At 46.0% G+C, this 1,133,632-nt stretch overlaps 7 protein-coding genes, 2 non-coding genes and 2 pseudogenes across 18 annotated transcripts; 2 read left to right on the top strand and 9 right to left on the bottom strand.

The window, feature by feature from the left end:
- Positions 1-9,036: 9,036 nt before the first annotated feature.
- LOC122431109 (syntaxin-18-like) lies at positions 9,037-9,704 on the bottom strand. The gene has a single exon (XM_043452189.1). The coding sequence runs from the start codon at positions 9,624-9,626 to the stop codon at positions 9,168-9,170; it is 459 nt and encodes a 152-aa protein (XP_043308124.1). The 5' UTR covers positions 9,627-9,704; the 3' UTR covers positions 9,037-9,167.
- Positions 9,705-25,607: 15,903 nt separating this feature from the next.
- Positions 25,608-30,824, top strand: LOC122431433 (tripartite motif-containing protein 64-like). Its single transcript, XM_043452740.1, has 6 exons — positions 25,608-26,018; positions 26,511-26,606; positions 27,274-27,517; positions 28,327-28,336; positions 29,648-29,745; positions 30,325-30,824. The coding sequence occupies exons 1-6, from the start codon at positions 25,608-25,610 to the stop codon at positions 30,822-30,824; spliced, it is 1,359 nt and encodes a 452-aa protein (XP_043308675.1).
- Positions 30,825-47,020: 16,196 nt separating this feature from the next.
- On the bottom strand, positions 47,021-49,499 carry LOC122431432 (annotated as a pseudogene).
- Positions 49,500-60,248: 10,749 nt separating this feature from the next.
- LOC122431430 lies at positions 60,249-68,218 on the bottom strand. The gene is given in 4 exon segments (XM_043452738.1): positions 60,249-60,879; positions 66,151-66,682; positions 66,733-67,077; positions 68,152-68,218. Coding segments are annotated over 4 exon segments (1,575 nt in total).
- LOC122430942 lies at positions 60,887-62,001 on the bottom strand. The gene has a single exon (XM_043451912.1). It carries the CDS (start codon positions 61,668-61,670, stop codon positions 60,927-60,929), a length of 744 nt encoding a protein of 247 aa, XP_043307847.1. The 5' UTR covers positions 61,671-62,001; the 3' UTR covers positions 60,887-60,926.
- Positions 68,219-73,202: 4,984 nt separating the features above from the next.
- On the bottom strand, positions 73,203-81,851 carry LOC122431328 (tripartite motif-containing protein 64-like). Its single transcript, XM_043452605.1, has 6 exons — positions 81,441-81,851; positions 80,826-80,939; positions 79,711-79,954; positions 78,863-78,870; positions 77,628-77,727; positions 73,203-73,690 (listed from the first exon to the last, which is right to left on the bottom strand). Exons 1-6 carry the CDS (start codon positions 81,849-81,851, stop codon positions 73,203-73,205), a joined length of 1,365 nt encoding a protein of 454 aa, XP_043308540.1.
- A 40,399-nt stretch (positions 81,852-122,250) lies between these two features.
- Positions 122,251-125,976, bottom strand: LOC122431429 (PRAME family member 8-like). Its single transcript, XM_043452737.1, has 4 exons — positions 125,944-125,976; positions 124,704-125,014; positions 123,774-124,346; positions 122,251-122,803 (listed from the first exon to the last, which is right to left on the bottom strand). The coding sequence occupies exons 1-4, from the start codon at positions 125,974-125,976 to the stop codon at positions 122,251-122,253; spliced, it is 1,470 nt and encodes a 489-aa protein (XP_043308672.1).
- A 9,622-nt stretch (positions 125,977-135,598) lies between these two features.
- Positions 135,599-135,697, bottom strand: LOC122431562 (annotated as a pseudogene).
- Positions 135,698-223,546: 87,849 nt separating this feature from the next.
- On the bottom strand, positions 223,547-1,040,160 carry TENM4 (teneurin transmembrane protein 4). Of its 10 annotated transcripts, XM_043452823.1 has the most exons (33): positions 1,039,704-1,040,159; positions 872,754-872,809; positions 783,717-783,818; positions 707,780-707,876; positions 644,506-644,793; positions 640,266-640,535; positions 531,158-531,367; positions 468,534-468,789; positions 458,551-458,649; positions 456,714-456,949; positions 426,619-426,789; positions 419,421-419,635; positions 417,561-417,771; positions 381,809-381,910; positions 379,701-379,895; positions 373,393-373,593; positions 353,018-353,203; positions 336,830-336,976; positions 324,316-324,532; positions 300,889-301,008; positions 295,247-295,508; positions 292,420-292,687; positions 289,447-289,590; positions 287,074-287,323; positions 278,656-278,888; positions 274,410-274,564; positions 267,924-268,801; positions 252,049-252,221; positions 247,048-247,283; positions 243,690-243,986; positions 238,652-240,266; positions 232,004-232,146; positions 223,547-229,092 (listed from the first exon to the last, which is right to left on the bottom strand). In XM_043452823.1, exons 5-33 carry the CDS (start codon positions 644,726-644,728, stop codon positions 228,334-228,336), a joined length of 8,472 nt encoding a protein of 2,823 aa, XP_043308758.1. In that variant the 5' UTR covers positions 644,729-644,793; positions 707,780-707,876; positions 783,717-783,818; positions 872,754-872,809; positions 1,039,704-1,040,159; the 3' UTR covers positions 223,547-228,333. The 10 variants fall into 10 exon arrangements, with proteins under 10 accessions (XP_043308758.1, XP_043308754.1, XP_043308759.1 ...); XM_043452819.1 differs by lacking the exon at positions 707,780-707,876; XM_043452824.1 differs by lacking the exon at positions 783,717-783,818.
- On the top strand, positions 676,719-676,791 carry TRNAE-CUC. The gene has a single exon. It is a non-coding gene; the product is annotated as a tRNA-Glu (tRNA).
- On the bottom strand, positions 890,041-890,113 carry TRNAC-ACA. The gene has a single exon. It is a non-coding gene; the product is annotated as a tRNA-Cys (tRNA).
- Positions 1,040,161-1,133,632: the final 93,472 nt, after the last annotated feature.

The following is a 1,133,632-nucleotide window of genomic DNA, read 5'->3' as shown; positions in this document are numbered from 1 at the left end:
TTTTACTAAGCAGACACACTGTGATTACTTGATGAAACCATAAATTAATTATTACAGAGAATCAATTAAATTCGTCTGTAATTAAAAGTAACTTAAAAAAAAATCAGTCAGTGTGAGTTTATTTTGACTTTAATGCAAGAACTTGATTTAATGATGTAAATAACTTTGCTTACTATTGCAAAAGAATTTAAAAAATTGAAACAAAAAATAAAAATAAAAAGCACAGCTATTTTTGTTACATATATGACATTCACATAAATAGTTTGCAGAGGTCTGTAGTTCTAGTTAGTTTTAATATAATATTTTATCATCCATAAAATTTAAGGGAATCAATAAATGTTGCATTATTTATAATACAAAAATAAGATTAAATATTAGTAGATTCACTATTAGAGAAAATAAAAAATTTCCAAAATGTTCAGGTTCCAAATAGGGAAAGGAGTACATCAAGGTTGTATATTGTCACCCTGCTTATTTAACTTATATGCATAGTATATCATGAGGAACGCTGTGCTAGATGAAACACAAGCTGGAATCAAGATTGACAGGGGAAATATCAATAACCTCAGATAAGCAGATGACACCACCCTTTATGGCAGAAAGCGAAGAACTAAAGAGCCTCTTAGATGAAAGTGAAAGAGGAGAGTGAAAGAGTTAGCTTAAACACAACATTCAAATAAGGAAGCTCATGGCATCTGGTCCCATCACTTCATGGCAAATAGATGGGGAAACAGTAACAGACTTTTTTTTTTTTTTTTTTCCTGGGCTCCAAAATCACTGCAGATGGTGACTGCAGCCATGAAATTAAAAGACGCTTACTCCTTGGAAGGAAAGTTATGACCAACCTAGACAACATATTAAAAAGTAGAGATACTACTTTGCCAACAAAGGTCTGTCTAGTCAAAGTGATGCTTTTTCCAGTAGTCATGTATGGATGTGAGAGTTGAACTATAAAGAAACCTGAGCTCTGAAGAATTGATGATTTTGAATGTGGTGTTGGAGAAGACTCTTGAGAGTCCCTTTGACCGCAAGGAGATCCAACCAGCTGGTGGACTTCAGAATGTTTTGTATATATGCATTCAAATCCTTAAAAACTATGTTTACCTTTGACCCAGTAATTCTAACCTTGAAAAAACTTCAAAGGAATTCATTGGACGAAACCTCACAAATCTGAAACCTTGCTTTAACTATTTCTCTACTGCATATAATCTACATACAAAGCAAAGAAAAAATATTGAGGTTTTTACTCCCCCCAGCAAAATCTGAGACTCTTGAATTTAGGACAACATTCTTTCATTCTGTTCTTGAAGTAGAGAGTTAATGTGCCTATTGTATTAGTTGCTCAGTCGTGTCCGGCTCTTTGTGACCCCATGGACTGTAGCTGCCAGGCTCCTCTGTTAATGGGATTCCTCAGGCAAGAATACTGGAGTGGGTTGCCATGCCCTTCTCCAAAATGTGCCCCTTACCCTCTCCCAAATTATGTCCAAATCCCAACAGCCAGTATCTCTGTGACTTTATTTTTAGAATAAAGTCTTTACAGACATAATCGAGGTGAAGGGACCATGATGAGACCATCCAAGGTAGAGAGTGGACCTTAAATCTGCTGGCAGCTGTCCTGATGAGAGAAAGAAAAGGAATATTTTAGATGCAGCAGAAAAGGTCCTGAAAGGAGGCAGAGATTCAAGTTAAATGTCATAATTTGAGGATTGCCAGGATCCACCTGGCACTGAAAGAGACAAAGACAAATTCTTTTAGAGCTTTTGGAAGGAGTACAACCCTGCCAACACCTTGGTTTACAGCCTCCAGATCTGTCAGAGAATACACTGGTTTTAAGCCACCCCGTGTGGGGTCGGATGTCATGGGAACCCTAGGAAACTGATAAAAATAGTGATCTCCAGGGACAATGGTGGCAGAAGGAAGTGGCAACCCACTCTAGTACTGTTGCCTGGAAAATCCCATGGATGGAGGAACCTGGTAGGCTGCTGTCCATGGGGTCGCTAAGAGTTGGACACGACTGAGTGACTTCACCTTCACTTTTCATTTTCATGCACTGGAGAAGGAAATGGCAACCCAGTCAAGTGTTCTTGCCTGGAGAATCCCAGGGACGCGGGAGCCTGGTAGGCTGTCGTCTATGGGGTCGCACAGAGTTGGACACGACTGAGTGACTTAGCAACATCAGGGACAATGGCTAGGCTTTCATTTGCTCAACTTTGAGGTCCTTCACCACCCCTTCAGTTCAGTTCAGTCGCTCAGTAGTTTCTGACTCTTTCTGGACTGCAGCATGCCAGGCTTCCCTGTCCTTCACCAACTTTGGGAGCTTGTTCAAACTCATGTCCATTGAGACTTGGATGCCATCCAACCATCTCATCCTCTGTCATCCCCTTTTCACCCTGCCTTCAATCTTCCCTGGTGTCAGAGTCTTAACTAATGAGTGAGTTCTTTGCATCAGTTGCCCAAAGTATTGAAGCTTCAGTTTCAACACAAGACCTTCCATTGAATATTCAGGATTGATTTCCTTTAGGATTGACTGATTTCATCTCCTCTCAGTGCAAGGGACTCCCAAGAGTATTCTCCAACACCACAGATCAGAGGCATCAATTCTTCGGCACTCAGCTTTGTTTATTGCCCAACTCTTACATCCGTACATGACTAGTGGGAAAACCATCGCTTTGACTAGACAGACCTTTGTTGGCAAAGTAATGTCTCTGCTTTTTAACATGCTGTCTAGGTTGGTCATAACTTTTCTTCCAAGGAACAAGCGTCTTTTTAGTTCATGGCTGCAGTCACCATCTGAAGTGATTTTGGACCCCAAGAAAATAAAATCTGTCACTGTTTCCATTGTTTCCTTATCTCTGTGCAATGAAGTGATGGGACCAGATGCCATGATCTTCATTTTCTGAATGTCGATTTGTAAGCCAGCCTTTTCACTCTCCTCTTTCACTTTCATCAAGAGGCTCATTAATCCTTTACTTTCTGCCATAAGGGTGGTGTCATCTGCATATCTGGGGTTAGTGATATTTCTGCAGGTAATCTTGATTCTGGCTTGTTCTTCATCCAGCCTGGCATTTCACATGATGTACTCTGCCTGTAAGTTAAACAAGCAGGGTGACAATATACGGCCTTGACATACTCCTTTCCCAATTTTGAACCAGTCCATTCAATGTCTGGTTCTAATTGTTGCCTCTGGACCTGCATACAGGTTTCCCAAGAGGCAGGTCAGGTGGTCTGGTATTCCCAACTCCTTAAGAAATTTACACCATTTGCTGTGATCCACACAGTCAAAGGCTTTAGTGTAGTCATGAAGCAGAAGTAAATATTTTTCTGGAATTATCTTGCCTTTTCTATGATCCAATGGATGTTGATCTTTTGTTTCTCTGCCTTTTACAAATTCAGCTTGAACCTCTGGATGTTGTCGGTTCATGAAGCCTGGCTTGGAGAATTTTGAGCATTACTTTGCTAGCCTGTGAGGTGAGTGCAATTTGTGTGGTAGGTTGAACATTTTTGGCATTGCCTTTCTTTGGAATTGGAATGAAAACTGACCTTTTCCAGTCCTGTGGCCACTGCTGAGTTTTCCAAATTTGCTGGCATATTGAGAGCAGCACTTTAACAGCATCATCTTTTGGGATTTGAAATAGCTCAGCTGGAATTCCATCACCTCCACTAGCTTTATTTGCAGTGATGCTTCCTAAAGCCCACTTGACTAAGCACTCCAGGCTGTCTGGCTCTAGGTGAGCGATCACACCATCATGGCTATTAGAGTCATTAAGATTTTTTTTGTATAGTTCTTCTGTGTATTCTTGCCACCTCCTCTAAATATCTTCTGCTTCTATTAGGTCCATACCATTTCTGTCCTTTATTGTGCCCGGCTTTCCATGAAATGTTCCCTTGATAGCTCTAATTTCCTGAAGATTTCTATTTTTTCCCATTATGAATTTCCTCTATTTCTTTGCATTGATCACTTAGGAAGCCTTTCTTATCTCTTCTTGCTATTCTTTGGAGTCTGCATTCAGATGGATACATCTTTCCTTTTTTTTTTTTTTTTTGACTTTTGCTTCTCTTCTTTTCTCAGCTGTTGGTAAGAAGTGACCATGTTTCTGTAGAACTATTGATGGAAGTTCATAACATTGTACAGGAGGCAGTGGTCAAAACCATCCCCAAGAATACTAGTTTCAGGCAATGGATTAACTCCTGTTATATGAATTAACCATTTTAGTATTCTCTGCAATAGTCATTAATTTTTAACCCCAGTTTATAAACAGGATACTTGACATACTGTGGGTAAAATGTTACTTGTCTAAAAATCAGAGATGAATTCTTTTTAATTGCCGAGTAATATTCCATGGTGTATATGTACCACAGCTTCCTTATCCATTCGTCTGCTGATGGACATCTAGGTCGCCTCCATGTCCTGGCTATTATAAACAGTGCTGCAGTGAACATTGGGATACACGAGTCTCTTTTGATTCTGGTTTCCTCAGTGTGTATGCTTAGGAGTGGGATTGCTGGGTCATATGGAAGTTCTATTTCCAGTTTTTTAAGGAATCTCCACACTGTTCTCCATAGTGGCTGTACTAGTTTGCATTCCCACCAACAGTGTAAGAAGGTTCCCTTTTCTCCACACCCTCTCCAGCATTTATTGCTTGTAGACTTTTGGATAACAGCCATCCTGACTGGCATGTAATGGTACACATTGTGGTTTTGATTTGCATTTCTCTGAGAATGAGTGATGTTGCTTGTATATTTTTAAGATTAATCCTTTGTCTGTTGTTTCATTTGCTATTATTTTCTCCCATTCTGAAGGCTGTTTTTTCACCTTGCTTATAGTTTCCTTTGTTGTGCAAAAGCTTTAATGAGATGAATGAAACTGGAGCCCATTATACAGGGTGAAGTAAGCCAGAAAGATAAACACCAATACAGTATACTAATGCATATATATATGGAATTTAAAAAGATGGTAATGATAACCCTATATGCAAAACAGAAAAAGAGACACAGATGTATAGAACAGACTTTTGGACTCTGTGGGAGATGGCGAGGGTGGGATGTCCTGAGAGAACAGCATTGAAACAAGTATACTATCAAGGGTGAAACACATCGCCAGTCCAGGTTGGATGCATGAGACAAGTGCTCAGGGCTGGTGCACTGGGAAGACCCAGAGGGATGGGATGGGGAGGGAGGCAGGAGGGGGGATCGGGATGGGGAACACATGTAAATCCATGGCTGATTTATGTCAATGTATGGCAGAAACCACTACAATATTGTAAAGTAATTAGCCTCCAACTAATAAAAATAAAATAAAGTAAAACTTCTCACTCTGTAAAAAAAATAAATAAATAAAAAATAAAAATCACATATGGGACTAGTGTTTGCTGCAGGGCTTAAAAATACATATCACTGGAAGACCAAAAAAAATTAGCTTTTCTATCCATGATTACCATTAAAATTTCATTTTTAACTGAACATAGAAAAATTCATCATACCTGGATCAGAACTCACCTTATTACTCTTTCAGAAGTCTTCTCTCTTGTTTAGTAAGTAACTGTTAAATTCAGTTCAGAGTTTAGGTGCTCACTTCCTGGTGGCAAACAGGATCAAGTCTTCACGGTCCAGTCAATTCCAAAGGCAACAACTCTGGGCTCTGGAGAAGAATGAGCTTGGATCTTTGCTGGATACTTTATATATCCTCTGAAGGCCAGGTCCACTTCCTCAAAGTGATAGGGTTATCAACCCTGCAGAAAGGTATAGGAGCACGTGATTAGATTTTTCAAGAATTGTAAAGGCATCTAGATGCTAAGGATTGAAGTCCAACCTTCTGAAATTTACTTAATCCAATTACCATAATCCAATCTCCGGTAAAGAGTCACAGATTGAGTTCACACTTCCAATCCATGAAGTTTGGTTAATAAATCAACTCCCCAATTATAAATTTCAGATCTTCATTTATAGAAGTTTATTATAATCCTAATTGAAGTGACCCACTAGTTTCGGTTACCTGTCTGAATTTTCCTGGATTACTTCCTGGATATTTCTTCAGGAAGAGGAATTCTTCACATCCTGTTCTTCAACCCAGAACAGTCAAGCTCCCCTTATAAGTAAGCTCGCCACTTACGACTCTTGCCTTCTGCTGTTTGATGGATATCCTCAACCCTTCAAAACTAAAGTCTCTTAAATTTTATTCTTTTCATTCAGTTTTCCATGAAATTCTTCCCTCCGAGGCTCATTTTGGTTACACACTATTGTTTTACTATGGCTATAATTGCACACAGAACAGCGGTTGGTGGTTATTCTCTAAGACTCTGCTCCTTTTAGACATTCCCTGAATATCATCTCATACCCTTTCATTCTATTATTCAATATGTATGTACATTTGAAATACTGATGCTAGATTGTGAAGTTAAGAATTATTGCATAGTTGTACACTGCAGGATAGACTAAAGAAATCATAGACAATCTGTGAAAGAAATGTGATGCTGTCTATGACTTTTGGACACCTATCTTTTAAGATTTCTTTATTTTGACTCTGTTTGCATTCTATTCCTCAATGCATTTTCCTATTTAACCAAAGATGGGTCATGGTGCCCCACTCAGGGAAAGATACTAGACAGGAAAATTTCTTTACTTGTTATTTTTTTTTTAAATATAAAGTTGACGTACAATATTGTATTCTTTTCAGGTTTATAGCAAAGTGAATCAGATATCACTTCAGTTCAGTCGCTCAGTCGTGTCTGACTCTTTGGGACCCCATGTATATATATATATATACATATATCTATACTCTCATCTCTGTTTTCCATACTATTCATGAGGTTCTTGAGGCAAGAACACTGAAGTGGTTTGCCATTCCCTTCTCGAGTGGACCACGTTTTGTCAGAACTCTCCATCATGACTCGTCCATCTTTGGTGGCCCTGCAAGGTATGACTCATAGCTTCCTTGAGTTAAACCAGGCTGTGATGCATGCAGTCAGTGCAAGAAGGCAAAGTGCTTGTCTGAGGAGGCCTAACAAATAGCTGGGAAAACAAGAGAAGCAAACAATAGAGAATGGGAAAGAGATACCCAGCTGAATGCAGAGTTCCAGAGAATAGCAAGGAAATGTAAGAAATGCAAAGAAATAGAGGAAAATGGGAAAGACTAGAGATCTCTTCAAGAAGATTGGGGATACCAAGGGAACACTCCTTGCAAAGATGGGCACAATAAAGGACAGAAATATCAAGGACATAACAGAAGCAGAGAGATTAAGGAGTAGTGGCAAGAATACACAGAAGACTATACTAAAAAGGTCTTAATGACCTGGATCACCACAATGGTGTGGTCACTCACCTAGAGACAGACATCCTGGAGTGTGAAAAAAGTGGGCCTTAAGAGGTATTACTAGGAACAAAGCTAGTGGAGGTGATGGAAGTCAGACTGAGCTATTTCAAATCGTTGAAGATGATGCTGTGAAAGTGCTGCACTCAATATGTGTAGTGGAAAATGTGTAGTGTCTATGGGACTGGAAATGGCCAGTTTTTCTTCCAATCTGAAAGAAAGAAATGGCAAAGCATGTTCAGACTACTGTGCAACTGCAATCATTTCACATGCTAGCAAGATTATGCTCAAAATCCTTCAAGTCAGGCTTCGGAAGTTTGTGAACAGAGAACTTCCAGATGTGCAAGCTGCATTTAGAAAAAGCTGAGGAATCAGAGATCCAATTGCCAACATCTGTTGGATCATAGGAAAAGTAAGGAAATTAAAAAAAAAAAAGAATTACATGTGCTTCATTGACTACTCTAAAGCCTTTGACTATGTGAATCAAATAAAACTTTGGAAAATTCTTAAAGAGATGGGAATACCAGACTACCTTACCTGTTTTCTACGAAGACTGTATACAGGAAAAGAAGCAAGAGTTGTAACCAGACTTGGAACAAGAGAGTGGCTCAAGATTGGCAAAGGAGGATGTCAAGCCTGTATATTGTTACCCTGCTTCTTTAACTTATATGCAGAGTACATCATGCCAAATGCCAGGCTGAATGACACAAGCTAGAATCAAGATTGCTGGGAGAACTATCAACAACCTCAGATATACAGATGATACCACTTTTACAGCAGAAAACAAAGAGGACTTAAAAGCTTCTTGATGAGGATGAAATAGGAGAGTGAAAAAGCTGGCTTAAAACTCATTCAAAAAATGAAATCCTGGCATCTGGTTCCATCACTTCTTGGCAAATAGATGGGGGAAAATTGGAACCTGTGACAGATTTTATTTTCTTGGGCTCCAAAATCTCTGCAGCCAATAACTACAACCATGAAATTGAAAGCTGCTTGCTCCTTGGAAGAAAAGCTATGACCAACTTAGGCAGCATATTAAAAAGCAGAGACATCACTTTGCCAACAAAGGTCCCTATAGTAAAAGCTATGATTTTTCCAGTAGTCATGTGAGAGTTGGATCATAAAGAAGGCTGAGTGCCAGGAAATTGGTGCTTTCAAGTTATGGTGCTGGAGAAGACTCTTGAGAGTTCCTTGGACAGGAAGGAGATCAAACCAGTCAATCCTAAAGAAAATCAACCCTGAATGTTCATTGGAAAGACTGAAGCTGAATTTGAAGCTCCAGTACTTTGGCCACCTGCTACAAAGAGCTAGCTCATTTGAAAAGAACTTGATGCAGGGAAAGACTGAAGGCAGGAAAAGGGGGTGAAGGAAGATGACACGGTTGAATGGCATCATTGACTCAATGGACATGAGTTTCAGCAAACTTCCGGAGATAGTGAGGGACAAGGAAGCCTGGCGTGCTGCAGTTCATGGGGTTGCAAAGAGTTAGACAGGACTTATTTCCTGAATAACAACAATAACTCTTTTTTAAGATTTTTTTTTATACATCATTCCCAAGTATTCACTTGAGTTTCCTGTGCTATACAGTAGGTTCTTATTAATTACTTACTTCATATAAAGTAACATGTATGTGTCAATCCCAGACTCCCAATTAATCCCTCACCCCTTCTTAGCCCCAAGTTACATGTTATTTTTTCTACACCTGTGATTCTGTTTTTTTTTTTTTTTTTCAGTTGTGTGGTTTTCTTTTTCATTACTGCAGGCTTAAGCCACAGGTCTGGTGTCCCTTCTGTGAGCACAGGTCTCAGCCCCGCTCCCTGTCAGGGGCTCCGGGCACCATCCGCTGGGCCGCCTAGCTGTCCTACCAGTCGAGGAAGAGCAGGGAGAAGGAGCACATCACTAGGAAGAAGAGCACCCACACCCGGAAGCCGGCGTTGTTCTTGATGGCCTCTCTGATGTCTTCATTGCCCTCCTTGATATTCTCAGTTGCTCCAACTACTAACTGGTGAATACTGTCAATCTCGGCTTCCTGCTGTAAAAGCTTCTCTGTGAAGATCTCTTGGAGTCTGGAGATTTCAACCACTTTCCCTTCTATTTGCCTCACTTCGTCAAACAGACTGTTCATTTCACCAATCAGGCGCTGATTTTCTTGTTCAAACATTTGTATTTCTTCTGGGGATAACTCATCTTCACCTTTGCCATCTCCCCAGTTTCCCAATTCAGGTTGTGCTTCAACTGGAATCTTTTCTGTATATTCTTCAGGGACAGGTTTTTCTTCAGAGTCTTTTGATGGGCTCTGTGAAACTTTCTCAGAAGACATGGATTCTCTTGTCTTTGCGTTTGGTTCTGGTTCCAGTTTAGACAATCTCTTCTTGTCCACCACTCGCTTGACTCGGACGGCTCTCACTCAGTATGAGTCTCCAGTTCCTTGCATGTTGCCGCACATGGCATTTTGGTTCTTTTTCTGGCTGAGTAATATTACATTGAATATATGTAACACATTTTCTGCATCCATTCATCTGTCTTTGGACATTTAGGTTCCTTCCATGTCTTGACAGTTGCAAACAACTTGTCAATGACCATGGAGGTGCATGTATCCTCTTGAACCTCAGTTTTCCCTGGATATTTGCCCAGGAGTGGGATTGTTGGATCATATGGTAGCTTTATTTTTGTTTCTTAAGGACACTTTAACTGTTCTCCACAGTGGTTCACCAATGTATGTCCCCATGAATAGAGCAGGAAGATTCCTTTTTCTCCACACTCTAGAGAGAGTTAAAGCTTAGGCAGTTCAGCTTGCCTTTAAGGAGGAGGTGAACACTCTCACTCATGCTTTCCTTATGTCTTGTGCAACAAGGTAACTTGCCTGAGAACTGGCCTCTCTAGTTACTAATGATCACACAGCACATCTTACTGGTGGAAATGCTTTTCTTAGGTTCTGTGTTAATGATTATAATTTTAATAGATCTTGCCCAGGAACCTGTTTCTCAAGACTCGTGCCCCTGAGCCATTGCCAAGTACTGTTCTCCCTGGCTAATCTTGTGCTGAATTATCTCAGGATGTGTGCCTTGGGAAAGGCTCTCATGGAACTCTTACAACCTTGAGGTCTTCTTTTTATCTATTCTCAGCAGCCAGCTGAGAAATACATAAGGCCCCACTTAAACTAGTGAGGCAGGCACTCTCCTGCCTCTTCCAGTAACTTTGCTGGAAGCATTCTCCAGCAAGCTTTCACTGTTACTGTAATAAACTTTATTGCACAAAGCGCTGAACGACTGGGCCTGCATCCTTTGGTCCAGGTCTGAACCCATGTCTCTGGAGGCCACGATCACGCACGTGTTAGCAATCTCAGCGCTGAGCTACCACTCTCCCCAACATTTACTGTTTGTAGTAGCTTTGATGATGGTCTTTCTGATTTGTGTGATGTTAGATCTCACTGTAGGTTTGCATTTGCATTTCTCCAGTAAATATTGATGTTAAGAATCTTTTCATGTGTTGCTTGGCCATTTGTATGTTTTCTTTGAAGAAATGTCTGTTTAGCCCATCTGCCCATGTTTTACTTTTTTTTAATGAGCTCTTTATAAATTTTTGGAGACAAATCTCTTGTTGATCTCATCTTTTTCAAATATTTTCTCCCATTCTATGGGTTTTCTTTCTGTTTTGTTTACAGTTTCCTTTGCTGTGGAGAAGCTTTTGAGTTTAATTAGGTTCCATATGTTTATTTTTTTTTAATTTCCTTTACTCTAGGAGAAGGCTCAAAAAAAAATCTTGCTATGATTTATGGTAAAGAGTTTTCTGTCTATGTTTTCTTCTAAGAGTTTTATAGTATATAGTCTCACATTTAGGTTTTTAACCCATTTTTAGTTTATTTACATATATCAAAGCAGTCAATCCTAAAGGAAGTTAGCCCTGAATATTTATTGGAAGGACTGTTGCTAAAGATAAAGCTCCAATACTTTGGCCACCTGATGCAAAGAGCCAATTCACTGGAAAAGACCTTGATGCTGGGAAAGACTGAAGGCAAAAGGAGAAGGGGGCAGCAGAAGAGATGGTTAGATAGTATCACTGACTCAGTGCATATGAATTTGAGCAAACTCTGGGAGACAGTGGGGGACAGTGGAGCTTGGTGAGCTACAATTTTGGGGGGTTGCAAATTGTTGGATATGACTTAGCGACTAAAAGGTTAAAGAATGTTCTATTTCATATTTTCACTTGGAGCTATGTGTTCTCAAGAACCTCTTGTTTAAAAAGCTGTATTTCCTCCATCTAAAGAAATGAAGATATTTTAAACTGGTAATTTAGACTAATATATGTTTGTGTGTATATAAGCTGTTATTTATTAACATTTTGAGACTAATACATTTATTGAAAACAATGATCACTAGGGAAAAAAATGACTTCATACACTAAGGATTATAAAATTGAAGATTAAAAGGCTGATGTCAGTCAAGTTCACATAAGGTGATTTAAGATGCTAACATTTCAATTATTATCATTGCTAGCATTTTCATATCATTGACATTGACATTAGAAATGTTTACTAAAATGATGTATTTATTGAGAAACAAAGTGCATATTCCAGTCATTTTCAGAATAGGCAATCACTTATATAAGCAGACAATAACAGAATATTTATAATTTTATGCCAAATGGCATGTGGCCTTGTCATATATTTTTTTGTTACATCTGAAATAAGGACAGCAAGAAGAGATTAGTTGGTTAGTTGGTTCTAAATAGAAACTTTAGACGTCAGTGTAGCAGTCCATCATGTAAGTTTATTCAGTTTATTTCATTTCTGAAATTTTAAATATGGCATTGCTTGGTTTTATTTGTTCTCTATTACTGTTGTATTTGTTATCCATTGTACACAGATATTTGTTATTTTTTTAATTACTAACATTTGAGAAAATAGATGAAAATTGTCTTAGGCAGAATAAATGTAATGCTGTTCAGTTCAGCTCAGTTCAGTCGCTCAGTCATGTCTGACTCTTTGTGACCCCATGAATCACAGCACGCCAGGCCTCCCTGTCCATCACCAACTCCCGGAGTTTACTCAAACTCATGCCCATCGAGTCGGAGATGCCATCCAGCCATCTCATCCTCTGTCATCCCCTTCTCCTCCTGCCCCCAATCCCTCCCAGCATCAGGGTCTTTTCAGATGAGTCAACTCTTCATATGAGGTGGCCAAAGTACTGGAGTTTCAGCTTCAGCATCAGTCCTTCCAATGAACACCCAGGACTGATCTCCTTTAGGATGGACTGGTTGGATCTCCTTGCAGTCCAAGGGACTCTCCAGAGTCTTCTCCAACACCATATTTCAAAAGCATCAGTTTTTCGGTGCTCAGCTTTCTTCACAGTCCAACTCTCACATTCATACATGACACTGGGAAAACCATAGCCTTGACTAGACGGACCTTTGTTGGCAAAGTAATGTCTCTGCTTTTTAATATGCTGTCTAGGTTGGTCATAACTTTCCTTCCAAGAATCAAGTGTCTTTTAATTTCATGGCTACAGTCACCATCTGCAGTGATTTTGGAGCCCACCAAAATAAAGTCTGACACTGTTTCCACTGTCTGCCCATCTATTTGCCATGAAGTGATGGAACCAGATGCCATGATCTTAGTTTTCTGAATGTTAAGCTTTAAGCCAACTTTTGCACTCTCCTCTTTCACTGTCATAATGCTGTTAGATAATATCAAAACAACAGAAAGGCAATGGGTATGTGAACATGGCTTGTCAGAACACCCACTCAAAAGCTTTCAAACAAGACATGGATGAATTTCTCTCAAATATTTATATTTTGAAAACTTAAGAGGTAGTGACTATAGTCCCCAAAGTACCCATGTAATAGTAAAGTGCTGTTTATATATTAAATACTATTAAAGACATATAACACAAATATATTTACTAAAGTAGTGAAAAGATTAAATTTTATGTGTTCTTGAAGCAAGCTGTCAAGATTTTGACATTGCCAGATTTCACAGAGTTCGTGATATATCTGTATTTTTTCTTTACTTTTTCTACATGATTTGAGGAGTTTCCATATACTATAGATAAAATAATAGCTGTTGTTCTTCATAGAAACACTTGTTTGAACTCCTTTTTTGTATTCATTTCCTGTTTTCTTGGAGGAAAGAAAATGAAGACTCATTGTGTAGAGAGCCTATACCTCTCAGGACACGGAATTCCCACATGCTGATCTGATTTTTGCCCTTTCTGCAGTGGATAACGTTCTGACTCAGACAATGACCGCTCACAATATAAGCCTTTCTGAGATGACTGCCATAGCCTGTCCAGACAGCCCAGGGTGGAGAGACTCTTGTGGTGTCTGGAGCTCAGGCCTTCCACTTCCGGGAGGCAGTACTGAAAGGCGGATGTGACCCACTCCTCCGACTGGATTGTGGGAGTCTGTACAAACACTTGACAAGTGATACCGCTATCAATATTGATTCTGAAGAAGCATTTCTTCTATTTTCTATGAAGATGAATAATCGCTAGTTTCTGCCCCTCAGCTTCCTACCCATAGTTCAGTATGTGAAAATGTCTCTGGGTAGGATTGGAGTGTTTCTGGATCATGACAATGGAGCTGTGAGCTTCCGGTGTTTCCAGAGGATCCCTCATATATAGCTTCCTTTTTTCCTCCTTCTCCTCCCATCTGGAGCTTTCGGTTGCCTTAGGTCTCCATGAATTGTCAAGTTCTGTGATGGTTTATTTGATGACCTTCTTGTCTGAGGAAAATACAGCCCTGAAACACCGCCTGAGGCTACAGGATGATATCTGACTGTCTCTGATCTCACTGTGATTTAATGGAACATTATGACAGTGTGTTTATAAAGAAGCATAACCAGGTTGAAAGTATAACTTTGTTAATTAAATTATCTATTAGTAAAACTCTTGTGGAGCATTTCTGGAATATAATCAGTGGATATTCGGTTTACTTTGAATAGTTTTATCAGAATACAATTTGCATGCCATAAGTTTCATGTTCACTTAAAGAAATGTGTCTTCCTTGCATAGTTGAATCATATTTGAGAAGAAGAATGAAGTGGTATATATTGCAGCCTCATAAACTAAAGAAATAACGCAGTTTTTCTTCAAGTGTGACCTACTTGTGTGGATTCACGTATTGACAGACATTGTGAAATCCTTTCTTCTTGTCAAACATTTAGACTTTCTCTAAAGCCGAGTCATCCACCATATCATAGATCATGAACAGCTTTTACAGGAAGCTTTTCCTGACTGTCCAGGCCAGTTTGCTTTCTATTAAAACACACCCTCTGGTCAGATACCATTTCATCATAATATTCAACAAAATCTCTTTAAATAACTAGGTGCATTTTACTAGGAGAATGCAAATTCTGAGAGAATAAGCACAGCCTTTGCCTTATTAACTTCTCTATTCCCATTATCCAGTTCAGCACTTAGAACATGCCACACAATAAATGTAAGACAAATGAATAAAGAAATACATGAGTGAAAGAGTTAAAACTCTGAAATATTACTCTATGGTTATTAAAGTTTTCCAAAATCTACCTAACATATTACACATTAAATACTAATGAATAATGTAAACAAGAGACAGGAAATTGATTTTCAGAGTTATAACCAATAAAAATTTCATTAGTTTGAGATTTGAAATGTCTATCGTGTAATATTATTATATGGGGCTTCCTAGGTGGCACAGAGGTAAAAAATCCACCTGCTAATGCAAGAAATACAAAAGATGTGAGTTCGATCCTTGATCAGGAAGATCCCCGGAGAAGGAAACAGCAACCAGCTCTACTATTCTTGCCTGGAAAATTCCATGGACAGGGCTGCCTGGCAGGCTAGAGTCATTGGGGTGTCAGAGTCAGACATGACTGAACCTGTGTGTGCACACACACACACACACACACACACACACACACAGTGTACATCGCCTCAGATGACGAAAGAGTCACTTGCGACGTGCCTTTGTTTGAAGATCTGAGATGTCTGCTGGCTTGGTTCTGATCATTCTGGTGTCGACAACACTCCACCAAGATCTAACTATGTTAGATCTTTCCTGGGGAGCTGAGTAATTTACTTCAGGTCAATATTATTGGGAAGTGAACATGAGGGGCTGTTGCAAGTGGGCTATGGGATTTTGTAATTGTTCTTGATCCTGGGAGAATGACGTGGTCCTTGACTCGGAGGGAATTTTTCTGCTTCTTTGTATCAAAGTGAACAGTCAGTGCAGGCTATTACCCCCTCTCCACAAGCATCTCAATCTGTCAGAAGGTCTCTGGGCCGGGTGGGGGTGTTCCTGGCTTATGATGGTGGTGCTGTGAGTTTGCCTGTGTGTCCAAGAATTCCCTCATTTACAGTTTCCTCTACTGCTCCTTCTCTTTTCCTCTCAAACTTTTTCCTTACTCTGGACACCAGTGATGAGGGAGAGGTCAAAATTCTGACCCCAGGGGCAGGAATTCAAATAATGGAGATTGTTAATTTAGTGCTCACTTGAATTTCTGTAACTTCACCGTCTTTTATGAAATTCATTTTTAATGTAATATAAGTATACAAATTTGTTTTCTTGAAATAAATGTAATATCTCTGTAAATATTTTGCAATTGTTATTCTGTCTTGTCTGTGCATTTGATTTCTAAGATAGCTGGAGGTCAAGGCATATCATTTATGTTTCCCTAGCTTAATGGGTTAAAGTAGCAACACAGATTTTTCTCACTGGCAGATTTAGAATTTTCTTCTCCGTGCTATGCATCTACAACATCAGCTTCCTTCATCATGCCTAAGTTTGAAAGTCATTATTTCACAGTTTTATTTTTAAAGTTACTGACTGAATGAGATCATTTTTTGGGTAGACTTGGCACATCTCGTATTTTTTTCTGTTTAGTGCTCACAACCTAATATTGGCCGTCCCATTTAGTTTACCTATTACAAGAACATGTCTATCTGCAGTCTGTACAGATAAATTCTACACAAGTAGCACAAATCTATATGTCTAAACTATATGTGTTTGAGTAAGTTAATAGAGGTAGCAGGTCATATATAAAAACAATCTACCAATATATTTTTAAAGTAATTTAGTTTTATTTTCTGCTGTAACCAGCACTGAAGCATCCCACTCCTCAACAGCCCGGAAACAAAGCAAGCGAACCAAGAGATACCGAAGGCCAGTGCAGGCAACAAATGAGACTCAAACAACGAGGTGGCGATTCCTCTTCAGTGTGAGCTCCCTGTGTCCCCAGAGCCGGGGACAGGATCAGGCCTCAGCCCCTTTCCCCAGCCTCGGCTTCGGGGAGAGGGGAGCCCCAGGCGCCGAAAGTTCCGGATCACCAGGGAAAGCTGATGGAGGGACAGCTGATGGAAATTCAGAAGAAAGCAAGGCCTTCAGCGTCCACTGACACTCACATCACGGCCATTCCCTGTAAATTCCTCCCGATCACTCCTCGGTTGCCGTGGGCGGCTGGGATCAGAGATTTGTGCCCTCGTCCACCTCCGGGGACGGGAAAGGCCTGAGTGTGAGCTCCGGTCCACATCCCGGCCTGATGGCCGCGGCGCCGTACCTGCACCAGGCCAGGGCCCCGCCCGCTCCCAGCTCGAGCTGCAGCGGCTCCGCCTCCTCTGCGGGCCCCGCCTCCTCTGTGAGCCCCGCCTCCTCTGCGGGCCCCACCTCCTCTGTGAGCCCCGCCTCCTCTGCGAGCCCCGCCTCCTCTGCGGGCCCTGCCTCCTGGGCCGGACGGTCCTCACCTGCAGCCACTCCAGCTGGAGGCGCCCCGGAGCCCAGGGTCACTTCGGCCTCTCCCCTGGGCCCCCCTGAGGCCGCAGGGACCGCACGGCCCTTCGGGACACCACACATCATCCACAGACTTTCAAACCTGAGTCAGCAGGAGGCATCGGGCTCCCTGACCTCAGACTATACTAGTGATCAGGATAGCAGGGTACTGACCCAGAAACAGAAATGCAGATCAAGGAGACAGGACAGAAATCCCAGAGAAAACCCACATACCTATGGTAACCTTACTGTTGACAAAAAAGGCAATAATACATAGTGGAGCAGACAGCCTCTTCAGTAAGCGGTGCTGGGAAAACTGGACAGCTAGCTGTAAAAGAATGAAATCAGAGCACGCCCTAACACCATAAACCAAAACTCAAAATGGATTAAAGACCTAAATGGAAGATCATACTCTATAAAATTCTACAGGAAAACATAAGCAGAACCTACTTTGATGTAAATTGCAGCAAGATGCTTTTTGACCCACCTCCTAGAGTAATGAAAATAAAAACAAAAATCTTGAAAGTTTTAATGAATAGTACCTTCCTACCACATGGTCCTGCATTACCATACTTTCCCTCAATTTCACTTCTGGGTCTTTATTAGGAAAAAATCAAACAGACTACATGAAAAATATATATGCACTCCAATATTCATCATAGTGAATATGATCTCCTGTGTCTCTGAATCTGAAGTTATTCTGGGCTCCTTTTTCCCGCAGCCCTCTTTTGTTGCAGTGGTATGTTTTGAAGGTTTCAAGACATAAACTGCTAAACATTTGCTACCTATGCTTTTAAGATTCAAATTCATAAACTTCTTCAAGCTTGTAGGATAATTTTCCCCGAGTTGTAGGTAATAGAGGCAAGTGCCTCTGAGAGTCAGGACAGTGGAAGCAGACAGGAAAAAAGAGAAATTAGAAAGATTTTCTAAGAATGATACGAATTCACCTGATGTTTCTGCCTGATTAATATAATATGAGAAAAAAATTCTGATGAACATTTTCAGCTTAATATGTATTAGTAAACACTGCTGAAGCCTGAGGCACCAAAAGAGGAACCCTTGCAGAATCCTTACCACAGGAATGAGTCAGTCTTGCTGTCCTTGTGCGGGCCTGTGACCCGGGAGCTCTATTCAGGAGCCATCACTGGGCGATGGTCAGGCTCAGCTGCTTGCTGTGAACTTGCAGCAATACACAGGTCACAACTTTCCTGTGCCGTGGAAAGTAATCAGAGAAACTTAGCTATGATTTCCCTACACTTTATAATCTCAGAATTTTTACAATATTTCCAAGTTTCTTCTGTAGATTTGCTGATTTGTCTTGAGACTGATATTTTTCCAGTCAGAACTACCAGAAAGTCATGGCCTGTTATTTTTTTCCAGAAAGAATCTAGGTGGAGGCTCTTCTATGAGAGACAATTTTATTGTTAAAAGGGATTTTACTGGACTCCCTCCTTTGGTTTCCAAGGTGTAAAGTTCCTAACAGTACAGGACCGCGCCCTCACCTGGTCTTCTGCCTCTATGTCATCTGAAAGTGGAAGTCACTCAGTCCAGTGCAACCCTTTGCCACCCGTGGACTATACAGTTCATGGAGTTCTCCAGGCAAGAATACTGGAGTGGGTAGCCTATCCCTTCTTCAGGGGATCTTCCCAATCAAGGGATCGAACCCAGGTCTCCCACATTGCAGGCAAATTCTTTACCAGCTGAGCCACAAGGGAAGCCCAATAATACTGGAGTGGATCTCCACTGGATCTTCCTGAGTTAGGAATCGAACAACCGGGATCTCCTGCATTGCAGCTGGATTCTTTACCAACTGAGCTATCAGGGAAGCCCCTATGTCATCTAGGTTTTTATTTTTTTTTTCTCCTGATGACTCAGTGGGTAAAGAATTCACATAGAATGTAATTCAGGGGACACATGAGACACGGGTTTTATCCCTGGGAAGATACCCTGGAGGAGGAAATGACAACCTACTCCAGTATTTTTGACTGAAAAATTCAATGGACAGAGAAGCTTGGTGGGCTACAGTCCAAAGGATCCCAGAGTCAGCCATGACCAAGGACACATGCACTGTGCACAGCAAACAAGTTGAGAAACTTTCTCAAATTTCCTAAACCCTCCACGGCGATACGTTTTTAACTCCAATACATCTGATTAATTCAAAGTTCTCTTGCTATAAAGAATTGTGGTCAAAATGGGAAGCTATTAAGTGAAATGAAACTTGGAAATTAAGACAAAAATCTCTTAAATCTTCCCGTTACAGAGCTGTAACTTCCTAGACAACCTGCCCATGTTGGTGGTAGGAATGGTACAGACAGAAAACTGAATGAGAGAGTGGAATTGTTGGAGGAAGAAAGGAACGGGACCAGCGTGGTTTCAGATCTCACTAGACTCCTTTGATACAAATTCCTCTCATGTGTGTATACATACATACATACATACATACAGTACATATATATATATACACATACACAAAAGTATGCATCAATATATATATATACAAAAATATGTGTATATATATGTGTGTATGTGTGTGTTTCATATATATGTGTTTGCATATTTCATTCTGGTGAAGTCACACCATGGTGTATACACACACACACACAAACACACACACACACAAAAGTATGCATATATATATATATATATATATATATATATATATATACATACACAAAATATGTATATATATGTGTGTGTGTGTGTGCTTCATATATATGTCTTTACATATTTCATTCTGGTGAAGTCACACCATGGTTTACACTTGTTATCCATGAAGTTATTATTTGGGAATAATTGAACTCCTCAAGTGTGAATTTCATACCTTCATTTCATGAACAATATAATAGTCCTAATTTCATTGACCCATTCAGGCTCATCACCCACTAGATTTAGTTGTCTGTCTGAATTTGCCTGCATTCACTCTGTGACACTTCTTCAGAAAAAAGGGTCCTTCAGATTCCATTTCTCAACACCGGACACTCAGTCTCCCCCAAATACCACTGACTGTGCTGAGATAGCCCTCTAGTCTCTGATAGGTATTCTCAACCTCATCTGAACTAAAATTCTTTCACGTTTTATTCTTTTCATACAATTTTGCATGAAATTTTTACTTCAGAATTTTTTTTTTTATTTTGTTATTCTGTTTAGGTTACACACTATTGCTTTTTCTCTTTATGTCTGTAACTCCATACACAATAGCTGTTGGTGGTTTTTCTTTAAGACTCTATACCTGGTCCTCATTCCTTGCATATGACCTCATACCCTCTCATTCTATTATTCAGCATGTATGCACAGTGGAAATATTGATGCTAGGTTGTGGAGTTAATGATTATGTCTTTGTTTTGTACAATACAAGATTGACTAGAAAATAATAGACAATTTGTGAAAGAAATATGATATTGTCTGTTGAGTTTGGGCAACTATCTCTTCAGGTTTTCTTTATGATACTGTGTTTGCATTCCAGTCCTCAAAACATTTTTCTATTTATTCAATGATGAGCCATAACACTTCACTCAGGGAAGGTTACTAGATGAGAAAATGTATTTATTTTTCAATTTTCATTGGAATATCCTTGATTTTCAAGGTTGTGTTGGTTTCTCTTGTACAACCTGGTGAATCAATTATATAAATGCGTGTATCCACTGTTTTTTTAAAAGATTTTTTTCCCCATACAGGTCATTACAGAGTATAGAATAGAATTTCCCATGCTACACAGCAGGTCCTTATTTATTACAGCTTTATGCATAGGAATGGGTGTATGATCATCCAGATCTCCACTTTATCCCTCCCGTCATCCACCCTGTTTCTTAGCACCTGGTACCTTAAGCTTGCTTTCTCCATCTGTGTCTTTCTTCTGTAAATAACCTCATTTGTACACTATTTTAGATTCCACATATGGTCAATATCACATGCTATTTATCTCTCTTTTTCTGACTCAGTCGCTTCTCCCCTGAGTTCACCCTGACAGAGAGCCACCCTCGGGGCCTCTCACAGGAAGATTCGGCGGGCGGCAGGTGCAATGCGGGGACCCTGCAGGGTTCAGGCGCCTGCGGAGCTCCTGAGAGCCCGATGAGGCCGCAGCCGCGGAATCCCCACGAACTCCCTCCGGCTCGATGGTCCAGCACCCCTCTTTGCAGCAGGGACTCTCGCCAAGGCCGGCACATGGTGCCCGCGGATCTGAGTTCTTTTCTGACACTCGGGCCACGTCCATCGGGACACAGTATCCTCAGGACGGCCCGACTCCGGGGCCTCATCAGGCACTTGCAGACAAAAGATGTTGGGGTTCCCTGGAGCAGCCCGTTTAAGATCCGGGAATACGGCCGTTCTCCCATCGCCACGCACGTCCTCCTGACTCCCTACTGGGCCTGTGGACTCCTGGGCGGACAGAAGCCAAGATCCTTCCCAGAAACGCGGTCTCTGAGCCCTGCGGCCCTGCGGACTTGGCATCCCTCCCGGAGCCCCTGGAGCGGGTGTCCGAGCGCCTCCAGCCCCGCGCCCCCCTCGGGCGGGTCCCTCAGCGGCGGGGCCGGAGCCCACTGACCGCCAGGACCGCCCGGGCTCAGACCCCAGCAGACCCGGTTCTCCTGAAAGACACGCTGCTCTCTGGGAAGGCAGGTCTCTGTGGAAGGAGGTGGCTCCATCAGTGGGGATGCCAGAGAAAGGACAGTCTAAGGTCTCCCCAGGACTCCAAACGCCTGTCTCCAGGGGGAAGCCTTGGCCCTGAGTCGGGGTTGGGGCTGCTTGTCTCTAGCCCTGCAGGTCAGAGGGGCCTGAGGACAGCTTTCTGCTCTCCCTCCCGCTGCGGTGGCCTGGAATTCTGGGCTGTAAGAGTTCAGACTATGGAGCTGAAGCCTTTATATACTACTTTTTGGTTCAAAATTTTTCTGTAGCAACACTTACATTTTTTGCTAGATGTTTAGTTTTTAAAAGAAACATTCAGTAATGGTGATTTCAAAACATCACACTTGTATGCTCCTCTGAAAGGCTCACATTGTGAATGGTAATTATCTGACTGAGAATGTTATCCAAGGGAGAAACAGGAACATCAGGTCAATTAATAGCATTTCCATATCCTCAGAGAAAAAGTCTCTCTATTCAGTGAGTTAGTTCAGTTTCCCTCCTCCAAGGAAAGACAGAGCACAAACTGCAGAGAGTTCAGACTGACTTCTCTAGGAAGAATAGAAGTTATTAATATCACTACAGTATATAGAAACACCTCCAATCACATAGAGAAAGTAAAACATAAGCAAGAGAGGTATATTATAAACTGTGAAGTCTGATTTAATGTCAGTCTCTTGATACTTTTGGGCTTCCCAGGAGGCTCAGTGGCAAAAAAAAAAAAAAAAAAAAATATTACTGCCTGCCAATGCAGCTGACACAGGAGATCAGGTTTGATCTCTGGGTCAGGAAGATCCCCTGGAAAAGGAAATGGCAACCTGCTCCAGTATTCTTACCTGGGAAATTGCATGGACAGAGGAGCCTGGCAGACTATAGTCCATGGAGTCACAGAGTCAGACACAACTGAGCACCCACACGCTCTGTAATCTTGATCCTTTATTTCAGGACTCACCCAAAACACTATTTTTATCTTTTAGTAGAAAGTTTTTCTTGTGTCCCTTTTGTTAAATGCATGGATCATGTAGATGGCACTTTGCTATTATGTGGATATTTACTGGGGGGTTTTCTCTACCTAGTACATTTTCAAAGGTCCAAAAATTCGATAGTAATTCATCAGTGAATACAGGAAACTTCAAAAAGGATGTTCCGGATAACCACGTTCACATATCTCTTGCCTTTCAGTTAGTTGATATTGATCTAATATTTAGATTCCGCATATGATCCTTACAATTATTCAACCTAAGACAAATTTAATCTTTTTTTGTCAATTCTTCCTGATTTTACAAATAATAAATATTCTTTGTGCAATGAATAATAGATTCAGTTATAATACAGAGAAAATTGAAAACCAGCAATGGCACCTTTGGGAATATAAAATCTTACCATATTATGTTTTCAAAATACAAATTATATCCAATTTAAACTCTCCTATTTTTCTCAGGCATTATTTCAATTTTGAACTCATTGAACTTCATTCCCTTCCCTTATTCCATGTCAGGTAAGGCAAAGATCGCTGCATTTTAGAGAACAAGCGGGCTTGCTGTGATGGAACAAGCTGAGTCACTGCTACTCCTAGAAGGAGAATCACAGTCCCATTTCTCACTTGTGGGCTTCCCAGGTGGAGCTAGTGGTAAAGAACCTGCAGATGCAGGACACATAAGAGCTGAGGGTTCCATCCTTTGGTTGGGAAGATTCCCCTGGAGGAGGGCATGGCAATCCACTCCAGTATTCTTGCCTAGAGAATCCCACAGACAGAAGAGTCTGGTGGGCTACAGTCCGTGGGGTCGCAAAACATCTGACACAACTGAAAAGATTTAGCAGGCATGCATTCTCACTTGTTACTGGTGAGATTATTGATTGCTGCGATTAGGGCTATCATATAGTTTGTGAAATGAAGATATGAAATTCAATCCTGGGGAGTTCAGTTATTTCCAAACAACAACTTCTGGCTATCTTGGCCAGAGAAGTATGTGGTATTTTGGGGGAGCTTGAGTACCCGGGTTGAAAAATAGAATGTGAGGGACTCCTCATTCTGAAGAAATATCACCGAATGAATGCAGGCACATTCAGAAAGGCAAGTAAATCTAGTGGGTGATAGGTCTAGATGGGTAGGTGCTATTAAAACTATAATATAGTTCAGTAAATGGAGATGTGAAATTCGTACTTGGATAGTTTATTAAAAAAATACTTCATGAATTACAAAGGTAAATTCATGGTGAGACTTTTCTCAGAGGTTGGATTGTGACAATTGGATTAAGTAGGTTTCAAACGTTTGAATTCAATCATTGGCATCCTCATGTATTTCCAACTCGCAAAATCTAATCATGTAGACCTATACCTTTTCATGGAGTTGATAACCCTATCAAACTGAAAGAAATGGGTGTGGTCATTGGAGAATATAAAGCATCCAGCAAGAACCAAGCTCAGTCTTCATTGGAGTCCAGAGCTGTGGTGTTTGGCTGAGCTGTGGAGACTTTTGAAAGTTTCTGCCACCAGCAGTGGAGCACCTAAATCCTGAACTGAATTTGAGAGTTACCTACTGAAAAAGAGTGGAAATTTTTATTAACTACAACCAAAGGTGAGTTCTGAATATGGTACAATGAAATTCTGATATGTTCAGTTAAAAATAAAATTTTAATGGCAATCCTGGACACAAAAGCTACTTGTATTTATTCTGTCAGTACTATCTGTGTTTGAGCACTTCCTCAAGCATTGATTCCATGTGGGATTTGCAGACAAGTAACTTATTTTTACCCACACTATACCAAGTAACTGCCTTACAAAATGTGGGTAAAAACAGAAAATTAGTAAATATTGTTGAGACAATTAAAGCAGTTAATCCATAAAAAAGGATTTTATTCAATGAGGAATAATAGGCAACACATATTAAGTTCTGCTATTATTGCTTTAATATTATCATGGTCATTGATGCTATAAGTCTAGAAATGATTATATTCATACTGACAATTGTTTCCTGATTATTGTGATACTTGAACATTCACCAGTTCAAAATATGACATGCTCTGATGATATGAACCGACTCCAGGAAAACTTGCTTTCCTGAACTAGAAGTGACATTTTTTTCTTCTTCTTCTTCTTTTTGTCTTGAAAGGAACAGTTTTGTTATTTAAGTTGGAAACAAGCTCTGAACTCTTTAGGGTTAAGACATCAAATTAAAGCCAACACTGATTGTATGAAGTTTAAGTTCTATGTAAACAAATTCTTCTGTCTTTAGGAAAGCACTTCTATCACTTTGATGACAGAAGGAGCTGAGGCCATGAGGAGAGAAACGAAGGGTGTGCTAGTGTGGGTTCCAGTCAGGGAGTCGTGGAAATGGAGAGAGACACAGGGCTGAGGTTCAGTGTGTGCTTCTGTTCGATTCAGCTAATAAAGTAACTCTGAGGTCATCCCAACACTTACCTCCATTCTAATCTTTAAGGGGCTTCCCAGGGGGTTCTGTGGTAAAGAATCCGCCTGCCAATGCAGAAGATGCAGAAACATGGGTTCTGCCACTGAGTTGGGAAGATCCCTTGGAGAAGGGAATGGCAACTCTTTCCAGGATTCTCGCCTGGCAAATCCCAAGGGCAGACGATTCTGGTAGGCTACAGTCCATGGTGTAGCAACGAGTCAGACAAGACTGAGCATACTCACACTAAACTTTAAGCTTCTCCATGTCTTAATAATTTTAGTATGACTGAAATCCTGGTTTATTTTAAACAAAAAAAGTTGCTAAGGACTCTTTATTGTAATTCATCTTTTGTATGATAGTTCAAATCCAAGGTGTATATAGTCACCATTTCCAGGTTTGTTCTGGGGAGGTAAGCAAATAGGGGAGTTAGAGTTCAAGACAGGACTTTGTCTAAAGGGTTTATTTTTCCTGATGAGGGCAGAAGAAAGAGTTTTTCTCTTACCCTCTCTTCTTTCTTTAATTTTCAGAAACATGGATTCAGACACACTGCAGGTCTTCCAGAGTGAACTCACCTGCTCCATCTGCATGAACTGCTTCCTGGACCCCGTCACCATAGACTGTGGGCACAGCTTCTGCCGTCCCTGTCTGAGCCTTTGCTGGGAAGAAGGCCAGACTCCAAGGAGCTGCCCTGAGTGCAGGGGAATATCAGAGAGGCCCCATTTCAAAACCAATATTGTCCTCAAGAGGCTGGCTTCCCTTGCCAGACAGGCCAGAGCTGACCACGACCACCGCTCTGAGGAGCAGATCTGTGAGACACACCAGGAAGCCAGAGGCCTCTTCTGTGAGGCTGACCAGACCCTGCTCTGCGGGCCCTGCTCTGAACGCCCCGAGCACGCAGCTCACAGCCACAGTCCGATACACAGGGCTGCTGAGGAGTCCCGGGTAGGTGATGCCTCTAGAGCAGTTTGGGATGTAGAGGCTCCTAAGTCAGAGAGAAAGATGAGGGTGCTATGATGGTGATGGGATGGAGACAGTGGAGGTGGGATTTCTGAATGTGGATCCTCACATATAATGTGTCCTGTCAGTGTTGTTGCCCAGTTGTCCACACGTGTGGAAACGCAGCCTCCCGGGAAAGGTGGCACCAGGGACACAGGCTTCTGCTGGGAGCGTGAGGCTTTCTTAATCAAACTATATAAATATGTGAGTCTCAGTTTCTTAGGGATTAGATTTCATGATCTGTAACATTTCCCCAGCTCTGTAGCATACACTTTGTCACTATCATCTTGGTGTTAGATTCAGATTAATGTGGGAAAATCTGACCACAACATTCTAACTCAAGGTTTCTGAGTAACCAACAAGGGCCTTTGTTCACGAATAAGGGGATGAAATTTACAGTGTCATCTTCTGTGTCTAAATCCCCTGGGTATTTTGCAGGAGAAACTTCTAAAGAGAATGGGCTCTTTATGGAAAATCAGAGAAGAAATGAAAATCATTCTGAACCAGGAAGCTAAAAAAACAAGGTCATTTAAGGTAAGAATAAAAATGCTCCTATTTATTACTATAAATAGTGATATAATTCTAGCTTTTAGGTCTATTTACATTCCCATTAAAGGATATTGATCTCTTCCCTTGAAAAGGCATGGTTTCAAAGGACCTATCAGTAATCACAGGTGGAACAGGTCAATATATGCTAGTTCAAGGAATCCTAGTACATGGGAAAACCTCAGCATGAAAAGTGTTCCTAGGCCAAATTTTGAGGATTTGAATAAAACTCAGAAATGGGAGTATAAGACAATGCTATACCAAGTGTTACTCTGTAGTAGAGGAGAGGGATATGGAAGTACCTAGAGGGAAAATAGAGCATCTTTTAAAACTATACAAAATGGGGTTTACCCCATTAAAGAATATTTAGAAAAATCAGGGCAAGGAACAAGAGAAAAACACAATCCAAATTAAAGAGAACATAACTGATAGAGTAAGAACCCTGAAGAATCCTTCTAAGGGGAGAGCTTGGGACCCCTCAGATGGCTTGATTCAAACAGGGAAAGACACTAGGAACTCAGAGAAACCATGGACAAGAAGATACTTGAGGCCAACAGTTTGTCGAGAATGTTCTTGATGACATCAAGGAAATAATATTTGAAGTTTTCTTTTGAATGTGAGCATGAGCAATACTTCGAATACACTGTCCCCACAGAACTATGTGTCCTTAAGGAAGAAGATGATTATAGCTGAATATCAGAGGATGCTTCTGTTGCTCCGGGAAGAGGAGCAACTGCATCTGGAGGCCCTGGAGCAAGAAGCCAAGGAGATTTGTGAACAACTCAAGGAGAGTGTGCTCAGAATGACTCAGTACAGAGAACATCTGAAAGACATATACAGAGAGCTGACTGTGATGTGCTTCAAGCCGGACAGGGAGCTGCTCCAGGTGAGAAAGGAGGGTCCGTCCTCAGAGAGAGAAACACTCTTCTAGACGAGCTGCTATGACACTGACATATTGCCTCATATATGGTTACTCTCAGCTGAGGGATGGTGCTCCTTGACCCCCTTTATTGTATTTGTCCAGCCCCCTAGTTCAACATATTCTGGTAATCTTTGCAAGATTTTTGTCCATTTCTTAGCTAAAATAGGACTATATTTTTCCAGTGTGATCAGGAGTACTATCCAGACAGATGATCTAAAATCAGCAAAATTCTGTGACCAGTTGAAAGTTAACTTTTTTGGAGTAAATCTCAGTATATGTTCCTCTAAACCTTTGTCACTCCCCATTATCCCAAGTTTTCCAGAGACACTGAAATTTCGCCTGTTCTCTAGGCAAGGCTGTTAAAATTAGTCCTCAGTTTCACTCTATAATTAAATACGGTTCCCTGTTTTTGCTATTACTTTGTTAAATGGTGAGCTCTGTCCTTGAGAACAGCACTGGCAGAGGGTGATACTGGAATCCTAGATGTTGCCGCATCATTACACAGACTCTTCTGACCTCCTTCCTTCCATAATGTGCCCTGAGGAAGTCCCCCAAGTTTTAGCCTAGGCTGTGTTATTAGGATGCCTTCTGAGTATTCCTTAGAAGATGATTTAAAAGACAATAGCTTATGGAATAAAGAATAGAAAGGAATATGCAAAATGACAGAAGTCTCATGATTAACATGATCTTTGTTTTTCTTTGCAGGTCTTGGTAAATGTATTGGAAATGTGAGTATACACTAATTTTTTTTTTATTTCTAGAAATGTTGTTCTCTTTTTGGTGAAGTAGATTCATGGTACCATGATAGATTGTTTTGGGGTCCTCATCAATATTTAAATTCCAGGATGCAGGATTCCTTATACAAAATGCCATAGTATTTGCAGTTAACTTACAAGTATACTGCCATACACTTTGTCATCTCTAGATGACTTATAACAACTAACACATACAATGTAAATTAAATGCATTGTAAATAGTTCCCTGGTATGTGGCATTTTCAAGTTTTACTTTCTGGAATTTTTTTCTGAATATTTTCCATTCAGAACCAGGAGTAAGGATGGGGGAAATGGATAGGCTGGGACTCTGGAGTTGACATACATACACTGCTGTATTTAAAATATATTTATACAGTTGGTCCAAGAAGCACCTCCCATGAAATGAATAAACGTGTAAATAAACAAGCACATAAACCAACAACTGAGAATTTATAAACTGAATCTATGTGTAAATACATAGGTTGCAGCACCCTCATATATAGATGACCGATATTGTCTTTTTGGCTATTTTCTATTTTATTTCAAAAGAATTTCAATCCTTGGCCTCAGAAGTTTCCTTTTCATTTGGCTGAAATCCAATATACCTGAAAACATTCTGACATTCTGGGCTTTATTTTACCCACTCACTCCATCCTCTCCAACCTCACCAAGTTAAGCTTAGTGAAGGGATTTTCTAAGATATCACAGAGGAAGCACCTATGCTAATGAGTTGGAAAGTGGAAAAGGCCTGAAAGAGGCAAATTCCCTAAGAATGAGAAAAGAACTGTCCTTTTGTTTGGAGGAGTAGCAGTGACTCAGCTTGTTCCATCACAAGCTCCCTTGTAGGGGACCTCAGAGGGAGTGGCTTTCTGCTGCCCACTGAGCAGGTAGAGTTTTTGGACCAAAATAACCAGGTTGGATTTGAAGTCCTTTGCTGGGCTGACAAGAGCAAACAGGTCTGGCTCAACGAACTCTTCCTTGTAGACACTGAATGTATCCTTGATGACTACTTACTGACTGAAGTCTCAAAGGCCTAGCCGGAATTTTCTGTCTGTAAAATGTTCAGTATCTTTGCATTACCTGATATGGAATAGAGGAAGGTAATGAGGTGAAATGATTTGAAAACTGGAATAATATCTGAAAACAATGGGGAAGTTTAAATTTGATATAATTTATACTTAGGAAAAAATCTGGTAATATTTTTATATTCCAAACTGTGTAGAATATATTGTATATGCAATTAACCAAAAATAGAATTCTAACAAAATTTCCTGGGTTAAAAACTGCTTTTTTTTGTAGTGGTCATGTGATTGGCCTTTGACCTTGACATGTCTGTATGTCATTTGTTACAGGACTGACTTGGCAGAGATGCAGAAGCCTCAGCCAGTGAACCCAGAGCTCACTTGCTGGCCTGTCACTGGAATCCTAGACATGCTGAACAACTTCAGAGGTGAGGGTCAGCCCTGTGGTGATCAGGATTGAATTTCCTTAGAGCTTCCTAGGAAGGAGCCTCCTTTTAATGTTATTTTATTTTTATATGAAATGATGATACTATATGACTTTCCCAAGTTGTTGCATCTTTTCTGCCTGTATATTTGGATTGCAAAGATCAAGGCTGCACTTTCCAACCTATAGTTTAATGAAAATGCAAGTCATATACATATATTTAGTTACATCTGACATAGAGTGAAAGAGAGCAATCAAGTTGCTCATATGGTTATAAAGAAAGAATATTCAGTTTTCAGAGTGATCATCAAGAGACTGAGATTAAATCAGACTTCATGCAGTTCATGATATATCTTTTTCTTTTTTGATATGATTTGAGGTGTTTCTACATGCCATAGAGTAGTAACTCTTCCTCTTCTTAGAAGGGCAGTCTGAACTCGCTTTGCTGTCTTTGTTTTGGGTTTCCCTGGAGGAGGGAAAATGAAAAAAAAAAAAAAATCTCAGTGGGTAGGGAACCTCTGCCTTCTGCCTCTCAGAGACGTGGAAATCCCACTTGCTAACCTGGTTTCTGCTCTTTCTGCAGTGGATAACATTCTGAGTCAGACAATGACCATTCACCACATGAGCCTTTCTGAGGATGAAGATGATGCAAGTGTGATGTTCAGAGATGAGCACCACGGCACGTCCAGACAACCTCAGATTGTGGAGAGTGTCGTGTCCTGGGGAGCTCGGGCCTTCACCTCTGGGAGGCATTACTGGGAGCTGGATGTGACGCAGTCCTCCAGCTGGATTCTGGGCACCTGCAAAGATATCTTGATAACTGATACTAATATCAGCATTTATTCTGAAGAAGCATGTGTTCTGTTTTCCAAGAAGGTGAACAATCATTATAGTCTCTTCACCAACACCCCACCCTACATTCAGTATGTGAAAAGGCCTCTGGGTAGGATTGGGGTGTTTCTGGATTATGACAATGGAACTGTGAGCTTCTATGATGTTTGCAGAGGATCCCTCATATACAGTTTCCTTCCTTCCCCTTTTTCCTTCCCTCTGAAGCCTTTCCTTTGTCTTAGGTCTCTATGAATTGTCAAATTCTGTGACCATTATTTTCACTTCTCCTCTGAGGTAATTGTTTCCCAAAACCTCATGTGAGGCCACAGGATAATCCCTGACTATCTCTGAGCACATTGTAATTTAATGAAACATAGTGACTGTATGTTTATATAAAATGGCATGACCATGTTGAATGTATAAGTGTGTTAATTAAATTTTCTTCTAATAAAAATTTATTATGGAGTGTTTCATAGAATATAATCAATTGCTTTTCTCTTTTAAATAATAGTCCTATTAACATAAAAGTTACATACCATAATGATTTCCCCATTTAAAGTACATAATTCAGTGTTTTTTAGTACTATACAAAAATGTGTGAAACAAGAACTGTCTAATTTCAGAACATATCCATCACTCCAAAAAGAAATCAATGCACATATTTACTCCCCATATCCCTTCCCCCGTCTTGTCACCCCCTTAATCCAGTTTTATTTTTCACGAATTTTTCTATTATATAGTTTCAATTAAATGGGTTCACACAATTTATGACTTTTTATATCTGGTTACTTTCACTTAATGCTTTCAAGGTTCATATACATTGAAAGCTGTGTGCTTTACTTGCATAAATGAACCAGACTGGGGTGCAGGAATGAAGTGGTATACTTATTTATATCAGGTTAGTAAACAAAAGGAATGATGTTTAGTGTATAGTTCAAATCATGGTGGAACTTGTGATATCCACTCATCAGGGGCTTCTTGGGCTTTCCAAGGAATTATATAAATCTTTTGACCTAGCAACATCATCTCTAGCATTCTTTCCAATAGAAATTATAACAAACAAGGATACATGGACCAAAGAATGTACTACATAGCATTTTCAATAACTAAATCAGTAAATAGAAAATCAGTCAAAATTTCTTAAATGTGGGATATCATTGAACAAAATATGCTACATATTAAACTATATAGGTAACAATAGTTTGCACTTAGTCTATGATGTCCTGTATATTTTTTAAGTAGTTAATATTCTAAAACAGTTGACTCCATATGACAGCAAAAAATACTGAAAAACAATTCACCATACTGAATGTTATAAGGTTAAAAATAGAAATCCACTGAAATCAGTCAAGTTCACAACAGTAACTTAGTGGACAAAATTTTAGCTTCTTTCTCTTGCATTCAGAAATGCGTATGATCAAACATGATCCATTTATTGAGTTCCAGGCTATCTACCTAGTACACTTACTCAGTGTGACCTGCGCAGTAAACTTAAAATGAAACAAGGAGGTGTTTTTATATTTGATAAATTCTTTGGCATATAAACTCACCATGACTTCGTGACATGCCAACTTGGCAGGGCTACATGACAAAGGGGAAGTGAGGGCAGAACCCAAGTTGAAACATGCCCACAGGGTCACCCGTCTATGATTATTCACACAAGCACTAAGCGAATCCAAGGGCTATCCTGAAGGGAGTTTGCAGACATAAGTCTCTTATCCTGATTCTAAACTAGAGAGCTTACACTAATTTATCTTCCTAGCTGCTGTCTGAACAGCCGACTTTTTTTAAGTATATTTTAAATTGGAGGATGTATATATATATATCCCCTCTCCCTTAAACCTCATTCCCACCCACCCCACAGCAGGCACAGACTTTTCATTGAACATGCGCTTGCAGGCCTAATGTCATCCACTTCTGAGAACTCTGGGCTAACACTGTCATCAAACTCTTCCACTAAGGAGATCCAGAGTACCCATGTCTTCCAAAGAGAAACTATACTTGTGTCTGGTGCCCTGATTTTTGTGACTGCTGCAATTTGTAAATACAGAAGAACAGAAAGATAATATAAAATCACCTTTATGTCAGCATTCATAAAAACTCTTTATGACTAATTTGGAACATAAAATATTATTGTAGATAGTAACCTATACTGCCATACTTCACTTACTAAAGAACGGTGCTAGGGAAATTGGTTAAGAATTGAAAAATAATGACCTGGGGGATGCTTATAACAATTGTGGGACCCCATAAGACAGTGGTTGTGCTTTTGCAATTCAAGATCATTTTCATTTTAAAAAAACTTTTTATTTTGCATTGGAGTATAGCCGATTAACAAACAATGTCATGATAGTTTCCAGTGAACAGCAAAGGGATTCAGCCATACATATACGTGTATCCATTGTCCCACAAACCCTCTTCCCATCCAGGCTGCCACATATCATTGAGCAGGGTTCCGGGTGCTATATAGTAGGTCCTTGTTGGTGATCCATTTTAAATGCAGCAGTGTGTACCTGTCCATTCCAAACTCCCTGACTATCTCTCTTCCTCCCATTCTTCCCCCTGACATCCATAAGTTCATTCTCTAAGTCTATGAATCTTCAAGATTATTTTTAAATGCACATTCATAAACATTTAGGAGCATCAACGCCTTACCTGCATGCATGTTCCATCATTTCAGTTGTGTCCAACTCTTTGTGAGCCTATGGGCTGCAGCCCTCCAGACTCCTCAGCCCATGGAATTCTCCGGGTAAGTATGCTGGAGTGGGTTGCCATTTCCTTCTCCAGTGGATCTTCCCGACCCAGGGGCCAAATCTGTGTCTCCTGTGTCCCCTACATTGCAGGGGGATTCTTTACCATTGAGCCACCTGGGAAGTCATCAAGTCCTTAAAATGTATAGAAATAGTATAGGTGTCTTGAAAGAGTTAAAAGCAGGGTCCTGATTCTCACTGTTTCCAAAAGTTCTGCATTCTCCAGCTGATTGTCCAATAGGAAATATATCAGGACAGAAAGGTGAGGATATGTGTTATTTCTTCAAAATATGTCTTTGTCCTAATTTTCCCACTGTGGTCACTAATGTTTGCTTTGTTGCAAAGCAACCTTCTAATGTTATTGGCCTGAAGGGGTGTCTGAGCTGGGACCTTTCTCTACTGTCCCGCATGAGCTGGGTGGGGAGCTCCAGGCAGAAACCCCTGTGCTGTTGTTGCTGGGGGGCACGGGGGGGCTTGAGGGGCAAGAGATGTTTCCATTCTGCAGTGGTGACCACAGGAGTTCTTACATTACAGTGTTCCTTTAAAATCCAAAAATCAATCAATTGATAAAATAAAGCTCCTCCATGATAGAACATATTTAAACTAACCTCAAAAAACAGATTTTCAAGTTTTCCAAGACGTTAACTAAACTCTCTAAGTGATGAAATTATCTTTCCAACTTTTTTGGTAAGTTAAAAATAAAAATGATTAATATTCAGAAAGTCACACATCAACGTATTTCAGGGTGGGTTTGTAGTACAGAGAGTGACTCTTGATAAAAGGATGTTTGCAGAGACATGTTTGTGAAGATAAGCCAAGGTGTTAAAGCAATCTTATCTTGCTTCAGGGAATCTCATCATCGGTATCCCACTGGAAGACTGATGAAATACACTCATTTGGAACAAATGGGTGGGGTTCAGAGACTAAGTATAAGGAGACTCCAGGAGCCAAAGTTTTCTCCAGTACTTGAGAGGGAGTGTCTGGAGCTCACCTGGATCTTGAGACTTCGGAAAGCTATCATGACCACACTGGAACTCTTGATCCCTAAGCCAACTTTACATTATTCTCCAGGGCAAACTGTTTCTACATCTCCTTAGGTGAGTACAAAGTTCTCAGAGCAGCTCCTGGGAATCTCTTGAGAAAGGGAGAGAAAACAAACAAACAAACAAAAAACACAATTTACTAATTTTAACAGAAAACTGAGGTTGTTTCATTGAAGTAACTGTGTATGCCAACTTAGTAAAATTATTGTATTTCTATATTGTCTAAATGGCATACATGTTGGAATTAATGGTGACTAATTTTAGTTCTCTAATTTTGCTCATCTCTTAGTTATTCCTATGCATTACAAGGACTCAGAAAGTGGTATAGATCCTAAAAATAATTTTCAGAGCTATTTGTCTCCATGTGTAATACCTACAATGGTCTACTTTAAAAATGGAGTGTGCCTGTATAAACAGGAGAGATAATACTGTCCTCTATTGTATTCTATTGAACTAGGTAAGGAATGTATTAATTTGAGAAAAATATTACTTTAAATTAAGTGAAGTAAATGTTTTCTCTTCAGAAATGTGAGTTTTTGTGGTTGAAATTTTAAAGAAACTAGGAAATAATTTAGCAGGCCGAAAAGTGACACTTGAGATGTCTGAGGAATTTCTGTACTTAACTAGTACAGACACAAGGATCTGATATTTTAGGAAAGTCAATTTTAAAGAGTATGATTTTTTTTTTTTTGGTGCTGATTATCACCATTACATGCAAACTGCATCTTACCACAAAATGAAAGGGATGTCTGATAATAGTTTTAAAGACTTGGAAGGTATAATCTTATGGTTTCATTTTTGGTTGATTAATGAGTGTGATACAGATTAAACAGGAAAGTAAAGGTAACGAATCAGTATATGGAATTAGTATATGTTACAACTCATGAAAGGCTTCCCTGGTGGCTCAGAGGTAAAGAATCTGCCTGCAACACAGGAGACCTGGGTTCAATCCCTGGGTCAGGCAGATTCTGTGGAGGAAGGTACAGCCACCCACCGCAGTATTCTCATCTGGAGAATCCTGGCAGGCTACAGTCCACAGGGACCCTAAGAGTCAGACATAACTGAAGCAACTGAGCATGCATACGCACACAATTAAATGCAATTAGTTTATGTCAGTAATTTCTGTTACATAGGATCCTATTTGACAAAATTTTGTCTCATCTTCATTATTTCTGAATGTATTCAGAAAGTGTTTTGGAGAGGAAAAAGTGATTGTGGATGTGAATTTAGACTGAGATAAGACAAAGGACATCCAATCACAGGAATACTGACAATCACAGGAGGTAACAAAATATGAACTTAGTCAAGTATCTTGTGCTAAATCAAGGACTGGCACAGAGTATTGTGATTGATTGTTTAGGGCAGTCAAGACCCGCAACAAAGAGCTATAAATTAGGTCAAACTCCTGACGCTCATGCTACTTAGAGGAAAATAAGTCCTCAACAAAATTGAGGTTCTCCTCTAGGTAGAGGAAAGAGGGCAGGAAGTGGACAGTGTTTGTCTGGCAGTCGAGAAAATTTCCTGCAGCTCTTGAGAGATCTCTCTGTGTCTCAGTTTTCCATTTATGTGAAAGCAAACTCCAGTCTCTTCTGTTCCCAATGCAGTTCCACAGGTGAGTCATCCCCCACATCTAATTTGCTTGTTCCTTTATGTCTTGGGGAAAGAGGAATAAACTCCTGATATTCTTCCCTCAGGAAAATGGACTCAGAAATCCCAGAAGCCTTCGAGAAGGATCTCACCTGCCTCGTCTGCCTGAATTTCCTTCTAGACCCAGTCACCATAGGCTGTGGACACAGCTTCTGTAGGTCCTGTCTTTGTCTTTTCTGGTAACAAGCCGAAGCCCCTGCCAGTTGTCCAGTGTGCAGACAATGATCAGAACAGACAAACCTCAAAACCATTTTTTTTTTTCTGAAGGATCTGGTGTCCACTGTCAGAAAAGCCAATCTCAGGCAATCCCTGAAGTGTGAGGAACAGCTGTGTGGGACCCACCAGCAGACAAAGACGATCTTCTGTGAAGCCGGCAAGAGCTTGCTCTGTTTGGTCTGCTCTCAAGGTCAGGAGCACAAGACTCACAGACATTGTCCCACTGAAGAGGCTGCTGAGGAATCCTGGGTGAGTGATGCCTCTGAGGGCACTTAGGAAGCTTGGGGATGGTATACCTAGAGACTGAAAGGATATTATGATCATGATGATGATTAAATCTTCTTTTTACTGAGTGCCAGTACAAATCTAGTTAGCAGGGATAAAGTTGTGAAGAAAATGCCATAGTACACCTGCCTTTATGGAACTTGTATCCACTGGCTTGGTTATGAAGTCAATTTGTTGTAAAGTCATGTCTGACTCTTTGTGACCTCGTGGACTGTAGCCCACAAGGCTCCTCAGTCCATGGCATATCCCAGGCAAGGATACTGGAGTGGGTTGCCATTTCCTTCTCCAGGGGATCTCCCTGACGCAGGGCCTGAGCCCACATCTCCTGCATTGGCATGTGGATTCTTTACTGCTGAGCCACCGGGAAGCCCCCATGATTATTTGGATGATGCATTATTATGCTCAAGGCTCTGGAAAGCCTTCATTTTGAGAAAAAGTCTTTGACTCTAAGATCTACAAGCATAGAAAGTCTTTTCCATTGGATCCTGGCTCCCTAACCCTGGACAAAGAAGGAAGATACAGTACGTTGGATTTAACAGGGGACAAGAATCACTAGAATCACACTCTGATACAAGATGCCACAATATCTGAAAATTAGCTATCTTCAACAAAACTTTGCTCCTTTCCCTAAACGGATGATTCCCTGGGTGTGGTTCTGTGGTGCGGAATCTCCTGAAATTGAACATTAGTGAGGAAGAACAGGGAAATGTGGTGATCTGTCATAGGCTTGCTAGTCTTCCTCCAGTTCCTATATCTGACATTCCCTAGTACACTCCCTCATTTGAAGTCTGAAACCTCATTCTTTTCTGGCACTAAAATTTAATTCTTTTACATGAGAAGTTGGCAAACCAAATGAGATCTTTATGGGAAAAGTTACAAGATGTTGAAAGAAACCTCAAAAAATATGATGAATGAGCTGATGCTTGGATGGTAAATAGGAGAATGCATTTGTCTTTTAAAAAGTTCGAGGCATACATGCTAGAAACTTGTCCCTTAATAGATTGAGGTGAAATAATCATGTGCTAAAAAATTCAGAGAATGGGTTGAACACTATTTAGAATAATATCCCATGTATCATTTCAACCTACATGCCCAAGCCTCTTGGGCTTTTTGGAATCTAATGGATCAGGAACTACAGCAAAAGATCCATTAGAAGCACGTGACACAATTGCTAAGATGGAGACACAGGATGGGATGTGGACAACTCCACACCCGGGACTCAGGATCTCAGGGAAACTTCTCAGGTTTAAGATCAGTTCTCATTCTGAAGATCAAGGGGGCATTTAAAAATTCCTGGGTTATTTCAGGCACAGATTTCTGTGTAAGTCATACATTCTAGAAAGCAAGGGACATATTATTGAGAAACACAGGTATTTTCAATCTGATTAGTGCATGAGCTCGGGTGGACACAAAGGAAATTGAACTGCAATGTGAGGGGTGTGACTATCATGGTGAAGAGTGACAGCTCTCTATCTAGCGAGTAAGCAGAAAATGTGACATGTTAAAGAAAAACTTCAGGAGGGAAAGGAATAAAGAGAAACAGATAAAGAGTGAGAGAGTGAATTCATCAATGCTGGGAAGGAATATGCAACGGAATGAGGATGAATGCCCTTCTAAACAACATGGGTAGGAGCCTGTGACCTTACAGAACCTGTTTGTAGAGAAAAGGAGGGCAGAAAGAAAAGACTGGGAGGATGAGCATCTGTTTGAGGGCAGTAGATGAAAATCTGAAGATCTTTCCTTAGGATACCAACCCCGAGGGTAAAATGGAACATAGCTGCTCAGAGAGAAGTCAGGCTAGGGAGTTTGGGAGGTTTGAGATGAGACATCAGTTTACTTCTTAACATTGAAATCAGGATACTGCACATGATGCATGAATTACCCATAGATTTCAATTGCTTACACGGGTCTTTCAGATTTGATAGGAGGCATATGAAAGAAATGACCCATGAAAAGATTTTCTCCAGCTGTTTCAGAAACATCTGTATGAAATGGATGGAAGTTATTTGAGAGAAGTGTGGGTTTGACTCTTGACCTAGTCAAAAACCATGAAAAATAAGTGAAGGAAAGAAGAATAAGTTTGATTTCTGAGAAGAGGGAAGATATGAATTTAAGATGGATGTAGTTTCTTGGGAGACAGAATGAGCCAGAGCAAACTAAATGCTGTTGAAACCCCTCTCCCAACAGTTTTACGTGAATGGATACGGAGACATGATTAGGAAAACTTATCAGATGGTAACTCCAATTCTTCAGGAGGGGCAAAATCACTACAAAGGGTTTATTACAAAAGAAGGTCAAAAGATTTGTAAGCAAATCACAAAGAGACAAAGGAACTGAGAGGAAAGAAGACAGATCTCAAAGTAATATACACAGAATTCAAGAAAATGTCCTATAAACCAAATGTGGAGCTGCTCCTAGGTAAGGACCGAGGACTGAAAATGTATTATCTGAAGCTCACACCTTTGATGCCCATTAGATGGTTAGATGCCCAGGGGTCTATGTTTTCATCTCTTTCATCCTAAGGTTGGAGTCTCTCCTAGTGGGAAATATTATAGAGAAAGTGCAACTCATGCAAATCATGATTGAGCAAGCTTTTCAAAACTGTGATAATGGAGACTCCTCAGGGAATATTCCCTTTTCAAAATCTTCTTTTGTAAATTGATTCTGTAAAAACCAGAAAGGAATAACTTTTGTACTGCCATTCAATGTTTTGATCTCCAATTGGGCAAGGGGAGAAATTTTAGATACATTCATAAATTTTCACCTCCTGTTGGAATATCCCAGGTTTAAGTTGCCTGGTGCTTATTAAGCCTTTAGGACAAGCCCTAGGAAACATCAATTTACAGAGAGCTGAGGGTTGTCCAATCACTACCCTTGTACTTTCTTTCTCTTCTTTTCCCTCGGAATTTCTTAATTTATCGAGAATTTGGATTCTCTCAACAAGCTGTGCCAATTCCCTTTGGGGAGAAAAAAGACAATGGGTTTCCTGACTGTTTTCTCATGGTGGTGATAAGAACTTTTCTGAAATTTTCCTAACCCAAATACAGGTTGGCTATTTATGAAGAAGTCTAGTCTTATGTTTCCTTATTTTATTTTTGACAGGAATTGGGAGACAAACTGAAATGGTAAGTCTGATCTTTCGATGCTGATGATGGCACTGTGAAGGCTGTGTAAGAGATCAAGCTGCATTTAGCAAAGGGAACATGTAGCGTGTCAGACATACTACATTACTTGTGTGTATATGTATCTATGGGGCTTCCCAGGTGGTGCTAGTGGTAAAGAACCCGCCTGCCAATGCAGGAGACACAAGAGATGCAGGCTCAATCCCTGAGTTGGGAAGATCCCCTGGAAGAGGGCATGGCAACCCAGTCCAGTATTCTTGCCTGGAGAATCCCATGGACAGAGAAGCCTGGCAGGCTACAGTCCATAGGGTCACACAGAATTGGACGCGCTTAACACACGCATATCCGTGTCTGTTTTGTTGAATATAATTTCCTCTTACACTTGAATGGAAGTAATTAATAGCATATTTTGCTCCTGTGGCTGAGGGAGGTATGTGTTGCCATACCCAATGCAGGCTTTTCCAAAAGGCCAGTTTTTACTGATTTAAAATTTCAAGATCATAAACATGTTGAAGCTCAAGGACTAGTATTTCCAGGCATTAGGTGAGAAAAGTAAGTACCTCTGGGGGATGGGAGTGAAAACAGACAATGAAAAAAAAAATGTCCCAAGAAGAGCCTGATCCTATCCCATGCTTGTGGGGAAAAGGATTTAGATGAAGAATGTTGAGCTGAAGGATGCTATCTTATCGTAAAGGCTGTGTTCAAGAAGCCCTGGGCAGCAGAAGGATGAACTGCATCTTCCTCTTACAGGGGTGAGTCAGCACAGCTACACGTGCCTCAGCCTCTACTCCCAGAACTCCCTGCGCGACCCATGGCCGGGCTGATGCACTGGCTCCACCGCTTCCGGGGTGAGTGTCACCCCACCGGTGCGTCTTCCCTGCAGGGTCCCTCAATGTTGGTTTCTGCAGACAGTCTTTCCCTCTTCATCTCGCAGCTTGTGCAGAACAGCCTGCAAATAGGCAGGTACAGACATGTGCGGTCACAGAGTCACGAAAATCCTCTACAGGATACACACAGGCTGGTGCAGGGGCTGATGCGATTCATGCCTCATCGATTACTTATAAATTTGAATAATCTGTATAATGAAGAAAAGGACATACTCCAAAAATGGCTCCTGGATCCCTAGAAATATCATTATGGGCCACATCAGTTGTTCACTGAAAACTGGTTATTAATCCAGGATATTCCAGTTTCAGAGTTTAAGTGCAGTTACATAGAGAAAGTTTCTTAGCAATTGAATGTATGATATGTTTTCCCATTGATATAATCTGAAAAAACACATAAGCCTCAAAAAAGTATGGAAACCACAGGGAAGCAAATGGTTGGTGCTCCACAGAGCTCCATGATAAACCTCATCCTAGAGGGTGACTTGTCAAGAAGTGGAAGACTAGACCTTAGGCTGGAACCACAGATCAAAAGCAGAAGAGTCTAGAAAGAAATCACTTATAAGAAGCCATCCTTAGGTTTTGTTTCCTCAATGTCCATTTGCTAATTTAACTGAAATGGAAGAATGATCACCAATTCTCTATTCTACAATGTATTTTTTTTTTTCTTTTTTTCTCTCTTCAGCAGGAGTAATGGAGTTGGAGGTAAGATATACTGTCATGATCTTGGAGATGATCAATGCCTGTTGTCCAGTCTTTTAGATGTAATAAAAAGTACCCAGGCAGAAGTAGACATGACCTCCCTATTGTTTACAATCTCTGAGTTTTTAAGCAGTTTTTTCTATGGTAACTAATAATCGATTTCCTTGGCAGATATCCTGGCAACGTTTGAATTCAATGTTTTCCAGTTAAAAGTACATTTCTAATAACCTTAAGACTTTTCACCCAGTGAGACTCTAGATGAACCCTCTTCTCTCATAGATCATTTTATTTTAATATTCATTTTGACTATCATTTTCTCTCATCTCTCCACAGTCAACTTTTCATTCGACAATGAAGTAAGCAGTCAGCACATCAGGCTGTTCGATGATGCAAGATGTTTGACGTATGACTATCCCAGCCTCCATGCATCTTTGGATGGTAGAACATCGAAGTATTTTGCTGCATGGGGAGCCCAGAGCTTCACCTCTGGCAAACAGTACTGGGAGATGCTCGTGGACAGGTCTTGGGACTGAGCTGTAGGCGTCTGTAAGGATTCCTGGATAAGGAAGGACGACGGCATACTGGACGAGTCCAACAGGGACAACTTTCTCCTTGTGTGTGTGAAGCAGGATGACCATTACCAACTCTGGACCACCGCCCCGACCACGCCTCTGTACATAGAGAGACCTCTGGGCAGGGTTGGGGTGTTCCTTGATTGTGGCAGTGGGAGTATTAGTTTTGTGAATGTTGTCAAGCCCACCCTCCTTTGGAGGTATGATGATGGTGTGTGCACTTTCCCTGTCAGGCCCTTCATCTGCACTGGCCACAGGTGAGGAGGCTGTCACGGCCCAGACGGGATGCTCAGGACTCCTTCTCTGAGGGAGTCCTTGTCCAGTGCTGCAAAAGAATCCTTCATTGTCTTTAGGCTCTTTCTACTGTAATGGACCCTTCTTTTTACTGCTGTGTTATAAAGCAGGTGTCAACTGCAAACTTTTGTTGGTTTCTGCTACCATCTTGACAGTGAAATTTTCCTTTATAGCCATTTGTCTGGAATATATCAAGTGGTTATTCACCTGTGTTGTGAGCTTGCTGGACTCAACAAAATATGACCTTGTGCTTCCCATTTCCTGCCCCCCAGGGGTTAAACAACATGGACAGACCTGGTCCCTAACCAGATCCAGGTCAGCCTCCAACATTCTTCTCCTTCCTCACAAACTACTCTGTCCTACACATCTATTCACCCTCCGGGCGAAAACCGATTTGCAGGGAAATCTCCACTGACCCTGGAGACTGGGATAAGCATTTCTTTCAGAGAATCCAGAATTAGTAGGTCCTTTTTTGGTACAATAATAAAAATAAAGTGCTTCATGAGAGGCACTGGAGAAATCTTTGCCTGAAGAAATTAATAAATAAATACTCCTTATTGGAAAGGAGTTTTGCAGTAAAAGTTAGGGACGAGAGTCTAAAAGTTTAAGTTTTCAAGATTTGAAAGTGGATGTTAAAAACTAGATTACACACATTGAGCCTAAGTGAATTTGTATGCTGTAGGCTCTGTTAAGTGTAGATATTAGAAGTGTGGGGGTGATTCTGGGCATTACAATCATACTGGTGGTATGTTACTCTTTCATATTATTTTAATTTAGGATTATCACCTGGGCATGAAGGATGGGATGGTATGGCAGGGAGCATGTCTGTTCCCATTTTCTGATCATACAATAGAGCTTTTATTTATTTATTTTTTTAATTTAAATATTTTTGCCCCACACTGAATTACATATTCACCATTGTATTTCTAAAGTTAAAGATAGTTTCTAAATATATATTGATAAGTTTTTCAATACTGGTTAGTTAAACTTACTCTCTAGCTCATGTTGAAATGTTGCCAAAACCAGCACTCGAGAAACCAAGCACCACACTGGGAGAGTTGGAGAATCAGGTTTATTACACCGGCGGGTCCAGAGGAGTTAACACTCCAAGCTCTGAGCCCAGAACAAAGGGGTTACAGAGTTTTTATAGACAGACTGTAGTGGGCAACACTACCTGTTAAGAGGCTGGTTTAAACTAGGGGTTTCATGCGCTGGAGCAATGGTCAACGTGGGGAGGGGGATGTCTGACCTGGACAGGCATGATTAAGCAGGATTGCAGGGGCTGGGTGACTGTAAAGAGCAGGGCAAGGGTGAGTGAGATAAACTCCAGGTCCTAGTATTGCATGTCCCCACTTTCTGAGACTACATGACCTATGTGATCTAGACTTTGCAAGGGGCAAGCAGAGTTACAGAGGCAGAAGGAGGAGGAGGTTATGTAAAATTTTAACTTTTCTTCTTCAATAAATCTTACTACATCTTAGTAACTAGAGTCTCCTGTATTACCTGCTATTTGAAATAAAAAGAATCATGCCTTTGGTGCTAATTTTACAAATTTCATATTGGGCAGAGAAGCAAGTTATATAATTTGCAGCATGGTTTTCCAAATACATTCAGCATTTCAACCATTTAGAATTCATTTAAGTACAGATATTTCCTCATATCCATGAGAATGAAAGTGTGTTTTTCTATTTACCACAACACCAAAAGCACCTACAAGAATCTGAGGGGGGGAGGGGGGGCGGAGAAGTACATTTTATTTTTTCAATGGCTGCTTCAAGTTCTCTTACTTGGAACACACAGAAAAAAATCCACAAGTGAGAAGTTGTGTTCTATGGTTATGTCTTTTAAACAATGTTTTGTATTTACAATTTTTTCCCTAATTAAAAGCACCAGCTGCAGATACAGTCTGCTAAAAACATAAGACATTATAAACCCATTAAAAGACAGCTTGCCAAACATGACTCAATGGACATGAATTTGAGCAAACTCCAGGAGACAGTGAAGGATAGGGAAGCCTGGCGTGCTGCAGTCCAAGGGGACACAAAGAGACACCACAGTGAATGAACAGCAATAATAATGCCAAACATATAGGGTTGGCCAAAAGATTTGTTCAGGCTTTTCCATAAGCTGTCATGGAAAAACCCAAACGAACTTTTTGGCCAACCCAATACTTATTTAAAAAAACCTTTAAGGAGACAAAAACAATGCAGCGAGCAGATTTACCCACTGCGTCAGGCAGCCCTTTCCAGTTTCCCTATCTGTATTCCCAGTAAGTTGGACAAGGAGTGCTGACCCCAGAAGGGGGCCCTGCCTCACTCATGGTGACTGTCAGGACCCAACAAGGCGGGGGGGCAGCTCTGGGTCTGTGACGACGGAGCATGACACCTCCTGGACCAGCACCCCCAGAACTGCAGGCCCTGAGGGCCACCCCAATCAATTGGAAGAAGTGGGAGGTGCACGCAAAGGGCCCGACTAGCTCTCAATGGTTCACCTGCCCACAAGGATCTTGCTGCCGCTTCCTCACATTCCTGTAAAGCTTTGGAGTTTTGTTTATCTGTTTTTCCTAAACACTTAGTAAAGAGAACAGCTACTCACTCTAGTATCCTGGCCTGGAGAATTCCATGGGCAAAGGAGCCTGGTGGGCTACAGTCCATGGGGTCGCAGAGAGTCAGACATGACTGAGCGACTTTCACTTCACATTAGATGTATGAGACTAGCTGTAATGGCTCCCTGGGGGCTTGCTTGCTGTCTGTTTTAAATTCTTATGATTAAAAAACTGTGAGGCACTGAACTGGGACTCATCGGGTGGTATTTATGACAGCTTTACATAACTGAAAGGTGAAGAAAAGGCTCAAAGTTCACACAAATGCACGCATGCATGTACACTTGGGTTGACCTCCATGAAGCTAGAGTGGAATGTTAAATATCAAGTACTGAATTTGGGGGGGGGGGGGGTGGAGGGCCTTCCCAGGTGGCTCAGTGGTAAAGAATCAACTTGCCAATGCAGGAGACATGGGTTCGATCCCTGGATCAGGAAGGTCACTTGGAGGAGGAAAAAGCAACCCATTCCAGTATTCTTCCTGAAAAATTCCAGAGAATCCTCACGGGCTACAGTCCACAGGGTCACAAAGAGTTGGACACAACTGAGTGGCTGAGCACACAGGCACACGCTGAATTTCTTTCTTTCTCCCCCCCCCCCCCCGCCCCATTTATTTTTATTAGTTGGAGGCTAATTACTTTACAATATTGTAGTGGTTTTTGTCATACATTGACATGAATCAGCCATGGATTTACATGTATTCCCCGTCCAGATCCCCCCCTCCCACCTCCCTATCTACCCGAACCCTCTGGGTCTTCCGAGTGTACCAGGCCCGAGCACTTGTCTCATGCATCCAACCTGGGCTGGTGATCTGTTTCACCATAGATAATATACATGTTTCGATGTTGTTCTCTCGAAACATCCCACCCTCGCCTTCTCCCACAGAGTCCAAAAGTCTGTTCTGTACATCTGTGTCTCTTTTTCTGTTTTGCATATAGGGTTATCATTACCATCTTTCTAAATTCCATATATATGTGTTAGTATGCTGTAATGTTCTTTATCTTTCTGGCTTACTTCACTCTGTATAATGGGCTCCAGTTTCATCTATCTCATTAGAACTGATTCAAATGAATTCTTTTTAATGGCTGAGTAATACTCCATGGTGTATATGTACCACAGTTTCCTTATCCACTCATCTGCTGATAGGCATCTAGGTTGCTTCCATGTCCTAGCTATTATAAACAGTGCTGTGATGAACATTGAGGTGCACGTGTCTCCTTCAGATCTGGTTTCCTCGGTGTGTATGCCCAGAAGTGGGATTGCTGGGTCATATGGCAGTTCTATTTCCAGTCTTTTAAGAAATCTCTACACTGTTCTCCATAGTGGCTGTACTAGTTTGCATTCCCACCAACAGTGTAAGAGGGTTCGCTTTTCTCCACATCCTCTCCAGCATTTATTGCTTGTAGACTTTTGGATAGCAGCCATCCTGACTGGCATGTAATGGTACTCATTGTGGTTTTGATTTGCATTTCTCTGATAATGAGTGATGTTGAGCATCTTTTCATGTGTTTGTTAGCCATCTGTATGTCTTCTTTGGAGAAATGTCTGTTTAGTTCTTTGGCCCATTTTTTGATTGGTCATTTATTTTTCTGGAATTGAGCTGCAGGAGTTGCTTGTATATTTTTGAGATTAATCCTTTGTCTGTTTCTTCATTTGCTATTATTTTCTCCCAATCTGAGGGCTGTCTTTTCACCTTGCTTATAGTTTCCTTTGTTGTGCAAAAGCTTTTAAGTTTAACTAGGTCCCATTTGTTTATTTTTGCTTTTATTTCCAATATTCTGGGAGGTGGGTCATAGAGGATCATGTTGTGATTTATGTCAGAGTGTTTTGCCTATGTTCTCCTCTAGGAGTTTTATAGTTTCTGGTCTTACATTTAGATCTTTAATCCATTTTGAGTTTATTTTTGTGTATGGTGTTAGAAAGTGTTCTAGTTTCATTCTTTTACAAGTGGTTGACCAGTTTTCCCAGCACCACTTGTTAAAGAGGTTGCCTTTTTTCCATTGTATATTCTTGCCTCCTTTGTTGAAGATAAGGTGCCCATAGGTTCGTGGATTTATCTCTGGGCTTTCTATTCTGTTCCATTGATCTATAATTCTGTCTTTGTGCCAGTACCATACTGTCTTGATGGTTGTGGCTTTGTAGTATAGGCTGAAGTCAGGCAGGTTGATTCCCCCAGTTTCATTCTTCTTTCTCAAGTTTACTTTGGCTATTCGAGGTTTTTTGTATTTCCATACAAATTGTGAAATTATTTGTTCTAGTTCTGTGAAAAAGACCATTGGTAACTTAATAGGGATTGCATTGAATCTATAGATTGCTTTGCGTAGTATACTCATTTTGACAATATTGATTCTTCCAATCCATGAACACCGTATGTTTCTCCATCTATTTGTGTCCTCTTTGATTTCTTTCATCACACACTGAATTTCTAACTGCACACTTAAGAGCTTATCCCTAACTTTACATGTATACAGATAATAGAATGGTCACCACAAGCACTTTCATATCAAGACAGATGTTAACTGTTTAGGTTCTTATTTAATCGGCTCTACATACAAAATGCCCTAGAAGAAAAGAAAGGCTTAAACATAGATAAACATGATGGAGAGCGTGTCTGACCTCCTTGTATCGGCTCTGGAGGAAGGAGAAGAGCACACACAGGTAGAAAAGCCACACACTCAGAAGTAGTAGGAGCTGACAGCCAGGCTGTGGTCTGGACTGACCCTCTCCAGCGAACTGTTCAGTTCCCTCTGGGTGTCTGTTTCCTTCCTTTATATACCCGCTCACCAGGTTGGTGACAATGAAGGCCCACAGCTCCCAGTCACTGGTGAGCCTCAAAGCTGTGGTGAACTGGGCTTCAGCACTGTCCATGCCGTTGGCAGAGACACAGGCCAGGCCCGGCAGGGTACGCAGCTGAGCTGTGTGGCTAGGAGGGTGGGAAGGCAGGGGTTGCATTGCTGGTGCAGCCAACAGACCTGGGAGATCTCCTGCAGCCCAGCGGCCCGTATCCTCTGCCCAGCCTGCACGTGCCGGGGTACTCACGCAGGATTATTTGGAAGGAGGACAGGACGGGCTGCAATCGAGCATCTTAAGATTCTCCAGCCGCAAGAGGACAAGTCTGTGTGCTTCTGCGCCTTCTCTCGGTAGCTGGCTTGCATGGAGTGCGTCACAGTCTCCACGTTGACAAGTGTGCATGTGTGCTCCTTGGGAAACGGGTGGAAGAGGTCGGCGGATTTGCTGGATCTGCAGGATCAGCAGGATCTCTTCGAGCACAGTGTGGTGATGGTCTAGATGCACTGCTGTTGCTGCTTCTTACTCTTTACCTGCCTGGCATCAGGAGCACCTACGTGGAGCACCAGGAAGAAGATACACAGAGCCTTTCTGAGTGGGGTTATCTTGAGGGTGTTCTACTATCTGTTCACCGAGGGTCAACAGTGGGTGGACTTCCTGCAACAGCAGCCACATCCCTTGCTGAGCAGGAACAGCACCCATGTGTACTCAGATCCCACCACCCGGGCGTTCCCGGCCCCACACGCAAGAGGTAGCAGGCTGATATGGGGTCCTTCTCAAGTGTGTGCAGTCGTGTAACCTGGAAGACCAAGCTTCAGTTCCAGGACAGGGTCTGCTGTGAGATCTAGATTGCTTCTCACAGCAGCGACTTTCTTGAATCAATGGACGTCTCTTGACAGCATAATTCAGACAAAAGCCTTACTGCTTCAGATTTAGCATCTTTGAAACAGCGGGTTTTGCTGGGATGTCAGCCTGCCCTCTCCAGGTGGCCACTTGCCTGCTCTCTGTTCTCAGTGTGAAGACACAGCAGGGAGCCAAGCTGCAGGTGTTTTTGGGCTTCAGTGGGTTGCAGTGGCTTGAAGGAGAACATGGTCTTCAAGCAGTGCATGCACAGTGCTGAAGTGCTTCTTGAAGCCCAAGACTCCAGGTACCACTACTCAGCCTCCAGGCATCATCAGTGGAAACCCTGCCTTAATGCTTTGGAGCATCAGCTTTAAAGTCATAATCAGGACAATAACATAGCTTCACTATAAACATCACTTTAGACATATGGCAAGACATAGTGTGAAATAAATTTCAGTCATAACAAGTGTAAATATTATCATTATTTCTGGTATTATAATTGTTTACTGAGAAACACAGTTATGAACAGTAAAATAAACCTCTAAGATTTCTAGCAACAAAATTAACACTCAAACCTATTTTTGCATATATAAAAGATGCAACTATTTAGTAAATGCAAGTTTTCATGAAAACAAAAACAAAAACAAAAACAAAAAAAAAAAAAAAAAAGAAAGAAAAAACCCAGGAACTTTTAGGGGAAAAAAAAAGAAAGAGTAATGAGAAGGCATTAACCCTAAACAGATTTTCAAATATATCCTGGTTTGCAGGAGGAGGGATGGGTGGTATTGGAGGTTGGAACAATGTTAGTTCGTATTTATAGTTATTCTCCCATCAGTGTCCCTTCCTCTCATGTATATAACTTTATGCAGTGAATACTTCTCAAGTTCTCTTCTTCCCAACCTATCCTACTTTATATGGAGGAGGAAGGGAAAGGAAGGAAACAAAGAAGGAAGTAAGGAAAAGAAGGAAGGAAACTGGCAAGGAGGAGACTCCACTCCCTTTGACATAGATTCCCTAGAGTTTTGTTGGAAAGTCCTCTGGAAAGTCCACTATTTAAGGGATAAAAAATGAATTTTGGAGTCTGAGTCAGAGGAGTCCCCTTAGAAAGGTGAGTTAGAGACAGTGTTCTCAACATCACAATCTTCATCTTCATCCACACTGCTTTCAAATTTGCAGACTTCATCTTCTCTGCACTAGTTTGAAGAGTTAGTGGCATCCTCCTCTGCATCTTTCTCATTATCTTCTGATCTCCCTGAGGCAGGAGAATGTTCTCCAATCGTGTCTGATAATTCTGACTCTGCAGCCTGAAGCCCCGGGTCCTCTCTAAGCATTCCTTGCAAATTCCCTGATGAGGGGGACTGCAGACCCATCCTTCTAATCTTGGGGTTCGGGCCCCCCATCATGCTCATGTTCTTATGCTTAGCACAGGTCGCCTCTCTGTAAGGAGCGTATTCTTCAGGAGACAGAGTCCTGAGCCAGAGATCAAGGTCCAGCTTGTACTGTGTCTGCAGTTCCTCCGCCTGCTTCTTATAAAGCTTCTTCTGGTCCTGGGGGACCCACTGCCAGCATCTACTGATCTCTACCATGCGCTCCCTCAGGGGCACCACTTTCAGCTCCCTGCTCGACCAGAGATCCTGGTGGAACTTGTGATAGCCATTCATCGGGGGCTTCTTGGGCTCTCCGTTGAATTTCCACTTCATGGGTAAATGGTTTTCTGGGGGACACTTCACTTTTTGCACATTTTCCTGAAACTTTTTTGGCACTTTGCTTTGGCTTCCTTTGGGGACATCAGGTTTCTTGGAGTTCTGTACTAGTTCAGGGTGCTGTTCTCTGAACAGGGCCATTTTTTCCTGAAACTCCTATTTCTCTTCCTGGAAATCTTGACTGTATTTCAGCTTGAGCTGTTCTGGCAGCTTCCTGTATTCCTCAGACGGAACTTGGTTAGCTCCTGGTTGCTCATCTTTGGGTGTTGTTGGAGGATCTGAGGTCTCATCTCTTTAAAAAAGTGGCGGTAAGCTGTCAGGGGCTTCTTGGATAAATCAGGATGTTTCTTGTGTTTTCTGCTTTTGGAAGGATTGTCAACATTTTCCTTAGCTTCCAGGACTAGTTCCTTCAAAGTTCAAAGCTTTCTCAAGTTATAGGAACTCTCTAACCATTTGAGTTTACACTTTTCCCAAAAAAATTCTTTAAAAGCTACTTTTTCCTAATCTATCACTGACTGGGTTGTTTTGAACGTGTGCCTGTCATTGGGTGGAATGCTTTTCTCCATATTTTCCAGTAACTGCACAGTGTCTTCTTTGGACCAGTCATCTTGACTTTTAGCCAGCATCATTTCTAGGTCTTCGGGACACTTACCTAGTTCCAGCAGTTCAGACATCTCAGCAGAATCTCCAGCATCTGCACTCTCAAGATTCAGCAGGTGAGTGTGATGATTCTGTGAAGAAAGAAAAAGAAACCTTCTCTCCTATGTGACACATGAGAGGAGCACATCCCATTTGGGATATGTCTCTTCTATCATTTTATTTACCCTTAAGAACGTAAACGAAAACTGGGCTAGTCTGAATTGAGATTCATGTTGAACATTATGAAGCTTCTTTCACAGAGTTAAGTATCTTCAGACCCCATTCACTCTGCCTTCCAATGAATTCCACCAGAGAGTCTTTAACATACAAATGAGCAAAATAAAGACTGGTTACTCACCCAAGGGACAAAGAATAAGAGAAAATGAAGGGACTTTAAAAAAGTAAATGCCTGAAAAGCAAAGGACTTTAAAATAGCAATGGCAAACCACAGCACATGGATAAGAATGGTCAAAATCCCAAAGATGGCTGTCACCACATACTGAGAGGATGGGGAGAATCAGGAACTTTGATTCATTGATGATGGGAATTCAAAATACTACAAGCCTTCTTAAAGACAGGACAAAGGAATGGCAGCCCACTCCAGTATTCTTGCCTGTAAAATCTCATGGACAGAGGAGCCTGGTGGGTTACAGTCCATGGGGTCACAAAGGGTTGGACTTGACTGAATGACTAAACTTTCTGAAAGACAACATGGCCGTTTGGTACAAAGTTAAATATCTTGCTAGTGTGAAATTCCATAATCATGTTCTTTTATGTTTGCCAAAATCAGGTGAATCCATTAAAAAAAACTGGAGTCCCTTACTTATAGCAGCTTTGCTCATGACTACAAAACTTGAAAGCAACCAAGATGTCTTTAGGTAGATGAATGGATAAAGAAACTCTGGTACATCCAGGCCATGAAATAGTACTCACTGCTAAAAAGAAATGAGTGAGCAAACTAGCAAGAGACATGGAGTACAGTTGAATGCATATCACTAAGTGAAAGAAGTTAATCTGAAAAGGATACATACTTCATGAGTCCAACTATAAGACATTCTAGAAAAAGAAAAATATATAGAGAGTGAAATGATCCTTGGTTAACAGCAGTTACGGTTGGAGGACTGATGAATAGGTGATCACAAGATATTTTTAGGGCATAGAACACTTTCGTATGTTACACAGCTGGGTACCTGTCACTATCAGTTCAGTTCAGTTCAGTCATTCAGTTGTGTCTGACTCTTTGTGACCCCATGAACCACAGCATGCCAGGCCTCCCTGTCCATCACCTACTCCTGGAGTCCACCCAAACCCATTTCAATTGAGTCGGTGATGCCATCAGCCATCTCATCCTCTGTCGTCCCCTTCTCCTCCTGCCCCCAATTTCTCCCAGCATCAGGGTCTTTTCAAATGAGTTAGTTCTTTGCCTCAGGGGGACAAAGTATTGGAGTTTCAGCTTCAACATCAGTCTTTCAAAAGAACACCCAGGACCTGATCTCCTTTAGGATGGACTGGTTGGATCTCCTTGCAGTCCAAGGGACTCTCAAGAGTCTTCTCCAACACCACAGTTCAAAAGCATCAAATCTTTGTTGCTCAGCTTTCTTTATAGTCCAACTGTCACATCCATACATGACCACTGGAAAAACCATAACTTTGACTAGACAGACCTTTGTTGGCAAAGTAATGTCTCTGCTTTTTAATATGCTGTCTAGGTTTGGTCATAACTTTCCCTCCAAGGAGTAAGCTTCTTTTAATTTCATGGCTGCAATTACCGTCTGCAGTGATTTTGAAGCCCAGAAAAATAAAGTCAGCCACTATTTCCACTATCTCCCCATCTATTTGCCATGAAGTGATGGGGCCAGATGCCATGATCTTAAGTTTTCTGAATGTTGAGCTTTAAGCCAACTTTTTCATGCTCCTTTTTCACTTTCATCAAGAGGCTCTTAGTTCTTCTTCACTTTCTGCCATAAGGGTGGTGTCATCTGCATATCTGAGGTTATTGATATTTCTCCCAGCAATCTTGATTCCAGCTTACGCTTTCTCCAGCCCAGCGTTTCTCATGATGTGCTCTTCATATAAGTTAAATAAGCAGGGTGACAATATACAGCCTTGACGTACTCCTTTTCCTATTTGGAACCAGTCTGTTATTCCATGTCCAGTTCTAACTGTTGCTTCCTGACCTGCATACAGGTTTCTCAAGAGGCAGGTGAGGTGGTCTGGTATTCCCATCTCTTTCAGAATTTTCCATAGTTTATTGTGAGCCACACAGTTGAAGGCATGTAGCTAGAAACAAAACCTAAATGACATAGAGTCAAGAGACCAGGTGAGGGCGTTCTCAATCCTGGTAACAGAGTGGACCCCAACAAGAAGAAAGACTACTTTCCTGACAATTAAGCCAATGAAAAACCAAACAATTTTTCCTTACCATAGCCTTTCCCCTTCTTTTTCCTCTCTAAAGGAGAGCTTTTCTTAAACAATAGTAAACTGTTATTTTTTGCTGTAGCTAATGAGGACGACCTCATGCATGGAGTTTCCAGGCAACCAGTCAGATTCCTGACTAAGCCCTTATCATTTGTGTCCAGTATAAAAGAAAGGCCTGGCAGGGACACTGAAGGACTCATCTGAGTAGAAGGAATTCCTGGTGGCATTCAAGAAACCAACATCTCTCCTTCAACATCTAGCAATACACCAACCCTGCCTGCTCACAAGTTTTGCTATGGAATGAAAAACACATTGGATAGGGTGGGGGGAGGGGTAGTCAAAAGACTGTGGGAAATCTTTCTCACACGTAAGAAATGAGTCTGGATTCAGTGTTCCATCTTTCTTATCTCTGAGTCCTTACCCAAGGCTGGAGCTCAGTCCCAGAAACCCACTGCTTCCTGCTCCCACTGATGTTGTGTAGAGGTGAAGGTCTGCATTCCTCCTGGAGCTACTAGTTAGAGCACTGAGAATTCAGAAATGCATCTTGATGGTCATGTCTTCACCGATAACTTCTCACATTGTCAGACAGCCTATGAGTGTAGGTGGTTACTTGATTTTAGGAACTTTACACAGTTGAAACAGAGTAAGAGTCCAATAAAAGTCAATTTTAAATGTCAAATTGTTTTTGACATATGAGCTTCTTCCTAGAATCTACCTGGATAAGAAAAGCAGGCTTAGACTCATAGACAGTTCTGGCTGGAAAATGTCAGACCCAAGCCCTACAAGCAAAACTGCAGTAGAAGCTGCATCTAATCCCAGACAACAAATTTGCTAACATTTAGAGATTATAGAGGTCTGTTTGTCTTTTGTTTGGTTTGATTACACAGTATTGCTTTTGCTCTGGCTGTAACTGAACACACAATAGCGGATGGTGGTTATTCCCCAAGACTCTGTTCCTTTTAGTCATTCCCAGCATATCATCTCATACTCTATCATTCTATTATGCAATCTGTATGCACATTTGAAATAATGATGCTAGCTTGTGAAGTTAAGGATTATGGCGTAATCATACACTGCAGGATAGACTAAAAGAAACCATAGACAATGTGAAAGAAATGTGATACTGTCTATGAAGTTTGACCGCCATCTCTTAAGATTTTCTCTATTCTGACTGTTTCCATCCTATTCCTCAAAACATTTTCCTATTTAATCCTGTTGTACCCGGATCACAGAATCCCACCAAACACCACAGGAGCTGCGGATCGATGCAAAAGCAGTGAGGAACTTTATTACAAGCTCGAGCAGGGGCTCTCTTCACACAATGGCAAAGGAGCCCCGAGTGAAAGCAGTGAATCTTTTTTATACTGTATAGCAGGGGAAGTGGGAAGGGAAGTTTAAGGGGATTGGTTAATTCATACTGTGCAGCAGGGGAAGCGGGAAGTCTTGGTGGGGTGAGGGACTTTCCCGCCCTTCTTAGATTGCCTAGGGGTGGAGGGCAACTTGTCTCCTTCTGATTGGTTGGTTTGAAAAAGTTTTTTTCTTCTTCTTTGGAGGGGTTTTCACTCAGAATGGCAGTGCTATCTAAAATGGAGTCGTTTTGAATTTTTCTTTCACATTTCCCCCTCTCTTTGTTCCTATGGAAGGCCCAATCATGGGTCTTCTATATCATCTGTGGGGACAGTCGAATACTGAGATCTGAGTAACACCAGGTGAACGGTATTGAATCTATCTTTTACAAAAGACATAATTCTATTTAATATGCAGGGACCTATAGTTAAAATTAATAACAGTAGAATGAGGGGTCCTAATAGAGAAGAAATCAGGGTAGTCAACCAAGGGGAAGTATTAAACCAAGACTCAAACCATGATTGTTCATTTTCTCTTTCTTGTTTTCGCCTGCTTAGGCCTTCTCTAACTTTTTGAAGAGATTTCTGTACTACTCCTGAATGGTCAATATAAAAACAGCATTCTTCTCCTAGGGCTGCACACAGTCCTCCTTGTTGTAAGAACAGCAGATCTAAACCCCTTCTATTTTGTAACACTACCTCAGCCAGAGAACTTAAGGATTCTTGGAGGTGGGAAATGGATTTTTTGAGCTGTTCAGTATCTTCATCTATTGCAGCCCTTAGCTGGTTATATTGTTTATCTTGGAGCGTTAAGGCTGCAGTTCCACTTCCAGTTCCTATAGCCCCCAATCCCAACAGGACAGTTAAAGTTAGGGCAGTGACGGGTTCTCTTTTTACCCTATACTGACCTGGTGTCTCTAACCTTGGTTACAGTTCTTCTTCTGAATAATAGTTCAGCCGGGGGATTAGATGGACTAGGACACAGAAATCTTGGGAGGTTTTTAGTGCCGCCTGATGGGCACATGGAGTTAGTCTGGCGGAGCAAGCCCACCACCCATTTTCTGGTGGGATGATCCACTGGTGAGTGGAATTAGTGAGGTTAGTCATAGAGACTGTGTGATTACATAGGTGTTGATAAGTCTCAGCATAGGAACATAAGCTCCTATGCAGGTGCCTATATCCGTAATGGAGCTTACTGTCAGGCGGCCCGTACCAGGTTGTTGCTGCCATCTACAGGCTGAGACATTGGCAGTCATATTGAATCCTGAAGAAAAAGCAACTGCCTCATAATAAGGAGGCCTAATATTATATCAGAGCCAGCAACCATTTGTTAAGTCCAGATGAGAGGCATGAAGGGTAAGGTAAGCTGAGGAGATCATTTTTATAAGGGGGTTCTGTAGGGGGGGGACATGTCAACTATGGGGGGAGCTATGGGGGGAGTGTGTGGAGTAGGTCCAGTATACGACTTTGGTTCTGGGAGGGAGGTTTTGGGGTTGTCATCTGGGAAGGTTTTGGGGCTATCACCTGGTTTGGTCCCAAAGCTACCGTGGGGGCCAAATAGAGTGGTCCCAGCTGTAATTTGATCTCAAACCGGAATCCATTATCGAATCCAATCTGATAAAGACGTAGGCCCCAGGCTCTGCCTACGTCCCACCTGGTAAACTTTTTTCCCTCATCAGTGAACTTAATCTGTAATGGAAAACATTGTCCAGGTTTAGACGACAGCTTCTTACATGGTGGGAAGTCTTGGGGTAATTTTACCTGAATGAGGTCTTTGACGGGATTGGTGAGCCAATGGACCGTTCCTGTAGTTTCACATCCCCAGGCGGCGCAATAAAAAGAATCAACTCCCCCACATTTTGCAATTTGGTTCCGATCCCTTCCTCCCCCTGGACAGACATATATGGGTGTTGGTATTGTGCATGGTGTGTCTCCTTGGAAGGCCCAGTCAAAAAGGCCGAGGGTCCCAAACTGAGGGCTCCCGATGAAGTCACTCAGTTGACTGGGACCATGGAAGCCGTTAATGTCGGCTGCCAGGACGCATAAATCAAAGGTCAATACAGGCCACCATGTCCCTTTGGGGGCTACACTGGAAGTCGAATTAAGTAGTTCTCTGGTCTCAGGGTTGTAGACCACCCAAGTCATGTTAACTGGATGATGGGAACTGGCTGAGGTAAGCCCTTGGATGGCTGCCCAGAGCACAAAGTACCTTAAGAGGGAGATACTTCTCTGGGGCGTTTCTGAAGTTTTAACTTGAGTGGATTGTCCGAATGCTTGGAAACTCTCCATTGTGGCAGAACCTCGTAGATGTCAGTGAAAGGATCAGCAGGCCTCACATGCGAGAAGTGGACCCACGTTGATATACCGTCTACTTTGAGGGCCGTTGGTGTGACCAAGATGACGGAGTAGGGTCCTTTCCAGCGTGGTCCGAGGGTGCCTGAGTGGTGTCTTCGCACATAGACCCAATCTCCTGGCTGGAAACGATGTGGCTCTGGCGGTGGCTTGGTGAGGTGTAGGGCTTCTAGCCGTTTCCAAATGTCTTTGTGCACCTGTTGGAGGAGTCGGAGAGAGGAAAACAGAGCATCAACAGGCAAGTCGGCTATTAAATCAGTCTTTAAACTAGATACAATAGGGGGAGGTCTCCCGAACATAATTTCAAGGGGGGTTAGCCCCAACATGTAAGGTGAGTTCCGTACCCGGAACAAGGCAAAGGGGAGGAGCGCCACCCAGTGCCCGCCAGTCTCTAGCGTTAATTTGGTCAAGGTCTCTTTTAAGGTTCTGTTCATTCTTTCTACTTGCCCTGAACTCTTGGGTTGATAGGCACAATGTAATTTCCAATTTGTCCCCAGAACCGCCGCCAGTCCCTGACTTACCTTGGAGACAAAGGAGGGACCGTTATCAGAACCTACCTGTGTAGGGAATCCGAAACACGGCAGGATCTCTTCTAAGAGTTTTTTTTGTTACTACCTGGGCTGTCTCTTTTTTCGTTGGGTAGGCCTCTACCCATCCAGAAAAAGTATCAATGAAGACCAGCAGGTATCTATATCCGTATTGTCCCGGTTTTACCTCAGTAAAGTCTACTTCCCAGTAGGCTCCAGGGTGTGTTCCCCTTTCTCTGGCTCCTTTGGTTGCTCCTGAAGTCTTTGTTGGGTTAGTTAGCAGGCAAGCCTTACGGTCTGAGGCAATTTTTTCTGTTTTTGCCTGGTAGTCTTTGATGACAATCTTTGCAGTTCTAACGAGATCTTGCATTTTTTTCACCCCTAAATGGGTTGCATTATGAATTTTCCAGAGCAGTTCTGTCCCCAGTTTTTCAGGTAGGATAGGCGCTGACTTAGCGTCTTTCCACCAGCCATTTTTAAATTGAGTCACAGGTAAGGAGTTAATCCATTTTATATCTGTTTCACTGTATTCGGGGTTATCGGGTAGAGTCATGGTCCCTGGGTCAGGGAGTCGAGCTGCCAAAACTGGGGTAACAGATGCTAGAGCAGCCTCCTTGGCCGAAAGATCAGCCAGTCGATTTCCCCTTGCCACGGGGGAGTCGACTCTTTGGTGGCCTGGGCAGTGGACTATGGCCAGTTTCTTGGGCAGCCAGAGGGCCTGTAGAAGCTCAAGAATTGTCTCTTTATTTTTTATAGTTTTTCCTTCAGCCGTCAGGAGCCCCCTCTCTCTACAGATGGCCCCGTGAATGTGTGCTGTGGCAAAGGTGTATCTGCTGTCAGTATAAATGGTCAGGTTTTTTTCTCTACCTCTTTTGAGGGTTTCAGTCAATGCTATAAGTTTGGCTTTTTGGGCCGATGTCCCATGGGCCAAAGGGGCAGCCCATATGACTTCTGTCTCCGTGGTCACAGCAGCACCTGCATACCTTTGTCCATTCTGTACGAAGCTGCTCCCATCCATGTACCAAGTCAGTTCAGTATCCGGAAGGGGGATGTCTTTCAGATCAGCTCGGACCCCACATACCTGAGCCAGGATGTCAGCACAGTCATGTAGTGGAGCGTCCAGGTCTGGATCTGGCAGGAGTGAGGCTGGGTTCAGGGTAGTTGGTGGCTGAAAAATGATCTTGGTAGGGTTTAGTAGTAGTCCCTGGTAATGGGTCAGTCTAGCGTTACTGATCCATCGATCTGAAGGTTGTCTCAATATACCCTCTATGGCTTGAGGGGTTGTTATTTGCAGTTCTTGTCCCAGGGTTAATTTGCCAGCGTCTTTTACTAACAAGGCCACAGCAGCCACCATACGCAAGCAGGGTGGCCATCCACTAGCCACTGGGTCCAGCTTTTTTGAAAGATATGCCACTGGTCTTTTCCAAGGTCCCAGTTTCTGGAGTAACACCCCTTTGGCTACCCCTCTGCTCTCATCTACATAGAGAAGGAAGGGCTTAGTGATGTCAGGCAGACCTAGAGCAGGGGCTGACAGGAGGGCTGCCTTAATGTCCTGGAAGGCTTTATCCATTTCCTCTGTTCAGGCAAATGGTATAGTCTCTTTTGTTGCCTGGTATAGTGGTCTTGCCATTTCAGCAAAACCTGGGATCCATAATCTACAGAATTCAGCAGACCCCAGAAATTCTCTAATTCCGCGTTGACTCTGGGGCTTAAGAATCTTTAACACAGTCTCTTTTCTAGCTTTGGACAGCCACCGCTGTCCTTTTAATATGTATCCCAGGTAATGAACCCCTTGTCTGCCAATTTGTGCTTTCTTTGCGGAGGCCCGATATCCCAGCTCACCTAAAGTATATAGCAAGTCTCTGGTTGCCTCCAGACAGGTTTGTTGGGATTCTGTGGCCAATAAAAGGTCGTCCACATACTGTAGCAAGGTAACACGTGGGTGTTGGATACGTTACTCACCCAGGTCCTCATGTAAGGCTTCGTTGAAGATCGTGGGCGAGTTCTTGAATCCTTGTGGTAGTCTCGTCCAAGTTAGTTGCCCGTGAATGCCTTCCTCTGGATCTGACCATTCGAAGGTGAAAATATTCTGGCTTTTGGGTGCCAGGGGGAGGCTAAAAAAAGCATCTTTCAAGTTCAGTACCGTATACCACTGGTGATTGGGGTTCAAGGAGCTCAAAAGAGTATAGGGGTTTGGTACTGTGGGGTGGATGTCCATCACCCGTTGGTTAGCTTGTCTCAAATCCTGCACTGGCCTGTAGTCATTGGACCCCGGCTTTCTGACTGGGAGAAGGGGGGTATTCCAGTTGGATTGGCATGGGCGTAGGATGCCCTGAGCCAACAGCCTGCGAATGTGAGGGCGAATACCTCTCTGTGCCTCTTGTGGCATCTGATATTGCTTGACTCTGACGGCCTCTGCTCCTGGTTTGAGTTCAATATAAATTGGGGGCCGATGTTTGGCTAAGCCTGGACCTCCGGTTTCTGCCCAGGCTTGTGGGTATTCATTAAGCCACTGTTGCATATCAGCCTCAGGGACTACTTCGGGGGAGCCTTGGTGTAATCTGTACTCATCTTCTATTTGCATGGTTAGAACTTGTACCAGCCTCCCGGCCGGGTCTGTAACATCTACCCCCTCAGGTGAGAAATGGATCTGGGCTCCTATTTTGGTTAGCAAGTCTCGCCCAAGCAGTGGGTAGGGGCAGTCTGGTATGACCATGAAAGAGTGGGATACCCGGCCCGTGCTCAGATCTAGGTTTCTTCGGGTAGTCCATGAATATTTTTTCATACCAGTGGCCCCTTGCACCCATGAAGTCTTTGAAAAGAGTTTTCCCCGTGGGTCAAGCAGGACAGAATGTTCGGCGCCAGTGTCCACTAAAAACTCAATTGGGGTCCCCTCCACTTTTAAGGTTACCCTGGGCTCGGGGAGGGGTTCTGGGCCCCATCTCCCCTAGTCGCTCAGGTTCCCCAGAGCCAAATCGTTGGTTCCTTGTTTGAACTTTTTAGGGCAATCTTTAGCCCAATGTCCTTCTTTCTTACAATATGCACACTGGTTTCGTCCTAACTTTGGTTTTTCTTGGGGGTTGGGTTTCAGCTTACCTTCTGCCAGTTGTCTCAATCTCTTTTCTCATTCGTTAGGCCGGGCGCTGGTGGCTGCTAGGAGAATGCGAGCCATATTTCGGGTCTGTCGGTCGGCGGCTCTAGTCTGCTTCTCTTCAGGTGTCTCTTGGTTATTATAAACTTTTTCTGCTACTGCCACCAGATCCTGAATAGATTTTTCACCTAATCTATCTATCTTCTGTAACTTTTTTCTTACGTCTGGGGCTGACTGATTAATAAAATGCATCATTAAAGCTGACCTAGTATCTTCTGCCTCAGGGTCCATGGGAGTGTACTGACGGAATGCGTCCATCAGTCTCTCCAGGAACGCCGCAGGACTCTTTTCTCTCCCTTGCTGTACATTACCTACCTTAGCCAAATTAGTGGGCCTGCGAGTGGCTGCTTTGAGACCCCCCAACAGAGTCTGGCGGTAGACCCGGAGCCGCTCCTTACCTTCTGCCGTGTTATAGTCCCACTGTGGCCTAGATAAAGGGAAGGAAGAGTCAATCATCTCAGGGTTGGCCGTGGATTACCCATTATCTCCCGGCACCAGTTTCCGTGCCTCTAGCTGGATCCTTTCTCTTTCTTCTGTGGTGAATAATATCTGGAGTAGCTGCTGACAATCATCCCATGAAGGTTGATGAGTGAACAGAACAGTTTCTAACAAATTAATAAGCTCTTTAGGTCTCTCTGAAAATGGGGCATTCTGGGTCCTCCAATTGTACAAATCACTAGTAGAAAAGGGCCAATATTGAAGGGGCTGATTTCCATCAGCATCAGGGGGACCCAGAGCCCTGAGAGGAAGAATAGCTGCTGAAGTAGAGTCGGCAGGCCCCCCAGGGGAGGCGGCCCTGCGATTTCGGGTGTTCATTGCAGGTCCTCCCCCAGCCGCTTCTGGGGAAGGTTGGGGGAGTGGGGGTTCGGGCTGAATAGGAGGAGGGAGAGAGTATGGTGGAGGTGTGATAAGGAGATCGAGAGTCGAATCTTCCTGCAAAACAGGGGCGGAAGGGGAAGCCAGAGGCTTTGTCTTTTCTTCAGCCACTAGGATCTCCGTGGCTGCCGCTGCCTGTGGAGGTAAAAAGGGTTGGATCCAAGGGGTTGCGCTGACTATTAAATCTTTCCAATCCAGGATATATGGGACCTGGTCTGGATGTCCGCTCTGAGGTCTGAGGATGATTTCTTGGACTCTCCGGACAGTCCTTAAGTCGAAAGTCCCTTCAGGAGGCCAGCCTACGTTAAAGCTGGGCCATTCAGCGCTGCAAAAGATGACCATCCGAGATTTTTTAATTTCTATACTCAGACTATGAGCTCGAGCTCTAATTCTTTGAAATGGTCAGTTATTAAGGTAAGCGGAGAGCATCCAGATTGGGTCTGTCCCATCGTCAGTCAGTCACACAATGAACAAACAGGACAACACACCAGACAAATAACAGAGCGCGCAATCCCGAGAAAAAAAGTACAGAGTAGTCCCCCAGGACTACAGAGTGGGAGCCGGAAGAGACATCTTCTGCTGGAGACTGTTATCGGCGCGTCCGCCTAGGTTTAAGTCCAGGTACAGATACAGATTGGGGCCCCCCTACAGACACAGATGCAGCTGCTGCTACTGCTTACCGGCCGTTCGTCCTCCGAAGCGCGGGTCCTGAAGGGCTCGGGGGATCCCGGACGAGCCCCCAAAATGTTGTACCCGGATCGCGGAATCCCACCAAACACCACAGGAGCCGCAAAAGGATCGATGCAAAAGCAGTGAGGAACTTTATTACAAGCTCGAGCAGGGACTCTCTTCACACAATGGCAAAGGAGCCCCGAGTGAAAGCAGCGAATCTTTTTTATACTGTATAGCAGGAGAAGCGGGAAGGGAAGCTTAGGGGGATTGGCTAATTCATACTGTGCAGCAGGGGAAGCAGGAAGTCTTGGTGGGGTGAGGGTGGGGTGAGGGACTTTCCCACCCTTCTTAGATTGCCTAGGGGTGGAGGGCAACTTGTCTCCTTCTGATTGGTTGGTTTGAAAAAGTTTTTTTCTTCTTCTCGGGAGGGGTTTTCTTTCTTTTTTTTTTTTTTTTAGACTCCCCATGTTACATTTATTACAGTTTATCAACAACAGAGTGTGATTAAGATTTAATATGTTTAAAGACATGAAATAGGCAATCAAAATATGAGCTGGTAACAGAGAGATGAAACCATAAAAATTTATTTTTTCCCCTTTTCTGCTCTACAGTGGTTTTATTCATATCTCTGTTCAGAGCCCAAATTCACCAGGGAAAACTATTTTCCTCTTCTCAGCATCACTTTTTTTTTTTTAATCAAAAACTTCAAACATATACAAAAGTAGAGAGACTAATATGACAAATAATGATAAATCTCCATTTGCCCAGCAATAATATTCATCAGTGATCAACTGATAACCGGGAGGGGTTTTCACTCAGAATGGCAGTGCTATGGAGTCGTTTTGAATTTTTCTTTCACAATCCAAGATGGGCCATCATGCTCCACTCAAGGAAAAGTGAAAGTGAAAGTGAAGTCGCTCAGTGGAGTCCGACTCTTTGCAACCCTGTGGATTGTAGCCTACCAGGCTCCTCCATCCATGGGATTCTCCAGCAAGAATACTGGAGTGGTTTGCCAGTTCCTTCTCCAGCTCAAGGAAAGATACCTTATTTTTTAAATTCTCTGAACTATGGTTGATTTACAATATTGTGTTTAGCTTCAGTTGTACAGCAAAGTGAATCAGTTTATATATTGTATATATATAAGTATATCTCCACTCTTTCTTCATACTGTTCATGGGGTTCTTGAGGCAAGAACACTGAAGTGGTTTGCCATTCCCTTCTCCAGTGGACCACATTTTGTCAGAACTCTCCACCATGACTCGTCCATGATTGGTGGCCCTGCAAGGTATGACTCATACCTTCCTTGAGTTACACAAAGCTGTGATCCATGTAATCAATGCAAGAAGGTAAAGTGTTTCTGAAGAGGTTTTACAACAGCTGAGAAAAGAAGAGAAGGGAAAGGCAAAGGAGAAAGGGAAAGATATTCTCAACTGAATGCAGAGTTCCAGAGAATGGCAAGGAGAGATAAGAAAGCCTTCTTAAGTGAACAAGGCAAAGAGATAGAGGAAAACAATAGAATGGGAAAGACTAGAGATCTCTTCAAGAAAATTGGGGATACCAAGGGAACATTTCATGCAAAGATGGACCCAATAAAGGACAGAAATGGCTAGGTTTTATCTTTATGCTTATAACCAATTTGATTTTTTTGTGGATGATTTGTGCTATTTATTGGAACTTTCTGAGTTTTTTGCAGTTAGTGTTTCAGTATAAATTTTTGAAAAGATTATGTTTTCTCCAATAGATTCCTTTCAACTTTATTTTTAAAAATCCATTTTCTCATATACAGAGGTATATTTCTGAGCTCTTTCTTTTTGTGCCATCAATTTAGTTATTTCTTTGCACACCAACACCACTCAGTTGTGATTACTGTTGCTTTAAATAAGTTTTGACATTAGGTAGTGTCACTCCTCCATTTATGTTCTTTGCAGTAACACAATATATTGTCACTGGGAGTCACGTTCTATACATGTCCATTAGGACAATTTGGTTCATACTGTTGTCTGTACTTCATGATCTTCTATTTAATCTATGGGTCAATTTGATCTACTGATCTATTAATCTATGGATTTCAGTGTTCCAAGAGATATTAAAATATCTATTGAAATCTCAGGCTACAATTTCCATTTATCTTGGCAGTTCTATCAGTTTTAGCCCTATATAATGTGAATCTCTCTTATTAGGTGCATGAACACTTAGGAGTCTTAAGTCCTCTTGATGATTTGATCCCTTTATCACTTTGAAATGACCTGGTAATAATATTTTTATTCTGAAATTTATTGTTTCTAATATTAATATAGGCACTCCTATTCCTCTTAGAATAGTGTTAACATGTATGACTATTTAGTTGTTTTAATTTAGCCAATTTATGAATCTATATTTTGAGATTTTAGACAACATATAGTTTGTACCTTACTTTTTTATCTATCTGAAAACATTTGCCTTTAACTGGAATGTTTCCACCACTTATATTAAATGTGATTATTGATATGGTTATCTGTCAGTCTATCATTGCTGCCATTTGTTTACTGTTTTCCCACATGTTGTTCCCCTTTCTTCTCTCTTCCTGTCTTTATAACATATTGTTTATGATTCCATTTTGTCACCTTTGTTGGCTCATTAGTTGTAACCCCAAATTTAAAGTTATTTTAGTTGTTTATAAAAAGTTTATAATATATATCTTTAACTTATCATAGTCTATATATATATATATGATATCTCACCACTTCACAAATACTAAAATAACCATATTTTATGTGTAAATAAATATAAATGTATGTATTTCTCCTTCCAAACTCTGTAATATGTTTGTCATATATTTTACATTTATATAGATAGTAAAAGCTTCATAATATTGTGAAGTTTTTAATAATTGTCATATTGCTATTTTATTATCATAATGTTTTTATTTTTAAAAGATATTCCATTATCTTAAAGAGTTTCAAATAGCAAAATAAAACCTTATATATTTACCCACATAATTATAATTTCTGGTGCTCTCCATTTTTCTGTTTATTTTCCTTGTTATGTGCTTATACATCTAGAAGCCATGATTTCTTGCAGTTTTGGTATCATACAAGAAGAAAAACCTAGTCTCTGTTTCTCCATCTTTAGTATTTAGTATTACTTATCTTTAGTTTTATTATTTTAAAAGTTAACCGCTTTTGGATTGCTAGTGAAAATATCTTACCTTGCTTATTTGGGACATGAACACTTAAGAAAATATTAAATTAGATGCACCAGTGGGAGACTGGAAAACATTGTGATTTTTAACAATGACTTCTATCTGGGTGATATTATTACAAACAAATGTGCAGCTATGTAGTTTGAAAAACATGCGGGAAAATACGTTTATTTTTCTTTATTGTTTTATACAATCCCTTTGTCTATTTGAAAAGTATTAATGTTAAACATTTAATTGTAAATGCGCCAGAGTTCTGAGGTCACTGAAACACTTCTTTTTTCATTTTTTAAATAAAGCTAATTTTTTAGAACAGTTTAAGTTTACAGCAAAACTGAGCGAAGTAAGGGGATTCTGATACACCCCCTCCCTCACACATGCATAGCCTCCCCCAGAAGCAAAATCCTGCAGCAAAGTGGAACCTTTGTGACCTTTGCAGACTGGCTTCCCTCACTTTCTTATATACAATCAGGCTTCCTTCCTGTCATCCTGTGGTTTGATAGCTCCTTTCTTTTGAGCACTGAGTAACATGCCAAGGTCTGGATGCGCCATGGTTTACTCATCCCTTCACCTAGTGAGGGACGTCTTGGTTGCTCCCGTGTTATTACAGTTAGGAACAAAGTTGCTACAGACATCTGTGTACAGGCTTTGGGTAAGCAGACATTTTCTAAGCCCTTGTGCAAATAACAAAGAGTGAGATTGCTGGACAAACACAAGTTTAGATTTGGAAGAACTGCCAAAGTTTACTCCTAAGTGTCTGCGCCATTTTGCATTGCCAAGAGCAATAAATGAGTTTCTATTACTCCACGTCCGTGTTGGCATTCGACATGTTTTCTACTCCTTTATATTTTGCATGGTACATGCAAATATTGGACTTGGTACATGTTTATTTGAAGAAATAAGTTTAAACAAACAGCATGATATTCAGAGTTGAAAGCAAACAAACAAACCGGAAATCCCAGCTGGATTTACCTCAGAGGAAAAAGGCCAGTGCTAGGAGCGCACCAGGGCTTCCCAGGAGGCTCAGTAGTACGGACTCTGCCTGCCAACGCCAGACACAGAAGACACGCCGGTAGGACGCGGGGTAGATGCTTGACCAGGGACGATCCGCTGGAGGAGGAAACGGCAGTCCCGTCCGGAATTCTTGCGTGGAAGATTCCATGGACAGAGGAGCCTGGCGGGTTGCAGTCGTCCTCGGGGTTCCGAGGAGGAGGAGAAACTGAGCGCACACAGGAGCTCCCGGGTTCACTGTCCACGGCCGGCTGCGCCTGGCCTGGGGGGTCCGGCAGCCCCAGGGATCCGCCTCTCAGGTCGCCCTGGACACAGAAGTCCCCCGCGGCCTCGCTCCGCACCCGGGCCCTCGGCGTCCTTGCCCGCGGAGCCGGATGTGAGGTCACGGCCACAAAAGTCCGCGAATCTCCTCTCGGACTTAGTGGCCTGGCGCGCCCCGTTTCCTGCACAGGGCCCGCAGATCCCGGTTTTCTCACGTGCGACCCGCCTCCTTACCGCGACAGCATCCCCGGGGACGCAGGCCTCCTCGGCGCCACTGGGCACTCGTGGACAGAAGGAGCCCGGGTCCCGTGAGGAAGCCGCCGTCTCCCACCAGGACTCGGTTGCTCTCCGTCGCCCTCCGCGGCCTCCTCACTCCCTGCGCGGCTTTGGCCGGACGGAGCCGGACACCTCCCGCAGCCCGGCCCGGGACAGGCTCCCCGGGCGCCCTCCCGCGTCCTCCCAGGGATCTGGAGCCGCGCACCCCGCGCTCCGTTTCTGCGCTTCTCTCGGCGGCGGGCGCGCTCGGCGGGGCGCGGAGAGGAGCCTCCCGCCGCCCGGCGATGGCACGGAGCTCAGATTCGCAGACATCTCTTGGAGACGCGCCTCTCTCTGGGAAGGAGGAGGCTCCTTCCAGAAAGTATGAGAACCAGGGAAAGACTCTAAGCTCACAAGAGCTCTGTCCCCCGCAGTGACACGGAACCAGAGGCGGGGCTGAGGCTGGGGGTCTCAGACCTGCAGGGTCAGAGGGTCCCCGGGGCCGCCCCTGCTCTTGCTCCCGCCCCTGGAGCCGCGGAATTCTGCGCTGTAGGGCTTCAGTCTAGGGCCCTGAGGCCTTTGTATACTATCTTTGATCCAATGTTTTCCTGCAGCACCGCTTACATTTTTTTTCTAGATAACGTTTGTATTTTTTATTCCTATTTTTGTTCAAAGCTGAATCCCTTGATATTTTAAAAGATAATACAAGAAATACAGTGAAAACTTTGTTTCTGATAAAAATAAATGCAAATTATAAATCTAACCAATTTACAAAAAAACATACAGTACCACAAATTCATGAAAGAGGAAACTGGAATTGTTTATAGTAAGACAGAAATGAATTTACTTATTTTTATATATTCTAAAAATAATAATACTATGCAATGAACAAATAAAACTAATGTGGAAATGCCCTCAAATTTTATATAACTCAAATTCATTTAACCCAATTACTGACTGTGCCACTTTTAAGTCATTTCAGACAAAACTTGTACTTGCCTTTGCCCTTCCATGCATTCTCGCATCAAGTCACGTGTACCAAAGGGCTCTGGAGTTACTGGTCTAACTCTATTAGACATAAACGGGCCACAGCTTCATCCAAACAACTGTTTTCCCAACAATAGAATTCCCAAAACAGTCAGCTGATTTAAATTCCCTGTCTTAGATTGTATATTGTACATGATACCCAGATTAAATATTTTCAAACTGTACAAACAGGAAAGAGGACAATAACTAGTAGTTTCAGTCTCCAGAGTAAGTGTTGCCAAATCTCTCCTGCTATTGATCCAGAAAGGAAAAATACAAACAGGGATTTCTTTTCTGCCCTGCGCACTAAGGTGGTTGTCATTTTTCTGGGAACTGACAGTGAGCGTTTCAAGGAGACAGGACAGAGAAATTGGGAACACACTGGGTCACAGCCGGGGAAGGGAAGGACTAGGACCACACCTGGAGTGTGTACGCTGTCCTGGCCCATTAACGTCTGTGACAGACTGTTCCGCCTCTCCTGCCTCATTCTCATTATTCCTTTCACTTCATCTTGGCTCCTGTATTAGTCACCCTTTGTATATTGTGACCCTACATATGCTTTGCATGGCTCTTTCAATGATAATGCTTTCTATTACTGATTATACTTACTGTTCAATCTTCAGTGAAATACTATGAAGTCAAGAACTGTAAATTTTAGGCTTGTTTCCTATGCAATAAGACATGCTTACAAAATTTGTTCAATCTTCAAGGATAGAATGACATACTATAAAGTCAACAATTGTAACTTTTAGGTTTTATATCCTCTACAACAAGACATGACTTAGAAAACAGTAGATGCTGAATGAATTAGAAAATGTGTGCTTTAAATTCATAAGAAGAGCCCCACTTGACTGGATATCTCACTATCTATCTTGGGTTATAAGACTTAATAGCACTTCATGGCAAAAATAACATATGAGAAAGTCTCCTGATTTTAGGTAAGAAGAATTGTAACTTAGACCTAGTTTCGCAAATTAAAGCCAAGTAGGGAAGCAAGTGACACAAACTGATAAGAAATTTTCTGAACAAATTCAATGTTTTAGTCACCTATTAATAAAAGAATATAAAATTGAAAATTTCTTGAAACTTTATGAAATCAAAAGCATTTATGTACAGTGCATCCTAAAAGCATATATTAAAGAGCATACCAGTGTATGAAACTTCATGCACAGCATTCCATGGGAAATATATGTATTGGTCATTTTTTGAATACCAAATGCCTTGTGCACTACTTAACTGCTTGATATTAAAAAAAAATCAAAATCATCTTTCACAAATATTTAATAAAGTAAAATGTAAAAATATTTTGAAGAGTCTGAAATAACTAGCTATCTGCCTATCTACCTAATATGTATCTAATTCAAAGACCTTTATGTTTTAAAATAAAAATATTTTCATATAGCAATAGTGAAAACTATGGGCTTGGGTAATAATAATGGTTCCATGTGGGTTCACAAGTTGAAAAAAAAAAAATCTGCTGCATAAGAGAGACAACTTACAGAAAGTGTGAGAACGTGAGCATGAGGGAATCCCTGAGCCCAGGTTCAGGCAGATCTACAGTCCCCATCTACAGCACGTCCTTCAGGACACTAACTCTAGAGCCGAGGACCCAGGTTCACCTTGTGCTGTCTCTGCACCTCCTTAGCCCGTTTCTTACAATGCTGTTTCTGACTCTTCAGGATGCCTTGGCAGGATCTGCCAATCTCCAGTCTCCTGCAGGGAGATTCTGGCAACTAGACTTGACCACGAATCCTCATGGAAAATCTGACCTCTGTCCTTGGAAGGGTTTTTAGACTCTCCATGGAATTGAATCCCTCATGGAAAAATAGTTTTCTGGGGGAGATTCAACTCTTGTACATAGTCCTAAAACTTCTCGTGGGCTTTCATTTGGATTCCTTTGGGGACATCTGATTTCTTGGAAAACTGGACACATAATCTCTTGGAATATTCTTTGGGAACATCCGTTGTCTTGGAATATTGAACACTCGAATCATGTTCCCTGAAATGAACCACTTTCTCCTCGGACTCCTATTTCTCCTTGAAATCTTGAATGTATTTCAGCTTTATGTTCTCTGAGAACTACTTGTCTTTCTCAGACAGAACCATTGTCAGCCCCTGATACTCAGTTTGGGGTGTTTGGGGAAGTATTAGGGCCATAAGTTCTTTAAAAAATGGGTAAGCTTTCAGGGGCTTCTTGGGTAAATTAGAATAGTGTGTGTGTGCATGTGTACATGTGTGTTTTGTTTCTCTGAGGATTTTTTAAATATTCCTTAATTTCCAGGAATAACTCTTAAAATGCACAGTTTCCTCATCTTATAAAAGTTTCTAATCATTCCATTATACACATTTCTCCAGAAGTATCTTATAAGTAACTTTTCCCCTGTCTATCAGGTATGGAGGTATTTTGAATGTGTGGCCATCATTGAGTAGGGGACTATTCTACATGTCTTCTAGTAATTTCACAAGATCTTCCTTGGACACTGGAAACGCCATTTCTAGAATTTGGAGCCACTTACAAGGTACCAGTGATACAAGCACCACCCTAAGAGCTTGACCATCCTCATAGCAAAGACATGGAAGGTTAATTCTTTCTTGAAGTTCTGTAGTGTGTGGGATGCAATGATTCCACAGAAGGAAAATTCCTCTTCTTGTATTTCCTAAATGAGAAAATCATACCACACTGGTTATATATCATTTCTATAATCTAAGTTGACCCTTAAAAATAAAATGAAAATTGTTGCAAATCCTGAATTGAACTTTATGTTTGGATTTCAGATGCAACATCTGTACTCTTCAAAATTCCCTTATCTCTTCAGCATGTTTTCCACCCAGTTTTATAGGGCTTATCCTAGATGGAACTTAAGAAAAAAATGAGTTATTCAATCAAGAGAGTTAGAATCAGAGAAATAATCCAGGAAAGTGAAGTAAAAAGGTGAAAATGAAAACAGAAATGGCTGAAAGGAAAGGCCTTGGATTCCATACCACACAGAATGGCCTTCTGTGAACTGAAGGACCGAGGGTCGAAGAGAGGATCCAGAGATACAATGAGATAAACAGAGAAGCTGGTTTTGAGATCTGTCAAAAAGAGACTGATTGTCTTAGGGGAAACTCAAAATCAACAGCTTATGTAATAGATATTTTTAACCTCAAAATAGTGGAATTTCCTTAAGCTGTGAATCTGCAGCTCAGTTTCCTCTCTACTCTTGCCTTTATCCCTAGTACTTTACATCTATTATGTTAGCTGTCTTTTGGAAACTTTTGTCAATAGAAGAATAATATTTTGTCCATTCGGTTCAGTTCAGTCTATCAGTTGTGTCCAACTCTTTGCAACCCCATGAATCGCAGCACACCAGGCCTCCCTGTCCATCACCAACAGTGGGAGTCCACACTAACCCATGTCCATTGAGTCGGTGATGCCCTCCAACCATCTCATGCTCTGTCTTCCCCTTCTCCTCCTGCCCCCAATCCCTCCCAGCATCAGGGTCTTTTCCAATGAGTCAGCTCTTCGTATCAGGTGGCCAAAGTATTAGAGTTTCAGCTTCAACACCAGACCTTCCAATGAACACCCAGGACTAATCTGCTTTAGGATGGACAGGTTGCATCTCCTTGCAGTCCAAGGGACTCTCAAGAGTCTTCTACACCACCACAGTGCAAAAGCATCAATTCTTCAACACTCAGCTTTCCTATAGTCCAAATCACATCCATACATGGCTACTGGAAAAACCATAGCCTTGACTAGACAGAACTTTGTTGACAAATTAATGTCTCTACTTTTAATATGCTGTCTAGGTTGGTCATAAATTTCCTTCCAAGGAGTAAGTGTCTTTTAATTTCATGGCTGCAATCACCATCTGCACTGATTTTGGAGCCCAGAAAAATAAAGTCAGCCACTATTTCCACTGTTTACTGTTCTATTTGCCATGAAGTAATGGGACCGGATGCCATGATCTTAGTTTCCTAAATGTTGAGCTTTAAGCCAACTTTTCCACTCTCCTCTTTCACTTTCATCAAGAGGCTCTTAGTTCTTCTTCACTTTCTGTCATAAGGGTGGTCATCTGCATATCTGAGGTTATTGATATTTCTCCAGGCAATCTTAATTCCAGCTTGTGCTTCTTCCAGCCCAGCATTTCTCATGATGTACTCTGCATATAAGTTAAATAAGCAGGGTGACAATATACAGCCTTGAGGTACTCCTTTTGCTATTTGAAACCTGTCTCTTCCACGTTCAGTTCTAACTGTTGCTTCCTGATCTGATTAAAGGTTTCTCAAGAGGCAGATCATGTTTCCTGGTATTCCAATCTCTTGAAGAATTTTCTGCCATTTATTGTGATCCACAGAATCAAAGCCTTTGGCATAGTCAATAAAGCAGAAATAGATGTTTTTCTGAAACTCTCTTGCTTTTCTGAGTATTCAGCGAATGTTGGCAATTTGATCTCTTGTCCCTCTGCTTTTTCTAAATCAGCTTGAACATCTGGAAGTTCATGGTTCACGTATTGCTGAAGGCTGGCTTGGAGAATTTTGAGCATTACTTTACTAGCGTGTGAGATGAGTACAATTGTCTGGTAGTTTGAGCATTCTTTGGCATTGCCTTTCTTTGGGATTGGAATGAAAACTGACCTTTTCCAGTCCTGTGGCCACTGCTGAGTTTTCCAAATATTCTGGCATATTGAGTGCAGCACTTTCACAGCATCATCTTTTAAGATTTGAATTAGCTCAACTGGAATTCCATTACTTCCACTAGCTTTGTTCATAGTGATACTTCCTAAGGCCCACTTGACTTCACATTCCTGGATGTCTGGCTCTAGATGAATGATCATGCCATTGTGATTATCTGGGGCTTTTGTCTATATGAACTCTTTAATTCATGCATTTCTTCACTGATTCACCAAACACTTCTATGTGTTCTGTTCTGAGTACTGCACGGAGAGTGGGAATGTAACAGTGATATGAAATAAGATAAGAACTGTCTGAACTATCACAGGAATTTCCCTCAAGTAGTCAAAATATCTACTAACTTGAGAAAAGTTTGCTGAAGAGTGTGATGAAATGGTATATGCTAGAGTGAGTAAATGGTACTGGGCATTGGTTCCTTTTGAAGTTCACCCATATGTCCTGCAATGAAACAGTCTTTGTTTTACAATTTTGTATATTTCTAAAACCATTGATTATGTAGTTTAAAGGTAGTGACCTTTATGGTACATAAACTTTAGTTTAATATAATCCTTATTTTAAAAAGAAAAGCAATTGACTATATTCTATGAAATACTTCATAATGAATATTTATTAAAGTTTAATAACAGATTTATGCATACAACACATTTATGCCATTTTATAAACATACAGTCACTATGTTACATTAAATAATGATGCGCTGATGGACACAGTCAGGTATCCTGTGCCCTCACAAGAAGTGAAGGGCAGCATTATCCCCAGACAAGAAGCTCCAGTAAATGGTCCAAGAATTGGACAATTCATGGAGATTTAAGGCAAAGGAAAGGTATCAGAGGGGAGGAGAAGGCGGAAGGAAGGGAACTATATATGAGGGAACTTCTGAAAACATCATAGAAGCTCACAGTTCCCTTGTCATAATCCAAAAACACTCCAATCTTACCCAGAGGCCTTTTCACAAACTGAACGAAGGGTGGGGAGGTGGTGGACAGAATATACTGACTGTTCACCTTTGTAGAACACAGAAAAAAATGCTTCTTCAGCACCATGCTGATACTGGTATCACGTGTGAAGATGCTTTTACAGACCCCCAGAACCCAGCTGGAGGACAGTGACACGTCCAGCTCCCAGTATTGCCTCCCGGAGGTGAAGGCCCAACCTCCCCAGAACACAGCACACGCCCCGCCCCGGGGCTGTCTGGACCCGCCGGGATGGTCATCCTCAAACAGCACACTTGCATCATCCAGGATCACATGGTGAACGGTCGTTGTCCAACTCAGAACATTATTCACTGAGGAAAGAGTAAAAATTGTGTCAGCCAGTTGAATTTCCATGTCTCTGAGAGGCAGAGGCTGTCTACACAATAAGCTTTTTAATTTTCCTCCTCCAAGGAAATCAAAACAAAGGCAGCAAAGGGAGTTAGAGTGACTCTTCTCTGAAGAATAAAAGTTATTACTATCTCTGTGGCATGCAGAAGTACATCAAATCAAAGAGAAAATTTTAAAAAGACATATATCATGAACTGGGTGAAATCTGATTTATGTCAGTCTCTTCATATTTATTCTAGGACTCACGTAAAAACACGTATTCTTATATTAGAAAACTTTTCTTGTGTCGTTTGTACTTAATACTATGGAAATTGCAGATGGCACTTTGTTATCACGTGGATATTTATGGGGGTATAATCTCTACCTATTACATTTTCAAAGGTCAAAAAATTGATAGAAATCCATCTATGAATAATTTGGAAGCTTCAAAAAAGATGTTCTGACTAACAGTGTTCATGCATCCCTTGCCTTAAAGTTGTTGTGAGATTGAGAGCATTACAATTCTTCTGCCAAAGCCCATTTCAGTTTTTCTGTCATTTATTCCTAATTTTAGAAATAATAAATATTCTTTGGGCAATGTATAATAATTGTAGTTATAATGAAGTGAAAATGAAAGTGTTAGTCCTTCAGTCCTGTTTGACTCTTTGAGACCCAGTGGACTGTATGTACCCGCCATGCTCCTCTGTCCATGGAATTCTCCAGGCAAGAATACTGGAGAGGATTTCCATTCCCTTCTCCAGGGATCTTCCCGACCCAGGGCTCCAACCTGGGTTTCCTGCATTGCAGGCAGACTCTTTATCATCTGAGCCACCAGGGAAGCCCATACAGTAAATTAAAAGCAACAATGACGGATTAGGCTCAAGAGTGAAATAAACTGAGTAAACAACATATTGATGGTCATTCACAGAACTAAAATACTGTGTCTTTATAATCACAGTAACAGTCTTTATAATCACAGTAACAGCCTTGTTGTTCTCCTTCTTCTCATCCTATGTCAGATGTCTCATCCTATGTCAGATATATATATATATATACACGTGTGTGTGTGTGTGTGTATCTGGCTTTGCATTTTCAGGAAATTATAGGTGGCAAACATCAGACTTGGTGTTTATAATCTGACTATAGAGGCAACAAAAGAGTCTGAAATGCAGTACTTGTATGCAGTCTCAGAAACAGAATGATCTGTTCATTTCCAAGGCAAACCATTCAATAGCACAGTAATCCAAGTCTATGCCTCAACCAGTAAGGCTGAAAAAAATGAAATTGATCAGTTCTATGGAGACCTACAAGACCTTCTAGAACTAACACCCAACAAAGATGTCCTTTTCATTATAGGGGACAGGAATGCAAAAATAGGAAGTCAAGGCATACCTGGAGTAGCAGGCAAATTTGGCCTTGTAGTACACAGTGAAGCAGGGCAAAGGATAATAGAATTTTTCCAAGAGAACTCACTGGTCATAGCAAACACCCTCTTCCAACAACAACTTCTCTACATGGATCACCAGATGGTCAATACCAAAGTGGGATTGATTATATTCTTTGCAACCAATGATGGGGAAGCTTTACACAGTCAGCAAAAACAAGACCAGGAGCTGACTGTGGCTCAGACCATGAACTCCTTATTGCCAAATTCAGTCTTAAATTGAAGAAAGTAGGGAAAACAACTAGAACATTCAGGTATGGCCTAAATCAAATCCCTTATGATTATACAGTGGAAGTGACAAATAGATTCAGGGGATTAGATCTGATAGAGGGAATGCCTGAAGAACTATGGACAGAGGTTCATGACATTGTACAGGAAGTAGTGATCAAGACCATCCCCAAGAAAAAGAAACACAAAAAGGTATATGGTTGTCTGAGGCTTTATAATTAATGGTGAAAAGAAGAGTACTTAAAGGCAAAAGAGAAAGGCAAAGATATACCCATTTGAATGTAGAGTTCCAAAGAATAGCAAGGAGAGATTAAAAAACAAACAAACAAACAAAAACCCTTCCTTGGTGATCAATGCAAAGAAATAGAGGAAAACAATATAATGGGACAGACTAGAGATCTCTTCAAGAAAATCAGAGATACAAGGAAACATTTCATGCAAAGATGGGCTCAATAAAGGACAGAAATGGCATGGACCTAACAGAAGCAGAAGATATTAAGAAGAGGATGTAAGAATACACAGAAGAACTATACAAACAAGATTTTCATGACCCAGATAACTAAGATGGTGTGATCACTCACCTAGAGCCAGACATCGTGGAATGCAAAGTCAAGAGGTCCTTAGGAAGCATCACTACAAACAACCAAAGTTAGTGGAGGTGATGGACATCCAGTTGAGCGATTTAAATCCTAAAAGATGATGCTGTGAAAGTGCTGCACTCAATATGCCAGCAACTTTGGAAAACTCAGCAGTGGCCACAGGACTGGAAAAGGTCAGTTTTCATTCCAATCCCAAAGAAAGGCAATCCCAAAGAATGTTCAGACTACTGCTCAATTGCACTCATCACACATGCTAGTAAATTAATGCTCAAAATTCTTCAAGCCAGGCTTCAACAGTATGTGAACCCTGGACTTCCAGATGTTCAACCTGAGTTTAGGAAAGCCAGAGGAACCAGAGATCAAATTAACAACATCTGCTGGATCATTAAAAAAAAAAAGAGTTCCAGAAAAACATCTATTTCTGCTTAATTGATGACACCAAAGCCTTTGACTGTGTGGATCACAAAAAAAGTGGAAAATTCTTCAAGAAATGGGAATACCACACCACCTGACCTGTCTCCTGAGAAATCTGCATGCAGGACAAGAAGCAACAGTTAGAACTGGATTTGGAAGAAAAGACTGTTTCCAAGTCCGGAAAAGCATAAGTCAAGTCTGTATAATATCACCTTGTTTATCTAACTTAAATTCAGAGTACATCATGAGAAATGCTGGACTAGATGAAGCACAAGCTGGAATCAAGACTGTTGGGAGAAATATAAATAACCTCAGATATGCAGATGACACCACACTTATGGCAGAAGGGGAAGAACTAGAGAGCCTCTTGATGAAAATGAAAGGAGAGAGTGAAAACGTTGGCTTAAAACTCAACATTCAGAAAACTAAGATCATGGCATCTGGTCCCATCACTTCATGGCAAATAGATGGGGAAACAATGAAAACAGTGATAGACTATTTGGGGGGATGGTCTAAAATCACTGCAGTGGTGACTGTAGCCATGGAATAAAAAGATGCTTGCTCCTTGGAAGAAAAGTTATGACCAACCTAGACAGCATATTAAAAAGCGGAGACATTACTTTGCTAACAAAAATACATCTAGTCAAGGCAATGGTTTTTCCAGTAGTCATGTATGGATGTGAGAGTTGGACTATAAAGAAAGCTGAGCACTGAGGAACTGATGCTTTTAAACTATGGTGTCGGAGAAGACTCTTGAGAGTCCCTTGGTCTGCAAGGAGATCCAACCAGTCTATCCTAAAGGAAATCAGTCCTGAATATTCATTGGAAGGACTGATGCTAAGGCTGAAACTCCAGTACTTTGGCACCTGATATGATGAACTCACTCATTTCAAAAGATCCTGATCCTGGGGAAAATTGAAGGCAGGAGGAAAAGGGAATGACAGAATGAGATGGTTGGGTGGCATCACTGACTCAATGGACATGAGTTTGAGTAAACTCCAGGAGTTGGTGATGGACAGGGAAGCCTGCTGTGCTGCAGTCCATGTGGTCACAAAGAGCCAGACAAGACTGGGCGACTGAACTGAACTGATAGAGGTAGACAAAATGTTAACAACTTCAGGAATTTATGCACCACCTTCATATCCGAAAAAAGAACAACAACAAAAATGAAAGAAGGGTTGTTCCCAAGAAGCTCTAACGAAATGTAGTCCTGATCACCAAAAGGCTTATTCTTACTTCTGAAGTTGTTCAGCATGTTTAGGAATCCAGCGACAGGCCAGGAAGGGAGCTCTGGGTTCACGGGCTGAGGCTTCTGTATCTGTGCCACGTCAGTCCTCTAATGAAGGACATGGGTTCCATGTCAAGACCAATGGCTAATCACTCGAGCAATGCAAAACAGCAGACTTCACTACAGGATCTGATATGTTCTCAGGATTCTCCTACTTTTGGTGATTTGCTTATACAATATATTTTACTCATTTGAGAATATAAAAATGTTGCCATATATTTACTAAATATAAATCACATCAAATTTCATTTTCCCCATTTTTCTCAGACAATATTCCAAACTTGCACTCACTAAACTTCATTCCCTTCATCAATTCCATCAATTCAAAGATCCTGGGCATTTTACAGACAGCAAAAAATTCAGGCTAAGCTTTTGACACTTCGCTCACAAAGTAGTCAAGGATGCATTCTGTGTCTAAACAGAAGTCCTCACTGACCAGACTTGTTTACTCTTGTAAGTCCAGCAAGGTGACCCAGGTCCAACCTGGCTGCCCTGGTCCTGAATGTCTCACTTCCCAATGGGCAGAAGAAAGTCACTCCCTGTGAGGTCCTGCCTGCAGGGGGCTTGCTGTGATGGAACGGGCTGAGTCACTGCTACCCAGTATTAACAAAATCACAGTCTCTCTTTTCATGGTAGGGAGTGTGCCTCTTTCATGCCTTTTTCATCTTTCAACTCACTAGGATAGGTGCTTCCTCTGATGTCCTAGAAAAATCCCTTGCTAATTTTTATTGTGGTCAGGCTGGAGAGAATGGGTTGAGTGGTGGAACAAAGCCCAGAATGTCAGCAGGTTTTCAGATATATTTGATTTCAGTCAAATGGAAAGGAAACTACTGAGACCAAGGGTCAGAAACCCTTGAAATTCTTTTGAAATAAAATAGGAAATAGCCAAAAAGACAATGTTGGTAATCCATATGCTAGGGTTCTGTACCTGTGGATTCACACATGGATTCATCTGTACATTCTGGGCTATGCATTTGCTTATTTATTCCTTTATTTTATAATAGGATTAGAGCTACTGTTCTAAATATACTTCATATACAGTGTGCACCAGTCAATCCCAAGATCCCAGTGTAAACTTCCTTCCCCTTTGCCTTTGTTCTGAGTGAAAAAATTCACAAAAAATTCCAGAAACTTCCAAAAATGTAAAAACTGAAAATGCCACATACCAGGGAATGACTTATGCAGCATTTACTTTACACGGTATACGTTGTAAAGTTGTCTTGAGGTGACAAAGTGTACAGGAGCATGCGTATTAGTTATCGGCAGACACTGTGGCATAATGTATAAAGGATCCTGTATCCTGGGATTTAGATATGGGGAGGACCTGAAATGAATCTCCAGATCCCAGGCAAGAAGTGTGGGTCCACCTTATCAAAAAGACAAAAATGTTTCAGAAATCAAAAATCATTAGTGTATACTCACATTTCCAGTACATTTTCCAAGCCCTGCAGAGGGAAAAAAAAAAAAGATCACGTTAATCATTAGAGTTCTGTCCGTTTCCATCTCTTTTCCTATTCCTGTTTCATAATAAGACATGTTTTTCTAATTCTCTTCTAAGTAACACTCAGAAGCAATCTTCATAACCAACCCTAACCTAAAACATGATAGGATTCCTCAGGTCTCATTAAGGAAGGAAAGGGGGCAGGAAGGGTCTGCACAATGCTGCAGCAACATCTAGGTTTCCAGTGTCACTCACTGCCCGGTGCTGTCGACAAGAAATGATCTCATCATTTATGGTAACAATTAAGGTAAACCAGACAATTGCATAAAATAATTATATATTGCATTAAAATTGATACCAGTTCTAAACATCTTGCCTGTGTGACAGGAAGAACCTCAGTGTCTTCAGGAAGTGTGGATAGCAGAGAGTGCTGAGGGTATAGTGGGATGTATACTGAGATTTACTCCAAGAAAATTAACTTTCCCTTGGTCACAGAATCTTGCTGATTGTGTTACCACCTGTCTGGATAGGTAATACTTCAGTGTCACAGCAGCTGGTCTAGAAGAGTGTTTCTCTCTCTGAGGATGGACCCTCCTTTCTCACCTGGAGCAGCTCCATGTCCAGCATGTGGCACATCTCCGTCAGCTCTCTGTCAATTTCTTTCAGACTTTCCCTCTGTTGAGTCATTCTGAATACAATCTCCTTGAGTTGTTCATAAATCTCCTTGGCTTCTTTCTCCAGGGCCCTCAGATGCAGTTGCTCCTTGTCCCGGAGCAACCGAAGTATCCTCTGATACTTAAGCTTGATCATCACCTTCCTTAAGGCCACATAGTCCTAGAGATAGTGGTTCCAAAGCATTACTTATGTTCACATTCAAAAGAAAGCTTCAAATATTATTTCCTTAGTGTCATCAAGGAAGTTCCTGACAAACTGCCACATGCATCAAAGAGTCTTGAATATGTCCTTATTGCCCATGCTTTTTCTGAATCCCTAATCTCTTTCCCTGTTTAAATCAAGTCATCTGAGGGACCCCAGGCTGTCTCCCAAGGAGGATTCTTCCGGGTTCTTATTCCATCAATTATTTCCTCTCCACCTCAAGTCTTGTTTTTCTCTTGTTCCTTTCTCTGATTCTTCTCAATATTCCTTCATGAAGTTAACCCATTTTTTATTTATGTATTTTTTTTTTCCTGCATGCTCTCTTCGGTTGTGCCCAACTCTTTGTGACCTTGTGGACTATAGCTTGCCAGGCTCCTCTGTCCATGGGATTCTCCAGGCAGGAATACTGGGGTGGGTTGTCATTTCCTCCTCCAGGGGATCTTCCCAACCCAGGGATGTACTCCACGTCTGTTGTGGCTCCCGCATTGCAGGCAGATTCTTTACCCCTGAGCCATCATTTCCCCTCTAGGTACGACTCCCTTCCTCTCTCCTCCTCACAGTCACAGTTAGTGTGATGTGTCTGATACCCCATGTCTGAAAAGGCTTATTCCAGTCTTCAAAGTGTGGCCTTGGAATACATTTCATGGCTTGGTCTCCCAAAATACTAGCATTCTTTGAACTAGCATATATTAGCCTGTTCCAATTGCAGTTACTGATCAGTCATTTGAAACCACTCCTCTAGGGAAGAGACCAGTAGCCTTTAACAGGAACTTACATTGACCTAAAAAATCTAGGCTAAAATTATATCAATATTTATACAAATAAATACGAACATTTTTATTATTATCTCAAAGAACTGAGTTGTGTTAGCTTCCTGGTTCAGGCTGATTTGTATTTCTTCTCTCATTTTCCATAAAGAGCTCATTGTCTTCAGGAGTTTCTCCTGCAAAATACCCATGGGATTTAGTGACAGAGAAGATGACACCATAAATTTAATCCCCTTATTCATGAGCAATGGCATTTATTAGTTACACAGAAATCTTAATTTAGGAAGCTGTCGCCAGACTTTTCCAAATTAATTTAATTTGATGCCAATATTCGAATATCAAGGAATAGAACTGTATACTAGAGAACTGGGGGAACTTTACAGATAATGGAATACATTCCCCAAGATACTGAGACTCAGACTCTAATAGCCTGAGTAAGAGGAGCCTCATGCTCCCATCAGAAGCCTGTGTCCCTGGTGCCACCTGCCCCGGGAGGCTGCATTTCCACACGTGTGGACAACTGGGCAAACAACACTGACAGGACCCATTATATGTGAGGATCCACATTCAGAAATCCCACCTCCACTATCTCCATCCCATCACCATAATAGCATTCTCATCTTCCTCTCTGACTTAGGAGCCTCTACATCCCAAACTGCTCTAGAGGCATCACCTACCCGGGACTCCTCAGCAGCCCTGTGTATCGGACTGTGGCTGTGAGCTGCATGCTCGGGGCGTTCAGAGCAGGGCCCGCAGAGCAGGGTCTGGGCAGCCTCACAGAAGAGGCCTCTGGCTTCCTGGTGTGTCTCACAGATCTGCTCCTCAGAGCGGCGGTCGTGGTCAGCTCTGGCCTGTCTGGCAAGGGAAGCCAGCCTCTTGAGGACAATATTGGTTTTGAAATCAGGCCTCTCTGCTATTCCCCTGCACTCAGGGCAGCTCCTTGGAGTCTGGCCTTCTTCCCAGCAAAGGCTCAGACAGGGACGGCAGAAGCTGTGCCCACAGTCTATGGTGATGGGGTCCAGGAAGCAGTTCATGCAGATGGAGCAGGTGAGTTCACTCTGGAAGACCTGCAGTGTGTCTGAATCCATGTTTCTGAAAATTAAAGAAAGAAAGAAGAGAGGGTAAGAGAAAAAGTCTTTCTTCTGCCCTCATCAGGAAAAATAAATCTTTTGGACAAAGTCCTGTCTTGAACTCTAATTTTCCTATTTGCTTTCCTCCCCAGAACAAACCTAGAGATGATGGCTATACACACCTTGGTTATGAACTATTATACAAAAGATGAAATACAATAAAATAGTCCTTAGCAACTGTTTCATTTAAAATAAACCAGGATACACACTGAGGAAACCAGATCTGAAAGAGACATGTGCACCCCAATGTTCATCGCAGCACTGTTTATAATAGCCTGGACATGGAAGCAACCTAGATGCCCATCAGCAGATGAATGGATAAGGAAGCTATGGTACATATACACCATGGAATATTACTCAGCCATTAAAAAGAATTTATTTGAATCAGTTCTAATGAGATGGATGAAACTGGAGCCCATTATACAGAGTGAAGTAAGCCAGAAAGATAAAGATCATTACAGCATACTAACACATATATATGGAATTTAGAAAGATGGTAACGATAACCCTATATGCAAAACAGAAAAAGAGACACAGATGTACAGAACAGACTTATGGCTGTGGGAGAAGGCGAGGGTGGGATGTTTCGAGAGAACAGCATGTATATTATCTATGGTGAAACAGATCACCAGCCCAGGTGGGATGCATGAGACAAGTGCTTGGGCCTGGTGCACTGGGAAGACCCAGAGGAATCAGGTGGAGAGGGAGGTGGGAGGGGGGATCGGGATGGGGAACACATGTAACTCCACGGCTGATTCATGTCAATGTATGACAAAACCCACTGCAATGTTGTGAAGTAATTAGCCTCCAACTAATAAAAATAAATGAAAAAAAAATAAATAAAATAAACCAGGATTTCAGTCATACTAAAATTATTAATACATGGAGAAGCTTCAAGATTAGTGTGCGTGCGCTCAGTCCTGTCTGACTTGTTGCTACGCTATGGACTGTAGCCCACCAGGCTCGTCTGCCCTTGGGATTTCCCAGGCAAGAATCCTGGAAAGGGTTGCCATTCCCTTCTCCAAGGGATCTTCCCAACTCAGCAGCTGAACCAGTGTTTCCTGCATCTTCTGCATTGGCAGGTGGATTCTTTACCATGGAACCACCTGGGAAGGCCCTTAAAGATAAGAACAGAGGGTAAGTGTTGGGATGACTGCAGAGTTACTTTATTAGCTGATTCAAACGGAAGCACACACAGAACCTCAGTCTGTCTCTCTCGATCTCCATGACTCCCTGACTGGAACCCACACTAGCACACCCTTCGTTTCTCTCCTCATGGCCTCAGTTCCTTCTGTCATCAAAGTGATAGAAGTGCTTTTCTAAAGACAAAGGAATTTGTTTACAAAGAAATGAAACTTCATACGATCAATGTTGGCTTTAATCTGATGTCTTAACCCTAAAGAGTTCAGAGCTTGCTTCCAACTTAAATAACAAAACTCCTCCTTTCAAGACAAAAAGAAGAAAAAAAAAGTCACTTCTAGTTCAGGAAAGCAAGTTTTCCTGGAGCCAGTTAATATCATCAGAGCATGCCATATTTTGAACTGGTGAATGTTCAAGTATCACAATAATCAGGAAACAATAGTTAGCATGAATTGTAGACTGGTAACATCATTTGTAGACTGATAACATCAATGACCATGATGATATTAAAACAATAATAGGAGAACTTAATATGTGTTGCCTAGTATTTCTCATTGAATTAAATCCTTTTCTATGGATTAACTGCTTTATTTGTCTCAACAATATTTACTAATTTTCTATTTTTACCCACATTTTATAAGGAGGTTACTTGATATAGTGTGGGTAAAAATAAGAGTTGTCTGCAAATCCTACATGGAATCTGTACTTGAGGAAGTGCTCAAACATAGATAGTACTGACAGAATAAATACAACTAGCTTTTGTGTCCAAGACTGCCATTAAAGTTTTACTTTTAACTGAACATATCAGAATTTCATTGTACCTTCATCAGAATTCACCTTTGGTTGTAGTTAATAAAATTTTCCACTCTTTTTCAGTAGGCAACTCTCAAATTCAGTTCAGGGTTTAGGTGCTCCACTGCTGGTGGCAGAAACTTTCAAAAGTCTCCACAGCTCAGCCAACTCCAAACATCACAGCTCTGGGCTCCAGAGAAGATTAAGCTTGGGTCTTGCTGGATGCTTTATATTCTCCAATGACCACGCCCATTTCTTCCAAGTGATAGGGTTATCAACTCCATGAAAAGGTACAGGTGCACATGATTAGATTTTGCAGAGTTGGAAACACATGAGGATGCCAATGATTGAATTCAAACGTTTGAAACCTGCTTAATCCAATTGCCACAATCCAACCTCTGAGAAAAGTCTCACCATGAATTTACCTTTGTAATTCATGAAGTTTTTTTAAATAAACTATCCAAGTATGAATTTCACATCTCCATTTAATGAACTATATTATAGTGTAATAGCACCTACCCATCTAGACCTATCACCCACTAGATTTACTTGCCTTTCTGAATTTGCCTGCATTTATTCAATGATATTTCTTCAGAATGAGGAGTCCTTCACATTCTATTCTTCAACCTGGGTACTCACACTCCCCCAAAATACCACATACTGCTCTGGCCACCATAACCAGAAGTTGTTGTTTGGAAATAACTGAACTCTCCAGGTGTGGAAAGTTCAGCGGAGTATACTCTGAAAAAAGGACACAGACAGCCTCTGTGGGAGACTGACAAAACTTGACTTCTACATCGAGTCTCGTTTTATACATGAGAGCAAGGAAAGAGCTTACAAAAATCAAGGTTACACAGATAGAGCTTGAGCACATACAAAGTTGATAACAGCAAGTTTACAAAGTTCATGAGACACATAGACTCTATTTTCTCAGGATCAAAAGACAATCTGTTTTACTCAAGGCAAGCTTGTTATTCTCAGCACTATTCTCATGCAGTCTTAAAAGCCATAAGTTCTTCCTCCCCCGGGACTTGAGCTCCCAAGGGTCATTGTTCCCGCCAGCCTGAGAAGGGAGGAGGTCCTATCTTAATAACCCAAGTCGAGGCCAAGTCTCTGATTGTCTGTGCTGGGGAGGCTCCCTCCTCCCTCCTTTCTTCCCTCCCAGCTCCCTTAGGATGGGGTCGCAGATGTGTTTATCTTGTAGGAGGAGATGGGGAGGGTCGGTGGGCAGCTGTCTGAAAATAGCTAAAGGGTATGGAGTGGCCATGGGGTCTTAAGTCCTGGCTTTGACACCTAGGATAAGAGCACTGTGTTTTGGTCCTCGTGGCTTTCAGATATCCAGCTGGAACCAGATGGACAAGAGTTCATTAGGTGCAAGGTCTGTTCATGCTCTAAACTTGTGTGATGACCAGCTAGAAGGTGCAGGAAATGTTTCCCAGGGCAAAACACAGAGACATGCCTGGCGGCCCTGACTGTACGCCAGTTCCTTGTGAGGACCTTCTCCTCAAGGCAGTCACGTAGTTTGCCTCAACACCCAGGACTGAATTTCATATCTTCATTTCACAAACTATATGATAGCCCTAATTGCAGCAACCAGTAATCTCACCAGTAACAAGTGAGAATGCGTTCATGCTAAGTCTCTTCAGTTGCATCAGACTCTTTGCAACCCCACGGACTGTAGCCCACCAGACTCTTCTGTCTGTGGGATTCTCTAGGCAAGAATACTGGAGCGGATTGCCATGTCTTCCTCCAGGGGAATCTTCCCAAACAAGGGATTGAACCCTCAGCTCTTATGTGTCCTGAATCTGCAGGTTCTTTACCACTAGCTCCACCTGGGAAGCCCACAAGTGAGAAAAGGGACTGTGATTTTCCTTCTAGGAGTAGCAGTGACTCAGCTTGTTCCATCACAGCAAGTCCACTTGTTCTCTAAAACGCAGCGATCTTTGCCTTACCTGACATGGAATAAGGGAAGGGAATGAAGTTCAATGAGTTCAAAATTGAAATAATGCCTGAGAAAAATAGGAAAGTTTAAATTGGATATAATTTATATTTTGAAAACATAATATGGTAAGATTTTATATTCCCAAAGGTGCCATTGCTGGTTTTTAATTTTCTCTGTATTATAACTGAATCTATTATTCATTGCACAATGAATATTTATTATTTGTAAAATCAGGAAGAATTGACAAAAAAGATTAAATTTGTCTTTGGCTGAATAGCTGTAGGATCATATGCAGAATCTAAATATTAGATCAATATCAAGTAACTGAAAGGCAAGAGTTTTGTGAACATGGTTATCCGGAACATCCTTTTTGAAGTTTCCTGTATTCACTGATGGGTCGCTGTCAAACTTTTGAACTTTTTAAAAATGTAATAGGTAGAGAAAACCCCCCAATAAGTATCCACGTGATAACAAAGTACCATCTACATGCTCCATGCGTTTAACAAAAGTGACACAAGAAAAACTTTCTACTAAAAGATAAAAATAGTGTTTTGGGTGAGTCCTGAAATAAAGGATCAAGACCACAGAGCATGTGTGTGCTCAGTTGTGTCTGACTCCGTGACTCCTATAGCCTGCCAGGCTCCTCTGTCCATGGGGTTTCCCAGGTAAGAACACTGGAGGAGGTTGCCATTTCCTTTTCCATAGGATCTTCCTGACCCAGAGATCAAACCCGATCTGTGTCAGCTGCATTGGTAGGCAGATATTTTTTTTGCCACTGAGCCTCCTGGGAAGCCCTCAAGAGGATGACATTAAATCAGACTTCACAGTTTATAATATACCTCTCTTGCTTTTGTTTTACTTTCTCTATGTGATTGGAGGTGTTTCTATATGCTGTAGTGACACTAATAACTTTTGTTCTTCCTAGAAAAGTCAATCTGAACTCTGCGGCTTGTGCTGTCTTTCCTTGGAGAAGGGAAACTGAACTAACTCACTGAATAGAGAGACTTTCTCTCTGAGGATACGGAAATGCCATTAACTGACCTGATGTTCCTCTTTCTTCCTTGGATAACATTCTCAGTCAGAAAATTACCATTCACAAAGTGAGCCTTTCAGAGGAGCATACAAGTGTGATGTTTTGAAATCACCATTACTGAATGATTCTTTTAAAAAATAAACATCTAGCAAAAAATGTAAGTGTTGCTACAGAAAAATATTGAATCAAAAATAGTATATAAAGGCTTCAGCTCCATAGTCTGAACTCCTACAGCCCAGAATCCCGCGGCCACCGCAGCGGGAGGGAGAGCAGAAAGCGGTCCTCAGGCCCCTCTGACCTGCAGGGCTAGAGACAAGCAGCCCCAACCCCGACTCAGGGTCAAGGTTTCCCCCTGGAGGCGGGCTTTTGGAGTCCTGGGGAGACCTTAGACTCTGTCCTTTCTCTGGCATCACCGCTGATGGAGCCACCTCCTTCCACAGAGACCTGCCTTCCCCGAGAGCAGCATGTCTTTCAGGAGAACCGGGTCTGCCGGGGTCTGAGCCCGGGCGGTCCTGGCGGTCAGTGGGCTCCGGCCCTGCCGCTGAGGGACCCGCCCGAGTGGGGCGCGGGGCTGGAGGCGCTCGGACACCCGCTCCAGGGGCTCCGGGAGGGACGCCAAGTCCGCACGGCCGCAGGGTTCAGAGCCTGCGTTTCTGGGAAGGATCTTGGCTTCTGTTCACCCAGGAGTCCGCAGGCCCAGCAGGGAGTCAGGAGGACGTGCGTGGCGATGGGATCATGGCCGTATTCCCGGATCTTAAACGGGCTGCTCCAGGGAACCCCAGCATCTTTTTGTCTGCAAGTGCCTGACGGGGCCCCGGAGTCCGGGCCGTCCTGAGGATACTGTGTCCCGATGGACGTGGCCCGAGTGTCAGAAAAGAACTCAGATTCGCGGGCACCATGTGCCGGCCTTGGCGAGAGTCCCTGCTGCAAAGAGGGGTGCTGGACCATCGAGCCGGAGGGGGTTCGTGGGGATTCCGCGGCTGCGGCCTTATCGGGCTCTCAGGAGCTCCGCTGGCGCCTGAACCCTGCAGGGTCCCCGCATTGCACCTGCCGCCCACCGAATCTTCCTGTGAGAGGCCCCGAGAGTGGCTCTCTGTCAGGGTGAACTCAGGGGAGAAGCGACTGAGTCAGAAAAAGAGAGATAAATAGCATGTGATATTGACCATATGTGGAATCTAAAATAATGTACAAATGAGGTTATTTACAGAAGAAAGGCACAGATGGAGAAAGGAAGCTTAAGGTACCAGGCGATAAGAAACAGGGTGGAGGATGGGAGGGATAAAGTGGAGATCTGGATGGTCATACACCCATTCCTATGCATAAAGCTGTAATAAATAAGGACCTGCTGTGTAGCACTGGAAATTCTATTTTATACTCTGTAATGATCTGTATGGGAAAAAAATCTTTAAATAAAGAGTGGATACACACATTTATATAATTGATTCACCAGGTTGTACAAGAGAAACTAACACAACCATGAAAATCAAGCATATTCCAATGAAAATTGAAAAATAAATACATTTTCTCATCTAGTAACCTTCCCTGAGTGACGTGTCATGGCCCATCATTAAATAAATAGAAAAATGTTTTGAGGACTAGAATGCAAACACAGTATCATAAAGAAAACCTGAAGAGCTAGTTGCCCAAACTTAACAGACAATATCATATTTCTTTCACAAATTGTGTATTATTTTCTAATCAATCCTGTATTGTACAAAACAATGACATAATCATTAACTCCACAACCTAGCATCAATATTTCCACTGTGCATACATGTTGAATAATAGAATGAGAGGGTATGAGGTCATATGCAAGGAATGAGGAACAGGTATAGAGTCTTAGACAAAAACCACCAACAACTATTGTGTGTGGAGTTACAGACATAAAGAGAAAAGCAATAGTGTGTAACCTAAACAGAATAACAAAACAAAAAAAAATAAGCAAATAAAAATATTCTGAAGGAAAAATTTCATGCAGAACTGAATGAAAAGAAAAAAATGTGAAATAATTTTAGTTCAGATGAGATTGATAATACCTATCAGAGACTAGAGGGAAAAAATGGGCAGATGTCCCAAATAGACATTTCTTCAAGGAAAACATATGAATGGCCAAGCAACACATGAAAAGATTCTTGACATCAATATTTACTGAAGAAATGCAAATCAAAGCTATGATGAGATCTAACCTCACTCAAGACAGAATGACCATCAACAAAGCTACTACAAACAGTAAATGCTGGGTAGAGTTGTAGCTAACCATTGAGACTGCTAACATGTGCTCATATGATCGTGCCCTCCAGAGACATGGATTCAGCCCGGGACCAGAGGACACCCCCCCAGTCACTCAGCGCTTTTTGCAATGAAGTTTATTGCAGTAACAGTGAAAACTTGCTGGAGAAAGCTTCCAGCAAAGTCACTGGAAGAGGCAGGAGAGTGACTGCCTCGCTAGTTTAAGCAGGGCCTTATGTACTTCTCAGCTGGCTGCTGAGAATAGATAAAAAGAAGACCTCAAGGCTGTAAGAGTTCCACCAGACCCTTTCCCAAGGCACACATCCTGAGATAATTTGGCACAAGATTAGCTGGGGAGAACAGTACTGGGCAATAGCTCAGGGGTATGAGTCTTGAGAAACAGGTTCCCGAGCAAGATTTGTTACAATTAGAATCATTAATACAGAGCCTAAGAAAAGCATTTCCACCAGTAAGATGTGCTGTGTGATCATTAATTCCTAGAGAGGCCAATTCTCAGACAAGATAGCTTGCTGCACAAGGCATAAGGAAAGCATGAGTGAGAACGTACACCTCCTCCTTAAAGGCGACCTGGACTGCGTAAGCGTTAACTCTCTCAAGAGTGTGGAGAAAAGGAATCTTCCAACTCTATTCATGGCGATATACATTGGTAAACCACTGTGGAGAACAGTTAAAGTTTCCTTAAGAAACAAAAATAAAGCTACCATATGATCCAACAATCCCACTCCTGGGCACATATCCAGGGAAAAGTGTGGTTCAAAAGGATACATGTACCTCCACGGTCATTGACAAGTTGTTTGCAACTGTCAAGATGTGGAAGGAACCTAAATGTCCAAGGACAGGTGAATGGATGCAGCAAATGTGTTACATATATACAGTGGAATATTGCTCAGCCATAAAAAGAACCAAAAATGCCATGTGTGGTGACATGCAAGGAACTGGAGACTGGAATACGGTTTGCAACCCCATGAACTGCAACACTCCAGGCTTCCTTGTCCTTCAACCGTGTCATTCTCTCTCACCCCCTTCTCAGTCCCTCAGTCTTTCCCTGCATCAAGGTCTTTTCAAATGAGCTAGCTTTTTGTATCAGGTGGCCAAAGTACTGGAGCTTCAGCTTCAGCTTCAGTCCTTCCAATGAACATTCAGAGTTGATTTTTTTAGGATTGACTGGTTTGATCTCCTTGCTGTCCAAGGAACTCTCAGTAGTCTTCTCCAGCACCACAGCTTGAAAGCACCAATTCTGTGGCACTCAGTCTTCTTTATGATCCAACTCTCACATGACTATTGGAAGAATCATAACTTTTACTATAAGAACATTTGTCGGCAAAGTGATGTCTCTGCTTTTTAATATGCAGTCTAGGTTGGTCATAGCTTTTCTTCCAAGGAGCAAGCAGCTTCCAATTTCATGGCTGTAGTTATTGGCTGCAGAGATTTTGGAGCCCAAGAAAAATAAAATCTGTCACAGGTTCCAATTTTCCCCCATCTATTTGCCATGAAGTAATGGAACCAGATGCCAGGATTTAGTTTTTTGAATGATGAGTTTTAAGCCATCTTTTTCACTCCCCTGGGGCTTCCTGGTGGCTCAGAGGTTAAAGCATCTGCCTGCATCTGCCTGCAATGTGGGAGACCTGGATTCGATTCCTGGGTCGGGAAGATCCCCTGGAGAAGGAAATGGCAACCCATTCCAGTATTCTTGCCTGGAGAATCCCGTGGACAGAGGAGCCTGGTGGACTACAGTCCACTGAGTTGCAAAGAGTTGGACATGACTGAGAGACTTCACTTTCACTTTTCACTTTTCTATTTTATCCTCATCAAGAAGCTTTTAAATTCCTCTTTGTTTTTTGCTGTAAAAATGGCATCATCTATATATCTGAGGTTGTTGATATTTCTCCCAGCAATCTTGACTCTAGCTTGTGAGTCATTCACCTTGGCATTTGGCATGATGTACTCTACTCCAGTATTCTTACCTGGAAAATCCCATGGATGGAGGAGCCTGGTGGGCTACAGTCCATGGGGTCCCAAAGAGTCAGACGTGACTGAACGACTCCATCACCACCACTGTGCATAGAAGTTAAAGAAGCAAGGAGACGATATACAGTCTTGACATCCTCCTTTCCCAATCTTGAGCCACTCTCTTGTTCCAACTTGTTCTGGTTACAACTCTTGCTTATTTTCCTGTATACAGTCTTATTAGAAAAGAGGTAAGGTACTCTGGTATTCTCATCTCTTTAAGAATTTTCCAAAGTTTTATTTGATTCGTATAGTTAAAGGCTTTAGAGTAGTCAATGAAGCAGATGTAATTCTTTTTTTTTTTTTTTGCAATTTTCTTACTTTTCCTATGATCCAACAGATGTTGGCAATTGGATCTCTGATTCCTCAGCCTTTTCTAAATGCAGCTTGCACATCTGGAAGTTCTCTGTTCACAAACTGCCAAAGCCTAACTTGAAGGATTTTGAGCATAATCTTGCTAGCATGTGAAGTGATTGCAGTTGCACAGTAGTCTGAACATTCTTTGCCATTTCTTTCTTTCAGATTGGAAGAAAAACTGACCATTTCCAGTTCCGTAGCCACTACAAATTTTCCAAATTTGCTGGCATATTGACTGCAGCACTTTCACAGCATCATCTTCAGTGATTTGAAATAGCTCAGCCTGAATTCCATCACCTCCACTAGCTTTGCTCCTAGTAATCTCTCTTAAGGCCCACTTTTTTCACACTCCAGGATGTCTGACTCTAGGTGAGTGACCACACCATTGTGGTGATCCAGGTCATTAAGACCTTTTTAGTATAGTTCTTCTGTGTATTCTTGCCACTGCTCCTTAACCTCTTTGTTTCTGTTATGTCCTTGATATTTCTGTCCTTTATTGTGCCCATCTTTGCAAGGAGTGTTCCCTTGGTATCCCCAATCTTCTTGAAGAGATCTCTAGTCTTTCCCATTTTCCTCTGTTTCTTTGCGTTTCTTACCTTTCCTTGCCATTCTCTGGAACTCTGCATTCAGTTGGGTATCTATTTCCCTTTCTCTATTGTTTGCTTCTCTTGTTTTCCCAGCTCTTTGTAAGGTCTCCTCAGACAAGCACTTTGCCTTCTTGCACTGACTGCATGCATCACAGCCTGGTGTAACTCAAGGAAGCTATGAGTCATACCTGGCAGGGCCACCAAAGATGGACGAGTCATGGTGGAGAGTTCTGACAAAACGTGGTCCACTGGAGAAGGGAATGGCAAACCACTTCAGTGTTCTTGCCTCAAGAACCTCATGAACAGTATGGAAAACAGAAGTGAGATTATATATATATGTGTGTGTGTGTGTGTGTGTGTGTGTGTGTGTATATACACACAAAGAGTGTGTGACTCACACACTGACTCACAGAGAGTCAGACACAACTGAGTGACTGAGCTGAACTGAACTGATATCTGATTCACTTTGCTGTACACCTGTAACTAATACAATATTGCACATCAACTTTATATTTCAAAAAAATTAAAAATAAGTAAAGGAATTTTCCCGTCTAGTATCTTTCCTGAGTGGAGCACGATGACCATTCTTTGATTAAATAGGAAAATATTTTGATGAATAGAATGCAAACAGAGTCAAAATAAAGAAAATCTTAAAAGGTAGTTGTCCACTACATAATGATCAAAGGATCAATCCAAGAAGAAGATATAACAATTGTAAATATATATGCACCCAACGTAGGAGCACCGCAATATGTAAGGCAAATGCTAATGAGTATGAAAGAGGAAATTAATAGTAACACAATAATAGTGGAAGACTTTAATACCCCACTCACAACTATGGATAGATCAACTAAACAGAAAATTAAAAAGGAAACACAAACTTTAAATGACACAATGGACCAGCTAGACCTAATTGATATCTGTAGGACATTTCACCACAAAACAATCAACTGCAGCTTTTTCTCAGGTGCACATGGAATCTTCTCCAGAATAGATCACATCCTGGGCCATAAATCTGGTCTTGAAAAATTCAAAAAAATTGAAATCACTTCAGTCATCTTTTCTGACCACAGTGCAGTAAGGTTAGATCTCAATTACAGGAAAAAAAAAATTATCAAAAATTCAAGCATATGGAGGCAAAATAACACGCTTCTGAATAACCAACAAATCATAAAAGAAATCAAAATATGCATAGAAATGAATGAAAATGAAAACACAAAAACCCAAAACCTATGGGACACTGTAAAAGCAGTGCTAAGGGGAAGGTTCATAGCATTACAGGCTTACCTCAAGAAACAAGAAAAAAGTCAAATAAATAACCTAACTTTACACCTAAAGCAACTAGAGAACGAAGAAATGAAGAACCCCAGGGTTAGTAGAAGGAAAGAAATCTTAAAAATTAGGGCAGAAATAAATGCAAAAGAAACTAAGGAGACCATAGCAAAAATCCACAAAGTTAAAAGCTGATTTTTTGAAAAAATAAACAAAATTGACAAGCCATTAGCAAGACTCATTAAGAAAACAAAGGGAGAAGAAGAAAATCAACAAAATTAGAAAGGAAAATGGAGAAATCACAACAGACAACACTGAAATACAAAGGATCATAAGAGACTACTACCAGCAGCTCTATGCCAATAAAATGGACAACTTGGAAGAAATGGACAAATTCTTAGAAAAGTATAACTTCCCAAAACGGAACCAGGAAGAAATAGAAGATCTTAACAGACACATCACAAGCAAGGAAATCGAAACTGTAATCAGAAATCTTCCAACAAACAAAAGCGCAGGACCAGATGGCTTCACAGCTGAATTCTACCAAAAATTTAGAGAAGAGCACCTATCTTACTCAAACTCTTCCAGAAAATTGCAGAAGAAGGTAAACTTCCAAACTCATTCTATGAGGCCACCATCACCCTAATTCCAAAACCAGACAAAGATGCCACAAAAAAGAAACTACAGGCCAATATCACTGATGAACATAGAAGCAAAAATCCTTAACAAAACTCTAGCAAACAGAATCCAACAACATATTAAAAAGATCATACATCATGACCAAGTGGGCTTTATTCCAGGAATGCAAGGATTCTTTAATATCCACAAATCATTCAATGTAATGCACCACATTAACAAATTGAAAGATAATAACCATATGATTATCTCAATAGATGCAGAGAAAGCCTTTGACAAAATTCAACACTCATTTATGATTAAAACTCTCCAGAAAGCAGGAATAGAAGGAACATACCTCAACATAATAAAAGCCATATATGACAAACCCACAGCAAGCATCACCCTCAATGGTGAAAAATTGAAAACATTTCCCCTGAAATCAGGAAGAAGACAAGGGTGCCCACTCTCACCACTACTATTCAACACAGTTTTGGAAGTTTTGGCCACAGCAATCAGAGCAGAAAAAGAAGTAAAAGGAATCCAGATAGGAAAAGAAAAAGTAAAACTCTCTCTGTTTGCAGATGACATGATCCTCTAAATAGAAAACCCTAAAAACTCTACCAGAAAATTACTAGAGCTAATCAATGAATATACTAAAGTTGCAGGATATAAAATTAACACACAGAAATCCCTTGCATTCCTATACACAAACAATGAGAAAACAGAAAGAGAAATTCAGGAAACAATACCATTCACCATTGCAACAAAAAGAATAAAATACTTAGGAGTATATCTACCTAAAGAAACAAAAGACCTATACACAGAAAACTATAAAACACTGATGAAAGAAATCAAAGAGGACACAAACACTTGGAGAAATATACTGTGTTCATGGATTAGAAGAATCAATATTGTGAAAATGTCTATACTACCCAAAGCAATCTATAGATTCAATGCAATCCCTATCAAGCTACCAACGGTATTTTTCACAGAACTAAAACAAATAATTTTACAATTTGTATGGAAATACAAAAAAGCCTCGAATAGCCAAAGCAATCTTGAGAAAGAAGAATGGAATGGGAGGAATCAACCTGCCTGACTTTAGACTCTACTACAAAGCCACAGTCATCAAGACAGTATGGTACTGGCACAAAGACAGAAATATAGATCAATGGAACAGAATAAAAAGCCCAGAGATAAATCCACGAACCTATGAACACCTTATCTTCAACAAAGGAGGCAAGAATATATAATGGAAAAAAGACAACCTCTTTAACAAGTGGTGCTGGGAAAACTGGTCAACCACTTGTAAAAGAATGAAACTAGAACACTTTCTAACACCATACACAAAAATAAACTCAAAATGGATTAAAGATCTAAATGTAAGACCAGAAACTATAAAACTCCTAGAGGAGAACATAGGCAAAACACTCTCCGACATAAATCACAGCAAGATCCTCTATGACCCACCTCCCAGAATATTGCAAATAAAAGCAAAACTAAACAAATGGGATCTAATGGAACTTAAAAGCTTTTGCACTACAAAGGAAACTATAAGTAAGGTGAAAAGACAGCCGTCAGATTGGGAGAAAATAATAGCAAATGAAGAAACAGACAAAGGATTAATCTCAAAAATATACAAGCAACTCCTGCAGCTCAATTCCAGAAAAATAAATGACCCAATCAAAAAATGGGCCAGAGAACTAAACAGACATTTCTCCAAAGAAGACATACAGATGGCTAACAAACACATGAAAAGATGCTCAACATCACTCATTATCAGAGAAAAGCAAATCAAAACCACAATGAGGTACCATTACATGCCAGTCAGGATGGCTGCTATCCAAAAGTCTACAAGCAATAAATGTAGGAGAGGGTGTGGAGAAAAGGGAACCCTCTTATACTGTTGGTGGGAATGCAAACTAGTACAGCCGCTATGGAGAACAGTGTGGAGATTTCTTAAAAAACTGGAAATGGAATTGCCATATGACCCAGAAATCCCACTTCTGGGCATACACACTGACGAAACCAGATCTGAAAGAGACACGTGCACCCCAGTGTTCATCGCAGCACTGTTTATAATAGCCAGGGCATGGAAGCAACCTAGATACCCATCAGCAGATGAATGGATAAAGAAGCTGTGGTACATATACACCATGGAATATTACTCAGCCATTAAAAAGAATTCATTTGAATCAGTTCTAATGAGATGGATGAAACTGGAGCCCATTATACAGAGTGAAGTAAGCCAGAAAGATAAAGACCATTACAGTATACTAACACATATATTTGGAATTTAGAAAGATGGTAATGAAAACCCTATATGCAAAACAGAAAAGGAGACACAGATGTAAAGAACAGACTTATGGCCTCTGTGGGAGAAGGCGAGGGTGGGATGTTTCGAGAGAACAGCATCGAAACATGTATATTATCTAGGGTGAAACAGATCACTAGCCCAGGCTGGATGCATGAGACAAGTGCTCAGGCCTGGTACACTGGGAAGACCCAGAGGGATCGGGTAGAGAGGGAGGTGGGAGGGGGGATTGGCATGGGGAACACATGTAAATCCATGGCTGGTTCATGTCAATGTATGACAAAAACCACTAAAATATTGTAAAGTAATTAGCCTCCAACTAATAAAAATAAATGAAAAAAAAAAAAAAGATAGTTGTCCAAACTTCCTGGACAGTGTCACATTTCTTTCACAGATTGTCTATGATTTCTTTAGTCTATCCTGCAGTGTACAACTATGCAATAATCCTTAACTTCACAACTAGCATCAATATTTCAAATGTACATACATATAGAATAATAGAATGAAAGGGTATGAAATGATATGCAGGGAATGACTAAAAGGAACAGAGTCTTAGAGAATAACCACCAATCGCTATTCTGTGGGCAGTTATAGCCAGAGCAAAACAATAGTGTGTAAATAAAATGAGCCTTAGAGGGAGAATTTCATGGAAAACTGAATGAAAAGAATAACATTTAAGAGACCTTAGTTCTGAAAGGGTTGAGGATATCCATCAGACAGCAGAAGGAAAGTGTGGTAAGTGGCATTATTGGGAAGCTTGACTGTTTTGGGTTGAAGAATGGAATATAAAGAGTTCCTCTTCCTGAAGAAATATCCAGGAAGTAATCCAGGCAAATTCAGACAGGTAACCAAAACTAGTGGGCTACTTCAATTAGGACTATAGCAAACTTCTATAAATGGAGATATGAAATTTATAACTGGGGAATTCATTTATTAACCAAACTTCATGGATTGGAAGTGTGAACTCAATCTGTGACTCTTTACCTGAGATTGGATTATGGTAATTGGATTAAGCAAATTTTGGAAGGTTGGACTTCAATCCTTGGCAACTAGATGTGTTTGCAATTCTTGAAAAATCTAATCACATGCTTCTATACCTTTTTTTTTTCCCCTATACCTTTTTGCAGGGTTGATATCCTATCACTTTGTGGAAGTGGACCTGGTCTTATGAGGAATATATAAACCATCCAGCAAAGATCCAAACTCATTCTTCTCCAGAGCCCAGAGCTGTTGCCTTTGGAATTGACTGGACCATGGAGACCTGAACCTGTTTGCCACCAGGAAGTGAGCATCTAAACTCTGAAGTGAATTTAAGAGAATTACTTACTAAACAAGAGAGAAGACTTCTGTAACAGTACTGAGGTGAGTTCCGATCCAGGTATGATGAATTTGTGCTATGTTCAGTTAAAAATGAAACTTTAATGGTAATCATGGATAGAAGAGCTAATTTTTTTTGTCTTCCAGTAATTGGAAGGACTGATGCTGAAGCTGAAACTACAATACTTTGGCCTCCTCATGCAAAGAGTTGACTCATTTGAAAAGACCCTGATGCTGGGAGGGATTGGGGGCAGAGGGAGAAGGGGATGACAGAGGATGAGATAGCTGGATGGCATCACCAACTCGATGGACATGTGTTTGAGTAAACTCCGGGAGTTTGTGATGGACAGGAAGGCCTGGCGTGCTGCGATTCATGGGGTCACAACAAGTCGGACACGACTGAGCAACTGAACTGAACTAAATATCTATTTTTAAGCCCTGCATCAAACATTTGTTCCATGTGTGATTTTTAGACAAGTAACATTTTACCCACAGTATGTCAAGTATCCTCTTTATAAGCTGGGGATAAAAATTAGTGAGTATTGCTGAGAATACTAAAATGCTTAACCCATATAACAGGAGTTAATCCAATGCTTAAAAATAGTTTTCTTGGGGATGGTTTTGACCACCGCCTCCTGTAAAATGTTCTGAACTTCCATCCATGGTTCTACAGGAACATGGCCACTTCTTACCAACAGCTGAGAAAAGAAAGGAGCAAAAGGCAAAGAAAAAAAGGAAGGATATATCCATCTGAATGCAGAGCTCCAAAGAATAGCAAGAAGAGATAAGAAAGGCTTCCTAAGTGATCAGTGCAAAGAAATAGAGGAAATTCATAATGGGAAAAAAATAGAAATCGTCAGTAAATTAGAGCCATCAAGGGAACATTTCATGCAAAGATGGGCACAATAAAGGACAGAAACGGTATGGACTTAACAGAAGCAGAAGATATTTAGAGGAGGTGGCAAGAATACACAGAAGAACTATACAAAAATATATATATATATATATATATCTTAGAGACTCTAATAGCCATGATGATGTGATCACTCACCTAGAGCCAGACATCCTGGAGTGCTTAGTCAAGTGGGCCTTAGGAAGTATCGCTGCAAATAAAGCTAGTGGAGGTGATAGAATTCCAGCTGAGCTTTTCCAAATCCCCAAAGCTGATGCTGTTAAAGTTCTGTGCTCAATATGCCAGCAAATTTGGGAAACTCAGCAGTGGCCACAGGACTGGAAAAGGTCAGTTTTCATTCCAATTCCAAAGAAAGACAATACCAAAAATGTTCAAACTACCACACAAATTGCACTCACCTCACAGGCTAGCAAAGTAATGCTCAAAATTCTCCAAGCCAGGCTTCATGAACCGACAACATCCAGAGGTTCAAGCTGAATTTGTAAAAGACAGAGAAACAAGAGATCTAATTGCCAATATACATTGGATCATAGAAAAGGCAAGAGAATTCCAGAAAAATATTTACTTATGGTTCATTGACTACACTAAAGCCTTTGACTGTGTGGATTATGGCAAATGGTGAAAATCTTAAGGAGAAGGGAATACCAGAACATCTGACCTGCCTCCTGGGAAACCTGTATGCAGGTCAAGAGGAAACAATTAGAACTGGACATTGAATGGGCTGGTTCAAACCTGGGAAAAGAGTATGTCAAGGCCGTATATTGTCACACTGCTTATTTAACTTATAGGCAGAGTACATCATGTGAAATGCCAGGCTGGATGAAGAACAAGCCAGAATCAAGATTGCCTGCAGAAATATCACTAACCTCAGATATGCAGATGACACCACCCTTATGGCAGAAAGTAAAGAAGGACTAAAGAGCCTCTTGATGAAAGTGAAAGAGAAGAGTGAAAAAGCTGGCTTACAAATCAACATTCAGAAAACGAAGATCATGGCATCTGGTCCCATCACTTCATGGCATAGAAATAATGAAACAATGGAAACAGTGACAGATTTTATTTTCTTGGGGTCCAAAATCACTGCAGATGGTGACTGCAGCCATGAAATTAAAAGACGATTGTTCCTTGGAAGAAAAGTTATGACCAAACTAGACAGCATGTTAAAAAGCAGAGACATTACTTTGCCAACAAATGTCTGTCTAGTCAAAGTGGTGGGTTTCCCAATAGTCATGTATGGGTGAGAGAGGTGGGCTATAAGCAAAGCTGAGTGCCGAAGAATTGATGCTTTTGAACTGTGGTGTTGGAGAAGACTCTTGAGAGTCCCTTGCACTGAGAGGAGATGAAAGCAGTCAATCCTAAAGGAAATCAGTCCTCAATATTCAATAGAAGGGCTTGTGCTGAAACTGAAGCTTCAGCACTTTGGGCAACTGATGAGAAGAACTCACTTATTAGTTAAGACTCTGACACCAGGAAAGATTGAAGGCAGGATGAAAAGGGGATAACAGAAGATGAGATGGTGGGATGGCATCCCAGACTCAATGGATATGAGTTTGAGCAAGTTCCCAAAGTTGGTGAAGGACAGGGAAGCCTGGCATCCTGCAGCCCATGGGGTCACAAACAGTCAGAAACTAATTAGCAACTGAACTGAACTGAAGAGGTGGTGAAGGACCTCAAAGTTGAGCAAATGAAAGCTTAGCCATTGTCCCTGCTGCTGCTAAGTCGCTCAGTCATGTCCAACTCTGTGCGACCCCATAGACGACAGCCTACCAGGCTCCCCAGTCCCAGGGATTCTCCAAGCAAGAACACTTGACTGGGTAGCCATTTCCTTCTCCAATGCATGAAAATGAAAAGTGGAAGTGAAATCGCTCAGTGGTGTCCGACTCTTAGCGGCCTCATGGACAGCAGCCTACCAGGTTCCTCCATCCATTGGATTTTCCGGGCAACAGTACTAGAGTGGGTTGCTCCTGCCTTCTACTGCCATTGTCCCTGGAGGTCACTATTTTTATCAGTTTCCTAGGGCTCCCACAACACCTGACCCCACACGGGGTGGCTTAAAACCAGTGTAATCTCTGACAGATCTGGAGTCTGGAAATCAAGGTGTTGGCAGGGTTGTACTCCTTCCAAAAGCTTTAAAAGAATTTGTCTTTGTCTCTTCCAGTGCCAGGTGGCTCTTGGCAATCCTCAAATTATGACATTTAACTTGAATCTCTGCCTCCTTACAGGACCTTTTCTGCTGCATCTAAAACGTCTCTCTTCTTTCTCTCATCAGGACACCTGTCAGCAGATTTGGGGTCCACTCTCTACCCTGGGTGGTCTCATCATGGTATCTTCACCTCGATTATGTCTGCAAAGACTCTATTATAAAAATGAAGTCACATAGATACTGGCTGTTGGGATTTGGAGATAAATTGGGAGAAGGTAGCGGGTCCATTTTGGAGAAGGGCATGGCAACCCACTCCAGTATTCTTGCCTGGAGAATCCCATAGACAGAGGAGCCTGGCAGCTATAGTCCATGGGATCACAGAGAGCTGGACTCAACTGAGCAACTAACACAATGGGCACATTAACTCACTACTTCATGAACAGAATGAAAGAATATTGTCCTAAATTCAAGAGGTCTCAGATTTTGCGGGGAGAAGTAAAAACCTCAATATCTTTTCCTTACTTTGTATGTAGATTATATGCAGTAGAGAAATAGTTAAAGCAAGGTTTCAGATTTGCAAGGTTTTGTCCAGTGAATTCCTTTAAAGTTTTTTCAAGGTTAGAATTACTGGGTCAAAGGCAAATATACTTTTTAAGGATTCGAATGCGCATATGCAAAACATCCTAAAGTCCATCAGCTGGTTGGATCTCCTTGCAGTCAAAGAGACATTCAAGAATCTTCTCCAACACCACAGTTCAAAAGCATCAATTCTTCGATGCTCAGCTTTCATTATAGTCCAACTCTCATATCCATACACGACTACTGGAAAAACCATCGCTCTGACTAGACAGACCTTTGTTGGCAAAGTAGTGTCTCTACTTTTTATTATGTTGTCTAGATTGGTTGTAACTTTTCTTCCAAGGAGTAAGCGTCTTTTAATTTCATGGCTGAAGTCACCATCTGCAGTGATTTTGGAGCCCAGAAAGAAAAAAAAAAGTCTGTCACTGTTTCCCCATCTATTTGTCATGAAGTGATTGGACCAGATGCCATGATCTTCATTTTTTGAATGTTGAATTTAAGCCAACTTTTTCACTCTCTTCTTTCACTTTCATCTAAGAGATTCTTTAGTTCTTTGCTTTCTGCCATGAAGCGTGGTGTCATCTGTGTATCTGAGGTTATTGACATTTCTCTGGCCAATCCTGATTCCAGCTTGTGCTTCATCTAACACAGCGTTCCTCATGATGTACTCTGCATATCAGTTAAATAAACAAGGTGACAATATACAGCCTTGATATACTCCTTTCCCTATTTGGAACCTGAAACATTTTGGAATTTTTTTTTTATTTTCTCTAATAGTGAATCTACTAATATTTAATCTTAATTTTGTGTTATAAATAATGCAACATTTCTTGATTCCCTTAATTTTTATGGATGATAAAATATTATATTAAAACTAATTAGAACTACGGACCTCTGCAAACTATGTGAATGTCATGTATGTAATAAAAATAGCTGTGCTCTCTCAAGAGCAGTTCATCAAAAACTATGATTTATATATAGAGAGATGAAACATTTATTTTTAGCAAATCCCATCTACTAACTACCATGGAATCCTCCAGAAAGTTTAACAATCCAGTGTATATTTTAATATATGATTTCAGCTTTGTCTGTGCACATCCATAAGTAAAAGTATATACCCAAAATGATGCCACAGTTATTTACTCTTTTTTGAAGCTAAGTATCAAAATATTTCACTGATTTAGGTTTTCCAAATAATATCCTACTGTTACATGTTTCACAAGTACTAGTTGCAAAGTATATTGATATATAATTCTGGAAATAGAAGAAGTCAATTTTAAGACAGTTATGAAATCTGTTATTGAAAACATTCTTTGACCTAAAAACTAGTCACTTCAAGCTAGATATACTTTTGACCATGTTGGGTTGAATCAAATTGTTCTCAACAAAGCAACTGTGTTTTTAAAAATGTAATGTTCCTTTTTAATCACTCTAAAATCAGAATTAAATCAATCATGGATGCCAGAATTTGGAGCCTCTTTTTCTCAAATTCCTAAACTAATCTACAATAATTATTCATATTTTGATTTATTTTATACACTGGTAGAATCTGCATTAGAACTGAAGAGGTTTTAATGACCATTGTAAATTTGATATGTTATTAGGCCTTAGAGCTTATGAATAAAGGACAGAAATTATCAAATCATGGAATGATAGTCAAATATCTTAGTAATCTATAATCAAATATGGAGGGAATTTATGGAGAATGTAAGATCATTAAAATCACAGAGGGATGGGTATTCAATATAAAACTCAGAGATGAGGACTGGGACTTCAGTTGTGGATTCTATTAACATATAGAGATTAGAAAGATATTTAGTGCAGTTAGTGTTGATTGGGTTTATCCTAGGGAACTGTGGTAATCTAATCAGGAAGGGGCCTGAAGGGTCCTGATAGGTGGATCTCAGATGCACTGTTTCTTCTGTTCACAGTTGTTCTGAGTTGGCTGGACCATGGACAGCTCTGAAAGTCACAGCTGCTGACCCATCCAGAGAACATAGAACTCCTGACTGGACGGGACTGATTTTGTACCTGCACTGATGAGATCAAAGGTACAACTTTCCTGTTAGTAAATTGTTCTGAGTACATGGATTCATATTTCCTTCCCTCAAAAATTAAAAATAATAATTTTATTTAGCAGTAGTAGGCTTAAGAATTTCTTAAGCAAATGAAAACAACTAGTTCATAAGAATTATGTTATTACTTAGAATTCACTCTGAAGCTACAGGCTTACCTTCAAATCATTGGAATTTGTGAATAAACATGAGTGATTTTACAAACTTATGATTCCATGATATAAAAGGAAAATATGAATTTCTTGATGGGAAGTCCTAGACACTTTTTCCATTTAGCATGATACCTAAAATTTGATTGAGAAACTGTGCTGTAGAACATGAAGAGTAATATATTTGTAAGGAAAAGTTGGGATTTCTGCCTTTGAATTGTCCAATAGCAACCCAGGCCTGATGATGGCTCTCAAAACAACATCAGTAACACACCAAAATAGCTGAAAGAAAAAGAAATTCTGCACTCACTCTGATATAGAAGTGAAAACTTTTATTAACTTCAGTCATTTATTTTGAAGCACAGTATAGTAGATGGCTGGCTTCCCTGGTGGCTCAGGGGAAAAGAAGCTGCCTGCAGGAGACACAGGTTCATTCTGTGGGTCTCAAGGGCCCCTGGAGAAGGAAATGTCAACCCCCTCCAGTATTCTTGCCTCGAAAATCCCATGGACAGGAGCCTGGTGGGCTACAGTCCAAGGGGTTGCAGAAAAGTCGCACAGGCCCCAGGGACTAAACAACTACAATATTAGATGGAACTGTGTGCTTATTGATTGATGGATTTGATGTATTTGGCTGCACCAGATCTTTCTTGCACCTCAAGGGATCTTTAGATGGGGCATGCAAACTCTTAGTCACCACACAGGAACTCTGTGTCTTGGCAGGTGAACACTTCGCTGTGGAATGTGGGCTCTAATTCCTGATGAAGGACCAAATGCTGGGCCCGTCCATTGGGAGCATGGAGTCTTAGCCACTGAAGCTCCGAGGAAGTCCCAGAACTGGTCTTATTGTGACTTAGAATTTGTATGTTTCCAAATGGGAAAACTTTTCTGATAGTAGAGCAAATCTGATATGATTGGGAATATGTTGCTGCGCTAATCAAAGAAATGGATTCCCCTTACATTAAGGTCACTTAAATTGAAGAGTGTCATTCTCAAAGAGAAGAGAAAATTCAATTGTTAGAGTTCTCAGAACTGGAAGTTGTAGTTAAAGAAAGATTACTGTTATGCTTAAGAGTCATTTTTATTAGAGATAGAAGGGACTGAGTTTTAATAGAATAAAATAGAACATTGAACTTGAGTACCTTTGTTTAGTGTAGATACACTCTGTGTGATACACTGTCTGTGGTATGTCATTGTTTCTCAGGTTGCTCTGTCAGAGGCAGTAAGAAGACTCTTCTTGTGTGAGTGCAGGAGACACGTGCAGAGAAGGGCTTCCCTGCCAGCGCCTGAAGTACCTGCACCTCCTCCATAGGTCAGTGTTCCTATTTGTTCATTTCTATGAGCTTCCAATGAGGCCTGTCATCTTTATATCTCAGCCAAAACAGAGAGTCCTTAGTTTATTGTGAAGTAGTGAAGTGAAAGCCGCTCAGTCGTGTCTGACTCTTGGCGACCCAGTGTATGGAATTCTCAGGCTAGAATACTAGAGTGGGTAGCCTTTCCCTTCTCCAGGGGATCTTCCCAACTTAGGGATCAAACCCAGGTCTTCTGCATTGCAGGCGGACTCTCTACCAGCTGAGCCACAAGGAAAGGGTCTTGTTGTATACAGTTGTATGTATTTAATATGCCTTATTATAATGTCTATTGACCTCACCAGAAATGAAATATTGACCACTTAAACACTTTTTCAATTCTCACATACATGTGTTTACCCTTCTCCTCTCTTCATCTTCCCTTTCTACTACTGTGACATGTTTCTTAGATGAATTATATCTATTATATGTTTCTTAGATGAATTATATCAGTTATCATCTCAGCTGCACATTCAGTCTATGGCCATCTGGACTTTACTGAGAAGGGAGCTATGCTCAGAATCCTAAAGAGTGTTACTGTTCTAGAGAAGATTGCATTCACAGTAACATTTAACAGAAAGTACAGAATTCCTGTCTACATCCTGCCTCCCCAGAATAAACGTGTGTTTCCCCCACCCCACACCCCCCGTTTTTACATTATGTCTCAGAGTGGTGTGTTTATTATGATAGGAACCTCCACTGACACTTCATTATCACCCAAAGTCTATGGTTTCACATTAGTGTTCACTCTTGGTGTTGTGTATTCTGTTAGTTTTCACTGATATACAGTGACACATATCCACCTTTATAATATTTAGAAGTGTTAGACTGCTGAAAGTCATTTGTGATCACCTATTCATCAGCCCCATCACCCTAACTGCTGGGAAGCAAAGTTTATTTCACTGTCCTCATATATTTCTCTTTTTTTCTATATATTCCTCTTTCCTGGAATATCTTATAGTTGGATTCATGAAGTATGTATGCTTTTCAGCTTAGCTTCATTCACTTAGAGAGATGAATCAAAGAATTCTCCGGGTCCCTTGCTGGCTTTTTACTTTTTAGAACTGAGTACTATTTCTTGGTCTTGATGTACCAGAGTTTCTTTATCCGTTCATCTTGGTTGTTTCCAGGTTTTGTGAATATGACCAAAGTGGCTATAAACATCCCATTGCAGGTCTTTTTCTTTTTTTAATGGATATAGGTTTTCAAATGATTTGGGCAAATACAAAGGAGCATGAGTCCTGACTTACGTGGTAGGAGGATATTTAGTTTTGTCACAAATTGTCTTATTGTCTTTCAGAAGGCGTGCACTGTTTTCATCGCCTTAGGAAATGAATCAAATTTCCTGATAGTCCACCCTCTCAGCACTTGGTCCTTCTTGGGGGTTTTGACCATTCTTGTCCGTGTGCTGTGGTATCTCATTGCTATTTTAAAGCCCTCTTGCTTGTCAGGCATTTTTATTTTTAACTTCCCTTCCTTTTCTCTCATCCTTTGTCCCTTGAGTGAGTCCCCAGGCTTTTCTTCATTTCTATGTAAAAGCCACTGTGGTGAGACTGGAAGGCAAGTTGGGGTCAGGCCTGAGGATTTTTAATTGTGAAAAGAAGCTGCATAATGCTCACAGGACTCTCAACTCAGAGGTTGGGTGGGTTTTCATTTACCTTCTTGAGGGTAAATGAAATGACAGAAGGGACGTACGCCAGGCGGGCGGTGCTTCTCGCCTGAGTCACATAGGAGAGTAACTTTCCTTTTCTTTCTCCACAGAAACGGAGGATCGCACACACTGCAGGACTTCAGAAATAACTCACCTGCTGAATCTTGAGAGTGAAGAAGCTGAAGATTCTGCTGAGGTGTCCAAACTGCTGGAATCACATAAGTGTCCCAAAGACCCAGAAATGGCGATGCCTAAACGCCAAGATGACTGGTCCAAGGAAGACATTGTGCAGTTACTGGAATATATAGAGAAAAACATTCCATCCAGTGACGGGCACACGTTCAAAACAACCCAGTCAGTGATGGACTGGGGAAAAGTAGCTTTTAAAGATTTTTCTGGGGAAATATGCAAACTCAAATGGTTAGAGGTTTCCCATAAGGTGAGAAAGTTTTGCATGCTGAAAGAATTCATCCTGGAAGCTAAGAAAAATGTTAGCAATCCTTCCAAAAAACACAAGAAAACACCAGAAGATGCCAGAAAACACAAGAAACATGCTTATTTGTTCCAGATGTCCCTGACAACTTACCACCACATTTTCCAAGTGATGCAACCCCAGTACATACAGAAACATGCTTAGATAAACAACCAGGAGCTGAACAGTGTTCTGTCTGAGGAACACAGGAAGCTGCCTTAGCATCTGAGGGTGAAACACACTCAGGATCTTGAGAAAGAGAAAATGGATTTTAGGGAGAAAATGGCTCTTCAGAGCACAGCACCCTGATCTAGTCCCAAAGCCCAAGAAATCTGGTGTGCCCCAAAGAAGTGAAATGAAAGTGCCAGAGAAGTTTCAAGAAAATGTGCAAAAAGTGAAGTCTCCCCCAGTAAAGAGTTTACCCATGAGTGGATATTCCGTGGACAGTCAAAGAAGCCCCCGATGAATGACTATCACAAGTTCCACCAGGATCTCTGGTCGAGCAGGGAGCTGAAAGAGGTGCCCCCGAGGCAGTGCATGGTGGAGATCAGTAGACACTGGCAGCGGGTCCCCCAGGACCAGAAGGAGCTTTATAAGAATCAGGCAGAGGAACTGTAGACACAGTACAAGTCCTTGATCTCTGACTCAGGACTCTGACTCCTGAAGAATATGCTGCTTACAGAGAGGCAACCTGTGCTAAGCATAAGAACATGAGCATGATGGGGGGCCCAAACCCCAAGATTAGAAGGATGGGTCTGCAGTCCCCATCATCAGGGACTCCTCAAGGAAGGCTTAGAGAGGACCCGGGGCTTCAGGCTGCAGAGTTAGCATTATCAGACACAACTGGAGAACATTCTCCTGCCTCAGGGAGATCAGAAGAAAATGAGGAAGAGGAGGAAGGCAGCTCTTCAGCCCCCAGCAGTGAGGATGAAGATGGAGATTCTGAGCTTGAGAACCACGGCTCCAGCTCATCGTCCTCAGGGAACTCCTGACTTGGATTCCAACTGAGTTTAGTTCACAACATGAATGGACAGAACTTTCAGCAAAAGTCCGTGGGTTCTTCTCTCTGTGCCTTTGCATTGCCTTCCTTCTTTCCCTCCCTCTTCATACAAAGTGGGACCTGCTGGAAAGAAGGCATCTTGTGCTGTAATTTCTGGCCTCTCCATCTACCCCACATTCACCATGAGAGAAAGTCAATGCAGTGATGCCTTGTGGAATAAACCCTGAGCTGAGTGGATGGAAGGGCACCCTGGACTAGGCTGAGCTCTAGGTTGTAACTGAACCATATTTTTACCATACACTCAAACTGTATTATATTATGACTTGTATAGTTTGTGTGTCAGTATTTTAATTCACACTTACTAAACTGGGAATTCATCTACCACTATGACACATTTTTATTATTTTGGTTTATTGATGTATTTGAAAGTGTATTTAAAGCTATTGCCATCTCATTAAACATTTTTTTTTTCCTAAACTTTCCTGGCTATTTTCATTTTTGATTCTCATGGACAATTAGTATCACACAAGTGTTGTTCTTGCATATGAAAAGTGTTGAATTTGGAGAGTTCCTCTTCATCCATGATGTCTTAGTGGAATATTTTATTCTTCATGAATATACAGCTGGGAACTTACTGTAAAGCACATGGAACTCTGCTCAATTTTGTGTGGCAGCCTGCATGGGAGGGAAGTGTGGGAAAGGATGGACACAGTTATATTTATAGTGAGCCCCTTTGCTCTTTACCTGAAATTACCACAATATTATCACTTCTCTCCTCTCTCTCTTTTTTAAACAGATTAATTTACTTGTTTTTCACTGAGCTTGGTGTTCTTGCAATGCAGGGGATGTTTCCAGTTCGGGGGGCTGGGGCTCCTCCCTGGGGTGATTTCCCTGGTTTTGTAGCAAAGCCCTAGAGCAGTGGCTCAGTAGTTGTGACACATGGACTTTGATGCTCCAGGGCCTGTGAGAAATTCTGGGACCAGGAATCAAACCCATGTCCCCCGCATAGGAAGGCAGATTCTTAACCACTAGACCAGCAAGGAAGACTTACCACAGAGTTATAACTGGCTATACTGCAATACAAATAAAAATTGTTTAAAGAAACAGGCAGGAAAATACACATACTAGACAAATATAGGCTAAAATTCTGAATTTTCTAATAGAAAAAGACAACATTGGTTAAAATACTAAAATATGTACTTATCTGTTGCTTCAGTTATGCATAAACTGGGAATAAACCTCCAGTCTTATAGGATCTAATTTAAGATTAGATTTAGTGCTTCCAAAATGACTTGCTCACAGGTCATTCACACCCACAAAATGTGAAGTGGATTTCTTTCCTTTAGGAAAATCTAAACATATCTTTTGGTTGAAAAGACTCAGGGAGGAAAGCAGGAAGCACTGCTCACTGCCTGCCAGACAGCTTCTCCCTTTTACTCTAGAAATGGGATTGACGCCAGGAGTCTAGCAAGTCAATCCCGGAGATATTTCTGCCTCTGGCTGTGGGACCCAACTGCTTCACGTCATTAGACCTTCCTTCTCAGAACCTGCCCAGCCTGCACTTCTGATCCCTTCACTGTAGAAGGACAGGTTCCGGGCAGCAGCAGGAGGAAAGCGGGGGTCAGGGACTCACCTCTCAGGATTCCCGGTCTCCCCTTTCCTTGTCTGCAGCTTCTCTTTCAATAAAGGGCAGGAGTTCTTGAACTTCTGGAGTCCTTCCTAATTATTCTGCCAGCTCTGTCTGGAAGTGGGGCCCACCAGGACCCCTGAGGCACTGGTGATGAGGGGTGCAGATCCTGTAAAGAAAGGAGAAAAGGACCGTGCTAGGCCCGCCCGCCACTCCTCCCCACAGAGCCTCCAAGGCTGACTTCTGGCTGAACAGAGACAAGCTCCGTGCTTTCCCGACCAATTTTCCAAGTACAGGCGCCCTCTTGGATCCTTATGGAAAAGCTCCCTCTCTGTAGAAAGCCATGTGGAGTTGTCTAAGTTTGAGCTCCTGAGGAGGCAAGGAAGGGGATAGGGACTGGGGATTGCCCTGGAAAGGCCCGCAGGTTCCCTGTCCATTCAGAAGGAAGGGTCCGTGAGCATCCCGCTGAGTTCAGGGCTGATCTTCCAGCATTCCCCCATCTGCTACATTTGGGTTGTCTTTGTGTGGACACTCAGATAACCTTCCAGGAATTCGCCAGAAAAGAATACAGGAGTGGGCTGCCATTTCCTCCACCAGGAGATCTTCCCAACCCAGGGATCAAACCCAGATATCTGGCATTCCAGGCAGATTCTTTACCCTCTGAGCTGCTGAGGAAGCCCAGGCTTGTCTCTTAAATATGCCCATGAAATAAAATGACTCTACTTTCAGGTGGTGACTCATGTTTTAGTCGACAGTTTCCATCTAATCCCTGGAACTCAGGTAAGTGGGGGCAAGACTCTGTGGGTTGGGAAAAGGTCTTGGAAGAGCAGGTCAAATGACAAAAAAAATGAGCAAGCTAAAATATGCAAATATGCTTTATCCAGTGACTTACAGAAGATTGCAGCCAGAAAGGCGTCTTCTCAGGTGGCTCTGAGGAACCGTTCAAAAGTTATAAGGGGAGCCAGAGTACATAAGGTCACGGGCTGAGAAAGCATTCAGAAAGCCTCGAAAGATCACTGCGGATGATGAACACAACACACCTCAAATTAATGGTTTTCATGCTTTTAAACAATTGTTCTTCATTTATTTCTGTGATCTTATTTATTTGTTTGCTTATTTTGGCAGTGCTGGGTCTTCCTTGCTGAGCGCAGCCTTTTCTGGTTGTGGCGAGCAGGGGCTACTCTCAAGGTGAAACATATTGACTTCTCCTTTTGGTGGCATCTCTCATCGCAGAACGTGGGACCAGGGTGTGGGCGTCACTGGTCATGGCCCCCAGGCTCTAGTCGGGTTCTCAGTAGTCGTGGTGCTTGGGCTTAGTTGCTCCATAGTCTGTGGGGTCTTCCTGGACCAGGGATCCAACCTGTATCCCCAGTGCTTACCAGTGAATTCTTAACCACAGGACCCCCAGGGAAGTTCCTTTTCATGCTTTTCTCTGTGAAAAGAGGGAAGAGTTTGTGCTCACTGAAGTCATGTTTATGATATGCATCTTAACTCCTTCAGGACACCATCCTGTTTTCCTCTCCTTGAATTCCCCTCAGGCACAATGTCTTGGGGGTGGGGGGCACTGCAGTGGATAATGGCCTTTTGCTGCAGCATCCTTTGTTTACTGAAATGACAAGTGAAATATTTATCCTCAAACAAAAGCTTAGGAGAAGACTGGAAGTAGAACTGAATTGCTGTTCAGTTGCTTTTTCGAGTCCATCTCTTTGAGACCACAAAGAATGCGGCATGCCAGGCTTTCCTGTCCTTTACCATCTCCCACAGTTTGCTCAAATTCATGTCCATTGAGTTGGTGATACCATCCAACCATCTCATCCTTTGTGATCCCCTTCTCCTCCTGCCCTCAATCTTTCCCAGGGTCAGGGTTGGTTTTTTTTTTTTTTTTTTTTTTGCATAATGGTATATATTAAATGGTGTTTATTATTAGTTGTTATAATTTTAATTAATTTATTTATTTTAATGGGGGCTACCTGCAATATTGTAGTGGTGTTTGCCATACAAGGACATGAGTCAGCCATGGGTGTACAGGCATCAGGGTCTTTAATGATGAGTCGGCTCTTCCAATGAGGTGGCCAAAGTACTAGAGTTTCAGCTTCAACATCAGTGCTTACAATGACTATTCAGGGTTGATTTCCTTAAGGATTGACTGGTTTGATCTCCTTGCAGGTCAAGGGACTCTTAAGAGTCTTCCCAAGTACCACAGTTTGAAAGCATAGGTTCCTCAGTGCTCAGCCTTCTTTATGATCCAAATCTCACATCTGTACATGACTGCTAGAAAAACCACGGCTTTGACTAGAGAAAACCCTGCACACACCTGTGCTGTAAGAAGCTGACAATCTCTGCAATGGCCCTGGACAGTATCACGAAGCTCCTGAATATGGTGCAGCTGGACTGTATCCAGGAGGTGCAAGTGACCTGGATCTGGCATCCGTCCATCCTGCCCACGTTTGCTCTTCTTCTGGGTCAGACGAGCAACATGCAGAGACCCTGTCTATCCCACGTTCAGGGTCTGCCTGTGAGGAGCAGCAGCAGCAGGAAGTGGTCCAGTTTCCCCCTCAGTTTCTAAGCTCACCGTCTCCAGTCTCCCTCTCTGGACTCTCCCTCCTTGTCTGAACCTGCCTGGACCAGACGCTCAGGTGAGGGTGGACCGCTGCCTGGGAAACAGTGAGCACAACACTGGCACGTCAAGCACACCGGGGCCTCTGGGGCTCCATCCTGCGCGGCGCTATCACTTCACCTCGGGAATCAAGGGGGAGGAGCAGAGGCAACACGCTAGAGATCTCTGGGTGGGGCGGTTTGGATCCAGTGAGGGCGGGCGTGGGTTCTTCCTTAGGAAGGGAAAGCGATGCCAGATGACTAAGAAAACAGGCAAGTGAAGAGGGCATTAGAGAGGGACACCACCTCAGACCCGAGCAACTTGAAAGAAAAGGTCTGAGGGATTCCCTGGTGGTCCACTGGTGAGGACTCTTCTCTTTCGGGGCTGAAAGTCCAGGTTTGATCCCTGGTGGGGGAAGTAATTTTCACATCCTGTGTGGTGTGGCCAGCAAAGAACAATGAAAAGAGAAAGTTTGGGAGAGAGACAGAAAGAAAATCTCTGTGCTTACCAGATTCCTGAACACAATGAATTTGTCTCAAATCACCAGTCCCTGAAAGATTGCTTTTTGCTCCTGATAAGTTAGTTAATATTTAAGAAATGCATAATTCTGAGAGGATTATAGTGGAGCAGGAGCCAGAGATCATACAAAGCTGCAGGTGGTTTGCAGGTGATGCAGAGAGGTACTGCCAGGCCAAAATGAGACGGGTCATTCTGGGTACTGACCTTCAGGAGGTGGTAGTAGGACCTAGTCTTTGGGCAAATCACCTATCTGGCAACTTTAGCTTAGCTGCCACCCTGATTTCTCGGAGCTAATTGCTTGCTTTGTCCGCAGATGCCCGAGGACCCCCTTGGCCCACCCAGCAGTAACTAAGTGGCAGCTTACAGAGTCAAATTTGCCCCATCTGTCCCAGAGCCCAAACATGCGTTAGCTCAAAGGCCTGGATCTGAGTGTGGTCACCATGATGGACTTTAGTCCTGAGATCCTCCAAGTTCTTCTGGAACAAGTTGCAGCCACCCTCCAGGAACTGAACTTAGAGTGGTGTGGGATCAGAGAGTCCCAACGTGAGTCCATCCTGTCTGCCCTGAGCCTCTGTTCAAGCTTGGGACCTTCAGTCTGTGGAAATGTCCTTTCTGGCCATCCTGGAGAAGCTTCTGAGTCACACCACTAGGATGAGCAACTTAAGTGATCAGCTCAACGTGAATGAAAGAAGGAAAGATGATCCTGCAGGGATGCTGCATTGCAAGGGGAAATGTAGACTCAGCGAGGTGTTGGCACTTTTGGGGATATGTATTTATACAATCACATATGCACCTCAAATTTTGGACCTGTATGTGGGTTTGAGACCCACATGCTGGAATTTTCCCTGGGTAGGTGTTTGTAAAGCAATTGTCAGAAATAAAGAAACTTTCTTTGAAAACCAACTGCTGCCTTCCCTGATTTAGTACTCTCTTTTTCAGCTTATACCTCAGCAATCTCCAGTTATTGATTTTTAAAAAGAAAGCACTGTGTTGTCTATGACCCAAAACTTAACCATTCCTGCACATTCTTTCTTCTGTTAAGAGCATCTCTTAACCCTTTGCTTATTTCTTTGGCTTTCCTGTTCCTCACTGTCTCCCAGAGTTTTCCCAATTTCATGTCCATTCCACTGGTGATGCCATCCAGTCATCTCATCCTCTGATGCCCTCTTTTCCTTTTGCCCTCAATATTTCCCAGCATCAGGGACTTTTCCAATGAGTTGGCTGTCCGCATAAGATGACCAAAATACTGGAGCTTCAGCTTCAGCATCAGTCCTTCCAATGAATATTCTGAACTGATTCCCTTTAGAATTGATGAGTTTGATCTCCTTGCTGTCCAAGGGACTCTCAAGAGTCTTCCCCAGTACTACAATCTGAAAGAGTCAGTTCTTCAGTGCTCAGCTTTTCTTATGGTCCAGCTCTCACATAGCCATGCTTATGGCTACTGGAAAACCCACAGGTTGACTATACAAAGTGGTATAGGCAAAGTGGTGTCCCTGCTTTTTAATATGCTGACCAGGTTTGCCATAGCTTTCTGTCCAAGAAGCATCATTTATTCTTCAAACCTCAGAATTTTGTTGTTTTTCTTGCTCACTCTCAGGAAAATGAAACAGATGTAGTAACAAATATGGTAATTACCACAAAGATGGAAATTCATATCTGTGAGCATTGTGATCAGCATGCTGAAATGTCCAGAGGGTCATCATTAAGATGAAAGCACTGGTTATTGCAAAGTTCTGGGAATTTTTATTGTATTTCCACTCAACTTTCTGTATTTTATTGAATATTCTCTATTATCAGATTTTTTTCCATGAACAGTGTTGAAAATAAAGACATAATCCTTTTAGAAAATCTAGAGCAAACATACAATGAATTGGAGAAATAGAGACAGGGTTTAAGCAGCTCGTATGAAGAAAGAGAAAGAGGAGCTCAGTTATTTAGATTTCACAGATAAGGAAGAATATACAGTGTTTACTTTCTCTGACATAGTTCAGTTAGCATAATACCCTCAAAATTCATCCTGCTTTGTAGAATATGGTAGGATATCTTTCTTTTCATGGCATAATAATACATATATACATGTTTTTGTGTATACACTGATGAGAAAGAAGTTCGGGAGAGCTGTTTCTTCTATCTGTAGCATTAGAAAGTGTTTTCATTTGGGAAAAACTAAAAAAGTATGGTAAAAAAATGAAGTTTTCTTTCATAAGTAATTTTCATGGACATATATATTGACCAGAAGAGTTATTTATTCTATATGTTTATATTTGTGGTATTGGCACCTGGGCTAGCATTGATTTTCCCCAAGTTGTCATTTTAGTAAATAATAATATTTCACCAAAGACTGATGATAAAGTTTTCCATGGACCATGCCTTTATAACCATTTACTGATTTGCCAGTCTCCATGGTCAGTTATGGGACCATAGGGACACTGTTCCTTACCATTGATTGGACAATATCTAACTTGGGAGTTTGTTAAGGAAAAAAAAAAGTTTTAGTACATATTGGTATTTTGCAGTCTAGCAATTTTACTCCTTTGAGATGACTTGAAACATTCTGTCCATGCAAACACATGCACACGGAAGGTTAGAGCAGCTTTATTCCTCATTGCCAAAGCTTGAAAGGAACCAAGCTGTCCTTTAGTAGGTGAAAGAACCAATAAACTGTGATATGTACAGATGACAAAATGATATTAAACCATGAAAAGTCATGGAGGAAACCACAATGTCTATTACTAAGTGAAAGAACCAATCTGAGAAGCCTGCATACAGTGAGCTTCACTACATGACGATTTACAAAAGGTAGACTCAGAGAACAATGAAATAATCAGAATTTTTTCCAGGGGTAGAGGTGGAGGAAGGATAAACAGGCAGAGCAGACACTCTGTGTGATTTTACAATGGCCTTATATACTTGTTAGAAGTCATAGAACACACAACACCAAGAGGGAAGAGCCATATAAGCTCTCCACTTTGTGTGATGAAGATATGTCAATGTGGGCCCATCAGTTATAACAAATATACTGGTAGAGTGAGGAATTTTGACAGCTGGCGAGGCGATGTGTGTGGAGGGAGAAGGATTTAGTGGAAACTCTCTGCACCGTGTCCTCTATTTTACTTTGAACACAAAACTGCTCTTCAATGTAAAGTCTACTTTAAAAAGGATAATTGCAATCCAGTTCTGAAATCTTATTCTAAATATTTTTATAGAAACTGTTTTCTTTCCATTCATTTTTATTAGTTGGAGGCTAATTACTTTACAATATTGTAGTGGTTTTTGTCATACAATGGTGCACTGGGAAGAACCAGAGGGTCGGGTGGAGAGGGAGGTGGGAGGGGGGATCAGGATGGGGAATACATGTGAATCCATGGCTGATTCATGCCAATGTATGACAAAAAACTGTTTTTTGAATGATCTTTGAAATAAATTTTAAAGATATTTTTCTTTGGAGACTCCAAATCCACATGCATCCTTTCACTAAATTTTCTTTATAATTTTAAAAGACAGCATACATCTTCTATATTTATATAATGTGTGTTAGTCTCTCAGTCATGTCCAACTCTTTGCAACCCCACGGACTGTAGCCCAACAAGCTTCTCTCTCCATGGAATTCTCCAGACAGGAATACTGGAGTGGCTTGTCATTCCCTTCTCCAGAGGATCTTCCCGACCCAGGGATAGAATCCTGGTCTCCTGAATTGCATGCAGATTCCTTACCACTTGAGCTACAGGGAAGTCCTTATGTTTATATAGATCACAGCAGAAATGCATTGACATTACAGCAGATGTTTATAGGATGCTGAGCCCCACAGCCCTGCTTGCAACATTAGTTCACGTCCTCGGGGCTGATGTACTAGTAGGTCGCCTAGGAGTCCTGAGCCTCAGGATGGCTGTTCCCAGAGAGGAGCGGAGTCTTTCTTATGGCCAACTCCTGCCCCTTCCTGTGAGGGCTACTAAAGCAGCTTGGGGGAATTCTGATTCATTCAAGGCCTCATGTAATGCTGAGCCCTCCTTCTTTCCTTCCTGTCATAGGAACATAGAGTGAGCCTGAGGAACGAAGACTCCCAGGGGTGTCTGCTAGCAAGGGGAAAGAAGGCAAGGACTCATTTATTGAACTCATATTCTATACCAGGTCCAGTGCCAAGACCTTAACATGTTTCATCTTATTGATTTCCAGGATAAAGCTTCCCTGGTGGCTCAGAGGGTAAAGAAGTTGTCTACAATGTGGGAGACCCGAGTTCGATCCCTGGGTGAGGAAGATCCCTTGGAGAAGGGAATAGTAATCCACTGCTATATGCCCCCCAGCCCAAAATCCACTCCATCCCCAGAGCCCAGGCCTCTGAGCCTCTTCACTGCCACCCTCAGAGCCCTAGGCTCCGTCCCAGGGTCACCCCCTTGGCCCACCCCAGAGGTCTCTTCCGGGATGCCCAGGACCCTGTCAAGCTCCCTGGATCTGGTTCCCCTGGAGTGGACCTTCTGGGCCAGCAGGACATCAAGTGCTTTCAGTGCTGCTCATAAGGGCCCCACATGAGGCAGGGAAAGGAGGCCCCCCAGAGGCAGGCAGACAAAGGACAGGCTTGCACCATGATCCCAAGGTCTTGATGTGTCTCCCATGGATTGCGTCCATGAAGAGGGGTGGGAAGAGCTCCCTGGGCAGAAACTCCAGATAAGAATAGACTAAGGCATTTTCCCTGAACAGGTGCATTCCCTCAAGGTCCAGGAGCCTACGGGGGTTCCGGATACTCATCCTAACTCTTCTTCAGGAGGAATCCTGTGGAAAATGCCAATGAGCATATCATCCACGTCAGGCCAAGCAGGAGCACGCCTAAGACAATCTCCCAACTCTTCAGAGGAACCTACTCAGGACTAAGGCACTGCTCTGGCAGGGGTGGATGTGCCTCAGTTAGGCCACATGCCATTCAGGCCTCAATGGGCACAAAGCTATAGCTCTTTCCCTATTGCATTCAGAACAAGCATCTGACAAGTACCAATCCAGAGGAAAGGCAACTACCAGCCCATTCAGTTCCACACACTGCTTTGATTAATCCAAGTCCCACCTGGAAGGGGGTAGCAGGAAGGCTGAAAACTCACTCCAGTCTTCAAGAGGGGATGATGTCAGACCATCATTTAGAGCCCTAAATCAATAAGAAGAAGGTTATATGGACCAACACAGCCTCCATCCTCAGTTACCCCTAATGTGAATGCCATTTGTGTAAGAATTGTATATTTTAAATTCATGAAACAAAATTCCAGAAAGATATTTTGAATACATACTTTAAATGTCTTTAAAAGATATTTTAAAATGATAGAAGTTAAAGCACTAATTAAAATGTTTGAGTTCAGGCAAAACTACACTGAGTGGCAAAATTAGACCTGCAATATGTTCATCAGAAAGAACTGATTTTTTAATAGCTCATCCTGCATTAGGGATACATTCCACCTTTCAAGATTAGCTAATTACTACTAAGAGAAGAGCGTCCTTATATGAGGGTGGTAACTTACTGCTCTAATGTGCCTGGTGGGGTGCTCACACCTCACACCCTGAAAGAACCCCTCTGATGTCTCCAGAGCCAGGAAATTCTGCACCTCTTCTCCAGTGCTTGAGACTTTTATAAGTCTTTCTTGTTCTATCATCCCTCTGCCCCGCTGCTAAACCAACCAGAACAGTATATCTGATTAGATTACAGATCAACCACTGGATTGACCCTGATTGGATCATCATCCTTCTATAGATTAGTTGATTGAATCACACACACATTAGCAAACAGAGAGTGGTGGGGTGGTCAGGGAATCAAGAACCTATTCACTGATTCACTTCACAAATATTGACTGTATTCTACTAATATGGACAGTTATATTCTTGTGGGTCAAGCATGAAAGGGATTATTGATTCCTGCCCTTGGACAAGAAAGAACAAAAGTTGACAGAATTATTGTTGGGGGAATTTTGGTCAAGTCAAAATTAGCAAAATGTCCTTGAACTAAAACAGCTTCATGAAAACAGTGGTGTTGTCATCAAGGAAAACAAAATATACTCATTCCTGTATGAGATATTCACTCAGGTATTAGGTGGGAAACACAGGAGATTCTGAGCCTATTCGGCTAGCAAGGGAAGAGCTTTGGGGGATGTGACTGGTTTTCCAGGCCTAAGCTAAGCCTTCTCTGAAAGTGGACAGGTCAAAACCTCAGTGAGAGTAAGAGTGGTTCTGGACAGTTTGGAGCTGAGCATTCCTAAAGGGACATCATGAATGATCAACAATGGAAAGTAAAGGTTTATTTTTCATTTTTATATTTTGAGAAACAGGGAAATTTAAATATGTTACTCTGGGTGATTTTAAGTTAGTAAAAGAGGGCTTCCCTGTGGTTCAGTCGTAAAAAATCTGACTGCCAGTGCAGGAGATATGGGTTTGATCCCTGGTCTGGAGAGATCCCACATGACGTGAGGCATATAAACCCGTTTGCCACAACTGTTGAGTCTGTGCTCTAAATCCTGGGAGCCGAAACTACTGAACGTCAAGCACTCTAGAGTTTGCTCTGCAACAAGAGAAGCCACCTCAGTGAGAAGGCTGCGCACCATGACTAGAGAGTCGTTCCCTTGCCCCAGCTAGAGGAAAGCAGGAACAACAGTGAAGACCCAAGGCCCCAAAAAGAAATACAATAAATTTCAGGGAAAAAAGACAGGAAAAGAGAGAGGCTCAGAGGAGACACTGTCACCTTAGAGGCTGTTCTTTCCCAGAAAGTTGAGATCAGCACAGCACACTGAGGGTGAGCACTGTGGGCTCTTTGGAAACTTGGAATCAGAGCAGAAATAAACCTGCATCAGTCCCAAATAACCCTGCTTCAGTCCCCAGTAACCCTGTCGTCCAGAGGTTTTCTTTAAGTTGTTGGTTTTTTTTGTCTCACTGAGGACACTCTCCAGATGGCTATTCCCCTGCCATTTTTCAGGGGTCTTAGAAGTCGAATAAATCATAATTTCACTGGCCCCTTTTCTACTGTATTTAGATGATTGCTGTTTCCTCAGACCTAGCTAAATCCACACAGATTCTGATCAAGGTGACACCATTAGGCCCAGAAATAAAATTCTGCTATTTCTCTTCATAAATACCAACATTTTTTCTGCACTTAATACCGAAGTTCTTATTGGTGTTAGTGTACTACCACGTTCAGGGATGACTCCCACTTTGGCACGCATCATACAAGGATTTCTTTGAAGTTGAATGTCACATGCAAAGGGAGACCCTTTCTCCATCTATAAGAATTTTCCATGCCTCTCACCCACCCCCGTTATTTGATGCCTGAACAATGCTTATACACCTCTGACCACCAAGGTGAAGACTCCCTGAAGGGTGTTCTCTGTCTTAGTCACTTTAGGGAAGATTGTTTTCCCCATATTTCTCTCATGTATATATATGACCTTTACATAAAATAGCATTAAAGTGAATTCAACTCAAGTGACATTTTAAACATAAACACGATGAAAAAGAATATATATGTGTGTAACTGAATCACTTTGCCCTACAGTTAAGATGAGACACAATAATTCAACTAAAATTATTTTTAATTGTGTGTTTAAATTGTGTTTAGTTTTAGTTGTGTGTTTAAGTAAAAACACAATGATTTAACTATACTTCGGTAAAAAGTTTTTTTAAAAAACCTGGGACTTCTGTGGTGGTCCAGAGTTTAAGAATCTACCTTACAATGCAGGGGATGCCAGTTCAACCCTGACCCAGGAATATGTCTCACGCCACAGGGTAACTAAGCCCATGAGCAGCAACTGTTGAACCCATGGGTAGCAACTGTTAAGCCTGTGCTCCAAAACGAGAGACGCACCACAATGGAAGCCCGAGCACTGCGATGGAGAGCAGCCGTGTGAACCACAGCTCGAGAAAGCCTGCAGCAAGGAAGACCCAGCAGAGACAAAACAAAACAATCTATCGATCAAAAAACTAGTCTCTGAAGAAAGCTCATGGGCTGACATGGAGCTCTACAACGGTGGCCAGATTCCAAGTTGGCCATTCCCGGGTATGCGGGAATCTGGGGGATGTTCAGAAGGGCCTTTCCTGCCTGAGCTGTCTTCAGTTGTGCCAAAGAAAATCAGAGACGGACATGGGGTTAAGTGTTGAAGACAAATTTTATTCAGCGTTATGACAATGGATGGCCAAATGGGCTTCTTTTGACATTCCAAATTTGATAGTTTTGCACACAGTTAGGAAAAGCCAGCATGATAAAATATTTTTTTCAGAATTCTCACCTTACAGATATAAAAGCCCTTTTAGGAGTAACTTGCATTTATTGCTCCGTTTCTTTGAGATGTAATTGTTCTACCTGATCTTAGGTGCTTATGACTTTGTAAACAAAGATGAAGGATTTATCTTTTTCTTTCTAGCTTATTCCTCTAGAATTTGGCTTCTCCAGCTCCCTTGTGGACTTCATGAATTACTGCCACCAGACGACAGTTGATTTTCACTAATCATTATTTGATTTGTTCTAACTTGTTTTCAAATTGTTTATGTCTTGTGCCTCTCTTCACTCTATTAGGAATTTATAAATGTAACAAGCTATATACATTTTAGCCCATCTACCTTATAAAATTAGTGTCTCCTGCACTACCCAATGGGGACCCAGGCTTCGAACATAGCTAAATATCTTGAGGCCATCAATCATATCTAAAACTACATAGAGAATATTTGTAATAGTACATGTCTAGATATGAGAAGAAGGAACAGGGGAAAACACTTTCTGCATCATTATTGACTAGTAAGACAGGAGATTCAGAGAATCTTAAGATATATTTTGTAATGAATCTGTGGCTGACTGAGGGAGAGAGTAGGGAGCTGAGGATAAAAATGGTGAACTATAAGTTATATGGTATATATTACAGACATTTTATTATACATCTTGATATGCTGATGTCAAAACATGCTCTACTAGCCTTCCTCGATAGTGAAGACCAATAGTAGGTATGGGAATAAAATGAAACTCTATTGACATGACCTAACCTTCAAAAGACATACTTCTGAAATGTGGTATAAACATAACAAAACCATGTTTCATGCCTGTATGATTTTAGTATTTTTCTCATAGGAATATGCATGTAAGTACCCACTCTTGACAGGGATGTGCTGTTGAGGACCACTGAGTGTGTTTCCTTTGCTGTTTGTATTAGCCCACAGAACTAGGTAAGGAAACCAGGAAGAAAAATGTAACTAGGGAATGACAGAGTTTCAGGTCATAAGCAACAGAGTGCTTCCACCCCACCAGTAACTGGAGATCCATGAGATGTAAATACAGAAAGCAGAATAATGTCATGGACGGCATTTATCACTTACACTGAAGGTCTCTTTATTTCTGACCATTTCTAAAACTGTGCATACAGAAATAACTCGAACATCTGTGTCTCAGACTGAATCTTCCAGAAATTCAGTTTCATATTTGACTCTATAAACACATCTCTAAAAAAGTCACATCAACTCCACAAGTCAACACACCCTTTTGGAATCCCGCACCCTTGCTGGATCACGTTTTCTCAATCACACTGAGCTAATATCAGAAACCAGAGCTGTGTTTTCCCTTCATAATGGATGTATGTCCTAGATTTCAGTTTTCAAGTGTCCAGGAGAAAGCTTCTGATAGAAGCAACCGACTAGGCAGGGTATTACAGAATTATGTGTTGGGACTCAGGTGACCACACATGTCATCACCACAGTGAGGACAGGGGCTGGGGCTAACCCAGATCTTCCTGGGACGTTCTAAGTCTGTAAGGATTGCCCTCAGCTCAGCCTTTATCTGAGCAAGTCTCTCTAAGTGAAGGACACCCAGAGAGCTGTAACTCTCCCGAGGGGCCGGATAAAGCTCTAAACTTAAATCGGGGAGCCTGTCAGTGTGACGCAGGAGACTCTCCAGGATGGCCATGGAGATGAGGTTTCCGCACATGCTGAGGCTCCTGAGCTGGGAGCAGCGGCTCAGGGCAGGCAAAAAGGCCATGAGGTGGACGTCCGTGATCCCACACAGGTTTAAGTCCAGTTCTTCCAGAGTGCCTGCAACTTTCTCCAGCAGAACTTGAAGGAGCTCGGGACTAAAGTCGGTCAGGGTAACACCACTAAGATTCAGGCCCTTCAGCTGACAGAGCTTTGGACACCAGGACAGATGGGTCAGGTCTGATTCTGTAAGCAGGCAGTTGGTGATTGAGATGTTGTCCAAGGGGGTCTTCAAGCACCTGGGGGGGAAAAAAAACAAGCAATTGGATCAGGGAAACCAAAGTGGCAGGTGAGTCCCAGAGGAGAAGTCAATGATTGGCCCAAAGCTGACAAAGTTCAATATCCAGAATGCCCAGGCTCATTCTAGGCTGAGTCCTGCCATTTTCTTAGTGTGACTGGATCACATTCACATGATCTTGAAAGCCATCTTTCCTCACCTGTCAAGCAGAGTACAGTACACTCTACTTCCTTAGCAGGATGAATGGAGATAATGGAATGCACTGGAACATGATCAGAGGAGAGTGGGACACAAAGTGTCCATCAGGGTGGACATCGCTGAATGTTAGTTCTGGGAGATGAGATAAAAAATTCTTTTCATTTAGATTGACACTCTGTGGGTGAGCTGCAGGGGCATATACCTCTGGCCAGGTGAGGCTCTTGGAATACATGCAGAAACAAAACCACATCACGCCCTGGGGCTGCCAGTCTTTAGGAACTCCCAGCCCTACGACATCTAGAAACTTTCTATCACTCTTTATATTCTTTCGGCTCTGCTTCATTACCATCATTTCCAGAACCACGGATTTCCCATGTATTAATTACCTTATATGCAACAAAAGGCCACCTGTTACTGACCTGGGCTTTAAAACAGACTCCTTGTGGTCCCATGTTAGTGATCACGGAGTTTCTTTTCACAACACTCAGGCTGATGTGATTTTACCTCTTCAATGCCCCCTTCGCTTACCTATTACATAAATCTTCAGAACAGAGAAATCTCTCCCCAAAGAAGAAATCACATACACACCTGCACTACATCTATGCCCTCTCATTTGTGGGTTCCCAGCATGGAGTCCCTTTCCAGAGCTTCTGTAACAGATTCCCCCCCACCCAGATTGCTGTTCTTCTGAAATACTGTGTTTCACATGGAGCAGCAGATGAGACACTGCCCTTGATATTCTACCATTGTATCAGCCGCTGGTGGAGCCTCACCTGAGCATCTGATCCAGACGGCCTTCAAGGAAAGACGGAGCTTCCATACGGAGATCCCGGAGGTCCTGCAGCCGGAGGATCTGAGAGGTCAATTGCAGAAGATCCTGATGGTCCTGCTCCTCAACAGCAGACCCACGAATGCGGGAGAAAATGAGACTCTGAACGTTGCTCATCTGACCCAGGAGAGGAGCAAACTGGGCCAGGGTCGACAGCTTCTGGGTGAAACTCAGTTTCACCTTCTGTACACAGCCCAGCTTCACCATCCTGAGAACTTCCTTCATATTTTCCTTGGACATTGAAATAATCTTCATCTTCTTACAGCACAGGTGTATGGAGGCTTTTCTCTGCTCCACCCACCTGAAGAGGTAGGTGAGGAATTTCTCCAGGGGCTTTTTCTCAAGACAAAGTTCTATGTACACTTCTAAGGGAGTCAAGGCGTGCCTTATCCTGGACATGTCCTCAGCCACTGGGGCCAGCAGTGAGCTTGAGGGCATGTGGTCCTTGCCTCCAGACCACATGTTCCAGAAGTCCTGGCCGGTATTCCTTAAGTCCAGCACTCGCAGCTTACACCTCCTGTGGGGAAACAGCAGATGGGTGGGGTGAGATTCTCCAAAATACACATTGAATGAACCCACAGCCTCAGAGTTGAGGCAACATTCCAGCTCCCCATCTGCACGCTTTCTTCACACTCCTGCTCTCACCTGCTGGTATTTCTTTCCTCTCTTGCTCCCTCTCCCCCAGCTATTTTTCCTCTTCCATCCTTCCTATTATATTTTTGTAAGGGATTTCCCAAACTGATCTCAGCAATTCTCAAGGCCTCTGAACTTTTTCAGAAGCCTCTGGTCCACTGCTTGGTCATCTACTCTGCCTTGCACCAGGTGTCTCTTCTAGGACATCCATGACCCTGCCAGGCTCCCTGGATCCACTCACCTGGGGTGAACCTTCTGGGCAAGCAGGACATCAAGGCCGTCCAGCACTGCTTGTAAGGTTCCTTGGTGAGGCTTTTGCATCAGGCCCCCCAGAGGCAGGCGGGCAAAGGGCCAGGCAGGCACCATGGCCTTCAGGGTCTCCTTGCGTCGGCCAAAGACAGCAGCCATGAAGACTGGCGGGTAGAGCTCTCTGGGCAGATACTCCAAAGCGGAGATGGCGGAGGGCTCGTCTCTCAGCAGGCCAATTGCTGCCAAGGTCACAAGTCTGGGAGGGTTGTGAACACTCATCCTGACTCTTCTCTGATTGGAATCCTGGGAAACAGCAAGGGGACAAGGCATCCTTGTCAGAACAATCGTAATCATCAGGATAGTCTCTCTCCCCACACGTCAGAGAAATCAAATCAGGACCACAGCCATTGCTCTGGCAATGATGAACCAGAATGGAAGAACTCGGTGTGTCTGGATTCCAGTCTGGGTTTGTGGCCCTAAAGCCAGAGCTCTCCCCATCCTGCCACTAGAGCAAGAATCTAACAAGTTCCTGGAAGGAACAAAGCCAAACAGTGGCTCATCCATTTCCATCCACTGCTTCCCTTAATGCATTTCCCTTTTGCATATCTGCACCAGGAGACTGAAAAAGCTGACTCCCTTTGTTTTTATGGTGAAGATAATAAATTATCACTTAAAGCCCAAACCATGGGGACAGGAGTTCATGTATAACACAGCTTCCATCCCCAGGTCCCAACTTAGCTGGGAATGATTAAGGAGATACTTGTAAAGGGAATGCAATTTGTGTACAGAGTAAAAACCTTAAATGTCAAAAATAGCATTCCAAACAGATGTCTTTAAAAAGAAAAACTGCTAGTTAAGACTTTTAAATAATATAAACCAAAGCACAAACCAAAATGGATGTGAGGCAAAAACACGCTTTGAGGCAAAAAGATAGATTTAAATTTAACAAAAAGAAGAGAAAAAGGAAAGCTCTCCATGACATGTCAAACTGCATTCTACCATTCACTGCATGCTGGCTGTTGGCAGAACATCCCTCACAGAGGTTAACTCACCAGGTCTGATGTGGTCGGGGTGGGGGTGCTGCTCAGACCTCAGACTTCGGGGAGAACACAAGGACTGACTCCAGAGTGAGAAGCTTCTGCATCTATTCTCTAGTGCTTGGGCATTTTATGGAACTTTTTAACCACATCTGCCCTCCTTTCAACTGCTAACTTCCAATCAGTAGGCATTACCTGATTGGATTCCAGAGTGTCCCTCAGGTTCATCCTGATTGGGTTACTGCCAGTCTCCAGATGAATTGATTGAGTCAGATCATCATTCATGAAAGAGAAAGAATTGGGGAAGGGGGAATCTAGGACTTATTCATTGCTTCACTCCACAAAATTGGTTGAGTTTTGCTAATATGGCCAGTGAAATAAAAAGATGCTTACTCCTTGGAAGAAAAGTTATGACCAACCTAGATAGCATATTAAAAAGCAGTGACATTACTTTGCCAACAAAGATCTGTCAAGCCAAGGCTATGGTTTTTCCAGTGGTCATGTATGGATGTGAGAGTTAGACTATAAAGAAAGCTGAGCACCAAAGAATTGATGGTTTTGAACTGTGGTATTGAAGAAGACTCCTGAGAGTCCGTTGGACTGCAAGGAGATCCAACCAGTCCATTCTAAAGGAAATCAGTCCTGAATGTTGATTGGAAGGACTAATTCTGAAGCTGAAACTCCAATTCTTTGGCCACCTGATGCGAAGTGCTGACTCATTGGAAATGACTCTGATGCTGGGAGACGTTGAAGGCTGGAGGAGAAGGGGTCGGACAACAGAGAATGAGGTGGTTGGATGGCATCACGGACTCAATGGACATGAATTTGAGTAAGCTCTTGGAGTTGGTGGTGGACAGGGAGGCCTGGTGTGCTGCAGTCCATGGGGTCGCAAATACTTGGACACAACTGAGCAACTGAACTGAATTGAGTATCCCTGGGTAGAAGAAAGGGAAGGGATTATGGGTTCCTGTTGTTCAGTCGCTCAGTCATGTCCAACTCTTTGTGACCCCGTGGACTGCAGAATGCTAGGCTTCCCTGTCCTTCACCATTTCGTGAAGTCCACTGTGTCAGTGATACCATATAATCATTTCATCCTCTGTCGTCTTCTCCTGCCTTCAATTTTTCCCAATATCAGGCTATTTTCCAATGACACAGCTCTTCGCATTAGGTGGCCAAGGTATTGGAACTTCAGCTTCAGCATCAGTCCTTCCAAAGAATATTCAGGCTTGATTTCTTTTAGGATTGACTAGCTTCATCTTGCAGTCCAAGGGAATCTTAAGAGTTTTCTCCAATTCCACAGTTCGAAGGCATCCATTCTTTGTTGCTCAGTGTTATCCAGATCTCAAATCCATATGTGCATACTGGAAAAGCTGTAGCTTTGACTAGATGGACTTTGTCAGCAAAGTAATGTCTCTGCTTATCAACATACTGTCTAGATTTGTCACTGCTTTTCTTCCAAGGGGTAAATATCTTTTAAATTCATGGCTGCAGTCCATTCCACAGTGATTTTGGAGCCCAGGAAAATAAAGTCTGTCACTGTTTCCATTGTTTCAGCATCTATTTGCCATGAAGTGATGAGACTGGATGCCATGATCTTTGTTTTTTGAATATTGAGTTCTAAGCCAGATTTTTCACTCTCCTCTTTTACTTTTATCAAATTTAGTTCCTCTTCACTTTCTGCCATTAGGTTGGTTTCATCTGCCTCTATGAGCTGATTGATATTTCTCCTGGCAATCTTGATTACAGTTTGTGCTTCATCCAGTCTGGCATTTGACATGATGTACTCAGCATAGAAGTTAAATAAGCAGGGTGATAATATACAGCCTTGATGTACTTCTTTCCCAATTTGGAACCAGTTCATTGTTCCATGTCCAGTCTAAGTGTGGCTTCTTGACTTGCATACAGGTCTCTCAGGAGGCAAGTAACATTGTCTGGTATTCCCATGTCTTTAAGAATTTTGTACAGTTTGTTGTGATCCACACAGTCAATAAATGTGCTTTGGTGTAGTCAATGAAGCAGAAGATGTTTTTCTGGAATTCTCTAGTCTTTTCTAAGATCCAATAAATATTGGCAATTTGATCTCAGGTTGCTCTGCCTTTTCTAAATCCAGTTTGAACGTCTGGAAGCTCTCAATTCACATACTGTTGAAGCCTAGCTTGATGGATTTTGAGCTTTACCTTGCTACCATGTGAAATGAGTGCAATTGTGTGGTAGTTTGAATACTCTTTGGCATTGCCCTTCTTTGGGACTGGAATGAAAAGTGACATTTTCCAGTCCTGTGGCCACTGCTGAGTTTTCCAAATTTGCTGACATATTGACTGTATCACATTAACAGTACCATCTTTTAGAATTTGAAAGAGCTCAGCTAGAATTCCATCATCTCCACCATCTTTGTTGATAGTGAAGCTTCCTAAGGCCCACTTGACTTTGCATTCCAGGATGTCTGACTCTAGGTGAGTGATCACACCATCATAGTTACTGAGTCATTAAGAAAATTTTTGAATAATTCTTCTGTGTATTCTTGCTACCTCTCCTTAATATCTTCTGCTTGTTTTAGGTCCATACAATTTCTGTCCTTTATTATGCCCATTTTTGCATGAAATATTCCCTTGTTATTTCTAATTTTCTTGAAGAGATCTCTAGTCTATCCTGCTCTATTATTTTTCTCTATTTCTTTGCATTTTTCACTTAAAATGGATTTCTCATCTCTCCTTGCTATTTTCTGGTACTATGCATTCAGATGGATATATCTCCTTTGCCTTTCATTTCTCTTTTTTCTCAGCTATTTTTAAGGCCTCCTCAACCAATTTGCCTTTTAGCATTTCTTTTCTTGGGGATGGTTTTGATCACCACCTCCTGTACAAAGTTACAAACCTCTGTCCATAGTTCTTCAAGGACATTATCTATCAGATCTATTCCCTTGAATCTATTTGTCACTTCCACTGTATAATCATGGGTCTTCCCTGATAGCTCAGTTGGTAAGTAATCTGTCTGCAATGCAAGAGACCCAGTTCAATTCCTGGGTCCAGAAGATCCACTGGAGAAGGGATAGGCTATCTACTCCAGTATTCTTGGGCTTCCCTTATGGTTCAGCTGGTAATGAATCTACCTGCAATGTGAAAGACCTGGGCTTGATCTCTGGGTTGGGAAGATACCCTGGAGATGTGAAAAGCTCTGTAATCCATTATTCTAGACTGAACAATTCCATTGACTGTAATGTCCATGGTCTCAAAAAATCGGGCACGACTGAGTGACTTTCACTTTCACTGTATAATCATAAGCAATTTGATTTAGTTCATACCTGAATGGTCTAGTAGTTTTCCCTACATTCTTCAGTTTGAGTCTGAAGTTGGCAATAAGTTCATGATCTGGCTACAGTCATCTCCCAGACTCATTTTTGCTGGCTATATAGAGCTTCTCCATGTTTGACTACAAGGAATATAATCAATATGATTTTGGTATTGACCATCTGGTGATATCCATCTGTAGATTCTTCTCTTGGGTTAATGGCAAGGGTGTTTGCTATGACAGGTATGTTCTTTTCACAAGATTCTATTAACCTTTGCCTGCTTCATTTTGCAAGGCCAAACTTGCCTGTTACTCCAGGTTTCTCTTGACTTCCTACATTTTCACTCTAGTCCCCTATGATGAAAAGGTCATCTTTTTTGGGGGTTAGTTCTAGAAGGTAACATAGATCTTCATAGAACCATTCAACTTCAGCCTTCTGCATTAGTGGTTGGGGCATCAGTTCAGTTCCGTCACTCAGTCGTGTCTGACTCTTTGTGACCTCGTGGATTGCAGCATGCCAGGTTTCTCTGTTCATCAGCAACCCCTGGAGCTTGCTCAAACTCATGTCCATCACTGGACATGTCCATGGTTGGGACATAGACTTGGATTATTTTGATGTTGAATGGTTTGCCTTGGAAAGGAGCTGAGATCATTCTGTCATTTTTGAGACTACACTCAAGTACTGCATTTCAGACTCTTTTGTTGAGTAGGAGAGCTACTACATTTCTTCAAAGAGATTCTTGCCCTCAGTAGTAGATATAATGGTCATCTGAATTAAATTTGACCATTCCTGTCATAGCTGAAAGGATGAGAAGGACCCCTCCAATTGTCGAACCACATAAATGTTGGAAAATGCTGTGATGTTAGTGGAAATGTGGAAATTTCTAAATTCAAGGTGGGGATGTTCCTCTGGGATCACAGTTACAATGAGATCCACAAGCAGAATGTTTTAAAGTTGAAACGCATTTTATGAAAATTACTCGAGGCCCAATATGCAAGCTACAAAATTGGTCAGCCTCCAAGTTGGTCATCCTTGAGTATGTGGGAATCTGGGGGATACTTGAAGAATGCTACTTGCCTGAGCAGTAATCAGCTGAAGGAATTGTTTCCAAGGAAAATCAGACACAGACACAGGTGTAAGTGGCTACATCAAGTTTTATTTAGGATAACGATAATACAGACAAAGATACCCTAGCATTTCGGGTCATCCAACTTTAACAGATTCAGGTGGCAGGGACTCACAACTCAGAAGCAGTGTGTTTGTGGCTGATAATTTCCTATGAGGAGGAATCAGGTCTGTGAAGGATCTTGGCTGAACCAAGCTAATAGATTTTTTGCTGAGGGCAGCCCAGCTGAAGTGGATACTAATAGTGGGCAGTGAGGAAGTTTGATCAGATTTTTGGGGAGACCAGATATCAACAGTGGGATTTCTTGCTGAACTGACTACTGACTTAGAATTATTATTCAAACTGGATTTTACAAGGAAGCCCTCAGATAATTTGAGGAGAAGGATCATGAGCCTGAATAAATTTTGGTGAAACAATGCTTTCCTTGCCTCATTTCTGTAACCCAGTGAGCAGGTGCATCTAGCGGGGACTCAGTAGACATTCTCCCTCAGTTCCACTTGCGGTCTTCTCCTACACTTTCCTCTGGGGACAAATATTTCATTTGCCTAGTCAGTAAACAAAGGCTATTGCAGCCAAAAGGCCGTCACCCACTGCAGCCCCCAAGACAGTGTGCCCTGAGGGCAGTTCAAGGAGCAGATGAAGGTCGGTGTCCTGAGGTGGTTACCAGGCATGTCACATGGATGACCTCAATAAATCCAGACTCTTGCCTCTTTCCATACATTAAAAAAGAAAGGAAGAAAGGAAAAAAGAAAGAGAGAGAAATTCCCTGATGGTCCAGTGGTTAAGAATCCACTAGTCAATGCAAGGGATACAGGTTGGGTCCCTGGTCTGGGACGGTCCCACAGGTTGTGCAGCAACTAAGCCCAGGCCCCACAAGCACCAGACTGGAGCCTGGGAGCCTGACTACTGAAGCGCACACACCCTGGGCCATGCTCTGCAATGAGAGAAACCACCAAAATGAGAAACCAATGCATTTCTACTAGAAAGTGGCCCCTCCTCGTCACAACAGGAGAAAAGCTGTGCTTAGCCAGGAAGACCCAGCACAGCCAAAATAAGAAAATTTTAAAAATTAGAGAAATAAATAAATAAAATTTAAAATGCATGAAAATTAGTGAGATGTATCACTTTTATCATGTGCAATAATCTTTTGATATTTTCTGATTTTTTTTAATACCAAATTATCTTGTCTACTGTGGCTCTCCTTATAACCTTTTTTTTTTTTTTTTTTCTCCTTATAACTTTTGAACAGTTCCTTAGAGCTATCTGAGAAGCCACCTTTCTGGCTATAATCTGTAGTCACCAAATAAAACATACGTCTCACGTGTTAGGCTGCGTATTTCTCATTTGATATGCTCTTCCGAGTCTTTTCCCAATGCACATGTCCTGGCCCCACTCACCTGAGTTCCATGAGTTAGATGGAAACTGTCAAGGAAAACATTAGCCACCCCCTGAAAGTAGAGGGATATTTTATTTGGCGGCAATGTTTAGGACCCAAGCCCAAGAGACAGAATCTCAGCAGTTCTGGGAAAACTGCTCCAAGAAGGCAAGAGGGGGGCTCAAATGATAAAGTTTGTAAAAAGGAGAAGGTAGTCTGAACATCAAAGATTGTTGTTTTTCAGTCACTCAGTCTGACTTTGCAATTCCATGGGCTGCGGAAACAAAAATCAGACATCAAGTGAGGAGTTTAGCATGCTACATATGGGAAGATGCAAGCCTCTGGGCTCATTGAATTCATTCCTTTCATATGCACCTCAGCTCCCTGGGGCCAAATCCTATTTCCTTGTTCATCTTATCGAGTGGTAGATGCACCAGATGGCTGCTTCTTTCACCCCCTGAACTCCTCAGCAATCACCCTTGCAAGTGGTGACATGTTGGGTTGGAGGTATGGGAGCCCTCATTTGGACTCCAGAAACCTCTGATGACTGTGTCATTTCTTGTTTATTGAAATGGCAAGAGATGTTCTCATTTCACAAAACTTTCTGTGCATTCTACTCAATATTATTGTTAACCTAAAGCTGTTCTAAAATATAATATTTACTCTCAAAACTATCCTTGCAAGACTTTTGGCTCAAAATTTTATTGATCTACATATTTTTTTTTTAAAGAAACAATTCTTGTTCATTTGTGGTTAAAAGCAGTTATTAAATCTCATTTGTTTTTTTGAGTCTTCTAAGCAAGTACAATATTTTTAAATTAACCACATGCCTTCTTAAAAATACTATATTGCCTCAATAACCTTTAGAGTAATTTGTATACAAACCACTGTGCAAATATTTATACTCAGTGATATTACCAGAAGACACTATTTTTAAAATATTTACTTATTTAATTATTTGGCTGCCCTGGGTCTTAGTCATGCACCCAGGATCTTTGATCTTCCTTGTGACCCTGTGTGTGGGTATTGTGTGTGTGTATGTCTCTGTGTGTATGTGTTCATTTGATTCCAACTCTTTGTGACCCCACGGACTGTATGTAGCCCACCAGGCTCCTCTGTCCATGGTTTTCCAGGCAAGAACACTGGAGTAGGGTGCCATTTCCTTCTCCAGGGGTTCTTCCCAATCCAGGCATAGAACCCACATCTTCCGTGTTCCTGCATTGGCAGGCAGATTCTTTGCCACTGGGCCACCTGGAAAATATGAGGGATCATTTAGTTGTGGCATGCAAACACTTAGTTGCAGGATATGGGATCTATTTCCCTGACCAGGGATTGAGCCAGGGACCACTGCGTTGGGAGCATTGAGTCATACCCACTGGATCACCAGGGAAGTTTCAGAACAGCAAGGTTTATTGAAAATTCTGAAGTATACAGTCCTGATAACAAAACTGATTTTTTTTTAAATTTTTTATTAGTTGGAGGCTAATTACTTCACAACATTTCAGTGGGTTTTGTCATACATTGATATAAGTCAGCCATAGAATTACACGTATTCCCCATCCCAACCCCCCCTCCCACCTCCCTCTCCACCCGATTCCTCTGGGTCTTCCCAGTGCACCAGGCCCGAGCACTTGTCTCATGCATCCCACCTGGGCTGGTGATCTGTTTCACCATAGATAATATACATGCTGTTCTTTCAAAACATCCCACCCTCACCTTCTCCCACAGAGTTCAAAAGTCTGTTCTGTACTTCTGTGTCTCTTTTTCTGTTTTGCATATAGGGTTATCGTTACCATCTTTCTAAATTCCATATATATGTGTTAGTATGCTGTAATTTCTTTATCTTTCTGGCTTACTTCACTCTGTATAATGGGCTCCAGTTTCATCCATCTCATTAGAACTGATTCAAATGAATTCTTTTTAATGGCTGAGTAATATTCCATGGTGTATATGTACCACAGTTCCTTTATCCATTCGTCTGCTGATGGGCATCTAGGTTGCTTCCATGTCCTGGCTATTATAAACAGTGCTGCGATGAACATTGGGGTGCACGTGTCTCTTTCAGATCTGGTTTCCTCAGTGTGTATGCCCAGAAGTGGGATTGCTGGGTCATATGGCAGTTCTATTTCCAGTTTTTTAAGGAATCTCCACACTGTTTTCCATAGTGGCTGTACTAGTTTGCATTCCCACCAACAGTGTAAGAGGGTTCCCTTTTCTCCACACCCTCTCCAGCATTTATTGCTTGTAGACTTTTGGATAGCAGCCATCCTGACTGGCGTGTAATGGTACCTCATTGTGGTTTTGATTTGCATTTCTCTAATAATGAGTGATGTTGAGCATCTTTTCATGTGTTCGTTAGCCATCTGTATGTCTTCTTTGGAGAAATGTCTGTTAGTTCTTTGGCCCATTTTTTGATTGGGTCATTTATTTTTCTGGAATTGAGCTGTAGGAGTTGCTTGTATATTTTTGAGATTAATCCTTTGTCTGTTTCTTCATTTGCTATTATTCTCTCCCAATCTGAGGGCTGTCTTTTCACCTTACTTATAGTTTCCTTTGTAGTGCAAAAGCTTTTAAGTTTCATTAGGTCCCATTTGTTTAGTTTTGCTTTTATTTCCAATATTCTGGGAGGTGGCTCATAGAGGATCTTGCTGTGATTTATGTCGCAGAGTGTTTTGCCTATGTTGTCCTCTAGGAGTTTTATAGTTTCTGGTCTTACATTTAGATCTTTAATCCATTTTGAGTTTATTTTTGTGTACGGTGTTAGAAAGTGTTCTAGTTTCATTCTTTTACAAGTGGTTGACCAGTTTTCCCAGCACCACTTGTTAAAGAGGTTGTCTTTTTTCCATTGTATATCCTTGCCTCTTTTGTCAAAGATAAGGTGTCCATAGGTCCGTGGATTTATCTCTGGGCTTTCTATTCTGTTCCATTGATCTATATTTCTGTCTTACAAAACTGATTTTTATTCTAAGGTGCTGTGGCCAGCACAGCAGGTAGGGATTGAAAGTGGTCGATGCACAGTTTGGGAAAAAGAAATTAGAGACAGAATTAAAATTTCAAAGATGGAACTAAGGGACTCAAGACCTCTTGGATCAAGAGCCCTGTTCTTCGAAGCCACATCACCTTTACTTAGTGTCTTGGCATGAAGAAAGTATCTGTTGTACTATGATAAAACCGGTCTTGTGTCCCTGGTCACATCCCCCATTTTATTGATTACTTTGGACCATCTTTGTTATTATTTTATACAAGGGGTTCACCCAACTGGAGTTCATAGACCCACATATGCTTTGGAAAAACATCTTGGTGTGTGCACAAGCAGCGTTCTGAAATTTCACTGACCTGGCATCCCAAGGTCCACACTAAGCTATTCCTTAGCTTAGCAGGGCATGACGAACCAAACTAATCAACCTGATGTACTTTTGTTTAGATTATAACGTTTTGCTATATTTTGCTTTTATTCTTTTCCCATGGGGTTTTTCTCGTGGCTTAGCCAGAGCAACAGGCGGCTGACTATTAACCCCTGTGCTCTGGTGTGATCTAAGGGCAGCTGGCCTAGAGACCTGAGGCTCAGAATGTCTATCACTGAAGATGAATCCAGTCTCTCCCACTCCCTCCTACCCCCAGCTTCCCCTGCACTGCCAAATGGAACAGCCTGGATGAATCCTAATTCATTGGTGACTACTTATAATATGCGGGTCCAATTTCACTACCTAGGTTTTGCTTTCCTCTCTTGTAAGCAACAAGAGTTAAGTTCAAGGGATGAAGACTCATGTTATTCATGAGGAGGGAAAAGATTGTTAAAAAAAAAAAAAAAAATGGAGTGCTTACATAATAATGAGCTCTTACTCAACAACCCCAAAGCCAAGCCCTCAACAGGCAATATCTCAATTTGTGAAAGTCACAAAGTCAAGTCCAACACTTTGTGACCCCATGGACTATACATACAGTCCATGGAATTCTCCAGGATACTGGAATGGGTAGCCCTTCCCTTCTCCAGGGGATCTTTCCAACCCAGGGACCTCCTGCATTACTTCTTTACCAGTTGAGCCACCAGGGAAGCCCCCAAAATATGGAATGCTTCATGAATTTGTGTGTCATCCTTGCACAGATAAACTTCTCTGTATTGTTTCAATTTTAGTATATGTTGTGCCCAATTGAGCACAGATATCTCATTGGATCCTACAAAAAATTAGTATCACACAGTTAGTATCACAATTAGTAAGTTGTGTTCTTACATGTGAAAAGGGTTGAGTTTTGAGAATTAATCATACTGCTTGATGTCATAGTGAGGCAGGGAACTACTGTACTGCACATGGAACTCAGTTCAATGTTATGTGGCAGCCTGGATGGAAGGGAAATGTGGATGAGAATGTACACATATGTAAGTACAGAAGAGTCCCTTCATCCATACTTCCATGAACTGGGAATAAAACTCCAGTCACAGAAGATCTAATTTAAGACTAGATTTAGTGTTTCTAAATGACTGTCTCACAGTCCATTCACACACAAAAAGTCATAAGTGGATTTATTTCTTTCTGCCAAATCTAAATGCATATTTTTATTGAGATGTGAGCTAAAGCCTATGGTCTGCAACAAGAGAAGCCACCTAAATGGGAAGCCGGCACACTGCAGTGAAGAGAGCCCTACTGGCACAAACTAGAGGAAGCCCCCGCTCAGCAGTGAAGACCAAGTGCAGAGGTTCTTGAACTCTCAGTCCTGGATTCCTTCCTAGTTATTCTGCCCCCTCTCTCCAGGAGTGGGGCCCACTGGTTCCCCTGGGGGCACAGGCCCTGGAGGTGAGGGGTGCATAGCAGCTCCAGGACCCCTGCAGCCCCCCACCCCTCTTGCACATCCTCCAAGGGGGACTCTGGGCTGAGCAGAGCCTCACCCCCGCTTTCCCAGATGTGCCAGGCACACGAGCCACTCTGAGGCCTCAGGGAAAATCTCCCTCTCTGGACAAAACCACGCTGGGCTGTCAGAGTTTCAGTGCCTATGGAGGCGGGGAGAGAACACAGAGCACAGTGTTGCCCCCTCAAAGGTCTGCAGGCTCCCTTCCTGCCCTGAAGGAAGGTCCCAGCGGGCAGCCACCCCTTGAGTCCAGGGCTGAGTCTCCTGGGGCCCCACACCACTGTGGGCAGATTGGTCTTGGTGGACAGGAGATCACCTCCCTCCTGGACCCAGCCCCTTCAAAAGCTGCTGGGATTGCTTGTTACCACAGCAGTTTCTGCACCCTGGGGAATTTTGTGAGCTCCTGGAGAACCATGGTTTTTAATCCCCTAAACTTCCTCCTGGTCCCTGGGCCTTGGCTACTCCTGGGGATTTCCCAGAGCTAATGGACCAGAAGACTTTTCCTCAGACCCTCTTGAGATCCAGTCCTTGGGAAAAGGGAGGTCTCTCCTACCACCAGCCCCTGGAAGCAGGTGTCTGAGACCCTGCAGCTGAAAGAGCTGGGTCCCCAGTCCCCTGGCTCATCCTACTTGCTGCTCTGTTCTGTCCAGGGGGCTTCAGAGAAGTGGGCCTCTCCAAGGTTTGCTGCAGGAGACGTGACGCTCCTCACTGCCACTGAGCCTAGAGCTGGAATTGTCGGAGCCAGGGTCTCTCAGGTACCTGGTTGGGGGAACCAGGAAGATGCCTACCTTCCTGTTGAACTTGGGATCTTCCTGACCCAAGGATCGAACCCAGTCTCCCGCATTGCAGGCAGATTCTTTGTCTTATGAGCCCCCAGGGAAGCTTTACGGACACCATTTTTCACTTGAAAGGCTGACATGGTTTTTCAGTCTTCAATATTTTGGTAATGTTTTCTCAAAAACAACTGAAGGGAGACTACTGCCACAAGGAACACTACTGATGGAATTTTTTTTTAAACCAAGGATAATTTGAGCTTTGAAGCAAAAATTGAGATTTTGAAAAACGTGCATCTGCCACTGTGACCATGATAGCGTTCCAGTCTTTACAGACTTTCATGATGAGACAGAGTGATATTGTTGAATACAAATGTTTAAAAAATCTGCATAATTCAGGGAATCAGCATTTTGCAATTAACAAATGATTAATGCTACAAAATTATACATCATAAAAGATTCACTCAAATTTTAAGCTAAACCAAAGGATTTCAATGTAACAAAGTGTGAAAGCATGAAAATATATTTGTTATAGTATGAACTGGGAAGAGTATTTTAGCCAGCAGAGTGCTCAGTACCTTAAGATACCAGTACAGATTCCACACTGTAACTAATCTTTATGAAACCACCGTTTGCTGAGTTGTGGAACAGAATCAAACAACAGGCACAGCCATCTGAAAGGCTATCAGAACACTCCTCTTTCCAGTTACACACCTGCATGAAGCTACATCTTAACACACTTCAACCAAAACAATGTGTTGCAGCAGACTGAACGCAGACACAAATAAGAGGATACAGATGTCTTGTACTAGACAGACAGTAATGAAATGTGCAAATATGTACAAAAATACCACTCTTCTAATTCTTTTTTAGAAAAAATATTTTTTCACAGAAATATTTTACGTATGCTAAAATATAATGAACTGATGAATTTTAGGTGGAATAATAAATATTTACATTTTTTTTCCTCAGCTTTGATGGCTAATATGGCAAATACCAACAGACTATGACTCATGTAAATGAAAGTTCTTCAGGGTCCCCCATAACTTTAGTGTCAAGGGGCTTGGGGAACTGCTGAACCAAAACAATCTGTCTCCCCTCAAGAGGAACCAGAGTGAATTTCCTGACACAGTCAAGGCCTACACAAAGCTTTAATAAAGAGAAGATGCCCAAACAGAAGAAATTATAGGCAAAAGTTTCACAGTCTGATAGACTGAAAACCTCCAATCAAACCTCAAGCTTCCTGTCAGAAGAACCTTTGTAAAAGTTAAATTTTGATTATTCTAAAAACAGTACAGAAATCTCCAGATGATTCCCCATAGCCTCCCTTAAACCAGCACTTAAAAAAAATTAATTTTCTGGCATTTACCATTCTAAAGCCTTCCCTAATACACTAGTCATGCTTAACTGCAAAACATTCTCACTAACCTCTGGATTACTGTACACAGTACATTGCTCCCCATACCCAGAAGTTCTCTCTTCTATTCACATGGTCAAGTCTTATTTGTCTTCAAGATTCAGCTCACAAATCACTTATCCATGAAGCCTTCTTACTCACAGCCACCCCACTGCCTACTCTGTGCCTAGGCCAGGACAAGATGACCCTCTTCTGTACTTCTATAATCACCAAAAATACATAATCATTCATTCACCCAGGTACTGTGCTAAACCGTGAAGACAAAGCAATATATAAGATGGCTCTCTGCTTACATCGATTGTCTAACGGGGAAGAAAGAAAATGAACATATTGGGTTGGCCCAAAAGTTCGTTCAGGTTTTCCATAACAGCTATAGAAAAATAGAAAAACCCAAATGAACTTCTCGGCCAACCCAGCACAAATGAAGAAACAAGATAATTACAAACTGGGATAAGTGAGTGAAGGATGGGGCGAGTGGGAAGGGCAGCACTCTGAAGCATCACCATGTAAGCAAAAGCCTGAAAATGAGAATGTGGTTGCTCTTCTCAGAACTCAGAATATTTCAGGTCGGTTATCATAGCTTGAGAAGCTCAGGCACGAGAGAGAGAGAAGAGAGTTAAAAGATTTGGTTGGGGAGGTAAGCAGGAGTGAGATCATCATAGTGCCTTTATAGATCATGATAAGCAGTTTAAGTTTTATTTCAGGAACACAGAGTAAACACCGAAAGGTTTTAAGCTGCACTGTGGCATTATGTGTATTAAGATGATGCTAGTGTCTGAATGGAGAACAGATAATAGGGGGATAAGAGTATGAGTGGGGAGACTAATCACCAGACAAGAAGACACAGTGGCTAAACGGACAGGTCACACCGCAAAGAGCAATGTAGACACTGAGGGTTTATGTTGAGATAAGTCAATAGGATTTACTTATGAATTAGATGTGGGGTGGGGGAAGGGGAAACATGAATTAAGCTTCACTTCTAGGTTTTTTACTTAAGCAACTAAGAGGACAGCTGTAACTTTGCTGAGATGGGATGGAGGCTTAGGGGGGAAAAATCTAGAAATACATTTGACAAATACAAATTATATATGAATCAAATTATACCTGACATATTATATATGAATGTATGCTAGACATCTGAGTAAAAACGTCAAACAGGCAGCTGATTCTACAAATCTGGAGTTCAGAAAAAAAGGCTGGGACTGGATATGCGTGTGTAGTCATCACTATGTAGATGGTATACAAAGCCTTGTCACTGGGTGAGATGAGTATAGGGGGAGGAAATTATATGTTAGTGTTTCTCATCAGAGATAATGTTACCTGGCATATATTTTGGAACTCTGTAAGGGCATTTAGTGGGCAGGAGTCCGGGTTACCCAGCAATACGTACGAAGTCCTACATAACTAAGACCTGCAATCTCCCAACTTTCTAACATTTTCCTAGGCATTTATAAGGTGATCCGTGCAAAATCATCAACCAAACCATGCAGACTTGAGCTGCCTGATAAACACAGCCATTATTTTTACGTAGTTTGTAAACTGGGTTTTGGTATAAGACGTTGTTTGGAAAAAGCTTTAGGGCAAAAACATTTGAAAATCACAATGGATGATTTTAAAGTCCCTTCCACTCTAATATTCCACGATTCAAATAACCTTGCTGGACTGCATGAAGCACAAGCTGGAATCAAGATTGCTGGGAGAAATATCAATAACCTCAGATATGCAGATGACACCACTCTTATGGCAGGAAGTGAAGGACTAAAGAGCCTCTTGATGAAAGTGAAAGAGGAGAGTGAAAAAGCTTAAAACTTAACATTCAGTAAACTAAGATCATGGCATCTGGTCCCATAACTTCATGGCAAGTAGATGGGGAAACAGTGGAAACAGTGGCTGACTTTTTTTGGGCTCCAAAATCACTGCAGATGGTGACTGCAGCCATAAAATTAAAAGACGCTTACTCCTTGGAAAGAAAGTTATGACCAACCTAGACAGCATATTAAAAAGCAGAGACATTACTTTACCAACAAAGGTCCGTCTAGTTAAGGCTATGGTTTTTCCAGCAGTCATGTATGGATGTGAGAGTTGGACTGGAAAGAAAGCTGAGTGCAGAAGAACTGATGCTTGTGAACTGTGGTGTTGGAGAAGACTCTTGAGAGTCCCTTGGACTGCAAGGAGATCCAATCAGTCCATCCTAAAGAAGATCAATCCTGAGTGTTCACTGGAAGGACTGTTGCTGAAGCTGAAACTCCAATACTTTGGCCACCTGATGCAAAGAGCTGACTCATTTGAAAAGACCCTGTTTCGGGGAAAGATTGAAGGCGGGAGGAGAAGGGGATGACAGAGGACAGAGAATGAAAGGGCTGGATGGCATCACTGACTCAACGGACCTGAGTTTGAGTAAACTCCGGGAGTTGGTAATAGACAGGCAGGCCAGGCATGCTGCAGTCCATGAGATCGCAAAAAGCTGGACATGACTGAGTGACTGAACTGAACTGATCAAAGTTTATTAGTGAATAATATAACCCAGTCTTTCTTTTTTTTCTCTTTTTTTGCTAAGTTGTTTTGCCAACAGAAGACAGAAAATGCAGAGCCAAGAAAAGGGAACCCAAGAACTACTAAATACTATTAAATGTGTTTCCCCAAAAAGCTTCATACTATGGGGCTCTGAAATCCTGTTTCTTTGAGGTCTTCCAAGAAAGTACATACTTTTGAATTGCTCTCCAGGTATCTGATACAAGTCTGACTCTGTGTCCTTGTAAAGTATGTAGCAAGGAGAGTAAGCAGCAGTTAACTAAAGAGTGGAAATGAATATTATCAGCAATGGAAATTTTATTTGACTTTCATAGTTACTGAAGTACCCATATCCTATTTTACCTCTTCTCATCTTCTACTTTGTCCCCCACCTCCCCATATTTTCCCCTATTCTATTTACTCATAATGCCAGACAGGAAAAATTGAGAAGAGAATGCACAAAGAGGAAGCATGGCACAGAAACTTAAGAGGTCTCAAATCAAAACAGCATGCCCTGGCCGTGTTTCCCCTAATCTTCATTTTCCTTTAAAGAGCACGAAGGAAAGAGACAGCACTCACTGTCTGTAAGTTCCACATAACCAGTGAGTATCTGTTTTCTCTTTACCCCAACTAAGGGTTCATAGACAGGCTATGCCTTTTGTGATACAGATAATACAGAATCAAAGAACCATTGAGTTAGATGAGACCTTAACAGAATGTTCCTTTCATTATAAAAGAAAAGACCCTAAAGCTGAAAAATGTGTTAAAATGTTAAGCCAAATGTCACACACAACCAGTTTTTGGCAAGACCAGCAGTAGATTCCAAATTTCTCAGCTTCCAGTACAATCATCTTTCTAATATATGAGGTTGCTCCCCTGTTTTCTTTCCCTGTGCAATAGGAATATCGCTAATTGGATTCAATATGCTTTTTTTAAAAAGTATTAGTCTCTTTTAAGTATTGAAATTCTGATCATATAAAACAAAACACAGGAACTAAATCTGTCATACAGTCCCCAAAGATAAGTGGGTTTTAAGTTTTATGTTCCCCATTGAGCTATGTCTCAAAGGGGGCTGCCATCACACTATAGGAATCACCCCTGCATGCCAATGAAACTGCATCTCATAGATGAAAACTAACACAGGGGGAAAAGGCTCAATTAATTGCATCCTCTTTGGTTTTGTTAGTTTTGAGATGCTCCCGTTATTAACAAGCCACGTAAGTAAGCCTTTCACGGTTCTGATAATTTCCAACAAGTCCTATTGATGTTTCCATACTTCCCAGTTGCTACAAATATGTGTATCTTGGTGTACACTGAACTTCTAGTATAAAAATAATCTTTCTTAAAATAAGGACCCACTTGCATTCCAGAACACCCACTAACTAGAACACCCACTCTTAGCCCTGAGAAAGGATTCATTTTGGCAACTATTTGCTCAGTAGGAAAGGAAGTTATTAGCTTAGATTGTTTGTAAACAGTCTGCTTTCCTGCTGAGCAGCCTGAGAAAGAACCAACATAGAAAGAACTAAGATACAGATCTGGGGAGCCGGCAAGATCAGAGGGTGGCACTGGGGCAAAGCGAAAGGTGAACAAACAATACTGCCTCATTATTATTACTTTGTTTTAGGAAAGAAACACAGTGCAAATTGCCCACAGTCAAATTTGCTCCCAAATGCAAAAGGGTCAGGGAAAACATTTTCTTCATTATCATTCAAAGGAGGTTAATTTTGGCTTATTAGTTGTCAGGCTGGGGCTACAGAGATGAATATACGGCCCCAGTTCATTAACTACCCTCTTATACCAATTTTCTAGCTTTCTGTGAGAAGGGAGATCTGCTGTTCACAATTCCTCAACCACTCATACAAATCAACTAAATGAACATTTCCTCCCACTTTAGTGTGCTAAAGGAAAAAGTGAGATTATGGGGAGGAGGAGGTGAGAGGGAATTATTCAAGTAGTGAAGGCAAACTTGGAATATTGCTTATTAGAAAAATTTCCCTTTAGCCCTCATGGATCATGAAACAGATTTCAGATGTTTTCTTCAACACCTAAAACTTTTTTTTTTTTTACTGTTACTTCAATAGTTGGTGAGTTATCACTTTATACCTAGATTTTTATGCCAATGGCTACTATCTCCTACTCCCCTCTCCCTCTTCTAAACTGGTCTTGCTGCTTTTTCCCTTAAGTCTTTTCCAGGCTTACAGACTTCACTGATTCCGCAGTGCATCCTCTGCTCTGTCCTAACCTATCTTACCTTTCCAGGCTTCTTTCCTCTTATTCTCCAATAAAAACACCCAGAAAGAGAAAAACATGTTGACAGTACTCTTCAAACCTAAGTAATCTCCTTTCCCCATTTTGCCTTAGTCATCCTTACCCTGAGTGTTTGCAGGTGCTGTATTTCTCCTCTGGAATGTACCTGTGCCTCTCCCCACTGAGAAAGAATGCTTTACCAATCTTTTACCGCTTAATTATACACTGCTTTATAATATTATTCAACTCTGTATGTATCCATCTCTTCTGCTGGAATACAAGGTCCTTATTGGCAGGGACTATTTTATATTACTTTGAATCTCGCTAAAGGACCTGGCTCCGACTAAACACACTAGGCATTTAATAAATATTTAAAAAGCAAAACTGCACTAAGTATCAAGTTGTTTAGTCGCTAGGTCAGGTCTGACTCTTTTGCAACCCCAAAGACTAGAGCCCGCCAGGCTCCTCTGTCCATGGGATTTCCCAGGCAAGAATACTGGAGTGGATTGCCATTTCCTTCTCCAGGGGATCTTTCCAACGCAGGGACCAAACCTGCGTCTCCTGCATTGGCAGGCAGATTCTTTACCCCTGAGCCACCTGGGACGCCGCACTAAGTATCAAGAATCCTCATCAAATTTCCTTCTATGAAAGCTAGTCACTTATCTCCCACGCCTCCTCTCAATATAAAAACTGAATCCAACCAACTATAGCTAAGACGACATAGTTTCTTGCAGTTGCTATGAAATACAAAACAGATTACTGACACCTGAACCAGAAAAACTTGGTCATCTTTTACCTCTGGCTGTAGGACTGAGAGATAATCTACAAATTTCATCATTTGATGCTATTTAAATATCATCCAAAAAAAGTTCATATCATTTGGGGGGATCAAAGTGTCTCTCGAGTCAAAAATGCCATGGACTGCTCCCTTCAAGGATGGTATTAGTTTAGACTGTTTGTAAACAGTGTGCTTTCCCACTGAGTAGCCTGAGAAAGAATGAACAAGGAAAGAACCAACACTATTTCCATCAAAAATCCACTCACCCAAACAATCAAATGGTTCTGGTCCTAAAGAGTATAAGCTCAAAAGGCTTCCTAGTATTTATAAAGCTGACATTTTTCACTTATGAGTACTTAACTGAATTCTACTGAATTTTAATTCCTGTACTGACAACATGCAAGTTCATGTTAAAACAAAAAGGAAAATCCACTTTCTACTTTATTTAGCAATGGAAACAACCATTTGTAGAAAAAAAAAAAATCCCCTCCATATTAAAAGTTCAAAGGTTGCCAGCAGTTGTGATCTAGTTAACATAACTACTTCTGGGAAAACATAGGCCAAGAGTAGAGATAAGAAAAACAAAACAATCATGTGCCCTGGTACTGACATGCAAAAACTACTTTTTAAATATATCCAGATTCCAATCACAGTTTAGAATCTATGGTTTCAAGTCTGGTCTACACTACTATCATCTGTTCACCGTGATTATGGGATTAGACTCAACTGGTTTTTCTTCTTCTGTACTAAACCACCCACCATCTATTCTCCACACAGCAGCCAGAATGATCTCATTAAGACACTAGTGACTTACGTTACTCCTTTTCCTAAAACTCTCCAGTGACTTGCCATCTCATGCAGAGTTAGAATTCTTACAATGCCTGCCAAGTCCTGTGTCCAAGATTCCTAGTGGAAATGTTTCTGATTATCACAATGAAGAAGGGGAGCGTCTGCAGTTTTAGTTGGTACTACCAGAGTTTCAAATAGCCCATGGAACATTCATGTTAGTGAATTATGTGAATTTTATCCTTTCATTATACTCTGAATTTTCCAGAATGCCTCCTTCATGTAAATTAAGGGAAGGCTGCACTTTGATATAGGACATTATCAATAATTATTCACCATTTCACAAAATCCCATCACAATTACTGTTTACAGTATGAGTCAGCAATATACACACATTCTTAAGTCCTAACTTATAACTCTTAAAGTCAGACACTCTACATAATCACTACTTGTATTCTAAACTTGTCACAGATAATGAAATATACTACTTTCATTTATGTCTTCTTTATATTAAGTTGGAAACACTATTATTTTCTTTAAGTGCTTATATTATCTGTATTTCATTTCAGGGGAAAAAAGAGATTTTTACAATGTATTTGTACAGTTATATACAACATATTACAAATATATAGAGTGTTTCATCTTATCATGTCCCTGTACAACGTGCACTTACTCTCAAATCCCTCATTTCCCACTATTCTTCCCATCATTCACTATGCTCCACCCACATGATGATTTCTTGAAAACTTTAGGTAGTTCCAGCCACAGGACCTTTGTACTTGCTGTTTCTTCTGACTGGAATGTTCTTTCCCCAAGTATCAACATTACTCACTCTCTCAACTCCAATTCTCACTATTCAATAAATAGTACTGCATGCAATAAATTGTGAAAAAACATTTGCAACAATATAATCAATGAAAGACTGATACCCGGAATATAAAAACACTGATATGCAATATATAACATAGATAACCAACAAGGACCTAATCTGTAGCAGAGGGAACTACACTCAATATTTTGTAATAACCAATAAGGGAAAGGAATCTGAAAAAGAATGTGTGTATATATATATGTTTAACTGAATTATTTTGCTGTATACCTGAAACTAACACAATATTGTACATCGACTATACTTCAATAAAATAAAACCTGCAAAAAACAAACATAAAAAAAGACAATATAATAGAAAGTACTACAGAAGAGGAAATGAGTGGTCAATAATCATAAGAAAAAATATCAATTTCAATAGTTATCGGGGAAAAGCAAATTAAAATCATATCAAGATCCCATTTTACATCCATGAGGTTTGCAAAAGTTTAAGACTGAAAATACTGGATACTGGCAAAGATGTGGAACAGCACACCCTGCTGATGGGAGTTTAAATTCCTTCTTCCCTTCTAAAAATTTACATTTGTCTAGTTAAATTGAGACTTCCCTGGTGGCTCAGATGGTAAAGCGTCTGCCAACAATGCAGGAGACCTGGGTTCAATCCCTGGGTTGGGAAAATCTCCTGGAGAAGGGAATGGCAACCCACTCCAGTATTCTTGCCCCACCCCCCGAAAAAAGGGGCTCAAAGAAATGGGCTTCCCTGGTGGCTCAGAGGTTAAAGCGTTTGCCTGGAATGTGGGAGACCCAGGTTCTATCCCTGAGTTGGGAAGATCCCCTGGAGAAGGAAATGGCAACCCACTCCAGTACTCTTGCCTGGAATGAACATGTACTTCCACTATTCTGTATGTACACTGAAGGCATACTGGAACTACCTAGAAAGCCTCAAAAAAATACAAATGCTTGAGTCCTATTTCCCAGAGATTCTTATTTAATAGAAATATAATACTGAGGGGAAAAAAGCTCATCCGAGAAAAACAGTATGATTCCATTTGTGTAAACTGAGAACCATTCAAATTGAAACAATATTTTTCCTAGGGATCCATCCATATGGCAAAACTATTTTTTTAAAAAGCATAAGAATAAAGAACACAAAATCAGCATAGTGGGAAAAGGCGGGAGATGGAACAGGGAGGGCAGAGTGGAGGATCAAAGGACCTAATAATGCCCTATTTCTTAAATTTAGTATTTAGTGGTACAGTTGTATGCCTTATACTGCACGGAGCTTACACTAATAGGTTATTTATACACATAGAAGTGCAGTACCCAAAAAAAAAAAAAAGAAGTGCAGTACCCATAGTTCTTACCAACAGTAGCCTATCAGTAAATGTTACTCTCCTTCCCCCAGGAAAATAAAAGGTTGTCTTGAAAGAATGATCAAAAGAAAGAACAAGGATGCATTACTTCAATGTGGTGCTCATTCTTAACAGTTGTCTGTACCTAATAAAATGAGTCTTATTTAATCTCAGAACTTTAGCCAAGGTTTTGGTATCTTTTCTCAAAAGCTCACTTCAGGCATCATTATGGTGTGACACAGCATTTACTTTCCAGCCAAACAGATCTTGTTTAAGTTACAACTCTGGCCCTTATTGTGTGACTTTTGAGAAATTCTACCTCTGGCTAGTTTCCCCATGTTAAAATTTTTTTTTACTCATTCAACAAATATTTATGGAGCAACTATAATGCATACAATATTAAACAATAATGTACTAGATACTCATTGTTTCTGCTCTTCTGAAGGCAAACTTATTCCTACTTCAAAGGGTTGCTGAAAAGATCCTATAATATATATAAAGGAACTTGACATGGCGCTTGAAATATACTTGGTATTCAATAAATGCTACTTCTCCTTTTGCTTGGATTACTTAAAGCTAATAAGGTGGATTATTCCTTTTAAAATCCTAATAGCTTAACATTATAAAAAATCAATAAAATAACATATATGACAAAGAAATAGAGGAAAACAATAGAATGGGAAAGACTAGAGATCTCTTCAAGAAAATTAGAGATACTTTGCCCATTTCATGCAAAGATGGGTTCAATAAAGGACAGAAATGGTATGGACCTAACAGAAGCAGAAGATATTAAGAAGAGGTGGCAAGAATACACAGAAGAACTGTACAAAAAAGATCTTCAAGACCCAGATAATCACGATGGTGTGATCACTCATCTAGAGCCAGACATCCTGGAATGTGAAGTCAAGTGGGCCTCAGGAAGCATCACTACACACAAAGCTAGTGGAGGTGATGGAATTCCAGTTGAGCTATTTCAAATCCTGAAATATGATGCTGTGAAAGTGCTGCACTCAATATGCCAGCAAGTTTGGAAAACTCAACAGTGGCCACAGGACTGGAAAAGGTCAGTTTTCACTCCAATCCCAAAGAAAGGCAATCCCAAAGAATGCTCAAACTACCGCACAATTGCATTCATCTCACACAATAGTAAAGTAATGCTCAAAATCCTCCAAGCCAGGCTTCAGCAATATGTGAACCGTGAACTTCCAGATGTTCAAGCTGGTTTTAGAAAAGGCAGAGCAACCAGAGATCAAACTGCCAACACATGCTGGATCATCGAAAAAGCAAGAGAGTTCCAGAAAAACATCTATTTCTGCTTTATTGACTATGCTAAAGCCTTTGACTGTGTGGATCACAATAAACTGTGGAAAATTCTGAAAGAGATGGGAATTCCAGACCACCTGATCTGCCTCTTGAGAAACCTGTATGCAGGTCAGGAGGCAACAGTTAGAACTAGACATGGAACAACAGACTGGTTCCAAATAGGAAAAGGAGTACATCAAGGTTGTATATTGTCACTCTGCTTATTTAACTTATATGCAGAGTACATCATGAGAAACGCTGGGCTAGAAGAAGCACAAACTGGAATCAAGATTGCTGGGAGAAATATCAATAACCTCAGATATGCAGATGACACCACCCTTATGGCAGAAAGTGAAGAAGAACTAAAGAGCCTCTTGATGAAAGTGAAAGAGGAAAGCGAGAAAGTTGGCTTAAAGCTCAACATTCAGAAAACTAAGATTGTGGCATATGGTCCCATCACCTCATGGCAAATAGATGGGGAAACAGTGCAAACAGTGGCTGACTTTATATTTTTGGGCTCCAAAATCACTGCAGATGGTGACTGCAGCCATGAAATTAAAAGACGCTTACTCCTTGGAAAGAAAGTTATGACCAACCTAGACAGCATATTAAAAAGTAGAGACAGTACTTTGCCAACAAAGGTCCATCTAGTCAAGGCTATGGTTTTTCCACTAGTCGTGTATGGATGTGAGAGTTGGACTGTAAAGAAAGCTGAGCACCGAAGAATTGATGCTTTTGAACTGTGGTGTTGGAGAAGACTCTCAAGAGTCCCTTGGACAGCAAGGAGATCCAACCAGTTCATTCTAAAGGAGATCAGTCCTGAGTATTCATTGGAAGGACTGATGCTAAAGCTGAAACTCCAATACTTTGGCCACTTGATACGAAGAGCTGACTCACTGGAAGAGACCCTGATGCTGGGAAAGATTGAAGGCAGGAGGAGAAGGGGACGACAGAGGATGAGGTGGTTGGATGGCATCACCGACTCAATGGATATGAGTTTGGGTAAAGTCCAGGAGTTGGTGATGGAGGGAGAGGCCTGGCATGCTGCAGTTCATGGGGTCGCAAAGAGTTGGACACGACTGAGCAACTGAACTGAACTGAAAGTACTATACAGATATTAGTTGATTTAACATACTTTACAAATGTTAGATGGGTTCTCAGCTGGCTCAGTGGTAAAGAACCCACCTGTCAATGCAAGAGATGCAGTAGAGATGGGTTCAATCGCTGGGTTGGGAAGATCCCCTAGAGGAAGGCATGGCAACCCATTCCAGTATTCCATCTGGAAATACTGCCTGGGAAATCGCACGGACAGAGAAACCTAATGGGCTATAGTCCATGGGGTTGTAAAAGAGTCAGACACCACTAAACAACTAAACAATGACAACCTTTTACCTGGACTATCTTTTTTTGTTTGTTTTTAAGTAATATATGCATATGATCAAAAATTCAAATAATATAGAACAGTGGGCCCCATGTCCAGGGGTGAATGTTACTATGAATATCTATCTTCTAGAAATGTCCTAGGCATCTTTGACATCCAAAAACTGTACTTCCTTAATAGAAATAGAAATCCTCAACAGAAAAATAAATGACGAGTCAGTTTTCTTTCACAACTGAAGCAGAGTTGATTTACAATGGTTTCAGGTGTACAGCAAAGTAATTCAGTTACATATACATCCATATCTATTTTTCAGAATCTTTTCCCTTACAGGTTGTTACAAAATATTGAGTATACCTCCCTGTGCTTTACAGAGGTCCTTGTTGTTCATGAAAATGACTAGTCTTAAGGCTGAAAGTTGTACAAAACTAAAAGAAACCACAAGTATCATCAACAAGCATACAAATTTTCCACCATTGTCAGGTAGTATGGAGGGCAGTTTTCCCCATTAGGATCTTACAGTCTAGATGAGGAAACAAAACTAATGTCAAAGAACAACTAAAGGACATAAACAACTAAACTACTAAATAGGAAATGACAACTAAACAAGGGTTGGAGGAAAAGAGTTGCTTGGAGAAGAGGTTTGACCTGGGTTAGCCCTCATTCTATATAGAGATTAAAAGTACTGAAAAGTGAACACATCAAGCAGAGCTAGTGATGTGTGCCATATATAACAGTCATAAAAATTCACAAGCACCAAATTTCCCAAGGCCAAGTAAGTTCTCATTACCAGCTCTAGAATGCACAACAGTTTGGAAGAGAAGCCTTTGATGTTTACATCAGCCTGCTTCTGTCAATACATATTACGTTTTACTTATTTTTGATTAGCAATGTTAAGTTTTCATATGGTGCAGTGGTAAAGAATCTGCCTGCCATGCAGTATTCTTGCCTGGAAAATTCCACGGGCAGAGGAGCTGGGCGGGCTACAGATCATGGGGTCGCAAAAAATCAGACACAACTGAGCATGCAAGCACGCACAGTGTTGGAAGTAGGAAGCTGAGAACCGTGGCAGTAAAAAGTAGTCCAAAAATGACTGGCTTTTTCTTCTTCTGACATGACAGTGTGGGGAGCTCCACAGACCCACTCCTCAGTGAAACTGGTGAAAGTTATAAAATAAAATAAAAAAACAGAAACCTACCCCCATCCCAGCCTTCTGAAGTCCCTTAAAATGGTCCTATGGGCTTATGGCAAACAAAGAAACACAGAATTCAAGAAAATCTACTAGAACTTGGTAAGGACAAGGAACTTTAGTGGTGTCTATAAACAACAATCTTGCTCCCACCCTTCCCCATCACAGCTAAGCAGGACAGAATCTCCACTTCAGACTGATGCCAAGGACACAGGGTTCTCTGAACCCCAGCTCTTAGGCAAAGAACTATTCCATGGTGCAGGATGAGCACCATAGCATGCCGGCATTTCTCATCTTGCCCACAGTTACTCGATGCTGAAGCTACACAGAGTGTGAGTGTGGCTGAGAGGTAGCGGCTCCCTTCTGCTGCCCAGTCCCTGCTCCTGGAATGGAGGCTCTGCCTTCGGTGAGGAACTGCTAAGAACACTAGACCCAGATTGTCTTGCCCCAGCTCAAGCCAAGGAGACCTGGGGCTATAGCCACTATTCAACTGAGCACTCAGCTCCGAAACTGTGATGTCACCTTCAGAGAAGTGTCCATTGTTCCTGCCCTCCGCCCTAGAGCCTGATTCACAGGAGTCACTAGGGCTAGAAGCAATCATGCACCAGACGTCCAAGTCTCTCTGCAAAGGAACCGACTTCATTAGCAACATTAGCTCAAACCTAAGGGCGCTCTCAAAAACTGTGGCTGTAGTGATAGGCCACTGGAAGAGACTGACATTCATTGGAGATAAAGGCTGAATAAACCGTAGATGTGCTAGCTTGCAGAAAGAAGTGGAAAGAGACAGGTAGGAAGAGATCTTTTGGGGGTCAGAATAAATTTCAAAAACTCACCTTAGGAAGCGTATCTTTAAAGTTGCCTGAATTTGACTGCAATAGTCTGTGAAGCAACCTATGTCCCTGAACACTGTCGAAAACAAAAGAGCAAGCAGCTGTAATTAGTGGAGTTTAAGAGCTGGGTATGGTCTGGGAAAGAAATAGCCAAAGAGAGTCCTGCCAGAATCAATGATATTGCTGGGTGGTAGTGGGCATACCCCAGGCTGTACCCGCTGAGGGGCAACATTGAAGACGTCACACTGCAGGGGGAGGGGAAAAGATAGCTTTGTATCTAGAATAAAGAATTCCTATAACTCAAAGACAAAAAGACAAATCAGGCAATTAAAAATTGGGCAAAGGACTGAAACAGATATTTCTCCAAAGAAGATATACAAATGGTCAACAGCCACAAAAGGATCTTCAACATCCTTAGACATTAGGGAATGGCAAATCGAAGCAACAAGATAACCACTTCCCATCCATCTGGATGCTATAATCAAACTGAAAATAATCAGCACTGGTGAGAATACAGTAAAAGTGGAACTCTCAAATATCATTGATGGGAATATAACATGCTGCAACCACTGCAGAAAATAATTTGGGAGTTCCTCAGTAAGTTAAACACAGAACACAGACATGTGACCCAGCAATCCCACTCCTAGAAATATATTCAAAAGAACTGAAAATAGGTGTTCAAACAAAAATTTTAACATGAATATTTATAGTATTATTATTTGCAAAAGCCAAAGGTGGAAACAACCCAATGAACATCAATGAATGAATGGTTAAACAAAATGTGATATATTCATACAATGGAATATTATTCAGCAATAAAAAGAAATAGAATTCTGATACACGTTAACAGAAGGCAGACACAAAAGGCCACGTATGATTCCATTTATATGAAATATCCAGAAATCACAGAGACAAAAAGTAGATGTGAGATTACAAGGAATTGAAGGTAAAAGCGAATGAAGAATTTTGGCTACAGAGCTTCTGCTGGGGTGCTGAAAAATTCTGGAACTATATAGCAGTGATGGTTGTACAACACTGTGACTATATGGTATGAACAGTTCATTAAAAATGGTTACAGTAATACATTTTATATTATGTAAATACCCACAATAATAATAAAAGCAAAACAATCTAACGCCAAACTTCAGTACATAGTATGAGAATCCCCACAGTATAAGATTCAGATATAAAACTACACACCTTCAAAGGTTCCATTTAACATACATTCAATTTATTCTTCACTTTAAAAAGTATTTAAATGTATAAATGCTAGACCTGAATATTGTTCCTATTATGTAAAGTATTACTCCAAGATTTTCTCAGCCTAATTTAATTTCACAATATGTGATTATTCATCTACCACATTTTGGCATAGAACTGCAATTAAAAGCCTAAATATAAATCACATATTTACATATAAATTGTATCTTATCAAAAGAAAAAGGCAAACAGAAAATCCACAGTGAAATACCACTTCACATTGCCTGGTATTGCTATAATAAAAAAAAAAAGAAGAGCAATAATAAGTGTTGGCCATACTCAGGAGAAACTGGAATCTTCATACACTGCTGTTGGGAATGTAAAACGACATAGTCACTTTGGAAAATGGTTTGGTGGTCTCTCAAAACATTAAACATAAAGCTACCATGTGATCCAGCAGTTCCACCCAAGAGAAATAATATCATCCAAATGTTTTCACAAATGTTCACAGTAGTCATAATAGCCAAAAGGTAGAAATAATCCAAATATCCATCAATGCCTAAATGGATATATAAAACACTGGACATCTATACAATAGAATACTAGTCAGATATAAAAAGGAATCAAGTACTGTTACATGCCACATGTATGAACCTCAAAAACTTTGTGCTAAATGAAAGAAACCAGACACAAAAGGCCATATGTAGTATGACTGCATTTATATGAAATACTCCAGAAGAAACAAATCTATACAGAGTGGTTGAGTGGTTACCTAGAGCTTGGGGCGGGAACAAGAAGGGACTGCTAATGGGTGGGTAGTAAGTTTCAATACAGAGTGATGTAATGCTCTAAAATTAAACTGTGAGGATGGCTGCATAACTCTGTCACTGTACTAAAATCCATAGAACAGAATCCTACACCCCACCTTTATTTTCTATGATTCACCAATATAAATCTTCTCATCTTCCATCCAGAGCCCAGTGAAAACCCTACCCTTATTTCAACTGCTTGACTCTGCTCACACTGTTCCCCTACCTAAAATACTTTCCCCAGTGTACAGTACAGGGGGCTTCCCTGGTAAGCACAGACAGTAAAGAATATGCCTGCAATGCAAGAGACCCGGGTTTGATCCCTGGGTCAGGAAGATTCCTGGGAGAAGCGACTGGCAACCCACCCCAGTATTCTCGCCTACAGAATTCAATGGACAGACCATGGGGTCACAAAAAGTCCAACACAACTGAGCAACTAACACACACACACACATACATACACACACACACACACACACACACACAGGGTACAGTTAATTTACATACTTATTTTGAAGATGTTTCTGATCAAGTCAGTCCTCATGAAACTAATTATCCTCTAGATTTCATACATACCACTTAAAACTGGTAACACTGTAACCTCAAATATATACATAAAGCAGTTCCACCTTCCTTCCTATCAATGTTTAAATTTTGCCAGAATCTCTAATTCATGCTTTTAATCTCTTTTATCTTCTCAGAGATAAACTACTCACTGGAGAATCGTGAGGATCAAACATAATTGTGGGAACTCAATTAGGGCTCTAAGACAAAGAGGAAAAAAGCACACAACCAGGGACTGTTGCACGATAAGTAGCATCAAGAGTGAATGAAAAGAACCTTTCTGGTGGTCCAGTGGTTAAGAATCCACCTGCCAATGCAGGGGACATGGGTTCGAATCCTGGTCTGGGCAGATCCCACATGCCAAAGGACAACTAAGCCTGTGTGCCACAACTACTAAGCCCATGCTCTACAGTCCACGAGGTACAACTATTGAGCCTGTGTGTTGCAACTACTGAAGGCTGAGTGCTCTAGAGCCCATGCTCTGCAACAAAGGAAGCCACTGCAACAAGAAGCCCACACACCGCCCCAGCTCGATACAACTAGAGAAAAGTCCACACAGCAGTGAAGACACAGTGCAGCCAAAAATAAATAAATAACAATTCTTTAAAAATTAAAAGAAAGTGAATGAAATGTGCACTCCTTTCTATATCAAATCCTGCAAACTCACCTGCTTCACCAACCAGAATTGTGACTACATCTTTATATCCCTCTTAATAGCCAGCAATTTTCCTGGTGGCTCAGACAATAAAGCGTCTGCCTACAATGTAGGAAACGCCAGTTCGATCCCTGAGTCGGGAAGATCTCCTGGAGAAATGGCAACCCACTCCAGTATTCTTGCCTGGAGAATCCCATGGACAGAGGAGCCTGACAGACTACTGTCCATGGGGTCGCCAAGAGTTGGACACAACCGAGTGACTTCACTTTCACTTTTTTCACTTAATAGCGAGCACATCATCTTGAACACAGATGGTAACAAACGTCTGCTGAATAAGAATCTGATGCTTTGAAAGCAACTTCCTACATGTTTATTCAGTAGTCCCCAAACCTTAACAAGTACCTGAAATTGTAAAGCAGGAAACAGGGATGAGGAAAAAGAAAACTAAAATGATGGGACACACATTCACTTTTTGATAGTGTATTATGTTCTTACTGTGTATTTCAAGGTGGTCATCTTACTGCTTTCCTCAAACCTAAGTATGTATACTAGGTATCCTTACCTTTAACTAGTCACTGCACTTCATCGTTATCAGAGCGAAAAAGAGCACTATTACGAGAAGCAAGAATTTAGGTATGACATTTCACTTTCTCCTAATAGCGGGTGCCAAGCTCAAACTCCTATGCCTCTACATGCAGTCAGGAAGAAACCCACACCATGAAGCTTGGAAGTGCATCGATGTGTGAGGTGGGAATAAGAAGGAGCACTGCTTTCAAAGGAAAGAGGGTTGGTAGGGGCAAAAGACAAGTCTTAGGAGCTGAACTGCTGAAAGCAACAAAGACAATGGGTCATTAAAAAAAAAAAAAAAGCCACGGATTGAAATTTGATCTAGACCCTGACTGCAGGAGCCTAGGATCAATCAATTCAAGAGCATCTCTTTCTGACACTCTGATTAAACAAAGTCTAATTCCACTATATAAAATTCCTCAGCGTGGCCCTGAAGAACTATGAACATAGAACACTTCTTATTTGTTTTACTGCTGTTTAGTCACTCAGTCGTGTCTGACTCTCTGTGAGCCCATGGACTGTAGCTCGCCAGGCTCCTCTGTTCAGAAATTCATTTTCCCCTTTCTATATATTTATACTTGCCTTGTGTTGTTTAGAGTCCATGTTCTAATCATTCAGGCTTGCTTGGAGGATTTCTCTGGTGGTAAAGCACTTAGCTCCAAACTTATCTTATTTAAGTTTGCAACAGAAATATTTTTTATTTAATTTGGGCCTAATAATTCCCTTCATACTTGTAAAAACTCCTTTTTAAAAATTTATTTATTTTTTAATTGAAGAATAAATGCTTTACACAATTTTGTCGTTTTCTGTCAAACATCAACATGAATCAGCCATAGTTGTACATATGTCCCTTCATGTCAGAACAACTTCTCGTAGTGAATGCACTGTTCAATTACAGGAAGAGAAAGCATCATTACCAAGAGTCAGAACATACTGAACCACAGAGAGTAGTTTTATACAGGTCCGGTCACTTGATGGAATCACCCAAATGTATAAAGAATTTTGACTTCCCTCAGACATAGAAATCAGTGAATAAATGAAAAATACAAAAAGCACCAGTCATCAACATATATTTCTCTTTGTACATTGTTATACTAACTGGCCAGTGATTTTAAACAGGCTGTCTAACTGGCAAGTGAAAGGCTTTCAACTGCCTACAAGTAAGAAAAACTGGTAACTTTTAAATTTCCTCCAACAAGTGCAGACTAACAATGCCTGGCCCATAGAAGCAGCTCAAAAAATAATTGCTAAACAAAGGATTAAAATAAAAGCCTTCATGAGGTATAGAGACTAAATCATGTTTATGAAAAATATATTTCCTAAAGACTCTGAAAAAAGAAAATATTCACATGCATACTTTTCTATTTTAGCTTCTCTCTTAAAATAAGAATTACACCCAAAAATGTTAACTGGGGCTTGAATCTGTATAAAAGATATCTTATAACTTTTATTAATTTCTTCAAATTTCTCTAGTTTATCACTTCACAGTTATCAAAAAGGCAAATACAGTAGTAAGTTAAAAATCCACTCCTTTCACAAAGGAGGCAAGAACATACAATGGGGCAAAGACAACCTCTTCAATAAGTGGTGCTGGGAAGAAAACTGGACAGCTACATGTAAAAGAATGAAATTAGAACACTCCCTAACACCATACACAAAAATAAACTCAAAATGGATTAATGATCTAAATGTAAGACCAAAAACTATAAAACTTTTAGAGGAAAACCTAGGCAGAACACTTGATGACATAAATCAAAGTAAGATCCTCTATGACCCACCTTCTAGAATAATGGAAATAAAAACAAAAGTAAACAAGTGGGACCTAATTAAACTTAAAAGCTTTTACACAGCAAAGGAAACTATAAACAAGGTGAAAAGACAACCCTCAGAATGGGAGACAATAGCAGCAAATGAAACAACTGACAAAGGATTAATTTCCAAAATAGATAAGCAGTTCATACAACTGAACACCAGAAAAACAACCAACCCAATCAAAAAGTGGGAAAAAGACCTAAACATTCATTCCTCCAAAGACATACAGATGGCTAAAAAACACATGAAAAGATACTCGTCACTCATTATTCAGTTCAGTTCAGTCGCTCAGTCGTGTCCGACTCTTTGCGACCCCATGAACCACAGCACGCCAGGCCTTCCTGTCCATCACCAACTCCTAGGGTTTACCCAAACCCACGTCCATTGAGTTAGTGATGCCATCCATCTCAACCTGTCGTCCCCTTCTCCTCCTGCCCTCAACCTTTCCCAGCATCAGGGTCTTTTCAAATGAGTCAGTTCTTCACATCAAGTGGCCAAAGTATTGGAGTTTCAGCTTCAACATCAGTCCTTCCAATGAACACCCAGGATTGATCTCCTTTAGGATGGACTGGTTGGATCTCCTTGCTGTCCAAGGGACTCTCAAGAATCTTCTCCAACACCACACTTCAAAAACATCAATTCTTCGGCACTCAGCTTTCTTTACAGTCCAAATCTCACATCCATACATGACTACTGGAAAAACCATAGCCCTGACTAGACAGACCTTTGTTGGCAAAGTAATGGCTCTGCTTTTTAATATGCTGTCTAGGTTGGTCACAACTTTCCTTCCAAGGAGTAAGCGTCTTTTAATTTCATGGCTGCAGTCACCATCTGCAGTGATTTTGGAGCCCAAAAATATAAAGTCTGCCACTGTTTCCATTGTTTCCCCATCTATTTGCCATAAAGTGATGGGACCGGATGCCATGATCTTAGTTTTCTGAATGTTGAGCTTTAATCCAACTTTCTCACTCTCCTCTTTCACTTTCATCAAGAGGCTCTTTAGTTCTTCTTCACTTTCTTCCATAAGGGTGGTGTCATCTGCCTATCTGAGGTTATTGATATTTCTCCCAGCAATCTTGATTCCAGTTTGTGCTTCCTCCAGCCCAGCATTTCTCATGATGTACTCTGCATGTAAGTTAAATAAGCAGGGTGACAAAACACAGCCTTGAAATACTCCTTTTTCTATTTGGAACCAGTCTGTTGTTCCATGTCCAGTTCAAACTGTTGCTTCCTGACCTGCATACAGGTTTCTCAAGAGGCAGATCAGGTGGTCTGGTATGCCCATCTCACTCATTATTAGAAGAATGCAAATCAAAACTACAATAAAGGTACCACTTCACACTGGTCAGAATGGCCATCATCAAAAAGTCTACAAACAATAAATGCTGGGGAGGGTATAGAGAAAAGGGAACCCTCTTGCACTGTTGGTGGGAATGTAAATTGATACAGTCACTATGGAAGACGGTATTGAGATTCCTTAAAAACTAGGAATAAAACCACCATATGACCCAGCAATCCCACTCCTAGGCATATTCCCCGAGGAAACCAAAATTGAAAAAGACACAAGAATCCCATTTTTCATTGCAGCACTATTTATAATAGCTAGAACATGGAAGCAACCTAGATGTCCATTGACAGATGAATGGATAAAGAACTTGTGGTACACATACACAATGGAATTATTACCCAGCCAAAAAAAGTGAATCAGTTCTAATGAGGTGGATGAACCTAGAGCGATTATACAGGGTGAAGTCAGTCTGAAAGAGAAAGATAAATATCGTACATGAATGCAAGCATAAATATGGAATCTAGAAAGATGGTACCAAAGAATTTATCTGAAGGGCAGCAATGAAGAAACAGACATAGAGAACAGACTTACGGACACAGGGAGAGGGGAGGAGAGGGTGAGACGTATGGAGAGAGTGACATAGAAACTTTACATTATAGTATGTAAAACAGACAGTCAGTGGGAATTTGCTGTATGTCTCAGGAACTCAAACGGGCTCTGTATCAACCTAGAGGGGTGGGATGGGGAAAGAAATGGGAGGGAAGTTCAGGAGGGAGGGGACACATGTATACCTGTGGCTGATTTACGTTGAGGTTTGACAGAAAACAACAAAGTTCTGTAAAGCAACTATCCTACCATTAAAAAATAAATCAATAAATACAAATTCACTTCTTTAAGTCACAATGTAAGTAATATAGCTGGTTGCACAGAAAATTAAAGAAGTATGAATTTCCTATATGTGTTTTTTTAAGGATTATTATAAATAAACTTCAGGTTCTGGTCATGGTCTACCCATATAACTCATTAAATTTAAATCAACTCTCAAATGAAAAATATTAGCGAGCAATATATCCTCCAAGATGGGATGTACAACTTACTTCAACTTGAAAAAGTTCTCCAGCTCCCTCACAGTCATTGGATGTGATTACTGGAGTATGAATATGCACAAAGCCACTGTCCTGGAAGAAAAAGAGAAGCCACTTTTCTCAGTACATCTGTCTGTGAAACAGTTCCAAGAATATACACCTTTTTATATGATTAAAATAGCACTAAGAGAATGTCACATCAAATTTCTCCTCCAAATAAAACCTACTGGAATACCAAATGGAGTGTTCATTATGCACAAAAAATATTATTAATAAATCCAAACTAACTTAAGACAATATCTAGTCCAACCTCCTCACTTCCAAGATAAGGAAACTGAGGCCCAGAGAAATTTAATGAGAGGCCAAAGTCACACAACTAGTCAGTGTCAGAGCTGGAACTGGAACCTGGGTTCTCAGGCTCTCTCTCTGGTGCCATTTCTTCTTCTCGCTTCTCCAACATACTGGTAGTGATTTAACACTCACTCACTCACTCTGTCTCACTCAGGCTAATGCACCATGATGTTGCCCACATTACTAAGGGAATACAAAGTGATCAATATTAAGTTCAATTATTTTGGGATAAGAAATTGTAACAACTCTAAAAAGGAGAAAAAATTGGCAATCAGGGACTGAAGAAACAAACAGCAAAAAAGGCAGAAATATTACTTAGGAAGTCTGCCATTAAACTGATAGCACAGCGCACTGCACATGGCAGAGGCAGTGTGCCTCCTCCACCGCAAGGAAGATTCTGAGCAGCAAATCCTAAGGCCCCCAACTGCAACCCTTCCACTCTCAAGTGTGGAACTACCTCCATTCAGTTCAGTTCAGTCGCTCAGTCGTGTCCGACTCTGTGACCCCATGAATCACAGCATGCCAGGCCTCCCTGTCCATCACCAACTCCCAGAGTTTACTCAAACTCATGTCCATCGAGTCGGTGATGCCATCCAACCATCTCATCCTCTGTCGTCTCCTTCTCCTCCTGCCCCCAATCCCTCCCAGCATCAGGGTCTTTTCCAATGAGTCAACTCTTCGCATGAGGTGGCCAAAGTACTGGAGTTTCAGCTTCAGCATCAGTCCTTCCAATGAACACCCAGGACTGATCTCCTTTAGGATGGACTGTTTGGATCTCCTTGCAGTCCAAGGGACTCTCAAGAGTCTTCTCCAACACCACAGTTCAAAAGCATTAGTGAACCACAAAAGCTGTTACTAGTAAATTGAAATAACCCAGCAACTTCAAAGCTATACTTTCATTTTGACTATGGATGTAGGTAAAAGGTTACAATCATCATAAATGTTGCAAGGTAGGGGTGGGGGCAGCTACAGTGAATTTATGTTGCAAAGGCAGAAGAGTATGTGTTTAATAGACACATTTTGCTCTTGAAATCAACACAATAAATTCGTATATATACATCTGCCTGTATGCTCAGTCTCTTCAGTCGTGTCCAACTCTTTGCGATCCCTTAGGCTGTAGCCCTCCAGGGTCCTCTGTCCATGGAATTTTCGCAGCAAGAATACTGCAGTGGGTTGCCATGCCCTCCTCCAGGGGATCTTCCTGACGCGGGGATCAAACCAGCATCTCCTGCACTGCAGATTCTTTATAGCCGAGCCCCCAGGGAAACTCATATACACATCTAATCTCTGCTACATCCTATGGATCACGGGCGAAATGTAAAATATGTCAGTGCACTACCAGGGGCCTCCCATATTTGCCCCTTCCTTCCTAATAAGGCTGAATTCAAGTATTCTGGCTAGGATACAAAGCATCCAGCCAACTACTTGCCTTATGAGGTAGAATGATTACATTTTCAAGCTATAAATTAGGAGTCTTAGGAAGTATTCAAATGTGTACTTAATCTGGGAACAACATTCGGAGAAGTGCTGCAGAGAGCACACTATAGAGAATAAATGAAACAGAATCAATAACATGACTGCATTAAACTTTTATCTCCCAGGAGCCAGGAATTATGGACATGAATCATTTATTCCACATGAATGCAGGCAACTGTGAGCATGAGTGCAGTAAACAAAGAAAGGAAGTGAAAAATCCAAAGGAAATGAGGGTGGCGAGAGGGAGGGGAAAGGGAGGAGAAAATTTAACGGCTGAATGTAATTGCCAGAGTTAGAACTGGTCAACTGCTACGAGAAACAATGCTGTAAATCTTATGGAAATAACTGGATGGGATTTAAAAAAATAAAAATTACTCAAATAATGCTAAACCTCCCAAAAGGCGTCACCAGCTTTTTAGGTCTAAACAGTGCTAGCAAGGCCTATCATATCAAAGACTATAACGTTACCACCAAAAGCTATAAAGGAGAAGGTACAAAGGAAGAACAAAGGTGAGAACAAAGTCCAAAAATGAGAAAGTGAACAGCGAAGTAGGAAAATAAAAAGCAAGGGTACTGTCAGTGGCTGCTTCCAATCGGGTTCCGGTGTCAAGTACTTATCCCATCCCACAGCAAAGAGGTTCCTAATGAGAGATACAAATGCCAGAGAAGGGGGCAAAAATAGTGGCCCAATTATTCAGATCTCACCCACCACCTCTAAATATCTAAGTATTTGGACAGATACATATTTCTACAACCAGATATGATAAAACAATGAGTACCTAAAAATTAAAAATTTGTGTACTAAGGCCCACATGTATTACTCAAAGGCTCATGAACTGTTTTTAACACACACAAAACACGTATCATTATTTAATCAGACTCAACAGAAAAGAGACAGGATAGCAACTGCTGGCCGCAGGCATACCACTGGCAACAGTGACAGCAGGAGGAGACTAACAAACAAAACAAAACCCAAAACACACCCCATAAAAAGCAGTCACAGGAACTCAAAGACAGCAGTCTAGGGTCATTTAACCCAGGGTCAAAGTACACTCCCCACTGTGACAAGCTTTGCAGGTGCTGCCAAGCTAAGAAGGAAACAATCTGATACTCAGAGGAAGAAACTCAACTCACCAAGAAAGGGCAAAGTCTTATTAACATCTTTGCGGGAGCCTAAAGTAACAAACAGAAACAGCACCCAATACAGAATAATATATAATTTAGTATGTTCTATAACACTCATACACAAGTGGGTAACATCTTAAAACGGGAGTATCGGGATTATGTTTTCTAGGGCCTTACAATTAAAAAGTAAATTTTTAAGATTCAAAAGTGCCTATCTTTATAAACATGTTCAACACTGCAAAAATTCATTATTTTCAGCCACCTAAAAGATCCCTGGGTTGGGAAGATTCCCTGGAGGAGGGCATGGCAACCCACTCCAGTATTCTTGCCTGGAGAATCCCATGGACAGAGGAGCCCAGCAACCTACAGTCCACGGGGTCACAAAGATCAGACAAAACTGAGTGACTAAGCACAGCACAAAATGTTTTTTAAATTTTACTTTGCTGATTCTTTGATTTCAGAGTTTTCTAGTTTATTCTCTCATGTAAAAATTGTTTATCTGTAAAAACTTCAGATAATAAGCAAGTGTGTTTAAAAAAGTGAAATGCATGAATTAGGAAAAGCCCACTTGTTAATGGACTGCCAATACCACCACCTAGTGGCCAGAAATCCATAAAACTTTCAAAATTAAAGCAGGTCCACTGACTACCAGCTGAAGACAAATTGGGGAAATACTTTTACACCTGAACAAATTTTCTGTTTGTATGGTTCAAGCACTACTGGAAAGCCACTTGGAAGCTGTGTGAGAAAGCTTATGACAGCATATGAAAATGCACCCCTTTAAACCATAATGGGATGACATTGTATAATGTGATTTATTTTCCTTTGTTTATTCTTATGCTTTAAAGCCATGCTGTTCTTTAGCTGTCACACCAGAAATTACCTCTTAAGGAGCTCTGCAAAGAGCAAGAATTTTCTTGTGTTCTGTGGCAGGGCTGCACCTGCATGAAGTTGGATGCTGTCCAAGGGAAGGGTATGCTGTCAGACAATCTTCCCAAATGAGCTGGATCTGGAGAAGTGGCTTAGGAAGAGTTCCAAAACTACATGGAATAATACTGAACTTTATATATTGGCTCACTCTTGCCTTTGGAGCCCTTCCATTCACTACATGGGAGGAGGGTCTCATCAACTGATCAACTACATTCCACTGTGGCTTTCCTGGGTTGGGGATAAATGGCTGAAAAGCAAAGGTAAATGAGACAAATGTCTTTAATCATTCGATCAACCTACTTGATCATCAATAATCCTTTAAAATTAGTGCTTACTATATATAAAATCTCTGTGACCAAGATGGAGAAACAGGAACTAGATTTACCCTCCTGTCTGAAACAATCAAAAAACAAAACAAAAGAATCCACAAGCAAACCACATGGAACGACAGTTTTCAAGACACTGGATATCAGACAACAAAGAAGAGTGAACCCTGAGAGACAGGAAACAAACATAATGAACCCCACCAGCAGCCCAATTTATTGCTTTAAGATTTCCCAGATGACAACAGGAAGCAGGAATAAATAAAGCAGGTCCAGCAGATCCCCTAAGTTGAAGAGATAGAGCTGAGAGTCTGAGGAGGCCAAAGTGGCAGGACTTGACAGGACCGAGTCCCAGAGAGCAGAGAGGTGGGCAACAACTCCAGAGACACACAGAGTCACCCTGGAGAATGGATCAGTATTGATCAGGTGGAGGCGTGATCAGTGCATGCATGTGAGGAGGCCATCCAAGGCCAGGGAAAGAAGCATCCAAAATGATCAGAGGAAACAGTGCCTATTCCCACAGGCAGGTTAGAAGATCTTGTAATTCACAAGGTACTAGGTAGACTGCTCAGGAAGGCTTTGCCTCAGTAGTGGGGAATAACAGACCTAGATTGAGCACTGCTTCAGATTTACTTGAAAGTTAAAGTGTCAAGTCACTCAGTCGTGTCCGACTCTGTGACCCCATGGACTATAGCCTGCCAGGCTCCACTGTCCATGGAATTCTCCAGGCAAAAATACTGGAGTGGGTTGCCATTTCTTCTCTAGGGGATCTTCCCAACCTAGGAGTCAAACCTGAGTCTCCTGCATTGCAGGCAGATTCTCTACCATCTGAACCACCAGGGAAGCCCAGAAAAAAAGGCTTCCCTGACTGGGAATCGACCCTGGGCTGCAGCAGTGACAGAGCCAAATCCTAACCACTAGACTACCAGGGAGCATACAAATCATAAAAGCAAGATCCTTCCAATAACTTAACTACATACCAGAACAGAACTTAAGAAGCTTTATAAATATCCAGCACCCAACAAGATAAAATCCACAAGGTCTAGCAACTAATCAAAGATCTGCAGGTATAAGAAGCAGCAGGAAAACACAATCTCTAATGAAGAGACTAATCAATTAAAACTGACTCATTAACTGACTGACATGTTAGGACATAAAAATGGTTACTAAACTGCTATGAAAACTGTATATAGTTTTAACTAAAACTGCTGAATATGTTCAAAAAAGTTAGTAGAGACATGGAAGACCTAAAAAAAAAAAAAAGCCCCGATTTTTCCAAAGAAGACATACAGATGGCTAACAAATGCATGAAAAGATAACTCAACATCGCTCATTATTAGAGAAATGTAAATCAAAACTACAATGAGATATCACCTCATACCAGTCAGAGTGGCCATCATCAAAAAGTCTACAAACAATAAATGCTGGACAGGGTGTGGAGAAAAGGGAACGCTCTTGCACTGTTGGTGGGAATGTAAATTGATACAGCCACTGTGGAAGATGGTATTGAGATTCCTTAAAAACTAGGAATAAAACCACCCAGCAATCCCACTCCTAGGCATATACCCCGAGGAAACCAAAATTGAAAAAGACACATGTATCCCATTGTTCACTGCAGCACTATTTACAATAGCTAGAACATGGAAGCAACCTAGATGTCCATCGACAGATGAATGGATAAAGAAGTTGTGGTACATATACACAATGAAATGTTACTCAGCCAAAAAAAGTGAATCAGTTCTAATGAGGTGGATGAACCTAGAGCCTATTACACAGAGTGAAGTCAGTCTGAAAGAGAAAGATAAATATCGTATTCTAACACATATATACAGAATCTAGAAAAATGGTATGGAAGAATTTATTTACAGGGCAGCAATGGAGAAACAGACATAGAGAACAGACTTATGGACATGGGGAGAGGGGAATAGAGGGTGAGATGCATGGGAGGAGTAACATGGAAACTTACATTACCACATGTAAAATGGAAAGCCAATGGGAATTTGCTGAATGGCTCAGGAAATTCAAACAGGGGCTCTGTATCAATCTAGAGGGGTGGGATGGGGAGGGAGACGGGAGGGAGGTTCAAAAGGAAGGGCATATATGTATACCTATGGCTTATTCATGTTGAGGTTTGACAGAAAACAACAAAATTCTGTAAAGCAATTATCCTTCAATTAAAAAATAAATAAAATTTAAAAAAATAAAATAAAATGAATGATTCAGGAAAAAAAGGGGGGGGGGGCCAAATCATACGAAACCTATAATGTATGGAGTGAAAAATGCACTGAACATGAATAACAACAAATCAGGCATTGCAGAAGAAAAGATCAGTAAGCAAAAAAGCAAAAAAGACACAGTAAAAGCAACTATTCAAAAGAAACACACTGGGGGAAAAGAAGATTTTTCAAAAAGAAAAAAAAGAACATGAGTTAGCTATGGGAATATTATCAAGTGGCCAAATATACACGGGTAACTGAAGTCCCCAAAGGTGAGAGGTAACATAAAAAGTATTTGAAGAAAAATGACTGAAAAACCTAGTGAAAACTGAAATGCATAGGTAAGAAATTCAATGAACTTGAGACACAAGAAGCATTAAAAAGCTGTGCCAAGGCACATATTAATCAAATTGCTCAAAGTTAGTGATAAATAGAAAAGTTAAAATCAGTCAAAGAAAAAAGTATCACATAATAAAGCATGCTTGGGATAAATAACCAGAAGCCTTTTCAGGATACTACTGCAGTGTTACAATTATTCAACTTCTTCACCAGAATGAACACTGAGAAGCAAAGCCCCTTACCTTAAAGAAAGAATGGATAGCTGCTGTGGCTTCACTGCGAACCCTCAGTATGGAACCCAGAACATTGGTCCTACACCTGAGGTGAGGATATTGTCTCAGATACTCCAGAGGGTGCCTCTCTTTATATTTAAAAGGGAAAGCCTGAAACAACAGGAAAAACAAGTGAGAAGCTAACAAAGATACTGCTTTATAACACCAGTCTACAGTGCATTTGTTAAACAGCAGTGTTTTAGTATAAAATAAGATGCTTTCCTTCTCATTTTCTTAACATAACTGAATATGGTCCACATTAATTCTAACATGTTAGTACAACAGTGAACGAAATCAGAGACACGGGTTTGAATCCAGCTCGACTTTGTACTAGCTTTGGGATCTTGGGCAAAATTACTTATCATCAGAGAGGCTAATATGCTACTTATCAAATTTCTATCCATTAGCTATTAATCACTATTTACAAATAGAGATTAGGATATAATCATGCAAAACACTCCTGGAGAAGGAAATGGCAACCCACTCAAGTATTCTAGCCTGGAAAATTCCACGCCAGGGGAGCCTGGCGGGCTACAGTCCATGGGATCGTGACGAGTTGGCCACGACTGAGAGACTGAGCAAATGCAAAACATTCCACTGTTGGGCACACAGTTTAGAACATTGTCGATATTAAAGATTATGTTCTCTATAGCAGTATACGTACAGCTGGTATTCAATTTTAAAACCACTGAAGTATCTTGAAAGTCCACAAACACTCATAATCTATTAGCACTAGTTATCACCATTTATCAACATGTGCTGCTGCTTCAGAAGATGGAAGAGGGTCAACAGCTTTCTGTCATCTGGGGGAGTATATGTTCATAAAAATTTTAAAGGAAATTTTGATCCTACCTAGAGAAACTTTCCCAAAAACTGTATGACCAAAACCAAAGTTTCAATAAGAAAGCTAACATAGAAGTGAAGTAAAAGAGCTACTGTTGTTCAGTTGCTCAGTCATGCCCAACTCTTTGCAACCTGTGGACTGCAGCACACAGGCTTCCCTGTCCTACACTATCTCCCAGAGCTTGCTCAAACTCATGTCCATTGTCAACGATACCATCCAACCATCTCATCCTGTCGCCCCGTTCTCCTGCCCTCTATCTCCCCTAGCATCAGGGTCTTTTCCAATGAGTCAGCTCTCCACAACTGGTGGCAAAAGCATTGGAGTCTCAGCATCAGTCCTTTCAATGAATATTAAGGACTAATTTCTTTTAGGATTGACTGGTTTGATCTCCTTGCTGTCCAAGGGACTCTCAAGAGTCTTCACCCACCATAGTTCAAAAGCATCAGTTCTTTGGCACTCAGCCTTCCTTATGGTCCAGTTCTCACATCCCTACATGACTACTGGAAAAACCATAGTTTCTCTTTGCACCTTTGTCGACAAAGTGATATCTCTGCTTTTTAATACACTGTCTAGGTTTGTCATAGCTTTCCTTCCAAGGAGCAAGCGTCTTTTAATTTCATGACTGCAGTCACTATCAGCAATGATTCTGGAGCCCAAGAAAATAAAGTCTCTCACTGTTTCCATTGTTTCCCCATCTATTTGGCACGGAATGATGGGACCAGATACCATGGTCTTTGTTTTGTGAAAGCTGAGTTTTAAGCCAGCTTTTCAGTCTCTTCTTTCACCTTCATTCAAGAGGCTCTTTAGTTCTTCTTCGCTTTCTGCCATAAGGGTGGTGTCATCTGCATATCTGAGGTTATTGATATTTCTCCCAGCAGTCTTGATTCCAGCAAGTGAGTCATCCAGCCTGGTATTTTGCATGATGTACTCTGCACATATGTTAAATAAGCAGGGAGACAATATAGAGCCTTGATGTACTCCTTTCCCAATTTGGAACCAGTCTGTTGTTTCATAGTCAGTTCTAACTGTTGCTTCTTGACTTGCATACAGCTTTCAGGAGGCACGTAAAATAGTCCGGTATTCCCATCTCTTGAAGAATTTCCCACAGTCTGTTGTGATTCACACAGTCAAAGGCTTTAGTGTAGTCAATGAAGCAGACGTTTTCTGGAATTTCCTTGCTTTTTCTATGACCCAATAGATGTTGCCAATTTGATCTCTGGTTCCTCTGCCTTTTCTAAATCCAGGTTGTACACCTGGAAGTTCCCAGGAAGTTCACATACTATTGAAGCCTCGTTTGAAGGATTTTGAACAGTACCTTGCTAGCATGTGAAATGAGTGCAAACTGTGGGGTAGTTTGAACATTTTTTGGTATTGCCCTTCTTTAGGACTGGAATGAAAACTGACCTTTTCCAGTCCTGTGCCCACTGGTGGGTTTTCCAAATTTGCTGCCAGACTGAGTACAGCACTTTAACAGCATCATCTTTTAGGATGTGAAAATCTCAGCTGAAATTCCATCACCTCCACTAGTTTTGCCTGTACTAATGATTCTTAAGGCCCACTTGACTTCACACTCCAGTAATGGTAGCCTATTTTAAAGTTATCTAATCCTTTTAGACCTGTGCACACACTAAATTATGATGTATAGAAATAGGTCCCATACCTACGAAAGTGACAATGTGACCAAATTAACAAGAATCTGGGACTACTAGCAGGCTCTGAGTTTCCTAATGTGTGAATACTTACAAATGACACTGAAATGAGGGGGAAGAACAGGGGAAGGCATCAATATTCACCAAGGGAAAACAATTTACAAAGAGTAAAACACAGGGCAAATTTTTAATAATGAAACATCTCTCTAAAAAGCAAACATAGTAATGGTTACCATTTTCATTCTTCTGAGTTCCAAATTATTTTCACAGTCTATTTTTCAGACACCTTAGTATCTGATTCTTAATTTTAAACATCAATTAGAACCTCTTTAGAATATTATTCAGAAAGACATTTTAAAAAATTGCCTATTTTCTTTATTTCTTGTTTTTAATTTCTTCAAGTTACCCAAAATGAGCTAAAATGATGCTATTTCTCTGTATTTCCTCACTTTTTGTTCAGTAAATATTTGAAGATGAGTACAGATAAACCACAGGCAATCAAATGGCTAGGACATAAACTTCAGCTGTGCCACTAATGAGCAACATGACCTAATGCAGGTTATTGTACCTGGTTGGGCCTCACTTCCTCCAACGAGAAAACGGATTGATAATCTGTGAAACTATCCCCTTTGACCTCTTTGTTGCTGTTCAGTCATTAGTCATGTCCGACTCTTTGTGACCACGTGAACTGCAGCAGCCAGGCTTCCCTGTCTTTCACCATCTCCTGGTGTTTGCTAAAACTCATGTCCACTGAGTTGGTGATGCCATCCAACCATCTCATCCTCTGTTGCCCCCTGCTCCTCCTACCTTCAATCTTTCCCAGCATCAGGGGCTTTTCCAATGAGTCTGTTCTTTGCATCAGGTGGCCAAAAATATTACAGCCTTACCATCAGTCCTTCCAGTGAATATTTGGGGTTGATTTCCTTTGGGATTGGCTGGTTTCATTTCCTTACTGTCCAAGGGATTCTCAAGAGTTTATAACCTGTTTATCAACCTAAAATAAAAAGCTACGACCACTCCAGTAGTCTTGCCTGGAAAATCCAATGGACAGAGGAGTCTGGCGGGCTATAGTCCATGGAATCACAAAGAATCAGATGCAACTGAGCTCACACACACTAACAGGAGAGTGTTCCAAACACAAGAGTAAACATGTCTTAATGTAGCATTTATCTTTGTTCAGCCCAAGCATCACCACACTCTAGCACTGTCCAATAGAATTTCCTGTGATAAATAGAAATGCTCTGTATCTGTGCAATGCAGGACGGAAGCCACTAGGTGCATGTGACTACTGAGCACTTGAAATGTGGCTAATGTCACTAAGGAAGGGAATTTTTTATTTAATTTTGAATCATTTAATATTAAATAGCCACAGGTCGCTAATGGCTACTGCACTGGATGATATGGTTCTAGATAATGGAAAAGTCATTTTGAGGCAGAGCATTCCTAAGAACTCAGTCTGCCCTGGTATGTCTTTGTCACTGTAGCTCACTAGGCATGCTTGTAAAAGTGGCAAATTTCAACAGTGAAAGGCACCACAGAGTTGCATGGAGTAACACTTAGTTCCTACTCCTAAGACTCAACCATTTACATTCTGCTATACTTTCTACATTCCTCAGTCTATAGTCTGTTTCAATTATCTAGGAAGTCATGATCAAAATGTTCCAAGCCATCTTCCTAACATCAAACATAAAACACTAAGTTGCTTCAGTTGTGTCCGACCCTTAGCAACGCCATCGACTGCAGCCTATCAGGCTCCTCCATCCATGGGATTTTCCAGGCAAGAGTACTGGAGTAGGTTGCCACTGCCTTCTCCTAAAACACTGCTAAAGTTTTAAATTAAGCCATTTTTAAAACAGCCTCTGTAAAAGTGTTACAAAACATACCTTGGCATCACAATTGCCAACAACTTCAATTTTTTCTGCCTTCAGTTCCACATTTTGCTTTTTGGACGGACTTTTTACCAGCTGCCCTTGAACTTCCACAGAACTCCCAAAAGCCAGTTCTCTACAGTAACAAAAAACCAACATAAACAAGATCTAACAAGTAGCCCTCATATTAATATAAATCTTGCTATCAAAACACTAAAGTACTTAATGATAGAAGTTTACCCTTAATTGGGTTAAGAACTACATGTAGTTAAAAAAGAAGCAAAGGATAGGTAGGGGATATTGTCATCTGAAAATGTTAAAGAAGAAAACAATCTTGATTCTAAGCATTTGGACTTGAGCATCAATGGTATGAAAAGCAGATCTGTTTAGAAAGATCACTGAGGGGCAATATGAACACCTGGATGACGGAAATGAGGAACAGAGGAGATGAAAAAACAAACAAAAAACCCCAAAGTATTCTTAAAACAAAAACCTCACCTACTGTCAAAGCTTGAATCTGCTACAACCTGAAGGCTTTCCAAAGACGACCCATCATTTATGTGCAGGAACAGGACTTCCTTCTGGGAGCGGACTGAACGAATCCATCCCTGATGAGAAATACTTCTAAACGTGAGTTTAAAACACAAACATTTTATATTTTCATTACATATACACACAGAAGACTAAATGAAAAACAAAAAAATCCTCATAATACTGCCTGAACAAATCAATTGCTTTTATAATAGTTCATCCACATGCATATATAATTTTATATGGTCCTTATCAAAGTGAAATATAGCTTTGGCATTCCAGTGTTGTTTCGTTAATAAAGCTCACCATTTTGAACAGATGCCCCAAATCCCATTAGGTTCATGAGCCTAATTCACATAACCAGTCCCCCAATATTCCAGGTTTTCTTCCTGCCCCTAACCCCTCCCCTTCACAACAGGGTACATATCTTGGTTCCTTTCTCCTTTTGTATCAAATTCCCAGAGAGATTATGTACAGACTAGAAAGGTCTGCATGGGATTTCGTTATTTTTCCCAAAGTACCACACAAAAAGAGTTCTCAAGAAACTTAGTATGAACACACACTAAGTAAAACACAAACTTTCAAAGACACTATGAATTTAAATGACAGGTACGTATGAGGGCTTCCCTAGTGGCTCAGTGGTAAAGAATCCGCCTGCCAATGCAGATGTGGCTTCGATCCCTGGGTGGGGAGTATCTCCTGGAGAAGGAAATGGCAATCTGCTCCAGTATTCTTGCCTGGAGAAGCCCATGGACAGAGGAGCTTGGTGGGCTACTGTCCATGGGGTCACAAGAGTCAGACACAACTTAGACACTAAACAACAAGAATGTATGAGTACAAATGAGATGTCTTCAAGTAGACCAGTAACACTAAAAACAGCTCTCTGAGAGATGACAACTGACTTACATTTAACTAGCATAGAAGTTGAGAATATTCTAGCAGTCTTTCAACAATTATGAAACAACTGAAAGGTGTCTGATTAACCAGTTAAACACTGGGAAACCATGATTGGCCATTAAACTTGGGGAAAGTGGTATGATCCTACTTAGAAAAACTGTATTCACCCTGGCTTTCTTTGTATCATCAGCACACTCTGTAAACACTGTTATTCAAGCCCTTCTATTACTTATTTGCATGTTCATATTTGGGGGGTTTAGGAACATTTGTAGTTGCCTCGAAGGCTATTGTCAGGGACACAGTAGATAACCCACAAGTATTTTCCAGTGGAAGAATATCTATCATGCACTGAACACCTACTATGTGACAGGCATTTTACTACCTTCTTCATATACTGTCTCAATCTACTCCTCACAACAGCTCTATGGATTTTCATTAGTCACATCTTACAAGTGAAGAATTGAGGCTCAGAGAAGTTAAATAACTTGCATAAGGTCACACTGCCAGTAAAGGATAAAGACTGAATTTGAACTCAAGTCTACCAGGAAGCCCTTGATCTTTCTCCAGGGCTATACCAAATAAAAGGTAAATTACCTCAGTCTCATGCACAAGGCCCTTCATAACTTGGAGCAAGGCCAATCAACAGTAATTTCCAAAGCACCACAGGCTTGCTTTTTACTTGTTAGTAAAAGCTAATGTTTATGGAACACTGTTTAATGTGCTTCTTACTTCACTCTGTGAAATAAGGACTACCATTATCTCCATTCTTATAAGAGGAAATTGAGGTTAAGAGCACATAAGTGACATGCCCATCATTAACAAGCTACCAAGTGGAGAGATTTAAATGTAGGCAGCTTGACCACAGGTCTGTCACACTGCTATACTCCATTTTGCTCTTTAAAAATATTTATCTACTTAATCCTCACAAGAACTTAATGAAGTGAATATTACCATGTTCAGTTCAGTCGCTCAGTCGTGTCCGACTCTTTGCAACCCCATTAACCATAGCATGCGAGGCCTCCCTGTCCATCACCAACTCCTGGAGTCCACCCAAACCCATAACCATTGTGTCGGTGATGCCAACCAACCCTCTCATCCTCTGTCGTCCCCTTCTTCTCCTGCCCTCAATCTTTTCCAGCATCAGGGTCTTTTCAAACGAATCAGGTCTCCACATCAGGTGGCCAAAGTATTGGAGTTTCAGCCTCAACATCAGTCCCTCCAATGAACACCCAGGACTGATCTCCTTGCAGTCCAAGGGACTCTCAAGAGATCCCCAGCACCACAGTTCAAAAGCATCAATTCTTCGGCGCTCAGCTTTCTTTATAGTACAACTCTCACATCCATACATGACTACTGGTAAAACCATAACCTTAACTAGATGGGCCTTTGTTGGCAAAGCAATGTCTCTGCTTTTTAATATGCTGTCTAGGTTGGTCATAACTTTCCTTCCAAGGAGTGTCTTAATTTCATGGCTGCAATCACCATCCGCAGTGATTTTGGAGCCCAGAAAAATAAAGTCAGCCACTGTTTCCCTATCTATTTGCCATGAAGTGATGGGACTGGATGCCATGATATTAGTTTTCTGAATGTCGAGCTTCAAGCCAACTTTTTCACTCTCCTCTTTCACTTTCATCAAGAGGCTCTTTAGTTCTTCTTCACTTTCTGCCGTAAGGGTGGTGTCATCCGAATATCTGAGGTTATTGATATTTCTCCCGGCAATCTTGATTCCAGCTTGTGCTTCTTCCAGCCCAGCGTTTCTCATGATGTACTCTGCATATAAGTTAAATAAGCAGGGTGACAATATACATTATCATGTTAGGGATGAAGAAACCTATTTAGAGAAGTTAGGATAACCTTGTTAAGTACTCAAAAGTTACCAAGTAGTAGAGCTGGAATTCAAATACAGTTCTTAGTTCAAAGGTCACATTTTTAATCAATAAATTCTTCTGAAATGCTCTTTCCACCCCCTCCCCCCTTCCTCTACCCAGGAAAACATCTTTCAGGATTCAGCTGAAATGTCACCTCATGCAAGAAGTCTTCTTTGACCGCCTCACACTCTTAAGAACTTCCCTCTGTCTTCCCAAAGTTTTCTATAGAAATACAGCTAATACTTCTCATATTGTTATAATTTCTTGTCTTAGGCATCAGACCAGGGCTGTATACAATACAAAGTGAGCCACACATGTAATTTTACATGTTTTACTGGTCACATGAAAAGTAAAAAGAAATGACTAAAATTAATTTTAAGCAGTATATTTCATTGAATCCAAAATATATATCAACACGTAATCAATATAAAAAATACTGAGCTACTTTGCTTTTTGGCTCTTCAAAATTGGTGTGTCTTTTACAACTACATTACCACTCAATTCAGATGCTTCTAAATTAGACTGTTTTTGCCACTGTTTAGTCACTAAGTTGTGCTGGACTCTTCGCAACCACAAGGACTGTAGCCAGTCAGGCTCCTCTGTCCATGGCATTTCCCTGGCAAAAACACTGGTGTGGGCTGCCATTTCCTTCTCAACGGGATCTTCCCCCATCCACAGATCCAATCCTCCTCTCCTGCCTTAACACTAAGCCACCTGGGAAGCCCCAAAATTAGACTGTACAGCACTGAAGCTGCTAAGCTAGGGAGTAGGTTCTGTTCTTAACTCCTCTCTAGACTACCACACAGAAGGTATCATTAATGTATGTTGAATTAACAGATGAATGCAAGAAAATGATTTGTATTATAGGAACCCATGAAAACCAAAGAAACACAAAGAGGGGGAAACTGGTCACACAACTATAAATCAAGGATATGTGAGGACAACAAAAATAACTGTATGAGTGTTACAGTAACCTAATAAGTCAAACCACCTTGCTTGATCTGCTCCTTTAAGCAGGAATCTTCTGTGTGAAGCTCCTGCAAATATTATTAACAAGAGAAATGTTAGCAGCTAATATTTACTGAGGTGGACCACTGTCCTAAACATTTTATAACTAATCTTTAGGACTATGAACTAAGGATTATTATTATCTCCATTCTTATAAGAGGAAATTGAGATTTAGAGAACATAAGTGATACGCCAATCATTAACAAGCTACTAAGTGGCAGAGATCTAAACCTAGGCTATTTGACACCAGAGCTCTTTCAAACTGATACACTCCATTTGTTCTCCTAATTTACTGCATGTGTGTGTCTGTGTCTGTGTCCCCGTACCCATGGACTGCAGCCCGCCAGGCTCCTCTGTCCATGGAATTCTCTGAGCACATACACTCCTACACTCCATTTGTTCTAATTGTGTGTGTGTGTAGAGACGGGGCGATGGACTGTAGGGACGGGGCGATGGACTGCAGCCCACCAGGCTCCTCTGTCTATGGGTTTCTCCAGGCATGAACACTGGGGTGGGTTGCCACTGCCTTCTCCACCTAATTTACTAACATAAGTTATATGTGTAGTTAAAAGTTGAATAAACGGTATGGTTTGGTTGACCAAACATTTACTGCCAACTATGTGTGAATACCAAGACGGGTAACAGACAGTTCCTGCTCTCAAGGAGCTTTGTCACTGTGAACACACCACATGAGGGGCAAATGAAAAGGGGTTTGTTCATTTTTCTCTATGATTAACAACAACCTGCGTCATGAAAGCAAACTTTCAGCACTTTTCAGGCACTGAAACCGTTTTCCGAAAAGTAACGGTAACCAAGGAAAGGAGAAAAACATGGACACACGCTCGCCTGTATTTTCTAACTTTCCCCGCCGGTCATTCTGTCCACCGACAAGCTGAGAGGTAGGTGAGCAGAAGGACAAGCTTAGAGGCGGATGCGCCACATCCGTCAACGAGGACAAACCCGCCCCCTGCCGACACACTAACCTGGACCTTAACGCGCTCCCCGTTCGCGCTCTGGACCCCCAGAGCGCCCCGCACGCTCACTCTGGCTGCAGGTCTGTGCCTCGGGCAGGGAGCCGAGGAGCAGGAGCGCAGGGCTCGGAGTAGGCACCGCGCCCCGAACATCGCGCGGCCGTCCCAGGCCCTCCACGGGACCAGCCCTGAGGCCAGCGCGAGCGGGCTCTGCCAGCGGGGACCCTCTCTCCGCCCCTCTTCCGGGCCGCAGCCCTACACTCCAGCGCTACAGAGCCCCACGCGGGCTTCCTTCCCCTTCACGGGCCCCCGTTCGGTCCCCACAGGACCTCTGCTTCCCGAAAGGGCGGAACGGAGACCGCTCATTCAGCGGCTAACGGCGAAGAGAAACCGCTCCCTTTGAGCAAGGGGAACACCTGACAGACTCCCTCAGATTCTAAACCCAAGCCCCGAGCGCCGGCTGAAACACGCGCGGCGGTCGCCCGAACGTCACCACGCCAACGTTCACGTCATCACGCTACGAGGAGGTGCCGAGGGAAGCATGCGTATTTACGACTCCTTTTAAAGAGGCGCTGGGGAGGAGGAAGGGGAGGAGTCTGGGGTGGGCGGAGCTAAGACCCAAGGGTTGTAGAGATTAGCAAGAAGCTAGATAATCTATTTAGGCTGACGTCTGACCGTCCGTTTCTAAAGCTTCCAGGTGAGGAACTTCCCTAGTGGTCCAGCGGTAAAGACTCCGCGCGCCCAGCGCAGGAGGCTCAGGTTCATCCCTGCTCAGGAAATTAGGTCCCGCATGCAGCAACTAACGATTCTGCACAGTCGCCAGCGGCAACCAAGACCCCGCGCATCTAAATCCATAAATTAAATAAATAATTTTTTAAAAAAAGACGTCTTACTCAAACTAAGTGAAACACTGATTTCATTTTTAAAAAAATAAAGCTTCCAGCTGATGCTTAGGAACACAAAGTGAAAGACGAGTGACTGATGGAGAAAGAAAGCGGACCAGAAGACTTGAATTGTTGAGAGGATTAGCGTGACGATATCAGTTCTGAGAACAGAGAAAAACAAGGCAGAGCACCTGCTCAAGTTAGATGGCTGGTATCAGACATCTAAATAGAAAACTGAATAAAAGGGTGATCAGTTCCCTGGCACTGCCTCAGCGTGCGATGATAAAGATTGCTTGCTGGAACTGGTAGCCCTTTGACAGGTAAGAGTAAGTGAAGTCTTCAAACAGGGTAGTCAGAGAAGGCAGGACAGTGTGAAGCTGTTGGAGAGTGTGTGAAGGAATTGCTGGGCATTGCCTGCCAGAATCTTCAAGCCTCTCTCTTTCCTTTTTCCAACACAGTTATCTGCATTTGTCTGACCTGGAAACGATTCTTTCATATATTGTCACCTTTTATTTAAACCTACACAAACACACAATTTCCCCCGCATAAGTCACTGACACTCATGAATTAAGTTTTTGTATATAATTAAAAGAAATAAAGGCTAGTTACTTAAAGCTGCACTACTACTATGACCATTTTTATAGGTAAGAGAACTTATTAAGCACAGAAAAGTTAAATGACTTACTTAAAGACATACTCCATATAAGTGCGAGATTTAAACCTGGAAATCTTGATTCCATCAGTTCAGTTCCGTCGTGTTTGATTCTTTGCATCCCCATGGACTGCAGCACGCCAGGCTTCCCTGTCCATCACCAGCTCCCAGAGCCTGCTCAAACTCATGTCCATCAAGTTGGTGATGCAATCCAACCATCTTGTCCTCTGTCGTCCCCTTCTCCTCCTGCTTTCAGTTTTCCCCAGCATCAGGGTCTTTCCCAGTGAGTCAGTTCTTCACATCAGGTGGCCAAAGTACTGGAGTTTCAGCTTCAGCATCAGTCCGTTCAATGTATATTTTGGACTGATTTCCTTTAGGATTGACTGGTTGGATCTCCTTGCAGTCCAAGGGACTCTCAAGAATCTTCTCCAACACCGCATTTCAAAAGCATCAATTCTTCGGCACTCAGCTTTCTTTATGGTCCAACTCTCACATCCATGCATGACTACTGGAAAAACCATAGCTTTGACTAGATGGACCTTGGTCGGCAAAGTAATGGCTCTGCTTTTTAATATGCTGTCTAGGTTGGTCATAGCTTTTCTTCCAAGGAGCAATTGTCTTTTAATTTCATGGCTGCAGTCAGCATCTGCAGTGATTTTGGAGCCCAAGAAAAGAAAGTCTGTCACTGTTTCTATTGTTTCCCCATCTATTTGCCATGATCTTCATTTTTTGAATGTTGAGTTTTAAGCCAGCTTTTTCACTCTTGTCTTTCACTTTCATCAAGAAGCTCTTTAGTTCCTCTTCGCTTTCTGCCATTAGGGTGGTGTCATCTGCATGTCTGAGGTTATTGATATTTCTCCTGGCAATCTTGATTCCAGCTTGTGCTTCATCTAGCCTGGCATTTTGCATGATGCACTCTACATAGAAGTTAAATAAACAGGGTGACAATATACAGCCTTGTTGTATTCCTTTCCGGTTTTGGAACCAGTCCATTGTTCCCTGTCGGGTTCTAACTGTTGCTTCTTAAGCTGCATACAGCTTTCTCAGGAGGCAGGTCAGGTAGTCTGGTATTTCCATCTCTTGAAGAATTTTCCACAGGTTGTTGTGATCCACACAGTCAAGGGCTTTGGCATAGTCAATAAAGCAGATGTTTTTCTGGACATCTCTTGCTTTTTCTATGATCCAGTGGATGTTGGCAATTTGATCTCTGGTTCCTCTGCCTTTTCTAAATCCAGTTTGAGCATCTGGAAGTTCTTGGTTCATGTACTGTTGAATCCTGGCTTGGAGGATTTTGAGCATTACTTTGCTAGTGTCTGAGATGAGTGCAATTGTACGGTCCTCTGAACATTCTTTGGCATTGCTTTTCTTTGGGATTGGAATGAAAACTGACCTTTTCCAGTCTTGTGGCCACTGCTGAGTTTTCCAAGTTTGCTGGTATATTGACTACAGCACTTTCACAGCATCATCTTTTTTTATTAATTTTTTTTTCATTATTTTTATTAGTTGGAGGCTAATTACTTTACAATATTGTAGTGGTTTTTGCCATACATTGACATGAATCAGCCATGGATTTACATGTGTTCCCCATCCTGAACCCCTCTCCCACCTCCCTCCCCATCCCATCCCTCTGAGTCATCCCAGTGCACCAGCCCCGAGCACTTGTCTCATGCATCCAACCTGGACTGGCGATCTGTTTCACACTTGATAATATACATGTTTCAATGCTGTTCTCTCAGATCATCCCACCCTCACCTTCTCCCGTAGAGTCCAAAAGTCTGTTCTATACATCTGTGTCTCTTTTTCTGTCTTGCATATAGGGTTATCATTACCATCTTTCTAAATTCCATATATATGCATTAGTATGCTGTATTGGTGTTTATCTTTCTGGCTTACTTCACTCTGTATAAGGGGCTCCAGTTTCATCCATCTCATTAGAACTGATTCAAATGAATTTTTTTAATGGCTGAGTAATATTCCATTGTGTATATGTACCACAGCTTTCTTATCCATTTGTCTGCTGATGGGCATCTAGGTTGCTTCCATGTCCTGGCTATTATAAACAGTGCTGCGATGAAAACGGGTACACGTGTCTCTTTCAGTTCTGGTTTCCTCGGTGTGTATGCCCAGGAGTGGGATTGCTGGGTCATATGGCAGTTCTAATTCCAGTTTTTTAAGGAATCTCCACCCTGTTCTCCATAGTGGCTGTACTAGTTTGCATTCCCACTGACAGTGTAAGAGGGTTCCCTTTTCTCCACACCCTCTCCAGCATTTATTGCTTGTAGACTTTTGGATAGCAGCCATCCTGACTGGCGTGTAATGGTACCTCATTGTGGTTTTGATTTGCATTTCTCTGATAATGAGTGATGTTGAGCATCTTTTCATGTGTTTGTTAGCCATCTGTATGTCTTCTTTGGAGAAATGTCTATTTAGATCTTTGGCCCATTTTTTGAGTGGGTCATGTATTTTTCTGGAGTTGACACAGCATCATCTTTTAAGATTTGAAACAGCTCAACTGGAATTCCATCACCTCCTCTAGCTTTGTTTGTTGTGATACAGCTTGGCTCATACACTGAACTATGGTATGCTATAGAACCTCTGCAAGGCGGGAAATAAGACCATGCTGTCTGCCATCAAAGAACTCATGGTCTAGACATAGAGACTGGCAAGGAAATGGAGAATTATCATACAAACCAGTTAGTACTGATAAAAAAGTATGAGCCAAGTGGAGTGGTAGCCTAGCATATTATCGACCCAAGACATATTATAGCCACAGGTGTAAGCTTCTGCAAAACTGCCCAGTCAATGATGTGCTAGAAGAGGAAATGAGTTTTGGAGGAGGATCAGAATTTTGCCTGGTTGAGATGTGGAAAAGGTTATTTTCTGCCAGAAGAGGGGAAGGAAACATTGCCAGGAGGGCAAATAGCCTGGAAGAATTGTAAAACATCTCAAAATTCTCACCCATGAAAATACCACAGTTCTTGGACACTTCTAGAAACTTGACAACAGAAATATGGAAACTTGCAGTCAAATGTCTTCAGATTCATGTAGCTATGGGCCTTAAAAAAAAGTATGCCTTTGGTATTGGTTGCAAAATCTGGGGAATCAAGACAATCTGGGGTACATAACAATGATGTATATCCCAGTTCAAGTCTCTTCTAACTATGCAACCTTGTCCAAAGTACCAAAAAATAGTGACCAACTGGCTCACTTCCTACCCAGGCCATTTGTCTGTCTTGCTAAGTCCAAGCCACTCTGTGTAGCTGGTGCTATTTCAAATCACATCATCTTGTTATTTATTTCTATTTTCAGTGTTGGAGTGACACTTCCCCTTTTAGAGTCAACATCTTCCAGACAATAGCCAAAGAGATCTTTCGAAAATAAATATATTACTGTGTTGGTAATAATGATAGCTAGTGCCATAGAATCTTTACTATGTGACAGGATTCAAATTAGTTCAGTTCAGTCACTCAGTAGTGTCTGACTCCTTGGGACAATATGGACTGCAGCACTCCAGGCTTCCCTGTTCATCACCAGCTCCCAGAGCCTGCTCAAACTCGTGTCCATCAAGTTGGTGATGCAATCCCACCATCTCATCCTCTGTTGTCCCCTTCTCCTCCTGCTTCAATCTTTCCCAGCATCAGGGTCTTTTCCAATGAGTCAGTTCTTCACATCAGGTGACCAAAGTATTGGAGCTTTTGCTTCAACATCAGTCCTTCCAATTAATATTCAGGACTGATTTCCTTTACCATTGACTGGTTGGATCTCCTTGCTGTCCAAGGGACTCTCAAGAGTCTTCCCCAACACCGCATTTCAAAAGCATCAATTCTTCGGCACTCAGCTTTCTTTATGGTCCAACTCTCACATCCATGCATGACTACTGGAAAAACCATAGCTTTGACTAGATGGACCTTGGTCGGCAAAGTAATGGCTCTGCTTTTTAATATGCTGTCTAGGTTGGTCATAGCTTTTCTTCCAAGGAGCAAGCGTCTTTTAATTTCATGGCTGCAGTCAGCATCTGCAGTGATTTTGGAGCCCAAGAAAAGAAAGTCTGTCACTGTTTCTATTGTTTCCCCATCTATTTGCCATGAAGTGATGGGACCAGATGCCATGATCTTCGTTTTTTGAATGTTGAGTTTTAAGCCAGCTTTTTCACTCTTGTCTTTCACTTTCATCAATAAGCTCTTTAGTTCCTCTTCACTTTCTGCCATAAGGGTGTTGTCATCTGCATATCTGAGGTTATTGATATTTCTCCTGGCAATCTTGATTCCAGCTTGTGCTACTGTTGATATTAATGCATAATGTTAATATATTCTTCACATATTCACTCATTCATTCCTCACAATAGCTCTCTAAAGTAGAGTGGAAGCATCATCTCCAGTTTCCAAAGGAGAATCTGAAGCTCAGAGAGGTTTCATAGTTTGTACCAAGTTACACCGGCAGTTTGGCAATATCCTTTCCCTGGTTTCTTCTCTTTGCTTTTAGGAGTTCCTTACTTTCTTATACTACATGACCACAACAAAATAACCTACAGTCCAAGCTGCCTTTCAGGTTTAGAGTGAGGAGGCATCAGTGGGCACAATGGAGCATGACTTCAGAAGTACAGAAGGAACCTCTTTCTCAGCTGGCTCTGCTGGGACTTCACGCCCTTCCTAGGCCTACCTCATACCACCCAGCCATGTCTCACCCCTCCTGGGCTAGGAACATGTTAGTATCCTCCCCCTCTTTAGACACAAGGGCTAGAATCAAACTGGAGATAAGACCAAGCTCCCTTAAACCAATGTTTTCCAACTGTGGTCATGGTGCAGTACGCTTGCATATTTAATAGAAAAACTAATGATGATTCACAAAATTAACTTAGTAGGTTTCAACCAGAAGAATGGAAAGGAATAAAAGAATATCCATGTGTGCCTAGGATAATAAGTAACATTTTGTGAAATTTCTAAGATGTAAATGAATTTCCTAGTATGGATGGGCAAGAAAGAGTTCAAAAACCACTGGCCCTAGGGCCAACGATATGAATGGAATTAGGCCCCTGCCTGAGTTTCTTGTCAGTCCCCCAGAGAATCTGGTTAATTCCAGATGTTTGCTGCAACTTTTATATACTGCATATTTAAAGTTTCACCTGAAACAGTGTCAACAATTTTTATTACTACTATTATGAAAAACTAAGCACAAACATGAAAAAAAGTTTAGGCAGGAACGTATGGTAAATTGAAGAAAGTAGGAAAAACCACTAGACCATTCAGGTACGACCTAAATCAAATCCCTTATGATTATACAGTGGAAGTGACAAATTGATTCAAGGGAATAGATCTGATAGACAGAGAGCCTGAAGAACTATGGATGGAGGTTCGTGACATTGTACAGGAGGCAGTGATCAAGACCATCTTCAAGAAAAAGAAATGAAAAAAGGCAAAATGGTTGTTTGAGGAGGCCTTACAAATAGCTGAGAGAAAAAGAGAAGGTAAAGGCAAAAGGGAAAAGGAAAGATATACCCATTTGAATGCGGAGTCTCAAAGAATAGCAAGGAGAGATAAGAAAGCCTTCCTCAGTGATCAGTGCAAAGAAATAGAGGAAAACAATAGAATGGGAAAGACTAGAGATCTCTTCAAGACAATTAGAGATACCAAGGGAACATTTCATGCAAAGATGGGCTTACAATAAAGGACAGAAATGGTATGGACATAACAGAAGCAGAAGATATTAAGAAGAGATGGCAAGAATACATAGAAGAACTATACAAAAGAGATCTTCATGATCCAGATAACTGCTATGGTGTGATCACTCACCTATAGGCAGATATCCTGGAGTGTGAAGTCAAGTGGGCCTTAGGAAGCATCACTTTGAACAAAGCTAGTGGAGGTGACAGGATTCCAGTTGAGGTATTTCAAATCCTAAAAAATGATGCTGTGAAAGTGTTGCATTCAATATGCCAGCAAATTTGGAAAACTCAGCAGTGGCCACAAGACTGAAAAAGGTCAGTTTTCATTCCAATTCCAAAGAAAAGCAATGCCAAAGAATGTTCAAAGTACCACACAATTGCACTCATCTCACATGTTATCAAAGTAATGCTCAAAATCCTCCAAGCCAGGATTCAACAGTACATGAACCATGAACTTCCAGATGTTCAACTTGGATTTAGAAAAGGCAGAGGAACCAGAGATCAAATTGCCAACATCTGTTGGATCATAGAAAAAGCAAGAGAGTTCCAGAAAAACATCTATTTCTGCTTTATTGATTTTGTCAAGACTTTGAATGTGTGGATCACAACAAACTGTGGAAAATTCTGAAAGAGATAGGAATACCAACCACCTTACCTGCCTCCTGAGAAAACTATGCAGGTCAAGAAGCAACAGTTAGAACTGGACATGGAATAACAGACTGGTTCCAAATAGGAAAAGGAGTATGTCAAGGCTGTATATTGTCACCCTGCTTATTTAACTTATATACAGAGTACATCATGTGAAATGCCAGGCTGGATGAAGCACAAGCTGGAATCAAGATTACCAGTCGAAATATCAATAACCTCAGATATGCAGATGACACCACCCTTATGGCAGAAAGTGAAGAGGAACTAAAGAGCTTATTGATGAAAGTTAAAGAGGAAAGTGAAAAAGCTGGCTTAAAACTCAACATTCACAAAATGAAGATCATGGCATCTGGTCCCATCACTTCATGGCGAATGGATGGGGAAACAATGGAAACAGTGACAGACTTTCTTTTCTTGGGCTCTGAAATCACTGCAGATGGTGACTGCAGCCATGAAATTAAAAAGACACTTGCTCCTTGGAAGAAAAGCTATGACCAACCTAGACAGTATATTAAAAAGCAGAGACATTACTTTGCCGACCAAGGTCCATCTAGTCAAAGCTATGGTTTTTCCAGTAGTCATGTATGGATGTGAGAGTTGGACCATAAAGAAAGCCGAGTGCTGAAGAATTGATGCTTTGATGCTTTTGAACTGTGGTGTTGGAGAAGATTCTTGAGAGTCCCTTGGACTGCAAGGAGATCCAACCAGTCCATCCTAAAGGAAATCAGTCCTGAATAGTCACTGGAAGGACTGATGCTGAAGCTGAAACTCCAATACTTCGGCTCCCTGCTGTGAAGAATTGACTCATTTGAAAAGATCCTGATGCTGGGAGAGATTGAAAGCAGGAGGAGAAGGGGATGACAGAGGATGAGATGGTTGGAGGGCATCACTGACTCAATGGACATGAGTTTGATTAAGCTCTGGGAGTTGGTGATGGACAGGGAAGCCTGATGTGCTCCAATCCATGGAGTCGCAAAGAGTTGGATAGGATTCAGGGACTGAACTGAATGGAACCAATGGTGTATCTATAAAAAATCTCTCCAACCACCCTCTTTCCTTATACCATCCTCAGTAGTAGCTACTATTTATCTTTACATACATTTTCTAGGCATAAAATTATATATGTTTATAAATACATATATGTATGTATATACATATATACATATATATGCAATTAAACAGTTTTTGTTCTATACTTTCTGCCTAATATAAAGATATTTCCACATAATTTACATAGAACATCTCTATGACCTTTAATGGAAGGCTGAATTATAGTTAAACAATTTTCCATACTGTGTATATTTAAGTTGTTTTTGATCCTTTTTCTCAAGTCTTATGTATATAAAAATTGTATATGTACAGGATAAACTCCTAGAAATAAGATCAAAAAGTTGTTTTAAAAATACCTTTAATGTCATTATCTGTGTCCAGTCACTCTCTCTACCCCAATTTTAAGATCTTTCCCACCATAGTTTTACTAGTTCTGGCACTTTCTATGTTTTTGGTCAAGAGCTTGTGGAAAATTTACAAAATAAATTCCTGTAATGCTCTGTGACCACATGGCAGATTATAGAAAACATATTTACCTTCCAAGGGTGCCTAAAGGGTACATGACTCTGTAAAGTTTAAATTTAGCAGAGATTGGACACAGCCTGCCACTAGATGGAGTGCTACAAATTCTGATTTTTCTCACTGCTACTGTTGGAGTTTAATATTTGTTTATTGGCTGACCCACTGGTAAATATTTGCATTTCCTAAAATGGGGTGGAAAGTAGATTGTAATAGCCTTTGCAAATAGGTAAATGGGTGAAGCATACCAATTTTTATGCCATATTACTTGGGGTCATTTGGCTTACAGTAATTGTCTGGATTTTTGCTACTGAGGATAAAAGGTTTAAAAAAATATTTTGTTATGAATCAAATAGCAGAGCAATGCACAAATGTGTAGGTAGGAAATGGTTATAAAACAAACACCATCTAGGTCATGAAGAAGAGCACTGCCATCCCTCTTCTAGCCCCAGCCCCTTCTCCTTCATATCACAACTTCCCTACATTTCTGACCTCTGTGGTAATCTTTTCTTTATAGTTTTACCATTTCAAGATGTATTCTAGACATTATCATTTAGTTTTGCCTGGTTTTGAACTTTCTGGAAATAGAAGCATACAGTATGTGCTGTTTTATGTATGGTTTCTTTTGGTCAATACTATTTTTATGAGAATTAACTATATCATTGCTTGCAGTTATAGTCTGTTGATTTTTCATTGCCCTATGGTATCCCATTTTGTGACTATAACTCATTTATCCATTCCGTTGATGAATTTTTAAAAAATTTAGCCTGAGTGTTTATTTGGATTTAATTTGGATTTCCTGCATCATCCATTTCCACAGTTAGAGTAAATGCCAGAGTTTATCTTTTTTCTTGGGTTATTTTCTTCATTTTAGTTTTAAATTGAATAGTTGATTTCTAGTATTAGTTTCAGGTGTGTAAGACAGCAATTCAGTATTTTTATAGCATGTTCTCTATTATACATTACTACAAGATAATGGCTATAATTCCCTGTGCTATGTACAATATATCCTTGTTGCTTATCTATTTCATACACAGTAGTTTGTGTCTCTTAATCCTACACTCCTAATTTGCCCCTTCTTCCTCTTCCCTTCAGATAACTACTAGTTTGTTCTCTGTATCTGTGAGTCTGTTTTAAACCATACACGCATTTGTAGTATTTTTAGACTCCACGTATAAGTGATATCATGGTATTTGACATTTCACTAAGCACAATATTCTCTAGGTCCATTCATGTTGCTGCAAGTGGTAGGATTTCACTATTTTCTATGGCTGAGTAATATTCCATTGTATAAATATCAATCACATCATCTTTATCCATTCATCTGTTGATGAGCATTTGGGTTGCTTCCATATCTTAGATAGTAAATAGTGCTATATGAACATGGGGGTGTATGTATCTTTTCAAAGTAGTATTTTCATTTTTTTCCAGATAGAAACCCAGAAGTGGAATTGCTGGTAGTTGTATTTTTAGTTTTTTGAGGAACCTCCATTCTGTTTTCCATAGTGGCTGCACCAATTTACACCCCCGTCAAGAGTGTACAAGGGATCCATTTTCTCCATATCCTCACCACCATTTTATATTTGTAGACATTCTTTAAAAATGTATTTATTAAAAAAAATGTATTTATTTTAATTGGAGGTTAATTATTTTACAATATTGTGGTGGTTTTTGCCATACATTGACATGAATCAGTCACGGGTGTACACATGTCCCTTTGTCCCAAAACCATCTCCCCCCTCCCTCCCCATCCCATCCTTCTGTGTTGTCCCAGTACACCAGCTTTGAGTGCCCTGTTTCATGCATTGAACTTGGACTGGTCATATATTTCACATATGGTAATACACATGTCTCAATGCTGTTCTCTCAAATCATCCCACCTTTGCCTTCTCCCTCAGAGTTCAAAAGTCTGTTCTCTATATCTGTGTCTCCTTTGCTGTCTTGCATATAGGTTCATTGTTACCATCTTTGTAAATTCCATATATATGTGTTAACATACTGTATTGGTGTTTTTCTTTATTGGTGTTTTTCTTTCTGACTTACTTCTCTCTGATTAATAGGCTCTAGTTTCATCCACCTCATTAGAACTGACTCAAATGTGTTCTTTTATTTATTTATTTATTTTTTAAATGTGTTCTTTTAAATAGCTGAGTAACATTCCATTGTGTATATGTACCACAACTTTTTTATCCATCCGTCTGCCAATGGACATCTAAGTTGCTTCCATGTCCTGGCTATTGTAGACAGAGCTGCAATGAACACTGGGGTACACGTGTCTCTTTTAGTTCTGGTTTCCTTGGTGTGTATGCCCAGCAGTGAGATTGCTGGGTCGTATGGCAGTTCTAATTCCAGTTTTTAAGGAATCTCCACACTGTTCTCCATAGCGGCTGTACTAGTTTGCATTCCCACCAACAGTGTAAGAGGGTTCCATTTTCTTCACACCCTCTCCAGCATTTGTTGTTTGTAGACTATGATAGCAGCCATTCTGACTGGTGTGAGATGGTACCTCATTGTGGTTTTGATTTGCATTTCTCTGATGAGTGATGTTGAGCATCTTTTCATGTGTTTGTTAGCAAAATGGATTGAAGATCTAAATGTAAGACCAAAAACTATAAAACTCCTAGAGGAAAACACAGGCAGAACACTCTCTGACATAAATCACAGCAAGATCCTCTATGACCCACCTTCCAGAGTAATTGAAATAAAAGCAAAAATAAACAAATGGGACCTAATTAAACTTAAAAGCTTTTGCACAATGAAGGAAACTATAAGCAAGGTGAAAAGACAGCCTTCAGAATGGGAGAAAATAATAGCAAACAAAGCAACTGACAAAGAATTAATCTCCAAAATATGCAAGCAGCTCATGCAGCTCAATACCAGAAAAATAAATGACCCAATCAAAAAAATGGGCCAAAGAACTAAACACTCCTTTCTCCAGAGAAGGCATACAGATGGCTAACAAACACATGAAAAGATGTTTGTTGACATTTTGCTGATAGCCATTCTGACATGTGTGAGCTGATATCTCACTGTTGTTTTTATTTGCATTTCTCTAATAATTAGTGATGCTGAGCATCTTTTTAATGTGCCTGTTAGCCATTTCTATGTCTTATTTCAAAAGGTCTATTCAGATTTTCTGCCCATTTCTTACTGAATTTTTTTATATTGAGTAGTATAAGCTGTTGATATATTTTGGATATTAACTCCTTGTTGATCATGTTATTTGCAAATATTTTCTCCTAGTCCATAGGCTGTCTTTTCATTTTGTTGATGGTTTCCTCATTAAGCTTTTAATTATACCTCACTTATTTTTTGACTTTCTTTTCCTTAGGAGACAGATCCAAAAAAAAAAATATTGCTGGTTTATGTCAGTGTTCCACCTATGTTTTCTTCTAGGAGTTTTCCAGTTTTAGGTCTTTTTTTTTTCTCATTTATTTTTATTAGTTGGAGGCTAATTACAATATTGTAGTGGTTTTTGTCATACATTGACATGAATCAGCCATGGATTTACATGTGTTCCCCATCCTGATCCCCCTCCCACCTCCCTCCCCATCCCATCCCTCTGGGTCTTCCCAGTGCACCAGCCCTGAGCACTTGTCTCATGCATCCAACCTAGGCTGGCGATCTGTTTCACACTTGATAATACACATGTTCCAATGCTATTCTCTCAGATCATCCCACCCTCACCTTTTCCCACAGAGTCCAAAAGTCTGTTCTATACATCTGTGTCTCTTTTTCTGTCTTACATATAGGGTTATCGTTACCATCTTTTTAAATTCCATATACAGTTTTAGGTCTTATATTTAGGTCTTTAATCCATTTTGATTTTATTTTGAATATGGTGTAAGGTATGCTCTAGTCTCATTGTTTTGCAGTAGGTGTCCAGTTTTCCCAGCCCCACTTATCTCCAAAAGAACAGACATTTTTCTAAAGAAGACATCCAAATGGCCACCAGGTACATGAAAAGGTGCTCAATATCACTAATCATCAGGGAAATGCAAATCAAAATCACAGTGAGATATCATCTCATACCTGTTATTATGGCTATTATCAAAGAATAAGAATTAACAAGTGCTGGTAAGAATATGGAGAAAAGGAAACCCTTGTGTACTGTTGGTGGGAATGTAAATTGTTGTAGCTACTATGTAGAACAGCATAAAGATTTCTCAAAAATTATAAATAGAACTACTGTATGATTTAGCAAGTCTCCTTATGGGTATTTATCTGAAGGTAACAAAGACATTAACTTAAAAAGATATCTGAAACCCCATGTTTACTGCAGCATTGTTTATAATAGTCAAGACACAGGAGTAATCTAAGCGACCATCAAGAGATGAATAAAGAATACATGGCATGTATGTGTGTGTGTATACACAGACACACACAAACACATTTACACATTCATATGTATACACACACAATGGAATATTATTCAGTCACAAAAAAGGAAATCCTGCCATTTGTGACAACACACATCAACTTTGAAGGGATTATGTTAAGCGAAATAAGTCATACAGGGGAAGACAAATACCATATGATCTCACTTATATGTGGAACCAAAAAATATATACAAGTTTTGATTCCACATATAAGTGTGTATGTATACACACACACATATATACAAATACATCATTGTCATATAATCATTAGCACAGAATTTAAGGAAAAACAAACCCTTGAGCAAGATGAGTTGTTTTGTTGTGTAATCATTAGCTCTGGGCTTAAAGAAAGTTAGTCTTGAAGACTGTTGTCATAACAACTCAGAGTTTAAGAAAAAAAATGTCTTATGTGACTAAGACAAAGCAACACAGAAAGAAAACATCTGTCCCTTTCTCCTCCTTGAGGGCACTGGACTCCTTATCAACCGACCTAAGAATTAACTCTGTCATTTCCCCCTTTTTCTTTTAGGAGAATATGGCTGCTGAGGGGAACAGGGCTTGCTCTCATTCTGTAGCTACTTCCTGCTGGCTTGGGGCACAGACTCTAAATTGTAGAGGCAGCACATTCTCCTTACCCTCATGTTGAGGGTCTCTGATCCAGGGGCCCCAAGTAATAGTTGGAGGAGGCTATAGAAATTATAGGGGCATGAACAATCATTTGTAACCTAAAAACTTTTAGACAGAAACACACCCCATTATACAATTCCAGATGTAAGGCAAAATAGTCATTAAACCAAGTTGAGATAATCAAAATTAAAAGTCACAATATGTCCTTAGTTAAGGTACAATGTGTTATACCAGTCCATCTTAGGATTGCTAGATGTCATCTGATCATGAAGAGGTGTCACATATATGATTGTTGTTGATGAAGGTACTCGCAGTGTTGAATAAAGCCCTTCCCTTGAAGTGGGGAAACCCACCATGTGAGGCCATCCAGTGATGAAGAGGGGAGCAGATAGTCCCACCGTGGTAGTGGATCAAGAGGAAAGTGGGCCAGGGGCTTCAGCGAGCACAGAGAAAATTGCCCCAGGGTGTCAAAAAGAAAACGGATGGACTGGCCTTCCACACTTATTAATACCCGGGCTTCCTCAGGTGTAATCAGGACCAGAGCTTGTGTGGGGACCCCTGGGCACCTTCAGTCCCGATTCTTTTGAGCGTCCGACCCCTGGGGCCCAGGCCTCGGAGGACAGTCTCTTCTCCAGTGTGGTCCTCTGCAGGACATGGAGCCGGGGGAGGCTTAGATGCCTGAGGGCAAACCCGCTTGAGATGCCCCTCCTTTCCACGGTAATAGCAAGTCCACCCCTATTCACCTGGGTCCCTCTGGCCATTTTTTCCTCAGGCTGTTTCTTAGCAGTTCTAATAGCCATTATTGAGGCTTCAGTCTTTAGCCTAGTTCTTTTCTGCCTCCTAGTTTCATCCTCGTATTCTCTGCCATAGTAAACGGTTTGAGCCAATTGCAACAGTTTTCTAAAGACTGATTTGCCCCAAATGCCTGTTTTTGTAACTTATGACGGATATCTGAAGCTGACTGAATGAGGAATCTATCTTTTAAGATCATTCCTCCCTCTGTACTTTCGGGATCAATGTCAGTAAACCTGCAGAGAACCTCCCATAGTCTATCCAGGAATTTACCAGGAGCTTCCTTCTTTTTCTGTTCTATGTCAGCCAACTTAGCATAGTTTAAAGTCTTAGCGCATGCTTGCTTGAGTCCTTCAAGAATACATCTGGCCGAGTGGCTCTGTTATGGGAACTGCTCGGCTCCCAGTAGGGAGGGCTATTTCATGTTCCCTCTTTCCCCTTGTCTCACGTTTAAGCCATTCACCTCCAAAAGTAGTAGCTTCCCCCAAAACTTGAGTTTTCAAGTCAGGAGTCAGTGTCTGTCCCAAGACATTCATCTCTCCAAGTAAAGACATAAAGTGAAGTTAGTCCCATAAAGGCTTCTATGTACCTTTTGGACCCTCTAAATAGTCTTGACTGTAATTGGGAATGTTTGAACTTCTACTGAGACTGAGGCAACCCGTCCTAGAAGGGTGCCCTCTCAGTTTCTTCAGTTGGGAGCCCTGGATACAGGGCCAAAGCAAGAGGACAGGAGGGAGCTGAAGGTTTCACACCCAAATCACACCCTTAGGGCACAAGCCTGGCATGTCTCATAGGGAGATAAAGAGTAACAGATATGGCACTTCTACCCATTTCTCTTATTTTCTACAGCTCCAACTTAAAGGGGGTGGTTCTTAGAACTGCTAGCTCCCATCCATAAGAGAGAAAAAAGTGGCATCCACAGCCATGACTTTTTTCCACTGAAGGCATCCTTCCCTGTTCTAGATGGGGGTGGAGACAGACTGCTCACTGAAGCTTTCCTTCCCTGGTCAGACTTAGTCTGTCCCTTCCTAACACAGGTGCCTACTCACTCCCTTCAGCCCTCCTTGTTCTACTTTCGAGGTGAGGAAGAGATGCACCAGGGGTAGACCTGACGGCGTCCCAAATTGATTTCTAGTTCCTACTACCGAGATCTTTGTTTGATTTACTCTTTTCCTCTTATTCCACCTGGGATGTAACAGAGTCATTTCCCAGAATGTTTCCCACACTAGGACTGCTATGGGAAGCCTCCGTCTTCCTGTGCCTGTGCGTATTTCTGAGTACAGCCCTGACCGCAGTAGAAGCGGTGAGTCATAAAGAACCACCACCAAGATGCCCCTTCTGAGTGCAGCAAAAGAAGTGGTGGCCGGTCGGCCAGTGAGGAACGAGTGATTTTTGTCCTTGAGCTACGAGGGCCAATCCTTCCAGTTCATTTCCACAGATTCCACAGAAGGAGTATCTGGGGACTTGAGACAGAAGCCACTGGAGAGCTTCATCTAGTCTGCTAAGAGCTAGCACTACACCAGAGGAGGAAGCCCACTGTACTTCCAGCCTGGGATTCCTGACCTGTGTTCTTAGAAACCTCATGCTTATTAGCAGTGCTTCCATCCACGTAGTTTGGAGGGACAGCTATGACAAGGACCCTAGCCCCGAATGGCAGCAGCCGAGAGAGAGACGCTGCTAGAGCTAGACTTCCGCCGAACGTGCTCTTAGCAAGTCTGGGCATCTCGTGACTACCAAGCTTGGGGTCTAAGTAAAAGTACACAGCAATGGCATGGATCACAAGTCCCTTTGAAGTCTATGATCTGGCAGATAATGTCAGTAGTTCTAATTCCCCAGGCAGTTACGAAATGGTCAAAGAGACCAGGAAAAGGTGACCGAGAAAAGAACGTTCGGTCCACAAGCCTCGCCGTTTCGGGTCGCTCCCCCCGCAGGGATGTTGGGTGCCTCCCTGCACTGCCAGGTCGGTATAAACCCCCGACAGGCGCCCCTCTTGGGGCTGCCTTCAGTCATCACCAGACACCTTGAAACTGCAGAGCAGACCTCAACACTTGCTTTGTACTTGTTTCTGTATGTCTCTTTCACACTAAATTCACACAGACGGGCACACCATGCAGTTGGTAAAGTAAAAGGAGAAACATGTGTATACTAAAAGAACAAATGAGTTAGAGCTCCGAGTGCCCTTACTTTGTCTAGAAGATCCAGGACGAACCCCCAAGATGATAGCTTATGGTGAACGATGTCGGATTCCTGATCTCTGAAGGGAAGATTTAGCTTTGGGACCATGGACCAAGCTTCAGACACTCAGAACTTCCTGTGGCAGAAGTATTTATTAAAGTGAAAAAGGGCAACGTTTCTGACATAGATACCAGAAGGAGGCAGAGGTGCCCCACTCATAGTCTAATCAGGGCTTTAAATACTTTTACCAGACCCACTCCCACATAAGATAACAGGATTAGTCAGAAGGTTCCCTTGACAAGGAGAAACATGTCCTCAGGCAAGATACACTGTTGTCACATAATCATTAGTAGAGGCTTAAGGAAAAACATACCCTTGAGCAAGATGAGCTGTTTTGTTATGTAATCATTAGCTCTGGGCTTAGAGGAAGTTAGTCTTAAAGATTATTGTCAAAAGAACTCAGAGTTTAAGAAAAAAATATCTTTTGTGACTAAGACAAAGCAATGTAGAAAAAAAAGAAAGGTTGTCCCTTTCTCCTCCTTGAGGGCCCTGGACTCCTTATCCCTATGTTGGAGCGGTGAGCGGCTGAGAGGAGATACCCCACGTCCAAGGCCTGCAGCGGGGGCCAAGAGGAGATACCCCACGTCCAAGGACTGCAGCGGGGGCCAAGAGGAGATACCCCACGTCCAAGGTCTGGAGTGGGGGCCATGAGGAGATACCCCACGTCCAAGGTCTGGAGCAGGGCCGTGAGGAGATATCCCATGTCCAAGGTCTGGAGTGGGGCCGTGAGGAGATATCCCACATTTAAGGTCAGAGAAACCCCACTAAGATGGTAGGCGCTGAGAGAGGGCAGCAGAGGGCAGACAGGCAGAAACCACAATCACAGAAAACTAACCAAACTGATCACATGGACCACAGCCTTGTCTAACTCAGTGAAACTATGAGTCATGCCGTGTAGGGCCACCCAAGACAGATGGGTCATGGTGGAGAGTTCTGACAAAATGTGGTCGACTGGAGAAGTGAATGGCAAACCACTTCAGTATGCCTCCCTTGAGAACCCCATGAACCGTATGAAAAGGCAAAAAGATAGGACACTGAAAGATGAACTCCCCAGGTTGGTAGGTGCCCAATATGCTACTGGAGATGAGTGGAAAAATAACTCCAGAAAGAATGAAGAGACAGAGCCAAAGCAAAAACAACACCCAGATGTGGATGAGACTGGTGATGGAAGTGAAGTCCGATGCTGTAAAGAGCAATATTGCATTGGAACCTGGAATGTTAGGTCCATGGATCAAGGCAAATTGGAAGTGCTCAAACAGGAGATGACAAGAGTGAATGTTGACATTTTAGGAATCAGTGAACTAAAATGGATTGGAATGAGTGAATTTAACTCAGATGACCATCATATCTACTACTGTGGGCAAGAATCCCTTAGAAGAAATGGAGTGGCCATCATAGTCAACAAAAGAGTCCTAAATGCAGTACTTGGATGCAATCTCAAAAACGACAGAATGATCTCTGTTCGTTTCCAAGGCAAACCATTCAATATCACAGTAATCCAAGTCTATGCCCCGATCAGTAATGCTGAAGAAGCTGAAGTTGAATGGTTCTACGAAGACCTACAAGACCTTTTAGAACTAACACCCCAAAAAGATATCCTTTTCATTATAGGGGATTGGAATTCAAAAGGAGGAAGTCAAGAAACACCTGGAGTAACAGGCAAATTTGGCCTTGGAGTACAGAATGAAGCAGATCAAAGGCTCATAGAGTTTTGCCAAGAGAACGCACTGATCATAGCAAACACCCTCTTCTGACAACACAAGAAAAGACTCTACACATGGACATCACCAGATGGTCAACACCGAAATCAAATTGATTATATTCTTTGCAGCTAAAGATGGAGAAGCTCTAGACAGTCAGCAAAAACAAGACCGGGAGCTGACTGTGGCTCAAATCATGAACTCCTTACTGCCAAATTCAGACTTAAATTGAAGAAAGTAGGGAAAACCACTAGACCATTCAGGTATGACCCAAATCAAATTCCTTACTATTAAACAGTAGAAGTGGGAAATAGATTTAAGGGACTAGATCTGATAGACAGAGGGCCTGATAAACTATGGATGGAGGTTCGTGACACTGTACAGGAGACAGGGATCAAGACCATCCCCAAGAAAAAGAAATGCAAAAAAGCAAAATGGCTCTCTGAGGAGGCCTTACAAATAGCTGTGAAAAGAAGATAAGAGAAAAACAAAAGAGAAAAGGAAAGATGTACTCATTTGAATGCAGAGTCTCAAAGAATAGCAAGGAGAGATAAGAAAGCCTTCCTCAGTGATCAGTGCAAAGAAATAGAGGAAAACAATAGATTGGGAAAGACTAGAGATCTCTTCAAGACAATTAGAGATACCAAGGGAACATTTCATGCAAGATGGGCACAATATAGGACAGAAATGGTATGGACATAACAGAAGCAGAAGATATTAAGCAAAGGTGACATCAATACACAGAAGAACTATACAAAAGAGACCTTAATGATCCAGATAACCGCGATGGTGTGATCACTCACCTAGAGGCAGATATCCTGGAGTGTGAAGTCAAGTGGGCCTTAGGAAGCATCACTTTGAACAAAGCTAGTGGAGGTGATGGAATTCCAGCTGAGCTATTTCAAATCCTGAAAGATGCTGCTGTGAAAGTGCTGCACTCAATATGCCAGCAAATTTGGAAAACTCAGCAGTGGCCACAAGACTGGAAAAGGTCAGTTTTCATCCCAATGCCAAAGAATGTTCAAAGTACCACACAATTACATTTATCTCACACTCTAGTAAAGTAATGCTCAAAATTCTTCACTCCAGGCTTCAACAGTATGTGAACCGTGAACTTCCAGATGTTCAAGTTGGTTCTAGAAAAGGCAGATGAACCAGATATCAAACTGCCAACATCTGCTGGATCATCAAAAAAGCAAGAGAGTCCCAGAAAAACATCTATTTCTGCTTTATTGCTTATGCCAAGCCTTTGACTGTGTGGATCACAACAAGCTGTGGAAAATTCTTAAAGAGATGGGAATACCAGACCACTTGACCTGCCTCTTGAGAAATCTGTATGCAGGTCAGGAAGCAAGTTAGAACTGAACATGGAACAACAGACTGGTTCCAAATCGGGAATGGAGTACTTCAAGGCTGTATATTGTCACCCTGCTTATTTAACTTCTATGCAGAGTACATCATGAGAAACATTGGGCTGGATGAAGGACAAGCTGGAATCAAGATTGCCAGAGAAATATCAATAACCTCAGATATGCTGATGACACCACCCTTATGGCAGAAAGCAAAGAACTAAGGAGCCTCTTAATGAAAGTGAAAGAGGAGAGTGAAAAAGTTGGCTTACAGCTCAACATTCAGAAAACTAAGATCATGGCATCCGGTCCCATTACTTCATGGCAAATAAATGGGGAAACAGTGGCTGACTATTTTTTCAGGTTCCAAAATCTCTGCGGACAGTGACTACAGTCATGAAATTAAAAAAGATGCTTACTCCTTGGAAGGAAAGTTATGACCAACCTAGACAGCTTATTAAAAAGCAGAGCCATTACTTCGCCAACAAAGGTCTGTCTAGTCAAGGCTATGGTTTTTCCAGTGGTCATATATGGATGTGAGAATTGGACTATAAAGAAAGCTGAGCACCAAAGAATTGACGCTTTTGAACTGTGGTGTTGGAGAAGACTCTTGAGAGTCCCTTGGACTGCAAGGAGATCCAACCAGTCCATCCTAAAGGAGATCAGTCCTGGGTGTTCATTGGAAGGACTGATGCTGAAGCTGAAACTCCAATGCTTTGGCCACCTGATGCGAAGAGCTGACTCATTTGAAAAGACCCTGATGCTGGGAAAGATTGAAGGCAGGAGGAGAAGGGGATGACAGAGGATGAGATGGTTGGATGGCATCACCAACTCAATAGACATGAGTTTGAGTAAACTCTAGGAGTTGGTGATGGACAGGGAGGCCTGGCATGCTGCAGCCCACGGGGTCGCAAAGAGTCAGACACGACTGAGTGACTGAACTGAACTGAGAAATAATTTCATGCTAGTTTTGCTTCTGTAACTCAGCCTGCTCCTTGCAAGTCGCGTAAGTTACAGTTTCTGGAAAATGGAAACTTACAACAATGCTAGGTGCTGAAACTTACCTCACTCACCTTTGTCCTACTTTTGCAATTACCCAGCTCCTGTAATCCTGTTTAACCATGTTTGTTTGTGTAAAGATCAGGCATCCTCCACTGCTCTGTCCTACCAGCTGAAACCCCCATCTTAAACTAGCCTATTAACAGTCAGCACTGCCCACTAAAGTCTTATGTCACGCACTGCCCATAAAAACTTTGTAACCCCTTCGTTCGGGGCTCAGAGCTGGAAATGTTAACTCCTCACGGCCCCCGGCCCCGCATAATAAACCTGAGTTCTCCAACCCTCTGGGTATGGTGCTTGGTTTTCTCCCTAGACCAACTTCTGCAACAATAGAAAATGGCCACAAGGCGGCAGCATTTCTTCATGCCCCTTTCTTTTGTTTTGTCTTTCTGTATAATTTCATTTTGGTCTTATATTGGAACAGAGTTGATTTCCAATGTCCTTTTTGTATAAGGTGTAGAGGAACTTAATTCAGTCATGCATAAATGCATATCTTGTTTTCCAGGTTCTTTCACCATATATAGAAGATCCTACAAACTGCTGAGAAACAGAGTTGGAGAAAAAAATAAAAATGCAGCAAGTGGTGGTAGATGTGTTGGAAACAAATGCAAGATCCAAGAAAAGCAATCCTGGAGAAGCAGGGCTCTACAAATTGAAAGCACGGACACTGGATTCCAGAATTCTTTACAGTGGGCCCATTTTACCGAAGAAACCTCCAGAGAAGCCACTCACCGTGCCTGTTGGCTTTGATTTTGAAATAGAGAAAAGAATCAAACAGTGAAAAGCAAAGAGGGTATTGGAGGATAAATACTTTAAATTTCACTCGAAGCCTTACCCTTAGCGTATCTTGTTAGGTGTTGTGGGTCTTCCCAAAAGGAAAGAAATTCCACTCAGTGTCCCCAGGCCACCTGCTTTTGTTCGGAAGAAGAGAACCCCAAAACCCAACCAAGAAGATGAGGATGGGGAGCAGACCATAATGGTAAGAGCTCAATAACCACCTTATTATGGAGAACCTTTTCAGCCCAAAATCCCGGTGAGGAGAACTGTGGAAATACGCCCTTTCTCTTTTGGTTCAAAAAAGTCACTTACAGAAGAAAATAAATCAACTGAAGAAAGGGGAGGTGATCGAGTTTTAGGCCTCATTTTCCTACCACTAACCTGCAGGAGAAGATGATAAACATAACTCAGGCTGAGCCTTCTGCTTGCAGCCTGGCAGAAGAGGTGCCTGAAGGCACAGACTGGGGTTCCCTCCATGCCCTGGTGACAAAGACGCCTCCCAGTGTGATGGAAAGAGTGGCTCTGGTTCCCAGATGGTGTCTGCAGCCGAGTCTAGCTGTGGGTCAACTGGAGAACTTGAGTGGGACCCACACAGTCAAGGGCCGCTCATTTATAGTAACTGGCGTGGCTTTCCTCCTCCTCTTTTTTATATATAAGAACATATAGTTGATTTAGTTGGTAACTTACTCACTTAAAGTGTAATTTTTACTGCTTTTATCCTCCACTTTTTTATATTTAAATCTAAAAATAAAGCTACTTGATTTGGTTTATGGTTTATGTCTGATTCTTTCCTCTTTTCTGCACAAAATGAATTTAAAGAGCCCTTCAGTATGAGGGGGGAGCCTCGTTAGCTGCCTGATGAGGAAGAGACTTGACTAGGGGGTCCCTCACCGCGGGGGGAGCCGGCTTTGGGGGGCGCTGCTGCTCAGACACCTTGTTCCCTTGTGGGTGCGGCAACGTGGAGAAGGACACGTTTTAAGTCCTCCAGTGACCTGGAATGGAATCGATCTTTGTCTTTTACTAAAAATTAACAAAAGGTAGTTGCATACTCCTCTAGACAGTGATTCTTAGCATTTACATGTCATCAACACCTTTAGCCAAAGGCAAAGGAAAGAAAGGAAAGATATACCCATTTAGTTACCCATGGGAATTTTTAAAGTGCTGGTACCATTTAGAGCCCAGCAGTCCTTGTGAATATGAAGGGCTCGTAAGTGCTGCAGTGATGTAAGAAATAGTTTTCTTTTTTCCCTTTTGAGTCCTTCTCTCTTTACCTGTTCCTGATCTACAGTCTGCATTGATAACTAAGTTTCCTTCTTTTCAGAAGACTAACCTGTTAAGTAAACTATCCCGCGTCTGTGTGTGTGTTAGCCATCAGTCGGAGGGCTAATGCACAATGATCTGCCCACACTGCTAAGGGAATACAAAGTGACCAATATTAAGCTCAATTATTTTGGGATAAGAAATTATAACAACTACTAGAAAGGAGATAGATTTGGCAATCAGGGACTGAAAAAACAAACAGCAAAAAGGCAAAAATGATTTTTAGGAAGTCTGCCACTAGGTTGATAGCACAGTGCACTGCACCATGGCACAGACAGGGTACTTCCTCCACCTCCACGAAGATTCTGAGCAGCAAATCCATCCATGCTAAGGCATCCATATTAAGGCATCCATATTAAGGCATCCACGCTAAGGCATCCACGCTAAGGCATCCACGCTAAGGCATCCATGCTAAGGCATCCACACTAAGGCATCCACGCTAAGGCACCCAATTGCAATTCTTCCACTCTGAAGTCTGAGACTAATTTCCATTCGTGAACCACAAAAGCTGTTACTAGTAAAACTGAAATAACCCAGCAACTTCAAAGCTACACTTCTTTCATTTTGACTATGGATGTAGGCAAAAAGTTTCTAGAAGCTGAAAGCAATATAAACGGAGTCTGAGAACAGCCTTGTTCTCACGTTTTTATTTATTGAGAATTTAGGGAAGGGAGACTTTGTAATGACAATTAAGTTTTTTTTTTAAATCAAATCAGCCTCGTATAAAAAAGCCAATGCTCTCTAAAGCCTACTTGTGCATGTGAGCTCAGTCATGTCCGATCTCTGTGACCCCATGGGCTGTAGCCCACCAGGCTCCTCCATGCATGGAATTCTTCAGGTAAGAATACTGGAGTGGGTGCTAATGCCTCCTCCAGGGGATCTTCCCGACCCAGGGATCCAACCTGCATCTCCTGAATTGCAGGTGGATTCTTTACCGCTGAGCCACAGGGGAAGCCAAGAGAGACTACCAGTAGAATGTTAATATGATATTGAGCTTCTGATGAATAGAGCCCAGTAAGAAGTCAGTTACAGTCCCTACCAAAGTACTGTCCTACACTTACCCTCTTCCTGTTTGGACAGTCGCTATTGATGTAGATTAGTAGGCAGATTCATGCAGAGGAAATAAAATGTTTCATAATAACAATGTTAATACCAATAATTACCATTCACCACACTAAAGGCTTCAGATATATTATGTCATTTAATCCTCTCAACAACTCTAATCATCTACTATTTAAGAAAATATGATGTGCCAGGTATTCTTACAGGTGCTAGAGATACAACGGTGAACAAAACTAGACAAAATCCCTGTCCTCGTAGAGCGTGAACCTCTAGTAGTAGAGACAGGCAGTAAGTACACAGATGGGTTAGACTGTTTTCAGGGGTGTGGAGAAGAACTGAAGCAGGGGAAAGGACTTGGGGATGCTGGGGAGAATTACAATTTTATATACACTATGTAAAATTACAATTTTATATACAGCGGTTGGGGGGAGCTCTTGTTAAGAAGGTAACAATTGAGGGAGGTGTAAGCTTTGAGGATATCTCAAGGATGTGGGTTCGAGGCAGAGGAAAAAGCAATTGCAGAAGTCCTGATCAGGCAGCATGTCTGGCAGGCTCAAAGAACGACAGAGGTCTGTATGCAGCTGGAGTGAAGTGGGCAGGAAGAGAGGGAGGGGTCAGAGAGGTAAGCAGGAGCCCCAGGACATGGGGACTTGTATGCCAGAGGATAGACTTTGTGTTTTACTTTGAGTGAGAGGAGAGCCACCTGAAGGTTTTCAGCAGGCGGAGAAACATCATTTGATTTATATTTTAATAAAAATACACTGCTACTGTATTGAGCATAGATCAAAGTGGGAGGGGGCAAGAAAAGAGGCAAAGGGCAGTTAGCAGGTTACGGCTATAATCTAGAAGAGAAGTGACCCTGGTTTGCACAGGGTTGTAGGAAAGAAGCTTTAAGGAGTGCTCTGGGGACTTCCCTGCTGGTTCAATGGTTAAGAATCCACCTTGCAATCCAGGGAAAACAGGTTTGATCCCTGGTTGTGCAACTAGGATCCTATGTGCTGTGGGGGCAATGAAGCCCACGCACCTCAACTAGAGAGGCCACACACAGTCAACAATTACAAGTCAGAAGGTCACACACTGCAATGAGCTGTCCTGCATGCCACAACCAAGAACTGATGGAGCCATGAATACATACTTTTTCTTTTTTTTTTTTTAAAGTGCTCTGATTCTGGATATATCTTGAAGTAGAGCCAACAAGATTGTCTAAAGTACGTGCATGGATGGTACAGTGTTGAGAAAGGGGTCAATGATGACACCAAGATTTTGAACTGAGCAAAGGAATCACAAAGTTGTTATATACCAAGATGAAAATGACTGTGAGAGAAGTAGGCTTTTGTTAGGGGTGGAGGCTGGCAAGATTAGGAGCTTGCTTTTACATATGCTAAGTTTGAGATACCTTTACCCAAGTGGAGAAGTTTAATAGGCAGTTGGACGTATAAGACTGGAATTCAGGAGATAACTTCAGGAGTAAGTGGCATATAGATAGTATTTAAAATCACAAAACTGATGACATCTCAAAGAAAGTCAGTATAGCTAAAAATGAAAAAAGATTCAAGGACTCAGAACTAGGGCAGCCAATATTAAGAGGTTAGGGAGACGAGAAAGACCCAGCAAAGGAGAGGAAGGAGAAGATCACCAAGGAGGAGAAAGGAGAGTGGAGCATTCTTGGAAGTCAAGTGAAAAAAGTATTCTCAGGGGGAATGAAGGATTAGGCATGCGGCAAGTCAGATGAGAGCTGATAAATGACCACTGGATTTAGAAACGTGGAATCTGGTGACACCGACAGGCTATTTTCATGGACAGGAGGTGGCAGAGCCTGACGGGAGCCACCAATGAAACTATGGCTGCTTGAAGAAAGGATCAACTCCAAGTCTCAGGCAGAAAATGTACAGAAAGAGACAGCTTGTTGTGCCAAAATGTGAGGAAGCTATCACATGCTAATGAGGTCTCATCAAAAGAATGTGAAAAACAAATTTAAGGGGTCCCGAAGGTGGAACACTATGCATCAAAAATAATACCCGCAGTTTTTGGAAACGTATCAAATATGTAAACCTCAAAACGTCATAAATACAGTATATTAAAAACAAGTGGGAAAAAAAGCCCTCTTGGCCACCTCTGGAGATATCAGAATACTAATTTATTTTTCTGAAAATTGGTAAATAATAAGAAAGGAACAAGCATTTGTCCTGCCTTTCCTGAACTGTGTTTCAGGGTAATCAAATAGTTATAAGAGAAAGTTATTCTGTATTGAAGATCTCCAACTAAAAAATGCAAAGGGGAATGAAATTAGATAACCAGCATTTTATAATCATTAATGAAATATCTTGGCAACAATCACCGATGGATGCTAAAACAATTAGGGGAAATGCTGACAGGGAACTTTATAAGAAATGGATCAGACTGACACCTCCGAAAGGACTGATTATTCTAAACATCATTTAAAGTGTGACAATGAGACATTATATGCCTCAGTAGGAAATAATTAGCATACTTAGAATACTATGTGGAACATCCTTGCAAATATAAACAAAACACATAAATAAAACAAATTTGATGGGAATCTCTAAATCAGGGTGAGCAAACTTTTCCTGTAAAAAGCCAGATAGTAAATATTCTAGGATTTGTGGGCCACATACAGTTTTTACCACTTATCCTTCTTTGTTTTTCTTGTTTATGTGTTACAACCCCTTAAACTATAAATGACCATTCTTCGGTTTCAGGAATTACAAAAACAGGTCTGAATTAGATTTAGCCTGCTGGCCATAGGTTGCTAACCCTTGTTCTAGATCAAATACCAGTTTATATGGGAGATAGAGGAACAAACTAAAAACAAAACCACTACAATAAAGAACAAAATAATAAAAACTACCATGAAGAAGAAATAAAGCTAGTCCAGAACTGAGGAAATTCTATAGGACAAAAGAACAATTTCCTTTAACAATGAAAAACATTAAACATGATGAGGGGAAATTATAGATTAAAGAAAAATTGAGACATATCACCCAAAAGCAATGTGTGGGTCAGTATTTGGATCCTGATTTAAACAAATCAATTGGAAAAAGATTATATATAATGTATATATGGCGGGAGAGAGACAGAAACAGAGGGAGAAATTTCAACAGGCACAGGGTGTTATTTTTTGAACTTTTTTGTGTAAGATCGGTAGTATTTATTCCTTAATAATCCACTAGTTTGACAGAATCCACTAGTGCAGCGAAGAAGGCCTAAAGCTCACCTCATGAGTAGATTTTAGATTACAATTTTGAAGGCTTCCCTGGTGGCTCAGTGGTAAAGAATCTGCCTGCCAATGCAGGAGACACAGGTTCAATTCCTGGTCCAAGAAGATCCCACCTGCTGCAGAGCAATTACGCCCATGCTCCAGAGCCTGGGAGTCGCAATGACTGAGCCACATGCTGCAGCTACTGAAGCCTGTGCACCTTACAGCCTGTGCTCTGCAACAAGAGAAGTCACCACAAATAGAAGGCCATGCGTAACAGCAGCCCTTGCTCGCCACAACTCGACAAAGTCCTTGCAGCAACAAAGATCCAGTGCAGCCTAAAAAATAAGAAATTAACTAAGCAAAAAACCTCCAATGCAATATTATTTAAAAAAAAAAAAAAAGACATTTCCTAGCTTCCCTTGAAGGTAAGCATTGTTATGTAACTAACTAGTGAACCAGTGAAGTTGCTCAGTTGTGTCCAACTCTTTGCGATCCCATGGACTGTAGCCTACTAGGCTTCTCCATCCATGGAATTTTCCAGGCAAGAGTACTGGAGTGGGTTCCCATGCCCTCCTCCAGGGGATCTTCCCGACCCAGGGATCGAACCCAGGTCTCCTGCATTGCAGGCAGAGGCTTTACCGTCTGAGCCACTAGGGAAGCCTCTGATTATGTGACTAGGTAACTAAATTCTGGATAACAGAAAATAAGAGAAGAGGTTTGTACAACCTCTGGGCATAATCAGAAAGGAAGGAGTTAGGGGTTCATCACCTGAGCATAAGGATGGAGGAAAATAAGGATGATTGAGAGAGGAGAAATTGTGAAAAAAAATTACTTGGGAAAGTGGAAGGGCGAATGCATTAGAGAACTATGTTATGATCTTTACAGAGCTTTGGGGAGTTCTCTTGTGGGTTAGTGGTTATGGGATCTTATCTTACACATGGAAATACCAACTCTTAGAGAGCCTGAGATGGACTCCCCAAATCTCACATTGGGTGGTGGTGATTCTAAAACTTTCTAGGCACATCTCCTGTATTTTGGTATAGACAGTGGAAGATGCTGCCTATCTGCAAAGCACACCATGTGTCCATTCAGCAGTAAGCAAGAATACATACCCCCTGAGTAAGCACTCACACAGTAAAGCTGTAGTTGCTATTGCAGGCCAGGCTGATTCCATGATGCAGTCAGCAACTATCTCAGGGCACCTTCTCCGTGATTGGTAAAGTGCGTGGAACTAGAGGTACAAAAGGGAAAGGAAGGCAACTAATACTCTTGTGTAGGTTTCTTTTGTGACTGTCATATGCAAGAGTACAAACATGCATTAAAGTTATTATTATTATTGTATTTACTAAGTACTGAACTGCTTCCTTGGTGGCTCAACGGTAAAGAATCTGCCTGCCAAGTAGGAGATGTGGGTTCTATCCCTGGGTTGTGAAGATCTCCTGGAGAAGGAAATGGCAACCCACTCCAGTATTCTTGCCTGGAGAATCCCATGGACAGAGGAGCCTGGCGGGCTACAGTCCATGGGGTCACAGAGAGTTGGACACGACTGAGTGGCTAAACACCAATGACAACAAGTGCTGAGCTGGGCACTGTCGTAGGTTTGACGGATATAACACTGAACCCTTTGAGAAACTGATTTTGCTGGATCCTGTCCTCTACCCCTGTTTTGATTCACTAAATAGTTCTTTCTCTCCTGGGACTGTGAGTCCTGTGCAAAGTGGGGAAAAGAAAGAAGAAAGTCATTTTTCCCCCCAGTGCTATACTCTGATAACTGAATAGCTCTTGTCCTGGTTCCGGTCCAGTTTATGAGCCTGCTTCTCCAGCCTTCCTGTTGATTTGGAAAGTTCCAAGGTTATTTCAATAAATCTATTTTTTCTTGAAAGATCTTTTAAAATTTGAAATTATTTTAAATTAATTTAAAGTAATAAGAACAGTTCAAATAACTTCATACCCTTTACCTGGGTTCATTAATTACTAATATTTTACCATATTTACTTTGCTGCATTCTGTGTTTTACATATACATTATATACATGATATATAATTTTTCCTGAGCCATTTCAGAGTTGCAGACATCATGCTCCTTGATCCCCAAATCCTACCTTAGTTATTTCCTCAGGACAAGCTGCTTTTCTTATATTACCACAATAGAATGATCAAATTCAGAAAATATAGGATTAAGATACACTGTTTTATAATACACAATCCACTTTCCAGATTATACTACTTGTCCCAATAATATCAATTTCTATCATTTCTATCAATTTCCCTTTCTGACCCAGGATCCAATTCCAGATTATACACTGTATTTAGTTGTTACGCACTTCTGCCCCCAAATTAGCCAGTTACATCTGTTGATTGTAAGCAAAGAATCATGATACAGATTCTTTCTGTTAACAACCAAAGAACCTTTACAATATAGTAGATTACATCACAATGCTAATGAACTCTTCCAGGTGGGTATTAAAATACCTAAATATTTTTAGGTATTTTTAGGGTTTTACAGAAATAGACCCACAGACATAGAAAATAAACTTATGGTTACCAAAGGGGGAAGAGGGGATAGAGATAAATTAGGAGTTTGCTGCTAAGTCGCTTCAGTTGTGCGACCCCATAGACGGCAGCCCACCAGGCTCCCCTGTCCCTGGGACTCTTCAGGCAAGAACACTGGAGTGGGTTGCCATTTCCTTCTCCAAGGTGTGAAAGTGAAAAGTGAAAGTGAAAGTGAAGTCGCTCAGTCGTGTCCGACTCTTCGAGACCCCATGGACTGCAGCCCACCAGGCTCCTCCATCCATGGGATTTTCCAGGCAAGAGTACTGGAGTGGGGTGCCATTGCCTTCTCCGAAATTAGGAGTTTGGGATTAACATATACACACAACTATATACAGAACAGATAACCAACAAGGATCTACTGTATAGCACAGGAACTCTGTTCACTAGGGGAAAAGAATCTGAAAACTAATATATGTAACTGAATCACTCTGCAGTGCACCTGAAACTAACACAGCATGCTGAATCAACGATACTTCAATTAAAAAAGTCCCATTTTCAGATTCATACTATGAGGTCCAGAGTAGTTAACTTGCTCATGATGATACGCAAAGTTCTCAAGCTAGGATTTAGATCCAGATCATTTTTTTACTTCCAAGCTCCTACTTACACCATTGTAGGCCTGGCGAATAGTAATAAACCACAAGCCCAGCACAGTCTTACAGGCTAGTGTGGAACTGGTAAACAAATAATTAGAATAGAAGGCAGTAAATCTCAACCACAGAAGTATATACAGGGTGTAGATGGAACATAATCAGTGAACTTATCTCAAGAATGACAAGAGATATGGTCAGGGCTTCAAGAGCAATAGCAGAAAATAAAATCAGTTTTTTTCTTTGGTGTCAACTGGGTGTTTATAGACTGTCTACTGTGCAAAGTATGATTAATATCAGTGCTGATCAGCTAACATCCAACATATGCTCAGGTAGTGATATGTCTCTGGCTAACATTGTTAACTTTTACATCTGCTCATGGAACATTACCTCGTGAATGTTAGGGACCCAAGTAGTTCCTACATCACCTCAGTTCTTAGCTGGTCATTCCAATGAGTGCTGACATCATCCAGTTCTGACATTTAGCTGCAACGTATTGCAATGATCCTAATCTGTAAGCCTACTTAAAATCTGCCCTGTTTAGTTTGATAGTTTTAAAATGTGGACATTATAAAAAGGCATTCTCAAGGTAGAAGGGTCCGATCTCTTCAAGAAATCTAGAGCCCTTTTCTCTTCTCACTTTGGAAAAAGTCAAATGAAAAGCAAGCACCAGGCGGGAGGAAAACCAGAGCGACAAAGTCAGAGTAAATAGCATCTTTCATTTTGTGGCTTCCGTTCTGAATCTAGTGACAAAGAGAAAACATGCAAAGGTCAGGAGCTGGGATGGCATTCAGGGAGCTGAGTCTTGGGACAGTCATGAGTGTTCTCAAAGGAACAGGAAGGTGGCAGCAAATCAATGGACTCCTGGGCCCAATCAGGGAGCTGAGTATTTGCTGGTGATCCCAAGAGGGACCTGGGTGGTCTGTGGAGAAGAACTGGAAAAACACAATAACAACATATTATCAATAATATGTTATTGATAAGAGTATCTCACTTGTTATTCAGCAGAGGTTTTCTTTTAAAAAATACTTAACTTTCGTGTGAAGTTGTTCATAAGTACCTTGCATAAGTAGGTGATCAAGTAGTGTTGAACTGGATTAAGCTAAAAGCGGTGAGACTACTATTCACAGAAAGCTTTACATTACTGGCAGCTCTTGCGATGCATCTCCAGCCTGCTGTGCGTGTGTGCTCAGTGGTGTCCGATCTGTGACCCCACGGACTGCATCCCGCCAGGCTCCTCTGTCCCTAGGATTTTCTGGGCCAGAATACTGGAATGGGTTGCTATTCTTTCTCCAGGGGATTTTTCTGACCCAGGGATGGAACCCACATCTCCTGTATTGTAGGCAGATCCTTTATCTGCTGAGCCATCGGGGAAGCCCCCATCTTCAGCCTTGGCTATCCCAAACAAGGATGCCTTGTGACCTTCTACTGGCAACCTCAAGCCCTGTTGCAGGGGTTGACTGATTTAATCAACATTTACTGAAGAGGTGTTGTGGATCGCACCTTGTCTCAGGTGCAGGGACACAAAACAAAAATCATCTTTATCCCTACCTTCGGGGAGCTTACCGACAAGGGCACCCACAGTGACGACTGCTAGCTGTCCATTCTGTCACTCCTCCTCCCGGGTCGTCCGTGGAAGTTCCAAAATCTGAGAGCACAGAACAGCAGTTCAGTCGCTCACTTGTGTCCTACTCTTTGCGACCCCATGGACTGCAGCATACCAGGCTTCCCTGTCCACACATAAGCATCAGTATAAACCCCCGAGATAATTTCCTTCAACCCCTCCCTACTTTTGGCAGGACCACTCCAAGTTTAACCTAAACAATAAGGAGACATGTATTCCTTTTTAAAGCTCTCTTAAGGTAACAACGAATTTACAGTGTGATCTAGTCTAGGGTCTCACAACTCACCGTGTGGGATTCCTTCCACAGAATAATGATGCTGATGCAGTGATGACAGCAACCACTATTGATCACGCACGTGGTATGTGCCAATTCCTGCACAAGATACTCTATGCATTTTGTTAGTGCATTTACTTTTGAAGCTAAAAGAAAATAGATGATGTGTAATTGAGGACTAAATATCCAAGACTCCTGAATGTTTACAAGTGTATCATATTTTACTTTTCATAAAATACACCTTAATTTGATTAACAACATTTCCAACTTACTTGAAACTTACAAAATGGCACTGAATGTATCACATACTCTGCACGTCTTATCTCGGTTCAAACTCATAACAATTCTGTGAGGTAGGAACATTGTTCCTAATTTATATTTGGGAAAACTAAGGATCAAGAACTTAAGTGGCTTGCCCAAGGTCACCTATCTCGTGGGTGGCAGAACTGGCTTTCACTCTCAGGGTCGTCTAGAGTCCATAATGCGCTAAATCTCAGCATTCTTCCTCCTCGTCTATGGTAGAGCTTGCTCATCTCCTCAGTGTACACTCCGATCGTTCTATTAGAGCATGTGAACTGACACTCTGAAGGCGGGGGCCAGGGTTGGGCAGTGTGGGTGGGTGTGGCCCAGGAAGGAGGGAGGCTAACTTCAGATCCAAGAAACTCAAATGTGATCACACACATAACACCCCCATCACAGCCCCATTATACCTACAGGGCTGTAAGCTGATTCCTGTGACACTGAGATAACATAGGCCTTTTCTAGAATTTCTCTGTCTAAATTGTTTGAGGGTGTCCCTGTTCTCAAGGGTTACTTCAACGAGAATAAACACTCACTGGAGGGCTCCTGGTGGGCCAGCTTCAAAGTAGCGACAGAATAGAGTTCGGTTTTCCGTGCTTACGGTGTGCTGCTGGGGGCCAGATCACGGATGCACAGCAAGACTGAGGCCGGGAGGCCACAACCAACTTATGAGCTCAGTGTCCTGAGCTCCCCGCCGTCTCCTCCACAGTCTTCCCGGTCCTCTGTCTCCTAGAGGCTCCTTTTTTTGGTTTTCCAGCCAGCTATCTGGGGCTTTACTTACCCTGCTTCTGACATGCACTTCCTGCAACTACTACACCTGTGTTGGGGCCATCTGGTGGGAAGATGGAGAGAAACAAAGGAGCAGGGGGTTCACCCACATTCTGGAGACCATTATTCCTCCGATCAAAGGGGGCTAGTTCCCCTCCCTTAAGAGGCTTAGGTGTCTGTGGGTCTCTGTACTCAGGACACCCCTTTCTCACTCCTCCAGCCTGCAGTAGAGGGTTTCTTCTGAAGTGCCATCCACACTGATGCCCATATCTGAGTCTTCAGCTGCCTTGAGTTAGGTTGGCACACACCAAGGGGAATAAAAAAGATGCACTCACTGCCAACTCAGTGGCACCCCAAATCCTAGTTTTCCTTTCCCAATCCAGCTGCTGCTACTCACTTTCCAGTCCTCAAGTACCTCTGCGCATTCCGTCCAGATTCTGTGGTTGTTCCATCTTACCTGGAGCCAGAACCTGAAAGGTCCTCTTTAAAAACCAGATCCAAAAAATAAATAAATAAATAAATAAATAAAGGCCAGGTCCACTTAATAAAGGAATAACCGACTCAGACAGTCAGCACTTTTTGCATTGCATTAACATCACTCAATCTCAGCATCATGAGAAGTCAGACAATCAAACATTAGGTGCCTCTTGATGGGATGGGATATAAAGCACACATGAATTAGTCTTGCTGGAAACAATTGAAGTGGGATTTAATTAAGCCTTTAGAGCTCCACGCCAGCTGATAGGAGACATGGAGTCAAGTGTGAAATGACAATCTGAAGAACCATCACCCAGATCTGGGTGGTGAGACCTTCTGTAATACAGTGACCTGGTGTCTCCAACAAATAAACAGCACGAAAAGGTGAAACTATTACAGAATAAGGTGACTTCAGAGACACGACAAGTAAAAGGGGGATAAATCTCATGGGATTCTTGAGACGATTCAAGGAGATAATTAATGTAAGGTACTTAGCAGAATCTGGCAAGTGGTAAATGAGTTATTACTACCTCCTGTCAGCTCTCAAGAGTCTCAGCCTCTTCATTCACAAAACACAGGAGATGACAGCCCTTCCCTCTCACAGCTGCTGGGGGACCAAGGATTCAGGTCCCTTTCCCTCTGCCCCTGGGCAGGAAGGTCTGACTCCAGCATTATCCCATGCAGTATCTCCAGTTAGCCAGTAGATGGCAGCTCAAGCCTGTTTATTTGGAACCCCAGACCCACAAGGGAGCTAGTCTTGTTTTGCTCTAAGAAGCTGGGTCCTGCCTCATCACCAGTATTCCCATTCTCTCCCTAGGTAGGCGGCCTAAAAATGATGCAAGAGAATCGGAGTTTCTGAGATATAATTAGGGTTGTAGTAGCAGTTTGCTGAGGATTCAGTATTTGCTGGACAGAGAGGTATTTCTGACCCAGCTGGATCAGAGCTCAGGCACTACTTGGCTAGCTGTGCCTGGACCCTGCTTCCCGTCCCAGTGTCATTCTGCTACGTCCTGAATCACCTGTGCACAGGTCCAACCTGGTTTAGTTTCTCTTCCCCATCAGACTGGGGATAGTTTAAAACTATGCTCCTACCCACACCTGGAATAAGATGTCCTTTGGGAAAAGTTTGTCAGATGAGTAAATATGTACACGCACTCTGGAGATTTAATCACATATCCTCCTTTCCCAGAAAACTCCATGTACCACAAGGTGTATGCGTTTTCTTTTTGTCTATCAGTTGAGGAGATAACTGGGGTTGTGATTAAACGTGCATGCCCTGAAACAGGATTTGTTGTTCAGTCGCCAAGTCGTGTCCAACTCTCTGTGACCCCATGGACTGCAGCACACCAGGTCTCCCTGTCCCTCACTGTTTTCTTGGCCCACTTTACATGGCACCCCTTCATGGATCACTGCCTTGTTGTGGCTAAGGGGCTTGCGTAACTCAACGAAGCTACACGCCACGCCAGAAGGGTGGTGATGAGCCCCCAAAGACGGACGGGTCACAGGGGAGAGTTCTGACAAAAATGTTATCCACTGGAGGAGGGAACAGCAAACCACCCCAGTATTCTTGCACTGTATTGCCGTATTCATGAACTGTATAAAAACGACCAGCAGTCCTTAGGTTCAAATCTCAATTTCTTCACTTACTAGTTGCACGTCCTAGGAGAAGGGCCTCAGTTTTTCTACCAGCAAAATGGGGTAGGCAACAGTATCTTGTGGGTTGTTCAATGTGAGGACTAAATGAGCAAATGCATTTAAAGTGCTTAGGAAATGCCTGGCACACAGTAGGCACCCAATGCATATTAATTCCCACCTGAACACTGCATTCCTCTGGGACAGATGGAATGCACCTACAAAAAAGATGCTCAAGGAAGATACCGAATGGCCTGGGGCGGTTGTCTGGCGTGTGGTGAGGGATGGCTCTCAAGAAACAGCAGTACTGCCTCCAGCTCCCCCAACCCCTTCCTCTTGTTATTGATGGTATCATTACTAATCATTTGAAGAGGCTGAAGGGAAGTCTCTAACCCCACGAATCATGAATGCTGTTTTGCCCACATTCTTCCAAACCCAAGCTCAGCAGTGGTGTCTGCAGTTGTCTGCATGTTGCTGGGGACAGCACATTCAGGACTGAGGGACCCTCCTCCCCGTGGCCCAAGGCTCAGAAGGCGCTGACTGAGGCAGAGGAGGAAGGGACCTCCAGGGTTGATTTCCTATCTCTGTCCCCTTTCTGGAATAAGTGTGTGTGTGTGCTGCTTTGGGGAGCATCTTCCAAAGGCCCCTGTTTAGCTCTGGGGATGCTGTGTAACTCAAAAGGATTCCTATATGATTGTCATCTGAACCACACAAAGAGCAAGAGCAGGAAAGGGGTTATTATGGTCCTGTCAAATCCCTTACAATTATACAGTGGAAGTGACAAATAGATTCAAGGGATTAGAACTATGGATGGAGGTTCGTGACACTGTACAGGAGGCAGTGATCAAGACCATCCCCAAGAAAAAGAAATGCAAAAAGACAAAATGGTTGTCTGTGGAGGTCTTACAAATAGCTGAGAAAAGAAGAGAAGTGAAAGGCAAAGGAGAAAAGGAAAGATATACCCATTTGAATGCAGAGTTCCAAAGAATAGCAAGGAGAAAGAAAGCCTTCCTCAGTGATCACTGCAAAGAAATAGAGGAAAACAATAGAATGGGAAAGACTAGAGATCTCTTCAAGAAAACTAGAGATACCAAGGGAACATTTGAGGCAAAGATGGGCTCAATAAAGGACAGAAATCGTATGGACCTAACAGAAGCAGAAGATACTAAGAAGAGGTGGCAAGAATACACAGAAGAACTATACAGAAAAGATCTTCATGACCCAGATAACCATGACGGTGTGATCACTCACCTAGAGCCAGACATCCTGGAATGTGAAGTCAAGGGGCCTTAGGAAGCATCACTAGGAACAAAGCTAGTGGAGGTGATGGAATTCCAATTGAGCTGTTTCAAATCCTAAAAGATGATGCTGTGAAAGTGCTGCACTCAATATGCCAGCAAATTTGGAAAACTCAGCAGTGGCCACAGGACTGGAAAAGGTCAATTTTCATTCCAATCCCAAAGAAAGGCAATGCCAAAGAATATTCAAATGGCCGCACAGTTGCACTCATCTCACCCACTAGTAAAGTAATGCTCAAAATCCTCTAAGCCAGGCTTCAACAGTATGTGAACCGTGAACTGCTAGATGTTTAAGTTGGATTTAGAAAAGGCAGAAGAACCAGAGATCAAATTGCCAACATCCATTGGATCATAGAAAAGGCAAGAGAGAAACATCTACTTCTGCTTTATTGACTATGCCAAAGTTTTTGACTGTGTGGATCACAATAAACTGTGAAAAATTCTGAAAGAGATGGGAATACCAGACCACATTACCTGCTTCCTGAGAAATCTATATGCAGGTCAGGAAGCAACAGTTAGAACTGGACATGGAAAAACAGACTGGTTCGAAATCGGGAAAGGAGTACGTCAAGGCTGTATATTGTCACTCTGCTTATTTAACTTATATGCAGAGTACATCATGAGAAACGCTGGGCTGGATGAAGCACAAGCTGGAATCAAGATTGCTGGGAGAAATATCAATAATCTCAGATATGCAGATGACACCACCCTTATGGCAGAAAGTGAAGAACTAAGGAGCCTCTTGATGAAAGTGAAAGAGGAGAGTGAAAAAGTTGGCTTAAAGCTCAACATTCAGAAAACTAAGATCATGGCATCAGGTCCCATCGCTTCATGACAAATAGATGGGGAAACAATGGAAAGAGTGACAGACTTCATTTTCTTGGGCTCCAAAATCACTGCAGATGGTGACTGCAGGAATGAAATTAAAAGAGGCTTGCTCCTTGGAAGAAAGGCTATGACCAACCTAGACAGCATATTAAAAAGCAGAGACATCACTTTGCCAACAAAGGTACATTTAGTCAAAGGTGGACCAGTAGTCATGTATGGATGTGAGAGTTGAACTATAAAGAAAGTTGAGTGCTGAAGAATTGATGCTTTTGAACTGTGATGTTGGAGAAGACTCTTGAGAGTCCCTTGGACTGCATGGAGATCCAACCAGTCCATCCTAAAGGAAGCCCTGAATATTCATTGGAAGGAATGATGCTGAAGCTCCAATACTTGTGGCCACCTGATGTGAAGAACTGACTCATTGGAAAAGACCCTGATGCTGAGAAAGATTGAAGGCGGGAGAAGGGGACAACAGAAGATGAGATGGTTGGATGGCATCACCAACTAGATGGACATGAGTTTGAGCAAGCTCTGGGAGTTGGTGATGGACAGGGAAGCCTGGTGTGCTGCAGGCCATGGGGTCACAAAGAGTCAGACACAACTGAGTGACTGAACTGAACGGTCTTACTGTCTTTTTCTGCATGTCAGTCTGGAGAGACAGGAAGGTGTGACAGGTGACCGCTAGGTGGCATTATCAATGTGAAGGAGCCATCAGTGTGAAAACTCATCACCTGCCCTGTACAAGGAAGGACTGGTAAACCTCTGTCTGGAGAAGATTAGACCCCTCATCTCTATAACTTCCAGCCAGCTGGTAAGATCTGTGTGCAAATGGAGACTGCTCTAGGACAATGTACAGGTACAGTCAGTTCAGTAGCTACAGGACGACGAAATTTGAGGGAGAGTGGGGTGGGCGAGAGGAAAAGCCTGGCTCCGCCCCCCGGGCCACGCTGGATTCCTGAGGCCCCGCCCCCTTCGCCCAGGAGCCACGCCCAGCAGCTGCAGGACGGCCCAGCGCCCCCACCTCGCCAGGCACTCTGCCTGCTGTTCCCTACTTTCTTTTCGAGTCAGTGGAGGTGCTGGCTCCCCTGCCCCATGGATGGAACTGGCTCGTGGCTTCTCTGTGCCCGCTGTCCCTGCCTCTGCTTCTTTCACAGGTTTTTGCCGCTTTAGTGGACGGGGCTGTTTCCCGCTGACTGGGGATTCCCTGGCCTGGTGCTGGGAACAGGTCGGGCTGCTTCTCTTCAGTCCCCATGCTCCCCCAAAGATGTATGAGGGCCTTCTCACCCACAGCACCCCTTGGGGGTCCAGGGGCCACCCTCTGTCTCAGGGGCCCTGAAGATTCCCTAGAACGCTGAAAGTGTGTCCACACCGGGTAAGCAGTTGTGGAAACAGAGGACTGGTTATATAACCTGCCCTGCCCAATGCCTAGTGAAAATACAGGGCTCTGGATTTAAGAACTTCAAGATGGTGACAGCAGAGCATTAAGCGGGCTCTACTGAGTTCAGGGCCCAGGATGACTGCACCATCTGCATGCCCTGAGTCAGTCCAGAGTTTGCAGTTGTGTCAGGGGTTGGGGGAGGGGGGGCGGCTGGTGTCTGCTGAAGAGTCAGCAGGGGATCTGCTGGCTACCTGAGGGGTGGCTGGCCACCAGCAGTCTTCACATGAAGCCTTCACCCCAGCAATGCCCTTGCTCCCCAGCTTTAAGACATCAGAGAAACAGCCTCGAACTTGGGAGTTAAGCAAACCTAGATTCAAATTCTAAGTCCATTTCTTAATAGCAGAAATCATGAACATCTCCAGGCTTCACATGCCTCATCCGCAAAATGGGAGGTGGTAACACCTACTGTGAATACCGCCGTAGGTTCTAACGAGATCTAACAGGACAAGCCCTGGGTCTAGAGCCCACACCTACCGCACCTCTCTGAGCTTTCCCCTGCCCCTGCCACTAGCCTGCACTGCTTGTCCTCAGAAGCACCCACTCAGGACAGAACAGGGGCAGACATCAGGGCCTTCCGATTTGGGGGCACCTGCTCAGTAAGGAGGTTCACCATGTGGTAAGGTCCACGGAGCTCCTCCTGGGTGCTCCACGGCCTTTGGCAGCATCAACCGACTCAGGTAAGCAATGGGAGGGAAAACGAAGGAGACCCTGGAGAAGCTCTTACGGCTCACGATCACTGTGGAGGAGTTCACTCATCACTCTAACAAATGTGTACGAACACTTCTTGCGCCAGGTGCCAGGGGTATGGCGGTAAGCAGAACAAGGGGGGGTCCTGCTTTCTATCAGCCTAACACTTTCATGAATGTGTCCCCTTCTCCTCGATGCACCCCCTCACCAGCCAACCGTCGACTAGCATTTACGAGGCGCCCACGGTGAGGCGGAAAAATGAGAACACAGCAGGTGCTGAGACACTGCACCAACCTCCACGGATCGAATGAATAAAAGCTGTGTGCTTCGCTCCCAGCAGCCAGCACCTGCGACTCTTTGTAGGCGGGCTGTCCTCTGGTTGCTGGGGCCCCCTTTGCTGAGTACACAGAAAGCCAGAGGTGTCTGGGAAATGACATCCCCAGGGACAGCCCTTAGCCGACCTCCGCCAGGCACAGATGTGTAAACACGCCAGCCTCTGCCTGGCCGGGGACAACTCTCAGGTGTGACTTAGGCTGTTTCCACAACCCCTCCCTCTGGACTTGGCCAGATTCCTCTCCTGGGACCTTGCCTGAGCTCACACTCTTGATGGTCCTCTTCCCTTCCTTGTCCCTCTTCTTCACGCATCCGTTTTTTCCTGAGACCCCTACGTGATAATTTCAGACAGATCTTGGTGCAGGGTTTCCTTATGCAGGACTCCCCCACTCAAGACAGAAAGAGAAGCAAAAAGGAGGTAGTGATCCCTCCTAGTCTTTGTGTTACTACTCACAGTGATGCAAGTCAGATGTCAGTCATTATAAATAATAGAAGAATGATAAATCCTTTTATAATAAATTTGAGTGCATTCAAAATTATCCCTGTAATATTATGATCAGTCCCCCCTCACTTCCATTCTGGTCTGCTTTATGAGTGTGGAGAAAGAGGAGGCCTTCCTGCTTGCTGGGGTTTGCACATAACCTACATCTTTATTATTACATCAAATCTATATAAATCCATGGGATTGGGTCTTGAATGTAAACATCAACCATCGGGTGTTTTGCTGGGTGAAAGACATTGAGACATGTGGAATCAGATCCCAGGGAACCAGGGGCTTTTTGCCTGCCTGGCCTAGGTTCATGAGAGTAAGTCTTGGGGGCCCAGGCTCCCGCAGGACACGTGAACAGCACACCTTCCTCCCACCAGGAATGTCTTCTGCTGTCATCTAATAGCTTCTCACTAAATTCACCTCTTGCAGGAAATTCTATGATTCTTCCCTCTTTCTAGCCAGCACACCCTGGGATCTCCTTCTTTGGCACTATGGAAAGTTGTTTTGCTGCAACCATGGTCTTAGCACTTGGCCCACCCCCTCCACTCCCCTGAAGCTAGCTGGAGTCTCTGAGCTTGTAGACAAAGATCAGACTGTCAAGGCAAGGGGTGCATGAGGGGCCTCAGTCAAGGCAGGAGGTGGGAGCCAGGGCTGGTCTTATTATCACAGCATCATGGCTAACGCGGAGGGGGAGCTTAAGTCCCCCAGACCTTGGTTCCTCCTACAACCACATCTATGTCAGGAAGCCTGGATGCCAGGGCATCTGTGCAGCCCACCTACCCAGACACCTCCCTGGAGGTCTGGATCAAACCCTTGGACACTGATGGGGTTCTGCTCCAACAGCCCTACACCATCCGATTTATATCCCCACACACTGTACTGCCTGGCACCCCTGGATGCTTGTTGTGCTTCTGGCAACTTCCTGTCCTCAAAACTGAGCTTGAGCTTATGGTGCCCCTTGATTCCAGAGTCTGGGCCCTGGTACCTGTCCCAGGGCAAAACCTGTAAGATTTCTTCTCTCCTTTACCAGACCTCTGAGTTCTAGCCTGCCTGGATGCTGAGGCTGCTGGAGTAGTGATAGAGCTCCTTGGTATCACAATCTAGTTTTCTGAATCTTTCTAGACTTTCTGACTGGGTGGCGGTGTTTATAAGCAAATGGTCCTGTGTTACATCTTTATGTCCTCTAAGGCTGCTTACGTATGTGAACGAAAAACATTGCCTCCTATAAGTAAATAAAGGATGTTGCAGCCATCAAGCCATCGTGTTACAGCTGCCCTGAAGGTGGGCGCTGAGGGAACTAAGGACAGAAATAGGATTCCCGCCATCAAGCACTCAGCCACTGCAGCCACCCGGCCCCTCCCCACCCCTGCGAAAGATGCACCCTGAGGAGACAGGAGACAAGGACAGGATCCTGGCCTCAGAGAGCTGAGGTGCACATCAAAAGAATGATTTCATTGAGTCCAGACCCTTGCATATTCTCATATATAGAGAAGCGCTAAATTCCTTACTTGAGATATCTAGTCTTCCTTAATTAACAATGATCTTTTGATGTTCCAACTACATAGTTTTTGTTGCAAAATCTCCTATATATTCTGGCTTCCCCCTACCCTTTACAGAGCAGTCTCAGAATTATTTGAAAATGCTGTGCCCCAGGCCTAAGTCCTCAGTTTTCCCTCCCAGATAAAACATAACTCACCCCTTTCAGGCTGTGTTTTTTTTTTTTTCCAGTCAACACGCACATGAATTGCTCATTAAACCTTTGCTGATTGACTCCATTTTTTCTCTAGGCCTCTTCAGGAGCCGCCATGGCATTCATTTACTTAATCATTTGTTATCTTTCCATCCACCCATCTTATAACAAACATCTGTGTCTGAAAGAATGATTCCCTCTGTCCCCATCTCACAAACTGGGGAATTTTTTATGCTGCAAACTCAGTCCTGGGAGTGTGGAATAGGTATATTTAAAGGCACGGGAAGGGATGACAAAGCCAGGCCCAGATGCTCTGCATACAATGTCAGGTGCTGACTTCTTAAATGGAGAAGTGGGCTTGCAGATTATAAAGCAGGGAAAAAAAATGCTTCCATTCTTCCCGGTAGGTTTAAGACTCTACTGCCCCTAAGAACTGATAATAGTCCTTGTCAAACAGCAGGGAAAGAGGCAGGGTACAACCTTTAAAAGAATGACACAGCCACTGAGGATATGACAAAAGCTGATTAGAACCAACGATGTCCAAGATGGCAGGAGATCTGACCTTCAGTAGACCTTGAGCCTCATTATATGCTCATTATAGAATATCAGCATATGCTAAATGACACACCCACAGGCGCCATGACGGTTCAGAGGCTCACCATAAAAGGCCAAAAGTGGCCAGTGGTCCAATTCTTGAAATCTCTGTCCCTGCTCCAAAATAGTAGGAATAATCCTCCCACTGATAGGCTCAAAATACCGAGCCTATAAAGACTAAACACGTCTATTTTGGGGCCTCCGGCCTTCTGAGATGGCCCCCACGCTGTCTCTGGAGCGTGTTTCTCCCAGGTGCTCTCTCACCTTCCGAGACCACCCCGTGTCCTGGGGCTGGGCTCACCTGTTAAAAGGGGTCACATTCTGCCAATGGAATGTGTCACCTCTCCAAACAAATTCACTTCTTACCTATCACTTTGTCTCTCATGAAGTTCTTTCTGTGAGGAGATACAAAGCACCTGAGCTTCATTGAGTCCCAAGACCAGGTGCCTAACCTCAATGAAAACATGGCGAGCTCTAGGGGTTTCCCTGATGGCGGTTAAGACTCTGCGGTCCCAATGCAGGGGGCCTGAGTTTTGCTGCGACTAAGATCTTGTATGCCATGGCTAAACAACCCGAGTGCCAAGCAAGATTCCACCAAACACCCCTCACAGAGAAAGAAAAAAAAAAAAAAAAGACAGTGGGTTTGAATCCCAATCTGGGTTTTCGCTGGGTTCCAATTCTGGCTGGTGGGTTTGAGTCCCAGTCTGTATTGTGGGGTTTCACCTGCAAGGTGCGTGGGTCTTCACAAATATGGTTTGGGTTCTTGAAGGATTAAAAAATAATGTTAACTTTAACTTCGATTACCCTGAGACTCAGAAAAGGGGGGACTGGCTTGGGAATGGTGGCCAGAGACTACCATGGGCCATTACTGACAGATTTCGATAGATTCGGACTTGAGAAATTAATGCTGGATGGCCTGATGGGGGCAGGGGTGGGCACTCCAGCAGCAGGGCTGCTTTCCAAGGCGTGGAGAGGGATTGCCAGCGCGGGGCTGGAGAGAGGCACGCCTCCTCAAACGCCAGCGTAAGGCGGGACGCCAGGGCAGGGTGGGTGAGATTAACAGCAACGCCCTGTGAGAGGCTACACCCTGCTCGGCTGGATAAAGAAAAGGCTGGGAGTACTCCGTGAGTTTGAGTAGACTCCGGGAGTTGGTGATGGACAGGGCAGCCTGGCGTGCTGCAGTCCATGGGGTCGCAAAGGGTCGGACACGACTGAGCGACTGAAGGGAACTGAACTGAACAGTACTCACTCTAAAGCCTATCTCCTCCCGCGTCGTGGCTTTCTCCACCGCCTTGCCTCTCCGATCTCCCGCACACCCGCGAGGCCGCGGTTGTAGATCAGCGAGCACCCGGCGCGTAGGGGCGGAGACCCACCGTTCCGCCCCCTCCTCGTCCCGCGAGGCCCTCGCACCTGTAGCTACTTCAGAGGAGAGGTGGCCCCTTGCCTCTAATCAGAGACATAGACGCCACAACCCCGCTGTTTCTCAAATACACCAGAGAGGGTGGACCCCTGCGGCAAAGGCAAAGCTGAGCTTAGGGTGACCCGCAGCTGGGCAGCTGCTTTGGGCTCTGGGGACGCGCAGTGGGTTAGATACACACAGGTCGGGCTGGGGATGCTCAGCCCCGGTTGAGTCAGTCCTGAAGGTGCATGGCTCGTGGCATGGGCACGGGGGTTGCCTTCCGAGAGGGAAGGAGCTACCAGAGGGCTTCGGGAGCACGTTTCAGCTGGGCTTGAAGAAGCGTTGAGTGCAAAGGCGCGCAAGGTGTGAAAGGCTGGGGTATCTCCCGGTGGGGCACTTTCCCCTGCAGCTGACTGTAGTGTTGTGGGGAAGAGGGAGGGGACGTCGCCAAGGAGGACACGATACACTGATATGCTGGCTCTGCTGGCTGGAGGTGGTAGGTCTCCTTGAGCAAGGGCATCTGAGGGTCAGGCTGAATAGCTTATGGTGTCTACAGTGCAAAGGGTAGTTGTTGGCAGCAGTTCTCAAAGCCTGAAGGTTCTCATCCACATCACCTGGGAATACTTAGAAATGCACATAATGGGGCCCCATGCAGACCCAACCAAACCAGTCCATCCTAAAGGAAATCAGTTCTGAATATTCACTGGATGGACTGATGCTAAAGTTGAAACTTCAATACTTTGGCCACCTGATGCGAAGAGCTGACTCATTGGAAAAGACCCTGATGTTGGGAAAGATTGAGGGCGGGAGGAGAAAAGGATGACAGAGGATGAGATGGTTGGATGGCATCACGACTCAATGGACATGAGTTTGAGTAAACTCCGGGGGTTGGTAATGGACAGGGAGGCCTGGTGTGCTATGGTCCATGGGGTAGCAAAGAATCAGACATGACTGAGCGACTGAACTGAACTGATGCAGACCCACTGATTCAGAAATTCTGGGGGTGGGGCCCAGCAATCTATGGTTTGAGAAACACCAGCTGAGTCTGATATAAGCCAGAATTTGAGAACTACTGGTGCAGTGGAAAGAGTACTAGACTTTGGTAGGAAGGTGGGGAGGGGCCTGGGGAGGAAGGCGTGAGAGGGGAAAGTTGCAGTCAGCCAGGTGCTATTGTTCAGAGAGCAGTGAGCCACATTACATACCTGCTCCTTTAACGTGATCTGAGGAGGAACTAAGAAAGGTATGGGCCACCTTGTTACAGACAGAAGACTGAAGCTTAGAATTTAAATTACTCACCTAAGATCAGCCTCCGTCCTGGCACCACGGAAGAATGACAGCCTGGACATCGGTGCCTGGTCAGCCCGTGGCTGCCCGGCTGGAGGGGAGAGGCCTGAAGCTTGAAGCTCCTTCCCCCGGGGGTCCTGGTGGTGAGCCAGACCCGAGGCTAATGGGAAGCAGTGAGCCTTCTGTTCTCACTCTTGTCCTCAATTATTTGAATTTTCATAAGGTTCACCATTCACACTAGGGAGCTGGGCTTAGCAAATGTATTTTCCTAAGTGACCAGCTGTCATCCCTGACTTCTAAACCTGAGGTTCAATGTGAGGTTCTTTGAGAAAGGCAGGGTGAAAAATAACCTGTATGCTGTGACTACACCTACCCTAGATTTTTTTTTCCAGAAAAAGAAAAGATACATTAATATCATACAGCAAAAAAACAAAAACAAATCCAAAACAATGCTAAAGGAATTTTCCTTTTTTCCCCAAGTTGTATTATGTGGCTATAATAATTTGTATGATGAATATACATTTTTGAAAGTGCAACTAAAGACACCCCACATGGAACGCAGTGATGTGACCCAGTGAACAAGTGGCAGAGCACAGGCTGTTTCCTTAGGGCAGCGTGGGTCTGCCCGGCCACTTGGAGTCTGTCCTCGAGGCCAGTAAGAAGAGCAGCTGCGATATGGCCCAGGGGAACAGCGGGGCATAGCTGGTGTCAAAGGGGCTTTGACACATGTGAGGTTAAGCCCCAGGGTCTTTATGTCCTTTGGAAATGCCTCTCTATGACAGGCGTCACCTGGAGGGCTTAAGGGGGACTTTGGGGCCAAGGACCAGAGCTTTGGTGGTCCTCCTGAGAACAGGAGCCTCTTGTAGTGCAAACTCAGAGCACTGGCTCAGGCAGTCACCGTTCTCCAAACACAAGGCCACTAGACACCTTTAAACACAAAATATTCTTTTATTTGTCAACGAAGGCTACACGGGATCACTTCTGGTTTTGTTTTTATGCTTTTTTTTTTTTCCCCTTTTCTAGAAGGTATCTACATCTGCATTTATTTACAGCCTTGTCGGTATTTACATAGTCAAGAATACAGTGTTAGAAACACAAAAGTGTTGAGAAAAAAACTTCTCAAAATTAGTTCCAGACTTCAGGAAAATTATTTCCACATGGTAAGGCCAGAGTCTCCAGTGTTGGTCGTCCAGAGGCAGCTTGGGAGAGTCCCGTTGCCAAAGCTGCGGGTTCAGAAGTCTTGAAGAACATCAGGCGGGTCTAGAAAAGTGGGATTCTGGTGTTGGGTGAATCCAGGGCTGCCGGGCACCACCAGACATCTGTGACTCAGCTTCTGCCAGGCTAGCGGAGCCTGCTGGAGCATTTGTTCTCCACTGGCAGTTTGCCCTCAAAATCAAACACATGTTTCTGGGGACCAAGAGGTCACCTGGTATCATGCCTTTGGCATTCCAGAAAGGGTAAGAAACCCAACATCGGCCCGCTGTCTGGGGCGGTCGTGTACACAAGGCTGGTTTTTTGAGAATGTAAAGTTTGGAGAGGATCAAGTTTCTATCACCTGAGCAATGAGTCTTTAAAATGAGTTTGTTGTTTTTCGAAGGTTAAATGAAAGGGCCGTGAACTACAGAGTTCTTTAATTTCCTCCTGTCCAATAAAATACAGACAAGTATATAAACCTACCTGGGAATTATGAACCTTCAATAGAGGGCTTTTAGTCCTAAATGAGGATCCCAAGGGGAAAAAAGAGACTGGGTTCTTTCTGGGAACCCTCAGGAGGCGGGCCCTAGCTTGGGACCAGAAGCCATGGCTGGGGCTTTAGTGGCCACTGTGAGGGGTAGAGGATAGATTTGACTTTGAGCACCGGGGGAACAAACCCCAAAACCCGAGACCCTGCTGAGGCCTGGCTGACTCCTTCCTCCTGGGCACCAAACTCAGTGTCATGGTCCTCATCCTGTGGCAATTGCAGACACAGGCTGCCAATGTAAAACTATTCTAAGATTTCACGTGGAAATCTTGTCTTTGCATATTGGAAACCCCTGCCATTGTTAAAGGTGGTACTTAAAAGTCATAGCTAAAAAGGTTATTCTTTTTTAAAAAAACAAATTTGATTCCTTGTTGTGCTAAGTCGCTTCAGTCGTGTCCGACTCTTTACGAGTCTGTGGACTGTAGCCCGCCAGGCTCCTGTGTCCATGGGAAGGATTCTCCAGGCAAGAATACTGAAGTGGGTTGCCATGCCCTCCTCCAGGGGATCTTCCCGACCTAGGGATTGAACCTGCGTCTCTTATGTCTCCTGTACTGGCAGGCAGGTTCTTTACCACTAGCGTCACCTGGGAAGTCCTCTGCTGTGTGTCTATGAAAACACTGCCCTGTTTTATTCACCTTCCTTGTCTACATCACCTTCTGCTCCCAGCCCCACCTCATGCTAATTCATTAGAATCACACCCTCTGGCCATTTTCAACTTCTGGTCAGTTTCTTGGAAATGGTTTCAAATCTTCCATCCCTAGGTAGAAATCAGGTACGGGTCTATTCCATGGTTTACTTCTCAGCAAACAGTTCTGAGTGGCAAGCATCAGGGGTCATTTCCCGTGGAGTTTCTTTGCCTTCTTCCTGCTGTCATAGCTCCCCCCTCCAGTGATGTCTGTCTGGTGGGTGGGTGAAAAGGAAATCTCATCCTATAAAACCAAAGTTGGGGAATCACTGAAGTCCTATTTAAGGGGATGGCAGAGGGGCTGATGGCAGCTGTGGAGGACACAGGAGGAGGCAGGAGCTCTTCTAAAGAAGCTTCCACAAACAGCTCTTCTGCCTTCTTGGGACAGAAGCTGTCATTCTGCAGGACAGTGGACAGGGGCCAGTGAGGGCGGGCTGTCACTCGAGGGAAGGGACACGTTTTGGCTGGTTAATGTCAAAAGGGCAGGTGCCATCAAAGATGGGATTTGATGCCTGGAGGCTGTTAGGCTGGCATGGGGAACGCTGGCTTATGCCTTCACTGTTGCTGTGACCCTGGGACTGCTGGTCCCGGCGGGAAGACAGGAGAGGCACTGAGTCACCTTTGAGCTCAAATGCAAACCAACTCATGAGGGCCAAGGCCAGAAGCACCATCTCCAATGGCAACAGCACAAGGTGGAACTGAGGTGCATGGGGCTGCCTGCCCCACACTTGAGACCCTTTCTCTAAAGGCTGGGGGTGCTTCCATTTCCTCCCATACAGAAGCTAGGCCTCCGTGATGGTATGTAGCCCAGGAAAAAAAAAAGAACATCATTCATTTAAAGAAAAGTAATGTTCAGTCATTTTCTGTGACTTTGATCTTTAAGAGTCACGGTTGCTTTGGGGTTGGAGAGTCAGAGGGTTGGGGAGGTACAGGGAGATGGTTCACTTGGCTCTGACCTCCAAGTAGACGTTCCCAGCAGGTCTGGGCTGATGTCAGGAGGTCAGGGTGGAACTGATCATCTAGGCCAATGTGCAGGGCCCCACTGCTCAAGGACCCCTTCCATCAAGATGACATTTGAGAGGCAGGTCTATTCTGGATTTAAAAACAAAACAAAACGTGTTCTTCAGGCCCAACTATCTTCCATCCTGTTCAAGAAGGATCCCGCCAGATGGGAGCCACCACCAGCCCCCGCCTCGCACGGGGGCCCGGAAGTCCTGCCATGTGACTTGGCGGAGCTCTGGACGCGGTGGACAAACAGGCCAAGGTGCACTGTCACGGCAGTGTCACTTTTCTTTTTTTTTGGAAACAGGAAGAGCACTTAGCAAAACGAATCCTCTCATCCCAGTGGGACGATGTCAGGCGAGACCTCCTCTCCCGAGCAGCTTTGGGTGCCTCCCTCCGCCAGGCAGGCCCCCGGCCCGCGTGCTGCACCGATTCTCACGCAGCAAGAGACTGTCTCGGTTTCGTTCACTGCTGGAATATTCTGAAGACTCTGTGAGTAAGGCTATAGAGGTGCCGTGAGCTTGTCAGTCCAACAAGGTTTCCACGGGGAAAGAGCTCAGACTCAGAATTCATTTTCCACACTTAATATAAAATGTAACCCATAGAAGTCCCATTTTCTAAGAAGCCCAGCTTGAAAGGGAACATTTGGCTTCCCCTCCCAGTCTCCCAGAGCCTCCTGTGAGAGGTAATGATGATGGTAATTGGGCAGATGAGACAGGAGAAAGGCGCCCCGGTCTCCCCTCCCTTCAGCGCTCCCCTTCAGCCTGGTGGGGGCTGCCTCTCCCGGACAAGCCTTGCAGGTGTGGGCTGGCCACAAGCCTCTACCCACTGACCTCAGGCGTGGGTCTTCACAGGGGCAACTGTAGCCTGGCTTCCTGCATCTGCGGGCACTGCCCCCAGTCCTGGAGGGGCAGCTTGATGCTGCCAGGCCACACCAAGTTCTCTCTCCTCTCCTCCTTGCTCCTTCATCTTGCTTTAAAACCCTGGTTGGGCTCCTCTAGAGGGGAGAAGCCGTCATCTGTTTTAGAAGAATTTCACAGAAGAAATTTCCTGCATCCCAAGCTCTGCAGTTAGCCCGACATGGGGGAAGCAGAGGAGCCTTCCGGAGCTGGTTAGAAGCATGCTTGGTTCACGCCTTCCTCTCTTTGGCTGACTTTTCCTTAAACCTCTTTTCTGGAACTGAAGGCCACCAGGCACCTCTCTCCACACTCCTAGTTCTCAGTGGTGGCAGCTGAGCAGTGGAGGCAAGATGCCCAGAGTCCTGGGGGAGAGGGCTTCACCTAGGAAGGCAGGCTGGTACCCTTGCCACCAATGCCATCCTTTTGCAGTGGGTGAACTTCTCTTCCGGGCGTGGTGCCCACACTGAGGGCCGGCTGTGCAGTGCTGGTTCTCACATCTGGCTTGGGGAGAGAAGAGGAGCTGAATAAGGAACATCAAGGGAGGACTGACCAGCCACAGACGCCCTGGGTGCCTCTGCCTCTTAGCCCCCAGGACGAGGTTGCCAACTGGGAAAAAGACCCGGGAGACACGTGCTCCATCCCAGCAGGGGGGTGGCAACTGACAACTACACAGGGTTTGCAAAAGGGGTTGGGGGTTTCATTTAGCATCAAAATATAAAGCTTGGACAGGAGTTTGGGGCAGCTTGAAAAAGGTGCTGTGAGATCATGAAATTCCCCAGAGCAAGATGAAACCATCCGTGGTCCTCCGGGGGCATGGAACACAGTGTTAAAAAGCACCGCCACCTGTCTGTGGGAGCTTGGCCAAAGATCCTTGGGTCCTGCAGACCCTCTTTCCAGGCCCTCCGGAAATTTGCTACTGGCCCATGACTCTCCGCACCCTTCACTCCTGCCCGACCCCCGTGGAAAATAGCCTTGCACGTGGGACAAGTTAGCACAGACACTCGTGTCTCACATCACACTGGGGACCTGGGGACAGACAAGGACACACCCCAGGGGCTGCATCTCAGCAAAGAGAAACGTGCCCCAAACAACAAGGAAAAGGGAACAAAAGACAGTCAAGTTTTCATTGTGATCACACTACAGAAAAAAAAAATACCCTCTGTTCTTTGCAAAAAATGTGTGAAGGCCAAATCTGTGTTTTTCTTTTCTTAAAAAAAAGGATGTTGCATGAGTTACAATGCAACCAAGTATCTTTTTTTTGTTGGTTTTTTTTGCACTTGTTAAAAAAAGGATTTTTTTTTTCTCTCTTTTAAGTACAACACAGTCAGGTACGCGGCCACAAAAGAGTAGCTGTCTTTGGCAAGAAGTCCCGGCCGTGGTCCTCTCTGTCACCTCCGGCCCATCTCACTCTGTCTCATGAAGTGGATGTTGTTGGCGCTGTCTGACAGTTCCGGGTACTGCTCGACCGAGATCACGAAGAAGCCATCGTAGCCTTGGACCCGCCCCGTGTTCAGCACCTGCTGCCTCTCGCCCTCGGTCCAGGCCCGTAGGCCCTCCTCCCCTTCCCGAAGCCGCTGCTGCTCGCGGGCCCAGGCCTGGCGCACGGCTCTCTGCCGGGCCAGCTCCAGCACCCGCGCCTTCTCCTCGTCCAGAGTGGTCCCGTAGCGGGTGTTCAAGCACAGCGCCCCATACTGGAGCTGGATGTCTGTGTAGCGTCTAGTCCTGCCGTTAAGCATCGTGTTCATCTGGGAAACGGTGACGTTGACCCCGTTCTCCAGGGTTCGCCGCCCACCGCTGAGGCCCAGGATGGCCAGGTCGCCTTCCGAAGGCCCCGGTTTCACGAAGTAGTGGGTGTCCACTCCGTCGATGGTAAAGTGCAGGTTCTCCAGGTAGTGGGCGTTGTTCAAGATGGCAGCAACCCTCCGCCCGTCCTCGTTGGCCACGCTGATGATGTCTGTGGCCACGCGGCCATCCTTCAAGGCGAACTTGACCCCCTTGCCGAACACGGAGCCGCTGGATGCAAACTTCTTTGTCTCTGGGGCCTGCTGGCAGCTGGTGATTGTGGAGCCATAGAGCTGGTCAAAGCGTTCCAGGGTGACGAAGGCCTTGAGCTGCTTCTGCACTTCACATTGCACCCCGAGGATAGACTGATGTGGGGAGGAGAAAGAGAGAGTGAAATAAAGTGGGGAAACCACCAGTCAGCCTGCATGACTAAGTTTAACTTATACAAATACACTAACCTGTAGCATCTAGCTCTACTGCTGACCACTAGGACACCCAGCCCCTGTTCTAGTAGCGTCTAGTCCTGCCGTTAAGCATCATTTTGATCTGGGAAACGGTGACGTTGACCCCATTATCCAGCGTTCGCTGTAAAAACACCCATGTATTTAACCTTTCCTTCCACTCAGAGGCTGTTCAGGGCACATCTACTCTGGGCTCAGTTGCCTTCTCGGCACTGGGGTCACAACAATGAATCAGACATCATCCCTGTCCTTGGAGAACTCCTTGTTTCATGGGGAAAGACAAATGTACAATGAATAACTACAATCAAATGTGAGGACTGGTGGCCTAAGAGAAGTGACAGTAATAGCTATAGCCAACATGTCTTGGTCTTGGAGCTGAATAGTTCATATTCATTATCTTGTTGGATCCTCACAATAACTTTATACAGTAGGGGTGTTATTATTCTGGTTTTACATCTGAGAAACTAAGACTCAAAGAGGTTGAGACTGGCCCACGGCCATACAGTAGTAGGTATTCAAGCCAACATTCGAACACAGGTCTTTCTGATTCTAGAGGCTCAGTTCAAGGGCTACTGGAGCCGGGAGGAGCAAACACAGCTCAGGATATGTCGGCCTGGAGGCAGAGAGGCGAGGTGGAGAAGGCGAGGTTCAAGGACAGGCTCACACCTGAGTTGGACTTGGAGGATGAGGGGGTGATGTCAGGTGCAGCCATGAGGAGGATGTACTCTTGTCTAGAGGCTTAGGAAGATGGAAAGCAGTGGTTTACATGAACCCTCTTGCGTGCGTGCCAGGTCGCTTCAGTCCTGTGCAACTGTTTGTGACCCTGTGGACTGTAGCCCGCCAGACTCCTCTGTCCATGGGATTCTCCAGGCAAGAATACTGGAGTGGGTTGCCATGCCCTCCTCCAGGGACTGTTCCTGACCCAGGGATCAAACCCTCATCTCTTACATCTCCTGCATTGGCAGGTAGGTTCTTTACCACTAATGCCACGCGGTAAGTCCATGAATCCTCTTAACCTGCTTTATTGCTCTCTGCCACACTTAGAAATGATTTTCAAGGATGACCTCTGTCTCTACAATGCTTCCTGGAGGCTCCTTAAGTGCCCCTGCTCTTGGCTGCTTTAGGGAACAGGTTGGGCCTGTCTCCTTGGCATACCTGTCCCTCCCATGGCTCAGAAAGCTATGGGAAGCCACTCTCAGGCAGGCTGCAGGGCTTTATCAGCAACTCAGGCGAACGGCTGTAGAAACAGGCCCATCGGTTTCTCACTGAAATTAAGTCCTCTTTATAATTAATAGAACCCTGTCTGTGAACAATTATTTCCTAGAGTTTCACGAAAGCCAGAGTGCTCAACAACAAAGATCTCCGATGCTTGCCAAGGGCAGAAATCAATAATTCATTGACAGGAGAGGCAGGCAAAGGGGCCGTCAGGGACTGTAGCTCTGGGAGCAGGTGGCGGAGGGAGCCTGGAGTTGGGGGCTCAGCTGAGAGGCTGGAAGCAGCCCCGGGAAGACGGTGCCGTGGGCAGCTGGGGGGACCTGGAGGGGAGGGATGGTAGGGCTGGAGAGGGCAGGGGCAGGGTGAAGGCCACAGAGAGAGGCTTTGCGGCCAGATGGACTTGGGCTCTCATTGCCTTCTGCTACTTTGCAGCTGATCTTGGACTAGTTTCCTTTCTCAACTCTGGTCTCCTCTGTAAAGTGGGGGAAAAGGCTGAACTCACAGAGTTGTTTACCTCTTTCAACCATTTGGTCATTCAACAAAAAGTGTTCCGGGCACCTGAGAAATGTGCAAGGTGGTAGGCCGGGTACCAAATAAGACCCACTACTTGCCCCCTTGGGGTTCAGAGTCTAGTGGAGATACAGGAAAGAAAGTAAGAATGAAAATATAGTGTGGTGGGGAAGCTGTAGGTGCCATCAGATCACAAGGGTCCAGCATCATGTTCTGCAGAGTCTAGGGGAAGGAAACAGCCAGGCTGAGACCTCATGGAATCTGGCCGGAGTAAGAGATGTGGATGCATCAGTTTCTGATTGTCAGCCGTATGCCTTCTGCAACCTAGACTTCCTCCTCAGTCTCTTGTCCCCCTGGACAGGGATCCCCTGGAAGGCCCAGTCTCTGCCCGACTCATTCCTGCCTTCACTGGGCTCCTGCAGCATGGGGTCTGGAAGAGCCAGCTCCTTGTACAGATCTTATGAATGAGGGGGGCAGTGGGAAGAAATGAGCAAATGGGTGCAGGAAGTGAGGGGTGGGGTGAAACTGCTCTTACGGATCTTTATAGCCATAAAATTCTATGAGTCTTTGTGTCCTAAATGGAAGATGGAGAAAGCAACATTCTTTTGAGCACCTACAGACAGATCTGAGTTTGAATCCCACTCTACTCCATCTTTGCTGGGTGGCATTTGAAAGCCTCAGGCATTAAATCTGTAAAATGACAACAATGATACAGGGGGATATTTTTGTGTTAACTTATAAAGGACACCTCACACAAGGGCAGGGGCATGTTGAGGGTGCTCAGGAAATACCACATTTGTATTTAGAACGCAACTTTCCTCCTCGTACTTTTGTTCTGGGTTGGGACAAAGGCTCATTGTGTGGAACTCCAAACTCAGTGTAACATACAAAACTCCTTAATTTGGCTCATGAGGATCTGTGCCCCATTATGGCTGTGTCCACAGTGATCTGCCGGGGTCACTGAGTTATTTGCTCAACAGTTTCTGGTAAGCACTGCAAACGCACCACGTTGGTTTCTATTATTGGCCTAAGCTTTTCTGAAAAGCTGGTGGGACCCGTTCCTGGAATGTCAGCCACGTGTGTGAATTACCTTGCTGTTGTCCCACTCCTGAGTTTTCATCTGTGTGTGGACGAGCTCGTAGGATGGTTCCATGGCATCCATGTCTGGCTTGGGATAGCCGGGGATCACGTTGTGAAGCTGGAATCCGAAGGTGAGGAGCCAGCTGTTGACATCTGGGAGGGAGAGAAGAAGCAGAAACATTCCTGTGGAGTCAGTGGACTGCAGATGTGACACACCCCGAGAAGGCAGCCTAGAGGAAGGCTGCTGGGGTGGGGTGAGGACGTGGTGGGCGGCTGGTGGGAGAGTCAACAAGCACGCCGGAAACCGTTTCATAGTATGGAAGCCGAGCGTGCTCTTGGGGCCCAGTGATCCCTCCTGTGGATGTATCTGAGAGTGATGTCACGCATGTAGAACCCAGACTTCCCAACTCCTCTTTCTACTGTCACTCTACCCCGAGGACCTTCAGCTTCACAGCCAGGGGCAGCTGTTGATGGATGAAGACCCCTCGCATCCACTTAAACATCAATAAGAGACACAGAGGACAACCACACCAAAAGGAAAGACTTTAATGAATGACTTTCTAAGAGAAAATTCACTTAAGAAATAAACTCTTAAACTGTTTTCCAATCCTTTCTGCAGAGATTAGAACCTCAGGGCCAAAGTGCATTGGCCTGTGCTAGTTGTTTCCATTGCATCCGACTCCTGGCGACCCTGTGGACTATAGCCTGCCAGGCTCCTCTGTCCCTGGGATTCTCCAGGCAAGAATACTGGAATGGGTAGCCATTTCCTCCTCCAGGGGATCTTCCTGACCCAGGGATCAAACCCATGTCTTCTGTGGCTCCTGCATTGCAGGAAGATTCTTTACCGCTGAGCCAGGGGGAAAGACCATGGAGATGGCCTGACCACAGATCAAAGAGTTCCCCCTGCCCCCGATCCTGCCTTTTATTTACTCTGACAGCCCAAGGAGGTCACCTAACCTCCCGGTGCCTTCATTTCCAGTCTCTATATTGGGTTTGATGATCAAGCCCCATAGCCATTGGATTTATTGGTTTTTATAATACTCCTGGGGGGTTACTAATTAGAAAGTATAGGGCCAGGCGGGATAGTGTCATGAGCATTTGGCTCACTGAAGAATGGAATCAGGAAGTCAAGACTTCAGGGGAAAAAAAAAAGACTTCAGGAAAAGAAAGAGGGCGTGCCATCAGTTACGTGGCCCTCTGTGACTGAGGGTCTTTTCTGGGCCCAGCACTGGTGTCACAGACCCTCAGCTTGCACACTCAGGACCCTGGAGGGGAGATGAGACACACGGCATGGATAACTTTGACACGAGAAAAGGGCTGAGGGGAGGGCAGAGGTCTTTTGGTCCTACAGGCTGACAAATCTTCATGAAGAAGGTAGCCTTTAAGTCAGACGCTGAAAGTTGTGTAAATTTTGTCAGACTTCAGTGGACATGAGGGGGGCACTTCAGGCAAAAGCTGTTGTGTAAGGCAAGGCCTGGAGTGGGGAGGTGAGCATTGGGAACTCTCAGGTAACCAGACAGCAGTTCAGCAGGGCAGAGAGAGAATCAGAAAGGAAAATGGTGACTGGAGCAGGAAGAGGCTGAGGTGGCAGGTGGGAGGTGATTTGGGGTCTGCAGGAGACAGACAGGGTTTCCTTGGTGGCTCAGATGGTAAAGAGTGTGCCTGCAATGTGGGAGACCCAGGCTTGACCCTTGGGTAGGGAAGATCCCCTGGAGAAGGACATGGCAACCCACTCCAGTATTCTTGCCTGGAGAATCCCCATGGACAGAGGGGCCTGGCAGGCTACAATTCATGGGGTCTCAAAGAGTTGGACACAACTGAGTGGATAACACACACACACACACAGGAGACAGACAGACAGCCTGTGTCCCAGCATGGCTCAGCCTTCCTTGGGAAGGGGCAGCCGAAGATGCCAAGACAGTTGGTGACCAGAGACTTGAATCTGAAGTCAGGAGAAGGCAGGATTCAGAATTTAGTCTCAGAGCCAGCAACTCTGGGCAGTGGGCATTCAGGCCTGCTTTTGGCTTCTTCCCAAGCAGATAGATCCCTGGTCAGGGAGGTTCTTAGGGTCCAGGCATTGGTGAAACAGAGTTCATCCCAATGATGGGAGTGCTCTTTGGGGGTCAACAACCTCATCCCGTGTTGCCTGTACCATAAGAGCCTCCTGTTTGCCTTTTTTTGGGGGGTGGCTTGTTTTTGCTTTTTGGATGTTACAGAGTCCATCTCTTGAGTTTGAAGACTGGAGGTGCTGAAGTGAAGGGATGGTACAAAGAGAAGATTGGGAAACCAAATTCTACTTCTAGAAAGACCACATAAGGGAAAGAACATGGTAAGGCAAGACAAAACCCAGGTCCAAACACTGGCTCCCCAACTCACAAACCGTGTGATCTTGAACATTTTCCTTAATCTCTCTGAGGTTCAGTTTCTTTGTCTGCAAACTGATGGGAGAAATAGTTTTCACCAAGTCATGGAGAAGAATACTAACAGTGTTACCATTTGAGTTGGCCATCATATAGCAGGAACTGGTCTGTCTGTTATATAAATGATTGACTTTATTATATTTTCAAGTGTTCAGCGTGGTTCTGACTCATAGAAGGTTTTCTGTGTTTCCTCTGTGTTTGAAGAAGAAACATCTATGCCTCCATGTGCCTGGACTTTCGTTTCCTCATTTGGAACATGAGACGCTTGGATCAGTTTTCTCCAAAGTCTCTATACTCACTGAGTTTCTAAGTATCTCTGATTCTATGAATCATGGCAGATGGTTCTTTGGGAAATTAAAACAAACAGAATGGAGAGGAAAAAAATGGCTACAAAGCCATTTTGCCTGAGGCTTAGAACTTGCATCTGAATTTGTAGTTGCAGAGGAAAGCTTCTACCAGGAGTACTGCAAATTCCCAGGAAACCAGGGGGCTGAAAAGAGGCCTGGGCCTTAATTATAAGTGATGGAAGGTGGGAAACTTTCTCGTTATGCCTTTAGGAAAAACGCTGAAAACTGATTTATTCACTGGTTTTTCTACCATGCTTTTCTGAAGAGTTGGGAATGTTACCTTTCTTTCCTATGAGAAAGGAAACGTCTACATCAGAGGTAGATGTTCCCTCACATTAAATAGCTCTTCACCCATCCGTCTCAGACCTCAGCGTGGCTGCCTGGAACAGTGATGGAGAATAACAATCCCTTCTCACATGAACAGAGCTGTGCACTTTACAGAGAGAACTCACCTAAGAATGAGGATTTTGGAGTCAGACACAGCAGCGGTCTAAGCCCAGCCTCGCCCCCTCTACCTGGGCCAGTTTCTTTTCTTCTCTGACCCTCACTTTCTGCCTCTGTAAATGGGGTCTGTACTCCCCATCTCACAGGCAACAGGGATGGTCAAGTGCCAAGGTGTATATAAGGGATCAGTGGTGGACATTTTAAAGTTGCAATCCTAGCGTCCCATTCTGCCTTTTCTCTCTTTCTTTTTGAGGTATATGCGTGTATTTTTAGGGATGCTGACTCCACCTAAGGGTTCCTCATTGGAGTATGTGAATGATCTAGGCTAAGCCAATCAGTGCATTCTATCTCCCCAGCCGTGGTGGTTGATTCAGGGGTCATCATGTGATACAAGTCTATCCAATACAGGCTTAAGACCGCATGCACCCATGCTCAGCTGCTAAGTTGTGTTCGACTCTTTTGTGACCCCAGGGACTGTAGCCCACCAGGCTCCTCTGTCCATGGGATTCTCCAGGCAAGAATACTGGAGTGGGTTGTCATTTCCTCCTCCAAAGGCTCTTCCCGACCCAGAGATCAAATCTGTGTCTCCTGCCTTAGCAGGCAGATTCTTTACTACTGAGCCACCTGGGAAGCCCTAAGGCCCTATAATGGAGTCTATCTCAGGACCCTTGAAGAAATTTTTGGAAAAAAGATGCCCTTTTTATCATCGTCATTGCTGGATGTGAATGAGGTTGCAGGTAGCCTACACGGAAGCTAATTGGTTAGGTCTAGTGAGAACTAGTTGCATTTTGGCTTTTGGTAGTAAAATGGTTTTTTGCACCATTTTTTCTTCAGTTACAGTAACCTGCCAAGTCATCTCACAGGAAGCTCATTGGAGGATGAGGCACAGGGCAAGCTTAATCCAAACGGTTGTAAGTGGAGTATCCTTTCAACCCACTAAGATGTTCCTGGGCTGGCAGCAAGCTGAGCATGGTGACTGATGGGAAACCTTGCTGGGATATTCCTGTCCACATGTCCCAAGGGGGTTTTCATCTCACCTGCTTACCACTGTGTCCTCTCTTCCTGCCCACTCTTGGGACTCCAGCTCTCTAGAGGACCATCTAGAATTCTTCTCTGAAAGAAGACTAATTCTCTAGGCCCCTGTCAGCAGAAACGGGTCCATCCTGAGCCACCAAGTCTGGGGGCCCAGGAAGCCACCGCGTCCCTAAGGGGCACTCATGTAGGCTGTACACGCTGCCTTCTGCACTCTGGCATGTGCGGCCCCCTCTCCCTGGGTCATCCCTCTTCCCGTCACCTGGTGAAAGTCCACTCGTAAGGGGACCTCGTGCATCAGTGGCTCCCTGGGCGGAATCAGCCGTGTCTCCTGACATGTCTCCTGATGGTTTCACTGACCATCACGGCAAACCTTCACTGCGGGCCTCTCACACTTCACAGCGCGTGTCTGTCTGGCCTCATGCAAGGTGAATTTTCGGAGGGCTGGGATTGTCTTTCTATCCCCAGTGCCTGCACAGGGGCTGCACAGAGGATGCCCTTGTTTGATGAAGGAAATGGCCTTAAATTATGGGGCAGGAGGGTGGTATCATAGGACAAAAAAGGGGGAAAGTTGTCATGCCCAACTTTTTGCCCAATACACATATTCTTCTATAAAAATGGCTGTTTTTAACCAGACCTGAATTCCTGTAGCTTCTCTGACTTGTGAGGTCTGACCTGGCAGTGGCTGCTTGCTGGGAAGAGTCTGCTGGAGGCATTTCTGGCATGAGTGACCTCTGGGGCACTTTATACTCAAGTTGGTTTCACAGTAGTGAAGACCAAAGCCTGCTTTTAAAATTGGATAGTAGAGGAACGGGAATGAACATGAGCCATGAGCTGTGCTAGGCAGATTATCAAATGCATCTCGTTTCATCCCGGTAACCCATCCTACTGAGAGGGTAACAGGCAGGAAGGCCAGTGGTCTCCAAACGGAGGAAATAGGCTGCAAGTTTAGATTTTTTTCTCTTAAAATTCTGTGTTGCCATGACGACACCTGGTTCCACCTGAACTTAACTTTTCTCAAACCTTGAGCTCACCAATGCTTTTTTTTATGGATATTTTTCTTACGGAAATATTTTTCTTAAGCTATGTTAATGAAACTATGTATTTGCTTTGGACTTTGCCATTCTTCAAAATGGTTCCACCTAAGACTAACTTTTTTTCTTTTCTCAAACCTTGGGCTGATAATAGCTCAACAAACCAGTATTCAGATCAATTGTTTTATGGCTGGGGGATGACACACCTCATGCCATCCTATCTCAAAAATGCATATTGTGGGAGGGGGGCCTGGTGAAACTCCGTCAGCCTCGAGGTGTCTCTTATCTGATTAACAGCTTTCTAACAGACATAAAACATCTGGCTAAAGACTAGCAGGGGGCACTCTTTCTGCTGCCTTCTGATGTCTATGTCAGAAGCTTTCTCTATCTCTTTTATACCTTAATAAAGCTTTATTACACAAAAGCTCTGAGCAGTCAAGCCTCGTCACTGGCCCTGGATTGAATTCCTCTTCTCCAGAGGCCAAGAATCACGGTGTCTTTCACGGCTCAACAACAACCTTTCACTACCAGGGTTTTTTTTTTTTCCCCCATTTGTCCATCTGTTCTTTGTTGCTTTTGCTCCCTCATCCCCTCCCCTCTTTGGATGATTATTTTAGCCTTCATTTTATCTCTACCATCGACTGATAAGCTATGCCTCCGTTCTACCTTTCAGTATTGCTCTAGGATTTACAATACGCATATTTAACTCATCAGGGTCAGGGTAGATATTCTAACTTCAATTTATAGATCAGGAAACCAGAATTCAAGGGAAGTAAAGTAAATTATGTGGCTGTCATAGCTTAGAAATAATGGATCTTTTCTTTAGTTCTGTCTCCTAAGTCTGAATTTTCCATTTACCTGATCCCAAATAAGAGAACTGATTTCTTGTTTCTCTGTTGTTTTTTTTTTTTTTGCCGTACCTTCGCTCAGTTTATCTGGGACACATAACCAGCTTGATCTTCAGGTTAGAACCTCTCAAAATACATCCCAAGGGATGCATCCAGTGAGATATTAGGGTTTCATGGTAAAAACAAAAGGGGGGGGGGCGGTTTCATGGTCAAACAAATTGGAAAAACAGTGAGTAATTATGTGAAATTATATGAAACTGTTCCCTTTGCTACAAGAGTTCTCAGAGCCTTTCCTAAGCTGAAATGGATCATGAAAATTTTGGAATGGTGGTTACCCTATCAAACTGATTTGATGCCAAAACCAGTTCAAAGCATTTCTCATAACTAGTGTTTCTTTACAAGTACTTTGGAAAATGCTGCTCTAAGAGAAAGTCAATGTTTCCCATTGTACCATACTGGCTTTGTCAAGAAAGATGGTCCTAATGACCAGAACAATCGAGGTCCCTGCCCTCTGAATGAGCCCTGATCCTCACCTGTCATGAAGCACTTGATGTCCTGAGAGTTGCTGATGGGGTTGTTGTTTTTAAACATGTAGAGATTAAAGGGCATGATGTTGTTGCTACTAAGGTGCTTCCACAACTCGTGGTCTGGGCTAGTCCAGCGACCAGCCAGCACGTCGTAATCCCGCCGGCCCATGTGGACGAGCTTGGTGAGTGGATCATAGAGGCCACCATGGTAGCCAATGATGATCTGGAAGTTGGGGTTGGTGTCCATGTAGATCTCCCCATAGGCTGTGTACAGGATCTGCTTGATCATTAAGCCCGTCCCACTGAAGACAGCAAGAGGGGTCCCGATGTTGTCGCAAGCTATGTAAAACTCGTCTCCGCTGCTCAGCTCCATGGCGAAGAGGTGCCCTTGCAGGTCGTAGTAGAGGGATGTGATCTCAGAGCTGGAGTGGTTGTAGAGGTGGGTGACCTTGGTAGGGTTGGTCAGGTCTGCATAGAAGAACTGCAGGTGGTGGCTCTGGCTGCTCTTGCTGGACACCCGTCGACCCAGGCCATCGTAGCGATACCTGACGCTCCAGCCACCACCCCGGTTGTAGGCCTTGATGAGCAGGCCGGCTGAGTTGTACTCAAAGACATCGCTGCCCCGCTGCCTCAAGAAACCGTCCTCGTCCATCTTGTACTGCACGTCGCCCAGCCTGGTGATCCGGTCGCGGAGGTCGTACCGTAGTGGGGTAAGCCGCGCACTATTTCCAGGGCTCAGTAAGTGCAGGTTCCCATTGAGGTCATAGCTGTATCGCCAGAGTGGCTTGTCATTGATGGAGACCGTCTGCAGCTGGCCGTCGGCGTCATACTCATAGGAGTAGCGGGTGGTGTTGGCGTAGGGTCCCACCTTCAGCTCCTTCTTCACCACTCGCCCCATGTTGTCATACTGGACGGTCATCCAGTACATGAGCGAGCGGAAGATCTCATATTGCACTTCCTTCATCCGGCCGTAGGCGTCAAAGTGCTTGGTGTGGGTCATGACCGTCGTGGTGATGATCTGGTTAATGTCGTAGTAGATGACACCAAACTTCCCGAACTGCTCCGTCTTGCCCGACACGTCGTCATAGCGATACAGGTCAATGGGCAGCGGGGTCTCGTTGATCACAGCCTGCATGCTGGTCACTCGGAAGCTGTTGTCATAGTTGTAGTCAAAGCGGGCATTGACCATGCCTTCCTCGGTGAAGCGGAAGATCTGGCGGTCGATCAGGGGCCCGATCTGACGGTAGCGGATGGTGCAGGTAAAGCCCTCGTTCTGTAGGTTGATGGTCTTGAGCATGCCGGCAGTCTCATCGTAGGTGAAGCTCACCTTGGTGGTGTCGTAGAGCAGCTCGGCCAGCTTGGACAGCTTGCCATACTTGTATATCACCCTGCGGCCGGTGCCCAGGTAGAAGGTGTGGAGGAGGTGCCCGTCCTCCGTGAAGTCCTGGATGACTGAGGCGTTGCCCTCGGGGGGCCGGTAGATGTTCCGGTAGTAGCCCACTGAGCGGATGGTCTCCAGTGTCTGCCGAGCCACGTTGGGCATGGTCACAGAAGACAGGCGGTCGTTCTTGTCGAACTCAAAGATGTATTGCCTCTGGCTGTGGAGGAGCAGCACCATAGACTGGAGGGAGAGGAAAACCAAGAGATGAGAGGAGGGTGCTGGGGAGGACGGGGAGGTCTGTGAGCCCCAGACTTAAAGGAAAAGAATGAAAGGCCAGGGAAGCTGGTGGTTCGTCTAAGTTATGCCCAAACCAGAGCTTTCCAACCAGTGGGGCCTAGGATACTGCAATCGGGTACAGATGTGCTAAGAGAAGGCCTTCTCTCCACCCCTGGCCTGCCTATGGTGAGCAGCGTTGTCTGTTTGCCCCTCTGTGGCATACAGAAATGATTCTAGTATGAGATGGGGTTGGGAGAACTGACCTAAAGTATAAATATTTGTAGCAGTCTTTCTCTTGGCTCCCTTGCTCCAGATTCCTTCTCAATCTTCCTACTCAAGCAAGAATGGTTAAACACAGTCTGATAATGTCTGTGTGTGTGTGCGTGTAAGTCACTTCAGTCATGTCTGACTGTGCAACCCTGTGGACTTCAGCCTGCCAGGCTCCTCTGTCCACGGGATTTTCCAGGCAAGAATACTGGAGTGGGTTGCTGTGCCCTCCTCCAGGGAAACATCCCAACCCAGGGATTGAACCCATGTCTCTTATCTCTAACTGTATTGGCAGGCAGATTCTTTACCACTAGTGCCACCTGGAAAACCCCTGATAATGTCTATTGCCTGCTAAACAGCTTCTGTTGACTCCTATGGCCTATAGGATAAGACATATCTGAGAAGGACATTTAAGGTTTTACATAGTTGTTTATGTAGTAACAGGTCACACACCCAGCCAGGGGTTGGGTGGGCTGTGATGGGAATGAGGAAACCTGGTTTCTAATAACGGACTCAGTGTATGGCTCTGGGCAAATTCTTTCCCTCTGGGTTCAGATTTTCAGGTCATGTTGGATGACCTTCAGGGTATTTCTTAGCACTACCACAAATAATACTCTTACAGATGTGAATGCTGCAGGGTAAGGGAGATAGGTTAGATCAAGCAAAGCCTGAGCTGGACAGCTGACCAGGTGTAGAACACAAAGCAGGATCTGGGTATCAGAACTGTTTCAAGAATAAGTCAGTAGGTAACAGGCCAACAGACATCTGGGCATCAAAATTACCATTTCTCTTCTTTGAGACCAACTTTCGATTAGAGGCCTTTTCTGATTCTTAGTTCTTAGGATGAAATGAATGCAGAGTTCCAAAGAATAGCAAGAAAGCCTTCCTAAGAGATCAATGCAAAGACATAGAGGAAAACAATAGAATGGGAAAGACTAGAGATCTCTTCAAGAAAATCAGAGATACCAAGGGAACATTTCATGCAAAGATGGGCACAATAAAGAACAGAAACAGTATGGACCTAACAGAAGCAGAAGATATTAAGAAGAGGTGGCAAGAATACACAGAAGAACTGTACAAAAGAGATCTTAATGAGCCAGATAACCACAATGGTGTGATCACTCACCTAGAGCCAGACATCCTGGAGTGTGAAGTCAAGTGGGCCTTAGGAAGCATCACTATGAACAAAGCCAGTGGAGGTGATGGAATTCCAGCTGAGCTATTTCGAATCCTAAAAGATGATGCTGTGAAAGTGCTGCACTCAATATGCCAGCAAATTTGGAAAATGCAGTAGTGGCCACAGGATTGGAAAAGGTCAGTTTCATTCCAATTCCAAAGAATGACAATGCCAAAGAATGTTCAAACTACTGCAGAATTGCACTCATTTCACATGCTAGCAAAGTAGTGCTCAAAATTTTCCAAGCTAGGCTTCAACACCATGTGAACTGAGACCTTCCAGATGTTCAAGCTGGATTTAGAAAAGGCAGAGAGGAACCAGAGATCATACTGCCAACATCCATTAGATCATAGAGAAAGCAAGTAAGTTTCAGAAAAACATCTACTTCTGCTTCATTGATTATGCTAAAGCCTTTGACTATATGGATTGCAACAAACTGCAAAATTCTGAAAGAGTTGGGAATACCAGACCACCTTACCTGCCTCCTGAGAAATCTGTATACAGGTCAGGAAGCAACAGTTAGAACCGGACATGGAACACCAGACTGGTTCCAAATTGGGAAAGGAGTACTTCAAGGCTGTATCTTGTCACCCTGCTTATTTAACTTTTACACAGAGTATATCATGTGAAATGCCAGGCTGGATGAAGCACAAGCCAGAATCAAGACGACTGGGAGAAATATCAATAACCTTAGATATGCAGATACCACCCTAATGGCAGAAAGCAGAGAGGAACCAAAGAGCCTCTTGATGAAAGTCAAAGAGGAGAGTGAAAAAGTTGGCTTAAAACTCAGCTTTCAAAAAACAAAGACCATGGTATCTGGTCCCATCATTCCGTGCCAAATAGATGGGGAAACAATGGAAACAGTGAGAGACTTTATTTTCTTGGGCTCCAAAATCACTGCAGATGGTGACTGTGGCCATGAAATTAAAAGATGCTCGCTCCTTGGAAGAAAAGCTATGACAAACCTAGACAGTGTATTACAAAGCAGAGAGAGACATTAATTACTTTGCCAACAAAGATCTGTATAGTCAAAGCTATGGTTTTTCCAGTAGTCATGTATGGATGTGAGAGTTGGACCATAAAGAAGGCTGAGTGCTGAAGAATTGATGCTTTTAAACTGTGGTGTTGGAGAAGACTCTTGAGAGTCCCTTGGACTGCAAGGAGATCCAACCAGTCCATCCTAAAGGAGATCAGTTCTTGGTGCTCATTTGAAGGACTGATATTGAAGCTGAAACTCCAATCCTTTGGCGACCTGATGCAAAGACCTACTCATTACAAAAGGCCCTGATGCTGGGAAAGATTGAAGGCAGGAGGAGAAGTGGACAACAGAGGATGAGACGGTTGGATGGCATCATTGACTCAATGGACATGAGTTTGAGCAAACTCTGGGAGATGGTGAAGGACAGGGAAGGTGAAGGACAAGATGTGTTGTAGTCCATGGAGTCACAAAAAGTCAGACACAACTGAGCTACTGAGCAACACGATGAAATGAACCCTGATTTGAAGCAGAAAGACTTCCTAACGCCACTCTTAGTATGTGACGCTCAGGATTAAGCACCTCTTCCCTAATACTGATCCCCTGGCTCCCGCCTTGTTCTCTGTGACCAGGTGACACCAGGCACCCTAGACCTCGAGCAGACCCCAAATCCTGCTCCATAAGTCCAGAGAGTGTTTGAGCCTAGCTCCCATCTATCAGGTGGGACTTTCACATTCTCCTACCCCAGGAGCCCCCACTTGTCATAACATCATCATAATCCATCCAGACTCCACCCAGGAAGCCCCTGACCCTTTGATGCAGATTTTCCTGAACATTTCCTTTTGGGGACCACATGGGTCAGATCTGTCCCACTGAGGTCAGCAGCTTAGGCCTGGACTTAGGCTGAGCAGAATGAAGATCTTCTACATGGCAAGGCCAGTGATGGTGGGAGACAGACACCTGCCTTCTCTAAGTAGGTGTAGCTCCATGTCTTCCCATCAGCGAAGATCCTGGATGTGATGCGACCCGCCTGGTCGTATTCCATCCTCTCAGACATGGTGCCCCTCTGGACGCCGGCGATGTGGCCCCCCGGGGAGTACGTCACGTTGACGCCGTTCAGCCTGCTGCTGGGTGACCAGAGGCTGGGCCGCCCCGTCTGGTCATACAGAATGCGGAGGGTGAACTTGCGGTGGTCGTCATAGATCTTCTCCGTGCGTGTCACGCGGTCAAAGTCCAGAGACAGGAGGTTCCGGTTGTGAACCTGGAGGAGGGGGTAGGAGGAGACAGACAGTCAGTCTAGACATCGAGAACTTGGTCTGAGAAGCTCCTGAGTAGAGGGGACGGCACGGGTCTTGGGTGACAACAGATAAGGGTTTGGACTGTGGCTCCATCAAGTTTCCTCATCTGTAAAATGGGAACAGTCGTGCCAACTGCATAGGGCTCTCGTGAGGATAAAGACAAGGCAGGGTCTGGGTAAACAGAAGCATATACGATCCATATAATTTCCTAATGTGATTCTCCTGATGAGGAGACAAAGGCAGATCCTTCTTAACTCCCTCCTGGAGAGGGAGCGGACATGAGGGTCTAGTAAGTCAGTGCCTGACCCCGTATTTCATGTGCCAGGCGCTGTGCTTGTGTTTGACACCAGGTAGACACAGTCAAGGACAGGCTCCAGATCCCGCGGCTGGTGAGTGGTGGGGCCTGGATTCGACTCTCACCACTGCAACATGCCAACATGTGATCTGTGGTCCTTCTTGGGGCCTTGGGCTCCCCATCCCCTCTGGGGTCTCTCCTGCCCTCTGCCACCATGATCAGGGTCTCCTGGTCACCTCAGTTAGCTCCCAAGGCATCTTCTTCTTCCTGGAGGCCCTGGGAGGCAGTGTGTGTGTGAGTCTGGGATGCCTTCTCGGGCTGTGGGTCACCGCCTGGGGAACACTATCCTAGGTTTTGGAACATTTGCTCCTGGCAGGTGACACAGTGGTAAAGGATCTGCCTGCCAATGTGGGAGATGTGAGTTCGATCCCTGGGTCAGGAAGATTCCCTGGAGTAGGAAATGGCAACCCACTCCAGTATTCTTGCCTGAAAAGTTCTATGGACAGAGGAACATGGAACCATTAAATGACAGCAAATGATTGTGGTAATTCTCAGAGGAAGTAGAGACGTGTGTGTCTCACCCTTTTCCCCAAACAAATTCTAAAGCCTTGAAAATCAGGATTTATAATGACAGTGCTGAGACGACTTTAGCTCTGAATGGCCTGGTTATAATAAGGTTGCTTTCCCAGGGGTAATCAAATACAATTGCAGAAGCAAAAACAGTATGGCAGACAATTCCCATGAAAAATCAGAGGTGTTGGAGGCTGAAGCTGTGTTCTTTGCAGAGAGGGCAGAGGGAGAAGCAGGTTCTATACCACCAACGATGATGGGGGTCCTTTCAAAGCATCTTTGGGAAGGTCCCTTGTGACTCCCCCCAAGGTGCTACCATCCAGCCAGTTGCCCACCTCTCCCCATGGAGGGCCCCCAGTGAAGAGGAGCTACACCTCTGCCGCAAAATTAATAAAATTGAATTAAGCAGCTCACTGGGGAACTGCCTAATGCTTCCTGTGCTTGGCAGAGGCAGCAATGAGATTATTTTACATCTTTCTTTATTAAAAAAGTTCCAAGTTGTATAAAAAATGAACTGCATTATGGGGAGGTACACTCGGCTAACAGTCTCATTCTGCATGCCACCACTGTGGGTGGCCATTTATTTTGGGAGGACTTGGGAGGTGGCGGCCACCTGACCGGAGCATCATTTACCTCAGCCTAGGGGAGGGACCCATTAATGGACGGGAAGTTTTTGGTCCAGTTCACGTGGCAGAGAGGAAATCCTAACAGCACTAATGGCAGCTCTTTATTGAGCACCTGGGGCCTTCCAGCACTGGGCTAGGTGCTTCAAAAATATCATCTGGTTTCTGCAGAAGAATCTGAAGCTCAGAGGAGCTGCTCAAGGCTACACACGTGGCCCCCAGGCAGGAATCAAACCTGGGTCAAGCCTTCTATTTAGCCCATTGCCTCAGATGTGTGTGAAGGACTCTGGGAGAATTCACACAGGGGGCTCGGTGAGTCTGCAGACAGTGTCCCACAGAGAACAAAGACAGCTAGACCTTCCTTGGGGAATCAGTGGAAGGCTGTTTCCTACATCAGACAGATAGTTGTTGGATTCTTGAGGACCACAGGAAGCCCTGTTTTCTGGGCTCCAGTTGTGTGGTACTGAATCAGTCACATACCTGTCTGCTATGAGAAAGGCACCATGAGACAGTGTGCATATTTCTAGTTGCTGCCTAACTATTGGAGTCCGGAAAAATCCCTCCTCTCTCTGGACCCTGGTCACCTCCTACAGGAAACAGGGCCTTAAATGAACTTTCTTTGTGAGAAATGGCCGGGGGGTAGGGTGCAGTACAAGACATCCCTGGCCAGGTTGCATGAGGATGCAGCTTTGAGGAATCAGGAACATGTGGCCCAGTCCTGGGGTGCCCTGCAGCTCAGCAAGGCTGCATGGAGCACCTGTGTGCGGGTCTGCGAGGCGCTGTGCTGAACGTCAGGACTGGGCCCTCCACTTCCCTCTCCCCATCACCTGCCTTTCTGAAGCTGGAGGGAACTGGAGCTAGGTAATCTGGCTCTGGGGCAGAGGCCACACTACAGAGACATAGGAGTGAGGCAGTGAAAGTGCTCGTTCTGAGCATCCACACGCAGAAAAGTGCTCTCAGATGCCAGACTCCAGAAGCCAGCCCCTCTGGCAGGGACGGCCACGGTGGAGTTGTTTTGCCCACTAAGGAAGAATAACTGCCTGCAAGGAGAATGTGGCTTAGGGTCCAAAAAGCTAAACTGAATCTTCATGCATGTTAGCAATGCGTGATAAGAATAACAACGACAACTAGAATAGGTATTACTGACTACTTTTATGTGCCAGATTCCATATGAGACACTTTATGTATTATTTCTAATCATTACAGCAACTTGTAAATTGGGTTTCATCTTCCCCATTTTATGGATAATGAAATCGAGGCTTTACGAGGTCATGGATTTGCCCAAATGCACTCATGGAGCAGAAGTTGGAAACCCAACTCAGACCTGACCAACATCAAGCCAGTGATCGTCTCTCTAGCACAAGTGAAAAATATTACGTGCACTTGCTGAACGTGTTCCCTTTTGCGGATGAAGAAACGGAGGCCCGGGAGCGCCTTCTCCCCTAGTGTCAGCTCCCAGACCACAGCCCAGTTCTCAGGGTCCTCCTCCTCCCTGGCCCCGGGACTCAGCCACCCCTGCCGGGAGGCCTTGCTCACCCGAAGCCGGCGCCCGAAGACGGTGACCTGGCCGCGAGCCTGCTCCTTGCGTTGCCGCCACTCCACCAGGTTGAGGCCGTTGTCGATGGGCAGCGTGACGTTCCGCTTGCCCACCGTGGGGTTGACGGTCCCGGCCAGCAGGTGGGGCTCCGTCTGCAGGGCCACCTCCATGCCGTTGGCCAGCAGCAGCCGCAGGGAGCCGTCGGCCCCGATGAAGTAGCTGTTCCGGACCTGGTCTGGGGGACAGACGGGGGGCGACTCTGTTTAGGAGGGCTGAGGAGGGGCGGAGCTGTACCGCAGACGCACAGGTGTGGTCTTCAAATGTGCTTACGTTTCTGACCACAGAAGCAAGACCCTGTCATTGAAGAACACTAGAAAAATATATGGAGGTCCCTGAGCTCAATCTCCAAAGGAAACTACTGTAAATATTTTGAGATGTTCCCAGATTTCACAATATTTCTGAATACATTTATGGTTAAAAATGGCTGCTTATAGTTTTTACTGATCACTGTTATTTTATTGTTGAATGTGTTCATAACATTTTTCGTAATGACTGTACGCTATGCCATTATATGGAAATACCAGAACTTATTCGATCGGTCCTCAAATAGATATTCTGCTTATTTCCAGTTTTGCATGATTACAACACTGCAAATAAATATCTGTTGATCATTATGCTAAAGTGAAAGAATCAGGCACAAAAGGCCAGATATTATATGAATCAGTCTATATAATATGCAATATCTGCAAAAGGCCAACTTGTAGAGAGAAAGTAGTGAGGGAAAGGGAGAAAGGGGTATGACTGCTAATGACTATGGGGTTTTCTCTTGGGGGTGATAAAAAAATTTCTGAAATTAGATAGTGGTAATGGTTGCACAACTTTGTAAACATACAGAAAACCACTGAATCATACTCTCTAATAGACTGGATTTTATAGTGTGTGAATTATATCTTTATTAAAAATATACTTTTTGGATAAATCAATGTCTTCACTTTGGGTTATTTAATCAAAATAGACTCCTAAAAGTAGGAGTCCTAGAGCAAACAGTTGAACATCTTTAAAGTTTTCCCACTATGGTAACAACACTCTTTACAATAAGGTGAAAAATAGCTCCAATATGTAAATCAGTGACAGAATGCCAAATATATGTTTTAAATCACTGTCACATATAAACATATATGTGTCGTATGTGTATATATATGACAATGAATTTAAAGTAAACTTAATTTTGAAATTTTAAACCTGATTTTTAATTAGCTAATAGAACCTTCTGGAGAAAAAGTAAATTTAAGCTGTAAAATGCACACTGTGTTCTTTTCTAAAAATTGAAAAACCTGAGTTTTTACTGCAGTCATCCTCCTCTCGCCCTTCGTCAGCTGCTGCTTCTGTCTGCACTGCCCCTCTGTTTAATAAACGCGAGCCCAAGCCCTTCCTTCAAGGCTCTGTGTAAACGTCATCTCTTCCCAGCAGCTTCCCTTGTTCCTCTGGTTAGAATGAAAGCCTCCACCTCCCTTAGCCTCTTTCCAGGTCTCAACAGTGGTCCTGCAGCTGAGTGGTGCAGGGGTTCACTGCTCCGTGAATGAATGAACTCTCAAACACTTAAGTTCAGTTCAGTCGCTCAGTCATGTCTGACTCTTTGCGACTCCATGGACTGCAGCACGCCAGGCCTCCCTGTCCATCATCAACACCCGGAGTCCACCCAAACCCATGTCCATTGAGTCGGTGATGCCATCCAACAATCTCATCCTCTGTCGTCCCCTTGTCTTCCTGCCCTCAATCTTTCCCAGCATCAGGGTCTTTTCAAATGAGTCAGCTCTTCTCATCAGGTGGCCAAAGTTTTGGAGTTTCAGCTTCAACATCAGTCCCTCCAATGAACACCCAGGACTGACCTCCTTTAGGATAGACCGGTTGAATCTCCTTGCAGTCCAAGGGACTCTCAAGAGTCTTCTCCAACATCACAGCCCAAAATCATCAATTCTTCGGCACTCAGCTTTCTTTACAGTTCAACTCTCACATCCATACATGACTACTGGAAAAACCATAGCCTTGACTAGATGGACCTTTGTTGGCAAAATAATGTCTTTGCTTTTTAATGTGCTATCTAGGTTGGTCATAACCTAGTGAATAGTGAAAAGCACTACTGCACTGAGATTAAGAGCACAGACTTTGGAGCCAGACCTCCTGGACTCAAGTCCTACCTCTGCTGCCCTCTTCCTGCAAGACCTTGGGCAAATCCCTTAAGCTTTCAGGCCTCTGTTTCTTTATCTGTTCATTTGGGATAATAACTGTACTCTTACCTCTCGGGCTTAAGTGGGATGATGACTATGAGGATCTGAGAAGGGCGCTGAGGCTCTAGTGTGTGTTACGTAAATGTTAGTGATCACTAGTTGCGTGTGCCGTGCACTGTGCTGGTCACTGTCACGTCTACCTTTCATCATCTTCTCTCCATCTTCTCTGATCCAAGTCACACACCTGTCAGAGTGAACTTTTCTAGTACCGATCATGGTCCTTCCATAGCTCCCCTTTCCCTGCAGATTCATGCATAAGAGAATATGTCCCAGAGCCCATTTGTCTGGGTCCAAATACCTACTAGTTGTGTGACTTTGGATAAGCCACTTAAGCTCTTGATGCCTCATTATCTTCATTTGGAAAAATGGAGATATTCATCATACCTCAGAGTGTCGTATTTAAAAAGGACAATGAATATGAAATAATAAACATATACTTCACATAGAATAAGTGCTCAAAATGATAGCTATTGTTGTTATTATTGCATGTGCTCAGTAAACATTTGCTGGATCAGACTAAATATACACTGGGCTGTGTCAAGCAATGAGGATACAGTGGTTTCTGCAGGGAACCCTCACTGAATCTTCCCTGTGAGGAAGTGTGTGTGTGAATCTTCCCTCCCCCCACCATCTTTCTCCCCTTCTCTCTCCCACACACGCAGAATTCTAAAATCTGCCTCAAACTTGCCATGCATTATTCAGTGACAATCTGTATTTTACTCCCTTTGAACAGTGAAAAAGCCTGTGTCAATTTATCTTTTAAAGCTGTTCCTTGCTGAATCCACATATGTCCATTAATGGTGCCTGCGGATGGAACAGCATCTGCAGAGGCCCCATCTCAAATGATCCCCGTTTAATGTGAGCTGTGACTTCCCAAGGCTGCTGCTCATTAGTAGCTGCTTCTTATTTCTTCCCATAGTTCAGACATAAGATGAAACCGAACGAGCTTTTTTGACAAAGACTCTACTGAAGCGGCTGCAAAACCGAGCATCTGAGTCTGGTATGAAATGAGGAAAGAGAGCTTGGCAGAGGTACCAAAGAGGAGAGAGAGGTATCAGCTTTCCTGGATTTCAAGATGGACTTTTGACATTTTAATGTTTCTGAAATTGGAATGTGTCTTAAGTCCTCGTATGGATTTTGAACAGTGTGTCTCCCGGCCCCCTCCACCTGAAAAGTTGTTATTAAATTGATGCTACATTTAAAAACTGAGGAGATGTGTCACTTTTGAATTTTTAAAAGTTGTCTAAATATTAGACGGCCTGCGTTAACTTTTGAGAAAAATGTTGCAAGCCGGCTCAGACGTATGGAGCAGAGGAGGCAATTCTTAACCACGGGGAAGAAAACAGGTTTGAAGGATGAGATGTTTGTGTGTCATCAGCTGCCCTCTCGTCCTTGGTCAGTCAGAACCCTGGCTGGCTAGGAATTGGTTCCTTTTCTCAGGAATAAATACCTAGGGTCTGTCCCAACCCACTGCTAAAGGTGTTTGGTGAAGAAGGAATTCCAGGGCTTGATTTCTCTTTCTTTGACTGGAAACTGATACTGTTCTTTGAGTTTTGTTAAAGGCATAGGACTATAGTTGGGGTAAAAATGATTGTGGAAGTACATGGTTATTCTCTTACGGTAAATCAAAGTGCCTGTTAATTAGTTAATTAATCCAACAAGTACTTCCTAAGCAGTACTATGTGCTTGGCCCATGCCAGTCCCTCTATGTTTGTTGTCTGAAGAAACTGTCTGAGCAGCCCTAGGAAGCAGGACTTGTAATTTAGCCCCATTTCCCAGACCCAGAAACTGAGGATCAGAGAAGAGTGACTCCACCCAGTCCACTCCGGAGCTGGTACAGCATGTGCAGGGGCCCGGTATGTCTGCCCTGGAACTGCCGGGCACCATTCAACATGACTCTAGCTTGCTTTCTTTCCCCAGAGTAGAAACTTGAGGGCCACGGTGATGGGGTGACAGAGTCAGGACTAGAATTTGGGGCTCTGACTCTCAGACCAAGACTCTTTTTATGGCTTTGTGTCAAAGCTTTGGGGAGTATGCCAGGGAAAAACATCAAATAAGACTTTCCCTAGTGACCCCTTCTTCTCTTTCTTGCTTACTAAGTCCAACAAAACTACAAGCTCCACTTTGGGTCACCACGCCCCGTGAGAACAATCGTGGCAAGCAATTCACAGCAAGATTACTTCTTTGTGATTTATCTGAAGCTGAAAGATCAGCTTACAGCAGGGTTTATTTGATGGACGCAGAAAAGGGACTCTTCTCCATAGAGTCCTAGAAGAGGGACAAGGCACTCTCACCCAAGTTTCAGGGAGGCCTTCTCCAAGGCCCAAATCCCTTTCATAATTAGGTGTAATTATTCTTGTCCTTTGTCCTCGCCAGGCACCAGAGTGAGAGTCAGTCTTTAATCTGGGAGCCACTGGAATGGCAGAATAGCGAGGTCACCTGGATTAGCAGCTAATGGATTCTCTACCCTTTGTTCTGCTGATAATGGGATGAGACAATGAAATATTACTCTGAAGCTTGCGGGAGAGACTCTACAGGGCTCAGGCTGGTGTGTTTTGCAAATCAGGTGATGCCACAGCGAGAATCCAGTTGTCATGCTTTTCTGTTCTTGGGCAGCTGCAGCAGTAGCAGCTTGTTTCTCGTGTCATCCTTCTCCAGAGGGGGCCTCCCCACCCCACTGTCTCCAAGTCCCCAGTCCCCTGGCTGGCTTACCTTGCAGCAGTGTATAGAAGGCACCTGAGGCAGACAGGTTGGTGGTTATGGTGACGTCGTCCTTGCTGGAGGTCTCCACCTGGACATGCACTGAGCTGTCTGTATCACTTCGGAAACTGCTCACCTGGCCGGTCGGGAAGGTCACATTTGTCAGGCGGCCAAAGCTGTCATACCTGAAAACCAAGGGGTGGCTCTGAGTAACAGAGATATAATGGTGCTATTGCTGGAGCTTGGCATGTTCATGCCATGGTTTTTTATGTTCCACTTTTCTTTCTGCTCGGATACATTTCCATGTCTCCAACATCTCCTTGGACACAACTCCACCTGCTGATATTCAACTGCAGGCAGACAGCTTCTCTCTCTTGAGTCTTCCTTTCCTAATTCTGTAGAGTGGAGATGCCCTCCCCACCCTCCAGGATTCCTGTGAGCAATGTGTGGAAGTGCCCTGTTGCTATGAGCTAATACTCACTCACTAAGAGCCAGATGATGGTGCCCCAGGTGGCGCTAGTGGTAAAGAATCTGCCTGCCAGTGCAGGAGACCTAAGAGATTCAGGTTCGATCCCTGGGTCAACAAGATTCCCGGAGCAGGAAGTGGCAACCCATTCCAGTATACTTGCCGGGAGAATCCCATGGATAGAGGGGCCTGGCGGGCTACATACAGTTCACATGGGGCCACAAAGAGCTGGACACGATTTAGCATGTGCATATGCGCGCGCACACACACACACACACACACACACACACACACACACACACACACACACACACACACACACACACACACACACACACACACACACACACACACACACACACACACACACACCCCCCCCCCCTGAGATGGATGATCCAGAGTCTTAGACCTGGGCGACTCCCAGAGGCAAGGAGTCAAAGTGGATGCATGAATACCTTCTCAAACCTCCCCGTCCCCCCAACACAAGAACTAGTTAAACAGGTTTCTCCCAACCAGCACTAGACATGGGGCTTCCTAGGAAGCCACAGAGCCTGGGAAAAGGGGCCTTTGAATTCAGACCAGGATTCTGCTGCCACAGAAGAGGCTAGACAGATGGGCTCCTGCAGCCTCTTCACATCTAGATTTCACATCTGGCACCAAGCAGCGCTCAAAACCCACAGCTTTGCTCTGGTGTGGTCTTTCTAAAGCATCACAAGTGAATTTGATTCTCTCTCCCATTCTCCTGATGATAAAAGAAATAACCTAAAATTATTCAACACCCACAATACGGCATTCAGATACGGTGCTAGTGCTTTTCATACATTCTTTCCCTTAACCCTCACAACTAGTCTAAAAGACACATATTAGCTCTTTTTTGGAGGACACTCAGAAAGGGAAGTCACTCGTTCCAGGTCACACAGCTAAGTGTGATAGAGTCGAAATTTGAACTTAGATTTCTCTGCTTGCAAGCCGACACTTGCTTCTCTGTCTTCAGAGAGTGCTTCCAGACCACCTATTTACATGTGGCCATGGCGTGTGCTCTCCTACCTGCTACAGAGAGGCTGGCAGATGGCAGGGAGTTGGCTACTAACAGGCAGGTTTGAAGAGCCTTTCTGCACTTGTATGTGAATGGGGATGGGCTTCTCAGGTGGGAGTAAAGAACCTGCCTGCCAATGCAGGAGGCACAGCTTCGATCCCTGGGTGGGGAAGACCCGTGGAGGAGGGCATGACAACCCACTCCAGTGTTCTTGCCTGCAGAATCCCATGGACAGAGGAACCTGGCAGGCTACAGTCCACGGGATCACAAAGAGCTGGACACGACTGAAGCAACTTAGCACACACGCAGGTGAACGGGCATAAAGTTCTTCACCCAGGTGCCAATGTTTCTGACTTCTACTCAGGCTCAAGCCTGCAGCGTGGGTTCAGCTGTGGATGTCTCCCTCGTGTACTCTGGGTCTCCCGCTGGACTTCTTTTCCTGCTCAGCTTTTACTACTGGGGTAAAGCTGTTCTCTGGGTGCCAGAGAAAAGGGTTTTAACTGTGGTGAAATGAAAGGCCTGAAAATCTAGCTCCATCCTGGCTCTTCTTCTCCTGATTCTTTCAGCTGGGCCTGGCTTCCTGATGGGCCCCTGGGGCCCTGTAGCTCCTATGGTTTCAGGTGAGACTTGGTAGGTGAGACCAGGCAGGGCTTCGCTGAGCAATTTTCTGCTCAAGGTCAGATTTGGATGCTGCATGGGTTCTGCCATCCGCCCACTCTTTCTGTCCCCATGGCTGGCTGGTACTGATCACGGAATGATAGCCCCGGGCGCAGTCTGCCATAGCGGAGGTGTTGGTGAAGCCCAGTCCTTGACTCAAGACTGACTTTAGGGGGAGAGCCAAGGGGCTTTGGGTGAGCTGAATCTTTGGTGCTGAGGTCTGAGGAAGGCGAATGGATGCCCTTTCCATGATGGCAAGAAAAGCAGGGGTTGCAACCATAAACCTCAGGCCTGGGGGTTGGGTGGGGCAAGGCTGTGCGGATGTATGGGGTTGCAAAGAGTCGGACACGACTGAGCGAGTTTCACTTTCAGAGGCAGTTAAAGGATTTGGAAAACTGTTTCCTGTCATGATTCTCTCATTTTTCTCTCTTTGTACCAAGTCAGGTTCTTTTAAGGGAAGGTCAGTCTGGCTCAGCGGAGAGCAGCGGTGAGGGCCTGACCTGGAATGGAGGGTGAGAGGTGCAGAGTGCCTCTCAGAGAGGGTGAGGGCATGACTCTGAAAGACCGCTGTGGGCAGTCTTGGGTTAAAGATCTGGACTGTCTGTCTTAAGGCCTCTCTCACCTGGAGGAGCCCACAGCTTTGCTCCCCTTAATTCTGGGAGAGGCTGGTGTGCTTTTTAGCCCTTTGTGGCTGCTGGAAATTTGAACAGGAAGGAATTTCACAAAAATGTTTGCAGCAGCTATCTCTGGGAGCTAGAATTACAGGGGATTTTAGTTGCTTCTTTATATGCATTTTATAGTCTCAATATTTTTAATAATTAACACGGATGATTTTCATCATTAGAAAAGTGCTGTGACGGGGCTTCCCTGGTGGTCCAGTGGTAAAGAATCTGCCTTGCAATGCAGTGGACGTGGGTTCCATCCCTGGTCAGGGAGCTAAGACCCCACATACCCCGGGGCGACTAAGACCGTGCGCCACAGCTACTGAGTCTGCCAGCTTTGCAAGTAAGACCCCAGCCAAATACATACATTAATAAAAAGAAGAAGAAGAAAAGAAAAGTGCTGTGACAAGGCAAGTAATGCCTCATGAGCATGGCCACCTTGGGGAAGAGGACTTTTTAAATTGCTGGTAATTTTAGAAGTATGTCATTTAGAGGACATCTGCCAATAACAACCTGTAGGCCAAATATGACTACAGCATCCCCAATTTTTGAGCTCCAAATCAAGACTCCCTGCTCTCTACCCCCCTCCCCCAACAAAAACCCCGTTCTGTCCCTTTAACTGCAGTCTATGAGTAAGCTGAGTGCTGTCAGATCCCCAGTCATCTTGGAAGGTAACAGAAAGATCGGTTTCAGTCTGACAGTTTCACGGGATGGGTATGCTGTTCTAGTCAGGTTCTTTGAACACCTATGATCCATGTACACACTCTTTATTAATCTAATTTCCTGGCCTATCTGGATAAAAAAGATTTTATTACACCGTGCAAAATACTTAAAAAGGAGTTCTGGAGTCTTACAATTTTGACTTGATAGATTATTCACTGGGCTTCCCTGGTGGCTCAGATTGTAAAGAATCTGCCTGCAATGCAGGAGACTTGAGTTTGACCCCTTAGTATGGAAGATCTCCTGGAGAAAGGTATGGCTATCCACCCCAGTATTCTTGCCTGGAGAATTTCATGTCACCTTGATGCTACTGCTATCAAAGCCCTGCTCAAATGCCACCACCTACTGGTCTCCCCATCCCTTCTTCTCCCAGTGATCCTCTGGAATGTGCCCCCTGCATCACAACAGCTGATGGACAACCTGTCTCCTGCTTTGGCCTCGGAGCACCTGAGTCAGGACAGGATTGTGAGGTCAGACAGACAGGCTGGGAATCTGGATGACAGCATCTGCCAGCCATGGGACCCTGGAGGACTGGCCTTCGGTTCATCTCAGCTTCCCTAGCATGGGGGCTGGGAGAGAGAATATGAGCCGGGGGTGGTGGCCGAATAGATAAATGAATTCAGGATTGCGTGTGCAAGGCCTCTTTCCTGCTTCTTCAGGGAAGAGAGACCATGATTCACTCACAGGCCACCCGCTGCAGGACCTAGAGAGGCCTGACACACAGTAGGTCCCTGGTGAGCACCTGCTGAACGCACAAATATGGAAACAACCGCTTTCACTAAATGATACTTGAGCAATCTCCGCAGGCATCTCCCCAGAGCTTTAGCTTCCAGGCTAGAAAGAGGCTTTGCATAAAGGCAGACAATTGTAATTATTATCGAAGGTGGCCCGTAATACATAATTAAATTGAGCCTGAAGATGATATGATGAAAAGGCCGGATGCTGTCAAGATCTGGCTTTCTAGGAGATGGCCAAAAAGCAGTAATTTCCACTCTTCATATTTTCCATTAGAAGGACTGAATGTCTTAATTAAATGAACATCAAATGGCACAGCCCATTTATAGAATTTTCTTGTCTCTTATTCACTCATTTCACTGCTTTCTGGAGCTTGAGAAAGGCCACTGACTCTCTCTGCCACCTGATCAATTCCTGTGATTATCCCATCTGAAGCCGTGCTTCTGTGGGGAGGAGCTGGGGCTACCCATTCTCTGGACCTTGACCTTTGCCCTGTGGCTGCCTCGGTGCATCCCTCTCTCTTCCTGGTACCCATTTGCTAAGGGAAAGGATGCGGGTGCTTCCCAGCAGGACGCTGGAGACAGGTCTCTCTATCTGCAGGGTCTGGATTCCAGCCCCATGAGGGACAACTTCTGGACAATGGCTTAGATACATCTGTTGCAGCTTTACTTAAATTACTGGCCAATGTTCTTCCTTTCTATCGCAGAATAACTGAAGGAACAGGTCAGTGTGGGAAGGTCCTTGGAGTCAGATGGTTTAGGTTTTGAATCTAGGCTCTACACTTGCCAGCAATGCAACCCTAGAGGGCAGGCACTCAGTTCTGCTTCCCTGCTAACCATTCAACCCCCGCCACAGATGGTATTATTTCAGGCAGGTTATATAGCATAACCCTTGTGTGTCTCTGAATTCTCCTCTGTAAGACATGGGTAACAATACCTGTCTCAGGGAGATACTGTGAAGGTCAAGCAAGGTAACATATTTCAATGCCAGTTCCTTTCAGCGCCTGCGGGACCCCATGAGATCGCCCTTACTAGACTGTCAACTCCCTGAGGGAAGCGCCTTTGTTCGGTCACTGGTGTATCCCTAGAACTTAGGGGAGGGCCTGGCATAGAGTTCAGTTCAGTTGCTCAGTTGTGTCTGACTCTTTGTGACCCCACGGACCGCAGCATGTCAGGCTTCCCTGTCCATCACCAACTCCTGGAGCTTGCTCAAACTCATGTCCATCAAGTCGATGATGCCATCCAACCATCTTGTCCTCTGTCCTCCCCTTCTCCTCCTGCCTTCAATCTTTCCCAGCATCAGGGTCTTTTTCAATGAGTCAGTTCTTTGCATCAGGTGGCCAAAGTATTGGAGCTTCAGCATCAGTCCTTCCAATGAATATTCAGGGCTCATTTCCTTTAGGATGGACTGGTTGGATCTCTCTGCAGTCCAAGAGACTCTCAACAGTCTCCTCCAACACCACAGTTCAAAAGCATCAGTTCTTCATTGCTCAGCTTTCTTTATAGTCCAACTCTCACATCCATACATGACTACTGGAAAAACCATAACCTTGACTAAACGGACCTTTGTTGGCAAAGTAATGGCTTTGCTTTTTAACATGCTGTCTAGGTTGGTCATAACTTTCTTCCAAGGAGCAAGCGTCTTTTTATTTCATGGCTGCAATCACCATCTGCAGTGATTTTGGAGCCCAAGAAAATTAAGTCTGTCACTCTTTCCATTGTTTCCCCATCTATTTGCCATGAAGTGACGGGACCAGATGCTATGATCTTAGTTTTCTGAATGTTGAGCTTTAAGCCAACTTTTTCACTCTCCTCTTTCACTTTCATCAAGAGGCTCTTTAGTTCTTCTTCGCTTTCTGCCATAAGGGTGGAGTTATCTGCATATCTAGGTTATTGATATTTCTCCCAGCAATCTTGATTCCAGCTTGTGCTTCATCCAGCCCGGCATTTTGTATAATGTACTCTGCATATAAGTTAAATAAGGAGGGTCACCATATACAGCCTTGACATACACCTTTCCCAATTTGGGAATTGGTCTGTTGTTCCATGTCCAGTTCTGACTGTTGCTTCTTCATCGGCATACAGATTTCTCAGGAGGCAGGTAAGGTGTTCTGGTATTCCCATCTCTTGAAGAATTTTCCATAGAGTAGATGCTCAATAATGTGAATGAGTGAGTGTAGGTGGAATGATCTGCTCATTCTTTTTTTCCCTGCTTTTCTCAACTTTACCTTGAAGCCTATTCCTTCATACTTTCTGCCTTCCATTCCATTTGCTTCTGAACATGCTGAGTGCAAACCAGGCTTGGGGTGCTCATGCTGACTGCTTCCTTTGCTGGGAATGCTCTTCCTTCTAACCTTGATAGGGCTAGTTCCTTTTATTACTCACGTTTTAGTTCAAATGCTATTATGTCAGCAAGGCCTTCTCTGGTCACCCTTTCTGATGGGTCCTCCCATCTTGATCACATCACTCAGCGGTCCCCACCCTTTTCAGCACGAGGGATCAGTTTCGTGGAAGACAGCTTTTCCACAGACTGGGGGCAGGGGATGGTTTCAGGATGGTTCAAGCATGTTTCACAGATTATACACTTTATTTCTACTACTAATACATCAGCTCTGCCTTGGGTCACTGGGCATTAGATCCTGGAGGTTGGGGACCCCTGCATTATCTTATTTTACTGTTTTCACTTTGCATCTTGTTTACTTGCTTACCTGTTTGCTGTCTCTCTTTTCCCACTGGAATATAAGCTCCATGAAGGTAGGGACCTTGTTTGTATTCTTCGTGCCTGTTGCAGGACCCAGCATGTAAAAGGCACTCAGTACATATTTCTTGGACAGTGAATGAATAGTAGGTATTGTTGTTTTTTTCAAGACCTAGCACGAGAATAACTAAGAACTCCACCCCTGTTACCCCTCACCTTCTGTGCAAGGAAGGGAAAGGTAACTAATATTCATATAGTACATTTTAGGTACTGAGCATTGTGCTCACAGCCATCTTTGGAGGTGAATATGATTATTATCATTTCACAACCAATGAAACTGAGGCTCAGAAAAGATAACTAACTTGCTTAAGATCACGTGGCTAACAGAGGCATATAGTTTCTGTCAGGTCTGTCTGATCTTAAAGCCTGTGTTCTTTCATCAAGCTTCCCGGAAAGGTGGTGCTGTTACAAATCAAAACCTTTGTGTTCAACTATGTTAAAGAAAAGATTGTGCTTGGAACTCTGAAGTGTGTAGACAAGATGGACAGCTTTCTCTTTGAGACACTTTTCTTTGCTTCCACTACAGTTAACTTTACAGTGAGGCTCAGCCCCCACCTGGGGTTGTGCTGGAGACAGGCAGGAGATTGGTTTCTCACTATTTTCCCCCCACTGACTTTTCTTGACTTGTTTTTCCAAAGCATCTTTGGATTACAGAGAAAGAACACACACAGAAGATTCATAGACTCATAGCCATGGCTGCAAACTTGGCTGTCAGAAGAGGACCACTAGAAGCTATCTTCACACATACTGCAAGCATTTCTTCTTCACACTCAATACTTCACATCTTGATCCACTTCACTACATGTGCTTGGTGAGGAAAATGCCACATTGCCTTTCTGATAGTTAACTTTTTGCTGATTGGGCACTTTTTAGTTGGAAAATAAAGATTTGCTTTTTTAGGACTTTCATCTAATGATTGTTCCAAACACCACCATCATCAACAAGAGGAAATGGCCACTGTATTCTCTGTGAATAATTACAGTTCACAGCCCATGCACACCCACAGATCCCTTGACCCCAGGTCTCTATAACAGAGTGGCATTACTAAACTAGTAACTACTCCAAAACTGCACAGAGGCAGGCTCCTTGTTGGCTCTGCAATAAAAATTTGTCCTTGCTGCCCATTTCCCATAGATTTAACTCCAATAATGAATTGTAGCCTTTAGGATTTCCAAGAGCTGGCCCACCCTACCTCCGTAGGTCTTCTCTCTCATTGATGTTATATTTGAGGCCATGCATCTGCTAGAAAGTTCTTAGGTAGATCTGGGATTGAACCCTGGCTGCTCTGCCATTTATGTGAACAGTGTCAGAGCCAGTCAGTGGCTGTGCTGTTTATTCTCTGCTCCCTCCTCAGATTCACTTTCCACCCCTCCCTGTGCCCTGACAGGCTGACCTCTGCAGACTGCATCCCTGGGGCCGCCTTTGCGGGCTTGCTTCTGGTTGGGTACAGCCAATGGTAGGCAGTGGTAAGAGACTGCAGGTCAAGAGGAGAAGTTTTCCCTACTCTCTATCTCCGTTGGTCCCGTATTTCTAATAACGGATGCATCCACCCCAAATTATAGCTCCTACCAGATGCCTTCTACATGGCTGCAACTCCCACTGGGCTTAGTAACAATATCTTGTTACTTCCCTGCCTTGCCCTTCAGCCTGAGGGTTGGTAAATGGTTGTTCAGTGTTTTTAGAGCCTGGGTGCCTCATCATCCTTCCTTCGTTCCCTTATTCTTGCCTATAACTCTATACCATTTTTTCATTGGAAAGATTTTTTTTTTTTTTTGCAGGATATAGAAATCTGGGTTGACAGATGTCTTTTTCTTTCTTTCAGCATTTCTGTTTTCTAGTTTATAGGTATTTCTCAAATTTCTTCTTCTGATGAGAAGTCTGCTGTGATTCTTTGCTCCTCTGTTAAAAAAAAAAAAAAAAAAAAAAAAAGGCCCTGTATGGCACTGCTTTCAGGATTCTCTTTTTCTTTTGTATTCAGCAGTTTGAATATGATATGCATAGATATCTATGGGTGTGTATGTACTTATTCTGCATGGTGTTTTCTGAGATTTTGGTCTGTGGTTTTGGTGTCTAATTACATGTGGATAGTTCTCAACCATTATTTCCTCAAATGTGTTTCCTGTCTTGTTCTTTCTTTCTTCCTCTGGAATTCTAATTAAATGTATATACTAGAGCAGTTGATGTCTCCCAATTCTTAGATGCCCAGTTCTATATTTTTTCTTTTTTTCCTCTTTGTGTTTCAGTTTGGATAATTTCTATTGATCTATCTACTTTCCTCAGCTGTCTCAACTTTACTGATAAGCCCATAAAAGACAATTTTCATTGTCTTTTCTTTGTGTTCTTTTCATTGTGTTCTTCATTTCTAGCATTTCCAATTGATTCTCTCTTACAGTTTCCATTTCTCTGCTGAAATTATCCATCTGATCTTGCACATTGTCCACCTTTTTCACCACAGTATTTTATCTTGGCTGCCTGGCATGCAGGATATTAGATCCTTGACCAGGGGTTGAACCCGGGCCCTTCATAGTGAGCATGAAGAGTCCTAACCACTGGACAACCAGGGAATTCCCAACATAATTTTTGTTAAATTCCTGAGAGACAGTTTCAACATCTGTGTCACATCTGAGTGTTCTTCTGATGATATCTTTGTCTCCTGGGAGAGTGCTGCTTTTTCTTGCCTTTTTGTAGATTCAGTTGAAAGTGTGACGTCTTGTGTAGCACAGTAGAGACTGAGGTAGTAGATTTGGGGTATGAGTTTCCTCCTGCTTGCACTTTAGTGAGAGAGTTTAAGTTAATTTAGTTAGGATTTGGGCTGGCTTTGAAATGTGTTATTTCTACGGCTAACCTTAATGCATCACAGGCTTTACATTCCTCCAGCAATATCTTGTATTTAGTGTGTGAAACTAGTTTGCCAGAGGGTTTTTTTTTTTCTTTCTCCCAATGTGCCTATTCTATTCTCAGTTTTAGGTCCCATCTTTGTGCCCAGCCTCAGAAGGGGTCTCTTTTTAGGCTCTTGTATCCTTCTTATCTCCTTCCCAGTAGTATTCCACTTTTCATGGTTATGTTTAGCTTTTTAGCTAGCAGTGGTGGGTGGGAAGCTTGAGAGAATTCTCTCTTGTTCTCATTGAGCCTCAGTCTTATATCAATATCTGCATGTATCCCTGAGTCTCAGGAGTGTGGCCTCTTCAGCGCTCCTGTCCCTTTCAGGCTATTCTTTGGGGCCCATTACTCCTCTTCCAGCAGTAGTCAGAATTTTTTTGTTTTTCCTTAGGGCCTAGGTAGAATAGCATTCACTGTCCTCTCCACAGATTAAGGCTTTTGTTCCACATGGGAGATCAGGTGAGAAGGGTCTGAGTGAAGCGGGCAGAAATTTGCGCCCCCTCCCTCAGCAGCTGCCTTACCCCTCCTCCAGGTCTACCACAACGGATTATTTTCCTACCTTTTTTTTGTAGTACCTGCTGGGGTTTGTGGAGAAAAGTTTTCGAGAATGTGGACGCTCCCAATTTCTGCAGCCTCCAAGGGCTACATACTCTCCGGCCAGGACACATTTAGTCTTCATAAATTCCCCAAGCTGAACACTTTTTTTCCCAGGGACTAGTTGCAACCGCCCCAGGGAAGCTGGCACCCACATCTTGTCTGTGATGTGACACTCTGTAGAAGACCTGGCCACTTGGTTGCCCTGTGACCTCAGAGAAGTTCAAGGAAAACTCATGCATTTGCCATGTGTCTGGCTTATTTTCATTGTAAGGATGGGAACAACGCTTTTCCTGGCTCTTATATCCTCAAGCAAAAATGGGAAGCCAAGTCTCTTCATTGGAACCATTTGAACTGAATTCTGTTTCCGGCTAGGAGCACTGGCAGTACTATAGCTGCGATGTAAACCTCATATTTTTCTCAGGACAGCATGTTTTTTTTCCCTTCCCTTCTTGATTTCCCTTCCCTCCCGAATGTAAATTTCACTCGTAAAATAGTTACTGAGCACCTCCTGGTTGGCAAGCCCTAAGCGTGTACAGAGAGGCATTAGTTAAGGTCTCAGGGTAGATAGCTTGAGCATAAGGATGACAGGAGCTGTCACAGGGCTCTGGGTGCCAGAGCCACTTCCCCTATGAAACTTACTCTCGCCCATCTCATAAGGCAATTTTGGAACCTGCCTCTTCTTGTCAGGCCATTTTCTTAGCCAGCAAATGCCACCAGCCCAGGAGCCCAAGTCTGAAATTAATGCTGCCACATGCTAGAGATGAAAGCATTACAGACCCTTTTTAGGTTTCCGACCGGCAGATCTTTGGGTTGAGGGAAGAAAAGGATCCTTGATTCCCCAGAATTATAAACACTTTAAGCCAAGCTGCTTGCTCTGACATGTGAGATGTTTATGTTAGATGTATTAATCTGTTGAGAGGGTCGATAAAGCCAACTTAAAATTTGTTTCAGTAATAGCCAGTGTTATAGGCAAGCCTGGGCTGATTTTTTTTTTTTAAAGTATTAGAGCATTTTGGTTTGGAATCCATTAAGCTGCCTCTTGGACCTAGAAGTAGGAAATTCGCTGGAGCAATGTACACTGGCAAAATCTGTCCAAATCTGTGTTGAGAAATACCATAATGATAATAATTTTTATACCATAACTTCTTGGGAGCAACATAAGTTGAAAGTATTTTCACTTTCAGCATTTACTTAGTCTTTTGATCCCCATAATGGCCCTAAAATGGGATAGGTCAGGCATTATTTCTGTCTGGTTGAGACATGGGTCTGGAAGTCAGCCTGCTCCTGAAATCACATGGCAAATATCCAATAAAAATAAGTATCTGGTATCCTTGCTATGTTCACAACCTGAATTGAACCATTTTTCCTGGACCCATTCTGTATACCTCTTTCCCGTCCATTTTGGGTATTCTCAGGAATCTGACCCCTTTCCTGGTTCATACCTTCATCCCTCAGACTTGAGACCTGAGTCTGCCCTTCTGATCTGCCCTCTAATTCCTGTGTGTGTGTGTGTGTGTGTTAGTCACTCAGCTGTGTCTGACTCTTTGTCACCCCATGGACTGTAGCCCACTAGGCTCCTCTGTCCATGGAATTCTCCAGGCAAGAACGCTGGAGTGGGTTGCCATTCCCTTCTCCAGGGGATCTTCCCAACCCAGGGATCGGACCTGGGTCTCTTGCACTGCAGGCAGATTCTTTACCATCTGAGCCACCAGGGAAGCCCTTCTCTAATTTCTACTAACTTCAATTACAACTGTGGTCTGTTTCTTTGGTTAGCTGACTCGCAGCTGCTTTCATGCCCAAACAACACCTCTGCAATTACTTGTACTACTGCTTGAAATGCTAATACTAATATTACTTGAAATAATAATAACAGCAATAGCAATAGCTATCATTTGAGTACCTATGATGAGTCAGATATTGTTTTCCATATTTTATCTTACTGAAAATTTGAACCCCAGACTATCCCTATGAAAAAGATACAACTTTAGTTCCTAACATACAGATAAGTTACATAGAATTTAGGTGAACCCAATCAGTGTAGTTGAAAGAACACAGACATGTGTTCTGGCTCTCTTAAGTTCTCACTGTGTGATTTTGGACTAGTTACCTACTCTCTCTGTGCCTTGGTTTAATCACCTGTAAAAAACAGGACTGATAATCTCTACCATCTGAAGTTGCTGTGAAGATTAAGTGGGAAAGAGCCTGGTACACAGTTGGATCTCAAAAAAGTGACTTTTACTTTTTTCTTTTAGGGCTTTTATCTTCTGCTTCTGCATATAGCTATGAAGTAGATACTTTGGAATTCCAAATGCTATTTTCTGAAAAGCGATGGTACTAACTTTTCCTTTTTCATAAACCAGCAAATATGGCTATATAATTTCATCAAGGAAGACAGGGAGAGGGGAAGGGGATCCTTGCTGGTAGAAGTGTAGGAAATGCTTTTCAATTTCAGGGCTGGTTGAGAGTAGTGTCTGCAGTGATGTGTAAGCATTCAGTCTGCGATTAGAGGGAGTGACCTTGAGAATGAATCGAGGGCACCAACTTGCTCTGACAAAGAAACCCCTGTATTGGCTAAATAAGGTATAAGGGATTTCCATTGGGCAACTGGGGGAAAATTGAATTATTTAACGTATTTCCATTTCGATGAGTTAATCAAGATAATTGCTGTTTTCCTGGATCTTTGTCTTTCTACTTCTGTAATTAACAAGGTGCCTGTTTGGAGAAGGGAATTTAGAAAGTGAACTTTGTACACACCACTGTGACATTTTTTGGGGCAAACTGTATTCAAAAATCCATGATAGCTCCCTTTGTTTGGGACTCTAGGATTGTGAGAAACTGATGCTTTATCAAGGTTGAGAAAAACTTAGGGTTCAAGGATTCAAGTTGATTTGGGATTAACAAACTCTGCAGGAGGCAGCAGGGCAGAGCTGCAGGAGCGTGAGCTCTGGTATCAGACAGACGTGGGCTGTGATCCCTGTTCTGTGAGGTCTCACTAGACAACGATGAACAAATGAGCCTCTCTGAGCCTCAGTGTCTGTTTCTTCCAGAGATGATTCGCGGCCGGAATGCAGTAATACAGTTCCTAGCCCATCGGTGATGGGCAGCGAGGGTAGTTCTCTCCCTGTCTCCCATGTACTTGTCTAATATTTGACAGTCTCAGCTGTGTGGAACATGGCTAAGACCTCAAAAAGAAGCTAAAAAAGGATCTAAGTAGAAATAGATGTTACAAGTCTATTCATTAAAATACCTCATAGAGGAACACCCTGGAGATATATATACATATTTAATTTTGGCGAGGATTATAATAAGCTGAATGTCTGGTTTTCTGACTACACCATTTAAGAACCCCTACCCTGGATGAAGAGAAGGGAAGTGAGCTACTGAAGTCGGCCACCACGACTGAAACAATGATATGATAGCACCACGTGGAGGGAGGAGGCGATAAAACTAAGGATTAGGCACTGGAGCTAAGGAAGGAACCATTTAGAATCACTTCAGGCAGGAATGGACGGGTCTATAGCTGCATTTCCCGGGAACTAGCTTCATTTCGAGGTAGGAGACAGATGGGCCCCCGGGCTAGACACCTGCTATTTGTTGAGTGGAGTAAAATTCAAGCTTTGTTCTCACCCAGACACTCCAAGGACAGAGCTAGTGGCAAAAGCTGAGCTCTGCTAAACTAAAGCAGTAAGAGGCCCACTCCTGAGGTGCCCAAGCGTAGGGAGGCTCCTTGGGGTCAAAAGGGAGGAAAGGGAGGGGACCCCACCCTGTAAGTGTGGATACGCACCCACAGGCCTCTGTGGCGGGATCCACCTTAGTGAAGTTGTGCTGAGGCATCATGGGGGGGCACTCCTAGGACCAGTCAGGGGTGAAGAAAGAAACTAGACAATCAGTCAAAAGTAAACAAAACCCCGGAAGGACGATCCTAGATTAAGTCATTTAAATCACCTTCCTACTGTGCTCCTCCTCATTCAGGACGCCCACACTTGTCTCTGGGTGTGTCTCTCTGACTTACTGCGTTCCTCTTCATTACAGAGGATGACCATACCCTTTCTGGCTGGGTGTGTACCTCTGCACTGCTTCTGAGTTAGATAAACAAACTATTTTCCTGTGTGCTCTCCCAGACATTATGCTATGTCTCTAATAACAAGCTTTCTGTTTTTTACAGTTTTTGCCTCCTTGAAACATACTTGCTTTCAAACTGGGGCAAGAGTCAGGGTCACTTTACTTCTAGCCTCTAGTCCCTGGTTTTCTAGTGACTAGGATTCCTGGTTTTCATCCAGGTTACCCAGGTTCAATCCCAGGGCAGGGAGCTGAGATCTGTCTTCAGGACCAGACACTGCTGTTTCTCTGAGATCAATATGGCAGCATCAAATGCCTTGTTTCTTATTAATGACCTTGACTCATAAAAGAAAGATTTATGCCTGTAAAATGAGAAGGGAGGCATCTAATGCACTTCATAAATTCCATCCAAAATGTTAAAAGTGAAAGAAAAAGTTTTGAATCATAAAGATGTGGACTTGTGAAGTGAGTCAGAAAAAGAAAGATAAATACTGTATCCTAACACATATATACGGAATCTAGAAAAATGGTACTGAAGAATTTATTTACAGGACAGCAATGGAGAAACAGACACAGAGAACAGACTTACGGACAGGGGGAGAAGGGAGGAGAGGGTGAGATGTATGGAAAGAGTAAATGGAAACTTACATCACCATATGTAAAATAGAGAGCCAACAGGAATGTGCTGTGTGGCTTAGGAAAGTCAAACAGGGGCTCTGAATCAACCTGGAGGGGTGGGATGGAGAGGGAGATGGGAGGGAGGGGGTATATGTATACCTATGGCTGATTCATGTTGAGGTTTGACAGAAAACATCAAAATTCTGTAAAGCAATTATCCTTCAATAAAAAATAAACTAATTAAAAAAAAAAGATGTGGACTTGGATTATGTGGACATTTCTTTCACACATAACTGTTCCTTCTCCCATTGCCACATTTCTGGATAGTGGTCATGTGGAGATGCTGACACTTAACCAAGTATTTTCCATCTATGTCACCTCCCTGTAGAGAGTCCATGGAGGAAGGTTTCCGTTTTACAGAGGTGGAAGCTGAGGCCTAGAGAGATTAAGTCCACAGGAAAAGCTGGATTCAAGCCCAGCTTCTCTAACTTCAAAGCTCACGCCTTTTCCAACACACCATGGTCCTTCCTAGGAGTAATCCTCTGGGTTATTAACATACAGAACATATAATAGGTCATGTGTGCATCTCAAGTGAATTAAAATAAAAAACATCCATAAGTGAACACTTCATCAGTTTACCTCTAATTCTACAATGCACCCATGAAACAAAATCACCAAATGGCCTGGTCTTGATACTTACTCATAAAATGTTGTCCATCCATTTTCATTGCTCTTGGTGGCCAGCAGGCCAGAGTTGCCGTGGTATGTCATCATGGCCAACTCGTGTCCTTGTGTGGTTACACTCTTGAGCGCACTGTTGGTGCCCATGGTCACCCAGTACACCTGGCCATCCGGGACCACCAGCCAGAGGGGCATCCCTGTGGAGTCTCTGCGGACGTTGACCATGTTGCCGTTGTTGTCTGTGATGAGCGTGACGTCACCATCCCCGGTGTAGGTGAAGTTGTACAGGTAATCCCCCGTCGGTAGGCTTTGGGTGTACAGATGCTTGCCACTGGTATCAAACAGGTAGAGCTCCTGGTCAATCGGGGAGGACAGCTCATACATGTTCTGGGTGTTGAGGAAAGGCTTGTTCTTCCTGATAAACCGGATTCGGATATTCCCAAGGTCAGCCACGTAAAGCTCCCCGTCAGCACACACGGCCAAGGAAGACGGGATATTCAGCTTCGCATCTTTGGCATAACCATCATCTCCAGAGAAACAATCACAGTTGGCATCATTTTTACAGTCACAGCCACTGGGGGCCCCGGCAACCAGTGAGATCTCTCCGCTGGTGGTGACCTGCCTGACGCGGTTGATCTTCTTCTCGTCGGTCTCAGCGATGTACAGGACCCCATTGTGAGAGACGGCCAGGGCGGTGGCTGACTCCAGGGTTGCGTGCACGGCCACCTTGCTCAGCAGGAAGTGGTCCATGCCGGGCACCTGGCAGTGCATGGGCCTCCCGGCGACGACGCGCACCTGGTGGTTCTCAGAGATCTGCAAGACCACGTTGTTGTCCAGGACATAGAGCGAGTTGTCCATCGGGCTGATGGCTAAGTCTGTGGGCCACTCCAGGCGAACCTGAGAATGGAAACACGGACACTCAGATGCCTGGCGAGGGGCCCGCCACTGATCGCCCCACACCCCGTGGAGCCCTGGGTCGTGTAGAGGGGATCGAGCGCCAGCACAGGCAGTCCTGCCTGACCCTCACAGCAGCCTGTCATCATCCGTGGACATCGGCCCCCGATCAGACAGAAGCCACGCGAGAGCCCCACGGAGACATCTGATGGTCTACGTCAGACTGACGAAACACAAAGAAGGGGATAACAAACAAACAGACGAAAGGGGCAGGTGAGAGGAGAGACTTCGGAGTCGGACAGGCCGGGATTCAGATCCCAGTCCCCCCGCTTACAACCTTGGGCAAGTTACTTTGCCTCTCTGAGCCTCAATATTCACATCTGTGAGATAAGTAATGACCATAGTGCCGAGGGTCTGACCCTCTGGAAGTGCTCAAATAATGGCAGCTAATGGTATGGAGGTGGGAGGGGAGGGCAGATGGAGTCTGGAGGCTGAAGGAGAAGTTGTTTAGAGGCTTAAGAAACATCTTACATGAATTGCTGCTAAATGCATGAAAAAGGATTTCTTAGTTCTTTGAGTTCATGGAGTAACACATGCACTGCCAGGGGCTGGGGATGGAAAGTGAAAGCAACCCTGGCCCCCGTCTGACATAGGTGCAGACCTGTGATTCTCAAATCTGGCTACACAGGAAGGACCCGTGGTGATTTAAGAAAGTACTGATGCTAAAATTCCACCTCTGATCAATTAAATTAAATCAATTAAATTAGATCCCTGGGTATGGGGCTCTGGCAAAGGCACAAAAGCATTCTGGATGATCCTAATATGTGCCTGGGAACCAAAACTGCATCTTTCTCCTTCAAGGGTGATGCCTGAGAGCGCTGGCATCGCCTGAGAGCTGGTCAGTGCAGCAGAATGGCAGGCCCCACCCCAAACCTACTGAATCTGAACTGGCATTTCAACAAAATCCCTCGGAGGCTCCTGCACACACATACTGAAGTTGGTGATACCTTGCTTTGGATGATGGTTTCTAGCACCTCAGAGAACAAGTCCACCTGGGAGAGAAGAACAATGTCAGCTATGGGAATGGAGGGTTCAGAGGTCCTGGGCCCCAGGTCTGCACCTCCTCTGAGCCAGGCTGGGATGCCAGCAGGGATCCCAGGGGGCTGGCCTGCAGGTGGGCCCACAGGGGACTGCAGCTGGCAGGTCTAAGGTGAGGATGCTGTTTCTTGCCTTGGTGGCCTTGGAGGTTGGGATGTTGAATATCTCGCCCTGGGAGGTGCTGGCACTAAGGGAAGCCCTTTGCCAAATGTGTTCCCCAAGAGGTCCAGCCACAATGCATGTAGGCTGACAGCTGCTGCCTGCAGTTGCCTTATCCACCCCACTGCTGGGGACTCTTTGCCTTAGGATCCTGAGCCCCTGACAAGTCCTTGACATTCCGTCCAACTTGGGGTTTATTTAAATAAATGTCATACCTTTCAGTGAGCAATTTCTCTTCCAGAAATTTACTCGTGTACACCCCTGACTACAGAGGTGCTTATCACAGCCATTTTTAATAATGCTGAAAGGCTGGAACTAACACAGATGCCCAATGACAGAGACCTGGATGAAGAAATTATAGTCCACTTCGTTCACCCATAGGTTAGCGTACTTGGTGCAGCAGTTAAAAGTGATGTTACAGATGGATATTTACTGACATGGGAAAATGTTTGCTGCGTATTAAGTGGAAAGAACAGTTTGCAGAACAGTAAGCACAGTGTGATCCCAACTGGGGAAGACAGACAACAATAAAGCAGATAGATGATGCACAGAAGCAGGGGTTAAAAGCTCCAGGGTTATATACCGAAATGTTAACCGGTACTGGGAGGAGAGGTAATTTTAACTTTCTTGTCATTTTAAATTTTTTATATTTCCTGCAATGCGCATGTGGGAGTTGACTACGGTGGAAAGAAATCCCAGAAGATAATACACCTAAGAGACGTGGCCACCTCCATCTGGCCCTTGAGCTCAGGGCCCTTCTCAGCACGGAGCAGGCCCTGCCAGCTGCGCTGCTCCGACGGTCTGCGTGCTCCCTCGCCCCCGGCCCGGCCCCCTCTGCCCCACAGCACAGGGGGCCCCAGGCAACGCCAGCGCCAGCGGCTGGGCTGCCTCCCTTCACACTTCCCAGCACTCCCCGGAGCACCGCATCACAGCTGCCTTCGGCTGCATCAAGAACACAGTTTACTCTAAAGTGACAGGGGAATTTTCAATTTCCTAAAGCCCATTTCTTGTCAACACTGGCTGCTAAATATTTTATGCCCTCTGGCCCTGTGGCGCCTTGGGGACATGCTTGCCGAGACCTTTCTGCCTGTCATTATGATGAAAAGAGGGCTTCTTGATGGGTGGGGAGAGAGGGTGGGAAAGGGGGAGCCTGGGAGGGAGAGGGAGAGGAAGGGGGGAGGAGGGAAGGACAAGCCTCTCCTACTCTCTCCTGCGCGCCCACGTGCACACAGCCACCCAGGAAAGAAGGTGAAAGAAGCGCGTTTGGAGTCACCGTGCGTGCGTGACGGTTCTGGACCAAGTACCTAGGCTGCTTTGATTTTACCTCCCTGTTAGGGATGATCACGTGGAGGCTTCATCTCCCATCGCCAGAACGGAGGAAGGAGACTTTACTGTTGCTGAGGTCCCTCCAGCTTGCACTTCTGTCATCTTGAGACGGAATCAAGCTCCCTCCCCTCTCCCCTGGAGCATCCCTTGCCTTAAAGCTCCCTGACTTGACTGCCTCATTGCAGAGTTATTTGCAAAAACGGATCATCGAATGGATGGAAAAATGGCTGACTGGTGAATGGCATAGAGAGAGGGAGGGATTGGGGGTCTGGACACTTCACTTCTTAGCTCGGTCCACCAGTGACCACAGGTGTGATCTTCCTCAAGTTACATGAGCGCTTTGAACTTCTTTCCTCATATGTAGATGGTGCTAATAAATCTTATATGAGTAGTCATGAGGATCAAACGAGACGACGCACAAGGAAATTCTTTGTAAATTACAAAGAGAATGAATACCTACAGCCCATTATTAGCTGTCAGACACTGTGTGGGGCTCTTATGTAATATTTATTACCCCCTTCTACATACGGGGAAAGAAGTTCAAAACGTTTTACATGATATCATGAAAAAAATTTCCGTTCCGCACCCCTGAGGGAACCTAGCACAGAGTTCTGCATTTATAATCACATTTTCCTCCACCAAGCCTGTCTCCCCATCTATAAAATGGGGTATGTGATACCTACCTTGAGGGATTACTGTCGTTGTTCAGCCACTAAGTCGTGTCTGACTCTTTGCGACTCCATGTGGGATTATGGTGACAGCTGACCAAGAAAAGTTGGCACACCCACCTCTGTGTCCCCATTTGTAAGCGTGCCTGCACGCAGTACGTTCTCAGAAGTTCATTTTGGACTACGGACAGGGTGATATTGAGTATCTGTGGTGGCCGCAGGCTGCAGAGTTGCGAACGAATGCTGGGTTCTGAAACGGTGTTCCGGACAGGTGGCAGCGTCTCCCATTACGTCTCTACTCTCTGCCTCCCTCTGTTTTCTCCTCCCACCTGGTCTTCAGTCCAAGCGGGCTCCCTGGTTCTCCCCTTTGCATTCTTGCCTCTGAGCTGTTTCTCATTTCTCTGCCTCATCTCCCTGCTCCACCCAGCACAGCAGAGCAGCTGTGTGACTGTGATGGAGGAAGCTCTGAGAACTAAAGCCAGGCCCCTTCCCATATGCACGTATGAGAGTTCATGGCTATGTCAGAGAGCGTGGTGAAAAGAATCCCGTGCTTCGATTCGGGCGAGGGTGGTGAGGACCAGGGGCAAGGAGATTTCAGTCCAGGATTTCTGAATTTAAGTGTGGATTTTTTTCCCCCTCCCCAATATGCCAGTTGTCTTTCAAGCCTTTGATCTAGCTGCTTGGCAGCACCTCCAGCTAAAGCTGCACAATTTTCCAACGTGTGGATTGAAATTTCTCGGCACCCTGTGCTGGCTGGTGGAGGACCCATTAGGAGAACTGAAGAGACTTGGACATAACATCCTCAGACTGTGGCCGCTTCCTGACGGGGTAAATCAAGCTTGCTTACAGACCGGAGAGGGAAACCCTCGAGCCAGCAAGGGGAAGCCCGCCAAATTGGAAAGACGAGTGGTAGAGAACAGATTCCCACTCGGGAGCATAACAATCAGTAGCTGGTGCAGAAGGAAACCACACCAGCATCGGACAGGGAAGCGACGCAGCTGCGGGACCCCCCTGCCCACAGCAGCCCTGAGGTCTGGGGAAGGAGCTCGGCGACACGCTGGGAGCAGAGGTGGGCACGAGCTGGGAAGCCTCCCAGCCTCCGTCACCTGTTGAACCCAGGCAGCAGGTTGGCAGTGAGTGGCAAAGGGCCTGTATGCATGCTCCCCTAGAAGTGAGGGGCTTTACAAAGCCAAGTGTGCCCACTGCTAACACCAACTCGAAATTTAATGCGATTTGAACCTCCTCCTATCTCTGGCTTTGCTAATCTTGACAAGATGGATATTCACTGATTCAGCTCCAGCCAGATTCTACTAAACAATTGAGCAATAAAGGACACATCCCTTCTCAAGTCGCTGTAGGACAAACTAGGGACCTTGTGTCTCTCTTGGGTCTATGCTGGGCTCCTGGAGCCCACTCGCTAAGGTTCAAACCCTGGTGTGGTAAGGTAAGTCCTTCCCTAATTGGCTCCAAGCACACCTCCACTTCTAACTCCTGCTGCTTCCTTCTAAGAACCATATGCTCAGTGTTCAATCTTCCAAAGTTCCTTGAATGTTTCCGGCCCATTAACATCTTTGTACCATTGCACATGCAGTTTCCATTGTGTGAAATGTTTCCTTTCTTCCTGTCACCCAACAAACTCCTATTCAACCTTCAAAAGCTGGCACAAATGTCACCTCCTCTGTGAAAGTAGGACTAGAATTTCTGTGTAGCGATCACCTACAGAGTGCTGAGTGGTACTCGGAGCCCTGCATACACTGTTTCCATATTCTCAAGGCAATCCTGCCAGGCCAACATCAATTATTTCTATTTTAGAGATATGAAAAGTGAGGCTCAGAGGACCTCAGCAACTTGTCTAAAGTTATACAGCTGGTGAGTGGCAAAGCCGGGATTCAATCAATCCATTAACGAATTAATCAACAAACAAGTATTGGGTGTGCTCCTGTGTACCAGGCCCCCTGGTTACAGCAGAAGAAAAGATGGACAGAATTCCTGTCCTCACATAGCTTACAGCCCAGGAGGAGAACAGACAGTGTTTGAGTATCTGTGACTTCATGAGGTTACGGATTTAAATTTACACTATGTGAGGCTCTCCTGCCTTTGAGGGCTATATGGGGCAGATTTCTTCAGTCCTCTGGGTCTTCCTGTATCACCCACTTGTCACCTCTGATGGAGACCTTCCAGAGCCCCACACTCTGCTGGACCCATCTGAGTGTCCTTCGTGCTCTTAAGAGGCCCTGCACCAAGAGTGCGCTTACAAGCCTTGTGCACTACAAAGACGAACGGCCAGCAGGCGAGCCGGGTGCCCATGAGAGGACAAGCATGCTGACCCAGGGCCCCAGCGGACGAAGCCTTCTCCTTACCTGAGAGATATCCATCACAGAGTCGCAGCTCAGGGGCCGGGCCGAGCTGAGATCGTTGGAGCCCAGCAGGGTGGAGATGACCCCATTCTGATCAATGCGTCTGATCATGGTGCCATCCACGAAGTAGATCAGCCCCGACTTGTCCACCGTGATGCCTGGGGTGGAGAAGCCCAAATAGGAAGTTCAGCCTTAGAGGTGGTTACAACCTGCGTACTCATGGAAACATGCAGGCTGACGGGCACATCTCCTCTGTGATTTGATTAGATCTTCCCCACGACATTCATCCCCTCTCTGAAGATGAGGAGACAGCTGCCCAGGGGCTTGCACAACGGGGATCAGCACCCAGGTCTTCAGATTCTCCAGGCCTCTGGTTGTTCTACCTTGCTGCCTCTGGAGATATTTACCTATCATCTCAGTCATCCACAAAATCTAGACTCATAACTGCTGGGAGTCAAGCACTAGATGCAGTGGCAAGGAGGAACATTTCAATGTCAAAATGGTGGACTATGTAAATTAACCTACTTTTGAAGACCTGAAATTATAAGCATCAAATATCCTTGATGGCAGTAATTTTTCTTTTCTTCCAGGACAATTATCCCTCATGCTTTTCTAGTCTATTACTATTTGATGTTATTCTGTTCTAATTCTTAATTTCTTTGGCCATGCCATGTGGCTTGGCTTAGTTCCCTGACCAGGGATCGAACCAGGCTCCCTGCAGTGGAAGTGTAGAGTCCTAACTACTGGACCACCAGGGAGTTCTCTATTACTATTCTAGTTTCGTTGGTTATTTTTGAATTATAGAGCCTAAAAAAGAACCCTTTGGATTTGTGTAGGGACTATTGGTGAATTTCATGTCTAAAAAAGGCACAATGAATTATTCAACATTCATTTCCTCCATTTGCTAGACTACCCCACCTGCTGACTTTCTCCAGGGCCACCTGTGTGACCTCGGGCAGGTCACTGGATGTCCTTGCATTTGTTTTCTTAGTTATGAAACGAAAAGATTGTTCTAGATCTGTATTTCTCACTTTTAGATGTGTATGACAATCACCTGGGAGCTAGCTAAAACGCACTATTTCCCCAGGTACCTGCTTCACAAAATCTCAAGTGCAGCCTGGACAGCTACCTGTAGTTTTGACCAGTGTCCTGGGTGATAATGATGTAAAATGACATAAATCAAAGTTTGAGAAACACTCTAGTAAGTGAGGACTTCTTAACCAGTGCTATGGATAAGAATCACCTGAAGAATCTTTAAATACATGTATTTATACACACACATCTGTTTGGTCTCACTCCCGGAAATACCGTTAATAACTCACAGGGTGGCTGGGACTAGGACCAGGGCTCCCAGGTGATATTGACACCACACGTCTAGAATCAGAGGAGTCAGACATACCCTACAGAAGTGTGAACCGCTGAGGGGTCCTGGGGCTGAGAGACAGGGCGTGCCCCTGAGGATCGCACAGTCTAGATGAGGGGCACAGGAATGACTTTGGACTCAGGGAGCGACAGAAGCCAGGGCAGTTCACAGGGAAATAAAGGAGATTCCGGTCAGTTTCATCTTGTTTTCTCTGGGGGCAGGAACTGAAAGAAGGGGTCAGAAAAAGCTTCACAGAGGTGGAGATGTTGAAAGTTATAAAGCCTAGAAGTTATATAACCTTTGGGGTAGTCACCGCACTTCCAAGTCCCAGTTTTTTCATGGATAAAACGCAGGTAATAACATCTGACCTGTAATAGTTAGCCCGCAATTATTATAATGACTTAGAATTATGAGACCCACTCTGCTTGCTCTCAAGGGCCCACAGGTCTATGATCCGTCAGGAGGGTAGGGTGAAGACACCCAAGGGCCTCTGCGTGATGAACACCCACAGGAGCTGTGGTTCCTCCTGCCCGCTGCCTTAGGCTGCTCAGGGCTGGACAGTGATTTCGCGTGGAGGACCGGCAGCCTTAGAGCGGGGCATGTCCTCCTTCTGTCCCTGCCTAGAATACAAACTCATTTCACTCTAAGCGCACAGGCGCTTAAGACAGGTGCTTTCTTGTTTGTGTGGCTGTGCTTGGTCCTTCTCCTCCATCTGCTGTGGGACTGATGAATGCTCCACGAACAACTGGGTTTCTTGTTTACAGAGTTGGCTGCACAGGCTAATAGAAGTGATGTGTGCCCTGATTAATGACTTCATTTTTTTCTCCTTTTGTTGGGCTAAATAGATGGACATCTTTTCTCCTCCCTGTTGCACAGTGTCTGCAAATCCTGGCACTCTTGTCATTTCTATCTGGGTTAATTACAGGCTTTGGGGCAATTTCCCTGTCACTACATCTGTGTGTGTGTGTGTGTGTGTGTGTGTGTGTGTGAGCGGAGGGTGGAGAACACACACATGTGGAGCAAATGAGAAAAGATCTTGAGAGAATAAAAATTCTCAGAAAAAAAAAAACTGTTCTAATTTTAAGAGAATAGAACGTTGCCACCAAAAGGGCTCTCACGGACCATTTAGCCCCAGCTGCACATTTACTAAAGGAAAACTGAGGCCCAGAAGAGGAGGTCCCAGAGCCGGGAGTTGCAGAGCAAAATCGTTAACGCAGGCTCCCTGAGTGCAAGCCCAGTGTTCTTTCCACTCCAGGCTACTCTCTCAGTATTAGGAAATCGTAATTCAGAAGGAGATTAACCACAGGTGTCACAAAATTTACCCCATGGAGTTACTACCTGATCACTTCAGGTATGTGGTAGAGACAGATTAGGAATGATACATGATATTCTGTACATACAATATAACAGGAATAGGAATTACCATTTATGAGATGTTTATCATGTGCCTGGTACCACTGTCCTAAGCAAGTATTTACATTTCTCATAACAGTTAATCTGGACTACAACTGCACAGTGTATTTCTCTTTAGAGGGGGAAAATGGGGCTCAGACAGGTTAAACAACTCACCCAAAGTCACACAGCTATTAGGCGGCAATGGCAGTCGTGGTGGTGGTTTAGTCACTAAGTCGTGTCTGACTCTTTGTGACCCCATGGACTGTAGCCCTCCAGGCTCCTCTGTCCACGGGATTTCCCAGGCAAGAGCACTGGAGTGGGTTGCCATCTCCTTCTCCAGGGGGTCTTCCCAACCCAGGAATCAAACTCGCATCTGCGTTGCAGGCAGATTCTTTACAGCTGAGCCACCAGGGGTTCCCATTAGGTAGCACTGTCTGAATTTAAATATAGGACTGCCTGACTTCACAAGTCTGCAGTTCACATTTGAAACCAAGCCCTGAAATCTGGCACTACTTAAGAAAACTATCGCTCATGACATTTTTATAGGACATCATATGAAACATATTAATTTTTACTCTCAGAACAATTCTAGGAGGCAGACACAGAAGATATTACTACTCCTATTATATTGACAAGGACCCTGTGGCTTAGACACCATAGGTCACTGGCTTCAGGGCCTGCAGCACGGTGAACACGTGCTGACGGATGTCTGCTGACAACGATGGCTTCTCCTCCAAAAAGCCTTCCCAGTCTTCTGGGCACAGGGGCCTCCCTTGGCTCTGGACTCTCAATGCACAGTTCTTTCTCCTTGCACCCCAGGGAGCACTTCTGCTCCTCTCCCATCTCAGTGATTCACATTCAAGGTTTAAATGAACTTATCTATGTATGCACAGTGCCCTGCATACTCGGCAAATACTTGGTGAATAAGTGAATGGAAAGTAATTGCGGGTGTGAAGAGGTCCAGTTTTTTGAAGGACTCAAAATTGAAACTTAAGAGTTAACCCACCCTATAGGACATGAACATGTGCAAAGATGATATACTACCACTTTTTTTTTTAATCAAACAATGACATGAAATGCAGCATATATATTCAACAGGAGGGGACTGATAAATAATGGGACATCCATTTGGTGGAATACTATATAGCCATTAAAAGCAAATTCATAGAAGACTCTTTAATGACATGGAGAAGTATTCGTGATATATCACTTAAAAAAAAGTAGGTTACTAAAACAGCTTGTTTAACGTGACTTAATTTGGTTTGTTTCTGGTGAGCATTAGTTACACACAAACAGAAAAAAGGCTAGGGGGAAAGATAGGAAATATTAACTGGGAATATTTCTGGCAGGTTGAATTATGACAGCTTAAACTTTCCTCTGTAGAGTTCTTAGCATTTTCCAACTTTTTTGCAATGATAAACAGGTTTACCTTTTGGAAATGGAGCTACCCCTATGAATGTTACTGAGAGAGTTTTGAAAGCAAAGCCTTACCCCTGGGGTTGGTAAGTGTGGCTTCCGTGGCTTTTCCACCATCCCCGCAGCGAGTGTCATCGAAGGGGAGGCACTGGTCACCTGTCCCCGCCACCACCTCAGAGTTCTTGACAAGGTCCTTCACCACCACCGTGGACTTGATCTTGAAGACCCGCCGGCTGGTGGTGTCCGAAAGGAAGACGGCCCCACTCATGGGGTCTGTGGTCAGGTAGTATTTGTGTGCTGGACTGTGACTGGAAAACAAGGACAGGCCAGTTGGTGAGCACTTTCTTCTTTCCTGACCGGCAGCCATAGATACACAACTTGAGATTAAGCCCAAAAGGGGACAATGTCCCTCTTCGGGGTAACGGATCCCCAATTTTTCTGACCTCTGTGGTTGGCCTTTCTTATGAATGCAAGAGCTTCTTGTTGATGACTGTCATGCCCAGCCAACAGTGCGATGCCTGTGTTTTCTTTAAAAAGATTATCTGTGAGGCTGACCAGAGGTGGTCTGTAAATCCAGACTAGAGACACGAAAGGATCTGACTTTAAAAAACACTTCAAAACTAAACAAAGCAACACACGAGGTCTTCCCCCATGCAGCTTTTATAACAGCTCCACCCCCATCCTGGGACGGACTGCTAAGGTCCCAGTCAGACTGGATTGCGGCCAGTGTCAACGGCGTCTTCCTTTGACACTCATGTTATACTTATCAGGGGCCCAGCAGTCTCCTTCCTGCAGCCAGACACAAATGAACTACAAGATTAGTCTGTAATTGGCAGCAACAGCCAGGCAAGAAGAAACAGAACAGGGGAGCTGTGCTGGTGATAGTTCTATTTCTGCAGAACAGCCACGAAGAGCAGGATGCACTGACGGAGGAGAGGGAAGCTAGACGGGGACTGTACAGAGAGGTGACGCAGACAAGGCGGCATCTCCAGGCACGGGGCAGGAAAAACCGCGCAGGCTCTGGGTTCAGATCAGTCTGGGTTCCATGTCTAGCTCTGTCACTTTGTGGTTCTGAAACCTGGGCAACTGACCTGGTCTCCTGAGCCTCAAGTTTTCTTCATCTGCAAAATGGGCGTGTGAACCTTGCTGGTATATTGGGAACATTAAATAAAATGTTATATAAATTATATGTGAAAAACACTCAGCATAGTGCATGGCACGCAGTGCTGTGTGTGCTCTGCTTAGTCGCTCAGCCGTGTCCAACTCTTTGTGACCCCAGGGACTATAGCCCGCCATGCTCCTCTGTCCAAGGGGATTCTCCAAGTAAGAATACTGGAGTGGGTTGCCATGCCCTCCTCCGGGGGTCTTCCCAACCCAGGGATCGAACCCAGGTCTCCCGTACTGCAGGCAGATTCTTTACCATCTGAGCCACCAGGGAAGCCCGCAGTGGGCACTTGATAATCATAATTATTATTTTAATTACTAGTCATTATGTCTGTTTTTGTCTTTGGAGAGGACTACAGAGTAGGTATCTCTTATTAAGCCTGAGCTTTGCTATCAGGTAGTAATGATTCACAACTTCTTCCCTGTCTAGGTCATACCCTCACCACTTGGCATCAGCCATCCTGACAACTGGTCCCTCAAACAAAAAATACCCTCCCCTTCTCAGCCTGCTGAACTGCTATTCACTCTTCAGGTGTCAGCTCAAACGGTACCTTTTCTGTCAAACCTCCTCCAGCCTTTCTTCCTTATGCACTGAGATTCTTATCTTTCCGTATCTGGGTTATAGGACACTGGACACAATGCTCTGGCTATTTACTTATGTATCTGCCTCCCAAAGTCTTCCCTGGTGATTCAGGTGGTAAAGAATCAGCCTGAAACTCTTTGTGTTGCAAAGAGTCCAACACAACTGAGCGAATAACACTTTCACTTTTCACTTGGTCTCCCCAGTCCTGTCACTTTTCTGTGTTTCCAATGCTCAGCTTGATGCTTTTCTAGCCCACAGCAGCCATTAAGTGCATGAGATCTCCATTTTTAGTTTATTTAAACAGTATTTTCAATCAAATTACTTAGCTTTCTTGTAACTTCTCTCTTAGGAGTGGTGGTAACAGGAGAGATGTCCTGTTTATCTGGACATGTCCCCTGTGACTTGCCCTATAACATGTGACAGATTTAATTTTCCCAGATGACACTGATTTTGGCTAAATAAAATGCAGTGACCTTAGATCCTACTCTGCAATGCAGGGGCAGCCTTGAGCTTTCTGATTCTTGATGACAGCTGGAGGTCAATTTTTCATTTCTTTTCGTATCACCCGTAATAAACGAGTGCTATTCACCAAGGCAGAATCTAGGTCCTTGAGGAATATGGGGGGGTCCCTGTCCACTGAGAGGAGGCCCCCATCCTGAGATTTTGGCTCATGTCTTCCTGCACCGACCCAGAGAAGTGCCACTTAGGTGACGTTTCTCAGATCGGTGAATTCCAGAAGAGGGTGGCATTTGGCAGACTGTTCAGTGGCCCCCTCTTTGTGCCCCAGAACAAATCTGAGGTTGGGGTTTCGTCAGCTAAGTGTAAGGGAAAGAGCACCAGTTTTGAACTGAGAGAATGTGGGTTCCAGTTTCGACAGGCCACCTAAATGGTTCAAGCGGTGGGCTCCTCGGCCGTCAGACGATGGCGTCCCTGCCCTGCTCTGCTCACAGCCTTATCATCAGCTTCAAATGAAATGATCCAGCTCAATGGCCCTTTCGAGTTGGCAGAGCTCTTGGACAATCTTCCGCTCGCTTCTTCCTCGGGCCACATGCACTGGGAGCGGAACCTGGACCTCTCCCGGGAGCAGCGCCCCCAGTCCTGGGGGCAGAGCTGGGGATGCCCGGGCTGCTGGTATGGAAGCATCCGCTGCCACCTCTGGGCGCCCGTTTGTCCCAGACATGGTGCTAGCCTTTTATATGCACAACCTCCTTTTCATCACAAATAACCATAGAAGGCAGGTGCTTAAAAAAAAAAACTGCTTTAGAAACCTGAGATGAGAGATGTTTAGAAACCTGAAACTTGAGCAGGGCCAGAAAGTGCTAAGTGGCAGGATGGTATTTATCTCTGATCTGCTGGATGCCAGAGCCTGTGTTCGCTCCACTTCCCCGTGCTGCTCCTCAGGGCCTAGAAAGCTCCTCTGCCTTTCTCGGCCAGGGCACCTGCTCATCTCTGAGGACTTAGCTCCAACATCACCTCACCTGGAATGCCTACCTCTCCTGGATTCTGGGGTCCCTGCTTTCCCCTCCTTCTTCTGTTGTGTCTCCGCCAGACTCTCAGCACATTATACTTTCAGTGCCTCCAGCACCTTAAGACCCTTTTCTGCTGAGCTGTCTGATTCCTCAAGGACATCTTGGACTCTTTAGGGGCAGGGCCAGGGCCAGGCTTCAAATTCCTGCTGCTTAGCCCTGAGCTGGTACAGAGTCAGTGTTTCAGAAAGGCCTGCTGAATTTATGAGTCAGTGAGTAAATGCCTATCGGCTTCTCTGGGATTACAGACAGGAAACACCCACTGCTAAGGATCGTAGGGTGATGGTTCTCAACATGGCTGCACATCAGATTCACCTGGAAAACTTTCTTTTTCAAAAAAAAGTCTCACCCATCTGAAGGGCCTGGGTATCTGTTGCTTGAAGATCACTTGGTTGCTCCTGAGGCCCAGCTGGCTTTGGAAACCATGCCTTTGGAGCAGAGCTTTTCAAACTTTGATGTGCTCATGAATCACGTTAAAATGAAGATTTCGGCTCAGTAGTTCTGGGTGTGGTCCGAGAGTCTGTGCTTCTAACGAGTTCTCAGGGGATGCTGATGTTGCTTATCTGTACTTGGAGGAGGTGGGCCTTCCTTAGAATACTTTACAAACCATAGATGTGAGAGATGGCAGATGGCCTACCGCTGAGACTCCAGCGGTAGGGCTGGGCTGAATTAAGGTTGTAAAGGCCAAAGAAGAGACATACACAGGCTAAGAGTCCTAGCCTGAGCCTCCAGTTCCTTGGAGCAGCTGGAACAGTAAATGCTAATGGACTAAGAGGATGGAATTTTAGAATTTCTTTATTCCATTTCTGGCATTTACTGATGGGGACACTAAAGCTCTGAGAGACGGAGGGATTTGCCAATATCCAGGTGCCAGTTAAAATCAGAGCTGGAGCCCAGGTCTTCTCCCTCCTGACTGTCTTTAGAAAACTGGAAGGCAGAAAGAAATTTCACTTTTCCCTTCTACTTTGGTTCACTTTCAAAACAGGTTTTAGCACCTGAGAAAACAATGAATTGGGAGAGGGCAGAAGCCAGCTCTGAATTCACACCACAGGTACATCACAAGGTCACTAACAGCACAAACCAAAGGCACCAAAATCACGGCTCTCAATTTACAGATGATGCAGCTGGAAGCCTGAAAAGCTGCATGACCAGCCCAAGGCCACATAAATATGCAGCAAAGCTGGACAAGCACCCAGGCTTCTGAGTCTTGCCAGCTAGGTCCCCCGGTCTCCTAGCTGTGACCCAGGCAGTTACCACCACTGACTGGAGGTTTTAATGGGAAGTGCTAGTTTTCATCCAAGATCTTCATATGAAATGTACTGTGTTTTCTAAAAAACTGAACTTGAGGCACATATCAGTTCATAGTTCAGTAACATCTGTACTAAATTCTTTGAATATCTCTCTTCTATTTCAGTGTCAGGAAAAATACTCCTCCTCTGAGAAGGGGGCATATTTTCCCATTTCTGGTAACGTAAACCCTGAAAACAATTATGCTTCTCTGTTTAACCTGACTGCTAGGAAGCTCAGAGTCTTATTTGATGTGTAATCACATATATGTGTTTTCTCCTTTTTTCTTTTGTTCCCAAATTCTATTTAATTTACTTTAATATATGTGTCTTTGGTTGCAAGAAGATTGAATTCCTTTTCAGGATAGACAGCGACATAATCATCATCATCTAATTGTTATGATGATGATGATAATAGTACTAATAACAATAATAAAAATAATAACTCATTAGAGTGCCTGGCACAATGCTAGATACTTTATAAATATCCTCTGTATTCCTTACAACAATCTCCAAGGGAGATTTTATTATTTTCAAATTAGAAACTAATGCTCAGGTAGATTTAAACAGTTTTTCAAGGTCACACAATTGAGAGCTTCGGTTTCCTCATCTGTAAATTGGATGTATCATGAAGAACTACTTCAAAGGTGGTCTGGGGGTGCGTTGGTATAATCTAAGTAAGACGCTTAACCTGCTTTCTATTACACACTAAGTGCCCTCTACATATTACTACTACCATCTTAAAAGAACATATATGATTGCCATGTTATTACTATAATTATACAGACATGGACATAATCACTGTTGGACTGGGATCTGCCTGACTCTCTACTGTCCTTATCTCAGTAAGTGCCCGCCCACGTGCCAGTCTGATCTGCGCCCACACGGGTAACTGAGAGCCACGCGGGTGGCAACGCCAGCCACACCGCATGTGCCACGGCTACTGCCAAGTCACCCAGATGTGTGTGAGGCGGGCGACTCTGAGGCGACCATCCCCTAGGAGCCGGACGAGCGCCGCAGACCGGGGGCGTCCGTGTGTCTGACGAGGACCACTCCTGCTTGCTGCAGGGTCACTGGGAGCCTGCGTAACAGAGCTACTCTGTGACAAAGTTCCTGTCTGGGGGCTGCTCCCTGTGGGCGGTGTGTACGGTCTGAACATCCTCCCCCATTCTGTCTTTGCTGGCAGACCTCCTGGAGGGGTCCCTTGGTGTCCCGGCCTCCAAACCCAAGGCACCTGGAATGCCCAGAGATGGATGAATCTGAAGCCTGTCTTCTGCCAGGATCTCTGCCTGACTGAGTCCTTCTCACGGCGTTCCCACTGTGATCCTCCAAGTCACTCAACACAGTGGGGATAATCTCCTCCTTCATTCTCAGGATAATCAGACTAGGGTGTGCAAATTACTCTGCCAAGGTTAAAAATTTCCCCCTATTACTCAGCCTGTCATGTCCACAAAATACCAAAATAAACGCTGCGGCTGTGCCAGAGATGAAAGGGGCTCAGGCTCTCCCTACCCGCCTTCACCGTTATTAATGACTTTCTTTCACTGTAGCCGATGTACTCCCAATCAGATCCAATCACAGAGGAGTCATTTGCCATGGAGCGATCTGAAATTGACACGTGCAGCTTACCAGACAGCATGCAACAAGGCAGGGAGAGACAGGAAATTCTCTGCTGGTTGGCTTACCTATGTCTGAAATCTTTATTTCTGACAGAAGACAGGAGAGCAGGGAATAGAAGAAAGAATGAAGTGTTAGCAACAGGGTTAGAAGCATTATTAGCAGCCCGAAAACTTGACAGCAATGGTTCTGTACAATACTGTAATAAATAAAGACTTAGCAGCTCTGACACTGATATATTTCATGTTGGATATTACTTGTCAGTGAGCTCACTTATAAGCAGCTACATATCACAGAAGCGGCATGGTTTCACCTGCACCAACACTGCTGACTCTAGCAGAAGAGGATGCGGTTGACCCGGGTGGCTGCTTGCACCAGGGCTAAGACAGGCTGACATGGTTGATTCCTCCCCTGCCCAGAGATGCGCTCTCAGAGATACACACGCTCACTGCTGTGTCTCTGTTTGTGTGCACGCTGCCCTACCGAGAGTGACCCAGACCTGCGTGGCCCACCACGATCGTCCTCCTAATAGAACAGAGAATTGGAGCTACATTCTCCTTACAGGGGAGAAGGTGGCACAGAGAAACAGTCCTGGGAAAGAGGACGGGAAGGAAATATACTGAGATGATAACCTGTCTATAAATTATTTTTTTCCCCCAATGTAATTTCCTCCTCCCTTCTTTACATACTATCTTCCATGTTCTCTCTACAACTATGGCAGGGAGACAGGGAAAGTGGGGTCTCTTATTTAAAAGATGTGAAAATGGAAGTCCAGAGAGGGTAAGTGGTCCAGTTTTAGTTTCTCCGCCAAGGTGGACTGACCCCTAGCCTATGGCTCTCTCTCCATTAAGGCACAGGAAAGAGAAAGACAGTATGAGCAGTTAGTCGACTAAAGCAAATACACTCGAGGGTTCCCATTTCCCTGGCAGGTATCTATGCTGGTCAAACTCATAAAAGAGAGAAAAAAAAAATGGGCAGAGACTCTCCTGTCAATGGCCTGGTTCTCATTCTGCCTGATGTCTGATTTCCTATGAGTCCGCAGAATGTGAGCTTCTGTGTTTCTTTCACAGCCAAAGACCCTCCGCTTCCTCTGTCCCTCCGCAGGTGGGGTGGGTGAACACTGCTCTTGTCTGCAGGGCTGTGACGGCTGTGGCCAGCCGGCCAGCCTTCCCCTCCTCTCCTGCGTGCCCTGCAGAGCGGGGTTCTCAGCGGGCACTCACCTCTGGGAATAAGTAAACATGGCACTCAGCCAAGGTGGCCCCCACTGGGCCCTGTGATGACGCTTTGGCGAGGCAGAGCTGTGTGATGGCCTTCTGGGTTTGGGTCTGCCAAGCTGGACTCTGGGCAGGCTCCTTAAATCCCCTGAGTCTCCTTTATCTTATTTGTCAAGGGCAATAGTAATAATTAATAGTAAATAATAGCAAAATAATCTTGCAGAGCGGTCATATTAACACCAGGCAAATAGAAGAGGCCTTGCAAGAGAGAGTTTCCTTTTCCCCTGGTTACTTCCCAGCTCAAGGGCCCATCCCGCTCACAGGGACTCCAGCCCAGGAGATAGGCAGATGGGCAGAGACTGTGAAACAGTCGTGAGAAACCCGGTACAGTTTCTCCTGAAAGGGAGGGTGGGGCTCCCCCATCTCCCACCAACCACAGCTCCCCTGGAATCCTGGATCCCAGGCTGTGACAGCACCCTGCTTCTGAAGTGTCTCATCTGAGGGGGTGTGGAGATGTCCATCACACCGGGCCCCTCCCTGTGTGGGGAGAATGCCTGTGCTCCGTCCCTCATGGTCAGAATGGGGAAAGGCGACAGGTGGTTCTGTCCCATATACACACCCGAGGAGCAGCCCGTGGCCCTTCTCTCAGGACTGGGCAGCTGCAGAGAACCGCCCCCAACTCCTGATGCCTGTTAAGTAACAGGGCCAGGCTGGGTAACATTGGCACTGGGGCCTAGTTCATGATAACCATCCCTTGTCCTTTTAAAAAGACTCATGTGATGCATTTCAATGGGCTTGGTGCCAGGAAGCAGGAAGACGACTGAAGGGCTTCCAAGGAGCCGAACTCAGTGGCTGGCTGCCTTCTCCATCATCTGGACAGCAAGGGTGCCTCCCTTTCCCCAGGGTGGTTGGTCTACACCTCCGTGTCCCGTGGAGGGCGGCGTTGGCTGCCTCGGAGCCTTCAGCTCACAGGTCAGCCTCTGGGAAGCAACCAGGCAGGCTCCGTTCTGTCCCTTTCTTGGGCCAGTGGGCCCTGCCAGGTGGGCTCGCAGGGTGGCGAAGGGACACGCCAGGAACCGCAAGGGAGGCCTCACCAAACATACCTCAGCTCCAGGATGTTGGTGACGTTCCCGGAGGGGAAGATCCTTCGGATGTAGTTGAAATCTCCCACGTAGAGGCTGCCATCGGCACCGCACGTGAGGGCCACGGGGGCCAGGAGCTTGTTGCCGTCGGCCAGGCCGTTGCAGCTGGGACAGGAAATGCTCCTGCGGCGCCCGTTGCCCATGATGCTCCCGATGACAGGCGGCTGCTGAGACACAAACTGGTTCTCCCCGTTTCCCTTGTGCAGGATGCCTGGGATGAGGGCAGAGGAGCGGAGTCACTGATGGGGCTGGGGGCGGCTTTCCCTGTGGCTGCAGGGTCACCCCGGTTTTGCAAGGGATGCCAGATCCCTGCCTACCGCTTCCAGACCCAGCTCCCAAGGCTGCCTCAGCCCATAAGGAAACCCAGGCCGTCCTGGACAGGACACGCTGCTCTGCTGATAGGATTCCCACGACAAGGCTGTAAGACAGGTGCTATTACCCTCCCGGTATTGACAGGGGACCCCTGACATCACATATTGACATATTGACATCACACAGATGATAGGAGAAGCACTTCTGAGTCCTGGCTCTGAACCATTAAGCTTCACCACCTCTCAAATAAACCGTACACACCGCACAGGCCAAGTTTGTGTCTCCATCACAGCACAGAACTGTTTTTTTAAAGGGTGCAATAGCTTTCTGTCTTAAAAAACCCCAAGTCACATACCTTATTTAAAAAAACAGTTTATTACTAAAAAGGTACGCATCATTGTATGCTTCAGCAAGTAGTGATATTTTGTAGGTGGAGGCTCTTGCCTTGGTGTTAATGGCACCGCACAGAATTCTTTACTGCACTTATCTGTTCTCTCTTTACAGTGAGACCATTTCAGGTGCGGAGACAATGTCCTTCCCCCTCTGTATCTCAGTGCCTAGCACAGAACCTGACATAGAGGAGATACCGAGAGATGTTCATAGAAATGCCTGAAGGAGACTCAGTCTAAACTAGCCCTGGACTTCATTCACCTCCAGACTTTTGTTTCCAGTTATTTTGGCTTTTCTGACACTCATGACCAAACCGAGTTCTAACTACTACTCACAGGTCAGTTTCTGGATGCCTTGTTCTGTCCCATGGGATCTGTTTATCTGTTCCTGTGATAGCACCACACAGTTTTAGGTATTACGGTTTTCCTAAGCTAGCTTAACATCTGGCAAGTGCCTCTTTTTTGTCCTTATTTTAAAGAGTGCCACAGCTATTTATAAATCTTTATTTTACTACAGACTTCAGAATTAGTTTGTCATTCCCTGCCCCCCAAACGCAGTGGCTTTGATGGGCATTCTTGCATCTACAGCTTAGGTAGGAAAGATCTGACATTATCACCATATTTACTTGTCCAATCCTGAAACACAGTCCCAGGGAGCTATCTAACATACAGCTCTGGGATTTCCCTGGTGGACCAGCAGTTAAGTGTCCGTCTGCCAGTGCAGGGGACAGAGGGTTCAATCCTTGGTCCGGGAGGATCCCACATGCTGTGAGGCAACTAAGTCCATGTTCCAAAACTACTGAGCCCATGAGCCTACAGCCTGTGCTCTGCAACAAAAGAAGACACCGTAATGAGAAGCCCGCGCATGGCAACAAAGAGCAGCCCCAGCTCGCCACAACTAGCGAGAGCCTGCAGGCAGCAACTCAGACCTACTGCAACCAAAAGGAAATAAATAATAAATAACCTTTAAAACACAGATCTGACGGTGTCACTTCATGCTTTAAACCCTTCAGAGGCTTGAGATTTGCCTCTGGGTGGAGTCAGAAGTCCTAATCTTCCTACCTGGGACTCCAGCTGCTCAGGCCCCCCACTCCGGCTTTTGCTACTCCCTTCATTCACCCTTTGCTCAAAGCACAATGATCCTTCTCTCCAGTCACTCCTCTTTCAGGCTTCAGTGCTTTGGCACGGACTGTGCTCTCTGCCCAGAATGTTCTTCCTGCTTGATATACACCGCTAATGCTGTAGACCCCTGGAGACTCAGTTTGGAAGTTCCCTCCAAAGAGACAACCTGCTGAACCAAGAAGCTGAGTCAGGGGCTTCTCTTCTGCGTCCCCACAGTGTTCCCCGCTTCGCCCTGTGACGGCACCCTCCATGGCACGGTGTGAAAACTGCCTGAGACGTGTTTGTCTTGCCCAGAGTGTCAGCCCTTGAAGCCCTTCACTTCTGCATCCCCGGTGCTCAGCAGTGACAGTACAGAGCAGGTCGCCAAGGAGTATTTGTATTAAGCCTTCTGACCAGTGGATCGCACGTGAGCCTGTGGAGTTTGCCTGTGTTTTTGCCTCACAGCGAACAAAGCACATGAGACAAGTCTCACACCAGGGCCTGGCTCCTGGAATTCTACTAATCCGCTCACCGCTTTGGATGTTGAGGGCGTGGTGTTTGTCCAGGCTCCATCCTCCCAGCTTGGAAGCATCGATTTCATAGCCCTGCAGCACTGCTGTTCTTTTCTCCCACAGGATCAGATCTGGGCAGGATTCATACTCATAACCCACGGAAACTGTAGGGAAAAAAAGGCACAAAAGGTACACGTGAGCAAAGCCTCTTCTTCTGCATGCAAGGCCCCTGCCTGTCTTTGGTTTGAAAACAAAGAAGGATCAGATTCCTAAGTGGCAACCAGATCTATGTGCAACACTAGCCCAGGGAGGCTGAGGCTGAACGTCCTTTTTTGGGGAGCGATGGGACCTCATTGTGAAGCGAAAGTGTTAGTCTCTCCGTCATGTCTGACTCTTTGCGACCCCATGGACTCTAACCACCAGGGTCCTCTCTATCCGAGGAATTCTCTAGACCGGAATACTGGAGTGGGTAGCCATTCCCTCTTCCAGGGGTATCTTCCCAACTGAGGGAACGAACCCATGTCTCCTGCTTTGCAGGCAGACTCTACCATCTGAGCCACAGGGTAAGACCTTGGTACATCATTAGGAAATGTTAAACAAATGTTCTAAATACTTTAAGGACCCACGCCAACTGATTCCAGGGAAATGGTCTTTAGTATGGAAAGTACTTTAGGTACTAAAGTCTTCATGCAGTGTTATTCATAATAGCGGAAAGTTGGAAGTAATCTAAAGGTTGAAAGGGGACGAGAGGTTGGGCAAAGCAAGTGCACCCACTTGAGGAAGATGCAGCCACTGGGAACTGTGGTTATGAAGATCGTGGGTGACACGGAAAGTGCTCAAGGGGTAACGCTGAGTTAAAGGACTGGTTATATGTGGTACTAAATCTATGGTAAAAAAGCTATGCATGAAAAAAGAAAATAAATTTTAATGTTAAGAACTAGTTTTATTTGCTTACAGGATATGGATAACTTTATTTCTATTTTTTGGCCCATTTATCACATTTTTATTGATGAACATGGAAATACTTGAACAAAGAAAAAAAATTTTCAAAATCACTGATAATGAATACATGGAAAATGAGCTCCTCTAGGGTACTCTGAAAGCTGGAAGTTGCTTTGAGGTCTCAAAACTTGAAAATCTCCAGTTTCACTTTTGTTTCGTAGATCCAGGCCTCCTTAGGGGATCACTGTGGGGCAGGCTAACCATGGAGGGCTCCCCAAGGCTGGGTTTGCAAGAAGCCCTGTGACAGCCCTATGGAAAGGAACTGGAAGAGACAGGAGTGCCGTTTCTTCCAAGCATCTTTCTGGGCAGACATTTCTTTCCAGGGGGCAATACCCTGCCACACGCTCAAGATGGGAATTAACACCTGGGCAGCTCTTTAGAGCTTCCTTTAGGTGCCAGGAGAGACTGCTGGCTCCCCAGGGCAGGCGGAATGCGCTGGAAAGTGCTCCTGTGATCTCCTCCCGGTGTGACCTTGAGTCCTGCCAGGAGCCACACTCTGCTTCTTCCTGGTCCCCAGTCCTCTCAGGAAAGCAAGCCTCAGCCCCAGCGTCTGTGCAGAGACCGGGAAGGGCTGGCGGGCACCCAGTACTCTCACGTCACCTGAAGAGGTGGCAAGGCTTCACTGTTTCTGAGGACAGCACAGGAGCAGCTTGGTTTCCAGAAGGGACCGTGAACAGTAGGGACGGCATCTTGGCTCCCAGTGTGCCCAGTGGGGAGGGGGCGGAATGCAAAACTGCAGGCGAGCTCTGGGGAAAATCTGGCCCAGCTCCTTCCCTCTGCGGCCCTGGCAAGTCCCCTCACCTCTCTGGGCCTCAGCTTCCTCGTGCAGAACAGGAGGGCACTTTCTGACTCACAGGGCGGCTGTGAGGATTAACTGAGATATCAACGTACAGAGAGATCACCCCCCGGAGCAGATGCTCAACAGACCCTCTTGTGGCCTGCCTGCCTTGCTTCCTTCCCCCTTCCTCTCCTTTCTTTTTACATTACTTCCTCTCTGCCTCCTCACTCTGCCTTTGCTGAATCTAGAAAGGGAATGAAACTGGAGCAAGGATCAAGGTCAGAAGACAGTTTCAGGGCTGTTACTCTAAGTGCTTGGAGGATTAGCTCTGCGGCGGTTAGGACTGCTCTGAGTCCAGCTCTGAATCCTGCCTGGTACCCTGCTCTAACCCAGGAGCTGAGATGAGCAAGCTAAGGTCTCAGTAGGGAGGAGACCGCAGGTGAGGCTGTGGTCACCTTCTGCTACATCTCAGAACAACAACAAAAACAAACCAACAATAACAGTAACAAAGAGACAGACTGGAAAGGAGGTAAAGAGGCCCAAAAGCCATTTTTATGAGGGAAGAACCTTAGCTCCTGAACCTCAACAAAACTGAAGAACCCAGAAGTTCCAGTAAGTTCAGGGTCATTTCAGGCCCTACGGCTGTGCGGGGGGACTGGGACAATGTCTAAAAGGCTCTGTCTCTGTGGCACCAGCCTCTTTTAGCTCATCCTATGCCACCAAAGTGCTCTTCAAGGGCCGTTTTGGTTTTGTAACCCTCTTTCTTGGACTTTCCAAGTGGTGTTATTGGTAAAGAATCTGCCTGCCAATGCAGGAGAGAGACATCAGAGATGTGTGTTCTATCCCTGGGTCGGGAAGATCCCCTGGAGTAGGAAATGGCAACCCACTCTAGTATTCTTGCCTGGAGAATCCCTTGGACAGAGGAGCCTGGTAGGCCATGGTCCATAGGGTCTTAAAAGAGTCAGACACGACTGAACTGACTTAGTAGGCATGCATGCAACCTGTGGTCAAATTTTCCACGTGCAGTCCTTTGAGTACATTCTTTTAGGTCGTGGACGGTCACGGACAGCTCCTAGCGGCCAACTAGACCTTAGGCATTTCTGAGATGGAAAAGGGAGGGAGAAGAGACAAGGGAAGAGGACCGAGAGCCTCGTTCCCCCAAACCTTCCTGTCTCCTGAGGACGGCGCTGGGCCCTGCAGTGGGGAGGCTTACCAAAGGCCTCTGAGAGCCCGAACACCTTCTGGTTGTAGACGTCCGTCTTGTCCCAGATGAAGTAATAGGACAGGTCTGGGGCGGCGGCAAACCACTTCCTGAAGAGGCGGCCCTCAACTGCCACCATGAGGTGGACCTTCATGAGGTTGAAGGGGATGGTGGGGTGGGTGAGGCTGATCCTCAGGACAGACTTGTAGCCGGGGGTCCGGCTGCTCAGGTAGCTCAGCCTCATCTTGCAGCCAGAGATGGCGATTTCCTCCTGCAAGGCCTGGAGAGACAGATCACAGTGGGTGACGGTCACGGAATCACCGGCAGAGGGGAGGCAGCCACAGCCCCACGGACTCTGGGTGTTGGAGGGGCAGAGGAGGAAGCAGAGAAGGAAGAGAGGAAAGGGGGAGGAGGAGAAAGCAGACTGCAAAGAGGAGCGGGAGGAGGAGGGAGGAGGGAGGAGGGAGTGGGGCGGAAGACAAGAGTCAGAGGCCTGGCGTCCGGGGCGCACTCTCAAGTGGTGCATCCCTGCCTCGAGCCTCTGGTTCTTCCTCCTTTCAACAGGGATGACGATGTTCAACTCACTGCATCAATGAGAGGATAAGATATCACTTGTGAAAAATACTTATCTTAATGTCACCTCTCATCCACCTGCTGTGTCATCCAGGAAGACCCACGGAACCTCTGTGTTGCAGTTTCCTCACTGGGTTAGTTTGCGGACCAGGGAAGGTCACGTATATACTGCCCAGAACATAATTCAGTAAATGTCTCTAAGCGGGATGATGGTACTATGGCTGTTGTGGCTGCTGCTGCTGGAAGCAGGGGGCATTGTGAAGACAGACCATGCCCTGGGATCAATGTGGAGAGCTGTCTCAACTAGAAGAACTGCTACTCTCTCCAAACCTTCCTAAGGTAAGGTCTGTTACAAGTGACTTTCCTCTTCAGGAAGGTAAACAGAGGCTATGAGATGTTGATGGAGCCATCAGGTAGGGCTGGCAGTACAGGCTGCCAGGGACCAGGAGTGAACGGCCCCAGCTCACCAGCATAAAGAGGGCAGACGGGCTGCTCGGAGCCTGCGTGCTCCAGGGCTGTGCCAGGGGAGCAGCCTGGTGGGGAAGGCAGGGCTTCACCTCCTGGTGCAAAGGGATCGGCTCCAAGACAGGACGCTGAAATGAAACGCCAAGACGCCCAGGCACGTGGCTGAAGGGGAGAACTTTTATCGGCTTGATGCTCTGGGCTCTGTTTCAAGAAGGGGACGTCAAATCAATTGAGGCTAACGTATCCATTAAAAGGACAGTGATTATTTTACTCTCGTGTTCACGGGGGAACTGGGCCTTCACAAAGAAAGGCCTCTTCCTTTCTGCCCATGTCATAGACGGGAATGAATTCTCACTGGCACTCATTCTCCTGAACACATGATGTTTCCGGGATGGGGCCTATACAATAGCAATCTTCCCCAGCTTCAGCTCACAAGTTCTAGGCAAAGCAGGGCTTGAGTGCCATCCGGATGCGCTCATACATATTTATTAATACCTTCCTTAACATACCCTTTAAAATGCACATCTCCCTGTACTTGCAAAGGCTAGCCAATGACAGGACTGGGGAGACCCAGATATCATGTATTTCATGATATCTGATAATAGGCAAGGTTTGTGACCCAGCCAGGCTTGTAGACATTCAGCCCAGGGAGCATTGTAAAGAGGAGGGGGACGCTTCACCTCATGTGTTCCAAAGTCCCTGTTCCTGGGAAGCTGTCTTGGTGGAGCCAAACCAGGGCTGAGTAACAAACCACCCCTCTCCAGCAAGCTCCATCTCCACCAACAACCACCTCCTAAGAAAGGTTAGCCTGGTGGTGGAGACAGGAGACAGGCGCTGAGTCTCTGAAGAGAAGTGACGTTTCAACCTGTGGGTGCAACGAGAATTCCCAAATGGCTGCATTTCCTTCCTGTGGGCTGTGTCTGAAGCCACTCAACAGGGCACGGCAGAGAGATGTGCCTGCTTAGCCAGGCAAGAAATACACACAGGGACGCATCTAACGCCCCGCTGCCCCGACACCGGAGATCATTAAGCTGCCGGTTGCCAGAGCTCTTGTTAGGCCGGTGGGATGGCTGGGGCTTCTCCCCCAGCTTCCACACTGTCATCCCCTGTCTTCTTCAGCCTTCCTTTCTGCCATGAGAAACTGGGCCCAGATGGCAAAAGAAATTCAACTCCACACAGCTATGTGAGGCAAAGAATCTATCTTGATTTCTAGCAGATTAAAATGCATTTTTCCAAATTACTTCCTTTTAATGATAATGGAGTAAAGCACTTACATGCCTGGATTTGAGCCACAGCACTCATTAACTGGCCTGAAGGTGGAGCGTGTAAAATAATCTTCATCATAATACTGGTTAAAATCTGTTGAGCACTTAGTAGGTGCCAGATATTGTGTGAGGCATCTCATACACATTTTCTCATTTACTCTTCAGTGTGATGCGAACATTTGGGACCTCCTGTCTCACTCCACTTGGTGGAAATTATCATTGCTATTTTTAACAGAAATAATGAGAGAGGGAAGACACCGGAAGTTGGGGAAAGGGGACGTAGAAGTGAAGTGGATGGCAGGGTGGAGAGGGAGTGGGGATTTATTATATGTTGGAGGATGCCAGGCACTTTACAGGGCTCACGTCTATTAAATGCATAAGGTGGTGGTCGTCATAGCCTGACACCACCCCGCCGTGGCCATCAGGTTCCAGGTGGTGGGTTGATGGTTCTCTCTGTCCTCTGTCTCTGAGATCCTCCCCCACCCCCTAAATGAAATAAAAGCATGGAGAAATGCAGCTCAGAAACCTGGGTGTACCTGGATTTCTGGGACAATGGGGCCCTTCTCTGCACAGGAGCTGGCGAAGGACGTCAGCGGAGAAGGAGACACGACCGGGTTGGGGCGGGCGAAGCTGCTCAGGTCACAGCTGGGAATCTCATTCTCCTCGTGCCGCATGACAATGGTTTCCATGACGAAGAAGCGATCCCAAGGCAGCCAGAGGGTGTGCTCCTGTGCGATGAAGGGGGCCCTCTCGAACCGCAGGATGATGGAGACGCCGCCGTTGGTGACCAGGTCAAAGCTGTTTGGGAGGGGAGGGTGCGAAGGAGAGGAGCGGCAGTCGAAGGAGGAGAGAGGCAGAGAAAGGAGGAAAAATTACACCAAAGGGTCTCAGCGCTTGCTGAGGGAGACCCTAACACCTCAAAGACTGGACCGCAGTCACGCACAGTGACCTGGATCCCGGAAGGCATTATTTTTTTGAAAGTGAGTCACCACAGAGAATTTGCCAAGACCAAATAATAACCTGCTATGGAGAACCGTTTTCCAGGACACAGGGCTGCTGATGAGCCTCTGCTGTGGTGCTCCTGGTACTTAGGGCTTCTTAGAGCTGAAGCCCAGCGAAAATTTATCAGATAAAGCAGAGCAAACCCTGCCCTGGCGTTAGGGAGCCTAAGCTTAGTCCTGGCTCTGCCATGGCCTACTGTGTGATCTTGGTAAGTCACTTGGCCTCTCTGATTCTCAACTGTCTCATCTGTAAAAGGCGAAGGTTCCAATAAATTCTTCTTAAGTCATTAAGACTCTACAACTCCTCTGTAATTTTAGGGCTTCCCTGGTGGCTCAGTGGTAAAAAAATCCGCCTGCCAGTGCAGGAGTCCCAGGTTCAATCCCTGGGTCAGGAAGACCCCTTGGAGGAGATAATGGCAACTCACCCCAGTATTCTTGCCTGGGAAATCCCATGGACAGAGGAGCCTGGCAGGCTACAGGTCCATGGTGTCAAAAAAGAGTTGGACATGACTGAGCGACTAAACAATAATAACAACAATAGTAATTTTAACTTTGGTTATGATGCTCAATCAGGCTTCTGGAGTTACAAAACAAGTAGTTTAGAGAAGGGCGCAGTTAGAATCACTGTAACTTAAGTGAAAGGGGAACCAGAAGACAGGGTCCCAAACTCCGAGATGAGAGCTCTGTGGCAGTGTCGCTGAGAGGTGGTCACCCAGCCCTTGTTCATCGCCCTTTGGGCATCGCCGGGCACTTGTTGGCAGCTCTGCTTTTGGCTCAAGCATCTTAATTCCCATCACCTGCAGACAAACCTGGCAGAGTACTCGCCCATTCAAGCCTTGGCATGGAACTTTTATTTTTTTTGAAAATCCCAGGAAACCGAGTTTCCACTTGTATCACATGTTTCTGACACTGCCTCATACAGTGTCTGAGCTGGGGGCTCTGCAGCTTTGTGGTCTGAGACCAGGCGAGCTCACGTTATAGAAGATGGGAAAGGGGGCCCAGTGGTAAGCCCAGGTACATCCCTAGTTCCCCAGGCTGGGTCTGCTTTGTCAAGTAGAGCGTGCAGCTGCTTCTTAAGACCTCATGTTCAATGCGCAACAAGATTAATTCAGACCCACCCCCGTCAAAACAGAAAGTTCAAAATCAAGTAATAGCTGGACTCACTGGAAGCGAACTTCACTGCCATCTGACCTGGTCCTCTCTCTGAATCTGATGCTGTACTTCCTTCTGCAGAATCACCACCAAGGAGCCAAATTCCCAGTGATGAGGAGATGCTCTGCCCCAGCAGGACTGTCTCATTTCTGGTTAGTTCTGGCTGCTAATAGACTTTTCTGGGGGAGGGGAGTGAGCCTGGCTTCCTCTCCTTACAGCGCTTTAGCCACTAGGCCTGTTCTTCCTGCTGGGGTGACTTCACTAGTCTGCCTCTGCCTTGGACAGTCCTCTAGGACTTGGAAATGCTGATCCCGTCCACCTGCCACCTCCCAGCTCTGAAGTCCCTTTGGACAGAGCCCTCCAGCTCTTACTCTTAGGATGCATTTCCAAAGCCTGTCCTCATTTGCCCTTTTGGATGGAGGGCTTCTGCTAACTCCTGGCCCCCTCAGGATTCCAGTCCCCTCCCCGGGTCCCCTCTGCACCATGTACACTCCCCCTAAGAGCCCACATCACTGTGCACTGGAATCCCACATTCACCCTCAGACCCAGGGACACCGATTTCGCTCAGTCTCTCCAAACTTGATCCAGAGTTTCACGGTTATATGAATAGTTTATGGAATGAAGGCATGAGTGACACTGTCAATTTCTTCTGAAATGACTGTACACTAAACACCCTAAGTTCTTTCCTCTTGGCTAATACTCTAAGTCAATCCAATGTTTACCTGTGCAGTTGGTTTTTGAGACTCTGCCACAGGACCTCATTTTCATCCCAGATAAACACACCCGGCAGGATTAGCCTCATTGCTCCAGGTTGCTCTTCCCCCTTCTAGAAGCTGCAGGGGTTTTGCACTGAACTGGCATCAGATCTTGCTCTTGGTAGATGGTGCCCTCAGATTCGGGTTCCCAAGTCCAAAGCCTGACTTTTCTGTGTTATGCTGAAGCTTTTTATCTGCCTTGCCTGCTCTTCACTGAGCCCCTTTGGGTTCTGCAAACCCTGTGTAGAGGAAGTTGGGTACCCCCATCCTTCAATACATAATGACGGAGAAAACCCAGGGAAGGTGTTTATTTTCAGCTACGAGTTTAGGTGTTGGCTTTGTCTGGGGAAAACAGCCAGGGAACAAGTTTTCTGTCACAGAAATGACAGCATTTGTACTTTGACCGGACATTTTCTTTTAACACCAAAAACATTTTGTATTGGGGTATAGCCGATTAACAATGTTGTGGGAGTTCCAGGTGAAGAGGGTGACGGAACATTTTTAACTGTCAAGCAGAACTGTGGCCTGACTTACAAGCTCCCTTCACATGAGGATGAGTGTGGAGGGGGAGAGAAGAGAAAATGAAAAGACACTTTCTCAAGGCCATGAGCCAGCTGGGGGTGGCTGCTGCCAAGAGCCAGTCCCACTCATCTGAAGGGAAACCTTGCAGACACGGATGTGATTCTGACCTCAAAGGGAAGGCCTGCTTCTCATATGAAGCCCAAACTTAGTGACGGCCGGTCATAGCACTGCTGCTTAGCCCGTAAGAGACTTACATCACCTGTCTGAGCCTCAATCTCCTCGTCTGAGATGAAGTTGGTGATCCTTGTTACTTGGCTGAGTTATTAATTAGATAGATGAGATAATGGATGAGGAAAGCGCTGGGCTCCATTCCCTGGGCTTTGTGCTTCAGTGAGTCTGAGCTGCCTCTCTTGTCTGCTAATTCTTCTAAAATTTTTCTTCATGACTTCTATTTTCCATCTTTCTAATGATCTGTTTGGCTAGCTTCCCTGCTACTGTTTTCTGTTTGTGAAATCTTCTTACGACTTGAGGTCTGGCATTTCAGCATGGGGTGTGTGTGTGTGTGTGAAGTGTGAGGGTGTGTGTGTGTAAGTGTGGGGGGGGTGGGGATCTGGGTAAAGGCAAAGTGCCTGCAGCGAAAGTGAGGCATACAAAGATGAATTGGACCTGGTCCGTGGACTTGCATATATTATCATCTCCAGGCTGTGTCTCCAGCCTTTCAGTGTCTCCTGGGTGTGAGAGGTAACAGAGAAGGTGAGTCAGGGACAAAGGGGAGGGAAATTGGCAAGATGCTCCCCATTCACATATAACAAACAGGGCTCTTCAGAGAATAAGTAGCGCTTAGAGAATAAGTAATGACTTTCCCATACATTATGTAGTGTCTGAGATGGGAAGAAAATGTAAGCCCCATAAATGCACTGGTAAGAAGTGTTCTGAAACTCAAGCTCTAGGTTATGGCAGAGTCTGGCTACTCTGGTGTGATTTCGTTGGCTGGTGCAGGAAATATGACTGACACCACCCAGGACCACCATGCTCTCATGTAGAGATGCAGGGACAGCACAGCAGGAGGAATCAATGCCTGGAGGTGCTAAGTGGGCACTGCCCCAGGCCCACCGAACTTAGTGGACTCTGGTGTGCATTATGGACCCGTCCTAACCAAGCACAGTGCGCCGAGGATGGATGATTTGCCATCTCACAAGAACGATGGATGAGTTTTTAATTTTTTTTTAATTAAAAAAAAAAAGAAGTTTTGGCCATGCTGTGCAGTATACAGGATCTTAGTTCCCTGACCAGGGATTGAACTCCTGCCCCCTGCAGTGGAAGCACGGAGTCTTAACCACTAGACCACCTGGGAAGTTTCCTGGACAAGTTTTATGGCAAAAAAAAGCAGTCCCCATGACTCCTTTCTGATGACTGTCTCACAGCAGGTAATACTGTAGTCAGGATACCTGTTGCCTACAAGTGCTCACATCTGCCATTTCCATAAAGCAGGCAGCCCAAAGGTGGAAGGTGGTAGAAACACCAGGAGGGAGGAGACTCCTCTGTGCTATAGCGTGAGTCTACGCTGAGGTGCTTCTGGGGATCGGTGGCCTGGCCTGGGGAAGATGGCCCCTGGGGACTGGCCGCCAACCTCTTCCATTCACAGGGAGGGGGAGGAGGGGGGAGTGGGCTCCCCATGCCGAGCATGTCAGTCCCATCTAAGAGGCACACATGTCTACAAACAGATGAGCCTCTACTTCATTATCACCTCGGCCAGGACACGTTCACATCTGAGATTGGATTAAAGAGGCGCTAAAATCAATCAGGCTGGAGCACAATTTCCAACACAGAGTGAAAATCAACCTTATGGGCCCACACTTAGCCAGATGGACTGCCACCACCTGATTTTATTAAAAATAGAGGACTTGTCACCACTGACAGCCTAAATATCCCACTTTCCTCCTTTCCCTCCCCTTCTCTCTGAAATAGTCTTATGGCTTGCACTGGAATCATCACCTTCTTAATTTGTAACTTTAATAAATAGCTAATATTTACTGTATACTTACTATGTGTTAGACCCTGAAGATACAGGGTGAACCAGAGTGGGGCAGGGAACTAAGACTTATTAAACACCTATTATGCGCATGGCGTTTGTCTATCAAAGAATTGAATACTGACCGCTGCTATGTAAGAATGATAATATCAGGGACCATCTAACAGATGAAGAACGTGAGGCCAAGAAAGGCTTGGAGATGGGTCCAAGAACACATGGCCAGCAAATGGGGGAGCTAGAGTGATCAGAGAGACTGGACTTCATTCACGCTGGTAAACTAAAGGTCCTCACAGGGATCTGAAGGTCAGAGTTCAGTTATCAATCAGTAGCTTCCATAGACCTAGGTGGTTGCAGATGGGCACCATGCAGCAGGAATGCTAAGACTTTAGGAGCTGTCTGGTCTGTAGAAAATGGTCCATGTGACAGTATTTTATATCATAAGCTATGAAACAGGAAAATATATATAAGGTACCTAGTGCTTACTCTGAGAACCAAATAAGAAAAAAACTGCCTAATTTAGAGCCAAGGTGACTCAGGACAGAGTCAGCTACAAGACCTCACTCACAGCGAGTGAGTTGCAGGGTTGGGCACATGGATGCAGGTCCTCTGACTCCAGCTCCCATCCTCTCTGCACAATATCATTCCAGCAGCAGCTACGTTGGCAAGACCATGAGTACAGGGTCTTTACTAGCTCTGGTTGCCAAAAGTCCTCTTACCTGCCATCCTGCCTGCTGATCGTGTATCCAAAGAGAGGGTTATTGACAAAACTGATATTCACACCAACCAGTGGGGTCCCATCTGATGTCATGACTTGACCACGAATGACACATGCATGCCTGTGGGTAGAAGAGAGAGAATAACATGACCTAGTTATGATGCTAGAACCCTGGCTAGCAGGTAAGAAGACAGAAGGCAGGTCACTCAGATATATCTCGGCACCTAGGGGCTCATGGATTCCACTCAGGATAAACACTACTTTTTTTTAATTTACTGCCTCAATCTTTTTAGATTAGTACAAAAGTTAATATGGCCTCTGACTGTGAATGTTAAATCATTATAACTAGGCTCAAATACATCTTTGTTAATCAAAATAGGAACCGTCACAATGAACACATTTTTTGCTAATGAGAAATAAGTTTGTTTATTCCTGTAATGTAAAAATCTGTGCTTTGGGATTTGAGGAAATATTGGAAAGCATTTTCTGTCTCCTACTGATTGTGGAATTGTTTTCCCTGCAAAAAGTTGTCAAGATGCCTGAAGAAGTGATAGTTGGTTGGCGACAGATCTGGTGAGTATGGTGGATGATGCAAAACTTCATAGCCCAATATATTCAACTTTTGAAATGATAGTTGTGTGCCGTGTAGTCAGGTGTTACCATGGAGAATTGGGTCTTTTTAGTTGATCAGTGCCGGATGCAGGTATTGCAGTTTTCAGTGCATCTCATCGGTTCACAGAACATGCTTCTCAGATGTAATGCTTTTGTTGGGGTTCAGAAAGCTCTAGTGAAGCAGACAGACCAGCAGCAGACCACCAAACCGTGACCATGACTTTTTTTTTTTTAATTGGTATAAGTTTGGCTTTGGGAAATGCTTTGAAGCTTCTTCTTGGTCTAATTACTGAGCTGGTCATCACTGGTTGTTGTATAAAATCCACTTTTCATTGCACATCACAATCTGATTGAGAGATGGTTCACTGTTGTGTAGAATAAAAGAAGATGACACTTCAAAACAACAATTTTTTAAAAATTTGCAGTCAGCTCTTGAGGCACCCACTAATGGAGCTTTTTCACCTTTCCAATTTGCTTCCAATGCTGAATGACCATAGAATGGTCAATGTTGAGTTCTTTGGCAACTTCTTGCGCAGTTATAAGAGGATCAGGTTTGATAATGCTCTCAATTGGTCATTGTCAACTTCTAATGGCAGATCCACTGTGCTCATCTTCAAGGCTCTTGTCTCCTTTGCAAAACTTTTTGAACCACCACTGCCCTGTACATTTGTTAGCAGTTCCTGGGCCAAATTCATGATTGATGTTGTGAGTTGTCTCTGCTGCTTTATGACCCATTTTGAACTCGAATAAAAAATTTCGCATCAATTTGCTTTTTGTCTAACATCATTTCTACAGTATAAAATAAGTAAAAATAAGCAGCAACTAATAAGTCACTAGCAAAATACATAAAGTCAGGAATATGCATTAAAATGATGTATAACAAACCACATTTATTTCAGAATGTATTCCCAATATCAAACGGCAAAGTTCAACAATGTAAAACCACAACTACTTTTGCAGTAACCTACTAAGTCATCAAACTGTTCTCTAAAGAATTATTATCGAGAAAAATTTTCAGATATCTCACTTAGAGGTTATCTTCTACAGACACCGTACAACGCTGTAAGGAGATGACTGATCCAAGTGGACCGTACAGTATAGTTGTCTGTGTTGCGTTATTGCTCAGTCGTGTCCAACTGTTTGTGACCCCATGGACTGTAGCCTGCCAGACTCCTCTGTCCAAGGACTTTTCCAGGTAAGAATACTGGAGTGGGCTACCATTTCCTTCTCCAGGGGATCTTCCCGACCCAGGGATCGAACCTGGGTCTCCCACATTGCAGGCAGATTCTTTCACCACCTGAGCCACCAGAGAAACCCTACAGTATAGTTATGCATATGAATTTGGAGTCATGTGACTTGGTCACAGCTTGGTCACAGCTCTTTGATTCTCTGTTTTTCATCCATGTTCAGAGTAACTCCATACATGACAGTGGTTATTGCTGGCACAATAGTCTCACTGGAAGCAGACACTGAAGAAAGTGACCAGGATGGAGGGCACTTCCTCTCACCTGGCTCAGGAGACAGGAGAAGGGCAAAAGCTGAGCTCCCTTCGGAGCAGGTTCTGGAACCTGGCACCTCTCCCAACACCACCTCCCTATTCTCCTTCTATATTCCAGGCAACAAGCCATAGACTTGTCAGACAAATGTTTAAAGCCTCTGTGTATCTGCAATGTTCCTCCATCTTCCTCAGATGTCATTATCCTGCAACCCTCTCCCCACATTCTCATCCTTAAAGACCCAGCTTCAAACAGCACCTCTTCCCTGAAGCCTTTTTTGATGCCCCTAATTAGCACCAGTCACAGTCTCTTCTGAAACCTGGTACAAACCCCTTGATGCCCTACCACACAGTACACGTTTCTCCTCTCCACTGGATCACCAGCTCTTTAAGGCCACAGTCAAAGTCTACTCTTTTTTTTTCTCTCTCTCTCTAGAGCAACTGGAAATGCCTAACTAGTACTAGGTGACTGTTTGCGTGTGTGCTAAGTTGCTTCAGTCATGTCTGAGTCTTTGTGACCCCATGGACTATAGCCCACCAGGCTCCTCTGTCCATGGGATTCTCCAGGCCAGAACACTGGAGTGGGTTTCCATGTCCCTCTTCAAGGAGGTGATTGTTTAAACAAACATAAACAGTGAACTGAGTAAATAAGTGGAACAATCATAGATCATCTAGAATGATGTTTTTCAAATATTTCAGAAACAGTATCTTCTTAGCAGATGATGTTTTATAAGGATCCCCAAGTGGAAAACCACTAAAAACAAAATCTCCAGATGAAGTAGGGGTGGGGCAACCTTTTCCACTTGGGATGGTCCTGAAGGCAATTCTGTGGAGTCTTACTGTTTGGAGAAGCCAGAGGAAAGCAAGTTTGAAACTCACAGACAAGTGCTCAGGGCTGGTACACTGGGAATACCCAGAGGGATGGGATGGGGAGGGATGTGGGAGGGGGGATCGGGATGGGGAACACATGTAAATCCATGGCTGATTCATGTCAATGTATAGCAAAAACCACTACAATATTGTAAAGTAATTAGCCTCCAACTAATAAAAAAGAAAGAAAATCACTGAGTTAGCGGAAGAGGAGGAAACTCGGTCCACAGACGTCATGGTATTTGCTCCATCCACACAGGGAGGTAGGGGCAGAGCCAGCCCTGAAGTCCAGGCCTCAGCTCTGGATCCAACTCTAGACCAGTCTGCACACCACTGCCAATGGGTGGATGTGGAGATGCTCACTGGTGTCAAGGTCCTAAGGGATCAGGGTGCTGGGGAGACAGCCCTCGCGGACAAGACAAATCTTAGGCAGAGATGTAGGCGCAGATGTCCAGATCACCTTCTCCATTCACCTCAGTTGGGAAGGCTTTTTTCTGGCCTGGGGAAGAGCTAGTGAAGAGGCCTAAAAAGAAAGATCTCAAACTCTGCCTCTGCTTTATTAGGTACCAACATCTCTAGCTTCCTAGAGTGATAAACTTTTCTCTGTTTGATGAGAAAAGCAATTAACACCAGGCTTGTAAGCAGCTGGGCTCGATGGTGTGAGCTTATCCTTTCTGAAGGCAGGGATGATTACCCACAATGCACTGAGCGCCTCACCGCCCCCGCCCCCCGGCCCACCTCCCTTCCCCCCCACCCCCCGACCCCCCCACAATCTGGTTAATGTTAATTCAGTCAGTGGTTTCCTTCCGAGGCCCTTGGTCTAAATGTAATTACATGGCAAGCAAGTTAAACAGGTGAGGCTCAGGCAAAGACTCTCTGTCCTGTTCTGAAGGTCTCCCAATATATTTAGCTAAAATTATCTCTCCTCTAATGGGAAAGATTTATTCCTTCAATTGTATTCAGCCAGTACTGAGAGATGCTTTCTCTAATGGAGGAAAATTGGATTTCTTATTTGCTGGAACTCTGTCCTTCTAGAGAATTACTAACAGATCGCATCTCCTGGTGCTGGCTCCTCTCCAGCCTCCCCCTGACATATGTGCCTTCTGAGTCTGTCTGGACAATAACCAGCCCTCTGGGGATGGTTTCCTTTGGGGGGCTGCCCTGGCTGCTGCCCCTCATCCACAGGCAGGCTGGCCGCCTCTGATTTATCTCCCTTCAGGGATTTCCTGATAATTGGGCAACATTAAATCAGCACCATTTGGCCATCACGTCACCTCCACCTCGGCAAGCCCGAGCAGATGTAATTTCAGCCTGGGCTCCTGTGGATTGCCTTGGATTCTGGAGAAGATTAAGTTGACTCCCTGTACCCCAGTGGGCCACAGAGGCCTCCTGCCGAAACAGGCATTTGGCTCAGAAATTGAGTCCTGGAGAAAAACACTTCCATCCTCCTTCAATTTGACCATGACTTTCAGTTGTCAAGAAAAGCCCAGTTCAACATAAAGTCTTCCATGGAACAACGGAGGTTGGGGGAGTCTGCTCCATGGATGGTTCTTCGAAATGTATCTCCTGCCTCGTGTTTTTGTCTAGGGAGGTCTGAAGAGATGTGGGTGTTGGGTTCCCAAATGCTTTCTTTCTTCATCCAGGTATTTATCGGATACCACCATTGGGTCAGTGGCGAATGTTTAACAACTGGCTTTCCAAAGAAAAGTGACTTTAACTTGCGGCATTTGCCTATTTCTGTGGTGTAAAGACTTCCACCATAGCTGATTCCATACTACCGATGAGATGCCACCACATCCAGAGTTGGGAAGAGATGGCCAACAGGACACCATGAGATAGCAGTATTTCCATCACAGAGACACAAGAGACCTAAATAAACTCTAGAACAAAGATGATGATGAAACAGTGAAATAACCAGGAAGTGGTAAGTTTTGATTATTTATTACCTTGGCTTTTAATATAATTTGTGATGTTATGTAGTTTTTAAAATAATTATTGTGCTTAAGAACTAGCTTGCAGAATTCCTGAACACTTAATAAACAGTCCCCGTGAACTGGTATGAGCCAGCTTGGTCCACCGCTGGAAGACGGACCCTCATACTAAGGATCAGTGCATCTCAGAAATAGGTGCTGCTCTGACTGTGAAATTCTGTAATGGAAGATCGCCTTGGTGAGAAATCACCAATGCAGGGTGAAAATCACTGCCAACAACTTGGCTTCTTGGCTGGCTCATATGGCCCTCTTTCCATCAGTCCTACAGCTGACGTGTTTTGCTTTTCTGTGGTCACTGTCTTGGCATAACGGGGTTATTTCCCACTCATTCGTGGGGTCCCATCTAAGCTCTCATCACTTCGGAGAGGCTGTTGCCAACTCTTCCTGGCACAATTAATCACCCCTCTGCTAGGCTGCTCTAAACCTTCCAAGTATGTCTCCACGATGTGGCTGTCATCCAGTGATACTATTCACATTTGCACAGCTATCCCACGTGCTTCCATCCCCGAGGGCTGGGTAAGCATGCGATATTCTCCTTGAGTGCTTATTAGGTGAGAAATGATCAAGTAACTGAAGTTCAGAGAGAGCAGACTTGCTCAAGGTCATACAACAAAGAACTCAGCGGGCTCAAAGCTAGGTCTCCTAGTACTTCCAGGTCCTTCTTCTTACTACTGTTATTCACCTGCACTCACTGAAATTCACATAATTTAGAACACAAGGCATCTACTCAAAGCTAGGCACTGTGTTAGGTGCTGGGGTTATAGAAATACATGGATTATAGTCCCCAGTTGCTGGCTGGAGCTCACCAAGGCCAATTTGGAACGTCTGAGTATAGTTGTCTGACACCAGTGAGTCAACACATGGGTTTGGCATATGTCAGGCAGCTGGGATACAAAACAAGCAATTAGGCTGGGTGAACTCTGCCAGGAAGGAGCGCTCGTGCCAGGCCAAGGGTGTGGGGGGGTGTCAAACACTCTGGCATTGGCCCAACCATACACTCTGGGCCCAATTGAGGTGCCCTGGCTGATGCCAGTGATGGGGAAGATCTGCCTGACTGCTTCCTGGGGACAGTCGCCAGGTTTGGATCATGAGAGGGAAGTGTTGGAGAGACAACACCATTGTGAAATAGAACCAAGCAAATACAAAACTCAGCCGAGCTGCCCACTGGGGAGAAGTGGAGGGCTGTAGTGAAAGAGCCCTGGGCAGGGGGTCAGATCTCAGCTCTGACTTTAGCATGACCCCACAGTGCACCTGATCTCTCTGGACCTCCATTCTCCCATCTGTTCATGCGGCTGAAGTTTTTCCCAGCTGGATGTAAAGTGGCATGTATGATGGCTTTAATCTGGTGCTACTCAATCCAGCTCAAGCAGCCCTACTACACATGGCTTCAGAATCCTCATGGAGCTCATACAATGCTTACACTTATTTCTAAAATTTTCCCCCTACATGGAACCTTCCACCCATTCTCTTCACCTGAAAACCACCTGCTCATCCTCAGACCCCACCTGGAGTGGTACCCCAGCACTTGCACCCCCGGGCTGTCTCTGCAAAGACTCTGAGTGTTGTCAGGGTATCGGGCAATCTTGTGATCTCCCAGAAGATCATGAGCTACTTGAAGACAGGGACCACAGCCCCCTCACTCTTGGACTGCCAGCACCAAGCATGGGTGATGCTCATTTCTGAGTGGGCAAAAAAAAGCCTCTGCCAACACAGGGGTTTGCCCTGGAATTTGAATGCATGGAGCAGAGTAAGTTCTTGATAAATTATTTACTGAATGAATAAAGAACTGATGTGTTTCTGTAACTGAAGGTGAGGGAGATACCAAAGAACTCTGAGCTACGTGACCTTGACAGCGATATGGCTAGGGCACAGAGGGCTGCTGAAGCTGGGCTTCCAAGGTGGTCACAAGCTAGCTGCACCCCAAATCTCCCTGAGAGAATCTGCCCACTTCTGCCTGCAGCCCTACTACTCTTCTGTACACTTAAAATTTTGCAAAATTAAAAAAAAAAAGAATGCTGGAAATTCAGTTAGATTTCTTATTCAGTGTGTATTATACAAGAAGACAGACAAAAGCAAAGAAAAACTGCAGGCTTGAATGTTTTTTTGTTGTTGTTGCTGTTATTAAATGGAAACAGCTAATGAAGCTGGTATTCAGGAAAAGTGGAATCATCCTTTGGGATCTATCAAGGTGCAAAGACAACTCTGGCCTTTTCTCTGCTGTGGAGCATTTGCTACCGTCTGCCACTGTTGGTTATGCAAATCACTCCTCTGCATTACCTACTTTACACAGATTTATATGCTTGACTTGTATCAACCCTTTAAACTGTTTTCTCCTAACTCATGCTGACTGACGGGGGATCTCTCCAGCACCTACTACACTTCATCTACCCTCTTGTAAGAACCTTGAAAAAAAAAAGTGTGTTACATATATATGGAATCTAGAAAGATGGTAACGATAACCCTATATGCAAAACAGAAAAAGAGACACAGAAATACAGAACAGACTTTTGAACTCAGTGGGAGAAGGTGAGGGTGGGATGTTTCAAAAGAACAGCATGTATACTATCTATGGTGAAACAGATCACCAGCCCAGGTGGGATGCATGAGACAAGTGCTCGGGCCTGGTGCACTGGGAAAGACCCAGAGGGAATCGGGTGAGAGGGAGGTGGGAGGGGGGATCGGGGATGGGGAATACGTGTAATCTATGGCTGATTCTATCAATGTATAGGACAAAACCCACTGAAATGTTGTGAAGTAATTAGCCTCAAAAAAAAAAAAAAAAAGTGTGTTAGTTGCTCAGTCATGTCTGACTCTTTTGCGACCCAATGGACTGAAGGCTCCTCTGTCTGTGGGGATTCTCCAGGCAAGAATACTGGACCAGACTGCCATGCCTTCCCCTCCAGGAGATCTTCCCAACCCAAGAAGTGAATCTGAATCTCCTGCATTGCAGGTGGATTCTTTACTGTCTGGGCCACCAGGGAAGTCCTGTAAGAACCTTCTGTGGGCCCAAATGAGAAGCCCCACCTCATATATGGAGGGTCATATGACCTCCATCAAGGGGGTTCCCAGTCAAAGCCTGACCCTGTCCATCTGGCAGCCTCTGCGACTTCTTTCCAGCCTGGCCACGTGGGCTGCTCTGCAGTTTTCTCTTCTGACCTTTCCATCCTGGGGCTCTGCTTCCATTTCTTCAACCAGCTTTTCTGGCCTGATGTCTTCCACCTAGTCGTGACATGCGAGAAGACACCATCCTGATCATCTCCTTAGCACTTCTCATTGCAGAAGTGAGGAAATAAAGTCTAGGCAGGGGATGGACTGGCCCATTCTCACAAGAGTGGCTGAAGAGCCAGGATTCAAATTCAAGACTTCATTTATGGGATTTCTCTGGTGGTCCAGTAGTTAGGACTCTGTGCTTCCAATGCAGGGTGTGTGGGTTCAATCCCTGGTTGGGGAACTAAGATTCCACATATCATGTGGTACAGCCAAAAAATAAAAAGTACATTAAAGAAAATATTTCATTTACTATCCATGAGGACTCAGGAAAGTTACTTCACCTCTTAGGCTACTTACCACCTGACACAGATATGCAACTAAACAACTGAGGATCTCAATTTGTTTTAGCTGCCTAAAAAATCAGAGTTCACACCATCAGAGCAGGGCTCTGAAAGTCCTTTTTGATCACACACCTTTTCTGTAAACATTTTGTGCAGGCTCCATGGATATATCTATATTAATAAGTTGTACACACGTGCTACCATCATCAGCTAATACTGGAAAGCATAATATATGCTTGGTGCAAGGCTTAACGCACAAAAACGAATATTTCAACTAGTTTTGATAATTTTGAGTCTTCTGCTTCCCTTTTTGTTAGATCTAATGAGAATGATCATTCCTGTTTTTAATGATCCTTCGTAGTGGAGTTGAGGCAGACTTTGTACCAGGAATAGAAATATCAGCTCTGCCATTTGACTGTCAGCTGGTATTAGGTTGGTGCAAGAGTAATAGTGGTTTTGGATTGTGAATTTTCAACCATGATAACTAGGTTCAAAAGTGAAAGTGAAGTCACTCAGTTGTGTCTGACTCTTTGCAACCCCATGAACTGTATCCCACTAGGCTCCTCTGTCCACGGGGATTCTCCAGACAAGAATATGGGAGTGGGTTGCCATTTCCTTCTTTAGGGGATCTTCCTGACCCAGGGATTGAACCTGGGTCTCCCACATTGCAGGCAGACTCTTTACCTGGGAAGCCGAAGCACTAGGCTCAAACACATATTTATTCATCAAAATAGGAACCATTACAATCAATACATTTTTGCCAACGAGAAATAAGTTTACTTATTTTTGTAGCATAAAAATCTGTGCTTCGGGATTCGATGAACTCTTGGAAATGATTTTCTACATCCTGCTGGTTGTGGAAGCATTTTCTGTGCAAAAAGTTGTTGAGATGCTTGACTAAGTGGTAGTCAGTTGGTGAGAGGTCACCTGAATATGGGCTATGAGGCAAAACTTTGTAGCCCAATTCATTCACCATTTGAAGCATTGGTTGTATGACATGTAGCTGGGCATTGTTGTGGAGAAGAACTGGGCCCATTCTTTTGGCCAACGCTGGCTGTAGGAATTGCAGTTTTTGGTGTATCTCATCAATTTGCTGAGCATACTTCTCAGATGTAATGGTTTCACCAGGGTTCAGAAAGCTGTAGTGTATCAGACCAGCAGCAGGCCACCAAACAGTGACTATGACCCGTTTTCTGGTGCAACTTTGGCTTTGGCAAGTGCTTTGGAGCTTCTTCTTGGTCCAACCACTATGACGAACCGTTGATCATCACTGGTTATCATATAAAATCTACTTTTCATTGCATGTCACAATCTGATCAAGAAATGGTCTGCTGTCGAGTAGAATAAGAGGACACTTCAAGACAATTTTTCTGATTTGTGGTCAGCTTATGAGGCACTCACTCATTGAGCTTTTTCGCCTTTCTGGTTTGCTTCAGATGCTGCATGACTATAGAATGGTTGATGTTGAGATCCTGGACAACTTCTCACATATATGTAAGAGGATCAGCCTCGGTCATTGCTCTCAGTTGGTCACGGTCAGCTCCTGATGGCCGGCTACTATGCTCCTCATCTTCAAGGCTCTCGTCTCCTTTGTAAAACTTCTTGAACCACCACTGCACTGTAAGTTCATTAGCAGTTCCTGGGCCAAATGTGTTGCTGATGTTGGGGGTTGTCTCTGCTGCCTGATGACCCATTTTGAACTCAAATAAGAAAACTGCTTGAATTTGCCTTTTGTCTAACATCATTTCTATAGTCTAAAATACATATAAAATAAACAGTGAGTAATAATTCATTAGCAAAAAACATAAAGCTAAGAAATGTACATTAAAATGATGTATAACATAACCACATTTAAGAATGTATTCCAATATCAAATGGCAAAGTTCAACAATGCAAAACCAGCAATTACTCTGCACCAACTTAATATCTGCACTTAGCATCTTACTTTGCAAAATTCTTTTCTGTCACTGGACCCTATTTTTTATGTAAGTTTGGTTTTACACACACACCCCCCACATATATACAACACAATCATGGTATAATTTTGTTGTTGTTGTTTGGTTGCTCAATAGTGTCCAAATCTTTGTGACCCCATGGACTGCAGCACACCAGGCTTCCCTGTCCTTCACCATCCCTCAGAGCTTGCTCAAACTCATGTCCATTGAGTCAGTGATGCCATCCAACCATCTCATCCTCTGTTGTCCCCTTCTCCTCCTGCCCTCAATCTTTCCCAGCATCAGGGAATTTTCTGATGACTCAGCTCTTCGCATCAGGTGGCCAAAGTATTGGAGCTTTAGCATCAGTCCTTCCAATAAATACTTAGGGTTTATTTCCTTTAGAATTCATTGGTTTGATCTCTATACAGTCCAAGGGACTCTCAAGAGTCTTCTCCAACACCACAGTTCAAAAGCATCAATTCTTCGGCGGTCAACCTTCTTTATGGTACAACTCTCACATCCACACACGACAAGTGGAATAACCATAGCTTTGACTATACGGTAAAGCTCTATTATTTATAAGAATAAACCAGTAAAGCTCTGTGAAGAGTAGATCCTCACCTGCCTCAGAAAACCTTGTGTGCTGGTTCAGACATAACCAGCTAACACTGGGACCAAGCCAATCAGAGAAAACCGAGTGTTCCATCCAAGGAAACATTTATTCTTATTTTTAAAGATAAGTAAATGTGGACAGATGTTTTAATATTTTCTTCTGTACTTCGTGGACCACATTGGGTAGCCACCCTGGGACCATGGTGCAGCACTAGAGTTATAACGGTGTGTGTCTTTGCTTTCTTTGTATGAAATAAGCTCTACTATGCTGTATATTACTATATGCAATAACTGTGGGTCTTTCCTGGTGGTCCAGAAGTTAAGAACCCGCCTGCCAATGCAGTAGACATGGGTTCAATCCCTGGTCTGGCAAGATCCCACTTGCTGCCGGGCCACTAAGCCCATGCAGCACAACTACTGAAGCCCATGAGCCTAGATCCTGTGCTCCTCAACAAGAAGCCACTGCGATGAGAAGCCCTCACACGGCAACAAAGAGTAGCCTCCGCTCACTGCAGCCAGAGAAAGCCTGTGTGCAGCAATGAAGACTCAGTGCAGCTAAAAATAAATAGATTTTTTCAAACAGCTAACTTCTAGCTGTGTTTCATTCTTTATAACTTATTTCAATGCTCTTCCTAGGTTTACTATGTATGTCTTTCAATAAACTTAGGCCCAAACCAATAGAACTTGATTTGATAAAATCCACACTCTTTAGCACTGAGCGACTTCACTTTCACTTTTCACTTTCATGTATTGGGAGAAGGAAATGGCAACCCACTCCAGTGTTCTTGCCTGGAGGATCCCAGGGACGGGGGAGCCTGGTGGGCTGCCGTCTATGGGGTCACACAGGGTTGGACACGACTGAAGCGACTTAGCAGCAGCAGCAGCAGCACACTCTTTAGCACATCCAGTGCCGCTGCCATGTTAAATTACTTCTCATACCTTTGTCTTGGCAAGCACTTCCTTGCCTCCCTGACTTTGTCTACGTTGGTTCCCTTGCCTCAAATGACTCTTCTCCACTTTCCTGCTAATCTGTCCTTTAAGGCCTGCCTCTCAATAAAGCTCTTCTTGACTTTCCAGGACAAAGAAGCCACTCCCTCCTTTTGTGAAGAAAGCACAGTGTACCTCTCCCACTGAAGTGTACTCATCTGTTCAAACACCTTATCTTCTCCAGACTGTGAGTACTTTGTGGGGAAGAACCATGCCCTTTTCATCTCTATAACTCCGTGCTTAGTGCAGGAGTAGGTCTATTAGTATGCATTCATTAAAAGTTAGGTAAAAAGATAAATGGAGATCACATAAATGAATGAAAAAACTGAAATGAAATATGAATAATATAAAAATATGAGAAATACAAATCTATGAGAAATATGAATATAGCTATTTCACATATCCCAAATTGAAAACTATATATGTGGGTTGTTCTTCTTGTTGTTTAGTTGCCAAGTCATGTTTGACTCTTTTGCGACCCCATGGATTGGAGCTCTCCAGGCTCCTCTGTCCATGGGATTTCCCAGGCAAGAATACTGGAGTGGGCTGCCATTTCCTTCTCCAATGTTTGGGTTGGGGGAAGAGAAACGGACAAAGGCCAGGTAAATGAGAATAGGGTTCAGTTACCGGAAATTTAATTGAGCATCTACTTTGTGCTATACACGGTTCTGGGTGATGGGAAGATACTTATCCATTTCCTTACTTGCTTATGAAAACTATAGAGAGGCAGGGCCAGTAGTTTCTGTTTCACTTCCCACTGTATTCTAAACAGTTAAGTTACTAACAGCAAATGAGACAAAATCCCTATGCATGAGGAACTCACCTTCTGGAATGAATACAATTTGCCTTTATAAACAATCCTTGTATCTAGAAGTAAAGCTAGCATGGGGTAAAAAAAAAAAAAAAAAAAAGGAGCTGCCCACCAGGTCATTCTAGTATGACAGACAAACACACCATAGTTAGCATCAGCGCAGGCCCTGCCCAAGTACCCTGACTCTGTTCTTTCACTTGGACTTGGGCTCAGTTCAGACTCCACCAGAGGCTCCCAGATCACTTGCTGGGTATGTGGGTTGAATGTTATAGGGAAGTACTCCAGTTCATGACAGAATAAGCTTTCCCTCTTGGACTTTGAGTATGTCCGGGGAGAGGAAAGAGGAAACCCACAGACTTCTTCAGATGAGTAGGAATTTAACTCTGAATGAGAAGAGTCCTTTGGGTGAATGGGTCCAAGCCCCTCATTTACAGGTGAGGGACACGATCCCTAGAGATGGGCAAAGCTCCCCCTTCATCACGCACTGAGGCTGGGGCATGGACAGGTCTGCTGTGATGTTCTGAGCCCACCTAAGGGCATCCAACGACAAGATGGCCCTGCAACCATGCGTGTCTTCTGGGCCTTTAGACCTGCCTCCTGTAGCGCCCAGAAGACATGGTCCTGTGACCTGCTAACTTTCTGTGGCTGAAGAGCTACTTCAGACACTCAGGGAGCATGTGCTCCCAGGCCACAGATCTGATCATTCAAGCCTGGGGCAACCTGGCTGTTGAAAGCTGATACTTTGGGCTGAGTCGCCCTCCACAGGAGTCCTCTGGAACAGTTCCTGCTGGCCCACAAAGGTGCACGGAAGAACAGAGCCCTTGACTGTTTGTGACATTGTACTTCCAGAGAAGGGAGTCCTGGTTGTGGCAGAGGATGGGCGGGATGGAGAGACATGGGTCAGTGGAGGTCACTTTGGAGGAGCAAGGGTCCCGATGCTGGGTGACAGGGCTGGTCGGCCAAGGGGACACGACTCAGAGACACCGGCCACGCGCCCCTGGAGTCAGGGAAGGTGACAGCGTGCCCAGAGAGCCTGTTCCCTGGGCCATGCAGCTGGAAGCCTGCCTCTAAGAGGATTCCTCAGGAGATGGCTTGTGTTTCTGCAAAACCTGGAGGCAGCTCTGCCTTGAGTCTCAGTGGACAAGGCTGTTTCAGGACTGCGTGTCCTGTCTTCCTGTCTACCAGGACAGGCCTTGCTTCCCCCACAAAAGGGAGGCTTTGCTACTTTACCCCGAAAGGAGAGACTGCGACGGAGTGGACATTAGGCCCACTTCCTGGGGTAGGATGGGGGCTGGGCAGAGACACGGGAAGGGGCTGCGGAAATCAGCTCAGCCGGACCTGAGTTGCAGAACCACACACAGGTGGCATTCCAGGGAAACGGTCCTTCCAGGGGCGGGGCGGAAGACCAACAGGGCACAGGCCGTGGTGAGGGGCTCCCAGGGCCAGTTGGATGTGAGTGCCCCGTGCACCAGGGAACAAGGCCCAGGTTCTGACACAGAGCAAGGGAGGAGCTCCAGACCCAGACATGGCAGGGGTGGGAGCCAGCCCAGGGGAAGCAAGACTCGAGGCGTCAGGGGTGGGAGGATTGGGGGCTGAGCAGGGCTGCCAGGCTGCTTACGTCAGAAACTCAGGGGTAGGAAACGAGGTTGGGATTCCAGGACAAGACAGAAACCCCTTGGGCAGAGCTGGCACATAAAGGCAGAGGAACAGTAGGAGGACTTGGGGTTGGGCAGCTAGGCTTGCTCCAAGTCAGTCTCCTCAGCTTGGGGTTGGTTCTAGATGATGCAGGGTAGACCCGAAGAGGGGAAGTCACAGGACCCCGCAGGGGTGGGAGGAGGAGGAGGAGAAGGGGGAGGTGGGCAGGCAGAGCTCCCTCCTCTGCGAGAACACTGCCCACAGGTGTCGGGTTGGCCAGAAAGTTCATTCAGGCTTTTCCTAGAATCTCACAGAACCAACCCCGTAGCATCTCCTCATTGCAGCCCCACACTGTGGCGTTCACTGACAGTCAGCTCTCCACGCCTCCACGACTGCACTGGAGAGCTGACCAGATTCACTGCAGAGACATCTGTCAAGTCCTGATCCTGTATTCTCCAGGGAGGACAATATCAGTAAAGTGATACATGTCCCTCCAATATTTTAACTTCTCTGTGCTTGGAGCTTATAGTCCTGGATGGAAATGCAGACAGTTCCTGGTAAAGAACCTGCCTGTCAGTGTAGGAAATATTAAGAGATGTGGGTTCAGTCCCTGGGTTGGGAAGATCCCCTGGAGAAGGACATGGCAACCTACTCCAGTATTCTTGCCTGGAGAATCCCATGGACAGAGGAGCCTGGAGGACTACAGTCCATGGGGTCTCAAAGACTTGGACACAACTCAAGTGATTTAGCATGCACACAAGCCCTGACTCAACAGACACAGGGGTTACTGCCTGAGAGGCTCACTGAGGACTTCCGGTTCTCCAGGACTCAGCCTCTGCTACCACCTCGCTGAGGCAAGAGTCTCCTCCGGCCTCAGAGGTTCCTTTTCTACCACAAAGGCTGCTGATATCGAGGATCCCTTCACCTCCGCCTGCTACAATGCTCAGACTCATGCATCAGTTATATAACCACATCAGCGTTCCAGGCTAAGATTGTCATTTCCCTCCCAGTTCTCACAGTGACTCTGAAACCTATATGAATACAAAAGTCCTTGCCAATGCTCACATCGGCTGTATCTATGCTAACGCTTGCTGTCAGTGATAATGGCAATGAACACTCATCCGATGCTTACTTGCTCTGACACATAAGTTTTTTATGCCTCCTTTAATCCTCAGACATCCCCACGAGGTACCAATTATTGTCCTCATGTGACAGATGAGCAAAGTGAGGTCACGCAGCTGGCAAGGGGTGGGGCTCAAATTCAAGCCCCGCTCCCCGCCTCTGAGGCCCCACTCAGGAGCACGGAGAGCTGCCGCACGGTAGCCTTTGACCGTGCTGCGTGGGAGCAGAGAGGAAGGGCCGGCTGGGGCTGGAGAGCTGTAGCAGCCCCACCTTGTATTCATTTCCCGCCTGAAGATGTGGAGGTGGGGATATGCAAGACCTAGCAGAGGAGGACAAAGGCTCGGCATGTGGGCTCCAGAGCCACTTGCCTTGGCCTCATAGGCTGTCTGTCCTGAGCCTGGTTACTCACCTTCTCTGTGCCTCAGTTTCCTATCTGGAAAAGATCAATTCCCTCAGTCACATGATTTTGGGGGAGATGCAAAGCTGTTTCCACTCATGAACCTCACCAAGCATTTCAAACAACACCTGACACATAGAACATCCTTGGTAAATATTCGGTGCTATGACTGAACGTGTGCTATGCACTTCCTGGGAATTTTCTCTCATTTACTCTTCCGCACAACCTGCAGGGTGAGAATGAGTAACCCCGTGTTCCAGACGAGGATGCTGAGCCTCGCTCACCCGCGGTGGCTTGCTCTCACTTGCCCAAGGACTTGAACGTACAGCCTCTCCTTCTAAACCCCGCGTGGCTCCTGCTTTGGTGTAACTTCATCGGCTAATGCTTCCTGTGACGGACAGCTAGGAAAACGCTCAGGCTACAAAGCAAACAGATCGTAATTCGGTTTTGCAATCAATAAAGGGATGATCAAGTGGCAGAGGAAGAGTTGTTAGCTGCTTATCAGGATGATGTGAGAAGTTGCTGCCTGCATCCTGAATTAAATTCACCTAGTTGCTTTATCATCATAAACACTCGTTTCAATGTGGGGAGGGATTTTTTTTTTTTAAAACCCAACATGAATAATATATAATGGCTGACATTTTGGAGGAAGCAGGATCTTTACCTTCTTCCATCTGCCATCAGGGTAATTTATCATTGTCTTTCTCCCTGCCCCCCACCCCCCTCCCTTTTAAACTGATGGGGTAGCCTGTCAGCTCAGCTTGTTCTGAAAAGGCAGGAGTATAATTCAATAATAAATTCGCTCAGAGGCCAGCTGTCAGGAAGCTGGTGTTTATTTGAACTCCATTAGATGATCTCTACTGCTCAGACTCTCTGAGGGCTATCTGAGGGACGTCTGAGGCCTGGGGCGGGGGAGGGGGCAGGAGTGGCCTGCAAATGCATTTCTGGACTGGCTCTGTCACTGACACTTGCATATGGCTTCAGATCTGCAGAGGGCTGACAAAAAATTACATTGCATGCATGATCTTTCCTTCCTTCTTTCCATTATGTTTTCCTCTTCTAACCTCTTTAAACTTTGCGACAATTTTGTGCCTTTTTAAAGGGTCTGAGAGGAATTCTGAAGGTTTATGTGGTATCAAGGTTATTTTACTTCTGTTTGTAGCAGTTTTACCTGAGGTGAAATGCCCTGGTCTGGTTTGTGAACCGCCAAGGGGCGGATCTTTCTCAGTTCTTGCCCCAAAGGACTCTTCTTGCCTCAAAATCTTGTTATTCCTTTTCCTCCATGGCCTCTAGCACAGCAGGTCATTCACCCCGGATTTCTTAACACTGTCTTGATTTCAAACACTGAAGCATGTCTCTTGACTTTTGACTTGGAAAATACTATCACTTTACAATTATGCTCCAGCCATATTAAAATTCTCTCCGTTCCCTGATTATCACGCAAAGTCATACTGGTTCCTCAGTCTAGAATGCATTTCAAAATTCTGTTCAACAGAGACCCATAGTAAGCAATATAGCTTATTCAAGAGTACACACATGCACGCGTGCACGCACACACGCACACACATACACACACACACAGAGCAAAGTGTCACGAAATACATATCCTTTCAGAGTGCTCCACTGATACTTGCTACACCATTGTTCCCCATTCTATTTAAATTTACTTCTTTATTCTTTAAAAAATTGTTTTGACTGACTACATTGATTTCATGATGTGCTAATGGGCTGTTGTGACCTGAAGTGGGATAAATAACGTTTCAATGGTCAACCCTCTTCACTGAAATCTTTGTCTCAGGCCACAGGCCATATCCTGCCAGAAGTCTTCACTCTTTAGTTCATTTGTTTGTTTGCTCATTCACTTGCAAAACCAGTCACTGCTGCCTGCTCTGAGCTAGGCCCTCTGCTCCTGCTAGAGACACAAATGTGGGCCAGATACAGACGCTGTGCTGTGGAGTTCAGGGACCTGGATTTGCACTGGGAGGGATGCCCCTGCCTTTGAACTTTCAAAACACTTTCTGCTCTGCTCAGGCATTCAGCAGTAGCTGGTTGGCTGACTCCCTGACTCATCTACCATTCAACGTGGTTTAGTCTATACCAACCCCTGCTGAAGCTCAAATACTCTGGCTACCTGATATGAACAGCCAACTCATTAGAAAAGATCTGATGCTGCGGAAGACTGATGGCAGGAGGAGAAGGGGATGACAGAGGATGAGATGGTTGGATGGCATCACTGATTCAATGGACATGATTAGAGCAAACTCCAGGAGACAGTGAAGGACAGGGAAGCCTGGCGTGCTGCAGTCCACGGGGTCACCGAGTTGGACACAACTGAGCAACTCAACAACAACAACCCCTCTGCTCGGCACTAGAGGTTCAATGACCAACAGAGCATGGGACACTCTGGAAGTCCCAGTGTAACGGGGTCAGAGGCATATCTTCTCACAGGCCTAATGCAGAATAGGTGTTGATTAACAGTCACCAAACAGAGCTTGGCAGTTCTGTCCCTCTCTCCTGTTCTGTCCTGTTCTCTCCTCTCCATGGGATCTGACCCTCTTTATACAATATGATCCTCTGTCTCCTTTGGGATGAATGCTCTCATCCATCCCTACTTTCATAAAGCTCCCCTGACTCCTGAAGTCTTTTCTCTTTGGGTTCAGTGTGTTCCGTCGGCTGACTTCCATAGAACCCAACCGCTTGCCTGAGTGAGCTGATAACCTATCGGGTTTTGAGGAGCCCAAGGAGACTTAACAGCATCACACTCTTCCTCTCACAAGTCCAGGGTCCTTGAACATATTCTAAACTGCTAGTCAAGAGACTTGGCGGTGGATCTTCCTCTTCCCATAATCAGCTAACCTGTTCAGCAGTGGCAATCCACAGGTATTTATAGAATTGCATTGTCTGCCCTGTGTTCAGCCCTTTTGACCTAGCCAGTCTTTCCCAAGCTAAGGGATACAGTCAAAGTTGTGTCGCAGGGAAAGAGCTGCCTCAAGTGCTCTTAGAGGAGGAATTATCTCATGCTGTCCTGCCCTTCCCAGCTGTCTGATCCCCAGGTACTGCTGTCCACCCTTCTTGTATTGATAATCCAGCTGGGGATCCTTCTTCTGCCTGTAGACCTGAGTGACTCCTTCCTTCCCACTCAAGTCTCCATAGAGGGCGCCCTGCACTTTATTCTCCCCATGAGTCCAGGGAAGGGATAGGAGATCCACTAGGCTGAAGGGCTCCAGGCATCCAGGCCCGGATGGAAAGATGGTATAAGCCACCTAATCTGCTGAAGGGGGTTCCTCAGCCTGATCTGGGCCCTCCTACTGTAGACCTACTTGAGGTCAGCTGAAGTCATTGATACCTCGCTCACTATGCGGCGCTGAGCAGAGTTGGGGCAGAGTGTCAGTCTGAGCCACGGTACTCATAAAACCTGTAAGAAACACCTGCTCTGTGCCCGGCGTTGTGCTGGGCTCTGGGGACACAGATGAACGAGACGGGGGCCCCGGGGGAGGCCTTCCTCACTCCCAGTCCATCTGGCAGCGCTTCTGCTTCAGTACTGAGTTGGGCTCTGCGCTTCCCTCCAAGGAGACCGGCCCAGCCCAGCTCAGCGTCTGCTCTGCTTGGCCGGGGCCGTCCCGCCAGTCCCCGCGGGCTGCCCTGCTCCTGTGGACCAGCTGGGGCACTGCACAGAGGCATGAGGAAGCCCCCGGTAACTCCTGGTGTCATCCGTGCGCCTGCAGCCCCTCTGGTTCCTCATCCCTGCCTGGGCAGGCCTTGAGGAAAGGCGTTCGGGGGAGAGCCCTGTGTGCTGAGGACTGGCTGGCTGGCTTCTCCCACAGGATGGTGTTCCTGTCAGTTCCAACCTGGCCCTGAATCCCTCTCCCTCCCATAGTCCCCGCAGGCCTCATACCCGGATCTCCCGGAGTCAGTTACACAGCAGTGAGTCTGCAGAGGAAACAACTGGGGCTCCCTGCTAGGCTCAGAAATGCCGTTAGGTCACTGGGTGACAGCCTGCTTCTTGGAACCTGTTAAACAGGCTCCTGTTCAGACTGTACAAGTTGTGGTGTAGCACATGGCCTCCCTGGGAGCTCAGCCGGTAAAGAAATCTGCAGTGCACGAGACCTGGGTTCGATCCCCGGGTTGGGAAGATCCTCTGGAGGAGGGCATGGCAGCCCACTCCAGTCTTCTTGCCTGGAGAGTCCCATGGACAGAGCAGCCTGGCGGGCTACAGTCCAAGGGGTCGCAAGAGTTGGACATGACTGAAGCGACTTAGCACACACGCATGCCTTGTGTTTGTAGGTTTCCAGTCACTTAGATTTGTTTCACATAAAAATCTGTTTGGGGATACTTAGTAGTGAAAGTAGTGAAACACAGGAGCTGTTTCCTGAGAATCTAGACGAGTGAGGAGCTGGGCATGATGATTCAGGCAAACGTTAGGTAAAAGGAATGTTTACAGTACCATTTGTAGGCTTCCCTGATCCATTCGTTTTAGAGCAAATACTCTTCCAGGCCCTGCCCTAAGTCATACAGGTTTGGAGAGATGAATGGTCTCTGCTTTCAAAGCCTCTGCTATTTAACTGAAGGTGATAGATACACAAACAATGATTTGGGAGCTGACTTCTACTCCTGCTTCTGCTACTAATTGGTAATGTGATTTCAGCAGATAATTGAACCTCTCTGGACTCTTGAATCCTCAGTAGAAAATTAAATAAAACAGATAATACGTCCAACTATCCTCCGTCCCACCATCCCTCCCCACTCCTTTTACCCTTATTTCCTTCCATCTTTTTCCTTGTTTGAGGTAATATATATGCATATTTATCTTGAGCAACTACTAAGTGTGAAAGTGAGTAAGATGTGGTCCTGTCGTGGCAGACTCAGTGTAGAGGGTTGGCAGACATTTACATATTCACTATATTAAGCCCTTGCCCAAAGCCAAGTTCATTCAGCAGGGCAGAGCCCGAATCTAAGACACAAGCTGGCCTTGCTCCAAAGCCCATGTTCTCTCCTCTCTGCTGAGTGGCCCATTTCTTCCAGTATAGGTTTCTCAAGTTCCCCACTGGACAGGCTCCTTAAGGGCATGTCAGACTGTTAGAAATGATCCCCCAAATTCCTGAGTAGGTGCCACGTAATCTGTGACAATGTAAGCATCAAGCTTGGTGAAGGACCAGAGCACGTGGTCCCCACTGGCACTGATCAGGATGGCATGGTGAGGACACCCCTTAATCAAAAGAGCCATTGGCAGCCAACCAGTCAGAGCCCTAATCAGATCCCATGACAGTCCAGTAAAGAAAGGCTGGGCAAGCATTAAATAATATCCCCCTTGGTAGGAGTAATATTCCTACATCCACTTGATTAAAAGAATTCACGCCATGGGAAGGCCCACAAGCATACATACAAAATCACACAATTGAATAAAAAGAGCAGAAAGCTTTCTACCTGGAGACAAAAGCAGAATTTCTGGCCAAGATAAATTAATAGGTTTTTCCTCACTCTGTTTCTGCTCCTGGCTCTGCCACTTCACTAGCCTATGAACTGGGGAAGATCACTTAACCTCTGAGATTCTCAATATTCTCAGGGTGAGCTGAAGGGGATGCTCACATACTTTCATCTCTAAGAAAGTTAAAGTTCAAATGCTCTGACATATTTGTATTATGCCAAGATTATTGGGCTCAGAGCACTCCCCTGACTTCTCTCTTCCCATCTTGTAATTGCTTCTTGTGTGGAAGGGCTGGGGCAGTGAAAACTCTAGGCCTTGGAGTTCCAGGTCCATCACGTCCCAGGCATGGGCCTCCTCCACGGATTCCCAGCTCCTCTCTGAGGATGGTAATACCACTTCCCAAGGTGACTCCCCAGGAGTCCTTCTTAGGTCCCCGCTCCTCCTTGCTTCCACACTTTCCTGGATCACACACCTTTGGGTTCACGGTTTCATCTACCACTTGCTTGTTGACGGCACCTAAATCGAGATCCTCAGCCCTAACCTCTGTGTGAGCTTCAGGTTTGCTTCTGAACTACAAACAGACATTCTGGGTGATCTACTGAGCTGAGACTCCTCCTTGCCCTTGCCAGCCATCTCAGTGAGAGAGTCCTCTCTCCGGCATTCCTCAGACCCAACTGATGATGAAGCTGATGATTGGCTGTGCTGATTTCCCTCTTTAAATAGAACTGGGGGAATGTCATTCATTCTTCCTGTCCCTCATCCCCAGCCCTACCCTATTCCCTTAGGGCAGGAACTCTCTGGCACAGAAGGCGTGAACACAGAAGGCACAGCTGTGACTGCTGAGCTGAACTGGGCTGACGTTTTGAGAAAGTTCTGTGTGTATCCAGCATCACTATCTTGGAAGACATTAAAAAAAAATGATCACAATTTCCTCCTCCTTAGATACCTCTCCCGAGGTCAGAGGCCCTGATCTGGGGAGCAGAGAACAGAGAGCTGCCTTTTGCTGGCTCCTATATCCTTTCCTGGTGAGTCAGTGGTAAAGAATCCGCCTGCTAATGCAGGAGACCTAGGTTTGATTCCTGGGTTGGGAAGATCCCCTGGAGGAGGGCATGGCAACCCACTCGAGTATTCTTGCCTCGAGAATCCCAGGGACAGAGGAGCCTGGCGGGCTGTAGTCCATAGGGTCGCAAAGAGTTGGGCATGACTGAGCATGCATGCATGTACTCTTTCCTGCTCCTGGGTCTTTGCAGAAGCTGTTTTCTTTCCATGAAAAAACTCTCCTTGGCTGAGCTATTTGTCTTCTTTAAGACTCAGTTCTTAAGTCTCAGCCTTCCCCCATCTAGAAGAACCTTCTCTATGCTTCCAGAGTATCCTGTGGGCACATTTCTGGCCTATCACGCTGGAACAACTTTTCGTCTCCCTGGTGGACTGTGAGTGACCAGTAGGCAGGGACTGTGCTCCACTCAAGTCCGCAATTCCAGCATGCAGACCTCGGTACCAAACTGTCCAGTAGACGAGACTGCTGAACACTAGTGAAAGAGTGCCTGGGCATGTGGCTTGGGTGCCCGCAGGTGCAGCCCCACCCCCCAGCCTACTAAAGTCTCCTGGCATCAGCTCTGAGGGAGAAGAGTGTCAGAGCTTTCAGCTCATCTGGAGACCGTGGCATCAGTGAGAGCGGACTGCAAAGTGGGTATTGATCCAAGATTCCCCTTGGACCTTTGATTTCTTACTCTCTCCATCCATCACCCAGCGAGGACAACACAACTCTGCTCGTAAAAATTCCAGATGCCTTGGAGAGCAGTTTTCTAAACGTGGGTACCTGAGGCCGCTTCCCTGCCTCCCCTGATGGGCCACCCAGAGCCTTCAGTGTAGCGTGAAGGCTAGTGTGAATCCCCCAGCCTCCTCCCACTCCCAGCCACATAGACAGAGCCCTGGAGGTGGCTCATTCCCCCTTCTGAGAGCCACGGCCAGAGCTGGACTCACCCTCCGTCAAAGGGGTTCTCCCCGGGGATGACGTGCGTGCTGTCCCTGCCCACGAGGAACTTGATTCGGTCATAGAAGGAATGCAAGTTCTGCTGGGACACAGGGGCCTGTGTCTCCTGGATGATGTCCAGAGGGTCAGGGGAGCCCAGGCACAGCGGGTTGACGTGACAGAGGGGCTGGAGGCAGCAGTCGGGGTCCATGCAGTCCACCAAGCCATCTGCAGGGGTGACAGAGCAGGATGTTCGTATTGCTGTGTGCAATCCGCATCGTTTAATCCACAGTACCTTCATTCACTTATCTACTTCCCACTCACTGAATGACGGTATAAAAGTGCCTGATACAAGCTGAGGCCTCTGCTGGGCACCAAGGAGATTCAGGGGCTCCAGGTCCCACCCCACTAGTCTAGCAGGAGAGACGGACAAGCCAGTGTGCAGTGTGACATGTGTTATTTATTTTCTTTTCAGAGAGATAGAAGGAATTCTATGTATGGGGGCCCTGAGGTGAGAGAACACACTGGAGGATTTGGATTGCTAATTTCAAACGCTGGGCTCAGAAAGTAAGGAGAACAGCACAAGATCAGGCTGTGAGTTCCACAGGAGCAGACAGCTGGGCCTCCCGGGCCAGGTTAGGGAGTCTGTATTTCACCCTCTGGACAATGGGAGTTACTGAAAGGCGTTAAGCAGGGGGTGACTTCACTTGAAAGTCACCATATTGCTGCTGAAAGCACATCTCCTGTATCAAGGACGAAGGAGCTGCAGGAGCCGGGGGCTCCATGCAGCGGGAGTGATAACTCCCTGAGACTACAGGAGGAATGGTGGAGATGAGGGAAGACGGTGGTTTGGAGAGACAATGAAGAGGTAAAAATGGTAAGATCTGGTGACTGATGGGATTTGGGGGTGAGGAAGAGGAGGCCAAGTTCTAGCCTCTCTCCTAGCTGCGAGGCAAATGTGTGGGGAGCCGCCTCTGCCTTCTGTGAGAGGGGCTTTGTGAGTTTGCTGAATAGTTTCAGGTCACTGACCAAGTTGTCATTAGCAGAGAATTCTCTTTACCACATGGGTAGATTTCTTTAGGAATGAAAATTATACTGTAGCTTCCAGCTTCTCAAAGTGCAAAGAAAGAAATTCTACTAGACCACAGATTTTTGGTCTCATTATCCCAAAGTGCTTCTACGGGCACCCAATAGAATAGCTTAAAATAGATGAGAAGCCAATACTGCCCAGAGCAGTATTGTAGGCAGCCTGTGCGCTTTGTAGGCAGAGAACAGTCTGAGCACATGTGTTCTTTTATAGGTTGGAATTCTGTGTCTCCTGCTTATCGGCGATTTTGGGCAAACTTCCCCACCACCTTGAGGGCATGGGTCCTGCTCTGGTTGTCTCTGATGTAGCCCCAGCACTTAGCACAGGTGTTTAAGACCTGACTGTTAAATAAATGAGTGACAATGGAATGAGTTAAATGACATATGACTCAAGTCCATAAAAGGCAGAAAACCATTCTCTTCATTCAGTTCTGTTAAACAGTGTGGCATGGTGGGAGGATCCTGAGGCTCAGAAACTGAAATGCAAGCCCTAGAACTGCCTGGAAGAATGGCTTTGAATGAGCTCCCATACTTATACTCTCTGAGCTCACACTCTCTGAACTTCTGTCTCTTCAACACTGATATACTCCCTCACTTGTCTCTGTGGGTCTACAATATAGAGGCTGGTCATAGGGTTACTGCACACATAATATGCACCCTTAAGCCTCTTTACTAGTCTCGGGGTGTTGTGGCCTCAGGCAAGCTCCATGACTTCCCTGAAACCCAGTTTTGTTCCTTAATAAGTTGGGACAAAAAAATCCCTTGTTCTTCTCTCCCAACTTCTGCATGGTACCTAAGGTCTGTCTGCTATGCCCTCCTTGAGGGCAGCACAGTGGTACAGAGTATGGGCTCCAGAGGTCAAATCCTGGCTCTGAAACTTACTACTGTGTGACCTTGGTCAGGTTACTCAAACTCTCTGGCCTCAGTTTCTCACATCTCTTACTGTGACTTATAAGAGAGTTACCTAGGTATTTTTTACTTAAGTGAAAAACACAGTATATGTCCTCAAATCTGGCAGAGTACCTGATACATCATAAGTGCTTAATAAGAGCTGGGCTTCCCTGGTGGCTCAGACGGTAAAGAATCCGCCTGCCATGCGGGAGACCTGGGTTCAATCCCTGGGTTGGGAAGATCCCTTGGAGGAGGGAACGGCCCACTCCAGTATTCTTGCCTGGAGAGTCCCATGGACAGAGGAGCCCGGTGAGCTACAGCCCACGGGGTCGCAAAGAGTTGGACTCAACTGAGTGAATATGCACAGCACAAGAGGTAGTTTCTCTTCCTGACCCTAGAACATGGCTCCCCAAAGTGGGGGGCCAACTGTCCTGGGTGTGCTCACCAGCCAGATCCACCCAGAGATGTGGTGGAAAGGCCTCCCCTCACTCCAGCTGGGTCCTGGGTCCCACCCTGTGCCTCAGCCCAGCTCCCAGGTCCACCAGCTCACTGCTGAGCCAAGCACCTGTCTTCTCCCGCAGTCGGCTGGCCCCATCACACATCCTCGGGCTGCCCCTGTCAGACATTGCTTAAACACATAATTACAGCCCGCGCTGAGGGTTATTTGCATTCTGCTATTGATGTTCGCATGACAGATTCAGCTGCCGCATCCATAACTCTGCAGAAATGCTCCATTATTCAATCCCGGCGAGCAGGGACGCTGACCATTAAATCAGCCAGCACAATTGAAGGGCCGTGAAAAGTCATGGCTAATTTGAAATTTTATTAGCTCCTGCCTGCTCTTGTTTACCATCAGAGCAGTCCCTGGGAACCAGTCTTTCACCTCTTTATAAACACTCTGCTTCATGGCACCTTGGAAGAACGGTTTCCTGTTCTCTGGTCCTGGCTGGAAGGTTAGCCAGGAATGACTATTATTAATTTTTGTATTACATGACGATGATGATAATCACAGCTGCCCCCTCCTGAGGGCCAGGCACTGTGCTAGATGCTTTACAAGGAATGTTTTCAAGAAAAATGTCAGTGAATCTCCCCAGGTCTGTGAAGAAGCCACTGTCACCACCGTTACCCCCATTTTCGACGAGAAGGAACCAGAGGTTCTAAGAGGTAAGGTAACTTGGTCAAGATCACACAGTCGGTCAGTAAAGAAGCTGACTCGGAATCTAAACTCAGTTCTTTGTGAAACAGCAAAGGTTCTCTGTTCCTGAAGGGATGTAGGAACTATTTAAGTGGAAAGCCCGACTTTGTGAGTCTTGCTGAGCTCTTCCAGGGCCCTGGTGACCTCCAGAACTGCACTCATCTCTCTGTATTGTAATTCCCGTGTTCTCTGTCTCCCTCCCCACACAGTGACCTCTTAGAGACCAGGGCGGACTCATTTCAGGGTCGCCACCCACTGCCTTAGCTTCCAGCTTCATCCATGCCTCTGGAATCTGGGGTTCTCCATACCCCTTACTTCTTTCCTTTAAAAAAACAAATTTAGCAATGAATCTTAAACAAAATTGCTGCTTCTTGTGGTGAGAGGGCCCTGGTGATGATCTAGTTGACTATTCGGCTAGAAATTTTAAAGTCTCTGTAAGGGCTCTGAGCTTCAGTTCACCTGTCTGTAACGTGAACAGTCAGACCTAGCTCAGAGAGACGCTGGGAGGATTAGGTGAGATCACAGATGTAGCACGCTGAGCATGATGACCAGCTCCTGAGTAAGTGCTTGATGGACATGAGCTACTACTAGCCCCCGGCTGGGTGCTCCCCTTGAACAGGGATCCCAGTAACAGAGCGGCCCTCCCTGTACCCGTGTTCCAGGACAACTCTTTCTGCAGACAGTCTGCCTGGCCTTGGAGAACTGAATCAGAGAAACACAGCCACAGCAACACACCTACGAGTCAGGGAAGCAGAGACCCCAGGGGACCTGAAGATTGGGGTTCTCCGAAATGGGGACATACCACACACCGTGCTCTTATGAGAGACCCTGGGACTGTGGAGTTGTTTATTGTAGGCTTCACAGCACAGAGTGATTAATGTCCGGCCAAGAATGCTGCCCGCCTACACCTCCCTATGTGGAAGCTCCCTCATCATTCAATCGGCAAATATTTGCTGAGTTGTAAATGTGGGCTAAACCCCATTAATAGAGACCATCACAGTTAAATGAGATACATAACAACAGTTTTTAAATGAGTTGGGCCCATGAGATTCTCATCAGAGCCTCAGTTTATGAGACCAGCTTCCATGCAAAGCTTTTCCTGTATTTTCAAATGCAGCACACGGCAGCCTGCAGCAGGGCGAATAGCTGCTCACAGTAACCGAGACTCTTGCACGGTTTCAGATTCTTCGGCATGGGTGACAAATTTTAGAAGAGGCGTAGTAAGAGGAAAAAGTATATTGTGGGGACAGAAAAGTAAATTTGGGGGTAGATTAGAAACACAGCAATATATGGTTTTCAAGATTGTCTGGTTTTGGCTGAAGACATTTAGATTTCCCATGTACTTCTTATCTCACTTAATTGCATGTTATACACACATTGGTTGACTTCTGTCCATGTTTCCTGCATTGACTGTTCTCCTTGAGAGACCCTTGTGGTCACAGCAGCAGAAACAAAACTCCCAAACCCATCAGGAAGATAGAGAAGATTTTCCTCTACTTCTTTCAAATTTTCAATACAGCCCTCCTAAACCCTAAAACTCCAGCTTGGGGGCAATTACACGTTTCCTCCAGAAATTCCCTTTTCCCAGAGAGTTCTAAAGCCTCCTCTCTCTCTCCTTATATGGTGGAAATGACGAAGGGCAGATGAAGGGTCAGAGGCTGTCCAGGATCCGGCCATTCCGGCCTCTGGGGGGAGTGAGGGGTGCAGGGAAGGAAGAAGGAAACAGCTAGAAAAAAGGCAGAATAGAGATTAAAAAGAAAGACAAGAAAAAAAAATGGAAGGAAGGGTAGGCTGCGAAAAAAGAAAAAGGCAGCCAGGTCTCTGGGGCACTAAATGAACATTCCACAGGAGTTCTTGCTCTCCTGACCCTTGAACGCGAAGCCCCATTGTGATGAGACGCCACGTGGTGTGTGCAGCGAGGCTCTGCTAACACTTGCATGTACGTCCTGCGCTAGCCCCCGGAGGATGAGGGCCGTGCCAGCTCCTCTTGCATTCCTCCTCAGTGCCCAGCCTGCCCATGGGTGTCCTTGACCTTGGAGAGCGGCAAGTGGAGAGAAAGAATCCAGGCTAAGAAGCCCAAAGACAGGGTTCCTCCCCTGAGCCTGTCACTCTCCAGCTGTGAGAACTTCAATGGAAAAAGCCTTGGTGTCCATCACCCTCTGCAGAGAGGGGTGCCGCCCACAGGAACGGGTGAAGAGTTCTGTCATCGGTCGGAGCCCTGACCAGCAACGGCTCCCCGTTTGTGCTGTGATCTTCACAGCTGCCAGGGAGTGCTGCGACCTCAGGCGACCAAGTCCTTCTCCACTCTCAGTGGCCCCATCAGTCAGGGCGGAGGGCAGCCCCTGGGGCTAACCTGCCTGACAGTCACTTCATGGCCTTTCTACGCCACAGGCCCATCTCCCCTGGTGGCCGCCTGCTGGAACATTCGTAGAAATCGACAGGTGCTGAGGGTTCTGTAGAAGGTGGTGACTGAGCTGCCCTTCTCATCTATACAAAGAGGACACTGGGGTCAGGTTAGCTGATTGACCCAAAAATCATACCGCTAGTGCAGTGGCAGCTGGGGCCCTGGTCTCTTCTCTGTCTCCAAATTCAGGCCCAGCTCCACAGTCTGCATCTCTTTCTCCATCATTTCTGGGACATCCTGGCTCCCCCAGCTTTGTTCCCCTGTCCACAGAGGGCAGAAGTGACTTGTTTCTTATCCCAAATGCATATAGCACAGGGCTCTGTGCACCGTGAGCGTGTTTGTTGAATGAATGAAAAAATGAATACTGAATGCGTGAGGATCCCAAGTCAAACAGCTCCATCAGTTCGACTGGGCCCATTGAGGGCTACGGGGTGTGATGGAAGTCACCCCTCCTCCCCCTCACCACCCACCCCAGGAAGAGCTCGTTCCTCTCCTTAGAAAGGAGGCACGCAGGACAGGGCTGCTCTGTTCCTTCGGCGTCTGTCACACGGCTGGCAGCCCCTGCATGAGGCGCTGCACAGACAGGAAGAAAACCGTCACGCCTCCAAAGGACTCCCAAGTGTGGCGAGTCAGAGTCCCCGTGTGCAGGGGAAGAAGGAAGCGGGGGTGGGGGAGCTGTGGAAGCCCAAAGGGGGGACCCCAACACCGGCTGAGGGCTGGAATATTTCCTGGAAGACGGAATGCTTAAACCGAGACTAGAAGGATGGGCAAGAAGAAGCCGAAAGGAGGGCAGGGCTAGAGGCGGGTGTGGGCAATTCGTGGCCTAGCAAACTCTTTTCATCAGAGTCGGTTGCACGGTTCCTTAGCCCAGTGGGCCTGTGGACAGGGTCTAACCAGTCCAGTCAACTCTCTCTGCAGGCTTAACTCCTCCACAGGCTCGGCAGCCCACCCGCCAACCTCATCTTGTGGCTGCCTGCAGTCTGGCCCCAGATGTGTTTTATAGCAGGCTGAGAGCAGCATCTGGGCAGGCCCCGGGGGGTGGAGGGTGGAATGTGCCTCCCCGTCTGTACACATCTGGGAGAAGTTTTTGTCATCTGCTGTAATAAATTCTGTGCCTTCGGTGAAAAGGCTTGCAAAATCTTTATCTGCTCCTCAGAACACAGGATTTTAAAAGGTCAATTTCTCTCTTGTCTCTTATCACGAGAAACGTGGTTTAGAGATAGTCTGAAGTGTGGCCAAACTCTATGGCTTTATGTGCCAACGATGGGAGATGAGGAGGAGAAGCGAGGACAGAGAGCTTTGTTCTCAGTTTTCCTGAAATTTCTCCTTCCAGGTTGCATCAATGATCTGAATTGCAATCCATGATTGCTTTATGGGGCCAACAGGGTCTAAAGAGAGGAACACACTTTGAAGCTGCTTAAAGATCCTTTATCACAAGGGGTATAGGTGCTTAAATTCCAGTGGATGTTTCCTTTCTTTGGCATCTTTTTAAGCACAGCTTCCACTCACATCCTAGCTTTCCCACTAATTCATGGTGTGACTCTGGGAAAGCCTCATCAGCTCAGCGAGCCTCAGCTTTCCAGCCTGTAAGCGTCTGCCCTTCAAGTGCATTGCGAGGGGCTGGAGTTTATGGACACAGAGTGTCCAGCCCAGTCCCTGGCCCTTAGAGATGGTCTCTAAATGATGGTTACTATTTTCCTTTATGTATATTTGATTTTTTTTTCCTTCTAGCAGTAAGCATGTAATAGTTTGGAATACAAATTTTAACTAAAAGATGAAAAAGGTCAAGATACATTATGACATGGAAAAATACAGTCTAATCATAAGTCCAAAAAGTAGACTGTAAAATTTTATAGAGAATATAATTCTAATTTTTAAAAGTGATTTATATATGAATATATATTTATTTTATAATAAACACCACACTTCTGTTACTACAGGTGGAAAGGAGCAAGACGAAGAGAGATGATATTTGCTGGTGATGAACTGCGGCTCAGAGAAGTTGAATAACTCACTCACGGTCATACAGCCAGCAAATGGGGGAGCCAGGATTTGAATCCAGACAATCTGGGTACAGATCCTGCTTCTAATCACTGTGGTATGTTGCTTCTCAGGCACTTTAAATACACCCCCTGTAATCCTCACAGTAACCCTGCAAGGTAGGCCTTATTATTCTTATAGTCACTTAGCATCTTTGGTAAACTCCAGGAGGTAGTGGAAGACGGAGGAGCCTGGCCTGCTACAGTCCACGGGGTCAAAAAGAGTCGGACACAACTTAGTGTCTGAACAACAACAACAAGCATCTTTGGGCCACAGTTTTTCCATCTCTGAAATGGGCACAAATGCGCCCTCAGAGGGTCAGTGAGAACACGTGAGAAGGTGCATGGGACAGCACTTCACAGAGTGCTTTCTGAAGGGCACATAAGCACAGGGCACATCTTACTTGTCAGATGTACCACAAGGAGGAACTGCCTTTCATGGGGAGTCAGGGTCTCTGCTTGCCAGCTTCCCTGCTGTTGCCCCTCACCAGCCAGTGCTTGGAGTGAAATCTGGAGGCAGGTTAGATTGACTGGGCAGCCCTGACAGCAGATTAAGAGACTGGGAGTCACTAATTCACGTTCAGGATCTAGTCTCTGTTTTAAAATCTAGACAACAACCATAAGTGAAAACAGAAACAAACCAATAAAGTTAAACCTGACTCGGCCATATTGTGAAACATGTTTTTGGGGGTCTCAGTTAAAAAACACTGCAACAGCTTTCTTAATGAATCCTGAAGTTCAAGTTTCATTTGTAAAGAATTGCGTTAAGCCTAGCAAATTGGGAAAGAAGAGAAGCCAGGAATTTTCAGATAACTTGCTGGGCCATGGTTAGGTTTATGATGGAATCGTGAGTCTGAGGTCCAGGCATGCTGAAAAGCTCTTGTGTGGTCAGACCCCAGGGACTATACGGTTTCTGCCACCTGCCAGCTCTATGACCTGAGCCAAATGCTTCCCTTTGCTAAGCCCTAGCTTCCTCATCATAAGGAAATAGTGAGGGTATCAGAATACTACACACCTCCCAGTGTTGGGTGGGTGCACAGTTGCTTATACGAGCTATCACTGTCATCCTCTGGTCCTCTGGTCCTTTAGATTGGACTAAGTACCTGATATGCCTGGGAGGAAGATGAAACACCATGGGGAGGTGGTCCATGAGATCACACAGAATGGCTCAAGGGTCTCGGGTCCTAGTCCAGCTGTGTTAACGACTCTCTGTGCAACTCTGATGTGAATGACATCACATCCCCTCTCTGGGCCCCAGCTTCCCTGTCTGTAACAGGCAGGGTGGTAGGAGGGAACTCAAGTCTGTGTTCTCTGTCTCCTCCAGTCCTGTTACTCACATTAACTGCTGCGAATTCCTTCTCCAAGCCCCTGAGTCACATCAGCCAAAAGCAATCACTCAGCAAGACTCAAACATTTTTTTCCCTCCACCCTGGCTTATTTAGGGATTCCCGATGGTTCAGATGGTAGAGTCTGTCCACTATGTGGGAGACCAGAGTTCGATCCCTGGGTTGGGTAGACCCCCTGGAGAAGGAAATGGCAGTCCACTCCAGTATTCTTGCCTGGAAAATCCCAAGGACAGAGGAGCCTGGCAGAATACAGTCCATAGTGTCGCAAAGAGTCGTGGACATGACTGAGCAAATTCACTTTCACTTTCTGGCTTATTTATCTGAGATCCTGCTGTGTCCCACATCATGACTGAAATAAAGGCGCTCATTTCGTTCTGCCTCCATTAGATTTGGTTTGTGTGGATAACAATTTCTTACAAATGACTGTGAGCTTCCTAAGGGAGAACAGGCTGGGCCATGTTCACTGGTCTTTATATCCTCTGAGAAAGGAGCGCAATGAATGTGTGCCTGACTGAACTTCAGACAGCCAAGTGCTTACTCTGGCTCACCCCACGTTGCTGGGTAAAGCCTGCCCTATTTCTCCCTCCACTAAAACTGCCCCTGTTTGGCCAAGACCTAGACGGGCCAGTGAGGACAGTCTTGCCCACTTCAGCACCGGGGACAGTCTAACTCCCGCAGCTGCTTCATCTGTGCCATCCTTCAAAGCGGGGGGACCCCCTTCCCCTTCCTCTTGGCTCCTCCAATGGGTAGAGAGCCCACCAAACTGAGAGGCTCCTGAGGTGGGCTGTTGCCTCATTTCACAGTTCAGAACCCAAGGCCAAGCTCCCTCAACAGTGTGGTCCCCCCAGCCAGTTGTCTTCCCAACCAGGATGACCCATGGATGTCTTCCTGGCTGGACTGGAAGCCCCATGGGACATCACGGTTCCCAGGAGGGTACCAGGCATTTGATAACATCAGCTGCGTGAGGGATGCTCCTTTATCACTGCCACGATCCCACTGCATCTGCAATGGGTGCTGTCTCTCTCTCTCTCTCCAGACCGTGAACATCACAAGGGTAGAGACGGTGTCTCACCTGTCTCTGAAGCCTCAGAACCCAGGAGAGGGCCCGATGCAGAGGAGATGTTCAGTTAATGTTTGCTGAGTGAGTGAATGACCTCAGGTTACAGTACTCAGGTATGGCTTTGCTAGAACGTATATAAAAGCTCACTCCAGTCCAAACATGCTCCGCAAATAGAAGAGGTATATTCTCCTGCACTTGGAGATTTGTTGACAGTTCTTTTCCACTTCTTGCTGGTTCACCTCCGCGACAGCTGGAGAAGGCTCTCTTCCCCTGGGATCTGGCTCAGCCCCGTTTCCAATGATGAGACACTCTTCAAGGGCTGTGGGGCTCTGGGCTCCTGTGTGCCCACCCACCCTGTCAACACTGGGGAGTCTGGGCTCTGGGAGGCTAGCTCTGAAGCATGGTGAACAGAGGATACATGGGCATTGTGCTTCATGTGACGGAGTAAATGGACCTTGTTTTATGACCTATTCTGGGATGTGCATTTTGGGGAGGTATACCTTCTCCTGGCATTTCTCAAGGACACCCAGTTCTTTTGCTTCCCAGATAATCAATAGCCCTCTGAAGGCTTTGGCCAAGACCCTGGATTCCTGCAAAGGGGATGACTTCATGGTACGGCTTCTCTCCTTTTCTTTCCTAACTACATGAATGTCATTGCTGGTCATGGAATTGTGTCTACACAGGCAAAGTGAAAGGGGAAGTTAGGGAGATAATTAGGTTGACATCTCCTTCCTATGAAGATCAAACATGATTGTCCTTTATCTTCCTGGAAGGCAGGGCTACATGCTCTGCCTGTGATGTTTTCTCCAAATGGAAAGCCCTCTCCTTTCCAATAAAGCCTGCCTACTCAAGTATCGCCTTCTTGATGAATGTTTTCCTATCCCCATGACAGTCAGTATGGAACTCTGCCCCAGCATGTCTCACCGTCCATTAGCACTTCACTTTGGTCTCTCTCCCTCATTTGAGTTCCTGGAGTGTGGGGACAGGACTTATTCATCCCTGTGCCTGGCCTAAGGTCTGGCCCCCTAATAGGGAACTCTGGATATTTATGCAACAGAAGAATTAATGAGCTTTGCAAGTTTCAGGTTAAGGGACATTTCAGTCCTGTGAGATCTGAGGAGGAGAGCATGGACCTGCTGTCTCTGCCTGCCTACTGTTGCCCAACCCCACAGGCTCTTTGTGGAAAATTACTCCAGGGGGCTGAGGACTGGGTGCATTGGGCTTGGCCTCCTCCTGGATTCAGGCAGCAGATATAAGGTCTGAAAGCCGGGAGCTCAGACAAAGACCAGTGGTCTGAAACAGCCCAGAGCTGCTGGAGCCAGCATAAGGTAAATGAACCAGAATAATCACGACAGCACACACTGGCCTTTCAGTCCTCATGCTGCTCTGAGATTGTTGAAATGTACTAAGTAGAAGGTTCCCAAAGGTTGGGATGCTGAGTTTCTGGCCTTGGGTTTTCTACTCTGTGCAGTTTTAGACCAGAAAGTCCCTTGGCATAAACAGAGAAGCTGCATAAACACATCTTTTTGATGAGGTCAACGTTAGGCCATCATTCGAAAGGAAGGGCTAAATGTTCCGATCTTTTTTTTTTTTTTTGGTCTATCTTTTTATTCTCCTAATAACCCCCTGAGACTGGTAGAGGCATGAAGAATCATCCCATTTTCCAAGTAGGAAACTAAAGCACTTTGTGGTTGTATTTATCCAAGTTTCACATAACAGATAGCAAAGGCTAATCCTAGGGCTAAGATAAAGACTGGAAGGGCTCTCATGATCCGAGGGCCTCATTTTATAAGTAGGGAGTGTGAGGCTCACTGACTCAAGAAGCTTGCTTAGTGACACTCAGAGTGCCCAAGACAGAATTGGGATTGGAACCTTGGACTATTCGTTCTCAGCCAATACATGTTCCACAAGAGCAGGCCTCTCTTCCTCAGGGTTCTGACTGCCTAGCACTTGGGGGGAAAAAAAAAATCCAACAAAGATGAATTCTACTACAAATCCACAGGACAGAAGGTGTGGGGGTAAAGGTGGCCCCCAGGACTCTTGGTGAGGGTTTCCACCAGAACCAGAGGAGAAGGGACCTCGACCAAAGGTCCCCCCGCCAAAACCCCCTGGAGAAGCATCCTTTCTGGTACTTTCTGTGATACAGAATTGGGTGGCCTCTTCTTGTCTACTTCCAGTGGGGGAATCTCATAACTTTGCTAGGCAACTCACTCCATTAACGCATGATGAGAAAATTCCTTCATTCATATGCCTTCTCCTCTGCACTTGCTGTCAGATGGCAACACATTTTGTTTGCATCAGTTAAGCTTAATTAATTCCAATGGAACAACGAGAGATACGTGCTCATTCCTTAGATGACAGGTGCCATTTTATGCCTACCCTAGGGCCCCCTAGACTGGACAGCTGGAGGGTTGGGGGCCTATTCGCTCGGTAATGCCCACCCTCCCCTCTGTGTCTCCCACTGCCCTGGAGACGCACGGGGCCCGTGGGTGCCAGGGCCCTACCTCCATCGTTGTCCTTGCTGTCGCCACAGGCGGTCTCCATGGACGTGTCACAGCCAGCTCCTCTCCAGCCCAGCTGGCAGACGCAATGCCACCCGTTCAGGTCCAAGGTACATCTGCCGTTGCCATTGCACAGGCCAGGGCAACCCTCTGCAAGGCAAAGCAGCCAGAATCAGGGTCTGATCAACCACAGGCACGGACTGTGCTCACACACACTCACACTCGATCTGTCAGCTCACAAAAGGCCTTCACGTTCGTCAGCTCACTGATGCCCTGGGTACCTGGGGATGCCTATCGTTATAACTGCCCCTTACTTCTAAGGCTACTGCGACTCAGAGGTGGAAGGGCCTGCTGAGACCACATGGTCAGGACATGGAACTTTCAGGAGGTAGCGGGGCTAGGTCTGAAGCCCACACCTGTATCCAAAACCCCCTCTTTCCAAAGTGATCAGGAGTCTAGAGCCAGAGTCAACGGATGTGGGCTTATCCAAATCTGGCCAGTGGAGCTGTGGGGCTGACTCTTCGCTCCTTGCTCACTCTTGCCTGTTGTTCCTGCCTCTGTTTTGTTCAAAACAAAGGAATGATCATCCTCTTTGCTTACTCCTCTTGTTGCCTCAGCACATCTGGGTCTCATTCTAAAGGGCTGTACTTTTCTCAGGCCTTGGGACTAGGCCCATCATATGGGACCTTAGGCTTCGCATTTGTTTTGTCCGATTTCCTCCTGAACAACTGTCTTTGCTTTGAGGAAGAGTCCTGGGGTCTCTTTCTTCCCATCTGATCCTCAGCCACTCAGAGCAGCCTGGATGACTGCCACGAGAGCGCCTAACGAGGGCTGTCTGGGAATGCCAGGGCAGGTTTGGGCAGGCCGCTCGCCCCTAATTGTGTTCATCTGTACATCTGTCTGCCTGCCTGTCATTTATTAGGCACCTTCTCTGGGCTAGCACTGGAGGTACAGACATGAATAAGACCTAGTTCTTATTCTTAAGGAGCATGCAGCCTATCAAAGGAGACAGATTTGTATGAGCAAAATATTTCACTGCTAAGTGCCCTGAGGGAGATGTACAAAATATGGTGGGAACCAAACACGGGAGTGGCCATCTGTCTGCGAGGGCTGGGATGATTTAATCAGGGAGGGTCAGGAGATATTTAGACTCTGCCTGAGTTCTGCTTTGACTAGATCATAAGGTGGGAGTTATTATTATTCCAGTAAGCTTGCAGGTTTTTGCTTACCACCTTTTCCAGAATCTGTGAAGTTACATGCTTCACTCCAGCTTCTATTTTGCTGCTTGAAATTCATCAAGTCCTCATTTTAACAAACCTGCCAACTCCTTTCTTAGAGGGGCCATCAAGAAAGGCCTCACCAGGATGCCTTCCATGGCTTTTCTCTGGCCCTGCTCAGTCTCGGGGGAAGGTATGGATGTGAAAGCACGCAGCCATCTATAAATGTCTTATTATTAAGAGCAGCAAACTGCTACAAATACAGCTGTAAACTGAATTTTCTATCATGAAATAACTGAAAACTGACCCATTACTCTTAAATGAAATAAGTATGGATATGGCTGTCTGGTACAAGGCCTAGGCCAAGGTAGGCACTCACTAAATGGCAGATCAATTAGAATCTAAAGCTGTAGTGTTTCAAGGCCTTTTTATCCTTGACTGGTATTACAAAGTAGAATTTATACTTGAGATGTTCAGCATAGCCACCAGTCAATTTGCCCACTGTACTTTCCATTCAAAGGAAGAAACATTTATTGAGTGTGTATTCCCGCAGAAGCTTTGAAGCAAATGTAGACTATGGGGTCTCTGCCTGGCAGAAGCCTGTTGGGAGAAGTGGGATGGCATCAGCATGGTCACCCCAGAAGAAATCGAGGCAGCAGCTGAGAAGCACAGGAGCAGCACTGTGATGTGCAGGCATTCTGACTCAGAAGCTGACCTCAGCCACTCCTGATCTAAGCACCTACAGGCTCCCTCTTTGTCCAATTAGTCCCATTTAAAGTTTTGTCCATCCAGCCAAAACTTCCTTTAAGTTAAGCCTCATTTGTTGAAATCAGCCTCGGAGGAAGAAGGGTCCAATTGTTAAGGATAGTAGTAGACTGCTTTCTTTTGCTCCGAGGTGTAGGCTCGTGTAAGATGCAAAGAATCTCTCTTGAATAAGAGCACAAGCTTCAGAGTCATATCAAAGGCTGGTTCTACCACTCAGTGACTGTAAGACCCAGGTACCTTATTTAATTCCTTTGAGCCTCAGTCTACTTATACAATGGGGTTGTTGGGAGGAGTAAATAAGATAATGTATGCAAGATGCACAAAGCCGGACATACAGCTTGAACACAATATCTGAGTCTTCTACATGTCATGACTTTCTCTCTAGTTTGAGTAGAGGGACTATCATATCATAAGTTGTATCCATAACCCCAGATAGGGGCCATAGAAAGGCAAAAAGAAAACTGAGGCAATTATCTAGATCAAAGTCAGCAAAGTATTTTGTAAAGGTTCAGCTACTGAATATTTTGCCTTGTGAGCAATATGGTCTTTTTGGCTCTGTCATTACCAAATTCTGCCATTATAGCTTGAAAGGAGCCATATACAATTTGTAAATCAATGGGCATGGTTGTGTTCCAACAAAATGTTATTTATAAAAATGGGATGAGCCAGATTTGGTCTGTGTTCTGTAGTCTGCCAAACCCTGATTTAGATGCTTCAGGACAGTGATGACAATGACAGTTGCCATATACTGAGGGTCTACTATGGCTTACCACTGTGCTAGACATTCTACATATATTATTTCCAAAACTAAGTAACTTTTGGTTATATTTTTTCAGATCCTGATTGTCTAAGGCAGTGTCCGTTTCACACCATTTAATCCTAAGTTTTTAATAAAAACCAAATCTTATAATAGAATGTGGACTTTGGAACGGGACAGAACAGTTCAAATCCCAGTGCCACCATCTTACTTTGTTGTTGCAGAGTCATGTCTGACTCTGCGACTCCAGGGACTGTAGCCCGCCAGGCTCCTCTGTCCATGGGATTTCCCAGGCAAGAATACTGGAGTGGGTTGCAATTCCCTTCTCCAGGGAGTGGGTTGCCATTTCCTTCTCTAGGGGATCATCTTGATCCAGGGTTTAAACCTGTTTCCTGCACTGGCAGCCAGTCTTGGGGAATCCCATATAATGTTTGGTAAATCATTTAACTCTCCAAGTTCAGTTGTGTTATCTGTAAAATGGAGCTAATACCCAATCCAAAGGGTTGTTAAGAATGTTAATGGGATAATGTATACCAATTATTTACCACAGTGGATAACACAGGTAGGCATTTAATAAATGATAGCTGCTATTATTATTATTGGGCTTATTTGTTTTAACATTGTATTGGTCCAACTTCACTACAAAACTCACAAACCAGAAAATAACACTTTGCCAGTCCAAACTGTTCAACATTTGGGTCAAAAGCTATGGTCCTCATAAATATAAACCTTGCCAGAGAGAGCTGAGACAAACCCAATGCTGTGGTCATGGGGTCAACACGCAGCTCAGCAGGAAGCAGTAAGATAGATGGGTTCAGGGCCCCGAGTCCCAGCCCAGGCCCACCTGACTTTCCTAGTGCTCTGTCCTTCTCCTTGAGAGCAACTGTCCCAAGCATACTTAAATGGTTCATTTTGCAATAATTTAAGGTCTATCCCCTCCATTAGAATGTAACCTCCATAAAGGTAATTTTGGACCTAAACTAGTACCTTGCATAGAGCCAGTACTCTATATATTTGAGCTGAAATGGATCAATGGATGAGGCGGGAGACGTAGGTTCTGCCTGCCTAACTTGTGGGATCTTGGCAAAGTAATTTGTCCTCTCTTGACCTCAATTTCCTCATCTATTGGGGTGGCCAAAAAGTTTATTTGGGTTTTTCCATAACATCTTACAGAAAAACCCAAATGAACTTTTTGGCCAACTCAATACGAAATGAAGGTTTGGATGAGATGCTCTGTGAGGCTCTTCCAGTACCACCACCCAATAGAGAAGGTCAAAATAACCTCAAATTGGATAATTCTGTTCTTAATTTCAACAAACTTTACTTAACACCTATTGGATGCCAGGCATGCGTTAATTCTGGAGTATACACAGATGAGATACAGCCTCTGCCCTCAATATTTTTATACTCTATTTATCTATTGTTACCTTTTATCTTTTGTTCCAAGACAATTTAAGACAGGATGGGGCTTCCTTGGTGGCTCAGATGGTAAAGACTCTGCCTGAAATGCAGAAGACCCAGGTTTGATCCCTATCCCTGGGTCGGGAAGTTCCCCTAAAGGAGGACATGGTAACCCATTCCAGTATTCTCGCTTGGAGAATCACCATGGGCAGAGGAGCCTTGCGGGCTACGGTCCACGGGGTTGCAAAGAGCCAGACACAACTGAGTGACTAACACTTTCACTTTCGTTCCAGGACAATTTAAAATGGGTCTTATAATCGCAAACAATGCTTCTCCAAGTGAATTCTTTGAACTATCAGATCTATGAGTTCCTCAAAAGCAAACCTCTATAGTTAAATAAGTTTAGGAAACAATATATCCTATATTCTCATCCTAGAAAGTCACACTAAACACATTAAAGCCTCTGGGGAGTCTTACAACAAAGAAACCTGCGTAGTAGATTATTGGAACATTTTCCAGTTTGACCTCAGAACTCCTAGCTGCCACCCCAACCATTTACAATCATGTGGAAAATTCTATTCCACAAAACCCTCTTTGGGAAGCCCTGCTCTCGTGAGCTCCACTTAGCACACAGGGCTTGGTGCACACATTCTGTGCAGCTCTGAAACTGCCAGGCCCATATTCTCAGGGAGGGTCCACTCTACATAAAAAATCACAGGAACACTCTCTCCACACTGTTTCTTTAAGTGGACCAGTTTCTATCCTGAGGGTCTGCACTGTCCAACTGGTTTCAGAGACACCTGGAGTACCTGTGGCTTGAGTGAGGTTTGCTCTCATGTGGCAATTTGCTTCTGAAATCATCACACCCCCCATTAGCCAGTATGAAGAGGCCTCCTCTGCGGGGGGAACATGTTGACTTTCTTAAAGTAATATGTCCTGCCTTACCTGCTGCTAAAACTCATCAATTCCATAACCCTGAAACACATCAATAATTCAGAGAGTCCAACTGGCACTAACAATCCTCTCTGGAAGGATTCATAGTGGGCATTTCCCAGAGCCCAAAATAATATAATTTTAAGGTTTAGAGAAGGGCTAAGCTTTTCAAAAGAAATAACGCCCTTTAAATGACAAGGGACTACTTTATTTCCAACCTCCTATTTAAGCCTACGAAGAAGACTTCTTTGAAGCTAGAAGACTTTCAGAATCCTTGAAGGTATTTAGTTTTTATTTATGTGGTAGAGGAGCTATATAACATACCTATCCCACTTATGTTTCTCATTCTGGTCTTCTTGTACATTTTCATCCCTACAGGCAGTTCTTTAAACAAGGGCACCATCATCTCTTACCTGGATGACAGTAACAGCCTCCTAATTGGTCTCTTTGCCCCTAAATGTTCCTTCTCAACTTTTCCCACAATATGACCAGATCGATCCTTCCAAATCATAAATGCCATCAAGTCATCTGCGTGCTGTTCAGTCGCTCACTCATGTCCGACTCTTTTGCAACCCCATGGACTGCAGCCCACCAGGCTCCTCTGCCCATGGAATTTTCCCAGCAAGAACACTGGAGTGGACTGCCATTTCCTTTTCCAAGGGATCGTCCCAACCCAGGGGTAGAACCTGCATCTCCTGCATTGACAGGCAGATTCTTTGCTGCCTGGGAAGCCCCATCAAGTCAGTACCCTGCTTTTAAAAGCCTTCAGTGGCCTCTCATATGTTATGTTATGGCCCACAGTTTTGGTCTATGGGGCCCTGCCTAAGGTGGGGAGGGCTCTCATTGCTAAGTGACCGAGGGATGTCCTCTGTCGCAATGCTCATCATGTTTTGTTGGAACTATTTTTAGTGTTTCAGTGACAATATATTTTTAGCGATTTCTCTGGGAGGTCGAGGCCTCTTCTGTTGTGTGGCTCCACATTTCCTCACACTTAGGAGGAGGCCAATATACTTGGTGAGTGGCTGTTGTTTCTTCAGTGTCTACCAAGGCAAGGGGACAGAAAGAACAAAAGCTGGCTTGTCTTTCAACTGCAAAATACTCTACTCTGAAAAGTCCCAGGCTTACATATATCAGCCTCTGAATTCTTTTTTGTGAATTACTAGCACCCATTATACCAGAGAGTCAGTCCAATGGGGGCTTGGTGGAGAACTAGATTTTTGGCAAGAAACATTTGTCTTTTAAAGTGACTTATGATTCATTGACCTAATCTAGCTCAAGGTTTGGTGAATATTTTCTGAACTACAGATCAGAACAGGTGGCTTGAGAGAGAATGTGGGTTACTTCCTGGTGAAGGTGTCAGCTTGGATGATGTGGTTTGGAGGAAAAAATGCTGGAAATTAATGGGACAGTCTTCATGACTATGACAGAAGAAAGAATATTGGAAATATGGATTAGGCCAGGAAATATAAAATCCTGGTTCTGCCACTTACTACAAGTGTGATCCAGGCTGGGCCACTCAACTTCTTCAACTTTAATTTCCTTTTTCAATCAAATGAGTATAATTCTATCTGTCCCCTTAAAAAAAATTCACAGGACTCACTCAAGACTCATGGATGTGGAAAAACTTCACATAGTAGGAAAAACATTCACCAAATAGATGGTGACATTATTAAACTTAATCCATCTTGAGGATTCCCCTGATGATGATCATGTGTGAAATGCCTATTTTAAAGAGGCTCAGAGGTGTGACTCTTTCTTGCTGCAATAATTTTATTCTTGGTTGAAGGCCAGTACGTAAAATTAAAGGAACCTTGCTTCTCAACACCAGGTATCCATTGAATGGGCACCACAATCACCTTTGCTGTATTTGGCAGAGATATCCCAGTTGAAAAGCAGTCATTTAGGGTGCCCTAAAATCCTTTCCATGAATTTTTAAACAGCAGTTGCTATCTCATATTAAAAGCCAATTTAGTCTTTTTCTTTACAGTTTCAAAAATTAGCCTGGCTAATGAAGTCCTTCTCCAAATTAAGGGTGAGGTTAAGTGCATGATGATAAAACAGCACAGCTAACATTTACTGAGCACCAGTCCTGCCCACTTGCGGAACACTTTACATTCACTACTTTACTGAATCCTCATGCCAAGCCTATGAGGCAAGTTCTGTTATCAAGCTCATTTTATAAGGACTCTGAGGGAAGGGAGGGAGGTTGGTCATTGAATTCATTAAGTGTTGGAGTTTAGATTCAAACTCAGGTAGTCTGACTCCAGAGTATGTGTCCTTAAGCACTGAGCATATATTTGGTACCCGGTGCTGTGTGAGGGCTTAAGGATAAAAAGATGAAGATGGCACAGTATTTCTCCTCTGGGAGCTTGGAGCCTTTCTGGAGCACACATATCTGATCATTCAGAGACTTCTTCTTAGAGCAGTGAGGCCTTTTTGCAAAATTAGGTACCATCTACTTAATGTAAATGGCAAGAATTACTTTGCCTGTAGGGAACACTCTGCAAAGATAAAACTTAACTAAGTCAGGCCTTCTCTGAAGAGGGAAAAAAAAAAAAAATCCAAACAAACAGACCATTTACTTTCTGAGGTCAGGGGTCTGTTTTCCCCTCATTTCTCCAGAGCCTGGCACAGTATCTAGTGGGAATGGAGTTCTTAAGATTTCTTAGGTGGCTCCAGGGTCTCTGTTGCTTCCTGTCTCAGACCACCCACCCTGGTTCCCAGCAACTTAATTCTGATGGACCAGGGGCCACAGGGATGGGCAGGGTGACATGAGATGGGGCAGAAAGGGTGTATGGGAAGGGAAGGATAACAGCATGATGGCAATGTCACAAACAGATTGAGCACTTGGGGGGCGGGGAAGAAGGATACTCCAGGTATATCAACCGTCTGGTGATTAAAACCCTGCCCCCGGGGCAGTAGATGCTGTGACAAAGTCCGGACGTGGCAGCATTGGGATGCCATGCTTAGAGAGTACATGTGTATTTCTAGATGCACATTTCTTCTGTTATGCCCATACACAAACACACACACAAAGACAATTGGAAAATAGAGGAAGGAAGACCATACCTTTAACTACCCTATCCAGATAGTGCGCTTGGGAAATAAAAGACAGCACATTTAAGGTAGGATCCAGAAAGTGCAATACTGCCTGTCACACAACCATGCCGGGTGCTAAGGAGACAAAGGGGGCCGCACCCCACATTTGGGACAGCCCTGCCAGGGAGAGGAAAATAAAACCAAACACAGGACAATATGAGAGAGAAGGAGGGAGAGCAAGCACATTCTCTAGGAAGGGCCAAAAGGAACGTCAACCCACTCGGAGCCAGGCGTTTGGGAACGTGATCACATAAACAGGAGGACACGTGGATAAGGAAACCAGGAGGAGGGGGGGGAGGATGGGAAGCTGCAAAAGTGGCCATGCTCCTGATCCGTCAGCTTTATGGGAAACAGGCACTTTGTCTGCCCAGAGCACCGTCCACCTTCCCTTCGCTGTGGGACGAGAGCGAGGCAGAAGCCTGTCTGGGCAGAGGTGCCCGCAGAAAGTTGGGGTTCAGAGACAGGCAAGACGTGAGTCATCTCTGATACGCACTAGGGGAGCGGGCTGAGTCTTTGGTCAAATATACTGCTAGCCTATCTGCTTGCCACTCTTGTATTTTCCATGGACCCACGCGCCCACATGAACGCAGAATGCTTGGTGTTCTAAGTGAGATGTGTCTCTCCTTTGTGCCTCTTACACAGAAGGTGCGGTGCAGGTCAGTGGAGGTTGCTGTGGAAGAAAGGAAACCCTGACCCCTTCTCAATCCTGATGAACTCAAAAAGGTATTTAGAATGATGTATGCTTTGTTTTCCAGTACATACGCCATTGTTAACGATCATACATCACCACTGGGGGGTTATATTCAAGCAGTGAATTATTTGGCAATCTGAGGTTTTGCTTATTTGTGAGCGTGTTAAATGTTAGTTGCTCAGCTGTTTCCAATTCTTTGCAACCCCATGGACTGTAGCCCACCAGGTTCCTCTCTCCATGGAATTCTCCAGGCAAGAATGCTGGAGAGAGTTGCTGTGCCCTTCTCCAGGGGATCTTTCCTACCCAGGGACTGAACCCAAGTCTCCTGCATTGCTGGCAGATTCTTTACTGTCTGAGCCACCAAGGGAGCCTGTTGGTGAGTATGGGTGTCAAATGTGGCTCTGAAATAAGCCTGCTACGCATATATGTGGGTGCCTGGCTATGTGTCTGGAGCAGGGCAGACCTCTTCATCCCCAGCACACATCAGTCACACCATCTTACCTTCCCCATTAGGCTGTGGTCACAGACTTTGGAGGGGTTTCCCTCACACCTCCCCCCTCTACAGCTCCCTCATAAGTGCTCCCACGGAGCCTGGGGAGATGGCCACCTCCTGAAGGGCTGATGTTTTCAGCCAGGCTGGCCCCCACTCTTAGCTTGATTTCACATGTGAACCAAAAGTCCGTAAGGGAGGGCTCAGCTGCAGTGGTGAGGCCTTATCTGGAAGCCCTAGGGTTCTATAAACTGTGAGAACATTCTTACTCTCTTTATAAAAAAAAAGCATAAATTTTATGTTTTCAATCCTCTGGACAGGACAGATACTGTTGCTGTTCATCAATATATATTTGCCTCCAAAGGCTCGTGGATGAAAGGCTATGTTCTAATAGTTCAGGCCTCCTTGTGGTCGGTGCTTCAAGATGAAATACGCTCCCAGAGGCTGCAGAGCCAAGAGGAAAATTGGGAAGCGAAGTTTAAATGGGTCTGCATGCTTCCCCTTCATTCTCAAAGATCCTGTGGAGTCCATGGGCTGACAGGATGTAAGCAGGAAATGCGAAGGGGAGTGGTGTATTATGCAGGAAGGAACAAACAAAACTGTGGACAGACAGAGAGTGAAAAACAGGATCAGCCTGCATGGAAAAACAAGCCCAGGAAGCATCTCTGGAGAAGGCGAACTCTTTCTTGATGCCTGGTGCTTTTGCAGCCTTCGTCTTAGTCAAGCTTGTTCGTCTAAGTTTGTAAAGTAATCTAAAATTGCTTAGAGGTCATCTCCCGGGATACGCCATCAGACAGCCATAACATACGGGATTTCTTAGCTCAGCTGGTGTTCTTAGCTTTCCGATCTGCAGAGTTCTGTGAAGGGTCCTAATCATATATTCTGGTCATAACTCTGAACCCAGCTACAGACGAGATAGAGTGAGCCTAGATGTCTCTCATGGGGCTGGCAAGGATGACACAGCTGGACGAGACACCACTGTTGGAATCCAAATGGCTATACAGCTGTGGAGCATCCATGTGGATGGAGCTCTCAGACCAGAAAAATGTCTCCAAACTCGATGGTGATATTGTGGCTCTGGTGATGAGTAAAGATTATATCCACTATGCAGACTAATCTCCCCAAGTTCAGGGGCTGACCTCAGAGAGCTCTTGCTCTCTCTTCTAATGTCATTTCATTTATAAGAACTACTTAGTAATAAAGTTCTCTATTAAGCATGTTTTTAGTACCTTGAACAAATGCTTACTAACTTCTTAGATACAGGCAGGAATGGCAGCCAGTGTAAGGGACGGAGGCAGACTCAGGTTGCAGTCAATACTGTGGGTTTCAGGAGACAAAAGTGGGCTCCACAAATCCTGAGATTCCTTCCCTACACAGAGACCTCAAGCCACACTGTGAATCTAAACGCTGATAACAGCCAGTCAACACCAAGTCCAAGCAACACCAAGTCCAAGGGTTCTCTGGGCGCAGAACAGAGCTTTCTTGTCTCTACTGAAAATCAAAGTGGTAACTGGGTCTTTGAAGTCCAATGTCATTTACTTATAAGAGGCATGTGCATAAGTCCACACTGCTGTTTCTTTCACTGTTTGAAAATCTTGGAGCATATGCCCTTGAGTAGAGTTAATTAAAATTTCATTGTGATTTTAAAGCACTAACTGTAAGAAAACATGATGTCAAGTCCCTAGGCTTGCATTATGGATGGTGGATTCAGGGCTTCCCCAAATTCCTTCATCTTTTTCTTTTAGAGTTTAGGATGAAAACGATGGCAGTAGAATCATCTTCCTCTCAGACGATGATTATCTTTTCAACATTGCACACGATTCTCAAGCTTCTGCTATATTCCTGTCACTATGCAAGAAACTGGAGACCATGGAAGCACAGTTATTTATAAGACAAATTCTGGGCCTTTGGCAGGAGGGAAGTCTGTGAGGTCTTAGCTCTCTTTAGTATTTCTATGACCTGCGACATGAAAGCTTCTTTCCTTTGCTTGCTTGTACTGATGGAAGTTTCTAAACATTTCTCTTGAGATAATCCCAATAAGCTTCAGGAGTCCCTTATCAAAGGCTGTGAAGAACATGGCAAGAAGTTTTTTCACTCTTATCCTCCAGGAGCCTCAGCTGACTCTTAACAGTTGTATCATGGGTATGCGTTAGGTCAGATGAAACAAGGATTACTATGGCAGGTGATGATAACTGGGGTGGTTATAGTCATCTGAACCTCTTTCAGATGGATGACAGATCATCCAAGAGATATTCTTGTTAAGTTCTTAGATACATTAATGCTCTTCTCTCTTTGGATCAAGGATCAGTGAGGAGTAAGTAGCCCATGGCACCTGCCCTGAGAGGGACTCACAGAGCCCACTAATTGGTCTCCAGTTTCCCACTCCTATCACATGTGGGCTGAGAGCTCCCAGGACCATCAACTAATCAAGCTCCTGTTCTGATAATGTGGGGGCAGACCCCTGTCCATGTCCTTTTTCTCCTTGTCAGCGTTTGTCCTGCAACTCCTGGGTCCTGATGTGAGAGCATGCCTTTGAGAAGGCAGGAGGAGAAGGGGACGACAGAGGATGAGATGGCTGGATGGCATGACCAACTCGATGGACATGAGTTTGCGCAAGCTCCGGGAGTTGGTGATGGACAGGGAAGCCTGGCATGCTGTAGTTTGTGGAGTCGCAAAGAGTCGGATATGATTGAGCGACTGAACTGTAAGCATAGGATTATCTCACAGACGCAGATATCTTATGAGTGCTTGTGAGTCCTCTTGCTTGAGGACTGTCTGATAACACAAAAGAAACTCAAGGGCGAGCATTCAAAAGTGGACAAAGGACTCCAGAAGTTTGTGTGGCCTTCCTCTATAATTCCTCTGCATCGTGAAGTCTGGCTTTGTTCACTCCAGTAATTGCATCATCACAGTATTATTTTGATCTTTACTCCCAGAGGGGGATTTGTTTAAGAATCAGGATTTATAGGACTGGACAGCTCTCCTGAAGCCTAGTAAATAATTCTGTATATCTGGCATTTTGAACAATCACAGCTTTGGGGTCAAGGTTGGAATTTTACCAATGTAATCAGAAGCTAGCATTTCCCACATGTGTTTTGGGACTTTCTAGTCAAGGGAAATGAATAAAGTAACCATCATAGAAATGATCCAAAATGTTGATGTTTTCAAAGAAATAGTAAAAATTAAGCACCTTCTTAAATTTAGCTATGATTTTCAGCTTTCTCTAATGAAATAGGAGGTCAAGCCCCAGACTTAAAAGACCCATAAAATTCTTGGAAAAGATGTCCAAAAATATGCTTTTGGTGACTCTGTCTTGACCACATACTTGAGAAATGAATCCACGTCGCATCCTACCTTAACTTCTGAACTAGGGAAACTGGGTTCCATTTACACTAGGGTGTATTAGAAACAAGTAAGTGAGAGTGAAAAGGAAAATACCCCTTTTTATTTTTAGGAGCAGGTGATGATGGATGTGCAGGTCTGTAGGCAGGGGAGGAGGGGCTGGAATGCCAGTGTCCCTGTAGGCCTCCCCAGCCCTCTGCATCCTGAGATCTGAGATTCATAGATGGAGAAACTGAAGCCCCCAGCGACCATGTGGTCTGCCATGGTGCTTCTTCACCAAGACCTTTCTTGAAGATGCAGAGAGATGGATAATTCCCAACATAAAGAATTAAGATCCAAAATATTCCTGCTGTTTGACAAGAATATTGTCATTAAAGAGGATGCCACTGCCAAATTTCCTTTCATTGTGAAACTAATCTATTTTATTAAAAAAAAATCAAGTAGTTTCCATAAAAGAAAAGGTGGACCCAGATCTCCAAAAAGAGATACTTAATTCCTGCTATATAATCTACTCTGGAAAATGTCACTGGGTTAAGAAGGTTCTCATGCTGGGGACTTGTCATAAGACGTTCAGACTTGTCTTACTCTTTTATGCTGTTTATTAGGTAATCAAGTCATTCTTTCCTGTTTATGGAAGGCAGGAGTGTGCAAATAAACAGCTCTGCTCTCTTTGGCTCCCACTGCATGGAGGTGTCTGAATCAGCATTGTGGATCCTGGCCTTTTCTCTGGTGTAAGACAAAACCACACTTCAACATAGGAACTAGCTGTGCTATAATCAACCCTCATACAATGAGGAAGCCTGATTACAAGAGAAAATTTAACATTTTGAATTTCTAACTTTTCGCACCGGTAGTTTTTGCTTTTCCTAAATGATCCTCACAGGGAGTGTAGTTCCCTGGAAATATAAGAAAGTGCTTCTTGTTGCCATTAAAGATTAAAGAGAGGCTTCTCCATCTCATTTCTGTTCTGAAAAGAAAAAGGAAGGCACCACCATTGTCTCCCTCCTTTGTATCTTGCACCCCTTCCCTTCTACCGACAAGGTTATTGGAGGGTTCCTTTGGCACTAGGGTGTTGAGTTTCTGGCAGGAATGCAGCTGGCCACAGGCGAGACGCACAGAGGGCAAGTTGCCATGCGGGGAGACGAGACAGGGACAAAGGAGACGCTCACCACACAATGACAGGTAATAGGAATCCGAGCCAACGTCCTTTCATCTGAGCCACTATGACTAGCCCATTGCTTCTTCAATGTCCTGTGACATTTTCTGGTATTTATGACTGTCAACCTTCCTCTTGAATCATGTGCACTTTTACCTTGATGTATTTCTTATCTGGAGGGGAAACAGCATCTGCAATCCCAAGGTGGAATTTGTTCTTACAGAGTGACAGCCGGGTGTGCAGGGGGAGGTGGGAGGGCCTGCTTTGACTTCTTGGCATCCAAACAAAGGGATGCTCTTCAAGTTGGGCCGATGAACATCCATGAGATGCTAGACGGAGCACCGCCCGCCCCCAAGCCCTGCCATGAATCATCCGTGACCGGATGAGGGGAGACTTTCCCTAAATCCCTCGTCATTTGACTCAGACGAGATGCTTTAATCTTCTAAAAGTCTGACATCCATAAACCTTGTGCAACTTGGTGGGGTGAGCTGAGGACTCTGCAAGCAAGTGAGAGAAAACAGAATGCGCTCTCTCTGGGCTCTGATTTTGGTTTTAATAAGCACGGGTCCCCTTCCGGGCTGGGAGGCTAAGAGGTCAGCCTGTCCTTAGTCATGCAGAAAAGCGAAGGTGAAGGGGGAGCAGAGTTTAAAGAAGCGGGTGGGCCTCCTGAGTGATTAGGGCCGCTTCTCTTTCAGGGCGTGTCCAGGGCTGTCATGAGATAGGATGACTCTGACAGAAAGAAGCCACCGGTAACGCGGCACGTTCTGCTAAGGAAAAGCAGGCCGGGCTGCCGGCAGCAGGGGAGGCAGCTTTGCGCCTGGTCAGAGCACTGGCCGGCAAACTAACCGCGGGACTCTGAGCACCACTGGAGTAGGAGGGCCCCGCCTCTGGGAAGGACAAGAGCCAGAGGCCTCTGCAGAAAACCCGGGCTTTCTCCGCAGCTCAGGAAACCAAGCCTCAAGTTCCCGTTCTACTTCTTAACAGTTAAGTGACTGGAGGCCTCAGGTCCCTGCAGAGGAGGGGGTAATACACGTGCCTTCACAGGGTGATGGCTGGGTGTATGAAATGATGCAGTTAAAGCCCTCAGCACAGAGCTGGCCACACTGTAAATACTCAAATATCAGAAGCCATTATTATTGATGTTAATAAGTATAAGGCATTCCAGAGCCATTTATAAACATAGCGATGGGGTGGGGGTGGACATGATCAATAAAAACTAATTTCAGGCTATAAAACAGAAGGAATGAAGCCTTAAAAAAAAAAAAAAACATGAAATAAGAGGGAGCTCCATTTGTTCAAAATTCCTTCATCCCTCAAAATCTTTGGGGCTTGCCTCCCAGTTTCAGTAAGACTCAGGAGGGGACTTTCAGAGTTGGAGAGGCACTCAGCGCCCTGCCTCCTAAAGCCAGGTGCTCACCATCTGATCATAGATTCTTTCTTTAAAAAAAAAAAAAAAAAAAATGGAAGGGGAAGAAGTTAAAACACGCATACACAAACCAGTTGATTCAATAAGGACGTTTTGGTGAGTGTTCATTCCAGGATAATAAACCAAGCAAACGTCTGGCTGTGTTTAAAATCAACAAAACCAGCAGGAAAGGCAGAAAGAAGGGAATGGAGTGATCAGCTTGTTTTGAAAGCTGCCAACAGTGCTGCTTCAGCAGGGGCTGGTGCTGAGGGGCCTCCTGGAGAGGGGAAAGGAGACAAAGGCAGGCAGGACGGAAGCCGAGGACAGGAGTTGGAGGGGGGGACCCCAGGCCTAATGGGCTGCAGATGTGGCCTGGGGCCTGCGGGAAGCTTCCTCCAGGACTCCAGGCCTCTCTGGGAGTAGTGGCCTAGGAGGCCGTGGCGGGGAGGGGTCAGTGCTAGAACCAAGACCTCCCAACCAGACCATAAATCTGATTTAATGGGCTACATGTAATGAGCAGTACGATGCGCCAGCCTGTGCTCAGCTCTTTATGTGCATGCTTGCCCCCGTTTCACAGGGGAGCAAACTGAGGCTGCGAGAGACACTTGCTCACAGTGGCTCAGTGGTCGAGTCATCTGCCTCATTCTTCAACCCCAGCTCCTTAACACACAGCTGTCATCCGTTCGGCCTGGGCAGGGCGAGCCCCAGGGTATGTTACTGGCTGGCTGAGACCCGGGAAATGCAGGCTGGGAGGGAAAAGGTTCCAAATCCCCCAACGGTGAATTCAAGTCCAACTGCTGTCTAGGACAAGCCGACCATAATGTCGTCGGATGAAAGGACTCTCGGCCCAGCTCCCGCATGCGATGGGGCCCCCCGGAGTGCCCGGCAGAGGCAGGCAGCGTGCAGCCCCAGGCAGGCCCGGCCCGCCCCCGTACCGATGGTGCAGTGCTCGCCGTTCCAGCCCGGGCTGCACTCGCACTTGCCGTCGCGGCAGGTCCCGTGCTCCGCGCAGCGCGGGTGGCAGGCGCGCTGGTCGCAGGCCGCCCCCATCCAGCCGTCCTCGCAGCGGCACGTGCCCCCCACGCAGACGCCATGGCCCCCGCAGTCAGCAGCACAGATCTCTGTGGGGCGGGGAGGAGAGAAAACAGGCATTGAGCGAGTTTTCCTGGGGAACAAGGGTCACACTTGGCTCCCCTCCGCCGGGCTCCGTGAGCTGTCAGGGTTCCGGAGGCCCGGGGCTAATCCCTGTGGACAAGGACCCCCTGAGAGAATAGTTCTCCCGGCAGAGGCCTGTCCCCAGCCCCCCGCCTCATCAAAACAGGATGGACTGCAGGCCTCTGCCCTCTTTGCTTTTCCCTGTGGCCAGCCTGTCCCCACTTTTGTGCCTGCCGCTTCCAAAAGGGACCGGCCTTCAGAACAGATGTGAGGGAAAGTCAGATTTAATTAAAAACCAGTTATGTGTGAAAACAAAGTGAGGATGAGTCCCTGATCGCCAACTCAAGTGCTTGTGGGTTTGGCTGGGGTGTGTGAGGGGTCTGGGGCTTGCGTTTCACTCCAGCCTTGACTCTAATTGAGATGGGATGAAAGGGAGGTTGGCTCTCCCGCACCCCGTGGGGGTAACTCTGAGTGGCTGTTCTGGGCTTTGGCTGGGTTTATGCTTTGTCCTCTTGCTCATGGCTTCACCCCAACTCCAAGAGCCATCGAAATGGCCTCTCCCATTCAAACCAGTACTGGCTTGGGGGTGGGGGCACTTCACAGCCAGAGTGGAGTTGCCCAGCCCTTCACAAAGGCCCAACTGTGAGATGATGCAGAACACACACACGACCTAATTCACAAGCCCCCTGGGCTTGGGCCAGTGGCAGCTTCACGGTTACGCAGGCAGAGGCTGTGCAGGCTCTGAAAACAACTGCTTTTTAGGAAACCGGTTGAACAACTGGGGCCCTTGGTGCTCTTGGCCAGGGCTGTGATGGAGACCCTGATTTGATTCTGTGCCTTGTGGCCCAATGTTCTTCAAAAGAAAATCCCAATACCTTTAATTTCTTTCAAATTAGACTGACTGACACCGCATCAAGTTGCATTTGCCCATTACCCCTTCCAACCTGTATTCTGGATATCAAAGTTACTAACAGTATAACTACTTTTGAAAAAGGAAAGAAAATAAAATTAGATCTCAGAGGCTTAGAACTTTCATCTTAATCTACAAGGCAATGGCTAAAATGTTCAAGTGAAAAGGAGAGTGAAAAAGCTGGCTTAAAACTCAACATTCAAAAAACGAAGATCATGGCATCTGGTCCCTTCACTTCATGGCAAATAGATGGGGAAACAATGGAAACAGTGAGAGACTTTATATTCTTGGGCTTCAAAATCCCTGCAGATGGTGACTACAGTCATGAAATTAAAAGATGCTTGAGCCTTGGAAGAAAAGTTATGACCTAGACAGCATATTAAAAAGCAGAGACATTACTGATAAAGGTCCATCTAGTCAAAGCTATGGATTTTCCAGTAGTCATGTGTGGATGTGAGAGTTGGAACATAAAGAAAGCTGAGCACTGAAGAATTGATGCTTTTGAACTGTGGTATTGGAGAAGACTCTTGAGAGTCCTTTGGACTGCAAGAAGATCAAGCCAGTCTATCCTAAAGGAAATCAGTCTGAATATTCACTGGAAGGACTGATGTTGAAGCTGAAACTCTAATACTTTGGCCACCTGATGTGAAGAACTGTCTCACTGGAAAAGACCCTTATGCTGAGAAAGATTGAAGGCAGGAGGAGAAGGGGACGACAGAGGATGAGATGGTTGAATGTCATCACTGACTTGATGGACATGAGTTTGAGCAAGCTCTGGGAGTTGGTGATAGACAGGGAGGCCTGGCGTGCTGCAGTCCATGGGGTCGCAGAGAGCTGGACACAACTGAGTGACTGAACTGAACTGCAAACTGTTCAAGAGTTAAAAAAAAGAAAACAATAGTAAGAGTGTCAGTCTGTGGGGTGTTCCTATGCCTGACATCTTGCCCAGCAAACTAGCTGGACAGGGAGGGAGTGCCTATGGTACCACACAAGGTTTCTCGGCTACGCAGAGGACAGAGGCTGCTGGAAAATGTGAGGAAAGAGACCTGACCGGGAGCCAGGGGATTTGGTCTCTATGCCAGGTTCAGGAGCAGAAGTTTTGTGACCCTGGTCAGGTTCCTTGACTTTGCTGGTGATGCTGCCTCTCAGCATTTCTACTGCCCATCAGGGCCAGTAGAAGTGGACAATGGAAGGTGGTGTGGCAAGATCACTAACTCGAGAAAGATTTCTCAGGACAGTGATGGATGTCACTGGATGTCCAAGGACTGGGTTTGCAAGGTTCATGCCTGCTCAGCCACTGATGTACTGTGTGACCTTGGGGAGGTCAGCTGCCCTGTCTGGGTGTCAGCTTCCTCATTGACTGCAGGGGAAACCAGATGGCAACTGAGACTGTGGGAGTCTCCGATGTAAACATCCTCCATGTTACACAGCATCATCCATCCCCAGGGCTGGGCCCCGTCCTCCTCTGAGAAGTCTCCCACGATTTACCCTGCAGTGGTTGTCTTGCTCTGTGCCTTTCCAGATGACATGGTAGACTGCTCTCCCACTTCTGTGTGTGTCACTGTTGGATGCAGGACACCCTGAGGCTGGATGAATTCTGATCGCCTCTAGGCCTGATACCCAGGATAGTTCTTGGCACAGAAAGACCCTTAATTAAGGTTTGTTGGCTAACAAATCCATGCATGCCTGTGGTTACTGGTGCCAAAGAATTTAAGACAGTTCAGGTACACCCTGCTCAGCCTGGCTGACAGTTAGTCCAGGCCTGTCTGTCTGCTGTGAAAACTCCCCGAGTGAGGGCGCGGCCGTGGAGCAGTGTCAGACAGCCAGCAGCCCTCGGGGAAGGGGGCTTTCTCAAGGTGTTCTTCAAGCTTCCTTCCCTTCTTGCTCCCACAGACAGCGTGTTGGACTTCCCTCAAGATGAAGACCGACAGTCTCGGGTCCCTGGGTCTCCCCGTGTCTCGAGTCTGAAATTTCAATCCCTACGGCACAGCACTGCAAGGACATCCACCCAGGTGCCTCCGGAGGCGGGCCTGCACTCAGGGCTGGCAGAGACCTCCACCTGGGAGCTTGAGGGTAGGTCAGCTTAGTCTTCATTTGGGTTTACTCAGCGCATTTTCCAGGTGGCAGTTTATGGTGTGAAAGTAAACTGCAAACAACGCTTCTATTCATTGAGGTGTGAGCCTGGAGAGAGACAGGCTGTATGGGCCAAGGCCTTGGTGTTAGGGGCCGTGGGGCACTTGGGGTTCATAGTCTTGGTGTTGGGGGTCGAGAGGCACTTGGAGGTCACGGGGTTGGGAGAAAGGAGGCAGGTCTTCCCCAGCATTTGAGCGTCTCCTTTCAGGCCCTCACTACTGGGTAGTTCATTCTTTTACTAATTAACCTGGAGGCAGTGTGCATGAAAGAGCTAAAGACTTGGGATCAGGTATGACTCCAAAGCTTGGTTCTGCCCATTGTAACCTTAGACAGCTGATCCAATTGCTCTGAGCTTTACTTCCTTCCTCTGCAAAATGGGAATTATGACAGCACCCACTCCAGAGGGGACACAGCCCTGATGTACAGTTTATCCTGATTCCTTTATTCTTCCAGTAACAGCCTGCCTGCTTTGTGCCAGAAACTGTGCCTGGTGCTAGGAACAGAGCTTGACAGGGCACAGTCTCTGCCCCCAGGAGATCGTTGAGCAGACAAGGCACAAACTGATTGCTAAGATCATCTGAGTAATTTACAGCTGTTACTCACGTTGGCACCTTTCTGCTTGTGTGCAATGAATAAAGAATCCTGGATCTTAGGATCAGACAGACTCGGGATCTGTTCTTGGCTTTGTCCCTTACTGGCTGGGTAATCTTCAAGGTGCCAGTTACGCAATTCACTAAATCTCGATTTCATTTCTGTAAAATGAGGATAAATAATTCCCACTTCACCAACCTTAGAGGGCTGGTGTTAGATCAAATGAGATAATGTGGGGGAAAGTCACTTCTGGCTTAATACCATAACACTTATTTCAGGTTTTACAGTTTACAAAGGTCTCTTTGTGTACAGTTCCTCAATTAACTATCACAGCAATGCTTTGTGAACACCCGGCTATTCTCCTCCCAAAAGGTGAGGCTCCCGAGACCCAGAGAGCATAAGGGGATTTGACAAGGTCGAGCGTTCCTCTGGTCCTTTTGCCTCATTCTGACAATCCTCAGCACACTGCTGCAGGACGGACATTTCACAGATGTGGAGACTGAGACCCAGTTTGGACAGGGGCCGGCTCTCCTCCGAGCGCACCTTCTGGTTCTTCCAGAAGATGTGCCCCCGTTTCTGGCCCTGTTGCTCATCCTTCGTTACGTTCAGGTCAGACCCTGGCTGTGTGTGAAATGCAGTGAGATTCTCTACGCAGAGTTTCCCCATCAGTCGGATGCACTTTTCTCCTCTGTAGACCGTAGGGGTGATCCTCCAAACAAAATGGTCAGTATCCATTTACCACCAGCTTACACAAGACATGCTGCCCTGGTGCTAAGCTGAGGCTGCCTGGTTGCTGGGCATCCCTCCCTCAGTCCTTCTACAAGCTGGGCTGTGAGCTCTTGCACGTTTTAATGGAAGGGGCCTGAATGGGGTGACTTTGATGTTTATGGGGTGCTAGCTGATGGCAACACAATCTGTCAGGGCTGAGGTTCTCCTCTGAAGATGGGCTCCCCGCCTGAGTGCAGGAGACCTGCTGCCTCGTAGAGGGAGTGGAAACCTGAGACACTACTTTCTTATTCAGCCTCAAGAGGTAGGCCCATTGTTATGCTTTTATATTCCTCAATTATTATTATTTTTTCTCCTTGAAATAAAAGGAAATGCTTTGCTTTTCCTTTTCCGGTTCTGCGTTGGCATTAAAGCAGATATAACCTCCCAGAGTGGTTGGTGCAAACCAAACAGAATGATGCGAAAGAATCTGCTTTGACGTACGTCTCCTGCACCTTTTACATAATGTAAGTGGCACTCTGTGAACTTCCGGTCAGAGCTCCTAAATCTCAGGTTCCCTCGGTTGTAAACTGTGGATGTCACTGACTACTGCAGAGACTTGTTTGCTGAATTTCTTTGCTCCCAGCAGGCACTGGGGATCCAATGGTGTGCATGACAGACACGGCTCTTTTTCCTGACTCTAAGAAGAGACATCCTAGCATGGCAGATGGATGGAACCTAATGAAATTAAATGAGTTAAGATGAATGGAAGTGAAGCTTCTAGCATGGAGCCTGGCACACAGTCAGGATATAAACTGCACACACATATTCATATAAGAAAGGAAACGGGGTGTGGTGGCAATGGGGTTCAGAAGTGAATTCTGACTTATGTAACATATCTGACACAAGCAAGCATTTGATAAAGGCTAGGTGACAATCACGTGATTAACATCAGTACTTTCTGACTAAATGCTGGAAGACTGGGGCCTGGGTGGAATCCTTTGATGTACTATAGAGTACACAATCCACAGAGTAGACTTGGATTCAGAATTCGACTGCCCAGTGTCCTTGGGTTCTTGTGGAGTCCTTGGGAGAATTACTTAATCTCTCTGCATCATACTTCTCCTCCAAAATGGGAAGAGTAGTGGTGATAACGGAAGGAAAGGGCAAATGTGTAACTGTGTTATGAAATGTGCTCTGTAAAACTGCACTATGTGCATTCTGTTATGTACACAACTGATTGAGGGGACCTAAGGCATCCTGTTTTTCCAGTAGTCATGTACAGATGTGAAAGTTGGGCCATAAAGAAGGCTGAGTGCTGAAGAATTGATGCTTTTGAATTGGGGTGCTGGAGAAGAGTCTTGAGAGTCCCTTGGACAGCAAGGCGATCAAACCAGTCCATCCTAAAGGAGATCAGTTCTGAATATTCATTGGAAGGACTGACGATGAAGCCGAAGCTCTAATGCTTTGGCCACCTGATGTGAAGAGCCGACTCACTGGAAAAGACTCTGATGCTGGGAAAGACTGAAGGCAGGAGGAGAAGAGGGTGGCAGAGAATGAGATGGTTGGATAGTGTCACTGACTCAATGGACAGGAATCTGAGTAAACTCTGGGAGGCCGTGAAGGACAGAGGAGCCTGGTGAGCTGCAGTCCACGGGGTCGCAGACAGTCAGATATGACTTAGCAACTGAACAGCAACAACCAGACACCCAGTATCAGCGCAGCTCTGAGTCACCCGGAAGAGATGCACCTCCCTGAAGAGCAAACCAGTTTCTAGCAGGGGCCTCAAACTTCGGGTATGAAGTTACACAGCACAGTACCACCAACCAAGACGAAACAGGCTTCAAAACTGTGTGTGTAGCCTCGGCTTCCTCTTGAAATCAGGTGGGAAGCCCTAACTGTCCTGAAGTTCTCCTTCCAAGTCTGTAAGGTTCTTGACTCAACTGTACAGGGCCTTGAGGACGAACCAGGTCAGGGCCAAGGACGCCTTAGCTCTTCTGCTGGGAAAAGCCACACCCAGAGCACTTCCCCCTCCCCACCCGCCCTGTGCACAACCTCACTGGCGTCTGTGTCTACTCTTTAGACTGGAAGCCTGCCTGCTCGCAGGCTCTAGCATTTTTTCAAATCTTGGGTCTCTGGCAGCAGGCACCAGACCTGGCACAGAATGTGCTTTCAATAAATATTTGTTGAAAGAACAGATGAATTAAAAAAAAAAATCTCATGGAAGAGATGTTATATCAGTTGGCTCAACTCTGTCTCTGCGCCACATTGTACCAAATTTACTTGGTTAAATATAGTCACGCAGGGGTTCAGTCTCCTTTGTATTTAACTGTCATAGAAACTTTTCTTCTCCAACCTCCGACTGGAGCTCACAACCTTTAAAGTGTCTCAGTTCTTACACACTCACTCACATCTTTCTTCACACCAATGCCCACACCCATCCCCCTTCTGTGATGCAGAAGCAGGTGGACACATGATGAAGAGACGAAGAGGTTGGGGAAATATATATGGTTTGGCTGTTAGTTAACTGTGCTCCAAAGTGTATACATGAGGGAAAGGCTGCCCCAGGCTCCTCTCATTAAATGTTAATCCCCATATGAACCTGGACAAAGCCTGGGACCTATCACAGCTATGTTTTAATTTGTCTGGATTTGCTTTACCATCCCCTTCATTAAAATAACTGGTAAGGGAAGCTGTGTCTTTCCTCTAAAGGAATAGACATATATAATTTTCCTATAAAATTTCTTCCACTTGGAAAGATGCTCAAAACTGACACAAGTGGGAGACAGAGGGGACCCCATGCAATGATCTGTGTGCTTTCTTCCTGAGCAAGAAGCAGATGTAGGTGAAGCTGTCTTTAAAATCCCAGGGATGTGAAAGTTGAGCTGCGACCTCCCGGGAAGACTGTAATAAGTCTGTATTTGGCATTAAAAGGGATAATAGTGAGAACTGTTCTATTCTGCTTAGGATCTGAGGTTGTTAGAGTGATCTTAAGAAATTTTAATAAGCATTAAATAATTTTAAATGGCATCACTGACTCGATGGACATGAGTTTGAGCAAGCTCCAGGAGTTGGTGATGGACAGGGAGGCCTGGCGTGCTGCAGTCCATGGGGTTGCAATGAGTCAGACACGACTGAGTGACTGAACTGAACTGAATTTTAAATGGTTTCTACTAGGACTTTCTGTTGCATCACTAGCTCATCTGAGTTAGTGCACCGTTTGGGGAATTCGTTTGAAATCCTGGTCCTTGAAAATTCCTTAGGAAATTTCTCATGAAGTCCTTGGATACTTTAAGTGTGTCCCTACACCAAACAGCATTTGGGGCAAATTACAGAACCACTGTTGATGGCACACAAATTTATATCTCACTAAATTCTCACAACATCCCTGCAGTTATATTTGTACTTCCTTATCATCACTGAGCAAACAGCTTGGAGAAATTAAGTGACTTGATCAGAGGCACTTAGCTAGAATGAAAGGTGACTATGATTAACACAAGTTTTTTTGTCTGTAAGCAGCAGGATCTGGTTTAGGCAAAACCTCAGATGTAATGTAACATATGTCCTTATTAATTATGTATTATATCATCACCCCAGCTAGACTAGAGAATCTCTGAAATCAGAATCTGAGTCTCCTTTCTCACCCTGACTCAATGTTTATTGTGTTCAGTACTTTTCCTTTCGTTTGTCCCTTTATCTGTCTTTTCAACCTCCATTCATCTATCTGCCTGTCCATCAGCCCATCCATCTGTCCATCTACCCATCATCCAATCAGCTGTTCAGTCAACAGGCCATCTAACTGCCCATTCATCCATCAATCTTCCATCCATCCATCCGTTCATCTATCCACCCATCCATCTGTCGTGTGACCTGGGCAAGTTACTTCAACTTTCTGTGCCTCAGCTTTCTCATCTGCAAAATAGCTTTCTCATCACCAACATCTCAGGCTCGTGTGGGGTTGAACGAACATCAGGTAATGCGCCTAATGTCACATACACCTTTTGTAGAGGAGGAGTAGTAGTAGTGTTAGTTGCTCTTCCTGTCCGACTTTGCAACCCCATGGACTGTAGCCTGCCAGGCTCCTCTGTCCATGGGATTCTCCAGGCAAGAATACTGGAGAGGACTGCCATTCCCTCCTCCAGAGGATCTTCCCGACCCAGGGATCGAACCCGGGTCTCCTGCATTACAGGCAGATTCTTCACCATCTGAGCTACAGGGAAGTTCTGAATATGGCAACTACTTTATATTTACTTTCTAGAAGAGCCAGGGGAAGGGGGGTGGTTTGAAGATACTGGGGAAAGCAAGGGAAGGGTGTGAGCAACTGAGGTGCCTCTCAAGAACTGGAGAGGACTAGATGTGGGGCCTAATCAGGAGGTCAGGCTTCCAGGGCCTCGTGCCCTCGGGAGAGGTGAGTGGCAGAGACCTGTGCAGGGCACAGGCGAGGATGAGGAGAGAGCGTTAACCCATGGCCTGGGTATTCTCAGGGAAGGAGGAAGCTCCACTGAGCAGGATGCTGATGGAGAGACGTGGACATCTGAAAGAGCCCCTCGGGGACTGAGCATGAGAACTTACAAAGTACAGGATGAACTGCAGCTGGAAGGACTCAGGAGAGGCTAAACAGTGTGAGCACGATGTGATTGGAGTTACGGTGCTCTGAGGCCCGGCCCTAAGATCAGCGACAGTGAGTAGCTGGAATAATCCTGGGTTTTGCAAGGTGGATGCGGAAGACAGGCGCAGACATGGGGAGCTGAGAGTGATGAAAGAAGGCAGCTGGAGATGAAGGACTAAGGGAGAAATGGACGAGAAGGAGGGTGAGCCAGGAGATGCTGGGCAAGAAGTGGCTTGGACGTAGCCAGGGAATTGCCTTCGGGTTGGGGGGCGGGGGGGCGGCTAGGGGTAAGAGAGAAAAAGAGGAGGAATACTTAGAAGGGCAGTTTTCATGGTCAGAGCATGAGAAAGCATCTTAGAGATCCTCTAACCATCCTGTGGACAACATGGGCCAAATACAGGACGTGCACAGTGAGATGTAGGTTGGTACTTGAGCAAGAACTTGACGGCTGCCTTAGGAAATGCTCATGTAAGGGGCCAGCCAGACAAATGGCTAAAAGAGGGGGTGGGCTCACCCCTCTGTGCCTCTGGACAGGCTGTTTTCATGGTCCAGATGCTCCTTCCCCCCAGTCTTTACATGTTGAACTCTGGCTCCAATGCTACCTCTTCCTTGAAGCCACCTTCCAATTTCCCAACATATAGAACATGTATCTTTAGACTGCATCCACCAGGTTCCTGAGATAGGGTACCTGAGATAGGGTACTCCACCTAACTATTCAAGGCCCTATGATTTTGCACAGGACAGAGGTCTTGATTTAGGCAAGCTGGATATAAAAGCCAGTCTGGTACTTCCCAGCTCCGGGAAACAAACACTGCACATAGCTGAGTCTTATTTTTGTCATTTCTAAAATGGCAGTAATGACAGAATCTGAAAATTGAAAATATATTGAGCATCTACTATATGACAGGTACCCTTACATACTGGGGATTCAGAAGTTGTATTAAATTACTTCTATTTTCAAGGAACTCAAGTCTATCTAGGTGTATAACTGGGCATAAAGCTGGCCACCATGCCTGGCACACAGTCGGCTAATTACAATTTAACTTTCTCTTCCACAGGCCAGAAACCCCTGCATTTTGAATGATTTGGCTCAAATATAGCGCGCTCTCTCCCTCCTTCCCTCCCCCACAAAATTGGGCAGATGGCTTCTGAGTCTCAGTGCAGGTTTCAGGAAGCAGCCAGAAGGGAGGGAGGCACAGGAAAAGGGCGTCTGACTCCTTCACAGTAATTAGTCTCTTTTTGACATTGAGGCCAAAGCCAAGTCACTCTCCTGTGCCTCTCACCCTCTGTCCCTGTTATGGCAGAGTCAGAGCTGCTCCAAGCCGCACCTTGGCTCCCCAGGTCTAGATGGCAGGAAGCTAATGAGCCTTGGAAACCACACGGCCTTTCACCTCACTCGGGGAGCTCGGAAAGCTTTCAAGCCAAGCAGAAAAGTGGATTCCAGTATGTCAGTGCAGAGCGGTCTCCAATCTATTCTCCCAGGACCAGAATTTCAAGCTTTGTGAAGCACCTATCACAGGAAGTAGGAAGCCACCACTACTCATCCTAATTGGAGGGTATCTGGCTTCCTGATTAGGGGAGTTCAAAGTTAGCACGGGGGAAGGCCTTCAGACAGTCTGACTTAGCTGAAGGGTAACAAGCCAGGACTGAAGAAGTAGAGAAACCAAAAACGGTGACTGGGATGTGTATCTTTAGCTGGGGCTGAAACAATGCCCACGTAAAAGGGCCCACGTAGGTAAACTGAGAGACATCTGGTGTTGAGACCTCCAGCCCTGATGCCCTTTGTGAAGGCCTGCCTCTCCATCCAGTCACATGCTCATCCATCTAACTGTGTCCTGATCACCCCCTCCTGGAGGTCCCCTGGGCACCTCCAACTGCATGCCAACATTAGAGAAAGCTAGCTAAAGCCAAACCTGACCATGTCGCAGATCTGCCTGAAATGCCCCAGTGGCTTCCACTGACAGATGAAATCTAAACTCTTTCCAGGCCATTCATGATCTGATGCCTGCCAACTTCCTCACTTCAGATTCCTCTCACTACTGCCACAAATCTCCTAAGCTAAGCTACTCCAAGTTTCAGCTTCCCAGGTGACTCAGTGGTAAAGAATCCGCCTGCCAATGCAGGAGACGCAGATTCAGTCCCTGGGTTGGGAAGATCCCCTGGAGAAGGAAATGGCAACCCACTCCAGTATTCTTGCCTGGGAAGTCTGACGAACAGAGAAGCCTGGCGGGCTGCAGTCCACGGGGTCACAGGAGTCAGACATGATGTTGTGATAAAAGAGGAGCAGCAAGCTACTCCAAACTGCTTCTCTTTCCTAGAAAAAGCCATGATCTGTCTCATCTATGTACCTATTGCAAATCTTTGACTTCCACAATAGGCTGCCTCAAGGTGCCTGCATATCTTCCATCTCTGTCAACTCAAATTTAACCTCCATACCCACCTTAAATCTCACTTCCTCCAAGAAGCCACCCTGATCACCCCAGCTGAAAGCAACTGCTCTTTTCCTGAACCCCGGTAGTATCGCCAGGTCCACACTGGTCATGATCCAATTTATACAGTGTCACCAAATGAAGTGGTACCTTGTCGAACTGATACATGACCCTCAGACAGTATCAGTGTAAATCTTAAAAGAAAGTAGAAGGTGTTAAGTCACTCAGTCATGTTCAATTCTTTGCAACCCTATGACCTGTAGCCTGACAGTCTCCATGGCCATGGGATTTCCAGGCAAGAATACTAGAGTGGGTTGCCATTTCCTTCTTCAGGGCATCTTCCCGACCTAGAGATCAAACCCAGGTCTTCTACATGGCAGGCAGATTCTTTACCACCTGAGTCAACCTTGGTAATAGCCAATGGCAGAGTTATGCAGGGGATAAGCGTGGGCTCTGAACCCAGAGAAGGCTGGATATGAATCCTTTTTTTCTCTAGAGTGCCTTTGGGAAAAATCACTTAAGCTCCCTGAACCCTGGTTTCCAGAGGATAACACTGTCTGCAATGTCAGAGGCTTATGTATTTGTTGTTCAAATAAATCATGAAGCACATACATGGAGGAACTCTGTAAAATGTAAATAAAATTTCCATTCAAAGAATAGTCAATATTTTAAAATTACAAGTTGCCATATCAGCAGTTTGATTCAGGAAGACAGCCAGAGATTCTGTACAAGGTTATCAGCTTGGGCATCCAAACAGAAACCTGATTCTGAAGCCCAATTTCAGGAGGGCTTATATTTGCACACTGAAGAGCTCCAATTGTGAACGAAAACGTTCCGCTGCTGTTGTGGAAAATTCTCCTAAATTACTAAGCTGCCAGCTTCCGGTTTATCAACCTTTACCTCTGGCAGTATTTAGCAGCACGCCTGTTTGGGCCCAATTTCCCACTCAGGTTAAAGTTTAGGAACTGACCATCTCCTTGTGTCTAAGCATCCACACTACTTCCCAGACAACTGGTGGGTTCTCCTCTGCCTCCTTCCAATGTACCCTCTTCTGTCTCTGCTTCATTGTCAGTCTCTCGAATATTTACTATTCTGAAGTTCGATTTTAGGCTGTTACTTGCTGTTGGGAAGGGGCACGGGAAATGTCAAGTCTCAATGGACATGATTCCTTGGGTGAAATTCTAACCCTGGGTTTCCCCTCCTGTAACATACCTATACAGAAATAGCCCAGCCTGATCATTTCCTTTTGATGTTTAATTGGATGTTGGTGCTGTGCTTTCTGGGCTGAGAAGCTAATGCTTCTTAGAGAGGGAACAATTCCTGCTACATAAATGAGACTCGTAACAGGGAGAATGCTCAACACTGAATCTAATTTTCTCTCCCATCCATGAACAGAAGACAATTTCTCTGGCATTATAGCATTTCACTCAGTCTTTCCATCATTAATAAGAATTAAATTCTGTTCCCTCAAATCTAAACGTAATTATAGTTTGCCTCGTAAATAAAATTGAATTACCTTTTTCAAAATTTAGCACTAATGCAACTGCTATGTTTAGAGCTTTATTTTTTAACTCTGCTGCTACTTTCAGCTTATTTTTTTAAGCATTGGGCTTATTTTGCTGTCGACTGTGAGTTAATTTGGTAACAGCTTTTCTGTTCTGTATCCATCTGGTCATTATTGTTATTAATTATGCTTTCTGGTTTGCTTTTCTTTTTGGTAGGGGAGGACAGTATTAGAGAAGAAATTTGAAACTCAGAGGCTCTGAGTGAATTCTAGAAAGTCCCTGTGAGTTGAGGTAGGACCTAGGCTAAGTTGCACTGACAAGAGTTTGAGAAAGAGTCTCGATGTAGAGTCTGCAAGGAAAATCTTCACTGTGAACTGAAACATTTTCAAACTGAGATTTACAGCAGGACATTCAGTAACTTCATGACTGGGACCCTGCCTCCCTCTCTGGCCTCACTTCACCATCTACCCCCAGGGCTCCAGTCAGATGAGGAAGGACCACTCTGTACTTCCGCACATGCTGTTCCCTCTGCCTGGACAGGCCTCCTCTCCTTTGCCACCAGGAGCCCGCTTCGGTCCCCTCTACCGTCTGGCTGACAAGTGTCCGTCTTGGGGAGGACCCTCCCAGGTTCCTCCCTGGCCCCCGTGTGGCTGAGCGCACATGCCCGCCCTTGTGCATGCCAATCCCACCGCACACATGTCAGTCAGAGGTCTTAACGCCATGTGACTAGGTACTGCCTCCTGAACGGCCTGAGGAAGGCCGAGCCTTGACGCCGAGGCCCAGCATTAGTGCAGGACCTGAGGAGTGCAGATCCGTGAGGCCAGCACACGGGGAGGCCAGGAAGGACCGTGAGTGGACGGAGTGGACGTGTGTGCCTGCCAGCAGTCGGCATCCAGCCGGAGCCGTGCTGGGATGCTCTGCGGAGGCTGTGCTGCTCTCTCGGCCCAGTCCCTGAGCAGAGGCCGATGCTAACACCCTGGTGACCTTGTGCTGGGGTTTGGGGATAAATGTGTTGGTATCTTAGCGACTCTTCTTTTAGACTTGATGATCAGAGTGGGGCAGGGGCTGGGGGAAGCTGAGGGTAGACAGTGTCAGAAACCACAAGGAAACCAAGCTTCTGAGAAAGAAAGTGAGTTGTTCAAGGGCCTATAGACTCCAGTTAAGGTTTGGCTCCAAACCTTCACCATATAAACTTCCCTCAGACTTCAACAGTTAGTGTCAAAGGACTATTTGGCTAATTTAGCTTTAATCATGCATTCTAAAATTATACATTAATACTTTATTTATTGAGCCCTGAGTGCCAGCCACCATGCCAAGCATTTTATAGATACAAATTAAAGCTAATTTGAAAAACAGCCCTGAAAGGCAGGTATCATTAGCCATATTCTTTGGATAAGCTGGATCTTAAAAATCTAGCTTGGTCCCACTCCAAATCCCATGCAATCCTTTCTGACTGCACATGCTACTGCCAAATCCATACCACTGAATCTCTAAAAGATCCCCACCTGTTATTCCATGAAACTCAATTGCAATGAAATGATAAGAATCATAAACCACCAGCATGAGCATTTTACAATCCGAATCTCTGCCATGTACTGCTTCTATGAGCCAGCAACCCAAAGGAATAAAATGTAGCGAGAGGGCCCTCTCAAATAAAAGTCATTTATGGAAGACAAGATTGGAGCGAGCCCACAGAGCAGTGGAAATGAGGAATGAATTTATGAGGCTGAGGACTGAGATGACTGGGCTGGGGTGGCGGGGAAGGAAGACGTGAGGGAGAGCCAGCGAAGGGGCAAGTGATGGGTTTAAGGGATCGAATCGGAAATGGTATTCTGGAAAATGCCGCAGAGCCTGAAATCTTCCTTAGGAGCTGTTAGGCTCTGAAACAAAGGCAGGCTTTTCCAGTTTTAAGGACCATCTCAAAAGAGGTTAAATTCCTCCCCTTTTCGAAAGCAGCTCTGAGCCAAGAGGCTGAAAAGCCAACTAAAGCACTTGGGGGTGGGGTGGGGTAGGGAGGGAGTCCTTCTGCTCAGTGGGGCTGCTCACTGTACCCCTTTATGCAAAGCTGAGGAGGCATCCAGCCCTGCAGGGCCGCTCCCTGGGGAAGAGGGCTGGAAGGAGGTGAGACGATGCCATTCTTGTCCAGGAGGGGTTCTGCCTGGCTGGCCCTACACATGAGTGAGATGAATGTGAGCTAGGTCTGGAAAGTGAGAAGGGGCCCAGGGACTTGGTTTCAGCCTTGCCGAGTGTAATGTGTGTGTGTCGGGGGTGCGGGCGGGCCGTGGGGTGGAGCGCTCGTCGAAGGGATTAGACTGTCTGGCTGGTAGTGTGCTGGGATCTCCTTGGGCAGAGACTTTAGAGGAAACCCCTCACTCTTTGATGATTCCCTGCATGAGTCACTCATTCAGCAATCACCAGAACCTACTGGCTGTCAGGCTGTGCACGAAGGAGAATGACAGACCCTGCCTTCACGGGGCTCACGGTTTGGCAAGAGAGAGGCGCATGTGTAATACATCTCTCAGCACACAGAAGAGCTTAGGAGAGGCCTTGCAGCCGGATCTGGGTTGAATCTGTACTGTACCACTTACAAATGAGGGGGTGCTGGTAAGGAATTTAACTCAGTTCTGAGCTTCAGGTTCCTGATCTGGAAAATGGAACTAGTAATACTGACATCAGAGGGTTCTTATGAACCTTCACTAAGATCACGGTTGAAAAGCACTTAATTCAGTAGCTGGTACATGGTGAGCATTAACAAACCAATGACTCTTTAATTAATGCTTCATCCTGTGGCTTCTCCGGGGAAAAGACAAGATTAATGGCAAAGAAACCTCTTTGGATAGAAACAAGGCTTGACGTAAGAGCTGAGGGCTTAGAAACAGAGGACCCACACTTAACTCAAACTCTGCCACGGATTAGCTGAGTCACTCTGAGCAACTCATCTCCTCTCTCCAGCTCTTTCCCATTTGTAAAACAAGAGCAGTAGCAGTCATCATCACCATTATCATCACTAACCTCATCATGACCATCCTCATCATCACCATCACCACCATCACAACCACTGCCATAACCACCAACACCTCCATCAACACCATCATCACCATCACCAGCATCACAACCATCATGACCACTGTTCCCAAAGACTGAGGCAGTGAAGTCCCACTGGGCCCAGAGTTGACGACCGAGGTGTGTTGGGGGTAGGGGCTGGGACATACAACTTCTGCTCTTCCAGCCCACAGGGATCTATTTAAACAGTTATCTTATATGACTTGTCAGGAGGGAAGACCACACCAATGAGGCAGGATTTAAGGAGGAATTTCTGAGGTGAAATGGCAAGCCAAGCTGCTGAGAACCCAGGGGCCTGAGTAAACACTTGTATAAAATCTGACTTCACTGTTTCCACAAACCTAACTGAAGTGCTGGGAAACTCGTCAGCTCACATTGCATTGCAGGCTGGTTGCTGAGTGCAGGGCGTGTTGATTTAAGCTGCTTTCATTAAATCCTGTTCCCTGTGCCAAACGGGCAAGACACTCATCTCAGGCAAGAGATGGGTTCTCCCTCCTCGGGGGGCCAGACAGTGGGGGCTCATTTCTGCCAGCCCCACCACCTAGAGCCAGGCCTACAAGATGCGGCTCCTAACGGAAGGGCTGTGGGCAGTGCCTGTCCTGGCCCTGCCGTGCCCGAAGCAAAGAACACAAATGGTGTGACTTGAGCTACCCTTATCGGGGGCCTGATTTGTGCCAACCACGTGCTAACCTTTGCCTTGCGATTTCTCACTGAGTCTGTACAATAAGCTCATAGGTAATTTACCTAAAAGGAGACGTAGCATCAGGGAGGTGACGCCACTTGCTGAAGCCACTCAGCTGGTGGGGACCAGGTCCCTCAGTGCCTGTTTACGGCCCTGTGGCCAACTCTCTGAGCACAGCAAAGACAGTCCCTCGGTTACAGGGCATCTGCTCAGTGAGGCCTGCCCTGCTTAGTTTCAGGGCCCAAACTCCATCGTTTTCAAACAGCTTCCCCTCGGTGAAAGTGCTGTTGGAAGGGAGGGAGGCGGAGGCGTGAAGGGTTCCCTTCTGCAGGCACTGTTCTTGTGCACACCGGCAGTGCGCAACTTAATCCCCACATGACCCTCCGAGGCAGGTACTGCTACTATCTCCATTTTTTATAAGGGAACGACAGTCAAGTCCGTTTCCAGCGGTCCACTGGTTAAGACTGTACTTCCAATGTAGCAGGTGCTGGTTTGATCCCTGGTCAGGGAAAGAAGATCCTTCATGCTGCACGGTGTGGCCAAAAAAAAAAAAAAGGAAAGTCAAGTCCCTTGCTAATGCTAAGGTCACGCAGTTAGCATGTGCAGAGGCAGGATGGAGCCCAGACAAGTATGGCTAGGACAACCGCCAACGCCAATTTCACTAGCCTTCAAACTAGCTTCTGCTGGGAAGTGACGGCCAAAGAGAAGTGGCAGCCGTGGGAAGCAGTGCAGGGCTCTGGGCAGCAGGGCCAGGCTGGGCTTGGCCTCCCAGCTCCTGCAAACACAGGGCATCTCACGTAAGTCACTGATCCTCAAGGTGAGGGTGGGGACCATACCATACCTGTTACTCTGCCTCACCAGCTATTGCTGCTTCTCTCTGTGTGTATGTTACGTTTGTGTGTGTGTGAAAAAGAGAAAGACAGAGTGATCTTTGTATGCTGTGAAGCATTCAACAAACAAATTGTTATCACTACTGAAAGGGGACAGAGGAAATCTGAAGTCCTCTTCTAAATCTCCAGCCTCGTGGCAGTCATGACAGTATTTTAGTCAGCTATAGGTCAGAGATTTAAAAACTATAATCCACGTTTCTGAAAGGGCACATTTCATCTTGCCTCTCTCAAATGTCTCCATTAATGTCGAGGGCTCTCACCAATGCGTGTTTTAATCATACCCGTAACATAGCTAACCTTAACTGAGCCAATATCATGGGCTAAGTAGCATGCTAAGTGCTTGTATACATTATCTTAAATAATCCTCTGAGTAGTGATTTCCCAGATATTAACCCCATGAGGTAGGTACTCTCGTTATCATCATTTTACAGCTTGCAGGGGTGAAGCCACCTGCCCAAAGTTACAACTAGTAAATAGCAGGGCTGGCGTTTGAACTCATGGCCGTCAGACTAGGGGACTCGTCTTAGCACATGGAGCTCCGTGCCTCAGACTGGAGAGCAGCTGTGGAGAGCAGGAGGCAGAGTTTAGGAAGATGGGCCCTCACAGCTCTATTCAAGTCCCTTTCAATGGGATCTTCTCTCTCCCTCTAAGGGGCCAACGAAAAGAATCCTTAGTGATCTCACTCAAAGTTAAACCTGCCTCCATCAGAGGCTGTGGAGTTTCATCGGGGATTAACAGTGCACGGACAGTTATATTTCTATCATAAATTAGCTTTGTGGCCACATAATGAACAATACAACCCAGAGTAGCTATAAGAGGAACATTCATTACATTGCTATAAACAGAGCTATATAAAAAGAATTATTCCTAAGACTCCATGCATCTGCATTTGTGATGTCTTTACACAAGCTTTGCAAACAAAGTCCAAATTAGACCGCATGTGTGTGTGTGCCTGCGAGCATGCTTAAGTTGCTTCAGTTGTGTCTGACGCTTTGTGACCCTATGGACTATAGCCTGACAGGCTCCACTGTCCATGGGATTCTCCAGTCAAGAACACCAGAGTGGGCTGCCATTTCCTCCTCTAGGGCATCTTCCTAACCCAGGGATGGAACTCGCAACTCCTGTGGCTCCTGGACTGGCAGGCGAATTCTTTATCACTGAGCCACTTGGGAAGCCCCTGAGATTGCATTTTAAACATCAATTCTCCATTCAGTGGGGAAAGGTAACTCCAAGTATCCCAAAGGCATGAATGCTGCACTGGATCTCATCTTTACAAAGGTGTCAACCATCTTTCCTGACCACTACCAAAACTGTTAGTATACAAGATGATGAGCTGATCTGAGCTTCACTTTGTTTAAACATTGTGGTGTGGTGGGGAAGGTGATTTAGGGTGAAGAAACATGGATGGTTATCACTTTTTAGCTATGTGTCCTTGGGCAAGATTACTTAGAAATTCTCTAGGCCTGCTCTTCTTTATTAATTGATGGCCCTTCATCTGTTTGTTTGCTCCGTCTCCTCCCTGCTTCCCAGAATGCAAGCTCTCCAGGGTAGGGACTTCCTCCCTCTTTACTCACTCTGAGTAGAAGAGTGCCTTGTTCAGTAAGTATTCACTAACAAAATCTACGTACATAGGGAAAATGGGGATGATGCTGCCTTCCTCACAGGGTTTTTGTGTGGATCAAACTGTTCAGGTGAGATGCTGGAAGTAACCACGCTTACCACATATCGGTACTGTGTTAGGTGATTCACCTATCTTCTCATCTAATCTTCACTTCGAGAGGGTCTCTAAATCATAAAGCACTTATAAACAGAGAGTGCATGGGTGCATGCTAAGTTGTTTCAGTCATGCCTGACTCTTAGCGACCCTATGGACTGAAGCCCGCCAGGCTCCGCTGTCCATGGGATTCTCCAGGCAAGAATACGGGAGTGGAACTGCCATGCCCTTTACAGAGGGTGCTAATATATTATCCCTTAAACTGCATGTGTAAACTGTGGGGTGAATCAAATACCACAATCAAGAGTACATTCAGTCATGTGTTTGTCATTCATTCATTTGTCAGTGTTTATCGGGCAGCTGCTGTGGGCCAAGGGTATGCTGAATCCTGGGGATGTAGGGGTAAGAGATGTTTGCTGTCCTCTTGGAACTTACCATCTCGTAGAGGATCTGACCAGGAAGGCAGGTGGGGGCCACATCGCTGAGTGCCCTAAATATTATATTGAATCTGGACTCCATCCTGGGGAAGAGGTGAAGCCAAAGGCCCATCCCTGCAGGACTCAGGGAGCTACACTGTTCCCTATGGCCTTGCCTCTAGGATGGCCACTGTAACGTGAAGGTGAGAAGTCAGTGCATCGCATCTATGCTAACTAACATGGTTAAGGGGAGATGCTTTGACTCTCAAGGCCATCATTACGAAAGGAATGGTGTGAAGACGTGATGGATAAACCCTCTGTTCACCTAACAGTACAGGCGTTGAGGCTGGAGTTCAGAGGAAGAAGAAAGCGTTCAGGGGTTTGGGTGACCGCCTGCTACGTGACCAAGGTCAGGATGAGGGCCCTGAACAGGACTGGAAGGCGCACAGGTCACAGTGGCACCTCCCCCACCCCATCCACGCCGCTCCCTTCTTCTCCCCACACCTACCGATGGAACAGTCGTGTCCAGTCCAGCTCGGGTCACAGCTGCAGAGCCCGGTGTCCGGGAGGAAGGTTCCGTGGCCCGAACACTGGTCCAGGCAGGTGGCCCTGGGCGTCTCGCAGCTGGCGCCTCCCCAGCCCACAGAGCAGTGGCACTCGCCTCTCACGCAGACACCGCGGCCGGAGCACGTGGGGTCCATGCAGTCCACTGTGACACGGGGAGAGAGAGCACGGGTGAGGACTGGGCCACCCAGGCTGGGGGCTTCTTTACACAGAACGCTATGCCTGCACTGGGGCAGCTTCACACGATCGAGGAGAGGGACCCAGATGTCCATGGAAGTCTTGATAACACGTGGTAACCGTGAAGAGAATGACTCTGGCAACAGTAGACCCGGGTTCTTGACTCCACCCAGTGGTCAACTGTTTATCTCCAGAGGCTCACTTCCCCCGCCTGTAAAACATGGATACATACTCCCACCTCTTGGTTTGAGGGTGCAGAGAGCAAGACATATATGTCCCTAACAACTGCAACAATGGAGAGAAAGACTTTGTTTCGTTCCCTTCTGTAGGTCTGCCTCCTAGAACACCGCCAAACACAAGGGAAGCACTCAAAACATCATCAGAGAACAAACTATTTGTGTTTGCCACATCACGATGCAGTTTTACTTCTGTGAATGTGGGACTAAAATAAAGAAATTCCTTAATTTAAATGAGAATTTATTTTGCATTTAAATTCCCTTAGATTTTATCATCTTCCCCAGATTCTGGTGATTGAGACAAACTTTCAAGCCTCACTTCCCACACACATATTTGTCTGGAAGTGCATCCAGGCAAACATTTCAATGATTATTCAAAATTACATACAGTGGCTGTGTTTAGCTTCTCCTCAAGTCGGGGGGGTAGGGTGGGGAGGTGGTCAACTACAAAGCTATAGCTCAAACCAAGCAACTCCCCACAGGGCTCTTAGGGCCCAAGGTCTAAGTGGTCTCAAGAGACCACCCCCCAGAAGGAAGGAGGAGAATATTGAGAGTTACCTGCTCTTTGCTAGTGTGCTAGGAAGTGGGTCATAAACCTCATCAGGTTCCGTTTTTGCAATAATCCAGTGAGGTACAGAGAAGGAAACCGAGGCTCAGAGAGGTAAATGATTTATAGAAGGACTTCCAGAGTAGAATCTGAAGACAGCTCTGTCTGATTCTGAATCCGGTGATAGCCCTGCCCCTGGGACTAATTTTCCTAAACCAAAGCTTTAGTTGTGGGGTTAGACAAAGTTACCAGAGACCATTAATCCTCTGCAAAGCATTTCACAGAAAGAAGGAGAAGCATATTAGGCTAACTTAGCATGTGGCTCCAGGGCACGTGGAAAGTGCAAAAGGTAGTAGAGAGGAGACAGAATTGGCAAACGGCTGGTCCATGTTCTCTGCTCAACCAAAGAGTTGTTAGATCACCCATGCACTAGAGGGAGAGAGGGAATTCTGTCTGTCTTGCAAGTGGAAGGGGAGAGTGAGGTGGGGCTCATGGAGCAGCTGTTGTTAAAGAGTGTTGATGGAGCTGCTATGAACGTAGTCAGACTCTTCCTTACAGGGGCTCATGAGGAAGCCATGTGCTGCAGAGGAAATAATTTAGCCTTTGACCTCTGACGTCCTAAGGGCAAAGGTCACAAGACAAACCGAAATGGGTCTATGAGTATGGCTGTTGTCATGTGTCTGCTTTGAGCTTCCATGTATAAAGCAGGTTTGGTAAAGTTTCCTACCTCTCAGGTTGCTATGAAGACCAAATGACACTGAGGATTTGAAAAGACACTATAAACTGTAAACTGTTGCAAAGAAGTTACCTGTTCACTCTACCAGGACATGACTTGGGCAGACTGTGGTGAGCACTCATTTATAATTCAGATGTGCTTCTACTTTATCTATCAAGTTAAATTTTAGAACCCAGTGTACCTGACTTTTCCACAAGAGTCGGGAACTCAGCTGGAGTGTATTAGAGTCACAGATACAAGTGGGCAGAGACTTTACTGAGAGCACCATTCTGGAAACAGGTTGTTCATTTTGAGGGCTAGCTTATTTAGAAAGCTTTCACTGTTTGGGTTTTTAAAGGCATTCAATGTAACTACTTCAGCCATATGTAAGAAGATCAAAGGTCTGGGGCAACCAATGGATTAAAAACATAGTAACGATAATAGCAACAGTAACAATTAGTGTTCAGTCTCTCTTCTATGCTATATCTTGCTATTAAACCTTTTATATACATTGTCTGATTTAACCCTAACAACAACCTCTTGAGGTAGATACCACTGTTACCCTCCTTTCACAGATGAGGAAATCGAAGCACAGAGGTTAAATAACTTGTCCAAGAATACACAGTGGTTAAGTGGAGGATTTAAATTTGAAGCACTTTTTCCTGGTATAAATCTCTTGTTATTTCCTTTGCAACCTTACTGGTTCCAAAATACATGTAACACATGAATGCAGACATAAGCACACAAAATGGTTAAACATAGAAATCAAAAGAAAATGAAACAATGAAAGAAAGGGGCAAAGTGGAGAATTAATAAAGCCACAGGAAGGTAAAGAATCCCTTCTCTTGCAGTCTCTGGACACCACTTAATAATGGTTTACACATGATCTGCTGGAGTTTCTGTTAATTAAAAATGATAAAAATAATAGTCGTGATAAATTTTCATGACCTGCCTCAGATCCCAGGACCTCAGAAGGATTATTCTGGCCCATTAGGCTGCTAGGATAATTCCCCAGACCCAGAGAATTTTCCAGTTTGACGGGAAATGACTCAGCAGTTCCTATCCCAAGACCTGTAAAGGTATTTCCCGTTCCGTGAGTGCCCGGACCCCAGGGTGGGGTTGAAGCTGTCTCTGAGGCGCCCTTGAGGTCGAATCTATAAATCTGCAGTTAGTGGAGCAAGCCGAGAGGGTGCCAAGTTCAGCAAGAGGCCCTTGGCGTCACGGTCCTGTTTCTCAGACATAATAAGTCTGATGGGGACCCAGGAACCAGCAAAGTGAATCTGATGTTCTCAGAAGCTGGTCCAGGCAGGGAAGAGCAGAAAGAACTGATGAGGAGCTACCTCCAGGCAATTCATCATCAATTAATCATTGCTTCGGGAGGTCAGCTTGGCAAAGCAAGCACAGAGCAGAGCAAAGGAGTTCTAAGGAGGCCAGCGCCTCAGGGGCATGGCGGCTCCAGGAAACCTTGGCTAAACTGACTGAGGTTCCTGCCAGAACACGGGCCCAAAGCCAGGGTGGTTATCTATGCCACAGTGACCCTCTACTGAAGGTCCCATGTTGACTGTGCATCTGTACACCCTCTCTGGGGCCTCTAGGGAAGCGGGACACCTAGGATGGCATTGAAATGGTCTCTCTCCATCACACTGGGATAGTTTCCCCAACACTATTTATTTGGCAGGATGCTGTGTGTAACATGGGAAGATCGGCAGGCTTGAGGTCGGGGAGCTGAAGGAATACAGGAGAAACTGGCAGGGAGGTAGGCCCAGCTCTGGGTAGAAGACAGTCTAACTTAGTTTCTTCTTAGAAGAGGAGCCAAGCAGTCATATTTTGTTTTTCCCTTTGCAGAGCCTACCATTCAAGCCAAAATTTCTGGCAGATGCTTGGCCTACTAACGAGATGATGGGGCCTGCGTGGCCAGGCTGCAAACACAGCTCGTCTCCCCAAATGTTCCACGCTTCGGTGACCACATAAGCTACCCCCGAGACACTTCAGGACCTGAAACACAGCAGCTCACTTTTCACGGTAAAAGGTCGAGGTTGGGCCCCTCTGCCCTTCCCCCAGCTCCAAGTGTCCTGTCGGTGCAGTTCAGGCTTTAAAAAAAATATGGGATGATAAACTTCAAAAGAAAGAAGGAGAGAGCGAAAGAAGTCAGCTTGTTAGCTGATGTTTCATAAACACAGTGAAACCTGTTAGAGCAGACAGGGGGTCGGGGGATCCGGGGATCGGATGAAGGCCCAGGAAACCCCCACTTGAAACACAAGGACTCTGCAAGGATGCTTCAGCAGAGAAACAGAAATAAGAGGAATCAGTACCAGATGGCCCTTCTCGGAACAGAGACCAGGAGTGAGAACACTTCTTTTCAAACAGTAATGTAAATCAAATTGCTAAACAACTCCTATCTCTCTGTAAGTGACCTTGCCCTTTGGGGCGCTGCCCAGGGCTGGCTGATCAGGAGAAGGACAACTTCTCCTCCTGGACCCACACGACACAGTGGGACCCAGGGTGGGATGGCCCCACCATTTCAGGAGGGATCTCCTCTTTGTTTCTCTTTTCTTTACAGAGACTTTGCCTCAAGGGACTAAAATGAAAAGGGGAAGGTCAGGATGAGAAAGCCAACGCCTTTGTTCAAGGGAACCGGGCCCCTGGTTGAGCTCAGACAGCCCGAGGTAATCCGCATCAAAGTTAATAGGTCTGAATCAGGACCTCCAGTCACACTCAGGGAGAGCAGACAGCCCGTCTCTCAGAAGAGACGGATGCTTTCCAGACACTAATCCCTTCCCGCTCCCTGTTCTTTTAACACGGGCCCATTATGTTCTCTCATTTTAGGGGAAATGATGCTTTGAGAGGGGACTACTTATTACATCCCCAGTAGATTAGAAGACTAGCTCTCCCTGGAGCCTCTTGCACTCACTGGAGAAAGTGCTAGGGCCCTAGACAGTAAATAGTGGGAGGTTATGACCATTAGCATCACCCACCGGTTTCAAGGTCCATCCATTTCTAGAGGCCTTGGATACAGTGAATGGAGTTAAACCGGAAACATGCTTCAGCTGTCTCCAGAAAGTTGCTAACGATATAAGAGCTAACGTTTAGGGAGCATTTCCTATGTGTCAGACACTGAGCTATGTACTTCACGTGAGTTGTTTAATCCAGTCCTCACAGTGACCTTCTGTGGAAAGGAATTCCCATTTTACAGATGAGGAGATGGAGGCTAGTGAATGTGGCAGAACCAGGACTCAAACTCACATCTAATGCCAGAGTGTGCACTCTTGACGGCTACTCTCTATTGCTTATGATAAGACGCGCCCCCCCCCCCCCCCGCAACCGCCCCCCGCTTCATTGGGAAATCCCACGTGGTCAGGAGGAAGAGTACAGGGTTTGAGGTGAGAAGACCTGGGCTGAATTCCGGCCCTGCCATCAGGCAGCGCTACGACCATGGGCATGTTGATGTCCTTCCCTGGGCCTCAGGGTTTTAATATGTGAGATAGAACGGTTGGGCTTACTGCACCTGGCTAGGTTTTCTGGGGAACAACTGACGCCACTGTTGAGTTAGCAGTTCACTTTTAAACCTCGTTCTGTACAGGCGTGTATTTACTTTATGAAAGAGGGAGACACGCTTATGAACACCTAGGAGCTACAAACAAGACCACACACACGCACACACATACACACACACAGAGGGGTGTGACAGTGGAAGGCAACCTTTGGAGGTCTACAAGAGACGCATATTCAGAAATGGAGAGCAGAGATGCTTAAAGGGGAGGACAAAGACCTCAGACTGTGGAGCCAGAAAGACTGGGCTCAAACCGGCTCTGCCATCCACCAGCCGTGGGACCTTGGGCAGGCCATTTGTGTCCCTGAGCCTCAGTTTCCTCAACTATAAAGTGGAGATGATTACCCCTCCCTGGGAGGCGCGTGTGCATGCTCAGTCAGTCAATCATGTATGTCCGATTCTTTGTGAACCCATGGACTGTGGCCCGCCAGGCTCCTCTGTCCACTGGATTCTCCAGGTAAGAATACTGGTGTGAGTTGGCATGCCCTCTTACAGGGGATCTTCCCGACCCAGGGATTGAACCTGTGTCTCTTATGTCCCCTACATTGATAGGCAGGTTTTTCTTTTTTTACCACTAGCACCCACATGGCTCAGATGGTAAAAGAATTTGCCTGCAATGCAAGAGACCTGGGTTCAATCCCTGGGTCGGGAAGGTCCCCTGAAGAAGGGAATGGCAACCTATCCTAATATTCTTGTCTGGAGAATTCCATGGACAGAGGAGCCTGGTGGGCTACAGTCCATGGGGTCGCAAAGAGTTGGATACGACTGAGCTTTCACTTTCAGCAACTACTAGTGCTGGAAGTTAAATGACGCCAGGCTTCTGGCCCAGAACCTTGCATACAGTTAGTGCTCAATACACACCCTTCTCTTCCCCTCCCTGAGCGGGACCTGTCCTCTCCCTTTAGGTTAGTGACTGCTGCCAGTGACGTCCTGCTCTGGAGGCTCCCTCTGCTCCCGGGGAGGCCCGTCTGCCGTCTCTGTCTCACGGGGAGGAGTCGAGCTGCCCCCGCCCCGCCTGGGGTCCTACCTTCCTCGCAGTTCTCGCCCTTGTAGCCGGGGTTGCAGATGCAGGTGCCCATGATGCAGGTGCCATGGTGGCTGCAGGCCACGTCGACGCACTGGCTGGTGGGCACGTCGCACTCGGCGCCCTTCCAGCCGCTGTGGCACAGGCACCGGCCCTTCATGTACTGGCCGTTCCCACTGCAGAGCACGGGGCAGGAGGCTGCGGAGACAGCGCCGGGGGTCTGGCGTGGGTGTGCGCCCTGGTATACCCCGTCTGTCCCTTCCCCCCACCCAGGGTTCAAGAGCTTTCCCATAATTCCCACCTGTCTGCTTCGCTTGCTTTATTTCACTCCAGTTAAAACACGTTTGGAACTGTGGGTTAAAGTATAGAGTGCAGGGCCTAAAGAATACACCTGGGGCCCTCTGAATGTTGCTTTCTCCTGTCCCCCTCATTATTGGTGGCCGCACACGCGGTCACCAGACTCCTTAGACAGGAGGCTTCAATCTGTTCCTTGGGCTGGCTGCAAAAGACAGCTTGGCCTCCTGCTCACCTCACCCCCTCCAGCAGCACTCTCCTCCCAGTAGCGCTGCGTTTCGCTTACTCCATCCTCACGTGCTGGACCACTTGGTGTCATCTTTAACCCAGTCACTCTCCAGCTTTCCCCGTCTTACTGGCCTCCACTCAAGCCCCACATGCCACTGCTCCAATAAGAGAACAGCTGAGCCCAATGTGGCTCTTTAAAGTATTATCTTTCTACTCTGCCACTTAGCGTAAAAGGTTTTGTGATCATCTGTACGAAGGACACTATATAAAAATAAATTACGCTGCATTGTGCTCTAAGTACCGACAGCCTCACCGAGATACAATAAGGCTGCTTTACATGTGACTCTTTAAGTGCATATGGGATGAGACAGTAATTCTTGTTAGGAGGAATGCTTCATTTTCTCTCTGCACCACCTTCCCCCGGCTCCCACCTGGCCTCCTTCCTTTTTAAAGCACTCAGCAGGTAATCATTACGCTTCCTCAGGGCTGCTGGCTCTGCTGCGTCAGCCTGAGTCTATGCCGTTTCACGTTAGGAAGGATAAGCAGGAGCCCCAGAGCAGCATCACGGCGTGGCATTTGGAGGGCGCTGTGTCCTCAGCTTGGAAAGCCATCTCTGCCTTCCGCTGATGAACAAACTCAAGGATCTGGTCTCCGTGCCAACGTCACTTCACCTGCAGAGCCTTTCCTATTCCTCATCTCACCCTCCTTCCACGCTGACAGATGTTTCTGCATCTAACTTGCTCTAGCCTGCTTCACCTGTCACTGACTGCTCTGTCATCATCTGTTTCTCTGTCACTCTCCCAGACTGAGAGGTCCTGGGCTTGAGTCTTGCTCAGTATTGCAACCTCATTGTCCAGCACAGGACCAAGTCCTAAATAAAGTGCGCTAAGCAACGCCCGTGGGATGAGGGAAGAGGTGGAGAAACCAAAGGAAGGGCACTTTTCGTTTCCCCAAGGGGAGTGCCAAATTCTCAGGACCACCGATCATCCTGTAGCATTTTTCTTGTTAATTCTTCCGGGACGGAATTGAAACCTGAATGCTCAGGCAAATCACAGGCAGCCTTTAATCGCTCCCCACAGTGGTTACCATTAGCATCGTACATGCCTGAAGAGGAGGCAGCATTAGGGTCCCGGGTGAAGAGAAGTCTCGCCTCCCAGTCCCTCCCCCTCGGGGGTCTCAGCCAATACCCTGCTTGCGTTGCAATAAGACAGCAACGGAGCAGCAGCTCAGGCCCTCCCCAAGGCCAGAGACAAACCACATTCTCTGGAGATGCACGTCAAAGACGCTCGGCAAACGCTGATCTGTCCTCCAAGGGGAGATCTACTTTTGCAAAGGACCCTGTGGCCACTGCTCTGGCTCCCACAATGGACACGGGGTTCCCTGTGGCCGCCCTTCCCTCCTGACCTCCCCGGGCATGCGCCGTGGATAGCACGACCAGGACAGGGCTCTGCCTGCAGACCTCCCCGCCAGGGCTCCGCCGGACCGGCACCTGAGAGCCCTTCTCGCGAGAGGCAGGAGCTGGCCGGGATTTCTGCCCTTGCCCCGAGAATGGGGACCCGCAGGCCCACGGGGTGGGGCGGGGCGCTCACCTCGGCCGCAGTCAGGGCCCAGGAAGCCCAGGAAGCAGTGGCAAGTCCCGGAGATGCAGTCGCCGTTACCATAGCAGTTGCTGGGACAGTTATCCACCGACTCTGTGGGAGAAAAGAGAGACACAGCTGCAACAGAGGCTTCTTTACCCCAACAGAGGGCCCGGGAATCCAGCCCACACATTCCAGCGCTTTTGACACAGTCACTTAAAGTCGCTGAAAGGAGTCAATAAAGTTAAAAATGTATGTTTTGTTTACTCTTGCTGAGGTACATCTCAGCTGACATTAAGAGATGTGTTTGGGGAAATGTGTCCCTAAACCAATTTTTTATACATCAAATTTGTATCTACAAATGCAGAGAAATTTTTCAGCTAAAAACACTGGGAGCAAATACATGGTTTAACCTATTAGTGGTTATCTTTGGAGGCTGGGTGATACGTATGGTCTTGACACTTTTTTGTGGTTTATATTTTTCTCATAGTAGGCTGATAATCTGTGAATCCAGTTTCCCCGCCCCACCCCACAAAACTACTGGGGATTTGTAAATCGGTCTCTTCCCACCTCTGATTCTCCATCTATCAGTCCAGACTCCACCATCTCTCACAGGGGCTAACACAACAGCCTCATGGCTGGCCTCTTCCTCCCACCCTGATTCATTCACCACCCAGCAGCCGGAGCCACCTCTCTGAAACAAATCTCATCCTGTCCTTCTCCTACTAAAAACTCTTCAGTGCCCCTGCCCCCCATTTGCCGAAATGAAAAGAGCCAAGCTCCTTCAAAAAGCATCGGAATTTTCCTTCACGCCCCCTTTGCCCTTCCCGTATCCCCGACATCTGCAATCAGTGCCCACGTTCTGCAGGGCTGCTCCTTTCTCTGACGCATCCTGGTACATTTGGTACCATCTGTGTGACGTGTCAAGGAAATACAGGCTTCATTGCAGGAAGCTTTTAGTAAAAAAAAACTAAGCAATGGTTTGTAGCTCCAGTTAGTACACATGCTATATAGAAAATCTGTTTATTTGTATCAGCCCGTTTCTCAATCACGCTAGATATGGCATAAAGGAAGAAGCCACTGTATTCTGAATGGCTTCTTTGTGCCATCTATTTCCACAAAGCTTATTTCATCGTGATGCCACCAAATCTTCAAGTGTATCGATACTCCTACTTTACGAACAGCAACAACACGAGGAGGCTGATGAAGAGATGAAGGGACTTGCTGAAGGCCTCAAGAGATACTAATTCATGGATGCAGAATTTGAATCTAGGCCTTTGGACCCCAAGCCTGGTTTTCCTCAATGATGCTGTGTCATCTGGACCTTGCAGGAAGTTCTCAGCACAAGCAGGAATGAACGAGGCAGATCTGTGACCCAGTGAGGCCAGTCCTGATGACAGCAAAGGACCGGTTGGAAGGTAGTGAATTCCAGGACTTTCAGAGCTTAAAGGGATCTAGGGAGACCTGATTCTGGGGCCCATTCTTCCGGAATCATGTTGGGTGACCTAAAGCAACTTCCTCCCCACCCCCCATTTCTGGGCCTCATCTTCCTCATATGTGAAATGAAGGCGATAGCAGAGATGATTCCCAGGACTGTTTCCTGTTCTAAAATTCTATAAGCTTCTGTGCAGAAAAGGCATCCTGATAAGGGTAGCAAGTCTTAAATCACCAGGAAATCACTTAGGGCCAATGCAACAGCAGCTGATATGGGGCAAAACCAGCAGAGGAAGGCTTCTGGGAGGAGATGAGCTTGAAGGATGTCTTGAGTACGGGTAGATGGTGGAAAGGTGGGGAGATGTTGAGGAGCTCACGGCATGGGGCGTTTCCCAGAAAGATCTTTTTCCCAGTTGTCTGCCATTACCAACTTGGAAATGACTGAAAAGGGGCTCAAATGTGCAAATGAGTGGGAAATTTCCTTCACTTGCTGACCCTCTGATAATATCAACAGCATACTACACCAACACAGAGTTAAGAACAAGAGGGTCTAATCTAGTCTGTATTCTCACTTCAAGGATTCGGAAGCCGTTTGAGACCCGGCAGAGCAAGACTCACAAGCCAGAACCCCGAGCATCTCAGCTCTCCACTGGCTTTGCCTGGAAGAATGTGCTCAGTCACTTCTGTCTGACTCTGCAACCCCAGGGACTGTAGCCCACTGCAGGTCCACGGGATTCTCCAGGCAAGAACACTGGAGTGGGCTGTCATTTCCTCCTCCATTTGGGTTGGGATCTTCCCAACCCAAGTCTCTTGCGTCTCCTATATTGGCAGGCAGATTCTTTACTACTGGTGCCATGTGGGAAGAATCTACATGCCTTTAAGTTTGTAAAGCCTCTATGTTAGGAGGGGCTTCTTAGAAACTATTTTTATAAAGGATAACTTAGGTTCCTCTTTAATACTCTTTTTAACATAAGAGAGGCTTCCCTGGTGGTCCAGTGGTTAAGAATCCACTTGCCAATGCAGGGTACATGGGTTCAATCCCTAGTCCAGAAAGATTCCACATGTTATGGGGCAACCAAGCCTATGTGCCCCAACTACTGAGCTCACACTCTCTAGAGCCTACATCACAACCTAGAACCTATTCTCTGCAACAAGGGAAGTCAACACAGTGAGAAGCCCATGCATATCAATGAAGACCCAGTGCAGCCAAACAAACAAACAAACAAAAAAATAAGAATCTTAAAGTTTAAGGCAAGGTTGTTTTCACTTTAAGCTTCAGGCTAATGGTGCAGTTTGAGGGTGGGTTCCATCTGCAGTCTGGCAGAAGAAGTAAAGCACAGAGAAGCCAAAGGCCTGCTTCCACCTCTTGTTCCACTGCGGAAGGGCTCTGGGACCTTGGTTTTGTCCCTTGATCTTCCTGCACCTGCGTCCTCATCCTTGCGCTTGCTCTTCCCAATCTCCCCTGATGGGCGACTCCTACTCCTACTCAAATCCAACTCAAATGTCACTTCCTTGGACAAGGCTTCCTCATTTCTTAAACAGGCTAAGTTACTCCTGGGACTTTTTCTGTCACTCCTATCTATTGAAGGACCAGGCAGCCTACATGGTTGACTGTGTAGTTCTTGAGGACAGAAGCCGAGTTTATTCACCTATGCATTTGCCCTGGTTTCCAAAGAAGGGTCTCAATGAACGTTTGCTCCTGTCCCTGAAATAATTCAGCTAGATGATCTCAGAGATCCCTCATAGATCTAAAATCCTATGGTCCAGGTCTGCTCAAACCCAGTGGTATAACATCTGTCTCCCAACACCACTGCCATAATTCCCAGCTGTGCTTTTAACAGGATTAGTTGCAGGTAAGGGTCACACTTTCTAAATTTTGATTTATGAAGTCTGTAAGATACAAACCTGTTAAATCCAAAATGTCTTCCTAGTGAAAAAGTGTATTTTCTGTAACGGAATATTGTGTTGGTTGCTGAATCTGACAGACTAGAAGCCTGTTTGCTACAAAACTTGCCGCAGGCTGTTGGTGTCAGCAAAGGGCAGGAGTTTTAGGAGACATGGAGTAATTTTATGATGGCAACATGGAAGTAGAAGCGAGACATTTGGAGACTATTTCTTCTTGATGAAATGTTTATGTATACAGTCTTTCTTCTGCTTGGAAGGATTTCAACTACTTGGGGTCCACTTGGAATCCTACAAATAATGAGTCTCCATTGACCAAATATCTCTAAGCTAAACGCTAGTGCAGAAGTGACACTCACTGGCTTGGGAGAAGTGTGAACTTTATTGCATAAACATGTTGCTGTGTTTCCAATTAGTGTCTGGTGAGTTTTCCCCCCTACAGTCCCTTCCTGTTTTGCTCATGTTTAAACTGCAGCAGCCTTCATGTAGCAGAAGGTGTACCTTAGGTCTGTTCAGATCTGGATTAAAAGTTGAGCTGCCTGTACATAACTGATTTTCATAATTTGGTAGATGCTATGTTGGAGAACAGGGAGCTTTCTCCTAGCTTTTGCTTTTCTATCACAACAGTGGGTTCTGCTAGAAATGTGATTTTCAGGAACTTGTTTTTCCTTCCATCAATACTGGAATGCAGGGTTTAAATGCTTCCTGAGCTTGTTCTCTTGGACATGTGTTCTGAGTGGGTGTGCTCTCTGAATGTTGAACAAAATATTGCTCAAAATACAAAGGGGCCTTCACAGAAGGCCAAGAAGACAACGATGCTCCTTCCTGGAGAAAACACAGGAGACAGGAAACCACAGAGGCCTCGGTGAGCCCACTGCAGTGCCTCATCTTGTCTGTTCACCTCCCTTTTCCATGGACAATCCAGTGGCATCACCATGTCAAGGTGAAAGATTATCACAGTTGGTGAGTAGGTCTCCTGAGTCTAAGGCTGATGCCTGGGAAAGCCTGCCTTCAGTTGCCACTTGTCCTGCTTTTCTCTTTTGAAATCCCGGAGCTTGATTTTGTAGGAAACAAGGGGAGACCACGGGGAACATCCTGTCTGTCGGAGGACTACTGGGCAGCCTAACCACCTGCTTGACTGCTTTTTCACTGGGGGAATGGAGAGGAGAGGAGAGGAGGCCTGTCTCCTTCAATGACTCGCTGTGGTGCAGACACACCTGCTTCAGGCCCTGCTCTGAGCAGGCAGACCTTCGCAGTGACTGGGGCCTGAGGCTGGACCCCAGCACCAAAGACAGAAGGAACCAGCTGTGAACAAGGTCGGAGCCCACTAGCCATCCTTGTCTCTCTTTTCTGCTCACCCAGCACGTATCCCTCCCGCCCAGCACCTCCTCCATGTAGTGTTCACCTGAGATCTGTCCCAGCTAACAAAAGGCCACACCTGCTGCCTGCAGCTCCTTCCTCTGATTCTCTTGTCTCTGCTGAGGTTGTAAAAGTGGATGTTGGCAACTCTTTGAAAGCACTTGTCTAAGGAACCAAGGTCCAGTTACTGCCCAAGAGAGGTGTACTCTCTGATGCCTCCTTCTCCTTAGGAGTTTGGATGCTAATGCTTCAGGCAAGAGGAGGGAACATAGACTCCAAAACAGCCAACTGGATGACTGAATACATCACTTGACTATAGCTGGTGGAAATTTATACTCCAGGTTCCATCTATTACATCCTCTGATCCTGAAAAGGGGTTGGATTTACTATTGATAACCGAAAGAAAAGAGGGAAACAAACTCGATAGCACAGGCGGAGTGCTAATTCTACAGTTACCCTAACAGAGACCCTCTTGTTCTCACACACAGAACTGGGAAAGGTCTCTCATATATTCTAATTTATTCCTTACAATTATGAGAAATAGGTACCTTTGCCACCATTTCACAGTCTCAGATGGAGACCGAGAGCTGAAGTCACAGAGCTACAAGGGTGAATCTGGTTGGTGAATCAAGTTCTGTCTGAAGCCAAAGTTTATGGTAGGTGGCCTGGACCGTAAGTATGGGCTTTGGTACCATACTAGTTGGGATTCCCAAGTGGCGTCAGTGGTAAAGAACCCACCTGCCAATGCAGAAGAAGTTAAGAGACGTGGATTCAACCCCTGGGTCAGGAAGATCCCCTGGGGGAGAGCACAGCAACCTACTGCACTATTCTTGCCTGGAGAATCCCATGGACAGAGGAGCCTGGTGGGCTACAGTCCTTAGGGTCATAAAGAGTCGGACACGACTGAAGTGACTTAGTGGGTACACATGTGCCATACTAGTTAGAAGCCCTTTAGAAAAGTTGTCTCTAAACACGTTTCCATCTGTGAAATGTGGTTAATAATAGCACCACCTCAGAGGGTTAGTCTAAGAGCAAACAGTGTAACCCTGTGCACTGTTTGCCCAGGACTTGGCAGAGTTGGTATTTTGGTTTTAAGGGAGGGCCACACTGTCTTCTATTTGTAAACCAAATCAACACACTGACTTGGTCTAATGAATCCAAAGACGGCAACCTGGGTTCTTGGGGGGTAAACACACACACACACACACACATAAAACACACAGAAACTCCCCATAGTAAAAACAGGAACGCAGACAGGCAATGTGCTGAATGTGATGAAGGCAGGGTGTTTGGATAAATTTCCTCCTGGGGAAAAGCACTGTCAAAGCAAATTAAACCTGCCGTCTCCCAGAAGCCCAAACACAGGCCAGCTCCTGCCAGTATCTGAGTGAGCCTTTCTCCCTGAACCCTCCAGCCTGGCAACGGGCAGGTGCCAGGTGCCGCAAGGCTGTTCCATGGGCCTCGGAGACATCAGTCTCCGTAGGTGTCCCAGCTTTCTTTGCAGATGATGGAACTCAACGGCTTCAGTCTGTAGCAGTCAAGGTCAAGGCAATGACAAACATCTGACAAAGCTCCTGATAGGCTGGGCTTGAAGCCAGTTCTGCACTGGCATTTGAACTGGGAGATCTGCTTTCAATCCTACCCAGAAGTCTACCAACTGCTATTATTAGCAGCTCCAAGGAGGGGTCTAGGGAAAAGACTGTTCCCTTGATTATATTCACTCTCGGTTCTTTATTAATTATTTGGAGGCAAACCAAATTTCACCAATGAGACTGTGAGCTCCTTGAAGACAAGCAATATGTCTAGTTCTCCAAAGAGGCTGGTGAGTGTGACACCCAAAGTGAGTCCTCGGTAACATCTGTTGTATTGAGCAGCTGAGCAGAGTGCAAGGGGGAAATGGAGGACAGAGGTCAGGGTCAGGGGCATGACACAGCAGTCAGACTCAATAGAACAGCTGGTGGCCAAGGCAGCTATTGTTTCCTTGTTCTAATTTTTAGATGTGCAATGCCTAGAAGAATGCAGGGGGTGACAGAAGTTCAACTTTGCATTGCACTGTCAGTCTGGATATGGAGCCGAGTTGTTCATATCCAGAAGGCACATGAAGAGAGCAATAACTGGAGCATGTCCACTGAAGAGCAACCAGGGGGTTAAGAGAACTTGAAATCACATTTCAAATAAAGAATTCTTGAGGGAATTGGTAGTTCAGCTGACTAAGGGAGTATGAATCCTGCTAAAAAAACCTAAAGCGCTGTTATGTGAAATAAGGATTAGCCTTTTGTTTTGTAGCCTTAATAACTTGGCAGAGGTCCAGTGAGGACTATCAGCTCAGTTCAGTTGCTCCATAGTGTCTGACTCTTTGTGACCCCACGGACTGCAGCACGCCTGGCCTCCCTGTCCATCACCAAATCCCACAGTTTACACAAACTTATGTCCATTGAGTCAGTCATGCCATCCCACCATCTCATCCTCTGCCGTCCCCTTCTCCTCCTGCCTCCAATCTTTCCCAGCATCAGGGTCTTTTCCAGCGAGTCAGCACTTCGCATTAAGTGGCCAAAGTATTGGAGTTTCAGCTTCAACATCAGTCCTTCCAATGAATATTCAGGATTGATTTCCTTTAGGATGGACTGGTTGGATCTCCTTGCAGTCCAAGGGATTCTCAAGAGTCTACTCCAACACCACAGTTCAAAAGCATCAATTCTTTAGCACTCAGCTTTCTTTATAGTCCAAATCTCACATCCATACATAACTACTGGAAAAACCATAGCTTTGATTAGATGGACCTTTGTTGGCAAAGCAATGTCTCTGCTTTGTAATATGCTCTCTGGGTTGGTCATAACTTTTCTTCCAAAGAGCAAGCGTCTTTTAATTTCATTCCTGCAGTCACCATCTGCAGTGATTTTGGAGACCAAAAAAATAAAGTCAGCCACTGTTTCTCCATCTATTTGCCATGAAGTGATGGGACCAGATGTCATGATCTTAGTTTTCTGAATGTTGAGTTTTAAGCCAACTTTTTCACTCTCCTCTTTGACTTTCATCAAGAGGCTCTTCTTCATTTTCTGCCATGAGGGAGGTGTCATCTGCATATCTGAGGTTATTGATATTTCTCCCGGCAATTTTGATTCCAGCTTGTGCTTCATCCAGCCCAGCGTTTCTCATGATGTACTCTGCATAGACGTTAAATAAGCAGGGTGACAATATACAGCCTTGACTTACTCCTTTCCCTATTTGGAACCAGTCTGCTGTTCTATGTCCAGTTCTAACTGTTGCTTCCTGACGTGCATACAGGTTTCTCAAGAGGCAGGTCAGGTGGTCTGGTATTCCCATCTCTTTAAGAATTTTCCACTGTTTGTCATGATCCACACAGTCAAAGGCTTTGGCATAGTCAATAAAGCAGAAATAGATGTTTTTCTGGAACTTTCTTGCTTTTATGATGATCCAATGAATGTTGGCAATTTGATCTCTGGTTCCTCTGACTTTTCTAAATCCAGCTTGAACATCTGGAAGTTCACAGTGCATGTACTACTGAAGCCTGGCTTGAAGAATTTTGAGCGTTACTTTACTAGCATGTAGGATGAATGCAATCATACAGTAGTTTGAGCATTCTTTGGGATTGGAATGAAAACTGGCCTTTTCCAGTCCTGTGGCCACTGCTGAGTTTTCCAAACTTGCTGGCATATTGAATGCAGCACTTTCACAGCATCATCTTTTAGGATTTGAAATAGCTCAACTGGAATTCCATCACCTCCACTAGATTTGTACCTAGTGACGCTTCCTAAGGCCCACTTGACTTCGCGCTCCAGGATATCTGGCTCTAGATAAGTGATCACAGCACCGTGATTATCTGGGTTGTGAAGATCTTTTTTGTACAGTTCTTCTGTGTATTCTTGCCACCTCTTCTTAAGATCTTCTGCTTCTGCTTGGTCCATACCATTTCTGTCCTTTATTGTGCCCATCTTTGCATGAAATGTTCCCTTAGTATCTCTAATTTTCTTGAAGAGATCTCTAGCCTTTCCCATTCTATTGTTTTCCTCTATTTCTTTGCACTGATCACTGAGGAAGGCTTTTTTATCTCTCCTTGCTATTCTTGGGAACTCTGCATTCAAATGAGAATATCTTTCCTTTTCTCCATTGCTTTTCACTTCTCTTCTTTTCACAGTTATTTGTAAGGCCTCCTCAGACAACCATTTTGGTTTTTTGCATTTCTTTTTCTTGGGGATGGTCTTGATCCCTGCTTCCTGTACAATGTCACAAACCTCCATCCACAGTTCTTCAGGCACTCTGTCTATCAGATCTAATCCCTTGAAATGATTTCTCACTTCCACTTTACAATCGTAAGGGATTTGATTTAGGTCATACCTAAATGGTCTAGTGGTTTTCCCTACTTTCTTCAATTTAAGTCTGAATTTGGCAATAAGGAGTTCATGATCTGAGCCAGAGTCAGCTCCCAGTCTTGTTTTTGCTGACTGTATAGAGCTTCTCCATCTTTGGCTGCAAGGAATATAATCAATCTGATCTAGGTATTGGCCATCTGGTGATTTCCATGTGCAGAGTCTTCTCTTGTGTTGTTGGAAGAGGGTGTTTGCTATGACCAGTGCATTCTCTTGGCAAAACTCTTATTAGCCTTTGCCCTACTTCATTCTGTACTCCAGGGCCAAATTTGCCTGTTACTCCAGGTGTTTCTTGACTTCCTACTTTTGCATTCCTATCCCCTATAATGAAAAGGACATCTTTTTGGGGTGTTAGTTCTAGAAGGTCTTGTAGGTCTTCATAGAACCGTTCAGCTTCAGCTTCTTCAGCATTACTGGTTGGGGCGTAGACTTGGATTACTGTGATATTAAATGGTTTGCCTTGGCAATGAACAGAAGTCATTCTGTCGTTTTTGAGATTGCATCCAAGTACTACATTTTGGACTCTTTTTTTGACTATGATGGCTACTCCATTTCTTCTAAAGGATTCTTGCCCACAGTAGTAGATATGATGGTCATCTGAGTTAAATTCACTCATTCCAGTCCATTTTAGTTCACTGATTCCTAAAATGTCAATGCTCACCCTTGCCATCTCTTGTGTGGCCACTTCCAATTTGCCTTGATTCATGGGTCTGCATTCCAGGTTCCTATGCAATATTGCTCTTTATAGCATTGAACTTTACTTCCATCACCAGTCACATCCACAATTGGGTGTTGTTTTTGCTTTGACTCCATCTCTTCATTCTTTAGGGAGTTATTTCTCCACTGATCTCCAGTAGCATATTGGGCACCTACTGACCTGGGGAGTTCATCTTTCAGTGTCCTATGTTTTTGCCTTTTCATACTGTTCACAGTGTTCTCAAGGCAAGAATACTGAAATGGTTTGCCATTCACTTCTCCAGTGGACCACATTTTGTCAGAACTCTCCACCATGACCCATCCATCTTGGGTGGCCCTACATGGCATGGCTCATAATTTCATTGAGTTAGACAAGGCTGTGGTCCATGTGATCAGATTGGTTAGTTTTCTGTGATTGTGGTTTTCAGTCTGTCTGCCCTCTGATGGAGAAGGATATGAGGCTTATGGAAGCTTCCTGATGGGAGAGACTGACTGAGGGGGAAACTGGGTCTGATTCTGATGGGCAAGGCCATGCTCAGTAAATCATATAGTGAGGACTATAGTCCTTGGGAAATGGAGTTGGTTCAATACAAGAACCAATAGAGAAGAACGCCACTTACTCTGTTGGGTTATATTCTATTACTGTGTATGTATCTGCCCAAATATTGTAAGCTTCTTGAGGGCAGGAAATGTGTTATTTATCTCTGAATCTTCAGTAAATAGTACCATCCTTGACTCAAAGCATGTGTTAAATGAATGTTTGTTGAATGACCAAATGAACAGACTAGGTGAGCTATAAGGGCACACATTTCCAGTTACTGATGTACTGAGGGAGGGGGCAAATGGATGACTGGGATATTGCAGGGAGATTAAGACAGACCATATGGTATCTTCCAAATCCAAAATTTCATCATGCTATGAGTCATGGAGTAAGGGAACATGCATGGATTGGGTCAAGAAACTTGGGTTCTTTATTTACAAAACAGAAACAGACTCACGTATGAAAGCAACCTAACTGTCCATCAACAGAAGAATGCATAAAGAAGATGTGGTGCATATACACAAAGGAATATTACTCAGCCATTAAAAAGAATGAAACAATGCCATCTGCAGCAACATGGAGGGACCTAGAGACTGCTACACAGAGCCAGGTGAGTCAGACAGAGAAAGACAATTATTACATGACATCGCTTACATGTGGTGTCTAAGAAATGGTGCCAATAACCTTATTTACAAAACAGAAGTAGAGTCACAGATGTAGAAAGCAAACTTATGGTTACCAGGGGGGGAAAACGGGGAAAGGATAAATTGGGAGGTTGTGATTGACGTATACAGACGGCTAAATATAAGATATATAACTAGCAAGGACCTCCTGCATAGCACAGAGAACTCCTCTCTATACTCTGTAATGTCCTAATAGGAAAAGAATCCAAAAAAGAGTGAATGTATATATATGTATGTGTGTGTCACTGATTTACTTTGCGGTACAGTAGAAACTAATACTCCAATAAAAATTTTTAAAACAAGACAAACTCACAGACATAGGAAACAATAGGAAACAAAGGGGAAATGGGGAGGGATAAATGAGGAGCTTGAGACTAGCAGATAGAAACTATTATATATAAAATAGCTAAACAACAAGGATCCACTGTATAGCACAGAGAACTGCATTCAGTATCTTGTAACAACCTATAATGATAAAGAATCTGAAAAAGACTATATATACATGTATATATACAAACACACATATGTATAACTAAATCACTTGGCTGTACACTTGAAATTAACAAAACAGTATAAACCAACTATACTTAAAAAAAAAAAAAAGACAAAGAAACTTGGGTTCTAGTCCTACCTCTGCCAGCAGCTTCTTAGGCAACCTTAGCCAAGACCCTTTTACTCTCAGAAACTTTCTTTTCATCTCCAAAATTCATTAAATTTATTCAGCAAACATTTATTGAGCATCTCCTCTGGCTCAGGAAGTTACCCAGTACAGTGGATGACTTATATGATCTTTCAGGTCAAACACCCTGTGATCTAATGAATCAAACCAAATTGTCACTATTTAGACATCTACACTAACAGATGAAAAAGATGAGAAAATAAATCATGATGTTTATGGCCTGAGGGAGGGAAAGGAAGTTTGCTCTTTTAAGAGCAGACCTCACGTTTTTAACCCTCTCTGCTGTGTCCTCAAGTAACTAGCTTCCCTTTTTAATGTACCATGTGAGAGGCATCTCCAGTGAGGCACCGAAGAAGGAGGGCCCAGGGATGGGAGCCCAGAGTAGGTGCCTCACAGGCTGCCTGGCTAAGAGCTCCCACTCTGGCCCCCAGGCTGTTGGCAGCAGCCCTCACAGATGCCAGGGCCTGCAGATATCTCTGCTGCCTTTCCCAGGGACCTCAGCCCACGCGTGGTCTGCTGCCAGGCTCTGTGAGCATATGCCAGGGAGGCCAGCGAGACACACGGCAAGTGGCGATGAGACTGCCCAGTGCCACGCTGTTCAAGAACACAAGGACCTTCCAAGAAGTGCATGCCCTCGTGTGTGGATCCATGTCTCCTTCCTTTACGGATTTATCCATCCTTCATCCACACCTCCTCCTGAGGAGCTATGCTCTGCCCCTAGTTCCTGCCTGGGCTGTAGGCACAGGTAGACCAGATGACTGGCCACAGCTGCTCGGACTAGAACCCAAGGGGAGTCATTTTCAGAGGCTGCTCGGTGCTCTAAGACATGGGCTGCTGCACAGAGGTTCTGGCCGAATAGAGTCCCATTACGCTATTTGAAATCAAATGTGCCCGGGGAATACAGCAGCTGGTGATGAGAGTGGGAGCCAAAAGACATGATAGGAAGAGAGGGGCCCAGGAGGTTTTCCTGGTTGGGGGGAGCCTACGATCAGAAGCAGCAGTCCTGGGTGAGCAGAGGAAGCCAGCCTCGGCTGGGAGAGGTAAACAGTGGGAGTTCAGAGCCAGGCAGAGTCCACTCTGCCCCCGGGGAGAGCGGGACGGGGCTGGCAAGCAGCCTGGCCTCCCACCGCATCTCAGTGCCTGTCTTAGTCCCAGGCCATGTGAAGCTTTTTGAAGCTACTTCACCACCGCACCTGCCTTTCCTCGAGGTGGCCTGAGAGTGTTTTTGCTTCTGGCAACTGAAAATGCCCTGCCACATCCATTCACCTTGGACCTTATGATGAGCTCTACCTGAGAGTTATCAGGCTTCGATAATAACGGGTAAGTGCAGGGCATGATGTTTTTTAAAGCATTTTTGCATACAGTTGCTTACAGTTTTATTTGAGCCTTACAATATCTCTGTATGCAGGAAGGGGAAGTGCTGTTTTTCATTCCCCATTTTGTAGATGGGAACACGAAGGCAGAGAACTCATTCAAGTTCATGCAGCTAATAAGTGACAGGGCTAGTATTAAAATCTGTATTTCTCCTCCCACCTAATTGAGGGATTCTTCCCTACATCACGACTGCCAATTCAACAGGAAAACATGCCGGTCCCACTCTTTTTGCCTCTGGTCTCTGTCAGCTATCGAGTGAGGACAACACAAAGGATTCTGGCAGGACCAGTAAATTCCAAATGGTACTGATTTCTGGTTTTGTTCATTGAATTCTGGTTTTAAAACATACCTGCCAGCATTCAAGACTCAGAATGTGGCTCGCACCACTCACATTGCAGCACACTTGGACAACAATATGGTTCTATCATTTGTTTACTGATCATTCATTCATTCAAACAAGTTGGTTGATTCCACTGGGCTGATGCCATCAGGAGGACCTGAAGAGTGGTCCTTGTTCTCAAGGAGAAGGAAAAAGGTTCCAAACAAGCCACTGAAGTCAGGCAGATCTGAGTCTAGATGTCAACTGGTACTTTTAAGGGTGAGACATAGAAAGTCGCTGAATATCAGTTTACTTATCTGTGGAAGGAGAAAATCATTTGCCTTACACAATTGTCTATATTATATAAAACCACTATGTGTATATGTGTATAAGCACACACCTGGTACTTCGAAGGTGCTCAGGAAATACTGCTTTCTCCTGTCCCTAGCACAGGTTTTTTCTAACTTTATCCTATGTCAGTTCCCTGAGGGGCTTGTTAAAACATGGACTGCTGGGCCCTACCTCCAGAGTTGCAGATTTAATAATCTGGGGTAGGGTCCCAGGTGACGCTGATGCCTGTGGTCTGGGTACCACTTTGAGAACTACTGGTCTTGAAGAAAGGCTGGGACTTTACACACAGGTTTATAAAAACAAGACCAAGAGGACACAAAGATCTAAACTATGCAAGAATGCAAAAGAACTCGTGGACCACTTCCAAAGAGGAGGGCTTGGCCCTCCAGGAGGGAGTGTTTGAATAGCTCTTAAAGAATAGGCCGCCTTTTGAAATGCAAAGCAGTCCTGGGCAAGATGGGGGTCGGGTGAGAGCCCGATGGAGAATAATCATCTTTGCTGCTCCCACGCAGTGACCTGCTGATCATCATGCCAACTTCATGTCAAGTCTGTCTTTGGAACAAATTATTTAAGAAATCAGATTTTTTTCCCCCCAGTTTTTTAAAAGCTCAACTTGGCTGCTGGCTACAGAGTTCCATCTAATGAGCATCACTTTGTGCTGAATTATGCTGTGATGACAGACAATGGAGGAACAGAAAAAGGCTCTGAGGAGGTGGGGTGTGGGGAACTGTTAATTCTTCTTCAATCTTTTATCCAGGCTTGTCACCAAGGTTGATGCTACTTATAAACCACACAGAAAACCAATCCCCTCCCGCTCCGTTCATGTTAGGACAGTCACGTCTGAAAATGCACAGAACTATGAAAGATGACCTAGGCACCTGCAGGTTAAAAGGTCCACAGTGGCCGGGTCTTGCTTGGAAAATGCCAGCCTCTGGCTGGCATCACCTGTGGCCTGAATCACTGCATCAGCCCTTCAAGAGAACTTCTGCCTCCAGCCTTGTCCCTGTCAGTCTGTACTATACCTGGAGGCCCGAGCTGTCATCCTGAAATTGAGTCTCTTCAGGCCCCCGACAAGGACACTGTTCCTTAGCATCTAGAGTCACTATCGCAGAGGCCTATGGACACTTTTGTTTGCGCAGTGTTTTAAAAAATTTGATTTAGTTGCCAGAATCTTTCAAAAAGGAGAGTTCACAGAAAAATCTGAATGGTGGCTTTTCTTTAAAACACTGGAAGATCCAGCATGGCAGCCATCGCTCTCCTCGCCCAGATGCTGAGGTCGCCCACAACCCCAGACTACAGCTTCCACACCCCTGCCACCTGCCTGGGCCCCTGAGGCATCTGGACACAGGACCCCAGCCGGGAGTCTTGCTTCCAAACATCACTCACTTGGGTACTGCCTTTATGTTGCTGCCATAGCCACACACCATCTGTCCTCTTAGTCACTTCATATTTTTAGACTCATTTATCTTCTGAAGCAAATTTACTTAAAAAAGAAATTCAGAATAATAGTTTGAGTTACCTAATTATATTTTTTCTAGTTGACTAAAATAAAAACACAATTTTTGAAATACAGTCTATGTACAATATAAAATAATCTTGAGAACTAAGGTTTAGGAAATACCGGGGAGGAAAAAACTGAGTTTCGGAACCAAGAGTTGACTGCTCCAGTTTCCCTTCTCAAGCTAAATTCTTTGCCACAGGGGTCCTTCTCACGTCCTCTCTGGGCTGCAGCCAAACTGCCCCGCTCCCCTCCTAAACCCACACCCCCTTGATGACTTCACATGCAAACCCTTCCCCTCACCCCCTTCACTTGTTCAAGTCCTACTTAACCTTCAAAGCCCCATTTAAATACCACCTCTTTTGTGAAGCCTCCCCAGATTCCTCTAGCAAGACTGATCTCGCTCTCTCTCTCTCATATGAATCCAAACAGAAATTTATATCTACTTTTTGCTTATCACCTATGGCTGTCTACCTTTCAGTCTAGTTATTTATGAGCACGGCTGGCTCCTTTCCTCTAGTAGGCGACAAACTCCTCGAGAGGACAGAAGGAATCCATTTCCCATCCCCTTTCTTGTCCGTGTCTCCCCAGTGGCTGGCGCACCGCCTAGTCCAGAGCGGCTGTTCAGTCAACACTTGCTAAATATCAAATGACAAAAGGCCATGTGTGCCTGACTTCACGTCCTCTGGTGTGTTAGGCCTCAAATTCTAAGGCTGGGCTGCTTCTGTGGGGCTTGGACTGTTTATTTCCTTGCTGATTTCTTCTTCTTTTTTTTTTTCATTTATTTTCAAATTTCATTTTTATACATTTTTCCCAGACCCATGGCCTCATTTTCATTTCTATTCCTCTGGGCCTATTCCATTCAGCCAGATACAATATTGGGGCTTTCTACCCCTCAAAACAGCACTACCCAGGTGTCTGGGGAACATTTGGTAATAAAACTTTGTGGGGCCCCCATTCTTCTTTCCTGCAAGACCTGTCAAGATGGCATTTGTGAATTATGTGCTAGAATTACTTCCACTAGGACACAACACAAAAAAATGATTATTGACAAGATGGATACATTCTCAGACTCTGGTGGATTTTTCTTTACAATAAAGATAATGCATGTTGGCCAGTCATGCCATGACTGGGACAGTATTTCTTTCTTATTTATCTAGTGGGTAACACTCAATGTAATAACTTGGGTCTATATCTTTGGGCCAGAGGCCAAGTTGGAGTTCTGCTTGACACCAAATCCTATTAGAGATCATGGTAATGTAATTATATGTTCAAGCTAAATATTTTATAGCTGCTCTAGCCACCTAGATATTATCACTCCCTCAGTCCCTGGGCAGAAACTGCCCAATGGCAAAAGTAAAAGCTACATGTCTTGCAAGGAAATGAGAAATGGTTGCTGCTGTTGAAACTTTATGGAAACTTCTGGTCACCTCTGATTCTCTGGCAGCAGCAGGATTTTAAGCCACCTATATACTAAGCTATGCACTTCCCTTGTGGCTCAGATGGTAAAGAATCTGCCTGCAAACGAGGGAGACCCAGGTTCGATCCCTGGGTCAGGAAGATCCCCTAGAGAAGGGAATGGCCACCCTCTCCAGTATTCTTGCCTAGAAAATACCATGGACAGAGGAGCTTGGTGGGCTACAGTCCACAGGACTGCAAAGAGTTGGACATGACTGGGCAACTAACACACATATACTAAGCTATAACACAAATTTTAGCCCCTGTCTGTGCCTGACGTGGAGGGAAAGTCTCTCAACTTCCCTAACGAAAGAAATGCTGGCCTGGCCGTGTGCTAGGCTGTCTGCAGCACTAGACCACAGCCCCTGTGGCTGGCCAGCCTTCTCCCAGGTCCCTGGTTCCTTCCACTTGTCCACTGAGCTGGAGCGTGAGCACTGCCCAGGTGCAGTGGGCCGGGCCCTGCCTCAGGCTGAGGCTCCAACGCCTCTGTTCCTCAGAGCTGGATCCCGCCTCTGGCGTAATTTTTCAGGAGCTCCCTGACCCAGGACTGAGCACAGACCATATAGTCAGACAACCTGGGTATGACTTCCAGATCTGACTCTCACCAGCTGCACATCCCTTGGAAAACCATATAAGGTCTCCGAATCCTGGTTTTCTTACTTGCCTATTTCATAGCAGGGTTGGGGGTAAATGAGATAACCCACGTAAAGCAATTAGTGGGGCTGGCAGTAAATGTCTCATCATTCTGCATGTGTGTGTGTGAGTTGCTCAGTCGTGTCCGACTATTTGTGACCCCATGGACTGTAGCCCACCGGGCTCCTCTGTCCATGGAATCCTCCAGGCAAGAATACTGGAGTGGGTTGCCATTTTCTTCTCCAGGGGATCTTTCCAACCCAGGAATTGAGCCTGGGTCTCCTGCACTGCAGGCAGACTGAGCTACCAGGATTAGCCAAACTGCATTGTTATTAATATATGTGTTCATCTTGTAAACATAACTTCCATGTTTTATTTGTGGGGCTGAAAATTACAAGCATTTCCCTATGTTTCATAGTCTTGATAATTTTTAATGGCTGAATAATATTAAGTGAATACTGCATAATTTTCTTATACATTTTCTTATTATTAGACATTGGATTTTTTCTTAAATTTTCACAATTGTAAGCAGTGCTGAGACAAGAAAGCTGTTTTTTTCCCCTAATCTTCTAAGAAAGACTCTCAGAAGTTGAAAATAGGACTATTTCTATGATTTAATACAAAATGTCAATATGCTTTTCCAAAGGGTTTTACTGATTTACCATGCAGGTAGTAATATAAGTGGGCACAGTTTCATTGCAGCTCCTTTGGGGTTGGGTATTAACTTATTTGGGGGATTTCCTAATTTATTAGGTAAAAGAGATGCATAATTATTTTAATTTGCCCTTTTTAGATTACTAATTAGGTTAAAAATATTTCACATATTTTGATAGCATACTACTGGGTGGCCAAAAAGTTCATTTGGCTTTTTCTCGACCATATTATGGAAAAACCCAAGTGAACTATCTGGACAATCCAACATATATTTTTGGAAGCTTTCCTACAGGAATTTTAGCCATATATCTATGAAGTCATAATTTTTTCATAGCATATGCACCTTAATATAATATATATATTAACCCTTCCTTGGTCTCTCATTTTTACTGCAAGTATTTCCCCATTCTACCATTTTTCTTCTTATATTGATGTCTTATAACACATATGGAAGTTTTACTTTTTTATGGGAACATTTGCTAGTCTTTTTCCTTTGTGATTTCTTCACTGACTTTTTAAGCTTAAAAGTCCTTCTTAAGCCAGAGATATGCAAATATTGGGTTTTACCCTCTTTGAGTTTGACTTTTAAATATTTACCTGTTTAATCCATCTGGAATTTATTTTGGCATATGGTGTGAGATGAAGTCTGAATCAGAGGGTAAAAACTCAAATTCCTCCCAGGATCCAGGCAGGTAAGTTAAAGAAGTAAAGCAGGTCAGGCAGAAGAGAAAGGGGGAAGTGGAGACCGGGGTGGAATGACAGTATTTGAGGGGCAGAGGCTTGTTCCTGCAGGAATTTTGGCCTTCTAACTTTTCAAGGTAAGCCATAAACCTATAGTTTCACAGGAAATCATCCAAATTTTAAATCCTGAGCCAACACTGCAGGATAAATATCCTCTTCTGTGCGTACTAAGCATGTCCATCCCTCTGAATGCCACTTGGTAGCCTCTGGTTGAAATTGATGTTTTTTTTTAAAGTTATTTAACAACAACATTAATTGATCAAGCATTTCCTTCTCCATTAATTTGCAGTCCTTTTTTTTTTCTCACATACTAAAATTTTACATATAACTGGTACTATTTCTAGGCAATTTTATTTCACAAATCTGCTCAACTCTTAAGATCTTTTATTTTAGATTTAGTGCATGTTAATATCTCTAAAGATGAGAGCCCTTTCATTATTCTTTTTGGAATCTCTTTCATACTCTCATCTGTTTATTATTCCAGGTGAAGTCTTAAACCCTTCAATCAAATCCCCTAAATTCCCTTTAGAATTCTGTTTGGCATTTCATTAAGCCTATAAATTGACATATTTAGAGTAGTTCACCTTCTCATCTAGGAACACGTTATATTTCCTAATTATTCATGTCCTGTTTTACAGCCCTCAATAGAATTTCACAGTTTTTGTCACATAGGTCGCATATAATTCTCATTAAGATGATGTTTTAATTTTTATTGATTATTTTTTTGACTGGGATATTTTTCATTGTATTTCATAACTGATTATGGCAAGTATATGGGAAATCTATTGACTTTTGAAAAGCTATTTTGTACCCCAGTTACAAACTCTGAATTCTTATTAGTTTTTTGACTGATGTTTTTGTGATCTCTAGGAACACAAACACATCCTTCATAAATAATGACAGCATTGTCTTTGTCTCTTTTTTCTGTTTCATGCATTATGTCACTTAAGCCAGAACTTCTAAAATAATGCTAACTAATAGATACACCCTTATTACTAGCTTTAAAAGGAATGTGTCTAATATTTAACCAGGAAGCACTGACTTTTGACGTGAAATTGATGTTCTTTATTACACTGAGTATTTTTTTTTGTCTTTTTTAAATATCATTATGACCTAGTATTATGATCAGGGATGTTTTTATCATTTATTGAACACAAAAGGCAAACCTCAGCACAGTGTATTCAAAAAGTGTTGGAAACTTGCAAAGTAAGTGTGAATGAGATATACGTGGATCTGAATTTTAGCTCTGATTCTGGGTGACCTTGAACGCAATCCGCCACCTCATCTGGAAAATGGGGATAATGACTCTGATGGCACAGGTGGGGTCAGCTCAGTTCAGTTGCTCAGTCGTGTCCAACTCTTTGCGACCCCATGGATTGCAGCACACCAGGCTTCCTGTCCATCACCATCTCCTAGAGTCCATCCAACCATTTCATCCTATAGTCCCCTTTTCCTCCCACCTTCAATCTTTCCCAGCATCAGGGTCTTTTCCAATGAGTCAGTTCTTCGCATCAGGTGGCCAAAGTATTGGAGTTTTAGCTTTAGCATTAGTCTTTCCAATATTTAGGACTGATTTCCTTTAGGACTGACTGGTTGGATCTCCTTGCAGTCCAATGGGCAGGTGGGTTATGGGAATTAAGATGAGTTAATGTAAATAAACTGTGCTTAGTGTACTAACTGGCATCCATGAAAACTTCAGAGAGATTCACTTTCCCCCTCAGTCATTTAAAAGACAGAGACATAGTGGTACAATTTCCCAAATGAAAGTTTCCTAAGGAATAGCTAGCATTTATAGGGTTGAGAAAACTCAAGCTCTATTCGTGAAAAATGTCATCCTAATGCCGAGGACTTTTTCTCACTTTTCTAAAATATACTGTCTATTCCTCGCACTCGTGCATGGATTCCTTGGCCTATGACACGAATGAAAATAAAAAATTTGGCTGACATGTAATGTGAACCAGGGATGAAACAAACCGTTCTTCTATTAGCCCTGAACACGAATGCCTCTCAGATAAAGGCATGAACAAGCAGCTACTCAAAGTGAAACCAGATGTTCAGAGGTTTCTGGCCTGCTCTTTTTTTTTATAGCCCTTCATATAACACTCACAGTCCTGTCATTTCAACAGAAGGTCCTCTGCTTTGCTTAAGCAGCAAGAAACCCTCCCAAACCTCTGTTAGATTTGCATTCACTTAAACCTGTGCTTGATTGTGAAGAAAAGAGAGCTCCTTCCCCCAGGAGAGAGCCTTAGGTGCAAACTCTTTGTCCCAGACGAACACTAAGACCTAACAACACACACACACTGCAGTGTCCTCAGAGCGGAGCCTCAGCTGCTTACCTGTTGCCACAGGAAATGGGACCCAAGCAAAGTGTAGAGAAGCTTGTGCAGAAAGAGTGTAGATTTGGAGTCTGACTGTTCTAGCTTCAAACCCTCGCCCTGCCCTTAGTCCTTGTGTGACTGTGGGCAACTTCTCTGGACCTTAATTCTTCATCTATCTAAAGCAAATAATTTCTCCTGCTTCCCTGGGATTGTCACACAATTTAAGTTATATAATGTATGTATCACACTCAGCTCCCTCCTGGGACCCTGTGAGCATTGAAAACTATTAGCGACTGTTATTGCCAATAACAATGACATACCCTTGTATAGCACGGATGATGAGGTGCACCCCGTTCTTGGTATTTAACACATATTAATTCTGTTTCTTCTGAGAGTATTAGTGGGTATTATCATCATTTTTCAGATCAGGAAACTGAGGTGCTGATGGGTTATGAATCCTGCCCAGGGTCACACTGCTAACTATGGATGCAAGCAAGGCTGTCTGGCTGCAGATCCGGTCTGTAATCACTAAGCCACGGGTCCCCCCATTCCTGCTCTATGACACAATGTAGCTGATCTGATGCAGTGCCACCTGGAGGCTGCGCTGGCATGGAACGGAACACACACAGCGCAGGCAGAGAGGGCTTCCCGCCCTGCACTCCGCTCCGCGGCACCTTCAGCCTGGGCTCCACCTTGTCTGTCTTCACAGTCCTCTCCTTCCCACGGGAAGAGGCATGTCTCCGCCGGTCCTCGGAGGAGCCCTTCTGCGTCTGCCGTCAGTCCGGTGCCTCCTGCCCCCCTTCCTTCCTGCATCATCTCCCCTCTCTCCTGGGCCTCCCACCTTCTCCCCTGGCTCCTTGCCTGCAGCTGACTACACGTGCAGGGCTCCCCCCGCCTTATGTAAACCTTGCCTTGAACCTGCCTCCTCCTCAGGTTACTCCCATCCGTCTCATTCCCCGCTCTGTCGAGAAGGGGTCGTTTCTCCTCCACGCCGCTTGCTCGCTCCTGAACTCGCGGTGACCCTGCTTCTACCTGCATGGGGGTGGAGACGCTCCCACTGAAGTTGCCAGTGACCCCCAAGGGACCGGTTTGCTGTCATCAGCTCCCCAACTTTTCTCGAAGGCAAATCTCTGCGTCTCTCTCCGCTGCCCACCCGCTCAGTGTTGGGGTTCCATGCTAAACTCCCTTCTCCTCAGGCCTCTGCCTTCTCATATTCACACCAAGGCACCCGTTGGGTCCCTGTTTCTGGGTCAGGACTGCCCCAAGTCAACGCCTCTTTATTCATCTGACTACTGGCCAGCTGAGAACTGACACCTGCTTGGAAATTCTATGAGCAGCGCCAATCTACTGTGCACTGACCATCTCCCCACTTCCTTCTCCCAACAAGCCCGCGTCCCCTCCTTATTTCCAAATTTAATTGACAGTATCACTAGGTACCTATTCTCCAAGGCTGACACTTCCTGCCTCTCCCTGACAGTAAAGTGGTCAAGAAAACTAGTCCATAATGTCCCTTAATATATCATTTCTTTTATATAATACAGAGGCATTTGGCCCAAATTCAGGCCCTCCTCTCTCATCTAACTGTACTGGATACTGAAACAGTCTTCCAATTGGTCTCCCTACTTTAGCCTGAGAAAGTAACCCATTTGTATATACCACTGCCAAAGAGATGGCTCCATGGCACAGATCAAGTTACATCTTTGCTTACAAACTATCTCGTGCTCCTCACTGCCTTCAAAAACCAGACTTTCAAACCGGTCTAGAAAGTTCTTGCCAGGTTGGCCTTGAACTCATTTTCCAGGCTCCAGGCACCATCCCATCCATGCCCTCTGCCCACCTCCAGTGCAAATACCAGGCACTCTCACAACAAAGGCCTGAGTGAAAAAGAACCTAAGAGGAAAAGCGTAGGTACTGCAGCCAGAGAGACCTGGATTGAAACCCTAGCTCTTTCGCTGACTGGGTATGAAACTTCTGCCTAGTCATCTAAACATGCTGAATCCCACTGTTCTCTGAAGAAAAAAGACCTGCGTTGCATTTTTTACAAATACCTGTTGTAGAGGGTCTGAAACAGTGTATCTAAAACATCCAGCATAATACTTTGATATACTATGCAGTGAATAAACAGTAGCTGTTAATATGAATTTTGCCAAGTAGTTTCAGAGAGGCAGGAAGGAATTTGTAAAGATTGACAAAACCTGAATCTAGAATGTGACATTTGAGAGGCTCCCTGCTGAATCAGAAGACAGAACTTATCAGAACAAGCAATAGGACTTCCCTGGTGGTACAGTGGGTAAGAATCTGTCTGCCAGTGTAGGTGACATGGGTTTGATCCCTGGCCTGGGAAGATTCTGTATGTCCAGGAGCAACTAAGCCTGTGAGCCCCAACTACTAAAGGCAGTACAGCTAGAGCCTGTGCTCCGCAACAAGAGAGACCACAGAAATGAGAAGCCCGAGCATCTCAAGAAACAGTAGCCCCCACTTGCAGCAACTAGAGAAAGCCCGTGCAGCAATGAAGATGCAGTGCAACCAAAAATTTAAAAATTATTCAAAAAATGAAATAACAGTTAATGCGTTGGAATGTTCTGGAACCCGCATTTCCATTTTTGAGTTGCAATATTTCTGGCACAGAAAGGCTGCAGACTTGAACCCATTTCAGACTTGCTATAGTCCATGGGGTTGCAGAGTCAGACACGACTGAGCGACTTTCACTTTCTTTTACTGAATCCAGCAGCCATGAAATGCACGAATTTCCCCAAACAGGAAGAACATTCTTCACTCAAGTGCCTAGCAGTGCCCTGAATTGGCAGTATTGCCTTCTTTCGTTCAAGCTGTTCAGAAGTTAATGTCCACAGAAGAAGGCTCCAGGTGGCAGGGAGTATGTGTGACCTTTGACCTTTCACTTGGTACTCATTGACCCTCTGGGGAGGGTCTACCTTGTTCAGGGTCCTATGTCCACATCTGGGCTCCAGGAGAAGTCTCCAGATTGGACTCAGAAGACCTGGCTTCGTGCCCTGAGTCACTGCTCAAAGGCTCTCTCTTCTCGTCTCTAAAGGCTAATAGTGGTCGTTTTCTGCTGGGCGCACAGTGACCACATCTGTCACTGAGCAGAGATGGCTACTATTTCTCCTTTACTATTATTATTCTTGAGTAACTCTTCAGAGTTCCTTTCTGGTTCTCACTTCTGCTCTAGCCCTAAGCTGGTAAATTACTGAGTATTTGTACACTGCCTTCCAGCTCTCTAAGTACTTTTCTCACAGTATGTCCTTTATGCCTCCAACTTCCTCCTGCACCCCTGGCAGAGGTAGCTGCCTGCCTCTCTGCTCCCATGGGCGCTCGCCCAGACCTCTCTGTGGGCACAGACCACATTCTGTTGGAATTATTTGAGAGGGTCAGGTCTCCCAGGGGACCACAGGCTCTTCGAGGGTAAAGCTTCTATTTTATTCACTGATGAGTCTCCAGCACTTAACCACGTTGAAGTTCAGCAAACGTTGAATAATTAAGAGACACTTAAAAATGTGCTGAGAACTTGTCATGAATCACCCGGCTTCATGTCATCATCAGACTCTTTAAAGTGGGTTTTATTACTAACAACACGTGAGGCTCAGATGTACCCAGCATCTGACAGCTCACAAAGAGTGCAGCCAGAACTCAAACCCAGGTCTGTTCCACTCCGAAGCCTCTGCCCTTTCTCTGGACCACACCATCTCTCCAGCCATAGCGACAACCGCAGCTATCTAACACCAATGCCAAGTCCAGCCGACCTGGTTGGGGGCTATTCCTCAGAGGGTGCCACAGAACAGGAGGCCACGCATTTAATCATGTCCCACCTATCAGCATTTCCGAAAAGTGCAAGAAAAGGGTACCAGGTGTGAGAACCGTCTTAAGGCTACTGCTCTGTAATGGTAAAGCTAGCTGGCAATATGGGGAGGAGCAGCTGCCTTCATCAAATGAGGGAAAGGAGAGCTCTCAGAACACAGAAATTAATCATCTGTTATACAAAAATTAAACCATTGCTGCTAAAATATTTTCTATCAGAAACCCCACCTGAATGGGGGTGGGAGTGGGGTTCCCTCAGCAGGAGTGAGCACAGTATCAGGATGTTTTTCAGGACCAGGGAGATGAGAACCCTGTAGCCTCGGGCAGTGAGCCCACTGCGGGCACCCTGTGGGCCTAGGAGAGGCGAAGGCCATGATCTCTAAGACCCAGCTGCCTCGATGGTTCTCTGACTGTGAGAGTGGATAAGGGCACACACAGACGTCATTGCACGCCAGAAACCAGGTCGCTAAAATGTAAGAGAAAGAGCACAGGCTCTGGGTTGCTAACCCAGCTCTATTTCCTACTTACGAGATCTCGGCAAACAGCTTCAGATCTCTGAGCTGTGGTTTCTCTATCTGTAACGTGGAAACGCACGTCCTCTAACTTCCAGGGTGTTTGGGAACAGAAACTGCATCTGGTATAGCTCCTGGCACAGAGTCAGGGCTCAGTCAACAGAATGCTGTTGTTACAGTCTTGGCTCGGCCCCTTGGTGGCTGTGTGACCCGGGACAAGTCGTGTGACTTCTCTAAGCCTTGGTTTTCTTACCTTTAAAAGTATGATTTAGATAAAGAAGAGGTTTGTGGAGGCTCCCGCCAGATGTATCCCAAAGTGGTAGAAGCGTAAACCAAAAGTGAAATGGAGATTCTGGGTGGAAGAAGAAGGCTGCAATGCTGACATGCAGGAGCCTGGAAATATCTAAGTTCTTTCTGTTGACCCTCGCTGCAGTGTTTCTCCCAGTCACTTTTCCTCAGCTGCCTGTCTTCACTCCTAAACTGTTGTTGTTGTTCAGTGGCTAAGTCATGACTGACTCTCTGTGACCCCATGGACTGCAGCACACCAGGCTTCCCTGTCCATCACCAGCTTCTGGAGCTTGCTCAAATTCATGTCCGTTGAATCTGTGATGCCATCCAACCATTTCATCCCCTCTTGTCCCCTTCTCCTTCTTCCCTCGATCTTTCCCAGAATCAGGGTCTTTTCCAATGAGGTGGCTATACGCATCAGGTGGCCAAAGTGTTGGAGTTTCAGCTTCAGCATCAGTCCTTCCAATGAATATTCAGGACTGATTTCCTTTAGGATGGACTGGTTGGCTCTCCTGGCTGTCCATTCCTAAAACGGACCATTCTTTAACCCTTTTCTCTTCTTGCCTTAATCTTTTCTCTTAGGAGACAGTTTCCTACCAGCTGGGGTCTGCCAATAATCTCTAAGAGCAGGTAAACAACTCAAAAGGATTCATTTATCTTTATCTCCAAGGCCCTCAGTCCTGGCCCAGACCAGCCCAAGCCCCTGCTGAGATCTCGGACACAGCCTCCTAACTGGAGTCCCAGTTTTACAGTTTGAGAAACTTTCCAGTATGTAGATCAAACTAGGTCACTCCAGCTCAAAATTCCACAATGGTTTCCCGCTACCATTAGGATCAATTAAAATACACAACAAAATGGAACTTCACGTGCTGTGTTAAAGCCCACACAGCCTGGCTGCTAGTATCTCTCCAGGTTTACCTGGTACCCCTCAGCCCTCTGATCCACATTCCACGTGTGACCATATCACAGGTCCTTGAACTCCCAGCTGGTGTCTGTCCCAGGGCCTCTGCACATGCTTTCCCCTCTGCTAGGTCTATTTTCTCCCCACACCTTTATCTAAACAACAACTTTCCACCCCTGCTCCAGCCATCGCAATGAGGTCCCTTATTTATTTCCCTAGAACACCCTCTTCTCTTCTTTACCACAGTGAATATTTACCATTTACAAGTGGAAACCCACTCCAGTATTCTTGCCTGGGAAACCCCATGGGCAGAGGAACCTGGTGGGCTACAGTCCGTGGGGTCACAAGGAGTTGAACATGACTTGGCGACTAAACAAAAACAAATTATATATCTAGATGTATATTGGATGATTGGAATTAAATTTAAGAGTCTACATCACACGGTCTCAAGCAGGTCTGTAAACTCCAGAGGGTAAAAAGCACGGCTATTTAATATACCAGGGACACCAACGCCTGCTCAGGACACGGCATGTAAAAAGACAAACCAGCAAACACTGGTCAAATGAGAACATGAACAGATGCAGTGTCCAGACCTGCCTGTAACCGCTCTGGACCTCCTAGCCAGCCTGCTGAAGGCATCATGCCAAGGGCTCTGAAGCTCTTTTTAATAAAAAAAAAGTCCTTGCCGCCTAGGATGCTGTAAAGAGACTGAACCAAGTCTTCTTCCCTGCTCCTCAGGTACTAGGTTGGCCGAAAAGTTCATTTGGGTTTTCCATAACAGCTTCCAGAAAAACTTGAAAGAACTTTTTGGCCAACCCAATATGTAGGCAGCTTCTCCTTCCGCTCAGCCTCACTTAGCCTCCCTTACTAGCCTGTGAGGATGTCAAGGGCAAGTGCCATGTCTGCTTCATGGCTGCACCTAAATGCCCGGGCCTGGGGCTGGCACACAGTAAGGGGCAGTCGGTGAGGACTTTTTGAGCCAAACAGACTCAGCGAAGCCTGTGGCAGACATGGATGGCCCCATGTTCATTTCTTCTCTTCCTGCAAGAACTCTAATTTTGTTTAGAGTGTCCAGGTGGCAAGTAAAAACATTCACTTCCTCAGACCTCCTTACATCTCTGAGTGTGCCACAGCTCCGTCAAGGGAATGTAAGCGAAGGGTTTTAGGGAGAACCTGACTTCCCTCACTCCTTCCCCTTTTTTTCTTTTTCCTGGCTGACACGCAGATGTGAGTTCTGAAGCTGCGGCAGCCATCTCAGGACCATGAGATGCAAGCATGAAAACAACAGTCAGAGCTGAGGATGGCAGAGCACAAGGGCGGGATGAGGCTGGTCCCTGATGCCAAGCTGCACTGGTGTGCTACCCCAGGGACATGCCCTAGACCAAGAGTGTGCGTGAGAACATAAAAATCACATTTAAAATCACTCTAGCTGAAATCTTGCTGCCTGCACATTAATACATGTAAATCCATGGCTGATTCATATCAATGTATGACAAAACCCACTGGAAAAAAAAAAAAAAAAAATTCATTTCTAACTATGCCCATGGAGTGTAAGTGTAAGTAAGTGTTAGTCGCTCAGTCGTGCCCAACTCTTTGCGACCCCATGGACTGCAGCCCACCAGGCTCCTCTGTCCATGAGATTTTCCAGGCAAGGATACTGGAGTGGGTTGCCATTTCCTTCTCCAATGCCCATGGAGAGACAGGCTTTACTGCGAGTACCGACTGCGTCCTTGGGCTTCCCTGGTGGCTCAGTGGTAAAGAACCGCCTGCCGATGCAGGAGATGTGGGTTCGATCCTTGGGTTGGGAAGACCCCCTGGAGAAAGAACTGGCAACCTACTCCAGTATTCTTGCCTGGAAAATTTCACGGACAGAGGTGCCCAGCGGGCTACAGGCCATGGGGTCAGAAACAGTTGGACATGACTTAGCGACTAAACAACAGCAACACTTTGTCCTTGAACTTCCTTTGCTTTTTTCCTGTTGTTGAGGTCCCAGGCCCTAGAGAATCTACAAAATAGATGTGAGGGGCGGGCCGGTGGGAGCCGAGTTCTGTCCTCTTCAGCGGGCAGGGACAGCTGCTGGCAGGGCTGGTCTCCAGTCTGCAGGTGAAGTGCTCCGGTGTTCTGAGCTCCTCTCCCCCGCACAGAGTTTTGGCCATGGTCTGTCTCCAGTGTGCTGACTTGAGTTCTCCCTCCTGCTGACAATTTCATTCCACTTATATCACTTTGCTCTGAATAAGTCACTGCCCTCAGGGCAAGGTGGATTCACAAGGCACTTTTCCAAAGAGGTGTCTTCAGGAGTAATTTCACAAAGTTCTGCCAATGTCATTTACAGGAAGGTTAATTAATTACCAGAGACCTTGCTTCTTCATTGCTGTATTATACCTTGTAATTCAGAGGAAGGGGACGTGGGGAAGCAGGGGGAAGAGCTTATGAGAAACTGAAAATCATTTCTCAAACGTGCCTCAGTTTCTTCTGTGAAGTAGTGCAGGTTTTTACACAAACTATACTATATAATGTCTGATATTTTTCTCTCCATATCCTTGCAAAATGCACCCAGAGGTTTACAAACAGTGATCCAACCCAATCAAAGCAAGAGGGATATGGAAATAGCACTGTCCACTGGACTCTGGAAAATCCTGAAGAATCCAACTTTGATGACCCTTGTAAGGCAGAAGCTCATGTGAAAGTATCTATTTACACCTGGGAATAAAGAGGAATGGGCAGCAGGGACAGGAAATAAAAACACCACTAGTGCCACTGAACAGTCCTTCTGTCCTTCCTGGTTCCTCCTTCATCGCCCTCTCCACCCCCACCCTCCAGCTTTGCTTCTCATGAAATCACAAGGCTGAATCCCAGGAAATCTCCTCTGCTCCAGGTACACATGGGCTCTTGTTCTAGGCCCCATAAGTTAAAGCCTCCATCTCAAATCATTTCATTCCCTTGCTCACAGCCTGCAGCAGCACCCAATACCTGCATAATGAGATTCTCCCTTAGAGGGGCTCTCAAGGTGCTCCCTGACAACCCACTTCTTGCCTGCATCCTTGCTGTAGTCAGACAGGACTGCAGGCTCCTTACAACCAGCTCGTGATTTTCTGCCTTCCTTTCTTTTGCTCATGCTGTTCCTGCTACCTGGATTAATGTCCTCAACAACAATCCCCTCCCACCTCCCTCCTTTAAATGTGAGGATTCTACCCATCCTTTAAGGTCCCATCACAGACAGACCTCCCTGACCCATCTGGCTGGACATGTTCTTGTCTTCCTCCAACCATCACAGCACTTTGACCAAAACAGACCCTTCCTTCTCTTTTCCTTGGAGTAGAGACACTTACTATGTCAATGCTTCAACGCCTTAGTTAAGACCATGAGCTACTTTTGCCAGAAACCACATCATACTCTCTCTGTATCTCCACCTTTGGAAAGTGCATGATCCTTTGGGAATGCAATCATTGTCAGATGAAGGAAGGAAGGTAGGGAGGAGGGAGGGAGGGAGGGAGTGGGGGCGACATTTGCTTCTAGCCCTGGACACTGAATAGGTCAACTTACAGCAGCTGCCTGGGCCTGAACAAAAAGGACTCTCCTCTTTAATGAGCATGAATGTCCTCAGACTAGGAAGACCAGGGCATGTTTCTCATAAATTACCAGGGTCTATATTGTCTAACAGTGATTCTCATTTCTTTTCTCTGGGTTTCTTAATCCACTATTAGGCACCTCTGTTATTTTTCAACGTGGCTCACACTGTCACAATGTCAGGGTGATCTGTCCTTTTATGCTTCAGCATCAAACAAAATTAAAAGATAAGATGCTATCTGGAGACCTGAAGCACTGCAACACTGACTTGTCATGTCTTGGGGTTGCAAGCAATGCCTATGGAGGTGTTTTTATTTTTTAAGTTTTGGATGTTATGAGTTTTTTCCATGGTCTTTTTAATGACTTTTCAAGAAAGCTTCCTGTGTTGATTTAAGATGCATACTTATATTAATAAGGGGAAGTTATAAATAATAAAGGGAAAGTTATATAAAGGGGAGGGGAGTTAATAAAGGGGAAATTATATTCCATATAATACAAATAGAAATAAAATATTTAATAGCATCAGAGCAAACAGTAAGACACTCTGGCATCATGGAGAGAACACAGGATTTGGAGACCAAGTTTCCATCCTGGCTCTGCCCTTAATAACTTTGGGCAAGTCAATTAAATTCTCCGAGGCTCAATTTCTTCATCTGTAAAGATGAGATCAAAATGCAAATTGTCTAAAGTTCTCATGAGGTTTTCTCACATACTGAAAAAGGCTAAGCATGGTCCCCCAAAACACAGGAGGCATTCTCTAAATGTCTGCTGAATGAACAGATAGAAAAGAAGCGTAATATCCAAAAAAGGGGGCTTGATCCTGGGAAAAGAGGCAGATGGCTAAAGAAGGAAGAGCATGAGCTTTGGAGTGAGACAGATACAAATTTAAGTCCTAGCTTTCCTCTGAACATGCCTGACTTTAAACTTCCTCATCTACAATAGGGGGTGAAAATAAAAATAATCACCTTATGGAGTTACTGCAGGGCTTCAAGAGAGTATTTCAAGTCCTGTGTAAATGGTGACGGTGAATTATAGCTACTAGTATAATCTCCCTGGGCTTACCAGGTGGCTCAGTGGTAAAAAATCTGCCTGCCAATGCTGAAGGTGCAACAGAAATGGGTTCGATTCCTGGGTCAGGAAGATCCCCTGGAGAAGAAAGTGACAACCCACTCCAGTATTCTTGTCTGGGAAATCCCAAGAACAGAGCAGCCTGGAAGGCTATAGTGCATGGGTTCGCAAACAGTTGGACACGACTTATCGACTAAACAACAACAAATAATCCTTCTACTTCATTCAATACTTGGGGTCAGCAAGGTTAGGTAACCCAGACAGAAGCAGAAACATTACCTTCAAATTATCCATCTCTGCGTGTAGGGAAAGGCCAGTCTTTCGGAAAACAGCTGCCATGTCTTATTATAAAACTTGCTTGGTCACAGTGGTTTGTGTGCATGTGCGTGTGAGAGACAGAAACACATCCAGTTCAGAGGGCGCTCTGTCAACAGCGTGTCTCCATGTGTATACATTTGTATATACAATTTGTAAAGTGCTTTTAGATTTTTTTCAAGGTGAAAGATAAACCAATTTAAAATCATCAGCTGGATTGCATTAAATGAGGGAAAAGCAAAAATGTACACAATACAGCCATTTGTTAAATTAAACACAATTATTTCTCCCGCTACTTAATTACAAACAGATATAAATACTCTGGATTCTGACATCTCAAATCTTATTAAATTCTAGCTCTGCATTTCAGCATGTAATGAAGGGAGGGTCGTATTCCAGACTGTGTGTTAAGCAAACCTGAGAGTTACAACTGTATACTGGACCATAATGACTTCACTAAAACAAGACCTAAACTTTTAATTAAGCTGCCAAGACAAATTACAACTCACGGCCCACAGGTAACGACCACAGACAGCAGAGACTCAATGCCAGGGCCTCTCAGGGAGAGAGGGATTAATAGCAACATCGGAGTCAGTCTGTTTCGGTATTAAAGTAAGAAAAGGCATTCATTAAACAATCACCGTAGCTTGAAGGAAGACAGACCAGTCAGGAAGGCAGTGAGAGGAAGGTGGACTGGGAAAGGGGCGGGGGGAGAATGTTAACCACCTCCACGCACGGGAGCCTGGACTGGGCACTTTATGTTCACTCTCTCCAATCGTCACAGTGGGGGCCGCCAAGCAATACTACTATTTCCCTTTCTAGACAAGGAAGATGAGGCTCAGAGAAGTGACAGGACACACTACGGTCACAGAGCTAACATGGGTCAGTGGGAGAAAGAAGGAATAGAAAGCAGAGCTCAGAAAAAAACAAAAAAAAGAAAGCAGAGCTCAGGAGGTACTTGTTTTCATAGCTAAGTTGACAGACTGCCCACCAGAATCAGGATCACCTGGGCTCTGCCTCAGACCTACTAGGGGAAGGCCCAGGAATCTGAGTTTTAGACTCACTTCCCAGGTGATTGCTTTGCACAACAATATTTGAGAACACCCTCCATGAGACACTGGAACCCCTTGTTACTCAAAATGTGGGCCACAGATGAGCAGTGTCTCACTGCACGCTGTACCCCAAATGTTTATTGCAGCACCATTTACAACAGGCAGGACATGGAAGCAATATAAATGTCCGTCAGCAGAGGAATGGATAAAGAAGATGTGCTATACATACACAATGGAATATTACTCAGCCACAGAAAGAACAAAGGTGGGTCATTTGTAGAGATGTGGATGGACCCAAACTCACTCATACAGAGTGAGGTTAGGTAGAAAGAGAAAAGCAAGTATATATTAACGCATATAGGTGGAATCTAGAAAAATGTGCAGATGAACCTATTGCCTGGGAATGTCCTGGGAATGCTCCTTGCCAATGCAGGAGACGTAAGAGATGTGGGTTTCATCCTTGCGTCAGGGAGCTTCCCTAGAGGAGGGCGAGGCAGCCCACACCAGTATTCTTGCCTGAAGAATCCCTACGGGCAGAGGAGCCTGCTGGGCGGCAATCCACACGGTCGCAAAGAGTCAGACACGACTGACACAACTTGGCACACACGAACCTGCTTCCAGAGCAGAAACAGAGACGCAGACACAGAGAAAGGACACGCAGACACAGTGTGGGGAGGGCAGCACGGACACACACACCGCCACGTGTAAGACAGCCAGCTGGCGGGGTCCCGCTAATTGACACAGGGCGCTCCGCTCGGGGCTCTGTGGTGACCTGGACGGGTGGGGAGGGGATGGGGCGGGGGGAGAGGATATATGTGTACATGCAGCTCATTCGCTTTGTTGTACAGTAGAAACTAACACAACATTGTAAAGCAATTATACTTCAATTAAAAAAAAAAAGATTTTGAGAACAGAACAAAAAAAAAAAAGGCAGACTCTAAACATCCACCCAGACTGACTGAAGCAGAATCTGCATTTTAACAAGACGCCAGGTGGTTCCACAAAACTCTGAGAAGCATGGTACCACCTATCTGCTCTGAAAGGCATCACAGGGTTAAGGAAGGTGAAGATAGATTTCATCATTTAGGTGAGAATGGGAGAACCAGAGGGAAAAGCAGGACCGTCTCTTTAATTATGGCAAAAGAGGTCAGCAAGCTCTGACAAGCCAAGAGTTGGCAAAGGTACCTAACTGTACGACGTTTTATTTCTCTGAGAGGCACATCCTAATTAAAAGTAGTTTTCTTTGGGGGTTTGTATTAATATCCTTTCATATTTGTGCTCAGTTATTAAAAATACAGAATCCTGATTGTAGGAGACCTTAGCAAGCATGATGCTGTGCCTAAGAGGAATCAGGCTATGAGACCATGAAGCCGTAACTCAGGGACCACTAATGACTTGAAAATCATGTCTCTGATCTGAAGCTACCGAGTCCAGAAAGAGAAAAGAAACAGGGTCTGGAGCTGGGCCGACCCTGCCGAGTGTCAGACTAATTGATGGTGAGGACCCTGACCGACTCTCCCATGACGGGGAATGGAGCGCTGAGAGGCTCTGGGTCATCACTAACCACCAGGCTGGAGCCTCCAAATTCCAGAACCTCAGGGAAACAGGAGCTGGAATTTGTGCAGGGCCGAAACACAGATTAGTGGTAGGGATTCAGAAGTGAGCACAGTTTCCACTCCACCTCAAAAGAAGGCATTAACGGGGGAAACTGACAACACGGCAGCTGCCAATGGGGGCCTGAGGGAAGCCCACCCCAACTCCCGCGTGCGCTGAGTGGCGCCGTGTCGGCTGTGTTGTGGGCTGCGGGAAGGAGATCACGTCCAAGTCCCTGCCCTCCAGGTACTCAGAGACCAGCAGCTAGGACAGACTCGTGGAAAACAAGGACAGCACAAAGTCATATTTCTTACCCCAGGGCTCACGCAGCACAGCCCCGCTTCCCTCGTTTTGCCAAGAGGGTAGAATGTTGAGCCTGCAGTCACAGTGGAATCTTACACATTGTTCACTGTATTTAATGGGAAGGTATTCACTGCCTTGATGCTAAGGCAAAACTTCAAATAAGAGGAAAATGGCCTGAAAATGCTACTGCTGTTACGATGGAAGAACCAGGGTCTTGCAAGAGTTTTAGGGACTAAGGACCAGATTCGGAGGTTTTTATTCAAATCCCATTTCCCATATCAGATAGACTCTCAGCCAAGGACTGAGACAGAGCTTTGAGGAGAACTCAAAACCACACAGAGGCAGAAAATTCAACACCAAGTGTTCTGGTTAGCGGAGTTTTGTCTTCTGGAAGTTTTATTTTCCTGTAGGGGATTTTTATCTCCAGGCTGTGTCAGTGCGCTTCTATATGAACTCAGATAAAATGTTTTCTGACCTGAACCAGAGACCACTGTATCCTACATCACATCACGGTGGTTTGAGGAAGAGACAAATTCTTTGCATCATGTGGGTACAGAAGAGAAATGCCTTAAAACAGGATGCCAGGCTCCTGGGACACCCCCAGGCTTTTGGGGTAGCCAAGGGGCTCGCTCTGAACAAGAGCTCTTCCATTGCAAGGGACATGATGGGGCTGAGAGCTCACTTAAATCATGGGGGCTCACTGTCCGCCAGAGTTCAGGGCATCTCAGTATCTCAGTTCTCAACAAAACCTCCATCTGACTGATTACACTGTTTATGCAGCCCTTTGCATGGCTATTCCCACCCTCTCTCCAAGCCTTTATCTACTTTTTTTTTTTCCTCATCTGCCAGGGGTTATTGGCTCTAAAAGCAAAATAATCAAGCAAGCAAAATCACACATAAAAAAAAAATCCAAATAATCATCAGTGATTTGAACCAAGAGAGATTATAAGGACGGATACAGGTGTTGGAGGAAAGTGACAAGAATTCCTGTCTCCTTGTCAGTTTCACCCTTTGGTGTTTAAATGAAGCGGCTGGTCCACACACCGGGCCACAGACCAGACAGAAAGGTGGTGGGCAGCAGGGCTGGGCACCCGCATGGCCTTACAGCTCCTCCTGTCACTCCCTCCCTTCATTTCCCCGCATCTCACTCCTACCCTTTGTCCAGCAAGCCCAGTTAAGATGGCCTCATGCTGGATCCAGCTGGACTCTGCAGCCCTGGACAGTACACACCCCGCTGTCAGCTTCAACCCCTAAGACCCTGGCATCCTCTCACCCAGACAGCCAATACCCCACATACCCCAGAGTGGCGGAGATTCCTTACCGATGGCAGTAGTGAGAAAGGAAACCACTTCAGACTCCTTCCCATCGTTATAGAAAGCTAGGTGCCAGATTCCTGAATCCAAATACTGGATGAAGCCGGTCTCGTGGCTAGAAGGGGGGATGGCTCCCCGAGACTGGCGCTGGGGTCCCTCCAGGCTCCGTGCCTCCTGGGTCAGGAGCCTCCTTCCATCCAGCAGCTCCACAAAGTCAAACTGAAGCACAGAGAGAGCATAATTAGCAGGGGAACTGCTTCACCGCCATGCTAAATTCTTCAGGCTTCTCCCAGGGAGGAGGCAGGGGAACATAAGCTGAAACAGGCAAAAGAGGCCAGCGCCATGCAGAGGTTGACCGACCAACTCTAAGTCCTTCCCAGACTCCATTTTGCAAGGTGGGAGTCTCCTGATTCGCTGGTGAGTGCAGCACAATTAGTAGATTATTTTTAAGTGTCAGTTTGCTGTAAGTTGGGGCGTGGAGAGTCCTCCTCTGGCTGAGTCTACACCTCTACATCAATCAGGACGGCCATGCTATTTTTTTTTTTTTTTTTTTTAGCTATGCTTTTCTGATGGGCACATGATTAGATACCCAGCCATTTTATGACTGAACTCCTCCAACTCCACGCAGGTGATGGCAGGAGGGAATCCTGGGGATCTAGGATTGGGCCTGGAGCACTGGGTGTGCCTTAAATGTCAGTCAAGTGCAAAGGAAAATTTGATTTATATCTATCTTCCCTTTGTCAATGATTCTTTCTCAATGCTCCAGTTTCAGGGAGCAGTTTTAGGGGAACTAAACTGGATTAGCACAAAACTCCATCAATAATTACATGCTGTGTCAAATAATACAATTTCCAATTGAGCCAAGCCTGCTAGCATGAAAGACTCAAGGGAAGACAGTCACGCGGTGCTAACAACAGGCAGGTGGTGAAGTCCTACTGGCAAGCAAACTGAGCAACTGTCTACCTATTTATCTTTTAAGAAAAAAAAATGGGTATTTATCCTGTCTCATATGACAATGTCTAGGGACAGGAAATCCAGGACCAGTAAATAAAGAAATCAGGGGTCCAGGCTCTCTCTACTATTCTGCAACTCCATCCTTAGCAAATGTCTCTATCTAGCTTTTACCTAGAAATTAAGTACCTGCTGAGTGTCACCAAGACTACATTTGGCCAGGGAATGTCTGATGGATGCCTGTGATTCATGTTACTCCAAGCCCAGGGCCGGGAGGACCTCACACAAGTCTGCTCTTCACCCATCATGACTGGCAAAGTGTCAGTCACCCTGCTTGAGTTTTAAAGTTTTTCTGGTGCACATGTGTCCGGGTAAATGTGAAACCCTGAAGGAGAGAAGGGATGCAAGAGACAAGGACAGTAACCTTTATTCTGAGCCAGGTCCTGCACTAGCTGTCTTCTAGATGTGGTTCTCCACTGTTCACAGCAGCCCTGCGTGGTGGGCATTGATATCAGCATCTGCCAGACTAGGAAACTTGCTCCGAGAGGATGTTACAGGCTTGAGGTTACACAGCTGATGATGAGAGGATTCAAACCCAGGTCTGTTTGACTCCAATGTGCATGCTGTGTTCTCTAGATTGCATTTCCTGGATAATTTAACTTAGGAGACTGGGTACTAGTAAAAAGGCTATTGAGAGATTCCCTAGAATTCCTTTCTCTTAAAAAGCTCCAAGGATACAGCCCTACTCACCTGAAAGGTAGGGTCTGAGAGAGGGCAAATGGATGAATAGACTATAAAATATGTGAAACTCCCTCCAAGCTCAAGAATCCAGGTTTCAGCATCAGGTTTCCTGACTTTGGTTAAGATTTGAGGTGGGAGCCCCTGGAGAGGAGAAGGGTACATAGCATTCTGGTTACCTGTGTGTGTGAAGGAGGAAGGCCTTTTCTGCCATAAATGCCAACCAGAGCCGCCTTTCCCAGAGACACATTGAATTTCAGATGCACAGGATGGTCTATGAACACCTGAGATCTCCAGAAAGTGCCAGGAGGAATCTTCTGGGAAGCCCGTCTCCCCACGTCGATTTCTCCAGAGTCTATAAAACTGTCCTCTGGAAAGAAACTACTGGGCTTTCCTACCAAGACATGGGGAAGGGAAGACAAAAACATCACTGTTAGCCACAAGTGAAACCAGGGATCAGAGTATCTGAAGGAGCAGGGCTCTCCTCTGCCTCCCACCTCTTCTCTGCAACATTCCAGGGCCAGCCCACTCCCTGCACTAGACTCCCCCATTGAGGAGTTAGAATGTCCAGAACTTTTTTTTCCCCAAGGATGCTCAAATTGTTCTGCTAAAAATATGGATTCTTCCAAAGCAGAATGGGTCCTCCCCAAGGGCCATCTGTTTACTGCATAATTCTAGAGCTTGTTAAGATATATTTTGATCCTAAAAATAATCACTTGCAGTCATATGAGAATAACTTTATGCGTCTGTGCACCCGCGTGTGTGTAAAAGCATGCATGCTAAAAAAGAAAAGATAGAGGGAATAAGGTGGTGTTAATTTTCCAACTCAGAATGGTTCCCCTAGCAGTGGGAAGCATGACCCGAGTGGAGTCAGGTATTTTTCAAGTTCACTAGGATCTGGGAGCCCAATTCCAGGGCTCAGACATGTGGATGAGGGTTTGTGTTGGGAGCAAGGGTAGGGATGGGGGGGATGAGGAAGAGGGTACAACTGAACACAGAAAACACTTCTGAAAAACGCTTCTTTGTCTGGGGGATAGGGTGATGAGTATCATTGTGCTGAAGGTGGGTAAAGCTGGAGAGATTTTTCAAGTTTAGGCACAAAACTTTTGACATACTCGGATTTCAACCCAGGCCCCCAGCCCTGCAGGCTACAGGAGTGGGGGCTGGTCGAGAATAAGATCTCTCGCCCAATTCTGTCACCAATCAGGGGAGTGACAGCTTCCTGGGGGCACCTCAAGTGCCAGGAAGGAAGGCTGCTTATCAAACTTCCTCTACATAGTAATTAAACACACTCACACGTGAAAAATATAAACCCTAACTGCCTGCCAGACATCAGCCCTCCAAGGAGTTGGCAGGGGGCAGGAGGAGAGAACAGGAGCATTAGAAGACCACCCTTAGGACACGAACAAGCCAAAACCAAGTCAACGGACTCCATCTTATTTGTCACCAGGAAGCACCCCCTGGGTATCCTAGTTTCAAGGTTTGTTGTGTTGCTACAGATGTTGGAAGAGACACTTTCAAGACTAAGAATCCATCTGTAAAGAAAACACATTTGTGGGAACTTTTTATAAAAAGCATTTGGGGAATAAGAAATTAAAGTGTCTCCCCCCAGACCCGCCCCTGCCCAGCTTTGTAAGATTCCTTACAAAGCACATTTGATGCTGAAATGGAGCTTGGCAGGGCATTGTTGTAGTCATAAAATATTTTACTGTTTTAAATAATAAAATTCAATTTATATGTTAAACTTCTCCATATGTTATCATTCCCTTATAAACTCCTAGGCAGAAACATCAGGTTTTAAGCTTCAAACCATTAAATGTTATTTTAATTAAAAATATGCCAACAGAAAAGTTAAAATGCACGCTCTCAATAAAAGTACCACTAGTATTCTGTCATTAGCATGGGAAAGAGCTTGCATTTAATTCCTTTGTGGAAGGAATGTGCCCCAGACTTTTACCTTGAAAATGCAGACACACGCAAACCACGACACTGTGGTTCAAAGTTCAAAGACAGAAGCCAAATTCACAAAGCATTAAGATGGAAGAGAATCATTTTCACATTCTTCCTTATCTGACTTTGGGGTTCCCAACTCCACAATCCTTTTATAGTCCAGGTAGAAAAACAGTTTACCCTTCAGCCTATAATTCTGTCAGGGAAGCAGAACTAAGAGGGAGGTACGACACATAAGCAGGATGAGTTCTGAGCTTTTTACTCCTAGAAACTGCACAAAAATTAGCTGGAGACTCCCAATTCCAAGACCTCATTTCCTTTGTGAGTGGGCAGGAGTCAGAGCTGATGGGATTTGAGAATTGTCTGCATTCAAATAATTCCTATGTCTGAGAATAAATAATGAAAACTTCTTCCACTTTTTGGCATGCTGTTGGAGAACCCTGTACTGTTCATTTCCCCTCCAGTGAGCATGTTTTTCGGAGACAGCTATTGAATTAGCCAAGCTTTTAGTTTCACAGGGCAGAGGTCAAGTTCAGAGACTTTCCAGAGGTCTGCAGGCCCAAGAGGCATACATAAATTGGCTCTTACCCGAGAGGAGTGGCAAAAAGGGAATAGTCTTTTCTAGCACTCAACTATTTCACCAAAGCTGGCCAAAATGGGGGGGGAAATTATAAAATTTATATTTGGTGTGTATACCATGATATAAAAACAGTAAATTCTGGTCTAGGGCACAGCACTCCACCAGGACCCTGACTTTCTTGGCTGAAAGAATTAGGAATTAGGAGTCTTGAGCTTATTTTTATGCAGTTTCTATGATGGAGCTTAGGATTTGGAGCTTAGGTTCAAAAGTCTTGTTCCAGAAGTCACCCTGTCCAGATCCTTAAGGGAAGGGGCCATGGCCTCGTCTAAAGGAAAAGTTTGAGAGGGGAAAGACTGTACCCATCTTGGAATCTAACCTTTATCATCTTTCCTACCGGTCTCCAGTGGTCCCCACATTGACTCTCCCTAGGGAGGAGATGAAAGTTTCTGGGAGGAGGGGCCTGGAGCCTGCCGAGTACCTGCGGCTGGTGGGAAAGAGGCATGATGCTGGCTGGGCTAAGGGTTGTTCGGAGTGAAACCACCTTCACCCTTTCCTGTCTTTTAAAAACCCTTACTGTCTTTCTCTCTCCAGATCTTATAACCTAAGTGTCTTCACTCTTAATTCTGAGCACCAAGATAGAAAATATTCTACAACACCCACCAGTGGTAGACTAGGGAGAGGAAGCAGAGGGTAGAGGCAGGTGGAGGTGAAAAGTCCTGTCTATAACTCTTTTTATCCATACCTACATTCTGGAACACAATAATAATGACAAATATCAGTAGTAGCAATAGCAATAAAGGTAGATGTAGCAGTACTAATTCAATAAATTCCAACTATGTACCGGGCATTTTTACATACATTGATACACTTAATCCTCACATTACTAAAATGTATATACTGAGGCTCAGAATGCAAGGAAAAAAAAAAACCATTCAGAGATGAAGCCATCTGGGGTGCCTCTTTATTTATTAGAATATGGCTTCTCAGAATATCAAATTGATAAATTATTAATTAAAACTCTTCAAAGGTCTTTTCAATGGTAGCAGAGTACATTAACCCTCTTTAAGAGTAAACATCTGATTTAATTCACAGTCCTAGCAGGCTAGATACCAAGGCCCACTAGAGAACTTCCAGCCATCCTGGTATACAAAACATTGACAGTTTTTATGAACTAGGATCCACACACAGACCCCAAAGTTAAAGGGAAAAAAGTATTTCAAACATTCCTAAGGACACTATACAATCAGTGAGTGCCCCAGAGGCTTAACAAAGTACAAAGAGCTTAACTCAGAATTAGGGACCCCCAACAGCATGATTAGGCTTCACAAGGCAGATTCTACTGGTAACAGTCCTTTTCTGTACAAAGACATACAAATTTAGGCTTCTCAGAGCAATGCTCTGGAAATACACAATCGTGTCTAAAAGAATTTTCTCAACAAACTGCTGAAATGACTGGCTAGCTCAGTCAAAAATAAGGGAGAGCTGGAAGAACTGAGATCCCATGCACTTCCCAAATTCACAGTCTTTATTTTCTTGAACTGAGATTTATCCATATAGGGTCTAAATTCCTAACCAACCAACATTCTCCCCCTCCCTCTACCTTTTTTGGTTCTTTTCAATGCAATAACTCGCACAAAGAATTCTTTAGTTTCCTTAGCAACTGTTTGAAATTTATTTGGTTATCAAAATAAGCTGAGAGCCCAGCTGAGCCTGTATGCAGCAATTTGCATGGTTCAAACTGATGGGCAATTTTGATTTCATTGCAGAAAGAAGAAAATGCTAACCTAGCCCACCAATTAAACCATCAGAAATGCTTGTTTATTCAATGCTTTTCCCCCTTTCTCCATTAATGCATAACATAAGTTCTTGTGGTTTTACTTCGGAAAGCTGCTGTATTTGGTTTCCATCCCACGACAGCTCTGAAATGGTTATAGCCACTTCGAAAATACAGGATACATTGCAGTTTGATGTTACCCTCAGAGACATGATGAGCCTTTAAAATACTGGGTTCATCCTATACTTCATTTGTATAATTAAAAAATATACACCCTTTAAGAATATTCAAGAATGCCCCAAACTCTGTAGAATCTTTGAGGAGAAAATATTAATTAGTCTGGAATTCTGAGATTTCTAATGACAGACATGGAATGGCTTGGGATTTAAATGAATAAGAAGAAAAGGAACTCACATGTGTTGAATACCTCCTCAAAACCAGTCTTTGGAAAGATAGGTATGAGCCATCCTTGTTCCACAGATGAGGAAACTAAGGCCATAGGAAATGGAGTGACAGAGCCAATAAGTGTCCAGACCAAGACGCAAACCCTGGACTGTCCAGTTCCATGTCATCTTTCTACCACATTGCTTCCCCATCACTGTACGATGGGGCTCTAATCTTAATTCTGGAACCAGCTCTCTCCTCTGATACCCTCAGAAGGGACAGGAAATGTGTGCTCACATCAGGGTTAGAGGCTTTCCCACTTGAGATATGTCTTAGGAACTAGATTGTTAACATCACAGTTAAAAACATAAACTGAGTAGACACTGCTTTGACCAAGGCAAAAGAAATTAAGAACCCTGTGATAGTCTCACATAAACTCTGGGAAGCTTTGTCCTCTGTTTCTCCAGACCGATGTATTTTTTTGTCACAGTAATTGCTTTTGATGCTGACCACTTTACAGCATCACACTGCATTTTGGGGTTTTGTAAACAGGATTTCCAATTGCATTAGTAATGACAGATAATCCCTTTAAGCAAAAATATTCCAATGAGAGTAAACCAATAAACTGGTACAATTTTATCTCTTATCTGCACCTCCTGCTCCTTAGGAAAAACAAAGCAAAATCTAAACAATCCGCAAACTAATTTCATTAGAGTGGGAGATTTTAGATTAGACCCAGGTCTTGTTTAAAAAAACTTGTTTAAAAAAAGTTTGATAGAGATTATACAGAAAATCCACATTTTTCCAAATGAGATCTTTGAGGGTTACACATATCTTAAATCTGCATTTGTTGATGCTAATCTAAAGACAGTTGTCATTTATGGTATTCACTTATGGCATCTGACACTGTAAGCTGACACAAGGGAACAGGCAGGACCATGGACAGGGCCAACCTGAAAAAACTTCTAAAGAAGAATCTGGTTAATCATGTGATGATTCTATTACTAATTTCACATGTAGAGCTTGTGAATTAGAGTGGACCTTAAAGATAAAATAGATCAATCACCTCCTTTTAATGAGGAGGAATATGAAGCCGAGAAAGTCTTTCAAGGGATTTGCTTAAGGGCATCACGAGTGGCAGCAGCTGAACCTGAACTCAGGGTTCTAGACTCCTAACCCAGAGTTCTTCCCATGACCCCATCCATGCTCCCTCCATATCCTATTAAGGTGCAAAGCAAGTGTAAGTTATTCAATGTCTTAAGTCTTAAAATCTTTATAAAGAAGAAGAGCGGCTTTGCCCATCAAAATAGCAGGCAGAGATTCTGATTTGGCTCTGTGGAAATGCCCTCAGTTTCCTTAAAGATGGTCATTGGTCAAGAGTTGATTTTGGACTTCAAGACCATTCAGAGGTCATGAATAACTGCTCTGACTAGCCATATGCTACCTTATTAACCAAACTGATTACTAGAAGACAAACTCTTAAAAGGACAGGGAAGCTCAGAAGCCACAACCCAAAGTTAACTGAGATAAGAGGAAAGGCAGTGAAGACTGGGGGCAGCTGTGACCACTCTGCTGACTGGGGTAACACCAGAAGAAAAAAAAAGTGGGTCACATGAGAATGGATGGTCACACTTCCTAGAATGACAACCAGCCTGGCCCATGAGCTCAGACTTCCTTGCTGGTACCAGTTCTTGTGGGTCTTCCACTCCTGGCTGATAGTGACAGAATTTATCAATATGTTGATGGCATGTTAGAAAGACCCCTAAGAAATTCAGAAAATGGGTCTATGGACGTTGCATTCAAGAATGCCAAACCCCAAATGTCACCACCACTTTCATCATTAATACAGAAACATCTGGGTCTTATTGTACAATGAGTTTTCTTAATCACATCTCCTTCAGGGTCTTATAACTACGAGGTGAGTCAGGTACGGCAACTTATGGAGACAGCAAGAGCCCTGTGGCCACACAGACCTGGGCTCATGTCCCAAATTCCAATATTTACTGGTGGTGTGACTCTGGCCAAGTCACTTAATCTATGTGATCCTTAGTTTTTGCATCAAAAATGGCTGTAAACAATTATACTTACTTCACAGGATCTCTGTGAGGATTAAACATGAAATGAGCTTCACAAAAAGCTTTGAACAAACACACTGTACAAACACTGATGATTACTGCAACTGCAGATGAGGAACAAGCTCAGGAAAGTTAAGTGACTTGCTCAAGCCCATACGGTAGGAAAACGCTAGAACAGTGGGACTGGTGTTTCCCTTAAACCACAGGTCCAAGGGTATTTCCTGGACACCACACCCTCTACCCACCTTGCCACACCCCACTCCAAGAGACACCCATTCATGCCACGAGGCTGTCCCGGAAGGAAGGCGTATCATGATCCCACACCATCAAAGACGGCCGCCCAGCAGTGTGAAAGCCCACGATGCTGCCCTCGAGGTATGGGATGGGATGCCGTGGAGCACCATGAGCCCTGCCCCAGCCCCGCGATGAGCTCACAGTGACAAGGAACTGCGGTGAAGACACGGGTGGCCCGGCAGCGGCGTGGCGTGCGGGGGGATGGAGGAAGCAGCGGGGCATGGAGCTGTGAGTCAGGCACATGGCGCGCAGGATGGCGGTCTCCTCGGCTCAAAGGCAGACACAGAGGACTCACGACACGAACAACACAGCAACCCTACCTTCCGTGGCTCCTTTGCCTTTCCTGTCAGGGATCTCTAAACCAGTGCCCCCTGAGGGATACAGGGAGACGTCCGTCGGCACAGGCCAACTGCTGGCTGTGTCCTCCGTGATCTCATACATCTGCCCCTCCATCGGCTGCAGGTGCCAGTTTAGGCCAAACAGGTGCATGGCTGTGGTGAGCAATGAGAAAAGTCATCTTTTTCTGCTGGAGGCGGAAACGGGACTCCCAAGCCATAGGGGAGGGTGGGTGGGGTGGGGAGCACGGGAATTCAGTTCAGTTCAACACGGAGCCCCTGCAGAGAGCTCTGGGCGCTATGGAGGGGGACTGGGCCGCAGGGCTGACCCGGGCACAGACCCTGCCCTCAAGGGCTCACAGTCTAGGGGCGGAGGGAGAGGGGCAGGATGGGGGGACTTTCAGGAGGTCTAGGCCTTTTGCTTTTGCTTCAAAAGATTAAAAATAACAATCTACGGGGGAAAACGGCAACTTGTATCACCAAGGCTTAATTTCCTTAATACAAAAATAACGGTTACAAACAATAAGCAAAGTCCAGCCACCCAGTACGAGAATAGGCATAGGAGATGGACAGTTTACAGAATAAGAAAAGCACCTGGCTCTCGGTTGTACGAAAAGACTCTCTACACGTTACTCAGGGTAGAAGAAATAGAAGTTAAACTTTGAAATTCTGTTTTTCACATATGGTTTGGCAAAGATTTTTAGAAGGCTGAAAATACACAGTATTGGAAGAGAACAGGAAACAAGCACTCTGGTACTCAGCTGGTTTCGTGTGCGCATAAGCTGGTACAGACCTTACAGAGAGGGCAATTTGACAAATACAAAATAAAATACCCATACCCTTTACTCTGGAGCCCAGAGATTCCAGTTCTCCCCCAGATATGCTCACATGCACACAAAATGAGGTGCATACAAGGCTATTCACTACAGCATTGCTTGTAATAGCAACACATAGTAAAGTGAAAGTCGCTCAGTCATGTCCGACTCCTTGCGACCCCATGGACTATGCAGTCCATGGAATTTCCCAGGCCAGAACACTGGAGTGGGTAGCTGTTCCCTTCTCCCGGGGATCTTCCCGACCCAGGGATCGAGCCCAGGTCTCCTGCATTATAGGCAGATTTTTACCAGCTGAGCCACCAGGGAAGCCATAAACATTGGAAACCAGTCCACAAATAAGGAGCCAGATAAGTATATTTATCCAATATACTGTGTGTGTGCTTAGTCGCTGAGTTGTGTCTGACTCTTTGTGACCCCATGGACTACACCATGCAAGACTCCTCTGTCCATGGGACTTCCCAGGCAAGAATATTGGAGTGGTTGCCATTTTCTCCTCCAGGGGATCTTCCCACCCAGGGATCGAACCCACATCTCCTGTGTCTGCTGCATTGCAGGCAGATTCTTCACCTGCTGAGCCACTGGGGAAGCCCATACAATATACTGTGCAACCATAAAAAAGAATGAGAAAACTTTTTTACACATTTTTCGGGAAGGAAAATGGTAACATGCAGAACAGTAATGCACCTCCAGGATTCCTGCCTGGAGAATCTCACGGACAGAGGAGCCTGGCAGGCTACAGGCCATAGGGATGCACAGAGCCAGACACAACTGAAGCGATTTAGCACATGCTGAGGACAAAAATACAAACGGAGGGACTTCCTGGTAGTACAGTGGATATGAATCTACCTGCCAATGCAGGGGACGTGGGTTTCATCGTGGTCTGGGGAGATTCCACATGTCTCGGAGCAACTAAGCCTGTAATCCACAGATACTGCAGCCCGAAGGCCTTTGATATACTACCTTTGGGTTAAAAAAAAAAAAAGATCCTGTATACAGAGTCTGGAAGGGTATGAAAGACACTGGTAACAGTGGGTGCACTCTGTAAAGGAAGAGATGTTAAGGGCCTGGGAAAGGGGACAGATTTACATTTTACATTTCATTGCATATCTGTTGTACACTTTGATTTTCTGCATTTTTGTGATTTTGGGCAATTCTGTGATTTTGATTTACGTGCATGCATTTCTGTTTTAAAAATGTTTTTGCAGTGTAGCAACTGCTAAATAGTCTTCTGCAGCAATCTAGAAGAGATCAGTAGACACCGAAGAACGGACACTGTGCCTTGCGATATACAGTGCTCTAGGCAGCATGTTTCCAAAAAGGTTTGTGAGCCGGTACAAAACGTCTGCTTAAATCCCATTCAGGATCTAAAACGTGAGCCTTATCAACAGTCCACACGTACCCCTCTGGGAGGCCTCCTCTGGTTCCCTACGTACAGAGTGAAGTACTCCAGCCCCTGACTCCACAGCATCTCGTGCCCAGTGTCACTCCTTTGCTCAGTTGACGCACATTTTCTAAAAGCCAGGACCCGGGGCTGAGCCAGAACCAAATCAGACAGTCCCTGCTTCCAAGAGTTCAGAGGTGGAGGAGATGGACAAGTAACAAAGTACATTCAGAAGGATGAGAAGGCCCAGAGGCGGCAGTGACTGACCGCTAAGAGGGCCAGAGGAAGACAGCAAGGGACCAATCGACAAGAGATATGAAGGCCCACTGTAATTGTTTTCACAGAGGACCAACGGCTTGCTAGGTGGTATCCTGGGTAATTTGCATACATTACCTCTAATCCTCACCCAACTCTACCAGACCCAATTTACAGATGTGCATACTTAATTCACTCAGAAGGTTAATTAAAATTATGATAATTATGAAACTATGATTTCTTGAGTGTTTTCCATGTGCCAGGCAATGTGCTAAGAGCAGTGAATACAGTATTTCCTTTAATTCTCACAGCAGGCCTAGAAGGTGATAATCCCATTTTTGCCGATGAAAAGACACTAAGACACACAGACTTCAATTTACATGGGAGGTTAAATGGCTAACAAGTGGCAGAGTCTAGCCTAGAATCCCAAACTCTTTAAATCCTGAAATCACAAACCATCTCCCTCCCTGGCTAGAAGAGTCAGGCTCTCCCCACTCTGCCATTCTGCCTCTCACTAGCTTTATCCAACAAGGTGGGTGGGCATTATAAAGACACCCTCCTTTACACAGCAAGCTGACTCTAAGCCTCTTACATGTCTTTTTAAGGCAGCAACAGAGGATCCTGTGAAGTAGACAGAAAGTTGTGCTATTTAGCCTCAGTTTGTGGAATGGTCACTGATGGTGGTCTTGAGCGGTTGTGTGACTGTCTTCAAGATGCAAAAACCTGTAGAGAAGAGTGGAGCATAGCACAACCTTCCGACTCTTGGTACAAACAAAACCCACCGAGGACACACACAAGTTTGGCTTAACCAGGACCGTGTACACTGGTACCAGAGATGCCATCTGACCCTCTGCTTTCTCTTTGGTTACTATGATGCAGGGGAAAGTGTGCTGGACCAAGGGCAAGAAAACTGCCTTTGAATCCTAACTGCCACTTCCTAGCTACCGTATTCTCATCTGAGAAGTGAGGATAAAAATATTTCAAAGAATTATTACATCATATGTGGTAATATAGGGCTTCCCTGGTGGCTCAGATGGTAAAGCGTCTGCCTGCAATGTGGGAGTCCCGGGTTCGATCCCTGAGTTGAGAAGATCCCCTGGAGAAGGAAATGGCAATCCACTCCAGTTCTCTTGCCTGGAAAATCCCATGGATGAAGGAGCCTGGTAGGCTATAGTCCATGTGGTCGCAAAGAGTCAGAAACGAGTTCACTTTCACTTTCTTCTTTCTGTGTGGTAATACGGGCTCCCCGGTGGCTCAGAAGGTAAAGAATCTGCCTGCAATGCAGGAGATCTGGGTTTGGTCCCTGGGTCGGGAAGATCTCCGAGAAAAGGAAATGGCAACCCACGCCAGTATTTTTGCCTGGAAAATCCCAAGGATGGAGGAGCCTGGCGGGCTACAGTTCATGGGGTCGAAAAGAATCAGACACGACTGAATGACTAACAATTTTACTTTGTGTGATAATATATGGCAAAGTGTATTATAAACTGTACCCATGTGTGATTGCTGTATTTTATAAGCATTATATTCATACTGTCAATGAGACTGATAAAACAGTAGCTCACATTTATGGAGCACCTTTTAGGTACCAAACACTCAGGGAAGCGCTTCAAATTGCTCCTTACTGTCCCTCTGCAGTTTTCAATAATAATAAAACTCACCTGCCTGTTAGAAGTGACTGTGCTGCTACTTCCAAGGCTGAATTAGCTCACATTTCTGCTTACCTTCTTACTGTGTCAATCTATTTATTGGCAACTCCAAAGGTAATGGAGAAATTGCCTGAACTGCGGACAACTCAGATATATGCAGTGAGCAGGGCTTAGTTCCCTGTTAGAATCAATTATCTCATCTAAGTGTGCAAAAGAGCCGTCTTGTCAAAAGGTCAGGAGAATTAACTAATCCCACGATGAATAGACTCTCACAGCTTTGTGAAGAGAAACATTTTTATTGTCAAAGCTACCTCGTATTTTAATGAGATGCAAAAGCAAGTTCTTCCTTTAAAAAAAAAAAAAAAGTAGGCGGAGGGGGAAGAAAAGCCAGTGGAAAAAGTATTCCAGGTGAAAAATGATCACAAGATCTGACGTTCTGAGACAGTTAACTAGGGCACAGCAGTCCACCACTGGACGGGGAAGGCTGACGGCAGGAAACCTAGAGGAGCCAGTAGGCACCCCTTCTTCTCAGCCTTGCCCCCCACCCCCACCCGGTGATCATAAATAGAGGCCCCCACAGCTGTGAGGCTGGCGGGTCTTTCAGTCAATCTGCAGAAGATGAGCTCCTGGAAACCAGCAGGGGAAGCCAGGTCTGGATCCAGCTGTAACTGGACTCTCAGGAGACACAGTCCTCCAGAAATAATTCTGGAGGCTGGTGGGGAGGCAAGTGAGTATGGGGCCACCAAAACTGGGCTGGGAAATGGCCAGCTAGAAGGTAAGATGTAAAGAGAGGAGAAGGATACAGAGTCAGAGAAGCCAAGTTCTACCAGTCATGTCATCTTAGCGCCAGAATGAAAGGGGCCTTTAACCTGCGATCCAGTCTTAAATATGTCATGCTAGGGACCCCTCAGTTCTTCTACTGTACTGTTTGATGGGTGGTCAACTTTACACCCAATGAAAAGAGAGAAGGAAGGAAAATGGTTTGCTCTGTTCTCCTCTTCCCAAAGCACACAAAGCTTACTTGGTCAGAGACTGTCCAAAGAAAACATAAGCTCAAGCAACCATTTTTCTTTGTCCTTGATAATAATAAAAACAACAGTAACTCAAAACCTGGTATAAACCGGAGTGCATACATGCATGTATGCTAAGTCACTTCAGTCACATCCGACTTTTTGCAACCCTATGGACTGTAGCCCGCCAGGCTCCTCTGACCATGGGGATTCTCCAGACAAGAATACTGGAGGAGTGCATTGCCATTTCCTCCTCCAGGGAATCTTCCCGACCCAGGGATCAAACCCAGGTCTCTTACGTCTCCTGAACTGGCAGGCGGGTTCTTTACCACTAGTGCCACCTGGGAAGCCCAACTGGACTGCATACTACATGCCAAATTCTTAATTTATAGTAATCAGTGTAATCCTCATGGAAAGATGGGTTGAAAAACCACTGGCACGTGGGTACAACGTAACTGAGGCAGGAGACGGCTGGGCTCCAGGCTGCACAGCTTCTCCCCTGTGGACAGAAACTTCCTGAAAGCAGAAACTCCATAAAAGCAGGATGAGGGAGGAGGCTGGGCCCTGCCTGGATAAGAGATAAAAGACCACACATTCCTCATTCTCAAAGTCAAGGAGACCTTCCCAACTACACGTGTGCAGAAAGGCTCCTTGAAGGTCAAAAGAGAGGGGTGTTACCTCATAGTTCAGTTCAGTCGCTCAGTCGTGTCCGACGCTTTGCGACCCCATGGACCACAGCACGCCAGGCCTCCCTGTCCATTACCATCTCCCGGAGTCTGCCCACACCCATGTCCATTGAGTCGGTGATGTCATCCAACCATCTTATCCTCTGTCATCCCCTTCTCCTCCTGCTCCCAATCCCTCCCAGCATCAGAGTTTTTTCCAATGAGTCAGCTCTTCGCATCAGGTGACCAAAGTGTTATAGTTTCAGCTTCAACATCAGTCCTTCCAATGAACACCTAGGACTGATCTCCTTTAGGATGGAGTAGTTGGATGTCCTTACAGTCCAAGGGACTCTCAAGAGTCTTCTCCAACACCACAGTTCAAAAGCATCAATTCTTCAGCGCTCAGCTTTCTTTATAGTCCAACCTCATAGTAAATGATGTCAACTACCCATAAGTCTCTTTGCTAGAGTTCGTCTTGGTTAAGAGATGAGCATGCACACAGGGGAGGATCCTGAGGTATACCAAATACAGACTCAGAGCTAGGCAAAGCGAAATGATGGGCCAAAGGAAACCAGGAAGACATGCCCCATAAAAGTGATTCAAACCACCACCAGGGCGTGAATCTCTCTCAGTGTGTGTCTATCCGCACACACTGTCCTCTCTTTTCCTCCTAGTAAATACTTGTTTCACTGCTTTCCATCTTTGTGGGAGTTCTTTTCCTGCAAAGCTGAAGGGCCAGGGTCTTGTCACCACGGGTCTAGTGGCTAGGATTCGGTGCTCTCACTAATGTGACGTGACCTCAGTCTCTGGCCAGGAACCCAAGCCCTGCTTCAAGCCACGGTAATCTGGGACCACCAGGGAACAGAGCTGAAAAGAAACTGAGCTATGGGGATATATTTTTGATATACTTCAGAGTAAGTTACCTAACACCACAGAGCTGATGTAAGTTTGAGGTAAAATTTCAAACTCAGGAGTCTGTGTTCCCCAGCCAAGATTCCTCTTTTAACATAGTTTACTTTAAATAGAAGATTAAAATGGGTAATATAAAGTTACCAGCAAATAAAGGCTGAAATGAATCTGTGGGGGTCCCCATGGTGATAATATTTCTTACCCCACAGCAGCCCTCATTTAAAACTGTGGACAGCAGTCAATGCATGCTATCGAGGACTTGGAAGTAATAACCAAGTATCCCAAAAGGCTCAGAAGTATACCCGGTCCTCTTCACTCTGCTTTAAGACCAAGCTACTGAAACAGTATAATTTATAATCATCGTAATCCCCTTTTCCAGAGGAATTAATGGTAACCATCAATGTACATCACAGGATTATCTAAATTATACCCTGCGGTATTTATGTAACTGTTTGTACAAAACTCTCCCAAGTACATGGAAAGTGATCTAAATAAGGAACGTGATGCTGGCGTTCCCTTTAAACTAGTTTATAATTAAATAAAAAGGTGAAAAGATGTTAAAGAGTTCAGAAAAAGGTTGTGGAAAGGTAGTGAGTTCACAGGATCACCCACGTTGAAATGTTAATGATTTCTAAAAGCCAGGAGCTAGGGTGGGAGAATTTTCTTATTCCCTCAGTTCTGGTCCCTCTGATCCCAGGGCTGACATTTTCCAGTCGCCTTTTCCTGCCCAGCAAGACATGAGAGAAGGCTGAGAAAGTGCAAGCTCCATCTTGACATTTTTAAGAAAAACGCTCAATAGATGTTCTGATGTTGACAGTCTCCCCCACCCCCAGCACCCAGCCAGCAGGAGGCAATTAACAAAGTCATTTTGCAGGCGTCACCGATGTAAGCACAGGAGAGGTTCTACTGTCACACGACGCTTCCCTTTCCCAAATGGAAAGCACAAAGCCACTTGCACTTGTGGATTAGCAGCTCCAGGTAGTGATTAGAGATGAAACTCTAATCAAGAAAGTGTTGGCTCCAGGGGCATTTTTTTTTTTTGGCTTCAAAAGGCAGCGGGACCCAACCAAGCTGCATGGCTACCTACTTTTCTGTTTTATGTTAGTGCCCAATTGCTTGTTGTCTGTTTTTAAATAGCATCATTTCTGTAAAATGTAACTCATTGGAGTTCTCTTATTTATGGCCCTGTAAGGTGGAAAGCACAAAACAAAAAGGCAAAACAGCAACAGCCACAAAATGACAGTGTTTCATTCCCCAAGTTCTACTCCTGGTTTTGCACCAAAGCCACAATATTCAAAGGTTTCAAGCTTAGAAGTTATATACACAAAGATGTATACTGCAGTGTATTATCAAGAAAATCAGAAGCAACCGAGATGTCTTAAAACAGGAGAATGACTGAGCTAAAGTATGATACAGGTACTGGATGGAATGTAAGCTAATCATTATGAAAAAATAACTGATACTCCTAAAAGATGATGCTGTGAAAGTGATGCCCTCAATATGCCAGCAAATCTGGAAAACTCAGCAGTGGCCACAGGACTAGAAAAAGTCAGTTTTCATTTCAATCCCAAAGAAAGGCAATGCCAAAGAATGCTCAAACTACCGCAAAATTGCACTCATCTCACACATTAGCAAAGTGATGCTCACAATTCTCCAAGCCAGGTTTCATGAACATGAACCATGAACTTCCAGATGTTCAAGCTGGATTTAGAAAAGGCAGAGGAACAAAAGATCAAATTGCCAACGTCCGTTGGATCATTGAAAAAGCGAGAGTTCCAGAAAAACATCTATTTTTGCTTTATCGACTATGCCAAAGCCTTTGACTGGATCACAACAAACTGGAAAATTCTTCAACAGATGGGAATACCTGACCACCCGACCTGCCTCCTGAGAAGTCTGTATGCAGGTCAAGAAGGAACAGTTAGAACTGGACATGGAACAACAGACTGGTTCCAAATCGGGAAAGGAGTACATCAAGGTTGTATATTGTCACCTTGCTTATTTAACTTCTATGCAGAGGACATCATGCAAAATGCCGGGCTGGATGAAGCACAAGCTGGAATCAAGATTGCTGGGAGAAATATCAATAATCTCAGATACACAGATGACACCACCCTTATGGCAGAAAGTGAAGAACTAAACACCCTCTTGACGAAAGTGAAGGAGGAGAGTGAAAAAAGTTGGCTTAAAACTCAACTTTCAGAAAACTAAGATCATAGCATCTGGTCCCATCACTTCATGGCAAATAGATGGGGAAACAATGGAAACAGTGACAGACTTTATTTTCTTGGGGCTCTAAAATCACTGCAGATGGTGATTGCAGCCATGAAATTAAAAGACATTTGCTCCTTGGAAGAAAAGCTATGACCAACCTAGACAGCATATTAAAAAGCAGAGACATTACTTTACCAACAAAGGTCTGTCTAGTCAAAGCTATGGTTTTTCAAGTAGTCATGTATGGATGTGATAATTGGACTATAAAGAAAGCTGAGCGCCGAATTGATGCTTTTGAACTGTGGTGTTGGGAGAAGACTTTTGAGAGTCCCTCAGACTGCAAGGAGATCCAACCACTCCATCCTAAAGGAGATCAGTCCTGGTGTTCATTGGAAAGACTGATGCTAAAGCTGAAACTCCAATACTTTGGCCACTTGATGCGAAGAGCTGACTCACTGGAAAAGACCCTGATGCTGGGAAAGATTGAAACAGGAGGAGAAGGGACAACAGAGAATGAGATGGTTGGATGACATCACCAATGCAATGGACATGAGTTTGAGTAGCCTCTGGGAGTTGGTGATGGACAGGGAAGCCTGGTGTGCTGCAGTCCATGGGATTGCAAAGAGTGAGACATGACTGAGAAACTGAACTGAACTGAACTGACAATGAGCAATGAGGGCAAATGCTTATCATGTAATTTTAAGGGGGAAGAAAGGTAGGACACAAAATTGCATTTTTCTGCATGCATAGTATGTTTATAAAAAAAAAAATCTAGAAAGACATATATAAAAATGACATCAGGCTTTGAATCACAGTGTAGGATGAGTGACACATTTTCTGCACTGATTTCCAAACTCATTTCCATGCTGTTTACATTAAAAAGGAAGTTCCACAACCCAGTCTCAGGAGGAGCAAGAGATAGAAAAACGATGATAGAGCAGAGAGGGGAAATTCTTGTTTTGAGTCTATGCCACAGGTCAGACATTTAGGCAAGGGGAATTCCATACGATATTTCATTCAGTCCTTACATAAACCTTGAGAAAATGATCAGTATTCCCATTTCACAAGTGAAGAAAGGGGAGGCTCATAGAGGCTACATGATCTGCCTAAAGACACCTCCCAAGATACTTTCCATGTTTACACCCTGACTGCCACAGGCATGGCTGACCTCCACAGTCAAAACCGTGCAAACTCAAGTAAGTGACTGGCAGAATCAGTCCTCAAGTGGGGGTCTATCAGGAGCCTTCAGAGCTATATCACTTACTAGGGTCCTGATTCTGGATAAATGACTTTGCCTTTCTGAGTCTCAGTTTCTCTATTTGTAAAACAGATAGCAATGTTACATTAAAGGATTAAATGGAATAACACACGTAACCTGTTTAGAACTGTGGCTGGCATACAGTACAAACAAAGCAAATGGCAGCTGTCATCATCGCTGTCATTTTGCTCTGATTTTCCTAAATTCGAGATCCCTTGAAAGACCTGTTTAAGCCAACTCTGGCCATCACCTTTCCTTCTCTCCACACATGGCCCTTAATTTCCCTCTCATGCCAACTGCAAAAATGCCAACTGCAAATTCCTTTGAATTGAGGGCCGTCTCACTACCTTGCTCCCATCAGTTGCCAGTCTTTGGGCAAAAGAGCGAGAGATATTTGCCCAATGGATAAAACAGTTTTTAAAAGCGGAATCACTATAAAGCTGCCTGACAGGATCCTACTGGTGACTACGTGGGGCTAATTTTAAATCAAGTAAATATACTGCCTTTCTTCCCATCTCTGGATAAACCTGACTGCAACAATCAGGGTTACTGTCTCTCACCCCCAAATTAAGTGTTTTCTGGAGAATGGACTCTGGCACACTTAATCATTTTTCTGCACCACGCAATTGCTGTGGGGAGAGGCCTTTCAGCAAGGATTTGCTGGCAGCCGCTCGATATTTCTGTGAAACAAGTTGAGGAGGGGATGGGTGCTAGAGAAGCGGGGGGGTGGGGGGTGGGCACACCCACTGTCAGCACAGAGATGAGAGGCCAATTTAACTGGAGGGCGCTGAAAACTGGTGACACGGCAAGTTGTAGGGGAACCGGGGCTGGAATCTAATTTGTACAGAATGGAGTAAACAGCTATTATTGCAGTAATGGAATTAGAAAGCTGTCTTCTCGGGGCACCTTTCACCCAACGGGCTCTACTAAGACCTCTTCCATGCATGACTAGTCTAGGGGTTGGCCACCTCCACCACCCCTTGGACGGACCTCAGCACAGTAATCCAACCTCTCCCTGCCCTGCGGTGCTGCTTCCAGACACAAGAAAATGGAAGGCGTGAAACACAGTGGTCACAAGCACAGCCTTCATAGCCACGCAGCCCTGGGTTCCGTTTCTGATTCTTGTGTTTACAGTTGTGTGACTTCATTCCTGCTATTCAACTCTTCTGAGTCTCGGGGGTCTTCCTCTATAAAATGGTGATAATAATGTCTAGCTCCAAAGAACTCTTGTGAAGATGAAAGGAAAGAATGTATTTCATGAGCTTATTGTGCTGCGTGGCATTTGCTCAAATTGACTTACCAGAGGGCTGCCGTCTATGTTGGTAGCATCATCACCATCATCTGCAGTGTATATTAAGGTTCTCACTGAGAAAGTGAAGTAAGGAGATTTCTTGAAGAAGTGGAGAACTCTTTTGAGTTTTTGCTCTGGTTGGCGGCTGTTGGGGGGGGTATGGATGTTGCTCTGACTGAACTTGAGTCCCACTCACTGGGATTGGGGCACGGGGGCAGAGCCTGGAACGATGCTGAGCCGAAGTCTCTGAACTCACTGGGAGTCCTTTCTGCTAAATGACGCTGGCACTGAGTCACAGCAGAAAATCCTGTGAGAGCAGGAAAGCCGCCCGCAGGGCTTGTGCCTCCAACAGGGGCTGCACTCTCAGACCAGAGGAGTCATCTTCTTGAGCCTAAAGTAGGGTGAATGAACCCCTGGGGCAGGTGATGTCAGCCTACCAGGAGGCCCTCCCTCCAAGGCAGGGATCATGTTCTTGTCTCCACCAAGCCCCCAGCATCCGGCCCACAGGAGAGAAGAAACAGAGGAAAGGAAGGAGACAGACGTAATTAGGACTATTACTCAGACAATAACAGCTCCCTTTATTAAACATTGCTCCATGGGCCTGACAGTGCTGGAGGGTGCACATTCATTGCCTTGTTTAATCCCACCACTTTATAAGGAAGATTGTGTCTCCACTTTATGGATTACGAGGACCTCAAAACAGAGTGACCAAGTACATATTATTAACCTGATCTTGTATCTCTAGAAAACCAAGGTCCAGAATCATCCATCATTGTGCCACTCGTCATGGCGGCACCAAGATCCAAACCTGGGTTCTGGGTCACGCCATGCCCTGAGTTCTTTGCAGACCACTGTCAGAGCCCAGGGCAGGCCTCCCTGCCATCCTGATCAGAACAACATGCTGCTTCTGAGCAAATCATGGCCAACAGAGCAGTCAACGAAGCGATGTCACTGCGACTCCATGCAGCGGAAGACACACCACCTCCCCTTCAAACTCAAGGTGTCACTAAGGGTCCAGGAAGCAGAGACACCCCGGGGTCACAGGCCCATCCAGCTGCTCTGCTGAGGTGTGAAGCCAGCCCTGCCCTGGCAGAGCGACACGGCCAGCCTGGGAAACCCGGGAAAGCGCCTGTCATTTCCCTGGAGTAGGCGTAAGGCTGGCCTGGAGCTCTCTAGGTTCCCTTCCTGCGGGGCTTGCAAGCAAAGCTATTCACCAGGCCATCTAAAGTATTTCTATAAAAGGTGTCTCAACTTAGCCAAGGACTAGCCTCTCCCGTGTGAGGCCTTGTGCCCTCCACTGAACCATCAATCGGGGCCGAAGCAACCAGGGGCTTGGTTCCGCCTTGGGAGCTCGAGCGGGAGGATGTGCCTGTTGCTAGGTTCCATTTCCATAGCTACTAGAGAAATGTCCTGTCACAGGGCTCCACGAGGCATCCGCCCATCGTCTGGTTTCTTTTGGCAAACCAACCACGAAACTGTCTTTTTTTTTTTCCCAGTGATCAAAGTCAATTAGGAGGTGGTCCCCGCTGTACCTCTAAATGGAGTTTTAATTTGTGTATATATTATTAGGATAGGCCTTTCCCCTCCGGAACAGTCAGTTCAGTGGGAAGAATGAGGGCGGACAGCTTAACACTGAGTCTGCCACCTGGGTTTGTAACGAGGGCTGCTATTTCTTCATAATGAGAAGCGTTTTGAAAGAGTGTTTTAAACTCTCATGGAACAGTGTGCAGTGTCCCTCTTTTATTCCCCACCGCTTCCCAGTCTCCTGCCCATGGGAGTGTTTTCTAGCTCTTTGGAATTAGACTACATTTTCTTGCCTCTGTGCCCTGTCTGTGCACAGAAACAGGCACTCAGTTCTTGGATATTCTAGGGACCCCTGGTTTGGCTCAGCCCTTTGGCTAGGAAGTTTAGGACAGCCCGGAGTTCCAGGTACCGTGTTGATGATGGTAACAGCAGCTGCTGTCATTAACGATACCAAGCACTATGCTCAGTGCTTGATAAACGTGTCTGTCTCTTTGAGACCCCATAGACTGTAGCCCACCAGGTTCCTTTGTCCATGGGATTTCCCAGGCAAGAACAGGAGAATAGGAGTGGGTGGCCATTCCTTTCTCCAGGGGATCTTCCTAGCCCAGAGATTGAACCCGTGTCTCCTGCATTATAGGCAGACGCTTTCATCTGAGCCACCAGGGAAGCTATCATCAGTTAATCCTCGAAAAAGCACTACACTGTAGGTACTACTGTTATCCTCACTTGCAAGATGAGGAGACTAAGGCTCTAAGAGGTCCAACAACTTGCCCAAGGTCACACATTTTGTAAGAGGCAGAGAGTCACTTCAGATCTGAACTGAATCCAGATTGCCCAGAATCCACCCCCAACCACCATACACACACTGCCTTTCTGGTTAGATGTGAAACTGTGGAAATGACAAAAATGGAAAATAAGAGAGATCATCTCATTATTATGTGGACCTGCCTTACTGCTCAAACTCTGTTGGTGATATTTTTCATGAGGCTAGAAATCTCCAGCATTTGGAAGGCTTGTCAAGTCCAGGACCTGACACTCCTCATGGCTTCTCCCTCTCCTGGAGCCTCTATTTGTGTGGGTTTCTCCTGTTCCTTGAACACTCCTGTCCATCCAAGAAAGTGGATGCTCCATTTTCTTCCATAAGAAAAGGTAATTTCTCTCTTTAGTAAGGAGCTCCCAGCATCCTCCCAGGCTTCACTGATGCAATGCCTCAGTGTGGAATGGCTATTACCTTCCTTATTTTTAAGATCATTCTCCTATTCTTCAAGGCCTACTTCAAACCTTAACATCTTCTGTGAGAATTTCCACCATAGCCCATGGCCAAAAGGGCCCTCTGCCCTGCCGTCTGCCCTGGTTCCTAGCCATTACGCCACACCTCTCCTGTGCACACGGCCCTGACAGCCTGTGTCCAGGTGCTCCTGGCACTTCATGGCTCTGCTCTCCACCTATATGCCCAGGTCTGTAGAGAGAGCCAGGCTCCCAGCTCTTGCCTTAACTGGCTACGCATCCAGAGGCAAGTTACCTAACCACTCTGATCCTCAGTGTTTTCATCTGTAGAAAGGGAAAGAACATAAAATCATCTCCTGCGGTTCTTATAAGGATTAAATTTAAGGAAAGTCCTTCATAGATTATCAAGTGTATTGAAAATATAAGACATTATTATTATGTTGCTTAATCAATGAAAGAAAGAACACCCAGGTTTAATACACAGACTAATGCAAAGATTTTCATGGGAAACTTCCTACGCAGCCCCAGACTGATGCAAGTAGGGATATGCACAGTACAATTTAATGAATTTAATGCTTTACAGAAAAGTGAGGGTGCATAAACAAGTTTCCAAAGAGGAGTTTTCAGGTAAAGAAAAATGCTACTTCTAAAATTCTCCTTTGAGTCTTTGCTACCCCACCATTCTACCTCCTCTCAAATATCCTTTTTGCCTGCATGGTGGGCAGAATCATATATGTGCTCATATACACAGAGAGACTCACACACTAAGACACACATGAGTCCAATGAGCCTGTCTTGCTGTAAAATTCTACAGATGGCCTGAATGGTAAAATTTAGGACAATGTGATGAAATGCAGGCCAGAGCACAATTAATGATACTGGCATTTTTTTTTCCTCTTCCCCCACCGGAGGCTATGAGCAAAATCTAACTTCAGGCTCAAAGGTGCAATAAATCTAGCTATCTGCCAAACACCAGCAGGAAAGGCCTCCTCTGAAATGAAATGTTACACTGGTGACAAGCTAATGCCACAGCCCCATGAAGCCTGGAGGACAGCGAATCAGATAACACGAGGGGCTAGGGCTCAATAAGCAGTGTGTATTGAGGTCCGTGACGTCATCTGGGCCTCCGCTGCTCTCCAACCCTGGAGCACTCTGCGTGCACACCACAGCTCCACTCAATGCCATGGGTACCCATGGCAATCCTGGCACAAGACGTGTCCCAGGGTGGGTGTGTGTGTGGGGGGGGTGTGGATGCTCCGTTTTCTTCCATAAGAAAAGGTAATTTCTCTCTTTAGTAAGGAGCTCCCTGCATCCTCTCAGCAGTTCAGATCGGTAAAACCACACCAGGCCCACCCCAGCCCAACTCCAGCTATGGGAATTGTAGAGCAAACTGTGAAGAAGGCAGGCTCTGGGGTGAATTCCGGCTCTCGTACTCACTAGAGACGTGGCCTTGGACAACTGACTTGTTCTCCTCAGGCCTTAGTTTCTCATCTATGAAATGGGAATAAAACCAGAACGGAACCTGGCACATGGCTGTGCTGTGCTTACTCGCTCAGATGTGTCCAACTCTTTGCAACCCCATGGACTGTAGCCCGCCAGACTCCTCTGTCCATGGGGACTCTCCAGGCAAGAATACGGGAGTGGGTTGCCATGCCCCCCTCCAAGGGATCTTCCCAATCCAGGGATTGAACCCAGGTCTCTCTCCTACATTGCAGGCAGATTCTGTACCATCTGAGAAGCTCGGGTACCCGGGAAGCTCAGCACATGGCTGGTGCTTGAAAAATGTCTGTTGGATGGGTAGGATCATTGAAAGCTTAAATGAGAAACACATGTAGCAGAACATGCCTGGCACGTGCTTAGCTCCTGATGCATGTGAGCTGCCACCTCTGTTAGATCAGAGGAGGTCATGGTAGGGAAGGGGGCGGGAGGGGCAGAGGACATCCCTGGAGAGGATGGCAAAGTCCCCCTTGTTTGCTCTGGGCCTCAGGGATGGAGAGCGGCAGCAGGGGAAGGCATCGGAGGGGGGCTCTGAGAGCCAGCATGGTCTGATTACGGAACACAGGGCTTGGAATCAGAAAACCTGGTTTCCATACCCAGCTCCATGACTTAGCTGTCCTTCCAGGTAAACAAGTAATTTAATTGCAGCAGGCCTCAGTTTCCATATCTGACGTTTGCAGGATTAAAAAAAAAATGCAGTTAATAATCTACAGTGCAGGGACACTGGGGATAATTGATGGGTTTGAAAGGCCTCATGTGAAGGCAAGGGATTTCTTAGGCATCCGCCCAGTGGAGCCTCTGCTCTAAGCGGGGAGGCAAGCCTGCGTCCTCCTGCAGTCCCCGTGGTTTCTGCAATTCCTCACTGAGAGCCTTCAGTAACAGAGAGACCGAGGCCCGTGGTAAGTCCAAAGCACAAATGGGTATTTTAACACAGTCTTCTGAGATAGGTGCCAAAAACAGCCAACATTTCTATCTAGCGTCCCTTGCCTTTGTTTGGACTGTTCCATCTTCCAGAAAGCCATTCCTAGCTTCTCTTTCAGTATTTTCCTTGCTTTACAAGGCTCAATGCCTTGGGAAATTTTATCTGATCTTCCTGGCTGGGATGAATTGCTCTCTCCTTTGGACTCCCACAGGGATAAGGTTCAAACTCCAGTAACATGCTTTTATCACCTGTCTACGATTGCCTTCAGCTCCTTACGCATCTGGCTTTCCATGAAGCCACAGAAGACTCAAGGCAGTGATGCTAGCTTATCTGGCTTTGTCGGTCCCTGTAGCCCAGGACACAGCCCTGCGGACAGGCTCAGTGAATGCTCCTCGCCATCTCAAACCTCAGTCTTCGGAAGCTCCCTCTACTTCATCCCAGATAACTTGAAGTCCCTGCATGTGCACATGGCCCTAGGCTGCTGAATCTGAGAGAGGCTCAAATCTCTGAGTGATCCAGCTGCCTGGAAGAGTGAGACCCACATATCCTCAGCGCCTACCAGGCACCACCCACCCGGCTGGACCCTTTGTAGACACTCTGCCTCTTAATGCTCAAGGCACCTCTTGGATATTAATGGACAAAACTACCCATGAGAAAACCAAGATGCGGAGGGATGGAGAAACTTGTGTGAGCAGGACTAGAAGATAAAGTCTGTGGCTTTTGCTCTTAAGACTACATTGCTGTCTTTAGAAGGATGAAGCCGTCTAGTGGTTTCATTGTTTTACTGGTAGAAGGAAGGACACCCTGCGCTTTTTACGGCCAACTCACCTCCTCTCCCCTTCCCTGCTCCTCTCTTTTTCTGCCCTCAACGCCCCCCACCCCACGCTCCCGCAATGAAGAGCCGCTTGGCTGGGTTTCCTCATCTCTGTCCCCAGCCTATAGCTCTAAGTCAGCCCTGAGTGTACTACCTCTCCTCTATAACTAGGTGTTTACAATAGTGGAAAAACAGCCATCAGGGAGACCATTCTCACTTTCTCTCTGCATCTAAGTGCAATTAAATTATGTTATTTCACAGTAATTAGTTCAGAATAGAAACCAGGACTTGGGGAGAGGTTCTTTCCAAGGATGCTAAAAATCTGGAAAAATCAATTCTTCTTCCACACACCCAGGGTGCAGCTGGGGAAGGAGGATTCTGGACACACAGTTTGGTCCCTGACCGACCATGAGCTATGTTGTCTCTTCAGGGGCCTTGGAACTACTCATGGGGCAAGCCCCCCGCCCCCCCCGCAAGTCCTGGGAAGGGTGTGCTGTCTCTGTCAGTCTCTGTAGCTGCCGTTGTTAAAAAACATGAATATACTAATAAACTTGGGTCCTTTCTTTTTTGAGACATTTCCAAACTGAGGACAGTTTGGCCCTCACATTCAACATACCTTGCTTGCTGGCGGGAGGGGAAGACGGAGTTCATTCACTAGCGGCTCTTGTTAGAAAGAAGCAGGTGCCCAGCCTATAGCTCTAAGTCAGCCTTGAGCAGCCTCCTCGCAACAGCCTATTATCTGCTTTCACAGGAGGAGGACACCGAGGCTCAGAGGGCAAGGTTCTCACTCCAGTCTCACAGCTGGAAGGCACAGACGAGGGTCCATCACCAGGTCTGTGCCTCACGTCACCCCCGGCTCCCCCTTCCCTTAGCTTCCGGTAACTGCTTTTCACTCTTCTATGATCTCCCTGCCTCTGGACTTCTGGTCTCTGATCCCTGTAAGAACCTAAGCTTCTATGCTTACCATTTTCTCTCCCTCTACTCCACGCCTTGCAATATCCGCTGGGTTCTGGTTTCAACATCCTCACCCCCTCTCTCTCCTTCAACAAACTTTTGCTGAACACAGGCTACATCCTGCCACGTGCTGGTACAAGAAGCTGTGGCCACAGCGCTGGGCAAGACAGAAATCACTCCCGCCCCCACGGAGCTTACAGTCTCAGTGGAGACGGAGCTGAGCCGGTCTAAGACCCAGGCCCCAGCTTCGATGATGGTGAGGCTCCTGGCACTGTGAGTGCATATGACTGGATTCCTGGCCTAGTGTGAGGTCATTAGAGGAGTTTCGCTGAGAAAGGGACACATGAGCTAAGTTTTTGGAAGGGACTGACTGAGAGAAGGCAGGTGGTCCCCTCCACAAATGAAGCTCCTTTACCTCTCTGGGTCTCAGGGCCACTTGTAACCTCCCTGACCTACACTCGTTGGACCAGCTGACCCAAGAGCAGACACAAAGCCCCAGACGGGCAGGGAAACTGGATACTTAGCTGGAGACCCAGGGATTCAGTCCTATCCTTCTGAGGGGCCCTTAGCAGTTGAGTCACGAGAGCTTCACCAGAAATCCTGCTCAGGGAAACACCTCCTCCCCAAAGTCAGTGAAAAAAGAAAAAAAGCAGGTTTTCTTTCTTTCTCATCACTGAAGTGCTGTTTATAACAGCAAACAGTTGGAAATAGAGGAAAGCAATGATATAATAATGGCACAAATATGAAAGACGTATCAAACTTGACTAGAATGATATTTTTGTGTTAACACTTAGAAATATGTTCCTTAAAAGATGAAAAAGGGAGGAGGACTTACACTTGTGGATTCATGCTGACGACATGGTGGTCTTGGCTGCAGTCCTCTAAGGAGGTCAAGTATAACACACAGAGAAACCTAAAATGTTTTAGCTCTTTGCCTTCATATCTTGAATTCTAAAATTATATGTTAAAATTTTCTCAACAACACTTAGAAGCCTTACAGCTTGAAGGTTATGATAGGTAACACCTGATCTTTGAGTCCAGTAAATACATCACTTCTTTGCTTCACATCTCAAAGATGGTACCTAAAACTGTGGAGATGGGGACTAGATGAGTGGTTGCCGGAGTCTGAGGATGAAGAGAGAGGACTGATTTGACAAAGGGAACCTTTAGGGTGATGGAAATATTCTGTGTTGATGTAGTGATGGTCACACAACACTGTCAGAATTCATAGCATGGGATGCCTAAAAAGCATTAATTTTCTATATGTAAATTGTATCTCAATAAATCTGATTTTTAAAACAGGCAGTCAGGGCCTGGTGGCTGAGTGGGTGCACAGGTAAGGGAGATACACCTGAGTGTGGTGTGGGTCTCAACCCTAGTCTAGAGCCCTGAACACTGCTAGGGCAAGAACACTGAACTGTGGGGAGACTGATGCTATCCGTTCACCCTGCAGACCCTATCCTTCTCCCCGCTGCTCTGTGCCCTGGGGGCCGACCCACATGGTCTGGACGAGTGGGTTCCCTTGAGCTCTGGCTCCTGGTGGGGTTCTGCCAAGGGGAGGATAAACGAGGGTGGGGAAGGCGGGAGGTCTGCAAGACGGACAATTTTCTTTCATGTTGAGCTAAAGCACGTTGAATGACTTAATCACTTCAGCTAGTCCTGGCTGTTTATTCTGATTTTACAGGTGCAGAAACTCATCTGAAGGAGATCAGGTCCTGGCGTGGGTGGCATTGGAAGTCACGGCAGAAGTATGATGTGGACGGGAGCCACTGATTTGCGGAGCTGCGACACTTGAGTCTCCCCTCTGGCTGCAGACACAGGCAGCCCACCCGCACAGGCCGTTGTCTCTGAGAGGAGCCTGTTCTCATCGGGCCAGAGTCAGCCTTCCCCCCATTCTCACCCTGAGTGCCTCTTCTGCCCTTGTTAGTCCCATAGAGCAAGCCTGCCCTCTCCCCCACGAGCTGGCCTTGCAGGCAACTGCAGGGGGCCATGCTGGCCTCCTCAAATCCTCCTTTTGGGGGGTTGAAGGATATGTGTCTGGGGTCTGCCATAAAGAGAACAATCTATATACATCTTGCTATTAGTAATTCCCACAGAGCAGCATGAAGGAAACAATCTTGGAGAGAAAGCCTTTAATACAGGATCCTGTATCTTTACAGGATTCTGTAACTTTCTCACTTTTTCCTCCTCCTAAAAGATCAGGTTCAATCATCTCTGTTTCCCATTCTTTGGGCCATAAAGCTAAATCTATGGCTTCTATCCAAAAGGCCTGATGCGAAGCCGAAGAGAAAGGGGAGAAGATGAGCCTTACTGCTCACTACCACCACCCGGGCCCAGAGTGCAGCAGGCCTGTGCTTAGGAAGCCAGTGGCATCTGAGACCCTGATATGGCAGGAGCTGAGCCAAGTGGGCATAACCGTGGGGCAGCAGGGGCTACAGTCGCCCTGGTTCTGTCTCTGATGCTTCCTCTCTTCATTTCACATCCATTTCACCCGCACCCGAGGCCTAGCACATAAAATGCACACTTCTGCCACCACGCTTGTGCCCACACCATTCTGCCTAGAAACGCCTTGGCAGATTTTACCATCTTGCAAGTCTTTGGTTCAGTTATATCTCACTGAGCACACCTACTCTGTGCCAAGCACTGTGTTGGGACAGAGTCTGCAGCCAAGACAGCCTAGATAGTGTATTAAAAAGCAGAAACATCACTTTGCCAACAAAGGTCCTTATAGTCAAACCTATGGTTTTTCTAGTAGTCATGTATAGACGTGAAAGTTGGACTACAAAGCAAGCTTAGCACTGAGGAACTGATGCTTTCAGACTGTGGTGTTGGAGAAGGCTCTTGAGAGTCCCACAGACAGCAAGGAGCTCAAACCAGTCCATCCTAAAGGAAATCAACCCTGAAGATTGACTTGAAAGACTGATGCTGAAGCTGAAGCTCCAACACTTTGGCCACCTGATGCAAAGAGCTGACTCACTGGAAAAGACCCTGATTTGAGGAAAGATTGAGGGCAGGAGGAGAAGGGGGAAACATAGGATGAGATGGTTGGATGGCATCATCAACTCAATGAACATGAGTTTGAGCAAACTCCAGGAGACAGTGAAGGACAGGGAAGCCTGAAGTGCTGCAGTCCATGGGGTCACAAAGAGTCAGACACGACTGAGTGACTGAACAACAACTGCAGCAGAGAATAAGACATGAGGATGGGAGACCACGCTACCAAACAGGAAGGGAAATCTAAGACTCCTCCTGCTTGTGCTGCTGCCATGAGGAAGTCATGGAGCACAGGTGTGCCTGGCCCACGCCTGCATGAGGGAGGCTGCTCAAGTCTGTGCAAGTCACTCTGAGTGCCCGAGTCCACCTCGATCAGTACTGCCCAGATGACTTGAAGAGCTGGATGACTCAAGCTCTTGCAGACCACGAACTGCAATAATATCCCAACCAGCAATGCTCTCCAGAAGCTGCCTTTTGAAAAGTGTCAATTAAGCGCTACAACATTCTCACTTATAAATTAAATTATCACCACTTTGAACAAGGATTCTGATTTTTTTTTTCCAATTCAAGTCAGCTGCTGGTGGAGGTGAAAAATGGAACCTAATTTTAACAGAGTCCCTCATGGTTTTGGAGCATGTTGGAATGTTCTGCAGTTACCCAAAGGCTGCTACAGCCCACACTTGGGACTGCAGCCTCAGTGCTTTGGCTCAATTTCCTGGAGCACCAATTTGCAGACTGGAAAGGACCTATAAGGATCAGTTACCCCCACCCCATCCTCGGTTGAGATAACTGAGGTCCAGGGACAGGTAGCAGCAGTTTCCCGAGGCCACCAGCAAGAGACTCCTCCTTTGTCACATGCCTCATTTAACCTGCTTAACAGCCTCCAGAGGAAAGAACTACTATTCTTCCCAGTGGCAGAGGAGGAAACCAAAGTTTAGGAGAGTCACACAGCTGGAGAGTAGCAGAACTATTTCCACAGAATCCCATCTTCTCTTCCAATCAGAACGCTGTTGTTTAGCTGCTCAGTTGTATGTAACTCTTTGAGATTCCCATGGACTCTAGCCTGGCAGGCTCCTCTGTGCATGGGATTTCCCAGGCGAGAATACTGGAACGGGTTGCCATTCCCTCTTCCAGGGAATCTTTCCGACCCAGGGATTGAATCCACATCTCTTGCATAGGCAGGCAGGTTCTTTACTGCTAAGCCACCTGGGAAGTCAGATCAGAACACCTGCTCCCTTTAGAGAAATCACCCAAATGAGGCCCCACCCTCTGGAGAGACCTGGGCCTGACAACAAAATAAACCAACATCCCAGGGTAATCTCTGGGTCTCCATTTGAATGTAATGCTCTTCCTGGTTTTTGTATTATTAACAAACCTTTTTTAAAAATCTCCTGATTTAAAGACTGATCTGGCTAGACAGGTGCTTGAAGAGTCCTCAAGATATGACTCCATGCTCTTTTGCAGTCCTCAGTGTCTACTTTTTATGCAGAGATTCAGAACTCGAGGGGAGCCCTTGGTTTTATCTGGATAGAGGTGACTGGCAGGGAAGCAAAAATCAACTTTTGTCCTAGTTAAAGAAATGATGCAAGGTGCTTTAGGGTAATGATTCTTGTGGCTGCTTCCCTGGAACAGAGAGACATCCCGACAAATGCTTTCTGACAGGTCCCCTTGGTTGTTCTGTCAGCTGCCCTTGTGACTAACACAGGCTGGGGAGCCTTCAGGCGCTGCTGTGAGATGATGCTGGCCCAAGTTCTCTCTCAAGACTTCTCTTTTCCATGGGATGCTAACAGTACTAATGATCCTATTAATAATCGTAACAGTATCTAACATTTATTGAGAGCCCACTCTGTGCCAGGCAGTGGGACAGCTGCTTTATGCAAATTATCTTACTGGAACATCACAAAACCCCGTGAAGTGGCCACTAGGATTATCCCCATTTTATAGATGGGTAAACTGAGGCTGCTGCTGCTGCTGCTAAGTCACTTCAGTCATGTCCGACTCAGTGAGACCCCAGAGATGGCAGCCCACCAGGCTCCCCCATCCCTCGGATTCTCCAGGCAAGAACACTGGAGTGGGTTGTCATTTCCTTCTCCAATGCATGAAAGGGAAAAGTGAAACTGAAGTCGCTCAGTCATGTCCAACTCTTAGCGACCCCATGGACTGCAGCCTACCAGGCTCCTCCATCCATGGGATTTTCCAGGCAAGAGTACTGGAGTGGGTTGCCATTGCCTTCTCCAAAACTGAGGCTAAGAGAGGTTAAACTAACTTGCCTGAGGTCTCAAAGCACATTAGGCAGCTGAACTGGGACCTGAAAGCAGGCAGCCTTATTTCATGGAGGAGGGCATGGCAACCCACTCCAGTATTCTTGCCTGGAGAATCCCCATGGACAGAAGAGCTCCTCGGGCTATAGTTCACGGGGTCGCAAAGAGTCGGCCACAGCTGAGCAACTAATCACAGCACAGCACAGCCTTATTTTAGAACTCAGGCTCTCAACCACAATGCTACCCTCAGTTTCCCCTCCTGTAAAAAGGGCCTAACCATTCCAGCCACATCAGCCATAGGGAAAGTGGAAACTGAAGATCAGAGAGGTTAAGCCACCTGCTCAGGTTTACACAGCCAGCAAGGTATGGAGTCAGGGCCTGCATGGGGTTTTCTGATCCTCCATAATCTAAGCTACAGGGTAGTGCCTGAGAATACGGCCTTTGAAACCCTATGTCATTTACCAGTTGTGCGACCCTGGCAAAGCGATAACTTCTCAGCTTTAGTTTCCTCTTCCAGAAGGCAGAACTATTATGAGTGTTCAGAGAGATGATAACTGTTTAGTAATGGCGTGGACCAATGCTAGGTACCAATGCTAGGTACATAGCAAAACTTTAGAATATCAGATACTAAGATGGGCTTCTCTGGGGGCTCTGGGGGTAAAGAATCCACCTGCAGTGCAGGAGACCTGGGTTTGATCTCTGGATTGGAAGATCCCCTGGAGGAGGGAATGGCAACCCACTCCAGTATTCTTGCTTGGAGAATTCTATGGACAGAGGAACCTGTTGAACTCTGTCCACGGCGCTGCAAAGAGTCAGACACGACTGAGTGACTAACACTACACTACTAAGATGGGAAAGTTACAGCATAAAGTTTAAGACTGTGAGCTCAAAAGAGAGGAAAAAAACAGATCAAAAGCATCAGCTCAAGAGGCTGAGTGCACAGTCTAGCCATTGACTGTTTAACAGTGGATGAGCTACTTAAGTTCACAGGGTTTCCATGTCCTTATCTGTAATTTGGGGATAATAACCCACAGGCCGCTGGGAGATTTTAATGAGAAAACACAAGCAAAGTGCTTAGAAGAGTCAGGGCCATGTGGACAGGGTATGATAGAAGCTAACTGCCCTGATCATTAATCACAAAAAGTGACCCCTATTATTTCTACTACTCTAAACCACACTGCTTCTTGGGGTGAAAATGTTTTTAAAACGATTAAATACTACCAAATAAAGCATTATTGCCACGATGGCACAAGTTTCATGGTCTGACTTACAAGAAACCTTCTCACACCCGTCTTTCCCCATTTTGTTCTGCAAACAGATTTCTTTTCTTTCGGAAAGAAAAGGCAGGGTATTCAAATGGAGACTGAACCAACCTGAAAACCAAGAGAGAGTGGGTGACTAAGGCAGGGCACCCACCCCAGTGCTGGCCTCTCTGAAAAGGGCGTCCTTCGGAGGCAAAAATCACACATCCTTGTGTGATCCTTAAGAGATCCCCCAGGCTCAGTGAGGGTCCTCCCTAGGTTCCCAGCCCAGGGCAGAGCAGACAGTAACATCCCAGGGGATGAGAAGACAGCCCGAAGGCGAGGCCCTGGGTCCTGCAGCCTTTATGGGTAATCAGTGCCGGCTCCAGCTTCTCCAGCTTCCTATCAAACAGCGGCCAAAGTGTCTACAAATGAAAGGTCACCAGTTGCTTTGTTCTCAATAAACTTTCCAACTAAGAAACTGAAAGTCAAGTGGATCTTGAGCCCCATCCAGACGTGGCAGCCCTGAGCAGACCCTGGAGAAAGAACAACTCTTTCCCGCCCTCTGTTTTCAACTCCCTCTCTGCTGGTGAGGTGATGCAATTCTTCTCTGGAACTTGATAGGATGTAAAAAATAATTACAAATGAAAAGGTTATTCATAATTTTTAAATGAGTTAATTAGTAAACCCAGTCAGACTCGCTCATTACAGTAATTAATAATTGATTATACTTGAAATTAAACACAATTTTTCATCAAAAATCTAATTAAAGATCTGTGCTTCTTGCCTGTTGATGAGATCAGTTGGTCTGCTGGCAAAAGTCTTTGTGAAGGATATTTGTGTGCTGCAGAGACAATTAATTTGATTTTTAATAATTGATAGATCCTTATAAGTTAGTCATCACAGCCTGAGATGATGGCGAAGCCAACAAGAGCTCACCCTTGGCCCTTGGAGAGCCAAGCAGCTGGAGAGCAAGCACAAGGCTGCCAACCCAGCCCTTGAGGACTCGTGGGACCCGGCCGATACCCGCAATGCACTCGCGGCCTTAGCTTACTCTTCCTCCAGACTCGGAAGCATCCTTCTGAGGTAGTGGACTGTGAGGGAGAAATTAGGACTCAGGGGGAGAAGTAAGTTGCCCAAGGAGAAACAGCTGCTTGGTGGCTGAGCTGGGAATGGAATCCAGACTCTCAGGCTGCTGCAAGCTCTGCCCCCAAGTCTCCTTGCTGAGTTTCCAGGTTAACAGAGGGAAGCCCCCAGGCTTGCCTCTCCGATCTGGCTCTTGGATATGGAACCTAAACTGCTGTTTTAAGTTGTCTATATACCTCAGGCTTTGGCAGGAGGATGTATTTATTCTTGGCAGGGACACCTTCTCAGTGGACTTGAGACCCAAATTCTCCCAAATCGACCTCAACCACCCCCCTCCCTTCCCCAACACTGTCACCCTCTGAGTTGAAGCCCTCATCTTCTCCTGACTTGTTCAGGCAGTAGGACCCATTCTTCCTCCCTCCGCCCTGAACTTTCTAAGACAAACGTGTCCTGCCACTGCTTCAAGCCCTTCAGGGGTTCCCTGTCGCCCATCCAGTAAGGTCTTAAACTTGGCCTCCATGGTGATCTTCAGAATCTGACCACTCTCTCCCGCATTAGCTCCAATCATGGTCCCCATGCCCTGCAAAGCCTTCAAATGGAAAATGTCTTTGCCACTAGATCGCCTTCTTTAAAGACTTGGAAACACCCCTTGGTCTGAAATTCCTTTTCTTCATGTCTACTTCTGGCTGTGACCTGAAGACTCAGCTAAAACAGCACCTTTGCCAGGAAGCCTCCTCAGGTCCCTCCTGGAGAGGGCTGGATGTTCCCGCCCCCCCATGTCAGAGCTAACACAGCTATGGGGTCATGTTGGATCAATTGCTGCTTCTAAGCTACCAGCACCTCAAGAGGAGGGGACATATTGTTGGTGCTAGCACAGCACAGTGCCTGACTCAAAGAAGGTACCTTGTTTGGTTTGCTGAATGAAAAAAGAATATTCACAAAATTGTAGCTTCTAAGACTACTGTGAAATGGAGTATTTCCTGTCATATCAGTAAACAAGGATGTCGCAGCCATCAGCAATTTCAGGCCCCCATGCGCGAATTTCTGAGCCAGAAATTTTTGAGGGCACCCAAAAGGGAGAACAATGCTTATGATCCAGCAGCTGCTGCTCCTCCCTACGGTGAACAAAGAACTAAGGATGTGAAAAATCAAGAAGCAGGATGCCTATCTCAGATAGCTGTGATGCATGTGAGAAGAATTTCTGTGAGCCCAGCCTTTTTCATCCTCCCAAACATAGAAAAGTGCCAAATTCCTTGAGATACCTGGTTTTCCTTAATTAACAACAATCTTCTGATATTCAGACTACCTGTCCCTTGCTGCAAACTTCTATATAACCTGATTCCCACCCTCCCGCCTACCTCCTTGGAGCAATTATGTCAGGGTTATTGAGACTCTGTCTTCCAGGCTTGACGTCCTAAAAATTCCCACCAAATAAAACATAACTCTCAGGTTCTAGGTTGTGACTATTTTTGGAGTTTGACATTATCAGTGTGGGAAGGGAAATGAAACGTCCTCCAGTGACAAGCCCTATTCAATGATTGAATCTTTGTCTTGCTTACATGGTCATTAAGCACTATTTGCACTCTTCCTAGACAGGAGGCTCACTAGCTCCCACAGTGGCCCCTACTTTTAGATAGCTGATGATGTATTCTTACTAAATAGGAGAGGAAGAAGCCCATGGGATGGATGGCAGAAAGAGAGGTTATTTAATCATATAAAGACTTACACTTTCTGAACTAAGTTACATAGTGTATAGTATAAACCTTAAGACTTCAACACAAAACAAGTTGCTGTCTCTTGATGAACAGTGACGCTGCTTGTTCCAAAGTCTACTCATCTGTAACCAATTTGCAGGGCGGTACTGGAGATGTGGACATAGAGAACAGACTTGTGGACCCGGCATAGAGAAGAGGGTGGGACAAATGGAAAGAGTAGCATGGAAACATGTATACTGCCATATGTAAAACAGATAGCCAACCAGTGGGAACTTGCTGAATGACTCAAGGAACTCAAATTGAGGCTCTGTGACAACCTACATGGGTGGGATGGGGTGGGAGGTGGGAGGGAGGTTCAAGATGGAGGGGACATAAGTATCCTTATGGCTGATGCATGTTGATGTATGACAGAAACCGACACAACATTGTAAAGCAATTATCCTTCAATTAAAAATAAATAAATAAATAAATAAAAAATTATGGTTCCCAAAGGAGAAAGGTGGGGAGGGGGGTAAATTAGGAGTTTGGGATTAGCCAAAAAAAAAAAAAAAAAAGGTCAACTCATCTATGAAATATAATAATGTCAGTAGAAAGCAAGGGCTGTGCTAGTGGTCGGTGGGGTTACAGTACTGGTGATGCCACCAAGAAACTGCTATGGCAGGTGGCCATGCTCGGAACCCCACAACCCTCCCCAGTAACCCAATCGATATCAATCCTGAACCTCTTGCAGAACCCGACTGGGAGCTGACTGCTCCTAGTTTGGTTGTTCCTTTTTACCCAATGACCCAGAGTAGGGGTGGCAAATACTTAGTTTGTCATCAATATTCTCCACTCCTGTGACAACAGACATCAGCAATCACTCACAGACTCTTCCATCGAGTCTGAATGAAGCCTTGGGAGCCTTCTCAGCACAGCTTTTCAAGCTAACCAATCAGACAGAAGAGCAGATGCCAACCTGATCTTGATGCCATGAAATTCTCCAACCCAATCTTCACAAGCAGAGAAGAGACCCAGCATGCCAGGTAAGGCTTACTGCAGCTCCAGATGTTTAAGGAGTCTTTGTTCGCAGGGTTATCATCTTCCTGATTACTTGTTTTTACTTAAACTTAAAGATCTTGAGAGGGAAGTGACTTTACAGCTTACATCACCCAGACCCCCATTCAGGCTTGAGTCTCTTCTCCGCGTCCCAAACAAGTGGGAGCTGTGCTCTATGCATCATTCCTCGTGACAGTGCTTACTACCTCTCAAGACAGTCCTCTCCTGTCCACGATGACTTTGCTTGTCACAGAGTCCTTTTCCACAGTGGGCAGCACTCTGTCTTATTTGGCATTCTGCCATTGAGTTGCATTTCTATTTATTGGATTTATACAGAAAGGCTTCCTTTGCTAATAGATGGATCTCAGAATGCCTTAGCATGGATTCCAGGCCTTCTCAAGCTGGCCTAACCTACCATACATCTTAGAATTATAGAATTTGAAGGTTGGGAAGGACAGAGGGTTAAGCCAACCCTGGTGGATGCCGTTACCAACAGGCTGATTTACAGAGGGGCAGCTGACTCTACGCATCTCTCCAGAGTAACATCCTTCCTGGGAGCAGACCAAAGACCAAAGACAGGGGTCGGAAGCAGGACACCCGACTGTGCTGCAAACACATCAGAAGAGCGCGCGGTGGGGGGTGTCGCAGGCACGGAGGTGGGCTCAGAGGAGTGTGTTACACGGTGGGAGCCCTGGGATCAGCTAGGCAGGCCGGTCTGCGCTGCCCCCTGACCTGTGCGCCCCCCTCAGCCAGTGCCAACTGCTCACGGAGGCCCTTCCCAACCATGGACTCCCACTGGACCTCGGCTCCCCCACAAGGCCTGGCCGGACCCTCACCTTCAGACCCGCTTTCCTGGCTTGAGGTCAGCACAGCCCGCTCTGGGGCAGCTTCCCTCCAGCCCCAGGGCCCGCGCGCGGCCTCCTCCCTGCTCCTCGCTGCAATGGCGTGGCACCCACAGGAGAGGCCAGCCTGCTCTCGAGCCTCCCACTTGCCTCTTCGTTTCTAGCGACTGCCACCCGTGACAGTCATGTCACGGACGACCACCTCAAAAGCCAGTCCTGAGCGCTGGTGCCTGACGCCAGGCTTCCGTCACACGCGGGGGCCGACGGGACGAACGTCCGGGGCGTGCACGCACGCCGCCGTCCTGGTGTACGTGCAGGAGGAGGGGCCGGGCCTGGAGCCCCCCTTGACAGTCTTGGGCTGCAGCGGGGGGTCGTTACCCGCCGGCCCAGGGCTCCCGGCCCGCGCGGTTCACCCTGCGAGCTCTGATGGCCCACAGCTGTCTCCGTCACTGCCCTCTGGGCCGAAGGGGCCCCCAGGGACGCTGGGGCAGGGGGGTACTTACCCACAAAGTACGCCAACAGGATGACCAGCGTGGCCGAGATGGCAATGGCGCTCAGGGCCGCGCACTTCCAGTTACAGTACTTGGAGGGCTTCTTGAGGTTGAAGGCCGGGCGGGAGAAGGTGGTGCGGGGCAGGGGCCGGGGCGGCGGCGAGTACACCGTGCTGGACGTCAGAGGGTAGCCCGGCGCCGTGCTGCAGAAGAGCGGGGAGGTGCCTCCCGGCTTGAAGAGGAAGTGCCTGTGGATGGAGAGAAGCCGGGGGGCGGCAGGGTTAGCCGGCTCCCTGGGAGCCCACACCGACCTGAAGGCAGAGGCAGCGGTAGAAGAAGCATGCAGAAGAGCCTAGAGAGACGGAGAGAGAGAGAGTCGCCACGGAGAAGACGGAGGGACAGAGAAAAAGGAAAATCTTGTGCTGGACCACAGAACAGGGCACACGGAGACACGTTTCCACGAAAACATGGGTGGGACAGCCCTGCCCATAGGGAACCCACCCCAGCTGGACAGAAGGCTGGGTGCTGAGATCCTTTTCCTGGGAAGCCACGGGGGCTGGGATGCTGTTTTCTTGGAGAAGGAACTAGATGTCTTCTAAAATTACTGCAGGAGCTTGGAAAACGCCTAAAATCCTATTCTGCATCCCCCCACCCCCCGCACCTCCCCCCGGAGATTATGAAACCGCCAGCTTTTCCTCTCCCTCCAACACAGCCTTTGCTTGTGTACCATGGTGGAGGAATGGAATACCAACTTTTTTTTTTTTTTTTTTTTTAAGAGGGGGTTGGGCTTCCCTGATAGCTCAGTTGGTAAAGAATCTGCCTGCACTGCAGGAGACCCTGGTTGGATTCCTAGGTCGGTGGGGAAGAGCCTCTGGAGAAGGGATAGGCTACCCACTCCAGTATTCTTGGGTTTCCCTTGTGGCTGGTAAAGAATCTGCCTGCAATGCAGGAGAAGTGGGTCTTCGATCCTTGGTTTGGGACGATCCCCTGCAGAAGGGAAACGCTACACACTCCAGTATTCTGGCCTGGAGAATTCCATGGACTGTATACTCCACAGGGTTGCTAAGAATAGGACACGACTGAGTGACTTTCAGTTTCACTTTCACTTTGGTAGGGGTGGGAACCAAGAAAGCACTACTAAACTCTGCCAAGGTCAAGAGTCCCTTAGTGGCTGTTACACAGTGAATGGCAGCAAATGCCTTCAAAGAACTCTGCCCAGAAGCCAGTCTGCCGCCTTTCAAGCCCCTGGTAACAGCTGGGGCAGAGGACAGACGGGCAACTGCATCCTGCAGCCTGGCCATCGCCTTGAGGGCAGCATGGCAAAGTCAAAGCACATGGTCGTGGCCAAACTCAGTGCCAGGAAATCTTCCACAGCCTGTCTTTAACCATGGCCATGGGAGGACTGGGACACAGCTTGGGAAATGAGGTGCACTGGTTGTACTGCATGCCCCTGAAGTCTTAGGGCAGAAGGTAAGATTGAGAGGGACCTTGTACCCTACTGGGGTGCAAGAGGCCTCGGGCCACAGAATACAATGTCAGGGCCAGCATACATACAACACAGGGCCTGTGCTACACAGAGGCGGCTACATGAGATGGCTTCCGGATGTCAGAGGCAGCCGATGAGATGCCGGGAGCGCCATATTAACAAGACTACTGTTAATATGCTGGGGGAGAGGGTACTCCAAGGATAAACTCTTGCAAGTTGAACACGGGCTTGGGGATGGGCATGCAACATGGTCTCATCACTTCCCCCAGGAGGTCCCAGGGAAAGGTCTCAGGGTCAGCATGCGGGAGCAGGAGCCACAGGGAGAGCACACGCAGAGGGGAGGAGCGTGGGGACGTCACCTACCCGTCACTGTAAGCCCCATCATGGCGGGAGGCGCTGAGAATGTCCATCTCAATGAGGTTGTCCTGCAATGTCCCTAGGAATGGCTGCTTGCCTAGGTTTCTACACACACATGGAGACATGAATGAAGCCATGAGTCATGCATCGATGAAGGGGACAGTAGAGAAACACAGAGAGTGGCTGACTGGTGTAGCTGTGCGTGAGACCAGCGGGGCGCAGTTTCCAGGCGAGGGGGCTGTGGGCAAGCCCCCAGTGCCTGGGGTCTGCCTGGCCCAGAGCATCTGGAGGGAGCACCCTCCATACAAACCTGTAGGTCTGCCAGTTGTGTGCATCACATCGCACCTGTGACTGGCGAAGACTGATTATGGCTCATGTGCTGAGCTAGGCAGGTGATGTTCATTTATGTCAGGTCTTCAACAGAGGCACAGTATAAGAAAGGCAGTGTCGTCCCCATTGTACAGAGCAGGGAATGGAGACAGGGAGGTCCCAGGACTAGCCCAGGCTACCAGCTAGCATGGTTCAAAGCAGGGATGTGAGCCCAGGTGTACCTGGTTCCAAAGCCTGTGCTTTCTCCTCTACTTGATCCTGCCTACATCTGCTTTAACAACAGCCAGAGATACTCACTTCACTTATCCAAAGGAAAAAGACAGACAAGCATTTTGGGCCCTTTGCTACTACTAAAACAGTGGTTCTCAAACTTGTAAGCATCAGAATCCTCGGGAGAGCTGTGCTTTGCTGAGGCCCAGTTTCAGAGATTCGGAATCACTGGGTGTTGGGGATCTGCATTTCTCACGAGCCCCCCAGGTTGTGATGTGATACTGGAGGGTCAGGGTCCCTTGGCAGTGCGGGGGCCTGGGTGATGACTGATTGGCAGGGACAGAGCTCCACAGAGACGGGGGGCTCTTTCATCCCCCACATGCACTGAGGGCGCTGCGGCCTTCTGGGACCCAGAAAGAAGGCAGACACACTCGCCACTGTGGTCTCAACCACGCCTGCTAAGTGACATCACTCACACACAAGCACACGGGGTCTCGTTTCCCGGTATTTCAGGGTTACTGCCACCTCACTTGAATTGTTTTGAACAAGTCAGTGGTGGATACCACCTTCTGTCTGTGCCTCAGGGAAGGACCGATTGCAGAAAGTCACCTTTTGGGGCCAGCCCTGCCAGAGACTATCCTTCTGACTTTGACCAGGTTTTGAGAACTGGAAAACTAAATTCAAGCCCCCTTTCTGCTGCTTTCTAGTTGTGTGACTTTGTGTAGACACTTTAACCTCTTCTAATCTTACACTACTATATCTGTAAAACGGTGCTAATCATACTAAACTCACAGGTTGCTATAGGAACAGCTGAGGGATGTTGGAAGAATTTTCAAAGTTTAGGGAAAGGTTACAGAAGTACTGAGGCTAGCTGTAACAGTGGCTACCTCACCTATATCTGGGCTTCCCAGGTGGTGCTAGTGGTAAAGAATCCGCCTGCCAGAGCAGGAGGCGTAAGAGACGTGGGTTTGATCCTTGATTGGCGAGATCCCCTGGAGGAGGGCGTAGCAACCCACTCCAGTATTCTTGCCTGGAGAATCCCATGGACAGAGGAGCCTGGTGGGCTACAGTCCACAGGGTTGCAAAGAGTCAGACACGACTGAGGGACTTAGCATGCACACACCCTAGATCCACTGCATACTTCTCACTGTCGAGAGCTGTGCAACTATTATCCAGTATAAATCTTTCTCCCCCAACAACCCTGTAAGGTCTCCACTGCATCCTTGTTTTGTAGGTTGGCATGCATGGCACGGCCTGGAGAAGTCCCAAGGTTCTATCGTATATAGTAAGCAAGTGGCAGAGCCGGACTGAAGCCTGACTTTGTCTGCCATTGGAGCTCAGGCCCGCTCAGGCCCTCTCTGCCCATAACCTGCCCAGCCTGTGGCTTTGCCCCTGCCAGCCCCACAGACTTGCAAAAGGAGGGGCTGTCAGTACTGTCTCAGAGCACCATTCCACTGGCCTTCCCAGGGACTGTGGGGGCACAGATAGCACTGTTTCGCAGCCGAGTCTCTGAGTACCACCGTGGTGGGGGTACCTAGTGGTCTGGGTGGCAGCCGGTTCTGGAAGCCACCTCTGGGGCATCCCACAGAGCCCAAAGTTCCCACAGGGGAGCTGAAGTCCCTCAGAGTGGCCCCTTATTGCCCCCAGGCAGGGGGTCCTTCTGATAGGGGGTCTTGTGACCCGGCGGGAAGCACACAGGCCCTGGGGTCAGGAAGGTCTGCTTCTCTCAGCCCCCGGTCTGCAAGTGCCTGACAGATGGTAGTAAGAATGCAAATAATATTTGCTGACTACTGCAGGTGATGGGGTATACCAAGGGGAGTGTGTCTGGCTTATCATGAGCGTGTAGTTGGTGTTTAATTGAGAGTAGCACAGGGGGTGCTTGATTATTATTTCCTCTATTCCCTGTATTTCAGGAGGACATCTGCAGTCTTTTCATAGTCTATACCACCCAGCCTGGGCAGGCCTTCACTGCCCTGTCCAGGGATCCTAGAGCTGAGCTCTTCCTGCCTCCCTGGGGCCTGAGAGTGGCCACATGGCAGGCTCACCAGGACACGTGGGGGTCTGGCCTGTTTCACTAGGTGAGGACTGTGCTCTCAGATGGTCAAATCTAATCTTTAAGATGCATCAGTAGCAAGTAAATATATTCAGGGGAAAAGGACAAAGGATAAAGATCAAAACGTTAACACTGGGGATTTTCCAATGTCTGGAATAAGAGCGATTTTAACTTTGTAATTTTAAAGGAAACTTTTAGAGAGAGAGACTGGGCAACTATCTCCTGAAAGTCCAGATCTATTCAAACAAGGGCAAAGGCAACACAACAGAAAAGAGTTTCTAGAGTGACAGAGTGCCTGTCATTTCCTGAGAGCGCGTCCGCATCCACACTAACTCGGATGTCAGTCATTTTGATCACTCGGGGGCTTGGGGGTGCATGAGTTCTCGCTGAAATGCTGCCCATTCAGATGCTGCTTTTGCCTTGAACTGTGCTCTCTGTATGCGCTCAGTCATGTCTGACTCTGTGTGACCCCATGGACTGTAGCCCGCCAGCTTCCTCTGTCCATGGGATTCTCCAGGCAAGAATACTGGAGTGGGTTGCCATGCCCTCCTCCAGGGGATCTTCCTGACCCAGGGATCGAACCCACATGTCTTGCATCATCTGCATTGGTAGGCAGTTTCTTTACCACTGTGTCACCTGGGAAGCCTTTGCCTTAAAATAACAAGCCTTATTCTGTACTTTCAAAACTGAGTTCTGGGTCGAATTACTAGGTCTCATCTGACTCTGAGAAAACCAAGGCCCAGACAGACACGTATCCTACTCCCACCCACATAGCAAGTCAGTGGCAGAGCTGGAATGAAAACCCCAGTGTCCCAACGCCCAGGTCAAGGGTCCCCAGTATACTTCCTGTCTACCTCTGACCCCAACATCTGGCTTTCTGGTTCTTCTGAAACATAAACGTGATGAGGATTTCCTGATGGGGACCCTGAGCTGCTGAGCCCTCCCAGGGTCACAGTCCTGCAGGGTCTCCAGCTCACTGCTGCTGGGAGCTCGGGTGCCAGATTCATCTGACCCTCTCATTGCTGGGTGTTGTTAACTCATTTTACAGATATGGAAGCTGAGGCCCAGAGAGGTTAAGATTCTGTTCAAGATCACACAGCAATGAAAAGCTAGAGATGGGACTCAAATCCAGATCTCTCTGACCTCATCAAGCTGCCTATCAGGAAAGAGCAGCCAAGGGCTTGGAGGGGGCACTGCGGGGTAACGCTCAATTGTTCTTAGAGCTCCTCTTAGAAGGGAGAGGGGACTGGCTCCCTTCGAAGCCTGAAGGGAGGCCCTGGACTGGTCCCTGAGCTGCTTGAAGCGGGGTTCCGTCTCTTTGACCCAGGGCCGGCTGAGCTTGCCTCCCAAACGCAGAAGACAGGGCTTTGGGAGAGGAAGTGGCTGGGGAGCTGCAGTGGCCAGTGGTTCTTCTGGGACCACCCTGTTCAACAGCCCGTCTTCTCCCCACAAGCCCACTGTCCTGGACCAGGTTTCCACCCACAGGGCGCTGGGACAGCCACCAATAGAGCAGGACAGGCAGGGATCACAGCCCAAACCCTGCAGCTGAGACCCACAAGGTGCTTGGGGTGCAAGAGACTCAGCCAAAACCACTTAAAGTTATTTACAGCGCTGGCATTTGAGCAGAAGGATGAACAAAGAAAAATGAACCAGGTCTTCCATGCCATTCCCATGATGGCCCTTCTCGATTTGAAAGATGTTGACAGCTACTCACCCTCACGTCTACCATGCCAGCCCCCGGGCCCGCAGGGTAAAGTGCGTCCTCCTGTTCATGGAACTCAAGGGTCACTGACCCCTATTTACTGTCATCTCGCAGGGAAGCCCTGCAGCCTCTTTTCAGCCAACTCTTAGCCCTCTCCCCTAAAATCCAAGTTCTCTCCTGGCCTTTGCACAACTCTTGTCTCAGAATTCCTTTCTCCTCTGAAATTCCACTCATATGTGCCCCAGGACGCTACCTTTAATAATCAGAAAGGCAGCGCTGGACAGTGGTTGGGGTGGAAACTCCGAGTAGGCTGGCCTGGGTATGGATTGTGGCCCTGCCCTTCACTGGCTATGGCTCCTTAGATAAGTTTCTTTAGTTTTCTGTTCTTCAGATTCTTCTCTTCTCCAGTGAGGAGGATAAGAAGACCAACTATCTGTGCAGAAGAGCTAAGATAGCAGTCCTGACAGGTATCCTTTGAAAGGCATGCTTATAATGTCGGTGTGTCTGCTTGTCTGGTGTCTGGGAACTTAGGGTTCAGGCGGGTTCCCACCATCAACTGATAAGAGAGATGACTCACTGAGCCTCGGCTATTTGCACAAACAACAGGGTTTAAGCTGAACACCTGCCTTCTTCCTGGGAATCTGGATTTTGGATACATGCCAGGCAGGAGGCAAGGTGTCCATGTGACCAGCCCTCAATAAAACCCTGGGCACTGAGTCTCTAATGAGCTTCCCTGGTTGGAAGCTCATTAGCGCACTCAGTATGGGCTCTCTGAGTGTTTGTTATGGTTATTATTTGGTGCTTCTAAGCAGGGGAGGGGGAGGTCACACCTTCCTCTCTGCTGGGAGGCTTCCCTGGTCAGAGCATTATGCAGACAGCCCTGCCTAGTTCCTTCATTTATGGGTCTGCCTCCCTCACGAGACCCTGTGCTTCCTGCGTGGGAGTGGCTGTGTCCTCTCCGTGACCGAAGCAGCAAATGACAGAGTCCGTGGGGTCCTGTCAACTCCCCGCAATGCTCAGAGGCTGGCCTGGAGCAGCAGGAGACACCGTGCACCCTTCTGGAAAGCGCATCAGGGCTGGGCTGCAGACCAGGGGACGGCCTCCCATCCCTGAGGGTGGGCAGGGCTGTTGCCCCAGTGGAGTGGGCCCCAGGCTCCCAGACCAGGCCTGCGATCAGATGAGCTAGAGCTGAGGTCTGGCGGCCTTCTGCTCTGGCTTCCCCTTCATCCGACAGGAGCCCGTTGGGTTATTCATCAGGCAGGCCCTGTGAAATTGGTTATGTGTTCGATGCCGCAGACTGTGAAAGAAGGAGATCAGGTTTTAGGGGACCCTCAACACGTGGTTCCCACCAGAATGGACCACAGACGCACCTGCGGGGCTTAAAGCAACATCGCAGCCCAGCTAGACCCCATCTCCTTCCTCCCTGGGGACCTCGGTCACCCTGGGGGAGTGCCAGGGGCATAGCGGGGAGGGGCAGGGAAAGGAGCAGGTTAATCAAGTCCTCCCTCTTCTCTGTCTTTGGTTAGCCTCTTTTCTCCCGCCAGCATGCAAGAGAAACCCCTTCTGGTCATTCTGCCAGCAGTTAGGGCATTTGCTCAGCTACTTACTTTTGACCCTCAGCCAAGACTCAGGGTGACAGTTAGGGATGGGCCCGTGGCTGCCTCTCTGGCCTCGGGAGGGAGGCCCACCTGCTGATGGGGCTTGGCGAAGCGCTTCAGGACAGCCGCCTCACACAGGCCCCGCCCTCTGGGGCTCCCCAGGCCCGCCGCTCCTCCCCGCCTCTCCCGGGGGCCTCCTGCTCTTCACCAGGCAGTCCCCCGGCACCAGGTCCCCTGGGACGTCTCCCCGCTCAGGCCTCAGGTGAGTGTACGTGTCCATTCCTTTGCTCCATCATTCATTCACACCATTTCGCTTGTGTGTTGATATTTATCAAGCCCCCATCAGGCGGCAAGGCTGTGTTGTGTGCTGGGGGATCCTGAGTCAAGGCAGTTAAAACACATTTCCGGTGCTGATCTCTAGCCTACTGCTAGAGTATATTCTCTGGCACACAGTAGGCACCGCTGAATATTTCCTGGACAACAAACAACTACATGATAAGCCCTTGAGCATGCACGTGTGCTAAGACACATGCAGACATTATTTTTGTAACTGTTCCAACATCTCGATGAGGCAGTACGGTAGATTCAAGGAGGATGAAAATTCTCAGCTCTTCTCGCTTTGAGATATGGGGTCTATTGTCTCTCCCTTGAAGCTGGCTGGCCCGTGACTGCTCTGACCAACAGAATATGACAGAAGTGACACCATGCCAGTTCCAGGCCAAGCCTAATATTAGGAGGATCAACGGCTTCTTGTCTCAGCGCAGTGGAGCCCTGAGCTGCCATGTGGAGACCTCATGAGAAGGAGAGGGTGCCCCCAACCTAAGCCCAGCTTCTCAGCGGACTCCCCCAGGGTGTCAGGCACATGAGTGAAGCCATCTTGGATCCTTCAGACCAGCTCAGCCAACAGCCAAACACCACAACTGCCTCCCGTCTACCCCATGTAGAGCAGAGGACCAGCCCACCCGAGCTCTTTCTGAACTCTTAACTCACACTGTGAAGTACAATCAACTGGCGGTCTTTAAACCACTAAGTGTTGGGGTAGTTGGTTATGCAGCAATAGATCATTAGAACAGGAATTCACTAATGCTTTCTCCCCTTTAGAGACGAAGACTTGTAAGGTCTAGGTCCACCCCACCGGGGTGGGGGTCTGATCATAGGATGCATCTGATCTTTAAACCTGTGCTTTGAACAACTCACTACAGTGAGTGGACCATCACTTGTGCCCTCAAAATGTCAGGGTCAAACTCACTTCTTCGAAGTAAAGAAGAGAGAGAACCCATAATTTCCTCTCAACTCCTCTGGTGAGCAGGACCTTAATACATATTTTTGAATGACTTCTTCTTCACAGGGTTGATATGGGGAGCAGATACACATAGGAGAAAAATGGAAACAGCTTTTATGGCATGTCTTTTATTGCCAGGCACTGTGCTGTATGCTCATATATTAACTCCCAAGCTAAGAGATGTGACTTCTTATCCCAGTTTATAGATGGGGACATCCAGGTTCAAAGATGTTGAGGAATCTTCCCAGCCAGGAAGCGCTGAAGCCAAGGTAGGAGTCTATACCCATCTGATCTAAAGCCTGCATCCTTCCCACCTCACAAAGTTGGTCAGTTACCTGTGATCCTATCTCCCAGACTTGACACAGCTCCCTCTTAAACTTTACCTTGTTGGTTTTGGGCTGTTGACCAGCTGGTACTAAGATCCAGAATTCTGATTGTGTTATCCACTGTACTAGACACCTCTCCCAGTTTCAGGCTGTTTTTAGATGCACAGAACTCTGTGGTCATAGACGAAGCCTTCCTCCAACATTTCATCTGGGTCTTCAAGGAAGAGTAGGACTTTGCTAGACCAAGAAGGAAGGAGGAGGGTGACTCCAGCAGAGAGTTGTGCAAAGAGTATGTACAAAGGCACAGGGGCATGTGAGGCCCAAGGTTTTGGTGAAATACTGATAAATACACATATGTGTACAATCATCTATATACACATACACTGAATATTAAATTTACAAGGTTATGTTATATATGTGTATGGATTTAGATAAGCAAGAAAATGTTACATAAACACAAGTATATGCCAACACATTAATAATGATTACTGTCTGGTGGTAGATAAGGGTAACTTTCTTTTCTTGCTTATTTCTGTTTTCTAACTGCTCTATAGAATAACAGTTGAATGATAAACTGTTAAGAAGAGAGAAAACAAGGTTCCTGTGGTTTGAGTAGCAGAAGTGGGAGGACAGAGGGTGGATGGGCATGTGGGCACTGGCTGGCCAGGCAAGAGTTAAGCTGGGACCACCCTCACATCTCCAGCTAGCCATCAGGAGACCAACCCTGCTGCTGGTCCTCTCCTCTATCTTTCTATCCCTTGAGAAACTTGGAGAACCACCTACTTTGATGCTATGGGAGAAACACGAGCATCTAAGCAGAGGGAGTGGCTGCCACACTCTGTTCAGAGAACGGGAACCATTGATTACTTGCTGGCTTCCTTTGATCATGTGCTGTCATTCAACAAGCACTTGGGGAATACTGGGGATCTAATTAAGCTACTCTGCTTGGGAAGGCACACAATTATCTGACTCTGTCCATGAAGAGAGCAAATGAGGCACGTAGGGAAAAGTCACACATGATTTTAAAGGCTGTCAACAGACATATTAATTAAAAGACCGGAGAAGGGGCTGGGCCATACCTGTGAGAAATGTGCTTTAGGAAAAAACGTCTGTACGAGGGGTGAAATGACACAAAAGGATGCTGGTTTTCTCTCACTGGACCCACGAGTTCAACCTGGGAGTATCACAGCCATGTGCCAGGCAGAGTCAGATGGGTCCACTTCCCGTGTGTGGACTAACTTCACTTCCTTAGATGTGACCTGACTTTTGTCCTCTTCCCAGGTAAGGAACAGGGATTTGAGAGGCTAAAATCTCTGTTTCCTACTACTTTGAGAAATAGGGCAGAAGAGTAAGAGGTTCCAAATGTCCAGCCTGGGACACTTTGTCCTCGGTTCAGAGCAAGTAGAGAAAGGCTACGTCCCCCAAAGTCAACAGCACGTATCTCAGAGTGCCAGGCTGACAGGTGAGTCTAATTTTCATCTTTATATCTTTCTGCGTTTTCCCCAGTGGCCTTATATGGTTTTCATAATCTTAAAAGAATCATCCTTACTTGGAGAAGATAGTGACTTGGCAAAGGGAAGGAAGGCAGCTAGGAACTGAGACTGACCGAGATCCTTGAGCTGAAAGGAGCATCTGAGGAGGCTGGGAGAAAGGAGAGGCAGAGTCCAGTCCAGCAGCAGGTGATGGCACTGCAGGGAGACGGCCCCGTATCCCGGAGCCGGGGCACCTGGGTTCAAATCTCAGCTGTGCATGGACTGTGACAGGACCTAAGCTAGTCACCTAGCCTGAGTTTTAGCTTCCAAACCTGTCAGCTGGGATCACAATAATAATTACTTCGTCAAGTTGTGAGGATTACTATTATATCACACAAACTCGAATACATCCATGTCAGGGCTTGTTAGGGCTTTGGGGGCAGAGGGGCTAGGCCAACGGGAGGAGGAGAAGAGGGGAGGGGAGATGGTCCTGGGCAGCCACCTACCCACTGGTTGCTCCTACCTGGTCCCCAGGTGGTCCCCATGGCACCATGCAGGTGCCACGCCAGGCAGAGGGGGACCAAACCACAGAAGGGAATGGCAGAGGTGTGGGCCCAAATCAGACCCTGGGAGTTTGCTCGCTGCCACGTGGCAGCCCTGCTTAGACACAGCAGCTCTCACCTACTGTTACAACAGCACTTTGCACCCAGCAGCAGCCCTGTGGTGTAGTAAAGCGAGGCACGGGGGGAGGTAGCTTGACCAAGCTCACACCTTCAGTGAGCAGCAGGCCACCCTGAACCTCAGAGCTACTTGATCCCCAAGCCCCAGCGCGCTCTCCCCTCCATCCCATGGCCCTTCTCTCTGGCAGCCAGAGAGGCAGATCCTTGGGACCCTGCTGCCCAGAACAAGCCAGGTGGTGGGCACACAGCACAGCCCCGCCAGGGCCCCAGAGCCCCGGGGATCTCAGCCCGGCCGTCCCCTGTCCTCAGGGCCCCAGCCCGCCCTGCGCCCCGCACCTGGTCTCCAGTGGGATGTTGCTGTTGAGCAGCCAGTTGTCCTGGGCGTGGGTCTGCTCCTGCGCGCCGCCGGCGGGGGGCTCTCCAGACAGCGAGTGGTCCGTGGGCGCCGGGCTGGGGTTGCTCCTCGGAGTGAAGTTGCCCCGGTTCAGGGAGCTAATGGAGGCCGCGTGGTGCTGGTTGGGCGTGTGGGCGTGCGAGAGAGGCGGCGGCGGTGTCCGGAGTCGAGAGTGGTTCTGCAGGCCGCCCGGGTGATCTAGGGCACAGACACGCATGGTCAGCGGGCGGGGACGGCCCCGCAGGGGCCACGCAGGAGCAGCCGGGCCGGCCGCAAACAGCGCAAGCCGCTCAGTCGTGTCCGACTCTGCGACCCCATGGACTGTAGCCCGCCAGGCTCCTCTGTCCATGGGATTCTCCAGGCAAGAATACTGGAGTGGGCGGCCGTGCCCTTCTCCAGGCGATCTTCCCAACCCAGGAATAGAATCCGGGTCTCCCGCGTTGCAGGCAGATCGTTACTGTTTGAGCCACCCAGGGAGCCCCACGCCAGCCGTGGGCAGCGGCCACCTGGGCACAGTCATGCAGTCAGTCAACAGGTGCTCGACAGGCATTTACTGAGTATCTGCTACTCTAGGTGCTGGGGAGCAAGGCAGACAAAAGTCCTGTCCTCACTGAGCTTCCATCTGAGTTAGAGAGACAGACACAAAGATTTAAGGAAAAAAAAAAGCAAAGACCAGACAGTACCATTGACTAAATAGACATGAATGTAAGCAAATTCTGGGAGACAGTGAAGGACAGGGATGCCTGGCGTGCTGCAGTCCATGGGGTCGCAAAGAGTCAGCACGACTTAGTGACTAAACAACAACAACACATGTCACTAACTTCATACTGTTTCTTTGATACTTTTAGGGTACGGACAGAACCCATAGCCTCTGCATCACCTGGGAATTTGCTATAAATGAAAATTCTTGGGTCCTGACCCAGAGTTACTGAACCATGAGCCTTTGAGTGGGGCCAAGAAATCTGACCTTACAAACCCTCCAGGTGATTCTGAGGCATGATAAAATTTGGACATCACTAATGATATATAAGATTACACAGCAAATAAATAGGTAAACAAATCACATACATACTTACCTATATATGAAAGTGAAAGTGTTAGCTGTTCAGTCATGTCCAACTCTTTGCAACCCCATGGACTGTAGCCCACCAGGCTCCTCTGTCCATGGAATTCTCCAGGCAAGAATACTGGAGTGGGTTGCCATCCCCTTCTCCAGGAGATCTTCCCAACTCAGGGATCGAACCCATGTTTCCTGCATTGCAGGCAGACTCTTTACCATCTGAGCCACCAGGGAAGCCCATATATATTCACCATCTTGCTAAAATATATATATAGTTTGGGCTTCCCTGGTAGCTCAGCTGGTAAAGAATCCTCCTACAATGCAGGAGACCCTGGTTCAATTCCTGGGTTGAAAAGGTCCCCTAGAGAAGGGATAGGCTACCCACTCCAGTATTCTTGGGCTTCCCTGGTGGCTCAGATGGTAAAGAATTCGCCTGCAATGTGGGAGACCTGGGTTCCATCCCTGGGTTGGGAAGATTCCCCTGGAGGAGGGCATGGCAACCCACTCTAATATTCTTGCCTGGGGAATCCCCATGGACAGAGGAGCCTGGCAGGCTACAGTCCGTGGAGTTGCAAAGAGTCAGACATGACTGAATGACTACACACAGCACAGCAAATGTATGTATATATATGTAGTTTACCAAGATCGTGATAAATCTGAGAATGCACAAAGCCGGGAAGGAGGCTGTGGCCTGTGTATGTCGGGGCAGTGATGAAACTTTAGATCAGATGGTCAGTGATGGGCTTTTGAGTAAAGGGAATGAGCCATGCTGGTGTCTGGGGTGGGGGTGGGGGTTAAAAAGCACTACTTACACTTCTGCAGCACTTACTATGTGCAGGGCACTATTCTGAGCCTACTTGTGTTAATTCAGCTAATCCTCACAACACACTACAGAGCAGGTATTGCTTGCATTTCATTTTACAGATGAGGCAATTAAGATAAAATTTTTATTTATATATATTCATATAAATTTTTATTTATATATATTTATATTTTATTTGCTCCTTCTAAGTACTTGGAGTGTTGGAGTACTATCTTAAGTACCATCCACTAGGCTATGCTCACAGGAAGCCTGGGCTTTGGACGCTAAGGATATTATGAGGGTGAAGAAGGTCAGGAAACTGGGTTCTATTCTAGATTTTGCCACTTATTAATCACATAACCATTGTTATGGACTGCACGTTTAGATTCCTCCAAAATTCCCTGGTGGCTCAGCTGGTAAAGAATCCTCCTGCAATGCGGGAGACCTGGGTTTGATCCCTGGGTTGGGAACATCCCCTGGAGAAGGGAATGGCTACCCACTCCAGTATTCTGGCCTGGAGAGTTCCATGACTATTTCATGCGGTCGCAAAGTGTCAGACATGACTGAGTGACTTTCACTTTCACTTTCAAAATTCATAAGTGGAACACTTAACCCCAAATCGATGGTATCTGTAGGTGGGGTTTTTGGGAGGTAACAAGGTTGAGATAAAGATATGAGGGTGGAGTCCTCAAGACAGGGTTAGTGCCCTTAGAAAAAGAGACCAGAGAGCTAGCACTCTTTCTCTGAACCACATGGAGATATGGCAAGAAGGTAGCCATCCTCACATCTGGAGGAGGCCTCTCACCAGACGCTGAATCTGTCTGCACCTTGATCTTGGACTTCTCAGACTCTGGAACTATGAGAAATAAATATCTGTGGTCTACGTTACCCTGTCTATGGTACTTTGTTTTAGCAGCCCAAGCTGACTAAGACAGAAATTGGTAACCAAAAGTGTGATGATGCTGGAACAAATACCTAAAAAAATGTGGAAGTATCTTTGGAACTCGGTAATGGGTAGAGTCTACAAGAGTTTTGAGGTGCATGCTAAAAAAAAAAAAAAGACTATGTTGCTGTGGGGTGACTGTTAGATGTGATTCTGGAGAGAGCTCAGGAGGAAAAAAAAAAGAAGAGATGTGTAGAGAAAGCATCCATATTCTTAGAGAACACAAAAACACATATGTACAGAATGTTGATAGAAACAGTGGACATTAAAGGCAATTCTGATGAGGCCTCAGAAATGAGGAGGAACATGTTACTGGAACACTAGACAAAAGGTGATCCTTGCTACATGGTGGCAACTTGGCTGACGTATGCTCATGTTCCAGTGTTTTGTGGAAGGTAGAAGTTGTGAGCCAAAAAAATTAGATATTTTGCTGAGAAGATCCTGAAGCCAAGTGTTGAAGAAGTGGCTTGGTTCCTCCTGGCAGCTTAGAGTAAAATGGGAGAACAGACAAATGAATTGAAGAAAGAACTGTTAAGTAAAAAGATTTGAAAAGTTCTCAGCCTGCCCATATTACAAAAATAGAGAAAGCATGTACAGAAGAGAATACACGAGTGGGGCTGATGGAAAATTTGGTAAGAAGATGTATAGGGGTATGAACCATGGACCTAGCCAGCCATCCCAGAAGGAACACTGCCAATCTGAGTCAATAGCAATGGAGACAGAATGAAGGACAGCTGTCAAAATAGATTCTACAGATAGGACAATGAAGCTATTTGGCTTCGAATGTGCGCTATTCTTCAAGAAGAGGGAAGACTGACCTTGAAGGTGATTCAGAGGTCATCGGGGCTACTGCCTCAGTTTCAAAAGGCCTAAGGCTTTTTTATGGCTGAGTGATATTCCACTGTATATATGTACCAAATCCTCATGATCATGGTGTCTCCCCTGCCAGGTAAGTATATGTTCCACATCTTCATCCATGCCTCTATCAATGGACATTTAAGCCTAAATGTTCTGTGTCTTGGCTATTGTAAATACTGCTGCAATGAACACTGGGATGCACATAGCTTTTCAAATTATGGTTTTCTCCAGGTATATGCCCAGGAGTGGAACTGCTGAATCAAATGGTAGTTCTATGCTTATTTAAGGAAACTCCATACTGTTCTTCATAAAGTTTGTACCAATTTACATTTGGGACTGACATATATACATATGTAAAATATATAACTGATAAGGACCTACTGTTTAGCACAGGTAACTCTATACTCAATACTCTGTAACGACCTACAAGGGCAAGAGTGGATATATGTACATGTATAACTGATTCACTTTGCGGTACACCTGAGACTAATACAACATTGTAAATCTACTTCAATAAAAATGCTTTTAAAAAGAGAAAGATTGAAGACTAAGATAACCATGGACATGTCGCATAACCTCTTTGCACCTCAGTTTTCTCAACTGTAAAATGGGGAAGAGTTTAGTAAGGCAACTGCAAAGCCACAGTGATATCAAATGAGACAGTCAATGGGAGGAAATACATCTGAAGTTCACAGTTTACAAAGTATTCCACTTCATTTGTTCCTCTTGAGAATGCTTTCTCTCACATAGGGGACTGAGAGTTCGTGAGTATAGGATCCTAAACCCGGGTGGGTATGCTATTGCAAAGGCTGTGCTTTCCCTTAGCTCAGGAGACAGCTTCCTGGAAACCATCACAATCAAGTGTGAGGCACTATCAGTGATACGACTATTCTTAGCAGAAGATGCTCCCTGCTTTTTAGGTAACGCAGTCCTTTATGCCAACGAATTACAAAGCAAATCTGGTGGGAGTGAGGCTGGGTAGTAACACAAGGGAAGAGAAACAGAAACCCATCTGAGCAGATCAGGATTCCTTCCTACGAACTGCTATTGCCCACACCGGTCTACCAATCTCTTCGGAATTTGATCCACATCTGTCTTTCCAGCTTCATCTGTCATCAACTCCCTCCCCATACCCTCCAAACTGGCCACACCTTTGTCTCAGAGGCCAAGTACTCTGCTGGGGCCACATGGTGGCTAATATTTTGACTCCAGTGAAGACGGTCTCCAGGAAGGCCACAGAACATGAATGGTACCCTCTGAAGACGTGCCATGTTGTGGTCCTGGTCTGACAGAGATGCTCCTTGATGGGAAGGGAGAGATCCTGGGAGCCAATAGAATAGGCAGAGTGTCTCACTCAGAGAAAACATGGCCTTAGACCAGGGAGAAAGCGAGAATGTGTGTGTGGTGTGTGCCGTGTGCTCATGTGTCTGACTCTTTGAGACCCCATGGACTGTAGCCTGCCAGGCTCTTTTGTCCATGAAATTTTCCAGGCAAGAATCCTGGAGCGGGTTGCCATTTCCTACTTCAGGGGATCTCCTTGACTCGGGTTGAACGGGGCCTCCTGCATTGCAGGCAGATTCTTTACTGTCTGAGTTACCAGGGAAGCCGAAAAACAAGACTATGAAGGTTCATTTGTTTTGGTCATCTGTTCTCAGGCAGCACTTTTATGGAGACATTTGGAGCCTCGAAGAGAAGCCAGCAGGAGAAGCAGCTTGCTGGGCGGCTTGAGTGTCCCTCCCTATCCCTGGCCTCCCAGTTTAGGGCACTCCTGTCCAGTGGTAATCAAGAGGCCAGCAGAGAAGGCTGACCTGATCTATGCCCCATCCCGTCATGAGCAGTCAGCCTTCCCTTGGCATTTCACCTAATGGATGTTAATAGTTGCTGCCGTGTATTTGAGAACATACTGTGTGTCCTTTCACCACTTTAACTTTCATAATGCTCACGACTGCCCCTAGGGGGCAGTCTCATTACCATTCCCATTTTACAGAAGAGGAAGCTGAGGCTTCCAAAACTAGTGAGTGGTCCTTATTAACCCATAGTCGGCATTCTGTCTACCAAACCATGGTGCCTTTGCATACAACACAGATACCTGCTTGACCATCTCAGTCTGTAGCCAAAGGCAGGAAAAAGACCCTCAGTGAAGGGAGAGCAAGCGTTCAACATCTGGGTCAGGACAGGCTGGCCTGCAAGCCTATAGACCCCAGCTTCGTGACTAAGTGGAATGCTGGCCTCTGGCCTGATAACTGCTTAGACTTAATGCCAAGAGTCCTGAAATGATGAGCTTTCAAGTGTCAGCTTCTAAAAGGAAATTCTCCTGTGAGGGCGAGGAATTTTCTGGTCCAAACCCACTCTATTTTTTGCAGCTCGGCTCAACTGCCACCTCTTCTAGAAAGTCCTCCTTGATTTACCCTCCCCAAAGTTCCCTTTTCCTCCATTGAATGCTAGCAGCAGGTAACCTGGACGGCGCACCTTTTCCTTATCTCCCAGAGCACGCCTGCTTATGTGCTTCCTTCCTCTGGTGGGTGTAAATTCCCTGTTCCCTCTGGGTTGTTGATCACAGCTTCTGTAAACACACAGATGCTTGATATAGGTTTATTGAGTGAATGGCTCGTGTGAGTGGCCTGGACAGTCTATCCAGGGGGATAAGGCCAGTGTGAAGTTTATTTGCAGGCCAAAACGGACAGCAGACCACCTGAGCTCTCTAGACTGTGAGGCAAGCCAGTCCTTGACTTTCTTGCCTGGAGCCAGAGTTCCTGAGGCTTCGGCTAGGCGCTGTTTCCTTTTGGTTCTGAGAATGCTAGGAAAGGGGATTCTGACGTCGTCCAGGTTTACTATAGAAAGGCTTTGTGCTTGGGGGCCTGGCAGTGGATGTACACTCAGAGACATGACCTTCCTAAGGAGCAAACGTTTTCTCTGATCTGAACGGAGACTCTGGGCTGAGTGGCTCCCATGTCCAGGAGGGAAGACAGAGGGAGAGCCTGCAGACAGGTCTTCGTCCCTTCCCTTATCCTCCCCATGTACACTCTCATTTTTAGAGGGAACTCAGAACCCATTCAGCTTCCCTGGTGGCTCAGAGGGTAAAGCGTCTGCCTGCAAAGCAGGAGACCCAGGTTCGATCCCTGGGTCAAGAAGATCCCCTGGAGAAGGAAATGGCAACCCAGTCCAGTACTCTTGCCTGGAAAATTCCATGGATGGAGGAACCTGGTGGGCTACAGCCCAAGGGATGGCAAAGAGTCGGATACGACTGAGTGACTGCACTTTTCAGAACCCGTTCACTCACTCAGCGTGTACTGAATCCTCTTTTGGTGGCAGGACTGGTATGAGACAGAGATGGCCTAAGAGGAGAACTCTTCCCTGATTCCTTCTCACTGGGGGGATGCCCTCCGATAACTCATGTTACCTTCCTGGTCCCTGGTCTGCGCGCTGTGAAGGAGGTACACCTCCCTGCATCACCCCTTTCTGGAGGATGCCTGTTGTTCAAGTGTCAGATGCACAGTAACCCTTAGCCGCGCCCAGAGGACAAGGTTCCACTCAACCCCTATCCCTGGTAAATATTTGTGGAATGTGGGAAGAGAAGGGGGACAGCCAAACAGGTGGGTGGACCCCTTGCTACCGGGGGTAAGTACTGGTACATTTGCAAGGCTGTGCTGTAATCCCAGTTACACCCTCTCCTTATAGATCCAGCCATCGAGTATGTGTCTGAATCAACCCAGATACGAGTCACTTTTACTGTTACATTGCACGCCTCTGTCAGGAAAGCTCACTTGCTTATGTGAGTTTTGCAAGCCTGAATTTCCAGGAAGGTTTTTTGGCTTCCTGCGAGTTCTCACATATATTTACAGTTGCTGGTTCCCTCCAACACCTCAGACGTCTTTCATTTTACATGCACAAAATTCCTGAACACCGGTGTCTCTGGGCTGCACCTCCCTGAACTGAGACCACAGTAAGTCTTCTTCAGGGCCCTGGGGAAGAGCAGTAGGTGACAGGAGAAGATGAGGCTTTGACGTCAGACAGCCCCGGGGTCAGGGTTTGGCTCCGCGATGGGTAAGCTGTGTGACCTTGATCAAGAGACCTAACTTCCCTGGAGTTTCACGTGTGCTCACCCCACCTCCGCCATCTCTTTTGTCGCTGGACCTCCACACATGCATCACCCAATGCCCAGAATACCCTTTAGACACAGGGCACATGTCACGTGTCGTGAACCCTTCCCGACCCTGACAGGCTGGCAGCCCACTCTGTGTTCCTTGGCGCTCCATCGGGGCTGCGGTGTGAGGTTAGCAAGGATTCGAGGAGCAGACACTTGTGGGCCACTCACCACGTGACAGACATCAACACAGGCACTTCTGCTGTGCCCACTCCCTCCATGTACGGGGTTTCAGTTTTCATATCAATTAAATGGAGATAATGCCCACCTTACAGGACAATGATGAGATGCAAATGAGATCATGCATATAAGGTGCCTGCAATGCAATAATGCTAAAAAAAAAAAAAAAAAAAGCAGCAACTATTAATTCCACAGTTATGGTAAAGTCAGGCTGAATGGGTAAGTCATAAAGAGCTAAACTGTCACTGTGATGATTACAGCATTTACAACAGGGGTGCCCAAGCAGAAAGTCTTGAGAGAGAAAGAGCAGGAACATGCCTGGAAGAAATGTGGTTCTCTTCGGTGACAGGTGAACCCCACTCTGGATAACCCACTGGCTTCCAGGAGCGCTGGTCTCAGAAGGTGCCTGTAGGTCGATGTGTAAGTCAGAAGCCACGAGGATGGCTGCAGCCTGACACGCAGAACTACACTGGACACACGGGGCCTCTGTGGCCTCAAAGATGAGGCCCCTTTCTTTGTTGGGCGAGCATCTCAGAGCAAAGCAGGGTGCCGCTCGGTCCTGGGTTTACCCTAAGGAGAGGGCCCCTGGGGCTGTTCAATCAGCAACACTGAACAGCCCTGGGTTGTGTTCACGAACTTGAGGCGTTTTAAGATGAACTCCAGCCTCGACAGATAGCTGGTGTCTAGGGGACAGATGATAAAAGGAGGGGCCCGAGCAGAGTTCCGGAGCCTGCCAGACCGAGGTTCAGCCTTTACTCTGCCTCTGATGGGCTACATGATTTGGGGCAAATCACTCAATTTCTCTGAGCCTCTAATTCCTCACCTACAGAGTGAGTGTTTAATAGTAATGTAATAAAAGGAAGAGGGGGAGGAAGGACTACCACAGAAGGAATACACAGAGACCCAGGGCCGAAACAAACACGGTTCCTGCCTTTGAGCTGCTCACAATTTAGTAAAAACAACAGACACACCCACAGATACTATGCAAAACAGTAATTACAAGGAGACAATAAAGCTGACATCTATTGGGTACTTGCTAGGTGATTTGCTCTAAGTGCTTTATTTATTTATAACGTCGCTGGAGAGAAGATCCTATTATTACTCCCCAATTTGTAGATGTACAGATTGCTAACCTACAGGAAAGCTAAGAAGTTTGTCCAAGATTACTGAACCACCGAGTGGTGGAGCCAGAATCTGAACTCAGGCATCTGGCCCGAGCCCACTCTCTTAACCACTCTGCTTCACATACACGGAGGGAGCGGACACATGGAAAGCACCCGTGCCCGTCGCATGGCAAGCGGCCCCCAAACATCTGCTCCTCACATTCCTGTTGGCCTTACACTGCAGCCCTGAGCCCCGAGGAGCACTGAGTGGGCAGCTTGTCTTTTAGGGTCGGGGAAGGTTTCATGACCTGTGACGCATGCCCTGTGCCTAAGGGGTGTTCTAGCCATTGGGTGATGCAGGTGTGGAGGTTCAGAGTCGAGAGAGAGACAGACGGGGGCCGGGGAGGAGAGGGCACCAGCAGACACGCACGCGGCTGCCGGGGGCACTTCTTTAAGCAGTGCGGGGTGGCCGCGATGGGGCACCGGCCAGAGGCAAGGAGGAGACACCAGAAGGAGGTCTGGGTGCTGGTTGCCCGGAAATGCCAGAGGCAAGGAGGAGACACCAGAAGGAGGTCTGGGTGCTGGTTGCCCGGAAATGCCAAACAGAAGAACCTGGCCTCTACTGGGAGGGTGAGAGGCGCCCTGCTGGGCTTTGAGGCGGGGGCTGAGATCATACTCGTGTTTGAGGCAGATCCCAGTGGCCGCGTGGAGGATGAACCAGGTGGGGCTGGCTGCAGGCAGGACCCGGATCAGCCTCGGGAATCCTGATTGCTAGTGCGACTCCAGTGAAACACGCTGCTATCCTTTTATAAGAGCATGTTCATGAGACAAAGACATAAATTTCCAGAGTTTCGGCTCAGGCAAAGACTCCAAACGTGTCAACAGCCCCATGATCTGGGCCAACGGCAGCTCTGAGAAAGGGCGCCAGGCTGGACAGCCACCTCCAAGCCCGAGAAACGGCCGCCAGGCGTCTGAAGGTCTCCTGGCTGTGGAGTTAATGACGACCCAGTGTGTGTTGCACTCATTCATCGGGCCCTAAAGACTGTCAGATATGAAAGATGATGGTATTTAATTATGATAAAACACAAAAACTCCAGCGGCCTGCGAATGCCAAGAGAAAGAGTGATTTGGCTTCCATTAAAATGCCATCAACTACCACTGGCTCCGGCTGGGACAGTAGCAGTGCTGAGAGCTTAGCTAATGGACCTTGACCTCCCCGGCCGCGTTAGAGAGGCCACAGAGCTCTGTCACCACAGCCAGCAGCTGGGATCTGACGGCCTGACTTCCAGCCTCCGTTTCTGTCTCCTTCAAGCTATATAATCCTGGACAATTCATCGCACTTCTCTGAGCTTCGGCTTCCTGTCAGATGTCTAGGAAATCGCCTTGCAAACCATAGGGCCTGGGTTAAGAGTCAGAGATAACAATCAGTGTATTCTCATTGCCTCAGAAGGAATAAAAACAGTGACGTCCAGATGGGAACTGCTGGTCTGAGCACGGGGTCAGGCCTGCATTTGTGTGCGCTTCTCCCTGTCCATCCTTCCCCGCCCCGAACATACGCTTTCCGTTTACTTCCACCGCTGTGCTGGTCATGCCGTGTATCCGCCAGCTCGCAGGGACTCTAGGCGGTGCTCGCAGATGGGGAGGAGGAGGAAGGACTACCACAGAATGAGTACACAGGGATCCAGTCCAGTCCAGTCCAGTTCAGTCGTATCCGACTCTTTGCGACCCCATGGACTGTAACACGCTAGGCCTCCTTGTCCATCACCAGCTCCCAGCCGAGCAGGGTGACAGGCTGAAGCTGCTCTCCAGCGCTCTTGACGGGGAGTAAATAGGGGTGCCCTCTTTCTAAATTCCATATATATGCGTTAATATACTGTATTGGTGTTTTTTTTTCTGACTTACTTCACTCTGTATAATAGGCTCCAGTTTCATCCACCTCATTAGAACTGATTCAAATGCATTCTTTCTAATAGCTGAGTAATATTCCATTGTATATATGTACCACAGCTTTCTTATCCATTCGTCTGCAAAATCCACTACAATACTGTAAAGTAATTAGCCTCCAATTAAAATAAATTAACTAAAAAAAAACAAAACAAAAATAAAGGAGTGCCCTGAGGTCACAGTGGGGTTGGTTTCTGCTCTCTTGTTCATGAAGTCAGGACAGAACTTTGGGTGGCTGTTCAGACTATTAAAGTGCTGGTCTGCGTGGCTCAGTGGTAAAGACTCCCCCTGCCAGTGCAGGAGACACAAGAGATGCAGGTTCAATTCCTGGGTCGGGAAGATCCCCTGGAGGAGGAAATGGCAACCCATTCCAGTATTCTTGACTGGAAAATCCCATGGACAGAGGAGCCTGGCGGGCTACAGTCCATGGGGTCGCCAAGAGTCAGACAGCACTGAGCATGCATGCACATGTGAGAAACAGTGAAGAAGGAGTGTCTGAAACTAATGCAAAAGCCTATTGTACAGGGTAGTGGTTTTCCAAACAGGGCTGTCTGGAAATGCGGAAGGGGCTGCTTTCTGGTTGTTACAATGACTGTAAAACACACCTGGTGTTTGGCAGGAGGGGCCAGAAAAGCTAGCCACGCACCGGACCCGGTGATCCTAAAGGCATCCAGTCAGTGGTGAGTCTAGTTCGGGTTAGTTTAGGATGGGTGAACAGTTAACAGCAGATTTTATTCTGTTTGCTTCCACCCCCATCCCCAGTTTCACTCCCTCTCGGTCACAGGAGATGGCCACTAAGGACTGCATCACCTGGGCTCTCTTGCTCCTGGCTTCCAGGGAGGTTTGGCCAATTTTCAGCACCGCAGGGCACACTGGAGGGAGGGAAGAGAGGCCGAGGTCACCCCAGCTCCCATCCTCTGAGGCCCTGCTGCAGGACAGCGTCTCAGGCAGGAGCCTCATCTCACAAAGTTACAGGTCGGGTGGTCTGAGGAAGCTTCTAGGAAAAGAGAGACCCTAAACTAGACGTTGAGGTGGGGAGAGGGTGGAGGGGTTTAAAGGGGAGGGGGCTGGCGCCAGCAGAGACCCACAGGCTGAGAAACATGGGCTCCTGAGGCAGCAGGATGGGGTGGAGACCGGGACACCCAGAGCAGCGGGCTATGGGGGAGTGGGGGAGAGGCTTGAGCCCCCCTCTGAGGGCCTGGGGCCCGAGGGGTAGCCTTCAGGGGGTTCAGAGGGCTGTCCCCCACTTTCTGCCTTTTAAAGCCAAATGGCAGAGTGGTCATGAGAGTGAACCAGAAGGCCCAGGCTTCATTCAAACGCCCTCAGGGTTCCTCATCCCAGCAAGGAATGCTCTCTTAGGGCGGGGTGCGGGTGAGCAGCCTCAGACATGGAGGGAGGCGCAGGGTCAGAGTCTGTCCTGGAGAGGTGTAAGCAGCTCTGCTAGGGTATTTTCAGAGTCGCCGTAACTCAAGAGCTATCTGTTCTAAGCGTGCAAACGAAGGATTTGGTGGGGCCACCATCTGAGCCCGCAAGAACCCTCTCCCAACAGATGTTTGCCCAGACCACGTTCTTGGGCTTGACTCTATCGGCCGCTAATTGCTGTGCGACCTTAGGCAAGGCACCTAACCTATCTGAGCCCCAGTGTCCCCCAGCGACAAACGGGAGGGCGAGGTGGGGAGAGTCCCATCTTAATTGTAAAATCAAGGCTGCATCGTTCTTGGCAGAAGAACCTGGGGTATTTGTCAACGAGCATCTGCTTGTGAAAGGTGTCCCCAGCAAGCTGCGGCCTAGACTGTGCCGTGTGTCTGGGTACTAAGGAAGGCAGCAAGGCAGACAGGAAGGAAGAGACACGTGGCTGTCCTTTTCTCCCTCCCCTCCTCCCTGCCTCTCTGCTTTCCTTCCCCTCACAGAGGTCATTCTCTATAGGCCCTGTGCGTGACACCAGAGACCGGAGATGGATTAGATGGAGTCCTGGCCTGTAAAATGCAAACAGACCCGTCAGAAAAGCTTGGCTGCAGCCACAGTGGATCTTTCCTGGGTGCACGGCTTTCCCCTCAACTTAGAGCTGTGTCCACCTCAGGGCAGAGCTTGTCCTGGGAAAGCTTTCTGCTTGTCAAGGAGCTTTCCTTTCCTTCTACTGTCACCTGCTTGCCCTTTTCAAAAGTGGCCTGACCCATACACGGTTAGGTCAAGTCCCAGATCAACAAGGAACCTTACCTGTCAGGGTGTGTGGGTGTAAGAGTGAGTGAGTGAGTGGAGGAGGTGGAATTCAGTTCAGTGGGAGTCTGCGGTGTGCTGGATGGGCTACAGTCATGGCAGGAAAGCAGGGAGGAGGAGGGGGTGACGGCCAGGCTGAGCTGACCAGCTGGATTGGGTCCAGAGGAGGGACACGTGGACTTGGGGCGGGGGGGCACACCAGTGATACAGATGCGGATCCTCCCCTGCCACCTCTGGGGCCAGTCAGTACTCTCCGTGGCTTCCCTGGGGGGTGAGGGGTTTAAAAGCTGTGCTCCTACAGGGGCAAGCAAAGGACCGATGCTGTTAGCCTGGGAAGGAGACAGGTGAGGGGAAGGGATTAAAGAAACGGTGTGTGGCTAGGAGTCCAGCTGAACGACACCACATGCCTGATGACCAGCTTTCCTAGCCTGGCCACACAATTCATAGCTCAGAAATTACACCCAACTAAGTGGTGTAGTAGACGGCCCTAGACTGAAGGACTGTTCCCCGCTGGGTCATTAACTCACTCTGTGACCTGGGAAAGTCCTGCTTCCCGGGCCACAGTTTCTCTGAAAAAGGAGGTTCCTTCATTTTATAAATGATCTCCTGAGGTTCCTTCCAGCCTTTGGTGGTCTGATTCCTCGTGGCTTCCCTTGCTCCTCTTGGGGACTTTTCTGGAAAGAAAGTGATGGGCAAAGCACTGCGGCTGCATTCAAACAGCCAAAGGATGGAGGAAGAACAGGCACATTTTCTCCATGGGGCTTTAGGAGGGACCGAGAGGAACCAGTGGTGCAACTCCAGGAAACCCTCCTTCCTGCCATACTCTGCAGTGGACCGCCTCGCGAAACAGTGAGCTCCCTGCCGATGAAGAGGTTTGGAAGAACCAGCCTCCACCTTGTCCCTGGGCTTCAAGCCTCTGCCACTCGAGTGCAATATTTATGGAGCTGAACCTCCTGCCTCCCCGCCGCCCAGCCCACAGTCGGATCCCTCTCCTGTGCTCCTGATCTCCGCATCACCAGCTGCTGCCACCACCACCCACCCCACCATCGAAGCAGGCAGCTGGGGATCACCCTTGCCTTCTCCCTCTTTTGCAGGTTCAACAACTCGGCCAAGAACGCTAGACTCTGCCTCCCACCCTGCCCCCCATGGGATTTTCACCACTCCCGCTGTCACCCCCTCAGCTCAGGCCCTCATCAGTGGACATCCAGACCTGGCCTGCAGCCGATCCTGGGGTCTCAGCCCACTCGCTCACCCCTGCTCCAGGTTGCTCCCCTGCTATCGAAATTTCTATGGCTCCCCTGAGCCCACAGGACGAGACCCTCACCACTGGACCCGAGCTCACCACCCCAGGGTTGCACCCACAGTTCTTCACTGCCCTCTTTAAGAAGGTACCAAGGTTAACAGGCTATTTGTACACCTCTCCTGAAACAGCTCACTGCTTCTCTCACATCCGTGGCTTTGCACCTGCTGTTTCCTTCCACATGGAAGGAGTTTTTCACTCCTTCATTGGTTGACTCAGATGAGAAGTCACCTTCTCCAGGAAGCCTTTCATGACCACTCCCTCACATCCCCATGCCCCTAGTTTGGGTTCAAAGCCCCTCTTCTGGGCTCTTCTAACGCCCATGGCTCACTCTGAGTTAGGATCACTCGCTTGATGCTCATCTCTTCTACCAGACTGTGTGCTCCATGGGTGGACGTCTTATCTTCCTACATCACAGCCTTGAGGCTAGAAGCGTGGCTCCTCCCTTTGGGATACCTGGCGGGCTCTTCCCCCCCACCCCAGGTGCTGCCACTGGCCCTCAACGGGCAGGGGATACTTTGGGCTCTCTGGGTGCCCTGATCTTTCTCTTCAAACCTGACCTGATGTTCTCCAAAAGGCACAGGTTAGACAACAGATCACTGTATTTTTAAATAAGCTCTGTGTTTTTATCAACAGTTAAAGAAGCCATGAAAAGGAAATCAAGACCGTGACTCTCAAGGTTCCTCCTACAGGGAAGAGCCTATTGTGTTGAAGCTGACACCAGCACTGAAGGTCAGGTTGTTTGATCAGTTGTTTTCCTTATTCACCCACCTCCCCAGCTGCATGGGCCCTTGTTGTTTAGTTGCTCAGTCGTGTCTGACTATTTATGACCCTGTGCACTGTAGCCCACCAGGCTCTTCTGCCCGCGGGATTTTCCAGGCAGGAATACTGGAGGGGGTTGCCATTTCCTTCTCCAGGGGATCTTCCCAACCCAGGGATCAAACCTACATCTCCTGCAAGTCTCCTGCATTGCAGGCAGATTCTCTACTGCTGAGCCACGGGGGAAGCATCGGCCCTTTTGGAGGCTAAATACCAGCACACAGAGAGGGGAATCTCTCCCATCAAGTTCACATCTCTCTCTCCATTTTATATCCACCAGTATTTCTGAAGAGGGCTTCTCAAGTGGTTCAGCAATAAAAAAAATCCACCTGCAATGCAGGAGACCCGTATTCGATCCCTGGGTCAAGGAGATTCCCCTGGAAAAGGACATGGCAACCCACTCCAGTATTCTTGCCTGGGAAATCCCATGGACAGAGGAGCCTGACAGGCTACAGTCCATGGAGTCGCAAAGAGTTGGACATGACTGAAGCAATGCATGCACACAGTTTTGAAGAAGCTGCCTTTTCCCAGAAGAGACCTTGACATGCCTAGATTAAGTGACAAGCTGCTGGAACCCATGAAGCATCACTGTGTGTGGTTAAGTGTTATGGCTGATGCTCAAGCTGTCTTGGGTTCAAACCCACTTCTCCTACTCACACTGGGCCACACTACACATCTTTTTCAGGATCCCAGTATCATGCCACTGCAGCCAGGAGGGTGAATTGGAAGGAACTGTTTGAAACCAGGTTCCACCACTTACTAGTTCTATGGCTTTGGGTGAGTTTTTTAACCTTCGAAAGCCTTGATTTATTCATCTGTAAAATGAGGATAATAGCGCCTTTGGCTTCCTAGTCTTATTTCAGGGGTGTAGAGGGACAGTGCATGTAGGTTCCTTAGCCCCGGACTGTCAAATAGAAGGACTCAGTGTAGGTTAAGTAGGAATTTCCTCTCAACACTCCTTAGAATCCCATTGAATTACATTCCCCTTGGGCTGTGGGGTCTGCCAGGGCAGGGATCCTGGGATGGGATCTGTCTTTTTACCAGGACTTGGTCTTCCCCGTACCCTTAGCTGTCTTCCCTCTAGAGGCTCTTAAGATGTCAGTAAGTGTTTGCTGAATGAAATGAATGAAGCCCTTGTCCAGTCTGCGTCTTCAGGGGTGGACACCAAGAGGCTGTCGGCAGGGAGGACAATGAATATTTACTGGCACACGACTATAAGCAGGGTTCTCAGGAAACTCTCCTCATCTCATCGTCAGAGCAACATTGAAGGTGGGTCTTAATCACCCCATCTTACAGACTAGGACACTGAGCCTCATCGGCCTGCTCCTCCTTTGCCTATGACATTTTTGAATGGGATATCTCAGGCCTCAGCATTCAGGGCAACTTTATGAAATGTGACATCTTGCTTTACAGAAAGCTGCCCAAAGTCACAACACTAGGAAATAATAAAAGCTAAGATCAGCTCTCTCTGCTCTTTCTACTCAGGGGGGAATCTAGGCTCCTAGAAGCAAAGGAAGAAGGAAAAATAAATTAGGAAGTACTTAAGTTCCATGTATTGAGCAATTTATTAAATACAAAACCTCTCATAGGTTTTTGTTTTGATTGAATGACAATCATGCCAATAGTCACATGGATGAGGTGTTTGGGGACCAGAAAAGCTTTACTGTGTGATGACAAACTAGAATGACAATCCTAAGAGGCAGGTGTTATTGTCCTTTCACCCAGGAGGAAACTGAGGCCCAGCAAGGCTCAGGGGCTTGGCCAGGTGCAGAGCCTGCAAGCAGTGCATGCAAACACACAAATTCTACCTCGGCCCAATCCCAGCAAGTCACAAGCCAGCATGAGACCCCCACCACAGAGATTGTGACCTTTTTCCTCGCGCCATAAAGGGCCCTCATTTAGGGGAAAAGGCAGAGAACATCCACCTGATTATACAATCAGAAAGAAATCTTTCATCATGTATGACATGACCACATGTGGCTTTTCCTTTTGATTCAAGTTCAGGAGATCTTAGCCAGGTATTCCATGCATCAACGTCCATGAATCAAGTCACACTAGGAACAGATAAAAGGAATGTGTCCTCCTGAAGTCCTTGGCAAGGAATCCAGCTCAACCCCTAGACCTCAGGAATGTAATCACAGTACTAATAAAGGCCTCAGAGTCCTGAAGGCTTCCTGAGCTGCCAGCTACTCTGCTGAGCGTCTCTACTGCACTTTCCCCCATTTCCTCTCCCCAGAATGCTCTGAGACCGGTGTATGAGGAGCACAGTGCAGCCATTGTGCACTCAATGACCAGGCGGCCTGGGTTTGAGTCCTGACTCCACCACTTCCCAGCCATGCAGTTCTCTTTCCTGACTTCAAACATGGAGATAGCACTCATGGGGTGGTTGGTAGGATTCATGTAAAGTGTGAAGGGCATTGTAGCATAGGGCAAGGGCTCGCTAAATGCTAGCTCTTGTTTCGTCTATTTTCACGGATGAGAAAACAGGTTCAGAGAGAGAAAATAGAATTTGGTCATGCTCCATAGCTGTCCAATGCCAAGCTTGGACTTCAGATCTAATTTCAACTCCCATATTCTTCAGAAAGGCTATGGCTTACTTTCTACCCTTCCCTCTACCTCCACCAGCATGGCAGGTGCTCCATAGATGGCATGATGATTACTATTCTGGAGAAATGCTGGGCTGGAGGAAGCACAAGCTGGAATCAAGATTGCTGGGAGAAATATCAATAAACTCAAATATGCAGATGATACCACCCTCATGGCAGAAAGTGAAGAAGAACTAAAGAGCCTCTTGATGAAAGTGAAAGAGGAGAGTGAAAAAGTTGGCTTAAAGCTCAACATTCAGAAAACTAAGATCATGGCATCCAGTCCCATCACTTCATGAGAAATAGATGGGGAAACAGTGGAAACAGTGTCAGACTTTATTTTTGGGGGCTCCAAAATCACTGCAGATGGTGATTGCAGCCATGAAATTAAAAGACGCTTACTCCTTGGAAGGAAAGTTATGACCAACCTAGATAGCATATTAAAAAGCAGAGACATTACTTTGCCAACAAAGGTCTGTCTAGTTAAGGCTATGGTTTTTCCACTAGTCATGTATGGATGTGAGAGTTGGACTATAAAGAAAGCTGAGTGCCAAAGAATTGATGCTTTTGAACTGTGGTGTTGGAGAAGACTCTTGAGAGCCCCTTGGACTGCAAGGAGATCCAATCAGTCCATCCTAAAGGATATCAGTCCTGGGTGTTCTTTGGAAGGACTGATGTTGAAGCTGAAACTCCAGTACTTTGGCCACCTCATGCAAAGAGCTGACTCATTGGAAAAGACCCCGACACTGGGAAAGATTGAGGGCAGGAGGAGAAGGGGACAACAGAGGACGAGATGGTTGGATGGCATCACCGACTCGATGGACATGGGTTTGGGTGAACTCCGGGAGTTGGTGATGGACAGGGAGGCCTGGCGTGCTGTGGTTCATGGGGCCGCAAAGAGTCAGACACAACTGAGCCACTGAAGTGAACTGAACTGATTCTGGCTGAGAATGCCCTGTTAAGTGCTACACTCCTTCCTGGTCAATGCCCTCCAAAGGGGACCCACCCCCAGTTCCTGCCCCTTCTTGCCCACAGTGCCATGTGCCAGGTACAGGGCAAGTCCTTGCAGCCAGGGCACAGATGCGCTGACTTCATTTCAATGCAGAAAGTATACAGTCTGTGGGCACCACCTGGGCTCACTCCCCAAGTTAATTCCTTCCTCTCGGCTATGGAATATTTTATTTTTCCAATTTCAGAATCTACTTATGTTAAAAGAGAGAGAGAGACAGAAACCCAATCAGTCCAGCTCAGGTTTGTGAAACAAATAATGCAGCCAGCCTAGAACTTTAATCAAACAGTTATATTCATAAACCACCATGATTACTGCTCTGCCTAATTTCTGCAGCCCAGGACCTTCTGCAGAAAATGCCTCTTGACAACGTAGGATGCAATGCGGAGGCCCGCTGACACTGCCGGAGGGGTGGAGAACTCCAGGCCTCGTGTCCTGATGAATCTGAAGCAAATCTGTATTTGGAGGCATGTCCCTCAGGAATTCTACCCATGCCTGAATGTCATATTACATTTTCTTTATTTTTTTAAATAAGGAAAGTGGAAGAAGTCAGCTTTTGCCTGGTTGCATCCTCTGTTCTCTGGAAGAATTAAGTAGAAAGGCCAAGTTCAGTGTCTGGGAGAGGACACGGGCTTCAGAGTTTGGTTGACATGGGTCTAAACTCTGACCCTGCCATTTGTTAGCTGTGTGACCAAGAAAACACACAGCTCTGAGAGCATCTACAAAACACAGATAGTTATACCTACTCACAGGATGCAAATTAAATGCGAGAACAGTGAGTTTCCTACTAGACTGTGAGCTTTGTTTTCCCAGTGCTGAACACAAGTACTACTTTATTGTAAGTCTAACATAAATGTTTATTGACTGTACCTACAATCCTACTGTTCATTGTTTACTGAATGATTACCATGTCAGGGACAATGCTAAATTCTTTACATGTGTGATCTTATTTTATCCTAAAAACAACTCTGCAAACATGTATTACTGTCCCCCTTCCAGCTCTGAGATAACCAAGGCTCTGAGAAGTTAGGAGACTTGTCTGGATAATACAGAGGGTAAGAGGGGAGTTGTCAGGAACCCCACAGTCACAGAGGCAGAGCTGGACCCGAGACCAGGCCTGCTGACTCTACTTCTCTGGCCTGCCCCTCCTTCCCAGGCATCCATCAAACTTCACGCCCAGCACAAGAATAGTTCTTTCCACGTTCTTTCTCCTTTTGACCTCTCCTGTTTTGAGATTCCTTGGGGCAACTCAGAAATCAGAGTAATATTTCAGGATATTTAGAGGGACTTGGTTATCACTTTCAGCCAACATCTGTTGAACATTTGCAGCAGGCCTGCTCTGAGTTAGTTCCTGGACAGAGGCTTCCCTCATTTCTGGACTATGCAGATGAAAGCAAAGTAAGAGAAGTAAGAGTGCTGACTCCCCTGAGAGACGTGAGGGGAGAGAAGGTGCCGATCAGGTACGCAGTGGGTCTGAGTCAGCCTACCTGTGCCCCTTATCCTAAGGGGCAGGGGGAAGGCTGGGCCCTCGTCTAGCCCTGCTCTGATCTTGCTGGGACTCGGTCCAGTCACCCCACCTCTCTGAGTCTCAGTTCTTCCCTGTGTGAATGGAGAGTACTAGGCCTGATTCATTTGCTCAGCAAATATTTCTGTCAGTTACTTCCAAACTCTTCACTCCTAAAATTCTACTAATAATCCCCTCACAAGTAACCTACGTTTTAAAATACTTTGTTTCTTACACAAGCTATATTAATTAACTAATCATTAACCGTTTTCCTATTTTTAACTGAACACATATAAAGCTGATCAGAATGCATGAAAGGACCAAGAGGGTGTAGTGGATGAATCCTTAGCACCTGGCTTACCGCTGATATGAAGTGAATGAATGAATGGATGGACGGATGGATGGATGTCTGGTGCTACACAGAAGGGCACTAACAGGTGGAAAAATACAGAGTCAGAAAGACCTGGATCTCAATTCCAGCTCTACCATCCACAAGCTGTTTGATCTTACATAGGTCACTTACCTCTCCAAGGCTCAACCTTCCCATCTATGAAAGGAAGACAGTTTGCTATGTCTTGCAGGACTGTTGTAAAGTTGATTAATAATAATGGCAATAATGATATGAAAAATAATAGGCACTAACACATTTATAGTGGAGTATGTGCCAGGCACAAGTCTAAAAGCTCTGCATGTATTAACTCCATCTTCATAATAAGCCTAAGAGGTAGTTACTGTTGCATTTCTGTTTTACAGGTGGGGAAACGACAGTGTGAGAAAGATGTCATGTCACCTTCCCCAAGGACAGACTTGCATGATCTAGCTATAATGATGGGAAAATGACCCCTGGACTTTTCAGTTATATCACCCATTACATTTTCTTTTCTTAAAAAAAAAAAAAAAGAAGAAACGGTGGCATTGGGTTTCTATCCTTTGTGACAGGGAATCCTGTCTAACCCATTCTGACTGCTTACTCAGCCGAAAGTCCCTTTCCTGGCCCCTTCTTCCATCCATGAGGCTGAACCTCAACTCAAAGACAGTAACGCTGCACTGAAGTCCTTGCACAATCTTCAGATAGACCTGGCATGCCCTCCTTTGGCCCCATGAACTTCCATGACAGTGTCCCTTCTCTAGCACACCCAGAACACTGTGTGTGCACGCACGTGTCCCCCACTGTGAGCCCAGAGCAACTTCTTCACCTCCACGTAACTTGCACCCACCCCAGGGCTTGGCACATGGGAGGTGCCTATGCTCCGACATCACCACTGTTTAAGCAGATGATCACAGACATCCTAATAGAAGAATGCTCCACTACTATAACATATGACCATTTCTACTTCATGAGAAAATGTCCTGTAAAGATCTCTGGATGTTAAATAACGAGAGGACGTCCACGTCCGGGTAGCAGACCATGGCCCGTGTGGAAATGGGAGCAGCTGTGGTGCTGAGACTGGCGGCAGAGAAGGACCATCCACCAGGAACAGTACCGAAGTTCCCGCCTCGTTCAAGTCCTCGTCAGCCTGAGGCGTTACTCATGGACACCGTTGCTCATCACTCTCACTGATTTCTTTTTTCTCCCTGAGGATGAACTACCTCATCCCTTGCTAATCTAATGACCAAAATTAGGCGAAAGCAGCCATCTGATACATGTTAGGCATCACCCCAGAAAGGAAGTCATCAAATAAGATATTACCCAAAATACTTTTAATGTCTCCATTCTCTTAACTGCCCATACAAATCAGGCAGAATAATTCCAAATGGAGAAAAACATGCCCAAGGCTGCGGCTGTTACTCATGACCCTTCCTGGGTCGGCTCAGTCAGAGAATACATCTTTGTGCTGGTCTTTTTCCTCTCCCACCCCCCAACCCCTGCCAGCAAAAGCTGAGTCTCCTGCATGCCAGGCACTGCACAAGGTATTGTACATATATGCTCACTGATCCATGTTACAGCACTGTGAAGTCTGTACCCCTATCGTCCTCATTTGTCCAAAGAGGCAACTGAGGCTCAGAGAAGTGGTAGATTCAAACCCAGGACTCGATAAGGATAGACTCCTCTACCGGCCCCTCACTGATGCTATTATCAGAGATTCAGTGAAGTGGGAACAGCCAGACCTGATGTGTTGTTGTTCAGTCGCTTAAGTGTCCAACTCTTTTTCGACCCCACAGACTGCAGCATGCCAGGCTTCCCTTTCCTTCACTTTCTCCCAGAGTCTGCTCAAACTCGTGTCCATTGAGCCAGTGATGCCATCCAACCATCTGTCCTCTGTTGTCCCCTTCTCCTCCTGCCTTCATTCTGGCATCAGGGTCTTTTTCCAAATGAGTTGGCTCTTTCTATCAAGAGTATTGGAACATTAGCTTCAGCATCAGTCCTTCCAGGGAATATTCAGGACTGATCTCCTTTAGGATGGACTGGTTTGATCTCCTTACAGTCCAAGGGACTCTCAAGGGTCTTCTCCAGCATCACATTTCGAAAGCATCAGTTCTTTGGCACTCAGCCTTCTTCACGGTCCAACTCTCGCATCCATACATGACTCTCTACCATTACAACTCTCACATCCATACACCTTTGACTGTATGGACCTTTGTTGGTGAAACGATGTCTCTGCTTCTTCGGTCCCAGCTGTAGGCTGGCATCACCTACATGTATACAGGAATGGGGGAGAGGCCTGGGTTGTCCTCTCTGAATATTCCGAGATACTGTGACCCAGCAGACGTCCCAGCTCCCAAGAGCTGCGGGAACGTCACGTTACAGTGACCCGCTCCTTCTCTAGAACCCAAATGTGGCACTCAGGAGGATTTATTTCTAAATATCAAAAGCCTCCATGAAGGGAGAAGTTAACTGCCTCCTTCACTCACATTTGAGGTCTGAGCCATAATTACAGACAGTTTCTCTTGATGATCCTTGTTGGCTGTGTCTGAGCCCATCATGCAGCATGACGGGGCTGTAACCAACACAGGCAGGCATTGCTGGCAGGGTCCCAGGGGACCTGGGACCAGGCCTGGAAATGGAAGAATGGAAGGCCTGGGCCAAGGCCAGGAAGGAGTTGTCAGTCCCAGGGAGCCTGATGTCTGGCTCAAGGCAGGTCTCGCCCCGAGCCCATCACTAGGCTGAGTCACATACCAACTGTTTCTCTCCAGATCTCAGACTTCTGAAGATCATGAGCACTCCCACAGGGTGCTCAAACCCACAGACCCTTCCCTTCTCGGGGCTCACTTACAAAGTCAAGTCAACCACCTCTTACTGGAACCTCTGGTGCCCAATGTCAGGAAATAGGCATAAAGTGAGAGCAGGGGAGGCATGGATATCATCCTGGCCACCATAGCAGTGAGTCTGCTGCGGAAGATGGTCTTGGAGATGATGAGCCCTAACAGGTGCAGCAGGGGAACTGCTGGTATCAGGGTGTATAGGAGCACTATGGGGCTGGAAGGGACTGATGTTCTCTTGCAAAACTGGGAGAGAGAGCCAGGAGGAGGCAGCAAGGACCTTCCAGATGCCAACAAGTAACAGACATTCTGAAGAACGTTCCTATCCTTCTTCTCAGAGGCAATCTCTGGAGGCCTTGGAGGATGGGTAGGAATAGCTGATAGGAACAATGTATAAAATATGCAGGGACAGTTTGAACGAAGGCAGGCAGGCAGAGAAAAGGGAGTATGCCCTGTACCATTCAAAACGTGAATCCCTTGGACAGCAAGGAGATCAGACCAGTCAATCCTAAAGGAAATCAACCCAGGATATTCATTGGAAGGACTGATGCTGAAGCTCCAATACTTTGCCCACCTGAGGCAAAGACCAAGGGCAGGAGGAGAAGGGGGCAACAGAGGATGAGAGGGTTGGATGGCATCATCGACTCAACGGACATGAGCTTGAGCAGACTCTGGGAGATGGTGAAGGACAAGGAAGCCTGGTGTGCTGCAGTCCATGGGGTTGCGACGAGCTGGACATGACTGAGCAACTGAACAAAGCCCTGCCCTCATGATGCCTTCAGATGACAGTTCTTGTTACTTAACATTTCTGGGTTTTAGCCCAGTGTCTCCAATGAGGCAGACATGTCTACACACTTCCTTCGATCTCTTTCTCCCTGGAGCTTTCACAGTGGTCTGCTTGCTACAAAAGCAATTCCTGAGAAAATGATGCCTACATTCCTGTATGATAAAAGAGCACGGATTGGCCTGATGCAAGAGCAAACAGCATTTTGAGCTGCCCGTCCAAAAGTAGGTTGTAACATCAAAAAGAAAATCCTTTGCACAGTGACTCAAAGACTAGAAGTGAATGGATGCAACAGTGTGGAAATCTGGGTCAAGCATGTGACCACAGTGCAGCAAGGTGTCACAAAAGGCCTCGGACTTTAGAAATCGGGAAGTAAGTTCAACAAAACTGTCCCGCAGGTACAAAATACAAACAGCAGCGTGAGGGAGGTTCAGTGGGGAGCAGAGAAGTCTCAGGCCCGAGCCCATCACTAGGCTGAGTCACATACCAATTGTTTCTCTCAGACCCGAGGGAAGGAGGCAGCGGTATGCAGAGTGTGTGGCGTGGAGCTGGTGCTCAAGTCATCCTCCGCATCACCACCATCCTGATAGCTACGACCTTGGCTGGGGGATCAGATTGGCCCAGAATCGCCTTCTGAAACACTGTATTTTTTTTGAAAAATTTTAGCACCCACTCTAATGAAAGCACTGAAAGAAGCACAGGGTACACAATGACAAACAGGAATGATTGGTCCTTGCTCTTAAATGGAAGATAGAGCAGTCAAGTGAAAACCAAGGGCAGCAGGCACCATGGCATGGTCAGGGCTGGCTTTGTGGGTGTGTGATCACCCTCAGAGGGCCCGTTTCATGTACCGCTGGAACCTTGACATTCTTCAGTATTTTTCAACAAGGCGCCCGGCATTGTCACTTTGCCGTGGGTCCCACAAATAACATAGCCTGTCCTGGAAACAGAAAAGGGTTTCTCGATGCAGCTCCCGTTCTCTTTCCCCACTGAGTAATAACAGTAAAGTCTGGGGAACTCATCTCCACACAAGGGGCCTGAGAGATTGAGGGCCAATTCCATCCCGTGGGCCAGGAGTGGTTCGGGAATGAGCGTGTGCCAGAGCTCCGGCCAGTGAACTTTGATGGGGAGGTCTGCTGGAAGCTCCCAGACAAATTCTTCTTTGCTTTTTACTACTGAGCAATGGGAAGCTGATCTCTCTTGTCCAATAAGTCAACAAGGAGCATATACTCTGTGCTGCTACTAGCAGCCATCGTACAACTATAAGGCAGAACCCAGCCTGAGGATGACAAAGCAGAAATAAGGATAGAGCCCGAGTCCTTGATGGTACTGTTGGTCCCTGGAACAGCCAATGCTGAAGCCCACCCTACCTCTGAGCTTCCTTTTATGTGACACAGTCTAGGTCCTAATGCTTAGCGTTTTCTTTTTTTCTTTTAATGACAGCCTAGAGCATCTTGACTGACAGTGAGTTGACCAGCTTTGTTTTAAATCCCAATTATGCCATGTTCCAACAGCACACGTTAGGGCAAGGCCCAGTCTCTCTCCTCTGCTGGAAAAAGAGGGCCAGGAGTGACATTTGACGAGACTGCAGTGAAGACCAAGAGTGGTAAGCGCTGATGAAGCTGCCTGGGCAGTGCCTGGCACACAGCAGGGGCTCTGTCAACGACAGGTATGATGATGATGTCGGGACCTAACAGGTAGATGTCTGCCACTGCATTTCCTGCTGATGAGTTGGTTATGAGCTGAATTTCCCAACTGAAAGTTAAAGCAGCAGAAATCTTTTTTTTCTAAAGCCCTTTGGGCATAAATAGCAATTTGTAACTATACTAATAAAACTTAAATAACGTGACAAGCAAATTCAATTACTTTGCACATTATGGAGACGGTTGGTGAGCTGCTCTTTCAGAAATCTAGACATCCCCCGATCACCATCACAGTGGGGTTTTCCTCCTCATGAATGCTAGTCACAGGTTCACCTGTCCAGGCTGAGACAGCAAAGCTGTGATTCTGCAAAATTAGTTTCATACTCACTGCCACGGATACAAACCCCTTTTCTGTTCTTATTTAAGTAACCTTCCAAATCTTACTTCCTATTCTGGATTATTTGTTCTCTTGACTATTTCCAGCCTTTCTTTTCTCTCCCAACAAAACAAAATGAAGCAAGAAGCTCTCACTGAAATGTGTGTGACTTCAGCTTAAGAGCTGCATTTTGGGTGCAGTATAAAGTCTAATTCATTGATGATGGGTGATGCACAAATTCTAACCATCAGCATGTTAGGTATTATTACTTTTTTAAAAAATAGAGTTGGGGGGTGGCGGTGAGCAGGAATAGTTTTCCTGTTGTCCACAACTTACACCACTTTATGAGTGAAGAGTTTCAAGTGAATCTTGGAAAATTCCAATTGGGGGCAATCAGGGAGACAATCTTTATCCTTCTTTACAATGTATTGATATATGTGGGGGAGAAAAATGCAGGAGAACTGGAGTCTGTTAGTGACTTGACAAAACACCTTTCCAAGTGTGGGGGCTGCCTAAAGATGGCACCAGTTATGCTGGAGAGATGGGGAGAATGCAGATGCTTTCAAACACACTTCCATGTCAGTTTGCAAACTGTTTCTATGTGGTTCTCTTACACGGTCCTCAGAGGAATGTCTCAGAAGTTCATTTCCCTGCCTAAAGCCCTTCCACGACTCCTCATTCTCCTTAGGAAAAAGTCCACATTCCTCAGCCTGCCATTCAAGGTTCTTTAAGATATGAAAGAACCTTTCACCACAGCCCTTAGCCACACCAAACCATTTGCCATTTCTCAAAAAGGCAATAAAAGGAAGGCAGTCAACAGCTCCAAGAAAAATAAAGGCATGCAAAGAAAGGGGAGATGGTTAGAGCATACTACTTGGCTCGGGGGCAAAAGAAACAAAAGCGAAAAGCCCATATTTTAAATAATCATAATTACATAGCCAATGCCCACATATTTATCCAAAAGTGATTATAACAATCATCTTAAGACTGTGAAGAGATGAAAAGCAAGAGAGCAGATAGTGTGGGAGATCTTCGACTGCAGGAAGTCAACAGATAATAGCTAAAACTGATAAATGAAGAAATACCACTATGGGTACCTTATTTAGAAACATGAAGATAAGAAAGAGCAGGGGAGACAACTGCAAGAGATCAGTGCTGTCTGCTGGAGGGTGGGGCCTGGGAGTGGGGAGGGCCGGGGCAAAGGACTGCTACTTTTTCATTATAAACAATCTACTAAAGTTTAACTTTAAAAATTTTGTGTACATATTATTTTCATTTAAGAATCATTACAGATGAAGTTTCAAAAAAAAAAAAAAAAAAAAAGCCATGGGGGGCAGCTGTAACATGAGGTCTGATGTTAAACTCTGAGAAAGGACAGAGTGAACAGAGCTGCAGGGTGGTATCTGACAGACCAAGATCACTCGTTTTCTTACTTTGTGAACACCACTAATTAGCAGAATCATCTGGAGTCCATCAGTGACATGGCTTTTGAAGGTTCTGGAAATGCTGAGTTACCTGGCTTCACCAATGATGGTTTTCTAAATGTGGGGGATTAAGATTAAAATCTTTATGATACTGTACATTTTTGCTGCTTCTCACAAAGTGTCGATAGTCACCAAAATGTGTTTTTCTTATAAGCCGTTCACATGTTGGGGGGTGGCAGTGCACTAAGATTAATTGAAGCATTTGCTTTTGGTCCATGTGTGAGCATGGTGTTAGAATGCCTTTGCAAGGATTATTCTGCTGTGCGCTTGGAGCTCATTTCTGATGAATTACATGCTTGCGCGCATTGTGGCTACTAGCACAGAAACTGATTTAATGTTAAAGTTCTTTGCAAGCCCCTGTGTGCCATTTTTTTTTAAACTGATATATTCCCTTTGTCTATTGGGATTGCACAGGAATTTATTTTGGTTTATTCTCCAAGAAAAGAACCAATGATATATTACATTTATGTTAGACAAAAACAAACAAAATTTGTAAGGGAAGTCCACACCACTCCCTCTCCTTAAGAAACCTTAGAACGCTGTCAGGGAAAGGATGTAAATGTAGAAGTTTATACTGATCAAAAATAAAAAGAACAATATTCTAGGGAAACAGATGGGATTTGAATAGTGGCTAACTTGGCTCTGAGAGGTCTCCCTTGTAAGGTAAGGTAGGGCACATGAGTATCTTTCAGCTGCTCCCAGGACCAAACATACAAGACAACATACAATACTCTTGGATTAAGGCGAAGGGCTCAGCATTTTTAAGGCTAAGAAGATGTGTGTAAAAAAAAAAAAAAGAAGAAGAAGATGATGTGTGTAAAGTTTTCTGCCAACTTCTACAATCAGCCTCCTTCAAGCCAGGAACCCCAGCAAAACATAGTACCTATCAGAGAGCTGACATTCAGTCAGGCTCAGCTCTTTCCCTTCCATCCCAGGAGTAAGAAAAAAGAAAAAGTCCCACTTTCTCTCTCTCTTCATCACGTTTAATTCAAAGCAACCCTCAGTGATAGCCAGAGCTTTCATTTCCAGCTCCCAGAGGGCCCGAAGGCCTTCCCCAGGGCAGCACCAAGCTGAAACCTCCTGGCCCCCTGGTTGCTGTCACCTGCTGTCAGGGTCCTGGGGGTCTAGGGGCAGCTGCCTTTCCTGAAGCCGGCACATCTTTGCCACCCACCCTCTCGCTTCCTCAGCAAGCAGAGGGCTGGGGTCCCTCCTCTGCAGCCCTCCAAATAGAACAGCCTCTGGGCCTTCAGCCGCCCCTTCTGCTGCAGCCACATGCCTTGCAGCCGATTCCAGGCAGGAGACTGGGAGCCCAGTGAGAAGCAAGGCCTGTGGCTGAGGCTGTCAACCCCCAGCTAGCTGGGAAGTGTCAAGAGGGTGACATTATGCTTTAAGAAGCAAAGAGGACTTTTTTCCCTAGCCCGAGAGGAAAAACACCACTCTGTCACTGCCACTTAATGTAACAACTCTCAATTACTAGGATATGTAAATGGGTGATAAAGCTAAAACAATTAAAATGATGGGCCAATAGTTCAAAAATCTGCAAGGGGCTTGACAGAAAAGATTCAGAGCCTGGAAAACTGCTCAGAGCACAGGAGAACTCACCACATAGTAAAAGAAGGAGCCAGATGTGGGGGTCCCAGGGTGGGCTTTGGAATCAGAGCCACATGCATTCAAATCCCAGCTCTCCTGTTTGCTGGCTGTGTGGCTTTGTACTTATTGCTTCACTTCCATTATGAAAGTGATTCTGTTTTCTACAAAATTAATGGAAATAATTAAACCGAGTATATACTGATATAGTCAGTTATTGTTGTAAGGATTAAACAAGAAAATATAAGAGATGTACTTAGCACAAAGACAGGCACCCAGGAGGGAGTGCTGGCTGAATGGAATGGGCTCTGTTGTAAGGCCCAACTGGATTTGAATCCAGGTTCCCTCAGCTTCCCTGGTGGCTCAGAGGGTAAAGAATCTGCCTGCAATGAGGCAGACCTGGGTTTAATCCTGGGTCGGGAAGATTCCTTGGAGAAAGGAATGGCAACCCACATTCCAGTATTCTTGCCTGGAGAATTCCATGGACAGAGGAATCTGGCGGGCTACAGTCGAAGGGGTTGCAAAGAACTGGACGTGACTGAGTAACTAACACTCCATCACTCATGGGCTTCCTAGGTGATGCTAATGGTAAAGAACCCGCCTGCCAGTTGCAGGATACTTAAGAGACTTGGGTTCAATCCCTGTGTTGGGAAGATCCCCTGGAGAAGGAAATGGCAACTCACTCTAGTATTCTTGTCTGGAGAATCCCATGGACACAGGAGCCTGATGGGCTACAGTCCATGGAGTTGCAAAGAGTTGGATATGACTTCGCATGCATGCATCTGTCATTTCTAAATTGAGAAGGATTTGTCACTTTCCTCACTAGCAAGACGATAATGGCCACCTTGACCTAGTATGGTGGTTTTAGGCACTTCTACATTTTTGTGTCTTCTGTTTGCAGAATGAAAAATTCACCTGCCCAGAGACTGAGAGGAGAGCCAACTGTGAAGCTGATGGGGGAGATCCGGAGCCCAAGGCAGGTTGCGGGTGCCTGTCAACATTCGCAACCTCAAGCAGAAAGGAACCTCCCCCATCAAATGCTCATCACCCACACCTGTGGCCCCATCTGCCCCTATATCTGGCTCTTTCAAAGGTTGCCTGTAAATTCATATGACTGCCTTCCTGTGGGATGGTCCACATATCCAAGGAGGGTGAGCTCACTGTCGGTTGAGGTTGAGACAGGCAGGACAAAGAAACAGCAATCAAACCGCTTCTGCGTGCGTGGCAAGTAATTATAGAATCTGCTAAATTACAGTGATTAGGCATCGCCAAGGAGAAGTTGAAAGAAGTCTCCAGCAACTCCAGAAGTGGGGAGGGGGAAAAGTTTAATTAAAAGGCTCCTTGCAGTGGACTTAATCTCTCCCTTGGAAAAAAAAAAAACAAAACAGCAGGTTCAGAAGAGACCAGAGGGAGAGAGGGCCAGGGCAGGGGACCCAGGGAAGTCATCCTGCAAAGGGGCTGCCTGGGTCTTTAAAGGGTTTAAAGACTCTCTGGGGAGAGTAAGTGCAGAAATGGGAGATGTGGTCTTTATTATGGAAATCTGAGACTTAGGCTGAGGATCTGGGCCCTGGGGGGAGGTAAAGTGGAGACCCTGTTATAATAGCTGATAATGTCCTGCTGAGGCTGGGGCTGATTTGCATAAATACAGCTAAACCAAGCTTCAGGTGGCTGCAGACTTTCTCTTGAAGGAATTATTCTCCTTGTGTCAAAAGTTCACCACCCCCAGACTGCTATTTTGGGACGAAATGGGCCTTTTTAAGCCACCAAACATGGAAAACAAAGGCTGCTCTGCGGGGAGCCCATTTTACTAGCAAAGCCTCCTTTGAAGATTAATTAAATTGAGATTCTGGACAGAAGGACTCATTGCATTTTGGGGTGGAGGAGAGAGAGACTGAACAGCTTAGACGGGCAGCTCTGCACCTCTGTCCAGGCCTGATTTTAATTTTACCCTGAGAGCTTTACAGAGAAGGTCCTCTTCTGCAACCTGGAGAGGGGCCTGCTGAGCCAGCATTCCCCAGGGAGAAAAAGTTCTAGAAGGGACTATCCGTCAGCATCAAGTGCTGGGTGTCACTCATCATTATCTGTGTGTGAACCAGACAGTGACTTTACCTCTCTGAGCCTCAGTTCGCTCACCTATAAAATAAACAAACCGCAGCGCCTCAGTGCCAGGATCTTTGGGAAGACCAGATTCGCCCGTCCCTGCGAAGTGGCCTGGGCCACAGCAGGTTCTCAGCAAACGCTGCTGATTGTGACAAAGGTCACACTCTAAAGACTCCCAGGAAAAGGACAGGGACCTTATCCCGCAAAATCTTGACTGTAAACTCGAAGGACATCTCACATAGTTAAAAAAAGGAACAGTGTGGATAAGAGCCCTTTTTCTTGACTGTGGCAATGATTAAAACCAGGCCTTCAGCAAAGAAAAATTCGACACACTCTGGCCCTTCAGAGGCAGGAAGCTATCTTTAAAAGGTCATCTTTTCGGCCCAGACTTCATACGGTCCGGGGGAACGGTTCCAAATGGTTCTGCTTTCATTTTGCAGTGTTGCCAAGAGGATTTGAGAATCCACAGGGCCTCATCTGTTGTTCCTTAAGCAAACATCTAATGTAATTTGAAATTTCACTTCATCATTCTGATGGCCGCCAGCAATTCTCCCCCAGCCTGTTAACCCTCCCTTTTAGGGGGGTTAGGGCACTTTTTGAGCAGCCAAAAAGGTGCCAGCTCTCCATGGATTCTCACTGCCCACCAGTCATCAAGAAAATTACAAAACAGATTGTGGAGAAGGGACTTGCCTATGAGTTCCCCATGTGGCTTGCAAAGTTTTTCTTTCCTCTCCTCTCTTTCTTCTAATTCTTTTTCCAAAAGCCAATATTTTTTGAGGCATGTAACCTCTGAGTCCTAACAGAGACCCCAGTACATATTAAAAAGCAAAGATCTCCATGGCCCTGAAAGAAGGCAGGCTAAGTAGGGAGTCGGCTGGGGCCAGGGGGTTATCTGACTCTCAAACACAGCCTAAAGCACAGGTTTTCGAAGTCATTACATAGAAAAGATAGAAACTGGGTAGTAGGTACTGCGTTTGCATCAAAGCATCTAAAAAATAATTCAGTAAACAAATTACTGGCTACTGATCCCATAAGGAAGGAATGAAAGAGACTTTTTTTAAAATTAATACTCGCTGGCTTTTTGGCAAACTGTCATCTTATTTAATCCACTGGAGAAGGGATAGGCTACCCACTCCAGTATTTTTGGGTTTCCTTTGTGGCTCAGCTGGTAAAGAATCCTCTGCAACGTGGGAGACCTGGGTTCAATCCCTGGGTTGGGAAGATCCCCTGGAGAAGGCAATGGCTACCCACTCCAGCATTCTGGCCTGAAGAATTCCATAGACTATATAGTCCATGGGGTCACCAAGAGCTGGACATGACTGAACGACTTTCACTTCACTTTCACTCACTGATCCCATTAGGAAGGAATGAATGCAAGACACATTTCTCATTAACACCCGCTGGCTTGTGGCAAACTGTCATCTTATTTCATGCTACATGCATCCAGTGAGTAGATGCTGTTGTTCCCATCACAGAGAATCTGGGTAAGTGACTGGCCTCGGGTCCCTGTGCTGCTAAGGTGTAAAGCCACGGCGTGGAACGGTAGTGAATGCTTTCTGAAGTCAGATCAGGATTCCAGCCTAGGCTGGATGTGAATTCCACTCCTTCCAACTTGTGGAAGCTCAGCCATTTAACAGACCTCTGTGCTTCAGTTTCTTCATTTACAAGTGGCAGCGATAACAGTAATACCTTGGATTACAGGTTGTTTCGTTGTTGTTTAGTCACTAAGTCATGTCCGACACCTTTGTGACCCCTATGGACTGTGGCCTTTCAGGCTCCTCTTCCTATGGGCTTTCCCAGCAAGAATACTGGAGTGCATTGCCATTTTCTTCTCCAGGGGATCTTCCTGACCTAGGGATCAAACTTGAGTCACTGGGCCACCAGGGAAGCCCTGGGTTACAGGAGAATTTAGCAAATGATTCTGTAAAGCACTTAGTAGGCTGCCTTGCACACAGAAAGTGCTCAGGAAAAGCTAGCCACTGTCATCACGGTCAGCACCATGTACAGCTTAGTAGCCAGCACCGAGAGTGGAAGAGGTCTCCAGACCACGGCTGGGACAAGAGGCAGCCGGCGCGTCTCCTCTGGACGAAGATTTCTGCATTTGCAAGAAGTGGGTAGTACTTCCCTTAAAAGGCTGAGGAGACAAATGAAAGAGCGTATATAAAGAACTTCACAAGGCTGGGGCTCGCTCAGTAAACGGCAGCAATTATTATTATAATACTTGTGAAGGAGTTTGGGGAATTAAAATGCTGCATAAACTCAAGGTAGCATTATTAGTCTTACTCTATCGACTTCCTAGGTCCTAAATTAAGGCGTAATTAAAGATGAGCTAAGGTGACAAGGTTGGTTGCCCACCTCTTCTTTCTTGGTTTGGTCTTCAGTGTTGCTTGTAACTTTTATTCAGGCTTCAGGCAAGACATAAAAATATACTTAAACACCCAACCACAATAAATGCCAAGGAGATTTTGCAACATCCAAGCTAGAGAATGCTGCTGCTGCTGCTGGCTGGCTGAGTTTAAATCTCGGGAGCCTTGGGAGGCCAAGGAAGCTAGCCACCGAGTAGGGCAGTGTGGCGGGCGGGCAGACTCGCCCTGGCAGCCAGAGTAGCTGAGGGTCTCACCTGCCAACCCAGGCCGCAGTTTCTGGAGGATAAAGGGAGGCATACTTGTCTCTGGAAAAGAACACGTGCTGCTCCTGGCTGGTGCTCAATAAACCTGAGCTCCCCTCTTCCCTTCCTTGCTTTGCAAGGAGCTCAGGGCCCCCTTACATGTGGCTATTTCTGTTTACCAACTGTAGACATGAATTCCAAATGCCCTCTTGGGCAAAGAGGAAAAGGACAGGACTGGCTTGTTGGTCTCCTGGTCCAAAGACACACTGGGAATTAGACCGTACTTCCGTCTGTGGGAGTTACTCCTGGGAATTGAAAACATCCCCGTCGCTTAGGCTAATACTCAGGGCTGTACCCCTGGAGGAGGAAATGGCAAACCACTCCAGTTTTCTTGCCTGGAAAACACCATGGACAGAGGGGCCTGGTGGGCTACAGTTCACGGGGTCGCAAAGGGCTGTATACGACAGAGCGACTGAGGAAAGGGCAGCATGTCTGCCAGGGAAGGCGGCCCGGTGTGCAAGGAGGGTGGCCCCCAGATAAAATCAGCTGGGGCCAAGGAACGGGGCTGAGGAGATGCTGCAGGAGGGAAGTCTGCAAAGACACAAATTGGGGCTGCGGCCACGATCAGGGGCCCCGGGGCGGCCCCACTCACGCTCGTATTCACTTAGGCCTCTCAGAGATCCACCCAATCTTAGAATCTTCCAGTCTGACACGCTCATTTTAGAGGGAGGGAATCAAAGTTGCAGGGCAGAGGCACACACAAAAGCCACAAAAAGACCTTGATCATCGCCCCTCACTGTTTCACCCACCAAGCAAGGAGCAGAGGGGTCTCAGGAAGAGAGAGTCCCTTGGGACCTGTGCCAGACTCTGTCTCTTGAGAAACCCCGGCCCCTCTGCAGACCCCGGTATCTTCACCTTTTCGGGGTTAGACTGGCTGACCTGGTCTAACTGTCCAAAGGTAACATCCTTCCGTCCGTCTATGGAATCTCTCCCAGAGCGCTATTAACCGTGCTTACGCATAGCACCCAGAGGATTTCTCTCTGCCCAGAGTGAATTTCAAACAATTGCTTCACATCAGGTCAAATTTCACATACTGGGGGGATTGGCCATTACCTAGAGCGGGCTCACCTGATCTGCTTTCATGCGAGTTCATAAAGGAGGCGGCGGGAGATGTGTTAATAGGTTTCATGAGGTGCTATGGCCCAGGATCTGGAGATGATATGAATTATGCTCGATGTTAAAGCCCTCTTTATTGTCCTGGGAGGAAAGAATGAGACATACTGTATGTGCTTTTTTTTTTTGAAGCAGAGGAACGTTTGATTTACTACTCAGGAGGGGGTTGTTCTTCACAGCCAACACTTATTTTGGTTCTATTTCACTACTGCTATGCACTTTGCAGGTGAGGAAGTGTGCAATTTTTAAGAGTTTCTTGAACCCTTGGAAGAAAAGCTGGGGAAGGAGGGAGGTGAGCACTTCTTATGTTCCAGACACCTTTCACTCCTTGTCTGATGATCCCATGAGACAGGTTACTGTACCAGGCCTGTTTAGCAGGTAAGGAAATAGGCTCAGAGAAATGAAGTAATTGACCACAACTAATTAGCCCAGTAAAAATCTAACTATAAAGCTCCCAGAGTTTGTTCAATTTTATGAGTGTGTGTGTGCATAAAGAAAACCAGCACAGTGCTTCCGAGGGTTGGAAATGACCCGAGGCGCTTGGGTAAAGGGGACTTCCAGGGGCTGCAGCATTAGGAGCAAACCATCCCAGGCACACATTTGTGGGTTCAAAGGCACGGCTGTGTCCTAGCCTCGTGTTACAACAGTGAGGGCTATGAAGACAAGCCCAAGACATGCAGGAAAGTCTAAGGTGGGAACCATCCACTTGACACCTATTCCAAAGAAACATGGACTCTTCATTAAGAAAACTGTTAACATATTGTTTTTTTTTTTTTAATTTTTTTATTAGTTGGAGGCTAATTACTTCACAACATTTCAGTGGGTTTTGTCATACATTGATATGAATCAGCCATAGATTTACACTTATTCCCCATCCCGATCCCCCCTCCCATCTCCCTCTCCACCCGATTCCTCTGGGTCTTCCCAGTGCACCAGGCCGGAGCACTTGTCTCATGCATCCCACCTGGGCTGGTGATCTGTTTCACCATAGATAGTATACATGCTGTTCTTTTGAAACATCCCACCCTCACCTTCTCCCACAGAGTTCAAAAGTCTGTTCTGTATTTCTGTGTCTCTTTTTCTGTTTTGCATATAGGGTTATCGTTACCATCTTTCTAAATTCCATATATATGTGTTAGTATGCTGTAATGTTCTTTATCTTTCTGGCTTACTTCACTCTGTATAAGGGGCTCCAGTTTCATCCATCTCATTAGGACTGGTTCAAATGAATTCTTTTTGACGGCTGAGTAAAATTCCATGGTGTATATGTACCACAGCTTCCTTATCCATTCATCTGCTGATGGGCATCTAGGTTGCTTCCATGTCCTGGCTATTATAAACAGTGCTGCGATGAACATTGGGGTGCACGTGTCTCTTTCAGATCTGGTTTCCTCAGTGTGTATGCCCAGAAGTGGTATTGCTGGGTCATATGGCAGTTCTATTTCCAGTTTTTTAAGGAATCTCCACACTGTTTTTCCATAGTGGCTGTACTAGTTTGCATTCCCACCAACAGTGTAAGAGGGTTCCCTTTTCTCCACAGCCTCTCCAGCATTTATTGCTTGTAGACTTTTGGATAGCAGCCATCCTGACTGGTGTGTAATGGTACCTCATTGTGGTTTTGATTTGCATTTCTCTAATAATGAGTGATGTTGAGCACCTTTTCATGTGTTTGTTAGCCATCTGTATGTCTTCTTTGGAGAAATGTCTGTTTAGTTCTCTGGCCCATTTTTTGATTGGGTCATTTATTTTTCTGGAATTGAGCTGCATTGTTAAAGTCCGAGGCTGGAAATCAGAAGAGCTGGGTTCTAGTCTTGGTTTGACCATAGCTGACAAAGTCACCTTGAGCAGGTCATCCCGTGTCCTTGAGCTTTCTTCCCCTTAAAATAAAAAGGGGTTTTGCGATGAGATCTCTACGGTCCCTTTGAGTTAAAGCTCTGCGATTCCATCTGTAAAACGCACTTGATGTAACAGCTCATTCCCCAGTGAGAGATGAATGAGGTGTTACCCGGCTGCCTTGTAAGTTTCCCGCACACATTTCATCTCCCTCAAGCAGAAGGTGAGTTCCTGGGGCACTGGAATGTGTCTTCTGTCTGGCACCCAGCACATGTCAGTAACTGTTGAGTTGACTGTACGAGTGAAAGGAGGAATGTATCTCCTCACTCCTCATGCACTGTTAAAGGGCATGGACTTAGCCATCAGAAAGATCTCAATTTTCATAGAGCTTTATTCTGAGCCTCGTTTTCAAAGTTTATAAAATGGGAGCAATAATCCCTACCTCGCATTGTATTATCACCAAGTTAAGTGTTTTTTATTGAAAGGAAGACCAGAAACAAAATACGTAACAATCTTAAAGGAGACAATTAGCTTCTTAATTAATATCTTTGTGAGACCAGCAGCTACCACATGGAGGTACCTTTGCTCACCCAATAAGCACTCTTGAGGAACCAGGAAGTGCAGAGTACAATGCCAATCATGAAAAATAGACCATTGAAAAGAATATTTATACTGTACCTAAATATACTATGTGCCCAGTGTTTTTCTGCTGTAGCTCACCAGGCTCCTCTGTCCATGGAATTTTCCAGGCGAGAAAATTGGAGTGGATAGCTATTTCCTTCTCTAGGGGATCTCCCAGACCCAGGGATCAAACCCGGGTCCCCTGCATTGCGAGTGGATTCTTTACTCTCTGAGCCACCAGGGAAGCTCTAAATACACTATGTGCCCTGTGCTTTTCTGCTTCAGCTCTAGGAGGTAGGGATTGCTCCCTTCACACCAAAGATAAGAAAGCCATGCTGAGGGAGGTTAAATAACTTGCTGAAGGTCAAGTAGATGTGACTAGTAGATGTGACAAAGACTAGTAGATGTGACAAAATCAGAGGGTTGCATGAACCAGAGTGAAAATGCTGAATAACCTGAGCATTTCAATGATCTTCAAGCTCAAGTCAACCACAAGGTAGAGTGAGGTGGGGAAGGACAAAAAGGCCACCATAATTAATTCTAGCACACAGGTCCAAATCCGAGTAGAGTTCATCTGTAAGGAGGAGGAGGAAAAACTACCATATTTGTTCATTTGAATGCAAAAAAGGGAGGTTGGTTATGGGACTTAATTAGAAAATTACATTTAAAGAATCCTCCAAAAATGCTTTCTTACAAAAACATCAAATGATTTCTCATTCTCACAATTTAAGAAAAAAATGGGGTTGGAAGTGTGTCCTAGGCATCTGTGATTACAGAACCCACAGAAGAGCCTCCCGTGCATTGGGAAGGGAGGTAACCCCAGGCAGTCACCTGTCCACCCCGCCCCCAAGGCTGACAGCTGGAGAAGGAAGGGGAGGTCTGGGGGACACTCAGCACCCCAGTGCAAAGGGATCTGAGTATGTTTAGTGATGGTTCCAGCTCGCAGAATACAGAGGCACATAAGGATTGTGCTACAAATACTTGCTCCTCTCATTTTCAATGCCAGCCAGTATTCCCTGAAGTGTTTTTTTCTGAATACAAATCCTGAGAGAATTTCTTAAGAGGGTTCCGTGGTCAAAAAGCTTTGGGAAACACTGGAGAACTTCTCTTTTTAGAGAATAACCATGCTGTGTGCTCAGTCAGTCATGTCCAACCCTCTATGGCCCCTCGGGCTGTACCCTGCCAGGCTCCTCTGTCCATGGAATCTTCCAGGAAAGACTACTGGAGTGGGTTGCCTCTTCCTACTTCAGGGGATCTTCCTGACCCAGGGATTGAACCCACATCTCTTGTGTATCCTGCACTGGCAGGTGGATTCTTTACCTGTGATTTAGAGAATTGCAGGGCACATTTGAAGATGGTCCTCTCCTGGGTTATTTCAACTGCTCCCAGGCTCACTTCTCTACAACTGGTCAATCTCTGATTATCAGGTGCTTAGCCTTAATCAAAAACCTTCTGTGGCTCCACATTACCTACAGAGTTGTGTGAACTCCTAGCTTGATGGTCAAGATTCTCTCGTATACAGCTTTAAGTGACAAACCCAGGTGACTTCTTCCTAGTACCTACTTTCTGGCCCCCTGCTCATTCACTTTCAGTGCTAGCCTTTTTAAAAAACTTATTTAAGTAGTTTTAGATTTACCTACAAGTTGCGAAAACAGAACAGAGCTCTTGCCTACTTTCTCCCAGCATCTCCCCTATGATAACATCCAGCTTTTTCTAAACGCTACTCATCACTTCCTACCTTGGCTTACCACCTGTGATGGTGTCTTCAAGCATCTGGTTCAACTTTGCATCTCTCCCAAAACCTGACACTTAAGTATAGATCAATAAGGCACAAGGGCTCAGTCGTTCCCAGACTTCTGTGTTTCATAGTAAAGTTTTTAAAGAAGTCAAAAACAAAAATAACAGAACCTGCTAATCAATGCTTCATCGAAAAAGGGGTATTTCCATAGGAAGGACAATGTTAGGGTAAGAGACAGTCTTGATGACACATCATTCTGTTGCAAGCAGATGGTTGTGTGGTGATCCCTGTGTTAGCTAAAGCCCCAGCAAAGGGAACAAGCAGGTTCCCCAGCTTTCCAGCACTTTGTCTGGTCTCTGGTGAGGGCTTTGGGGACTTCTGTAATAAACGCAGATCCAGCTGAGCTTGGAATAAGTACTCATAGTATTGCCACACAAGACTTTCCCTTGATTTTATGGTAAAGACAGGAGTGTTTGGGGCTAATTAAGCACAGAAACTGCATTAGAAACTAAAAGTCCACTTGGAATTCCCACGTCTCCCTTCCGGTGGTAACACCTTTCCCCTGTCTCGATGGCTAACACACCTCTGTGCCCGCACATCTCTCCTCCTGGGGCTGGAGTCCACACAGCTGCAACGACTGTCTACAAGCAGATAAGGGTGAAGGAAGTCACACACTTGGCGGCCCACTCCCCCCTGCCCCCGTTTCCTTTCTCCTCCTCTGATGCCTTGGCTGGAACGGAGATACATTTTCCTGCAACACCCGGTCTCCAGTGGAGCACTGCTCTCTCCGCTCTCCCCGGCGGAGCTCTCCACGGGGCTGAAGAGGCCGGCATCATTTCTCTCCAGCGCAGAGCTGACCGTGTCAGGGCTCCTTCACGGCTCACCGCTGCCGAGTGGAATCCTGCCCAGACTTTTCAGCACCATCTCCTATGCCGTCACACGGAGGCCCTAAAGGCCTCTGCAGCCCCTCCATGGGGAGGAAGGCACGCGTTGGCCGCGCTCCTCCCTGCCGTGTGCCTCTGTTCATGGTGTTTTCTGCACTTGAGAACCTTCCCCGGCTCGGTCTGCCTGGAGAACTAGCACGCAAGCTGTAGGACTCAGCACAAGTACCAACTCTTGGCTGCAGCCTCCCTGGCCACTCCCAAGACAGAATTAACCTCTCTGTTCCCAGCAGCCTGGACTGTCAGTAAAACGGGTTAATAACTACCTGCTTTGCGGAGCTGCGAGGTTTAAGTGTAAATATACATGAAGGATTTAGAACGTTCCACAGCACTTAACAAATGTGTCATTATAATCGCTGCTGTTGTTGATGTCAAAAAATATTTTTAAAAACCTGCTTACATATTTTTATGCCCTGAGATGCTATGAACTCATAAAGGGCAGGGGCTCGGTTCCTCTAAGTCTCTTATCCCCAGCACCTAGCATAATGTCGGCAATAGACTAGGAGTGAACGAAATTTATTTTCTTTTGATTCTAAAATAACATTTTCAGGACTTCTCTGGAGGTAGAGTGGATAAGAATCCGCCTAACAATGCAGGGGACACGGGTTCCATCCCCGGTCCGGGAAGATCCCACAAGCTGTGGAGCAACTAAGCCCGTGTGCTGCAACTACTGAGCCCACATGTCACAGCTCTGAAGCCCCAGCACCTAGAGCCGGTGCTGCGTAACACGAGAAGCCACCACAGTGAGAAGCGTCGCAACGCGAGAGTCAACCCTGCTCTCCACACCCAGGGAGAGCCCACGTGCAGCAACGAAGAGTGAGCACAACCAAAAACATGAATAAATTAAAAAAAATAATAATAAAACAACATTTTCACTAGAAAATGTATATAAAAAGGAGAAAAGTACAAAGAAAAAAAAAAAACAAATCTCTATCACAACCACAACACTCAGAAATAACCACTGTTAACACTCCTTGGTCTATTTCCTTCTAAAGTCTTTTCTTATACATATGTAAACATTTCCATATCCAATTAGGTTCAGACTGTATATAGTTTTCTATCCAACTTTGTTCCATTTAATGTTACACTACAAGAGTTTTTCAGATCTTTAAATATTATCTGAAAATGATTTCCATGAGCCATCTAAAACTTTATCGTACGAACGGAAGATAATGCTATTTCACTAACTTTCTATTCTTGGACATCCAAGCTGTTTCCAGTTTTCCTGCTTTTGAAAGCATTTCTCAGTGAGTTGCAAGCTGTGCTAAGGGGTAGACTAAGGCCCAGATTAAACAGACCCCTGCCCTACCCTTGTCCCCACACTCCCTAAGAGAAAAGGCAGAGGGTGAATCCTCTTTCCAGGGGCTGCTCTGAGTGTCTCTTGGAAGGAAACATGCTTGGATGAGCTCACTCAAGAGGCTGACCTGACAGTGGGCTCAGGCTGAAGCCGACCTTCTCTCCCTCCCAACCCCCCTCCACTCTGGGTCCCATTGACATTCCTCCCTGGAGACGGCAGTTCCAAAGGACATACAGGCGTTGTCGGGACTCAAGGGCCCTGAGAACGGGCCCCGAAACTTGAGCCCCACCAGCTTGGATACCGTGGGGCAGGTCGCCCTGGGGACGCCCTGGTGACAGATGAAAGTGCATCTCAGAGCCCTGGATCGTGTTTCCAGGGCCCAGGTGTGGGGGGATTACCTTTCTGAGAAGCCAAGCACTTACCCCCATCTCTACAGCTGCTTTCTCTTCTCTCTCGGGGCCCAGCACCGGATAATAGCACCCTCAAGCCACAGTCTGTTAAAGCCTCAAGCTGTCTTCATCGGAGTCCTGAGCCCCTCTGCCGAAGCCGCTACCGAAAGATCCCAACAAAGTGCCCCACATTGTCAAGTGAGAGAGTGAACACCCAGCCTGCCCTGGAGGTGCTGGGGCGGGCGCGGCCCCTCCAGCCAGGAAAGCCACGGAGCTCTTGCTGGGAGCCCTCGGAATGGGAGTCGCGGGGACCGGAGCTCCAGCCCCCTCCCCCAGGGGCTTGCCCTGAGCTCACTGCCCGACCAGAGGCAAGCTGCTTGGTCTCTCTGAGCCTCAGTTGCCTCACCTGTGAAGAGGGCATAATGCTGCATTATATACCAGCCTCAGCATTGCTGTGATGATTGGGAGAGACGAGACATGTGAAAGCACTTATCACCACGTGTGCCTGGCAAAGGTGCCCCTGCAGAAAAACGCGGGGCCGTGAGCGGGGCCAGGTGTGTTTGAGGAACAGGCAAGTGGCGCAGTGGGGGGCTGGCAGGTGGGCCCACGTGCCAAGGCTGAGTCTGCCTAAGACGCTTGACAGGGTTGCCTGGAGTCGGAGGGTAGGGGTAGGCTGCTCTGTTCAGGGCTTGGCAACACCATTGGGACACGACTTGAAAGCAGCCTGGCCTCAGGGCTGGAGGGGGGCAGGAAGGTGAGCCCTGGCAGGGCTCCAGCTAGGATCCCCCCCCCAAAGCAGGTGCTGGGGCAGGGCAGCCAGGGGAAGACGGACCACTCGGCTCTGGCTCTTGGCACCCACCCCAGCGTGTTGCACAATCCAGAGCAGGCTCTCCCCGCCGGCCGCGGCTGCCCTGACTCACTCTCGCCTCACAAAGCTGTCCCTGAAGTGGGCAAGGAGCTGACTCCGACAGAACACAGACTGCATTCTTGGTCTGTCTGCAACCAGATCTCTTACTGTAAGACGCAACATTTCCTGAGCGTCTACTACGGTGCCTGCAGTGTGCTGCCACTAATGTACACGTGATCTCAGTGGGTCTCCAGTACAATCCTGTGAGGTCGCTGTTCCCATCCCAAGCAGGGGTGATGAGATCTTTTAAACATGGACAAGCATGGGGCTAACCCTGGGCTAGGGAAAAGCTATGACCAACCTAGACAGCATATTACAAAGCAGGGACATCACTTTGCTGACAAAGGTTCATATAGTCAAAGCTATGGTTTTTCCAGTACTCAAATATGGATGTGAGAGTTGGACCATAAAGAAGGCTGACCACCGAAGAATTGTTTGAACTGTGGTGTTGGAGAAGACTCTGGAGAGTCCCTTCCCTTGGACTGCAAGGAGATCCAACCAGTCAATCCTGAAGGAAATCAGTCCTGAATATTCATTGGAAGGACTGATGCTGAAGCTGAAGCTCCAATACTTCGGCCACCTAATGTGAAGAGCTGACTCATTGGAAAAGACCTTGATGCTGGGAAAGACTGAGGGCAGCAGGAGAAGGGGACGACAGAGGATGAGATGGTTGGATGACATCACCAACTCAACGGACATGAGTTTGAACAAACTCTGAGAAATAGTGAAGGACAGGAAAGTCTCCTGTGATGCAGTCCATGGGGTCTCAAAGAGTTGGACATGACTTGGCGACTGAACACCACCACTAGCCCAGGTGGCGCTAGTGGTAAAGAACCTGCCTGCCAATACAGGAGATGTAAAAGACGTGGGTTTGATGCCTGGGTCAGGAAGATCCCCTGGATGAGAGCATGGCAACCCACTCCAGTATTCTTGCCTGGAGAATCCCATGGACAGAGGAGCCTGGTGGGCAACAGTCCATGGGGTCACAAAGAGCCAGACACGACTGAACGACTCAGCACACATGCATGCACCCCTGGGGTGAAGTGATCGAGAGCCAGGTCCCGCCTGCTGGTGCTGCTCTAATGCTAAGGCTGGTCTCTGCCTCCCCTTTCTCAGACCCCTTATTTTTCCACGAGGACGAGCTCTGTGGGCAGGACTCAGGGCAGCTGATCCTCCGGGAGCCCGTGGGGGAAAGGAAGGACCAACTTGTTCCCGTGCGCCAGGCTGCCGGTTCATCTTGCCACAAACAGTACCTGACTCAGTCCCGCCAACTACACCCCTGCTCCCCGATGTAAGAACTATCACTCCTATTTTGCAAAAGACAAAAATAAGGGTCAGAGAGGGACACAGACCATCCAGTGCTATGTGGCTACAAACTGGAGAAGCCATGATGTGAGGCCTGTGCTGGCTGACTCCAAAGCCTGTGTTTTTCCAAGAGAATCTCTGTAAGGTTGAAGGTGCACGGGGCCTTCCAGGTGCCCAGGGAGTTCTGAGCAGACTCTCAAACCCGATGAAGCTCTTCCCTCAAGAGCTGGCACAAGAACCTGTGAGGGTCTTGAGGACAAATTCTTTCTTCCCATCCCAGAAATCTGCATCTGCTGCTAGCCCCCCAAAAGGGACCTTGGCTAAAGATCCTTATGAAGTGTGTACCTTTCAGATAACAAACACTCAGCTGTTCCCAGTTCCCAGCAAGCAGCCCCCAAGCTGGGGTGGGAGACCCCAAGGACAGGGGTGACTTTGTACCCCAATTTCGAGGCAATTTTTTTAGTCTTGGGAGAGGCATTTTCTGAAGTTTCCAATCCAAGAAGGACCCTGACTCTTGAAAGAGGCAGGGAGAAAAGGAAAGGAACCCCAATACGGAGGTGAGGGGTTGGGGTGGCGTGAGCAGCAGACTCTTATCCCAAGGGATGCAGAGGCTGGACTCATTCAACCTATCCAACAGAGAAGCAGGAAGTAAGTCCCGCCCCTTTCTACCCTCATCTGCCCTTTTTATATATGACTTCCTCTGCTGCAGCAGGGAAAACACACATTTGGCAAATACACATCATTTAATTGCCTGTCATAAATTCTCACCCGTCCAGAGGCATGGTAATTTTCAAGGCATATTTGAAAACCATTATTTTTTAAGTAGAGAAGAATATCTAGATCTTTAGTGATTAGTGCAGATGACCTGCTTGCAGGTCTTATCGATCCAGATGTGCTACTTCAGTGTGGAAAACGCACAGTCAAGGATCTAGATGCTAAAGCCGAATAAATTAAGGGTAACAGATAGGAAGGAAATATTAATTTTCTTTACCTCCTAGCCTGTACTTACAATGTTCCCATTCACTAAATATTCTATTTACCAAGTTATTTTAGTAAAAAAACATCCTCTGTTTTCATTTAGCTTTTCAGGGAAATACATGCCTAGTGACGCCCCTGGCTGGAGAGCGTGCTCCTGGGGTTGCCTTCATATACAGGCTTCCACGTGCCTTATCTCCTAGAAGCCACGTGACAGGCTGCAGAGTTTTTTTTCCCCTTCCTTCAGAGATAAGGAACGTGAGGGCCAAGGAGCTAACGCAACTCTCTAATGTCACACAGCTCGTGACGAGCAGACCTGGGGTTGGAGGTAAAAACCTGCTTAGGATGGACTGGCTGGCACTACAGTGACTCAGATTAAAATGCTGAAGCCGTTTGGCGCTCTGCATCCTGATTCAGGCAGAAATAAAAAAAAGAAGAGCCTGATGCTGGGCCCATCTCCAGCTCTGCTGACCAAAAGAACAGGGTAAGGAAGGGTGTCTCCCTTGTCTGACCACATGGTCTGGGTACCTAGGGCTCAGTTTGCCCTATCTGAAGGCTCTCTGAAATAACAAACTGAAGTTTCTTCACATCCTTAGCGTCCTCTCGGCCCGAACAAACCCCCAGTAGCTTGAAGGGCCAGGCTGACAGACAACTTCAAAAGAGCAGAAACCACAGTGCATTTTATCATCCATTGGAAGGTCTGCAGGAGGGCAGGGCTTTTGATGTCAGCTGGCTGACCCTGGTCTGTCACTCCTGATACAAAAGAAACAACACTTGAGAGGCAGGTTTGGGTATCAGGGGTCTTCCTGGTCATCTCAGATTCAGTACTAATTGCATGTCTGTTCATTGAATGCTTATTATTTGCTAGGTGCTGGGCTAAGAGCATTCTGTAAAGTATGCTGGCTCATCATTCACCCTGCTAGGTTGGAGTTATTTCACCTTACTGCACAGATGAAGTGACGGAGGCTCAGAATGGACTTCTAATCGGCCTGGTCACTCTGCCCCTGGGATTTGACCCCCGGCCTGACTTCAAAGCCTATCCACCGTTCTACAAAAAAACTCTTAATAAGAGGATAAAATCAAATTCTATTCCTGTGACCTTCCTCATGATTTCTCTTCCATGAAGAACTGTACTTTGGCTACCTTTTGGATAAAAACAAGAGTAATTTTGGATACACTTTTCTTCATGATCAAAATAAGACAATGATTCACTACAGATCTCTACACATTTGACACACTCTGACGTAATCAGTGAGACCATATTTACAGAAGCACCTACTGTGTGTTCAGGCTCCATGCACTCAGCGACCACACACCTAGATGGGCTGGGCAACCCTGTAAAAAATGTTGTCTATAAATAACCGAGAGGCTGAAGCCCAGAGAGGGGAACCAACTTGCCCAAGGCCACACAGCCTCAGGGCTCACACTCAAACTCAGGACCTCCTGGCCACAGCAGAACCCTCCCAACCACAGGATTCAGCGGCTTCTGCGTTTGATTGGATTGTAGGATGTGGAAAGTCGGGGGCAGGGTGGAGCATGTGGGAGCCTGGCCAAGGGCTGAAAAAGCAGAAGGAGATAGAGAAGGTTTTATTCCCAAATGCTGCCTCCTTAGAAAAATTTAAACAGAAAAGTTGGCCTTTACAATCTGGAGGAGTTTTTCATGTTTCAACTCATGTTGAATTGTTTTATGCTTTAGCTATAAACCTCCGACAGAGAGGGTGCAGGGATAAGGCGGGCCCGGCTTTAACTCTGGTGGTGCCGCTGTGAAGCTCAGGTTACCAAAACCACGTCTGGTGCCAAGGCAGTCTAACAAGTATGAAGGCACATAATTCCTTCCAGTTGTCTTGCCTCAGCACAGAAGGGCTGGTTCTGGGGTGCGGCTCCATGCACTCCTGCCAATGTGGTTCCCATTACCGGCTCCAGCGCCTTGCCGAAGTCCCTCCACGCCCAGGAAGGGCCTGTTTTATCACATCCACTAAACTATCAATTCTCTGTAAAGGTTCAGAGGGTTTCTGTATTCTGAGTCCCCAAAGTGTGTGAGGGATCTTGCTACAAAGAGTGCCCACGACTCACCCATCCTAAGAATCCTCTCCAAAAATTCAGTTGCTGTCATGTCATCTCTCTCCAATCCAAGTTAAATCTCTTCCACTTTTTATTTTCATTAACTTTAAACCCTAAAGAAAAGTCAAAATAATAGGACAAAAACACCCAAACACTCTTTACCTATATCTGCCATTGTTAATATATTGCCACGTGGCATCATCTCTCTACATAAATTTTTTTGAGCATTTGAAAGTTGCAGAGATCAAGATGCTTGCCATCAGCATGAATCTCCTGGGAATATTCTCCCATATAACCACAACGTCATGATCACAACTAAGACAATGAACAATCACACCACAACATCACCTAGCACACATATACATCATATTTAAAAAATTCCCCAATTCTTCCCCAAATATCTTCTTTACAGTCTTAAAAAAAACTTAGGGTCCCATCAAGATTCACGTGTTACATCTGGCTGCTACCTTTTTCCTGTGTCTCTTTTAATCTAAAGGAACATCCCACCCACCTCAACTGTTTCAATTCCTTTTTTCCCCCATGATATTAACCTTTTTGCAAGTTCAGGCCAGTTGCCCCACGGACTATCTATCCTATATTCTGGATGTGTTGTTGTTGTTCAGTCGCTAAGTTGTGTCCGACTCTTTGCGACCCCATGGACTGCAGCATGCCAGGCTTCCCTGTCCTTTACCATCTCCTGGAGTTGACCCAATTTCATGTCCATTGAATTGGTGATACCATCCAACCTTCTCATCCTCTGCTGGTCTCTTCTGCCTTCAATCTTTCCCAGCATCAGTGTCTTTTCCAATGAGTTGGCTGTTTGCATCAGGTGGCCAGAATATTGGATGTGTTGCTTTCTCATATTTAGACTCAGGGTAAACATTTCAGGTAAGTGTATCTCATGCATTGCGGAATGTACTTCTTACTGCTTTATAATAATGAAGTTTGGTCACTTGTTAAGGTGATGATTCCTGATCTCACTGTAAAGGAATCTTTTTTCTTTGTATTTTGTAAGCAATCTGTGACACAAAGACCAATCTCTTACAGTCAGATATCCGAGCTATTTCTGCCCTCTGAAGTCCCATCCATCCTCTGGCTTTAGCCTCTGCACCCTAAAAATGCCTTCACCAAGGTCACCGAGATGCCAAAATCAGTGGGCATGCCTCATGCTTGCATTCGTGATCCCTCGGCCAGACCGGATGTTAATGCTTGGCCCCTCCTAGAGGGCAAGGACTTCATCTTACTCAGGCCAGTGTTGGGCACACAGTAGGTGCTTAAGAAATCTCTGTAGAGTGCATCAGTGAGTCCAAACACTGCTAGAAAGTCAGAATTGGAAATCAGAAAACATGGCTTCAAGTCCAGCTCTGCATCCCTTCACACAAGGAAGGGGTGGATTGTTTTTAACTTTTTATTTTGTATTGGGGTATAGGCAATTAACAATGTTGTGAAAGTTTCAGATGCAGAGCAAAATGACTCAGACATACATACACACGTTTTCATTCTTCCCCAAACTCCTCTCAGGAAAGGGTTGATTTAAATCAGTAGTTTTCATACTTTGAAAAAAAACAGGTTTTATATTAGAAGTGTTTTTTTTTTAAAAGAGGATATTTGTTGTTCTTATTCAGTCGCTAAGTTGTGTCTGACTCTTTGTGACCCCGTGGACTATAACACACCAGACTCCTCTGTTCTCCACTATCTCCCAGAGTTTGCTCAAATTCATGTCTGTTGAGTCAATGATGCTATCCAACCGTCTCATCCTCTGTCACCCACTTCTCCTTTCGCCTTCAATCTTTCCCAGTATCAGGGTCTTTTTGAATGAGTCAGTTCTTTGCATCTAGTGGCTGAAGCACTGGAGCTTCAGCTTCAGCATCACTCCTTCCAATAAATATTCAGGGTTGATTTCCTTTGGAATTGAATGGTTTGATCTCCTTGTTGTCCAAGGGACCCTCTAGATTATTCTCCAACACCATAGTTCAAGAGTATCAATTCTTCAGTGCTCAGCCTTCTTCATGGTCCAACTCTCACATCCATTCATGACGAGGTAAGAGGATCTTACTCAGCAAATGCAGGCATCTGATAATAGGAAGCTGCTTTGGTTGGAGGAGGGAGTGAAGGGTACCTGATGAACCTACTGGAGTCAGAGATCAGGGGAGGGTCAGAGAGGGTCAAGAAGGAGGGAAAGGGGTACAGGCTCAGGGGTCCTGACTGCTTCCCTAAGGTGCCTGAGCTCTAATCCGTAGCGTCAGGTTTCAGGGGTGACAGGAGCTGCTGGGCAAACTGTCTGGTCACTGTGGGCTCAATGCATCTGGGGGTGCAGAGCCGGGAAGGCACAGGCCGAGTGGGAAGTCCGATTTAAATGATCACTTGTCCCGTCTCTGTCTCAGTTTCCTCCTCTGAAGTCCTTGGTCACTTAAATGCTCTTTGAGTCTTTCTCCCCCATTATTCCGAGAGCTCCTCCCTGCTCAGTGGGGGTGGCTTCATCACGAGATGAAGAGCAGGGTTAGCGCAGAGCGGAGGGGGGCTGAGGCCTCTGCGCTCCGAGGGACTCGGGCCATTTGCTGAGTGATTTGGTGACCTGAGAAGCTTGCCCATTGTCCAGGCTTTAAAGGGCCACTGCCCCTTACCATTAACCCAACTTGGGACAATGGCCATCACCAGCTCAGACAAATAAGCTGCTTAGCCGGACCTCATGCATCATCTTGTCACCCATGCAGGGGCCCAACAGGGGCATCCTAAAAGAGCTAAGAGCGGGAGTGCAACTCAGCGGTTTCCATTCTGGGGGGTTCTGGCCAGGGGTCGGGGACTGCTGGCAAAATGTGTCTGCAGCCTCCTGCTCGGTGCGGGGGTGGGGGTTGGGCGGCAGGAAGGTGAGGGCGAAAGAAATCTCTGATCTCTTGGGGAGGTTTCCCAAGACCTCTGGCTTCCCGGGGACTGTCAGGAAAGAGGGGAGATGGCTGTCAGGGAGGAGGGGCAGCCTGTGGTGTGAGGAGGATGGCTGGGCCAGGCATACTTGCTTCAGGATGCAGGACGTCCCTTCCTACCTGTGTGGCCTTGGGCAGGGGATGGAGCCTTTCTGAGGCCATGTTCCATGAAACAATAACCAGGACAATAAGGATCCCAGTTAACAGCGGTTTCCATTTACACATTTTCTTCCATTTAAGACTTTATAATAACTGAGTACTTTGCTAAGTACTTCACATACAAGACTTCATGTTGAATTCTAACAACACTATGAAGTAGACAGTATTATGATCCCTGTTTTACATATGAGGAAAAATAGAAACTAGGAGGTTAATCATGTGCTACGCATCTCAGCTGGCCATGGCGGAGTCAACATTCGAACCGAAACTCTTAAATTCTCTGTTCCAGAGCCCGCCAGCCGGACGGATTCGGGCGTGTGGGGCAGAAGTACCTAGCGCAGTACCACCTGGGGCCCTGCAGGCACGGTCGTGGGCCTTGTTCCTCTGCTACACAATCCAAAGGCAAGCCGGGCCCTTTCTGGTTCCTGAGGCCGCACCTGCCTCAGTCACCCCCTCTCGATGGGCTCTGAATGAGAGGCGTGCAGAGCAGCACACTGGCCTTCAGTCCCCGCCGCTCACTCCATCCCCACCTGAAACCCCAGGACAATCGAGTCTGGTGAAGAGGCTGCTCCCTGACGGTGGGACGCGGGGTAGGGGGAGCGGGGCCTCAGCTTGAGAAGAAGCCCGCCTCGCCCTCCACCACTGCCGCTTGCGGCTCACCTCCTCTGTCCCCTACCACGTGGCTACCCACGGAGGAAACAGAACAAGTCTGGTCAGAACTCCCCCGCACAGGACCCCACGCACAGCCCATGCCTGGGAAAAGCCTGCTGGATGGATGGATGAATGGATGAACGAATGTTTGAGGAGAGAGACAGTGAGGATGCTCTGGTGCCTCTTCCTCAGGTATGAGGACACCAGTTTATCCAGATCAGGGCTCTGCCCTTAAGATCTCATAGAACCTCAGTCACCTCCCTACAGGACCTTTCCTCAATACGGCCACATGGTGGGTTAGGGCTTATGAATTTGGGGAGGGGACACAATTCAGTCCACTGCAGGCCTAAAGAGCCATCAAACTACACAGCTCACTTCGGGGCAGAGCTCTTTGAGAGTTTCCCTCTTTCTCCAGGATGAGCCTCTGAGCCTCCCAGTCTGCATGAAAGCTCTGCAGCCCCACACCTAGCACACTGCCCCCCGCCTTGCTGCCCTCACTGATGCCTGTTTTAGGGCAGAGTTGCTCAGATGTGCACCTCTTTCCTCAATATCCAACGGATGAGCCGATGCTTTCTATTCCCCCTGGGCCCCCTGGACACACAGTAGGTCTTTGATAGTAATTTGCTGAACTGAATTGGTTCTGAAGGGCAAACATGCTTCATTTCTTCCCATATCATTCCAAATCAGCGGTTTTCCCTCTAAATCAATGAGTTGTGTTCTGAAGGCTTTGCTCCCAAAATGGTCAGCTATTTATCACAGGCCCTGTTCTGGGGCCAGGATTGTCCTCAGTCCCCTCAAAAACCATTTTAGTGTGCTATGGTCGCAGGTCCCTAGTAGGACCACAGAAGTAAGTGGCTTGAGAGGGCAGGAGGGCCTCTGTGAAGAAGGGTCTTTGGGCTCCATGTGAGGAGATGGGTCCCGAGTCCCCAGTGGTGGGAAACAAGAAGAGTTCCTGCAGGTGCTCTGGAAAGATCTCCCTGGGACAGTAGAGGTGGATTAAAGGAAGAGATGGGAGGCAGGGAGGAGGCCACTGAGGATGCTACCACAGTGGTCCAGAGGAGAGAGGACATAGTCGTAAACATTGTGGCGAAGGGGAGCGGGATCTCGCAAAACTAGCAAGTATTATCTCAACTTCCATTTTTGCTTATTCTCAGGATGACAGCACGTGTGTGTGTGCACATGAAGTCACTTCAGTTGTGTCTGACTCCTTGTGACCCTATGGACTGCAGCCCACCAGGCTCCTCTGTCCATGGATTCTCCAGGCAAGAATACTGGAATGGGTTGCCATGCCCTTCTCCAGGGGATCGTCCCAACCCAGGGATTGAACCTGCATCTCTTAAGTCTCTTGCATTGACAGGCGGGTTCTTCACCACTAGCACCACCTAGGAAGCCCATGCGGAGGCAACCAAAAAAGAGGTTTCTGGAAGTACAAATATATGTATTATTGTTAGCCCATGCAACAGCTTCCCAGAGTTATTTGGAGAAATACGATCTGTTCAGGAGAGAGGAAGTGAAGCATAAATGAATTACCAGTCATTTTCTTCTCCTTTCAACTCCGGGGAGCAGGGCGGGGGGTCTGGGGGAGGGGGCAGGCCCACTGACCAGAAGGAAAAGGCATCACTGTGTTTGATCTGGTACCGAGTATCACACGTGGTTCCAGGAACTCTGGGGAACGGCGGCAATGCAGGGAGCCCCACACGGAGGGTGGGGGCTCTGTTTCTAGGACCCCATGCTATGTTTGTTTAGCTGGTGCCTCGGGCTCACTCTCCCACCCTAAATCCCTGCAAATCATCCAGGAGGGGGAGGGGGATTAAAGCTCAGGACTCCAGGACAGAGCTGTTCACTGTTGTATCTCCTCTGTGTCTGGGAGGGGCGGTGAGAGTGTAGGAATCTGCCTTCCTTCCAGAGATTTCTGCCAAAACCTTCTGGGTTTTAGAAAAGGGAGTGAGGACGAACATTCCCTGTGCACCTATTATGTAGCAATCACTGTGTTAGAAGGCTTGCTCATAGTTTCTCACAAACACAACAATTCTGTAAAGTACTATTAAAACCAATATCTGTTTTTACAGAGGAGGGAACTGAGACCCAGAGAGGCTAAGCATATTTCCCAAGGACACACAGCACAAGAAGGATCTGTAGGCCTCCATAACCTCTCCCTCCCTCCCGCGGATCTGTATCGTGCCATTTCTGTTTTCGTTCTGGCTTCAGTCCTTTTAGGCCATTTAAAGCAGAGGGAATGTTTTTTAAGTCGTTTGATCTCAAACACCTATATCAATAATGACAGTTCAGAAGGAGAGGGAGGAGAAGGGAAAGGAGAGGAAGGGGAGAAGCGAAAACCACTTGGGTTCCTGGTCCAAACTGAGAGCTATTAAGCAGTAATGGGGGATCCAGTTGAGCTCAAAGCACCCAGTTCAGACCTGATGACAGGTGTAGAGGGCAGGAGGGGAAGGAGGAACAGCTCGCTTAGAAAAGACCACACTTAGGAAGGGGAAGGACAGGAAGTTCTGGAAACAGCAAGAGATATTTACTCTCAAGGTGAGCAGGTCATGGGGTATAGCACTGAAAGCCTACACAGAATTCTAGAATAAGCCACGGAACCATGGATCCCATGGACATGGTTTTAGGTGGTGAACGAGCGAGCTGACATTCGCTCACATGTAGGACGGCCTCTATCCTCTTGCAAGCTTCTGATGAGGGGGAGGAAGTCTCCGTTTGGTATGGTCGGTTTTTAACACCTAACACATGCCAACGTCCCTCTTTAACAAAGAGAAGTAAATCTCTGCTTGGCATCCTAGAGCGAGCTTGATCTCACCATGGTATTTATTTTTTACAGCTACCTTCTATTTATGGCAAGTAAATTGCCACAGTAACATACAATTTCCTTTTTAAAATAAACTCACTTAAGAAAAAGTTCAAGGAAGGGAAATGGCATGGAGGGGGGCACTGCTCTGGTGCAGGCTCCGACAGTGGGACACAAAGGAACCGGCGTGGGGAATCCTGATCTAAGCAAGTCCTCCCACTGCCCAGACGAGAAGGCCAGGGAACCAAAGGACCGGGCAGGTGGGGGTCACGCCGCAGGTGGGATGCAGAGCTGGGCTCAGAAGGTAGGTCTGCTGTCCCAAGGTGCACACATCTCCCCAAGCAGGTTTCCAGGACAACTCAGGCAAGATTATCAGGCTTCTCCAGGAGCGGTTACAGCTGGAAAACTCAGCTTATGTGGATGGTGGCAGGCCTCGGAGTGTGGATCAACCAGCTGAGGGCAAACCTAAAGTTGGCCCAAAGCTGCAGTCAGAGGGGTAGCCCAGCGTCTTCCCTCTCTCCCACCTGGTGGTTCTCCACGTTCGGCCAACCTCACGCCCTGAGCTGCGGGTCCCAGGAGATGGCGGATGTGAACGCGCTCGGGGACTGCCAGGGTTACAAAAACGTGAGACACAATACTCTCCCAAGCTCTCCTTAGCTTTCTTCCTGGCGCCTCTTTAATAGTCTGTGCCCCGAGCTGTCAGGAGATGCTTGAAGATGTGGTCTGGTGTCCACGAGGGCCCCATGGAGCAGGCCACAAACATTCCCACAGGGACACAATCCAGGCTTAGTTTCCAGGTGGAAACAGTCCAGACGCAGGGCTACCGTGCCTTCCTTGAGGGGTGGTCTAGGAATTCCTAGATCCAATCAATCCAGACACCGAAAATGTTATTTCTGTACCTTTTAATGCAATGGCATTTGGGGAAATTAGTGGAAAGGGAGCTGCAAAGAGTCTGCGATCGTGTCACGTGAGTGACTAATTAGAGGGCCCTGGTTCTCCCAGGACGTTCGGTTACATTAACTCAAAATGTGACCTGTTTATTTTGCAAGGTCAGGAAGAAGCCTTACCTCCTAGAAAGCCAATGTGGCAATTAAATTAGAGTCACCAGAGTCTGCCTGAGGACACGTATGAAAAAGGGCTTTGTGGACCGTACGAAAAACGGAAGTGACCCCTGTGGGGCTGTCCCCTCTGCTCCCACTTGGGGGGCACAGCCGCCTGCCCCTGGTGGGAGGCTGCCGGGGAGAGCCGTCCTAGCGGAGGGAGGTACCTGGTGAGGTGGAAAGGGCCCCGGAGCCTGGGCCTGTACACTGACCCTTGACTCTGCACTGGGGCAAATCCTCTCTGTGGGCATCCGGTTATATCGCCCATGCGGCCCACCGCACCCTTCCTAGCAGGGTGTTTGTGTTTGTGTGTGTGTGTGTGTGTGTGTGTGTGTGTGTGTGTGTTGTAGGGGGGGCAGTGGGGGGTGGTGTGGGGTGAGGGGAGCTGGTAAAAGAGAAGAAGAGAGGATACCAACTTTTTTTTCCCCAGTTTTGACTGCAACACCTATATATGGTCAGCTCTGAAGACACAACGTCAGACAAGGCCTGCCTCAAGGAACTGGGGGTTGAATCTGGAAATGAGACTTGGGAGTAACCAGGTCCCTAGATTGTCAAGGAGGGGTTTGTATAGAAGACAGCAAGGCAGCAAAGAAAGGGGGAGGCTGTCCATATACCGAGGGAAGGTTCCTACTCAGAGTCGCCGAGTTCTAGACTTTGGAGAGTAGAGCAGCTGGCCTCTCACCTCCTGAATTTCTAGGCCTGCAAGCCAGCCAACCTGCTGACACTGGCCTCCTGAACCCCATCTACACTCGAGGGGCTTGGGCTTTCCAAGCACTCATGTTAGATAAACATGGAGCTGCCCAGTCAGCGATCTGCACCTGGATCATGCCTTCTAAGTATAAGTGTTAGTCGCTCAGTCGTGCCCGCCTCTTTGTGACCCCATGGACTGCAGCCCACCAGGCTCCTCCATCCATGGGATTCTCCAGGCAAGAATACTGGACTGGGTAGCCATTCCCTTCTCCAGGGGATCTTCCCAACCCAGGAATCGAACCCAGGTCTCCTGCACTGCAGGCAGATTCTTTACTGACTGAGCTACAGGGGAAGCCCTTGTAGCTTCGCTCCTAGTTACCAAGTTTTCTAGTTATCTCTAAGATTGTTCTGTTACTAACCTTTCTGAGTCATGGGACCCCTTCCACCTGTGTAAGAAAAGGCACAATTCGGGATCACCATCTTAAGCCACCATTCCAAAAAAACTCAAAACTCTTAAGACTGAGAGGTTTTTCTTCTCTAAGACCAAGTTTTATCAAAACTGTTCTGGTTGCGAAGTCTGACCTGAACAGACATGGATCTCAGAGTCCTTTTTTTTTTTTTTTTAATCTCACCAGTGTAGCTGTTCATATGTCTGACTGCAGAAATAACAAGGTATTTGAATACTGTGGGCCTGCCCAGCACTCTGAGAATGTTAGGAAAGACACAGTATGTGTACTGAATTTTATTCCTTAAATCTAAAAATTCCTAGATTCTAAAATGCAACTCCAAAGGCTTCATTTAAGGGATTTTTGACCCTATGAATTAAATACCTATTTCAGAAGATATTTCTGCTTAGAGTCAGTGCCTGTTACCCCTTATCCATCAGGAAAACATCCACAAACACTTCAGATGTCATCGTGGCTGGAGGCAGGAGAGAAGGAAGAAATCAATTTGTCTTGCTCTTAGGAGTTAAGGACTTACATTCTTGATGTGGCTGGTGTAAGAATTTATTTACCAACAAGGGTCTTTTGATGCAAGAGAGCTGGTGGTGAGCAAAAATGCCTGAAAGCTTCACATGCTCCTATGTCCTTAACCCTTGGATCTTGGGCATCATACAGACCCCCAAGTACCTGCAGTTGGCAAGGAGCAACTAAATCAGGTTCCATGGAATTCACAGAGAAATGAGACAAAAGCCTCATAGCGTACGTCTCCATAGTAGGAAACAGGCACAATTTTGCCTTATGATTTCACAAACTGACTTAACAGGACCCTGGCAGACTCCCTCAGGGGAATCTGGATAGGTTCTAAATTAACTTGAATTTTTTGTTGTGTTTTAAGAAAACACTTTTGGAAGGAGCTCACATACATAGCAGTGTTTCCCATTTAGAAAGAAAAATAAACACTCCTCCGCCGGATTGGAAGTCAAAACAAAATAAGCCCAGCTGCTTAAGACCTGAGAAAGTCAATGAAACTGCCAAACAACAGTGATGTTGACCAGTGTGACCAGCCTGAGAAATCTGGTGAGGCCCAGAGCAGGGGAAAAGGGAAAAAAAAAAAAAAGTCCACAGATTGCCCAGCATCCAGGGCTTGGCTTTCAAGGAGCAGCAGCAAAATTTAGTGTCTAAGTCATTGGCCTGATTCATCTTTGAAACTCCCATAGTCCTCACCAAAGAACAAGGGAAAGATTTCACTGTCTGGTTTCAAACAGACCTGGGGATCAAGTCTGGTTCTGTGACTTAGAAGCTGTGTGATTTAGGGGAAGTTACTTAACCTCTTGGGCCTGCTATTGCCTCCATGAGACTAAAAATGGCTATGACACAAGATAGATACAAAGATTCAGTGAGATTCCATGAGATGTCATGATTCGATGAGATTAAACACCTCTCACATAAGAGAGGCTTCATCAAGGTTTGTGAGGTGAGTACTAGGAATCTAACAACTAGTAATTTTTTTTTTTTAAATCAGCTTTTCTTTGGTGGACTTCCCCTTATCTTCTTCAGCTTCCTACTAAAAAGACACAAAATAACAGGATCTGGTACTGAAAACAACACAAAATAATTGGGGGTAAGGGAAGAAAATTGAGGCCCAAGAGTCAAGTAGGCTTGGATATGAGTCTCTGCCTGTCCTTTAGGAGCAGTGAAGCCATGGGCAAGCCCCTGACCCTCCCTGGGGCCTCGGTTTGCTGAACAGAGACACACAGAAGCTCAAAAAAGATAACACATGTAAAGAAAAGATACACCAAAGCTGCTCATCACATGCACACTCTCCCACTGTTCCTATCTCACTGTGGCTTTGAGAAACAGACAACTTTCTCTGAGCTATTTATTTTCTGACCCTCTTAGATATTAACCACCAAACTTTTAAAGTCCTTTAGACTTTGAAAAAAGTGAAAGTGTTAGTCACTGAGTCGTGTTTGACTCTTTGCAATCCCATGGACTGCAGCCCGCCAGGCTCCTCCATCCATGGGATTTCCCAGGCAAGAATACTAGAGTGGGTTGCCATTTCCTTCTCCAGGGGATCTTCCCGATCCAGGGATTGAACCCCAGTCTCCTGCATTGCAAGCAGATTCTTTTTCATCTGAGCCACCAGGTGACAATTCACGGCACATTTAATACTTCTTTTGAAAAGTTTCTGTGGGGATAGGGACAAAGATCTACCTAATCCTCACCACTTCCTGAGCTCCTCAGCTGTGACAAGTAGTTGTTTTAGTGAAATCTTTGTATCTATCAGTGACTTCTAGCCTGTTATCCCGTTTCCTTTCCTGTTCTGTGATGCCCCACGTGGCCTCCCTGCTCTTTACACGGGGATTTCAGCAGGGCGGTCCTGGGCAGCCCCGGGCCTGGGATCGCAGCCGGGGCAGGAGTTGACACAGCTGGAGGCAGAGGGCCTCCGGAGGAGCCCGTGGAGCACACAGCCTGGCTCCCAGGAGGCTGCCTCCCAAAGGGCCAGCCCTCAGAGGAGGATGCTGAGTCAGCTCCTGACAGAGGAAATTCATTTTCACCCTCCAGGAGCCTGAGGGGCTGCCTTTGTCATTTAAAGTACTTTCTCAAAGACGCCTCTGGGGAAGTAGGCCTCTAAAGGAGCCACAGCAATTAATCTACTTTGTCGGGTGGGCTTTAAAGCCTTCAACTGGTGGAAGGGAACGGAGGTGTGCAGATAGGGAAGGGAGACAGTGACCCCAGAAGGGTTTCCCCATTTCACCGGTGCTGCAGCTGAGGCTCTCAGGGGTTAGGTCCTGTGCCCAGGGTCGCATCTCTGGGGCCCGATTTCAGAAGGTTTGACTATGGCCCTGCATCGGCCATAGGCTTGACTACGGCATCAGTGGTAAAGAACCCACCTGTCGGTGCAGGAGACACAAGAGATGTGCGTTTGATCTCTGTGTCGGGAAGATCCCCTGGAGGAGGGCACGGCAGTCCACTCTTAGCATTCTCACCTGGAGAATCCTGTGGATAGTGGAGAGCCTGGCGGGCTACAGTCTGCAGGGTCGCAAGGAGTCAGACACGACTGAAGCGACTCAGCACGCACGCCTGCTCTCTCGGCTACAATGTGGCCCTCATGCAGTCTGTACTGCTGGCTCCTCCCTTCATGCATTTACTAATTATCACTCCCTAAAAGGCATCTGTAAGGCCCTGCACCAAACTGTTAAAAGTGGATATCTCTGGGAGGAAGAGTTACAAGAGGACTTCACTTGTTACCTTTCTGCACTGTTTGAATGTTAGCAAGCACTGTTACTTTTATAACTGACAGAAGCAACAGAGATGATTCCATTAAAATAATTTCACACCTGTCCATGAAAAAACAATGAAATAAAACTTAACAAGTATTGGGCCCACTATGGAGCAGGGCCCACCATCCTCACTTGCTGGGCTGGGTCTGTGCCAATGGCAGCAGGTCCTTGGGATCATGGAAGACCCCTAGCTTTGGGGTTTTGGGGGACAGGAAGGTGGCAGGCAGGGTGACCCTGGTGACCCACCAAACCCAGAGCAGCAGATCACCAAGGACCGAGACTCTCTCTTCAGGCTCGGGACACATTTGTTACCAAACTTTAGAGTGACTCCGAGCTTCGATCCGTGGGTTGGGAAGTTCCCCTGGAGAAGGGAATGGCAACCCACTCCAGTATTCTTGCCTAGAAAATTCCATGGACAGAGGAGCCTGGTGAGCTACAGTCCATGAGGTTGCAAAGAGTTGGATACGACTGAGTGACTAACACTTGTACTTTTCACTTTAAAGTGACACACTCAGAGCAAGGCCCCAGGGAAGGACTTTGAAGTGTCTCTAGGTCCCCTGGGAGCCGGAGTAAAGAGGAGTGATGCTGAGCAGACAGCTGTAGGCTGAAGTCCCCCATGTTCTCTACACATCAATAATGCAATAATGCCATCAATCTGCTACAGAACTTGCAACAGTATGATTGCTCTTGTTCAGCTAATTAGCAAGAGGAGAGATTAAGGACTTTAATCTCCTGCCTTCTCTTTTACCTACAAGGCTTATTTATTTAGAAAGGAACAAAAAATATCCCAATGTATATACATATTTTTCCAAGTAGGTTTAAGAAGGCTACTGACTGGCACAGCTGTCAGCACCCATACAACACTCAGAAAATCAGAGTACCTTAGAAATTGCTCCATCGTTGGCAAGATGTGGAAACTGAGGCCTGAAGAAGGACAGCGACTGTCCTGTAAGGATGAATGGCCAGTAAGCCACAGAGCTGGGCCTAAAACCATCCCCGGGTCCCTATTTCTCCACACAGTTTAAAGCAAGGGTGGCTAAAAGGTATAAAGGTGCAGTGACACTGGACCACCAAAAGGACAGTGCCACTCTCAGGAGCACAGAAGGAAAAAGGCCCTGGAGGATGGCTTTGTTCTTGGTCACAGAGAATGCAGGGCTCAAGATCCTGCCAGAAGAGAACCACCAAGGCCAAAGATCTGTCTGGTTTTCAAAGAGAGCAGAGGCTGGGAGAGGTCCTGTTTAGGGGAGGGAGCCGGGGATAAACCATCTTTCTTTGTCATGGTGGTGGTGTTGAGGGTGGGGTGGGGGGCGTTGCTAATGCCTGAGAGCCTCAGTTCAGTACCCAGAGGAGCTCAGGTCACTTACCATGTGGCCTCCCACACCCTTCCAAGGTTAATGCCTATTTACTGGCCATGTTCTGGGTATAAAAGAGCTGGGGCCAGGATCCCAGCAGCTCCCTATCCTGGGTCCTTTGTCTATGTTTTCCCTCTGCCCAGAATATCCTGGGTTATTAAAGTCATTGGTTATCTCCATCTGACACACCCTACTTTTTCTTTCAGATCCAGGGAAGGCTTCCTCTAGGAAACATTTCTTGATTCTCTTGGGCAGACTGGAGACTCTTCTCCTGAGTCACCTCCACACCAGGTTCCTACCTCCTTTATCACCTTAGGCTGTAATGATCCTAAGAGATAAGGAGTCTGACTTTTCTGAGCATTACTAAGGGCCAGGCAGTGTGCTGGGAGCTTTCACACACGGGCTTTCTATAAATTCCCTGGAGGGAGGTAGTGGTGACTGTGACCATGACTGACCTTTACTAAACTCTATCCCAGGCCCTGTGATGAGCCCTCATCATGAGCTGGGTACCACAATGCCCATGTTATACTTGCTTGAGGAAAAGCTTAGAGGCAATGTGCCCTGTCTGAAATTCCACAGCAATAAAGCTTACGTTTAATGCAAAGATGTCTGATTGCAGAGCCCATGTGTCCTGCCTACTCTCTCTGAATCTTTGCCGCCTTTTCCAGAGTTTGACCGGAATTTAGTGCCACACAGGCACTTTATAATAAATGTTTGCAAAATCAACACACAAGCTACAATGTTAGGTGGAGAAAGTCTCATTTTCTTTCCTCTTCTTTGATAATCAGGACACATTGATCCATCAGGGAGATCCCAGGTTATCTCATATATATCACCCCCCTCCGTAGGCTTGAATCCCCTCCAGGCTTTGAATTCTTGCAAAGAAGTGGACTAGTCACTGCTAGACACAGAGGTAGCGAGCACCTTGGCCCGGTCACACAGCACCTGGCCAGGCGCTAACACTTGGGTCTGCAAGCTCCTGGCCAGCCTGGACCTCTTGCACTGAGTCCTCCCACACCTTTTCTCCTTAAGAGAGTCAGGGCAGGATTTATAAGAGGCTGTTCCCTACTCAAGCCCAGTGGCTCTCTCTGCAGTCAGCTTTCCGCCTTGCAGCTGCCTGGGCTCCAGGGCCATGTCTCCAGGCAGCATGAAACCTCAAGACCTTCCAAAAATGCCAGAAGCCTTTCTCCCAGCCTCCTCATGGTCAGTGGAGGCACTGCGATACCGGTCTCTTAGGCAGGGTTGTGAGGAGGCTCCAATAAAGCAACAAGTGACAGTGGCTGGCACAATTCCTGGCACACAGCAAGCAGTCAATCCGTGCTATTTTTGACTTTTCATTTCCAGAGTCTATCTTTGTCTCCCTGTCTTTGCCTGACTCAGGTTCCACCTGATTTTTCTGTCTCCTGGTATCTGTCTGAGCATCTCTATTCCGCAACTCCGTCTGCCCAGCGTCTGACACGGGGGTGGGAACAGCAGCCGCCCAACCCGGCAGACCCCAGCAGTGCAGCTGGGCAGGAGCGGGGCTTCCCCCGCCCGTGGAGCCTGCCAGGTCCCCTGGGAACCCCGAGCTCCCCATGCATCAGGCCCCTCCACCCCTGCAAGCATAACCAGCATCGCCAACGAAAAGGGTAAAACAACACAAACCCACAGAAGTTAGGAAGAGAGAGGGACTTACCGTTTGCAGCGACCCCCAGGCTGGCGGAGCCACTTTTAACTAAGAATGAATTAGGGACAAACTCTTCCTCAGAGTCTGAGTCCGGGGTTGGCTGGGCCACACCGTTGCCTAGCAACCGCCTCTGGCTCTCATTGGCCGGAGGGGAGGGGGGCGGGGAGGGGGACTGCTCAATAGGGGTTGATGAAGCGGATGAACAATGCAAGGGAGCACCTGCGAACCACAGAGACAAACACAGACAGAAAAAAAAAAATAATGAAAATTGGTTTTGAGGCACACGGGGAGGGGGAGGGCGCAAAATAAAACACGCATCAACAGGGGGAGGGGGCTCCCAACACTGGGCGATCTACTGCACACGTGGCCCGGGGGCGGGGCTGATGCCTCTGGCAAAGTGGGTGCAAACTCCTGAAGAGCTGGCCTCCTGCGCAGCTTGCAGAGAGCGCGCCCCTCGGAAACACTTGGGAAGGCCTTCCTGGTTTGCCTGTTCTCTGAGAGAGGCCTAAAAACCCGAGGTCTAGTCCCGGGTGCGGGCTGTGTCTTCTAAAACACAGCTGCCCCGCTCTGAGTTCCAGCGGCCTCCCTGATAAAATGAGCAGCCACCCTGGGTGACCGCTGAGCCCCTACGAAGTTGGCCATTCTGTGATGTCAGCGAACTGAAATAATGTTCTTATTAGCCAGATTTTAATCCAGCATGCCTGGAACAGCCTCTGGGCCTCATAAAAGGTAGGGGGGGAGCTGGAAAGAATGATCTAGCGCCCTCTTCACCACTGGCATTCTAGGATTTCAACACACTTAAACTTCTCTAAGAATCTGACACTTTTAAGATTTTAAGTACATTCTCTGCAAACTTCTTGAGAGAGCAAGAACTGTTAACAGTCTTTTTCACTTGCGTGTCTCCAGACTCTAACGTAGTACCTGGCACATAGTAGGCACTATATAAATGTTGGCGGAAGAGATGAATTCTAAGTGTTTCACAGACCAGCGTTCTTAAATTCTAGTATTTCAGAGGAAAATACGGTATACCTTTTACGACACTAACATCCTGTGAGTTTGGAACAAAGTTTGGGTGCACTAAGTCAGGATGCTTGACTGCAGGTTTCTAATGTGTCAGGGTCCCGCGATTCTAAAATGCCAGCTTTCTGTTGTTCTGTGGGCACACTCCCGGCTCTTCAGAAGCAGGGGGTGACGACTGGGGACAAGACCTTTGGGGACAGGTAGTGTGCTGTCCTCTGTGTGTCTGGCCTCTAGGCATGTGCAGTACATCATCTATGAGAGAGGGAGAGGAGCACACACGTGTAGGAGCATACGGGACGAGACAAAGCATCCACCGGACAGCCAGTCCTGCTGCTTCTCCTCCCACCTTGACACATAGAAGGTTTACAACACAACCAGATCCATTCGGTTTTTCAGAGACCGAAAACGTAGCAAACAAAATGCAGCCCAGACACGTCACCACGAGATTTGGTAGAGCCCTGAGGAAGAGGTGGTATGGTCAGCTGCTGGTCCTTGGAGGGGAGGGGCGGGGGTCTGTCTACCAAGAGAGGCTCACTCCGTTCGGCCACCAAATCCTGCAGGATTTTGCAGGTTCCATGACGCTCATGTCACCCCCTGAGCCCAACCACATGTGACATTTTATAGAGCTGCTGTGTATCCCACTTGGTTGAGAAACTCAGTAACAGCAATTGAGGCAGCAGGAATCCATGATCAAGGTTCAATCTCTGGGTAGCTTTTCCATCTGTGTTTTGGTTCACCTAAACATCTGGGCTATGATCTACCTTCAGTTCAGTTCAGTTGCTCAGTCGTGTCTGACTCTTTGCAACCCCATGGACTGATTTACCTTAAAATCGTCCAAACCAGGGTTTCCAATTCACTCTAAGGAGAGCCTTCGCTGACACCACTTACCACACAGCACTACAGGGATGATCATCTCTTTCTTTGAACTAACCTTTTTTTAGTTCTGTTATCATATTTGCTCTGGTGTTTTTTGGAGTTATCTGTAGCTGTCTCCCATACGAAAGCGTATGCACCCCCTTGGGATACAGTACCTTCTTGCAGCAGGCTTTGAAGTTCAACAGAATAGGAGTCTGCATCATGCCCTAGCCTCCTATTGGCTATATGATCTGGGGTCAATGTGTTCCAGTTCCTCATTTGTAAGTTAGGAGCTCCTCCCCTTTAATAAAGTTATTGTAAAGACTAAAGATACTACATCCGAGCACACGGCATGCTTCAGCAAGCAGAATCCCAGGGTCAGTGCTTAACAAATGTTGACCAAACTGAATGAAATCACCCCATGAAGAATTCCATTCAAGATTTCCCTTTCCCTGCAGTCCCAGGGTTGAACAGATTTTGTCGGCCAGGCCGCATTAATTAAGCAAATATACATTCATTTCCTCATCTTTTATTAACCAAAGACATCTTCTAATCTCCAATCAGAGCTTCTGATGAGCTTGAGATAACCAGGACCAAACCATGCTGAGTTGTTAGAATTTCAGACAAAGGTTAAGAAACATGATCTGTTGTTCCAGGGTGCTCCTTACAGCCTCTTCCTGAGTAAATCTGTCAAGCTTTATGAAATAAATAGTTCCAGAACTAAGTAACTTGTTCCATCACAAACTTCGGAGATTCTGGGCTAAGAACAGCACAGTCCCTCCCAGGCCTTATGCCTGTTTCTTCTCCCTTCCATGCAATCTCTAGATCTCACCCCAGGCTTCTGGGTTGCTTTGAACATTCATACCTAGCATTCAAGCACCTAACAAGGTGCCAGACCCTTAATAAGTGAAGTGAAAGTTGTTCAGTCTTGTCCAACTCTTGGTGATCCCATGGACAATACAGGCCATGGAATTCTCCAGGCCAGAATACTGGAGTGGATAGCCATTCCCTTCTCCAGGGGATCTTTCCAACCCAGGGATCAAACCCAGGTCTCCTGCACTGCAAGCGGATTCTTTACCCGGTGAGCCGCTAGGGAAGCCCAGACCCTTAATAGGTGCACAATAACTCATGAGGTTTCCGTGATGTACAGAAACTATTGGAACGATGTCAATTTCCTCCCTCTCATTCATCAGTATCTTTTAATTGAAGTGGTCCCTAGGCAGGGGCATAAAGCCATCTCCTGGGTGTAAGAACATTCTAGAAGTATTTTTTATGTCACTCTTTTCTAATATCTATTTTGTAAATGTTTTATAATGTACATAATACATTCCTGCTTAAAACACATGTAATAAAATGCACTGCTGTCTCAATTCGGCATCCTCAGAAGCAGTGCAGGATTATATTAAAAGGAAGGGCTCTGGACCCTACATCTGAACTCTATTGTTCTACTTGCTAGTTCTGTAACAGTGACCTTGGGCAACTTACTCCACTCTTTGTGACTCGATCTCCTCATCTATGTAATGGAGAGCAGAAAATAAAAAAAGAATAGCTACTTCACAGAGTCGCTCTGAGGATTAAAGGAGTTAAAACAAGTAATGTGTTGAGAATGGTATGTGTGTTAGTTGCTCAGTCTTGTCTGACTCTTTGCAACCCCATGGACTGTAGCCCACCCGGCTCCCCTGTCCGTGGGGTTCTCCAGGCAAGAACACTGGAGTGAGAATGGCATGGCAGCCAGTAAACACCCAATAAACTTTAGATGTCGGTATGCATAAACATGTATATATAAAGTTGGGGGGGGGGCACCTTTATCTTTTCTTTATAAGAGCAGCGTGTGACCAGAGGAGTATGGTGAGCACTGTTTCATTCCATAGACATTTCCTAAACGCCCCCTGAGCAGGCTAGAAGGTGAGGGGGGTACAGACTATGAGAGGCACAGCCCCCAAGGAGCTGGTGGGAGGGCAGGGGGAGTGTCCCACGCGGCTCTCAGCACGGCAGGGGTGGGACCTGTCCGAGCAGAAGACGCTCCCGTGCAGGGGACGATGCGCGAGGGGGTGGGGAGCTCGCTTCAACTGGAGACACCAAGGAAGGCTTTCTGGAGCCACAGAGGATTCCAGAGGGAAGAGATGAAGAGATGGGGGCTTGAGCATCCACGGCAGAGGGAGGAATGCTCTGCCTCAGGCCCCGAGCCTTCACCTGGTCTCAAGCAACCTCCCTGGCATCACTCTGCCTCTCAAGTCTCGTAACTTCTCACTAAGTGTGCTGAGACTGGTTGCCGTGCCCTGACTTCCACATACTCACTGCTCCCTCTTCTGCCCAAGTCTGCAGATCTGCACAACTTCATGGCACCATTGACATAGAACTGATCTGAAGGGCACCCCCTGGAGCACAACTCCAAAATCTTGCCTCTGAGGTTCTGTATACGCTGTTCCTCCTCCTTCTTGAGTGTTCCTTTCCCTCTTCCCTTTTCTGCATCACTACCACCCTTGTGAGTCTCACTAGCCCCCAGTCAGCCTCCCCCAGGAATCTCAAGATCGCCACCCCCAGGAAGGCTTCCCAGATGCTCCAAACCTGGGTTTGGCATGCCTCCTGGGGGTTACTGCTGCAACACTTCCCATACTGTGGTGTGGACTTGTCTGCGGCCACCCGCTTGCCTGCCTGGCTTGTCCTTTACCGTATTCTCCAGGGTCCAGCACAGTGTCTGGTACATAGAAAGTACTACAGATATTTGCTAAGTGAAGAAAGGATGGAGGGAAGGCAGGAGGGAAGAAGAGGACTTTGACTACGGCAGGAAAGGTCTATGTGAACAGAGAAGTGGGAAATGAGTCTCTGAACAACAGGTTTAGGCATGTTGAAGATCCGTGGCAGCCAAATAACTAAATAAAACAACAAAAAAACAAAACTCCAAACCAAATGCATTCATTTTCTCCTCATGAGCCAACCTCCTATCTATTTCCTCCTAACAAGGCAGCCAGTTGCTACACTAAATAAGTAAAATCTTAGCCAGTTCTGAGCAGAGGATGGGGCATTAAGGAAAACTGGCCTCTCCTGTTACGAAGCTCTGAGACTGCTAGAGGACCAGGAACTCCACTGCAGTGACAGCATGCCCTGCTTAGGAAAGGGAAACCAGACCTTAGGTGGGGAGTCACACAGGTTTTTAAAGCAGGAACATGACAAGACCGGGACCGTACTTTAGAAGGATTTGCTCTTGAGACTTCAAGCATCTGCTTCGGCACCCAGACTTCCTTTCTAAAAGGCTCACAGTTCAGCTAGGATGTTGAAAGTCCACATGATCTGGGCTTGCCTTTTAGGTGGGGCCCAGATGCATGTATGTGTAGGCAAATAAGGATGCCCGATGCCACGGGCGGGACCAGGGAATTGGGGTTTGGGGTTGCCTTGCCATGTATCCTGATCATCGTCTGAAGGGAGCCTGGTATTGCAGAATTTCCCACTGTGTCTCTGCTAAAATGAGATGGGGCATCTGGAAGGCCTCACCTCAACAACCAGGGGCCACAGAAGGGTAGGGGGCGGCCATGCATGTTTCTGGAGAGAAGGTCTTTGAGCCTAGCTTGCGCTTATAGTAGACAGAGGTGGAGAAAGGAAAAAACCAAAGTAACAAAGTGGGAGAATGCAGACACCCCTGTGGTCGAGGGATGGGGGTGGGAACAAGCATTCACAGAGCTCCTCCTCTGAGAGGAGGATCTTTTTACAAGATCTTTTCCTCACAATAACCATGGATTGGGAAATCCATGCCCGTTTTCAAGGTCAAGAAATGGAGGCTTACAGAACTGAATGCATTGTCTGTGGTCACAGGACCTGGGGGAAAATCCATAACTGCAATACTCTGTCCGCTGAGGGGGTGTGAATTGTATCTATCAGCCCTGGTTTGGAGTCTGGAGGGGGAGATTCCTGTCCATCCACTGAAACACATCTAAAGTGGAAACACTACAGGATTCCAGGGACCAAAGCCCAGGCTCATACTGGCTGTACGACCTGGGGTGACTCACTTCTCTTCTCTTAGTCTCTGTTTCCTCCTCTGAAAAATGTAGTCACAACATCCACAGCAAAGGGCTTTTGAGGGGAGGATGGTACCATGCTTGTAGGAAGCCTGTACATCCCAAAGTGAGGGCTCCACCAACATGGATTCCCTTTACCATCCCTGCAGTTGTAGGTCTTTGAGAGTAAGGACAGGCTGGTTTGGGGGAATAAACAATGACAGATCTGCAAGCCTGCCAATGACACCTTTATCAATATGCATCGCTTACTGACATCGTATAAGAGGAACGTGTTAGGCAGACAGCTGTGATATATGAAAGGAACACAAGACAAGGGAGCTGAGCTCTACAGAAGAGCAATTTCAGTCCCTCACACCTTTGTGTGTATTGAAGGCAGCTTTTCCTAGCATTTGAAATGTAACCTATAACTAGGGCAAGCTGGTGCTCAGGAAAGAGCCTCCAGCATTCTGCATTCTAAGTTGTCTTTGGAATACGCCGTGAGACTCAAGTGTGAAGGGCTAGCTGATGGACGCATTTATTACTCTGCCAAAGAAAGGACCATTAACAAAATGCACTTTTTTACACTTTTCTCAGCAGTCCTGAGAAATCCATCTAAACGCCCAAATGGAAGCTTATTGATCTCCATTAAAGCCCATCCAGGCTCCGGCGGGGGGAGTCACAGTGCTCACACAGTGGGGAAGTGTGAGTCCTACAGCGAAGCCAGACCGCGAGCTGCTGCTCTGGGGGCGCGGAGGGTGGAGCGCTGTCTTCCCTGGATTAGGCAGTTCCCTGGATCTGGGTAAGAGCCTCCTGATAACCTTTTAACTGGCAGTCCTGCATTTTAGAGGCTTCTGTATAAAATGCTTAGCATCGTGTCCAGTAAAAAGCAACTACTCGATAAATGACACCCTGAGAAGACCAAAACAAAACCTTGAGACCCAGACAGGTAGCTCGTCTCAACGGAACCCTGAGCTGATGGATTCATCCTTCCTGCGAAGCCTGGCTGTGTTTCATCTCCTCAGTCTCCCTCCTGGAAATACTCTAGCCCCTCCACTTAAAACCAAATGCAGGGACTTCCCTGGTGGTCCAGTGGTCCATGGCTAAGACTCCATGCTCCCAATGCAGGGGGCCTGGGTTCCAACCCCGGGTCAGGGAACTAGATTCCCGCATGCTGCAACTAAACAGATTCACTGCAGTGAAGATCTGCTACAGCCAAATTACTAAATAAAACAACAAAAAAACAAAACTCCAAACCAAATGCATTCATTTTCTCCTCATGAGCCAACCTCCTATCTATTTCCTCCTAACAAGGCAGCCAGTTGCTCCACTAAATAAGTAAAATCTTAGCCAGTTCTGAGCAGAGGATGGGGCATTAAGGAAAACTGGATTCTCCTGATATGAAGCTCTGAGGTTGCTAGAGGACCAGGAACTCCACTGCAGTGACAGCATGTCCTGCTTCTGACAACAGTGAGTGTTGGTCACGTCTACTGATAAAACTGCTCAGCCTGCCCCACAGAGACCACAGCTGCTCATCTCTGTGGCCTAGCTCAGAGTCTCAGCTTAGAAAAGGTTTGCAGAACTGGTTACCATCCTTATTTGAAATGGGTTGACATCCAGTGTTGCTAAGCATTTCAAAGTGCTACAAAACTGAAGCCAGAGCGCTAGAGGGACCTCTCGTTCTGGTTTGCCAGTGACAGCCTCAATTCACGTCTGTGATCCCACATCAGTTAATAGTAGTGCCCCGCCTTTCCTCTAGAGATGTCCTGTTTTGGACAATTATGTGGCCACCCCATTTGAGGACAGTACTGATTCAGTTCCATAACAGACGCTACAGTTTGCTGCAACAGGCTAGAGGTCAAGAGGTCTGGGTGCAGGTCAACAGTGTGTTGCAGATCATGGGCAAGACCTCTGACCTCCCTGATCCTCACATACCCCCTTGGGGAGTTAGACCAGAACACCCTAAGGTTCTTCTCTGGTTCAACATTCTACAAGATAGGAGCAGCAGTAGTCCACTACCTCCATGGGCTATTCTGAGGGTTAAAGGAGACTAGAAAAAGTGCTGGATAAAAATAATTTCAGTTATAATGGAACGTGAGGTCCTTTCAGTATAGTTAATGCTCATAAAACATTTATAGAATAAACACGTTGGTATAAATGCATTCCTATACAAAAAATTGGCTGAAAAAATCTTTAGTGTTAGTTATCACTGATATCAGCTTTTAAAATATGCTTCTATAGCTTTAAAATTTTCTACAATGAGCACATGAAGTTATTTTTATACTTCTAAATATGATTTTTCAAACTTCAGGAGAAAGTGAAATAACAAATGTGAAAAATCTGGCATCAAGTAGATGTTAAAATAGATGTTGGCTTTAAATACAAACAAGATTTTATGCACTGATATTGGTAATATAATTTGATATAAATTGATTTTTTAAATGTGTAAACTTTTAACTGAGTAATTCCACTTCTAGGAATTTACTCAAGAACACAATTATGATTTTTGAAAAGATTTATTTATAAGGATAATCATCACAACATTGTAGTAGCCAAAAGTGAAAATTAAAAAAAAATGTTAAAAAGGAAAAACATCCTTTAGGTTAAAGAGTGACTAATTATGTAAATTAAGGCACATCAGTAGAATGTTAATATGCAGACATTATAAGCCATGTTTGTAAAGAATGTTTAAGGACATGGGAAAGAGAATATTAAAAAAGCATGAGGCAAAAATGTATAAAAATAATTGTGACATCTGTTTACATATGTGTGTGTGAGTATGAATAATTAACAAAAATGTTAAAGGCTTGTTACCTTAGGGCAGTAGAATTCTGAATAAATTTTATTTTTTTCTATATTTTTCTAATTCTTTCAAGGAACAAATGTGGTAATGTTATTTTTAAAAAGCTTTTTTAAAGAGAAGAACACACACAGAAAGGCAGCAAATACAACAGCTTCTGCTTTGGGCTCCTCCTGGGATGAGCTTGGCAGAACCACAGTCTCCTGGGTCCAAACTGCCTTCTTTTCCAGCCCATTGAATCTGTGGGTCTTACTCCCCAAGCTGGGCAGCTCCCACTAAGTCAGCTCTCCTCTCCTCGACAGTGGCTATTTTCAGAAGCAGGTCTGGGGCCATCTGTCTCTATGACTTATGCTGGGAAAATGGTCTCTGGAAAACAGGACGCAGTAAATTTCTCAGGCTCAGCTCATTTGATCTCTAGCTCCCCTCCACACAGGTTTCTCAGGGTCATTTTTTTAAAAAAAGCATTGACCAGGCAAGGAACTCTGTGTTCACCTGTTCATCTGGGAAGCTCGGTGCCTGGTATACCTTCCACAACAACACTGAGAAAAGAGTAACTCGGGTCTCTCTGGTCTTCACATAGTTGGTCTTTTTGATACAGATATATTAAATGAGGACATTCATTGATTTTTTTTTTTTTTGGTAAGAACAGCTTTTTCTGTTGCTTAGTTGCTAAGTCAGGTTAGCGACTCTTAATTGATCCCATGGACTGTAGCCCGCCAGGCTCCTCTATCCATGAGATTTTCCAGGCAAGAATATGGGAGTGGGTTGCCATTTCCTTCTCCGGGGGATCTTCCTGATACAGGGATTGAACCCATGTCTCCTGCATTGGCAGGGTTTTTTTTGTTTTTTGTTTTTTTTTTAAACCACTGAGCTACCTGGACAGCCCAGTAACAGCTTTATTAAGGCATAAATATATGCCATGAAAGTCACTAGATAATTATGATGGTGTGATCACCCACCTAGAGCCAGACATCCTGGAATGCGAAGTCAAGTGGGCCTTAGGAAGTATCACTAGGAACAAAGCTAGTGGAGGTGATGGAATTCCAGTTGAGCTATTTCAAATCCTAGAAGATGATGCTGTGAAAGTGCTGCACTCAATATGCCAGCAAATTTGGAAAACTCAGCAGTGGCCACAGGACTGGAAAAGCTCAGTTTTCATTCCAATCCCAAAGAAAGGCAATGCCAAAGAATGCTCAAACTACCACACTATTGCACTCATCTCACATGCTAGAAAGTATTCCTCAAAATTCTCCAAGCCAGGCTTCAACAATACGTGAACCATGAACTTCCAGATGTTCAAGCTGAATTTAGAAAAGGCAGAGGAACAAGAGATTAAATTACCAACATCTGTTGGATCACAGAGAAAGCAAGAGAATTCCAGAAAATATTTAATTCTGCTTTATTGACTCTGCCAAAGCCTTTGACTGTGTGGATCACAACTAAACTGTGGAAAATTCTTCAAGAGATGGGAATACCAGACCACCTGACCTGCCTCCTGAGAAATCTGTGTGCAGGTCAGGAAGCAACAGTTAGAACTGGACATGGAACAACAGACCGGTAATGGGGAAAGGTGTACGTCAAGGCTGTATGTTGTCACCCTGCTTATTTAACTTATATGCAGAGAACAGTATGCAAAATGCCAGGCTGGATGAAGCACAAGCTGGAATCAAGATTTCCGGGAAAAATGTCAATAACCTCAGATATGCAGATGACACCATGATTATGGCAGAAAAGAGCCCTTTAATGAAAGTGAAAGAGGAGAGTGAAAAGTTGACTTAAAACTCAACATTCAAAAAACTAAGATCATGGCATCTGGTCCCATCACTTCAAGGCAAATAGATGGGGAAACAATGGAAATAGTGACTTTATTTTCTGGGGCTCCAAAATCACTGCAGATGGTGACTGCAGCCATGAAATTAAAAGATGCTTGTTCCTTGGAAGAAAAGCTATGACCAACCTAGACAGCATATTAAAAAGCAGAGACATTATTTTGCCAACAAAGGTCCATCCAGTCAAAGCTATGATTTTTCCAGTAGTCATGTATGGATGTGACATTTGGACTATAAAGAAAGCTGAGCGCTGAAGAACTGATGCTTTTGACCTGTGGTGTTGGAGAAGACTCTTGAGGGTCCCTTGGACAGCAAGGAGATCCAATCAGTCCATCCTAAAGGAAATCAATCCTGAATATTCATTGGAAGGACTGATGCTGAAGCTGAAACTCCAGTACTTTTGCCACCTGATGCGAAGAGCTGACTCATTTGAAAAGACCATGATGGTGGGAAAGATTGAAGGCGGGAGGACAAGGAGCTGACAGAGGACAAGATGGTTGGATGGCATCACTGACTCAATGGACATGAGTTTGAGTAGCCTCCAGGATTTGGTGATAGACAGGGAAGCCTGGCATGCTGCAGTCCGTGGGGTCACAAAGAGTCGGACACGATTGAGCGACTGAACTGAACTGAACTGATGCAAGTCACCCACATAAAGTTTATTCTTCAATGGCTTTCAGTATACTCACAGAGTAGTGTGACCATCACCACAATAAACTTCAGAATATTTTCATCACATAGTCATTTAACAGTCACTCCCCATTTCCTTCCAACACTCTGTAGCCCTGGACAATCACTAATCTACTTCTCTATAGATAATCTACATCTCTACAGATTTGCCTATTCTGGACATTTCATATAAATGGAATCATATAATATGTGTTCTTTTGCAATTATCTTCTTCTACTGAATATGTTTCTAAGGTTAACCCATGTTGTGACACAGATCAAGATTCCATTTCATTTTATTGCTGAATGACATTGCACAGTACAGAAGTACCATACAAACATCTGCTGCTGCTACAAACATCTATATACAAGTTTTTGTGTTGACATGTTTCCATTTCTCTTGGGTAGACACCTGGGAGTGCAATTGCTAGATTGTAGAGTAACTAACTGTGTTCAATCTTGTGAGGAACTGCTGGGTTGTTTTCCAAAGTAGTTGTGCCATTTTATGTTCCCATCAGTGGTGTTAGAGGATTCCAACTTCTTCGTATCTCTGCCAACACTTGTTACTGTCTGCCTTTTGATGACAGCCATTCTAGTAGGTGTGAAGTGGTATCTCACTGTGGTTTTTGAGTTGCATTTCCTAATGGCTAATGATGTTGAGCTTCTTCTCATGTGCTTATTGGCCATTTGAATATCTTCTTTGAAGAAATATCTATTCAGATCATTCGCCCGCTTGAAAACTGAGTTACTTGTCTTTTCTGTTATTGAGTGGTAGGCACTGATTCTTTCATCAAACACTTATTTTGTGCTTACCCTGTGCCAGGCACTGTTGTAAGCATTACTGATGGGCAAGGAAGACAAAGTCTTGCCCTCAGAAGCCTACCTTCTAGTGGAGGAGAAAAATCAATAAACAAGTAATTGAACCTGGACTGGCGATCTATTTCACATATGATAATATTGTAAAGTAATTAGCCTCCAATTAAAATAAATTAAAAAAATAAAACAAACAAACAAACAAAAAACAAGTAAGCAAATTACTATGCAGAACAAGATCAGGAGATGATAAATGCCATAAAGAAAAGTTTACTACAATAAGAGGTTAGGAGTGATGGCATGAGTGTGTTGTTTTAAGTAAGGTGGTCAGGGGAGGCCTCTCTGAGGAGGTGACATTTGAGCAGAGACCTGAAGTAAGTAAAGGAAGAGTCTTTCAGACAGAGTGCTTGCGCCCAGCAACTGCAAAGTCCAAGCCCCAGAAGCAAGTTTGTTTGAGAGACAGCAAGGAAGCTAGTTTAACTGGAGGAGTATAAGGAGGGGAGAGCTGAGAAATGAACCTTGAGAGGTGGCCAGGGGCCAGGTTACAGATGTGCATATTGTAAACCAAAGGCCACTATGCATACGTGTTCTTATTAGTGAGTTCCTTGAGGGCAGGGACTGGTTTTACTTACCTCCTTATGTTCACAGCCCACACAATGATCTCATATAGAGTGGGTACCCAGTACATATTGGAATCTATTTTGAGTTACTGAGCTACTAATAAAAACAATGTCTACACGTGAACAGTATTTACAGTTTGCAGAAAAATTTCACATCCATGTTCTTATTTGATTCTCACTATATCCAAGTGTGGATGTGAGAGTTGGACCATAAAGAAAGCTGAGTGCCAAAGAATTGATGTTTTTGAACTGTGGTGTTGGAGAAGACTCTTGAGAGTCCCTTGGATAGCAAGGAGATCCAACCAGTCAATCTTAAAGGAAATCAAACCTGAATATTCATTGGAAGGTCTGATGCTGAAGCTGAAGCTCCAATACTTTGGCCACCTGATGAGAAGAGCTGACTCACTGGAAAAGATCCTGGTGCTGGCAAAGATTGAGGACAGGAGGAGAAGGGGACAATGGAAGATGAGATGGTTGGATGGCATCACCGACTCAATGGACATGTATTTGAGCAAACTCCAGGAGACAGTGAAGGACAGGAAAGCCTGGCATGCTGCAGTCCATGGGGGTGTAAAGTGTCAGACATGACTTAGCAACTGAACAACAATTCAGGCCTCTGGAGGCCCGAATCAGCCTGGCAGAGAAGCCCCCTTCTGTGGCATGTGGGGGAGAGGGAAGGCACCAGGCAGGCTGGATTACCTCCGTCTGTCAAAATCTGCGGGCAAAACATGACGAAGGAATCACTGAAATTTATGGCAGGCCTCGAACAACCTGTGGTCACAGAACACTCTGCTCGACAGGAAACCTTCAGCTTGCATTTTTGCAGTGAGATTTGATTAAGAAAGTGCTTCTCAACAGCTGTTTCCAAAGCCACTGTGTTTTAAAAAAATATATACATACACACACACGTCTACATATACACCATACGTACAGACATAATATATAGCACCCTCTGCCCAATTCAATTCACACAGCTGCAAAATTCCAGGCCCTGAGACACAGGAAGAGCACAACCTGATTGCCAAGCCCCATCTCTGGTCAGATATTACAGGGAGGGGGAGGTATTAGGTAAAGAGGAAAGGGACAGGAGACAGGCTGCTGGGAGGAGGGGAGGGCACCACCGACTGTGTGTGCAGCACCGTGGAAGCTTTATATACATCATCTCACTGAAGCCTCACACCTCCGGGAAGGCAGCAGGCTCTCTCCAGCCGACAGATGCAGAATTTGAGGCTTAAAGAGAGCCTGTTCGAGGTTACTCAGCTGCTGGGTGCAAGGCTGGGTTCTGCACCTTGTTCTGTCGGGCTGGAAAGCCCATACCTGTGCCACGAAAATCATCTGAGTAAGAGTGATAAACAAGAACTTGTGCTTTTAAAGTCAAGTCTACTCCCCTGATCTCGCACCAGCCATGGGAACGGGACAATCTGTTTAAAAAAGTTAAACAATACGCTCAAAACCCCAGAGCTGGGGAGAGAGGATCTGGTCTTCCAGCCCAGGCCACCTGAGCCCATGGCCAGAGTTCTTCCTAGAAACTCACTCTTTCAGAGAGTCTTAAAGGGGGCAGGGCGGGGGTGCGGGTAGGGGGTGGGTCAAGGATCAGTGTAATCAATGAACTGGGCAAAGATTAACTAGGAAAAAACAAAGCTCCATATAAAACAAAGCCAGAATTGCACAGTTACTATTTGTCTAGCTTTCTGAGTATTCGGTGTATTTCAACAAAAGGTTTTAAAAAAAATACCAGAAAGCCCTGCAGTATGAGAGTATGGATACAGTGAGGAATTTTCCTTAAATAGTTTCCCCCATAAATGCCCTGATTCTCAACAGCTTTTCTCGAGCCTGCTCACTGTGCCAAAGCCTCCTTCCCATTAAGTTTCCAGAGAGCTTGTTGAAACATTTTATTTTTTTTTTGGGACAGCACAAATGTAGTTGAGGGCCAGGCTTTCCAGAAATCCCTCTAGCACCACTTCAGGGAATCATGAAAAACTCAGGAAAGCTTCCGGGGAAGACAGTGCACAAGAAGAGAGATGGCTGCCGGAACCTGCCCCCCAGGAACTGGGTCTCCCTCGGACCGAACGTCCCCAGAGGGAGGCTCTCAAGTCCAGGGGCCCTTTAGGAGGTTTTAGGCAAAAACTGGAAGAACAACAGGGCTATTTCTAATCCCAGACTCTACTTTGTACGGAAAGGACCCTTTGACATCAGAAGGAAGGGAAAAGAATGAACCGAATGTCGTCTGTGTGAGCACTTTACATGCTTCTCCAACGTAATCTTCACAGAAGCGTCACTCCATCCCTCTCCAAATCACGGAAGCGCCCCCATCCTACTTCAGGCTCTCTGCTAGGAGCTGCAGACACCCTGAGAAACAGAAGCACGTGAAATGCTTGCCTGTATTAATTTAGTTTCCAAGGCTGTTGGAACCAAGTACCACAAACTGAGTAACCTGAAGCAAAAGCAATGTATGGCCTCATAGTTCGGGAGGCTACAAGTCCCAGATCCAGGTGTCGGCAGAGCCACGCTCCCCTGAAGCCTGCAGGAGAACCATTCTCTGCCTCGTGCGAGGTTCTCGTGGTTGCTGGCAACCTCGGTGGTCTTGGCTTGCAGCTGGATCACGCCAACCTCTGCCTTTGATGTCGCACGACTTTCCCCTCCTCCCGTCTCTGTCTTCATGAGGCCGTCTTCTTAGAAGGAAGGTCACATTGGGTTAGGAGCCCACCCTCCTCCAGGCTGACCTCATCTTGACTAAATATCTATTTTCATACAGGGTCACATTCTGGGGTACTGGGGGTTAGGATTTGAACTTGTCTCTTTTTTTGGGGGGGGTAGGGTTGAGGTGCAATTCAGCCCATAACACTGTCCTTTTGGAGTTTATACTATAGAAGCTCCCCTTCTGAAGATGAACACGGGAGGCACAGAGAGGCCGAGAGACCTACTCAGGATCTATAGGTCATAAATCACAAATCTAGACCCGATTTCAGAGCCCATATTCCGGCTAGCATACTGCCTTGTCTTGCCAGCATGGGGCTTCCTCGGCTGGTGGTCATTTATATCAAACGCATATATCATTCCACCTAGTCCTTGTGGCAACTCTATGGGCAGGCACTATTGTCCACGCTTCACTGACAAAGAAATCGACACAACTAGCTAGTGGCAAGTCCTATCTCCAAAACTGCCCGGGGGGAGGAAGGTCACCCTGATGGAGGGCACTGGATTGGAAAAGAAACAATGTTGTTGGCTCATTTTTTTTTTTTTTTTTAACAAAAAAGGCTCATCTGGAGAGGGCAGACTGTATTTTGAAAGCTAAAGACATTCAGCATCTCGAGCGCATGAGTCCGGATCTCACGCTACTCCCTTGGCGAACAGAGTCTGATTGCTGCTGGCAAATGGGGTTTCTTGCTTCCTGGAGGAGAGGGTGCTGGGTGACGCTTGAGGAGAAATCTTCTCGGGGTTTCCTGAGCAGAGCCAGAGAAGCAGTATCCCTATGGCTCCATGCAGGCACACGTGGACTGCATTTGCCTCGGATGTCATGGGGTTTGGGAAATGGGAGAAGAGAGAGGTGCCTGCGGGTCTGGAAAGACACTGGGGATGTTCCTACATGCCAAGTCCAGTGTTGTGGTGAGGCTGGGGGATGGGTTCTGCGTGATCTGTCACAGGTCCCTGGGCTATCAGAGGTGAGTGCTACCTTCTTAGGGGAGAAGGCCAAGCATCCTTGTGAAGTGTTCTGCCAACTAGTCCTGCCCACTCAGTGCTCAGCAAGCCCACAGGGGATCCAACCAGCATCCCCATGGAGCTGGGGGGAGAATCAGATTGGGTTCTTCGTGCCTTTGAGATGTTTCCACTGTGATGGCTGAGCAAACCCTGAATGGGCAATTACCCCACAGTGCTAGGAGCTTGGGGACCCAAAGCGCAGGCCCTTAATTATTGGAGCCTCAGGGGACAGTGGCACTTTGCTGCAGGAAGTGATGTTTAAGCAGGAGCTTACAGGTGAACCAGGAGTTGGCCAGATGAAGGAGCAGGGTGTCCTTGTGTATGGTGTGCATATGTGACTGGTTTCAGTGTGTGATTCCCCGGAGGCTCAGACGGTAAAGCGTCTGCCCGCAATGTGTGTTCAATCCCTGGGTCGGGAAGATCCCCTGGAGAAGGAAATGGCAACCCACTCCAGTACTCTTGCCTAGAAAATTCCATGGATGGAGGAGCCTGGTGGGCTACAGTCCATGGGGTTGCAAAGAGTTGGGCATGACTTGAGTGACTTCACTTCAGTGTCCCTAGGCAGACAGAAATGCATGTGCAGAGGCCTAAAATTAAGTAATGATGAGTATTAACTTTGGGTATGTCTGGGCTTCCTAGGTGGCTTAGTGGTAAAGAACCTGACTTTGACTGCAGGAGATGCAAGAGATGTGGGTTCAATCCCTAGGTTGAGAAGATGCCATGGAGAAGGGAATGGCAACCCACTCCAGTATTCTTGCCTAGGAAATCCTAAGGACAGAGGAGCCTGTCAGGCTATAGTCCATGGGGTTGCAAAGAATTGGACACCACTAAGCGCGCACGCACATGCGTGCACACATACACACACACACGTGTGGAGTGGAGGTGGGGAGGTGGCGGAGCGAGTAATGAGAGAAAGAGAGTGAGTGAGCGAGAGCGATAGAGAGGATTCAGGTGCTAAAAAGCTTCTGGTGGAATCCAGGGCCAGCCCCTATACCCTGGGCTCTCGATCCACCAGTGGTTAGCAACTGGGCCACCTGAATTAAGTCACCCAATTCTCTGAGTCTCTAGCTGAAAATTTCCAGGGTTACATAGGTCACTTTCTAAGCTCTCCTAGAGCCCCAATGAGCCTCTCGATGAAGGTGAAAGAGGAGAGTGAAAAAGCTGGCTTAAAACTCAATATTCAAAAAACTAAGATCATGGCATCCAGTCCCATCACTTCATGGCAAATAGATGGGAAACAATGGAAACAGTGACGGACTTTATTTTCTTGGGTTCCAAAATCACTGCAGATGGCGACTGCAGTCTTGAAATTAAAAGACACCTGCTCCTTGGAAGAAAAGCTATGACCAACCTAGACAGCATATTAAAAAGCAGAGACGTGACTTTGCTGACAAATCTCCGTACAGTCAAAGTTATGGCTTTACCGTAGTCACGTATTGATGTGAGAGCTGGACCATAAAGAAGGCTGACCCACCAAAGAATTGATGCTTTTGGATTGTGGTACTGGAGAAGACTCTTGAGAGTCCTTTGGACTGCAAGGAGAATAAACCAGCAAATCCTAAAGGAAATCAACCCTGAATATTCACTGAGAGGGCTGATGCTGAAGCTGAAGCTCCAATACTTTGGCCACCTGAATGTGAAGAACCAACTCATGAGAAAAGACACTGATGCTGGGAAAGACTGAAGGCAGAAGGAGAATGGGAAGACAGAGGACGAGGTGGTTGGACGGCATCACCGACTCAATGGACACGAGTCTGAGCAAGTTCTGGGAGATGGTGAAGAGCAGGGAAGCCTGGAGTGCTGCAGTCCATGGGGTCAACTGAGTGACTGAACAACAATAATACAAACTAGTCAAGCTGACTTATGCTGTTCCACTTAATCCTCATATCTGCTCTCCAAGTTTCTCTTTATTACTCCCATTTAGCAGAGGGGAACAGAGAAGTTCAAAGAAGGTTAAGTGACTACATTCTGTAAGTCTATGATTTTCTGAAAGAAACTGCCCTAAGGCTTTCTGCCTTGAAAGACATAGTCTTTTGCTCTCAGAGGAATTTTATGTAGGAGAGAGAAGGAAGACTTGCTAATAACAACAACAAGGATAACAACAGCTACCATTGATTGGGAATCTTCTCTTTGCCAAATATTGTATCAAGCTGTGTATAGACATGCATCCATTTTAATCCTCACAGCAAAACCTTGCCCTCAACAGAGATGAGGAAACTCTGACTTACAGGGATCAATCCAGCTGGCCAAGGTCACAGGGCTGACTAGGAATGGATGAGTCAGGAGGTGGCCCCAGGTGGCCAGCTTCAACCGCAGTCTGAGCTCCTCATCACTTCTCTGTGAAGCTTAAAAGGAAGTACAGCCTTCTAGCCCAAGCTGTGGGTTTATACAAGAGGGAACTGGGGCCTGGAGAGGTGAATAGAATGAGCCCAAGGTCTGTAATAAAGCAGCAACAGAGGTGGTTTTGTGCCACTGACATCAGTGATAGTAACAGGAATGAGAGGCAGCCCAGCGCAGAGATCAGGACATGGACTCGAGCCAACTGCCAGAGGTTGAGTTCTGGTTCTGCCACTTGTGAGCAGGAGAAGCCTGAGCATGCTAAGCTCCCCGAGCCTCAGTTTCTTTCTCTGTAGAACAGAGATGATGATATACCTTCCGCACAGGGTTTTTTTTGGGATTAAATAGTCGGGTCATCAAAGCACCTGGCACAGTGTAAGCTCTCTATCAGCGTCTGCTGTTGTCACTGATTCACTGCCTGCTCTGTGCTTGATGCACTTGACCTTTAATTGTCACAGCACAGTAAAGAGGGGTTACCGCCCCTGTGGTTCAGATGGGGGAACAAGTCTAGAGAAAGTAACTAACATGCCTGACAGGACATGGTGTGGAAACTGTAGAAGCTGGGTTGGAAGTTACACCTGTCTGATGCCCAAATCCATGTCATTTCCCATAACAACCCCACCCCCGACACCAGGCACCCTGCCTGACAGACAGCATTGAGATCCATCACCTCCTCACTGTGAAGGGTCAGCCTGTTTTCAAATGCTGATAAGTCTTATATCTCCATCAGAGTTGTGTACGTGTGTGTGTGAGTTTTTGATGAACAAGAAAGAATGGTTCGATGAACACAACCACAAGCAGAATGGATGGTTGCATTCAAGTACCATCTATCACTCTATGGTACTTGATATTGGAATGGTACTTAATATGGTACTTGATATACATCATTATACTATGATGCAATTAAAATTATTCTACAAGGATAACAACAATCTATCCTGTGCGCCAAGTCTTCTAGGGTTCAGAAGACCCTTTCACACCCATTATCTCACTGCATCCCCTTAACAGCCTTGGAGAGGGGGAGTAGAGTTAACTGTATCATTTTCCATTTATAGCAGCCACTCTTGGTTGTTTACCAACATCAGAGGCCCTTACTAACAGAGTCCTGACTTTGTTCAGCTATCCATGCCTTTGTGGAATGTCAGGTCACAGATCCTGATGTTGTAAATTACAATAGTCCTGTTCCCTGGGTGGGGGGGGGAACGTGAACCGCCATCCAATCAGGTACGAGGAGAGGTCTCGGGGTTCCCCAGACACTGTGCCATCTGCTGCAAGCCTTAACTTCCTTTCAGAGGGTCGCTCCGCCGCCAGTCCAGTCTGGGCAGGAGTCATCAAGCTTCAAGGAGATAAGCTGGACGCTGCGCCTCGAGCCCTCCACACACCCCCCACTGGCCCTGCTGCCTTGGGATGCTTTCACACCCCTGGGGACCTCCCTCTCCTGGCTGCCAGTTTCCCTCCCAGCTGCAACGTCCAACAACCCAGCCAGGCCCGGCTAATGCACTTCCCTCAGAGGGGCTTATCCAAAGGCCAATAGATGGCTCTCCATGTCAGAAATTATTTCCTGATGCCCAGCTGAGGCATCCCAGGCCCTGCATCACCCGCTGGTGTCGAGTCTCTGCTTCTCCTGCTCTTTGGAACCTCTGTTAATGCCACACGTCGTTGGCTCAACTGTCCTCCTCTGTGCTTCTGCTTTGCTCCTTTACCTTTGCTGTCTGCTCAACAACACATTTGGAGAAGGCAATGGCACCCCAGTCCAGTACTCTTGCATGGAAAATCCCATGGACGGAGGAGCCTGGTAGGCTGCAGACCATGGGATAGCTAAGAGTCGGACATGACTGAGCAACTTCAGTTTCACTTTTCACTTTCATGCGTTGGAGAAGGAAATGACAACCCACTCCAGTGTTCCTGCCTGGAGAATCCCAGGGATGGGGGAGCCTGGTGGGCTACCGTCTATGGGGTCTCACAGAGTCGGACATGACTGAAGTGACTTAGCAGCAGCAGCAGCAACAACACATCACTGATGCCGACTGTGTGCCAGGCCCTGCCCCAGGCCCTGGGGATGCAGATGGACGGCACAGCTCTGCCCCTGGGGAGTTCACAGTCTAACCGGGGATACTGATGAGCCACGTGTATGTGCCGGATACCTGGGGCCTCTGGAAGGCAAGGAGAGGCCTTGTTTGAGGACTGGCAGAGGGGAGGCGTTCTACTCACAGAGTGTTTATCGAACCAAGAGATGTATCAGAATAAAAGGCAAGCCCTGCTCAGCCCCTGGAGTTGGCCCATGTCCGTCCTGGGTAGTTTCTGATCATTGTGGGGGTGGTGGGTTAAGGGGAGTGGGGGGTAAGGTAGGATGAGGTGGGTGAGGGGAATAGGGTGATGGGATCAGGCAGTGGGTGGTGGGAGCTGGGGCATCGGTGGGTGGCAGTTTAGGACACGGAGTCAGAAACCCTGGCTTTGAGCCCCAGCCTGTGACTTTCTTAGACATTGAGCAAATTGCCAGTCTAACCAGAACTTGGTTTTCTCAGTTATGCAATAGGGACCTCAGGGAATGTTCTAGAAGAAGTGGCTGGTCATCCAACTATCAGGGACATGGGGAGGGGATCCCAGTCATGGGAAGAGGAAGGGGAGGTGGGCCAGGACCTGTCTCCAGGCCCTCCTGCCTCTGGATTCTTTGCGCTGCTCTGAGCCCCAGATTTCTCATCTGGAAGACAAGGGGGGTGGGGCTTTGGGATCAGACAGATTTAAGTTCAGCCCCATCTGTGCCTCTTGCTTTGTGATCTCTAATACGTTACTTCATATCTCTGAGCCTTAGTGTCCTCAAGTGCAAAATGGGGATTTGCAACATCTGCCTTGTTATATTGGTGTAAGGCTTAGAATATTATAAACGAAGCCTGGCACGGTATTTGGCACAGTGTAAATATCAAGTAAATGTTAATTCCTCCTCCTCGGAGGCGTGAGATGCCCTTGAGATTACTTGAAAAGGAAAATTTTGGTGACACAGTTTCTCACCTGACCTGTTAGTGGGATGAAGGTTGTAGACTGCATCTGTCTCTTAGGATCGGGGTCTCCTGGCTGGACTGGACCTTGAATATCAACAGCTGCCCATCCCCTTCCTGTATCGGCCTTCCCATATCCAATGCCTGAATCTCTTTCAAGACAAGGTTACTGCCGACACACCTCCTGGCACAAGGAACTCCCTGCTTACTCCACAGGCAGCTGCTCCCCTCTGAATCAGCTCTGCCATAAAATTCTTTCTTCCAACGGCGCAGAAGAGGGCCGCTCTTGCTTCTACTGCTAGCATTACTAATCTTAACTAAAACGGGCATAATTCAGAGACATGAAGTTCCAGATCAAGGCAACGAAGTAACTATCACAATAAAGCAAGTCACAGGAATGTTTTTTGGTTTCCCAGTACATATATAATTTATGTTTACACTCTACTATATAGTCTTATTATGTGTGAAATAGCACTGTATCTAAAAACTTGTACCTACCTTAATTAAAAAATACTTTATTGCTAAAAAAGAATGCTAACCATCACTTCAGCCTTCAGTCAGTTATCCTCTTTTTGTAACAGTAACATCAAAGATCACTGGTCACCGATCACAGTAACAAGTATCATAATAATGAAAAAGTTTGAAATGTTGGCAGAATTACCAAAATGGGACACAGAGACAAACAGTGAGTGAGTGCTGTTGGAAAAAATGGCATCAAAAGATGTGATTTAGGGTTGCCAAAAATCTTCAATTTGTAAAAAAGAAATGCAACATCTGATGAAGCCCAATTTAAAAAAAAAAAGTACAACAAAAAGAGGTACGCCTATAAAGGCAAAGTGATTAAGAACAAGACCCTGGAGCTACTAACCATTTAAAATTTTAAATAAAAATAACTAATTTTAATTAGTTAAAATTAAATTAAAAACTCCAGCTCCGCAGTCACAGTAGCCCCACTGGACATCTGCCTTGTTATATTGGTATAAGGCTTAGAATATTGTAAATGAAGCCTGGCACAGTATTTGGAACAGAGTAAATATCAAGGGCCAGTCAGCCAGAGATGGGATCCTGGTTCTGCTACTGATGAGATCTGTGATCTTATTCAAGGTCCTTAGTTTCTTTATGCCTCAGTTTTCTCATCTGTAAAATGAGGTAAAAATGGAATAAAAATAATGCTTGCTTCAAAGGGTTTTGGTGAGAATTAAATGAATGAAAATAGGGAAACTGCTTAGAAGCATGAAGGTTTTATGAGTGTTTGCTTATAAATAAAGTGTCACTGGTTTGATACCAACTCTATGTGAAGTCCCGTACTACACATCTGATGTACACATGTCACACATACATTTTTCCCCACACTCAAATGAGTATTTTTACATGCCCAAAGATAAATTGCTGGGTCAAAGAACAAGAGCTGTTAACATTTCACAAAGATAGGGCTGAATCATCTTCCAAAAGAGAATGTAGATTTTATACTTTTACCTATAACATATGTTTCCCACAATCTGAGCTACCCTGGATAGTCTTAAAATTTTTAATCCTTGCTAATCTGACAGATGTAAGATATTTAAAGTCATTTTAATACTCATGACTTCAAAGGGAATCCTCTGACACTGTTGGTGGGAATATAAATTGGTATAGCTACTATGGAGAATGGCTTAAAAAACTCAGAAAAATTAAAAACAGAGCTACCATCAGTTCAGTTAAGTTCAGTTCAGTTGCTCGGTCGTGTCTGATTCTTTGTGACCCCATGGACTGTAGCATGCCAGGCCTCCCTGTCCATCACCAACTCTTGGAGTTTACTCAAACTCATATTCATTGAGTCTGTAATGCCATCCAACCATCTCATCCTCTGTCATCCCATTCTTTTTCCACTTTCAAGCTTCCCCAGCATCAGGGTCTTTTCCAGTGAATCAGTTCTTTGCATCAGGTGGCCAAAGTATTGGAGTTTCAGCTTCAGCATCAGTCCTTCCAATGAATATTCAGGACTGATTTCCTTTAGGATGGACTGGTTGGATCTCCTTTCTGTCCAAGGAACTCTCAAGAGTATTCTCCAACACCACAGTTCAAAAGCATCAATTCTTCAGTGCTCAGCTTTCTTTATAGTCCAACTCTCACATCCATACATGACTGCTGCGAGAACCATAGTTTTGACTAGACAGACCTTTGTTGGGAAAGTAATATCTTTGCTGTTTAATATGCTGCCTAGGTTGGTCATAACTTTTCTTCTAAGGAGTAAGCGTCTTTTAATTTCATGGCTATAGTTACCATCTGCAGTCATTTTGGAGCCTCAAAAAATAAAGTCAGCCACTGTTTCCCAATCTATTTGCCATGAAGTGATGGGACCAGATGCTACCATCTTAGTCTTCTGAATGTTGAATTTTAAGCCAACTTTTTCACTCTCATCAAAGGCTCTTTAGTTCTTCTTCACTTTCTGCCATAAGGGTAGTGTTGTCTGCATATCTGAGGTTATTGATGTTTCTTCTGGCAATCTTGATTCCAGCTTGTGCTTCATCAAGTTCAGCATTTCTCATGATGTACTCTGCATATAAGTTAAGTAAGCAGGGTGACAATATACAGCCTTGATGCACTCCTTTCCCCATTTGGAACCAGTCTGTTGTTCCATGTCCAGTTCTAACTGTTGCTTCCTGACCTGCACACAGATTTCTCAAGAGGCAGGTCAGGTGATCTGGTATTCCCATCTCTTGAAGAATTTTCCAGTTTGTTGTGGTCCACACAGTCAAAGGCTTTGGCATAGTCAATGAAGCAGAATTGGATGTTTTTCTGGAATTCTCTTGCTTTTTTGATGATCCAACAGATGTTGGCAGTTTGATCTCTGGTTCTTCTGCCTTTTCAAAATCCAGCTTGAACATCTGGAAGTTCACACTTCACATATTGCTGAAGCCTGGCTTGGAGAATTTTGAGCATTACTTTACTAGCATGTGAGATGACTGCAACTGTGTGGCAGCTTGAGCATTCTTTGTCATTGCCTTTCTTTGGGATTGGAATGAAAACTGACCTTTTCCAGTCCTGTGGCCACTGAAGAGTTTTCCAAGTTTGTTGGCATATGCAGCACTTTCACAGCATCATCTTTTAGGATTTGAAATAGCTCAACTGGAATTCCATCACCTCCACTAGCTTTGTTCCTAGTGATACTTCCTAAGGCCCACTTGACTTTGCATTCCAGGATGTCTGGCTATAGGTGAGTGATCATACCATCGTGATTATCTGGGTCATGAAGATATTCTTTGTATAGTTCTTCTGTGTATTCTTGCCACCTCTTCTTAATATCTTCTGCTTCTGTTAGGACCATACCATTTCTGTCCTTTATTGTGCCCAATCTTGGCATGAAATGTTCCCTTGGTATCTCTAATTGTCTTGAAGAGATCTGTAGTCTTTCCCATTCTGTTGTTTTCCTCTATTTCTTTGCACTGATCACTGAGGAAGGCTTTCTTATCTCTCCTTGCTATTCTTTGGAACTCTGCATTCAAATGGGTATATCTTTCCTTTTCTCCTTTGCTTTTCACTTCTCTTCTTTTCACAGCTGTTTGTAAGGCCTCTTTGCATTTCTTTTTCTTGGGGATGGTCTTGATCCCTGTTCCCTGAACAATGTCACAAACCTCCATCCATAGATCTTCTGGCAGTCTGTCTATTAGATCTAATCCCTTGAATCTTTTTGTCATTGTATAATCGTAAGGGATTTCATTTAGGTCATACCTGAATGGTCTAGTGGTTTTCCCTACTTTCTTCAATTTAAGTCTGAATTTGGCAATAAGGAGTTCATGATCTGGGCCACAATCAGCCCCTGTTCTTGGTTTTGTTGATGGTATAGAGCTTCTCACGTCCAGGGTCAGAGAGGCCCCCAGCAAGATGGCAGGTCCTGGAGCAACTTTGAGGAGATACCCCACCTCCAAGGGCAGTGAGGAAGCCATAGCAAGATGGTAGGAGGGGCGAATTTGTGTTTAGAATCAAACCCTATTTCTTCCAGAGAAGCTCAGAGGGCTCAAGCAAACCTTGTGTGCACTAGGACCCAGAGACCCCACAGAGACTGAGACGGAACTGTGTTTGAGCATCTCCTGAGGAGGTACGGGGTTGGTGGCAGTCTGCCGCAGGGGCAGGGGCTCTGGGTGCAGCAGACCTGGTGTGGCATAAGCTCTCTTGGAGGAGGTCACCATTAACCCCACCATAGTGCTGCCAGAGCTTACACAGGACTGGGAAATAGACTCTTGGAGGGCACAAACAGAACCTTATGCTCCAGGACCTAGGAGGAGGGAGCGGTGACTCCAAAAGAGACTGACTCAGATTTGCCTGTGAGTGTCCAGGAGTCTCCAGCCAAGGTATGCGTCAGTGGTGGCCTGCTGCAGGGTTGGGGGTGCTGAGTGTTGCAGTGCATGCATGGGACCTTTTGAAGGAGGTACCTCCCCCATAGTTTGGCCCCAGGCAAATAAGAGGGAGGGAACATGGCCCCACCCATCAGAAAATTGGATTAAAAATTTACTGAGCATGGCTCCGCCCATCAGAACAAGACCCAGGTTCCCCTCAGTCAGTCTCTCCCATCAGGAAGCTTCCACAAGCTTCTTATCCTTCTCCATCAGAGGGCAGACAGACTGAAAACCACAATCACAGAAAACTAACCAATCTGATCACATGGACCACAGCCTTGTCTAACTCATTGAAACTATGAGCCATGCCGTCTAGGGCCACCCAAGACGGATGGGTCGTGGTGGAGAGTTCTGACAAAATGTGTTCACTGGAGAAGGGAATGGCAAACCATTTCAGTATTCTTGCCTTAAGAACCCCATGAACAGTATGAAAAGGCAAAAAGATAGGACACTGAAAGATGAACTCCCCAGGTCAGTAGGTGCCCAATATGCTACTGGAGATCAGTGGAGAAATAACTCCAGAAAGAATGAAGAGATGGAGCCAAAGAAAAAACAACACCCAGGTTGGATGTGACGGGTGATAGAAGCACAGTCCGACGCTATAAAGAGCAATATTGCATAGGAACCTGGAATGTTAGGTCCATGAATCAAGGCAAATTGGAAGTGGTCAAACAGGAGATGACAAGAGTGAACGTCGACATTTCAGGAATCAGCGAACTAAAATGGACTGCAATGGGTGAATTTAACTCAGATGACCATCATATCTACTACTGTGGGCAGGAATCCCTTAGAAGAAATAGAGTAGCCAACAAAAGAGTCTGAAATGCAGTACTTGGATAGAATCTCAAAAACAACAGAATGATCTCTGTTCATTTCCAAGGCAAACCATTCAATATCACGGCAATCCAAGCCTATGCCCCAACCAGTAATGCTGAAGAAGCTGAAGCTGAACGGTTCTATGAAGACTTCTAAGACTTGCTAGAACTAACATCCCAAGAAGATGTCCTTTTCATTATAGGGGACTGGAATGCAAAAGTAGGAAGTCAAGAAACACCTGGAGTAACAGGCAAATTTGTCCTTGGAGTACAGAATGAAGCAGGGCAAAGGCTAACAGAGTTTTACCAAGAGAACGCACTGGTCATAGCAAACACCCTCTTCCAACAACACAAGAGAAGACTCTATACATGGACATCACCAGATGGTCAATACTGAAATCACACTGATTATTTTCTTTGTAGCCAATGATGTAGAAGCTCTATATAGAGCTACTGTATGATCCATCAGTCCCATGCTGGGGCATATATCCAGATAAAACCATAATTTGAGAAGGTACATGCACCCCCTATGTCATTGCAGCGCTATTTACAATAGCCTGGACATACAAGTAACCTACATGTCTATCAACAGAGGGATGGATAAAGATGTGGGACATATACACAGTGGGATATTACTTAGCTATTAAAAGAACGAAAATGCCACTGGCAGGAATGTGGATGGACCTAAAGACTGTCATACTGAGTGAAGGAAGACAGAGAAACACAAATATCATGTTCCTGTTTATATGTGGAATCTAAAAATATGGATACAAATGAGCTTATCTACAAATGAAATAAAGTCACAGATGTAGAAAATAAACTTATGGTTACCAGGGGGTAAGTGGGGGAGGGGATAAATCTGAAGATTGGGATTGACATACACACACTACTATATATAAAATAGATAACTAATAGGGACCTATTGTACAGCACAGGGAATTCTATTCAATACTCTGTAAAGGCCTATATGGGACAAGAATCTAAAAAAGAGTGGATGTATGTATATGCTGAGCTATTCAAAATTCTAAAAGAGGATGCTGTTAAAGTACCACACTCAATATATCACCAAATTTGGACAACTCAGCAGTGGCTGTAGGACTGGAAAAGGTCAGTTTTCATTCCAAATGCAAAGAAGGGCAGTACCAAAGATTGCTCAACCACTGTACAATTGTGCTCATTTCTCGTGCTAGTAAAGTTATTCTCAAAATCCCTTAAGCTAGGTTTCAGCAGTACATGAACTGAGAACTTCCAGATGTACAAGCTTTAGAGAAGGCAGAGGAACAAGAGATCAAACTGCTGACATTCACTGGATCAGAGAGAAAGCAAGGGAACTTCAGAAAAACATCTTCTTCTGCTTCACTGACTACACAAAAGCCTTTGACTGTGTGGATCACAACACACTGTGGAAAATTCTTCAAGAGATGGGAATACCAGACCACCTTACTTGCCTCCGGAGAAAATCTGTATGTGAGTCAAGAAGCACCAGTTAAAATCTTACATGGAACAATGAACTGGTTCAAAATAGGGAAAGGAGTATGACAGGGCTGTATGTTGTTACCTTATTTAATTTATATACAGAGTACGTCCTGTGAAATGCTGGGCTGGTTGAATCACAAGCTGGAATCAAGATTGCCAGGAGAAATATCAACAACCTCAGATATGCAGATGATACCACTCTAATGGCAGAAAGCAAAGAGGAACTAAAGAGCCTCTTGTTGAAGGTGAAAGAGGAGAGTGAAAAAGCTGGCTTAAACTCAACATTCAAAAAACAAAGATCATGGCATCCTATCCCATCCCTTCATGGCAAATAGAAGCGGAAAAAGCAGAAACAGTGACAGATTTTCTCTTCTTGGGCTCCAAAATCACTGTGCACAGTGATTGCAGTCATGAAATTAAAAGATGCTTGCTCCTTGGAAGGAAAACTATGACAAAACTAGACAGTGTGTTAAAAAGCAGAGACATCACTTTGCTGACAACACTCTGTATACTAAAAGCTATGGTTTTTCCAGTAGTCATATATGGATGTGAGAGTTGGACCACAAAGAAGACCGAGCACCAAAGAATAGATGCTTTCAAATTGTGGTGCTCGAGAAGACTCTTGGGAGTCCCATGGACTGCAAGCAGATCAAACCAGTCAATCCTAAAGAAAATCAACACTGAATATTCATTGGAAGGACTGATGCTAAAACTAAAGCTCCAATAATTTGGCCACCTGATGCAAAGAGTTGAGTCACTGGAAAAGACTCTGATGCTGGGAAAGATTGAGGGCAGGAGAAGGTGATAAGAGAGAATGAGATGGTTGGATGGCATCACTTATTGGACATGAGTTTGAGTAAACTCTGGGAGATAGTGAAGGACAGGGAAGCCTGGTGTGCTGCAGTCCACGGGGGTCACAAAGAGTTGCACATGACTTAGCTACTAAACAACAAAACAACATACCAGATTCACTATACTGTATATCTGAAACTAATACAACATTGTAAATCAATTATACTCCAATAAAAATGAAAATAATATTCATCACTTTATTAGTCCCTTTGAGCATTTTCCCATGTTTATCAGATATTTATATTTATGTTTGGACTGCAAGGAGAACAAACCAGTCAATCCTAAAGGAAATCAACCCTGAATATTCATTGGAGGGACTGATGCTGAAGTTGAAACTCCAATACTTTGGCCATCTGATGCAAAGAGCCAACTCATTGGAAAAGACCCAGATGCTGGGAAAGATTGCAGGCAGGAGGAGAAGGGGATGACAGAGGATGAGATGGTTGGATGGTATCACCGACTCAATGGACATGAGTTTGAGCAAACCCCAGGAATTGGTGAAGGACAGGGAGGCCTGGCGTGCTGCAGTCCAGGGGGTTGCAGTGAGTCGGACAGGATCGAACAACTAAACAACAACGACATGAATTGATGTAATGTCTTCGCATTTTTTCTTATTGGGTTGCTTATTTTTTCTATTTATTGAGTCTAAGGCTTTCCATATGTTAAAAAGATTAATGCCTTTCATAAAATGCAAATATTTTCCCACTTTCCTTTGATAAAACGCTGATGTTGTTTTTTCTTGTCATGCAGAAATGCTTAGCTTCTACTCCTCAGTCTTTTTCTTTATAGGTTCTGGGTTCAGGGGAGGTCAGCCAACTTCCTCAATTACCGTCAGGTCTCCCTGGGCTCCTCGAGGTCTGAGCACCAGCAAGAAAGCTCACACAGACAAAAACAGGGCATTGCCTTGCACTCCCCCACTTGCACTCAGAAGATCCTCCACATCTGATGGAGCCTTGCCTTTCCTGTCAAGTCCTCAGCCGAGGGGGTACCAGGAGAAGGATACCATCCCTGAGGAAAATTTGATTCTTACTCTGAATTCACTGGGAGTAGTTCTCTCTTTCTTCTAGGCTTTTTGTCCTCCTGGAATGTCGAGGCAGACAGAATGTGATGAAAATTTTCGGTTCTTCTAGACCACCCAGTGAAGCCACTGGTGAATTCCTGACCCACAAAACCTGTGTGAAATAATAAATGTGGCTGTTGCTGCTCTAAGTGGCTAAATTTGGGGGTAATTTGTTACATAGCAGTTGAAACTAATACCTAGGAGAGGGGCTGTTTGGATTAAATGGTGAACAGCCCTCACAGATGAGACTGAATCTGAAGGGAATCACAGGCCAATCATCTCTGCCCTGCCTGAGGGCTAAGATTCAGGGGGCTGTTTCTCAACAGATAGCCTGATTTTCAGTTGTTCTCTGGTTTTCATGATTCCCTTTAGCTTTTTATCATTCTGTGCTCCATCCATACCACTCAGGCCCTAACCTGACCCACTACATTCTTTAGCTGCATCCCCTTAAGCTTAATCTTCTACGCACACCCGAATAATGTCAAATCTTACAAGGAAGGAATAAAAGCCTGCAACCGGTTTATTAATAAATTAGCCCTATTGAACCCTAGAGCTTATCAACAGCTGTGTTTGATATCAACTCTTCATCAGAATGCTAATCATTAGTGTCAAGATTTGCCTGATTTTGTTAACATTAACCAGAGGGAACATTTTGATCCGAGTGTAGCACTGAAAAGACTGTGGAAGAATCACAGGACACAGGAAAGCACCTAGAAAGAGTTTGGGCCACATTCTCCTGTCTCTAGGCAGATGTTTTAACTATGTTTGAATACATCCAGAACGAGAGACTTACACAATATCCTTTGGTAGCAAATTCCGCTTTCTAATTTTTGTTTAATCCTAATCATCAAATAAGTCCCTCTCCATCCCACGAACATTTCCAGGGCTTTCATTTCAGCCCCTTTTCTCTTGCTTCATCTTCTGAAAACATGAAGAATGAGTGTTAAGAGCTCTCTTTAGAGAAAGCCCGTGATGTGTTCACAGAGAGTAATTAACCCACGGCTCAGCCTTCTCATCTGCAAACTCAGGAGCTCCAGGGCCTCTGCACACCCCTCACGGGGTTGTCCCCGAGCCCCATGGAGGAACCTCCCTGACGTCCCGCTCCCCTCCAAGCTGTGGTGCCCTCGGGAACATAGTCGTGGCCCAGTGCAGAGTATAAAAAGGATCAGCTCCCTTTTCTGCCTCCTTTATTGGGTCACGGTGTTTAGCCTAGAACTTATTTTCATAGTTTCAGACCACAGACATGTTAGAGGTATAGCTGTGACTTTTGCCCCACCCCCAAATTTTACAGCGGTGTCAACTACAGCCCAAAGAGGCCTCTTGCGGCCCCAGAGGCAAAAACGATGGCTGCACTGGGGCCAGGACCCAGGGCGCCTGACTCCTCTGGTCTCTGCGGCTCAGTGTGGCTTCACTTGGGAGTGTCCTCCCCCCGGCGCCGGGTCTGTACCCTCTTAGTCCCACAACGGGACTCAGTCAACAACGGGACTTTGCTGGTCCTGACCACGATCTCCACCGCAGCACTGCTTGTCACAGTGAAGACGGAAAAGACCGAGTTCTCTATTCCATGGGCTATTCCGAGGCTGCCAAAAAGCATGAGTAAGATCTAAATGTGCTGCTAGGGAGTGAACTACAAGATATATTATTCAGTGGGAAAACAGACCAGCACCAACCTTCAGAACAACAAATTGAGTATGTGATTCCACCTGTATTTGGAAAGGGTATACCGACATATGACACTGCCTAGAAATTTCTAGAAAGATGCACTAAAAGTTTTCATAACAGGATGAGGTTCATGGCAAAGACTTTTACTTTTCATTTCATACCCTTTAGCACTGTTTGAATTTTTAACATGTGGCTTTATTACTTTTATAATAAAAATAGCATAAATGTTTAAAATGTTAATGCTGTGGACTCTCATTTTTCACTTGTCACACACGTCTGGTGCTTGACTTTTTCAACCACCATGTATTACTTGTGCAATTATGAAAAAGATGTTAAAAATAAATACACATTAAAAATAATGCTCCACATCTGAATTGCTGGTTCTATAGTAATGCTTTCAGGGCACAGGACACAGAGTCGGTACACTCTGGACAGGAGAGATCAAGTTGTCACGTGGCGGGGTTCTCTCTAATGGTGCATGGTGTGCGTGCGTGCGTGTGTGTGTGTGTGTGCACACGTTGGATGTGACTGGAGTTGTTGGAGGTGGTTTTCGGTGGTCACCATGACTTAAAAAGCAGCTACTGATACCTAGGACCCTGGAGTCAGGGGTGGTAACAACAACCATCCAAAATGCCAGTGAAGCCCTCCCAAGAAACACTGGTGGAAAGATGAAACAAAGAGTTTTAAAATATGTCTATTTTCTCATTGAAACCACACATCCCCTTTCGGGTTAAAAAAAAAAAATCATTATCACTTCCTGTTGACAGAAGGGAAATATTCAGAATGTAGGCTATCCAAACACCTCAGAAAGGAAGTGTTCTAGGAGGAAGAAAGATGCACGTAGAGACAGTATTGTACCTAGCAACCGAGAGGTTGTTTGCTCAATAAGCTCTTCAGGCCTATTGTCTCTCTTACCATGGCTAATAGGGTGGTATATCCCTGTTTTACAGAAGAGCAAACTGAAGCCTGGAGAGTAGACCACCAGCCCCAGGGAACGTGGCTAGTAAACAGCTCAGCTCAAACCCAGTCTGTGCACTTCCAAAGCCCTTGCTCCTTGAACTTCCCCCATGTGGCCTCCCTCACAGCCATGGGAGACCAGGTGGCACCTGGAAGCAATTTCTCCTCTGGTTCCACCCCCCACCCCCCCCAGGACTCAGGCTACTTTGGTAGGAAACTCACAGTGGGAAATTAACCTCTGTCTGCAAGGGCCAATTATACAGTCTAGAAGAAAAAGAGCAATGTGGGCCTGGGCCCAGGCAAAATACTGGCTGCCCCTCCCTTTGCCTCTCTGCCTTTGGAGGCGGCTGGGAAGAGCAGGGAAGGGGGCAGGGAAACCCCACTCCAGTTTGAGAAAATAGTTGTGTTTGATTATCCAATAATACCAAGCTATAAAGTTGAGACAACTATGGATTTTCCCTAAATTTGAAAAATTGTGAGCCATTAACGTCTCACTCTTAAAGTAGATCCATTCAAAAGGAATTTAATTCTTTGTGCCTTCTGGTAAGCAGGAGTTAAGAGTCACTGCAGACTTCTCTTAGGAAAAGAATAGGAATTCAGGCCTACAAAATCCTGCTGGAAAGAAGGAGAGGCTAGGAAGAAAGAGCAGCTTTTTAGAGGATTTATTCCCACCATCCCAATGACTGGCCCCTCTACCACTGTGTCCTCAAATGTAGGCACAAGGATTTTTTTCTTACTGCAGTATTTTATGTTTCAGCCGGTCCTCATATCCTTGAGACTCATCTCAGGTATCAGTCTTCCAGGAAGCCTTCCCTGATCATCCCAGGCTGCTCTGCATGCATGCTAACTTGCTTCAGTCATTTCCAACTCTTTGCGACCCTATGGACTGTAGCCTGCCAGGCTTCTCTGTCCATGGGATTCCCCAGGCAAGAATACTGAAGTGTGTTGCCATGCCCTTCTCCAGGGGATCTAACTGACTCAGGAATAGAACCCACATCTCTTAGGTCTCCTGCATTGGCAGGTGGGGTTTTTACTACTTGCACCACCTGGGAAGCCCAGGCTGGTTTAAGGTCCTCCAAGTCCCCACACTTCCCTTCTGTCCTGTACTCAGCTCACTTGTCATGGGACTTTCTATCTGATTGGATCGTGTGGTTCTTTAGGGCAGAAAACATATTTTCATCTCAGAATCCCAATGACTTTAAACAGCCAAGGCATTCAGTAGGGTTCCACCTTACAGATTCTTGGTGGTATATAAACCTACTTCCTGCCAAAGTCAGCATCTGATGTGTCCTTGAGCAAGGAATTGGGCTTTAACTGGTGGATAAGAGAAAAGGTAGTAGAGACGTAAGGAATAAATAACGTGAGCAAAAGCACAGAAGTATGAAAATACATGATTAAGAAATGGGGGTGTAAGGAGCACAGCAAAATGGTGAAAAGCACCATTTAAAAAAAATCAATCTTGAGAGGATATCCTAGCAACATCATTACTATCTATGTAATAGATAATTTATTTAACTGTCTATTCCTTAGCTTTCTCATTATAAGACTTAGGTGTGTATAAAGGAATCACCACAGTGCCATGTATTCAGTGAATACTTGATGAATTGCAGTTTTAAATATATTATTCTGAAGGGGGAGGTATAATTCCCTTGTGGGGTGACCTGAACCCTATTGCTTATTAGCAATCGTTTGCTTAGAGACGCAGAATTTGATAAACAATCTGCATTATTCTTATTTTTGTTCACTCAAGTCCTTCACTCACTCTACAAACATTTGCTGAGCAGCTACTATTGGCAAGATGTAGTAATACCCTGCGATAGCATCAGAGTAAGATGAATTTCTAGCCATCAAAAAGTCCAAAATCTTGGAGGGGAGATGAAGCTTAGCACAAAGATAACAGTCTGAAGAAGAGGTAGCATTATAGGTGGAGAAACCAGCTTATGGAAAAGGAGGAACTTGTATCCTTCTCTGGTCACTTTAAAGACTTTGCTCTTTACAATTGATTTTCAGCAAACAAATTATGATTTTCATTGTGCTTGTTCTTTGGGTTTGTTGAACTTCTAGGATCAGTGGGTTTATAAAAAATTTGGAAAAACTTCAGTAATTATTTCATCAATATTTCACAATCCTCATCTCTCTCCTATTGCTCCTTCTTTGATCCTAAAAACTTCAAATCACATATTAAGTGGACCCTAATTATGTGTTGAGGTGCAGGAGGCAGGGATCAAGACCATCCCCAAGGAAAAGAAATGCAAAAAAGGCAAAATGGTTGTCTGAAGAGGCCTTACAAATAGCTGTGAAAAGAAGAGAAGTGAAAGGCAAAGGAGAAGAGGAAAGATATTCCCATTTGAATGTAGAGTTCCAAAGAATAGCAAGGAGAGATAAGAAAGCCTTCCTCAGTGATCAATGCAAAGAAATAAAGGAAAACAATAGAATGGGAAAGACTAAAGATCTCTTCAAGACAATTAGAGATATCAAGGGAACATTTCATGCCAAGATTGGGCACAATAAAGGACAGAAATGGTATGGACCTAACAGAAGCAGAAGATATTAAGAAGAGGTGGCAAGAATACACAGAAGAATTATACAAAAAAGATCTTCATGACCCAGAGGATCATGATGGTATGATCACTATACTCACCTAGAGCCAGACATCCTGGAATGCGAAGGCAAGTGGGCCTTAGGAAGCATCACTGCAAACAAAGCTAGTGGAAGTGATGGAATTCCAGTTGAGCTATTTCAAATCCTAAAAGATGATGCTGTGAAAGGGCTGCACTCAATATGCCAGCAAATTTGGAAAACTCAGCAGTGGCCACAGGACTGGAAAAGGTCAGTTTTCATTCCAATCCCAAAGAAAGGCAATGACAAAGAATGCTCAAACTACTGTACTATTGCACTCATCTCACATGTTAGTAAAGTAATGCTCAAAATCCTTCAAGTCAGGCTTCAACAGTACGGGAACCGTAAACTTCCAGATGTTCAAGCTGGATTTTGAAAAGGCAGAGGAACCAGAGATCAAATTGACAACATCCACTGGAACATAGAAAAAGCAAGAGAATTCCAGAAAAACATCTATTTCTGCTTTATTGACTATGCCAAATCCTTTGACTGTGTGGATCACAACAAACTGTGGAAAATTCTGAAAGAGATGGGACTACCAGACCACCTTACCTGCCTCTTGAGAAATCTGTATGCAGGTCAGGAAGCAACAGTTAGAATTGGACATGGAACAACAGACTGGTTCCAAATAGGAAAAGGAGTAGGTCAAAGCTGTGTATTGTCACCCTGCTTATTTAACTTATATGCACAATACTTCATGAGAAACAATGGGCTGGAAGAAGAACAAGCTAGAATCAAGATTGCCCAGAGAAATATCAATAACCTTAGATATGCAGGTGACACCACCCTTACGGTGGAAAGTGAAGAGGAACTAAGGAGCCTCTTGATGAAAGTGAAAGAGGAGAGTGAAAAAGTTGACTTAAAGCTCAACATTCAGAAAACTAATATCATGGCATCTGGCCCCATCATTTCATGGCAGATAGATGGGTAAGCAGTGATGGACTTTATTTTTTTGGGTTCCCAAATCACTGCAGATGGTGACTGCAGCCATGAAATTAAAAGATGCTTGCTCCTTGGAAGAAAAGTTATGACCAACCCAGACAGCATATTGTAAAGCAGAGACATTACTTTGCTAACAAAGGTCCCTCTAGTCAAGGCTATGGTTTTTCCAATAGTCATGTATGGATGTGAGAGTAGGACTATAAAGAAAGCTGAGCGCCGAAGAATTGATGCTTTTGAACTGTGGTGTTGGAGAAGACTCTTGAGAGTCCCTTGGACGGCAAGGAGATCCAATCAGTTCATCCTAAAGGAAATCAGTCCTGAATATTCATTGGAAGGACTGATGCTGACGTTGAAACTCCAATACTTTGGCCACCTGATGCAAAGAATCGACTTATTTGAAAAGACCCTGATGCTGAGAAAGATTGAAGGCAGGAGGGAAAGGCGACAACAGAGGATGAGATGACTGGATGGCATCACAGACTCAATGGACATGACTTTGAATAAACTCCAGGAGTTGGTGATTGACAGGGAGCCCTGGCATGCTGCAGTCCATGGGGTCACAAAGAGTCGGACATGACTGAGCGACTGAACTGAACTAAATTACATGTTGAACCACTTGATATTGTCCCACAGGTCAGTGAGATTCTATTCATTTGCTCAGTCCTTTTTTCTTGTATTCCTCTGCTTCAGTGGGATAATTTTTATTTTTCTACATTCAGGTTCATGGATCTTTTCTTCTACGGTATCTAATCTATGGATAAATCCATCTGTAAAATTTTCATTGTAAATATTCTAGTTTGCAATTCAAGAATTTCTATCTGGTTCCACTAACCTATTGAAATTCTCTGTCTGTTCACATTTGTATTTTTCTTTCACTCCTTGAACATATTTATAGTAGCCATTTCAAAGTCCTTGTCTGCTAATTCTATCATCTTTGTAATTTCTATTTCTATCAACTTACTTTTCTCTTGGGCTTCCCTAGTGGCTCAGCAGTAAAGAATCCCCCTGCCATGCAGGAGATGTGGGTTCAATCCCTGGGTCGGGAAGATCTTCTGGAGGAGGGCATGGCAACCCACTCCAATATTCTTTCCTGGAGAATCCCATGGACAGAGGAGTCTGGAGGGCTATAGTCCAGAGGGTCATAAAGAGTTGGACGTGACTGAAGCAACCTAGCATGCATGCACTCACTTTTCCCTTAGTTTTGGGTCCTATATCTACCTCTCTTGCATATATAGAAATTTTTGATTGTACACCTAGCACATTACAGATGCTAGGATGTTCGGTGTCTGAATTTTTGTTGTCTTCCTTTAAAAAGTGTTGAGTTTTTATTTAGGTAGGCAGTTAATTTACTTGCAGATTAGCTTGATCCTTTCAAAGCTTATTTTGGCTTCATTAAAATAGGCTGAAAGTAGACTTTATGTGTATATTAACACTATTCCTAAGGCATGGTCTTTTGGGGGTCTCGACAGAAAGCTTGGGATGTTTGACAAGGTCTCTCTACTCTGGATGTTTAGAACTTAAACATCTCTCAGCTTTGTGTGAGCTTTAGCATGCAGCTGCCTGGCAGTTGCTTTATTCCCTGATAGCTGCTCTTTCCCCAGTAGATGTTCTTTGCCCAGCATTCTGGGATCTTTCCCTACATATGTGAAGCTTAGTATGTGGCCAGAGACTAAAAAGGATGTCTATGGAAATTTCTCAATTCTCTCTTATTACTACCCTGTCACACAAATCCAGATTTGTCAGTTGTCTCTAACTCAGTAAGAAAGCTGAGGTCTCTCTGACCTCTCCTCCCCTCTAAGTTTCATAAAGTTTCTCTAAATTGAGAGCTGGGGCAACCACCAGCTGAAATGGTTTGGTTTGTTTCTCCTGGAGACCATATTTTTGTGCTGCCTTTCATCCAGTATCTGAGAACAGTAATTTCACATATTTTGTCCTTTTTTTTTTTACAACTGTTTATGGTAGCACAGCTAGTCCAGTTCCAGTTACTCCATCAGGGCCAAGAGCGGAGGTGTGGAAAATGGAGAACTGGAATAGTTACTTGAAGAATAGGTAGGATTTGGACATAAGGCAATGAATGAGGAGTCTTATTTCAGGCAGAAGAAACAGCATGAGTAGCAAATATTTATTGAGCCCTTGCTGTGTGTTATGCACTGGGGATTTTGTGATGAATAAGACAAATCGAGCCTTGCCCTAATGGAGTTTACAGCTTGTTCCGTGTTCATTTCAGCCATTCTCTGGATGCCTGCTCTGTGCAAGACTGCAGTGGTACAGGAAGGTGGTGTTAGAAGAATGAAACACAACTCTGGTCTTCAGGGAGCTCACAGTATTTGCAAGGAGAGAGATAAATAGTTACTTTCAACATAAAGCAGTGAGTGAGATGACAATGTTATGCCTGAGGTGCTATGGGAGGAGAGACACAGACTTTTAGGTCGAGTTTCCTTTATGATATATGCACTGTGTCTTCAAGAAAGAGTAAGCATTAACCAGGGATAGAAGGAGTGGAGGTAGGCTTTCTAGGTAATGGCAACAAAGGCGACAGAGACACCTGTACTTACAGGAAGCTGCAGGCATCTCAGTGTGGCTGTGTGAGATGAGACGGGAGAAGCCAATTAGACCTTGAGAGGCCTTGTGTATTAGGGGAAGAGCTTAGATTCTGCCCTGATGGCAGCGGGGAAGCCAAGGAAAGCTTTTAAGCATGGGAGAGATGCTTTGAAAACTCCTACCCTTGACTGAGCCGGCAGGAAATGTACTGAATATTCAAGGCTTTAATGGGACTAAGAGCTGTGAGAATTTAACTCCCTTTCACCAGGAATTTGAAGGACCTCTGTGTAAGAGGACTTCCCTAGTGGCTCAGATGGTAAAGTGTCTGCTTACATTGTGGGAGACCTGGGTTCAATCCCTGGGTCAGGAAGATCTCCTGGAGAAGGAAATGGCAACCCACTCCAGTACTCTTGCCTGGAAAATCCCTTGGACGGAGGATCCTGGTAGGCTACAGTCCATGGGGTCGCAAAGAGCCGGACGCGACTGAGTGACTTCACTTTCACTTTTCTGTATAAGAGTCATTTGGATAAAAAAACAAAACAAAACAGTAGCAGATGCTTACAAACAAATCCTATGGGGAGGAGATCTTGCCAATAGAGATGCAGAAAAGCAGGAAAGGCAGCAGGTGAAGATAGGTCTCCTCAGGAAGGTGATGCGTGTGTGCATGTGTGCTAAATCGCTTCAGCCATGTCCAACTCTCTGTGACGCTGTGGACTGTCCTCTGTCCATGGGATTCTCCAGGCAAGAATACTGGAGTGGGTTGCCATGCCTTCCTCCAGGAGATCTGCCCAACCCAGGGATGGAACCAGGGTCTCTTATGTCTCCTGCATTGGCAGGTGGGTTTTTTACCACTAGCACCACCATGAAGGTGATAGGTGGGGAAGAATAATAAAATTTTAGGGCTATAATGCTTCCTGAAAAACATTCTGTTCTTCACTAAATTTCACAACTCACACTGGAGACAATTGAGACCTGGAGATATAAGAAGCAGAATGGGGTAACAAAAAGAGCTTTGGGGCTTTTTAGGCTGATCTGAGCTTGAATCCTGACATGGCCAGTACTAGCTGTGACCTTGGGCAAATCACCTAATCTTTCTGAGTTTAGTCTCTTCATCTATAAATTGAAGAATAACAAAATCCACTTCTCTTGACTGAAGTAAGACCTTATGGAATCCATGGTGTGGCTCCCACTGAGAGTAAACTGATGTTCATGTGGGATCATCGATTCCTCAGGCTTCCAATTGCTCAACTAATTTACATGGAGAGTACAGCGGCTGCAAGGAGGAAAGTTTCCTTGGGGACAGCCTCAAGAACTGAGGGGATGACAGTGGATTAGAGCTAGCTGCAAATTCTTTGTCACTAACCTCATTTCAGCAAGTGGGGTTTATTTTCTCTCCCTTGAATCTTGGCTGGTCCTGGGACTACTTAACTGGCTGAAATAGCCATCACAGGGAGGGGAACACTACGCTCATTCTGGACCTAGACCTTAAGAGGACCAGTAACTTCTGGCTTCCTTCCTCCTGAATGTTTTCTCTTGAGATCCAGCCATTATGAAAGAAGTCCAAGTTAGCCAAGGGGAAAGACCATCTGGGAGGGGAGAGAGAGAGAGAGAGACGCCAGCCTCCCAGCTGACTCCATCAGGGCACCAGACAGGGGGCACAGCCATTCTGGCTTTTCTGGCCCCCAGCTGATCGCAGCCTCATGAGCACCCTGGGCAGGACTCATGAAACTGCTCAGCCAGCCGTGTGAAAAATAATACCTGGCTATTATTCTAAGTCACTGAGTTTTGTGTAGTTCATTATACAGCAAAGAACCCCCAACAGAAATAGGGAGGTCAGCTCTTCTGCCTGAGTCCGGGGTCAGGTCTGAGCCTTTCTGGGAAGCTGAAGGAATACTACATTCTGAACACCAGCAATGCTGCTTTGGTGTCTCAGGGCCAAGCTTTAGCACAGAATTGGGGCGAGGGTCCGTCTTCCTCCTGCTCGAGGGAACGGAATGTTTATGGTGCAGTGTGGACAGAGTGGAAGTCTGAGGGTCTGCAGTGTCCGGACACCTTAGGGCAAGACCCCTCAGGTAGAAGAATGGTGCTGTGTGGACTCCAACTTCAAGGCAAGAGGCACGGCCGCCTTCCTGTGGGCTTGTGGGAAGAGAGGATGTTAACAAGGAATGTGATGTAAATGGACCAGAGTGGACTTTTTGTTGAGAACATGTGAGGCCCTTGGAGTCTTACAGAAAGGCCTGAGAAAAGGCTAGGGGTGAGTTTTCCCCTCACAAGTCATCGAGGGAAAATTCAGAAAATTTGGATTACTACAATCAATGAGATTATAGGCTGAGGAGGTCTGGGGACACCCAGGTTTTATACGTCAAGCTCCTTGCATAATATTTAGTCCATGGTAAATGCTCAATACCATCATCATTAGGCAGGGGATTCCCAGGTGGCTCAAGGGTAAAGAATCTGCCTGCCAACGGAGGAGATGCAGGAGACCTGGGTTTGATCCCTGGGTCTGAAGATCCCCTAGAGGAGGAAATGGCAACCCACTCCAGTCTTCTTACCTGAAAAACTCCATGGACAGAGAAGCCTGGTGGGCTGCGATCCATGAGGTCTCGAAGAGTCGGATACGACTGAGCACGCACGCATCATCACTAGGGAATTGGTTCTAACATCGAGAGTCATAGTGCACATTAACAACAGAGCAGTCCAGGACCTTCTCCCTGTGAGAACCTGCCCGTGCTGACCGCTCTGGGGCCATTTCAGAGGTGGCCGCAGTCCTTTCCAAGAGTCTGAGCTTACACTACTCTCTGGAGAGTCAGGCAAATCTTGTTGGGCTCCAAAGTTTGCAAATGTAAGCCTTTGTTGTGGCACAGAAAGATGATATTCTGACTCGAGGGGTTGTAAATCCCTGGATCTTAAAGCAAATGTCACCTTTCTCTGCTGGACAGTTAAACAGAGGAAGCCAGAAAAAGAAAATGACTGTTAAAACCTTAACATCAAACTAAACATGTGCCATAGTTATAATTCAGGGGCTACCCCCCAGAAAGACAACAGGGTCTCTCAGTATGATGGCTGGAGGAGGAAGAAGCTCCACTCCACTCTCATCTTAGTGGTGAGAAGAGGGACGGCCCTCGGCTTCAGCATGCAAGGCTGGCATTATCCTTTGTCTCCTGAAGTTTAGCTTCTGATAAACTTGAGGGACCAACGGAATTCTCTAGGCTTTGAAAGAAAAGAAAGTGAAGTTGCTCATTAGTGTCCAACTCTTTGCAACCCCATGGACTGTAGCCTACCAGGCTCCTCCGTCCATGGGTTTTTCCAGGCAAGAATACTGGACTGGGTTGCCATTTCCTTCTCCAGGGGATCTTCCCAATGCAGGAATCGAACCTGGGTCTCCCACACTGCAGTCAGACTCTTTACCATCTGAGCCACCAGGGAAGCCCTTCTAGGCTTTGAGGCAGCAAGATAAAGATCTGATTTAGCTTCCAAATGGGCTGAATATTTGCATCCCCCCAAATTCCTAAGTCAAAACCCTAACCTCAAATGGGATGGTGTTTGGAGGTAAGGTTTTGGGGAGGTAATTGGGTTTAAATCAGGTCATGTGGGTAGAATCCTCATGCTGAGATTAATGCCCTTCCAAGAAGAGAAAGACAGCAATCTCTCTCTATGCACACACACCAAGGAAAGGCCTTGTGAGAATACAGGGAGAAGGCAGCTGTCGACAAGCCAGGAAGAGGGCCCTTACCAAGAACCAAATCTGCTGGAACCTTGATATTAGACTTCCTGCCTCCAGAACTGTGAGAAATAAGTGTCTGTGTTTAAGTCACCCAGTCTACGGTAGGTATTTTGTTAGAGCAGCCTAAACTAAGGTGGCATCTTTGCTCAGGGCTCAGCAGAGCCTCACTCAGGCTCCATGGAGTAATAGAAAAGGCCCTGAAAGATGGAAAAGCAAGCTGGAATTCGGGTTCAGACAGTTTGCAGCTGGGTGATAATGGGCAAATGATTTAACCTCTCCGATCTTCATTTTCTTTATCTTTGAAATGGGACTAAGAATAGTTGTTCTGTCTCTCTTACTTAGGAGTCAGGATCAAATGAGGCCATGAATATAAAAGGATTTACAAACTATAGGGGTTATTTCTGGCTATGGCAGAGTGAGGATGTCGACAAACTCCTTCCCCTCAAAAGGAGCTATAAAATTGAACAAAACTGACAAAACCACCATTTTAACACTCTGGAAATTGACAAAAATTATATATCAGTCTCACAGGTGCTTATGCCTAAAAAAACTAACTTCAAGAACAATGGGATTCAGTGATGTCACTGCTCCGTGCTCTTTCCATCTTCTCCAGCTTGGTCAGTAGAGAGGTTCTGCCGGGGTAAGGCTGCATGAGGACTGGCAACTTGGCTGCTGAGTCTGAAGGGGCTCAGCTGATTTGGAGCAGTGGGTGGTGACCTAGGTCAGTGGCACTGTCAGTGGAATTATAATTCTAATTATAATCCTTGGCAGCAGGCAGGTAGGAAAGGCCAGTGGCTCTACAAGCACAAGGTCATGGTTGGGGCAAGCCTGTTCTTGGCTGAGATGTAAATAAAAGTGGAGTTCAGAATGGGCCCAAGCTATCTACATACCCCTGGTTGACCCTTTTGCATGTTCAGGGTTGACCAGGGGTCAACCTGGTGCGTGTAGGCATCGAAGACATGCAAAAGGATCAAATGGAAAGCAAAAGCCAGAACAGACTTAAAAATGACCTGAATTTTGAATGTGCTCCTTGTCCACACACAGCTCCACTGGCAGAACACTTGGCTTGATGTGTCTGAGTACAATTTCTAGCCAGTCATTTGTTGGCCACTAAGCTATGCAGATCTGGAGTAGGAAGTGGCTACCCACCCCAGTATTCTTGCCTGGAGAATTCCATGAACAGAGAAGCCTAGCAGGCTAGAGTCCATGGGGCCACAAAGAGTCAGACATGATTGAGCGACTGAACACAAGCTATACAGACAGAAGCTTAAAGGCAACAATAATAATAATAAAAAAAATAGACAAGTGATCAAACTGTGGGACTGAAAAGTTTTCACTGATTTAACCTATGCATGTTCTATACAAAGGAAAAAAACAAAAACAGAAAAAAAGGGTAGTAACAACAGTCTTCATGAGGGAAAATCAGAACCCAGAGTTGATACAATATAGTAGCTAAAATATCCAGCTTTCAACAACAAAATTATAAGACAAAGAAACAGGACAGTATGGCCTCTAACCAGAAACAACAGCGGTAATTAGAAACCGAGACTGTCCCTAAATGTTGAAGCTAGCAGATAAATATTACAAAGCAGCTATTTAAAAATGTTCAAAGAACTAAACAAAACCATGTCTGAGAAACTAAAGTATGGCAACAATCGACAAACAGACATTCTCAAGAGACAAAAATCTTAAAAAACAAAGGAAAATTCTCGAGTTGAAGCATAGTACCTGGAACAAAAATTCACTAGACCAGCTCAAGAGCAGACTCAAGATGGCAAAAGAAACAGCAGTAACCTGGAAGATGAAGCAGGAGAAATTATCCAATCGAAAGAACTGGAAAGTCAAAGTTTGAAGTAAAGTTAACAGAGCTTCAGAGACCTGCGGGGTAACGTTAAGCACACCAAGAGACACACACTCAGGGCCTCAGAAAGAGCAGATGGAGAGGAAGGGCAGAAAAACTATCCAGAGAAATAACAGGCGAAACTCCCTCAAACTGGGTGAAGAACATCAATTTACATATCTAAGAAACTCAGTGAACCCCTGATAAGATAAATGCAATGACAGTCAAACACAGACACAAAACAGCCAAACTGTTAAAGTCAAAGAGAAAACCCTGAAAACTGCAAGAGGAAAATGACTTTTTTTTTTTAATAGCAGAGCACCAATACAATTAGTGGCTGACTTCTCATCTTAAATAACAGAGGACAGGAAAGCTGAAAGAAAAATAGCTGTCATCCAAGAATGCCATATCAAACAAAACTTAACTAAAAAGCGAAGGCAAAATAAAGATGTTCCAAGATAAACAAAGATGGAGAGAATTCATTGCTAGAAGACCTGTCTTATGAAGTCTTTCAGTTGAAAGGAAATGATATTGGATGTACTCAAATCCACAGGAAGAAATGAAGAGCATTAGAAATGGAAAATTAGTTGCTTAACATAAAAATATATACATATTTTCTCACTTCTCAACATTTCTTAAGAACAAAAGATTATGTACAGAAACACTGAATTTAGGTTGTATATATACTATATAATATATATAATAATATGCTATATATACATGATATATGTACAATATACATATAATACACTGTATATTATATGTATTAATAATAGCATAAGGAAGGAGAAAGCAATAGTCATCTTGCAGCAAAGTTTCTAGGTTTTACTGGAATTTAGTATTAATCTAAAGTGGATTATTATCATTTAAGCCGCATAGGACAATACCTAGAGCAATCACTAACAAAACCCTTAACATATGGTTAAAAAATCAACAAAGGAATTAAAATGCTGCACTAAAATTTTTTATTTAAATCCAAAACAGATAATAGAGTGCATGCACGCTCAGTCGCTTCATCACATCTGACTTTGTGATGCCATGGACTGCAGCCTGCCAGGTTCCTCTGTCCATGGGATTCTCTAGGTAAGAATATTGGAGTGGGTTGCCATGCCCTTCTCCAGAGGATCTTCCTGACCCAGGGATCGCACCCAGGTCTGATGTGTCTTCTGCACTGCAGGTGGATTCTTTATTGCTGAATCACTGTGGAAGCCCAGGAGAGTAGTGACAGAGAAATAAAGACAGAGGACATATAGAAAACAGCTAATAAAGTGACAGATATAAATTGAATAATATCAATAGAGCTATTAAGTGTGACTGGCCTAAAAGATCCAATTAAAAGGCAGATATTGTCAGACCAGATAAAAAGCAATATCTAATTATACACTATCTAAAGAAGACATACCTTAGGTTGTAAGACACAAACAAATTGCCAGTAAAAAAAGAATGAGAAAGATTTATCATAAAAGCAGAAATTGTAAAAAAGCTGGATTGGTCCAATAATATCAAATAAAATAGATCCAGGACATGAAATATTTCTAGAAACAAAGAGTCAGTCTACTAGGAAAACATGACAGTTAGAAATGAATATGTGCTTAATGACCCAAAATTCATGAAAGAAAACTGACAGAACTGAAAGAAAAAATAGACAATTTAACAACAATAACTGGAGATTTTAATACTCCTACTCTCAACAATTGATAGAAAAACTAGCCAGAAAATCAGTAAGGATACAGAAGACCTGGTCACTCTATAACTAACCCAGTAGACGACAGAGGATGAGGTGGTTGGATGGCATCGCTGACTCAATGGACATGAGTTTGAGTAAACTCCAGGAGTTGGTGATGGACAAGGAAGCCTGGCGTGCTGCAGTCCACGGGGTCGCAAAGAGTCAGACATGACTGAGCTGCTTAACTAAGTGAACTGAGACATCTATAGAACATTCTCTACCCAAGGACTGAAGGACAGGCACATGTTCCTAGTGAATGTCTAACACTCTGTCAGATAGGACCATATGTGAGGCCACAAGACAAATACCAGGAAATACAGAGGGACTGAAATCATACAAGGTGTGCCTTTTTTTTTTTTTTACCAGACATTATAAATCAACAACATAAGGAAACATGAGGCTTCTTCATCCCTCTCCCGATTTAGCAAAGCATGGTGTGCAGTAACCAGAGGATAACCAGCCCCCTCTCCGGAAAGGGGATACTTTCCAAGGAAGTCAGAGCACTGTTCTGATTCCCTTTTTCCTTCCCTAATTATTAATAACCTATATCCCTCAACTTAATTAGAAGTTGCAGCCCCAAGAAAATAAATGGCACCATATCTATTGGGAGGACTTTAAATAGGCTGATGTTCAATGTCAGAAACCATAAAAATGGAGAAGTCACTTACATTACCCTAAACACTCACAGGATAGTTACAGCACACACAGATCTAGAAGTGGTGCTTTGAGCAGTACTCACAAGTCTAACTCACACTCAGGAAGAGCAGGGCAGGGTTAGTGACTGAACTCCTAACCCAGATCAGGTATTACACTGAATCTTTACCAAACGCAATGAGATAGCCATGATTCTCATTTCACAGATTAGAGAACTGGGGCTCAGAGAAGTTAAGTTACTCAAAGCCACATAAGATGCGTAAGGCCTGAGATGTGAATTCACCAAATTTGGATATATGGTACAGGCCTCGAGTCCTACATTAGAGGAAACTTGGCTGTCTTTTGTTACAGAAAATAGAGTTGCAGAGAATTCAACACAAAGACACAAAAGGAACACTGAGGGCTTTTTTTTATTTTAGAACCTTAAAGAGAGTTCTTCAGTGATATTTGAATGATTTTACTTGATTGGAGCACTGAAATATTTGATGACACATTGTAATACAATGGGTAGAGAGGGTGTATTCCGGGAAGAGGGGAAGATAGTACTTTTATTATTTTCCTTCTACTGAGAAGAAAACCAAAGCTGAGGGATCACATAAAGTGACTTGGCCAGTGTGACAAAGCTAAGTAGGAGCTAAGCAGGGGCTAGAACCCAGGCATCCTGGATCCTAATGAGGGAGGAAAGAGCAGCTGTATTGTGCATCGGGACACAATAACTGAGAAAGTGCAAGCTGTCTGCGCGCACAGAAAAGGTCATCTGGCCACTGCCGGAAGGGTGCTGAAACCTACCATGTAGTTGGGAGTCAGGGAGGTCCCTCCAGAGGGCAGAGGGGTACTGAGTAGCCTGTGCGCTCCCTGTTCCCTTCTAGGGGCAGCCAGGAAAGGGGGTGTCTCCTTCCCAAGTGAACTGAAGTATGTATGGGAGGAGGATGCCCCCTCACAACCCACCCCTCCACCCACACAGCTCATAACCCCTTTCTCTTCCCAAACAATAGCCATCATCCCTACATCCTCTCCCGTGCTCTGCCAAGCCCCCTGCCCCTGCCCCAGAGAGCAGCGAGAAGGTGCTTTTTAGTCATGACTGTACACTGCACAATTTGCACAGGCCCCCCTTTCTCATGTTTTCCCCAAGTTCTGCCCCAGATCCCGTCCTGACTTGCTGTGTCGAGTTCTACCAGGCATCGCTTAGCAGTGCGCTGCGCCGCTGGGTTTAAAACAGCAGGGGCCTCGAGAGTTTTAGACCTGCAGCTCTTGCTGGGTGAATGGGATTTTTATGAGGCCTCTGCAATCAGTCTTGCATACAGGGTGCTAAAGATTTTTTATGGCTGGCTGGGATTTGTTGGAAGCGCCAAGCTGGAACGTGATGGAGTTCCCCATTAGAGAATGTCCCCAGGAAAGCGGGCATGCATGGTTCCCCGGTACTCGGAGGTGTCAGAGAGCTGGTTTTATGGAAAGCAATTTCCTCAGTAAAGAAAAAATATGCTCCAGAGACAGAGCGATTTCAGCACTGGGGCGCTGCCACCCTGGGTTTAACGGGCTTCCTTAGCAGCCGGGTTCTGGTGATTGCAAAGACAAATGGGTCCTGCTCGCTCTGGCTGCCAGAAAACTTTTCTTCTCTTTCATTCTTTAAAAACATGCATTTTGAAATAAAATAATAAAAAGTTTGAAAAATGAGTGGTAATGACATCATCCACTCAGTACTATTGTTAACATTTTCTTATGTGTACCCATCTGTACCGATGGATTTTTGACACAGTTTGGACATAGCTATGATACGGCTTTATAACTTTTGTTTCACATTTTTATGATAAACATTTTGAAGTCATGAAAATTGCTTTGTAGACTTCATTTTAAGTAACTTTATAATATTCCATTAGGTTGATATACCGTAAATGGTAGTTCTATTTTCCATATTGGATATGGAGCTGGTTTCTGGTTTTTTATTATAAATAATGACATTATGAACATCTGGTAACGTAATGCTTTGCTTATATTTCCCAGGAATTCTTTGGGATAGATTTCTAAAAGAATTACTGGATCGAGGGATGTCACATTTTAAAATGGCCAGATATGTATGGGCAATTTGCTTTCCATAAGGGTGTTACACTTCTGACCACCTCACCAACACTGCGATCTTTAATTTTTAATATGTCTACTAATTTGCAAAGTTCAAAATGCCATCTCACTGTATTTTAATTTGCATTTTGGGGTTAATAGTGAGGTTGAACATTCTACCCATTTGTGTGTCATCTGTTTGCATCTCTTTCGCTTTATGAGAGTCTGAGTGCTTTCCTGTTTACTACAGAAATAAAAGGCTGCCATATTTGCTACAAAAAAAAATTTTTTTTTAAACAGATTTGTTATTCCTGGCAAACATTTTAAGCAAAACCTAAAGTGGACACACATGGGTTTCTAGTTACTTATGTTAGCTATAGAATGATCACTCCAAGAATGTCCCAGTCCCACCCTGTGGTGTGTATGTGGGGGTGGGGGTGGTATTTAAGCTCTAGTTAGGTAGAAAGGGGTACCCAGGCAGGGCTCAAAGTTAGCTGCAGATACTCAATCAAGAACTGGATTCTTCTCACTAGCCTGACCCTGCATGTCCAGATCTTGGGGAGACAGAAATGAGTAAGACACAGCCCCTTAATGAGCGCGCAGCCTGCTTGGAAACTTAATAAATACATCCTCAAAGAGAGACCAAGGCAGGGTGTAATAAATGCCCTCTGCTAGGGGTTTGACACCAGCACCTGAGATTCAAGTTCTTAAATCCTATCAAGTATTATGGTCAGTCCTTGGACCCAGGAATCCTGACTCCCAGGCTATAGGAGCATGTAATGTTTTTGTTGAGAGGACCTTAGCAATCATTTACTTGAACCTCCCTATTTAACAGATCAGAAAACTGAGGCTCAGAGACTTGACCAGGGTCTTGGGGCAAGTCAGTGGCAGGGATGGTCTGGAATCCAAGTCTCCCATTTCCCAGTTAGGCTTTTTCTGGAGGACCTCAATTTTCTTACACACCATTCTCTCCTGGCTCTTGACTCACCTGCTTACCTTTTCATGATCACTTTTATGTGCCAGGCACTAGGACATGAAGTTAAAATTACTGTTTCTGCAGCACAGAAATTCACAGTCTGTGAGCAGGGGGGTTTAGAGCAAGCACTCTGGGCTGCTGGGGATCAGAGGCATCTTGGGGTGATCAAAGTGGACGTCTTCCTTTGACTCATGTTGTCCCAGGGAAGTCTCCCACAGTAGGCCAGGTGACAGCACGGCATGGAAGGCCAAGCACAGACCCCAGAAGAAAGCGCCACTATGGTGCCTTGCCCACAGAGCTTTGGAAAAAAGAACACAGGCTTTACAGACTGTGTCCTTGACTAGCACCTTGGACAGTGTGCCTCTCCTTTCTGACCTTAGTCTTCTGACCTCTACGCTGGGCCTCAGAGTTGTCCAAGAGAAATGAAGAAAGCCCACAATAGAATGTTTGACACATACAGTAGGTGTGCTCCCCTCTTTATTAAGCTCGTGATCATTAAGGATGTGCTCCATCCTTAGTAAGCTCAATTAGAATATTCTTTTTTTTAAAACAATGTCCTCCCTGAATCTGGAACAAATACCAGATAATACCTCATCTTCTGGCCTCTGCCTGGGGGGTGGTTCATCACAGATGGGGCCAGCCTTGGGCTCTGACCTGCATTGCTCCTGAGAGGGTGCTGCCTCTGCCCCCTGCCTGCTCCTTTCTGGCTGAGCACTATTCTGACTGTAGATCTCATTAGATTGACCCCTGGGCCCCTGAATAATTCTCTGAATCAGAATCACAGTGCCAGCTATGTCCCTCTCATCTGCTAACAAAGCTCTTACATGGGAGGCTTTCACTCTCAGTTTCCAAACCTGTTTTGGCCTTGATATGGCCATGGTTCCACAGGACTGGAGAAGGTCAGTTTTCATTCCAATCCCAAAGAAAGGCAATGCCAAAGAATGGTCAAGCTACTGCACAATTGTACTCATTTCATACACTAGCAAAGTAATGATCAAAATTTTCTAAGCTAGGTTTCAGCAGTACATGAACCAAGAACTTCCAGATGTTCAAGCAGGATTTAGAAAAGGCAGAGGAACCAGAGATCAAATTGCCAACATATGCTGGATCACAGAAAAAGCAAGAGAATTCCAGAAAAACATCTAATTCTGCTTCATTGACTATGCCAAAGTCTTTGACTGTGTGAATCACAACAAACTGTGGAAAACTCTGAAAGAGATGGGAATACCAGACCACCTGATCCACCTCCTGAGAAATCTGTATGCAGGTCAAGAAAGCAACAGTTAGAACTGGACATGGAAAAACAGACTGGTTCTAAATCAGGAAAGGTGTACATCAAGGCTGTATTTTGTCACCCTGCTTATTTAACTTATATGCAGAGTACATCATGAGAAATGCCAGGCTGGATGAAGCAGAAGCTGGAATCAAGATTACCTGGAGAAATATCAGTAACCTCAGATATGCAGATGACACCACCCTTATGGCAGAAAACAAAGAGGAACTAAAGAGCCTCTTGATAAAGGTGAAAGAGGAGAGTGAAAAAGTTGGCCTAAAATTCAACATTCAAAAAACTAAGATCATGGCATCTGGTCCCATCAGTTCATGGCAAATAGATGGGGAAACAATGGAAACAGTGACAGATTTTATTTTCTTGGGCTCCAAAACCACTGCAGATGGTGACTGTAGCTATGAAATTAAAAGACGTTTGCTCCTTGGAAAAAAGCTATGAAAAATCTAGACAACGCATTAAAAAGCAGAGACATTGCTTTGCCAACAAAGGTCTGTCTAGTCAAAGCTATTATGGCTTTTCCGTAGTCATGTATGGATGTGAGAGTTGGACTACAAAGAAAGCTGAGCGCTGAAGAATTGATGCTTTTGAAATGTGGTGTTGGAGAAAACTCTTGAGAGTCCCTTGGACTGCAAGGAGAACAAACCAGTCAATCCTAAAGGAAATCAGTCCTGAATATTCATTGGAAGGATTGATGCTGGAGCTCCAATACTTTGGCCACCTGATGGAAGAGCTGACTCATTAGAAAAGGCCCTGATGCTGGGAAAGATTGAAGGCAGGAGGAGAAGGGGACGACAGAGGATGAGATGGTTGGATGGCATCAACGACTCGGTGGACATGACTTTGAACAAACTCCGGGAGATGGTGAAGGACAGGGAAGCCTGGCGTTGCAGTCCATGTGGTCAGAAAGAGTCAGACATGACTGAGTGACTGAACCAAAACAAATGGTGATGGTTAATTGTACGTGTCTACTGGACTGGTTCATGGGGTGCTCAGTATTTAGTTAAACATTATTTTGTATGTGTATGTGAGGGATATCAGCATTTGAATCCACAGACTGAGTAAAGCAGATTGCCCTCCTCAGTATAGGTGGGTACGGCCATCACGCAATCCATTGAGGACTTGAAAGAGGAAGAAGGTGGAGAAAGAAAGGAAGAGAGGATGCACTCCCTCTGCCTGAGCTGGGACACTGGTTTTCTCCTGCCCCTGAAATGAGAATTATGGGCTCCTGGTTCTCAGGCTGTGCACTTGGGCGGGAACTGTACTACCAGCTTTTCTGGGTCCCCAGCTTGCAGACGACAGATCATGGACTTCTTAGCTTCCATAACTGCATTAGCCAATCCCTGTAATAAATCTCTTTGTATACATCTATCCTATTGCTTCTGTTTCTCTGGAGAGCCTGACTAATACAGTCCTGTTTTGAGTGCCCATTCTGGTAATCTGACCAAGGCTCTCCTAGGCCAGTCCTGCCTAGCTTCTATGAGAACTTCTTCCAAGGCTAACTTCCCCACAGTCTTTGGCCTATGTGCCTAGATTCCTGAGCATGGAATCTGGGGCCAGATCCTCCGCCTGCACCCCTCTTCTTTCCCCAGGGGCCAGCTGCCCTGACTAGGGTCTGATCCCCCTCACTTGGCAGCCTCTGCCCAGTCTCAGGGAGCTGGCTCAGTGCCCAAAGCTGACCTGTCCTCATGGCTTTGACGGTTGGTAGAAATTCACAGTGAGAAATGAATATAATTTAGAAGATGATCACAAGTGAAATCATCAGCATGATCACTAAGCATGGAGAAAAGAAGACAGTTCCTCCAAGAAAGGACCATATTTTTTTTTTTATAGCCTTTAAAAAATTCCAGTGACCTGATTCGTCATTCTGATTTATGAAACCAAATTCTAATCAAAGTTATTGACTCAATTTCTTTCCTTTTGATGCAACTTACTTCTCCTTCTTACTTGGACAGTGACTGCAGGCACAAAATTAAAAGACGCTTGCTTCTTGGAAGAAAAGCTTGACAAATCTAGACAGCATATTAAAAAGCAGAGACATTACTTTGCCAAAAAAAGGTCTGTATAGTCAAAGCTACAGTTTTTCCAGTAGTCATGTATGGATGTGAGAGTTGAACCATAAAGAAGTCTGAGCACCAAAGAATTGATGCTTTTGAACTGTGTTGTTGGAGAAGACTGTTGAGAGTCCCTTGGACTGCAAGGGGATCCAACCAGTCAATCCTAAAGGAAATAAGTCCTGAATATTCATTGGAAGGACTGATGCTGAAGCTGAAACTCCAGTACTGTGGCCACCTGATGCAAAGAACTGCCTCATGGGAAAAGAACCTGAGGCTGGGAAAGACTGAGGTCAGGAGGAGAAGAGGGTGACAGAAGATGAGATGGTTGGATGGCATCACCAACTCAATGGACATGAGTTTGAGCAAACTCCAGGAGATAGTGAAGGACAGGGAAGCCTGTCATGCTACAGTCCATGGGGTTGCAAACAGCTGGACAAGACAGAGCAACAGAACACAACAACAACCACTCCTTGAGAAGGGTCTCCAGCTGATTTCCCACTTTCAGGCAGGTCTGTATAAAAGCTGGCAGGCAGCAGCCCAGGGGCCTGCTGAAGCCCTCCTGACAAATGGGAACCCAAGTCACTAACTTTCAGAGGAGCGTGGATGAGCACAGCCTCACTGCATATAAATCCAGAGAAATGGGATAGCGAGAATGCAACTGAATTCCATCAGCACAATTTCCAGATTTTTGACTCACAGAGACCCAGAGAGGTCACCATCAGGGTCACCTCTAACTTTAGCCCCTTATGTTTCAGCTTACCCCTGATGGTCCCCCTCCATCAGAAGACTTTCTCCCCTGGTGGGATCAGGTTTTCCAAGCCAGGATCCTATATCATTTCAGTTCAGTTGCTCAGTTGTGTCCAACTCTTTGTGACCCCATGGACTGCAGCACACCAGGCCTCCCTGTCCTTCACCATCTCCCGGAGCTCGTTCAAAGTCATGTCCATCAAGTTCGTGATGTCATCCAACCATCTCATTCTCTGTCATCCCCTCTTCCTCCTGCCTGCAATCTTTCCCAGCATCAGGGTCTTTTCCTTGAATATAAAGACCTGTGTTGGCAAAGTAATGTCTCTGCTTTTTAATATGCTGTTTAAGTTGGTCATAGCTTTTCCTTATTTCAAAATTAAATTGAAGAAAGTAGGGAAAACCACTAGACCATTCAGGTATGACCTAAATCAAATCCCTTATGATTATACAGTGGAAGTGACAAACAGATTCAAGGGATTAGATCTGATAGAGTGCCTGAAGATGGATGGAGGTTTGTGACACTGTACAGAAGGCAGTGATCAAGACCATCCCCAAGAAAAAGAAATGCAAAAAGGCAGAATGGTTGTCTGTGGAGGCCTTACAAATAGCTGAGGAAAGAAGATACAGGCAAAGGAGAAAGGAAAGACATACCCATTTGAATGCAGAGTTCCAAAGAATAGTAAGGAGAGAGAAGAAAGCCTTCCTCAGCGATCAATGCAAAGAAATAGAGGAAAACAATAGAATGGGAAAGACTAGAGATCTCTTTAAGAAAATTAGAGATGCCAAGGGAATAGTTCATGCAAATATGGGCACAATAAAGGACAGAAATGGTATGGACCTAACAGAAGTAGAAGATATGAAGAAGAGGTGACAAGAATACACAGAACTATACCAAAATGATCTTCATGACCCAGATAACCACAATGGTGTGATTACTTATCTAGAGCCTGGTGACTCTAGGGACCATCCTATCTTCAAATGTCCCCCCCTCAGCGAGGCCCTCCCCAGGCAGAATTAACATCCCTGTGTCTATAGTGTTTATCAGACTTGTGCTGTGGTTATTTTCCTGATGATTCCTTCCCCACCCACCCCTCTGCTGGTCCCCCGGGGACAGGCAGGCCCAGGCCCGGTGTCTTTCTGCTTGCCCTGTTGGTACAGGTCTGGTGCAGACTCTGAGGGGAAGTGACTAGAATCTAGTACTTCCTCTGGAGGGATTGGTGGATCTCCTGAAAGGCTGGGTGACCAAGATGCCAAGGCCAAATCAGCCTCACTGGGAAAGAGGGCTGTGATCAATTCATGTCATCTGCCAAGGGGGCTGGAGGAGGTACTGTTCCCTGCATAATGTGGGTCTGCCATTCCAGATGAACTGCACCCTGTCAATCACAGATGAGGAGATACCCCAAGGCTCCTCACCTCACTCCCAGCCACGGCCCAAGCCCCGATGGAGGTCCCAAGTCACCATGTGATCCAGCTGCCCTGTGACTATTGCCTGTCTGGCCCCATTGTTCTCTCTCAAATCCATCAGACCCCTCTCCCCGCCCCCTGGCTTCTGAGTCTCTGCACCGGCGTGTCTTCTGCTGGGAAAGCTCTTTCCCATTTGACTCACCCCTCACTGCCCCTAATCCTTTGCTCAAATGTCATCTCCTCAGTTGCTTTTCTAACCACTCTATTTAAAATTGCAGCCTCCCTCTCCACTGACCTCCCTACCTTATATTCTCAATTTCCCTCCTCCCCACCTTTTTCTCTATGGCCTTTTTTTTTAATACCTAACACATTCTGACCGTCTCATTTACTTCTCTGTGCTGCGTATCCCCAGGGCCCAGCACAGTCCCTGCACATGGAAGACAGTCCATACATATTTGTTGAATGAACTGATAGCAAAGAAGTGAGCGAGTCTTAGACTCATGCTCTGTACCCTTTCCACATTATAATGAAAAGCTGCCCTTTGCTTCAGCATCTAATTTAAATGTTATCTACACAATGCCAGAGCCTATCGGACCTGATGAGGCATTAGCGGTTCTATTCTTTCCCACACAGCCCTCCAGCAATGCAGGAGGAAGCTGCTATCTCCCCAGTGGCACTGGCAAACGAGTGGGGGAGGCCACGGGAACTTTGGGATCCATTTATCTATTAATTTATTATCTAATTAAGGCCCACGATGACAAAGCTATTTGTTCCAAAATCCCCTCTAACTAAACCCGTACAGCACACGCGCCTTCTAATCAATTAAAACGGTTCTCCTTAATGTCTGCCTTCAGCAGCCAATAACTGTTGAACACCCAGGTCCAGGGCAGAGAAATGCCTTGTCGCTTCATTAGGCCCCAAATGGTATAGTCAGCCACACACTGGCCACCAGGGCTCCTCTTAGAGGCTGAGGGGCAGCTGGGCCGGGGGCCCGATGATGAGTGAGTGAGCAAGACCCTTTCAGGGAGAACTGCCTTTTACTTGTGGTTTGCAAATTGAGTTATAAGCACAGAGAAGGTGGGCTCTGGGAGATAAGAAGATGGGCAAAGGTGGGCAAGAGAGCCTTACTGCAGCCTTGGCCAAGTCCCAGGAAGGCTAAGGGTGGCGGATCTGCAGAGGGCTCTCCTAGCGGCGAACCGCGCTCCTGGACTTGAACCACACCCTGACCGTCTTGGACAGACTCTGACATCTGGACACATCGAGGGACTGCACATCCTCTGACGCGTGGGCGCACTGGCACACTCGTGCGCCCCACGACACACTCAGGCACACTCTGACCCTACACTTTTTCATGGTTTCACTCTCCAAGAGTTGTGTGATACTCCCGAGAAGCAGGGGGGCGGGGGGCCCATTAGGACCAACTCATCCCTGTATCTCAGGCTCTGGCAGAGGGACACAGGGAATGTTCACTGAGCAGAACCGAAATAAAAATACCTCATTAGGCTGTTGGGAGAAAATATATGTAAGAAGTTCAGTACCTGGTAATGATGCTCATGACCACAAACACTCACTAAGTACTTCCGGCCAGGCAGGCACTAAATACTTCACACCTACTGATGCGTGGAGTCCTCACAGCTACCATGGGAGGCAGGCACTCTTCCTTCCAGCCCACTGGAGAGATGACGGAGTGAGCCAGAGCTGGGGTGTGAACCTGGGCAGTCTGGCTCCAGCATCCTTGGTCTGAGCCTCTACAACTGCAACTACTTCTGTTGTAGAGTCCTGCCAGGAACCATGGTAACCGCAAGAGCCTCTGCTGCCTACACAGGTGTAAGGAGACCAGTGGCCACCTCTTTCCATGTCATGTGTGGATCGTCACCACACAGGAGAAGCTACACTGCTGATTCCTTAAGAGAAGGAATGTGTGTATGTGTGTTCTAAGAGACACCGCTAGTGTCCCACGAACCCACAGTGCAAAGGCTATTCGATGAACACAAAAGGTAAGAAAACTTTATACTGCAGCTTTCTAGTAAGGTCTATTATGAGAAAGCACCAGAGAAAAGAGGAAAAAGAGTTCCACAACATTTGAAAGTCTGCTGTGTGTTGAGGGCTAGGTTCACTGCTGGAGATACTATGGTGAAAGGAAGAGACATGTCTCTTGCTCTCATGGGGCTTGTGGCCTGGCGAGAAGATGACCAATACACACGCAATCAGAATGAATGACCATGGGGCTGTAATAGACGTAAATATACAGGACACCCGAGAGAGGACATCAAGGTGCTAACTCAGATCAGCTGTCAGAAAAGACCTTTCTGAGAAGGTGACCATTAGGTGTAGACCTAGAGAATGAGAGGGGCAAAAAAAAAAAAAAAAAATGCCAGAGATAGATGGAAGACGTTCCAAGAAGTGGAACTGCAAGTTTACAGGCCAAAGGCAAGATCAAGCTTGATGCGTCAGGGACCTGCAAGTGTGGCTAAGGCAGGGTAGGTGGAGAGGCAGGAAGGAGCCTGAATCACAGACGCTGGAGAGTCACGTTGACGATGGCAGATGCTTTGGATTTTATTCTAGGAATGAAGGGAAGTCGTGGAAGGGCTTACGTGGGAATATAATAATGTACTAATTTATATCTTTCAAAGATCTGCTGTGTGGGAGAGAAGAGTGGAAAAAGGGAGAGGAGTGAACAGGATACCCCAGTGGTTCAGGTGAGAGACCAAGGGGTCTTGAATTAATGAGCTTATGGTTAGAGATAAACATGGACTGTGGACACAATTTTAGAGGTGGAACCAATAGGATGTGTGAGTGATTTGGATATGCAAGCTGAAAGAAAGGCAGGAATAAAAGAGATTTCTAACTTGAGCAAGTGGGTAGTTTCATTTACCGAGATGGGGAAGACTTTGGGGAGATACAGGATTTTGGGGGGTCTTGATTATGAATTCTGTTTTAGTTTTGCTAATTTGAGAAACTCACTCACCACACATCCAACTAGAGATGTCACAGACAGTCAGAGATAGAAGTGCGGAGTTTAGAGGAGAGACCTAGGCTGAAGACACAAATTTGGTTGCTATTTAACGCATAGAAATGGATGAGCGTACCTTGAGAGTCAAGGTAGAAACTACTAAATAACAAGACAGATACGGAAAGAGACAGCATTCACCAGGCCCAAGAAAAACTAGTTGAATGAAATTTCATTGTTAATATCACGTGCATAACGGGTACACACATGGGGATAGCATTCGGCTGCCAGCCTCATACTGGGGGTCACCGAAAGACCCCAAGATGACTGAGGGAGAGGTGGAAAGACCTGAGTTTGGATCCTTCCTTTCACTGTCACGTGTTGTGTGAGCTCTCTGAGCCTCAGGTGCGTCGTCCGTAAGGGAGTGACCATACCACCTTCTACAGAGAGCTGTCACGAGGGTGAAAGTGATGCACCCAGCTGCATACATGGTTCCTGGCACAGAATAAATTCCCATTTATTCTTGGAGCTCTTCTTACTACCAAGCTGGGCGACAAGAATGATGGGTGGATCAACATCGCTCTGCTCTGTGCAGGGCAGACCAGCTGGCCAAATCTGGGCCCCACACACTCAGAAAGTCACAGACATGTGAGGAAGCCCAGACCTCAGACCCTGTGAGGAAAGGCTGAAGGAAGAGTCTGGATATAAGATGTTGAGGCTGGAAGAGGCAGAGCAGATGCAAAACTGGTCTCTGTGTTCGTATCTCTGGAGGGCTTTGCCAGGGATGAAGATCTGACCTTGTTTTGTGTGGTTCTAAAGGAGGCGATCAGAAGGGGCACCTTTAGCCAAACAAACTACTAAGAATAATTAGTGGACACCAGGAAGAGTGTTCTAGACAAGACACAGAAGATCTGTTTAGTGCTCAACATTTGGGTTTTAAAACAGGGAGAGATATAATAATGTGTATTTATATTTCCATAAAGAAATCCTGGGAAGATAAGACAGAAATTAAAATGTGATTACCTACGGGAAGGGCATGAGGAGTGTTGTGAAATGGGTGGGAAGTTGGGAAGGGAGAGGGATAAGAGAAAACCTTTTAATCATATACCATTTTATGCTGTTTGATTTTTGAACCACGTGAATGTATTTCACATTCAAAAAGTTAAATGAGAAATATAACTGAAGCAAGCAAGCATGCAAGAGAGCAGGCTAGAGCAAAAGTATCTATCCTATGTCAGCCACTCAAACAGCACCGGCTGCCTGGGGAGCAGGGCCAGCTTCGTGGGTGTGGGGGCCTGTGTAACCCTACAGGGCCCCGGGCTTAGAAGATCCTATACTTGATTCAGTGCTCAGCTGCTACTGCCTTAAAATTATTAATAATCTTTGCACAGGGAGGCCTGCATTTTCATTTTGCACTGGGTTCCTCAAGTTATGCAGCAGGTCCTGCTTGGGGGAACGGTGGTCCTCCAAGGACCACCACCTTGGGGAACTATGTGCTGTGCTTAATTGCTCAGTCGTGTCCAACTCTTTGTGACTCTATGGACGGCAGCCCGCCAGGCTTCTCTGTCCATGGGATTCTCCAGGCCAGAATACTGGAGTCCGTTGCCATGCCCTCCTCCAGGGGATCTTCCCAACCCAGGGATTGAACCCAGGTCTCCTGCATTGCAGGCGGATTCTTTACCAGCTGAGCCACCTGGGAAGCCCTGGGGCCAGAAAATCCCTGGGCTGCCTGCTGTGGGGCAGTGCCAGTTCCAGGGTTGGGGAAGAATGGCTTGTGCGACCTTGACATAAAATCCTGTTGGCTGGCTGCATGCTCGAACTCCTAACACTGAGCCCTACGGCTAGGATGACCACGTGTTCCTGATGGCCTGGGATGATTGTGGTTTGTGTCTGGTGTCCCAGTGTAATTATTAACAGAGATGCCATTCACTCTGAGAAGTAGCCGAGTTTGGACAACAAATTATACAGCCACCCTAAATTAAGGCTATTCTGCCAACAGCCTCCTTGGTGAGACACGCGGGGGATGCCTCATTCATTTGGGTTGGTCAAGGATCAAGACTGCTGCTTGGACCCCAAGTGCTACCCCAAGACACATCATAGGCCTTTACAGACACACAGACACACACACACAGACACACACACACACACACACCTCTGGCATGGCTCACCAATAAGCTTATTATTTATAATGTGACAGAAGATAGTTTTAAGATAAGGAAATCGAATGCAGGCCTGATTGAAACAATGTGCTTATCTCTGTCTTGAGAGGGAAGAGCAACTGGAGAGTGATTACTTGGAATATGTTTACTTGCTTCTTGAGACTTTCCATCCACCTCCTCTTTATATTCAGAATGGGTTTAATATGTGAAATGTGATTTGAGCAGGGCAGGGAGTGGTGACTCACTCCAACCAAGCTAATCCACATGTTCCTCATTGACTTTTTTTAAGTGAGACTTTCGGATCAGCAGCCTTAGAATGACAGGGCTGGCAGGATTGCAGAGATGAGGTAGTGCGGCTTCCTCACTGGGGTTTCTTCTTGAGAACTCTTATCTTCGGCAGCAGGAGTTTGGAGGTAACTTCTGGGGAAATCAAGCAAAGACGTTACACAAAATACCCAGAGGCATTTTCTGGACTTCCTCTTTTCCTGGCACACCTCCGTGTCTCTGTTGGAGCTGCTGCCTCCGCCTATAGCGCCATCACCTGTTCCTATGGAAGATGGTCAAGTCTTTCAAGGGCTGGACCCTTTGCTCTGACCAGTGGCCTGGACCACAGCCTGGCAGAGCCGAGGCAAGGCAGGAGGCCTGGATGGAGTCAGTGCAGAGGGCCGGCCACACCTGGGCCTCATACTGAACCTTAGAAGGGGGTGAGGGAGTGCTCCCCTGGTGGTCCAGTGGTGAAGAATCTGCCTTCCCATGCAGGGGATGTGGATTCCGCCCCTGGCAGGGGAGCTAAGATCCAGCCTCAGGGCAACTAAACCTGTGAGCTGTAACCAGAGAAGCCAGAGAATTGCAGCTCCTGAGCCCATGCACCAGAAGCCCTTCTGCTGTCTGAGAAGTCTGCAGGCCACAACTAAAGAGAAGCCCTCAGGCCACAACTAAAGAGAAGCCCTCACATGCTGCAACAAAGAATCCACAAGCTCAGTGAAGACCCAGTGCAGCCAAAAAAAAAAAAAAGGCGGGAGGTAGGGGAAAGAAAAAGGTTATCAGTGGAGGACGCAGAGTAGGACAGTCTGGCCCCTCCAAAGCCCACCTCTTGTACATTTAAACCACCCAGGCTACCATTTCCCATCAACTGCCGACTCTTCTGGGCAAGGCAGAATCACCTTCCCTATATTTCAAGCTCCTGGTCAAATTCCTCTTCCAGAAAGCCCTCAAAGAGGAATTGCCTTTACTCCGTTCATCGACTATGTTCGTCCCATTTTCATTTCTTTGTGATTTCAGCAAATATTTGCTGATCACCTTGTAGGTACTGTGTTCTGTACTCTAAACAGGTTCCATCCTAGGAGCAGAGAAGGCAGAGACCATGAGATAAACCACTCTGCTCAAGTTCTTGGTCTTGGGAGAGGGGGAATCGAGGGAGGTGGAAACAGAGACAGCACCCTACTAACATGTGGGATTAGAAGGAAGTGCTGGGAGGTGAGGAAGGCCAAGGGCCTCATGGCTCAAAGGAGAATTCTTAGAAGTGAGACTTGAACTGCAAGATGAGCTGAAGTGGTTGTGCTGTGGTGAATAAACGTGAAAGGGGAAGATGTGGGATGAGGCCCCCGATCACCAAGAACCTGGCACTGCACAGCATCACTATCTCAGGGTCCTCCCAGCTGACCGGCCTCTGAGCTCTGTGGGGACCCCATGGTGCCCTCATCTTTTCACACCCCATACCCCAATCCCCTTCTCATAACTCATCACTTTGTTAAATTAACAACAGCCCTCACTTGGACTAAAACAAAGCTTCTTGCCTTCCAGGTGCAGACACCACCAGGCTCCCTAACAGATCCAGAGGATTCAAAGAGAACCCCCTTACTGGACAGGAAACCAGCTGGGACTGGTCTCTCCTGGAGGCTCAGTTCAGTTCAGTTGCTCAGTCAAGTCTGGCTCTTTGCGACCCCATGAATCGCAGAATGCCAGGCCTCCCTGTCCATCACCAACTCCCAGAGTTTACTCAAACCCATGTCCATTGAGTCAGTGATGCCATCCAACCATCTCATCCTCTGTCGTCGCCCCTTCTCCTCTTGCCTTCAATCTTTCCCAGCATCAGGGTCTCCTGGAGGCTCAGCCACTAATTAATGCTGCAGTAAAGACTGACACCGAACACTAATTTTGCAGGCATAAAAAGCGCTATTAGAAATTTCTTTCCAAATGTTGAGCTCATGTTACTAATTCTGTTTTAATATTAACTATCACATTTGGCAATTATATTTCAATAATGAAAAGGTTATCGCTACTGTAAGATAAATAATAAGGAAGACTCATTAGCTTTGGCTTGATCGTTGGAATTTATGTGTCAATGGAGATGTATTCTCAATTAAGACCCAACAAACTGATTAAATATCAGCCAAGCATGAACAATAGCCCACAGCTCTGATTTCTCCTCCCCATCCCACCTCCAAATGCTTTTAAACCTTGGAATATAAATGTGGATTTTTCTGGCATTAAAAAAAAAAAAGTATTTTTGACCTAGTTATCTGCCAAGACTGATAATATTCAAACCACCTGGGCCTCAAGATCAATGATCTAAGGAGAAAGGTGTTACTCAGTTGGGCAAAAGAATCATGTGGTCAGAGGTCTTGTCCTCCCCCTCACTGAACTGCTCAGTTCAATTCAACCAACATCAATGGAGTACCTACTCTATGCCAGGCCTTGAGCTAGATCCACGTCCATAGAGATGATTCCACAGGGGAAGAAAAACAACTATTGCTCAGCACGTGCCTTGCTCCTCGGAGCTCCCATGATACCCTCTGCAGCCAGCAGCACACCTCCACCAATTATTCATCACTCGGTGCTGGAATGACCTTTCCTGCTTACATCCCCTCCAACATACAGAGATGCCTCAAGGGTAGAGGATGTATCTTATTCATCTCTGCATCTCTGCTGGGCCAGCCCAGAGCCCGGCGGATAACAGATAATGCAACAAATGTTTGTTGAATTTTAATTAATCACTTGAAATTTTATATACATTATTGACTTCTCACAGCAGCTCAGAGAGTAGCCCCTTCCAGAACCCCTTATGAACTTGAATGTGTCCAAGTCCTTTCCCAAGAATATAGGCATCTGAAGGCAAGGGCCATTCTTTGATTCACTCACGGGCCTTCTAGAAATTTTTGTTGAGTGAATGATCACGTCTCCCCTTGTTTCTAAGACTAGGGTCCGACTGTTTATGTTCCCCAAAGGGCAAATCTTGAAATAGAGATCCAGGAGCAAGTAGCATCTCAGAGTAAAAGCAACATGGGTGAAGAAGGGGCAGGGCAGGGGAGGCAGCCAGTAATGGGTGTATCCTCTGAATTATCCCACCTCCACAGTGAGGGAACTGAGGTATTAATACATCGAGGCCAATAAACCAGCTTCCCACGTGGTGCTAGTGGTAAAGAACCCGCCCCCTTGCCCGTGCAGGAGATATGGGTTTGATCCCTGAGTTGCGAAGATCCCCTGGAGAAGGGCATGGCAACCCATTCCAGTAATCTTGCCTGGAGAATCCCATTGACAGAGGAGCCTGGTGGGATATGGTCCATAGGGTCTTCAAGAGTCAGACACGACAGAAGCGACTTAGCAGGCACACACACCCCTCAACCACTGACTGGGAGCTGCTTCCAGGGGATGTTAATTCCTTGTCTCTTCTGACTTGCCCCATGAATAAGCAAAGCTGGCTTTCCAGGCCAGAGGAAGCCTTGGCCTTCCAGTACAGTTGGAAGTTAAGCTGGCGGTCCTGCAGGGGTCAGAGGGTATGGATGGGGTATTCTCTGGAAGCAGCTGCAGATGAGGGATTCTGACCATACGATGACACTGGCCTCCCCAGAGCATCCAAAGGAGGAGTGAGGGGTTTAAACATTTATCATATACATGGAGATAAGGAGGAGAGGGTATCTAGCATTTTAGAATGTTGTTGACTCCATGTGCCCCTTAGCTTCTAAAGGCCAGACCATCTTTAGAAGAAAAGTCTTTTGTCTTTGGATTGAGAAAGTAACAGAGGAATGAGTGTAACAGGAGGGTGATGGGGGATATTTAGGTGGTGTGGTTCAACCATTCTTAAGTGAAAGCAGATGTGCAGAGAAACCCAGGGTCGCTGAGGGTGAGAAAACCACAATGACAGAGGTATGGTGGCCAAGAGTCCTAACATGAAATGTGAGTGGGATCCAGTCACCGTGCGGGCCTCCACCAAACCATCGGACACTCACCAACCACCTCCTCTGAGTCAGGCACTGCACTGCTCTCTTTGTCCACCCTAATCTGTACCATTTAATCGTCATACACAAAAAAACTTGGAAGATGCTATAAAAATACTATTTTGCAGATGATGAAACTGAGGATGAGAGGGGCCCAACTGTAAATGCAAACCCCAGGTGGGAATGAGAATCTGCCCCTCGTTCCATGACCGCAGGGTGCCCTTCCCTACAGCTGTTCATCCACAGACCTTCAAAGGACGTGCCACTGGGCTCAGCTATGCAGTAAACAGACCCAGCAAAGGATCTCTGTGCTGATTTGTGATTAAAGGCAAATGAGATAATCAGTCCCAGGACCCCGGGGGAGAGCAGTCCTCAGTCCCATGCATTCCTCCATTCACACGGCCCTGGAAACCTTTCAGCGCGGTAGTGGCTGCAGCAATTACTCTGCAGACTGCAGAATAAAGGGTCCTGTCTGGAAATGCAATTATTTCAAAAGCAAAGGTTTCTAAAAGACACACACAGAAAAGATAGCGCTTTGTTTTTCTGAAACTGATATTCCCCGAAAGGACAAAGATGAACTCTGATCAAAGTCTGTAAAGCTCTGTAAGAAAGAAGGATGAGGAAGACAATGAAGATGGGGGTGATGATGGATGACGATGATGCTGATCACAGTGATGAGCATATTGAGACGGTGATTATAATGAAGACAGTGGTGATGAGGATGGGGATGACAGCAACTGCCATTTCCTGAGCGTCTGCTTGAGTCAGTTACTACATTGAGCACTTCATGTACATCGTCTCTGATTATCATTGCACCCTCATGAGATGAGGATTAGCATCCCCATTTGACACACGAGAAATGGAAGCTCAGAGAAGGGAAATAACCTGCCCACCCTCAGAACTCCAGCATGAAAGGCACTGATAGAGATTGCCGCTTGAATTGTAACTCCAAATCCTGTGCCTCTGACTACTTGCCTATCTGCTTCGCTTATCTACTCCTCCACTTGCCTAACTATTTAAAAAATCCATCCATCTATTCAAAATATTTATTTAGTTCCAAGTATACCTAAGATAGCTGCTAGGCCCTTCTAATCCCCAATGTGTCAAAAAAAAAAAAAAAAGCCTCTATTCTCACAATCAAAATAAATGAAAATGAGGATGAATTGGATTCAAATCAAGATTTATCACAATGAATGCCCCCAAGACTAGTGTGAAAAGGGCCATTAATGATTTTTCAGCTCCTATAAGCTAATGACAAGGATCTGCTTCACGGTTAATTAAGGTGGCAGTAAAAAGCACTCCTTAATTGGCTGGTGAGGAGAGAGGTTGTCTTACTCTTCACTGGAACCTGCGCTCCAGGCAGGGGTCCGGGGGACCAGGGTGGGTCAGCACCGAGGAACAGCTCCTGAAGGGCTGACCGTGTGGGCTGAGCCTCCGGAGACAAACAAGGCTTGAAATCTGGGCACCACTCACTGCACCTCTATTCCCCAGCGTGGCCTGATTCTCTAGCATTTATTACTGACTGCCATGGCCAGAGGCCTCATCTGTACAACGGCACCAAGAAAGAAGCACAAGGCATTATTATTACCATTTTACAGTTTGGAGAATTTAAACAACTTCTCTAGATCATTTGGTTAGTAAATGGGGCAATTAAGATTTGCCTTTCTCTATGAGGTTTGTAAGTTGACCTAAGAGGTGTCAGAGTGGGAAGGACTAACGCTAAGGAAGGACTTGGGAAGGCTCAGAACAGGGTTGGCGGCCAGGCAATCTGGGATCTAGGGTCCATTCTGTCACCGACCTCGGCTGTGAGGAGGCTGGCGACACCTCTGTCCTGTGGGAGCTTGGTCTGTAAAGAGGAGTGGCTGGTCTGTGGGATTCCTTGGGTGTTTTCCAGCCTCCCCAACTTCTAAGACTCTGGTTTACAGATTGCTCACCTAATTCTTCAACTCAACTGGTCATAAAGACCCCAGGAGATAAGACAGGCAGGGTGGAGGGGTCTATGCAGCTTCAACAGAGAGACTTAGGATACTATAAAATCATTCACATCCAAGAGAATACAGCCCTGGAGTAAAGAGGTACCTTAACGGAAAAGTCAGATTCAATATCTAGAAAACTAGCTGACACCCTAAAACCAGATCTGTTTCCCTGTATTCTCTCATTCCCTGCCGAGATCACCTGTGTTCACTTTTCTCTCCATGAAGAAGGTGAGTGGCTGAGGGCAGGGACTGCATCACCTGCTGCTTTCACATCCCCCAGAGACTCCAGCACAGCCCTGGATGTAGAAAGGGACTGATAAAGCACTGTTGCTTGGGTTTTTAGGAAAAGTAACATCTCAGCACATGTGTGTGGCACCTTCTTGTACTACAACAGAGGTCACCTTGGACAACATTTTGAGTACTCTCTCCATCTTCTACAGATGGAAAGTGGGCTCAGAGGAGCCGAAGAGGCCATACAACCAAGAAACAGTGGGGTTGGGGGTGGCACTGGGCCTCTTGATTCCCAGGCCAAGGCTCCTCACTAGCCCTTGCCAGAGGGACCAGTTCTTCTCAAAAGAGAGCGGTGGGGATGTTAGGAACTGCCTCACCTGAAGACAGAAGCCCCCACTCTGGAAAAGCCTGCCAGAGGTGGTAGTATGATAATTATCATGAATGCTTCGGGAATTCTAGTCGGATGCCAGGAGAACGGAAAAACAGGTTGACTACTTTCTCTAATTCACAGAACTGCCACTTCCTGCTAGAGGGCTTGGTTATCAAGTGCCTCTTTGTCCCTCATGTTAGTCTGAGAGTTCCTGGGCTCTGGGTCACATGCATGTGTACAACTCCCACCCCGCAGCCAACACCCAGGAAGATCTGGCAGAACATCAGAATAAATAAATGGATGAATGAATTTAGTCAACACACTGGGGCACAGACAGCTGGGAGCTTTCAAACAGCAGGTATGGTCTCACAGTCACGCAAGTCAGTGCATGCTTTTTAATGGATAATAATGTTCATCAACGTCTCTATGAAGTGGCTCTATGAAGTTTTGTATATGCTTCCACAGGGCAAGGATTCTGATCTCAATTTGGGAGATTTGCCCAAGATCACAGACACAGTATAAGTAGCAGCCATTTACCGAGCTTGTGTCAAACCCTTTGCCGGTAAATAGCTCACTGAATCCTCAACAACCACTTTCCGGGATAGATATTATTGGGATAGATACTATCATTATCTTCATTCTTCCAATGAGAAAACTGAGGCCTCAGAAGGTAACCTGTGTAAGGTCACCCGGGCAGTAACTTTATTTAAAGCCAAACTGATCTGACTCCCAAACCTGAGCATTTTCTACTTAGGGTCAAGATGCCGGGAAGAACATTCCTGAGGCCTGGGGGTGGATGACCTAATGAGGTGCTGTCAGGCTGAATGCAGGCTAATTACGAATTATATAGGGAGAGCAATGACAAACTCTATTAATAAATTACAGGGCAGATGAGTCTGTATGTGACCATCATGGCTAGCCCTGGGTCATGGGCACACTGCTTATGAGTGTATGCGTGCAGAGCATGAGTGTGTGTGTGTGTGTGTGTGTTATCTTCCTTGAGGCAGAAATAGAATGGACCCATTCAGATCTCCTCTCTTAAATAACCTGGGTGCTGCAAGCCCCGGTTCCCTGTGGGACAGCAGCAGAGGGTAACTCTGTATTACGGCGTGCGTGAGCAGGACTCAGGGCGGGGTCCGACCAGGTGTGAACTGGAGGGTGTATCTTGGTGCTGAGAAGAATCACAGGTAGGTTGACTAAAAAAAAAAACAAAAAAAACAAAAAACTGGGCAGTGTATTTAGTTTATTTTCTTAAATGAAAACTGTATCTATTTCAGGGGCATAACGGTGATTTATATATACACATGCAGAATAAAATGATCACTATGGTCAAGCTGGTTTACATATCATTTCCTTACATACTTGTTTACTTATTTTTGTGTGGAGAGCACATGAAGTCTACTCTCTTGATCTTTATTTTGTTTCCCATTCATCAAGGGTACTCTGGCAGTCCTGCATGACCCTGGGTATGAGGCCAGAGATAGTTAACATTTTGCAGGGACTATGGTAAAACCAACCTAAGGGGGCTGCCCCACCGACCAGGCACTGCTGTCTTGGGGAAGGAGAACAGCAAATGTTGGCAGGCAGGATTCAAGGCAGAGTCCTATGTGACAATAATCAGGCAACAGAACAAATGATCAACACTCGCTGAGTAGAAGGAAGGCTTATAAAGAGTACCATGAGCACAGTGCATATGACTATTCTTTACCGAGGAAATCTGGTAGAACTGAGCAGGAACTGAACAAGAGCACAATGTGCTCAAAGACTGAATGCAGACAGTTCAGCCCTCCTAGGACCTCAGCAACGGTATCGGAAGGAATACTTTTGTGCTTTTTAGAATGCCGACCATGGGTCAGGCAGGCTGGGGATCTTCCACGACTACTCACACCTAATCTTTCTAACAGCCTAGAAAGGTGATTATTATCCAGCTTTGCAGTGAAGGGAATCCAATGACTTGTTAGGCTAACTGAAAAACCGGGCGGTCTGATCCCCAAACACTACAGAGTGGCTGTGGGCTTCCTTTGCAGAATGGATTAATCAGCGTGATCGTGCAGGAGAAGGGACAGAGCTTCTTGGGCCTGGATTCAAGAGCAATGCAGTTGCAATTTCTTGGGAGCCTTCCTTCCAATCAACCTTGTGGAGAGATGGCCATTCTGTACAAATTCTGGTGCCCTTCTGCGTGTGTGATAGATCCGTATCTATCTAGGTGTTAATCTATAGACCTATATATCTTTGTATGCAGAGAGGAAGAGAGAGAGGGAGAGAGGTGGGAGTTGTGGGGAGGATGCTGGGGGTGCAGTGAGACCCTGTAAGTCAGAATTCTAGATATTCTGATTGGATGTTTCATCCTGAGATCATCACCTCCTCCCACTACTTTTAAAAAAATCTGATACAGAAACAGGAAGAAGAATTAAGATCTTTATCTCAAAGATGCTGAAAGATGCATACAATGCAAGAGGTTAAGTGGTGAGTGAGGAGGCAGAGAAGCGGTGAAAGCGAACTAAACAGAGACTTGAACTTAGAATTATCTGGACATAAACATTCTAAAATAGAACTCCGGGCAATTCAGGGAAAGAGGTTAGGGCAGAAAATGCTTCTAACAGTAGGTTTGTGGTTTCCTTCTGCAAACCATAGAGGGCTAGCAATTCTCACCAAATTAAGGGACTTTTATGTAGAGATTCATGCAGTCGTCAAGTTTCTGAGCTAGGAGGGCCTTGGAGATTGTGAGTTCTGAGTTCCACCTCCATTTCCCCAGATCACACAACTATTTTGTGACAGAGCCAGGATGAGATCCTTATCAAGTCAAAGTCTAGTGACTCTGGGTTGATGATTTCTCGGGCTAGATGACCACAGAGCCTGGATCCCATCAGAATACCCTTCATCTCTCATGTCACAGTTCCTATGAAGACCTAGAAGCCAGAATTCTCAGCCTCATCTTCAGCCTCCTGAGTTGATGTTCCTGCCTTCTCAACAGTTACAGATGTGGGTGACTTATTTCTCCTTTTCCTGCATGTTAGTCCACATTCACATCTTCCCTCAAACCCATGTCTCCTATTTCCCTGGCCCTTCTTTTCTGACATTCCTTGACCTCAACCATCTCAGGACTTCTTGTGGGAACACTCATCTCCTTCATGCATCTTCTGAAAAGTATTTCCTGAGTACCTTATCAAGGCTGCAGGATCACTAGGCCTACCTGTCCACCTGGTGCCTGTGGGCCCAAACACACTAGTACTTCATACAGATTGAGCCTCAATTCAGCCCACAACAGTCCTTCAACGTAGGCACCACAAACCCCATTTCACAGATTAGGACACCCAAGCTTAGCTGGGTTCTCCTGCACAGAAGAGCCCAGCTATTGCTGGGAAGTCTCAATTTCACCACTGGGAAGTGGTAGAGCTGAGGTTCTACCACCATCCAGTCTGGGGGATTTGAACCTCAGTTCAACCACCTAGTAGCTATGCAATCCTTGGACAAGGTGCCCAACTTTTCTGTGCCCCAATGGGGATAGTAATCACGTTGTTGTTGGGATTTTCCTGGTGGCACAGTTGGTAAAGAAACCACCTGCCAATGCAAGAGACATAAGAGATGAGGGTTTGATCTCTGGGTCAGGAAGATCCCCTGGAGGAGGAAATGGCAACCCACTCCAGTATTCTTGCCTGGAAAATCCCAAGGACAGAGGAGCCTGGCTAGAGTCCATGGGGTTGCAAAGAATCAGACATGACTGAGTGTGCATTCACACACCCACACCCACACCCCCCCCCCCACACACACACACGCAATCAGGTTGTTGTAAAGATTTAGGGAAAAAATAAATATAAAGCACTCAGGACATAGGAAGAACCCAATATGTAGGAATTGCTGCTGTTGTCATTTAATTACTACTACTACTACTATAAGGGATAAGAAATTGTAAACTGTGTCTGAAGAACTATGAATGGAGGCCTGTACGGGAGGCAGTGAACAAAAGCATCCCAAAGAAAAAGAAAAGCAACAAGGCAAAGTGGTTATCTGAGGAGGGTTTACAAATAGCCGAAGATAGAAGAAAAGCAAAAAGCAAGGGAGAAAAGGAAAGGTACACCCAACTAAAAGCAGATTTCCAGAGAATAGCACGGAGAGACAAGAAGGCCTTCTTCAATGAACAGTGTAGAAAACAACAGATGGTCAAAGACTAGAGATCTCTTCAGGAAAATCTGAGACATCAAAGGAACATTTTGCCTAACAATGAGCACAATAAAGGACATAAACTGCAGAGACCTAGTAGATGGTGAAGAGATCAAGAAGAGACGGAAAGAATACACAAAAGAACTGTATAAAAAATATCCAGATGAACTGAATGAGTACAATGGTGTGGTCAGCCACCCAGAGCCAGATACTCTGGAGAGTGAATTCAAGTGGGCCTTCGGAAGCACTGCTGTTAATAAAGCTAGTGGATGTGATGGAATTTCAGTACAACTATTCAAAACCCTAAAGGATGATGCCATCAAGGTGTTGCATTCAATATGTCAGCAAATCTGGACGACCCAGCAGGGGTCACAGGACTGGAAAAGGTCAATCCTCATCCCAGTTCCCAAGAAGGGTAGTACTAAAGAATGTGCTAACCATCAGACAACTGTACTCATCTCTCATGTTAGTAAGGTCATAAGTTTCAGCAGTATGTGAACCAAGAATTTCAAGATGCCCAAGCTGGATTTAGAAAAGGAAGAAGAACCAGAGATCAAATTGCCAATGTTCACCAGATCACAGAGAAAGCTAGGGAATTAAAAAAAAAAAAAAATCTACCTCTGTTTCATTGACTACACCAAAACCTTGGACTGTGTGGATCATCATAAACTGTGGAAAGCTCTTAAAGAGATGGAAATACCAGACTGTGTTACCTATCTCCTGAGAAACCTGTATGTGAGTCAAGAAGCAACAGTTAGAACCCTGTATGGAACAACGGATTGGTTCAAGATTGAGAAAGGGGTACAACAGGGCTGTCTACTGTCACCCTGTTTGATTAATCAATATACTGAGCACATCATGAGAAATGCTGGGCTGGATGAGTTACAAGCTGGAATCAAGATAGGCAGGAGAAACAACAATGACCTCAGATAGGACAATGATAGCACTCTAATAGCAGAAAGCGAGGAGAAACTAAAGAGCCTCTTGATGAGGGTGAAGGAGGAGAGTGAAAGAGCCAGCTTAAAACTAAATATTAAAATAACTAAGACCATGACATCTGGTCCCAATACTTCACAGCAAATAGAAGGAGAAAGAAAAGCTGGAAGTAGTGACAGATTTCCTCTTCTTGGGCTCTAAAATCACTGAGGATGGAGACTGCAGCCATGAAATCAGAAGTTTGCTTCTTGGAAGGAAGTGACATACCTAGACAGTGTATTGAAAAGCAGAGACATTACTCTGCCGACAAAGGTTCGTAAAGTCAAGGCTATGGTCTTTCCAGCAGTCATGCATGGTTGTGAGAGCTGGACCATAAAGAAGATGGAGTGCCAAAAAATTGATGCCTTTGAACTATGGTGTTGGAGAAGACTCTTGAGAGTCCCTCAGACAGTAAAGAGATCAAACCAATCAATCTAAAGGGAAATCAACCCTGAATATTTGTTGGAAGGACTGATGCTGAAGCTGAAAGTCCAATAATTTTGGCCATCTGATGTGAACAGCTGACTCATTGGAAAAGTCCCTGATGCTGGGAAAGATTGAGGGCAGAAGGAAAAAAGGGCATCAGAGGATGAGATGGCTGGATGGCATCAACAATGCAGTGGACAAGAACCTGGGCAAACTTCCGGAGATGGTGAGGGACAGAGAGGCCTGGCGTGCTGCAGTCCATGGGGTCACAAAGGATCAGACGTGACTGGGCGACTGACCCACAACTACGACTACTATACATCAGGTTGTCTAATTCACGAGACTACGCACTCTCCTCCATCTATTGTTTCCCTGCCTGTCTTGGGTCAGGATCCCTGGGAAACAGGCTCTGAGATGGAGAGTTCCTGGCAGGAGGTTTCTTGCTCCCAAGATCACCTCCTGGAAGGGAGTGAGGGAAGCGGGACTGACCAGAGAGAGACCTGGAGCCCCAGTCTCATTCAGAACCCTGGAGCTGAGCCTGCCTTTCAGAGTCGTCTCAAATTGGACTGAGGAGTCTAGACCCTTCTCCATAAAGGACTAATTGGATGCTGGTGGCCTCCAGGGTCAACCTGGGCTGGGTGAGGAGCTCCCTCAGAGAAGGCAATTCCGCGCCCCCCCCCCCCCAATTAGCATGAGCCATGAGCTGCCAGCACTGCCTGGCATCTGGGAAAATGAGTGCCTCGTCTTGGGGGGTATCTGGGTGAGGCCTGACAGCATCCACCACCGCATGGAAGAGCAGAGGGCAAGCATCCCCCTGCCCAGACAGGGCCTGTGTGAGTGTTGCTGCACTGAAATTACCTGGGCACTAAGAAATGTGCCCGGGATTTTTGAGTCCACCTTAGAACTGTGGTCAACCATAACCTCTGGGCGGGGAGCCCTGGATTCTGCAAGTTGAACAAGTATCCCAGCTAGTATGTGTGTACCCGAAAACCCGAGATCCACCGCCCTAAAGAGTAGGAGAAAGTGGCCTGACGTGGTCAGGTGCCTGTCTGACATTTCATTAAATTCTCTTATTTCATCTTAAGAATTCACTCCAGCTGTGCATCCTCCTGCACGATACACACATGATCTGTTTTCACACACAAATGTCTTCCCCTCGTATCTGCAGAAATACAGGTCACCCTTGTCTTCCCTGACAACCTCCACTCAGGCCTGAGGACACTCACCCCCCAGGTGTGAGCACCTTCAGCTGACTCGCTCTGTACCTTCACCACCTGCTGGGGATACACAAAGATTAAGACCCAGCCTCTTCCCTCGAGAAACTCAGAGTCCAGCAGAGAGGTACCACACAGGGCATCTTCCAGGGCTGCAATCCCCGCCCCCAGCCTCCTCTGTCTGCTGCATTCAAATTTGTGTTCTGGGTGCTGATCACAACACTCTTTTGGCGTCAGCAGAAACTTGTTTTGCTTGGGCCTGCTACCTTCACCCACGCACAATCCATTTCCTTCTCTCTGAAGGTAGTGTACGGTTGGTTTAGTTTCTCCCCAGCCCACGTTCTCTGCTTTCTGGGTCATTAAATTGTTCTCGTCCAAATGCAGCCATCTATTTCATCTTAGATGTTGGGCTGTCTTGGAGGAGGCCCGGTGGGAGCAGAAGACCTAAGAGAACTTAAGGATTCAGAACTCCTCCAAACCTCCAGGCCTCCACGTTTCTCAGACCCATCCCCAAAGGGCCCTTCGCAGTTGGAATCTCAGTTCAGAAAGGACTTACAAAGTTGAAGGGCGAAGGAAAAGGAGCCTGGGCATAAAATGGGACACGAGTGAGCTGGTGTTTGTGACGGGAGGCCTCTCCATCCAGATGGCCTCTTTCCAGGAAGCCCTATTAATAACACTGTGCACTTTGGTAACAGCTTTCATGTTGAGAAGTCCCCAAGTCCTTCACAGGGAGAAGTCATATCACCCGACAGTGAACGTGATCTCCTGAACAAAGGGAACAGCTGTTAACCAGCTGCACTGCCCCAGTGAAAGAAAGGGAGGTTGAGGGCCTTGGAAGAAGTGGGGGAAAGACATGAGGCAGAGCCCCACCAATCAGAATGCACCCAGGGTTCCAAGCAAGCACCCTGCCTCCTCTGCACCCAGCCATCAGCAGTCATCAGAGGAAAAACTGGGAAACCCAGAGTGTAATGCAGGGGCCAGAGCTGGCATTTACGGAGCACTTCCGGTGTCAGGGACTGTGCGAAGCCGTCTACAAGCATGACTTAACAGAATCCTCGCTCCTGCTGAGTGATGTGGCTTCCAAGGTGACTTCCATTTTGCATAAGTGGAAACTGAGCTTCCAAGAAGTGAAGGCACCTGCTCAGGCTTACCTGGGCCAGTACGTGGAGCCCAGGCTGGGTTCCCAACTCCTCACTGTAAACCAGGACATCTCAGACACCCTCTCTCACCTTGGCTGAGATGCTGGCCTTGGAGCCACCTCGACCTGAGGATGGGAAGGCTGTGCCTCTCTCAATAAGTGAAAGAACTGTCTCAGTTGGACACGCCACCAGGCAGAACCCGGCAGGGAGGGGAGAGGACCCCACACAGGTGTCGGAAGCCATCCTTCTCAGGGTGATGCCCTCGATCCGTCTCCATGTCCGGGAACATCCTCGGTGGCACGGTGAGCAGAGTGGAGACGTGCACTGCTCGGGTCAGTTCTCAGCAATGACTGATGGGCCTCACATATGCTACCACCCCCCGGGAGGAGCTATTCTTCTTCCTTAGCATCCGGCCTCCTGTCAAACAGCCTTGGCAGACCCCTTAAACGACAGTAATTCTCCCACCAGGAGGAAGCCAGGAGGCAGGGATCTGAACAAGATCCAGTGCCCCTGAGACGGAGCTTCGCCGGCCCCAGCAAACACCACTGGTTATGGATGGGGATGAAGGATGGAATGAGCCAGAGAAAGAAAGGAGACTGGGGTGAGAAGGGAGAGGCAGAGAGAAAATGAGAAGAAGACACAGATGGAGGCGGGGGGTGGGGGGAAGGACATTTATGTGGGCGATGCTTGTGCAGTGAGAGGCTGCACCTCCCACCACACTGCAGGGACCACGTCTGGTTTTGCTCACCCCTGTGCCCTGGGAACCCAGCATGGTGCCTGACACACAGGAGATGCTCCTAAGTCCTAACTGAATGAGACAGAAAATAGAGAGACATAAGAGTATTTTGTTGTTCACAGTCGTTCAGTCGTGTCCAACTCTTTGTGACCCCCTGGACTGCTGCTCAGTCCTTCACCATCTCCCAGAGCTTGCTCAAACTCATGGACATTGAGTCGACGATGCCATTCAACCATCTCCATCTTCTGTTGCCCCCTCCTCCTACCCTCAATCTTTCCCAGCATCAGGGTCTTTTCCAATGAGTCAGCTCTTCACACCAGGGGGCCAAAGTGTTGCGGCTTCAGCATCAGTGCTCCCAATGAATATCCAGGACTTATCTCCTTTAGGATGGAGTGGTTTGATCTCCTTGTGGTACAAGGGACTCTCAAGAGTCTTCTCCAACATCACAGTTCAAAAGCATCAATTCTTTGGCACCCAGCCTTCTTTATGGTCCAAATCTCACATCCATACATGGCTACTGGAAAAACCATAGCTTTGACTAGATGGATCTTTGTTGGCAAAGTAATGTCTTTGCTTTGAGACTCTACTGAATGAGACTGAAAATAAAGAAACATAAAGAGTGTAGAGAACACAGGTCCTGCGTTCTGAGCACATAAGAGTTGCTCAGTACGTCCTTGTTGACTGACTGCATACATGTCTACTTAACAGACAGTATTTCAGAGGGGTTGGAGGGGACCAGTTTCTAGGACAGATACATATAGAAGCACCAAATGGAGAATATATTGGGGGCTGAGGGCCAAGGGCTGCCTCTGTTCACAGCCTGGGCCTGGGGCCTCAAAGCTGGCAGGGTGGGGAATCAGAAGAGAAAGGAGCCTTTTTTTTTTTTTTTTGAAAGGAGCCTCTTGATAGGACCAGGAATGTGGCAGCAGCAGGCAGTAAGCTCTGGAATAGAGGGGGTGGAGGGTGGGTGGGAGTCAGAGATTGAGTCTGGAGCTCATCACTGCTTTCTCAGAATCCAGCATGAATCCAGGCCTGCAATGCATACAGACTTTGTTTGGTGAATGGACTGATGAGAACAGGATTTGGGGCTGAGCAGGTCAAGGTGAGGTGTTTAGGACTGCACCTGTGGAAGGACAGTGTGATCTGTGAGGTGGGCACAGAGGCTCAAATGGGAATGCTGGGCTGGACAAGACAAGCCCCCGCTTATGACTTACTGCCTCCGGGTCAACCTGAGCGAATGCTGCTTCCACCTTCATTCTAGACCTGCGGTTTCTCAATAGTGGCAGTTTTGAGCCTCAGGGGCCATCTGGCAATGTCTGGAGACAGTTCCGTCATAGTGAGAAGGGTTTCTGCTGACATCTCTGTGGGTAGATCCAGGGATTGTGGTAAACATCCCGTAATGCATGGGACAGACCTTGCAATGATGAACTATCTGGTCCAAATATGATGGCTGAGAAACCCCACATGCTGCAGCTCTCTCTATGGGAGTACCACTGTCCTCACCCTCCACTCTAGATGCCATCTCTTATTTCGAGGTGTTTTTGTCACCATAATTAAGACCACTGCCGTCAATAAAGATGTACTGAGCCCCGACAGACAAAAACAGATATACTTGTCATCCTGTTTTTCCTTAGATGACAGTGGCTCAGGACTCAGAGAAGCCCAACAGGGACACAATCCACTGTACCACGCAGCGAGGGCCCTGGGCATCGTCACCACCACCACACCCACGGGGAGCTCTGCACCTGGGACTTTCCGTCATCCTTCTGGAATGCACAGATCCAGACCTCAGAAGAGGAAGGGGTCATAGGAGCATCTGTTCCCACCGCCTCCTTTTGCAAATGAAGTACTGTGAGGGACATGACAGCTGACGTGTCCAGGGTCCAGGGAATGTGAACGGCAGAGCCACGCCTGGAACCCAGGTCCCCACTGCCAGTCGAGTGCTCTTCTGATGAGAAGGAGCCTCTGGTGACTTAAGTTTCCCAAGAGGGTCTCCTGCAATACTGCAGAGTACATGACATGTGTGAGTAGACTTTTTGAAAGCCTTTCAAATGTGCAGGTTATCAGGGGCTGCTCAGTGGAGGCTCACTGTTGTTCAGGGACCAAGAGCCTAAGAGAAGGTTCTGGTGGAAGTCTGTGTTTTTGATGAATAATTTACCTTGGAGAGAAAGGTAACTGCTTGAAGATGTCCTGAAGCATTCGTGAGGGACCCCAAAGTGGCTCAGCAGTAGAGAACCTGCCTGCCGTGCAGGAGACACAGGAGATGCGGGTTCAATCCCTGGGCTGGGAAGATCCCTCGGAGGAGGGCATGGCAACCCAGTCCAGTATTCCTGCCTGGAGAATCCCATGGACTGAAGAGCTCGGTGGGCTGTGGTCCATAGGGTCGTAAAGAGTCAGACATGACTGAAGTAACTAAGCATGCAGGCGCGCCAAAGACTAAGGGGACTTTATAAATAATTAGACTGTTTCCCCCTATTTTCCCCAGGAAAGGTGGTGCTAGGAAATAAAAAGGTTAGCACCAGAAAACAGGCACTAATATACCTTCCCCACAATGCAGGCCCTCCAGACTTATTCTGATGACCAAAAGCTGTTATTCATTTGTCCAGGAAGAACATGCCAGCAATTAGCTCATTTGGAGTAAAAATTACAGAGTGCAGGCTCAGTGGGAGAACCGGGATAGAGCTTAACAAGTTGTGGAGCAGTAAGTGCCTTTGCCCTCCCCCTTCCATCCATCCACTCATCTCTGAAGACTCTGTTCCACGTCACCCACCCTCTAAAATGTTTCTAACCGTCCCCCCCAGGAAGAATTACACCTGCACTATGTGATGACCTATTGACCCTTGACACATATCTATCCCAGCCCCCTGATACGTTAGTGAACTTATATATCTCCTCTATTGCACCATGAGACGTGTCCCAAGTGGCTGGCACAAAGGTAGACACAACAGTAGGTGTGCAATGAGTATTTGATTTACTGATGTAAAATAGGGAGAAGTGGTGCCCCAGTGGAGAAGGTACACACCAGAGGAGGAATGAAGGGTATGAGTTGGGGATGGAGGGTTAAATAATGATGTTCAGATTCTACCAAAGGAAGGAAGGATGCTACAGCTTCCTGATGCCCTATAATGTAGCACAAGACCCCTCCGAACGCAGGTTTAGTCCTCCTGACAAGCCTGTAAGTAAAGCATGATTGTTTCCCTGGTTCTCTGATAAGGACAAGACTACTCAGAGTGCCACGATGATATGGCACCAAAGCACACGCTTTCCTGGTCTATCAGGCTGCCTCTCGCGACACAAACAATGTGTTTCCTATGCTTCAGTAAAACCCCGCCGATGCCTATGTGAACTGGCAGGAATTTGTCACATCAGAGTTTCGGCCCATGATATTATTTATCTAACAGACATTTTATAAAAATGGCTGTTTTTGTTATCAGAGCAGTAGAAGCTTATCCCTAACTCTAAATAAATAAACCAACCGATTTGACTTGTGGACTTTTGATTTATGAAGTTATTTGAAAAGTCCTGTAAAGATACAAACAAACTACATGCTGCTAAGCAGTTAATGAGTAGATTTTAGTTTTTTAAATCCCCTGAAATCGAGTCTACTCCAGGAAACCTAGGGTGTTGCCATAATCATTAACAACAGGAGGCAACTTAGCATTAAGAGAAAAAAATACAGGAGGGAGAGAGAGAGAAGAGTAGGGTAGAGTCACACTCCAGCAGTTACTAGTGGATATTCAGTTTTCTTATCTGTAAAATGGGCATTATAACACCCAGATCAATCAGGTCTGTTCTAAGCACAATGATTTGAAAGCAGTTCTGTAAACTGCAAAGGCATTAGCAATTATAGCTGCTCCGGATATTTTGGCATTTGATGCATTCATGAGCACTTGATCTCAAAGCAGCTTTAATTATGTGCACTGAATAAGTTAAAAATAGAAACCACCATCCTGAAGAGAGTCCAATGGTAGAGCTGGCTCATGAATGTCAGTTTTTTTAGTTCGTCTTTCCTCTCCCACTGCTGCGAGGGTTGAGAAGACCTTATAATTTGCAACGCAGTTATGTGACCCCCACATGCTATGCCAGTGCCTCCTTGTTAACATCCAGCCCTGAGAGGCACAGACTGGAGTCCCCACTCTCCTTGTGGATATAATTAAAGGCATTTTTAGCTCTCTAGAAATTTCTTCAAAGCATAAAATGTTCTCTGGAAAACATAAACCACCATGCAGCAAATATTGTGGAAGTTTCATTTAAAAAATTTTAAAAGTTAGGTCTTAATAGGGTTTTAAAAGAACCTCAAAAAGCTGTTTTTTTGGAACACTATTCCTGTTAAGGGGCATTCCATAAAAAATCATGTAAGGTCAGAAAAGGCCTGGAAAAGGCCCTCTGACAAGGTTAGTGCAGCGCTGCGGGACTTGTTGGGGCAGGTGCCCTGCTGGCGCACAGCCCACCGCCAGGAGTGAGACCCCGCCGGCAGGGGTTTCCCCGGACGTTAGGAAACCTCTATTCCTCAGGTCACCTGGGGGACAAGCTTCTCACAGAACAAACTTTCAGACGGAACTTCTGCTCTGAAACAGGGTTTCACACTGTGCTCAGCAGAATCCCAAAGGCTCCCAGAGGAGATCTCAGGCGTTCCCGAGGGCTGGAGCTGAGGCTGCTGCTGTTGCCTGAGTGTGTGTGGCCCTTCATACCACCTTTCCTGCCAGTAAATGTGTTGAATCCCTAATGCCCAACCTGAAGATATTAGAAGATGGGGCCTTTGGGTTGATTAGGTCATGAGGGTGGAGCTCTCATGAATGGGATTAGTGCCATCTTATTAAAGGATGAGAGATCTCAGAGGGTCCTCCCTCCTTCTACCACAGGAGGATGTAGGAAGGCATTGGTAATTAATCAAGAAGAGGGCTCTCCTAAGAACCTGACCATGCGGCACCTTGATCTTGGACTTCTAGCCTCCAAAACTGTGAGCAAAACATCCCTGTTGTTTATAAGCTACCCAGATGATTGTTTTTTGTTACAGCACCTCAAATGGACCAAGACAGCCCCCATGTTCTTGAAGAGCAGCTCCCCTAAAATGTGGAGAACCACTGCTCTAGAATAGATGAGAACATGGGGTCTTTTGTTCAGCTTATACCTACGTGTTAACCTTCAGACTACAACGATGCCTTATCTGTTCTGAACCAAGGGGTCCAGAGCACAGAGTGACAGCTGTCACCTGAAGACCAGTTCAGTCCTTCCTTGACCTCAGGGCAGGTACTGGACCTCCCCCAAACTCTTCCTCTCAGCTCTGCAAGGGCAATGATGCTCCCTTGCAGGCTACACGCTGGCACAGAGCTGGCACACAGCAGAGGCTCTAGACATGACATCCAGAACATCAAAAACATTCTTTTGTTGCCTTTATCTTTTACACTGAAAATCTCTGGGCTCACCATTAGTTGTAGTCATCTGAATCTCACAGATGTCCATCATTTCCCTGTACATCCCTGATAGCTTTATGTCTCTTTATCCTGCTTCAGTAATTCTTCCTGAAAACATTTTTGGGCAAATTTTCTTATTATATAGGGATACACAGTCAATGCAGAAGAGTTAAAAAATTCAGACCAGAAAAAAATAAGAGAACAAGAAAAACAACAACAAAAAAATCACCCTGTAATTCCACCACTGGCAAGTAGGCTGTTAATGTGTTACTTTTCAATTTTGGCTCATCTGAGAAATGCCTGTGCTTCCTGGGGTTATTCTTTGCTGTGCTGTCAAACTTACATTTACCAAAATCATACATCCTTCTTTTTTGTGTAAGTTAATTTGCATACTTTTTATCTCCAAAGTAACACTAAAGTGTATTCACGTATTTGAATTCAAGGAAGCAAGCAGAAAACAAATGCAGGTCTTCCTTCACTCCTTCCCATCCTGTCCTACCTGCCTCCTGAGGAAATCACTGTTGTTGTATTTATATAGACGTTTTCCTATTTATTTCCACACTTGATGTTTAGAGACATAAAAGATGGTCTTACGCTGTTTTATTTCTCAACCCTCTTGAATCATCTTTTCAAAGTGTCTGGCCTTCAAACGCAACCTGGTATTTTCTCGTAAGTTTCTGAAATCAACTTTCTTAAAATTCTAGGGCAGTGCGTCTCAGCTTCAACTTGTGGATGAACCACCTGGGGATCTCGTTAAAAACCGGATTCTGATCTAGCAGGTCTGGAGCAGGGCCGAGAGTCTGTCTTTCTATCTAGCTCACGCTGCAGGTCCAGTTTGAGGAGCAAGGCTTCAGGGTACGTAACTACTCAAATCCTGCATGCTTCTCCTTGATTTGTACAAACTCTGAGATGGCCATTTCTCTCAAGCATCCTATAGCCCTGGCACCACTGGGTTTCCTTGCCTGGCCAGAATCAAACCTAATGCACGAATCTTCCTCAAGAGATGGTGTAACTGGTGATGTGGAGTTCCTGGGGATCTCAGTCTCACAATAAAACGGCAACTCAGGGTATAGGTCTTTTCTGCAGGGAAGTAAGAGCCAAAGGATCAGGAGAAAGCATAACTGGAGGGCCGAACTCCCAAAAGGCGGGACATGGATGCTTGACCAAAACACACCCAAGGGGAGCAGAAGTGAGGAGGAAGTTCTGACCTCAAAGGAGGAGAGAACCCCAAAGAGGCACAGTGAGATTTAGATACCCCAGTTTAGCTAAAGCAGCCATGCATTTTCCAGCAACTGAGTTGAAGTGGTGGATGGAGGCTGAGGAATGGAAATGCTGAGACAGTGAAAGCATCCTGTTTCTGCTCTCTCGTCACCTTGTTACTCCGGCCCCAGGAGTGGCCCCGGTAGGAGGCTCTCCTGCCATCAGCAGCTGCACATCTGTGTGCTAAGTTGCATCAGTCGTGTCCGACTCTCTGTGACACTAGAAACTGTAGCCCGCCAGGCTCACTGTCCGTGGGATTCTCCAGGCAAGAATACTGGAGAGGGTTGCCACTTCCTCCTCCTGGGGATCTTCTTGACTCTGGGAACAAAGCTGCATCTCTTATGTCTCCTGTATTGGCGGGTGGTTTCTTTACCACAAGCGCCACCTGGGATGCTGCACACATAAGGGAGCCCTGAACAACACAGCCCTGGTGACTCAGATGGTGAAGAATCTGCCTGCAATGCAGGAGACCCGGGTTTGATCCCTGGGATAGGAAGTTCCCCTGGAGAAGAGCATGGCAACCCACCACAGTATTCTTGCCTGGAGAATCCCATGGACAGAGGAGCCTGATGGGGCTACAGTCCGTGGGACTGCAAAGAGTCGGACACGACTGAGTGGCTAACACACATGCACAAAACATGGCCAGTTCCACCCAGTGTGGTTCCTAAATGACCGCCCCTTGGTAAGTCCTAGTGACCCCAACACTGGTTTCAGAGGTGGGGCAGGGCCTTAGGAATTAATTAGATGGCCAGGCTTCTTACCAGTCTTAGAAGTCTGATGAGAATTTCCCTCTGACCACTATATTCTTAGAAAAGAAGAGCTGGGATTTCTGCTTGGTTAGTAACAGTACCACAAGAACCTGGAAGACACATCACTTTCAGTTTCTACAGGTAAGCACACCATTTTTCATTCTGCCTCGTTTTTTAAGGCCATAGGCTCCTAGAGTAGAGTTTAGCTTAAACCCTCAAGGAAAATCCCTTCCTTAATTGACCACCATGTCTCACATTTTCTTTGCTGTTGCGAGAGACTTTTCTCCATGACCTGTATATAAATATCATTCCTCCCAAGTAACTGAAACCTGCCCAAGAAAGCCAGTGGACACTCATGCACATGGTTTTCATTCAAATCCATCAGAATAGCCAAAGCAAAGAATGCAAGGGGCAAGGGAACTAAATATGCATTTGTAATACACCTTTCACAAATCTGACCTGTGTGAGAATCATCAGAAAAGCTTAGTTCTTTCCTAATCCCATCAGAACAATGCTGCTAGAAAATGACTTGTACGGTGGAACAAAGCGAGAGGACTTGTGCCTGAGAAGCAATGTTTGAGTCAGCCTTAATGCCAACAGGCCTTTACCTTATGAGGCATCTCCAAGGTTATTAATGTTTATGCCCTGAACATGGTCACAGGGAGGTTCTGCCTATGTCTCGCTCAGAGCATCTGTCGAGAACGTCACAGTCTGGTTGCCAGCAGGGCTGTTTTTCACTTTCTCCATCTTTTATATGAAGCTGCTTCTTATTTTATGCCAGGGCTTATTTAATGCCAGGCACTGTGCTACTCACTGTATATGTCAATTCATTTATTCTTCATAACATAGCTTTATGAAAGAGGTAGGCGTTGTAGCCATTTCACAGATGCAAAAGGCTGAAAGATGTTGGTAACATTCCCACAGGCCTAGAGATAAGTAAATTTCAGAGTCAGAACATGAATTCAAGTCTAAATAAGTAAGTGTTAGTCGCTCAGTCATGCCCAACTCTTTGCGACCCCATGGACTGCAGCCCACCAGGCTTCTCTGTGCATGAGATTTTCCAGGCAAGGATTACTGGAGTGGGTTGCCATTTCCTTCTCCAGGGGATCTTCCCAACCCAGGGATTGCAACTGGGTCTCCTGCACTACAGGCAGATTCATTACCAACTGAGCTACAAGGGAAGCCCAGAACATGAATTCAAGTCTAATCAACTCTAAATCCTGTGATTTTTACCTTCTATTAATACATGAAAGAAGTCTCCATTTCATCACTATCAGTGTCTACTCCATTCATTCACATGATTATTATTGAGCCCATGGTAGCTACTGCACTAGGCATTGAGGACCTTGGTATAAGTCTTGATCCTTGCCCTCAGAAAACTGGAAATAGACTCCTGATTCAAAAGCTGTCCTGTCCAAGATGGTAGCCACTAACTACATATGTTTATTTACATTTAGATTTAAAATTAAATCAATTAAATAAAGAAGTCCTTTCCTCCATTGCACCAGCTGCATTTCAAGTGCTAGATAAGTGGCTAATGGTTACTGTATGGAACAGTGCAGATACAGGACATTTTCATAAGTTCCCTTGGACAGTGCAGTTCTAGAGGAAGTGGGTGACTCCTGACTCCAGCCTAAAAAGTGGTATCTGCTTTATCAGTCCTGTCCCGTTTGTCCTAAGAAACAAGGGTCAGACACTGTGAGGAGCTGCAGTGTTTTCCTGATTCCCTGTGTCTGTCTGTTCTGGTTGCTTTGCTGAGTCACAGCTACTTGCCTTACAGCCCCAGCAGGGTTTTGGGAGCTGTGATGACAGCTGACTGAATGCCACAGAACAGAGGACAAACCCCAGCCTGACATTTCCCCAGCACCATCAGCCTGGCTCACATTCCAGCATCTTTCACTGCTCAGGAAGCTGTGAGAAGCAAAAGAAGCCAGAATGATTTTTAAGCTCTGGAAGCAAGAAGAGAAAACATCTTTTGACTTGTAAACTGAACAGATTTGGATGTGGACATTATGGAGAAGGAGTGCATAAGTCCCTGGCAGAGTTCCTTCACAGAAAAGACCTCCATTTACCAGCGGGTGGGCAGGAGCAAGACTGCCTCAGATGGAAAGACAGGCACCCAAATCTTTAGAGAAGTCATTTCTGTAAAAAGTCCACAGGCAGCAGAACAAACAGGACCTCTCTGCATCTTTACATCCTTGGTTCTCCCTCTTTACCCGCCTTTTCTGAGGACTGCATGCAGGCCCAGCATGAGAGGGCAGAAACACCAAGAAGAAAAGTCTTTCTTCTTCTGGGGGGAAAAGTCGAGACAGGGGCCTTCTGGGGCAAAGAGATCACCTTGTGCTTGGCTGCCCTCGGCCTCTTCCCAAGCAGGCAGCTTACTTCCCGGCCTAGGTTGCCAAGGTGCCTATCACGTGACTGCCCTGTCTGACTCCACCCACTTACGTTTGACCTATGGCTTGATACGTAGAGATGGGCTCAGCCAATCAGATTCCTTCTCTCAGAAACTGAAACCAGAGGCAGGAAATACCTCTCCAAGAAACAGGAAGAAGCCAAAACACAGCCTAGTGCCCTAGCAGGCAAGGGGGTCAGGTAAAGCCTTATTCCCTCCAGCTCCTATTCAGAACCGCCACTGAGCTCTCCAGTCCAGTACAAACCAGGCTGCTTTGACACCTGCTCTTGATTTCCATGCCCACTACTTTATCAGTCCACCTATAACCCTCCTATAGACTCTAGTTCTTGAGCTAGCTTGCGTGTACCCGTTTCATGAGCCATCCTGTGGGTGTTTCACCTCTGAAAAAAGTGCCACTCGTTCTGGGACCGGAGATGGTTTAGGTGACTAACGTGGAAGTACAAGGGGAATAATGTTCCAAGCGACTACTGTGTGTCCATCCGTGTGTATGCTGTGCTTAGTCATGTCTGACTCTTTGCAACCCCATGGACTGTAGCCTGCCAGGCTCCTCTGTCCATGGGATTCTCCAGGCAAGAATACTGGAGTGGGTTGCCATGCCCTCCTACAGGGGATCTTCCCAACCCAGGGATCGAACCCTGGTCTCTGCATGGCAGGTGAATTCTTTACTGTCTGGGCCACCAGGGAAGCCCAAGCCGTGTCTGAAGTGCTCCCATGTAGGTCGTACTCACAGCAGCCCTGGCACCTGGCCACAGTCACCGTCCCATTTCACAGGTGAGGAGCCAGGTTCCTCAAGATCAGTTCTCACTGTTCCCAACTATCCTTAGGTTGCCTGCTTGTTAGAAGCTCTTCTGACTCTAGCTGCTCAGAGAAAGGAAAGATTACAGTGAGGAGGCATTAAGGCTGACTGAAGAAGCTGGAAGTTGGGAAGTGTCTTTGTCTTTCTGAACTTCAGGCTCTTTTCCTGTGAAATGGGAACAGTAATATTGACCAAAAAGAGCTGTGTGGAATTGGTGAAATGAAGAATGTAAAACTCTGAGCAGTATGTTGAACATGTACGAAAGGTGCTCGATCTCAACCAACAGTGGTCCCCTCCCCTCCTTCATCTGCTGCCTTTGTGCAGCCTTGAGGACCTGCCTGCCTCTCGCCTCCTGCCTCCTTCCTGCACCAACCCAGCAACCTTCGTCATGTGCTGGATCCGGTCCCAGACTCCTTGGCTGGGACCTAGTATTCACTGCACTTATTATTCCAGGCATCCTATGATTTACTTTTCTAGTGAGTTAATTGCAAAATCCATATGGAGCAGAGAGAAAAACATCAAACCCAAGCTTGCCATGAAAAGCAGGGGAACAGAGAAAGCTTTCCATCTCGGCTGGTGCAGCCTGGGAAGGTGGGGATGGAGGGCTGGGGTGGGGGAGATGTTGCTGCACTTACTGTGCGGGAGGCCGGAGCTGCCAAGCTCAGTGGAAGGCACATGGTGTTCAGGGCCCAGATTTCTCCTTTTCTTTCTTTCTTTTTTTCCCTGCTCATCCCTTTAGACAAAAATCTAAGTTGTAGACTCCCACTATGGGCATAAAATGTAGGTTATCAAATCTCAGTGTGCATAAGAAGCACCGGGGAAGTTTATTTAAAATGCAGATTCCCCACTTTGCTCTATACCTGAAACTAACACCACATTGTAAACTAACTGTACTTCAGTTACAAAAACAGGTTAATAAAAAAGTCATGTTTGTAAAAGTAAAATACAGATTCCCAAGCCTCTCTCTCCAGAGTTTCATCCAGTAAGTGTGGTATGGGGACCCAGAATCTACACCCTGTGTGTACCTACTATAGGTAATCTGCAGACCAAAGTTGAGAAATAGCGATGCAAAGGAAAGGTCAGTTGTCCTGGAGTTAGAAGAACTTAAGATAGGTTCTTAGTTCTCCCTCTTAACAGCTATGTGTCCTTGGGCCAATCACTGTATCTCTCTGGCCTCAGTTTTCTTATCTCTTAAGTAGGAATGAGAGTACCTACATCATAAAAACATTGAGGGAATAACATACTGAAAGCCCTTAATGCAACCCTTGGCACACCTGAAGGCACTCAAAAAAATCAAAGATTTGCTTTTCTTTCCTGGAAAAAGTTTTCTTTAAAACTGGCCTGAGGCATCTTTGCTCCTGAATGTTCATACATTTCTGTATCTGTTTACAATCTAAAACTTTCAAAGAGGGACCTCTGAGAGAAGCCACCTCTTGTTTTGAAAGCACTTTGAAGATGAAAAGGTGTCAAATCCTCCAGAGACTTGGTTGGTAGAAGTTAAAACAAATGTTTGTTTTAATTTGGTGAGTTATAATTTATTAAAGGCTTTTGGAAAATGGAAGTACTATTTATATTCCCACCAGGGACCCAACAGTTTTGCATGGTTGGTGGTTAATTCATTCATTTGTTCAAGAAACACTGATTAAGCACCTGGGTGCCAGGCCAGATGAACAAGAGTTAGCCCTCTGGGGACTTGGTGTCTCAACAATGATAGCAGCTTGATAAAGACCACACCGGGGGCTACAAAAGCCCAGAGCCTGCCACACCAGGCTCCTCTGTCCATGGAATTCTCCAGGAAAGAATACTGGAGTGGGTAGCCATTCCCTTCTCCAGGGGATCTTCCCAGCTCAAGGATCAAACCTGAGTCTCCCTTGCAAGCACATTCTTTACCAATTGAGTGGCCAGGGAAGCCCCACAGTTGGTGGTTAATTCATTCGCTTGTTCCAGAAACACTGATTAAGCACCTGGGTACCAGGCCAGATGAATAAGCATTAGCTAGCCCTCTGGGGACTCGTTGTCTGCACAACGGTAGCAACTTGACACAGACCAGGATGAGAGCTGCAAAAGCCCAGAGAGCAGTGACTTCTCTCAACCTAAGGGGCTGGGTCTTGGGAAGCTGACCAGCCAGAAATGACTCCATCTTGCAAGCACCCAGATTGAAACACAATTTGAAAAACAATTCTAGTCCCCACAGAAGTGCAAGGTGAGATCCCTGGAGGAAAGAGCTCTTCTTGGCTGAGGTTACCCTCCCCCATACCTGTAATTTCTTAGATGCTCCGAGAGGTGGGTGGACTCTTCTCTATACTTCAGGCCCAAACATCCAAGTGTTTCATGGACATCTTGATTTGGAGGTTCACAGGCACCTCAGACTCAACAGTGTCTACCACTCAGCTTATTCATCTTTCTCCACAATCGTGCTCCAGCATTTCTACCCTCATCCACGGTGCTACTCCAATCAAATACAGGCCTGCATCCGTTTCCTCTCCCATAGCTCACATTTAGTCAGTCACCAAATTCCACCTAAGTACCTCTCCATTCTGTCCCCATGACCACTGCTCTGACTTTGGGGGCCATCACCCATCTCTTCCTCTCCACCTTCAGGTGGAACCTAGGGTGATCTTTCCACAAACACATAGAGGGTGGCTTGCATCCCTGCTTAAAACCCTTCGCTGGCTTTCCCTCCCCGCCAGAATAAGGTTCAAACACCAACAGGTGATGCCCAAGGCCCTGCCTGTCTAGGTTTAAGAGCTGGCATGCAAGTCACCCCGATACACTTCAGCAGACACATGATACCTGCCCATGTGAATGTGCCATGCACTTCCTGGCGAGCCTGCCAGCACCCCCGTCTCCAACGTGGAAGATTCCAATGAAAAGCTCCCGCCTCTCAGATTTCACATCACCACTCCTGTCCCCCTCTCCTGACTTCCCTGAGCCGTTAGGTCTCTTTGCTCGTCCCTTCTACTGAATGGAAACATCTCAAGAGCAGGTATTCCACTGTGTCCATACCCCAGCCCTTCTTATGCTAGGCGGTGTAAGAGCTCCTGGTGCTTACCAAGCTGGTTCTCTTCTTTTTCTGGGTACATGGGAGGAGCATACTTCCCTGCCCCCTTGTAGTCAGGAGGAGCTATATGACTAAGTCAGGCCTATGGGCTGTGAGAAGCAGGCAAAAAGGCTGTTTGCTCCAGACAATGCTGCTACAAGGCTGCAGAGCCCCTACGCCTCGGTCCTGGAGAGAGACTGTGGAGAAAGTCTTTGCCCTGACACCTCTGATGTGTTAAGTACATGATGTGAGAAATAAACTCTGCAAAGCCACTGAGATATTAGGCTTGCTTCTTATTGTGACATAATTAACCTATTTGACTGCTACAGAAATCACGCAAGTATGAAAGTGTTAGTCACTCAGTCACGTCAGACTCTTTGTGACCCCATGGACTGTAGCCTGCCAGCTCATCTGTCCATGGGATTTTCCAGGCAAGACTACTGGAGTGGGTCACCATTTCCTTCTTCAGGGGATCTTCCCGACTCAGGGATCGCACCCAGATCTCCCACGTTGCAAGCAGACTCTTTACCATCTGAGCTACCAGGGAAGCCCATATTTCTGTCTATAATCACTGAAACAGGACCTGGAAGTATCAGGTTCTCTATAAACATTTGATGAATGAATGAACTCAGGAATGGATGAGTGAACTAAGAAGCCTAGGGAAAAGAATATGAGATCTAGAGTCAAAAGAAAACAGCCTATAATAACCACCTCCATATCCCCCTTTCCCCCACACCAGTGGACTGTTCTTTATCTCCATGTGGTTCCAGAGGAGGGATTTAATCTTTTCTTCCTCTCTCTGAAATATCTCTGCACTGAGGCCAACCAAAACTACGTGCAGATCCTAGCTTATGCCCCAGTGTCTGAAGAAAGGGCAATGGTGGTTTATTTTTGCTGGTTTGCACCCGTCCGTAATCCCGCCGTTTTTGAACTTCATGCTTCCAGGGCAACATCTGGGCTTGGCCTCCGAGATGGGGATTCCTGAGCTCCCCAAGCCAAGCAAAGGCTTCTAACACTCCCTCAGCTGCACCCCAAGCAGGTTAAAGAATGGCCTCATTAGAGCAAATATCTTTTTTACATGTGGGGAAAATGTTCAGTAATTATCTCTAAGTCTTTCAACACATTGCAGCTAAGCACAAAAGCAGAGGCTGTGAGATAGGGGTTGATTCTACGTATTTTCAAAAATAAACACAACCATAAAGAACGTCATTCCAAAGTCACAGGTTCCTGAAAGCATTGCTTAGGAAGAAGGTTGGGGCACTAATACAAACATCTAGCAGGGAGCAGCTAGCTAATCAGATTAGAAAGATCAGCGTGCTGGCAGGGCTGACGATGGAGTGGGGCGGGGGGATTGAGGAGGAGAGAGGCTAGGGCCCTCAGCCCACGGAGGAGGGGGGGAAGAATTGCACTTGGCAACGTCTGGCTTGCCACCTGCATGGGCTCCCCAGCCTCTTGCTGTGTTGTCCTAAAGTTAGGTGGTGAGCACCAGGCCTGAAACCAGGAGGAAGAGGAAGCGCACGACACCGGAAATACGACGGGTTTGTGGCAGACAGACTTGGGTTCACGTCTACCTAGGAGCTCTATGACTTTGGCCAAGTCCCTGCCCTTGTGATTCCCAGTTTGCTCACTACAAAGCAGGGGCAAACACAGCAACCTCCCAGTGTTTTAAGGGTACACAGTTTGCTGTTAAAACAGGAAGCGTCAATCTGCCGCGTATCTGTTTGCTTCCCCTAATCCCAAACACTTCTGAGTTCCCAGGGCCTGATGCTACAGGTGCCCTCAATGACTGTGTGCTGAAAGTGTGGGTGAATAAGGTGCTCTAGACTGGCTTTTTATTATAGAAAAATATACAATTTTTATCATTTGAACCATCTGAAATTGTAGGGCTCAGAGGCATTTTATACATTCCCAATGTTGTGCCATCATTGAGTGCATGCATGCTAAGCTGCTTCAGTCATGTCTGACTCTTTGTGACCCTGTGGACTGTAGCCCACCAGGCTCCGCTGTCCATGGGATTCTCCAGGCAGGGATGCTGGAGTGGGTTCCCATTTCCTTGTCCAGGTGATCTTCCTGGCCCAAGGATCGAACTTACTTCTACTTAAGTAAGTAGAATCTCTTAGATCTACCTGCACTGGCAGGCGGGTTCTTTACCACTAGCGCCACATTACTACTGTTTATTCTAGAACATTTTCATCACCCCCTCCACACACACACACACACAAAACCCCAACAACTCTGTACCTACTAAGCAGTTGCTTCCTTTCCCATCTTCTAGGAGAGAGTCTACGGTGGTTTTAGCTGCACCTCCCAGCTATGGTGCTGGGAGAGAGTCTATGCCCCTGCTTTGTAGTGAGCAAACTGGGAATCACTTTAAACCATTGCTTTGGTGAGAAAGTTGCCCGGGGCTGGTCTGGCAAGGATGTACTTCCTATGTACCCAGTGCATGCTTGCTCCCCTCTGTAAGCGACACCGGTAGAGGCCTAATGACACTGCTATCAGGCACGTGTGTGGCTGTGATGATGACGCACTTAAGGTGGAACACGAATCAACACGGAAAGGTGGGAGATGAGGCCGGAAGGGGTGGGATGGGGAGGTCTTGATGCGTAGAGACTTGCACTTGAGTCCATGAGCCGGTGAACAGAGGCTCAGCCCTGTCTTCTAGTGTATCCCAGGGATGCTCCTAGAATGGGAGGACTGGGCAGTACGCACCCCTGCCCCAATTCTGATGAGCCTACAGTGGCCGGCCCTGGCCCAGCTACAGAGAAGCAGGCATGGAGGCGGGCAGCCGCGGATAGTTAATGAGTGATTTATTGGCGCTGCTGCACGGCAGCTTTCCTGGGACCTGCTCCTAATTAACAACCACTAACTGGATGATGCTGCTTTTTCCTTTTTTTTTCCCAAAGCAAATAAAAGCCCCCAAACCTTTCTTCCCCACTTCCATGGGAAGAAAGACTTCACTTCTGCTGGCTGCCTGAGTCTAAATACAACAGGTATTTGGTGGAAATTCCCACCTGTTCCGTCACTCAGGCACAGACACACACAAACACACCCTCACGGACAGCCAGACCTACACACCCTTGTTTGTGTGCTCCCTACACTGACACACATTTATTCCACCCCGTGCCGCCCACCCCCCCTGCCGCCAATATAACACAGACCTTGTCCTGTGGCCACACTCCAACACGGTCATGTGTATCCATCCCTCACACTTGAACATCACATACACACGGCCCTAAACCACACACACTGAGAGCAGGCGGCCTTGCGTGTTGTGTACTTGCAAAGAGCCGTGTGTGTGTGTACTCTCACGTACTCACACCCCTTGTCATTACAGGCAAGGCCACAGGATCCCCCCACAGGGTCCCCCACACAGTCTCATCCATCACTCATTCAGAAGAAGCCCTAAGACCTGGTGCCCTGATCTGATGATCCCTTGGGCGTGAGGTGGCACACGCCAGGGAGAAGAAGGGGACACCGCAGCAGGACTCAGGGGCCCCAAGGTCTAGCGGGGAGAGGCACAACTGCCATAGCATTCAGACTAAGATGGTTCCCTGAGAAGCTGCAGATTCACTTAAGAGCCAGGCTGCTGAGGGGTGGTGGGGCCTGAGATGGTGCCTGCAACCTAGCAGGCATCTCTTATGGACTGAAGTGTTTTCCCCTGAAAAGATATATGTATACCTATGGCTGATTCATGTTGATGTTTGACAGAAAACAGCAAAATTCCGTACAGCAATTATCCTTCAAAAAAATTAATTAAAAAGAAAAGCTATGCTGAAGTCTGCTACAGACCGAATGCTTGTGGCCCCTCTACCTCCAATTCATATGATAAAATTCTAACCCCCAAGGGTGATGGCACTAGGAGGTGAGGTCTTCAAGAGGTAATCAGGTCCTGAGTGGAGTCCCCTTATAAAAGAGACCCCCCAAAGAGTTCCCTCACCCCTTCTGCCATGTGAAGACAGTGAGAAGCAGCAGGAGTGGGTTCCCCCAGACACCAAATCTGCAGACACTTTGATCTTGGACTTCCAGCCTTTAGAATTACGAGAAATAAATGCTTGTCATTTAAGCCTCCCAGTGGATGGTGTTTTTGTTACAGCAGCCCAAAGAGACTGAGAGGGTCCTAACCCCCAGTACCAGGACCCTAACCTCAGAATGTGGACCTCCTGTGGAATAGGGTCGCATTCGATGTAGTTAGTTAAGATGAGGTCAGACTGGAGTAGGATGGGCTGCTAGCTCAACATGACCAGTGTTCTGATGTGAAGATGGCCACTGAAGACAGAGACACGTGCAGACAATGCCATGGACAGTGACGGCAGAGACTGGCGTGTGCTATGCAATCCAGGCGAGCCGGTGATTGACTGCAGCCCATTGGAAACCAGGAAGAGACAGGGAAGGATTCCCCTGCAGGTTTCAGAGGGAACATGGCTGTTAATACTTTGATTTTAAGCGTTTAGCCTTCTAGAACTGTGGGACAACACATTCTGATTGTTTTAAGGCACTCAATTTGTGGCAATTTTTGCAGCAACCCTAGCAAACTAACACAGCATCCAATGAGCATTAGTTACACTCTTCCGTTTGCTCTTTCTGGTCTGCAGTCTCTTTGGGACCCCATGGGCTGTAGCCCACCAGGCTCCTCTGTCCATGGGATTCTCCAGGCAAGGATACTGGAGTGGGTTGCCATTTTCTACTCCAGGGAAACTTCTCAACCCAGGGATTGAACCCGTGTCTCTTATGTAGGTCTCCTGCATTGGCAGGAGGGTTCTTTACCACTAGCACCACCTGGGAAGCCCGACTTGTTACGCATGCCAGGTCCCAATTACACTGAGATAAATAAACCATGGCCTTGCCTAGAGATACGCAGATCTGAGAAAAGGTTTTTAGATCAATACAAAATAGACCACTGAAAGAAGAATGATGCCTCTGGCTAAGGGATCAGTGTCAACACGTTTTCCAATTCCTGCCATGCCTGTCCCCAAGCCGTTAAACAGTGTTGAACTCTGGAGAGGACAGCAAGGTTAGCCATCACTCTGACTTAAAAGTTTTCCCCCAGTTTTTGAGCTGAAGATGCTAAGTTTCAGTAAGACATTGTCACGGTGGAAAACAAACTTAATCAATAATGGGCAGCTCTTTTTCTTATGGATCATCCAACTGTCCAGGAATGACAAGTTGGCCCAGCCCCCTTCCCCCTCTGGGGAGGCCGCGATGGGCTCCCTGTGCTGGTGCTGCGAACCCTGATCCTGGGGACCACCACACTCTGCCAGGGTCTGGGAGTCTGTGACCTGGGACATTTCAGTGGTCGCCCAAGCTCCCCATCTGTGAGCACACTTTGGATCACACTCTCTGAACTAACACCAGGCTCAGCCGCAGCTTGGCAAACCATCCTTGTCAGTGCCCACATGTCCCTACATGTCAGAGACGCCCCATGGCAGAGAGAAAGCACAGGCTTTGGGGTTGGGCAGATCTGTGTGTGAATTTTGTCCGCCACTTCCTGGATGGATGGTCCTCAGGAAGTCACTTCACTTATCAGAGCCTCTATTTCTTTATCTACCAAAAGCCAAAATACCAATCCTGCCAAGATAGCAAGAGGATGAAACAAGACTAAATATATTTAAAGAGGATCGTCTACTTCCTGACTTACAATAAACATTCAATAAATAATTTTTATTATTGAGTAACATATATTACCAAATAATAATTAATATAATAGTTGTTGTTTAGTTGTGCCTGACTCTTTTGCAACCCCATGGACTATAGCCTGCCAGGCTCCTCTGTCCATGGGATTTTCCAGGCAAGAATACTGGAGTGGGTTGCCATTTTCTCCTCCAGGGGATCTTACCGATCCAGGGTCAAACCCACATCTCCTGCATTAGCAGGTGGATTCTTTATCACTGAGCTACTTGGGGAGGCCCAATATAATAGTACTTCTTATTAAATAAGTAATTTTCATTACTATTTTCCCTGGGTGCTGAGATTTATTGTGGGACAGGCCACTGAAGGGCCTTGAGAGCTAGCTGCCATACTGGGACGGTGGGTCTTGGCATGAGGAAGACAAAAACACTTCCTAAAACAGCCAGGACTGCCTGGCCTGTGTAGCTAGGCAGTAACTTTCTAATGCTGAATATACACAATTTCACATGCCAACTTCAGACAGGCAACTGTTCGACTGGGCCCAGACAAAGGCAAGGCCACTCTGCGATCATGTCTAAACTTAGACAAAAACAGAAAAGTGGTCCAAACCACAAAATGACCAAAAAAGTCAAGCGTTCCCAATCCTGGCTAATGTAACTGCTGCCGTTTTTCCAAAGGCAACTTTAACCTCACTTCATTCTTCCTGCCTTCTATATACATATGGCTTATTAAGATAATCAGGCACAGATTCACCCTGATTTCTGACAGTATCAACAGCAAAGCTCCCCACTTCCTTGAACTGACCTGCCCCCAAATCACCTAGTACAAGGCCGCATCCTGTACCTCCTTTCAGACACCCCTTACTGAGACACCCAGTGAACCCCCCAGGGAGTCCCCCACTGTGGCAGAGTCAACAGACCCATCTTGCTTCACCTGTAGGTGAGTTCCTGGTCGTCTCTGGCTGCAAGGCACAGAGGGACTTGGGTGTTGTCCTGCCCTAGCAGAGGGATCCTGGGACTTTTTCTCCCCTCACCTACTTTCTGTATCACACAGGCACACTGGACCCACAGCCTTCAAGCTGCCTTTTGCCACTGGAACTCTTGAGAACTGCATTCTAGGACTGGTTGGCGTGAGACGCCATAGTGGCAGATGTTCTTCCTGTGGTCCTGGCCCAGCCCTCCCTGGATGGGCGCTCAGAGTCACAGGTCTTACAAATCATCTTGTTCAGCTGCCTCAGCAGGGCCAGGTTTCTTCTGCTGGCTCTCTGCCTGCTGGCCACCTTGGGTCACGGATGGCACTCACGTGACATTCTGCAGGACACTGCCCAGCTTATGTGTCTTTCTTCTCTATATCAAAACCCCCAGGAGCCAGAAAGCATGCCTGCCTCACCTCAGCGTTCGTGCTGCCTGGACACGCTGCCTGCCACCTGCTACCGAAAGGAGACACACACGTCCACAGCCCCCGTCCGGTCACTCACCTCACAACCTCCCTACCCCCACCCCAAGCCATCGACAGAGCTACAGACCAAGTAGCGTTGCCCTGCTGTGAGATTATTTAACGTGCTTGCCTTTTCCCCAAGATTCATCATTTTGTTTCCTCTTGTTTCATCACCAGCACCGGAGTGAGCTTTACATATCAAGCCATTCCTTATCCATAAAGTTTATAATCACTGTTACCACCTGAAGGACAAAGAGTAGAGAAAGGTCTACACAGCTGACCTGAGAGGTATGTGTACACACGCTGGGTGGGCACTCAGGGTTACTCATTAGGAAATCGAAGGGGAGGACCAGAGGCTCGTGCAGAGAAGAGTCAGCACAGCAGGCCAGGGGCCTTAGAAAGGTCTGCTTGCAAGGCTGGCTCTTGGCCAGCATCTGGGAACTTGGCTAGTAAACAGTTCCTTGCCTGATATAAAATCTTCTCTAAATGAGAAGGGGGGCTGACTGTGCCTAGCCTGTGCAGACAGACAAATAATGAGGTTTATGCTAAACGCCTGCTTCCCTCTGAGAGTCTGGCATTTTGGCCATGTCAGGCAGAGGGTGCCTATGTGACCCAGCCCCTGATAAAAATCTGTGACCAGGGGTCCCTCTTGAGCTTCCCTGGTAGACAGCACTTCCATCATCACAGCTCACTGCTGAAGGCATTGAGCATGTCCTGAATGACTCTGCTGGGAGAGGAAGCTCGAGTCTGGTTTCCCCTGGATTTCACCCTGCGCATTGCTCCCGCCTGCTGGTTTGCTGTTTACTCTTTTCCCGTAGTGAATCTTAGCCACGAGTCTATGTGCTGAGCCCCGTGAGTCCCTCCAGTGACTCACAGAGCCCTAAAAACCAAGTTCAAAGGTCTACTATCAGGGTTCAAAGGCAGGGTGGGGGTCCAGGTGCCCTGGACCGGAGAAAGCCACGTGATAATTCATGAAATGTCAGATGTTCATGGTGTTGTGAGCTCTGACGCATTTCCTAAGCGTGAAGGAGAACAGCCAAATGCCACCGTAGACACTTGAAGAGCTTGCTAGATCTAGTGGGGGGAAAAATGACACGACATTTTCTCCAACTAAAATGCATCTTTCAGCACTAGCTCTTGGGCTGAGGTAATAAATTATGGCAAGTGGTGGGTGCAGGTAGGAAGGGTAAATCCTTTCGGCTTAAGCAGCGTCTCTCCTTGTCCCACCATGTGGGGCCACAGGGAGGGAGACGCTCAAGGAGCCTTGCTTGGCCCAGGCTCACTTCTGACTTGGGACTTCCCCGGTGGCTCAGTCGGCAGAGAATCTGCCTGCAATGCTTAGCCATTTGGTTCCTGTTTGCAGAGCCTCCTCGGCCTTTTCACAGCCCACTTCACATGTGTGAGGGCTGCTCTTTCCCTCCTCTGCCATTCTTCCAGCAGCTGGACTGGCACACAATTGCCCTTTGTTGACAACACACTTTGAATCTGGTTTGTTCCATACAATTATTTCCTTCTAGGAAGCACATTCTGGAGAGCGATTTGTTTGCAGTAAAGAGCCTACAAAGTGAAGAGCAGCACGCTCATTTAGGAAGCCAGGCTGCTAAATGGTCGTGGAAGGAAAAGCCCTCTTTGGTGTTTGGAATATTCCTCCGAAGGGAAGTTTTGTTCAGAACAGAGAGCCTGGGCTGAGATCCTTCTCACGGAGCTGACTGGGAGATACTGGTCTGAGGAAAATCAGGCCTGCTGGAGTCTTTTCACACTTGACCTTGGCAACCGGGGAGTTATCTTTGGCAGGGAGACAGGCTGACCAGCTGCCATATGTTTGGGCATTCCTCATTTTATTGCCCTTCCCAGACATATTTATTTTTTTGTTTGGCAGGTTTGTGGCAATCCTGCACTGTCAGATGATAGTTAGCATTTTTCAGCTATAAAGTATTTTTTATTTAAAGTGTGTATATACATTTTTTTTCAACATAATGCTATTGCACACCTAATAGGATACAGTATAGCATAAACGTAACTTTTAGATGCACTGGAAAGCCAAAAAAAAAAGCGTGACTTGGCCTTATCCCAGTATTGTCTTATTATTGCAGTGGTCTGGAACCAAATCCACAGTATCTCGGAGGTGTGCCTGTGGTTGTGAACAGCAGCACGTGGGTATGGGGTCAGAGAGACCTGGGGTTGAATCTCATCTCTGCCACTTTCCAGCTATATGATCTCAGAAAACTTTCAGGCAGTGATGAGACACATCTACTTCAAAGGCTGTTGCAAATTTTAAGCAAAATGTGAAAACGCTTTGTAAATCACAAAATGCTGTAGGAATGACAATAACAACACTGCATGCTTATATATCACTCCTAATGCACCAGGCACTATTCTAGGTGCTTAACCTCTCTAGGCTTATTTTAATGTATATCCACACATTGAAGTAGTCAGTAGAAGTCGCCTTGGCACTGATGAAAAGATTCAGCTGGTTATGTGAACCCAGGTTACAACTCTTCTAGGCTCCTGTATCCTTCTAAGTCATCCTGTTTGGGGTGCTTTTCTGGGGTGCTTTTACTGCTGATCCTAGCTACCCAAGGGCTCATCAGTCATCCCAACAGCCATTTACATAAGAGGAAGCTGGGAGAGGAGGGGGCGAGATGGACAACTCCTACAAGCCAGGGATTTGAGCTCTGTCATTATATAAGCCATGTGACCTTGGGCAAGTTCATCTGATCCCAGAGCCCAGCTTCTTTCAACTGAATCACGGGACCCTGACCCCAAATGCACTTATTCTCCATAGGGGAGCCCTATAAGTACTATGCCAATAGTTTTTAGGTAAGACTATGACATCACCTGGAAAAGACCCTGATGCTGGGAAAGATTGAGGGCAGGAGGAGAAGGGAAGGACAGAGGATGAGGTGGTTGAATGGCATCATCGACTCAGTGGACATGAGTTTGAGCAAACTCTGGGAGGTGGTGAAGGAAAGGAAGCCTGGTGTCCTGCACTCCATTGGTTGCAAAGAGTTGGACATGGCTGAGCAACTAAACAACAATGACATCATGAGGGCTTCCCAGGTGGCTTAGCGGTAAAGAACCTGCCTGCAATGCAGGAGACCTGGGTTCTATCCCTGGGTCAGGAAGATCCCCTGCAGGAGGGCATGGCAACCCACTCCAGTGTTCTTGCCTAGAGAATCCCACAGACAGAAGAGCCTGGCAGGCTACAGTCCATGGGTCGCAGAGAGTCAGACATGACTGCAGTGACTCAGTATGCGGGTACACATGACATTATGAATCATGGAATCTTCAAGCTGAGGGGTCCTTTCAGGAAAGGAATGAACATTCATCAGGTCCTGGCATGTGCCAAGTATCATCTTTTAAACTTCTGATTATTATTTTTTTTTACTGAATTACAGAGTAAGAAACACATTATACATGATGACCCAGTACAGGTGCTGTGTATAAAGTATAACTAAAGTAAAAATTCACAAAATACTACTGACTTCACTATGTTTGATGTATTCTGTTCCACTCCTCTCCCATCCATTTATGATCATTATTTTAAAAGATGGTGCTGAGCTACACCACTGATTTCAGGGTCAGGTAGGGTCCACAGGTGGGAAGTGGGAGTCCTTCATCTTTCATGTGCACACTCAAGCGCTCATCACAACTTTAGGAGGTATTCCTACCCATGTACTCCAGTACTCTTTCGCCTGGAGAATCCCTTGGACAGAGGAGCCTGGTAGGCTGCAGTCCATGGGGTTGCTAAGAGTCAGACACGACTGAACGACTTCACTTTCACCTTTCACTCTCGTGCATTGGAGAAGGAAATGGCAACCCACTCCAGTGTTCTTGCCTGGAGAATCCCAGGGACGGGGGAGCCTGGTGGCCTGCCGTCTATGGGGTCGCACAGAGTTGGACACGACTGAAGCGACTTAGCAGCAGCATGCCCATGTTACAGGTGAAGCAACTGAGGCTCAGTAATATTCAATCACTTGCACAACATCATCCAGTTCCTGAGTGACTGAGCTGGGATTCTGAGACTGACTCCAAAGCCCATTTTCCTTCCCAGTTATCTTGCTGCCTGAGATTTCAATGACTCCCTTGGGCTGATGAAGAAACTGATGCCCAGGGAGAAGTAACTTGCTCAAGGTCACCTTGGGCCCAGTGACAAGAGTATAAAACTGAAACCAGATTCATCCCTGGATTCCACACACCCCAGCACTGAACTAGGCTCCTGTGGGCAGAAAGCTCTTTTCCCAGCATTGGTTACTCCCTTTCTTCCCTAAAGTCATCCAGGGTGATATGAAGCTGAAACAGACCACGAGCCACTCTCCTTGGACAAAGCTGAGCTTACAATAGGAAATAGTGCTTTGCAAATAAATGTCTTTTGGTAGGAACTTTGTCATTGTGCACATCATTGCTTCCACAGGAGTTGAAAGTTATGTTGGCTCAAATCAAAACCAAAACTCTGGCTTACTGTACCCCTCTGCACACACAGTGAGCCTTAACCTAGTTTCAAGAATGCAATCTATCCTAATTTAGAGGAGCTTTGGATCTCCCTGTCTCTTTTCCCCTGCTTGCCAGTTCAGAGCAGGGTACATGTGTATTAGCACATACTGCCCACCAGGGAGCGCTGTAGTGCATACCGAGGGGGAGTGAATTTGGGGTGTATTTCAAGTCCTCTCCCAAGGAACTCACAAGAACAACCACAGTAGTGTCTGTCGGAGACCAGCTCCCAGATCACAGCAAATCCAGCAGAGGTGGTGCTGTGGCGAGGAGGCCCCAGGTGGACTTCACCAAGGCAGTTTGAGGCAGCTGAGCAGAAGGAAGGGCTGGAATTAGGGACGCACTGAAGCCAAGACGATAGAAAAAAAAAAAAAAGAAAGAAAGATGAGGCCAAGAGCCTCCCGTGGGTGGTAGGCAAGGCTGGGAGCGGCAGTCGGGCAGCCAGGTCCAGAGATCCGGGCGGTCAGGATGCAGGGAGCATGGGGTGAGGCCGGGACAAGGGGTGAGCTCCGTGACCGAGGCCGCGAGGAAGTGGGGAGCGGCGTGGGGCCGGCCAGTGCTCAGGGACCCTGCAGCCTGGATAGAGGAGCTGCAAGGCCAGGAGGACCAGGTGTGAGCACTCCCCACACCGAGAGTACCGGGACCCCATTTCAGCCACTGGACCTAAGAAAACGGCAGTCATCCTCTCTGCTTATGAGGCTCTGCGGCGGAGCAGAGCAGGGCAGTGGGTCCCCCTGACCAGGCTCACAACCCCTCCCCATGGCCTCCATGCCCGTCCAGAGCAGAGCTCCCATCCTTTCTCCTGGACCCCTGCAGTAGCCTCCCGCTCCAACACTCCACACTGCTTCCAGAACGACCCTGCCACTCCACTCAGAGGCTCCGGTGACTCCCCACGCAGTGACCTGCATGCGCCCCGCCCCACCTCCCCTCTCTGACCTCCTCTCCTCCTCTGTGCCCTAGCCACCCTGGCCTCGCCTCCGGACCCTGGTACCTGCCCTGCCCTCCGCCCAATGCCTTTCCTCTGGACAGTCTCACTGCCAGCTCCCTCCCCTGCCCCACAGGTCCTCTTCTCTGGGAAGCCTCCTCTGGCACCCTATTTAGAACTGCAAACTGCAACCCTCCAACACACCCAGCCTGGCATTCCCCATTCCCTCTCCTGTAACATTCATCATCCTGAAACATCCTCTATCATTTAGTTTTTAAATCTGTTGATCAGTTTCCCCACTGATGAGCAGGCAGTTCTGTCTGTCCTGATCAGGCTGGAACCCCAATAACCTAAAACAGTAGGTACTCAACAAACATTGTTAAGTGACAGGCGATCCGCCCAAGTCTCCAGCTTTCCCCCCAGCACACTCTGCCCCCGTATTCCCACGCACACCCCGTGCTCCAGCGTCACAAGACACACCTGACATGTGTCCTCACCCATCCCTCCATCCTCTGTCCTTGGGGATTCTCCAGGCAAGAATGCTGGGTGGCTGCTGCAGGCCGTGGGGTCACAAAGAGTCAGACACGACTGAGTGACGATGTACCAGCACACACACATTCCTTCATCCACACAGAATGCCCTCTCTCCCCCTTCCTTATCTGGTAGAGCCCCTAGCAGCCCGCCAAGCCCAGGGACCAGCACTTCCTCCACAAAACCTTCTCCGATACCCACTGGTCGGAATTTTTCTCTTAAACTTCTACGATGTCTTTTCTTCAGCGTGTCACAGTTAGAGGGTGACCTGGTATGGTGATCTCTAGGCTCTGATTAGCTCTAACAGGTTATGGATCCAATTTATTTTTTGGCAGTTACTGACACTGCCAAAGAAGGAAGTTTATGCTCTGGAATACAGCTAGATTCATCTCCCAGATTATGTATATTATCATTAACGGCACTGAGCTGATGAAAATATGGGCTTCCCTGGTGGCTCAGACGGGAAAGAATCCACCTCACTCTGGCAGACCTGGGTATTCTGTTTCCATAAAACAACAAGTAGGAGAGGATGGTGGTCAGGAAAGATAATGGGCAGTGGAGTGAGGCGGACGTGCACTCAGACCCTGGCTTTGCTGTTCCCTAGCTGTGCAACCTTTAGCAGGTCACCCAAGCTCTCTGAATCTTAGCTTTCTTGGCTAGGAAATGGGAGAAAAGTTAAGAATCAATGGGCTTGTTGTCTCCGTGTCCCTTCTAGCTCCCAAATTCCCAGATGCTTTGACTCTTGCAGGCCCTTCTCCAACCCTGTTTGGAACTTGGGAGCTTACAGTCCTCATTACGTGGGTAACTGTCCAGTAAGAGACCCTCATTCCTGGGCACCTTTATTTTCTAGGACGGAGTGTAGGCCGCTCGTGGGGCAGAAGGGTAGTCAAATATAGGGGTGTAATCTCTACCACAGTGAAGGAACCCAGTTTCCTGTCCTAGAAAAGGGAGCCTTGTGTACCATGGCTGGGTAGCTGCAGTACTCTAGGGAATTAGTGATATCTATTCTTACAAGTGGAGAAGGCAATGGCACCCCACTCCAGTACTCTTGCCTGGAAAATCCCATGGACAGAGGAGCCTGGTAGGCTTCAGTCCATGGGGTCGCTAAGAGTCAGACACGGCTGAGCGACTTCACTTTTACTTTCCACTTTCATGCACTGGAGAAGGAAATGGCAACCCACTCCAGTGTTCTTGCCTGGAGAATCCCAGGGACGGGGGAGCCTGGTGGGCTGCCGTCTATGGGGTCGCACAGAGTTGGACACGACTGAAGTGATTTAGCAGCAGCAGCAGCATTCTTACAAGATTTTAAAAACGAAGTCTCATGAGCACTGGCCCAGGAGGGCAGAGGATAAATGGAGTTAAACTGGTAATGAGCTTTCTCACCGTGCTTGAAGATGCTCACCTAATCTGCCTCTCAATAAGCAATTTGGCCGCCTAATTGGGTTAACCAGTAATTTCCCTTTTGACACCCAGGCTGCTTGATAATTTGGGGGGGGGTAACTGTGATTCTGTTTCATTGTTTCTTTTCTAGGTGAATTTCTCACTTTGCCTCTGGGATTAGAGCTTGGGAGTAAAGTCTCACTACGCCCCAGGCCCACCACGCCTCTTTATGCCTCCAAGCCCTGCTGGAGCAATTGCCTCCACTGGGAATATCTCGCTCAGAACCCTCACCTTCAGCATAATCCTGTTCGGCTGGCCCGCAAGCCCAGGTGCATCGTGTGGGTGGGATGGAGGAACGAGCCTTCCGACCTGCAGGGCAGAGTGAACGGCTGCTTCCACTGTCATCCCACAGCTCTTTCAACAATTAACATTAATAGCCAGCAGGATTCAAGGGCCAGCACAGACCAGCCACTTTGCCAAAGCTGTGGTGCAGGCTCACAGCAACACTTCAAGGAAGAGAGATGGCGTGCTGTTTTTGTACTTTTTATTACTGTGGTAAAACACATAACCCTCTCAACCATTTTCAAGCATACGGTAATGGTGGCATTAAGTGCACTCACTTTGCTGCATAACCAGAACTATTCCACCATCCCAAACTGAAACTCCGCACCTGCTAAACCCTAACTCCCCGTTTCCCTTCTTCTGGCCCCGCGTGGCCACTGGTGCACTGTTTTAGAAATGCGGGAACTGCTGGGTAGGGAGGTGAGGTGACGTGCTCAGGGTTTCAGAGCTGGGACTTGGCATGCCGAGGACCTGGGACCAAGGCTCCTCACTAGACGCCGGGGCTGCGTCTTTTCCACCCTGCCTGCGACAGACAGAGGGCAAAGCTGTCACAGCTCCCCCTCCCCTCTTGGCTATTTACCAAGATTCTCGATTCTAGAATGATGACTGGTCCACGGAAGGAGCTCAGCACAGCTACAGAACAAATCACAGAATGAATCTGCTGAAGAGGCACTGCGTCCACCGGACCCTGTGGTCGGAGTGCAAATGCAACCTCTGCTTTCTAAAAAAGCATTTATGGGATGCCAACTGTGTGCCCTGGCATGATGCCAGCTCCTCCTTGCTGTGGCCCAGCTCAGCAGGAGGGGCCTGAGGGCTGGTTCCATCTGACGGCCCTGAAGGGAGAGATTTGTGTTTACAATACCCAGTCAATTCTGTATTTATTTTGGATATTAAGCAGTGACATAAAAGCTGCTGACATTAACCTTGAGGGGCAGAAATTGGCTTTAATGGACCCCATAAAAGTTATTATTGATGGCAGCTGCCTGCAGCTTCACCGTGACCTCAGCAAAAGACTCCACCACTATCAATACTGCTGACAATTACTATTGACTAATGCAAGGCTGGGCGTGGAGGCCGTCAATGTTCCTGTGGCTGGAAGCTGCTAGGGGTCACGCTTTGGTGTCCTCAGCTGCTGATTCAAGAAGAAGTGGACAGAGAGTTCAGCCTATAGCAGGCTGATCGGCAGAGAGACCTGAGTTCAAACCCAGGCTTGGCCCACCTGCTGGATTACTGGCTGAACAATCTCTAGCCAAGTCAGTAGACCTTGTGGGAACCTCAGTTTTCCCATCTGGGAAATGGGAGTGCTGTGCTGCTTCATGAGGGTTGAAGGCAATGGTCCATGTGCAGTGAGGTAGGCCCTCAGTTTGGCCTCCTCCTGCCCCTGAAAACTGACCACACTGAGATGCATCGGCCAACACGTCCAGTGGAGTCAAGCTCTGTTCTGATGGCAAGATCAGAGTTCTCATCACAGATAAAGGAGAGAACTGGGACCAGGAGGATGAATGAGAGAGGAGAGGACAGCACCGGGAAAAGAAGGGAGAGCAGGGGGGCCAGGAACAAGAGGAGGGCCGCCTCGAAAGAACACAGACCCCTGTGAAGAGCCTGGGGGCTCCAGCTCAGCTCGACACAGGGCCGCAGCACGCCCTTCCCCTCTGAATCCCAGTCCTTGGCTGTAATTGAGGTTGACGAGAATGTTATCAACCTCTTCGGGGGATAAAGGGAGTCACTTCTATGGCTCATTCACCTTCAGCATGAGCCACTGTCATTATTTAAACTCCAGTACAACAAAGCCTGCCGATGCCAGAGACGCAGAAGATGTGGGTTCGATCCCTGGGTCAGGAAGATCCCCTGGAGGAGAAAACAGAACCCACTCCAGTATCCTTGCCAGGTTAATCCCACGGACAGAGGAGCCTGGTGGGCTACAGTCCATGGGGGTCTCAAAGAGTCAGACACAACTGATGGACTGAGCATGCACTCATGTCGTTCAGATCTTCAGATAACAAAGACGCTAATGTAATTTTCCAACCTGGAGCAAGAGGACAGGGGCAGGGGCACCCAAGGGATGTGTGGGTTTGGAAGTCCAGGCCTGGAAGGGAAGAGGTGTTGGATCTGCCTGCCCATCTTTCCTGAGCATAGGGTTAAGAGTGCTGTGGCCCAGTGTGGAGATGGACGGTCAGGAGGCGAGTGTGGGGTGGCCAGTGAAGCAAGAAGCCATCCCCCTGTCCCCACTATCAAAGGCCAAAGCTCTCCAGGCTTGTTGATTATGTCATTATCACCCAACAGAGGCTTAATTCAGCTGCAATTCAGCTCTCAGGGAATACACAATAATGTGGGCGGTGTGCACTTCATTCTGTCATGACTTTATGGAAAAATGATCATTTGTCACCATGGCGAGAACCTTCCGCTGAACAAGCAGCCCAAGTACTTGGCTGCAGAGGAAATTCACTATGACTAGGGCTACAAAGATTTCAGAGTCATACAGGCCCGAATTCAAGTCGTGCAAGCCAGGTGACCTGCACAGGTTTCTTAAACCTCTCTGGGCTACGTGTTTCTTATCCTGTGCAGTGGGGATGATAAAACCTACCCCGGGCAGAGAGGCTGTCCTGGTCTCTGCCACCCTCCCCAAGTCTGCCAGACCCTAGCAGGACCCTCTTCCATGGTGACCTTGTTCACAGGCTGGCCACTCCCCCCCAAGGTGTAGCCCAAGTAAATGAGACCAGACAGCTAAGCACTTGGCATTGTGCTCGGGGGGTCTAACAATCAGCAGCAGGTATTAACTATTATGTTTATAATTTTCCTCTTGTGTACCATCACCTTTAACGCGAGGACTTCAAATCACAGAATCCTACATCTAACAGGGTCTGCAAGTGATTTGGCTCGTTTATTCCCCCCAAAGTGTTCATTGGAACACTGCTCTGATTGGATCTTTTGAGAATAAAGGGTTCTTTATTCTCAGGTCAGTTTGGGGGATGCTGCTTGCTAATATATCCATCAGCATGATTAATAACATATTAAAGGTTCTGAGAAGTCCTGCAGTCAGGAAACGGGTTCAAATTCCTTGAACTCAATGTTTCCTACACTATTTGACCACAGAGCACTCCCTTCTACCCACCCCCACCTGCAATCTAAAAAATACTAACATTCTCAGAACACCAGGAATGCTGCTTTCATTAAAACTGCTTATTTTATAGATGAGGAAACTGAGGTCCTCATCTGTAGTGAGAAGGGATCTAACTTATCCAACGCTACACTCCAGGTCAGCGATGGACCCGAGGGTGTCTGCCTCCTGGTCGGACACCACTTTCTCTGTACCAGCCTCAGACATCAAATTCAGCGTGTAGTCGGGAAGAGAGAGGAGGGCTGCTGGCTGGGCTTGGGCCTAGGTGGGAAGGAGTATAAGGGGGTGTGGACGGCTCCCCAGTGCAGAGAGGGCTGGTGGAGTGTCAAGAGAGGGTGAAACTACCAAGTTGGGGTCTGTCATCTGCTGCTGCCCCCACCCCCCAAACCCAGTGCACAGGGTCCCGAGGAAACACTCTGAGTTCTCCAGCAGCAGGGGTAGAACGAGGATTTGCAATCCTGCTGCTCTGGACTCTTTTTGGAGTTTGCATCTCTCCACCGGACGGTGTCCTTACCTAGACTCCTGCATGATCCCAAGCCTGGGACTGTGTCGTGTATATAACTCACTGGAGCATCCTTGTTAGAGGTGAACCTGCCTAAGCCTTCACCGCTGACCTGGTGTCCACCCTCCCCACCCCGCACCCTGGCTCCCCAATTCCCCCTAAATCCTGGGCAGGAATCACACAGGATGCTGCGTTTAGAGCTGGAAGCCAGCAGGGGGAACTGGTATGCAGCTTGGTTCTTCCTGTTCTCACTCAGCTTGCCCTCCCCACGTTTGGTGTGGCAGGGGCCAGCAGAACCCCTCACTGGACTTCTGGGGAAAAAAGAAAAGTCCAGCAGGAGCCTCATCCTCCGTGGGGACCTCTTCTGCCCAGAGACCAAAGGGCACAAGGCATCGCAGAAAGAGAGCCTGCCTTGGTGGCCTGCGTTTAACTCGGAGCCCCTCAGAGAGATCTGCCAAACAAGGTTTGAGAGTGAGGCTGAACAGCCTGAAACCTGGCTCCCTTTCCTTCCCACGCGCCAAGGCGGCGCGTGAACAAGCTGTCATCTCTTTCTCCCCCAGCATCTCTCTGGCCTTGGAACAGGGCTGCGGAGATGAGTGGACTAGAGTCCAGAGCCAGCACTTCCTCCGATGTGCAGATGAGATCATGGGAAAGCTGGGGGAGAAATGGGAGTTTTAAGCTACTCCAACATGAAACTCTTGTGTGAAAGCCATCCTCCCATCAGCAGAAGACCCTGGGGTGCGGCAGTGCCCACGGCGAGTGCCCTGGGTGGCTGCGGGCTTGTGAACAGGGTTCTGGGGCAGGGGGTGCACGGCTGAGGTCACAGAGGACGGGCTGTGGGAGGTGGGTTACAGTGCCCTCTGGACCCTCCGCTGCAGCCACAGGCAGCCTGTAAGCCTTAACCCTGTCCCTTAGGCACCCCCTCCTCTGGAAGAAGAGCGGCGACCCATCTCTGGCCCGTCAGCCGTGGGTGGGGGTATTCCATGTGACTCTGCGAGGGGTTCTGCCTTCTGACCGCTGAGAGCAAAGCAATTTTCCACCGCCTTCCCCAGTGCCCCCAGGTCGTGGAGCAGAAAGCCAGCACCGTAATTCAAACCCGGGGCCTGGAAGCCCGGCTCCGGCTCCGCCGAGCGGGCCACTCACCGGTCTCCGTGTTCTCGTGCTCCGTATCGGTGAGCGTGAGGTTGGAGTTGGCCCGGCTGGACAGGCAGGAGCTGCGCCCCGACCGCGTGCTGCGGGCCCACAGCCGCACGGGGGGCTCGGGGGACAGCGCGGCGTCCGCCTCCAGGTCGGCCTCGGAGCTGGCGCCCAGGGTGTAGCCGCAATGGGGCAGGCCGATGTCCGCGCGGTACAGGCTCCCGTGTGGCGGGGTCACCTCCCCCAGCCCCAGCTCTCGCAGGGAGAAGTTGGTGCCTAGGAGGGAAGGCAAGGGAGCTGGGTTAGGGTAACGGCGGGGGGTGGAGGTCACCCCCCAGAGGCCTGACCCCTGCTCCAGGACTCACCCGTGTCCTCTGACTCACGGCGGTGGTCCATGCCCAGGCCTCTCCTCCACGTCCTCCCCACCAGCCCAAACCCTCCACACCTTAATGGAAGGCCCAGCTCATACGGCCCCTCCTTGAAGTCTCCCCTCATCCTACCCGCTGTGCAGAAGTCACTGCTTCTTTTTCTGAGCCCCTTCTGAGAGTCCTCAGCCCTGGGCATTTTGCAGAGCAGAGCTGCTTAAGGGCCTGGACCCTCTGCTGGAGATGGCTTCATGGGGCAGGGCAGGGACTGTACCCCATTCATTCCTAAACCCCTGGGCCTAAGGCACAACCCGGGACCCAACCCATGGAGCTCAACACAAGTCTGCTCAGCTGGACACAGGGCTTCTGCTCTCCTCTTCCAGGGTGGGGAGGGCCTGCTGGCAAGGAGGGCTCCTGAATAAGGCAGAAGCCTAGCCCATGAGATGCCAATGGTTCCCCAGGACCGACGCTCCTTTCTGGCCAGGTCAGGAAGGCCTGGAGCGGGAAGGTGAAGACGATGGGGACAGGCTGAGAAAAGTGGTCCCTGCACAAGGGAGGAGCCTCTGCCCTCTGCTGGGTCAGGCCCAGTGGGCTGCGACAGGAGTTAGCAGGCTCTGGGGCAACCCAGGGAGCCAGGCACACAGCCAAGGCTCGGGGCCGCTGACAGGTCTCTTGAGGCCCCCAGGAAAGCCTGGAGGTGCCCAGGACAGAGGCCAGGAAGACATGGATGAGGGCGGCTCATTCAGGAATCAGTATCTGCGGGACAAACAGGATACTAGCTTCTGCGGGAAACACAGCCTCCACATTCCATAGTGTCAATCAGGCACGGCTTCTTCCGGATTTCTAACATTCTCATGAGTGTTTTGAGAGATGGGGAAGGACAGGTGGATGCAGGCACGAAGGACCATGCTCCAGTTAAACCACTGATCTGGGAAGTGGACTTGCAATCAGGGAGCGCCACATTTCACCCAACCAAGCCGGCCCTGGGTCTTTCCTGATGTACAGCAATGAGCAGGGCATGGTTCCTGACTTCACAGAGCTCACAGTCCATGGGGGAGATACAACCCAGACCATGACGAAGGGCTAAAGCCCTAAGTGTGGGAGGATGCCAGGAAAGAGGTCTGGGGGCACAGAGGGTGGGAGTTCAGAGGAGAGGTTTGTGGATCAGAGTAAATGTGAAGAGCAGAGTAAGAAGAGACAGGGGAGGATGTACGTGCTTTGAAGGGCCTGACACCCAGGAGCAGTCCTGAAGAGGTCAAGCTGGCAAAGGAAGGGAGAAGGGACTGCCAGGAGGGGAGCCAGCAGAGATGGCCTCCTCTCCCAGTCGTGCGCATCACTCTTACCAAGAGTCCCTGTGCCTTCCCCCCGCCCCCCACCACCCAGGGTCTTGGTGAGTTCTGTGTCCAGTCTGGCGCGGAGTAGGAGCTCAGTGAAAGTTAAATAATCAGACAGACACACTCTGGTAGCAAGCACTCTGGGGGGTGGACAAAGGGAGAGAGAAGGTGGGAGGAGAGAACTTAGCTAACATCATAGGATTTTTGAGGTTAATCCACCTGCAATGTGGGAGACCTGGTTTCGATCCCTGGGTCGGGAAGATCCGCTGGAGAAGGGAAAGGCCACCCACTCCAGTATTCTGGCCCAGAGAACTCTATGAAGTGTATAGTCCATGAGGTCACAAAGAGTCGGACGCGACTGACTGACGTTCACAGGGAGGCAAAAGGAGGAAGAGAACTTTGTAGGCTGCAGTACCCATGCCTGCCTATGAGCTGAGAGTGCTTCCTGTTTGTTATTTATGAGGACGAGAGCGGCTCCTTCTGGGCCCGGCAGGACTCACTGAGCCCCACCAAGCATGGCAGCACAGAATTGGAGGAGAGCTTTGACACCACTGGTCGCATCCCCTCACTGAGACCCAGAGATGGCAACCAGAAGCAGGCAGCGTTTCTGAAGCATCTGCTTTATGCAAGTGTTACGTGCTCCATCAACAGTCCTCCTCGTTCTCCTCACCACTCTGTAATTAGGAAGCATCGCTGTGACTGCACCATCCAGGTGAAGACACTTAGAATAATAAAAATGGCAGAGTCAGAACTCAAACCAGGTCTGTCTGCTGTCAGGGTCTGAGCTGTTAACCACAAATGGGAAAGAGCTGAAGACCCTTTGTCTTTAAAGCACCAGAGGCAGTCTTGCTAACAGCTCAGCTTTCCATGTGGATGGAAGCCTGGGGGAGAGGCCAGCTAGTCAGTCAGGCTCTATGGGTGGGTGGGTGTGTGTGGGTGTGTTTGGGTGTGGGTGTGTGTGTGTGTGTGTGTGTGTGTGTGTGTGTGTGTGTGTGTGTGTGTGTGTGTGTGTGTGTGTGTGTGTGTGTGTGTGTGTGTCCAGCTCCTCTTGTCTCTGTGATCTTGGGCAAATGAATCATTGAGGTTGTTGTAAAGGTTAACTAACAATGTCAGAACGCATATAAATTACATGGCACAGCCCCCTGCTAACCTTGTCCATGGAAGGGGAGCGGGCAGGGCAGAATCAGGGAGGGTTGTGTGAACTGTCAGGGACTTGTAGGGGCCTACCCGGCATTGAAGAGGCTCTGCAGGCAGAAAAACAGGAATCACTGAGGCATTCGGGGTGGGCGACATACCACAGCAGGGGTGGGAACAACGAGCAGCCCTGCAGAGCTGGATGTGGGTGGTGGGGTGTGGAAAGGCAGGGGATAAAACAATCCAGAAAGACAAAGACTTGGGGAAAGCCCTCTAGTGTTGAACTCCCGGTAAGGACAACAGGGAGTCAATCTCTAACTTCCCTCTAGCTGCAGGGCTGAGCATGGCCCAAAGGCGGCAGCACTGAGTGAAGAGGGGTTGCGGTCAACCCCCCAAAAGAGATGATAGTGGCCGGAACTGGGACAGTGGCTGATGGGATAGAGAAGAGGGATGGATTTGAAAGGTATTCTGGAGTTGGATGGCTAGGCTTTCGTGACTGCAGTGTGTAGGGATTGAAGGAGAGGGAGTCAGGCACAAAGATATGCCCCCAGATTACTAAATTCTTAGGTCTCGGATCACCAGCATCTTCCTCTCAAGGTCAGTGAAAGTCGCTCAGTCCTGTCTGACTCTTTGTGACCCCATGGACTATACAGTCCATGGAATTCTCCAGGCCAGAATACTGGAGTGGGTAGACTTTCCCTTCTCCAGGGGATCTTCCCAACCCAGGGATCGAACCCAGGTCTGCGGCATTGCCCGCGAATTCTTTACCAACTGAGCTTTGAGGGAAGCCCATAGCCTCAAGGTCAGGACGTGCTTAATGCAGAGAAGCTGCTAAGGTATGTTCGCTGAATGAACACATATAGAACAAGCAACAAAGCCAGTAACTAGGACTTACTCAGCACTTGGGGCTATCACACTAACCTCGTAAACGCGACGTCTCATGACTCCTCGAGACAAATCAGGGCAGTAAGGAGTGCTCGCGGCCTCTCACCGGAGAGGCTTGGAGGAGAGCCGGAAACTGCTCAGAACTCAACCCCAGGGAGGCGCTGACACGAAGTCCGCACCTAACCGTCTCATTACGCCCACAAGAAGGGTGAGCAGGCAAATGAATGAACCAAGGGCGGACTACAGCCGAGGCTCTGACCAGAGCCAGCCGGCCAAAATAGCGGAAAGCTGGCGTTGACCGGGAGTGCTCCACCCTGCTGGGCTTTCGTGTCAGCTCACCTGCCGTCCCAGTGTAAACCACGTGGGCCCCCGTCCCAGGGCACACCTGTGCGCATGCGCGACCCCAGCTGGGCCCTGTCGCCCCCCCCACCCCACACCAGTGCGCATGCGCGACCCAGCCCCGCCCCATCGCCCCCGGGGCACACCTGTGCGCAGGTGCATCCTAACCCCGTACCCGGCCGCCCTCACCTGCGCGACAGAACTCCTCGGCCTCCTGCGGTACCAGGTCCTTGACGCGGCTGCCGTAGGTGAGGCGCGCGTCCTGGTCGTAGGCCTTGAGAGTCTCGCTGGAGCTGTAGGACTTCTGCGGGGCCTTGCCCTCCTCGCTGTCTGCCGACGAGCTGGTGTAGCGGCGCTCGGCGTCGCGGCGCCGGGTCAGCGAGCGGTATGGCTTCCTCTCCTTCACGTCCATGGCCTCCGGCCCGCGCTCCTCCACATCCACGAACAGGGTCCTTGCCGCGCTCAGGGCCGAGTGGTCTGGAGCCCGAGAAACCAAAGAAAGGGCGTGAGCTGCGGACCCAGGAGGGAAAGGCGAGCCCGGGGTCCATCCCGGCCCTCGCTTCACCCTGCAGCGCTGTGGATGAGGGTCCTCAGGCTCTGGAGGCTGAGGGCTCCATGGCCACGCAGCCGTAAGTGGCACAGGGGAACTTGCACCCAAAGTCGGTAATGATGAACCCCTTCTTGTCCTGCTCGGTGACCTATCCACCTGGGAAGATGCCCAGAGCCTGTCCTTCCGTGATGGGCACCAAGGAGGCTGACATCGAAGGCCAGAGGGCGCCGGTTTTCCAATCCCCCTGGATGGGAATCACACGTTGTATTCCCATGAGGCCCCCAGCTGGGACAGGGCCTCACACAGACCAGGGCCTCCTTAAGAATGTGTGAAACGAACAACTACATTCAGGTACGGGGATAAGCACTTTACATATATTATCTTATCAAATGTCATATGTCCCCAGATGTTTTTATTTTCGCCAAACTTTTCTGGAAATGAGCCAAGGCATAAGGAACCAATCCACAGTTATCACCACCAGATAATTAAATAATTACCTGCTTATTGTCTGTTTTCTTGCACTAATATGTAGACACCATGAAAGCAGGGGCCTTAACACTTTTGCTCACTCCAGATTTACTGCACCTAAGGTGAAGCCCGGTGCCTCTCATACATATTTAATAAACCAGCCAACCAATCTCCATCTGACAGATGAGAAAACTGTGATGTCAAACCTCCTTGAAGATGACTTGGGTTTGAGTATCAAAGCCAAGATCTGAAACCAGGTCTGTTTGACTCTAAAGCCTGAGTTTTCCTATTTTATTTTACCCGGGTGAGTCCCCTCCCTCCCACCACACAAAAGTACATGTAGGCTGGTCCTGGCAACCATGCCAATCAGAGAACTCCCTCACCTCCAGACTTGTCCATCTCATTGGAGGTGCCACAGCATCTGCTGTATACGTCTGGGGTTTGCCAGGGTATCTGAGTGATGGGAAATTCCTCATCTCCCATTCTCCTCTTTTCTGCATCTTGACTATTTTGCCCTATACCGACATTTTTTTAAAAGCTGTCATGTCACCCTCTTTCTCTTTCCAAATGTCTTCCTTTGGCTCTGGTGTCCACATGTAGCCAGCCCCCTGCAAGAGTCAGGGGGTCAGCACAGGAGGAAAGCAGAATATCCTGCACAAAGTATGATTAGAGCTCTTTTCTGAAACATACAACCTTCTCAGACCTTTTATCGTTCCACTTTTCAGAGCAACATGGGCATACAAAACGCGTTGCTGTGTCACGGTCCTAACAGAGAAGCAACAGAGCAAGAGCTGACATCAAGGAGTCTCAGCGACCAACAAGGAGGGTGGCAGTCCTGTCCAGCGGGGCGGTGGTGTTCAGTGCCTGCCAATGCTGTGACACAGGAGTTTAGGGGGTCTTGTGACTTTTTAAGACAGGCTGGAAATTTAGACTTGGATGCAAAGTGTATGATTTTTAAATGTTATCCATTTTTATATGTAGGCCAAACTAAACACACTGATGGAAACCACTAGCCAAAACAGAACTGACCCAAGTTCTGCCTCTGATCATGGACATCAGAGGTATCAGTATCCCTTTGGCCTGAGGATGCACTCTTCCTTCCCAAGTCCCCCAGGGTAGAGCTTAGCTAGGTTCCAATGCAACCTTTATATGTCTTATTAAAGGGCCCTCTGGACCCACTCAAATGGGGTCATATGTCCTAACCTAGAAAACTGCAGCACTTTCTCTGCAAGAAAACATCTGTGGTTACCACTAGATGCCTTTGGGATTTATCACAGATCCTGGGTGTCTGCTGCAGACTTCCCTCTACGTAGTTCTCCATGATCTTCAAGAGTGCAAATATTTGTGACTTTATTGGTGCCTCAAAATAACCATGAAGTATATATGACGATTATATTCACCCCCCCATTTTATACATGAGGCCACAATAACCCAGAGCCCTACCATCTCCTACCCAGGGGCATGTGGTGAGCAGTGGCAAAGCCAGCATTACTAGGCAGACTACAGTGCCTTAGGGTTATAACTAGAGCCAGTTAAAATGAATAAGGGACATTTTGGGGGGTCCAGTTTTCAAAATGGCCCTGGAAATTAGTGCTGGGATGAGGGGGGTTGATACACAGAGATCAAATCATCTTCCTGAGGCCTCAGGGCCCTGAGCTCTGCCCTCTTGATGCTAGGCCTCCTGACACAAGCTGTCAAGACAATGATCTTCTGAGTGCCTGAGGAGCAGGACCACAGGGAAGACAGGGGATGATATCTTCTACTCCAGGGTCTGCAAAATATTTCTTTCTAAAATCCATAATTTGAAAAATATCTTCCATTGTGAGTTGATATGCAGATATATATATGCGAGTGTGTTTGTATGAAATGGAAAAAAGATACACTACCATGAGGGGCAATGCACTCTGATATTTCCTATTTCATTCTCTTTCATTTTTTGAAAATGGCTGATTATAACTCTCTAAACTGAAATCATGGCTCAATACTGGCTTTTCACTCAAAGCAATGGAGGTAATGGAATTCCAGCTGAGCCATTTCAAATCCTAAAAGATGATGCTGTGAAAGTGCTGCACTCAATATCCCAGCAAATTTGGAAAACTCAGCAGTGGCCACAAAACTGGAAAAGGTCAGTTTTCATTACAATCCCAAAGAAAGGTAATGCCAAAGAATGTTCAAACTACCATACAATTGAACTCATTTCCCATGCTAGCAAAGTAATGCTCAAAATCCTCCAAGCTAGGCTTCAACAGTATGTGAACCAAGAATTTCCAGATGTTCAAGCTGGATTTAGAAAAGGCAGAGGAACCAGATATCAAATTGCCAACACCTGTTGGAAAAAGCAAGAGAATTCCAGAAAATATCTACTTCTGTTTCATTGACTACATGAAAGACTTTGACTATGTGGATCACAACGAATTGTGGAAAATTCTTAAAGAGATGAGAATACCAGACCACCTTTCCTGCCTCCTGAGAAACCTGCATGCAGGTCAAGAAGTGGCAGTTAAAACTGGCCATGTAATAATGGGCTGGGTCCAAATTGTGAAAGGAGTACATCAAGGCTGTATATTGTCACCCTGCTTATTTAACTTCTATGGAGAGTACAGCATGCAAAATGCCAGGCTGGATGAAGCACAAACTGGAATCAAGATTGACAGGAGAAATATCAGCAACCTTGGATACGCAGATGACACCACCCTTATGGCAGAAAGCAATGAGGTACTAAAGAGCCTCTTGATGAAGGTGAGTGAATAGGAGAGTAAAAATGCTGGCTTAAAACTCAACATTCAGAAAACAAAGATCATGGCATCTGGTCCCATCACTTCAAGGCAAACTGATGGGGAAACAATGGAAAAAGTGACAGGCTTTATTTTCTTGGGTTCCAAAATCATTGCTGATGGTGACTGCAGCCATGAAATTAAAAGACACTTGCTCCTTGGAAGAAAAGCTATGACAGAGTATTAAAAAGCAGAGACATTACTTTGCTAACAAAGGTCTGTATAGTCAAAGCTATGGTTTTTCCAGTAGTCATGTATAGATGTGAGAGCTGGACCATAAAGAAGGCTGAGTGCTGAAGTGTGGTGTTGGAGAAGACTCTTGAGAGTTCTTTGGACTGCAAGGAGATCAAACCAATCAATCCTAAAGGAAATCAACCCTGAATATTCATTGGAAGAACTGACACTAAAGCTGAAGCTCCAATACTTTGACCACCTGATGCGAAGATTTGATTCACTGGAAAACACCCTTATGCTTGGAAAGATTGAAGACAGGAGGAGAAGGGGATGACAGAGGGTGACATGGTTGGATGGCATCACTGACTCAGTGGACAAGAGTTTGAGTAACCTCCGGGAGTTGGCGAAGGACAGGGAAGCCTGGCGTGCTGCAGTCCATGGAGTTGCAGAGTCAGACATGACTGAGCAACTGAACAACAATGGCTCAGCCTAATTTGGATAAGGATTTATGGGGACTGCCACCTCAACTCTGTTCCCTCTGACTCCTTACCTCCAAGCCATTACTTCAAGTGACAATAATGATGGTGATGATAATAATAAGCACTCAATTAATTTTAATGTTAATTGGTCACTAATAGTTCATAATATGAATAATGGCATTATTAATATCCAATATACTGTTATATTTAGTAGCTATCATTTATGGAGTGTTTAACTCCATAACTTTTACTATAATTATATGTGATAACATTTTAATTCTCACTTTAATCCAGTGCTATAGGTACTAGAATTCTCTGCAAAGTACAGATGAGAAATTGTGAGGTTAAGTATCCTGCCCAAGGTTACATAGCTCTTGAGTGATGGAGCCACAGTTCGGACCCAGGCGACTCAACCCAGCACATGGATATAACCTGTGAATGGTACTGCCTTTGTGGATGGTGCCAGGTCATGCCACTGCCTGCCTTTGCCCCTCTGGCTGCCCTGTGGAGCCTTCCGGATGAGTTTCATTTTCTTAGTCAAAATGGAAAGCTCTTCTCCATCTGGCCCACCTTCCATCTCCACTGTTGAGCCACTTTCCTGGACATTAATTCTGTGGCCTTCACACCTCTGTGCATGCCTGTTGCATCACAGAACATCCAGCTAACTAGATGGTCTGTACTCACATCTGCATCTCCTCTTAACTGCAGTAGGTTAAAGGCAGGCCTGGCCCCCTGAGTGTTCATGAAATGTCTGCTGAGTGAATGAATAAATAAAATTACTTGGCAGCTACTTTATCCCTTCTTACCAATCTTAAGTGATATAAACTGTGGGTAGTTACATTTAGGCCATGTGTGTTAGTTCATAAGATTGAACTAAAGGCATTGCTTGGGTGTATTATTTTTAAATTTCAAAGGCAACCTGGATTTGAAGTATATGGCTGCCACTTCACCGCTGTGTGACCTTGGTCAAGTTATTTAATCTCTCTGTGCTGCAGTTTCCTCATTAAAATAGTACCAACCTCTTAGGTTGTTCTGAGGATAAAATGAGTTAATACATAAAGAAGAAGGTCCTACTGTGTAGCACAGGGGACGACATTCAATACCTGTGATACACCATAATGGAAAAGAATATATATAACTGAATCACTTTTCTGTACAGTAGAAATTAAACACAACGTTGTAAATCAACTACACTTCAATAAAATAAAAAAAGAAAAGAAATGCATGCTAGCCATTATCATCAGAAAAATCCCACATTTTAGTTTTAAAAGGCATTATTTAAAAGGCTCCAGTTAGATGTCAATTATAACTGGAGAGGGAATGTCCCCTCAGAAACATATGTTAACAAGTAGAGACTCATTTTGGCTGTTAAACTGGTGGATGACTGTGTCTCTTATCACCATGTACCTGTTGACTGGACACTGGCTTTGAGGCAAAGGCTCAGTAATTACAAATTATTAAGAACACAGTTCTCAAATTCATGGCTTCCCTGTTACAAAGGAGAACATTTGCCTTGCTCTCATTCCCTTTTCACTTTTTCCGTTTTAGTCTTAATATAGTAATTCAGTAAATATTTACTTCTTTTGAACAGATGGGAGATTGGTCATGGTTCACACTGAGGCTGGCATTTGATCGAGAGGAAGAGAGAAGGTTGGGATGAAAGCAGTAACAGTGGAGAAAAGCTCCTGATGGAGCAAGGGTGTGCAGTAGAGGGATGCGGAGACCCCGGAGGGTGGGGGCAGCGCCGGGGAAGGGTACCAGTTCAGCCCCTGCGACCCCCACCCATGGGCTGGAGGACAGAAGCACCCGCATACATCCATGCCTACACAGTCAGTCACTCCTTACCCTGCTGCCCTCCGAGTCCCCCACCTGACCCTTCCTCTGCTTCTTCTCACTGACTGCAGAATAATCCACAGCCGAACTCACCTCTACCAGAAACACCCCTCATGCCTGCTGAACCTTCTACAGGTAAGCCCTGAGCACACAAAGTTACCTTCGCAGAGGAGTTCATTTCTACGACCTGTTAGAGACCGGTCTTGTGCTAGAACTAGGGTCCAGAGATGAGCAGGACATGAGTTCTGGGGGTGGAGGGGCAGCCATAGTACCATCAACGAAGGTGCTTCGAGAAACCATGAACCACAGTTGTATAGCAGAAGGAAATGGCAATCCCCTCCAGGATTCTTGCCTGGAGAATCCCATGGACAGAGGAGCCTGGCGGGCTATAGTCCATGGGGTTGCAAGAGTCGGACACGACTTCGCGACTAAACCACAGAGCTGCGTAACCTTCTCCTCAGTTTTGGTCTGTCTACGGTGAAGGAGCATGGGCTCTGGACGAAGGTCGGGAAGAACCAAGTCTGTACTGAATGATGTGCCTGGTGCTCCACACAGACCCCTGAGAACCCTCGTTACTTCTTCTTCTTGTGGCTGTGCCTCCCAGCATGTGGGGTCTTAGTTCCCCGACCTGGAATCGAATCCCTGCCCCCTGCGCTGGAAGCACAGAGTGTTAACCGGTTAAGTCCCCTAATCGCTTCTCAGTTTAGAGAGTGGACTCAGCGAGCCAGATGGTTGATAACGATCACACAGCCAGTAAGCCAGTGATTCTAAAATCCATATATATATATATAATATATATATATATATTATTTTTTCCTTGGAGCTGGATGCAAATGGATATGAAGGTTTGAACAGTATGTGAATGTGGGGAAGCCTGAAGACACAGGCTGATGACAGCAAAAGAGGCAGCGCCGATAAAACAGCGGTTAATCGAACACCTACTCACGCCGGGTACTTTGTAGGTGTTGTTTCTAATCCCTGCAACAACTCCGCAGGTTAGATGTTATCCTCTTATTTCATATTTTCCCTTATTTACTCTTATTTTACAAATGAGATAACAAGCTCAAAGAGATTAAGTGATTTACTCTTAAATCACATGGCTTCCAGATGTCAGGGTCTAGATTTGAATCAGAAGAATATATTTAATCCTGAAGAACGGTATTGCACAGCTAGAGCAAGAGGTTAACTTGTTTGCTAAATGATTGCTAAGGACCCTTCCTGCTAAGTGCTGCGGAAGGTGCATGGAGGCGAGGCAGGAGACTGCCTGACTGCCTCCCCTCCTCCCGCTCTCCCCCCGTCCCTGCCTCCCTCAACACTGACTCCCTACCCTGCTCTGCAAGCCTTGTGTGAGGCTTCAGTGGACAAGACAAACGAGCTTCCTACAGCTTGGAGTTTCCAGACGAATGAGGCTGGGGAGGCACGCCAGAATGGCCGCTAATGTAGGTCAGGTAGACCAAAGGTGCAGAGGGGAGTAAGGGACCACCGCCCCGAGAAAGCGACACCAAACCATGACCAAAGTTCAAGTAAAAGTGAACTTTTACTCAATGGCCAGACGGTCTTGAGGTAAGGAGAGAAACGAAGTCTCCATCTGTGATGTTCCCATTTGCTCTGACCTATAGTAAAAAAACACATTTATTTCACCCACTTGAATCTACAGATTTCTAAAGAAAACAAAAGACTTCAAAAAGCATGCCTAATCTTTCCTCAAGGGTGGAATCTGATACTTTCTATCTTATCCTAGTCTACTAAAATAGAAATATGGATGGGTTGCCAACCTAGAGTCTGAGAAAGACCGTTCTAGGTCACAGCCTCCATGAAAGTGGAGAGGGGGGCGTGGTGGGTGGTGAGGAAGACTGGGAACAGACAGAGTTCAGACTTCAGAGAGGGGAAAAAGGTTTACAGTCAAGCTTGAGAGGTGAGGAATGAGCAGGCTGGAAGAAGAAATAAAAAGATATTTCCATGAACGATTATCGTGTAAGTGGACAGTAAAAAGTAACAACGCAGATGGTAGGAAACCTGGGCCTGGGACTCCCAGCAGGGCATGTCTTCTAGCTTGGCAGTGCCCAGTCTTTGTGGCACCAGGAACTGGTTTCAGGGAAGACAATGTTTCCATGGACCCTGGGTTGGGGTAGGGAATGGTTTCGGGATGATTCAAGTGCGTTACATTTACTGTGCACTTTATGTCTGCTATTAGTACCTCAACTCCACCTCAGATTAGCAGGCCTTAGATCCTGGAGGTTGGAGAGCTCTGTTCTAGCTGGTTTTCTGGGGGCAGGAGCAGGCCTCGACGAAAGGCAAGCACATGGGATTCGGGAAGAGAAGAGGAGATGGGGAAACAAAGCTTTTGGTGTTTGGGAAAAACTCACAAAGCCAACCTGGGCCCTGCACATGGGCTCCAGCAATATTTACGAGGGCAGGGGCCTGAAGCATTCACACAGAGACCTCATCAGACGTACAGCCCTGCCGAGGACCCTTTGCCCCTGCCAGAGCCTCAGGGAAACGGGGGCTGTTACCACCCTGGGTTTCTCTGCAACCTCAGAAACGACCAGAGACGAGCCAGGAAATTGACTGAATTCCTACCGGACTAAAGTTTTATAAGTTTTCCTTAAGACAAGCACACGGTGATATTTTCAGTTCTTAGTGTGTCAAAAAGTGCCCATAAATATTTCAGAGCTAAAATGTGTTCTGCAAAATGTAAGTCCTGGGCTGTGTGTGTGTGTGTGTGTGTGTGTGTGTGTGTGTGTGTGTGTGTGTGTGTGTGTGTGTGTGTGTGTGTGTGTGTGTGTGTGTGTGTGTGTGTGTACGCATGCGTGCAGAAAGTCATCATAAATTTTTACTTTCCTTAGTCCTTCAAAGTCTGCTCTGGCGAGTCCTTTGTTTTCAATTCCAGCATGATATGATGGTGAATGCCAGGGGGAGAGGCACCTCATCTGTGCTAGGTACTGTGTTGGTTTATGCATAAACCACAGAGGCAGGCACCATTATCCCCACTTTACAGATTTGGAAACTGAGGCTCAGAGTAGCAAAGGGATGCTCCATTCACACAAAATGCCAAGACTGGAATCCAGGTGTTCTTGCTCCCTGTGCCAGCCCCCAGAGCACATTTCTCTGACCTGACACATTAGGGAATCCCCGGCCTTTTATAGTGCTGAGACAGTGATTATGACAAGGGCAGTGAAAGGTAAGGACTTTATGTGCATTACCTCATTTAGTCCTCACCACACCCCAGAACCATTCTCTTTTAACAGACAAAAGAAACTGGGATGTTTAGAGGTTAAGTGCTTTGCCCAGAGGACCGCAGCAAGGAAGGGGAAGAGCCAGGATTCAAACTTGGGTCTCTGTGACCCTCAGGCTCAAGCTTTTAATCAGAACCTGTACTGCTGCTCACGTAGGTCACCCCTTATCCTAATGTGCTTAAAAGTTGTATTTGTTTTCTCACCTTGTGTTTTAAGCAATGTTAATTCTTCTGATCAACTAAGTTAGCACCTGACCTGGACTTGGACAGTTTCACCTCTAAGTGTTCCCGCCCAGAAAGCCAGCACTGTGGGCCAGGGAAAGCGCTTCCTTGGGGACATGGTGGACTGTGGCCCTGTGCCCTGTCTGGCTGCGGGGACACCCCTCATCAGCGGCTGGCAGGCAGGTGACAGATGGTGCTGCTGCCCACAGCCGTGTCGTCCTTCTGTTGGAAGGCTTGTCACAGGTCACGCACCAAAGGGCCCGTGGTTGGTGTATGGGCACGGCTCCTCTGATTCCGGCTGGGGGAGCCCCCACCAGGGTGGCCCCAGACACGCCCTCTGCCCCCCCAGGGCTGAGCCCGTGCAGATCACGGAATAAAGTCAGTCTTCAGCCAGTGGGAGCTATCACTGGGGCTGTAGTGTCCGGATTCCTCCATCTACAGTCTCCTCTCCCAAAGCTATTTGCCCGCCAATGATTCCCTTTTACAAATGGTGACACCTCAGAGTCAGAAAATGTGGCATTTATTGTCTTAAGAGTGAAAGCACCATCAAGGGTCAGCAGGTTCATGTCCCACGCATGGCAGTCACACTACCTCCAAAGCTGGGGACTTGACTACCTCCAGAGACAGCTGTGGCTACGAGATCAGGCTTCCTGCCATGGAGCCAGACCTGCTTCCTTTCAGCTTCCTTCCACAGGCCTCAGCTCTACCCACTGGGGTCTCAGGACATGAGTCTAACAATTTGCCCTGGCAGCCCTGTGGGCTGAAGAGGGACCGATCTATGTGTCCTTGAGTCTTCTTGTCAGATCAAACATCTCACCATCCCAGTCACTTTTCCCCAGGTTCATCCATCTGACTCCCTTTTCCCATCTAACGAGGCTTCGTCAGACCTAGGGTGAGGTCTCTCGCCTTCTGAGATGGCCCCCACTCTGTCTGAGGAGTGTTTCTTCCAGGGTCTCTCTCACCTTTTGAGACAGACTACTTTCTGTCTATGGAATGTGTACCTCTCTAAATAAATCCACTTCTTATCTATCACTTTGCCTCTCACTGAATTCTTTCTGCCATGAGACATGAAGAACCTGAGCTTCAGTAAGTCCTGACTCAAGAAGCTAAGGTCCTCACACACTCAGATAGAAGATGGGATGAAATCCATCCTCCTGACCTCAATCAAATAAAGCTTGGACTCTTTCAACCTCTGCCCCCATTCTATTTTCAATTCTTCTCTGCTCAAGTCCTTTCACAAATAGCACATACCCTTAGTTTTAAACTTCCCCAACTTTGCTCTTTGGGGAGATACTGCCTCGGCAAAAGGAGGAGAAGGGGACAACAGAGGATGAGATGGTTGTATGGCATCACCGACTCCATGGACGTGAGTTTGAGCAAGCTCCAGGAGTTGGGGATGGACTAGGAAGCCTGGTGTGCTACAGTCCGTGGGGCTGCAGAGTCGGACACGTCTAAGTGACTGAACTGCTGAACTGCTTTGGTAAAAGATCCCCATTGTTCTCCCTACTTGCTGCAAGTAAGTAATCCTTCCTTCTCCCCAAGCCTCCTTCCCCCAAAACAATCTAGGGTGAGACTTGGGGACAAGCAGTTTGACCAAAAGCAGTCAGAGGACAGACATGTCTAAGGTGATCCCAACATTATCAGTGAACACAAAAGTGCGGCTGACACAGACATTTGGGCGCAGAGGGACACCAGCTCAGGTGTCCTGCAGGTGACCCCCGAGCTGAGGAGGGAAGGCTGTGTGCTGTGCTCACTTGCTCAGTCATGTCCGACTCTTTGAGACCCCCTGGACTGTAGCCCACCAGGCTCCTCTGCCCCTGGGATTGTCCAGGCAAGAATACTGGAGTGGGTTGCCATTGCCTTCTCCAGGGGATCTATCTACCTGACCCAGGGATCGAACCCAGGTCTCTTGCATTGCAGGCAGATTCTTTACCATCTTTACCAGGGAAGCCTGAAGGAGTTAACCAGAGGACAGAGGGACGAGAATGCTCAGGCTTGCCCACATGCCTCTCTCACGGGGCACAGTCTGCATGTCCCTCACCCTCTCTCCAGCACTGGACTCCATATTCCCATGGGGCCGCTCAAATCTGTGTGGCTTCTTTGAAAGGGAGGTACCCTGTCTGCTGAGACTCAGTATTTCCATGAACAACACCTTGAGAAACGGTTTCTTCTGCATTGGAACCCCCCCCCCCCCGAAAAGGGTCCTCTTTCTTTCTCCCTAGAAAACCAGTGCAAACCCCGAAACCCTCTTGGCTTTCTGTAAAATGTATACAAGGGTCCCGCACCAATTTCTCATTTTTTAGGGGTTTGTTCTGAAACCAGACTTTGAGATAAGCAGGAGTGGGGAGAGATAGGCCGATTAATTGCACATCCCCTGAGGTATCCAAGGCTTACCCTGTAATGACCTGGGATTCCTGGGTCAGGTCTCCACTCTGCAAGCAGTGGGAGCCCTGAGTGGGGAGAGCTAGAGGGGAAAACCAGCCCCATGGAGAAGCAGGGCTAGTTTAAGGCTCTAGGAAACAGTGAGACTCTTGGTTTTACCACTAATTCCCTTGATCCCACGGTTTAATCCGGACTCTAAGATGTGCGAAGAGAGCAACTGCTGTGCCCTCTGAGAGCGGCCCAGGGCGCTGTGGTCATGGAGAGGTGGACCTGGGGCTCAGAGGCTGTGACGGCCCACGAGTGAAGGGCCAGGCGCTCTCAGCGTTCTTGTGTTTCCATCCATGGCCTGTTTTCTCTTTTGCAACATGGGATGGGGGAGGGGGGCAGGTCCCACATAATCCATGCTTGAGGTCTGCCTTTATGTTCCCAGACAGTCAGACACACACAAACACACACCCAGACAGAGTGGAATTCAGAGCGTTTTGTCAAGGGCCAGGGGTTCTGGAAAAGTGCAAAGCCCCTTGTGGGAGGTGCCAGGGGGGTGCTCCCTGCAGAAAAAGCTTATCAGCGAAGGTGCCCCAGAAACGGATGTCCAGGTGGGAAAGCAAGGGAGACAGAAGCGGCTTGGGCAGAATTTTGCTTCCATCTCCTGTGTACTCAAGTCTCAAAGAGGTGGAGGAAAAGGCTCATAAAAATGGGGAAACCCCAACTGCCTGAAGCTGCCGCCATTTCCAATAATTAAAGGCAGGCTTAATAGATATTAGGGCCCTCTTTCCAGCAGCTGGGTGGTCAGGCAATTTTTACTTCAATAATTAGCTGCTGTAAGTCACATAGAACTGGAGACAGATAAAGGCAGGGCCATTCTCTCATGGAGCTAATTGTGCCCAGGGTTCTGCACGCCTAATCAAGCTTGCATGGCTCCCATCCCTTTCATCCAAGGTCTCAAAGGACTTTGCTTGTGGTAATTAAGTCTCCTAAATAAAGAAAGCTGAGCACTGAAGAATTGATGCTTTTGAACTATGGTGTTGGAGAAGACTCTTGAGAGTCCCGTGGGCTACAAGAAGAACCACAGTCCATACTAAAGGAAATCAGTCCTGAATGTTCATTGGAAGAACTGATGTTGAAGCTGAAACTCCAATACTTTGGCCACCTGATGCAAAGAACTGACTGATTTGAAAAGACCCTGATGCTGGGAAAGATTGAAGGCGGGAGGAGAAGGGGACGACAGAGGATGAGATGGTTGGATGGCATCACTGACTCAATGGACATGAGTTTGAGTAAACTCCAGGGGTTGGTGATGGACAGGGAGGCCTGGCGTGCTGCAGTCCACGGGGTCGCAAAGAGTCAGACACGACTGAGCGACTGAACTGAACTGAACTGAAATGCCGTAAAGAAAGGGGTTCTCCTTGGCAGTCTGAGTGAAGAAGAGGAGGCTGGGGTGGAGGTGAGGCAGGTGGCCTTGCCCCTGGCCCCCAGGCTTGGGGACAGAGGACATGGAAGAGGCCCCGACCCTGATGCTGGGCCTTTTAAGCCTCTGGCCTGGTGCGTTCGGCCCTGAGATGGGACAATTGCAAGCCTTGTGGCATCACTTGCTACCTCCTGTGGAGCCTGGTTCAACCTGCCCCAACATGGTCCAGATGGCCATCCAAAGCCTTTCTAAATGTTGCAAGCTGGACGGTCTCTGGGGGATGTATTTATTAGATGCATCACATTGGGTAGGGGTAACTCAAGTACCACTCTATCTATTCTTAGCATCAGAAGGGAACGTCAAGGATGTAGTGCACCAGCCCCTTCGATGTTTGCATCACTCTGCACCCACATGGACCCCAGCCAGCCTTTGCTTGATCTCCGATGACACTGCTTACTCCTAACATATTTCAGACCCTAAGCCTGACCTTAGTTCATTCTGATGGTTGATGGTGAGCTGAAATTTCCTTCCTCTGAGAGCCTTCCTACTGACCTTAACTCTGCCTTAAAATCTCACAGAGAAGCCCTACTCCTCCACTCCAGATCACACTCTCTCCCCGTCAAGCTCCAGAGGAGCACAGTGGTGAAAAACACAAGCTGTACATCAAAAGCCCAATCCCTCCCCCAGATGATACAACCAGAACTCACCGAAACTCCAGCTCCTGTTCTGTGAAAGACTTGTCAAAAAGATGAAAGGACAAGCCACAGGGTGGGAGAAAATATTTGCAAACCACATATTCAACAAAAGCCTAGCATCTAGAGCACATAAAGAAGTCTCAAGACCCAGTAGTGAGAAAAAAAAAATTACCCAATTAGAAAATGGCCAAAAGATGAACAGATATTTCACTGCAGAGGATATGCAGATGGCAAACAAAAAGATCTTCAACATCATGGCCAGCAGGGAAATGCAAATGAAAGCCCCAGCGTCACCACACACCCATCAGAAGGGCTAAGGTGAAAAAAAGTGACGGCTCTGAACGCTGGCGAGGGTGCAGAGACTCTGGATCACCCACTCACACATTTCTGGTAGGAATACAAAACAGTACAGCCCCTCTGGAAAACAGCTTGGCAGTTTCTTATGAAACTAAACATGCAATTACTGTACAACTGAGTGGTTTCCCTCTTGGGCCTTTACCCCTCAGAAATGAAAACATATGTTTACACAAGGATCTGTACAGAGATGTTCACAGAAGCCCTACTCATAACAGTTAAAAAGTGGAACCAGTCCAGATGTCCCTCCATAGGCAAATGACCATGTAAATGGAATGCCATGGGAATACTACTTGGTGAGAAAAAGGAATGAATTGATGATACTAATGAATCTCTATAGAGAATTATGATGAGTGAAAAAAGCCAGTCACAAAGGCTACACATTATATGATCCCATTCATAGAACGTTTTTGAAATGACAACCTTTTAGCAAAGGAGAACAGCTTACTAGTTGCCAGAGGTTAGGGGTGGGTAGGGGTGGGAAGAAGGTGGGTGTAGCTATAAGAGCGCAGGGAGAGAGGGTGCTTGTGGTGACGGAAATGGTCACTGTCTTGATTGGATGCAGATGATAAAATAGTATAGAAGTAAACACACACACACACAAATAAGTACAAGTAAATTTGAGGAAATCTGAATAAAATGAGTGGGTTGTACTAATGTTCACCCCCTGGTTGTAATATCTATTCTCTTACTGTATTTTTGAAACATGTTACTATACTACTGGGGGAAACTGGGAATAGGGGATCCTGGATATCTCTGGACTATTTTTTACAACTGCACAGAAAACTACAATTATCTTAATAAAAATTTCAATTAAAACTGGTACAGCCACTGTGGAAAACAGTAAGAAGATTTCTCAAGAAACTAAAAATAGAACTACCATATGACCTAGCAATTCCTCTCCTCTCCCATCCCATCAATTTTATATCCAGAAAAACAAAAACACTAATTTTAAAAGATACATGCACCCCAATGTCCATAGCAGTGTTATTTGCAATTGTCAAAATATGGAAGTAACCTAAATGTCCACTGACAGAAGAACAGATAAAGATGATGTAATAGAATACCACTCAGCTATAAAAAGATTGAGATTTTGCAGTTTGCAACAACCTGGATGGACTTGTAGGGTATTTGCTAAGTCAAATAAGTCAGGCAGAGAAAGACAAATATTGCATGGTATCACTTTATATGTGGAATTAAAAAATACAACAAACTAGGGAATATAACAAAAAAGCAGCAGACTCACAGATATAGAGAACAGACTAGTAGTTAACTGGTGAGGAGAGGGAAGGGAGGAGGATCAGAGAAGGGTAAGGAATTAAGAGGTACAAACTAGCACATATAAAATAAGCTACAAAGATATATAGTATAACACAGGAACATAACTAGTGTTTTATAATAACTATAAATGGAGTACACCTTTTAAAATTATATTGTACACCTGTAATTTATATAATATTGTAGATCAATATAACTTAACTTTTTTAAAAAAAGGTCAGCCCGGAAGAGAAAAAAAATGGGTATTATGAGTCAGACAAACCTAGACTTAAACCTTGAACCTACTATGTGCTTCCTATACAACCTTGGATGAAGAAACTGAGTCTCCCTTTCCTCACCTGTAAAATGGGAATAGTATATACTATCTTACAGGGTTTTCTTGAGGCTGAAATGAGGCTATCCGTGACAATGCCTAACTCTATGCGTGGCACATAAATAAGGACTCAATAAACAACAGGAGTAAATGTCACGTTATTACTGAGAATAATTCAATTCCCATCCACCTTTCTATCCTGGTTGACTTTTGAAAAGGTTCTTTTTTAGTCATCCTCACTCGCGAAAACACTAGAGTTGAAAATTTAAAAGCCTGACGCTGTCTCAATATCAGAAATGGCTCTGGCATCTTATGATTTCCAGCCATGATGCCATATTTCACATGTCGTTTTGACTAACTACTTGCTACTTGTTTCCTGTGTGAAGTCTTTTTTACTCCAATAAGGTAGCAAACTGCTCAAATTCATATTCATCTACCAATTCTTAGGGCTTCCCTGGTGGCTCAGTGGTAAGGAACATACCTGCCAGTGCAGAATATGTGGGTTCGATTCCTGGGTTGGGAAGATCCCCTGGAGAAGGAAATGGCAGCCCACTCCAGTATTCCTGCCTGGATGGAATCCCATGGACAGGCCAGCCTGCGTGCTGCACTTCATGGGGTTGCAAATGAGTAGGATGCGACTTAGTAAATAAACAGCAACAACCAACTCTGAAGCGTCTGCTACATGCGGGTGCCTGTACTAAGACAAACCCACCAGTGGGGGCGCTGTGTACCCGTTACAAAAGCCTCAGGACACCTCCGGAGCTGAGAAATGGGGGCAGACTGCTCTTGTAAGGACACGCTCCATACCACACCCTTGTGGAGTCTCCCTGCTGACCCCAGAGGTGGCCATGTGATTGCTGACCAAGGGGCCAAGGGGACATTATCAACCAGGAATCAGAGGCATGAAAAACCCTTGAGTGTCTGGGCTTCATTTCTTTTGCTACTTTTGTTACATCATGTAACAAGGCCCGGGTTGTCCAGCTTGTTGCTAGAGACACAAGGCTGAGGCAACCAGCCCCTGCAGACTGTGTCAGAGGAGTGAGCCCAGAGGGCAGCAACCAAACCATCCAGCTCTGCCCAGCCCAAATTTCTGACCCCAGAAGCAAGACCCAATAAGTGATCATTTTAATCCCAAACTCCTAATTAATTGAGGATTAAAACATATACACTACTATACATAAAACAAATAACCAACAAGGACCTACTGTATAGCACAGGGAACTATATCTAAAATCTTATAATAATGTATAATGGAAGAAAATGTAAAAAAAGAATACACACACACTCACATACACACACACACATATAGGGCTTCCCTGGTTGTGCTAGTGGTAAAGAACCTGCCTGCCAATGCAGGAGGCATAAAAGACATGGGTTCGATCCCTGGGTTGGGAAGATCCCTGGGGGAGGGCATGGCAATCCACTCCAAAATTCTTGCCTGGAGAATCCCATGGACAGAGGAGCCTGGCGGACTATAGACCACAGGGTCGCAAAGAGTTGGACACAACTGAAGCAACTTAGCATGCATATGTATGTATTATATGTATATATTTGTGAAAGTGAAAGTCACTCAGTCATGTCCAACTCTCTGAGATCCCATGGGCTGTACAGTCCATGGAACTCTCCAGGCCAGAATACTGGAGTGGGTAGCCCTTCCCTTCTTCAGGGGATCTTCCCAACCAGGGATCGAACCCAGGCCTCCCACATTGCAGGTGGATCCTTTACAAGCTGAGTCACAAAGGAAGCCCCTGTATACTATATATATATATATATGTCAGAATCACTTTGCTGTACGTCTAAAACTAATACAACATTGTAAATTAACTATATTTTAATGACTTTTTAAACGATCATTTTAAGCCAGTATATTTTATGGTGACTTGTCATAAGGGCTACCTAATACAGGTATTATTATAATTTCTATTTTATAGATGAGGAAACTGAGGCTCATATCATTAAAGTACCTTAGAAAATGAAGACATGTTATGAGGACAGTAAGAACAACAGCTAATGTTTAAAGAGTATACTTAAGAGTTTATACATTTTCCCACATTTTGAGGTGATTTAATCCATCATCCTATACCTTCTTTTTTGGGAATTTTTCAAAATTACATTTATATTTGAGTGGCTGCTTAATTATGTGCTCTAAGCAGATGAAGATCAAGTCTATCTTGATTAGCACTGAGTCTCAAGCTTTGAGCCTTGCAAAGAGTAGGTACCTAATAAATAATGACCGGCTGGATAAATGAACAAATACCTCTGAGAGGCCATATCATGATCCTGTATTAGAGAGAAAACTGATGCTCAGAGAGGTGAAGTGCTTATTTCAAAGCCATACAGCCAGCAAGAGGCAGCGCTTAGATGCAGCCCAGGCCTTTGACTCTAGGTGCAAAGGCCTGTCTTAAATTCTCCGTGCATCTCGAGGGTGAGACAGACAAGGAAATGAATTACTACCCCACAGTTAGACAGGAATGTTGCTGGATGAATTCCACATGTTTCAGGAATGCCAATCCCCTTGCTAAGAGGATTCTGATCAAACCAGGATTCCAGCTGGACAGAAATGCGCTGCAGTGTGAACCGCAGGGCCTGGGATCAGAGGTGCCTGTTAGCACTAGTCTCACGCTGCTGTGCCATTCAGCCCCAGATCCCCACGGGGCATCCCAGTCAAACCTGTAACACCCAGCAGACACAGGGCCTGTGAACAGCTCTGCACTCAGCCTTTCACAAGGGACCCCCAGATGCGAGCACGAAGCTCTGTATCCCCGCTGCTCCGGTGACCCTTGTCTCTTCTTGGTCTCTCCCTGCTGCTTGGTACACAAAGGTGACATTCTCACAATGCCCTTAACCACTCTGCCCCAGATTCCAGCTGAGAAGGCTCTGTGACCCTCGCAGCCGCCACCAGGAACAGAGGACAGGGCCGCCGGGCTGCTCAGCGCTGCAGTGGGCTCAGGTGGGCTGAGCAGAGCCCCCCTCAGCAGCTGCAGCTGCCTCTGCCTTCCAAGAGGGTCCGAGCCCTCTCTGTGGGGGAGCTCTGGCCCCTGGCCCCTCTGCTGGCTTATGTTACACCTGGGTCACTGCAGTCCTGCTCCCTGGGGCCAGACCCTCACTTTGTTCTCCTGATTGTAGCCCTCAATTTGTTTTCATTAAGAAGCTCTTCCTGCCACTCCATTAATTCTGCCTTTTTTGAGGGGTTGTTAAGCTCAGTGGTTAGGGACTTCCCCGGTGGTTCAGACGGTAAAGTGTCTGCCTACAATGCGGAAGACCTGGGTTTGATCCCTGGGTTGGGAAGATCCCCTGGAGAAGGAAATGGCAACCCACTCCAGTACTCTTGCCTGGAAAATCCCATGGATGGAGGATCCTGGTAGGCTACAGTCCATGGGGTCGCAAAGAGCCAGACATGACTGAGCGATTTTTAATTTAATTAAGCTCAGTAGTTAATGCGCCAGTCTTCAAGGTTGATTCCAGCCCGGAGAGGATGTGGGGTGGGTGGGGTTCCTTACTTCGCTCCAGGGCAGGAACCTCAGGGGGGCAGGTCATGCTCTCTAGGACCCAGCCTGGCCTCTCCTAGGCAGCTCCTCAGATCTGTCCACTGTGTCCTTGTGCAGCCCCTTCACATCTCAGAAGCCACCAAGACCTGTAAAGCTGTGACAGGGGGAGTCACCGTCGGCCATCACTGTCTCCAGCTTACAGAGGAGGACATTCTCTGGTAGAGAGAAAGCAGTGCAGAGCCATTAAGAGCACAGACCCTGCAGTTCAGGCAGCTAGGGTTCAAATCCCAGCTCTGACACTCCCCAGCTATGGAAGAGCGGCACATTATTTACCCACTCCATGCCTGACAGCTAAAGTGGGGAGAAGAACTGTACCTGTAAGATCGGGTTGCTGGGAGAACTGAATGAGTTAACGTATGCAAAGGACTTAGAACACACTTAGCACTTGGCTGCCATGGTGGTGACCACCACTACTGCTGCTACTGCTATTATAAACAACAAAATTCTGTAAGGCAATTATCCTTCAATAAAATAATAAATTTTAAAAAATGATCAAGAAGAACCATCAAAAAAAAAAGAAGGTATTGCATTCTGGCCTGAAGTTTTAGATTTCTCCACCCCAGCCACACTATTGCATCAGGATACCAATATCCCCGTTTAGCATTATTTATACACTCATCCACTCACTAAGCAAATATTTACTAGAAATTACTACTGTGTGCCCAGAGCTGTGCTGGGATGCAAGGCCCGCTGTCCCGGAAGGACGGGAAGGGTATCCATTTTGAACAATGCTCCAGTTTGGATCTCAGCCCTGCGTTTATGAGGGATGGGCCACAGGCAGGTCATCCTTGGCCGTTCTTTCTTCATCTGTAAGATGGGGAATTATCTGTAGAGCTGCCACCCTGCCTCTTCTGAGGACCCACAGGATCATCTGGGGGCCTGGAGAAGGGGTGTGTTCTGGAACCTTCCCAGAGCAGAGCCCCAGCCCTCCTCCGGCTCTGCAAAGCCAAGAGGAGAGGAGAGCAGTCTCTGAAGCAGCGGCCTTGGGAAACCCGAACCCCCTTCAGAGAGAGGGCTTTGCTTGGCTCCCACTCTGTGCTCACTCTGAGGAAGCATCACAAAGCAGGGACCAGCCCCCAGGGGGGCCAGCCCTCACTGAGAGGCCAGACGGCTGGAAACCAGCCTCTTGGCCTTAACCCTGTTGACTTGCATGCCCTTCGGCCTGATGCCAGGGCAAGGAGCCTGTTCCCTTTCCCTTCTCCTGAGTGCAAGAGAAGCCTTGAACTGAGAAGCAAATGGGAAAGGCTTGTGGAATGAGGTTGAACAGCAGCTAGAGAAAGTCCGGGCTTATAATTTACAGTCTCTGACAAGCAATTGGATTGACCTTCCCAGAGGGAGAGGCCCTGGGGTCACACAGAGGAAAACAGAAGGTCAGGGAATTTCCAACTGGCACTTCAGAGTCTACACAGCCCTGACAATCAGGTGCCCTCCACTCACCCTCTGCTGCCCTGAGAAGCAGGTTTTACATCCTCATTTCAACAGGGAAACGTGGCAGGCAGGCAGGAGTGTGGGGTTCTGGCTCAGAACCCCACTCTGTGATCGGGCTTTGGGATCCTAAGCAAATGCCAATAGTATATAAAGGGTGAATACAAACGGTGGCTCTCATCTACTGGGCACCCGGGATGCACCTGGTGATCCTTGTTTACCAAAGTGTTGCCATTTCATATGAACTGAGGTTAAGAGGGGGCGTGGATTTGCCCTAAGTCACACAACTTTTTTTTTTAAAGTTGAGATTTGGAGGCCCACATGAAGAGGTTCAATTTCTGGACCATATCATGAAGGTGATGGCTATCAGTTATATCCAGACGTTGGAGTGTCACAGGAGCAGGTAGATGTAGTTCTCAACAAATATTTGTTCCCCTGATTGAGAAAATTAAGGCTTCCAGAGGTGAAGGGTTGTGTTCAAGGTCGCCCAGCGGGCAAGGAGCAGCGCTGGGACTCGATCTCCTTGTTCTGCTGCCCCTGGTCCCTTCCATGAAGCTGCAGCTGCAGTCTGGAACACCCGCCAGCACAGTACAAGAGCTACAAATCTCTAGGAGCAATCAGACTGATGATATTTAAATACTTGGCTATTTGAAAAATATAACAACAAGCAGTTGAGAATAAATGCCAAACCTCTAACTGGTTAGGAACACCACCCGGGGGCAGAGAGATTTGTCAGCGTGACTGATGCGTTCTGCTTAAATGCAACATACAGACACGTGCGCACAAGAAAGGTAGGCTGTGGGCGGCGACAGCCGCGGCGTGTAGGAGGGCTGCCTGGGTTAGAAGGTGCTGCTTGCACCCGAACCCACTCCTTCTCCACTGCATCCCGCCGCTGGAGGACTTGTTACTTCTGTTTGATTGATGAGAAGCCAAGGCCCAGAGAAGCTTGTGACTTATCCAAGGTTGCACAATCAGTGAGTGCCTGAGTGGGATTTGAACCCAGAACTGCCTTACTCTACAATCTCAGCTCCATCCTCTGCACCTCTCCACTGCCCACACTATCTTTGCTGCCTGGAAGGGACAGGGTTATGTGTCTGGGGCTCTGAGAATTTAAGCCTGTTCTTTGGGACTTGCTGGGTCACTGGTCTATCTCTGCCCATCACTCCTCCCTGAGTGCCTCGTCTGCCCAGGTCCCTGTCCCAGGCATGAGGATTCCGAGGTGGTCTTCTTGAATGGTCCTTGTCTGCAGGTCTGCACTGTCTAGGAGGGAAACCAAGCCAGAATAACCTCCATCCATAATCTTTCCAAAGGGCCACCTCACCCACCTGTGGGCAGGGGAGGTGTTGGGCTGGCTTCGTGGGGGCACCTGATGCTTTCCAGAGTCTGAATGATGCAGCAAGAATCTGCCAGTCACCGGGAGAGGAAAGAAAGGGGAAGGAGTGAGGTGTGAGGTCCAGGGTCCCTCTGCACCAACCAGGGCACTTAATTATTGTTTATCTGACACACATATTGGGCCTCCACTTAGGGTTTCATTTAAGCAATCAGATCCTTGGCCAGAAACAAGGTAGAAAACCACTGCCTTAAGACACATTCCCAATCTGTTGGCCTGAAGCAGTGTTTTAAATAATATTGGCTTATTTGCCTAGGATAACTTGAATCATCTATTCTTTCGGTCTTCTCACGTAAAAGCTCTATCATAAATGGCTAATCCACTCCTTTACATATATCTATTGATTATCTGATATGAGCCAGACACCATCCTAGGTGTTACAGATATGGAAAAAAATAAATCTCTCACCCTGTCTGCATACTTCTACCTTGCTGAAGCCTCCTCACTGCTTTTGGAGTGATTTTTCTAAGCAAATCAGATGACAGTCATGTTGCTGCTCAAAACGTTCAGTGGTTCTCTATTGCCTAAAGCATTTCTACTCAAAGCAGCTCGAGCCGCAGAGTAGTGGCATCAGCATGATGTGGAGTTTACTAGAATTCAGAATCGCAGGCTCCACCTCAGACCTGTTCAATGAGAACCTGCAGTTAGGTCCCCCGGTGAGTCCCATGATATCGGGATCTGAGGAGTACAGGAGTGTAAGATGTCAGCAGCGCCCTTCACATCCTGATACCTGCTGGTACCTGCGTCGTCTCCACCCCCTTTTCTCAAACACACTGTACTCAATGCCAGTCTCCCCTGCCCACCTGTCCCCTCCACTCCCAAGCCTTCGGACACATGGTACACACGGGGCCTTCTCTCCAGGCTACCCTCCCCTGCTGGCTGCCAGCTGCAAGGCCCTCCTTTCATGGAGGTCAGACTTAAATCCTCCTGGATTTCTCACCTGCAGCCTACTAGTGGCCCCATCACTTCCCCACCCAGCCCAGTGCCTGCGTGTCTGCTCGACAGCTCAGGGTGCTGGAATCTGTCTTTGTCATTTAGGCGGGTGTCTGTCTCCTTCAGGGCTTTCCTGGTAGCTCAGTTGGTAAAGAATCCACCTGCAATGTGGGAGACCTGGGTTCAATCCCTGGGTTGGGAAGATCCCCTGGAGAAAGGAAAGGCTACCCACTCCAGTATTCTGGCCTAGAGAATTCCATGGACTGTAGAGTCCATGGGGTCGCAAAGAGGCCAACAGGACTGAGCGACTTTCACTTCACTTCACTGTCTCCTTCAAAAGACAATGAGTCCTGGAGGTAAAGGCTGGTCCTTTTTCTTCTTTATAGCCAACTACTCTACCCCTGGCTTCCCTGGTGGCTCAGATGGTAAAGAATCCACCTGCAATGCGGGAGATGCGGGTTTGATCCCTGGTTGGGAAGATCCTCTGAAGAAGGGAATGGCAACCCACTCCAGTACTCTTGCCTGGAAAGTCCCAGGGACAGAGGAGCCTAGCAGGCTACAGTTCACGGGGTTGCAAAGACTCAGACACGACTGAGAGACTAACATTAATCTAGTACCCCATCCCTGTGCTACCAGTCACTGGGAATGCAGTCAGGATTCAGAGTCTGCTCTGAGGAGCACCTGGTCTGGTGGGCCAGCTTGGCTTTAAAGTAACGAGTTCAAGTTCTTAACACAGGTTTGTGGTAACGGATGTGATGTTTGCTGAGCTGCACCATTATCAAGGTCGATGGAGCCAGGCAGCTTTACTCTTTAGGCACACGGTTACTGGCTCCCACTCCTCATCTCTCTTTCCCAACAGACTTTCTTACTGTCCCCTGAGGGGGCACTCAAGCCCTCAGGACTGAGTCGTCAGGAGGCTGAGTCACGTGTGTGAACCATTCCCCACGAGAGGGGTCCCCTCAGCCTGGCCTCAGTCTTATCACAGGCCTTGCATGGGTGCTAGGAAGTGGCATGCAGCCAGGCCTGGAAAGGGACGATGCTTCTTTATTTTTAAGGAAAAGTAGGTGGCCAACTCCTGTTACTCCCATCCCATGCACTCTGGATCTAGTTAATGAATTAAAATCCTCAGTAACAGGCATGAGGACTAATAAATTAAAGTGATACATTCATAAATGCATCCATGAGATAGTTACAGAACACCTAACTTATGGCTGGCCATTGAGGTAGATACCTGGGGTACAAATATCAGTGACTTTTAGTCCCTGCCCTCATCGGGGGTCATTTTTCCAATCCACAAGAGGCAGCTAGAGGGTCTGGACAACTAGAATCTAGTGCTTACTGGCCCATTAAGCCACTTTACCTCTCAAAGCCTCATTGTTCTCATCTGTAATATGGGGGTTCCAATTGCTATGCTCTCTTAAAACTTGAAAAATCATAAATCAAAAGTCATGGTAAAGTGCTATACTAATTGTGCAATATTACCGAGGCAGGCAGTATTAGTGGCCCACCCCAAGACCCTTTTTTTCCCAGGGTAATGCAAGCCCAGTTTTGTTTGGGAAAGCCACGTGCTCAGCCCTGGGCAACAAACCATGATGTAGCTAAGGCCATCAAGAGAAGCCTGTTTTCTCTTTGCCATTTGCCAGCCTCCCTTGCAGCTAATGATAGTCATGTGACCCACTTCTAGCCAATCAGACGGAAAAGGAAGTCCACTGGCAGAGGGAGGTTTGGGGAGGGTTGCAAGTGACACTACTTATCTCCCAATTCTCATCTTAAATGTGGTGAGAGCATCTATGCTCTGGAAGCCATCTTGGGACCATGAAGTGACAGGTATGAGGACTAAAAATCACCTTGAAAGGATGGTGGAGAGGACCCACTTTCCTCGCCCCCACCCTATAAACCTGGGGCGCCCCCCCCACTCAAGGCCCCATCCTCTCTCTCCTGCAGGGTGGCTACAGCCTCTAACAAGATGCTGCCTGATGACAAACTCTGGGAGTCAAGCTGCTAAGATGGAAAATCACGGGGAGATGCTGGCCCTGAGCAGTTATGGTCCCTACCGGGAAAGTCTTCGGAGCAGAGCAGAGGGAGGCCCCAGCCAGAGTGGGACTCGCTTGCATGCTAAGTTGATGCAGTCGTGTCCAACCCTTTGCGACCCTATCGACTGCAGCCCACCAGGCTCCTCTGTCCCTGGGATTCTCCAGGCAAGAATACTGGAGTGGGTTGCCATGCCCTCCTCCAGGGGATCTTCCAGACCAAAAGAATGGAACCCACATCCCTTACGTCTCCTGCATTGGCAGGTGGGTTCTTTACCACTAGCGCCACCTGGGACTTAGACATCAGAAAAAACTTGGGGTAGGACTAGAATCGCCCACTCATCTCTGTATCACACCTGCACAATGTCCCAAAGATAGGGGATCGTGCCCTCTCCCTCACTGTTCTCAGCTCAATAAACACGAAATGATCATAAAGAACATGTGTGTCTATGAATGAGGCACAGTTCATAGCTTCATGCAGTTGTACCAACAGCCCATATGTTACAGATGAGGAACCTAGAAGTGCAGCGAGGTGACATGGCTTGCCCAAGGTCACACATATTTAAGTCAGTGCCAAGCAAGTCAGTCTTCCTCATGGTCCAGACTTATGCCGTCCAATATCGTAATTGGACTGAGAGTCACCTGCAGTGCGTTACCTTTAAATTTCTAATCCAAAATGAGACAAAAGCCAGTCCTTTGGTCACCCTGGCCATATTTCAAAAGTACAACAGCCACATGTGGATAGCAGCTCCTGAACGGGGAGTGACAGAGAGTTCCAGCGCTGGTCCAATAGAGTCACTCACAGATCCCCGCCTGGAGAGCACAGGCCGGCACAGTGACCCAGGCGTGGAGCCGGAGTCAGGCCTGGGGGTCAGACGGAGGAAGGAGAAAGGAGCTGGGAGAACCTCGTCGGAGAGCGGAGGATGTGCAGGTCACGGTGCAGAGGGCCTGACATCTGCTGGCTCATTTACCCGTCCCAGCAACTCCACACCAGTGCCGTTTATTAACCCCAAGTAACAGAAAGAAACCAAAGCTCAGGAATGTGAGAAGACCTGTCCAAGGCCACACACCTAGGAAATGCTGGAGCTGGGCCCTGGGGCCCTGGATCGGACTCCAAATCCAGACCCCCTGCCTCACCTTCTCTCCTCCAGAAGTCGGTTCTGGAGCCCCTTCATTTCCCCGTCTTGTCTGAAGGGACGCCAAAGGGAAGAGAGGAATCTTTCCAGCAAGGAGGGCCAAATTCCAGTAGGGGTAGGGGGTGGGGTGTCGCCCACACAGGCCCAGAGGGAGGTAACCCCCCTTTCAGGGTGGCTCCCACGGTCTCCCTGGACCGAAGACCAGGTCACAGGGCAGATTCATTCCTCCCTGGGCCTCCTCTCCCAGGCCGGGCTGCTGCTCTCAGCGACCTCGGTAAATCAGGCCCCAGTCACCCTGCAGACTCCAGACCAGGGGGGAGGAGAGCCTGCGGCAAGAAGATCAAGCTTCTCAGGCTCTCCCAGGAGCCTGCGGAAGCTTCAAAGGCCGGGGCCTGATTTACGAGGCTGCCAGCGGCTCCAGGCTGCCCCAGAGCAGGCCCTGCACCAGCTCTAAGCTGTGCATTAGCCCAGAGAGGGGTGGGTCAGAGGATCTGAGCTCAGAGCCGGCTCGGGGCTACATCGATTCCCTCCCCACTGCAGCACGAGGCTTAGAGGCAGCCATGCCTGGCGGGAAGCGTGTCATCTCCAGGATCTTGGATCAGCTGGCACTGTTGGTCCGGTCTGATGGGGGATGTGGAGAACAGTAAGGAAGCAGGGCCAGGCCATTCTTGGAAAAATGGGGTCTGGGCTGCAGTCAAGAAGCTCCCGACAGCTGCAGCCCTAGAGCCAACCTTTACTCCTGATGGCAACCTTTTCCAGGGAGCCAGGACTCTCCCCTTTTCATAGGAGGACGTGGAGGCTCAGAGGGGTCAAGTGACGTGCCCAGGACAGAACGGGAACCCAGCTCCAGTACCAACGCCTGCTTGTCACACCCTGCCTCCCTGGGCAGCGCCCCGCACTCAGCAAGTCTTTCTCGACCAACAAAAATAAAACTTACAACTTCTATCTTTAAGAGGAAGTACACATTCCTTTACACTCTTTCGAGCTCTTTCATAAACTAGAATGAGTGATGAGAGGAGGCGGTTATTATCCAGCCTTGGGAAGTTTATAAAACATGATGAGTTGCCTTGCCAGGGCAGACACCCGGGCTGCAATCTGCCAGGAGAGCTATGGGCCTGGCGACCTCTGGAGCTTTCTTCCCGCCTGAGGCCCTGACAGTTATTGGGCTGTCTTCCTGACGGGAGGGGCAAACTGCTCCTCAGTGCTCCCTGGAGCTGTAACTTCCCAGGGCTAAGCAATTCTAGTCCTTCTTGCTCTTTAAAGACATCTACCTAGGAGGTACCAGGAAACACCCAGTTATGACAACTTATTTCAGTATTCTGGCAAAGTATCTTTATCTGATTTGCAGAAGCTCAGAGGGGCCCCAGCTGGCGATATTTGCTACTCACCTTCTGTGTTCCCATCACAGTAGCTAGCCTCTAAGACAGGCCAGCCTGGGTTCACCCGGAGACGGTGTATGATGTACCCTGTGAAGGCCATCTCGGCTCCTCTGCCAGATGTTGCCAGGGCAACCACACATATGGTAGAGGTTACAAGTGTGGATTTAGAGTCAGAGCCTGGATCTGGATCCCAGCATTGCTTCTTGCCAGCTGTGACTTTACGCAGGGGACATGACCTCTCTGGGTCTCTATTGCTACTCTTCAAAGCAGGGGATACGGCTTACCTACTCAGAGACCTACTGTGACAAGGATCATCCCCGGGAAGCACCCAGCACCAGGCTGGCTTGTGGGAAGAAATCAACAAGTTGTTTACTGTCACGACCACCCCGTTTCCCCTGGTGGCCAGCCCAGGGCTGACCTGGAGTCCACAGTCACTAAGAAAGGCCTGCCAACTCAACGAGAAGATGAACTAGGATGATGTACTGCCAAAGTGCTGGGTAAAACTTCTGGTGCTGTTGATGCCGGGGCGGTTCCCAGATGGAGCTTGTCAATACTGACTTCCAGTGCAATGGGCACCACCCCTGGGAGTTCCCCTCCCCCTCCATGGCTTTGGGATCACTTGCTTACAAGGCCCACCCAAGCCAGGAAAGCTCCATTCCGCCCTTCCTCTGGTGAGTCTCAGACCTCCCCTGTGTTCCATTTTTCAGCAAAGCAGCTGTCTGGAAGGCACCCAGGACCACTGCTCCTGGGGACGTGCAACCCCCCGCCCCCAAGGCTGGGATGCCAGAAGGACAAACCCAGCCAAACATATGGATCCTGGGCCCTGTAAAGCCAACAGCTGGGCCACTGGCTAGCTTCTCCCCTGTTCCCTGGAATATCTTGGCAAGGAGAATACACGGTCTCAGCAACTTATAGGAAACTTCCCAGGGTATCCCAGTCTCTAAGGGAACAATTTGTTCCTTTCTCACACATTTAAATCTTTTTCTTTGGAAGACCAATTCTAAGACGCACACACGCACATGCACTTTTAATTTGTTCCTGGGTATGCTTAAATACAGTTTCAGTGACAAATCTAATATTAGCAATTATTAATATTTGTTTAGTACATGCTAAGTAAAGAGTAAGGGCTTTCCTATTGGCTCAGGTGGCAAAAAATCTGCCAGTAATACAGGAGACCCGAGTTCAATCCTTGGGTCAGGGAAGATCCCCTGGAGAAGGGAAAGGCTACCTACTCCAGTATTCTTGCCTGGAGATTCCCATGGAGCCTGGCGGGCTACAGTCCATGGGGTTGCAAGGAGTCAGACATGGCTAAGTGACCAACAATAGACAAAGAGTGACTCATCATCTCATAGAGTCCTCACAATGATTCTTGAAACAGGGCGCTAAGTATCCCCACTTTACAGATGAGGAAACAGAGGTGGGCTGACATGCGAAGGGCAGGCTGCATCCCTGGCACAGGTCTAGAGGCCTGGAGCCCTGGAGCCCCATCACTACCTTGTGTTGCCTTTTCCAACCATGCTGAAGGAGTTAACCAGTTGCAGAGATTTTCTTTCCTTCGGGCATGTCAGGTTGACTAAGACAGCATCTCTCTCACCGCTGGAGTCCATGACCCTGGAGGCCCGGGAAGGAGCCCCTAGCTGAATTTTCGAACATATACTACCTGCTGACTTTCCAGTGCAGCTCACACCTACCAGCTGTTCCCTCCTCTGGGTCGAGGCCCTGAGGAACCAAGACTCAAAGTTCAGCCTGCTTCCTCCAGCACGGACACTCGGAAACTGAAATTTCCCACATTTTCACCACACAAAAGTCAGCTTGTATTTTTGTCCTCTTTGCAATATGCCAAAGGAATTTCTCCTTCTTTCCTCCTGAACTTTCTCCAAAAATAAATAGGAAAAGTGAACGCCATTTTGCCCTGTAAGCTGAGAATAGAAAAATCAACACTCAGCGTGGCATTTCCAAGACATTATAGGAGAGTGAATGTGTGGATCTGGCTCAACACCGTTTGGCAACTTCAGGTTTACAGTAGATGATATTTCTCACCCAGAAACTCCTCATTGGGCTTACATGACAAGTTCCTTTGCCTTTCAAATCTGATATAAAACATGAAGAGGCTTTCATGAATGAACACCGCCTGGACTGCAATTCTGAGTTAGCAGACCAACCACAAGCAAGTTAAACCTAAATTTATGCAGATAACTTAGTGAAACCAAGAAGATGGTGATCCAAGGTAAGCTGAACTGGTAGCTACAGATTGAGCCCAGAGAAGAAGGGAGGGGTTTATCCTATAACTGATGAAGGCTACAAAGAACCAAGCATCACGACCAAGACTCAGGGGGTTATTCTCAACTCACAGGATCCACTGTCCTCAGGATCGTCTGCTGTCCTTCCGGGCTGCCCAGACCCCTGGGTCTGCACCTTCCAAAGCCTCTGCGTGGGTTTCCCATGTCTCTCCCACCCTCCCTGGCTCAGTGAGAGTCATCTTTCACATACACTGTTTGATCACATCACCCCCTGCTCCGCTCATCTCTCGTGATTCGCCCCTCTCCTCAACGTCAAACATGGTTCTGCCCCCAGGACCCTTCACCTGGCCTCTTGCTCCTGGCAGCCTCCTCCCCCAACTGCTCATCACTCCCTTGGAATTTGCTTCAAGCAAGGCACCTGGCTGTGTGCTGTTCTCCACTACAAACAGACAGGGAACCTCCAGGTAAGAAGCAGGGTCCTGCCTACCGTCACCTGCGTACAGATGTCCTGGGAGCACTCACCCTACAGGTGAGTCAGCAGACAGTCATCTCAAACTTGCCCCCATCCCTCTAGGAAAGAGGTGCTCTCTCACTCCCATCAGTGAGAGAAGCAGAAAGAGATACTGACGGACTTGTGGAATGCTGCCTGCATTCATCCCCATCTCTCCCACTTCCAGCTGTGCTGCGATGGGCAAGTGACAGGTTGGTCCCCTCTGGGGCTCAGACGCTCTATCTGCAAAATGCAGTTAACAAGTCGTATCTCGTAGCCATTGAAAAACATTATGAAGGCCATCCTTATCATCTCCAGGCAATTTCAGCATGAAAAGAACATGGTATTGCAGCTAGAAAGACTTGGTTTCTAATCCCAGCTCCAAAACTTGGGAAATAAGTGAACTTCTCTGACCTTCACTTTCCCCATCCTTAAATGGGGATTAAAAGCTCCCTCAAAGGATAACTGTCTGGATTGAATTAGATGATATAGATAAAAATGGTTTATTAAACTGTTTAATTTGTACAATATAAGCAGATAACCATGATGCTGTGATCACTCACCCAGAGCCAGACATCCTGGAATGCGAAGTCAAATGGGCCTTAGGAAGCATCACTACAAACAAAGCCAGTGGAGGTGATGGAATTCCAGTTGGGCTATTTCAAGTCCTAAAAGATGATGCTGTGAAAGTGCTGCAATCAATATGCCAGCAAATTTGGAAAACTCAGCAGTGGCCACAGGACTGGAAAAGGCCAGTTTGCACTCCAATCCCAAAGAAAGGCAATGCCAAAGAATGTTCAAACTATCGCACAATTGCACTCATCTCACACACTAGTAAAGTAATGCTCAAAATTCTCCAAGCCAGGCTTCAACAGGACGTGAACCGAGGACTTCCAGACATTCAAGCTGGATTTTGAAAAGGCAGAGGAGCCAGAGATCAAATTGCCAGCATCCGCTGGATCATCAGAAAAGTGAGACTGACACTTATACCCCTTTCCAGCGCCCCCGTTTCCTTGCCTGTAAAATGGGGATGACAGTTTTTGTGAGCAATGCTTAACTCTGACAGCTTCTATGAGCATTGAATGACATAAAAATATAGCAGATCAGCGACTAGGTCACAGTAAGCAGTTATTTTGCACTTTTCACTTTAGTCTAAAAGCACATCACCCTAAGCTCCCTGATCCCCTCCGACAAAGCGCTGACATCTAGTGGCAGAGCGGAGTAACTGCAGGTGTGAGTCCCCAAAGCCCCAGACCCTTCACGTGCCCCACACACCTCATTTCAGGGGTTGCACTGGTTACAAGCAAGCCAGCCAGGATCTGCCGCAGGTCTTCCAAGCACTTTGATATTTATCAACAGATTTTATCCCCACCCCAAGATTTGAAGATGAGTAAGTCAGTGACAAAGGGAGAATGGAGAGACAGGGGTGGAGCAGGGGCAAGACCCCTCCCAGACAGTAAACTCCTGGAGATCAGGGATTTCCCCACCACATCCTTGTACCTAGGACACTGCTTGAAACACAGCAAGTGCTCAGTTAGTATCTTTAGAATAAATGACAACCATTGGAAACCCCAGTCCCTTCGAAGGTCAGAAGTCCGCACGGTGAAGAGGCTTTGCTTCAGGTGGCACAGTGACAAACTGCTCCAGGAATAAGCTTACAGGGACTTCCCTGGTGGCCCAGTGGCTAAGACACTGTGTTCTCAATGCAGGGGGCCCAGGTTCAATCCCTGGTCGGGGAAGTAGATCCCACATGCCCCAACGAGGACCCGGTGCAGCCAAATAAATAAATAAAAGTAACAAAAAAATTTACGAGGAAGCTTTTCCCCACCTCCTCTCAATGTGTGTGCACTAATGTCCCTAATCTTCTACTCCTTTTAACTGAAAAAAGATTCCACCTGGGCCCTCTGAAAGGGTTGCAAAGTGGTCCAGGACCATATTATATTTACTTTTTAAAAAAATTACAGGACTACATTATAAACCAATGCTGTTGCTGCTGCTGCTGCTAAGTCGCTTCAGTCGTGTCCGACTCTGTGCGACCCCATAGATGGTAGCCCACCAGGCTACCCCGTCCCTGGGATTCTCCAGGCAAGAACACTGGAGTGGGTTGCCATTTCCTTCTCCAATGCATGAAAGTGAAAAGTGAAAGTGAAGTCGCTCAGTCACTGTTTGTGACCCCACAGACTGCAGCCTACCAGGCTCCTCTGTCCATGGGATTTTCCAGGCAAGAGTACTGGAGTGGGGTGCCATTACCTCCTTCGATAAACCAATGCTGATGTCCCTCAAAATTCATAGGTTGCAACCAGTGTGATGGAATTAGGTGATGGGGCCTCTGGGAGGTGATCAGGTCATGAATGGGATTGGTGTCCTTACCAAAGAGATCCCAGCTCCCTCACCCCTTTTGCCACTGAAGGTTAGAGTGAAAAGAAGGCTGTCTACGAACCAGGAAGTGGGCTCTCCCCAGACGCTGGGTCTGCCAGCGCTCTGACTTTGGAAATTATACCAGCTTCCATAACTCTGAGAAATAAATTTTCTGTCTATAAAATAACTAGTCTACAGTGTTTTGTTAAAGTGGCTGGAGCTGACCAAGCCAGACCAAAATGGGAACACACATTGACGGCAGTTCCTTGGGATGAGGGGCTGAGAAGGAGCCCCCAGGACTTTGAAGCCAGTATCATGTTCTGTTGCTTAAGCTAGCTGGTGAGGATATGAAGGTTTATCATTATTCTTTAAACCACACACATTTATTATAAATATTCTTCACTATGAAAGAGTATTATTATTGAAAAATTTCACAGAAATTATTGTAAAAGAGGCATAGGAGAAGCTATTGTCTCTAAGTGCAGTGGAGGGAATGCAGAGAAGGCAGGCTTTACAGAGTTTTGCTGTGGGCTTGCTGTGTCTTGCAACATCTCAGAAATGTAAGTGGAGGTTCTGAGTTCTTCTGAAACGACTTCTGCTTATTAGACTGTGTCCTGACCTTGGCGTGCTACAGTGTTGGCACCCAGGGTCACGGCTTTCCAACCCCTATGCTGGCTTGACTTTGTAACTTTGACCAATGGTAGCAGAATTTGAGAAACAACTACATCCCAGAGGGACGCAGTGATCCCGACCAGGAACCTTCACTTCTCTGGTCTCCCTGTATTAAATTGAACAAACTGTAGTTTTCACCTCATTTTCCTCCAGGGTTGATGTGAGGAGGAAGTGAGAACATGCAAATGAAGGTGCTTTGTAAACCAGAAAACATGATATAACTGTAGGATGACCACTGCTATAACCACTCCTGGCAGAGAAGTAGTCAAAAAATGACATAAAGGGCCCTCCAAATGTGAGGCATTTGTGTTATGACTGGGCATAACACTCAGCCAAGGTTTTCTGGAACAGAATCAAGTTCTCATACCACCCCAGCCAAAACAGGTGGAAAGAACACTTAGCAGCTGTCTTCTAGTTCCATAAGATTGATGATGGGAGCGCCATGGCTACGAACTGGACTCCAGGGTCAGACAGTGTATGTTCAAATCCTAGGACCACCACTTACTAGCTGAACAAAGGATGACGTTATGCAAGTTATGGCACCTCTCCAAGACTCAGTCAGTTCTCTCATGTGTAAAATGGGGGAAATGATGGAAAACTCATAGAGTTCTTATGAGGACTGAATGAGTGAGTCTGGAAAGTGCTTGAAACAGTGCCTAGTACAGAATAAGCCCATATTACTATGTTGTTGCTGTTACTCAGTAGCTCATTAGTGTCCAACTCTCTGCGCCTCCACAGACTGCAGCACACCAGGCTTCCCTGTCCATCACCAACTCCCAGAGCTTACTTAAACTCATGTCCGTCGAGTCGGTGATGCCATCCAACCGTCTCATCCTCTGTCATCCCCTTCTCCTCCTGCCTTCAATCTTTCCCACTAAAAGGGTCTTTTCCAATGACTCAGTTCTTCGCATCAGGTGGCCAAAGTACTGGAATTTCAGCTTCAGCATCAGTCCTTTCAGTGAATATTCAGGACTGATTTCCTTCAGGACGGACTGGTTGGATCTCCTTGCTGTCCACAGGACTTCCCTGAGTCTTCTCCAGCACTACAGTTCAAATGCATCAAATCTTTAGCGCTCAGCCTTCTTTATGGTCCAACACTCAGATCCATACATGACCAATGAAAAAAACCATTGTGTTGACTATACGGACATCTGTCAGCAAAGTAATGTCTCTGCTTTTTAATATGCTGTCTAGGTTGGTCATAGCTTTTCTACCAAGGAGCAAAGCATCTTTTAATTTCATGGCTGCAGTCACCATCAGCAGTGATTTTGCAGCCCAAGAAAATAAAGTCTCTCACTGTTTCCATTGTTTCCCCATCTATTTGCCATGAGGTGATGGGAATTTATGCCATGATACTAGTTTATTGAATGTTGAGTTTTAAGCCAGCTTTTTCACTCTCCTCTTTCACCTTCATCATGAGGCTCTCTAGTTCCTCTTTGCTTTCTGCCATAAGGGTGGTGTCTTCTGCGTATCTGAGGTTAGTGATATTTCTCCCAGCAATCTTGATTCCAGCTTGTGCTTCACCCAGCCTGCATTTCACATGCTGTACTCTGCATAGAAGTTAAATAAGCAGGGTGACAATATACAGTCTTGATGTACTCCTTTTCCAATTTTGAACCAGTCTGTTGTTCCATGACTGGTTCTAACCGTTGCTTCTTGACCTCCACAGAAATTTTGCAGGAGGCAGGTAAGGTGGTCTGGTTTTCCATCTCTTGAAGAATTTTCCACAGTTTGTTGTGATCCACACAGCCAAAGGCTTTTAGTGTAGTCAGCGAAGCAGAAGTAGATGGTACAACTTCTCCTTAGTATGCTACACCCTCCATTTTCTGTGGGGGAAAATATTAAACAGAAGAAACAGGCCAACAGCGGCTGTCATTAATTGGAAGCCTGGGTCAAATACTCGGAGGGACTTCCTGGCAAGGATGCATGGCGCTCATGAAACTTGGAGGATGCCCACTTAGCACCTTCTCGGCCAACCATGAGTTGTTGAGTTGGTGACCTTTTTAGCAAAGCTAAGGCTCCAACACTCTTTGAAAACACAAGCAATAGGAGGTGCCAGGATTCAGATGAAGCCAGAATCTGATCAGGGAAAAGGCTGATAAATACTGATAAATGGTCCCCGGAGTTGTCCCCCGAGTGGACCTGTCTTTGTTTCTGTGAGGCGTGGTGAGGGTTCAAGGACCAACACATGAGCAACGCTTAGGTGGTTCCCAGCACACAGTAAGCACCACGGTTGTTGCTACTTCTTCTGTCTGTCCATCTGCCCACCCACCCATCCTCAAAGGATCCTTTGAAAGCAGTACCATCCAGAAGAAATTTCTGCCAAGATCCACGTTCTGTATCTGCACTGTCCACATTTCTAACCAGTCACATGTGGCTGCTGAGATCTGCCAAGGTGACCAGTGCGACTGAGTAACTGAGGTTTGAATTTAACTTTTTTCTAAAGTATTCTCATGGCTTTTTAAAAAGGCTATTTAATTTTAGTTAATTTAAATAGCCGCCTGTGATGGACAGCTACTAGATTGGACAGTGTGGTATGTCGCCATGTCACTTCTTGGCTTAATCTCTCTCCAGGTCTCCAGTTCCTCTGACACACATCCAAGGCTCTGCAGGAGAGCCTCCAGAGGAGGGGTGCTGTCTGTGCCCACCCTGCCTGGCCACCATCGTTCCACACCATTACCTGCAGATACTGGCCTGTGCCTCCGTCCCTTTGTTTTGGATGCCCTTCCAGCCTTGTCTGCCCAGGCATCTCTTTAGCAGTTTCCCCCTCCCACCCAAGCAGTCAAGGGTACCACCTCTGGCTCCCCCAGCTTCCAGAGCTTCTCCTCATCCTGGTATTTACACGGTACAGCTGTACTTGGCTGGTTACAGGCCCCTCTCCCTTTCTAGTTACTCCCTGAGAGTCCATCAGGGACACGAGGTAGGCATTTTTGCACCCCGGGGCCCTGCACAGGGCGTGGCTACGGCTGGTGCTTGGAGGCGGGGCACAGAGATGGAGAAGACACAGTCCATCCTTGTGGCCCCACCAGGCTCCCCCTCTAGGAGGAAGCATCGATTTCCACCAAGGTCCTTCTGCTTCCCAAGGCTGGTCTTCTTAGCATCCCCTGCATATATCACTGTTATTTCATCAGTCCAAAGACACCAGTAGTTGTAAGGACATCATCAATTCAGTGGTAGTCCTTTTGAGAAAAAGAAAACAGAGCACAATGTGTCTAAATGACACATTGATTAGAAGACACTTTCTGCTTTCAGAAACGTCAAAACGTAAAGGGGAAACACGGCCTCAAGGAGAGCGAGGCAAACGTGAGTTGGCCTCTTGGGAGATTCCCCTTAAGGGTATCATTCAACAAGGGAGCTGGAGGGCCCCCTCTTCAGTGCCTCACTGTCTTCCTGCTCCTGCTTTCTGATCCAGCCCCTGCAACAGGAAGATTCAGAAATGTCCTATATTTTCTTGAATGGATCGAACAGATCTGAACGATTATTTTTCTGACTATAGAAATAACATATGGCTATTGTACAAAATTCTTTTCCATCTCAGGGGCTGTGCATTAGTTGTCCCCCCTTCCTAGAACACCCCTGGCCCCGATTTCATCTTGGGGCATCTCTCTTATTTTACAGGACTCATTAAATAGCCTCTCCATAGAGCTGCCTTCACCCCTGCTAAATTTGGTCTCATCCTCCCCCAGTCAGTTTCTCTCAAATTAACGATCTCATTTTCTTCCCAGCACTCATCAGCACTAGGAATTAATTGTGTACTTGTTGATTCTCTGTCTCTTCCCAACAACCCTGTAAGCTATTCCAAAGGGAGGATGTTTTTCTAGCAGGTACTTAAGCAATTTTTGTGAGTAACCTAAAACACAGAACAGCATTAAAAGAAATCATAAAGACCCTTGTGTCCCCACTACTTGGAGAATCACAATTAATACCTTTCTGGGTGTTTTCTGCATGGGTGTGTGGTCACACACTTTTTTTTAAGATGCAATCTATTTATATTGCTTTCTAATCTGCTTTCCCCTCTCTACTTACAAAATCACGGATTCCTTTCACATCCATATGCCTGGGTGGCCACCCCTGTTTCTAAAGGGGACATGCTATTTCCCTGTATGCAGTGACCCTACTGGATTTAATCAGCCCTTGCAGGTAGCTTTGAGCTTGTCCCTGTCCTCTGGTTATGTCAGGCAGTGCTGCAAAGGAGCATCTTTGTACAAATATCTTTACTTATGTCCATTAATGTGTTATTATTGGGCCAAGCAATATGAGCTTACTATCAGACTTTGGGTAGATAGTAAGAATGGAACCCCTTTTCAGGTGAGGAACCCCACCGTGCACAAGAACTTTGCAAGGTTCAGAGGGGGTTGAGAAGGAGACTGGCTTCCCTCCATCCTGTGGGCAACTCCTGTCTACTTGGAGAGATTTGTAAAGTCCCTCATGGCTTTAGCACCCCTGCAAAGGCCCTAAGTCCCACTTCGATAGCCCCGCAGAGCTAGTGGCTGAGCAATTGCAGGCTTTGTTGCAGCAGTGTTATGGTAGACACTTTTTTTTTTTTTTTAAATTGACTATCTTGCAAGGTTGAACTACCTTGAAAGGTTGTCTCTTGAAATAAATATACATGCACATGCCAGTGAAGTGCAATTTATAATTCAATTTTGTAATGATACCCAACTGAACCCACAGCTTAATACAGCACAGGCGTGAGCCACTAAGTAACCCCAATTTCAGTTCAAAAGGGTGAAATCACTATTTTCTCCCTCTCAACATATTTAGTAACTAGTGTAAAACCAATGAATAGAATTTGGTTTCATCTGGAACTCTCATTTCTGTCATCGCTTCCCTATAATTCACGTCACCTGTGTCCCCCACAAATCCAGTCTGTCATTGGGTAAAACCCTCCAGGTTGGAAGCCCGGGAACAAAGGGGGTGTGACAACATGGACTTCACCATCCTCTAGGGTTCACACCCTCGAAATCTGATTCTGCCCCTGCCCCTCCCAGCTCTGGCCTCGACTGCCTTCACTGCACTCAGATTTCAGAGAGCTGCTGATCCTTCCTATGTAAACAGCACATCACAGGCTATCACACGCGTTCCACCCTCTGTGGGACCCAGTCTTCACAGTGACCTTGAGAGGCTGGCCCAGCATGGCTATTGCAGTAACCCTTATTTTAGAGAGGTGTCAACTGGGGCTCACGGCAAAGAAGGGACATGTTCAAGGTCACATAGTAAATAGGAAGGAGAGGTGAGGCTACGCCTACCTCCTCTGACTCCTAGTTCTGAGACATTTCCATCTGGCAGAGCTGGAGGGTCCTGCCAAGCAGGCCAGGCCGGTCAGTACCTATCTCCTGCCCTCCTCCCCCAGCTAGTTTCAACCTTCTGGTGTTGACTTAAAGGAGTTCCCAAACTTCACTTTGGCAAATGTGTATCTAAACCAGACAGGTAAAGGGCTGACCCTGGCAGCTCTCTGCAAGAGTGAGGTAATCAAGTAGCTGGCTGGTTGTGAGAACTAGCTCAGTTCTGGGCAGACTCTAGTTACCGTTATCAATTAACTGTGTGACAATATGCTAATTGTGTTCTTTATCCGCTTACTTAGCAAAATACAAAGTTGGCAACTTTTCTGTTGAAATTTGGCTTTTCCTTGACATCTCAAGATCTGAAAACCACAATCAAGAAGTTATATTATTTTTAGAGATTACCTAGATTCTAGCCACTGTACTGGAGAAGGCAATGGCAACCCACCCCAGTGTTCTTGCCTGGAGCATCCCAGGGACGGGGGAGCCTGGTGGGCTGCTGTCTCTGGGGTTGCACAGGGTCGGACACGACTGAAGTGACTTAGTAGCAGCCGCAGCAGCAGTCACTGTACTAATGTTTCACACACGCTCTTTCTTCAAGCCTCGAGATAGCTGTATGAACTATGAATTATTATCCCTCTTTTAAGACTAGGAAACAGTCCCACAGAGTCAAATAATGTCCCCAAGTCACACCGCTAGCACGTGGTAAAGGCAGAATTCTAACCAATCTGTCTAGCTCCGAAGTGTAGCTACTTGAAAGAGGAGAAATTTCCCCAAGTATAAGTGAGCAAGGATGCTTTTGTTCATTCACTTACTCACTCACTCCTTCATTAAACCTTTGCGGAGCACCTACTGGTAGGAAGCCAGACTAATGGAAAGAAAATGCTTGGAGACAGGCAATCCTGTTGGAGTTCTGGCTATGATCCTTATTAGCTGAGTGACCAGCTGGCCACCTAAACTCCCAGAGCCCTGGCCCCTCTGACTGTCATGTGAGAACAAAATTCCTGCTTTAGCAGGTTGCCGTGAGGACCACGAGCAGACAGCATGTGAGGAGAGAGCCCAGCAGTGCCTGGCGTGCAGTAGGTGCCGGACAGACACCAGTCCCCTGTCTGTCCCTTCAGGGAAAGCCACTCACAGGTCACCAATACTCGGGGCTTCAGGCTGGAAGAGCTCTTTGATATCACCTGTTCAACTCTCTCCCTTTACGGATGGGAAAGTCGAGGCTTAGACAGAGATGTTGACATGCTCAAGGCCACAGTGCAGGGTAATGGCAGAGGTGGGCCTAGAACTCACATCTCCTGAGCCTCCCCACCCCCATGGTCGGCGTCTTCTATGACAGCAGACTAGCTCTGCGGTGGAGCAGCCAAGTAAACTGCGATGTAAGTAGACGGGAGATAAATGGGAGCATTGATAGCTTGTTGTTGAATAGCTGGAAGGAAAACAGTAACTTTCCGAGCAAATATCTAAAATATACTTCCTTATTTATCCAGCAAGTAAGCACACTGCTTACTCTGCGCCTGCCAGTTACCGTGCTAAGCTCTCAAGAAACATGAACTCACTTAACCGTCACTCCAATCCAGGGAGGAAGCGACTATTACTGTCACCTTCATCTGACAGAGGAGGAAGCAGAGGCTCTGAGAAGTTAATTTTGCTCACGGTCCTGTAACTAGTAAAATGCAGAGCTGGGATTCGAACACAAGTATTCCGGCTCGAGTCCATATCATAACGACTATGCCACGCTGTTTCTCACCCAGAAGACTGAGCTGCTTTCTAATGTGTATACCAGAGTGTGGCTAAATATTACTTAAGAATAGTGATGATAATCATAATAGCAATAACAGGAGAAAGGACAATACAAATAGGCAATTCCCTGTGTGATTTTTTGGGAGAACTTACTAACACCTGGTTTGCCTGGTGGTTCAGACGGTAAAGAATCTGCCTGCAAAGCAGGAGATGCGGATTCCATCCCTGGGTCAGGAGGATCCCCTGGAGAAAGGAATGGCTACCCATGCCCATTCTTGCATGGAGAACTCCATGGACAGAGGAGCCTGGAGGGTTACAGTACTTGGGATCATGAAGAGGCGGACCACTGAGCGACTACCACTACTAACACCTACCCAAGTCTCCCCGACAGCCATGACCCCTCGCCCTCTCTCCCGCCCACCTTCATTGCCCAGGTTACACCCTCCACCAGAAGCACTTTCCCCCTTTGTCCTTTGGGACTCAGCATGAATGTAGCTGGCCCTGGGAGCGCTTTTCAGATGGTGTCTCCTGTCACTGCTGGGCAAGGCTGCTGAGTCAGTGCTCAGGGTGGGGTTTGACGCTGCATCCCATTTGGCTGAAGGGACTTTTCCACTGGCCTCAGATCACCTGGCTCACCAATGCGGCTCAGGGGCAAGTCAGCCGTTACTTCACCGAGGCCTGGACGTGTCTATTTCATGCGTTCAATGCCACAGACTCCGGGGAACACCTTCTTGGGATCCGTTATTGCATTCAGTAAGCACTCCAAGCCTTTAGGGTAAGTGCTGTCACCTCTATCTGAGCAGGGGGGACCCTGGCTCGGGAGAGTCAGGGAACATGTCCCAGGTCACAGGACCCACTGAATGCCAGAGCTGGGGCCTGAAACCACCTTCCCAACCCTCCCCCAGGGAAAGCTCTTTATGTAACTGTAATTGTAAAAACTGATTCCAGCAAAAGATGCCAAACTGAGAGGGAAATGATCTGATGAGAAACAGGATATTTACCTAGTCCTGAAGTATCTCCCTAAAAAATATTACAAAGGAAAAAATGACAATAGGAGAACTGGAAACCATGTGTAACGATTAGTTTTATGTGGGATCCTGGCTGGGCTATAACATCCAGTCATTCGATCAAATGGTAGGTGGTGCTGTGAATGTGTCTTATAGATGTAGGTTAACATCTAAACATCAGCTGACTTAATAAAGGAGATTATCTGCAGCGACATGGGTAGACCTCATCCAATCAGTTGAAAGGCCCTATGAGCAAACACAGGTTTCTCAGAGAAAGAAATGCTATGTTAAGACTGAAGCATCAATTCTTACCTGAATTTCCAGCCTACCCTGCAGATTTCAGGCTGGTCAGCTCCACAACTGTGGGCCAATTCCATTCCTACAGTCTATCTCTCTTGCACTCTCTCTCTCTCTAAATATATATGTAAGTCCCTTTATGTACATATTCTATTTGTTCTTCATCTCTGGAGAACCCTGGGACACCATCGGAACAAAGTGATCCAAATGAACACCACCCAAAAGGGCCAAAAAGGTGTCGTATGCCTCCAGATGCTATGTGCTCAGAAGGACACATCATTCAGGTCAGTCAGTCAGTTCAGTCGCTCAGTCGTGTCCGACTCTTTGCGACCCCATGGCAGAAGATTGCCACTTATTATTTATTTTGCTTTTTAGTTTTAAAATGTGACTAATATCGCTCGCCAATAAATTTGGCTCGAGCACAGGTATCTATGAAGCCCTCTCAGAAGGCTTGGTGTGACAGGGCCTAATTGTTAGGAGGGCAGAGCCAGTCATGTGAAGTGAGCTTCCTCCAGCCTGACTGTGAACCAGCCTCATTTTTATGGGCATCTGAGGCAGTGATCGCCTCGGGGGGTGAGCCCAGGAGGCCTTGTAGCCAGGAAGCGAGAGGTAGGCTGGTTCTGCCATGCGGTGGAGGTGGGGAGGGCGCTTTGCAGCCGGGCAGGAGGCTGAGGTTCCAAGCCCGGAGCAGGGACTTCCCTGGTGGCCAGGTGGCTAAGACTCAGCACTTCCAATGCAGGCGGCCAGGGTTCCACCCCTGGTCAGGGAACTAGATCGCACATGCTGCAACTAAAGATTTTGCATGCCACAACTAAAGATTCCACACACCGCAACTAAGATCTGGTACAGTCAAATAAATAAAAATTTTAAAAAGCCCAGTCCAGCTATGGAAGCAGGACAAGCTGGGCAAGCCCTCCAAGCCTCTGTTTCCCCACAAGTAAAATGGGCATGAAGGGTTTCAAGAGATCACTGGGAGGTTCTAATAAGTACACGTCCGGAAGCCAGCCAGTGCCTTCCAAATACAGTACTCAGATACCTGAAGCGTAATGTTCCTAAGAAGGAGGCCTATGAAATAAAGCCTGATTTTGAATCCCAGCTCTGCCACTTCCTAACTGGGTGACTCTGGCCAATTACTGAGCCTCTCTGTGCCTCAGTTTCCTCAGCTGCAAAATGGGGACACCTATAGCACTGTAGCAAGGACTACTAAGTGAGAGGATCTATAGCTGGCACTCTGTCAGTACCTAATACAGCTGCTCTTATTATTGTTTTCATTTCTTCACTTATTTTCTGCCTATCTCCTTCCACGGTCTGGCCTAAAAGACATTTCCTGCTGGTGAATTTCTTCTTATCCTCTAAGGCTTAGTTTAAATATCACCTCTCCCATAAAGTCTTTCCTGATCCTTTTCATAGAAATAATAACATCCCCCTGTTTGCAGCTGAGACACTTTGTACATCTCCATCATGACTGCTCTCTGAGCCCAGTGCCTACCCTCCTTATAGGAGCCCCTCTTACCTGCATCGCCTTCAGGGTGGGGCCAGGTTTTATCACTGCTGCAAACCTGATACGCAGCTACCCAATCAAGTTGTCCCTTCGTATACAAGAAGGACTGGTTCTAGGATTCCCATAGATACCAAAATCCATGGATGCTCAAGTCCTTTGCTCCCTGATTCGATCCCTGGGTAGGAAAGAACCCTCGGAGAAGGAAATGGCAACCTATTCCAGTATTCTTCTTGCCTGAAAAAAATCCCACGGACAGAGAAACTTGGCTGGCTACAGTCCAAAGGGTCGCAAAGAGCTGGGCTTGACTGAGCGACTAAGCACCCAGCAAAGCACATGGTCAGCCCTCCTCCGTGCAGATGCAGAGCCAGGGCTACAGGCAGCAGGGCTGTCTGCACTGGTCTGGTCGCCCCCTCCCTGACCACCTGGAGCAGAGGAGACCCCTGGCTGCTCTGCCCTGTTAACTCACTCACGCACAGTGGGCACCTGGGGTGGGGAGTTCCAGCCTGGGGCCTAGAGACTACGGCCCAGCACTCAGGAGCTGCTAGGACAATGTGTGCTGGGGAGAGAAGGAAGGGAGCAGTCATGCGGACCTTCTTAGCAGCTTCCGTCTCTGCCTGTCAGCGGTTTGAGCAGGACCAGGTGATGGTGCTGGCTGGGGAGAGGAATGGACTGTCTGTTGGAGGCTCCTGGATCCACATGTGGAAGTGGAAACCACAGACCCAGCAAGGCACACGTGTGTGTGTGTGTGCGCGCTCAGTTGCTCAGTCCTGTCCGACTCTTTGTGACCCCACGGACTATGACCCTCTAGGCTCCTCTATCCATGGGATTCTCCAGGCAGGAATACTGGAGTGGGTTGCCATCCCCTCAGCCAGGGGAACTTCCCGACCCAGGGATTGAACCCACATCTCCTGTGTCTCCTGCATTGGCAGGCGGATTCTTTACCACTGAGCCCCCTGGGAAGCCCAAGTAGCAAGGTGCGTGAGGATGTACATGTCAGGTAAGTTTCAAAGTTCAGGGCAAGAAAGAGGTTGTCCACTCCACAGGCACCCCCTCTGGGAGGATGGGTAGCATGTGTCTACTCTGGAAGGGTGACGCTGCAATCTGGGACAGGGTATCTGAGACAGGCCATGTGTCAGTCAAGCACTGGCCTGGCTTTCCCAGGTGATTAAGCTGCAGCCGTTTTCCTGGGCCTGTGCGGTGAAGGACCTCCCTTCCTCTTCAGGGCTGACTCATCCAGCACAAGACTGTCAGCTCTGTCTAACCAGGAGCACTCTGGGCACCTCCTCAGTTGTGCTGGGATGCATACTGTGCACAGGGGTCACAGAGATGGGTTGGGCTACAGGCCATCCTGGGGAGCCCACTCTCTAGTGGGGAAACTGCCATGGAAACCCAGATTCAATATGGTGCCAAGCAAGCAACAGATGGCTCAGATGGTAAAGAATCTGCCTGCAGTGCATGAAACTGGGGTTCTGTATCTCGGTCAGGAAGATCCTCTGGAGAAGGAAACGGCAACCCACTCCAGTATTCTTGCCTGGATAATCCCCATGGACAGAGGAGCCTGGCAGGCTACTGTCCATGGAGTCACAAAGAGTTGGACCCAACTGAGCAACTAACACACACATGCTGGGGAGTCCCCCACACTCTAGTGGGTAAAATGCCATGGAAACCCAGATACAATAGGGTGCCATGCAGGCAGCAGCACCGCTCTGCTGTCCTTCCCCAGGGATCCTGCCACGATCCTCCTCTAGGAAGCCTTCCCGCCACCCCCTCCCACATCTCCATGCTCCACTCCCAGGTCACTTATTCTTTCAAGTGTCCTCGGAGCACCAGCCGGCCCTCCCTGATTCAGTGTAAGGTAAAGAGTAGATCTTGCTGCCAATGAGGACCAAGTTGTCCTAGGAAAAAAAGATGCTGCGATGGGAATTCTTATACCCTCACTGGTTGCTGCAACCTTCAGGCCCCTATTCAAAGCGAGCTACCCTTTTAGATGGGAACAAAGGCTGATTGCAAAGGTAAGTGAGACACATTTAACGACTGTACCAAAGCAATGATGAAAACCCGATCCTTGTTTTATGATTGCTGTGAGTGAGAAAGCTGCCAGCCCCGGGGGTCAGAGTTGGCTGGGGGTCAGGGATGTAGCTGGACTTCACTCAGGAAAGGGAGGAGGAGGAAAGCAGAGCACGCTGTCTGGGAGCAGAGCCAAGAGCCAGGGAGGAAAGCGTTGGGAAGAAAATTCATGTCCTCACATCCTGAGTCTCTGAACTTCACGGGATTCTGGCTTGAGTTACTCCCCGCCACCTATTGGATTGCTGGTGGTGGCTCTGTGTGTGAGAGTGTGTGTGTGTGTGTGTGCATGCATGCTGGTGATGGCTCTGTGTGTGTGTGAGTGTGAGTGTATGTGTGTGTGTGTGTGTGTGTGTGTGTGTGAAGGAGAGAGAGAGGGAGACAGAGCAGAGAGGGGGAGGGTGGGGAGCTTCAGATTTCATGAAATCCATTTTAATCACCCTCTGCAATCCACAACACTCTGTAATTACAAGGCTCTTATGCTCAAGTACAAAAAAACTCACCAAGAAAGAGACATTAAGCTTGCAAGCGGAAACATGAAAATTCATGAAACGCACAATTAAGGATCCAATGACAATGTTAACTCTCCCCTTTGCCAGCCCAGGCACTGGGGATTACCAACAAAATGGGCAAATCTAAACCCCCAGGCATCTCCTGACCCCTGGAAACCCGGACCCCACCTGCTGTCTCCCTGGATTCCCATTTGCTATTGTCAGGGCTGTCGGTGGGGGCGGTGGGGGAGGGGGTGAGGCAGGGGGTGGGCCCAGCTTTAGGAATCTGAGCCCTAGGGGAGAGGGATGGGCAAGTCTAGCTCTAGAGGGCAAGAGCCAAAGACTTGTGTTTGAGAAATGACCCCAGTGCTTGCTGTAGCGTGCAGAATCCCTGAAAGACAGGGCTAGACTTTGATGTTCTTTCCAACTGGTCAAGGGAATTCAAAAGGCCTGGGGGCTGTAGTCACCTCCCATCTGAATGACTCCAGCTCCCAAACTGTCCTTCCACTCTTACCTCTGTAAAATGAAGCGAAGTGAAAGTCGCTCAGTCGTGTCCAACTCTTTGGGACCCCATGTACTACACAGTCCATGGAATTCTCCAGGCCAGAATCCTTTCCTTAATCCAGGGCCTCCTTGGTTCTCTCTTCCGGGACCCTTCAATGCCTCCATCTCAGTCCCTGGCGCCAACTCTGTACCCCCGATCTGCTCTGTGAGCTGGCTTCCAGGCCCATCTCCCCTAAGCGTGCATTTAAGAAGTCCCTCTCCTCCTCTACTCTCACATGAACAAAACAAGAAGCCATAGCTGAACGATGATCCTAATTACATTACACAGAAAACAAAAACAAAACCTCAAAAAGAAGGAAATTAACCAAATAGTCACTGGTTACTTTTAGGTTTGGTACCTTCAGGGAAGGAGGGTGCAGGAGGAATAGATGAACAGGGCTTTATACCTTTTTCACCTGTGCAAATTTTCACCAAGAGTATAGCTTACAGTCGGAGTCGGGGGGTGGGGTGGGGAAGAACTTAAATGTCACCTGTGTTCAAAATCCTTCTACCGTTCCTTCTTTCTACATGACAAAATGGAAACTCCAAGACTGGTATTTACAACCTTCTAAGACCTGGTCCTCATTGTAGGGCCAGCCACACGGATGCGTGTGACCCGTGTAGTCACACAAAGACCAGCACTAAGGAAAGACCCTTGTGTGCTTGTGAACCTGGGTCTCTTGCATCGCAGGCTGACACTTTATCATTTGAGCCACCAGGGAAGCCAAAGAAAGTGTTAGTTGCTCAGTCGTGTTGGATTCTTTGCGACCCATGGACTTTAGCCCGCCAGGCTCCTCTGTCCCTGGAATTCTCCAGACAGGAATACTAGCGTCGGTTGCCCTTCCCTTCTCTAGGGGATCTTCCTGACCCAGGGGTTGAACCTGTGTCTCCTGCATCACAGGTGGATTTTTTACCACCTGAACCACCCAGGTAGCCAAGGAAAGGTCCATGCCTGGTTAAACGCTCTGCTATGGCTATCTCGAAATTCTTAATTTTAAAACAAGGGATCCACATTTTAACTTTGCACTTTCCCCCACAAATTATGGAACAGTACCTGTTCATCAGAGTATGTTCATCAGGAGGAATCATAGTCTAATTATTCAGGGCAGAACAATGCAGACAGTCTTTGGACTGTTGTGTCAGGTAAGGGCCTCCAGGCTATGACCAGGGTGGTTATGAGGATGGGACATGTTCAGCTTGGGCAAGTAAGGAGCCAAGGGACACTTAGCTACAGTTTACTGAGCACCTTTAGCTGTCTCTGGGCCCTAGGTACACAGTCATGAGCAAATTAGGCCAAGTCCCCACTCTATCAAGCTTCTGTGCCAGTCAGGGTAGACAGACAATAAACAAAAAATCAATTATCTATGTAGGAGAGCTATGAAGAAAACTGAATCAGGATGAGGGAGACAGAAAGGGGCTGGAGGAGTGGGGCATACTGCTATTTGATTCAGGACTTGAAAGTAAGTGAATGAGCACCTGGATGGCAGAAATGTGGGAGATGTTGACACACACGTAGAGAAAATCACAGTACACTGTGGGGTTTGCCATGAAGAGACACGGTGGGAGCATCCGTGGGGAGCCACCTGTTCAGCCTGGAGTGGGCAGAGGAAGGGGCTGAGGAGTTACTCAACTTCGAATCATCCCCATCTCTTTTGCCTGGCCCTCACACCAGCAGAAATCACATCCTATTGACTATATGTTCATAACTTTCCTTTCATTCCCACCGCCATGGACTAGCTCAGGTCTTCATTTCCCCTGAATCACTGCAGTAAACTAGGTCTTTCATCTCATGCTACACCCTCACATCTCATGCAACCTGGGCAACTGCATCTACTCTTGGGCCTGCGACCTGAGTCTTAGTCTCCAGCCCTGACCTCTTTCTTGAACTCCAGATCTCAGTGTCCAACTGCCTTTGTTCCTGAGGATTTCTAGTGTCTGAAAGAAAGCAAGGCTTTCCAACTTTCTGCCTGGTTTCAGAGGCTGTTTCTACCTGGGCCTTCCAAAGTGCTTGCTCAGGACACCAGAATCCTGTGAGCAGGGTAAGGAAACTAGGCACAGAAACAGAATCTGGGGAATTTTCTGTACCCTGGGGTCAGGATATTAGCCTAACTTCTCCAGAAACATAAATTCATCAGTGTCTCAGTTCAATTAATGAGATCTGAAGATCCTTGGAAAGTATACACAAGACTGAAGTATAAGGCAGAAAGTCAGTATACTGATTGACACTGAGGAACAAAACCATTCACATTAGTTTGATCAAAGCTTTCTATGTAGGAAGCCAAGTTATCTTCTGAAGGTCATTGGATGAACATGGTATATTACAAGTGACATCCCTCACTAGTTCTGTGATGCTCTGGGACAAGGGCCTAACATTCCTTATAAAAAAATCCTCAATCATTATGCCTACTTCATAGATGATGGGCAACAGATGGGCTTCCCAGGTGCTGCTAGTAGTAAAGAACCCACCTGCCAATGCAGGAGACATAGGAGATATGGTTTTGATCCCTGGGTTGGGAAGATCCCTGGTGGGGGGAGGAAATGGCAACCCATTCCAGTATTCTTGCCTGAAGAATCCCATGGACAGAGGAGCCTGGAGGGTTATGGTCCACGAGGTTGTAGAGTTGGACATAACTGAAGCAACTTAGCATGCACGAATGCACATAGATGAAGAAACGGAGGCTCAGAGAAGCTAAGTCACTTGCCCGAGTTTGCACAGGCAGTAGGCGGTAGAGCTGGGATTCAAAGTCAGCACCAGAGCCTGCTGTTTAACCACTGACAAAAACCGAATACACGCAATGGCTGTAGAGGAAAGAGTGACAAGCCTTTGTCTAAGTCAAACTGATGCTTAACATAATACCTGTGACAGTGCTCTGCAATACAGTATTACAGCCACGCAGATGGGAAGGATTACTCTTGGAACCACTCTCCCCAAATGAATCTTTATAATCAGGGTTTTACGTTAAATGCACGGTATAAGAGTTGCTTTTCAAAGGACTCCTCCTGTAAAACAAGTAAATGATCTTGTTTCTGAAAATGAATAATCAACTCTGATTTACCTACTACATACTAAATCTGCTGGAGTAAAAATGATATTGTCTGGGACCAGGTAGACCTTGGGTTCCAACTGTAGATCAGCATTAGCTGCACTGCCTTGAACACCTAAGTCCCCTGGCTTCAGTTTTCCTCATTTGTAAAACAGTGATGATAGTATATACCTCACTGGACTTTTTAGGGGAAGATAGAGGAAATTAGTATAAAATGCTTAGCATGGATTCAGGTATGATACATATAATTTTTATTTAAAAATTTTTTTTTGGCGATCCAATTTACTATCCAGTTCAGCTACTCAATTTACCTCTATCATTCTCATCATCATGATGTTTATATATACTCAATATATATTTGAGCATCCAATTTAGTTATTTGCTTTGCTATGATGATGATGTTGAAAATGCAGCTACTCAGCTTGCTGTCTAATTCAACGCACGCATTTGTAATAAAACTTTACCCTCAATGTTGACTTTGGCAGTAACCACACGCCTGGTGTCCCGCCCACACGGTGCCCACTCCTCTCCTTCATCAGCTCTCCCTCACTCCCTTCATCTCATACTAGATGTGCTGCACGGGAATCAGCATTCCTTTGTCCCTGAGGGGCACACAGCTCTCCTGCTTGGGCTAAGGGGGCAGGTGGCTAGTTTCGAGGCTGATTTAGACTCCACGTGATGTCAGAGAGCCCCAATCTCTGGAAGAGGCCGTTCTTTAGGAGTGCTGAGCAAGACTGCTTCTTGCCTAATAGTAGGACAGGTAGGGCTGTCAGGAGTTCGGCTCTGAGCAAAGGGCCAAACACAACCTTGGCTCAGTCAAGGCTCTGCTTCCTCTCTGGAGGAGATGTCCAGCCAGATTTTGCACTGCCTTAACTGACATCACAGTCCATCAACAAGAGGAACTTTATACCTTCTCCTTGGAGGATGGGCGCCAACTTCTTCAGCCATCTATAGGTTACTCAGAAGGGTATAGTGAGGCAAGCTTAGCTCTGCTGTGTCTCAGTTTTGAGACCTTAGGTAAGTCATTTTCCCTTTCTAAGCCTCAGTTTCTTCATCTGTAAAGTGGGAACACCCACTTCTCAAGGGTAAACAAGGGTCAAAAACTCATAATTAGCTATCAACAAACATCAGTTCCCTCTTTCCCTTCCTTTCAGACATATCTTTGTAGGGAAACAAAGATAAAAAAGCTCTCAGGGAAGAAAACGTTTGTGAAAGGAATAGGTAAATGATGAAAAGAAAAGAAACCTTTTTTTATGCATGTGCTGTGTGTTAGGTTTTTTAACAGATGCTATACTATGCCATTCTCAGAATGACTCCAGAGGGAAGATATTAGCTATATTCTTTTTTCATTGTGGTAAAATATATATAACCTAAAATTCACCATTCTTACCACCAGTAAGTGTATAGTTCAGTGGCATTAAATACATTAATTCGTCTCGTTGGGCAGTCATCACCAAGATCCCACTATAGAACTCATTCCATCTCACGCAAAACTAAAATCCTTGTTCCCATGAACCTCCTTTACCCCTCAAGCCAGCCCCTGGCAACTACCATTTTACTGTCTCTATAATCTGGTAAAGCACTTTACAGTGGATTCCTGTAGTATCTGTCCTTTTGTGACTGATTATTTCACTTAGCCTAATATTTTCAAGGCTCATCCATGTTGTATATGTGTCAGGATGGCCTTCCTGTTTAAAGGCTGACTAACACCCCATTGTATGTCCATGCCGCATTTTGTTTATGCTTTTATCCACTGGCGGACACTGTGGACACTTGGGTTGCTTCTATCTCTTGGCTATTGAAAATAATGCAGCTATGAACTTGGGCGTACAACTACCACTTCAAGTCCCTGCCCTCAATTCTTTTATATACCCCAAAGCAGAATTGCTTTTTCACATGGCAATCCTATTTTAAAATTTTTGAGGAATCATCATACTGTTCTCTATAGTGGCTGTACAATTTTGTCTAATCCTTTTTAAGAGATGATGCATCTTAGGTTAAGAGCTGAGCAACAGGCCTGAGGCCACAGCTTCGGAAGGGAGAGTCTGATGCCAGTCTGGGTCCAGGGTGGCCTCATTTTACAGAGCAACAGTTCCTGAGGCCAGGGCTCAGCTAGAAGTATCAGAATCATCCAGTGTACTTGTTAAACATATAGATGCCTGGGTCTCTAGGCCTCAAGAAATAGAACCTCTAGGGATAGGGCCCAGGAATCTGTATTTTCAAAACAACAAAAATCAAACAACAAAGAAAGAAACCAACTCTCTTTGTTTCTGGTAGGCAGCCAGGTTTAGATAACCACTGTTCACTCTTGGGATGGTGGTTTAGTCACTAAGTTGTGTCTGACTCTTGAGACCTCATGGACTATAGCCTGCCAGGCTCCTCTGTCCTTGGGATTTTCCAGGCAAGACTACTGGAGTGGGTTGCCATTCCCTTCTCCAGGGGATCTTCCCAACCCAGCGGTCAAACCCTCGTCTCTTGCATTGCAGGCAGATTCTTTACCAACTGAGTCACGAGTGAAGCCCACTATAGGGATAACAGTCACTATTGTCGTCCTTGTCATTATCCAGATGTCCTTGTAACCCTGCCTTACCCAGATCAGCTTACCGATTTGCCAACATCTGGAAACAGTGGGGAATGTAAGGGTTACCAGGAAATCTCAACCCTGGGTTTGTTCTCCAGCAAGTGCTGGCTTTCAAAGGGCGACACATTTAGTGCTCTAATCAACAAGGCATCAGCCAGGCGCCTGCCCGGGCCTTTCTTCGATTCCTGACTAGCACTCATTAAGCAGCTCAGGCCCATGTGTTCCTAAGCGTGTGTGCAGAGGCAGGCTGTTGGCATTTTAATCTTATTAGTGAATTGAAGCCCTAAGAGGCTGTAGCCACAGCAGCCCCTGTGCCGATGCAGTGAAATTCTTCACACCCTGAGACTGACTCCCTGTCCCTCTGCCATCTCCCACCCATCCTCTCCAGCTCCGGCCCTCCCCTGGGCATGGAGCAAAAGACTCCAGGAAACCAGACCTTGATGATTCCCAGGGTGCTGGCTGCAGATAGCTGGATGATCAGCTCAGGTAACTGTGCTGCCTGTATCCCAGAACAGATACTGAGTTGTCTACCCTGGCCTGACTTGTGGAGTTGGCACCAGGCCATAAGCATGGCTCCCTGGATTCAACTGTCTGTGTCCCCTCCCCCATTAACACTCCTGAGAAAAGCCAGAGTAGGCTGTGGGGCCTTGGGAAAGAAACATCTAGAGGCAGTCTTGCCAGCACAAAGCCCTCATTGTTGGAGGAGGAAGGCTTGGGAGAGGCAGAGGGGGTGCTTATCTTTTGTCAGGGCCAGGGAGCTGAAAGGATTCCAGTGAAAAATGACCCTATAAACTAAAAAAGAGGGGAATATGCAAACTATGATTATCTTCTTCCTTGGGACAGAAATAGCTTGGGTTTTCTCTGAAAATATTCATAGACGCATACCCACATGAACACAAATACACATTTATTATTCTGCTCAAAGTAAATCGAGAGGCAAATGGAAAACAGAGTCACCCATCCATCCATCCATCCCTTCAGTCACTTGTTCATTCAAACATTAACTTTGTGCCATGAGCTATGCTGGAGGAGACCACAATGATCCTAGATCAGAAGTTTTTAATTGAAGGCATGTTGTTCCTGCAACAACCTAGGAACCTGTATATTGCCTCACCAAGGATTGTCTGCAAAGGAATTGATGTTTTGCACAATATATGTGGGGGTGTTATGAGGAATATACATTGTGTTCGAACATTACTGAATCCAAAGCAGTTATCTGTCACTAGTTTTCTTGGCCAATGAAAGCTAAAAGTGTGACTTCTAACCACTGGACATGGTGTAGACAGACAAAAGTGCAGAATCATAGTGTATGGTTCCATGAATGGAGGCAATCACAGCCACCACCACAACGGCAAACTAAACTAGGAACGACGGAAGTGCCTTACGTTTTAGTACCCACAATAAATCTGTGAGATAGACGTTATCACTACCTCATTTTGCAGGTGATAAAGCTGACCATGAGAGCCTTCATAACCCGTCCAAGTTCACACAGCAATAAGAGCGGATCTGGGAAAGTGGAGGAGGAAACTCAGCACTTTGAACACATCTTGCCATGGTGGGCAAGGGCATCTTGTCCAAACACACTCATTGTAAAGATGGATGAGGAAGCTGAGACTTAGAGAATTCACGTGACAAGTCCAAAGGGAGTCACATGGTGAGTTCCTGAGGCAGCCCGGGGTAAGCTCTCGGCTTTTTCATCTTCCATTCTGTTTCACTGTTGTTTAAATAAACCAGACTTTACCTCCAAGTTAAAGGCAAAATAACCTGGGCAGGAGGACAAAGTAAAGGAAAGTGTTCATTGTAAAACACATATTATCTTCTTGTACAGTCTGGAGCAGTTTTACTTTCCTGGGTTGCCACTTTGTCCTGGACGTCCCTGGGAGAAACTCCTAACACAGGGGAAGTAAGACTCAGGTGTGGTGAAGGTATCAAGGACTCAGAGATTCCCAGCTCAAGTCACTTTATTTCAGGCACAAACGACCATTTGGTGGAGCAACCCAGCTCTCCCCTGGCTTTCACAGCATCCATTTCTCTCTGCCTAGCATCTTAGAGCCCACACAGCCAGGAAACCCTAGGAATGCAGGTTCTGTCCCTCTAAGCAAGCGGTGCCCAGTGAAATCCCAACAATCTGTCTCTGGCCATGTGCTGTGCCAGCCGGAGAGGCTGGCTTGGGAAGCCACTGTTTCCTGGATGACGGATCTTGGAGAGGCAGCAGGTGGCAGTGGAAAGAGTTTGGAGTCTGACCATGCTAGAATAGGAATTCTGGACCCACTAAGCACGTGTGATCATGAACAAGTTTCCTAACTGCTCTGGGCACCTGTTTCTGGATCTCTGAAATGAGGATAACACCTTCTTTGTTTATAAGCAAAAGTGTAAAAGTGTTAGTCGCTCAGTCATGTCTGACTATTTGCCATGCCGTGGACTGCAGCCCACCAGCCTCCTCTGTCGTGGGATTCTCTAGGCAAGAATACTGGAGTGGGTTGCCATTTCCTTTTCCAGGGGATCTTCCCAATCCAGGGATCAAATCTGGGTCTCCTGCACTGCATCTAGATTCTTCACCATCTAAGCCACCAGGGAAGCTCTGTTTATGAGTGAACATATTCAAAATACTTGGTACCTTCTTGCTCTGAAAAACAAGCATATATGAACAGATCAGCGTTTTCAAAAACGTGCAGCACAGAAGAACCACCTTACTTGCTCTAAAGAAAATCTAAAATTAAGACTCATGTCTAAAGGAGATAAAGGGTTGCTTCCGGGTTGGTGAGGAGTTGGGGGCTCAGGGTCCTGCCTGTTTTGCCTCTTTCCCTCCCAGCGTGGCCTTGGGGTTCCTCTAGGGAATTTGACTAGTTGGTCACTAGGCTCCTTTTAACTGTAATTAAGTGAAAGGAAGGAAAGAAGAAAAAAATAGAAGGGTGGGAGAAAGGAAAAGCACAGTCTTGTCTGTTGCTACCTGGGCGGAGAGTTATATTTGTTGAGCACTATTAAGAAGATGAACTTGATCTCTAGTCTTATGGTTCAGCAGAGAAGCCAGACCAGGAACAGGTAATTTAAAGATTGAGAGGCGATTGAAAAAGAATTGGGGTGGGGCAGTCTCACTGGGAGTGCAAAGCAGGGGTCTGATGTAGCTCAGCCATCAGGGAAGCTGGGTCCTGGAAGATGGGGGATACGGCAGCTTGGACTAGCTGGCAGGGGGCAGTGCAAGAGAGAAGGGATTGGACTGGGAGGTTCTGGATACGGCACCATTAAGACTTGGTGACCGACTGGACAAAAGCCATGAAAGGGAGCACGCTCTCAAGGATGACCCCCAGTCTCCGGGCTGTACATAAGGTGTGATACTGAAACTAGCAGTGTAAAGCACAAGACTCCACCAGTATCTTTGTCCACACTACCCAGGATCCAGCATGGACCCCAAGCCCACTGCTCATACAACTGCCCATCCTTTCCCGGGGAGACAAAGGCCAGAGGGACCATGCCAGCACACCCCACGGAAAGCGTTTAAGATCAGGAGAACTCGACAAGGCCTACAAAACACCTGTAGGCAGAGCTATTCTGGGAAGTACAGCAACTGCTTGCAGAAAATTAATAATACATGAGCTGAACTCCTTCTGAAATATTTACCCAGCCCGAATGGTTGCAGGCTAATAACCAGGAGTGGAACCCAAGCCTTCCCCCAAACAGCTCCGACTACCGAAAATGAAGAAGCGTCAGCCTGGCCCTTCCTGATGCTCGTGGAAAGAAAACAAATGTGCAGGTTGCCTCACTCAGAAACATAAGGACCACAGGCTGCTGGGAAATGCTGGGGAAGAGAACTCAGACAGAGGCCTGGGAGGTAAATGATAGGAAGCAGCCCACACAGGAGGACTGCTAGTGGTGATGGGGTGCTTATTGCATGTCCCTGTCTAAAGGCCACCCTATAGGACCCCTATGAAGCTGAACATTACTTTTAGGCCATTTTATAGATGAAGGTGATGAGACAAAAAAAGGTTATGTCAAGTTGCCTAAGGAACCAGTGAGGAAGTGATGGAGCCGGAATTCGAGGCAGTCTGGCCCCAGAGTACGTGACCTTAAGCCACTTTGCCTTCGCTGCCTCCTGTTGCCTTTTCCAAAACAGTCAAGAGAGAGGTGCAAGTGTGAGGAAAGAGACTGTGCATCCAACTGCCAAAGCCACATTTGCACAGCTCCAGTGCTGCGTGGACTTTCTGCCTCCAACGTCTGCGGAGGAAGCTGCACGCTTTTCACCAGAGCTGTTCATTCATTTCTTTCTTTTTGGCTGTGCTGGGTCTTCACAGCTGCCCACAGGCTCTCTCCAGTTGCAGTGGGGTGGGGGCTACGCTCTAGTTGCAGTACATAAGGCTTCTTATTGTGGAGGCTTCTCTTGTTGCGGAGCACAGGCTCTATGCAACGTGCGCCTCAGTAGCTGCGGTGTGCAGGCTTAGGTGCTCTATGGCAAGTGGGATCTTCCCGGACCAGGGATGGAACCTTAGTCTCCTGCACTGGCAGGCAGATTCCCAACCACTAGACACCAGGGAAGTCCCCTTTCATTTACTAATTATTTACCGAGCATCTGCTGGGGCCCAGACCCCAGGCTGGGTTCAGATTGGGCCTTCTGCAGTGTACACCATATCTACCTCTTCCAGGAAGCTCTCTGTGTCTGCACCCAGGCAGAGCCCATTTCTCCTTCCTCGGAGCTCCCCACCAGCCTTCAGGCCATTCTTTAGGATAGACTTTCCCCCAAATCAGTTTGGAAACACAGAGGGATTTGAATAGACATGCAAAAGATGTTTTGGAGCAAGTAAGTTTGGGAAACATTAGGAGGGCATCCTTCCTGCGGGACCTCTCAGAGCGCTTAGAGTAGCAGAGGCAGTGACGACTCCCAGGAATGGGTCAGTGTACAGTACTTTCCAGACTGTTCAACATGGAAAACTTTTTTTTTTCCAAACAACATTTTGCAGGGCTGATGTATCATAAATCACTGTTTGGGATATTCTGCCCTAGAATAATAATACCATGTCGAATCTGTGTTTGGGTTTGACCTGTCAAGCCACAGGCAGGACAGTGAGGCTGGGAACTCTTTCTTTCTCATCTCTCCAGCTTCTACCATCAGCCAGGCCTGGATCAGAAGTGTGCTCAGAAAAGGTTTTTTTTTTTTTTTTTTGCAAATAGCAAGTGCTCAGAAAGTGGTTTTTTTTTTTTTTTTTTTTTGCAAATGGCACAAGTGAATGCTGTGAAACAAAGTTCTGGGACTGCATCAACATTCATACCTGTGTCTGCCTACATCTCTGAGTCCATTTCCAAGGCTGCAGGCATGTCTTGCCTGTATGAATCTCAGGCAGTGTTTCCTTTTCTTCCCAGACATGCCCAGTCAGGGCACAGAGCCCCCACCCCCTGTCTTCCAGACCCCTATCTTCAGTACACATTTCTTCAACCCTGACTCTATGGAACCCACTGGGACTTTCCAGAATGCAAGATGGCTTCTCTCAAATGAGGTTCTCACCCACTGGCCAGCCCTGAGAAATCTTGCCTGGGCAGTTTCCCTTGCTTCGATCCTTAGCTCAAACCTCTTGGCTTCCCTGAAATCATCTCTGAGGCCCCCTCCGGCACCCCATCTCCAGGATTCAGCTAGACGCCGGTCCTGGGGTGGCCAGGGCTGCTGTACCCTACACTGTGCCCGTTTCCCTGTTTGTGGGGGGCTGTGTGTCGTGAAGATGCCGCGGTGTTTTGTGCTGAGCATCACAGGCAAGAGTGGGAAAGCCCCTGATGTTATATGACCCTCCTACTGCAGACGGTTCTAGGCCCTGTGCAAGGTTCACCCCGAGCCTTTTAAAACCCGCACGGCGCTCTCCTCCTCTGCGAAGCCCTGCCTGGCAAGGACAGGGCCACCCTGCTCCTCGCATGCCCTCAGGGGCCGGCTGCCCCCTGACCCCTCACAGGAGAGGTCTGCGGGCTGGACTCACCATTCTGTAACAAGAGCACAAAGCCAGGACTGACTCAGAGCTTTGTTGAATCGTATGCTCCCTGTGTATTCTCTTCACAGTCTTCTAACTTCCACAGGCGTGAGCTCGCTTTGGCACGGCAGTTGTTTTACACAAGTGAAAGCATGACTGAGCGCGGCGGTGTTTCCGGGGCTCTGAGGGGGGCAGCTCGGGCAGGAGAGGCAGGAAGGAGCCGGGAGGGCGTGTGGGGAGCTGGAGCCGGGCCCCTGCCCGTCTGTGGTGGGAAAACAGCCGCTCCCCCTGGACTGAAAGCACAGGGCTGCCCCCAGAGACTGCGGCGCCAGACGGAGCCGAACGCACCCCCCACCCCGCGACTGGCAGTGGAACCCGGAGACGCGGCATGCGGAGGAGTCCTGGAGTCAGTGTTCTTCCCCGCCCTGCTCTCCTCCCAGCTCTCTCTTAATCCCCTCGTCTCTGGGCCTTAGACTCTTCATCTCAAAAAGGAGCGGGTTCGACGCCGTCAGTGGCTCTCCGGTTTTTGTTCTGTGACTGACTCACAGGAAGGAGTATATTGAACATCTCAGCTCAGCCTAGATGCACATGTAACCTGAGTTTCACTTAACAGTGCTTGCCCTTACTACCTGCTGTGTTCTCTAGTCCTCTTTATTCATTTATAATTTATTATAATTTATACATTCATTTTATAAACTGTTATTGAAGCACAATGTGAGTACTGTATATATATATGTATATATATGTACATATATATACATATATATATATACACAATGTATGTGTCATAGATAAAGAGCTGGATAAGCTCTCACAAATTGAAAACACCCATGTATTCAGCTCTCAGATTAAAGACAGACTATTATCAACACCTTGAAAGCCCCCCCTGTGCTTGACCCATTTTCTAGCCCCTCCCCCAAGGATCCTGATTTCTAACAATATAGATTAGTTTTGTCTGTTTTTATACTTAAGATGAGGAGAAGGAAATGGCAACCCACTCCAGTACTCTTGTCTGGAAAATCCCATGGACGGAGAAGCCTGGTAGGCTACAGTCCATGGGGTCGCGAAGAGTCCAACACAACTGAGTGACTTCACTTTCACTTTCCACTTTCATGCACTGGAGAAGGAAACGGCAACCCACTCCAGTGTTCTTGCCTGGAGAATCCCAGGGAAGGGGGAGCCTGGTGGGCTGCCGTCTATGGGGTCGCACAGAGTCAGACACGACTGAAGCGACTTAGCAGCGGCAGCATCCTTAAGATGAATGTTGTCACAAAGTTTCTTTGCACCTGGCTTTTTATTTCAACATTATACTTGTGAGGGCCGTTGATACAGCAGGGGACAGCATTCCATTGTGTGGCTGTTCCACCGTTTATCCATGCTGCTGCTGCTGGTCATGTTTTTGGGTGGACAGGTGTGTGCATGTCCCATGTGTGCATCTAAGGATGGAATGGCTAGCATGCATACGCTCTGCTTTAGTTGACACCACCAGGCTGTTTTCCAAAGTCATCATACCAGTCATACCAATACTCTCCCATCAGCCATACATGAGGGTGCTAGTTGCTTCGTGCACGCATGCTCATGTCCGACTCTTTGCAACCCCATGGACTGCAGCCTGCCAGGCTCCTCTCTCTCTGTCCCTGGAACTTTCCAGCAAGAATACTAGAGTGGATTGATATTTCCTCCTCCAAGGGCTCTTCTGGACTCAGGGATCGAACTTGTGTCTCCTGCATTGCAGGCAAATTCTTCACTGCCTAGTTGCTTCACATCTTTGCCAATGTGAGATACTGTCTATCTTTTTCATTTTAGCCCCTCTCATGGGTGTATAGTGGCATTTCATTGCTGGTTTAATCTGTAATTTCCTGGTAACTGATAATGCTTTCATATGCTTATTGCCTATTTGGATATCCTCCTTTGTGAAGTGTCTGATGTATCTTTTGCTTATTTTTCTATTAGGTTGCTTGTCTTTTCCTTACTTATTTGTTTGAGTTTCCTCTTTTTTCTACTACACAGTTGACCCTTGAACAACATGGGTTTAGATGGCGTAGGTCCACTTAGATACAGATTTTTTTCAACAGCAAATGCTACAGTGCTATACAGACAATGGTTGATTGAACCTACAGATGCAGAGCCTGGGATACTGACAAACCATGTAAATGGGGGGGCCACGCTAAATTATACTGGAATTTTCAACTGTGCAGAGGGTCAGTGCCCCGATCCCTGCATTGTTCCAAGGTCAAATGTATATACTTTGGACATGAGACCTATGTTGAATACACATAATGTAAATATCTTCACCCACTCTATGGGTTACTGGATCACTTTGTTTCACTTTAATGCACGATGATCTTGAACCACCAAATTAAATTCATGACCCACTAATGGGTCACAACCCATAATTTGAAAAACACTGCAACACACGATAATGCAGTTTTCCTTGGATCTAGAAACCCGGAAAGGGACACCTCTGGCCAGTGGCTGCCACTGCAGTGTGAGCCTGGGGCAGGACCTGGTATGAAGAGCCGGCAGGTGTCTGGAGAGCAAAGACCACGCTATCAGCTATCATAATTTCCAAATTTAAACAGCAACCTTGTTCTACACCTCCAATGACAACACAGTTCTCAGTCCTCCTGAATTTAAGAGTCACCAGCCCCACAGCCCAGACTGAGGCAGGGGACTCAGAAGGGTGGTGTGGGAACACCTCTGGAATGAGCGTTTGCAGAGGGCGAAGAGTGTGCTCACCCACGTGGGTTTTCCATCCTCCAAGGTGCCGAGGCCCTCGGGGGAGGGTCTGGTGGAATCTAAGATGCCTTTGGAGGTTCCTTTCAGCCAACAGGTCAAGAGCACTTTCCCTAAACTCTGATAAATTCCGTTAACCATGCAAGAAGGGCACACACACTTTCCGGGTGCCTTCTTCATGTGAAGGGTAGCTTCTACGCAGTTCCCTCCCTCAGAGTAGCCTGGCCTGTAAACTCTCTAGGCTCCATGAAGACAGAGGCTGGCACACTCATGGACACACTCGTGGCTGAGGGTACACAGTTAGAGAGCAAAGCTGACCAGCCCTGCAGCCTGTGTTTTCATTCCTATGTCATACTCTTTCTGGGCTGCCAGTCACCATGGAGAGTGCTGACACATCCAAAGGACCCAAAGGGGCTCTCACACGTGCACACAAACTCACACTTGTGAGCAGACACACACAGACATATGCATGCATGTACACACATGCTGTCCTGCTCAGGAATCTGTGGGCTGGACCCTCCTGCTTCATTACATGTGGAGTTTCCCCCCCTCTCCTGATGTCCAAAGTAGGGAACCATCTCACAATACATGAATAATACAAACATACCTAGATGCGGAGGGTACTTTACAATGTGTATATCTGTGTTCACAGCTAATCCCTCATCTCAACCTCACAACCAGCCTTCTGAACTTACACAAATACATGATGATTCTCCAGCCCCTGGGTCTACTGGGGGTCCAAGGACCTTCCTTCTGGGGATACTAATCCCAAGTATCCATGACTAGGGCTGTGCCAGCTGCCAGAGGTTGGTAAAAATTTGCAGCTCCTCAGATCCTCTCTACAAGTTTCCCATTTAATTGTATATTCCGCAGCAACCAATCTTTCCTTGTCTGATTCTGAGCAGAGTTTTAATTTCATGAACTTTCCAAAGTTGGTCTTGTGTTTGCATGAGAGTTTACGGGATGTGGCCACTCTTCCCCCATCCCTAACAAGCACGCCCACAGATTCACGCTTCTCTCTTGTTAGCGTCTTTGCCACCTGCTGTCTTCTCCTCCAGCTGGAGGTAAGGCGCACCATCACCACTTATGCGACTACTAGGAGTTTACTGAACACTTCCTACGCACCAGGTACCAAGCGCTTTATGTGCATTATCCTAGCACACCTCACATGAATCCTTTGCCATATGTATTAATAACCGTCCTTCATAAATGAGGAAACAGATGCTCAGAGAGAAATGACAGCCTAGGACCCCATGGTCAGCAAGTGACTGGACTGGGACTGTACCCATGTACCTGGGCTATCTGATAAAATACTTGCTTATCACAGTATTTTTTTTTTTTTTTTTTTTTTTACTGATCCCAAAGTCCTGGCCCATTCCAGTGCCTGGGACAGAGAGAAGCCACAACTTCTTTACTCTGAGTCAGCAAAACTATCGACATGGAAGGAGACAGCATCTTAGGACCATCTTGTCCTACCCTCCTGTTTTCTTCAAGCTCAGAGAGATGAAGGGACTTTCTCAAAAGCATCATCTCAGCAGAACTGGGACTGGAACCCAGGTGTGGTTCCTTGAGTTTATCTTCCTCTGATTCTCACGGATCTCACGGAATAAAAGACGCTGGTAGAGCACTGTCTGTATTCCAGGCCATCGGCCCCCAACTTTTTGGCACCAAGGACCAATTTTGTGGATGACAGATTTCCACGGACTGGGGGTGAGGGGGTGGTTTTAGGATGATTCAGGTGCATAACATTTATTGAGCACTTTATTTCTATTCTAATGCTGCCTCTGATCTAATAAGAGGAATCAGTCCACAGCCCAGAGGTTGGGGACCCCTGTTCTAGGCAATGCTTTTATTCAAGGAGGCATTAACAGTGTTGGAAAGAAGGTGACCAGGGAAGAAGCTGCTCTTAAAACCAAATTATAAAGCATTATTGGAGGGACAAAGAATACGAAAAGATCTCAAGGAAGGGTATGATTTTTGTCCTCATCCATTTTTAGGACTGTCTGGTGAAAAACAGGCTTGGCAAGATGTGAGGAGCACTGGATATAGTGGATACTAAATCCAGATTTTTTTGAATAAAAATTCCAAATGGGGGAGATAACCACTTCCTCATTAGTCCTGGAGCTTTCCAAGCATAGGCCAAATCTATCTATCTATCTATATCCATCCATCTATCCATCCATCTCTCTCTCTCTCTCTCTCTCAAAGATCCACACCTCTAAGACCCTCTCATCTCTAAAATTTCACAAGCCTTTGAAAAGTACTAAAATCATACAGGGAAGCCACGCAGTAATTCTGTACTCTCTGCTCATTGTTTTTAGGTTAAAAAAAAAAGTCTCTAATAATATAAATGGATATAAAGTCTACCTATTAACACATATTTAAGAGGGAGAGTAAAAAAGCACCCATATCATTAACTTAAATCATGAATACTCTCTGAAGTGTAAAAAAAAATCAACTCACTTTTCTTTAAATCTTCTTAAAAGGGTCTAAGAATAGTCCTTCAAATAATCCTTGAAGTATGCAATTTTAATTTGGACACATGGTAATTTCAGTCTACCTGTTGAAAGAGACAAGAGAGAAATCAGTCATTTCTGACGAGGCTGCTGTTCTGACAAGCAGCCGCTGAGGTTCAGGCAGCTGGAGGGGGGCGGGGACGGGGTTCGGGGTGGGCAGCAGCAGTAGCTTTGGCCCAACACTCAGAGGACAGGCGACTGGGACAGGGATTCCAGTGCCTGGCACATAGCAAACGCTCAATAAATATTTAATCAATGAGTGAAGAAAAGGATGGATGAGTAAGTGAGCATGATTTATCATCAACCTGTGGATACAGGGAGTTACCCTATAGGCTCAGGTCTCGGACTCTTAGGGAGAAACCTAATTTCCAGGCACTGGGCATACTATCGAGAATGATGCAGAGAAAGGCTCATGCTATTAGTGGAGAGAGTGGGGGTTTTAGAAGCAGCCATATGTGTTTGAATCCAGGCTCTACCACTTATAACTGTACAGTCCTGGGCTATCTTATTTATTGATGTTTACTGCATGCATGCATGTGTGCTAAGTTGTTTCAGTCACGTCTGAGTCTTTGCAACCCACCAGGCTCCTCTGTCCACGAGGATTCTCCAGGCAAGAACACTGGAGTGGGTTGCCATGGCCTCCTCCAGGAGATCTTCCAGACCCAGGGATCTAATCTGCATCTCTTACATTGGCAGGTGGGTTCTTTACCACTAGTGCCACCTGGGAAGTCCATCTATGTTTACTACTGTTATTAAATTTGATACTTAGCCCATTTGTCAATTTTCAGTGCTTCTTCTTTCTGAATACAAGCATTTAAGTTCATACATTTCCTTTAAGTACTGTCTTAGCTATAATTCCACTTAAAATTTTTTTTCTTTTGTATTGGGGTATAGCCAATTAATAATGTTGTTCGTGATAGTTTCAGGAGAACAGGGAAGGGACTCAGCCATACATACACATGTATCCATTCTCCCGCAACTCCCCTCCTATGCAAGCTGCCACATTAACAATAAGCAGAGTTTCATGTGCTACATAGTAGGTCTTATACAGTTAGCTATCCATTTTAAATATAGCAGTGTGTACATGTTATATCTGATATTTCTCTTATCATTTATAAGCATTTTATAATTCATATTATCCTTTCTTTTTTGACTCATGAGTTAGTTAGAAGTGTTTCTGTGAATCTCTCTCAATGTATTTTTTTTCCCCCAAACTATTTATCCCCTGCCCAACGCATCTTTTAAAACTCATCTTTCTGTTATTGATTTCTAGCTTAATTGTCCTGTGGTGGGGGAATGTGGTTTGCAGGATACTGATTCCTTGAAATTTACTGAGATGCATTTTATAGCCCAAGATGTAGTCAATTGTTGTGAATGTTTCATGTGTGCTTAGAAAGAACACATTCTTTAGTTATTCTCTAGTTATTAGGTGCAATCTCCGGCTAGTATTTTGAAAACCTCCGTGCCCCTCCCATTTCCTTATCTGTAAAAAGGTACCCAAGCAATACACATTAGTTCCCTCCTGCCATTTAGAATTACACTTCCTGATGAAGAGGTTGTGCAGACAGAAACAGAGAGAGTACAAAGACAGCCAGATGCGCTGTTTCTTGCTGATCACAATATTAATAAGAATAGCCTAGATTTATAAAGCATTTGAAATAGTCCAATGATGACCACACCTCCCATTTGATTCCTTAGTCTCCATAAGCCTGTGGGTGGCTGCCCAGGCTGGTGGAGGTAAGGACCCACGTGGAGCAGGGACACGCCCACCAGCTGGTGTGGCCGTTCACTCAGCCCTCCACCCCGGAACCACAGGGCCCCTCCGTGACTCCCCGCCGGCTCACTCATATCCGCTCAGTTCAGTCTACTTGCTGACTCTCAAATCTATCTCCTTCTCACCCTCAATGCCAACATCATTTCTTATCTGCTTTATTTCAACAGACCATTAAATTCCTACTGTTCTTAGAATGTGATTACAAGAAACAAATCCAGGCAAAATCTTGGCAGGCACAGCTCCACAGAGGGGCTGGGGTAAGTGTTGGTGGATGGGTACCAGAGCATCAGAATTGGGAAGGGGACAGTGATGTTACATTGATCAAACAGAGGCATGGGTTTAGAAAGACAAATACTGAGTTCAAATAGTCTTCCTCTAACTCAGCCTTTCCAGTGACCTTGCTTCCATCCCACTCCAAGTTCTTCCTCTGCTTCTCTGAGAGAATTCCTGAAAGAGTCATCTAAACTATTTCCCCCACACCCACACACCCCACAAATTACTGTGGTGGGGCTCCACCTCCGGAGAGTTCTTTTTAAGATCATAATCATGTTGTCACTGCAAATTCCAAAGACTTATCAGTCTGCAGTGGCCTCCCTGGGTCACCCTCCAAGCAGTATCACCAGCTCCTCTGGAAACCCTTCTGCCTTGGCATTGACAACACCAATTTCTTCTGATTCTCCTTTACCTGCAAGGATGTTCTCTGCCTCTTGCTAGTTCTTTCTTCTTTGTCTCATCCTTAAATGTGAAAGAGTAAAGAGCTCCCTCTTTCTTCAATTCTGTGGCTTCAATTGGCATTTTCATAATTTGTTATTTGTTGACACAAAACTGGTATATAACATTATTAGTTTCATGATTTAATTAGAATTGTTTCAATAAAATAAGAACCATAAACTACTATTTATTAAGTGCACATTAAGTGTATGCCAGTCACTGTGCTAAACAGTATTTCACTTAATCTTCACAATAACCACCTGGGGGGTTAGTTTTTGTTAATACTCATTTTTTGTTCTTTTTTTTAACAGATGAGAAAGGAGAAGCTAAGAAAAGAAATATAATTTGCCCAAGATCGCTCAGCTACTATGTGGCGGAGCTGGGATTCAAAACACCATCTGTCTAATTCAAAACTTGTGCTCTCAGCTACTACATTTACTCATCCTCCCCTCCTAAGCCCTGGAACTCACCATTCTCCCACAATGTCATGCACTTCATACTTCCATTTTGCTGCCCTTGGAATGGAAGACCTTTATCTGCACTGTGAGCTGAGAAAAGTCCGTCCGTTGTTCAAGGCTCAGCTACATGGCCCTCATCCCGTAACGTTTCCCACAAGCCCAGCCAGTTTAATTGTTCCCATCTTCTTCCTGTGGCAGCTCTATAATGATACCAAACCATCCATTCATCCATCTGACCACGTATCCATCCATCCACCCAAGAACCACACAAATATGGTAGAAGATTGTTTACCCAGAAGCATCCAAACACAGGATGTTTTATGCTCAGCCTTTGAAAAAAAAAAAAAAAACATATCATGGTTTGGTCAAAATTGAAGAAAATTTGCTGGAGGTCACGGTATCTAGGGAAGAAATGTGCTCTGCTGGGTATCTGGGAATGCTGACTGGTCAGGGACTGCCATCCCTGTGATCTGGTCAGGGTGGTTTCCAAGGTTACCAAAGCAGGTCTGTGCAATTTCCCTTACCCAGTCCCTATGTTTCTAAATCCTATTGACACACCAAGCCCGGCTCAAATACTCCTTCAACCCCAAAGCTTTCCCTGATTCTCCTCTCCCAACAGGCACGAATGAACCAGGACCTCCACACCACAATGAGTCTGTGACATTGCTGATGACACTCAGCACTTTTATCATCCGTGGCTAATACTGCAGTTCAAAAAGCATGTCAACATTTTCATTTCCTGATTTACCTTCCCTGCTGGTCTCCTTGGGGCTCGGAATTGCACCCACTTCACCTTCATGATGTTTTCAGAACCAAATTCAGTGCCTGGCACACAGACACTCAAGTGTGACTGCCCAGCTGAAACTGGTGACCCTGGCCTTGAATGGAGAAGGCCATTCAACAGCCACTCAAAGGCAAGCACCTAGTTGTGGACACAGCTGGTGTAAAGTGCACATAAAATCCTATACAAAATCCTTCTACCTCTTTCCAACTGACCATAAAAGAAAAGATCAGGAAAGGGGGACCATGCATCCACTTAACCTGAGGTTTCTGAGGCCTGTGTCCCATAGTTCACATGCTGGGGTGATGGCTTTTGATATTCTCCAGGATGACCTAGGCAGGGAAAGATGATGTCTGAACACATTCTAGTTTCCATAGTCAAGAAATGAGAGTTAGACCTTAGAGACAGACAGTGCTTCAATATCAACTATGACAGTCACCTGCTTTACTGAGGAGGGCAAGGGAGGTTAAACGACTCCATCCAAGTCATGGGACAGAAAGGACCGGGCAGACAAATTTTCCCTGTCCCCTCCTAGACTTGCAAACGAAGCCTCTAGGAAACCGAGTGCTCTCTGCATGGCTAAAAATAAACTCCCCGAAACTTCATCTAGCTCTATCACGGCTGCAATTTACAGCGTCTCGAGCTTCAGCGTGGTGTAATTAGCAAATGGATTATAATAATTTATTTCTGGTTTGAAAGCTCGAATGAACACGACCTTCCAGTGGAATGGGAAAATAAGAGGCTGGGAGCCAGCCACACTCCTCCAGCCCCTTCCGATGCCATAATTTTGATGCTGGCCAGCATCCATCTACTGAAGTCTGATGGATGTGCCACAGAGAGGGGACTGTAACTCTGGCCTTCGGGGTGCCTGGGAAGCAAGACTTCTAGAATATAGCACTCCCCTCGACCTCGCCCCATGAAGGATCCATGCTCATTTTTTCAGGGGCCGCAATGGTGTTCTAAACCCATCCTTCCAATGAGCAAGAACATCCAAGGGCAGGGAACATTTGCTGTGATGTCTCCGAGTAGCCACCATCGAAGCCTGGAGCAAGAAAAGGCTAAGAAAAGGCTGGATGGGGGTCAGAGAGGAACTGTTTAGGTTTTGTTGTATGTGTGCCATGAGTGACAACCATGCCAAGTCTCTTTTACAAAATGCTGACAGATACATATCTTCCTCACAAGAGTATCATGGTAATTAAATGAGAAAAATGTATCAAAAGGGTTTTGTAAGTGAATGTTAGTGATTCTTCTTGAGCGAATAATCCCAAAGTAGCTCTCTCTGATGAGGGATGCTCCTGTCCAAAGCACCAGAGTATGCTGTGGTAGGGTGCCAGGGCTGGGGCAGCGGAAAAGTCGGAAAGTTGTCTCCTTGAGTTTCCCTCTGCAGAAACCAGGCAGAGGCCGATCCATTTACCTTTCGCAATATTTTCCTGGTGGAACATTGTGATGCTAGGAAACAGGGATCCTGTTGTGGGCAAGGAACGTGAACAACTTTCTCCTTTCTCACGCACTGTGCCAAACACCCGCCAAAACACACACCGACACAGGTGAGGATGGTGGCCAGGCGGTGTGCAAAACCAAAGTGATGCTTGTGTCCTCTTTGTTAGAGGCAGGGAATGAGCATTCACTGAGCAATGACCACATGCCAGGCACATTACTGGACGGCTTCACTTCTGCAGGGATGCAAAACTTGCTGTCTTCTACCCATCCCCTCAAAATGTCTCTGTAGTATGACAATTATTTCAAACTGAAAACAATCGAGGCTCGAAAGACTCAGGAAGAAACTTTGACCTTCCCCCTAATTGCCTAGAAAATTCAGATAGAGGGCCTGTTCCCCAAATAGAGCCATCACCAGAGATACTGATGCCAAAATCTTGGCTCTCTGTGCACTGACGCTAAAAGGAAATACAAGGTTTTGGAGGCACATGAAAAAGGAGCTTTATTCTTTGCCAGGCAAAGAGGGAACATAGTAGGTTACAGTCTCAAGAACTGTGTCCCACTCCCTGGGGAATAGGGAAAGGTTTTATATACTAATGAAGGTCTTGTGTTTTATTTTTCTTGTGCAAAACTTCAAAATGGCCACAGTGGGCATCAGGCAACTTGGCAACTGGGATTGGTCTTTTCTGAAGTTTATCTGGCTTGTGACCTTCTTTCTGATAAGCAGAGTGAAAAGAATGCCAGGTGCAGAGTGTAATTCATATGGAGTCAGAGAGTAATTAGCTTTGTGAAGGACAAGTCCAGCTATAAATGTTTGTTAGTAGTAATAGCAAAAGAATAACCAAGATTGCTTAACTCTAGCAGGTCTGTTTATGCTGTTTCCCCAGTCAGTTCATTGTTTTCTTATTTTCCTTTTCTATCAGAAAAGTCATTTCTATTTAAGAAAAAGTCACATTTCTATTTTTGCTGAAACAAGAGTATGGACTGGGGGTGATGGGGAGAACAGGACCTATGGATCAGAGGCCACACTCTGTCCCACTGTCTCTGCATGGCCCAGCGAACATTTATTTACCAAAGTTTCTCTTTCTTCTCCATTTGCCTTCCTTCCCTTTGAAGTCCAAAATCACTATCCCCAATATTCTCTTGCAACTTCAGCTGAAGATGGTATTTAAGGTGAGGCCTTCAACCATTTTGGTGAGTTAGTTTTCCTGGGCCTCGCCCATGAATATAGCAATTACACTTCCCATTTTCTCCTGCTTATCTGTCTTATGTCAATTCTATTCTCAGGTCAGCCAGAAGAACCTGGCTAGAAGGGAAGAGGAAACTCTCTTCTTCCCCGACACTTCCCAGCTCCACTCACGGCCTGCGAGGGGACCCCGGCCACAGGGTCACATAGCACCGAGGCTGTCACTGTGTACGGCCTGCGAAGCCTTCTCCCCCATTTGCCTCCCCACCCGGCCCCTGAGCAGGAAGACCAGGTCCTCATCCTCACGCTTTCAAGTCTTAGGGAGCATTTCAGAGGAACTTCAGTGTTCTGATCACTTAGGTTGGGACTTGACCCACACTTACCCACTTCACCAGACTGCTTTCAGACCAAAGAGGGTGAGTGTGAAAAATTTTGGAAACTATGCTAAACACTGAATGAATGACCTGTTGCTCTTATTCAGACCCTCGAGGGCTTCCTAGTTTAAATTCTGTTTTTGTTCCCAAGTCACAGAAAGATACACTGACTGTATCTTCCTGTCTGTCCCCTTGTTCCCTTGGCTCTGCGCAAGCCAGACATCTTTCAGGCCATTATATCCAGGGAGCAAGATCTGTTTCCCCTTCCAGGAGTTGCCTTTACCATTTCGGTGTCAGCTTAGGCTGGGAATCACTTCCGGGGGCAGGTTGTCTCTGCCACCTGTTCTGCAGGGCACTTGTGCTTCTTTGAATGATAGCTGATGAACGGCTGCCTCTCCAACTAGAGCGGGGCAGGACCCACTTTTGTCTCGTCACCAGGATGTCCTCAGGGGCGGGGGGTGTCTTCAGGTGGGCAGGCACACAGCAGCCGCTCAATTAACATGTCTGTTTTGTTTACTTGTGTACCCCAGCCTCTGGAGGCTGCACGGCACACCGTCAGGTCACTGCTCAATCAACACTTGGTGGAGGAATGCGAGCGTAAAGGTTGGTTACACAGGATACGCAACTGAGGGTGAAAACCATGGATGCTGGAGCCCGAACACCCAGTGTGACCTTGGCCTCTCCACTCAGAGGTGTGTTACTCTGGGAAGTGACTTCACATCTGTGGGCCTCCTTTACAGTTTCCTCATTTACTCAAAAAAAGGAATCATAGCTGTGCCTCCCTCCAAGAGTGGTTGTGAGGATTAAATAATATATTCTAAGTTCATGAGCGAGGTCAGGCGTGGGGTTGGCGCTATGCAAGTGAGGCTTGGACTGCAAGGAGATCCAACCCGTCCATCCTAATGGAGATCAGTCCTGAGTGTTCATTGGAAGGACTGATGCTGAAGCTGAAACTCCAATACTTTGGCCACTTCATGCAAAGAGCTGACTCATTTGAAAAGACCCTGATGTTGGGAAAGATTGAGGGCAGGAGGAGAAGGGGACGACAGAGGATGAGATCGTTGGATGGCGTCACTGACTCAATGGACATGAGTTTAAGCAAGCTCCAGGAGTTGGTGATGGACAGGGAGTCCTGGCGTGCTGCAGTCCATGGGGTCACAAAGAGTCGGACATGACTGAGCGACTGAACTGAACTGAACTGAAGTGAGGCTGTTCTTCTTATCAAGACTGCTCCTCATCTTTCTCCCCTGACCCAGCTCACATCCTTCTTCTTCTCCGAAGCTGGTCTGGCTGGGTCCTTCTGCTCTTTCTCCTAGCTCCCAAGGCCTTTTCTCTGCATTGGGAACCTTCCATGCATTGTTATCCCAGAGAGTGATCTGACTCCCCCGAGACCACAGAAGCCCGGAGAAAGGTCTAGAGGGGTGAACCAGGGAAGACTCTAAAGAGGGAGAGAGTCTGTTGGAGGGCATGGGTGAAAAAGGGGGGGGGACTCCTGGAAGGAGTTGGGGCTTTTTGTGGCCCCTACTTGTGTCTGCCTGGAGATTCTGCCTCAAAATTCATTTCGAGGGGTAAAGCTTCCGGCCTTGAGTGCCTGCTTCATGGGCTAAAAAATGCCCCTTTTTTGGAGGGAAATAAATGGTTAGCCATTAAGATGTAAAATGCAGCTGTCACAGTCCATAGAACAACAGACAGGTTAATATGGGTGCTTAAGAATGCTATTTCCTCATATTAACCTCAGCAAGAGCAACCTAACCAGATCAACTCCGGAGCACTTGGGAACCTGCTGATTATTCTTAATATCTGATGTGTAAGTAAGAGTGGGTGCTTATTTCCAAAAGGAGTGGCCTAGCTCGCCTCCCTCCCTCTCTCCTTCCCCGCTTCTCCGCTTCCTCCTTCCTACTCTAAGAACATGCTGGCCTTAGTTTTCTTCCTGGGACAAGACCACGCAGGTGTGTACCTAGGGGCACTTCTGGGTTTCTGAACTTGCCTCCTGACGGGGCTCACTGACTCACATCACTCGTTTCCATCCGCCACCTCCCTCTCCTCCCAGCCAGTCCAGCCGACCCACACGGTGTTGACCAGGGGACTAATTCAACTTCAAAAATGTTCATATACTAAAAACAGTTTTAAGCTACTGCTCACAAAGAGGTGAGATTCAGTTCCAAGAAAAGTGCAAACTGCTGTGACTCGTGGCACACACCTGTGCAGAAGAAAGGCCAGCCAGGGGTGTTCAGTCAATGCACAGGCTCTGGGGCAACGGGGCTTCAGCTCTGGCTGTGGTCCGGCAGCTTGGGGAAGTGACTTCAGAGTCTGCCCTGCAAGCTGTACACTGTAGCAGAAGCCAGCACCCCAGCCCCATTCTCAAAGTCCTATGTATAAGGGCTTTTCCCCAGCTGCTTGTCAGAGTGGACAGCTCAGAGCTCCCTTCAAGCTATTGTTCCTACTGTGCATAATAGATAGTCCTCAGGAAATTCTGGGGAGGGGCGAGGCGAAGGGTGTGATTTCAGCATCATCAAGAATTACCAACAGATGGAACTTCCTTGGTGGTCCAGTGGTTAAGACTCTGAGCTCCCAGTGCAGGGGGTCCAGGTTCAATCCCTGGTCAGGGAACTAGATCCCACATGACACAACCAAGACTGATGCCACCAAATAAACATTTTTAAAAAATGACCAGGAGATCCTCGAATGGGCAAGGCTCCCTCAGGCCTCAGGCACTCTGTACATGCCGTTTCCTTTGTCTCCGTCACCTCATCCTCCCCTAATTCCTTCTTGTCCTTGAAAACTGAGCTGAAGTTCATCTCCTCTGGAAGCCTTCAATACCCTCTGTCTAGATCAGGGGCCCATCTTTTGAGCTTCCACATCCCCTGGGCTTCCCTTGCTGGTGCAGTTCTCACCCTAGTGAAATTATCTGCTTATTTGACTGTCTCCAATGAATATCTCCAGTGAATGCTTACAGGGAAAGGAGTTTATGGGTACCAAAAAGTAACAATCAATACATTGTTTAATCTATGCGTCAATTTTGTGCCTTGCTCCAGGGAGAATTTAAGATAGCACACACACACCCACACAAAATGCCCCCAAGAAGCTTAGAGTAGAACAGCAGAGACATAAGCATAAAAAAAAATATATCATATGACAGGAGCTAAGATGATGTGATGTAGGTGGAGGCCTGTAGTGAGTCTGGGGAATTCTTCCCTCTGGTCTAGCCCAGGATATAGCACAGAACCTGACTTGTGGGGATGCTCAGTATTTGTGGGGTGAATGAGATGAATGGGGGGAGGACCTGAAGGGGCCTTAGAGATCTCTCATGTCGATGAGGAAAACTGAGGTCAGAGAGAAGAGACGGTGAGGCCTCCCGGTTACTGGCATCACGGGAAACAGAATTTGGGTCTCTAGAACCTTGGTAATTCTAGATCCCGTCGGAAGTGGAAAATGCAGAAGGCCAAGCCACTTTCCTTCTCTGGGCCTCAGTTTTCTCACCCACAAAAGCAGAAACATATAGGTCACTCTTGAAGGCTGTTCCAGTTTGTAAACCCCACTGAGACTGAGGTTACAGAAAAAAAGAAAGAAAAGAGCTGAGCAGTAACCAGGCCAACGTTCATGTGATGTCAACTGATCTGTCTTATCCTGATACAAATTCAAGAACCTGCTCACAGGGAATAGCCCTTCATTTATTTATTCAAAATAAGTGTATTAAGTGTCAGCTGCGTGCCAGGTGCTGACCTGGGCATAACCACAGGGCACCCAGGGACCAGCGCCTTCCCCTGGACCTGCTCCCTTCTACAGGTCTCTGAAGCCCTGGGCTGCGCTCCAAGAATCTGCTCTACAACTCGGAGTGAACCTCTTTCTTCCTTCCTCCTCCCTGCTTTGAGTCTCCTCCTTTCATACCTTCATTCATTCATCCCACAAATGCTCACGAGGCACCTCACCGAGGACCCGTCTTGGGACCTCAGCAGGCCCCTTTCCTGGCGCTGAGCCAGGCCGTTTTCAGAGCTGAGGATGTCACCAACATTCACTATGCTCCTGATCCACGATTCAGTTCAGGCTGCATGTCTGCCTGGACTGTCAGTCTTCTCACTGCCTTCCAAGGTCCAGGCCTTAAGCCCCCTATCCTGGGACACCTTCTCTGACCTCCCTCCGCTGGTGTCACACAGCCTCTCCTTTCCACAATGATTCCACCATCTCACACTGGTGGGTTTGTCTGGTGGCCCTGCTGCTCTGAACTCCATGAGTCCCGGGACATTACTTTCATCATCCTATCTGCAGCAGTGTTGACCCAGCAAGTGCTGGAGAGGGCCTGGCTGAAATGAACTGCCATCAAAACTTCCTGACCAGCACATTCTAACCCACCCAACCTCCGCGAAAAGGCAGAGAGTGTCTCACTACCTGTCCTACCAGCAAACCCAACACGATCATGCGCTGCAGCTTCCCTCTGCTTCCAGAGGTTGTTCTCAGCTCACGTGGGACCCAGGGACTCTGCTCCCAGCACCCGGGCAGTTTACACTGTATCCTCTGATGCCCTGTCTCATCTCTTCTCAAGACATTCTGTGAACTTGCTGGGAAATGTGCAGGCATGCATGATCCAAAGAAAATCTACCTTTAACATATTTTCGCAAATAAAAAGTCCCTCTAGAAACTTAAGTGTTTCTGGCTGCACTTGAATTTTGTTAAGGTTCTTTAAGAAAGAGAGGATTATTTTCCCTTCCAAAGTATTAATACAGTCACACCAGCTAAAGCATAGTGGGGCTACAGATTCCCCTTGGTACAAGGCAGTCAGGGTTGGAAACCTTGGCTCTGCCATGCTAGCCCTGACCTTGGGCCTCCAGCTAGACTAGACTCCTGTCTTGCCCCACAATTCCAGTCTTGCTGCCCAGTAAAGAAAAGTAATCAAACTGCTGGCTCACTCAAGCATAGACTCAATCACTTATTCTATCACATATCATCTCTTTTGTTAATTACTCATTCATAATGATTCACTCATTCACTCATATTTATTTCCTCCAGTGTACATTCATTCACTCAAAATTAGACACATTCATTCATTCATTGGTTCATCTGCTCATTAATTTCTTCACTTATTTACTCATCTACTCATTCATTCATTTACTAACTTATTTGTTTCTTCATTTGCTCACCCTTTCATTCACTTTTTCCTTCATGCACTCACTGCCTCTTTCCATGTGGTCACTCCCTTGGGCCCTCACTCACCTCCGACACGTATTACTCCCTATTTCCCAGCACAGCACCCTTCCAGGAAGCCCAGCCTCCATCACGGCGGTGTCCTTCAGTCCTCACTCCCAGAACATCCGCTCCCCTTTACCATCCAGCTTGCTGAACTGTGCAGGCATGTGTCCTGGCGTGCAGAGGCTATGCTTGCCATTCAGGAACAGATGTTCTTGGAATGACTGTTTTGACTTTCACCCTCTAATGCCAGAAAATTCTCCAAACTCCTCCAGCATGCAGGAAGGCATCTGCTCAGCATGGGCAGGGCCTGCAGCGCCCAGGGTTCAGAGTCTAGGACACGGGAGATTGCTGGCGGTCGGAGACACAGGGAACTTGGAGAGCCTCCCTGCTCTAGGGATCCGTGATCTGGGGTCCAGGGACCAGCTGGAGAGGGAGACGGGCCCGGAGAGCACTGGACTTTGTGAGGCGGGTTAAGGAGCGTGAAAAGGAGTGGACTGTCTTAGGATTATGGACTCACGATCGGTCTGCATTCGGGTTGCTGTGATGACAGGTGACACAGTCAATGGACAATGTAGAGGTTTATTGGCGGCGAGGCCAATGAAAAGTTATTAGCAATGTCATGGCAGAAGATCAAACTTATAATTTGTTGAACTATTATATTTGTTGAAGTTCCAGGGGCTTCCCATCCTTTATGCTAGCATCCCTCAGTAATCCAGCATCTTCTAGAAAAAGAATCTCCTAAGTTTTCACTGGTCCACATGACCTCACAGCCAAAGACTAGATTTCCCAGATCCCCTTGCAGCAAGGCATGACTGGCTAACACCTGGCCAATGGGTGTGAGCAGAGGTGTTACATGCAACTTCTTGGCTGTGTCCTTAGGAGGAAACTGGCTGCCCTCCACTCCTTACTTCACTACCTGTCAGCTAAAGTGTGGCCCCCTCCAGTGAGCCATCTCTGCCTTTGGAATTGAGGTCACATCCTGGGGCACAGTAGAGTCACAAGACAGAGAAGCCTCAGTCCCTGCAGAACTGCATGAAGCAGAACTTGTCTATGTCCCCAGCTGAGATTTTATATGCAAGAGAAACAAGCATCTGTTATGCTTTGGACAATGTTGTTTTGATCTCCATTAAAGCACCCAAGCTAATATTTACTAAGATGAGAGAAATCTCCTGCATTGTGTTTCCTTATGGAGAAACTTCCTTTAGAGGAACACTCTTGGCTTCTCCGGCACCCTCACTTAATCCTCTCTGTTGAGGTTGAACAGCTTCCCCTCAAAATTCATGTCTGCTGGGAACCTCAGAATATGATCTTGCTTGGAACTGCAATCTTTGCAGATATAATTAAGGTAAAGATCTAATGAGCTCATGTGGGATCAGGGTAGATGCTACATCCAATGAGAATGTCCTTAGAAAAGATGGTAAAGAACCCAGAGACACAGAGGAGAACAACAGGTGACGATGGAGGCAGAGACTGGAATGACGCACTTATAAGCCAAGGGACCCAGGAAGCTATGGGAGAGGCCTGCATTCTCCCCAAGAGCCTTCAAGAAGGACTGACCGACCCCGCTGACACCTGCTTTCAGAATTTCAGCCTCTAGAACTGCGAGAGAACACACTTCTGTTGTTCTGTCTCCAAGTTTGTGGCAATTTGTTGCAGCAGACCCAGGAAACTAACACATGCTCTGAGAGGAGGGACAGCTGTTGGACGGGTGGGCTTGGCAGACAGAACTGGGTCTGCGCCGCCCTGCAGCCCCATGCCCCCCAGAATGGCCCCCCGAAAGCCAACCTCTCTTCTCCTGCAGGGAATGCATAGGGCTGTCTCTGATTCCAGAATGCAGGGTTTAGCGAGCTTCCATCATTGGTGCAGTGGAGTCATCAAGATCACGGCCTCTGAAGCCAGGCTACCAGGACCCAGTCCTACTTTGCCATCTATTAGTTGTGTGGTTTGGGGTAAATTAACTAAACTTCCATTGGCATCTTCATCCATAAAATGGGGACGATGATAGTACCTACCTCATGAAATTGTTGAGAGGATTAACTTAGCTATATTGTGAGGTGCTCACAATACAGACTGGCAAACACTAAGTGCTGAGTCAGTGCTAGCATTTAACTAGTAGTGATCAGCTATGTTATTATCTGACTCTGCTAAGTCTCAATTAATTTTTAACTTAAACCATGAGTGTAGGTATTATTTTCTGACTCCCCTCGACCTCAGCCTTTACTGTATTGAATCTTCATTAACCTCCAGACAAGGAAACCAAATCTCAGAGAGATGAAATGGTAGCCCACAGTCACCCTCTGGGTCCTTCTTCTCCACCCACCCTGGCGGCTCAGACACCCCTGTGGTCTGGTTGTTGGGGTCCTAGGCTCCGGTTAGCAGGCCCTGGAAGGTCCCTTTCCTGGACCCAAGATAACAGGGCTGGAGCCTAGTAGGATCTCCCTGGGCCAGCAGTCCTGATCAGCTGCTCAGCGTGATGAGCTACACAGCCTGCGGCCACGTGAGGATCCTGCAGACGGTGTCCACACAAGACTAGACCACTCTTCAGCCTTATGGGGTCATCTCTGCAGCCCGAGCTGCACTCCAGGGAAAGCAAGTTGTCTCTGCAGACGTGCCCCTCCGTCTGGGGGCTCCCGGACCCATCCTGGGTGAGAGCAGCATGTTCAGTCTCAAGAACCAGCCGGTTTACCACATGCTGAACGAAGTCCTGTCGCTGGGAGAATGGAAGTCCTTGGGCCCAAGTGTACAGATGGTGGGGAGGAAAAGCCTCAAAGGGATAAGGGGAAGGGAACTAGCTGAGGATCTATTGTCTGCCAGGCGCCGTGCGAGCTGCTTCACGTTTGATGTTACAGCTGATCCTCACAACAATCCTCTGCCGCAAACCCATTGTAAGCGATGTGGAAACTCAGGCTCAAAGACCTGAAATCACTTATCTAAGCTATGTAGCCAGGAAACGTCGGAGGTACCCAGGTTTGTCTTAATTTTTTCTTTGACAACACAGGAGAATCGGACACGCCTTCTTCACTCTGAGCAGGGAGAGTCTTTCAGGGCCTGACCTGACCCAGAGGGGCCTGGAGCCCCGGAGCAGGTTCCCCTGGGACATGCTCCATGCACACTGCAGCCATGCGTCTCCAGCATCAGCGGTGCTACTGTGTTTGGAGGGCCCTTTACACTCCATGGAGGACTTATACCTTGATTCTCTCCTGTGAGGTGATGCGGGTCGAGACAAGCTCCACCTGTGATCTCACTGAAAGATTCCAGATCAGGAACCTCTTCCTGGCCTGAGAGACTACAGCGTGCTCTGCTTGCTAACAGACTTTCATCAGCAAATTCGGCCACACTTCCCGATGCCCACTCTGTGTTGCCAGGCGCCATGCTGGGGGGAGGGTCTCCAGAGAGGAATCAAAAAGCCCCTGCCCTTGAGAGTGTATGAGCAAGAGGGAACGAGAGAACTGGTAGCATAAGAATGATGAAGGGGATGGGTGCTAGCACTTACTAAGCATTTACTACTGGCTGTTCTGAATGACTGATGCTTATTATCTCATTTAACATTCCCAAAACCCTATTATTTTATTCATGAGGAATAAAGAGAGAGGCACAGAGGCACAGAGAGATTGGAATTACTAGAAAGAGGCAGAAGGGGGAATCAAGCTCAGACACTGAGCTCAATTTTGTCCGCAGGCAGTAATTAACTTGCCCAGGATGCGTGGAGAAGTCAGTTCCATCTTCACAGAGGAGTTAATATCAGAGTAGGGTTTCGCAGGATGAATAGGAGTTTGCCAGGTAGAAACTAGGTGAGAGTGGATCAGGCAGTTTTAGACAGAAGTAAAAAGAGAAAAGCACAAACAATGGTTGAGAAGTTCAAAACAGAGTGGTGTATGGAAGGAACCCCAGGGAGTTCCCTATGACTAGAACATAAATTCAAGGAACACAGGAGGGGATAGAATGTCAGAGATGAGGCTGCAGAAGGAAAAGGGACCCGCTCTTGGAGAATCATGAATGTGTGGCATAGAAACTAAGATTTTTTCCCCCTATTAAACACACATGGGGTTTATTCATTTCATGCAATAAATAGTTTGGGGGAAAGTATTCCAGGCTGGCACAGCAGTCTAACAGTGTCATCAAGGTCCCAGGTTCCTTTTCCCTTACAGTTCTGTCATCCTTAACATTTTCCTACAGTTACAGGATGGTGGCTGCACCCCCAAGCAGTCTATCTGTGTTCAAGGCAGGAAGAAATAGAAACGGTAAAGAGCAAAAAAGTTTGATCTTTGTGATAGGAGCTCAAACTCCATTCATTTTGTGTCCACTGGGGACCCACTGAAGCGTCTGAGGCAGGGCAAGAGATGATAACAATGCTGGCTAACATGTACTGAGCACTAACCGCCCCATGGAATGTTCTGCATTATATACGTCACCTTACACACGTCGCCACAGCTAATCCTCAAAGCAACCTTAAGACACAGGTTCGTGTCCATCCGTGCTCAAGCTCAGTCGTGTCCAACTCTTTGCGACCCTGTGGACTGTAGCCCACCAGGCTCCTCTCTGTCCATGGGGATTCTTCAGGCAAGAATACCGCAGTGGGTTGCCATTCCCTCCTACAGAGGACCCAGGGATCCAACCTGTTGTCTCCTATGTCTCCCGCACGGCAGGTAGATCCTTCACATGTTGAGCCATCAAGGAAGGAAGACGAAGGTATGCCCCCTTTTAAAAATGAGGCGACGCAGAGAGGTTAAGAGAATCACCTACTGCTGCCCAGGCAGCAGAGGCAGAAACTGAGTGGTCTGGCTTCTGGCTCTGAGTCTTGTTCTTAAATCACCACGTTCTCCTGCATTTTAGAAAGTGTAGTAAGTGCGAGTGTGGAGGCAGCGAGCCCAGCGTAGAGGCTGAGCTCTCCAGGTGGACAGAATGCGACGCTTGCAAGGATGGCGGCATGGGTGAAGAATGGGGGCAGGCAGGAGGGGAAGGGGAGGACCTTACGACTGCCTGACTCTCCTCTCCCTACACCAGGCTCCTCTGTGCCCGCAGGGCCCGCAGGACGGAGGCCAGGGGCACCAGTGCTGGGCAGCTGCAGGGATTCTGCAAAAAGAGTCACAGCGTGGCGGCAGGCAGAGCCTGACACAGGCCTGACTTTCATGCTGACACCCACATCACTGTTGTCGTTCGTGTGCAGACTCTCACCCCAGACAGTGCCAAGGCCCAAAAAAGCAGGAAGTGGTTTGCAGAGGTGGGGCCACAGTTAGATCACTGTCTTGTGCCTGGCAGATGGGAGCAGGGTGATGCTGATGTCTGCAGCTGACGGGGGCCCACGTGGAGGGGGCAGGACGATGACTCAGGGGCTCAAAAAGACCTGGGCTCCCGTCCCAGCTGGATCTTTAGTTAGTGGTGACTTCAAGCACCTCTCCAGCACACATTTCCTGAGCACCTGCTATGTCCCCTGCCCTCAGTGAGGTGCCAGGATGCAGAGACGAATCCCACCACCCTTGACATCAGGGAGTTCCCAGTCTCCACAGCTCTGGTGCCCACTTGGTGGTTTGCAGAGTTGGGATAGTGTTGAGATATGGGGAAGCATAGAGGGCATGGGGTGGGGGCCCAGGATGGTGAGGGGATGCTAAACCAGCCTGGGAGGTCCAGGTGGGCTTCCTGGAGGAAGTAACTACTAACCTGCATTACATAAGATAAGAGTTGGCCAGGCAAAGAGGGAGGAAGGGTATTCCATTAAATAAGAAACAAATGGGGCTAAGGCGAGTGGACAAAAAGCAAGGCACATAGAGAAGAGTCTTCAGGATGAACCAAGCCTGTTCTGTTTCACATCACACTTGTGGCTCCTAGCATTCCAGGGGCTGATAAACACAATATCTGCTGTGGAAAGCAGGGCTCCTAGCACTTGTGGCAGACAGATCAGAACACTGTCAAAGGTCTTCCCCTCCTCGTATTCATGCCCCTTTGCACTGTGACTGCAGCTCCTGTTATCAAGAGGTAAAGACTATTTCCCCCTCTGTTAAATCTGGGCTGACCGTGTAACTTGCTTTGGCCAACAGAATGAGGCAAGCTGGTGACACATGAGTTCTGAACTCACATCTTCCCGCTCTCTTGGAGTTGTGCTCAGCTGCCCGCTTACTTTATTGGATGACGAGAGGCATGTGGCCCAGTGACCTTATCCCCACCCCTCCATGGCCCCAGACAACAGTCAGCCCTGGGCCCCTCCACCAGCTGACCCAGAGTGACCAAGTCACACTTTTTTGCCAGGGACTTTCCTAGTTTTAAATGAAATGGCCCACATCCCAAGAATGCTTTCGGTCCCAGAAAAACAGGGACGGCTAGTCATCCTAAGCTGACTTTAGATGCATGAACAAGCCCAGTCAAGTTTCACGCAGATCAGCGGAGCTGCCTGTGACCCACAGATCAGGGCGCAATCATAAATGCTGTGGTTTTAAAGCGCCAAGTCTGTGGTTTTAAAGTGCCAAGTTTGTTACACAGCGATGGATAGCAGATAAGCTGGTTCACTGGGGATGAGGCTCAGGTTCTCAGCTTCCATAGCAGTTGGGAACCAATTAAGCTTCTCTCCAGGAGTGTGGCATCAAGTGGGTCATGAGAGGGAAGACACTGACACCCAGAAAGGTTAAGTCACCTGCTCAGGATCACAGAGCCAGTGGGTACTGGCAACGGAACGCAGCCCCAGGCCTCTGACCTTCCCCTTCCACCACGCTTTCTCTATGTAGTCAGCACATTTGTGCCGCAGAAACTGGAGCCCCCTCCCAGAGACTATTAATTTAACAAATCTCTGGTCATGCTCTGGCCCTCACAATGGTTTTCTTTACTAGATCCAGTGTCAGACCACATTATACGCTCTCTCCCACATGAAGGACAATGGGACTCACATTTAACCGCAAGCCACGGCCAGTCCGACCGTGGCCAGAGACCAGGGCAAAGGCAACATTGTCAGGCAGCAGGAGACATGTGTTCAGAACGTCCTGACACGCAGGTGGAAGGCCACACAGGCTTTTTATCACACACACGAGGAGCTGGTGGACACTGACTGTAGTTTTAATTCTGACACATACCTGCTGCATGACCTTGGGCACGTCCCTGCCCTTCTCTGGGAGACTGGGTGCCAATTGATTATTTGACACTTGTACCATTCACTGTAAATTGAGGGTAGAACGTGGGGTGGGCACCTTTGAACCCAGGACCAAGTACAATGCATTATAGCTGTTCAAAGAATGCTTACTGATCGCATATGTCATAGCAGGATGCCTTCTTTTTTTGCTGATAGAGCAAGGAAGCCATCCTGCAGAGGGCAGGGGGCCCTGACATTAGTTTGGAGAAAATGTAAATTTCTTCCCCCTATTCCAAGGAAGAATGAGAGTGAGACAGGACTTGGTTTCTTGGGTCTGTGGTTTGCCCCTAAAGAGAACTGGCTGGCCTTGAGGGCATGGCAACCCACTCCAGTATTCCTGCCTGTAGAACCCCCATAGGCAGAGGAGCCTGATGTGCTGCAGTCCATGGGGGTTTCAGAGCTGGACATGACTGAGCGACTAAGTATGCACACAGTGCATGCCCATGAGTACTTCATGCTCACTTCTAAACACCTCTGGGATGGTGGGACCTTGGCAGTGATAGGAGGAGAACACTGCTAAGGGACCCAGTGGTCTCAGAAGTCTAGTGGGAAACAGCAGAGGCAAAATTTAGCACCAAGAAGACCCCTCTTTTTCCAAGGGTCATGCAGGTTTGGGTAGGAAGCTGGGCAAATGAGACTTTGCTACACCGGGAGAATGGTACTGGACAAGGGCCAAGGGCCAGTGCCTATTCATAAGGTATAATGGTACTAACTACAGCAGTGGATTGAACAAAACAGAGCTTTTCAATACCTGCATGGTATTATGGGTTGAATTGGGTCCCTTCAAATTCATATGTTAAAGTTCTGACCCTCAGGGCATCAGAACGTGACCTTATTTGGAAATAGACTCACTGCAGATATAGTCCGGAGAAGGCAATGGCACCCCACTCCGGTACTCTTGCTTGGAAAATCCCATGGACGGAGGAGCCTGGTAGGCTGCGGTCCATGGGGTCGTGAAGAGTTGGACACGACTGAAGTGACTTAACAGCAGCAGCAGATATAGTCAAGATGAGGGTGTATCAGAGTAGCTTGTGTTAGTTACTCAATCATGTCCAGCTCTTTGCAACCCCATGGATTGTAGGCTGCCAGGTTCCTCTGTCCATGGGATTCGCCAGGCATGAATACTGGAGTGGGTTGCCATTCCCTTCTTTAGGGGATCTTCCCAATCCAGGGATCGAACCCAGGTCTTGCACATTGCAGGTGAATTCTTTACCATCTGAACTACCAGAAAGCCCTGATCAGAGCAGGGTGGGCTCCAAATCCAACATGACTGATGTTTCTATAAAAAGGAGAAATTTGGAGGCAGACACTCACACAGGAAGAACGCTATGTGAAGATAAAGGCAGAGACTGGAAAGATGCTTCTACAAGGCAAAGAATACCAAGGATGCCAGCAAATCACCAGAAGCTGGGGGAGAGGTACACAGATTCTCCTTCACAGCCTTGGTCTGTGACTCCTGGTCACACCTTGCTCTCTGACTTCAAGCCTCCAGACAATAACTTCCTGTTATTGAAGTCACCCAGGGTGTGGTACATGCTTATGGTAGACCCAGCAAACTAATACAGGAAGGGCAGTGTGAGAGACCATTGGGTGGGGTGGGGTGGGGGAGGTTGTATAAGTGTCATTGTGCGAAGATAAGTTGGGAAGGGAAGCAGGGGAGGGAACCATAAGAGGACAATCTGGACTTGCATCAGACTGTGTGTGAAGGCTCAAGTCAGTTTAAATTTGTCTTGAGAAATAAGGGCTGTGATAGAACTCTCCCTGGCTCCAAAGCATAGCTTTTTCATATGACATTATGAAAATAAGCGGTGAGTTGGAAGGAATTACAAAGGTCAGAGAGACCCCTTGCTCTATTTTACAGGTAAGGAGATGAAGACCTCAACGGTGGAGTAATTTCGTCAGCATCCACAGAGGGATAGAGTGAGGACCAGAACCCAGGTGTCCACAGCTGTCTTTCTCCAAATCTCGACATGCGTCACCCGGCCAACATACAGAGGCTGGCATTTGTGTGAAATGCAAAAGCCTCTGTGGGCACCACTGTATATTTAGACATTCTCAAGAAGGGAAGGCGGCTGCAACGTGGATATTTTCACTTTCACAAACCACTCTGGAAGCCAGGATGAGTGAGGACTGTTTTTTAAGACTGTCGCCCTTGAGGTGAACCTAGCCAAGAAAACGCTATAGAGTAGGCAGCCACTGTTTAATACAAAGTTCTGATCTATGAAAACATTAACCACGGGTTTCCCTAAATGGAGAATCCCCATAGGGCCATGAAGTCTGGTGATTTAGCAATCACTGAAGACTGGGGGAGGGTTGGAGTGAGGAGAAAGAGGAGGAGAGAGGAGGAGAGGAGAGGAGTGGGGGGGAATGGTGGTGGAGGATGGGAATGGGGGGAGGATATTATGGGAACAGAGTCCCATTCTGGAGCCTCAAAGCACAGGTGAATCAGACAGCACAGGAATATAATCTAAAATAATTATGCAAGTTAATGAGCAAAGAAGATTCAGGTTTGGGACAAATCTTCATTAACACAGCTAATGTTGATTGATGCTTTACATTTATGTACTATTTTACACATTGCAAAGCACTTTTCCAACAATTCTCAACAAGCTCAAAAATTCTAAGTTTAGGTGACCAGGTACTTTATCATCCAAAGCAGGTCGCCTTTGAGGTTGAAAGGAAGCATTCTGAACAATTATGCTGGGTCAGCAGGCATAAACCAGGACTGTTCCAGGCAAACGGGGATGTATGGTCAGTCCATGACAAGCCTCCGAAAGAGACCGAGTAACACTGGGACGTCATCATTCTTTCATTTACGCCAAACCTGCCCGTCTCTGTCTACTTTACCTCCGTCTGTTCAGTGGCTCAAATAAAAACCCAGGTCCCCCGCAATTCTTCTCCCTTCATCCCTTGTCTACCCTCTCCACCCCACCCCCTGCCCCAACTCTAATCCATCAGCAAATCCTGATAACTCCAACTACAAGTTATCCCCCACTTGTTCACCTGTGTCTTTCTCCTCTGACTTCACCCTCGTCTTAGCATCATCATTTCTCACGTGGACAGCAACAAAAGCTTTCTAATCCATCTCCCTACTTCCCCACATGTTCTTTTCACAATCCATTATCCAAAGGGCAACAAGAGCAATTTTTCAAAAATGTAAATCTGATACATTTCTCCCTTTCTCAGGATCTTCTAGCAGCTCTCTAATGTGAAATTCAAAGTGAAAAGTGCTCAGTCGTGTCTGACTCTTTGTGACCCCATGGACTATACAGTCCACGGAATTCTCCAGGCCAGAATACTGGAGTGGGTTGTCTTTCCCTACTCCAGGGGATCTTCCCAACCCAGGGATCGAACCCAGGTCTCCCGTGTTGCAGGCAGATTCTTTACCAGCTGAGCCACCAGGGAAGCCCAATACTGGAGTGGGTAGCCTATCCCTTCTCCAGGGGATCTTCCCGACCCAGAAATCGAACTGGGGTCTCCTGCATTGCAGGCAGACTCTTTACCAACTGAGCTATTTTAGAATAAAAAAAACTAGACTCCTTATCTTGGCTCTATGTCATGTCCAATAAGTCATGTTCAATAAGTCCCTGACCAGGGACTGAACCCAGGTCTACCACACTGCAGGCCGATTCTTTACTGACTGAGCCACTAGGGAGTATTGTTTACCATTGGCTCAGTGGTAAACAAATCCACCTGCCAATGCAGGAGACAGAGATTCAACCCCTGTGTGGGGAAGATCCCCTGGAGAAGGAAATGGCAACCCACTCCAGTATTCTTGCCTGGGAAATCCCATGAACAAAGGAGCCTGGTGGGCTACAGTCCGTAGGGTCCCAAAAGAGTAGGACATGACTTAGCAACTAAACAACAGCATAACATTTACATTGCATTAGGTATTATAAGTCCTGGAGATGATTTAAAGTACAGAGGAGGATGTGGTAGGTTATGCTGCAAAGACTCCACCATTTTAGTTATGGGACTTGTGTATCCTGAAATTCTGGAATCCACAATGGGGAGGTGGTCTTGGAACTGACCCCCCCCCCCCAGATATTGAGGGGTAGCTGCACTAGACTCATGCAAGGCACACCTTAGAGGTTCTGTGTGACCCATGTCACTGTTGGGAAGAAAACATCACTCTAATTCTGGATATTTCTTTCCCCACGAAGGCGCCTCCGGGCCCCTCTGTGCCCCTCTACTCACGGGGAGTGGAGTGAGTTACACTGGTGGTAAAAAACTGAGGCAGAAGGAACCGGGCAGGCTCATTTGAGTGCCACGCTTCCTCTTCTTGGCAGCTTGCGATGCTCTTGGCGAACCCTCCAGGGGCCGGCTCTTCCTCTGCCCCCACCCAGCACTGCCCGTGACCAGGTGGGTCAGTCTGCCTAATCCTGGATCCAATTATCAAGTCAATTTGGCTCTCATACCAAGCCAAGTTATTCATTATCAGTAATGAACATGATATTTTGGCTTCCATCTGCCACCCTCTGTTTATTTCTCAATTTGTTCAGAGCTCAGATGGAAAGAGGGGTGCTATTTACTGGCTCCCCCCAAAGACCTTGAATATCCCGTGAGAAATCGGAGAAACCAACTGCATAAAGCCTGGTACTGAGCCCCTGGCAACCCAAGGGCGTAACAATCTGGGACTGGAGAAATAAAAACTGTCATAGTGCGGTCGCTGGCTGAGCAAGGATCATGCGGGGCTCATGGTGAAAGCTGAAGTACAAATTTAGTACCAGCATTTAGCCCAGAAGAACATCTTCAGGAATGAATCATGAAGGGACTATCGTCATCTGTGCAATGAGACAGACGGTTGTATGGGAAAAGGTGGCTAGAGATTCTAGTTTGTGTTTACGAAAACAGATGGCCTTTATGAAATACAGAAAGCCCAAACAAAAGCATCATTTAATTCCAGGAGTCAAGAGATTTTTCTATTGACATCTCATCAAAAACCCATCTTTTAGGCTTTTTAACCCCCTGGAGGATTCATAAATAGCACTTCTTAAAATAAAAGCAAAACAGTTTTCATAAGGATGTAAAGTTACATAAGATTATCTTGCTTCCTCCCCCGCTCCCACTTCATCCTCCCTGTGTCTGTTCTTTGCCCAGATGCTACTGAAAACCTTCAAAAACTGCGCTGGGAGAGGCTTACAGAGGTGGCAAATGTGAAACCCAGTTCACAATGCTCCCAGGGGAGGGACTTACTGACTCATACATTCTTATGTCTCGGATACTTCCAGAGCAGGCAAAAGACAGGGTTAGAATTTTGATTTCATTTCCTTACCAGCTTCCCCCTCACCCCCATTTTTCTGCGGCACAATCTGGCATGCAGAACCTCCCCAACTAGAGATGGAACTCATGCCCCCTGCAGTGGAAGTGTGGCGTCTTAACCATTGGACTGCCAGGGAAGTTCCTCATTTCCTCACCATCTTTAATTTCTTTTTCCTCAATCAAGCTTTCCTTCAGTCTTCAAAGCCTGATTTGAGATAAAATCTTGATGTCCCTGCTCCTGTCCACGGCTCTACCGGTCAGATGTTTCAATGTGCCTGTCCAGAGCCTTCCTGCCCTTTTCCAGCCTGAGACGCCCTGGGAGGCCGCTCTTTTCCCAGCATCAGTGGGTACCAGCTGGGTTCAACCAATGGGAGCCCTGGCAGGAGGCTGAGGTTGGGAAGAGAGTGAGGTTGGGGTATTTATTCTCCTGGCAAGCTGGCTGCAGGGCTGTGGGTTGGCAGTGGCTGTGTTCCTGTTGGGGAGGACACAAATTTTGGGGGTAGCCATTTGCTAGAGTTGCAGCTCAGCTACAGCTGTCTCCAGGTCCCAGGGCCGGCTCTCTCCTTCCACCCATCAGGCTAAGGCAGGTCACAGCTCCCAGCTGTTGCTAGCCCCAGGGGGCTTCGCCAACCATTGTGGTTGCCCCCAATCTTGCCACAGTTAAGAATAGCTCCCTTCCTCACACCCCTCCCTTAATCATCCCTTAAAACAAATGCCATTGTTTCTTGCCAGGACCCCAACTGACACACAGCCGCTCTATGTCAGTATCTACGTCTATGTCGTCTTTGACTCCAAGGCAAAACTTCCATTTCTTGCTTCCCTTCCTCATCAAACTGCTTGAAGAAATGCCCCAGAAGGTTTGGGCTCAGAAGGGCTTCCTAGACTGTCCAACCTGCTGTTACCTATGACTTGAATTTTAGAGGTCAGTTTCTCAAAGTACAGCAAAAATCTGTCAACATGTTAAATTCTAATAACCCAAAATTCTAACAGTTCTAAAAACTACCCCAAGGAATCCCTGGATTTATATAAAGATGTTTCCAAGAGTGGTATTAAAAGTACATAATGATATGAGCATCCCTTAATGGAAATAGAGCAGACTGGATTACTGTATCAGTGCCAACTGGCTGAATATTGGTACCGGGCACTCACTGCAATAGTGAACACAGGACTGAAGAAAAGTAGAAAACAACCTGAATGTCTAACAGCAGGAGAAATGTAAACACACTCTGGGATTCTGCAGGATAAAGTATTACTCAGCCTTTCAAAACGATTCTGAAGATGAATATTTAATGATGCGTGTGCTGTGCTGGGCTTAGTCACTCAGCTGTGTCTGACTTTGTGACCCCATGGACTGTAGCCCACCAGGCTCCTCTGTCCATGCGGATTCTCCAGGTAAGAATATCAGAGTGGATTGCCATGCCCTCCTCCAGGGGATCTTCCTAACCCAAGGATCGAACCCAGGTCTCTCACATTGCAGGCGGATTCTTGACCATCTGAGCCACCAGGGAAGCCCAAGAATACTGGAGTGGGTAGCCTATCCCTCCGCCATGGGATCTTCCCAATCCAGGAATAGAACCGGGGTCTCCTGCGTTGTAAGCGGATTCTTTACCAGCTGAGCTACCCGGGAAGCCCATATATAATACACATCGTTAAATGAAAAAAACAGATGACAAAATTTAATATAGAGTGTGTCCTCTTTGATTTCTTTCATCAGTGTTTTATAGTTTTCTGTATACAGGTCTTTTGTTTCTTTAGGTAGATATACTCCTAAGTATTTTATTCTTTTTGTTGCAATGGTGAATGGTATTGTTTCCCTTAATTCCTCTTTCTGTTTTCTCATTGTTAGTGTATAGGAATGCAAGGGATTTCTGTGTGTTAATTTTATATCCTGCAACTTTACTATATTCATTGATTAGCTCTAGTAATCTGGTAGATTCCTTCTGGTAGAGTCTCTAGGGTTTTCTATGTAGAGGATCATGTCGTCTGCAAACAGTGAGAGTTTTACTTCTTCTTTTCCTATCTGGATTCCTTTTATTTCTTTTTCTGCTCTGATTGCTGTGGCCAACACTTCCAAAACTATATTGAATAGTAGTGGTGAGAGTGGGCACCCTTGTCTTGTTCCTGACTTTAGGGGAAATGCTTTCAATTTTTCACCATTGAGGATAATGTTTGCTGTGGGTTTGTCATATATAGCTTTTATTATGTTGAGGTATGTTCCTTCTATTTCTGCTTTCTATAGAGTTTTTATCATAAACGGATGTTGACTTTTGTCAAAGGCTTTTTCTGCATCTATTGAGATAATCATATGATTTTTATCTTTCAATTTGTTAATTTGGTGTATTACATTGATTGATTTGTGGATATTAAAGAATCCTTGAATTCCTGGGATAAAGCCCACTTGGTCATGATGTATGATCTTTTTAATATGTTATTGGATTCTGTGTGCTAGGATTTTGTTAAGGAATTTTGCATCTACGTTCATCAGTGATATTGGCCTGTAGTTTTATTTTTTTGTAACATCTTTGTCTGGTTTTGGTATTAGGGTGATGGTGGCCTCATAAAATGAGTTTGGAAGTTTACCTTCTTCTGCAATTTTCTGGAAGAGTTTGAGTAAGATAGGTGTTATCTCTTCTCTAAATTCTTGGTGGAATTCAGCTGTGAAGCCATCTGGTCCTGGGCTTTTGTTTGCTGGAAGGTTTCTGATTACAGTTATCAAAGAGGACACAAACAGATGGAGAAATATACCGTGTTCATGGATTGAAAGAATCAATATTGTGAAAGTGACTATACTACCCAAAGCAATCTATAGATTCAACGCAATCCCTATCAAGCTACCAATGGTATTTTTCACAGAACTAGAACAAATAATTTCACAATTTGAATGGAAATACAAAAAATCTTGAATAGCCAAAGCCATCTTGAGAAAGAAGAATGGAACTGGAGGAATCAACCTGCCTGACTTCAGGCTCTACTACAAAGCCACAGTCATCAAGACAGTATGGTACTGGCACAAAGACAGAAATATAGATCAATGGAACAAAACAGAAAGCCCAGAGATAAATCCATGTACCTATGGACACCTTATCTTTGACAAAGGAAGCAAGAATATACAAATGGAAAAAAGACAACCTCTTTAACAAGTGGTGCTGGGAAAACTGGTCAACCACTTGTAAAAGAATGAAACTAGAACACTTTCTAACACCATACACAAAAATAAACTCAAAATGGATTAAAGATAGAAATGTAAGACCAGAAACTATAAAACTCCTAGAGGAGAACAGAATAGCATTGAAACAAGTATATATTATCAAGTGTGAAACAGATCACCAGCCCAGGTTGGATGCATGAGACAAGTGCTCAGGGCTGGTGCACTGGGAAGACCCAGAGGGGTGGGATGGGGAGGGAGGTGGGAGAGGGGGATCAGGATGGGGAGCACATGTAAATCCATGGCTGATTCATGTCAATGTATGGCAAAAACCACTACAATACTGTAAAGTAATTAGCCTCCAACTATTAAAAATAAATGAAAAAAAAAATAGAGTGTGGTTCTATTTTTAGAAATTAAAAAAAGGTGATGTGTGTCTCTGTGTGTGTGTTTACACAGCAGAAAGAGCAACAGTCTTTATTCTGATGTGGTAGGATAATCTAATTTTTTCTTCTCTTTCATTTGCTCATCTGTAGTTTCTAAATTTTCAAGAATAATTTTTAAATAAGAAAATACGACACTAAATTTTTCTAAATTCACCCACTCAGTTTTATAGATGAGCCTAAAATATTGGTTAGGAGTCTCTGATTCTAAACTGTTTGCTGAATGCACTGCCCATAGGACCAATCATTTAACTGATGGCTTCTGGTCTCCCTAGAAGTGCTCAACATTTCAGAACAGCAAGATGCAGACTCCTAGGCAGTCTTACACACCACCACCTCCAGCTCTGCGCAACGGCCACTGACTCTCCGCCAAGAGAACGACAAGCCCCAAGCTGAGACTGTTGCCTGAATTCTTGGCAGCCATTCTCCAACATTCTCTCTCCCGAACACTTAATATATTCCTAGCAGATTGACTGCATGTTATTAATAACTATATAGGCTGTCAATCAACACATCTTCTGAGAGAAAGTTTCCAAGTCAGTCATGTTAAAAACCCAATTTAAAAAAACGATTTAAAAGACATTCTTTCTCAACAGTACTTTTAATTATTTGACACCTAATTATTTACTCCTTCATTTTTACTCTGCCTCCTTCTCCAAGACTCAAGGAAGCTAATTAGCCAAGATGAAGCTGCATGCATATTCATGTATATGTGCAGACACATTTCTATACATGCATGTAGATGTAGGGTTTAGTATATAGTAATAAATAGTGGAAGGGGCTTCCCTGGTAGCTCAGTGGTAAAGAATCCTCCTGCAATGCAGGAGACATGGATTTGATCCCTGGGTCAAGAAGATCCCCTGGAGGAGGAAATGGCAACCTGTACTCCAGCATTCTTGCTTGGAAAATTTCATGGGCAGAGTAGCCTGGGAAGCTACAGTCCATGGGGTCATAAAAGAGTCGGATGTGACTTAGCGACTAAACAACAACAACATCGAGTATATAGTACATATTTAGTAGTAATAGTATAGTATTAGTAACATGAAATACAATCACATCCATTTTATTCATCCAAGAAGGGAAGGCATGGGCTGAAGGAAGCTGCTAGCATCCTTCTACCAGATTAGAAAAATAAATGGGAGTTTGCTGGTTCCTTGCTTGAGAAGTTCACAGTGTCATTATCTTCCACCTTGACCCTGCTACTGAATTCTCTGCTCTGGTTCTCAGCCATATGCTGCAAACCCCCACGCCTATGCCAGGCTCATCTTCATGATAAGCAGACATAATCATGCCACCTCCATGCCCTCAGATGGCCATCCACAGCCTAGAATGGCTGCTTTTAATTAATTGCTTAAATCCTTTTTTTTTAGCAGTGGGAATTTTCCCCCTAAAATGGAATTTATATTGGCGCTCAGTATACAGACAGATACAAGAAGAATTGCTCTAATTAAAATAAGAGTGAGGGGTTGCAGCCCCCTTGGGCTTCCATGGTTTTCAGATCTACCGCATCCACTGTCGGACACATAATTGCCTTAGTGCTAAGCTCTAGTGGATATTAGACCGTTTTTCTTTTTTTTTTTTCCCCTCCTCAATCCCTTTGTGAAGCTTCAGTGAGCAGTTATTGGTATTGTTTCAGGTTTAGAGCATTGAATGAACAAAGTTTCAATGTGTTGGAATATAATGTGGAAGTCAGACAACAAATATATGACATATTATGTGATGGTAAATGTTATGAAGAGAAACAGAGGGGAATAAGAGGGAGAGAGACTGGTGGCAGTGGTCTGCTTCATCCAGCGAGGTCAGGGAAGGCCTCCATGAATAGATGACATCGAACAGACACCTGCGGGAAGCGAGGCAGCAAGCTCTGCAGTAGCTGGGGGCATTACATGTCCAGCAAGGGCTGTGGCTGAACAGTGCCTGGCATGTTAGCAGGGCAGCAAGGAGACTGGCATGGTTGGACTGGGAGGAGCCAGGGAAAGAGTGAGATGAGGTCAGGGCATCAGGGTGGGATGCTGCTGTGACCGGACTGTAGAGCCCTGCGGGACACTGTTAGACTCTGACTTTTCCTCTGAGATGGGGACTTTGAGCAAAAGAGTGATGAGAACAGATGGGAGGGGAGCAAAGAGAAAGCAGGACGTCCATGTAGGATGCTACTGCGAGAATCCAGGTGAGAAATGACCAGGTGAGGGTGTGAGGGTGATGGGAAGTGGCCTGACCCTTTATTTGCTCTTAAAGGTGAAGCTGAAAGCACTTGCTGATGAGTTGGATGTGGGATGTGGCACATGAAAGGAAAAGAAGAGACAATAAATCTCCCAGGAAATTAGCCTGAGCTGCCATGGGAAGGACAGGCTGGGAATGGGGAGGCGGAAAACCTGGGATCGGGCTTGGGCGTGTTGGGTTTGAAAGGCACTGTTACCCATTTGGGTGGATCTGTGCATTAGGAGTTCAGGACAGAGCTCCAAGCTGCAGATAAAAATTTGGGAGCCATCTACATTTAAATCCCTTTAAACCCTAATGTTGTAGCCACGTGTTCTAGGAAACAAACTCACTCAGAAGGACAATGCAGATAGTGGAGTGCAGTTTATTACACCGGCGGGCCCAAGGCAGAGTCTCCTCTTTGCCAAGGACCCCGACCAGCATTTGTGAAAATCTTTTATACCCCATGTGTACGTGTCCAAACCCACCACCCCAAATTCCTTGAGACTTACATAAACAAAGGAAGGGTAAATACAATCCCAATAACCCCATCACTCATGTGCCATGTGCTCAGACAGTTAAACAATTAGCCAATAATCAATAAGCCCGAGGCTACGCTCTGACAGGTATGGAAAAATTTATGGCCCGTCTGGAGGAAGGGGTGATTAGTGTATGTGTTCTGTCAGGCGATGAGTAACCTGGGTAAGATCTTCAAGGTTCCCCTGTCCGGAGGGGGTCTTATCCTTCTGTTGTCATTTCCATAGGCACTAACACAGAGTTCAGAGTCCATTGGAGAGGTGGCTGAGCATGATCAGAATGGACAGGCCTCAGATGGAGTCCAGGCCCTATGAATTCCTTCTTCATTAAGACTGGATGAGATCTCCAAGGAAGCAGAGAGTAGAATGAGAAAAGGTCCCTGGAGTGGGCCCTAGGGCCTCCCAGCATTTAGAGGTTTGAGATTCAGTGGAAGGAATAAAAGCGGCAGGAGCAGCAGTAGGTGGTGAGGTGAGACAGACCAGGAGATTCCGGAGCTCCTGAGCACACGTGGAGGAAGGACTCAAGAAGGAGGGTCATCATCTGAGTAAAATGGTCAAGTCATGTGAGGACTGTGCAACGACCACTGGTTTTAGCGACATGGAGATCCCTGGGGACCCTGACAGGGGCGACGCTGGATGGGAGGAGGGAGAAACTCCTGCGTGGATTCCTCAGGGGCGAATACCGCCTCTCAGTCATTTCTGTCTCCCCCGCGCCCATCTCCCACTCAGCACAGTGCCTGGCACACAGTGGGCAACAGCATCTAGTGACGGACAAGCCACTTCCTTCATGAAGTCACCAATCTTTTGTATGTCCCTGTTCATGACCCTTAATTTTCACAGAAAAGACCTTGTCCTTTACTATGTGTGTGTATCTGGACCAGGTGAAGGGGTTAGAAGTAGCTGAGAAAGAACATCAAACAGAAAAACCTCTCTCCTTTGCAAAGGCTCAGCTAGGGCTGCTCTTGTTTACCAAAGACTCCATATCATGCCTACATAATTAGGTCAGTAAAAGGAAGTCAGTACCTTTGCTCACTTATGTCTGAGAAAATGTTTAAATTTAATAATAACAATGATGATGATTAGAATAAAAGAGATTTTGTACATTTTAGAAGGAGGTATCATATGCATCACCTAAAATTTTCCTCTTTACCAATTATCTCACAACATTTGCAAGTGCTTCTGGCCTGGGTAGTCCTTTAAGGAAACATTGTATTTAACCAGCCAGGACAAGTTGTCTTAGATAGAGGCCTGCAAACTGTGGCCAACACCTGTTTTTGTAAATAAAGTTTTATTAGAATGCAGCCATGCCCATGTATTAGCTTATTGTCTGTTTTGGGGCTACACAGCAGAGATGAGTAATTGCATCAGAGAATGTGCAAAGATGAAAATCTTTACTATCTAGCCCTTTATGGGAAAAGTTGGCCAATTTCTGTCTTAAACAAGCTAAACCAGAGGTTCCCAAAACAGGCTGCTCAAGACCACTCATCCCATTGGGATTTGGGAAGAAAATATCTGAACATCTCTCTTTCGCTTTTCAATTTTACAAAAAGAAGCACTAAAGTTTCTTAATGTTTAGTACATGGGTTGAGAGAAAATCATGGATATAATCTACAAATAAAGATGAAAATGCTGAGAATGTACAGTCAAAAGCCAATTACTATTAGGGACAGACGATAAACACATTAGCAGATCAAACAGGGGATCAAGAGAGGGCTTGGCATATAGTAAGCACTCAAAGGGTCTTCCCTGGTGGCTCAGATAGTAAAGAATCTGCCTGTAATGCAGGAGACCTGGGTTTGATCCCTGGGTAGGGAAGATACCCTGGAGAAGGGAATGGCAACCCACTCCAATATTCTTGCCTGGAGAATTCCATGGATAGAGCAGCCTGACGGGCTACAGTCCATGGGGTCACAAACAGTCGGACACAACTGAACAACTAACACACACACACAAGCACTCAAAATGCTTTGGAGTTAACATTCACTACATCTCTAGATGTTTCAAGCTGTTTCAAGCGCAGTGCTAAGGACTTCATATGCATTATCTCACTTAACTCACACAGCCCTCTGATGAGTTCAGTATTATAACACTGTCCCATTTTACAGATAAAGAAACGAGGCTTAGAGAGATTAAGGGTCTCCCCCATGGGCAAACAGTGAGAAAACAGTAGCTTTGGGAGTTGAATCAGGATCTCTGACACCAAAGGCTAAGGTCTGAGCTTGTGGATTGCCATGCAAATTCAGTGGCGCCTTCTTGTGTAAATATATACAGACTGTGTACAGACTGATCATTAACCAAGGGAACATGCAAAGGGAAAACAGTGATTTCGCTTTTCAAGCAAGCTTCATTACCATGGTTCTAAAAATGCAGTTTTGGTCAATAAAAGAGAAGTGGGCTTGGATTACCAGAACTTCCCTGTATTCTTGACTGTATCCTATACTTAAACATACCTGAGTGTGGAGCTACCATAATCGGAATGTGGCCATAGGGGAGTTAATCAGAGCCTGAAACCAAACATGGGTCTTCTCACAGGGGCCTCACAGTACATAAAAACTGTTTATCCTAAAGACTGAAGAAGCACCATGGTGCAGTGTCTAGAACACTAGTGAAGTCATCAGGCAGAACTAGATTTTGCTTGATATGAACCAGCAGTGTTGCCTGGGTTAGTTCCTTTAATCTCTAAGCATCAGGTTTCTTGTTTGCTAGCTGAGAAAAATAATGCATGCTACACAAGTCTGAAGGCCTATAGGAGCACTTAATAAATGATAGTCATGGTGGTTAGTCATGGCTATGCTTCATTTTGTTTTTGTTCCCAGTAATTTTTATTGTCCTAATATTTTTGTAACGATGCAGTTAAAAATAAATAGGACTAATAGAAAATCTGAATATGCTTATATCTATTAAAGAAACTGAATTAATACTTAACAACTTTCTAAAACAGAAAGCTCCAGACCCAGATGGGGTCACTGCTAAATTCTACCAAACATTTAAGGAAGAAATTATACCAGTTCTTACAATCTTTTCCAGAAGACAGAAGCAGAAGGAATACTTTCTAATTCATTCTATGAGGCCAGAACTACCCTAATGCCAAAACTCTACAAAGACATTACAAGAGAACTACAGTTCAATATCTTTTATGAGCATAGATGTAAAAATACCCATCAGAATATTAGTAAATTGAATCTAGTAATGTATAAAAAAGAATTATACAGCACAACTAAATGGAATTTGTCCAAGGTATGCAAGGTTGATCAAACATTCAAAAACCAACAGATAGATGTAATCACATCAATAAGCTGAAGAAGAAGTCACATGATGGTATCAATACATGCAAAAAAATCTGACAAAATCCAATAGCAATTCAGGATAAAAATTTCTCAGCAAACTAGAAATAGAGGGGAACTTTCTTAACTTGATAAAGAACACCTACAAAAACTCTACAACTAATATCGCATTTAATGATGAGAAACTTGACACTTTTCTGTTAAGATCCGGAACAAGATAAGGATATCCTCTCTCATCATATCAGAAGTTTTAGTTAATGCAATAATGTTAATAATAAAAGGAAATAAAAAGTATATAGATTGGGAATAAAGAAATGAAACTGTCCTTGTTTGCAGATGACACAGTTGTCTATGCAGAAAATCCAAAAGAATTCACACCAAAAAACTTCTGAATGACTTCCCTGGTGGTCCAGTGGTTAAGAATCCACCTGTCAATGCAGGGCACATGGGTTCGATCCCTGGTCCAGGAAGATTCCACAATCTATGGGGCAACTAAGCCCATGTGCAATTAGTGAAGCCCATGTGCCCTAGAGCCTGTGCTCTGCAACGAGAAGCCACCGCAATGAGAAGCCCGTGTGCCATGACTGGAGAGTAACCCCTGCTCACTGTAACTACAGAAAGCCTGCACACAGCAACAAAACCCCAGTGTGGCCAAAAACAATAAGCAAATATTAAAATGGAAACTCCTGAAACTAATAATCAATTACATCAAGGTTTCAAAATACAAGGTTAATATACAAAAGTCAATCATTTTCCTATATACTGAATGAATGAACAAGTGAAATTTGAAATTAAAAACACATTGCTATTTACATCCACACATCTGAAAAATGAAATACATAGGTATAAATCTAACAAAATATGTACAAGATCTATATGAGGGGGCTTCCCTGGTGGTCAATGCAAGGGACACCAGCTCAATCCCTAGTATGGGAAGATTCCACATGCCACAGGGCAACTAAGTCCATGTGCCATAACTACTGAGCCCACGTTCTATATCCCAAGCTCCACGGTAAGAGAAGCCACTGCAATGAGAAGCCCGTCACAGCAAAGAGTGGCGCCCGCTCTCCACAAGTAGAGAAAGCCTGCACAGCAGTGAAGACCCAGCACAGCCAAAAAATAATCTTTAAAAAAAAAAATCTATATGAGGAAAACTACAAAATTCTGATGAAAAATATTAAAGAAGAACTAAATAAATGGAGAGCTATTCTTTATTCATGGACTGGAAGACTCAATATGGTCAAGATGCCAGTTCTTCCCAACCTGATATATAGATTCAACACAATCCGAAACAAAATACCAGCAAGTTATTTTGCAAATATGGGTAAACTGATTCTAAAGTGGAGAGGCAGAAGTCCCAGGATAGCCTACTAGATACTAAAGTAGAGTAACAAAGTTAGAGGACTGACATGACTTCACTACAAGACTTACCTTAAAGCCACAGTAATTGAGACAGTGTGGTATTGCTATAAAAGAGACAAACAGATCAACAGAACAGAGAGCTGAGAAATAGGCCTTCATAAACACTGATCTTTGACAAAAGAGAAAAGGAATACAATGGAGCAAAGATAGTCCTTTCTCAAATGGTGCTGGAACAACTGGACATACACATGCAAAAAATGCATCTAGACACAGCTTTTACACCCTTCACAAAAGTTAGCTCAACATGGATACAGACATACATGTAAAATGCAAAACCACAAAACTCCTAGATGATAATAGGAGAAAGTCTAGGTGAACTTGGGGATGATGATGACTCTTTAGATACAACTACAAGCACACAATCTGTGAAAGGAAAAACTGATAAGGTGGACTTCATTTAAATGAAACACTACTGTTTTGTGAAATACAATGTCAATCAAGGAGAAAGACAAGATACAAACTGGGAGAAAATAATTGCAAAAGACATATCTGATCAAGGACTGTTATCCAAAACAAAGAGTTCTAACAAGTCAACAAAAGGAAAATAAACAATCCAATTAAAAAATTGGCCAAAGACTTGGACAGACATCTCAAAAAGAAAATATACAGATGAGAAGTTAACATATGAAAAGGTGTGTAACACCATATGTCATTAGAGAACTGTAAATAAGTTGCAAGATACTACCACACATTTATTACCATGGCCAATATTCAGAACAGTGATAACATCAAATGCTAGTGAAGACGTGGAGCAGCAGGAACTCTCATTTACTGCTGATGGGAACATGAAAGAGCACAACCATTCTGGAGGACAGTTTGGAGGCTTCTTACCAAACTATGTATATTCTTATCATACAACTCAGCAGTTGTGTTCTCCACTATTTACTCAAATGAATTAAAATGTATGCCCACAGAAAAACCTGCACAGGGAGGTTTATAGTAGCCTTATTTGTGGTTGCTAAAATTTGGAAGCAACCAAGATATCCTTCAGTAGGTGAATGGTTAAATAAATTGATTCATGCAGACAATGGATTGTTATTCAGTGCTACAATGAAATGAGCTATCAAGTTATGAAAAGAAATGGAGAGAAAGTGAAAGTGTTAAGTCACTCAGCCATGTCTGACTCTTTGTGACTCCCATGGACTGTGGCCCGCCAGACTCCTCTGTCCATGGGATTCTCCAGGCAAGAATACTGGAGTGGGTTGCCATTTCCTTCTATGCTTATTATTTCCTTCTATGCTTAATGCTTATTACTAAGTGAAAGAATCCAATTTGGGAAGGCTAAATACTGTAAGATTCTTACCACATGACATTCTGGAAAAAGAAAAAAATTAGGAGCGAGGAATAAGATCAGTAGTTTCTAGGCATTGGGTGAAAGAGGGATGAATAGGTAAGGCATGAAGAATTTATAGGACAGTGAATTTATTCTGTTTGATATTATAATAGTGGAAAGATGTCATTACACGTCTGTCAAAACCCACAGAATGTGCAACGCCATGAGTGGACCCTGATGTCAACTATGGACACTGGGTGACGACGATGTCAGTGTAGGGTCATCTATGGTAACAAATGTATCATTGGCGGAAGATGCTGATAGTGAAGGAGGGCGTGCACGTGCGGAGGAGGCGGGGATGGAGTACATGAGAACTCTATACTTTCTCCTCAATTTCGTCGTGAACCTAAAAGTACCCTAAAAAATGAAGTTTATTAATTTAAAAAAGGAAAAATTGAACAAACAAACAAATCTCCATACTCATCAGGGTGGCTATTACCAAAGCCAGAATATACCAAATGTTGGCAAGGGTGTAGAAAAACTGGAAACCTCTGTACATTGCTGGTGCAAATATGAAGTGGCATAGCCAGTGTGGAAAATGGTATGGCAGTTCCTCAAAAACATAAAAATAGAATTACCATCTGATCTGGCAATTCTACTTCTGTGTTTATAACCCAAAGAATCAAAATCAGGGACTTGAACAGATAACTGTAGACCCATGTTCACAGTTGTGTTATTCACAACAGCCAAAAGGTGAAAATCAAACTGAATGTTCATCAACAGATGACTGGATAAATAATATTCAGTATGGACATACAATAAAATATTATCCAGCCTTAAAAAAAAGAGGAGAATTCTGACACATGATACCAGGTGGATGAACCTTGAGAACATCATGGTGACTTCACTGTGCTTCAGTATAAGTCAGTCACCAAGGAACAGATAACATATGATTCCACTTACAGGAAGTACCAGACTCATCATGTTAGAGATAGCAGAACAGCGGTTGCAGGGGGCTGGAGAAAGGGTAGAAGGGGGATTAATTGTTCAGCGGATGTACAGTTTCCATTTAGAAGGTGAAGAGTTCTAAATATGAGTGATTGATGGCTGCACAACAATGTGAATGTACTTGAAATCACAGAGCTGAGCACTTAAAAATGGTTAAAATGATGAAATTTATCTTAGGTATGTTTTACCACCATTTAAAATTTTTTAAAAATAAATGAGACTCAGTATCTCATTCTAAGGTATAAATGAATGCTTATGTCTTATATCCTAGCCAAACCAATCTATATATTTCTTTGAAATAAAAAAAAACAAAAACAAAAAAACAACTTTAAACATATATGAATAAAATCAAAGAATTCTTTACCTCTTGGCCCCTGACTCAAAAAGTGACAAAACAGAAGATTATGGCCTCATATCTGAGGCAGTGGCTAACAGGTTGACCATGCGTGTATGGTAGTCACTCAGCCATATCCGACTGTTTGTGACCCCATGAACTATAGCCTGCCAGGCTTCTCTGTCCATGGAATTCTCCAGGCAAGAATACTGGCGTGGATTGCTATTCCCTTTTCCAGAGGATCTTCCCAACCCAGGGATTGAACCCTGGTCTCCTGCATCACAGGCAGATTCTTTACCACTTGAGCTACAGGGAAGTCCTAATAGGTTGACTGGGTCCAGTTAAATGAACCAGTTTCCATACTGCATCAGGAGAAGCTGGCTTGGTACCATTTTGACTCCTGGTGCCAGAAAGAGCCAATCAATGTTGGATTTTCCACAGAAAGCCTATTCACCTTGAGTACTGCCTACACCACTTAATTTTCCTATGTTTGGACCGTGTGAAAAATGACTAATTAATTAACCAAGGTGTAGGGGCACAACTAGCCATGTTCATTGCCAAAGTTTTAATTCCGATGGACTTGCAAACCTTAGCAGTCCTCAGAAAAAGTGCTTTGGCTTAGAAAACAGCAACAAGGCAACAGAGAGTCCTTCCTCTTCTCCTCTTTCAAAATTATTCCTAATGTTATTTCACAAAATCTCTAAAAACAACTGCCGATGAGGTGATATTCAGAACAATGAGGATGATGATAACAATGCAGTCAGCAGGTCTGAGTGTCTTTTCTGTGCCAGAAACTAAAGGGCATACTCGACATGTGTAGAAGATTTAATTGTCCCAACCATCTTTCCCAGCAAACAGTATCTATCTACCTTTTAAAGATGAGGAAGCCAAGCCGCATGGAAATGAGGTGTCCAAGAGAAGGTGGCAAAAGCTAGGATCTGATCCCAAATCTTCCTAACAGCAAAACCATATTCTTTCTTCTATACCACAGAGTTAATAATGCTCTCATGTCTTGGATGAGTTCATTACTGCCATCTTGCCAAGCTTCATTCTTGTAGTTGGCTAAGTTAATGTCAGTTTCTAGGCTGGCAGTTGTAGCTCAGAGTGGAGGGGCTCTGGGCAACAGAGAGGACACAGGACTCTGGGGTACCGCTTGCCCTGAGTACCCCTTCCACCCCTCTACACCGTCTACAGAGCCTTGCAAGAATAATTGCATTTATTTGTCAAGCAACTGGTACACCAGGCACTACAGAAGAGGCTTCACATGCTCTCTCTCTAATCCTTGTAGCAATTCCATAAGCAGGAATCTTATCTTCATTTCACAGATGACGCTGGGAAAAGTAAATGACATGTCAAAGCAAAACAGATAGTCGAGGTGAACCTTGCCCTTCACATTGTAATGCCTCATGGCAGGAATCCAGGGCCAGTCTGCACAACAGAGAAAAGCAGAGGGTAGTGAGGTTATCGATTAGTTTACTATCCATGAGGCAGGCAATCTGGGAAAACTAAACACTGGACCATGGGTGGGACAATGAGAGGAGAGAGACCCTTATCATCTCAAATTTTCAAAGGGAATCACCTAAGGTCATAGAACTATGCAAATACACAGCACGGGTTATGGTTCCTGGAATAAATGACTGAATCTATACTTGAATGCAGCGAGATTATTGCTTCACCCGCATCCAATGTATATTATTAAGCACGTAGGTCTAATTCATTGCATCTGAAACAGCCCCGTGGAGTCTGATTCTCCAGCTACTGGCTTTGGCAAAAAATTCTCTTCAGATCATATAGTTACAGGGCAGGTGATGTTACAGGAAGGATTTTGTTAACCATGCTCTCACAAGAGAGGGGCGTATTCATATGAAATCTTTAAATATGTTTTTTAGCTCCAGTGCCCCTGCCCCTTCCCACCCTCCCCTCCCTTTCCTGTTCTGGATGTTAAACTTTTACACACACAGCTCTAATGATTCGCTAATGCATTTGGGTTAATACACTCAGGCTCCTGAACTCCAGGGCAATGACCTGAACCCCATCTATTAATTTGACCATGAGAGGGGTTCAAGATAGAGCAGTAGAAATAATTCTTTCCACTGGGGATAAAGGGAAGTGCAAGACCAAGAATAGCTGCATATATAAATAAAACACAGCCTGTTCCCATCTGTCAGAAAGACCAGGCGGCCACGTGAGCATGCCCCTTGCTCCTGTGGTGGCCATGGCTGCTGCCAGGCCCGTGGATGGGTCCTTAATAATTAATCCTGGGCCTCCTCAGCCAGAAAGTGCTTCCTAAATAACCTCCTGTCAATAGTGGTTTGAATGAAGACCAGGTTCTAAGCGTAAGAGTTTCCAGTTGGTCGCCTTTGGCCACCCCTCCCCTCCCTGTGCCTGCCTCCTCAGCAGGGCTCTGGTGAGACCACATAAGGGAGGGATTACACCTAGCTGGCTATGGGCCAAATGGTGAACCCTCTCCCCCACCTGCCCAGAGGTAAATAACCCACCTGCCAATGCAGGAGATGAGGGTTCTATCCCTGGGCCGGGCAGATCCTCTGGAGAAGGAAGTGGCAACCTGCACCAGTATTCTTGCCTGGAAAATCCCATGGACAGAGGAGCCTGGTGGGCTACAGTCCATGGGGTTGCAAAGAGTCCAGACATGACTTATCGATTAAACAAACACAACCCCCAATTCAGGTGAAACTGAAATTCTAATCCCCATTATCTCAGACTGCGACGTTATTTGGAGATACGGTTTTAAAGAGGTAAAATGAGGTCATATGAGTGGGCCCTAATTCAGTATGGCAGGAGTCCTTTTAAGAAGAGGAGATTGGGGGACTTCCTCAGTGGCCTAGTGGTTAAGACTCTGTGCTTCCACTGCAGGGGATGTGGGTTCGAACCTTGGTCAGTGAACTAAGTCCCACATGCTGCACGGTATGGCCAAAAGAAAAAACAGAGAACAGAAGCCTGGAACACAGACTCGCATGGAAGAAAGACCATGTGAGGACAGAGGGAAGATAGCCATCTACAGCCAAGGAGAAGCCTCCAAAGAAACGCACCCTGCCAACACCTTGATCTAGATGTCCAGCCTCCAGAACTGAGGGAAAATACATTTTTGCTGTTTAAGTGACTCAGTCTATGGTGCTTTGTTATAGCAGCTCCAGCAAACGATAAACAATTCTACTCATCTGCAGAGAACGGCGCTTCAGTGTAGATTGGGGGTGGGCATGGAAACTAACCGTTATTAAGCACTGAGAGATGCAGAACACTGATCCATGAGATCTCATTTAATCCACCCAATGGCTGGAGATGCTCATACTTCTGTAGCAGTGAGCTCTCTTTACAAAGAGTTTCTGTGCACATACTTTTTCAACAGTTACAAAGTTTTCAATCAATTATACATACACGGCGAATCTCACTTGTTGTGGGATGACCAGGAAACAATGACCTGGACACTAAGAATTGAAAAGAGGAGCAATGAGCCCGAGTCCAGGAATCTCAGAATCTGGTCGAAGGTGTGCAACTTCTCCCCAGGAAAAGACATCTCTGCCCATGAATGCAGGATGCTGAATTCCACTTCCAGGGTCAATAAACTCTTTAAACTCACATACAGACCTGGCAGGGAATCAAGGGCCTCAGCTTACAAGCCACTAGATTGGAGGGTTTCAATGGAGTCCTGGTAGAGAAGAGATGATGGAGAAGAAAGAAGGGAAAACAGAGGTGGGAGAAAGGCAGAGAGAGGAGATGGGGATGGGAGAGAGGAGGACAAAAGAGGAAAGAAAAGAGGATGGAGGAGGGAGCAGAGGAGAATGAGGGGAAGACAGAAGGCAAAATAGAAGAGAAGAAGCAGGACAGCAGAAAGGGAGTGGAGATGGAAAAGAACAGGAGAGAGGAGGGGAGGGAGAATGCGGGAGGAGAGAAGGGAGAAAGGCGCTGGTGGAGGGGTGGGAGGAGGGAGGAGGGAGGAGGGGACCGCCTGGGGCTGAGCTCTGTCTGTGTCTGATCCAGGCGGGTTTAACATGCAGTGGCTGGAGAATCCAAGTCCTAACCTCAGAAGTGTGGTCAATACTTGGAGGCTCAGGTATGAGGGCATTTAGCACATGTATTTCCTGCAAACATGCAAAATAAATATTTAAACCCCTCACTGACATTATGAGGCAGGATATCCTAAAGAATTCCTGGGGTTCAGGGAAATTATTAGTGTGAAATCCACAGGTATTAAAACAGATACAACTACCATAGAGAAACACTGGGCTGGAAGAAGCACAAGCTGGAATCAAGATTACCAGGGGAAACATCAATAACCTCAGATATGCAGATGACACCACCCTTATGGCAGAAAGTGAAGAACTAAAGAGCTTCTTGATGAAAGTGAAAGAGGAGAGTGAAAAAGCTGACTTAAAACTCAACATTCAGAAAACTAAGATCATGGCATCCAGTCCCATCACTTCATGGCAAATAGATGGGGAAACAGTGGAAACAGTGGCTGACTTTATTTTCTTGGGCTTCAAAATCACTGCAGATGGTGACTGCAGCCATGAAATTAAAAGACGCTTACTCCTTGGAAGGAAAGTTATGAATGACCAACCCAGACAGCATATTATAAAGCAGAGACATTACTTTGCCAACAAAGATCCATCTAGTCAAGGCTATGGTTTTTCCAGTAGTCATGTATGGATGTGAGAGTTGGACTATAAAGAAAGCTGAGTGCCGAAGAACTGATGCTTTTGAACTGTGGTGTTGGAGAAGACTCTTGAGAGTCCCTTGGACTGCAAGGAGATCCAACCAGTCTATCCTAGAGATCACTCCTGGGTGTTCATTGGGAGGACTGATGTTGAAGCTGAAACTCCAGTACTTTGGCTACCTGATGCGAAGAGCTGACTCATTTGAAAAGACCCTGATGCTGGGAAAGATTGAGGGCAGGAGGAGAAGGGGATGGCAGAGGATGAGATGATCGGCTGGCATTACCAACTCAATGGACATGAGTTTGGGTAAACTCGAGGAGTTGGTGATGGACAGGGAGGCCTGGCATGCTGCGGTTCATGGGGTCACAAAGAGTTGGACACGACTGAGTGACTGAACTGAACTGAACTGTCACAGTTTCTTACATGGGATTCCTTTTTTGTTGTTGAATTTTAGGGAATGTAAAAATACTTGTCAGGGCATTTGCATATTTCCTCCTGACCTTGATAATCCTGCTACTTTCTCAAACTTACTTCCTACAAGGGGATGGAAGAGGAAGCAGGGAACACATGAGGTAAATCCCAATGGGCTATCAAGTTTTACTTATCAGCAAGTCATTGAAAACATTGTTTCACATGAATGTAAACATGGATGTTTATGTGGAATGCAAAACTTTATGTAATCATAATTGGTTATCTTGGGCAAGTTACTTTAACGCTCTTAGTCTCAATTTCCACATCTAAAAATATCTATTAAGAGCAGCTGGGAAGTGACATAACATATTAAACCCTTGGATTTAGGAGGTTCTTGACAAATACTAGGTCCTTTCCCTTCTTCCATTGACAGTTCCCACAGTCCTCCTCTGAGTTCCCACAGTTTTCCCCTTCTCCTTCATCTCACAAATATTTTTTCACAGTTGCATGCATGCTCAGTTGCTCAGTCATGTCTGACTCTTTGCAACCCCATGGACTGTAGCCCATGAGGCTCCTCTGTCCATGGGATTCTTCCAGCAAGAATACTGGCGTGGGTTGCCATTTCCTTCTCCAGGGGATCTTCCTGACCCAGGGATTGAACCCTTGTCTCCTGTGTCTCCTGCATTGGCAGGCAGATTCTTTAGCAGTGGGTCACCAGGGAAGACCCCTTTTTCACAGTTACATGTCTGTGTTTCTAATGTTTAGGAAGTAGGGTGTGTGTTTCTCCAGAGTAGGGACTGGGAAGCCTGGCGTGCTGCAGTCTACATGGTCGCAGAGTCACTCAGACACAACTGAGCGACTGAACAAAACAGAAAGGGACCGTAACCACTTCCTTTCTGGTTCCCAGGCTGTGGCACCATGAGGGGAAGACGGAAGGTAAGACAGAACAGAAGCAGGGAGGGGAGCAGAAAGAGAGGGAAGACAGGAAAGAAGGGAGGAGGGGAGGATGCAGGAGGAGAGGGGGCATCAGAGGAGCGGGCAGGGAGCCGGCAAGTGCGGCCGTCCGGGGCTGAGCTGGGAGCAGGCGCTCCTGAAGCAGTGGCAGATGAACCCATCAAACATCTCTTTTCCAAATGGTCCTGTGATGCCCGTGACAGCTTTTGTAATAGGACTTAGCTCTCTTCTCCCTCCTCGACTCAGAGCCCCTTGAAGTCCAAACTTTTGGTGTTACCCACCTTTTCATACCCTGGGTACATAGTGCCTGTAGAAGAAGTGGTAGGGCTTCAACAAATATTTGCGAAATGGATTTTGCTTCGATTTGAGATGGAACCAAAGCTAATATTGACCAGTGTCACAGTTGGCATGAATAACAGATTTAAAAAGATGCCTAAGAGTGTAACATCAGAAATTGCTCTGAATTGCTCGGGCGTGGCCAGGTCCAGACTTATGTGGGCAGATGCTCTTGGTCTTGGTGTCTGGTCATAGAGCGTGGTGGGATGTCCAGACCACTGGTGCTCAGAGGAAAGGCCACAGTAGGTAGTCAGTCACTTACTGTACTAGAGGCTGGATTCCCCACAGGATTTAGAGATGATTTCTACGCTACTCCCTGGTGTTCAGACAGTAAATAATCTGCCTGCAATTCAGGATACCTGGGTTTGATCCCTGGGTCAGGAAGATCCCCTGGAGAAGGAAATGGCAACCCACTTCAGTCCTCTTGCCTGGAGAATCCCACGGACAGAGGAGCCTGGTGGGCTACAGTCCATGGGGTGGCAAAGAGTCAGATCTGACTGAATGACTAACAGTTCCACTTCCTAATTCACTGAAATGGGGCCCCCTCTGGGCAGTCTTCTGGAGTCTTCAGTCCTGGCAACATTGGTCTCTCCCTTCTCTGTGCTCCTGCTATAGCTGGAGACAAAAAGTCTCATAGCTTTATCCCCATCACAGGATGTTCACTGTTTGTGTGTTTATCTCACTTGGTAGAGGCCACCAGAGCTTTTAAAAAGATGATCAGGTTTTCCTGTGGAACAGGCACAAGCTCCCAGTTACACTGCCCTAGGCACTGACTTTACCTTGGGGTCTCAGCTTCCTCATATGTAAAATGGGCTAAGAATCCCTGCTTCCACGAGATGACGTGTATAAAGCACTCGGCATCAGGCCTTGTGCGTAGCAGGTGCCCCATAAACGCAATCTGCCTTCCCTTTCCTCTGCTTGCCCTCTTTGGAAGTCTGACTTTTCTGTAAGACTCTCAAGGACCTCAAACAGAGCCTGATAAAGGGTAGATGCTCAGATTTATTTTTATAACGAATGAGTGTCAGACTCTACAGAATGCTCTCCCCCATACCTCCCCACCAAGCATCCAGAAGACCTTCATACAGACCATACAGACTGTCCCTTGAAACACAGATATAGTCTGTGCTAGAATAAACGTGGAAGGAATCAGAAAAATATAAATAATTCAAATAGGTGGTACAATTCAAGGAGCATGTTTTTTCATGTTGCAAAGCAGGTTTAATTATAATTATGGTTTAAAAAAAGATTTTCAGTACAGAGTCTGCATCTGAGTGTCTCAGGCATTAAAAAAAAAAAAAAAAATTTGGAGAAGAATCCAGGAATGATGTTTACTTTCTCTATAGGCAAAGAGTGGCAACCACCTCTCTTAGTCATCAGCTCCAAGTTCCTGGCTTGTGACCCTTTCCCAGTAAGCTGGGGGTCGGGGTGGGGGTTCCAGGATGCTGCAGAAGGTACCAGAAGCTACACATGCATGCATTCACGCTAGGTTGCTTTGCTTCAGTCATATCCGACTCTTTGCGACCCTATGGACCGTAGCCTACCAGGCTCCTCTGTCCCTGGGATTCTCCAGGCAAGAAGGGGGTTGCATGCCCTCCTCCAGGGGATCTTCCTGACTCAGGGATCGAGCCCACATTTCTTATGTCTCCTGCATTGGCAGGCAGGTTCTCCACCACTAGTGCCACTAAGAAGCCACACAGCTGTCACAGGTCTGCTTGTTCTCCACACCTCCCAGCTCCCAGGACCCTGTGCGGGCAGTGAGGGGGCTGGACACACAGCCAGTGGAGATTTCCTACCTGCTCCCTGCCAACACCACCAGGACGGTTTTGATTCTAGGGGTTTAAGGTGGTGGGATCTTTCCCAGACCTGGTCCCCTGTGTTGTCCATTCCCCAGGGCTAGGATGCTATCTGCCATGGTGTATGGAGTGCTGGACTAGGGATCAGGACACAGGAGTCTGAGGACCATTCGGCCTGGCCTCCGCTTGCCGTGTGACCTGGACAAGGCATGTCCCCTTTTGTCCCCAGTTTCCTCCTCTAAGTGAAGGGCTGGGTCAGATGACGCCGTGTGAGATGAGATTCCCTGATCCACCGAGCATCCAGTAGTGCATAGAGGGAGGCCCGGCCATTTCCCAAGCAGGGGCCCTGGAGGAGGTACCTGGACAGTCACCTCACTTGTTCTCTAGTGACCCTAGGAAGTGCGTTCTCCTGTCCCCCCTTTGCAGGAAAATGAAAACTGAGAGAGGCTGGGGTAATCAGGCTGTCCAGAGTCATACAGCTCCATGGTCTCCAGGGTGGGTTTCGGGAGAGGATGAAGAATGGCAATGTCTGGCCCCGGGGGCAGCGTGGCCACTGAGTTATCCAGACGGGGACACGGCTGGTGGCGAGCAGCCTGGGCTCCAGGGAGGGAACATGAACCTGAGCCCCCAGGCCTGGCCTTGAGTCCAGACCCGGGGGCTCCTATGTTCCTAGTGATACTTGGAGAAATCAACAAATCTCTGAGTCTCAGTTGCCCTCATTTTTTTTTTTTTTTTGCCAACCCTGTGCAGCATGTGGATCTCAACTTCCTGACCAGGGACTGAACCGTTGTCCCCCTGCAATGGAAGCATGGTGTCCTAACCACCAGACCACCAGGGAAGTCCCTTCCTCATCTTTAAACCACCCTCCTCGCCCATCTTGTAGGCTTGTTGAAAGATCAAATGAGAGAAAGGGTCTGAAAGCAGCTGCTAACAATTCTCAAACGCGCAAATCCCACCACTGACTTGTTCTGTGGTCCCTGGAGCCTCCGGTTCTCGCCTGCTGGATTGCAGACCCTCAGTCCTCCTCCAGGCGCTGTGTGGTGTGTCGAGGGTGTGTGCGGGTGTCGGGGGTGTGTGTGTGTTCGGGGAGTGGCGCGTGGTGTGTGCGTGTGTCGGGGGGAGTGTGTTGTGAGTGTGAGTGTGCGCGCGTGTGTGCGTTGTGTGTTGCGGTGTCGGGGGGGCGAGGGGGAGTGTGAATGTGTGCGTGTGTGGGGGGCCTGTGTGATGTGTGTGCGTTGTCGGGAGTGTGTGTGATCGTGTGTGTGTGAGTGTGCGTGTGTGCGTGTGTGTGTGCGTGTGTCGGGGGAGTGTGTGTGAGTGTGTATGTGTGTGTGTCGGGGGAGTGTGTGTGTGTGCATGTGTCGGGGGAGTGTGTGTGTGTGCATGTGTCGGGGGAGTGTGTGTGAGTGTGCGCGTGTGTCGGGGGAGTGTGTGTGAGTGTGCGCGTGTGTCGGGGGAGTGTGTGTGAGTGTGCGCGTGTGTGTGCGTGTGTCGGGGGAGTGACCGCGTCTGAGGGGTCAGACCTGCCCGGTGCCCCCAGCGACAGCCGCTGTCACTGGGAACGCGTGGCGGGTCGAGACTCGCTCTCCACGTTTCCTGAAAGTGCAGGGCCTCGGGCACCTTGTTCTCAGGCTTCCTCCCCTCACCACACCTCTCAGCAAACAGAAGGCTCTGGAGGCCGGAGAGCTCGCTCTGCCTTCTCCTCAGGACCTGGGGCTTTGTCTCTCCGCTGTGATAGGCTTGGCCCACAGCTTGCCTTACCTGCCTTTCTAGAACCTTCCAACCAGCCTCCCTGGGGCAGCAGCCTAGGTCCCCGGCATGCAGGAACTCTCCGCCTCCCAGGGCCAAGCCATGTGTGTCCGGGGTGTGGCCCATAGATGCCAGGGGTGATGGGATTTCAGCCAAAAGAAGCAAGGCTCTGGGTGGTGGGGGCTCCATGCCGACCGCAGGTCCTTTCCGGGGCCTTTTTTTCCTGCGCCAACTAGAAAACGGGGCCGGCTCTGGGTCCTCTTTGCGGCCAAGTTGTGACTGAAAACAGGCTGGGTCTGATCCCAGTCGCTCCCCAGTTTAGTGAGAGCATAGCTGTGTCACCCCGAGCGTTTGGGGCGTTGCTTCCTCACAAAATGTCACGCGCATCTGAGAGCGGAGGAACCCGGGACCCTGAGAGGACAGAGCGTGAAGGAGGGACGGGAACCGGGGAGGCCGGCAGGGCTCCTCGGCTCTGGCTGTTCACATACTGGGGCCCCATGGCGACTTCCGGCACCCGCCGTCCCCCCGGGGCCATCGGAATCAGAACTTCCGAGGCATTTTCCAGCAGCCACTCAGAACCTTCTGCCGACAAGCTGCTTTATTTACACTTAATCCTCACATGCAGGTCACCACAGGAGCACTCGTCACGCGCTGCGTTTCTACCAGGTCTCTCCTACCCCAGCCCCGTACCACACAGCCTCCCAGACCCACCCAGAAACCCAGGCTCTGCAAGCTCCCCGTGGCCCCAGCCACCACAGACTATTCCCAGGTAACTTATCCCCGCCTCCACCACCACCATGTCCCATAACCTCCTGCGATTTCATTTTCCCATTTGGCATTTAGTTTTGATGTTCAGGGCATTAAGGGCCCATAGCTTCCCCCAAGCTATTTCGCTCTGAAGCAGTGAAATAGCTTAGCAATTTGGGAGCCACGTAAAATGCATTGTTTTGCTGGAGGACGCCTGTGAGGGGAAACCCGACTTTCTTTGCTCCTAAATTGGAGTGTAAATGTAGCAGGCTCCCCATCAGGATTTTTTTTTCCAGAATCTTGTTAGACATGAGGCCAGAAGCCCTTCCCCATGAACTGTGCTCCATGCGGCAAAACAAAGATGGACGTTGTAGACCATGCAGGTCCCTGGGAGCACATGCTCAGGGCTCGCAGAGACCCAGGTTCAAACTTGGGCTCCAGCCCTTCCCTGTCGCGGTTGTGCGGTCTGGGCATTCTTCTCCGGAAAACCTCCATCACCTCCGACTGTAGCATTCACTATGGCCACCTAAGAGGATGACGGCAAAGGCCTCACACATTGTTTACCCAAAACCAAAACCGGTAGCTGTTATTATTAAATGCTGGAGATGTGACTCCGCCCTAATCTTTGTGATTGCTGCCCTAATCTTTGACTTCTGCAAGTTCAGGTCCTTTGAGAGGGCCTGGGATGTTCACAGGAGCCCCTGGGGCAGTGAGGACCACACTGGCCATTCTAGGAAAGTCTTCTCTCTGGACAGCCTGGCCTTCAAACGCCATCTGTGAGCATCAGGCTGAGGAAACGGAATGTAAAATGAGCTGGTGCCCATGTCCTGTTCTCAGAGGTTCTGGCTCCACTGGCTGGGGGTTGGCACAGGCCGGGGTGTCTGCTGAGCTCCCCAGGGGATTCCAGAGAACAGCTGGGCTGAGAGCCTCTGCTTAATTCTCCACTCTTCCCTTCCCTATCTCAGTCTTCTCCCGGCTCAGATGGGTAACTGGCACCTGGAGACAATCTCCAGACTCAGGGTGACACCGATGTGCTCTCAGCACAGAGGGCTGAGTCGGTGGGAGCTGACCTATCTGTTTTCAGTCACATCCGTGCCTCCCCGTTTTCTAGCCCCGCCTTCAAACGTTTAATGACGATTATTTACTGAGCACCTACTTTGTGTCAGCACTGCAGTGAGGCAGGTGGTGGTACCACCCTGCCCTCACAGAGCTGCCACTCTTTGAAGATGGAGCACAGTGTGTGGGAGACAAAAGGGGGAAGAGTGGTCAGGATGAGGGCAGAAAAGGAGGCAGGATGACATTCATGACCCAAAAATCCATGGAGAGGTGGGTCAAGGAACCACGGCCTTGTCAAGGAACACCGCTGCTGGAACTGAAGTGCCAGGGTTCAAATCCTGCCTCAGCCACTTACAAGCTCTGTGACTCTGGGTTATGTACTTAATATCTCTGTGACTTGGAATCCCCATCTCCAAATTGGAGATGATGCTAACTTCCAAGAGCTTTTGTGACAATTAGTTAATTCATGCAAGGGCTTCCCTGGTGGCTCAGATGGTATAGAATCTGCCTGCAATGCAGGAGACCCAGGTTCAATCCCTGGGTCGGGAAGATCTCCTGGAGAAGGGAATGGCTACACACTCCGGTATTCTTGTCTGGAGGATGCCATAGACCGAGGAGCCTGGTGGGTGGTTTATAGTCCGTGGGGTCACAAAGAGTCAGATACAGCTAAGCTACTAACACTCTTACTTTGTCTCAATTCATGCAAACCACTCAGAAGAGTACCTGGAACACATTAGTACATAAACATTTGATATTATTATTATGGCATTGGTTCAGCCTCATCTACAAAATAGGAATAACAGCGTATCTAACCAGAACACCCTTGTGAAGGTTAAATGAGAGGGTAGAGCTGGAATACGCATGACAATACCTGATATCGTGGTAAGCAGGCCATTCAAGTTCACTGTCACCATTTTCAAGTTTAATCATTACCTGCGCTGGGCAGAGGATAAGTCACTTGGAGCAAAGCTGTAAACAACCAACTCTCTCCAGGAAATGGGACAAGCTCTCCCTGGGGAACTGCCCTGCTCTGTAGGAGTACTTTTGTGGCCAGGGCTGAACAGCGCCCCCTGCAGGATGGCCGGATGAGGTGCCCTGGCAGGCCAAGAATCTGATTCTGTGCTCTGTGCTGGGCTGTCCTCAGTCCTGTCTGATTCTTCGCAACCCCATGGACTGTAGCCTGCCAGGTTCCTCTGTCCCTAGGATCCTCCAGGCGAGAATACTGGAGTGGGCTGCCATGCCCTCTTCCAGATCCATGATCTGGAAGATCTGTTTAATCTCTATCAGTTTCAACCCATCAATAAAACTTCACAAACATCCTGGAGGCTTTGACCCCAGACACTAATCCTCTTCTTCCTGTTTTCCTGCCTCTGCAAAGAGACACCAAATCCAGACATCCCCTGCCCCAGGAGCTGATGACGCTTGCAAAGAGTTTGTCATTCAAGGGTGCAAACTCCCCTCAGGCTGGCTCCCCAGCCTACTCTGCCCTCACAGAGGAAGGGACACCAGGGACCCTGTGCACCAACCGACGGTCCAGCAGGGCTGGTGGGCAACTTCCCAGGCAGGCACCTCTGAAGATGGGGACTGAGACCCAGCTCGGGACCCACAGGGTCTGCGGAAGCATCCAGTCTCTGCTCTCCCCACTCTCTCCCTGGGTGCAGTTCATTGGTGCCCACTAAAAATAGCAGCGGTTATTTGGGGAAAATACACCGTGCTTTGTCTCTGGGGATGCCAGTGCAAGAAGCCTCTTTCAAAAATAGAACCCTAATCAGGTATGCTGCCTAACTCCTCACCTCCCCCACCAGTCCTGGAAAGATCCCTTCAGAAAGACCCAGAGACGACAGAGCAGGTCCACATGTGGGAGAGGGTCAGAGCCAGGGGGCTCACCTAGGCTGTCTTCTTCCACATCCCTTCTCCTGTTTCCCCTTAAAAAAAAAATCCATTTTCCCTTGACTTAAAAATATAGATTTTAGATATCATGGAAAACACTGAAAAGTAATCTCACCAACTAGAAATAACCACTGATATTAGTCTGTTCTTTCTCATTTCTTTCTTCTCTATAACACACACTCACAGATGCATACATTTATAGAATCGAGATACTGCATTTTGTCCTTTCTTTTTCCCACTGACATCAAAGGTATTTTCCTTTGTCATTCAATATACTTCTCCAACTTGATTTTTTAATTTCAGTATAATATCACGGTTAAGCACGTATGTTTTGCTTCAGAAAGATCTGAGCTCAAGACCTAACTCTGTCACTTACAGGTTTTGTGGCCATGGGCAGCTACTTACACTCTGTAAACCTCAGCTTTCACTTTTATGAAATGGGGTCGGTGATCGTACCCACCCTGCGATAGCTAGGAAGGTAAAGTGTGGCACTTTCCTCAAAGCTACTCAGTAAATGCGGGTAATAATGATACCACCACTGACAGCAAGCTCCACTGAACTAGCATTGAGTTAATGATGCGCCTGCTGATACTTATTTCGCTTGTTTCCAAAGCCCACGTTCTCCTGACACTCCCCGCTTCTCTGGGAGGCTCTGGAATTCACAGAGGGGGTTAAGATGGTGGCCTCCTGCTTAGAAACCTTGCAAATGAGTTACAGATTAGCTGGTGAATAGCGGTGGGGTGGGGAGGGGCATGCTGGCAAAGATTTACCCAGGTTATCTCCCAAAGAGACCTGCCTCTCGCCTCCACCACCAAGCCTTGCAAAAGCTCTGGAATGCTGGGGCCAAGCCAGGCTCCCTCTGCAGACTCCCTTCCCTGCTGTGAGTCAGGGCCCTATGCCTGCAGCCCAAAGTAATGCCTGGACAATGGGCTTCCTCTTCTGATTCTCAGCCAGATTCCATCCTGATCACCTTTCTTCTCTGTTATCCAATTCCCCAGGAAGCTGAGATATTTTTTACCCCACTTACATCCTTTCATTGTGCCTACAAGCTGGGCCCTGACGAAGAAAACAAAGCTCAGAGAGGTTCGGTGCCATCTCTGTGGTCACACAGAGTCATTAATCAGGTTTCATTTAGAAGTTTGTTAAGGGTTGAACTGTGTCTGCCCCAAACTCATATGTTGACACTCTAACCCCCACCACCTCAGAATGTGACTGCTCAGTCATGTTTGATTGTTTGCGACCCTGTGGACTGTAGCCAACCAGGCTCCCCTGTCCATGGGATTCTCCAGGCAAGAATACTGGAGTGGGTAGCCATTTCCTCCTCCAGGATGTCATGTGGGTGGATCCTAATCCAATATGACTGGAATAAGAAGAGATTAGGACAACACAAACACAGTGAGAAGGCACCCAGCTGTAACTCAAGGAGAGGGGCCTCAGAAGAAACCAAACCTGCTGGCAATTTGATCTTGGACTTCTAGTCTCCACAGTTTTGAAAAAAAATAAATTTTTGTTGTTTAAAACGCCCAGTCTGTGGCATTTTGCTATAGCAGCCCTAGCAAATTAATACGAAGCTTAAAAACAAAACCAGAACTCTTTTAACAGTTTATAAGTTTCCAAAGTACTTTCATATTTCTGATTCTTTTTATTTTTACAGTGATTCTGGGAGGCAGGAAGAATATTTTAATCCCTGTATAGTTGGAGGGGATTAACGAAGTTTTGTCTGTAAAGTGCTTGGCCTACTGCCTGGCAAGTGGAGGTAACTGATTATTCTCACCTCAAGTATTTGTACTTGCCATGGATTCTGAGACTAAGCAAGAGTGGGTGTTACAAACTCCATGTAGGGAAGGTCTGCCCAAGGGTTGGAAGGGCCACCTGAGGAAGGAGAGCTCCCATCACAGGACACAGAAGAGCGGAAGTACCACAGAAGCCGCTGGGTACCACACTGCAGAGCAGGGGTCCTCCCTGGGATGCCAGAGGAGCAGCAGCACCGCCCGGATGCCTGTCGGAAATGCAGATTCTGGGGCTTTGCCTTGCTGCTCTGCTATGTGGTGCTTAGTTGTGTCCGACTCTGTGTGACCCCAGAGACTGTAGCCCACCAGGCTCCTCTGGCCATGGGGATTCTCCAGGCAAGAATACTGGAGTGGGTTGCCATGGCCTCCTCCAGGGGATCTTCCCAACCCAGGGACTGAACTCACGTCTCCCATGTTACAGGAGGATTCTTTACAATCTGAGGCACCAAGGAAGCCCGGGACTTTACCGTAGACCTACTGAGTCAGAGACTGAATCAGAGACTGGGGCGGAGGCTCAGCAGTTTGCGTTTTGCCGGCCTTCCAAGTGATTCTAGTGCACAGTGAAACCTGAGAACCAGTGAGCTGGGGACACTGAGGAATGGACAGGCAGACTGGAAAGGACAAGATGACCTTCAGAGTGAGAGATGGAGATCCAGGAGGACACTGACCTCCCCCCCTGCGCTGCCCTCTTGTCTTTCAGAGGTCACAGCTGCACAATTTCAGCGGAAACAGCTGGGGTTGACTTGAGTTCTTTAGTATCAGCTGATTGCTCATCTGTGAAGTTGGGAGAAAGCCACCCACTGCAGCTAGTGTCCCCCAGACATGCCATAGTGCCAAAGATGGCCTTGGAGATTTAGCACCTTAGCAGATCTGGCCCAGAGAGGGCAAAGGTCATCCAAGGCCACACACTGAGGATGCAGGCCAGGCCTTCTAGGCTTATTCCTCGTCATCACGCGGCCATGCTTGGTGTGCTTAAGGGATGTGAGCACCCAGCAAAACCACCGGGGAAAACTTCTGTGTGCATCCCACCTCTCTCTTGCTCAGCTGGCACATGGATGCCTTTCAATTCCAGGCTGATCATTCTTGACAGATGTTTCAAAGTCAAGGCAGTGCACGAGAGGACAAAGCTGTCGCTCTAGGCACAAGCACAGTCTCTGAATTTTGTGCCTGTCAATGTAGTTTCTGTTCACGTTGCAGGATTATCTTGCCTTGGAGACACTTCAATCGGGGCATTACAAGGGACTCATACTCTGGCGGCCTCAACGCTCAGAGTCACTTCAGAGAGACATTTGTCAGACCAGGTTTAATCACTCCTGGTAGGAAGTATGTTCAAAGGTCGAGCACTACTATGCCCCACATTGCTTTCTGACTTTATGGGAAAAGGCCATACTGCAGAGGGCAAGTAGAAAGCAGCTTTCCTTCCAACCGGTACAGCAGAGCCCACAACTAGGGCTGAAGGATGTGAGTAGCTCTAGAGGTAGGACATCAGACAACACAGAAAACACTATCTTGGCGGGAAGACAGCTGGCAAGTTTGGGCTTGGCCACTTGCTATTCTTTCATCTTGTGCCTGGGGCTCCAAATTTGAATTCCTAATAGCAATACTGATGCTGGTGGTCAAGGGACCACACTTTGAGAACCACCAGCAATAGTAACCTGTCTGGCCTTCTTCATGGCATTCTAGTGCTGGCTCATTTGGAGGATCTGTGTGCCAATACAGTTCTGCCATCTGCAGAACTTATCATCAGATCATCACTTCTCACCTCTGAGCCTCAGGTTTCCTATCTGTACAATGGGAACAACAGCTACTGTCTGCAGCTCAGAGTGGTCAAACAGAGAAACAAATAAGGCAAAAGAGTCCCAGAAATTGTAAAGACTGTTCAAACACAAGAGGAAGCAAACATTTGGGGCATGCCTACCTTAAGTCAGAAGTTCTGTTAGATGTCAGGATACTGACACGAATAAAGCAGGATTTCTGCTCTTAGAGAGCCCACGGGTGGATGGGGAAGACAGGTAAATGAACCCCTGTTATAGCTAATGCATTCGTGGAGATCACGGTAAGCTGTAGAAGCATGGAGAAGAGATGGGCAAGTGGCTTAAGTTTGACTTTATCCTCAAGGCAAAAGAAAGCCTTCATGGGTGTTTAAGGTGGAAAGCAACCTAATCTTATTTGTTTTACGGGAAGATCACAGTGGGTTGGAGAATGCATCACCCATTGGGAGGGGCATATCTAGAGGTAGAGAGGCAGGAAGACAGTGAGGAGAATGCTGCAGTGATGCAGGAATGAGATGATGGAGAGAAGTAGATGCAATGGAGAGATTAGATGTGCAGGACCAAAGAGGTGTTAGAATCAAGAGAGTGCCCAGGTTTCTGGTTCACTGAGTGAGGTGGGGAGGACTGGGCAAGTGGATTAGGATGGAGTTAATAAGCCTCTGCTTCCTGGCTATGTCCCCGATGGCTCAGAGGGTAGAGAATTTGCCTGGAATGCAGGAGATACGGGAGATGTGGGTTCGATCCCTGGGCTGGGAAGATGCCCTGCAGGAGGGCATGGCAACCTACTCCTGTATTCTTGCTTGGGAAATCCCGTGGACAGAGGAGCCTGGCGGGCTCCAGTCCATGAGGTCGCACAGAGACGGACACAAATCAGCGACTAAGCATGCACGCATCCTGGCTGTGTCACTGCCAAGAATGGATACCTGGTCCTGTGTAGCGATGCTGCCCTAATTGCCCGGACCAGGACTCCCCCACTGCGAGGAACTGTGGCCCTCTCTTCCCTCCCCACGCCCTGGCATTCCTGAGCTCTGCTCTTCTCTACTGCTCTGGCATACAGCTGTGTCCTTCCATCCGTGGAGACATCACCAAAATGAACAACAGTAGCAATCAGCAAGCAATCATTTTTTTTTCTTATACATTGCCTGGGAGTGCAGATAATGTTTGTGATTGTTGCAAAAATAATGGAATGAAAAGTGGGGTTTCTGCCAAAGAAAAGGAGGAAAATCTATTTAACTAAACTCAAGTGGTTCAGACCCAGTTTGAGGTTTCTTAAACTGGGGCCTGCTAAGGTTCTCTGCCCTTCTAGCCTGTCTGGAGTGGGGAGCTGCTCGTGAGACCCAACCAGGGTGGCACGGCACACAGTGATGGCCCCTGGAGGCTTGGGGAATCACTGTTACAGTGGAATTCTTCTGGCATCTGCTCTGTGCATTAGAGATAGGCAGCTCTCTGGGCTAAGCTCACTCACAGCTTAGCTTAGCTCCCAGCCAGTGGAGAAGAGGTGCTCACGGAGGTTCTGAGTGAGTTTAGGAGAATTCCAGGCAGACAGGGGACTAGAGGAGGCTCATAATGATAAGAGAGCTGGCTGCATCCCTGACTGTGCTAAAACAAGCCTATTGTTTTATTAATAATCCATCCTTTCAACTGTCCTGAAAAGTGGGTATTATTAATCCCATTTTACAGAGGAAGAAAATATAGGTGAAAATTAATGATGACCTCATAGTTAATAAACAGCAAAACTGGGATTCTAACCCAGGTTACTTGATGCAACAGCCCATGACTGAGATAGAATCAAAATGACAGATAACAATAAGTGTCGGCGAGGGTGCGGGGCAATCAGGACTCTCATACATTGCTGATGGGAACACAAAATGCTACAGGCACTTGAAAACAGTCTGGCAGTTCTTCAAAGGGTTAAATAGATTTGCTATGTGCTCCTCTAATTACTCACCTAGGTATTAATATATTCCTAAGAGAAAAGGAAATGTGCATCCACAAAAAAATCTGTATATGAATGTTCATAGCAGCATTAATCATAACAGTAAAAAAGTGAAAGGAACCCAGATGTCTGTCAACTGATGAGTTGATAAATAAAATGTGGTATATCCATTCAATGGAATTCACTTAGCAATAACTAAGAAATGAAGTGTTGGGTTGGCCAAAAAGTTCATTAAGGGAAACCTGAATGAACTTTTTGACCAATTCAATACTACACATTCTGCAGCCTTGAAACCATTATGCTAAGTGCAAGAAGCCTATTACAAAAGAGTACATAATGTATGATTACATTTACATGAAATGTTTAGAATAGGAAAATTCAGAAGGACAGGAAGTAGATTAATGGTTGTCTAGGGCTGGAGGGTTAGGGAGAAATCTGGAGTGACCAGATTTCTAATACCAGTAATAGATGGGGGTATTTTGGAGGAGGAGTGATAAAAATATTCTAAAACTGATTATGGTGATGGCTGCAGAACCCTGTGAATATACTAAAAATTATTGAATCATATACTTTAAATGGGTTGAATTACATCTTAACAAAGATGTTGCTTTTTTTTTTTTAAAGCCCATGATTAAATATTTAAAAAGAAAGAAAAAGAAAGTCATGATCCTAACAAGTAAGAGTATCTAGAATTATTTTTTCACTCATTCAACAAATCTTAAGCCCCTATTATGAGTCAGCATATATCTGGGAAATTTTGACTAGGAGCTCCTAGTCTGGGTAGAGGAGATAGGATGTGGGCACAGACAATCATGATTCATGGGAGAAGAAGCCAAGGGATTTTAAACAGGAGGATACTATTTCACATCCAGTGGGTTGGCAAAATTTAAAAATTCTGACACTGGCAAAGATGCAGAGCCCTAGATATTCTGATATATTGTCTAAGGGAGAATAAATAGGTATAATTTGAAAATAATTCTGGTAGTGTTTAGTGGAACTAAAGATACACATGCCCTATGACCCAGCTATTCAAACAGAACTAGGGATGGACATGCCCTCTGACCTGGACATCCCAAGTGCTCCTAGGGTATCATGTGGATAAACTCTTGCACAAGGGAATGTGAACAAGGTCCATGGTTGCCCAATTGACACCGTAAGACTGGAGATAATCAAGTCCATCAATAAGAGAAAGAGTAAATAAACTCTGTTATAGTCACACAAAGGATTATATACAACAGGTAAACTCCAACAAAATACAATATATACAGAGTTTAAAACATACCAAACAATACTACATTATTTATGCATAGGTACCAACATAGTCAAAGTCTACAAACAGGTGTTGGAATGTTCAATATGAAATTCTGGATATTGGTTGCTTCTCAGGAAACAGAGTAATACGATTGGGGAGCACCCTAGGGTCTTCAATTATATCTATAATATTTCTTTTCAGAACAGACTTGCAGTATCTTTTATTTTTTTTAAGTGAAATCTTTTATTGAAATAATGGTAGATTTATGGGCAGTTGTAAGAACAGTACAGAGACTCTGTATGTATATGCCCAGTTTCCACACTGGTAACATTCTGCAAAAGCATAATATACTATCACAACCAGCAGACTGATATTGATACAATCCACCAATCTTATTCAGATTTCCCCAGTGTCACTTGTATTCCTCTATGCACCTGTCAAGTTCTACCCAGTTTTATCTCCTAAGTTTCAGTATCTACCATCACAGTCAAGATGTTAAACCCTGGCAACCACCAACCTGACCTCTCCTTCTAAATTTCAGTCATTCCAAAATGTTCTATCTGTGGAATCATACATATATAATAATATGGGATTGGCTTTAATTTTTTGGCACAGCACAATTCCCCAGAGACCCATCCAAGTTGTTGCAGGTATCAATGGTTCACTCCTTTCCACAACTTGTTTCACCATTCACTTTGTGAAGGCCATCTGGACTCATTCCAGTATTTGACCATTACAGTATCTATAAGGTTTTAGTCCTTCAACTGGGTGGTAGGTATTTGAGGTTTTACTGTACTACTGATTCTATTTTTTGATGCAAAGGAGATTTGTATTTGGAAGGAAGGGAGGGAGGGAGGAAGGGAGGACAGAAGGAAGGGAAGGCAGAAGAGATACTGCCTGTCCAGTTTTGTGCACCAGAGAGGGTGGCCTCAAGTGCAAGACTCTGGGTGACAACTGAGGCCAAGGCGGGTCTGGTGTTTAGGAAGCAGGAGCCAGGCACCCACCAGCATCAAAGTCCCAAGCCTCGCATGGGTTCCAGGAATCCCGTCCAAGACCTTCAGCCTCTGGGGCAAGTGTCTGAGAATCCCGCCTCTGGTCACAGAGGTCCTTCTCCAGCCTGTAGGTGTGTGAGTAGTCTGCCCCCAAATGGGAAAATTGCAGAGACAGCAGAAGAAATGGGGGTAGCGCTCAGGGAGGCAGGATGAAGTCTGGCATCTCCTGAGATCCTTAAGAAAACTCCAGAAGTGCAGCAAAGTGGCTGCCGGAACAGTGCTGGAGTCAAGGGAGCCAGTTGGAAGGAAACAGAAAACGCTGGGAACTTTCTTTCAACCTGAGGTCAACACTGTTGGGGGTTTTCTTTCCCGTGGGTGGATAATGAGGCCCCGATCCTATCTGTTACCGCCAGCTGCAGGGAGACAGGTGTGGGCCCGGCTTCCTGTGTGCTGCCTACTGCCGGCACAGGTGGCTGTAACCTGCTTTGCCTAAATCTCCACAAACACCAATTATGAGCCACTTACCCCTGGGCAGAGTGTGGGGTAATGACAGACGCGTGCAACCAACACCCCCAAGGGGGCTGCCCGGTGCGCAGACACCCTGCCCTCAGGAGGCCCCTTCTGGGACACCTACAAATGTCCTGTGCGGCTCAGGGAACTACAACCAATGCGCTGAAAAGCCAGCAGGGCTCTGTGATGACCCACCATGGGAGCGAGTCGGGAGCAAGACTGCAGCCCCAGTCAAAGAGGGCTACCACAGAGCTTATCTTCCAGGCGGGAGGAAGGTTCTGACAGGTGCAAAAACATCCAAGGGCGCCTCACGCCAAAGGAAGAGCATGTGCAAAGGCCCAGGGGCTGCAAGGCCCTACAATTACAGCTACAAGCACTGCTGCTAATAATAACAATATCACAACTCACACTGGCTGAAAATGCTATGGACCACGCTCCGTGCCCACAGCTTTATGTGTAACACCTCACTTGATCCTAACACCCACCACCACAATTCACTGTCATGTCGATTTTACACGTGACTTTATAGAAGCATGGGGTAGTTAAGAAACCTACTCCTGGTGACTCAGCTTGGGAGGAGGAGAGTCAGGATCTGAACCCAGAGCCTGAGCTCCTTGCTGTTGATGATCACTCTTCTGAGAAAAGGGATACACCCAGGTCATCTATGATACAGTGAGAAGTCTGGGCCTCCTCTGGAGGCCAAGGGGAGCTACAGATAATCCCTAAGCAGAAAGGGTCACAGCAGACCTCTGTTTCGGGGCTGCTATCCTGGAGGCAGCCCTGAGCTCCTTCCCCACCACCCCTGCACGCTCAGCGCCTCGGCTTCATTGCTTTCCTTTGCTATTTTGCAAGTTAAAACTTTCAGCGTGCTAATATTACACTTGTTTTAGAGAATAAGGCAACACCTCTTCTATAATTGCAGGCACCTGGTGAGGTTGCTAAACCAGCACAAGAAGTATCTCTCTCCAGAGTGTTCCAGACCCACTAAACTACACGCCACCCACTTCTGCTCATCTCCCCACCCTAGGCCACCGCTGGGCATGGCTGGACCAGAACTCGCCCCACAGCCTCCAAGACAAGCCATAAACACAAGGAAGTCTTTTGGCCAGAATTTCGCCAAACCTGGATGCTATCCTCTTTGTTGCTGCTGAGTCGCTCAGTTGTGTCCGACTCTTTGCGACCCCGTGGAATATAGCCCGCCAGGCTCCTCTATCCGTAGGATTTCCCAGGCAAGAATACTGGAGTGGTTAGTCATTTCCTTCTGCAGTCCTCCTTGAAGGCCACCCTATTTTACCCACTGCTCTGGGCCAGTGGCTGTCCAGGGCCTCTCCCCCATCTCTGAGACATCCCCCCCACAACAGAGGGGAAGGGCTCTGCCTTTGCGGTCAGTGGGTTCCAGGTCCAAGCCTGGGTGCTGCCATTTACCACCCGAGTGAGTGGCTGAATGGTCCCTGCTCCAGCGGTCTCGGTCGGGAGGAGGTTGGGTGAGAAGATGTCACATGTCCTCCAGGCCTGTGATGCTCCTGGAGGACCCACAGTGCCCAGGGCAGAGCATGCCCACCCCTCCCCGGCTGAGACGGCAACAGTAGGCCCCTACCCCTGCCACAACTGTTGTGTAGATGAATCAGAGAACATACAGGCAAATACCGGTCAGCCCCAACATTCTTTACAGAGAGAGAGACGATTTCATTACTTCATGTCCTAGTTTATCTTCAGGGTCTCCCGATTCCCTGTCTTTCTTGTGCACGTGTGTGTTTCATTTGGTGGCAAGGAGGAGAAAGATGGGGTGGGGGAGGTGTCCGTTGGGGCTGGAGGAAGCGGGGGAGCTGCAGAGAATTCCCCCAGACCATGCCTGGATTTGCTCGGTCCGAGCCCTGACATGTTCTGAGCAGAGACAGTGAACCTGCTCAGACACTGTTCATCACTGCAGAAGACAGGCCTTGTGGGGAAACAGAGCAGGTGTCAGAAAGAAGGCGCCTCTGCCTGGCTCCCTGGAGCAGCGCTGCATTTCCTGCTTGCAGGTCTGGTCTATGCGTCAGTGATGCGGAGGCCACTGTGCTCCAGTCACACCCAACTTGGGTAGGCCTAGACAGGAATCGGGGCTGCAGAGGGCCCCGGGGGATGGCAGGAGGAGGGCAGCCAGCCCACTGCTGCCAAAGAGGGCTCTCTCCCTTTCCTGTGCCGGACACTGGGATTCAGAATTGCACCAGCCTCCGACCTCGCCCTCAGGAAGATGCAGAAGACAGTAGAGTGGACGTGAGCCCAGGGTTGGAGGTCAAGTTGGGGTGAGCTGCCGCTGGCCCTGGCTCTGCAACCTTGGCATCTGGAGCAACATTCTAACTTCTCCCAGCCTCAGTTTTCTCATCTATAAAAGGGGATGATGACGGTGGTGGAAACAGCAATTGAGTTGCTATGAGGATTAAGTGAGATAAAGCAGTAAACCAACACATTACTTAATAATGATGCTAGTTATAATTGTTAGGGGAAGGGGAGAAAGTTAATGACTCATTCAACATGTTTGTGATGAGGGCCTGTTCTGTGCCAGGCCTTATGCAGGTAACTAATCTCTGCAGGCCCTCATGGGACACTGAGGAGGATGCTGATGGAGGGAAGCGTGGCGTCTCAGAGCAACAAAGAAGAGCCACCCAAGCCTCCTCTCCTGACTCCTCCTGCAATCCTGCCTCCCTTCCATGTATTACTGCCTTCCACTCATACCCCACTTGGCTGGTCCTCCTGGATCAATAGTTTCTTCCCTAACTGGTGGTACAAAGGCCAGGAATCCCCAATTAACTAGGGACCCCTGGGAAAATCCCAAACTCTCTCCCTTAAAAAAATAGTCACTCAAAAGGTTTAACTGCACCTGGATGTCTGAACTTCCCTGATACCAATTGCTCCAAGCAGGATGAATATTAATTGTGTCTCAGAGAAGAACCAGGAAATGTTGTCTTTAATAACTCACATGGATCACCCGATCTCTCTCTTGGATCATTCCAAGAGCTCCCAGGACATCGCACATTCACGTGGTCTCAGAGGGGAATTCTCCTACACATGCTGCTCATGATCTGCAGTTAAAACAACACTTGCAACAAGTCTCTGTACCTCTGGGCCCTCTCTTGAACATGTGTGTCAGCCTGGATGGGAGTAGGGAATTCATGCCTAATAACATTTATTGAGCACCTGTTACGTGCCAGGAAATTTACACATAGGATTCACTGAATCCTTAGAACAGCCTTGTGGTGGGAGGCATTCTTTCCCATTTAGGAGAGAAGGAAACTGCGGCACAGAGAGAGGTATACCTTTGCCCAAGATTATACATGTCGTGGGGCTTCCCAATCGTTTCAACTGTAAAGAATCCATCTGCCAGTACAGGTGACGAGGGTTCAATCCCTGGGCTGGGAAGATCCCCTGGAGAAGGAAAATGGCAGCCCACTCCAATATTCTTACCTGGAAAATCCCATGGACAGAGGAGCCTGGAGGGCTACAGTCTACAGGGCTGCAAAGAGCTGGACATGACTCAGCGAATGAGCCCAGTCACACCCACACACAGGCTGTGAGGGAGGCGGCTTTGAGCAGGCATATCTGACTCCAGTGCTCATCCAGTTACACCAGTGGTTCTCAGTTTTTATTCATTACAAGCCTTCCCAACATCACTCTGCACGCCCCCCCAAACCCATTTCTAAGGAGACTTTACAGACTCTCCTCTCCCCCACAAACTCCTCTACCTCCTGTGAAATGTTAATACTGAACACATAGTGTATTTCTGCTTATGAACTGGGCTCCTCAGAGGATCACAGTCACTATAATAACTAAGATTTTTTTCACCCCCAAGTACCAATCTTGCCCTCTCGGGGATGACAGTGTTCCTGCTGAAGATGTGTAAATTACACCAGTGGTTCTCAAAGGTGGCCCCAAGGTGGACGAAAGCGGTATCTACCCAGAAACCAAGACCAGGAAAGGAAAATCAGCTGGACCATCAGTTCTCAAGTGGAGGGAGTGTTTGTGTTTTCTTTCAAGGAACTGGTGAGTCATGGTCTTTTCGTTTTTAGATTTGCTATCGGTTCTCATACTTTAGACTCACTTGTCACTTCCTATGAGAAGCCTGCCTAGACATCCCTATTGGAAGCTGGGTTAGTCCCCTTCCACCTCCAGTTTCATTCTGCCAAAGCAATGGTCAGAAAATGGTCACTGTCCATGTAAACGTCCTTGTCCAGAAGAGGAAGGATTGTGGCTTCTCCATCTCTGCATGCCAAGGTCTAACATGGGCACAGCATATAGTAGGTGCTCAGTAAGTGTTTGGGGAGTGAATGAATCGATGGGCAAGTGAACATAAGTTTGCTCATGCTGCCTCTGCTGCGCTTGGCTAAAGCTTTCCCAAGGACCACGCTGGGGACAACTGGATCATAGCAGTGGCATGCAGGCCTGCCTTCAGAATGCGGTACCTCCAGGGCACTTATCACAAAACCAGAGTTTCCATTTGACAAAACCGATAGGTAATGTTCCTGGCCAAGTCGCCCGTGGGGCTGAGATGAGCACAGGGTGCGATCTCAGAAGAGTGATGGCAATGACACTGAGAGATGGACTTGGTCTGTGGCCTGGAAACTGCCCCTCAGCGTTCTTGGCATACTCCACGGACTCTGGACGAAAAATACAATAAACTGCCAACCCGTAATAATCAGGGAAATCTTAGCCAATGAAGCCCCATGTTCACACCAAAAGAAAGATAGAGGTGACCACTTTCAACTTCTATTTCCACCAGTATGTCTGCTTATTCACCCTAAGAAATTCCCCTAATGCAAGACATGGAAAAATACTAGATTAAACAAACATACAAACAATTTTTAAAAAGTGTAGAGAGCTGACCTGTCAAGAAAGAGAAGGCAGACTTTCAGAGGTCAAGATGACCACAAGATAGCACAAATCTCAAGAGGTTCCCAAGTAGGGTATGGGGGACAGTTCTGGGGGACAGTCTTTGCCTGTCCTTGGTGGTCTGGGGACTTTAGTTTTAAAGAGTCAAGGAAAGAGGCAAAGTCAAAGTCCTTGAAAGGGTAGAAATCAGACTGAGACCTCATTTAGGGTTAGGATTTCCAAAGGAGACATGTATGCCATAATGAACAGGTGAGTCAGAAAAAAGACAAAATCCTACCCCCACCAAAGGAGACAGTGAGGAAACTTGGCTGTGGGGATGAGTGAAGAGAAAGGAAAACATTTTAATGTCTCTTATGAGGATTCCCAGGTGGTGCTGTGGTAAAGAACCACTTGCCAATGCAGGAGACACAAGAGATACGAGTTTGATCCCTGGGTCGGGAAGTTCCCCTGGAGAGGGAAATGGCAACCCACTCCAGCATTCTTGCCTGGAAAATCCCACAGACGGAGGAACTTGGCAGGCTACAGTCCATAGGGTCGCAAAAAGTCTGACACAACTGAGCATACAAGTGCTATTTTTAAATGAAAATTCCCAATCACAAAGTGGTCCTCATGTGGGTCCGGTGCTTGACTACATATTACCTTATGCCCAGAAAAAAACCCTAAGTCCAAGTTCAGTATTGAATTTAAAGTAACCTCAAGTTGGTGATTTCTCCAGGCATCTAGCTTAAGCAAATACAAATTCTTTCCGGACTCATGAAGGTTCAGCTCAGGCCTCCAAGGAGCCCCACAAAACAACCATGAACACATGATTTGAAAATCCCCAGAACACGTGAGGCAACGAGCCACCATGAGCAAGAGACAGCAAAAATAATGAACAAAAGAATCAGACCTATGGGTGATGAAATTATGAGATTCAGAAAAGAAAAGAAATGTATACAATATTTAAAGAGATATATAAGAGTAGTCACAGAATAAACAAAGAATAGGCTCTCAAAAAATATAAAACAGGTTGAAAGATAACTAGAACTTATAGAAGCGAGGCTAACATATAGGCTTCCTGAGGCGGCTGTAAATATAGTCTATGTGTGGTGTCAGAGGGACTTCCCCGGGGGCTCAGTGGTAAAGAATCTGCTTGCCAATGCAAGAGACACAGGAGATGTGGGTTCAATCCCTGGGCTGGGAAGAGCCCCTGGAGTCGGAAACGGCAACCCACTCCCATGCACCTGCAAAATCAGAAAGAACTTTGGCATTGGAATCAGAAAACAAAAACACTGCGTGTCTTGGGCCAATCACTGCCTGTCTCTGGGCCTCACTGTCATCATCAGCAAATGAAAGGGTGGAACTAGATCACCTCGTAAGTCCAACTCTGTCAACGAACATTCTACAATACAACAGTTCAGTTATTGGGCAGCTGATTTTTTAGTTACCTCTGATTATAAGCATCTTATGAGATTGTAAACCCTTACAATAGTCCACTGAGATATGGGCTCTTATTATAACCATTTCATGTATTAGGAAACTGAAGAGGAGGTTAAGTAACTTAGAATCCAGAGCTGGTAAACCAGGCTTGGACCCCATCAATATGATTGCAGAGCCAGCTGGCTCTCTTCCACTATATACCCTTCTATCTTGCTTGATTCCTCACATCCAGAATTCCACCTCTGGGATCCTTTGACCTATTGGAAGTCTCCCAGGGCAAGGGGCAACTAAATGCCTAGCCCAGGATGTTAAGAGCAACAAGAATTCCAACTCCAGTGGGTGGCAAGGGCATCGTGGAGTTAATTACCAGTAACCAGATATTAATATTAGTAAGTACATACAATGAACAAGGTTTGTGCTTATTTTAGACAAGAGGTATTTACGACAGAGCAGCCAACTGTAACAGATTGCTGTGGCTTATGTTCCGAACACCCACTTTTGGACAATGCTTCACTCTGAAAGCACTTCTCTGTGACTTGGTTTCCTCACGGGTAAAATCTGAACCGTAATAGTACCTGCTTCTCACTGGATTGTTGCTGTGATTCAATGAGCTAATACAAGTCAGGCGTGTAGTGAGCACGCTGCTGATGGTGGCTCTTGCTGCAGTCGATCTTATTAATTTCAACCCAGTGGGAAGGAGTCGGGCTTGGCAGCAGATGACCTTGATTCATTTCCAGCCTCCCCCACTTCCCAGCTGTGTGACTTCAAGCCATTGACCCTCTCTGAGGCTCCATGGCCCCATCTGTGAATCAGAAATAACAGTGCTTACCTCACTGGAAGTTGTGAGGGTTAAATGGACTGTGAAATGCCTAGCGCAGTGGTTGACATATAATAGGTATTCAACAAATGTCTGTTCTCACCCCTGGAGCGTTTGCTGCACAATCGGCTTCTCCATCAGGGTTAGAATCCAAAGAGGCAAAGGATTCTGCGCTGAGAGATGTTGACAGGCTGCTCTCTCCCACCTAGGGAGCTTTCACAAAGCAGCAGCTGGTGGAAGATGTCCAAGCGCATCCATTTCACAGCAGGTTAAGTCAAGGCAGCATAGTGAGAGAGGTTCACAGCTTCAGAAGAGGGCCTTCAGGCCATGACCTTGGCTGCTTTGGCTAAACTGGCTACAGAGACGTGCAGCTAAAGATGCCACAAGCCACAGGGAGCAGCCCCTACCTTTATGAGGATCTGGTCTTTGAACCTGCTGAGGGAAATGGCAATGACCTTCCCATTTGGAAATGAACCAGGGAGTCAGCTTATAAGTCATTCTGTGATGATTCTGTGCACCCAGGATTGCACCGTAGCACTGCCCCAGGGATGGGGGACAGGTAGACGAGGACTCCATTAAAGGAGGTGCAGAAGGGCAGAACATTGCAGCAGTGGCTGTGTAGCTCTCTGAACCATGACTCCGGCAAGGCCACAGGGGAGGATAGAACTCCACCCCTGGTGTCTATGGCTGCCTGGTTGCCACTTTCCAAAATACTGGCAGAGGCGATCCAGAAATGGTTCCCTCATCAGGATTCCTCTTCTGCATGAACAGGGCACTTCTGGGTTTCGAGCTCCATCTGGGGCACCTTTTGGATTTCATGTTAGGTCACCAGATCCTTCCTCCTCCAACTTAGACCATCTGTGTGTTTACTGAGTCCTGACACTGATTAAGCAGACACTAGGTATGGAAAGAGGACTGTAGAATGGCAGGATGGCGGACATCCCAGGTGCCTGGAGTGAAGATGAAGGTGCCAACTCAGGGAGGGAAAAGAAGTCTTGGAGGATAGGCAGGTGGTCTGGGCAGAAAGAGCCTGAAACCAGTTTGAGGGTATGGTTGGCCAGGGCAGCACTGTTTGGACTGCTGTACCTTACAAATGGAAGCAGAGCGCCTCACCAGGACCAGACTCAGCAGCTTCTCCCCAGCTGGAGGATGGCGTGGGGACCCCCGAGGATGAGGCACACAGACCCAGCTTCAAACCCCAGCTCCACCCAGAACTAGGACATAGGTGTCCCTCAGCAAGCATCTTCTCTGCATCTCAGTTTGATTGCTGGAAAATGGGACTGTCCCTAGCTCATAGAGCCCCAAACACATAGGTTTTCACATTGAGAATAAGACATGCTATGTGCCCAGCACAGATACTAACCCACAGAAAGAGTTCAATCAATGTTCATTTATCTTTGCTTCACTGCCATAATTGGCACCAAATGTGACAACACATTCTTAGCCTCATAAGTCATGTTTGCTTTATTCAGTGTTTATACAAGAACCCGGGCTTCCCATGTGGCGCTAGTGGTAAAGAATCTGCCTGCCAATGCAGGAGATGTAAGAGATGTGGGTTCGATCCCTGGGTTGGAAGAGCCCCTAGAGGAGGGCGTGGCAACCCAGTTCAGTATTCTTGCCTGGAGACTCCCATGGACAGAGGAGCCTGGTGGGCTATAGTCCATGGGGTCGCAGAGTCAGACACAACTGAAGCGACTTAGCACACAGGCCTATGAGAATTAGCGTGTTCCAATTAGGATGATTTCTGACCCTGAGCAAAGTAACTACTCTGTCCCAGGTTCTCTGAACCCCCAGGTTCCCAGCGCTAACCAGGATGGATGGTTCTAACAAGGCCTGGCCACTCAGTTATCTTTCAGTCACCAGTAACTCTAGTTAATAGTTACCATCTCATCTGTGGCCATGTTGTCTATGAAAAGTAACAGATACAAAAGTGAGGACTGCTGACTGTCTGCTACGTGCCGGGGAGCTGCCATGGCGGACTCCAAAAGGCTGGAACAAAGAACCATACGTGAGGTTCTTGTTCAATATTCCCAAAGCTAAAAAGTGTGCTTGAAAGACAGCAATGCACTTTAAAAAGAGCAGGTTGTAGCAGTAAACAGGCTAGTTCAAACGAACAACACCAAGCCCAGGTGGGGTAGTGTGAAACGTAATCGTGGGCTTTAGAAGCAGACTGACTTGGATTTGAATCCCAGTTCTGCATTTACTAGTAAGGCATCGGGGGCAGACAGACTTCCCTGGTGCCTCAGTGGTAAAGGATCCACCTGCCAATGCAGGAGACCTGGGTTCAATCCCTGGGTTGGGAAAGAAAAGGAAATGGCAACCCACTCTAGTATTCTTGCCTGGGAAATCCCATGGACAGAGGTACCCGATGGGCTACAGTCTGTGGGGTCACAAGAGAGTCAGACATGACTTAGTGACTAAACAACAACAACAATCCTGGGGTGGGGGTGGGGATGGATGCCTCAGTTTATAAATCTGTCAAATGGAGAAAGTACTCCCTAAGTGCTGTGATGATTAGATAATATGGTGAATGCTTGGCACACCGTGAGTGCTCACTTAGCTGTTAGTTTCCTTCCTCTTTCTTTTTCTCATTTCCCTTTCTCTTCTAGATCACTGACATTACTTTATTTGTGAGTGACTTTGAACGAGTAGTGGATGACTTTTATCTGCCTATTGGTGATCAGAGTCTTCTGCACATGTAAATTTTAAACCATCAATTAAATGCTTGTGCAAAAACTTTCAGTGGTTTATCATTTCTTTTTTTTTTTTTTTTTTCGGTTTATCATTTCTTAAACAAGATAACAGGACATCTCGGCTTCCCTGTATGGCATCCCAAGCCTTCTACCAGGAGGCCTCAACCTCTCAACACACTTCCGTTGCAATACTCACCTAGTGGTACCCACCAGGATGCTGGATGAATGATTTATGTTGAGCTAATACGGTGTGAGGAAGGGGTCTAACTTCAAGTTTTTGTGTGTGGATCCCTAGTTGTTCCAGTACTATTTGCTGAAAAGATGACTCTATCTCTGAGCCTCAATCACCTCATCCCTAAAATGAACTTGAAAAGGTAATTCCACTCCTGGGCATATACCCTGAGGAAACCAGAATTGAAAAAGATACATGTACCCCAATGCTCATTATAGCACTATTTACAATAGCTAAGACATGGAAGCAACCTAGATGTCCATTGGCAGATGAATGGATAAGGAAGTTGTGATACATATACACAATGCAATATTACTCAGCTATAAAAAGGAACACATTCAAGTCAGGTCTAATTCGGTGGATGAACCTAGGACCTGTTGTACAGACTGAAGTAAGACAGAAAGAGAATGACAAATACCATATACTAACACATATATGTGGAATCTAGAAAGATGGTACCAACAGTTCTACATGCAGGGCAGCAAGGGAGACACAGAGGTAAAGAACAGACTTTTGGACTCGGTGGGAGAAGCTGAGGGTGGGATGATTTGAGAGAAGAGCATTGAAACATAGAGAAGGGAATGGAAACCCACTCTAGTAATCCTGCCTGGAGAATTCCATGAACAGAGGAGCTTGGCAGGCTACAGTCCATGGGGTTGCAAAGAGTCAGGCATGACTGAGCAACTATCACTCACACTCACTCATTGAAACACATACATTATCATATGTAAAATAGGTAACCCAGGCAAGTTTGATGTATGACGCAGGGCACCTAAAGCTGGTACTCTGTGACAAGCTGAATGGATGAGAAGGGGAAGGAGGGGACACGTGTATACCTATGGCTGAGTCATACTGATGTGTGGCAAAACCATCACAGGATTCTAAAGTAATTATCCTCCAGCTAAAATAATTAATTAAAAAAAGACTACCTTGTAAGAAAAGATCACTACTGTGAACATTCAAAGAGATAGAAAATGGTGTGCTGTGGGGGGTGTGGGGTGGTCCCCGGCACACAGCAGTCAGCCGATGCCTATAACCAAAGACACAAAGAACAGGTTAGTGGGCATTGAGACAGCGGCCATCCTCACTTCCCCTGGACCGCAGGCGCTCCGCCATCCCTAAAGAGCAGTCACGGCTGCAGCCCCACGCACTTGTCACGAGAGCCTGTGCCATCCTCAGGACAGCGGTGTCCAAACGCCCCCTTCCCAAGAACCCCTCTTCTGACTGGCCCTGATCACTTTCTCGTCTCCATTTCCCTTTTTCCTCCCTCACATTCTATCTTAATTTTGTATTAAATGTTCTTCGTCTTAATTAATCAACTACAATTTTGCTAGCCCACTCAAATCTTTTTGGGCAAGGTGGTGGGAAGGCATGAATGAACGAATGAGTCAAGCAAAGAAAAGACCCCTAATTTAAAGCTCGAACAGTGAGGCCCGTGAGCTAAAGGGATGGACAGGCCACCCCATGTGGAGGGGTCAGAAGCGGGCCTGTGTGAGGGTCCCTCCAGCCCAGCACTCTCTACATGCCCCCCCACTTCCCCTCCCGCCCTGGAGCGAGAGCAAGCCTCTTAAATCACATCTCCCTCCTCCACTGTGTTTGCAACACCTCCCAATTTAGTTTTCGCTCTGAATTTCATTAGTGTCCTATTTGCCTCGTCTTCCTGATCTCTGAGGCAGGCGTTAGGCAGGAGGAGACTGAGTTGGCAGCAAGGGCTCCTGCCTCCTGACCGCGGGTGAGGGAAGAAGGAAGAGGAGGACAGGCCCCTCGGATGGCGTTCTGGTCAACTCAGCTCAGCCCAATGAGCTGTTCCTGGATGCTACCTGTGCGCCAGGCTCCGGGGGCCCCCAGCTGAGGATCTGAGCCTGCCCTGGAAACCCCGGGCTCAGGGGGATGGAGGAACAGTGCCCAGGTGATGTGCTGCAGGGGAGTGGCCCCGCTGGGCTGGCAGAGTGAGTGAGCACGAGGGGGCGAGGGCGGGGAGGAAGGCAGTGGGGACCTTCCCGGAAGAGAAGACAACACACAAAAAGGCAGGATGCCGAGAACAGAAGAGTGTAACGAGTCACGCTGTGGAATCTTTCGTTCAGCTGTTTGTCTACTCATTCAGTCATCCATCGCCTATTTCCTGAGTGCCTGCTGCATTCCAGGCAGTGTTCTAGACATCATAAACCCGCCGAAACAACACAGAGTAACCCCCTGCCTTCATGGAGCTTACATTCCAATGGGGGAAGAGCAGAAGACAGACTTAAGAGTAATATACAAAGTGCCAGGTGGAGATAAATGCTACCGAGGAACGGTCAAAGGGAAGACAGGCACTGGAAGACCTGGAGGGTGAGGACTGCCTTCCCTTCTCACCTCCTCTAAGCCCACCTTGCTCACACCACGGGACCCCTGCTGCATTTGCTGATTCAGCCCCAACTATGCTCTGCTCACTTGGATGGCGACCTGGAGGTCTGTTCCCTCTGCCTGAAGAGTTCTCTCCAAGACTGGAAAAGGGATTCGATGCCTTATGCTTTGAGGGGGGAATGTGTTTATGGTTCAAGGACGAGCACGGGGGCCACTGGCGTGAGCGAGGGACAGACAGAGACGGGGTAGGAGGGGACAGGGGCTGGCTCGGGTGAGTCCTGGGGGGTCAGGGTGAGGTCTGTGACCTTTCCTCTGCGTGAGCTGGGGAGCCATGAGTGAACTGTGGGCAGAGGAGTGATCTGATCTGACTGAACCCATCAGATCAGATCTGTTCCCTCCCCCGGGAGGGAATGGTGGCAGCAGAAACCCCCAAGGAGGCCACTGCAAGGATCCAGGTCCGAGGGTGGCTCGGACCAGGGAGGCGACAGGGGAGCTGGTCACAGGTGCTGAGGAGGGGAGAAAAGTGGTGGAGTCAGGGCAAATGCAGCACCAAGTGTGAGTGGAGGGACGGGGTGGGGGGAAATGAGACAGGACAGAAAAGGAGGAACATTCTAGACAGAAGAGTCCCCCCAGTGCCAAGGCTGAGACTCAACCCCATCCTGCCAGGCTCAGATCCTGCTACTGAAGTTCCTGCAATTTCTCCTCTGTCTCAATGCACGTGGGTTCAGCGAGCCTTGCTCTGGGCCCAGCTCTCCCGGCGGCATCACCAGGGGAATGAGAGACCCCCTCTCTGGGCTCCGAGGGGCCCCTCTGTCAGAGCTGAGAGCTGCATTCACATGTGACACTTCAGGATGCTCGGGGAACCAGTGAGAGAGAGGCCCGGGATGGGGGAGATTTATGGGAGGAAGAGGAGACCACCTTTCTTGGGTTTAGATGCAGTGAGGAATGAGATTTAATTTTTAACTCTAGCATTCATATCCTCCTTACAAGTGAGCCTAGATGGGGTGAAAGAGTTCACCTGCAGCCCAGTCATCTTCCCTTGCTGAAGGAGCCTCCGTTTTGTCATCTTCAGTTCCGTTCAGTTCAGTTCGGTTGCTCAGTCGTGTCTGACTCTTTGCGACCCCATGGACTGCAGCATGCCAGGCCTCCCTGTCCATCACCAAATCCTGGAGTTTACTTAGACTCACGTCCATTGAGTCAGTGATGCCATCCAACCATCTCATCCTCTGTCATCCCCTTCTCCTCCCGCCTTCAATCTTTCCCAGCATCAGGGTATTTTCCAGTGAGTCAGCTCTTCGCATCAGGTGGCCAAAGTATCGGAGTTTCAGTTTCAGCATCAGTCCTTCCAATGAATATTCTGGACTGATTTCCTTTAGGATGGACTGGTTGAATCTCCTTGATGTCCAAGGGACTCTCGAGATGGAATTATAAGAACTACCTCTTGGGGTTGCGGCTGTTTGATGAGATGCATCAATCAAGTACTTGGCACAATGCCTCAATTAATGTCACCCCATTTTACCTGTCCCTCTATAAAAAGCAAAAATCTTAATAGGTGTCATCAGAGAACTATGGCTTCTCAGGTGGTACCAGTGGTAAAGAATCCACTGGCCAATGCAGGAGATGTAAGAGACATGGGTTCCAACCCTGGGTTAGGAAGATCCCCTGGAGAAGGGAATGGCTAACCATTCCAGTATTCTTGCTGGGAAACCCCATGGACAGAGAAGCCTGGCAGGCTACAGTCCATGGGGTCACAAGAGTTGGACATGACTAATGTGACTTAGCATGTACAGAAAACCACTGTGTCTCCACTGGGAAACATTTATCCCAGCTTGTAGTTATAGGCATTCACCAGGCTGAGAGCAGAGGCTACGTCTGTTTTTTTTCCCTGTTATATTCCCAGAGCCTAGCATGGTGCTGGGTCTACTGTCAATATACAATATGTTTTTGCTGAATTGGTAAATAAATGATTGAATCTGAGGTTATGTATGATCTAGGCTCTGGTGCTTTTTATCTGGGAGACCTCAGATAAGATAATTAATGTCTCCGGGTAAAAAAAGAAATACTGATAATCTCTTTAGAATGTGTTAATATCATTAGTTCTGAATATGAGTTATTTGGTTGGAACACCAGATTAAGGGGCTTCCTAGGTGGCACTAGTGATAAAGAACCCATCTATCAATACAGCAGACATAGGAATGCAAGTTCGATCCCTGAGTTGGGAAGATCCCCTGGAGAAGGAAATGACAACTCACTCCAGTATTCTTGCTTAGAGAATCCCCATGGACAGAGTAGGCTGGTGGGCTACAAGTCTATAGCCTCGCCAAGAGATGAACACAACTGAGGTACCTCAGAACGCACACGCACACCAGATTAAAAAACTAAAGAAATGGAAAAAAGAAATGTCTCTGAGTCTCGGTTTTCTTACCTGTAAAATGGAACTCATAATATCTACTATGGTAGAGGCAGTTACCGCCCATCAAATATCTATACTTCCCAGAGCCCTAGAAACCAGGTTAGACCTCATGATTAGTTCTGGCCCACAGGCTGTGCCACTTTTGAGCCAAAGCATTTAAGAGCCAGTGCTTAACCTTCCAGCCACCTCTTCCCCCAATGCGAAGATCAAGGTGGCCCCTTGTTCCAGGGGCTACACCTAAAACATGGCAGAGCTGCCACCAGCCTGACCCCTGAGTCACTGGGTAGGGCAGAGCCCTCCACCCTCCTTGGTTAGATAGGTAGCATGAACAAGAAATAAACCTTCACTGTGTGAACCCACTGAGATTCCGGAGTTCATTTATTACTGCAGCATAACTGAGCCCAGAAAGACTTGGGCTTCTACCCAGCACGATCGTGCACATGGTAAGAAGAAGTGCTTGGTTCACAGCTTGTTGTTGCTGTTCGGTCAGTCGCTCAGTCGTGTCTGACTCTTTGCGACCCCATGGACTGCAGCACGCCAAGTTTCCCTATCCCTCACCATCTCCTGGAGTTTGCTCAAACTCACGTCTGTTGAATCGATGATACCATCCAACCATCTCAGGCTCATCCCCTGGGTCCTGGCCTTTCCCCCCGATTCTGTAGCCTTCCTGATGACCCAGGCTCCATTTATGATGCTCCCTTTCTCTCTGCCATGTTCTTTCTCTAGCTTGAAACATCCTTCTACTCCCTACTCCTCCGCAGGTGTGTTCTGGTCTTGCCATTGCACAGCAGTACCAGAAAAGCCCCGGGAAAGCCATTCTGGCCAGCTGGACCTGGCCTGTGGACCACCTGTCCTCTCGGCAGTCGCCCACACACTTCCTCCTACCTCATTCTCAATTTTGCCTCCTAGTCCACTCCAACTCAGCTTGAAATGTAACCACCAAACGCTGGACCCTGCCCTTGGTGCCTGGGGGCCCAGGATGACTCTTGAGGCTGTTGCGGCCTCTGTGGACCCGGTTACGCACCGTGCTTCCTGGGTGCCAGCTCCCCACTCACACCCGGCTGCATGCCTGGCCCTTGCCTGCCCTGTCCGCCCACCAAGCTGGCACTGGCTTGGCTTCCAGCAGCCACCCATCCCGCCACTGCATCTGCTCTCCAAGAAGGCCACCTCCACCCTGGCCTGACCTCTCCACTCCCTAGGCAGCTTAGTTGGCAAAAGCCTTCAACCTGTTTTCAGATTCTAAGACGCCATTTCTCATCAAGACCACAGGTTTGCAGTTGATGACACGGAAAATCAGGGCAGACAAGGGACTGACCTGGCTCCATGTCAGCACGTTCTGAAGAGTCAGCAGTGTCCGTGGGCCCTGAAGCCCTCTCTCCAGGGCCATCAGCTCCTGGAGGATGGGATGGGATCCTTCCTGTTGAGGCAGAGAACAGAGATTCAAGGGAGTGCAGTGGCAAGATGTCCTTGACCCTGTCTTACAGATTTCTCCCCAGCAAATGTGCACCAGTGGGGAGAGGGGGCTGGTTCCTGGTCCCCCAGGCATGCAGAAAAGCAAGTGGGGTCTCAAATACCCTGGGAATCCTGCACAACACCCTGCCTGCAACCTTTCTTTCCTCTCCCGTCTCATCTGGCCTTGTGTGACAGCCACTGTAGACACGGGCCTCCTCAAGCTTACCAAACCCCCGGAGGGTCAGAACTGCAGATCAGCCCTCTTTACAAGCCTGGCATAGGCAGCTTGGTGTAGAGTAGACACCGAGTGTTCCGTGAAGGACTTACTGTGCTGTGATGGAAGCAGGGAGCAAGGAGCAGGCAGAGCATGTGGCCAAGGCACCGGCCTCTGCAGCAGTTCTATCATTGATTCACTGGGCAAATAAATACATCACTTAGTGTCCTGCCCTATAGAATGGCCCCATCCTCCCTGCGATATATCATCTGGGAGTCACATGGGCAAAGGCTCCTTACACCCAAGAGTCTGGCTCTGGTCCACTTGCTTATCACTCTGCAACCTCTAGCAAATCACTTCCCCTCCTTGAGCCTTTGTCTGAAAGAGAAAAACTCGGAGCTAGGCTACATGTAAGATTCTTTGTGCCCCGAGAATTCTATGACGATGTTGATTCATCTCCACACATCCAGTGCCCAAAGAGGTGTCTGTCCACAATAAAGCTTTGTGAAATGAATAAAAGAAAATTCCATCTCACTCTAGGGAAGAGTGACAAGAGGGCCAAAGGTTTTAAGCCATTTGCAGCAGATCACTGCGAGAGGAGGAGCTGGGATTTGAACACAGGTCCTCATAGACTCAAGGACGTCAAGTACTCTTGAGGTCTCTGTACTTCTCCTGCACCAACTACTGCAGTCACCCACTGAAGACACGACAAATTGCCTTTTTATATGAAAGACGCACTAAGCTAAAGGACAATGCACGAAGGATACATCCATCTGAAGTACAAAGTCATTGTTTGAGAAATTCCCTGAATACATATTTGCCAAATATACCTAGGAGCCTAGCTAAGAAGACGTTATTGCCTATTAGAAGGTGAGGAATTACTGGTAATCTTCATTAAGACAAAACTCCCCTAGGTGTGAAATTTTGCTAGCTTCATCTGCATTTCCTGTTTCTTTACTGTAAATTCTCGTTATTCTACACAGAGTGACTGTATTGGGTGGAAACATTCACCAGGCTCTGCCCAAGTGCAGAGTACTCTTCCCTCAGGGCTCAGGCTCCCAAACACCACCAGTTAGAATCAGCAAGACTCAAGTTTGGAGGTAAACTAGAAGAATCCTTATAAACCATACTATATTCACTAAAACAAAAAATAGGCAGTAATCATAGGAAATGTCTATCATTTTATGTATCTCAAATGAGCGGTAATGGTTACTGTGCCCTTAATTTCTATTTACTGTGCCTTGTTCATTACTAGTTTACCCTCCAGAGTTTCAGAGGGGAGCAGGAAATTGGCTGTAATGATGCACGTGGCGATAGGCCCTTCCTCTTGCGTGTGGCCCTCTTCTCCCGGGCCCGGCGCCTTGTGGATTTTAGGACTCAGCGTTGTCGGCTTGGCCTGCAAGGGACACACTGCGGTCCTAATCGTATCCCGTGACTTGGATGAAGCACTTCGTGTCTTTCTCAAACCCCTCTCCTTTGTCCAGGTCACACAATTTCACTCTGGCTCCAGAGCTTTGGGCCAGAGCTGCTACTTGGGACCTTTATCTGATCCCCTATCTTGAAGATGCTGCAGAACTACAGGCTTACTTCTCTTCCACCTTCATCTTTGCCAAGCTTCCAGGGAAAACCTCTACTCCTTTTCTTCACTTATTATTTTCAGTTTGTATCCCCGAATTCCCTTTTTCAACGTCAAGTCATCACTTGGTACATGGAGGAGGATTTGATCCCTCCTGGGTACCAAATTCCAGGCTAGGGATCCCTACCATGATCCCTCATGGGTACCAAATTCCATGGATGCTCAAGCGCCTCATATAAAACAGTATAGGATTTGCATGTAACCTACACATAACCTCCCATCGACATGAAATCATCTCTAGATTACTTATGATACCTAACACAAGATAAATGATATGTAAACACTTGTAAATACAATGTAAATGCTATGTAAACATTTACCGGTGGGGCCAAGTCAACTTTGGTTCTGGGAACTTTCTAGAGACTTTTCCCCCCAGCATATTTTCAATCTGTGGTTGGTTGAATCCACAGACCTGAAACCCACGGGTATAAACGGCTGACTGTACCTCCAATAAGCACCACTTGACGGTGAATGAAATCAAAACACCCAAGGATTGACCAAAGGCTTTAGGGCTTCCCCGGTGGCTTAGACAGTAAAGAATCTGTCTGCAATGCAGGAGACCCGGGTTCAATCCCTGGGGTGGGAAGTTCCCCTGGAGAAGGAAATGGCAACCCACTCCAGTACTCTTGCCTGGATAATCCCATGGACAGAGGAGCCGGGTGGGTTATAGTCCATAGGGTCACAAAGAGTTGGACACTATCGAGCGACTAACACTTTCCCTTTCATGTACCAGCAGTTTATGAAGGGCAATGCAGTTAGGACTGGGTGAGGGTGTTCATTCCTTCACTTGCTCACTCGCTCACTCACTCACTCCTATTCGGGAGTGTTAGGTGTGATACTGGACACATTGAGGGCCCAGAAGTCCCTCAGGGGACTCACAGGGTGATAAGGAAAATAAGACAGCAGGGCTGCAAGTAACGGAAATGCTTGGCAGTTTTGGGGGTGGAAACAGAAAAACAAAACAGTCAGAGGAGGGAGAAACAGAGAGGCCACGTCAGCTGATGAAACAGGGAGCACTGATGGGACAGCACACCATCCGTGCCCAGCCAGCCACCAGGGACAGGGTGGGGGGTTGCTGGCATGGGGACAGGGTGGGCACCCGTGTGAGGGTGTGAAGGCTCGGGAGGGGAAAGTATGGGTGAAGAACGAGTGAGGACTGCGTGGGGGGAAGCGGAAGGTACCTGACAGATGACATGGGCCCCAACAAGCAAGGCCCCGAATGTCAAAACAGAGAAGGTGGCCATCATTCACTGGTAATAGAGCCACTCAGGGCTTCTGAGCAGAGATGTGACATAATTAGAGACGTGTTGCAGGAAGATGGATTTGGCGAGCTTGCACAGTGCGGACTGGAAGGGGAGGAAGCTAATTGTGTGCCAGGAACTGGGCAGTATTCGGGGCTGGTACATATTTGAGCTCAGTTAACCTTCTAAACAACCGTAGGAGACAAGCCTATTCCTTCCAGACTTGCAGATGAGAAAATGAGGCTTCAGGGAATTCTAGCTGCTGGCCCCTAATCCCCTGGCTAGGAAGCGCAGCAGATGAGATCTGGATCCAGTTCTTTCCTTTCCCAGGTGAGCCTTAAAGTGCGCTGTGACCTGTGTGGACACTTGTACACTGGACAGCCCAGGACACCTTCTGCTCCCAGCGTACCTCCCGCCTGCCCTAGGAAGGGGGTGGGGGGAAGCAGGATGGTTTCCTGGGCTGCCTTTTGAGAGGCTGAGATGGAATTAAGTGCCAAGTGCCTTTGCTCCAGTTAGCTTTCCCCCGTGCGTGCATACGTGCTAAGTCGCTTCAGTTGTGTCCGACTCTTTGTGATCCCATGGATGGTAGCCCACCAGGCTCCTCTGTCCATGGGATTCTCCAGGCAAGAATACTGGAGTGGGTTGCCATTTCCTTCTCCAAGAGAATCTTTCTGACCCAGGGAATGAACCCCTGTGTCTTAAGTCTCCTGCAATGGCAGGCAGGTTCTTCACCTCTAGCGCCACCTGGGAAGCCTCCAGCTTTCCCCCAGGTGACCCCAATCTAGAAGATAAGATAACATCGTGAGTTGCCTCCCAAACAACATGGACTACAGTCTCTTGCAGAGAATTCCAAAAGTAGCAGGGGACTACCTTATTCTCTTGTAGGGAATGCTAACTTCTGTCAGCTAAGTTTAAGAGAGGCAGCCGACCAGGAGCCCAGGGAAACACTCTTGAATACCCAGGCCTCCTCTGCTGGGCCATGGAGAATGTCAGTGAGGAGCCCGTCACTGTTTGGGGGGAATGCTAGGAGGACTCAGTGCATTCCATCTGCATCGGCACACCTGCAGCCTGGAGAGAGCTGTCATGAATCACTCCCATCAAGATGCCTGCTGCGAAAACTTGTTTTTTTCCCCAAGGAAAAAAAGATTTCCTCATTCTAAACATGGGACATGGTGATGGCTGTGCCATACACTGGACAATCCAAGGTGTAGGTTCTCTTCAGGGAAGCCTGGCACAGTGGCAAGAGCAGGGACTTAGGAAGCAAATAGGTTGGGTCTTAATCACACCCTCCAACCTCCCCAGGTTACTGGCTATACCTATGGGGCCTTGGGCAAACCACTTGGCTCCTTGTGCGTACATGCTAAGTTACTTCAGTTGTGTCTGACTCTTTGCGACCCTGTGGACTGTAGCCCACAAGGCTCTTATGTCCATGGGATTCTCCTGGCAAGAACACTGGAATGGGTTGCTGTGCCCTACTCCAGGGGATCTTCTTGACCCAGAGATTGACTCTTAAGTTTCCTCATTATTAAATGGGAATGATAATAATGACTTAGAGAGACTAAGTGCCAGGCCCTGGGCACATACATAAGAATGTGTAATAACTTCTTGTCTTTTTATGTTCAACATTTTGGCTATGCCCTCCCAGTGAGGTTGTTCTCCTCACAAATTTACCAACTGAAGTCATGGATTTTTGGAGGAAAAAATGCTGCAATTATAGTAGGTTGTTAATACCCTTGACCTAGTGCTTATTGGGCTTCCCTGGTGGCTCAGATGGTAAAAGAAAGAATCTGTCTGCAATGCGGGAGACCCAGGTTTGATCTCTGGGTTGGGAAGATCCCCTGGAGAAAGGAACGACTACCCACTCCAGTATTCTTGCCTGGGGAATTCCATGGACAGAGGGGCTTGGTGGATTACAGTCCATAGGGTTGCAAAGAGTCAGACATAACTGAGCAACTAACACTTCCAGAGCTTATTAAGAGCATCTTGGAATTGTTGGCATATCTTTCTCCTCCACCATACTGGGACCTTCCTGAAGAGGGTAACTGCTGTGGCTTCAATTTTGGGTAAACAGATGTCCCTTTCTACCTCAATTCCCTTCAACTGACATCCAAACAGACCAGAGTCTGTGGTTCTTCTGGCATTTTATTTTCCCAGCCTGGTTAGAATAGCGACTTCTAAACAACACCTTCAAGAGCAAATACAATCCTCTGAAAACGATCTCATTAGCATGGAATCATTTAGCATGGGACACTTCACTGTGTTACTCTGTTAAGAGCTTTGGTTTCTAATCCAAGACAATTATATGTGCCAACATATTCAATAACATCTTAATAATACCAAACCTCCCAGGTCTCCGGACATAATCAGATCAGTATGAGAGAGCTGGGGTCTAACATGATACGAGAACGGCACGTGGCAGAGGAGAAGGAGATGAAGCATTAAAACTGGGTTCAAACCCTGGCTTGTGCAGCTGGGACGGACTTGCGTGGTGCCTGAGACAGGGATACACTCTCAGCAAAGGATCATTCCTTTCTCTTCCTCTGGCTCCAGAGAAAAGCAAAGCTATGAAATTTGTTTCAAGTGAACAGAGAGAGAAGAGAAGATTCACCACATTCCTGAGTCCACTTACAATATGGATTTCTTTTTTTTTTTTTTAATTTCTTAAGCTTTTCTCCCTGAGGACTGGAGGAAGTGGGTTATTTCATTTTAATTATGGCAGCTGCAGCTGCTGCTTGTGAACCCAAAAACCAATTTTCAGATCAAAAAGAAAAACACATACACATCCCCACAGACAAACTCAGCCAGAGCATCAACTACACACGTGAAGGACAGCTCCTTCAGAGAGCACATGGGTGGGGGTGGGCGTGGAGAAATCTGGGCTGTCCTGCTCGAGACACTCAGATCCAGGCGGAGATCCCTAGAGGTGCTTCCCCCCGGCTTCCCTCCCACCTGGCTTCCTTTCTGCCCCCAGGATCCACACCCAGACCATGAGCCACAGGGCAGCATAAAGGAATGTTTCATGTCCAGCAGCTATGCACTTTTAATGCACACGGGGGAAATAAAGGCAGCAGATTGTTTTCTGTAGCCTTCCTGTGGATTTCTCACTAGGCATCCTCATTCAGGAAGACCTGAGATTTTTTTTTTTTTTTTTACAGGTCCTCCATGTGTCCAAGAGCCAGCCCCAGACTTGTGGCAGTGAGGATCTCTCGTGCAGGGATGGTGGGTGGAGCTCGCTTGCCATTTTCTGGCTCACAGGCTGTATCCAGGTTTCCACTCAGTGTTCGCTTGTGTGGTTCATTCCCCGTGTGCTCCCCAGCGGCTCTCAAGGTTAGCCATGGCAGGCAATGGTGCGCGAAGCCTCCCCAGGTGAGCAGCCCAAATTCGCAACACGTGCAGGTGTTATCTTTCAGAAGATTGAGGAAGATCCATGCTAATTCAGGGACGTTTGTCAGGGAGGAGGCTGGGAACAGCAGGTGGGGCATCAACATTCACCTGTCAGTGAGTAAGAAGAGAGAGACTGGGCTCTCACCAGAGAAAGACCACGTGCTGCCGGGGATACGTGAGAACTCTGCCTGCAAGACTTGGCATACAAGGAAGCATCGCGCAGGGGTGGGGCGGAGGAGTTAACTGTTCTCAGGTGCCATGAAGCAACCTGAGGACCTCAGTGGAGTCAGTGGAAAGTTTTCTCAGTTTTCTGAACCTTTTCTTGGGTCGGGAAAAAGGGTGCTTTCTGGCCCGACCCAATACTTCACCAGTGCTCACCTTTAAGCCCTTCCAGCACAGCATCAAAAATTCTGCAATCTGAATGTGCATGACAAATGCTCACTCTTGTTCTCAACCACCTGAGTGCTCCCAGACCCCCAGGCCTCTGGTCAGCTTTGTCATCAGAACATCACCAGTTCTGAGGCTGGCATTTCCACAAAGCCACTGCAAGAAACGTGGGTTCAGTCCCTGGGTTGGGAAGATCCCCTGGAGAAGGGAATGGCAACCCACTCCCATATGCTTGCCTGGAGAATTCCATGGACAGAGGAGCCTGGCGGGCTACAGTCCATGGGGTCTCAAAGAGTCAGACACGACTGGGCGCGCGCACACACACACACACACACACACACTCCTGTTGTACACACACAACTGCACTCCCACGCCAAAGAGCCACCAGACCTGGTGTTTCTACCACGAAACCCTGCCCTGACCTCTGTGCAGCTCCAGTTCTCTCCAATCCCTTCCTTCACATGACCGGAAGGCCACGTGCTCTTCCTAAGACGCAAGTCTGACCCTGCTGTTCCTGGCCTGAAATGCTTGCTGGTGCCTCACTGTCTTGGGGACAAAATCCAAAGCTCTCCCTAGAAGATGCACTTCTCTTCACGCCAAACCTGGCCATGTCTCCCGCCCGGTCCCCGCCACTCTCCCAACGGTGCCGCAGCCAAGTGAAGTGAAGTGAAAGCTGCTCAGTCGTGTCCAATTCTTGGGGACGCCATGGACTATACACTCCATGGTATTCTCCAGGCCAGAATACTGGAGTGGGTAGCTGTTTCCTTCTCCAGGGGATCTTCCCAACCCAGGGATAGAACCCAGGTCTCCCGCGTAGAGGGCGAATTCTTTACCAACTGAGTCACAAGGGAAGCCCAAGAATACCTCAGTGGGTAGCCTCTACCTTCTCCAGGGGATCTTCCGACCCAGGGATCGAACCGGGGTCTCCTGTATTGCAGGCGGATTCTTTACCAAGGGAGCTATGAGGGAAGCCCACACCCAAATGTTTTCAGTCCCGCTGTCTTCCGGTTGCCGCTCCCTTGGCGGGGACGGCCCCGGAAGGCTCCTTCACGAGCTGACTGTGCAGCGCCCCGTCTTATCCCGGGGAAGCGTCTCCCTGCTGCTCCCACTGTGTGGGTCCTGAGCGCCGACGCCGCCGTTCCGCCCCCATTCCGGCCGCGCTGCCTTCCAGGCACGGGCGCATGGCACACCGCGAGAGGTTCGTTCACTAACTGAGGCCGGTGGGTTGTGAGCACAGGTGTACCACGTGCAGGTAGAAGATTTAACTGCCAACGCAGGACCCTCCAGAGCTCTTTTATTCTGGCACGGAGATCGGCACAGTTGGGGTGATTTGTCAGCCTGGGTCCCTGGGGGACCTCAAAGCTGAAACCCCTCCCCCAGCCCACCCCTCCTTCGGCCCATGGTGAATGTGAGAGAGTCAACCCTTTGCTATAAACCATTATGATTTGGTGATGATGTGTACCCAGCATTAACTAGCTGATCTGACAGATTCATGGGTTCTGTAAAAAGTGTCACAGTTTTTTTTTTTTTTAAATTGACGTACGGTTGATTTACAATATTGTGAGGATTTCAGGTGTATAGCAAAACGATTCAGTTATATAAATTCTTTTCCATTATAGTTTATTACAAGATATTGAATATGGTTCCCTGTGCTGTACGGTAAATCTCTGTTGTTTATCTTATATAAGGTAGTGTACATCTGTTAATTCCAACTCCCAATTTATTCCTCCCCTCACCACTTCCTCTTGGGGAACCATCAATTTGTTTTCTGTGCCTGTGAATCTGTTTTCATCTTGTAAATAAGTTCATTTGTATTGTTTTTTTAGATAGAATTTCCACATTCTTAAAAAGGGCCCTGCCTCCCTGGCCATCATTGATTGGTTCAGGGTTGGGAGCCTTAATAAAGCCAGATTAACCACAGTTCTGGGGGGTGGGGTCGGGGAGATCAGAACCTGATCAAAGCTGAGTCAGTTGGAATTCTTCCCTGGGATTTCTGAAAACAGGAAGTGAAAAGGAATGTGGTCTCTAGCTGTGATGATTGACCCAATGAAGACCCAGTGCAGCCAAAATAAAAATTAATAAATTTAAAAATTGACTAGCTATTAGTGGCCATGTGAGTGTTATGGGCTGAATTCTGTCCTCCACAAAAGGTATGTTGGTGTCCTAATCCCTTGTGCCTGAGAATGGAAACTTTACTTGGAGATAGTCTCTTGGCAGAGGTAATCAAGTTAAAATGGGGTCACTGGGGTGGGCTCTCATCCGATGTGGTTTGTGTCCTAAAAAAGGCGGGGGGGGGAGGGGTTGGAGATTTGGACATAGAGAAGATGGGAGTTATGCTACCACAAGCCAAGAACTTCCAGCGGCAGTGACAGAGGCCTGGGGAGAGCCTTCCCTTCAGAGAGAACCCGGTCCTTCTGACCCCTTGATTTGGGACTTTTAGCCTCCAGAACTGTGAGACACGGCATTTCTGTTGCATTAGCGTCTCAGTTTGTGTGCTTTGTTATGAGAACCCTGCAAACTAACATGGAAAAAATAGAGAGAGCTAAGGTTTGCAGGGAGAGAAAGAATCTCAGAAGTAGGAGAAATGACCAGAGGAGCAAAAAGAAACAGAACAAATCTTAACAGAATTAAAACTGTGAACCCGATTCTACTGCATCTCCGTGTTGTCTCTGGCTACAAGTTCAACTCCTTGGATTTGATGAGGTAGTAGTAAAAGTCCCTCTGTTTTGAGTGAGTTCTGAGGTTTCTGTCACTTTGAATCAAGAGTCCTAACCAGCTGTTATTCATATTTAATAGTTATCATTAATGCTAGGAAAAGGAAAACAGTGCAGACGGCTCCCAGTGATGCCAGATTGGTGATGGATGGACAAGCAAGCCACGGCTTCCAAACACTGTCCAAACATGTCCCAGGAGGAGACAAGTTCCCCTCCTGTCTGGGTACAACTGCTTTCATACGTTCACACAGTTTAATCCTCTTGGTGTTTTCTGTAATCCAGTAATGGCCAGACTAAAATCTGAAACGGATTTTCTTCTGCACAGTTATCCCTTTCTTCCCAATCCAGACACAACTGTGTGTCTGGCCCCTTGAAATGCTCCAAAACAAAACAAGTCCAGCCCGAATCCCTCATCTTGTTTCATGTTATTTTCTTGGCTGCACAAACTTAGGGCCTTTTGTTTCTTCTGCTGTGCCCTTGGACGCTTCCTGTCCACGTTCCCCTCTGCGTGTGCTCCTACGTCAGCAGCAAGGGCTCCAAGCTAGCAGAGGAGAGAGACAGTCAGGGAAAGCAGCCTGGAAAGGATTTACCACACAGACAAGAGCTGAGGTCCCCTGAAGCAACTCACCCGCCCTCACCAGTGCACACAGGCCCTCCAGGGCAGAATGTGGCTGCATAGCAGGGGTCTGGCCTATGAGTTTGGTCTTGTAGAATAGAAGATAATTGTTCAAGCTGTCCTTGAGCCTCCAGGCTCCATTGTAAGAATAAGCAGAACCAGTCTACCTTGACGATCCCACAAAAAAAAAGAGAGACACTGCTCTCCTCTAAAGGACTGGGGACAGCAATTATCCACATGAGCAAGATTTGATGACGACAGATATTATGGAGCTCAGCACTCCCACCCCAAAGTAATGGAGGATTCTGTTTTTTTTCTCTTCCCTCATCTGTTCAATCCAGGAGAGCATACAAAAATATGATGCCTGTATCAAGTTGCAAGCTGTCTTCGTGAGAGAAATTAGCAAAAAGCAGCTATCTGGAAGGGATGAGGGCCAACTCAGCCTTGAGCAAAGAGGGTGCGGAGGGTGGAGGCTGTGCATTTGCTCTCAGGCCCCTTCCCCACACTTGCTATTCTGCTCCATATCGTGGAGAACCACAATGCTCAGAATCCTTTGCTCTCTGGCTTCTGCGTAGGTGGGCTTGTGAATGGAGGACCACAGCCAGAAGACTGGAGGTGAGAAGAAGCGAGGGTCTCTCTCATTCTCTTGCTCATCTTAGACAGTATCCTTGGCAGTGGCCACATACCATCAGTTGCTTCAGGTCCTGACAGGCACTCTGTACAGTGATTCTATCTCCTGCTGGATTGTCTCAGCTTTTGGACTCTAGAAACATCACCTTCTCTCATTGCCCCTCCAGGTCTAGGAGCAATAGTGGTTGCTTGTTGTTGTTGATTTCTGGACTGACTCAATTTGTACCGTTTATCTTCTCAGTTGCTTCATTAACTGTGCAGCCAATTTCCTGTATTAAATTCCCTCTGCTGAAAGACCTATGTTGGTTTCCACTTCCCTGCCTAGACTCTGATGGATCAAGAAAGAATCTGCAGGTAGAAGTGCCCCTTTGCAGCCTTGGGGACAATGAATGCCTGAAGACTCTCAGTGCTCGGGTTGGGATAGGGAGCTGCTGCAGAACTGAGCATGTAGTTGAGCCCAGGAGGGAATAAGTCATTGGTAAGGGACCTGTTACACACCTAGAAGAAGAAGGGTAGTCAGATCTCTGGGGTTTTTTCCCCCATGAATTTAGCCAGGTTTAATGTGACTTCCTTTATCAATTGGTAAGCTAATATGAGAAAAGCCAATTACTGATGCAAAGGATGCCAAGGAGCTGAGTTGTGAAGCTTCAGACTCGTTTGGAAGGTTAGGGTGCCCAGCATCTCTGTAGGGAAGCTAGGAGTTAAACAAAACTGAGACAGACCAAGAAAGACATCTCTTAGCAGATTCAATGAGATGTTTGAGACTTAAGGTGATGTAGCTGGATCTTGTTTCTATTGACATCTACAACTGTTAAGGGTTATCACTGGTCCTTCCAAACTCAGAGGGCAGAAGCCATGCTTTATTGAGAGAGGATGGGGACAGAAATAAAACAGAATATTTTGGGGACTGCTGAGAGACAAAGCATTCTTTGTTACTAAAGAAGAATTTAGATGTGAGAAAAGTATACATATGAGATGGTTGGATGGCATCGCTGACTCGATGGACATGAGTTTGAGCAAGCTCTGGGAGTTGGTGATGGACAGGGAAGCCTGGTGTGCTGTGGTCCATGGGGTCACAAAGAGTTGGACACAACTGAGCGACTGAACTGAACTGACTGTAATTATACATACACAGTCAGATGTAGGCACAGACAGAGAAGGAGACAATGGAGAAAAGTGCACCAGAAATAGAGGGACAATGGGTTTGCTTTGCAAGCACTCCACATGAGCCAGCCCCTTAGTGGCAGGCTAGTTTCCTAGTAGAGGTCACCTTCCCACAGTTGGATCAGGGACTCTGGTCCCTGACGGATTTGCTTTCTGCTTTTGCTCAGGCCCTTTGTCACAGGTGGCCTTTTATTGACGGATCCAAGTGTCCCAGACCAACGTCCCACACAGGAACTGAAAGGACCACCAGGTGTGGGACGGCAGGATTGTTAATGAACTGCCACATGCCTCACCTCCCTGGAAACCTCTATTGGTCCTAGAGGGGAAAAAGCAATATTGGGACTTCAGTACAGAGGTGGTCTCAACCTCAGCATCCCCAGCTTCCCCAACCTCATGTGCCCACCTACACAGACACACTTGTTTCCATGTTGGTGAAGCTGAAAACATTTGTGGGGGGGGGAGGAAACTGAATTGGAAAAGATCCAGTCCTCCCAGAGATAAGGAAACCCAAGTACATCTGGGGGTTGCAAAGGTTTTCCCACTTTAATTGTTTCCATATTATCATGTCTATTATTTTTTTAATAAAATAAAATATATTTTAGAAGAGTTTTGGGTTACAGAAAAATTGCAAACATAGTGCAGAGAGTTCCCATATACCCTGCCCCTATTTTCCCCATGACTGACATCTTATAGTATGTTTTTTGGTCACAGGTAATGAGCCATACATAATGGTCATGTATGGATGTGAGAGTTGGACTATAAAGAAAGCTGAGCGGCAAAGAATTGATGCTTTTGAACTGTGGTGTTGGAGAAGACTCTTGAGAGTCCCTTGGACTGCAAGGAGATCCAACCAGTCCACCCTAAAGATCAGTCTTGGGTGTTCATTGGAAGGACTGATATTGAAGATGAAACTCCAATACTTTGGCCACTTGATGCAAAGAGCTGACTCATTGGAAAAGACCCTGATGCTGGGAAAGATTGAGGGCAGGAGGAGAAGGGGACGACAGAGGATGAGATGGTTGGATGGCATCACCGACTCGATGGACATGGGTTTGGGTAGACTCTGGGAGTTGGTGATGGACAGGGAGGCCTGGCATGCTGTGATTCATGGGGTCGCAAAGAGTCGGACATGACTGATCGACTGAACAGAACTGAATGAGCCAATATTGATACATTATTATTAATTGATGGTTAGTCGTTCAGTCATGTCTTTGCGACCCTATAGAATGTAGCCTGCCAGGGTCCTTTGTTGATAGAACTCTCTGGGCAAGAATACTGGAGTAGGTAGCCATTCCCTTCTCCAAGGGACCTCCTGCATTGCAGGCAGATTCTTTACCATCTGAGCCACCAGGGAAGCCCCTATTATTAACAGAAATCTATAGTTTATTCAAATTTCCTTAGCATTTCCCTAATGTCTTTTTTGTTTTACGATCCCATGCAGAACACCATATGGGATCCTGAAACAAGTCATCATGTGTTCTTAGGTGCTTCTTGGCTATGATGGTTTCTCAAACTTTCCTTGTTTATGATGACCTTGACACTTTGGGGAGTACTGGAAAAGTATTTTTTGGATGCCCCACTATGGGGATTTGTCTGATAAGACTCAGGTAATGGGCCATTGGGAAGAAATATCCCCTTTGTTTTTTAACTTTCTTGATTATAAAGGCCATGCCTCCAGTCTGGCTGGGGCCCCTGATCACTAGCTCAGGAAGGCAGCCACGGCAGACATGCCTTGGAGTCACCCCAGCGTCTACAGAGTCATAGGGTACACCACAGAGCCCTCCCAGTCTGCCCATAACCAACCTCTCCAGCATCGAGTCTTGCATTTTCCTTCTCTTTTTTCTCTAGCCATACCAAACGTGCTTACAATTTCACAAACGTGTCCATACCTTCACAGCTTCATGCCTATGCATTTGCTGCTTCCTCTGCCAAAAACGCATCCCTCCCCTTGGCTGCTAGGAAACCCTCACTTAGAAGTCAGGAGTAAGCACACAGAAAAAGCATCCTCTCTGATCGCACTCCAAACAGAATTCAAGGTCTTCTTCTCTGGGCTACTCTGTGCATTCCTGCGCATTCTTGATCACCCTGCTCAGACATGTGACACCCCCTTCCCTATGTCTTTCCATAGTACTCTTCAGCATCGGACATGCTCTATGGTTATTATTCACTCTTTGTCTCCCCTGCCAGAATATAAGACTCGTGATGTTGGTCTGTTGTATTTACTGCTATTGGACAGGGCCTGGCACATAGTAGGTGCTCAATTAGTATTTTCTGGATGAATGAATGATATTGCTAGAACATTGCAGGCACTTTCTATAGTTGTCTGGGGATGTTGCTGTCTCTTTCGGTGGCTACGAACTTCCAGGGGAATGACCAGATCCTACTTAACAAGGGAAGCCTTGTGTTTTAGCCGTGACTTGCAGACCACTTCAGGACACCCTGCTTATCATTAGCTGCTGTTCCTTCCTTCAGAACCTCCCTCACGCTCTCTGGAGTACCATCTCCATGTGGCTAGAAGGGACAGTCAGTGTATTATGAAAGATCTTCTCCAGAAATTTACAATCTAAGAGCTTCTAAGCAGGGATGAGGCCCTTCTGTTTCCAGAGCTGGATTGCTGGCCTGGAACAGTGCCCTGCTCCATTACTGTATGGTCGGGACCACCCCCAGGAGCTCACTCTGCAAAGCAGAAGCCACAGGAACCCTGACGCGTAAGGAGAAGGCTCTAGTCTCTGCTGGTGATTAGCATGGGGATATGGACAACCTCCTTGAGCCCCCATTCACTCAGCAGTTCCTGGGAATTATACTATTACCTACACCACTTACTGGGATTCCCAGGTGACTTAGATGGTAAAGAATCTGCCTGCAGTGTAGGAGACCCAGGTCTGATCCCTGGATTGGGAAGATCCCATGGAGAAGGGCATGGCAACCCACTCCAGGATTCTTGCCTGGAGAATCCCATGGACAGAGGAGTCTGGTGGGCTACAGTCCATAGGGTTTCAAAGAGTTGACCACAAATGAATCGACTGAGCACACACGAATGCACACATGCACACCACTACTAGAGGCTGTTGTGAGGATCAATTGAAAAACAGGTAGGAAAGCACTTTACAATCTGTCAAACCCAATCTACATCACTTTTGCTGACATCACTAACAACTAGCCCCAAGGGTCAAGTTTTTGGAGCCCCTGACTCTGCAGAAGCCCTTGCCCCACCCCTCAATCTATAATGCTGATAGGCAGCAAGTGGGGGGAAGGGAATACGAGGTTAAACAAGTGGTTGGACCTTTTGACTCAGATCAAAATCATGTTTACAGTAAAACATACACATAAGGCAATCATATGTTTACAGTACAAAAGATTTGTCCTCTGGCTGCTTATCAAGGGGTCTTAAGCTTAGGGCTGAACATCTGAGTCTTCCTTTGATGTTCCTTTCAACTCACTGGACCCACTGGGCTGGGGACGTGGTATGTGCTGCCTGGGGAAACCTGCTTTCCCACCTTGGCTGAGGTTTTAACTGCTGACTATACAAGTTAACATGAATGGAAATTAATTTTACACAGGGAAAAGGAAAGAAAGTAAAGTGAAAAGGACATCAAGCTGGAAAAATATCTGTAGCATAAAGGACAGAAGAGGGCTAATGTCTATTCAAAAAAGTTCCCAAACTGATGTGGGAACAAATTTAAGGACACCAATAAATAGATTGGAAACAGATGTGAGAGTGTTCTACATGAACTATGTTAAGTGAATACATGCATGGAAAAAATATTCAGTTACTCTAGTAATCAAAGAAATACAAATTAGAACCAAAAATAAAATGCCATTATACATAAATTAGTAACTTGTTTTTCCCCCTCATAATTCTTTGAAGCCAGTTATTTAAGTGTATTTATTTAGCACTTACTATATACCAGCTGGGGCTTCCCAGGTAGCTCAGTGGTAAAGAATATGCCTGCCAGTGCAGGAGATGTGGGTTCAATCCCTGGGTCAAGAAGATCCCCCGAAGAAAGAAATGGCAACCCACTCCAGTATTCTTGCTGGGAAAATCCCATGGGCAGAGCCTGGAGGGCTACAGTCCCTAGGGTCACAAAAGAGTTGGACATGACTTAGCGACTAAACAACAACAAACCAGCCACAATCCACTTCCTAGTTGTGTGACCTGGGGCAAGTTATTTGACATCTCTGAATGTTCCATTTCCTTGTCTGTGCAATAAAAATGAAAACTCTTCCCAGGGCAGTTGTGACAATTATAAAATGTATTCACATACACGAATGCTTTTCATTCACTGGGCTCTGAAATTGGCTGGCAGGGGCCATTAGCTCTGAACTTAAGTGTGGAAACCCACTCTCGACTCACCCAAAGTCCTATAGCCAAGGCCTCCAACCCATTTCTTCCTGCTTCCTGTAGAAGCAGGGAAGTGTAAGGGGCACGGAAGGCAGGCTGATGAGGGGATCCACCTTGGGTGGCACAGAGGCTGGTGGGAGGTTAGGAGAGAGGGCCAGGTGGAGACAGGGCTGTACGTGGGGGCAGGGTCTCAGGCGCAGAGCCCTGGTGCCTGGATTGGTCCCCTCCCTAAGCCCTTCCTCTTGAGTTGTGCTTAGTCGCTCAGTCGTGTCCAACTCTTTGCGATCGCATGGACTGTAGCCCGCTAGGCTCCTCTGTCCATGGGGATTCTCCAGGCAGGAATCCTGGAGTGGGTTGCCATGCCCTCCTCCAGGGAAGCCCTTCCTCTTACTTGTCCCTAAAGTGAAGATGTGCTTGTGGATCCCATCTGCATTCAGGGACAGTGAGTGGGTTTTCCATTTCTCTGATAGATAATTAGAAAAGCAGGAGGTGGCAGCTGGCCTGTGTATTATCTGCTCCTACTAAACACTCTGGAGTGACGGGCAGATGCGGTGAAGCAGGAGTGACTGAGCACATCCGCAAACAACTCGCTCTCCACACACTCAACAGCCACAGGCCCAGGAAACTGCACTATATTCAAGACACGTGTCTGGAACAGAGAGAGAATGAAAAGGAATTTCTGTGAGTGAGGTTCAGAACTCTTACGGATAAGCAGTGTCTGGGAGACCACAGTTGTCCTTAAGGCAGAACCCCAGCCAGCCAGAAGAGGGGCCTATTCAGTGATGAAGTCAGAGGTCGGAGCCTGGACAAAAAATTCCCCAGGATGCCCAAGTGAGGTGTGGAGAGTGGATGGCTGAGAGCTTTCTGCTCCTTTCCTGAAAACCATCCACGAGGACATTTCAGACTCATTGAACAAGGCACTTCATGATACAGCGACCACCGGTCTCTAACCTCACCAGGCACTCGTGGTTTCCCAAAGGTACAAGGCAGTGTCAAATCTTTGTAAGGGCATAGTGGCTCTGCCTGGACAGTCTCTTTTTTCTCCACTCTCACCTTAAATATTCTGATCCCCTGTCAGTTCTGCCAGAAACCTTTGCTGAAGATGTCACCTGATTCAGACATCACTCCTTTGGGTTCCCTTCACCTGCATTGGAATTTGTTAATTTCTCTCTCTCCATCACTAGAGACCAGACCACTTCTTATCTAATTTACATCCTGAGTCTAGCAGGAACCCTGATGCACAGCAAATACTCATATCCCACAAATAGCTATTGGATGGATGGAAGGTTGGAAGGCTGTGGATGGATAAAATGTTTTAACAAAGCTCACTTGTATGGAAGATGGGGGTGGTGGTGGTGGTGGAAAGAGATGTGAGAAACCCCAGCCGGGTGAGTGGTGCAGTATTCTAAATGATGGCAGAGGCCAGGAGATGGGAAGAATGCAGAGGACTCAAGAGATTTTGCTAGAGCGACACAACAGAACCTGGTAAGCTCTGGAGAGGAAGGGTTGAGAGAGATGGTGCAGGGAGGCTGATCTCTACCTCCAAATGGAGCAGAGTGTGATGCATTCAGGCAAAATAGGGACCCAGTGGTAACAATGCATATTGGGCATAGCGGGTGGTAAACTGGGAAAGGAGATGGTGTGCTTGGCATTATCAGCAAGGAAGGAGGCATATGGACTGGCAGAGGAGCTTCAATAAATATTCTTCCCTGCCTCTGGTGGACCTTAATGAACTTTCACTGGGCAGGCCTTGATTAAGATGGCCCAAAGACAGGGTTTAGATGATCAGAACAAACAGAAGGCTCTTCTGACTCAGCACAGCATCTGGGGACCTTCCAATGAGCAGGGAGGAAGGGATTCTTCCAATATGGCTGCAGAGAGGAGCATGGCAGCCCTGAGTTCACTGCCCTCACAGCACTCCCAAGGGGGAGCATGTGGTCACCTCTGCCATGTGATGGACTCCATGCAAGGACATTCAATGGGTACAAGAACTCAGACTCTGGAGTCAGACAGACCTGGATTTCAATGCTATATACTAATTAGCCAAGCAGTCTTGGACGATTCTTTTCACTGCTCTTAGCCTCAGATTCCTCATCTATAAAAGAGGTTGACAATTCCCATTTTCTATGTAAAGGTCTATTTAAATAAGTCTACATATGCCTGGCACTTTCTTCCCTTTGATCTTCTCTCCCTCTGGGAATGTCATTCATCATTAGAGCAAAGGGAATAAAACTGCCATAAAGAAGTCCATTAAGTATCTACTGGGCTTCCCTAGAGGCTTAGATGGTAAGGAATCTGCCTGCAATGTAGGAGACCTGGGTTCGATCCCTGGGTGGGGAATATCCCTTGGAGAAGGGAATGGCTACCCACTCCAGTATTCTTGCCTGGAGAATTCCATGGACAGTGGAGCCTGGCGGAAGTGACTTTCACTTTTCAGGTACTTACTGGGCATATGCTTTACGCTGGGCACCAGGAAAGCTACAGCAGAGTCTAACAGAGGGTTTGGCCCTCTCCTGGCTTCCAGAAAATTGATGGCTACACACACGCCATTCCCTGTCTGGGCATGTGCACCTCCTGCCCCGTGGACTCATCCTTTCTAGACAAGTGACCTCAGGCAATGCACTACAGGGCTCCGAGCTCAGGTCCCTCACTTGTTCAAACAGGGCCTGTTAACCTCTGCACCGGGGCTGTCCCCAGGCTGTGATGAGATCACTATGGGAAAGAGTGCTGGGGTGCCGGGCGGTGGCTGCTCAGGAAAGTCAACATTTACTTTGTCCCCTTGGCAGCTTTCCTCGCCTTCTCACAGGCTCCTTTCTGCTTCTTCATTTGAACGCTTAATGGGCTTCACCCTCTTAAGTGACACCTGCTGGAAATGTAATTGTGCACATAATTGCTACGTGGGAAGGGAGGCAGTTCTATTTCCCACTGCTGGCTCTTCCTTGAGGAAAAGAAACAGTGAGCCCATGAGGCCTTTCCTACATCCTGAGCGCAGGACCTCTGCCCTGGCCTCCTTCCCTGGATTCAGGGCACCTGCCTGGATGACTGGCCAGGCAAGAAGCAAGTATCTGCTGAAGCATTTAGATTTCCAGACTACCCATGTCTGGAGCTCTCAAATCTCTGAGCAGCTGACAGAAGTGCTGGGAGCCTGTTAAATCTAAAGACACTTGAAGGCCACCCTCAAAGTTCTGATTCCTAGGTCTGAGGTGGGGTCCAAGAGATTACACATTTTTTCATATGCTCCCAGATGCTCTGGAACATGCTCAGTTGTGGTTCTCAGGTGGGCTGCACATAAGGGGGTCTTGGCAGTTTTAAAAACATTGGTGCCCAGGCCCATCTCTGGCATAGGGGTCAGAGAAGCAATGGGGCCATATCCATGTCATCACAGGAAGGGGAGAAGCCTAAAAATTCCACTAGAATTTTCCTGACACATTCCAATGAATTTCACAAGACAGGGAGGCCCTAGAGTACAGCAGAAATGAGAGAGGTGGGGTTGAGATCTGGGAAGGGGGTCTTGCCTCTCTAGTTATGGGGCCTATTACTGATTTTCTGTTACTTCTGGTAGAATATTACCAATACCCCTCATGACAACTATATCTGTAGGGGTGGATGTGTGGGTGCTCAGTCGCTTCAGTCGCTTCTGACTCTGTGACTCCATGGACTGTAGCCCGTCAGGCTCCTCTGTCCATGTGGGATTCTCCAGGCAAGAACACTGGAGTGGGTTTCCATGCCCTCCTCCAGGGTATCTTCCTGACCCAGGGATCAAACCTGTATCTCTTATGTCTCCTGCATTGGTAGGCGGGTTCTTTATCATTAGCACTAACTGGGAAGCCCTGTCTGTGGGGGTATTTGCTCCTAAATGAAATGGCCCCAGCGTTTCGTGCTTGTGAAGTTTCTGTGCTTACTCTTTCTCATGCTGGGGTCTCCTCCCTGACTGTCAGCACCCAGGTGACATCTCGTGTGGTGCTCTGTCATTCACTTTGTCCATGCGTTGGCCCTAGAACAACTCTACAACAGGACCTGGCTCGCTAGGCTGTAGTTATCTGGCCCCATCTCAGCAGATTCCACAGACTGGCTCTCTCAACACCCTCATCCATCCCCACCCACCTCCGCCCAGTGTGCTTTCTGTCCAGAGAGGCCAGACAGCTGGAAACATCACACAGACTCCCTTGCAGCTACGCCCAGGTTCTCCTGGATCACACAGGCAGTTGCTGGCATGGGAGGTGGTGGCTGGACTTTGGTGAATCAGGGCTTCCCATAAGCATGGCAAAAGTGACAATTTATCTGGGAGCTGCAGTCTAGTTCCTAGAGTTTTGAGATTCAGGGGGTGGCGATAAAGAAGATTCCAGTCCAATCAGCCTGTGCAGTGTTTTGGGTACTTCTCTGGTTCTATGTCATCCAAACCTGGGCCCCTGACATTCCTGGAAAGTTTGCAAGCCACCTAATATCCTGTTTGAAATCCTTTTCTGTTTAGACTATCCAGAGTAGCTTCCCTTGTCTGAAATTAAGAATTTTGAGACAGCATCTATCTGCCTCCAAACTGTAAGCTCTTTAAGAGCAGGGATTCTCCTGCGTCTTTATCTCCCCTGGGGCCAAAACATACTTTGGGCCTTTAAGATCTCTATTGACTATGGGACTGAACTCAGGAGGGGTGGACAGACAGGCATCTCCTGAAGTCCCGCCCACGACTGCCAGGATGCTTTGTTGCTCTTCTGCTAATGCTTGGGAAATCAGACCACCTCATTTATTAAGATCTTGTGCAAAGGAAGAATAAACAAATAGGTTGTGATGTGGGTTGAGAGGATTTCTTATCTGAAAAGGGAAAAGACTGCGGTGCACAGACAAATTGAAATGTGTTTTGTTGCCTCAGAGGCTTTTTTCCACTTCCTGCCTGGCTGGCTGGCTGCCGTGTTCCAAGTTGTGGAGGGACTTCCAGATAATCAAAGTTCTCTAACCATACATACTGTTAGTAACTCCTTTCAGACCCCTTCCTGTCCAGATGTACGAAGAGAATAGCAAAGGGAAATAAATCCAACACTTCCCTCACTACACCCACTAAACCGCTAAATCTCAGCAGTTCTGAATCATCAAACCTTGCATTTCTCATTAACTGCCCCTCATATGCAGCATTTTCAATTAAGCCGGGAGCACTGCTATACTAATTATGTTATGATATTAGTCCCTGCAGATTAATATGCAGCTAACAGTTTGGGAGTGCTGTCTGGATTGTATTCCTCTATCTGCTTGAAAATAAACATTTCTTTGAAAGCTGTCCTTGACTTAGGGAACTCAAGGGAGTGGGACCCCCAAATTAGGTGCTCTCATATGAGTTCCCTGCAGAGACAGCTCTAATTGCACCAGAACCTGATCCCATGGAGCTACCAGCAAAACATTACAGGACCCCAGGGCAGAGGCACATTTATTTTTTCTCAGTATCCCCACATAGCTCTGCACTCATACTAGGTGCTCAGTTAACGCTTTCTCATCAGACTAGCCGTGAAATACTATCCTACTAAAAAAAAAAACACAACAGAAACTCGCAGTACGTCTTCTTTTTGTCAAAAATATGGCTCTGTTCCATGAAAAACACAACCAAGGGAGGGAAAGGAAGTCATATATGCCGCCGCACATTCTGAGCCAGACACTGTCAAAATGCAGCAGCTCATTAATCCTCCCAAGTACCCTGGGAGGCAAATGTTATCACGCTCATTTCACAGATGCAAAAACTGAGGTTCAAGGAGGTCAGTCAGAGTGTGGCACCAACCTAGGAGGCTGCAGAGACCTGGAGGCATTGAATCGACATCCTGTATTGTGTCCAGGCCCGCTGGCACTCATTACCTGTTCTGGTGTGCTGATATGCACTACAAAATACATGTCTCTGTGCCCCAGGACGGCAAGGGAGTAACAGTCATGTAATAATAAAGATCATAATAATGACACTCATGATTGACATTCACTCAGCACTCACTACACGTGGGCTCTCTGCTGAGTGCTTTGCCTGTTTCATGCTCACTCTAGCTCTGTATGTTAGGCATCGTTATCCTCCTCCCAGCAATGATGAAGCTGAAGCAAAGGGTGCTCGGTATAAAGATGGGGAGGCTCACACCCAGAGCTAAGTTACCATCCCATGTATTGACACCATGATGACAGTTTTCGGAGAGTGGTGGCACTCCCCTCATTTCACAATGACTCTTTTCTTTCACTGCTAGAAAGTAGCAATGGTATACCTGAGTGAACCCAAACAAGTTAGGGCTTGAGCATGTGATATGCGAATGGTAACACCAAAGGGTTGCTAAGGAGCATCAGGGCTACAGGACATCAGAGAGGTGAGAAATTCTCATGGGATGCAGTGGTTGGGAAGGTTTCTGGAAGGTGATGGACTTGAAGGGTGCAGAGACGAGGCCCCAAGGCAAGTCCTTCGGGGGGCAAGTCATTGTGCACTGCTGCTATGTTGGCAGAATGCAAGGTAACTTAGGGACATGGATATCTTACCATGGACCTGCATCCCCCACAGTAGTGGGGCCTCCCAAAGCCACAGGGAAGCCTTAGTGGTGGATCCTGGATCTAGCACTTTTCAGCAGTGACTTTGGGTAAGTCATTTCAGAGCTCTCCAGGCCTGTCTCTTCCTTTGTGAAGGTGAGAACACCTGCTTGTTGCAGTGATCTAAAGATCTATGGCATCATGCCATCAACGGTCAAAGGCTGTACAAAGGAAGACGCTAAAATCAAAGAAGAGAACTGTGGTGGTGAAGTGCCCTGGAGTTGATGGCCTGAGTTCCAATCCTGGCCATTCAATACGTTATCTAATAGCATGACCTTAGGTAAGGCATTTTGTCTTGGTTTCCTCATCTTTTTGAGGGGTGAGGGGTAGTGTGCCATGTGGCTTGCAGGATCTTAGTTTTCTGACCTGGGATCAAACCCGGGCCCCCCTGAAGTGGAATCACAGAGTCCTAACCACTGAACCACCAGGGAATTCCCTGGTGTTCTTCAGCTTTCAAAATGGGGGCAATTATAGCATCTACCTCATAGGGTTGTTCTGAGGATTAAGTGGGCTACTGCATGTGGAATTCAGCATCGTTCCTGGACATAGGAGTCTGAATCATCTAATCAGGGTGTTGGAAGTTCTACTACAGATATCCAAGAAGTAATAAGACTTGTGAATCTTCAGCTCTTCCGTGACATGGACTCTACCCTAACTTTGGCCAGGCAAGTTATGGGTCCATCCCTTAACTGTAGAGAGTCTGAGCAAGGATGTGAAAGGCTCCTGATAACTACAGGTGGTAAGTCAAATCCATTACAGACTAGCTCCTCCAAAAAGCTCACCAGGACCTTTCTGTCTTACCATGACCACTTCCTTTGTTGAATTTCCATGGAAACTGAGATTCAGAGATTTTAACTCATCCATGACTGTGCAACTAATAAATGGTAAACTAGGATTTAAACTCAGGACATTGGATCCCAAAACTTGTCCATGCAAGCATAGGAATCATTTGAGCATTTGTGCCCCGATAACTTGGAGGGGTTCAGCATGAAATCACCTTAACCTGGGGCCTTTTAAAAAACCATCATTTCATTAAAACCACTCTCAGTGTTCCCTTTGTATAGGGTCTTTTTTTCTTTTTAAGTTTTTCTACTTTTTCTTGAGTCAGTTTGAGTAGCTTATGTCTTCCCAGGAAAACAGCTTGACTTACGGAGATTTGCAAGCTTGTTAGAGTACAATGGAGCACTGTATTGTGACCAATTTAAATCACATCATTGCTTTCTGTCATGTATTTAGTTCTCCTTTTTAATAAAAGATATTTTGCAGTGCTGTATCTATTTTGCAGCATACCAGAAGCACACACACACACAAAGTTATTTTAAAATGCTGGCCACACGGAAAGCTGCCTGGCAGAATGTATCTTTGAGAGGGAACTCTTTTAGTGAGGGAAAAACCATAATAAGACTGTTTAGATCCAAAAAGGGAGGCCTTCTGGGTTTAAACAAAGCAGTGAATGAATCTGATCATGAACTGCTGCAGGAGGGGTTCTGGGGGAGACCCAAAGGGAAGAGGACAGTGGGGGAGGGCCAACCATCAAGGTGGCAAGCAGGGGAAGGCTGGCCAGGGAGACTCGGGATGACAAGGGAGGCGGCTTGGCGGCCATGCAGCCGTGGGTCGGGGCCTGGACTATTTGCTTTTAACATGAAGAAGACCGGTCCCTTAAAGTTGGAGGAGACCTCAGGCTGGAGACGAGGCTCACCCCTGAAATCATAGGAATTTCATCATCAGGTGGAAGGAAGAATGAAATCATAATTGAGTTTTTCTATATCTGATGATAATGCACAGGGTCGTGAAAGTCCTCAGTCGTGTCCGACTCTTTGCAACCCAATGGACTTCAGCCCACCAGGCTCTTCTGTCCATGGAATTCTCTAGGCAAAAATACTGGAGTGGGTAGTCATTCCCTCCTCCAGCAGATCTTCCTGACCCAAGGATCAAACCCAATGTTTCCTGCATTGCAGGCAGATTCTTTACCATCTGAGCCACCAGGGAAGCCCGATTACTAAATGTTATAAACCTCTGTAGGGGGACAGACACAGGAAAGATACATGTAAACTTGAGTGAGTGAGTGTGTGGTGGGGCAGGGGGATGTTGGTAGGGCTGAGGGCGAAACGTTCAACCACAAGCCTTCTGAGAATCCTTGTAGGCCCAGGCAGTTTAACGTCAGCACCCACTCAGTCCTCAGCTAGTTAAAACAAAATGGGACTTTCCTGGTGGTCCAGTTGATATAAGAATCTGCCTGCCAATGATGGCGACATGGATTTGATTTCTGGTCCAGGAAGGTTCCACATGCCATGGGGCCCCTAAGCCTGTGTGCACAGCTACTGAACCTGCACTCGAGAATCCCTGCTTCACAACAAGAGAAGTCACTGCAATGAGAAGCCCACACATAGCAAATAGGGAGTCATTCCCTGCTTGCTGCAATTACAGAAAGACTGGGCGTAGCAATGAAGACCCAGTACAGCCAAAATTAATTAGTTAATTAAATTAAAAAACAAACAAAACACGTTTTGAAGCAGCCAATGGATGGTAGGACCCTGGAGTCATTTGTGAAAGACAGTAGGTGAAACCTGGTCTTATGAAATAATCCCGCACTGGCTCATCTGTGACCTGGGATTTGCAGGGCCCCAACAATGATCTAGCCCATGAGGCAGTCCTCCTGACTTTAATTTCTGAGCCTTGTATTTGGGCCCCATCTCAATTTAAATCAGTTAGAAGTCAATTTCACAGTGGTTGGTTTTATAAGATCCCCCCAAAATGATAAGCTAGAAATGGGCAATCGCTTCTTGGGGGAGCAGAGGCCTTCCTCAGATGCCTTGTTTATTTATTTTGATTTGATTTTAATTTGGTCAATAATGTTTATGTCATGTTTTTCTTCGATCCTAACAACAATATATGGGTAGGAGGGAAAAACAGCTGTCGTAGCCCTCACCAGATCTCAAACTAATGGTGATTTTTCCCTTCATCGGCCATGAGGCTTAAATAAATACAGTTCCCAAAGCTGACGAGCAATCATTTCCAAATGCAGAAAAAAACCCAGAAAGGTGGAAAGAAAAGGTGAAGAAGAAAAAAAAAATCATCCAGTCTCGTTACGCAGGAACAACCACGGTTAGTGGTTTGTGTGTGTGTTTTTCCATCCTGAGATTTTTCTCTAATTGTTTTACATGGCTGGGATCACACTGTGGGTGTGATTTTACATCCTGCCTCCTGCACTCCACGGTACACCATAAGCATTTCCGCATGTCGTTAAAAGCTCTGTAAACATCATTTTTAACGGTTACAAAATATTCCATTCTATGAATGAACCGTCATTTACCTAACTAATTCCCCAAAGTGGAGCATTTAGCGGTTTCCAATTTTTCACTCTTATAAATAAAGCTGCAGGGAATACCCATGTGTATACATTTTTGTCTGCATTTCAGATTGTTTTCTTAGGACAGATTCCCAGAAGTAGAATTACTGGGTCAAAGAATACAGACTTTTTTTTTTGCAGCTCTTGAATCTTACTGCCAGACTGCTTTTCTGAGCAGCAGTCCCAATCTCCACGCATCCGCCCCACACACCCCCTCGCAGTGTGTGAGGGCCCCTCTGTGCGTGCATGCAGGCAGCCCTGTCTGATGCATTTTTTAAACCCTACACCCTGGGAAGGGACACTGCCATCTGTCTGCAGCCCGAAGCCTGGGGAGGGCTTTAATTCCTCTGAATCCCCTCTGGTGGCCCCAGGAAGGGTCAGTGGGCTTCTATTTCCCTGTCCCCTCCCCTTGTGTCTGGCTTCAGGGCCTTTCATCTGGGGGACTGAGGGGCCTCTGTGAGCCTCTTGTTCCCAGCAAGGAGCCAGGACTTAGTGGGAGGCAGGGGATGGGCAAAGGGGAGGTGTCTGTGATTCTGTGGTCATTATTTTAGCACTTCTCAGCAATTTATCAGACTCAAGGTGTCCTGTTTTTCTCTTTTTTTTTTTTTTTTTAAAGTATCACCACTGTGTGTGTGAGAAGACTTTGCTGCCTAGGTCTAGTTGGCTGTTCTCAAACCCTTTCTTGTACACTGTGTTTTGGGGTCTGTTTTGGAGAACCCTGGAGAAACCCTCTTTCTGATTTGTACTAGAGAGGTCACCAGTCATGCCCTGATTGGAGGGTACTGCTGAAGTTAAAGGGGAAAAAAAAAAAAATGAGGCACTTCAAACGGGAAACCACGTGAGCCTTTTCGCAAGCAGAATCAGAGAGCTCCAGCCAAACGCCATGGGGGATATTTAATCACGAGAAAAACAGAAATACAAGAGGAGGGAGGGCTGCAGGAACAGAGTCCCTGGAATCCAGTGAGGGCGAGTGTCAGCGGGCTGTGTGCTCACAGGGAGAGAGAGGCAGGAAGAAAGGTTCTAAGTGACTCCTGGGGAAGCGGGGCTGTGGGAAGCTCTCTCATAAATGCTGGCACAGCCAGCAGAGCTAAGACTTCCATATTCACCCATCAGGACACTGAGGCTGGGAGGAGTCACGTGTCGGGCCATAATCACACAGTTAGTAATAGGTAGAGCGAGACTTCAACTCAGGACCAGCTGAGGTTGGATCCAGCAGCATCCTACAGTACTGTTTCTCAGACATTCACATGGATGAGGTTCAGCTGCGGGTCTCTTGTTAAAAGGATGATTCTGATTCAGCAGGTTTGTGGAGGGGCCCAAGAGGCTGCATTTCCAGTAAGCTCCCAAGTGATGGCTGCACCACAGACGGTGACTGCAGCCATGAAATTAAAAGACACTTGCTCTCTGGAAAAAAATCCATGACAAACCTAGACAGTGTATTAAAAAGCAGAGGTCCATATAGTCAAAGCTATGGTTTTTCTAGTAGTCACATACAGATGCCAGAGTTGGACCATAAAGAAGGCTGGATGCGGAAGAACTGATGCTTTCAAACTGTGGTGCTGGAGAAGACTATTGAGAGTCCCTTGGACAGCAAGGGGATCAAACCAGTCCATCCTAAAGGAAATCAACCCCGAATATTCATTGGAAGGACTGATGCTGAAGCTGAAGCTCTAAAACTTTGACCACCTGATGTGAAGAACTGACTCATTGAAAAAGACCCTGATGCTGGGAAAAGTTGAGGGCAGGAGAAGAAGGGGGCACCCAGAGGATGAGATGGTTGGATGGCATCACCAACTCAACGGACATGAATCTGAGTAAACTCTGGAAGATGATGATGGACAGAGAAGTCCATGGAGTCACAAAGAGTTGGACGCAACTTAGCGACTGAACAACAACAACCCAAGTGATGCTGACTCTGTCAGTCCAGGGACCACATTTGGAGTAGTAAGGCTTTATTGCTGTGGTCCCCAAACTTGAGTTAGCATCAGATCACCTAGAGAATTCCTTAAAATACAAATTGCTTGACCTCACCTCCAGAATCTGTGAGGCAGTAGGACTGGAATGAGGTCTGAGAATTTGGTCCCAGGTGTGATGTTGCTGCTGCAGGTCTGGATACCACGCTCTGAGCATCCTGACTTACACTACAGTTCTATGTAGGGGGTGGGGAACAGTTCTCAGCCTGCTCATATGCTGCTCTGGGGGCCTTTCTGTGTTCTGGAGAACCCCAGAGGCCCTAGTTCTTAAAAAGGTTTGGAAGTGGGACTGCAAAAATGTGCTGCTTTTGTTTTAAGACCCTCAGCACTTGGCTGTGGCAAAGCGGGGGAACAGGAGGGGTGTGTATGTGTGTGTGTGTCTGTGTGTGTGTGTGTATCTTGGGATTGGTATTATGAGTCTCCAAGGCCCTTATAATCTCCTTCCAGAACCAGGCAGGGAGAGGAAAGGCCACAGTGTTTCGGGAGCAACTTAAAGACTCACCCATTAAAAAAGCCCCCTTTGCAGGATATCAGTGATATTATGTTGTCGAACAGAGCTTCCTGCTTGTTGGGTCTTGGAGTTTAATAAAAAATATATATTATGACTCAGTCCAAACTTTACAGAAGTCCTTGGGGAATCTGAAATGAATCATGTTAAGCTCCTGTTTTAAAACAGTCCTCTCTTTCACAGGCCTGTATCTGCAGCAGGTGGGAGTGGGGGTGGGGTGTAGGGGAAGAGAAACGGAAGGCAGGGAAGGAGACTCGAGTGAGGGGTGAACTCTTTGTCCCAGGCCTTTCTTAATTAACCAGAGACTTCTGGGATGAAGAAAGGCAGAGCCCAGAGAGGCTGCCTGAGGAAAAAAGCCTTCTTAAATGGTGGGCCTACTCACTAAGAAGAGAGGTAGCTTGAGGAAGGAAGATCTTGGAGGTCACCTCCTCCAGACAGACTTCCTTGATTTCTCCAGGCAAACGTGCTCTCAACTGCATGGCCCTTTATCTTTGCCTCTGAGCACAGGAGACCGGTTCCTTCTGTGTCACATGTTTATGGCCAGGCTCACTCTTCAATGGCATTGAATCTTTTGGGCAGCAGAAGGCAGGTACATGTTTTCTCCAGAGCTTCCACTCTGCACAGGGCAGTCCAAGAGAAGGGCAGCAGCCCTGAGACCCTGCATGTCTGACTGGCTGACTCTGAAGACCCCCAGGCTCCATGTCTGTTCCCAGACACTGAAGGAGGAAACCGCCTACACAGAAGTAAGCTCAGGTTGTCCTAACAAAACCCAAACTAGGAAGCGGGTCAGTGGGCAGACGTCAACTGGGCGTTAACGGTCACCAAATCTGTTCCTCCACACTGCGTCCTGGCTGAGTGACCTCCACGGGGTTGGAAGGCAAGCCCGTGAACCCCAGCTCCACCTCTACAGGCTGGGAGACTTAGGGAAAAGCCATTTCCCTCTCAGTGCTGCGGTTTCTTCATGTGAAAGTCTGGGATAATCACAGAATTGGCATCACGATTATTGAGAAAGTTAAGTCAGATGACATACGAGAAACAGAGAGCACACAGTCCAGAAAAAAAGAAGACAAAGGAAAGGGCCTAGTTATTACAACAGGAGACCCATCATCTGAGAGAGAGAGAGACAGCAAGGAAAGAAGTGGATGTAATTTCAGACCCAAACCCACAGGTATGTGGCATGGAAAATGTATTCCTTCCTCCTGTGTTTTACAGAAAAGGAAGCCAGGGAAGGGGCGTGAGCTGCGGAGAGGTCCATACCTCTGCCTGGAAGCCCTGTTTGCCCTGAGCGCTCATGCTCTTTACAAAGGCACAAGGCCAAGCCTTCTGTCTTGTTGAGGATCCAGGTACAAGCTGCTGTATTTAAAACAGATAACCAACAGGACCAACTGTAGCAGGGAACGCTGCTCACTGTTATGTGGCAGCCTGGATGGGAGGGGGTTTGGGGGAGAATGGACACATGGATACTGTATGGCTGAGTCCCTTTGGTGTCCGCCGGAAACTATTACAACACTGTTAATCGGCTGTACTCCAATACAAAATAAAAAGTTTAATAAAATAGAGAGAGAGAGAAAAAAAAAAAAGACCTTCTGTAGCTTTGTGGTGACCTGGTGGAACTTTACTGAGCTTCTCTGAGGCCCAGATCCCTTCAAACTGAGGTCTCATCCTTCTGACTCAGAATTAGGTGGGCTACCAGTGCAAAGCCTCCTAGTGAGGTGCCTGGCACACAGTAGGCATTTAATAAGCACCTATTGACTGAGTCTTCACTGAATGACCTAGATGATTCAGAGGTTAGAGCAAGGGTCCGGCAAACCTCTCCTTTCGTGGGAATTTACACAGCTATGGGTATCTGAGCAAGCAAATCTCTCCCTTCGTGGCTAGAGACCGCCGCGTGAGAGAATTCCCACCAGGACCAAGGCAGGCATTCTGCTGGCACTCAGGGTAAATGTATTGGAGATTCTTCCAGGAGTGTCTGCCATGCCTCAGAGAGAGCCTATTTTGGGTGTCTCAACTGTATGTGTAATTCCACCCTTAAAGCCATTTTGCACATCTTTCCAAGTATTCAAAAATAAAACTCCTGCCCAATAGAGGCTGTAAAAGGATTTTCAGGTTAAAAAAAAAAAAACCTTCAAATACTATTTTTAAAAAACCACATACCCTTTCTCCCTTCTCCTCTTCCATCTTCACCAGAGACCTTTGAGTTATGAAGTGCACTTAACACCATTAATTGCCATGGAAACTAAAGCATCTTCCGCTGAATATGGTCAACTTCTTCAGCAGAGGATTTGTTGCAGAGATTTTGAATAATGGGCTGTTTTTGTTCCTTTTGTGCGAAGACAAGGTTCCCCTCCTCCGCTCCATTCCTTTTGATGTGTTACTTCCCTAGGCACATCTCTGTGAGAGCAGAAACTGGTTACCAGCTTTCCAGAAAGCTGAGAAAAAGGAGGAATGTCCCTGGAGTTCCTGCTTTCTGAGGAATGCTACCTGTGGGACCCAGGGGTTCTCACCTGTCTTTAGCAATGATTTGCTCTTTGACAATTTTATTTGGCATCATTAACAACAACACTAGCAGCACGCAGAAACAATTATTAATAATCCTATATGCTGAGAGCTTATAAGGAGCATGATAGTTTTTATACAGTACATACTATCTTTAGGGACTAGTAAATGGGCACTGCGTGTGCCTCACAAGCACTGTGTGGTTATTAAGATTATCCCCACTTTACAGATGAGGAAACCAAGGCACAAAGAGATTAATCCACCTGCCCACAGGCACAGAGCTAATGAACACTCTAAGCAAGATTTGGACATGGGTCCCTCTAATTCCAGGGCTTCCCAGGTGGCTCAGTGAGTAAGGAATCTGCCTGCAATGCAGGAGATAGGAGTTCGATCTCTGGGTCAGGAAGATGCCCCGGAGAAGGGAATGGCAACCCATTCCAGTATTCTTGCCTGGAGAATCCCATGGACAGAGAGGAGCCTGGTGGGCTATAGTTCATGGGGTCACAAAGACTCAGACATGACTGAAGTGATTAAGCACACACCCTCTAATTCCAAACCTAGTCCATGCATTTTCTACTATGCTTCTGGTCTACCTTAAAAAAAAAAAAAAAAAGTCAGTATAACCCTCAGTCAGTAACTAAATTATTAATGAATTGATTGACTCATTAATATTTATTAAACTTCAATTTTTGCCAGGCACAGTACTAGCTCCTATTCATCTGCCTAGCAAACTCAGCCATCTGCAACTCTTATGAGAAAATAGAATTATACAGAAGCCTCTGAGCCACCCAAACATAACATTCACACACTACAATTATTCAAGAAATATTCCCCCAACTTCTTTACTTTCTGTATACATAATGTAACACAATATAAATAAGCCGGTCATCTAACATTAGAAATCTGGGTTTGGATTCCAGGTCCATCACTCCCTAGCTATGGGGCGCTGGGGTGATTTACCTAACTCTTTCAAGCTTGTTTCCAATATTTAAAACAGGAGTAATAGCTCAGAGGTAGTTTTGAAGATTAAATCAGAAAATGGATGTTAGGTGATTATTCCAGTAACTAACACCTAGTAGAAGCTGAAAACCCAGTGATTATTAGCAGTGGCTGCAGCATTATTAATTCACTACAGAGACACTTACTATGCACTGAAGATTCCCAGCACTCTGTGCTCTGTACTAATTTTCATCTCAGAAAATACTCTGGAAGTCAGTTGGGAGACTCATGGGATAATCCATGCACAGGCCAAGCAGGGCGGCAGGCACACAGACAGGGTTAGCAGTGTCCACTGAAGGCTCTTCTTTGGTTACGGGGCCACTGTTTTTGTTGGAGCTGAGGACACAAGTTAGGAAGCGGCAGAGCTAGAACTGAACACACATCTGGTGGCTTCCAGTCCCGCACCTGGGAGTAATTAGATTGGAGGTATTTGTCCCAATGGGGAATAAATTCCCACACATTCCCAAGTCACTGAGGCCAACTCAGCTGTCCTGCACTCCTTTTTTGCATCTTTCCAGTCCTGCCACAACTTTTGCTCTTCTCATTGAGCATGTCTGGTTTCTGGGCACTAATGAAAGAAGTGGTCCTGGGGAAATATTGCCTTCTATCAATTCAACATTAGACACAATTCAACTTCTTAATGACATTTCTGGTCATCATGCCATGCTTCTAATTGAAAATGAATAATTGAAACTCTAATTATTACAGGAGTCAATAGAAGGCAACTCTAGACAACAACTTGCTAGGCAAAAGCTTCAAAAAAATTCAGTACATGTCTGATTATTCCATTACTTAGTGAACATGCATTTTGGGGACTATATCCTAGGAAGAAGTTTAAAAATAAAAGGACCCAGAATATTTTTTTTTTTAATAAGCTCTAAGTGTTGGACTTCTGGTTCTGGCAGTTCGGTAGACTGAATTTACAGGGAGAATTCAATACCAAAACAAAAGCTGCACAGAAATGCGGAACAAAATAAAATGAAAAATAATTGAGTAAGAAAGATTTAACCGGAGCATTGAGTGAAAGAACTGAAGTTGGGATGGCCCAGAAGCTTATAAGACATAAGCATGAACCTTAAGAGCTAGGAGCTGGGGTTTGAACATCCATGTGGGGGTAAGAAGATGTGGACCCAGGCCCACATGAGGCAGGAAGTTAAAACAGAGAGCCTGAAACCCCTGTGAAATGTCAGGACCTCTCCTACATCCACGCATGAGACTTCTGCCCATTAAGTTATGGAGAAGGCCAAGAAGCTCGTTTTTACTCAGGTCTTTGGATAGAAAAAGAAAAAAAAAAATACCCCCAGATAAAGAAAAACTCAAATCTGTGGCACAGGCAAGTAAGAAATCTAAATTTGTGCTACCTGTGGGTTATGAGAATACTAAACTGAGAAATTAATGTAAAAACTGGCCCAGACCCAATGAGATCTCTGTAGTGCCTGGTTAAATACAGCACAAAATAGCTCTATCAGCCTTGTAAGGACACTTCCATCACCTTGAATGCAAGAAAATCCCACTGGAAAAAATAAAACAAAACTAGAACAAAAACCACATAACCTGATGATGAGTTCACCAAAAAAGTCACAAATCACCCAAGACAACATTTTACCAGCAGGTGCAATAATGAGGCTTACCACCCTTGAAATACTAAAATAGTCTGAGTAATCACAAATGTACTTCAGTGACTAGGAAGATAAATGAAGGGATAAAAATCATATTAAAAGGACAAGACACTATGAAGGCAGGTTTGAAGAAGAAACAAATAAAACCTGAAAAATGAAAAAAAAAACCAAAACTGTCATTAAAATTCACAGGGTGAATAAAATGGCAGATTAAGTATAGCTCAAGAGAGATACAGTGAACTCAAAGATGGGTTTGTGGAAATTTCCCACATTGTAGAACAGGGAGATAGATGGAAAACATGATAGATCTGTTAAAACAAAGGAGAGAATCAGAAGATCCAACACACATCTAATGGAAATTTCAAAAGGGACGAATGGGGGAAGGGAAGTATTTGAAGTGAATAAGAGAGGAGAATATTTGAAAATGATGAATGATATGAAACAATGGAACAGTTAAGGCAAAGAAAAAATTATAAAGGCTCATAAGTGTTGGTTTCTTTGAGTTTGCTCAAAAGGATCCATCTCTGGTCAGCTAAAGAATTAAGAAATAGGAAGATTAAAAGCATTAAAACCATGAATTAAAAGCAGCATAAGACTAGGCCATCATCCCTGGGAAAAAAGCCGCTCAAACAAGCAATTCTGTTCTTTACCATACCAGCAGAAAACCAGGGCAACTACTATGTACCAACCAGGTACTCTACAGAGTGGGAGACTGCATTATTGGTCCTCATTCTTCACCCCTCACCTCATGCCCTTTGCCTTGAACTTTCCAGCACTTTCCATTAATGGCAGAGGGAAAAAAACATGCCCTAGCTACTCTGTGAGTTCAAGGGAGATCAGAGACTCACACAGCAAATGTGGATCCAACCTACAGATTGGAGTCAAACTCAGCTGAGCCCAGTTTAGTTCAGCTGGTACCCAACTGAGCCCTAGCTACAACAGTGGGGAAGGAATAAATTATCCTTTTAAGACCCTGAATTTTCCAGTGGCTTGTCCCTGCAACATGACTGTGGAAACAGTTGTTCAATGCATATATGATCTCAAAAAACTTCACAACTCTGGTGTAGGCATTATTGCCCCTATTTTACACGTTGTTGTTCAGTTACTAAGTCATATCCAACACGACCCCAAGGACTGTTGTAGCACGCTAGGCTTCCCTGTCTTTCACTATTCTCAGAGTTTGCTCAAACTCATGTCCACTGAGTCAGTGATGCCATCTAACCATCTCATCCTCTGTTGCCCTCTTCTCCTCCTGCCCTCAATCTTTCCCAGCATCAGGGTCTTTTCCAGTGAGCCAGCTCTTCACACCATGTGGCCAAATTATTGGAGCTTCAGTTTCAGCATCAGTCTTTCCAATGAATATTCAGGGTTGATTTTCTTTAGGATTGACTGGTTTGATCTCCTTGCAGTCCAAAGGACTCTCAAGAGTATTCTCCAGCACCACAGTTCGAAAGCATCAATTCTTCAGTGGTCCAGCTCTCATATCCATTCATGACTATTGGAAAAACCACAGTTTTGACTATATGGACCTTTGTTGGCAAAGTGATATCTCTGCTTTGTAATACACCATCTAGGTTTGTCATAGCTTTCCTCCCAATGAGCAAGTGTCTTAATTTCATGGCTGCAGTTGCTGTCTGCAGTGATTTTAGAGCCCAAGAAAATAAAATCTGCCACCATTCCCATTTTTTAACTCATCTATTTTACACTTACTCTTGAGAGTCCCTTGGACTGCAAGATCAAACCACTCAATTCTAAAGGAAATCAGTCCTGAATATTCATTGGAAGGACTGATGCTGAAGCTTCAACACTTTGGCCACCTGATACAAAGAGACAACTTCTTGGAAAAGACTCTGATGCTGGGAAAGATTAAAGGCAGGAGAAGGGGATGACAGAGGATGAGATGATTGGATGGCATCACCGACTCAATGGACATTAGTTTGAGCAAGCTCTGGGAGATGGTGAAGGACCAGTAGCCTGATAAGCTGCAGTCCATGGAGTCGCAAAGAGTTAAATACAACTGAGCAACTGAATAACAAAAATTCTACACTTAAGGAAACTCAAAGGTTCCAAGAATCAAGAAGTAAGGCGACATGCCCTGGGTCACACAAGAGCAGGTTTAAGAACTGAGGCTTATTCCGTACAGCCCAATCTTTAAGCTTCTAATTGAACTGCTTTTTAACTGACATTTGGTTGACTGAATGAAGGAACAGATGAATACCATTCCATCTATTTGGGCCAAAACCATCAACTGCATTCACCCAAAAACACACTCAGGGCCTGACCACCTTAAGGCCAGAACAAACTCATCAACGTACCCAAAGAGGCTCATTTTCCTTTTAGAAGGTGTCTGCTGCACAAAGAACTTGCCCAGGAAATGAATCCCCTTCATGCCAAGGGGGAAAAAAAAAAGCACTGGAGTGGAAGATAATCACAGCCTGTCAGGCTTCCTGGCGAGCTGATGGTCTTCATGGTCCAGCAGATGGTGTCAAGGATGTGACCTGTGGAGGTTCACAACAGACAGCTGACAGAGGCCTCATCGAAATGGACGGCACGGAGGCCCGCAGCTGATCCGTCTCTTACTGCGTGCTACTTGGCAGCTGTAGATGTACGGTCTGACTGGAAGAGCTCCCCTTCTGAACCGCTGGGTGGTAAATAATTAACTGCCTTGTTCTACTTGGGCTGGGAACAGGCGGACCCTTCTGAGCGGTGACAGAGGGTCCCTGTTGAAGTAGCAGAGGATAAATGTGTTTAGACCCTCATCCCTCCCTGAGATTCTGCCATCTCCATATAAACGAAAATAGAATTGATGATAACATTTAAAAACTTGAGACTTGGATACTGCTTTTGATTTCACAAAATAGTTTAAAATTTATTTCTGGTTCAGTAGGGAACAAAAAAATTAGACAAAGGATAGGAACGATCTACTCAGAGAAGCACAAATACAAACAGCTAATAAACATATGAAAAGATGTTTGGCCTCACTAATAATTAAAGAACTGCAGATCAAAACAATAATGAAATGCCATTTTTTTTCCCCCATCAGGCTGACAAAATTGGAAAAGCTTGATAATTCTGAGCGTCTACCCCCAGGGAAGGAGTGGTTTCATATGCTATTGACGGAACAGTTTGTGGGATGCCTTGGCAACATTTATCAAAATTTAACTATATAATTTTCAGCCCAGGAAAAATTACTGAGAATTTACTCTCTAGTTATGTCCACCTCCCCAAATGGGTCAAGATAGGCATATAAGGGATTCACTAAGAAGTTATCTGTAACAGCAAAAATCTAGACATACTTAAGTGTCTATGGACAGAGGATGAGGTTAACAATCTCAAGTATACTGACACAATGGATGAATACACAGCAGTGAACAAGAGTGAGTTCTGTAGGGTTGAAAGTGAAACATCTAGACACGTTAAGGTGTAAAGTAATGCGTAAAGGGACTTCTTCGGTATAAATAAAACTTGGGTCTTTTTTCCTCTAAGAATAACAAGAAAATCTTTTTCAGTAGTCACCTTTGTAGAGAGACAACCAGGAACCTAAGACAAGTTATGTGTTTTATTTCATCTTTCTGCATACTGCACTTTCTTTCCATGGAGGTCTATTTTTTTTTTAAGTTAACAGGAGTTATCCAGGTGGTGAGATTAAAGGCCTTTTTGTTTATTTGTTTTTGTTTTTCTCACCCTCACACACATTAAAAATCTAATAAACGTTGCAATTTATTATAAAATGATGTGTTAATCTGAGCGGACTCAAGCGCCAGGCAGGTGGGGGTGAAGGAATTGAAGAGCTGAGGCTGGGAGTCACCCGTGTGCGTGGAAGTGGCCTCGTGTTCAGGGAAGGACACGCAGGGGAGACTGAATCCTCTGAAGGGGTTTCTTTAGAAAGCCTGAGTTGTTCTCTCTGGGGAAAATCACCAACTGGGGCTTGGGAGATGGAAAGGAGTCGGTGGTTGGTAGAGATAGATAGCTGCTTCCATATGCAACCTTGAAAGCCTTGAAGGGGACAGAAGAACGTTTCTTGCTATACTGCAAGGGCCCAGCTTGCCTTCCAGGCAACAGGGAGGGGAGGGGTCCCAGGAGGGCCATGGGGAGAGTCCAGGAGCGGAACCCCTGGGTTGAGGAGCATGGGCAGTAGCCCCATAAATGACTGGTAAGTTCTGGAGGCCACTGGGGAGGGGGTGGGCATGGTGCAAATCTTCCCATGGTTAGTTAGACAGGGTGAGGGGGAGAAATAAAGGTGCTTGCTATTTACTCTCTCTCAAGTGTCCACGTTTATTTCCCGCCTGGACTCTGAGAAGCACAGGCAGCCCCTCTGTCTCCTTTACTGCTTGGCACACAGTAGGACCTCTTTGTGGAACAAATGGGCTGCTGACACCCTCTGCTCAATCTGGCCTCCCATTTTCCTGATGCTTTGTCCCCCAGGATTGCAGCCAGGTAGCCTCCAAAGCCCAGGTCCTGCTACCAGAAGTTACTTATCCATGCAAAGAAGTTCGGAGAACTCCTGGAAAGCCTGACCTAGCTCACCAGTTCAGTGAAATCTAAACAATGAAAGATTCATTTGACTCTATTAGATCAAATGTAAAAATAAAATTAAAATTAATTAAAAACTACAGCAGACAGCTCCTTACAAAAATACCTTTGATGTGCATTCAGCAGACTGAACAGCTGCAGTTAGGGAAGGCAATGAGGTTTCAATTATCCCGGCTACTGGCGGAAAGAGATAACATAGATAAAAGAAATTCACAGATAATCAAAATTAAAAATCCTTTACTCTTTCTGTCCGTTTCAACATTGTCCCTAACACACTACTGTGAGGACCTTAAGGAATGTTCGTATTTCTTGAATCTTCTACTCAGCCCCCTCCTTTTTTTTTTTTTTTTTTTTTATAAAGGTAGAGGTGTTGATAAAATCAGGGATGAAAGTGGTGTGCATTGAGAATGTGCAATGTGTATGTCAGGCCACAGCAGGGCTGGGCTGTCTCCATGTGGCCCTCTACCTCCTTTTTCTGCTTTTCCCTGCCTTGTTCTGTGCTCCAGGAGGCTGACCTCTGAACATACGGCCACTAATGTTCCTTTCCCTCTGACTTCCAGCTGGGTTTAGCCAACAGGGGGCACCAGCCTCAGAGGGCGAGAGGAGAGAGGCTGGGACATTCCCTCCCCACAAGCCTTCCTGCTAGGCTGTGAGCTGACGGGGGCTTTTGTCTTTCGAAGGCCAGGGATCCTGTCCAGCATCCTCTTCTGTGGACACAGCTCTTTCTCAGTAGCTGCTCCCACCCTTCCAGGCCTCAGCGTGGTGAGAGCTCCCTGCTGTTGCTAACCTTGGACTGCTACACCATCCCTTACTGCTTTCCTGACAGCTCAACCTTAATTAAACTGTCTTCAACCACCCCATCAGCTCCTTGCACTCACCACTCATTGTCTCAAGCAGTGTCCCCCTTTCCAAGAAGAGAGAAAACCTCCAGGAGGATAACCCACTTGTCTGTGCTCACGCCTCTGGGAATTGGCAGAACCAGAAGTCCTAGCCAACATGTCTAACCCTAAAATGTAGTGATCTCACAGCTTGATTATACTGCTGAGAAACCCAAGCCATCAGGGAGAATTTGCAAAATGACGCCGACTGCAAGAGAACCATTGGAAAGTTGCATCTCAGAGCTGAAAAAATTAGAATGCTGGGTCTTTAGACTGTCCATGAGAAGTGTGCCTGGGTCTGGTAGGAATCCTGCTTTTTAGCAATCACTTTGCCTCTTGGATTTCAACTCCTAAAGCCTTTTGTTTCTGGACTCCAAACCCCACATTGGTCATCTTCAGATTTTGTGACTTCCATTGGGCTATGGAGCTTTCTGGAGGTGGGACTTGGGAGTGAGGCAGAGGCTCAGTTAGGTAACTAATCAGTCCTCTGTCTTCACTCATCCATTCGTCTGGTCACTCCAATTACTAAGCGACCGCTCTGCGAAGCTGCTACGGGGAGTGAGACAGAACATCCAGACATGACCAGATGATTGTCATAACATGGTGGCAAGAGATCGGTCCAGGATATAGCATGAGCAGACAGAGGGCCCTTCACCTGGCCAGGGTCAGAGGCAGAGGCTTCCTGAGAAGCAACCCCAGAGCTGCGTTTTAGAAGCTGGGGTGGGGGTGCGGGTGGGGGTCATGGGGGGCCAGGCAGGGAGGGAGGGCAGGGGGAGTACAGGCAGGGAGGGAGCCTGAGCCACGCAGGAGCACTGTGGAGGACCAGAAGCTCAGCATTTCTGAACACAGGCTGCATCCAGAGGGTAGGAGATAGGCTGGAAAGGCACACGAGGACCAGCGGGCTGGGTCCTGCCCAGGGTACGAAGGAACTAGGCCTAAGTGCTAAGACTAGGGTTCGGTGTCCGAGGCCAGCCTAGAAGCCCCAAGAACTGGGAGGCATCTCCCTAAAGGCTGCTCTGCCTTCTCAAAGCACTCGTTTAAAATGCTTTCAAACCTGGTCAGAAGTAAAGACGACACTTTAATGAACCCCTACAGACCTATGACTCAGGACGCTGTTCTGTAATCTCCTCTAGTTTCAGGTCAGGAGTGGACCCGGGGCCTGAAGCTCACCCAGCCGGCAGATGCAAAGATCTTTGGCTATAAGGACAGGACAGTGGGAGGCATCAAGGGCCAGCAGGCGGGACCCCAGCAATAGGAGCTCCCTGAATCCTGACAGCCACGATGCCAAGCAAACCCTGATCCACTTGCTTCTCTTCACTTTCCCCTGAGAAGGGTGGAGCGTGAGGGATACAGAGCTAATGAAATAAGAGGAATAAATGAGAAAGAGCTGCCTTGTGTCTTTGGCACATGGGCTGCCAGCTCCCCCAGACAGAGGCTTTTGGAGTAAAAGACAATATACAGGCTACCAGGGCAGGTCCCACAGAATCTCCACCCGACCCATCATTAAGGCCACCGCACGTGCTGTTCAGAAGCAGGAACTTCAAACTGAACTTGAGACCTGAGAGGATCCCGATTCCACAAATGCTATCATTAAGAATCATCACAGATAATGTGGTTTTAATTAGAAGGGTTGAGATGTTGGCAAGTGTTCAAAAAGCTCGTCATCTGAGGCTCTGCCAGCGTTGTGGGTACAGGCCGCCTGCATAGTGTGAGTCTGCTCAGGTGAAAGAGTCTGAGCCTTCTCCCTGCAAACCTCGGGGGTGAGGGGTCCCTGCATTCGTGGTACAGACAGAGGTGATGGAAAACGCCTCACATGAATGAGGAGAGGGGGTAGGTGTGGTGGCTTGTCATGTGCCAGGGTCCAGAGGGTTCTGAGGTCAAACAAACAGGCCTCTCTATCGATACTGATGGTGAGACCCCGGACAGATATATAACCTTTCTGAGCCTTGGTTTCCTTGTAATGTTCAGTGGAGACAGCTACACCTCTGCACCACAGGGCTATCTGAAAGATTAAATGAATTAACACTCTCAGGACCGGGCCAAGTGACCAGGTACAAACAGGATGCCCAGAAAGCATTTACCACTTACTTCCTCTTCCTGCCTCCCCAGACTAGCAGGCAGCAGGGCCACACCCGTGCCCACATCTTTGTGAAGCCAGAGGCTAACCCCCTTCAACACCTGCATCCAACCACTAGCGAGGACCAGGACAGGCCTTTCTTTCACAGGGGTCAAGTCTGCAGTAAGTAAAAGTGGCCTCGACTTGTAAAACACCATTTTCCAAGTGTGAGACGTTTTCTGCTTGTGTCTCTAGATCCTATCAACCTCCCACACCAGGGAATCTTTAGGAATCTTTACCAGCAGTGACTCCATTAAATACTAATAGATGGCTGGGCTTCTGAGCATGTCACATAATCCTTATCTGCCAATAGGGCCAGGGGCTTAGGCAAATGAAGTTATTTCAACCAGAGAGGCCAGGGAGAGTGGCTTGCCATTGTACGGAAGGGACACCCAATGTCTTCTTGGCTCCCTAGAAAGATGTGTCTGTCACTCATGTGAGCCCCTCGACCTGTTTAGGCAGGCGAACCATCTTCATGTTGGTCTGTACCTGCCAATGCGCTTAGCTTCTACAGTAGCCTTACAAAATGGATTTTGTTAGCCCCATTTTACAGGAAAGTAGACTGGGGCTACAGAAAGTATATGATTTATGGAAGGTCACAGGATCAGGAGGGCTTCCCTGCTGGCTCAATGGTAAAGAATTCACTTGCCAATGCAGGAGACACGGGTTAGATCCCTGCATCAGGAAGATCCCCTGGAGAAGGGAATGGCAACCCGCTCTAGTAAGAGTCAGACACAGCTGAGTGACTAAACCAACGGGATCATTTCTGGCCAGAGTTGCCCTCAAGGGCAGGAAATGTGACTTGACCTCCTTGTGACCTGGCAGAGAGTGGAGTGCTTCCCAGAGCAGACACACACCTGTGGAATCAATGGTCAATAATTTGCCTTAATTCAGTTCCGTATGTGGCGCTAGTGGTAAAGAACCCGCCTGCCAATGCAGGAGACTTGAGCTGTGGGTTTGATCCCTGGGTGAGGAAGATCCCCTGAAGGAGGAAATGGCAACCCACTCTGGTATTCTTGCCTGGAGGATCCCACGGACAGAGGAAACTGGCGGGCTACAGTCCATAGGGCTGCAAAGAGTGGAACACGAATGAGTGAGCACACACGCACGCACCTCCTCTCCGGATCGCTCACTTCCTGCCGCCAGCTCAGAGCTCGCCAAGGCTGCCCTTCATGGCCCACCCTCCCGGGACCCCGGCTCCCAACTCAGAGGGCCTGAAGCTCTCCCTGGGACCCAAACCCAGTGAATGTTCGGTCCTCCCCCAGCCAATTCCACTCCTTTCTCCAGAAGCTCCTTGAGCAAAGAGACAACTGGCAGTTGTGGAGCCTAGCTTTTCTTCTCCATGGGAGCAGAGAAAAAGAAAAGGGAGAAAATGAAGGTGCTCCGAGACGCCAGCCCAGTCTGTGCATAGCCTCCTGGACTCGACAGTGGGTCTGCCGTGAGGCACCGGGGCCGGCGCTGCTGTCTGACTTTCCTCGACCTGCCAGGTGTGGACGGGGAGGCCGCCCGTGGGTAACTCCTAGCAGTGAGCCGTGCAGACTGGGCCTCGTGTGTAGGAAACTGGGGCAACACCTCATCCTCCACTGAACCCCTCGCCTCAACGCCTCCTCACCCCGAGGCCAAGCTTCCCTGGCTGTGTAGCTGGGCCCCCCCAGGATTCTGTGAGGTGACCTAGCAGAGCCATCTTCATGCTTCTGGGGTGGGGAGAAACTATAGAATTTGACCCCACAAACCAGAACAAAGCCCTATGGTGGGGCCCACGGAAGAGGCAGTAATTAGGCACCACCTCAGTACCTGGCTCTGTTCTAAGGCCCGTGCCCATGTATTCCCTTATTAATGCTTCTCATCATCCCACAAAGTGCTACAGAGAAGGGGGATGGGTTCTCCTTGGGGTGATGAAAATGTCCGAAAATCAATGGTGCTGACAGTTTCACAACTTGGTAAATCCCACTAAATACTGCTGAATTGTGCTTTGTGAATAATATGCACATTATGATATATATAATATGCATAATTCACAATGTGCTTTGTGAATTGTATTTCAATAAAGATATTATTTAAAAAATAGAAGAAAGAAAAAGAAAAGATGTATCACTAAGAGAATGTTATCTGGATCCATATTTTCTAACTCAAGGTCTGAATCTCTAAATAAAATACAGTTCCCGCTCTCAGGTTTCTCTCTCCCTCTTTTTTTTTTTTCCTTCCATTTTTATTGAGAAATAACTGACATACAGAACTAAGTTGAAAGTTTAGCATACAGCATAATGGTTTGACTTACATACATTATGAAATGATTTAGGTTTATTTTCTAATCGGGACTATGACGTACTCAGTTGCTCAGTGACTGACTCTTTGTGACCCCGTGAACCGTAGCCCACCAGGCTCCCCTGTGCATGGGATTTTTCAGGCAAGAACACTGGAGTGGGTTTCCATTTCCTCTTCCCGGGGATCTTCCTGACCCAGGGATTGAACCCGAGTCTCTTGCATCTCCTGCATTTCAGGCAGATTCTTTACCCACTGAGACATAGGGGAAACGTATTCTAAAGAAAATACTCAAATTATTAAAAACGTAAGATGGAACAGGGCAAGTGCTCCATGGAAGGTTTAAGCAGGAACACAGGAGTCTGTCAAAACCCGCTCCCACAGGTCACCATTTCGAGGTTTTCTAAGTTGCCCTAGGGATGTAAGCTTGCCCCAGTGTCCCCACGGGCACACACGTTGGATCACACATCCAGTGCCAGAACAAGGAACAAATCATGGCACAATCTTTACACAGTCGTGGCATTTTTGATATGCCAGATACTCTTGTAATGCCTTCAGATACAATAACTGACTTAGGCCTACCACAGTCCAATGAGGTAGGGACTATAATCCCATTTAGGCTTGAAGATCAGAGGAGTGATCTCACTTGTCCAAGGTCACACAGCCAGTAAGGGCCAGAGTTTCCAGCCCTGGTTCGCCAGCTTGGGTTAATGTTCACCAGCTCCCCACTATGTCCCTAACACCCCACCTCCCTACCTCTGATTCTGCTCCGTGCCCTTGAGATCGAAATTCTATAAGGCTGCTGGGGTGGGAGTGACCCTTGGGTGAGTGTTACAGAGGAGTGAGAAAGGCGGACCCAGAACAAAACTCGGTCCTTCAGACACAGCACAGGGAAGGAAAGGGCTCTGGCCTGGGAGCCAAGGGCCCGGGATCTGAACGCAGCTCTGTCACTAAACCCCAGTGCACCTTGATTCTGTCTGGGCCCTGGGTTCATCCTCTGTGAAATGAAGGGGTCGGAGGAGGACTGTTAAGCTGTCTTTTGCCCTAAAATCCTAAGATTTTTCAGGCCAAGGCCTTTTGTTGTTGTTCAGTCGCTAAGTTATGTCTGACTCTTTGCGACCCCATGGATTGCAGCACGCCAGGCTTCCCTGTCCTTCACTGTCTCCCGGAGCTTGCTCAAACTCATATCCATTGAGTCAGTGACGCTACCCAACCATCTCATCCTCTGTTGTCTCCTTCTCTTGCCGTCAATCTTTCCCAGCATCAGGCCTGGTTCTTGCTCAACTTGTCTCGGGGTTGCTCACTGGCCGTGAGGCCTGGATGCATGCTGGCCCAACCTGTGACTTCCTTGATCTCAGCATCCAAGGAGGCACCCTGACCACACAGACCTGGGGTTATGCTCCCCAGGAACCTTGTTAACTCCTGACTCCATCTCCCCTCTTGTCCTGCCCGTGCAGGATGGCCACTCCCTCCTAAATATCACTATCTCTGTTTCCAGTGTCTGGCTCATGATAGTTGCCAAACTGTGAATGAACGAATGAATAAGTGAATGACTGAATGCCTGTCTGTAATAAACCCTTATCACAAGGCTGTAATGACTGTTAACTCATCTGTCTTCTTCAAAGAGCTATGATTTCATCCATACCTAGGGCTTCTACAATGCGGGAGAACTGAACCCAGGGTTCAATCCCTATCCTTCAATTGGGAAGATCTCGTGGAGAAGGAAATGGCAACCCACTCCAGTACTCTTGCCTGGGAAATCCCATGGATGGAGGAAGCTGGTAGGCTACAGTCCACGGTGTCACAAAGAGTCGGACATGATTGAGAGACTTCACTTTCACTTTTACTCACTTAGGGCTTCTGTGCTAGGTTCTTGTTCTGGACATGGTCAGGATAAAATGATTGGGATGAAATGCTCTAAAAAGTGCAGTGGCACACAGTATAAGACCTTGGAGCTGACCCTGGGGGATCTGCAGGACACACACAGCTGATGCTGACCAGCTCGGCCACAGGAAGCAAGGTCCTGGACATGCAAGGGTCACAGGACTTTGAGCTCCAGAGCCACCAACAGCACCTGGTGGAGGGGACAGGACTGTTCATGGCCCTTTGGGCCAGGTCTAGGCTGGGGTTCAGACCCAGAGGTGGTTCAGTCTGTTCACTTTTGTAACTGGCTGGCTCTGAGCCCCACTAGACCAGGTCTGTCCCATAGACCTTTCTGCAGAGACAGCAAGTTTTATACACCTATACTAATACAGTACTAGTAACATGAAGACTAAAATAGCTGAGATGTGGCTCATGCAATCCAGGGACTGAAGTTCTTATTTTATTTTAATGAACTTAAAATAGCCTGGGTGGCTAGTGGCTACCACACTGGACAGCACAGGTCTGGACCTTTAATATACATAGCATGTCTGAGTAGACCCACGCCTGACTTCATGATCACACACTTCTGACCTCAACCATATACAAGGAGCACAGGAGCACTGCCTCCTGCTGTGTTAGCAAGCCTGGGTCCTCCCTGATCCCGTCTCCAGCTCTGGCATCAGAAACTTGCGCTCTGGTCTCAGTTCCGCCTCTGACAAGCTATGGGCATGTTGTTGGGACTCTGAGCCTCAACTTCCTCATCCTGCAACTTCGTGGGGGTGGTTGGGGAAACAGAGGAGAATGTGTATGGCAACTAGCTGGCCCACAAGGGGCACTCCACAAGCACTGGTGCCCTCCTCTGGTTCTCTCCTCCACCCGGCTCCACAACCCTGCTCTTGATTCTGATGGGTCCCATTATCTGGATGGTTGAGATTCAAGGACTCTCAGCCACGCGATGGTTCCTCCAGAGTCCACCCTGCCTTTTCCCTCTGGGTGAGGCTTGGGTCTGAGCCCTTAGTCCACCCTCAGCCCCACCTTGCACCCCACACCACTGACCCCTGAGAAGAGCTCTCCCCACTTCCCATGGTGTCTGGGGGCCAGGCGAGAAATACACAGGCAGAGAGAAGGCTGTGGGCACAGAATATGGTGGCTTACACATTTTGTTTGGATTGTTTTTTTTCTTTAGGAGGGGGGATGTTACGGGTTTGGGGATGGAACTGTTTAAAAAGCACAGATCTTGACAAAACAAAGCCAGCGCCTTCTTCCTCCACAGCCTCTCAAATTTCTTCCCCGACCCCCAGAGACAAATCCTGGGGCAGCCTCCTGTGTCTCTGAAGAAAGATGCTATGCTGCCAACATTTGGCTTCTTATAACCTCTGGATGGATGAAAGTTAGTCATGTGCATGGTCCGTGGAGACTCCAAAGGCGGGGCTGTGAGCAACGTGAGATCACAGCCCAGCAAGGGTTTCCTTACATTTTGCAAAAAACAGCCTTCAGGATAGATTACTTTTTCTCGAGGCAGAGATGGTGTGATGGGAAGGAAAAAGCCTCAGAGGTAGGAATCTGAAGTCCTAATGGTCTGTGAATACCCAGATGTGCCAGGTACCAAGCTTGCATCTTTCTACACAGGATGGGTCCCAGCTCTGCACTTGATCTGGGGAAGTCTTAGGGGCTCAGTTTTCTCATCCATAAAATGGGGCCAGTAATGAGCCTGCCTTGCAGGGCTGCTGTGGGAGAGTCCCGGAGAGGCTAGAAGTTGTAAAGTGCCGTGACGCACGCTGTTTATGGGAGGTTTCCCATGGGCTTCTATGAGCTCTAATCACAGAGACCAGTCCTGACCTTTCTTTGAAAATTACCAGATTCAACAAAAAACATCTGGCTGAAGACAAGGAGCCCCCCAGGAAGTGGATGTCCGCCCTGACGATTAAATTACTACTATCCCCCCTCCCCGCCCCCGCCCCCTGCCTAGAATCGAAAACAAAATTTTCTAAGTGTAAACGGCTCCTTCCATCCTTTTCTCCCAATGCTTTGAAGAGCAGTCTCTTTCCCACCTCTATCTCCTCACTCCGGCAAGAAGAGATGTTTCGGAAATGAGACCTCAAGATGCAACCCTGAAAACAATTTTAAAAGGAATGTGTGACGCAGTGAGTGGTCTTACTGCTTGGAGAAGCAGCATGATGCATGAGGTTTAAAGAGAGAGAGAGGTTTAGGTTCAAATCCCAGCTGAGTTCTAGGTTGGCTGGGTGATCTTGGCCAAGTTACTTAGCATCTCTGAGCCTTTTAAGTTGCTGAGCTGTAAAATGCAGATAAAGATAACTACATGGAAGGGTATTCTGGAAGAATATGTGGGGGGTGGGGTGATACCTAAAGGTGACTAACGTACAAAGCGCTTAATAAATATTCACTGAATTGAGATGAATTGCATCAGTGCACACCATTCTCGCCTCCCCGCTTCTCCCAACACCTCTGGTGAAAGCTCAGCCTTTTTGAGCTCTCCCTGCCCCACCCGCCCAGAGAAACATTCTTTTCCAACGACTCAGTGGCAAGAGGAAGATGGAGAGCATTTGGCCAGAATGCCGACCTCATTAACTCCCTCGTCTCTCCATCTGTTATCTATCAGGAAGCCCGTGCACGGAGGCAGGTGACCAATAAAAGCCCTCCTGTTTCCCTTTGTCTCCGGGCCAGTGCGTGACAGCGCAAAGCCGTCCACAACGGTGGGCCCCCATCAGGGCTGGGCTCTGGCCTGTGATTCGTCACTGGGGCAGGGGTTTTTCTGGGCTCAGGAAAAGAAGCTAAGTTCACAGCCAACTCGGAGGCAGCAGCCGGGCCCAGCTGGCCTCCTCTGTAGGTCAAGAGAGAGTCTGAAAACCAGCAAATGACACTGCAAACATGGTGGAGTAAGGAGGTCATTACTCACAGCACCGGGATCTCTGATTTAAATGAACCAGTTCTTTATTCCTCTGGGGCATTGAAAACATTACTTGATTTATAAAAGGGAGAGCTGCACTCTAGCTTTTCAGGAACTTTAAGTTTGCAGAAAGTAAGTTACCGGGGGGTTCATGCAGACGGTAAATGCTCAACAAATGTGAGCTGTTATTACATCAAACATTTGCTGAGGATTTTATGCCTGTTGCTGGCTAGACACCGGTTTGGCTCTGAGTTTCCTGGTGCCCAATGGGAAACAGCAAACACGATCAATTTCACAATTCCCAGTGCCTACAAGTATGCATACAACACTGCCAGGATGAGTGCAACCATTATTGCTGTTACTGAGTTGCTAAATCGCGTCTCTTTGCAACTCCATGGACTGGAGCTCAGCAGGCTCCTCTGTCCATGGAATTTCCCAGGCAAGAATACTGGAGCGGGCTGCCATTTCCTTCTCCAGGAGATCTTCCTGACCGAGGGATCGAGCTCGCGTCTCCAGCATTGGCAGGAGGGTTCCTTACCACGGAGCCACCTGGGAGTCGAGTGCAACCATGACTGGCACTGAAATCAGAGAGTAATATTTCCCACGGGTCTTCACAGGACAGACACTGTAGACTATGAAGAAAACAGTCTTCAGGAATTGCCCTTCAGGAAAATGCAGGGGCCTGCTTCCTCAAACTGCCTGCAGCTTTTATTTATCCATATCTGACTGCAGGGAAGCCATTGCTACCCTTCTCTCTTGAGATTCAGGAGCAGCAGCTAAAAAGTGGAATGGTTGCTTCGCATCCCAAGCTACTAGCGCCCAGCATCCGTCTTTTGGCCTTCGTGTTTTGTCAGTAAAGAAATTAGAGTCTTATTAATCAACCAATCAGTCAAATAAGCCTCATTACCATTAAAGAAGAGAAAGTAAGCTTTATTTATGCAATTATAAGGCATTTAAAAAACAAAGAGATTATTATTAATACTTGAGCCTGGCAATCTTCCCAGAGTGGTAAACCGGCAAGGGCTTTGTTCTTGAAGAGGCAACACAGCAGTTACAGATTCCTGCCTCCCCTGCTCCAAGCTGCTGATGTGCGGGATGCCTCTTGAATATTCAGGAAGGTTCTGAGGGCCCCTCTGCCTTCAGTGCTGTTTGGGGAAAACAGCAGTGGGTTGCAAGTTAGGAGGATGGTGTATTTTGTGACTCTGGCCAAAACAAACTGCCTCTCTGGGCTGTGGTTTTCCAGCAGCAGCATGTTAGAACTAAAATAACTGGTAGAGCTTTAAAACTCAGTCTCCATTCCATGTCAGACCAACTGAATCAGAATCCCTGAGGGTTGCTATTGTTCAGTCGTGTCCGACTCTTTGTGACCCCACAGACAGCAGGGCACCAAGCTTCCCTATCCTTCACCATCTCCTGGAGCTTCCTCAAACTCATGTCCATTGAGTCGATGATGCCATTCAACCATCTCATTCTCTGTTATCCCCTTCTTCTCCTGCCCTCAATCTCTCCCAGCATCAGGGTCTTTTCCAATGAGTCGGCTCTTTGCATCAGGTAGCCAAAGTATTGGAGCTTCAGTTTCAGCATTAGTCCTTCCAATGAAAATTCAGGGTTGATTTCCTTTAGGATGGACCGGTTTGATTTCCTTGCTGTCCAAGGCACTCTCAAGAGTCTTCTCCAGTACCACAGTTTAAAAGCATCAGTTCCTCAGTGCTCAGCCTTTTTTATGGTCCAACCCTCACATCCGTACCTGACTACTGGAAAAACTATAACTTTGACTATACGGGCCTTTGTTGCCAAAGTGATGTCTCTGCTTTTTAATACACTGTCTAGGTAGGAAATGGTGTATTTAACCAGAGAACCAGACAATTCTAGAATGCAAGTGGGAAAGACCAACTGTGATATGTGGTTCTCTATGTCCATCCTATCTTTGGTATCATCAATGCTTGGAATTTCTTAGAGATTTCTCATCCAGAGTTCTGAGACACAAATACCTGCAGCAGGTCCACAGGTAACCTGATGAGTGATGAAGGCCAGGTATGCGAAAAAGCCACAGACAGCCCACAGGCCGCAGTTTGAAATCCCTGATAAATGGACAGATCTCAGGTCCCTATAAATGGCCAATTCACTGGCCTGGGAGTCACAAAACTGCATGCTTGCTGGTGACCACACTATGCCTTGTTTGACTTCGTATCAGAAGCCCCAGGTGCAGAAGGGACATTCAATAAATGCTGTGTGCACAAGTGAACCAGTGAACAAAGGCATATGAATGGGAATGGGCGGACCCTGGATGTTCCTTAATTCCTAAGTTTTGCACTGTGTACTGAACTAAAAAGTGTAGGCTTCTAGGCCTGCATTGTCCAAGACAGCTGTCACTGGCCACGTGTGGCTATTGAGCCCTTGAAATATGGCTAGTCTGAATTGATATGTGTTATAAGTATAAAATAGCTAACATTTCAAAGAAAGAGAATGAGAAACAAGAAATTAAATGTTTCATTGTTAATTTTTAATTAAGTACAGGTTGAAATGATATTTTTAATATTTTATCTTAAATAATATATTAATAAAGTTAATTTCACTTGTTAAAATGACCACTAGAAATGTTATACTTATAACATATTTTACATGTTATAAAATAGTATATTTCTGTTGGAAAGTGCTTCTTAGACCATGTTTTTCAAGTATGTATCCATGTTTCCCTGTGCATGTTTCCTAACATTTTTCTCCCACCAATAAACTTTATCCTCCTCTCTTCTCCTCTTCTCCTCATTTCCTAGAAGGATGCTAACATGAGACATGGGGAGGGAGTGGGGATTTGTATAACAATCTAGTCTTTCTCAAGCACTGGGAGGATAGACCATCTATATCCAACTCCTACCCACTGGCAAGGTATTTCCTTGCAATAGACCAGAACAACTGTCTCAGCTCCCTCCGCAAAAGATTTCCTCTGTCTGGATACCTCTCTCAGTTCCCACTCAGGAAACTCTTACTCATCCTTCAAGACCCAGGTCAAATGCTGCCTCCTCTGTGAAGCATCCTAATCTCCCACCTGGAGGCGGGATTACCACCCCCCACTTGCTTCTCTTGGCACTCAGTTCCTACTGCTGTAGTAACACTTCTCCCAAGAACGTTCATGATCCTCAACCAGCTGGTCTCTTGCATAAGACTTCTCGAGTGCCGGGCTGGTCTTCCCATGGTCTGACTCAAGCTCTGACACATGGTGAATAAATGCTGGATGACTGAACTGATCTTCTGTATCAGCAGGAAGTCTCTTTTTTCACTTGTTTATCCCCTCAACAAATAACTTTCTGAGCACCTACCATGTAGCAAGCATACCAAGCACAGTCTAGGCCCAGACAACATAGCAATGCATCAAACAGACAGAAATGTCTGCTCCCATGAGCTTCCATGCTACTGCTGCGGAGTGCTTTGCATCACTCTGATGCCCAGATGTTCGATAAATACTCATAAATGTTGCTGCTGGAGAAGAAGAATGAATGGAGGGGAGCGACTTAAATGCCTGTGCCCCAGAGCCCATCCTTCTGAAAGGCACAGGCCCTTATATTTGCTACTGGTCTCACTAGAGACTTCCTTAACAGAGTCTTTACAGCCTTCCACTTATGCTATGTACTAAAGAGTTTAGGAGGTGCAGTTACAGGGTGACAGCAGGTATTTATTGGTTCTGATGGAGACAGAGGAGGTTCTGAATTGACCAAAGCACAGCTTTCCTTTTTCTTACAAGCACAAAGACGTGAAAAGGAAGACTGGTAAGTCTTTCAGAATCATTTACAAAGAGTAACCATTTAAAAAAAAAGAAACACTGAAGCCATTGCTTTCATTAAACAAAGGCTCTCTGCCTTTCAATACCACAGAGTTCTGAGGGAGAGACATACATTATGAGATGTATATATGTCATACACATCACATGTCACATATACCAGAGTGGGACAAAGCCTCCCATCACTTGTAAGTGGGAATTTCCCCTGAGGATCTCACGGGGGCTCAAGCTCAGCTTGCACAGAATGAGTTCTCCATCTTCTCTCTAGCCCCAGAGAATGACCCCACCATCTACCTAGTCTCGTGAGCCAGAAACCGGGAGCCACTTATTTCACCTTCTCACCATACACGTGCAGTATCAATCACTGGATCTTGTCACTTCTGATTCCTACATGTGCCTTGCCAGTCACTGCCGGCAACAGTGTCCAGCCACCACCATCACGCCCCGTGGGCTACTGCAAGGCCTTCTCATCCACCTCCATCAGTCTACTCCAGACACGGTCCCCTCTCCCACCCCACCCCCCGTGTTCTATGGAGGACACCCACCCTGTTCAAAGCCAAAGATGAACGTCCCAACTTGAGGAGAATGTCAGAAACACCTCACTGCCTAGCCTACAGCCCTGCTTCTGAGAGGTGGAAGGATGAAGGTTGGTGCTGGGTAAGGTGGGATAGAGTGTAGGGAGTAAGTTCTGGAGACGAACACACCTGGCTTCAAATCTCAGACCTCTCACTGCCTCGCTTTGTGACCTAGAACACATTAGCATCTTTGGTTCTTGGTTTCCTAGTCTGTAAAAAGGGATACTGACACTGAACTGTCACAAAGACTCTCTAGGCCTAAATACTACATAATAGAGAAAAAAATGATGTAAGTTGTGTGTAGTGCTTGCACATAATACATTCTCAGTAATTGGTAGTTAGCTATAAAGATTATTTTCAGATAGTATGCCTTTTTCTTCTTAGTGAAAACTATAATTCCTATGGAATCCTAGTTCTGCTCCAGATGAAACCCTTCATTACTGGAAAGGCCCAGATGCCTGTGTATAACCTCTAAATTGACCACAGTTGTGTGTGGAAATAATCTAACTCCCTTCTAGTGTAAAAGAGATGGAAGATCCTTTCTGCTCCTATCATGTGAGTGCCAGGTCTCTCTGGCTTTTTTAGGCTTTGAGCTTCTTTCCATCAAGGAAAAGAAGGAAACATAATCAGTTATAAACTTCCCATTGTTTAAGAGAGAAGAACACAATGTTTAGGAAAAGCACTGGTATTAACACCAGAGAGAACATTTGCCCTCTGAACTGAAAAAAAGAGAATTTGGGATAACACAGTTTTCCCCTAAGCTGGATCATAACCATACCAGGTTTGGTGGGCTATCTGATCTCTCTTGCAACAACTTAACTCTGCCATTATGGCATAAAAGCGGCTGTACAGACAATATGTAAACACAACACAAGAGTATGGCTGTGTTTATGTGTTTCAATAAAACTTTATTTACAAAAACAGGCAGCTGGCCCCTGGGCTGCAGTTCATTGACTCCTGGTGCTATATAATGAAGCACATTCCAGCTATCTGACTTTGAACACACAACTTTCACTCTTTGAACCTTAGTTCAAAACACCAAAAGATGGAAGTTGCTGGCTTGATTGAGAACTAGGGGCATGAAAAGCTAGCCCACCCTCCTTTGTGGAATATGGATTTGCACATTTGCCTACAATTTATTTGTTGCCCCACAACAATACTCATGGCGTTCTTGTGGTCATTGTGGGACACAACAGAACGGGGGAATCTGAGTCTCCTGATGCTTGAGTTCCCAGCTGAGGAGGAGCCAGGCAATGCTCTGTGGTCTACTTTCTGCTCTCATCCTGTAAACAAGTATCCTTTTCGCGGTCTATTTAGTGCCACATTTTTCACATTTTTGTTGGTGATTTTGCTGTTTAAAGTGGCCCCAAGCATGGGGCTGAAGTGCCGCTTAGTGTTTCTAAGTAAGAAGGCTCTGATGTGCCTTCCGAGAAAATACGTACATTAGATAAGCTTCGTTCAGCCGTGAGTTACAGCGCTGTTAACTCTGGGTTCAATGTTAATGAATCAACAATATATACTTTAAAAGGCGCTTTGACACAGAAATTTCCATGAAAAAAAGACGATGCGTTGATCAGATGATGAAAATGTGACCAGAGGCTCACAGGCACCTAACTATGCATGAATATTTCTCTAGGAGCGGAGGTTCAGCGTTCATGCATTCAGTGTTCATGGCTACTTAGAACATGACTGCCGGGGATACTGAGGGTCGCCTGGAGAGGAACATGTTGTCCAAAGTAGTGGCTGGCAATCACACTATTATGAAACTCTAAATTCATAACAATGCTGTCACTATGCTATTCTTACTACTGAATCACAATAGTCTTATCCTCTTATGCCGAAACAATGTTATTGCTAATTAACCATGCTAGGTTAATTCTATTTGCATTATTTAACATGAGAGCTGTATTGCTGTTATTAAGGAGTCATATCCAAAGTCAGCCAGAGAAGGTGCTCATGTCTACTTTTCCTCTTGATGTCCTCCAGGCAAAACACCAAAAAGAAACTCTCCTGACTGTGCTCCAGGGGCTTCTGTAGGCAGAAAACAGAAATCAGGCTCTCTGGAGCAGCGATTTTGGGTAAAGATCAGAACGGGTCTGTCTAGGAGAAAAGCTGGGAGCTATACCTGGCGGGGCCTAGCATCTGGGGCCTCCTGGAAAGGACAGGCTTCTCCAGGACCTTACCTGCTGGGAGCGCCAAGCAGACTCTGGAAAGCAGCGCCCCTCTTCTTGCTGCCCTAGTTAAAATGCCAGCCTGGTATTTATTTGTTTGCTCCCAGACAGATGCCAATTATGGAGGGCTGGGGAAAGAGACAATGGCCTCCATCTGATTGACAACGGCTGCTGAACAAGGGGCCTCTGTGGCATGTTTAATGAAAAGGCCACTGTGTTTTTATTGCATCTATTTGATTTTAGAGTGTCGTTTATAAAAACAGTTCAGCCAGCAGGATTAACTGCTTCTGGGTTTTCTCTTCTCCCGGCAGCTCCGTGGGAGCCCCCTCTCCGCTCTTCCCTTCCCCCTTCTCTGCCCAGCAGGCTCCTTTCCAGACATTCACAGGCCTCATGGGGAGGGCCAAGGGCTGCACACAGCCCGCCAGGCCAGGACTGCCCCGTGGCTCCTGGACTCGTCCCCTCCTCGCCCCCTCTCCCCAGCACCACCTCTAGACTGGCCACCTGCAAGAGCCTCTCTAGTCCGCTTCCCTCAGTTGCACATGATCCAGAAGCTTCCTTCCCCGCATGAGGCTTTCAGAAGCCAGTAGGGGCCGTTTTGGGGTTGTAAGCAGCAAGTCAGGGAATGTAACTGGTGCTTAGGGCCTAGAGGCGGGCATGACGCAGAATGTGCCATCCAAATGACCCCCCAATATTCCCTTTGCCACTTGATAGCCAAAGTGATTTAGTTTCTCATCCCACAATCTAATTGCCAACTCGCACAGTGTATGAATTACATCCAAATAAATCTGCTATATATATTTTGAAAATCCAGCGACCACACTTCCCTACTCAAAACTCTTAAATGACCTGGTGTCGTCACATAGAGCAAACGCTTCAAGTTTTGGGCCATCTAACCCTTCCAGTTATCTCTTCTCACTGTTCCCCACTGATCATGGTTCCCATCCCCACTCCGGCATCCCCTTCCCTTAGATTCCAACTCTGCCTGCTGTTCCCAGTCTCTCTCTATTCCAGCTCCCCTCCTTCCCTGACAAACGCCTACCCATCCTCAAGGCTCTCTCTAGACCTCACACGCTATGGGAAGCTGGCCATGTCTCCTCCCAGCCTCAGGCTACCTCTTTCTGCCCCCTTTGTATAATCTGTATAATTGGCAGGGCAGTCACCCTACTGGACAGCCCCAGGCAGAAGCAGGTGGGATTTGGTGCCCAGCTGAGAGCCCGGTTTACAGAAGTAACCTATCAGGAGAGAAAAGAGCATCCCACCCCCCTAACAGAAGCAGTTCTGCCTCTTCCTGTTGTATGTGTTCAGACTTCAGGAGCGAGTTCGTTTGACGAGAACGTCCACTGTCACCAACATTTTGGAAATCCCCCAGGCCACTGAATTCATCTAATGTGGAAACTGAGGCACTGAGATCTCATGACAGAGTTGGGTCAGTCTGAGGATGAAAGGCCTGAAGATAACCGTACACCTCAGTGACCAAAGGGGACCCCGAGGTCTGAAGTGAGAGAAAGCTAGAAGGGGAAGGTTCAGACAGCCCCCAACAGCCACCTGTCCTGACCCGTAGGCTTAATTCCTTCCCAAGAGGGCTCATGCCTTGGAAGAGGCCAAGGAATGTTGACCATGAAGACATGTTTATGCTTGTAGAGCCTTTCTCGTATCTTCCCAAAAGACTTCAGAGATGGAAGTCGCTTGCTCCTGATTCTCCTGTGCCTGTGCATTTATCTGTATGCTCCACACCATTCCAGAGTGTTCTACCAACTGGTCCTTTATCTGTAAGAGACCATGGCCTCTGTCTGGGGAGGAAAGGATGAACTGTGTTCACATTTATCCCCGGAGGGACAGTGAGTCTGCTGAGGGCCACCTCCTCATCTCATCACGGGGACCCCAGGTTGAGTCTGCCAAGCGCCGTGCCCAAGGTGCCCCCCGTTCAGTGTGGAGCTGGGGTAGAACCTAGGTCTTCAGACTTCCCCTGCTCACCCACAAGTCCTGGACTTGCCGGTTAGCACCAGCAGGCTCCTCAGCACACAAGGTCCCCCCGGGGCTGGGAGCGGAGCGAGTGTGGTGTGCAGCCTGGCATTGCCTCTTGGGGACAACCACCTGGGAACTATGCCCCCCACCCCAGGAAAGGGGAGCAGGGAGGCAAATACGTGTTCACTGTGTTCTGAGCACTGACTATGGGCCACAGACCTGGTCTCACATACATGTGCGTGTGCACACACACACCACACAGAGCCTAGAGCCAAGCAGTACCATAACACAGGTTATCTTGGGAAGTAGCAATTTCTGTTCCCATCTTCCAGGTGACAAAACCAAGGCCAAGAGTAAATGGCTAAATAGGAGTTTTCAGACTCAATCTGGGTGCTTTTAAAACCACCTACATCCCTGGCCTTCTGGGCTGACTCATTCCATCCTGAGCCTCACTCCACAGGAACATAAGGTCCAGTTGGTGGAAGTTTGGTCCCACTTGGCAATTGCTCCCCGAGAGCTGACTGTATGTGACCCCCACCCTGGGGCCAAGGGAACAGAGATAATTAAGGCACAGGCCTGCCCTCCCAAAGTGGAAGCCTTCCTTTCAGCAGGGAGTGGTATGTCCTAGGGGAAGAGGGCAAGACTTTTGAAAAGGCTTTTCAAAAGAAACTAGCATCTACTGCATGCCTATTGTATGCTAGACGTGTTCTGAAGGCTTTTTATTGATTCTTCATAACGGCACTGTGGAGATGTTCTATTGTTATTCCCCATTTTACAGACAGAGGGATTTGAGACTCAAAGTGATTTTCTCATCTGTCCATGGGCACATTGTTGTGAGGAGGAAGGCTTGGCCAGGTCAGCCTGACGACCAAGTCTGTGCTAGACTCAGCCTTGCATGATGCCCAAGGGTCGAGAAAGGCTTCTTGGGAGCAGCGACTCTCTAGCCTCAATAGTATCCCAGGCTCTTTCTTCTATGACTCCTCACAAAAGCAAAGGTAATTTGCTGAAGATTTTAAAAGTTCCACTCTGGTTTTGGTCCCAAGAAATGTTCTTCTCTGGCATGCCATAGGCACTGTCTTCCCATTCCCTGGCCCAGCCCCTATCCACTCCCTGGATTCTCCCGTCTCCCTCACCCTGCAAGGTCCAGATCACCCCCAGACCTTCTGGAGTCCTCCCCTCTCCAGCTCATATAAATGATCACCTCCTCCTCTAAACTCCTCTAGCAAGTCTCAGATCTGGGGGTTGGGGGAAAAAAGGGGACCAGACTTCTGAATGAACAGTCTAGCATTTATAAGGCATTGGGTTGAGGGGTTCACATGCTATTATTAAAAGATAATCTCACTTTGCTCCCACACTTCTTACTGCAAGAAGCAGGTATTTACCATGACACAGAAGAGAAAACGAGTCACAGAGAAGTGCCATGACTTGCGCAAGGTCGCTTAACTTGTGAACCCCAGAGTGAGAATTACAGGCAGACCTCAGAGATATTGCGGGTTTGGTTCTAGACCACAGAAATAAACTGAATATCGCAACAAAGTGAGTCACACAATTTTTCTTTGGTTTCCTCGTGCATATAAAAGTTATATTTACAGTATATTGTAGTCTGTTAAGTGTGTAGTAGCATTATACCTAAAAAAATCAATGTACATACCTTAATGAAAAAAATACTCTATTACTGAAAAATGCTAACCATCATCTGAGCCTTCAGCAAGTTGTAACCTTTCACTATAGGAACATCAAAGATCATGATCACAGACTCCTTAAAAAACTAGAAATAAAACTACCAGATGACTCAGCAATCCCACTACTGGGCATATACTCTGAGAAAACCAGAAATGAAAAATACATGTACTCCAGTGTTCACTGCAGCACTATTTACAATAGCTACGACATGGAAGCAGCTTAGATGTCCATCAACAGATGAATGGATAAAGACGTGGTGGTACATATACACAATGGAATATTACTCAGACATAAAAGGAAGGCACTTGAGTCAGTTCAAATGAAGGGGATAAACTGAGAGCCTAATATATAGAGTGAGGTAAAAACAAATACTATATATTAACACATTTTTATGGAATCTAGAAAGATGGTACTGATAAGTCTGTTTGCAGGGCAGCAGTGGAGATGCAGACATAGAGACAGACATGTGGACACAGTGGGGGAAGGAGAGGGTGGGAAAATTGAGAGAGTAGCATGGAAACCTCTACATTGCAATATGTAAAATAGATAAGCAGTGGAAATTTGCTGTATGATGCAGGGAGCTCAAACCTGGTGCTCTGGGACAACCTAGAGGGTTGGGATGGGTGGGGGATGGGAGAGAGGTTGAAGAGGGAGGGAACATACGTATACCTATGGCTGATTCATGTGGATGTATGGCAGAAACCAACACCCTATTGTAAAGCAATTATTCTCCAATTAAAGATAAATAAACTCAAAAAGATCACAATCACAGATCACTCTAACACGTATAACAATCATGAAAATATTTGAAATGTGGTGAGAACTATCAAACTGTGACACAAAGACAAGAAGTGAGGAAGCACGATTAGAAAAGCGGTGCTGATAGACTTGCTCCAGGCGGGACTGCCACAAAACTCCAATTTGCAAAGGGTGCAATCCAGTCATCCCTCAGTATCTCTGGGGGATCAGTTCCAGGAGCCCCTGGGAACACCAAAATCAAAGTATATTCAGGTCTCTTATACGATATGGCATAGTATAATGAATACAGTTATAAACTCAAGGATATATTGGCCCTCTATATCCTTGAGTTTCACATTCACAGATTCAACCAACCAATGGAGACATCTGTGGCTAGTTGGTTGATTCCATGAATGTAAACCCCACTAACACGGCAAGTCACAACATCAGTGAACCATGCAGATCAAACCCATGTTATCCAAGAGTTAACCATATCTGAGAAGCACCATAAAATGAGGTATGCCCGTAATCTGTCTGACCCTCAAGTCCACATTCTTAGTTTATTGTGCTAGCATGGTACTTTTTCTGTAAGTCTGTCTACCCGTGAACAGATGGGGCACTCCTTGAAGGCAGGAATAGCATTATTGCTTTATCTTCCAATCCCTACATTACCTTTGGCAAGTCCTAGTAATTACTTACTAAAATGTTATCAGAGAAATATTTTAAATGTTTCTATGTCTTCAGTGTTCAGCATAGTACAGTGCCCTATATACTGTAGGTATCTAGTGGAGGATATTTTTTTATTATCTAAAAATTCAGACAAATATTTTATTAGCAGTTAAGCTTAGCATTGATGATTTTGCACTCCCCAATCCCCACCCACACCCCCACCCACACACATACACTAAGTATAAGACAGTGCTGTTCCTACTAACATTTCATTGCTATTTCAACTTTTTATGAAAGTAAAAGTGTTAGTCGCTCAGTCATGTCTGACTCTTTGCAACCCCATGGACTGTAGCCCACCAGGCTCCTCTGTCCATGGGATTCTCCAGGCAAGAATACTGGACTGGGTAACCATTCCCTTCTTCAGGGGATCTTCCCGACCCAGGGATCAAACCCAGGTCTCCCACATTGCAGGCAGATTCTTTACCATCTGAGCCAACACCCTGGTTAACTCCAGACCTAGTTAGAAAGCTAATTCAACCTACTCTGAATTTTGTACTTAGCCTTTTCTGTGGTCCACAGAGAACTTTAGAATCCCAGGCTTATGGAGCAGTGTAATGTGATCAAAATGCATTATTTTTTAGATTACATTTGGAAGACCTAAGTGGTTTATAAACCTGATTCTATCTAGTTTGTCTCTATATCTTAGCTCTTGAAAAATACAGCACAATCAGGTTCCAACTAAAGCTCTGATGTTCTGTGAAATCAGGCAAGAGGACCTGTGAGGTTCTAGCAAAGAGTTTTTTTTTTTCCAATGATGGAGATGAGTAAGCATTCCTAACCACAACCCCACATTTGGCAAGATGTGTTCCAGGGCTGTTTTCCAACAACCCTACAACAATCACCACTATCCTGCAAGGTGCAAATTCAAATTGTGAAGCATTAATGAGAAACACCCATTTCAACTGTGGTGCTGGAGAAGACTCTCGAGAGTTCCTTGGACTGCAAGGAGATCAAACCAGTCAGTCCTAAAGGAAATCAATTCTGAATGTTCATTGGAAGGACTGATGCTGAAGCTCAAATACTTTGGCCTTCTGATGCAAAGAGCCGATTCACTGGAAAAGACCCTGATGCTGGGAAAGATTGAGGGCAGGAGGAGAAGGGGACGACAGAGAGTGAGATGGTTGGATGGCATCACTGACACAATGGACATGAATCTGAGCAAACTCTGGGAGACAGTGAAGGACAGGGAAGCCTGGCATGCTACAGTCCATGGGGCCGCAGAGTTAGACACAACTGAGTGACTGAACAACAACAACCTATCTCAAAATACTAAGAATAAACACCCTTTGGGTGCTCCAGAGCAATTCTTTCTATACGGGGGCCTTTTTGCAGAAAGCAGTCTTATGGATGGAAGGCAAGCTTTGAAGAAATACGTCCAAGGGAAGAAGTGACCCTTCAGAACCATTGTCTTAAACATATTATTTAGAGTTACAAAGGTGACCAGAGGAAGAACTAAAAATGTGATAATACTGATTCCTGATTGCAAGTGCACCCTGGGAGGAGGTGGGAAAGGTGGGGTGTCAGTAAGCTAAGCCTTCACTTAACCCAGCAGGGAGGCAATACATACTGTGTAAAGCTGATACATCATTCTGCAGCAGTTTAAGCAAATGTTATTTAATGATGTGGAAGCAACCACTGAAAGAGCTAAAAACAAAAGTAGTTCAATGTGGTTGCCTTAGAGGAGGGCAGATGAGGTTGGGGAAGGATTCTGCTTCTCACTACAAGATCTTCTGCACTATTTTAGTTTGTAATCATCCATAAGGGTATCTTCGATTTTAGAAAATGAAAACAAAATTCTGCTCACCAGGAAGACGCTGTCCTTTAAAGAGTCTAGAACCACTCCTATGCCTCTGTTCAGCTACCTCTCAGCCCCATGGCTCGTGGTGAACAGGATGTGGGGCTAATAGAGAAGAGGGTGTGTGTATATGCTCATGCCGAGGGGGTGCAGCGGGGTACAGAGCAATCTTTCTGGACGTGGTGGTGAATATTCAGGAGTGCACCACGTTCTTTTGAGAAGTACATTTCCTGAAAATAGTTATGATCTAAACAATCAATAATGAAGTTGGGGAAATAGCCCGGCATCAGAGCTCATTTACAGGGAGAGTAATTGCCAGGTACCACATCTTAGCTAATTGCTTGGAGTAAGGGACCTAGGAAAGCATCTGCAAAAGGGAACCCAATCGTAGGGATGGTATGAAAAGTTTAGATCTAGATGCTCTAGGTGTCTGTGTCCTCAGCTGCATGGTTACTTTCAGGCTGGCAGCCAGAGATGGGGTATACAGTGTGGGAAGGGTGCCAGGCTGGACTCGGAAGGCTGGTTCTGGCTGGGCGGTGGGTTCTGAACGGCTTCTAGATGGCCCTGCACACAGCCGGGTCACGTGGGTCAGCTGGCTTAGTCATCCTCTCCCAGCTTCTGTCTCTTTAGCTGAACACACGAATTTAGCAATTTCTACTTCTAGAGTTGCTTTGGGGATTACATGAGTTAACACAGCAAAAGCACTGGAATTCTGCAACTCCTTCACTTCTTACGATATCCCTAGCTTTATCTTCCCCAGGTTACAATCCTTTAATAACTTCCCATTTCCTGGTGCATTATGTCTCAAAATAATGTGAACTACAAATCTGGGCCACATATGTGGAATGTTCCAGAAGCCACTCTTTAAAAAAAGTCATACAAAATAACTGTCATTAATTTTAACAAGATGTGATCTTTAATTTATAAATATATTTTATCTAAAACATTATAATTGTAATGTTTATATCAATATAATCAATGTATCAATAGAAAATTATTAATAAAACATTTTACATTTTTTGTTATGCTAAGCCTTTGAAATCCAGTGTGTATTTTACACTTACAGTGCATCTCAGTTCAGATTACCCACATTTCAAGTACTCAACAGTTTCAGTGGCTACTAGATAGTGGAGATCTAGATATCTTTTCAGCTTCTCCAACAGGCCACGCATTCTCTGGCCTCATCTCACATACTCTTCCTTTTGCCTGGAACATGCCCCCCACTAGTCCCAACTCACTTTGCTGGGCTAACTTTCAAATCAGATCACTTCTTCCAAGAAGTTCCCCATGGCTTCATTAGCCGAGGGTAAGGGCCCCTTCTACATGCTTCTACAGCATTCTGTAAAATCCCATTAAAATGGTTTGCACTTGCTCAGATTTCTTGGACTTTAAGCTCCGCATATATTTTGTTTACCACTGAACCTCTGATGCCTAGGCTGTGTGTGTTCATAACAGGCACCCAGTAAATGTAAGTGATTTTGCTTTTTAAAATAAAGCACTCTCCAGACCCTGGACATGGATCCACTCAAGGATGGTCCTAAGAAGCAAAAAGAAACCAGCTTTTAATATATGCATCTCTATGTTTCTAGTAGCATTATTCACAACAGCCAAGATGTGGAAATAACCTAAATGTCCATCAACAGATGAATGGGTAAAGATGCTGTGGGTACATGTTTGTGTGTATGCACATACATATACACATGGAATACTACTCAGTCATAAAAAGAATGAAAGAATGCTATCTGCAGCAACATGAATGAACCTAGAGATGATCACACTAACTGAAGTAAGTCAGAAAGAGAGCAACAAATACTACATGATATTTTTTATATGTGGAAACTAAAATATGACACAAGTGAACTTATCTATGAAACAGAAACAGACTCACAGACATAGAGAACAGACTTGCGGTCACTAAAGGCAGGTAGGGAAGGGCTGGGTTAGGAGTTTGGGATTATCAGATGTCAACTATTATATGTAGAATGGATAAATAATAAGATCCTACTGTATAGAACAGGGAACTATATTCAATATCTCATAATAAACTAAAATGGAAAAAAAATGAACTATATATGTTTATGCACATATATGTATAACTGAATCACTCTGCTGTGCAGTAGAAATTAACACAACATTGTATATCACCTATACTTGAACGAAATAAATTAACAACAAAAGAAACTAGATTTTCCTTTCTATACACCTACCAACCTATCCACAGATCTTAGAGTCAGGCAGTCCTCAGCTCAAATTCTGATTCCACAACTTATTAATAACAAACCTGTATCCTGGCCAAGTCCCTTCACCTCTTGAAGCCTCAACATTTCCATCTGTAAAGTGGAGAGAGTCACACACTGCTTTGAGGACGCTTGCTTGGAGCGTTCTTCTACCCTACCTTGCAAGGCTGTTGCACAGATTAAGCAACTGAGGTAAACCGGTCTAGACTGGCACCAGGAACATGACACCAGAACCTAACACCCAGTTTCATCACACCAAAGATGCTATCAATCACAACTGCTCTGGTCATGAGACACATCATTACTAAATGAGCCACTAAGAAAGCAGGGAGACAAACCTCAACCACAAGGCCAGTTAAACTCTGACATGCCTCTGTAATATGCATCTCAATTTCAGAGATGGTAAAATGTTAAACTGCAAGTGTCTTTACATCGAGGACATATGGTCAAAGCTTCCCTCTGCCCCTGGAGAGTACCGTGGCAGACAGAACTCTGAGGCAGAAGACGCCAAGCTCTGATTTGTGTCAAATTACATGGAGTTGTGAGACTTGGGCTTTACTTGAGGGTGAGGAATGGCTTTTTACTGAGTGCCGCTATTATTTTAATTCCTCCGCAAAACAGTCTTCTTTATACTTCTCAATTTTAAAAGGAAGAAAGGGTAGCTCAGAGAGGGTAAATTACCCTGCAAGCATGCCCAGCTAGGGCTCCTGAGGCTGAGACGAGCTCCCCAAGCATCTTGTTAATGTCCTGTAAAGGCCTAACCTTCCCAAACAAGCTCAGGATCAAACCACCAGATGCTGAGCTTATTAGATTTAATGTCAGGAACAAACCGTGCAAACAACAGGTTAAGGAGACCCCTGCAAAGATCCGAGACAGGAGCAGACCTTTGTTCTCCAGGGGCTGCAGACTGGCAGAGCTAGGGGTTTGCACAGCTCTGCTCATTCCAATGTCCAGTGGAACAGAAGAAAGATCGCTTGCCTCCCCCCTCGACAGCCTCTGCAGGCCTCAGTATTCTTGTGGGCAGGGAGAAAGGTGAAGGGTCCATGGGGCTGAGATGGCCAGGTGTGGTAAACTGGAGGTGTTGTCAGAAGGGGGACCCTAGTGTGTGTTTAGGAGTGGGGAGTCACCTGAGGTCAACAGTGCTTGAAACTGACAGGTCAAATGGCAGTGTCTAACTGGTAGAGGGGCAGAGGACAAAAACCAGGAGGGTGCCGCTGGCCATGTGGGACCGGATTTGCTCTTTAATCCCCAAGAGGGTCTTTCGCAGGAGGCATCAGCCTTTTGCTCTCCCAGGCTCGCCGAGGCTAGGGTGGATGACAAACGCTCCTCCTGCAGATTGAAGATACAGGGGTTTTGCTCCCTTAATTCCTTGCCTTTGAAAGTTAAGCCTCTTTCCACGGCGTCAACTAAGTCAGGTTGCTGACTTCCTCATCTGAGGAAGTTGAGACTTTAGGAGAATTTCTCTGGCCTTCTCTTTGTTTAAAGAAGCTCCATCTATCCCCATCATATTTTTCCAGAGTCTGTCTCTGGAAATCAGGTAACAGGGGAGTTAGTCTGGCCAAGTGTGGAGGGCAGGGCTCCCCGGGCCGCCCATCCCACCCACCTGCCCTCCCATCCTCTGCTGAAACCCCAGAACTGGCAGAGGAGAGATTACGAACCACTGAGCTGGCACTTGCAGCTGTGGCATTCGATGATTCTGCTGTAAATTACGGGAGCAAAAGCCTAACCATGTGAGAGTGGCAGCCTGATGGAGTAGAAAGACGCTGGTTTTGGATCACAGAGGAAAGCGGTATTTTCATCTTAGTTCAGCGGTGATGACCTTCCCCATGGTTTGCTGTGGGTTCATTCTAGGTCCCACCATTCATGTGGATGTGAGCTTGGCCCAGAGTACTTCCCTCTGGAGCTGGGAGAACCCAGTGTCTTTCTTCCCATTCTCAAGGGGGTCTAGAGCCCTCCCATCTCCTTTCTCCCTACTTTATCCTGCTTTCCTCTATTTCATATGTTGTGTGTGTGTCAGTCACTCAGTTGAGTCCCACTCTTTGTGACCCATGGACTGTAGCCCTCTGTCCATGGGATTTTCCAGGCAAGAATACTGGAGTGGTTTGCCATGCCATTGAACTCAGGTCTCCTGCATTGCAGGCAGACTGTTTACCCTCTGAGCCACCAGGGAGCCTGATACATTGTGGGTCCCTATAAAATACCTTATGAAGAGAGGCTTAGGTGGCTAATAAAAGTTTGGAATCCACCAGACTCAATAATCTGGTACCTTGCTTCCAGCCTCGACATTCTCTGCTTCTAAAAATTGCCATTACAATCTATTTGCGGGAACAAACAATGACCCAGGAAGTTTGAAGCTGCAGGTTACGGGTGAGCCGTGTATTTGTGTGTCTGTGTATGTGTGTATGCTTGCAATCCTTTCATTTTTTTTTTTTTTTGATGCCTCAGCCTCTCAGTCACAAACCACATGCAAACATATCACCTGGAAAGTCTGGCTGCTCTCTAGTTATGTCTGTGCACAGAAGGCCCCCAGGCAACATGAGGCACGTGTGCGTCTGTGCCCAGGCCGGCTCTCTGCTTTGCCCTCTGCAGGTGCAGAGGACGCTGCTGCCCCATAGCTTACAAACAAGCAAAACCCATCGACAGAAACACAGCTCTGCCAAGCAGGTACTCACACCCTGAGCTTTCTTCTCCTGCTGGCCTGCCTCCATCCCCCAGGCCTTCTCCGGTTCTTACCTATCTCTCCAAGATGGAGAAAGGAAGATAGAAAATGCAGTCTGGTAACTATTTCAAGATGGTGATGTGATACTAGGAAATCTGCACAGAAATGGCTGCAGACTTAAAAAGTTTCCCCGGGGCTTATTGGGTGAACCTTCCAGACCTGGGCCCATCCCAGCACCACAGCTGCAGAAACAGCCGGAGGGAAAATAAAGATTTGAGGCTGGTGTTCCCTGGGTGGCAGGTAAGCCTCAGCACCCCGCACAGACAGGCCTTCTGGTCCAGCCTAAGACTCCAGCAGAAGGGAGCAAATGGCAGGGAAGCCAGACAGTGAATAAATCAAAAGTAACTTCTGTTTCCCTGGATCATGTGGCTTTTATTTGGGGGAAGGGCAGAGCACACATGCTTTTCTGATTATACCGTCACTATGCCACCTAAAAATGAGCAGAAACACAGACTGCAAAGCTGAAAGAGGCCTGGAGATCATCTAGTTTACCTGCCACATTGGAAGGATGAGAAAACTGAGACCCTGTGTAAGGAAGCTCCTTGCTGGGGATCATCCCGCTAGTCTGGCCATTTTACTCACCTGCCAAGGCTCAAGTCCCCTGTTATGGCCCCCATTTGGTCACAGAGCACGGTGGCAAGATAGGTCAGGCTGTGCACGGCACACATGGGGACGCACACCCGTGTGCAGGAGGAGTGTCAGGGTGGCCACGTGTGGTTAGTCAGGTTGTGCCCTGCACAAGGGCGTCCACCCCGAAGCGAATGAGACCCGAAACCTGGCTCCCACTCTGCCCTCCCAGCTGTGTGCCCTGGTGCAGGGCTGTGTCTGTCTGGAGAAAATGTGTCTTTTCCTCATTCTCACACAAGCGCTCCAGGGGCTGGCAGGGCTTCCGGGGAGGAGAACGTGTTTACAGGAAAAGGACTGGAGCAAAGCCCTGAGATGAGTTTATGAGGCAGAGACGGCGAAGGCAGACCCTCTGTGGGAGGAGGCTGTGCGAAGGGACGTATCAGATTCTGCAGTCTCTGAAGCTCTCCGCTGGTCCAAGCCCAGCGCCCTGGCACACCTGGGTCCTCCCATCTCTAGGAGGATCAGGCCAGGAGAATCCCTCCCTGACACCCTCTGAGACTAGCAGGCTACAGACCATGCACGTCTGACTCCACGGCCCAGTTCCAACCACGCTGGCTCCTGATGGGACCTCAGTATCACACTTCATGCTGCTCCGTGGGGCACCCTCTCGGGTCACCCTCCTTCCCCACCAGCCCTCTTCCCTGCTCCCCGCACTTCCCAAGGAGAGATGAAGGGAGAACCAGCACTGCGGCTCTGCCTGCCTCGTGGGGTCAGCTGGCTGCAAACACTCCTCTCTTCCATCCCCCCCAACTTCTGCTGCTTCAGGAAAGGGCTGAAGACACAGATTCTAAATATAGGCACATCCCCTCTCCTCCGGCCCAGCTAATATTAGCACGTTTGTGGAATCCACTGATAGCATTATTCCCTTTTTTTTTTGGCTGCGCTGGTGGGAATTCTGCTGCTTACAGTAAGGCAGGCTGAGCCAGCAAAAGACTGGGGACCACACTGAGCCAAATACAGCGAGGGCTGCAGTAACTGGGGGCCGCGCCAGATGATTTATGGAGATCTGTTCCAACACAAGATTTATGAGTCTCTGAACAGGGAGGCTTGGGAAGCAGGGGTGGGGGGCGGTTCTGGTTAATTGAATTTGTCAGCTTCCAGATGGAGGGGGCACTAACAATTGTTGATCATTTACCCTGAGCCAGGGACACCGCTAAGGACTGCAACCACGGCATCTCCTCGACTCTTTACAACAGCCCTATGAGAGGGTAGAACGGCCGTTGTCCCGATCTTACAGATAAGGGCATTGAGGCTCAAAGAAGAGGCAGTAACTGGCCCAGTGAATAACAGCTGGTCAACATAAAGACGAGATGTGAACCCGGGTCTTGGGAACTGCAAAGCCTGGGCTTTTGATCACACTGTCAGGGCTACTGGCTTCAACACTGCCAGAATTTGAAAATAGTATGGTTGGCTCCCTTTGTGTGGTCTGTAATTGGGGTCAGATAAGTAGATCACTGACTTTGGAGTCAAGGGACTTGAACTCTAGGACTGCTTCCATTAGGCCAACCTGGAGTAACTGGTCAAACCTCTCTGAACCTCAGCTTCCGGTCTGGAAAAGTGGGGTGCCAGGAAAGGGACACCAAAGGCTAAGTCCTGGCCTTTGGAGTCTGTGTTGCATTTCATGGCAGGGAAGAGGGTCTTCTTTACTTTGATGGCCCATTTTCATTCTAATCCCAAAGAAAGGCAATGCCAAAGAATGCTCAAACTACCACACAATTGCACTCATCTCACACATTAGCAAAGTAATGCTCAAAATTCTCCAAGCCAGGCTTTGGCAATACTAAATTTAGTGAACTGTGAACTTCCAGATGGTTTTAGAAAAGGCAGAGGAACCAGAGATCAAATTGCCAACATCCGCTGGATCATCGAAAAAGCAAGAGAGTTCCAGAAAAACATCTATTTCTGCCTTATTGACTATGCCAAAGCCTTTGACTCTGTGGATCATAATAAACTGTGGAAAATTCTGAAAGCTATAGGAATAACAGACCACCTGACCTGCCTCTTGAGAAATCTGTATGCAGGTCAGGAAGCAACAGTTAGAACTGGACATAGAACAACAGACTGGTTCCAAATGGGAAAGGGAGTATGTCAAGGCTGTATATTGTCACCTGCTTATTTAACTTATATGCAGAGTACATCATGAGAAATGCTGGGCTGGAGGAAGCACAAGCTGGAATCAAGATTGCCGGGAGAAATATCATAATGTTAGATATGCAGATGACAGCACCCTTATGGCAGAAAGTGAAGAAGAACTGAAGAGCCTTTTGATGAAAGTGAAAGAGGAGAGTGAAAAAGTTGGCTTAAAGCTCAACATTCAGAAAATTAAGATCATGGCATCTCGTCCCATCACTTCATGGCAAATAGATGGGGAAACAGTAGAAACAGTGGCTGACTTTATTTTGGGGGGCTCCAAAATCACTGCAGATGGTGACTACAGCCATGAAATTAAAAGATACTTATTCCTTAAAAGGAAAGTTATGACCAACCTAGACAGCATATTAAAAAGCAGAGACATTACTTTGTCAACAAAGGTCAATCTAGTCAAGACTATGGTTTTTCCAGTAGTCATGTATGGATGTGAGAGTTGGAATATAAAGAAAGCTGAGAGCCGAAGAATTGATGCTTTTGAACTGTGGTGTTGGAGAAGACTCTTGAGAGTCCCTTGGACTGCAAGGAGATCCAACCAGTACATCCTAAAGGAGATCAGTCCTGGGTGTTCATTGGAAGGACCGATGTTGAAGCTGAAACTCCAATACTTTGGCCACCTGATGCGAACAGCTAACTCATTGGAAAAGACCCTGATGCTGGGAAAGATTGAGGGCAGGAGGAGAAGGGGACGACAGAGGATGAGATGGTTGGATGGCATCACCGATTCAATGGACATGAGTTTGGGTAAACTCTGGGAGTTGTGATGGACAGGGAGGCCTGGTGAGCTGTGGTTCATGGGGTTGCATAGAGTCGGACATGACTGAGCGACCAAACTGAACTGAACTGAACTATCACCATTCCTGCTGAGAAATGCAGTCTGAAAAGAGCAAGTGGCGGGGGGGGCGGGGGGGGGCAGGGGGATGAGGTGGGGGCCAAGGGCAAACTGAATATGTTATTGACCAGGAGGCCCCCAAAAACACCTTCCTACAAGACTTCAGCTCACTGTCTAGCGATGCCTCTCAACAAAGTAAAAGAGACCAATAAAAGCAAACTCTGTCTCAGCCAGTGTTAACAGAAATGAGGTCCTCTTGGCATCTCAGACACACTCAGAGAAGAGAAACAGAAAAGGCAGATTGGAGAGAGTGCATGAGTGACCGTAACATGTGGGTGGGGGAACAGTAGGTATTGATTTCGTTCAATTACTTCTTTTCTCACCTTGTTACAGCGAGGGTTTAAAGCAGGGAGACTTAGGAGCTGGTGTTGCCTGAGAGGATGGAAATGCCATTCACTAAGAAAGGAGTCTGTGAAGATGGCTGAGGCTAGAAACAAAGTTTCTAGTATAAGCGCCTGTCTCCACTGGTAAAATGAGAATGGTGGGACAAACTGACTCATAACCGCTGGATAATTCTCTGGCACCTGCAGAAATGCACCCTTTAGGGTGCTTGGTCTCACTGTCAGCATTTTGATGGAAGGCTCAGGACCAAAACCAGGACCTGCTTGAAAGCTGCCCAGAACCTCATGGAAGGATTCTCTTCCCAAACTCCGATTCTGGAGAAGCTTTTCCACCTAGCGGAGTTAGAGGAAGTTCCCAAATCCTTGCCACTTCATCTTTGTTGTATTTTACTGAAGTTAAACCAATACTGAAATTTAATTTCCAGAGACGTTTCCTGGACCCGCTTCTCCGAGGAAGGAAGGAAGCCCATTAGTGAGTCACTCGAGTAGCCCATGGCAGTCTCTCAGGGATCCCCAGAACCAGCTGCTGGCTGTGTGTGCGCGTGTGTGCTCACAAGTGACAGGCAGGCGCGGTGACACTGTCACCATCGGGAAATCACAAACAACAGGATTGTTTCCGAGGTGAGACAGGGGCTCCGCATCCTCACGGAAACAAACAGAGCCTGAAGGGAAATCGCACAGGCTTGCCAACATTCATGGACCCAGACAGGCGCACGGGGTCCAGGAACACAGATGCATCCAGCAAGCACCTATGGGGGCCCAGACACACACGCCCCCAGGGCAGACACGTGCACACGCATCTCCACCCGCAGAGTTCCCAGACACACAGGCACTCAACTGCGGCTCAGCCCTGCAAGGGTCCGGAGACCTTGTTACTGGGACAAGGGAGGATGGTCCCTCCAGGCTGAAGACTCCCTTCTAGGCATCAGCTCCAGAGGCAACCCCCCACCCCTCCAAAGTCTCAGCAGGTTCGTTTTCAAAGTTTTTCCTCCTCACCTCTGGCCAGAAGATCTTGGAGTGAGTGCTCCAGGCAGAAGATGAAGGACAGATTTGAAGATGCATAACATCTTGTGAGTGGGACAGGGGCTACGATCAGATGGTGTTAAGAGACAGCAGCGGGCAGGAAGACAGAGAATGAACCTCCTCAGCCCAAGTCTGTTTCTGTTCTTAGATCCCGAGCCCAGCAAGGTGGGGGCACTTCATAGATGTGTGGGTAGTGCTTCATAGATGATTAGCGTATAACTTCAGGGCTATTTCAGGCTGTCCTCGCATGGTCAATATACCTCACCTCCCCACTTCCCAGAGACTCAAGCCCAAGTTCATTACAGTCCAGCCCACAGGATGCTTCCTAACCAGGCAGAACTGTCCTCCACAGCATGTCTACCCTTCACTCACTGCTCCTGTTCCAACGAACTTCTCTCCATTTCTCCAGGTCCATCAGGTCTCAGAGCCTTTGTGCAAACTTCCCCTCCTCCAAGAATACCCTCCACTTCCTTCTCTGTCTGGTGAACGCTCATCCTTCAAGACTGCACATCAAATCTCCCCTGCTCTGCCACGGCTTTCACCGTCCTTCCCCACCCCTCCCTCTTCCTCTGCACAGATTCACTGCATTCCCCACAGGGACCCTGAAGACATTCCTTCAGCCTCTTGCAGCTGACCCCCAGCAGTGAGCAATTCTGGGTGGAGGAGGGGGAGCCCTATCTCCCTCGTCCCAGAGCCCGGCACTCAGTAAGTGACGCTGCTGGGTTCTCAGGGGGGTGGGTACCATTGCTGCCAGGCTTGATTATGGGCTTTTTTGAGGCCCGTAGCTAGCCTCTGCCTCATCTGGGGGTGGGGGACAGAAGAAGCAGGGAATGCCAAGTATGGATTCCAGACTGGAGATAGAAGTGAGTCTAGGGCACAGACTGTACTCAGCCAGCTTCTCGGGCTCCTGCAACCACACGTGCCTTCCCCCGGGTCACAGTCGAGGCTGTAATTCCCATCGCGCCACACCCTTGCCCCTTGGCAGGTGGCTCCTGCAGCCTCCTGTCCCACTTAACTTTCCCAAAGCTCTCTTCTCCAGAGGCCCCTGGGTAGGAAACATCATTAAGGGCACATCTCTCTCAGGTTAAACTTCCTAACTCTTCAATGCACAAGAGATACTGCTCTGCCGTTTGCCTGGAGAAACTGGGGCAGCCACACCAGGTCCGTGGAAGCAAGAGCTGCGAGCTCTTTCTCCTCCCTTAAGGAAGCAGTTGGTCCCTTAAGGACCAATACCTGTTTAGTCCACTCAGCAAAATAAATATATAAAATGAGATGATTTAAAAATCCCTTTTCTTTATCGATTTAGTTGTATTTCCTAAAGGTCACAGTCAGTTCTTTTTTCAATTGGACAGAAACCTGTATTGAGAGGAGGAAGTAAATTCACCTGCAGAAACACTGGAGTGTCTTTAGATGCTGAGCACAGTTTTATATTAGGCTCTGCACGCAGAGCCAAGAGGGAGATGTGTGCCCAGCCCTCCAGGAGCCTCCAGGAGGAGCAGAGCTTCCTGTTCACATTCAGATTCAAAAGGCAATTCTTCAGCACCTTTGATGTGCCTGGGGATGTCACCACAGGCTGTTACATCCTTCTCAAGACAATCCCAAAAGAGAGGTACTGTGATTATTTTTATTTCACAGAGGAGGAAGTAGAGGTTCATAGAGTTAGATAATTTGTCCAGGGTCAAGCAGCCAGAGAGTGCACTGGAATCTGAACCTAGGCCTGTGAGCACTCAACAATGTTGCTCTTACTTTCATAACAGACTGGCACATCTTTGGTCTAGCCTGCAGTGGAGATTTCTGAGGATGTTTAGAAGCCCTTTATTTCATTTCACTGTCACAACAACCATAGGAAGGAGGCATCAATGTCCCTATTTTACCAATAAGCGTGATGTGATTTAGTATTATCCACCCCAGCTTGGAGATAAGAGTCAGGATCAGAATTGAATAATTTTGAGTCTGACCTCCTAGTGAGCTGGGACAGTTCTTCTAGGGCCATGGAAGGGAAGAGAAAGTCTAGGACGTGGGGGATGCTGGATGAAAGACTCTAGGAGACCTGCATTCTTTCCATTCAGGGACAGTTCTCCAAGGTCTAGACCCTTCTGCTCCTATCAGATGCAGTTTCAGCTCTGCTTCTCTGGCACTCGTGGCCTGCTGTGTAGAAAAGGTCCAGAGTCATTAAGACCTTTCCCATTCCAGGATAAAGTGCAACTTCTTCAAAAAGCACACAAGCATTTTGGATTTGGGATTTGCCTCCTGGGGTCTCTCCAAGTCATTTTTCAGTGCTGTTCCTTTGAGCCCTGGTGAATGACTCTGAAAGGGGAGACACTGCTCTCAGTGACCTCCTGGTTCTCCCTGGGCCTGCACCAGGCCAGCTCCTACACATCCTGCCAGCTTCCTGTGGACCATATCTCCTCTGACACTCTACACCCCTGGTGTCTTCATCCTCTACATTCCTGTGACCTTCTTTTATGCTTCTGCAATTATCATGATCTTGCATGGTAGTAACTGCTTGCTTAGAGTCTGACCTTTCCCACCAGACTGGGTATTCCCCTGGAATCGAAATTCATTCCCATCTGTGTGTCCTGACAATTCAGCACAGGGCCTGGCATTGAAAAGGAGCTCAATATGGAATTGCTGAATGAATTAATGAAGTGACTGAAGGCATGACTGAATGACCAACATTCAAAGTGTCTTATCTTTAGAAAAGCTCAGGGATTGAACAGCATCATTATCTGTCCTACAACATAGTAAAGTCTCAAACTCTTGTTTCTTGTCCCAAGCAATTTCAATCAGGAGTAGTCTTTCCTCACTTTCAAATCTTAAAAAGCAACAGAAATAAACACTCAACTCTTTTGTTACCATGGATGCCAAGGTATTAATAATATATGTGTGGACATTTTGATTTTCTAGGAGGACAAAGGTGGGTTCCAGGGGAGATAATGGTATAAGCATAGGTCTTGTTCAGCATGTGGTCAAGAGACCAATCTGCTGTTTCAGAGGAGAAGCTTTTGCTTCAGTGGTGTATTCATCCAGCCATTTGTGCAGAAATGTTTCAGACAGTAAAGAAAAAGAAAAAGGCAGGAGCCATGTCTATCTGTCCACCCATTTCCCACTGACTGCCTTGGCTGACATAATGACAGGAGACCCACTCTCCTACTCATAGGGAAATTTTCAGGCTTTCAACTAACATCAAGTTTCTGGGGTCACAGACTTATCCAACACGATAAGGCATAACTGTGAGCTGTCGTAAGTTTTGTCCTCATCATGACTTTTTAAACTTCTTTAAAAAAAAAGATGCAAGATTAACACAAATCCTGCATCAACTCTTGGAAAACACAGAATGATGAGCCTTTCTCAACTCATTTTATGAGGTCAGCATGACTCTGACACCAAAATCAGTCAAAGATACCACAAGGAAAAAGAGAAACAAAACCAAACTATGATTATAGACATAAGATTCCTCAATAAAGTACCAGTGAACTGAACTCAACAAATATGAAAACGATTATACACTATAATCAAGTGGGGTTTTCCTAAGAATGCAAAGTTGGCTTAACATATAAAACCAATCAGTGTAATACACCACATTCAGAGAATAAAGGAGAAAAATCTCACAATCCTGTCAATAGACACAGAAAAGCATTTGGCAAAATCCAGCAGCCTTTCATGACAAAAGTACAAGACAATGAATACAAGGAATCTTCAACTTGACAAAGACTATCTTTGAAGATCTTGCAGAGTATCATACCTACCGGTGAAAGGTTGAAAACATTTCCCCTCAGATTAGAAACAAGACAAGGTACACACTCTCACCACTTCTATTCAACATTGTACTGGAGGTTCTAGTCAGGAAAATTAGTCAAGAAAAAGGGGAAAAAAAAGCATCCAGTTTAGGGAAGGGAAAAAATAAAACTCTCTCTACTTATAGATGACAAAATATTATATATAGAAAATCCTAATAAATGCACAATAACTGTTAGAACTAGTAAACAAGTTCTTTTTGCAGGATATAAGATCAATGTACAAAAATCATTTGTTTTCTATATACTAGCTATGGGCAGTCAAAAAGCGAAATCAAGAAAATAATTCTATTTGAAACAACATCAAAAAGAATAAAATAGTTAGGAATACATTTTTTAAAGTTAAAGACTTCTTATTAAGTGCAAGAATTCTTTATATGTCATATGCATAATAATATTGAATATTATAAAATATCACAGAAAAGGAGAGATATACCACGTTTATGAATTGGAAGACTTGATATCATTTAGATGGCGTGTGTGTGCTAAGTCGCTTCAGTCATGTCTCTTTGCAACCCTAGGAATTGTAACCCACCAGGCTCCTCTGTCCATGGGATTCTCCAGGCAAGAATACTGGAGTGGGTTACTATGCCCTCCTCGAGGGTATCTTCCCAACCTAGGGACTGAACCCAGGTCTTTGAACCTGGCTCCTCCGCATTGCAGGCAGATTCCTTACTGCCTGAGCTATCAATATCATTTAGATGGCAATATTCCCAAACTGATTTACAGATTCAATGCATTCCCTATTGAAAACCCAGGTAACTTAAAAAAAAAAAAATTGACAAGTGGATTCTAAAATTCATATACAAATGCAAGAGACACAGAATATCCAAAGTAGTTTTTAAAAAGAACACAGTTGAAGGACATACACTTTCTAAAATTTCAAAACTTACTCTGAAGTTACAGTAATCAAAGCATCAAAGGTTGATATTGGCATCAGAATAGATACAGAGATTAATCAAACAGAAACGAGAGTCCATAAATCAAGCACAATGAGATATCACTTCAAATCCAGGAGGATGGCTAAAAAAAGAGAGAGAATGAAAAGGGTTGGAAAGGAAAAAAAAAAAAAAAAAGGGTTGGAAAGGATGTGAAAAAATCGGGAACTTCATACATTGCTGGTGGGATTATAAAATGGTGTAGTTACTTTTGAAAATGGACTGGCATTTCCTGAATGCACTTCTCATAGAGTATGACCTAGCAATGTGATTTACAGCATGTAACCCAAAGAGCTAAAAATATATGGTTACACAAAAATTTGTACACAAATGTTCATAGCAGCATTACTTATAATAGCAAAAAAGTAGAAATAACCCAAATATCCATCAACTGACAAATAAACAAAATGAGGTGTGTGTGTGTGTGTGTGTGTGTGGTGTATTATTAGCCATAGAAAAGTATATAGTACTGGAACATGGATGAATCTTGAAAATGGCATGCTAAGTACAATCAACCAGGCACAAAGACAACATATTATATGGTTCTACTTATATAAGTGTCTATAATAGGCAATGGCTAGAGAGAGAAAGTAGATTAACTGTTGCCAGGGGTTAGGTATGGGGGGAGCAGAGAATGGGGAGTGATTGTTAATGAGGATGAGGTTCCTTTTGGGGGTAATAAAACGTTTTAAAATGAGAGAGTGGTGATGGTTACACAACCCTGTAAATATTCTATAAAAACTGAATTGTACAACTTAAAAGGGTGAATTTTATGGCATGTGAATCCTATCTTAATAATGCTGTTATTAAAAAAGAATATATGCAAAAAAGAGACAGCAGGGATGCGGAAAAATGGAAAACAGCTGACTTGCTACAAGTGGGGAAATGGAAGGTAATTTTATTTCTTTCCTGTTATTGTTGTTTTAATGATGTTTGGGCAATAAAATATGAAAAGGAGAGAGCGTGAACAAGCAAGTTCAGTATAGAGAGGACTAGACTTGGAGTCTAGGGCTCTGAAGGTGGTATCCCTACTCTGCTAGTTACTGGCTGTGTGCTCTTGAGTAAGTGGCTTCACCTCTCTGGGCCTCAGTTTCCTCTTCTCAAGAGTGGAATAGGATCAGCCTCCTAGAGTTGCTGTAGGATTACATGAGACCGTACATGCCCAGGGTGGATATGTAATGGATACCCAGTGTTCATCAACTTTCATTTCTTCAAACAGGGATGACACAATCTCTTACTTCCTGGAGATTAAGACGAATTAAGACCAGACCTTGTTCTTAAATATCTCGGAGTTTAGTCATGTCGATAGGCATAAATAACTAAAACAAGTTCTTTGGGATGGGTCATAGTAAAGATTTCCACAAACAGCTTGTTGGAGAGTTATCTGCATAGTCCAGATAAGTTGGCAACTTGTACTGGAGCTGTTGGTGAGACGGCCAGACCAAGAGGTGGAAACTCACGAGGAAAGACGCCATCCATAACCACAAATCATGTGTGTGTCTCAAAACCTGCTCTCGTGTGTTATCACATGCCATCCTCAGGCAGTGCCCACAAGGGAAGTATTATTACCTATTTTATAAACAAGAAGACTTAAGTCTTAGAGAGGGCAAAAGAGTGTTCTGTTTCCATAGCTCCAGCTCCTGGCACAGGGACCCTTTCCTCTTGCCATAGCCACCTTTTCTTCTGAGCAATCTTGGTGACATCCCACTCAGAAGGAATATTGGGGTGGTGGTGAAGAATGAGAAGATGAAGGAGTCCTCTGCAAGTCAGGGCTGGTAGGAGGTGGTGAAGATGTACCCTGCTCCCTTGGGGTGCAGTGAGAAAGGGTACCAGATGGAGACCAAAGATCCCTTCAACCCTGGATTATCCAGTGCAAACTGGAAGCATAGCCGGAGGAAACTCTCCTGCTCTAGAGGTCATGGGTGTCCAGTGAAACTTCTCCACTGATCTTGCTAAGTAAGGAAGTAGGGGTGAGGAAGGAAAACATGATATAATTATAAAGCGCCTACTGTGTACAGGGCACTACAAAAGGTGCTTCCCTGACACCTGAGGTGTTACAGTGGCTACATTCCACAATGACGTGGAGGCAACCCTGAGGCCCAGAGAGGTCAAGTGCCCAGTCCAAGATCACACAGAAAACCCGTATCATAGAGAGGAGTGAGGACTCAGATCAGTCTCTCCACTCACTCTGAGGATCGTAAGGTCCTCTCTGCTCAAAGAAGTCACAGTCTCTAGGACAGAGTGCAGAATCAAGCAACAGACCATAACAGCACAGTAGCCTTACAGCATCGGGAGGTGGTAGGGGGCCCGCATCTTCTGTTCACACAGTCGTTAAAAAACACCAGCCCACATATTAAGGGTGAGGGGGTGGGGACACAGGCTTTATTTTTGTACCTCCGAGGGCTTAGCTTCATACCTGGCACAGAACAGGAGCCTCGGCAGATGCTCTTTAACCACAGCCTTTTGGTTCTGATGGAACCAGCTCTCAGTTAAAAGCAAAAAAATCTTCCTTTACCAAATGCACCTTCCGTGAAGGCGGACGACAGATCAGAGCGTAAGCGTTCGGCGCAGAGACCCAGGTGGGTCCTCAGTGATGCTGCCGGGCTTTTGGCAGGTGGCCAGCTGGACCAACTGAAGTCTCATTTATCAAGAGTCACAACAAGGCATTTGTTGGCTTCAGTGTCAGCCCCATCCCATCGACCCTGACAGTGAGTTTATGATCCCAAAGGCTCCCCACCATTGGAGCATCTACAGAATTCAATGACAAGGACAGCTGGTGGGGCCAGGCTGCCCACCGCACTCTACCGTTACCCCATTCAGGGAAAGCAGAAGGGTCACCACCCACCCAGTGGTGCAGGGTGGCCCCCCTCACTCTGCAGTGGCCAACAGGATTAACAGCTGAGGTCTGTAGAATTCTCAGCCAGTCGAGACTCAAATAGGAGAACCTGGAGTCATCCAGAGATCACCTCGACAAATATCTCAAAGGGGGAGAAAGAAAGGACACAGACTTTGGGAGTTAACAGACCTAAGATAAAGCACTCCCCCAGTCTCTTGCAAGATGTCTCATCTTCAAAAATACCTTAACCTCTCCAAGCATCTGTTTCTTTGTGGGCTAAGCATGGATATCATTTATTGTTGTTCTGGATACTAGAGAAGCAAATCGGATGGACAGGTCTGGCAAGTGACCTGGGTGAAGGAGGGATGTCTGAAGTGGATGATGGTCAAAATAAAAAAGGATGAGATGACAAGGGAGTATGTAGTAAAACATAATTTAAACAAACTTAAAAAGAGAAGGAGAAGAAAAGGAAAAGAATCATGGGGAAAACTGCATTTAATAAAAGAAAAACAAAGTGAAAGTGTTTGTCACTTAGTCGTGTCTGACTGTTTGTGACCCCATGGACTGTAGCCCACCAGGCTCCTCTGTCCATGGAATTCTCCAGGCAAGAGTACTGCAGTGAGTTGCCATTTCCTTCTCCAGGGGATCTTCCCGGCCCAGAGATCAAACCCGGGTCTCCTGCATTGGCAGGCAGATTCTCTACTGTCTGAGCTACCAGGGAAGGCAGAGCTCAAATAAATGGAATGGGGTCAAAGGGAATAACATGGAAACATATTTAAAAAATCACATTTTCCACTAGTCATGTCAGGGAACTTGTCTAAGGTTTGCCTACTGTCCAGTCTTGAAAGAGCAATCATGACACTGGAGGCTCGTTACTACACCATCACTGAATGTCTCCTACAGATGGAGGGGCCAAAGGGAGCCGCGGGTTCCTTCTCACAAGCCAATCCCAATTGGTTGGTAACATTTATCCAGAGTACAGTATCTGCAAAAGTTCTGAGGCCACATCTGAACCGTTTTAATGAGTGATGTGTGCAGTGGCATGTAAGGAAAGAGGGCAGCCCAGCCTGCCCGCCATGTGCAAAGGATGCTTAGATGTGCTGCTCAGAGGCACTCTCAGGACGAGGCACTCGGTCCCCCAGCTCTGGGCACTGTTGGTTCTGCCTGCTGACAGCTCTCGGTGGAGTCCCTCTCCAAGAACGGTCCTCTGCCCAAGGTGCCCTTGGGCACCTCTGCCTCACCCAGGTGCCCTGCCCAGTTGCTGCTGCTGCTGAGGGCAGTAAGGCCAACTCCTCTTGACACAGTGCAGGGAACTGAAGGACTGTCCCAGCACCAGAGCTCCCTGGGGGATCGGCCAATGCCTCTGCTGTGACATGAAAGTAAAAGTGAAAGTTGCTCAACCGTGTCCGACTCTTTGCGACCCTGTGGACTGTGCAGTCTATGGAATTCTCCAGGCCAGAATACTGGAGTGGGTAGCTGTTCCCTTCTCCAGGGGATCTGCCCAACCCAGGGATCGAGCCCAGGTCTCCCCCATTGCAGGCGGATCCTTTACCATCTGAGCCACCAGGGAAGCCATCCAATTCCTCCTTTGATCCAGTCTCACTTCCCTTACTCCCGGACAGGTGTTGATCCCGAGGGCAAGCCCAGTAAACTTTCTGCACACAAATCTCTGTCCCAGAGTCTGGTTCCAGAAGCCAAGTCAATACATTATACATGTGCCACTCCTGGACAAGCTCTGCCTCTGTCTGCCTAGCTGATAGCTTGTCCTCTGTGCTTCCTTACTCCTCAACAAAGACTCAGTGTTAGCCACTGAGGACACATAATCCATCAGCTTTCCCTTTTCCCTTTGTTTGCAAGGAAACTCAAAGATAAGTTCTCCATTCTTTCCTCTCTTCCCTGTGTTAGAGGTTCTGCTTTAGGCTTGGAGGCTCTCTAAACTAAAAATGATGAGTTGGCTATATTTCTCTCATTTTTCAGCCTCTCTTCCTCCTGGGCTCTAGCCCTAGAAGAGATAGCATTTCCCTTGACTCACTTTTTGGAATAGTTAAAGATTGAAGGTGTTACCAGGAAGAGGGACAATATATGCTAATAAATCTTATTGGTATGACACTTTCAACTTATATGTAGTGTTACTCTTTAGACATAGAAACACTTTAAAGTTATTATATCTCTTTTGAACAAAAGGTACAGAGAGGTTAAATGATTTTCCAAAGAATTGCAGAGCTTATATTAGAATCTGGGTTTCTTAATTCCCAAACATATAAATTCCAGACACAGGCAGAAACTACTTCACTGGCCTCTGCTGCTCGCTTAGGGTCGGTGTATAATTTCTAGAAAACACTGGAAACAGCTCAAGGGACTTCCTCTGATCCACTCTTTCTACTTTGGCAAAACCCAGGGAACTGATCAGATCCTGGACCAAGCAATGAAAAGTACCATGTAAAAGAAAAATCCAAAAATCCAAGGCTAGAATCCCCACCACAGCCCTGACAAAGGTCACCTTGTTCCTTGTATCATCCCCTTGATGGGGAGCTCACTACCTGTCAGGGCTGCTCATTCTGTTGTCCCCTCATCTGTACGCCTGGAACAATATTATTAATAAAAAGGGAAACAGTACATTTAAATAAGATAACAAATACAAAGTACACAGTATAGTACCCAGCACACAGTAGTACTCAGTGAAAGGAAAGATTTTTTTTTTCTTCTATTTCTCTTGGACACAGAACAAGAAGAAAATTAGCTCATAAAAAGAGCATCCTCAATGCCAGTCACGTTACTTGGGAGCTACCCGGTTCTCACACAGCCCTGAGAGAGAGCTGGGGAAGTCTGGAGCGTGGGCTCTGTAGTCAGACCACCTAGGTTTGAGTATGGGCTTCGGCATTTAGCTGTGTAACCTTGGAAAAGTCACTCCATCACTCTGTGCTTCAATTTCCTCATCTGTAAGATGAGGAGAGGATAGGGTTCCCTACCTCAGGGGGTTAGGTAAATGCTTACAACTCTGCCAGGCACATGGTAATGTAGTTGTCATTTTTTTTCCCAACATTCCCACCTTACATATAAGGAAACTGAGGCCAGAAGATTGAGCCATTTCCCCAAGGTCAAACAGCTAATCAGGAACAGAGCCTGGATATAAATTGTGGTCTGCCTGCATCTCAAATGCATGCACTTTTATTGAATGTTTCTTCAGCCATTTCTTTTGCCTTTTTCTTTCCCCCCCCAAGAAAAGGGGAAAGGAAAGAACAAACGTTCATAAGGAATTCTGCCAGAAAAGTTGGCACATCCTGCTCATTTGAGAAAGCAGCCTGTTCGGAAAGGCACAGCTGAGTGAGTCTGGGAATCATATCCACAGGCAGGCAGTAAAGCCTGCTATCTGCCAGGGCCTGGGATGAAAAAGCCCAGCTCCTGCTCCCAGGTCTGCAATGGCAGCAAAATCAGGGCTTCTGCTCTGGTGGCCGTGGGCAGGGTTAGATGAATCATCAAGTCTCACGTGGCCACGTGGGCTGGTGACATTCAGGTGGCTCTGTGACCCTAGGATGAATGAGGAAGTTCAGACACGCACTTCTCAAAGAGAGCAAAACCGTTTTGGTTCTGTGAAGCCTATGGTTCACAGGCTGGGGGCTGGCACGATGTGTCTGTGTTGGGATGCAGCTGGTATGGGGCATTCTGGCTCTGCACAAAGGGGACGCTTGCAAGCAGGAGTGACATTCAAAATATTTAATGATGGATATGGCACAGACAGCAACCAGTCCAAACAGACACAATGGCCAATGAGAGCAAATGTTGGCCGTAAACAAATGGCGCGGTCATGGAGTGCATCCAGCTGAACACCGGTCTTGGCAACAAGGAAGTCCAACGAGCCAACAGAGAGAGGAGGATGAGCAAGGCAGGCTTCCAGAAGCGAACAGGGAATCATCTGCCTGTCTCCAGAGGAAGTCTCAGAGAGGATTCTACTAAAGCCCCAGGGCTCTGCAGAGCATGGTTAAAAATCATTGCCGTGGGGAAAAGACCAAGTTCCCTCAAGACCTAGCTGCAAGAGCTGGTACTGCCACTGCTTTCGGGGTGCACAGGGCCAGGCTTCAGAGCTGCGAAGCCCTCAGCCACCCAAAGACATGTCCGCGAAGGCTTTAACTGATGTGTCACCATGCCATTACGCTGCTTACTTTTCTCTTGGCCAGGGAGTGTTCACGTGTGGTCTCCCAAAGCAGCGGTTCTGTCGTAGCATTTAGATGAGGCACCCGTGGACCTCCCTGGAGTCCCAGGACACAGAACACGCCTGGATTCACGCCAAGCGGGCCCTAGGCAAGTGGGACTAGTCAGAATCCTAGTCCCACCCAGGCAGCCTCCAGGGCTGCTGCAATTGCCTTTCTTTCCCAGCCTAAATCCTTCTCCCCACTCCTTCACATTCACTAAAAGCACATGCTCCTGCTCCCCTCTGAACAGAGTCACAAAGGGTCGATTATCCTGTGGCAATGAAGGCGGAGTACCATTTCTTCGCCTTGCATAAGATGAACTCCCCATGATGAAATAAATCATCGGTTCATGAGGTCTTGTGGGAAGGTCTCAGAAGGGAAGGCCCTCCCCGGAGATCAAGGGACCGAGGCCTTTCCCCTCGCCTGACCTCACCCCCTGCCATGAGTCTGCCGCAGCCTCCTTGCTGAGCCTAAGAGACGGCCCCAGAAAATGCTGTTGAAACACTTCACCACTGTTCTCAGAAGCTTGTACCTTTTGATGTTGACTTCGCCCCTACTTGTGTCTTATAAATCAGATGGTCTACTCTCCAGGAAGGAAACCCTTTTCTTGTCTGTTTTATTAGTGGCTCTTCACACTGTCTTTCGCATGTGACTGTGGCCCCCTCCCCAGCCTTGCCCCTTCTGGATGGAGAGTTCACATGGATTTGGATGAACAGGCGCTGGATTTGAGTGACAGCTTCGTGGGAAGTCACTGGAGGAGCCCGGGGCATCGGCTATGGCTGTGAGGGATGCTGGGACATCCGGGGGAGACCAGAGCATCTGGACGAGACAGGACATCACAGGTGGCAGTGGGCCAGGGTCCCGTTCCCAGCTCTGCCACTTAGCAACTGTATGACCTAGAAAGGCTACCCAAAGCTCTTCAAGCCTCTACTTTCCTTATTATGAATATTATAATAATAGTGTCTATCTCATAGGGTTGTTTTAACAATTAAACAAAATAATATACATACAGAGCACTTGGCACTTCACCTGGCACATAGCCAACAACCCGCACAAGGAGGTATTCTGACTATTGTTAATCATTCAAACATTTATTGATCAGTTGCTCTAAATCCTGAACTTTGCTAGACTCTGGGGCTCCAGTTACTATTCTCAAGAAACTCACAGTCCAGTGGGAGAGGACCACAGAAGAACCATCAATTAGGGTGCAAAGCAGTGAATGTTTTATCAAAAAAATTACTTTTAAAAGAACTATCACTAATAGGTGAAAACCATTTTCTGCTAGCCACTGTATGCTATATGCTTTACAGAAATGGAGACTTTCTGTTTTCTAATCCAAACACCTGGGTTCAAGTCCTAGCATTATCATTGAGTACTTATGCATTACAAGTATGTTAATGTCTTTGAAACTTAGTTATCCCATCTGGAAAATGGGTATAAAATTAGAAAAACATATCTAATATGTTATCACAGAGCTTTGCACATAGCAGATTCTTAATAAAACGGATGTCCCTTAAAGCAACGCCTGAGGGTATTTGGAGAACTGACAGTGGATGGCTGTGGCCACAGCCCGGAAGGCTGGCTGCGTCAGCCTCAAGGTCACGGCAGCACACGCACCCGGGAGGTGTAGCAGGACTTTAATGTCCAGTGGTTTGTCTGGTTTGAAACCAGTTTTGAGCCAATGACCAGGGCCTTAGGGACCAGAGGTAGGCCACTGCAAAAAAGCTGCTGGTGAGAACTCAGTGTGTGTGTGGGGGTGTGGTTATAGTTGCTCAGTCACGTCCGATTCTATCACCCCATGGACTGCAGCCCATCAGGTTCCTCTGCCCATGGGATTTTTCAGGCAAGAATACTAGAGTGGGTAGTCATTCCCTATTCCAGGGGATCTTCCCCACCCAGGGACTGAACCCAGGTCTACCCACACCGCAGGCAGATTCTGTACCATCTGAGCCACCAGGGAAGCCCAAGGCCCTATAAGAACTTGATAGACTAATTCAGACAGGGCAGACCCTCCAAGACCAACCAAGGCACAGAAAAACTGAACAGGTAGTGCAGTAAGAGAACTCTAATGAGGGCCTGATATATCAACTGAGGCAGGAATACCCCACCCAGGACCAGTCTGCTGCCTGGAGCCAGTGGCTTCTATTAGGACCACAAACACTGCACACTCAGCCCCAGGCCAGGGAACCCCAGGCTGGGTCCTGTGAGGTGAACAAAGACAACTGAGGCAGAACTCCACACCCTATGGGGGGCACGGCCTCTGAGAAGGACCAGGGCAAATCAGAACACACCAGTCCCAGAACGGAGCCTGTGCACAGAGGAAAACAGGATTGCACAAACCCAGACCTGTTGACACCAATGAACATTTCTGCAGCACAGTCTGATAAGCCTGTTGCTAAGCCTACCGAGCTTCCTGTCAACGGAGCACCTTGCTCTCAGTTCAGGAAAGATAATCGCTCTGGGAACCAGCTTCCTTCGGAGACCTGGCGGAGTGCTTTCAGTTCAGAGAGAAACCTGCCTTTCAGCACCGCTTCTCATCCTCCCGTGGCAGACAAGGCGAAACCCAATCCATGCAGGAAAGGGTCTGTACGCACTCACAGTCCTGCTGGGTGGCGGTGGCTATAAGTGACCCTGGGGGGAAGGAAGGGGCCCCGGATCTCTGGCCTCAGCACCTTCTAAACAAAGACTCTAAAGTTGCCTGCTGGGACAGGGCGAGACACGGGACGCTCAGATTCCAGGCGTACCCGCGGCTATCATCTGTCAGTCCTGACACCAGCCCTGTCTGTGCTGAGGTCCAAGCGGAGAGATCAGAAAGCACCGTGTAGGGGCAGGGGCCAGGGAGGGCAAGAGAGGGGAGGGGGCGCTTTGGAGAGACCAGTATGAATAGTAGGAGTTCTCATCTGACCCCTAAGAACAGAGCAAGGGAGAGCTGTGTGATCCAAGCCAGGATGAAAGAACGGCTGGCCTCCCCTTGTAATCAAAGAGTTTAATGATGCTTATTAAAAGCCCATTTCTGAGTCCTGTTGAAAAATTACACCCGTGTTTTCTTTTTTTCATATGAGAATTGCTTCCTAGGGATTAAACACATACACACGTGCACACACACACACACATGCGCACATGTCCTTATGAACCTCACTCCCCACACAGGCACGCACGCATTTGCCACAAATCCTGCACCTCCCAGACATCACACACATGCTAGTAGGTCTTCATCAAAGACGGCCACAACTCACAGTGCACACACACACTGTAAAACTGAAAAGGCAGGCCCGGTCTCTGAGGTGCTTCACGCACTCTTTGAAATTCCAGACTGTGAGGGGGTCCAAGAGCTTCCAGCTCCAGAAGCTGCCATGCCCGCAAACAAACAGCACAGCCTCTAATCCCTATCAAGTCTCCACGTTTTGCCCGAGGCCAGGCAACTCTGCAAAAGCAGAAGCTCCCAGGATCATTAAGCTTTGGTGGGAGGCAACAGCACTCAGTACGGTCCCGCAGAAGAGGGGGTGCTGTGCCCCTCTGGCCCATGGAGGGCTCTCTCTGATACGCTGGATCACAGTCTCCTGAAGGAGGCGACCCTGGCACTGCAGCATATCTTCCTCTGATTATCAGCAGACCCAGAGTCCAAGGCTGACTCACTCTCAGAGAAGACACTGCTTTCTGGAATATCCAGTTAGATGCAGCAAAGTACTCCTTGCATTGAAGTATCTCTCCTCCAGCATAGGTTCCCTCTGGTTGCTGATCTCCCCAACATTTTAGTCCCTGCTGAGGGGCAGGGTATACAAAAAATACCCGTTCAAACGTGAAAACCATTGGTGGGGCAGTTTAGTGTTAACTGAAAACAAATGCTTGGGAGCTAATATATCTAGATTCAAGGGCAGCTCTAAGCCTCACTCACTGTATGGCCTCAGCCAACCCTCTGAGCTGTAGTTTTCTCCTTGGCAAAATGGCAATAACAACTTCTTTCCATCTTATGGTGTTTCGGGGAAGATCACAAAATGCCCTAGAGATTGTAAGCTCCAAAGCAGATGTTAGAAATTCTCATGATCAGACAGTAATGAGGAAATGGAGGAGCTCATAAATTGGGCTGTGAGTGCCTCCCGGGCAAAGCTTGTGTTGTATTTATCTTGTTATCCTCAGTGCCTGGCACAGAGGCCAGCACCACACATTCTGGGGAAAAACAGTTTGAAAAAAAAAAAAAAGAATATATCCCTAAGTTAAGTGGCTTGTTCAAGGTCACAGAGCAGCTCGCTGTGCGACAGGAACCCCGACCTCCTGACGCCCCTGGTGCAAGGCTCTCTGTTCTCCATGAACCAAACTCTTGCGTGTGTTGAAGAAGGGGCAATGATGTCCCATTAGGCACACAGCAGGGGCCAGGTTTTAACCCACCCTACTGAGGCAGGAGACGGCTGGGCTCCAGGCTGCACAGTTTCTCTCCTGTGGATAAAAACTCCTTAATAGCAGAGACGCCATAAAAGGAAGATGATGGAGGAGGCCTGGCCCTGCCCAGATAAGAGATAAAAGACCACATACTCCTCATTCTCGAGGTCAAGGAGACCTTCCCAACTACACATGTGCATAAAGGCTCCTGGGAGGTCAAAAGAGATGGGGTATCACCTCAGAGTAAGTGATGTCAAATGATCATAAGCCTCTTTGCTAGAATCCATCTTGGTTAAGAGATGGGCACGCACACAGGGGAGGATCCTGAGATATACCAAATGCAGACTCAGAACCAGGCAAAGCAAAATGATGGGCCAAAGGAAACCAGGAAGACATGCCCCGTAAAAGTGATTCAAACCACCACCAGGGCGCAACTCAGCAAATCTCTCTCTCTGAGCCTGCCTGTGTATCTGTCCACATGTACCGTCCTCCTGTTCCTTCTAATAAAGACTTTACTTGCCTCACTACTTTCCATCTCCATGTGGAAATTCATTTCTACCCAGCCGATGGGCCATAGCCTTGTCACTGGCCACTGTCCCTGCTGGTCTACTGGCTAGGATTCAGTGCTCTCAGGCCGTGGCCCAACCTCAATCTCTGGTCAGGAACTGAAACCCTGCTTCAAGCCACTGCAGGCCAAGGCCACCCAAGATCACTATCATTCCCAGTATGGGCCAGGAGATCCTTAAGAAGCCTTCATACAGCTACTTATTAAACATTCCAACTCAACAGTGGGAACAAACAGAAACCACAAGTGCAAATAATACCCAAATGGCTCAGACCAACTCATCTTATTTCCTAACTTGAATTGCACAAATCAGAAAAATTGCAAGATTGGAGAGACAGGCCTGCAGAGATTGAATCATGGAGACTAGACATAGATCTTATTTCAGGCTCACTTTCAGCATTATCACTTACCTACTGACCAGGTGTCCAAGAGATCACTAGCCCTCTCTGATTCTCAGTTTTTCCATCTGCAAAACAAGAAGATGATCACAATCAATCCCTTGAGACCACTGGACTAAAAGGCATCACAGGTTTTTATACACAATATTGGTTACAAACCACTTATGATCCCATGTAACTGGGGAAGTTGCTGATGATTAGGAGCTGGAAGAGAATTATTTCAAAACTGAATTGTGATAGTCAAAAAATGAAGTGTGATAATAGTTACAGGCTAAGAAGTGCATCAACATCTCCCAACTTGCAGTACAGAAAACTCAGCTTTCTAATATTTTTAGCATTTATTTTTATTTTTCATAGATGTCAAAATGGAAGCAAGCATGAATACCAGGAGAAACAGAACAAAGAAAAATACTACTATATAATACACTCCCAACATTTGGGGGTATTTTTCCAGATTTTTTCCCTCTCTGCAGAGAGTTTCGGTTCAGTTCAGTCACTCAGACATGTCCGACTCCTTACGACCCCATGGACTGCAGCATGCCAGGCTTCCCTGTCCACTCCCAGAGCTTACTCAAACTCATGTCCATCGAGTTGGTGATGCCACCCAACTATCTCATCCTCTGTCGTCCCCTTCTCCTCCTGCCCTCAATCTTTCCCAGCATCAGGGTCTTTGCCAATGAGTCAGTTCTTCGCGTCAGGTGGCCAAAGTATTGGAGTTTCAGCTTCAGCATCAGTCCTTCTAATGAATATTCAGGACTGATCTCCTTTAGGATTGACTGGTTGGATCTCCTTGCAGTCCAAGGGACTCTCAAGAGTCTTTTCCAACACCACAGTTCAAAAGCATCAGTTCTTCGGTGCTTGGCTTTCTTTATGGTTTCCAACTCTCACATCCATACATGATGACGGGAAAAACGATACATTTGACTATATGAACTTTTGTCAGTATAGAGTTTACCATTACAGAGTTTACCATTTTGCAAAGCAGGGGCTATGAAGATGTACTACGCTGGGAAGGACCACTCAGATCATGACTAGCCCTTCCCCACCACCACGACTGCTGCCTGCACAATGAACTCATTTGCATTCCCATGCCTTTTGTCAGTCTCCCCAAGACCTTTCAGGCCTGTGGTCATATCTGCCAGGCATTGCACACACCTGAGCCCAGTGGAGTTAGGAGCATGTGACTTTAGGAGCTGGTCTTTCCCCAATCAGGGTTCAATTACCTCATCTGGAGAGTCAGGGAGCCAGTCTGGCCACTCTCAGAGATCACTTTCATTGTTATTTTGCTTTATTTTTTTTGGCCATGCTGCAGTGCGTTTGGGTCTTAGTTCCCAGACCAGGCACTGATCCTGAGCCCCCTGCATTGAAAGCACTGGATCAGTGATCCCTCAGAGATCACTTTCGACCTAGAAAGGTGAGGCTAAGGAAAAGGGGAAGAAACTCATATATTTGAGTCCCTACTGTGTGACAGCTAGTGAGCCAGTGATATCTATGGATATTATCTTATGCTCCTCATAACCACCCTGGGAGATATTACAGGGGATAGAATGGTAACACAGGGAGGTTTGGCCATCTGTTCAAGGCCTGCTGCAGTCACGTTGGAACCACTTTCTCGATTTTTACCACATCAGTGTCTCACCTCTACTACCACATACTGATTTTTCCAAATCAATTGACATATTTTACTTAACTCTATGTTTAATGGATTTTTAAAAGATCTTCTCATGCTAAGTAAGTAAGTGTTAGTTGCTCAGTCATGCCCGACTCTTTGTCCATGCAGACCCCATGCAGACCATGTAGTCCATGAGATTTTCCAGGCAAGGATACTGGAGTGGGCTGCCATTTCCTTCTTCAGGGGATCTTCCCAACCCAGGGATCGAACCCGGGTCTCCTGCACTGCAGGCAGATTCTTTACTGACTGAGCTACAAGGGAAGCCCATCTCACACTACTATATATAAAATAGATAACTAATACAGACCTACTGAATGGCACAGGGAACTTTACTCAATACTCTCTAAAGACCTACATAGGAAAAGAATATAAGAAAGAGTGGCTATGTGTATATGTGTAACAGATCCACTTTGCTACACACCTGAATCTAACACAATATGGTAAATCAATTATACTCCAATAAAATTTTTTAAACGTTTCTGAGTTCTTTGCTTCTTCCTCTTTTCTCTATAGCCCAATGGAAGACCACCTTTCAATTAGGATGGATTCTATAATTGCAAAAAAAAAGTTGTTAACGATTTAAGGGAATTTTTAATCACAATCATGCTTTGTACAAACACCTTTGCAGTCATAGGTTTGATGCCCTGTTTATATACTTTTTTCTGTGTGTGTGTTTGAATGTGTTAGTCGCTTAGTCGTGTCTGACTTCTTGTGACCCCGTGGACTGTAGCCCTCCAAGTTCCTCTGCCCATGGAATTCTCCAGGCAAGAATACTGGAGTGGGTTGCCATTCCCTTCTCCAGGGGATCTTCCTGACGCAGGGATCGATCCGGGTCTTCCACAATGCCGGCAGATTTCTAACTGTCTGAGCCACCAGGGAAGCCCATACTTTTTTCTAATTGTCATTAAAATAATTGATGTTTGAAATTTTAAATGCATATCCATGTCTACCCTCCTCCCAGCAGGACTCCTGCTTCACCTTGGGAAGGCTGGTTTCAATTCCCTCACTTTGCTGTGGCCAGACCTTGGAATCTAAGACCATCCTATTTCAAAGCTGAAACAGGAAAAACACCTGATGCTTATTATGTGTCAGGAAAGCTGTCAGAGGTCACACAGCTGGTAACTGACGGACCCCAGGACTGGGGCCCTCATGGCCTACTCCTGACCCTGGGTCCTGTGGGTGTATTCAGTTTCCCTTCTGGCCTTCCTCAGACCCCACATGTTACAATTCCATGTCATAAGGCCACCAATTAAGTTCTGTTTGCAAACCAAGGCAGGGTCATCCTGTTCTGTTAGGTCACCAGTTTTTCCACAAAGTAACCAGACCTATCGAGGCATATTTAAGTTCCCAAAAGGACCCTCTGGTAGGAAGCTGCATAATTTCTAAAACCAAGTTTAAAACATGTGACGTGAAAGCAATTCCTTATTCAAAGATCCACGATAGTAACCAAGGAAATACAGCTGATGACAAAGGATCCAGGAATGCCATTGCTGCTGCAAATGAGGATAAAATCCAACTGAGTCGGGGGAGGTGGGAGACAGCGGCACAGTGACTCTATCGGACACCGATCGAAGCTGTTGTCGAGTCTTTAAGCTGCCATTCCCTGTCATCTGGTTTTAAATTAATTGACATGAATTTTTTATGACCAGGGAGCAAACGGACATAAAGGTTTGCAGAACCGGATCAGTTTTTTTTTCTTTCTGTGGAGTTCCCTATTTCTCTTGAATACGAGCTACAAAGCTGTGTAGAAACCAGAAAACAAACATAGGCCTGATTATTCACTCTCAGTCCAAAGACACCTCTTCTGTGAAGCCTGCTTCCACCAACCCCTGTCAGAATTAGTTACTCCCTTCCATGGGTTTCCTTCTAGCAACACTTTAACTACAACACACTGCAATTATTTTCTTCTCTTCCTTTAAAGTATCAGTTTCTCTATTTACCGAAATACAGTAAAAACTCATCTATCACTAGCAATATGATTTTAGATTTCCTTCTAAACCACTTTGTATATGTACCCACATGCACAGCTATTCACATAGATACACACCCAGATAGTTTACACAATGGATCACTCTACACACACTAATTTTAATTTACTTTTTAAACAATTACATAGATGTGTAATTAATTTCCAACATATGGACGTCTTGGATGTTCGCAATTTTTCACTGGTGTAAATAATAGCTCTGCACATATATCTTTGTGTGGTTGTTAAGTACTTACAGGATTTTTTTAACATTAGAAAAATCATAGTTTACCCCACGCTCACCAGCACACCCAAGACCCATATCATTTTCAGCTTCCACCAGCAGTATACCAGCATGCCAGTTTCTTGTGCTCTCAACAATATTAGGCATTAGGGTACTCTTTTACCATTGTCAGTGTGATAGGTAAGTGTAGCCTAGTTATTTTAATCTGCAGCTTTTGAATACCAGTTGAATATTTTTTTCTATTTCTTGGCCATCTGCACTTATGCTTTGGGGAATTGCAAGTTTGCTGTCCTTTACCCACTTCTTGGTCAGTGTTAGACTCTTTCTTAGGACATAAGAGTCTCCTAGCATTTTTTTTTAGCTTTCTTCCAGCACATCCAATCATAGTAAAAGGTGCTCCCACCTAGGAGCTGCCCCACCAGAAGCCTAGAGGGCTGCCTTGACACCACCTGTGTCTTGCTACCCACAGCCAGTGAGTTACCAGGTCCTATCTGTCCTGCTTCCTAAGCAGACACTTCTTAAAGTGGTTTTCTTCCTCTCCAGCGCCTCTACCCTTACCAATTCCCCACCAGGTCTCACCTGGACTCCTGAAGCCACCTCCTAACTGGTCTCCCCACATCCTCTACTTCAATCCTCTCACCATCCAGAAGCTGGAGGGAATTTTAAATAATCCTCATGAAATCATCTCCCCTGTCTAAAATTCTTTGACAGCTCCCTATTCCTTTGAAGGTCAAATCCAAAGTCCATAAGCAGCCCTGAAAGGCTGCTTCTAGGACCCAGTTTCTGCAATGCTTGGTTTCTCAACCAATGCTTGCCCCCAACCTCCGCTCTCTGCACACTGGCTTCTTTTAGGTCCTCTTCTTCCCGACCTGAGACCCTGGACACGCTGAGCCTCTGCCCGGAAACTTGTTCTCTCTCCCCTTGGCTGCCTAATCCAAAGCCATCCTCTTCCGCTCTCGGCTTAAACTCCATCTCCTCAGAGAAGCCCCGAACTGCCAGACCAAGTGAGCTCCTCTGGCTGTTTACCGGAGCTTTCCGTTGTGGCACATCTCAGGTCTGTAATCAAGTACTGTCCGGAACACTTTGTTGTGTGAGTCCCACACTGCAGGTTCCCCAAGGGCAGGACTCGGGACTCTGCCCAGCACCATCCCCTCAGAGTTCAGCATGGTACCCAGCAGAGCAGGCCCTAAACAAACACAGCATTCATTTCTGTCCTAAGTTAAAAAAAAAAAATCAAATAACCTGTCTCTTCCAAGGACCAGACAATCAACTCTAGCTTTTAATGAATAAACTAATGTGGTTTTTCATACAGAAAGCAGATGACATAAAAACCAGGCCTGTTTTTAAGGGCAAAGTCTCTGGCTGAATTAAGCCTAATCATGAAGGACTGTCTCATCTCTTTCCATGTTAAAAAAAAAAAAAATGAAGCCGTGGCTTTGGCAACCACAAGTTCACTGGGGTGGAAGGGTCTGGAAGCAAAGTTCATGTCTTGGGGCTTCTCTGTAGCTCCCTTCTCTCTTCTCCACATAGTGCTTTGCCCAGACTCAATGCATGTCTCTTAAATGGATTTCAAGTCAAATTACATAGTAATTGTGACTAATTCACTGCCTTTTCTACTGTCTAACATTTAAAAATAAATTTTCATTATCTGGCACAATTGACTTGATGGTTTTTCCCTCTATAGATCAATACCTACTTTTACGAGTATTTCCTTTCAGGTTACTTTTTTAAAATTAAAACCCTCAAAAAGTAGGTCATCACAAGTCAAAATTGTAGGTCAGAGAACCTCGACTCTCCTGTAGCTACAACTCCACCCTTTTCCCTAAGTCTATCTTGTCTTCAGTTCAGCATGCTGTGCACTGAATTTGGTGAAAGTATACACATTCTCCCCTTTCCTGTAAGGTCTCTGCAATGGAAGTCTGAAATCAGGCTAGGGTGTGGAGGCATCACCTCCTTGGCTGAATTTAAACTCGCCTCAAATTCATCAGATATGCAGATGATACCACTCTAATGACAGAAATCAAAGAGGAACTAAAGAGCCTCTTGATGAGGATAAAGAGGAGAGTAAAAAAACTGGCTTAAAACTCAACATTAAGACAAAAGAGCCTGGCAGGCTACAGTCCATGGGGTCGGTTGCAAAGAGTCGGACACGACTGAAGTGACTTAGCACGTGCACAAAGAAAAACTAAGATTATTTTTTGGCATCCAGACCCATTATTTCATGGCAAATAGATGCGGAAAAAGTGGAAACATTGACACATTTTATTTTCTTGGGCTCCCAAATCACTGCAGATAGTGACTGCAGCCATGAAATTAAAAGACACTTGCTCTTGGAAGAAAAGCTATGACCAACCTAGACAGTATATTAAAAAGCTGGGAGACATTACTTTGCCAACAAAGGTCCATCTAGTCAAAGCTATGGTTTTTCTAGTAGTCACGTATGGATGTGAGAGTTGGACCACAAAGAAGGTTGAGCGCTGAAGAATTGATGCTTTCAAACTGGGGTGATGAAGAAGACTCTCAAAAGTCCCATGAACAGCAAGAGATCAAACAAGTCAATCCAAAAGGAAATCAACCCTGAGTATTCATTGGAAGGACTGATGCTGAAGCTAAAGCTCCAATACTTTGACCACTCGATGGGAAGAGCTGACTCATTGGAAAAGACCCTGATGCTGAGAAAGACTGAAGGCAGGAAGAGAAGGGGGTGACAGAGGATGAGATGGCTGGATGGCATCACCAACTCAATGGACATGAGTTTGAGCAAACCCCAGAAGGCACTGGAGGACAGGGAAGCCTGGCTGGAGTCCACGGGGCCGCAGAGAGTTGGGCATGACTTAGCAACTGAACAATAACAAGTTCATCACGGGGCACAACCTGGGCATGGCCATCAGCTACATGTGCGGTGCTGATGGGCTCTGGTCAACTCTGGCCACTGATATCCTGGGTGAAGTAGCTGCAAGATCAAGGACTTGTTGGAGTGTGCTGTGGAGGGCTCGGATGTCCATTCGTTCTAAAGGAGGCACAGAAGAAGAAGAAAAGCTTGTCTCCTGTCCTGGGGGAGACTGGGCTTCAGTTGGGGAGATAAGACCAAAACGCCATGGTCTCGGCCCCACCAGCGTCTTAGAGCCTACTTGCTGCTCTGAGATTGCTTTTCTTGAACATTCCTCTATCAGAAGTGCCTGTCTCCATCTGGAGATTCAAAGAGGAGTGATTGGGAAGCCTACTGGAGCTCAGTAAGTCCTTAGTAAGGGTTGCTCAGAAGCACTGGTTCTGAAATCAGAGTCTGGCTTTGACCTCTGGCTCTGTTTCTTTCCAGTTGGTGACCCTGGGCTGCATCTTTAACCTCCCCAAGCCTCTGTGTCTGAAATGCAGGGATACCAAAAGGCCCCACATCTGAAAACATCATGCTCACTTGAAATCTTGCTTGGAGCCTGCTTCACCTAGTTCCAGCGGGGTACAACTGAGCCCTCCCTGATGCGGATCAGACTGTCCCATCCTACCTGTAACACTTTGTACGTTTTAATACAGGGAGCACGTCTCGTGAACCATCGTGAGCAGTGGACTTTATAAAAAACAACACGTGCTCCTCAGGACTGACACACAGGTCCTGAGTGGCCCTAGAAACGCTGTTCCTCAGAATGCTCGCAGGAGCCCTGGAAGGGAAGGTAGCCATTCCCTTCTCCAGGGGGTCTACCCAACCCAGGGACTGAACCCCACATTGCAGGAGGATTCTTTACCATCTGAGCCACCAGGGAAGCCCAAGAATACTGGGAGTGGGTAGTCTATCCCTTCTCCAGTGAATCTTCCCAACCCAGGAATCGAACTGGGTCTCCTTCATTGCAGGTGGATTCTTTACCTGCTGAGTTACCAGGGAAGCCCGGAAAATTGCCCAAAGTCACGCAACAAATAATGGAGCCAGGATTTTGAACCTAGGCAGACTGGCCTGGAAATCATGGTTAAATCATTAGTTTATTAACCATAAGAACTGTTATTTAAGGAATCATCATAATTCTTAGTTGTCAATAATTATTATTCATTGTTATTAATGATGGGTGCCTGCCTACTCATACAGGTCCCCAGACGGCTGGAGTGAGTACAACAGGGTTCAGGTCTGGCAGCCAAGCTCACTGAGCTTCAGAACTGGCATCCAGTCCCAGGTGGGAACCATGGACAGAAGAGGAAACTGGGGCAGAAGTCCAAGCTGTGTGCTGGGCCATCATCACGTGGGCGGGAGAGGACACGGGGCATCCACAGTCAGCCCTAAGGACTCTGGCTGGAAAACCTGTAATGAACTTCCAGGCCCCACTGACTAGCAGCGCTGGGGTTTCCCTGGGTTTCCACTATATCCAGATGGACCCTAAGCCTGAGTGGGTCAGGACCTGCAAGGGAAAGGGCTCCAGGGACTCCGCCAAGCAGGGATGGCGAAGGCTCAGGATCACACCTCCTTTCTGGGAGTCCCTGCTGGCCCTGCTCGAGCGGTTCCAGAGACCCTCAGCTCAGAGATGCTTTTAGACCCTTAAGTATTGCCTCCTCAGGCATGGAGCCTGTTGATCCAAGCTAAGCTGGTCATGTTGCTGACAGACGTAAGAGCCAGGAGGAGCTCTCCCCCAAAGACTGTGGTCTGTAATTTCCAACCTTACCATGGTTGTGCATGGAATTTTTTTTTTTTTCTTCTGTACTTCTGCTGCTGATTATATCTTTGAAACAGGCTCACTTGAGCTTTCTTCTGGGTATTTCAAAGTTTCTGTCCTTCCTCACTCCCTCTTGGTTAGATTTCGTTTCTTTTTCTCTTTTTTTGGTGGGGAATAACAATAGCAAAGCATTTTAGGCATGAAGCAATTCAGGACAGAAAATTGGACTCTAGCCACAGGGCCTCTGCCTACACAACCTAACAACTCACTGTGGTTGGGCAGGGTAAAGAATAAAACCCAGTGCCTTAACGGGCCTTCCAAAGAGCAGCTGTGTCCTTCTCTATGTACTCTCTCCTTGTTGTCTGATAGCTGGGGACATTCAACATCAAGCTGCTTTCAGAGTCAGGTAGTTTTCCACACTGTACAGCAGAGATAATGATGGTCTTATGATTTGCTTAAAAATGCGGACAGTCCGAGAACAATCTAAGATGCTGCATGACACCATCACTTCTTTTCAGCCATGTCCATAGAACTATAAGAGAAAGCCTCTTTTGTTTTTAAAAGCCAAGCAAGCCAGCCCTCCTCGATACATTGTTTTGTTTCCATTTAGTAGCTTCATGCTCATTCTTTCATCAGCAAGCAGTTACTGACTGCCTCCTGTGTGTGTCAGACCCAGACTGGAACTGGTAGCTGGGAAGATGGAGATAGCAGGGGCCTGGCCCATGTGCAAATCCCAGCTCTGATTCAGAAGAGCGGTGTGACACAGAGCAAGTTGATTAACCTCTCTGAGCCTCAGCCTCTTCATCTGCAAGGGAGATCCTTATACCAACCTTCCAGGGCTCCTGGGAGCATTCTAAGGAATAGCGTTCTCAGGGCCACTCAGGACCTGTGTGTCAGCCCTGAGGAGCACGCGTTGTTTTTTATAAAGTCCACTGCTAACGATGGTTCACGAGACGTGCTCCCTGTATTAAAACGTACAAAGTGCTACAGGTAGGATGGGACAGTCTGATCCGCAGGTGGGATCTAGCCAGGGAGGGCTCAGTTCTACCCCGCTGGAACTAGGCAAAGCAGGCTCCAAGCAAGATTTCAAGTGAGCATGATGTTTTCAGAACAAAAAGATCCATGGCAGGAAGTCTAAAATGTAGCCCTTTCCTTAGAAACGTGAGCAGCAGCAGGAACAGTGGACACTGAGAGCCTGCTCTGAAGGATGCAGGGTTGGAGCCTGGAAGGCCTCCGGGGCAGGTTCTAGCCATGGATTCGCCCATCAGAGGGTTTTAAGCTGTGTGATCATAGGCAAGGTTTGTCCTTGAGATCGATCACTGGCTGCAGTGAGGCTGGACTGGAGGGGTGAGCCTGGGGCAGGAAGAGTCAGGGAGCCAGGCCCAAGAGAAGGGTCCCTAACTTCACTCTCAGGTAGGGCTAGCTACCCCTGTCCAGCTCCTCAGACAGCCTAACTGCAATGGACCAGCTACCAGAGGTGGTGGGCACTGCTGCTCTGTAAGCTCAACTGAGGAGGGTCCTTTTGCCATCAACTACAAAACCATCTGCCCAAAATGGTACGAATGAATCTATTTGCAGGGGAGGAAGAGAAACATAGACAGATATAGAGAAGAGACTTGTAGACACAAGGGGGGAAGGAGAGGGTGGGACGAATTGAGGAATAGCACTGACATATATATATATATACTTCCATGTGTCAAATACATCTCTAGTGGGAAGCTGCTATATGGCACAGGGGGCTCAGCCTGGTGCTGTGATGACCTAGGTGGGTGCGATGGGGACGGGTGGGATAGGGACCGGTGGGATGCAGTGAGGGGTTGGGAGGGAGCAGAGAGAGGGGCTATGTGTATACTTACAACTGATTCACATTGTTACAGCAGAAACTAACATGTTATAAAACGATTATACTCCAATTATGGCTCAGACGGTAAAGTGTCTGCCTGCAGTGGGAGAGACCCAGGTTCAATCCCTGGGTCAGGAAGATCCCCTGGAGAAGGAAATGGCAACCCACTCCAGTATTCTTGCCTGCAAAATTCCATGGACGGAGGAGCCTGGTGGGCTACAGTCCATGGGGTCACAAAGAGTCGGACACAACTGAATGACTTCACTTTCTTTCACTTTCACTCCAATTAAAAAACAAATAAAAAAACAAAACAAATAAAAACATCTGCCCCAAACAACCTGCTCCTTTCTGACGTGTCGGGGGCAGCTCCTACTCAGTCACAGGCCTTTCAGTCCCCGTGCCGACTCACAGCCCTTGCCTGGAGCCACGGACAAGGTGACGGAGCTGCTGCCTGAGCCTCCATCAGTCAAATTAATTCAATTCCACCCAGTTGGGTGATTTTTGTGTGTGAACCCATGCTCAGCGCTGAGGATCGTATGAGACTGTAACAGACAAGGTCACGGGCTCTAAGGCTTATAATCAAGGACACAGGTCTGCAGTGTAACCCAAGGCTGAGCACTGGATGTGTTCAAGGGAGGGCAGAGTGACAGTGCTGGGGGGAATAAGAGAGATGGAGCTGTGAACTCTCCTCGGCAGCATCAGAAAAGCTCCATGCAAGAGGTGGCACTTGCCTGGGCCCTGGAGACAAAGAAGACATTTGACAGGCAAAGGGTGAGAAAAGGGCATGCCATGCTGAGGGTAGGTGTGTGTAGAGAAGGCAGTGTTGCTTTCTAGGGCTGCATCACATCAGGAGAAGGGGAGGAGACAGGAGGCAAAGGCCAGAGGGGGCTGAGGTCCCGCTGGGAGGGGCTGGATGCGACTTTCTCCTTCCTTTCCTAAGGCACAGGAACCATGGTCACGTAAGAAAGAACAAGAGCTGTAACTTTTATTAAGCACCACTCTGCATTCCATTAACTCTGCACAAGTCATTTGGTTTGAATGTTATCACCATCCTGGGAGGTACATATTGTCACCCGTCCCCCTTTTACATCTGAAGATACTAAGGTTGAGAGAGACTAGAGACCTGCCCGAGGCAGGAACAGAGCTAAACATCTGAATCCCAGCCCAGTGACCCTTCCTCTACACAAGACCAGCTCCCTAAACGAGGGGGACTGATGTCTGATCCGCTTCAAAAAGCTGGGGAGGCAGTCATCACCCCCACTGCCACCTCACCATCATCACCACCACCACTGCTGGCAAGGACTCCAAAACTGCCTTTCACGAAGGAGAAAAGGTACCATACGTGCCTCTTCTTGGTAATGGGATCTTGCAGGATTCCTGATCATTTACATTTAATTAAAAGCAACAACTCTCAGTGACCACCTATGGTCACTGCCGGCTTACAGTGGGTGAGGCGCTTCCTGATGTGTTTGTAACGACAGTTACAACAACCCCAAAAAAGCAGGTGTTACTTCCCGGGTCTTAGAAGTGAGGGCATGAAGGCTCAGGAACTAGATGCACACCTCTCACCTGCCAACTTCGAACATCAACAGTCCACAGTGCAGCCTCTACCCCAAAGGGGCCTCCTCCACTGGCGCATCCCGGTGAGTGACACCCCCTCCGCCAGCAGCACACGCTGGACACCAAGGCCACCTCTCAGGACCCCTCCCCTCTGCCTCACCCCCATATTCACCCCTCATGGAATCTGCTGGTTCTGACTCTCTCCGCATCCTGCCCGCTCCTCTCCCATTCTGTCCAAGCCATAGCCACGTCTCACCTGAGTTCCTGCCGTGGTACCCGGACCAGCCTCCCCGCATCCCACATGCACGGAGATGAGATGTGAGCCCTTCCCCAGCTCCAGGGCCCAGAGGGCATGCTGGCCACTCTGCTTCCTCTCACCACGTGCCCCCACCCCTTTCATGCCCTCAAACACCCCACTGTCTGGCCCACTTTGGAGCATTTCCACAGCTGTTTCTCCTACTGCTGCTCCCGGCCTCACAGGCCCTGCCTTCAGATCTCAGCTCAGATGTCACCTCCTCCAGGAAGCCTTCCCGGACTCCCTTCTAGATCAGTAGGTACACACCGGCACTGTTGTGCCTAAAATATGGAATAACTCCCACACTGGTTGCTATGTAGTCAGTACCTTGAGCCCTGGGACGCTGCCCTCCATGACCTCAGCTCCTCCCCAGGGCCCTCCAGCCTGCCCCACAGTCCAGAGGCTAAGCCATGTTGTGGCAAGGAGAAGGCTCTGGCCCTGTCCAGGAGTTACGGCAGAGGCCGGTTCTGAGCGGCCTGTGCTGTGCAGCAGTCCAGGTTGTTAAATATTTTGAATGCCACCTCTGCTCTTGATCCTGTAATTCTCACTGCTCAGAGTCACGTATCTTTCCAAGTGACTCTTTTCGTCATGAACTCTGGGAGGGCAGGGAGCACAGAAGTTTGGTTTACTGTGTCTAGGCTCAGTAGAGAAGGCCTAAGAGACATAATGAATTAAATGAACAGAGAGGGCTGCTTCCTTTACCTTTCTGGCTCTGTCTGCTCAGCTTTTCCAACAGCTTCAGGGACCACAAGATACAGAAGCTAGGCTGATACAACCGAATGCCAAGGTGTGCTCAGCGGCCAGGGGTGGGGGCTACCTGTCCCACCAGGGTGAGGTTCTGATCTCCACTACCTGCAGACACTGGGGAGATAAGAGGAAGGCAGTCTTTCTGAGCCTGACTTGCCCTGTTCCTTAGTCACTTTATCTTTCTCATAAAGAGTTCTCAAACCCAGACCAGATCCTCATCAATCAGGCAATACCTTAGACCCAAAGGCTATCTTCTTTCTTGGTTGCTACTGCAAGAGATAGTTTGCCCTGTCTCACCTCTCACTCCGATTCTTCTGTACCAGGTATGACCTTAAAAGGTGCCTCTGATGGTGTCTTTCTTCTGTGGAAAACTCTGTGGCTTCACATTGCCCTTGAGATACCTTCACACCCTCCCCGAGTATACGAGGTCTTGCTCTCCAAGTCTCGTCTATTTCCCTCTAACCTCACCAACTGCTTCTCTCCTCATTTTCTTTCCTCCATCAAGACATCTCCCGGTCTCAGGGCTTTGCACATGCTGTCCTGATTTCCAGAATTCCCCCAGCTCGTTCCCATCAACCTTTTCTGTTTTAGCATAAAAGCCACCTATGCTGAAAAGCCTTTGTTGATTAACACCAGCTGATCGGTTCCTCCTATGACCCACTGCTCTTCTTCTGATACACTCAGCATGCCTAAACTAGCTATTCAATGTCCATCTTGAATAGAAGCCCTGTGAGATCAGGGTCATCTGTCCATTGCTGTCTAGCCCATTGCTTAGCCTAGTTCCTGACACAGAGGCTCACCAATGAAGGCGTAGTTAATATGGTGAGGCTTTAAGCTTGGTCTTTATCTTCAGAATCAAAATTGAAACACAAATTCTAATGATTACTATACAGATTTCAAGAACTAGTCAATTTAGCTCTCTTCTTTTGAGATGGTGAAGGGATCTGAAAATTCAGTGACACAGCTCCTTAAGGGACCAGACTGAACTCTCAGAAGAGAACTTAAACTGCAAATAAATAAATGAATAAGAGAGACAGGTGAGCTCCCCAAAGCAAAAGGTTGAGTAAATGTGCAGAAAAGGACTCCTTGAAGATCCCCTTCACAGTAAAGGCAGTCCCCTGGCAAACTGTCATGCTATTCTAGGACATGGCCTCCACACTGGATGGGCCCCGTCCCTCCTCGACCTTGACAAGCTGTGTGGTCCTAGACCAGGCATTTGCTCTCTCTACATCTCGGCTTCCTTCCCTGCAAAACAAGAAGTGCCCAGGTTTCCCAGATCTGGGATTTCTGCACAGGAGCCTCAGGGAAGAACCAGGGTGAGGAGCTTGGAAACCTTGGGGGTGTGGAGCCCTAGAGGTGGAGTAACCACAGTGCTCTTCATGCCAGATGCAAGGGGGATCCCAGGTCCTCGGGGGACAGGAAGGCCTCCATCCCCTCTCCTCCCACCCCATTCCAGGCTTCTCTGATGTCCTCAGCCACCAACAAATTGGGAGATGTTGGTCTGATGTAACTGGGCATCAACCAGGCTGCACAGCACCCAGGGAATTGTCTCTGACGCTGCTACTGGTGTGGAAGCAGAGAGGGCGGGGAGGATGGCGGGAAGCAGGGGCTGCATACTGAATGGGTGGCCCCAGGCCTGATACCCTTGGATCCTGAAGTCCCAGGTGTTCAGGTGGCCTAGAGACCAACTGGGACAAGGGTCTCAGCCTTTTTGTCTCATGGAGCCCTCTGGCAGTTCCTTGAAATTTATAGACCCTTTCTCAGAAAACTGTTTCCAAATGCATAAAATAAAATCTGTAGGCTTACAATGGAAACCCCTTATACTAAAATGGTTTGTTGTTACTGCTTAGTTGCTAAGCTGTGTACAACTCTTTGCAACCCCATGGACTATAGCCTGCCAGGCTCCTCTGTCCATGGGATTTCCCAGGTGAGAATACCGGAGTGGGTTGCCATTCCCTTCTCCAGGGGATCTTCCTGACCTAGGGACTGAACCTGCGACTCCTGCTTGGCAGGCAGATTCTGTACCACTGAACCACCTGGGAGGCCCATTAAAGTGGTGACTGAAATGTTAAATTTCTGATACAGTAATATTTTTATTTCTTTTTAAAGTCAAGACTTATAACAAAACCTAGTGTCAGGTCTAATAACTCTCATAACCTGGGAGCAGTAATGAGTGCAAATAATATTTCGAAGTACCTCCAACAACTTCAGTGGGATACAAAAATATCTGAGTCCTCTTGGTAACAAAGTCCTAGAGACTTCTAATGCTATTGTGGTTTATTGCTTATATTTACAATGGGAGGAAACGCCAACTTTTTTCCCAACCATGTGTTCACATCAAGAACCTCTACTTGAAGGCCGTGACCTGACTTTACAGAGGAAAAAACTAGAGCCCCCTGAGGGCCTGGGAGTGGAACAGAGCTAGCCAGCAAGTTAGAATTAACAGTAGACTATACAGCACAGGTCTCCTGCTGCCTCTCAGCCAAGCTTGGCTCCCTTCTTAGAGCCACATCCACATGTGTGATTTCCCAAACACATTATACTGGACCATCCCTACAACTCCCTAAGCCTCGGTCTCCTCATCAGTAAAATGGGACCAATCATATCCATTGTAAGGACAGAATGAGAACATGAACAGGAAAGGACCCTGTTGCCTGGACAGGGCTCTGCTCGCGTGACACAGGAATAATCACTATACACTTTCTCATAGGAAATCCAAGGATATGAACTTTGGGCTTCAGTGAGTGGGCAGGTCCAGAGTGGCAAACCCAAATGCCTACAGAGGTAAGACAAGAAGGAGTGGGGACTACGGCAAAGTCAAGAACGCATGCCCATCTGAAAGGGGCAGCCACCATTCGGTAACAGGAGGATGCCACCCCGAAAGGTGGGCCTAGTGCTGCCAAAACTAATCTTCTAAGAGATGGAGGAAATATTTATTTTTGGCAAAATGTCCTGGTTTTTGTAGTAAGCATCTTGAAAATTAAAACAGGATGAGGGCCCCAAAACATGTCTACATGCTGTCAGTTTGCAACCTCTGGGGTGCACAGGTATAGGAGTTCCAGAGCCTGGAAGAGAAGATCCAACAGGTCAGTGCTTTCCATAGAAGCAAGAGGATCCTGACTCCAACCCAGCTGAGGAGGTCAGGGGGTGCCTATGCAGGGTGACCTTTCTCACCACGGCAACTGAGGCCTCCCACCAGAGACAGCTGGCCTTAAAACTGTACTCCCCGCCCCTCGCTGCTCTGAGATGGCTTTGTTTTATTACTAATCCTGGATCATGCTCACAGCACATCAAGGTAAACAGAGATGCTTCCAGGGTGGGTAATGCAGGAGGTTCCAACAGATGAAGAAACAGGCTTCCAAATATAAATAGGAAGATAAGATAAATAGAGATCCAAGTCTGCTTCATGCTGATTGGCAGGCTGTGAGCCACTGACGTGGAGAACTGTGGATCATTTGGGTTGGAAGGGACCTTTCGTTCAGAGGATGGGGAAACAGGCTCAGAAATGGGAAAAGACTCGCCAAGGGTCACATTCCTTAGGTGAATACTTGTGATTTCTCATGGCAACCGTTCCCTCATCTGAAGATTCTAACAGAGTCACGCATAGTTTCCTGAGTGTGTCGTATTCTCTCCAGCCCATTGCAGCTCTCTCTGCTGTTCCCTCCTTCATCTGGCCATCTCCCACTTGACCTCCAAGAGTAGCTTGAGTCTGCCCTGCCCTGACTCTTCCTCCGTGCCTCCATCAACCACAGCACACGCACACAGGACTGTCACTGTTGGTGTATGTGTCTGCCCCTCCAGCCAGCTGAGAACTCCAGAGGGCAGGACCCTGCCTTATCCAGCTCTGGCTACTGAGGACCCAGCACAGGGCTGGACACACAGGAGCTGTTTTCCAAACCTCTGCTGAGTAAAGCATAAAAGAAGCGTAAGACCCTCTTACAGAAGGAGAAGGAGGTTGCAAATAAAGACAGTTGTGGGAGAGCTCACCAGACACCACCTTGATATCAAGTTAACATGACAAATGATCCTGAGCTCAAGATAGTAGGCAGATTTTGGTCTATAACATCAAAGATCAGCCAAAACGCAGGTGAAGAAAAGTACATTGTGACTTTGATGGTCACTCTTGTGAACCAAAGAGATGCAAACAAATTAGTTACTGAGGGTCCAACAGGTACCAGGCTCCAGGATGGATGCTTTCCCACATGAAAGAAAGAAACTGAAGTCGCTCTGTCGTGTCGAACTCTTTGCAACCCCATGGATGTAGCCTACCATGTTCCTCTGTCCACGGGATTTTCCAGGCAAGAGTACTGGAGTGGGTTACTATTTCTTTCTCCAGGGGATCTTCCTGACCCAGGGATCGAACCTGGGTCTCCTGCATTGTAAGCAGATGCTTTACCATCTGAGCCACCAGGGAAGTCACCTAATTCCCAGGAGCTTTAGAAGTAGGTGATACACAAATCTTGCAGGTGCCGATTGAGAAAACCAAGGTCCACCCATGACAGAAAGGACAGAAGTAGGACTGAAGGCAATCTACTCCACTCCAGAGTTCTTCCCTTCTATCAAAGTCATCACTATAATGAATAACAGAGTCCTCACTCTGCCTGTTCTAACCATGGCTTATCCCATGCAGGGACTGAATATTTGATAAATCATCTCCCCACCCCTATTCCCTAGCCCTGATATTCCAGACCTGCCACTGCCACAGGGCTGGGGGCTTAGGAGGGGTCGATGTGGGGTCTTTGTAGTGCTCTTAGCAGGGGAAGGGGAAAAAATAAAATGCCTAAGGCAGAAGAAGCCCAATCCCCTTGTCATCCTCAGGCAATAACTACAGCCATGAAGTGGACAGGAGGGAGAGGGTTCTGTTCAGCTTTCTTTAGATTTTATTTTTAAAGCATTATTTACATTTGCGGATTACCTCCAGAAAGCTCTGGTTTAGAGTACTTCTTCAGAGACAGAAGTCCTCAGGTTCACACCTTCCTTCAGCAGCCTGTTAGTAATTGCACGAGTAGCAGAAGTATGGGCAAGAAAGGGGGTTTGTAAATGTCACGGAAACCATTCTGATTGCTCAGTGGGCATTTCCACTGGGCCTTTCCAGCTTCTAAGTGAACAAGATCCTGCAGCCAATAGTGCCCAGGAGGTTGAATTACCTTGTGGCATAAATGCTGAGGGAGAAGCTTGAGTAAGAGACTGAAACCCCAAACTGAACTGAGCTCTCCAAGTCCGTGTCTATGCCTAGACCTCACAGGGCTTTGGTGATGGCGATTAAGTGCAGGATGCTGGGCAAGTGGCCAGCATGGTGCCTGACACGTGGCAGGCTGGTCTCCCGTTCCCCATCACTTTCATTTCAGAGCTGCCGGTGCTGAGTGCTGGGGGCAGCTGACGCACAGAGGTGAATCAGGACGGCAGATGTGCTATTTATTTCCACAGGCTTCACCTCTATTGGACCTTGTTGCTCCTAGTTTGTCATTTGTGCTAATATTTTACAAGGCCACAATATATAGTTTTTTATGAGCCCATAAAAAATCTTCAGAATGAAAGCAAATTCACCTGCCACTCTCTGGCTTGAAGTGCCCAACACTTGCGCTTTGCCTCCTGGGTTCTCTGTTATCAAACCGGCCAACATTCCCTCCCAGCATGCACCTGGGGGCCACTCTGCCTCCTGGGTACTCTGTTATCAAACCGGCCAACATTCCCTCCCAGCATGCACTTGGGGGCCACTCTGCCTCCTGGGTACTCTGTTACAAACCGGCCAACATTCCCTCCCAGCATGCACTTGGGGGCCACTTTACCTCCTGGGTATTCTGTTATCAAACCAGCCAACATTCCCTCCCAGCATGCACCTGGGAGCCACTCTGCCTCCTGGGTACTCTGTTATCAAACCTGCCAACATTTCCTCCCAGCATGCACTTGGGGGCACTTTGCTTCCTGGGTTCTCTGTTGTCAAACCCGCCAACATTGCCTCCCAGCATGCACTTGGGGGCCACCTTGCCTCCTGGGTTCTCTGTTGTCAAACCCGCCAACATTGCCTCCCAGCATGCACTTGGGGACCACCACCCCAATGCACTCACCCTTCTCTAGATGGGTTCTGCCGTTTCCCACCGCCTCACCTTTGCTTATGTGGTTCCTCTTCTGGAACAATCTAAACCCTTCCTTCTCTCCCCACCCCCTGTGAGAAGCATCTCCCTGCAATTTAAACTCCTGCTGCCTCTCCCTCCCCAGTATCCCACGATGCTCGGAGAAGCAGCGTCATTTGTACTTTCAACCCAGTGACTCTTTCACTTGCTGCAACGCCCTGAGGCCTCTACATACCCTCTCAAGAAAGAGAGCTCCTCTAAGGCAGGGCCAATGCAGACCCTCCCTTTAAATTCATTCATCTTCAAATTCCCAGTGCCTAGCAGGGAATCAGGTAGGCAGCCAGGGTTCAATTAGCAAGTGCTCCCAATGCCCCCTGGTTGGAAAGCCGCCATCAGTTATGGTGAGACACAAGATGGGGTGAGCACCAGGTAGAGTGGAGATGATCCCTGCCAAGCCTGCCCCAAGCGCATTCTGGAGTGGGCTGTTCCCCTCCTAATGAGATGCACCAACCTCCCCTCACCCCCCCACCCCCACCCTACACACACATAGTGGGAGAAGGCAAATTCATTCTTAGCAGCATGGCTAGAGTGAGAGGCTGTGCGCTTTGTTACCACTGGGACTAGCTGCCCACCTATTTCTACATTCATTCAGGCTTCCACACACTCGATTTGTCTTCCAGAAGCCCCCATCCTTAGCCACTGTTAGAAATGATATATCTGTGTGACTAGTGATGGTTCCCCCACTCCAAACTGGAAGGCAGTGGAAGTAGACCCTACATCATACTTTTCTGACTTCAGTTGTTTTTATAGCCTTAAGCTGCTATCCATACAAGCAATGTTGACTTTTCCACAGATTACAAAATGAGGGGTTTTTCTAGTGTTTCAGAATATGATTCCAAAGTCAAGCGAAAATAATCCTTTGGCTTATTTATCCCCAGACCTTGTGCAAAGGAACTAGGGCTCCAGACAGAAAAAGAAAACCCAAGTTGATGAAACTGAAACTACTGGTCCCAGTCTCCCCATCCCAGTTCTTCACCACAAAGAACAGTAAATTACATGCACTAGGCCCTCTGTCCCTACCAAACTACATCCCACGTAATGCTTTCCAAACGAATAATCCTCTACTAAATCCTACACAATCGTCTCCAATGTTTGCTGGTAATGGACACCAGGAAGCCATCAAACTTGCCTCAGCTCTAAATACATTTGTGCTAATAACTCTTATACAGAAAGAGCTCCATTGCTGCCGATTTCAAGGCTCTGGAAATCAGACTCCTAACAAATTTCCTTTGGCTTTGTTTCACATAATCCCGCTTCTGTCTGCTTCCATGCTCTTCTCCAAATGTGTTGGGTCCCAGTGGGCCATTGTCCTCCATGAATGATGGCTTCAGGCTCGACAAACGGCCTTCCATCTATCATCATGGTGCTCCAGCGGTAACAACAGAGGTTGCTCTGTCTCCCTTGCAAGCAGGCAGAGTGATGGCCCTGCCGTGGACTTGCCTCTCCCGCTGTTTTGGGAAGGATACTAGAGTTTCTGGGCACTCTGGGGAAGGGGGTCAAGGCTGCGTCACTTCCCCTTTGAAAGCATAGCCCTCCTATTCTGGGGGTGGGGGAGACCCCATTTATGATCTCCCCTGCAGGTGGCCAATCCCTGAGGTCATTCATCCTCTGTTTTGTAACTTGAGCGCTTCTTCCAATCAAGTTGCCCATCTTCCTGTGGAGCTCTGGGACTGTAATGAGACAATCGTGCTGAGAGTGGTTTGCAAATGCAGAATGGGCAGAAGGGTTAAAGGAGGACTAGCTGTGCTGTTAGGAAAGCCTGGGTTTGAATCTGCTCATCCCTTTCATGCTGAGGGACCTAGCAAGAGCCACTTAACCTCCCCCAGCCTTGGTGTTCTCATCTGCAAAGTGGGAATAATAATGCTTGCTTCATAATATCAGCATGAAGTTCAGGTGGATACGGAGGTGACGAAAATAAAGCAGAGCACCAGGCAGCCTGGAGGTACTTAAAAAGGTGTCCCATCATTTTAAAAATTAATAGCATCTTAATATTAAAAATAATTCAATATTTCCCCTAAAATGCTAGAAAAGCAGATGCATGGGGAGAAATAATCATGTTGACTGTGGCTTTGGTCCTTGACCAAAGATGCTGGAACCCAAGCCTGAGAATCCTGGTGGTGCCAGCCCCAAGCCACCCCAGCATATGCCTGGGTCAAGCTTTGCCACTTGCTCTGTGACCCTGACTAAGTGATTTAAACTTTCTAAGCCTCAGTTCCTTTCTGTGCCAACTAGGATCAATAAAGTCTACTTTATAGGGCTACAATACCAGTGAGGTAATTCAGGGAAAAACACGAGCCTTTGGTTCCTGGCATACAGTAGGTGCTAAAGAAACTTTAGGCAGCTAATGATTCTCTGGACATGTAACAGGAGCCTGGAGCACTGTGCCTGGTGCTGAGAGAGAGAAGGAGAGGGAGGAGAGCAGAGGCGGAGGGGAAGAAGAAGTGATTAAGACTTGATTCTTACTCTCACAGACTCACAGACTAGCACAGTGATTCTCAGCCCCGGCTCATCACAGTCACTTAGAAACTTGGAAAAAAAAAAAAAAATATATATATATATATATATATATTACTGAGCAGGCTCTATACTCAGAGATCTTGATTTAATTGGTCTGGGATGAGGTCTGGGCATCAGTATTTTGTAGACGCTCCCCAGCATCCTCTCAGTGTATCCAGGGCCAAGAAAGACTGGCCTTGTGGGGGAAGATATGAGCACATAGATGGTTTAATAATATATGCTTAGGGCTCCAAAAGAGCTACATACAGACAGTGATAGAAACACAGATAAAGGCAAAGATAATCCCTCATCGTTTAAGCTCAGTAACAGCATGGGAGTAGGGCTTCATCAGAAGGAGGACCTGAGAGAAGGGCGTTCTAAGACTTTCCTGCATGATCTGAAAAAAGTCAGAGCTGCAGTAAGTCACCAGGCAGGGCCTGGAGTAAACCAGGGCAGCAGGAGAAAAAGTGAGAAAAGTTCGACTATTTCCCATGAGCAGAGCTTCTTGGGGACCCCAGCCCTGTGCTCTTTGCCCCAGTGCTTGGCCAGGACCTTGGTTCAAGAGTTTCATCAGAGAGAGAGAGAGAGGGAGAGAGGGAGAGAGAGAGAGAGAGGAGTGGGCACTTCTCTCTGGTCAGATGGTCTCTGGGATGTCCTTTTGCTTCTCTATCAACAGCATCACAAGCCTGACAGAGACGCCAAACACTTTGGGTAACTCAGAGGTTTGATAGTTTGTTGGTTTGATGGTTTGATGGGCTTCCCTGGTGGTTCAGATTGGTAAAGCATCTGCCTGCAATGTGGGAGATCCAGCTTCTAGCCCTGGGTTGGGAAGATCCCCTGGAGAAGGAAATGGTAGCCCACTCCTACTCTTGCCTGGAAAATTCCATGGATGGAGGAGCCTGGTGGGCTACAGTCCATGGGGTCTCAAAGAGTCGGACACGACTGAGCCAGTTCACGTCACTTCACTTGGGAGGGTCTCCTGTCCATGGTGCTGAACAGCACCCATGCTGGAGAACCAGGCTGTCCCAGGTGTGGCTGTGGTCTGCAGACAGGCAGCATCAGTGCCACGTGGGAGCTCATTAGCAATGCAGGACTGTGGGCCGCGCCCTGTCCTACAGAATCAAGTCAAGAAGTGAATTTAACGCTTTGGAAACAGCATATCCTACCCCCACCCCCAAAGAATGAAATGGTAAAGAAAATAATAAAAAAACATGTCAGAGTTCATCACACTGAAGAGCAAGTGTTGTTATCGCATATATGGGTATACTGAGCAGGATCCAAGAAGTATTTATTACTATGAGTTGCATTTTAAACAATGTCTGAAAGACACTGCTTGTTTATCCTAATCCTGGAACACTAGTGACTCTTCAGTTCAGTTCAGTCGCTCAGTCGTGTCCAACTCTGAGACCCCATGGACTGCAGCACACCAGGCTTCCCTGTCCATCACCAACTCTCAAAGCTTGCTCAAACTTATGTCCATGGAGTCGGTGATGCCATCCAACCATCTCGTCCTCTGTTGTCCCATTCTCCTTCCACCTTCAGTCTTTCCCAGCATCAGGGTCTTTGCCAATGAGTCAGTTCTTTGCAAAAGGTGGCCAAAGTATTGGAGCTTCAGCTTTAGCATCAGTTCCTCCAATGAATATTCAGGACTGATTTCCTCTAGGATTAACTGGTTTGATCTCCTTTCTGTCCAAGGGACTCTCAAGAGTCCTCCAACACCACAGTTCAAAAGTATCAATTCTTTGGCACTTAGCTATCTTTATGGCCCAACACTCACATTCATACATGACTACTGGAAAAACCATAGCTTCGCCTATATGGACATTTGCTGGCAAAGTAATTTCTCTGCTTTTTAATATGCTGTCTAGGTTGGTCATAACTTTTCTTCCAAGGAGCAAGCATCTTTAAATTTCATAGCTGTAGTTACCATCTGCAGTGATTCTGGAGCCCAAGAAAATAAAGTCTCTCACTGTTTCCCCATTGATCTGCCATGAAGTGATGGGACCAGATGCCATGATCTTAGTTTTCTGAATGTTGAGTTTCAACCCAACTTTTTCACTCTCCTCTTTCACTTCCATCAAAAGACTCTTCAGTTCCTCTTTGCTTTCTGCCATAAGGGTGGTGTCATCTGCATATCTGAGGTTATTGATGTTTGTCCCAGCAATCTTGATTCCGGCTTGTGCTTCATCCAGCCTGGCATTTTGCATGATGTACTCTGCATAATTTAAATAAGCAGGGTGACAATATACAGCCTTGACATACTCTTTTCCCTATTTGGAACCAGTCCATTGTTCATGTCCAGTTCTAACTGTTGCTCCTTGACCTGTATACAGATTTCTCAGGAGGCCAGTAAGGTGGTCTGTTATTCTACCTCTTTAAGAATTCTCCACAGTTTGTTGTGATCCACACAGTCAAAGGCTTTGGCATAGTCAATAAAGCAGAAGTTGATGTTTTTCTGTAATTCTCTTGCTTTTTCTATGATCCAATGGATGTTGGCAACTTGATCTCTGATCCCTCTGCCTTTTCTAAATCCAGCTTGAATGTCTGGAAGTTCTCAGTTCATGTACTATTGAAGCCTGGCTTGGAGATTTTGAGCATTTCTTTGCTAGCGTGTGAGATGAGTGCAATTGTACAGTAGTTTAAGCATTCTTTGGCATTGCCTTTCTCTGGGACTGGAATGAAAACTTACCTTTTCCAGTTCTGAATGAATTTTCCAGATTTGCTGGCATATTGAGTGCAGCACTTTAACAGCATCATCTTTTAGGACTTGAAATAACTCAGCTGGAATTTCATCACCTCCACTATCTTTGTTTGTAGTGATGTTTACCTAACATCTTTCAGAATTCTAAGCCAGGCAAGAGGGCCCAGAGAGTTGGAGAAAAACAGGATACAGGTAAACAGAGAACGAGAATGAGAAAGAGAGACTGAACCTGCTGAAGACATATATGCTGAGAGAACAGTGGAGAAAGTGAAAAAATAGGAAAAAATGAAAAAGAGCCCCGCCCTCCAAAAAAAAAAAAAAAAGGCAGAGGAGAACAGATTTGAGTAGTAATGTCTATAGAGTTTCTTCTTTAAAGTGCTTTTGACTTCCAATGCTGTTTTGTAAAATTTTACACCACCCTTAGAAAAAACATTGAAGCTTCTATTTCTTAACTCACACTTGAGAAACTTGAGAAATCTCTCACATTTCTGATGGTTTGCTCCTACTAGCCCCAGGGAAGCTGGTAGAGTGGGGGGTAAGGGGTAGGGGGCACGCCTGACTTGGAGTCCATGGCTCTGCCTCGCTGCCAGATTTCTCAGGCAGCGAGAGAAATCACCCTCAACCAAAACATCTAGAGGCACCGTTCTAAAGAACTTCAGAGAATGAAATGGAAGCCTCCTTAAAATGCACAGACATTCTGTTTGCTTCAAGGGGTGACACAGAACAAAATGTCAAGAATAGAAGTGACACTGTGATTTTTCTTGCTTTAAGAACCAGGCAATGGGAGTTATTAACCTCTTGCCATGAGCCTATTATTTCATTTATACAACAGTGTCCTACATTTGATTTTGCCTAGGAAACTGGTGTCTAATGGAAGATGACAAAAAAATGACTTAAAATAATTTTCTCTCAGGCTAGTAGAGTTTGTAAAACATTGAGCGCAGTACTCCCACTAAGGGAAATTCCACCTGGAGATTACAGTATGGGTCAAAAGTTTGTTAACACCCACACATGATTTTAGCACCAAGGAAGACATAATTCCATGTACTGACACTTGTGTTTGTTCTGCAAACTGGCAGAATCAAGACCATCATCTCCTCCATAATCAGCTGTGATAAGGCCAATGGGGACAGCCTCAGTTCATTTTTCAAATAAAAAAATGGGAAAGTAATCTATATCTGCAGTCTCTAAAGACTACTTGTTTTTGATGCAAACAGAGTACATGACTCTTCAGGGGCATTGTAAATCCCTCAAACTCTGAGTTAGTTGGCATGACTTTGATGTAAGTAGAGTAGCTTACTATTAGTAGTACCTACTATGTTCTGGAGCCTTCATATCTTTATCTTATTTAATCCACTTGACACACACTGGGATGAGTATTACAATCTCTATTTTCAGAGATAGTAAAATGGAAGCTCAGAGAGGTTTAGTGACCTGCCCAAGGCCACACAGCTCATCAGAGCAACACAGCCAGAATCTGAACTCCAGAATGTTGACTCCTAAACTTTAACCAAGTTGGCCAAGTATCAGCTTTTTCAGCTGCCTTTCTGCCTCAGTTTCAAAAGATCCAGCATTTCACAATGACGTTCTTCCCCAAGGGCTTCTGGTTATTTTCCCAACTTACTACTTGCAACTTTCTGAGTCTTGCTTCTGAGCAGTCTGACATTTCTCTCTGGTTTCATCTGGCACTGAATAAACTGTTCTGTGGGTGGCTGTCCACTCACAGAGATGGATCTCTGGAAGGGCACTGGGTTCCCGCAGCAGCTCCAAATGAGACTTGCTTCCTCTTTATTTAGTCAGTGATTTTACAGTCAAATAGTATTTACTCCACATGGGAAAATTTAAGTACATTTTGGCTTTAAGGCTGGATTTCTGCAACATCACAATTTAAGCATTTATAAAACTGCTTAATGCTTAGAGGGAAAAATCCCATCTGAGAAATGACACTTTTAAAATCCTGATGCAAATACAAAGACAGTCAGCTTCAACACAACAATATTTTCTCCAGGGCCTCCCATGCTCCATGTACTATGAATAGGGTGGATACAAAAAGACACCAAGACATCATCTTACACCAGGGTATTTATTGATAGTATTTTCACCAGCTAGAAAACTAGTATTTTTTTTACCAGTTTAAAAAAAAAAAAAACCTAAAAAATTCTAAGTAGAATTAAAACAAGGAGGGACACATTCTAGCACAATACAGTAGAGAATTTTCTGATCATCAGCGCTGCTGAACAAACAACGAAACGGCTGACTTTATTAGTAAGTTCTACCCAGAGTGTGCTGATAAATATTTAGCAATTGGCTCTTAGGGAAACAAACAACCCTGATTTGTAGCATCTGCTGATTTCTATGGTGTAAATACCCCTGCCATAGCTAATCTCAAGCTCTCCAAGTGGAGCCGTTGCAAGTGGCATGGGGAAGGGATGAAGGATGGCAACCATCAGGAGTATTTCTATCACACAGACGAAACAGATGTAAACAACCTCGGCACGGAAGCAGAATACACTAAAATAACCAGGAAGCGGTGAGTGTCAAGTATTTTTCCCTTCTTAATGTAATCTGAGTGTAAATTTACATGATTTAGTCTTTTTTAGTAGTGGCTCTGTTGAATAACTGGCTCACCACATCCCTGAGAAATGAACAAGCGGTGCTCCTGAGGGCGTCTGGGGGACTCTTCCACTCCTTGAGGCATCTACCATAGGGGGGTGGGGGCGACAATCAGAGGGTGGATTTGTCAAGGATACAACTACCTAAGTCTTGAAGCTTATCTGGCTGCAGCAGCATCGTTGCTGGTGGCACTTCGCCACCCACTGTGTGCTGAGACTTTTGCGTACGTTGTTTCACTTATCTCTCAAACTCTCAGGAGGCACCAGTAGGACAAACATCATCCCCATGACAGAGTTAAGGAAATTGAGGCTTAGAAAGTGACTCACCTAGAGTCACAGAATAGTAAGAGGCACCATTGATATGACTGACTCCAAATACCTTTTCCTTAGACTAGCACGTTACACTGACACTGAGAAATGCACTATGCCTACTGGTTCCTGAACCTCCATTATCCCTCAGGGCACTTGGATTTGTGATATATGAGAAAAGAAAAGATGAGCTGCCTCCAGTTGCAGATTTCAGAAGGGTTGGCTCATGCGTCTGAACCCAGAGACTTAACACTAAACCTAGACCATACCAAGGAAGGGTTTGGAAGTCTTTAAACAAACAGCATCTTCTTTTCAACCAAAATCTGAAATTAAGTAGATCCACATAAAATCAGGGCTTGCCTGCTAGCTCAACAGTAAAGAATCCACCCGCCAATGCAGAAGATGCGGGTTTGATCCCTCAGTTGGGAAGATCCCCTGGAGAAGGAAATGGTAACCCACTCCAGTATTCTTGCCTGGGAAATCCCATGGACAGAAGAGCCTGGGGGTGGGGCGGGGGGTGCAGGTAACAGTCCATGGGGTTGCAAAGAGTGGCACACAACTTAGCAACTAAGCAACAACAAAATGTAGAAAATCACTATCTCTGTAAGTAAAAATAGTCAATATCTACAAATTAATTTTGTTCCACCGAATGGACCCTTTTGGACATCATTTAGGGACGGCTGGCAACATGCAGCCTGATCTAAACTGTGCTAACCTGTAACAAACTCTTTCCTTTAGTCACACTAAATAGCTAAGGAAACTGAGCAGGACCCATATTCCCTATCACAGAGGGACAGGTGAGCACAGACGTCTTGCCAGGACCACTAGCCCATCTTCTACTGTACACTCAAAGTCCCTGGCAAGGCCAGCAGCCTCCTGACCAGCCCCATCGGGAAGCCCCAACCTTCATCGCTGAGTCCATATTAGGTGAGCACCCTGCCGGGGCACAGAGTGGGCTGATAAGATGTTCCCACTGGGGAGAGGCTCCCCAGTGATGAACAGGCCTGCAGGGTCACTATGGATTGCCCACCTACCTGCTACAGCGATGGATGGTCTCGGCAGGGCAGGAAGAAAGAATGTCATTTACGCTTGGTGGGGCAGCTTGGCCCCAGAGTCCACCGGGAGAGGCACAGTCCTCTGGCTTCCTTTCCTCCCATCTTCTGGAGCCTCTATTTCTGCTAAAACCCCAGGACTGCAACTGAACGTAAGTGTTTGCGCTCAGTGTTTACCTGCAGAGGCTTTAGTCACTGGCTTAGCCAAGATCCCTGGGCTGCATGTGAGCTGCGTTTTCATCATGCCTCCATCACCTGGAATTACTGAGGTACTGCTGCATGATGCAAACGACCTAAACTGTGGGCAACAGCTCCTGTAGCAACACACGCAGGGTATGGGGATGGCTACCTGGCTCTTGGCCTGGAGGAATTTTACTTTAAAATCAATCAAAATTGCAGTTGAGAAAGATATAATCACCACTATAAATTTGTGAGCATAGACAATATGACAGGTGAATTATCTGTAGTCCTTACAAACAGCTCAAGGTGACCTCCTGCTACCCTACTTCTTGGATGGGGAAATTAAGGTTCGGGAAAGCTGAAAAGCTTGTCCAGCGTCACATTGGCAGGAAATGGCAAAACCAGATTTTAAACTCATGTTCCTTTATATCCAGAGTCCTTATTCTAGGTATACTGCAACTCTGCCTAAACAAAAGGGAAAATACAATTCCTAGAGGCTTGCTTACTCCATGCTGATAGTGAGGATAATGATAAAAATGGGAATAGCTAATATGTACATAGTGCTAATAAGGCTCCAGATACTGTTGAAATTTGGGGGTTTAAATCCCCACAAGAACCTTCATTTTAGAGCCGCAGGAAACAGAGGCTTAGAAATGGCCTGTAACCTGCCTCTGGTTCTACCAAGGTCACAGTTAAGGACTGAGCTAGATGGCTCTGCACAATATTTGCTTTAGCATCCTCTTGTCAACCTTGAGAAGAAGGTAGTTAGCATGACCAATTCACAGATGAGAACAGAGAGGCTCAAAATCAAGAGACTTTCTCAAGAGATACCAGCTAAAGAGGTTGGAACCATTTATGCCAGCAGTGAGTACATCTCAGAAGGAGGAGATCCGGCTTAGAGCTTAGTTTACCACTTGTTAGCTGCAGCACTGAAGACAAGTCTCTTGGCCTCTTTGAGCCTCGGTTTTCACCTGAGGACAGTGAGGGGTTTGAAATAGGGGCCTTCTGATCCTTCCTGTCTGGATGCACCAGGCCCCCATGGCTGGAATGACCTATGAGAGATATACTCTCAGGTGAGAGGAGGTGAAAACTTTCAGACTCAACACACATATCTCCCCCACCTCCGTGGCTGTTACATTTTCAGGCAAATAAACAGCCTCAAATGCTTCCCAAATTGCTGCTTAATGCTCTCCTTAGAGCATGATCTCGTTTATGGAACTGTAGAAAGGGTTTACGGCATCACTGTTGATAGCACAACGTCCCAAATGATTTATCAGAGAAGGTGATGTAAAGAGCAGCAAGAAACCTCAGTGGGGGAGGAAAGTGGTTAACTGCCCGGTTCTTGCTGGGAAGGTGAGGGCCAGACAGCGCTGGAGGGAGCAGACCATCCGTATGAGTTCAAACAACTTGTCACAGGGCTGCCTTTAGGCGACTTCTTGTATAAGCCAGGAACTGTAAAACGTGGACAATTGAGAACACGCTGAAAGAGCTGACCGAAGTTCACAGTGCCTGTGGATGTCTCAAAGTCACAGGCAATGTGGGACACTGAGTATAAAGCAGAGCTTGCCCCATCGTAGCAGCTATGGAGCTCACGGCCTGTGTAGGGATTTCACAGTAACAGTGACCAGTTAGCCTGCCCCAGTGCATTGTGGGAATATCAGGCTGCATGGGAGGGATGGGCAAAGTGCAGCTGAGGATGTCCCGGGTGATGTGGGATTAGGGCTGATATAAATTACAGGTAGCAGGCATAGCTCTCGGTGATTTACATAGTCTGGCTGGCCTCACCTACTTTCACCTCCCCTGCATCACCTCCTGCTACATCCCCTCTCACGACTCAACTCCCACATGCCCCTGTCTTAGCACCAGCTGTTCCCTCTGTCAGGAAGCCCCCCCACCCCCCAACCATGCTCTGCCTGCAAAGTCCTACCCTTCCCTCAGGCTTGTTCAAATGTCACCTGACTCGGGAAGCCTCCTTCCTAACCAGGGCTGGATTCATGGGCGTGTAATGTGGGCAGCAGTACACGGCTCATACTCAGAAGAGCTCTACACTTGGCTTAATGCTCTGCTGGTGCTGGCTTCAAATTCTTAACACTTTTTGAACAAGGGGCTCTGCAGTTTTGATTTGCACTGGGACCTGCAAATTACTTACTCCCATCCCCTGAGATCGGAGAAGGCAATGGCACCCCACTCCAGTACTCTTGCCTGGAAAATCCCATGGACGGAGGAGCCTGGTGGGCTGCAGTCCATGGGGTTGCGAAGAGTCGGACACGACTGAGCGACTTCACTTTCACTTTTCACTTTCATGCATTGGAGAAGGAAATGGCAACCCACTCCAGTGTTCTTGCCTGGAGAATCCCAGGGACGGCGGAACCTGGCAGGCTGCCGTTTATGGGGTCGCACAGTCGGACACGACTGAAGTGACTTAGCAGCAGCAGCAACATCCCCTGAGATGAAGTCAGGGGCTCCCACCCTGAGGGCTCAGCACCTTAGACGTTCCTAGACTGTGGAACCTGCCATTGTGCTTAATTATTTGTCTGTATTTCCCTACCCTGCCTTGTTGCTGGGAAAAAAAAAATAGTATTCAGTTAAAAAGGATGTGACAAATAACCCCCCCCCCCAAAAAAAAAAATCACAGCAAACAGCAGTTTGGCATATACTGGTATTAGGTGAGCAATGAAACAAGGAAGAGAAAGGCAGGTAACCAAAATCAAGCCAGGAATGAGGTGAATTCTCTTAACAGGCAGACTGCAGACTTGGCCCTGTGCTCCCTAGCAGTCTACAGAGAAAACGAAACAGTATTGTTCACACAATTCCGTGTTTATGAAGATTAAAAACAAGCCAACTTCTCTGGAGAGACACGTTTATTCTTAACATTGAGAGAAGCTGAAATTTCTCTGAGAATCTTCACAAAAAGGGCCTTGTCAATCAGATAGTCTCTGGCCTGGTATCTATACCTAATCAAACAGTCACAGTAGGTGCATCTTGAGGTGAGCACTGTTTTGAAGGAAGGATCCACGGCTTGGGCTGGATTCTCAGCAGAGCCCACAACTCACACAACTCACAAAGGATTAAGATTCACTGGGGACTGTGAGGACAGGCACAGTAGATGCTTTCCCATAATGACCCTCAATCCAGGCTGATGGAACGTCCATAAAGCACAGGTTCCACAGTCATCAGTCGGTAGTGAGAACTTACTCAGATGGAATTATTTATGGGTTGTCCCCATTTGTTCTTGGGGGAAAGTCCTGGAAAGAGCAAACAAGGCCAGTGATGGGTTTTCTGGAGGAGGAGGAAGCTGATTGGCTACGGCACACCTCCCCCATCTACCTGTCTGAATAAGTCACTGCGATGTGTCCAAGTTAGCACGTGATGGGGGGATGGGGAGAGACAGGGAGACGGCATTACAGGGAAGAGCTGGTTTAGGCCGGCCCTACCCCGTCCTGAGAAGTGAGGGGGCTATCCGTGCCCGGGAGTGGGGATCCCAGCCTCCTGTCCTTCAGTGATGCCCCAGGAGCAGCTCACATCTGCGGATGCCTAATGGGGGCCAGATGAGCCCCTTTAACCTCATCACGGATGTTATGAAGGAGGAACGGCCACATGCATTTTACTGTCGAGGAAATCAGAGAAGCAAGTTGGATTTGGGACTCACAGTAGAACGGAAACACCGTGACAATTCCCTCTGTTCTGCCTTTGGTTGGCTCACGCTCTGCTGTGGAATTCTGACTCCACTGCCCAACCATTCAGCAACCAGCTGCGTGAGTGCAAACACAGACAGGCCGCCTCTGGACAGCAGTGTCCGCTGTCAAATGCCAGCCTTTCAAGATGACGCTGAGTATGAACCGAAGCCATGCTGCCCCGTCCATGGAGGGCACTCAGTAGGCACAGGCTGTGGTCCCCGGGTCAGGGATGTGGAGGCCCAGGAACTGACGCCCATGCCTACGAGGACGCACCCACATGGCTCCCTAACCCCCACCGCCTGCAGCTCCTGCCGTCGTCGTCCTCAAGGGATCATGAGATACCAGCTCCATGAGGGGATTTTTGCACCAGGGTGGAGGGGGTGGGGGCTGTGAAAATTAGGAAACAAAACCGCTCTGTGACCTCGTTAAACGTGTGCCTGCCTGCCTCTCCGCGTGCTTCTCCTGTTCCCGCTCTGGGTCCAGCACCTATTATTAACCACCACCCTTGGAGAGGAAATGTGCGCCTCATCCCAGGAACATATTGTGGGGGAAGAGCCTGCCTAATATAGTGTAATCAGCAAGCTTTTTGTTTTTTTAAATCCCACCTCTCTGAAGTAGAAGCTAGCTCAGAATACATCTTGGGCTCCCCATTGCCTAGAGAAATCACTGTCAGTTCCTGGATAGACATTCAAGGCCTTTATGACTAAGCCCCCCCTCCCCCCACTTCCCCCACGCCCCCCCAGCCGGGTCTCCTTTGCACTCTCCTTATACATAACCCAGTTCACGGGTCACCAAGATTAACCCTGGCCCATGCGGTGCCTTGCTTAGAGTCAAGGCTGCCTAAAGCCCTTCCCTTCATATCCTTGCCCATCAGGTATCTATCCAGTCCTGACAGCCTTCCCCAAAGGCTTCCTTTTCTGCCAAACTGGTCTGGACTCTCCAGTCCAAAGTAAACCCCCTCACCCAAAGTTCGATAGCTCTTGCCTCATTTGTCTTCCACAAGACTTATTGTTCACTTCAGTTCAGTCGCCCAGTAGTGTCTGACTCTTTGTGACCCCATGGACTGCAGCACGCCAGGCTTCCCTGTCCTTCACCAACTCCCGGAGCTTACTCAAACTCATGCCCATCGAGTCAGTGATGCCATCCAACCATCTCATCTTATGCCACCCTCTTCTCCTCCTGCCCCCAATCCCTCCCAGCATCAGGGTCTTTTCCAACGAGTCAACTCTTTGCATGAGGTGGCCAAAGTATTGGAGTTTCAGCTTCAACATCAGTCCTTCCAATGAACATTCAGGACTAATCTCCTCTATGATCGACTGGTTTGATCTCCTTTCTGTCCAAGGGACTCTCAAGAGTCTTCTCCAACACCACAATTCAAAAGCATTAACATTATTGTACTGAATGTACTGTACTTATTGTACTAAATGCCAAACTGTCACTTTCTTGTATGTTTCTCATCCTCTCTTCCTGTGCTGCTTACTGTCAGATTCAGGCCGAATTCTCCAGGAACAAGTACCCACCAGGCATGGGATTTATAAGGCATCCTTCTCCCATCAGAATCCCAACACTGACCGAAAGCCATGAAACTTGGTGTCCCATATATGGTTCCCACTCAACTGTGTCTCTTTCCCTCCATTCCCTGGAGCTTTTTCATGTCTATTACTGTCTCCTGAGCCAGGCAGACACCTCCTTTTGGGAAGGGTTTGGGTCTCATTTCTCTCTGTCCCCACAATCCAGTGCTAGGTATATGGTAAGCTTTGAAAAATACCTATTAACTGTGGAGGAAATAGGAAGCAATCTAATAAACTAAAAGAAAAGAAAAACTGGATCTCAAACTCCTTAAGGGCAGGGGCCCCATCTTAGTTTTCTTTCTTCCCTTTAATGCTCTGGCTTCAGCAGATGCTCAATAAAAGATAGGGGTTGATCTGAACTGAACTATACGTAGGTCTTAATACTTAAAACAGATCATTAATCTTCACAAACACTCAGTTATTTTCCCGCTAGCCTTAGTGAAGTGAGGTTATGTAAGCCAGCCAGAAGGTGAGGCAGAAAGACTATGTTGACAATTTCAAGTGCCACAGAAATAGATAATTTTAATGGATATAGTATTTCTACAGAAATAAAACACTATGATTGAGATAGAGGCCAAGGGTTCCACCACTGGATGAGAGTAAAGTTTAATTTGAATCAATGAGGAAGGTCTACAAGTCAATTACCTTTCATTTCACTCCTGTGCAGTAAATGAAAGTTTAGGGCCAGTAGCAAAAGTATCTTGGAAAGGAGCATTTTGCAATTTATCAATTCATATATAGTCACTAGCACAACAAACATTCTGTAGAAAATACTTTTGTATTGATTAGCCCATTGAGTTTAAGTTAATCTCAATTGAAAGTTCACAGTGAGTGAAGGAAAACTGTGTCTAGTCCTATTATTATTCCCATTTTACAGCTGAGAAAACTGAGTCTTGGTGAATTTGTACATCTTGTCCAAACATAAATCCAGGAAGAGCATAGTTTAAATTTGAAATGAGACTTATTTTGACCCCACCCCCAACCCCTCTCCAAGCCCTGTGACATATGCACAAAACCAGACCAACCTAAGAAACCAATGGAAGAAGGGGTGGTGGTAACATGTAGCTTGGGGAAGGACTCTAAGTCCAGTGATCTGCATCCAGGTACCTCAAAAGCTAATGTGGGTCTCCAAAGAGGCAAGTCCAACCACTGTCTTTTAAAGGTCATTAAAGTAGGACAGTGCCTGAAACCTAAAGGTTTTCAGGCTCTGCCCATGGACTAGGATGGAAAATGCTTCCCAGGCACACAATTTAGGAACTGAATGCTTCAGTCAGTGCCTAATGATCAGTGCCCACAACCTGACCAAGCCCCTGTCACCCAGAGGGACTGTAAACACGGGGAGATGGCTTGAAGAACTTCCTTTTCAATGTCTCTTCCTCTCATTTTCTCTTTCAGACCCATCCCTACACACTGCCAGAACTTCCACCACAGTACCCTCAGTGGGCTGCTCAGTAGTGCTGGGAGAAACCATCTCCAGAATGTCTTCTCTTAGAAAAGTGAGACGCATTCCTTCATTCATCAAATGCTTGCTAAGCGCCTCTGATGTCCCAACCTCTGTCACAGACAAAATGAAGCTTTTGTTTCAATGGAGAGAGGGTGAATTATGTAGGAAAAGGAAGACCTGGGGAGCTACCACGGAAACTGACTTGGGCCAGGAGGAGTGGGAGGCAGACAGGTGGACTTGTCTATCCTGGGGAGGGAGGGGTGGTCAAGGAAGTCTTCTCAGAGGAGGTGGCACTTGAGTGACGACCTGGAAAACTAGAAGAAGCAGCTGGGCAAAGATCTGGGGGCAGAGTGCTCCCAACAGCAGGAGCAGGGCAAAGCCTTGAGGCAGGAAGGTGCTGGCTTTTTCCAGTAACAGTAAGGCCAGTGTTGGAGGCCAGGTGAGTAGGGGAGATGAGGAGATGAGGTCAGAAGTTGGCAGGACAGGCAGAGCAGGCTCGGTGGGCCTCAGTGAGACATTTGGTTTTTATTCTGAGTGTTCTGGGAAGCCACAGGAAGGTTTTACAGAAGAGAGTATCAGCGGCTGACTTACATTTTTAAAGGTCTCTCCAGTGGCCCTGTAGGAGTGGGTATGGAAGGGCAAATGGCGGGGGTGGGCACGGAAAGTCTGCTGAGTAAGAGGTGAGAGTAGTTTGGGCTAAAACGGCAGAAATGGAAATAAAGGAAAGTGGAAAGAATCAGGTAATGGCACGCTGATAAATGTTTAATATGCAGCTCTCACGGGAACAAAGCCCGCTTTGCCAATTTCCGTGGTGTAAATGCTTCCACCATGGCTGATGTCAACATGACATCAAGGAAGGCAGAGTGGGAAGGGGCCACGCAGAGTTTACTCTTGCGAGGCGGGGGAGCCGGCCAGCCCACACTGGCCTCCCAGTAGGCCTGCAGCGCTTGCTAACAGACTGACCGTGGGCTAAGGGAAGTGGAGGGATGAGAGGTGGCTTCTAGGATTTGAACTCCAGTGGTGGGAAAGCTGGAGCAGCCACTTCTGGAACCTCCAGCTTCTGTCCATCCCCTGGCCTCCCAAGCTCCTGAAAGGTAAGAGGCTTTGGGGGAAAGAGGGCACCCACCAAGCTCTGGGGATCCTTGAGAGTTGACCGCAGGCCTAGACTTTAGCCTTGTGCACAGACGGGACTTATAAAGGACAAACCCAAGAAGATGTGACCTTGACCTCCTGATCTGCAAAATGGAACAGTGATACTAACACTCTCCAAGGGTCACCATAAGAATCGAACGGGAACTGATACAAAAGCCATCAGAGTCAAGAGCAATGGAACCCACAGGCATTACATCATGTCCTCACTGCAGCCTGTGACCTGGTCCTACCCCATTGACAGATGGAAAAATGAAGCTCAGAGCCATTAAGCTATGAGTCCAAACCCATTCAGCTTACAAGTGGCAGAACCCAATTTAAGCAGTCCCAGGCGGTCAGACTGACCTTCTCAGCTGCTGGGGCCACCCTAGCCAAGGGCTGGTCAGTTTCTTTTCTCTCACCAGGGACGGCAGAGGCCACATGGAGTTACGGGGGCACATCAGTCGTCCTGGCTTAGTCAAATCCTACAGGGAAACTACATGAATGAAACTCAGGCAAGAGGTGAGAATCAGGGCATTCCCTCTCCTGACCAGGAAGGAGGGAAAGAAGAGGCTCACCCAGATGGAAGAGCATTTGCTTGCCTGTTTAGGATGGATGATTCCACACGAGGCAAAGTGTAGGGATGGAGGCATGGCAGCCAGTCTGGAAAAAGCCCTAAGTCTGGAAAAAGCTGGAAAAAGCTCAGCACAATGGTGAGGTTGTTCCCCTAGTGGAGACGGCATGTCCTGTCCCTGACTGATAAGTGGATATTTTTACCCTTTTGCATGGCCAACATTTTTTTTTACCTAATAGACATTTACAAGCCCAGGCCTTGGGGTCAGAGTCGTGAGTACTGACTCTGCTCTTGCTACTTAAGGACTATGAGCAAGTAGAGTTCGGGTAAGCTCCTTGCACCTCCACTTTCTCATCTGTAAAATGGGGACACAGCAGAGTCCTCATCTCCAGGGGCTGTGGTGAGGATGGGGCAGGCTCACAGGGTGGGTCAGGAGGAAAGCTGGGGTCCAGATCATGTAAGGAGGCATCTCCTTCCTCCCCAAGGTCTGCTGCTCACAATGTAAACAAACTGAGCAGAAGGGGGAAAAGTCTCATCAACTCACTTGGAAGTGTTATACAGATGGGAGTGACATATTAGTTCCCTCTCACCCTGGGAAGGCTGTAAATTGTGGGAGGTCAAACAGAGCCTAATGGTCTTGGTAAATCACAGCGCTTCCTGCAACTACTGGGAAAGGGAGCCTCATGGGGCCTGAGGAACCTCATAGGGGGTACCCAGCCAGCCTCTCTTGCTGAGGTGGAGGCAGAGGGGGCTTCAGGCAGAATCCCCACTTTGCCATGCAATGACCATAGCCTCTGCTACTCATGTGGAGAGGACACTTGTTCTGAACGCTCTGTTGTTGAGAAACTTGTCAGATTTTGGTATTCAGGGGCCCCACAGCAAATACCCAGTCAGCCTCAGGAAAGGATGATTCACATTACAATGGCATGCTTTGCTTTCACAATAGATGTGGTCTGCTTACTGAGAGCCAGGCCTATGTCTGATCCTCACACAACCTGTAAAGTGGGTTTGATCATTATGCCCATTGTACAGATGAGGAAACTGAGATCAGAGAGGTTAAGCGACTTATCAGGATCAGCACAGCAGGAAAGTAGCAGAACTGGGATGTGACCCCAGGGACCCAACACGGGAAGCCACGCCCTCCACCACCACTCCAGGCTGCCTCTTCAGCTGCTCCAGTGCTGGAGAGCTTTATTCCCAGGTGAGGGGCTGAAATTTGAAGCTAAGTCCAGTATTCAGCACTGAAGGCCGAGGGCACAAATCAAATGTCTTTCAAGACCAGAAAGCAGGTCCGGTCTGGGTTTCAAGAGACAAGCTGAAATGGTATGGAGCGTGGCCAACTATAGAGGCATGCCACGTCTCAGCTCCAGGTGATCAGATGGAAGTGAGGGCCCAGTCCCCATATCCTCTCTTTCTGTCAAAAATGGTGAACAGCCTGAACTTTCACATGAAATCTCTAAGAAAAGAATACGCTGACGTCATGTAGGTTCACCTAAACCCAGCTGGAAGCCAGTGTGGCCTTAGGGTAGTAATTTACACACCTCCTTCAGGGCCAGGGAGTTCACTCCTATTACAGCACCTTGAATCATTTTTAAGGGGTTCTAATTTTGAGGAGGGGGCTTAGTACAGAGGTTAAAGCATCTGCTTGCAATGCGGGAGACCTCGGTTCGATCCCTGGGTCTGGAAGATTCCCTGGAGAAGGAAATGGCAACCCACTCCACTATTCTTGCCTGGAGAATCCCATGGACCTTAGGGTAGTAATTTACACTCCTCCTTCAGAGCCAGGAAGTTCACTCCTGTTACAGCATCTTGAATCATTTTTAAGGGGTCCTCCCTGATGCTGGGAGGGATTGGGGGCAGAAGAAGGGGACGACAGAGGATGAGATGGCTGGATGGCATCACCGACTCGATGGACATGAGTTGGAGTAAACTCCGGGAGTTGGTGATGGACAGGGAGGCCTGGCGTGCTGCGATTCATGGGGTCACAAAGAGTCGGACACGACTGAGTGACTGAACTGAACTGAACCTTAAGGAAGTCACCTGAACTTCCACCTGTCCATCCACTCTGGAACGCTGGAGGTGTATGCCCAATTCCTCATTCACACAACAGGCTGTACCAAGTAGAGAGCCGTGCATACGGCAGGAGAACAAAGAGGAATTGTCACTAAACACTTTCAGGGCAATAAGCTCAGTGTTTAAAACCTAACACACACATTTCCACTGAATCCTCAGATTAGCACAGCATAGTAGGCTTCCCTATTGCCGTGCATAAGAAAGGTAAAGGAAGGCCAAACACCACCCCCAAGGCCACAGTTGGCATATGACGCCACGGGGATTCAAAAGAAGATCTGCCTGATCCCATGGCTACCTTTCCATCCATCCATCCATCCATCCATCTAACAAAAATTTTTTGAGAACTTACCGTGTTTCATGCACTGGCCCTAGACACAGAAGCATTCACCATACCACTTGCCATCTTCATCTTTTTCAGGCTAAGACACCTGCACTTTTTCATCTGCTCTTTATAGAGTCAAGTTTCTGGGCTCTTTTCCTTCCCTGACTCGTTAGTACCAACAAGTGTCAACATTCCTGTTACAATTATTGCTTGGAATGGGAGGCGATCTTTGGACAGAACCTGCACAAGCACGTGGCTGGCAGCATCCCCTCTCTAACTTGTGCTCTCTCCTTTTCTTGATGGAGCCCATGCCCATATCAGCTTTTCTGGCGGCCTTCCCACAAGCAACTTTTCAACCAAAACTGTGAAAATTGTTTTCACAGCTGCTGCTACTAAACCATGTCTGGGTTTTTGGTTATTGAATTTAAAGACCCAAGAAAAATGGAAGCATCCCTGACATCTATTGGGCCAATTTTATGTGCAAAACATCTTACGAACATTTTAAAATTCATATGACTATTTTCATCTTCCATCAAGAAAAGTGAGGCTCAGAGAGGTGAAGTGACTTGCCTGTGATTATCCAGCCAGTAAGTCATGGAGCTGGGATATGAGCCCATGGCTGTCTAACCCCAGGGCTTGTTTTCCCAGTGGGTTTCACGTTCACACCTATTAAATTTCCTCTCCTTTGAATAGGACGATTGCTTTGGACTATTGTCTTTGATCCAATATCCTTGTGATTCTTTCTGCCTTTCTTAGCACAAAGAATAATCTGTCTAAGTCAGCTATAGTTCCTGAGCACATCAACATTGAACACAGCAAACACCATTGACTACCTAACTGGGCTTGTGGCAGAAACTAAACAGAGTGACAGCCCTAACAAAAACAAGCACCAGAACCAATGAGCAGATGCCAGTCACCTTCCAACTCAAGAGCTGCAACTAAACACAGGGTCCTTCCCTGGTGGCGCAGATGGTAAAGAATTTGCCTGCAGTGCAGAAGACCCTGGTTTGATCCCTGGACCAGGAAGATCCCCTGGAGAAGGGAATGGCAACCCAATTCCAGTATGCTTGCCTGGAGAATTCCATGGACAGAGGAGCCTGGTGCTACAGTCCATGGGGTCGCAAAGAGTCAGACACGACTGAGCAACTAAGCATGCACATGAGAGCATGTGTATATAATTACACACACACACACACACACACACACACACACACAAGGGAATGCCTTACAGTGTCACATGCAGCCCAGCAAGACTCAGACCTCAATATGGACTCATTTGGAGGTCCTCAACGATATCTCTGAAGGTTATTGTTTTGGATTAGGGCTGAATTCCCTTACCTAAACCAGATGTCAGGGGATGCCTACATGTCCACAGCGATAGACACCAAAAAGTAACTATCACACAGCCTCCAACCTGGAATCCCAGCCCCCAGGCTTCCCTTCCTGGCCCATTTTCCCTCTGTGCCCTGAGTGCTTTATAATACAGGCCCAGTTGAAAAATCCTTCCCCAGCTACCCATCACCCATCCTCACCCTATGGCATCAGAGACCCCTTAGGAGTTGGCCTTGACTCTCTTCAACCATCCCCAGGAAACAGCCCGACAAGATAGCTTAGCATTTTCCAAGATAGATTCCAAGGAACCCACTCTTAAAAAATGCTCTCAGTGTCCCGCAAAGTCATTAAGTCAAGGAAAAGCTACAATTCCATGATAGCGCTAATGGTAAAGAACTTACCTGCGCATATAGGAGACCTAAGAGACGTGGGTTTGATCCTGAGGTTGGGAAGATCCCCTGGAGGAGGGCATGGCAATCCACTCCAGTATTCTTGCCTGAAGAATCCCTTGGACAGAGGAGCCTGGCAGGCTACAGTCCATAGGGTTGCAAAGAGTCAGACATGACTGAAGCGACTGAGCATGCATACACATGATTTTGAAAAGTCAAAGTAAACCTAAGTGAGCTGTGTATGGCTGTGAAGTCCTGTCATTAACAAGATCTATTTAACTCTAAGCCTGAATTTCTTATTTGGTGACAGAACCTCATATTTGAATAGCATCCATTAAAGTCCCAAGGGAAAGACTTTTTGATTCACTGGTGATATCATCAATTTCCCACTGCTTCTTTCATGCCTTTAGGGTACTGCATTGATCTGTTCTCTCCAACAGATATGGGCTTCCCTGGTAGCTTAGTTGGCAAAGAATCCTCCTGCAATGCAGGAGACCCTGGCTCAATTCCTGTGTTGGGAAGATTCACTGGAGAAGGGATAGGCTACCCACTCCAGTATTCTGGCCTGGAGAATTCCATGGACTGTATCATCCATGGAGTCACAAAGAGTCAGACATGACTGAGCAACTTTCACTTGACTTCCAACAAATATCTTACTCCTCTTTCAATACCTACAATAGTCTTATTCATACTTCAAAGCCTAGTTCAACTCACAACTCCTCTGAAAAATATTTCTGTAAACTCTAGGCTTGAGTCTGTTCTTGCCTTGATAACATGCATCTCAGGCTGTTGCAAGCCTGCCTCTCACCAAGGACAGAAACCAGGTATCAGTTTTTCCCCAGAATCACCAGGGTCTGGCAGAGTACCTGGAATGATGAGCCACAGTCATTGTGTGATTGGATATGCAAGTACCAGAATGAATGAGAAAGCAAACAAGTCCACATTCATGATGGGGATGTGGTTCGGCCTGGCCCAGCTACAGAACCCTGCCAGGAGTCCCACTGCCACAATTAAGGACAGCCCCTCCTCTTGGCAAAGCAACACGGTCTCAAGGCCATGGCTGCCACTCTCAAAGGGAGTCAACAGGTCATGTTGGGAAGATTCAAAATAGATGCCATCCTGCTATATCACTTGGTGTTGCTAGGAAACAGCTAGTTTGCTACAAGGCAAAGTTGATTAGCATTATGAAGAAGAAACAAATTAAGAAATGGCTGCGTCTTCTCACCCTCCCTAAACCAACCACCAACACAGTTGCATCAATTCTTTCTCCAGCCTAGGTGGAAAGGCAAAATTTGAAGTCAGGTCAAAGTTAAAGACCTGTGAGTGCTTCTCAGAGGAGTCTGAGAAGCACTTCTTGAAGCATGGCAGTGACTCTGTAAGCACTGAGCTTGCAAAGGGATTGCACTTAATTCTGCCCTAGTCCTTCGCGGAGACCCCTTGTGCATCTTAGCCTGGGAGGAGCCTGGAGGAGACACAGGATGGAAAAGAAGCACCTCCAGGGAGAAGGAGGGGTCCTAGGGCCCTGCTGCTCCCTCCCACAATGCTCAGTTACAGACACCTAGGGGTTGGGGTGACTCATTCAACCTGCAAGATTGAGACTGGTTTCCTGGGGCTTTCAAAGTGTGAGTAGGAATGACTAGTCCATTATAGGATGAAGTCTTAACAGGGAGCTTCCTTTCAGGAGGCCATCTTAGGAAGCACTTTCTCTAAGAAGCCCTCTTTGCTGACTCCCTGTCCAAACCCAGAGCCATCTGCTAGGTGCTGTCACGAGGATTATCACCTGTTTATGGATGAGAACCAGATGCTCAGAGTGATCACACTACAAGTTATCAGCAGGCCAGGACTTCAACCTAAGTCTGACTATCACATATGCAATGATATCGGTTAAATCTAATGAAATAGGAAACAAACAAGTGCAATACTTTATATTTGGATATTTTCCTTCCCCTGTATATGGAAGAGTGTCTTGAGGGGCGGGAGGAAAGCACAGTTCAGTCCACAGAGCCTTGCGTGTGTATTCATGGGGTCGGGCGGCAGACCCAGTTCTGCCACTGACTAGATATGTTACCTTGAGCCTCCTCTGGGCCTCTAGCTTCTGATGTTAAATAGGGATAACAAAAGTCATCCTGTAACTCACTTTTCTGGGTATTAGAGGATAAGTGGGAAAAGAGCTTTAAAAGGCATAACACTATGAATACTTAGCACACAGTATGTGCTCAGAAAGAATCGGCTGGCTGAATGCTTGTAAGCTATGCTTACAGCAATGCTCCGAGGAGCCCAGAGAGCCAGGGTTGGGTTCCCACTTGGTTTCCACCATTTTGAGCAATTACTTAATCTTCCTAAGCCTCATTGCTTCCGTCTGTAAAATGGGGATTTCAATGTTCCCTCGATAATATTGCTAGGAAGATGCAGTAAGTTAAGGTGTGAAGATCCAGGTCCTGTAGGGATGCAGCATATCTGAGTACTCTCTACCCTTCTGTCCTCTGGAAGACAGAACCACGGAAGAAGGCAGAAGTGGCCTGCAGTTGCCTGTCACTCCTGCTGGCCAGCTGCCCGGGAGGCCCCTAGCTGCTGGGATCGGCTAGTATGCACGACAGCACTTACTCAATCGTGCCCAGCAGGATGAGACAAGTTGTAATTTCCAAGGCTGAGCCCTAGCCCCACGCAGGGGCACAGCATGGAGCCACTTTGAGAAATCCACATTTGAGGCACACTCGCCCCAGGCCCCAGGGAAATGCAAAAGCTTAGGGAACAAGAAGGTTACCAAGCTAATCGTTTCCCAATTAAAGCAACTGGCTGAAAGCCAGCCAAGCCAGCTTTTGCAAAGTTCAAGTTCAGTCGGTAACCTGTGGTGATTCTCACACTTCACACCTGCACAGCATCTTACAATTCACCAAAGGTCGCTGCAAAGGATATTCATTCAATACCTCCTTGCAGTGCACAAGGAATAAGCATACTAGGCATTAAAACAAAACAAAACAAAACAAAAAAAACCCCTCATTTAATTGGTCAGAGCAGCCTGAGAGGAGTAGCTGAGTACCAGATGTTTCATGGTGACTACACATACCACCGCTACCTTCTAAGAGAAGCTGTCCCATCTACAGTCACCGCGTTTTATACTATGTGACCTGTACCACCCACGTGTTGTAAATCACATGACCGGGTCTCTCACAGCTGATTGGGCCAGAGGTGGGTACCTATTCCATGCACGGTCGAACCATTGGCTTGTTCAGTAACCTGCTGCTTGCCTCACTTCAATTCCTCCTTCAAGGATTGGGACCTGGATTTGAGGAACAGGGACTGGGTAGCTAGCTAGCAGAGGGGAGAAAAATCCAAAGGAGTTGCTATGAGTTGTCAGGTCAAGGAGAAGGCCAGGGTGGTGTGGATGGGTCTTTGCAAAGCTTTGTGGGACTGTGATCTAAAAAACAAAACAACACAACGCAAAAGAAACAGATGAGCAGAGAGAAAGACAGGTAGAAATGCAGAGAGAAAAAGGGCCACTAAGAGAGACCACATGGATTCCTTGGCTATCAGCAGCTTCCGATTTTGGGTTTCCATGAGGTCCTGCTGTATTATGCTTCTTGCCTTGGGACTCCTAGAAAGATCTTGCTAGCATCACCAGCCACCCTTTCTCTTTCCCTGAGTTGGCTTGGGTGGGTCTCTGCTCCTTGTCATCAAAGACCCTGAGCAGGAAAGGACTACATGGGTACTTCTGTTCTTTTGCATACACGGAGAACTGATGCTGCCTGGCTTCTCACAGCTCAGTCAGGGTGTCGGTCCTCAGAACACCGTTGCCTTTCTGCTGTACTTCAGTGCTTTTCAGGCTGCAAGGAGCTGTAAAACTGTTCTCAGAGGAAAGAAGAGACAGTTCTAGACAGGCAGATATTGGGAAGCTGTTTCTTGGCTGCCTCTTCCACTAGAATGTGAGTGCTGAGAGGGTGGGGACAGTTGTTCCCCTGTTTACGGCTGGCTCCCCACAGCCCACAGCAAGGCTGACTGCAGAAGAGATGCTTCAGATTGTTTGCTGAATGAATAACTGAATCAATTAATCAGTCCCAGAATTTTCCAGCCATGATGAGTTTTGTGCATCCTCACCCACAGACAGGAGTGAGTGCTGCTTCCTTGGGAATTTCATTCTTCTAGAGGAAAAAAAATTCCCTTCCCACTACTCTCTCAGAAATTGTGAAAAGCAGCTGCTGGTCAGCTCTGGGAGTAAGAGGCACAGAGGACCAGGCTGGCCCTTCATGGCCACCCAGACATCAGATGCAGGAATTCCCACCATAGCCTCTCCAACAGGTGACCTGTGGCCCTGCCCGAATTGCTGTGTCAGGGAGCAAACCATGAAAGTTGTCCCTTCTACCCCAGGGCCACTCTGGCTGGTGGAAAGTTGACTTAAAATTCCCTGTAACTTCTTTCCACTTGGTCTTGGCTCTAGGCCTCAGGGTTTCACACAAGAACCCTAAACTACTGCAAGTGGAGTGTGGAATGAACAAATATTCTGGAATGGGGTCTAGGGAGACATAGTTTCCAGGTTTGCTGGACGACTTGAGCCAGTTGCTTGACATCCTGAAACCAACAGTTCTGAGGTCTGGTAGACCTGAGTTCTCATCTCAGCTGAACCTCAGGCTAGTAGCTTTAGCTGAGCCTCAGTTTCCTCAACTCTAGGAGACTAAGACCAGCCAGGTGAGTGTAACATCTGCCTGCTCAGAGCATTCAAATTGGCTGTCGAGTCAAGGCTACCTCGGAAGTCAGATTTATTCCGGTGGTAGAGTCAGTCCATTTTAGGGCCACAGGACCTAAAGTGGGAGATGATGGAGGCTGGCTTGCAACCCCTTCCCAAATCTCAAGCAGGATGCAGTAACAAAGTCAAGGCTCAGAGTGCTGGGGAGACCTTGGATAACTTGGTTTTCCCCAGACTCTAACTCCAGGATCAGGAGAGAGGCAGGAGACCACGTGGGAGAGGCTTGGTTGGATGGGCCTTCCTTGCAGTCCATTTCATGATCCCAGGAGAGAAAAATGCACAGGCTCAGGGGGGCACTTGATTTGAGTTGCATAACATAGGATAAACCATGAACATTTATTTAGAGATCCTCAGTCTCCTCATTTCCAGGCCAGGCTGCGTTATCTGCTCTGTCTCCATCAAAGCATTGCCATGGAGATCAAACATGGGAGGTAACTGGTTCAGAAAACTCTTGGTAAACTAAAATGTGCTGTTCCTTTGACAAGCATCATCCTAGAGCAGTCTGGAAGCAGCTCTGTGCCCTCCACTCCGGGCATCAAGCTCAGGGTCTCCTGTGTAGAGCTGCAAGGCTGGCACTGGCCCCTTTCACTCTGCATATCCCTCTCTCCCTGGGGTCTCCTGAGCACCTAAATGTGGGATCTTTCTCACAATCCTGTGAAAGGCACATGATAACCCCCACCCCTTGACAGATGAAGAAGCTGAGACCCAGGGAGACTGAGTAACCTGCTGAGTCCCATGGTTGTCGAGTGATGGATACCACTCCAGGGAAAGAGGGTGGGGTGGGGATTGAAGAGAAATAAAAGAGGAAGGCAGGGACAAAAGTGGAAGGATGTCAATGTCAGAAAAGAAAGGGGGTGAAAAGGTAGGAGGGGAAGAGGGAAGAAGAGGGATGGGGAAGGAAGTGCCAAGGAGAACAGGCCTCCATGTTGGGGGCAAGAGTGGACGTGAGGGGGGACCCGGTCAGCCACCCCCTGGGGCTGGGATTCGAGGCGCCCCCACCCCCCACCCCGTCCCCGCCCCAGTCCTGGGTCTGAGGAAGTGACAGATCAGCAGAGCCATTCAGCTGAGCTACAAAAGCCTTCTGCCAGGGTGGCAAAAAAAACATTAAACGAGACTTCCTCGGGCTTTAGAAATTGCTGAAATACAGAGGCCGCAGTGGAAGATGAAGTGTCCTACAAAGGGAGCTCCGAATGGAATCAATTTCTCTGGGCTGACTTTTATGTCCTATTATAAGAAATTGAAAAATTATTTCTGTGGGAATTTCGCTTTGCCGCTCCATCTCTCCAGAAGATATTGAGAAGGAAAACGGCTTCCAATGAAGGGGCCCCGGGTCTGGTTCTCCATCACCGGAGCTGATCCTCTGTTCCACGGCTCAGGGAGCCAGGCGAGGTGGGGTCAGGGGGAGTCTGGGCGTCTGTTCTGTTAGGGGGTTGCGGGCGGGTGCTGCAGGGAGGGCAGGGAAGCGGAGACAAATGCGACAGCCCCAGGGATACCAGCTCCTGATGGACCAGACACACACACTGCTTGGCTGGAACCTGATCCTCTTGAGGCTGGCTAGACGGGCCAGAGTGGAATGTCAGAATCCCCGGGGCGGGACGTCACACTGCAGATAGGACTCCGCCAGCTGCCGTCCCACCACCCACGTTTGCATCCAGGGTCACGGCCTCAAAGGCCTGCCCACCCCTCCTTTCTTCCCTCACACACATTCCTGATGCCACAAGCTTCTCACCTTTCCCCAAACACGGAAGACTTTTCCTCCTCGCCTGGTGTCTTCATTGCAGGGCTTTCCTCCATCTGAATGCCCTTTCCTGCACATCAGTCTGAAAAACTCCCACCCTTCCTACAGGAACAAGCTGAAATGTGCCTCCACAGGAAGTCATCCCTGACATCCCTCCCTTGGGAAGGGGACTTCTGTTTCCTGGCCCAGCAACCTGAATAATGCCTTCCCTGCCAAATGCCCATATCCTAATCCCCAGAACCTATAAACACGTTACCTGATATGGCAAAAGGGCTTTGTCAATGTGAATGAGTTAAGTATCGAGAGATGGGAGGCTTAGGCTGGTTGATCCAGGTGGGCCCAGGGTAATCACAAGAGTTCCTGTAAGAGGGAGGCAGGAAGACCAGAGTCTGTAGCACAAGGCATGGAGCAAGAGGCCAGGGTGCTACAAGGAAGGGGTCGCAGACCAAGGAATGCAGGCAGACTCGCAAAGACGACAAAGGGGAGGAAACGGAGTCTCTTCTCAGAGACCTCAGAAGGAACCAGCCCTGCCAGCTAATTGAGCCCAGTGAGGGTAATTTTGGATTTCTGACCTCTGGGTTGTTGCAGAGCGTGGTGCTGTGTTGCAAAAGCCAAAGGAAACCAACAGACCTGGCAGTTCCTCTCTCTCCCCAGCACTCCTGGATCGTCACATGCCAGGCCTATTCTAAGTGCCTGCTGCTGCTGCTGCTAAGTCACTTCAGTCGTGTCCGACTCTGTGCGACCCCATAGACGGCAGCCCACCAGGCTCCCCCACCCCTGGGATTCTCCAGGCAAGAACACTGGAGTGGGTTACCATTTCCTTCTCCAATGCATGAAAGTGAAAATTGAAAGTGAAGTCGCTCAGTCATGTCTGACTCTTCACGACCCCATGGACTGCAGCCTACCAGGCTCCTCTGTCCATGGGACTTTCCAGGCAAGAGTATTGGAGTGGGGTGCCATTGCATGCATTAGCTCAATCTTACCACACCCTGCCAGGAAGGTTCTATTAGCCCCACTTCACAGATGAGGAAACTAAAGCCCAGAGACATTGTGCAACTTGCCTAAATAAAATCCCACGGGGGCAGAAAAAGAAAGAAAATCGCACAGGTGCTACATGACAGAGCTGGAACTTGACCCCAGGGCAAACTGTATCAAAATCTTCTGTTTAAGGGTTGGTCTCTTCAGCCAGAAAGGTGGGTTTCCTGCAGTACCTATAGGATGCCTGTTGGACTGTGTCTGGGTCCCCAGTGCCTGGTCCAGGCCTGATATAACGGAGCTTCCAAGCACTGAAGAATGAGGAAAAACCTGAGTGGGGGCCTCCCTGACCCTATCTGAGAGCTCTTTTTATTCATTGAATCCTGTTGTGTGAAGCAGGTAGATTAGAACTGAACCTTCTAATTGAACTAGATTATTTGTAATATCAGCATAAAGCACCGTATGGTGGGTGTACTTTCTACGAGTGTTCCTTCCAGGTGGCATGGTAAAGGGGAAGGAATCTGGGAATTAGAACTGAGGAACCTCTGGGCCAGGTCCCACCGTGTAGACCCTCAGTTTCTTCATCCATAAGATGCGTACCATAACACCACTGATGGGAGATGATATATGAGACGTGCATGGAACAGTGCTCTTGTCCTCTGAGCCTCATCCAGGTGGTCTTATTCCCCAGTCACAGATGAGGAAACTGAGGTCCCCACTCCCACCAGGTTGACACAGCACCCCAGCAAATGCATCAGGCCATCAGGCCTGAGAACCAGGAGGGCTGTCCAAGCTAGGTGCTGCCGCAATGCAGACGTGACAAAGGTCACCTTGGGCTGGGATGCTCAGATGGTTTTCCGGAGGTGCCAGCCTGTGACAGTCAAAGACCATCACAGGGACCTTGAGGGACATGGTGAAGAAGAGGGCTGGGAGGGGGCTGAGCAAGGACCTGGAGGATAGGAGCCTAAGGGGGAAGGGGCGCTCTGAGACCCTGGGAGCATGAGGTGTGTGGCAAAGGCCTCAGGGTCTCACAAACAAGAGTTGGTAGCCAGATCAGAGGGGTCAAATGGAGGTGGAAAGGGAGAGGGGGGCAGGGCTGGTGTCTGGGAGAACAGTGGGGCCATCAGGAAATGAGGGGCTCCAAGGGTCTCTAGAAATCTCTTCACATGACCAGACATTGAAAGTCCGAGGGTCTCCCAGTCCTGGCTGCAGAGAATCAACTGGAAAGTTTTCAGAATCCCTACATCCAGGTTGCACTCCGGTCCCAGTAATCCAAAGTGGCAGGGACCAGGAAGGGGGCCGCGACCCAGGCATTATGGTATCAGTCAAAGCTCCCCATGTGCCACCGCTGCACCCGCAAGGCTCAGAAGCTCTACTCCTTGGGCCTGGGTCCAGGGCCCAGATGCCAGCCTGGAGTCTCCTGGGCTCCGATTCTGCGAATTACCTTTAGTAGTTGTGTTCAGTGATGATTAAATGCGTCCTTTCCCCGTTTCCCCCTCAAGCCCTGCAGCTTTGCCTGAACATGCTACTTCACTTCCTGTCCTTGGTCTGAACTGGGGTCTTTGTGTGTTTGGGGGGTTTGGGGGAGGCGGGCAGGTGTCAGTTGTTTGAGGAGAAGGTTCCAACCGCCCCATTTCCTGTGGCCAGGACAAAGGTCTGGGGCTCTGGAGGCCTCAACACTCCCAGCTCACCCGGATCATCACTCAGCGTCTCTGTGGCTGAACCCTAGCAGGAGTGGCCTGGGAACAAGGGGATAGAAATGAAGAGCTTTTTCCTACCAGCCCCGGAGAAAGAAAGAGATCGCATTCACCCAGCTCCTGCTCTGTGGCCAGCATTGCATGAGGTACTTCTTGTGCACTCCAGTTAATTTATCCTTCTTCTACCCTATGACGCAGATACTTGAGATCATCCTGTTCTACAGATGAGAACGCATGGGCTCAGGCAGGTCGGGTGACTCGTCTGAAGGTTCCACAGAAGGGAAAGGTGAGGGCTGTCTCACCCCCACGTCTGCGGACTCCAGGGCCTCTAATGCTCACGGTCCCGGTTTCCCACTCGTAAAATGGGAACCACAGTATTTCCTCCTTCACAGGGTTATTGTAAGCGTTAAAAATGCAGCATGTTGGAACTCCCCTGGTGGTCCAGGGATTGAGAATCCATCTGCTTTACAATGCAAGGGACCCGGGTTCCATCGCTGGTCGGGCAGCTAAGATCCCACATGCCACAGGGCAACTAAGCTCAGACGCCAGAAGTACTGAGCCCAAGCACTCCGGAGCCCAGGCACTGCAACTAGAGAGTCCGTGCACAATAACGGAAGTTTCCGTACGATGTAACAAAGATCCCGTGCGCTGCAACTAAGACCTGGCAGAGCCAAATAAACAAAAATATATGTTTTTAAATGTAGCATGTTAGCCTATGTAAAACATAGACTAGGCTGTTTAAAATTCAGTTTAGGCGTCATGAAAATGGCCTTGATTCACCTTTCAAGAAGGGACTCCATCCTAATGTGTATGTGGTTTGACGAGATAGTATAGCTAAGTTTGAAAGAAAAAAAAAATTGAATGGAGACCAGAGAATTCTTTTTTCCCATTTGCACTTCGATGATCCCTTCTCTGTGCTCTTCGGAAAATTAACGAGCTTGTTACCAATATTAATTAGCTCTCATCCTGGTACCCAAGCAACAGGAAGATGTCTAAGGTCAGCCACCTGGGGTTCTTAGGGTGCAAAGCTGAGAGAGGAGAAGCAGGACTGCTTCTCCAGGCCACTGCCTGGACCCACCGGGGCCTGGGTCCTCCGGGCCCCCCTCAGATGGCACAAAGACCACATATGAGGTCTAGGGCATCCCCTACAATGCCCAGCTGCATTCAGAGAGATGCCATTCCAGTGCTTATCCCTTCTGATTATCAATATTTTCTTCCTGTTCTAAGCCAGCTTCCTGTCAGTGGGGCATCCCAGACCCAACAGGGAGAAATATGTTTCAGACGGTCCCAGACCTGGGGCAGAGTAGGCACCTAATAAACCGACTTGAATGAATGAACATGTGAAAACTCAGTTATGTTGCCGACAACTCCCAGTCTCTAGACTCAGCACTGCTGAGGTCTGGGCCATTACTCATGCGGGTGGTAATGGGGGGCCACTCAGAGCATGAGGCTTCCATGAACCTGAGATCAAGGAAGAACTGTCTCTTTCCCAAAGTCGGGGCAGGTGAGGTCAGGAAGCCAGGGAGGAGAGTCTGACCTGGGCACACAGGTCAGGGCCTGAGAAGAGGGGGCGGGGCCGAGGGTCAAGCTGGGGGATGAAAAGGACAGGAACTCCTGAGATGTCTCATGCAGCCCAGCTGGCGGCAACTACAGAGCTTTCAAGAACAGATGGCAGGGGAGGATTGTAGTCAGATGCCCACAGAAGGGGCTGGTGTCAGACCATGGTGGACTGGCATGGGAATATTTGAAAATGAAACTCCTCTTTGACCAACACTCGAGAGTGCAGGAATCCGCCTGCCAATGCAGGAGACATGGATTAGATCCCTGGTCCGGGAGGATCCCACATGCCGTGGGGTGAAAGAGCTTGTATACCACTGACCTGTGTACCCCAACCACTGAGCCTGTGTACTCCAGAACCTGCGGGCCACAGCTACCGAGGCCACGTGCTGCAACTACTGAAGCTGATACGCTTTGGGGCCTGTGCTCCAAAAGAAGTCACCGCAATAAGAAGCTCACACATCACAACTAGAGTGCCATCCTGCTCCCCGAAACTAGAGAGACGCCCACACAGCGACAAAGACCCAGCACAGCCCAATAAATACAGGAATAAAATTACTAAAACAAGAAACAGACGATGAATTCTTTAAATAAATAATAATAATAAAAGAAAGCATACCACTTTGAAAGGCTCAGCATCTTTCTCTACCTTCTCCCATCCCCCCTTGGTCCTTACTTTGGGCCTTTCCAGAAGAACCCCATTTCATTTTTTCTATGAAACACCATCAGCCCAAAGCAGGAAGCAGAGTAGACAGGCCATCTTCCCAATTCTACCTAAATTTTCTTCCTAAATTACCAAGACAAATATTTCGGGAAACTGCATTTGGCTGGAATGGTTGGATAATTCATTTTATTTACCATCTAAACGCACTTGAGAGCTGAGAAAGATTCATTCAAGTTGCCGCATCTTAGTCAGATGCAATTCACAGCAGAAACCGCTGCCATCCGAAGCCTCCATAACTTCCAAAGGGTAATGGATTTTTTTCAGCCCATCTTTCTTCCCAGCTCATATTTGCTTGAGGATTCCAAATGGATTCTATTTACTGTAATTACTGTTCTAACTGCAGCTCACTTGCAATGTATCAGGTTAATGTTAACAAGATACCCAGCTGATGCTGGTAATGTGTATTCATTGTTCAAACTCTTTATCCACCCCCTTTGGTGTTGTCTCAATTCTATTTTCTGAACCCAAAGGGGAGGGAGCGAAGCCAAGTAACGCTGGCGTTTCTTCTCTGTTTCATTCTTCTCTAATGCCACAGGCTTTTTTCTCAATGGATATCCATTGTTCCTGGGTTTTTCTGCTCCTGTATTTACATGGCATGATTACAAATGCTATGCTTTGCTTAAATCCTGATGCACATGCTTATCCTCTTGATTTCTTCATGTTATTAGTGTCATTAAATTTCCACTTATTGTTATTTGATTTTTGATGATAAGCATTAGCATCAACAAGGGTCCCAACAATTTGAAAGACACATTTCTCCACTGTATCTCTACAATAAAGCAGAGAAATCATGGCCCAGTGCATCAAGAGTCTTCATCTCTCAAGTACTGAGTAAGGTTATATTCATGTGTAGAAAAAGCACATTTCAGAGTAAGGAAGATTAGACTTCAAATTCCAGTCTCACCACTTATTTGCTACATGAGTTTAGGTGAACTTACCTTTCTAGACTTGAATTTCCTCATCTAGAAAAGAACAAAACTAACACAAGAGTGATTGCATTTTGTTGGGATGTTTCTTGCACACAGTTGTTTAAATTGCATCTGTTATTACTAGAGTTTATCAATAATTTCAATCATGAGCCAGATATTAGGACCACAGCACACACAGGTATTTTAATGGGTATATTTAGGACTTTCAAATGGACTAACTGACCTCAAAGAATTTTAGAGATAAACCCCTTACTACTCAAAATATGGTTCACAAACCAGCAGGTCAGCATCACTTGGGAACTACCGAAATGCAGGCTCTTAGTTCCTTCCCCAGGAAAAAAAAAACAACATAACTCCAGGTAGTTGACAGAAAAGAGATTGTCTCTAGAGAGTGTCCTGACTTTCCGGACAATTTGTTTCAACCTGGATGGCTTAGGAGATGCCAAGAAAAGACAATCCCTAAGAAAACCCTGAAGTCCATTCTGGCTTATTCCATTATGCAAGCAGCTGTAACCCCACAGGGAACCTTTTACCCTCTTCCCAAGAGCAATGATCATTAAGCATAATGAAAAGGAATGCCATTTGTTGACTCAGGTAGAGTCTGAGACACACCGCTTTGATGTAAATCAAACCGTTCCCCTCAAACTCAAGGTAAGTCTCTTTTCCTTTCCACCCAGGTCACCTCATCTGTAAGGCGAGAAGAGCAATCCTTACCTTCAGGGTTGTTTGAGAATCAATGCAAACAGATGTCAAGCCTGATGCCTGGCACATCATAGGCACTTAATTGTGGCTGCGGCAGTAGCAGCCTTAGTAATAATGTGTATGGATGGAGGGGGACGTGGGGTTGGAGCTGCTGCCGTCATTACTACCACATCTGCAAAAGGAGCGAACGCATCCCAGTTTGCAAAGACAAATTCTTAGTGTCAGTCATCTCCTGCCAAGAAGGGAGGCCAAGAATAACCAGAAATGGAACAAACAAATTCAACTTCCCTTTCTGTCTCCTAGTAACTTTCTTGGGAAAGCCACTTAAGCACTGACAATATCACTTTCCTCATCTATAAAATGGACATAATACCATTTCCTCTGACTTCCTCAGGGCCAGAGTGAAGAGCTCATAAAATAAAGCATCTGAAAGTGATTTGCACCCCTATAGCCACACAATGCCAGCTAAACAAATGGAGAAGATCCCCATGACCTCTGCTTCCTCCCAGGCCCCAAGTCCTGGTCTCGTGATTATTTTCATCCATTTTTGTCTCATTCTTCTCTTTTTCTCCCTTTCCCACCAAATCCCCTGGCTTTGTACAGGTCTCCACGACCACACAGTTTCTCCCGAGGCTCCATCCTGGGTCTTCCTTTCTTCCCTCTTCAATTTATCCATCACTGGATAAACCTGTCTCAGAGACTGCCTTTCTCTTTCAAAATCAGAGGTGGCATGATCAAACGATGGTGGTATGCAAGTGTGTGTGTGTGGTGGAGGGGTGATTTAGCCTCCATAAACTCCATTAGTCTCCACGATGTATCTCCTGCTATGCCCGTGAACTTCCAAGGCAGGGCCTACAGCCCTCTGCCCACCTGCTCTCTGGCCCCCTCAGGGGCACTTCTGCTCTGGTCCTGCAGAGATTGTGGGGCTGCCTTATGCCAAACCCTCGTGGCTTCCTCTCCACTTTCTGAACCATCCCTCCTATGCTTAGGTCTGAGGGCAAGTCTCCAAAAGCTGATGTTGACTCATCTTTTCCCCACGGTGAATTCAAAGATAATGAAAGAGACCAAGGTGACCGCCTGGCTTTCGGGCCAGGATTCTTCTCACACTAAAGAAGGTGCAGGGGTGGGAGCTGGCTTCGGTGCTCCCCCAGGAAGACCTGCTCTCCCAGCACTTTGGAATCCACTCTGCTTGTAGGTGGGGCCTGCCGGCAGCCACACCTTCCAGGTGTCTATGTGACCTTTGGCAAGTGGGGCGCTTCTCTCAGTCTCTGCTTCCTTGTCTATAAAAAGAGGAACCTTATCTCAGGGTTGGTGTGAGGTTTGAATGAAGTACAATATGGGAAAAGAAGCCAGGAGAATGTGGCATATATCAGATGTTTATTGCTATTACCCTCACTTTCTTGATGAAACCTCAAGGGGCCCATCTTCCCAGGATATATGAACAAATTCTCTCTCTTTTTTTATTTTGGGCCATGCAGCACAGCTTGTGGGATCTTAGATTCTTGACCGGAGATCATACTCATGCTCCCTGCATTGGAAGAGCAGAATCCTAACCACTGGATCACTAAGGAATTCCCCAAAACCACTTTTGGGTTTTTTTTTATATCCAATCATAGCTGCCAGTCTTTAACAGAGTCATTTATTTCTATAGTGAATATTGATTATCTCTCAGGTACAAGGCTGCATGCTAAGGACAGCGGTGAACAACATTCCCATGTCCTCCGAGCTCATGGAGGCTGTCCTCCGACTGCAAACTGTGTCCCAGAGGACCGTCCAGTCCAGGAGAAACTCCTTGATGGTTATCTGGTATCTAAGCAGAAGGATCATGCAAGATGCCTCAGAGTGAGAATGAGGGGCCAACAAATGACTGCGGTTAAGTTCTATCACTTGCTAGCTTTGCGACTGTTACGGATTAAGTGTTTATGTTATCTCACCCCAAATCCCTATATTGAAGTCCTAACCCCAGTGTGAAGATATCTGAAGATGGAATTTGGTAGGGTTAGATTAGGTCATGAGGGTGAGTACCTCAAGACAGAGTTAGCGGGTTTCTAAGAAGAGAGAGAGAGTGTGTGTGTGTGTGTGTGTGTGTGTGTGTGTGTGTGTGTGTAGGGTTGGGGGTCTCTCTCCATCCGCATGCACAGAGGAAGTGTGAGGCAAGGACATGGCAAGACAGTGATCATTTGCAAACCAGGAAGAAAGCCCTCACCAGAAACCATCCTTGATCTTGGACCAGTCTCCAAGACTGTAAGAAAGACATTTCTGTTGTTTAAGCTATCCATGAAGCATTTTGTTATGGCAGTCTGAACTGATTAATGCAGTGACCTTTTATCTTCTATGTGCCTCGGTTTCCTCACCTGGAAAATAGGGATAATTACAATCCTATCTATGAATTAAAGTAAGGATTAGAGGATATAATGTAAAATTCTTAGCCCAGGGACTTGCTCAGTAAATGGTAGTTATTACCATACGACCCAGCAAATTCATTCCTGGCCATATATCCAGAAAAAAGGAAACCACTAATTTGGAAAGATGCATGCACCACAACATTCATAGCAACACTATATATTAGGATAGTCAAGACATGAAAGCAACCTGAATGTCCAACGACAGATGAATGGATTGAGAAGATGTGACATTTATGTGTGTGTGTATATATACATATATATGCATGTGTGTATATATATATAATAGAATATTACTAAGTTCATAAAAAGAATGAAATTCTGCTATTTTCAGCAATAGGGATAAACATAGAGAATATTATGCTTAGCGGACTAAGTCAGACAGACAAATACTGCATACCACTTTTATGTGAAATATAAAATAAGTATAAATGAATGCATACACAAAAAAGACACGGACTCGCAGATAATAAAGTCGGGGTTACCAAAGGGGTGAGAGAAAGGAGGAGGGACAAATTAGGGGTTTAGGATTCATGGTACAAACTATTACGTGGAAAACTGATAAGCAACAAAGATATACTATGCAGCACAAGGAATTATATCTATTACTTGTAATAACCTATAATGGAGTATAATCTGCGAAAATACTGAATCAGTATTTAACACACCTGAAACTAACACAATATTGTAAGTCAACTATACTTTAATTAAAATTTATATTTAAAAAATTAAATAAATGATAGTTACTATGCTCTCTGTGCCCAATTGTAAATGTAAGCCTCAGGATGACAGGGCTGGAAGGGGTCCTGTCAGTCCCCTCAATGTATGGAGGAAATGAGGCTCAGAGGGGAATGGCTCGTCCAGGATCCATAGCGAGGGAGAACCTTCCCTGGGCTCTCTGCCTCCCGCTCCAGGTCTCTCCCCACCCACCCGGGAAGGTCTCGTCCTCCGTCCTAACCCATCTCAGCCTTGTCTTCGTCCCTGTCACCTGGCCGCCCGCTGGAAACTGTCACCGCTCACGTGGTGAGTGGCTCCTGGGTAAGGTTGCTAGGAGATGAGGCTCCATCACTGAATTCCACACCTGGAAATTCTCTTAAAGTTAGGTTGCTGGAATTCTTCTCTTTGAAGAAAACCAAATAGAAAAAAAAAAAATTCCCATCCATGTTTGCCTTGAAAAATGTGGGCGGTGTCAGGGTTATGCTAGAGTGAGCACATTTATAATAATAGCCCCAGTACCTTTCATTGGTTTTGTCCCTTTTGGTTTGCAAGGCATCTTTTCAAACTCAGAGATTATTGGGCTAAGCCTCTATAATCATTCATTTATTCATTTATGCATAAATACAAATTTAGATCCTTCCATGTACCAGGCATGTAAGCACACAAACCCTCTGCCTTCATGGGGTTTCTGCTCTAGCAGGGAACACAGACAATATGTAAGTAAATAAATAAAAATATAAGTTAAGAAATACTGGCAAATGTTAAGAAAAAAAAAAAAGCTGGGTAAGGGAAGAGAGAGAGAATTGTTGTGAGCAGCCAGGAAAGCTTTCTCGGAGGTACATTCTGGGCAGGGAATATTCACATTGCTGGGGGAATGACCAACCCTCACTTTATAGATATGGAAACATGGCCCAGACTCACAGAGTGGGTAGATTGGTGGACCAGGAGGAAAATTCATATTCTATCCATCCAGGCTTGAGACATCGCAAAGTCTCAAGTCTGAGGCCAAACTCAGTCTGCATGGAGATCAAGCTCTCGTGGTCTCATCCAACCTCACCACCCACTATTACAGTGCCCTGGGCCCTGAGTTGGGCACTGGGGCTAAAGAGATGAAGCAGACATGGTCCCTGCCCCCAGGGAGCTTCCAGGATATTGAAGATTATAAGGCAAGTTCATGGGTAACTGTGACTTGCGTTAGAAAGGACACGTCTACTTCAGGCCCTTCAGAATGGGGCTACCTCTCCAGCACACACTAAGAGAAAGTTCTCCAATCTCCCGGATCTTCCTCTCTTTGATCAACAAATGTGAATTACGTGCTGGTCCCAGACACCCCACTGAGAGGGATCACCTGTGTGGTGTCAACCATCCAGGCATCTCTGCAGGTGACCCCCTTTCTCGACACCATGGTCCTTGCCCAGAATACTGTAACCGCCTCCTAACTTCTGCTCCTCCCCTTGGCCATGATCAGCACACCTTTCACCTTTCATCACTCAGTAGGCAGAGTGATCCTATTAAAACTTCTATCAGTCATGACATTCCTCCACTCAGAGACCACCAGTGGTACCCAACTCATTCAGAGGAAAAGCTAAACCCTTACATCGGCCTACAAGGCTCTATATGATCTGCTCCATCTCCCACCTAGGACGACTCTCTCCCTCACTTCCATCCCTTGGTTACACTCATCTCCTTGTTCTGCTTCCGATCCATCAGGCATGGGCCCACCCCAGAGCCCTTATACACTTGACCTTTGAACAATGCTGAGGCTAAGTCACATGTAACTTAGAGTTGGTCCTGTGTCCCAGGTTCCTCTGTAGCTGTAGATTCAATCAACCACAGGCCCCATCTACAGTAATCTTTACTTCTGAAAAAGATGTGTGTAAGTGAACCCATGCAGTTCAAACTGTGTTGTTCAAGGGCCCACTCTACTTGCTACTCTGCCTGGAATGTTCTTCCTGAAGGTATTCACGCGACTTGCTCTCTTATCTCCTAGGAGTCTTTGTCCAAAGCTCTATTTTGATTTGTAGACCCCAGCCCAGCCCATCCCAACATTCCTTGTTGTTGTTGTTCTGTCACTAAGTCGTGTCCAACTCTTTGCAGCCCCATGGACTGCAGCATGTCAGGCTTCCCTGTCCTTCACTATCTCCCAGAGTCCATGCTATCTAACCATCTCATCCACTGCTGCCCTCTTTTCCTTCTGCCTTCAATCTTTCCCAGCATTAGGGTCTTTTCCAATGGGTTGGCTCTTCACATTAGGTGGCCAAAGTATTGGAGCTTCAGCTTTAGCATTAGTCCTTCCAATGAATATTCAGGATTGATTTTCTTTAGGATGGACTGGTTGGATCTCCTTGCAGTCCAAGGGACTCTCAAGAGTCTTCTCCAAGACCACAGTTTAAAAGTATCAGTTCCTGGGCATGCAGCCTTCTTTATGGTCTAACTCTCACATTCACACATGACTACTGGAAAAACCATCGCTTTGACTATACGGACCTTTGTTGGCAAAGTGATGTCTTTGCTTTTTAATACCCTGTCTCCTTATTTCCACCTTCTTCTCCTTTTCATGGATCACCTTCTCCTACATGGTAACATTCATTCACCTATTTTGCTTACCCTTTGTCTCTCTTACTAGAACAAAAACCCCATAAGGACAGGGATTTCTGGGACATAATGGGAAAGTGCCAGGAATATCAAAGGTGCCTGTTGAACAAATAAATATCTAGAGAAATCACCTTCCTCACACCAAGCCTATTTCTTCTCTGATATCTGTTTTTCCGTTGATGGTAGGACCTCCCCCCAGTGGCTGAGCAAGCCTTGGTTGGAGCCAAACAGTGATGAAAGTATTTTGTCTATACTGTACTGATGGCTTTAAGACTATATGCATTTGTCAAAATTAATCCAATTGTACTTTATTATATGTAAATTATACTTTAATAAAGCTTGATATTAAAAAAAAAAAAAAAGGTCCAACAAGTCTTTCTTGGAGCTGAGGAGCTGATGACCCTGGGCTGGCTTCATGGAAAACAAAGTTAAACCTTCTGGTTCCTCTTCTTTCCCCACCCCTCAAGTCCAAGTGAAACCTCAGTTTTCTCATCTGTATGATCAAGGTAATACTACCTATTTCATAAACTGAAAAGAGATCATGTGAGTTAAGATTCCAGGAATAACACTTGCCACAGAGCAGATGCCTAATAAAAAAAAATCCTCCAGCTGACACTGAATTCTGGGGAGCCTTGCTCCTGAATATCTCCAAAATATATCAATTGCTCACCCTCCTTCCCAACCCTGCTGCTGCCAGGATGAGTCAGGAGGCTGGAGTGAGCCCTGCTTGGAGGAACAGAAAGCACTAAGGGGGAGGAAGGAGAGGCATATGGTGAGGGGTGACCCCAACTGCAAAAGACGTTCAGTTTTAGTTGGAATCTCCAACCCAAATGCGATCAGCAGGAGTCAGTGTACCAGGGGTAAGACCAAAACCCTCCAGCGCCACAGAGCTCCTGGGGCTCCCCGTGCCCCCGAACCGAGTGCCCTCCTGTCTCCTCTGCCCCAGTCATGCCCAAGCTCCATGCAACAGGCCTCCTCTCTCTAAATGGGTGCTTTCCACCGCTGCCCAGGCAACATCTGTGGGAATAGAGAAAGTCACGGAGCGTGACTGCCTGCAGCTAATTGATTTGTTTGAGTTGCTGACAGAAGGATGTGCACAGTCCCCGCTGAAGATTAGGGGTGGGGGGTGTTCCAGGCAGAGAGCGCTGGGCCAGACAGAGAGGTGCGGCGAGGGGGGACCCACCTTGGCTCTTTCGGCTGGCCTGCAGCAGACTCCCTGTCGGCCTCTGTGAGTTTCCTCCAAGGAGAAGAGAAAGAGACAAGCAGGAAGGGAAGAAAGGGCAGAGGGAGGGAAGGAGAGAGAGAAGCACACAGCAGGAAACAGACATGAAAACGGACTCACAACACCTTAAGGTTTTTGAGCATTTACTATGCACCAGGTCCAAGTTCTCACTTAAAGAAGCAGATAAGAAAAAGGCAATGTGAGGGAAGAGAGGGGCACCAGAGAAAGAGGCAAAGGCAGGAAAACGATGGAGGGACCCAGGCGGCTGGGTACCCCGGTCCGGCCAGACTGGTGATGGATAAACAAGATCAGCTCCTAAATCCTGGGATAAACCCACCTCTGAGTTAGAGGTTAATGAGGGGGGAAGGACAAGGGTCTCTCCGGGCCCTAAGTACTTTTATCTTAGGCGAGAGGGGAACAAGGATGAGCCAGCATGAGGGCACAGAGGAGAATGCCCACCGTGGGCAGGAGAGTGGGAGGAAACAGCGTGAACACCATGCAACTCCCTCCCGGGACCATAGCATCTCTTCCTCTGACATCCCCTAACCTTGCATTTCAACTGAGTTTACTTTACAGATCTTTCTTGACTTATGATGGCTCTACGTCCCTATAAATCCCTCATAAGTTAAAAATATAAGCCAAAAATGTACTTACACACCTAACCTACCAAACGCCACAGCCTAGCCTCGCCTACCTTAAATGTGCTCAGAATACCTACATTAGCTCACAGTTGGGCAAAATGATCTAACCCAAAGCCTACTTTATAACAAAGGGTTGATCTTGAATATTGTACTAAAAGTGAAGGACAGTTGCATCTGTTGTTCACCCTCATGATTGCGCAGCTGGCTGGGGACCCTGGCTGCCGTCACCTAGCACCACCTGAGTATCAAACAGCACATCACCTGCCTGGAAAGGTTCAACGTTCCAAGTTCAAAGTATGCTGAATTGCATGTTGCTTTCACACCACCGTAAAGTCAAACCATCTTAAGTTGGACCACTGTAAGTGGGGACCATCTGTAGTTTAAATCTGCTTTCTTTGGGGATTTTCCTTCCCTTCAAACCTACCTGCGAAACGACAGCACAGGGAAGGCTCTTGGTGATGATTTGTAGACAGGGAGTGTCTTCGCTCTGATGGTCAAGCCCAGGAAGGTTGTCTGACCTAAGCAACCTCGTTTCTAGACTGGATTTTAATGTGGTTATTGGGAAAAAAATAGTCTTTGCCTTGAACCTGACACACCAGACACTCAATTGCTTAAACTTGCTAAGCCTCATCTGTCACTCTGTAAACGCGCCATCCTGGAAACTGTGACGATCTCTAATGCATCACGGTTTATAAATGAGCCCGACGTGCCGCCTGGTACATGAAAAACACTTATAATCCATCAGGTAAATCAGAAACACTGCAAAAATAGCTTACAGGTTATATACCTACTGCCAAGAAAAGCTACAAAGGAGATACGCATGATCAACCAGCCAGAGCTGTGCAATTAAAATAAAAGAAGGAATAAAGGGGGGGATTGAGAGAACAGTGCAGTGGTTTTTACCAGGGGTTGCCAAACTCTGGCCTGTGGACCAGCTCAAGCTGGCTGGCTTTTATGAATAAAGTTTTATTGGCACTTAGACACATCCATTTGTTTACACATCCTCTAAGGCTGCTCTCCTCTACAAAGCAGAGTCCAGCAGTTATGATAGAAATTGTGTGACCTGGAAAACCTAAAACATTTGCCATCTAGGCCTTTATAAAAAGTAGCTTGCTGACCTCCAGGATATAATATAGGTTCATACTTTTGTGTTCGAAGCGGCTAAATCTAGCGTATGATGTTTTCCATAACCTCGGTTTTTCCACTTACAAAATGGGTTTATAATAACCATCCCCCAGACTGAGAATTAAAGTTCTTAAAACGTTTACATAAAAGCACTCTACCCTGCTTGAAACATAGGGAGCTCTCATCAAATAGCATTTCTGTGTTATTGACATGGTTTTAGCAGATGCTGCTCCCAGGAGACAGAGGAGATCAGGGGAGGCAGGGCTGGTTGCCAAACGGATAAAGTGAATTGCAGGGGCCTTCAAAGGAAGGTGAGGGAAGCGAACGCTTAGTGAGCGACACTCTGCCAAGTTCATATCATTCTGTCTCTGGTTTTCAGAAGAACTCAGCGCCATGTAACAAGGGAGGATGCTGAGGCTTAGGAAGGTCAAAGTCACACAAAGCCAGGGAAAGCAAGCCCGGCTCTGTGCGCTTCAAAGCTTAAGCCCATTGATCTAAGTGTTTGATGAAGCTGCTGTTATTTTACTTAGAAGACGACGAATTAGTGGTGACACAGTGGCCTTTCTCCAAATGCTTGTGTTTCCAGGTACGAAAGGGCCTTGATTTACAGGAGTTTCAGAGGACAAAACCAGGACAAAATCTGTCCCTTTTCTGATCTCATTCTGTCTCAAGGATACATGATAATCTCCACATGAAATGCACAAAACAAAAAGAATCTGAAGTCCAAGAGGTTTAAGCCTGTCCTAAAAATAATACGCCAAGAAGAAAATAATATTCTGCACGCAGAGAGTACTGTTATAAAAAAAAGAATCACAAGAGGGGATGGTATTTGATAATACTATGTGGTATGCTTGTAATTTGTTTATGAGAATAGATCGTAAATCTCACCGCACACACACACACACACACACACACACACACACACAATGGTAACAATACAGAAGTAGTGGATCTGTTAATTAGCTTGATGTAGTGATCATTTCAGGCTTCCCTAGTGGCTCAGATGGTAAGGAATCTGCCTGCAATGCAGCAGATATGGGTTCAATCCCTGGGTTGGGAAAATCCCCTGGAGAAGGGCATGGCTGCCCACTGCAGTACTCTTGCCTGGAGAATCCCATGGACAGAGGAGCCTGGAAGGCTACAGTCCACGGGGTCACAAAGAGTCGGACACGACTGAGCGACTCTCACTAACTCAAGTGATCATTTCACAAAGTATGTGTATACCAAGCATCAAGTTGTACACCTTAAATATATGCACACTTTATGCCAATGTTATCTCAACAAAGCTGTTAAAAATAATTGATAGAGACTTCCCTGGTGGTCCAGTGGTGAAGAGCCCTCCTGCCAGTGGAGGAGACACAGGTTCGATCCCTGGTCCAGGAGGATTCCTGGTGTGTGCTGTGGAGCAGCGAGACCCACGCGCCACAACCACTGAGCCCGCAAGCTCTAGAGTCCCTGCTCTGCAGCGAGAAGCCACCACAATGAGAAGCCCCCACGTCCCAGCTTGAGAGGCCCCTGCTTGCCACAATTAGAGAAAGCCAGCAACGAAGACCCAGCACAGCCAAAAACAAACTAAAAAATTAGTAATTAAAAAATAATTCATAGCACAAATATACAATAATATAAAAGAGATCTAAAAATTTTTTTAAAAAAAGTAAAACAGAGAAAAGTAATAAAAAAAAATTCCTAAAAGTGTGAAAATTAAAACAATCACATGAGGAAGGTGAGACACATGTCCTATCCTCCCATTTTACAGAGAAGGATAAACCAAACCTAGGAAAGTAGGTGCCCAAGTCACAAGGCTCGCCGGCTATAATCAGGGCTTCGGCTCAAGCCTGCCTTCTCTGAGACGTGAGTGATAAATCACGGGGCCGCGGCAGAACAGGTTTACACAATTGAGTGTTTGTCAAGATGAGAAATGAAAATTACTCTGCTCCTTTTAGCAGTCAGAGTCAAAAACTTGCAGGGGAAAAAAAATTCAAAAAGCATTTTCTACCCTGGGAGGTCTGAGGGGCCCAAGTGTGGCAGAACCTCTCGCATTCCTTAGACCTACAGCTTTGGAAGTGTCCCCAGGGCACCCAGGCAGGGGTGACCTCCTATTAGTGCTCAGGGCATCTGGGCAAGATAAGCACATGGTTTGGTGCCTGCCAGCCCTGCCTCTAGACACAGATCTAAGGAGAGGAAAGAGAACTTTCTGTCCTGTATTTATTTAACAGCTTCTGCAAGAGCCTGGGTAGCAGTGATAAGGGGGCCATGGAGGCTGGGATTCATGTCCCCCTAACTAGTCGAGTGACTGAGGAAAGTAGCAACCTTCTCCACCCCCCAGCTCTTCATCTACTAAAGAGGGATACTACGTGTATCTACCCCTTGGGTTTCTGTACAGACCAGACAAACAAATGCATGTGAAATAAGTGTCCAATGCCCGGTACAGAGTCTGTAGTAAAGTGCGGGGGTTATCACCATTGCCACCACTACCACACTGAGCTGCCTGACAGCTCGCTGGAAGAGAAGGACCACTTCTGGGCCTCCCAGTCTGACTCTCCTCACTATTTGACCCGAGTTAAGCCACATAAGCCCTCCGAGCTTTAGTTTTCTCTCCCATCAAATGGAAATAATAATAAGCCCTGTAATATCTGTCTACTGGGGTCATTAAGGGGATCAAAGAAGATAAATAGATATGAAAGGGCTTTGTAAACAGTGAAGAGGTGTTCACAAATGAATCAAGGTCATTACCAGCATCCCTATTGTTAGTCTTCAATGATGGAAGAGTCACTGTATTGGGTAAGGAATTAATCTGCGGAACCATTCCTATTCATTTTTGTATCTAATAGAACAATACCTTTTTCCCCCTCCCCCTTTGGACTTTTATTTCATGATCTGGTGCTTGCTCTCAGCAACCATTTCCACACTATATATTCATAGTGGATATTATAATCAGACCTATCTTTTTTTTCTTTTTTCCTACTACTGTAACCCAGGAAGAGAGACTTCTGTGACAGGCAAGCATTATCCTCATTTTATAAACAAAGCTGTCCTGGGTCCTAGGCAGGGACCCTCCTCCTCTCTCTCTCTCCCCACTCTCTGCCACAGCCCACAGGCCAGAAAACAGAGCACATATTGAGTTGGTTACACATGCTGGGAGCAGTTTCATCAAGTGACCAGGGACAGCCCTTTTAAAAAGGTTCCACTAAAGAAGATAGTGACTAACGTTAGTTAGGGAAGCCTGGTGGCTCAGATGGTAAAAAGTTTGCCTGTAATGCAGGAGACCCACGTTTAATCCCTAGGTGGGGAAGGTCCCCCAGAGAAGGAAATGGCTTCCCACTCCAGTATTCTTGCCTGGAGTATTCCATGAACAGAGGAAGCCTGGCAGGCTGCACTTCATGTGGTCGCAAACTGTCAGACACAACTGAGCAGCTTTTACTACTCACTAAACAAGGCAGTAGCTTGGCTACTGCCATACAAACATACGCCTTGGCAAAAGGCTATAGTCTCTTACCTAGAAGTTTCCAAAGAAACAGCACACTCTTAAACGCTGCACGCTCTCTTAAAGTGTCTCCAAAGGCGCACGTGTTGCAGATTCGGATCAGGATGTTTCTCCCTCTGTTCATGGCCAGCTCTGACATCAGCCTGCTTCAGAGATGGCCTTGTTGATAAAGGTGGAGGGTGAGGAAGGCAACCTCCAATCAGTTCCCAGGGCATAAGTGGTGGTTTAGTTGTGTCCGACTCTTGCAAGCCTATGGACTGCCAGGCTCCTCTGTCCATGGAATTCTCGAGGCAAGAACACTGGAATGGATTGCCATTTCCTTCTCCAGGGGATCTCCCCAACCCAGGAATCGAACCCGCATCTCCTGCATTGCAGGCAGATTGTTAACCCACTGAGCTACAAGGGAAACCCTCGGGGCATAGATGGGGCCATCCAAAATATCACCTGGAGAAGTCCTCTACTCCACTTTGAGTCCCAGCTCAGCCCATCTAGGAGTGTGATAAGGGCGGGGTGGGGACAGAGAGAGCGTGTGTCTCGCTCCACCAACCATCCGTCTGGCACTGGTCCCCACCACAGAGAGTGTGCTGAAGGGGAGATTGCAGTCTTCTCCCGGATCCTCGGCTCAGCCCAGCAGATGAGCTGGAGGACCAGGAGACAGGCCGAGGACTGTGTCCAGCAGGGCTCCGGGGTCCTTGCCACAGCCGCCCACAGGCCGGGCGCAGGCCCTGAAGCAGCAGCGAACTTCTCCCCCAGGCCCATCTCGGAGACCTAAAGGCGGTGGCATCTCTGTGGGTCACAGTCCATGGGATCCACACGGCAGCCTCAGGAGCCTGGGGGCTGGCTGGGTCCTGGGCGCCTGGCTCCCTCAGTGATGGTGGCTGAGCAGGGTCTGAAGACCTGGCCAGCTGAGATCCGCCTCCTCGGCCAGGTCTGGGCACGAGTAGAAGGAGCCAGCCTGGGTACTGGACGAATCCTCCCGAGCAGGCCAACAGGGCACGCAGGACACCCTCCCCTTCGCCAGGGCCCAGACCTCGGAGGGTGAGTGTTGAGCCTCCAGGACCTTGCCCTTTCTTGTCAAAACAGACTGTAACATTTGTTTTGGTGGAGGTTCACAGGAACACGGTTACCTGACCATGATCTGACCTCTAGAACAAGGGCTCTGACACCAAGACATTTGCAACCACTTACCACGCCCCTCACCCCCCTTTCCTATAAAAGGAAAGCTTTGCTGAAAGCTGTTGGGGAGTTCAGGGTTTCTAAGGCATGAATCACCAGTCTTCTTGCACGGCCCTGCAATGAACCTTGCTCTGCTCCAAATTCTGATGTTTTGGTCTTGTTTGGCCTCACTGTGCATTGGGCACATGGACCTGAAGTAACATGAGGACCCAGGGTTTTGCAGACATGTTTTTGTGAAGAGTTGACTCAATCTTTCTTGCTTTGACCACCCTGATGGTAACCCACTGTCTTGGCAGCTCCTGTGGCACGTCTAAGGAGGGCATTTTAAACAGCCAAGTGACGACTGATACAGCATCATCACAGATGCTGTCCACAGTACAACAGGTATAAGTCATTCCTCAAAAAACAATGACTTTACATCAAGTTCTCCCATCCTGCCAAGTTAAAAAAAAAGAAAAAAAGAGTAGGAAATGAGTGTAAGTGACGACATTTCTGGGGCTCAAATTTATGCCTGGGGTTGATAAGCCCTAAATTATCTCACCCACTTCTACCAACAATTACCGGAGTTTGATGTGTCCAAGTGTGGTGTGTGTTTATAGGTAAACAAGCATTGTAAGACATACCACAAGAACACTTGATTCCTGGAACATCAAAATAGCTCCTGTACCACTATGCATGAGGTTAACTGAGAGATGGAAACAGACGAAATGGAATGGAAATGCTTCCCCGTTGATGTTAACACAGTGATTACCATGCCCAGAGCCCAATTTGCCCTGATCTAGGTCTAACCAGGAAAGACCGCTTCTTTACAGCACTCCCATCCTAAAGGCTTCTGAGCTCTGGTAAAATCTAGGCTATAATCATCGCCACAGTCCTGCTAGATAAGAATCCTCCAAGATGCCTTAGAATTATTAGGTCTTCTTCCACTTAGCAAACTTCCCTCCTCCAACATGGGGCTGACAATTTCAGGAATTAAACAACAGATATTTCTAAAATGAACTTCAGCACAGCACCCATTGCATAATTGCCAGCACTATATCATGTTTGTTTATAGGCCTGGGCAGCCTGTGAGGTGAAGGTCTCTCTTGGGGAGCTCTGGCTAGATGGGGCTATTATCAGGGCTAGGGATTCTCAAGATAGGATATATGTCAATCCCTCGTGGGCCCTGTGAAAAATGTTTAGGTCACCACATGCAAAAAACAGGATACACAATTGAACATGCAGTATGATCAGAGGACTACCAAATATGCATTTGTAAGATGCTGCATTCAAAAACTGATGTGGGTAGTGAGGGTAGGGAATGCCTTTTTCCTTTCCTTTCCTTTTCTCCCCTTCATTTCCTCTCTTCCTTCCTTCCTACTTTCTGTCCTAATTTCCTCTAAGCCTCCTTTCCTCCTTTGTCTCAATAAATACCATGGGCCAGGCATTGTGCTAGATACTGATGATAGTATAGTAAAAACGGGGGAAAAAAAAAAAGAGCCTTATCTTTCATTGTACATTATGCATTTTCACAAACCATTTTTTAAAAATAATAAAAAGGCATATTTTGACATACAAATAAATATATTATTAAAAATAACAGGTTGTGAAACTTTCCAAGACAATCATGGAACCTGGCATATTGACTGGATTGCTGACGCTACTAAAGATTTATTGGCAATAGTTACCCATGATCAAAGTTTTCTGTTTTTTTTTTTAAGGTGGGGAAATCCTAATTTTCTAGCGATATGTACTGAAGTATTTACAGATGAAATAACATGATGTCAGGGATTCTGACTCAAAGTAATCCAACAGCCAGGTAGTGATAATTGCTGATGCTAAGCGGAAAGTACATAGGGGTTATTATATGAGCTTCTAGTTTTGCATAAGTTTGAAATTTTCCATAATAAAAGCAAAACAAAATCAAAATATATGTAAGTACAATGGGACAAGTCTGATGGAAAATGCTGAGGTCCTGGGGGGTGTGGGGGTATGGAGGGGGGAGGGATGGAGAAAAGGAGAGTAGGTACCTAGGCAGAAGAAAGAAGATCTAAAAAAAAAATTTTACCTCCTTCTACTTCTATCATCATTAAATTTCATCAAACACAAACACATCCCTCCAGTATTCAGGTTGTTCATTATAGAACCATAACCTCTGCCTCCGTGGGTCCCCAGTGTACTTGGTATGGTTTGACAATAGTATTTATTCTGCTATATTAGCATTCATTTATGTGTCTGACTTCTCTGTTGACTCCAGGAGGGCAGAAGTTACACTTTCCCATTCTTGAGTCCCAGTTCTTCATACTGGGCTGGGCATACAGTGAATACCTTGTTAAACTGATCTCACAAAATCCTGGTACAATAGGTAAGTTTGCAAATGTTTCCCCTAAAATTGCAATAACTGATGTCACAGGTCAGAAAGAATCTGTACATGAAATATAAAAGTTAGATTGGCATCTTTTCCCAGTTCACAGCAGCGTGTTGATTCTGCCCACATGAAGAACCTCTCCCTTTCCAGCTGGAGTAGGAATCTGTCTTGGGCCAAGTTTGTAGTCAAAAGAATTACCAAAGAGCATGCAGGACTGTGCTACCCCACTACCCATTCTCAAAATTGAGAAAATAAAGCCAAAAGTTGGCATTCATGCCAGGAGAAACCACAACCATAAAAGCAAATTTCAATTCCGGTGATCAAGTTGAACACCACTGTTTGGGATTTGAGTGACTAGATGTACTGTCAGATATTTAGCCATCTCAAGGCCCAATTCCCTTAAGATGTTAGGGGTCATTTTTATGAATAAACAGGCTAGCAATGAGACTTTCTCATTATCTACGAGGTACCTTTAAGTGAGAAGGGAAATTTCTCAAATCTAACCCTCACTCCTACTTGCAGAATGTATTGTAGGAATCTCAACTCCACCCTGTCCTGAAATGAACTAAAACCATCTCCAAGCAAAGTCTTCCTCCTGCGAGCCTTATCTTGCTGAAAGGTGACGCCCACCCTTGTTGAGTGGCAGCCCTCGCTAGGTCTGCCCTGCCCAGGACCCCCAGCAGACCAAACCGCCAGGCACATTACACAACCACATGCAACTGTGCATGCATGATACCTCACAAATATCACACAACCCGCGACAACGCGGCAAGGTGGCACCAGGGGCCCGGACTACAGAACCTAGATGTCAGATTCAGGTGAGGCTGAAGGCAATCACATTAGACGTTGGCAGTAATATGGGTGGAGATCTAAGATCTGAGAGACGTATATCTGTGTCACCACCATCAGAGTCTGGGGAAGCCTGAGAAGCTGAGCTCAACGACATCTCTCAGACTCACCTGATGTTTTTAGCTATAGAGGGATCCTTTGTATTTATTAATACCTTGGTGGCTCAGATGGTAAAGAGTCTGCCTGCAATGCAGGAGACCCAGGCTCAACCCCTGGATCTGGAAGATCTCCTGGAGAAGGAAGTGGCAAACCACTCCAGCATGCTTGTCTGGAGAATCCCATGGACGGAGGAAGTTGGTGGCTACAGTCCATGGGGTCACAAAGAGTCGGACACTACTGAGTGACTTTCACTTTTATTTTCTTGGGTTTATTGCAGTAAAATGTCACCTGTATCCAGTTTATGAGTTAAGAGAGCTCATTTTCACCAAGCCTCAAGCCTCTGCCTGACTAAGCCTCTGCCTAATTAAGCCTCTGCTGGGCTAGTTCCCAAACCCACCACAAGGTCAGAGTGATGTATTTTAAGTTTGAATCAAATCACGCTATCATCGCTTCAAACCCTTCCACATCCACATCCAAGGAGCTGCTTTCTCTGAGTTCTAGTCCTTGGGTCCTCCCTTCCCTCTCTGGGCCCAGGGTGGTAACAGCTCCCCACTGTTGCCAGCTGCTGGAAACTTCATCATCACCTGGCCAGCCCTGTCCTTGCCTGAACCTCTATAAATAGCCCATTCATTAAACCCTCTTTAGTCATCCCTTTTGAATGTGCCATCTATTTCCTGCTGATAAATACACAATTTTGTAAAATAAGAATAAAAAGGGAAGGGACTTCCCTGGCGGTCCAGTGGTTAAGAATCCACCTGCCAAAGCAGGAGACATGGGTTCGATCCCTGGTCTGGGAAGATCCACAGGCTGTGAAGCAACTCGGCCCATGAGCCACACACAACTATGAGACAACAAGCCTAGAGATCATGCTCTGCGGCATGAGAAGCCATGGCAATCAGAAACCCATGCACAGCAACTAGAGAGTAGCCGCTGCTCGCCTCAACTAGAGAAAGCCTGCATGCAGCAACAAACCCAGTGCAGCTGAAGAAAAGAATAATGAAGGGGGAAAAAAGAAGGGGCAGTTGCTCCTCCAGAGAGCAAGCTATACTCTTTCGGTAGGGTAGAATAGATGAGGAGATAAAGAAATATGTCAACAGGAGAGGATCAGAGGGCTTCTATCTGTGGGATGTGATATATGCTGGATGTGGCAACTCAATGGAAGTGGAGGAAAATACAGGATATTCAATAAACGATGTCAGGACCACTATCTAACCACACAGAAGTAAAGCTTGTACCACACACACTGGGGAGGTGCTTACTTACAAGTCAAATCTCAAAACTAGACACTCAGCTCCTCCATACTTAGCACATATTCAGAAACTCAAAGAATCACAGAAGTTGGGATAAAAACAGATGTACCTCGAGAGCTTCTGCACCAGATCCCTGTATCCTGTTAGGAAAAAGGATCATTCCCATTTAATAGATGAGAAAACTGAAACCAAGATTGATTAAACGGCTTATCCAGGCTCGCCTAAGAAGCAGCAAAGAGGACACAGTCAGTAGGGCCAGGTCATACACAGCTTTGAATTTGAAGGCAAGACATGTAACTGCTGAGTTTTGCACTGTTTTTCCCCACACCCAGTTTTATGTGCAGAGGCTTGAACACAATGAGTGCAGACAGCTGCTCCATGTCAGCAGAGGGGGAAATAATACCTGTTCATCAGGGAGCTAATTCTGCAACGCGCACCATCTAATCGGTACCATATACACGTAAATAGGATGCTCTAATCAGCAGGAAGACGTGAACGGCAATCTATCCCTCATGGACCCAAAATATAATGGAGCAAAACTGAAGGTTTTACGATGCACAAGGCACTTTACTTGGAAGACTGATGCTTTTCTAGGCGAGGTGTTCATTGCCAGAACAAGTTCCCACACTTTCTGACATCCAAGCCCAGGAAACCGTGAGCACCAAACAAAGAAACGTCTGGGGCAGTTTTTCCCTATTTTTGGAGTCTGTGGGAGACAGCACAGAGCAAAGACTAAAAGCACAGATTCAGAAGCCAGGCAGACCTGGGTTCAAGCGCTGCTCTACTATTTCGTAAGTCTGTGACCCAAGGTGAATCTCAGCATCTCCAAACCTTACCAGTAAGAGAAGGGTAATAAAATCCTACTTGAGTGCTGGGATACTCAATAAAACAACAGAAGTAAAGTGTCAGCACATCCTTAACAATCAACGAGCTTTAACCATTACTATTAGGCTGATTTCCTTGTGTGACCCATTGTCTTATACAAACAACATTCCCTGGGGAGGGTTCTAAAGTGTTAGGAACCTAACCCTGCTGGATTGAGCACACTGGTTCTTGGAGCGCAGCCCTGGTATATTTTAGTGGCCTGTACTTTTTTCCTTTAAATTTAACTGACAATAAATTAAAATGCTAACATTTCACATAATAATCTGGGTTTCCACTTTCTCTTGGAAGAGTAAAAGGTGTGGTGACCAAACCTCTGCATTCCCTTCTGGCCACACTGAGGCGTATCTGAACGGCAGCTGCCCCCTTTAGAAGGGCCACCATGGACTCTATTGCCCTATTGCCCCAACAGCCTGATCCCTCCAAATATCTGAGTTTAGGACTCATCCTGATGTGAAGCTTTCTGTCCCCAACCTGAAGGTAAAAAATGTGGATTCAGCAAATGTAACACATTTGGCAAATGGCAACTTCTGATGTCATAACTGTGAATGTTGGAATTTGGATTTTGGGACTTGACAGAACTGAGTTTGACGTTGGGGCTCTGACACTTCCTAGCTGCGTGGCCTGGGGAGTGTTTGCCTCTGAAACTCAGCTGTCTCCGAATTAACCCGGAATTTCACATTTCTTCGTCTGAAAAAAGGGGGCTCAAATCCTGATCTCCCAAAGCAGGTGTGAGGATTAGGTGAGATGATGGGATCAATGCCTAGGACTTCATTTGCTTAGTTGCACATAGTACGTAAGTCAAAGGAATTTTTGTTTTTTTTTTTTTTCCAGAACTGGTCCTTCATCTTAACGAATCTGAAGTTTTCACCTGGAGCCACTGGCTCCTACCTTCCAAATTCCATTGTGTTCCCAAAGACGAAAGGTAATTCTGATTGAGATCGAAAATGTTTTCAGAGACCCTTCTTTTACCTACGTGACTTAGCCAAGAAGTGTTTTCCAAACCCTTTCCATGAAACAGAAAGCAATGTAATCTTAACTTTGGCCCTGGAAACTCTACTCACCAAGCACACGTGATCCGCATCTACCCAGGTCAGATGCTGCACCTGCTGGATACCAGGGATAAAGCAGTGAATGGGACAGACGTGGTCCTTGAACCACAGACCACATGTACATGACTGCGCATGTCAGAACCTGGTCAGCTTCCTTATGTCCAGCTCCTCTACCTGTCCCACATGGATGACAAGACCTCAGAGGTATAGAGAGAGTTCCTCTCTCCATCCCTCTCCACTTGCTGCCTCATCAGTCTTATCTCTTCCCTGCCCAAGTCTGAAATGTCTTTTTCTGGTTATCTGCATCCAGAGCGATGTCAAGATTCATATGTATCTAACTAAAATCCTCACAGGTATGAAAAAGCTATCATAAAAAATATGAATGAGGGAAATTTACTGGTGGGCAATGAATTACAATATGACCATATTAATAGTCACAACAAAAGCAATGAGCATTTATTAAACACCTCTATCTTGCCAGGCAGTGCACTATCACATTTAAGCCAGCAACAGCTCCTCAAGGCATCAGAATCCATTTTTCAGACAAGGAAACTGAGACTCAGATCACACGGAGGCCCAAAGTCACACAACTGTCAATTTCAGAGGGAAGGTTGAATCCCAGGCCAGTCTGAGTCTCAGGTCAGTGGCCCAACAATATAATTGTCCGTTATCTGCTTTAAAAATCAGCTTCTTTATATTTTACCACTCTATAAATCTCTCTTCTCAAGTGGATATAATAGGAATCCTTAAAATCACTCAGCTGGAGACTGTACAATACAATAGATTGCTTTTTCTTTAAAATTAAGTCGTTTATTTTTTTTTTTTAAAGGAAAACATAAACCTTTGGGAGACATGTTTCAAAATCTTCCTAACGAGGTATTTAGCTGATAATCCACAATGGCTTTGATTGTGGGATAAATATGGGATTGCCACTCAGACCTTCCGGAAAATATATGTAATTACAAAGATTAAGCAAAGTATGACTAACAAATTGTTTTTCAACTCCTGGCACGGAAAACTGCAGCATCAAGAGGCTTTAGGCTGGAATGTTAAGCATCATATCTGCCCCCCAAATACCCTCAAAGGCCTTTCTGCTGCACAAACTCTCTTCCTAAAGATTTGAATGAGGTGCAACATGGTCTGTGATGAAGTAGAAAGCCAGCCCTTTGGCCCTACCCCCTTCTCAGGTCCACCACTGCCCCTTTATGAATCAGCCAGCCTCAGAGCTCTCAGCAGCAATTATATTATGAATGATTCCAGGTTCTTTTTATTGGGAAGGTTTTGAAGTCATGAGATTTGAAAGCAAACAAGACCCTGGGTGTTTAAATCCTGCCAGATGGGAGGAAACTTCCAGAGCTGATGGATAAGCTGCTGGCATTGATAATCATGATGTTTTCACAAGTCTATACTTAATCTCCAAATACATCAGGTTGTATATATTAATTACCTACAGCTTATTGTATGCCAATCATATCTCAGGAAAGCAGTTAAAAACTGTTATATTGATTAGTTACTTGGATGTGTAATAACGGACCAAATGTACTTCAAGACCTTCATCCTAAGGATTTTGTTCAGAAGGCATGGGTGAATGTTGTGACTGTCTTACTTCTTCCCTAAGGACAGTTCAAAAACCAGCCTCAGGTGGTCTCCTAATGAAATATACTCTGAGCAGTTAACAAAATATACCCTGTCAGAGGCAAAAGTCAAATACCCATATGAGGCTGACCTCTGTTGCCTTCCAACCATGCTCTCTTAAATTCTATAATCTGCTCCAGAACCCCATTTTGCCAAGTTCTGTGCCAGGGGCTGAGGACTCACCGATGAACATGAGAACACAGCTCCTGCTGTCTGGAGTTTAGATGCCAGTGTGGAGACAAATATTAAGAACTGATTGCTGAGTTAGTGACAAGTGCAGAGAGACATAGCAGGAGTTAAGAAAGCAGAACAAGGGCAGCTCCCCCAGATCTCGGGAGAGTTTGGGAAGGTCTATTGGAGGAAGTGACACTGGAAAAGCAAAGTATCTTGGGTGAACTTGAGGATGCCCAGCAGGGGTCAGGGTAGGGAAGCCTGGAGTATGGATAAGGCTGCTGAGGCTGCAGGGCTGGGTCTTGTGTGACTCAGATGCTCAATCACGTCCAGCTCTTTGTGACCCCCATGGACTGTGGCGCAGAAGGCTCCTCTGTCCATGGGATTCTTCCAGCAAGAATACTGGAGTGGGTTGCCATTTCCTTCTCCAGCAGATCTTCCCAACCCAGGGATCGAACCCGTGTCTCTTATGTCTTCTCCAACGGCAGGCAGATTCTTTACCACTAGCGCTACTTGGGAAACCCTGGGTCCTACAAGGCTGACAAGCACGTTAAGGACTTGGGACTCTATTTCTAGGTCAGTGGGAAGCCACTGATGGGCTCTAAGCACGGAGTCCACTGAAAGGTGACCAGAGCAGTGGAGTGGATGGTGAGTTGGAGGCAGTGGTGTACTGGAGTGAGCTTGCACGGCAGAGAGCCTCACGTGCATCCCAACTGCATGCCCAGTCATGGTGTTGGGAGCAGGATTTCGGCCATGGTGGGAATATTTACACCACAGCAATCGGAAAACACTTCAAATCCAGGTTCTCCCTGCCTCAGAGAGCCAGTTGCTAAATATTGACCCTCGTGTACCACTGGCTCAGGTGGACAAGGATGGTGGTGAGAAGACCAGTTAGGAACAGGAACCCAACAGAAGTGGCGGGGGGGACCAGGGTGGTGGCACTGGGGATGAAGAAAAGGAGGTGAGTGTGTGTCTGTCTATCAGCTGATGAAAGGGAGACAGAGACACAGAGGTGTCAAATATTTCTAAGCACCTCCCATGTCCAGGTTGAGGATGCGGAAGGGAGAGGACAGACCGCATGTCTGCAAAGAGAATCAGCCCCACCACTGCCCACCCCCAGCTCTAAGAGTGCGGCAGGATTGTCCCTGATGACGCAGGGCGGCAATCCTGGAGGTACAGAGTTTTCCGGTCACTCTCCAAGACCCCTCCTAGGAACTGCCCTCTTAATGTCACCTTCCAGATGAGGGTCCGGGCTGGTCAGACCCTGGCAGTAAGTTTACTATGGCAGTTGCAGGCTAAGTTTACCCTGCTTGGGGAAGGTGCCTCATACGAGCCTGTTTCTTTTGCAACTTCTACTATACAGTTTGTAGGGGCTGGTAGAGAGAGAGAGACTCGAATAGTCTAAGAAACCTACCAGACCATGAAGACCACCATATACATGCTCTGGACTGAGGGGGTACTTGGAGTGATATGACTGGAATGTAAATTCACTGCTCTCTCAAGCTTCTAATGGTGTGATCATCTCCCTGCTTCAAGGACAATCTAAGAGGTTTTCAAGAGTAACGTAACCTACAGGCAATATTTTTACTGAAGATAATTTACAATGTTGTGTTAGTTTCAAATGTACAGCAAAATGATTCAGCTACACATATATACACATATATATTCTTTTCTCAGACTCTTTTCCATTATAAGTTATTGTAAGATATAGAGTATGGTCCCTGTGCTATATGTCCTTGTTTATTTATTTTACATATAGTTGTGTGTATGTGTTAATCCCCAAATCCTAAATTATCCCCCCATAGCCCCTTTGATAACCATAAGTTTGTTTTCTATATCTGTGAGTCTGTTTCTATCACATAAATAAGCTCATTTGTATCATTTTTTTAGATTCCACATATAAGTGATATTACACAATATATTTATCTTTGACTTACCTCACTTAGCATGATAATCTCTAGGTCCATTCATGCTACTGCAAATGCCATTGTTTCATTCTTTTTTGTGGCTGAGTGATATTCCGTATGTGTGTGTGTATTGATACATATGTATATATACACATATATAAATTCATCTGTTGATGACCACTTAGATTGCTTCCATGTCTTAGCTACTGTAAGCAGAGCTTCTATGAACACTGAAAATTACCTGCAGGTTGCGTTACCCTTGAAAACCCCTTACATTGTCTTTGAAGCAGAGAGATGATCACACCATGAGAAGTTTGAGAGAGCAGTAAATTTACATTCCAATCATATCACTCAAAGTCCCCCTTCCATCTAGGATGTGTGTATGGTGGGCTTCATGGACTGTAGGTGTTTTTTAGACTATTTGAGTCTCTCTCTTGAATGTAAACAGTGACAGCCTTTATTTTCTTGGGCTTCAAAATCACTGAGGACAGTGACTGCAGCCATGAAATTAAGATACTTGCTCCTTGGAAGAAAAGCTATGACAAACCTAGACAGTGTGTTAAAAAGCAGAGACATCACTTTGCTGACAAAGATCCATATAGTCAAAGCTATGGTTTTTCCAGTAGTCATGTAGGGTGTGAAAGTTGGACCATAAAGAAGGCTGAGTGCCAAAGAATTGATACTTTCAAACTGGGGTGCTGGAGAAGACTCTTAGGAGTCCCTTGGACAGCAGGCAGAGCCAACCAGTCAATCCTAAAGGAAATCAACCCTGAATATTCATCGGAAGGGCTGATGCTGAAGCTCCAATACTTTGGCCACCTGATGTGAAAAGCCGACTCACTGGAAAAGACCCTGATGCTGGGAAAGACTGAAGTCAGGAAGAGAAGGGGACGACTGAGGATGAGATGGTTGGATGGCATCACCGACTCAAGGGACATGAGTTGAGCAAACTCCGGGAGATGGTGAAGGCCTGGGGAGCCTGGTGTGCTGCAGTCCCTGGGGCTGCAAAGTCATGGGACGTGACGGGGCGACAGAACAGCAATGACAACAAGGATCGTTCAGGCACATGTATCTTTTTCAATTAGAGTTTTCTCCAGATACATGCCCAGCAGTGGCACTGGTGGATCATATGGTTAACTCTATTTTTAGTTTTTTAAGGAACCTCCATACTGGCTGCACCAATTTACATTTCCACCAACAGTGTAGGAGGGTTCCCTTTTCTCTACACTCTCTCCCGCATTTATTGTTTACAGACTTTGGTGTGAGGTGGTACCTCACTACAGCTTTGAGTTGCATTTCTCTAAAAATTAGCGATATTGGGTATCCTTTCATGTGTCCATCAGCCAACCTGCAGGCGATTTTCACTTCTGCTTCTGACGTTAGATGTTAGTTCCACCCCCACTACTACACAGTATCGTGCTCCGGCGGTCAAGCTTCCTGTCTTCCCTATAAAGTTCCTTGAGGACAGGAGACATGTTCTATTTCCCCTGGGATCTCCAGGTCCTGCAAGAGTAGCCCGCAGTTGAAATACATCTAAATGCAGGGAAATAACATTAAGGTCGACAGTTGATGAATGAATGAAAGATACAAGTCTCTACAGAAAGGTTCTATCATTCATTCCAGATATCATTCATCTATCATTCATATCCATCATCCATTCCTTCTGTCAGAAGGCACAGGCCCATAGATCTCTCAGTGACTAGTCACCCATTCACAACTCTCATCTGAGATTTACCCATAGTTCTTCTCCCTCAGATCAGAGAATAATAATAAAGTAAGTATCATTTACATAGCTCAGACGGAAAAAGGACTACCAAAGGCAGAAACAACACTTTGGGATTTTCAACCCTAGGTTCACATCTTGACACAGATAAGCTGGATCGCCTGAGACATGCCTTTCCTTGGACCTTGCGTCTTCATTTCCTTATTTGTACAATGGGATTGGGTTCTAACCAGCTTGGCAAAATTGGGAAGATAAAATGAGCAAATCTATGTGAACATCTGCAAAGGAATTCTTGCTCAATAAATGTGGTTTTTTTTCTTTCTTTCCTCCTGACCTTAATATATGCATGTCTGCTAGAAGCCCCGATGCTCTCATTGGAGGGTTCCTTTACAAGCAGCTACTTCCCGTGAGTCAGCCAGAAAGAGGACGTCTGCACAGTATGGTGCAAGATTATTTTCGTTCTCTCTCTCTCCCTGCCTGCCTCCCACCCTCTCCCTCTTTCCAGGAGAGTCTAAGAAAATAGTTCCTTTAAACATCCCTTCCTCCTGCCAGGAGTTAATACACATCACACCTTCTCTGATGCACATCTGTTACAGATTAGGTACAATGGAAGAATTGCCATCATTATGTCAATAGCTACTTGTGAAAAAAATGCATATAATTATTTGCTTATAATTTTCTTGGTGATATGAATTGGGGCTTTGGAAATAACTTATTTTTGCTAATCCAATGTGTCAATTGGCTGCTGAAACCGCCTAAAATGGAGCAACTTTATGATCATTTTGATCCAAATTATTAGAAGAAAAGAAAAGAGAGATAGAACAAATGTGACATGCAAATGGCCTGCTTTGACCAAAAAAAGAAAAAAAAAAAAAACACAACCTCTTCCTTGAGGCCTTCGAATAGCCACAATTTGGATGATTACTGATCTTTCTTTTTGGGGGGTCTTTTATTCCTCAGAATCAAGAGTTTCAAACCTTCTCTACATCAGATTAATAGCAATAATAAAATAGCCTCTTGCTGTAACTAGATCCGACTAAAGCAGGTGGAGGCTGCTGTTTCTTTATTCAAAAGAGAGCCAGTATGGTCTCGAGAGAGGCAAAGTCCTTCCTGTCCAGTGTCTGCAGGGGGAAGAAAGAGGTGGCCCCAAGGCCAGAGGTCCTCCCACTTCCAAGCCCAGGGGCTCCTCCAGGGCAGGACTACCCCACAGGTTCCATCTCTTGTCCCCCAGCACTCAGCCTCACCCAGAGCCAAGAGCAGAGACTCAGTGTTTGCTGAAACACCGCTCATCCCACAGATCAAGCTTCCAGAATGATTCCCTGAAGGTAATGCAATGAGCCAGCAAGTGAACCCCTCTTGTTTAGAAAGTGGACCTGAGCCACCATTAGTGGTGTGACCTTGGGCAGAACATGTGGCCTCTTTGAGTTTCAGTCTTCACTTAATGATAGATGGTCAGAATGAAATACACAGCAACGGGAAGCAACAGGCACAGTGCCCATTCATGCTCAGCACTCATTAAATGGTCACCTGTGATATCATTTACGATAGTAGCATCCTCATCAAGGAACAGGAAGACACGGCATGGTTGAAAGGTCAAGGATTTTTTTAGTGCATCAGACTTGCTTTCCAACTTCCACCCTAGGGGTTAAAGCATAAGAACTGGAGCCACTCTCAGTTTTAACCCCAATTCTGCCATTTACTAAGTGAGGTGCTGTCTCCCAGGCTGCAGTCTTCATTTTGCCCCAAATAAAACTTAACTTGCAGCTCTCAAGTTGTGCATGTTTCCTAGTCGACAGTTACAGTGACCACCAAGTGACCCAGAGAGGACTTCCCTCCTTTGCCTGAACTCCACAAGGAACTGGAGCTTTGGTACCAGCAGTGGCCCTCTGTGCCCGTCCGCCTTCTCAGGGAGTGCGGGCGAATCTGGGGCTCCTGCACCAGACTGGTCTACAGAGAGAACTGCTGACCTCAAACTCACCTTAAAGCAATGCTGTGATAATAAGAAAACACCAACGCCAGAAAGAGAAGAGAAGACATCAGAAGTAGACAGCTGATCCAACATGCTAGGCCTGACTCATATGATTGCTCATAACGTTTCCTTCTTGGTTTTTTTGGACTCTTAACACATGAATCAAGGGTTTTTCTATCATGGGCATGATATTATGCAAATTTTAGAAATCAATCAAATTGTTGAGCTGTGGTCAGTTACCTGCATCCAGCACCTCTGGTTTACCTCGACGAGTTTCTCCTCTCTAAGGCTCTGACTGGATGGCTCTTAGAAAGTTTATTTTAGAAGAAAGGAATTATTACAGTTCTGTCTGGGCTACTCCTGATAATCACTAGATAAGACCCATTCACTTGGCCAAACATACTTATTCTGACTCTGGCCATAAATATGAATTTTCCTTCAAGGTTACTCAAGCTCAATAAGAGCAGCAGGCTAAATTCCAGTCAAAAATAAATAAATAAATAAAGTAAACTCTAGAGTGCAATGCAGGAGCTGCAGGAGACCCAGGTTCGATCCCTGGGTCTGGGAGATCCCCAGGAGGAGGAAACGGCAACCCACTCCAGTATTCTTGCCTGGAAAATTTCATGGACAGAAGAGCCTGGTAGGCTATAGCCCATAGGGTCACAAAGAGTCGGATACGACTGAGCGACTAAATACCAACACCACTGCCATTGACTGTTTAAGGGCAAGACTCTCAACCTTGTCAGGCTTTACTTTCCTCATCTGAAAAAATGTGGATCATACCAGCTTCTGCCCTACAGGGCTTTTATGAGGATTAAATGAGTTGCACACGGCAAGAGCTTAGAACAGTGTCTAGCATATGAATATGAACTGCTACCATCATCATTGTTGTCACCGTATTAGGCACGTTAATTAGCTTAGTTTCTCCACCTGCTAAATGGGAACGACAACCCCTCCCACAGGGTGTGAGGAGTCAGGACAGGTACCTAATACACAGCAAGTGCCAAATGAATGTTAGTTCGTTTCCCCTCCTTCCTTCTCTGATTCCAGTAACAAGAGAGCTTTGTCAGAGGGGCTGTGGCATCTGTAATGGCCACTCTTGCCTGCTTTTGTTTCTTTGCAGAATCCCTTTCTTATCCTCTTTTCCCTTAACAGTCTCAGGTTCCCCAACAAATGAACAGACCACGTCCTAGCCCAAAGTGAAATCTTTTTTTGAGTGGGAACTGTCCACACCCTGGCTGGCAGGGCCAGAAGTCACTGGAAAGAATGCCAACAAATTACCAATCGGTCTCCAAGGTTTCCAAAGAGGCTTAAGAACTTGGGCAAGGTTTGCAGCACTTAACTTGCGCAAGCATCTTCAATTGCAGTCTGTCACCCCCTGAGTGAAGTAGTGGATGAAATCAGCATGTAAATTTCTCATCTTCCAAGGTTCAGAGAGGAGTGTTACATTTCAGTATGATTAACAATGCATTTTACTTTTTTTTTGCTTTTGCATTTTCCCTTCCCAGGGATTAGTGATAGGGTTCAAAGAAGTGTATAGGGACAGGTAAGTACTTCAAGCGAACAGCTGCCCAGCTTTAAGTTAAACACTCAAAAGGACTGACACATTTAGCAATTTACCAGCAGGCCTCCCTGGGCCAAGAGAGAGAGTTCACAGTGGGGGAACAACCAGCCTCTTAAACCCAGGCTCACAGTCATCCATCCATCCAAGCTCTCCCCTCTCTAGTAGGTTAAGCTGGATTCAACTGTAGACTTCAGCCATTTCCTTCTAGAACCTTCTCTGAAGATCTGAGACAAGGTCAGATTCCTCTAAGATCTCACAGCCCTGAGCATATCTCTTTAAAGCACTGGCCACTATTTAAGTAATTATGAAATAAACAATGAGGTTCAAACCCAGGACTCTGTCTCCAAATGATGGGATCTTTCCAAGTGGAGCAGTCAGAGCTTCGGCCTGCTGTTAAAAATTTTAGCCTGGGTTCCAGCCCCAGGTCTCCAATTCACAAGCCGTGTGATGTTTCATAAGCTCCCTCACTCTGGGTCTGTTTCCCCGTCAGTAAAGGATGGTGGTCAGACAGGGTGACGTTCAAACTCCCCTGTCCCGATTTGATTTTCCAGGATTTGTTTTCATGTAGAGCTGATGTGTATAAAGAAGGGGCCCCAGGAGTGAAGTCCAGCAAATGTCAGAGGCGCCTTGACCCCTGGAGCCAGGCTCCCACTCACATCCCACTGAGGTCTTTCTGTCCAGGTGGGCCCACTCAGGTGGAGGCCTGGGCCCCCACACCACTACCACCATAGTACAGGCAGTCTCCTCCCTCTTCTCCTCTGACTTAGAATTTCACAGACACCTTTGTGCCAGATCCAGGAGTTATCAGACGTCACTGGGGATGGGGTTGCTGGGCCGCCTCATCTGAAGATGTTACTGCAGCAGAGGGCCATAGCGACACCTCCGCTCACTAACTATTGCCTATGTGATGTGAGAGATGAGCACAACCTGAAGTTCAGAAACATTAAAAAGCAGAAAATTCAGTTAAAGCCCTCTCTGTCTAACTGCTTTCCCGTTGGCTTGTAGGAAAGAAAACAAAAACGCTCTACCCTCCAGGTCAGCAAGGAATCCATAAGCCTGAGCCTTCTGCTAACAGGAACACAAGACTGATGCTCCCTCTGCCCCTGTGGGCTGTTAGAGGAAAATCCTGAAGAATGTCTTTGTAACCAGCTGATGGGTATGGATTTCTCAAACCACCTCCCCCATGCCCAAATTCTAAGACGACAAATATGAAAAAAGATGAACTTGAAAGTCCCAGAATTAAAGTTTTGGCTTAACAAAATTAATATATGAATATAGTTTGGGAGAAGATACTTATCTAAAAGTGACAAGGGAGATGTCCCTGGTGATCCAGTGGTTAAGAGTCTGCCCTCCCAATGTAGGGCGCAGGGGTTCGATCCCTGGTTGAGGAACTAAGATCCCGCATGTCAGACAGCACAGCTCCCCCTCTCCCGCAAAAAAAGTGACAAGAGGTTAGTATTTAGAATACACCAGGAAATCCTTATAAAAGTGAATAAGAAAATGTCAGGAAGTCTAGCCGACAAACGAACAAAGGATATGGAGAAGTAATTCAATGAAGAGAAATGCAGAAGGCCAACATGCTGGAGATACTCAGACTTATTTATAGTCAAATGAAAACAAAGAAAGTTTCTTTTTTTTTAAGTTATGCTTGCACCCATCAGACTGGCACAAATACAAAATCCTACCCCAAGTGTCAGAGGCTATGAGGAAGTATAGGAAAGAGGAAGCATCACGTCAGGGTGACGGCACATGGGGACAGCCTTGGAAGAGAGCCATCTGGAATTACTTAGCTAAGTTACATACACATGTGCTCTCTACCCCAAGTAGCCTAGAATAAGTAAGCAATTCTCACACAGGTATATTGGGGGTGTGTAGGAGCATGTCCACCATAGTCTTGTTAATAATAGTAGAGAGCTGGAAACCATCCTGGTGTGCCTTTTGGGGGGAATGCATGTGTAGAACACCAAGTGTGCACAAAGGGACTATTTGCAGCAGTTAGAAATAATGGGCTAGGGACTTCTCTGGTGGTCCAGTGGTTAAAATCTGCCTGCCAATGCAGGGGACACAGGTTCTATCCCTGGTCAGGGAAGTAAGATCCCACATGCCCCAGAGCACCCAAGCCCACGCACCTCAACTACTGAGCTGGGGCTCACGCCCGCGAGCTACAAGATTCCACATGAGACACAACAAAGATCCTGCATGCCACAACTAAGATGCAGCCAAATAAATAAAAATTAAAAAAACAAGAATGGGCTAATATGTATACACAGCAACATGGATGGATCTTAAAAACGAAGTGCAACAAGAAAAATGTAGGAAACAGAAAGAGGTCTACAGGACAATGTCATCTGTGTAAATAAAAAATGTTTGAACACAAAACAATATGTGTTTTAAAATGACACACATAAACAAAAGGCTCAACTTCAAAAATATGAGGGGGTCAACAAAAGTGGGGGATGGAGATAAAAGGGAATTATTAGCTCAAAAAAGTGGACCTAGCAAGGCCCAAGGATGATGTTTCATAACAGGAAGAAGACAGTGAACTCACCAGTCAGCACCTGAAGTCTAAAAACAGCAGCATCCTTGACTTGCCTCGCTGATTGTGGCTGTCGCTTTGTCCTTTTCACCCAGCAGAGGCAGAGACTTATACAGAGATAGTGGCATGGCCTGCCAACAGCCCCCATGAGATGTTCCAAAACATCTCCTGGGACGCAGGGGAACGTGATAAGCCTGGAAATCAGACTGACCTAATGGCAAACCCTCTCTTTCACACAGCAGCTGTGGGACTCAGTCAAGCTACAGAAGCTTCTCTAAGCCTCAGTTTCCTCCTTGTGAGATGCGGTACTGACTCCAACCTTCTTTGAGTAACTGTAAGATTTTAACTGGATGCATATGAAGCATGTGACCCCTGGGCCACCTTTGGTCTACAGCAGGTACTCATTATATGGTAGTATCTCTTTTATCCCTTCTAAGGTGCTCAGTGTCCCCATGGTTTCCTCCCTAGCAAATACTCCTCTCAGTAGAGATCTAGAACCCACACTAATCACCACATGACAGCCCTCTTCTACGCCAGTCATTGATCTAAGAAATACAAAGACATCACAAAGTCGGCAGTCTTACCTCTGCCCTCTGGATGAAGAAACAGGGCCTTAGAGCAGTGAACTCACAGACTTATTCAGACTTTGTGACCAACTCCGCCCTTCAGTGAAGTTCATCCAGGAATAAGGCTGAGAGTAAGAAGCCGCTTGCCCAGAATCATGTCCCCCAGCCAGCATGACATGTGTTCGTGGCTCATGAGGCCAGTATTTTATCCAGATTAAGCCGGTCTAGGCAGGTTCTGCCGTGTTTCCTAGGGGATCATTTTTCTTCTCAAAGCAGGGCTTCTTCGTGAAGGTAGAACAACAATGTAGGCATTCTTTCATATCACAAATGAGCACTAATTGCCTATTGTATGCTAGCTGAAGCAGTTCCGGGCAGTGGGGGACAGAGAGCAATGAACAAATGAGACCTCACCCTTGTCTTCAAGAAACTTACATTCTCATGGGGCAGGATAGACCACGGAGAGCAAGGAATAGATAACAATGTCTGGGAGTGATGATTGCTAAGAAGAACACTAAAATAAGGAGAAAGACGTCAAAGGAGGCTTGGGGGTGGGTACTATTATAAAAGTTAGGACTAAATTAAAAACAGTAAGGGCAGGGTATGTTGACTTGAAGAAGTGTGCAACTAGATTACCCAACCATTAATTGATTTAATAGTAAGTCTTGCGAGGAATTGTAAACATGCCTCTCAGAATATTTTTCTCCTTCATCTCAAGAGTGTGCAGAAATCACAATCATACAAAATCTATGAGGTGCAACAAAAAGAATCCTAAGAGAGAATTTCATATCAGTATAGGTCTTCCTCAAAAAAAAAAGAAAGAAAGAAAAAATCCCAAATAAAAACCCTAACCTACCACCTAAAAGAATTAGAAAAAGAAGAACAAACACAACCTAATGTCAGCAGAAGGAAGGAAATAATAAAGATCAGAGAGGAAATAAATGGACATTAAAAATAGAAAAAAAAAATCAATCAAACCAAGAGCTGGTTCTTTGAAAGGACAAACACAATCCATAAACCTCTGGACAGGCTCACCAAAAAGAAAAGATAAAGGATCCAAATAAACAAAATAAGAAATGAAAAAGGAGAAGTAAGAACCAACAGTGCAGAAATACAAAAAAATATCATAAGAAAATGCTATGTACAATTATATACCAACAAAATGGACAGCATACAAGAAATGGACAGGTTTCTAGAAACACATGCTGTGTGTTATGCTATAGTAGGTTGTTTTAGTCATGTCTGACTCTTCGTGACCCCATGGACTGTAGCCCACCAGGCTCCTCTGTCCATGGGATTCTCCAGGCAAGAATACTGGAGCGGGCTGCCATTTTGTCCTCCAGGGGATCTTCCCGACCCAGGGATCGAACCTGCGTCCCCTGCACCTCCGGCAATGCAGGCAGGCATTTTACCTCTGAGCCGTGGGGAAGCCCTTCTAGAAACACAGAGCCTGCCAAAGCCACATCAAAAAAAAAAAACCAGATAATCTGAACAGACCAATCACTAGAAGTAAAACACAATCTGTAAAAACTAACTCCCTGCAAATAAAACTCCAGGACCAGACGACTTCACTGGGAAATTCTACCAAACATACAAAGAACTTACATTGATTCTTCTCAAACTCTTCCAAAAGACTGAAGAGGAGAAAATGCTCCCAGAGTCATTCTATGGAGCCACAATCACCTCAATACCAAAACTAGCAAAGATGCTACCAAAAACAAAAATTATAGGCCAATATCTTTCATTAATGTAAATACAAAACTCCTCAACAAAATATTAGCAAACCAAATCTGATAACACATAAAAAGGATCATATACCACAATCAAGTTGGACTCATTATGGATGGTTCAATAAATGCAAATCAATGTGGGCATCAATGAAAGAAAAACAAAAACCACATGATCATATCAACTGATGCATTAAAAGCATTTGATAAAACTCAACATGCGTTAAGTGGTAGTTTTGGTGATGTAGAATTCTATTATTTTCATTGATGAATCACGATACAACAGTATTAAGAGAATAATAGTTACATAATCACAACAGTAAAAGATGTTTATCAGTTTTCACAATCATTGCCAGACCAAAAAAAAATGGTAATTAAAGCTGCAAGCCATAATGGAAACACAATTAACCTAACAATATAAAATAATTACATACAATTTGGGGGGTTAAGTAGAGTGATGTGGTAAGTGGAAGTGCATACATGTACATGTTTTCATCCGCCCAGCCAGTTTATGTCTTTGGGTTGGTGCATTTAATCCATTTACATTTAAGGTAATTGTTGATATGTATGATCCTATTACCGTTGTCTTAATTGTTTGGGTCTATTCTCTGTAGGTCTTTTCCTTCTCTTGTGTTTCCTGTCTAGAGCAGTTCCTTTAGCATTTGCTGGAAAGTTGGTATGGTGGTGCTGCTTGTCTGGGAAGCTTTTGATTTCTCCAACAAAATTCAACGAGAGTCTTGCCAGGTAGAGTATTCTTGGTTATCGTTTCTTCTCTTTCATCAATTTAAATATATTGTGCCATTTCCTTCTGGCTTGTAGAATTTCTGCTGAGAAATCAGCTGATAATCTAATGGGAGCCCCCTTGTATATTACTTGTTGTTTCTCCCTTGTTGCTTTTATTTATTTATTTATTTTTTTTAGTCCTCAAAGTATATTTTATTTTATTTTATTTTTATTTTGCTTTGCATATTTGTAGTACTTTATAGTTTACAAAATACATTTTCTTTTTTTTTTTTTATATATTATTTACATGTATTCCCAATCCCGATCCCCCCTCCCACCTCCCTCTCCACCCGATTCCTCTGGGTCTTCCCAGTGCACCAGGCCCGAGCACTTGTCTCATGGATCCCACCTGGGCTGGTGATCTGTTTCACCATAGATAGTATACATGCTGTTCTTTTGAAACATCCCACCCTCACCTTCTCCCACAGAGTTCAAAAGCCTGTTCTGTATTTCTGTGTCTCTTTTTCTGTTTTGCATATAGGGTTATCATTACCATCTTTCTAAATTCCATATACATGTGTTAGTATGCTGTAATGTTCTTTATCTTTCTGGCTTACTTCACTCTGTATAAGGGGCTCCAGTTTCATCCATCTCATTAGGACTGATTCAAATGAATTCTTTTTAACGGCTGAGTAATATTCCATGGTGTATATGTACCACAGCTTCCTTATCCATTCATCTGCTGATGGGCATCTAGGTTGCTTCCATGTCCTGGCTATTATAAACAGTGCTGCGATGAACATTGGGGTGCACGTGTCTCTTTCAGATCTGGTTTCCTCAGTGTGTATGCCCTGAAGTGGGATTGCTGGGTCATATGGCAGTTCTATTTCCAGTTTTTTAAGAAATCTCCACACTGTTCTCCATAGTGGCTGTACTAGTTTGCATTCCCACCAACAGTGTAAGAGGGTTCCCTTTTCTCCACACCCTCTCCAGCATTTATTGCTTGTAGACTTTTGGATAGCAGCCATCCTGACTGGCGTGTAATGGTACCTCATTGTGGTTTTGATTTGCATTTCTCTAATAATGAGTGATGTTGAGCATCTTTTCATGTGTTTGTTAGCCATCTGTATGTCTTCTTTGGAGAAATGTCTGTTTAGTTCTTTGGCCCATTTTTTGATTGTGTCATTTATTTTTCTGGAATTGAGCTGCAGGAGTTGCTTGTATATTTTTGAGATTAATCCTTTGTCTGTTTCTTCATTTGCTATTATTTTCTCCCTTGTTGCTTTTAATATTTCACCTTTGTCTTTAATTTTTGTCCATTTGATTACTATGTGTCTACTTGGGTTTATCCTGCCTGGGACTATCTGTACTTCCTGGACTTTGCTGACTATTTCCTTTCCCATATTAGGGAAGTTTTCAGCTATTAGCTCTTCAAATATTTTCTTGAGTCCTATATCCTCTCTTCTCCTTCTGTGACCCCTATAATGTGAATGTTGGTGTATTTAATGTTGTCCCAAGGTGACTTAGTCTGTCTTTAATTTTTTTTTTTCATTCTTTTATCTATATTCTATTTTGTGGCAGTGATTTCCACCATTCTATCCTCCAGGTCACTTCTCTGTTTTGCTGCCTCATTATCTGCTATTGATTTCTTCTACTGTATTATTCATCTCTGTTTGTTTGTTCTTTAATTCTTTTAGGTCTTTGGTAAAACTTTTAATCACTTTTAAAAATCCAGATGCATATCAGAATTATATTGGAATTTTAAAGAAAAAATGCCCAGATATTTCTTTTTCTCTCCAAAGCTCCAGATGTGTTTCTAATGAGCACCCATGTTTAAAAACAACCAGATTGTGTGATGATCTTTTACTTTTATCTAGTTTGTTTCTACTTTTTCTATTTCATATTCAGTGCTCCCATTTCATGTTGCTTATGTTTTCCAATTTCACCATCTCTTCCTTTTTTTTTTTTTTGATGTTCCTTCTGAAGCCTTTATCAAGTATAACCACCCCATGGACTGTAGCCCACCAAGCCCCTCTGTCCAGGGGATATCCCAGGCAAGAATACTGGAGTGGGTTGCCATTTTCTTCTTCAGGGGACCCTCCTGACCCAGGGATTGAACCCACGTCTCCTGCATCGACAGGTGAATTCTTTACCTCTGAGCCACCAGGGAACCCCATTGATGACATATATCTTAACATAATAAATAAAAGCCATCTATGACAAATCCACAGCCAACATAATATTAAATGGCAAAAATATGAAAGTTTTCCCACTATCAAATAACCTATGACATTTTTCACAGAACTAGTTCATACAATTCCTAACGTTTACACAGAACCACAAAAGACCCAGAATTGTCAAAGCAATTCTGAGGGAAAAGAACAAAGCTGAAGGCATAACCTTTCAGACTTTAGACAACACTACAAAGCTACAGTAATCAAAATAACATAGTACTGGCACCAAAACAGACATAGATCAATGGAACACAATAAAGCCCCTAAATAAACCCACACACCAACAGCCTTTGGGTTAATTAATCTTTGACAAAGAAAATGAGAATGTACAATGGAGAAGACAGTCTTTCCAGCACGCGGTATTGGGCAAGCTGGACAGCTGCATAAATCAATGAAGTTAGAACACTCCCTCACACCACACACAAAAATAAACTCAAAATAGCTGAAAGACTTAAAAATAAAACATAATGTCATAAAACTCCTAAGAGAGAACATACACAAAATATTATCTGACATAAATCATAGCAACACTTTCTTAGGTCAGTCTCCCAAGGCAAAATAAATAAGAGCAAAAATAAACAAATGGGACTTAATCAGACTTATAAGCTTTTACCTAGCAAAGGAAACCATAAACAAAATGAAAAGACAACCAACAGACTGGGAGAAAAAACATATGCAAACAACGTAACAAATGAGGTCTTAATTTCCAATATGTACAAATAGCTCATACAACTCAATATCAAAAAACAAACAACCCAATCTAAAAATGTGAGCAGAAGATCTAAATAGACAATTCTTCAAAGAAAACATCCAGATCGCCAAGAGACACATGAAAAGGTATTCAACATCACTAATTATTAGAGACATGAAAGTCAAAACTACCATGAGGTGCCACTTCACACTGGTCAAAGTGGCCATCATTAAAAAGTCTACAGATAACAAATGCAAGAGAGGGTGTAGAGAAAAGGAAATCTTCCCATACTGTTTACGGGAATGTTAATTGGTACAGTCTGGAAAACAGTATGGAGGTTCCTTAAGAAACTAAAAATAGAGTTACCATATGATCCAGCAATCCCACTCTTGGGCACATATCTGGAAAATATGAAAATTTCAATTGGAAAAGACACTTGCACCCCACTGTTTATAGTAGCATTATTTTTTTAATTTTATTTTTATCTTTTTAACACCAAAAACATTTTGTATTGGGGTATAGCCGATTAACAATGTGGTGATAGTCTCAGGTGAGCAGTGAAGGGGCTCAGTCACATGTACAGGTATCTAATCTCCCCCAACCCACTGTCCCATCCAGGCGGGCACATAAATTGAGCAGAGTTCCATGTGTATAACAGCATTATTTACAATCATCAAGACACAGAAGTAACCTAAGTTACAACAACAGATGAACACATAAAAAAGATGTGGTATGTACGCGACTATTACTCAGCCATAAAAAAGAATGATATCATGTCATTTAAGCAACAAGGATGGACCTAGAAATTATTGTACTAAGTGAAGTCAGACAAAACATTATCTATATCACATATATATAAATCTAAAAAATAATACAAATGAACTTATTTACAAAGCAGAAACAGATTCATAGACATAGAAAACAAACATATGGTTACCAAAGCAGAAGTGGTGGGTAAGAAGTAAATTAACAGTATGGGATTAAAATGATCAGAAAAGAAAACGAGTGTGCAAATAAAGCTCTACAATATACAAAGCACCTTTACTCCCATCTCACTCTGATCTAGTTAGAAGTGGCTCCATCTTACCAATACAGGAAAGATAAATGACTTGCCCAGGATCATCCAGCAGCTGAGCACCAGAGGCAAGAGTGAAAGCTCAGTCCCAGGACCCCTGCTCCAACGCCATTTCTACCAGATAACACTGCTTGACTTGCTGATCAATTAAACAAGGCCAGCTTGTTGGCATCAAGTCCAAGAATGTTAATGATAATCATGTTGCATGATCACTTTGGGCATTCCTGATGGCTCAGATGGTAAACAATCTCCCTGCAATGTGGGAGACTCAGGTTTGATCCCTGGGTTAGAAAGATACTTTGAAGAACGGAATAGCTACTCACTCCAGAGGGTCCATCTAATCAAAGCTTTTGTTTTTCCAGTAGTCATGTATGGATGTTAGAGTTGGACTATAAAGAAAGCTGAGCACCAAAGAATTGATGCTTTTGAACTGTGATGTTGGAGAAGACTCTTGAGAGTCCCTTGGACTGCAAGGAGATCCAACCAGTTCATCCTAGAGGAAATCAGTCCTGAATATTCATTAGAAGGACTGATGCTGAAGCTGAAACTCCAATACTTTGGCCACCTGATGTAAAGAAATGACTCATTTGAAAAGACCCTGGTGCTGGGAATGATTGAAGGTGGGAGGAGAAGGGGACGACAGAGGATGAGATGGTTGGATGGCATCAATGACTCAATGGACATGAGTTTGAGTAAACTCTGGAAGTTGATGAAGGACAGGGAGGCCTGATGTACTGCAGTCCATGGGATTGCAGAGTTGGACATTTCTGAGCGACTGAACTAACTAACCCACTCCAGTATTCTTGCCTGGAGAATCCCATGGACAGAGGAGCCTGGTGGGCTAAAGTCCATGGGGTTGCAATAAGTCAGACATGACTGAGGGACTAACAAATGCACACACACATACACACAGGATCACTTTACAGTAGCAAGGTGCTTTTCATGGCACAATTTTATTGGATACTTTCAAGAAATAGGCCAGAGAAGAGCCAGTCTTGATTTTGGTCACATGGCAGAAAGCATCATGGGCTCAGTTCTAGGGCTCTGACATACAGAAAATATCACCCTCACCAGCACAGAAGCATCATTGCCAAGACAGGAGCATAACAAACACTTAAACACAGGGCTCACAGTTGGTTCAAAGTTCTCCTAAGACTCACTCATACCCCCTGCCCTGGTTCCCAGGGGCTTTCTCACCTCCCATTCCAGAGGGAGAAAATTTGCATGAAGGGTCTGCCCTTCCCAAAAGCCTAAACCTTTTCACCCCTGCTGTCCTAGCAGCACCCCTCTCCGTGATGGGCTTTGAGAAAACCTAGGGAACTGTGATCCCTAAATCTGTTGTGTTCCCTGAGAAAAGGCACAAAAGAAATAGGAGCTGCTGTTAAAATGATGCTGCTTATTATTAGCAAAGGCAAGAAACCTCCAGGGAACATATATATATATATATATATAGATATATATATATATATATATATATAGCATAAGTGATCACCCACAGCCCCCAACCCAGTAATTCTGAAAAAAAAAGGGGGGGTACATTTTACCTCCTAAGCTCAGAGCAACACTTTTGCCCTGGTAGGTGGGGCAAATGGTTCCTAAACAGCATTTAGAAAGCTTGTTCAGGGATGAGAGGTCATGAATGCGTGACAGTTGCCATTAACTGGTTAAGAGCTCAAGATGTCTGGGCTAGAACGTGGATTTGGAAACGGGAATGGGTCCTTTGAGAGCCCCATCAGCAGAGCTCCTGATCTGCTCCCAACCCCTCATGGAGATGAACTTCCTGGATTTTTATAAGGGTCACAAAAAGTGGTCTAGACAGAATGACTTTTGTGTCATTATGCCAGCTGATGAAATATGTTTTGAGTGGCGATTTTATTTTTATTTTTCCAATCTCGATCTCAAAAGGTCAATCCAATACTTAATAGATGGACATCCCAGGGTTTGTAATAAAGTCAGGACCCATATGATGGGATTTGGAAGGCAGGACCATTTTCTTTTGCAGAAAAAAAATGTAATAAGAGAACCCGCACAAAGGGGAGGTTAAAATTATATATTGGGGGGTAGAGAATAATGCTGTTCTGCCAGAAATGCAAAAGCCTCTGCCCTTCTAGTAGAACCAGGCTTCTCTCTTTCCAGGGTGCCTAATAAAATCAGCCAGGACAGGGGGCTACGGTGGTGGGAGATGGGGCCAGTTCCTCCACTGCTCCATCCAATGCTGCAGATTTCACTGTGTGTGAAATCAGAACTGATCTTTTCCTCCAAGCCAGTGATGGAAGAAGTTATTCAGTCACTAAATCATGTCCAACTCTTTGTGACCCCATAGACTGCAGCACACCAGGCTTCCCTGTCCTTCACAACCTCCTGGAGTTTGCTCAGATTCATGCCCATTGATTTGGTGAAGCAGAGAGGACTGTAACAGAATCAGGCAGAACAGGTGTGAATCCTGGTCTGCAGCCACCAGCTTTGAGAACATGGATGAGAACATGAGAACATGGATGAGTCTTTCCTAAATCTCAGTTTCCTCTGCTGTAAAATGGGAACAAAATGCTTCTTTGGCAGGACACAAAGCTGCAGAAGTTATGGGGCTTAGCAGGCAGTAGGTTCTCAATAAATGTCAGGTTCCACACTCTCCTTCCTTGTGTCAAACTCACTTACAGTATTACAATGATATACACGGGAGATGGATGTGAGCCTGGGTGGGGCAGATACCAGCTGACTTGTGCAAGGGCCCTCTTCCACAGCCTGGAGGGAAATCAGCCATGAAGCCAATAAAGTACATTAATGAAGTACAAAACCCTGAGGAAGAGATGACTAAATGCTTTAGGACGGGAAGTTTTTGAATGTTTTGCTCATTAGTGCAAATTTTTTTAATTGAAAAAAATACATGTATAACAAAAGACATTCACACACACACACACACACACACCACACACATGTGGAGCTTCCCAAGTGATGCTAGTGGTAAAGAGTCTGCCTGCCAATTCAGGAAATGCAGGAGACCTGGGTTCAATCCCTGAGCTGGAAAGATCCCCTGGAGTAGGAAATGGTAACCCACTCCAGTACATTTGCCTGGAAAATCCCATGGACGGAGGAGCCTGGTGGGCTACGGAGCCCCAGAGAGTTGGACATGCCTGAGCGACTAAGCACACATACACATATATGTATCTATCTATATAGATTTACATACATAAAAAGATGTTTTTATTATTCATTATTACATCTGCAGTGACTAGAACAGTATCTGATATATAGTAGATCCTCACTAAACTATCCACTGGATGGATGGATGGACGAACGGAGGTGGGAAGAGATGGATGAACGGGTGGGTGGGTGGATGGTCTCTCCCTTCAGAGAGGAGGTGAGGAGGAAGCCAGCAGTGAGACACCCTGAAGGAAAGGAGGAGGAGGGAGCGAGAGCATGCGAGATGACCAAATCCCTGTATTTTCTCCAACATTACAAATCATCATCTAAAAAAGTAAAAACCTTTCTGTTAATATAAAGTGCAAAATATGGTGAGGTGACTGATTCCTAAATTAATTGTTTTATATAAAGGCCCAATGCACCATGGAGGTCAAAGTAATCTCCATGAAGCCATTATGTTAAAGGCCACGATATTTATTTGCAGGCTTACGGGTCTGATGACTAGCGGTTACTTTCAATTCCATGTACACCCAGCAGAGGAAAGCAAGTACTCCATGATATTCAGGGTAGAGGGCTATCCAAGGGGGTTAATTAATACATAGTTAATTCTGACATCAGCAGAAAAGCCCCTCATGTGCTTCTGAAGGGATCAGGGTGGCTGTGGGGAGGATAACTGCATCCTTATGTGACAAAGTCACAAATCACATAAATTTTTATACATATATTTACATATACCCACACACCAATGCAGAAACTGAATCTATAGCAATAAATACTGTACATACATCTCCTATTATTTAAAACCATACTTTCAAAGACAGCCCAGAGTGTGAACCCAGTTATTGGAAATCCCATTCCCTTACTGCCAGAGATTTAGTTCACCTTGTTTCCAACTTTTCTCTACTATAGTTGACTGAGAAATATTTCCTTTTCGTTGTTGCTGTTCAGCCTCCCAGTCATGTCCGACTCTTTGCGACTCCATGGACTGCAGCACGTCAGGCCTCCCTGTCCCTCACCATCTCCTGGAGTTTGCCCAAGTTCATGTTCACTGCATTGGTGATGCTGTCCAGCTATCTCACCCTCTGACACCCGCTTCTCCTTCTGCCCTCAATCTTTCCCAGCATTAGGGACTTTTCCAATGAGTCATCTGTTTGCAAAAGATGACCAAACTACTGGAGCTTCAGCTTCAGCATCAGTCCTTCCCGTGAATATTCGGAGTTCATCTCCCTTGGCTGGTTTGATTTCCTTGCTGTCCAAGGGACTTTCAGAAGTCTTCTCTATCACACCACAGTTCAAAGGCCTCAATTCTTTGGCTTTCTGCCTTCTTTATGGTCCAGCTCTCACAACCGTACGTGACCACTGGGAAGACCATAGCCTTGACTATACAGACCTTTGTTGGCAGAATAATATCTCTGCTCTTCAACACACTGTCTAGGTTTATCACCACTTTCTTGTCAAGAAGCAAGGCTTCCTTGTCTTTTGATTCCATGGCTGCAGTCACCATCCGCAGTTCCTTTAGGTGTATAGATCATAGATCTACATGATCTATGATCATTTATGATCTTAGATCATATCCTTAAGGTAAGAACTCAAAAATGGCATCACTGAACCCAGAACATGTGCATGCTCAGCTTCTCAGTCGCATCCAACATTTTGCAACCCCCACAGACTGTAGCCGGCCAGGTTCCTCCATTCATGAAATTCTCCAGGCAAGAATACTGGAACAGGTTGCCATTTCCTGTTCCAGGGGGTCTTTCCACTCCAGGGATCGAACCTATGTCTCCTGCCCTGGCAGGGGGATTCTTTACCACTGTACCACCTGGGAAGCTCAGGATATAAGCTTTCTCAAAATGTTTTTCAAAAGGGTTGGAATGATTTATTTTATATGAAGATGCAAGTTTTGCCACAGACTCACTAATAGAAATAATTACTAAAATTTTCATTATGGACTTTCATAGGTTGAAACTATGATGACAGGTTGATTTCTAAAATAGCTGTAATATATAGAAAAGCATAACAGCACAATAAAGTTTTAACAAACTCTGAGAATGCATAATGGAAAAGGTAATGAATGTGAAAGTCTGGGAAAATTAGTAAACACATACACACACACCCACTTGATGAGAATTCTGCTCTGCCTGTGACTAAGGGCATGCCTAGAACTCAATCTCCTTTTAAAGACACTAATGCCACTTTCCCCCTTTCTGGGCATTAGTCCCTGTGGGAATTCCATGAGACAGGCTGGATAGGAATGAGAGAGAAGGATTTCAAATATTCCTTTTGTCCAGTCCATAATAAGGATTATTCTAAATCTTTTGTCCAGCATATATAAGATACCATGGCAGTTAATGAATAAGTTAATTGGTTAAATCATTCTAGTGGGGACCGCCAATTCATTCTAAGTAAGCCTGTAATGTGTGTACAAAAGATTAGGACTGCATACAAGAAAGGACCAAGACACCAGATGGCTCAAAGGAGCCTCACTGATATTTTAATTTCATTTTATAAAAGTGGTATGTTCTCATTAAAGAAAACTTGGAAAAAATTAAAAAGTAAAACAAAACAACACTTATTCTAAATCTTCACAATCCATTGATAGATTTTCTAGCAAATATACATGCATTTTGTAAAATTAAGATCAGACTGTATATAGATTTTTTTTATCTTGCTTCTTCCATTCAAACTATAAGCATTTCTAATAAAAGGAATTCTTTCAAGATGTCTTTAAGACTAAAGATTATTATCTAATATGGACGTATCATGAATGCTAAACCATTTTCTTTGTTTAATACCTCTGAAGTTTTCTTTGATTTTTATTTTTCCTTTATCCATTCAACATATATTTGCATACATTTGCTGCGTGGTATGGACTGGGTCAATGTAACTTAGAGCCCTACCTTCAAGAAGGAAAATATTAAGCACTTAACACATGCATATTTAACCAAAGCTATATAAATACAGTCAGAGGTGTACCCTCTAAGCTGAGACGGGAAGTGGACAGTGGACAGCAGGGTCAGATAGGAGTGAGCACGTCCCAGCCCAGTGTAACACACGTGCAAAGACCGAGGCAGGAAAGAGCTGGCACCGCTGGTGGAAGGATCGTGGGAGCGCCACGCGAGCAGCGGAGAACCTCACAGCCAGCGACTCCATTCTGAGAGCACTGAAAAGCCATTCACACTGTGAGAAACACGGGAGGTGCTTTTACATTTTTCAAAGAAAAGGTGCATTAACACCGAAATCACTGTGGGACTGGATTGCTTAGACCTGACAAGCCTCTAATTAGCAGCCGATTTGCGTTCAGATTTCATGGCTGGCCAACCTGCCCATCTGCCCACTGCAGGCCACCTGGACAGGACAGAGGGCAGGCATTCAGCAGGCGGCGAGCCCAATCCCCCTGCAGAGATTCCAAGGGCCTGTTCTTTCCCTTTGGGAGGGTTCACCCAGGATGAAGGCTATGAGGGGCAAATAGACCAGGCACACTCTAAACAATAACAAGACAAAAATCTGACTCTGGGGTCTTCATCTAAGATTGAATTAAAGATACCTGAAATGGAGCAGGACTCTATGATCCTCACCCTCCCAGTTCTCTGCGGGCCTTCTGTCTGTAGAAAGACTTAAGTCAAAGAATAAGTTTAATCAGAGAAGGGAGAAAATGCAGAAGCAAAGGACAACAGTCAAACAAGACCAAATAATAACAGTCATTAAACAAAGTCAAGGAGTTCTTAGTTTTTCTTCAAGGGCTATAGATAATATTCTGAGCCATATCCTGTGAGCTGTCCTACAGATAACTGAAGCCCACATCAGGTGGAAGAAGTTACTTACATGATGACCAGACTGTAACCATGACATAAGCTGCCACAGTTCTGAGTATTGGCCTCGAAGAAATGGGAACAAACTAATCCTGGAACTAAAGATTAACTGTGCTCAAAACAATCAAGATGACGCGTTTCAGATGACCACATGACCAATTTCAAGATGACTGTCAGAACTGCCTGTGCTGTTTTTGCATGTAGCTTCCTGCCTCTGCCTACAGACCCCCTGAAACTCCCCTTTACAAGTTCTTGCCCACTGATTGTGCCTTTGGACATGAGCCTACCCTCTCCCCCATAGTTGCCAGCCTCCAAAATAAGGCAAACTTTCTTTTCCAACAAGCCAGCCTCTTAAGTATTGACTATTGAGTGAGCGAGCAGCTGGCCTGCCTTTCCGTAACGTGACCACTGGACAATCTTGGCAGGCAGAAGGCTGGTTCAGTTCTGATCACATAGCTTTGTGATCAAATGCTGCTCTGATAAGATGCCCTTTCCCTCTCTGGGGCCTCCCTGGCTAACTCCTTTATCACGCAGCCTCAGTCCAAATCTTGCCTCCTCCCAGAAGCCTTCCCAGATGGGGCTAAAATACCCTCATCTGGGGCACATTCCTCTACTCCAGCATTGGCCACAGTACATACAATCATCTCTTTACCTGTTTCCTTGTCTAGAGTGTGAGCTCCAGAAGCCTGGGCATAAGACATCGGCTCAGTAATTTTTTGATAAAAGAACGAATGAACACTGGTCCCAACATCTCACATTTAATTCTTGTTAAGAGTTGGCCAAAGTGCACCTCCCTTCCCAAGGACAACAATAATTCCCCTGCAAACTGCTCATCCTGCCTTTGCCAGGGTGTTGCGTGCCTGCTGAGGGCCTCACATTCAGCCCTGCCCCCTGCCCACTCATCTCTGCTTTCAGCAGAGGATCTGTGCTTTTTCTCTGCATCCTCCAGAGCTGGTGTGGCAAGCTAAACAATGGCCCCAAAAGACACAAGGTCCTAATCCCCAGAACAAATAAAGCTCCCCCTCTTTGGAAGAAGGGTCTTTGCAGGTATGATTAAGAATCTTTACAAGAGGGGATTAGTCCGGATTATTTGGGTGGGCACTAAATGCCATCTAAGATGTCCTTAGAAGAGAAGGCAGAGGAAGACTGGACACACACATGAGAAGGTGATATGAAGATGAGGAAAGGTTGGAGTGATGTGGCCATAAGCCAATGAATGCTGGCAGCCACCAGAGGCTGGAAGAGGCAGGGAGCGGATTCTCCCCTAGAGAGAAACTTTGATTTCAGCAGGTGAAACCTTGATTTCAGCCCAGTGGTTACTGATTTGAGACTTCTGGCTTCCAGAACTGTGAGAGAATAAGTTCCTCTTGTTGTAAGCCACCAGATTTGTGGTCATTTGTTATAGTTGTCACAGGAAGCTAACACATTTGAGCAGTGGGTGATTCTGAGGTTAAGACACCCAGCACACCATGCCAGCTCTGAAACTCACTCAGCGAGTCTCTTTTGGAATGGGGATTCTTGCTCAGGCTTCAACTTGACTCACAGCTAACCCTGGGCAAGCCTTTAGTTTCCTGGCAAGTTACGGGGCAGCGTAGCAGTGACCAGCTGGCAGAGTCTCGGGATTGAGTGGGACACATAACGGTACAATGCCAGGCACATAGCAGTCACTCCATGTGATTGCTTCTGCTCTGCCTTGAATATTGCAAAAAAAAAAAAAAAAAGTCAGCACTAGCTGAGTGCTCAATGTGCGCCAGGCAGTAGCTAAGCCTTCATTGAGAAGGATGTACTGGTCAGCATTTCTAGGAGGGGAGCTGGAAGGATTAAGTGTGCACCTAAAAGAGAGACATTTAGAGCTCCCTCAAGAGAGGGACGACAGGATAGGATTTGCTGAAAAAGCACAGGGTCTCAGAAAGAAGCACAAGGCAAAAAAAAATAAAAATAAAAAATGTATAGCCCAGTCACGAAATAAAGAATTCTTTACTCTGCCAGGCCACCCTTCCCATCCTCCATGGATATCATGCCCAGGATATTTCCGTAGGAAATATGTCTCTCACATAGTACCGAGATCAGGCTCAAACACTAAACACAGCTGGATACCTTTTCATTCGTCAGCTCTACTTTCCATGCCTTCCTTGAGAATTGACTTTTCTGGACTCCCTGGTCTGAAATGATGGGAAAAAAAAGGTAAACAAAAGCAGAAAGCTGCTGGTATCACCTACAAAGTTGAAGACTAAGAGGATGGCTATTTTCTCCTAAGTGTGAATACATTGCTCTCTTGTGGGAACTCTCACCCAAACCACGGATCCTAAAGATGCGGAGAAAACCTAACAAAGCCCCAGTCCATCCTGTGCCTCTGGGAACAGGCTGGAGACAGAGAACTGGGTCAGAAGGCCCCATCTGGTGCCTTCTCCTGGTCCCTGACCAGAGCCTCACAGCCTGGATGTGGGATGAAGGCCTCCCACAGGTCTGAATCCTATTCCCACCACTGATGAACTAGGAGACCTTGGAAAAGGATCTCAATCTTCTCATCCGCAAAATGGAAACAATAAAAGATGGGGACAGCACGGCTCAGCCCGGTTAGAACTTACTCCTCCTTTCTCCCCCCTATCACATTCACCCTAGAAACACGATGGTCAGGCAGAGACCCTGTCCTCAAGGAGGGTACAGGGCCAGAAGGGCTGCCTGACAATAAATGAGAAACAAGATACATGCACATTTGGGAGGAAACACACATTTTTGATGTGAAAGACAGTTAAGGGAAAGGCCTTTATAAGAGAGGATGCTGACCACGCACACTGGATAAGAATGAGCCAGCATATGCAAATTCTGCTCTTAGCAAAGGGATGGAGGGGCTCAAGAAACACAGCAGTGGCGTCAAAGTGCCTGGGACAATGGAGAAGGCTGGGAAGGGCACAAGAGAGGTCAGAGAATGACCTCGCAGGCCAGGGCGTGCCGGAGCTGTTCAGATTTCATTTCAAACAAGTGATACAAAACCTACTCTGAAGGCTTGATGCATTAGAGTGAGGCTGTCCCTAGCTGTATTGTTAAAAAATCCGTCTGGCTGCCATGCAGACACCATCCTTAAACAGACTGGAAACGGGAACCCGACTGGAGGCTATTGCACTGGCCCAGGGAGGGATGACCGTGGGCTGGGCTGGACCAGGGTGGCGCCAGTCAAGATGCATGGAGACAGGCATGTCCAAGAGGAGAATAGTAACGGCTGGCTTGACCTTGAGTGCTGTCAGCGCCGATAAAGCACTGCACACTCACTGGCTCGTGGGATCCTCCTGGCAGGCCTATGAGATCAGCACTTTCATTTTCTCCAGCAGAGGAAACTGAGGACCGGAGAGGTTAGGTAACTTCCTTACGACCACGCAGTTAGGAGGTGGTAGGGGCAGGCTCTGAACTGAGTCTCCGGGGTTCCAGGGTCCACTCACCACATGACTCTTCCTCTAACAGCCTGGCCCGCACGTGGGCTGGGGTGGTGAGGGAAAGGAAAATCAGGAAGGCTTCTAGGCTTCAGGCTTGAGCAACTGGACCCGTGGTGGAGCTGTTTATAGAAAGAGCTGAGTGGAGAAAAGGACCGGCGAGGGGAGGCAGGGCGGGGTGACTGGGAGTGGAGGGTCCCTGGGTTCAAGAGCTCTGTCCTGGACTTGGTGAGGCCCAGACACCTTCATGAGCTCCTCGCCCCTCTTCTGTTCCCTGCAGAGCAGTGACTGCTGGGGGGCAGTGGACAGAGGAAGCCAGGCCACTGTCCCTGGTTTACGTGACCCTCTCTCTCCCAATGTCTGAGCGCCCCAGTGTCCTTTTATAAAAGAAAGGTAGATGGCAGCCATATCCAGAAAGGCAGAAAATATTTAATGAAAAGAGCAGAGCAAAATTATCCAAATGAATTCTGTTTTCTCATAAGTTACTGGTAGTTCTTGGGAGGGGCATTTGTGGGCATTTTCCACATCAAGACGGTGTGAAAAAGTAATGGAAATGAGGGACATTATAGGATGATGCCATTTCCAAATCCTGGAGGCAGGAATTCAAAGCTAATTCAGGGACTGGGGCAACATCACCGTCCTCAGAGGCCCACTTGCTAAGCCAGGTCTTGGGAACAAGGCTGACTCATCCATTTCAGTGTTTACTTGGCTCTGTGGGGCATTAATAGCACTAATAAGACAAAGGTTCTCGTTCATATAAGCTGAGGAGAAGCTAGCTTAATGAGGCTTGTTTACTGAAGGGTCTTCTCAGAATCTTGAACCTGGGAATGGCCACCGTGACTCTCCAAGAAGAAGGAGACCCATTTCCCAAACATATCTGATCCCAGGATGCTTCTGTCATCAAGCATCTCACAGTACAAATGCTCCAGGGAAGAGATTTGGGGAAACGTTCACCTAATCCATTCCCTTCTCAAGGGAAAGAAAGTGCTGAAGTTTCTAGAGCCTGTGATGGTAAGCCTTGGAGGGAGAGTTGAATGTTAAGAGATCACACAGTAAGACATGGGGTTGAAAATGTGATATGTGACCATGAACAAGCTAATGAACCATCCTGAATCTTGGTTTCTCAACTGTCGGTTGCAGTTAAGAACACTGACTGTAGATTTCTGTGAGAATCACAGGAGTTAACTTAGACCAAGGCCCGACAGCAGGAGACCAGCACACAGCAGGCCCCTCTGGAGGTCAGAGATGCTGAGGTCTCCGGCAGGCTCCGTGCTGACCTGACTCTTCAGCGCCTGATCTGTGCGGGTTAGAAAGCCCTGCTGACTCCCCTACCACACCAGCTCCACCTTCCCTTGGCAACAGCCCTCCTCGGGTGGCCCAATTCCTGGCTATTATCAAGCCTCTCAAGTGGTCAGTCAGGGGACAGCTAAATCCAACCTGGAACTGCAAAATAAGCCCCCCTCGGGCATGCGGTAATTATAGTCAATGACGCAATCATGCCCCGCAGCTTAAATGGCCTGAAAAACCTCCAGGAGGAAAGAGTCAGTGCGCCCAGCTTTCTGAATGCATAGGGTTTCTGGAACACTCTAGGCCTCCCTATCTGTGGCAGCTATGGCTTCTGCAGTGCCTCAAATAGGCCAGACCTCTCCTTGAACTTCAAGAATCCTTATCATGTGTTCACCACTCAATCATTCATTCAACACATTTTGACTGGTCCTCTCTAGACCAGACGGAACATGAGCACAAAGGACTTGCTAGTCTAAGTGGAGAAGGTAGACGAGTGAGTTTGTAAGCATTAGGACAGCTAGGAACGAGGCTGTATGAGAAGGGGAAGGCTTTGGTTCATTCCAAACAGTGGCTTCAAAATCAGCTCACGTTTGGGGAGCATTTGGCTTGTGCCAGACAACAGAGTAGAAGATTTCTGCATAAAGAGCTTAGACACAATTACATGCCCTTCACTCCAATATTCTGGCCTGGAGAACTCCATGGACTGTATATAGTCCACGGGCTTGCAAAGAGCTGGACGCTACTGAGCAACTTTTTCACTTTCACTTTACTAAGGAGAAAGTCGAGAATCAGAGATACAGGGAGTTAGTCAAGGCCTCACAGCTCATTAGGAGACAGCTGAAAGTGTAAGTCCTCGGTCTTGGGTGCCCTTTCTTTCATAGGCGACCCCTGCCCTGATTCACCTGAGCAGACAGTTCCCATGCCAGGGGGCTCTCTGCAGATTAGCGGAGACAGTCTCTGGGAACAGCTTTCCTTAACTTAGGGGTTTCAAACACATGCCCTTGTTTCTTTGGCCTAGTTATTTCTTTCCCTTGCTGTGTGCAAGCTTTGCTTTTGATGGAATAAAAGTCTACTACTCAGGCAAACGCCACTCTCAGCCTAGAGTTTAGAGAAAATGAGCAAACATGGATTCCCAAAAAAGTTTTTTATCAGTGCCCACATGTCCCCAGGCCTTAGAGATCAGATTCAGTAACTCCACCGCCAGCTCCCGGAAGACTTCCTGGAGGAGGCACCCCAGGAGGCAGAATAGAAGGGATTCCGAGGTCCAGAGCCCCTGCTGCCCACATTCCTGAGCCCTCAGAGGACATGGGGTAGAGGTGGGGCCAAACATGAGATTTTTATCCCCCCAAAGAGGCTGGGAGCCTCATCTCTAAAGGCTCAGGGCTGGCTCTGGGTCTGGAAAACCATGCCACCCCTTCTTGTGGGTAGCACCCTAAAAGGAATATTTATGAGACATTAAAACCACTGCCATTGACTCTTTAAAAAATTCCTGTACGTGTAATTACGGGTCCAGAAGGGGATTCCTGGATTTGGTATAATTACTTCCCTGAAGCTTGCATTCCCCAGGGACCCAGGGCAGGAATGCTCTCCTGCAGATCTGCCTCCTCCTCTCCTGGGTCCCCCTCTGCCCCCACGGACCCTTCCCCTCATGAGAGTGTCGCTGCTCCCCGCAGAGCCACCCTGCCCCCTCTACCCATTCCCCAGCTCCCCTGCCCTGTGCCAAGCCAGGGAAGATGATGCCCTGGCCTCCTGCAGACCAGCACCCAGCACCCAGTACCAGCACCAGCGGGGGGCTGGTGGGGGGCGGAGGACAGATGGAGGGCCTCCGCCTGCTCCCCCCTGCCGGGCTCCAGGGCCGCCCCCTGAGCAACCACAGCCCCTGCCCACGGCATCTTCACCGGGGGCCCCATCCTCCTTGGGTTCCGGAAGTACCACCTCGTCTCCTCGCCCCTCCGACCTGGGGTGGTTTGGGGTGCACCCAGCCACATGGCTCGGCATCCTTGTTTATTCCCCCAACCCTGCCCAACCCCTATCTGCTAAATAGGCCCTTCATTAAAGCCACTTAGTGTGAATCTTCTGGGATGGATTCTCTTTTCTGACGGGAACCTGACCGTAAGCCAGTTGGGAAGAGGACTGCGATATTCTGGGCCCAGGCCACAAACTAGGTCAGGACAAAACTCGCTCAGTCACCACCTCACTGGTGGGTGCTGTATCCACGCCACGTGCGGCATTGGAGGGGTGCAGGGGTGCGGGGCAGGGCGGGGGTCCCACAGCCCGGGAGGAGCAGCGCTCCTGTGTGTCTGTCCTCTGCTCCCCCCCTGCTCACCCTGCGTGTGCGTGTGTGTGTGTGTGTGTGTGTGAAATATGACTTCATACATGCATATGTATATATAGCATTCTTTTTACCCTAGTCTGAAACAGACCACCACACTACCCATGTTCTTCATTAACAAAATATTAGAATAACAGATTTTTTCAATTCTTCATTCATTCACTCAACTTGCCTGAGAAGCTTTTGTAGGTCAAGCTCTGCACCAGAAGCCGTGGAACTGAAGCGAATGTCTATATAAGGCGTGACCCCCTGCCATTCAGCACTGCTGGATTTGAACATTCCTACTGAGCAACCAAGGACACCTTCTCCACTGGGATAAGGACAGCCGGTGCCGGCCGGCCCTCCCCCTGCCCCACCACGACTGTGGTTCATCTGGTCAGACACAGTCAGACACACACACACACACACATACACACACACACACACACACACGTTTCAGCCCCCTGACTGGGAACTCTCACCAAATGCCACGGCAGTACTAACCCTCAGCGTTCAAGACCCACGCAGGAGAGCAAGGAGCATGATGTGGCCAGAGCAGACGGCCCGGGGACATGCAATACCTTCATTTTCCTCCACCGACACATTGTGTTTTCCACATGAGTCACAACATGAGGCTTTGCAAGTGAGCCGGGTCATGCACCGACACCCTCGAGGCCTGGTCTTCACCCAGCCTTGCACTCGGGCCACACAGCTTCCCCATTTGGGGTCCCGCTGCTCCCGACTTGGGGCTCCCACCTTCCTGTCCTGCTCATCCCCACCGCCCCTCTGTGGATGCCACCAGATCATCAGCTCCTGCTCTGTGACTCGGGAGGCCTGGATTTCTGTCCCGGCCCATCACTGACTCACCTGCTATTATGAACGTGCACGCGTACTGCCTCTTTCTGATCCTCAGATTCCCCACTTGGACAATGAGGTGTCTGAATGGACGGTCAGGAAGGACCCCTTAGTGAATGATCACTGTGCATCCCAAAGCCCGTCATCACCGAGCGATGAGAGGGATAAGACAAAGCTGCCTAAAGATGCAAGATGGGGCTGCTGCCCAAGGAGGGGCTGGAGGGGCTGGAAGGCGAATCCCAAGAAAGTGAATTCACTCTCTCTGGGCCAGTGGGTTTCTCCTTAGCTGCAGAGGGGAGGTCAGAAATCCTGATGCCCACACTGCTCCCCAGAGCAATCAAATCAGAACCTCCAGGGCTGAAACCCAGGCATCCATAACTTTTTTCAAAGTTCCCTGGGTGATTCAAGCATGCAGTAAAGACGGAGGACAGCTGATGGACAGTCACTGTCCACATTTTGGGCAACTTCTACCAGATGGTCAGTAATGCCCATTTAAAACACATATTTTAGATTCAGAGGGTAAGGGGTTTTTTAATCAAAGAAAATTAAAAGCATCTAGGTTGTTAAACACTCTCTATTTACTTATGCCTCATCTACCAAAATATAATCCCCTGTTAAGAAGAAAGCATGTATGGATTAACTTCCATAATCAAAAAAAGTAATTAATAACCCAGTTAGAACAAGATTCTGAAGAGCTAATAACCGCAAATTATGTACTCTCATTAAAATCTAGCTGTTACAAACTCCATTTATTCAACCAATAACCCCTTGTCTAACAATTTGCTTTACTTTAGAGCTATTAAAAAAGCATAATTTCCCCCCTGTCCTTACAGATTACCTCCCAGAGCTTTTCAAAGGTCCTGGCCCATGGGCTTAAGCCTGTCTCCAGCACTTCTACCAATACCAACCACTTAGTGTAGTGTGTAATCACAGGCTCTAATTGTCCCTCCTCCCTCCAAGTTACCCAAATCCCCACCCAGCCAAGCCCCAAATGCCATTTGGGACTTCGAGTACTTGCCACATCTCTGTTAGACAGCACAGAACAATTCCTCTCAAACGCGGTATATTAGGTCCTTTCATCCTTAGCTTGTTCCAAAACCACTTACTCAGAGTCTTTCCATTATAAAATAATGAAAAGAAGATACACTTTGAAATCAGATAGCTTTGCCCTAAAAATTTGACTCTAGGATTTCATAAACAGAGCCCCCAAATGTGTAGTCACCTGGCAGCTGACAAAAATGATATTGAAGGACAGTGAGGAAAAGGGAGTCTTTTCAATAGATGTTGCTAAGTCGATTGGTTATCCATATAAAAGATGAACCTTGACCTCTATTTCACAATACATAGAAAAATCAATTCCAGATGGACCATGGATCTAAATGTAAAAGGCAAAACCATAAAACTTTTACAAGAAAACACCAGAGACCATCTTCATGACCTTGGTGTAGGCAATGTTTTCTTCCACAAAATATAACATGTGCTAACCATAAATGAAAAAAAAATTGATAAACATTATGAAAATTAGGAACTTCTCTTTATCTAATGATGTACCATTAAGAGAGTAAACATACAAGCCACCAAATGAGACGCTATTGACAATATCTGACAAAGGACTTGTGCCAGAATATATAAAGAATTTCTATAGATAAATAAGAAGAAAAGCAGACAATCTCATTTTTCTAAAAAATGTCTTGAATAGGTGCTTCACAAAAGAGGATATCCAAATGTTCCAATAAACACATAAAAAAGGTGCTTTGCTTCATCAGACACTGGGGAAATGCAAAGTAAACCACAAGGAGATATAAATATACAACCATCAGAATGGCTAAAATAGAAAAAGCAGTTGATAGGGAATAATACTGAACAATCATAACCCTCATACACTTCTGGTGGGAATAAAAGACAGTGCAATCACTTTGGAAAACTGTCTGGCAATATCTGCTATATCAGAACATACATACATCCTACAAACTCTAATTCTAGGACCAAATTAACACCCAAAGACATGGAAAGAAATTTCACTGAAGCACCACTGGTAACAGCCCCAAACTGGACAATAACTGAATGTTCATCAATAGCAGAGTATATAAAGAATGTATACTCACACCAGGAAATATGTATAGAGCCTTGAAAATGAATGAACTCCCGCTCCATGCAACAACATGGCCAAATCTCACGCACATAAAGCCGAGTGAAGCAGCAGACACAATAGAGCCCATGCTCTATGGCTCCATTTAGATTCAGTTAGAGAACAGGCAAAACAGATCCATAGTATAACAAGTCAAGATAGCAGTTATCCTGGCAGGCACTGAGGGGGAAAAAGAAAGGCTGACAGGGGTCAGGAGGGGACCGCAGGAGGGGCAATGCTCTGTTTCATGATGAAGGAAGGTTCTGGTTACGTGGTATGTTCACTGTGCAAAAAAATTCACTGAGCTATGCATTTATGAGTGGTGTATGTCGATAAAAAGTTTATACACACACACAAAACTTGGCTGTTCTACCTTTTAACTGTGTGTGACCTTGGGCAAGCATTTACTCTATCTGGTATTAAGTTTCCTCTTCCGTAAAAATTGAAATTATAATACCACCTACCTTGAAGGGTTGCAGCCAGGATAAAATGGGGGGGGGGTATCCACACATACAGCACCTGGCACACACAGCATACGCTCCATGAATGAGCTTCCCCGCCCTTCTTTAATGCAGCTCTGAAAGAGCCGCTCATAAACCTGCAACCTTAAGGAACCGTCTCTTTCCTTTTTGTACGTTTAAAAATAAACAAACAAAAAACAAGACACAACAAAGGATGTCTAGGGCGTTACAGGGCCCTTTATAGACCATCGTAAATGTTTGGAAGGTATGTCCATGGGTGGAAACAAGCCCACCTCCAGTGAGGCCAGGACCAGACATGGTCACATCAACAGGGCTGTGAGTTAAACACAAGTGTGTGTGTGTGTGTGTGTGTGTGTGCACACGCACACACACGTGTGTGCACATGCATTGCTCACTCATGTCCGACTCTGTGATCCCATGGACTATAGTCCGCCAGGCTCCTCTGTCCGTGGGATGATCCCAGCAAGAATATTAGAGCCAGCTGCCATCTCTTCCTCCAGGGGATATCCCCAACCCAGGGATTGAACCAGTGTCTCTTGCATTGGTAGGCAGATTCTTTACTACTACACTGCCCTGGAAGCTATTGAACACAAGGATTGCCCCCAGATCTGGCTTATCCATAAACAGTGACAGCGAGCCCTGCACTAAGAAGACAGAAAGAACTCAGAGGATGCCGCCTGCCAATAAGGCAGCCACTGTGTTTTAACCACACACGGGCTGAAGCTTCCAGCAGTAACACTCTTCATAGGCAGAAAAAAAAATACGAAGAGAAAAATCACTCTGTTTCTTTAAAACAAGTGCCAACTCACAGTGTGAGAAAGTGCAAGTCACAGAAAACATGAGTTTCCCAGGAAATACACTTGTGATCACCAGCAACTGGAAACCAACCATCATCACACCCACATCCCATCCCCATGGCTCCAGACCTGGCTCCTTTGGGTGGGGGGAGCCCTCTGACCCACATGTGGCCAGGGCGCTACCCAGGCCACTGAGTTTGCTCCTTAATTCTTTAATTTGTCCAGCAAACATTTATTGAGCATGGATGGATGGGGGGTGGGGGGGCAGGCGGCCTTGTATTATTAGCTGGACACAGGACATCCAGAGAGGAATATGCCTGGACCCTGCCCTCCTGGAGCTTATATAGCCTGTGGAGCATTTCAAGACGTGAATGGGCAAATACGACACAAGGTGTTATATGCTAAAATGCAGAGAAATACAAAAAACTTGGGGACCAGAGAGGAGAGGACACCTTCCTAGAGAAGGTGATGCTTGAGCTAAAGCTCAAACGATGAAGAGTTAGATAGGGCATCCCTAAACAGAGGGGTCAGGGTGAGCAAATCCCAAAAGGAAGCAAATGCCATTGGTGTTGCTGGAACAGAGACTAAAGGCGGCCAGAAAGAGCAACGGGAAGGCTGGCAGAACCAGATCAAGGAAGGTCTTCCCTTGGACTCTGTCCTGTGGGCCCAATCTACTTCTTTATGACTTGAGAAATAACAATGGTTTTTACAGATAAACCTTTGTGGTCAATTTCATGGTAGGAAACATTAACTCCAATTAAGCAAATGCTGCCCATATGAAAAAAAAAAAGGAATTTGAAATTCCATTCTTCTTATCAGCTGAACTGTATGGCAAAAGAAAATATTCAATTATTATTATATCCTGAATTTCATTAATAAAAAATTCATGAAATTTGTCTTCTGTCCTATTATACAAGTGCTCACCTAACACCCTCAGTTTTGCCTCTAGTACTGCAAGACCTAAAATGTTTACTATCTGGCTATTTACAGAGAATGTTTGTTGACCCCCTGATACAGCTGATGGGGAGAGATGGATGGAGTGATTTTCAACAGGAGAATAACATCGTGGGTTTGTGTTAAAAAGAGGACCTTGGAAGGTATATGGGGACAGACTTTAGGAAAAAAGACTGATGAGAGGGAGGATGTCTCTTATTTGGTCTTGGCCCAAAGGCTCAGCAGAATGGAATGGAGTGGAATGGAGGTGGGGCGGCAGGTCTGGATCTCACAGGTTAAAGAAGGAGGTGACACTCACGGGCTCGGTGGCTGATGTGCATGTGAGGTGAGGACAAGAGGGAGGTCCAGAAGCATCTTCGGGACCACCAAAGACCATTCAGGTGGCCAGCACCATCAGGTCCCTCCTCCCTGATGGGGGAGAGGAGCCCTGAGGCTATCCCAGCACATCTAGAGGGGGGCGACTCTAGCTTCTTTGTCTCCTGTTCTCTAAAGATGCTATTTGGTTTTTTGTAGCCCTTGGAGACATTTCCCTTCCTGGTACATCCATACACAGACAAAAAAGCCACAACGAACACGGTGTGCTCCAGTACCCTTTGGCACTCTGAATCCCAATGACCACCCAGCATGGAAGTATGTCCCCATTTTACAGACAGAGAGTGTGGGTCCAGAGAGGAGCTGCACCTGGACCTAGGGGAGTCTTTCTGTCTCCCCTTGATGTGCTGATAGGCAACCAAGACTGCACGCCTGGCCCCTAACAGTTCTCCGGAGGGTCTCCTCCCCTGAGTCACACAGGCCCCTGAAGCTCCATGGAAGCTCCTGGAGGCCAGCGCCTGTGACCTCAATCCCTGAGATCCTGGCTCCCGGGCTGGTCGGCCCTGGGCTCAAATCCTCACCCTGCCATGTCCTTCCCACTCTGAGTCTCCGTCCCTTCACCTGGAGATGGAGTTGAGACTCCTGCATATGTGGTACTTGAGAGGCTTAAACGGGATCCTACAAAGTGCTCAGTCCAGTGTCTGATGCATGGTAAATGCTCAGTCATGCATAGTATTTCACTAGGTTGGTTGCCTCTTGGCAATCTGAATTTTTATGTGCCTGAGTCTAGCTGGAGACGACACATGCAGAGAGGCAGCAGAGTTTAAAGTGTTAACTTGGGTGCCAAAAAGCTGGGGTCCCAAGTTCACCTCTGCCACTGAATAGCTGTGTGATCTTGAGTGAGTCAATCACAAAAACAGTTGCTGCCTAATAATAGTGCAATCAGGAGAATTCAGCCAGTTACAAGACGTGGGGCATTTGGAACAGTGCCAGTCAATATTACGGGTTCTATGCATGCGTGCATGCAAAGTTGCTCCAGCTGTGCCCAACTCTTTGTGACCCATGGATGGCAGCCCGACAGGCTCCTCTGTCCATGGGTTTCTTCAGGCAAGAATACTGGAGTGAGTTGCCATGCCCTCCTCCAGGGGATCTTCCCCACCCAGGCATCGAACCTGCATCTCCTGTGACTCCTGCATTGCAGGTGGGTTCTTTACCACGGAGCCACCAGGAGAAGCCAAGGGTTCTATAAGTGTCGGCTATTATTAATGACTGATAGGTATTTTTGCTTTCCATGGTAATGTGAACACCAAGCAAGGTACAGAGACCCAGCAGAATGTGTGCCAACAGTGATCCTGGTGTGTTAATTCACCCAGAATATTCTAGGTGCTGCCTCAGTGCCTGGCCTGCACTAGCCTTTGGGATGGGAAGTTGAATCAGGCTCCCCCAGCATATCTGAGGTTCTCACTTCTTTGTGAACTGCTAAAAATTGATTTACACAGCCTCACCCAGGCAGTCCTCATCTCTGTATGGATTTATACAGGGAAATATAAACATTTACCATATAGAGTCAGAGGCTCTTATCAAATCTTGACCCTCAAAAAATTCTAAAGCCAAAAGATATTTCTTTCTTTTAAATAACTCATTTGCTGGCAAAACCTGACCCGAAGTGATGGGAAGCTATTTGTTGTCTTTATTTTTCCCACTTAGTATGAACAGTTCACTGCAGAGAAATGAATGGGCTTGATTGCAGAGCACTGCCCCAGACTCCAGCGGGGGTATCACATAATAAAGGTATATATACCCTCCCTCCTCTCTAAAATCTAAAAATCAACCAGGTACCAAAACACGTCTGACCCCCGAAGGCTTCGGATGATGGAGCGTGGACACGCACGTATTCTTTCCATGGGACAGCTGTAATCACTCTTATCATTCCCTTCAACCAAAAGATACAGCAAACTGGTGTCTGCCCATAACCAAATGACTTCCTATTTCTCTCTGAAAAAGAAATCGATACGGGGTGTGTTCAAGAGGGATCTGAGAAATGAAATCGGCTTTCCTCTTTTTAATGCAGTTGATATTTCAAAAGCATGTACTTTGTAACCAGCATAGACTCCAGCAGACTGTTCTCAGACAGGAAAATCCAGGTCTGAGGTCAAGGACAGCCCATGTCTCAGGTGGCTGAGCCCAGGAACAGGACAGGATGGGTGTGGAAATGGAGCATAGTCTCCCTGAGCGGAAGCCTTAATCCTCTGTCTCAACCCAAGATAACACTCTCCTGATGATGTTTACTCACTGTGAAATCCTAGGCGGGCGCAGAGGCGAGTGCTGAAGCTGGGCAGGAGAGGGGCGTACAGTGAACTTGAAAGCAGAAGGAACAAGGCAAAGGGTGACTTGGTAGGCTAATTGGGAGACCCACTTTGTAAACCGCTAACAGCCTTGGGGCATTGGAGTGACAGGCTAAATTAGCAAGCAGGAGGGCGGGTTTCCTTGCTAGTGAAAGCCTGCGCAATGGCTCAGTTGTGCCCGACTCTTTGGGACTCCATGGACCACAGCCCACCTGGCTCCTCTGTCCACGGGATTCTCCAGGCAAGAATACGGGAGTGGGTTGCCATTTCCTCCTCCACCGCATCTTCCAGACCCAGGGATTGAATCCACATCTCCTGCACTGGCAGGCGGATACTTCACCACCTGGGAAGCCCTGCTAGTGAATATCCCCTCACTAAAGGAAAGTCTCAGAGAGGAAATGCAACCATATGATGCTTCTATATATGTGCTCCCAGGGTGCAAAGTTTGGGTAAGGAAAGCAGGAAGTAGCAACCAGCCTACAGGGTTCCGTTTTCCCCAAGCATCTGCGTACCATCCCCCCAGTCCCAACCCTATGTGGCAAACAAGGGCACAGGGGACCGAGCTGGCGATGAGCAACGTGAGTACTGATCTCTGTTTACTTGCCGAGCAAATCAGGGTCACCCTTCGAGCTCTCTGGGTATCACTTTCCAGACTCCTTAAGCAGGAGGCACAGACCTTTAAAGCTCTTTCCTAATCAAACAGGTTTTGGTTTTAGGGTGGCTTCAATCACCCACCTGCCCTTTTTTTCCTCTCTTCTCACCCAAAATGAAATACGGAATTCCCAGCATTTGAACATTGTGAGAAGGAACATGGGAGAAGGAAATGGTATCCCACTCCAGTATGCTCGCCTAGAGAATCCTGTGGACAGAGGAGCCTGGTGGGCTGCTGTCCATGGGGTCGCACAGAGTCAGACACGACTAAAGCGACTTAGTATGCATGCATTCATTGGAGAAGGAAATGGCAACCCACTCCAGTGTTCTTGCCTGGAGAATCCCAGGGACAGAGGAGTCTGATGGGCTGCCGTCTATGGGGTCGCACAGAGTCGGACATGACTGAAGTGACTTAGCAGCAGCAGCAGAACTTTGTGAAGGGACAGAGTGATACACACACTTTAGGGAATGAAGAGACCATTAAGAATTCAGTGAGAAATCCGTGCTGGCCCCACGGTTCTCCACGGAATATTATTCGGTTGGGATCTGGCTTCTCCGTTACTCCTCGCCTCCCCACCCCAGCACCCAAGCAACGCCTCCTCGTCCTCTTGCACGCCCTCCAGCATCCTGACCTCTCTTCCCTGTAGCCACTTTTTCCCTCATGATTCCCTCCCCATCCACTCTAAAATCCAGCTATGTCCAGCTGAGTGTCTACCTACTATGTGCCAGCTTAGTACATGTGCAGAGATGACGGGGTTCAGTCCTCCAATCAGCTGGTGAAATAGAGAGGTCACCCCTTTATGGAGAAGGGAGGTTGCAGCTCAGAGATGAAGAAACTCGCCCAGAATGACACAACTGGCAGGTAGTGGAAGAAAGAAGCAAACTCATGTCCCTGGGCAGAGCCAGGAGTCCCTGGGCAGAGCCAGGTGTCCCTGGGAAGAGCCAGGGGTCCCTGGGCAGAGCCAGGCGTCCCTGGGCAGAGCCAGGAGTCCCTGGGCAGAGCCAGGTGTCCCTGGGCAGAGCCAGGTGTCCCTGGGAAGAGCCAGGGGTCCCTGGGCAGAGCCAGGCGTCCCTGGGCAGAGCTCCCTGGGCAGAGCAGGTCCCTGGGAAGAGCCAGGAGTCCCTGGGCAGAGCCAGGTGTCCCTGGGAAGAGCTAGGCATCCCTGGGCCTCCACTGCTTCATCTGACAAACAAATACTACCTTTTTCTTCTTCAGGCCTGCTTCGTGCTCAGACAGTAAAAGACCCACCTGAAATGCAGGAGACCAGAGTTCGATACCTGGGTCGGGAAGATCCCCTAGAGAAAGGAATGGCTTCCCTCTCCAGTATTCTTGCCTGGAGAATTCCATGAGCAGAGGAGCCTGGAAGGGCGACAGTCTGTGGGGTCGCAAAAGAGTCAGACACGACTGAGCAACAAGCACTCTGGGGCTTCCCTGGTAGCTCAGATGGTCAAGGATCTGCATCTTCACAGGATGCTTTTAAAGACTAAATGTCACAGCAAAGCTATCCGTCAGTCCGCAGCGGCTATCAGAGCGTCATTACATCCCAAGAAGGAGTGAAAGCACAGCTTCTGTTTCCCATCTGCAGTCTTTACAGGACAGGACCATACCGGCCCTCCCGCTGACTTCTGCATTCTCACAGTGGCAAATGAGATGGAAAGAAAGGCGGGCTGAGGAGATGGAGGCTAGCGAAGAGCTTGCCCAAAGGAGGAGAGGTGGGAACTCCAAGTCATGTGCAGGAACAAGAGAGGAGCTGAGCCTAACCGCAAGACTGAACGGGGAGGGAATGTTCTAGAAGGTGGTGGAGTCAGGGGAGTCAGGACTTAGCCCAAGGGCAGCAGGGAGCTGAGTTAGGGAGGGAGGAGCCGATGTCTGGCTCTGGTAGCCGCTAGGTGGGGGAGGGAAAAAGATGAGGGTGGGCCTGAAGGGAGGGGGTGAGGCTGAAGGAGGGAGAGGGACCAGACGAGGGGAGGAGGCTAAAAGCTCTGGCAGATGCCTCAGGCTTGTTCTCTGAAAGGGATATAAAGTGAGAGCTGCAGCCCTGGGTCCCCCAACCTGAAGCAAAATCGGCACCTCCCCCACAGAATCACTTGCAGACTCACTAAACCCTGGTTCTCCCCAGATCTGGCTTGCACTCTCGGGCATGTTCAGTATTGATCATGCTCGCTCCCTCTGAAGGCTCTCTCCAGGCAAGAGTGAGCTCCCAAATGCATTCACAGCGCGCCCCCGGCTCTCCCCAGCACCCCCTGAGCCCCACCTGACCCCGCACCCCAGAGGCTGCCGCGCAAGACGAAGGGCCAGCTTCCAGTCCACGTCCCGGTTTCAGGTCCTTCTCCTCCTTCCTAGCTGTGTGATTTTGAGCAAATCGCCTTTTGAATCTCAGTTTCCGGATCTCTAATGGGGCCAATGAGGCTACCTGCCCTTCAGATTTCTGTGGTTTTTAATGTGATAATCAGCGCTTTGCGCTTACTTAATACTGTCCAACTCTTTTGCAACCCCATGGACTATAGCCAGCCAGGCTCTCCTGTCCATGGGATATCCCAGGCAAGAATACTGGAGAGGGTTGCCTTTTCTTCCTCCAGAGGATCTTCCCAACCCAGCGATGGAACTTGTGACTCCTGCACTGGCAGGCAGATTCTTTACCACTGGGAAGCCCCCGAATCAGTGCTTCATGATCTATAAAACACCATATAATTGTATTATCCTGTTTACCACTAATATGCGATGACCGACTACTGAGGGTTGGATTTGTGTTCCCTAAAAGAGATTTTTGAAGTCCTTACCTCTGGTACCCGTGAATATGCCCTCATTTGGAAACAGGGTCTTTGCAGGTGCCATTAACATGTAAGTCAAGTTGAAGGCACACTGCATTAGAGGGAACTCATTCCAGATTGACCAGTGTCCTTATAGGCAGAGAACAGAGAGAGAGAGAGAGAGGAGAAGGCCCTGAAGACACAGAGATGACCGAGGGAAGACAGTCATGTGAGGACAGAGGCAGAGACTGGAGGTAGCAGCTGCAAGTCAAGGAACATCAAGGACTTCTGGGGACCACCAGAAGCCAGGAGAGAGGCATGGGACAGATTCTCCCCCAGGAGCCCCCGAGAAGGAACCAACTCTCCTGACACTTGGACTTTGGACTTTTAGCCCCGAGAACTGTAAGACAATAAATTGGCAACAGCTGTGAGCAACTGGGGTTGGCAACGGATGTGAGCATCTAGGAAGGGAGTGAGTACTTCTTTCTCTGTGCTACACGCCTGGTTCTTCTGTTAGGGCACTTTCTGCATGGTAGAACTGTTGGAGTGTTAGTTTCTTAGAGTTGCTGTAACAAAGGACCACAAACGAAGTGGTTTGAAACAACAGAAATTTACTGTTTGCTCATCTGTAAAATGGAGGCATAAGATCCATCCTACCTTACCTGTATAAGATATGCTGAATGCTCTGTAGGGGTGTGATAAACACCAGATCCTTATACACCTATTTCCTTGGCTGTATCTTTGCCCAGACCCTCCCCATGGCCCTGTCCTTTCATCTTTACTTCCCTGTGGACAATACATTTTTAGGACTTGGATGAAATCCTGGCCTTCTGCAAGCTCCTCTTGACCAGCCTAACCACTCCTCCGCATCCCACCCTCTGAAACCACATGAATCTCAGTACTCTCCCCAGTTGTACAGTCCAGTTAGGCACCTTTTACTCAGTTTGGGACTTAACCCTGTCCCATTCCTTGCCTCTCTTAGTTCTTTATATCATGCTTTCTATCTAGTTCTTATTCAAGCAGCTCCGTAGAATGGTTGCTGATTGCCTCTTTTTTGCAAGCCCTAGAAAAAGAGGGTGAAAGTCATACAACCCCTGCCCAAATATCAAGTCACTCTGGAGCCCAACCTGCCTCAAGGTGGAGACAAGGGGTCTGTCTGCAATTGAAGCCTTGTGATCCCCAGACTTGCATGGCCTCTTCATGTCTGCCTTCCTGGCTCCCAAAGCAGCCCAGCTGTTCACACTCGTGCAGGGGCCCCTTCTGCCCAGGGGTGAGGAATTGGTTGCCAAACTGCAGCCCTAATTGAGAGGCATCGGTGACTGAAGCATCGGCCTCCCCGCCTTTTGTGTGGGTCCCAGCCCAGAAAAACGTACAGATCCCTCTGACCTTCAGGCGCAGTGGCTGTGGGGTCTCCCAACCCCTCTCTCCTCTCTGGTTCACACTGTGGGGCCCTCTAACCTCTCTGGGGCAGAGAAGCAAGAGTGACTGGGATAACTTCATGAGTTGCCGAAGCCCAGAAAGCCACACTCAAAGGAAAGCTCCCCTCTGGGTCAGCAGGGCAATGACAGCTGGGAACTGGGCCATCGACAGAGGGACTCTGTCCCTCATTCCTTCTGCGCATGAGTTTTTCCCAAGCGCCATGTCGAGAGCCTTCAGAACCAAGATAAGGACACAGGGGTTTCAGTAGGCACTTTATATTCAGATGGCAGATCTACGGGGCACAGAGAAAGAAGCCACTGACCTTGGCTTGAGGAGTTAGGGAAGGATTCAGAAGGCTGATATCCAGGGGAGAGCAGGAGCTAAGAAAGCAAAGTCCACCCACCTAGCCAGGGCTGGGGACATAAGATTCATGGTCGCCTACCATGGACCAGGCAGTGTGCTCATTGATTTTCACTCACAATTTTATTTTACCCTTAAAGTAGCCCTGTGGTATAGGTATTACTCTTATGAACATCTCCATTTTGCAAAAGAAGAAACCCAAGCCCAATGAAGCCGAGTGACCTGAACAAGCTGCAAGCCAGTAAGGGGCGGAAGCAGGATTTTAATTCAGGCCTGAGGAACCCCAAAAGCCTGCCCTCTCTGCCATGTGCCACAGAACTACGGGGTGATGGCACACGTGGTCCCATCTTGCTTCTTCTCCAGATGCTGTTTCCCAAGTTAATCTGCAATTTCCCAACATTTGGCATCTGGATAATCCCTTTCCAGGCCAGAGGTAGATGCCATTCATGGGCCGCAAGAAAGGACCTGCCCGCAAGCAGACACAGAGTCAGAGGCAGTGGGGCGGTGCAGACAACAGAGCCGCACTGGGAGCCGGAAGGCAGCGGTGAGGAGCCCATTCAGGTCTGCAGATCACAGGACTTCCACTGAGAATGGTCCCCTTGTCCCAGACACTTTAAGGACGCCTAGCTTCTGGGTGGTCCAATACTTGGGAAGGGGCCTATACAACTCTTTTCCCCTCCTTTCTTCTGAGGCTTGCAAGCAACCAGCCCAGCACACCAATCTACAGATACTGTCAAAGACAGGCTGCACGGTTGAGTTAGAAAGAAAAGTCTAGCATTTAAAAATGCCAACACTTCACTGCCACGCAAGATCTGTTTATAAGCGGTTTCTCGTTAAATCTGCATGACAACCTTGCATGGGAGGTATCATTGTTCTCATTCCTACAGAAGAAAAATTAAAGTTCAGAGAGACTGTTTTTTAAAGTAATGAATTTACATATGTGTGTTTACTTACTTCTCTCCCAAATTATGCAAGAAATATTATATGGAGTCCTGTGCAGACAGAAGGTCTAAAATCTGAAACATGGACCCAGGTTGCTGCAAGTTCTGTGCTTTCCTCTCTGCCGCCCTGTGCCCTGCAGCACCCCAACATGGGGGTCCTTTAATCTAGAACGCCCCCAACCCTCAACCCTCAACTGCTTGGGTCCAAAATAGGATGCAATATGCAAAGGTTCCATTTGCCTGTGAAATTCCAGAAGCAGCAAGCAGACAAGCGGAAGCGGGGTGTCTCATTTGAGCTGCGAGTTATTTCAGGGGCTTTAAAAGTCAGCAGTGTTCACCCAGCCCTACCTCCCGGAGCCCTGAGAAGAGACATGAATTTGAAACCACTGCTGCACTTACAAACTGCATGATCCTGCTCAGAACATTTAATCTCCTAGTAATTTTGTTTTTTCATCCGTATCATGAGAATATTAATAGCCCTGACTACTGCTCACTGACAGAGCTGTTCGGGGGCGTGAGTGGGGAGACGGGTGCACACACCCTTTGTCAGCCATAAACTGCCGTACAAACATGAGAACTTACTTTCATTCCTACCCAGGTAACCCCACACAGAAATATGGACCCAGTGAGACCGAACCTTAAATAGAAAGATGCTCAGAAATGACGGAAGAATGTATTCAGCTATATTCAACAGTCGTACTGGAGTACCCAGCTCTGGGATGGGAGATCAAAGACAGACATTGAACAGGACTTTCCTGGGAATCCAGTGGTTAAGAATCCGCCTGCCAGTGCAGAGGACATGGGTTCGATCCCTGGTCCAGGAAGATTCCACATGCTGCAGGGCAACCCGTGCATTACAACGACTGAACCCTTGGGCCCTAGGGCCCGTGCTCTGCAACAAGAGAAGCCACCGCAACGAGAAGCCTGCACACCACAACTAGAGAGCAGCCCCCGCTGGCCACAACTAGAGAAAGCCTGCCCAGCAATGACGACCCAGCAGAGCCAAAAATAAATAAATAAAGCAGGTAGCTCAGCTGGTAAAGAATCCGCCTACAATGCAGGAGACCTGAGTGTGGTCCCTGGGTCGGGAAGATCCCCTGGAGGAGGGCATAGCAACCCACTCCAGTATTCTTGCCTGGAGAATCCCCACGGACAGAGGAGCCTGGGGGGCTACAGTCCATGGGGTCACAAAAGGTTGGCACGATTGAGCAACTCAGCACAAATAAAATAAGGACCACGGTGTGTTAGGTTCTAGAACTGACACGGAGGCCCACGGGGGAGGCTGGATAGACAGGGCAGGAGCTGCTGACGAAAGGATTCTGGAACTGTGTCTTAAATAAGTAGATTTGGCCCAAAAGACACAGGGAAGGCATTCCAAGCAGAGGGAACAGGACAGGGAAGTCACGGAGGTCTGGGAAGGGCCGCGTGTAGAGGCAGTGGGGTGCTTCGGGGGGGAGTGGCCTTCCAGGTGCCAAGTGGGCAGGAACCCGGCCCCCATCCTTCATCAGAAGGGAGCAGCATGTAGTCATCAGGGGGACATCGCTGCACCTGCCCCGCGTGACTTTCACAGCCAGACGCAGGGGGACAGCCCCAAACCTCACCGGCCCACAGGACGGTCAGCATTTCTCTGGCCATTTGTTACTCTCATTTGCCAGCAATTTTCTGAAATCAAACAATCCAGCAGGCACATGAGTTCCTAGCGCTTTAGTGAGCAGAAATCTAATGGTTCCATTGTCTTCCCTGGGAAAGGAGAAAAGGTTGAAAGGAGTAGTTATTTCCCATATTTACATGGTTCCTTTCTTCTTGCATGAAACAATTTACGGACAAACAATCTGTTAGGAAGGCAGAGAAGAATCATGATCTCTGCCATTGTGGCTAAGGAAGAGCCACTGAGGGTAGGAAGGTAATATTTCTGCTTTGTCAGAACAATTAAAGACTTTGATTCTTTGACATTTGAGAGGAGGCCTTAAAGCTAGAGTAGATCTTGAACACTACCTTATCCAACACAGAAGTGTAAAACTCCCTTAGAAAACAGCCTGGCCAAGCAGCAGGCACCAAGCCTTTGCTTGTTTAACTTCTGTCTATTAATTTGACGGTTTTGATGAATCTTACTTCTGATGGGAACACAAGCACTGCACATCAAACACTGCACATCAGGGCTTTCCTGGTGGCTCAGAGGTAAAGAATCTGCCTGCCAATACAGGAGACAGGGCTTCTGTCCTTGACTGGGGAAGATCCCACGTGCTGCAGAGCAACTAAGCTCATGTGCCACAACTACTGAGCCGGAGCTTTAAAGCCCGGGAGCCGTAACTACTGAAACCCAAGTCTAGAGCCTGAGAGCTCTACAGCCCATTGGCTTCTCAACAAGAGAAGCCAATGCAATAAGAAGCCCGTGAACCACACCTAGAACATAGCTCCCACTCTCCATAACAAGAGAAAAGCTCGAGCACCAACAAAGACCCAGTGCAGCCAAAAATTAACAAAATCATTTTTAAAAAAAAGCATTGCCCATCAAGACTTCTCTGGTGGTTCAGTGTTTAAGAATCTGCCTTCCAATGCAAGGGACATGGGTTCGAATCCTGGTTGGGCAACTAAGCCTGTGTACCGCAACTAGGGAAACCAAAGCACTGCAACGAACAGCCCGGGTGGTGCAACAAAGACCCAGCACCGCCCCAAAAGATTTTTTTTTTTAACTAAAAAAGAAATTCTAAAAAGAAAAAGAGGGAATCAGAGGGGGGGAAAAATGGAGATTTTTGGAAAGAGGCCTAGAGTCAAATTTGGGTCTTCTTCCATAGATTAAGTGACTATGACCTTAGGAAAAGACATTGAAATGCTTTGAGCTTCCTCCTCTGTAGAGGATGGGTTGTGAAGCCTTCCTTGCTGGGGCTGTTGTAAGGATTACGTGGACTAGTGTATATAAAGTGCCCAGTAGAGTTGCCTGGCACGCAGCCGACACTCAATAAATGGTAATTATTATCATCTCATTAGCCCAAATTCCCACCCAAGGCAGAAATCCTTCTTTAAACAACCCTGACCCACTAAAGAGCTGTCAGGCTTCTACTTGAATAAATATTAGTTGATTGATTTGGTAATCAGTTGGTTCTAAGTACCCAGGACAAACACACCCTACCTTATTACTCCAGGTTCGTAGATATGCTTTAGTAGCAAGACCTCATCCGTCTCCACAGGCTGGTACTTAACGACAAACTCCTTCCCAGCACAGCACCAGACTCTACTCACTACAACTCTTCTCCAATCCATGCTTTGCTTTCTAAGCCATGTTTTTGTTTTAAACATGCAGACTCCTTCCAAGAACGTCCCAGAAAGCTGCACATACATGGAACCAACTGCCTACAACTTGACGGGTGTCTCAGATCTTGTCAAGGACTTATTGTACTCCAGGCTAAGCACTACGATTCTGGAACCTCCCAAACAAGGCACAGACACTATTGCTCTGGTTCACCAAACATTCTTCTCATCCTTTCTGTCCAGCACTTTCCCTATAACTTCAGAAGAGGAAAGAGGTATGCCAGACTCAAGTTCGGTCATCAGTAGACCACAGTTCACATTTCAGTTTCCCTACACAGTTCATCATTCAGCCTCAGTTTCCTCATCTACACAATGGGGATAATCACAGTACCTACCTCTTAGGGCTGTTTTTGAGGATCAAGGGGTATCATGCAGGTTGATGCTTAGCACAATGCCTGCCACAGAGTAAACACGCAATAACAGTTAGCTATTGCTATTTTTCCTATTATGTCTGTTCCCTTGCCTCCATTCCCACCAGAGACACTATAGCTTGCCACTGTTCCACCTAATGGGATGCTCCAGAATATATATTCCATTCTAGAACTCAAGATGGGGCTTCCCTGGTGGCTCTCAGATGGTAAAGAATCTGCCTACAATGTGGGAGACCTGGGTTCGATCCCTGGGTCAGGAAGATCCCCTGGAGAAGGGAATGGCCACCCACTCCAGTATCTTTGCCTGGAGAATTCCATGGATAGAGGTTAGTGTCCAAGGTGTGTTGCCAAGAGTGACTTAACACTCACTTTCACAGGACTCAACACAGCCCTGCATGTCGTGCCTGGGCTGTTGGGCAGGGGGCACTGTGCCCAAGTCAGACTCAGCCCCAGAGTTGCTCTGATTGGCATGCACATGGCCTTTGATTAATAAAAATGAGACAAATTCGAAGCCCTGATTTAAAAATGCAGCAGTTCAGGGCCTTCCATGGTGCTACAGGGGTTAAGACTCCAAGCTTCAAATGTAGGGGGCACAGGTCTGATCCCTGGTCAGGGAACTAGGATCCCACATGCTGCGTGGTGCAGCCAAAAAAAAATTTTTTTTAATGCAGTGGTTCAGTGGATTAAAATATAATTAACAAATGATCTTGGAGAAGGGAAAAACTAAGTGGGATCCATGAAGATTTAAAAAAAAGAAAGCGAGAAAATCCCAATGGCCTTTCCGTATCATTCTTCATCCTCCTTCCCTCCCTCTCTTCCTTTTAAAAAACAAACATGTATTGTGTGGTTACCCGTGTCAGCCTTGTGCTAGGCAGTGGGAATACAAGACAAATAAGCCCTGGTTTCTGCCCTCAAGGAGCTCACAGTCTGGGGTTGCAGGTGGGAAACTTGGGAAGAGAACACAGTGGGGCAAGTCCCCCAGTAGGATAGGCACAGGTGTGAGGCTGCAGAAGACAGAGCCTCAGACTCCAGCGGGGATACAGAGGAACAGGGATATTTCCCCAAGAAGGGGACATTCAAAGTGAGACCTTTAAACCATTTATTATGAGATACTTTTGCTGATTATAAAAGTAGTATAAATTTACGACAAGAGATTTAGAAAGCAAAACCGTGCCAAAGAAAACATCAACCATTTCTCACCAGAGAGAACAACTCATTCAGAAGCAGTTCTCCAACTTTCAACCTGTATGTTTAACATTAACGAGTTCACGACGTCTCAACAATTTGATAAGCTCACTGTTTTGCTTAACATTCAGGTGTAAGCATTTTTCCATCAAGCTCAGTCCGTAAGAGTGACCTCAGGGTCCTTGATTGGGGGAACAGAGCCCCAGAGCCCAGGAGCCAGGGCGGGCTCAGAGGAGATAGGACAAGTTGGGTTTTGGCGACCAGGTGGAGTCCAGCAGAGCATCCTGCATCCTGCAACTCTGGATGGCTGGAGAGTTGGGCCATGGCACGCAGGAGACAGTCCATCTGAGAGGGTCCTCGGCATACAGGTGGTGGTCGACGCCATGGGATGGATGAGGTCTCTCAGGGAGGGTGTGCAGGGTGAGAAGAGAGATGACTTAGGGTAAGGTCCCTGCCCTCTAGAAGCTCACAGTCTAGATGCGTTCATGTGCAAGTCGTTTACCCCCAGCTAGATTGTAAGCTCCTTGAGGGCAGTTACCACTTCACACACAGCAGTCCCTCGCCAACCAGGGGGGTTGGGTTTCTGAAAACCCCTGGGGAGGAGAAGTCAGGCTTGAGGAATTTAGGACCTTACTGGGGAAAAAATAGGGTTAGGGGAATGAAGTCACGAGTGAACTTAGGAAATCATTACATTTTTTTGCATCGAAAGAAAGAAAAACAGTAAAAACAGCATGCTTGAAACACTTAGTAACAATGACACTTCAATTATCAGTGTGTTTTGCAATTAACAACACAGAAGACCCTGCAATTTATTATCATTTACCATCCATCCCTTTCATGGGGCTCTTCCCTTCATAGTTCCAACAATATGTTTGTACATTCTTTTTTTCATTGCTAGAAAAATACACTGGCCAAGAGTCATCTTCTTTGGTATGTTTTCCCATGCAAATATTCAATGCCTTTTGGGGATTTTTAGGACTCTGAGCTACTGATTCCTATCTCTTGGTCCCCCCTGCAAGCACATGCCCATATCTTAACAGGTAGGAGTGGGTTTCTGGTGTTTGATGGACTCTTCACCTACAACCCTTCTCACTCCCCAGCTTCTGCAAACATATCTCCACTAGACTGCCCTCCACTTTGCCTACTTCCCTCTTTCCATCCTCCAGACAGATTTCATCATCCCCACGGGAATGACCTCAGATTCTCCATGCCTTCTGAAAGACTAGACCAAGTGAAGGTGTCAGTATTAGAATTTGGTGTCTGTCTGCCATAGTACCTAGTACATTATGCACTCACTAGCTCACAGGAATTGTTCAGAGGGTTCTTGCTGAACCGAGCTATCTCCTAACCCAAACGAAAGGATGTAGATTTTATTTCTTTTTGCACTCACTGCTCCAGATGAATATTAAACCTTGCACACAGCATAAATATTGAAATATTTGTGGGCACATTTAATTTCCCTTCTGACAGGTCATGATGACAAGAAGGAACTAATAGATGCAATCTATCTGCATTCACGAAGGCAATTTTGAGTTCCACATGACATGCTGTCAATAGACTCAAAAGATATGGCCCTTTAGTGAAGGAATTCTCCATCTTTTCCAGCCCAGAGACCATCTGGATAAAGCAGGAGACATACTAACCTGCAATTCCCCTATGCACGTTCACCACACTAAAAGCAATCCGCACCTGAATACAGGGGAGAACCAGCTCTATTGTGCATGAGTACCAGCAAAACAACATCTTTTAAATGAAATGATAGCCCGTTACATTTACATAGCACTTTACAGTTTACAAAACACTTTCATGTACATTTTTTTTTAAATCTCATTTTTTCTTTGCAGCTACCCTGTGAAGTAGTCAGAGAAGGTACTCATATCTTCATTTTGCAGATGAAGAAACTGAGGCTTATTTATTCTCAAGAAAGAGGATCGAAGAGGAAAGCAACTCGCTCATTCAATCTGAGCCCCCACCATGCTATTACCAGCTGGGTTACAAATGAAAAAACAAAACTCAATTACAATGCTATTTTCCACGTCCTATAATTGCCAGTTCCCAAGATAAGGCCTCCCCCAATTTACTCCCCTCCCCGCATCTGTCTTCTGTTATTCTGGCCACAGACTAACTAGCCTGGCCCAGGAGGACATTTGAGTCCATTACCTATGAGGAAAGGTAACAGACGCATGTCCAGTACCACATGCCCATATGTATGATACACAGCGTTCAGCGCTTCTCTGCATGATCCATTATGCCCACACAACAGCCCTGCAAAGGCGGGTCTGCGATGCCCATCTTGTAGATGAGGAGGTTATGAGGGAGCGTCTCACACAACTTGTCCACCTCCCAGGGCTGTTCATGGAAGAACCTGGTTTGAAGTGAGGCTGCCCACCCTCGGCCTTCTTTTCCATTCTATCCCATAGGCCGGGGACTGATAAGTAGCAGGACCAAAACTTAAACCCAGGTCACTTGATTCGGGATTCCTGGGTAATCTTTCTAACATACTCCTCTGCCTCCAAGGAAGCCAAGCAAAGCCATGATGGACACAGATCCTCCAGAGCCTCTCACAGCCCTTAACTCACGTGTTGCTGTTCTTCAGTCACTAAAGTCGTGTCCGACTCTTTGCAACCTCATGGATTGCAGCATTCCAGGCTTCCCTGTCCTTTACTATCCTCTGGAGTTTGCACAAACTCATGTCCATTAAGTTGGTGATGCTACCCTAACCCACTCATTTAATCCTCTACAGAAAACTCACACCGACCCCTCCTTTAGAAATGCAGAAACTGAGGCTCAGTGAGTGCTTTTGCTCGACCAAGGTCACATGCACAGAGGCTTGCAGAGTCAGGATTGGAAACCAGGTCTCGTTCTGGGACCGCACGTAGCCCCAAGGCCTGGCCTGACCAGGTGGAGAGCTGGTGCATTCCACTCCCACCTCCCAGCTCAGCACCAGCGAGGCTCACAAAGACCTGACCCTAGGAGGAAGCGGCTGCCCCAGAGCGAGGCATCAGTACAGTGCACCCATGGAGACTAAATCACCTGACATTAGGATTAAGTTTCCGATCCTTGATGAGAAGAAAAAATCTATTTTAAATGAATTCACTGGGACATTTTAGTTTCGAGGAAGTGGGGGTTGAACCAATTGGAGAAGAAGAGAGACTGCGAGCACCAACCAAGAGAATGCAAGGTTCAAGCTGGACACAGGGTTCCAGGGGAAACAAGAAGCAAAGCTGCAGAGACAGACAGGAGACTGGTAATTGCCAGCGGGTGGGGAGGGGTAGTGCAGAGTGACTGCTTGATGGGTGAGGGGTTCCCTGTAAGGGTGACAACGTCTTGGGACTAAATAGAGGTGACGGTTGCCCAACACTGTGAACATACTAAGTGCTAGTCAATTGTACACTTTAGATTGGCTTGTGGTGAATCTTTTGTAAATTTCACCTCGATTTTAAAAAAAAGGGGGGGAGGAGAAGAAAGGCAAGCTGTGTGTGCCAAGCAGAGTCTGCCAGGTGAACGATGCCTTTGTGTTTGTAGCTGAAGTTGGCTCTCTTGTAAAGAAGCTGTGGATATGGAGTCATTTTGCATACAGGTGCTCAGCATTTGGGTAGGGGGTGTGCACTGTGAAGACGGGAAGTGAAGTTGCTCAGACGCGTACGTCTGTTTGCAACCCCATGGACTGTAGCCCACCAGGCTCTTCCGCCCATGGAATTTTCCAGGCAAGAGTACTGGAGTGGGCTGCCATTTCCTTCTCCAGGGGATCTTCCCGACCCAGGGATGGAACCCAGGCCTCCCGCATTGCAGGCAGATGCTTTACCGTCTGAGCCATCAGGGAATTGTGCATCTGTCATTTAGTAAGTGTGTGCATGTGTGTGTTGTTTACATAACGGGCAGAGGGGACAGCTTCAGCATTAAACTATCACAGCTTGATTCTTTGATATTGTAACATGTTACACAGTCCAAGTTCACCAGCAGCAATAATAATAGGAATAATGATAACCGTAACATTATGATGACATGGTTGTTATTAAACAGTGGCAAGTACTATCTACTGAGAGATTGCCATGAGCCAGGCACCCTGATAAATATCTCACACGCATCATCTCATTTAATGCTCACAACATTCCATGAAAAAGGAACTCCCTCCATTTTTCAGGTGAGGAAACTGCTGCAAGGTTAAAGTCTTGTCCAAGGTCACACATTCATAACAACAGTCAGGATTTTAATCGGGTCCATGTGACTGATGCTTGAGGCTAGAGGGACAGAGAGTTATATTCAATGTTTCAAATTGTGGAAAAAAATTGTTTTGTTTTTTTTAAAGTATTTTGAAAAGACAAATAATCACATTAGCCAGAAGCAACTACTATTAACACTCTAATAAATTTTACTTTGAATTGTTTCTGTAGTTCATGTAGTTGAAGCTACAGATGTGCTTACATTTCTGGGTTTTTATTGCCTCTTCCAATGTGCTCTTAATACTTGCCCACATCTCCACAAGGCCCCATACATTTAATTTTGAAAACGTATATCCATTCTGTCCCAGGGATGTGTTAAATAACTTTCATCTTAATGTTGACCTGGCAAGTGCTTTCCAGTCCTCTGTGCATATAATAATGTTGTGGCAAATAGTTTTGTCCATCCACGTTCTCTGCATTCCTGCTTTTCCTTAAGGATTTTTGTATTCTCGACAGTGTTGTATTCTCGACATGCACTGAAACTTTTGTCCTCATCTGAAACCCTGACTGTGGAGTTTCCCCCAAAGACATGCCCAGAGCCAGGGCCCTGAGCTCCTGAGTGGGGAAGGGGCCCACCCTGGCGGCTCTGCTCCTCCCACTGCACCCGGGCCGACGGTGGTCCCCAGACCCCTTCCTGCACAGACATCAGTTCTGACCCAAGGGAAGTGTCCCCGCCTCACTGCACCAACTTCTGACTGGTAGGGCCCGGAGCCTGCTGGCCATCATCTAGGTTCTAACCTTCTTGCTCTGTTTGGAGCTTCTTGCTCCGTGATTTCCACCACACCTTTAGGCTATCTGCACTAATATTAACCTATTTTTTTTTATTCCACTTACTTTTTGTTTCTTGAATCCATTTATTCCAAAAAAAGGAAAGTGTATCTCATTATGGTAAATTAAAAAGATCATTTCTTCATATATAGAAGAAAAAGCTTAAAAATAAACACGGTGAGTATAAAACCAGGTAAAGACAGTTGCCTCCTTATCCAGATCCAGACTTTTGTTAAAATGGGAGGCTAGCAAGCATCATAAAAATATTAAATACCTACCAGCACCACAATCAGGCTCTTTCCTCAACTCAATCAAAAAGATTGAACAGAAATGAAATGGACTTTCTCACCATTGTGCTGAAGTAACACACCTACAGAATCTGTCTGGCCCCCCAGTGGAAAACGCTGACCTAGGCCAACCTTCTCCACTTACATACAGATAAAAGATGAGAAAGGCTCAGTGACCGCCCTCTGTCACATCCGAGCTAAGCCAGCAGGAAAGCAGAATCAAGAATCCAGGTCTCCTGGCTCCTAAGTCTTATTTGATCCCTCTTTGAAAATTTCATTTTAAAAAATACTAGGCAGGAGAGTATATGGGGATAAAAACTATATTTTTACTTTGATCTTTGCTTATAAGATCTTGAAGCACATTATGACAGAAGAGATTAAAGATATAAGCATTTCTTTTTTAAAATTCAATCAACAAGAATTATTGACCACTCACTTCCGAGCCACATTCTATCCTGTGTGCTGGGCTTACGATAGAGAACAGGAGACAGCTTTCAGGCTCCTTCCCCCAAACTGACTGTACGTGGGCAACGTTCAGACTTAGAAGTGGTATCTGTGAACTGATCATTCATTTATTATTCCACAAACATGGATGAGCACCTACTATGTGTCAGATTTCCATAAATGATTTTTAATGGGCACACTGATGCTCTCTTTCAGACAGTTACACTGATAACCCTACAAATCGCTAAGATTCAAACATAAAAATGACAGGCTTTAAAAACATCACTTAAGTTAGTTATAGAAAACTACTTCATAAAACCTATGCTGAACTTCTAAATGGAGGATACAATTTTAAAAATATCACATCAGCTTAGATATTATTACTAATAATAGCTAACACAAGCAAGCCAACCATACAATTATTAACAATTAGCTAATATTTACTGAATCCTTATGATACAGTTGGCATTATGCTCAACACGGCTGCAGACACTGACTCATTTAATCCTTGTAAGAATCCTGCAAAGGATTATTATTATCTGAAACATACAGGCTTGGAAGCCAAGGATTATAGAGGTTAAATAAGTTTCCCCAAATCACACAGTTAATAAGTCATGAAACCTAGATACAAATCCAGATAGCTGGCTGAAAGTTTAAACCTTTCCAAATTTGAAAGGCATGCTTACTAAAGGAAAAATAAATGTTGGGATTTTCTTCACTTTAATGATACTCCCAGAGAGGAGGGGGAATTTCAAAGCTCCTTCGAAGTTTAACCTCTAGTTGAAGCATGCGTTAGCAGTTAACAAACGGGCAGTGACAGTCTTTGCCAGACTTCGGAGTGCACCAGAAGCGCCCGGCTGGCTTTATAAATCACAAAGTATAGGACTCCACCGTAGAGTCGCCTGTTCCGTAGGTCTGAGAGGAGCCTGAGGATACACAGCTCCAGTCTGGAGACCACACTCTGAGAACTACCTGGTTTGGGGATCGCAGGCTTCAGAACTGGCTATTGTTGCTGCTCACTAGCTGTTATGTCTGACTCTTTGCGACTCTATGGACTGCAGCATGCCTGCCTCCCCTGTCCTTCACTATCTCCCAGAGTTTGCCCAACCTCATGTCCATTGAGGAGGTGATGCCATCCAACTATCGTTCATTAGAATTGATCATTTATCCAACCGTCATTCATTAGAATTAGACTTGGGACCAAATCTTGATTTTTCTCCTCACTTTAGGTATAACCTTGGGCACATCACCAAGGCCAAATACCTCATCTCTAAAGGAGAAGATCACTATTGGGTAAGGTCATCATGAGGATTACATTAAATGAAAGTATGCCTAAAATCTGCCAAATACCTGGCATATAATGGGTATTCAATCAACCAGCTCTATCAGTATCATTGATGAATGATCCACAAGAGAGAATGGATACTCACTTCTCCACTAAATGCCCTCTTGAAGTGAGAAAGGAACAGAACTGCACTGGGGGAGAATGATACTTCATCCCAAATAATCATGTTTGTCTCTTCTACACATAATGATGTTAGAAAATGTCAGCTGATAAAAAGGGAAGATGCCAAAAAAAAAAAAGGGAAGATGCATGTGGTGGGCAGCCCATCAAAACGAAGAGTCAACAGGTTAAGAAGGACCACGCTTGCCCAGGAGCCACCCCGTAGTAGTAGCATCATGCAGAAGAACTCATGGATGGCCTGGAGGCAAAACCAGAGGGGCGTGAGGGCATCTGGGCTTTCCCTGGAGCTCACTGCAGATTTAATAATTATAAAATAACAATATAACTGCATGGGCTTTGTAAAGCACTTTGCTGTTGAATGGAATAAATGGGGAGTGTTAAGTAGACTTTTATCTATCTTCTTCTGCCTGATTTATATTAAGTGTTGTCTGTGGGGGATAGTTCATGTCTCTGTGTGTTTGTGTGTGTTTGTGTGAGTGTTGTGTTGTTGTTGCTCCTTGTTGATTTTAAAATAACTCATAGAGACACAACTGACTGTGAGCTTCTCTTCTAGAAAGAGTGGAATATATTAAGGGCTGGAAATTGGCTTTGGGGCTACGTATAACCCACTGAGGGCTTCCCTGGTGGCTCAGAGGTTAAAGCGTCTGCCTCCAAAGAGGGAGACCCGGGTTTGATCCCTGGGTTGGGAAGATCCCCTGGAGAAGGAAATGGCAACCCACTCCAGTACTCTTGCCTGGAGAATCCCATAGACGGAGGAGCCTGGTAGACTACAGTCCACCCACTGAGAGAATGGAGTGAAGGGCATGCTGGTTAGTATTTGAAACATTTCATGGTAGAGCCTGGTGTGATGGAGCGAGACTTAAATCATCTGAAAAGAGATGTCTTTCTAAGGCCATTTGTAAGTCCTCTGGCCAAACAATGAAGCATAGGGACTTCCAACGCCCTTCCAAGGCAGGAGATGTGGATTCGACCCCCCGTCAGGGAACTGAAAACCCATATGCCAAGGCATGGCCAAAACAAAAAGTGAGGCATACTGCGTGACCCAGGAAAAAGGGATGAAAGAGGGATGCGGGCGGCAGAGCCCCAGTCTGGCCTGAGACTCGTACCTGCGGGCCCCTGGCCCACAAGCTTTCACTCCTGGAATTCAGGCTCCCACAGACGAGAGCAGAAAGATGGCTTCCCAGGAATCCTGCGGCTTTCACTGCCCCGGCTCCCTCCAAGCCAGCCCCGGGTACTCAGGCCTCAGCTCCCAGGCCGTCTCTCCGACCAGAGCGCCTGCAACAGCGACCACAGATCCCCTCGGTCTGCCTACGGTGTCCACTGACCGTCTCCAGACCGTGCCGGCCTCCCACCTCATTTCTGTGCTGGGCCCTCTGTCAGGGGAAACCCACAGAGCTGGGTGCAAGTGCCTGGAAGTTAATATTCCTGGAAGCAATCTACACCCAACGAGGAGCGTACCTTGGTAGACAGACACCTCAGCTTCCTTGGCGCCTGATGCAACAACTGTCTGGCCCGCACATCGGCGTCTCTCAGAGAGCCCCCAAAGGACGAAAGAAGAAGGACTGAGCCTGAGCTCCACGCCCACGGTGGTGACCCAATCACCAATGTACCTGCTCTTAGCTTTCCTCCCTTCCTCATCCCCCTTCCCTGCTCTCTCACCAAGCCCCCCTCCTCCACCACACAAATGGATTTCCTCCGGGTCTGCTTTGGGGAGAAAATGAAAGTGTTTGTCACTCAGTCATGTCCAACTGTTTGTGACCCCATCGACTGTTGCCTGCCAGGCTCTTCTGTCTGTGGAATTCTCCAAGCAGGAATACTGGAGCGGTTTGCCATTTCCTTCTCTAAGGGATCTTCCCGAGCCAGGGATTGAACCCAGGTGTCCTGTGTTGCAGGCAGATTCTTTGCCATCTGAACCACCAGGGAAGCTTTGGGGAGAATTCAAGCTCTAAGAACTAAGACACTATCTTAGCTTCCCACCTGTAGTCTATCATACCCTTTGGTCCCACCTTCTTTCTGACCACTCTCTGAGCTGATTTACTTTCTCTTCTTATTAATACTTCTCCATGAGGGCAGGGCCTGGCTCTGCTTCAGCTGTAGCACCTGGAACTATGCCTGGCTGGTGCTCAGCAAACATTACTGGTTAAATGACTAGTATTTGTCACTTGGAAATGGCTACCTCCTAGAGCTGCTTATATAAATAGGAATTATACTCTCACCTCTTCATGTCAACTCCCTTTCTCTTCTCAAAGAGAGCCCTTTCCTGAGATACATCTATGAACAAGCAGAGAGGTTAAATGAAAGAGTTTTTGGAATTAAGAGAGCAGTGTGACTTTGGGCAAATTATTTGCCTTCTCTGATCTTCCCTGAGACCGTCTCAAAAACTAAGAATAGTATCATCTGTCTAATGGGTTCACAGCTAAGAGCTAGAGGGTGTAAAGAGCTTAGAGATATAAAGTGCCTGGTACTTGGTTGGCATTTAATAAGAGTGAGTACTTTCATTCCCTATTTCTTCCTCTTATCTTCTTGAGAGATCAAGCTCCATAATAAGCCCTACACTCTGCAGAAAGAGGTGATTCCCTGAGCAACTCTCTCCATGTCTGGGCTGCCTACATCCCCTACCCACTTGCTAACCATCCCCATCCCTGTATAAACACATGTGTGCACACAAACATCCACACTAGTGGATGAGGTCGCTGAGTTACATAGCCAGCATCCATAGTCTGAACTGTCTCTGACTTCCTGCCTCCATTCAGTAGACCCTTCCAGGCAGGTCCCAACCCTTCCACACAGGCCATCTGGCCATTTCACAGACAGAAAGAGTGAGGTTCAGATAGGACAGATGAGTCCTCAAAGCCTCAAAGTCAGTGAAGGAGGATGTACAGACTGCCTCCAGACCACACCACATTCTTCAAGTTCCTATCAAACTCCAGAGACTGCATGGCTGTGAAAAATAAGTAACACACAAAGGACCTGCTGAGGTTTGCAGCAATATATACCCCTGTGCTAAATGGCCCTACCCTTGCTTTTATTTAATGAAAATTGATGTAGTGTCCTGGGCACTGTTCTGGAAAAACCGACTGATGTAGGTATTATGAGTCCATTTTACATTCAAGAAAACTGAGACTCAGAGAGGTTAAGCAACTTACTGTCCATCAGAGAGTGAATAAGCAGTGGAACCAAGAATCAAATCTAGGTGTGGCTGACACACAGCCTAAGTTGCCCTTAGAAGACCTGTCCCTCCCCTCTCTGCTCCCATGTTCCTTGAGGCTGCTCTCCCGGTGCCTTCCTGTCTCAGCCCTGTGCCCTCTCAGCTCCCCTTTGCACAAAAGGCAGGAAAGAAGAGCATCCGCTACTCGGCAAGCTCCCTGTCGTAAGCTCCGGAAAGATGTGTCCAACTGAAGTGATCAAAGCTTCAACAGGAGCTGATTGGAAGATGTCTCAGCGTCCTTCCAACCCTGGGAGGCTCCTCCCTGCTGGCCCTAGTTCAGCTCCATTGACACGCAAGGACAAGCATTTGCAGCCATGGAAACCAGCGAACAGCATCATTAAACACCAACAAATGCTCAGCCTCGAGAGGGAATTCCATGACCATGAGAGCCACTGCCCTGGGGATTCCTCCTTTGCAGGGGAACCAAGAGGAGCAGAGTTTCTGTTTGGCTCCATCATGTCACCACAGAGCTCCACCGGCTCAGCCTTCCTGCCTGGGATGAGACCCTGTGATCAGGCGAGGTCACAGTGAGGAACAGCGGGCTGGCCTGGCCACCATGACCACGCTGGGGTCTTCCCGAACACCCCAAGACAACACAGCCTCCCCAACCCCATGCACTACTCAGCTGGCTAGTCCAGTCCAAGGGCATCCTCAAGAAATAGGCAGGCTCTCTGCCCCATGAGGGTACCCAACAGTGGGTGAGGTATCAGGCCCCAGGATGGGCAGAGAGTCTGGCTCCTTCCAGATGGCCCAGCTGGGTGGCAGGGCCTCTGCTTGTCTGGTCACCCAGGATACCCTTAATGCCACCCCTGGAATACACCTTTGGGCTACCAGAGTGACTTCCAGAGTTGGGAGCACCTAATTCCACTCAAATACATGGTGAAGTGGCTGGGTGGAGCCTGAAACTGGATTGAAAGTGAAAGCAAAAAAGTGTTAGTCGTCCCGTTGTGTCTGACTCTGCGATCCCATGGAACCCGCCAGGCTCCTCTGTCCATGCAATTCTCCAGGCAAGAATCCTGGAGTGGGTTGCTATTCCCTTCTCCAGGGGATCTCCCCAATCCAGGGATTGAACCCAGGTCTCCTGAATTGCAGGCAGATTCTTTACTATCTGAGCCACCAGGGAAGCCCAAACTGGATTATCTGGGGTCAAGTCCTGGTTCTACGGCTTATTCCCTATGTGACCTGGGACAAGTCACCTAAGCTTTCCATTTTCTGCGTTCCTCAAACATAAGGCCGGAGAAACAACAGTCCTGATGTCATAAGGGTTGTAAGAAAATTAAATGAGTTATTCATAAAGCACTTCTATTAATAACAGTGCCATTGCATAAACACTTTATAAGTACTTATCAAATAAATAAACACTCATCCCATCTCCCAATAACTTCCGAGTACTAGCCTCCTGGAAAACATACCTAATTACTTTGCTCTCACACATGGACCCTCCACTCATTCATTCTTCTGTGTGCTCCCACAGAGCTCTGCCTGGTCATAGCACATGCCACCCTGGATCACCGTGGTCTATTCCACAAGCATCTTCACTCGACCACAGCCACACTGTATCAGTGCTAAGAACGTGTCAGTCAGTCCAGAGGGGAGAGGGATACAGGTCAGGGTCACTATGCAATGAAGGCACGGGTACAGCTCCTTCGGGAGCTATCAGTCAGACTGGGCCTTAATGATGCTGTCACAATTAAGAGGTATCAGGTCCATGCACAGCAAGGAGGAATCTAGATTCCACATGTCTCTCCATAGGACACGCTCATCCTCAAAAGGGATGAAGTGAGAAGCAGAAAAAGAGGTCAGAGGAAAAACACATATTCCAGGCCCCCTGTGTTCCAACTCCTTTGCTGTTTCACACAGGATTCTCCCCCGTCCCTGAGGCTGGCCGCCATGGGCTCACACTCCAGGCAGTTTACAAAGTCCTGCGGCAACTCCCTGCCTCTTGAGCAGCTGGCCATGGATTCCAGTCACTGTGGTTTCAGCTGTCTCGGAACCCACAGTGCTCCTGGCAGGCAGCGAGCTCGCTCTGCCTGTCCCCGACTCACTGGTGCTCTCCACCCCGACAGCATAATTCCAGCTCCTCCCACCGATCGGTCCACGGACATCGGAGGGAAGACACGGATGTTCCCAAGAGAGCTTCGAGGCCAGCCCCTAACAGCTGCCTCAGCTGGAGAGGTCTTTTTCACTCTAATTTGGAGATATTCTAGCTCATGAACACTGCTTATTAAGAATGCTGGTTCAACATACCAGCCAAATATAATGCATAAATTTTATGTGGATCCTCGCTGAGAAGGGGGAAAAAAAAACTATGAACACATTTTTTTGACAACTGGAGCAATCTGAATATGGACTAGACATTAGACGACAGTTATAAATTACTGTCATTTTTCTCAGCTATAAATATATCACAGTTATATACAAAATCCTTATTTTTTAAAAGAAGCATGCTGAGGTATGTACAAAAAAACCATGTCTGCAAAAATGAAGAAAACTGTATACTTACATATACGTACACACATAGATAAAGCATATACAACAAATATTTTAAGAGAAAGGATGATCAATACTTTGTGGCTCTCTATAGATGTTATTCATGCACCCTATACTGACAACAGGGGAAAAAAGAGATGCAGAAAGATGCATATAATTTATCTCCAAATTTCAAAATTCAACTTGACTTTGCCCTGGAAGGGAAAAGAAATCCCCTGGCCCTGCTCCCACTCCCCACCCACCACACACACACACACACACACACACACACAGAGGAAGGTACTTCCTCTGAGTTCAAAGCCTTAAGAGAAATTCTAGAATAGTTGGCCTGGAACAGTGAAGAGCTGGGATTCTACACTGGGAGGCTTAGGTCCAAACTCTGCTGCACAGGAGCTGGGGATCTTAGAAGTCACTGAACTTCTGACTCTCCATTTCCTAAATTTCCCACAGGCTGAGTCCGAGGACCAGGAGAAAGAAAGGCTGTAAAGGTGACATCTAAATGTTCCTTATTAGTGCCTATGTTCACAAGTAAGAGATGCCGAGAATCGAAGGCATGGAGGGGCATCTGTGCTCTGTCTACAGCCTCCCTTGTCAATCTTCTGGAATTGGGCCTTCAATAACTTACTTTTTCAACCTGTTCACTACTGAAAACAGATATAATTCTTTTAGCCCTACATGATATGGCCCAAGCAATAAAAATGTAACTGGCTTTCAATTTTTTTTTAAACAGGCATTCCCAAAGCAATCTTATATAAATGGTTCTAGGAGTAGATATGAGGGGTGGGTAGAGAGACAGAGCCTAGAGCATCCTGCCTGGGTCATGGACAAAGAATGCCAAAACCTTGGCTGTTGTCCCCTGATTTCCTTGAATGTAAGATCTGGGCAGAAAACCTCATTCATTTAACATCCATTAAATCTGATCACTGGGACATGACCTCAGCCGACCTTGCCACTGTTCCATCTGTGAAGTGCAGTCTGCTTAGAGGCAGGGGCTAGTGGCCAGCAGGCAAGCTGGCTAGCTGGGTGGCCAGAAGGCTGGTTCACTCTTTACCCCACCACTTTGTAACCTTGGGCAAGAATCCGTCCCCAGCCTCAATGGCTGTCCCTATCAAATAACAGTGTTGGATTAGAGACTGTCCCAGTCTCATCCAATTCTAAGATGCTGTGATTAGTCCCTTCCTTTGGGAAGTCCTCCCAACCCCTCAAAGAATGTTTGCTGAAAGCAACTGGGATTTGTGAGATTTAGTTCAGTTCAGTTTAAAGCACGCCTAATCAACCAAAGGGAACAAACTATTTTAGAGCACCCTGGAAGCACTCATTTCTGTGCCCCAAGGAAGAACAAAGCATTAACTCAGTTTGACTCATAGGAATTTGTACCTGCTTGCTATTGGCATGGGGTAGTTAAGTACTTTACAAACCTGAAAGGAGTAAATACTATCATTACAGAGAGCAACTGGGGGCACTCACTGTGTAGAGCCCAGACTCTGTGCTAAGACCTTTATATATCACAGCAGTGACGTGATACAGGCTCCACTTTCCTATGAGAAACTGCCGCTCAGAGAGGTTAAGCAACTTGCCCGCCGTGACACAGCAACACAACTAGGGTCCAGCCCTATTCACCATGGTAGTGTCTGAAGTTAACCCATCATCTTAAAAACACACTCTCATTTATGAGCATGTTATTTGTCTTTCCTTGGAGTGGACATTAATTTCAAAAACACTTTATTGAGCTATACCTGATATATAATACGTTACATATTTAAAGTGTATAACGTGATTTTTGGTATCAACATACAACAGTGAAGCATCACTACACATCACCCGCGTCACTACTGTGACTACATCGCAGTCTAGAGAGTGAACACATCCATCACCCCCCAGGTTTCCTCACACCCTCCTCCCCTCACTCCTCTCCAAGCAGCCACCAATCTCTTTACTATCACAAGATATTCCTTTGCATTTTGTAGACTTTTCTATAAATGGAATCAGGCTGTGCATATTTTTCTGGCTAGCTTTTTCCACTCAGTATGATTATTTAGAGATGGACCCATGTTACTGAGATTATCACGAATCTGTTCCTTTTTCACTGCTGCATAGTATTTCACACCATGGTGTGTTTGCTGTTCGCCTGCTGGTGGACATCTGGTCCTTCATAGGTCTCGGCTCTCACCAGCAAAGCCACTGTGAGCATGCCTGTACAGGGCTCTGTATGTAAATATGTTTCATTTCTTTTAGGCACCTATCAAGTAGTGGATTATAAGCCAGGTGCATATTTAACTTTTTAAGAAACTGCCAAACTTTCCTCCAAAGTAATAGCACCATTTTACATTTCTGTTGCTTCATGCCCTCACCAAAAATTCAGTATAACCAGTCTTCTTCATTTTAGGCACTTGAATGGGGTTGAAGTCAAATCTCATTATGGTTTTAATTTTCATTTCCCTAATAATTAATGATGTTAAGCACCCTTTCACTTGTTTATTGAAAAAAAGTCATTAGGTATGACAGAAAAACTTGACAAAACACAGCAGTGCTAGTCACCACTTGTTAAACTGCTACCTTACTACAAGTACATCTTAGAGGTATCAGGAGTCAGGTCCCAACCACGGCAATAAAGCAAATATGGCAAAAAGGTGAGTCACGTGAGTTTTTTTGGTTTCACAGGGCATATAAAAGTTACATTTACACAATACTGAAGTCTATCAAGTGTGCAATAGCATTATGTCTAAAAAACCAAATGCATGTACCTTAATTAAAAATATTTAATTGCAGGCTTCCCTCGTGGCTCAGTGATAAAGAATCTGCCTGTCAGTGCAGGAGACACGGGTTTGCCTCCTGATCCGGGAAGTTCCCACATGCTGTGGAGCAACCAAGTCTGTCTACACAACTACTCAAGAGCCCAGAAGTCAAAACTACTGAGTCCATGAGCTGCAACTACTGCATCCCGCGTGCCCTCAAGCCTGTGCTCTGCAACAAGAGAAGCCCCCACAGTGAGGAGCAGCCCCCACAGTGAGGAGCCTGCCCCCCAGTGAGGAGCAGCCCCTGCTCCCACAGCCGGAGAAAAGCTCACGCAGCAGTGAAGACCCAGCAGGGCCGTAAATAAATAAATTTTAATATTTAAATATTTTATTTAAATATTAAAAATATTTTATTGCTACAAAATGCTGTCATCTGAGCTTTCAGTGAGTCATAATCCTTTTGCTGGTTGAGGGTTTGAAATATTGCAAGAATTACAATACTAATTGTAATTAATATCTATATATTAATTAATTAATATATAGATGTAATGTATTTGTAATGTAATGTAATTAATATCAATATATCTTTATATATTATATATATATTATAATATATATAATATCTATATATATTAATTACAATTAATATACAGATGCGCTTTCCCAGCACTTTTTCCCAGGCTCTCTTCTCTGCCTGGGGAGTCCTTCCATATTTCCCCACTTGGAGAGCTCCTAAACTCTCAGAGCCCTTTAACAAGCAAACTCCAAGGCACACAGTGAGCAAATGTTGTTGGAATAATGGTGCCAACAGACTTGCTCAATGCAGAGTTGCCACAAACCTCCAGTTTATAAAAAATGCAATATCTGGGAAGCACAGTAAATAAAGTGAGGTATGCCTGTATGTGACAGGTATGATGCTAAGAGTTTTACATACACTACAGCATCTCACCCTCACAACTACATAATGAGGACAGTACTCACATCCACTTTTATAGATGGGGAAGCAGAATCAACAAGGTCAGCCTGTTCGGCCCACTTCCCGCAGTAAGCCGGGGGCGGGCCCAGGTTCCCTTCCAGGCCTTTGCCCTACACTCTGGAGGGCAGTGCACCACTCAGACTGCTCTTGTGCAAGCCTGGCATCCATCTCTCAGGCAAAGTCAGGACTTGGGAGCATGACCAAAGAGTGGCAAAAAAAAATATATATATATATATACAGACTCTGCAGACAAATGGAATACTGACATTGTTACCCCTCACGCAGTCATTCCCTATTTGCTAGAAACACAAGACAGTTTAGCTAAGGTACACTGTAGCTGAGATCTTGATCAATATATTGATACTGTGTAACATTAAAGGCAAAACCGATAGGTGGAAAGGAGTTAACGGAGAGCCTCAAACCTGAGGCTGGCGTCAGAACACTACTACGGAGAAGGTTTAGAAAGCACTGCTGGGATCACTGCAGAGAACTTTATCTTTGCTCTACAAAAGCAGGTGTGCTTTAAGACGCTGACGCTTACGTAGGCACTGGAAATGCGTCTGGAGTTCTCCTTAGCCCAGAGACCAAGTTCTAGAAGCCAAGGCTTTGTGCTGCTAGGGAAAGATGAGCACCCATGAGCAGGCCAGCCAGCCTCTCTGGACACCAGTTTCTCTTCTCTGGGCTGCCGGTGGCTCACGTGGGACTCCTCCTTAATAGTCTTCTAGTGCCACAAGATGTGGCTCGAACGTAACAACTTAAAGGAAAACTCTAAACATGAAAGTGGTACTAAATGAGCCAACATACCAAGGAGAGCCATGAAGAACCTAGACAGCATATTAAAAAGCTAGTTTATCACTTTGCTGACAAAGGTCTGTATGGTCAAAGCTATGGCTTTTCCAGTAGTCATGTATGGATGTGAGACTATAAAAAAAGTTGAACACCCAAGAATTGATGCTCTCAAACTGTGGTGCTGGACAGCAAGGAGATCAAACCAGTCAATCCTAAAAGAAATCAACCCTGGATATTCATTGGAAGGACTGAAGCTGAGACTCCAATACTGTGGCCACCTGATGCAAAGAGCCGACTCGTTGGAAAAGACTCTGATGCTGGGAAAGATTGAGGGTTTAAGGAGAAGGGGGTGACAGAGGGTGAGATGGTTGGATGGCATCATTGGCTCAATGGACATGAATTTGAGCAAACTCCGGGAGATAGTGAAGGACAGTGAAGTCTGGCGTGCTGCAGTCCATGGGGTCACAAAGAGTCAGACACAACTTAACGACTGAACAACCAAACCTAGTAGAAGACAGTCTACTTTTGCATTTTGACCTCAAATCCTTGACTTTGAATTGTGGTGTTCATGTTCCTTGTCTACAGAATTACACAGCCCAGTATTCACATCTGCCTTCTTGCATGATGCCCGTAACTCTCCTGCGGATATTCCATGTGATAGCACACAATATGTTTAGCTCCCCTGCCCCATCAGAATAAAGTCCAAACTCCCTAGGGGCCTTCCTTCTTCCTGAGGTCATCCCAACCCACCCGGCTTCCCTCAGAGATGCACTTTTGCAGAGCTTACAGCCTTTTCCTCAGGCTCTCTCCTCTTCCTGGGGAGTCCTTTCCACATTTCCCCACTGGGAGAGCTCCTAACCTCTCAGGGCCCTTTAAGAAGAAGGCCTCTCCTCTCTAAAGGCTTACCCTGGTGACTCTCAGGCAGATTAAGTCATCCCTTACCTGCCTTCTCCCTGGATGGAGTGCTCACCGCCAAGGAGGCCCTTTTCTTACCATATATCACACCTAGTGAGATATACAGCATCAGCAATGATACACAGCAGTGTGTGTGTGAGTGTGTGTGTGAGTGTGTGTGTGGCATATGTGATATATAGCATTGCATTACAAGTGGGCTTCCTCCCACCTGAACAGCCCAGCCCAAGAGAAAGAGAATATACATATAACGTGGGGCATCTCAGGTGGCTCAGTGGTAAAGGATCTGCCTGCCAATGCAGGAGGTGCAGGTTCCATCCCTGGGTCGGGAAGATCCCCTGGAGAAGGAAATGGCAGCCCACTCCAGTACTCTTGCCTGGGAAACCCCAAAGACAGATGAGCCTGGAAGAGGACAGTCCATGGGATCACAGAGTCAGATACGACTTAGCAACTAAACAAGAACAACAACAATACATTCAACAAATAATTCTGCATTATAAATAAGTACTACAAATGTAATCAAGTACAAAAAAAAAAAAAATGTACAGATTTCTAGCCACATTTCAAGGACCCAATAGCAACATGTGACAAACAGCTACCATATTGGGGAACACAAATACAGAACAGTTCCATCCCTGGGGAACTTCTACTGAAAAGCACCGGTCTAGAATTTCTCTTTTGGGGAAATCTTCTCAATGGTGGTAAAGTGCAACTGATTCTTACTGGGACTGCAGTATGGCGGACATGAGCAACAACAGGAATACTGATATTACCAGTTGCAAGATGCCACTCCTGGCTGATGAGTCACAGCCAACTGTGTTGCTTATGAGCTGGCTCTGAAGGTTGGCTTTGAAGGTCCCTGCTGGCTTTTAGGAACCCCTCCAATCTATTCTCCCTCTTACCACATCACCCAGTACGACGTCTTTTGCTTGAGTCTATTTGAAATACCTTGATCTCCCAATATCCTGTTGGTACTTGGTATGTTGTTCTTGCACATGAAACATCCTCTGCAGTCACCCTGGCTGACTCTTGATGCCCTTCAACACAGTTCAAGCTCCACCTCCTCTGTGACACCGTCCCTGAAGGCCTCTATGCAGAAGTGGGTGACCCTCTTGGATGCCCCCTGAACATTTACACCCTTCTTCAATCACTCCTTCTCATGCACATGTCTTGAAGGTTAGCAGTTTTTCCCTGATTTGGCCAACCACAGTGCTTGGCCAATTGGACATGCTTGACAAACACTAATTTACAGACTTTGTGAATGAGCCCCTAAACTCCAAAAGTCCCAAACAGGGGTCCAACCCGATGTCCAGCAGTGGTGGCATCACTTGAACGTGGGTCCCCCCAGCCAGGTACCACCTCTGCAGCAGCCCTCCTTGTTGGGATTGTGCATATTCCAGGCCATATCTATAACAGGCTTGGCTTATAAACGTTTGAAGCGTAGGATGGAGGGAAGGCAGCTGAGCCATCCCCCTGTCTTAGCAACAAACTCACATCCAAAGCAGTCAAGAAGATAAAAACCTACCTGGCTTTTTCCAGAATTCAAAACCAACCATGGCGAGCCATGGCAAGGCTGAATCAAGGACCCAGGGGCACCTCCCTTCCTGGGCTGAGTCAGTGGCTTTTGTCTGCTCCGTGACTCACCCCGCTGCTTATGAACCACCTGAGCGGTTGGGAACAAGGCTGCCGCGCAGCCCACGCCCATGGGGCCGTGTCCTCCTCCCTCCCTCTGCGTCCGGCATCCACAGTGATGACCACAGCCTGGGGATGGACGTGATCCCTCCTGTCTCCCTAGAAGGCAACGGGGTCAACCAACCCCCAGTTCTTTCCTGTGAGTCAGGGGCAGGTAGATAGTAAGGTTGTGAAATCAGTGAAATCAGTTTGGCAGTCAAGAAACTTGAAATTTGGACTTGATACTGCAATATGGACTTAAATCCCTCTGCAGGACCAGTTGGGCTTCCCCTGTTGCTCAGTTGGTAAAGAATCCGCCTGCAACGTGGAAGACCTGGGTTGGACCTCTGGGTTGGGAAGATCCCCTGGGGATCTATTCTGGCCTAGAGAACTCCATGGACTGTATAGTCCATAGATGGTGTGTTGTGGGTCCTGTCCCAGCCTTATTTCCTCCCCTAGAAGTGAAGCTAAGGCCCTCCTCCTGGGTGGGTTGTAAGGAGGTAGAGATTAGCCTCTGCATCATAGCAGGGGTTCAGAAGAGGTTAGATACCATGTGTCCTTCCCTTGGTGGGAAGTCCCAGCAACTGATTGGTTTTGTGAGTGGAGGAAAGAGCCATCCTTCAGGTCTTCGGTTTCTCCAGCTACACAGGTGAGCCAGACTATCCTCGATTCCCTTCCAGATCCAAGGTGTGGGGGGTTTGGGTGTGAGAATTCCCGTGTGACTGTGTGTATGTGTGAGTGTGTGTGTGTGTGTCTGTGAATGAGAAAAAAATGAGAGGAATAGAGGGAGGGGAGCCACTTTTTTTTTTTAAGCTCCTTAATGGAATAAGGCAGATTTAAATATTTTGCTTCTAACCCACTGTGTTCTCTTTGTTCTGCATATATTTTTAAAGCTTACCTTTGTCTTTAAGCTCTTTCAGCAATGCAAATCCTTCTCACAATATGAGGTAAAGGTTTTCTCCCTCCTGATGACTTAACATATAAAAAAAAATGCTAAATCCTGACTCTCCGCATTCAAATCTTCGATGTTTCTGATAAAACAGGTTGGAAGGGGTTGGAACAGAATACCAGCTTCGTTTATCTGAGCGACTGATGGAAAGAGGAGGCAGGCTTGCAGCCTCCCGGAGAAGAACGGTGGTCAGAGTGCTTGCTGAGCAATCTGCCTTGATCACTTCTCAGAACCCTGTGTCTTCTGGAATCCATGGGGTCAGGACTCTTCAAGGAGCTTCTGAAGGAACCTGGCTCTCAGAAGAGGTTCTGCAAACATTTTTGAAAACTCTTATGTTGGGAGTGCAAGAACACTTACGTGCTATTTCCCTCTCACGGAGATGCACATGGGTCTCGTCAAGGCTCTGAGAATTCCTGCAGTGCACAGACATGTTTAACCTGTCTAATTTGGCATTTCCCAGATGTATGTGGACACCAGTGTTTTTGTGGGGTTCCTCTCCTTCATGGGAAAAAAAAATGCTTGAAATCCAGTTCTGGGAGCCAGTATGGGGCAGAGGTAATAGCACCCACTTGGGAGACAGATAAAGTCAAATTCAACCCTAAGTCCATCAGCAGGGTAGCCTTAGGGGTGTTACTTAACCATCCAGAGTCTCAGTCTGCCATCAGCGACAGGCTGATAATATCTGCTTTCAGGGTGCCTGTGTGTGCGTCAGGGGAGATAATCCCTGCACAGAAGCTTCTGGTACACGCAAGGAATTTTTAAAGTGGGACTCTTTCTCCCTCCTCTCCCCTTTGAAAAATCACACGCAGAGACATCTGAAAACACACTGGTCATTTTTTAAAGGCTCCTAAAATTTAAATCAAATTATTTCACATAGGAAGCCTTCTTAGAACATCATTCCATTTCCAAGTCTTCAAGTTTTCATAAATAGAGTCATCCAGGAAAAAAAAAAAAAAAGGTACAGCCACTCTCATACGTATATCTACGAAGGAGACCAAGTACTTCATACAGCTCTCTGGAATTTAATATCAAAGAATTTGCCTGTGTCAAGCAGTACTTTATTTAACGGAATGTGATGTCACTTGATATCCTCATAAAGTGCCTTCCTGTCAAAATACAACTGCTATTAACATTACTAACAACTGCTTTAGCCTGGTGCATTTTACTGAAATCATAACGATGGGCACTTTTGGAGTAAGTGTCCCTGGCTGATTTTCACAGGCCTGTCCCCTGCAGAGAGTTCATTGGTAACTCCACCAGGGTTTTCACCAAGGTAGAGTGAAGAGTTTAAAAAAAGAGAGCCATCTCCAGGTTACCAATAATTAAATATGTGCTAAAGGAACAGAATACGGAAAGAGCATAATCTTCCCTGGCTCTGAAGTAAAACAGGTATCGGGGGACAGCACTTCTGCAGGGAGACCTGATCTCCCCTCACAGTAGCGTTCCTTTCAAGCCTGGATGTCTATTTCAAAATACCCATTAAAAAAGTCTCTGATGGACTTTAATTATGAGAGGCAGGTAGTAAGAGTCTAGTTCACTCCCTCCTGCTGTCTGGGGTGGTTTAGAGCTGCCAGTCATCACCCCCTTCTAAGAGGCCCAAGGTACAGACATGGCTTTAAAGAGGATGCCACGAGGGAGGGAGGGGTTCCTACCCCACAGGTGATGCCCACAGAAGCAAGTTAACATACCCATACCGTGGGGGCCTGCAAAGTGTACTGAAGGGACCTCCTGTTAAAAGCAGCGAGTTTCCCCATTAATATACAGCTGTACCAAGGGGTTCCCTCACCCCTGGCTTCTCATTTCTGAGCCTCTGAGGTCCTTCTTCCCGCCTCCAGCCACCTGCACACTGTTCCGGGGTGACTTGATGAGATGCCCTGGAAGCTAACAGGTGATATTAGTCTACACACACACACACACACAGACACATAGGGTAAAGGTCAGCTGAGGAAAGGGCCCATCTCAATAGAAGCGCCCAACTCAGAGGCCAGAAAGACCTGAGTTTGAAATCTTGACTCCCTCGCTTCCTGCCCTGTGCTCTCAGGTCAGTGGCGTAACCTTTCTGAGCTTCCAATGTCTGTCTATAAAATGCAGACAAGAATACCTGCCACCTACATTTTCTGAGCCCCCCTGCTTAATAATGTCATGCCACCCTAGGAAAGCAGAAGCCTTTAGAGTTGGTGTTTGTCCACCGCCATTGTTTCCTGAATAACAACTCCCTCCGCCCTGAGAGAGAAACTTGCTCGAGAGGCCAGCTGAGAAAGAAAAATGTTAAATAATTCAGAGGCACTAACATCAAGTCTGATGTAGGTATAAAAATAGTTACAAAACACCACACTCCTCTTGTTTTCATTACAGCAAGCTTGCCTCCCTGGGTGGAACAGGAGGGGCTGGGGTCTGGCCTGAGGCTGGGGCCTGGGCCTGGGGCGGAAAACCTCATCAGGCTTCTCTTTTGCTCTTCTAATTACTCATCTTTGAATAAAGACCAGGAAGGCATTTGCTTGCCACCTTTATTCCAAACCAGCCTTCCAACAGGGTGGCTTAGTTTGGAATTGACAGTAGGCTCAGTTATTGGAGCAGTGAGAATTCTTGACAGCCTGCCTTCTGAGAGCTCTCCGAGGATGCCAGGCCTTATCTCAAAGCTCGGGTTCAAAGGAGCTGGCTGGTAGGCTGCCCTGAGCCTAAGCCCTCTAGGGGTCCCGTAATGCGGGCCCGTGTCATTCAGGATGATGCTATTCACAAAAGCACATATTCTGGGAAGAGAACAGGAAGAATCCAATGGGAGAAAGAATGTTTACTAAACACCTACAATGGGCCAGGCACCCTGCCAGACACTTCATCTATATTGCCTCCGATCGCCCTCACAAGTCCCCAGTTAGTTGAAAGACTACATTTCACAGGTGAGGAGACTGAGATGCCGGAAGTTAGGGGACTTCCCCCCAAAACTCCAGGCTCTCTCCCCCACCCCACCCCCTCCATAAGAGCAGAGCATGTGGTATGAGAAGGTCTTCATGAAATATTCAGCTGCATTTGCAGCTTCTGTTGCCTCTAAGCCAGATCTGAATGCTTACTCAGGGCATTTGTTTTTTTGGCAAGGGAGCTACATGGAAACAAATTTCCAATTCATACTTAACAAGTCAGGGAAAAGGGCCTGTTCTTGGCCTGCTCCAGGTATGGGGGGAGAAATCTATGCCTGCCCCAGGGGCATTAGGCATGGGGAAGAGGTGGAGGGAGGGTTAAATGGGAGGCCAGAATCAAAGATACTGCTTCCAGGAGCAGAGGATTTCAGACAGTTTCTTTGGCCGACTTTAGAGCAGAGAAGAGGGGAGTGATCAGCAACAGGGAAAGCCCGGGAGGGCAGAGGAAGGAGGAGGAATCTAATCGCAATATTTCTTGTCCTCTTAAAAAACATGTTCTCATTCTTCACATGCATGCTTAGTCTCACACTCATGTTCTACTCTTTGTGACCCCGTGGACTGTAGCCCACCAGGCTCCTCTGTCCATGGGATTCCCCAGGCAAGAATACTGGAGTGGGTTGCCATGCCCTCCTCCAGGGGATCTTCCCCACCCAGGGATCAAACCCACATCTCTTAAGTCTCCTGCACGTGCATCTCCTGTGCCAACGCCACCTGGGAAGCCCCTCATCCTTCACACCTGATCCTGAACACTTCTTTCTGTTGCAGTCTTGTTTTGCCTCCTCCAGGCAACCTGGATATGAGAGTTCTTTCCCAGATGTGTCTCCTTGGTGCTAGGCTGTGCTGGATGCCTGATTACTGTTATTCCATTTCCTCCCCAAAGCAGGACTTGTTACTCCATATTAAAGAGGACAGGATTAAGAGGTTACTGAATCTGCCAAAGGTCACACAAACTAGCAAAGTGGACCTCAGTGAGGGACAGCCCTCTCTATCAGAGTCATCTAGTCACTGGTGCCAGTGTGGAGACCACGTGGACTAGTGATGGCTTAGCTAGGATTTAAACAAGGTTGGCCTGGCTCTCCAACTAGTGATGTCTGATAATACCTTTCCTGTATCCTGAGAACTCTGAGGTCTTAGTGGACTCCCTTGCCCTTCTGTCCTGAATGACCCCTACTGCAGGTCACAGCTCACTCAGCAAGCTTTAATGGACTGATTAATCAGGATGCTCCATAACCATGCCGAAGATCCAGATGAGCAGCCTCACCAAAGGGAGCCAGTCATTCTGTAACTCAATCTTTAAAGAGGACAATGAGTCCACCTTCCCACGCCCTGCAAACCCAGACAGCCCCTGCTTGCATTCTTCCCACTTATGGGGAGCTTACCCCATCCCTGGCCTGTGCAGTACTTGGCAGGACGCTCTCCCTCATGCGGAACTGAAGCAGCTTCCCACCCAGCCTTGGCTTCTGGAGCCCCTGGGGAAAGACTGCTGGTTAGCTCCTATGTGACCAGCCCCAGAGACCTGGTCAGCTTTTCCTGACTGATGCAACGATGAAAGAGAAGACAGGCGTGGAGCCAGAAAGATCCAGGTTCCAACCCTGGCTCCACTGCTCACAGAGTTGGTGACCGAGCGCCATAAGTCAGCCTGGCAGAGTTGTGATGTCCAGCTCACAGTAGGGGGCTCAGCACACAGTAGGGATCAAACAGCCTAACTCCCTTAGCTGGACCTGACTCCCCCTCTGGTGGGAGCAGTGACACCTGCTGACCTTCCCCACATCACATCCTCTTTCTGGCATCTGTCTCTGAGGTCCACTTGTGAACAAGTGACCTGGATTCCATGATTACAGAGGGGACAGGAAACAGAGATGAGTGGCAACATCAAACCAAGAGATGACAACCATGAGAGTTACCATGGCAACACTTTAACTTGAAAAGTTCCAAGCATGTGCTGTAAATGATAGGCACTCCCCACTCCTTGCCTTCACACTCACACTCACACACTCACACACACACACACACACACACACACACACACTCCCTGGCTCGAATGTGGGGGCCTTAGAAATCTGTTTGGTTCCTGAGACAACCACCCAAACTCTGGTGTAGAATGAATTTCCAACCTATTTCCACCTTTGGAGGGGTAGGTAATAAGGGGAAATTCTCCTTCTAGGAAACTTAATTAATTTTTGGTACCAGGCGCCGGTCATCAGGGCAGGCAGATGTCAGGAGAGGCTGCACATCTTCTCTGAAAATTCAGAGACCTCTGAAGCTGTGTGTATCTTGCTCCTACCACAAGGCAGAGTGGATGCGCTCCCCAGCCCTCCACTTTCTGCAGACGAACCACGAACAGCTCCTGGAAGCGACGTCTGCTTTACGGTCAGGAAGATCTGGATAGGAACCCTGGCTCCCTGACTCACCGATGGGGGGTGACCTTGGGGAAGAAGTCTAACCTCTCTGGAAAATGGGAAAAGTAAGGCCTCAGCTTGTTGCGAGGAATCAGTGAGGTTATACGGGCCAAATGCAACACACAATTCAGCAAAGATTGAGCGGCTCTCATCGGCAGACACTCCCCAGCCACGGGAGTTACCTCAGAGGACAAAAGACGAAGATAGCTGCCTCGTGGAGATTCACCACAGTCACGAGAGGCCAAACAGACGCAAAACAGCCAGGATAGATGGAAACAGAACCCTCATCCCCAAGGTCTGCAGCAGCCAGCCCCGTACAGTCCAGACTGGGTCGGTCACCTGCCAGCTTTCCTAAGTTTCGCTCCCTGCTGCCACCTGAGGACCAGTGACAGCATGTGAGAGCGACTCTCTGCAACCCCACGGACGGTAGCCCTCCAGGCTCCCCCGTCCATGGGATTTTCCAGGCAAGAACACTGGAGTGGGGTGCCATTTCCTTCTCCAGGGCATCTTACCGACCTCAGGAACCGAACCCAGGTCTCCTGCATTGCAGGCAAATTCTTTACTGAGTGAGCCACTAAGGTTCCCTAGGAGAGGGCCAATGAGAGAGAGGCAAATAGGTTTCCTAAACCAATCACAAAGGATGGCCCACCCCCAGCTTCCTCAAGACAACAGCCTTCAACCAAAGCAGCCCTCCAGGGCTTCCCCTTTTTCCCACTGTTAACCTTCCCTACTGCCCTATGTGCCTTTGAGTCAAACCCAAGGTGAGTGATGGTGGCTGACTCCCTTGTTACAGGCTCTGAATAATTAGCCTTGCCTTGCCCGCAATTGGGCAGTCTTTATTTGTGTCCGCAGCCCACGTGCTTAAGGAAGAAGTAAATTACATAGTATGCTCTGCCCTTGAACTGCCCCCCAACCCCTCAGGTTATTCTTAACACAGCAGTCAGAGTGCTCTTGTTAAAATCATAATACATAGTATTTAAAACCATGGAAAGAAAACATACAGCAGGGTAGGAGAGGTCTGAAAAACTAGGAGCAGGGAAGGGGGTGGTCACCAACACAAGAGGATTGTTAGGGGGCATCTTGATGAGAAGGCAAAGGTGATGGAGAAGGAAAAGACCTGGAGGTGAGCACCTAGCCATGCAGATGTCCAGGAGAAGAAGACTCGAGGCGGAAGGCACAGTCCTGAGGCAGGAGTGGGCCTGACATGTTCCAACAAAGCAAGAGGTGGGCTCAGAGACACGGGGAGCCTTGGCCATGGAGGAGCTATTTGCACGTCGTGTAAAGGCTGTGACTTACTCCAAGGCGAATGAGGAGCCGCTGCAGAGTTCTGAACAGAAGGGTGATGTGTTCGGATTCACATTTTAACGTGATCACGTCTTAACCAGGATCACTCTGGCTGCTGTGTTGAAATGCTGGGGGGGGCAAGGATCGAAGCAGGAAACCAGGGAGGCAAGCTAACAGTATCAGAAGATGGTGGTGGGGATGGTCAGGCTCTGGATATATTTTGATTATGAGTCTAAAATTTGGGAGATACTGTGTTAGTCCTTTCTTCTCCCTTTCCTTCTTCCCTCAAAAATGCAAATACCTTCACAGATCCAGGAAGCAAAGTGTAGTCCTGGTCACCCTAGCAGCCCTGTGACCATCTCATCCAGCATGGATACCATCCCACGCACACTGGCCAGGAGCTGGGATGCCAGCAGGGCACGTCTGTTCTGGGTGATACCCTGACACCGCCGGTGAGGGACAGCTCCCCGCATAAAACGCAGACGATGACAACTTCCTGACCTAACTCCTAGCAAAACCAGAGGGAACTTAAACTGGGCTCAGTCCTTCCCTGGGACCCTTTAGCATCACATATTAAAAGCCTTAAAAAAATCTGCATAACCTTTGACCCAGCAATTTGAAGGAAAGAAATTGGGCTGAAGGAAATAAAGAGACAAGCACATTAAAATGTTGATCTCAGCATTATTGACAGAGGTTAAAAAAAAAAATCAAAAACAACAAAAGGAAACTGGTTAAACAAATAATGACATATTCTTATGATGGACTTATGATGTAGCTATTTTAAAGTCATTTTGGAGAGAAAATTTAATGGCATGGGGAAATGTGATGTATTAAGGTTACAAAACTATGAGAACAATCTGCTATAGCTGCTGGGGGAGGGGGAGTAGTGTTATGTGTAGACTCAATACTGGACAGAAAACCAAAATGCTGGGAGGAACTATGTGGCAGGATTACGGGTCATTTTCATTCATTCTCTGGGTTAAGTTTTTATGTGTTTCTATTGCTTATGTGTAGTACTGGCATAATAAGAAAAAAATCACATTAAATAAAAACATGTTAAATGTTACAAAATTTTCAAAGTAATATTTATCCTAGCAATAAAAATCGCTGCCTATTCCACAATGTGTCGTGAGGTTTAATTAGTTTGAGGACCTGAAAATAAAAGCCCGAAGAGGACACGGTAATACTTCAAACTGCAATCTTTCTATGACATGAAAATGACCACTCTCAACTATGCCTACTGTTCCACTGTGGCTGCCACCACCGAGGCCACCACGACACCAACAAGGAGATGTGTGAATCTGACAAGACTGCACAGGCCCTGGCCCTCCACGTGTGGCAGTCCTGAGCTTGGGGAGATGAGGCGGAGGGGACAGCAGGAGCAGGAAGGAAGATCAAGGTTTTAGAACCTGTGGACCTTGAACCAACAGCATCAGCAGCTCCTGGGAGCTTACTAGAAACACAGAGTCTCAGTCCCACGCTCCCGCCAACTCAGTCAGAGCCCATGCTTGGACAAGCCCCAGGCGGTGCCTGGGCACGTTAAGTTTCAAAGGCCCTCTCCAGAACACAACATGTTTTCCCAGCATGGGGTGGGTTTGAGATGATCTCAAGTAAGATGGTTTCTCAAGAAAACAGTCATTATTTGAAAGATGTAAAAAATCACCCAAACCTTCCAGATGTGAAAGGTCTCCAGGCCCTCGGGTCATGTCAATTCCCTGGCACCAGCCCTGGAGAGCTACTCCCAGCTCAGCCTTCTCTAGGAAGCAGAAACAGCTCAGACATTCCCTCCTCTACCCAGGGAATCCCGAGGCCCCGCTGGCCGGGTGGAGGGCCGTGCATGAATAGTTAATAGGGCTCTGCCCAGAAATGAACATAAAAGCAGCAAAACCAGGTCAAAGCAATATCACCACATCCCCCAGCGAGGGCTAGGCCCTTCCCAGCACTCAGAACACAACTGTGTTGGAACGAGAAGACAGGCTGAGAGAGAGGGCTACTTTTCTGACCCAGATGCCCCAGTCCACCCAGAAGGCCCAGGGAAGGGGTGGGAAAGAAGCCTTGATTGCTATATCTGTAGTCCCACGGCTCAAATAAATTAGGTCACCCACCTCATACACAAATTCCTCACCGCTTCTTTGAAGAAGAGAGAGAACAAATATGTCATGAGGCTCTATAACCCTGCGCCATTTCTCAGTCTGGCTTACACTTTCACATCAGCTGGGGAGCTCTGCAGAGCTCTGTGGCCTGGGTCCCAGTTAGAGCCGTTCCAAGCGCTCTGGGGTGGAGCTGGGCATTGATAAGAGTTCCCAGCTGATTCTGAGACACAGTCAAGCCTGGGATCCACTGTGCAGGGCGCTGAGCTGGAACTCAAAATCCAGCATCTGACAGCAGCTGGCAGAAGCAGGTGGAACGTGACTCTGACCTGGCTGGGCAGACTGGCAAAGGGCCAGAGCTAGACTCAGAAAACAGGACCGTGGTCTACATCTTGAGCCCCCTGGCTTTTCCACTTCTACAGACACCTCAATTTTCATAAGGTAGGTCCTCTCAGAGTTTGACCTGCAAAAACTAGAAACAAGCTTCTTTGAACCCTCCCAGCACCCTGCCCAACCATGCCCACCCCCCACCCTCCACCCACACACACACGTAGGTCCACTACTGAACTCTGAAGACTCAGAGGATCAAGAGCCAAGTGGGCGAGGGGATAACAGGAAGGAAAATCAGCGTAGCAAGAGCCACCGTTCACACAGAAGACGCAGCCCGTCAGGCACCGGACCAGCCTTACCAATCCCGCACCAACTGTTTGGGGTAGACTTCTATTTCCATTTCAGAAGTGAAAAGATGTTGAAAGCTCAGAGAAGTTACTTGAATTCATACAGCTACTGGGTGACAAACAGAATTCAAACCCCAAATCCACTGGAACTGACTATGGTCTTACATGGCTTTGAAAAACACTTACCTGAAATACATGGGAGAACTATCCATAGTGGAGGGAAAAAAAAAAAACTCATGATTCAGAAGGCCCTCAAAAAAAAAGATGCTCATTCAACAATGACAAGCGAAGCGAAGTCGCTCAGTCATGTCCAACTGTTTGCGACCCCATGGACTGTAGCCCCTCAGGCCCCTCGGTCCATGGGATTTTCCAGGCATGAATACTGGAGTGGGTTGCCATTTCAAGGACTCACAAAAGTGCCACATTCTTTCCTAATAATCCCCTCAACAATCCTACCAAATAATCATCATTATCCCCAACTTATGGATAAGGAAACTAAGTGTAGACATGAAGTAACTTGTCAAAGTCCCACAGAAATGAGGTGTCACAACTGGCAGGGGGGCTGTCCACAAATTCGGGGTCTCTTACAAGCTACCAAGACAGGAAGGATAAGGGCGGCGGTTTCACAAATTCCAAAAAAGTGAGCTGAGCCACAGGGATCTGGGGGCCTCCGGGGAAGGGGTTCCAGGCTGAGCACTCCCAGCTCTGTTACTCTATCAGGGCTACTTTTGAATTAAGCATCTTTTTTTGTTGTTGTTATAATCATTCATCCTGCAATAATGGAACAATCTGCTTTATTTATTCCTTGAGAGGGACGGAGCGCGCGGCTGGGAAACATTGAGGCGTTTACACAGGATAAGGATGAAGTGCATCCCAGGGAAACTGAGAAAACAAAAGAAAACAGGCCAGGCAGCAACAGAACTGGCCAGCCTGTACCTCAGCATCGGCCACAACTCATCAAGTCCCAGCTGGTGGTTGGGGACGAGTCTTGCAACCACCAGACGCCCATCTCCGTCAGGAAAGTGGGGACCCTGCCAACCTCCAGAGAGGATCCTGGCAGACAGCGGAGCTGACGTCCTCCACGGCACCACGCGCCCAGCCCTGAAGTCATCTGTCTCCTCACTTTACCTGTGACAGGTGATCTGCTGAATGAACACTTAATCCTCACAGCCACACAATATGAGATGAGCGCGCCTGTGTTCCCGACTTTACAGATGAGAGCTGTGAGGCTCAGAAGGTTGCCCAAGGTCACACGGCAAGGTAGTGGGTGTCAGGGTCTGACCCAGTTCTTTCCGGCTCCAAAGCTGATGCTCTTCCCAATATTCCACGCTGGTTAGTCGGAACCACCTCAGAGCTCACACACAGAGAATCTGACTTCAGGGGCCATAAGGAGCAATTCAGGTTGGGTGCTAGGAAGCACTTCCTGGCCTTGGCGGTAGACAAACACTACATAGGATAAGCCAGAAATGCCAAACTGCTAGAGAGGGCATATAGGGAGAGCTGAGAGTCCCTGACCACACAGCACTGGGGAGAGCACAGTGGGACACGCGGTGGCCAAACATTACAGGTTGGTTCAGTTAAAAAAAAGTAAAAAAGAAACCCAAACTTCACCAGTGTTCTAGTAGTTCCCTGGTGGCTCAGACAGTAAAGCATCTGGCTACAATGCAGGAGAACCAGGTTCGATCCCTGGGTCGGGAAGATCCCCTGGAGAAGGGAATGGCACCCCACTCCAGTACTCTTGCCTGGAAAATCCCATGGACAGAGGAGCCTGGTGGGCTACAGTCCATGGAGCCACAGAGTCAGACACGACTCAGAGACTTCACTTTCACTTTCTGGTAGTTAAAGAGTCCAGCTGCCAATGTAGGGGACAGGAGTTCGATCTTTGGTTCGGGAAGATCCCACATGCCGAGGAGCAGCTGAAGCCACGCGCTGCACCTACCAATCCCATACACCTAGAGCCCGTGCTCTACAAGAGCAGCCACCGCAGTGAGAAGCCACGCACTGTGAAAAGTAAAACAAAAGGAAAAATAAAGTACAAAATTTAGAGGAAAAAGCTAAAACAATTCTCTCAAAATCATCAAAAAATTCTATTAATTCACAGGTTACAACCTTTACTACCTTGTCTCTTTCTGCTTAGCTCTGTTTCAACAAATGCCTGCTTTGACAAATACATTTGGGTTTTAATAGTAGGGCATTTGGTATTTTTCTAAACATAAATTTTTTGGTGGCATTCTCCCATGTCACAAAAAACATGTCAGAAACAACACTTAATCTTTGTATAATATCCCGCTGCTTGGCTCTGCCATATTTTACTTGTCCGATCCAATTCCTATTCTTCTTTTTTCAACATTATAAATAATACTGCAATGAACATTTTTATTCTTACATCTTTTCTGCCCATCTCTGATTATTTCCTTTGGCTAGATTCCTAGAAACGAAATACTGGAATAAAGGGAATAAGTGTTTCTAGGACTACTGACAGTTATTGCCAAATTGCTTTTCTAAAAGGGTAGGTTAATTTGCATTTCCACCAGCAGCAAAGGGGAGTACCTTTCTCCCAGCATCCTTTCCAGAATCCTATGTTGTCTGACAAATAATCTTGGCTAGCAAGTGAAAAATAGTAGCATGGATCTGCAAAGAGGCACAGAGTGTGTAAATACTCATTCAATAACCTACCTCTAGTCACTGAACGTGGCACCCCACTCCAGTACTCTTGCCTGGAAAATCCCATGGATGGAGGAGCCTGGTAGGCTGCAGTCCATGGGGTCGCTAAGAGTCAGACATGACTGAGCGACTTCCCTTTCACTTTTCACTTTCATGCATTGGAGAAGGAAATGGCAACCCACTCCAATGTTCTTGCCTGGAGAATCCCAGGGATGGAGGAGCCTGGTGGGCTGCCGTCTGTGGGGTCGCACAGAGTTGGACACGACTGAAGCGACTTAGCAGCAGCAGCAGTCATTGAACAAGTATGTGGATAAACAGGGACTTGAACTGGGTCCCTACCCGCTACCCAGAAGTACTCAGCCACAGCTTGGGTTATAAAATTATAAAAATACCAAACATCAGGTATCCTTTTAGGAAATTTTGCATGAGAGTTTCAGGGGGTAAGGACCTTTGCATTTGTCAAATGATCCCAAGCTACTAGACCAACACTGTCCAAGAGAACTCTGTGCGATGATGGAAATGATCTGTATCTGTGCAGTTTGATAATGGTAGCCACTCTCCTCTCCTGAGCACCTGAAATGCGGCTAGAGCAAGGGAGGAGATGAATTATTAGTTTGATTTAACTTTAATTAAATTGAACTCAAATTGTGACTAGTGGCCACACTGCACAGCGCAGCTCTGGAGTACCTAGTGTACCACGCAGTATTTATTGAGTCACACAGTCCTAGAGTCCCCCAGTGCCACCTACCTCTGCCATCCTTCCTGCAAGGCAAGAGTCTGCCTCTTCTACCCGCATTGCTGGGTGTCCATTTGTTCTCTCAGATGCAGGGTTAATGCTATTTATCTGCCATCTGGGGGTGATGTAAAGATCAGCTAATGAATGTTTGCAAAGAGCTGCGTTGCTGACTGGTTCTCAGAATAATTGCACGTTAATAAAACGTTTCAACGACCAATACTCATCCAGAGGCCAAAGCAGGGCTGGGTTTATTTAGTAAAAGGCTGATTTCTCTGACTCACCCTGCACCAGATCCTTCCACCGTGGATCTCATCAATGCCAAGTCCTTTTGTTTGAAAGGTTCCACCAATCGGAAGATACTGAAATTTACCTTTGCAATGGTTTGATGTCACAGTTTGATGAGTAAATTAATAATACAAACAAGATTGGGGAGGGGGGATATTTAACCAACTTGAACAAATTGCTTTTAAGCTCTTAAGCACTTTAATTGCTTGCCTGACAATGATGCAAATTTTGAAATGTCTGGATCCACTCTTAAAGTAGGCCCAGTAAAAGCACCTCTAAAGGGAAACACTTTGCTAATAAGCACTCAGTTTTAATTACCTGGCATTCTAGAAAGCTACAAAGTTGCCATTCTAAGAAAAATAAGGTCTGGGGGTCAGAGCGGTGTACAATCAAATGCTGGGCCTTGGTGTGTGTCCTGGACAGATGGCTCGCCTTATTGATCTTGTTTCCCCATAGAGAACATGGTGATAACAGCAGCTACCTGACTTATAGAAGGCACTGTTTGTTTTCTTCCTGCCCCATTCGTCCACTTCCTGGACAAGCACGGGATGAGAGGGTTGACAAAGTCCCTCCCCAGCCTGTCTGAGAAAATGAAGATGCCAGTTCTCAAAACTCAAAAGGCAAGAACAGACACATCCTTTACAACACCAGACTACAAGACAGCTCCTCCTGACGTCTAGCAGTCACTATTATTACTTTCTGTAATAAGGTCAGAGTAGGAAGTAGCTAGAGATCTTGCGTTTCCAAGCTAGGCCATGGACCAGCAGCAAAGTACCCGCTGGCAGTTGGTCAGAAATGCAGATTCTTGGGTCCTAAGGATCTTCAGACCTACTCTAGATCTACTGAATTAGAACCTGTGTTTAACAAGATTCTCAGGTAACGTGGGTTAAAGTTTGAGAAGCACGAATTTATAAAACATCAAATCTACTCTCGTCTCCCAACCTAGTTTTCTAGAGAGGGAAACTAATTTCAGGAATTGGCAAGTGTTTCACCAAAGCCATAGAGGTGGACTCCATCTCTCTGGTTTGACTTTCAAAGAGTTCAAAGATCAGACTTTTAGAAATCAACAATCATTCCACAGCGAGAAAATGGGGTCTTTTGTGAGACAAACATTCTTAAAACCTAAGGTTCTTGATCCTCGTCATGATTAATTAGTTGCCTCTTACACCCTTTCCTCACTGTAGGTCCAGGCCACATTTACCATCCATTGGCAAAGCAAATGCAGGGCTCAGAGGACAGGGAGGAGGGGGCAGAGCATACTTGCTCTTGAGATCCTGCTACATTGATGTCCTGTTTCTTTTTTGTTTCACAAATGAAAGAAAAGCCCTGATTTGATGTTTGGGATGTGGCAAAGGACAAAAATACTCCCTCACCTCCCCCAAGTGAAAGTGGAGTGTGTCAGTATCAAGGCAGCATCTAAACACTTGTCAGAAGTCAGAGTCTGCGACCAGCAAAGCAGGTTTCCTTTATGGTGACAACGCCGTCAGACCTCTCCATCTGATCTAAAGGAACTCCTGATGTCTCCTGCGGAGCCTGGGGACACCTTGGAAATGGAAGGACTGGACTTCCCCCACTGGCTCCACACAATACTTTGTCAGCGGACGAGTCATCCAACCACAGGGAACAAATCTTTTCTGGGTCACAGAAATCTGATGCGTGAAAGACGAAGGAAGGCTGACAAACACATCTGGGGACTGAACTGACCCAGACAAGGGTGGGACAAGAGCAGGGACCAACTACCACTTTAGGAACAGCAAGTAGGTGGTTTTGTTGTTTGTTTGTTTTTAATTGTGCCCAGGGGTCACAAAGTGAGACTTTTAGGCTGCTTGTCCTAATAAATGCCATGCAGTGGACAGTGGGGCTGGGAAAGGGAGGATAAGCTTACCTTGGGGTGGTTTCCTTTGCAAACTTTTCTAAGGCGTCTGAAGCAACAATGGGGTGAAGGGAGAGGGGAATCCAAATGCAAAGACACACTCAATTCTCTGAGGCATTGCCATTCACCAGGCAGCCAGCCTCACCTACAATACAGACACGTATCTACATATTTTGTCTCCATTGCTGGCTGAAGGGCTACAGAGAGTGATGATTCCAAGACAGCCAGGGAAGGAAAATGTTCTTGGAAAAATGATTTGCCTATCAGTTGAGCAGAAAGGCTCAAAGTTATGCAAATCCCCTGCTTGAGGTCTGATTATCACCCCTACCTCCATCTCCTACCTAGTTCCTCATGCCTGCAAAGGATTGCAAAGTAAGCAGCCATATTCTGCTTTAAAAAGATGAAGTAGAAATCACAAGGGACCCTATTCCTTTTCATGTGTGACAGAAGTCTCACCATGGCATATGCCTCTGACCCTGCAATCCTGCTTTCTGGGGATTTATCTCAAGGAAACGCTAAAATTGCCCAATGTGTACAAGAATAATCACTGCAGCTTTGTGATAATAATAAAAAAACTAAAATAAAAATAAACTAAAAATAAACCAATTCAAAATTTATGTACTGTTCTACTAAATTATGCCATATTAAAATGTTGGGGTTCTATGTACCCATTAAAAATGTTGCCATGGGGAAAAAGTCGGAACATGGAAAGATTTATCAAGAAAGGAAAATAAGCACTGAAAATATTGTAACTATGATCTCATTTTTTTCTAGTCATAAAGAGAAAGTCACAAGGTACAACCCTGAACGTGGGGAAACATTTTCTTTTTGCTTTTCTCTGCATTGTCTTACTTTGCTACAGTGAACATATATTACTTTGGTAATTAGAATAAAGACAATAAAAGTTAGAAAAAAATCGTGACAAAGTAATAAATATATAACCCACAGAGGACTAAGCCTCTACATTTACAGTTTCATTAGCAGCCTTCCTTATGGAAAACTATAAATTCAGGGATCCATGCATGCGTGGTTCCCTGGGAGCTGGGGCGTGTGTGACTTTCAAAGTGGCCCCCATGGCAGTCTTTCACCGCAAAGCAAAGATGGAGTGATTTAGTTTTCAGTTACAATAAGCCAGGCTGATAGGCCATGTCAGAACGCAGGTACAATTCAGCTCTTTAGATCTGAAATTGACGTGGATTTACCCTGCTAGGCTCTTGGAATCAAACCTGTATTTACGGATGTGGGAGCATGTACTGGGACAGGAACATCAGGAGAGGCTGGGGCCCAGGCAGAGTAGCCACCTGTTAGAATCAGACAGGCAGCTAAGTCCCCAGTGAGGATCTATCTTATGTGCTTGGTAAGCCTCATTTTCCTTCAACCTCTAATACACTTAAAGAGTGTGAGCAAGTGTCTTAAACTGAGTCCCTTGCTTGTCTCATCCAACACTACCTTAAATTCTTAATCACCTTTTTTTCCCCTCCATTATTCGGAACTTTTCATCTGGAAATACCAGGTTATGTAACAAGCCAATCTGCATGAGGATGTAATTCTGTCAGAAAAAAAAAAAAAAAGGACTCAATGAGGGAGAAATTCTAACAAAACTGGAAATGACTTTTGGAAGAAAAGAGAAGATATTTTTGTTTCAAGCATTTGAGTTGGTTTTAAATAGACTGTGGATGCAATATTGCTGGTTCTTCTGGAGTTGTTGATTTCCCTGCCCATCCCCCACCTCAAAGCACCACGTGCTAAAGGGATGAAGGAGGTGGGAGGGAATGACCATCTGTGAATGGCTTGCAGGATGTCAGAGGCTCTATGGACCGTAATCCTTACAACGCTAGAAACTAGACAGCATCTTCCCATTTTACAGGCAAGTGGGCTGGAGCTTCAAAGGCAACTTGCCTAAGGCCATAGAGTCATGACTCCTGTCCAGGAAATTAAGGGGTTAAAGTCACATCCTCTAGATTTACCGCCACAAAACCACGGAGGAGATCCTACCACCTAGAGTCAGATCTACCCACTCCTACAACACCCATCCTTCAAAGGCAACACGTGTTCCTACAGAGCTCACTAGCTCATATTCCAGGTCATTCCATTCGCTTGCAGAACTGTCTTCTGGGCGTTCTTTTTAGGGCTGAGCCCTGGTTCTGCCCTCTGGCGCCCCGCACTGAGCAAGGCTGACCCTTTTCTCCCCACGGTCCGTTAGGATGGTTCATTGGCCTTCTGCCCGCAGTCCACCCCCCACCCTACCTCCCTCAAGAGAGGGCTTGATACTAGGAGGTTGACAGATGAATCCAAGAGTTTCTCTGGAAAACCTTTCCACCCCTGACAACTTCCCCAACACAGACTTGGCGAATTCGCACACCAACCCCCACGCACTGAAAGACACGTGGTAGGAATCAAACCTTCCCTAAAACTATGTGAACGTCTATGTCCTAAGTCCTGAGGAGCATGGGGACGGCTAAACCATCAAACATTCGCAAAGCACCGCAGTGGAGAGGAGACACACGATCACCCCGGGCAATCTGCTCCAACTGGTTCAGGTCCACCAGATCCAAGGACTTCCCATTCTCTCCGTCACCAGGGAAAACGGATTCCGTCTCAACGTCCCCTTATAACGCCCACAAAGAAAGGAATCTGGTTTTTGCGAGATGACTGGCCTCCCGCGTACCTCCCCTCCCAAGCGCACCTCCCCTCCCAAGCGCGTGCGCACGAATACACACACACACACACACACACACACACACACACAAAACTTGCTTCCACCGCCACCACCTGTGAAAACATCTCTTGTAACTTTGGCGAAGAGAGCTCCCGGCGAAGCTGAGCGGCAGGGCGCCCGGAGCGCGCCGGGGGTGGTGAGGATGGAGGGCAGGGAGGGGAGAGGGGAGAGGGGAGAGATGCGCAGCGCGGACTCCTTGCCGCGCCGGGGGCGGCAACTTGGCCGGGAACGCGGAGATCTCGGCTCGGGTTTCCCACCCCGGCCCCGCCCACCCAGCGGCCCAGCTCCCGCGGACTGCGGCTCTGTTGGCCCAGGAGCCCCAGGCCGGGGACCACGGGCAGACGCCGGGGGGCGGGGAGCGCGATCGGGTCTCGATCCGCGCCTCCCACCGTGGACCCCTGGAGGTGGCCAGAGGTGGGCGGGGAGGAGGATAACTCGGAGCCATAGCCGAGGCGAGGGGCAGGAATGCGTGGCCCTTGAGCGCAGGGAAACAGGTTGCTGCGGAGCCCGGTCCCCTCCCTGCGGCGGCCCAGCGGCGACCCTGCCCCGGGGGTGAAGCTAGCACCTCCCGGGCACACCCCGCCCCTCCCCAGCCCCCCGCGGGCCCGGCCCGATTCCCGCCGGCAGCCGGGTTAAAGGCGCCTTCAGCAAGGTCAAGGCGAGGCCGGCCGGCACCTGGGGATTTTTCCCAGCCGAGCATGAGCTTTGCAATCGCATTGTTAAGGATCATGGCAGCGGCAGGAAATCCGAACAGCCCCACAGGTCTGCGAGAGTGAGGATTTATTTTACAGCGCGGAACACACTCAGACAAGACCCGGGATTTCGGCGGGGTGGGGGCCGCGGGGGAGGGAATGCGGGGTTTCTGGACGCTGGAATGTGGGGAAAACAAAACATTCCCCATCCGTGCACGCCGCCGCCCCCACGACTGAGCGAGGAGGTGGCTCAGAGCTGCTGTGCCCCAGACTTCAGCGATCTGCAGGGCACTGCCAGGTCTGGCTGCCTAATCCCTCTACAGGCGAAAAACAAGATTTAAAAAAAACAAAAACCACCCCACTACTGTGGTTTCTCTATCAAAGCCCATCAACGTGCTGCAGGCGGCAAAGGGAAGCAGCGAGATGCGGCGAAGAAACACAACAGAAGCAAACTGCCGTCCGCGAGGCAGAGAAGCCAGGCGGGGGGGAAGCCGCACTCGGCACCCATGGGACCCGCGCCGGCCCGGCCCGGGAAGCCAGGAATAGGTACCTGGTGCTGGCGGACTCACTCTCCCTCCAAGCCCGCGCCGGAGTGGGCCTGCATTGCCGGATGCTTGGCCTCTCCGAGGGTGGACCAGGCATCGCGGGCAGGTTTCTAAACACATGAAGGGCACTGCGTGTGGAAGATGGGGAGGAGGCGCTCGGAGAAGCAAAGAAGAGGGCCTGTGGGGTCCCCTAGAACACAACGCCGGTTTCCAAATACAGCATTCCCTGGAAGGCCTCCCTCACCCCGCAAGGTGGAAGCTTGGTCCCCTGCGAACTCAAAGGACCCTGAGTTCTGACCGGCTTTCTCTCTCTCATCAATCCCAGATGCTTTCCCGGCCCCTGATCTGCGGTTCTTTGAGGGGACAGTGGCATTGGCACCCAAAGCCCATCGCGGGGGGGGGGGGGGCGCCGTGATGCGGGGCGTCTTTCTCCTCTCTGGTCCTGGGGTGGGAGCACCCGGTACTTACATTCCTCAAGCCAGCAAACTTTCGGGCTTGTCCTTCGCCAAGCTGGGGCTCCTATCAAGGTTCCGGGTAATCACTGAGGCAGTTTATGTAATTGCCCGCGATGCCGTTCGGCTGATCTCCCGGCGCGCGCGGCCGCACCGCTCAGCACATGGACACCGTCTCAGCCCCGCGCTCAAACACCGAGCGACCCTCGCCACCGCCTTCCGCAAGCGGTAGGGCGCTCTCCTGGGCTAGTCAAATACCAAGAGTGCGAGCGGGACTCGGCAAAACCCCGGCTGCCCCCCGGCGCCGCTTTCGCCGCATGGGTGGCTTACAGATAGCTGCGTCTCTACAAACCTACTCGCCGGGGCTGGTGGCTGGAGGGGGTAAGGGACCCAGGCGGGGACTGCTGCCGTTCTAAAGAAGACTCCGTAACCCAAATCCTCGTCCACATGGACCACAATGTATACAAGCCGCCTTAACGTCTCGCCCTGAAAGGGGAGCCAGTTTCCAAAGTTACAGACCACGCAGTTGAATTTCCAGTACTTTCCAACCTCGCCTAGGCGGAGGCAGGGCAGAGAAGGGCGGGCAGCGGCCAGCAAAACCCACCCTACTGCCCCGCCAAGGAGGACTCACCAGTTGAACACACACACACACACACACACACACACTCCTCGAGACCACCTTCCCCTTCCCGAGTGCTCCTAATATAGACTGCATTTTTAAACCGCGAGGAAAATGACTAAGGAGCTCGGTGATCACATTTCATCCCAGAGCACATTTCCCCGAAGCTGGGGTGCCATCTCTCTCTCTCTCTCTCTCTCTCACACACACACACACACACACACAGGAGCGCTCCCAGTGTCCACCCAGGGGTTGCAACCTCAACTCACTCCGAGGGGAACATGAAGACCGCGGCAGGGCAGCGGGCTAGGAGAGAGGGGCGCCGCGTCGGCTGCAGAGGGCACGGGGCTGGGGTCGCGTCTCCTGGTTCTCCGTTCCAACCGCAGGGCGCCCGGGGCCGCCGCAGCCGCCGCTAGCCCGACAGGGCAGGCTGCAGCCTGGGAGCCCGGCGCCGCCTCGCGGGCTCCTGCAGCGCCCGCCGGGCCCTGTGGCGGTCGGGTCCGCAAAGGGGCTGCAGACCCTGCGCCGGGGCGGGGAAGGGGACCCGGGCAAGGCCGACGAGCCCCGGCACGCTCCCAACCTCGAGGCTCTCCCCTAGCCTTGGCTCCCAGGCTCCAGTCTGCGGCGAGGTTCCGGGAGGCTGCGCGGCGGAGGCTCCGGGCTCCAGACCCACTCGCCTCCCCGGAAACCCCAGCCGTCCTCGCTGCCTCCCCCGCTGCGGGCCGGGGAAGCGAGCGAGTGTCTCCGGGAGCCCTGGGCATCCGCGCGAGCTGCCCCGACCCTTCCCCGGCTAACGAGCGCCGAGAGAAGAGAGAGAGAGCGGGTGAGGCTCCGCCGCGGTGTCCCCAAAGGCGCTTTTCCGTAGAGCGGATCGCGCCGCCTTACCGTGGCTGCAGGCTGCCGCCGCCGGGGAAGCGAGGAGCAGGGCGGCAGAGAGGCGAGGAGCCGCGCCGGTAGCTCCTCTCGCTCTAGGCGGCGGGGCTCCGCGTGCCCGAGCAAGCGGGCGCCCAGGAAGGAGCAGGTCCCGGCTCCGCGCTCAGCTCCGGCGAGACCAACAATAGCTCCCGTAGGGAGCGGAGCCCCAGCGAGTCTCCAGCCGCGCGCGCACGCCCGGCCGCCGCTCCCGGCCGCTCCCGGCCGGCGTCCCTGCCAGCACTGCTGGCCCACATGAAACAGCTGCAATCCCGAGGCTTTGGGGGGGCGGACGGCGGGGTGTTGGGGCGGGGGTGTGCGCGCGCGCGCGCGTGTGTGTGTGTGAGTGTGTGTGTGTGTTTAATAGCTTCCCTCCTCGTCTTCCCCTCCCCGCCTGCTCGCCTGCCTGCCTCCGTCCCCCACCCTCGCTCTCTTACACACAGAGAGGGCGAGCGAGGGACACACAGACACACTCACACACGCACACACGCAGGCTACATGAATGGGAGGCGGGAGCTAATCCTCCCCGAGGCTGGGCGAGCCGCGGCGCCCGGGCGCTGGCAGCCGGGCCGCACCGCGGCGCGCTGGGGGCGCCACGCAGGTGATGCGCGCGCGTCCTCCCGGGACCCCTCACCCGCCTCCCGGTCGGCCCGGTCCCTCTGTTCTCTCCGACGTCCTCCCCACTCCTCTTCCCTCCTTTCCCTCCGCTTCTATCTCCGTCTTCTTCCTATTTCCTCCTCCTTCTCGAATTCTCCGAGTTCTCTCAGTTCCCTTTCTCGGTCTCCTCTAATCTTAGCCTGTCCTTGCTTGCTTTCTCGCCCCTTTTCTCAAACTTTCTCCTCCCTTATCCCCGACTTTTCCTGACTTCCTCTCCTTGCGTCTTTTGTTCTCTTTCCTCCCGGTTTGGCTTTCGGCCGCGTCTCCCTGCAGTGTTGTCTGATCGCCTCTCCCTCCCCCCATCGCCTGCCTCGGGGTCTCTCTGGGGGCGCGAGAGCCACCCCTCCCCGCCCCCAGCCGACTCCTCGTTTGTTATTTCAACGCCCCCAACACTTTTCCAGGGACGGTCTCTCTAGCCCTTGCTGCTGCAGCGCAGCCAGAGGTAATTAAGAGCTGAGAACTAGAGTTCCTTCCTCAGGCATGCAAGATGCCCAGGGAAAGGCCCTCCTTCCTCGGACAAATTCCCCAAAACCATGGTAACAGCCACTGAGTCGTGATAACAATCATTTAAAAAATAACTACAATGACTCGTCCAAGAGATTCCTGTCCTTCGCGTGTCCGGATCGTGATCGCCAGCATGTTTCCAAGAGAAGGACATTTTTCTTTGATGGGAGAGGCAGCTTGGTGCAGTGGCAACTTACTGGGGCTTAGGGGAGGAACCAGAAAGAGTCTCAGCTCAGCCCCGCTGCATTCTAGGCGTATGACTAGGGCAGGCCATTACTCTTTATCTAGCCTCAGTTTCCTCACCTGTAAAAAGGATAATTACCCCCTACCTCACCAGTTGTGGTGAAGAATAAACGTGAGAACAAGGGGAGGGGGAAGCTCTGGACATAGAGGAGATGCTCAACCAATGTTAGTTTTCCTTCCCTCTCACCCCCTTTTAAAACTCCCTTCGTGATCTCCTGCTACATTATATTGCCATGATCTCCAGTGCATAATGAAGGAGAAAGTGTGACAATACTAACATCATATAAATGTGAAAGAAGGTCGAGGGTATTTTAAAATCTCGCTTGTGTGATCAGGAGACTAACTAGCCAGTTGCCACCCATTGATTACAAAGGCATCACAGGGATTACAGTACAAAGTTGGGGAGCTGGCATGCCCTTCAACATCTCCTAACAGGAGGGGTGAAGGTAGGAGTAGGTGAGAGATTTCCATACACTGTGTCCAATCTATTTTTCAAATGTTCATGATCACTGAACACTGACCATTGACAAAGCCTGTGAGACTAGCTGAAATGTCGGGTCTTCGCCTTTGAGTTATATTTATCAACTGTGTGTCCTCACCGCAGATATCAGATGCCGAGGCTAAGCTGTGATTGGCCGTCAGATTCAGTCCTTTGACAAATATATGTTGACCACCTACTCTGTGGTTGGCACTCTGCCTCTGTACACCCAGCGATGAGGCGAGCAGACCTTGCCTTTGTGGGTGTGCAGTGCAGTAGATGAGACACAAGATATTTTGCATAGTCTCAAAGTATCTTTGATTAATTTCAAAGGGGAAAACATTACAATTGAAAAACCTGGCCAACTCCCCCTTAATCAAGCAATTACTACATCGTCATCATCAGGAATATGGCAAATAGGCATCATATGCCCCAAGATGTGATGCGCCAAGAGGGACAGCACATCGTTTCTGTGGAGCTTCTGCCAAAAATGAGTAACTGAGTCGAATCGTGATGATACATCAGACAAACGTAAGCTGAGGGCCGTTCAGGGAAATAACTGTCATGAACTCTTCAAAAATACCAAAGTCTTAGAAGACAAAGACTCCAGAACAGTTCCAGATTCAAGGACCAGTTTAGTTGTTGTGACAATAAATGAAACATGTGGTCCTAGATTGGGACAGCTGGTAAAATTAAAGTAAGGTCAGTAGATTAGATAATAGTTTGTATCAATGTTAATTTCCCAATTTTGATAATTACTCTGGTTATGTAGGAGACTATCCTTGTTTTAAGGAAACACATAACTGAAATATTTAGTGGTTAAAGAAGATGAACAAAGCCCAATCCCCACCTTCAAGGAGAAGCAGTGTGGTCTGCTTCTGCCTAAGAAATGGGCAGAGTGTTAGCACAGACCCTCTGGCCAACTGAATCTTTGCATGGAAAAGGAAGGCTTCCTTGTAAGAGGCGGCATTCAAGCTGAGTTTTTGAAGGCAAACAGTTTGCTAGATCACATGGAGACAGTTTTTTTTTTTAATTGAAGGATAATTGCTTTACAAAATGTTGTTGTTTTCTGTCAAACCTCAACATGAATCAGCCATAGGTATACATATATCCCCTCCCATCTCCCACCCCTCTAGATTGATACAGAACCCCTGTTTGAGTTTCCTAAGCCATACAACAGATTCCCATTGGCTGTCTATTTTACATACGGTAATGTAAATGTCCATGTTACTCTGTGCATACGTCTCACCCTCTCCTCCCCTCTCACCATGTCCATAAGTCTATTCTTTTTTTTTTTTTTTTCATAAGTCTATTCTTTATGTCTATTTCTCCACTGCTGTCCTGTAAATAAATTCTTTAGTACCATCTCTCTAGATTCCGTATATACATATACACAATGGAATATTACTCAGCCATAGAAAGGAACGCATTTGAGGGTGTTGTTTTCTAGGTAAAGGTAACAGTAAGAGGAAATGAACAAAAACAAGAGGTACTCGTTCAGGCCATGGAGCTGGCATATGAAGGGACTGCCTGGGGTAAAGTCTAGCACAGTGGTTAGGATTGGTTCTTGAAGGGGCCTCAAGGAAGCTGAGAATCTCAAACATCCTGAAAGCTCAGGAGCTGGGTGGATGGGTAGTAAGGGGTTATTAGAGGCTTTTAGTTAAAGGAGGTAGGTGATCTTAAGTGTACTTGAAAAAGGTGATGTTAACAACACTGTGGAGAAATCGGTTAAAGAGAGTGACCTGAGAAGACCAGGGAGTCTCCTTTAGGTCATTTAAGGCAATTGCAGTGAGGCTGAAGAGGGGAGGAGATACTGGAGAGACATGAAGGATATAAAATGAACAGATTTTGGTGGATGGGCTGGGAAGGTGAAATCCAAAGTGACTCCTAATTCTCAAGCTTGGGAACCTGGGTAGAAGGTGACTTTAGTCACTTTGATGTCCACAGCATTCAGGAGGAAGTGGAGGTTTTAGAGCAGAAAGTAACGTCAGTTTTCACCATGTTGTAATCTAACTCTACAGCTAGCTTGAGATTTTCCTATATGGCTGCTCTGTGCCATAGGAAACACTGCTATAGAATTCAACCTAACACTCTCTGAATGGCCAACCCCATCTAGTACTCAGAAAAACAAAAAACCAGTGGTAGCAGCACATTATTTGTAATAAAGGGAAAAAATTAAATAGCCTAAAAGGTCAACGAGGATAAGTAAATTGGAGGGCAGCCTAGTTGGACTATTATGAAGCCACTCTAAAGTTTTTCTGTTTTGCAGAGTTCTTTATGCCATGGAAACAGGCCAGTGTTAACATGTAAATTTCTTAAGAAGCAGACTTCAAAACTGTTAACTACATAAAAATCACTGGGGAGAAAAACCTGAAACGAAATCATGCCAAATATTAACAATGGTTGCCTCTGGGTGATAGGATTACGAGTAATACATTTTCTTCTTCATGCTTTTTTGAAACTTTCTAGCTTTTCCACAATGAACATTCATTACTGTCATAACAAAAAATAAGCTGTCATTAACAAAACAGAAAACGTCTGGGACCACCCCCCCCACCCCACCCCTGACTCTACCCCCCACCGCCTCTTCCACTTTATTCCTTTGCAATCCACTCTTCCCAATCGCCTGGCAGACTAACTGCCTTTTAAGCTTTATCTTTAAGAATAAAATAAGAGAGCATTTAACAAATCAGGGGAAATTATTAGCTGGGCTGGAGAGGGGGAGAAGGTGTCTTAGGCAGCCAGATATGTTATTAGAGCTGTTGAAACTGTATATATTAAAGATGTTTGCATTGCCCTTATTGATTCTGTGATATGTTACAAGGAAAAGAAAACCTATAATGGGGCCAAGAAAATGTGCGTCTTTAAAGGGCAAGTTTTAATTAGGAAATGTATTTATTTGCAAAAACACTTCTTGTCATAGTCCAGCAGTTACTGTAAAATTGTTTTAAAAAGCAAGTATTTCAGGTAAGGAGGCAGGTAGGGGCAAGGGGCAAAGCTTTATGCCTGGTGTCTGACATTACATCAGCGTAGGATTTGGATGCCCACTGATAAACACCATCAAATGTTCACGATTAGAGAGAGGAAAATGCAGGCCAAGCAGGCTCTTATTCTTTGGAAAGGTTGCTGTAAACAGCACCTCAGTTAGGTTCCCTCGGCATCTGTTGATTTTTCGTCTATGGTAATATTTACTACGTGGCTACGTTCCCCAACTCGATGCTAATAACACCTCCCCCAGCATAGCCCTTTCGCCTTTGGAAAGGCCCTCCACGGCTGTTGATTCACTTAAGCCTTGCACTCACCCTGGCCGAGATCCCATTATTTGAAGTTTATAAGGGAAGGAAAGAGACTCAGAGAGGCAGGGTAGCCTGGAGAACTAAGAAAGGACAGCCTTCTTGGAAAGCCTTCTTTGTGGCTCTGAGGCTTCAGAGATTTGTTATCTTTTCACAGCCTCAAGATAACCTGGGAGGGAGGGGGCGTAAATGGAGGCGTATATGGTTCTGGTCCAAGAGAATCTGACTGGGAACCCAGTTCTCAGCATTTCCAGGCCAGTGCCTTTCCCCGAAGGACCCCATGTGTAGAAGTCAATTGTTGAGGCTGGGTGTTATTCTCTGACAGCTTGCTCAGCTTCATCTGTGAGCTGTTTTCCTGTCTGGTCTGAAGATTAAAAGCTGGTCTGTGGGGGTAAATGGTGACTTTTGAATGTGTCTGCTAGAAAATAAGGGGAAAGACTCTGCTTGAAATCACGGAAATTTTCTCTTCTAGAGAAATGGTTGACTCTTGTCTCTTTCTCCCCACCCCTACTGCAACGTTCAACAGAGTATTTGGCACTTAAACGTTCTTAGTAAATGTGAGTGAAGAAACAAATTCTAGTCACAAAATAGCTAGTATGTATTAAGTACTGAGCCCAGGATGGAGCAAAGGGTATGATCTCATTTAAATTTTAGAGCAACACCATGTGGTAGATATAATTATTACCTCTATTCCATAGATGTGAAAACTGAGACATGGAGAAAGCAGTTTGTCCAAGGTCACCTGGCTAAACATCTGCTTTACTGACTATGCCAAAGCCTTTGACTGTGTGAATCACAACAAACTGTGGAAAATTCTTAAAGAAATGGGAATACCATACCACCTTAACCCACCTCCTGAGAAATCTGTATGCAGGTCAAGAAGCAACAGTTAGAACCAGCCATGGAACAACAGATTGGTTCAAAATTGGAAAAGAAGTACGTCAAGGCTGTACATTGTCACCCTGCTTATTTAACTTATACACAGAGTACATCATGTCAAATGCCATGCTGAATGAAGCACAAGCTGGACTCAAGATTGCTGGAAGAAATATCAATAACCTCAGATATGCAAAAGATACCACCCTTATGGCAGAAAGTGAAGAAGAACTAAAGAGCCTCTTGATGAAAGTGAAAGAGGAGAGTTAAAAAGCTGGCTTAAAATTCAACATTAAAAAAACTAAGATCGTGGCATCCAGTCCTATCACTTCATGGCAAACAGATGGGGAAATGATGAAAACAGTGAGAGACTTTACTTTCTTGGGCTCCAAAATCACTGCCAATGGTGACTGCAGCCATGAAATTAGAAGACACTTGCTCCTTAGAAGAAAAGTTATGATCAACCTAGATAGCATATTTAAAAGCAGAGACATCACTTTACCAACAAAGGTCCGTCTAGTCAAAGCTATAGTTTTTCCAGTGGTCATGTATGGATGTGAGAGTTGGACTATAAAGAAAGTTGAGCATCAAAGAATTGATGCTTTTGAACTGTGATGTTGGAGAAGACTCTTGAGAGTCCCTTGGACAGAAAGGAGATCAAACCAGTCCATCCTAAAGGAAATCAGTCCTGAATATTCACTGGGAGCCCTGATGCTGAAGCTGAAACGCCAATACTTTGGCCACCTGATGTGAGGAACTGACTCATTGGAGAAGACCCTGATGCTGAGAAAGATTGAAGGCAGGAGGAAAAGGGGATGACAGAGGATGAGATGGTTGGATGGTATCACCAACTCAGTGGACATGAGTTTGAGCAGGCTCCAGGAATTGATGGACAGGGAAGCCTGGTGTCCTGCACTGCATAGGGTCACAAAGAGTCGAATATGACTGAGCAACTGAAGTGACAGACTTGGCTAATACATGGCAAATCCAGATTTCAACTTGGATTCTTCTGAATCCAGGTTCTTAGCCACCATATAGTATTGGATGGATGGATGGAATTATTGATACCAGCAGAGAATTGAATCTCCATGAACTGCCATACATTTTATGGGATGGTTAATCTTGTCTAGAATAGGTCATCCCATTGTTCTCCATGATTGCACCCCATTTATTTCGTATAGCATGTTTCCCAAGCTGCAATTATTTGTGCGTGCATTTGTTTTACTTAGATTTTTGAACATCTGTCCCACTTGCAATGTAAGAAGTTCCATGAGTGTCTTGGTCACTGTTACAATTACCAAGCACAATGCCTGGCACAAAAGTGGATTTTCAATAAGTACTTGTGAAATGAATGAATGTGGGCTCCCATCCCATTAAAGTGGTGGAGAGCTTATGAGTATGTATATACATACCCTTGTGAAAGATGGGTATTTTATATGAATTTCAGTTCAATTCAGTCACTCAGTCATGTCCAACTCTTTGCGACACCATGGACCGCAGGACACCAGGCTTCCCTGTCCATCGCCAACTCCTAGAGTTTACTCAAACTCATGTCCATTGAGTCAGTGATGCCATCCAACCATCTCATCCTCTGTCGTCCCCTTCTCCCTCCATCTTCAATCTTTCCCAGCATCAGGGTCTTTTCCAATGAGTTGGTTCTTTGCATCAGGTGGCCAAAGGTTTGGAGTTTTAGCTTCAGCATCAGTCCTTCCAATGAATTTTCAGGACTGATTTCCATTAGGATGGACCGGTTGGATCTCCTTGCAGTCCAAGGGACTCTCAAGAGTCTTCTCCAACACCACAGTTCAAAAGCATCAACTCTTCAGTGCTCAGCTTTATTTATAGTCCAACTCTCACATTCATACATGACTACTGGAAAAACCATAGCTTTGACTAGATGGACCTTTGTTGGCAAAGTAATGTCTCTGCTTTTTAATATGCTGCCTAGGTTGGTCATAACTTTTCTTCCAAGGAGCAAACATCTTTTAATTTCATGGCTGCAGTCACCATCTGCAGTGATTTTGGAGCCCCTCAAAATAAAGTCTGTCACTGTTTCCATTGTTCCCCCATCTATTTTGTATGAATTTACTCCATCCTATACCAACTATACTTTCTGCCTTGAAGACATGTGGTTCTGGCAGTGGGGCTGGGATGCGGATGAGCATGTCATGGTTCAGATTTTGTTCCTTCACTGACACTTGTTCCCAGATAGCAGGGAGAACACTGATCAGGAAAAAGTAGCCTCTGTTCTGGTCAGAGGTGACTAGCTGGCACAATCCCACAGTGGAAGCATCCACTCTGATTACGCCAGCCTCTACCTTCAGAGCAGAGAGACACTGTGTCAGCTGACATCTCTTGCATAACATTTCCTTTCTGAGAGCTGGTGGCAATGGTTTTCTCAAAAGGAGCTTTCTGAAAGCTTTCCTTCTGCGTGCTGAATGCCGTGTGATACTTTCCAAAGAGAATGCATTCTCCCTCCTTGACAATTTTTGTCTGTTTCCTCATCATTTGTCTAATATACTTCATTGCCACTACTGTCGATTTGCCTTTTTGTTACAGCAGGTAGATCAGGTGGCAGCTGCTGGTGTTCTGCAAAGCTAAATCCGGTCCATTTCTTAGTCTTGGATGTCTGCAGCCTTTATTAGAACTGTATATTGGTCCGGAGGGTAGTGGCCATTGGTCCAGGGATAATCAGCAATGTAACAAACAAAGCAAGCAAACAAACAAAAAAACAATCTCAAGGCTTCCACTAAATAACCAAAGCCTCTGTAGGGTGATTCTAATCACTATGGTTTCAGACAGTGACCCAATTTTTTATGCAAATCCATATACTTACGCCTTATGACAGTTCTACAAAATAAATTCTATGACCACTCCAAAATCAGATTATAATCTAATATTTCTAGGGATTATTAGCCTGTGGAGTGAAAAGAGTAGCATTAATGTTAATTTGCAAATAAGCACACACTGTTCTGTTCTGCCTACTGCTTTTTCCATTTAACAGTATATCTTGAAATAGCTGCCTCCTTTTTTATGGTCGCATACTGTTTCATTTTTAGGGATGGACCCTTTGAATTTAACCACAGGGACCACAGTGATTAAGCTATATTCATTTAAATAAATCTCAAAAATTAACATAAGATCGGGTACTTTCCCATTAACTTTAAATGAGTGAATTAAATTATATTCCCACTATCAAGTCTGTTCATTATTAAAAAGAAGCAATCCAAAGGATGCTGAAATTTCATATCAGTTGGAAAAGGATGAACATTTCAAATAACAGTGTTGTGGGAATGGACAAACCATTTGAGGGGTGAGGGGAGATAAATCTCTGTCCCTATTAAAACTTCTCACCCTGAATATTGAAAAAAGAAAATATGAAAGTTCTAGAAGAAAGTATAGATGGCAATTTACATGATTTTGGAGATGGATAGAGATATTTTTAAGTGTGTTATGAAAAAGTCATAAAGGAAAATGTTAAAAATTTGACTATATAATAACTTTGAAATGTTTATATATTTATAAAACCAAGACAAAAATCAAAAGAACAATAATATGTTGGGGAAATATTTGAAACATACATGAAAAAAGTGCTATTTTCCTTAATATATAATGAGGTTTTACAGTTTTATATGCAGAAGACATCTCAATAGAAAAGTAGGCAAAGGACATAAAAAGCTAATTTACTATTAAAAAAAAAAAGTAAAAAAAACTAAACAAATGATGTATACTTAAGTCACTTGTAACTCCAAAAAATGCAAGATATGAGAATATTGAGAGCTTTTCTTTTCACTTATCAAATGAGAAACGTATAAAAGAAAAATTACATACTCAGAAAATAGTTACTCTCCTTATATTGCGAATGGTTATATGTTGACACACACTTTCTGAGAGATAATTTAGTGATATTTAACAAAAGCCTTCCATTGTGTGAGTTTTCAACCCAGGAATCTATGTCTACATTCAGTAGAGCTAATTAAAAGAAAATGATTATGGATGGACCCAAAGACTTAACGTAAAAGAATTTTGTCAGTGTTAGTATGAATAGTGTCAGATTGGAAACAATCAACTGCCAAACAATTAGTAAATGATCAAATGTGTCATGGTACATCAGAGTATGATGAGCTGTTACACAGCTATCATAGACGGTGGTGTAGGAGAATATGTAATGACTTGGAAAGGATTTATAGTTAATATTTTTGTGACCTTTCTTCAACTTATTAGGGAAAATTCCAAACAAATAAAGCTTGGCGAACAGACTGTACCTATTAATAGTTTCAATGATTATTAATAAGCAGCCAATTTTGTTTTACCTATACCCATCCCTGCTTACTGCCCACCCTCATTATTTTGGAAGAAACCCCAGGCAACATTTTGTTCTGTCTGTAACTATTTCAGTAGATAGCTCTAAAATACATAAGCTAGTTTTTAAAAACCCACAATATATCATATTTTAAAACACTAATAATTTCTTAATGCCATCAACTGTCTAGTCACTGTTCAAACTTTGATGACTATTTCATAAATATTTTTTCTAGTTTTTTTTTTCATTAGGATCCAAATAAATTCCATGCACTGCAATTGGTTGAGCTATCTCTTGTCTCTTTTGACCTATAGGTTTTCCTCCATCTATTTCCCTCCCACTTTTATACTACTTGTGAAAGGAAACAAATTATTTATCATGTATTTCTCGTAATCTGAGTTTACTGATGGTACCCTTCTAGTTTAACATGTTTTTCTACATTTTATCATTCCTACAAACTGGTATAAATTCTAGAAGAATGGCCCAACTCAGAGTTCATTCTTATGGGGAAGAACGCTTCCTAGATGGTGCCATGTACTTCCACCTGTCTTTGTAAAGTTAGCTGTCTTTGATGTTCCTTAGCTAGATTCATCATTTCATTAGGGGTTATAAACTGGTCACATTCTAATTTGAGCATTCCTTCTTCACTTTTAACTGGAATACTTTGATAATAGAAGCTTCCTCTCATGAATTATTTTCTTACCCGAAAGTGTGGGATAAATGGTTGTTTCTTTCCTTCCTGGTAAATACCAGTTTTCCAGCATCCTACAGAGATAAGCAAGGAGGTGTTTTTGTTTTTGTTTTTTTCCCAGGAGTCATTATGAGGTCATGGATTTAAAACCATTTGATGTATTTTTATTCATTTCAATTATTATTCATATTGGTGTTCAATTACTCCCCATCTCTGGTCAGTGGGACTATCTTCTTATTGATTCCCAAGTCTTTGATAGCCTCCTTTTTTTGTGGAGAAATAAGGTGTGAGCCCCGCCCACAAGCAACCAGCTGTCAGGGAGAGACTGTTGGTTGAGAGGATTCAGCCAACTATCGTCGGGCAGTGGAGTGGTGGTCGTCAGGTGGACAGTGGGGTTGGCGGCGGCCGAGAAGAGCTACTGCACGCCCAAGGTCAGGGGCGGCGGCCGAGAGGAGCAACCCCACCTCCAAGGAGCGGCTGCTGTGGGGCGCAGGAGGACTGAGAGGAGCTACTCCACGTTCAAGGTCAGGAGGGGTGGCTGTGAGAAGATACCCCTCGTCCAAGGTAAGGAGGAGTGGCTGCGCTTTGCCAGAGCAGCCGTGAAGAGATACCCCACGTCCAAGGTAAGAGAAACCCAAGTACCACCAAGTAGGTGTTGCGAGAGGGCATCAGAGGGCAGAGACACTAAAACCATAATCACAGAAAACTAGCCAATCTGATCACAGGACCACAGCCTTGTCTAACTCAGTGAAACTAAGCCATGCTGTGTAGGGCCACCCAAGATGGTCGGGTCATGGTGGAGAGGTCTGACAGAATGTGGTCCACTGGAGAAGTGAATGGCAAACCACTTCAGTGTTCTTGCCTTGAGAACCCCATGAACAGTATGAAAAGGCAAAATGATAGGATACTGAAAGAGGAACTCCCCAGGTCAGTAGGTGCCAAATATGCTACTGGAGATCAGTGGAGAAATAACTCCAGAAAGAATGAAGGGATGGAGCCAAAGCAAAAATAATACCCAGTTGTGGATGTGACTGGTGATAGAAGCAAGGTCCGATGCTGTAAACAGCAATATTGCATAGGAACCTGGAATGTTAGGTCCATGAATCAAGGCAAATTGGAAGTGGTCAAACAGGAGATGACAAGAATGAATGTTGACATTCTAGGAATCAGCGAACTAAGATGGACTGGAATGGGTGAATTTAACTCAGATGACCATTATATATACTACTGTGGGCAGGAATCCCTTAGAAGAAATGGAGTAGCCATCATGGTCAACAAAAGAGTCTGAAATGCAGTACTTGGATACAATCTCAAAAACAAGAGAATGATCTCTGTTCATTTCCAAGGCAAACCATTCAATATCACGGTAATCCAAGCCTATGCCCCAACCAGTAACGCTGAAGAAGCTGAAGTTGAATGGTTCTATGAAGACCTACAAAACCTTTTAGAACTCACACCCCCCAAAAATGTCCTTTTCATTATAGGGGACTGTCATGCAAAAGTAGGAAGTCAAGAAACACCTGGAGTAGCAGGCAAATTTGGCCTTGGAGTACGGAATGAAGCAGGCCAAAGGCTAATAGAGTTCTGCCAAGAGAACGCACTGGTCATAGCAAACACCCTCCTCCAACAACACAAGGGAAGACTCTACACATGGACATCACCAGATGGTCAACACCAAAATCAGATTGACTATATTCTTTGCAGTCAAAGATGGAGAAGCTCTATACAGTCAGCAAAAACAAGACCAGGAGCTGACTGTGGCTCACATCATGAACTCCTTATTGCCAAATTTAGACTTAAATTCAAGAAAGTATGGAAAACCACTAGACCATTCAGGTATGACCTAAATCAAATCCCTTATGACTATACAGTGGAAGTGAGAAATAGATTTAAGGGACTAGATCTGATAGACAGAGAGCCTGATGAACTATGGAAGGAGGTTCATGACATTGTACATGAGACAGAGATCAAGACCATCCCCACGGAAAAGAAATGCAAAAAGGCAATATGGTTGTCTGAGGAGGCCTTACAAATAGCTGTGAAAAGAAGAGAAGCAAAAAGCAAAGGAGAAAAGGAAAGATATTCCCATTTGAATGCAGAGTTCCAAAGAATAGCCAGGAGCAATAAGAAAGCCTTCCTCAGCAATCAATGCAAAGAAATAGAGGAAAACAACAGAATGGGAAAGACTAGAGATCTCTTCAAGAATATTAGAGTTATCAAGGGAAAATTTCAGGCAAAGATGGGTTCAATAAATGACAGAAATGGTATGGACCTAACAGAAGCAGAAGATATTAAGAAGAGGTGGCAAGAATACACAGAAGAACTGTACAAAAAAGATCTTCACGACCCAGATAATCACAGTGGTGTGATCACTCACCTAGAGCCAGACATCCTGGAATGTGAAGTCAAGTGGGCCTTAGAAAGCATCACTATGAACAAAGCTAGTGGAGGTGATGGAATTCCAGTTAAGCTATTTCAAATCCTGCAAGATGATGCTGTGAAAGTGTTGCACTCAATATGCCAGCAAATTTGGAAAACTCAGCAGTGGCCACAGGACTGGAAAAGGTCAGTTTTCATTCCAATCCCTAAGAAAGGCAATCCGAAAGAATGCTCAAACTACTGCACAATTGCACTCATCTCACACGCTAGTAAAGTAATGCTCAAAATTCTCCAAGCCAGGCTTCAGCAATACGTGAACCGAGAACTTCCAGATGTTCAAGCTGGTTTTAGAAAAGGCAAAGGAACCAGAGATCAAATTGCCAATATCTGCTGGATCATTGAAAAAACAAGAGAGTTCCAGATAAACATCTATTTCTGCTTTATTGACTACACCAAAGCCTTCGACTGTGTGGATCACAACAAACTGTGGAATATTCTGAAGGAGATGGGAATACCAGACCACCAGACCTGCCTCTTGAGAAACCTGTATGCAGGTTAGGAAGCAACAGTTAGAAATTGACATGGAACAACAGACTGGTTCCAAATAGGAAAAGGAGTACGTCAAGGCTGTATATTGTCACCCTGCTTATTTAACTTATATGCAGAGTACATCATGAGAAACGCTGGGCTGGAAGAAGCACAAGCTGGAATTAAGATTGCCAGAAGAAATATCAATAACCTCAGATATGCAGATGACACCACCCTTATGGCAGAGAGTGAAGAGGAACTAAAAAGCCTCTTGATGAAAGTGAAAGAGGAGAGTGAAAAAGTTGGCTTAAAGCTCAACATTCAGAAAACTGAGATCATGGCATTTGGTCCCATCACTTCATGAGAAATAGAAGGGGAAACAGTGGAAACAGTGTCAGACTTTATTTTTGGGGGCTCCCAAATCACTGCAGATGGTGACTGCAGCCATGAAATTAAAAGATGCTTACTCCTTGGAAGGAAAGTTATGACCAACGTAGATAGAATATTAAAAAGCAGAGACATTACTTTGCCAACAAAGGTTTGTCTGGTCAAGGCTATGGTTTTTCCAGTGGTCATGTATAGATGTGAGAGTTGGACTGTGAAGAAAGCTGAGCACCAAAAAATTGATGCTTTTGAACTGTGGTGTTGGAGAAGACTCTTGAGAGTCCCTTGGACTGCAAGGAGATCCAACCAGTCCATCCTAAAGGAGATCAGTCCTGGGTGTTCATTGGAAGGACTGATGCTGAAGCTGAAACTCCAGTACTTTGGCCACCTCATGCGAAGAGTTGACTCATTCGAAAAGACCCTGATGCTGGGAGGGCTTGGGGGCAGGAGGAGAAGGGGACGACAGAGGATGAGATGGCTGGATGGCATCACCGACTCGATGGGCATGAGTTTGAGTAAACTCTGGGAGCTGGTGATAGACAGGGAGGCCTGGTGTGCTGTGATTCATGGGGTCGCAAAGAGTGGTACATGACTGAGCGACTGAACTGAACTGAACTGAAGGTGTTCAAGGCCCATTTGTATCTATTCTAAGCCAGACTTGAAATCATTCTTTTTTTTTTTTTTGAGGACCCCCGGTTCTTTTTAGAGAGAAGTGGTATTTAGCAACCATACTATTGCTATTAGGAGACGCTCACTGCTACTGGGTTCATATTGTTTCTAGTTTTATTTTTAATTGGCTGGTTTAGGAAATATGTAATTTTTTTAAAAGGAAAATTTTTCACTGTGAGTTTATATAATACTTCTAATTGAGTTTTTTCTTAACTTATTCAGTCTTCTATCTGTGTCTCTCTTCCATTACAAATAATAAATGATGGTATAGAAAAATATTTAATGTTTTGGAAAATAGCCATGTCTATTTTAGATAATCATCTATGTATAAATATATAATATATAAATCATGTATATCTCAAACATATGCAAGTTAGTAGTGATTATTTCTTGATGATAAAATTAAGGGTAATTTGAGTTTTCTTTTTTCTGCTTTTCAGTATTTACAAAATTTCCAATAATAAACCCATTTTATTTTTGCCATAAGAAAAAATTTGCTAAAAGACAAAAATAAACCAGATGGTATAAATTATAATATAGTAAACTGTCTGCCAATCTTATACGTGGGTAGAATAATGATATTCTATTAGATCTGTGGAGTGTTTTACAATTTACAAATCACTTTACATCCATTATCTTTCATGATCATCACAGCAGCACTCTGAAGTAGACAGAATAAGCATATTGTCTTATAGCATAAAAAAAACATTGAGGTTTGAAAGGATCGCATATGATGGAATCAAGGCTGGAACTCGGGGCTCCTGACTTCTTGGTCAGTATTTATCTCCTGCATAATATCTGCTCTCTCGATGACTGTTGCTATGCTGTCATTTTATAGGAAGGCAAGAAGACTCTGCAATGTCCTGCCTGCTGCTTAGTATGTCATCCTTAGAACTTGCTTTCTTCTCACTGAGATTTGAAGGTCCAGAAAAATTCCAATACTTATTTTGCAATTTAACTTTTCTTTTTATATAAAGTGATTCATTAGCCTAATTTTGCTGCTGCTGCTGCTGCTGCCAAGTCTCTTTAGTCGTGTCCAACTCGGTGCGACCCCAGGATGGCAGCCCACCAGGCTCCGCCATCCACAGGATTCTCCAGGCGAGAACACTGGAGTGGGTTGCCATTTCCTTCTCCAAAGCACGCACGCATGCTAAGTCGCTTCAGTCATGTCTGACTCTGTGCGACCCCATGGACAGCAGCCCACCAGGCTCCTCCATCCACAGGATTCTCCAGGCAAGAATAGTGGAGTGGGTTGCCATTTCCTTCTCCAGCATAATTTTAGAAGTCAAATATTCTACAAGGATCTTAATGCAAAAGGGAAGCTCCTGCCCTGCTGTTCACCACCCCATTCCACCTATAATATTCCTTCTCCCCAGAGGCAAGTACTTTCAACTAGTTTTTTTGAGCTGCTTCAGGCATATCTTTTACCATCTGAGCTACCAGGGAAGTCCCCTCTTATTTTTATTTCTATAAAAGCTGGTAATCTGTTCTACTGAAAATCCTAGCTTTTCTAAAAATTATGTGAATTACAAAAATTTTATTTTTTCTTCCAGTTTTTTTAAGATATTGACATACTGCCCTGTATAAATTTAAGGTGTACAACATAATGATTTATGTACACCACAGGTGATTATCACAAGTTTAGTGAACATCTACCATCTCACACAGATACAGAATTAAAGAAATAGAAAAAAAAATTATTTTTTTTGTGACCAGATCTCTTAGGATTTACCCTCTTAACAACTTTCATATTAACATACAGCTGTATTAACTATTTCTATCATGTTGTACTACTACTTATTTATCTTATAACTAGAGTGTGGATTTTTAATTATTAGATACTATCAATATACTTTGTTGTTCAAGATGAGAATTTAACGGCTGTTATTTTTTCCCTTTCCACAGAAATTCCCTTTTCCCCATCCTCTCAATGTACTTAACATCATAGTTTTTGGTTAGAGGTTAGTATTTCCATTATAACTACTGTGTAAATGCTATTCTCAGCTGAACCATGCAGTGTACTAAGATGTGCTTTCTTGTATTAGTTTTTGTTTCCTCTTGAGTTAATCATTAGCTTTTTTTTTTTAACATGTGCTTATTAGCATTTTAGATCTCTAGGTAACTCTCTGCCGAATTATAAATCTTCTCTCAGTACTTTCCAATTCATCTGATCAGCTGTCAATTTCTTTTTTTACGTTTTCTTTCTTTTACTCTCTCTGTTCCTTTACTTAGCAGTGTAATTCCCGTTTGTCTGAATGATCCAGCATGTTAGTTGCTTTCTAGCTTGTCGGAAAGCTCTTGTTCTAGGATCTCCCGCCACCATATTCCTGGAAATGTTATTGGCCCTCACTCCTGTAATTGTATCTTTAATTTACAGGAGCCTATGTCTTCCTCCTTCTTTGTTTCCTCTTCATACTGAGAATGTATAGGAGGTAAAGCTTTTGAGAGCTGATTTGGCTGGATATAGAATTCTAGGTTGGAAATAAATTCCCTATAATTTTAAGAACATTGATGGTTCCATTGTCCTCTTGCTTCTGGTGTTGCTGCTGAGAAGTCTGATACCATTTTGCCTCTTTAGCCTGTCTATGAGACCTTTTAAAACTAACGTCCCCTGAAAACTTAGGATCTTCTCTCTTCCCCAGTGTTCAGAAATTCTGTGATACTTGGTGTGGGTCTTGTTTCTTTCAATGTGCTGAGCTGTTTCTGAATTCTTTTACTTTGGAAACTGAAAGATTTGTTTGAAATATTTTATTGCTGACTTTCTTGTTCTTTATTTCCGAATTGTTTTTAATTCCGATACTGGACCTCCTATACTGTTTCTTTTGTTGACTATGATGGCTATTCCATTTCTTCTGAGGGATTCTTGCCCACAGTAGTAGATATAATGGTCATCTGAGTTAAATTCACCCATTCCAGTCCATTTTAATTCGCTGATTCCTAGAATGTCGATGTTCACTCTTGCCATCTCCTGTTTGACCACTTCCAATTTACCTTGATTCATGGACCTAACATTCTAGGTTCCTATGCAGTATTGTTCTTTACTGCATCGGACTTTATTTCCATCACCACTCACATCCACAACTGGGTGTTGTTTTTGCTTTGGCTCTGTCTCTTTATTCTTTCTGGAGTTATTTCTTCACTCTTCTCTAATAGCATATTGGGCACCTACCGACCTGAGGAGTTCATCTTTCAGTGTCCTATCATTTTACCTTTTCATATTGTTCAAAGCTATGGTTTTTCCATTACTCATGTATGGATGTGAGAGTTGGACTATAAAGAAAGCTGAGGGCCAAAGAATTGATGCTTTTGAACTGTAGTGTTGGAGAAGACTTTTGAGAGTCCCTTGGACTGCAAGGAAATCCAGCCAGTCCATCCTAAAGGAAATCAGTCCTGAATATTCATTGGAAGGACTGGTGCTGAAGCTGAAACTCCAATACTTTGACTACCTGATGTGAAGAACTGACTCATTGGAAAAGACCCTGATGCTGGAAAAGATTGAAGGCAGGAGGAGAAGCAGATGACAGAGGATGAGATGGTCGGATGGCATCACTGACTTGATGGACATGAATTTGAGTAAGCTCCGGGAGTTGGTGATGGACAGGGAAGCCTGGCATGCTGCAGTCCATGGGGTCGCAAGGAGTCAGACACGACTGAGCGACTGAACTGACTGAGGCTGTTTCTAGTTTTTTAATCCTCTCTCTCTCTTTTAATATTTGTGGGGATGAAAGTGTCTTTTGTGTTCTACTTTCTGGGAGATTTTCTCAGCTTTGTCTACCAACCCATCTGTTGACATTTTTATTTCTGCAGTCATATTTTTTAATTTTCAGGAGCCTGTTTAAGTCATTTGAACATTTCTCTTTAAAAAGCCTCCAGTTCTTGTTTCACGTACATAACATCTTTATTTCTCTAAGGATATTAACGATGTATTTTGTGTGAAATTTTCTACCACTGTCTTTGTGCTCTTTAGGGTTTTAAAAAATTGTTATTTTGTTTCTGTGTTTATTTTTCATTGTAAAGGCTTTGTTCATCAGATACTGGTGATCTAGGGTTAGCCATACCCAATGAACTAAAAACTAACTGGAGATTTCAGAACCAGATGTGTTGCCTGGTGGACTTCCCTATAGGATGATCTGGCTGGGTTATTTTACTGGTGATTCCCAAACAGTATCTGTAAATCTGTTCTCAGGGGCTACTCAATTGCACAAGAAAGGAATTCTCCAGTTTCTTCCTGGGGTCCAGGTCAACAAGACTGGCTGCTAAGATTTTCTAGAAGCTTAATGAGGGAGGGACTGGAAGGCAGTCTCATCATTTCTGTATAGAGTTCGTTTACTCCTCTTGTTCCTATTTCCAGCACAGACTATATACCTTCAGCGATGCTGCTTTCCAAACATCCAGAGTATCTTGGGCTCATTCATTCCAGACAATAGATCTCCATTCCTCTACCTGCTGGAGGTGGGAACAGGCACCCAGGAGAGCAGGACAGGGAGGTAGGGACTAAACACATTCAACCAATCTTCCTATTCTCAGCCTTTCTCAGACCCCTCACTTTTGGAAATGCCTGAGCTTCTAATTTCTGAGCCTTCCTGGGGCTCAACAGCGAAAATGAGATAGATTCTGAGCTTTTGCCACTGGTCACTTAGGTTTTACTTTCACAGGTTTGCCTAAGTCAATTATTTCTTTCCCATCTGCTTGACAGATCCAAAATACTATTCTCTCCTTTCCAATTTTTTTTTTCCTTTTATTCATTTCTCTCTCACTTTAGTAGGTATTGAGAAGGAGTGGGGATGAAAGTGTACGGTAATGACCCAGCAATCCCACTGCTGTGCATACACCTCGAGGAAACCAGAACTGAAAGAGACACATGTACCTCAGTGTTCACTGCAGCACTACATACAATAGTTTGGACATGGATGAAACCTAGATGTCCATCCACAGACGAATGGATAAAGAAGTTGTGGAACATATACACAATGGAATATTACTTAGTTATAAAAAGGAACACATTTGAGTCAGTCCTAATGAAGATGAACCTAGAGCCTATTGTCCAGAGTGAAGTAAGTCAGAAAAAGAGAGACAAATACTGCACATTAACACATATATATGGAATTTAGAAAGATGGTACCAATGATCCTACATGCAAGGCAGCAAAGGAGACACTGATGTAAAGAACAGACTTTTGGACTCAGCAGGAAAAGGTGAGGGTGGGATGATTTGAGAGAATAGCATTGAAATATGTATATTACCTTATGTAAAATCAATGACCAATGGAAGTTCAATGCATGAAGCAGGGCACCCAAAGCCGGTGCTCTGGGATAACCCAGAGGGATAAGGTGGGGAGGGAGGTGGGAGGGGGTTTCAGGACTACAGGGACATGTGTATACCTGTGGCTGATTCGTGTTGATGGATGCCAAAATACATCACAATATTGTAAAGTAGTTATTCTCCAATTTAAAAACAAACAAAAAAAAGAACGTGTTTGGTAAGCCCTCCATGTACAACAGAAGTCCACAGCTCTAAGGCCAGCACTTTAAGGGGTTTTCAACCACTTCCTGCTCTTGAGCTCCTTCCTGGAGAAGAACTGTGTCTCTACTCTTTACTGTTTCCAGGACCCTGGCTGAAACTGGGACTCTGAATTTCCTCACCTTTCAAGCGCAGATAACAGTGCCTGCCTTACTGGTTGTAGTGAGGGTAACTGGGATGCTATCTGGCTTGTATTTTTAGTTCCTAGATCTCTGAAGAATAGCATTAAAGACCAGCTACATTTTTAATATTAAAATTACTGGTAGGCTGTATTGAAGTGGGAGGAAAGCTCACTGGGTTACTGCAGAAGGTAATGCACAGGGAACTAGAGAAGCCTCTTCTACAAATGCTTTGGTGACAAGTTCTGGATTATCAAAAGTAATCATAGTCATGATGATAATCATTATTTACTAAGAATGTATATGCATCAGTCACAAGCTTTACACAATATCTCAATTAAACATCACAATAACCCCATAAATAGGTATCATTGTTATCTTCATTTTAAAAATGAGCAAGGAGAGGAGTGGAGAAGTTGGTCAATATCACAAAACAAAAATGGACAGTTCTCAGGTTAGAATCTGCAATTTGTCTGGAGCTGTTGATACCAAGGCCAGAGCTTCTCAAACTTTAATGTATTCACAGATCACCCAGGGCTCTGGTTACACTGCAGATTCACATTCAGTTGGCTTGGCACAGGGCTGAGATTCTGCTTTTCTACTAAGCTCCCAGGTGACCCTGAAACTGCTAGTCCTGGGACTGCACTTTGACTAGGCTCCAGAGTGAGGTCTCTCCATGGCAGCCATGTCATATGGAACCTAACTTCTCAGGGTACAAAGGAGCCCATGTGAATAGTAATGGTACCGTATCTCTGGTGGTTCAGATGGTAAAGAACTTGCCTGCAATGCTGGGTACCTGGGCTCGATGCCTGGGTAGGGAAGATCCCCTGGAGAAGGGAATGGCTGCCTACTCCAATATTCTTGCCTGGAGAATTTCACAGAGAGAGGAGCCTGGAGGGCTACAGTCCATGGGGTCACAAAGAGTTGGACACAACTAAGAGACTAACACATTCACTTTTGCATTTTTTTCATGAACAGTAATGACACGACTTTCATTACCCTCCTTCCATTTTCCTACCCAAGTAGGACCAGCAGGCATTCACATCTCCCACCATACACATTTTCCAAGAGTTCCGGTGTGTCTCATATGCGCTCACAGCCCTCTCTACAGCTGTGGTTGCAAGACACTCACTTCTTTCCACCACCTATGAAGTCCAAGGGTAGCCTCTCACTGTTAGCACTGCACTTCGTGACTTCTCTGAGCATTCCACCTACAGTTCTCATTCCAGGCATTCCGAAACTCAGGGTCCTCAAGGTATGGACAGGCCTCATGCCCTCCTATGAGCCCTCAGCAGAGTTGTGACGTGTTTCTTGCAGAAATAGGGAGAAGCCCATCTCCCAGTCAAAGTCACATGGATCCCAGGTAACAGCACTGGATCTCACAGGTTCCTTATGAAAACAGCTCTGTCAACTTCCACCTGTAGGCTTACTGGCCTGGGGAACTAAAATTTCTGTCCTTCTGTATCCCCTTTCCCCTCATTAGTCTCTACTCCTAGCTCACCTAGAATTCACCACCCTGCAAGCAAGTCAAGTCAGGCCAGCTTCCAACCTGGGTGGAAGGAGTGATGATCCATTTAACTTGCTAGATGTACCTAGCTGTGCCTTTTCATACTGTTAGGCACAAGGTCGTATATTGTCACCCTGCTTATTTAACTTGTATGCAGAGTACCTGATGTGAAATACCAGGTTGGATGAAGCACAAGCTGGAATCAAGATTGTGGGGAGAAATATCAATAATCTGAGATATGCAGATGACACCACCTTAATGGCAGAAAATGAAGAGGAACTAAAGAGCCTCTTGATAAAGGTGAAAGAGGAGAGTAAGCTGGCTTAAAACTCAACATCCAGAAAGCAAAGATCATGGCATCCAGTTCCATCACTTCATGGCAAATAGATTGGGAAACAGTGAAAACAGTGACAGACTTTATTTTCTTGGACTCCAAAATCACTGTGGATGGTGACTGCAGCCATGACATTAAAAGATTCTTGCTCCTTGGAAGAAAAGCTATGACCAACCTAGACAGCATATTAAAAAGCAGAGACATTACTTTGCCAACAAAGGTCCATCTAGTCAAAGCTATGGCTTTTCCAGTGGTCATGTATGGATGTGAGAGTTGAACCATAAAGAAGGCTGAGCACTGAAGAATTGATGCTTTTGAACTATGATGTTGAAGAAGACTCTTGACAGTCCCTTAAACTGCAAGGACATCAAACCAATCAATCCTGAAGAAAATCAATGGTAAATATTTATTGGAAGGACTGATGCTGAAGCTGAAACTCCAATACTTTGGCCACCTGACGTGAAGAGCCAGATCATTAGGAAAGACCCTGATGCTGGGAAAGATTGAAGGCAGGAGGACAAGGGGATGACAGAGGACAAGATGGTTGGATGGCATCACCAGCTCAATGGACATGAGTTTGAGCAAGCTCTGGGAGATGGTGAAGGATAGAGAAGCCTGGTGGGCTGCAGTCTATGGGGTCACAGAGAGTCGGACACGACTAAGCGACTGAACAACAACCTAGCTGTGTGTGAATTTCAGCATAGGCTCAGCTAGAACCATGCTTATGTGTCACACAAGGCATAATAAAGGAGATTTTTTGAGAGACAACTGAAACATTCAAATACATCAGAGGGTCAAGCAAAAGCATTGGAGTAAGTTTAGGATCTGAGGTCAGAGACCCATCTCCATTCTTAGCTGTATGACTTTGGGTTTTTCAGGAACCCTCTCTGATTGTTTTCCAAAGCTATAAAAATATGAGCAAGAGGCTCCAGATGATCTTTAAACTGTACCCTTCAGGTCTGTCTCAACTTCTGTTATCTACTTGTAGCACTTGGTGATTTTTTGTCATTGTTCAGTCGCTAAGTCATATCCGACTCTGTGACCCCATGAACTGCAGCAAGCCAAGCTTCCCTGTTCTTCACCATCTCCCAGAGTTTGCTCAAACTCACGTCCACTGAGTTGGTGATGCCATCCAAGCATATCATCCTCTGTCACCCCCTTCTCCTCCTGTCCTCAATCTTTCCCAGCATCAGGGTCTTTTCCTGTGAATTGACTCCTCTTATCAGGTGGCCAAAGTATCGGAGCTTCAGCTTCAGCCATCAGTCCTTGGTGGTTTAGGTCAGTGTATAAGAAACCGTTCCCACTTCCAAACTATCTGTTGTACCAATTAGAAATCAGAGCAGTGCTCAAGAGAGAGAGCTCATATATGATTTGGGTTTTGCCACTTAATAGTGCTGTGATCTTGGTCATTTCACTCTTCCTTTCCAATTTTCAGTTTTCTCACTGTTAAGTGAAGGGGTTGGAACAAATGAACTCATAATAGTATGCACTGGTTTAAAACTATAGGCTCTCGGGCTACATTCAGCCTATAAGCCTGTTTTGTATGATTCATATAACATTAAATAAACTTTGAATCTGGTTGGCCAGCCTTTGGAAATTAGGAGATTTTACATAAAAATCTGGCTTCCTGGCTTTCCTTGAAAGATCAGAAAATTAGTAACATGGGTCACTGTTCTTGGTGAGTCACCATTGGCTTGAACTGCATTGCAGCTGTCCTTTGGAAAGGCCATGTCACCTCTGTATTGTCACAGCCCCTCCTGGGCCCATGTACTCATTCATATTATCTGCCCAAGTCCTAGAGATGGCTGAGTTTGTGATCCCTGGGTAGCAGTTATACTGACTAGCTGGGTAATATCAGATGAGTACTTATCCTTTTTAAGATGCAGGATCCAAATTACAGAATGGGGACAATAAATGCTCACATCATTTTATTGACTGAATTAATAAGATGGAGTTGGAATCAGCACATTTTTCTATAAAGGACCAAAGAGTAAATATTTTAAGCTTGGTAGACCACATATGATATCTGCTACATATTGTCTTGTACTAATTGTTGTTGTTCTTTTTTTAAACAATCTTTTAAAAATGTGAACAGTCTTAGCTCTCAGGCTGGAAGAACACAGGTCCTGGGTGTATTGGGACTATGGGCCTTGTTCCTTGAAATAAAGTGTATGAAGTGCTTAAAGTAATGCCTGACCAACCGAGGATGAAGAAATGCACTTCTCCATACTGCAATGTCAGGCCTCGTGTTCCCTGACTCTGGGACACGGGTGGACACTGCGGGGCCTATCTGAAGTCCTCGTGGCTGCTCCGATTCCCCACTGACAGTCCAGAGGGGCACAGCATTTTGTCTGCAGAGACACGCCTTGCTAAACAGGAAGCCCCGCCTGGTGCACAAAGAGCTTCAGAGCAGCACAACAAATACAGTGTAACTGTGTCATCAGCATGAAATCAAAGCCATTGTTTGAGCCATTTGCTAAACCACGTCCCCATTCCAGTTATTCCGCCTGAAACGTTACTGAACAATCACCGCCGGACGAAGACTTGGAGGCCCCTGAAAATCTGACTAGAGGTCCCTGTGCTCACAGACTTTCTCCTTTGTTTCGGCCCCTTCACTCCCCTCCTCCCTACCGCCCCAAACACCTTACGCTCTATCAGTCATTATTTAACTGGAATGTCAGGGATGCCGCTTGTGATGAAAGGCATTTGACAAAATAAAATTGCATTGTGTTGTAGGACTCTCACACACGCGGCTTGGCATAATTAAAAAAAAAAAAAAAAGACATGATGTTGTTTTCTCTTTCAAAGAATGTGATGGCTGAATCTAAAAAAATGCTAGTTATTTTCCATGGTGTCCAAGGAACCAGAGGAGAGTCTGCATTGAAATAAAGAAGCCAAGGAGCACATCAAGGGTTGGTCCAAATGATCTAATTACTTTTTCTTTCCTCACTGGTTCTTCACCAAGAAATGGAACAAAATCATATCAGGCAGCGAAAGCCAAGTTCCTAGAATGACTTTGACCTAAATTCCTTTGACCTGGGCCCTGAGCCTGCTGTTTGTGGGGACTCATCACTCTTACATTCATTTAGCAGCCTCTGCTTGTGGCCCTCCTGGGTGCCAAAACCTGTGCTAAGCGTGAGAACAGAGGAATGAATCAATCAAGGACCCTGACATCTAAGAATGTACGGTCTAAGGAGGCAGACAGATTAAACACAGAATCTCAATATAAAGTATTCATTAGAGCTGCGGCAGCGCCAGCCGACACTGAAAAAGCAGTTATTACATGCCAGGCCTTCTTTTACGTGCTTTTTATATGAGTAATTCATTTCATCCTCCCAACAATCCCAATAGTTATGTGCCATTTTAAGTTTCCATTTTACAGACGGTAAAAGTGAGGCGAGCGGCTACATAATTGTTCATCATTTAAGGCCATGTAGCTAATAAGTGGTGGGGCTTTGATTCAAACCCGAAGACTCTGACTCAGGGCCAGAGCACCTGAAAGGCACGAAGAGGCCTCTTGATAAAAGCGCCTGGATCATGTTCCAGGAACACAGTACAAAAAAAGCCCGAATTCTGCCTTCAGAGCCCAGGGAACACATGAGATAACATATTTGCCTGGAAGATTCCCTTTGCTGGGAAGGTGGGCAGAACATTCTAGGCAAAGAGGAAACACATGCTCAGAGAGTTAGCTGTGACAGACTCCAGAAGAGAATTTTCAAACCTGACTGTTATGCTTGACTCATTTCTTTAAAAAAAAAAAAAGCAACACTCACCATTACCAGTGGTGGCTTGTCCAACGCTAGTCTTTCCTGCAATTCTGGAAACTTCAAGAGGGCAGGTGCCTGTCCTGTCGACTATCGTCTGCCTAATGCCCAGTACAGGCTTAATAAGTACATCTTGAGACAAATGAACAAATCTCGAGAAGGCTGGACAGTAGGATGAGGAGTGAGCGAATATTATATCTACTATGGACAAGGGTTACTGCTCAGCTTTATTTTATACTCATAAAGTAGAAATTTAAAATTCTCACTTCACACTGCTTTTTTTAAACATGCCCATGATGTTCTTAAAAAGGCTTTAAAATCTGTTATCATCAAAGCCCCCATTACCATCTGTGTCAGTACCATCCTGTACATACACCTGGAGCGATTATTCTGTGGGCAGAACTCAAAGTATAGTGCTGTACTTCACCCATGATAGCCATTAATTCAGTTAGTTTATTCAGCCATTAATTCATTAGTTCAGTTCAGTCGCTCAGTCGTGACTGACTCTTTGCGACCCCATGGGCTGCAGCACGCCAGGCCTCCCTGTCCATCACCAACTCCTGGAGTTTACTCAAACTCATGTCCATTGAGTCAGTGATGCCATCCAACCATCTCATCCTCTGTCATCCCCTTCTCCTCCCACCTTCAATCTTTCCCAGCATCAGGGTCTTTTCCAGTGAGTCAGTACTTTGCAGAAGTATTAGAGTTTCAGCTTCAGCATCAGTCCTTCCAATGAATATTCAGGACTGATTTCCTTTAGGATGGACTGGTTGGACCTCCTTGCTGTCCAAGGGACTCTCAAGCCATTAATTAGGTGAAATGTAATGATGTTACAGTTGCATACAGCACATTTTTAAATGCAAACCCATCCACAGCAGGAATCAAACCTTATTTTCTTTCTCCTCTGGATGAAAACCATGCCAGTGGCCAAGCAGAGACCTTCCAAGCAGTCAGACTTTCTTGTGGAAGCTGGCCGGACTGTTTAAAGAAAAAAACTGTTTTGACTTTGCTAGTCAAATCAGCAAAGATGTCTAAGGCTGGGGGTAAGAGGGAAAAGATGGGATCCATTTGCCAAGATCTTGGAAGTAGAGTTTTAGAACGTGTCCCCAACCTTTTTGGCACCAGGGACCAGTCAATTTTTCCATGGACCAGGGATTGGGGGGAGACAGTTTCAGGATGATTCAAGCACATTACATTTATTGTGCACTGTATCTGTTATTATTACATTGTGACATATAAAAGAAATAATTGTACAGCTCACCATTACTTGCCACTGACTGGTAGGGTTCTGATACGAATCTGCAAGCAATTGACTTATCATGGTATCTGTGCAGTCAAACCTCTCATGTTAATGATAATTCACATTTTCATCCACTCCCAGTGCTAGCATCACTGCCTCAGCTCCACCTCAGATCACAAGGCATTAGAGTCTCATAAAAAGTTCGAAACTTAGATCGCTTAGATCACATGCGCAGTTCACAGTGGGGTTCATGCTCCTCTGAGAGCCTAATACTGCCACTGGCCTCAGAGGAGGCAGAGCTCAGGCGGTAATGCGAGTGATGGGGAGTGGCTGAAGATACAGATGAAGCTTCGCCCAGTTGCCCGTTGTCCACCTTCTGCTGTGAGACCAGGCTCCGAACGGGCCATGGACCGGTACCAGTCCATGGCGTGGGGACTGGGGACCCCTGCTCTAGAAGGTTTGGTGATTCTATGATTTCCTTTTCAGACATCTTTACAAGTATCACGCTGAGTGTAGACGGGTCTGATAGGTTATTCCAACACTTTCAGATCTTAGAAAAACAGGAGGGATGCAGGTGCATGAGTTGAAGGGGAAATCTTTTTATGTATTCTGTTCTTCTAACATTTATGACTACAGACTCTTTCCTGGTCATTTTCTCCTCCCAATAAAAATTTTTGATGAGGAAATTATTGTAGAAGAATGATTCAGATGCTTAAGACAATATGTAACTTTCCCCTGAAGTAATTTCCCAAGGTGGGCCACAGAGAGCTTTTTACCCAGAACCATGCAGAACGGCATTTATAATTCCTATGCATTTGGTATAAGCTGTGAAGTGTTGAAATCCTAAAGCCATGTCCTTTCCCACCTCCAGTGGGCACAACCCTCGTAAATGAAGGCAGAAGTTTCTAGCACCTACCTCCAAGTGGGCTTCCTCTGAATAACAGCTGCTCTTCAAGTTGTTAAGTATACCCATACAGACAGAAAAGTGGAGAGCTCTGGGTTAGCCTGACCTGAGTTCCAATTCTCTCTCTGTGACCAAGTAGCCCTGTGTCTCTGGGCAAATCCTGAGCCTGGCATGGAACAGTGCTCTCCCCTTTCTGATGACATTTCTAAATCAGAGTGGAACAGAAATGGCAGCAAAAGTTACATGTCCCTTTAGAGATAAAACAAAACAAGCTGTTACTTGCCTAACCCTGGAATTGGAAAGGCATTTATAGCTGGAAAAAAATATATATTACCTGACCCTGCTCTGAGCTCTGAGACAATATGAAATATGAGAATCATATTTTCTTTTCATTCCACAACTATTTATTTGCATTTACATTGTTCCAGCCACTGTGCTAATTTCTGAGGATGCCATGAAGAGAAAATGCAGACACCATCCCTCTGGAGTCATTCATATATACACGTTACCTTCCATACACATTATCTCAATGAGGTGAAATTTGCATTGTTGATGACTCCATAGTACAGATGAAAACACTGAAGCCAAGAGTCAGGAAACCAGAGCTAAAGCAGGGGGTGGAGTCAAGAGCAAGTCAGATAGCCTGGTTCTATAGCCAAGACTCTCAGCACTCTGCCTGTGGCCCCCCTATTTCCACACCACCACCACCAACACCAGCGTCTGTTTCACGTGGGCAGTGGACAAGGCACCTTTGTCTCCTCAATTTCAGTGGTCATACAACAATGCTGTAATGTCAGTATTTTTATGATTATTATTTTCATACTTCATTGATGAAAATGACTCAGAGTGGTACCGTTGGCGAAGATCATCCAACTATCTGGTTCGCAGCAGAGCTGAGACTAGATTTCGAGACTTCGGATGCCAAGCTGTGTCTGCCATTGGTTGACTCAGAGTTTAAGCATTTCTAAATTCAGAATTCTGAAGCCATATTTTCCCTATTTTAGATTATTTCCATAACCTATGTAAATTAAATTCCTGCTAACAGGCCATTTTGTGGCAAATTCTCAATAATCAGCGAACCAAGGCCCTGCAGGTTTGCAAAGTTATTTATGGCTAACTCTGAGGGCTGCTATTACTCAACCTGTGTGTGCTGCAGCAAACTGTTTTCTCCTGTATGCAAGCTGGCTACCCCACTATATTTCTCTTCATTCATTCTTCATTCCACCCTCAGCAAAAATGAAGACACCAGGCTTCTAGCATAGAAGCATTTCTATACTGTTAGATTTTCTGATAAGGGTGTGGTAGGCTGGCAGAAGTGTGATTTGCAACTATGTGTCAGAAGAAAGGCATTTTTTTGAGTGAGGCTGATTGGACCAGGTTCCAAGTGGCAAAAGCTGTCTCCAGAAAAGAGTTCTTTACCCACACTTCACCATTTGCGAAAATAAACACTTTCGGAATCTGCTTACTATGTGTAAGGACACAAAATCCAGGAAATCCAGGTGTTTTGTTCTTGTGCTAATACTGATGTTTTCTGATGGGCTCAGGTTTCTGCCAGCTGCTTCTAAACAGGATACAAACAGGGAGCTCAGCTGCTGCTGCTGCTGCTAAGTGACTTCAGTCGTGTCCGACCCTGTGCAACCCCATAGACGGCAGCCCGCCAGGCTCCCCCGTCCCTGGGATGCTCAAGGCAAGAACACTGGAGTGGGTTCCCTTCAAATTCAGCAGCTCCATGCATGACCACACTGTAATTTTTTTCTGAATTAAATTACTAAATGTGTAAGTACTATCTGAATGGATGGTCCCTTTAAACTCAGAATGCCCAACATAATTATTTTATGAATAAATCTCTACATATTACATTATTCTAGTCTTGAACCAACAAAAGGCTTCTAAAGCTGCAAAGGACATGACAGTATGACACATATTTTCAATGTTCTAAGGAATACCCATTTTTTTTCCCCTTCAAATAATGCTTTTTTCCCCGTTTATTTGGGTTGAAAATTTCTATGGCCCTGGTCTAACGCACCAGCTGAGGAAAGACCTCTTCATGGCACAGGTCTTTCCTGACCCACTTTGCTATTTAGAAACCTATGTATAAAGAAACCAGAGGTGGCGTCTGCACGACTTGGGAGAATTGTGGAATTTTCTAAACCAGACTCTTTTTCCCCTGCCTTGTCATTTTCACAGTCCCTTAAAAGTAACTGAATTTGTGGCTCTCCTCCACCTGGTACAATTTTACTTTATTCAATTAAAGGCAATTTAGTCAATGTAAAATGGGATGGGACTCTACCTTTATAACACTGTGAAGCTTTTTACACATATAAGTTCATACAAATCCTTTCTTGGCCATGTGTCCTGATTTTTAGATGGCAGAGATTAGGTCCCTGTAGCTTGGTGGCCCCTGAGAAGCCCGTTGGGTAGACGGGTAGCCTGTTGGTGACCCTCTGCTTTATAAAGTGGGTCCCAAAAGACAAACACTGCAGGTCAACTCATTTTTAAAGCTTCCAAAGGATGAGTGTTTAGCATGTATGAAGTTCTGTACTATTCACAATAACCTTGCAAGCTGATTATATGGATTACTAACATCATTATTAAACTCTTATTATCCCCATTTTATAGACAAGGAAGGTAAAGCTCTAAGCCACACTGCTGGGAACTGGCGGAGCAGAGTCTGATGGTCTGCAGAACCTGAAACCCATGTTCTTTCTACCACCAGCACCCAGTTCCTGCTGGGTCCCTGGACTTCCTCGGCTATGCAGGATACTCTGGCTCTAGAGCTCCCAGCTAACAACCATAGCCTGGAAACGAGAGGGGACAATTGAGCTGGTGCAATGTGACCCAGAGCAAAGATCTAATTCATTTAGATCTTTCTAATCATTTAGCTTCATACCTGCCACCTGAGACCACATCCATATTCCTCCAGTGGCAGGGCCTTGACCAATGACCATATACTTTTTTAGGCACACAGCAAGATTCTTTCTGACTCACTTCTTAGGACCAGCATTGACGGAGGCCCTGCTGCCAAACGACTTCTCAACACCTGTCATTTAAAACCACATTCGGTACACGACAGGAGGAATACCCATACCTATCTACTGAGAATTTTCATTCTCTGTTTTCTCTGCAGATCCCTGCTTGCTGTTCCATCCTTGGTCTGCATCCCCGGAAACGTTTGCACATTTCAAAAGCAAATGCTCAGTTTGTCCTCATGATGCAAAAGGTAGAAAGAGCATCTTGAGGCCTTAGCTACCTGATGAAATTCACAGAACTCGACTTGTCCTTTGCCGCAACTCACACTTGATTTTTATATTAAAAACAAACCAATTCGAAAATGCTTAAAGTGAGTATCTGATTTCTGAAAGAGAAAGCACTTCTAAGGATAATAAAGGGAAGAAATCGTAATGAAAGACATCAGGAGATGGACTACATAAGACTTAAATGGCTGCACGTTGGAAGAATTCATTAAAAAATAAAAGACAAATAACATTGAGGAGATATTTTTAATAGAAGTGGCAAAGGTTTAATATCCTTAATAGAGATGGGTCTTTTATGAATTGATGAGGAAAAAAATCAGTAGAAAAATGGACAAGGGGTATGAAAGGATAATTCATAGAAGAGTGAAAAACAAACGGCTAATCAACATGAAAAAGAGTTTCGTCTCACTAATAATCAAAGAAATGCAAATTAAAATGATATTAAAGGACTGGCTTTTGTGTATCAATATATCAAAGGTGAAGAAGAAAAATAATTCCCAACGTTTGTAAGCTTATGAGAAACGCTTTTAGTTTTTCCAATTTGATCCAAGCACACTTGCCTCTCATTTCTGTTTTACTTCGCATTTTTTGACTATAAACCATTTTTAAAATGCCAGTGTTCTTTGACCCATTAATTTCAATTCAAGCAATCTATATTAAGGAAATACTGCCAAACATGGAAATAGGAATTATGACTGTTTGGCACAGCATAACTTACACTAACCAAAATTAAGGAAGCAGGAGATCTGAATGCCCAGGAAAGAGGACTGGTTAAATAAATCATGATACCTGTATTACAATGTGGCACAAAAATTGTTATAAGCAAGCAGCTCTAATGACGCATATATCATACATATGCACATACACGCACATGGACACAATGCTGTCTCACTGCTTAAAATGTTCCCCAGACACATACACACAGAGAGGAAGAAAACCCTTGAGTGTGTGACAGACATCATTTCTAGGGAGAGGAAATATAGTACTGTGGGTATCTTATTTTTTTCTTTATGTTTAAATAACATTTTCTGTAAGGAACATGTATTCCTTTTATAATCAGAAAAAATAAAAGTGTTATTAAAAATCAGAAAAAAAACACTTGTAGGCAGCCTATGTAGGAAGTCCCAGCAGGGAAGTCTAAACACAGCCCCCAGCCCCCAGGAGCTCTACTCACAGAGCCCGACACAGGGCAGCTTCTGAGTCAGACTCTGGGGCAGTAGGCAAGGGATGCACTCCTACAATTAAGCCCTAACCCAGAGCTGAAGGCACGACAAGCCAGTCAGAGCACGCCTGCATATTGTCATCACACCATGGAAGTGGTAACATGCAGAAGACATTCTGATACTTGCTTAAAAGTCAGGTACAAATGCAGTGAGACATTTGCTAGCACAAAAGTGAAATATTACCAGTTACTATTTAACTTGAGGGGTAGAAACATGTGATACTGACAAAGCACCATTATTTAATACAAAATTCCTTTTAAAAATATTAAAATTTTTTACTTAAAAGTAATACATGCATATCATGGATAATTAGAAAATACAAAAACGTGGGACACAGCAAGAAAATTACATTTCTGCCATGCAAAGATGCCTACCATTCAAATTCTATTGTATTTCGACCCTTAAAAATGGTACTTTTTATTTTTCATTGATTTCTTTTTACTCTTTTTTGCCTACCTCATAATTGAGACCACAGTATATTATGGTTTTAGAAAAATAACTTGCGAGCTAGCCATTTGCCCCTTTCTCTTTTGCATGGGAGGAAAGATCATCAGAATTTAAGGGGATTGTAATGCATTGAGCGTGTGCATGAAAGAGTGAGAACTATATCGACGCCCATGATGGAAGAAGAGCCATACAAGACGTCGACAGGACAAAACTGACAAGCAAAGACTATTGCAGGTAAATCTGAAAACACGGAAGAGTGGTATTTTCATTTTCCAGCTTTGATCAGTATATTTTATAAGACTTTGAAACTTGTTTTAGTCTCCTTTTGAAAATGAGAGCTTCAGTTTCAGAATATTCATGAACTCATATCCTCAGGCCTGAAATGAGGCCTGGAGTTTAAATAGTAGTTTGAGGCTCTGAAGGTGTTATATTATATCCATTTCTATGCCAATAAAAATAAGAATGGGCCAATCATGGTCTTTATTTTCAAGGGATTTTCGCTTCTTGTTTGAATCATCAAATGCTTTGTCAGACGTGCTTGGGTCTGTAATTGCCATGCACACAATCATAGCCTACAGAGTCATGTCAGCCAAAGACAGTTCACCCTTAAATTTCACCGTTCTCTAGCAAGGGGAGTCTATTCCTGAAATAAGCATGGGGGCCTGATGTTTGCAACACAGCTAAAGCCTTGAGAAATGTCTAATACTTGAATAAAATCCAGATGATATTTTCAGTTATCTCCACCCATCACTTTACAAACAATAAATAAAGAAGTAAATGAAAGAAGAAAGTCACTGAAAAGCTTTCATGTAGAGAAAACAGGGTCCAATGATCAGAAACATTATGTTAAAAAAAAAAGATATAGGGTATTTTTGTTCTTTGGTCTTTTTTTTTTAATTATCAATTTTGAATAATAAATACTAACATAATAACTGGTACCATTTATCAAGTGCCTCAAGCACTGTGTGAAAGCTCCTGAGAAGATATGACAACATTTAACTCTCTAAGGGCCTTTGGTTTGTTACTCCCATTTCACAGACGGTAAAATCAATGCATTGTGGAAAAGACAGAATTTGGATACAATGATTTTGGTTTATCAGTTTTGGCAGTCGATGTTGTAATACAGTTGTTCAATTGTACTAATCATGAATTTCCAACAGGATCATTTTGGTCTCTGGTAATAATTAAGTTAGGATTTTATTACTTGTTTTTTTACAACCATCCCTATAAGTGCTTCAGCAGTAGGATACTTTGCTAAAATGTGTAGTTTTCTTTATCCATTTTTACAGCTGACATGTATCTGACGGGACAACACCCTGGCATGCATTACTATGTTTCATCCCCAAGAAAACTCGACTATGGGTGGTGGGGAAGTGGAGCTAACTAGAAAAATCATTTTTCAAATGAAGAAACAGAAGCATAGGAAAGTTCACTGATCTGCGTAAGACACACAGCTACTAAGTGATGGAAGAACAATTTGTGCCCCTCCCAGTCCAGGCCCCCTCTTCACCACAACAGCATTGCTCCTACTGATCAGTAAGACCTTCTCATCATAGCATCACAGGATTTAGAGCAGGAAGACATCTTCGGGGGCTCCTTATTACAAAGAATTCAGACAAAGAGCGGGAACCCCGGGAGAGCAGTCATGGCCCTGGGTCACACAGCAGAGGGCTGTGTCGCAGAGCAAGCTATCTGGCTTCCCAATTCAGCCTCTTAAACATCCGTTCATTCTCATCCGGTAAAGGATTTACAGTCACAAGTGGGAGTTTTGCTGGTAACTTCTTGGCTATCAATCTATGATCTTCTAAAAGTTCTACCTAATTTGCTTGACTTGTGACTCTTACTCGCTTCTTCATGTTACAGACCTTCAGCAATAGTGCAATGACAAATGCTTGGCAAACGGACAGGTGCCCTGGTTGTTCCTACACCCCCCTTTAGCCCCTTGTTCAAGGCCCGCAGAGCCCACTTAGGAGTGCCAAGCCCCTGCTTCTACTATGACTGAAATCTCTGAGCCACTCAGACAAGGTGGGGTGTCTGTGTTCTCACATTTTAGATAGCTTGCATCTCCTCCCCTGCAACATGCTTTAAGGCCTCTCAGCTCCCCCTGTGAGAGGGACTCAGTGCTCAGATCCCCTAGGTTGGAGCCCACAAACAGGACAACCAGAGACAGGTCTAGCCTGAAGACCGTTCTGCGGCGCGAGGCTCTCAGCATCGCTGGGAACACTTGAAGTGCAGCCACCGCATGGCCTGCGTCCTCTCACACCCCTCGGGCATTTCGCCAGGTGAAGGAGAGCAGCAGTCTGCAGCAACTTGACCTTTCTGCCCAAGCCCCTTGCCTGTACTTACGGACGTCTCTGCCTCCCTTCGAGCTTGCCAGAATTGGCTGGAGAACATTCCTTGACTCCAATAACTGAAAAAATACACTTAACACTGCATTGATTTTCCATATAATTTTATAAGCACAAACATTCTCTTTCATTTCCTGACAAACAACTGTATTCCCCAACGGGTCCAATAAAAGTCAGTAATTTGCACATCACTGTCTTTATCAGTGACTGTTGTTTGGAGTTTGGCACCAAGGCCAGAGTCTTTCTGCAGCCACCTTCACCTTCTGCTACCTCTCCTCCCAAACCAAAGTATGTGTGTGTGTGTGTGTGTGTGTGTGTGTGTGTGTGTGGAGCAGGGGTGGATGGGTAGCGGTGGGTAAAGCTCTACAGATCTCTTCGACTCTGTTCAAAGCTCTTTGTGGAAAAATACATAATTTTCAAGCAGTCCTTCACAGATAAAGGAAACCAGAGTTGGAGCTGAAGGATGTCACACAAAACACCATAGCATTGCCCTCTCAACTCTAGAGATGCATTGGATGCCAGGCCCCTCCGCCCACCCTCTCGGGTTTGACTGGTGAGGTTGTGATCCAGGACATTTCCTCCAGGTATCTGTGTACATCTGAGATGACTAATTCAATAACTGACAAGCGTCTGATGGGTACCCTGACCTCCAGTGGGAGGTATTACTCTAAGGTTGCATCATAAGAAAAGCAGGGACACATTGAGACTTGAAGTGGGAAGTGGTGTTCCCAGGAATCTTTCAGTCAGCCTCTTCCCCATCACCTTTTATCTGCCCATTTCTAACTTCCAGGAAAGCCTTTCCTCCCAACCAACCTCACCTCTCTTCGAAACAGCAACCCAGCCTGAATGTGGCAGCAAAGAAACAAAGAAGAAGGTGTTGATTCTCACCCAGAAGTCTTGTCTCCACGAGGTCCTTTAGAAGCACAATCCTCAGGAGATAGAGTGCCGGGGGTTGCCAAGGGGACCTGAAATACCGGTTTGCCACGATCCTGAATGAATCCACTCCCAGGGCCTAGAGAGGAGAAGGTGTCAGTCACTCAGAGCTGGCTGGAGCTCGGATTCTGAAGTAGAAAAAAAAAAAAGAAGCAAAGAGAAGCATCGCTCAGTGATGGGCAGGCAGGGGAGTTAGGACGCTGAGCTCTTTGATGAGAAATGCAGCAGGATTCTTCCAAATCCTGATGGAGTCCGGACCCTGGGGCCGCCTGTGTGGAGAAGTGCTTGGTGTTCAGGTGGTTTTTCCCTGGGCCCTGGCACTGGGGAGCGCAGAATGGCTCAACCTGTTGTAACGCAACACGGGAGTTGCTGCTTGTTACAAAGCTATTGCAGCAGCCTCTTCATTAAAGGAGGCTGTCCTTGGATGCTGAGAACTAATTCCCTTTTCTATGGCTGCCGGCTTGTGCTCTTGTCTGGAGGTGGAGTGGGGTGCTGGGAGGGAGGCAGTGTGGGGAGTAGGGCAAAGGGGACTCTGGCCAGAAGGGGACTGCCTGTGCCTTGATGCCCCCTGGAGCAGTCACCTGCTGTTCCACTGGCTGGAGCCGGTGGCTGGAGCCTCTGTGTCCAGGTCTGAGGCGATGCGGCAGCTGCTCCAAGGGACTCCTGGCAAAGGGATATTCTATGTGCAGTTGGGTGCTAGCTCTTAGTCTACCCTCAGACCTTTAGCCTTGAACACTGCCTCCTGGAATCTCAACTGAGCCTCTGAATCTGAGGTTTTCTGATCACCAGCACACTCAAGGGGGTGGGGAGGTCCTGAGGGAAAGAGGGAAGGCATTCATTCACCTGTTTGTTGGCTCATTCTCTTATTCATTCACTCCTGCATGCATGCATTCAACAGTTCATTCATGTATTCACTCCTCTTTGCATAAGTTCATTTATGTATTCATGTACTCATTTACTCATATGTTCACTTGTCTAATACTCATTCATTCACGTATGTGTAATTGAATTATTAATTCACAATTCATTGATATATGTCCTCACCTCTTAATCCATTCATTAATGGATTAATTGATGCACTCCATCAAGGTACATGCTACATTTTTGTGCATGTACAACATTTATTTTTTCTTATGTGTGTTTGTTCCTACATATATTCATTCATTCATTCAATCACTTTCAAACATTTATTCAGAGATATGCTGTCTATTAGCTGGGCTGGTAAAGAATCCACCTGCAATGCAGGAGACCCTGGTTCAATTCCTGGGTTGGGAAGATCCACTGGAGAAGGGATAGGCTACCCACTCCAGTATTCTGGCCTAGAGAATTCCATGGACTGTATAGACCATGAGGTCGTAAAGAGCTGGACATGACTGAGCAACTTTCACTTTTACTATCATGCTGTCTATTAATTTACATGTTCATTTATTTAGGAATTCATCTATTTAACTCTCCATTCATTGAGCATACATCTTAAGTGCTTACTGGATGCTTGGCAGTTGTGGGGGATGTGAGATGAAAAAAAAACAGGCAAAGCCCTTGGCTCTCAAGAGTCCATGAGAGTCGATAAAGCTACAAGGAACTGTAACACAAAGAAGACATGATGGATGCTAAGAGTGGGGAGTAGGAAGGTTTGGGAGAGATATCCTGGGGAAGAGCTTCCCTGATGGCTCAGTGGTAAAGAATCTGCCTGCAACACAGGAGATGCAGGTTCAGTTCCTGGGTCGGGAAGATCCCCTGGAGGAGGAAATGTCAACCCACTTGCCCATTCTTGCCTGGAGAATTCCATGGACCGAGGAGCCTGGTGGGCTACAGTTCATGGGGTTCCAAAGACTTGGACATGACTGAGTGACTAAGAATGCACACGTCACATCCTGGGGGAAGCCTAATATCAGGGGCCTCACAGGTTTTTAAAAATATGGTCAGTAAATATTCATTTTCTTCTTCTTCTAAAATTTTTTAAAACTTTTGCCAGCAAGTTGACATGTCCCTTCTCTGGGAGCCAGGGAGAGGTGGAAGAGGTGCTTTAGCTCACACAGGTCTGAGGGCTGGGGGCTGATGTTAATCCTGAGAGGTTCCTAGACCTTCCTAGGGCCCCTGAGAAAGACTGAGTGCAACTTGCAAATACTCTTTCAAATCCAAACCTGTCCAGCGAAATGGCCAAAGGAATCTATTAACATGGGATTTGCACAACCCTCTTCATTGGGTGAAAGGGGACAAAGGATTTTACAAAGAACCAGTGAGATTTGGGGCTGGGCGCCAACCAGGGAGGGATCTGATGGAAGGGGTGCTGGGTATACCTCTGTTAAGTCTGTGGGTCTGGGGTAAGGGGGTGGGAGGTGGAGGTGGGGGTGCGGGGGTGTGGGGAGGGGGGAGGGAGCTACCTTTCTGGAGTAGCCCACTCTCTGGTTGAGACCTTGTGTAGACCCTACTGTCTGTAAGGTCCTGTTTGTACCTTATCTGGTTTGTTCTAGAAGTGGCCTCATAAGCTACATGTTATTACAAATGAAGAAATGAAAAGGCTCAGTCATTTGCTCGCAGTCACACAACTAATCAGTGATGGAAGCAGAATTCACATGCAGTTCTGAGCCCAAAACCTCAACTTTAATCACAGTAACATGCTTTTTTTCCATGAAGATTTCCACCCTCTGTAGACATTTTTAAAAGATCCATATAACTGTGGTATGAATAGCCACTGGCCAAAGATTTCTTACTATTTTTGTAAATTGGCTTCCCTGGTGGCTCAGATGGTAAAGAATCCGCCTGCAGTGTGGGAGACCTGGGTTCAATCCCTGGGTTGGGAAGATCCCCTGGAGGAGGGCATGGCAACCCACTCCAGTGTTCTTGCCTGGATAATTACATTGACCGAGGAGCCTGGCAGACTCCAGTCCATGCGGTCTCAAAGAGTCTGACACGACTGAAGTGACTAACACTTTTCACTTTCTTGTAAACTGACACTTGAAATGTGGCCAGAAGCAGGTCAGACCTTCAAGGGGATAAATGAGAATCTTTATTTTAGAGCCACACACAATATGTGTACACAGTCTCTTGTTTTCATCTTAAAAATATTTTTAGCAGTGAGGAAATAAAAATAAGATGCTGAACACAAAGGGTTTCATAATTTCCCATCACGCTCCAGGGGAGGGGGTCTGGGTCCACGGCTGTCTTGGTCACACAGCCCAGGCTTGCAGGGAGAAATGAAGAAAGTGCTGGGTTCAGAGCTGCTCTTGGGGCTATGTGAGCGCAGGTATGGCAGGGACACAGTCAGAATTCGGGCCATAATCAAGGAGGGCCAGTGTCCTGAACTCAACTGTGTCCCCCGACAATTCATATGCAGAAGCCCTCACCTCCAGGACCTCAGAATGGGACTGTATTTGTGTCAGGAAATTGTGGACCCAAACTGCCTTCCTTGGCCAGGCCTGCTTGCCCGAGCTGTCTCACAACAGGACATCCCAATAAGGGACGATGTGCTGCCACTAAAATCTAACCAGGAGAACTAAGGGGGGACCAAAAGAGGGAGGAGATGACCAAACTCCCAGAGTCTTTCTCGCTGGAATCCTTCCTGGCTGAGACATGTGTGCATCACCAGGAAGGACCCTGAATTAGACTATGGACCAAGCAAGATGACTGGCCAGAGACAAGCCGGAAACTAACCCCATCATCACAAACCCTGAGACTGTGAGCCACGTGCAGTGAAGTTCTCCTGGTTTCCCTTAACCCCGCTGCTCTCTGCCTGGGCGCCCCTTTGCAATAAAGTCTTTTTGCTTTTGGTCAGCACGTGTCTCCTTGGACAACTCATTCAGAGTGTTAGACAAGAGCCCACTGTCTGGCCCTGGAAGGGGTCCCCCTTCTTGCAACACTTGGAGACAGGGCCTTCATAGAGGTAATTTGGTGAAAACGGGTCCTGATCCAACCTGACCGGTGTCCTTACAAGAAGAGGGGATCAGGACATCCAGAGAGACACCAGGGGTGCACCCAGAAAGATGACCATGTGAAGAGGCAGCAAGAGGGTGGCCACCTGCCAGCCAAGGAGGGGTACCTCAGAGGAAGCCAACTCTGCTGACACCTTGATCTTGAACTTCTCTAGAACTGGGAGGAAATGCTCTTCTGCCGTTTCAGCCTGTGACATTTGTCATTTGTTATGGCAGCCCTTGCAAATTAGTGTATCCAGGGAGCATCTGTGTTTGGGGTGATTAGGAAAAGTTTACTCTTCATAATGAGTAGAGAAGTACTTCAGTATTTTCACGATTACTGCAACATTCTGGGGCATACTTCTGGGTCTGCAGGAGCCAGAGGGATACGGATCAGGGAGAGGGGGAGACCCTGATTATTGGTCAAAAGAGACATTCCAAGTCACTAGACACCCAGTGTCCCTGGGAGAGAGAGGGTGTGAGGTGTGAGCTCTGGCTTCCCCAAAGGGTTCTCAGAAGGCTGAGATCTCATGAGTGAAGGAAATATGAAGGCACACTTCCTGACAAAGCCATCAGACAGAGCCATGTATCTAGTTTTACTCCCTTGGACAAAGCTTCACAGAAGTTCTTCTTTATTTATTTTTGTTTTGGCGCATGGGCTCAGTAGTTGCAGCATGTGGAATTAGTTGCCTTGCAGCCCGTGGAATCTTAGTTTCCCGGACAGAAATTGAACCCGCGTCCCCCGCACTGCAAGGCAGATTCTTAACCACTGGACCACCAGGGAAGTCCCTCTGTAGGTGTTTTTGTAAAAGTCATAATCTGATGAAGACAGAAAGATTGGAAGAGAAGGTAACAGCAGCAGGTGAGCCACTGGAAAACAGGGGGAAAAGAGGCTGCAGGAAGCCTGACCGCGAGTCAGTGGTAGGGAGACTTGCTGGTCAGCATGACTCCCAGCAGAACCTGCAAACAGCCCAGGGACTTGGGACCCGAGGGGAGGGGAGCAGTGAGGCTCCTGAACCCCCCATCCCTTGCTTCACATTTCTGGGAGACTGCCCCCTTCCCCACCTGGTACACATGCAGGTGTCTGGAGAGAAGTCATGTTCAACAGGGTTTCTCTGAACTGAAGGACACCAGATAGGTTGAGGCATAGGCCCACACTGAACATAGAGACGTGGAGGGCATATCTGTACAATGAAAGTCAATGTCATGCTCACTGTCAGCTGCTAGTGCCAAGCTGCTATATAAATAATTACCAAGCAACACAGATTTATTATTTTACAGTTATGGAGGTTCGAAGTGTGCAATTGCTTTCAGACTAAACTATGATCAAGGTGGAGATAGCCCTGTATTCCTTCTGGATCCCCAAGGGGAGATTCTATATCCTTGCCTTTTCCAGCTTCTAGAAGCTGCACATTCCTTGGCTCAGAGTTCCTTAAGTTGGTCCCTTCTTCCACAGTCATATCTCCTCTTTTGATTCTGAGCCTTTTGCTTCCTTCTTCTAAGGATCATTAAGATGAGAGTGGGTCCATTGGATAATCCAGGTTAATCTCTCCATTTAAAGATCTTGAATTTAATGAAACCTGTAAAGTCCCCTTTGACATGGAAGGTAACATACTTGCAAGATTAGCACTTGCACAACTTTGAGGCCTATTACTGTGCCAACCACCCAAGGCATTGGAAGGATCTTCTTTGAAGAATCTCACTGGTTCCCAGAAGAAAGAACTAGAAGAGCTAGGGGTTCCCAACACATGGCTCAGCTGGCTCTCTCAGAGCAGCTTTCACTCTTGTTTGCAGGTGGCAAACCCCACCTGCACGTCCAGCCAGGCTTTTATCTCCAGTTCTTAAACACTGTTAGACAGCTAAGAAGAGCCTCTAGCATAAAAGATGGAGATTAAAACAGAGAAAAAAGGTTTGGAGGAGATGGAGTCCATGGAGTAAATACAAAGCATGAGGAAAAAACTTTTAAGGAAATTGTACTCATTAGGAGAAAGATAAAGTTGAGGAGCTTTCCTGTAAAGTACAGCAAAAACAAAAAGTCCCAAGGAAATGGAAAGTATGGGAGAAAAGACAAGAAGATTAGAAGACAGACTTAGGAGGTTCCATATCTAAATAATAGGGATTCCAGAAAGAGAAAACAGAAAATGATTATAGACATCATAAATAAAATAATTCAAGAATGTTGCTGAAGATTGAAGGACATGAGTTTTGAGATTTAAGGGCCCACTGAGAGCCTAGAAAAGTGGATGAAAGTACATTTCCTTGAGGCAAATCACTGTGGAATTGCACAACCCTGGGGACAAAGACATCTTCCAGCTTGCAGTGAAAGTGAGAGCCAGGCAAGAGATGAGGGATGGGAAGGTCTTTGCATTGCTCAATGGCAGCCCTGGAAACTGGAAGACAGAGGAGCAACGCCTTCCAAATTCTGAAGGAGTTACTTCCAACACAGAACTCTACTGAGAGGGTGGGATAAAGACGCTGTTAGATACTCCAGGCTTTCTCCCCTGCCACGTATCTTGTCTGAGAAAGTTACTGGAGGATGTCTTTCCTCCAAACAAGGAAGGAACCAGGAAAAAGGAAAAGATGTGAAACCAGAAATAGGGGATCTAGGAGAAGGAAATGGCAACCCACTCCAGTACTCTTGCCTGGAGAATCCCAGGGATGGAGGAGCCTGGTGGGCTGCCATCTGTGGGGTCGCACAGAGTCGGACACGACTGAAGTGACTTATCAGCAGCAGTAGAGGAGAGGGGAGTGGGGTGAGGCCAGGAAGGCAGCAGTGTGCCAGGCACAGAGGAGGACAGTTCAGAGTAGGAAAGGTTAAAAGATCCAAGAGAGAGTCTGCAACCTGCTCTCAGCCCTGCGTGGCCAGGGGGATGCAAGGAGCCATTTCCCACCTGTCGAAGAGTCTAGAGTGAAGTTCTGCTTCCAGAGGCTCTGACAAGTTTTCCAGGGTAAACCCATGCCTATTTGGCCTCATTCTCTCGGCCTTTCTCCACTGTCCAGCCCCCTCTTACTGCTCTGACTCAGTTTATCGTCCCGTGTTCTAGGTCCCTGAGACCCCACACGCTACACATTTGACTGGGACCCTCCCTCCCTGACATCCTTCCAAGTTGTTACCCATGTCTTTCCTAAGGAAGGGCTGGAGGCTGCTTCCTGGGCTCCCAGCCAGGTCTGGGCAGCCTACTGGAAATTGGGATGTTGCTACTGGGGGCTGGCGCTCACCTACCTATCTGCCAAGGAACAACTCATCTATCTGACAGCCCTTGGCTCATCCACTCTCCCTCCCTCAGGACTATCCTCTGCAGACAAGTCTTCCCAGTCCCTACTCTTCATTGTCTAGGTCTCTTCCTTCATCCCCAGCTCAGGATGCTGACAGGTGAGTGAGCAGGGAATAGCCTGGCCCAGGCTGTGCTGTGCTAGAGCCTGTCAACATAGAACACCACTGCCTTTTTGGACTGGTATCCTCCGCCTAGTGTATAGAATTAGTCGCTCAGTCATATCTGACTCTTTGCAACCCCATGGACTGTAGCCCACCAGGCTCCTCTGACCATGGCATTTTCCAGGCAAGAATGCTGTTGTGGGTTGCAATTCCTTTCTCGAGGGGATCTTCCCAACCCAGGGATCAAGCCTGGGTCTCCAGCATTGCAAAAAGATTCTTTACCATCTGAGCCAAAACCAGGACCCAAAGATGAGGCTATGTGAGCAAATGAAGAGACTCAGCCCATCGTTGCCTGGCTATGCCTTCACCTTTTGCCTCCCACCAAAAAGTACATTTGAACAGGAGAGAGTGAAAGTGACATTTGTTATAGGAGGAAACTTGAATCTACTTTAAAAAGCAAATCTTTGGCAAATATCAATCAGATGGTGTTATGAGCTATCATTAGTAAAAATCATTTACACATACTTCACTGCAGATCATGGCATGCTAGTGCAAACAGTGGCCAACCACTGCTCTATCAGGAAAAGGCCAAATCCTCTTTCTCCTCTATCCCTCAATTCTGTGGTTTCCCCAGAAAGACACCCATCACTTGAAGAAAGGGTTGGGGGTTGTAGAATGGTATTCAAAATTGCAAGTGGAAATCAGTTTCAAGAAACATTCATTGCACACCTGCCATGCACCAGACGTTGAGCTGCAGGCTTTTAAAAAACTCCATCTCATTCAACCAGGGAGACGGTAGCAGCCAGAATTCTTATGATGAATTATAGCCATCTATAAGCTGGGCATCATGGGAAAGTCCCTGGGTCACCCCTCCTTTTCTGCACCTGTAAAATGGGGATGACATTTTCCAACCCAGCCCACTCTATGAGACAAAGGACCTTATTACCCTGCGTGAACCCTAACGTGCCTCACAAGTCTTGCTGCCAAAATGATTCTTCCTCATGAAACAGCACTTCACAGGTTTGAAAGAAATTCATACCCATTGTGTATTTTCTCTTCCCAGTATTCCAGGGAGGTAGCTTGGGATTACAACTTCCCTGGTATTTTGGGCAATGCCATCAGAGAGGGAAAGTATGGCGCTGATTCAGTGTCATCAGCATTTGGAATCTACCAGGTGTGACTTGAGTTTTTTCAGTGTAAATGTTATTCTTTAAAATGTGGGCTACATAAGGATACTAACAAATGAGTAGAGTTGACCTGTTTTCTTTGGAAGACCTTGGGTTCCCTACTAAGGACTGTGCCTTACTTCCCTCAGTGTCCTCAGAGACAAATGTAATGCCTGGGGAAGAAGACGGCTCAGGTGAGCTCCTGAGTTAATGAATGAGTGGGTTCCCATTCATTCTCATACAGGAGAGTTCCCTGGCGGCCAGAAAAGTGCCATCGCAATCATGTGAGACTGGGCTGCCTCCCAATGTAATGAATACAAGATAAGAAGTTCTCAGAATAAAAACTGGAATTGCAAACTCGGAATGGAATAGATTAAAATATATATGGAATTTAAACCTATGAACATATGCTGTATTTAATTAAGATCAACAATAAGCAAATGAGAAGCTGTGTCTATGTTGACATCTCAGTTTCTACCATAATTTTTGATGAATCTGTATTTCTTCATTGTGATGTTTGAGATATGAAAGGGGCTTTTGAAAAGCAAATACATCCTGAGAATTTTGCAAGTAAACCAATGAACACAACACAGTTTTCCACTTAATGGAATTTAAATAATATCATTTTCACTTAGCCAACTAAAGAGGAATCAGCTGCCTTAATTAAGCACTCAAACATGGAATGACCAATAGCAGGATCAACCAAGAGCCTTTCCCTACACTGCTGGCCATAATGGGCTTTTCATCTGATTGACATTAGTGAGCATAGAGCAAATAACAGCAAATTTCACTAAGGCCTGGAGGCCAAAAGTAAATTGTGCTCTGGACTTTTGGTTAGAGGATGTAAACACAAAATCATATTCTTTTCACAAAAGCAAATTCTTTCTTGGACCAAAATTTTTTTCTCATCTATTCTTTAAAAAGTTTATTATTGGAGTATAGTTGATTTACAATGTTTTGTTAGTTTGAGATGTACAGCAAAGTGAATCAGTTATACATATATATGTATATGCTCATTAAATGGCAATGGATATAATTCACTACTACTGGCAATGAGGAGTTGCTCATTTAATAAAAGTTTTTTGTGGAATCTGCTTGATGACATTGAACAAGTTATTAAATCTCTCTCAATTTCAGTTTCCTCACCCATAAAATGAGCTTCCTAGGTGGCTCTAGTGGTAAATAATTTGCCTGCCAATGCAGGAGACATGAGAGATACAGGTTTGATCCCTGGGTTGGGAAGATTCCCTGGAGGAAGGCACAGCAACACACTCCAGTGTTCTTGCCTGGAGAATTCCATGGACAGAGGAGCTTGGCAGGCTACAGTCTATACAGTCATATAGAGTTGGACATGACTGAAGTGACCTAACATGCATGCACACACCTATAAAATAATAATAATATCTGCTTACTAGGGGAGCCCTGAGGATTATAAACTTATAGAAAACGATCAGCAGATTTCTGTCATGTGTTAATTGTTTGATCAGGGTGTGTGTGCTTTTTTAAAAAAAATTAATATGAAGAAAGTAATTCCAGTTCTCACAGATATCATTCAAATAAAAATTGCTCCTCATTCTTGAAAAGGTGCAGATGCAAAATGAAAAACATTAAGTGGGGTGATAGCTAGAACCATGAGAAGAATGTTTACCAGCAGACTCATTATTTTGGATCTAGAACTTGGTTTTGTTTTTGAATAGTGATAAGAATGGTGGAATACTAGGAAAGTTCTAGAAGATATTGTCAGTTTTACTTTAAAGTGAGCATTTGGTGTTTCTGTATTTTATTGTTTTTAGTAAAACTTTTTTTTTTTTTAGTAAAACTTTTTTAAGTGTTAAAAATAAAGTGTTGAGCAAACATGGGTATTGTTTTTGTTACTCCCCTCCAAGTTAAAGACAAATTTTAAAGCTTTTCCTATTACTCAAAACTTTGGCGTTTCCTCTTTGGCAGGAGCATGCAGGGGGCTCATTTCTAAGACTCTCACAGAAAACTTCAGGTCCGCTCTCTTTCTTCCAGCAAAACCTCAAGGAGACGTCACTGCTTCCACTTAACCTTTTCGTACATTCGCTAGATTTGGCCTCAATTGACTCAGGATTATTTTAAAATTTCAGCTGAAAAGGCCAAAGACTTGCCCACATTGAGAAGCCTAGAACCAATGTTTTATTGTCAACTTGGCATTAGAGGGGGACAGAGGAAGTACTTTCTAGAAGGAAGCTTTCCTCATCACTGGCTAAAAGGGGCTTCCCTTTAATTTGACTACATTTCTTTTTAAAGATTTTTGATGTGGACCATCTTTAAAGTCTTGGTTGAATTTGTGACATTATTGCTTCTGTTTTATATTTTGGGTTTTTTTGGCCACAAGGCATGTGGGATCTTAGCACCCCGAACCCTCTCCACTGGGAAGAAAAGTCTTAACCACTGGACCACCAGGGAAATCCCATACTTTTGACTACTTTAGAAGTGCTTGTGTGTGTGTGTGTGTGTGTGTGTGTGTATTTATTTCATCTGTCTGGTCATATGGTAAATTTCTGCAGGGGAAAAAAAAAAACCGTCATGAAAAATGTTGGAAGATTGGTGAAAAGGCCCACTCTTGATATTTGAGATCTGATCATTAGCATTTCAGGAAACAGATTGGGGAGAGTAGAGACACACAAATCTCTAACGGACAGAACAAGGAATATTCATGTTTGCAACAAGGTCACCAGGGATCTTAATAGTCTGATTCTATAGTTTGGAAGTGGCCTTCTAATTAGACGTGGTCTGTATATAGCAGCTGGGAAGGAAGCCGGAAGGAGACTGGAAGCCAGAAAGTTCTAGCCCTGACTCTGTCCCCCTGCGGTGCAGTCTTGGAACTCATGAGTTCCCCTTTTTGGACGTCAGCTGAATTACATTTGTAAAATAGTGAAGTTCTTCATACCCATCCTTTTCATCACCAGGGACCCTCTTTTCATTATTTTTCCCCATGGGACTCTGTTTTTGCTAGACTTTGCCTATAAGCAAACAAGATTGGGAGGTTTACTAATACGGAGCTTGTGCGAGGACCACGGGAGGCAGGCAAATGATCTAGGAGACAAACTAGCCTTTGGAGGGCAATTCTGTTCCAAGAGCAGAGATAATCCTAATAATAATTCCAGCTGTCCTAAGTGCAATCATGTGTTAGGAGCTTACCATGGACCAGGCATTCTCTCCATTCTCTGCTTTAACTCACACCGCAATGTAGGAGAAAGGTGCCATTGTTTCTACATTTTATAGGTATGGAAACTGAGGCTTAGGGGGTTTAGTATTTGTCTGAGGTTACACAGCTAGTGAAGGTCAGAGGAGAGGCTCAGCTCAGGTCTGTCTGACTCCACAGTCTGAGCCCTTAACCACTGGACTCCAATCCCTAAGAAAGGCAATGCCAAAGAATGCTCAAACTACTGCACAATTGCACTCATCTCACACGCTAGTAAAGTAATGCTCAAAATTCTCCAAGCCAGGCTTCAGCAATACATGAACTGTGAACTTCCGGATATTCAAGCTGGTTTTAGAAAAGGCAGAGGAACCAGAGATCAAATTGCCAACATCCGCTGGATCATCAAAAAAGCAAGAGAGTTCCAGAAAAACATCTATTTCTGCTTTATTGACTATGCCAAAGCCTTTGACTGTGTGGATCACAACAAACTGTGGAATATTCTGAAGGAGATGGGAATACCAGACCACCAGACCTGCCTCTTGAGAAACCTGTATGCAGGTCAGGAAGCAACAGTTAGAAATTGACATGGAACAACAGACTGGTTCCAAATAGGAAAAGGAGTACGTCAAGGCTGTATATTGTCACCCTGCTTATTTAACTTATATGCAGAGCACATCATGAGAAGCCCTGGCTGGAAGAAGCACAAGCTGGAATCAAGATTGCCAGGAGAAATATCAATAACCTCAGATGTGCAGATGACACCACCCTTATGGCAGAAAGTGAAGAAGAACTACAGAGTCTCCTGATGCAAGTGAAAGAGGAGAGTGAAAAAGTTGGCTTAAAGCTCAACATTCAGAAAACTAAGATCATGGCATCTGGTCCCATCACTTCATGGCAAATAGATGGGGAAACAGTGGTTGACTTTATTTTTTGGGGTCTCCAAAATCACTGCAGATGGTGATTGCAGCCATGAAATTAAAAGATGCTTACTTATTGGAAGGAAAGTTATGACCACCTAGACAGCATATTAAAAAGCAGAGACATTACTTTGTCAACAAAGGTCCGTCTACTCAAGGCTATGGTTTTTCCAGTAGTCATGTATGGATGTGAGAGTTGGACTATAAAGAAAGCTGAGTGCCAAAGAATTGATGCTTTTGAACTGTGGTATTGGAGAAGACTCTTGAGAGTCCCTTGGACTGCAAGAAGATCCAACCAGTCCATCCTAAAGGAGATCAGTCCTGGGTGTTCATTGGAAGGACTGATGTTGAAGCTGAAACTCCAATACTTTGGCCACCTCATGTGAAGAGTTGACTCATTGGAAAAGACCCTAATGCTGGGAAAGATTGAGGACAGGAGGAGAAGGGGATGACAGAGGATGAGTCAGTTGGATGGCATCACCAACTCAATGGACATGGGTTTGGGTAAACTCCGGCAGTTGGTGATGGACAGGGAGGCCTGGCATGCTGTGGTTCATGGGGTCGCAAACAGTCAGACACGACTGAGTGACTGAACTGAACTGAATGCAAATATGTAACATTTTATTTTATCCTGATATATGGAAAGATTTACTTTCAATGCCTGAGTAACTGCCCATGGACTAAGCTAATCAGTGTTTTAAACTGTATTAAAATATTCAATTTCTAAACCTTTTCTTTTCAAACTGTCAGAAAAACAACCAAAAACAAAAGCACCCAAACTTCACTGCAGCGCTATTTACAATAGCCAAGACATGGAAGCAATCTGGGGCTTTCAGGTGGCTCAGGAGACACAGGAAACATGGGCTTGATCCCTGGTTTGGGAAGGTCCCCTGGAGGAGGGAAAGGCCACCTACTCTAGTATTCTTGCCTGGAGAATCCCTTGGACAGAGGAATTTGGCAGGCTACAGTCCATGGGGTCACAAAGAGTCAGATATGACCTAGCTACTAATCATGCATGCATGGAAGCAACCTAAATGTCCATGGATAAAGATGTAAATATATGTATATATGTGTGTGCATGCATGCTAAGTCACTTCAGTCATGTCCAACTCTTTGTGACCCTGTGGATTGTAGCCTGCCAGACTCCTCAGTCCATGGGGATTCTCCAGACAAGAACACTGGAGTGAGTTGCCATGCCCTCCTCCAGGGGATCTTCCTGACACAGGGGTTGAACTTGCATCTCTTATGTCTCTTACATCGGCAGGGGGGTTCTTTACCGCTAGCGCCACCTGCGAAGCTCTCTCTCTCTATATATATATATATGTATCAATCACATCAACTTAGTCATAAAAATGAATGAAATCAATGCCGTTTGGAGCAGCATGGATGGATCCAGAGATCATCACGCCAAGTGAAGTAAGTCATAAAAATGTATATCACTTATATGTAGAGTCTAAAATAGGATAGAAAAGAACATATTTACAAAACAGACACAGACTCACAGACACAGAGAAAAGACTTGTGGTTACCAAAGAATAAAATGGGGGAGGAATTAGTTATAGATTTGGGATTAGCAGATACAAAGCACTGTATAAAAAATATTAATAGACAAAACAACAAGGTTCTCCTGTATAGCACAGGGAAATATATTCAATATCTTATAACTTACAGTGGAAAGCAATCTGGAAAAGGATATGTATATATTAATATGTATCCAAATAACTAAATCACTTTGCTACACATCAGAAACGAATACAACAGTGTAAATCAGATACTTCGGTAAAAAATGTTATATGTAATTTTTCCTTTCCACTTTTTTTTTCTGTCCTCATTTTTTTATGGAGACAGACTGTTAATAATAGTCAATGTAGGGTGGTAGGATTTTTTTTCACTTACCACACTGTTTAAGTTAAATGCTTGCACACTGGGATGCCAGAGTATTAGAAGCACGTTACATATAAAGCTCCCAAGAGCTCGTGTGCTCCTAGAGGGTAGGTCCTAGGATATTTCATCAATGGATATTGATCAATGGATATTCCATCAATGAATCCTCAGAGCCCAGTAAAGTGTTTATAGTGCTGTGTGCTGCGATCAGTTGCTCAGTCGTGTCCGACCCTTTACAACCCCATGGACTATTGCCCACCAGGCTCCTCTGTCCATGGGATTCTTCAGGCGAGAACTCTGCAGTGGGTTGCCATATCTTCTCCAGGGGATCTTCTTGACCCAGGGATCGAACCCAGTTCTCCTGCATTGCAGGAGGATTCTTTACTGACTGAGCCACCAAGGAAGCCCGGTGTTTATAGCTCGAAAAATATGCTGGCTGCATGAAGGAGTGAATCAACAGAATGGAAACTTCTAGTGATGATCTCCCTGATGCCCCTTTTTCCCTTGCTGGTTTTTTTCCCTCTTTTGAAGAACAGCCATTGACAAACCAGCCAAATTAACTACTGTTAATGTTACGTTTTATATATACATTCTTTCTTCAGTAGTACTGTACTAGGTGACTGAGATAACCATCAGGGAGATAGAGACGAGTCCTTTGGGCTCCAAGAAATAACCCAGTCCAGCTCAATTCAATTCTACCTGGCCCTTCGGCCATGCTCTGGTGCTTAGGAGCAGGAATCTATCCATTCGGGAAGCATACATTCTGCTTAACAGTCAGCCTTTATTGTGTATCATCATGCTTTAATGCCACCTTGGGAAACTTGACTTCAAGGAGTTTCCTTAATCAACAAGAAACATCTCTCCTGAGTAGGGCCAGAGAGAAGTCCTGGCTTCCAGTTCTGAGTCCACACTCCTCTGGGACCTCTGTTAAGTTATTGACCGAGTATCCTCCGAGTTTTAAATGTGCAATGGAGACGATTAATAATATCTATTTCATAGGGCTGGTATTTCAATTTGATACAATGAGATGTAAAAAAGGCAGCTATGCCACTGATTAGTCTTCATGGTGGAAGGGAACGGAGGATCCGTCAGTCTCCCTATCCAATGGAGAAGTTCTAATTTTCCTGCTGAGTACTGGTTTGACTGTGCTTTTTCACCTGGAGTGATGGGGGCACTCTGCCTGGCGCACAGGCTGATTGTGGGCAACCACTGGTCTAGCAGTGCCCAATCCTTGTCAATGACATGCATGAGAAGTCCCCAGTGAGGGCCACTGGTGGCTGCCATTAACAATGATGATAAAAGTTAACTTAATAATATTATTGAGTCTCTGCTGTGCTCCACACATCCTAAGTGCATCGTCTCACTTAATCCTCACGACAATTCATAGGGTATGAACTGAGCCATGCTGATTTTTAAGATGAGGAAATTGATGCTCAAGAGGTTAAGAAATTTGCTTAAAGACCAAAGGTCAGTACATGGTGGAGACAGGATTAAAACCCAGATTACTAAATTTCAGAGCTTGCAACCTCAGTTCCTGCGGTTAAACCTAACCTCACAAAGATGCCTGGCAGGTTGTTTAGATGGTGTCACAGACCAGCAGGTATGACTGGGGTGAACTGCAAACCTCTTGCCCCATTTAAGTGGGGTGATTGCTTGTGAGCTTCACCTCCTGATTCTGGGGTGGTGGGTGGGGATAAAACACACAGAACTGTCGAATCTTCTCATTTTTGCATTAAATCCCAAGACCTTAGATATTTTAATGGCATATATCCTGATTTCAAGATGTTCCCTCCACATTTTTGAAATCGCTTATGACCTTCCTAACTTCTAAATATTGTCGCTGCCCTTTAAATGCATATTGAAGCTGGTTTCCTGAGGACTGTTATTCTGTCCCCTTCTCTCCCACTCAAGTTCTAACATTGTAATGGAAATGAGAGAGGGGACCTTCCTGCCCAGAAAGCCCTGCCTCTGCTCTGATCATCAGATATGCAGACATTAGTCCTGAATGTTGGAACTTTATTGCTTGTGGCTGGTTGAGAGCCCTAGTGCTCGGGTGGAGGAAGGGGTGAGAGCAGGATCAGGGCAGGGTGGGGGATGGAATGGGAAGGGAGAGGGTGGAAGTGTGGTGGGGCAGAGGGTGCTGGCCAGTACAAGGGAGCAGCTCTTCAACTGCATACAAAGAAGAGAGGGGAGGAAGGGAAGCCTGGTGGTTTACGAGGTCCCAGGAGACACCAGGGCCCCCCCCGCCCACCGCCCCGCCCGCCCCGCCGGAGAGCTGTCTAACCCTTTCTCCAAAATCTCGAGGCAAAATAGATTTCACAACCCCCTGGAAGAGGACCATCTCTTGGCCCATGCCCAGCTTTCAGGCGCTTTCCCAATCCTGCTTGCTGAGCAGTTTAACCTCATGTCCACTCCTGGACTGAAACCATTCCTTTTTCCACAAAAAATAATCTGAAGGGTTCTAATTTCCACAGCAAGGACCACAGACTGAAGAGCTTTTACAAGATTTCATCATTTAACCCTCACAATATCCTCATTTTACACAGGCAGAGACTGAGGGTCAGAGAGGTTATGAGACTTGCCTAGGCCACTTAGTGAGTAAAAGTCAGAGCTGAACTTTCTAAACTGGTCCCCGGACTTTGATACTGATGCACTGTTTCCTATACCCCACTCTGATGAAACAAGCATTGAGGAGGGTAATACAATAGTTATCCCCTACTATCCACCCCACCCCACAGCGTAATCAATAGCCTTGGCCCCATACCAGGAACAGAACAACTGCAACCCCATCATTCCTGCTCTCACTCCTGCCTGTTCTTCTATAGCTCCCCGAAGGCAGGAATTACTAGCAACACAATGTCCGTGGGGATATATTCATACCCTACACAAACTATCAGTCCTCTGTCCCACGTATCATAAACACTACGTCAATGACATCCCTGGACTACCAAGTTTGATTGCTGCAGTCACTGATTTTATGGTTTCTAGATTTGTATTTTACATATTTTTTGCTGTAATAATTTGGAGATAAGATGGATTTTTGATATGCATTTAAGATATCAGTGTAAAGGAATTTTTATTTTTGGCTGCTTAGGTTTTCTGTGGTCACCACTTTCTTGAGTTAGCTACAGAAACAAGTTTCTCCTTTTAAAGTTAAAATATATATATATATATAGATCTCTCTGGTATTGATATTTTTGTACTTTCAGAATTTCCAGAGGTTCTTACAAACCCATGTTATAGTAGAACTACCTTAAGAAAAGATGTAGGTGTGTATAAGAAGTTAGATGTTGGTACATGGTTGCTTATAGAGTTGACCCTTGAATGATATGGATTTGAACTGTGTGGATCCACTTATACACAAATTTGTTGGCTTGTTTGTTTAGTAGTTAAGACCACAGTACTGCATGATCTGTGGTTGGTTGAACCCATGAACACAGAACTGTGAATATGGAGAGAGGAATTGCATCTATGGAGGAACCTCGGATTAGGGCCGAACCATGGATTTTCAAGTGTGTGGAGGGTCAGTGCCTCTAAATCCCATGTTTTTTAAGGGTCAAATGTATACTGGTCTTTAACAACTTTTAAAAAATTATGCATAAATCATACATGATGCCTTTGATGGAGTTTTCCAGTAACACCTGGCTGGCAGAAAACTTGGGATCCCAGAGATATCACAAGCCTTCATCCTTAATTCTAAACTGTTCCTATTTGGCAGCTGCACAAACTGAGATCCATCAAAATTAAATCACTTAGCCAACAGGAACGTGCTGTGTGGCTCAAGAAACTCAAACAGGGGCTCTGGATCAACCTAGAGGGGTGGGATGGGAGGGAGATGGGAGGGAGGTTCAAAGGGGAGGGGATATATGCATACCTATGGCTGATTCATGCTGAAGTTTAACAGAAAACAGCAAAATTCTGTAAAGCAATTATCCTTCAATAAAAAAATAAACTAAAAAAAAAAATTAAACAACTTGTTCCAGGTGACATAGCAAGCTGTCTTGACCAAGGCTGGCTGAACTGTGAAAGTGGGCTAGATGAGATCTGAGAGCCAAGGCTCAGTATGGAGGTGAATGGCTTTCCTTTTAGACTACTGATTGTCTCCCAACATATGTCTGGTAATTTCTATCTTTGAAAGGTAAGGCTCATAGGTAATGGAATCTTACTTTTCTGGGTAGGAGCGAGTGAGATGGGGTTTAAATCTCAGCAATTTTGGAACCTTGTTAGAGGTCACAAGGTCTCCTTCAACATTTTTCCCAGGAAGGCAGATGTCCTTTATGCAAATAAGACTCTTTGTCTCCTCTGAGTTTCCTGATACTAATAAAAGTATCTCATGAGGTAGTCATGCACACTCTGGTATGTTTTAATCCTTGAACTGTGGTGTTGGAGAAGACTCTTGAGAGTCCCCTGGACTGCAAGGAGATCCAACCAGTCCATCCTAAACGAGATCAGTCCTGGGTGTTCATTGGAAGGACTGATGCTGAAGCTGAAACTCCAATACTTTGGCCACCTGATGCGAAGAGCCAACTCATTTGAAAAGACCCTGATGCTGGGAAAGATTGAGGGCAGGAGGCGAAGGGGAAGACAGAGGATGAGATGGTTGGATGGCATCACCGACTCAATGGACATGGGTTTGGGTAAACTCTGGGAGTTGGTGATGGACAGGAGGCCTGGTGTGCTGCAGTTTATGGGGTTGCAGAGTCGGACACGACTGAGCGACTGAACTGAACTGAAAGAGATGTATCTTTGAGGCTAAGACTCCGAATGGGTAGAGGTGGGAGGTGAGGGAAAGTGAAGCTCTGCTCTGTCATCTTTATGCTGTGAAATCCTATTGATCTTTCAAGATTCCACTCAGATGTTATTTCTTCCAGAAAAACTTTCCTTGAGCTCTCTTGTTAGAGACACCACTCCTTTTACAAGCTTCAATAAATAATATCCTTTCCATGTTCTTGCCCATTACTTCTCATAATCTCTTCCATGCATTTAATTATTTGTGTGTTCATCTTATATTCCTTATATGTCTTCTAGGACTGGGGACCCCTTGGGGATGCATATTTTTACTTCCTTGCCTCCATCTATTGGTTAGCTCAGAAACTGTAAGGTTATCTTCTGGTATCTGAAAGCCCTGGAATTACTTAGAAGTCAGAGGCAAAGTGGTTATGTCCAGCTTTGCACAAGCTCGCTTAGCTCTGAGGACATCTCTCTACAGCAAAGTCTGCACACTTTTTGGAGGAGCCTTCAGACTCCCCGCTGCTCTCATAGTCTAGTACAGAATCAACGGTCCCCACCCAGTGTGTGCTGTCTGCCCAACGGCTCTGGCTTTAGATATTGCAGGGCAGACCCCCAGCTTCATCATCCCTCTCTTCCATTTGCTCTTATCAAATAGGCATAGTATTTTTCTCTGAAGGCTGTTGTTCTGAGAATTGGGGATAGTACATCTGCCGTCCTTAACCCAAAATGCTTTGCACAAAGTAATCTCAACAAATAGTAGCAATTATTATTTTTTTCAATGAGGTAAAGAACAAAAAATGCTTGGGAAAGTGTCTGGCATATAGTAGGGGCTGTGTGTAAGCTGTTCTTTTTGATTCTTATCTTAGGAAAGCAGTAAAATGTAGTTATAAAGAGCAAGAGCTTTGGAATTCCTTTTGGGTCAAGTCCCCATTTGCTAATTGCTAGCTATGGTATTCTGCAAAAATTACATAACATTTCTAAGATCAGGTTCCTCATCCCTAAAATGGGGCATACTGTTATCCTATAGAATTGTTGCAATGATTTGGGGGCGGGTGGCATTTCAAAAGTCGTGGCAGATTGCATTTACCAAAGATGGCCATGATAATATCTCTCATCCAATGTGCTGTTCTAGAAGCTGGTCACCAGTACCCCAACTCCATCTTGAGCCAGCGTCTAAGTTCCCTCTCCTTGAATGTGGGTGGGCTTTGGGCCAACAGAATGCAGTAGTTGTGATGCTGGGTGACTTCCAAAGCGAGGCCATAAAATGCCCCAGGTCTTCTACCTTGCTCATGGTCACTTGCCTTTGGAACTCTGAGCTGCCACGTAAGAAGTCCCCATGGGATGAAAAAGCCTGGTGACGTGAAGAGGCCACTTCTAAGCGTGCCAAGGGCTCGAGCTGAGGCCTCAGACCTTGTGGAGTATAAACCCCAGGAGTCTTAGAATTAAGACTATCTCACGGGGTGGAGGTGCAGCCCTACTGTGCAAGAGAAGCCCTACTGTGCTCCGCAGGCACTAGGAGACCTGCCCTTTAGGCTTCTGCCCCGCCCACCAGCCTCTCAGCCAATGAGAGTCCAGCTTGTATACTTCCCCCCTCCCTGCCCACTCCTCATGGTTGTTGAGAGGGCAGAAGAGATGGAGTTGGTGCCGGCAGTGGTTTTACTGGGGTCCTGAATCAGCAGTTGGAGAAGGAAATGGCAACCCACTCCAGGATTCTTGCCTGGAGAATCCCAGGGACAGAGGAGCCTGGTGGGCTGCCGTCTATGCGGTCGCACAGAGTCGGACACGACTGAAGCGACTTAGCAGCTGCTGCAGCGGAGTCAGAAATGCGGGCGCATTGGGAATCCTTCCTTGTTGGGGCACAGCTGTGTGCCCTGCCGGGGGGAGCTGACTGCAAGCGAGTGCTCCGGCTGCCTTTGTGCAGGGCTGGCCGGCCTTGTCTGGTTGAGGACAACCTCGTTAATCTCCTGTCCTCTACCGCTTTGACATGGCGAGTGGACAGGGGGTCAGCTTCAGTGGACACATTCTTTGTTGCAGTTAAGCCGAGTCCTTCAAGCTCTTAAAATTGGTTTAAGCTTGATTAGCTTGTGAGGGAAAGGAAAATTTACACTGGGGGACTCGGAGAATAAGGTATTTAAGCTGTTCTCTTAAATGCTTTCTGTCTTGCTACTTTCAAAGCCAGGTGCTCGGGCTGGCTTCCGGGCTCTCTCTTTTCTTTCCCTGTCCTTCTCCACTCCCTTCTCATTTTTTTTTTTTTAAGATTTTTTTTTTTTAACCTGGACATTTCTTAAAGTATTTATTGAATTTGTTACAATATTGCTTATTATGTTTTGGGTTTGTTTTTTGTTTTTTGTTTTTGGTCCGGAGGCATGTGGAATATTGGCTCCCTGACCAGGGATCGAACCTGCACCCCCTGCATCAGACGGTGAAATTCTAACCACTGGACTGCCAGGGAAGTCCCTCCTCTAGTCCCTTCTATTCCCTTTGCTCTCAGACTGGCCTTGTCTCTTTCCTCTCTTTTGTTGGCTCCCTTTCCCTCCCCCTTTTCCCTCCCTGTTCCCTCCCATCCCTTCCCCGTCTGTCTGTCTCTCCCAGGATGTCTCTGTGTTTTTCTCTCTCTGCCTGGCTCCTTCCAGACTCGAGATGCCACCTTTTAGCACCTTTGTTCTCCAGTGGCAAAAACGTGCAGCTATCTGGGAAGCTGACACCACTGTGGTCCCCAGAAGGTTTACAGAGGGAAGCTAGAATTCTGGGAACGTCTGCATTTAGCTCTGCTTAGATTCCGAGCTATCCTAGTGGAGACTATGCCCTGCACATCTTCTGCACATCTTCTGGGCCAAATATTCCTTAGTCATCAGAAGGCTAGTGTGAGCTGTTCTGGGGTTGGTGGCCCACCCATTGAGGCTCCCAGATTGTCCATATTGTCCTTGGGGGACCATTGCAAGGCAGTGAGCGAGATGGAAATCTAAGGGTGTTTTGAAGCTTCTCTCTGAAGGCTGAGGGAAAAGCAGTGGACTTGGGGAAAAGATCTCTGGCCCCCATCAGCTGTGTAGTCTCTGGCCAGTCACTGTACTTCTCTGAGCCTGTCCCCCCACCCATAAAATGGGATAATGGCAGTCATCCTGCCTTCCTCGGGGAGCTATTAGAAGGCTCCCACGAACTAATGAATGAGAATACATTTCATAAAGTATAAAGTGCTGTACAAATTTAAATGCTTTTTATTATTGTTGTTATCATGATCATAATTTTTATGTCCCACTAATGCTCATCTTACAATCATCAGCATTAAAAAGTATATGCTCTAACTGGAATGAAATCTTGTCTCGCCCTCAAGCATGGATTTAAGGTGCACTTGTGGGAAATCAGTATCACTGTTTCAAGAGGCCTTTATCAAGCCTCCTGCTTCTGCCCAACCCTGGTCCTTAAAGCCTGGCGGACCCTCCTGTGCAAATGAGGCTGGAAAAGCCGAAGCTGGTCCTGCAGGAGACCCACCACATCTGTCCTGCCCTTGCTCCCCATAGCCTGCTTCATCCCTGCATCTGCCCAGTGTCTTGTAAGCCTGGCGCCTGTCTGTCCCTGAGACAGAGCAGCTTCTCTGTGGGTGACCCGGTGCATCCCAGCACACCTCCATCTGGTCTTCTGGTGAGCTCTCCTCTCCATCCTCAGCCTCAGTTTCTTGGGCTCCCCCTTGTGGCAGGTCTTGGTCAGGCCCGCTTTACTACCCTTTAGGAGGTCCCGGAGCCCCGGGGAAGCCATAAATCACCTCTTTCGGGGCACTGTGGCCCCTCTGACCCGCAGATTTCTCCATCTGTGCAGGCTCCTGAGACCACTGGCCCCAGGTGCCTCTTGGAGGAGCAAGGGCGGATCTGGGCAGAGGTATCCTCCGCCTCCCCACCTGTGCTTGACTTGGCAGCTGCTTTGTTATTGAAGTGTCATCATAACCTTGTTGCAACCTGACTGTTCTCTTCCATCCTCAAATCTGCACCAGAACGGTAACTCTTGAAAGATGGAGAGGGGCTCAGAAGAGGGTGCAGGAAAAAGTAGGCGGGGGGTACGTCGAGCAGAGTGTGGCTCCATTCCCCAGCAAGTGTGGCTTGCTGGGGGTGGGGCCAGCTCGCCCAGCCCTAGGCTGGATCTGCCCTGGAGCTCTGCTCCTCCCTGGCACATGGCCCTGATTGCTCCTCTCTAGGCCTCTGTCCTCTCTCTGAACCCGGAGATAAGCTTCCACTTAGTTTCTCAATCCCAACCCCACTTTGGCCCCCATACCTACTTTCCAAGGAGCTATCATTGCATTTCACAGATGAGGAAACCAAGGTCCAGAATATCAGATGACTTGTCTGAGGCCCGAGGGCTCTTGGAGATGTGGAGTCAGTGTGTGTGTGGGCTCAGGTGCTCAGTTACATCCGATTCTTTGCGACCCCATGGACTGTAGCCCACCAGGCTCCTCTGTCCATGGAAGTTTTCAGGCAAGGATACTGGAGTGGTTGCCATTTCCTCCCCAGGGGATCTTCCCGACCCAGGGATCGAACCCACATCTCTTGCATCTCCTACTCTGGAAGGTGGATTCTTTACCACTGAGCCACCAGGGAAGCCAGATAGAGCCAGAGGTGACCCAAAGTCATGCCCTTTCCATTACAGTTGGTTACCACCTCTTTGGTTTTATAAAAAAAAGAGAGGATAAAGATTTGGCCTCTGCTCTCAAGGAACTTAGGGCCTAATGGAACAGCCAGGCACCTAAATGAGTATTGGCTTGGCCAAAAAGAAAATTTGTTCAGGTTTTTCCATAGCATCTTATGAAAAACCCAAACGAAATTTTTGACCAACCCAGTAGGTACTACAAACCAGGGCGATGGTGAGATAAAGGAGATCTTTATCTCTGAAAATACAAAAGTATCAGTTACTAATTTTGCCTGAAGAGCTGTTGGTGATGAGGGTGGTGGTGTGTATGTGTGTGTGTCTGTATATGCATGTGTGTGTGTGTAATGTAACTTTTAGAGAAGGAGGCTGTTGTGAAGCAACTGTGTCAGTGTTTTCCAAGGTCAGAAACTCCAGTGAGCAAATGCAAAGCTGCGCTGCCACTCCCAGAGCCCTGCCTGGGGCAGACATTACTAATCAGTCTTTCCCCATAAACCCAGACATGGTTTCTGAGTTCTTTGCAACAAAGTATCTGGGTGGCTATATCTTTTATTTCTTTACTGGAGTGTAATTGCTTTACAATGTTGTGCTAATTTCTGCTGTGCAATGAAGTGAATCAGCTAAATGTGGACATAGGTCCCCTCCCTCTTGGATCTGGCCTTCATCTCACCCCTCTAGGTCATCACAGAACCCTGAGCTGAGCCCCCAGCGCTTTATGGCTGGGAACTAGCTATCTACTTTACACATGGTAGTGTATATGTGGGTGCTTAGTTACTTGGTCATGTCCGACTCTTTGTGACCCCATGGACGGTAGCCCTCCAGGCTCCTCTGTCCATGGGGATTCTCCAGGCAAGAATACTGGAGATATGTCAATCCTAATCTCCCAATTCATCTTTTAGTTGAGACTGGAATGCAAGAGAACGTTTTTTGGCTATTCCAGAGTACTGGACAAAATGAGTGTTTCCTAGAAGAAGAAATAGGCTCAGAGAAGCAAGTGGCTTCTCTAGTTGACCGTGGAGCAAGGACACCTGAAATTCCAGCAGAATCTGCTTCTCTGGGTGATTTTTCTTATCTCTTGTACATCAAGGAACTAACATTTAACCACTTCTTGCTAGATGGCACCTTCTTTGACACGAACAGGTAATGTGCTACTTCTCATTTTCACAACTACCTGTGAGATAGTAAGGATTATCACCATTTTGCAGAAGACAAAACTGAAGCTGAGAAATATAAATGACTTGCTCAAGGTCACACAGCCAGGAGGTTGTGGAACTAACACCCATGTTCAGGGCTGTCTCGCTCCAAAGCCTATTTATTGTTTTCTTCTAAATTTATTACAAAATGTTGAAAATTTTAAAAAGGTTTCAGTAGTGACAATGCATGCCCTTGTCATTCTTCCTCACTTAGGACTTGAAACAAAGCCTGTGTTATTTTTGTAGCCTGCAGTTATTTTTGACCTTTCACAACACATAAAAAGGGGGATTTAATAAAGTAATTGAGCAGTGTTGAACATTTCTCAATGAAGCCTGCTTTTAGTGGAGTTTTAAAATTAATTTTCTTTATAAATTGAAATCATGTCTTTGGATAGTTTAGAGACTGTAGCCAGGGAAGTCTGCCATTCGCAGACCTGCTCGTCTGAGGAGTAATTTAATGCTGCAGACACAGATCTCTATTTCTCTTTTTTACCTTTAATCAATTTTAACAAGCCAGATGGTCATTGCAAATGGGTCCTCTAGCATCTTCCTCTTCTAACTCTGCTGCTCTGGGGAGTTTATTTAAATTTGGTTCCTGGCAACAATCTAATACCTTCCTATTCTCTGCCATTCCTGGCTGCCCCATGGGTCACTCCATAACTGTATCTTCTCCAGCCTCCCAATTGGAATTAACCTTCCCTGATACACTATGCAACCTCTCCCAGCACACAGCAACCCCAGTGAAGCACAGCTATATCCTGTGTTGCTTATTTATGTGTGTGATGTCCCCATTAGACCCTACCTTGCTCATCTGTAATCTGTGTAACAGTAATTATCATAACTGTTAATGCTTTACAGTTTCCAAGTATTTTTCCTAGTCATTATATTATTTAATGCCTCCAATATCTCTGAGGTATTTTGAAAAATATATTCAATTTTACAGATATGACTATGGAGCCTCAGAGAGGTGAGGCAACTTGCCCAAAATCACACATCTAGCTAGTTGTAAGGTTTAGAAGCAAATTTAGTGTTCTTACCCTATAACTAGAATATGGAGTATTCTATACATAATTTTACAAACGGAGATTGATTGTAGTTTTATCAGACTCTCAACAATCCTCTTATTCTATAAATATTTACTGAGCACTTATGTATCAGGAGAAGGGGATGACAGAGGATGAGATGGTTGGATGGCATCACCAACTCAATGGACATGAGTTTGAGCAAACTCTGGGAGATGGTGAAGGACAGGGAAGCCTGGCGTGCTGCAGCTCATGGTATTGCAAGGAGTCGGACACGAGTGAGCGACTGAATGACAACAATGTACCAGGAATTATGCTGGATTCTTGGGAAACAGTAGTCAAAAACACAAAGAAGGTCTTTGTCTCATGGGGCAAGCAATGTAGTAGAGAGACAGTAAACAAGTAATCAAATAAAGATACAAAATGTGGTAGGCCGAATAATGCCCCTCTTAAAGATGTCCACACCCTAATCCCCCAAACCTGTGGATGTTAACATGACAAAAAAGACTTTGCAGATGTGATTAAGTTAAGGATTTTGAGTTGAGGGATTAAGCTGGCTTGAAAAAACTGAAAGGGTAAGTCCCTCAGTCATGTCTGACTCTTTGCAATCCCATGGACTGTAGCTCACCAGGCCCCTCTGTCCATGGGATTCTCCAGGCAAAAATACTGGCATAGGTAGCCATTGCCATCTCCAGGGGATCTTCCCAACCGAAGGATTGAACCCTAGTCTCCTACACTGAAGGTGATTCTTTACCGTCCGTACAACCAGGGAATCCTTTAAGCTGGCTTACCTACCCAAGAAGTGGATGGTAAGTGGATAGATCCAATGTAATAATAGGAATCCTTAGAAAAAGGAGGTTGTAGGCCCAGAGTCAGAGAAGATGTGATGACTAAAACAGAGGTTGGATGAATGTGATTAAAAGATGGAAGCCGGAAGCCAAGAAATAAGGCAACTTTTAGAAGCTGGAAAATATAAGGAAACATTTGCCCTCAGAACCTCCAGAAGGAATGTAGTCCTGCAGACCCATTTTTAGACTTCTGACTGCCAGAGCTCTAAGAAAATAAATCTAAGTTGCTTTAAGCCATTAAAATCATGGTACAGCAGCAATAGGAAACTACTACTCAGCGTAATTCCAGATTGTGATCAAAGCCCTGAAAAAAAGAAATGGCTTGATGATATAACAACTGGGGCATGTCTCCGAGCAGACAATGAGAATGGACCCGCCCAAGAAAGAGCATTCTAGGAAGAAGGAGCAACAGGGGCAAAGGCTCAGAGGTGGCAATGTGATGAGGAAGCAAGGCCGGTGAGGCTGGACACCGGCGAAGGCGGGAGAGTCAGGCGGAGTAGAGATCATACGAGGTCTCCCAGCCACGGCATAGGGTTTGGATTCTGGACTACAGGAAATGGAAAACTCTAGAAGGATTTTAAACAAGGAGAGAGGTAAACTGTCATCCCAGATGGACAAACATCCTTCCTCGGAGCGGAGGAAAACTCAGTCAACACCAACCCACCCTCCAAATTAGTCCTCCGGTGTTCTGCTCGCTTCTGAGAGTGGCTCCAGTCATCATTAGGAAGCATGAGTTTTGTGCCAACCTGCCCCTCTGGTTCTGTTGGGGGCTGGTGCCCCAATAGGAACCATGAACAGCAGACATCACTGTAAGCTTGGGTGTGATTTATCACAGTGAGGATGGGCTGAGGGGCGAAGCGGAGGAGAACTCAGCATTACTGAGCTTAGAAATGCCCCTGCCAAAGGGCGGAACTTATCATTTGAAGGATGTGTAATTATTTGCTAATTTTTTGCTTCTGTCCTTAGACTACGCTCTGAGAACTCAGGGGCCATCTGGACGTATATTCCTGTGTTTCCAGTGGTTGTACGCAATAGGTCCTTGACAGGCACTTGTGAGCACATGGATGATTGGAGGAACAGGGTGCCAATAGTTTAGGCTCAGCTTTTGTAGGAAACAGAAACGTGAAGAGGACTAACAAGCAACAAGATACGAACATCAAAACAACCTACAGTTGGTTCTGCTGAAATGCTTGTTTTGAAAGTAGGAATTTGTTCTAATGCAATTTACAGGAGGGAAAGCGTACCTACTTTCCCCAGTGGAAAACACTACATGAATGCCCAAATCTCAGCTGAACGGAGCCACATAAGACACAAAATGCACATACGCATCAAACACCTACCAGCTGGCTTAGTTTCCTGCCTGGGGTGTGAGCCACAGGCATGCACATCTGGGTTTCAAAATCTCTGTCCAATTTCAGATAATTCTCCTTCATAATAACTCAAGGTTCCGATGTCTGCCTTGCCTCCACAAGCAAACTCCAGGTCTTTTTCAAGGTAAAGAGCTAATATTTACTGTGATATTTATGCACTTAACCATTTAATACATTTAAAATTGTTCTGCCAAAATTAAGTTCCCATCTTTTTCTTTTTTTAAACTGAGTCATTGGTGATTTTTGAATGTTGTGACTTTAACTCCATTTCTACCATAAGCCTGGGGTTTTTTAATGCATGATTCGGGATAGCACAGTGATTTTCAGAACACATATGTTGTGTTATAATGGAACTGACTGTACTTTCTTCTGTCTGAAAACAAGAAAACACACACGGTGATCAAATCAAACCACTGAGCACTAGAAATGATTCATAATGTCCTTCTGGTCTACAGGACACGCCTCATTATTTATTTATTCATTTTTCATCTATCCAACCTTCTATCCATTTATTTATTCTAAAAATGTTTACCAAGTCAAGTCCTGAAATAAACTGTGGTGAAATGGCAGAGAACAAAATTAGAGTCTTAGGAGTCTTAGTGAAAGTGAAATTTGCTCAGTCGTGTTGGACTCTTTGTGACCCCATTGACTATACAGCCCATGGAATTCTCCAAGCCAGAATACTGAAGTGGGTAGCCTTTCCCTTCTCCAGGAGATCTTCCCAACCCAGGGATCAAACCCATGTCTCCCGCATTGCAGGCAGATTCTTTACCAGCTGAGCCACAAGGGAAGCCCATAGGAGTCTCAGTATTGGTAGAAAATACTAATATATAAATTAAAAAAAAATTATGATAGCTGCAATGGACCAAATGTTTATGTCCCTCTTCCAGATTCATACATTGAAATCCTAGCCCCCTGTGATGGGATGTGGAAGTAGGGCTTTGGGGAGGTGATTCGGTCATGAGAGTGGAACCTTCATGAATAGGATTAGCGCCCTTATAAAGGAGACCCTGAAGAACCCCTTTCTCCCATCAAGTGAGGACACAGTGAGAAGATGACCATCCATGAATCAGGAAACAGTACCTTACTAGACACTGAACCAGTCAGCACCTTAATCTTGGACTTCCCAGTCTCCAGAAACATGAGAAATTAATTTCTGTTGCTATGAGCCACCTGGTCCACGGTATTCTGTCGTGGCAGCCCACGGTGACTCAGCAGGAATAATCTCTACTATAGGCTTGCTGTGTTCCAGGCACCATAGTCAGCACTTCAAATAGATTTTATCTCATCCTTTCAATACTTCGCAGTCTTTGGCAGGTGTTACCAATAAGTAGGGTGGCTTCATGACTCTCCCCACTTTACAGCTGAGGTTCCTGAGATGTAGCAGTAAGTGATACCAGCTCATGGGGGTATTACCGCAGTCTGGTAGAACCTGGTCAGGACGGGAGAGCCCCTGGTGTTCACAGCCCTTGGTGTGCAATGAACACAGAGGGGCTGGGAGGATCACTCAGGATGACTCTGGGCCTCCTCCTCCCAACATCTGTCTCAGAGACACCCTGGAAGCCAGGAGGGAGTGTTTGATCCTTGCTAGTGAGAGCTCTGGGTTACAGTGTTTTCCTCTTCCTCCCCACCAGCCTTTCTAACACATCACACACACACACACACACACACACTTTATGAGCTCTTGACATCTATCTTCTCTGCTCAAATTCCCAAGGGGCACAGCAAACAGGAAGCTCCAGCTTACATGGAAGAAGGATCTTGGAACTAGGAAGGCAGAACCCAGAGTTCTAGACCAATCTCCTACCCTTCCCAGCTTGAGGGATTCAGTTCATCTCTGGGACTCAGCTTCCACATCTGAAAAATGGTGTTAAAACGCCTTGCTGAGTCCATGGGGGGATTAGCTGGGATTCATGTCTAGTGCTGGCAGATGGGCTGGTGACAGAGGTCTCACACTGACAGCTCACATTGGCGGATACTTCCGGCGGGGCAGGGACACCTGTCCGCACCTTCCCTGTCGTCCCTTCTTTAGTCCCAACAACCCTGCAGGAGAGCACTCCTCCCCACCCCTCACGGATGACAGCCTGGGCCTCAGGGCGGGTAGGGACCATGTCCGAGCTGACACACCAGTCAGACCAGGAGGCAAACCCAGGGGCCCTGGCTGCACCCTCTACCACTCTGCCAACAAAATGCTCTGAGCAAGGGTTGACAAAGACAGCCCAGGGAGGCTTCATGGCAGAAAGGCCTGAAGGAAGTCATTGCTTACTTCTGAGGCCCAGTTTTCTCATCTATAAAGTGAGCCGGGGGCTTCCCTGGTGGGCTCGGTGGTAAAGAATCTGACTGCCAACGCAGGAGACATGGTTTCCATCCCTGATCTGGGAAGATCCCACATGCCACAGAGCAACTAAGTCCGTGCACCACAATTATTTGCCTGTGCTCTAGAGCCCGGGAGCTGTGACCACTGAGCCTGTGAGCCCTAGAGTCTATGCTCTGCAACAAGAGAATCCACACTGCAATGAAGAATGCCCCCACTCATCACAACTAGCGAGAAACCCAGGCAACAGTGAAGACCCAGCACAGCCAAAACTAAATAATTAAATATATAAAAATTTTTTTACAAAGTGGGAGCCATGTGAGAGCTGAGCCCCCGGCACGAAGTGTTGGCAGTGAGTTAACACCCAACTCCAACATTTCGTCTGCAAACAGGTGACTGTTGTCCCTCCCGGTCCACGTTGGTTTCCACTGGAGGGATGGCTGGCCACCATTAGCTACGCTTGGAGCCATTACCATGGAGGAAGAGGGACCACTAAGGGCTGGGGTTGAGCATCGCAGGCAGGCCCTTCGGAGCCCCGCCCTTGGGCCGGCTGCCTTCCTGCTTGGCAGTTTCTCCTGGCACCTCTTTCGCCAGGCACTAAAAACAGCCTTCGACGTCCCTGCAGCCAACCCAGCTCTCCACTGAGGATTCTTGCCCTTTATGGGCCGTGATCATCTGCTTCCTTCTGACTGCTGTTGGCAATCAAAGTGCTAGGTTATCTCTGCAGAGGCTATTCCAGAACCTGGCCTGGGCCCATGAGGCCAGAGGGAGGTCACTGATCCAGCCACTCCACTCAGTGGTTTTCAAGCCAGCTGCGTAGGGAAGGGGTGTCCAGGATTCTAGGATGGCAGGAAAGGAGGACTAGGAAAGGAGGACGGCAAGTAGGAGAGGAAGGTGGAGAAACCAGCTCACAAAAAGGAGGGTAACTAGAGCCAGCAGAGAGAAAATTAGGAACGGGCCTAGGTGCTTTCTTCCAAACCTGGAACAGTCTTGAGCCAAACAAAGCGGGCAAGTCAGAGGCAAAAGAATAATAGTTAGCACAGTCATAGCACCTGCCCATCATTGGCAGGCTGCAGTATACGGATGAGCTCGTTGTGCACTGCACAAAAGCCCCCAGGCCAGGGTGGTGAATTGGAGCCGAGACCAATATGGTCTGGGTCTCCCGAAGGAAAGGGCACCTTTCATTAAAGCCTAATTCACAATTAGGTACAATATGAATTACCCTTGGTGCTGATCATGGGGTACCTGTTGTATGCCTACCAGAGTGGTTAGCAGATTCTATTCTTTCATTTAATCCTCACAGCCCTGCCAGAGGGGTCTTATTTCCCCATTTTGCTGAGAGTTAGAGAAGTTCAGTCACCCATGTAGGAAGTAGTGGAAGTGGATCTTCAACACTGATCCCACCAAGTAGAAATCTTACGTTATTTATACCACACTGTTAGAGTTAGTTAGGACTACAACCACTGGTTGGTTATTATGCCAAACATTGTCTTCGTCAGCCCCATTCCTCCCGCAACCTTGACTGTACCCGTGGCTATTTTGCCTCTAAGTATCTCTTATATGCACCCTTTTCTCTCTAGCCTGCTGCTATCACCCCCAATTTAATCCTGTATCTTTCAGCTGGACCACTGCTACAGGCTTGTAACTGGTCTCTCTGAGACAGGTCTGGTTCCTATCCTCCATCCACAGGTACTACCCCAGAAGGGGTCTCCTCAAATGTGAATCTCACAGAGTCACCTCCCTCTTTACCTCCCTTCCTGAGCTCCCCAGGGCCACACCAGTATCTTGATCTTCTAGCTCTGATGCCAGTCCTATCTGAGTCTCACCCCAAGTCCCAGATACCCAAGGAGTGCAACCCACAGTCCCAAAGGGGTGTCCCCAGAAAACAGGCCTTTAGATGGTTAATGGTGAGGGGTGAGGAGCAGGGCAGAGCATTCCATGGGGAATTTAATCTGGAAAAATTACTGAAGGAGGTTCAGTTCAGTTCAGTTCAGTCACTCAGTCGTGTCTGACTCTGTGACCCCATGAACTGCAGCACGCCAGGCCTCCCTGTCCATCACCAACTCCCGGAGCTTACTCAAACTCATGTCCATTGAGTCAGTGATGCCATCCAACCATCTCATCCTCTGTCGTTCCTTCTCCTCCTGCCTTCAATCTTTCCCAGCATCAGGGTCCTTTCCAATGCATCAGGTGGCCAAAGTATTGGAGTTTCAGCTTCAGCATCGGTCCTTCCAATGAATATTCAGGACTGATTTCCTTCAGGATTGATTGGTTGGATATCCTTGCAGTCCAAGGGACTCTCAAGAATCTTCTCTAACACCACAGGAGGTTCAGCAGGTTTATTTGTTATGCGACTTCTCAGAGCCTGTGTTATGCTAATTTATGAGACAAAAGCTCTCCAGTGGATCCTTGGCAAGGTTGCCCTGGAAGCAGTAGGACTCTTAGTTTTAACAATAGCTGACACTAACAGTGATTTTGGGCTCTAAAATCACTGCAGATGGTGACTGCAGCCAAGAAATTAAAAGACGCTTGCTCCTTGGAAGAAAAGCTATGACCAACCTAGACAGCATATTAAAAAGTAGAGACATTATTTTGCCAACAAAGGCCCATCTAGTCAAAGCTATGGTTTTTCCAGTAGTCGTGTATGGATGTGAGAGTTGGGCTATAAAGAAAGTTGAGTGCCGAAGAATTGATGCTTTTGAACTGCGGTGTTGGAGAAGACTCTTGAGAATCCCTTGGACTGCAAGGACATCCAACCAGTCATCCTAAAGGAAATCAGTTCTGAATATTCATTGGAAGGACTGATGTTGAAGCTGAAACGCCAATACTTTGGTTACTTGATGTGAAGAACTGACTCATTTGAAAAGACCCTGATGCTGGGAAAGATTGAGGGCAGGAGGAGAAGGGGACGGCAGAGGATGAGATGGTTGGATGGCATCGCCAACTCAATAGACACGAGCTTGGGTAAACTCCGGGAGTTGGCGATGGACAGGGAGGTCTGGCGTGCTGTGGTTCATGGGGTTGCAAGGAGTCGGACACGACTGAGCGGCTGAACTGGACTGTCTGGACAATAACAGCGCACTTGCTGCATGCCAAGCACTGTTCCCTGCGCATTATTATAGGAACTTATTTAAACCTCACAGCTCTGGGATGCAATGCTTCCATTATCCCCATCTTACAGATAAAACAGAGAAGTTAAGGGACCTGCCTATATTCACTGGGCTAGTCAGCAGGCGAGCGGGGACTCCAGCCCAGACAGCTTTTGAAATCAGCAGCTGTGGTCACCATGCTAGACACAAACTTTCAGGACTTCTTAAGTACCTGGCATTGTGATGAGTGCCTTCCAGCCATTCTTTCACTGAATTCTCACAACAACCCCATGATTATTATCGAGGAAACAGAAATAAGGAGAGCACACATTGAGCTAAGCGGGGCTTGAGGTGAGACTTGAACCCAGGTCTTCCTGTGAATTACGAGTCTCTAGCTCATCTTGCTCCAAACAGAACGAGCCATCCTTTCATCAAGGGGCATCATACAAGTTTGATGCTCTGTAAAACACACACTAGGAGATGCTTCTCTGGCACTGACTTGAAAATACCCGCTGTCACCAAGTTATCTTATTTCCGGACACCAAGACTTTTTGCCCTTCGCTCTGCCTGGTATGCCATCTCTCCATTCAGTCCTCCTAACACCAGAGAAAAGCTAAAATAAGCTCTGGTTTTTCCAATTTTTCTTTTCCGAGCAGCTCTTCCCTAATCTGTGCTTCCTATGAAAAAAATTGCACAATGATGGTCTGTTTTAACATAGATTCCTTCTTTCACTCACTCCCTCCTTCATTCATTCTTTCATCCATTCACTCATTAAATATTTATTGAGCAACTACTTAGTGCAGGGCATTGTTTAAGGTCCTGGGGGTACAGCAATGAACAAAACAGATATGCATGTAGACCCTCAGGAAATTATATTGTAGTGGGAGAAAAGAGATACCTAACACAATGAATAAACTGCATTTACCATTTTTGAAGGGATAGCATAGAAGGTGCTGGAAGTGGTAAGGGACTGCAATTAAAAAAATTTTTTTAAATGATCAATATGTTTAATAGTCTATATTAACAAAAATACAAAGAAACAACTGAAGAAACTTTCCTCTTTTATGTTACATCATTCCTGATTGGTCAAGTTAAATGTTCATGTTACAGAGCAGACCAGAAGGAAAATTTGCTTGTTTTCATATGAGTTAAACAATAAGTCTTTCTTTCTGCTATGGAGGATATTAATATTCTGTGAACTTTTTCTTGAGTAAAAAGTATATATTTTGCAAGTTATACACATACAATATATTTCACCATTAGGGTTCACCGTTCTAAGTGTCTTTTAAATACAATTTAAAGTAATGTCATAGACTGTGTGTGTGTATAAGTGTGTGCTTAGTCACTCGGTCATATCGAACTCTTTGTGACCCCATGGACTGTAGCCCACCAGGCTCCTCTGTCCATGGAATTTTCCAGGCAAGAATACTGCAGTGGGTTACCATTTCCTCCTCTAGGGGATCTTCCCGACCCAGGGATCAAACCTGCATTTCTTGCATCTCCCACACTGCAGACAATTTTTTTGCCACTGAGCCACCAGGGAAGCCCAAATATAGACTAAAAATGCTTAATATCAGAATGACTAGTCCATTCAGTCTACAGTGGAAGCAAAACATCAGTAGGCTCTTTGACACTCAATATCTGGTTTATTTCCTATAGATGGACCCTTTCAGTAGTCATTTGATCATGACAACATATCAATGAAAGAAATATTTTCAACCTTCTTTTACTTTCAAATCACAGTGCAATAGTACTTTTCTACATGGGATTTAAATATAACGGGAGAGTTAAATGAAAAGTGTCTTCCAAAGTGGACTTCATAAATGTCTTATTTGCAAGCAATTACACAGCATTATAACACATAATTTTATAACACAATATTATACAGAATGTCCAGAGACTTGGTTCTCAGTAGAAATAATGAATAATTTCTTATTTATAGTGAATACTTACGTGTTTATAATAAAATTGGAAGTCATTTTATTTTATTAAAGCCATTAGGAAGATCAGCCTGAGGCTGTAACCTTTGAACAAAGAACTGGAGGAGGTGAGGGAGCCTGCCACAGAGATACCCTGAGAAGGGTCACAGGCAGATGGAGGGACGGGGTGCAGAGGCCATAGCAGACGTGTGTTCCCAGACCGGGACCCAGGCCCTTGTGGCTGCTGTGGGGTGATGGGGGGCAGAGGGGCAGAGGTGCTCAAGAAAGCTTAATTTGGATTATTTCAGGAAAGTGGAAGACTTTCCCAGCAGTGTACACTCCAAACTTCTCATTAGCATTTTCAGAAGAAGATCCTTGACTAGAACTGAGGTGTGTGTCATTACTAAGCGTCTGACCAGCAGCTGGTAGCCTGTGGGGCAATGAAGACCTAGGGAGTTTGGGGCCTACTCTGCCTTTGATGTTGGGCAACCCCCGTTCCATCTTGGCCACTGTCCTCTGCATTCTCTCCTCTGTATAAGTTGCCGGAGGATGTCTCAGGGTGCCTTCTGATCCTGGCTCCCAGCTGTCTCAGGAGGCTCAGTTGTCTTTTCTGTGAAATGGGTCTGAGTTATAACACCTACACCCACCCCTCTTGCAGTTGTTGCATCAAATCAAGGAAGGCTGTGACTTTTCTTTAAATTAAAATTGGAGTCCAGACTAGATAAAGGGTAGTTTTAATGGAAACGCTCATTACGTGGTAGTAACTAAATCTCTCATTTCTGATCTTTAGATCACATCTTCCCATTGATTGTAGCAGTGGTGCTACGTTTTGGGCACGCCGGCCTTTTTGTGGTTGAGGAAACTGTGCTCAGGAAAGCGAATTCACTCGCTCAAGGTACAGAGCTAGTGAAAGGAAGACCCGGATTCAAATCCCAGAATGTGTAAAGGTCTATGCAGATTTCCTAGCTGCACAAACGCAAGACGGAGGTCAAAGTCAAGCTTAGAGAGAAGAACACAACAGAACCAAAGACTGCATGAAACCAAATGAATATTCCCAGCCCTTCCTTAAGTTGCTGCTGGCCAGAAACAGGGGTTCCCACAAGGAAGAAAAGAGAGGGAGGGTGAAATGAACTGTGGGCCATTCCTGGGGAACCAGAGCTTTGGATGGAGACTCTGGGTCAGGTCAGGATGAATCATGACATGAGACGCTACTGGCCAGTCCTGGCTGCAGCCACAAGTCTTGGTGGGCAGAGAGGGCCATGCCCAGGCCCCTGTGGGTGCATCTGTGGGTTGCAAAGGGCCAAGGGTGTGTCAGCCGTGTGTGATGAAATACAAAATACCTTAAAATAAATACCAAAGACCATAAGAAACAAGAGGAGAGACTATACAGGGGGAAAATGAGCCAAAAATCATTTTATATATAGTAAAATAAATAAAAGGCCTAAACAAAACTATCTGTATTAATATTTCCACAGTGTGATAAGACAGGTGGGTTGGAATTAGATACGGAGAGATGTAATATTCTACAAAGGAAACTCTAGAGAGACCCAGGGAGTTATGGAGGTCATTTCTCATTAAGGGTGAACTTTTCTATTCTCTTCTTCTCTGCCTTTCTCCTAACGAAGGCTCCGCCAGCGCCAGCAGCTCCCCAGTGCTTTTGTGTGCTGGGAACAGGACCGGAGCACCAGGGCCCCCGTCAGCTTGGCTACGCGAGGCTATTTTTAGCTCTGCCAAACAACGAATGGGATTGTTGTCCATTCTTGGGCAGTGCAGTGGAGGTTTTTTTTTTTAATTGTCTGTTCAACTGCTCTGGAGTACAGGCAGCATCTTTTGGACGCATATTAACTGCATCTTGTGGACACCAAGGACAGGGAAAGGTGAGTTTCCCTTGATTTGGGCCTCAGGAGAAAGCAAAGTTTCCTTAACTTGGAAGGTAGCAGTCACCACGGGCGAACTGTGTGCTTTGAGGTCGACCTGTCCCCAGACACAAGCACCTTGGCTATTAGCGGGCATCAGAATAAGGAGGTTGTGTTGCTGTCTGTGAAGGGCCTGGAATGGAGTCTGAAACAGTCAAGAAAGAAACACTAGCTCAAGGAGAAGATGCGTGAGATAATATTGATGTGGTTCCCACCAGAGCAAATGTCTGTTGAATGTGTGAGAGTACGTGCAAAGTCTTAGCAAAGAAAATTATTGTCGGGGAGTGCTGTGGGTTGAATTGTGTCCCCCGAAAACAGAAACATTGCAGTCCTAAGCCCCAGCACCTCAACATGTGACCTTATTTAGATATAGGGTCTTTATAGAAGTAATGAAGGGAAGATGACATCATTAGTTCAGTTCAGTCACTCAGTCATGTCCAATTCTTTTCAACCCCATGGACTGCAGCATGCGAGTCCTCCCTGTCCATCACCAACCCCCGGAGCTTGCTCAAACTCATGTCCATTGAGTCAGTGATGCCATCCACCATCGTTCCCTTCTCCTCCTGCCTTCGATCTTTCCCAGCATCAGGATCTTCCAATAAGGTGGCTCTTCCCATCAGGTGGTCAGAGTATTGGAGTTTCAGCTTCAGCATCAGTCCTTCCAATGGATATTCAGGGTTGATTTGCTTTAGGATTGACAGGTTTAATCTTCTTGTAGTCCAAGGGACTCTCAAACGTCTTTTCCAACACCACAGTTCAAAAGCATCAATTCATTAGGACATCATTAGGATGGACTCTAATCCCCAAAGACCAGCGTTCTTAGAAAAAGACACACCTGGACACAGAGAGGCACTCAGGGAGGAGTCATGTGGGAATGAAGGCAGAGATCAGGGTGACATGTTCCCAACCCAAGGAATGCCAGGATCGTCAGCGAACCACCAGATGCTGGGTGAGAGGCCTAGAGCCGACTTTTCCTTGAAGCCCTCCAAAGGAACCAACCCCATGGACACCTTGATCACACCCTGTGAAGCAATGATTTTCTGTTGTTTAAGCTGTCCAGTCTGTGGTGCTATGCTGGGGCAGACTTAGGGAGCAAATACAGGGGCATCAGTGAAATTATGCGCTGTGTGCTGTAAACCCCTGGCATAGAGCACAAACTTAATAAGTGTTTCTAAAATGAATCCATGAGATAAGGCAGAGGAAATACCATGTACAGTGTCTGACATATAATAGATATTTCTAATATTGGTTAATTGAATGAATGAATGAAATCATTCAAAAAGCACATATTATAGCTCAGTTGGTAAGGAATCCGCCTGCAATGCAGAAGACCCTGGTTCAATTCCTGGGTTGGAAAGATCCCCTGGAGAAGGGATAGACTACCCACTCCAGTATTCTTGGGCTTCCCTTGTGGCTCAGCTGGTAAAGAATCTGCCTGCAATGCGGGAGACCTATGTTTGATCTCTGGGTTGGGAAGATCCCCTGGAGAAGGGAAAGGCTACCCACTCCAGTATTCTGGCTTGGAGAATTCCATGGACTGTACAGTCTGTGGGGTTGCAAAGAGGCAGACACAACTGAGCGACTTTCACTTTCACAGTGCTGAAGATATGAACAAATGCTCAGTGAGAATTTGCAGTTGGTTGGTCATTGGAGCTAACATTTATATATCATTCCCTGGCGGCTCAGATGGTAAAGAATCTGCCTGCAATGAGGAGACTCAGGTTTGATCCCTGGGTTGGGAAGATCCTCTAGAAAAGGGAATAGCAACCCACTCCAGTATTCTTGCCTAGAGAATCCCCATGGACAGGGGAGCCTGGTGGGCTACAGTCCGTGGGGTCACAAAGAGTCAGACACGACTGAGCAACTAACACATAAACACACACAGTAAGAGCCAGGAAGTGCTCAAAGTGATTGACAGGTGTGTTACCCTCATTTGATCCTCACAACCACCAGCCTGTTATTGATCGCATTTAAAAGAAGAGGAAAGTGAGGCAGAGAGATGTTCAATCACTTTCCTGAGTTTGCCCAGAGGAGGTACAGTTACTTTGTGGATCTGGTTGGTTTAGGACCAGTGTCTCTAGTCTTAACCACTGTTTGAAATAACGCATGTGAAAAGCCTAGCACTTATAGGTGCTTAATTTCAAACAGGTAAGTAGATGAGGGTACGTGAGCCGAGCAGCGAGCAGAGGGTCTAGCCCCTGGTGGCCTGAGAGCTGAGAGGTGACCCTATTGTCCTTCCTCTCCTGAGTTCCCCTGGGGGTCTGGGGTTGATCTGACAGCCCCGTCAGCCCACTTTCTGTCCTTCTGCTAGGAATGGAGTGAGTCCCCTGGATGCTAAAGAACTGAGTGGGGCAGAGGAGACATCAAAGACGTCTCTGTCTTTCATCAAGGCGGCTTGGCTGTCAGAAGGGTGGGCCAGGAGCGCCCGCCTTCTCTCCATAACTCATCCCAAACCAAGCGCCCAGCGCTGACTCCGCATTTCCATGTAGGGCCCGGCCACGTGCCCACACACTTTCCCAGACTCGCCTGTGCTGCGCCAAGGACCAGGGCTGGCAGTGATTTACGACATCACAGGCCAGCCTCTACCCTGACCACTGCTCTGGGCCACAGGTTTAATTATTTAAACAGGTTTTACATTTTATGAGCATGCCCTCAGGCCTGGCAGAGGAAAATCTTAGAAGAAAAAAAAGTTTTTTTCTTTTTCTTTTGCTTGAAAGATTACATTGAAATATGTAAGGCCAGAGGATGGGAAACATTCCACATTTCTGAGTGCGAGTATGGTGTTCACGGCTCTTCTGAATTTTCCCCATTTTAACCAGCCCTCTTCTCAACAAATGTGCATTTCTGCCTCACTGCAGAACAAAGCTATTCTTCTTCATCATCCTCTCAAGTCCACAGTTTTGCATCTTCTGGCCAAAGCTGTATGCACGTGCACCGTGTGCACACAGACACACAGGTACACGTGTGTTCATAGGATCTTGCTGCGCGCCTGTGCAATGGTGAGGGATGCATTCGTAAAACAAACACACACCAATTCCTGCCCTCATGGAGCATCCATTCTATGGCAGGAGACTTCCTTACTTCATCCTTTGGAGACCTGATTCTCCTATGAAGAGCCTGCTAAAATGCTACTTCCTCCCTGACCTTCCTGGAGAAATGGATGGCTCTCATGACATGGTGTAGTTGGCTAGCAGAGCCCACACTCAATGTGCTGTAACTGGCAGTGAACTTGATACTCCTCTTCTTTCTTAGACTGTGAATTCCCTGAGGGTAAGGGCCATCAAACTTCATTCCTATCCCAGCACCCATCATAGCGTCTGGGTGGCCATTGGAAGACTCCTCTGCGTCTTTCTGGCCAAGAGAATCTCCCTTGTGTTCTTTCTACTCTTACATTTTCTGGCTCATTTATTCACTCACTCCATTCATTTATTCACTCACTCCATTCATTCATTCATTCTTTCATTCTGCATATAATTATTTATTCACTCACTCCAATCATTCATTCATTCTGCATATAATTATTAAGTACTGCTATGTGTGAAAGCCTATTCTAGGTACTGAGAATATGCTGATAAAGACAGAAAAGGCCCCTGTCCTAGATGTATTCACATTGTGATCATGGAGGCAAGATGGGAGACTGCTGTCCTCTGGTTCTTTGGCTGTTGGCATCTCAGAGGGCTGTAGGCAGCCTTCAGGCCTCAGGGTCATGGCACACCTATGCTAGGTGTGGGATGATCTACACTAAAACTTGAATCAAGAGGTATCTGTGTCTTCCTGCCTGGCTCAGAAGACGAGACTGGAGAAAATGAATCTCACCAATCTCCCTCTTCTAAGCTCTCCATCTCTGTGTAAACTGGGGACACCAAAGTCCAAGGCTATTAAAATAATAATGCAAATAATCCATATTTTTCATCTTAAAAGCACTTCTGGAGCATCTGATTAATCTTTCCAATCCCTCTGTGTGTAGCTAAGTTTTTGCTTCTAGATGAAGAAAGTGAAATGCAAGGTGATAAACTGTTGACCTGAGGCTACAGAGAAATCAAGGTTTTGAGCAGGGATTCGATTCATCAGTCCTTAGTTATTTTGAACAACTGCAGACCCAAAGACCCATGTCCCTCTGGCAGATTCTAGGGAGTGAAGCCAGTTTGCCTTGGTGGGCAGGACCCTTGGTGGTGAAACGTCAGAGCTTTGCAGGTGCCTGGACCTGGGTTTGGCTCCTGCCCTGAACCCCTGCTTACAGTTTGGGTGACCTTTGGCAAGCAGTTCAAGCTCTCTGTGCTCCAGCTTCCTCCTCTATAACATGGAGAGAACACCCGTGCTGCTGGAATAGGAGGGTGGAAATAAATGAGATGATGCTTGTAGAGTGCATAAGGTGGTAGAGGATGTCTGTTTCTTAAAGATATATCAAGACAGAAGTTTTTGAAGTGGGCAAGGGGCTTAGAGCTAATCATCACCATGATCTTCATCGTCATCATCATTCAACATGATTTGAGCACTTGGTTTATTCCAGATGTAAAAGTGTCTGAGCATAATTTCATTAAATTCTTGGTGTCTTTTATTGATACCAGTTGATTGCCACACCAACATCATGCCATCCATCTGATTTCTTTCTGCATGAATGAATGCCAAGCCCCCGGGCAGCATGTCGTGGGGGATACAGAACTGCCTTGAATACGACCCCTACTCCTTGCTGTCCATCTAGGCCTTTCCAGTCCAGTTAGCTTCCATTTTAAAAACTGAAATAATAATCATCATCACTTTAAGCATTTTACATAATTTGATCCTCACATCAGTTCTATGGGGTAGGTTTTATTATGATGATTATTATTTTATACGTGAGAAAATTGAGGCACAGAGAGGTAAGCTAACTTGTCTGAGGTCACACAGTAAGGGCCAAGATTCTAACTTTGGCAGTTTGATCGCAGTGTCCATACTGTTAGCAAGTATGTTTTTGCTACTCAAGTTGTGTTTCTTGGACCCGCAGCATCAACATCAGCCAGGAACTTGTAAAAGAAAAATGTAAAATCTAGAGTCATGAATGCCCTGAGTTTTGACACCATTAGTTTTACCTAGGTTGTTCAGAAGCCTCAGTGTCACTTGCGGGGGGCATTGCTCTTAACCTTCCTATAAACAGCTAACACTCTAGATGCACCTGGACAGGGCCAGGCACATAACATGCATTCTTTTTAATCCTCACACCAATGCTACGAGGCATGAACAATGCTCCTCTGCCTTTGTAGATGAGGAAACAGAGGGGCAGAGAAGGACGTCGTTTTGGCCAGGCCCCATCGCCAACTCCATAGTTGGCCAATTCTGAGTTTGATATGCCTCAAAGAAGGCTTGTATTCAAAGAGAGCAGAGAGAGAACTAACCTAAAGCCGGATTCAGCATCCAGTTCATATTAACTGGCTGTGTGGGTTTCCGGTTGTCACCAAGTTCTCTGTGCAACTTAACTTGACTTCTAAGTATTCACAGGAACTCTGTCACTGGCCAAGACTGTGTTAGGCTCTGCTTGGACTGCAAGGAGATCCAACCAGTCCGTCCTAAAGGAGATCAGTCCTGGGTGTTCATTGGAAGGACTGATGTTGAAGCTGAAACTCCAATACTTTGGCCACCTCATGCGAAAAGTTGACTCATTGGAAAAGACCCTGATGCTGGGAAAGATTGAGGGCAGGAGAAGGGGATGACAGAGGATGAGATGGTTGGACGGTATCACCAACTCGATGGACATGGGTTTGGGTGGACTCCAGGAGTTGGTGATGGACAGGGAGGCCTGGTGTGCTGTGGTTCCTGGGGTCACAAAGAGTCGGACACGACTGAGCGACTGAACTGAACTGAACTGAACTTTACAAGAGTGACAGAGGACACCTTCTTTCTTCAAGGTCTGTTGAAAGAGAAGCATTAGAATGGGACATGGTGCTCAGGGCTACTCATCATTGTCTTCATCATCATATCTTCCAGCATCTTTAGGGTACCTGCTATTAATACACTCCAGATACAAAGATGTTTGATACAGACAGACTATCTCTTTTAAGCCTCCCATGTCTCTGTGAAAGCTATTATTTCCCCCATTTAGAGATAAGAAAACTGAGGCACGCTAGAAAGCTCACAGAGGTTAAGTAACTTGGTTAAGGTCACAGAAGCAAGCAGATCTGAGAGCTGGGTTTTAACTCATGCAGGGCTGGATACATAGGAGGAATTGCTGCCCCACCAGTTAGGGTCCTGTGAGCAAGCCACCTGTCTGATTTCCTCCCTCAGTGCTCCAGCCAGCTTTCTCCTCCAGCAGGAATGAGAATTCACTGCTCTGAAGTTGGAAAAGTCACTCCTTGGTTTACCCGCTTTGGCAGGGCGAGGCTGCCTTGGGCGGACCTCCACTTTCTCATTTCTAACGTGTGCCTGCCTCCCGGGGGTGTGTCTGTATTATTAATGATGGTAAAGTGAGCTGAGCACACCGTACTGAGACTCACAAGACATGCAAAGGGCAATTCATCTTGTAAAACCACTCGACAGGGCCACATGCAGCTGAAGGACACGGGGACCCTGCTTTACGCTTTCACATCACTGTCGCATCCCGTCTTCCCAAAAGCCCTGGACGGTAGGCTGTATGGGAGATGGGTGACAGAATATCAGGGCCTCAGAGCTGATAGAACTGTGAACTGACCAGAAAAGAGATTTGGGACCAAGGAGGAATGTGTGACACAGAACTGCTAGTGCTCACAGCTATTAGCTATACAAATTTCCCAGCCTTCCTTGCAGTCAGGTGTACCACGTGACTCAACCTCGCCAATGGAGTGTGGGTGGATGGGTGTGTGTGCCTAGGCGTGGCTCCTACACACCTTCCACTTGTGAGCTTTCTCTCTTACTACTAGAAGAAAAAGGAGGTGAGGCCACAGGAACGAAGGACCCTGGGTCCATGAATGACTGCTGAGTCCCTGTAGACTGAAAATGATATGTGATGTGGGAAATCAACTTTTACCACGTCAAGTCACGGAGATTCGGGGTTTTACCTACTGCATTCACTGGGGCTTCCCAGGTGGCTCAGTAATCAGGAATCCAGTGGCCAATGCAGGAGCCTCAGGAGATGTGGGTTCGATCCCTGGGTGGGGAAGATCTTTTGGAAAAGGAAATGGCAACCCACTCCAGAATTCTTGCTGGGCTAATCCCATGGACAGAGGAGGCTGGTGGGCTACAGTCCACGGGGTTGCAAAGAGTCGGATACAAGCCAGTGACTGAGCATGTACACATGCTATCGCATTCACTGGCATTAATTCACTAGCATAAATAAATAATAAAAATGATGCGACTTTTATAGTGTTTATGGTTTTCCAGTCACCTGTATGTATATTATAACTGGAGAATCCTTGGGAGACCTTTGTGGTTTCAGTATCAGAGATAGTTGCATGTTTCTGGAAAAAACTGTTTTCTACCTCAGAGAGAGCTAGCGGATAGAACATCTTTTCCTCTGATACCCTGGCTGCTAAAAAGCCCAGAGAAATGGTGGCCTTGTGATCAGAACTCCATGAGGTTTGGGTACCAACCTCACTGCTGGCATCGTTTCGCTTCCTAAGTGATTCACCTTCTCCAGACCTCCGGTGGTCCCATCTGTAAAATGGGGATTGATAGAGGGCCAACTTGATCATGTCATGGGGTTGATTACATCTGCCTGTGTAACTCACACCCAGCTCTGCTGCAGAGTCATTCTCTGAAGCCTGCGTCCCAGAACGCAGGCCATGGAAGGAGACTTGGAGATGACCACTCTGACCTGTTCAGTGCTTCTCAAACTGCTCAGGTTTGTCACTGGGGCACTGGGAGGTGAAAAAAACCACAGGATAAATGTGGCACAATTTTGCTGTAAACGTGCAGAAATAAAGCTTCGGAATCTTCATGTGGTAAAATAAAACTTCCAAATTTTGATGTGGGATATGCACACACAACCTCAGGAAATGTCTTCCTGCTATGATATAAGGTTTCTCTGTTACCATCTCAAGGGTCTCCCCACCCCCCAAAAACCTGAAAGTGGACCATTTTAACATGGGCCAGTGAGAGAACGGCTTGCCACTCGGCTGTGATGAAAGTGCTGCCAGGTGACCCCTGGCAGCCGTGGCGCCCCAAACTGCCACCAGGCTGCCCTGTGGCTCTGTGGGACTAAGGCTTTGGCTTTGACCCCCTCTCCGTGAAAGCAGCAGCATCATTTTACTCTGGCACATCACTCCCTAACTTGCATGACGTGACCTCCATCGGGAATTTCTCCCTGACTCCGGTATAGGAAAAGCATGTCCTACCGCCAAGAAGGGCCCGGCACTCTCCCGTTGTGATAAGGAACCTGGGCAAACTATCAAAGAAAGAGAAGTCGCCAGGCAAGAATAATGGAGTGTGTTGCCATTTCCTTCTCCAGGGGATCTTCCCGACCCAGGGATTGAACCCAGGCCTCCCACATTGCAGACAGACGCTTTACCATCTGAGCCACCCTGGAAGTCCTAAACTATCGAAATCCCCGCTTAGTCTCTGCAGCCTGAAAGCCCTCATGCCTGTTTGTTTTCTCCTGTTTCATTTAAACAAACTGTTCTTTTTTCCTCTCTTCCCCTGTCCCTTGTCTTATTTTTCTGAAGTTTATTTTGAATGTCTTTTTTGGGGGGCAACTTTCTCAAATCTTTTCTAGAATAAGGCAGCATATAAATCAATTCAAGAAATTACATAGTGCCCATGAGGCCAGCCTTGTTAACATTCTAAGAGGGCCAGATTTTTTTTCTCCTTTATTTTATGCCACTCCTTCTTTCTTCCTCCACCCTCTGTAATTGCTAATCACAGCACGGCCGTCATGCCTCAGCTCTCCATTACCCACCCCGCGCCCCCCACCTCGCCTTCTTCCTTGCCTCCTCATTCCTTATTACTCTGAAAAATATTAATAATCCTGGCAAAGTCACCAAGTGAAAGGAACTAGGAGCTCTGATGAACTCAAAAGACACCCAAAGCTCTGCTTTAAGGTCAGCCTCAACTGTTGGGTGCCCCAGAGGTGGTGGGAAGAATTAGGCTGAGGAATTGCCAATGGGAGCTCGGGGGAGGGGGGGGGGTTGGTACCTGCAGGGAGGGTGTGTCTGGTTGGGGAGGGGAGGGGAGGGGAGGGCTGATGCTGGAAGCAGTTAATACCAGGAAGAGGGTAGTCAGGTGTGTTGGCGGTGCTAAGGCTGGCTGAGGAACTGGTGTTACTATTTTTAAGTGGGTTGAGAAAAATAAACTTTCTTCCCCTGTGTCTTGGATTTTTTTATTTAATTGTAATACTGGAAAGTTTTGCTTAAAACAAGGCGACTGGAAACAGAACCCAGGGAATTAAGCCTCCGCCATCAAACATTAAAAATCACTTTAGACTTAAAAAAAAATTCACTTGTGAGATTTAAACACTTGTTGTGTGTGTGTGTGTGTGTGTGTGTGTGTGTATAAGTTCTTGCTTGTTTTGCTTTTTATTTTTTGAATGTAGTGTCTTCTCCCATCAACAACATCTCAAGTGTTTGTTATTGTTGTTGTTTGTTTGCTTTTACTTTTCTTTCTTTTCTTTCTTGATAACCAGATCATAATTCATTTCAACCAGCTCACTATCAGGTCATTTTTTCCTCAATGGTTAGAGATGAAGGGTGAAAAATTATGGGCCTGATATCATTGCCACAGGGGCAATTCTTCAAGTCCTGTGGACCCTATCAGATTGTAAGAAACAATTCTTGTCTGTCTGGGCTCCAGGGACAATGAAATGGGACGCAGACCCCCCTCCATTCAGCGCTTGTGGGGACCGATGCTCTTATTTTATGCTGGGGCGAGTTCAGTGCATCCTTTCAGCTCAACCCCTTGAATTTAGAGAGGGGAAAACTGGAGTCTAAAGAGGTAGTATACTACCCCGAAGGTCACAGAGCCTGTACGAGGCACACCTGATATAGAAATCAGATCCTTGGTTGCAGAGAGCCTGGGGCATTCGAGCTTAGGCAGAGGCACATGAGAAATATTTCTTGAGCATTTACTGTGTGTCAGACGCTATGTTGAGTGTTTTACCATTGCAATTACCACCACTGCCAATATCAGCTATTTCTTGTTGAATACCTGCTACTTGCTAGATTCTATGCTAAAAGTACCCACATGCATTTGGTCGAACTCTTATGGTACCCACAGGGCAAGTATTCTTCCCATCTTTACAGATGGGCAATCAGCCTAGAATAACTTAACCTAATAACTAGGAAATGTGGGAGCTGAAGGAACCCAGGGCTGTCTGACTCTAAGCCCATGTTCTTTCCAGAATCTCTATCCTTTTCTCGCAGTCAAAGTTCTCTTTCCACTAATCCAGCCTCAGCAATATTCCACAGTAGGTGTTTGCGATCCAGTGGGTGGGTAAAAGATGTCCTTTTCTGAGAGGTTTTCTCTATTTCCCATCTCTGCTGTGTTTTCTGCTCACTGATCAAGATGCACACCCTTTGGGGGAACACACGGCAGAATGGAAAGAGCATATAAATGTTTCAGTTCAATCCCAGCTATAATTCGACCTGCCATGACATCAGGCAAGTTCCCTAGCTTCTCTGAAACTCACTTTCTGATACCTTTTAAAGTGGAAATGATGATGTGTATGCTCGCAGATCGTGAATTTGTCTGACTTACAGGAGCTCAGGAGGTGATAATTCTGCTACAACATCCCTTGCTATTTCCAGATGGCCTTGCTCTTAGCAAGACTGCTGAGAGAACTCAAGATCCCTCCAAGGTCCCCTGAAATGTGAGCATCTGTCCCTTTCCCTCCTGTGTGTGACCTTGAGCCTGGAAGTTCTGGGAGGGCAGGGCAGAGGAAGCATCTGTGTGGGGCCGTTCTGGATCAGGGACTGATCTGAACCACTTCATCAGACTCATCTCCCAGTACATGATTCCCACCCTCATTACAGGGTGAGGTTAAAGAGTCTCACTTCTACATGTGACATGGAGGAGGGGAAGAAGAATAACCCCAAAACATGACTTGGGAGGGGAGGCATCCCCAGAGGTGGAGGTGGATGCCAGCTGTTTCCTACAGTGATCAAGAACCATGCAGTTCAGTAGTGGAAACTCTTCTGGGTGCTTGTGTGTGTGTGTGCATGCATGTGTGTGCATGTGTATGTGCATGTGTGTGTGTGTGTGCATGCATGTGTGTGCACGTGTGGGTGCATATGTGTATGTGTATGTGTGGGTGCATATCTGTGTGAGTGCATGTGTGGTACATATGAGTGCAAGAGCTCTTGGTTTGAACTTTTCCATTTCTGAGACAGTTTTCTAGGTCTCAGAAGCTACAGGCTTGGTCTGTTTTAACCTGCTCTGTTGGAGACAAACACAGGTATGGTTGATCTCCTTACCAGGAGATAAGTATTGAGATCTAGTCTGGTGATTCTCAATCCTGGCTGTTATCAGAACCCAGGAACTTATAAAAGATGCTGCGGTGTCCCAGGCACCCCCACCTCTAGAGAGCTTGATAAGAAGGCCCTGGGTGGGGACCAGGTATCCATTTGTGTTTTAAAAGGCTTTCCCTGGGCTTCCCTGGTGGTTCAATGGTAAAGAATCTGCCGGCCAACGCAGGGGACACCGGTTCAATCCCTGATCCAGGATGATCCCACATGCTGAGGACCTACTAAGCCTGTGCGCCACAACTATTGGGCCTGTGCTCCAGAGCCTGGGAACCGTAGCGACTGAGCCCAAAAGCTGCAGCTACCATGGGCGCAGAGCCTGTGCCCCAGAAGTCACCGCAACGAGAAGCCCGCACACTGCAACCGGAGGAGCCCCGCCTCACTGCAGCCAGGGAAAAGTGCACCGGCAGTGAGGACCCAGCACAGCCAACAACACAGAGACAAATAAACAATAAAAGGCTCTCCCTGAACTCCCACTGGGCAGCCAGGCTAGGAGCCAGGGAACAGCTCACGAGTCGCCGCTACAGCGGGCGGGCCGTGGTGTAGGAACCAGACCCAGGTCTGAGCTCCCTTTATGGAGGACTAACCAGAGACTAGCAACTCATATTGTGTCATCTTATTTGCTTCTCAAAGCCTCTCTTTCTAAAAAATGTTTTTACAAAATTTTTTCCATAACTTTATATACAGTAAAATTGAGTTTTTGGTATGTACAGTTTTACAGATTTTAGCACATGTAAAAATTTGTATAACTGTCCCCACAATCTCGGTACAGATGGTTGCACCATTCAAAAGTTTCCAAAGCCTCTCTCTCTGGCATGTATAAGCATCCCCCTTAATACAGAAGGAAAAAACCCTACCCTGGGTCAGTGCGTTTTCTCATCACCACTGTGCCCGTGGACTTGTGGATATAAGGTAGCCTGGCACTGACTATCCTGAGAGCCAGGGTCGGGCACACCCTCTCTGGCCAACAATGGTCATTTACTTAAAAAAAGTAAATTACAATTGGAGCATTTTCAATCTGCAACAATAAAGAATAATTTCTCTTTCTTGTGCACAAGAGCTCCAATTATGATTTAACTCAATTCCAATTAACTATGCTTTGATGGCATTTCCATTACATAAAAAATAAATGTATTAGCCAAGCATAATGTGTTTTGACTATAGTTCTGATGCTAATAAGGAGGCTGTTTGGCGGCTATGATCCCACACTTCATTCCATGGTTGTAAAGAACAAGAGAAAGAAAAAAAAAAAAGGATGAGGCAAATAACTGAGAAATCCCACAGGAGGGGCGTGGTGGTTTGGGGGTGGGGTGGGGGCTGGCAGCATATGCTTGGTATTAACAGGTTTGTTCTCTTAGCTGCTGTTTGAGAAGCCTCGGCGTGTGCATGGGGGCAGGTACCAAGGGCTGTTCCACCTGCTGGGTGGACTGGGCAGGATTGGGGTGGGGGTGGTATGAAGGTGGAGTTGACTAAACACATCACATGGGCGTCAGCAGGCCCACCCCCACTGTGCAGTGATAATGGTGTCCCACCCCTCTCCAGGGTTCTCCCAGTCTGCGTAGCCTGCAGCCCACGCCTCAGCTCCTGGCCCCCACTTACCTGGTCACCAGTAAGACAGTGCTCTTCAGGTGTGTAATGACCCTCTCCCCTGCCCCTGATGCATCTGTGCTGTGCCAACACGTTCCTGGGGTCCATGGCACCCGAGCATCCCTCCATCCCAGAAGAGAGGGCCTGACCTGGGCCAGCCTCGGTCCTGACACTTGCTTTACAGACACTGTGCTCTCATCAAATGCCCGAGGTAGGTTCCTATCTCTATTTTACAGAAAAGGAAGTTATGCTGGGATCTGAGTCTGTTCATCCTCAGATTCATCTCTGGAAACTTTCTCTCCTCTCTCTTATAAAGCAGGGGATGCTGACCCCAGCTGACTGGCTTCCTCTGGGTTTGGCCAGTGGGAGACACTGACCTGAGGGTGGAGGGTGGAGGCTGTTTTACTCCCTCACACTGGTTTCCATCAGACACGTCTGCCCTGGATCCAGCTTCCACAGGGAGACCCTAGTCCCTGGGCTGTTGAAACGCTAGGGACTCCCTTTGACCTTGGGGTGGGCTCTTTAGTTTCTTGCTGTGGCTAATCTTTGAGTTGCCTCATTCTCCCCCATTTGGTTTTTCAGCCCTCCATCTCCTGTGTATCCAGTTCTTTACAATAAATGCCCTTTGTTTAAAATACTTAGAAAAGTTTTTGTTTCTCTGGATAAAACAGAAGCCCCAAGAGGTTAAGTTAGTTAGTTGGTGTTAGTGCTCCATCGTGTCCAACTCTTTGCGACCCTATGGACTGTAGCCCAGAAGCCTCCTCTGTCCATGGAATTCTTCAAGTAAGAGTACTGGTGTGGGTCGCCATGCCCTTCTCCAGGGGGATCTTCCCAACATAGGGATCAAATCTGGGTCTCCTGCATTGCAGGCAGATTCTTTACCATCTGAGCCACCAGGGAAGCCCCAAGAGATTAAGTAGCTCCCCAGAATAACAGCCTCCAAAACTTCAGCGTATTTCCTTCCAGGTTTGAAAAATGTGTATACTGATTAAATCTTTTCTTTGGAGTCTTGTCTATCTACCTACCAGAATAACCAGAACATATATGGGTTGTACTCTATGTATGTTTTAATCTGCTGTTTTTTTACATCATGAGAATTTTATTTTTTCATATAATTTAAAAATTCTCAAATACATTTAATGACTATTTAATATTCAGTAATTTTAAGGATTACTTACTTAAATAACCTTCTAAGCATTTAGATTCTCCATGTCTTTTCACTTACATAACTAATTACAAGGAAGTTCTGTCTGAGATGGCAAAATGAAAACAGGTAAGCAGTTGCTTTTCTCCGGCTCTTGACTAAATGAGCAATAGAAAATAAAAATCTGCTCACTTCCCCTCCCCCACCAAATCATAAGTAGTGCTAAAATAAATGGTTCTAACCTCATGCCATAAATTTCAGGGAAAGCTTCTTACTCTGCTGATAAGTTTCCTAGCCTAACCCTCTCCAGTCAAAGGCCAGACTGGGGAAAGGAGGTGGCTGAGCGAAGACCTGAGGTTTCTCACTAATCACCCTCCATCTGGAGAGAAGCAGAGAAGGATGTGGGCATGTTGTCCAGAGACATGCCTCATACTCCCTGCTCACTGTTATTGCAATCTCAGGATCGAAGCCAGCGTGGGCAGTCTGCCCCAGCTCATCATTTTACTAGGACATTATGTTCATGCTGTGAAACATGTTAGGAAGTACTGCCCAAGACCACCAAAAAATGCCTCGTATTACAATAGCAGGGCTGTTAATGTAGAGCTGGAAGAAGACATATCAGATGTAATTGGAAGGGGTTTGAGAACAGTTCAATCATACTGCATAGACACAGAAAGAAATGGAAAGTCTAGTCTAAACGACCCAAGTTAAGCATAGCAGGATGGAAAGTAACCACGGAGCAAGTAAGAAACCAATTATCGTCCCCACCAAACCTAGAAATAAATAAAGACAAACAGATAAAAGAAAGAACATTTCTTACCAAAAAACAAAATGAACAGAAAACTGCAAGATAAATGAAAAACCCAACCTGAAAGAAAATATATCCCCAGAAACAAAGAAAACTCCCAATGCATATTTTGCACTACAGCGGAGTCTACAGAGAATCTGAATCCAATGAAACAAGGACTCAACAGAGAAACTCAACAGAGAAACTAGATGGCAACTCAATATAATAAGATTAAAAGAAGTTCACAATGCTTGGAAAATTAAGGATGCACACAGTATTATAATATTATTATACATGTTATAAATTATAAACAAAAAGAAATTGTAAATTATAAACAAAATAAAACCATACAGCTAAAAATTGTATCTCTGACAGAGAGAAGGTTTGCTGTAATAATGATGACAGATGACAAAAAGGACAGAAGACAGTTAGAGAAGGACAAAGTTATTCAAAAATAGGGATAATCTCTGCTGAGGAGAACCCACATGTGGAATAGAAATTTTATTCTTGATAAACAACAGAGAATATCTTATTACTACCAAACTTGACTCATGAAGAAATAATTCTAAACATCTAAAGAGATGAGAAAAAACATCTAAACAGAGAAAAAACAGTCCCCTTCAAGGAGAAGAAAATCAAGCTGACCTCAGACATTTCCACAAAGATGTTCAATGCCAGAAGGCAACAGAGTGAAGCCCAAAGCGTTCTGAGGGAATGACAAAGGGACCAAACATGACTATATGTGATCAAATTACTATGGAAGTATAAAGGCAAAAGTAGACATTCAAAAATGGAATAGTAGAGGGACTGACCACCCGTGAACCCCTACAGAGAAGCCACTCATTTGAAATTCAGCCTCCACACTGTTCCTTAGTAGCTATACCAATTTACATTCCCCCCAGCAGGGAGCCGGGGCTCCCTTTTCTCCATATCCTTGTCGGCATTTATTAAATCTTCTCTTTTTATAGTTTCTGTTTGCTTAGTGATTGTGAGCCAATTTTCTAAAATCTGTCTTGTGTGGCCACTCAATTCTGTTCAGATAACTTAGGGGTTAGCTAGTGATTCAACAGAAACTGCCTTCAATGTCAAGGTTTAGATGTTGTTTCTTTTCCCCCCTTTTTTTTCTTGAGTGAAAGCAGATTTGTTCAGGAAGATACACACTCCACAGACAAAATTCAGGCTGTCTCAGAAAGTGAGAGAGGCCTTGCTGTTATTTCTTGATTCAGCATTTGCATGGTTGCTGTAAACTTTTGATTACTTTCCTGAGCTCTGATAAAGTTGGTTCTTATAGATTTTGGAAAGATATTCACTGTTTTTGTAGAGGGATGGATTCTTGGGATTCCCTCTGCTACTATTTTTGCTGTCACCACTGCTCAGATAGCATCTTTTTCATAATTTTATTTGTTAAATAAATGAACAATTACAACTCTATTGAATACTTACATGTAAGAAATAGTGGTAAATGTATTCGTATGTTATATAAACCTAAGGTTACTCTTCTAAGCTAGGCAATACTCTCATCATTTAGGTCTCTTCAGTCAAAAAGATGTGGCTCTGTCCTCAACAGCAAGGAGGAGAGGACTTGAGGATGTCACCATGGGATATTTTGATACCAGTTGCATTGATGCTTCAGATTCTGACCAGGGAGGGTTAGATTCAGCCTTACATGCCAGATTCTCACTACTGTCAGTGAAAGAGACTGTTAAGGACCCAGAGAGCTGACTTCAGGCAAACCTCAGAGACACCACCAGTTCTGTTCCAGCCCACCACAACGAAATGAATATCATAGTAAAGTGAGTCACACAATTTTTTTTTTGTTTTGTTTTTCAGTGTGTATAAAAGTTGGGTACAAACTATTGACTTTTAAGTGTGCAACACCATTATGTCTACATAAAGAATGTACATATCTTAATTAAAAGCACTTCATTGCTAAAAAATGCTAGCCATCATCTGAACCTTCAGCAAGTCATAGTAGTAACATCAAACATCACAGATCATAGATAGTCATAACAAATATAATAACATGAAAAGCTTGAAATATTGCAAAAAATAAAATTACCAGGATGGGACAGACACAAAGTGAGCAAATGTAGTTGGAAAAAAATGGCACTGGTAGACTTGCTTGATACAAGGTTGCCACAAACCTTCATTTTTAAAAAAATGCAATATTTTCAAAGTGCAAAAAAAGTTTGCACTTGCAGGGAGCCATTGAGATGATCTAGTGTAATTTGACTGAGCAGCTTCACTTTCACTTTTCACTTTTCATGCACTGGAGAAGGAAATGGCAACCCACTTCAGTATTCTTGCCTGGAGGATCCCAGGGACGGGAGCCTGGTGGGCTGGCGTCTATGGGGTCACACAGTGTCGGACACGACTGACGTGACTTAGCAGCAGTGTAATTTAAGGACCACAGACTCTTGAGAAACTTGAGGGCTTATTACAGCTTCACTGCTTTCCTAGTTCTTGTATCTTGGCTGTTTGGAATACCCATTTTCACACCTTCTGTATGGCCTTTCATGCGACAGCTCTTCACAGTGGGATGGCTCAACAAGAGGGGTATTTCAGTTAGCTCTCGCTTAAGTGGGTCTTACCAGGTGGCACAGTGGTAAAAAATTTGCCTGCCAATGCAGGAGACCGAAGAGGCATGGGTTCAATCCCTGGGTCAAGAAGATCCCCTGGAGGAGGGAATGGCATCCCTCTCTAGTATTCTTGCCTGGAAAATCCCATGGACAGAGGAGGCTGGTGGGCTACAGTCCATGGGATTGCAGAGAGTCGGACATGACTGAGCACACGCGTGTGTGTATGTGCGCACACACACACACACACACACACACACAGAGGCTTAAGGAGGATGAAGCTTTTGTCCTATGGAGACTGTAATGTCTGTCTGGGCACTGTGCTGGCACTCAGGGTCCCAGTCTGTCATATAATTCTATTCTAAATTCATCTGTTTTTACAGGTCTAGCTGTTGGGTCTTCTGTTGTCTGTTTTCCTCCGTATTGTGCTTCTGTTGCCAGAGGTGACACCAGCCCCTTGCTCAAAGCCCCTTGTCAATCCTCCTTGGACAGAAATTTAACATACATCTTTAAGTCACAGGGTCCAGAGGTAATGAAAGGGAGCTATACAAAGAGAAAAACAAAAACTAGACAAAACCAACCAGAACCAAGATGGCAATGAATCTGACCTCCAACAGACTCTGAGTCTCACTTTCAAGCAGATTTTCATACGTTAGTGTAGTAAATGCCACACCAGGACCAGAAGATGCAGACCAAAAAAAGGGTAAGAAGAGGGTGGCACTCCATTCCCCAGAGAGTAATGGCCCCTCCCCAGTAACTAACGCTTACGACTCCCCATCATTAGCCCCACTCCTCCTCCCATTGCCCTAACTCTTTCAAACCAAATCCCCGCTGTGTCCCACAGGAGAGGGTGGGATGAACTGAGAAAGCAGCATTGACATATGTACACCATCATGTGCAAAATAAATCCAAGGGAGCCCAGCATGGTGCTCTGTGATAAGCCAGAGGGGTGGGGACAGGGAGGGGAGGGAGGCTGAAGAGGGAGGGAAATATATATATAAATTATCTATATATAGTTATATATATATAAAATTATGACTGATTCACATTGTTGTATGGCAGAAACCAACAGAATATTATAAAGCAATTTTCCTTTATAAAATTCTAAAAATAAATAAAATAAAATCCTTCCTGCCACGGGGCGAGAAGTGGATCTGTGAACCAAGTTTTAAGTTCCTGCTTCTCCATGTTTTGACCATTGAATAAAACTTGCACTGTGGACTTCCCTGGTAGTCCAGTGACTACAAATCCACCTGCCAATGTAGGGGACATGGGTCTGATCCCGGGTCTGAGGCAATCCCACATGCCATGGAGTACCTCAGCCCCTGTGTCACAGCTACCAAGCCTGTGCTCTGGAGCCCGGGAACCACAACTGCTGAGCCCATGTGCTGCAAATACCGAAACTCACATGCCCAGAGTCTGTGCTCTGCAACAAGAGAAGCTATGGCAATGAGAAGCCCATGCACTGCACGGAAGACTAGCTTCCACTTGCAGCAACTAGAGAAAGTTTGCATGCAGCAAAGAAGACCCAGCGCAGCCCCCAGTAGTAGTAATAATAATAATAATAAATTTAAAAAACTTGCACTGTATCGATCTCAGCTTTGGTTTTGTTTTTGGCTGCATGAACCAGAACAGAAAATGTACTTATTGGCAGGGATTTATACAACTTAATCGGGTAATACCTCTAGTCAAGCTGTGCTTCCACCTGAAGCCTGTTCTTCTCCCAGCTACGTGTGGGAAAAGTTACATCAAGGTTCATCTACAGGGTCACCATCGCTGGGAAGCCTCTCCTCGCTCTTCACCCCATCAGGCTGTGGGCTCCCGCGGTGCCTTGTCCGCACTCTCATTCTCTCGCCCTCTCCTGCATCCATAGCCTTCCTTAAGTATGAGAGTTACAGGCAGTGAAGAGATAGTGAGCCGGCCACTGAACATAACCCACTTATAAATGCCCTCATCCACGGAGTGATGCTCACAGATGCTCTGATAACGATTAAACATTATTATATGATTATTAAGTATGATTCTTGCAGTTAATTTTTAAAATACTTTTATTTATCCATCACTTTTGGCTCTGCTTGGTCTTGGCTGCTGAATGGGCATATCTCTAGTTGTGGCAAGCAGGGACTTCTCTCCAGGCGCGGCTCCCAGGCTCTAAAGCACATGTGCAATAGTGTGGGGCACAGGCTTTGTTACTCCGTGGCATGTGGGATCTTTTCGAATTAGGTATCGAACCCATGTCTCCTGCATTGGCAGGTGGATTCTGTACCACTGAGTCACCAGGGAAGCCCTGTAGTTAATTTGTATAAAGAATTTTCTTTGTTATTATTTTGTGGTGTGCATGTAAATCTTTGTTT

The sequence above is a fragment of the Cervus canadensis genome, chromosome 29, assembly GCF_019320065.1.
Source record: "Cervus canadensis isolate Bull #8, Minnesota chromosome 29, ASM1932006v1, whole genome shotgun sequence".
Lineage (NCBI taxonomy): Eukaryota > Metazoa > Chordata > Mammalia > Artiodactyla > Cervidae > Cervus > Cervus canadensis.
This window is presented reverse-complemented; position numbering and strand designations above follow the sequence as displayed.

Bases quoted from the DNA above. Each gene is read 5' to 3' on its own strand.
- LOC122431109 (XM_043452189.1), bottom strand. From the start codon at position 9,626: ATGTCTTCTGAGAAAGTTTCACAGAGCCCATCAAAAGACTCTGAAGAA.
- LOC122431433 (XM_043452740.1), top strand. From the start codon at position 25,608: ATGGATTCAGACACACTGCAGGTCTTCCAGAGTGAACTCACCTGCTCC. The intron at 26,607-27,273 runs GTAAGAATAAAA...CTGTCCCCACAG, and splicing joins AAAAAACAAGGTCATTTAAG to AACTATGTGTCCTTAAGGAA. The intron at 29,746-30,324 runs GTGAGGGTCAGC...CTCTTTCTGCAG, and splicing joins CATGCTGAACAACTTCAGAG to TGGATAACATTCTGAGTCAG.
- LOC122430942 (XM_043451912.1), bottom strand. From the start codon at position 61,670: ATGGTCATCTTTTGCAGCGCTGAATGGCCCAGCTTTAACGTAGGCTGG.
- LOC122431328 (XM_043452605.1), bottom strand. From the start codon at position 81,851: ATGGATTCAGACACACTGCAGGTCTTCCAGAGTGAACTCACCTGCTCC. The intron at 80,940-81,440 runs GTAGGTGATGCC...GGTATTTTGCAG, and splicing joins GGGCTGCTGAGGAGTCCCGG to GAGAAACTCCTGAAGACAAT. The intron at 79,955-80,825 runs GTATTTATTTGT...CACTATCTCTAG, and splicing joins AGATAATAATAAAAATGTTC to GACTATGTGGCCTTAAGGAA.
- LOC122431429 (XM_043452737.1), bottom strand. From the start codon at position 125,976: ATGAACCTGAGGGACACTCTGGAATCCAATCAG. The intron at 125,015-125,943 runs GTAATGCCTACT...GCTGTTTCCCAG, and splicing joins ACACTCTGGAATCCAATCAG to GATTCCAATCAGAGAAGAGT. The intron at 122,804-123,773 runs GTGAGGCTCCAC...TTTCCCCCCCAG, and splicing joins CGTCTGGATCAGATGCTCAG to GTGCTTGAAGACCCCCTTGG.
- TENM4 (XM_043452819.1), bottom strand. The intron at 295,509-300,888 runs GTAAGAGGACTT...CCTCCCAAACAG, and splicing joins ATCAGCAGGCAGGATGGCAG to CTTTGACCTGGTCACCAACG. The intron at 232,147-238,651 runs GTGAGGATCAGG...TCTCCCTCCCAG, and splicing joins CATCAAGTGCTTCATGACAG to ATGTCAACAGCTGGCTCCTC.